This window comes from Ambystoma mexicanum, chromosome 5q (assembly GCF_040938575.1).
Source record: "Ambystoma mexicanum isolate Mex_15411 chromosome 5q, UKY_AmexF1_1, whole genome shotgun sequence".
NCBI lineage: Eukaryota > Metazoa > Chordata > Amphibia > Caudata > Ambystomatidae > Ambystoma > Ambystoma mexicanum.
In genome coordinates, this window is record NC_090933.1 from 447,498,268 (window position 1) to 448,651,700 (window position 1,153,433).

The 1,153,433-nt window shown below is 46.2% G+C and overlaps 1 protein-coding gene across 4 annotated transcripts; it reads right to left on the reverse strand.

Moving 5' to 3' along the window:
• Positions 1-56,979: 56,979 nt before the first annotated feature.
• On the reverse strand, positions 56,980-563,258 carry KCTD1 (potassium channel tetramerization domain containing 1). Of its 4 annotated transcripts, none has more exons than XM_069620946.1 (5): positions 562,613-563,258; positions 158,895-159,073; positions 91,489-91,633; positions 68,425-68,730; positions 56,980-58,755 (listed from the first exon to the last, which is right to left on the reverse strand). In XM_069620946.1, the coding sequence occupies exons 1-5, from the start codon at positions 562,619-562,621 to the stop codon at positions 58,597-58,599; spliced, it is 798 nt and encodes a 265-aa protein (XP_069477047.1). In that variant the 5' UTR covers positions 562,622-563,258; the 3' UTR covers positions 56,980-58,596. The 4 variants fall into 4 exon arrangements, with proteins under 4 accessions (XP_069477047.1, XP_069477048.1, XP_069477045.1 ...); XM_069620947.1 differs by lacking the exon at positions 562,613-563,258 and adding an exon at positions 231,073-231,472; XM_069620944.1 differs by lacking the exon at positions 562,613-563,258 and adding an exon at positions 228,928-230,925.
• Positions 563,259-1,153,433: the final 590,175 nt, after the last annotated feature.

Here is a 1,153,433-nt window from a genome sequence, read left to right on the forward strand (position 1 = left end):
AGTACATTAGTAATATTGTTCCATCAAAGATCGGCGTACAGCACATCCTTCAGATACATTCTGCTGTGGCCGATATGCAGCATCTTACCCATCATCCTCCTAATCTTCCGGTGGATTTACGTCCATGTCAGGCAGCAGGGGGTACATTGCGCCGGATGCACATGTTGTGCAGCATGGCACATACCAATACTATCTTCCCTACCTTTCCACGGCTGTATATGAGTGCCCCACCAGACCGGCTGAGGCAGAGAAACCGTGCCTTCAACAGCCCAAATGTCTGCTCAATCATCACACGAGTGTGTGCATGTGCACAATTGTACAATTGTAGTCCTCTACATGCCTGATGACTGGATGCCTGACGGAGGTGAGGAGCCACGGCTTCAGGGGATACCCAGCATCACCTGTATGGGAGAAATTATTTTACTTGTGAGGGTTTCTGGCATTCCTTCTGTACACTGGCTGTACACTGTTCGTGGTCAGATGCAAGGGATCTTCACTGCCAGCTATTGCCATTTCATTAGAGCAACACTCAGGTCAGTGCACTCGATGTTGGTCCACGGTAGGGGAGCATGGGTAACATACAGGTCGTGGGGACCTTGAAAACCGATACAGCACTCACACAGATGATGTCAGTAGGCCCATGATGTGCTCACATGTGATGGCTGTGTTGCAGTGGTAAATCCAGTATGCATGTAGGGCACTGGATGATGGTTTTCCCTGATGTGCAACATGATACACGTTGCTTTGCCAATCATGTTCCATATACATGATGACGCCATGTTCATGTCCGTCACCGCCTTCACCCATGTGACAATGGCACAATGCAATTGGTGGTATGGTCCGCCAGTGTAGGGAGACAGTTCTCTGATGACGCTGGATGTCAACTGGCATGGTGGAAGTGAGGTGCTGTGTATTGGTCCTGCAGCAGTGTCACCCCTTGCTGATATTTGCATGTCCGTGCGACTCGTAGTGTCCTCTTCCTTGCGGCATGCTGGTGTTACTGGCACAGCGGTCACGCGCCCACCCGCGTGCGTGCCTGTACAGTGGTGCACAGCCACAGCGGGTCCCTGTCGATGCCGGTAGCACCGGCATCAAGGGTCTTAATACACCGGTCCGGTAATGGATGCCGGTATTGCCTTACCGGTATCGTTATTACCGGAGCAACAACCTTGTAATAAGGCCCAATGTGTTTTAAAGAAATACCTGAATATTTATATTTTTTCAAGACACAATGGCCCTCATTACAAGTTATGCCGGTAACCATGCCGCAATTTGCACGGATGCAAAACTGCATCCGTGTCCGTGTCCTCGGAATGAGGACTTACCGGACTATTCCGAGTTCGGATGGCCCGGTAATTCCTCACTCGAGGACACGGACATGGTTCATCCCCATTCCCATTTCAGCCCCCATAGGGCTGAATGGGAATGGGAGAGGAAGTAAACAACGGGCCATTACGAGATGGCCCGTTGTTTGCTCCCTCTTCCCCTCGCAGGACCCAGTATGCACGCCTGGTTTTCCCAGGCGTGCTTAACGTGTCCCGCGAGGGGACCTCGTAATGTGGCGGAACGGGTTGAACGGTGCCGCAGCCTTTTACGGCGCCGTTTAACCCGTTCCGCCAGGGTCGTAATGAGGCCCAATATGTTATGTCGATTGGTATCTGTAAATCACACCATGCATTCATCACCCTCAATGAACCGGTGATATTTGCAGCCTTAACACCAATTATGTTGGTAAGGTATGGAGCAGGCACGGGTGGTGTCAGTGGGCTTCAAGCTGCCCATCCTGATATGTCAGTGATGTGCAAGAAAATATTTGGGCCCTGGCACTCATTTTCTTACAAATCAAGAACTGGGTCCAACCAATCATGTGGTAGGAAACACAGGCTTCACTATATGATAAAGCCTGCCTTCCAGGCTCTTCCCCAGGCATCCATGTTTTTTCTGCATACACTGGATGCTGCCACCCTTACGGCCCATGCACGCTCTCCCTCCCCAGCAACCATCTCCCTTACACCCCCTGACTGCTCAACTGCAACTTGCCTGTCGATCCATTTCCGCACTTGCTGTCTTTAGTTGCTGCCATGGACATAGAAATGAGACATTCTTTCTGCCATGGACATAGAAATGAGACATTCTTTCTATGTCTATCACAGTCACCTTGGAAGTTTGTTGAAAGGTGTTTGGTGCAGAAAGCTGAATTTCCTTAAGAAAGTTAAAGCTATTTGCACCCTAACTCGCTTTCCCAGGATTCTAGTAGCTATACACACCTTAGAGGGGGCCTTCCCAGCTGTTAACAGCCTATGGCTTGTGCTAAGGCGCTTACTTCGATCAGGCCTCTGTCGCCCCAGGACGTTTACCATCCAGTAATGGCCATAGTTGTTAACACACTGTGATCAGCGGGTTTGACCCACAATAAAGCACAAAACCCTCGGGCCGCAAAGGTGTTGGGGAACACCTGAGGACAGACTAGGCAGAGAAACAAGGTCATCACTTTGGTAAAGTGATGATTCTTTCCGATGCAAAGCAAGCCTTTCATCCACAATGGCTTTGCTGAGCTCTGCTTCTGCAAAACAGTCACAGAGATTTCAGCTCCGGAGACCTCTTAAAGTTTGCAGATTTTACAGCCCAGAATAAAAAAAGTATAGTCATGCTTCCTCATCTCCAAAAGAAAACCAAACGCTTTAGGTACCAGGGGGTCAACACTTTTAAACACGATTATAAAAAGGTAAATAAAAGTAAAATGTACTTGTTTCTAATTCTAATGGAATTGTCCTCAATATGGTGGGCCACAGAACATTTTGTCCTTTCAGTGAGGTGGGCAGAGCTATGCAAATATGCACATTTTGGGGTCCGGGACTGTGAAAAGTTGGCATCTATGAGTAAAGGCCCTCTCCTCTGTGAATATTGCTTAAGAAAAATACATTACATGGCATCATGTTTAAGAAACAGAAACACGATTTTACTACAACAAGGGAAGATGTTGACCACTGTAATTGTCACATCCAACAATGCAATATCAAACTTTGCATGAACTTTACTAGTAAGGGCAGTATTTTCGTTTCGCATCTGCACAGATATGAGAATAACCAGACCTAAAGCAGTCATTTTTACCTGAGATTTCACACATTGCAAACCTTTCTTTAAAATCAATTGCACTGGTGCACTTGTTTCAAATAGGCGCCAAATGACAGAGGGGACTCCTCTGGCTTGTACTAGCAAATTGTGTAATAGATTAAAAGCAATGGCAACACCGTAATGGGCCATTGGCTGGTGGGAGTTTGACAAAGGGCCTGGAGTTTAGCCTGGACCTCACAGGGACAGTTGCTTTAGGAAGTACAGCCACTTATGAGAGCCCCTTTGCCCTCCATATAACAGGGAGTTAGGAGGCGAGTGCTACAGTAACCAAGTAGTGACATTGTGCAATCTATTGAGGCGGTTGAAGAAAGATTTTTAAGAATCCGTAATGGGATACAAACCTTGAAAATGTGTGTTTCTGTACCCACCTTAAAAACGTGCTGTCAGTCTACTGGGGCACTGGTTTGAATGATGTGTGAAGAGTGGCAGTGAAGTAACTTTGCTGAAAATTTTGGGGGGGACATGACATCTGAAGAAAAGGTGCCCCAGCCAAATGAATGTGGAAAAAATAGTGTACCATGAAAGTTGGGGGGGTCAAACACCCCTGTCCACCCCTGCAATTACGCCCATGAAGAGTGGCATGGTGGGGCAGGGATTGCTTGCAGGATTTGCAACACTGTGTGTAAGGTGGATTCAGGGAAGAAAAAAAGAGGGTGTCCGTCGAGTACTCAGCACACAGGGAAAGTGTGCTGCCAAAGAGCTCAGTTGCACATATTGCATTACTATAAAGGGCCTGGAAGGTTCTGGATGGACGATGGCCCCATCCCACTTCTTCTGGAAGCGATTTCCATCCAGTTTTCAAGATATCTAAGAATTGTTGCCTCCTCGTTGTGCTCAGCGTCCTGGAGGTCTGCACAGTTGTCTGTCCCCTAGCTCCAGATCTGACAGACAGAGCGCAGGACAGCATGCAGGCCCACCTTATTCTAACATGCATTGCTGAGACAATGCACAATATAGAAACAAACACGAGTGAGTACAGGCTAGCCCACCCTTAGACACAGTAAGGTGATGATAGTGCCCAGAAGAGGGACTGGGATGTAGCTCCCTCTGTTTTTAGTCAGACTAATGAAATGTGCTGTTAATCTATACAGTACATGAATATCACATTAGTTACTAACCACACTTGATCTCTGTCAAATTTCTTTGTACATTGTGGCGTTTAGACTGAACATATCAGTTATGCTTATGCAACTATATGTATACTATATGTTGTTTTAATATTGGTGTATTAATTGTGAATAAACTTTGTTTTATCAGTCCACTAGACTGTTAACTGGTCAAAAACAACAGAGGGAGCTACATCCCAGTGCCTCTGCTGGTCACTACCATTACCTTGTGTCTAAGGGTGGGGTAGCCTGTACTCACTCATGTTTGTTTCTATATTGATCAGTCTTTCAAGAGTCAGGCCCCCTTGATAACAAAGAAGAGGGTCCTCACCCATAGTATATTGTAAGTGAGACAATGCACAGCCAGGACCTCACAATGGGCCCCAACAAGAGAGGTCGTTCCCAGCACCCATTGGGCTTCTGGTGATAAACTTGACTAATGTGACCCTGTGTGAGTAGGGAATGGACAAGAAAAAGAGGAGTACTTGATACTGACTAAACAAGACAATTTTAGATATTTAAGAAATAATTTCAGGTTTCGGGGCGCGTAGTGCCAACAGCTATAATTCTTGCATTTAGGTATTAAATAGGCGATATGGTACTATTACTTGTACTGTTTTTTTTTTATCTTGTATTAAATATGTTAACTGGTCTTGTTTATTGACCTTTAAGATTTCTATGGAATTTTAGGAGCCTATGATTTTTCAATGTACATTTATCATGAACATAAAAATAATGTCACTATATATTTGAGGACGTCACATTTTTGTTGGCTTCATTATACTGTTTGCAGTTGCGTTCTTGACGGTTTCTGTCTAGACATTTTGTTGATGGGGTCAGAGCAGTCAAGACCTGTGCAGTACTGTGTGACAAATGGAAAGAATGATGGACACAGTAGCGAGGACTGGCCTCTCCCCAAGGAAGGAAAGGAACAATGCGGGAGCAGCCGGTAGGTGAGTTGCACTTTGGTATTGCTTTGTCAATGTGTGCCACAGCACTCGGCACACAGTGACTGTGTGAGCCAACCTGGCAGTGCACCACTGCACTTTCATAATTCTGTTGTAAGTGACCTTTTTCAAGGCATGCACATTTCTTTTGCACAACTGCATATGACTGTGCTCAGCACAGTCTTTCCAGTAAGACCAAAAGAGCAGTATTACAGAAAATCTTTGATCCCTCCCGCCCCAACGTAGATGTTCCTTTGTCTGGGGAGTAGACACATCAGGAATGCCCAGCAGTGTAGTGCGGGGCTTCTCATTGGCAGGGATATTCCTTCTGCCTTATTGTCATGGGCCACATGCAACTCTTGCCCATCCACGTCTCACCACAAGGACACAAAGATAAGAGGCCAGAACCCTTCCATGTGTCATAGGAGTATGACATGGTTTGGGATTCCTGAATAAAAGAGGTGGAATCCATCAGTGAATAAGGTTGATCCTAGACCCTTCCAGTGTTGTGTGGGGTTCTTTGCTGCAGTGTCTAAGCAGTTTAGCAAACTGGCAGCAAATGCTGCTCTCATGGTCAGGAGCGAAGTGGTGATGGGTTGGATGAAGACACCACTAAGCAGACCCATGACCCTAAACCCCCACGCCCAACTGGCCACTTCATCAATGGATCCAGGATTTCATGTATTAAAACGCCCAGAGGACACATGGATAGGAGTGGTTCCCCTCTCTGCAACTGCTTCACCATGGCATCCAGAAGACCTAAAGACAGATGGATATTGCTTTGATTCTATCTACAAAATCAGCCAAATCTCTCGCCTCATTACTGAGTCTCCTTGTCATCTCATGGTTTCATCATTATATTGGGCATTGAGGTTTGCGAATATTATATGCAAGTCCTATAGGCTCTGGCAGGCCAGTTCCGAAACTGGAGAGCCTGAGGAGGTCAGTTCCGAAACTGGAGGACTTGATGCGGTCACTTCCGAAACTGGAAGACTTGATGAGGTCAGTTCCGAAACTGGAGGACTTGATGAGCTCAGTTCCGAAACTGGAGGACTTGATGCGGTCAGTTCTGAAACTGGAGTGCTTGATGCGGTCAGTTCTGAAACTGAAAACCCAACATCAAGAGCACATGGATCTTGCTACTTAAGTTTCTGGGCTAGTTTGCATCTGATTCTAGCAGTAAACTGTATCTATCTGGGGTAAGGGCAGAAGTGATGCAGTTAAGAGGCATAGCTGAGTTCAGATATGTCTCATTTGGCAAACTGTTCAAATCTGATGGACGTGAACTTCAGATAAAAGGGCTGGTGCGGCTTGACAAGTGGGATGTAGTCCCATGTGACTGCAACCGTAAGGCACTGAGAGTTCCATCTGTATAATATTACTCGAGGTTGTCTTGTCAATGCATCTATAGTTCAACATACATTGGGCTACGCCCCTTCTTTCGGAAATCTTATCTTCCAGGCATGCAACTGTGTTGGGGTCAACTTTTATCAGTTATCGTTTGGCAAGGGTTACAGCATTTGCTATGGGGGGTAAGAGGAGCTTAGTGTGGTCATTTGTTGGGCTGTCTTAGTGTTATTTACGTTTTTTCATTTCTGTGGGCCCCCTCCACACACCCTGTGGCCATATGTCACGTTTGTGCAGCTGCATTGCTTCCATGTCTAGGAGATGCTATGGTATTGCCAGTTCTGGAAATGTAAGCCCAATGTCACCTCTAAGGGTAATTCCAAGCCTGCATGAAGAAGATCAATCTGTTTAAATTAGGGGCTTGCAAGCCGAAGCTCTCCAGATGTTTTGAACTGCAACCCCCATGATTCCACACCATTGACTATGCTGGTTAGGGCTGATGGGAATTTTGTGCAAAGGTTGCAGACCACTGCAAAACATAAATATATATGTGCCAGCTAGTTTGGTAGTCACTCTCCTCAATGCAAATGGCTCGTGACATCCTGCAAAAAGGCATACCATTTTTAACTAGAAACGCACCCAAAAAACGGATGTGTTTAGGGACATCAAATACAGGGAGATTAACCAAACTGACAATTAATAGTCCTGTATGGACTACCTGCTAGCTTGCTAGCTTTCAGAGGAATACACATGTAGACCTTGTAACTAACCTGATTTTTATGATCTTGTGGCCCACCCAGTCCAATCAAGACTGCCACACACAGAGAGCAGAAAAAAGAAACAGGAATAACACAATGACCTTTTCAGACAGTTAGCATACTGACAAGGTTAGAACATGAATGTTGCTAATGGGATTTAGTGGAACATGAGCGCATTCTCACATCACCGCGGTGGATGAGACATCTATCGATGTACGTCCGGTACATTGATGATGTATTTGGTATTTGGACATAACCCCCAGATGAACTGCAGGAATTTTTTTGAATGATGAATCTTATGCATCCCAGAATTAGATTCACTACCGAAACAAGTATCAAGTCAGTTAATTTCCTGGATGTTGAAGTTTATGTTCAGGGCAACTCCCTGGCAATGAAGATTTGCAAGCCGAAATAGCTAAGGCCACGGACAGAAATAGCTTTTTCCGGGCAACAAGCTTTCATCCAAGACGTACTGTTAATAGCATACCCCTCAGTCAATTTCTAAGGTACAGATGTAATATTTCAGACATTGAGGAGTACAGAAACCAATCCAATATCCTTCCACAAAAGTTTAACGACTGAGGTTATAAACAAGACCAATTGACAAGCATTGCGAACAGAGTGGAACTGATGGAAAGGGATTCCCTTCTGACACCCAAACCACCCAAACAACAGGAAACTTCAGTGTATGTCACAACCGATTCGGTTCAGAGTCCCATTATTAAGAGAATCATCAAAAAATACTGGCCGATGCTACAAATGGATCCACAACTCCAGCCACTTTTTTGCCAATTACCCACATTTGCATACCGTAACAACATGGCTTTACGCAATAGTCTGATTAAAGCAGAGACCAAAACGGCGAAGAGAGAGAACCCACAGAAATACAAAGGCACGCAGCCTTGCTATAACTGTCAGCACTGTAACAATATCATACAGGGCAGAGGACTTGATGGCATACACTGCTTCCAAGATGATATCCTCGTATTAGCCAGTACAGAAGAAGAGCACAACGCAAAACTTGTGGGTGTCCTACAGGTCATACAAAAAAGTGGGCTCACACTCAAATTAGAGAAATGCAACATAAAGTGCGACCGAGTTTCATACCTGGGCCATTCCATTGACGCCAACGGCATCAGCCCCAAGAGGAAACTCATGGACACCATAATGAATATCGCCGAGCCTCAAAATAAAGACCAATTAAGGAGTTTCCTCGGGATGACAGAATACTACTCAAAGTTTATAAGCAACTATGCTGATAAGACCAAAAACATGAGAAACATCTTGAAGAAGGCAACCAAATTCATATGGTCCACTGAATGCAAGAACGAATTCGAAGAAATCAAATTTCAAATTAACCAAGCCCCAGCCTTAGGAATGTTCGATTGTAAAGCTAAAACCATCATATCCGTAGATGCAAGTAAAACCGGACTGGGTGGTGTCCTAGAACAGCAACAAGATAAGGACATTGTGACGATCGCATTCACATCGAGAGTACTGAGGGGAGCCGAACTAAACTATTCCACCACTGAGAGAGAAGCTCTGGGTCTGAGGTGGATTCTTCAGCATTTCAGGAACCTAATTTGGGGCTTACCCGTCATACTGAAAACAGACCATAAACCTCTAGTAAATGTCCTTCAGTCCAAAACTCCTCACCTTATATCACCGAGAATAAGACGTTGGTTCCTCGACATCATGCAACACAACCTCCAACTATGCTATACTCCTGGTCCACAAAACCAAGTAGCAGATTGTCTTTCCAGATTATCGACCAACATCGACACTGAGATTGCATCTCCAGATGAGGACATCATAGCTGTCGTAAACCCTGCCATCTCGAGAGATGAATGGAAAATTAATGCCAATACTGATCCGGAACAGCGAGAAATCAGGGAAGCGATAGCTAATGACTGGGTGGAAACGGGAGAGGCTTTAACAACCTTCATTCCCTTCAAGGAAGAATTATCCATGGACGATGAGCATATCTTCAGAGGCGATCGAGTAATCCCACCCACCCAACTCAGAAAAAAAGTACTCCAACTGGCACACGAAGGTCACCTAGGAAGAAGCTTGACGAAAAACAAGTTGAGAAACAACTATTGGTGGCCAGGAATGTGGAAAGAAGCAGAAGAACTGGTCAAAAATTGCTCCACGTGTGCCATGAGTGACAAGTCTAAGATCTTAAGAAAGACCCCCTTACAGCCTATTGAACCTCCCAAACATGTGTGGTCTAAACTGGCAATCAACATCATGGGTCCATTCGAGAACCTCAAAACAGTCAAAGTATATATCATAGTACTTGTCGATTACACCTCTAAATGGACAGAATGGGGAATAGCTGAGGACAATGTGACCTCGAAGAAAGTCATAGATTTCCTGACAGAGATCTTCAGCAGGGAGGGAGACCCCAAGGAATTGGTTTCGGACAACGGGTCTCAGTTCATATCTATGGAATTTTCTGATTTCCTCAAGAAAAGGTCCATCAGCCACATAACAACATCTTTGTACCATCCAATTTCCAACGGACTTGTGGAACGCATGAACAGGCTCGTGAAGAGCGTAGTCCAACTGGCCACGACCAACAACCTCCCGTGGAGAGAAACCCTCAAAGAAGCTTTGCATGCGTATAGAACTACCCCACACACCACCACGAACATAGAGCCCTTCACCCTCATGCGAGGTAGGGTTGCAACTAACCGATTTAGACCGGCGTGGATGTTCTTATACACGGGAGAAGCAAGGGTGAACATGGATCTACTTCAAAAGACAGTAAGAGAAAAACAAGCAAAATACGAAAGACAATACGACTCCAGACATGGAGTAAAAGAGATGATGGTTCGTGAAGGAGACTGGGTACGTGTCAAAGAACCGAAGAAAACTCTCAAGGGTGAATCCATCTTCAGACCTCCACAGAGAGTTGTGAGTTGTCATGGGAAGTCTGTCATCCTCGATGATGGAAAGAGATGGTCTGGAGATTATCTCATAAAAGTAACAAAAGACATCCAAGAGACCAGCATATCTAAGGACAACAGTCCTGACAAACCATCACAACACACCTCACATTCACCAAGAGAATCCCTCTGTGAACATGTGGACAATGACAGACCTCACTCCATGCATCAAGGAGTCCCCACTGGAAGAATGTCCAGAAGGAACCGCAAAATCATCCAAAACTTCAACAATGACTATGTTTATTACTAATGTACCCCAGTTTACCCATCTTCCCTCTGCCTCTCCCACTTGACACCCTTTTTTTTTCCCCTTCCACTTTCCCGCTTTTCCCCCACCTGCTTTTCCTTTTTCTTTTGCCTCACGTGGGGGAGATGTTATGGTAATACATGCACAGGTCTCCTTAGAACCTTGTGCATGTAGATTCCATTTGAGAGTGCCTCGCCAGTTGATGCTTCCACTGCAGCTACCTAAGGGCCTCAAATAAAGCTCTTCTCTTCTCCGATACTTTGTGCCTCTTTATTTCAACCCCCACTCTGGTAAACCTCTAGTTTTGAAACACTCGGCAACGTGCGACTCTACAAATGTGGTGTATGCACTGAAATGCCCTTGTGGCTTTTATTACGTTGGAATAACCACAAGGAAAGCAAAGACACATTGGACCGAACATAAGTCCAACATCCGGACAGGCAACCTGAAATCATCAGTGGGAATGCACTTCATTGAAAGTAAACACACAATAGCTCAACGTAAATGTGTTATTCTAGAACAGGTCAGATTGGGCCCTAGAGGTGGTGACCTACATAAGAAACTGTTACAGAGAGAGGTGTTATGGATAAACTTGTTAGATTCCATACACCCAAGGGGCATGAATACAGAAATGGATTTGATGTGCTTTGTATAATAGACTGTTTCTTGACCTATCATGTACTGGCTGATGTGTTCTCTCACTAACACAAGGTACGATTGATAGACAATTGGGTTCATGACACTTGCACTGTTATAGCTACTATATTATACTGTACTGCTACCTGTTTACAATGCACTCAGGATTTGGACATCTTTATTATAACATTCTTATGTTAGCTATATTACATAGGACCACTGTCCCCTTTGCCATCTTCCTAGGGATTCGTTTATCATTTCTACAAATTGCACCAGGCTAGGGGTTCTTGGGGCACCCGACCAGATCATTTCCCGGCAGACTGCTCCTCCCCCTTCCCTGCCTATTTTGGGACTGCATTAAGTGTGTCATGTCTATGTACCACAGCCATTGCTACTATCGAGCGACACAGACCGCTCTGTCCACACTCGACCATAATAGAGGCCTCCTGCACTTCGCCTTATCCCAGGACATGGGATTTATGTTATTGTAATCTGGCATTTATGTTTCTTACCCGCGACCAAGCGGGCCCCAACGAGACACGCTGCTTCTCCCTCAGAGACCTCAAGGCGTTGTGTTACCTAGACAACGCATCCACATGCCCCTAATAAGATGGCCGGCGCCTTTGCTAGGACGCACCACGCATGCGCGGGCGTCCCTAGGCGACACCATATACAACCTGGGGTCGGATCGAGCAGCGATCGGGACCCTGGATTACTCATCGCACTGGATCTACACACTTGGTGAGTGCACTGCCCGTGCTACAAGGACTTAGACCCCTCTGATCCCCTGCCCCATTCCCGTTACATATGGAGAAATGGGCACACGTACTTCTTTGGCAGATATCCACGCATGCTCGCTTCTAACTCTGTGTGACTTTGCTCCCACAGACTGGTTTCCACCGTCCAGAGCATGCTATTCTCCATCTTTACAGACCTGTTTCTCTTTTCTCCAACCTTATGTTGGGTAAGTGCTAAATCTGTGTTATTTGAATGATTTACCTTACCTAGTGCTCTAATCATGTTAACATTTGACTTGACTTGAGGGGTTACACCACTGATTGAATGATTCTCTTTAATTGCAGGTCTATTTAGTGACCTGGAGAGTCACTAGGAAATGGCAATGAGGTCAGACTTTTGACTTTGAACTTAGCCTCTCTCTTATAAATGTACATTCATTTTTGAGTACCATACTAACATGCATTATTTTGCATTACTTTATAGATGCATTGCGGAAATATGTTGCATCAAGCCTAGGAAATTGAGTACTTTCAAGCCCTGAAGAAGGATTCTGTTTTTATCCAAAACGTGTTGGCATACTCTTGTTACCATCTCTGGAAAGTATTAGGAGATACAACTATATATGACCAAACTCATGTACTAATACCTTTTGGAAGTATGGAGGAGAACATGATAGAGTAACAGAATTGTTTACCCAGTTTGAATTATCTTTTGTGAAGTAACATTTTATACTTTGAATCTCGTTTCCTGCATTGCTTTATGTTTGTTAGTAATTTACGCCAAGCAGGTGGCTCTATTGCCGAAACATGTTCCAGATGTCCATTCTGTTTATTAAACTCATGGAATTCAATTTTTTCTGAGTGGCACGTACACGTAGGCATACCTGCAAAAAACCTGTTAGCTAACCTTTTTTTGATATTCAAGAAGTAGCTATTCAGCACCACTAGTGGGTGCCATTATAATTTATGTTGTTGCTTAAGTGCACCACAGTCAGGTGCTTATACTCTTGCTTATGTTTTTTTGTATTCTACTTTATAAACGTATATGTTGTATTGACTTTATTTAGTTCACAAACTAGATTGAAGTATGTGATTTTTACTTAGTTTGTTTTTTCAAAATTCGTTTCACTTTTTCTATTACTTTTTTTTATATATTCTGTTGTTTATCACAAAATTCATGACAATAAATGTCGATCTCTACACTACAAGTTTCGTGACTGCTTTCAGAACTTCATATAGCCAGAATCAAAGCAGTCATATTGATAATGATACATCCTATTAAGAATTGTTTGATAAAATAATGACTATACATTTTAAAGCAGCATGGATTATATTTTATGATGTTATGAATTTATGGATGGCAGTGAGCCATTGAAACTGTACCTAATTACACCTTGTTCTTATGAAACACGGATTGATATGTGTCTGTCTGCTTCTTTCAACTTAAGACGCACATTTACTTGATTATATGTAATTTTATACCACAGGGTATACTATATTATACAATCACCTTTCTATATTATCATTTTTGATTAACTTACCTGAAAACGTGGGGTCTTTTACCCCCTAGGAGTGCATCAAGGGGGCGCCTGTTGGTAACAATAGGCTTGTTGCAGTTGTGAATGATATGGCATTTATAACGCGTCTATACACAAGTGTTTCAAGGCGCGACGAGGCAAGGGAGGGGAACAAGGGGCGGACAGACAACGATCCTACTAGACCAGGTGTCATACAGATCGCACAAGTGCGTGGGAAGGGGGGCAGGGACAGTTCAGTATGTGTGAATAATAACAATAACTAAGTGATGGCCAGCAAGTGGCAAGTGCATGGGTAAGTGCAGACATCAGGTGTCAGGCTGGTAGGGGGACTGTAGGGACACAGAAACAGTCCCAAGTGTGGGGGTTGCCAGGTGGGCAGTGCAGGTGTGTGACGCTGGCAGGGGAGGCACCTGGGCCTGAGATCAGAGGGTGTCCAGGTAGCCAGTGCGAGTTCAGGTTACAGCCAGGAGGTCAGCAGAGGAGAGGAGGAGAAAAAGCAGAAGCAAAGAGAAAGGTTTTGAGCTGCTTCCGGAACTGGAGATGGTTCTCTTCAAGTTTAAGGGAGGAAGGGAGGCTGTTCCAGAGCGAGGCAACAGCCAAAGAAAGAGATCTACCACCAACTCATTGCTTGGAGAAGCGACTGACTCTGAGGGAGTTGGAGGCAGATGAGCGGAGAGCTCGAGCAGGAAGATATTTAGGGAGAGTTGAAGGTATTGCGGCCCCAGAATGCCTTGTGGATGATGGAGGGTTTTGAACTTAATCCTCGCAGCCACTGGGAGCCAGTGCAAGATTAAAATCCTGGAGAGATAAAATCACTGGGCTTGAGGCCAAGGACAAGTCTTGCAGTCCTGTTCTGGATAAGTTGCAGAGGGCGGAGAGTAGAAGCAGGCAGATTTAGAAAGAGGCTGTTGCAGTAGTCCAGCCTAGAGAGAACCAGCGCTCTGGAGACAGTGAGCTCCTGGGGGAAGGAGAGGAAAGAAAGAATACCTCTGAGGAGGTTCCGCTGGTAGTGTGACTTCTTAGAGACATCAGAGATGTGAGGAGAAAAGGAGAGTGTGGAGTCAAAGATGACCCCAATGTTTTTAGCCTTGCAGGTAGGAGTAGGAAGAGGGCCAAGTGAGGCCGGCCAGAGAGCTGCAGGAAATGAGGGTGCAGGTGTGCCGATGAGGAGAATCCCAGTCTTACTGGCATTAAGCCAGAGGTCATTGGCGGCACACCGCTCCTGGATAGCAGACAGACAGTCAAGGATGAGGGAAGGAGAGGAGGAGGCTGAGGGTAGCCTGAAAATTAGCTGGGTGTCATCCTCGTAGCACTGAAAGTTTGGGCAGAGGGTGGCAATGCGGTAGGCAAGGACTGCCAGGTATTGGTTCAACAGTCAGGGGGAGAGGTTAGGCCCCTGGGGGACACCACAGGTAGAGGAAGGACCGAAGTTGGACCTGGGAGGGTCGGTCAGAGAGGAAAGACGTCAGCCACGCCAGAGCCTGACCAGTGATACCCAGGTTATCACGGAGGCGGTTGAGCAGGATGGCATGGTTGACAGTGTCAAAGGCAGAAGAGAGATCAAGCAGGATGAGGACGCAAGGGGTGTTAGCGTCAAGGTTGGAGAGCAGGTCTTCACGGATGTTCAGGAGAGCAGTTTCCGTGCTTCTAGCCGCTCTGAAGCCAGATTGATGGTCATGAAGACAACAAACATATTCAGTGTGGAGATTAAGCTGGGAGATGGCCAGTTTCTCCAGGAGCTTGCCCAGGAAGGGAGTAATGCAGATTGGGCGATAGTTAGCTGGGTAGGAGGGATCGGCAGAGGGTTTCTTAAGAAGAGGGTGCACAAGGGAGTGCTTCAGGGGGATGGGAAGACTACAGTGGCAAAGGAGTGATTGCAGAAATCAGCCAGGGCATGAGTCAGGCAGTCGATGTGGTCCTTGATGGTTTTGGAGGTACAGGGTGAACCTGTTTTGACGAGACTTTCATAGATTGGACTTGTCCAGAAACCTCATCTGCGGAGAACAGGGGAGAGGCTGAGATGGAGGGAGGAGAGGTGGCTGCAAAAGGGCCAGAGGAAGAGCAGGGAGTAGAGGGAGGGAGGGGATACGAGGAGAGTGAGGACATGATGTCCTGAGCTTTAGAGATGAAGTCAGAAGCCAGTGCCGTGCAGAGGGCCTGGGAAGGGACAGGAGTGGTAGAGACTGTGGCAGGATTGGCCAGTTCCTTGCAGATTTTAAAGAGTTCAGCCGAGTTGTTAGATGCCACAGAGACGCGGGCTTGGATATGAGCTCTCTTCTTGGTTAGGATAGAGAGCCGGTATTGCCTTTGGAGCAGGTGGCAGGCCAGTTTGGCAGAGGATGTACATGAAGCATGCCATTTCCTCTCAGTCACCCTGCACTTGCGTTTGATGGTGACGAGGTATGAGTCATAACAGGAGTTTCACTTGGCTTTGGGCTTCAGGCGGATTCTCATGACAGGGGCAAGGATATCAAGAGTATCAGATATAGCAGAGTGGAACGTGGAGAGGGTTGTGTCAGGGTGAGAATCAGCCAAAGGGGGTGGGGGGTGAGAAGGTGGCGCCGAAAGCCTCAACTGACACGCGCTTCATGGGTCGGATGACCAAGAAGGTGGGTGGCAGTGATGAAAGTAGCTTGGCCAGAGGGGTGAGGTGGGAGGAGAGGAGAAAGTGATCACTCCAGGAGAGAGGAGTGGAGAGGGGGGGCAGAAAGGGTACGGTTTGAGGAGATCAGAACATCCAGAGTGTGCCCTGCAGAGTGAGTTGGGCCGGAGGGGAGAATAGTGAGTGAGAGAGAGTCACAGAGGTTGCGAAAGAGTCCTGAGGGAGGACAGGAGGCATCCAGGTGGATGTTGAAGTCTCCAAGAAAGAGGAGTTGAGTGGTGGAGGCCAGGAGTGAGGAGGAGAGGCCTGCCCACTCAGAGGAAGTAGGAGATCTGACCAGGTGGCTGATAAATAGTAGACACGGTAAGGGAATGGCTAGGGGAGAGAGAGCCTGCAGACAAGGCATTCAAAAGAGGTGTAGGCCTGGGTGGGAGAGACAGAGGCAGGAATCCACCCAGGGAAGATCAGGGCTACACCCCCTCCAGAGCGGTTGGACCGGGGCGCTGAGAGGATCTTGTAGCCGTCAGGAAGGAGCGTGTCAAAGCTCATGACAGAGCTGGCCGTGAACCATGTCTTGGTGAGACCGAGAACATCGAGGTCAAGTTCTTCCAGGAGGTGGCAGATATCAGAGGAGTGTTTGACAGCAGAGCGAGAGTTTCGAGTGGCAATATGGAAAAGGTTGCCATCCTTGAAGGACTTCCGGGGAGGGATACAGATCAGAGGTATGCCCTTCGGTGGTGTAGTAAGAGCCCGAGGGGGGGCCGAGAGGGAAGGAGCAGGCAAGGTAGCTAAGGAGGAGGCAGAAGGGGGGGCAAAATAGCCACAGAAAGGGGAGAGGGTACAGCAGGAGAAGAAGGAAATTGATGAGACGCGGGAAGCATCTATCAAAGAGGTGAAGGTTGGCCTGAGGGCCTTTGACCAAGACGGTCCCATTTGAGTAAACATTAATGATGACCTTGGAGGAATGGAAGGAGGCCAGGAGGGCATCCCAAGGGGTGCCACCATTAATGGGAGAAGAGGAGAAAGGAGAGAGCACAGAGACCATATGAGGGGTCCATAGGTCTGGCGAAGGAACGACAAAGAGGATGTCGGTCAGAGTTTCCTTGGAGAAGACACTGGTGTAGGTGTCAGCGATAAGGAGGCCTGGGTTGGAGACCAGGATGTCCTTTTTAAACTTTTTCCTACCAGATTTAGTGAGGAGAGCAGGATAGTCAATAGAGAAGCAGTTAGAAAAGATAGGAGAGACAGAGAGCACCATAGAGTAGGTCGGAGAGGAGAGAGGTGGAGATACTAAGGAAGGACACTGGGGTAGGCAGACAAGACAGCGAGAGGCAAGCAAGTTGAGCCAAAGGACAAGATGACGACACTCAGGATCAAAGAGCTTACAAAATGCATATTTTAAGACATGAGAGAAAACATACCAACATTTGAGAATCCTGAATACAGAGAGAAAGGCCTAGGTTTCACAATGCAATTTTAAATACTGAGGCAGTGCATATTATAACAGGAGAAAAAACACACCTAAATTTGAGAATCCTGAATAGAGGGAGAAAGGCCAAGGTTTCACAATGCAATTTAAATACTGAGACAGTGGGGTGTGTGCAGATGTAAGTAACCTGGGCTCTGTGTGCAGGCCTTTTTCTAGCATGGAGGCATTTGTGTCCAGAGGGGAGCCTTGTGCGTCTCTTCTGCTAGGACATGTTAGTCGGGTCTGTGGTAAATTGGCTGTAGAGGTGTAGTGTTCTGCTGTTTGACGTATATTGGGAGAGGTGTTCAATTGTCATGTGTGGATAGCATAGTTGGTATATTTATTTGTTTATTTAATTTTTGGGATTTGTAGAGCACCCTACAGCCCAAAGGCATCGAGGCGCTATTACAGGAACGTAAGAAGGCTTAATTCAGGGTTACAGGAATGCCTCCCAACAGAAATAATCTTGGTACAGGTTATTTAGTTACATATACAAAGGTAGATACAATACAGGTTACTTAGTTACATATGCAGAGGTAGATACAGGAGAAATACATGCAGTGTCATACAAAGAGCTTAGTTTTTGATGGCTTTCCGAAAAGCTGCATGAGAGTCAATTAGCCTGATATGCGAAGGGAGGGCGTTCCAGTAGGTGGCGGCCATAGTTGGGAAGCTGGTACCACCTGCACAAACTCTGCAGGTTTTGGGAACGTAATCCTGTTAGAGTATGCCTTTCTTGCTGGCCTTGAAGGAATGGGTTTGGAAATCCTTTGGACCAGGTAGTAAGGGGGGGGGCAGACAGTTCATGGAGACACTTGTGTGTCAAGGCAAGGGTTTTGACCTGCCTCCTGAACTGAGAGATATGATCCCTACGTGAGATGCCTGTGGCAGCCCTGAAGGTGGTATTTTGTACTAGTTGCAGTTTAGCAAGATTCTTGCCTGAGGTTTCTACAAAAAGAGCATTGCAGTAATCCAGTCTTATCCAATTATTGCCCTGAAGATGGTGAGGCAATTCTGTTGGGATAAGAAAGGTCTCGCTCCATTAAGTAGTTTGGAATGGTATCCTGAGGAGGATGTTATGGCATTAACCTGCCTATTCATGGTCAGGTTAGGATCCAATGAAACGCCCAGGGTCTTAACTGCCTGGGAGACCGTGATGGGGATGTTATCAACGGTGAAGGAGCTGTATTGCTTGTCCAACTTACTTAAGGTGGACGGAGAACCAATTAACAGAAGTTCGGCCTTCTCACTGTTGAGGCATAACCAGTTTTCTGCCATCCAGGATTGGATCGTTGAGTAGATGGAATTGAGGGTGTTCAAGTCAGACAGGTAATCACCAGAGAGGGGGATGAGCACCAGGGTGTCATTTGCATAGTTCGTATGTGAGATGACCAGGGTGTCCAGGATTTTGAACAGAGGCCTCGTGAAGAGGTTGTAAAGGGTGGGACCAATGCACAAACCCTGTGGGATCCCACATTTAATGAGACTAGGGTTGGCACATGAGGATTTGGAGAAGACCTTCATCGCCCTTTCCTGCAGGAACAAAGTTATCCAGTCACAGGCCCTTGGGGAGAAATTATCTGCGGTGGTCCACCAAATCAAAGGCAGCGGATAAGTCCAGGAGGAGAAGGAGCGCACGTTTGGCTGCGTCTCTGAGGTCATCTATTTGGTTTTTGAGGTCAAGAAGGGCCGTTTCGGTGCAGGGTTGCGGACGGAACCCGCACTGCCAGAAACCAACAAGATGGTTGTCTTCAAGGAGTTTTTGGACTTGCAGGTAGGCTGCTTTGTCCAGGATTTTTAATAAGAATGGGACAGTGGTAATGGGCCTGTAGTTCCCTGGAAGCGATGGGTCTACGGAATGTTTTTTAGGGACCGGTCAAACTCACGCTTCCTTAAGTCCTGTTGGGACATGGCCAGACTGGAAGGAGGAATTAATGAAGGCAGTGATAAGAGGGGCAAGGGTGGGGGCACAGTCCTTAATGACCTGTGCCGGGCAGGCTTCCCCTGTACAGTTGGACGGTTTAATGGATTTGAGGAGGGCAATGACTTCAAGTTCACTCATATCCTTAAATTTAAACACGGGAGATTGGCTGGAGTAAATTACTGGGGACGGGTTGCTGTGATTTAACTATCAGGTTGGTAAGTGCCTGTTGGTGGGCTAAGATTTTGATATGCAAGGTGTCCAGTTTATCCAACATGGCAGATTGGATTTTATTACACCAAGCCTCATCCTTTAGGAGAGTAGAAGATGGGGAGGCAGGAGTCTCCAGCTCTCTGAAGATGGCAAAGATATATTTTGTTCCTGATCTGGCATTAGCTATCCTGGTGTTGAAGGATGCAGCTTTATCCTTAATAATGGCGGTTTTATAATCTTTAGACATAGCCTTGATGGCTGCTTTAGTAGTGTCCTTAAGGGTATTTTTCAAAGTAGCAAGCACAGCCCTTTTTTTGGAACGTAACTCCAGAAGCTTCTGGGTGAACCAGGCTGGTGAATGCTTCACCCTCTTGGCTTTCTTAAAGGTAAGTGGAGCAACAGTGTCGATAGTTTGGGTAATGACCCTTTTGAATGCATTAGCCAGTACCTCAGGGTCATTGGAGAAAGGGGCAGTAGTGCGGGCACCATAAGGTGTGGGGTGAGATTCTTCTTCATGAGCTGCCGAGAGCTTCTCGAGAGTGCTGCAGGGAGAGGGATGGTTGGCTTAGGGGGCCCTTTAGAGGTGTTGATGTCAAATTTAATGAAATGTTGGTCAGAACATGGAATGGCAGTAATCTCATTGACCAGGAGGGAACAGTTATGGTGGGACACCCAGTCGAGCGTGCAACCTTTAATGTGGGTAGGCTTATAAATGGCTTGGGCGAACCCTAGGCTGTAGAGTGCTTTATGCAAGGCAGTGGCGTGGGGATCATTACGGTCGTTAATCCCTAGGTTAAGATCACCCAAGAGCATGACTTTGGATGAGTTTTTTAGGTTATCCAAAAGCGTGTGGAGTAAGGCTTCCTGAAAATCAGTGGTGGGGCCAGGAGGGCGGTAGACAACGTGGAAGGCAACGGTACAGTTAGGGGAGAGCTTCAGTTTGAGCAGAAGGTAGTCAGAATTCTGATCAAGGTCCCCTTGAATCCTTCCGATAGAGTCTCTTTGGCGATGCCAGCTACCCCACCACCTGTATGAGAGGAACGGTCTTGTCTATAAATGGTGTAACCATTTGGAATGGCAAGGGTGAGGGCAGGGCCACGTGTCGCATTCAGCCAGGTCTCACTGAGGAACAGTAGATCGAGGTCGTCCCTAATGATAAGATCTTGCATATCTAGGGCGTGTGCTGGTAGGGAGGGGGAGTTGACCAAGGCACACTTCAGTGGGACATCCGCAGGGGGGAGAACAAGGTGGCAGTGGGAGGGGATACAATGCCCTGAAGGTCAAGTGAAGTGGGCTTAGGTAGAGGAAGGGCATGGCTGTCAGCAAGTGCCGTAGCAGCATTGCAAGGCAATTGCGGTAAATGGGCGGCAAGGTCAAATACAGCTGCAGTGCCATCAATAACATCACAGGGCAGTTGCGGTACATGGGCGACAGGTACAGATACAGGTGCAGTAACATCAATAACATCACAAGGCAGTTGCGGTATGAGGGCGGCAGTAACATCAATAACATCACAGGACATTTGCGGTATATGGGCGGCAGGCACAGTTACAGGTGCAGTGCCATCAATAACATCAAAGGGCAGTTGCGGGATATGGGCGGCAAGCACAGATATAGGTGAAGTGCCATCAATAACATCAGAAGGCAGTTGCAGTGTGTGGGCGGTTGTTATAGTTAAGGGTCTAGGTACGCAGAGGCGTGACGGCGTGCGTAGGTGTAAAACATGCCTGTGAGGAATTGTCAAGGGCTGTGCAAAGTACTTGCCGTAGTAAGGTGATGCAAAGGTCCCGTTGCAGGCACCTTCAGGCGGCGATGTTGCAGGCCGATGGATGTATATCACAGAGGCAGAGGGCGGCAATGCCTTTCCATGCTTGGTAGGCGATGCAGATCGTGGCAGTGTGTCGACGGCAAGAAGGGTATCGGCCCAGGCGGCAACATGTACACGGCCGGAACCAAAGAGATTAGAGAAGGCCGCGTATCCTTCGTGAATGTGAGGGAGCAGGAGCAAGCTGCTTCAGAAGTACGGGGAGGGCTGACTAGAACCAGGGAGTTGTAGAGCGGAGGTGGGGCAAGTCTCACGAGTCTTCCCCCAAGGAAGATGCTCCGAGACCGTCCCTGGAAGCATGAAGTGGTAGTTTCCTGTTTGTTGCCGTTGCAAAGAGGTCCACCGTTGGAGAACCCCATTGCTGGAAAAGCTTGGTAAGAACATTGCTGTTCAATTCCCACTCGTAATTTGCCACAGACTGGCGGCTCAGAGAATCTGCTGCAACATTGATCTGACCCGGAATGTGCACGATCTGTAGCCAGACATTGTGCTGGTCTGCTCAATTACAAACCTGGATAGCTAGATCCACCAGAGGAGGAGCCCTGGGGCCCCCTGCTTGTTGATGTAGACCATAGCTACAGATTGTCCATGCAAATTCGCACAACTTTGTTGATGATGGAGGGCTGGAAAGCTTTCAATGCCAGAAAAACTGCCAGGAGTTCTAGGTAATTGATATGAGACATTCTATCTTGGGGCGTCCACAGATCGTACACCTCGAGGTGATGCAGCATTGCACCCCACCCTAAGGAGAGAGGGAGGAGTCTGTTGTAACCGTAACCTGGGGGCAGGCCTCCTGGAAGGAGGTTCCCACTGAAAGGTTGCTGGCGGATGACAACCATTGAAAATCCACCCTCATGGAGAATGGAATCAGAATCATTTTGGGGTCTGTGTCCACGGCTTACGACCAGGAGCCCCTGAGGGAGGGAGACCCAGTCTCCTGAAAAGGAGGGTGAGAGGGTGGGGCATGAGGGAGGGGCAAGCAGAAGCCCGCCCGGGCAATGGACATAACCCATTGGTCATCTGTGATGGTCTGCCACACCTCCAGATGAGACGATATAAATCCTCCCACCGGAGTCTCGTGTGACCGATGGAAGACATCATTTGGATGGTCTGTCAACGGTGAGACCACCTGTTACCGAAGAGGAGACTAATGACTGAGAGAAAAACCAGGCACTTTGCCTTAACTTGCGACAAGGTGCACCAGATGAACTTTCTGCCCGGCATGCTCAATGCTCCTGAAACCTGAGAAGGACCATGTCTGGGTCCCTGACTTCTGTGAATAGAAAGCTTTAGCTGGGGGTTTGGCAAGGACCAACAAATATTTAGCCGTTTGCCTGCTGGCCTTTTTGTAATTGATTTCCTCATCAGTGGAGGACCGGAACAGCTCTTTACCTTCGAAGGGAAGATCAAGTAATTTGTCCTGAACATCCTTCGAAAACTGTGTAGCATGCAACCATGCTTGGGAGATGTCTACTGTCACCATAAGGCCCCAAGCAAAAGTGTCTACAAGATGGGCCATGGTCTCCAGCAGGACCTGAGCCAGAACTCTGGCATTGGATAGACCCTCTTTAAAATCTTCCAGCCTGTCCTGTGGGATGCATTCTTGAAATTCGGAAAGCTCCTTCCACTGCTTGAGATTTGCTGCTGCAAGGATGACTTTGGTATTCTGTGAAGTATAGGTGACCTGGAAGGAGACTGCGCCTGATTCTTGCACACGAGACTTATTTTTTTATTTTATATTTTTTGTTTTTTATTTTTCAGAAAAAATTGCCCTTAACGTTGATGACACGTGTTTCGGTCCTCCAAGGACCTTTCTCAAATCAGGGCTATTGATTAGTCTTATGGTCATGTAAGAGGCCCCTGTCACAAGATGTGAAAGATAAGCTTCCATATATCATTGGGATAAATCCCTGCTGTTCAGATTAAGCGCGTACAATCGCAGAATTGCTACAAGTCTCAAGGGGCATGACTTTGGTATTCACCTGCACAAGCTGAGGACCGGAATTAGAAAATACTTTTTTCCCAATGACATCAAGAAGTTTGTCCTCTTTGGATAGGACCTTAGAGGCAGCCACAGAGGATGTTGAGGACGGCTTAGACTGGAGGGTAGTTGCTGCCACCACCATTGATGAGGGGAGTGAACATGTAGTCAAGGGTATGTCTTCTGACAAGTGTAGCTTGTAGCAAGCGTCAATTTCCTATTTACGTGCTGCCCGGAGTGAGGGTTTTCCCAGTCCTTGCGGGCTACAGCAAGCACATCCCTTTAAAGGAAAGGGCCTGTGTCATAAGAGTTAAGGCTCCTGAAAGTACACCTTCTTATGGAGCCGGAGGCTCGGGTGTTGGAATATCCAGCAATGCCATCATATCCATGACCCGGTCATGAAAGGCTCTGTCAGAGTGGGGCAGGTCTTCACTATACTGGTCTGCTTGGTCATAGTACTCTGTTCTGGATGCAGGAAATGGCCTTTGACCTGGTTAATCGCCATTTTGGTTGTATATCGAAAGGGTGATGGTGGCAATGAATTCTCAGCAAAAATACATGGTAGGCTTTCTAGATCCTAAACCATTGGAATTACCTGATTTGTAGGCAACAAAAAAGGCCCACGTGCCACAGGATGCCATGTTGCAGAGGTTGCCTCCATTTCCTCTTAAAGCCTCCCTGTGACATAAAAGTAGTATTAGGTAAATAGATCACAATTGGGAAGTTCATGCTGTTAACGTGCAAACATAACAGAACCTTGGAAAGTGAAGATCCAAGTAAACAACAGTAACTTCAAAAACAGATATGAAAAGATGCTAAAAGGGAAGAATCAAATAATAGCAAAGACCCTGAACAACTTGAACCTCTGGATTTGCAGGACTGCATCAATGCAGTGCATACAGTCACTTGACTTTAACCAGCACAACTGCACATCTGCTCCGAATTAAAGAAGGGAAGGTGCAAAAGAACCAGGTAGAGATGGTTTGGTAAAAGCCACTTCCAAGAGCGGTCTTCTATTGTTAGATCCTACCACCATTATTCTAGAGTAAATGGATGTTGTGGATGCATGATATGCAACAATGGCATTTCAAAAATTACCCAGACACAATGCACATGCTGACTTTCTGCAGCTCAATCATTTTCTCTCTTTCTTTGTTTTATTGTGTACTTGGCCAAACCAAGCCTTAGACACAGATCAAACCACAAAGTGCAAAATATAATGTATATATAATACGAGATAAACTAGATAATAAAATATATACAAGTGAAACAATCACCAAACCTTATCATCAGAACCCCCAACAGCTATATCCAAGGAGAATAGCTGCAAGGGGAGCTGCGGGGGGCTGCCGACTACCAGAACGATATTCACTATTAAGATACATTTCTTGTGACTCAAGGAAACATTTTAAAGCATTCAAATTCTAATAGGCCAGAAATGTATTTTCGAATCTTTACCAAAGATATTTTTCACGAGGCCTTGATTAAGTCCTGCTATAATCTTGTACACGGCAATCACGTTGTTTTCATTATTCTTACTATTTTTTTTAGGAAAGAACAAACTTTGCAAATGTAATTGGAAAAGTATCCCAGAAAACATCCACAAGCATGTATGTTCATGAAATACAATGGAGTGCTGTGAAATGATCATTCATTAAGATTTCACAATTATTCAGCACTCTGAAGTCTTCTCTTAACATAATCTAACTAAGTATGCAGTAACAAGATTGATCTCTTCAATATGATTACCTGAATAAGGAATACATCAGTATCATGAATCGACATTTCATGCTTCGAGGCACTTCCTCTGAACTACACATGTATTCAGATATATTGAACAGGATTATGTGTTAATACAAGTGCATACAAAATAATGCTGCAAAACAGATTGTGTAAGTGTATGAACAAAAAGAGGAGGCCTTTTACCTATAAATGTGGTCTTATACACACTCACATATTTTATGAATGTCTCTGCAGCTAAAATCATCTATTAAACCTAAAATGTCCTATCCCGACTCTTTTGGGAATGTTCCAACCTTGGTTACTCATCTGTCAGCCGCCATAGCCGAAGTAACTGAGTTGTTAGCGCCAGAAAAAAACAAAGTCGTTAAACATGAGACTTTAAAAAAACGTCTGGTTTACTGACACTGCTCTTAAATCCAGACTACTAAAGAGAACTCTTGAGAGAGAATGGTGGAAAGATCCCACCCCTGAAGCCCTCTCTAAATATAAAATTGCTGTGAACAACTATAAGAAAGTGATTTTTGAGGAAAAATCCATACATAATAACACAAGAATATGTAACGCCAAATTAAGATCTGGTGAACTGTTTAAATCGAAAAGGCCATCTCCATAAAGTAGAGGGTTTAAATCACCAAGGAGGCTGGGAAGCCGCACTCCCCAGATGATCACAAGGCTAACGGCGCCGCAGCACGGTCCGAAACAGTCCACAGCAGAATCATGCAGGTTTCCACGGCAGTAAGCAACACGCCCAACATTAGCCATGCGTCTATGCGGGAGTACATGTCATGAACTGAAGAGTAAAGTATCTACCCCCGATCCGTGGTATGCAATGTCCTTCACACATCCAACATCCCCAACGCCTGCGCAGAGTCAAGTATAACCTGTTGCGCCTTAGTGAAAGACTTTGCAGAAATACCAGTGCGATCTAGCTTCATATCCAATATGGTATTCAGGGCCCGCCCACCCCCCAGGACCCACCCCTCCACAAAGGATATTTGCCATCGGGAATGCAACGCAAATTCGAATACATCGTCGAAAAGGCTTGGCCATCCAAATTGAGTCCATACACATTAACCAGCAAAACCTTGCGCCTGTGTAGGATTCTGTGCATTATCACATCCCGCCCCCCTCAGAATCCACCATCGTCTCCAAATGTGTAAACTGCACATACTGGTGTATTAAGATGAGGACCCCCCCCCCTTGCTTTCGTCAAGTAAGCTGTATAATAGCGCTGCAGCCCCCACCCCGATGCAAACCCAAGCACCTGCTGGGCTATGGCATGAGTCTCTTGCAAAAGTAATATATTTGCCCCCTGATGACTGGCGTGTGCCACAATCTTACAGGCTTTCACCGGATTACCCAGCCCCTGGACATTCCAACTAAGAAGCGTGATTGGCTGATTCAGCCCTCCAGCCTGGGCCATGCATACATGAGTCTAACATGCCTCAAACAGTATACAATCACACTGCATTCACATCCAGTGCCCCACTTCACTAAGAGAATGTTATATATATGCCATCCCCCAGACCCCATCGCTCCACAAACATCATCGGTGCCATCATCCTCCCACCCACAACACAAGAACTTCACAGCAAACAATTGCACTTGCATGGGATTCGGGGGTCCACGGGTGCCGTCCAGAGCTGGCAACCCGCTAATTTCACATCATTCACACAATGTGTGCACCCAACCTTTAAACAACAACCTTACCATGAGCACATCCCAGCTAGTTACCTGGTGAGGAAGTCTTAACTAAGAACACTCAAGGGGAGGCTGAGCTACCCGGACGAGCCCTGCTAAGCGGGATATGTGCTTCAATAAAGGATATAGATCCGAAGGCACTGTCAAGACATACATAATGTTATTGTGCTGGATTTTGAGTCTCGCCGGGAATAATATGGAGTACTGCCTGTTTCTTTCTTGCAGCAGTTTCTTAACTCTGTCAAATGGGCACCTCTTCTGTTGTGCGGCTACCGTAAAGTCTGGATATATATGGAAAGTGTGCGCTTCAAAACGCAGCACCTTCAGATCTCGACCTCAGCGGAGAATTCAATCTCTGTCCCTGTAATTTGAGGTTTGCACGATGAGTTGCAGATAGTCCCCAGGTTTGGGTCTGGGCACCAATGCTCTGTGGTACCTGGACATTGCAGGGATGGGGTGGGGTGCTACGAGACACATGGGGATGACATGCTAGGCAGAGGAATAGGATGTCTGGACTTTGGCCCTCCAAAGCCTGAACAAAAAGTGATGACAGTTCCAGATCGTCAAGTATGCTCTGAAGCAGGTCTTCTACTGCCACCTCAAAGTTGCTGGAAAGTGCATCCTCGGGAATCCTGACAATGGGTAGATTATATCTTCGGGATCTGGGATTCCAGGTCATCACATTTGGCTTTTACAAATGCCATGTCCTTTGTGAGCACAGTCCCTGTCGTGCTGATTTTGCCCTCTGCTATCTTGATCCTCTGTGTCTCCTTCTACAGCTGCACTCGGATTGATGTGACATTAGACTACATCATTGAGTTTGTCGTGTACTGAGCAAAAGCCCTTTTGCATCGTGCCCATTAATTGTTGTATAGACAGGGGTTCCAAAGCACGCTGAGGCGAGGTACAAACAGATACGCAGCCACTTCCGCAGGTCTGGGACTTGCCCTGGCAAACCGGCCCCTACTCCCACCCTTCTTGCTGCCACTGCCCTTGTCATAGCTAGCCAAGGATATCCACTGCAACTTGGCCTGTGCCCCAGCCACTAAGCGCGCTGGTTTCACAGCAGGTGAGAAGCAGAGTGCCTGTAGATAACCCAGTGCATTAACTGCACAGTAGGCAGCAAGTATGATCAGTACCCGCCACCACAACGCCTCCAGGTCAAGCAAAGTTTACTCCACCTGCCACTTGTCGTAGATACAAGGCTCAACTTCGACCTGAAGTGGTAGCCGGGTTCAAGACCTGAAGGCCCAACACAAGAGGTCCAACACTGCAGGGCAAAACCAATCCAGGGATCAGGGGTCTCACCTGCACCTTCAGGTCCACCAGGGAAAAGGTATTCAGCCAGGCAGCGAGTGTGTAGAGGCCCCTACTGCTCCTCTCCGCACTATCCACAGTCCTTTAGTATGAACCCAATGCGCAGCAGCAGGCCACTGCCAATCCTATACTGCAGGAGCAGTGTGCTTCCAAAAGCCCCAGGCTCTCACATTCACTGATGCGGGCCGGGTCCACATCACCATCATGGACATCGCTCACCTCTGACTCCCACCTCCAGCAATGCAAGAATGTGCAGGAATCCCTCCAGGGCCCCCACGCTGATATTCGCCTGGTCGCCCCTTCTGTTGCAGTCACCAGGCTCCAAACAGCTCCTGGTCTGAGGATAGAGCAGCCTTGCTCGGCAATCCAGTACATCGCGGCACCCCCCACCACGCACCCACCCGTTCACCTCCCAGCAGCTCCACCAATACAGTTCTACACCATGCCTTACCTTTCAACTTCGGCAGCCTTCTCCCTCACCTCATTGACAAGTTGATTCTCTCTGTCACCAGGCAGTGCAGGAGCCTTGAATTGCACCACCAAGAGCGGGTGCAGTTCCACCGCCAGCAAGATGCTGTGCAATTATTTAGCATTGTGTCGGGCTGGGGGCCTTGTTGCTCTGCCCCTGCAGAGCAGGAGGTGGCATCATCCTCAATTCTCCCCAGCCAGGCCAAGAAAAAAGTGGGGATGGGGTAGGCTGGAGTGGTTGTAAATGGGAATGCAGGCCAGGGAGAGCTGATGGGAGATGACAGGGGATGAAAGGTGACAGAGGAGTGGCTAGATTAGAAAGGGGTGAGCAGATGCAAAGAGAAGATAGGTAGATTGAATTTGCCACACTATGTTTTCTTTTCTTTTACTGTGTATTGTTATTTGTATAGCTCAATTATAACATTATGTTGAAAAAAGGTACACAAATGTGTCTCAGGGCATGATTAATTGGGATCAATCTCTCACACTCTTGTTAAGGGTTCAGCAGTATACAGCTTTCATTTTTCATGCTTTGGCAATAGTTTTCCTGATGGAGATGGGAGAGCGTATGGAAGATGACGTGAGTAGCGAATGGAAGGAAACAAAAGAGGAAAGGGAAGAAGAGAGCAGAAGTATTTGGCTGGGGTACTGGAGAGCTTGTGATTTTGGAAAGGGTGAGCAGGTGGAAGGCGAGAGCCCATTTCCCATTTGAACAAATTGAGTGAACCTGAGCAATTCACTTTATGTTGGCAAAACCTGGTGAGGCTAAGAGGTTGTTTCCATCCAGAGTCATGGCCCTAAACACACAGCTCCAATAGTAGAAAAGACACTTAAAAAACCATGTAACATTTGTTGCACTCATGACAGCCATTACCTATTCCCACCATAAGCTCCACACCCATGCCCACTTACCCAGCACCATCTGTCAGCGTTGCCCAAGAAGCCCTTTGACTTAAATCTACCACCTAGTGCAATCTTAACAAGCATCTTTATCAGATATTCAAGTAGTCTTGTGGGTTAATGTGTCAAGCCTGGTCCTAGTAACCTGGGTTTGAATCCAGGCTTCTGCACGTTATAAAGCAGTCTAACAGACGAAACCAATTTAAGAGTGCAGATTGATTTTTCTGGGTCCAGAAAGACATTTGTTGCTAGATCATGAATCTGAGAAATCTGGCTTAATGGCAGTACTTTTTAGGGTACTCTTACACCCACACACAAATGAAGTTGGGCCCCCCTGAACACAAACCTGGCCCACCCAGATACAAATTTCTGGAGCCGGGTCTAATTGTCGCCCACTTTTCTTACGTTTTTAAAAAGGGACAGGCCCTTATAAGTGGACTGGGGCTCCCGGTGACTATCCCCTGCCATGCAGCAGGAAATAACTGGCTAACCGTGGGGAAACCAGAGCACACAGCATGCAAAGGACATTTTAAGAGGGTCACAAATAGAGACACATAATGCGTCACTGTTTGTCTACCACTCAGTCGTACAAAAAGATTTATCTCACACAACTTTAATCTCATAGTGTTAGCATTAGATAGCTTGTCCATGTCGATATGTGTGGGTGGACCGAGATTAGGGACAAGGACAGAACGTAACGTAGTGGAGTTGAAGAGGTGGGGCAGTTAGAGAAAGGAGAAGAATAAAGCAGGAATTGGAAATCTTCCTCCATGTTCGATTGATCATTGTGTACTTGTCTTTTGCTGTTTCTGTAGCCGGGCCCAGGGTTATAAGCACATATTTTACTGAAACTCAAAAATAGGTGAAAGTGCCCTTATGTTTCCAGGGTCGAACAAGTCTGACAAAAATTGTGTGTAGTCTGGTAGTACAGGTCAAATCTCGAACGCTGGAAAATGTCAGCATTTTATTGCCACATTCTGTTCTGCTGAAGTAAACTGCAGCAATAGGGAGAAATGCTACCAAAGTCATGTCGCCTGCTTGACCCGTTCATCAAAGCGCGATAATATGGGACCTTGAGGATGCTAAAAGGTATGTTCCTTTTCATGTGGTGGTTGTTCTGTGATTTTTTCCAACAAAAAAATAAATCGGCATTAGATTTATTTGGACATCTTGCGTTACAAATATCTTGGTTGCAAAATAGAACATGGTTTCAGATTTGAAATGACGTACATCATGACCCAGATATTGTGCTGAGATAAAAAGGTCAGCAAAAAAGATTAGTAGTTGGAAGCCATATTGAGATAAGTGGCTTACTAGTTAATGAATTACCTAACTGTACTTTCTTAAATTGTACGCAGGCTCCGCTGGACTGTGAAAAGCCAAACAAGTTTGGCAAGCTGAAGCTTGAGGAATATTAAACCTGGCAGGGAGAGCTGGGGATTGTGATAAAGAACGTGTACAACTTTCTATTCTATGAATGCCCTCATTATCCCCACCAAGAAAGATCTCCTGTTCCACAACCGGTGGACGGAGGGGTTGTTTATCCCCAGAGAACTCTCCTCGGGGTCAGCACCTCACCGATCAGGATCCCCTGCCCACATGCTCTGCGACCTTTCGGGAGGAGCATGGCTATGATGTGTGCATGCAGATAAGATCTGTGTTCCCTGGGCCATGCACAATGTCTGTAATATGCACACAGCAGGGAGAAACGATGTTAATAATACTTGTAACTGTCAGAAATCCACTCAAACCTGCATTTGTACCACCCCACACCTCTGATCCCCCATTAGCACCCAGGTCTGTGAGGAGGAGCTTCCCGATTAGTGAAACTTAAATCTTTCCCCGTTGGTAAAGCACAGTTTCTCCGACTCACTCATGTCACAGACCCCACATTCCACCAGCCCCAACCAACCTGCCTTTCCAACACACCTCTCTGCCTATCCATTCTCCATTTTACCATTTTTTATTTATTTTATTGTTCATTTATGATGCACTTATTACCAGTGAGTGGTTTCTGAGTGTGGGATCGGGATTCAAAGCTGTGATGCGCTGCGTTGTCTTGCTTCCAAGACAAACACGTTTCCCCTGAGCTATCCTTCCTTCCCAATTATTGTCATCAGCATCATCTGCTTCCTCTCCTCATGACACGATTTCCTGGTTCATCATCAAGCCCTGCTTCATCTCCCATGATGTAGCTCTTACAGTCCACCATACACCAGCATCACTCCACCTCTGCTCTCCAGATTGGTAATCCGGGTGCCTCCACTCTCCTCCTAGGTACTCCCAAAATACTAATCGCTATAAGCCCTCAACTGTGGGCTTCTAACAGCTGCTATCTGCCCAGGTGCCTCTATCTTGGTCCTCAGACCTATATCAGGCAATACAGCCCTCTGCCTTAGGGTTTGTTTAATATGATATCATAAGGCAATTATAACGCGCCTATACACAAGTGTTTCAAGGCGCGACAAGGGAGGGGGAACAGAGAGAAGACAGACAACGATCCTACTAGGCAAGGTGTCATTAAGATCACGTAAGGGATAACCATTTGAGAGGGCTAAACATTTTAATTCTAAAGATGTCCTATAGTATCTGGTATAAATTCAAATTTAGTCCCTCTATTGAAATAGTATTATTGTTTATTTTATACTGCGCCATTTCACCACCATAGTAGTCTGAAAGCACACAGCCTTGTCCAAGTTCATGTAACTTTAGTTCCACCCAGGGGCCGCAGTACCTTAATTTGCAGGAGGACTTGACCAGAGGATAGTGTAATATACAGAGGAGTGTAAGGGTATCCCCTAGGGTGTAATGTTTCTATTTAGAAAGGTCTAAGTTGGTAGGATGCCCAAAGGCCGAGAACAAAGTCCTGTATAGATTTGCTGCTTATGATAATTAATTGAGATAGTGCAGGTGATAGTCAGATAAGTGCATGATCAGGAGGAGTAAGACCAGACGGTAAGGGAGTCGTATAGGAGTTTTGCGAGTACTTAAAAGGAGAACAATGTGTAGTGATGAAAGATTGAACAGAGAAGTATGTGATTAGGAGGCGAAAGTATGAAGCGTAGGAAGTAGCGTTTATAGCAATCTAAATGGCACAAAATAGAACACCTGCAGGAGTCTGTGTAGCCTACAAACTGGTTCCTGTCAAGTCAATATGATGCAGATAGCCTCTCAATGTGCCAGTGCCATGCATTACTCTTCAAATGATGGCACCAAGATGTAAACCAGGTTGCTCTGGAACAGAGCGCAGGCTAGTGTTTGAAAACAATCTGCAAATCTAGTCATAGTCAGTGGCCTGAATCCATAAAGTAGGGTTGGCCAAGCTGATTGGAGGAGACACTGCATTGTTCCTTTGCAAAGTAGCGGGTGTGGCATTGATCCTTCGCAGAGTAGCGGGTGTGGCACGATGTGAGCTGCGATTAAGACAGGCGAATCAAATATGCTGATTTTGATCTAAAACAGGAAAGTCCCCCTCATTAAATCTAAATTAAAGACACAATACAAGTCATTCATACCGTAGAGAAAATCTCGTTTGATCCCAAAAACAATCTACTGATAACTCTAAATATAGCCACTTTAAATCCGCATAACCCAGCAAGCACTAGTGGAAATCTGGTGGACATTATATGCATCCGTCTGTAACATCACCATAGCACCCATAACCCTTGACTGAAGGAGTTTATCACTTAGTGCACAGAACTGTTTGTAAAGAGCAGAGAGGGGGGAGGGGGTCTGCACTTCCGCTCTCTATATGGTAGAGGGGAGGCACAGAGCCCCCTGCCAATATTCTCTATTACGGTAGCAATGGACGAGCAATCAAGGCCTAGCTTCTCGGGAGGTGATGCAAGCTGGTTCTTAAGTGCAGTGTTGTCCCCAAGCCCCCACGAAGGAACGCCCACACACTATCAGTTAAAACACAGTCTTTATATAATTAATATTCAAAGTCATATACACGATCATGATAACTCACTTTGTACTCCTAAAATCAACAATGGTAAATATGTACAATTCTGAAGTGGTACCACTAACGTTTTTAGATCTTATTAAAGTGCATACGGTCAGAATGACACACAGATCAAAATAAAGAGGAAACCAGCAGTAGAGAGAAGAAGGAATGAACAATAGGCAGAGTACTGGCCCCGTTACCTAGACAAAGTTCTGTGTGGAGATCCCCCCCCCCCCCAACCTGGGCAACCTGTAGGAGAAAGATACAAGCCCAGTCCATATATTGTTCACCCTTAGACTTCCCAATAGTTCTGCAACCCCAAAGTACCTTGGTGTTGTAGCGTTCCGCGTCGGGGAAATCAGGCAGGAGTCACGGGTCGTCGAACGTCCGACAGAGAACAGGTTGAGCTACGACGGTGAAGTGGCCGCGTCGTTCCTTGCGGTGCTCGTTGACGGGGAAGCGTAAACGTCATGCAAGGAAGAGGCGTGCGGGGCACCTCGGTGTCGATAGTTCTGGACCGCAAAGAGTTTGAAGAACTGTGTCCCAGCAAGGGCGTCGAGTCGTCGGCATCTCTGTGGCCTTTGTGTGGCGGGAAACCCACCGGTGGATGCATCTCGGCGCGTCGAGGGTCATGCCTTCTCCAGCAGGCTACAGCGGCAACGATGCAGACGAGAGCATCCTTGGATCAATGAAGTTTCTTAGGCAACTGGGACACGGCGGCTCCAGTCGGCAATGGCAGTCGGCGACAGTGGTGGACAACAGTCCGAACGCTTCTCCTTGGAGTTCCGCAGCAATCCCCGTATCGGGTCGGCAGCCTGTCGAAGGTCTGTCTACCAGGGAGCTTAGGCAAAGATCAGCTGTGCACGATGGTCCCTCGTGGCTTGGGAAGAGGGCGCCTTACCAGGTCCTCTCTGGGTCAGTTCTTGAAGCACAGCAGCTTTCAGATTGCGAAGGAGAGCAACAGCAATTCTTCACATCCAGCAGGGCTCAAGGTTAAGCTTCACTCCAGTTACTCGTCGTAGTGGACTTCAGCTTCTGAACATGATTAGCAGCGAGAGGTCCCCAGATATACTGTTGATCTCCCATTCATTCCGCTGGGTCATACTCAAGCATCCAATCACGACTACGGGCATTCATGCAGGCAGGCAGCCGCTTAGGCACACAAGGTATTCAGGCCATTCACTTCTCTCCAGGCACTCACAACAAGTTATGTGTATTGGGACAAGTACCGAGCCATTCAACACTCCAAGCTGCATTCATACCGGTTTCGGGCAGGGCTGTCTCAACCATTGTGTCAAACACCAGATACTAGACAGTCACAACATAGAATGTATATTTGTCACACACTCCATTCACCCGTGTCCCACCCACAGGCGTACCCACAACATACGGTCGTTGAGAAGGCTCCAGCCAGTCTGGTCGGAACTTCCCCACACTACCATACACAGAACTTCTACCCAACAGCCAGTCAGGGGGAAGGGACAGAGGCAGGGCTTCCCAGGACTTCGGGGAGATCAGGGTAATCAAGGCCATTTTGTCTCCATCAGGAATCTATCGCTCAGGGCACCAGTCATTTCAGCACAGAGCTGCCACCAGTCCGTACCCTGCTCTGTGGGTCACACACAGGTGCCCGAAAACATACACCAGGGGCACAGGGTTGTACCCCTACCCATGGGTGCTATAAGGGTATCCCATGGGTCTGTTCACCAAACCAAAAGAAAGCTGCACCGCCAGAAGTCCCACATGAACTCCTGTGCGCAAAACACAACAGAACACACGATAAAAAGCTGTAAAGGACAAGGATACGGAGCCCCTGTCCCTCCACTGCATTTCCAGCATCACAGTCGCTCCCCCCAGACTGAGGTGGAGGGTGCCTAATCTCCCACGGGATAGGCACCCTCATCCAGACAGTCAACATACCTTCTGGAAAGGCCATCTGCATTATCATGACTCTTCCCTGGTCTGTGCTCAATGGTAAAGTCTAGTCCTTGCAGACTAATGGACCACCTGAGCAGTTTCGGGTTTTCACCCTTCATCTGCATAAGCCACTTCAGGGGCTTTTCAACAGTAGCCCACCTAAGTTCCCTACCCTTAAATTGTCTACTGATGAATATGATCGGATGTTCTCTTCCTTTGTCATCTAACTGGGACAAGACAGCTCCAATTCCGGTGGCGCAGGCGTCAGTTTGAACGATAAAGGGCTTGCTGTAATCAGGCGCACACAGCACGGGTGCCCGACACAGACTTCCTTTCAAGCCATCAAAGGCCCTCTGACAGTCTTCAGTCCAATTAACCTTCCTAGGTTGCTTGGGCGAAGTCAACGCTGTCAGGGGTGCAGCTATGGTTCCATAGTCTGCCATGCAATTGCGATAATACCCAGTGAGGCCCAGAAAGGCTCTCACCTGGGTTTGAGTAGTGGGAGTCTCCCAGTCCTGTACATCCTGTACTTTATTGGGGAGAAGTTGGATTTGACCCCCTCCTACCTCATGACCAAGATAGGTGACTTTCCCCCGAGCTATCTGGCACTTGGCGGCCTTGATAGTGAGGTTAGCCCTTTTTAACGCCTGCAACACTTTATCCAGATGAGTCAAATGCTCTTCCCAGGTGGAACTGTAGACGGCAATGTTGTGTAAGTAAGCCACACAAAAGGCTTCCAGCCCACTGAGCGCATTGTTGACTAATCAATGGAAAGTGGCAGGGGCGTTCTTCAGCCCGAAAGGCATGACCCTAAACTGGTAGAGTCCCTCTGGTGTTGAGAACGCCTCTTTTCCTTGGCATGGTCCGTCAGAGCCATTTGCCAATAGCCTGAGGTAAGGTTGAAGGTGCTCACAAAGTTGGCAGCACCTATGGTGTCCACGAGCTCATCAGCCCGGGGGGAAAAGGGTGCACGTCAGTTTTGGTGACGCCATTGACTCCTCGGTAGTCCACACAGAACCTCAATCCTTGGCACCTGCCTGGGAACTTGCCCTGGGGACAAGGACCACGGGACTGGACCAGGGACTGGTTGAGGGTTCAATAACACCCAGATCCAACATCTTGGCGACCTCAGCCTGCATGTGGTTCTTGACGGTATCTGACATACGGTAGCGCCTGCTTTTGACAGGCACACTGTCACCAGTGTCAATCTTGTGCCTAAATTGCGGTGTAAGGCCTGGTGTCAGTGAAAACAGAGGCATATTGCCGGAGCAAAGCCCGGCAGGCCTTCTGCTGCTCGGTCGCCAGATCGGGAGAGAGATGCACTCCCTCCACGGAGCCATCCTGAGGGTTGCTATGCAGCAAATCAGCAAGGGGCTCACTCTCATCCTCTTCTTGCCCTGAAGCTAGCAAGAGGCATGAGACTTTGGCCCACCTGTGGAAAGGCTTGAGCCTGGTAACATGGAATATCTGAGGGGCTACCCCAGAGGCTCCCATGTCAACCAGATAATTGACCTCGCACATCTTGGAGATTATCCGGAAGGGTCCAGTCCATTTATCCAAAGCCCAATCCACTTGCGATGACTTAAGGTCATGCCAGTACTTATTCAATTCCTGGCTGGCCTTAAGATTCACTGTTGCCTGACCCATCATCCGTGTCATCCTCCGTCTGAGGCCTAACACATAGTCCCCCACTTGCTTGGCGGGACCTGGAGGGGTGGCCTCCCAACCTTCTCGGATCACGGAATGTCCAAAGAGTAACTCAAAGGGGCTGAAACCAACACCCTCTTGAGGTACCGCTGTGTAAGCAAACAACAGGCATGGCAGGAGAGGATCCCACTTCTTCCTGAAGGGTTCTTCCAAAGTGCCTAACATACCCTTGAGAGTTTTGTTAAATCTCTCAACCAAACCGTTGGTCTGGGCGGTAAGAGGTGGAGAAGTTGTAAGTTACCCCACATTCCTTCCACATGGTTTTCATGTGACTCGACATGAAGTTGGATCCTCTACCTCCTTTGGGAATCCCACACGGGTGAAAATGCCCAGGAGAGCCCTGACAACCACCTTGGCCGTAACCGTCCGAAGGGGTATAGCCTCAGGGTACCCGGTGGCATGATCTACCAAAAGTAGGATGAACCGATGTCCACCCGACATGGGAGGGTCAAGGGGACCGACGATGTCGATGCCAACCCTCTCAAACGGTGTGCCCACCACTGGCAATGGTTGCAGTGGGCGATGACTCTACCTTCAGTCTTGCCAGACAAGTTGGGCAGGTCCTGCAGTGGGACTCCACTTCTACTCCCATCTGGGGCCAGTAGAAATGGGCAAAGAGCCTCTGCTTAATCTTCTTGGTACCAAGATGACCAGCCAAGGGCACCTCCTGCACCAACTGCAGCAGGAAAGGCCGGAAAACCTGAGGTACCACCAACCTCTTGAGGGCACCAGGTTCAGGCTTAGTGGGTTAACTAACAAGGAGCTCACCCTCCCAATAAATCCGAAATGTCCTAGGCACTTCTCCCTGTGCCTGGGACAGGGCCTGTGTCCTCAGACCCTCGAGAGAGTGGCACTCTCTCTGTCCCTTACAGAAGTCCGCTCGGGAGGGTCCCCCTTCAGCCAACAAGCATTGAAGGTCGGGATGATCCTCCGGGTTAAGAGCCTCTCCCACAGGAAAGTCTTCTGGTTCGTCTCCCACAGGAGTTGAGATGGGATTTACCACTGGACCCAGCCCGTCCGGAGCATGGATCCCAATGGGTGCTGTCGGAACAGCAGGAGGAGTAGGGGCTCCCTCCACAGAGGCGGCCTTCTTACTCCTCCGTTTCTTTCGTGCCTTGGGTTTCCCCGTTAGCAAGGGTACCGGCTCACAGCCAGACCCTGTGTGACCTGCGATCGGGTGACTGCCACAGCAGCCATGGGTAGACCATCCGTGATCATCCCCAATTCGACCAAATCGTTTCCCAACAAAATATTTGCAGGCACGTTGTCCTGAACCAGGACCGGAAGCTTTGCTGTCTTGTCTCCAATCGTAATGTTGACTAAGGCTACAGGCGATAATTTGGGAGGCCCACCAGCTAACCTGGTGGTTCTCAGAGGAGCACCTACATAGTCCTCTGGCTCGAGCAGGGTCCTGTCCACCACTGTCATGCTTGCCCCAGTGTCTCTCAAACCAGTAGAAGGCTGGCCATCCAAGAGGACACTTCTCAAAAACCTACAAGTGTTTTGCGGGATAGTCGCCAGTACTTCTGCGTACTGGTCCCAGGCCCCAAGGGACACTAAGGAAATCTCTACGGGAGCACCAAAGGTGATCCCAGTAGAGGAGGGGAGGATGGTGGCCTCCACCTCAGGTACGGAGTAGGGATAGGTCAGGCTAACAGCCTGGACTCCAAGTGCCTTACCCTTACACTTGGGGTCACCCCTTCAGTGATCCAGAGCCCCACAATCCCAGCATGTGCGGGGGTACGGTACTGGAACCACTGGGACCCTGCTTTGCAGCAGGCGGACCACTACTCTTACTCCCACCCACAACAGACTTATCCCCACTAGGTTTTTGGGTCTTCGGAGAGGAAGGTTTTGGTTTACTCGACTGCGATTGCTTTTGGGACTCCTCAGCTTTCTGAGAGGCCCCTTTTTCTTTGTCCTTGTCCTTGTCCTTCCCACTGGAGTCCTTAGGGGACACCCAGTGGGAGACCCACTTGTCAGCCAACCTAGCCAGCTTAAAGGGGTCCAAAGTGTTCTGGTCAGCAACATACTGATGCAGTTCTGGCGAACAGGCTTCCGAAAAATGCTCAAAAAACAAGGTGAGACAATTCAACAAACGTTTTCACTTTGTAACCATCAATCCACCCCATCATGTTCATGTGCGCCACACTTACCCAGTCAACCCAAGACACATTCTCTCGTTTCTTAAAATCCCTGAACAGTTTAAGATATTTGGTAGGCGTTTTGCCAAACTTGGCGATTAAAGCAGACTTCATGCACTCATACTGACCCCTTTCTTCTACACTCAGTTTCAGAATACAGGCATATCCAGTTTGAGGCACTGTGCTTAACAAACACTTAGCCCAATCTCTCTTATGAACATCGTGTACTGCACAGGCCCTTTCAAACGCTTCAATCCATTGGAGGATATCAGAACCCTCTGCATACACACCAACCAAATCTTTCATAAACTTGGTTGCTGGGGACCGGACACTTCAACTGGTTTCGCTGAAGTCTCTACTCGAGCTTACTCTAGCTGGATTCGCTGACATTCAGTGTCCTTGTCTTTGAGTTCAAGAACCCTATTTTTGAGTTCCACTTGCTGTACCAACTCCTCTTTCTTAAGCGCAGCATCTAGTTCCAACTTGCGATATTCAAAGGCTAACTTCATCCTCAATAACTCAAGCTCTAAAGAACTGCTGGGGTTCAGAAAGGAGGCAGCAGGAATGGTGGCATTCCCAGAATCAGTTTCGGTGACAACCCCCGGGGTCGAGTTCTCATTGGTTGCATCCCCCCCTTCAAGAGTTTCACAATCGATCTGGTAGTCCACCAGGGCAGCTATTAGCTCAGCCCTAGACTTATCCACAAAGTCTAATTCCCTGGCTTCAGAAGCACTTTGGAGAGCCTCTAAGCTCACCCGAGTCAATTTATCATTCACAATAGATTCCATTGCTTGTAATGCAGTTATCTTGTACACGACTAAACCTTAATTTAACAAAGTGCAGATATCCTTCGTAAGTGGCACGGTTATACACTGAGTGTTAAAACCATAAGCATCCCACCGCTGCCACCAGCTGTAAAGACTGGAGGGGGGGTCTGCACTTCCGCTCTCTATATGGTAGAGGGGAGGTACAGAGACCCCTGCCAAGATTCTCTATTACGGTAGCAATGGACGAGCAATCAAGGCCTAGTTTCTCGGGAGGTGATGCGAGCTGGTTCTTAAGTACAGTGTAGTGCCCAAACCCCCACAAAGGAATGTCCACATACTATATCGGTTAAAACACAGTCTTTATATAATTAATATTCAAAGTCATATACACGATCACGATAACTCACTTTGTACTCTGAAAATCAACAATGGTAAATATGTACAATTCTAAAGTGGTACCACTAACATTATTAGATCTTATTAAAGTGCATACGGTCAGAATGACACGCAGATCAAAATAAAGAGGAAACCAGCAGTAGAGAGAGGAAGGAAAGCAAGATGGTTGAACAATAGGCAGAGTACTGGCCCCGTTACCTAGACACAGTTCTGTGTGGAGATCCGCCTCCCCCCACCTGGGCAACCTGTAGAAGAAAGATACAAGCCCAGTCCATATATTGTTCACCCTTAGACTTCCCAATAGTTCTGCAACCCCAAAGTACCTTGGTGTTGTAGCGTTCTGCGTCGGGGAAATCGACAACCCTTCTTGATTGTCCTCCCTTTCAGGCAGGAGTCACGGGTCGTCGCACGTCCGACGGAGAACAGGTCGAGCTACAACGGTGAAGTGGCTGCGTTGTTCCTAGCGGTGCTATCATGCAAGGAAGAGGCGTGCGGGGCACCTCGGTGTCGGTAGTTCTGGACCGCAAAGGTGGCCCAGCAAGGGCGTCGAGTCGTCGGCGTCTCTGTGGTCTTTGGGTGGTGGGAAACCCACCGGTGGATGCTCCTCGGCGCGTCGACAGTCAGGCCTTCTCCAGCAGGATACAGCGGCGACGATGCAGACAAGAGCGTCCTTGGATCAATGAAGTTTTAGGCAACGAGAGCACAGCGGCTCCAGTCGGCGACGGCAGTCGGCGACAGTAGTGGACAACAGTCCGGGCGCTTCTCCTTGGAGTTCCGAAGCAATCCCTGTATCGGGTCGGCAGCCTGTCGAAGGTCTGTCTACCAGGGAGCTTAGGCAAAGATCAGCTGTGCACGATGGTCCCGCGAGGGCGCCTTACCAGGTCCTCTCTGGGTCAGTTCTTGAAGCACAGCAGCTTTCAGATTGCGAAGGCGAGCAACAGCAATTCTTCTCGTCCAGCAGGGCTCAAGGTTAAGCTTCACTCCAGTTACTCGTCGTAGTGGACTTCAGTTTCTGAACAGGATTCCTAGCAGTGAGAGGTCCCCAGATATCCACTTGATCTCCCATTCATTCCGCTGGGTCATACTCAAGCATCCAATCACGACTACGGGCATTCATGCAGGCAGCCACTCAGGCACACAAGGTATTCAGGCCATTCACTTCTCTCCAGACACTCACAACAAGTTATGTGTATTGGGACAAGTACCGAGCCATTCAACACTCCAAGCTGTATTCATACCGGTTTCGGGCAGGGCTGCCTCAACCATTGTGTCAAATACCAGATACTAGACAGTCACAACATAGAATGTATATTCGTCACACACTCCATTCACCCATGTTCCACCCACAGGCGTACCCACAACATACGGTCGTTGAGAAGGCTCCAGCCAGTCTGGTCAGCACTTCGCCACACTACCATATACAGAACTTCCACCCAACAGCCAGTCAGGGCTTCCCGGGACTTCGGGAAGATCAGGGTAACAGGTGATGGAAGGCAAGAGGCCATGGGGGCCGTTTTGTCTCCATCAGGAATCTACTGATTCCAATGATAGGGCCTGGGCATCCCAAAATGGAGGACGCTCAGGGCACCAGTCATTTCAGCACGGAGCTGCCACAAGCCAGTACCCTGCTCTGTGGGTCACACACAGGTGCCCAAAAACATACACTAGGGGCACATGGTTGCCATAAGGGTATCCCATGGGTCTGTTCACCAAACCAAAAGAAAGCTGCACCGCCACAAGTCCCACATGAACTCCTGTGCGCAAAACACGACAGAACACACGATAAAAAGCAGTAAAGGACAAGTATTACAGAGGTCCTGTCCCTCCGATGCATTTCCAGCATCACACTGATCCTAAGAGAACACATCTTCCGTTTTGAGAACAAGATCTATCATCAAATTGAAGGTGCAACTGTAGGGGCTATAGTAGTCCCCAATGCAGCCAATCTCTGCGGTTTTCTTATGCTGAAACCGCAGAGAAACAATATATTTACATCATAGAAAATCATTTGTGTCCTCATATTACACTGTGGTGCTGTTTCATCGAGAACATGCTGTTATGTCACTGACATTCTGGCCTCCTCGGCCATGCCGACATCAAGCTTTATCAACACCACTTTGCTTTGGTGGCTCAGGGGCACTTACCACTACTGGCAGGGGCAGGAGCAAGGTGCAAGTCACTTGATCTTGCTTTCTGACTCCTTGCCAACTATCACCAGCACTTTGGCCTCCCCGGCCACATCCACCTCAGACTTTACCAATGCTGCTCTAGCAGCCTAGGAACACTTACCACCACCACCAACAGGAGTGAGGTGCAGGTCACCTGACCTTGCTTCTAGTCTTTTTCCTGATCGCCACCAGCACTCCGGCCTACTTGACCAGGCCACCCTCCGGCTTTATCAACGTTGCTCCTGCAGCTTAAGGCTACTTAACATCACTGGCAGTAACAGTCACCCCAGTCTCCCATTGCACAGAACATATGAAGCCAAGGACTCTGCCTGTTTGTATCTGTTCAGTCTTGGGAGGGCCAAAGTCCAAGCATCTTATTACTCTGCCTAGGATATCATCCCCATGTGTACCCTAGCACCGCATCCCATCGCTGCACTGTCCAGGTACCACATAAGCAAACGCTCGAGCCCCCAGTGGTTACCCAAGCGGATGAATCCACTAAAAATACCTCTTGTCACCCCAAAACCCACACCCTCTCTATGCTAACATGAAGATAAGCTCCTCTCTATGCTAACATGCCCTCAAGCTGATCAATGCCCGATCAGACATTGCGCACATGCCTGACATCTCAGACCTCATCACCTACCACAAGCTAGATGCGTACATCACCAAAACCTGGCTCAATGCAGCCTCCTTCCATATCTTCGAAGTCTTTGTACCACGCTGTATAGCATTCAACATCCTGTCCAATCAGGGAAAATAGGGGGCATGGCATGGCAGTAATCCACAAAAGTGACTGGCCATTTTCGGTTCATAGCCAACAAAAGAAACCATTATGTGCAAATTCCCCCTCATCTACAGGCCACCTCACAGTTGTGGTACCTTCCTAGATGAGATTACAGACGTCATCTCGACAGCCTCAATCTCACATGCAAATAACACCTTTCTCAGAAACTACATTCTCTCTGAGGCCCACTCAATCAAGAATACCAGCCATGTCCTCTTATTGCTAGCTGAATCGCTTGGCATTATTCAACATGTGCATGTCAAGGGGAACACACTAGACCTAATCCTCTCCTCCACCTCCCTCGTAAACTGTGCTAACCCCATTACCCTCAACGGGTTGGATCACAGACCAATCCAATTGTCTTTAACTCACACCATGGCGACCCATAAAGGCCAGGATAAATGCCATATGGTTGTACGATGATCATTCACATCCCTACCAGTACACACCATGGAAGAAAGATACTCTAACTTCCCTTTCTTTGAGACAGTCTCTCCCTTTTGGAATCCTTTTGCCAACCTTCATAGGAGTTGGCTGACCCTACACACCAATCAAACTAAGCCAGCCCAGGACAAAATCTCTCTGCCCCCTGGTACACCCAAGAGAACCACAATAACAAATACACAATTAGGTAATTAGAGAAACTGTGGCAAAAACCAGAATCAATGCTCTAACCCCACGCCAAACCTAGTGTTATAGGATTCACAAGAAAAAGGTGAGTCTATCAATGACTTCTTCATCAATGAAGTCAACACCAGCAGGACACATATTGAGTCATCTATGCAATTAGATCCCCCGTTCACAATATTCAAATGGTCTTAACAATCCTGAACTGACCTATCCCACAATTTCACCTTATGACCTTTCTAAAACCTTTGCTTTCCTAAAGCCCACTGCCTACTTGGACGGCATTATCCCAAGGAACAAATTGAAACAAATATGTGGTCCCGTCATGACTGCCCTCGTCAGGATAGTTACTATACTAAGGGTACCTGGATTACTAAGGGTACCTGGATGCGGTTTTGATCCCACGGGGGGGGGGTCAACAGATAAACAAAATGATGGACCGAGACCAGAGGTGGTGAACAGAACTATTTGCAAAAACACCTAGCAAGGGTTAATTAAAAAATACGCACTCCTAACTGATTCGGACACCTCAATACACCAATACGTCAATGACACTAAGATATTCCTAAAAGTTAGGGGTCCACAGGACATCGCCCACATCCACACAAAGCCTACCTACCATTCAAATATGGATGTGAAGCACCTACTTGAAACTTAACCCTAAGAAGACAGAATTCACCCCACTAGGCTCCCAAGCCATGCAGGCTCCCACTCAAAGCATACTGAACTACCAACCTAGTAATCGATCCCTTATACAACTGGGATTCAATGCTCGTCTCAATATATTTACCTCCTCGGCATCTCCACCTGCGATTCTTGATGTCTCCCTCGCGCCCTACTTAACTGCGACGTTCCGACTCAGCACCCGTTACAACCTTCGCAATCATCTCCTCTGACTTCCTGGACTCAACAACAGGGCTACATTGCAGCAATGTACCTTTGCTTTTGCTAAAATCCATCCTCTATTCCTACATGAAGCAAACTTTATCTGCTGCAACCCCGGAACATATACTTACCACCGTCCCCTCTCGTTTATATACAGGAATGATGTCCTTTTGAATGCTTGCCTGTTGTAGCTCCCTGTAACACGAGAAGCCTTACCAGCCTTGTATTTTCCACATAAGCACTTTCTGTAACTAGCGCCTAGATGTCTCAGGGTTTTGCGTGCTGAAATAAATGTCTAAATAAACAAAGTTCGCAAGACGATATGCACTTGGATGGGTTTACCCTACAACTCACCAAATGAGTGAAATCTCTTGGATTTATTGTGGACAGTAACTTATCCTTTAAACAACACATAGCCAGCCTGGCATCAAATCACCCTTCTTCAAGAAAACCAATCCTTCCTGCCACCCCTGGATTTTCAAACGGTAGTGCAGGCTCCAGTAATCACTCATATAGATGGAGGACACAGTTCCTAGTGATAGCCTCGACATCCAAAGCATCGACAAACCATAGCATAGAAGAAAAAGCATCTAAAAAAAACATCAAATGCATTTTTTTTATGGTGGGGTTCCCCTCCCAAGCCCCATTTTTAATGGTTTAAAACACATTTTTAGTCAACTAAACCCTTTACCATTGAAAAAAATGCATTCAATGTTTTTTTTTTTCGATGCATTTTTTTCAATGCTATGGTTTATAATTGCTTTGTTTTAGATGTAATGACCGGATACCGGAGGACACCCTATTCGCAGGGCTCCCAGCCACACAGCTGTCCCCCCCTTAAGGCAGCACACTACACGGCGGCACACCTCATCAATGAGGCATGCAAGTCCAACCACGTCTTCCTCATGCAATGCAGGCTGCACTGGTTAATCTTACCAACTAGGATCCTTTTAAAAAAGCATGTACCAACTAGTGTGCTAGCTCAGCTAGCACACCACAGGACTGGTGGCTAAGTTAAATGCCTCGGGCAGATGATGACATACACACAGGAGGACAATTGCCAGACTTATGACAAGAAGGCCCTGCAAGGAGAAAGGAAGGAGGCAGTCATTTTTCTGCTACCCTGGTCTATGGACTTCAATCCCAATGGCAATCCAGACCACTCCCCCTCTGTCCTGTTCCAGAAAGAGCCGATAACCAGGCTATTTCAGTCGCACCTTGACCTTACCTAGACTCAGAAGCTGCTGACCAGCCACAGGGTGATCATTTGCGACTCAATACAGTATTACTCTGTTAATTGTTATGTTTACACACAGTACTGCTTTACTGTCTGCTCCTCAATACTCTTTCTTGTTACTGGTACCTTAATCCTTCCGATCTAAGTTCGCACTATATACATATAATAATAATAAATATAATGCTAACTAGCTCGGAAGCTAACATGGAACAACCTGAACAATATATAAGGTGGCTTGGCACTCTGCATTCCCAATAAACCTTTTCTGGATATATTTGCCAGTGCTTTAAGTGGGGTAAGAAATTGAGGGGGGCGGGGGGAGCCCTCATTTGGGGGCATGGCTTCCATTGTGGGCGTGTCCTGAAAGTGCACAAATCATAGTAAGGAACAAGTTACTTACCTGTAACTGTTCTCCAGCATGGGTCTGGCATGGATTCACATGCTCATGAATACTCCCCGTCGTCAGGCTGGGAATCCTCGGTAAAGAAAAAAATCAGTATCAGTTTCGTTTCTGATCTGTCTTTCTTAGTAGTAACCAATCACTGATCTCTGGGTCATACTGCCCCCAGCCAATGACTGCCCTCTCCCTAAGCCCCTTCTCTGGCAGACATCCTCAGATTTGGTAGCACGCCCAGTGGCAGTATGACCAAGTGAAGAGCCGCAGAGGGGTAGGTGGGAGGGTTCGCAGGTGAATCCATGCCAGACCCATGCTGGAGAACAACAGTTACAGGTAAGTAACTTGTTCCTTCTCCAGCATGGGGTCTGGCATGGATTCACATGCTCATGAATATAAGAATACATAGCAGTATACACATGCACAACCACAGGAGGTGGCAAAGGCTCAACATTAAGCATTACATACAAACTCAACATTAAGCAATTCTTACCTCCTCACCAGGCTCACCTTAGGCGAACAGGTTGCACAGCACTGCTTGGCCGACCCTGGACTCCTCCCTGGAGTCCCGATCAACGCAGTAGAATCTTGTGAAGGTGTGCATCGACCTCCACGTAGCAGCCCTGCAGATGTCCAGCAGGGGCACACCAGACAGGAAAGCCGTGGTAGCAGCGATCGCTCTGGTCGAATGGGCTCTCGGACAGCTAGGCAGTGGTCGGTTTGCCAACCGGTGACAGTGCATGATGCAGCGGGAGAGCCATCTGGAAATGGAAGTCTTCGAGAGAGCCTTTCCTTGATTCACAGACCCAAAGTTCACAAACAGTTGTGACGTCTTCCGAAAACTCTTCGTGCGGTCCACGTAGAACTTCAGCGCTCTAGCTACATCCAGCGAGTGCAAAGTCCTCTCAGCCGGCGTCGAAGCCGACAGGAAGAAAACTGGTAACACCAAGCGCTCGTTGATGTGGAAGTTCGACGGCACCTTGGGCATGAAGGAGGGGTGCGTCCTCAGCACCACCCTCGTGTCATGAAAAGTCAAGTATGGAGGCTTGCAAGGCAGGGCCTGGATCTCTCCCACTCGTCGTGTGGAGGTGATGGCCACGAGGAACGCTGTCTTCCATGACAGGAAATTCAAAGGCGCCGAATGCATAGGCTCGAATGGGGCCCCCCATGAGCCTGGTCAGCACCACATTAAGCTCCCACGCTGGGGCAGGAGCCTTCACCGGCGGGAATGATCGAAATAGTCCCTTCATAAATTCCTTCACCAGGCGATGAGACCACAAGGACGCCCGTCCCGTAGTCCTGGTATATCGGGAGATGGCAGCCAGATGTATTTTGATGGGGGCATGAGCCAGTCCAGCTTTGGCCAGCGACAGTAGGTACGGCAGTACTTGAGGGGCCGTAATCCGCAGAGGGTTAATCTTCTGTGCACGGCACCAGACAGAGAACCTCTTCCATTTATGACCGTAACACTTGGAGAGTTGAGGACGCCCTGGCCTTTGCAAGAACCTCTCTGCAATCAGCCGGTATATCGTACCCTCCAAGCTCTAGTGCTGCAGGAGCCAGGCCTGCAAGTTCAGCGACTGTGGGTCGTGATGGAGAATGGCGCCTCCTTCTCTGGAGAGAAGATCCGCGTCCGCTGGCAGCTTGACTGGTGGGGACGTTGACAAGTCCAGAAGGTCCGGGAACCAGATCTGCCTCGGCCACGCCGGTGCGACGAGGATCATCCTGCACCTAGATGTAACGCTCACCTGATTCCCAAAGAGGCGCCGGTCTTGACTGGGCGTATACCGTATCTTCAAAGGTGATGTGTAACACACGGCTGGCTCTTTGGGCTGGACCTCTGTGCACTGTATGTCTGACTCGAAGGGTAAAATGTCTGCAGATAGAAAATATGGGATTAATGAACTGGGTTATTGAATGTCTCTCTCTTCTTCCCTTTCTCTTCTCCTGTAGAACCCAAAGGTTAACGCTCTCACCTTAGGTAAGTGAACGCCGTGCTCTCCATCTGCCTCGGGGCAGGGTGCTGTAACCAGTTTCTTCACTGGATAAGGGGAGCAGGCCTCTTGACTTCAGAGGACTGCTGTCCGTCGTTTACTGCACGAACGGTAAGTTTCGAGTAATTCTAATGTCTTTAAAAGTCTTTAGGAATGATGTCTCTTGTTTTGCAGGGTTCCGGCGATGGCGGATGACTGGCTGAAGTGAGTTGAAGATGGAGCCCGTGTGATGAATAGAAGCGCCTGGAAGCACGTAAGTAAGCGCTTGTTGCCTGCTTCACGATGCGCTCTAACTGTCTTTTTATTTTGCAGGTACAAGTTCGGAGCGGCTGCAGGGTGCCGGAATACCCACTGGGTTGGATGTGGAAAGGAGTAATGGCACGTGAGTATTAAAGTTCCCCAATGTCTTTAAACGCACCTTGTTTTGTCTTTCAGATGCGGGATGCAGCGCCGAAGGCCTCTGGAGCGTGCGAAGAGTTGGTAAGCTTTTGTCTTTCAGATGCCGGAATGCAGTGTGAAGACCTCCGGAGCGCACGAAGAGTAGGTAAGCCTTTGTCTTTCAGATGCCGGAATGCAGCGCGAGGCGTTGGTGACAGCCGATGGACCAGGTAAGTGAAGAGCTGTCACTGAAGACCGTAATGCTAAACTGTTCTTTCTTGTCTTTATAGGTGTTGCTGAAGACTGGATTCAGGATGGTAAGCCTTTTTCCTTAGGCCCAGGATCAGATGCAGAAGACACGATGAGCGTTCTGCTGCAGAGGATGCAGAATAACGCAAAGCAAGATTCATCCATCGGGTGTGGTTTAAATAGCCTCCTGTAGTGCTTAGGTGTCTCCTTCCAAAGCCACGCCTAGGTAAGAAAAGAGTTCCTGCTTTCCAGAAGAGTTCCAGTGTTCTGAATCTAGGGAGTGGCTCCTGCCCCACCCAACAGGAAAAGTAGTTCCAAACAGAAGAGGATCAGAGGCTCAACTGGCAGGCAAGTAAGCAGCATGGTCTGCTGCAGGTAAGTCCACCCAAGCATTATGAGCCTGGCGCTTCCAGCGCTGGGACTGGGCATATTTATGAGCCTGGTGCCACTGGCGCCAGGACTGGGTCCAAAAGGTCCCAATTGGGACTGGTTGGCACTCGGAACCTGGGTTATGGATCTGCTTCCAAGGGAGTTGGGAAAACCCTGACCTTTTGGAAGCAGAGATCATGACACTAGACTTCTTGAGCTGGTTGATGAGGCGGAGCAGCAGCGGCAACGGAGGGAACGCGTATAGAAACAGGCCGTCCCAGGGGAACGAGAAAGCATCGCCCATGCTCCCCGGCTGTGGGAACCTGCTGGCGAACCTCTGGCACTTGGAGTTCGTCGCCGTCGCGAACAGGTCAATCTGGGGTTTGCCCCATTGTTGGAAGAGTCGATCCACTTGATCCTGGCACAGTTCCCACTCGTGGCACGAGCGCAGCTCCCTGAGTGAGTCGGCGATGGTGTTTTTTATTCCTGCCAAGTGGAAGGGAACCAGAAACATCCCCTGGGTGACGGCCCAGTGCCACAGATCCTGGGCCTCCTTGGATAGGGCTGGGGATCTGGTGCCCTTTTGCTTCCGTATGTAGAACATCTTGGTGGTGTTGTCGGTGAAGATCCTCACCACCTTGTCCTTGAGGGACGGAAGGAACGACTTGAGAGCCCAGAACACTGCTCAGCGCTCCAAAATGTTGATGTGGAGAGACCTCTCCTCCGGGAGCCAAAGGCCTCTTGCGTGGAGATCTCCGGTGTGGGCCCCTCCCAACCCTCCAGAGAGGAGTCCGTCGTCACCGTCTCCTGAAACGCCGGGGTTTGAAAGTCCATGCCTGTAGTGAGTTGAGCACGGGTGCCCCACCATAGGATCACCCGACGGAACTCCTCGTCGAGAAGGATCCTGTCCTCGAAACAGCCCGTATCCTGAAACCAGCGGGCGTCGAGGAACTCCTGTAGCGGACCCATCCGAAGTCTGCAAATGGGTACAAGATAGATGCATGAGGACATCATCCCGAGAAGGGACTTGATGGACCTCACCCTGGCCACGTCTGTGGCTAACAGGCGCCGCACCTTGCCCAGGATGGTCTTGGTCCTCTCCTCTGAAGGGGAGGCAAATTGCCCCACTGTATCGAGCTTCGTTCCCAGAAACAATGCTACTTGCGATGGAACCAGGTGGGATTTGGGGTAGTTGATGGCAAACCCCAGCTCCGAGCAACCGGACTGTCCTCGCCGTGTGTGTTCGAGTTCCCTTGTCCTTGGCCGGATTAGCCGGTCATCCAGGTAGGGGTAGACGTGGATCCCCTGCAGACGCAGCCGCACCGCCACTGGTGCCAGGCACTTGGTGAAAACCCTGGGTGCCGACTTTAATCCGAACGTTAGGGCTCTGAATTGGTAGTGGCGTCCCTGAACCACGAACCTGAGGAACTTCCACATCCCCATTCTAAAAAGGCACAGGAAGTAAGCATCCTCCAGGTCCAACGACGATAGGAAGTCGCTTTCCTCCAGGTGTCCCAGCACGTGCTGGAGGGTGACCATCCTGAATTTCTGCGCCTTGATGTATTTGTTTAACCGACACAGGTCCAAGATGGGGCACCAACCGCCTGTCTTCTTTCTGACGAGGAAGTACCTTGAGTACACTCCGGAGCCCCAGAGCCTTCTGGGGACGAGCTCGATGGCACCTTTCTTGAGCATTGCCCTTACCTCCAACAGCAGTTGAGGGATGTGATTCTCCTTCCTGGCCACGGGAGGAATGCGAGGGCACTTCTTTTGGAATTGCAGCAAGTGCCCGTTGGCCAGGGTGTCCAACACCAAACGGTCGGTGGAGATGGACTCCAACACGCTGACAAACTTTGTCAGCCGGCCTCCCACCGGGGTGCTTCGGTGGGGGCCCGACAACACGGCTGGGTCAGTCTTGCTTGGAGGCGGCCTTGCCACCTTGGCGACGACGGCGGGATCCCCCTTGCTTGCCGCGACCTCTGTAGGCCTCCTGGGAAGAGGAGCGGGCCGCCTGGCGATAAGTGGAGGAGCCACCGCTGGATCCTTTGGAGGCACCCTGTCTGCCTCCGGAGCTCCGAAAGGGCTGTCGCTGTTGAAGCACCCCTAGGGCCCGGGCTGTCTCAGAGTCAGTCTTGATGGCCCGTAGAGACTCGTCCACCGCCTTACCAAAAAGGTTGTTGCCATCGAACGGCATGTCCAACGCTCTGGTCTGGTTGTCCTGGCGAAGGTCTGTCGCCTTGAGCCATCCTCGTTGTCGGAGGCAAACTGTTGCCCAGTTGGCGAAATCCAGTATTGGCAATGTCCGTTGCCACCGTTATGGCGTGATCTTATGCCACCTCGCCTTCCTGCAGAATTTCTAGGGCCTCCGCCCTCTTGTCGTCAGGTAGGAAGTCTAGCAGGGGAGCTATCTTGAACCAGAGCTCCCTGTCGTAGCGGGCCACGATCGCTAAGGCATTGGCCGCCTTAATCATCGTTGTTAAGACGGATTTCTGAACTCTGTCCTGGAGGGGCAGAGGTTCAGAAGGCCAGCCTAGTTTCTTGGAACAGAGTAACCTCTGGACAAGCCAGACCAATCAAGGTAGCCAACGCGGCGGTCAAGACTAGGTCTCAAGAGGGGTGAGGGTGACTGAAAGCCTGCAATGAGCACACAAAGCAAGGACACTTACAAATTACTTCAAACAGGTGTTATATTAAAAATATATACACATTTATTACAAGGCCTTTGTAACATTGACCGTAGCGCGAAATCACAATAAAACTCGTAAACCAACACATAGCAAACCAATGCAATATATATACAAAAACAAACGAATCTAACGAGTTAGACGCACGAAATGTGTAGTCCACCTAGATGGGGAGGAAAACAGGCAGTGCGAATAATAATTAGACCCAGTCCGCCTTCAGAGGCACCTAGCTAAAAGGAAGTCCAAGCCCTACGAAGAGTGGAGCCTTGTGCTCAAAAGTACCTGCACACGCTGGTACCAACGGGCAAAAAGGGGAGTCTCTTCGAGGGAATCAGGCAGTTTAGTTCGGTGAACAAATGAAGATGAACAGAGCTCCGCGACTCAAGCGCAGCCTCCACTGTGGGCAGAAGCAGAGCGCGAGTACGGAAAGGCGTGCTGTTTGACACAGCGGGGAAAAGCTATGGGCTCCTGCAGGAGGGCGACCAGTTCCTAGTCATGCTACTCACCGGTCCCCGATGCAAGCAGACCCAGGCTTCTCCGCGTCCGTTTCAGTGCTGGCAGGTTCAGATAGGAGCAGGGGACGTCTCGTCGTCGTGTAGATTCCGCAGCAGCAGAAGTTGAGTTGGGGAGGTCCCAAACGCAGTGGACCCGCACAGTTTGTTACCACAGCAGGGCAACGGAGCGGCCATGTGTATTCCAGCCAAATGTACACTCCTCACTTCAGACCTGGGAATGCCAAGTGTACGAATCGTGCGAGAGTGACAAGGACTCGTAATACAACACAACCTGACGGCGGTTACAGAGCAAGACTCCTGGGTAGGCTGGTCAGTCTGCTGGATGGCCCAGAGACACTTCCGAAGGCTTACGTGCAGGAGATGGTGAAGATGCCGAGAATAGTTGTTCCCACTATTCCAAGGGTCGAAGTACCAGTACAGGCCTTCTCGTTCGAGCAGAGGTAGAAAGGGTTTCACAAAGCGACAGCAGTGTAGAGGAGCAGTACTTCAGCGAGTCACCAGCGATTCCTCGGTTCAGCCTCGTGGTTGCAGGATACTTGGCTCCTGTATTCCTTTATTCATGAGAACTCAGGAGATCAACATGGTAGTGGAGTTTCCAGTCCCCTCTTATCCACGGATCCCTTCGCGCCAAAACGGAGGGGAGCCAATAGGAGATCCGCTCATAAAACACTCACACCATCTGTGGACCTCATCACGGACCACGGGGGTCCCAGGCATTCACACCACCCTAGACTCTCTGGCGCCCAGGATGCGTATTGGGACCAGACATCCCAGCCCCCATCCTGGAGGCACACACAGGCCTGTAGAAGCCTGTGAAAGCATCTGTGTTTCACGGGAAAGTACATGCCCAAATAAGGAAGGCCCCGGGTCGGCTCGACCTGGGAGAGGTGAAGGGGGCAAGACGGTCAGCGGACAGGACAAAGAGCCTCGTGGTCTGGCCATTTTGGGAGCCAGGCCACTATTTTGGGCTAAGCGCGAGAAACGCGCTTAAAACGCCAAAAGGAGCTCAAAAACACAAGAAACGATCGCTGCCACCAATCCCGTCTGTGATTCACTTGCACCGTTCATTTACAATCCAAAGAGTATCTAGGGCCTGTAGAAGACTAGAGACCCAAGAGAGCATTAACTTAGCTTACAGTGCCCTCTTGTGCCATGTTGCGCGAAAGCTACAACATGATGAAGAAACTACGGAAAACAACGTTTCCCGGTACTGACTGTCTTAAGGGCATGTCAGTTTCCCCCTAAGAATGGAGCGAAAGCCCAGAGGAGTGCGGCAGAAGGCTGCACTTCTCTGGCAAAAGTGTAGATCATGGTGAAAACAACAGCAAAAAATGTAGGGGTTGCCACATGGAAGGAAAATTACCCACAATTAAGAAATCTTTCCTAAAACTCGTCGCCGCCGACGAGATGACTAGTCGTCCCATTGAGTCCAACTTCTTGCCCTCGCTGTCCGGTGGGGAAGTGGAAGTTGAAGCCGCCGCACCCGCTGCCTTTTTCTTAGCCGCTGCCGAGACGACAGAGTCCGGCGTGGGCTGGGCCCTGAGGCACAAGGGGGGGGGGCATCAGGGACTCAGTACTTCTTCTCGTACCTGTCCCTCTTGGCTGGTGTCGTGGAAGGGTCCTTGAGGACAGCAAGCCCCTCGTCCCAGATGTCATCAAGCAAAGGCACCGCGAGGACCGTCTTCCTCTTGGCCTCTCGTCGTTGATATAGAAACCCTTCCTTTTTTTCGTTCTTCAGGGCAGAGCTGGAAGAGCTCGAAAGCCCTGGTTATCATGGTGTGGAAAGAGCCAATTTCGTCGGCTGGAGCAGCTCGTGGCGGGGAGGGGTGCGGGGGGAGGGGGATTGATGACGGGATGTCCGCTGTGTCATCGCCCGTCCCCGTCGCTGTATCCGTCGCCGTATCCTCTCTAGGGTCCGGCGAGGGGTTCACAGGTCTCGCAGGCACGAAGGGCAGAGCGGGGTGGACTCTCCTCCGCTTGTTCGGAGGGCTTCCCGACGGGCCTGGTTCTAGATCCTCCGTCGGGGTCCGTGGTAATCACGTCCTTATCTCGGTACATAAGGATTGGATTGCCAACAAAATGGCCGCCGAGCTATCCTGGGGCTCGGGTAATGGCTGCGATGGACGGGATGGCCGCTCCACTGGGCCCTCTTCGATCACGTCAGCAGGGACTTCCCCCTGGGATCGAACCTTCTCGAACCTCTCGTTGAGGCCTATGGACTTCTCGTTGAGGCCCTTCTCAGTTTCCACCAGCTCCTCCTCAGAGGCTGATTCCGAGTCTGTAATGGCCACCGCCCACCCCTCCCTCCCTCCCTCTTTTTCCACCGGGGACTTCACGGGGGTCTTAACGATAGGCTGGAAAGAGGATTCCCTCCACGGTGGCAGGGATACTCTGGGCCCAGAGGCAGTTTCCACTGGCGTAGTATCAGCCGGCTTCGCCAGGGTCGCAGCGACCACTTCGATAGAGGCCTTTGCCGGCTGGATCAAAGCCCTCACCACCTTAGGTGCGCTCTGGGCCTTTGCCTTGGGGGCAGGGTCAGCGCCTCGCTCCCCCTTCGAGATCGACCGGGTCCGCTCCAGCGGCTTACCCGGGTTCTCAGACTTCCTCTTCCCCGAACCAGAGCGCTGGCTCGTGGTCGAATGTGCCAGGGAAGTAGCGCCCTGCCTGGCAGCCGAAGAGGCCGACCTTTCAGCGCTCCCGGTGCCCGTTGACTCGCGGTGCTTGGCCTCATGTTGGGCCCCCGTCGCCAGAGCACCCTCACAGGACTTAGAAGCCCGCTCAGACTTTTTCTTCGCCTTCTCACCTGCTGTGCCCTTCTCCAGTCAGGCGGCGAGGCAGGAACGACTATTTTGTTTCGTCCGTTCCGAAAGGTTCTTGCAGAACGCACAGTCCTTCTCCACAAGCGTCTTGTCCTCATGAAGGCAGTAGAAACATCGCGAGTGCTCGTCCTCCTTGAAAATGTTTTGCAATCCGCATCCAGGGCAGCACCTAAACAGCTTGGATCCGGGCGTCGAGCTTCCCTTGCCCTGGGCCATGTCCGTTGCGGTAGGCCACCGATCTTCCGGAATCCTCCAAGAAGTGTAAACTCGACGAAAACTTCACCCTTGAGGGGCGTAGAAGAATTCCGAAACGGGTCCCCGTTGTCGGAAGTAGAAACGGTGGAGCTTGAGGCTCGATTAAACCGAAAAAATTAGAAAATCTCCTGAAAAAGCGTGAAAACGGAGCAAAAAACTCGAGAGCTAAAGCACAAGGACTCCCAACACTTGAGCGTGCGGTAAAAATCTGAGGAGGGCTGCCAGAGGCGGGGCTTAGGGAGAAGGCAGTCATTGGCTGGGGGGTGTATGACCCAGAGATCAGCGATTGGTTACTAAGAAAGACAGATCAGAAACGAAACTGATACTGATACTGATTTTTTTCTTTACCGAGGATTCCCAGCCTGACGACGGGGAATATTCATGAGCATGTGAATCCATGCCAGACCCCATGCTGGAGAATAAGGTGTTCTAAAGGTACACATGATTGTTGGTATAGTTAAGCGTTAAAGCCCATAAGGCATTCAGAATCAAAAAGAGTAGCAGGGCCCCATAACACACAGCAGAGACAAAGGGTCAGGTGGATGCATAGCACATGATCAGTGGGATCGAGGATGTGCAGCTGAAAGTCTCAAGTGAGGTATAACACATGACTTACTGAGGCAGCGATGCACAGGCGAGGAATAGCAAGAGTCAGGGGCCTGTTCTATGTGATCCGGTTCATTAGTCCTGACAGGAATATTCTGTTGGGTTGCCTCTTTGCAATGCAAACATATTGGCTAACCTATTGTTAACGGAAAGAGCAGAGTATTACTTCAAGAACTGCCCAGAATTCAAAATGTTGAATGCTATCTTTCATTACACTTTGCATTGATGGTACTCATGATATACTCAGTAGGAAGTGCTGTAAATCTTGACTGTCAGGATTTACAACCATCGAGCAGATGTAGAATGTATACAAGTGCAAAAAACCCTCTGACCAACTGCATGTTGAATTCATAATGAAAAAAGCTCGGTTGGTACATACATGTGAGAGCATTCAAAAGTAAATATGAAAACTGCCAATATTAACTCAGCCTCACATGTATTAAAAATGGAATGGTGCAGGAAATACAAAATGTACAATTTGGTTGCAAAAGGTGCAGAAATTAAATAAAACAAGTGGCAAAAATAGGCTACAATGAAATACATCTTAGACATTCAGAAAAGTCGAGGATTACACAAAATCAAATTCTGCACACGTAAAATTTTGCCATTTTATAATATCATATACAAAATTGATCAGACAAATTGAAAAACAATGCTGAGAAAAACAGGATTGGGTGGGAGGGAGAAAAAAACAATATATTTGGTTTGTGCTTAAAACCCCACTGGTTGACAATTTGCGTTATTTAACTTGTGAAGGAGAATTGAAATACGGCTGGGGTATAAATGGCCAGCAACTTAACAAGCATGATTTGCATTCACATTTGTTTGTGTGCTATTATGTTAACTAGCCAAACTTTCAGAAATATACAAGTCCAGAAGTAGTAAGGAAGGATTTAGAAAGCAGGTAAAGTGGCAGTACAAAGACAAGTGCTGTCCCGCATTTGGCAAAAGTATCTTTACCACCGCTTTAAGTACAGTTCACAAAATTCTCAATCAGATTTTAACCACCAATCATCCATATAAAAAAAAATACTTGAGTGCACACGGTATAGAACAAAACTCTCCTTCTTCCAAGTAACGACTTTGGTCCCAACCCCATTAAATGGAGTGGTTTTCACTATTTTGTTTCTGCAATTGATGGCCCAAATTAAGTTTACAGTTTTCAATATTATATCAGAATTCCAAAAAGGTACACAGCACCGACGGCTTCCGTATAAACTGGCAGTTCGATTTCCAAATGAAGAATTTTAAAAAGGTTGTCACATATTTGCTGTTAGAGAAATAAGAAAAAAAACATACTTGGGCCAATGGGCACTTATGGGCAGTATTGCCACCTCGAGCAGCTGACTTCAGATACGGAGTGCAAATATCAACATACATGCTGTTTTTAAGGATAGAGGACCAAGACCTGTTTTATAGAACATACAAAAGGGACATGTGGACGTCCTAAAACCAGTCAGAAAGGAAGACACTGGACCAAGAGTATTCTTGGGTGTTCCCGCCCAGTGTCCAACATGGATCACTGAGCTGACATTTTTTAAAACTTTTTTTTAAAGAGTCTATAAAATATGGAAAACTGTCAGACAGCAGCAAATGCAACCCAGAGTACATTTTATCAAATAATTCTGGCACCTTTAAAAAATAAAATAATGAAATAAATCATTTAAAAACAATAACATCTTCACTTTTTGTGATGCAGTTAAAACTGTGCGACTTCTGTACAAACTACATTTAAAATTTCAGTCATCCAACTATGAAATGCAATGTGCTTATGAACGCTATCAGAAGCTACATCCAACCACCTCTATAAACCGGAACAGTCTTCTTTAGGGACGTCAACTCGAACCAGGGTGTAAAAATAAAAAATAAAAATCCTATAAATAGACAATTAGGCAGCAAATTCAGAAACAGCTTTTTTGCATCTATTTGAGTATTTTCTTTTGAGAGGGTCGACGTTTACATTTGACAGTGTTCACATAACGCCTAGGATCCTAAACAGCCAGCACAACAGTTGTCATTCTTGCCATTTTCTCTATTTTCTTATATTTTTTTACATCTTGAGTTTATTACCATTACTATCAGTCCTCAGATGCCATATGAATACAGGTATGTCTCTAAGATATAAATGTGGCTTTATTTAGATTCCTTTCCAGGACTCATTTGGTGTCCCAACTGCACACGAAAACACCCCAGCTTGCATATGAAAAATGTTCAGTCCAATGGCTCCTGCTTTATTCGAAAGACGGATGGTGCACGACATGTCCTTTTAAGTTCTCGCCTCAGTACATATTCACTAAACTGTGAAGAATCGACCCCTCCTCCACAGGAGCCAACAATCTCAAATCCTCTTTGCTGCAACCGCTCCAGTACCTGTAGAAGAAATAAAAGGCAGAGCGTGACTCAACAATGCTAACTTTACCAAAGTGAATTAGAAACACAGTTGGTAAAGCATTTTACGAAGTAGCACAATTAAACATACCAAACGTGACACCAGGAGCAATAAGGGCAGTACTTCCATAACAACCATTTATGGATATTGTAAAAAGATCACAACTCGTAAGCACATTTCACAATTCAGGTTAAGTGCCAAGAAAGGATGTCATATAAAGATGAAGCTATGCATGACCACACCCAACCAGTGGCATATTTACACACACATTTATGTGAGTTATATGGTGCAAATCTAACTAGAAAGCAACAGAGTAGTGTACAACAAAACGGAAGACACACTTTCACCGACATCCTCTGCATCATTCCTTCGCCCGACCTATAGACCCTACATATGGTTGCACTTCGCAAACCTATGAGACTCTCTTATCACTCTCCATTCTACTCTCTGGTCCGACTCACTCTGCCAGCCACACCATGGATGCTCTCATCTCTTCAGGCATCCACCCTTGATTCCACTCTCCTCTTTCTTAGACTGCCCACTTTAATCTCTCTTCTAACTTCTAACTTGAAACTTCCTGTCCCTTTGTCAAAGGCCCTCCCAGCACGGCCACCCTCCTTCGCGGTCATTTGACCTATGAAACAAGTGTCAGCGGCCGCCTTTGCCTCCACCTTTTCCCCTCCACCTACTCCTGTGGCTGGCTCCCATCCTGACACAGCCCTTTCCAACCTTCACCTCTCGATCTACAACACTCTGGATATCCTTGCCCCAGTTATGAGGATTCGCCTGAAGCCTGGGACTAAGTGCCACTCTTGGTACGACTCAGATTTGGCTGCACCGAAACGCAAGTGAAGAGCGTACCCTCTGGCCCGTCACCTGCTCCTAAGGCAATACAGACTCCATCTCCTCTAAGAAGAGGGTCCACATTCAAGTCTGCATCTCTGTGGCCTCTAACGGCGCAGCCAAACTTTTCAAAATCTGCAAGGAGCTGGCCAATACTAGTGCAGTATCCTCCTCCTCTACACACACCCAGACCCTCTGTACAGCTCTGGCTTCGCATTTCACCACTAAAACCCAGGACATCCTGTCTGCACTCTCCACCACATCCCCTCTCTCTCCACCGACCCCTCTCAGCCCTGCCTTGGATGCCCCCTCTCCTTCTCTCCTGTAACCCCTGAAGATGTTTCCGGTCTCATCCCCCTGCTCGCCAGAACCATCCAGGACAACATTGGTTCTCTCGCTCCAGCCTTGCCCGACTTCTGTAATCACTCCTTTGCCACTGGCACTTTCCGTTTTCTTCTCAAGCACTCCCTTGTGCACACCCTACTAAAAAAGCCTTCTGCCGACCACTCCATCCCGGCAAACTATCGCCGGATCTCCATCACTCCTTTCCTGGGCAAACTCCTGGAGTAGTTGGCTAGCTCCCAGCTACCCCTCCACACTGAATCTGTTGGTATCTCCATGACCATCAGAGCAGCTAGAGGAACAGAAACTGCACTCCTGAGCACCAGTGAAGATCTGCTCTCTAACCTAGACTCTAGCTCTCCTCCTGTCCTCATTCTCCTCAACCTTTCCTCTGCTTTTGACATGGTCAACCACAACATCCCGATTACCAGTTTCCGCGAGACCCTTGGCATCACAGATCAGGCTCTGGCTTGGATGACCTTTCTCCTGGACCGACCCCTCCAGGTCCAGCTTGATTCCTTTCTCTCCGCCATCTCTCTCTCGACATGTGGTGTGGCCCAGGGCTCTATCCTCTCCCCCTGGACCGTCAACATCTATCTGGCCCCCTTGGTCCCCCTGATCTCCACCTACATCTCTTTCAGTGGTATTTGGATGAGACAGCTCTTTTTCAGGCTAGCCTCTGCCTCCTCCCTCATCCTCGGTCATCCCTGACTATCTGCATTCAATCATGGTGCTCCTCTAACAATCTCTGCCTCAACACCAGCAAGACAGATCCTTCTCATTGGGACCCCTGCTCCTGCTTTCCCTCTCACTCTGGCCGCCCTCCTTGGGCCCTCTGCCTTCACCCTCTTGTGAGGTAAAAAACCTTGGAGCAATCTTCGACTCCACAAACTCCTTCTCTCCACACATCACTGACGTTGCCAAGGCGGCCCACTTGCAGCTGTACCTCTTCAAAGGGAGTCACCCTTTTCGCAACCTTCCCCCAGAAGCCTACTGTCTCCAGAGCTCTGGCTCTCTCTAGGCTGGACTACGCAACAGCCTCTTTCTCAATCTGCCTACCTCTACTCTTTGCCCCCTTCCAGAACAGGACAGCAAGACTTATCCTTGGCCTCAAGCCCAGGGACTGCATGTCTCCGCCCCTGAAATCCTGCCACTAGCTCCCGGTGGCTGCAAGGATGAAGTTTAAGACCCTCTGCATCGGCCTCAAGGCTTTTTGAGGCACTGGTGCTTACTACCTTTCACTCTCTCTGGTGCTTAGTACCTTCCTTCTAGAGCCCTGCGCTCGTCTACCTCCAACTCTCTGCGGGTGAGTTGCTTCTCCAAGCAGAGATTGGTGGGTAGAACTCTCTCCTCTGCAGCTGCCTCCCTGCCTCGCTCACTCTTGGGCCAGACCTCCTTAAGTTCCGGAAACTCCTCAAGACCTACCTTTTCTCCTCCTCTTTCTCTCACTCTACCCTGCTAACCTTCCCTTTCTTCTGCTCCGTCTGCTAACATGTTGCCTTGTTGTCCTCCGACTCTTGCAGGACAACCCCCCGCCCACCAGTCCCCTTGCACGTTCCGCCTAGTCCTACTTGCACTGCCTCCTGGCTAACCTTGCACTACCCCAAGCTGGGACTGCCCCTTCGAGTCCGAGCCTCCCAGCACTTAACTCAGGGCCCTGCTGCTCTGGATGCACTTCTCCCGGTCCCCCCTCCCCAGCACTTCTTATTTTGCGCACTTGCAAGATCTCAATGACACAAGGCCTGGTAAGATCGTTGTCTTGTCCTTCCTCAGTTCCCCCTCCCTTGCATTGAAACACTTGGGTATAGGTGCATAATAAATAACAAATCAATCAGAACAAAGAGAATGATTCTGTGAGTGGGAAATAGAAGTGCGATCAGGTAATCAATGAGTGTTTTTTGAAGGACAGGGCCCTCATCTCCTTCTTAAAGTGCAGGGTAGTTGGAACCAATCAGAGGCGTTTCGGTATGTTTTTCTAGAGTCTGTTGTATAGCAGAAGACAGCCTGTTTTCTTGCATCTTTTAGATATTTTAGTAGGACTACGCGGCTTCTGAGGCTGTGGAGTTATGTGCAAATATTGAGTTTTTCAGCTAGGCATGCTGGAAGTTAGCATGTCATAGGCTTGTACATGCATTTTGGAGTATATTCAGGCTTGGAGGAGTAAACCATGTAGCTCCATCGAGGGTGTGGTTAAATTGCTTCCGCCCCGTTATGAAAGTGGCTGTGGCATGCTAGGGAGGAGATTGTCTCTTCAGAAATAAAGAGTGCTTCCGATCGAAGTAGAAATGGGACAGGGCTTCGGAAAGTGTTCTGAAGATGGTGTCAGAGATGAAGGTCCCGATTGGGCAGAGGAGAGAAAGGATTGGTAAACATCGATTCCATACAGAAGTTAAGAGGACTGGGTACAAGATGGACCCTTGTAGGGCTCCATAGGATACAGGGACAAGTGGGATCTGTTAGTGCTCATTTAAATGAGCTGGTTATCTATCTTTGAGGTAGGACATAAACCGGTATCCGGTCAAAATTTTGGCGAAAACATTTTTTTTGAAAAAAAATATTTGGGTTTCGTTAGTAAAAAAAAAGTAAAAAAAAAAAAAAACGGGTTTGAGGGGATCCCCCCCCCCCATTTCTAAAATAAATGTAAAAAAAAAAAAAAAAAAAAAAAAAATCGAAAAAAAGTCTGCAAATTGTCGAGAAAATGGCGAAAATATTGCATTCGAAAATATCACTATAAACCACAAACCATCATAGAATGGAGTCACTCATTACCATGTGTGTAGTATGTTGAGAAGCACTTTCTAGTACACCGTAATCACAGGGAGCGGACAGTTCCATGATTAGGACATAGTTTACCACCTGAATGGCTACAGTGCTGCACCTTCGTGGATTCCGGATTTATAGCTCAGAAGGATATGATTGTTTGATATGATTGTTTATTTATATAGCGCCTATACAATGTGTTTCAAAGCGCTTCAAGGCAAGGGAGGGAACAAGGGAAAATACAACCACATTCTTACAGGCCATGAACAGTAAGGATGTGAAATTAACCATTTTACTCGGCCTGACGACATTTCAGATGACTGCTTATGCCATGATATTTCAGATAACGGTGCTTGATGAGTTGGTTGTTTGCCAAGTTGTCAGGAGTTAAGCTTGCACTTCTTCAAAGGTTAGGGTGAGGGGGAATCTAGGCAGCCTTTTTTAAGTTAAGGAAAATGCCTGGAGTGACAGAGGCAATGATATGGAGCAAATCGATGAATGCCTTTCCAGATCAGTCCGATTTCTACACTGGTATTTGAACAAAGCTTCTATTAATTTGCGTCTCTAATTATGTTCTATTTACAGAAGCTAATAATTGTCTAGTCCTCAGTGTGTTTAGATTCTTATAGAACATAGGTATGCTAACCGTTTGCAGGACTGATCGGTTGGGAGTGGGAGAGAGTTACAGCATCGATGAAAGGGTATGGCGTTCTGACATCACCAGCCTTCTTTTCGTGGCTGTTTTTGCCGAAAATGTTCGGCCGAAAAACTCGGGTGGTGGGTGAGGGCATATAAGGGGAAGGGGGCTGTGGGGTAATGTGGAAGGGGAATTGGGGGGAATGACCCAAATCGATGGGATTTTTTTGGGCCAAAAATGTTCAGCAAAGAAAGCCTGCCGATCTAAGAACATAGAACTGATGAAAGATACCAATGCCGGAGGGGAAAATGTTATCTGTAATCGAAGTTCTCCATCATGTGAATCTTCACTATGATCCTAACAAGTACTGTTCTGCATTTTATCAAATGTAGCAAAATATATGTCATCCCTTGAATTCACTGAAGCCCCCCAAATTCGCAGTTTAAAGCCACTAGACAATTAACCTTTGCAATGCACGCTAATTTTAGATAAGTAGATAAGTAGATAAGTATAAACCTCCTTCTTTCATATATGTAATGGATTGAACAAATTATTTTAAAGTTAGATTGGCAGCAAAAGTTTATTTAAAAATGATCATATCTTTGCTGGGTGCTTATGGGGGATACGTACACCTCGACAAATGAATTTTCATACCGAGTACAAATCTCCACACAGTTTTGAGGGGCACAAGACACTTATTTAATAACATAATAAAAGGTGCGCATGTAATCCTCTTAACAAAACCAGTTAAAAAAGAAGACCATGAAGCCCTTGCTGGGGGTTTCCTTCAGAATCACGTATTAGCAGGAACCCAGAATGCATTTCAATAAGAGGCATGCTGCATTGTAAAGTAGCCAATTTAAAATAAACCAATACTTATGGAAATGTTTATTTTAAACTGCAGAAATAAAAGGAGAAACATTTGGGAAATTAGAAAAACAAGACGTAAGATGCATCCATGTAATGTCCTGCACATGGAATGGAGACGACAACCTAATTAAACAAAAACTTCTGAATACAGTGATGTGTCCGTTAATCTTCAATTAAGTTTTGTTGGCACAAAAAAAATCAAGTAACAACTGACCAGGAAGAGAAAGGTGGGAAGATAGTTTAGGACTGTATACCCCGGGGAAGATATCTCGGTCTCGTTTTGGGAACAAGACCATGCAGGTCCTGGAGTTAGAGTCTGGAGACTGGCATAAAGCAATTTCATAACCAAGCAGCTTATAATTTTGTCATTAATGTGCAAGTACCTTCCTTCATGAAGCGATCTGGTTATTAATAATCGAACAATCGAATGGGTAAACTAGTAAGCAGATTGGCTCTCTTCCCCTACCTTTGTCCTCAATCGAAAAAAGACGTAAACCAAGACCCTTGAAACTCACCTTTGCCACATTCAACCAGTAGTGCTTTTACAAGTTACTTTTTAAGAACCAAGCTGCTGTCATGCAGATCTCGGAGTGTTGACTAGGGAAGCAGACCTTGACGCATTTTCTCAGATTGAATGAGGGTATGGTCTTGGATGTAAAATAATCTGTAATACCTCATCTGACTCTTCTTCGAACCCTGTAAAGTGATGCTACGTTCTTTAGCTCTCACAACCTAGAATTGGAGCGCTATGACCACCTACTGTTTTGAGATTGCAGGAAACCAGATTGTAATACCTCATTTATGCAAAGGTTTCAGAAAGTCGTAAATGTGAATCGAGAAGTAGCATGTAATATAATGTTTTGCCATTAAGAATCTTATTTGGCTCAATAACCAAAATAATCTGCATCTTGCCGACTATCTCTGGTTGAAGGTATGCCACTGAAATGGCATCTTTCAGCAAAGATGCTTTAGTTCCACTGGAAGAATTGCTTCATAGGACGCAGTTACAAGTGCATGTAAAATCAAATTTTGTCCTTTATGACATTTATTTCTGAATATTTTGACTCTCTGCATTTGTCCTGTTTTCTTTCAGTGTCTCTAAATGCCTTCCAAGTACATTTGAAAAGAAGCATGTGTCAATGGATCAATATCTCAGCATTTCATGATGAGCACAGTAGATCGAATTCACATCTTTGGTGAAATATGACATGCAGAACTTTTCGATATCCTTATTAGAAACTGTTTTGGTGAATAAACTCTTGTATCTGGTCTGCAAGCAGAAGCCAAAGGGCTTTGGCAACAAGCATAAGGAAAGCCATAAGCAGCCTCAACTCTAAAGGTCACGGGCTGCCAGGTGTCGAACCTCCAACTCCCGCTTTAATGAAAATACCTTTACTTACTGAAGGGTTCTTTTTTGCAGCATTTCTGAATATCTTATGAAGGCCCTGCAAGAAGGCGGGAGGCTCAGATTCTCAAATCTGCAACGGAGATGCTAGAAATGTTCAGAAGTAGCAAATAAAAATAAGAAAAAGCTTGGAAGGGTGGTAGGCCCGTTCTGTGAACCCCCCTCTCATGCTTTTTACTGTTAATCACCTAGCCGTGGTGCCTATGAAAGAGCAGGGCCATTGCAAGCGAATTCATCACCTGAATCTCCCCGAGGCCAAACGAAGAATTACTGGATTGATGAGGAGGCATGATTAGCGTCTTACTCTGGTTTTAAACGCGCTATTGAAACGGTTTGTCTGTCAGGCAATGGGGCATTGATGGTAAAGGCACATATTGAGTGAGCATTTCTACTGCTCCCCCATCACGCTAACAGATTTCATCTCCTTGGATCCATGTATTATGACAACTGTATGCCCATGGGGTGTTCCAGTTTCCTGATCATACTTTGAGCAGTTAAGTACATTTGTGGCCTGGGCATTGCAGGCCTGGATCCGCGGCTCAACCCATGGACTACATGGATGATATTTTCATTTGTCGCGGTTCTGGCCACTAATGGAACACTTGGGGGTTTTGTGAGCCTGCAAATGGGTGATCTGGTTGGCTAAGGAAAAAACAGAAGACCCTGGCATGGCTGACTTTTGTGGGTATTGCGATTGATTCTGTGGTAGGGGTTTCAAGGCTTCCGCAGGAAAAGGCGATTTCATTTCACTAAGCCATCACAGCCATGGCAGCGAAGGGTAAGGCCATACTGAAAGCTAGTCATTGAGGGGCAAACTGAATTTTGAGGACAAAGTGAAACACTTGCTGAGAGGGCTTGCCAGGAATGTGACATGGACACCAGCATGTGAGATTGGGTGCAGAAATAAAAGCAGATTTGAGAATGCAGGAGGAATTTTGGGATTAATTCAAAGGGGTTTGAATGTGGAAGGAGCCATGGGTGGAATGCAAAAGGGTGGATTTATTTGTGGATGCTTGGGGGGGGGGGGGTTGTGTGGGGGATTTTTGGGAGTAGCATTGGGTCGAGAATGGCGTGTATGTCTCCGGCAGGGGCAATGGAGGGCAGGAGGCCTCACAGCAAACATACAGCTTTTGGACAATTTCTCGTAGTGAAATGACTCTTTAAATGTGTAGGGACCGAGTACGGACAGGAAACCGAGGAGACATCAAGAAGCAGCATACTAAAGGAATAAAGTAACTGCAACTAAAGAGACACAGCAAGTCAATGCTATGCTTTAATAGGGTCATGAAATTCCTCAGAGACTCACATGAGCCACATTAGGTTGTGAATTATAGCATATAGTGAAGAAATGGTCCGTCTATATAGACCCAAAATATCAAAATCTAAAACCTCCCAGCATCTTGTTCTTTTTCCTTGCCCAGTCATTGGCCCTGGGACCCCCAATAATAAAATTTCTTAAGGATTTAAACACTTTCTTGTCCTCCAAGTTAATCTAAGTCAGCTTGCTACTACACCAGCCATTTTTGTTCTGTGCTCGGATGCCTACTGGTTAGGTTCACACATCTATCCACATATATAAAAGTGAAAGTGTTTGTAGCGGGATTTGTGGCAAAGCATGGCTCCTTATACAATTCCACACTGTTTCAACAAACTGCACCCATTTTTGAATAGTTACCCATCAGGACCCTCTGCGTTACTAGCTATAGGACATTTGGACACCCTACCCCTTTACACAGATTTCAGCACCTTCACACATGAAATACCTGCCTGAAATCGGCAAAACATCAATATGGTAGTAGCAGAACCAGTTTGGACAGTCGGAACAATACTCAAGGTCCAGGCCCTAGGATCAGATTCAGGATATGCTTCTGGGCATAGTTGCTGAGTACAGCTCAATCAATACGGTGGTGGATACCAACAAAGCTGTAAACTATCCAACAGAATTCCTCTACTCACTCGACACCCCCCCGGAATGCCACCACATAACCTTCGACTGAAAGTTGGATCACCCATCTTGCTGCTTCGCAATCTCAACCCAAGGCTGAGGCTATGTGCTAAAAAACGTGCTGCCCAATGTAATTGAAGCTACAGTGTTAACGGAGAAGGGAAACAAGACATTGTCTTAACAAACAAGCCTTACAATGAACATGTACTTTAATAACATTGAACTTTAGGTTCATAGTTGTTGGCACTGTGGGCATCATGCCGCTCAGATATCTCCATGTTGTTCTCACGTAGTTCTACGTCTCAGAATGACTTTTTAAGAAGAACAATACATTGTCTTGTGTAGTCTTTATGAGAAAACATTTTTAAAATGAGAAATAACTGAAAAATGTAGTGAAGTTTTCTTTTCACCTTTCTTATGAAGCCTTTCCGAAAAGCGTAAAGCTACCTTAAGGTATTTCTAACATATCTATAAGAAAATAAAAACCTGTGCAAGGCTGGGTATATTAGCTAGCTATGAAGATTCTTAAACAAGTGACAGATTTACAATGACTTGAAAGAGAAAACTGCTTTAGAATGATCTTGGACGTCATGCCCCATACAGCAGATCTAGACTTTGCACAGTGCCACTGCTAGGTATTTACATTAAGATTCTAGGCATATTGATTTTTGTTTTGATGAAAGAATGTCACTACATAAATCAAATACACAAGACAATAGCAAAAACATTGGGCTATGAACAATTATTTGGATCCAGTGTATAGTTTACCTTCACATAATGCGAGGAAGAAATGGTTTCATTATATTTGTATTGCACTACCATTTGAAAAATGTCAAAGTGCAACATACCTGAACAGAGTTTAGATGACAGTAGCCATTCAGTGGAAAACGGATGACATGCGTAGAGTCATGGTTCCAGCCTGCGTTGACTGAATTGCACATCACGTCCCCAATTTCTGGAAATACCTCTTCTATAAGGGATTTGTCTCCACTTAATGTGATCCGCTCTCCCAAATCGGGGGCTACTCGAACTACTACACACTCACAAGGCCTAGAGAAACGCCCAGACTCCCGATCTTGCTTCCACCTTTCCAGTTCCATTAGCATTGGTTGCAACTGAAAATATTTGGCTTCCTCATATAACAGCGTGTACTCCTAAAGGTAGAAGAAAATATAGATTATGATTTTTAAAGTACAGTTGGACACATACAGACTCGCATAACGATTTGACTAACTGGAGGTAAACCCATGTTCACTCGGATGAAGATTTTAATTTCAGACTGAATACTACCACCAAGGTTAAAACGTTCAAGTTGCAAGCTACTAATAAGGCATAAAATGTTACTTGCCCCATTAATTCTTCACACGAACACCGCATACAATTCAATTCATATTCACCAACTGTAAAACAATCCCCCCCCCCCAAGCTCCCTCAAAAAAGCCAACAGCTGGGGGGAGGGCAAATGTTGAGGCCTCCCAACACTTGGGAGTTACTTCATGGCAGTACATTACAATATTACTGTTCCAACTTCTCCCTTCTACTCATCCCACTTTTCTGGCTCTCCCGTCGGCCTCCTGCCTATTCAACTCCTGCTTCCCCGACTGGAACCTTCTTGAGGCACTTTCTACTGACATTTCCATAAGCATGCGAGACGGAATAGGTTACCTGTAAAGTCCTGTTCTCTAGCACTTGTATCTTTCATAGATTCACATGCTGTTTGAATGGTATTACCCAAATTGACCTTTTCAAATTGACCTTTTGTCCTAATTGACCTAATAATAGTGGTCATATTTGACATTCTCACAATTGACCTTTACCTTTATTTTAGTTATTTTATATATGTGTGGGGTGGGTTTGGGCTAATAAATGATATAAGGGGATTGGGCAGAGGTTGGTAGCTTAAATCCAACCCTGATGGTGAAACACAGCTCCATTACCCAGCTGTCTGAACCCATTGTCTATATGTACGGCGACGGAAATGGCATGCTCTGAAGCAGCTTCACCTTCATGCAATAGTGTTAGTGCCTCTTCTTGCTTGTCATCCTGTAGGAAATCCAGGGTAGGGCCTAGTTTATACCAGAGCTCCCGGTCAGAATGGGCAACGATAGCCATAGAATTGGCCGCCTGGGTGGAGGACTCTCCTCTCAAATGTATCTAGCTGCTTACCCTCCATGTCCAGGGGTAACATAAAGAGGAGGAATGATCGGCGGAGCGTTTGCGTGTCGTAACAGAATCTTGGCTAGGTTGGCTACAGAGACATTTTGTGGTGGGTTCAGGAGCCCTATATTTCTCAAAACTATCCGTTTTGGGTGGTGTAGTGAAAGGGTTTCTCATCAGAAGCAGAACGTCATCCCAAATATCTTCCAGGACTGGAATGGCCACCATAAACGTTCTTGTGGGTTCACACTGTTGATAAGGAAAACCTTTTTTGTTTTCCTCAGGAAGCAGATCAAAAAAGCTTCCCCGCCGAGACATGAGGGCATGAAAAGAGCCAATTTCATAAGGGGGGGGGGGGGGTGTCAAATCAGCTGGCTCATCATACCCTGGCGCCAGATCACACACAGCTGAATCGGTGTGAGGAGAGACATCAGTAGGATAGGCGTCATGAGCGTCGGTAAGGTTGGTGGAGCCGGAAACCGGGACACAAGAGGGATGGCCGGCTGTGGGTGGTGGAATTAGCCCTTGCTCTACAGGAAAGTTGAGGGTCTTGAGGATGCAGCAAAGACGGGTAGGGAGCCGTTGCTGTAGATCAGATACCAAAGTCTGCAAAGTGGACAAGATGGGGCCTCCTCATGCGACCTGGACCTCTTGCTAATAGTGGTCCTCTGAGCCGCTCTGCCCTTCAAGAGTGAGGCATGCCTCCATACCGAAGTAGAGTCAGAGAACACCCACTGGCTGTCGAGCCACGTCACCAACCTCTGGTGGAGGTCTCGCAGCGTTTTGCTGGATGACGCGAGTCAGATGGCGGCAGTTATGTAGATACTCCACAAACATGTTCTTAAGGATGCAATTGGTGCATGCCTTTAACAGACTTTCTCCTGGATTCCGTCATAGCTGAAGGCCCCAATGTCAGGGCAGTCAAGGACGAGAATCTGTTCGCGGGGAATGCACTGACAGTACCGGGATGACCAACATTCGTCACTGGGGCAGAGGATCCTCTAACATAATCAAAGTAGGAAAGAAGTGTAGTAAATGGATGAAAACTTTGGATTTTGAAGAGATTTTTCTAGGACTCAACACGAAATGTGTGGTAAGACATCTGAAGATGGCCTCTAGAGATGTGGAGCTAAGGGAGCCCTTTCCATTGACTGTGGGCAGTAAGACCATAAAATGACTATATTAAAGCACACGTGACTGAAGTTTTGACTTAAAAATAAAGTACGTTACTGAGGATTCCCAATCTGACAACGGAGAATATTAGCAGCATGTGAATCTATGAAATATCCAATGCTGGATAAATGAGGTGCCAACTCCAAACCTCATTCTACAATCTGCCTTCAACTCTTGCTACAGAACCAAGATTGCTACCCTTCTGGTTCTCGATGAAGCTCTCAGCAAGTTTACTTTAAAAAAAGCATTCCTGCCTGCCATCCTTGGTAGACTCATCCAAGGCTTTTGATTTGATCAAGTGCAGAACATAAACCTCCCATCCACTTCACTCACAGGGGTACTATAAGCTTCTCATTTGATGCCCATTGTTTCTACTTTGCAAGAACCAATGTACATCGGCGGCGTCACCCCGGTCAACCCACATTACCAAAGTAGTGCAGTGTGCCTCAGGGATCAATCTTCTAAACAATGGTATTTTAACAACACATGAAACCGGTTGGTTCTATAATGACTGGCCTTTGATTTCCATTAATATGCTGATAGCACATGCAACTTTACGTGAATAGCATATACCCTTCATTATATTCTTGACTATACTCCTACTCTGTAAATAAATCTTGAAGGCAATGCTGCAATCGCTGGCCTTTCCAGCTACTCTGTCTAAGGTTCAGTGAAATCATCCCTTTGGGTTATGACACGCAGTGGCAACCTTTGGGAACCTGTATAGAGTTCAACCATAAAACTCAAACAATCCTGCGGTTTTACAGGGAAATTCAGTTGTTGGTGGCCTTCATCTCTGCAGCAAAGATGTGCTTGGTTTGAACATTATTAGTTTAAAAGAAAAGTAAAAATCAATTTCCCAAGCCATTTTGAAAATTGGATCCAGACTCGTATCCTCACGGCCTCCTTTCAGACACCCGCTAAAAAAACACGTTCAGTTCCTTCCAAACAGAAGTCTCTTTTGCCTCTCACCATTCCACACCTGTTATCACAGATAAGCTACCTTTCCTTTTCCATTCCATCACAGATCCACACTCCGTTTGGGATATGTGTTAGACTCCATCTCCACTATAGTTAGGACGTGCTCTAAAAAAGTGACTAAATGAGCCAGACGCAAGGGTGTCTTTTGCGGGTTCTGCACCAGAAAACAGTAAGACACAGATCTCTTCCTTCCAGTGCCAGCCTCTCTCGCTATTCCACGGTATGCCACACTTTTGTTGAAAGTTAACTTTCCTGAATGCATTTTCACTTTATTTTATGATCATTTTTGTAACACCTAAATCACCATTAGTTTGTTACACTTTCAACATGAAAACATTTGGTTCATCTTCATTGTTCGACATACCTTCTTGCCTCTCCCCCCCTTCCCCCATGCATTGTCCATAAGCAAACTAGAACAAGTAGAATGAAACAACCTCCTTCACAGTCGCATCTGCCTTGCGCCTCCGTAAACCCCCACTGGTTTCCTCGCCATTCAGCGTCCATACTTATTGAAAAAGGGGAGCCATTCGCCCTCTATGTCCGTGCGGGTTTTCATCGAGCAAGTGCGTGAGGTACTCCATGTTGTAAACTGTTCGCGCCTTCTGCACCCACTCCCTCTCCAAAGGGGTCCCTCCCCATTTCCAGTGTTGGGCCACAACTGCGTGCAGACACCAGCAGGGTGCACACCATGTGACCCTCTTCTCGTGCATCTTCGTGAACCAACTCCACCCCAAACCGCAGCAGGCTTGGCCATAGTTCCCTCTGTACCCCATCCAGGTCCTTAAACCACAACAACACTCCTTTCCAGTACGTCTGCATGTAGGAACACCCCCACCATATATGAAAATAGTCGTCCTGCATCTGCTTACATCGCCACCATCTCAAGTCTGCCCCCATGTACATTTTTGCTAACCGCCGGCAGGTACTGCCAGCGACGGATTATCTTGTAGGCCGGCATTCTGTATTGCAGGGCCCGCATGGATTTTCTGACCCCTCCTATTGATGGTCATCCACGTCTGGTAAGAGATGTCTATTGCCAAGTACCTAGCTAATTTATTCCTTCCTGGTAGACATTATGCAGGTCACCCTGCTTCAATTCCGTGTATATCCCCGATATGCGCCCTTTAATCCCACTGCCTTGCAACGAACTTCGAAGGGGGTTAGCTCCCTGCAGACATTCTCTCACCACCTAGAACTTGTCATTGCCCCTTTAAGTTGTAGATAGCAGAAGAACAAAAGCTTTCCTAATCCCAGATAATCCTCTAGCCTGGCCAGAGGTAGGAACTCGCCACCCTCCCATAGTCCCGCCTCATACCAGACCTGATAGCACCCGGAGTCAGCAATCTCATCGTGCAGGGGCGGCACCCACATACAACTGAGTGGCGAAGGCCACGAAGAGAGCCATCGGTGCCTCCCCCCTCCCTCCATACTGACCAAAATACTGCCAGAATCGGGTGTGTCAGCACCCTTTAGGGCATATCTCTTTGCAGGACCCAGAACCTTCCTCCCAGCATGACCGGCGTCAGGGCCTGGTTCTCCTTGTGGACCCATTGCATTTCTGTGTTGTGTGGTAAACCATGATCCGCAATCGTGCCGCTTTATAGTATGCCACCAGATCAGGAAGACCCACTCCCCCCTCGTTCCCGGATTAAACAAGTGTTCTGTATGCCACCCTTGGTCACACACCCGCTCACAGGAAACTTATCAGTGCCCTCTAAATCTTGGCCAAGAAGGGGATGGGACCACTATTGGGAGCATTTGGAATAAGAATAGAAACTTGGGGAGGATTGTCATCTTAATACAATTGAGACAGGCTGCCCAGCAGAGTGAGAGGGCCCCCCCCCCGCCCGCACCCTCACACCGATGCAGGTCTAGCTAAATCTTGTCCCAAAGTGGGATGTAGTTTTTGTCAAAAAGATCTGTCATTCCCCTCGTGACTTCCACTTCCAGGTATCTGAATCCCTCTTTTTGTAGCTTAAACCCCATGTCTTTCAGGAGGTCTCCATCTTCCCCCATCCCGGTCCCAACCCGGAACACTACCAACTTCGAGGTTGACCGTGTGCCCCGATAGTTCTCCATATATTCGGAGACCCTGGAGGAGCGTGGGGACCGATGTTCCTCGTTCTGTGACAAAGAGGAGTGCATCATCCGCAAAGATGCCCACTTTATACTCTATTCCCACTAACCATACTCCCCTCACTTCGGGGTTATTCCTTACCTCTATTGCCCAGGGTGCCATCCCTAGTGCATATAGCAGGGGGTAAAGGGAGCATCCCTGTCTTGTTCTCCTTGTATCGCCCTTGAGATCCCTCCGTTAACCACCACCCTTGCCCACGGTGCCTAATACAGGGCCTCACTCCACCCCATCCACTTAGCCCCCCCATACCAATCTTCCCCAGTACCCCCCTCATGAATGCCCAGTTCACCCAGTCCAATAAATGCTGACTGGTAAGCATGCACCAACCAATGAGTACCTCCAACCGTGATGCCAGTACCCTAGCGAATATCTTGGCATAAGCATTCAACAAAGAGATGGGGAGGTATAAACCACAATACATCGGATCTTTGCCTTGCTTGGGTAGAAGTGCGATAAGTGCCTCCAGAAAGGGGGGCATAGCCACCAGAGTTTGGATTGAGTTAAATAGGTTGGCAATGGGTTTCGCTAGCAGTTCCTTGTACTGTTTGTAGAAAGCTGAGGTGTAGCCATCTTCCTCGGGTGCCTTCCACGACTTTAGGTGGGTTATGATCTCAGACAATTCCTTCCCAGTAATCTCCGCCTCTAGAGTAGCCCCCCCACTTTCTCAATCGGTCATTCTTGGCACTGGGAGCCTCCCCGGGTATTCCTGTATAGCCCGCCCTTTTTCTACCAGGGGCTGCTCATAGAGGCCCTCATAGAACTGAGAAAAGCATTCAGTGATGTCCTTGCCCTACCAGGAACCCCCCTCCCCTCCTCACCCGCCGGTGCCTGTCCGCATGCCACTCAGCTCTCCACCTTTCGCTCTTTACTCTGTTGGCTAGCAGGGTCCCTACTCAATCGCCTCTTTCGTAATAATGCGGTTTGGCATAACAGTTGTTTTTTAAACTTCCCCAATCAGGAGTGTATGCAGCTTCTGCAACTTATAGCGCATCTTTGCAAGCAACCCCTCCCGGTCCACCCCCGGTTGCGTAAGTCCATGGGGACTCGCAGTCCCGTCCTGGGAGTCCCTATATCCTCAGGTTGTTCCTCCTCTCCTGGTTTTCCACATCGTCCAGCTTGCTTCGGGCAGGGTGCCCAGTCCTCTATCCTCAGGGCTACCCCCCGGAGCAAGGGCAATGGGTCTCCTCCTCACCTTCCACTGTCTTCTGATGATTCGCTGGGTCTCACCTCAGGTATCGCCCGTTCCGCTGCAGTTGCTTCGCTGCTTCTCTCCCACCCCAGGTCAGTGTAGAGCACAGGTGTACGGTCCTTCCACCTCTTTTGGCCCGGGCTTGCCTCTGTGTCCCATCACTTACAGCGTTCTCTTGCCGTGCTAGTGCACTATACGTCGTACATCTGTGTCCATCACCTCACGGCCCGGAGTCGTCTGTGTGTTGATGCGTATTGCACTCTTACCGCCTGCCCGCCCGGGTACCCTGCTTCCTTGGATACTGTCATGTACCTGCGATCACCACCTCAGGACCAGGGGTTGTCCAGATCTGTTGGTGCGTGTTGCACTCTCACTGCTTGCCAGCCCAGGGGCCCTGCTTCCTCACCTGCTGTCCTGCGCCTGTGATCACCACCTCAGTGCCGTCTGTCTGCTACTACATATTATGCTTTCACCGCTCGCCAGACCGGGCACCCTGCTTCCTTGGCTGCAGCTACGGCCTGCGCTGCAGCATCCCCCAGTTCCTCCTCTTCCGAGTCGGGGGATTAGCTGCTTACTGCACCTCCGCTGAGGTGAGGCGCCGGTTCTTCCCTCTGGTCCAGCCCCTTCACTCCCTAAAACTGGGTTCTCCCTCTGGCACGGCCTCTCTGCTCCGCGGCCAGGGATGCCGTTTAGTGGCCTTACACCTCAGCTTCAGCGGGGTGCCGGGTCCTCCCTCCAGTCTTTCTCTGCCACGCGGCCAGGAATGCTGTTGGCGGTCTGCTGGCTGTCCCTCACTCGGGCTCTGTTGCTTTTTCGCTGTTGCAGGGAACTTCTCTGCCTGATTTCACCTCTCTTCCGCTTACCTGGGGGGCGCTGTTCGTGCTGGTGGGGTGTGGCGCTCCGGTGTCACGCGGCCACCTTCCATTTTGTGCCTCTTTTTTTTAACCACAGCTGGATGATAAGTATGGGCAAGGTATGGAGGGGTGGGGTGGAAAGTGGCAGATGGTCTCCGCCTTTTTCTGCGGCCAAAAAAAGATTAGATTTTTTTAAACGACAAAGAAATTCGGGGAAGTTGCCATTCAGCAAAAAAAAAAAAATCAAAGTCAAAGCCTCATAGATCCTATTCCACGGCTGCCATACCTACAGAGGGAGCAGGATTACAGACAGACTGTTGGTCATGGCCGGAATAGCCACTCTTCTATATTTGGGAGTACAGGGAGGGAGGAAGCAAGGACACGCGCTAGCATTCTTTGATGAAAACCCACGCTACTCTTCTGACTGCCTAGAGAAGGAAAGGGTGTTGGTTCAGCATTGAAACAGACCAGAGAAGGGGCACAGTTAAGTGCAAATATGCACACTAGAAATAACTGAAGGAGAGCAGCATCTTTCACCTACACTTCCTTCCAGGGCACACTACATGTTAAAAGTGCTCTTAAAACAACCCCTTTCCTATGCTGTAGCCCGAATTCTTATAGAAATCCTCTACGGTAGCAGCTTGCATTACTTTTCGTTCTCTTCCCGGTTTTATATGGCTTGTGCTGCTTTGATATGTGCAGTTTATTTTCCCTAATATTGCTACACACAGTCTTACAGGTAAGTGGCACATCATCACTCCCTACAAACAGACACATCCCAGGGAAAAAAATAGGGAGTAAAATGTTGTCGACAAAAAATAGGCAATAGAAAAACAGGAGTCGGCCTCTTGCTTCCACTCACAGCTACACAACTTGCCTGGTCGGTTAGTTGTTCCCCAACTACAAGTTGAACAAATGTGGATGCCAGTCTTTTCAACCCAGGCTGACAGTCTCAAATGCGATCTTTATGAGACTGAGACTGATCAAACCATCTTCAATTTGGACAGAAGCTGATGACCCATGTATTCCCTAGTTAAAACCGTGGATCCGTTTAACCCTTTCTTATCGTTAAATTACCTGATCCAATGCCAAGATAGTTCTGCAAGGTGAATGTAAGTTTACAAGTTGTACACCATATCATTTATGTGGGTCAGTGGTACCAAATTGGTGACTAGCCTCAACAACTATAATGTAACTGTGCATCTTAATCTGCATAAATTACAAGGTGCAAGTACAGATCCATTTTACAGATAAAATATACTTTTACAAAATAGACAAATTAGTAACGGGAATCCTTTTTTTCTGCACAAAATCATTTTACTTGCAATTTCAAAAAAATAGGGAGCACTACTACCACTTCAAACTCTTGCCTGCAGCCCTGATTGCACAAAATTAGTTCCACCTGTCTTTCTTATTATCGCTTTGTCCATTGCATTGTTCGCTTCTCTTTTGCATTTTAGAATGTTCATTTGATGAAATTATACCATTGCTGTCCCTGCTTACTTCAGTGACCTTTGTAATATCTCTTTAAATCACATTTGAAAATTGGTCAGGCAGGGTCTATTGGTTGTATCAACTTTCATGTTCATTAAATCACATTTAATCTGCATGCTTTTACAGTATTTCCTATTGTTAGCTTTCAAACTGAAATAGGTTTGCAATTTCCTGTTAAATAAGTGCTACATGAATATGCTTTACCGGTGTGCAGGGGTGTAACACGCTTTCATTAATATGCTTTAAAAGAATCCTATTCTGAATGGTAAAATCCATGACTGTAGTGAAATAGAAATACTGAAAACATTCTTGCAATCATAATGCAAGGAAGTGCCCGTTTGGCTGGAAGTTCCGCTGTCCTTGCCGAGTAATGCGTGGGTCACTGCAGTTTTAGCAAACCCTATAGCTGAAGCCCCTCCCACAACCGCAGCCACAGCCATAAAAAAAGCACGGGCGCGCGCACCCGAGAAGTGCCCGTTTGGCTGCAAGCTCTGCTGGAAATTCCACTGTCCTCGCCGACCCTGCCGAGTAATGCGTAGATGACTGCAGTTTTAGCAAACCCTATGATGTGCTCCTACATTGAAGTAACTTACTATTTTCAACTTGAAATGGTTTAAAGCAACTCTGACTCTGTTGGAAATATTCAACATTTGTCACCTGCTTTTGTATTGTTTTCACTACACAGGCTGAACCCCTTCCCACAACTCTGCAGCCACAGCCATGAAAAAGCATGGGCGTACACACCAGAGAAGTGCCCAAGAAGCGCCTGTTGGGCTGTTCGGCTGTGGCGGTTGGCCAGCTCCGCTTACGTAAACATTGTTTTCTTTTTTTAAGTTATCTTGCGGAACAAGGACAATAATACTGCAATTGGGTGGATGACAAGAACGTCGCAACTCGCAGCAAGATCGGCAATCCGAAAGTACACAGGAGAATTGGTAGGAAACTATGGAACTATGTCAAATTGCATGTAAGGGATAGTGGTGGAGAGACGCATTGTTGATTAATAACGTCATGTCTCTGCGAGCTAACAGGCTCTTGCCTCAATTTCTATATATTTTGAAAAACAGTCTTCTGCAATTGTGACAGGTTCCGAGTATCACACTCACTTGTGAGCAGTTGCGCAGTAAATGAGTCGATATGTGTTAATTCTTGTAGATGGAATGATCTTGGATCAGTATCGCTGGCTAGTGTGTGGATAACAAGTATATTCTGCAAATTTTGATTTGTTGGCATAGTAGGAACAGTTTGTTACTGGATTCAATATTGGTATCTAACACAGAGGTCAGGGTCTCAGGTGTACGAGGAGAGAGGCGGGCATCTTCAAGGGGAATGAAGGAAATGAAAGGTCTGAACGGCCAGGATGCATTAATTGTATAACCATGTGGTAAAGCCGAAGGGATCCAATAGGGGCATTGACCGAAAATTGCACTGTTGAAAAGAATGAAAAGATCATGGAATCGATTCACTGCGTGTGGAGGGGTGTTTAAAATTGAAAGACATCTCTTCAGAGGGGGTCATTGTAAAGTGTATATTAAGAAGTGTGGCAAAGATGGGGGACTAGATACTAGAAGGTGAAAAGGTATGAAGAAGAAACCTATCATCACACGGAAGGATACAGTGTTGGCTCCCCTGGTATTTACAACCAGGAGGAGCATGTTGGCAAGAGCATTAGCTCTGCCACGCCTCAATCTCCTGGTTTGGAATCTGTGGCAGACTAACTAGATGGGTGGTAGGGTGGGGGGGAAGGGGGAGTGGAGTGCACTGATGCTCTAATGGTTGAAGCAATGTTGGATACAGAAGAGGAGGGGCTGTATGTGATGGTGTCAATCATTATATGAAGATGAGGGGGAGCAGACCGAGGAGTGTACGAATGAAAATGAAGAACAGAGAGAAGGTAGGGTGGTGAGGGATTAACAGGATAACGTTTGGATACCCCTCCCATTTTTCAAAAGGAGTAATAGCTCAACTGGCAAGGAAGTTAAAATCTATTGAATTGGGGGAGGGAGAGGAAGAAGACAAGGAAGAGGAAGTACAGGAACTTAGCAACGGTACTTCTGATAGAAAGTTGATATTACTGGAAATGACATCATGGGTAAAGAAGGAATTAAAGGAACAATCTAGCTGCCCAATACATATTATAGAGAGACTTGCTATAATAGATCAAGTGGTAAAACTAATTAGTACGGCAAAAGAGGTTAAGAGAAACGGTACTGGGAGGGAAAATGTAAAAGAAAGAGGCTCCGACTTAGAAATGGAATTAGGAGTGGGAGGTGAGGGGGTGCGACTGTGGTGAAGGATGAGGAATTGGATGAGAGAATGAAAGAAAGGGAAGAGGAGGAACCTCTACGAATTGTAGTCTCAAAAAATAAACAAAAAAACTATAAGTTACTCACCGTAGTGACTAACGTACTCCTAAATCCATAGTCCCCTTTCCTCCATATTGCATGGGCGTCCCTTGCTAGGACCAGAAAAAATGTTCCCCTTTAAATTTAGAGGCGCGCAGGGGTGCGGCACTGGGAGCATGCGCTCCCCTGACTCCGTCCACCAGCACCACCACTCAGTCCCCATTGACGCGTCGACAATATTAACATTGCCAATGACACCAGTTTTATTAGGTGGGGGGGAGGAGGATGGTGGGACGTATTGAGGAAAGGGGACTATGGACTAGGAGTACATTAGTCACTAAGGTGAGTAACTTTTAATTACTCCTATGTCCCGTCCCCTTTCCTCCATACTGCATGGGCGATTACAACTGAATGTAGCCCCATGGTGGAGAGGTGAACCTCCTTAAGAAAACAAGTTCCTTAAGCCGCTGCCCGCAAGCCGCGTCTGACCTAGAGCTGGCATCAAGACAGTAGTGCTTGCAGAAGGCCGAAGGCGTGTGCCGATGACCTGCCACGGGACGGGTCTCTGGAATGCAACCGCCGTGGCCTTGGCTCCGACAGTGTGGGCATGCATGTTAGCTGGAAGGGGTTTGTGCTGCCCTTCATAGGCCTCCTTAACGGCTGAAACCATCCACCTTGCTATAGAGGCCATGGAAGCCCGATACCACAGCCTTTACTCCACAGAAGGTGACAGAGCATCTGACCTGCGGAAGCTCTTTGTCCTGTTCAAATAAAATTTCAGAAAAATGTGTCTATCTGCACCCCTGAGTGTGCAGAGAAGGATAGTATGTCGCCAACGTGCATGTAAGCGGGTCAATCCCTTTAGAGTCGGCCCAGTGCCAGAACCTAGACCATTTACTTTTGTACTGGCTCCTAGTAGCATCGCTCCTAGCACCCTGAATGAGGTCTAGGTTAGCCTGTGCCAGCCCCAGATGTTTTAGTGTAACCTGCTCAGGAACCACGCTGTGAGGTCTAACTTCTGCAGGGCGGGGTGGATGACCCTCGCCCCCTGTTGCGATAGAAGGTGAGCCGGGCCCAGTGGCAGGTGAATGGGAGTCCTGCCCGAGAGGCTGAGCAGCTCCGAGAACCATGGTCTCGCTGGCCACCATAGAGCTATCAGAATGATACTGAGGTGACACGAGTCTCTTATTTTGCAGACGACCCTGTGGACCAGGGGGAGCGAGAGGAAAATCATATGCTGTTCCACTGTATCTGGAAAGCGTCGCCCAGGGAGCCGGGGGCCCTGCCCCTGCCAAGACGCGAACTGCGGGCACTTCCTGTTGAACCAGGTGGTAAAGAGATCCACCCGAGGATGCCCCCATTTGCTGAAGATCCCCAGCAGGACCTGATCGTTAAATTGCCATTCGTAATCGTCCGCTCCCAGCCTGCTGAGCCTGTCTGTCTCCAGGTTGGACTCCCCCGGGAGGTGGATAGCAGTCAAGTAGATGTTCTCCAGGGCCCACTCCCACATGCTGAAAACTAGCCTGCACAGAGGGGGGACCTGGTGGAACCCTGCTTGTTGATGTAATACATGTTGGTGGAGTTGTCAGTTTGAATGAGTGCCACTTTGCTGCAGATAAGCGGCAGGAAGGCCATGAGCAAGCCAGATAGCTTTCAGCTCCAGCCAGTTGACATGGGACTCCTGCTCCTGGAGGGACCAGACTGCATGGACGCTGTGGTTGTCCAGGGTAGCGCCCCAGCCTTCCAGGGAGGAATATGTGGTGATGGTGACTTGAGGTCCTGACTGCTGGAAGGGCTTGCCCGTCTGCAGGTTGCAGTCTGTGTACCATCAGACAAGGTCCTAGTGGAGAAAGGGAGGAATGCTGACAAGCCCCACTCTCGATTCCATGAGCCTGCGAAGTGCAGCTGCAATCTCCTCATCTGGAGTCTTGTGTGAGGTACACCCAGTAGGAACACTGCCATGATACCCAAGAGGTGCTGGTACAACCAGGCTGAGGTCACCTCTCTGCTAAGAAAATGACCTGTGGCCCTCTTGTCCTCCAAGGGAAAAACTATCAGAGCTCATGTCCCAGATGAGGCCTAGAAAGGTCATGCTCTGTGTAGGCTGCAGCGGAGACTTTGGGGTTGATCGAAAATCCTAACTCGTGGAGTGTGATCATAAGGGCGGAGGAAGTGTGGTGAACCACCTTTGGGGATCTCGCCCTGATGAGCCAGTCGTCCAGGTATGGGTATACATGGTGACCCTGTGCCCTGAGAAGAGCTGCAACTGCATTCATAAGCCTGGTTAAGACCCAAAGGGCAGAGTTGAGGCTGAAGGGTAGAACCTTGGACTGGAAATGGAAGCCCATGATCCTGAACTGCAGAAAGGACTGATGAGGCTGCCAAACTGGGACGTGTAGAAATGCCTCCTTCAGAACCAGGGAGCACATCCAATCTCCGCAATAAGCGCTGCCGTAACCATCTTGAATTTTTGAAGAGGAAGGGAGAGATTCTGAAAGGTCCAACACAACTCTCAGGACAGTGTGGTTCTTTTGTATGGCGAAAAAATCCTGGAGTAGAAGCCCATACCTCGCTGAGAGGCTGGCACTTCCTCCACTGCCTGGCACTCTAATTGCAAACACATTTCCGCCAACAGATTTGTTGTCCCAATGTCCCAGGAGGATAGCTCAGCTGCAGTGTGTTCACCTTGGAAGCAAGGCGACACAAAGCAACACAGGTTCGATCCCCGGGTCCGCGCTTAGACCCCTCTGGTGTTTAAGCGTGTTATAAATATGCAACTAAAACAGAACAAAAAAAATTATTACACAACTAACACAATTCCTGTAACAGCGCCTCGATGCCAGCGGGCTGTGTGAGCGCTTTAAAAATGTAAATAAATCTGTGGGAGGGGAGGAGAGAGGAGAGGAAGGAATCTGTAGGCCATGATCCATGGACACTACGGATAGGATGCAGGGATCCGCAAACTTTTGACGCCAAGACTGCGCGTGAAGGGCAAGCCTGCCACCCACTGGAGACACGTGGACTTGAAGGGGCACGTCATGCCTTCTTTCCCGCGGAGGAGGGGGACTGAAAGAAGCCCTTGCTCCCCCTTTTCTGTTTGCGATGGTGCAGACTCTGAGAATGGTCAGGCTGTCTCAACCTCTGTTCTTGGAAGCCTCGGAACCCGCGGAAAGCCTGCTCCTTGTCGGAGCATTGATGCGACTGGGTGCATGCCTTGGGCATGGCCTTCATGAGGATAAAGACTTTGCAGTTTGGGAACCGTTTTTATTTTCATACAGCTTCTCATCGGTGGTGGAATGAATGAGGTCGCCAACCTCGAATGGCAGGTCCAATATGCGTTCCTGGACGTCCGGGTTGAACTTGGTAGCCAGGCAGTCCTAATGTCTGTGGCAATGCAGATGGCATGGCCTGAGGTGTCAATGTGTGCAACAGTGGACTCTGTCGTGCACCACCAATTTAGCTTCTTCCAGGCCCACCTTCAAACATGCTTGGCTCGGCACTGGAAGTTCTGGGAAGAAGTCAGCTATTTCCCGCCAAAGCCTCTGGTGAACTGCTGCCAGCATGCCGGTCTGCGTTGGATTGAGGAAGTTGCAGAGAGGCGTTGGAATAAACCTTCTTTCCGTAAGCCTCCAAGATCTTCTCCTCCTTGCCTAGAAGCGCCGAGGACGAGGTGGCCGAGGACGACTGAGGCTTGGAGTAGAGTGACGCTGCAGCGATCACCGGAGAGTGCAGTTCAGGGTGTGCCGACAGCAAGAGTGGATCCTCCTCCAATGCCTAAACTTGGTGTCGATTGAGAGGCTGGGCCAAACAGGGTTTAAGCCATCCCTTTTTTGGCCAAGGCTACAACGTCCTTTTGCATCGGGATCCCTATTCTAGTCGCAGGGCGTAGAGTGAGGACCTCGGCCAAGACCCCCGCCTCTGGTTGTTCGACCTCAGGCTGGGGAAGCCCCAAATATTCCGCCGATCCAGAGAGCCCGTCGTGGAAGACCTTGGCTGAAGACGGCGTGTCGGGCCCAAATCCTCATCTGTGTCCACCAGGGTGTTTGGTTGGTCCAGAGCGGGTGCAGGAGTGCTGGGCACTGCTGTGTAGCACCCGGAGCCGGTGGCTGGTATGGAACCACCTGAACTGTGGGAGGCAAGGGAGCCAGAATCGAAGGACCCGGCAAGGGCAGCAGGGGCTGCACGGGGGCCTGCGGCGCTGGAGCCACAGGAGGAATGACTAGAGGCGCAGGCAGAGGGGCTGGAGGGAGCATGTACCTGATCACATCCTGAAGGATGGCCCCCATCTGAGGAGATCTCATGAGAGTAACTTTTTAAAAAACCTGTCCTCACAGGCCGGTGGGTTGGTAAGTGGTTCTAACGGGGTAGCAGATGGATGCTGGGGCCCGTGCGTACTCTGGCTTGCCGGTTGCAGGGTAAATCTGCCCTGCAATGTTGTTGGATAAGCTTTAGGCCACGTACCTGGTTCAGACCAGTTCCACCTTGAAACTCGTTTTCCCACATGCTCCGCACCAAGGGGCGGTATCAGACGAGCGGCCATTTTGTTGGGCTGCATGCCAAAGTTGTGCTGCTTGCCTCACTGGGCCCGTCCTCCTCCAGGACACTTGGTGGTGGAGCACGAGACCTACCCTGCACCTCAGGACGGGGCCTAGTAGGCGTATTGCCCTTGGCTCAGTCGCTGGCAGTGCTGCGTATAGGTGCCCCCTCAGACATCTGTCCATACAAGGGCGTAGCCCCTCGGTTGGACCCATAGTAAAAGAACCTTGCGGTCCCTCAGCACTGTCCATGGAAGGATCTAACAACCCCTCGGCCTGGCGGCCGGTGGCTGAAGCAGCCTCGGTACCTGTGCTGGTGCGAGAACCTGACTGGCCCCTCCTGCTCAGACGTTTCCTTGGGAAAGAGTTGCCCTTGCGGGCTACGATAGAAAAAAGCAGCCCTACCTTGGGCCTCGACTTGTGTCTGACTAAGTCCTTCAAGTCATCTGGAGGAGACTTCTCGAAGAGCTCCGTCCACCGAGCCAACCTGTTCTCCATTGCGTGTGGTGTAAGTATGTCACACATGGTACCACCTTCCCAGCTGCGATCGGAGTCAAAGTGCTTGGTGGTCGGACGTAGGGAAGAGCCCTTCGCAGGCTGGGCACCTGCTGAAGCCCGCAACGTCGACATGCACTGGGGAGGAGTGTGGCACCAGAGGACCGAGTACCTAATAAAGACCAAAAAACAGAAGAAAGTATCCAGGGAGGAGTGCGTGGTATTACAAGGACGAAGCCAAATCCACGAGCGCTGGTTAAAGCAGTCCGTTCCCGTCGACCCCGGAAATGGGGACTGTGGAGTGGCGTTGGTGGGCGGAGTCAGGGGAGCGTATGCTCCCAGGGCCGCACGCCTGCACACCTCTAAATTTAAAGGGGAAGAAGGTTTTTTCTGGTGAAAAAGGTTCTGTCTCCCGTTTTTAGCAAGGCACACCCATGCAGTATGGAGGAAAGAGGAGGTGACATAGGAGTATGAGAGAACTGAAGGCAGCTAAATTGAAGAATGTAAAGGTCTCCGCTCGTAGGTTTTTGCGGCCTACTGGAAAGGGCCTAAATGTTTGAGCAGGCAATATTGGAGGAGTAGGAAGAAGAGAGATCTTTAGGAGAAAGCCAAGAGGAGAGATAAACGAAAGTGATTCAATTGAGAATAACAAAGGATACATTTAAACAAAACAAATACTCGAGGGCGAAGGAGACTTGTAGACGTAATAAAACAGAAAAAAAAACAGTGACCTATGGGGGGAAAAAAGGTAGATGAAGGGAAACTACTTTTTGGAATATTTAATCAGTCTTTACATCTTCAGCCTAGGCCACATTACTTGTAACATATGAGTTATGAAAGTATTTGGGATGTGGAAAAGGGCCAAAAAGGAGGGGCGCAAAATACGAGTGTGAAGGGATTAAAGAGACCTATAACAGTACAGGGGGAAGATGACAGAGAAGGGGAATCAACCTGGAAGCAGCCCTGGTACAAGAGGGGGACTGTATAAAGAAAGGTCTAATTTTGTCCGAATAGAGGTAAGAAATATTGTGAGAGATATATTGAAGGAAAAAAGTCCAGGAATCAGCAGGGGAAAAAAAGGAGGGGTGTGGCGAGCCGGGAAGGAGATGTGAGCAAGCAAGTGATAATGAGTGTAGGGTTCAGGCAGAAAATCTTAACCAGTCTGAAGATGGATGGGCTAACGAGAAGGGGAAAAGATTGTCTAGAGTAGGAGAGAAGGAGGTTAGTGAATTAATAATCAAACTAAAATCTCCTAAACAACCGGATGCTCCTAGTTTAATCTTGAACTACCTATTTGATGAGGGTGGGCCTAATTCTTTGCACAGGATGGGTATCCTGGCACTTTTTGATTAAATCCCTGCCTAAAGACTGATTACATTTGTGGATATCCAACTGGTGGATTTTATCTATCTGCAAGGTTTTGATTATGTGAGATTAATCATCCAATCTCCCTTGATAAGGAACATAATATTGAATGAAGCACTTAGTTTGCAAAAATATGGATATGATATTTTGGTATACAACAAGAAATATAAGCAAGAGCAAAGCAGGGAGAAGGAGGACTCAGTATGAAGAGATGGGTAGAGTGAAAGGAGGACGATTGGAAACAAAGGCCGCCAAGTGCTGAAACTCCCAATTGGTGGTGGCTGGCACTCGCACTAAGAATCGATAGCACAATTGAAATCCTTGAATCAACCACTTTAAAAATAATAGTACCTTGACGCTCCTTATTTGGAACACCAGGGGGCATAGGCAATTGCTTACTAAAAGAAAAGTTTGTATGGAAATTAAAGAAAATTATGTAATATTTCTTCAAGAAACCCGGGTAATATCAAAACTAATTTGGGATGGATTTGACATGATAAGTATATGTGCTGTGCAGGGGGCGAAGGGAAGGCCAAAGGGTGGGCTAACAACAGCATTAAAAAATGGGTGGGAAATAAAAAGAATTGAAGAATGAAGGATAATGGATAACATTCTGGGAACAGGGGTTGAAGTGAAGGGGTTAACAGAACATTTGCAATCTTCTTAGTGTATTGGACTCAATCTTAATTTGGAAATAGTTATTGGCAAGCTGAATCAAAACAATTGAAGAATGGTATAACTTGCATGAAGGAGGAGATACGATCATGGCATGAGATCTTAATGCAAGCTGTAATATTAAAAATATAGATAGAATGAACTTTCTTATAAAGGATTATGCACAGGTCACGAGAGGTAGGAAGGAAAACAGCAGAAGGGGTATCTGGCTTAATTTTGCAGAAACCTGGGGGGTTGATTCTCTTGCAGAACGACGCCCCCACATGGGTGCCAAGCGGCCTCTCCTCAGAGATAGATTACATACTTGTGTCAAGTAATCTTTACTGTAAGGTACTGAACTATGAAATCATCATGTGCAACTATGTGTGCAGTTTAAGTGGGTGCCAAATATAGTATCCTCAGATATTAATCTGAGGGAATTAAGGGTTAACAATAGTGGAAATCGATTAAGATGGTCCGCTAAGAAAGTGAGTCAATTTGAAACAACCATGGCGAGGGAATTCGATTCTAGCCCTTTGCAAGAGAAACTGATAAAACAGGATCTTCCAGAATATCTAGAGCCATTTTTTTGGGTAACTGAATCCCGAAGGGGGCAAAATGATACAAACTAATATAAAAAGAAGCCACGTGTCTAATATAGAGGTAATGGCAAGAAAAAATGTCTTGCACAGAGAGATTCTAAAAATCTTAAAGACAATGGGGAATGATATGAATATAGGAGAGAAAATATGGTTATTAAAACAGAGGTATCAAAACTGGTTATAATTCGAGCAAGACTACCAATTAGATGGAGAAAGAATGTTAGAAAGTGTGAAAAGTAAAACCTCAAGAACCTTTTGGGACCTAATAAATAAAACAGAAGAAAACCACTGGTCACTCGTAAGTAATCCTATTCCCTGAGGAGATTTGGATTCAATATTTCGAGGACATGCATAAATCTAAATTTCTTGGAAAGCAATGTTAGTTTAAAACAGGACCAATGGTGGTTAACAGATATTTCTGTGAATAACATCTTAGTGAAAATTAGAAAATCCAACCCATCAAGAGCGGCTGGGCCCAATAATTTAACCAACATTATATTAAAACAAAATTTGGGGTTTTGGGCCAAGATTCATCAAATATAATTTAAAAATATAATGGACACATTATTCCGGATTTGTGGAAAAGGTCTTATATGATCCAATTGTTCAAGGAGGGCTTAAGACTGTCCCCAATGAATTATGGAACCATCTCAATAATGGATGTGGATTCCAAAATGTTCGCTTCAATTGTGCTGGAACACAGAGGAATGGAGCTCAAGTGATAAAATACTTGATTATAGACCGATGGGCTCCTGAAATAATATATGAGCACGTATTCCAGGGGGCTATTGGTGAGTTGTCTCCAGAGACTAGCCTGGTCTTCAACAAACTCTGCAATATGTATGGCCTCAATGAATCTAAGCAAGGCGTTTGATATTGTAAGTAGGAATTTACTTTGGAAAAAACTAGATAAATTCAGAATGCCAAAGCGTTATTGTGATGCATTCGACTTGAAAATGAACACCAGATTAAACTCTGAAGGGTTACTATCAAAGGAATGTAAAACTATGAAAGGGATACGTCAACGGGGCACCCTGGTACCCACGTTATACAATCTGTACATGTCAGATGTAGGAGAGGGTTTAGATGAGAAAACGCTGGCCTCTCCTAAAATTGGAGCATTAAAATTAAGTTGGGCAGCTTATGCCGACGATTTTTTGTTGACAGACTTCAAGCCAGTATGATTTCAAAGACTTATTGTAGCAGTTGGTGAGTACATGCTTTTAAAAGAATTAAAACTAAACCCTGCAAAAAACAGCGATTATGAGACTGGCCAAAGGCAAGGAGAATAAGGTACGAAAGTTGAAGTGGACCTGGGAAAACATTATCTTGGCAATAAAGGATAATTTGCAATTTGTAGGTTATCCAATTTTGGCAAGATTAAAAAAAAAACATTCTACAAAAACTATTTAAAATCAAAAGTAATGGGAATGATAAACCAAATGAGGCAAATTGATCGGGAATTTTGTAAATTCTCCTTCACAACTGGTAGGGAATTTTATGGGAGCAAAGTTCTAACACGTATTTGTTATTGTCTGGAATTTTGGCCAAGGAAGTGGAGTCAGAATTTAAAGTCATATAAAGTGTGATTTGGTGATCTATCCTTCATTTTCTGCCTAAAAGTGTTCCGTTGCAGGTAATAAGTTTTGAGATTGGTCTGAAGTCCATTGTTAGTATAGTTGCATGGAGAAAAGTATGCCTGCTAAGAAAGTGTGTGATTGGACATTATATGCATTGTTGCGAACAAATGATATGGATGCTTATATGAAGGATCTTAGGGAAGAGTGTGGTGTCATTCTTGAGAATCAGGGTTTCTCTCCGGATATACTAAGAACCCGACAAAGGTAAACATTATTAATAAAAGCTTGGACTGGGAGAGGAATAGGTTGGAGATACTGGACTCTCCGATTTATGCCCGAGTGGTATCCCCACAAAATATTCCTGGCTCAACGGAGACCTATCTTAGAAAATACCCCAGTAGAAAGGTGAAAATCAGGATTATGAGGTTCAGCTTTAATGTCATGTCAACAAATGAAATACATTTCATTCGCAATCCAAGGGAAGGGACAAATGGCATATGTAGACAATGTAAAAACCCTATGAAAACTGAATATTATTGCTGTGTCCGGAACTGTTGGCCAACAGGATAAAGTATTATAAAGGCTTTGTAAATACAGAAGGTATTCAACGACACCAGTTTTGGTTAACTTTGTTAGATGGTGACTCAATATCATTAAAGTTAAGAGTTTTATCATTTCTAAAAATTGTTTGTAAAATAGATTAAAATCAGACAATATATGTACAGGGTATTGTGGACAGGCTGAGAATGTGTAGGACTTGGATATTAGTGTATACCCGTTAGATATGTAGGATATGTACTGTAATATGTTTATTTGATGAAATTGTATTGATTTTTGATATATATATATATATATATATATATATGTTTTTAAAGGATTTTGTTAAAAGGTTTATATTAACCATATACAAATAAATAAAATAAATGTAAAACATTTTTTTTTAAAAAGAACTACATGTCTATTTTACATGTTTTTGGTAAATTTGTTGGTGCAAAGTTGCCAACAATTCCGCAAACATAAGTCCATGATAGCAACCATACAACTTATGATACAGTATTAGAGGTAAATAATTTTGAATTGAAATTCAACTGCATTCCTAGGGAAAATGGTTAAACAAAATTACTCAACCAAATGGCCCTTCTAAATTGTTTTCTACTGATAAACGTCACATAAAGAAGAACATTCATTTACAATGTTATGCACAATTGCACTTTAAAATGCACCAAGGAGCAATACTACAGCAACTATCATGCTCTTTAGAGCTCTGAAGTCACCAGGTTGGCTGCTAACTAAAACAAGTCTTTAAAACTTATCTGACCTTCCATCGGGACACAATGTATCATGCCATCGCGAATTGCTGGTTGGATAAAACTAGGGGACTTCACGGTTTTGCATTAGCTTGTATTTTGTATTTTAAGAGGAATTAGCGTAAGGATTTCTTCGCAGGGAGGAACCCAGTCTCTGCTCCTACTCAGTTTCTTCTTGTAAAGGTAATGCAGGGGTTTGATCTGTAGTGTCAATTTTACACCAATGGCAGCCGGAACTTGGTCCATATCCATGGAAATGCATTGGGCATGTTTGAGTGTTTGGGGTCAGTGCAGCACTGGATGAGGGACAATTGGTTGTCTCTTAAAGGTCACCCTCCTAAAAGTGCTGGCCAGAACTCACCCCCTGCCCCACTCGCCTTACTTACAGAGGCCACAACATCTTGGCAGTCCTCCATGTCATAAATCTGGGTGTGGCCTTTCACAGCCATCTCTTCTCAGTCTTCCAGGTCAATGCTGGTGTATAGTTGGTGTCAGAGTGAGTTGCTATAACATATCCATTGGGGTTCCTGAACAGGAAACTATGCTATTTCAATAATGCACGTTTGAAGTGATTACATGACTCCTATTTATCAGTGTACGATCTGTGGATTTTATCGTAGCGACATCCATGGACTTTGTTTGACAACAGTTTGCGATACAGATCCATTGATTTGCAGGATCCATGCTGAATACCATAAAGGAAAGATTATAGAACACAGGAGTTGAATTCTACATTTGACATAATACATTGAAGTGAAGTAACCACTGCTTTTTCCAAGGATATTCACTTACAGTGATCCTCGCTTCAGGAATGCCATCTAGACGCGTCTTGATTATAGAATTACATATGTCCAACTTGAATTTTATGTATACTAAACAAAGTGTGGACATGAGACATTCACTATAAAAGGGTTAATATAAAAAGTACCCAATAAGAATGCACCAACATCCTTTCAAAACCAAACATTTAATGCCTGTGAAAAATGGTTATTCTTTAGTTTTTGTGCGACTTTCAAAATAAACGTTTGTAAAAGAAAAACCTACCTTGAAGTCATCCGAAAGTAGAAGTTTTGACGTTCTCATGAAATTTAAGATATATCGAAACATTTGTCCATCTCGGTCAATAAAATAATGTTGTTTGAGACTGTCCAAAACAATTGGTTCCGTGCCATCAAAGAGTCTGGAGATTCTGCAAAAGAAAAGCAATGTAGGTCATTAACCCCTTCTGTTCGATTCTTTGTCATTAGGCTCGCAATTACTTCATGGCACTGATAAGAACAATGAGTGAGAGTGATTAGACATTTTGGCATGGGAATGCATCCATCTTTGGCGCAAAAAAATACAACACATGGAAAGAGTTGTAATCTTGTTAACAGGTGCTATTATTTGGAGATTATAGAATGGACCGACAACCCATCTACCAAATTTTTCTTCAGCCTATTTGTGGAATTAGACAGTCACAAATTCCTATCCGACACAGAAATAAGCCAGCTAATGTTAACATTTAAAGACAAATACAAACCAGACAAAAAGGATGACAATCTACATGCTAACTCAATACATTAACAATCGTGTCAGCCGAGAAGAGATGTGGACTTTGGCTAAAAACTAACCAGTCCACAATAACAGCATTTTCTCTACATGCACTGCCTCACCGTCAAAACCATTTTTGTCATCTAATGTTAACTGCTTCCGAAACTCAAGACTGCTTTTATGTTTGCAAGTGCTGGGGGCAATTGGAGGACAATAGTCAATAGGAGAGAAGGCATCAACAGTAAAGTCTGAACAAGGATTGAAGAGTTGGAGGAAGGGAATAGCATGGTATGTTCGAGAACTTGCTTGATGGGTTACTTGAAAAATCAGTTGTTGGTCACATGTCCCAGTTTAGCTCCATTATCCTTATTTCTCTTTTTTTTGCTGCCCCCCCTCATTCCATACCCCTAACTTTGCACAATTGCCCCCTTGCTCAGTGGCAGCTCCCACATACGCTACTCCAGCTCCCGTCTAAATTACCGGAATGGCAATGGAAGGAAATAATGGTGCATGGGCCGGTCATTTTCCTGAGGGTTAGTGGTTCTGGAAGGTGTGACATTTTTAGGTTCAGGAAAAATGGCGCTGTAGCAAAGTGGAAGAAAAGTGTCCCCATTTCTCCTTCCTTGAATTGCAGGAACCAAGAGGAGGCAGTTTCTGGGATTGCCCTTCCTTGTACAGTTACGGTGCCCATTAGAGAGCAGTGTTTGTCAGTTGATGAATCCCTGGCTGCTTGCCACAAACTGTGCCCCAGTGCCTTCCTAGTTAGAACCATTCCCTCCCAAACTTTTGGACTTCCAAAAGGTTAAATGAGAATGCTGCAAAAATGATCAAAAAGCCCCCTGGTGTGTGGTGGAAGGCCAACACAGAGACAAGTGTCAGCAGGCTTTGGGCTTTATGACCCGTGGGAGAGTTTATGCTACTGGGATTTACGCCACACCGGCTGCCACTTGCATGGTCTAGCTTTAAAGAATCGCTCACGGCCATAACAAACACCACATCTCCCATGTCCTTTTCCTTGCAACAGCTGGAGAGCTCCCAATCCCATCACTGCCAATTATGTAGAGAACACCACTGTAGTGCAGCAAATAAAGGGACCCCATCGATTGCAGGTGAACCCAAAGAAGTGAACGAGGGGGGTTTCTGTAAATGAGGTACTCTACAGAAAGAGCCCTTCACTGTATACACAGAGGGCAGACCCTACGGAGAGACCACAAGTGGAAATCCCTGTTAAAATGGAGAAGATATGTGGTGCTTACACAATTGAGCGGCGCCCCTCTTGGGGTGGGAGGGCTGAGAACAGAGATCCCAAATAGCTGGGAGCAATTAGGTCCTATTAGGGTTGGCTCTTTGGGTAGGCCGTCGGGAAGAGGGATCTATAGCTTGCGGGTCCCTGAAGCAAGGCTGTAACAGGGGAGTTGGGAGAAGGCAGTCTCATGTCCGGAGGAGCAGTAAGGACAGGCTTGTCAGGAAGGGAGTGTTAATGCTTGCAGGTCCCTGTAATATTAGAGACAGTAAAAATAGGGGTAGTGCTTGAATGGTCGTTAAGAAGGCGCAGGATCGGGATTCAAACCTGTGTTGAGCTGCGTTGTCTTGCTTCCAAGACAAACGCGTTGCCCCTGAGCTATCCTTCCTCTCCAATGTGGGGGAGGAGGTTTTGACTCCAGTAGGAATGCCGTGGTGGGTACATGCTGTATGTAGAGGTTTGCGGGTAGTGGATCCTTGTCAGATTTGGAACACTAAAAAAAAGTGGGAATCCAGTAAATAATGCACAAGTAGTTGTGAAATGTGACCAGGTGATGCGTTAAGTACAAGGTGGCACACTGAGGTTACATACTTAGGAAATGTCTTGCTTCGACCATTATGACATGTGCCTGCTCGGATCGACTACCCACCTAAGGTGCTCTGTCCACCAAGAGAGCATGCAGGGCAGAAACCCAGCCAAAAGGCAAGAGACCTAACACCACTACATTTATGAGGACACCAGCGCCAAGTGGGCATCGAGTATAGCCATATTGTAGGCGCACCCGATAAGCCCACTCCCTGGGTGCACTCTCTCGCATGGCTGCGCAGAAGCTTACCAATTGGATGGATGCAAAAAGCATTCTGGTGCCAGTTTGCTATAAGGAACAGGTGAGCCTCAATAGGGTGTCAAAAATAGGTATGGGCTGGCACAAATAGGCAACCAGTTAGAGAAAATGCTCCTAGCAATCAAAGCCTGTCAGGATGAGTGTTTTGTTGATGCGGGCGAGAGCAGGCTGGCGTCGAGATTAAGCGAAGAAGAAAACCCAGAAGAGAGTGATGAATCACATGATGAAGGGGTGCTGGTGAGTGTCTTTGTGACATGGCCTGTATTCTCAGAGATCCATGTTAGAGAACGGGATCTTTTAAAATGTCGGAGCCAGCATGAGAGGTGTTTGGAGAGATATGGGGGCCGGAGTTGCGCACAGTATCCAAGGCGGTTAAAAGCCAACACCAAGAGTGCGTGAAGGCCCTTTCTGGGGTGCCTGCCAGGAGTCAAAAAGCAACAAAGGCAGAACTTGGCTTGCATTGTGAGAGAAAGGTAATAGGAGGATGGTGGTTAAAGAGCGTTTACCCCACCCTTTAGGTCTATGAGGCTTGGTGTGATGACTGCAATAGAGAGCAGGCCTGTGCTAAGGAAGGGGGGGTTCGGAGTAGGCACGGTGCTGTGTCGCATGACTGACAGTAGGGATTAAGAGCCAGAGTCACTGAAGCATGTTAAAGGTGTGTTAGGAAGGTGTAATACCTTGCTGTGGTCATGTGTGCCCAGCGGAAGGAGTTGGATGCAGACCGACTAAAGTCCAGTTTGCCACATTTTCAGAGAGGACAGATGGTGTATGGCCAGAGGCTACCTTTTAGTTAGTTTCCACAGAGGCTGGCGAGGAGCGGGTTGCCTATGAAAAGAAGACCCCTCGTTGATGGCAGTATGTTGAAGACCTGTGGAGGATGTTGTACTCGAGATGAGCAAAGTCTTAATTGTTGCAGAGGGATGGTGGATGCCATGTTGGCTGCCCCATCTCTCACCCTTTTCTTGTTGCAGGGGGATTCTTGATACGTTTGTCTCCAGTGTTGGGATGCCTCACTTGGGTATGCATCCTATCCTTGTTATCAGCGTTGGGAACGATGATCCAGGGCAAGGAAAAGAAGGGTGCTAGTTGCAGATTGGAGGCAGGCAGGGTTGACATTGGTACACATTTCCTCGTTCAAGTCTTCAGTTACAGGTAAAGATAAGGTGAAGACGACAGCCACCAGCACACACTCCTCAGAGGCTCCAGGCCTTACTGTTGCTTGTGGAACTTATACTCGAGTTTCAGGAATAATTGCGTGTGACATCTAACCACTGAAGCGCACAGCATAACTCAGACATTCTCAAACAGACAGACTGGGCAGATCCAGCCCTTTAAATACTATATTGATAGTGCCCCACTAACCTGGAGTCTGAGTATGGTGTTAGCTTCAGTGCGTGGAGGCAGAAAAAGGTTAAACATTGGGAACAGTGTTAAGGATTTCAACCAGGCGACGGACACCTTAATCTCGGCCTAGTATGCAGCGCACGATTGAAATGCTTATGCTTATATTAGATTCAATATTGAGATAGTACACCACTCACATCACACCCCCTTTTCAAATACCCCAGGTCACAATGGACCATGAACCAGACTGGTTGATAAAATTTAATATTTATTTATTTTAAAATTCAAAGACGTCATACAATTTTTAATATGGGGCAGCAATCACCAATGGGGTGATAAGAACAATAGGGATGTAAGCAATGCACTTAGTTTAACCTTCTATTGACACATCTACAAAACACCAGGGAATAGGAGCACATTTTGATTTTAGTTAAGCTAGCACTTGAGTTCGAATTTCCCCCTACAATGTTACCTCAAATCAATTCTAAATGGATACACAGAAACAGCAGGTAATCAGGAATGACAAATGGAAAACAGAATTGAAATTGGACCTTCCCTCCCCAAACAAGAGAGAAAAACGGATTTCAAACCCTGGCAATGCTAAAAATTACACTCGGAAATGGATGAATAAATGAACGAATGTGTGTAAAAACCTTGAAACAAATACAATTCTTAACTACAGCAACCATTTAGAAGTACAATCACAAGCAATGTATAACCAAGAGCATACAGTTTGAAAATGAGTGGCAGGTTTTAAAACAGGTTTACAAACCTTTGCAATTCCAGCCTGAAATTACCAAAACAATTTTCAATACACGGGTGAAATATTGTAAATCGCAATGCGGTTTTTGTGTTGGGGTGTAGCTATAGATCATAGGTACAATATGGAAGTGAAATTAGGTTTCTAGCTGGTAAATTCAGTGAGTTATGCAAGATCTAGTGAGGTGCATTTTGAGTAAAATGCAAGCGGTGAAAAAGGAAAGGAAATCAGTTTTGACAAGAATAGTTTTAATCTACACTAGAGCGTTCAGGCTAGAATACCAAAGAGGGACACAGTAAGCTCCAGGGTTGATTCGCGAATTCAACCCTCGGTCCCCAACACCCGCCCTGGTGGAACCAGTCCGATCACTCGAAAAAGGATTAATAGCTTAGGATTTACACAAGGCAGAATTACTACAGAGATGGTGCTAGCACAAGAAATCAAAGGCAGGGTTTCAAGAATAATTCTGACAATATTACAAGTTATAAGGAAAGGATGACTTAAGAGGGGAACTAAGGGCAAGGCAAGGTATACTTTGGTTTTCTATGTTTCCTATTGATACTCGCAGTTCACTTTTTAGGTTTTGGATAATCAGCGTTCTGGTCACCACACGGATCTGGTCTAAAACGACAGCCGCACAAAATCAGCAGAGCAGGATCAGCTGGGCATGGACTGGTTACAGGGTAGCACTTCTGGACTGGCAATTCTGGGTACTGGATAATATAGGTCATCAGGGTAGCAGGATGGCAGCAGCACGCAGTGAGTGGCAGCAAGCCAATCTGGATCAGGATGCCAGAAGTACCACAGTTTTCCACTTGTTAATGGGAATTTTAGTGGTTTTCAGAATTTGAGGCCTGCTGGAGCAGGATCAGCAATGCTTGGACTTGTAGTTGGGATCTGGAGTCTGGATAGATGAAACAGGAACAGGACGCGGCACAGGAAAATCAGGAAGTGTGTCTCTGTAGGGTCTTGTCAGGGACCCTTATTTATAGTGCAAAATGACATCATCAAGGTAGAGGCTGGGCAGGGTTAACTATGCACACCCCTAAAATACTCGGATTGGGCAGGAGAGCTAATCTCCGACCTTGCCCTCAACTGATTGGATTTCCAAGGGACTGAGGTCAAGTTTATGAGTGAGTTTTACAATGTCCCGAAATTCCCACATTTCCTTGACTGAAAATCTGATTTTCCCCAAAAAACATACATCTATACACTTTCAATCTCTTGGCAAATTAGACACACAGGTTACATATTATGTGCAGCTTGTATCAGTCCGATACTCAAGTCTGTGCAACCTTGTTTCGCCCTTTAAAATGACTAAAATATATTCAATCATGAAAGATTTGGCCCAAAATTCCACAATTTTATACACAGACGCAAATTATCTTCAGGAATGTATGTACAAAATGTTATGTTAGCAACATTAATACTTTCCTTGCAATCTGTCATATTTTATAACTTCTGTTCCCCATGCGGCAAGGAGTTCTATCAAGTTTTAAAAGAAAGCCCATAAAATTAGATTTGAAACTGGGAACTGTTTACATTTTTACTAATTCTTGCTGCAGAGATAAACATTCTTTAAAGTTTCTTTATAAAATAGTCTCTGTAACCAAAAGGCAGTCAATTGTTACTAGATCCTTTTTTTTCTTCCTCCAACTGCAAGCAGCTGTCATTTCCTTAAAGGCAAGGGGGGTTTCCCATGTTAATTGAAGGTTTTATTGCCCCTTACAATTGACAGGTTAGTGTCCCAGGACTCCTATTGTCCCAGCCTGGAGCACAGACGAATGTCTGGCGAGCGTGTGAAATTTCTTTGTCCTGCCCCATACAAAGTTTTTCAAGCTGGCAATGTTCACTTACGTGTCCTGGATTTATGGTGCATCTCCCTTCCTTGGGGAGGTTTCATGGCTGGCAACTGGAATGACTGGTTTTTCTGAGAGCTTGCAAATCTAGCCCATGTGTGTTTAATTTCTTATTTTGGGTCCTGGATTAAACAATCCTGTGAATGAAGATAGCCTAAGTGTGTACTATCACCACTAACAATCTCTTTGCATTGCTAAGTAAGCAGGCTTTCATTCCCAATTTATTTTAAACAGGCCAATTTCTTGTTCAGTCAGCAAAACCCATTTTTCCACATGTGTTAAAACTGCTAGCATTTTTTTTCTTTTTCTTTAAATTTGGTTTTGTAGCTCGCTCCCTCAGCTGCCCACACCGTCTTTGCAGCTGTAGTCATTTCCTTGAATGCAGGAGTTTTATCTAAAGCAGATACATTTACACTTAACCTTGCTCAGAGAGTTAAAGTCTCTTTGAGCTGCTGCACCTGGATACATTTGGAAGGAAATAAACACGTGTTCCCGTGCGAGTGAAAGGGAAGTTGCTTATCAATTTCTCTGAGCAGGTTTGACTGGGCCCGTTACTCAGGAATTTTGCCTGGTTTCGTGAAGCACAGCAAAATATCATGGGCATGACAGGGCCTTTTGTATCACAGTGGTTTCAGAACGAACAGACGGAATTAGCGTCAAAGCAGCATTTTGAAGGGTGGACATTTTTTATTTTGAAGGGGATTTTTGGCTTTTGGAGTAATGGCAGGCTTTCCTTTTCACTTGATTCCATTTATAGGTTTCAGAACACACTGGCATACTTTTTCAGTGGGTCCCCTTGTTCCATCTCACCTGGATTGTGCTAGGCAGGATGGTGCAGCCATTTTTTTGTTGTTGCTGACAAAATGCAGTTTCGAGGTCCTGGTGCGCACAGGAGCCAGCGCAGCCAGGTTGCTGTTTCTTGCACAAATGCAGCTTAGTGATGTGGGGCAATGCCGTTGAGTGGGTCAATATATCTCACAAAAGTAAGAGCAAAACCTTAAGTCATAGAAAGGTATAGGCAAGGAAACAAGGCGAAGTGGCGCAAAGAAAGATGCAGGAACGGGAAGGGGGTAGAGGGTTAGAGCATGGGAAAATGGGTGAGAAGAGGCAGGGCATACTGACAGGAGCCTGGAAGGTGCATGTGAGGGGCAGGGAAGGGAAGCAGGGCTTTTTAGAAAATAGCAAACGATTCTGTTCCCAAACCATGCCAGAGGGTGCAATGGGATGTGGGCTGAGGATCATGATAATGCTGAAGGTGGAGGATTTGTTGGGTGTTTAAGGGGTGGGGGAGGACTAGATAAAGGAGAATGGAAAGGGCTATGGAGTGCCCCAACTCTCTGGTCCTCGGTTTAATGTTAGTTTTACAAAGTAAACTGCAATTTGTTCATCTGTATAAACCATTTTTAGTTTCGCCCATAAGGTGGAGCTTGCACCACCTATAAGCCGGAACTATTGCATTAGAGTACAGTTAGGAAGGAATGGCATGTGAAGAGGGGCACAAAGCAGTATGTGTGTTCTTAAGTGAAGCCAACGGTTTTGGTTTGCGTTTAACTATTAGGCCTTTGCCAGGCTATTAGATGCCCAGGTACTCGCACCATTTTGCAGCTGCTACCTTCATTATCACAACTGCAGTGCCTGGCAAGTGCCTGTCCCATGCCTACACAAAAGCCAAAATTGTTGGCATTGGCAATGCTCGTTATTAATGGATGATGAGCTTATGAAGGTGCAGTAATTGACTGTTGTGGGTATGTGAAACATGAAGTGTAGGCTGGGCTATAACACGTGTAAGGTGGATAAGGAAAATATTACCCATCTATAGGAACACTGGAAGAAAACCAAGCAATGTTAAAGCACAAATTAGTCCTCAATACCAAACAGAGTGACCGCAAAAGAACAGAGAACATCAAGTAATACATAACTGCTAGCTAATTAAGGTTATTGCAAGGATAAAGCCGATGCATCAGGGAATGGTTTGTATGAATCGGTACTCCACATTATGCTTGAAGAATCCATGTGTGAGCGGCAGGGGTGGCATTTAGAATAAGAAGGGGTCACAGAAGACCCTTTCCCTCGTCCTAATCTGGTAACAGGCTTCATAGCAAATGGGTCAAAATGAAATGTTTTTCTCAGGGTGTAATTTAATATTGTGGGAGTTGGTTAGACTAACAAACCTAGTTTGCTTCACAGTGTGAAGCAGCAATTGTGTTTTTGTTGCTGTAATGTGAAGTGGGCATGAATTATTTTTTATGCAATTAAAAATTAAAAAAGGTGCAGTTAGGAAAGCCTATTTGTAATTGTATGGGTCGGTTTGCTTTCAATAGTATGCTTTCTCTAGTGTTCCCACTCCTGCTGCGAAGACCTCAAAGAAATTACAGAAAAACAGAGTGCCCAAGTAAGACTAAATTGCCAAACAAGACTAGACTGACGATGGAAGCCTGCAACAGATAAAACGGCGATTCCAACACAAGTCCTGAGCCGTCATGAGAAGACTCCAGCATGCACCTCAAAATCACGTTAGCATAAATTTTCAGAAAAATCTTATGCCAGGTCAAAAAATGGGCACTCCCCTCCAACCACTGGCAAGTGAAAATTCACTCTTGGCGAGGAATAACTGATGTGCTATGTGGATAAATGCTATTCATGCCAAGGGGCAAGTGACTCATTCACGCAAGGCAAAACATGTTACCTCTATTTTAATGCGATATATGTTACGGTGCACAATCGCATGGGAAAATTTACTGTGGCATACACTATCAGAATATGGAGGTGCATATTGCGTTACCTTCACAAAGGTAATCTCCCAAAAATGTCTGTTACGGGGGGGGGGGGGATCAGTTTCTCAAAACGGGAGAATAATAATAGATTCACTATACAAAGGTGAGAACGCAGATTACCCCGCTCTATGTCAGTACAGATCAAGGCTTGGTGATAGGTTGTACTATCCTAGGTGCTAGTACACATATATATCATTTAAATGGTGCTAACTACTGTTAATCTTAGTGCTACCTTATAAGACTGATGCCACATACCTATGTTATATATAACCACATCTCTATTAAACACTAAAAGAAAAATCAAACAAGTCAGAAGAATCATAAATAAGTCCATACAAATGTATTCACTTTAAGACAAATTTAGGAAAATTAAAAAGAGAGAAAGATTTTAACATGTATGCAACACAATAAACAATACATGATCTTCTCAACCTAGTCTTAAAAAAACAGCATCATCTGTAAAGGGGTTAGTTAGATCAATGGAACACCAACTACATTCGATTTGAAAGTGTTATATACAAGACTTCAATAATTCATAAGTCTTTTGTCAGTTGTCGACATGTTTCGCCCTTTCTGGAATTTAGAGGACTAGCTCTAGTGTCCATTCAACCGTTAATTTCCGCGGCCTTCTTCAGGACAGAATTTCTTCAGATCTAGTAAATAAACTTGTTCATATACCCCATAACAGGTTTGACAATATCTAAAAACAAACAATACAACACGTTACATACGATTGTGGTTCAATCATACCTCACCTTTCTTTATATACAGTAGACAGATCTAATACATTGATCTAGCTGTTTTTTTTCATAAATTCATTAATTGACATTTTTAGATGTGGTACAACTCTAGCATATGTATTAAACTATTACAATACAGTAAAAGTAAATATCACCAAGCCTTCACTTACATCCAGTATGGAAATGAGCTCACAAACCGGCTCAATAGTAGCCGTTTAAGATTTTAATTTTCTAAAACCGGATGTTCAGTGTATCACCCACGGTTCATTAGCATCCCAAGCTGAGTTTGAAACCCGTGACAAATATCAGACAAGGGTTATTATCCTCCATTTACGTTTTTTGGTTGCCAATTATTTCAAATGTGTTTTCACAATTTAATTTTATTTTCAAAATACTATCAAATAGATGGAAAAGAAGCTTGTTTGTATAATCAAATTCAATGTTGTTAACTAAAGTGGACAACATGTCCAACTTACTTCGGTCCAGGTTGGTGTTAACGCATCTCAACCAAGAAAGTCTAGTTGTGAATCCTAAATGGTGCAGTCTCTCATCGGCGGCAAACCTCTAAGCCACCAAATAATTGCGTGGGAGCTCAGCCAAAAATGAGTACCTAAAAAACACAAGCATGACACCACAATATGTGTCACGCACTCGTAATTAACAGTGCTCATTTCCTTGCACCAATTCATTAAAATGCCTCTAGCTGCTTTGCCTGTAGGCAAGTACTACTAGGGATCTATGAGTGAAGGTGAGTTGGTGAGAGTACAAATCATATCATCTACGGCCTTACCGCCAAGTGAATTGTTGAAAACAACAGGCAAGGCACACCCCTACTGGCGAGGCCATGGTAAACCCGCTTTCAAAACTAAACTTACACAGCTTGCAGGAAAACAGCTAATACCCAAATTAAATCAGGGTTACAAAGGTCCGCAGGGAGCATCTAATAAATCTTCCCTGTTCGCATTCAAAAATCGGCATGCAGCTGCAAAGCAGCGTACCTTTCTTTCGCGGTCACCTTGGGAGCAAAGGGCGGCGCCAGGTGAGTCCCATGGCGTTGGTCTAGTACTGCTTGATATTTCTCTGTCGTTTTATTGCGGCAGAGGAGGACTTTAAGAACACGCGATAGGTCACGTGAACGGGTGCATCAAGCACCGCAAGATTTAAAGTGAAAACGCTCCTTTTTTTAATGGAGTTTACAAACATTAGGCACGTTACCCAATTTATTGCAAAAAACACGCACCAAATAAAAAATCGGCCTGAATACAGCAGCAAAAATATTCGATAAAAAGTGACATTTGATGAAAGGGCAACAGTACCACCGCAAAACTCAAGCACGTCTCTTATGTGAAAGGATGAACACATCCGGGCTCGAAAAAATGGAAAAGAGATCTTTTTTTAGCCAGCTTCTTGTTCATGTTTTGTCACGATAGTCACAAGTGAATTCCATTCCACGGCTGTATCGAGGCCCTTTGTGGCAGTGTTCAAGGAATAGATCCACCGCTGTTCACTCATACCGAGTAACATTTCTCGGTTACCACCTCTTTCTGTTGCCGGAATGGTTTGCAGGACGAACCAAAAAATCCCAGTGTATTTATGTTTTTTAATTTCATAGTGTGCAACTAAAGGTTTGTTAGCTACCTTGTTTTTCAAACACGACTTGTGTTCAAATATGCGTTGTTTTATACGCCTCTTAGTTTTACCTATGTATATTAAACTACACAGGCACTTAATCCCGTAAATCGCCCAGGATGATCCGTGGAACACCCAGTTTTTTCTGTTAAGTTCAATAGATTTCAAATTACTTGTCCGTGGACATAGTACACATTTACCACATTTAAAGTGGTCGATGACCGGGGGAAGGTGCCACAGAGTTGTTTGGTTCGATCTAACCTCTTTTTTGGGGTATGTGTGGACTAAAATGTCTCTGAAATTCTTTTGCTGTTTAAAAGCAAACCATGGTACAGTGGGCTTTAAGTCTGTAGTTTGCAAAATGTGCCAGTTCTTTTTTATACTTTTTCAATTTGTTGCCAATAGGGCTGAACGTGGTAACGCACGTCATTTTATCCTCTTTCACGCTTGGTTCTGGATGTAAACCTCTTTCTCTATTTGAGTGTTGAGCTCGTTTGAAGGCAGCATGAACTGTCTTCTTAGGGTAGCCACGTGTTTTTAACCTTGCTTTTAGGTCTTCACCTTCTTTTACATAATCAGCGATGTTTGAACAGTTTCTCCTGGTTCTCAAAAATTGTCCAATGGGGAGATTTTCCCCATAGGTCCAACGGGTGGAAACTGTTATATTGGAGAAGGGTATTTTTAACTGTAGGTGTTCGAAACAAAGCCGTGGACAAATGTCCACTATCAGATTTACAGATTAGTAGGTCAAGAAAAGGAATAGAGAGAGACTCAAAAGACATGGTGAATTGGATATAGGCTTTCTAGGTGTTCAGTCAAAGTAAGAATTCATTCAATGTGATGCTATCACCCTTCCAGACCATAAAGACATTGTCGATATATCGATACCATTGCCCTATCTGATCTTTAAACTGGTATGGTATATAGACATGCCTTCATAGTGATCCATGAAGAGGTTTGCTAGGTCGGGGGCAAAAGTTACCCCCATGCTAGTTCCATGAATTTGCCGAAAAAAAACACTCCATCACACAGAAAAAAGTTTTCTGTGAGTGCTATTCGAAAGCACTCAAGGATGAATGCTGTCGGGACCTCCTCTCAAGTAGTTGTACATTTATTCAGATACTGTTCCATAATTTTGAGGCACTCCCCTTGTGGTATACTCGTATATAAAGATGTAACATCTAATGTTACGAGTAAGATGTTATTTTGACAGGGTAAGTCATTGATGATATTTACCATGCTCGTATCTTTCACAAAAGATTTCATGGTTCTTACAAGGGTCTCAGAAACCAGTCTGAATAGACTGAAAGGGGCTCCAGGATTGAATTTATCGCTGACACAATAGGTCTGCCCGGGGGGGTGACTGAGTTTTTATGCACTTTGGGTAATAGATAAAATGCCGGTATTGTGGGATTTGTTTTTATCAAGAATAGATGTTCTTCTGGTTCAATCCAACCTTCAGACAATGCATGGTCCATGAGACTCTTAATCTCGTCTTTCAAACGAGATGTGGGGTCTCTGTCTAACTTCCGGTAAAACATAGGGTTTTGAAGTTGTATATCAATTTCCCTGTCAGAGTATTCTATCCCAAAGTACAATGCCACAGCCTTTATCAGCTGGTTTTACGTGAAACGACTGGTTATTCTGTAGTGTTGTCAAGGCATTCCTTTCTTCCCGTTATCTTTGTGTCGGTTATTAGATTGTAATAGTTTTTTACTCTCATTAATGATTTTATTTTCGAAAGCTACTATGGCGGGGATACCATATTGTTCAGTGGAGTGAAAGTCGAGGGAGGTTTTAAACCAGTCACACTCGGTTTTTTTATTGGATAGTGGTGACTCTTTGAAAAAATATTTGAGCCGAATCACTCGGAAGAACGTTTGTAACTCTATTTGTGTTTCGAAATCCCTAGCTTTAGTGGTGGGCACGAAACGTAATCCTTCATCAGGACTTGCAATTCATGGTCAGTAAGTAGATGGCTAGACAAATTAAAGACTGGGATTACCAAGTTGTTGGGGGGCCTCTCCAGTTGCGTTTTTGCATTCCTGGGGGCCGCTGATGCCAATTACCCGGTCTCTTCCCTCGGCCCTTGTGAAAATGGGGCTGATTATTGGGATTGCTGTTACACGCAGAGTTTGTACTATCAAACCTAGCAAACCTCTTTATGGATCACTATGAGGGCATGTCTATATACCATACCAGTAACCCGTTTAAAGATCAGATAGGGCAATGTGCTATTGATATATCGACGATGTCTTTATGGTCTGGAAGGGTGATAGTATCACACTGAACGAATTCTTACTTTGGCTGAACACCCAGAACTTTTGATTCTCTCTCTATTCATTTTCTTGACCTACTAATCTGTAAATTTGATAGTGGATATTTGTCCACGATTTGTTTCGAAAACCTACAGATAAAAATACCCTTCTCCAATATAACAGTTTCCACCGTTGTCCCTATGGGAAAATCTCATTGGACAATTTTTGAGAATCAGGAGAAACTGTTCGAACATCGCTGATTATGTAAAAGAAGGTAAAGACCTAAAAGCAAGGTTAAAAACAAGAGGCTACCCTAAGAAGACAGTTCATGCTGCCTTCAAACGAGCTCAACACTCAAATAGAGAAATATGTTTACATCCGGAACCAAAAGTGAAAGAGGATAAAATGACGTGTGCTACCACATTCAGCCCTATTAGCAACAAATTGAGAAAAAGTTTAAAAAAGAACTGGCACATTTTGCAAACTACAGACTAAGCCCACTGTACCACGGTTTGCTTTTAAACGGCAAAAGAATTTCAGAGACATTTTAGTCCACACATACCCCCAAAAAAGAGGCTAGATCGAACCAAACAATTCTGTAGCACCTTCCCCCGGTCATCGGCCACTTTAAATGTGGTAAGTGTGTAGTATGTCCACTGACAAGTAATTTGAAATCTATTGAACTTAACAGAAAAAACTGGGTGTTCCGTAATTTCTCCAATTAAGATTCACAACTAGACTTTCTTGGTTGAGATGCGTGAACACCAACCTGGATCGAAGTTAAGTTGAACATGTTGTCCACTTTAGTTAACAACATTGAATTTGATTATACAAAACAAGCTTCTTTTCCATCTATTTGATAGTATTTTGAAGTTGTGAAAACGCCTTTGAAATAATTGGCAACCAAAAAATGTAAATAAATAGAGGATAATAATCCTTGTCTGATATTTGTCACAGGTTTCAAACTCAGCTTGGGACGCGAATGAATCGTGGGTGATGCACTGAACATCCGGTTTTAGTAAATTAAAATCTTATACGGCTACTATTGAGCCAGTTTGTGAGCTCATGTCCGTACTGGATGTAAGTGAAGGCTTGGTGATATTTACTCTTTTACTGTATTGTAAAAGTTTGATACATATTCTAGAGTTGTGCCACATCTAAAAATGTCAATTAAATGAATTTATGACAAAAACAGCTAGATCAATGTATTAGATCTGTCTACTGTATATAAAGAAAGCTGAGGTATGATAGAACCACAATCGTATGTAACGTGTTGTATTGTTTTTAGATATTGTCAAACCTGTTCTGGGGTATATGAAAAGGTTTAATTACTACAACTGAAGAAATTGTCTGTCCTGAAGAAGGCCGCGGAAATTAACGGTTGAATGGACACTAGAGATAGTGCTCTAAATTCCAGAAAGGCCGAAACATGTCGTTACCTGACAAGACTTATGAATTATTGAAGTATTGTATCTAACACTTTCAAATCGAATGTAGTTAGTGTTCCATTGATCCAACTAACCCCTTCACAGATGATACTGTTTTTTAAGAATGGGTTGAAAAGATGATGTATTGTTTATTGTGTTGCATACATTATTGTGTTGCATACATGTTAAAATCTTTCTATTTAATTTTTCTAAATTTGTCTTAAAATTAATAAATTTGTATGGACTTATTTATGATTCTTCTGATTTGTTTGATTTTTTGTGTGTTTAATAGAGATGTGGTTCTATATAACAAGTATGTGGCATCAGTCCATTTAAATGATATATATGTGTACTAGCACATAGGACAGTACAACCTATCACCAAGCCTTGATCTGTACTGACAGAGCGGGGTAATCCGCTTTCTCACCTTTGTATACGGGTGCATATAGCGTTACAAATGCCTCATCATATCATGCATGACCATAAACAGACTATATGGAAAAAATACAGCTGCCAGTATCCGACCATCCACTGTATGATTTTAGAGAGCACACATGTTCTTCTGGTGGAGGGAGGAAGGACTTGTAGAACACCAAGCCCCGCAAGTACAAAAGAATTGGATTTTTTAGTAAGTTTCAGCTATCAGGCTAGTAGGAAAGGGGAAGAACAGGTGGGAGGCATCCTTCCAGCTAGGCTCCCATGCCACATACATCCATACCAAACACTACATAACAGGAGGTCCCTCTAAGCTACAACTCTACACAATGTAAGTATAGCTGTCAAGCTCACATTGTCAAAAAGCTGCAATGGAAAACATGCATCTTAAGCGCATGCAACATCACATGGAAGCTGGCATGAGAGGCAACTTCACTTTTGGGATCACACTCGCTGCATGTAGAAAGAGGGGGTACATATGTACATCTTGCAAGAATGTTGCCGATCGCTTGACAAAAAATACTGATGTTCTAGATGTACAATTAGGCATGCCCTGATGAAATGATGTGACTTTACAGCCTGGGCAACATGCAGGTGATTGCCTTTACAGAAACCATGCAAATAAGACAGACTGAGGGACTTTACTGTTTTATTCCCAAGCTACAACATTTACGCATATGGAGTCGGGAGTGCGGTACGGTCTCCAAGTGTAAATGCCTGGTTACAAACAAGGCAATTTGAACACCATCAAGAGGGCAGTGGCGGGATTACTTAGACTGGCTCTGAACCAACCATACGCTATGCACGTATACGTTTGATATAAATTCCTAAGGATTACAAGACAAAGGCCCAAAGTAACGAGAGGACTGCAGATCAGCCATGCAAGGAATAATGTTATAAACAGTTTCATCAAAAACTGTCGAGTTCACAGTCTGTGAGAGCTGGACTTCCATGGTCCAGTCCACAAACCTTTCAACTGTTTAATAAGGCTGGGTCGAGCCAGGTAAGTACATAAAGATAAGGACATGTGAAAGGTGTCGAGACAATGAATGAGCAGGCTAACCAGGTGGATTGTGCTTTTGGCAATACACTTTTATTCCAAAGAAAGATAAACCTATCTGTCCTTCATTCTAATGTGGTTTCCCTACCTAAACTAAAAGAAACTTGGGTGCTCGCCAGGATGTCTGTGACAGTCGAAATCCAAAAGGTACCGTCCCAGTCAAAAAGCTCCTACGCTATCCCTGTCACTACAATAGTAAGGTTCGGGGTCTGATCGTGACGCATGAGAATGACTCCCTTTCTCCTGGATGTTAAGTGTCTCAAAAACCCCACGTCTTCTCAAAGTAAAAGTTCTATAAAAAAATAAAAATAAAAAAATAAAAATAATTAAAATTTCAAGCGTTCGTAACAAACAATACAGTTCCACAGGATCTGCATGGGGCTAGGAGAACGGCTCCCTTCTCCTAGCTGGTTCGCCCAAGTTTCCAGCTTTCTTTACACTCTTTATCCTGCCCTGACTGGTACAACGAAGATGCTTCCTGAGTCTCTCTCGACTCTCCAGTTGTGGAACTGCCCAAAGAATTGTGCTACAAAGTGATTCACTACTTCACCTGCTTCTTCAATTAAAGTCCTTGCCCTCTTGTGTTTAGAATTAAATCTCCTTGCTTTTCTAGCGAAAAACAAGGAGGGGTTGGGTGGGGTGGGATTTGACTCTTGGCTGATTCAGTGTTGACAAAAGACAGACATGAAGATCAAAAGGACTACTCTCAAGGGGGTGTTGGTTTTCATTACTCTTCAGGGTTCCCCACGGTAATGCAGGAACTTCTCTTCAAGGGCGGGTCTCTGAGTCTTCGGAAAGAACCCCCTTTTTATATCAAGGAACTTCCAAAGGACGCTGGTCTCTGCTTGGGCGGGGTCCTTCATTTGGGCAAGATTATTCGCCGTCAAGTTATCCCGCTTTATTGGTGTGGGCTAAAGTGTGCCTCGAGGAACAACTTGCCTACACTGCCACGATTCCCGACGCCTTTGGGTGGAGTTTCTGCAGGGGAGATTTCTCATAGTAAGTCATACATTTTTATAAAAGTCTTTTGAAGTTTCCAAGGCTCCTCTCAGGTTTGAGACGGAGCGGGTTATCTGGGTTTCAGCATTGTATTTCATTTCCAGGCCATGGACTTTCTTCTTTATCGCCCTCAATGCTGTTGTCGAGTTGCGTCTGCTTGCTCTTGCGGCCGCTCGCAAGTTTCAGACTACACAATTCACCCATCATAGGTGACACTACTGCCAGGTTCACCTTCTGCTAGTTTGCCTCCGCGGCAGGCTCTGCTCGGCAGTCACTGTGTATTTGTCGGTCCACCCACTACAGGTCAGTCAGCCACCACACTGATTCCACTCTTTCTCTGAGATGGCCTCTGGCCGGTATGTGAAACCATTTCCTTGTGCTTCTCCGTTTCCCTTTCTCCTTCTCACAAACTGCATTATTGCAGCCTCCCACAGTCCAATTTCAGACTCTGACTGGTCTGGTGTCTGATCGATTGTTCCTTCTCTCAATCGTTCCACTGACCTCAGTTTTACCGTTTCGGCGCCTGCGACTAGTTCGGTTCTCTTCTCCAGTTTTCTCTCAACTACTTCTTCAACTCTCAGAGCAGACGCTCTGTCGGCCATTAACACTATCTAATACAGTCATCTTCACTACACCTTCCTTAGAAAGCGAGTGATTCCTCCCTTCTCCGGATATCAAGCCCTCCGCCCGCCTTGCTGTTTAGTTTAAATAGCTGTGCCTTCCCCAGCACGGTGTCAGTTCGATGGACCACAGCTGGTCGGACCTCTCTCATTCTCTACCGTAGTGTTCTTGGATTCTTCTTCGTTCGTCCCACTACTTGTTAAAGTGAGACTCACACTAAAGTAACGCACCGTCTCTGAGCCCGTCATCAGCAACACAGGGTTGGGTGGTGTTATTACCCTGTGGGGACTTTAGTTATAGGGGCCGTGTCTCAGACTCACATCCTTGTCCCCAGGAGGCGAGTTCCTCTCTACGAGACCCTCGCGCAGCTTATCACCCCTAAGGGGACCACCGGTTAGCGGCCACCCCTCCCTAGTCTTATACAAAGGGGCATCCCCCCCTCTGGGGAGAAGGGACATCTGGAGAATCATCACACAGGGCACCATGGGTCAGGTGTAGATAGTCAATTTCTGGGTGAGCCTGTAATTGCCACCTTCATTCACCTCATGACATGTATTTATTATCTAGTTTTTTTTTTTAAACGGAAATTTGCGAGTAGTGCCCCACAGATCTCGTGGAGTAATTTAGCAGCTCGAATGCCACCATAGCCTATGCAACGCAACGAACTCCCAGTCACCCAACTGAAAATTTGCTGCACAGGTTATTTAGGCCAGGATGTTTTTGGAAGTCTCTTCCCTTAATCTATCACCTGTGTGCGGCCTTTCGAAAAATCTTCAAAATCTTGCTATACCCTCAGGTTAAATAACTTCTTTAATCTACTCGACCTAAGAGAGATGAACTCCACCCATAAATTTGTTGGCATCATTTGTTTATTGAAAAACCATGGTGACACATGAACCATAACCTGCCATGCAAATTTGCCTTTCCAATATTCTCCTCCTCCTGCACATGTTGGAACACACATTTCTATAGACTGCAGAATGTGTCCCCTACATGTGAAGTACTATTTGCCAAGGCTAATATGAGGGTTATAATTCATTGGGGCTACAGGCTTAGAGTTTGTAAAAGCTTGCTGGTAAAAGTTAAGGTTTGTAGTAGGGTTAGCTAGGATTCAAGTGGAAATTAGTGTTTCCTGTTATTTAACAAAAGGGGCACTAAATAGTTCAGGATATTATCAGAAAGAAAATGGTTGACTGCAAGCTAACTCTGAATTGTATTAGGTAACAGTATATGTTCATGTAAAGTCAATTCTTTGAATTCCAATTAAGCAGCCCCTCACTAATGATCTGTGTTTTATTGTAAAGCATTGGAGAGGTACTCAGAATGTGGCTACTGTTCGAGTCATACACTCCTGAAAAAGATGAGCAGGGTCATTCATGAATATAAATGAGCCTTGGGGTGGTCAGGTGTTCACAGCCAACCATACTTGAAAGGTCACAATTTACATATCAATTTTGAGACACAAAATTGGGTAACTTGTATGCCTCCTCTAAAGGGCAGGGGATGGGTGTGTTGTGCGCAACAGCCATAGATAGCACAGGCAATGCAGAGGCCCTTCCTCCCCAACCCTCACTTATGTCCGAAGTCTGAGTTGACGCTGTAATGGCCTTACCACTTTTCTACTATTTCTTATATTCTTTCTATTGTGTAGTACTTCAAATAGAAGCTTAGCATATATCCACTCTGGGTCCTCGCTCCCCACAATGCACTTGTAGTGGTTTTTCGGTGCTTGCTGCTAAAGTTGTTTAACCTGTAAGCAAAGGGAGCTGAGATGGCCACTCTTTGCCTCACTGAGGGTCTGGCAAGTGCCACAAACTGCTGCTGGTTGCTGTGTCCAGAAATCCTTGCCTTCCATGGACACATCCAACCTCATCGCAAAGACCCATCCTGAGCTATGGACTTTCCAAGATCCATGGCCCTACTCTGTTATGGACAATAGGTTAATGTTTCACACCACTCACAATGCAGCTCTTCCTCAACAGCAGAGCTTGGGCTACAAAGCCTGCCACACTCTTGGGTTCAAGCATATATTACAACAGAAACGCACAATACTTTATTTCGGCAAAGAGAGCCATGAAAGCATACAAGATAATACAGCATCGAACAAGTAGCACAAATACTTTCCCATTCAATAGATACAGTTAATACAAGAATATCCCAGTAAAAGGCAATTGGTCTTCCGTTGTTTCAATGAAGCAAATTACTTTGTTGCAAACACTTCGAATTACTTCGAATTTGGTACATGTATTTGAGTTTTAAGAAGTCAAAACAGGGGGTTGGGAGCTTGGGGTGGTAGTGAAGAGTAAAGGGAGTATGGGGAACCCCTCCAAACAAAAGAAATAAAAACAATGCAAAGTGGTCGCAACAAAGTAAATTACCACAAAGTAATTTACTTTGCTGCAAAATTGTAGAACCAGACAATTCATCAAGGGTTAGTGGTTACAACAATTCATCATTAAATTAGATACCTATTCACTAAAAAAGATAGTTAAAAATCATATCACTAAGAAGACAAATTGACAAGTGGTTCAAAACAGCTAGTTATCAACCAATCTCTAATCAGGTACACATTGGCTACAAGGCAAGTCAAGAAATAAACTTGTTTTGGGCCAAATGCATGGATATACTGGGCAAAAAAAAAATTAAATGCATCTAGTCTTCCAGAATATTACAATAAAATGGGCAGTTCGGGCTACTATATAATGGATTCACCCAGCCTGGCATAATTCCTCTCAAAAGGATTAGGCTTAAGACTTGCTTTTGCGATTAACCACCTTTCAATTTTGGTATTTGATCCAGGTCAGATCTTATTTATTTTACATTTTGAAAGCACTCACACAGCCCACGGGCATCGAGGCGCTGTTACCGGAATTGTTTTGTATTTTAATTGCGCAGTTGTTTTTGTCTTAGTTGCGTATTTATAACACGCTTAAACACTCAGAGGTTTCTAAGCGTGGACCCGGGGATCGAACCTGCGTTGCTTCGTGTCGTCTTGCTTCCAAGGCGCGCACGTTGCTGCTGAGCTATCCTCCCAGGAAACCGCTAACCATTGCGACGTGTGAACTGTTGTGGTTTCAAAATTTCTTTTGATTCTCTTTCACTAGAGATACATTTGGACAGGCTGGATTTAATGATATCACCAGAGCCCTTATTACATCTCTCTCGTTTGGTAAAATATGAACGGTTAACATATATTCTGATGAAGAACTGTGACCTAAAAAGTCATGCATTAGTATTATATTTCTGTTCTGCCACACTCTTAACCAACAGTGGGCAATCATTTCACTGGTGAAACTGAATTGGTGAAATTCGCCAACAATTCCATTGCGCCGGCTGGGAGGTTTCCCACCATACTTTTGGTGTTTTTTTTCTCCTGCTGAAAAACATTTTGATCAGATTTTTCTTGGCTGAAAATACTTTAAGAAAAACGAAGCTTTGGGGAAAAAACGATATTTAAAAAAGAGACTAAACACCTCCTTCCTGCTCAAAATTTCGTTGATATAAACAAAATTCTGGCTGGGAAAAGTCCCCAAACTGCCAAGTACGCTCCAAAGGCGAAATTGGCATATTTTGTCTGGAATCCGCCAATTTTCCTGCAGAACAGAATTAAATATATATTCCCCACCCTTACTATTAACCACAGAGTTATAGGTTTGATTATTAACTCATCCTAGAGAAATGGTAATCCCAACTCATGTTTAGCTAAAATGGGAGTAGTTTCTTACCTGTAACTCCATTTGTTCAGCGTTGGTATCTTTCATGGATTCACATGCTGTGAATATTTCCCGTCAGGCTGGGAAACCTCAGTAACTTTAACCTGGCGTTTTCTTATGGAAACTTCCGACACCTTAGTGTCGTATCGATGTCCTTTTTGGGTGCTTTAGGCTACACCAATAGGACATCTGGTAAAAATAGACCTGCCCCGTGGCTTCCCTTCAGATTTTAACCTCCTAAATAGAGGAAACCCGAATCACAGTTTGCCTGCAGGGGGAGGCCGGCGGGCGCATGTGAATCCATGAAAGATACCAATGCTGGAGAAATTGAGTTACAGGTTAAGAAACTACTCCCTTCTCCAGCACTGGATCTTTCATGGATTCACATGCTGTGAATAGATTACACAGCAGTATGACCAACCCTTGGAGGTGCATGACAGGCAAACCAACCCCAGGCCATAACCATTAAAACGAATAACATCCAACAACATGCATGATAACAGAACAAGCAAGTGATAGAATAAAACACTTATTCTAAGCTTATTCTAATCCGGAAGCTGCGGGGTTTACCTTATTGAAACAGGCGTTGAAGGCCCGCATGTCCCACCTGCACATCTTCCACATGTTGCTGACCCAGACAGTGTCTGGTGTAGGTATACAGCACCGCCAAAGGTGCCATCTGGCAAAAGTCAATGAGTGGGATTCCAGCCCAGAGCACCGCCGATGACGCTGTGGACCTTGTAGAATGGGCCTTAGGATTGCCCCTCAAGGGCTTGCCAGCCTTCTCATGACAAAATGAAATTGTGGACGAGACCCAACGGGAAAGTCCCTGCTTGGAAATGGATAGTCCCTTGCTGGAAGGACCAAACGCCACAAACTGCTGCTTTGATTGCCTGAAGTCCCGAGTACGGGCCAGATAAAACTTCAGCGCCCTCTTAACGTCTAGAGAATGCAGGGCTCTTTCTGCCGGCGTGGTCGCCTTAGCGAAGAACGAGGGCAAGGCAATTGTAGCGCATTTGTGAAACGCTGAAGGCACTTTTGATATGAAGTGCAGATTACTAGACAGGAGAATCTTGTCTCGTGAATCGCAGGTACAGCGGGTCAATAACCAGCGCCTGAAGCTCCGAAATACTTCTGCCAGATGCGATTGCCACTAGAAACGCAACTTTCCATGAGAGGAACTTCAAGGACGCCGTCGACATGAGCTCAAACAGTGGTTTCATGAGAGCAGCGAGAACCACATTGAGACTCCATGCCGGAGCAAACCTTTTCTCCGGGGGAAATGTCCGAAAAAGTCCTTTCAGAAAATGCTTAACCAATTTGTCACTAAACAGAGGAGTAGCATTGCACCACCTGGTGAATCTCGAAATGGCACCTAAATGCACCTTGACTGAAGACAACGCCAGGCCCCTCTGCGCAAGATGCAGCAGGTATGGAAAAACCTGGGCCGGTGAAACCTCCAATGGCCGCACTCTCGGCTGCTGTTCACACCAGGCACAGAATCTCGCCAATTTTCTACTGTAAGAGCTATTAGTGGAAGGCACCCTTGCCACCCCCAGGATCTGACGACACTCCTGTGAAATACCTAGATGACCGAACTCAGAGTGGTCTGGAGCCATGCATCCAGGCGGAGAGATGCCGGGTCGGGATGCCACACTCTACCTTCGTCCTGCGATAGTAGATCCTGTTCTGCCCCCACCGGATTGTCCGCCGAACCAGTGGAAACGCATACCCGAAGAGGCCTGTCCATGGGACCATGTCTCCTTTTGACTCTGGATCACCCAAGCTGCTGGCAAACAATGGGCACTGCTTGTTCTTTGGCGTGGCAAAAAAGTCGAGAGGGGGGAAACCCCCCACTTTCTGAAGATCTTCGTCACCTGCTCCTTCTTCAGCGTCCATGCGTGCAATTGCCTCCCCGTCTCTGCTGAGAGCGTCTGCCTGAACATTCTGGACCCCCGGCAGATGGTAATCCGTAATGTCAATTCCCTGAGCAATGGCCCCCACACCACACCTCCTGAGCCTCTCTGGACAGGAGCCGAGCATGCGTGCCCTCCTTCCTTAAATAGAACATTGTGGTGGTATTGTGAGTCAACACTCAAACCACCAGTCGTCCAGATACGGGTACACATGATGCCCCCCCCCCCCTGCGGAGGAAGGCAGCAACGGGAGCTAGGCATTTTCTGAACGCTCTGGGTGCAGACAGGTGTGGTTGCACTGGTGGAATTGGGAGTTGAGGATTGGGAGCACTGGTGGAATTGGGAGTTCAGGACGCCGAAACACCAATGAGTGGCCGAGACGTACCATATCCAGTACCCAGCGGTCCGTAGTAATAAGATTCCACTCGTCGACGTGTCGCGACACTCTGCCCCCAAGTTGACTGCCTGCATGGCAGTCATTGGTAAGACTTAGACTGACTTCCCTTAGCAGCAGTGGAGGCAGGACCCTTCTTTTGCTGTGCCTGATAGTCTTTGCTTTTCTGTGCCACTTGGAACGAGCGCCTGAAGCCTTGGGAAGAGTAACCGGGGCGAATAACCTCGGTCGCAGGAAGCGGCAAATCTAGCATTACCAGAGACCCCTCGAAACGCCCTAAAGGGGTGAAAAGAATGGCCTGTTTGCAGAGCCCCCAGGGACTTCGCCGTCTCAGTGTCTTCCTTTATTCCCTCTAGTGCCTCATCGATTTTTTCGCCAAAGAGCTGCTCCCCCTCACAGGGCATATCCACAACTTTATGCTGGACTTCAGGATGAAAGTCAGTGCAGTGCAACCACGCCTACCTCCGGAGAACAGCACCATTATTTATTTGCTTGAAGCCCGACTCCGCCAAGTCCACTGCAATGTTGATGCTGTGGTTGGAGGCCTCCTCCCCCTCTCGAACCAGCAACATAGCCTCTTTGCGTTGTTGTTTCGGGAGATGTTCCAAGAGCAGGGCCAACCGGTGCCACATCTCCCTATCATACCTCGCTGTAATGGCCATGGACTTCTCCGCCTTCACGGTCGTAGCGCCCACCGTGAGGACTTTCTTCCCGAAATGTTTCTGGCCTCACTGTCCGGGGACATAACACATGGTTTGGATCCTCGCCTTCTGACTAGCCGTTAATGAGACCACAGACTCTGGCGCGGGCTGAGATATGAGGCACTTGGGGGTTGATATCGGTGCCTTAAACTTCTTCTCCAGACGACCCTTCACAGCTGGTTCTGAAAAAGAATGGCGCATGGTGCGCAGGCCCTCCTGCCACACATGGTCCAAAATGGGGACCGAGAAGACTGCCTTCCGTCACTTCCCCATGTGATTGAAGAGAAAACAGCCTTTCGCTCCTCATCAGGAGCGAGGCCAAATTCTTGCCACGCCTTCGTCATCATAGCAGGAAATGCAGAGACGGCTGAGCTGGGCTACTAGGCGGTTCCACCTCCAGGTCTATATCCCATGTATCGTCTCTCCTAGGGGACGAGGACACTGGACAGCGTGTCACAAGGCTTGGTCTCCAGATCCGAATCGACCAGCTCTCCTTACTCTGGATGCCTTTGTGGAAGGCCCAACCCCATCAGCGACAGCCATGGCAGCCGCACCGGAGGCCAATTCCTGGGGAGACTCGGGCGAGGAGCCTCAACAGGCACACTATGCACCACTGAAGCCACCGGCCTCTGAGCCGCTGGAAGTCAAGCATCCAATTGTCCCAACTGTAACTGGAGCATACTTAACACCTGCATGGACAGCAGAGAGGGAGGGTTCACCAATGGGTACAGGGGCGCCCCCACCCCACTCAACGTAGACGGACTTGCCTCCTGCAGACCCAGCACAGATGGAAACCTGGTTCATGCGCCTCCTGCAGACCTGAGGACACTGAATGCGAAGCCGGATCTTGTTGAAGAATGTCCACCAGGAGCAAAGGCCCAAAGCCGGCCCCAGACTGCCACGGATCACCCATCGGCAACAAACCACCATCCGCCTCCAGCTGCGTTGTCGACAGCAATTGCGGCCCACTGACAGTCACCGCCATAGATGGAGCCAATGACACTTATGTCGCCGAAGGGAGTTAGGAATGCACCGCAATCATCGACAACAACCTCCTTCAACCACCTTGTCGACAACACTAAGGCCTCTTCAGACCTGGCCTTCTCTGGCGATCCAGGCTGCGTGGTTGAAGTGCCGGAACGGTGTTTGAACGAGTCTCGGCTGGAAGAGGACCTATGACGGTCCCTAGACGAAGAGTGCTTCGAAGAGGACTCAAACCTTCGCCTTCTTCTCCACCGACGCGGACTTCTGCGCTGACTTCTCTGGCCTATCACTCGACCCCTTGGACTTGTCCAGTCTCGCCGACTTGGACAGCTTAGAACTACTTGCACCTTTGGACTGATGTGACCTGGATTCAGAGGAACCACCTTTACACACCTATGACGCTGGCACCTCCGTGCATTGCTTCTTGGCGGGGGGGGGGGTTCCACGGACACCGCCCTCCACTGCATAGATACCTTCACCTCTAGAGCCAAAGACTTGCTTCCCTGGGACAAAACCTCTGTACTCGGGTAAGTGCCCTCGTTGAGCCAACAAATCAGCCGGCGGTTGCAATCTTTCAGTGTTTTCTGAGAAAACCCACAACAGATCACAGGTATCCGCCGAATGATTGGGGTAAAGACAATACAGGCAATCTGCATGGCTGTCCCCCTCGAACACCTTCTTTAGGCCGCAAGTTGCACAAGTCCTAAACAGCGTACGAAAAGCACGTGTAGAACACGAAGAGTAGACACAAGGTGATGCCAAGTGTTTGGAGACGGTTGAAATCTGAAGGGAAGCTGCGGGGGCGGGGCTATTTATACCGGACGTCCTATTGGTGTAGCCTAAAGCACCCAAAAAGGACGTTGATAAGACACTAAGGTGTGTTTTCCATAGGAAAACGCCAGGTTAAAGTTACTGAGGTTTCCCAGTCTGACGATAGGAAATATTCACAGCATGTGAATCCATGAAAGATCCAATGCTGGAGAATTGGTGCCGATACAGCAATTAAAGTATTTAGTTTTAGTAGTACGTTTTCCTAGATCTGTAATACCAAGATCTTTTTAGATGCCCAGATTCCTGCTCTGTATCTCGACACTGGTTTGACATTGGTAAGATATATTAACAGGTCTTCTGGACTGGCCATATATTTTCAAACCTAGATAGCCACCCTAATAGCTGAGAAATTCTCAGTTTGCTATTTGAAATGTCATCTCCCCCTTCGAGCTTTGAAGTAAATTGTACTCCAAGATATTCATAAAGAGAGGTATCTTTGATCATTTCCTTCCCAGCAAGGGATCTTATTGACTCTACTGTGCTGTGCTGTGATCACACCATGACTGCAGTTTAAGACACCTTGATACTGAGATCCAAGTCATTCTTAAGTTCCCGGGAACTTGTTTATAAGGCGCTGCAGAGAAATCTTACTTCTCCCAATCAACACTGTATTGTCTGCCTAAGCAAGTACTGGGATCTTAGATTGCCTAAATGTGGAACATCGGCCTCAGTCTTACGTAAAGCCTCCTGGAGAGTAATATATAGTGAGAAGGGCAGTGATGCAATACTGAGGTCCTTAATCTCATCAAAAACCTCAAACCATCCCTCTGCAAAGCAGACATTTGCTCTCCCAAAATCATCAAGGAATGCGCCAATGAAGTAGCACCCCCGATTACTGCCTTCATTAACACATCTTTCCAAACAGGAACTGTCCCAAACAATCTCAAGGAAGCCTGGGTGCGGCCACTTCTAAAAAAAAGCCCACACTTGACCCAGCGCAACCCAACAACTACAGACCGATAACAGTCCCGTTCCTCCTACAAATCCTGGACAAAGCAGCTCACATCCAGATCCAATCATACATAGAAGCTAACTCCATACTAGGCAAAAGACAATCTGGCTTCCGTGTCGGGCATGGAACAGAATCCGCCTTACTAAACCTAAAAAATCAAATCTCATATCATGGACAAAGGCAAACCTGCCTTGCTCCTCCTCCTTATCTATGAGCTGCTTTTGACCTGGTAGATCACCAAACACTCACCACCCACCTCAGCCATGCAGCCCATTTCTCTAATCAAGCAGCATCCTAGATCACTTCCTTCCTTGAAGGAAGAGCCATGAAGGTCTACTCTGACACAGCTAACGCTGATCCTACTACTATAAACTGCAGTGTTCCCCAAGGATCTTTTACAGCCCCCACCCTCTATAACCTCTTCACAAAACCCCTCTTTGACCCACTTGACTCCATGGGTGTTGCATATACAAACTATGCAGATGACACTCAAGTACTTTTACCCCTATCTGGACTTTCACCAAGACGCCACGGCCCTTCACAACATCTATGCCACTATCGAAGCTTGGATGGCAATCAATGGCCTCTGTCTTAACGGGGAGAAGACATTCTCATCCTGGGCCAGACAAACACATTATGGAAACTAAGCCCCCAATACAACAATTTCAACATAGACAACCATCTCCATATCATCCTCTGTCAAGACTCTAGGTGTTCACATTGATGCAAATCTATCGATGAACAAGTCAGCGCCATAGCCTCTGCATCAGCGTTCAGCACCAAACTCATCAATGCCATTAAACCCTACTTCTCCACCCCCAACCGTTTGGCCACAGCTAGAGCAACTATAGGAGCCAAACTAGATTATTGCAACGCCCTCCTAGCTGGCACCTCCGCCACAAACATTCACAGACTGCAAACCACACAAAACAATGCCCTCAGAGCCCCCATGAGCATCCCTAGAAGAGAACATATATCCCATGCCAGACGTGAAGCCCGGTGGCTCCAGGTCAAAGACTATTACTCTGAAAATCCTCACCATCACTCACAAATGCATCAACAAAACCGCTCCAGCATACCTATCTGAAGCAATATCAAGGATCACACCCACTCGCCCCACCAGAGCTCAGTACACCAACCAGCTACACATACCACGCATAAAGAGAGCCACATCGGGAGGTCTAGGCTTCTATATTGCACCGAAACTCTGGAACCCTTAGAGCTGAAACTTCCATCTCTGTCTTCTGCAACAACCTCAAGGCCACTCTCCTGAACTAGCAAGTGGAGGACTGCCTCCTGCACTTCTGCCATATATATTGTAATATAACACAAATGTAATATAACTATATTGTAACCTGTATATATATTGCTAATGACCATGTAACTAAGCTTTGTACTGTAACAAGTCCCACGATGTCCTCAGGCTGTTGTGCGCTATATAAATACGAATAAAACAAAAACAACCCTGTCGTATACCGGACTTCACTGGAAACTAGGAAGAGCAATGGCCCCGAGCGCACACATACCTAACATCCAGATGAATCCGTTCTAAGTACCTTGACCAAAGAGGTAGGACATGTTAAATGTTGTAAGCTAACTATAAGGATGTGGAAGGCGGAGATGGACAAACGGGTGGCATGAATGCTGACAGATACTTTTATTCAACAAATAAGGGTTGGAAAAATACCTTCCTGACCTGAATACTAAGAGGGGTTTCCCTGCCTCGAAATAAAATTTCAAGGAGTCAGGATAGACCAAAGGAAGCACGTCCAATGTCGTGTCAAAATTCCTATTTCCTGCCTTCAGACTAAGAACGCAAGCTAATGTGCACAGGGGATCTTCTTTAGTCTCAGAGTTCCTGTTCCAACTCGCAAAAATAAAGTTCCAAAATGGTGCAAAAATTACACTCCAAAAGGAAGGAAAACATTACTCCTAGGTTGTCGTGCCCTCCAAATTTTCAATGAATGCCGTTTCCTCTTTCTTTCTCCTTGGTTTCAACGCCACCCTGGTACACTATCCTGTCAGGTACTGTGACTATAAGGAGTCCCAGGGTTTGCCTTCTTTGTACTTCCCAACTGTGTGTTTTCTTGCTTGACAACTTCTACTTTACCGCTCACAGCCAACCTGGTATACGCACCAGTTGCTGTGCGCATGAAGATTGCTTCGGCTCTCTTCATATGTGGGTGTACATTCCAGATTCACATTTTCTTTAAATGTGTTCTTCTTACTGGACGACTACTCCTCCTCTTCCTCCTTGTCGTCACCCTCCTTTGTCTGCTGCCAACCTGGCATATTCTCTTGCCAGGTGCTGTGATCTAGCTTTTTCTTCATGCGGGTGCGAATCCCAGACTCAACTTTTCTACTACTACTACTACTACTGTTTCGTTGGTCACAGCCAACATGCATGTTCTTTTGCTAGGTAGGTTTGGTGTGGAGGTTTTGATTATGTATATGGGTTCGGGTCCCAGACTCCTCCATATTCCTTCTTTTCTCCTAGCTGCCCAGTCAACTGCCCCAGTCTGCAACAGAGATTCTAGGGACAGCTTTACCAGTGGGTAAGCGTCCCATCCTTGGTACCATCGGTGTGACTTCTCCTCTACAGCTGTCAGCGTTAGAATCTCCTGCTTCCTCCTGGGAGGAGGACCTCTCCTCATTCCCAGTCCTCCTTCCCTTTTTATACCAATAATGGTATTAGCCGTTCTATGGCATCTAGCCCGCACATCTTGGTTCAACAGAACCTGCTACATGGATCTGTGCCTATTCCTCGTCTCAATAGGGAGGTTTTCACACCTCATTAGGTGTTGTGTCTCTTCCACGTCCCAGTATTTCTTGGGGAAGTGACACTATCCATTCTGCAGACATACATGGGAGTATGTGGGGCTATGGCTAACAGGGTGAGGGAGGTTGGGTTCAGGAGAATTATACTGTGCATCTCCCAAGGTGTCGTCCCTCTTCCGATAGAGGGTTTCTCTCCCCATGAGATCCACCCACCGAGTACAACCCCAGGGGAATATTGGGTAGTGGCCTCACATCCCTGGCCTCATGGTAAAGGGCTTTGTCTATAGAAGCAGGGACGACATCCTGGGATTCGTCACACAACCCATAGTTTATCTCCATTGACCTTATCAAATGCAGTCCGTAAGTCGAAGGATAGGTATATTTTTCCTTACCTACGTGGAATGACTTAGACATAATTGGGTATGAAATCAACACCTGCATGTCTGTACTCTACCTAGTCCTTCACGAATCCTAATTGGATGCAAGAAAAAATTGCTTCTACCCAAGATTGTTGGCAAAATTGTATTATCCTTCCGAACATTTCAATAATGAGTCCAATAGATAAATTGGCCTAAATGATGGAGAATTTGGAGCCCTTCTTCAATATGTGGAACATGATCACACATATATGTAATTGAAATTATTTTTCAAATTATCATTGCTATAACAAGACGTTTATGAAGTCTAAATCCTGTGCAGGCCTGACGCATGCAGCCAAAAACTTAATCCAGCAAGTTGCAGTGTGGACTTGTGTAATGTAAGCTCTGCATTGCATCACACCAGTTCTAGGCTACGTGGATACTTGTTTGTGATACTTGCAGGCCCCTGACAGCTCCTTTGACCTCTTCTTAAAGAAAGCAGGCAGACTTCTTCATTCACAGTACAGGTCCACCGCAGAGCTCCTGTAGATGGCTACCTGCCCAAATCGCCTTCACAAACAGGCTTGAATGACAGAGGGGTACAGATTGACTTCCAGGTACTTGGAATTAAGCTGGTGCTCTCCTGCCATCTAGAAGCCAGCTGTGGATGGTGTGATTATTCGGGGAAGACACTACCACAGATTCGAGTGCCATGACTATGCTAGCAGTAGAATGGATTTTGTGAGCCCTGCCTGCATGGTAATGCATTTGCAAATAATCGGTTTTAGGGATGTAAACGGTATTAAGGTATACCGTTAAAGATACCGTGAACCACTCAATTAAACAATAATAACCGTCACATTGTTTATACCGGTATATCGTTTATACCGTTAAGTGTGCTTTTCAATCTGATTTGGAAAGGCTGCAGTAAGCAAGTTCTGCGCAGTCTTGGTCTTGCACTGTTGGATGTGCCATCTGCAAAGTAGTTTCAGTTGGAGCAGTTTTTAATGCCCTTCCATAAACCACACGTGCCTGACACAAAATCAATATGTTAGCAATAGGAAGAATAAATACAGTGCCAAAAAGGAAAAGGGTTTACTTTGGGTTGGTGGCTTTGGGGTTTATATATTTATAATGGATAATGTTTGCTAAACATATGACAATGGAGGATTTCCCTGGTTCTATCATTGAATTTACATATAATAAGTCACACTGTGAAATTCACTAATCTCTGTGGGTATTCCCTACTGTCATACCAAAGGATAACATGTTGGCCCGCAAGTAAACTAAAGGCTGTAACGTAAAGAGAGCATGCGCGCGTGTGTGTGTGTGTGTATGCACAAAAGCTTATACTACCATCATCCTCCATTGATCTGTGGCATGCAGGTTATAAAGATGGCAACATTTTCATCTTCCCCAGTAGCCAGTGGGGGAGCTAAAAGCCTAAATGACCACTTAAGAAAAGCTATCAGTTTACTTTCCCAGTTGCAGCAGGCCCCCCTCCCCCTCCTCCTCTCCACATGTGTGTTTGTGTTTGGTGGAAGCAAGGGGTGTCATTTCAGTGGAAAGTATGTTGAAAACCCCAATTCTGGCTCTGTGTGCCTGGTTTTGTTTGTGATGATAAATCTGACAATTTGTGACCTTTTAGAAAATATTTGTTAAGATTAGTTAACTCCGCCTGCTATACCGCGATAACCATGATATACCGTCATTTGGCAAGAAGTTTATCGTACCGTCATAAAACTAATACCGTGACACCCCTAATCGGTTTGGTAGGCAATGAAAGATTATGTACCAATTGTTATCAAAGAAAGTTACCAAAAGGATGACTTCGACAAACTTATGACAATATTTACAGGTGACAAAACACATGTAACAGATGTGATATGATACGCATAAACGAATACATGGTTTTTTCTATCGCTATCATAATATAGTATAGTAAAGTATTTACCAAGTCACAACCAAAATAGCAAATCATATAAAGCTTTGACACTACATGAAGATTTTAACATTTAAACATCAGATTATATGGACAATTCAGAAACAAAGAGATGGGCATGAACTGGACCTCTGTTATTGTAAAGAGAGTGTACTTCCCTGAACAATTTAGTTGTTCAGCACAATGGATTACACGCACATTTTGGTACAATTATTTAAACCTTTGATATACTCTTATTTCATAACATGTCAACCAGCATTGGCTTCTGAGGGTATTTCACGATCGGCAGAACTCATCAGGAGCAATATATTTTTGGGGGCTTGTGAAATGCTCAACTTTAATTCGGAAGGCCGAGTGGGAAATTAATTCTGCACTTTGGAAAACCAATACCAAAATACTGGTTACATGACCGGTTACATGACAAAGTAAACTTTCATCAACACCTCAATCAACACTTTCTCTGCTGCAAATTCCAATAGGAATCAATGAAAGTATGTCATATCTACTCACACACGAGGGTGGAAAGTACCTTCTCTCACAAGAGGGAGGAAAGTATCTTCTAGATAATTCACTGTGCACATTTTAAGTATCGCTGTATAACTCCTTGCTCTTCTGTTATAGGAGTCCGATGGCCGAGTGAAATGTACTGATTTTTACTAGAGACATGCATCTGTAAATGAATCCCTCTTTAGTAGCATGCTAGACATTTGCAGGCTGTTAATGGAACAAGGGATAGGGTCTTAGAGGCACATATATCCACTGCACATTGATGAGTAATCAACAGTTTGCACTGTTGCGCAATGCTTTTTATGTGCACATGTCTGTGCCAAACATCCATGGTTATGTTATGGCAGCTACGATGGCACCAGCATGCATGAACAGTTTCATGTACAAAATAGATCACATTTCGAACTTCCCTGTATAGTTCAAAAACCTCAGATATTTGGAAAGTTCATAGACTAGTTGGATCTGATGGCCCTTATGAAGGGTTGATGCCTTTTTTACAGTGCACCAATCGAATTGATGACCAAACACAGTTTACAGCGAAGTTGGGGAATCCCGGTATTCAGTTTCTTTATGTGGGAATTTATTGTCAGTTTGTTACTAATATTTTCCATAAAGCAACCGACTGAAATATGATATAAAATGATAGGGTATTTATAATGCGCTTAATACCCAGAGGTTTCTAAGTGCCGACCCGGGATCGTACCTGTGTTGCTCAGTATCATCTTGCTTCCAAGGCGAGCACGTTGCCCCTTAGCTACGCTGCCCATTTTGCTGCATCTTAGCTGTCACCCTCCAAGTACACTGAGGAGTTTACCATATTGTCAATTGTGTAGAGTTAAGCACATAGTGAATGATTATGAAGAGCATGCCGAATGTCTTGAAATTAAACATGCACTACAAATGTATCAAGCATATTGTGGTAAAGAGCCGATAAAATAGGCTAAAGTAGATCAAAAAGCTTTGTATGATTTATTGCATGCTAACATGAAGAGTGGCACCATTAGTGTATGGGTCTAGATACTCCATACAGAGTAAGAGGGACAAGGTCAGTAATCCGACTTTCTCAAGAGGGCATGGGGCGCCCTTTCAGCCTGGTGTGGGAGGCCTACCAGGGTGGAAGCCAGAGCCAGTCCCACCCTAAAGCACGAAGGTGGAAGTTGGGAGAGACCAGTTCCTGTCCTCTCGCCCAATTGCCTATATGTGCTTGGCCAGCATCACTGTGAATCACCCATACCTCTTCATAAAGATTTTGGCCTGTTACTTTTTATTGCAAGCCACAACCTCCAGCAATGGTCTGGGCGTCCACGCCCCCCGCACAACATTTCAGCTCACCAAAGCCTCCATATAGACTGCTCCAGTCAAAAGATCTGCTAGAACATTGTGTTCCAGGAGAACCACTAGGAGAAACCGACGTTACACAGCTGTAGGGAAGGCAGTGCGCTCTCAGTGGATACCAGCGCACACAACAAACAAGCAGTTCCAGCAGGAGACTCTAACCCAGACTGCTTCAAACATGCAGCAGTGCAACTCTCTGGCTTGAAACCCAGAAACACACTAGAACTTCTCTTGGGTTTAGCCGAGGCACGGCTCCCAGACACAAACAGGGACATTTTTGAACACGGATGCCATTAACCCAGCACAAAGGACCCGCAGGGCATCTGCAAATCCTTCCGGCCAGGAAAGCCGGTGCAAATTTAAGGGCAGAGGATCAAGGGCAGAGGGGGGGGGGGGGGGATAAAGATGGTGGCAGGGAGCAAAAAGGTGTATGTTGTTCAAGTGATGTCAGAGGAGGTGGCAGACCAAGAGACCAGAAGCAATAAGGACGGTCGACAGGAGCGTGGAACCGATTTACAGAGGGGGTGCGAGCATGTGGTACTGTGTTGAGTGAGCATGTAGGGTGGGTGAGGGAGAGAGTTACTGAAAGAGTAGAGGGCAAGTGAAAGGTGGGTAACTGAGTATGAGGTGAGGTAAGGTGAAGCAGTAGTGGAGTGTAAAGGGGACAGTAGTATGTAGCGGAGACGGGAGTAGTAGTGAGTGGAGAACGGAGAGTAGGGTGGAGAGGGCAAAGTTGCAGGAGAGAGTAGGAAGGAGTAACATTGGAGGGTGGAGTTAGGTCATAGAGAGAAAAAAAACATTGGCGTGACAGGAAAGGAAGACATATGAAGAGAAAGACGGTGGGTGGATTTGGAGGGAGGGGAGTAGCAGGGGGTTGCTGGAGTCACCAGTCAACACAGGGAGAGGAACATCAGGGTGTGAAAGGAAGGTGGTAAGAATGGGGCTCCAGCGTCTGGAAGGCACAGCCACACAACCAAATAGAACTAACCTTCAGATATTGCAGGCCACACCTTGGACATGCTCAGTCACATTTAGGCCCTCACTGAACATTTTTAAGTACAATCACAAATTCAGTAAATTGAGCCCTCTCCTGCTTTTGTGCATGAATAGCAAAAAATTAATGCAGAGGTGCCAGATGTTTTAGTTAAAATAGACTTTCCTCAGGTGAAATATATTTCAAGAAAAACATTTATTTTATGCTTAAGCTGTGCCAAGTGTGTTAACGTTGGGGGAGAATGTAGTATACCATCCACTTATAGGAAGAACGGAGTTCTTAAAAAATGATTTCTGGTAAAACAAACATTCTCCAGTGTATAAGACGCCCTTTCAAAATTATGCTGGAGACTCATCTAGAAAAGTGAAATTGAAGGGGAACTAACAATGTTCCAACCTTAAACCATGTAACTTAAAATGATTAGGGGAGATACTTTATAAAGCAAGAGCATCAAGTAACCCAAATGAGGTGTGTTATCCTGATGTATTGAAGTTATTAGACCAATATGCGACCGACTGGATTGATAGGCTGAGCTCAGTAATATTAGGAGATATGAATGAAGAGTAATATGTTTGCCTTAACCCAAGAAATGCTTTGTAATATTCTCTTCTGTGATCAAAGTCAGGGTGTTTTATTACCATTTTTGTTTGTAATGACTGATTCTTTTAGTTACTATGTTCAGTTAATGTTTTTGTTAGTTCACCTGCATGTATGCACCATTGTCAACATGCATTATATATTATGTTTTCTCAAAATGGCTTCAGGAATATTGTGTTGTTAACCTTGTGTCAACTTTTTATGGTTCTGTTATTGATAGTTGACACACAAAACGTGTCAACTAGGCATGAAAAAGAAAATTAATGCTCAATTAGGTGAAGGCAGTGATCGTCTGTGCAGACCGGCATCTCTCTCGCTCTGTGTCTCACCCACAGACCTACTTACGGACATGTTTTAATTATATGGTAAGGTATAAATGGTTGGAACTCGACTGATCTCCATTACGTGGGATACCTTTAAAAGGATCCTTGAAAGGAGGAATAGCACTTGCATTACATTTTGAAGGGTGCATGTGAAGCATTGTCTTGTCCACTCATCGCAGAGTTTATCCAAGTCTGTAGAGAAGCGGCTTTCTAAAAAACGCGAACACTGACATTTTGCAGACACTTACATTAACTATGAGAACTTCAAGACATCTTTTTCTGACGACTGGTCAGTGAAGTAATTGCTTAAGAGCAGAGGTATTTTGGATTTTATGAAACAATGCACACTACGCTCTGTATGGTTTTATAGGTGCCAGGTTGAGTAGGCCGCTTGCCTAGTACAGTAATTAAGCTCTGGGTTTATAAGTGGTTAAACAATCCACTTCTGTTTCTCTGGGATGAGGGAGCGCTCCTTCAGTTCCCTTGCTCAATCTTTCTCGGTCTCCCATCCCTATAGTGCTTACATGTGTGAAGTTAGCTTATTGGAGCTGGAGTTTATTTGTTCTATCTGGGTATTTTTAGCATCAAATTAGCTATGGTAATTCACAGTAAACACCACTTGTCTCCTTATTTTCTCATACTGCATCTGACATATCATTTGCACCCTGATCTTCCGATTGGCTGCTTATCGCCACCAATCTGAAAATTTGTCATGCAAGCTTTATAGTTGGGTAGTCCTGGCTACTTCTTTATACATTGACATTGTGCAATGGTCAATTCTGCTGTCAGTGCCTCTCCTGCATTTCCTTTCATCTGGACATTGTACTCCCCTTGGTGTCAGCCATGAGGTTTGCTGGAGGTTATTGACAACATTACTACTCCTCCAGGTAAAGGTTTGAGTAGTAGTTTCTGAACGTCTACACGGCTCCACACTACTATTAAACCAGCATTGATGTCAAAGGTGAAACAGGTACAGCATGAATGGTACACCTTATCCAAGGTTGCCTGGGCTAAGAGCAGAATATACTCTTCAAGGGGGGTGTGACCTAGCAAGGAACAAACCAAAACAAAAAATGATACCACAAAAAATAAATTTCAATTAAGGTAACATTAAATTAGTAAGTCTTTAATTAAACTGAAAATACAAACACGCTAATAAAAGTAAATCACACCTGCCAATGAAGACACTGAATATGCAGACCTTAGGATGAAAGGGGCACTCTGGGTCTGAAGACACGGGTAGGCAGGCACGTTTCTACCGCAATGTTGAGCTTGAAGGTTGTGTCTTTAAAAAGCTAAGAAGCAGAACCTTAATTTGTTAATAGGGCCCCTAAAACTAGGCCAGGAGACCGAAGCACTGAGAATGCCAGTTTGCCTCTTCTTGGAGGCTTGACAACGTAGAGTCTGGCATCCTAGCGCTTTCCAACGGACCTAGTCAGCAGCAAGACAGTTGAGCGAGTCAAGTTGGATTGATGCGGTACAGCAATGTGATGCAGTCCTCAGCGGTGATGAGCTCGAGAAAACTTGAGTAACAGGCATGCGGATAGGAGTCTCTCTTTCAGAAAGACTTCTGTTGTCATTTGACTTTAGGAAAACTATCTGCACTGCATTTTCTTCTACAGGTTGGAATTGATTTTAAGTCTGGGTAGCGTGAGGAAAGTATGTGTTACTCTTTTGCTGCCATGTTGCCGTATTACATAGCAGTGGCTGGTGCGTCAGTAGACCAGGCCCAGTCAAGATCACGCATGTAAGCTATACACTTCCAGAAAAGAGCATTAAGAAAGTGAGGCCCGGTTAGCAGAGCTAATTTTCTGAGACTGTTACCAGCATCATTGTGTTCCATAAAAAAATAGTTCATTTTTTTACCTGCGCAGATGGCATTCTGCCAGTCACTGAAAAGCAACCTTTAGATGCAAGCCTGAACCTCAGTTGTATCTTTTGCTTTAGAAGGGCTTTACTCTTCAGCGGGTCAGGATTTGTCTAAATCAGCACCTCAGAAATGTATGTGGACGGAAAGTTGTATAGCACCAAACCTTCTAATCAGTTTCAACTTCAGTTTTGAGGAATGGCTTAAACCTACCCATAATGAAATCACGTTACAACAACAGGGTGAATTGAAAGACAAACAGGGAAAATAACTACATTCCATAAACGTTAATTTAACAGTCTTAAATCGCAACAAGAACGTTTTCCTTTGGGAGAAACGAATAGATGTGCACCTTGGTGTCAGCCAATTATTGTAAAGCAAGTGAAAAACAATGTCCTGACTGTCCCTAGAGGAAGAACACCCCGACTCTAGCAGGAGTGCCTGCTACCTAGGTAATGAGTGATGCACCGCCTATCTAACAGGTATAGCGGAAGGAGAGACTATCCCTCAGTGCTAACAATTGGGTAAATGTATTGATTCGTTTAACAATTCAAGCAAACAAAAGGATAACCAATCAGCTATTATCGGCAATAGGACTAGTTATTAGATCCTGTTGGAACAGGTGGTTTACTGGCAATGCATTCTGTGACCTTGGGATTTGTATTCAAAATGTATTCACCCTCGGGCATTAAGAATGCCATGTGCAATTGGTTCCACTCAGAAGATCAACATTTAAAAATGATCCCTTATAAGTGGGACCCCCTTAAGAGGCTCAATGAACGGGAGTATTAGATGCAATTCATATATCTTGTAACCCTCCTTGTTATTGGGGATATCTTAGGTGGTCATGAGAACCCTCATGTCCAATAGGTCGACTGGCTTCAATGGTGTGTACAATTGGGCCATCTTCTTCAGGACCATGATTTTAGTCGGTGATAATTCCGCTTCCACCGTACCTCTGTATATGACAGTGCGGGCTGACAACTCTGTCCCCCGTTTCATTGTGGTAAATGGTTTGGAATTAGAGACAGCATAGTGGCAGTTTTGCCAGTTTTCAAGTTGGTGAACCACAATGAATCTCAGTGGTAAGGAGCACGGAGGTCCGCAGGTGAACCAATACAAAAACTGGCAACATCGCCATCCAAAATTAAATATTGAACGCACAGTGGCCCGCATGTACACAGATACTTTCAGTAAGGAGCACGGAGGGTTGTGGTTAACTGAGCCTTTTAAGGGATCCCAATTATACGGGATAATTTTTAAATGTTGATCTACTGAGCACAACCAATTCACTGATCAATCTTGGTCTAATTGTTCTCTCTGTCTCTCTCTCTCATCAGAGAGCTGTGGAATTGTCGGTCATGTCCTTTCCAAATCCATGTATATCTCCTACAACACCAACTTCCTCAGAGTACAGCTCCTAGAAGTTGTGAAACACATTGAAAAAAAACAATCGGGTCAAACGGAATCGAACCATCTGGCTTTTCAATTGAAGGGATGGCCCTGTCCTTTTCCTGTTTCCGTAACATATGTGCTGACCACCTATCATATTTCTCATCATTCTTAAAATAAATGCATTCAGTACGAAGTAGCATATACTCTGCTCTTTCCAACATCTTTTTATTGTACTCACACTTAAATCAGTCGCAACCCCTTCCCATCAGCTGGATTTTGCATCACTCCTCTCTCAAAATCTATTTCCTCATCCAATCTCTTAATCGCATTTGCTCCATTCTTCTTTTGCTTACTTGACAAACCAATCAGAAAGCCTCTCATTGTGCATATGAATGCCTGCCAAACCGTACCCGGTTCCATGTGTCCGATATAATTCTCTTCCACAAAATAATTTGCTTCCTTGACAATCTTTTCAACAATTTCATAATCCTCCAGAATTGAAGTAATCAATTTCCAAAAAGAACACCTGTGTGTAATAAATTGCAGCGCGATAGTCATCTCCACATTTCTGACCATTCACCTGTGGATGTTTTTGATTGCATCTCCTTATAGTTTGTACTCGCGAATCTGGCTGTCAATATTAGGTCTGAGAGAATAAGTGTTATGGGGACCTGAAAAGAAGCTATAATCCCAAAGAGACAGGTATCCATCCGATTATGCTCAGAGATCAAATCTCGTAAAGCAGCTGCTCGATGGTTTTGGACCTCAATACACTATTGTTGCTCCTGTCCATTAAATGATCCAGTACCTCATTGAAATCACCACCTAGTACAATATTACCGCAACTTTGTTTTTGCGAGGATTGTGCAAACATCCTAAAAAAGGACCCATCACCCACAGTCAGGGCGTAAATATTGTACAATGTAAACCTTTCCCCTGTATGGACACTAGAAGCAATATCAATCTACCTTCCTTGTCCTGCTGTTCTGAGAGCACCTGGATCGTCAGAATCCTGCAAATCAGTACAGCTACACCTCTTGAGCATGTGTTGAACGAGGAACCGTATACCTGACCAACCCATTCTCTCTGTAGTTTTGCAGTCTCTTCAACTGTGAGATGTGTCTCTTGCAAAAAGGCCATATCAGATTTCAGGCTATTGAAATGGTTAAGAGCCTATTTCCTCTGCAGTGGGCCATTAACCCCCTTCACATTCCTAGAGACAAAGCATAACTCTTTTTGGCAGGTAGACATTTCCTCAGATTTCCAACGGCTGAATCTCTCAAAAAGTACATCATCTGTAAATAAAGCACAAAAGAAGAAACACCCCACACCCTCTTAGGACAATGGTCTGTAGAAACACCAACCTGTGAACAAAAAACATTACAAATAAACCTCCTCCACCAACCCCTCCCTATGTAAATGAAAACGAAGATCATATAAACTAGCACTAAGTGCAACACCAGTATAGCCACAGTCAAGTCTTTAGGCTGGAACCAGATTACGCTCCCTCAATAGATGTCTTCACCTCGAACTAGACGTACACATCAACAAATGCAGGCGTGTATGGAACCCCTATGATAATCTAACCACAAACACTTAATACGGGAGTCAAATTAGCTAAAAATCAGTAGTCCCCAGTAAGTTATGAGGGCTAACCCACCAGTATATTTAACATAACAAGCCACAATATCATACAGTCACATACATGTTAGGTATACTGTTTAATCTTAGCGGCTGCTCACCTTCCTCATTCTCATATATTATAATCATGCACACAGCCATAGCCAGCCTCACCTAAATTCTCAACCAGTCATACTAAGCATTTATAAATGATCAGACTGTATGTAATTTCAATAGTGACGGTGCAACCTCATATTCCATAATACATTCAACCGATAACATTATAAAGTATGTGGTTTGTAAAGTCTAGACTGACTTGTTCCATGGTCACGTATATCGGAGGACTTCCACAATACACTGCGAGACCTAAGCAGATAACTACATTCAGCTGTCTTTACCAAGCCGAACACTACTATCAAGGGTCCACATCACATCCACAAACAACCTGATTCATCCTTCATACATGTTTGGGTGAAGAGACCAATTTAGCAAGTGGAACTCGTACACTAAACCAGAAGAGCCACAATAACATCGCTAAGATTCTTCTTTTAATCTTAGCTTAGTTGATGAACATTCTCAACAAAAGTCAGCCAAGCTTTAAAGGTTGTGTAAGGTTTCTACCAAGCTTTTACCACTACAATGATTACAAATATTGAAAGATGCCTCGCTAAACACTACTCATTCAAATCTAAATGGATAAGCACAATCTAAGGAGAAACAGAATTAGCATGCCTTCAGTCAAGCAAAGCGTACACAAGTGAGCCCAACATAAAAATGCTGGGGTGGGCAACAGGGCTAAAATGTATATAGGCTAGGACAGTTTTCCTGCACCTGACAAGTAAAATGCTGCTACGAGGGTGGCCCTTGGGAAGCAATAGCTTTAAAAAATCAAACCGACACAATGCTTACAATTTGTACCTATTAAGTATCTTCTCTGTGCCTTGAGCTAGCACATGAAGCAACCCCTGCACAGCAACCATTTCCCAAATCAATCTGAGCAAAGTCATTTTCAAGGCAGATGTAGATTATGGGTTTGGTCACAAATCATAAACAAGTCCTCGGTGCCTCGGGAGGAACTAGTCCCCTAGCTTGAAAGCAGTTCTATTTTGGAATACACATTGAACATTGTTTTAGTATTCCAGAATGTATAATGGGATACACCCTTGTGATGATTAGGGTGAGTAAGTGACGTAGTATAAGAGAAACAAAAGATTTCATGAGGCAGACCAATTAACTACCAATCCATAACTTGCAAATTATATGCAACCAAACGTAAACCTAAAATCTGGTAACATGCGTTGCAAAATAATAGCAGCACAGCCTCTACCTGCTTGCATCTATAATGCCTTTTTGAAATGTTGCTTAGTCAAGATTGTGGGAGAATATTGAACGTCTATGAGATACAGTCAATGTTATTTGACTGATGTTTCTCCCAAACTACCCTACAAGAAATTGCATTTCATCCAAATTCTATGGAATGGGTCTCCATATTCAAGTAAATCTGAATACTGGATATTCCCAATTGGGAGGTAAGGGATGTAAAAAGAGTAAAGAATATTGTTTGAATGGTTTAAACAATATGTTAAAAAGATTACCCAGACCCATTTCTACAAACCTCATAAGGGTCTGGCTCAAAGTGGATGGTAAATGACAAGGATGACTGCTATTCATTGAGTTTTACAAGTTACATCACTCATACATCCATAAAGAAGAAAACCCTGCATGCCTTCAGGCTACTGTGCTACAGGGGATTTACATTAGGAAATTGGAAGCCCCACTCTTGCAAACTTCATTTCATTTTCAACCTCCATCGATTGTCTCCACTATACGCAACTAATGTGTTCACAGCCTACAGCGAGGGCTCTCCTTTAAAGTATAAAGAAAAAGTGTGAAGATGAGCAAGTCCTTAAGCCCACACTTACTACCACCCAAGAAGAGCTCAACTAAGAAGCAGGGATTACAACCTTTCTCGGTCATTAGAACTCTGTCACAGAGGAAGGCCCAGTCAGATGTAAATATAAATTCTCTGCTCAATGTTTCAACCACTCTAGGCTGTTCCCCGGATGGGCCTGCGAGAACGAGCTCTGGTCCCTGCGATCCTTCCGATCCAGGCGGCCGTCATGTAAATGGAAACTTGACTTACGGCCTGAATCACACAAGCGTTTTTTAATGGAGCAATCCCATTGAAAAAACGCTCCGTGAATCAGGCTCAGTACCTTTTACCTACAGTGATGGCTATTTTTGTTCAATTTTTTCCTTTCCATCGGGAGATTCAAATCTCTCCCTCACCGAGGCCCGATCCAGCAAGCAGCCATCCTGCATGGTATCCAAAGAGCCGAAAATATCGAACAAATATCCCATTTGGTGACATTATAGTGAACAAGGGGAGCAGGGGTGTCCCCCACACCATTGTCCACTACAATGGCATCCGGGGTTGCAATGCACCCAAGAAAATGGGCAAACAACAAAAAAAAGGACCCTGTGGCGCCACACAACGAGGTGTGCCACCAACATGTAAATGCGGGTGTGGGATCATTATTTGACAGGCATTTCCGAATTAGAAATGTTGGGACTATCAAATCATAGACAACCACCCTGCAATGGAGTAAACTAATACAAAAGCCTGTTGCCTTATCGAGCCTCACCAGCCTCTGCCCGTATAGAGTACACAGCCTTTAGCTTCACCCAGCAGGACAATACAGCACAGCAGGTATTGCTCAAGGACAAGCAAGTCTGCTTAGTCCTATTTTTAGTTTAGGCAAGCGACACCTATGAGCCGAAACTATTGCACTTGAGTAAAGATGGGGAGAAATGGCACACGAGGAGGGACACAGGTTATTTTCCCACCCATTGACTGCCCATACCCACGCTAATCCCTATGGTCATTCCCTGGCCCTGCCCACCCAAATTGAGCTTGCTGTAATCAAACTTTGCACTCAAATACCGTGCCAGTTTTTTTTTTCAAAGCAGCCTTCTGAAAGTTAATGACTTAATTGGAGTTGTAACCCCCCCGTTGTTAAGTAGGTGAAGAACTCTATCCAGAACCATCATGTACGAAGGTTAATGACAATGTTATTCATTTAAATCATGTTCGCCTATTTTGCCACTCAAGGATCCCCATGCCCCTTCCCAGCACCTTCCTCAAGTCTGCTACACACTGAGGAGCAAACAGTAGATGCACAGTCACCGATAGCCTCAGTAGACATCTCTTGTACCCCACGTGGTTGCATCTGCCATTTGCATGCTGGCTCCCTTCAACTGCACAACCTCACTTCCAAGCGGCATCGCCTTCCAGGGGCAAAATATGCATCCTTCCAATATAGATGCACTGCACACGCCCAGCTTGCTCACATACTTAACACTCAAGCCAAGCGCACCCTGTAAAGAAAAACTACTATGCGCCTGTTCCGCTGAAGGAACTACCACCCCACAATCCCTCGCGAACATGCATGCATGCCCAGACACTAGCAGACGCTCCGAGATGCTACACATCAAGCTCTATGACTCGAACCACTCCCAACTAACACCTGCATGTAAAAACCAACTGCTTTCTAAAGAGCAGCTCAGGCCGTGACGCACGCGCTCAGAGTTGGCACAGCATCCTACGCGCTCGGCCCTCTAAGCATTACAATCTGTACCTCAAGAACAAATCGACCAGAGCTCCACTCCCACAGCCACTGCCTGGCCACATTCCCAGCACGCCCCCTCCGCTCTCCTAGTCATACGCTCACGAGTCTAACAGAAGGGATGATTTACTGTAGAAATCTCAGACTGGGATCCCACTTCAGCAGTTTAACACGCCATTCTAATCCTCAGGAAACATGAATCAGAAACTCCTGCCTCAGGCCACGCTCTAGATCCAACACTGTTGGCTATCTAACGGCAACTCTAAGCCCAGCAACAAACCCCTCCAACAGAAATCCCATGGCAAATCTACCTCCCGATTTCATTTCTAAAGTCCCCCAGGCTGCACTCTCACCCCTGCTCGCTACCTAAAAACAGGCCCTACTCAGTACACAAGAGCCCACAACCTCACCACACCAAACAACCGGAAGGCCAGGTCCACCCTCAAAGCACTAAACCTCCCCTTTACCCTCCCACCCCCATCTACATGACCCCACAACTTTCCGAAACTCTTCTCCACCCCACCCCCACATTGGGAACCAAGCACTGCCCAGACACCAGGCCACCCACCCACACAGCTTCTCATAATTGGGGTACACCCCTTCATTGAGTCTCTGCCCAGAGTCGCTCAACCCCTAATGACCTGCGCCCTTATCAACGTTCAATCGCTTCCTGCCCATGCACTGGGTATCAACAACCTACTTACTAAACACAGCCTGGACACACTAGCCATCACAGAGACCTGGCTTCATGAAGCCTCTGCCCGGCCCCATCTCTAGCCATACCAATGGGGTCTCCTCCAGGGGTTGCGGTGTTGCCCCGATTGCAAAAGAATCCATTCCCCTCCGGCAGTTTAACACATCCATTGAAGGGAATACAGACCTCTTATCACTCAAACTCTCATCACCCACATGTACAATCACCATCCACCTCCTCTAGCACCATCCTGCCCACTCGCTAAACTTTGAGGCTAACCTAATTCATATTCTCCAAGGTAACTTAAAAGCCTCCTCTAAAATCATATTGCCAAGAGACCTCAACCTGGGCCTCCATGACCCCAATGACCTACCCGCTAAATCATTATCTGACGCCATTGCCACCCTGGGCTTCTCTCAACACATCACCAACTGAACCCACAGTAAAGGACGCACTTTAGACTGGATAGCAGACCACAACTGCAAAGTCTCCTCCAGAGCCAACTCACTCTGTCCATGGTCGGACCACCATATTATCCACTTCCGTATCCCGCAGTCCAAAACACTACCCAACCCACTTCCTCCTGCTGTTACAACATCCTGCCTCTGCTCAACAATACTTGCCTCCAGCACCTTTTCACCACCAATAACAAATCTCTAGTGGATACCTACTCTTCAGTCCCCTCAGAAGCAGTGAACACCTTAGCCCAACTAGTTCCTCATAAATCGAAAACAGTTAGACACTAACTCTTGGTTTACCCCCGACCTTCTAGTGCTACGCACCCTGAAACGACAAGCCCAGCTAACGTGGCTAAAGAATCCCACCAACACTGCAAAACAGGACTTCTCCAAAAACTCCAAACTCATGAGCCATAATCACAGCCAAATCAAAATTCCTTTAATACCAGAATCAGCACTGCCAAGCCAGACGCTCAAGAGATTTATTTCCATCTACAGAGAATTAGAATCTCAGCAGCACCCCCTACAACCTTCACTAAAGACGAGACCTGGTGCGCAAGCATCCAAGCAGCACTCTTAGGCAAAGTTGATACCTTTAACATGAAAATCCTCTCACAACAAGCAAAATCCTCAAAAGACCCCACTCCACCTCTCAGTTCTCCTTCAGAGACCACTCTGAAATAGAAGTCACAAAATTGATGAAGTCTTAAACCCTCAAACTGCAAAGGCAATATTTGCCCCGCATCCCTCATCAAAGCCTGCTCTGAAATATTAACCCCCCCATCTTCACAGCCATCAAACGCCTCCTTCGCCCAATGCACTGTTCTAGCCAATCTCAAAGAAGCATGGGTCCTCCCACTCCTATAAAAAAAAAATTAAAAACCATCCCTTGACCCAGCCATTCCCTCAAACTATAAGCCAATCACAACTGTCCCCTTCCTCCTAAACATTTTGGACCGAGCAACCTACCTGCAAGTCCAACAGTTCTTGAAGGACTATCAAATCTTTGGAATGCGACAATCTGGCTTCCGCCCAGGGCATTGAACTGAACCAGCCCTTCGCGACCTGAAACATCAGCTAGACGAGATCAGAGACAAGGGTAATGTTAGGCAAAGTTTGTATGCAGTACCCTCTGGGAACACTACACACCACTATGACTACAGGTGTAAGCAAACCAACCTTTGGTACAAGTCTGTACTACACAGTTTTGGTAGCGTGTTGAGCAGCCAGGCTTATCTCAAGAGGGGAATTGTGAGCAGTAATGATGTTACACAGAGGTCTACAATCACAGGTGTTTCTACAATCACTCAAGGTTTCTTGGATAAATACTTATAAAAAAAATGTTATCAGCCAGTTATAAAACATTCATTAGAAGGAAGCAATCACATAATAAAACACAAATATACTTCAATACTTTTCAAGAGGAGTAAAAGGTAAAGGTTATCAGAACATAAAAGACTACAATTATTCTTAGACGGTGCAAATACTTTGAGTTCACCAGAAGAGTCAATTCGATTCAATAGGCTAGGACAAAGTCAATGTGCTAAATTCTTGGAAAGGATAAAGCGGTTCTGGTAAGTAAACGGTAAAGTCTCTGCTAAAGTTCTCAGAAGTAGTTTTTAAAAAGAAGAATCATATGTGGGGTCACAAGCCGATTAGGCCTGCGAGTTGCAAAAGTTTCAAGCACTTTCACCATGAGAGGTACGGTCTCTCAGTCTTTTTTTACAGCACCTTTCAATGAAGAAAAAGATGCAGCTGATGACTTCTGTTCCTGCAGATCTCACTGTTCCTGGGACTCGGTCGTGGGGACAAGAGGGAGGACGTCAGGGGACTCGTGCACTGCACCTGTCAAAAGCTTGCAAATGGAAAATTTCAATTTCAGTGGCTGTTTCGCGTTTCAGCTACCGCACTGTTAACAACGCTTGTCCTGGCTGTCAAGGTGGACTGTCCTTGCTTCAGTGGTCCCACACTCAGCTGAGGGGGGTCAGGCTCGGTCGGTCTGATGTTGGGGGAGTCCAGAGGATCTTCCAAACGCTTTAGGCCAGCTTACAAGTAACTCACAATCTGGTGTCCCTCTCCCTGGCTCTACGGTTTCCTGCAGCACTCTGAGGAAATGCAACCAGCTATGAGATAGGTGTCCGGGTCGCTTACTTGGAAGTTGATTGGTCCTACCAACTCAAAGGGTGCAGTCGTCCTTTGGAGGGCTTCTACGCCGATGCAAATTTGGCAATTCAGACCTGCAGCAAGGCTTCACAGGGCAAACCAACGGTCCAGGAGTTGCAGCTGTCGTCCTCTTCAAGCTCTCCTTCGGTTCCTTTGTCCAATGGTCGACTCTGCCTTCCAAGCCAAGAGACTCACCTTTTATTCAGTTCTCTCCCATTCATTCCAACATAGCTGCCACTCACCCAGCAGGGTGGCTGTCCTTGCCAGACAGACAGTCAGCAAATCAGTACAGAGTGCATTTGGGTCTCCTAGGAGACTAAGCACAGAGTTTCAGGCACCTCCTACACTTCCTGCCCACCCCAGACACTCGGGCGCCAGAGGCGGTCTTCACTCCTGAAGCCCACCAAAGGCAAAGGAACAAAGGGACCAAATCTCGTTTGGCATGCAAAGACAAACTCTAGAAGGACCTTTCCATAAAGAAATGGCGAAAAACGAAGACCAGGACCTGCTTTAACAAAGGAGGCTCAGACGCCATCTTGAAAAACATGGCTCCCACGATTTAACGTTACCGGAGCTGCGGACAGCTCGCGGTCGGGAAAAATCATGGTAGTTTGTTGTAAAACCACTGCCACCAGCCATTATGAGAGGAAAGGGTAGCATTTGACTGCTACATGAGTAACTGGACACAGGGGATACTAAGTAACCCCTCCAGCACTCTATTGTAAGATAGCGTGTGCTAGGTCTAGGAATTTAAAAGCCTAGTAAAGTCAATTTCACTTTACTTACTCTGGCAAACAGTAGTTTATCCCAGAGAAGGTAGTTAAACTTTGGGCGCCACTGCACTGAAGGTGCTGTGTGACAGATGAAAGATGATGCCTATGGAGTTCGTTAGACTCCATAACCAAAAGAAACAAAACAGAAAACACATTGAATTGAAAAGTTCAAAGTCCCAAGGTTTAGCAAAAGAGCTGGAGGGCTCTAAGGTGGGAGGAATTAGCACATTTTTGAGAATTCTTCTCAACAGGTAAATCTGCCCTGCTCCTCCCATTAGACCCATCTGCGGCATTCAACCTGGTCAACCACCAAATCATGTGCCTTCACCTCTCCACTCACGCTCACTTCTCACTCTCAGCGACGGCCTGGATCACTTCCTTCCTGGAAGGGAGAGTAATGAGAGAGTCTTCTCAGAGATAGCTATTGCCTCCCCCCACCCCATCACTTGTGGTGTACCACAAGGGTCCTACATTGCCCCCAACACTCTACAATATCTGTACCAGGCCCCTATTCAACATCCTAGACTCCCTCAGCATAGCTGAAGCAAACTATGCAGACGACACTCCAATCCTGATGCCCCTCACAGGCAACTACACCGATGACTCCAAAGCCCTTAACAAGATCTACTCTACAATACAGACCTGGATGGCAGCCAATCATTTTTATCTCAATAGTGACAAAACGCAACTCTTAATTGTCAGACCTCCAAGCACCCTAAAAGCCCTCAAATACATTGCCTTCCAAATTGACAACTGTTCCATTCCCGTATAAGACACTGTTAAGACCCTAGGGGTCTACTTGGGCGCCTCACTCATCACTATGAACAGACAAGTAAGCACCATTGCCTTCTCAGCAGGCTACGCCACCAAGGTCCTCACTGCGGCCACACCCATCCTATCCAAAAACAACTAACCATTGCCCATGCAATCATTGGCTCCAAGATCGAGTACTGTAATGTCCTATTCAACAGCACCTCATCCAGAAACGCACACAAACTCTAGGTCATCCAGAATAACGCACTCAGAGCAGCCCTGAATAGCCATAAGAGAGAGCACATCTCAACGAATGCTCCAGCTTTCCATACCTTGCTGACAAACTTTGGAATGACTTCCCACCCTCCCTGAGGGTACAGAAATCGTATTGGATCTTCCGCAAAGAGCTTAAAACTCAGCTTTTCAACAAAACCTTCTCTCCCCTCTACTCACCAGGATTTTCCCCATGCCACACCTACTACTGCTTGTCGTTCATGTATGATAATTGCCATTTGGTTAATGTACCTGTGTTACCATTGATAATATATGAAAAATATGTCTGTATGACACTAGCTTGATTAGTAGTCTTCCACCTGCAACAGCGCCTCAATGCCTCCGGGTTGTATGCGTGCTATAAAAATGAAATAAACTGCAGGTGTAATGAAAGTGTCTTAACCTAGACGACCCTCAGCCACTCGATTAATAAGCACTATGCATGTGCTTCAAATAAGTCCTGTAAAAACATGCAACCGGTTTGCTTGTTATAAGTATTAGGCATTTTCCAGGCACTGCTATCAGATGCCCAGTTACTTGTACCATTGTACACCTGAAACTATCAATGGCCAGTTAAGACCACTACAGATGTGCTTGATGTTAAGATGGATTTCTGAACTCTGACCTGGAGGGGCAGAGGTTCAGAAGGCCAGCCTGGTTTCTTGGAACAGGGTAACCTCTGGACAAGCCAGATCAGGGTAGCGATGGCAGCGGTCAAGACTAAGTCTCAAGAGGGGTGAGGGTGACGGAAAGATCACAATGAGCACACAAAGCAAGGACACTTACAAATTACTCCAGACAGGTGTTATATTAAAAATATAGACACATTTATTACAAGGCCTTTGTAACATCGACCATAACAAAGAATCACAATAATACAAAAGTAAACCAACACATCCCAATCAATACAATATATATACACAAGACCGAGGGGTCTAAGGAGTTATGAGCACGTAATATGTAGACCACCTAGATGGGGAGGAAAACAGGCAGTGCAAGTAATCATTAGACTCAGTTCAACATCAGAAATACACCCAACTAGGAGGAAGTCCGAGCCCTACGAAGAGAGGAGCCTTATGCTCAAAAGTACCTGCACGCGCTGGTGCCAATGGATAAAGTAGCGTATCGTCAAGGGTCTCAGGCAGTTCAGGAAGGTGAATGAAGCGATGCAGAACAAGTCCCCACTACTCAAGCAAGGCCTCCACTTGTGGGCAGAGGCAGGGTGAGAGTGCGGGATAGAGTCGCTATTTCGCAACAGCAGTAGAAAAGAAACGGGCTCCTGCGCGAGGGGCCACCGGTTGGGGTATGGACTACTCACCGGTCCCTGACGCAGGCAGACCCAGACTTCTCCAGTTCAGTTCACGTTGCTGGCAGGTTCAGCTGCGATGATCAGGACGTCTCGACACCGTGTAGATTCTGTGTAGCAGGATGCAGGGTAGAGGGTGTCCCAAATGCAGCGGACGTGCACAGGTTGTTACCGCAGCAGGGCAACACGGCAACCGCGTTTACTCTGGTCCGGGCGCACTCTTCTCACTTCAGACCTGGGAGTGCCAAGTGTACGAAATTCGGTGCGAGGGTGCTGTGGACGCAGAGCAAGCAGTAGACCAAGTTTCGAGGGCTTCCCCGAAACAGCCGCGGTGACAGATCAAAGCGTTCTGCGAAGCTGGTCAGCCCACTGGTTGGCCCAGGGACACTTCCGAAGAGACTTACCTGATGAAGGTGCCGAGAATAGTTGATCCCACTATTCCAATGGGTCGAAGCGCCTTTGCAGACCTAGGACGATCGGATGCAGAAGGGTCTCACAGGACGACAGCAGTTCATGGTGCCAAACCTTCAGCGGGTCACCAGCGGTTCCTCGACTCAGCTTCTTGTTGCAGGATACTTGGCTCCTTATCCCTTGTACGGTGTGAACTCAGGAGATCCACATGGTAGTGGCGTTTTCAGCCTCCTCTTATCCAAAGTTCCCTTTGCGCCAAAACTGAGAGGACCCAATGGGAGATCTGCTCACAAACACTCACACCATCTGTGGACCTATCACGGACCACAGCGGTCCCAGGCATTCAGGACACTCTAGACTCTCTGGCACCCAGGATGTGTATTGGGAACAGACATCCCAGCCGACATCCTGGAGGCACACACAAGGCATGCAGAAGCCCGCGAAAGCTTTGGGGTTTCGTGGGAAAGTGCATGACCAAATAAGGACTGACCTGGGTCGGCTCGACCTGGGGAAGGTGAAGGCAAGACGGTCAGAGGACAGGACAACGAACCTCGTGGCATGGCCATTTTGGAGCCCAGCCTCTCATTTGTGCCAAACGCGGTAAGCGCGGATAACATGGCGAAAAAGGGTTCAAAACACAAGAGAAACGATAGCTGCAACCAATCCTGTCCGTTGTACACCTGCACAGTTCATAATGAGTCCAGCGAGTTTTTCTAGGGCCTTTGGAATGACTAGAGACCCAAGAGCACGGTAAAGTAAGTTACAGTGCACTCTTGTTTCATGTTACACAAAAGCTGCAACATGAGGAAAGGACTAATGGAAACTAAGTCTGCCAGTACTGACTGTCTTAAGGGCATGTCAGTTTCCCCATAAGAATTGAGAGAAAGCCCAGAGGAGTGCGGCGGAAGGCTGCGCTTCTCTGGCAAAGTCTAGATCAGGGTGTAAAACAGCAGCAAAAGTTTGGGGGTTGCCACATGGAGGGAAAATTACATACCATTATGAAATCTTTCCCAACACTTGACAAGTACCATTCCCATGCCTATACCAAAAGGCCAACACTATCAGCATTGCTAATGCTTTTTGGTGTGCCCAAGCTTTTCTTTTTTATACATACAAACTTTTTTTCTACAGACTGCAGCTACCTCAGCTAGGGAAAGTCTTTAAGGTTAGGGAAGGTAAATAATTGGATGTATAATGTACTTATATTGCCATTCCAGAACTGTGGATCATGTTCAGCGCTCATAATTAAGAATGAGTCACTACAAGCTGGGCCACCTATTGATCATTAGCTTAAAAAAAGTATTGAAGATTCGAAAAGAAAAAAGGTACTTGTGGTATTGATATCACTTGTTCTATGCACACTGTCTCAGTCAAATGCACACATATGTATCCTGTATTTGTAACTGTTTTACATGTATTGCCACATTCTAGTTCTATTAAATGTTAACTGTGCTCAAGCATACTTGTTGGTGTACTCTCCCCATGTCCCACTCAGTGTTAGAAGTATCTGCAATCCAAGTAATACTTTCTGGAGGGGGTTTCAATCCTTTATATGATTGTTCACTGGTGAAACTGTAGTTCATATTATATCGAATTGCACATGATAGTGGTTACCTTGGTGAGAGATTAAAGAAGGACTACCCTGGAGAGGGTGCCCATCACTCATTCCATGGGGGTTGGGGAGAAGACTCTATAGATAGCAACGGCTAGGCCCTTGTTTGGCCTGTGCATTTCCATGAATGCACCCTGCGTTGTCGCACTATTGACCAAATCAAGATTTCAGGAATGCTCTACAGGTGGCGTGACAGGTTTCTAGTTTTCCTACTACCATATAGGGTGCTACCGCTGGCATTTCACAAAGTGCCACACTGGGCTTCCCTTGGCATGACCTTAAGAGAACCAAGGGTTTTTTCATATCGATAAGACACACTTACTTGCAAGCGAACATGTCTCCCTTTATACATATGATCTTTGTATTGTTAAAAAACGATCCACTGCGTTTGGTTAGGAGTCTTCAGCTAGAAGTACAATGACAACGTATCCGACCCAGAGTACTCCAGCTGCAGAGGAGCTGGAGAATTTACACAGAAGTAAAGTATGCAGGGGTCACGCGAGTACAGCCTGCAGAGACTTCACAACAGCACTGCCGGAACATGTGGGAACTCGGTAGTGACTTGGAGGTTTAGTGTTAGTATTTGCTGCTGGGTTGAAAGCCAATGTGAAAGAAAATGTGCAAACCAAACGAGCAAGGGAAACTACGCTAGCTCCTGGCAGGAACCCTGGCCCCTCCTACAGGAATATCACAGCTCTAATTAAGAGCACAAACCACCTACACCGATATAACCGCAAATACCATTCGTACAAATCTGAACCATAAATAACTGCCCACATACAAAGGCACAACAACCTAATTTGGGATTTATAAGGCTATGGATTAGCGAATTAATACATATTGGCAGTGTGGGGCATCCTCCTATGAACTGAACAACTACTTTCACTTGCTGCCAAGGTGGCAACACCTGTGGGAGGCCAGTGTTCTTTCACAGGTGGAAGCACTGACGCACTCACTGTTACTCCTGGATAGTACCACACCATCTGCCTAGCAATGCCTATGGTGTATTGCATCGTACCTCGGTATTCAGGTTTGCTCAAACAGTCACTCCATTGGCGGACAAAGTAGAGCTTAGCCAAGACAGATGCTGGTGCCTTCTGGTAGCTCATCTGGTATTGCCTACCACCTATCTGGGTACAGCAGGATAAAAGGAATTGTGCCACTTACCACTTGGAGGACAAGCAATGCTCCGCCCCGAACTGAATGACATAGGTAATTTATCCAAACCGTAGGTACAGAACATGGCACACAGGGCTAATGAAATATACTTAATCTCAACTCATGATTATTTCTCAGGAATCCCTTTTAAATAAACCCTATTTAGGGTATCACAGTAGTGTAATTGCAATCCTGCTTGCTAAGGTCAGAAAGGGGCATTAACAAAACAGAAGGTAACCTTTTAAGCCCAATTTTCACAAAGTAGTCACCTAGAACAGAGAGAATTATCACAACTAAAGAATATGCATAGAGCGCCTTAACCTAACAGGAAGACCTTATGCCCAACGTAACCAAGCTGAAACAAGCACCTATAGGCACCACAGTCCATAGCTCACCTTAGAGAGCATCAGCTCTAAGGGTAAATCACAGCTAAATAGATCACACAGTGGTACCATAACGTTAAGTGAACAATTATGCACCCACATTTATCAACATGTTTAGAAAATACTCGAGCGAAATATATACAATCTCACTGTGTAGTACACAAGAAGCAAAAAAGTTACCCTACGGCATGAACTGCATAAAACATGAATACATTTGGCGAAGAGGTGAGCAATAGAAGTTAAATGTACATTGATACACCCTATAATTTCAGCCCATGCTTCAACTCATATTCCATTTAGCTTTTTTTCCACTTTCATTTACAGATCAAATTCATGTGACTGTATACAAACGTGTTAAAACTCGCATTACATTGTTAAATTGTATTAAATTAAGAAAAAACTAAATAAGGGTGTTCTATCTCAATACAACAGACGGATAATGTGGATTATGCTAGATGACCAATAGGGTATCTAATATTCCAGTTAAAACCGGGAAACTGGTAACTAGCCTATTTATTTATTTGTATTTTTTTTCAAGTGCACAGCAGCCCTTAGGCATCGTGGCACTGTTACAAAGAGGGAGCCATTGGATTGGCGAAACAAAGGCACATGCACCAAAAGGTTATTGCTCGCTCAAAGATTGTATACAACGAAGGATCTGACATATTAGTCAAATCCATGGTATGGATGTAACAAATGAATACGATTAAATATTCACAAAGCAAATTGTGACCCAGTGAAGTGAGTAGGATGAAGACGCAATCCTCGGCATCTGTATGCAAAGCCAGAGAGACTCGATAGCGGATCGGTGAAGACGTGAGAAGAGAGGTTTTCTTTTTAAAGCGGGTTTGAAACCTTGATAAAACTCAGGCTTAACTGAGTAAAAATCAATAAAAATAAAAAAAAATTAATACCATTAAATATTCACAAAGCAAATTGCATATTTAAAACAATTTCTTGGTGAGATAAACAAGACAAGAATTTTTACGTTTTCAATGGGCGGGGGGCAGCAGCAACTGAGCGCACACTTGTGGGGAGAAACGTATGTTCTTTATTTTCGCAAATACACGTCCTGCTATGGTTTGCATCCGTTTTAGGAGTTACATGCTATGCATAGTCCTCCATCTAGTGGTTGGTCCGGGATATTAAAAAGGGGTTTACTAGAACTGAAAAGGTAGGTGCCAACAGGGGCATTCTTCCACAATACCCCTGTACTGTGTGTACAGGCTATCCACAATCCTCCTAGGAAGTCAACACGCTCAGATTGTCTTTGTGCATACTGTGGATAGGTGCATTTCTACATAAGTATACATTCTATAAACAGCATCCCACAACACACTTGTTATAAAGAACAGATCTGTACGTCCATTTCCAGCTACTCCTGTACTCCACGGAGGGCAGGATGCATGGGTTGTACTTCGTGTGTAACTTGTGAATCGGCGCTGGTTTGAGAATCTATAAAGAAGTGTTTTGTGAATGTACATGCTGAACACAATGTGACTGCTCTGTATGCTTTATGTAGGGGTGTATTGGCTAGAAACGTGTGTTGAATCTGAAGCGTTTGTAGTTTTCTGTTAAATGTGTGGGTAGTTCTTTAGGTACAAAGGCGGAGCACTACTGTATGGGATGTACTATCCATCTTGCAGTCCCCGATTTACTGATGTACTAGTGTACAAAACCTGCTTTCTGAACTAGAAGGCGCTTGCAGCACATTACCTTGGTTCACATGCATCTTAATAATTTAGATAATATCCTAGGATGTGTGGGTGCTTAACTCTACAATTTACTTTGGTCTGGTTGCACTCATTCTTCAACTGATAAGAAGAGCAAGTAGATCTCAAACCCTTCGAATCAAAATCCCTGCAATCAAGAAAGCTGCATTGTCATGAGCAGGGTCGGCGCAAGGCGTGTGCAGCATGTGCGGCTGCACTTGGCCCAACGCCTGCAAGGGCCCGGCGCCGAGGGAGCCGTTGACTCCTTCTTGCAGGCTGCAGCGTGGGCTATGTGCTCAGAGTCCATGAGCTTGCTGCAGTCCACTCTGAGCACACAGGCGGCACACGCTGCAGCATGCATGATGACTGAGAAGCTTGCAGGCAAATCTTTTTCATAAGCGACTGGCCCTCGAGGTTTCTTTTGTTTCTTCTGGTGAGGTAATGGTAACTTGTCACCCGTCAACGTCCTGCTGCGACTCTGGGGAGACAAACGCCAGCCTCCCTCCCATTGTTGTATTAATAACTACAAAGAGGCATTTCTATTTTGAAAGCACATGCAAAGCAGCAGTTAGCTGCCTACAATCTGTGCCTTCCTCCAGCACAATTAAACGTACCGCACAAAACAGTTTTAGCCATTTGCCTTATTTCCACAAGTTTGTTTACCAAGCCAAAAAGCGGATTGTAACATTTTCCGCACATTATACATGAAGCATTCAAAGTGAGCCATGAATATTTACCAAGGATGTGACAAGAGAGGTTGTCATCCTGGAGGGGATATTTTCTCTGGTTCTGGCCCTGCACTGATTTTCAGGGCACAATTCGCTACATGTGGGTGGACAGCGTCCGCCCACTTTTTGCAATGGGTGGATGCAACCCCTGTTGTGTGTTTGAGGCCAGCATTAAAAAAAAAAAGTTTTCTTGCTCAAATGTTTAGCTACTAGGATTTCACACCAGGTTGTCATGTTTCCAGTGCAGATGCTTACCCACAAGAACATGTGAAAGTGCCATTAAAGCTCACGTCTCATGTTTGGATTTTGTTTTCTTTGGAATATTTCATTATAAATTGTTGGTTTAAAAAGGTGGGCACCTTTTATACTTTGTTAGTGTAGTAATAGGAAATTCTCCTCTCCGATTACCATGTTTTCGCTGCTGCCTACATATGTAGTGGTCATCTTGTGATGTCGCAGCCTGTGATAATATCAAATGCAAATTAAGGGGCCCACACTTAATTTGCCCCGCAAATCGTAGGGCCGGCCCTAGTCATGAGTCTGTGTAGCACAGCATTAAGGTCCTATTATGGTGCATGGTTGGAGACTGGTTGGCGTAGTCTCTTTGCCCCTTCCACGAAAGCCTTAACAACTGGCACTTTCAACCGCATGACTTGACAGGTACAGATGTATGCAGACCAGATTTGAGACTAATCCACTTTGTAGAACAGTGGGTTGAGCACTTGCTTGTAATAAATCAAAACTCAATTAAATCTCTTTCCTACTGGGTTCCGATGTTGAACTTTGAGGAAGCCCTTTTGAGAATGACAATGTATTTGGACTGTTCCCAAGTAGGAGGAGGTAGACAGGGAAGGCTCTTGATCGATAAGAGTCCATTAGGTGGACTACACAGCATCCTGGATGAGCGCTTAGTTTTTTTTTAATGTGAAAGTCCACATCTACAATATCTTCTGATTCAGTGTCTTGGATGCGAGGCACATTGACCGGGATAGTACCTGGCCCGGGTTGACTGGTCACCGACTCTTCCTAAGGCTGCAGAGGGGCGCCTATGGACTATTTTTCAATTGTTTAAGGGACTTCGGTTTAGTCACCCTAGGTTTCCTAGGGTCAGCTAGACGTGGACCCCTTGCTCACTGTGCTCAGAGAGGCACAGCTCCACCTCACTGATGAGACCCAACAAGGCTGAAACACGTGTAAGGGGTTGCTGTTGGCACTCTTGTTCAGAAGGGAATTGCCACAGCATTTTGGTGCTGGACTGGCCATGTGGGGGGGACAAAGACTGATCTGGAAATGGATATTTCCCTTCTGTGAAAGGTACAGTGAGCTAAAGTGTGGCTGCAGGCTCTCCAGTGGGTACCTTCTCAAAGAACAGGTAATTTAGCCGTGTTCGTTCTCGCAGAGGGGCACATATGGACTATTTTTTTAGTCTTAAAGGAAGCTCAAAGAATTCCCCTGAGGAGGTGTTTTGAGTGGGGAGGGGCAGAAAGTGTTGGGAATGGCCAAAGGGATTAGCATCACCATGGGTAACCCAATGGGTAACCCAACACCTACAAGCTTTGTGTGTCCTCTCATATGCCATTTCTCCCGATCTGTACTGTAATGTAATGTAATAGTTCCGGCTACAGATGGCGCCAAGGCGCCACCCAATAAGCCCATCAGTTGTAGTTAGGGGCAAGTTCAACAGTAATGTGGTTTTGAAAGTCTACTTAAGCAAATATGTTTTTGGATAGCCAGGAAAATTGATTCAGAGTATGACCTAATTCGTACTCCGAAAGACATCTTCCTCGTGCCTAGAATACAAGCTTAGTAAAGAAGAACAATTAAATTGGGTTAGCATTTGGATCAAGGATTAGCAAAAAGTAAAACAGTAGTCCTAGTTCAGGTACTTGAACTAACACCATAAAAATGAAATTGCTGAAACCAAAGTATAGCTGTGTGCAGATAGCACAGACGTGCCAAATGTTTTATACTATAGAAGGAGTGAAGGGCATATTTAGATTATAGTTACACGAGTGGTGGCAGGGACAACTAAACATGCATTAATTTGGGAACTTGTAAACCCAGAGCAGCCAGCATTATGGCATTCAAGAGGAGTTCTATAAAGTCTAGCAATTATCTACAATATCTTGAGGGAATTTTATATCCCTCAGAAGAGATCTAGACAACCCTCAGAAGAATTCTAGACAATTGTATGCGTCGATGATTGCAGTTTCAGGCTACGGACTGGCTTCCAAAATAATTACAGATGAGAGGCCAACAGCCATATATGCATATGACAGACAGAGCGCCATGATTTCAAACAAGGAATTGCATATTTGAGATACTATAAGTAGGAGCAAGAATGTTAAAGTTGCAAACCAAGGCATAAAATGTCAACACCACCCCCCTCCCCTTCAGACCCATCAATTCGTTACATATACACAGGACACCATTTATTTTTTGGAAACGGTCAAGTATCAGTAACCAATAACTAGTGGCAATTTTGAGGCCTGCTATAGGTTTCAACATTTGGGCTATCAAAACGCCATAACTCTGAACATTCCATGCCTTTTTCTATTTCATTAGAATTATTCAACAAGTATCTTCACTAACAAATGAGGCATACTTATTACCAAGTTGCATTCTAAATGGTACATTTGGTGCGTCTACATACCAAGAGTAAAACTGTTTGGGTATACAAACGCACACAAAAATAAATTTTAAATGGAAGTTAGTATGCTTTGTTTTTTGTAAAGAAGAGGAGGAAGGCCTCTGTATCTTCTATTAGTGTCACGATGCGGGTCCCTAAAATGCCGACAAGGCTGCTGCATACAGGAGGTCTAGTTCCACAGTGGCGCGCTTTGCAATTACCATCAGCACCCCCGGCTGCACACGAACCGCACTTGCCTCCTGCCTTCAGCCTGGCCCGACGACCTGCAGCCTCCCGCTTGTCGTGGCGCTTCTGGCCTCAATGGCTGTGGAGGCGTCCATGGCGGTTCCGCTCCCGATAAGGTCCTGCCCTATTCCCGGCCGCTCACGTGACCTCTCCTGTTTTCTTTACGCCCGCAACAGTCATGCACAGCGGTCACCTGACACTGGGCAATCATGTCACCAGGAATTCATGGGATATAAGGAGCATGATTCATTCGGTCAGTGCTTCTCAGCTGTTCAGACGGCGATTGGCGATCTCTGTGTTCTAAACCATGTTATCTTCTCATCCCTGAATTTTGACCTTGTTTTTTGGCTCTGGACTATTCTTTGGATTACCCCTATTGGATTTGGTACCCGATTGGACTGCTTACCTGAATTGCTGTGACCCTGGAACTTGCTCATTGGATTGCTTCTTGTTCTTTATCCTTCTGCCTTGGTAAAATGTGGACCCGAATATCAAGCACCAAACGCCTTGTCAAATCTTGTTCAAGCACTAGCTCTACCTACAACACCACGGTGGACCCCGATTGCATAGGGGTGGCCCCCACCTAATGTTTTGCCGCATCTTCAACATCCCCAGGGGGAACAGTTAGGTTTACAGCGGCCACCGGTCAACCCAAGGGTGGGTGCCTCTTTGTCTTTCCGTTACAAACAGTCCTTTTCTCATACCTTGCATACTTAACCCTGTATTTTCCTTGCAGCCATCCGGGACCCAGTGTTTCCTGTTCCTACAACCTGTGGCCCCAATAATCAGTCAGCGAGTGAATATATTCTTCTCCGACTGGTACTTGCTTGGGGACAGAGGTATTCTAATCCACGTGGACCTCAGATCTTGACAGACGGAAAAGCCTTCCCCATTGGATAATGGATACCTCCGCCGGGGACCCGGTGGCTGCTCTCGTACAAGCTATCACAGTCCTTAGGGCGGACATGGCAGCCGCCACAACTGCAATCCACCAACGCTTAGACGGCATACAAAGTGAAAGACATGCTTTGCCCCCAGACGAAGAGTTCGGGGATTCCCTACTCAACCAGAGCCCCCTACGGCGGCAGCAGCAGCTTTGGCCCCGGTATATGCATCTACTCCTTTTCCGTTGGCAGCACCAGATAAATTCCACGCGAATTCCGCACCTTCTTGAATCAGTGTAAACTACATTTTCTATGCTCCACCAAAGCCACTTTCACCCTATCCCATCTAAGCAGTATTGCTGCCATCTAGGCAAACCTTTTATTGGAGGGGGACAGTCCTGTCCTTTATGATTTTGACCGGCTAATAGCCAAAATGACCCGAGTGTTTGATACACGTCACAAAGCCCAGACTCGCGATCTAGAATTCCTTGAATTAACACAAGGGAAGACCACGTTAATCAAATACATAACACGCTTTAATCAACTTGCTGTAGAAACCGCTTGACCTGAGGACAGGAAGTCAGTTGTGTTTTATAGAGGTCTCAATGACCAAATGAAAGATGCCCTAGCGGTGGTTCCCTCGCTACTTACCCAGTATCCTGATTTAGTAGGCCTAACTCTTCAGGTCGACGCCAGACACATGAACACAAAACCGAAATGAAGAAAACCACCCCTCTAGTCACTTCAGGCTCAGAAAACACGGAACCCCCTAGTGAACCCATGCCGACAGGAGGTATCCACAGTCCTATCACACCAGCGGAGCGAGAACGCCGTGGCAGGCTAATGCATGTTTTTACTGTGGCATCAATGGTTATTTTGTAGAGGAATGCCCCAGAAGACCTAAACTGAAGTCAGCAGGTTTTCAGAAGGCTCGTCCCTAGGACAGGAGACAAGGATGAGCCTATCTGGGTATTCTCCCGTACCCCTTCATTACCCAAACCCACCAGGCCTTTGTAGCTACATGCAACCTTGTTTTTCACGGACAACGTCAAACCCCAAGTACATCTAGTTTTTGATTCTAGGGCTACCGGTAATTATGTAGACATATCCCTGGCGCTTCCCTCAATTTACCCTTGCAAAACAAGAGACACCCTGAACCGGTGCAGGCCGTAGACTGTTTGCCTCTGGTCCTATTAGACAACAAACAGCCCCCTTAACCATGCTTCTACACGCCACACACCAAGAGTATCAACTTTGACTCAATCACCACCCCCCAATACGGCCTTATCCTTGGCATTCCATGGTTACGTACTCATCCTGTTATCGATTGGGCCCAGGAGTCTGTTGCTTTTGAGTCCTTGTTTTGCCAGAACATTGCCTCTTTGCTCCGGAGGCTTGACCACACCCGCCAAAGCCCTGGGGGCTTTAGCCAGATTGTCCATACATCAGCCAAATGAAATGGAGATAGACACTCCCAAACATGTGGTGGGTCTGGTCATTACCAATATACCACCCGAATACCACAATATGAAAGAAGTGTTCGATAAGGGCTACGCAGAACATCTTCCCCCCCACCACCGCCCTTCTGGTTGCCCTATTGATTTAGTCCCGGGGGCCGCGATACAATGTGGGCGTATATACTCTTTCCCCGTCAGAGGAGGCAATCCTGAAGGATTATCTCCAACACTATCTTCAGGTGGGACACAAGACCATCTCAGTCCCCCGCTGCCAGTCCTATATTTTTTGTACTGAAAAAAGAAGGCGATCTTCGCCTTTGTATTGACTACCGCCGGCTCAATCAAATCACTATCAAGAATCAATACCAGATTCCTCTCATCACCCCCTTACTGGATCAGTTAACGCATGAAACTGTCTTTACCAAGTTAGATCTCAGGGGAGCATATAACCTCATACGCATCCGGAAGGGGGATGAGTGGAAAACGGCCTTTCGTACTCGATACGGTCTCTTTGAATACACGGTCATGCCGTTTGGACTGTGCAATGCGCCAGCAACCTTTCAGAGGTTTATGAATGAGATATTTCATGACATTATCAATACTTATGTCGTGGTATACCTGGATGACATTTTGGTGTTCAGTCTCTACAGGAACACGTAACTCATGTTAGGGAGGTCTTAAACAGGCTTCGTTCTCACAGCCTTTACGCCAAGCCGGAAAAATGTTTGTTCCACGCTCAAGAAGTAGATTTCCTAGGCTTTCATATCACCCCTGGAGGCCCAACTATGAATACCACTAAAGTATGTGCCGTCGTAGACTGGCCAGTACCAAAAAACGTCAAGGAGTTACAATCCTTTCTAGGATTTGCCAACTTTTACAGGCGATTCATTGCGGGGTTCTCGGCCATCGCTGCACCATTGACTCAGCTCACTAGTCCTCATGTCCCCTTTTGTTGGACACCTCTACAACAGAATGCTTTTGTGACCCTTAAGATGGCTTTTACCACTGCCCCCATCTTACAACACCCCAATCGTGAACTCCCCTATGTTCCGGAGGCCGATGCCTCATCTCATGCTTTAGGGGCAGTGTTGTCTAAAGACTGCCCGTCCACTGGTCTATTACATCCTTCCATTGGCCTTCCATTCATGAAAATTCACTTGAGCAGAAATCCACTACACCGTGACCGAGAAAGAACTCTTGGTGGTGAAAGACGCCTTTCAGGTCTGGAGACATCACTTGCTCGAAGCCAAGCATCAGGTTGTTGTATATACGGATCACTGCAACCTCCAGGACCAGGCTACGTTCAAGTGCAGCAACAGCATACACGTCTGCTGGCACCTGTTCTTTTCGGCCTAGGACTTCGTTATTAAGCATCACCCAGCGCACATGGCAAAGCCGATGCGCTTTCCCATATACCAGGGGGGGGGGGGCCCTTTCCTTTATTTCCTGAAACACTGCTAGAGACGAAATATGTAATATGCTTATGTGCGCCTTCCACAGATCTATTGTCCCTGGTTCGGCAGTGGGCTGCTACACACCCTGAACATACAGGACTGGGAGTTCGTCATGCATGACGGCCTGCCGTTCATTCAGGATAAGCTGTACTTGCCCAAACCTGACACACGGGCGTTGGCCCTTGAATGGTCCCATGATGCAATCATCAGCAGGAATCCCGGCCAAACCCAAACGGTGGCCCTCCTTCGCCGTTGGTGCTGGTGGCCCACCATGCATAGAGACACGCGTCTTACGTGGCTTCTTGTTCCGTGTGTGCACAATGAAAGAACAGAAAGAGTCGACCTCAGGGAATGTTACAACTCTTACCGATTCCAACAAAACCATAGGAAACCATCACGATGGATTTTGTTACTGATATGCCCAGGGTGAAGGGATTCGATACTATATGGGTGGTGGTTGATTCTTTTACCAAGTTGGCACGATTTATTCCGTGCTCTGGTATTCCTACAGCCCCTGTCTTAGCTGACTTGTTTTTCCGTCATGTTTTCGGTCTTTTTGGTCCACCTTCCGTTGTGGTGTCAGATCGGGGTTCTCAGTTCACTTCCCATTTTTGGCGATCCCTTACAAAACTACTTGGCATAGATTCCCATTACTCCTCATCATCATCATATCATCCTGAGACAGATGGGCAGACCGAACGAGTTAATCAAACCATAGAACAATACCTACGTTGTCTTTCGTTACAGTATCAACACTCCTGGTACCAGGTCTTACACGTAGCTGAATTTGCCTACAAGACACCACATTCCTCCACAGGTCATTCCCATTTCTACTCCTTGTATGGTCAACACCCGGCATCCTGCCCTTCCTGGACCTTACCCCCACACGATCACCCGCAGTCTCCCAATGTATGCAAAACCTGAAACTTGTTGAGAATCAAATCCTAGTTCATTTAAGGGAGGCACAAGAGTCTATGTGACAGGCAGCCAATAGAAAACGTACAGTAGCTCCTGTGTACACCGTAGGAGATAGGTGTTGTGTGGAGAGCCAAACCCTACCTATACCGGGTTGCTGGAAGCTGCTGCTGCCTCGCTTTGTCCGTCCTTATCGGGTGACAAGAGTCCTCAATCCTGTGATTTACCCCGTTTCCCTACCTAGTACCTGACTTATACATCCTGTGTTCCACGTCTCCCTCCTCAAGCCCTGCCCCGCTTCCATGCGGATGGTACTGCCTCCATCTCCTCTCCTGAAGGGCTCCTTTGTGAAATACGAGGACAGTGGTATCCTGGGGTCACGGGTCTGTAGGGGACACCTTTACTACTTGGTTGATTGGTTGGGGTACGGCCCGCAGGAACGTTCCTGGGAACCTGCAAGCGAGGTCCATGCCCCTCTCCTCGTCTCTCGCTTTCACAGGGATCATCCTCATAGCCCACGTGGCCGTGGGCCCTTGGGAGAGGGGGGGGGGGGGGACGTCACGATGCAGGTCCCTAAAATGCTGACGAGGCAGCTGCATACAGGAGGTCCGGTTCCGCAGCGGCGCGGGTTGCAATTACCATCAGCACCCGAGCCTGCACGCGAACCGCATTTACCTCCTGCCTTTAGCCTGGCCTGACGACCTGCAGCCTCCCGCTTGTCGTGGCGCTTCTGGCCTCTATGGCCGTGAAGGCGTCCATGGCGGTTCCGCTCCCGATAAGGTCCTGCCCTATTCCCGGCCTCTCATGTGACCTCTTTTCTGTTCTCTTTGCGCTCACAACAGTCATGCACAGCGGTCATGTGACACTGGGCAATCACGTGACCAGGAAACAATGGTTACGTGATCAGGAAGTCATGGGATATAAGGAGCACAATTATTCGGTCAGTGCTTCTCAGCTGTTCAGACGGCGATTGGCGATCTCGGTTCTAAACCACGTTATCGTCTGACCCCTGGATTTTGACCTTGTTTTTTGGCTCTGGCCTATTCTTTGGATTACCCCTATTGGATATGGTACCTAATTTACCTGAATTGCTGTGACCCTGGAACTTGCTCATTGGATTGCATTTGTTCTTTATCCTTCTCTTCTACCTTGGTCAAATGTGGACCCGAGTATCAAGCACCAAACGCCTTGTCTTGTTCAAGCACTAGCTGTATCTACAACACCACGGTGGACACCGATTACATAGGGGTGACCCCCATCTCATGTTTTGCCGCTTCTTCAACATCCCCGGGGGGAACAGTTTGGTTTACCGTGGCAACCGGTCAACCCAAGGGTAGGTGACTCCGTCTTTCCGTTACAAACAGTCCTGTTCTCATACCTTGCATGCTTAACCCTGCATTTTCCTTGCAGCCATCCGGGACCCAGCGTTTCCTGTTCCTACCACCTGTGGCCCCAATAATCGGTCAGCGAGTGAATATATTCTTCTCTGACTGGTACTTGGGGACGGAGGTATTCTAATCCATGTGGACTTCAGATCTTGACAATTAGGTGTGTGGGCATGTTTACGGTAGACTATTGAGGGAATGTGGAAGACAATTAATGCTAAAAGGAACCTATTCCCTAGGGGAAGCTAAACAGAAGATGTTGTCAACATATACTGAAGAAATCCTGGTACAACCTCCGGCAGTCCAGTTTGTCTATCACCTAGATTAACTCGTCCAGAAAAGCCTCAAGTTCTCTCACTAGTGCCCCTGGGGCACTCGGTACCCTGAGGCATACCACAACTGAGTTTAAAATATTTCTAAAACTGTAGTGAAAAGAATGAATGAAAAACACTGGTGATAGATTCGTCCTTTTCACCTAAATACGAAAGCAGGTATAATTAAATATTCCATCGCCAAACAGATAATTTGGGGAAAGCTTTTGATTTTGGAGCATTGTCGGTTGAGCTACATGAAGTACTCCAGGGGGACTTTTGGGGTAACAAGAAGGTATAGCTCAGTGAGTTCCACTATACAATACACTCTGGACATGCCGAGAGTAAGGACACAAAAACAAAATCAATTACAAACAGCATTTACCTAGAATCCGGGTATTTGGTGAGGGTTGCCAAGCTGCTGGTGTACATGTGTCCACCCACATCAATATGCACAGGGGCGTTGGACTTCGTAAGCTGTGCCGGAGCAGGAATGCCTTGGTTGTTCAGTGGGGAGGCTGGTGATCGAGTGATCATCGGTCTGGACATGTTGGGCCGACTGTCCTGTGGGAAGTCAAAGAACCACGCACATTAACAGATTGTCCCACCTTAATGCAACACAAAAATCCATCAAGAGAAATGTAGATGAAAGCAAAACAGTGAAGAACATCAATGGAAAGGAAAGCACATTCAGTTGCTGGCATCATACATAGTTCCCTTTTAAGGCATGCAATAAAAGAAATTAGCCATCAACCAATATACAAGTCAAATGGTTCAATACGGGTCCCTACTTCTACTCGCACACTTGACACGCACAGAATGAGAGTTCATTGTGGGAGTGCACATAATTGCGTTTAGATTGGAGTGCTTACTAGCAGTGGAGCTTTGCCCTTCTTGCACGATTGCGGACCATATGCTGCCTCTTCGCAGAAGGTCAAGCAAAGGCCTTAAAAAGCCAGGACAGAGTTGTTCTGTCACATCACAAACTCTTCTAAAGAGCAAGGGCACTTCTGCGAGAATGTAAACCACACAGAAAACCTTCAGCACACGAATAAGACGCATAGTGCTACATTACAGCTGAGCAGTGCAAGAGGAAGTTGCGGTAAGTGGAGGAAAGAGGAACCAGTCTCTTGCAAGCTTAGTCTTTGCACCTCCATATAAACAGGACTGCTCGTGTTTGATGGCCTGCACCTAATTCATTGTAGATTTACATTCGGCTGCGGTGTTTATTAGTCACTTAAACGCTGAAGCCATTTATGCACTAGGCCAAACACCCCACCCTGGCATTTGTACATTACACACCCAGCAATGCCGCAACTTGCACAACAGTTAAAGTTTGCAACCCGATTGTCCTACTTTTTATACGAAGACATGTAAAGCAGGACCGCGCTCAGCCTGAGAGTCTGACACGTTCAGTCTATCACAAATCTGCATGTAGCCACGCCAATAGGAAGCCATACAAGATACAATGCCTTAGCAATTGCCCCATAACAAAGCAGTATTGTGCAATTTCGAATGATACAAGCAAAAACTAAAACGAAAAATGTGTGCGGTGCTGTGGGCTGAAATTATGACAGAAGCATTACAGGGAAATAATGGATCACCACTTAGCAAAATAAACCAAGTAAACAGGTACATGTGTTATTGTGAATGATACAGAACATACCACTTGTGTTGTACATGCCTAAAATACAAAGTAGAGAGACTTGAAAAATAAATGAAATACAGTGCATTTGTACGGATACCCTGATATGTCCTAACAACATAACAAATACACTGTAGGAACCGTTTGTTTTAGCACTTTAAAAAAAAGTGAAGTCCTTCTCGCCTCTTCGGTTCGAGACTTAACAGAATGCCAAAGTTATTCTCAAATGGAGCAAGTAGAGACCATTCGATTAGTCAGTAAACAGGTATAGGTTTGTACAGCACAGTGTTTGCTCTCAGAGGAATTACTTTAAAGGAGTCTTAGAAATTAGACTCGTCAACTGTTCTTGGCATATATTTTTGCAGAGGGCTGGCCAGGCCATCTCCTATCCAAAGGCATGTGCACCTGAGCCGAAAATGTTCAGGTCCACCTGTGCAGTAAAGGTCATGAGCAGGAGATTTAGAACAGTATTCAGTTTTCCCTAAGAACTTCATGCCCTATGATTTATGGGTGTGGCTTGCTAACTGCAGATTAATTTGCTGCAGTTCTGTATCACGTTTTATTAGGCACCACCTCTATAACAACTTCACATTTCTTGGCTAAAGGGTGTAGGTTACAGGGGATGTGCTAGAGATGGTACCCTCACCACAACTCCCCCAAGTGGTGTAACTGAATTGCTTCATGTGAACTTACCTTGTGGTAGAATAACACTGGCTCAGTCAGTTTTGTCACCTTCATTGGGACTGTGCAAAAAAAGTACCTACAAGTTGAACTAACACAAAGTGCTCTGGTCTGAAGAAGAGCAGAAAGAAGGCCAGGAAGGAATTTGATGCAAGTACACTCACATCAACAACTAAAGCTACTCGAGCACATCTCCCCCTTTATTAACTACCACTATCATTGAGCCAGCAGTGTGGCCACAGCACTGCTGGTTCAGTACAGTTGGAACCCAAAAACCTAGGCTACCATCCCGGTCCCGTTATGGACCACAAGATGTGTTATTCTGTGGAAATATCTATCACCGCGTGCCTACCTTGTAAATGTGTAATGCAATGTGATAGTGTAAAAAAATAAAATGCATTACATGCGAGAACCAATAAATTCTGCAGATTTAGTGTTGGCAAGATAGCCACTAATTGGACTCTATCCTGATCAATTGTACCTACCAAGCGACAGATATGATAAGCTGAATGGTCTATGTATTGTATGATGTGAACAATCAGTGCTTAATGAAAGGGAGGTGCATGAGATTTGCATTGCCATAGTTTTGATTTCTCTTTACCCCAAGTATTTAGCTAAGAACGCAAAACCCAAACTTTATAGGAGGTCCAAATATTGGGTCTTGGTATGCCCATGAGGAGCAACTTATTGTAGGACTGGAATATGGCACATGGGAGTTTTTAGGGTAACGGTCAGTAAACCAGAAACATCATGCCAGATATGGCTTACAGTGCAAGGTAAACCGGGTGAACGTATGGATTAATTTCTTGGAATAGGGCGTTTTTCCAGGGTTGAATCAGGTTGACTAATGCACTTGCACATCAACCCAAAAGGTAAACCAATCCATGCGAACATGAAAGAATACCCAGAAATAGCACTTGTTAACTCGCCAGCTTTAAAAGTCTTATTTGATTTGGATGACAGGAGGCTTGGATATCGGAGCCTCAAACATATCAAGCAATGAAAACAAAGAAAATACACCATGTGGATAAAGTGAGGAATGAATGAGTCAAAGCATAATATCACCTTTGCGACAAAGCAGTGAGAGCTAAATTGGTAAGAGTCCAAAAAGCGGGACCACGTCTAGACCTCATTTACACCCAACAGATTCTCTAGAGGATCTATTGAACACCTAGGCAATTTGGACAAACTAACTGCCCTCCACAGGTGAATGCTGACAATGTAAAGACACTGGGGGCGACATGACGCATATGTTAGAACATGGAGGTCATTGAGCCCCCTCCCCCTGCCACGCCCGCACCGCCTACACCCCCTCCCACCAGCTCCCCACAGCACATCAGCGTGCTCGGAATGGCGTCTATAAATATTCATAACGATTGCAGTGCAAACATTCTGACTTCATAAGCAGATAGAGAAACAAAGCTTTTTTATGAATTCAAAGAACATTTTTATTTCACAGCAAGATTTCTTTCGACGTGTAACATCCAACTTCATCTATCAAATTGAAAAGCTAAAACATGGAACAAAGCTTTTACATCTGAATAGAGGAAATGGTCAATTTGCAGCAAATAAGAGCACATGCTAAAAAGCAGTTGCAGTTCAACAAAGTTTGCAATTAATGTGCCAACCTTGTAAACATAACCGTGTTATTTAAATATTACAAAACGGTAGAACATTTAATTTAATAAAATGGTTTGAGTATTTATTTTACTCCCTATTAAACAAGGCTTTTACCTTCCAACCAATACTTCAAACCCAATATTGTTATTACCAGTATGTGCCGGTAGGTTTATGGACCACATTAGGGGGAAATTATCAATTTGGGGAGTAAGACCCTTCAACCAAAACGTGTGGCCAGGTCATTATCCAGTGACAAGGACCCCTCTTTGTCTATGAGGCGATAGTAACATGCTGACAAATTGAGAAATGGACACAGTGCTCCAGAAAGAAAAGGTACAATAGCAGCAAAAGCGGTCTAACACTTTGCTCACACAGAACAGGCCAGCTTGAGCCATTCACGCTTCCCTCACTCAAACAGGAAAGGCGAATCAGGACAAAAGCAATGAGAGTTTATCATGTAGAACCGGTGGAGTGGATCAGTGCCAGGTAAAGCAAGGGTAGAAAATACCCACACAGAGAAAAGATAAGGAATGGGTCTCCACAGTAGAAGCTACACTCACATGCACAATATAGACTTCAAGAGGGAACACTACCCATCCGAATATAGAAAAGGTATGCCATGGATCTCTGAAACTAGAGCAGAATCCTCTCTGGTTCCGCAAGCACCTCAAAACCTTTCTCTTTGCTTCTGCTTTTTCTCCCCCTATCCCCTGCTGACTTCCTGGCTGAAACTGCACTGGTTACCTGGCCACCCTCTGAACTCTGCCCAGGTCCCCTCCCATGCCAGTCGCACACCTGCACGCCTTAGTGTCAACCCCCACACTTGGGGACTGTTATCTGAATCTCTTCAGTCCCACTACCAGCACTTGACACCTGATGCCTGCACTTACCCCTGCACTTGCCACCTGCTGGCCTTACTTTTACTTACTGTTATTTATTCCCCCCACCATGTACTGCACTGTCCCCTCCCCCTTCCCACGCACTTGTGCGAACTGAAATACACCTGGCCTAGTAGGATCGTTGTCTGTCTTCCCTCTGTTCCCCCTCCCTTGCATCATCGTGCTTTGAAACACTTGTGTATAGGCGCGTTATAAATGCCATATCATATCATCATATCTCGTAGATCATTCTTTCCTCGCATGGAACATGAAAGTCATGGGGGCTGAACAACACAAGATTACCAGAGGTAAATCGGTGAAAGCACTACAAATTCCACTCGTATAGCGATGTAACTGCACTGGATGGCGCAGTGCAAACAGTCTCAGCACGGGAACAGCACAGACCTCAGCAGTGCACATTTACATTGCTTAGCACCTGCTGGGCATGTTCTTTGTAATCAAACCTTCACTCATAGAATAAGAATAGCGTAACAGCAGTGAGAGCACCACCCACATTGAACAGGAACAGTTAATTGCCTCTACAGTGCAAGCTTCTCACTGATATAACTAATATAGTATTGATAGTTACTAGTTCAAATACATATGTTTGTTCTGGAATCAGGAAAGCGCCACATAGTAGGAATTTAGTAAACCATATTTATTTTCAACCCTAGACAACAAATGGTGCATACCATTTGTAGAGTTGGGAATTAGTATGCAAGTGTTGCCATACGACAAGTGTTCAATGCCAACATCTATTTCTAATCTGATGGTCAAATGTTGTCTTGCCTAGTTAGCTTTAGACGAATTCTTTTAAAATGTGTCCATATTCTTTACTAAACAATGTGTCAAAATGCCTTACTTTCCGTAAACTATGGGTTTTCCCTACCTAACCAAACTAAAGTAGGGTGCTCGTCGTTTGTCAGCGAGTCAAAAAAAAAAAAGATATATGTCAACTGTTCAAAACTAATCTTTGCAAACTGTCATGACCACTAGGCAAGAACCACAACTGACATCACTAAAGGGTCCAGTTGGACCTAGTCCTGGCGCCAGGCTTCTAAGAAAGTGTGCTCTGCACACTTTATTCCTAGTGCACATGCTAGTTCATCTCTTGCTGAGCCCCCACGTGCACCTAGGCCGGGCATGGCCATAGGAATGCATTGGGCTACACGTGCAGCATCTTATGGGAGTGGCAGGGTGGAGCCACCAAGCAGAGCAAAGGGGGTGTGGCAGGGACCATGCTATTCAAGCCTGCCCCACCTGCATGCCAGCGCTACGCGTTAGTTTGCTCCTGCAGCTTAACGCTCACCGGCACATGGAGCGCTTCTTACCCATTTCCAGCAAAACCATCGCTGAAGCGCTTCTTACCTGTTTTTCCAGCAAAACCATCACTGAAGCGCATCTTACCTGTTTCCAGCAAATCCATCGCCCGAGATGCATCCTACCTTCGCCTGAAGCGCATCTTACCTGCTTTCAGCAACACCATCTACCATCGCCTAGAGAGCACCTACCTGACTCCAGCAATACTACCGCCTGCAGCGCTCCTTACCTGTTCCGGAGTTCGAACACTTAGGTGGGAGTTTTTCTTGGCTAGCATCCTCGCGACTACAGTCATCCATCACCAACCGACAGGTCTTCCGACAGCTGCTCCTTGTCAGTCGTCGCAAGGCCATACCTGCAGAAGAAAAGGATAATTAAGGTCAGCAACCACATAGACAATTCGCTAAGGTCGCACGTTACATTACCCTAGCGCTGACCTTAGGGCTCAAACTTACCATCTATTTGGGACATTGTAAACTCCTCAGGGCTCTATTTGGGCTCAATCCAGCAGCGCGACTCCGCTGGTCCTTCATCCCCTACTGGGGAGAAAGAAAGACATTACTAGGGATATGAACACCATGTGGAAAAAACATTGCTAACGAATACGGACAATAATCATTGTTTAAGACCACTTAACTTAGAAGTGGATCAGTCACAGCCGGCCTGGGCTCTCACACACCAGGGCCAGTGAAGGAACTAGGCCCAAATAAAGCACACCTGCACTTGAGAAGCAGGACAGAGCTCATCATCATAGTTTAACAGGTGAGACTTTATGGGCTTTGTTTGCCCATAAAGTCTCACCTGTTAAACTATGATGAGGAGCTCTGTCCTGCATGCTCACCATGTTCTGGGAAGAAGGGTTCGAAAACTACAGCCATATCACAGCATCCTCACGACCTTTTGTATCCTTACAGGGGCAGTCCCAACCATCAGAGCAGTTCACAACATGTGAGCAGGGGAAGAAGCCTGATCCAGGGAAGCCAGATCCTGGGAGGGCTGCAACCGTGCTCCAACGTCCCTGCAGAGACCAGGTGAGCGTAACAATCCCTACCAGTATCAAAATAACTAAGGCACAGGAGAGTGACTCCCTTCTCCTGTGGGCTGCTTTCCTAGCAAGTTCATCTTAGTAAAGTGTTTATAGGTAGTACTTCATAATTACTTTTATCAAGTCATACATTTTAGATATTGTGTTTTTCCACTTCTCTCTCGCCAATTGTTCTCTTGTGATCTTTTTGGTTCGGTTTGCTCCCTTCCTCTTGGGGCTCTTTCGATCTCTCGTTATGCAAACTTGAGACTCTCTTGATTCAATGTACAACCCTCTGTTATTAGGGTAACCAATGCTGGTTTTGTAACAGTTCTCCGTCTCCTTGTATATATTTCCAACACTTCCTCTTTACTGAGACAAGTAGGAGCGCTCCAATAATGATTCTCAAGTTTCTCTAACACTGCTCCTTACTGGGACAAGTAGGATTAAGCCAGCAATGATCCATAGTCTTGTTCCATACCGTTTCCTCACTGCGGTGAGGACGAGTAGAGCAAAACAAAAGCGGTGCTGGCTGAGAGGTTTAAAATTAATCTTAACCTCTGGCATTGCTCTAGGCAACCCTCCAGACCATCGTGCAAATCCGGCTTTGTCACACCCCAAAAAGGGGCAGTCCAGTCCAAATTGCTTGGTCGCATCCCTTTCTGCACGAGACTACAAGCACCCACCAAACATGTTTCATCCTCGTCGAGTAGGAGTTGCTCAGTAAGGTTTAAGAATCCATGTCAGACCCAATGCTGGAGAATGATTCCACACTTGTTTGTTTCCCACTGGACGAGTACGGATAGCCCTGTAATGATTCTCACTTTTATTCCACCCTTGTTCCGCACTGTGACAAACATGATTAGCCCAGCCATGATTCTCGCTCTAGTTCAACAATGTTTCTTCACTGAGACAAGTAGGAGTATATCAGTTGTTTGTTTCGGTCCCCTCATGTACCTCCCGCTCTCCCAGTTCTCCTTCCGACTCTGGGATTGCCTGCAGATCAGTAGGGGCACTCTTCTCGTGAGTCAGGACGGTGCCTTCCCTTGCAGCTTCCCCTCCTTCGGCACACTCTGTGAAGGTGGCCTCAGCGTCCTCGAGGCATTCTCGCAAATCCTAGGTCACGCTACCACTTCTTATTTCGGATCCTCCTGGAACTTTGCACCAGTTCCTCTACTTCTCTCAGCCTGGGACTTCTGGAGTGCAACTCATGCCCTTGCATATGCCGGCTTCCTTCCAGCATTGTAAGCCACACTTCCACGTTTCCTTCTGCTCCGCTCCGACCATAGATCTGGAACTTCCGGGTTACTCTCCCTCTCATGTCTCCTCCCAGTTTTAAGATCCTGTGCTGGGACTTCACCGGCGTAGTGCTAAAGTCCTTGTTTTGTGTTTTGGTTGCACTCAGTATTACTCGCATGGTTTTCTTCGTCTAGTAATTCTTTTCAGATTCTCTCAAGGCTCCGATATGACAATAGCAGATATCCACTTGCACCTCATGTTTTCTTCCAGCAGGCTTTATCAACACTGGTTTGTAGGTGGATTGAGTAGGGAGTTCCTCATCGGAACAGGAGTCGTCCCCAAGGGTGGAGTCTCTCCCGGTGAGGTCCCACTTGCCTCTACCCCTAGGGAGGGTTATCGCATAGAGGGCTCACCGCTCTAGCCTCACAGGGAAAGGCTCCTCCCTGGCAAGAAGTGACAATTCTGCGATTCATCACATTCCGCGATCCACTGACCATTTACCACATTGGTTCGAAGTGGAGGTTTAATGGATGTTTAAACTAGACATTGCATACTCACCCAGGCCCCGGATAAGGCTTTGAGGTGAGAGTATTTTATAGATTGTCTTTATAATTAGAATATAAATTAAATTTTAAAAAAGAAAATTGATTTGCCTCTGGAAGAGTGTAAAAATGTAAGCGACAGGCAACCAAAACGACTAAACTTGAAAATGAATAGACCACATAATAACCAAACCAATTGTCAAACAAAAAAGTCTGGCTTCAAACAATGTATTACATTTGTGGAAAAAGTACTCCTACACATTAATCTTTATGGACATACCACAGATGCATATTTATGATGAACACACAGAACACAGGAACTCCGAAAAATACTTCGGGCAATGCAAGCATGCATTCACTAAACAAGCGTTTGTTAAAAAAATACACTTCACAATTGCAACTACATTTTCCAGTTTATTACTATGAAGATCATAAAATACAAGGAAATACATATACATGCATAATGCTCCTCTCCAGCAGAATCTACAGCCAAAACACAACAGACGCTGAAAAGATAGAATCCATTTCACAGTGTTTAGTTTGACCAACTGCGTGTCCACCGCTCAGATAAAAATGTCTGTATTCAGACTTCGCTTTCATGGGCTGCAATTTCATCCATGCAGAAAAAACAAAAAACAAATCTAAAGATGTTTTCTGGTTTCTGGCAAGTCATCTGCCTTTTGCACTGCAGCTTTCAAATGATGTGTAAATGATACACATGGAAAGCTTGGGGTTGCATTTACAAGGTTTTAATGCACAAAAATACCTGGTACAACACTAATCTTGAGGCATGAATTGTAGATTGATGTGTAGTCTAGCAACAGACCCTTCATTGATTATTTTCTAAAACTCTGAATATGAATAGGTTTTTATTCTAACTTAACATGCATTTCCAGAATCTGGCCTGGTGGACAGATTTTAGGAGGCCATCCTAGTTATAGTGAACAGGGAACTCGGAGGTTAGCCAAAACCCAATGTAGCAATAGAGAGGAGTCAAGGCTATACTCAAATGAGTGACAGTGGATTCCACAATGAGTCCACACAGTGAAGCACAAAGTAATTAAATTTAGACACTAAATGTACAAAAATACTATATTTATTCAAGGCCCAAAATCCACACTAAAAAACGAAACCAGCAGACACTCAAAAATAAACATATAGAAAGACACCAGATTCTAAAATGCATTCAATGTCTTAAATGAATAAGGTAAGTGCTGCAGTAAGATGGAACTAAGTCACAAGAAATGAGCCCTAGCTTCAGACGTCCAATCCTATAAAGAGTGGGGGCTTGTGCCCAAAAGTCACAGTGCGTCTCCCCAGTATACATCTGATGCGGGTTAAGTACTTGTGTTGGTGAAATGTTCAAGAGAAGAGATGCAAAGCCACTGGTAAGAAAAAAATGTGTTCATATCTTTCTGGTTTCACTGGGCAGGTGCGATGAGCAAAAAGCAGTGAAATGGAGGAATACAAAGACTAGTTATCAATGTAATTCTATAGACGACAGGGGTGTGGGGGTGGGTCAGGGACAAATGCTTTGCATATACTTTTAACCCCGTGGCTCAGGTTTGGATGAGTCACCTCGGGTGGCATTCTGGGATCGCTGGACATTGGATTTCCCACTGTTGCTCCCAGTGAGAGGTGCACAGGAGCTGCGGGTGCAAGGATTCATCTGGTTGGATCCAGGAGCAGAGTGCAACTCTTGGCGATGGCGAAAGGCCGAAAGCACTGATGCAGACCTCTTCAGGTCACTTCACAGGTTGGGTGAAGGCCAGTGCCAGCGACTGGCTCCGCACACAGACAACAGCAGATTGAAGACGACCTTCCAGAGCAGGATCCCTTGAAGCAGGGAGGCTATAATTTGGCAGGGAGGTGATTTACACCACAAGCTGGCTACCACTGAAGTTCCAGCTGCAAACACGGAATGTTGGCTGTTCCAGCAAGGTAGGGGTCAGTCAACCAGGTGATCTAGGGACACTACTGCAGTTCAGTATGGGTGGATATTCGAGAAAATGTCAAGATTGGTTGGTCCCACCAGTCCAGGGGTTGAAGCACTGCACAGGGGCTTCGCAGATCAGGTATTTATTCACACAGGGCTTCACCGGGCCAGATGCAGGAAGGGATGCTGGGCCTTTTCAGGAGGAGTCTTAGGATCTTCAGCTGGATGTTCTACACAGGATTCTTGGCTCCAACGTTGATCTAAAGAAATGGCTTTAGGAGGAGTCCTCTTATCTAAAATCCTGGCTGGAAGCAAGTCCAAGCACACCAATCGTAAGGATTTGCACCAGCCAGCCAGCAGTGGTTCAATCTGGGACTACTGTTCGTTTCACTCATGTCCCACACCCAGACTTCCAGGCACCATAGATGTGGAGTCGGGCCAGATAGTCTCCTACCCCCTTCAGAGTCCCCCCCCCTCACACACAAAGGCAAGTGCATGGCCGTAAATGGAATTTTCTGACCTGGCAAGACAGGAAGAAGGAATATGGCCCAAGGACAAGCGAAATGCACAGTAAACACGAATGTGCACACTATAAATAACACACAAATTGTAAAAATATATTTGCTGCAACTAGCTTGTCTTTAGGTCCATACAAACCTAGCTATGTGATATGAACTGTGTGTATGGCACCACTTGCCACAGGAGTCAAAAGTAGCTTCTGGTAGCTTTTGGTTTCAAGCTAACCAGCCCTCCCCTCCACCCCCCGGGCTATAACCAGGAGCTAAGTAGCTCCTGGCAATTTCGAACCCTGCAAGAAGGTTGAACAGGGGGCCAAGACACTTTATTGGGCCTCTGGGTGGCTGGGGCATGGCAGGGGGCCTCACCCTATGCTGTGACAGCCACTGTGGCAAGTGAGGCACAAGGGGTGTCAGGAACAGCAAGGGGCTCAGCAGCCATTGAGGCTCAGGGGGAGTTGGGCCCCGTCCGCATGACAACTGGTCAGGCAGCGGTGGTTGTGAAGGCTGCGGCTGCCTCCGTCCAGATCCAGTCAGGTATGCTTACGTGGCCCATTTTTCAAGAAATGAAGGAAAAGATATGCAATGACAAATCTGCCGATATATTTGCCTTGTAGACTATAACCGGTCTGTTGCACTCCGTGAATCCCATTAGCCTAGTTTCTATGGTAGCCAGTCTGTTCCACCTAGAAGATGTTCTAGGACAACCAGTCTATTGCACTTGGTAGATTTAAGGGTAGCCTGTCCATAGTGCCTAGAAAGGCCTCCGAGGGTAGCTGGCTTTTTCTTCCTCACAGAAGATCGGATGACAGCCACATCAAGGATAAGCTCCATCTGAGCTTAAGGTATATAAACGCACCACTTAGGTGGACATCTGCCACAGGCTTGGCTATCCATCCACACATCAAATGCAGCTACGACTATGACAAATTCAGTCTAGCAGGTCACATAACCGCTTCCCACTGAAACACCAGACTTGCCTCAACACCTGCCATTAGAATACAGCGCCAACCTATGACACATTTTGGTTTAGCTGGGTACATATCGAGTCTCCAGAACTAGCATTCTGTTGTGACCTCCCTCGGCACCCGCCCATGTGCTTGATCTCTTAGGTTGCTTATTGGAGCCTAACTTGCCCAAGTGCTAATCTTGGTCAAATGCACCCAAGCATCTTAAGCCTCCTATTAGAACTCTTATACCTGGACTTTGGTCCCTGAGGGTGTTCCTACCACAAAATCGCTTTGAGGCTATAGAAATGGGAAAATGCGCTATATGAATGTCTACTACTAAAATATAAAAGGTAACCAAAAGTCCCAAGTGTAAAAGACTAGGGTGATACAAAAGTATCCCCATTGCACTGCATTGTAAGATGCACACGGTGTCCAAGGTTAAAAAGTTACAAAAAGTAATATACAAAAGGGAAACAGTTTCCCAGTACTGATAGTCAGAAGGACTGATGAGGTTTCCCCCATAACAAAAATGAGCAAAAGGGTAGAAGAGTGAAGCTGAAAGCTTCACTTCTCTGTTAAAGTCAGGCCCAGTTAAAAAAACAAAAGCGAAAGGTTTGGTGGTCCATAGATTCTTTAGTCATCGGATGCCTAGGAGGGCTCACTGCGCTGTTGTTGCTGTAGGAGCAACTCCCCAACTCCACCTGATGGCAGCCGCCCGGAGGTAAGCCTCATGGCTATACACTTGCGGATAGCAGCGTTCCGCTTCCAATTATCTCGCGTGTTAAGATTGAATTATCATACTTTCATTTCATTCTGCCCGCTACGTTGAACAAAGCCGAACAGCTTTATTCATGCTTCCACATGCATTGGCACATAAGACATCCTTTATGTGCCACTCCAAAATGGCCACCAAGTGATTCTTGGGCCTGTGTTACCGTTGTTACCTGGACTATGCCATTTCGTTTCCGCCTCTGCTTTTTAGCCAATCCAGATCTCCGGGAAGCGTAAGCGGGCACCCAGCAAAGGCCCACAGATAAGGCTCTTGTCCAGAGCCTGTCGGAGCTGGGAGGAACGCGCCTTAGTACTAATACGTACTCTGCGCCATCACTTCTACCCTGACACTTCCCGCGCCTTAGCTGTTCCGTCACGGCCTCTGGGACCTATTGCAACAGATATGATAGGTTATTTATAATGTGCTGGATACCTGAGGCTTCGAAACGCAGTCCTGGAGATTGAACCTGCAGTGCTCTGTGTCGTCTTGCTTCCAAGGCGAGCAGGTTGCCCTTGAGCTCTCCGTCCGATGACTATTGCTTCAACCGCTCGTCTGCACCAGCTATCTCTATGGTGCTTACAACATGCCCCGCCTTCATTTTGCAGCTAAAGTTCCTCATCTCGCTGCATGCTAAATCTCTGTGCCCAATAGATACCAAGGGTTCACCAGACTCATCGACCACGTATGCCCAGAACGTCAACTCGCCCAGTTTTTCCCTAAGGTACTCTTTTGCGGTTATTTTCAGTCTGCCTTGCACATGCTGATCGAGCACATTAATGTATGGGGTTCTTCATGGGGAGGGCAGCGAGATCAGGAGCAGGAAAGGTAAAAGGTGGAGTATAGATTCCTGCAAGTTCCCCATGATGCTGGGTTCACCATCCTTTGGTCCAACAAGGGGATGTCATGGCTACAGGAGGGTGAATGGAAGCATGAGGAGTAAAGGAAAGGGGGCAACTGGGTAGGATGGGCAGTCCAACACTAAAATCTTAATTTGCAGCATCAACAGCCCAATACTAGGTACATCTCTGCCAGAGGTCCTTGGAAAATTTGGTCTAAGAGCTAAAGAACAAGGGCAAAAAGTGGTTATGAAGCATTTATCTAATTTTAGGGGCTGCCTAAGTGTATATATTAAAGGAATGGTTCACCCAAAATGTTTTATTGCCCAAAAAGATGGGCAATAATAATAAAAAAAAGTGCAAGTATATTTGTTTTAAGTTCCTATGTAAAACTTTGAGCAATTCAAGCTCAAAAATTTGAAAAGCAAGCACATGGGCGCATCCATTTTGTGAAATGGATGCCTGCCTGTGCTGGCTTTTGCGGCACTAATGAAGGAAAAGCCAGCCAGCTGTAGTAAACAAAAGCTACCACTGGGTGGCTTTTCCTTCATTGGTGCCGGGACTCGGAGGATGCGGACCGGAGACTACAGGCAGAAAAGCTGCAGCTGAATCTCAGTAAGTGCTATTTATTTATTTTTTAAAATGGAGGAGGAGCCCGGAAAACTTAAAAATAAAACCACAGCTTTAAAAACATTGCATTTATGTTTGCAGTAGCTTTTGAAGCTACCGCAAACATAAATACAACGTTATTGTGTTTGAAAATGCTGCGGTTTTTCTTTCTAAGTTTCTCAGGCTCCTCTGAGCCTGAGAAACTTAGAAAGAAAATCTGCAGCATTTTCAAACACAACCGCGTAGTGTTTCTGCCTAACTCTGCTTTCCCATTTGGGGCTCTCGGGCTAAAAAGCAGATTTAGGCAGAAACACTGCAGCATTTCGCATTTCCCTTTTGGGGCTCTCGGGCCCCCCGTGGGAAGCCCGAGAGCCCCAAATGGGAAATCAGCTGTAGGCAGAAACACTGCGGCATGTAAATGCAACCACGTTGTGTTTCTGCCTGCCTTGGCTTTCACTTTGAGTCTCCGGTGCTCTCCTGGGGGAGCACCGGAGACCCAAAGTGATAGCCACGGCAGGCAGAAACACAACGTGGTTGTGTTTGAAAACGCTGTGGTTTTTCTTTCTAAGTTTCTCCGGCTCGGAGGAGCCTGAGAAACTTAGAAAGAAAAACTGCAGCGTTTTCAAACACATTAACGTTGTATTTATGTTTGCGGTCGCTTCAAAAGCTACCGCAAACATAAATACAACATTTTTAAAGCTGCAGTTTTTTTTTCTAAGTTTTCCGGGCTCCTCCAAAAAAAAAAACGCAGCTAGTGCTTCTTTTTAAAAAAGAAATAAATAGCAGTTACAGAGATGCAGCTGTAGCTGCAGCTTTTCTGCCTGTAGTCTCGGGTCCGCGTCCTCCGAGTCCCGGCACCAATGAAGGAAAAGCCACCAAGTGGTAGCTTTTGTTTACTACAGCTGGCTGGCTTTTCCTTCATTAGTGCCGCAAAAGCCAGCACAGGCGGGCATCCATTTCACAAAATGGATGCGCCCATGTGCTTTTTCAATTTTTGAGCTTGAATTGCTCAATATTTTACATAGGAACTTTAAAAAAAAGTGTGAATATATTTGTTTTATTATTGCCCATCTTTTTGGGCAATAAAAATTTTTGGGCGAACCATTCCTTTAACAAGGGTGTCTTGATGACCGGAAGGAACCACTTAATCCATGAATAGTTGCTTTACAAAAAAAAGGGGCAGAAGGTGGACGGCCTTTCCGGATTAAGATAGGAATGACTGATTTTTCCCCAAAAAATGTTATGCAATTTGGTGTGAATTTTAGGACTGTCAAGTTTTCCTAGTGTAATTCCTAAGCTGGTTCCAAAAGCTGTGCAATGGCAGGTTTTAGCCATGTACATTCCTTTTGATTACCCATAGCTTTTCTGCTTATTTGTGGCCCAGGGGCTCTTCATGGTCTTCAGCTTTGGCTTGGCCCTTCTACTGGTGGCCCATCCTGCCAGCATATTTCCTGGCTTTTCTTGACTGCAAAAGCCCTGCATATTATCCAGATGTACCCTTGTCTCAATACCATTTACAGAGTCATGAAGCTTTCCATTTGCATGAAATTAGGTCATCCAGTCCTGGTTTTATTACTTGCATTTTGGAACGTGTAGTTCTAAGTTTCTCATTTATAATTCAGGGCTACAACTCCCAGAATTCTAAGAAAAAAAAGACTAGAAAATCTACCCATTACAGGAACCTTGTCTGCGTATCATCCTTTTGTCTGTACATGATCTGCCTTGTGACATGCAAGCCATAGGCTCCAGCTTTGCCCTGGTCTGCCTGTTGCTGGTCCAACCAGGCTGCAGGTGTCCTGCCATCCCTTAAACCCTATAGTCTCACGCTTTATTTTATAGATGTCCCAAGGGCAGTTGAAGGGTTAAAGAAAACTATGCTAGCACACCCTAATCTCCAGTCTGCTGTTGGCTTTTTCACATCACCTAGTCCTGGCTTGATTGCTCACTTGGCAGCTGCATGTAATTGTGTGTATGGATTCATAATGGAAACACAAACATAGTATACACATATGCAGGGAGAAAAAAAAAATCAATTTGCGAGCTAGTAGTCAACCAAAACAAGTCACTTGCCACCTCAATTATATACATGCACACAGCACACCATTTCTTACTCGCCAAGAGTCAGATATCACCAGACATTGGCTAGTGGCGAGTGAACATTTTGCACCCTGCACACATGCATACATATGGTAAGCAATTGTGTGATGTGCAGCTGGATAATGTAGATCGATAATATGTAGATTCATCTTCCAACCAAAGTAGTAAATTTAGAAGGCATAATATGAAGAAAAAAAAAAGTAATCGTTTTCTCAGATAAAGTGAATTTGGATTGTTTGGGAGTGTTCGATCCGCGTTACGTGTTTTAGGTTCATGAAATTAAATAACGTGTGCAGCAGAAGATTGAGGGGTACTGATGCAGGTTTACAAAGGCCTTGGTTTTGATTCAACACGCTTTTCACGCAACTTAAAAATGAAAGCACGTCAGCAGTTAAGATCTCCCCTTCCTCGTTCCACTATCCCAAAAGTAATCCATGTCATTTCCACCATCACTCTTCCTTGTACCAGTAACCCAACAGTAATCCAGGTAATTAGCTCCCCCCTAACCCCCTTCTTCGTCCCAATACCACAATAGCAATCGATGTCATTGGCTCCACCATCCCTCTTCCTCCTCACAGCACACTATAGTAATCCATTACCTTACCCCCACATCCCTGTTCTTCATCCCAGTACCCCCCACCTCCTTCTTCCTGGTCAGTCCCCCACCTCAATCTTCCTTTTAACAGTACCCCAAAAGTAACCATGACATTACCCCCACATCCCTCTTCCTCGACCCAGTACCCAATAGTAATCCATGTCATTACCTCCCACTCTTCATCACAGTTTTCCACTGCACTCTTCCTCATCACAGTTCCTCACTATCCCAGCTTGGTCTTCTCATCACAGTCCCCCAACCCCACTCTTCCTCGTCCCAGAACACCATAAGTAATCCAACCTTATCTAGTGGCCAAAAAAAAGATGCAATACTTGATAAACCCCATGTTGCGTAGCTGAACGCCTATTGAAAAGAATATGAAATCAATTAGGTCATCAGAAAAAGGAAGAACAGATGGGAGGTACAGTACAACAAAACCCTTGAAATTCAATGAAAAAAATGAATTGAAGTGGCGTTAATGAGCAGATTTAGTGAAAGCCCCTGAAATTTAGCACGTGTTGGAAGCTATGTCACCTTAACCATGAGGGCCACCCATTGCAACATCACATATATCACTTATGTCACCATCAATGTCATCTGGCATGTCCTATGAAAAATCAGTTGGGACACCACCTATGACCTCCTCAATGACCTTACTGAAGTACCAACCATAGGAAAACATTGACTATTTGAAGAGATAGAGTGCATTCTAGCACAGATGCAATATACCCCATCTTGTAGGACTGTCCAAAACATTTGTCAAGCATAATGGTAGGATAACTAAAGAATGTTGGTCTTGCACACAGCAATTCTACAATTTCAGATGTAATACAGCAGGAGTTTGCAACCTTTTGATCTCCAGAGGTTTGAAATTACAACTTTCACTAGCCCTACTTGCATAGTAAATGGTGAGGGATCATGGGTGCCAGTCCAAAACACGTAGTGAAATGCAGGCTGTAAACCCTGGCACTAAAAGTGTTACATCTTTCGTCCATTCAGTACAATAGCGACACTTGTCCTGGTAACCCTGTGTCCTCACAACATGGGCGTTTTTCAACATGGTTGACCTTTGCAGGCCACCTGCCCTAACCTTTACATTTTGACCTGGTCAAGCCCTACCGTTTGATTTGCTATACTGACAGTAAGTGGTCTGATGTGAATTTCAGAACTTGCCTTCTCATGCATGCTGTATTCTTTGGTGGGCTAGTGCACAATTGTAATTGTACTACCCACATTTATGCTTTGCATAGGCAACTTTTTTTTTTGTTGTTTTTTTTTTTAGAACAGACTGATAAGGGTACTAGAGTGCCTCATTATGGTAAATACTCATTCCAAAACATAGTAACTCTGGTGTGTAAGAATAACATGGTTGTAAAACGGCAATATTTTTTAAATGCAAATTCCAATTAAGATTTGCGCTTGAATCCACATTTCTATGCATTAGTACACTTTTTAAAAGTTGTATCTGTTACTTGCATGCATGTCTGCTTTCCCAGCGATGTCACTGATGCTATAAGTGATGCCATGTGTGATATAATTTTTTATTTCATCAGTGTGCTTAGGGGCTGCCCATGGGGGCCTCAGTTACGGTGCTGTAGCTTCCATGCATTCCATCAATGACAAATATGCGATTGAGGATTTATTTTGCGAATTTGTACAAGTAAGTTGCTGCTACAAGTTAGCCCACTAGGGCAAAATTGAACATAAGTCCACTGGGGTGAGAGTTGTTTGCAAATTTGCACACAAGTCTATTATAGACAAAGATTCTTGTTTGCAAATTTGCACAAGTTGCTGCTAGAAGCCAGCACGGTTGGGCTAAATTAAATACAAATAAAAATATCCCTTTGAATAGGACTTGTTTTATGTGCGAGCGCAGTACTATTTGGAGTTTAAAATGTAGCCGTTGTGCTCGAGCCACTTATATATTTCATAATTGAATGTATTGGTGAAAAAGATGAATTTAACAAAATATTTAGTTTGAAGGAAGTCGATTTTATACTGGTTTAATAGTATTAGACTCACAGTGGTTTTAATGTGTGTTTAATTATGAAGTAATAATTGCTGAACAAAGTAATGTAATGACGTGTGTACTATACAGTGAGATAATGTGACTTTGCACAAGATTAGCGAGTCTCTAATGGAGATGGAACTCATGGGGAAAATGCTTACGGCCTGAACAGGAGTATATTGTTGCATTAAGTCTATGCTGCAGTATGAGTGATTTTTCATTGAACTATTTGCTTAAATAAATATATTTGTGTACATTTGAGATCGAGTGCTGGGGTATTCCAGGTCTTGGTGAATGGTAGTGTTTAGCAATTGAAACCTACCTGCCATTTCCAGTATATATAGATACAATACATACACAACAGCACATAGAAAGTTATGGTGGGTTTAAAAAGGTTTGGGAAAAAAACCCTTTCACCTGAAATGTGAAAGTAAGTCTCCAGGCACAACTATAGATATATGCGTCAACGTTTAAGTGCCCCAGCCAATTTGTTCACTAAAAATGTAAACCCATTTTTTGGCTGGCAATCCTGTTACAAAGTGCTAGAAGCCTACAAATTGGAAGGTGCATTCCCGATTATGTCAGGAAGGTGGCATCAAAAGGATTTCTCAATGGCATGCTTATAACCAAAACGTTTACATTTCACATCAGACTTTTTTTTGGAATAAAACCGTGAATTCCTCTGAAGGTGAACAAACTGGTTTCAGTATAAATGCACAACCCGAAGCCCTGGTGGCACTTGGTTAAATATGAATGTAAAGCTATATCTGGCTCGATACAGTGGCTTCTGAGCCTAGGAGAATATCTAGTTATAATGGCCAAAATCATTCTGTCATTTTCTATTGTCATTTGCGTCAGGTGACCCCCCCCCCCCCCCCCCCCCTACAATTGGAGTTGTGTAATGCTGTCTGGAGGAGAGTTTCACCCAGAACCGCTTTTTTGGTCCAGCCTTTGAGGACTACTTTCTTCTCTGCTGGGGAGGGTTCTCAACTTCCCAGAAGAACAGGACATACTCCTTAGGGGAGAGTGTTCCAAGGAAGGACCCTGCCATGTTGTCAATGTTCAGGACACGTTCCTTCCTGTGCTCTAATCCAACTTTCTGCACCCAAGGTACTCTAGAAGCAGACATCAGAGGGCAAAAACTTTTTTGCAACAGCTGAGATGAATCCCTTACAGAAGGCATGAAATTGACCCATTGTGAGACAAGCATGGTATCAAGAGAGATACAGACTCAAAAGCATTGGTTTTAAAACCTTTATTTACTAAGGTTCCTGAGTTGGTGGAATGCCTGACTGGCCCCAACCCTAAAGGGATGGTCCCCTTAACTGATGTTTCTAATGGCCGTTGTTGTTTAATAGTGCAGAATAGAAGTCAGTCTGTGTCTAAACCTATGCTTGTCCTCACGCTGTACAAAAATGGGATGGGAAGTCTTGTTAAAAAGAAAAATGGTGTTCAACAAAAATGGCAAAACCAGAGTTGGTTTCAGGTGCTCTTCTCACCAGGTGTAATTTGGTAAATGTCACAAAGATGGTTTCACTCAACAGGGCTGTTGGTAAGACCTTCTTCACAGTGCCCTTACAGCGATTTCAAATACTTTCCAGTGTCATTGAGTTCCCTGGGATTCCCTTCCTAAGATTCAACTTCTTCTCAATAGGCCTCTCAGGGTTCCCTTCCCCAAGCTCAGGCCCCTTCCAGTTTCCAACACAAAACACACTATCACAGTTCCTTACTGGTTTCACAGGGCACCTTTCCTCAAGCTTAGGCCCCTCTAGTTCCAAACACCAATTCAGCTGGTCAGGATAAGCCTTTACCCTATATATACTCTTTCTTACACATCACCCTCTCATGGGGTAGAACCAAAGGCTTTTGAAAACGCTAGGCTCTTTGTTTTTCCTCAGTGCGACCAGTCTGACCCCTTTCCCCTCTCGGTTTTTTACTCTCTGCACTTTTATCTTCAGGTGCTTCCTGAACCACTTTCATGCATGCCTTTCCCTTTTACATGCACACTCTCACTATCCTTTCTTCCTCCTCTTTGTTGTGCCTTTTGTATGCTTCTCCATGGGCTTCTGGCCCCTTTTACACCTTGTCCTTTCATGCCACCTGCACATTTTCCCTGGGTGTCTGGCCTCTTTTAAATGTATCATTACAATGTCCGACTTTGTTTCACTTGCGACCCCATCCCCCCCCTCATTACACGCTTACTTTCACTTAACTTTTCAATCATTGAAGTCTTCCTTTTAAATTCACTCAAGCTACTTTGTTTCACACTGTTCACCTCCTGGCTCTGCAATGCTTTCAGACTCACCCGGCTGACCTCTGCGCTTTGGCTTCCCAACGTTTCTTTGTTCCAAGGTCAGGGTCTCACTGCCTACCACTCAGACATTCATGGGCTGTTTCACCTGCCCACGGGAACGAGCATTTGCAGGAGACCAGCACGCCTCGACTCCTATACACGCACTCTCTAGGGATCCCTGGAGACACGCTCCCTCGCCATGCTTCTGCGAACTGCAGCTTTTCAGTATCTCTGCGTCCTGGCCTCTGGTCATGGGCAGCTCTGGCATCTCATCTTTCCTCCCAATGCGCTCTTATGCTTGCTCTCCTACTCACTCATTCATTTGTGTAAGACCACACCTTTTATAGAGAAAAGATCTGTCAAGTAGAATCCGGTGTGAATAGTTACTATTGAATGCCTTACCCTGCCGGACTTAATTAGTGGGACGACTTAGTTCATTTTAGGGTAGGTTTCCCATACTTTCCCGATGTTATTCCTATGGGTAGTTGCCTCTTCCTCGTCTCAGTATTTGCTAGGGAGGAGGAGATGGGCCTTGACATTGATAGGCTATACAAGGCAATTGGTAAAGAATAGGGGGAAGACCCTTTGGCCCAAATTTGGTCGACAAAGGGTGAATCTCTTTGCATTAAATTATTCCCCATGTTACACACTCGAATATGCCAGCACAGGCCTTTATAACCCTTCTCATGATTTGAATGGGGGAAAAGACAGATAAGCTTTGGGATTCTGTTTTTATCTCACCTGGCTTCCCCCTTTCCCTGGGTTTACTCTATAATATTCAGTTCGTCTCTTTGTGTTGGGTATAATGGGGTCTGAATAACCCACAAAGGCTTCTGAGATTTCTCCACCTATTGTTCCATTGGAATACCGCTTCTCTCCTAGGGTATTCACCTGAGAGCAGCACCGGTCTCCCCAGCCGAGGTGATCCTCCCTCTCCTGGCCACCCCCAAGATTGGGATCTAAAAGAGATGGCCCTCCACTGGCCACCTGAATAGAGGATTCTCAGGGTCTACATGGGAGAATACCTCTAGGTTTCTCACACCCATCCACTGTAGCAAAATGACACCAAGGGGGTGAGACCGACCCCCACCCCTAATCACCTTAGTTGAATTATCTTTGAACCCAAATAAAGTCCCAGTGAAATACTTTGAATCCAGTCTGGCCTTCAGATTTCAGCTATTGGAGCAAAGAAAGCTTTCTGAGGAAGGAGCCCGACCGACCCGCAAGGAATATTTCAAGCCACCCGCTGTAGAAAAAGCCTGCCTGCTGGTTGAACATCGGTACCCTGGACTCTCTGGTAGTGGCAAACCCTGCAAGTGTCCCTGGCAGGGAAGGGAGGAAGCGCTCACCTTTCCTCAGCGACCTTAGGCAGGGCCTCTCAGCACGACAGAATAAGCAGGTCTGGCGCAATCTGCAAATTGAAACCACTTCGAGCACTTTCAAGCTACACGGACCTGAACATTGCCTGCCTGTCCCAAATACTACAGTGCTTGTTGAACTGCACCACATTTCTGAATCCAGTCACACCAGCTGGACCACCTCAATCAGATTTGATGCACTGGAAAGCACCCAGGAGCCTTGGCTGAGCCCCAGAAAGACAAGTTAGCCCCGGAAAGAGGATATTAAGGTATCTACAGCAGAGCTGCCCACTGAGGTTCTCGTTTATCTATGCTCCAGTGTTTAGCATCACTCTGACAATACATATTTCAAGTTATTATCACTGGATTGGTCCCACAAATTCAAAACAAACTTTCTATAAGGTTGTCCATCCTCACAAGAGGCGAGTGCTGTTGAGTGGGTTGGTTACTAACCGTGCATCCTTGACACCTGGGTTCTTACCCTGGCTTCACACTTTAGCCAACCTTAGTATGATTCAGCAGATCACCATCTGTGCCTCGACCCAATAAATGTGATGTAAATGGGCCTACTGTGTGTACAGTGTGCCGTCATGTCATCCTCCACATTACATACGATTTCCAAAATCCTCTTTCAACCAGACCATGCCCCCACACAATTGTATATACAGCCCATCATGTTTGAGATGTGCCTATTATAATAAAGGTAGTGTGCTCAAACACTACATCCAATACTTTGAAGTACTTTTCGCAAAAATACATGTCATTGAAAAGAAAAAACACAGTTCCAATGTATTCTTTTTGTACTGGTAGTTTAGGGTTTCGGATGTATCATCTGTCCTTTGAGTTTGATGGGGAGACTTTTAGATGAATATTGCAGATACGCATTGCGGTTTTCGCATTGCGGTTTTCACAATTTGGAGCGCTATCTAGAACAGGTTGATTTAGAAACCAAATTATATTCAAAACTCATTTGGAAAACTGAAATTTTGCATGCCTGCAGTGGACACAGAAACCATGTCTCCAATGTACCCAAAGGAGAAATACACCAAGCCAGAAGAAACGGTATGCCACTTATGAACAAGAGGCTTTCGGCATGCAAACCAGATAACCCACCAATGGGATATGTACAGACTCATGTAAAGACTCATGTAAAGACTGTCCTGGAAGCTGCAAACAGTTCTACCGACACCCAACAAAACAAAAATAATGGACGGCCTAACCCTTCACCACCACCAAAAAAAGGTGCATTCTATAACGCAATACAGCTACCTTGACAAGTGAACCCGGAGGGTTAATGTGGGAAACTGCAGCTCAACGATTTTCCCCTTGAAGTGTGGTGTCCCCCAGAGCTACATCTCATCCCCATGGCTATATCATTTTTACATTAAACCCATAGACTATCAAACTCCTCTCAAAATCTTTCAAATTACAAGAAGATTATTCTCGGGTACTACAGAACCTGATGATAATCTACATATAACAACTCCTCTTGAGAACCCAGGATTGGACAATAGGTAATCTCTGCCTTATTACACCAAAAACAGATCATCCACTTTGGGATAGTTACCTCTCACAGGGACGGCACCCCACCCTATCGGACAGGAAAGAATTAAAGGCATCACTTCTATAACTGCAGCCAAAAATAGACATGCTAGCCCAAAAATACCACTTCCATTTCTACATATTTACAATGGTCCCCTAATTGGAAATTCAAGAAAATGGAGGTGGCTAGAGCCCGGTCTTAGCTCGCCTAGCCTACTGTATTGGGCTGTCTAGGACTAAACAAAAACCGAAACCAACTCAATCTGACCTAAAATAAAGCAGCTAGAGTTACTTGGGCACTCTAGCACTGGGCCCATATCTCAATAGGCCTGAAAAACCACAAGCTTGATGAAAAGAGAATAATGCACAAAATCAACTATTACTTTTCAAATCCTACACAACACTGCTCCTAGATACCCAAACTCTTACGTAGAATATGTACCTACAAGACAGCTAGGATCACCACAGGTAAGCACCCCAACTACACCCAGTTTCAAAACAAAGGGGGATTTCTCAATGTTTTAGGACCGACATTCTGGCACAAAGTCCCCACAACCCTGAAAGCAGAATACACCCTCAAGTGGTTAAAAAGGAATGTGAAAATACGGCTCCATGAAGTGAATATTTAACTCTGATATGCCAGCTTACATTAACCAAAATAACTCTTACTCAATGACTCCCGTTGTTGACTCTACATTTGTAACATTACTAGCACTTTAACTCCATGGTCACATTTAGCCATTACCAGATAACCTTGAATTTGCCTGCTTTGGCCCTGCAAAAAATTACCCGATTTGTTCCTACATTCGCGTGTTTTAGGTTTGTTGTAATATGAATAACACACAAGCATCAGACTTCTGTAACCAATCGTGGCTTAACAAAAACATCAACACATTATGTAACTCAGAGCTAAGATCTCTAATGCTTACTGTAACTATGCAAAGTAATGTAGTGTGTACCTGAAGGATTGCCATCTGGCAAGGGTGTAGAAGCCCTGGCTTTTTTGATTTTATATTAGTTAATAAAATGATGCTGGTAATTCCATCTCTAAAAGGCAAATCTGCTGATCGGAGTTCCCCTTTATAAGCTCCAGGTCAAAAACAGGGCACACCTGTGCCCTGCTGCACAAATATCCTAATCTGCAGAAGTGACAGAGCGGGTTCAGAGGTCACATGTGCCCATCTGACAGCTGCATTGACACCCAAGTCTCTGTAGCGCAGGGGTGGTATTTAAGTCATGCATCCAGGTACCAAAACACTAATTAGGAGTCTAATGTTCTGGTGGCAGATCAATCTTTATATATAAGCCATCCCAGAGATATGGTATGATGGATGGTAATTCTCATAATGATCACAGCCACAGCAGTTTGATATTGCACGCGTCAGCCCCATCAGCCTAGCTCAGCTATGAAAGGACTAAGTGAATTCTCCACAGACAATGCTGCCTCTGCCACTGCTGAAAAGACTTGGAGTCTTTGGAATTGCCCCTCTGTTCCTTTGTAAGGGCAGTTAACACCCTCCCAGAGAGAGACACTTCACAGGAAGCTGTCCTCGGAAAAGCAATCAAAAGGAGCACATCCATTCACAACAGGAGTAACCTTACACCAGGTTATAGCAGATCTGAAGGCCTTCAATTCCAGGAAGGGAAGCATGCAGGGTTAGTATAGATATTAATATAGATGGAGGGATCTCTTTACAGCTGGAGGAAGGTCCCACCATCTTCTTTCTCTCCATCATTCCATCAGTGCTTCTTGACATGTAGCACAAAGCACTTTGGATGTGATGTCAGGAGGCAAAGTCCACTTGTTCCAAGAACAGGGATTCGACTTCTAAAGCAGGTGAACTTTAGTCCAATAACCTGGGGTTTTGTGTACTAAGTAACAATACACGGCGGGATGGATCAGTTACTTCTTTATTAGATCAACCTGTAGCAGCGTTGCTCCAGCTCCCACAGAAACTCCCAGCAACTGTCCTTTAGAACTCCCCAACGTAGGTAAACATGGAACATGGAGTGAAAATTCAACCGAGGTGGAATTCCACACCTTCATAATATGAGCTATTTACAACATTTTGTCTTTAAAAGAAGGGGTCTCCCATTCATTAGTTTCACTTTGGAACAAATACCGGAAACTTATTTAGTTGAACCGCTGTTTGGAGAGTTGACTTGCCAAAGACCTCTGCCAGAGAGGTGAAAACGGAGTATCGAAGGCGGAGATGAGCTTGGTTCCCTACCCATCCCCAGGGCACATTGGGGTGAGCCAGATTCTGGAACAAGACATGCATCTCTGCAAGGCACGCTTCTACCCGGGACCTCATCATGGTGAAGGACCCCTGACAGTGTGCACCAGCCTTCCTTGCTGAGAGCCCAAGACCAAGGACGGAATTTGTCCCGGAGGCCGATGTGGGATTCACAGCATCCTGAGAGCTAAAACGGCCATAGTGCTGTGTTTCATTGCATCGAACCGGGCTAACTGTTGTTGAATCGGGGTCACAACATTCCAAATCAGCAGAACCTCTTGAGCTGCCTTTGGCACTCTCTAAGCTTTTCGTCCTCAAACTGCATGTTCAATGCTTTTTGCCACTGCACTGCGCTAGCTGAGTGCATCGCTGCCTCAGCTCGAACTAAAAGCTTTTTGTTGCATTTACCACCTTTGAACTGCCAGCGTCTTCACTGCCGATCCTTATCGCCAGGCGAACCAACCCGGTTGGTCCTTGAGCCCCGACCATCAGATGCTGCAAGGAACTGCATCCAGGCACCAGTGTCTTCACTGCCTACTCAACCCTCGAAGTAACCTTGGTGGCCCTCAAGATTTACAGTTCAAGCACTTTATCGAACCAGTCCCATAGACCAGAGTATCCAGTCTCCAGCATCTTCGAACTAACCTTCAAATCCAACCTGGCAGCCCTTATGATCTGCTAGTCTTCAAGCATTGCCTTTGAACCACAACAAGCTCAAGTCCGATCCAGCTCGGCACCACCCTCTGTTTAGGATACTGCGACAGCTGCACCCTAACAGTCTCGAACCACCCCAAGAAGGCATGATTGGCCCATAAATGTCCCCTTGGTCCATTTTGGGCCCTAGAGACTGATTAGGTCACTTATGCACGTCTTTCCAAAATACATTTTCTTCTTGTGGTAACTGAAATTGCCTGTACCCATGTTTTCTTAGCCCAAGTGCTGCATTCTTCTGTCTTTCTGTCTTTCTGTACAGATGCCGTGTTTAATTAAGGTATATATATTTTATATAACCTTGATTAGACATTAATGTTATTTGGAGCTGTGATACTTTGCTGTTTGGATCACTACTGAATCATTTTCACACCCCTTAAGAGTATAGCCTTCCCTTGGGCAATATCACAAAAGGCGAAGGAGGTATATCTCTTGACTGTGCCGGTTTTTCCTTTATGACTTGTATCACTGCTGGTTTGCAGAAGTGTGAGGGCTGAATAGGTGGTTTATTCACTACTCACCCCTATAGTCCTGCAGAGCAGAAGTCACATCACCCTATACTTCAATTTTCCTTGTTTACATGGCATACCATTGTATAGTACCTTTTCCGCACAGCTTGCTGACTGGCAGCTGGGTGTACCTCAGAGCCCCAGATTCTGCAGTTTTTCTATTTGCTGTTATCTACACTGTTAATTGTATTTGCACTTACTCTGCCTGTGCAGATTTGTATCGTTCAGAACCTCAAGGGCTCTGAATGACTTGTTTCTTTCCCTTGTTCCCTCCCTCCTTGAGCGCTTTGAAACACTTGCTTTGTGTATAGGCGCTTTACAAATAAACATTAGCATACCATAGTGCCAGAAGTCTCGTGTAGTTTTTCCCCGGATGCTCTGAAGCGGCATCCCCACGGATTAGTGCATAAAATAAAAATTCAGTGCACAGCCATGTGAAAAACACCAACATTAGACAGCATTGGCTTATACTGAAAATTGATCATGAACTTGCACCATACACTGACAACAACCAAGACTAATCTACACAAGCTCCAAGACAAAAACGTATTTAACCCAAACTATGTCGCTCCCCAAACCAGACTAGAACATGGTTCCTCATCAAGCCTGTCGGCTTCTAAGAATGTGGCAATCATCCCCATGTGTCCACATGTACTGAAAACACAGGCACCAATGTCACCAGAAAAGTTGCCACTCCATTTTGCAGTTTACGCTTAAGCTTTTAGGTAAGCACTAGTCATTGCAGCACTCGCCATGCCCTCAGAAAAGGTTAACAGAACACCAGAAAACCGGGGGGAGGAGGGATTGTAGCAACAACAATGAATATGAACCCATTTCAAAACATTGGCAGTGGCATCATGCTAAAACAAATACTACAGGAAGATTAACTTCTAATGGCATTCAGCACATTCCCATCCAAGCAAGAGAAGGCATTAGATAACGAGCCCTCAAGCAATGCAGTGCATGCATGATCTTCAAGCTCTGCATGGCAGACACTGGTCTCAATCAAGACCATGAACTTGCATACTTTCTAAATCAAAACAATTTGTGAAAACAATATTACTAATGGGATTTTCATGTCAATTGCCCCATTTGAAGATTGTTCTTAGTTAAACGACTGTGCATAATTCTTAACTCCCACTTGCCCCAACTTTTATGGCCTTGTCCTCATGCTCAGTCTTTATATGCCAGGTACACGGCTGCTACTTAGTACCACCTTTCAAAGTCACAGTAAAGGCTACTATAGATAACTAAGGGCACTCACATGGTCCAGCACTTCCTTCTGGATTACGACATGCCACTGAATACTCTTTTTGGCTAGTAGCTTCACACTAAAAATGCTACGTGCATGCATTGTACAAAATGTAGCGAATGTCACTCGTACCCTCACAGATTAATCTCCACATCCTTGTTCAGCTAATTTTGGGTCAAACATGCTTTTTAACCCATGCAGTTGAATCCCCATGCTCTCAAAACGTGGCACACGTCTTCCTTGAGGAGGTTCTAGTAAAGTAGAACCTTCTTCCATCAGTTTCCCCGTTCACACTTACTCCTTCAACTTTGCTGAAGCACACCGTTCAGATCACTACAGAAAACTGATCGTCTTTGCCCCTTGATACCATTTGCTTAAGCAAGCTGCTTAAAACAAAATCCTCCTTTACATTTCCTATTCACCTTCTGTCACTTTCTGAATCATTAATGCTCACGTTGCTACCAGGCTTTTATAAGCATTACATAAAATGTAAGCAACCCACCAGCTCTAGAGATAAAGGGAGTACCCCTTTTACTCACAAAAATAGGGAAATACTCGCTACAAAAATGGGAAAAAGACATGCAGAACCTTATTCCACTGCTTTCACCCACACAGCTCCATGGATAGGTTTGGACCAGTAGTGCACGCAGTACCACAGGAAGAAACTACTATAACTGCCTAATCAGACGAAGTAAACATGTATCTTTAAACATGCATGAGTAACTAGGTGCAAAGAAAAGATTATTACAAAAACGTTTTCCAGTAAAAACATTTTTTATACACTTCTAAAATACTCCCATTGGGAATTGGGCTCACATTTTTACTCCCTAAAGAAATCATTTTACTCCCAACTTTACAAAATAAGGAGTAAAATACTGCCATTTCCAAATCTTATCTGGTGCACTGCAACCCACCCTTCCAAATTACAAAAATGGTTGCAATACATGCGATATTTGCTCCATTCAGAGTACACTCCCTTTATTAGCAGCAGGTCTCACACATTCTTAAAAATCCCCTAAACCTGCAGGCCAAATTACTTAGTTTACCTACTCCATCTAAGAGACATGCACTCTACCCATGGTACCGGGTGACCAATGTTTCACCAGTGGGTTCTGTAAAATGGTGCATGAACAGCCCACTTAATATCTGGCACAATGCCACCAAGAGGCCAGCCAAGCAAAGTGAAACTGTGTTGCCATTTACTAAGAACAAAGGTGGTTTGCAATAAATGTCAAATACAAGTTTCAAACACCCTGATACTCGCCAGCAAGGTTGAGTACTATGCGGATAGGTGATGTGATGAGTGGTGAACCTAAGGGTCGCCTCGGACTTTGGGCCTTTCAAAGAAACCTCGTTCATGAAACGAGTAGGGAGGCGTCCTGCCACTTGTTTTTAGATCTCTTTACCTATACATTTTGGTAAAGGGTGATTATTTAGCATGCAAAAATGGGATTTGACATCAGCTTTGTTACTTAGCTAAGAAACCTCTACATTAAGCAAGTGTAAGATGAAAAGGAGTTTAATTTGAAGCAAGTGTTCAAATGTACGTGATGCCCATTCCTGAATAAATAACGCAAACTTATGAACTTCACCTATGAAGTAAGAATGTGCTTATAGTACTAAAATCCATCAAGGAAATTTGCCTATCACAACTAATGCTCAACTGAATATAAAGGTTTCCTGAATCAAATGTTCCTAAAGAAGTGAGACGGCTCTTGGGGTCTCCTTGAATAGACAGCCAACAGGACCGCCTACGCAACTAAAACTGGGACCTGTAGTTAACTTCCAGATGCAGGACCTCTTAGGGGAGGGATTAGGGCGGGTCCTGCGCTTTGGTTCTTTATCTTAATCCCTTGTTTGATTTATCTCTCTCACAATCTCTCGCTCAGTATGTTGCACCAACGTACAGTTGGGCTTCTGAGTTTCTATTACCCACTTTGTGGGGTATTCTCACCTCTTACTTGGTGGTTCTTTTCTCTTTGCTTTGCCCCTCTCCTCTTCAGGCTTCTTGGCTTTTGCCCCTCTTCTCCTCAGGGGACTTGCTGGTCTCTCTAACAGGGTCTTATCGAAAGGTTGTGTGACGGGTCAGAAGGACACAGACTCTTGTATTACATAATAAGGTGTAAACCCAACTATCCCTATGTCTATAGGGTATTCACTACCTAAAGAAACTAAGTCCAATGTCCAAAAAATAATCGGTCCACCGTCCAAAAACAAACACAATCTGACCCTATTACTATTCAAACAAAACAAAATAAAGGGGCAGGAGAATGACTCCCTTCTCTTGCGGAGTGCTTCCAGCACTTTTCTTCTCAATATGAGTTGGTTCAATAGTTCTTGGTAACCATCAATTCCTTCCTCACGTTACTATTGTATTCTTTACTTTAGATCTGGTTTTACTTGATTCCGACCGATTGATCATAAAGGCCACTTTGGTCGTCAATTCTTCATACTTTTTTTCTTTCATAGGTCCCACTCTTCTGCTTGGGACACAGGTTTGATCTTTCTTACTTTCCAGGACAATAAGTTCATTGTATTATTCCTTCCTCCTGGTATCTGTCAGTTTTTTATTCAAAACACTTTTCATTAATGTGGGTGTTAAGCTTTTCTCACTCTGTCACCTCCCTTTTCAGGATCGTTATTCCTTTTCTTGCATTTGTATAGTTCAGTTTTAACAAGGATATCACATTTCCATTCTCCTCCCCTTCAGGGATCAATATTTTCTCTTTATCAGATTGTCACAGTCCACATTCAACAAGAATATTTCACTTAATTCTCCCTCACAGTGGTATTGCTCTCCTCCTTGCCTTATCACACTTCAAATTTATTTTCAGATTATTTTAATTACTACCGATATGTGTTATTTTTGTTGTAGAATACTCGCCCGTGATCTTCCTGTGCCTCCCCTGTCTCCCACAGCACAGTTACCTTCGGTCTCGCCAGGAAATGTCTTCGGGGATCTTACGGGTCCAATGACCGTCTTGTTTCTCCACCGCACTATTGAGCCGATTTCCTTGGCATCTCTCGCATATCCTTATCACTTCTCCTCTCGGTTATTCAGGGAGTTTCTCCATTTGGTGCAGCTTCCCTGTGGGAGTATCGGCATAGTTGCGTGGCCCGGCTGCCCACCACACTTCTCTCGCGGTCACACCACCACCAATTCTTGAGCTTCATTCAGCTCATCCCTTCTCAGGCTCTCGGTTACATAGGCATCTCAACATTGTCTCAGCTGCTGCCAAGGAGATTTGTATTTTGAAGGCTCTGCGTCCTCCTGTGGCTCTGCCTCTTTCCAGGTTCAAATTACCAGGGTACCTCCTCTGCTTGGCGACCCTTCCTCTCTGACTTTTTTTCCCTTTCCTCATCGTACTTAGCAAGTGTTCCTCTTTCAATCCACTCATCTCAGTGGATTAGACATCTTTTCTTAAAGAGACAGTTTTGCTTTCTTCGGAATAACATAGGTTATCTTCTTCTTCGGACCAGTTTCGATAGTCGACAGGGTTCAACAGGCCCATATATGCCATCATGTTTACTGGTCAAGGGAGTTCCTCACAGGAATGCAAGTCCTAGTCCGCCAAGAGGGAAGACTCCCTCTGTGAGGTCCCACTTGCTTCAACTCCTAGCAGGCTCACCTATCTAGCCTCATGGGAGGGTGGGGGGGGGGGGGGAGAGAAAAGGGTTGAATTCCCTTGATTCATCACAGTTGCCTTAGCCTCTTCCCACCTTATAGGCCTAGGTGGGCTGGAGGGGGTACTCTCCTCCTTCTCCCTGGGTCAATTAGCTCCCTCCAGGCTCATCAGGCAGGCAGTGCTGCAGGGTTGTCCAGGCTCCTTCACCCAGGCAACATCGACTCCTTCAGGATACAGCCCCTCTTCCCTTCACCAGCGCCGGGAGAGGAATCACACCAAATCATCGACTAAAAAATGTGGACTTATTCAATACTGCGCCTTTGCGCCATCCACAAATGCAGACTCCAATTACACAGAGTAAGGGAGGGAGGCAGGGTATCCCCTGTTCCCCTTGTTCGGTGTAATGGGCTCAATGATTGCGCAGGTGTCCGCTGATTTCATTACATGGACAATAAAGTTAAAAATAAATAACAAAAACAAACAAAAAAAAAAAAACACAAACAAAAAAGGAGCCCGAGGTGCTAGTACCGATCCATGTTTGTGGAAGGGAACTGACGCCACAGGGATTGAGGGGAGTTAGCAGCACACAGAGAAGTGTACCGCCGAAAAAGGTAAGTAGGTGGGGGGGGGGGGGGGGTAGTGAGTGATCTATGTGATCACTGCGCCTCACCGTAATGGAAGTCGGGGTGAGCTGGCTCAGCTTTTATAGCCAGACTCCTTTTCATTCTGTTGGCTGCTGATTGGAGGAAAGCCAAGCTTCCAGGAATGGTGTTTCCAATCTGGTACTCTTCCGTTAGGCTCTCTCTACTATCATGATTTCACTTTTATTTCCTTTATTCTTCTTTCATCGTGGGCCTCTTTAAATATTATTTGTCCGATGCATGGGGGGACCCAGGTTTTTTTTATATTTTATGAATTTAAGTACCCCTTACATTTCCTCAGGTAGCCCTATGGGGATATGAGCCAACGTCCTCCGATATGCTAAGGGGAGGATGCCCTGTTCATCCATGTGTCGTGAGCTGCGCCACTCTTTCCACCATCCGGCTCCAGCGGGTAGAGCTGCTATCGCCGCCACACTGTCTTGGGTAAGTCTCTTGTGGGGAACGCAACACTGCCATTCACCACAGTGAATAGATTTTGCCAGCCCTGGAAAGTCACGGGACCTACACAATTTCCTTCGTATATGCAGTCCACATTGTAGCAGAGCATGGTCCATGTACGATGAACCAGCAGCAGCCGACAAACTCTGAAAGGAAGGTAGACTGTCTCCCCTCATTTTATTTCCTCCCATGCTGTGCCCCATAAAGGAGTGGGAATAGCCCAGCTTGTCCCAATTCACATTTTACCCAGCATTTGCTCTTCTTTCTGTACAACACTGCAACAGGGGTAGAACATTGCTAGCCATTCACAGATCTTGCCACCTCAATTATATACATACACACTGGACACCATTGTGTACTTCCCAAGAGTCAATTAGAACTAGCCAATGGCTACCGGAGAGTACATTTTGTACTCTACTACCACCCCAACACTTGGCACTGCAGATTAGAATTCTCCTACCCTTTGCACCATCATCTGCATCAGCAGATCACCAAATGTCTGTACCATTTCCTCAATATTTAACTTCATAGAATTCACATATACCACATGAGGTGTGCTTTATAGTACAGTGGCCTCTTAGTCGGACTCTCCTGAATAAGCAAACCATACAATTTAAATATATTTACTTGCACTATAGAGACGGAACCAGCAACCTTATTTTACTTATTGTACCCTTGACCATTTTCAATCCACCAGCACCATAACAGCCTACCACTGGAATGCTTTTTGCTTAGGCCTCCGAGCACAAGAATCCTATGGAGCCTTCCGCAAAGGCCTGAAAACCTGGCTTTTCAACGGAACCGTGCCCTATTGCCACGTTTTCCACCCACATATTTATATCTAAGCATTAATGTAACTGGTCTGCAAGAAAGCCCGGATGCCCTTGGGCACTTCACAAATGTAAAAAAAAAAATAAATAAAAAAAAATAGATACTCACATTGAACAATCACCATTAGCCACACTTTGGCCACCTGAATCTGCAGAGGCTTTGCTAGTGCCTGCATTTGTACTTCCGCCAATGCCATCAAATGCATTTATGAATTTGTGTTTATAACTGTTCCATGACACCATTTAGGTTTCTATGGAGGTACTTGGCTGTTTTAACACGGAAGAGAGCAACCATATGTCAATTAATCGCCCATGGAAAAAAAAAACTCGTCTGCCATTCCGACATTTGCCCTACGTGGCAAGGCTTTCAGCAGGGCTACAGAACTTTTTTCTACCGTTTAATGTATATCTGCCCGGCAAGAATTAGCAATAGTTTTAATTCTTCATTTGTTAAGATTCATCATCCACCTTCTAAAACAGTGCTGAGCTTTGTTGCTTTTGAAAGTTCAGAGAGACCGCTTGGTATCCCATTGAGATATTTCAGAAGCAATTGTCACAAGCCTTGGATGGACAGACCAGTTCGAGTTTAAAAGGGCTGAAAATCCTCCCACGCGTTAAATGCTGCAGAAATCTGCCCATCCGCCAAGCAAGGGGCATTGATGTATGCCCTTTTACAGATTGACAGATAAGGCTGCTGAAAGGATCATACAGCCAGAATGTAAATTAAACTTAGTAAGAGCTCAGCATACAGCTTGGATTCACCTCTGCTTCACCAACTCCTGTGAGGAACCTGAGGGCATCATCCCATCTAATCCCCTTGGGTCTTTTTTCCAGGTGGCCAGGGAAGGGCCATAGCTTTTGGATCCTGACACTGGGGTTGGCTATGCGAGGGAGGATCACCTGGGTGGTTGGTCTTTCAGGAGTGGAGGAAAGGTGCCTTTAGGTGAGGCATGGTATCCCCCCTTTCCCTTGTCAGAATACACCCTCCCCTCTCCCCCCCCCGACCTCTGTAGGTTACTACTAATCTTCCCCACTGTCACCTATTCCTATCCCTTTAAGACAGGGACAACTAATAGCAACAAACACTTTCATCTGTGCAGACCACTTTGGTACTAGGAAGAGAATGTGGAACATCACTCCAAGGGTCAGGCATGTCCGATTGACAGAAGTAATTATGGTCAGGCAAAGAACAGTCAATTCAATGGCTACAAGTGCATAAATGTAAGAGAACCCTTTGGAAGGGGAGATCCACCTGGGAAGGACGCAGAACCCGATGTGGTGCAGGCTGCAGAGGGACCGGTGAAAAGGATGCTGACAACTGCAGGAGACTAAGAAAGAAGCCAAGGCTGAGGCAGGCCATAAGAGGGTCGAGAGCGCTGCAGAGCCCTGGGCCGCTTGTCCCAAGCCGGAGCTAGGGTACACAAACCTTCAGTAAGCCGCCGGAAGCAGCAGGAGGGTTCAGAAGAGGCGAGCGCTGCTCGCCGGAGCTCCCGACAAGAGGGGAGCGAGCGAGAGCCGGAGAGGAAAAATAAAGCAACCAGAGGAGCAGCCATACACAGGTGAGTGATCGAGAGAGACCACTCATGTCGGGGCGCTTCATGGTCTTGGAATGGGCAAAGGAAGATGCTGATTGAGTGAAAGCATGTAATGAATGGGTCTGGAGACCAAATGGACCGTATCGAATACCAAACAAGCTGTAAAAAGCACTTAATAAGTTATTGAATACCAAACTAAGAAAAAGATGTGCAGAATATATGAGAATAACGCGCAAGTGAAAAGAAAGTGATGTGCTTTTGTGAACTAAGCGGATTTTAAAGAAAATATTTATTAACAATGTGAAAGTACAAAGCCAAGTTATAACCAGAAATGAGAGCTTGTGAAGCTAGTGAAAAGCAAATGATAAGCACTATTGGATAGTATGAAAGCAAGATGGTGAGATGGCGACAAGGAGAAATACCACAAAGTGAAAGTTGCATGTTGGCAGAGTCAAAAGACTCAAAGTGAAACATAAGTGCATATGGACCTATGACACAGATACAGAAAGAAAACCTGTGTTGGCAAGGAAGTAAATGAGGTGACGTGAACATTACAAAGTGCCAAGGGTGTTCGGCAAGAATTGATGTAACCCTGTGGGAGACTACACAACCCTTGTCCTCTTGGTATTAGGTAACCCACCTATTGGTATAGGTCTTGTACTACACAAGTTGGTAGTGTGACCGAGCAGCCAGACTCATCTCAAGAGGTGTAAATGTGAGCTGTAAAGTTGTAGCATCGAAATCCAAATGCAAGTACCAAACTTACACTCAAGGTTTTCTAGTAAAATAATTATTTACTTAACGGTCAGTTTTAAGTAAGCATTCTTTAAAAAGGGCAATGTGCAACAACAAAAATACACTTCAAATACTTTCTCAGAATCAAGGTCAAGCTAGTAGATACTCTTTAGAGATCGCATCATACACACTTCCTACACCCTGAGGTGACTTCACTAACTAGGACAGTATTGGCATTTGTATATCACTTTTTGTACTTGGTAAATTCTGAGGTTGGCAGAAAGGAACGTTTAAGGGAAGGAAAAAGGTTAACAGGTTCTCAGAGCATGCAAGCACTTTTAAATCTCCAAATGAAGTATAGATAAAACCTTTCCCAGCAGTATTAGTTAAAAAACAATCACCTATAAGGGACAGTTTGATTCAATGTTGATGGACTGGAAGTGTTTGCAGGGAGCCAGGACACCTAAAGTCTATGGAGCGGAGGCACCTCTTCGATAGCAAAAGGTCTTGCACAAAGTTAGAGAATTTGCGAGATCGGCGGCAGCTACGGGCTCTTTTCAATTCAGCAGCACTTCGCGGTTTCAGTACGCGGTTTCAGTACGCGGTAAACCGCACCACCGCAGATCTTGGGCACCGGTTGGGCTTCCTTCACTCCTCGAGTCCAGCACTCTGGTCAGGTGACTCGAGCTTGGGTTGTCCTGCTTCGGGAGGGTCCTCAGGAGACTCCTGGAGCTTTGGGCGGCTTACAGAAGTTGCACTAGACTATGGATTTCTTAACCCCTGGCACTCGGGTCCAGCAGTAGCAAAGAAGTAAAGCCAGTTGGGGAAGGGCTTCCAGCCAAGTTTGTCTCTGGGTTAGTTGGTCCCACTAACCCAAAGGAAAAGCCGTCCTTTCCAGGGCTTCTCTTGTCTATTTGGAAAACTAGTTTCCGCACAGCACCAGGGATTCACCGGACAGTTCAACGGTCCAGGAGGATGCAGCAAGCTTCTCTTCACGAATCCGTCGGATATTTCGTCCAGTGGTCGACTTGGTCTTCAGTCCAAGAAACCTTGTCTTTTATGCAGGTTTCTCCCATTCATGTACAGCCGAGCTGTCACTCACACAGCAGGGTGGCTATGTGGTGCAGGCTGGAGAGGGGCCGGTGAAACGGATGACGACAACCGCAGCCGAGCAAGAAAGACGCCAAGGCTGGGACAGGCCTCAAGAGGGTCGAGAGAGCTGCAGAGCCCTGAGCACTTGTCCCAAGCTGGGTTACACAGAAATCTCAATTAAGTAGCCGGAAGCAGCAGGAAGGTTCAGAAGACGCGAGCACTGCTCATGGGAGCTCCTGACAAGAGGGGAGCAAGCGAGAGCCAGAGAGGAAAACGAAAGCACCCAGAAGAGCGGCCATACACAGGTAAGAGATCGAGAGAGATCCCTAATGCCGGGACACTTCAGGGTCTTGGAATGGGCAAAGGAAGATGCTGATCGAGTGAAAGCATGTAATGAATGGGTCTGGAGACCAAATGGACCGTATTGAATACCGAACAAGGTCCAAAGTACTTAATGAGTTAATGAGTACTAAGAAAAATATATGCAAAATATATGAAAATAACGCACAAGTGAAAAGAAAGTGATGTGCATTTGCAAACTAAGTAAATTTTAAGAAAAAGCATTTAACAATGTGAAAGTACAAAGCCAAGGTATAACCAGAAATGAGAGCTTGTGAAGCTAGTGAAAAGCAAATAAGCACCATTGGATAGTGTGAAAGCAAAGTGGTGAGGTGGTGACAAGGAGAAATACTGCAAAGTGAAAGTCACGTGTTGGCAGAGTCAAAGGACTGTCAAAGTGAAACGTAAGTGCATATGGACCTATGACACTCTTCAGGGTCAAAATTAAAAAGCCATAAAGTCCAGCAAAAGAGCTGGGGGGTCTCCCAAGTTTGAAGGGAATTCGCACAGAAATGGGAATCCTCCCTAACAAAGGGTTATCGGTTGCGTGACTTGTGATGGGTTGACCGTGTTGTCCGACAACTGCGCCTAGACCAGGTAACTCCTACTTGGAGTGAATCAAGGAACGTTAAGAGGCTAAAGCTATTTTGTCTAACAAGTGTTCAAGTGACTAAAAAAAAAGTCAAGTGAAGTGTTGAAAAGCCTGAAAGGTTACAACATGGACTGGAAATCAGTATTGAGAGTTAAGCAATTTGAAGTCAGGAGAGCTGCTTTCTTGGGGAAGGGAACTGTGGTGAGCTTGGGCAAGAGACCAGAGGCCTTGCGGAACTGTCATGAACTTGGGAAAGGGAAGCTGAAAGCAAGACAGGAGCTGCAAGAAGCTCAGAACTTTGTTTTGAACACTTTCTTTAGTTGCTGACATCCCTACACATTGTTTATCTTTAGTTGTGAAGGCAAGTATAGGTTTTGGACACAGTCTTTTGAGTAGAACTTTATGACAGACTATCCCTAGTTTCTTTAGGTAGGGAAATACAACTTTATCATAAGGCAAATCAGGCCCTACTGCGTCCTGACATTCAAGAAATAAACCATTGATTTTAGAAAAAGTTAATCAGTTGCGTGTCTTCATGAGGCCTTCACACTCCCCACAGCTGTCACATGCCCACAGTGTCACATGCATCCATTCCACTCACACACCATTTGAAGTTGCACTCCACTACTTCCATTCATGTACTACATAACTTCAAATCCACCCCACATCCTCGGTCTTACAGAATACACTGCAACAAATAGAAATCCGAGGACTTACCATACATACTCCTCTCTCATTAACTAGCATGTGCACACAAAACAGCACCCACCTTATGCCTTTGAAACAGCATTCGTATGGTCGCTGCAGTAACTACCCCTTTCATCTCAATGTACCATACTGGATGAAATCTTGACCCTGAAGAGCATTTTTCTTACATATAATTGGGGCTCTAACACCCTTTCAAATGATGAAGCAACTCGTAAGAAACCTTTAAATCTACCCAGCGCACAAAGCGCAGCTCCCGTTGCTCCCCTTTAACAAGTCAAAAGGCTGTGTGGCCCATCACTAAGGGGGCCATAGTGGGATGAGCCTATGCTCGATCACCTTGCAAACATTTGCGTTGTAGACAGATCTCTGGATACAAACTATTTTATCAGCCAGCACTTTTCAATAATGGGTGGTACAATACACAATGTTTGCGTGATCCCACATCACGCAAATATGTGGTTATGCTTTCAGATACAGTTCTAACCCATTATCACCGCCAATGAACCATGGGAACACCCTCCTGCCTAAACATCCGCTTGAAAAACGCGATGACTGACTTGCTGATGGAGTATGGCATATCAACATCCATCCACCTCGAGGCATAATGATAGTACCTTGTCTGTTGAACAGAAGTCATCCGAAGGGACCCAGGCTATCCAAAGCTAACTTTTGCCAAGGCTCTTCTGCGGTCTCTACAACTTGTAATGAGGGCACATTAACTCTTTGTTGTCCGCTGCTACACAAATCAAACTTTGTCCCGAACGGGCCAAATAAAATGCTCAACTACCTTTCTTTTTGCCAATGTTGCCCATAAATGGCTCATATCTGCAAAGCTGTGGCATAACAAACATGCCCCCCTTACTACTATGCCCCCCATCCATGGACTTCTGCTCTGGAGCCTTTCGAGTAACATTGAATTTCAATACTTACACTCCTGTCTAGGCCAACTCAACTTTGCCCATTTCTTTTTTACTTTCTTCAGCTCTGGATTATTTGGACAATTGTGTGCTCGTTCTACTTCGCTCATGCACCTTACTAAGCAAACCTTCATGGTAATAGCCAGCTTCTTCATTGTCCAGCGTGGGTTGTCTTACTCTGCTCGCTTTCTCTTCCTTCTGGACATGTGGTTGATCGGATAGTTTTATTCCTGCAACAGTGATGGGGCCACACAGAATCAACCAGTGGACTGGCTGTTTTCTAGTGGCTTACAGTCGGTTTGTAGTGTTAAAGTTCTTCACTTGCACCCACAGTAATGTTTTCAAGTGCTCTACTCACCATGTGCAAACCGAGTCCTCGTTTAGTGGGTAGTTACTCTCTGCTGGTCTCAATGTCCTTGAAGTGAACACCATCCACTCCTTCACATCCACATCCACATCTTTTACCAGTTGTTACCATGCTAGTTGATATATTAGGTCGAATATTTGTAGCATACAGAGGATCTGCTCTTGTCCAGATAACCATTGAAATCTCAGTTTACTCTTGCCGCTTACCATGTTCTTCAATGTGCTCACACAGTTTGCTCCTTGTCGTTTGCCTTTGAAGCTAATCTCAAGGAGTGCAGCACAGCTCGTTTGCCCTGCCACCATTAGTGTTTGTTAATTTGCAAAGAGGAAGACTGTCGGGCCCCCTGCGTCAGTTTTTCTATAACTTTATTTCAAATTAGTCATGCTCACTCCAGTATGGCAAACGCAAGAAAATCATCTTGGAAGGCAGTTGCCATTTCGGTGCTTGGAAACAGCCTCGCCATCATCCTTAAAAGACTTCTGCTGCAGAGGTTTTATTTATTTGCATTTTTAAAACGCTCACACAGCCCAGGGGCATCAAGGCGCTGTTACAGATACATGGCTTAGTTGTAATACCCAGAGGTTTCTAAGCGCGGACCCGGGGATCGAACCTTTGTTACTTCGTGTCGTCTTGTTTCCAAGGCGAGCACGTTGTCGCTGAGCCCTCCTCCCGGTACAGTTAGATCAAGAGGAATCGTATTGTACAATACATTGCCTCCAGCGTGATCAATGTCATGAGATGCCTCATTCACCGAAGCTTCACTTTGCGATACGCTTACCAGAGGTTGATCGTACAGAATAAGTTTGCTTTACCAAACATTGCCATCAGCTTGTGAATTTTGGGCAGAGGAAAACAGTCAATCCATATATTCTTGTTGAGCAACCTCAAGTAGACAAATACTGACGACAGGCCAAATACTGACGACATGCCAAATTTGTTGTCATAGAACTACAATGGCATCAAACCACAAAGACGACTATTGCCTCAATCAGCCATTCCCTTTCTAGTATCCATAGTACCGCTCTCACTCTTATGGGAACATCACACACATGGTGCTTCCCTGGCATGGCTTCATACTTCAATGTTATCATGATGCAGAACAAACATCATGCATCCATCACAAATTAGGAACTTTTACATCCCAGTATTCTCTTTGATGGCACTCGTCAACAGTCAACACACCTTTGAAGAGAAAGTCAGTGATCTCTGCAGAGTACAGTCCCATTTGATCTGTTGCTCTACTTGTTTGACCCAATCATGTGCATGAATTGTCCACTCTTCCATCCCCTAAAGCTGATCATCAAATCTGAAATGAACCAACAGGTAACTTTTAGCCCCATTGCAGTCTCTGGGGTATTGCATGTTGACCAACACCTCAGTTGACCTGTTTAGTCGAAACAATCAGGTCAGCCCAAGTTCAGACACTGAACCTAGTCTCCCCCCACCCCCAATGTCTACTTCGCAGTAAGAGGCCTTCTTTTTGAGCTTTAGATCACCCACACAGAGCACCTTTTGCTTTATGCCTTTACGAACAGGTGCAAAAGGTTTCCAATGGGAACATCCCAGTCATTGCTCGTCTAAGGTAGGACACAGTTAGCTAGACTAGTTGTGCGCAGTGGAGCCAAAATGGAAGCATCTGCCCCTTTGTTCTTGCTCGACTGTCACTTTTCCCCTGTTCCACATGTTGGGATTTTTTGTTTGCCTCACCTCTTGAAGGACCTGCTTTAGACCATTAACAGTGTTCTGTTCATGGTCTGTTCACTTTAGCTATGATTTTGCACACTGTTCGAACCCGTTTGCAAACCTCAGGATATCTTTTAAAGATGGTTTCCTACGTTTGTAGGGTGTTTGAATCAGGCGACAATTAGTTCCGGGGAATTTTCCACCCACCTCAAATCGGGCGTGCATAATTATGAACCAGAAATTCATCCTTTTAGCAGCATAGATTCCTTACAGCCTCCCTCCCCTTTCGGTACAAGAAACACACACAGGGTTGCACAGGTGGTCTATTTATCAAAAACAGAAATAATTAAACCAATTTAAATATAAACACACTAGCGCCTTGAAAAACTTGTGTATAGGCGTGTTATAAATGCCATATCATCATTGAGGACTGAGACATGCCCACAAAGCAGAGGGGAGAAAAGTGCACACGAGACAGGAGTGTAAGGAATCCTATAGACAAGGATAGGCAATAACTAGAGAAAGGCAATAAAGGTAGTGAACAGAAAGGGGCAGGAAGTGCAAGGCAAAACGTTAGGTTCCCAATTGTGGCCCACTGGGCCTGGGAAATGCTAGCCTTCTGAGCTGGTTACTATTACAGGGCCCCACTCTAGATGCTCATGCAAAAGGAGCCGGAGTGTGCTGTATATACCTTAAGGCACAAACACTGAAACAGTACTCCCAACGGCTAAAGCCTGTATGGCTATAGAAGGAACTGAACAGTGACTACCTCCTGAAGCAGGTACCAGCACACTTAACAATATGGCACATGGTATAATAATGGAATGTGACAGAGGAAAGGGGCAGAGATTACCTGCTGGGACCACAGCAGCCAAACTCTGAACAAATGAGTTCCACAAGAGAGGACAAGAACAGTAACAGAAATATCCAAGAAAGAATAGGAAGTCAAGGTGAGCAAGGTTCAGGACGGAGAACAGGAAGAAAAAGGAAAATCATGAAGACAAGAATCTAAGTGCAAGGGTACAGGAGACTGGAACTGCAGTCTAGAAACTAAGGACCGGAAATCAAGGAACAGCGGACTGAACTATAGATCAGGAACAAGAGAACTCAGGATTAGGATAACAAGGAAACTGGACTGGAATATAGAAAGCTAAAGCCAGGTAACACAGACTATGGGTACAGAATAAGGAACTGCAAACAGGGACCAAGATAGTTGGTGGCAGAGAGCAAGGGGCTGCAGACAGGGAACAGAAGACTGCAAGCAGGGGAGTAGGACTGCAGTGCAGGAAGCAGAGAGGTGCAGGGCAGAAGGCAGGCGGGTGCATGCAGAGTAGCAGGGCACTGGAACAGGAGGAAACAGCAGAAATTCAAGGATCAAAGCATTAGAGGCTGGCGGCGAACTCAATGCAAAGCAAGAGCCATGTGCTCCTTCGGACAGCTGTTTAAACACTGACCTGCCCTGTGCTGAAGCAGGTTAATTTAGTGCAGCACCTGGAGCACCACACCTGAAGGTAATCTGCCTCCTCCTCTCTCTCTCTCTCTCTCTCTCTCTCTCTCTCTCTCTCTCTCTCTCTCTGGTCCTGGGAAAGAGAAAGCAGCACTGATCTCTAAGGCTTCTGGGGATTGTATTTCCAAGATTGTTGCATAGTAATGGCCAGGTAATGAGAACTGCCACAAGGTGCACTGTGGGATATTTAGTCTGAAATTAAATGAGGAAGTACCCAGGTCTTGCAAATGGAAAGTAAAGACAAAAATATGTATCTATATTGTCCGTGGAGGATTATGGTGATGGAGTCCCAAATAGTCCACAATTGCCAAAATGGAGCATTGCGATCTGTAGGTGCAACTAGATACCGTACAACATATGCCTCTCCGAAGCAGAATGGAAAAATAAAAATTGAACCACAGGAAAATGTATGCATACAGAAAACAAGGTCAGGACTGCGAATAAAACCAAATTGGTCTTGAATACCCAGACTCAGATTTATCAATTAGGCGATTCATATTTTAGGTTATATCTGTATGCTCATACCTACCTGTATAAATGGAAGAAGTTCCTAACAAGACATGCTGCTTTGCATATATAGCACGTTATTGCACTAACCCCACTTTTTGCACTTTCTTGCACTTTTGATACATCTATGCACTTTAATGAGTAGGCAGAATCATGCATGCCGACCCTTTTTGAATATTTCTATATTTGCTGCTATTTGTCATAAATGTTCTGTATGAAATCTGTAAAAACACCTTTTGCTGTGGCAATTAGTGTAATGTTTGAAGAATCATTTAATGGTCTCACCGTCTGTTGAATACTATATGTTTTTATAACCATATGTACTTGAATAAATTGGTCTTATGAAAAATTAGAGGTAATTTGCATTATTTGTTGCATTAACCGCACAGTGTCCAGAGTAGGCTGACTGGTCTGCATAGGAGAGGGAGTGGTAGCCTAACACTTGACTTTCCGTTTACTGGGTGCCTATCCTGTCCAGGGATTTTCTTTGCATTCTGGGACATGTTTTAGCACCACATTTCCCATGATAAAACTCAGACTACAAGTCCCATAATGCAAAGAAAATACCAGGACTGGATAAGCACCTACAGATTCGAATGGGTCATGTTGGCAACCATGTTGGTGTTCCAGTGGCAGTCGAGACACAATATACATCAATGAAATCGCAATGTCAATGGTTACTACATGGTCCATGAACTGGTCACTTGAATGGTCAAAATGGCATTAACTTGAAAGTGGCCATTTAAAGCACATAGCATATGTACATTAGATTCACCCCGAGTGCACAGTCACCATGTGTTAAAAATGAATGCGGATTCAGGTCAAAGCTTTCATATTATAGAAAAACCAAACTAATTCAGAACATCCCTTGCTATCCAAGTCTCTCTACTTGTCCTTTATTGAAAATAAATACCTCCCCTTTATTCAATGGACACGTCAGAATTTCAAACAGCATTGTACAAAACTCAATTGAAAGATGGGTTACTTGACATTAATGCATGTAAAGTCGCTTGCAAAATGAAAATACATGCTTAACATATATGTTTGCTAGATTCCGTTTAGTGGTGTGTCTACTGCATCAATGTCTAAAAGTATACATCAATTTCAATGGGCAACTTAATGGTTGGAAAATGACTAACAGTCAATAGCCCTTTTCCCCTGGTCTTGGGTGGTTCAGCGACAGTAACAGAACACTGCTTAGTGCTGCAACTAGGAAATTACTTCAATGACATTATTTTTCTAGTTTGTCTAGAAGGCAATCCTTTTGGCTTCCAAAATTCTTCTGTGCTTGTGCATTACACAGAGGAGTTAGGGGATCTCCCCATTTACACACCATAGGATCCATTTAGTCAAATCTAGAATTCCAGAAGAACGTACGCTTCTGAAATATTGAAATATTCACCGATTTCCTGGGATGTACAGTCAATGTATACACATACCTCCACCCCTCAGTGCTTTCACTAACGAAAAGGGCTGGGATTAAATCTATTCCCCTTTAGGGTAGATTTCCCTTCAATTATATTTCCCCTTGGCTTCATACTTGCACAAAAATATTTTTGGCGGTCTCACAAACATGCGGGCACGCCGCTTAAGGATTAGTTGAATTCTGCCCCCTCAGGTAACAGGTTGGCTTCTGTCAGCAAGATGGGGCCAGCCTCCCGCCCCCCACAGCCCGATTTCCCCGGCACCTTACCTACTACCCCTGTGGTGACCTCCACTGCCGGTGCTACCTTTACTGCCTCCCCTGAACCTTCCACAGGGGTGGTGTACTTTGTAATATCTATGGGCTCTCTTGCCTGCTTGGGAATTCACGTTTTCTGCAGTCTCCAACACCGCCTGTGCTGCCAAACCTGTATTTGTCACTGGAATTCAGATACCCTGATGAAGCTATGTCCAAAATCTTCTTTGGAGGATGAAGTTGTGGCACAGACAGGCGACTGGACAACCTGCAAGGGGAAGACCGGTACCATCCTCAATCAGGGATGGACTTTTTATACCCCTATGCCCCCCCACCAATACCCATGAAAATGTAGCCCACCCCACCCTTGCCGGCCCCTGTGACCTCAAGGTGGAACCAGAGGTCAGTTTGGTGTGGGTAATGGGTTGGAGGTGCTACTGCCCGGTTACCTTCCTGCAGGCCCGCCTCTACTGTTCTGCCGGTCTTGCTTGCTGATATCACCTGTACTAAATAGTTTGGTTGGCCAACCATATGCATTCACACCAATATATATGACTATTAGAAAACTCTGAGCCTTGTTTAGATAAAATACAGAAGAGACATCATGGCATCAAAGGACACTCTTGGCAGATTAGGGAGGCACACCTCTGAGAAGGTGCAGGGCCAGGGTGAGGGTGAGGGAGGATTCTTGCACCTATATGGAACAAGCAAAGGCCTGATGTGTCAGTTATTCACAGAGTGTTCAACTGAAAGCCACAGGTCATATGTGTGGCCAAACACTACAAAACGAGTAACAAAAAGATGGCTAGAGCTAGCACAACAAAAAAGTGAAAGGTGTGTGCATGAGGAGGTGGCAGAGGTTGGGGTGAACATTGTATGGCTATGGTGATTACCACCAGTAGAAAGCCTTTTTGTTCAAAATCACATATACACCCCAAGTTCTTCCTGCTAAGGGGAATCCAGTTTACATGAATAGTCATTTTTTCACAAACTTTAATAACCATGCAGTACATGAATGGTCACGATTGTCACTGCGTGGAGGTTTCTGTGCACAAGTGTATTGGGCATCTACGACATGAAATTCAAGCACAAATGATGTGGGAGTCATCAGTGTCTGGCTAGTTTCTTACTACATGTATTCCCTGGAGCTGGATTATCACACAGCAAAGAGGATTGCGGTTTTATAAACATGGCTGACAAATGTGAAGTAACGAAGCAGCATATGCTGTAACAATCGTGAAGTTGAATTAGGATGTAAACTGTCACTGCTACTCAATTCAATCTCAACTTCAAATAGAGTTCACACTCTGCTGTGCGTCTTCCCTCTGGCTTGCAGGTCGCACATAGACTGCTAAATGTGTAATAAAGCAATGTTTTATAGGGTGCAACTAATCTCCAAGTCCAAAACGGACACTGTCATTTTAAACGTTTACATCCAGCAGCCTTCCAGCGGCATACTGCTCTCCCTAGATAAGTGACCCACCGTCTCTCAGCATTGCTAACCCTCTTTAAACTACCTCCTGTGCTCCGGGCCTAGCCCTCTACCCACCCCGCCTTGTGCCTCACGGATTGGACTGCGCTGGGTACCCACGGGACCTGAAGGGTCACAGCTCTCCAGCAGGAACCCGGTGCACCACAGACTCTGTCCACTTTCCAGCAGCATACTGCTCTCCCTGGGTAAATGACCCCCTTCCCTCAGTAGTCCCTTGACTCTCGCATTTCCTAACCCTCTTTCCACTCCCCCTGTGCTCCAGGCCTAGCCCCCTCCACATCTGACCTTCTGCCTCACCCACCTGCCTGCCGAGCGCACTGATTGGACTGCGCTGGGTGTCCACATGACCAGAAGGTTCCATTTGATAGCTCCTCCCAGGGCAGCCTTGCCCAGGCAGCCGGCAAAGGGCGCAAGGCAAAGGGCTCAAGGCAAAGGGCTCAAGGCAAAGGGCTCAAGGCAAAGGGCTCAAGGCAAAGGGCAGCCCCCTAAGGCAGCTCCAATCCCTGTTTGCCCCTGTTCGCACATGGACGACTGACAAAGCACCCTGCAGATACAACTAAGGTAAGGTGGCACAGGTAGTGAACACAGCCATTGATGTGCTCAATTAAAACACTGCCACTTCTGCATTATCACCATCATATTATAACACTTTGTAGATTCCCTGCTTCACCCCCTAGATAGAATGATCAATTTTTTGGGAGTTACCTGTGGGCAGCACTTAGATGACTTTTGGGGTAGGAAATGTGTAGTACCTAGATAGATTTTTGGGGGTAGGAAATGTGTTGCAAATTAACTAACCGTACTAAAAACTCAATATTCTGCATACTCGCCCTCAAACATTAAACCAAAAGTAACCCTAACTCTACCGCACCACACACACTTCACAACACCTAACGTGAAACCAAACAAGCCCACACAAAGCACCCATGCACAATCGTACCCCAACACCACATGACTGCTACCAACCAAATATGCACCAATGCTCAGTGACCGTTTTTTCTGAACTGAAGCTGCCAACAGCACATCAAAGCTCTCCTGGTCTTCTCCCCCTCAATCCCAATAACAAACCCCCCCCCCCACAAAACCACCTTCCCAACCCCCCTTCCATTGTAGATCTGCCAGATCACGGAGAGACAATGCATGTGGCAGCAGTGCACGGACCACATAACATCCTAACTTTGCTGTTGGAAACTGATACGACTATGCCTACTGTAAAATATGCTCCACAAAGGTAATACAGTACAATAAGGTGCAGGCTAGAAAGCAGTACCACAAAAAGACACTGATACTTTGAGGTTAAATGTGTGCAACAACAATCAGAACGACTGTTTCAAACAATGATTAAAGCATGTGTGGCAAAAAAAGTGCACTCTGGAGTGAGAATTCCCTATTGCCGGGTAATTCATGGGGTGCCATAAGTAGCATTCATGGAAGGGGATGGGGGACTTCTGCCTGGTAGTATTGTCCAACTAAAATGCAACACTGTACTCCGAGGAATTGAGGGTCTCAGAAAGTAGCCCTGTTCCAAAAATCAATGAGGAGAATTCTGAAGAAAAAAAATAAATACATTTTAAAAAAAAAATCAAAGTTATGAGCAGATGCAACTCTTTTCGCATTTATATGTGACCAAAATAACTCCTATGAAAGTATGATACAAAGTTTAAGCTCTTCCCAACACTAGCTGGGCGGCTATGCTCAAAACATAACATTTAATTCCAGGGTACACTACTGCTTAGCCAGTAAATTCTCCCGCCTCGCAAAAAAATAAAATTTGAAAAAAATAAACTTGACAATGCCAACAGTTGTATGCCGCTTGGAAAGGGCATTTTCCCCAGGTATTGCTGCAATGGTACTAACTGACCATTAATGCTAGATTATGTACAACGGGCATATTTTATTAGTGTTCATTGAATATCTATACACAAAGCAAAATTGTTGGGCTTTGCCAATGTTTGTTTTTAACCAAACTTAAATGAATGGCACACATACTGCTTTTGAACAAACTGTTTCCTACATGGAAGCATCTGCTTACCGCAAGAACTGTGCGAGAACTGTGCGTGGTGGAGCCACTGGAGGTGCTGCCAGAAGAGCTGCAGGTGGCGGTGCCGAGCCGCCAGAGCCAAGCTGTGCACTTGTTGGTGCAGGGCCCTGGGTGCTGTTGGCTCGTGCCATTTCCGCGCTGGTTCTGTGCGGTTGGTGCTGCTTGGCCATACTGGATTGATTGACTGGAGTCATAGGCGGAGTGTGTATAGCACCATGGACTGCAGTGATGGGGTACCGCATGCGGTCGGGTGTCTGCTAACCGGTCCACATCACGGTCAGGAGGGAGGGGCCTGGAATCTGGGACTTCGTCTGGGAAGTGTCAGGGTCCCATCTTTGAGCTATGATCTCTCCTGGTAAGGGGTTTTTCTGGTTGAACTGAAAGCACGGACATTGTGTATTGTGGACTGAGCTTTGTGCCAATTTGTTCTCACTATTTTTCGTACTCTAGTTACCTGCGTTCTATCCATAACTGTTTTAGTCTCCACCTTTCATCCAGCATCTGGTGACGAAGTTTATGGGGCTGGGGTGGCTTCATTGTGTCCCACAATATTAATTTTACTGGACTTCATGTCTGTACTAGATCATATTCATTTTTCATACCGTTCCGTTTTCTTTTTCCTCTTTTTCACTTTTCTGTCTTTTTCTGTTTTATCATTACTTGCCATATACCATCTCACAAATTTATTATAGAGTGATTTGGTGCAAAGCACTATAGAAACAATATAAACAGATCAAGCGGCTGAAGGCACACATGGTTAATACTTTTATTTTTGACTACGCTAGTAGCATAATTGCCTCTCCAATTAACCCATTAACCATCAATTGACTGTTTTGCTACAGATTGATAAAGGTAGTTCCAAGAGATCCCAGGATGATGGATGCTTTTTGGGAGGGGCAGGAAGTGGGCAAAGAGGGGCATAAATGAGTGGTCATGACCATAGGGATTAGCATGGCTATGGGCAGTCAATGGGTGAGTAAATAACCAAAGACACACAAGCTTTGCGCCCCTTCTCATAGCACATCTCGCTTCTAGATGTACTCCAATGTAATCGTTTTGGCTTTTTGGTGGTGCTTTAGCACCACTCCTAGCAGTCAAAACTAAAAATTAACATTCACAAACCACTTCAATGGGACAATATCAAAACGATCCAAAAGCGCTCACTTCAGGGATGAGTACTGTCGCTTCTATACATTTCAATATGTTACCATGAGCACATATAAGAAAATCAACTCTGTGAAAAAGTAGATGGAAGGGGGGGGCTGAATACGCTGATGAACATAGACCGTCTGGTCCCCTCAACAGACCTTACTACGCATCACCCAGTTTTGTGGTGGTGAAATGTTTAATCAAATCTGCTGAACGTAGGAGATTGTTGCTGATGTTCAGACTGAATTTGCTTCCTCCAAACGATAGGAGAGTGTGGGACAAGTCCATGATAGACAGGAATTGATATTGTAACACTCGTGTGGTTGAGAATGTGAGCCATTTTATATTGTTTTGCACATGTCATTTTGATCTACGTAAGGAATTTTTTAATCCGCTCAAGGTGCACAATATTAGGTTTTATCGAGATGTACTCCTTTTAATAATGCATTAAAATGATACCTTCATTCTGTATAGATTATATGCTGTTGTACCAAGCGCTCTTTTGTGATTATTGTTTTAACTGTTAATGGAGAAATCTGAATCTAATAAAGAACTTGGCATTGACTAAGTGATCAGAGCAGAGAACATATCAGCGCAAGTGTGCCCTATACAGGTTTATGGGGCTTCAGCACAACCTCTTCACCAATGCTCAGCATTTTCATGGGGAGACAGGGAATCTACGATGCAAGATTGCAGCTGTCTGCCAAATGCCGGTTACTGACTCACTATTGGACAGGTTTAAATCAGGTGAACTACCAGAGATGCCCTGTTAGGGAGAATTCTCATTTCTGCCTTCAACCTTAGAGACCTCCCAGCTCTTTTGCTGGACTCTAGGACTTGGACATCTACTTTGTGTATGGTGACAGAGCCCTTTCAGAGCAGTGTCACAGAGAAATCCTTTAGATTTCTCATAAGGTTTAAATACTTTTTCTTGTGACAACTACTGTTCCCAAGAATAGTAAAGCCACATTTACTTTAATTGCCTTTTCTCTTTGTAGGTCCAGCACACTCCATCTTATGTGGAGTGCTGGGGGTTACTTAGTAGCCCCTTTTCCTACTTACTCATGTAACATTTTTTATATATGTTACACTCACTACTTTAAATGGCTGGTGGCAGTGGTTAAAGGTTCCTACCATTGTGCTTTTCTACCGTAGGCTGAATCCTCCGCTGAAGTATAGCACCCATAGGTGACCACTGTGTCAAAATGGCCCCGGTATTTTTTCCAGCATTTCTTGTTTGTTAGGTCTTCCTTGGGTTTTACTCTGCACACCAAACCAGGTTTAAAACCTTTGTTCATTTGCCTTTGGCGGGCTTTTGTACTGAAACCCGCCTCTGGCTCCAGTGTGTCTGGCAGGGCGGGAAGTGAGGGAGGTGCCCAAAACTCTCCTGTCCTTAGTCTCCTTGGTTACCTGAATGGACCCAGTCCAGATTGGGCACCCTGCGGTGTGAGTGACAGCTATGCTGTGCATGAATGGGAGAAACCTGCAAAAAAAGGCGAGGCTTCTTGGACTGAACACAGTCGACCACTGGAGAAAACATCCGAAGGAATCGTGAAGAGAAGCTTGCTGCATACTCCTGAACCGTTGACCTGTCTGATGAAGCCCTGCTGCTGTGCTGAAACTGGTTTTCCGAATCGACAAGAGAAGCTCCAGAGAGGACTTCTTCCCTTGGGTTAGTGGGACCAACTAACCCCGAGATTAACTTTGCTGGAAGACATTCCCTCAACTGGCTGTACTTCGTTGCTGCTGCTGAAACCGAGTGCCAGGGGTCAGGAAATCCCTAGTCGAGGGCAACGTCTGTAAGCCAGCCAAAAGCTGCAGGAGTCTCCTGAGGACCCTCCCGAAGCAGAACTACCCGAGCTCGAGTCACCTCATCGGAGTGGTGGACTCTAGGAGTGAAGGAAGCCCAACTGGTGTCCAAAATCCTTGGTGGTGCTGTTTACCGCACTGAAACTGCAAAGTGCCGCTGAATTGAAAAGAGCCTGTAGCTGCCACCGACCTCCAGACGTCCTCCCTCTTGTCCCCACGACTGAGGCCCAGGAACACAGGATCTGCAACACTGCAACCAAGATAGAAGCCAGCTGGATACTCTTCGTCTAACCTAAGGTACTGTTCTGACTAAGGGGTACTTCACTCTTTTTCTGTAGCTTGCTTTTCTCAGTCGAGACTTGCAGTAGCTGCTTTTCTAGAGTTTATCTCAGCTCTAAATTTCACAAGTGTAACAGCTTGTGGCCCAACGGTGATTTTCTACAACAAACTCTCTAACTTTGTCCAATACTTTTTGCTATCTGTGAAGTGCCTCAGCTCCATACACTTTGTTCCAATTGGCTTTGGCTGTCCTGGCTCCCTGCAGATTCTTCTAGTCCATTGACTTTGATTCTAACTGTCCCTCATAGGCGATACATTGGCTTTTAACTAATATTGCTGGGAAAGGTTTTATCTAGACTTCTTTGGGAGATTTAAAAGTGCTCACATGCTCCGAGAACCGGTTAACCTTTTTCCTTCCCTTAACGTTTCCTATCTGCCAACCTCAGAATTTACCAAGTAAAAACGTGATAAATGCCAATACTGTCCTAATAAGATAAGTCACCTCAGGGTGTAGGAGGTGTGTATGAAGCATCTCTAAAGCTTATCTACTTGCTTGACCTTGATTCTGAGAAACTATTGGAAGTGTATTTTTATTGTTGCACATTGCCCTTTTTAAAGAATGCTTAATTAAAACTTGACTGTTAAATTATTATTTTACTAGAAAACCTTGTGTAGGTGTAATTTCGATACTTGTATTTGTGGATTTCAATACTACAGCTCACATTGATCCCTCTTGAGATAAGTCTGGCTGCTCAGTCACTCTACCAACTTGTGTAGTACAGATCTATATCAATAGTTAGGTTACAACAGGACAAGGCCGGTGTAATCGCCCACAGGGTTACTACTCCAATTTGTGCCTAACGTGCCGATAGGGAGGACTTTTTTGATAAGAAAACAAAAGCAATAGGAACTTTTAGAGAAGGCCAATGAAAAGTAAAGCAACCCATGATTGAATTCATTCTTCAATCAACACAACCTTTTTAAATGAAAATGTTCCAACAGTCCGTGCCAATAAAAAAGGGTGTATTTATAAGCACACGCTCAACCCATCTTGGCACGGATACAATTATTACTATTGAGTCGGGTAACAAACATCAGTTCTCAAACTTCGAAGGATGAAGATACGAGTGGGGGAGTCAAACCTGTGACCATTAGGTAAAAATGCTAATTCCTATTATCCAATATTAAAGTCGTATTTTTATTAAACCAGGTATTGAAGTGCAGGGGAGGAAAAACAACCCTGACACTAGTTTGTGATACCAATTAGAAAAACAAACCTGTGTTGACAGGTTTGTGGTCAAACACAGGCCCTGGGTGTGGAAGCATTATTCCCCTGAGCCAAAGACCGGCAATGAGACGAGCAAAGGAGAGGAAGTGAAATCATCTGTGGCGGCGGAAGTAGGCCGCAAAACTCGCTGCTTCGATCATGTCAAAACCTATGTTGTGGCACTTGGAAAGATATCTCGAAAGCTACAAACGGTTTAAGCTGTATGGGGCAAGATCCAAATGAGTGCACAACTTGAAACACGTCCCTTGAAAGAAGTCAGCACGCTGCTCACATGCCGTTCCCATGTCAAAAGGAGACCACAAGACTAAAAAATGCCTAACTTGCTAAATTAAGGTCACCAATTACTTTTTTCGGTCTTGCAAGCTTCCTTGCCGCCCGAGGAAAGGGATCTGGCGTCAGTGCTGAATAATCACTCCACTCATTAACCTCGAATGTCAGATGAGGTGAAGAGGGAACTCTTCTGACATGTCACATGTGTACACTCTGACAATCACAGGCCGCACAAGCTTCCTGTTCACAACTGGGCACTAATGATGCAGGACCTGTGCATTGCTGAGGGGAGCGGGCAGTGGGGAATTAACGAGCTGCTGGGGGAAGCGACAGCCTTGGGCCATAATTCCTCTCAGCAATGTATTCATTCCTCAAATTAACCGGGGCGGGGGTTGGCGGGAATAGGGGGGGGGTGTGCAGAAAGGATGTTGATAATTAGCGCCACGCACACAAAGGGTTCTGTGTAGGTGGCTTGAACTGCACAACAATTCGGTGAACAGTGGGGGCATGCCAGGCAACTGAACCGTAGCATGAAGTGTGCGAGAGTCTATAGGGCTTTCAAATTACCCCTATACAAGGTGTTTTAATATCGCGAGTTAAAATGTTTTCATACGAAAAGTCGCATCAAAATGTTTGTGCATGGAACATGAACACATTTTCATTGAAAGATAATTTGCTCGAAATGTCACATTTTCGTTTGCAAACAACGCGCAGAGTAACCGGACACAACTCGTGGGTAGTGATACATGTGGACAGGCAAGAACACCGACCTGACAAATCCCGATGGCTATGTCCCTTAAATACAGCCTCGGCTCATCCCACAAGAGGCAGGAATAAAGTCACTGCAGACGGCATGGAAAGGATGCCCTTAAAATATTCGGCAATAACCGGTTTATATAGCAGCAGTAGCCACCATAAATACTACTGCCCCTACTCAAAAACTCCAACCCCCGCCTGCAAGGTTACCATGGCTACAGAGAACAACTGCTTATTAAAACCAATTGCCAGGGCGAATGTCCCGGTGACCTTCCTCCGCCAGCAGCCTACATTTCCTGGGGATTTTAATGACAGACAGACACGACCTCAGATGCCCTCCTCGTGTGCCCAAAACAGCTCCAAAACCAGCGAGATGCGCCCTCGCGAGAAACCCGAATAAACCAGCCAATTTTGACAATCCCTATTTGATCATTAGTGTACAATGCGCGGAGATCCCGAAATAAATCGTAAAGGGAGGGCTAAACGTAAATAGGACCTAGATTTGATGCACGCAGGTGTTTAAGACATTAGTAACAAGCATTGACAAAGCCAACAGTCTTGTATAAGTATGAGGCATTTGTCAGACACTATTAGATGGCGAGGTACTCGCACCATTTTGCAGCTGCCACCATCAATGGCCAGTTAATAGAAATGGCATATGAGGGACACAAATATGTAGGCGTTTGGTAGTTTGCCCGCCCATGGCCTTTCTAATCCCTATAGTCACCCCCCACTCCCCCAAGTTCATGCATCACACGCCCTAAATACCTCCTCACAGGAACTCTTTGCACTCAAAGTGCCCGGCAGTGTATTTTCAAAGCAGTCTTCTGATAGTTCATGACTTAATTGGAGTTGTGAAAGCGCTGCTGCTGTAATAAAAATGTCTTAACCAGGTCTGCCGCCTTCAGTCACTCTATAGGCACTATGCATCCTTCACTGAAGTCCTATTAAAATCGAGCATTGGCAATGCTAACAGTTTTGACTTGTGTATAATTATTAGCTATTTGCCAGGCACTGCTATTAATGCCCATGTACTCGCACCATTTTTCACCTACCACCATCAATATCCAGTTCATGTCAATACAGCAGTGCCTGGAAAGTACCCATACAAAAGCCCCAACAGTTGGTATTGCCAATGCTTGTTACTCTTTTCTGTGTATTTTGTAGCTTTGTACCTTGTGTTCTTTGAAGGAAATTGTTTGATGATGCCACATGCATCTGTGTTTTTCATCATTTTTTTTTTGTAATTGGCTTTTTTTTATAACAGAACTTAAAAAAAGTAGAATAGATACGCTGCCTTTTTATTTGAGATCTGCTTTTGTTTTGCACAACATTAGTAAAACAAACTCCCAGCCGGTGGTGGTATAAAAAAAAGGCAAGCCACTGCTGACATTCAATTAATTGCACTAACGTTGCAAATATGTGCCGGCGGTGGCTTGATGTAGTGAGGCTGCCGCCAGCACAAATTTGCAACGTAAATTAAAAAAAATATAAAAAAACAAAACAAAAGCAACACAAATTCACATACTTGTCCTCGCTTCGAATATAGAAACAAAATGGCTTCTTCCTAGAAACAAACACATACTGCACATCCAATCACATCACTAACTGCACAGCCAATCAGGTGATTGCAGCTTGAAAAGTGCAAGACATTTTAAAGCATCAATAAAGTCAAATAACTTTCTAATAACATGAACAGATGGCGGCTGCCATTTTGGAAGTAAAAATGACTGACCAATTCACCAGAGTAGAAATTCAGCCAAAGAGTGCAAAAAGGTGTGTGTTTGAAGGTAAAATAGGAGGAAAATCCAATAGATTTCTCTTAGCAATGGGCGTTAAATGGGTGGGACACAGCCAAATTACATAAATCATCCTAGTATGCCAAACTGCATTGAAAAGCATTACAAACCTACATTCAAAGCCCCCATTTGAAGCTCTTATTTATTGACAATAGTTGTGGCTTTCTAGGTAGCACTTTCAGAGCCACCTAATAGCCAAAACTAAAAATGGGCTCTGGGGTTAGGCTAGGACTAGAAAATGTGCTGATCGGGATTATTCCCCGTTATAAAATGTATCTTATTAATATGTGGATGTTTCCTAAGGGAACGTCTCAGTGATAAATTAAAATAATACAGCTCTTGTGCAATAGGCACACGCACTTTGAAAAGATAAAAGCTAATGCATGCATGTGCCACACAAGTCCACCAGTACTTTTACGTTCAAATGATGCAACTATCTGCACATAAATCCTGATCAAACGTCTGAGCTCTTCCTTTTTGAGGAGAGCTGGCGATTACAAGGGCTCAATTTTAAGGAGGCTTCTGTCTTTTTTCATCAGTCGCCCATCACCCTTTGGCTGGCACTTTAAATTGATAGCGAACAATAAAGTCCTGCCATATTTAATTGTGCGCATGAGGCCGTCAGTATAGCATCTTCAAAAATGAAAGGAAGCAACGTAAACTCCCGAAAATCTTAGTATGTAGGACTAAAGAAACTGTAGCAGGACCAAACATGCATATTCTTAGATGTGCAAACCTAAGCGAAGATCTACAATGGTTTTGGCATTGCAAGTGTGTCAATTTGTATTGCTCCCCTTCTTAATAAAATACCACTGTGGTGCGAAAGGGCACAACATAAGCAAGTTGTACATACTTTGCATTTCAAACGTCAAATATGGGCAATATAGAAATTCGGTAGCAAATCACAAAAGGCGAAAACCAAAAGAAGCCAGATATTTAACCACACACCAGCAAGGAGCAAGTAGGGGTAACATTGATAGGGGGAAATGGGTTTGTGGGCCAGTGGTTTGGACAGAAAGGGAAAGAGACAAACAGAAAAAGATAAGAGACGGGGCAGAGGGGCGTACAGACAGCAAGTGGGAAGCAGAATAAAGCCGAAGACAGAAGAAAAAACGCATGTGTACAGCTGTTACAAACTAACGTTTTTATGAACCTGTGAGTGACTACCAAATGAGGCCCTTTATGTTATGTTCATGGCGAACTCCGCAGAAATTCATACAGGAATTCTTAACCCTTCACTAACATCCTCAAAACTATTTAAACAGTTGCTGCTAATTCGGAGCAGTCATTTCTGCAATCGGCATGAACACATTAACGAAGGGCTCCAATATAGAGAAGATCGCTGATCGGGCTGGGTCTACACGGGTAGCACTCAAACGTCTCAAATGGGTCATTAACCCACTGAGCTGCACCAATCTAGAGATCAGCTACATTAAAACTTAAGGATCAAGCGATTCAAATAACTGAAGTCAAAATAACATTCAGCAAGATTCTAAAAGTGTAACCCTTGAATTACACACAGAACAGGGTACCAATTTAAAAAGCGGATGCCGATGCTACGTTGCTCCTAGGATGGGATCCACAGCCTCCATTCAAGAGAGAAGGAAAGAAATTCTTAAAAACAGGTGTTTGTGAAGTATGCTCAGAAGGGAGTGTTTAAGGATTAAAATAGTGGGGTGGGCCTAAACAGTGAGGAAGAACGACCGAACCATTCTGTATTTGGTTATGCTTCATGAGATCAGTGACACCAAGATTGCAGCCCGTTGAGAGAACCGAGATCTTATCCTGGCATATGCAATATCTCCAGGGGTGCACAAAGGCCAACATTTCGGGTGGGGGGGGGGGGGGGCTAATCCTTCAAATGTTGGGAGAGGCGCTAACTTCATACACTGAGGGGCAGACTTGTGTGGGGGCATGTAACTTCTATTCTAGAGCAGCTTCAATATTACAAGCAGTTAACTTTCCTCTTCACATCTGAAGCCACACACTTAAGGACTGCTGTGAGTACTTGCATGTCAGCGGAATGTTTGGAAGGGTAACTGGTACAAAAGGCATCTCATTCTAACACCCCATCACAATTGCAATTGATTAAAGAATGTTTGCATAAGAACGCAGGTGCCAACAATGAAAGGTTTTACACGGTCTCACCTGCCCCGTACGACCATACTATGATGGTGCCTGTGTCGGGCTGAACATGCCCACACCAAGAGGGCTGCCAGAGCTGCGCGCAGAGACGAGTCTGCAAATCTAAGGGTATGCACACCTGGAAACCAGACGTGCCACAACTCGCTCCCCTGTGTACCCCTTCCTTCCTTGCTGTTCCCGTCGCTACTACCCTTCTTCCTTCCCGCTTGTCCAGCCTCTTCTACAGCCCGTAATCCTTTCTGCCCTCGAGTGCTTCCTGTGCATGCCATGATGCCAGTGCTAGTCGACTTTCTGCCTAAAATTCTACTCCGGATTTTCACTTCATCATTCATGCAGAGCTTGGTCTGGTTATACTCAATCCAAAGGCTTTGTTTTTTCTTCTGCCCCCTTTGTGTCCCTCCCTTCGGTGATCCTCTCGCTTGGCTTACACCCAGAGGTGGAGGTGGCTGCCTAAAGGGACAGACCCTAGCTCTTCCCTGACAGTATATCCTGAACACCCGAGGTAATGTGTAATATTGAGAATCACGCACTCACTTGTTTCCTGATTAGATGGACTTAGCACTCAGAGGGTGTTTTTCCCCCACCAGGTTTAATACACATTTGATGGGGGGTAACCGGGAGTGGAAACCCAGTGACATGGTTCCAAATTGCACTCACAGAGAAGGCCATCATTGGCTGAAGCAGGACTAAAGATGTGAATCCTTGTTGCACCCACTTCAAAGAGCCCACACTAACTTCAAAGAGACTCCTAAAAATCTCTGGTCATATGCTGACCCAGGGGAACAGAGGACTGTGGGGGATGTAGCAGCTATCCCATTTGCTGACAGAAACAACAAGACATTAATTTTTTAGGCATTTTGTACAGCAATCAGACTGACAATTAATTTAATTTTTATGCCATTTTCATGTAATTTCCAGGCGGTTTTGGGGGTATAAAATGCATCTACCTGTGACTCTGAACTGTATTGGCCAGTTAGACTAGGTTTCTGGCTGATCTGAACAGGTTACAAATGTGAGAGTGGGTGAAAAGGTGGAAAATGAAATTAGGAATATGCTTGAAAACGTACATATTCATACCCGTTGTACATTTAATGAAAACGACAAAAATGTGACACATGGACATGCTACATCATACGGATTTGGTGGTTGGCTTATTTAATTCTCCATGATCAGCTAAAACAGAATATATGTTTCGCATGGCAGTTGCTAGTACAATTATGAAGTTGTGATACATAACTAGTTTTGCCAAAAAGTTGTAAGGAGAACAAAGGATATGATATGGCATTTATAACGCGCCTATTCACAAGTGTTTCAAGGCGCGAGGATGGCGACAAACGGAAAAAGACAGATGGTGCTCCCAACCCCTAAACCAATCCTGACTGGGGGCGGAGAGAGAGAGAGGATAACTGTCAAATCCTAGCGGCACAGATTATTGCAGGGTACTTCCTCTAGATTGTAAAATTAATGATGTCATTTCAGCTACATAAAGGGGACTGAACTAGGACACACAACAACCGGGGAAGACAGAAAAAGGAGGACAGAGGGAAGGCTGCTGAAACTTACCATCTTTGAGAGTTGAGTGACCAGACCCCCTGCCCTATCTGTCCAGAGTGTCCCGAGATGCAGCTGGCTTCCTGATCCTTAAAGGCTTGCTATGCAAGTAGCAATCATCCCAGCCTTAAATTGTATAAGCCCTTCATTTTGTAGCAGTGCATCCAATATTTCCCCATTGAAAACCCCAATTGCCAGTGTAGTTCAGCCATCTCCCCATAGAAGAATCTCTTGTTTGCCTGTGTATGTCAGCATATCCAGATTGAAAAACCCCATAATGTGTGTGTAAATTAGTATTTTTTTTTAAGTAAATCAATTAATTCCCCATTGAAGTTCCACAGGATCGGTGGAGTTCGAAACCAACATTTTTCCCTGTGTTTTTGTTAATAGTTATAGTCAAAGTATTGCCCAAAAGAATCAATCCCCTCGGGAGCTGAAAGGCTAATTTATCCTGGTGTTTAAATTATGCCCTGCTAAGTGAATTTTCATTTGCCAGTGTCATTCCTCTTTGCATCCGTCAGCCTGAACCAAAACCGATTTTAGTTTTGTGAACTAAACCCCTTTCCCAGAGCCTGTCATAATAAGCCTCAGTGCAACCGAATTTCCATTTGCCACAGTATTTTCCCTTTGCATCTGCCTTCTCCCTAAAAATTATTTTCCTACTTTATTTCTATTTTCCCTGGTGTGCTGATTAGTGTTCTCTAAAACTTTGCCTGTCTCCTAAATGTAAGCAGTATGAATTGCCTTCTATTCTGTCCCCTAGCAGTTGTGAGAAATAATAAAAACCCCATTCTTCCATTTTGCTTGCTTCCCATATTGTGGCGACGGCTTAAACCCAAAACCGATTTTCCCCCTATATTCCTACTCCTTGCCATTGCCTTTCATTCAAAGGAATCAAGTCCAATTGCTGTTTGGGAGTGAGTGTTGCAGGGGGGAGTGCTTAACTGTAGGTGCTATCACTGTGTGGAATTGTTATTTTCCTCTTGTCATTAAAACAAAAGCGATCGTAACAGTCTATTTCAACCTGAGTGCTCTAGATAGGATATTGCATTTGAGTTGCCAAAATTGTGGTTGCGGTTGTATTTTGATTACCCTCATTTACATTGAATAATAAATTATCTTATTAATACACACCGGCCTGGTTCCTAGTGCATTGCGACAAGGGGTGCTGGTGGAGGTTGGGTGCGAGACGGGTTGGAGGTCTACTCAAAAAGAATCCATATAATACTAAAAATAAAAAAGCGTTTTATTGTGCTACACATACACTATAGGGGAAGGTGTTCTCTGGCTGCCGTGTAATAAACCATGACACCTACACTAGCGCCCCCTTCACCCTCCTGAGTCCAGCCCTGCACTGCAATATCCAGCGCTAGTCCCAGAGTCCAGCCCTGCAATACAATATCCAGAGGACATCAGTGTCAACCGTGCCACCATCAGTCCCCTAAAGATAATAACCACAAAACATCATGAAACCAGTCTGCAAAACCATGGAGATCGTACACTTGAAAACGTCGGTCTATAACCCCCAGACTGCTGGAGAAGTATAATCAAACCATCAAACAAATGCTACGGCGAGCAACAGGACCTACTGGCCTTTCTTGGGATCAAGCACTACCCTGTGTATTTATGGTTCTTTGTGTTACCCCACAATCCTCCACTGGATTCTCCCCTTTCAAACTCCTGTTTGGGAGACAACCCAAGACCATACTCGAGATTCTGAGAGACACATGGGAAGCACAAGAAGAAACTAATCTCACAGACTATGTATTTGATCTACAGGAACATCTGGGACGTTTAAGTGAATTGGCCCGAGATAATCTAGGCCGGGCACAGGACCTACACGAAAATTATTATAATAGGACAGCTTGGGTTTGACTCACTCAAACGTTGCAATAAGGTGTTGGTCCTACTTCCCACTAGCGAAAACAAACTACTGGCCCAATGGAAGGGTCCATACAAAGTGACACGGTATTGGGACCAGTCAATTACGAAGCAGAACAGCCCGACCGACGGGTAACGCTACAGAACTATCACATTAACCTGTTGAAGTGCTGGAAGGTGCCCCCAATCCCAGTTCCGAACGCCATAAATGTGGATCTATCAGTGCCCGAAGAACTGGTCTCAAGCAGCCAAAGTGTTATCTATGATGGGCTGCTAGGGGCCCAGTTAAGGGATACCCAAAGGAAAGAACAGTTCCATATCCTAGCCCCTGTGGCTCCCATCTTCTCTGGTATACCTGGCAGAACCAACCAGGCAGAACATTCCATCAGGACTGAGGTGGGAAAATAATCATTATCCAATACCAGAGGCCAAAAGAAATGAAGTCGCCAGAGAAATCAATGAAATGTTAAAATAAGCCTGTGATGTTCACCAGTCGTACTGGTCCCAAAAAAACAGCAACACAAGATTCTGTATGGACTTTCGTCAGTTAAATGCCATTTCCGTTATGAACCCTATCCTATGCCCTGCATAGCTGAGCTACTAAAGAATCTAGGCTCGCCGTGTATTTGAGCATGATCGATCTCACCAAGGGTTACTGGCAAATTACACTTCGAACAGACGACCAAGAAAAGACCGCTTTTTGGACCCCACACGGCCTTTTTCAGTTTACAGTACTTCCCTTTGGACTGCAAGGGGCTCTGCCCCTTTTCAAACCTTACTACAATTACGACAACCCCACGAGTCGTACGCTGCTGCCCATCTAGACAACACTGTCATATACAGCTCCTCATGGGAAGAACACCTTCACCATCTCTTAAAGGCGACTACAGCCCTCAAGGGGGCAGGATTACACAAACCTAGGAAAAGGTGGATTTGCTGCAGAGACAACCAAGTATCTCGGTTACACTGTGGGACGGGGAATGAGAACACCTCTTTAAAGGCACTTATACAGCAAGACAGTATTTCAACTTGCCACAAGGCAAAAGGGAAGGGAACAGGGTTAGGTCACTTATTCTTTTTGCAATGTGCTAGGTCAGTAGAAGGACACAGACTCGGATTAGACATTTCAGTGGTAGCTTTATTAAGGCAAAAAAAAGAAGAAAGCCCGTCTTTCCTTATTCTACAAGGCATCCCTACCTAATGAAATTAGCTATGGTGCTAGTCAGTCCTCCGTGAATATCTTGAAATTGAACTGCCCAATGTCCAACTCTAACCTATCTGACCCTACCATTTATTCAATCAACTCGAAAGCAGGAGTGCTTCTCCTGCGCTGTGTTGACTTATCCTTCAGCCACTTTTCAGATTAGTGATTATTTGTATGAGTTCCGACAGTTGATCTATTATTGTTCCGGATTGCAAAGTCTGCTCTTGTTCTCTTCTAGAAGGGTTGGTCCTTTTCTTTTCCCCTGGTAAAAATCCTAGAACTCTAATTTCCTTCTGGGCTATAACCTATGTTCCTGAATAGTTTAGTCTTTGATTTCTTTCTGCTCTTTATTTGGATATAGTTTTCCCAATCCCAGCGTGCTCTAGGATTCCTGCTTATAACCAGTTATTTTCCTTCACTTAGGCCTTCCTAGTATGAATTATAACTTCGTCGTTCCCAGAATATTCCTCTTTCACAGCTCATTGTACTGTCTGTACAAACTTCCTTCTGGACTAAGACGAGTATGAGCAGTCCAACAAAGATTCTTATTCACTCGTCTTGTCTCTGTTTCACTTTGAAGTCAGTGTTTGTCTCCTTTTGAAACCCACAGGTTCTTCTGTGATTTCTCCAAGCTCTTCCCTTTTTTCGGTTGATGTAGCCATGGCGATTCCCTGCACAAAACGTTGTTCCTTTTTCTCTGGTGGATTTTCCTCTCCTCCATAAATCCTCTTCTTCATCCCAGTGGAATGGGAGTTTAAAAGGAGGTTTTCCATTTGGTGACTGCAATAACACATTGACCTTTTCGTCATAGTTCTCATCTCAGAAAGCTTTAAAGGTGTTATTTTGCAAGGTCCTCTAGGGAGTTTCAACTGGGAAGGGAGACCTTGTCCCCAAAGGGGGAGTCTCTCCCGGTGTGCTCCCAAGTTCCTCTAGTACTAGGGAGGTTATTGCATAGCAGGCTCACCTTGCTAGCCTCATAGGGGGGCACCCCCTTGGGAATAAGTGACACATTGTGAGCCACTTTCAGATCCCGCGATATTGCCCTTGGCCCAAGTTACTATAAAAAGCAAGAGAGGTATATCTCTTCACTGTACCAGTTTTACATTTAGGATTACGTTGGCTCTTGGGCTGTAGAAACGAGAGCCGTGTAGGCCACTTTAGCCTCTGCTCATCCTTGTACTCATGCAGGGCTCAAGTAAATTTGTCACAGCCTTACCCCACTCAGAGCTACCTGCCATGCTGCAGATCACCGCTCTAGGACATTAGACTGTGTGAATTACCCAGACTCCCATCGTAGCTAAGATCGGGTTCAAAACCACGTGCCTCACCTACATGGCTACCGCCTCTCCTTTATCGGCTTACCAGATGGCCAAACAAACACTGGGCGGCACAATGCCAGCTGAAAATGCCATCGCCACACTGAAAACTAGAGTAGCCTACAAAGGAGAAAACTAGGAAACTGTCCTCATGCAACACTCCAGTCCTCGGACACTGAATACTGTGGCAATCCGGACTGCTCCAAGTAGTCTTCAGTATAGAGAAGAACTGAAGGGGCAGCTGTTTCAACAAAATCTTGGTCTAACCTTGAGTCCGGCGATCTTGTGCACACACCCATCTGTATATTGTGCTCTGATGTTTACTTCTTGCTGCCAATGTTTTGCTCTGTCATCTGTACACTATTCTGTTGCTCTTACGGCAGGTATGTGCTATAAAAAAAAATGAACACCCACATTCCTGCTTGTCCATGTCCAGGACCTGGTCCACAAAGCCACGCTTCACAATGATTTGAGTTAACACTGGAGTGACAGTTTACCAGAACGTTGAAACTACAGCCCTGCTGGTCGCCCCTTATTGAAGTTGAGCAACTCCTTCAATGCGTCCATTCGGGTTTAGAAGTTAAGCACTGCGCAGAATTTTGAAAAAATTAAAATTGTTCCGATTGTGACAAGTGTTTGATCAATACACTGCTGCCAATCAAACTGCCCACATATATCTCAACAGTTCCCACCTCCTTATGCATTATTTTAAAATTATTTATCAGCAGGAATCGTTTATGAGCATGAATCGTGTATGAAAACACACGGGCGTGTATATTTTTTCATGCAACACTTAAAAAGCAAAAAAGGGGCATTTTAGCTTACGTACATCAATAGCATTAATGCTCATCAGTGCAAATTCTACTGTATAGTCAGATTCTACAGTAGTGAAGCTTTTCTTTAATACATAGAAAAAGGCAGTGAACTTTTTCTTTAAGAAATAAAAAGGTAATGTCAATTACCAAAATTGTCACATTTTGAAACGTGGCGGATACAAAGTTACGGGGGGAAAAAGATACGACCAAATGTTTGTGTGAAATAAATTGGGACTTGTGGTGGTTTCGAGAATGCCAGTTTTCTCCTCCCATATGTGTTATTTGTCTGTGCAGGAAATCACATGCACCAATGCAACTGGACACTCTTGAAGCTACGCGGAAGTGACCACTTCATTTTTTGAGGGAGACATGCCGTCCAATACTCAAGATCAACAATGTCGAAACTTTTGAAACTCTTCATTGCTGACAATTCGATCCATCCTTCGCTTCACGTCTGCAAGTACAGAAAGATCGCTGGACTTCTTTTCTCAGTTCCAATAGGCGTAGAGTCAAGAAGAGAACGGTGAAGCAATCATTGTTTCTACTAAACCAAGACCAAGCTTTGGGATGGCAATACAAAGTGACTAGTGTAATAAACGGCAAAAACATGGTCACGCTGAAGAAAACTACAAGATCACATTAATCATAGATGGCATTCAAATAATGACCATGTGCCATTGCTCTGTTCCCGTAGCACTGCAGGCTTGCTGAGGAAGGACTTCACACACAGGCCCGGTTTTCTGTGAGCAGGTTAAAAAGACTGACGTATATTTTTTTTGTCAAACGTATAGCTAGTGGAAGAAGTCATGGGCTATAATGCATAGTGAGGAGCCATTTACGTGGGTATTTGGAGACTGAACAGGAGGGGCACAGAAAAGAGGTGGGTTAGAATACCAGGTTGTATTCATCCGGAGCAATTGACATCTGCTTGTTCTGACAGACTCCAGTCTCTAGGACAGGTCTGAGGGGAAGAGCAACATTTTAAGAGTTCTTTTGATGAAGGCAATATTACGGAATAAGACACAGTGGAGTTGGGTAGTGAAATGAAGCTGCTGGAAGAGAAAGCGATGAACGGCACTAAAAGGAAGCAGGGTCATGGTAGTGAGGTGGAGACCAAGGAACAGAGCAATAGTGTACCAAGAAAACAAGGCCACTGGCCCCCAGTTACATACATTTCTTGAATAACAACTTGGCCATCTAAAGACAACTTCAATGTGCAGAAGAGAAGGAAAAGACAGAGTAGGTTAGAGGGTGTAGAGGAAAAACAATGCAGGAAATGGGGTGGTGGGAGGAAAAGTAAGTAGAAGTGAAATCCTGAAGGGGCAGTCAAGTAGAAAAGGTACCAAGACACAGAAAGACCTAGGTGTAACTATGAAATCATGTACGCATGGCAGAAAACACTTTCATCCAGGCTACACTTGAAATGTGCTCTTTATTAACTGCACACTTTTGTGGTTACTGGCGTTAACTGCTTCAATGAGTTTACATGATGAAATCTCACTTCATATTAGCATCGCCACTCTAACCCGCTTGGAATCTTAATTGTGTCCTGGGCACACAGACTGTGGACTTGATCAATAGAGGGGGTGTCCCTGGGGAAGGAGGCAGACATACAGGCCCAGCCCACTCGGTTCCCCAGTTCCCAAACAAGCTTTGCAAGAATTTGATCCATAATATGAACAGAGAGTGGGTAGCACTTCACAGTACAGCCCACGGCTAACAAAAAGCACTTCAAAAATATGGTGCCACTGAGGACAACCTGCAATTCCGAAGGCACGTAGAAATGTCTCTACTTGTGAAGGCTGGCCGGCCCAGAGCCACTGGGAGGATGCAGCCTCGAAGGCACGTCGATTGATGGTTCTTAGAAAGACCACCCATTAAAAAGACATGCCTAGTTTGAAAAGCCTTTCACAGTGAAAAAAAGGCCACTCTAAAACCAACATTTAGGAATAACCATTAAGGATCATCAAACACACCATTACGGTATGAAAGTGTTCGGTTCAGCATCTAAATCTGAACCACCACGTGCTCCTGTGCAATCTGAACAAAAAAGGCTTAAGAAAAAGAACCGAAATATCAAATACGTTTGCTACACAAACCAGGAAGTGGACGCTAGTACCCCCGCAGTCCACTCATGACAACCTCCCCCGCCACTCTCACACACAGACACAGTCGGCTCGACTCGCTAAAATGTATGCATACGAATTCCACAGAACACACAAAGCGGCGTTTGTTTTCAAAACTGTGCCATCTACGATGGCCTAAAGGCATTTTACGTAATCCTACTTTCTGGGTCAAACAAGTTGAAGATCCTGCTCAGCCACAACTTCTAACAATACTGCACATGCCCTCTGAACGGGGCAAGAAGGGCTGTCCTTTCAGAAGTCCGACAAAGTGGAGATAACTTTCCGCACAAAGCGTGATACAATATACAGCCCGTGTGTGGCTCAGACTGCACTTGTCCGGACATTTACAAAAAAAAGCAGCACATCTACAGCACCAAGTATGTGCCACTGCGCTTTTTTTTTTAATCCAGCGTGAGCACATGCCAAGGCAGGAGCGAGCATGCCATCCGTGAATGCAGATTGCATAACTGCCTCACCTGAACAAGCTACAACTAATATCATGCCTTTCACCACGATGAAGGTCTACAGCTCATGTGCAATTTACCCACACACAATACCTGCGATCAGAGTACACACCCGTATATTCCACAAATACGCTGTGTCGCACTATGCTCCTAGTACTGGTTTCCAAACGTAATGGCACAGCATAGAAGTTAACACAATCTGTCCTCAAATCCAAGGGTTTACAAGCAGGTGAAGAAGTGTTACTCAAACTCGGCAAGTGGCCCGCCCACAAGCAATCCAATTCACGTTCTTCCACTCCCTAAACGCAGACTTACCGCGATCATCATCTTGCAACCAGCTCTTTGCACAGCAGCTGGAAAACTTTGGGCCTGCATCATACCCCAGGTCAAGCTGAAATGTTCATGGCAGCTCTCCTCACACAAGTCAAAGTTATTTGGAATGTTGACATGCAAATGCATGTGCTATGCGCCAGGACACCATGCAATCCAATTGATTACCTTCCAGGCTTACAGCACAAATCAGCGAGATGAAGCGGTTAATTCAGCCTTTTGCAAAATGTGGAATGGCACATGGCATTTGAACCGTTTAGTAGTTCCTGGAATGCTGACAGGATGCACCCCATTCACAGATATTTTACTCAAAGGAACTCCTAGCACTTCCACGTCTGAGAAAACAAGACTATCTGGGCTTCGATACCTATTCAGTCCCGGCACCATTTGTGGACCGCAAATTGAGGATGACCGTGAAGATTATGGATGCTGTGCAAACAATGAGTTAAAGATGCATTGCCAAGTTAAAATCAAAAAGCAAAGAAGGTGAATGTGGTGAAGTTACATCAAGCAATTTGTTTTCGCTGCGTTAACGCATATTGCCTTTATGTGTGTTCATGAATATGTCCGAAGGGAATTAAAAAGTAACACAAAAAGCTCTTACCACTTGTGCTGTGTGTCTGCACTGCCTCGGGACTCCACAAGTCGTGAAAACACTGCTCTGAAATAACTTGCATATCTGTTTCTCCAGGCACGAAGTTAGTCTGGGTCTTATGAACTGGATGCACACTTGTCTGAGACCTACAGACAAGTGTGACAGACCTAATTCGCAGAAGGTGGTATACACATGAAGAAATGTGGATAGTAGTATTTGACACTTCTTGTACGCATGAAAATGAATTATTTACACGTTAAAGCATGAAAATGAAGGAGATCTGGAATCAATTAAAACCAGAAAATGGGGGTACTACAGGTCACTGCTTTAAGCCCAATGCTTAATAGCTTTTAGTGCAGCAAACTAAAATAGCATGGTACAATGCACAAGCTTTTAGAATCATATTACAGCGGAAGAAACGTGTGCAATTTAAAAAAAAAAACGTACGCACAGTACCTGCACGGATGTTATAATCGTTCATAACTTCAACTCCTTCTCAACCCACAGCCCTCATCTTCCCACAACATTCCAAGGTCTGGCAACCTAGGAGTGGGTACAAAAACACAATATCCCCTCGGACACGCCTTAGCACCAAGAGGCCCCTGTGCTGGGCACAGTACGAATGCCCATTACGTTGTTTTGTATTACAAAGCTTGATTTTCGAGTACTCTAACGAGTAGCAGCAAATTACAACCTATGAAAACTGGCACAAAGAAATATTACCTGTGTGGGAGAGATGACAGCTGGAGAGGGCACTAAAGAAGGCGGTGTGTGCACAGCATGTCCGTTAGTTTGGGAAGCAACATTGGGGGCGGCAGGGGATGGGATAGGAAGCATTGGTAGCTGTTGATTTTCGCCCTTGACCGAGAGAACCAGCAGGCAGTCAGTACTGTCCTGGGGAGGGGGACGGAGGCAGAGTCTCTTAGGCGAAGGGGGCCCAGGATCCCCACAATAGACCTGCACTGGATCATACATGGTGCGCTTAACTGCTATCGGCACCTCTGGCTTGGTGTCTAGTCCCCCACTGGGTTTAGGCAGGATGTAGGGAGCATTGCTACCTTGCAGGGGTCGGTGCTGGTAGTGGGTGCCATTGAGGGCTGCAGTTGCCACATCTATCAGGTAGGGAGGCCCAAGGCGGGTCCCGATGCCAGCAATGCTGTTGAGCGTGGCGACTGAAACGGCACCGATGCAGTGGTTAGTGTAGGTCTTGGAGAGCTTTGCTGCCTTGGAGAGCATCTGCATCCGGGTGCCCAGTAAGTTCTTGCCAATAGCCTTGTTTTCGTACCAGGTGACATCACTCTCGCTGCAGTGGTCGCGGGGCCTCTGGAAAAAGGCCCGGCAGAGAGGGTTCCGCTTAGACAAGTACTTGACAAAGCTGGCATATGGGCAAAATTCAGTGCCAGTCTCGTACATGCGTGGTAAGTTCTCCTCGTCGCAGCTAGGGTTACCCAATACTGCCCCTGTCCCACCACCCTCGACCCGCTTCTTGCTCCACGAGGAGGAGCGCGACTTGTGGTAGGGCCCAAGTGCCTTGAAGTAAACAAACTTGCGCCCATCTTCGTCCATAGCCAGGCCAAAGGAGCCCTCCTGCAGTTCACGCTGGTTCTCACGCCCCCTTGTGCAGAAATACATGCAGGCCTCAAACCAAACTTTATTGAGCAGTCCGAAGGGACTCTGGATGCTAAATACACTAGAGGTGTAGAGTCGACGCAGGTCCGAACGTGTAATAGCTTGCTTTTGGACCACGGGCCCGGCGCCCTGCTCCTCCAAGCGCCTGATGACAGCGGCAAGGGTCAGGTTGGCCGCACGTAGTTCTGGGTCCTTGGTCAGGTCCAAGGTGCGGCTGAAGGGGGGCTCGTTGAGGTAGCGATTGAGCGACGAGCGGATGCTGATGAGCGAGCTCTTGCTGTAGAGTTGGCCGCTCTTGGAGCGCGCCTCGGCGTAGAAGGAGCGCAGTACGCGGCATAGCGCCGCCTTGTCCATGCGCTCAAAGTCCGGGCTCTGCGCCTTCTCGCTCAGGTACTCGCGGAAGATGCGCACCGCGTAGCGAGTGGCCAGTCGCGTGTTCTCGCTCAGCCGCGCGCGCTCCGGCGGCCGCGGGGGCTGGTGCTGCTGCAGCTGATGCAGCAGCAGCAGCTCGTCCGCCTCCAGAGCCGCGGCGGCCGCGGAGGAGGAGGGCGGCAGTCCCGCTTCCTGCGCCACAAGGTCGGCGTCGCCCTCCTGCTCGGTGCCGTCTGCCATGAGCAGCCTGTGCACGGGGGCCAGCTGCCCGCCCGGCTGCAGGATGCCCTCCTCCCATCCCAGGGCCACCCCATCCTCCTCTTCCAGGATCCCAGGCTCCCGGCCGCTGTCCAGCTCATCGTAGTCCTCTTCATCCAGCAGCTCCTCGACGTCGTCATCATTCTCATCTTCTTCGTCGCCCGGTATTCGCACCTCTTGGATGTCGTCGTCGTCCTCCTCTTCCTCCTCCTCTTCTTCTTCCTCCTCCTCCTCCCCTGCACTGCCGGGCTGTGGGAGCAGAAGGAGGCGGGGGTGCTGGTCGTCCGGGCCAGGCTCCCCTCCTACTGCGCCCCCCGCAGCCGCCGGAACGGTGCCGCCGCAGTCCCCGCTGCCAGGCATCCTCGCCATATTGCCTTCCTCTCCTTATGTGCGCCCAGTCCTCGGGCCAGGGCGCATGCGCTATATTGGACCGCGGCGCCGAGCGCTTTTGTGTTTTAATGACCTTCAGCTACCGGGAGGCACAGCCGCCCCTTAAAGGGGCCGCACGCCCATTGTCAGCCGGGCGTCACCACTCCGCGCAGGTACCCTTGGGTGAGGGGCATGAGAGGTAAACAAGAACTCGTCGGGGGGCGCCGCAGCGGCACTTACCATGTCCTCTGAGGGCGCACACCTGCGTGGCTTGGGCTGAGGTGGGCTCCCTGGCTCTATGGCTGCTCAGCACCGCCAGCCTTGCCCGCATCATCTGCGCCCGCGGGCAGGGGCTGAGCCTGTGCGGTCATGTGTGCGCCCAAGGGAAGGCGCCTCCCCCGCACTCAGGCACAGGTGAAGGCCGGAGGGGAAGCAAGGCGGAGAGCGTAGGGCAGGCATCGCCAGACTGTCAGTCAGGGAAGGGGGGAGAAGGCGGGAAGAGGAGAGCAAAGCCACGCACTGATGGGGGAAGAGAGAAAACAAGTACAGTTGAAGCATAATGGGCTCATAGCTCAGGGAAAGAGGTTGGGGGCAAAGACTATAGCCACTGCCGGGGAGAAGTGGGAGACCAGGCCAGCTGCATGATATAAGGGCATGTGCGAATAGATCACACTAGGCGAATGCATGCTACGCAGGTGAAACGGGGACGACGTGTGTCCGGAAGCCACGACAATTCTACCCAGCAAGCCCAAGGTGCAAGGGGAAGCATCCTCAACACAAACTAAGCGGAGCAAGAGGCCGCAGAAGCAAAGGTTATGGGAGAAATGAGGAAAACAAAAGTAATACAGGGCTGTGTGGCAGGGTTGCGGGTGTCGTCTTAGACTAAAGGGAAATCTGAGATGCACATGACCCGATAGAATAGAAAGAGCAACATCAAAACCGATAAACAATTGGCACGGTGCCAGGAAGCAACCTGGATTGAGGTATACTTGGGTATAGGGAAAAAAGAGAGGTTAACTAATGCATGCTTTAAAAGCGCTGAATTAACAGAAACATCAAGGATCTTAAGATGAAAAACGTAGACTGAATGATGTTAAAGAGAATGAATCCCAGAAGACACCTTGGGGAAAGGGCGCTGTCGAATTACAATGTGCAGCGACAGTCCGATGCAGAGTCAGACTGGGAGGCTCTTTGAGGACAGGCTGGGCCGTGTGCACAACAGCAGCCCGAGGGCAGGTGAGCCAAGCCTAGGGTGGAGGGCGCGGGGGAGGGGAACCTGCGTCACCCACGCCTGCTCCCCCGGCGATGGCAAAAGACTGCTGGAGAGCAAGGACCACATTTTTGGAATAATTCGCGATCCAGAAGGGGCTCCTGGGGCTGTTTCACCACTGAAGAGCACCGCCATGACCACCGCAGATTCGCGCTTTAAGTCGTGTACAGAAAACTTTACCATGAGGGCAGCGGGCATGCACAAAAAATGCTGCCCATGTTAAAAAAAAGTTACTGTAAATATACGTTGTGTGCCATGGCTTCTTAAAAATAAAAAAAAACACTACACGTGTTTTTTTTTTGTATGTGTTGTGTGCGTGTGCCGGTTTTGTAAGCGACTAACACGTTTCCTGCCACACGAATGAAGCAACATTCGGGTAGCCAGGCCCCAGGCCATAACTGCCGCCCGCCCATGACCTCATGTCCCCGTGGCGTAGCAAACCAAAAGGACTCGAGTGTAAAGGCCTCGTTTCCTCTTGCAACTTTACATAAACCCTCCATCGAGTAGCCCAACACATTCCAATTATAAGTCCATACCTGAAAAACATTTCCTTGTTGGAGCATTGTCACCCGGTCAGAATCAGAGCACTTTTTTTTGCGGAGCAAACTATTGGAACACAGGGGCAAATCGACTGGTTAAAAATAAAAGCTGGAACCAAGAAACTGTTAAAACACGTCCCAAACCGGAACCAACCAGGGTTTTGCAAATAGCCGTGCAGTTGATGTCCGCACATTCCAAGCCATCAACTGGACCCAGAGGCCAACCACCGGCAATGTTCTTATTTGTTTTTCACATTACACAATTGTAACAGAGATCACGACATTTACATACCATTTGCAAACATGGAACTTTAAGTTTGTCTTTAGGTAGCACTGTATGTTTTGCAACGTGTGGCTTCTAAATGCAAGTTTAAAAGGTTAAAAATGTGGATCCGAATTTCAAACATTTTGCCTAATTAACTTTTTTTTTTTTTAACTAGACGTTGGACGCTCCGCAGAAAAAACATCTCTTAAGTGCTACACAGAAGTAAACAATAACTCGTGTGATGGGTCTTGTGGCGAGACTAGTTTGAATGGTCCCACATTACAATGCAGATTCCACGACTGTGCCCAACCCCCGTTAATGACCATGAAAGCCCACAGCAGGGTGGTTGCGCATTGTAGGTGCCCTGTGCCCGCCTCGGACCAGAGCAACGTGTTGAGAAAAGAAAAGCACTGGTCTCCAGGGGGCACTGCACCCTCCTGCGGCCAACACGAGCATCTACAAAAACAATGGGAGGTTGGAAAAATAAACGGAAAGCCATACAATCCAACTGTCTCGGCAAGAGGCGCACACGCTCATTATACCCTATTAATGGACATTGATCAAGCATTCCTAAAATTACACAATTCAGCGACGTGGTGACAGACACCGATGCACTACTTTCATTTATAGCAAATGAACCCTGGATTCCACCGCGAGTGTTTTTTTCCTTTCGAAACCAATTCAGACTTCCAACTTTACAGTTCCACAGTTAACCAACAGGAGCACACATTTTGCGCCAGAAGGGAATAGTTTCTTACCTGTAACTCCATTTCTCCAGCATTGGTATCTTTCATGGATTCACATGCTTTGAATATTCCCCGTCGTCAGGCTGGGAATCCCCGGTACATTATATAGACCCTTTCCCGTAGGAAAACTTTTTCGACGCTTATGCGTCCTATCCACCTCGTTTTGTATCATGCGTGCCCGTGCCGTCAGGACGTCATGATATAAATACAGGCCCCGCCCCCGCGCTCCCTCAGATTTCGGCCCCCAAAGTAGTGGGGGAACCGGTTTGCATGATCAGGGGAGGCAGGTGGGCGCATGTGAATCCATGAAAGATACCAATGCTGGAGAAATGGAGTTACAGGTAAGAAACTATTCCCTTCTCCAGCATTGGATCTTTCATGGATTCACATGCTTTGAATAGATTACATAGCAGTACTACCCCCAAGAGGAGGTGTGCATGCAAACCCCTATACATTCTTCGCAAAAGGCCGTTCCCTAAGATTATGTATACATCAGTAATAGTTTACATAGGGAAAAAACGGACCACATACAGTCATAAATTCCACAGGATGCCACCCCGCAGCCGGGGCTTACCTTACTGGAATAGGTGTCGAAGCACCGCCTGTCCCATCCGGGTGTCTTCGGCATGTTGCTGCGACAGGCAGTAATGGCGGGTAAAGGTGTGTGTAGTCGCCCAGGTAGCCGCCATGCAGATGTCCCCTAGAGGGACTCCGGCCCACAGTGCCGTCGACGATGCCGCTGCTCTAGTTGAATGAGCTCTTGGCCGTCGTAGAAGAGGCTTCCCTGCCTTGGAATGGCAGTACGAGATGGTAGATGACACCCATCTTGAAAGTCCTTGCTTTGAAATGGCTTTTCCTCTAGCACCCAACCCATAGGCCACAAACAGCTGTCTCGTTTCTCTGAACGGTTGCGTACGATGAAGATAAAACTTGAGAGCCCTTTTTACATCCAATGTGTGTAGCATGCGCTCCGCTCCCGAGCATGGCTCCGGAAAAAACGTAGGCAACACGATAGAAGAGTGTTTATGAAACACCGAAGGAGCTTTTGGTATGAACTGTGGGTTAGTGGCTAGGACTACCTTGGTCTTGAAAAATCGTAAGTATGGTGGGTCCACCATTAGAGCCTGAACTTCTGAGATACGTCGGGCTGAAGTGATGGCCACCAGGAAGGCCAATTTCCACGACAGAAACTTCAGAGACGATGATGACATTGGCTCAAACGGAGGTTTCATAAGAGACGTTAAGATCAGATTGAGGCTCCACTCCGGTGGAAATTTCTTCTCTGGAGGGAAACTCCGAAAGAGGCCTTTAAGGAAGTGCTCAATCAGGCGGTCGCTGAACAATGGTGCCGAGTGCCGTCGACGAGTAAACCTGGAAATGGCTGCTAGGTGTACTTTTATTGACGACACCGACAGGCCCATTTGAGCTAATAACAGCAAGTATGGAAGGAGCTGTTCCGGCCTAATCGATTGCGGGGCCAAACCTGGTTGATCCTCACACCATTGACAGAACCTTTTCCATTTGTACGCGTATGAGGCGTTTGTGGAAGGTGCTCTTGCCGCTTGCAGGATACGTCGACAGTCCTCCGGAATCGTTAGCCGACCAAATTCGGCGAAGTCAGGAGCCAGGCCGTCAACTTGAGGCTGTCCGGGTCGTGATGCCAAACGACACCCTCCTGTCGAGACAGAAGGTCGGGGGTCTTCTGGAATCTCATCGGTTCCGCCGCCGCTAAGTGTAGTAGGTCTGAAAACCACACTTGTCTGGCCCAGTATGGGGCCACCAGAATTACCCGACATGGGTACCTGAGGATCCATTGCAACGTCCTCCTGACAAGGGGAAAAGGAGGAAATGCGTACAGGAATTTGTTCGTCCATGGGAATGAGAACGCATCCCCCAGTGAGCCCTGCTGAGGCCATCTGCTTGCGTACTGATGGCATTTCTTGTTGTTCTTCGTTGCAAACAGGTCTATGGAAGGGTGTCCCCATTCCTTGAATACTTGTTGAAGTTGTTGGTCGTTCAGCACCCATTCGTGAACTTCGTTCATTTCTCTGCTGAGGGCATCGGCTTCCACGTTTTTCACTCCTGGTAGGTGAAATGCTAAGATTTGTATGTTGTGTTGAAGGGCCCAATGCCAGATTTTCTGTGCCTCTGTCGATAGGGACCTGGAACGTGTCCCTCCTTGTTTCCTCAAGTAGAACATCGTAGTGGTGTTGTCCGTCATGACACGCACCACCGAGTCCCTCAGTTGCGGAAGAAAAGACTTCAGAGCCCATCGCACTGCTCTCAGTTCTAGCAGGTTGATATGCAGGGAGGACTCCTGCAAAGACCACTGGCCTTGTACCTGTAACATATCCAGATGAGCTCCCCATCCGCTCAGCGATGCATCCGTCACCACCGTCTTTTGGAACTCTGGTTCCAGTAGAGGCATCCCTCTCGTTAGGTGAGTAGACACTTTCCACCAGCCGAGTGCTTGAACTAGTTGTTCGTCGACGACCAGTCTGTCGGACCAGCGACCTCTGCTCTGCGCCCAACGGTCCGCTAGAAATTCCTGGCAAGGCCTCATAAACAGACGGCAGTTGTTTATTAACGGAATGCAGGACGACATGGTCCCTAGCAGGGACATGTACTTGCGCACAGAGACCTTGGTACCGCCTCTCCATTCCGACGCCTTGTTTTGAAGTTTCTGAATTCTTTCGCTGGATGGTTTCACCAGGCTTGTGTGTGTATGAAACTCCGCTCCTAGAAAGACCAAGGTCCTCGAAGGCTCTACTGAGGACTTGTTGAAGTTTATTGCGAAGCCCAGTTCCTGTAAGATGGACATTGTGGCTCGTAGACTGTCTCGTGTTTGTTCCTTGGATGACCCTCTGATTAGCCAGTCGTCTAGATATGGATAGACATGATGACCATCCTTCCTTAAATGGGCCGCTATAGGGGCCAAGCACTTGGTGAACGTCCTGGGGGAGGACTTGAGCCCGAACGGGAGGACCTTGAACTGAAAATGCTTTCTCCCGACGACGAATCTTAAATATCTCCTGTGTCGTGGGCGTATTGGGATGTGAAAATAAGCATCCTGAAGGTCTAGTGAAGAGAGATAGTCCATGGGTTGCACCGATCTGATAACCTCTTGGAGTTTTAGCATTTTGAATTTTTGGCTCTTTAGCCACTTGTTGAGTACCCTCAGGTCGAGAATGGGCCTCCATTTGCCGTTTGGCTTTTTGACAACAAAGAACCTGGAATAAACTCCTTGGCCTTCCTGTGCCACAGGAACTCTCTCTACCGCCCCTTTTCGCAACATAAGCTCCGCCTCTTGTCGTAGGATTTGGAGGTGGGGCTGTGTCGAGAATAAAGGAGGAAGACGCGGAGGCTTGTCTTTGAATTGCAGCGCATGACCCATGCGAATCGTGTCTAGGACCCATCGATCTTTGGTGATGCATTTCCATCGGTCGAAGTGATGAGAGACTCGACCCCCCAGGACGTTCCGAAGGCCGTCATTGGTTGCTGGTTTGCTTGTTCTTCGTTGACGACGGACCTGAGCCTCGCCGCCTGGAGGCTTGATAGTCCCTGCTTCCACGTGCCGACTGGGACGCTCGTCTGAACCCTTGTGAAGAGTACGAGGGCCTGTTAAATCCACGGTCCCTCGAGGCTCCAAAGCGGGAGTTTCCAGAAGCACCTCTGAAAGGGCGAAAAGAGCGAAAATTTCTACCCGTTTGAAGGGCGCCGAGGGACCTAGCAGTATCCGTGTCTTCTTTCATCCCTTTCAGCGCTTCATCAACTTTTTCGCCAAACAGGTGCTCCCCTTCGCATGGCATGTCCAGGACTTTGTACTGTACTTCAGGACGGAAAGTAGTACATTTGAGCCACGCTTGTCGACGAAGCACTACTCCATGGTTGATTTGTTTGAAACCAGACTCTGCTAGGTCCACTGCGATATTAATAGCGTGGTTCGAGGCCTCCTCGCCGTCCCGCGCCAGTAACATAGCTGCTTTTCGGTGTTCGTCTGGCAGGTGTTCTAGGATAGGGGCTAATTTGTGCCACATTTCCCTATCATATCGTGACACGATCGCTAAGGAATTGGCTGCTCTTACTGTCGTCGCTCCGACCGAGAGCACCTTCTTTCCAAATGCGTCCTGCCTCCTAGCCTCGCTTTCCGGTGGCGTTGAACATTTCTGCTGGACCCTGGCCTTCCTAGCTGCTGCCGCCGACACCACCGAGTCAGACAAAGGCTGTGATGTTAGACATTTTGGAGTGGACTCAGGAGCTTTAAACTTTTTCTCGATCCGTCCCTTTATGGCTGGTTCCGAGAACGGATGGCGCATCGTTTTGAGACCTTCTTGCCACACGTGGTCAAGGATTGGGATGGCAAATACCGATTTTCTCCTTTGACCCATATGGTCAAAAAGGAAACAGTCTTTCCTCTGCTCCTCAGGAATCAAGCCGAATTCGGAACACGCTTTCCCCATCATTGCATGGAAGGCTCCCACATCATCAGGGGGAGATGGCTGTGTCTGGCTCCTCGTAGACTCCAATTCTACATCCGAATTCCATGTCGGGTCCCTCGACGGTGACAGGGAGATGTCTGACCCAGAGTCATCATGTATAGAGTCGGACTCCGACAACTCACCCTCCTCCTGAGCTCGAGGACGATCTTTTACCGCCTGGGGAGCCGATGGGTGATTCGTCGACGAGCGAGCCGTACAAGTTTGCTCGTCGACGGAAGGTACAGACAGAAGTGACGATGACGTCCCAGGTTGAGGGAACTGGGTATCCAGCCGCTGTAGTAGCTTCTGAAGAGTATTAAGCACATCCAGAGACAAAACTGTCTGGGGGTTCAGCAACGTGGATGATATAGGTACCATACCCCCGCTCGCACTCGTCGCCGTCGTCGTCGACGTGGAAGGCCGTAAGCCTAAATCCAATGGCTGCAGAACCATGTCACCTTCCCCTTCCGCCGAGCAGGCCGTGTCTGGCTGCAGTAAGACCTCAGGGGGGATCGGGTCATAGACCTCAGGCAGCCAAGCCATAGACTGAGTTTCCGTCGACGAAGGAATCCCAACCGCTGCTGCTTGAACGGTAATAGGCATCGTCAACGACACCGAGGTCGACGAGGAAGTCGTCGTCGTCGAGCCTTTAGACTTCGTTGTCGATTTTGATGCCGACTTCCCGGCTGAAGCTTCTCGACTCACGGAAGACCTGGGACGGTCCCCTGAGGAGGATTTAGACAGCGCCAGCCTCTCCGTCTTAGATGATGAGGAGGAGGAGGGCTTTTTATGAGATGAGGAGGATCCAGCATGTTTCCCCTTATGCTTGTCCTCAGGGCGAATTTCTGCTGGCCGCACCTTCTTCGATGGAGGCTCCGACTTGCTCCTGGAGGCCGTGGAGCCAACTTCCGAAGCCGGGTAGGCACCCGCTCCGTCATTAAGCCAGTCGACCAGCCTTCTTTTACGGTCCTTAAGGGTTTTTTGGGAGAAACCCTGGCATATCTCACATGTATCCGCCGCGTGGTGCGGGTGGAGACAGTAGATACAGTCCATGTGGCCGTCTCCTTCATAAACCTTTTTGAGGCCACAGGTTGCACATGGACGAAATAACGCCTTTCCAGACATAATTCTCCAGATTTGAACTTCGCTTACGCGAAACAGACAAAAAAACAATCTAGTTATCACTAGTAGTAACACGAAGATCCCACTGCTTTGAAAGACGGTTGAAATCTGAGGGAGCGCGGGGGCGGGGCCTGTATTTATATCATGACGTCCTGACGGCACGGGCACGCATGATACAAAACGAGGTGGATAGGACGCATAAGCGTCGAAAAAGTTTTCCTACGGGAAAGGGTCTATATAATGTACCGGGGATTCCCAGCCTGACGACGGGGAATATTCAAAGCATGTGAATCCATGAAAGATCCAATGCTGGAGAATGTACATACACTTTCTCCCTCTCACAAAATGGTTACTACGCCTCCTAACGCGTACATGGTGCATATAACCATCACACTATAGAGAGTATAATCGCAGTAGAGAAACATGGCTGCCAGCATGTCCAGTTTCTGGTGGTAAAAGGCTGAAGTCACTGTCATCTAATGCATAACTGCTGAACCCATATGCATGCATGCATACTTGTACATTGCCGATCCCATACCCTCACCCAGAATGATTTGTCTTACGCGTTGTTTGTTAGTGTTGGCAATAAAAGGCCGTAGGTTTTATTGTACAGGTATGGTTATGCAGATAACAATGATCACATATCATGATAAGTAACATACTTTTTGGGCACCGGGACTTGGTGTTACCCCCTCTGGCTCGTGTCCGCCTACTCATGTCCCACAAATTGTTGTGGGCACTCTACAGTGCCCTGCACTTCTTTTCCTTTGTTGTTCTCCCTTATTTGTAGGGTGGGAGGGTTTTGTGTTAAAGAAGCAAAGATTTTGGAAGGCACTGAGTAAACACTGCACCTCCTGTGTGTTTAGGCCCCCGTTCAGGGTCCACAAACTGTTTTCTCAGAGCATGCGGTTCTGTATTTATAAGACCCAGGGAAGCCCTGGGTCTTTGTTATGCGTACTAGTGGGGGCTGTTATGTTTCAGCCCCCGGCCAGATAGCCGACTATCTGGCCCCCTAGGGGTGGGGCAAGTCTTTGAACCTGGTCCCTGCCTGCCTGTTGGTTTCCTTAGGTGCTTAGCACCTTGTTGCATGAAAGAAGGGTGAAGTGATTGTTCACACTTCACCCTTCCTCAGCATTGTGTAGGTCAGACTGCGCGTCTTTTCGACTTGGAAGGGGGGGGTGGAGGGGGGAGGCGCAGCGAAGGGAAAAGGTTTGGCTGCCCCTCTCCGGGCCTGCTGAATGGTAACAGCAGTTACTCTGCCCCGCTTTGTGAGGCACTGCAGCATTGCCCATAACTGCTGAACCCATATGCATGCATACTTGTACATTGCCGATCCCATACCCTCACCCAGAATGATTTGTCTTAGACGTTGTTTGTTAGTGTTGGCAATAAAAGGCCGTAGGTTTTATTGTACAGGTATGGTTATGCAGATAACAATGATCACATATCATGATAAGTAACATACTTTTTGGGCACCGGGACTTGGGGTTACCCCCTCTGGCCCGTGCCGCCACACGTGGGCAGGTTGTCGGCTGATCACGTTCCCCCAAAAGTATTTCTTACTTACAACCCCTAGAAGCTAGAGTTGCTGTAATTTCACGGAAGAAATGTTCCATGCCCTTGATTGATAGGTGGGTGCAGTCTTTGTGAAAACGGTTGGGTTCACCCAAAGTAATGGCTGGGTGCTTTATGAAGCCCAGCACTCTTGCTGTGCAAAATTTTTCTAAACCTCTGTTCATTTTTCATCTGGAAATGTCTACAGATTTGTAGCATTTGGCCCCTTGCCATTTCTTTCTGGGTAGGATGGCCGAGAAGTATATTTCTGTTTCTTTCCAATTGTGTGAGAGGCCTGCGAGAGAGGAGCACATGTCCTCAAATAACTTTCTCCTCCCAAAAGATACTAGGTCATTGCCCCCTAAATGTATGATCAGGAATTCTGGCGGATCTGTGTATGCCACTAGATCTGCTAATGTTTCGTGGATTTCTGCCCATCGTAGGCCTCTGTAACCCCACCATGATGCAATGGTGTTCCTGAAGGGTGGCCTTTCTTTGGTCTCCTCCGCCCTTCGACCCGTCCTGAAGATAAAAGAGTGGCCGACTATCCATGCTGATTGAAACGTGGTCCTCCCTTCGCCGGGTGTTTCTGTATGAAGGGAGGGGAGAAAATAAAAAAGGGCGGGGGGTGAGGATGGCTGGCTAAATTAATTGCGGTTTGATGTACCTTTTGTAACAATCTGATTTCCAGCCCCACTATGTTTTTCAGTTGTTGAGGGGCTAATCCTCCCTGCCATGCTGAGGTGGCAGCCCATATTCTGAAAGAATGAGTGCCCAAACCGCTAGGGTCCCACCCAGCCCTTGTGATTGCTTTCATCAGCACCCCTTTGAATTGGTAGCGGCTTAGTGCCGAAGCATCCTTATGGATCAAGAACCTCCCCCCAACCTAGGGTCTTTGTAAATAATAGAGGTTGGTAATACATACCAGGCAGTTTAGTGCCTCATCGATGCCACAAATGTTGATGGTTCTTTTAGTCCCAGTTTTTGATTTTTGGATTTCTATGCTGATGCTCTCATTTTTGACCCCGACTTCCATGACGCCCAACCCGTTGCTGGCCTTGGTGCTGGACGCGATGAGTTCACTCACACGGAAAGCCCCGAAGTATGCCAGGAAAAAGGCTGTTCTGAACAGTAGGATCTCGTATGGATGCCAGCATATGGCTTCCAGCTGGTTTGTAATATGTACCAGTTTGCTGAAATCAAGGGGGCGGTGGGTGTCTACCCAGGGGCCCTCTAATCTGCCCCAACCTTTTAATGCATAATTAATGAGGGCACTTTGGGTGGGGTCTGAATCACCCCGTAATTTTGAAAAATATGAGACTGCGACTAAGTGTCTTTTTTCCCCCGTCTCTTAAAACCTTGTTCATGCGCCCATTTTAGGAATATTTCTATGTCTTTAATTGTTATTAACTCTACGTGTTCTATGCCTGTGGACAAAGACTGTTTGCAAGCACTTACTGTATTGAACAGCGGTGGTGCCTGCCAGTACTTTCCCTGCCATCTCTGTGAGGAAGCCTAGGGCATTGTTTGGCACCCGTTTTTGAAGTGCCTGCTTCCTGTTGGACATCCTGGCCCTCTGGCGCCGACGTTGATGTCGTTCTTTTTATTGGCACCTGTTTTTGAGGTGTCTGGTTCTTGTTGGGCATCCCGGCCTGTGCTCTCCGGCGCTGGCGTTGATGCCGTTATTTTTGATTTCCCATTATTTTCCAGCATTCCGCTGGTATTGGAGTCATCTGTTCTTAGGCGTGCGCTGCTAGCTCCCGGAATCTTGGCCACTGAAAGTGAGATAAAGCATCCACCATGTTATTGTCTGTACCGGCGATGTGCTTTGCTTTGACTACAATGTTTTCTTGTAGTGTGACTGCTGTGATGGCTCGTAAGACTTTTAGCAATAAAGGGCATTTGGTAGACCTTCTGTTTATGGAGCCTACTACTGCCATGTTGTCGCACCAGACCAAGAGTTCCGCGTTAGCTAGCTGCCTGCCCCAGATGTATAATGTTAGACAGATGGGAAATATTTCTAGGAGGGTGATGTTTTTTGTCCACCCTGCCTGTTGCCATGAGTTGGGCCAGTGTCCTGCCACCCATTCTGAGTCTAGTATGGCTCCAAACCCCTTGCTCCCGGCTGCATCGTTGTAAAGGACCCTTTTTGTCCATGTGTTCAAAGGCGTTCGCCAAAGTGAGATCCCATTGAAATTGAGGAAATTCCTCCAAATTTCTAGATCTTGTTCCACCTCTGCGCCTAGTCGGATGTGTAAGTGGGGTTTGGTCAAAGATTTGGTTTTAAGTTCCAGGCTTCTGGAAATAACTCACTTGCGGGATTATTCTGGCAGCGAAGTTAAGACTGCCTGCTAAAGATTGGATTTCTTTAACTGTGCCCTTGTCTTTTATTGTCAGGGCTTGTATTTTCTCCAGGAGTTCTGCAATTTTTGTTTTCGGGATCTTGCATAGTCTTTGTGCAGAATCAATCTCAATGCCTAGAAAAACTATATTGGTGGCTGGTTTGGTCGTTTTTTCTATTGCCAGGGTTATACCCCACTTTGCGGCCCTTCTTTCTAGTTTCATCAGGGCCCCACGGCCGCCTTCTGATTTTGCTGGAGCCATAACCATGAAATCATCTAGGTAGTGTACCACTTTGGCCCCTGGTCTCTTTCTGAAAGGCCCATTGGAAAAAGGAGCTGAATTGCTTGAATAGTGCGTAGGATACTGCGCACCCCATGGGGAGACATTTGTCTACATAGAATCTAATTATTAAACGTAAAACCTAACCATTGTAGGGAATCTGGATGGACAGTTAAAAGTCTGAATGTGGATTCAATATCCAGTTTGGCCATCAGGGCGTACCTACCACATTCCTGAATGAGTCTTACCGCCTCCTGGAATGGAGTGTAGGATACTGCGGATTCCGTGTGTGGAATGCCGTCGTTTAGTGATTGGCCTTTGGGGTATGATAGGTGGTGAATTAGCCTCATTTTCCCTGGTTCTTCTTTAGGGACCAGGCCTAAAGGTGATATTAAGTAATCTTTGAGGGGCATGCGATCCCAGGGTCCAGCAATCCTGCCCAACAGCAGTTCTTTCTTGATTTTGTTGTCCACTATTTGGGGGTTTGTCCCTGGCGGACTTTAGGTTCAATGGGATGTTCTGTGATCCCGTACCCTGAAAGGGGATCCTGAAGCCCCTGGTAAAGCCCTGTAAGATTGGCTCGCTGGTTGCTCTGTCTGGGTAGTTGCTGAGTGCTTCTCTAAAATTGTTTGGGTTGATGGGAGTTCTGCCTGGTGTCAGTCTGGGTTTGGAGGGGAAGGTTTGTTGCTATTCTTTTGAATTTTTGGCTGGTAGTCTGGTGCAATTACTTGCTGCGTGGTCGCCGTTGCAGTTTGTGCAACTGTGTTTGTACCAGCATTCTTTGCCCCAGGTGCATTGGTTCTTTCCAAAATTCCTGCATGGAATGTTGGCTTTTGGGAATGGTTTTTGTTCTGCTTGTGGGTATTAGGCCTTATGGCTGGTTCTTCCGAAAAGGCTGTTCGCTCTTTTTGTGCCCGTCATTGTTCCTAGCACCTTGGGTATTTTTATTATATTTGGAGGGGTTCTGTGTCGCCTGTTCTTCTGCTGGAGGCTCAGTGTTTAACATATATAAATCATTTTGGACCTCGTCCCATTCAATGGCTGGCCACTCTGACATGCTTCTCCTAAATCTGATGTCATAAGCTAGCCAGGTCTTCCCTTTCTGAGCGACTTTTACTTCCCGTATTTTATCCATGTAAGCCCATAATTTTCTGCCATCATTGGGGAATTTCTCCTCATAAATTGTTGCCAGGATGGCGAAGGCCTGTAGCCAATTGTCCCAGTTTTGTTCTACTTGGGCGTTTCTGGCTATGGCTTTCTCTTCAATCTTTTTGAGATCCCTGAAGGCATCCTTACCTTAGCGTTGCACTTCTATCAGTGAAAATATTTCTATGAATTCTTTTGCCCAAATTGCTTCCTCAATTGTGATATCAATATTCCATGCTAGGCATCTTTTATATCTACTTAGTATCTCCGCCTGGAAGAATTTCAATTTTACCTCCAATTGGTCATTGCAGATCTTTGCAATGTCTGGAATGCAATTGATTTGTCCAATTGGCCCCGCAGGTTCTGTGCTGGGGTTTGCCATGCTTCATAATTTCAGACTACCTGTTGGGTCTGCCGTGGCCACTGCTGGCACAGTTGTGGTAGCTGCAGCTGGCGTTGTTGGCACTTGTGTCACTGATGTGCTTGCGGCTATTTGTGCTGTTGTTGGTGTATTAGGGGTCACCAATATGATGGGTCCAGAGTTTCTATTGTGGTTTGTGGGCCCCAGCTCCCCTGTTTGGGGAACTTGTTTCTCCCTCATTTCCCGCAATAGCTGTTGCATTTCTGACATATTACAATTTTGCTAGCTTTTTGTTACCTTTTCTGGGGCTGTCTGTCAGTTTCTGTCTTTTTGCCCCAAGGTATGACGTCATCTTGACTGGGCGGTGCAGGGATCCCGTCCCTTGGTAGTCTGTACATGTTTTCTCTTACCCATGGCCAAACGTAATGTTATGCTGCCTCGAGGGCTGCCAGCAGGTGGGGCGATTTGGGTTTCTGTGCTGGCGTTTTGGGTTCCCGTGTTTTTCGTTTGGGACCCATGCTTTCCGTTCCGCCAGTTTAGATTAGAAAGGGAAATATATAAAAAAGGTGTTTTTTTGGACCTGTAAGGGTTTGCACCCGTGTCTGTAGTCTCTGCACAGATGTCAAATTTAACTTTGTACTTGCTAAAAATTCTTATGGTTATCCTGTGCTTGTTTTTTATAGTTTGGTATTTAAATAGATGTTTTATCTAAAAACAACTGGCTGGATTTTTCCCGGCCGGGATTCAAACCTGTATCAGTAGGTTCTGCACGGATGTCAAAAGGCGCAAGCTCTACTCGCTGTGCTATTGTGATGTCCGGAATTTTGTTGCTGGGATTACCCGTGTGGGTAAATGCTATGTTGTTCAATACGATTATTCAGTTGACTTCCCATCCCTTGTAATGATAAATCGTGCATGCCCGTTTTTGGGCTGGATTCTAGAAAAACCCGAACCCGATCATTGTATGCCGGCAGTAGTTAATATAAACTGTGCATTGTATATGCTTCAAAAATTAAGCAGTAGCCTGTTGCAGGGACATACGAGTAATGTCCCCGGTCCAGGGTTTCCTCACGGCTTCAACTTAAATACATTTGCGGCTTTAAAATTGAATGATATGTGCTGCGCATGCTCAAAGACGCCGGGCACAAGCGGCTGCCTGCGGATGTTTAATCTGTTCGCGTCCGGAAACAATGTTCCTTTTTGTGTGCTCGTCGCCCGGCGAGGCGGCTTACCTTGGAGATTGCCACGTTCTTTCGCAGAGGCTGCCACCGCCGGGCTTTGTTGGAAGTTTCTTCGTTCACGCTGCTGGTAAGTGGAAAACCCCGCTCTGTTTTCCGCTTCTGTGTTTGTTTTTTTCAAAACACTGCAGTTCGTCTCGCGGTCGTGAAAAAGTTCATGAGCAGTACAATGCTCACAGGAATAAAGACGCTGCGAATAAATCGAACTTCAAAGATGCAAAGAAGCAAAGGTTTTGGAAGGCACTGAGTAAACAGTGCACCTCCTGTGTGTTTGGGTCCCCGTTCAGGGTCCACAAACCGTTTGTGTTTTCTCAGAGCATGCTGCTCTGTATTTATGAGACCCAGGGAAGCCCTGGGTCTTTGTTATGCGTACTAGTGGAGGCTGTTATGTTTCAGCCCCCAGCCGGATAGCCGACTATCTGGCCCCCCTGGGGGGGGCAGGTCTTTGAACCTGGTCCCTGCCTGCCTGTTGGTTTCCTTAGGTGCTTAGCACCTTGTTGCATGAAGGAAGGGTGAAGTGATTGTTCACACTTCACCCTTCCTCAGCATTGTGTAGGTCAGGCTGCGTGTCTCTTCGACTTGGGGGGGAGCATTGAAGGGAAAAGGTTTGGCTGCCCCTCTCCGGGCCTGCTGAATGGTAACAGCAGTTACCCTGCCTCGCTTTGTGAGGCACTGCAGCATTGCCCATACTTTAGAATTTCTCCTGCTTGTATTAGAATCCCACTCTTATTTCAATTAAAAAAAAGTAACTTTCGAGCCAGTGTTCATTATCCTCACCCTCAACTTGCTCTAGCTTAGACGTGTAGACAGGGTAGGGCCTGAGCGTGCAAGGCCCACCCGAAATCTGAAAATCCCACTCAGCAATGCTGTCTGAGCATTTACAGATGTTTATATCACTGTGGTGGGACCAACTACATTAGCTTCAGGGCCCACTTGTTAGACAATCCTGGCTACGCTTCTATAAAAAGTTCAAACGCGTTTCACATTTCAGGCCTCAAAGGCTTAAATCATCCATGGTTTTCTCTTGCCCCATTTTTTTTTAAGTGGAGGAAAATGTTATTTACACTGTGTCCTTATTTTCCGCTCATGGATCTTAAACTGCTTCAACCACCGCTTCTTCTGATAAGGACAGACTTTGCCAACTCATTCAATGCCTTCACTGTAAGTGACTCGTCCTCATCTTGCAGCTTTTTGGACAATACTAGCCGAGATTTAGCAATGCCTTACTACTAAAAAGCACTTTCACCAACTCCCTATAAGCAGCTGGGGCTAGTGTAGAGTTTGAAAGATTAATAGGCTTCTGAGGATCTTGGATTACTGTTAAATCAACCTTCTTCCCTTTTCGTATCTCTTGATTCACTTTACCTTCGTCACAGTTTCACCCGTCTCGTAAACCTCCATAGCCATGGCATTCCTCCCAACTTCGCTCAATGCGACATGTCCTTTGGCGCCTAGAAAGGAGCTGTCTAAAATTCAAAACACCTAGAAATTACTCTTATGCATTTCCCTTTATGATGATAATTGTCACTAAACAGTCTTATTTTTCTGATTTACTTCAATCACACTCCAGTCATCCCAAGTGGCTCTTTCAAACTTTGTCTCGTTTAATTTCATCTCCTATTCCTGATCTCTCAACTAATTCTACTAACTGCCACAGATCTTGCTCTCCATTTCACTTCTAAAGTTTCTTCATTCTGAGAACAAATTGTTTCCATCATTGTCATGCTTTAATTCAATTTGTTTTGGAATAAATAGTGTATTAATTAATAATGTTTTTGATACTTTTGTAACTAATTCCTCTGGAATCTTTTTTCTGCCTTTCAATTAGGCAACTGTGACATAGGGCAGTGGCTGGAACAGTATGGCACAAATGAAGATTATTCCCAGGGGAGTCCATAAACCGACAAAGACTGTGCCCCAGGAATTGCCATATGTTGGCATGGCACAATGACTGCTCCGGCAGCAATCAGAGGGCTGTTTTCGTCACTGCCGCGCCATGGTCAGTGTGGGGATGCTGGCGCTTATGGAAATAGAGTGCCATCGCGCTAGACCAGCGTTTTCTCCCTCCCCGATCTAGCCTTTTCCCGTATGGCACCCCATCTTCCCAATTCTCTTATTGAACATAGGATCCGGGCAACCATTTCCTCCTCCTGGGTAAGACGCTGTCCTTATTCCTTTTATTCTTACCGCCCATGCTCCCTGCTGCCATTCCTATTACTGCCTTTTGCCTAGCTCTGCAACTGCCTGGATATCTTCCCTGATTCATCACCCTCACAAGTGTACCAGCTTTTTCCTTTTCCAGAATCTACATAGGTTTTCTTTTTTTTCTGCCCCTTGGGCTTGTTCCCCATTTCAGGATCAGTTCCTCCTGTCTGCCCCAGTTGCCTCCCTGTTATCCCAGTCAGCACTCTGACGACAGGTAGGGACCGGCTAAAAGGGTCTCAGAAGACTACCAGAGAACACTGGAACAGTGAAACATCCGCCACAGCAGGTGACAAAGTTGAGTTTTCTCAGTAGGGATCCTACATACTGTAGTGACCCTTACATAGACAAGTATTCAAGGTAATTCACACATCCCAGTTAAAGAGCTGGCCATTAGGAGCAGAAGGGCTCTGATGCACTGGGATTTACATTGTTGGGCTACAGCCTCAAAAAATCCAACCCTGCTCCTAATGCTCAGCACTGGGAGGTGGCATTGCAATACCATATGCTGCTGTAAAAGCTACATGAGAAGCATAACACTTTATGGTGACCAATATGCAACAGGCAGCCAAATGTAGAGGAACTTGAGCTGTGCAGTGATTGCCACACCAGACAAGGTTACATCCCTGTAAAATTGTGTACCAATAACAACTGAGGGCTGTGCTTCAATCAACCGTTTTGGGATAGCTGCATCTTCAACAGTCAAACCACCAACACAGCTGTTAAAGTCAAATATCATGTTTCACTGCTAGTTATCTTTGCAAAATCATTATGATTTTCCTGCAATGCAATGTACAGTTAATGCTTTTTGCATATGCAATGTATTACGGGGTAAACATGTGAAGTTACAAGCTACTTGCCGGCCATGAAAAGTAACTTGCTATCTCAATTCTACACATGCACACAGCAAACAATTTCTTACTCAAGAGTTAATTTTCACTAACCATTGGCACATTTATAATACAGTTTATCATTTAATCACAAAATCCACATGTGCAAGCGGTTGCTTCTGGTTAACAATTAACCTTCCACATGCACTTTTTTTCCTCCAACCTTTTAGCACAACATTCCCATAATAGCTGGTAGAGTCCCATGACAAAAATTCAGTTCTCATGCAATCCCTAATTCACTGACAGTCATGGTATCACCAACTCAACACAACCTATTTTACAGTGCTAGTCATCACTGCCACTGCACTTTTTACCTGCAATATAATAATAAGACTACAGTCCACAAAATTCTAAGATGGCTGCAGCGATTCAAGGCTGTACCAATGGCGTCAGGTACTATATAAATATCACTTTATACAACAAACTAAACCTATACTTTGAGAACAAGCACTACAGATGGCGAGACATGCAAAGTAAGGTTTCAAACAAGGAATTACATTTCCTGCACGAATAAACCAAGCCATAACAGAGAATAGGTTATTTATGTGACTTTTATAAAGCACTTAATTGAGGCCTAAAACCACACATGATAGTGAAGTAGAAGAGAGAAAGTTTCAATGTTCGTTTCAATATTAGTATTGATTTGTCCACCCACCAATTGATTAACCTTCGGTCCTTTGATTCAAAAGCCCTTTCTCCTAGTGACATTTTGAATCCCTTCCTCTTGGGACCTTTCCCTGCACCAGCTATGAAGTGCGACACACTGAACCCACATAGTAACAGTCAGATTAAGAGACTTGCATGCAGAAACACATCCATTGTTCCCTAACCAGTAGTAACAAAGGTTTCACTACAGCATGGTTCAAGAAGTCCTGTCCTCAAAAGCCAATTTGACAGCAGGTTTTCAGGGTAACCATACAAATTACATATAAATGCAGTGCTTCCGAGTGGAAGTTATTTAGATTAGAAGTGGTTATTCCAAAAGCATCATTTGGCTAGGGACGGTGTACCAGACTGGAAGACCTTTAACAAAAATGAAATAATCAAAGGATAGTGCTACCATCTGAATTCTAGCCATGAGGCAAGAAACCCTGCGCTTGAAAAGCTTTTGGTAATTCACCTTTGGATGCCTTTTCTAGTAATACAATACAGCAGAAATCCTGCCTAGCAATTATGCACACTTTTCCTTCGATGGGGTCAATAAAGGAGCCCATTACCAATCCTTGCAGTACATGTAAAAGTAGCAGGCAAGGGCTGAGATATTTAGCAGTTTAAGAAAAAGGTTGTTCGGAACTGTAAATACCAGCTTCCCAAACAGCATAGATAAAAATAGGATTGAACGACATCGGATAGAAGTATCAATGATACAGTGTCAAAAAATAAACACTATCCAACGTAAAGCAATCGGGTTGTTTTAAACAGAATGTATTGAATGACTTTAAACATTTTAAATAAACAACTGTCTCTTAAACAGAGTACTGAAGGCCATTGCATTGAATTGAAATATTGAGGTTAAACCAGCTGATAAAGGAGGTGCATTGTCATAATGATGTATGCTGGGAAATAAAACTAAGAATGTTTGGCAACTCAATGCTAATTCTACTCATTTAGTACTAAATTCAGATCCTACTCAAGAAGTAGTTTAACTCATTTCGATGAAGCAGAATAACCAATATCCACTAATACCAGTGATTTACATATTGCCAAAAATTACTGAATCTTTACAGGACCCTCCATGGCGACCAAACATCACTGCAACGAATGATGTACTTGAACATCTATCACAATACATTGACAAGGATTTACAGCCTTTCGTTTTGAACGCTCTCATGTACTATCATTAAAAGATACAGGTGATTGAACTAATTGAGATATGAATACTGAAATTCTATTTACCAATGATGTCACCAGTCATACTTCCATTCTCAATCAACAGCAATGGAATGGTTTTTTTGTTGGCTTACGACAATGTGTAATACAATTTTTATTTTTACATTATTAACATTTCTTCAAATTCCAAAATCATTTCTACTTGCAGTATGGCACCAGTGTATGCTAACATATTGATACTGTTACCTGGTCATTCCTGCGGATATATTGCCATATATATATCTCCTCATATGAAATAGATTTTTCTACCAAGTGTGCATGTTGATTTTGTGTCGTCATTGTGCTTCTGGTTTAGCGTTAGGCTTGCAGTGGTCAAAGGGGGATTGCAGGATCCAAACAGGAGCATAATACTTCACTAGAATTCCGACTAGCCCAAGGTCAGGCGCACAGGACTCCTCCAAGAAAGGAAATAGACAGTCAGGGACTCAGGTGCTGGGGATTAGGTGGTTTTCCTCTAGGAGACTGGAAGTCTTGGAGGACGAGATAGTATTGTTCTCTATAGATGGCTATGTATGGCAGCTATCATGTTTGTATTCAATATAAAACATTTGTACCACAATAACCTTCTCGTACAGACAAGAGGACATTCTTTGAATGTATCGGACATATCTGACAATCGTGCACGTAATTTGCATGTTAGTGCATGTTATTTAGTGTGCATGTGTTCTGTATGCAAAGTATAGCAGAGCCCTCAACTGTAGATTATATGTCCCATGGATTGATAAAACTATAATACCTATTATTCACCCTCTCGCGCTGCCACCCATGGAATACAGCAGAGACAGAGTCCCACTAAAAACTCAGTCCAGCTCTCACATAGTTACTGACATAGTAATAATCTCTGCACCTAAACACAATGCTCTGCATGATACTTAGAATGTTTTAAACAGGTCATCCCTGCTAATAATTGATTTGTCACCTAATTCGAATGACTATTAGCATGCAATCTAATACTCTTTTTTTTAACAGACCTTCTTCCAAAGGACCTTCCACTCCGCATCACTTTAAAGACATAGGAATGGCAGTAGGCGCTTTAACAGTCAGGCTTTATTTTGAAACAATACATATTCTCACACAAGAATGATGGAACAAGTCTACAAAAGATACATTGATATTTTTGAAGTATGGACTGCAACAGAGTGAGGTATTGTTTTTCTTTGACTACATCAATACAGCAAGTGATCAGACTAAACAGGCAGGCAGTGCAGTTCCTTAACATCCAGCTAACACGAACAGAAAAGGGAATTTCGACAACATTCTTTACTACGTCAACTGACAAACATGCTTCAAGCAAATCGATTTCCTTTAAATTGGACAGTTTGTGGTTTATCATATAGCAAATTACTTAGAACTAAAAGGATTTATTTCGGACCCAGATGAATAGTTAATACAACAAGACATTCTTCAAAAATTCAGATTAAGTTCATATGAGGGTTCCCTTTGGGAGATCCCTAGATATGGTGAGAAACCATATAGTTGCCTAAAAATATGAAACCAACTCCTTCATTGCTACATTTTATTACATTTTCGAATCTAAGTGCTAGCATTGATTGGATCAATCATTTACTAACCATGGATTATTTTTTGCTCACATCCCGTTATTACATCAGCTTTACTCGAAACCACTTGAAACTATAATTAGGAAAATATTTGTTAGGGCAGAAACATGGGAATAGAATATTTTTCCATCTACAAAGCGAAGTGGAACTTCCGCTCATCTTTTTTGCCAACACTGCAATAATCCAATTAAAGAGAGCAGTTTGAATCATCCACATTCTGGGACAACTATTCATTTGCGCTTCTGTGCAACTTGTGATAGTTGTAATGTGGTATATACCATTCCTTGCCCATGTGGCATCTAATGTGTAATGTAGGTATAACTAGTCGCCGGGCAAAGCTCCCATGCGATGAACATAAATTTAACGTTAGGCCATAGAATGTAAGATCTCCAACTGCAACACATTGGGCCCGATTCACAGAGCGTTTTCCTATGCGATTGCGCCATTATAAAGTGCTTCTGTGAATAAGCCCCATTATAAGGAGTCACATTATACTTTGCACAAGTGCAATTTGTTATTTTAGAAGTGGTGAGATTTCCCAAAAGAGGTGGCAACATGAATATACTCTGGCTAGAAAAGAATGTTTTTGGATGGACAAACGCTCATTTTTTCCAAAGGGGATGGATTCTGAAAGTGATTGAAGTTCAATTTTTTGTAAACATTAATTCATATTGCTTTTGTAATTGTTAGGGGATGTTAGCCGATTTATATTTATTGTAGGTTTATCATTTTTATTTTTTAGGGTAATATGCAGAATTTGATACAAAAGTTGTACTGTTTAGTGTTTTCATTACATCATAGGAACAAGTGCTTATTTGTGATTTTTTTAAACGTATTTGTAATGGAATACATTTTATATTTCGACAGTTGATCTTTATTTAAATATTACTTTAGAATAGGACGGCTTTTTAATAGGTTGAATTCTGTGATTTTATCGAGAAACTAATGTTTTGTATGCATGTATCACCATTTAATACATATACATAAAATGATTATAAAAATGCTAAAGTATATGTAGGTTACATCAATGAATAACTCCAGTCTAAACGTTAAATCTACATACACAAGTCTTTATTGAAGTTGGGTAACCAGTGGGAGTATGTTTATCGACATGAATATCGCGGTCACCATTTTGGGACCAGACGCATCCAACACATCACTTCCGGTGTGTCTTGGATATATGGAAAACGCTCTGCGATGCAATGTTTTTGCGGTTCACAGAGACTGCAAAGGAACCCCATTACAACTCCACTACTAGGTAACTATTGGCTTTGTGTACTTGCAAACTAACTATTTGAAAATATATTGGTCTTTACAATTGGCATGTGTAATCTCATATTACATGGGAGATTAAACTTTGTATAAAATATTTATTATGTTTTTTTCTAGAGATATCAAGATGCCTAGATGCTAGAACTCTAAATCTTACATCAGTGGATGCGAATTGGACTTTTTTTGCTCCGGTTCAGAAGTGGCACTTTCGGCACAGGTACAATTAATTTTATGGCATGTATTTGTGACAAGTAACAGTTGTAAATAACCATTTAAATTAGCAGTAATAAACCAGTATTGAGATAATGTGTATTATATTTCATTAGTAGGAATTGTATTTGCATATTGATTAAACAGTGCTAGAAGGGCTTGCTCATGGCCACCTTTTACCGAAGTAGAGAATTGGTTGAAATCTGAAAGGTCAGTGACAATACCTAATCTTTAATTTCACAAGCAAAATACGATTGGATTAGATTTGCAGATTATTATTATTTGTAAATGTATTTCTTTACATTTATAGAAAGTTATGGAAGTAATCTTCTGAAGAAGGGTATATCAGTTGCCCAAAACGCATTGAGAAAGTCGCTATTGCCACTAGAAACTGACCGACAAACTACATATAGATAGATGGATACACAATTCTCAAATGGACCAAATATACTTAATGTTTTCAGATAAGGTCCAGGACTGGTTGATACAATGTATATCCACAAATGTACAGAAATTGAAATTTAATTTGAATTATGATGTTATTTATGAGTGTTTATAACATGAATATTTTTAGAAACGAAAAAGTGGTGTATATTATAGAATATATCAATCCATTATAAACACAGCTTACTTTACTAATTTGAAGAGCTTTTGTCTAAATTTGGGAGTGCATGTTTGTCCCCATCAAAGTTTAGATTAGACATTGAATAAGTGTAGACAACAAGGTGATCGTGGAATCTCCCATCAATTCTGCACCGATAACAGAAATTACTATTTTGAGAAGTGTATGTTTAGAAATACTAAACTACAAAAACAAAAAAGGTGTGCAGCAGTTGGTTTTTATTTTTAAGCTTTTTTCTGTATCAGTAGAACTAATGTTGCCTATACTGACAAATCCATGTGGACGGTAGTTTAGAGGGTATGTATTAGTAAATATTAGTCATAGCTAAATCCCAGTTCGTGGCCCATGCCCACAGCTAATGTGATGCTTCTAAAAGGTGATGGTCTTCATGTATGTGGAAACCACACAGTTACCGCTGGAAGAAGCATTCATCACTGATGTTCGACATGACCAGACCATGCTTAAACATTTTAACTTGTGTCTGAAGCCAGGGACACTCTTCTAAGCTGCACCATTACAGAGGCAATAGGGTTAGCCCACTTTAAATATGGTGTGAATGAAGATGTGGAATGGTTGATGGAATAATATAGCAATGGCATTGTCTGTCTACAAGGTCAACAAGCAGGAATATACATTGACCGGATGGTCCAAGCAGTGGCTTTACACAACAGAAGTATACTGTTCCACTTGAAGAAGAAAGTTAGAACTGTCCTCACACAGATTCTAGACAATGGTATTGGTAGCAAAACCAAAGCAGCCTGACAGTACAAATCTATAAAGACATGCGCCTATCAAACAAGACAATAAAACAGGACAGACAAACCCCGTTCATGATATTGCACAGGGTGCCACTGTGCCGCAAAAGTTGACTTAATGGTAGAAACCATCCGGTGCTGCTACTTAAAGATTCAAGGTACATTAGAAAACCCTCTTCACAATCAGGCTGTTTTCGATACCATAAATAAACCTCAGTTCTGGTGTTTCAGTGGTAGAGGTGTTCAAGCACAACAGATGGGTGCTGGCTGGCCTTCCTGAGCTATTCAACTTAAGTGATGTGTTAATTAAATCGCTCTTCCACCCTTTAACACTTGGCGAGACATGCCAATGTTTTCAAACACCTATGAGAACATGGGCTTACCCTTAACTAGTACAAGCTGCATTCTTACAAAAGTGGATTGAATTTTATGGCTACATATTCCAGAACTCCAGGATCTCAGCAGATCCAAAAACGGTTGCCAACATACAGTACACATCTACTCCCACGTCCCCGTCAGAAGGAAGGATTTATCTTGGCATGGTAAACTTCTGTGGCAGATTTCGTCCTGATCTAGCTGCCCTCATAGAACATGACAACTCACATGTAAGATAGACTGATTATGGAAATGGAACGAGAAGGAGCAGAGGGCAATCAAGAGTCAAACAAGTATTAACATTGGACAAGCAATGGCATTCTTTAACCTGGTGAGGCCTACAGGAATGCCCATGGTTGCTAGACCCGTCGGTTTAGGATCGATTCTAGCACAAGTTGATGAAGGAAATGCCAAGCTATTGATCTCATATGCCAGTAGAGCACTTCCGTCCAACAAAGGAATGACAAGGCCCTTCCCTCTGTTATGTTTGGCAAAAATCAAAGCCTGCTAGCAATTATAGAGCTCCGACTCCTGACAACAAGAATATATGATGACCCTGTGCTACAGAGCAGGTGAGGACAATCCAAAGGATTATCTGCCAAAACATACCATGAATGGATGTGTGGTGTGGAGCAGGTATTGAGAGAAGAAAAGTCTTCTTACACCCATGTCTGTATCAATGCCAATGGATACTCTCAAGTTGGCTACAAAAGAGGATAAAGGCCTTCAGCGACCATTCAGTACATAAAATCAAATAAATGGAAGGATTGACACACTTTCCATCATAGGAAGAGGCAAAAGAGGTACTACAGAATCAGAGGCAAAACCAGACAGAATTGTCAACCAGGTGACTGACCTCTGCTCTGCGATTTCAGGATAGTTGCGCCATCAGAACTAGCAACCAGGATATTGCCTTAGATCATGTGAGAAATTAAGGAATTGTCAAGAGCAAAGTACATCTGAGGGAAAATGTCAGGTAAGGGAGTAAAGCAGAAGATGCTGTCATGAAACCACGCTACCGTCCCCTCTGGACATCCTGGTCTATACGGCATGTACCAGAAGGACTTCACATACCCCCCCCCCCAACATGGCGGACACCGCTCCCGGATCCGCGGTCTAGCTTCTGGGTATACCAACTCGGCTAGATAAGCGCCCTGCCCCTGCGGTTCGGCGCGTGTCAACGGTCGCAGTTCCGAGTTCCGGTTGCTGCTACTAGTGCTCGCCTACCTTGGAAACTCTCCCCAGCGATTCCTTCCTGTACCTTTCCTGGACTGTTCTGCCGCGCCTTGCCGTCTTCCGCGGTTCCTCCTTCCTGGACTTCCCACCTTGCGGTCATCTTCGGATCGCTGCACCTCTTCCTTCATGGACTTCCTGTTGCAGCAGTAACTCTGAACCGCTGCTATTCCTCCCTGGGCTCACCTATCCACGAATGTACGCGGCTCCTCAGACCGCTACCTCTCCTGCCTGGGAACACTGTGTACATTATTGGACATTTGAACTACTACCGACAGAATGGCGTCAGAAGAAGCCCATCCTTACCTCCACGAGACCCGCACCTCCAAGAAACATGGGCAGCTTGAGTAAACCAAGAAGAAACACTCCAAGTCTCAACAGGTGAGCCCACAAACAGGTTGTGATAGTCGTGACAATGAAAATTGTGACAGTTGTGACAGTTTGACACACCCACTTCTTGACAAGAGAGCAGAGATGGATCCTACTGTTCAGAATCTTTTATGAGGAATGCAAGAACTCTCTACAGAGGTACAAAACCTGAAAGGCAGAAAACGCAGCCCTGAAACAACTGGTTCTATCGCGGGACTCTGCCTATTAGGACAGTGCCTCAACGGGTGGTGTAGTGGATAAATATGATGGTTCCCCTAAAATGCTTTGCTATTTCCTGGATTCATGTCTAGTACACTTCACCTTTAAGCCATATTATTTTTCCACCCCCAGAGCCAAGGTGGGATTTGTCATAGCCCATCTTACTGGCAATGCCCTAGCCTGGGCTACACCATTGGTTTCTGCAGGAGATGCCTTGTTGGACAATTATGATGGATTCATTAAAGCCTTTAAAGGAGATGTTTGACCGCCCCAACCAGGTTTATACTGCTCAAGAAAGGTTGCTGGAATTCCAACAAGGTTCCCAGTATATGTTATCCTATGTTACCCGATTTAAGTAGCTCGCTAAAGCAGCAGACTGGTCTGCAGAGGCATGTTTTACTTTGTTCCGTCGTGGCCTGAATGAAGAAGCAAAAGACGAGCTGGCCAGAATAGCACTTCCAGGTTCATTCCAGGCTCTTAAGGATTTATCCCTGCAAATTGATTTCAGAATTCAAGAAAGAAAGGCTCCTCCCAAGATATCCCCATTCGCTCCTACTTCCAGGGATAACCCTCTTGCTGAGCCAGAACCTATGCAACTGGGGGCTATGAGAGGCCCTATATCAGCCTAAGAAAGAAACCGCAGATTTGACAGTGGTTTGTGCATGTATTGTGCTTCGGACAAACACTTAGCGGTGCTATGGGACAGTTCCTGACTGAGGAAACGCCAGCTCCCGATACTTAATGGAGCCCAGCTTCGGGAGACCAAAGACTGCTCCACCCCTCCAATCCTGGATTCTTCATCGAGATGTAACCTGGTGGTCCTTCAGGTTACCCTGACCCCTTCCATCGGAGCACCACATTCGGTCCTAGCCTTGGTAGACTGTGGTGCCATGGGTATGTTTATGGATGACGAGTGGGCTTTAAAGCACAGCTTTCCAAGAGAATCCAAGGATTTCATACAGACAGTCGAAGGAATCAATGGCTCCCCCATCTTCTGGACCAATCACCCAACAAACCAGGAACATCGTACTCTCTATCCACAACCATCAAGGAACCATGCAGTTTGACATGAAAGCCGCTCACTATCTAGTGGTCCTGGGCATGCCATGGTTAAAAAAGCATAATCCATACATTAATTGGACCGCCGGTTCTTTGTTTTTGGGCTTAGAGTTTTGTTTATCGCAATTCCTTGCACCAGACCAGTCATATCCATGGAAAGCAGAAAAGCTAATCATTCTCTTACCGGTTCCAATGTCAATCAAGTACCAGATATCTATCAGTGGTTCTCGGATGTCTTCTTCTCCGCTATTGTACAAACCCTGCGCCATTGATACCGAGGAGAACGCGATAATTCCCTTCGGCAAGATGTTTATCCTGTCAGAACCCGAAAAGAGGACTCTACGAGACTACTTTGATACCAACCTTGCTAATGGTACCATCCGTCCTTCCAAGTCCCCCGCAGGGGCATCCTTATTTTTCGTACCCAAAAAAGATACGAAGGAGCTACGGCCCTGTTTAGGCTATAGGGGTCTAAATCAATATACCCGGAAAGGCAGATATCCCTTCCCACTGATATCAGACATCCTGGAAGCACTTCGAGGTGCCGTGATATTTACCAAGTTAGACCTAAGAGGAGCCTACCATTTGGTCTGAATAAAAGAAGGCGACGAATGGAAGGCCACCTTTCAAACACCCTTTGGGCACTTCGAGTATCTGGTCATGCCATTTGGTCTTGCAAATGCCCCAGCTGTCTTCCAACGTTTTATGGATAGGGTTTTCTCGGACATGCTGTTCCAGATATACGATAACAAAGATGACAACATGGGAACATCACTTGCTAGCCAAACCCAAAAAGTGCATATTTCATGTTTCTACAGTACGTTACCTGGGATTTGTCTTGAACCCTCAAGGGGTGGCTATGGATCCAACCAAGATTGAAGCTATCACTTCCTGGCCAGTTCCATGCTCTGTTAAACCAATTCAATCCTTCTTGGAACTTGCAAATTTCTACAGGAAATTCATTCCCGCTTATTCAGCTATTGTTCAAGCGATTTTATCCTTACTCAAAAAGAACGTTCCCTCCCTATGGCCTTCTTCCCAAGAAACTGCCTTTCAAAGACTGAATAAGATGTTCACTCAAGGACCCATTCTGATACAACCTGACATTTCAAGACCCTTTCTGGTGGAAACAGACACCTCAGAATATGCTATAGGTGCGGTTTTGAAACAAGAAGCCGAGGATGGTCTTGAACATCCTGTGGCTTACCTATCCCAAAGCTTGCTTTCATGTGAGACACACTATTCAGTCCTGGAAAAGGAACTACTTGCCATTTGTCAAGCCTTTAAGGAGTGGCGTCATTTCCTCCTGGGCGCCACTCATCCTGTGCAGGTGCGGACGGATCACAGAAATCTACAAGTCCTCCAGTCCATAGAGAGCAGAAACAGTCGACAAGCACAATGGGCTTTCTTCTTTGCTCAATACCAGTTCCAAATCCTACACATTCCAGGAACCTCGAATGTCATTGCAGATGCCTTATCCAGACGTCCCGACTATCCTTCACATGATATGCACGACCTACCCAAGATGTTTCCCAACACCGTATTCATCGCCCAGGCCTGCGATATACAGGATATTATTAAGAGCGAAACCACAACCTCAGACCTATGGAAGGATTTCCAGGGACGCAACTCGTGGGCCCTGAAGTATAAAGATGGCTTCCTTTTCCGAGGTTCCCAACTAGTAATTCCTACCCAGACTTTGAAGGAACGGATAATATATCGATGCCATGATACCTTCCACTCCGGACACTGTGGAGTCAGTTGTACCCTTCTCTCCATTCAAAGAAACTTCTGGTGGCCTAAGATGCTGAAGGATGTTCAAGCATATATCCAGGCATGTACTGTATGTAGCCAGAACAAGACAGATAGCAGGAAACCAGCAGGACATCTCCTAACTGGATCCACCTTCTCGACCCTGTGAAGAAATGGCAACGGATTTCATAGTAGATCTACCTCCCTCCTGGGAACATACGGTCATAATGGCTACCATTGAGCTTTTTCCTCACATTGCCCATTTTACACCGTTAGTGAAATTGCCTTCTGCACCCGAGAGGGCTGGCATTTTTGTGAAACAGATTTTTCGTCTACATGGGCTCCCATCTAAGATTATCTCGGAACGTGGACCCCAGTATATCTCAAGGTTTTGGAAACACCTCTGCAAGGTATTAGGAATCCAAGGCGCCCTGTCATCTGGATACCATCCCCAGAACAATGGCATTACCGAGAGTCAACCAAACCCTTGAACAATATCTGTGATAATTCGCCACCAAGGTTCAGGACGACTGGTCCGTTTTGATGCCGGTTGCGGAATTTGCCTATAACAATTCTGAGCATTCAGCGATAAAATCTAGCCCTTTTTTGTAACCAAGGCTTTCACCCCTCAGTGCCTCCTTCTGTTTTACCTTCACCAAGTCCTGTTCCTTCTGTTGATTCCTGGACTGCTCAGTTAGTTTTAACCCATCAGGAGGCAAAGAACCATCTATCCAAGGCTAGGGAAGACGATGTAAAGAAATTCTCAGATGCCAAAAGACATACTGCCCAGTCATATACTGTTGGGGACAAGGTCTGGTTATCCTCCCGGTAATTTAAGACCAAACAATCTGGCACCCGGTATTACGGACCCTTCGTTGTATCCAAGATCATCAACTCGGTGGCCTAACAACTAAGTCTACCTACAACTTGGAACAGAATTAATCCTGTCTTCCATACCTCCTTGTTAAAACCCTACCATCAATCCAACAAAACTACTCCTCGCCCTCCTCCTCTGCTTGTCCAGGGTCAAGTCGAATATGAAGTCTCCCGGATCTGTGATTTTAGATACAGAAGAGGACATTTACAAAACTTGGTGGAATGGAAAGGATTTCTGCCAAGTGATCGTACCTGGGAACCAGTCTCCAACCTCAATGCCCCTAGACTGGTCCAACAATTCCATTGGTTAGATCCTGGCAAGCCAGGGGGTTTGCGGCTTCGGAAGGGGGTACATTGTCATGAAACCACGCTACCGCCCCCTCTGGACATCCTGGTCTATACGGCAACGTACCAGAATGACTTCACATACCCCTCACCCCAACATGGCGGACACCGCTCCTGGATCCGCGGTCTAGCTTCTGGGTATATCAACTCGGCTAGTAAAGCAACCCGGCCCTGCGGTTCGATGCCTGTCAACACTTGCAGTTCCGAGTTCCAGTTGCTGCTCCTAGTTCTCGCCTACCTTGGAATCTTCCCAGCGATTCCATCCTGTACCTTTTCTGGACAGTTCGACCGCGCCTTGCCGTCTTCCGCGGTTCCTCCTTCCTTGACTTCCTACCTCACGGTTATCTTCAGATCGCTGTACCTCTTCCTTCCTGGACTTCCTGTTGCAGCAGTGACTCTGGACTGCTGCTATTCCTCCGTGGGCTCACCCATACACAAACTTACGCAGCTCCTCAGACCGCTACCTCTCCTCCCTGGGAACATGGTCTACATTATTGGACATATGAACTACTACTGACAGAGTGGCGATGGAAGAAGCCCGTCCTCATCTCCACGAGACCCGCACGTCCGCGGGCAGCTGGAGTCAACCAAGAAGAAACACTCAAGTCTCAACAGGTGAGCCCACAATCAGGTCGTGATAGTCGTGACAGTGAAGTTTGTGACAGATGCACCATGTACGACTGCTCTGTGGGTGTCCCTACCGGCACGGCATGAGGCAGCTGCCACAGCTTCAATGAAGACCCTTGGAATGGGAACAGCAGCCTCCCCACTCCCATTGAAGTCTCAAGAGAGGGGAAAGAGTAAGGCTCCTACAACCCTCGGGGGCAGTACAGGAAAAGGGGCTGAACTGGGGAGAACAGTGCAAATTTAATGATGGCCACCAGGGGTGGAACTTAGGGAGAGGACTGGCAATGGTTGGGGGCAGTATGACCCAGAGGATAGTGATTGGTTTAGAGGAGAAATACAGTTTTAAAGCTAAAGAGAAACAGTTTTTTCTTTTACTGAGGATCCTCAAACTGACAACAGAGAATATTCAGGAGCATGTGAATCCATGCCAGACCCTGTGCTGGAGAAATGAGTTTCCCCTCACCGACTACTGACCCGGTTATGCTCAGATAGTGAACCACTGTTTCAAAGTACAGAGTTCAAGGCTTTCCTGAATACATGCATAATCAGGCATAAACATATCACCCAATGCTGGCCAAGGGCCGATGGTGATGTGCAACACTGGAGTACTGTCATTAAAATGTTTCGAATTGCATTCCAACAGGAGTAATCACTACCAGCTGTGTTGTGACATTCCTCCACTAACTTACATGGCCATTTCCTTCACAAAAAAGCCAAATCTACTAAAACATGCAACATCTGGTCCTACTGCGAGATGGCCTTACTCAAAGGGAAGGCAGCTGGATCTGAAAAGGCAGATAAAGTACCCGGCAGACCATGTTATTCTGGCCAGGCACCAAAAACATCACTATGCAAGATGATGCTCATTCGGAAAAAGAAGGCCTTTCCCCTCCAGTAGTGCATTCTGCTAACCCACAAGAAATCAGCTGAGGTTTTTGTCAAGTTCAGAAACCTGACAGAATGCATCATACATTCTCCTATTGCCAGGCACAGGCTGATGACCATGCCTCCATCCAGCACAAGATCAAGAAAATCTCTTTAAATACTGACTCAGCTTAGGTCCAATTCACCCTTACAATCCCCCCGACCCCTTCTGAATGCTAGCGCTGTCTCAGCTTTCCAACCGGCACTGGAAGAGCTCATCGAAATAGTTGCCAAAATGAAGGTCTCTTCTCTTTCAAGCCATCCTTGCCCTGTGCTCATCATCAAAAAGAACAAAATCAGCCTGGCTTCTTTCTTGGCTAGAGTTGTTACTAACGGCTCTCTTTTGCCAAATGATCAAAAAACCAACCATAGCTTCTGAAGAAACCTACAGCTGACCCGACCATTCTGGCCACTTTCCACCCCATTTCTAACATCCAATTCTTGGAGACGATTCTGTAAAAAATGGAATCGAAGCATGCCCTGGAGTATGTTGAAAATGAAAACCTCTGCACAAATTCCAGTCTGGATTCTGCGCGGTTTACAGCACTGAATCCGCTTGTCCTGCGCACAAAGGAGGCCATCCTGACAATGCTGGATGAAAGCTCCCCTGCAACCCTCCTCTTTTTGGCAGCCTTCGACACCATCATCATAGTATCCTTCTGCATAGACTTAAACACTACTCCTCAGGCATCCAGTGATCGGCTCCGACATGAATCTCTCCAGATGGCAAGAGTCTTGCGCGTGGAACTAGGCCCTTTCTATCCAATACCTATTTAAAGTGTAACAGTTTCATGAAGCCTCTTGCTGACATGCTAAACACCAAGAGTACCTCTTTCAGCATTACACTGACTTTTCCCTCCAATTTGGGATATTAGCTATGTTATCAAAAAACGTCTAGCCTCGATTCAGGACTGAACAATTAAAAATTAACTGTCTAAATGCAGCAAAAATGACTTCACCCCTCGCCCTTTACTAGGACCTTCTGCCATGAGCACTGTCACTCAAGTCTCTGAAGGAAATCAAAGTATTTTATGTGTTTTAGCAGTTAGATTTGTGAGCTGTCCAGAGTTTGCCACTTACACCTGCGCTTGCTAAAACAAATCCTACTGTTCCAAAACATGCACAAAAAGTAGAGGTCACTAAGGCAATGGTATTCGCTTCATTGGGCTACTGTGTTCCCACAACATCTTCACATCTTGAAAACACATCCAGACTAAAGTGACCAGGCGATTCATAAATCTAAAAATGCATTAGCACGTCAATCCCACTCAGATGGCTCTGCAATGCCTCCCCATTAAAAACGAAGAAAGTTCAACACTATGCTTCATTCACAAGGTTCTCCACGGCAAGGTACCAGAATACTTTTTTCCTCCAAACGAGACTGGACTTCAAGTAGGTAAAGACCCTGTTGCCAAAACATGTCCTTCAGGAAGAAACGCCTTAGGAAACTCTAAATTGCTACTGGAGGCACCTTCTGGTGGACTTCACCCGTCCCAAAGCGAGAAAGCCGCCAGGACTTTATGAAAAAGCTCCAGAGATTCCTGTACAAACAAACTTTCCCCTCAGTCCGATGCTGCCCTCTTCTCCAAACTGTGGGGCTTCCTTGTGCTCCCTCCTAGAGTATTGCCTTCAACTCACTCATACCACTTTTCACACTTACATGTGATTTTATCGAATCCAAAATAACTAATCCCATTATAACTAATACAAGAACAACGAATCCCAAGATAACAAATTCCTTTTTCGTTGTTTTGGGGGTTCCCACAAACCCTCCCTTTTTTTTTTATTACTCCTAATACTTTTCTCTTCACCCCCAAAACCACTATTCCCACTCCCAACCCTTTTAGTATTTTTCCAAATTCGTTATTTTGGAATTCGTTATTTTTGGTTAGTTGTAATGGGATTTCTCGTTCTAATCACTGCATAGCCTTGTCACAGACTTGAATCCTATGCTTTTGTGTCTAGTACCAGGCCCTAAAATTGCTTGTTATATGGAAAGTAGTAATACTTCGCTTGCTGTAGTCAAACAACTCTGTACATCCCTCCCTTCACGCCTAAACTGATCTGAATGTATAGGCTGCTCTGAATGTGCCAAGACCTCTGAATAACCAGCTTACTCACCGTAGTGACCACCTTACTCCTAGTCCATAGTCCCCTTTCCTCCATACTTATGGGACATCTCTCCGTCCTGTGGGACGGGACCGGAGCACTTTGTAAAAAGCATCCAACATTTTTTTTCCAACATTTGTCCTTCCTCTCTTTCTTGCGCGGGGCCCGGCACGCGGCCGTAACCCCGCCCACCTTGGCTCCGCCCCACGCATCGCCCATCAGTCCATTTCTATCGCCAGGTCAGAGACATATTAGCAATAACAGAGGAACCTTATTAGAGGGGACGGCGGGCGGGTGTATGGAGGTAAGGGGACTATGGACTAGGAGTAAGGTGGTCACTACGGCGAGTAACCTGGTTATACGCCTATGTCCCGTCCGCTTTCCTCCATATTTATGGGAGATTCCCAAGCACTCCTTACAGGAACTACGTGTGGATGGAAATACCCCTTACTGAAAAAGATTCTTCAGCACAGCCTGACCAAACTGAGCATCAGCTCTTGAGCTCATGTCAAGACAATAATGCTTACAAAAAGCAGACGGGGAGACCCAAGTAGCTGCCCTAGCGATGGACTCCCAGGGGACATATTTCTGAAAAGCAACCGTGGCTGCCTTGCCCCGCACTAGGTGTGCATGAATACCCTTAGGAGGCTTCAGCCCTTGGATGGTGAAAGACTCCGTAATGCAGGCGGGGATCCACCGGAAAATAGTCGCCTTAGAAGCCTGCTTACCCTGTGGGTTACCAAAGGTCACAAACAGTTAAGAAGAACTCCTAAGCTCGGATGTTCTGTCCAGATAGAACATAAGAGCCCTTCTGACATCGAGACAGTGCAGAACCCTTTCTGCCTCTGAGGTAGGGTTCAGAAAAAGGACCGGCAGGGAGATCGACTGATTCAGGTGAAACTCAGATACCACCTTCGCACTTGTGAAAGACCAAAAAGGGCTGCTCCACCGACAAGGCCTGGAGCTCACTCATCCGCCTTGCTGACGTAACGGCGACCAAAAAGGACACTTTCCAGGATAGGTACTTGAGGTCCACCGTGGCCATTGGTTCGAAAGGCTTATGGTAGAACGCCGTCAGGACTACGTTTACGTCCCACGACGTGTGCGGACTACCAATTGGAGGATAGAGGCGTGTCAAGCCTGCAAAATGCCTCTTAACCACTGGGTTACACAGAGAGTAAGAGCATTGGTCCGTAGAAAGGTAAGCGGAAACCGCTGAAAGGTAAGTTCTGCATGACAGACCATGGACACCCGACTATGCTAAGAAGGATACAAAAGACAGCACTGTGTCAATCGTAGCCCCCCCCTTGGGTCCAACTGCTTGCTTAAACACCAATGACTGAACCTGAGCCATTTGCTCCTGTACTGGGACCTAGTCGAAGGTTTCCTGGCTGCCTGGATAATACGCATAAGATGTTCTGAAGACTTGAACTCAGGCACCATGCCGCCAAGCTGAGCGATTGTGGGGAGGGGTGTCACAGCTGCTGTTCCCCCCTGGTGAAGAAGATCGGGGGTCACTGGTAACCTGATCGGTGGGTACACCGACAGGTGTTGAAGTTCTGAGAACCAAAACCTGGCCGGCCACCACAGAGCTATGAGCAGAAGGGAACAGTTCACCGAGTTCTTCAACTTGCAAATTGCATAGTGAACTAGAGGCAGAGACGGGAAGGCGTATGCTCTCATGTGCCATGGAATCTCGAGAGCATCCCCCAGAGAGGAGGCTCCCAGCCCCCCTCCGGAGGCATACTGATGAAGCTTCTTGTTTACCACTGTAGTGAAGAGGTCCACTTCCGGTGTGCCTGAACACAGGAAAATCCATGAGAGGACCTCTGTCTTCAACTCCCACTCATAGCTGATCACTGTCTGCCGGCTGAGGGCATCCGCTGTGACATTCAGCTGGCCCGGGATGTGCACTCCAAGCAGCCAGACACCATGAAGTACAGCCCACTCCCAAATCTGGATGGACAGGTCCACAAGAGGGGGAGACTTGGATCTCCCTTGTTTGTTGATGTAATACATCAACACCACATTGTCCGTGCATATGCGGACCGCTTTGTTGGCAACGATTGGTCTGAACGCCCTAAGCGCTAGGAAGATCGTCAGAAGCTCTAGAGGATTTATGTGGAGGAGCTGGTCCTGAGACGACCAGAGATCCGAGACCTGAAGATGATCCAACGTCGCACCCCACCCCAGAAGGGAGGAGTCTGTTGTGATCGACACCGTAGGGGCTGGGTCCTGAAACCCTGCACCCACCAACAGGTTGCTGGGAGATGACCACCACTCCAGGTCCACTCTCATGGAAGCCGGAATCGTTATCAACTTGGAATCCGGATCCACAGCCTGACGCCAAGAACTCTGAAGAGCCGTCTGAGTCTGTCTCATCTTGAGACGAGGAAGAGCCAACACGCACAAGGCCATGAGACCCAGAAGCCTCTGGAACCACCAGGCCAACATACTCTGACTGCGCAAACATTTGACACATGGCCAACAGATCCGCCATTCTGTCCCTGGTCAGGTACACCCTCCAGTCGATCGTGTTCCAGTGAAAACCCAGGAAAATCAAGGTCTGTGAGACCGCCATGGAAGATTTCTGCCAGTTCACCGACAGCCCTAGATGGAACAGGAGCAGAAGGAGAGACTGAAGATTGCACGCGGCTTTCAACGGGCAAGGACTGCGTAAGAGCCAGTCGTCCAAATACGGATGCACATGGATACCCTGCAGACGAAGATAGGCCGCAATCACCGACATCATCTTCGTGAAGACACGTGGCGCAGAGCTGAGGCCAAAAGGAAGCACTCGAAACTGGGAGAAACAGATATCTCCTGTGTGGATTCCATATCAGGATATGCATGTACGCATCCTGTAGATCCACCACGCTGAGCCAATCACCCATCTGCAAGGAAGACCGTATCTGGCTGGGCGTGATCATCTTGAATTTCTCTTGGGGTAGGGAAAGACTGAACTGGGAAAGGTCTAGGATGGTGCGTAGGCCAGCCTGGTAGGGTTTGGGCACCGTAAACAGCTGGGAATAGAAGTCCTCCCCTCGCTCCCCGAGAGGAACGGGTTCTGCAGCTCTGAGGTCCAGAAGTTTCTGAACCTCGGCTTTCAGGGAAGGCGAGCCCAACAGCTGGAAAGGAGGGTTGAAGGGTAGGGTAGGGGGTAAAGGTAAGCGGAAGCCCACCCGAGTGACTGACAAGACCCATCTGTCTTCTGTGATGGTCTGCCACGCCTCCCAATGAGATGCAATGCGTCCTCCCACCAGGGTCTCGTGCGAACGTAGAAAAGCCTAATTTTGCAGCTTTTTCAGTGGCACTGCCACCTGAACCGGAGGCAGAGGCCGAGGAGCGGGAGAAAAACCGAGTCAGTTGTTGCCTCCGGCGGGTATTCCCCGAAGGGGTATCCACCCTACGAGATTTCCAGTCAAGGAAGCCTCTGTCAGAATGCACCAAAGTATCAACTGAAAAGGATACAATATTCAAAAGGATACAGGAGGTAGGGTCTTCCGGATCCCTTTTCACCCGACTTGATAGTCGTGAAGTCAACAAAAGACCTTCCAAATGATACAACCCTCTGGCTGATAAAACAGGCAGAGCGATGGATCACTGGAAAGGGCGTGGGTAAGGTATAGTAATCCAGCCTAGGACAAATTAAAGTATCATGAATAACTGCTCCAACCTGAGTATGATGAATTAGAAAATGACAGGAATGATCACACTGACCTGTATCTCTGGGTAGAACAATCCAGAAGTCTCTTGATGGATTTGAAATGAAGAACAAAACGACAGGGAAGGGAAAATTAGTAAGGGAGACTTATCCCGAACGGAACGAGGCTCACGCTAGATACGGGTTGAATTCACCACAGGATAGCGTCCAAAGTTCAGTTCAAAGTCACTTCCAATAATCCTTGAAAGGCTTCCTTCCCACTTTAGGGATCAATCCTTCTGTTAATTCCACAGATGCAGGAGTTAGAAGAAAATAGCGTTTGAAGACAACGTGAGCGTGTGGATTTTACACGCGGGCAGGATTCACGCAGCCTTGGCCAGCCGCACTTGAAGACAAAGAGCGCGTGTGGATTTTACACGCGGGCAGGATTCACGCAGCCTTGGCCAGCCGCACTTGAAGACAAAGAGCGCGTGTGGATTTTACACGCGAGCAGGATTCGCGCAGCCTTGGCCAGCCGCACTTGAAGACGAAGAGCGCGTGTGGATTTTACACGCGGGCAGGTTTCACGCAGCCTTGGCCAGCCGCACTTGAAGACAAAGAGCGCGTGTGGATTTTACACGCGAGCAGGATTCACGCAGCCTTGGCCAGCCGCGTGTGAAGACAAAGAGCGCGTGTGGATTTTACACGCGGGCAGGATTCACGCAGCCTTGGCCAGCCGCACTTGAAGACAAAGAGCGCGTGTGGATTTTACACGCGAGCAGGATTCACGCAGCCTTGACCAGCCGCGTGTGAAGACAAAGAGCGCGTGTGGATTTTACACGCGGGCAGGTTTCACGCAGCCTGGGCCAGCCGCACTTGAAGACAAAGAGCGCGTGTGGATTTTACACGCGAGCAGGATTCACGCAGCCTTGGCCAGCCGCAATTGAAGACAGAGAACGCGTGTGCATTATCACGCGAAGGGATAGCTCCAGGAATCAGCGTGTGGCGGAACACACGCTATCGAAGGCCCAAAAGTAGCTGTAGGAATATACCAGGATGTAGATCAGAGGTTCAGCTACACAACGCCAATAGAGACGATCAGAAGCAGCGAGTGAAGTTTCTACGCTGCTTAAATACGTGATACCGTAGTTCACGTGACGAAGCAAAAGTCACGTGAAGTTAGCGACGTGAAAAGTGTAAACGTCGTTTTCCCGGTAACGTATCGAATAGCCTCCATTTGGAGTAGAACGGTCTAGCTGTCCTACGAGCGTAGCGTCCAGCATGCATGACAGCCTCTAAAACCAGAGGAGGGCCGACTCTGGTAAAGCGGTCTCTTGGTTTTAAAGGGGGTCTTTACCAGGACTGACAACGACTCCTTATCAAACGGAAGGTCCAGCACCTTGTCCTGCACTTCCTTTGAAAACTTGGTGGCATGCAGCCACGCCTGTCGCGAGGTTATCAACCCCCAGCATCAGGCCCTGAGCTGAGGTGTCTATGTGGTGAGCCGCAGCCTCCAGGAGATCCTGGGCCAAGACCCTGTTATCAGACAATCCCGCTTTAAAGTCTTCCAGCCTCTCGACCGGGATGAACTCCTCAAACTCCGACAGACCTTTCCACATGCGCATATTATCCCCCGCTCACACCAGTTCGGCATTGGCCTGCCTAAATTGCAAGGCCGAGTTGGTGAAAATCTTCCTCCCAAGGGATTCAAGGAGTTTGTCCTCCTTTCCCAGAACCTGAGTAGCCGTCGTAGAAGAGGATGCTGCAGGCCTGGATTGTAAAGTGGCCGCAGCCACCATCGTGGAGGAAGGGGGCAGACAAGATGACAGGGCCATCTCTTCCGAAGAATGCAGCCTGTATCGCGCGTCAATTTTCTTATTTACAAAAAGTCCAGAGTGTGGCTTTTCCCAGATCCTGCGGACCTCGGCCAGAACTTCCTTCTGTAAGAACAGGCCGGTAAGCTCCAGAGGAGACAGGGTGAACACCCCAGAAAGCACGCCCTCCTGCGGAGTGGGTGCCTCGGGCACCGGAACATCCAAGAAGCACATCATGTCCAGTACCCGGTCATGAAAAGCTCTAATAGAGCGGGACAGGTCCTTGTTGTCCTGATCGCCCTGTGTGTCATCCGACAGGTCAGGAGCCTGTTGAGCCGCGTCGGGCGCTGCCTTGTCCACAGGGGAAAATGGGGGCAAGGGCAGAAGAGTCAGGGAAGGCACAGTGGGCAAGGGAGGCACCGGCGGAACCACCGGCGGAACCAGCGTAGGAACGGGTGGAGCCGGAGGTGCAGGTGGACAGATTTCTCTAAAAAGCCCTTTGAAATATTCCCTCATGGGGTCGGTACGCATAAGCGTCTGAAATTTGCCGAAAAAGGCGTCCTCCGTGGACTGTTTTGGTACCGGAGGAGGCCTCTCATGAGGAGGATAATTCCATGGACATAACGGGGAGGGTTGCCACACCGGCCCATCTCCCGAAGTACCCACAAAAATCTAAAGGTGCCGACCCCACAGGCAATGAAACATTTGCGGAAGGGGCATCCGAGCATTCCAGTCATAGACTGGCCGAAAAGGATGCGCACAAGGAACTCTAGGTTCACTCACAGAGCCAAGTCCTACACTTGAGGCCGATGGCGTAGTTGTAGGAGTAGCGCCCAAAATGGCCACCGCGGTCGTGGCGGGAACGGTGCGCCATTTTGTCATCATCTGAGGGGAACTGCGGCACGTGAGGAAGTGAGGCAGGGGTCCCCGTCGATGGATCAGGGGTCTTGTTTAGCCTTAACGCAAGGAACATCGGCAGAGCCGGTACTATGAGGCCTGGAATGTTTCTGCGACACACCAACTGCCAAATTAACCTTCCCAGGAAAGATCTCGGCATTGCCGATAAACGAAGAATTTTCCTTCTTTGCCCTCTCAACAGATCTGGCGTCGCCGCAAGAGCGGGAACGGTGAGAAACAGCCTTCACTGATAAGGCCTTGCCAGGCCTCTCAGAAATGTTGGTAGCCTTAGCCTCTGTACGAGGGACCTCGGACCCTGGTCCGGTAACAGCCTTTTTAGTGCAGGCCTCGAACATTCGTCCGGTAACGCTAAGCCCGACCAAGGCCTCGGGGCGAACCCGGTCTTATTTTTGAGGGAAGCTGATAAAGAGGCTTCAGAGCGAGCACCGGTACCCCACGACTCAGTAGAACTGGGTCTACAAGCAGCCCCCACAGGAGGGGCCTCGGAGAGTGCTCTGTTATCCACAGGCCCCTTACGAATACCTTCAGAGAAAACACTGGTACAAATATTAGGCCCAACGGCACCTCAGGGCGATCCCCGGTGACAGAGCGATCAACGCCCGGCCCGGCCGGAACCCGGAAAGGTATCCCCCCCCGGCCGGGGTGCTCTGAAAAGTAAAGAATTTACCGGGTGTTTCTTCTTTTCGTCAATGAATGCCTGAAAATGCGAAGGAGGAGTTCGTCAGAACACCTCCTCCCACCGCTCCAAAAGACGTTGAAGTGCCCGGACCGAAAGGGAGTCACAGTAAAAACAAGAGTCCCAACGGTGATCCGGACCCTAACACTCTAAACAAAGAGGATGGGGATCCGCCCTTGCGAAAAGACAGTGACACGATGAACAATCTGAAAAGTCTAGTTTGAACGACAGAGACTAGTACACGATTGCTAGCGAGAGCCAGAGAGGAACAAGGGAAGAAAATCTTCCGCGGATGCAAGTGCGTCCAGTCCCGAACGAGCGGAGAAAAAGGACTGATGGGCAATGTGCGGGGCGGAGGCAAGTTGGGCAGGGATACAGCCGCGTGCCGGGCCCCGCGCAAGAAAGAGATGAAGGACAAATGTTTGAAAACATTTTTTGGATGCTTTTTACAAAGTGCTCCGGTCCCGTCCCACAGGACGGAGAGATGTCCCATAAGTATGGAGGAAAGGGGACGGGAAGTAGGAGTATGCGATTTCGAATTCCCCTCCTTGGGTTGTCCTAGCCACCATTGCCCTTCTTTCTTGAAGCCATACAGAGTAACTAGTTTTGCAGTTGGCGCTATACAAATCAACTAATAAACTAAGCAAAAACGTGCAGGCCTCTCAGCTGCTAACTAGCAAAGCCAAATTACCTGTTACACAGGGTAGTCCCTATGTCTTCAACCATATTTTGGCTCACTCTACCTTACAGAGTAGAAATGGCGAGTGCAGCACAGAAATGCTAGGCAATGTTCCCCTGAACAAGAGTACCAACTAATAAGAAAACAAGGTTGACTATACACCCCTCCCTCTTATGTGTAGGCTTGGTAGTACCTCTGTGAGACAGATATGCAGATATGGAGTGGATGCTGCACTGAGCAATGCTCACCCTTCTGTGTTACACAACTTCATTATTTATTCTCCATGGGATCGAGAGGGGTACTAATAGTAATCAATAAAAAAGCTCCCATCGAGATATCCAACATAATTCAAGACACAGGGGGGAGATTTGTATTCGTACACGATACGCTGTGGAATCTAACCATAGCTATATTAGCAGTCTACTCACCCCCAGCGCTCATGACCGCCTTACTAGCAGATATTACACCCATAATAGCCAACAATATAGCGGACACTCTAATAATAGGGGGGGGAACTTCAGCGAAGTAATGAATGTCACAGAAGATCGTACACATATAAGGGGAAGAAATCAGCGATACCAACCAAACTAGCTACGTTTGCAGCAGCACTAGGTCTGCGAGACGTGTGGAGAGACTTACATCCGACAGAACGACAATACTCGTTCCACTCCGGCGCACATGCGTCATTATCCAGATTAGACTATTTCTTTACCCCAGCTGAAAATATACATAAAATAACAGAAGCAGCCCTGCTCCCTCGAGGGATATCAGACCACTCTCCGCTAATGATATTACTTGAAACAGAGAAACCCCAACCCCCACCAACCTGGCGGCTAAACAGCTATTACCTGGGATTCCCAGACCCAGTGGAGACAATCCAAGAGACCACATCCTTATACTTTGAGATGAATCAGAGCTCGACAGATGATAAAGAGATACTATGGGAGGCATATATGTCAACACTGAGGGGTGAAATCCTGGGCTGGACAGCAGCACATAAAAGACACACAGGAAAGAAGTAGAGGATGCTGAAAATGAGGTACGGATAGCTGAGGCACAATACACAAGCACAGGGGCAGGTGAAGATAACAGAACCCTACTCCTAGTGCAAAAAAAAAAAATGCAAAACCTGACGCTGAATTGTGCAAAACAAGCGCACAGAACAATGCGTGCTAGGCTATACGAAACCGGAGACAAAGCCAGTAAGATGTTGGCATGGCTGGAAAAGAGATGAAGGGCAACACCAGGTTAGGAACAACTGCAGAGGCAGCACAGGCCTCGACCGACCCAGACACTGCAGAGTGCTTCACAAGATACTATGAGGCACTATACGCTGCCCCAACAGCCTTGATACACTCCACTAGAAGGAGTTGCCCTCCGTCTCTGGACGACATGCAAAGAATGAATTTAGAAAGGGAAATCACAGAAGAGCTAATAACAGCCCTATCCCAACTTCAAAATGGGAAAGCCCCGGGCCTAAATGAGTTCCCAGTAGAAACCTGGAAAAAGATAGGTAGCAGCGAAGTGGCATCACACATGCTTAACATGTTTCTACACGCAAAAGACGTGAGAAAGGCCATCATAGTGGTAATCCAAAAAGATGGTAAACCTCCAAACATGTGTAGCTCCTACCGGCCGATCTCGCTCATAAACACAGAGGCCAAAGTTCTTGCGAATAGACTGCAAAAGGTAATAGCTACTCTCATCCATCCAGATCAGTGTGGCTTTATGCCCCAGAGATCCACACGAATGAACATCCACAGGCTCCATGTCGCCATCGAGAAAGCACCAGCACTGCGGGAGTCACTTGCACTCCTTTCCATTGATTTTGAGAAAGCTTTTGACTCGGTTTATTAGGAGGCCCTGTGGATGATAATGACTAGAATGGGATTTGGAGACCAATTTATGAGCTGGGTCAAGCTCCTATATAATGCCCCGTCAGCAGTGGTTCGAGTAAATGCATGGTCCTCACGTAGCATTAGACTGGGCAAAGGAACAAGTAAGGGATGCCCCTGATCTGCAATGCTTTTCGCATTAGTGATTGAACCCCTCGCAATAATGCTGGGAGACACGCAATCGTGGAAGGATTCGGCTGGGCTCGCGATTGGGAGGATAGAGTCTCCCTGTATGCTGATGACTTGCTCATTTACCTGAGCGACCCGTCGGAGTCCTGCCCCATTGTAACACCAATATTAGAGTGATATGGGCTGTTCAGTGGGCTCAAGGTGAATTGGAACAAATCAATACTATTCCTGGTAAAAGGGATAAACAATATGACCCCAAACAACTGCCCGTACCGCGTAGAACTCAAGCAATTTCGCTACCTCGGCGTACAAATCACGACCGATCTCACAGAATATGTTCCCAAAAATCTATATCTAATCACTGCCAGGTTTGCGAATGATGTGAGACATTGGATGGCTCTTCCCCTTACTCTACTAGGGAGAGCAGCACTGGTTAAGATGCTGGCCCTCCCGAGGTTCCTATACATTCTCCAGAATGCACCACTATATATACCCAATTCAGAGTTCCACAAAATAGACAAGATACTCAGGAAATTGTTATGGGGAGGCAGACATCCGCAAATTGCCCTGAGCACCATGCAGCGCTCCATCTGGGAAGGTGGAATCGGACTCTCCCCCCCCACCCCCCCGTCCCCCGGTCTGAAAACATACTACTGGGCCTCCCAAATGGCAGTTGTAAATGACATTTTACACCACAGCCCGACCTACCACACATCCGACAACACACACAGGTGAGACAGGGACCTTCCCCACTGGAGAGTCTTTACCAGAATATAACCCGCACCATCCCTAACACCACAACAGCCCACAGAGCACATATATGGAGGGACGCACATAGACACCTAGGTTGGGAGGGGAAGATTACACCGGTACATCTCATGTGGAGGAACAGCCATTTACCAGAACTCAATAGGCTTCCGAAATGGGCAAATTGGGAAGCAGTGGGGATAAACAGGATCAGGGATGTGATACAAGATGGCAAGATAGTGTCCTTTGAGACCCTAAGGAACAAATTCGACCTACCCTTAACAGAACATTTCCACTATAGGCAGATGCTGCATGCACTTACAGCATACGAAGCAGACCTAGCCAACATGCCGGAATGCACACCCATCGAAAGAAATATCGTCATAGACCGAATAGATAGCAAAATAACCTCCACAATGTATAACGCAATTTCCGCATTTGCAACACCGGAACTCAACAGCCTAAAAGCTAAGTGGGAAAAAGATGTGGGACCATTACAACCGGAGGATTGGGTCACGTCCCTAATGTACCCCAGAGAAACAGCCATATCCGCCATTATCAGACTGATTCAACTCAAAATACTTCACAGACTATAATACCCAAGAGAAGTGCTGTATCAATGGGGGAAAAGAATATTTCCCACTGTTTAAGATGTCACCAACAGAGGGGAACCTTTTTTCCAGATCCTATGGGAATGTCCAAGAATTCAATCCTTTTGGCAGAAATGCTGTGACAGGCTCTCACGGGTCATAGGCCAGGTAATACCCATGGACCCCAAACTGCTGATACTGGGAGTAGATGCAGACATTGACATGTCCAGATTTGAAAAACAGCTATTTTCAACGGCCACTCGGTTCGCCAAAAGGAATCTGGCACAACTATGCGGGTCAAACTCAACTCCGTAATACGAGCAATGGGTGGCAGATGTAGATGTGTGTATTTCAATGGAAACCAGGGTATACACCACTAGAGGCTGCCCCGGCAAGGCGCATAAAATATGGCAAAGATGGGAGGAAAACTAGAGATACCAGTCTGTACTGTGTAAGACTTGATGAGACCCCGAGGCCAACCTGTACTGTATGAACTACAATGACCACAATACGCAGAAGTACCCAGGAAATGGTTTTAGTGTATAAACTGTGCATTGTGAATGTTTGTATGTTTAGAATGTATCTACTAAGTGTTGTACTTTAACGAAAATCAAATAAAATGTGTTATAAAAAAAAATGACAATGGTTCTTGCATATACATTATCATAACAGCAGAGCGGTAAGAGGGGTCCTGGTCTTCCAACTTCAATAAAAACCTAACAGGATGGGGAGCGCCTTCATAGAAGGGCTCAGTTGGGAACTTACAAATTAAGCAAATCCTCACTTGAGTATTCTCAGGGACATACAGCGACATTATTTTCTAAATGTATTAATATTTGTTTAAGGTCTAGCACAAGACAATGGAAAAAAAAGGAATTATAGGAGAAACAGTAATCGACTGAAAAAATAAAGATTAACATGACATCTCATGTGGGATAATCCAATCTGTCAGAAATGTTTAATTAAGAACAACAATTATGAAAGTAAAATGACACCAATTACAGTTAATATATCACAATTCTTAAACTGACGAATCAAGTTTGCCAACATTGAGATTTTGCTTAATACGTACGCATGTGGATGCTGTATGAAACAACACAGAAGATAGCAGCAGAGGGGAAGTGTACATGCAAAGACTGGAAGGCAATTATTCTTGACCTTCCAAAAACCATCCATTATGCGGACATCTCCCCTTCTTGTTTCTCAGCCTTTTTTTTAACCAATCCTTACGTTTTTGCAGGCATACATCTTTTTCCATTTCCACATCCTTTCCTGCCCGACGTCCTCGTTAGCCAGACATGCTATTCATATGCTGCTACTTATTTATTGTTCAATGTACTTGTATCTTCCTCTAGTGGCAATATGTAACGACTGTCCACCACTTCATGTATACAGAGAACATGTTCAGCCTCAAAATAGCGCGCCTGAAAACTGGTGGCCTACTTAACAATGCTTCTAAACACCCCACCTAAGCCATTCTCAGTAAATGTGCCTTTCCTGGTTTGTGATTTTTAGGTTGATCAATGGCTGTACGTCATACAAATGTTCTAAAATGTTTTCTCTTCCGCACACATCCTACAGCCTCTTCCTCAACAACTTAATATTGTACGGAAGTAATGCGCATTCCGAGTTCATTATTAGATAGTAACAGGCCCCGGCCAAGATAGCATTTAACAATGGCCAAGAGTCATTACCGTTAATGGCCCGAAGAGGGTACCATTACTGCCATTAGAACATTCAACCCAGTTAGGGTAGAAAATTCTGTTTAAAACTAGGTTAAGACAAAGGTAAAACATTTAAATATTGGAAGAAAGGACTTATCCCACCCCTTATATCCCTTTGCTAGTGCATTGTTTGCAATGAAAGTGCCAAGATTCCCATGTTCTAAGGTAGCATTAAACCCCATGTTTTGAGCGGGCTTGGGCGATAGCGACGTGCTAGCCCGGGCCTAGGTAGGCCCCAGTGAACAGAGGACCTCGATGAGGGCTTGAGGCTGTTACTGATTATGCCTGTTGCCTGCCCCTGCGCCTTTAAGGCACAAGCCCTTTGAGGGGGCGTAGTCAGGAGAAGGGGGAAGAGGAGGAGTGTTGGCGCTGTGACGCCAGTTCATGTTTGAAGTGGAATAAAGAAAGTTGTGTCGAATCCTCCTCCGGCTCCTGCGTCCTTATTTAATTTCCATAGCCTGGTGCGGGCGACAATGCCCAATGCCCAGCCCAATACATGCTGCTTCACCCCATTAGCACTGGGCTCAGTGTGCTGGGAGCTAAAAGTATTCTTTATGTAAAAAAAATGTTGGTCCCTTTTGTGACGTGTGAGTCACGTTACGCGCATGCGCGAGCCTCGTTCGGGCTACGTGCATGCGCTGTTGAATAAAGTGCGCCCGTGCCGGCAGTTGCGGCCGGGACGTGAAACGGCCAACACCGTGTCCCGCGTGTTCCTGCATGAATGAGCGCATGAGTGCATGCAGGCAGGCCCGAGGCACGGGCGGCCACACCACATCGTGGCGACGAGGCGGGACACAAGCGGGGCGTAGAGTGAATGCTTTCATCTTCACAACGCCGCACCGCGGTACGTTACGAACCCGGCGCGAACACAACGGAGGTGTTTTCACGCTTCGTAGACAGCAGTAGCGGCCTGAAAAGGTGCTCGTGCGCTGCTCTTACCCGAAAAGCCTCTCTGAACCGAATTTTTGGAGGAAACTCTGCAGTCTTCACCAAACAGGAGGACTGCACCTGAACTAGCCGCCACCACCCAAGGGGCAGCTGGTGAATGATCACGCTTGGTGCAGCACCCATTCATCAAAGAGAAGGTCAAGCCGCACCAAGATGGCTGCTATGGATAAGCAAGAGGGGCTCAGAAGATGGTCCTTTCACCATCCATGGCAGAATCTGGTGAAAGATGGGAGGGTAACGTGCAGCAGCAATATGGGCCCCACTCAGGTAGGTATGTGGAGTGAGGGAACAATGGCAGAGGGGCTCGGAGGCCTTGTGATCAGAAGGAGGGGGAAGCCAGCACACAGACAAGCCAGCAGGATGAGGTTGATACTGGAGGATTCAGTCCTGTGTTGCAGGATGCCGATTGGCTGGCACCCAAACCGCTGGGTGCAAATTACATTTACGATCTTCTCACAGTTGCAAACAATGATGCAGTGTGAAAGCATTCTGAAGAACGGAGAATAGCAGGTTGGTGCAATTTTTTTTAAATAATTTTTTTTTAACGATCACCATATAGGCAGTGCTCTTTTCTGGAATTTGTGGCGCCACAGATGCATTTTTGAGTCATCTTTTGTAACACACCAATTACCGGAGATCAGTCTCGAAACCCGGGACTGGGATTGTCTTGCTGCCCCCGAGCTATCCTCCCGGCCTATAATCATGCTTTATCATCAGGTTACTTCCTGCCTAGGGCAGAGGGTGACTTCGCCCAAAGCAAGAAGCGTAGTTCGGCAAGGGAGGGCGTTTGAGCGAAGGAAAGAGGAAATACAGGTTTGATTGGCTCACTGCAGGGATAATGTAAACACCCGTTTCTCCCTCGGTACATTTTTACAATCGAGGATCTGCAATGAATGTTTAGTATGTAGGTTTGATGAATTTCACTTTTCTAAATCTGCTACCAAGGACAATCAATGAATTTTCCACGGCAGAATGAACACGTAGGTTTTCACTGGCTTCCTGATCTATGCACCCATTAGACTAGGACACCAAATAGTCCCGAACACCAATGAAAAGATCCCAAACAGTTCCGATTACATCTTTGCTACTCTAAGTGCAGGAAACTCGAGTAACATGATCTGAGATACCCAGAACAGATTCCGAAGCATGGAGAGCGACTGCGGTGCATGGTGGTTGACTGTAAAACTAAATTCGAGTTGAGGGCGCTTCAAAGCAGCAACAAGAATCAAGGGCATCTGTAACTAGTTGCCAAAATAATTAACACTGCGCTTAGCAAGGCTGGAATCCGGTTCCCTGACTTTTACAGAACAATCGAAATCCACACCCTTTTTTTTTTTTAAATGGTCTTGTTGAAAGTAAGGCTTGTTGGAGCCACTGTGAAGATTTTTACCAAAATGAAAACAATGTTTATATTACTTTTATGAAAAAGGCTTCAAAATAGTTTGCTCAGTCCAACAACAGCACACACGTTAATTCGACACTCCCTGCAAAGTGTAGCCAACTCAACAGAAGGCATTCCAATGGTTTTAGCCACACTTTAATGTGGCATGGATGGTAGGTTTCTAGGCTCGTAACCTTAAGACCCGTTTAGATCCTAGCTTTGCCACCGGCCACAAAAACACCCAAAGGTGTGCAGATGCCATCCACTCACAGATACCCCTGCCTTGTTCTCTGGTTTTACTCAGAAGCGATGCAAACGCACTTCTAATGGTCTCGAGTTCAGGTTTGGGTTTTACTAATGATCTTCGTTTTCTCACTTGTATAGAAGAAAAGTAATTTAAGCCAGTTTCAAGCACTAGGTGCATGTAGCTATCCAGGCCAATGCAACACTTCTTGGCCAACGTAAATGCACACACAAATAATTTAGATAAGAACGTGGATTTCATGCCATCCGGTCCCAGTGCACCATGGTAAGCCAGACAAAGGAGATGGACAAGAACACGTTTCATTATAGAAAAAAACAACTCAACTAACCGTATAGCTGTGATGGTTTCCCTAACGCCAAAGAAAATAACAAAATGGTGCTTGTCAGGATGTCTCACAAACATTCTGTCCACACCTACTCTAACCTATGTTCCATCCCTAACACTAAAAGCCTAGATAACAAACCTCTGCCTAAGTAAGTTGGTTCCCAGTACACTAGGCTTCAGGTGGCTGATTTGTGCACCCACCCCCATCCACTTTTGTCTTTGGTTTTCTTTCACTCAGGCCCCGGCCTGCTGACAGACTTCAAGGACCCGGATTTGACATCTATTGATGTAGTAAACAGTTTGGGACCCCTGGGCAAGTGTTCATATCAAATCACAAAACTCATCTCTTATTTGGTCGTGCAAACATCTTCCCGGTTGTCTTTTAGCCCCACATGGGCTAACTGGCCCGACAGTTTGTCTACTGGATATCGTCAACCCCCTTGTGGGCTTTCTGCTTTCTCAACTCTGTGTGGGGCATGGGGATGTCACCCCGGTTCAGGCAGTTCTCAATTTTAGCCCCTCGTGGGTTCTTGGCCTCACTATTTCTTGGGCCTCTTGTTTGCTCACCCCTATATAGGGTATCGGGCTAGTAACCCCAGGTTTCACAGTTCTTGTTTCTAGCCTTTCCCTGGCTCTCTGTATCAATATATGCCCCCTTAGGCTTGTGGTTGGCTCACCCCTGCTTAGGGTATCTGGTTCACCCTCCAGCCCCCTGGTTCCATGAACAGCCCTTGTACCTTCTGTGTAGGGGCGCTCTTCGGAAATAGTGGCGTTATGTTGAGGGCTTCCTGGGCCCTTTTCCTCGATGTGGCTCAGGGTTCAAGCACACTTTGGACGCGTCAGTCTGTAAGATTAACTCAGTTGAAATTGGTCATTTTTAGTACAAGTTCAGCACAGAATATCGGCTGCAACCTGCCAACACCTTTATGATCGTGGCAGGTCCAGACAATCTTATGTTGGTGCGAGTTTTTGAGCTAGTCAGCGAGATCGACCGGAAGAGCTGAAAAGTTAGGGATGAACTTTCTATAGTAACTGGTTAGCCCTAGAAAGGCCCAGAGTTCTCGTTTGGTTTTAGGGTTAGGCGTCAATGCCACTGCCTTTATTCTTTCGGTCGGGGGTTCAATAAGACCATTGTCCACAAAATGAGCAAGATATTGCACAGCATTTTGGACTAACTGGCATTATTCGGGATTGGCACAAAGCCTCACCCTTCTTAATGCCCCAGCGATTTCATAGAAATGGTATAGATGTTTCTCCCATCTACTGCTATGAATCACAATCTCAAAGTACCCTCCTGCAAAGGCAAGGTAGGGGTCTTAGTACCTTGTCCATTAACGCCTGGAAGGTGTCTGGAGCGCCAGTGAGGCAGAAAGCAAGGACAATAGATTTTAACAACCCCTGAGCTGTGGAAACGTGTTTTTTCTTTGTCAGAGTTTAAGCAGGCCCTGCCAATAACCCTTGGTAAGATCTAGGGTTGAGGTGTACTTGGGGTTTCCCAGTCTTTCAATCAACTGGTCAGTCCTAGACATTGGATAGTTGATGACCCAAGATGGAATTCAGTCTTTTTTGAAGTCGATGACAATTCGCCAAGACCCATCAGGCTTGGCGACAAGGACGATTAACGAAGACCATGGGCTGTCAGAAGGTTCGATCACTCCTAGTTTGTCATTGTACCAGTACACTGGTTCATTGCACATGGTTACTATATGGCATAGTATTTTGCATAGCACACAATTCAATGGTCAAGACAAAGCATGACACCATAATATACTTATGTGCAGGAAAAGGCGGTCAATCAGCATCACAGAGATCTGAACCTGTTTTCGGACTCCTTTTTGCTACTGCATGGGCTCCACATTTATGCATTCTGTGATTTCTGGCTATTTAGGGACTATCAAGCATGTACATAACTAAGCAGTCCCATCTAACTGAGGCCTCATGCTGCTGAAAATAGTTGGAAGACTGCTGTATTTTTAGTGAGAATCAGCCTGGATCATTATCTTGGAAAAACCTCATCTCTTTGAATGCAAGGGATCGTCATCGTCAAATAGTTCTGGGTGTACACTGCAATGCACTGCTTTAACGTCTTCTGTTTTCATCCAAAGCCTGTCTGTGTTGCACCTAGCTTGTTTCAACACATTCCTTTTTTGTTACTGGGAGATGCAGATTCATAGGAGGAAAATCCTTAAGGAGTAACGTTATGAATAAGTTTTGTACTAGCTCTTGGAAATATTGGAACCATTCAAGTTTTTTTGTTAAGGGATTAATAGCAGTGTAGTGGCATTGTGCAAAGGGAGAGGGGGTGGACTCCATAGTATGTTGACTGCATCTGCAGGATTCTGCTTTATTAAGTAAACTACTTCTTGAAGACCTGTGTGTGCAATTCCAGATAAAAAGGCCACCTCCTGGGGTTATAACAAATAATTTCTGAAGCAGAAAAATAACACTACCATCAACGTCTATATGCAGGAGCATCTCACGAGGTCACTTTCAGACATCCAGCAGGCTACTTGAAACATGGTCACACGGACTTCCTGGCAAGCTGGAATACAATTCTCTTTTCTAAAATCTATTATGATGAAAGTATTACAATGTAGCACATTTTGTACAGAAGTTGAACATCCCTCATTCTGGAGCTATTCAAGGCACCTACAGCTTTATTTGTGTAGAAAAAGACATGCTTACATAGTACACATTTGAATATGTGGGACAGGACAGTAGCCCATTTTGTACATAATTTGCATCGGGTCACCCTAGAAAATATTTTCAGTTTTTATATTTTGCTTAACGAACAGCACACTAGGATTTATGGTAGCACTTCCTACTATTATTTGGCATAAAGATATTTACTTGCGTACAAATAGAGGGCAACTGCATGAAATGAATAAATAAATAAAGACCGCTCCCTCAAATTTAGGGATACCATTTCTGACGGAGCTTAAAACCACTCAAAGGATCTCGATTACAAGTTGTATTCCTTGAGCTTCCTGTCACCAGGGCACTACATCGCTATCCTCAAAGGAGCTTTACTCAAATGGTTTCCACTGAACAGCAAGGCAACGACCAGAATTAACGGCTTCTTAAGCAGTTCAATCAGTCCAAAACACAGCATTTCCACTACTGGAAATGCTGTATTATGGACTCACCTGGTCACCAAAAATGTTTGTGCGCATTTTGAGTTACTCTATGAGAAAAGTCTTCTTTACCATCAAATATTAAGTAAATGGCCTAATATTACATGTTTCAGGTTCTCCGTCACATTTAGGCAGGACAGATATTGGGACATTTCAGCTGTGAAAACACCGCTCTACGTTTACATTGCTGGCTGGGGAAAGCTTTTCCTCTGTCAGTTACAGGTGGCACTCTAAGAGGACCAGTGAATAATCTAGAAGGTTTCAGCACGTGCCAGCTGTAGGAATAAGGGCCTTAGATACCCTATCTGGGACTGGTTTGAACATCTCCACGGTTCTGGTTTTGCAATAATGGGAGGGAGCAACAATCACTAGGTTCCATCTACTGGGGGACACATGCTGCAACACCGTCTTAAGCCTTCTGACCTCACACCTCATGGATCAAGATTTCATATTGTAACTGGGCTGCTCATAGAAACGCAGCAACACTCACCGCAAGGGCAAAAGGTTGTGCTTGATGGAGGTCTGATCTACCGTAACCCTCCTGCTGCTCATAAGATATTGATACAGCCAGGATCCGCATTCTGTCTACAGGCGAATGGTGTTCATTTCATTTCTGCTTTCCTGAACATATTTTACCTTCACAGCCGACAGAATTAGAAGGGGCAATATTGCCCATGTCAATTAAAATGCCACTTTTGTCAGCTAAATGCTTCACGATGATAGAAAAACTGAAAAACATCCAATGTAATGCCAACGAAAAATAGTTACCTATATTTAAAAATAGCAAAGAAGCACTCTGCTTCCACTTAAAAAGGACACATTGAAAAAGGCTAGGCCTGATAACCGCGTCTGCAAACAATGCGAGTTCTTTCCCTGCACGATCTACTTGTCCAGCGTACAAATAGGTTTTTGTATGTAGAGTGTTGTATGCGACAACAAACAACTCGTCTCAGGTGTCGGGCAGTAGCATTGCCATACCCCTGCAGGGTATCAATGCATTAAATTTACCATGCAGCAGGCAACGACACTAAAAGTATCACCTTTCTCCACGTTCTCTCCAAAGCTAGTTTGCAATACAAGTCTTCCCACTATGTACACATGGTACATCGTAATCGTGTCTTAATAGTGCAAACTCACACATGCTTCCACAGTTTAGGCTTGGGGTTGGCCTATGAAGTAATTTCCAATGCAAATGATGTCTCAAAATTAAAAACGGCACATCCTCTGCTCCATACTTCCACCCTAGCATGACCAAATAAATACACATAGTTAGGCAAGGGACAAATAAATCATTACCCAATATATTCTTAAAAGGGGAAGGATGCTGTAGCGCAGGAAAAAAAAACCCCACACAAACAGAAAGTCTCCAGTTATGGTTTTCTCGAGCGACCATTAATACATATCCACCATTGTAAAATAACCAAAAGTGGCGTTTTCTTTTTTGTTTTACACTGCAATAATAATGTCCTTTTCACCAAAGTTGTTTTACCGAATGCCAATAACAGAGTATCCCATCCACACTGCCGAGACCATCAATAAAGAGATGTTTAAAAAAAAAAAAAAAAAAGGGAGCACCCATTACAAACTTGAGAACAAGGTTCAGATCCCAACCGGGCACCTGGAAAGGTGACTGAGGGAACACATTAGTGAGCCCTTTCAGAAACTGAGAAATCAAAGGGATTTTAAAATAATAACACTCCTCAGACGAGCGCTTAAATATAGACAGAGCCGCCAGGTAACCTTTAATGGTACCCACTTGTAGGCCCTTGTTGGCCAGAGAAAGCAAAAAAAGACACGACAGGAATGTCACATGAAAAAGGATCCACATTCTGAACCCTGCACCAGCCGCAGAACTTCCTCCAACGGCAACGGTACAGGGACTTTGTTGTGGGCCTTCTGGCCGAAAGCAACACCTCCATCACGTCTTCAGGGAGGTCCCAATCCTTATACCTCAACCTTTCAGAAACCAAGCGTGAAGGTTGAGGGATCGGACCTCTGGATGGAGAACCTGACCCCCCCTCCCGTGAGAGCAGATCGTCTCGGTAGGGAAGACGATGTGGAGGGCAGATTGACAAGTCGAGAAGGTCCGGGTACCACGTCCTCCGGGCCCATGCCGGAGCAATGAGGATCATCCGGGAACCAAACCTCTGCAGCCCTTGCGGGATGACAGGGACTGGAGGGAACCCGTACAACAGTGGGAATGACCACTCCATCACAAACACGTCTCCTAAGGCTCCTCTCAGAGGAAATTCCCGCGAGCAGAACCTTTTGCACTTCCGGTTGACACTGGAGGCAAAGAGATCCCCCAAAGGGCGAAGATCTCCAGGAGAATCTCCTGAGCCAACTCCCACTCATGAGAGACCGCGCTTTGCCTGCTCAGAGTTTCCGCCGTCTCGTTTTCGTCTCTGTCCAGATGAACTGCCGAGATCGAAACCTTGTGCTGGATTGGCCAGAACCAGAGCTGCATCGCCTCCCTGCACAGAGGAAGTGACCCTACCCCCCCCCTTTTTGTTGAGGTAGTGCATGGACACTGTTGTCCGTCAGGATCAGAACAGTCTTTCCTCGCACAGTCGGCAGAAAAGCCTTCAGGGCAAGCCTGACGGCCCTCAGCGCCAACAGATTGATATGGAGTCTGGACTCCGATGGAGACCAACGACCGCTGACTGTCAGCCCATTGGCATGAGCTCCCCATCCCGTGAGGGATGCGTCCGTCACAATCGTCACCTCCGGCCAGGGTAGCCAAAATGGAGCCCCCTTCATCAGATTGCCTTCGACGGCTCACCACCGAAGGTCCTGGGCGACCAAGGACGGCACCTGAACGGGGTCCGACATCCTGCCGGAGGACTGAGACCACCGAGCTAGAGAGCCCATTGCAAAGATCTCATCCGCAACCTGTCCTCTGGCACCAGAAGAATGCAGGATGCCATGAGGCTGAGCAATCTCAAGAACTCGAACACGGAGACTCTGGGCATGATGAAACTTTAGCACCATCTGCTGAATGTGATGAGCTCACCTGGGGAGGAAAACACTGCCCCAGGGACGTGTCGAGCACTGCTCCGATGTACTGGAGCCTCCGAGTTGGCGTCAAGTGGGACTTCTTTAAGTTGAGGGAGAAGCCCAGCTTGTGGAGGGAGTGGCAGGTGACTGACAGATGATCCAGGACATGCTCGGTAGAGCGCACCCTGATCAACCAATCGTCCAGGTAGGGGTAGACGTGAATTCCCCCCCCTTTCCTGAGATGCGCTGCCACCACTACCATGAGCTTGGTGAAGACCCTCGGGGCAGAGGTCAATCCGAACGGCAGGACCCGAAACTGAAAGTGTGAGTCGCCAACCACGAACCTCAGGTACTTCTTGTGCTTTGGACGGATCGGCACATGAAAATAGGCGTCCTTGAGGTTGAGAGACACCAACCAGTGTTGAAGTTGAAGGGCCTGGAGGACTTGAGAAAGAGTAACCATCTTTAACTTGTCCTTCCTGAGGAGTTTGTTCAAACCGTGCAAGTCCATGATGGGTCTCAATCCCCCGTCTTTCTTTGAAATCAAAAAATAAGGGGAATACCATCCCTTGTTCCTCTCTGCTACAGGCACCAGTTCTATGGCGCCTTTCTCCAGCAGGGATTGAATTTCCTGCGCAAGGAGCGGATCCAGACTCTTCAAAGAGATTCCCTGGTGGATTGTCGCGAGGCCTCTGCCGGAAAGGAAGACAGTAGCCGTCGGCTATGATCTCCAGAACCCACACATCTGAAGTAATTGCACGCCATTCTACAAGATGCTGAGCCAGCCTTCCCCCATCCGGCGAAGCATGGGCCTCATGACTGAGCAGAAGCGGCTGCAGCATTGCCTGAGGGCAAAGAGGCAACTGCTCGCGTGGCCTTGGGACCTCGAGTACCTTGTTTCCCACCTCTGGCACTCCTACGGTTGCCCCTTTGACTTGCAGCTCCTCTCACTTTACTAAAGGATGAGTAATGACGAAAGGAACCTCCCCTCCACTGCTGTCTCCTAGGACGAAAAGGCGGAGGTTGGGGGACTGCAGCGCCCAACGACTTCGCTGCAGCTTTGGAGGTCTGCAACCTCTCAAGGCTCTCGTCAGCCTTGCTGACAAAAAGAAGTTCACCATCAAAGGGCATGTTGAGGAGCCTGGCTTGCACATCAGGAGCAAACCCCAACTTCCTCAACCACGCAAACCTGCGTATCACAGTACTCGCCGCCATGGACCGGCTGACACAGTCTGCCATGTCCAAACCCGACAGAATGGACTCACACATAGCATCCTTGCCATCCTGAATAATAGCAAGAAAACCATCCCGTTCGTCCCCTTCGGGAATATGTTCAGCCGCTAAGGAAATAAAATTCCACAGAGTGTGCGTGAAACGTGACAAGGCACATACAGAGTTGGCCGCCTGATGAGCCATACCCCATGAAGAAAACACTTTCTTCGCCCAGCCATCAAAACGCTTGTCATCCCTATCAGGAGGGATGGTAGGATACGACGCCTGCTTTGCTGGGGCCGTAGCCGCCTGTACCACCAAACTCTGCGGAGTGCATAGTCAAGTAGCAGAGGTCGCAACTGGCTGGGCGGTATTTTTGCGGCAAAGACTTGCCCACTGCCGGGAGATTCTCCGGGGCAGTCCAAGCCGCTGCCACCCTTCTTTGCGGAGCCATATGGAATGGCAGTACCGGGTCAGTGGGTGGACCTTGGTTGAGGATATCAGTCAGGTCATCCTGCACAAAATCAACTGGGGGTGCCGACCACCCCAAGTAGTCCGTGACCCTCGACATAAGGCGCTGGTACGACGACTCAGCAAACTCCAAAGAGTCGAGGCGCGGCGAGATCTCCGAAGCGAACAAGTTCGCGGAAAAAACGGAAATGAGGCTACGGGTGCCGTGCGTCCTACTTCTAGCATCTTGTGACGTCAGCCGTCGGAGGAGGTCCAAGGACGGCAGATCGACATCGACGCAGAAAGATTTTCCGAAGCAGCACAGCTGTGGTGATTACGGTCATAGATATGGAATGCGTCGGAGGACCCAGTCCCCTTGAAAGCATAGTGTACACCTGTGCTCCGATGCATGGGTATCCTGCTCTGCAGCGCCTGCTCCTCTGTGAGACAGTATATCTACTGAGAACAGGTGCCCTCTGACAGCTGCACCTACTGCCAAGACATTGCAGCACAGGGGCTGCATTTAACATATACACCCCTGCTTCCAACCCAATATTACTATTAAAGTTGCTATCCTGGTGGCAGTTGTAAACTTTCAATATAAGCCATACCCAAGTTAAGTATGCCGGCTAGCATCTCTCATACTTATTACAGCCACATCCATTTGATATATGTGCAAGCACTGTGAGCTCAGCTGTGGCAGGGTTAGATTTTTTTCTGGTCAGACAGCCTGGCCCTGCCAAGTGGCTGTGCTGCGGACTGGATGGCTATGCCTCATATTTGGATACATTGTGAGGTTTGGTAACCCCTCTATCCAGTGAGCCAGCACCCCAGCAGGAGCCGGTCTGGGAAACAGGAATCAAAGGGCACACCCATCCCAAAAGGGCTAACCTCACACTGGCTTGCTGCATACCAAAAGGGCCTTATTTGCTATTGACCGGGCAGCGGTGGAGAGGGTTCATGTAGATGCAGGGAGCCCAGACCAGCTGGAGGAAGATTCCATCATCTTATTTACGCCCTATGTCTCTTCCTTCCCGTCCCCTCTACTTCCTGTAACCCAAAGCACACTGGATATGATGTCAGAAACCATGCCCAATTGTTCCAAGGCCAGGGATTGGACCCCTAAAGCAACTTTGCTTTAGTCCAATCACCTGGAGACTATTGCCTTTAAAAGAATCAGTCTTCCATTCATCTTTACAGCCACTCTGGAACAAACTAGTGAGAAATAACTAATTGAACCTCTGTTGGGAGAGTCGACTTTCCAACGCCTACAACCAGTGAAGTGAAGACTTAGTGTCCAAGGCAGAGGCAAGCTCTGTTCCCTACCAATCCATAGGGCAGATTGGGGGTGCCCTGCTGCTGGAACAAGACCTGCATCTATGCCAACCACACTGCTGCATAGCACCTCAGTGGTGAAGGCCTCTTGAACGTGTGGGTCAGTCTCCCTTGCATGGGAGCCCGAGAATAAGGACTGTACTTGTGCCAGTGACCCCAGAGTGGGAGTCACAGCATCCTGATAATCACGACCGCCAGGATCCCCGTTCTTCATCGCCTCAAACCGATCGAACTGCCTTCAAACTGCGATTGCCACATTTCAAATTCACAGAACCCGCTTTTAGCAGTCACGCAAAACTTAAAACCTACGTGCTTGCAACTTCGACACACTGACTTTGCAGAGCCCATCACCTGCTCTACTTCAATCAATGGTTCATCACCTGACTCGAACCGCTGGAGTGTCACTCATTGACTTGAACCAGCAGTTCAACAACTAGACTGGGCTAGACCTTGAACCACTGCTTCACTGAACTGCACACCGGAACATCAGGATCACTACTTTGAAAAATCGCACAACTGAAACTGCTGGAGAGTCACACATTGACCCACCCAGCAGTTATTACAGGGCTCGAACCGAGTCGAACGTGATCTGATCCTGGTGAGCACTCTGACCTGCATCGCTCAAACACTGCTTTGGAACCGCTGTGAGCAACCGCAGTCTTACTGACTCGACACCAGCTTGCTGCTTGGGTTTCACGTTGTTACTGACCCATAACTGCCTCCACAGCCCATTTTTGGTCCTACAGTCTAGTTAGGCCAATTGTGTAGTTTTTCATCGAAAGGCATATCCTTTCTTAAAGAAAATTGTGGTTATTGACTTGCCTTTCACCCCTTTATTCCTACCCAGAGTGCTGCATTCTCCCTTTCCTTGCATAATCTCTGTTCCTTCCACAGGGGTGGGATTTGTACAGTTTTTCCATTTAGCTTTCTTGCAGATAGTGTTTAAAGTATAAATACTTTTTATAGAACCTTGATTGCACATTTCCTTTATTTTGGAACGTTATACTTTCCTCTTTGGCTTGCTATTGAATCACATTCACACCCCACTTAAGTGTATAGCCTCCCCTCAGCCTTCGCTACTGCAAAAGGCAAAAGGAGGTATAACTCTTAACTGTGCCCGTTTCACCTTTATAATCGGGTTTACTGCTGGTTTGTAGACGTGCAATGGCTGGGCATTTTTTTTAATTGTATATGGTTTTATTAAACCTTGTGAAGAATTTACAGTGAAACATTTCAGTAAAACAGAATAATATGAGAATTTTACAGTAGAACAAGGTAATCAGCAAAGCAAGGCTATCAGCCATATAACAGTCATGTATTAAGAAGTTACTTTTAAAGAGTACTTTTTGAAAAAAAATACAGAAGACAGAAAAGAGAAGAGGAAGAGAAGAAAAGAATAGAGAAGTACAAGACCAAAAGAAATCAAATCCATGGACCCTTTCAGGGTAAACATTGCTTTGCCTATACTGATAATAGAGTAGAGAGAAGGAGAGAAAAGGAGAAAGAAAAGAGAAGATAGAAAAAAGTCAAGAGACACAGATCAGGCAGCAAATGTCAGAGCTGACATAATTATTTGTGAATATACAGTTAATCTAGGGCAATCCAAGTGAAGATTGCAGATTAATCCAGATAATGCCAAGCACTCTCGCGTGTTTTGAATACATAAACAACGTTGCCATACCAGATCAGCAGGTAGCCCCAAATACAAAACCTTCAATGAGCTCAAACAGGAGTCTCAGAGTATGGAGTTGCGTAGAGTGTGAAATAAGATGTTTGGCCATTTCAGGTACTAACAAAATCTGCATAGACTATTCTCCACCTTGATTTGATTTCTTCTTAGCTTAGTATCTAAGGTAGGAAGGATATTCCAGCGTAATCTTAGCAGGGATGATCGATGAATTCTATTTGGAAAAATAGTGAGAATCTTGGAAAGAGAACCTCTTTTCTTGTGTTCGTGTGATAGATGAATCATAGATTTATATGAATGGAAACAGTCAACAGTAAGGCACCAATCATAATCCAACAGCTTTTTTTTTTCATTGGATTGGTGGCTAGCTGTTCCAGATCGGAATCGACATAATGAAGACTTTTCACACGAGATACAGAATTTCATTAAGAAACCAGAGTACTCCGTATTCTTTCCAACAAGTTCGTATAAGGTGTTAGATAGTGGGACCTTAAGTTTCGTGTGAAGCGTAAGCACCCCCCAGTGCACATGGGACTTTAGGGAGACATATCCTAAATCATAACGAATTGCAGTCAAAGGGACCGCATTCGGTAGGCAAAGGACTCCAAATTGCACTTTCAATGGCATCAAGTTTAGAGACAGTAAGCTCCGTACATAATTCCAGGCCATATGTCAATTTGGGGGCTATTTTCCCTTCAAAAAAGTGAAGGGCTAGTTTTATAGAGAATCAACCATACTTGCGGTCTATTTTCAAGATCAAATTTTCCAGAGCCTTAGCTTTGTTAAGGAGCACATCAAGCTGCCCACTCGAACCCCTTCATGCACCAACATAGTAGCCCAGGTAGGTAAGGCGGTTAGAGGTGGACACCCTAACCCCCTCCAGATTCCAGGAATAGCCTAATTTCTTATGAGGTCCTTTAGATAGTGCAAGGATTTTAGTCTTGGAGGGATTAATAATCAGGCCGTTGGTCTTGACATAGTTGGTAAAAATATCCAAAAGGCGCTGAGCCCCACCTTGGTTGAGTCAAACAGCAGGAAGTCATCCGCATACGCCAGCCATATGATGTTGGTAGAGCCTATTCTTGGCGCTAGTAGGCCCTCCTTGTCAAGATGTTCAGCTGCATCAGAGACATACTGGTTGAACACCCACAGGGCTAAGACACACCCCTGTCTAAGCCCACAATGAGTGCGGATGACAGAGAACATCTTCCTTTTGGTTTAAGCGTATTCTAATGCCAGAGTTGTTGTAGATCCCCCTCCAACAGGCTCAATAGGCCCCTCGGCAGATCCCCAGAACGCTAGCTTGCGCCATAACTTGTTGCTATCAAAGGCTGCTGAGAGATCCACCGAGGCCATAAAGATAGGACCCCTGTCCCCACTCCAGGCAGCATCCTGGATAAATGCGACCACAATTCTGTTAATGTTTGTAGAATGAGATTTAATTTAACCAGTCTGTAAAGGACTCAAGGGGTGGCAGTTTTTTTCCCATTCCTCAAGATGTAAAAGAAGGAGAGCAGAAAAGATTTTGCAGTCTGCGTCAATCAAGGCAATAGGCCGATCATTTTTTGTGTCGGACCTACTGCCACATTTAAAGATCGGTATGACATTTGCTAATGACCATGAGTCTGGGCAGACACCGACACCATATTGTAATAGGTCTCTAAACCCATAACACAGAAGATGGCCCATAAGTTTGGGTCAGACGTAAAGGTGTTGTTTGTTAGCCCATTAGGGCCAGGGGCTCCAAAGCTTTTGCACTTTGTGATTAAACTCAGGACAGTGTCGATCTCAATGGAAGGCTTCCATTTGGAATGGGACAGTTTGGTATACTGACTATGAAGTTACCGTCCCCCTGAGGTGGTCTAAGAGCAAATCTTTTGATGTAGAAATCCAACCATACTTGTTCCATGATCGGGTTTGATAGGGCAATCTTGTCCAATAACAATGGACCAAAATGCCCCCACATTTGACCTAATAACAATCTGCAGCATTAGTTTGGGATCCTGTTGTAAAAGCCGATGCTTAAATGATTTGCACACATTTTTGTACTTTTGTTTGATCTTTCTAATAGCTCCAGATAGTGTGGCCCCATCAAGATTTGATGAGTCTCTTAAGATCTTTATGCATGGTAGTCTTAGCCAGCGCTAAGACAGAATTGTAGCAGTGGGTGTGCCGAACAGGAGCATTACTGACAAACCGTTTACCCAATTCATCTACCACTGCCTTCACAAGGGACATGACAAAGTAGTGTCAAAAGTGGCCATTTTCCAGTCATGAGTAGATTGATTGAGCATTGCCCTTAGATTTTGATTAAGGGTGTCAATATTTTTGGTGTCCATCGAACGGCGGTACCAGATCAATTATGTGTAACCTGTAATTGAGTCTTCAATGTCCCATAAAAAAAAGTGTAGCTTAAAGGTAGCCGTTAGGATACCATGATCACTCCAGTTATTGATATTAATTTTAAACGATGGTTGTTAGGGATTTTAATCAGGCACACACCCAGGTCTCGCCTAGCATGTAGCGCGCAATGAAACCCTTATTTATTTTTGTCTTTAAGTTCAATATTCTGAATGATATACCACTCATATCACACTGAACCAGGAATCAGGCTAGTTTGTAAAGGTAAAGATGTCTTTATTTAATATTCATATCACTCATAAGAATATATATATATATATATATATATATATATATATATATATATATATATATATATATATATATATATATATATATATATATATATATATATCAGCAATCACCCAAAGGGTGACAATACAATTCAAAAATAAGAAAAGCAATTGAATTCACTGATACTAATGCAGAATAGAAACACAGGAAAAAGAACAGTTTTGCTTTGTGCACGTATGGCAAATGAAAACCGTTTTGGCAAATTACACTTTTAAACTGACAGGTGAAAAATGGCTTTGTGAAATACTGTGAAATACTGCAAAATCGTCAAAAATGCTTTAATGGAGAAGAATTCTAAAGAAAGCAACTCTAAACAAGTCCTACCACACATGAGCTATAATATAAACAATAATACACACTTGAAATCAGGATGGGATAGAAGAAGCACTTTGGAATGGGCAAAAGACACATAACTTTGGCTAAATTCCAAATTCGCGGCAAACTTTGACTATGCGATATTGAGAAAAACGGGTCAAATACATGGATGCGGTTTTTAGTTGTGGATGTAGCCAAGGGTCTTGGGTATCAGTGAGAGTTGAAATGTCGTTTCTAGCTTTAAAACTGAAGTAGTTAGAGGTTTTAGTGAGAGTCGTTTTTGAGGAATAGGCACGAAAATGGAAACCAAGTTCGGTTTTAAAGATGACAGATGGGTTTTCTTATACTATATTAAGGACTATGAGAAAGAGGATGCCACACATGAAACTTCACAGCTACATGGCCAGCACAGCCAGTCCGTGGTGGATACTCGATTTCTGGGATTTACTTTAGTTATTCAAATCACTAAGGAGTTATGATTTTTAACAGGTGAGAAAATCAGCGCAAGAAGGATTCCAACAATACTAGGGTTCTGAATTTAAAGATGGGATGGGTTGAGATTGGGATGATACAATGCAGATCTACTATGGGCCACTGTTCTTCCTATTCATACTTACAGTCCTTTGAAATTAAATTGGACAGTCACCTCTGGTCAATGAATCGAGTCAGGTCTACCGGTAGCAAGGCACCTTGGGAGGTATGGGAGCAGTGGCGTTGTTCTGGTCAATTTTGGGCTGCGCCTCAGGATGGTTTAGGATGGGCCCTTCTGGTTACTGGACACGGCAAACGACAGGATGCAAGTTTCGGTGGGCAAGCCTTAATGGTAGCAAGCCAAGCTGAATCAGAATTATTCTTTTAAGTTTTGGAGGTTTGCAATTGGGTCAAGCTAGCAATAGTTCAGCAATGATAAATCTGGATTATGCGAAGAAATCTGGATCTTCAAAGAATTCTGGAGTCAGCTACAAGATGAAGAGTTCTGGAATAAGGTGCTGCGCTGAAATCTGGATGGGTTCTGGAAGCAGTGTGCGTTATGTGTAGTGAAACTCCTAAATGTATACATTACAAAGTTTATGGCGTAGGCAGAACATCAAAAACACATACCCATGTCTGAGTGGCTATAGGCGTGTGCTTTGTCCTGGTTGGCGGTCTGAACAGAGCAGTCATCCCTATGACAGGATTTAGGAACTCCCACCTTGATTTTTAACTTTTGCACAAATGAACAAGTTACTTCTTACCTTGTAACGTTCTTTCGACGGGATGTTCCTCCGACGTATTCCTCATCTTAGATATGCTCCCATAGCAGTATTCTATTATTGGAGGAGGGAGTACTGACTTCATGCTGTCTTCTATTGATGAATAGAATGCAGTACAGCCCTTCCAAACCTAGTCTCTTGACTGGAGGAGGAATCAAAATTGTAAAATCGTGTAAAGGTATGGACAGACGACCATGTAGCGGCCGCACAGATGTCTTTAACCGGCACACCTCTTTTGAGGGCCGATGAAGCTGCAATACCTCTGGTCGAATGAGCCCTAAGGTTTTGAGGGGGCTCTTTTCCTGCCAATTTATAACATTCCAGAATGGCTAGGATGATCCATCTGGAAATGGTCTGCTTAGTTATTGGTAACCCCAGCTTGTGACCTGTGTAACCTACAAACAGCTGGTCTGCCTGTCTTATCCTGGCTAGTCTACTGATGTAAAAACTTAAAGCCCTTCTAGGGTCTAGCCTGTGTAACCTCTCTTCCTCTTTCCCCGGGTGAGAAGGAGGATAGAAAGATGGTAGGGTAATCTTCTGAGTGATATGGAATTCAGAAACCACCTTTGGGAGGAAATTAGGCTTCACTTGCAGGACAACTTTGTCTTTGTGAAAGATAGTGTGAGGGGGTTTACAAGAAAGAGCTTGTAATTCGCTCACCCTTCTAGCAGATGTAAGTGCTATTAATAAAACAGTTTTAAGGGTAAGGAATCTTAACGAACAAGAATGGAGTGGTTCGAAAGGTGTGCCCATCAGGAAAGTTAGGACTAAGTTTAAATCCCATAGGGGAACTTGGAATGGTCTTGGGGGATAAACATTGGTTAACCCCTTAAGAAATTGTATTACCAAGGGTAACTTGAAATAGGATGGTTCTTCCGCAGTGCGCTTAAAGATGGATAGCGCTGTGAGATAGCCCTTGATAGTGCCAACTTGAAGGCCTGAATTTGCCAAGTAGAGTAGAAAGGATAACACCGTTGGTGTACCACATGAAAAAGGGTCGATATTCTGTTCTCTACACCAGCTGCAAAATCTGTTCCAACGGCAGTGGTATAAAGACTTTGTTGCTGGCCTCCTTGCCGAAAGCAACACCTCCAAAACATCATCAGGGAGGTCCCAATCCTTGTACCTCAGCCTTTCAGAAGCCAAGCGTGAAGGTTGAGGGTTTTGATGTCTGGATGGAGAACCTGACCTCCCTTCTGAGAGAGTAGGTTCTCTCTGAGTGGAAGTCGAATTGGAGGGCAGATGGACAAGTCTAGAAGGTCCGGATACCACGTTATCCTGGCCCAATCCGGGGCAATTAGGATCATGGTTCTCCGGAATCTTCTCAACCTCCTGATCATTTGAGGAATGACAGGGACCGGTGGGAACGTGTACATTAGCGGAAACTCCCAGTCCACTATGAACGCATCTCCCAGAGCTCCTCTCGGGGGAAATTCCCTTGAGCAGAACAGGTCGCATTTCCTGTTGAGGCTGGTGGCGAACAGATCTACCTGAGGGGTTCCCCAAAGGGCGAAGATCTCTTGAAGGACTTCCTGAGCTAGCTCCCACTCGTGGGAGACTGTGCTCTGCCTGCTCAGAGCGTCCGCTGTCAAGTTCTTCTCTCTGGCTAGGTGAACTGCGGATAGAGAGATTCCTTCTTGGATTGCCCAAAACCAGAGCTGCATCGCCTCTCTGCACAGGGGTAGTGATCCTACGCCTCCTCTTTTGTTGAGGTAATGCATGGCCACCGTGTTGTCCGTCATTATCAGGACGTTCTTCCCTTGTACAGCTGGCAGGAACGCCTTCAGCGCAAGTCTGATGGCTCTCAGCTCTAACAGGTTGATATGTAGTCTGGACTCCGATGGAGTCCAACGACCGCTGATGGTCAAGTCGTTGGCGTGGGCTCCCCACCCCGTGAGTGAGGCATCCGTGACTACTGTTATCCCCGGCCAGGGTTGCCAAAACTGTTCTCCTTTCAGAATGTTCTCCTGACAGGCCCACCACTGAAGGTCTCGAGCTACTCTGTCGGGAACCTGAAGAAGATCTGTCATTCTCCCTGAGAATTGTGACCACTAAGTCCTCAGTGCCCACTGGAGGGATCTCATTCTCAGGCGAGCCTCTGGCACTAGGAAAATGCAGGATGCCATGAGGCCTAGCAACCTCAAAAAGTCGAAGGCTGGGAGACGTTGGGCATGTTGGAACTTGGTAACCATCTGTAGAATATCTTGAGCCCTCACCTCTGGTGGCGAGGCTTTTCCCAGGGAAGTGTCCAGGATCGCTCCTATGAACTGGAGTCTCTGCGATGGTATCATTTGTGACTTCTTTAAATTGAGGGAGAAGCCCAGTCTGTGAAGGAAGTGGCACACGTGATTTAGCTGGATCTGAGCTTGTTCCGAAGAAACAGCCCTGATCAACCAATCGTCCAGGTAGGGGTAGACGTGAATCCCTTCCCTCCTTAGACTTGCCGCCACTACCGACATTAACTTGGTGAAGACCCTCGGGGCGGAGGTCAGCCCAAATGGCAGCACTCGAAATTGATGGTGAGTTGCCAATTGCGAACCTCAGGTATTTCCTGTGTTTGAGATGGATAGGCACATGGAAATAAGCGTCCTGAAGGTCCAGAGATACCAACCAGTCCTGGAACTGAAGGGCCTGGAGGATCTGAGAAAGAGTGACCATCTTGAATTTGTCTTTCCTGAGGAATTTGTTCAATTCTCGCAAGTCCAAGATGGGTCTCAGTCCTCCGTCTTTCTTCGGAATGAGAAAGTAAGGGGAGTCCCAGCCCTTGTTCCTCTCCGCTACAGGTACCGGTTCTATGGCACCTTTCTCTAGCAGGTCTAAAATTTCCTGCAAGAGGAGCGGATCTGGAGCTTTCTGAGAGCTGATCCCCGGTGGATGACTCTGAGGTATACGTAGGAAAGGTAGGCAGTAACCTTGGGCAACTGTTTCCAGTGCCCAAGCATCTGACGTGATAGCCTGCCATACCGCCAGATGTTGAGTCAACCTGCCTCCTACAGGTGTCCTGTGAGGGAAGTCCTCAGAGTGGTTTTGGGGCGGCTGATGCCGATGGTAAAGAGGCACCTGCTGTTGCTGTGGCTTTTGAATATCTACCTCGTCCACCTCGGGTAGGTCTTCTTTGTCCCCTTTGAGCCGGTCGTCCTCTACCTCTTCCGAATGCGGAGTAGAAGCGAAAGGACTTGCCCCTCGCAGCTCCTAGGGATTTTGCTGCTGCTTTTGAAGTTTGCAGTTTCTCTAAACTGTCATCCGCCTTTTTCCCGAACAAAGAAGAGCCATCGAATGGCATGTTCAAGAGCCTGGCTTGCATATCTGGGGCAAAACCAGACTTTCTCAACCAAGCAAATCTCCTGGTTGATGTACTTGCCGCCATTGCTCTGCTGATACTGTCAGCCGAATCAATGCCCGTCTGGAGGGATTCGCTCATAGCGACTTTACCGTCCTGTATAATATTCAGGAAAGCATCCCTTTCTTCTCCCTCCGGGATGCAGTCAGCCGCTCTAGAAGCACACTCCCAAAGTGTATGGCTGAATCTAGCAAGGGTGCAAGTAGCATTAACAGATTTTAACACATGCTACATGCTGAAAAGACTTTCTTTGCCATAGCATCATATTTTTTATCGTCCCTGTCCTGTGGGACGGTAGGATAAGCCGTCTTGACATCGGTAGAGGATGCTGCCTGTACCACCAGACTTTCTGGGGATGGGTGTTTAGACAAAAACTCCGGGTCTGTAGAGGATACCCTGTACTTTGTAGACAGTTTTTTATTTACTGCTGGTACGACATCTGGGGTTTCCCAGTTTGTCATGATCTTCCTCTGAAGAGCTTTATGAAAAGGCACCACAGGATCCTCCTGTGGGCCTTTGTCAAGAATATCCGTGAGGTCATCTTGTTGGAAAGATTGTGAAGGTGCAGACCACCCCATGAACTCTGTGATCCTGGCCATTAAGGCTCTATAGGGGGTTTCAGCATGCTCCCCGGGTCTGGCCTAGCAAACTCCACCTCAGGGGAAGTGTCTAACCTACTTGCCTCATGTAAGGAATCATGAAGATCCTTTAACCTGCGTTCTTCAGAGGAAAATTCCTCTCTAATTGGGGTTACAGGTCCCTGCAACTCAAATGTGTCTTCCTGTTCAGACAATTCACCCTCTTCCAATATTGAGGACATAGTTCTCAATTGTTCTGAACTCATAAATGGTGTAAACCCCATTTCCAAGGCTGAGGGTGCCGAACTTGTCATAATCGGGCTCGAAAACATCGATGTCGTCGACGCCGAAGGCTTCGAGCGTGGCGTCGAAAACAAAGGCGGAGGCCTCGAAGACCTCGACAGAATTGGGATTCTACTCGACAATCTCAAAGCCATCGACGTCGAGGACCTGGGGATAGACACTGGGTGTGTCGTAACCGTGACTTTTCTTTGCGTCGACACCGGTGTCGACGCTGGCGTCGAGTCGACAGACTCGTGTGTCGAAGGTCCCTTCGACAACGGCGTCAAAGACATCGACCTCGACGGAACTTTCGTCAGCGGAACCTTCAAGGAAGGTTTGGAGGTCATAGTCCTGCTCGAGGGTTTGTGACGCGCTCGAGAGGTTTCCTTCGCCGGGTACTGCGACTCGCGGCGTTTTTGACCTTCGGGTCTTTCGACCAGAGCATCGCTCTCGGCAGTCTTCGAGGGGGTCGAGGCCGCTTTCTCGAAGACGCTCATCATATTTTTGCGGAATTCCTCCCATTCAGCCCGGGAACTATGTTTCGTGGGCACGGGATTCTCTTTGGCGAAACAGAGGAAGAGGAAGACGGAGAAGGGGATCTTCGACGTCTCCTCTTCGAGTGCTTCGATCTCGAGGAGTGATGAGACCCACTCCGAGATCTGGAGCGCGAATGGTGACGAGGAGGCGAATGTCTCGACTTCGTCGACGAAGAAGAAGCTTTAAAAGTCTTACCTTTCTCCAGCTTCCCCCTACGCTCCTTCAGGGCCTTAGCTGTCATGGACATACAGTCCTCGCACTCCGAACAATGGTGTTCAGCTACCAAACACCACAGACAAGCTCTGTGAGGGTCAGTCAGCAACATCTTTTTCCCACAATCTCGGCATTTTTGAAGCCAGATCGAGGAGTTGTCGGTTCCGACGAAGAAGCCATCGAGTACGGTATTGAATAACTCAAGGTAAATAGGTTTAACTTGACAAAACTGAGCAACGGTATTCCGAGGCACTGAGTACGCGCGGAAAAACGGAACTGAGCAACGGTCGCTGCGCGCGGCCTTTATAGCCAGGATGACGTCGGCGTCGATACAGCGGCTGTCGAGGGACATCGACTCGAAGGACGTGGACGCGCAGCGCCCTCTAGAGAGAAAAATTTTCCAAGGCCAGCAGAGCTGGAAGGAGATATCTAAGATGAGGAATACATCGGAGGACACAATCCCTTCGAAGTACATTTCTAACATTATGTACCCTTATAAAATTGGACACATTTTATATTCAATTGTCTACATTCACATTTACTCCCCATCCTTGTGCGAGCTGTCTTTCTATAGATTTTTATCATTTTCAACTATAACAGTTTGGATTAATCATTTCTAATTCGGTACATCTCTGGGCGCTGATCAGTGGATCATGTACATACAATTTTAGGTTTGTAACATTGATCGTTCTGCTACAATATGACATTTTTCATAACTTTGGTTCCATAAATGGTACAAGTTTCATGAGCGTCTTCAAATCACAAGGCTGAAATTAGTAATTGTTAGGGAGAATTCTCTGTTTAGGCTGAATTTCCTAACCTAGTGAGTCCCCCAGCAGCTTTGCTGGATTTCTGGAGTTTGTTTTTTTCCATCCTGCCAAGAGTGAGACTCTACTCTTGGACATGTATGTGTGTGTAATTCCTTTGAGATGTCAATGTGTTCGATGGGCTATAGGGTCTTTTACTCCATAGGGTCTCATATGTTTTTCTATGTGTGTTACACCGCACCCTACGTGCCGTAACACTGGGGTGTCCTAGCGGCCCTCCACCATAGACTCCATACCCGGGGACTGACTACTGTCTCCCCGGGCATGTAAAGTCACCATTGGCTTTACTAGACCTAAACTTACTAACAGGACTAGTACAAACCATCTTATTGTGGACGTACTAGTAGAGGTAATTCGATTACTCCTAGACCTGTTACTCGAGGGGGCACTGTCCCGTCCCCCCTAGTCGAGTTTTGGCTGGCGGCAGTGGAAACTACTTGTTATGTTCAACCCGAGCATAACCCTATGGGATTCGTCCCATTGTTGGAGATTGATACTTTTTCTCGTTAATCTCTAACGTACCACCGATCTACTTATCTTAAATAAGTTTATCGGATGGTATTTTCTGCCAGAGCTCGGTTTGTAAAATGGCATCTGTGTTCGTCTCTGCGACTCCTAAACCAAAGGTTGAGCCCTTTGTTCCACTTTTGGCGGGCCTCTGTACAGAGACCCTCCAAAGTGGTGCCATTCTGTCTGGGTTACCTCAGGGGTGTGGGAGGGGGTTTAGGCACCCTGGACCGAGTTGCCTTGCCAACTCCGGTCGCACTCTGGAGCGATTGGCCCAAGTGGTGAGCGTTCCCGCTCACCACTTAGCATGTGTTGATTTACAGCTAGGCTGAATGAATGGGGGTTTCTTGCATAAAAGCAGGGCTTTTGGGACTGGATCTTCAGAAGTCGCCACAGGACCTAAGAATCCGACGAGGGTAACGCTGAGCCGACCTGCACGACGACACCTCCGGTGGAGCCTTGCGGAACCGACTCACCACTTCCCAACGACAGAGGAGATCTCCCTGCCGGAGAGTCTCTTCCCCTGGCAGGTGGGAACAACCAGTCCCCTTTGCTTTTTATTCGCCTCAGGACGCAGTGGTCGAATTGCCCGTGCAGAGCACCTAGGCAACCGGATAGCCACTACCCCTGTACCGCGACCAAAAGGTGGTGCCTTGTGACGGAGCACTCCGCGGCTGGTCTCTTCCCTGGTGGTGCACCGGACTTCACTTTCTTCGATGACGAGAACCTCTCTACTCTTGGCAAAGACCAGACGTGCATCCACCACCAGGAACAACTGCCCCCGCCGGAGCTGCCCTCCACAACAAGGTACCGTGTCCGCCTGGCTTCCCTTTCGATCGGTTCAAGTGAGGTGTCTTAATCCTCTCCGTTCCGTTGGGTCGCCTCCAAGCTTTTCTCCTTCTTTGTTCTGAACTGGTTCAACCTGCCGATAACAATTTGCTACACAGACTTGAATGCATCTCCACTAGAGACTTTTTGGGACATCGCGCCTTGCCTCTCTCCGAGTGGGCCTGGCCTCTGAACTTTACGATCTATTGTGATTCTTGCCTTCCTGCCTTGCATTTTATCCGCTAGAATTGAACTGTGTTGATTTCATGACCTGCCTATCTTTTTCTCTCCCGTCCTAATTAATATTCGAGTGTCATTTGGATTGAGGTATACACCTCTGTCCGAAAATAAGTGGTACCGGTAGAACCTAGAGTTGTCGATATTGCTAGGGGGATTGATCGTCTACTTCGTAGAGTAATTGTGTTTGATTTGTTTGCCGTGATTTGCCTTAGTGTTTTCCATAGATGTTCTGTTATAAATAAATGCCTTAATATCTTTACACTAAGCCTCGGTGCGTGTTTGCTCGTCTTGCTGTGAAGAATTGTCCTATTTTGTATACTCCACATACTGCTCAACTTTTCTTGAGAGAAGTCTGACTGCTCAGCCACAGCTACCACGTGAATCTGTGTGGTGCAGACTGCTACCAAGTGGGTTCACCGCCAACGCCTGTAGTCCTAAATCTTTTGCAGTGGTCCCAGAGGGAACTGCACAGGTTTCCGCCTAACAGTAATGTCTACCAATTTTCAGATGTGTTCCTCTTTAGGTTGCTCAGTTAAAGAGTTCTGAACATTAATAAAAAAAATAAGGATTTCACATCAAAGTTCTCCTTGGTAACCTCCCCTTCTCAGGTAGCAGCTGTCCAGTCTTTTGATCAAGGGGGTGTGTTCCCTTCCTGGAGGGGGAAGTTCCTGCCCCTCCCAGCAGAGGTCAATGATCAGCCTGTCCTTTGGCTCAGCCCCAGACGAAAGTCTACCGAGGTCCCATTGTATGGCTTGTTGTCATTATGCGGGAACCATTAGCATCACTTAAGCCTTCCTGTAGCAAGGGAATGTCGAGCTGAGATGCCAACTTTCCCAGGCCAGGCACTGTCAGATCAGAATTAAATAGTTGATTAGCTCCAGACCGAGTTCCTGTAAAACTCACCTACAATCTTTTATTTAAAAGATATAAAATGAACAGAGTTTATAATGGATTTTGACATTTTAAAGGCATTAAGCCCTTCACAGAAAAATGCTTTAACCAGGTGGACTTTTCACTTCCTCAGGCAAAAGAAAAACACATTTAAACTGGGTTTGACAGCCAATTTCCTTAGGCAGCTGTCAGGCAATGATGCCTGGATTCCTCCGACTGCCTGGAGAATCCACGATTTCAGCACACTTTCCCTTCCATAATTCGCTGGGAAAATGACTGAATTTTTAAGGGCATTTTTGGATTTTGCCCTTCTTTGGCCTCGTTTCAGGTGACAGATGACAGCAGTGATTCCTGTTTTTACACCAACTTTGCCTAAGTGTGTGGCAAGGTGTGCAGCTCTTTTTTGGTTTATGCACCATGCACAATTTTGCAGATTTAGTGCGCACTGGGGTTATCGCCTCAATTTTTGGCTGTTTTCTTTCCCCGTTGGCAAAGGGGTGCAGTGTGGCGCATTGGCGTGGATAAAAATATTCCACATGGTCATCCACAAAGATGTAATCAAGCATGGCGGTAGAGTCTCCCCGTTGCCAGGTATGCCAGGTAGAATGGTCATGGAATTTTGAATAGCCCACCAGGGGCTGTAGTCCAACATTACCCAGCCCAACATACCATACATAGCCCACTAGTTTTTTTCTTAGAGGAACAGAGGGCCACCATGTTCATCTCACAAGTTTCCCATGGAGGCTTCTCAAATACACAATCACAGTTTAAATCCCCCCGCTTGCAAAACATGCCCAGAGTCATTAATAAAAGACCAGTTAAGTATAACCTGAGAGATAGCTGTAACAAAAGCATCGACCGCCGCCATACTGCTGTGCCAATAGATATTCATAATTCGTAACTTCAAATCGCTATTTCGAGATTAAAGTTCCACGCCCAGAGCCCCAAAAGGAAGGCCCAAAAGAGTGTTACCCTCGAGGCCTAAGCAGTTGTCGACAGCGATCAGAAGACCTCCTGCTTGTCTACCCCTAAATTCTGTCTGGCCAACTGGTCATGGATTTGGTAGCCATCTAGGTATGGGTTCGAGGTCATCCAAGTCTCTTGAAGGCATACAATAGTGGCATCTCAACAGCATCAGGCAATTCGGATTGGTAAATAAGTGGAGATTGCCTCTGGAGTTCCACGACTTAAAGCATAATTCAGAGGCCCCTCTCGGGTCAGTCCCAGAGATGCGCTGGCTAGGTGACGAGTTTCTGCCACAGGGTCGAGATGATCGTAGCCCAGTCAACATCTGAATCCTGCTGTTTTGCTGGTTTCTTCACGTCTGCCCTTTCTTGAACGCCCCGCAGAGAGTCAGCAAGGGGTTTAGAGTTTGGATGGACACTAGCTGAATCAGGCTTCTCAGTTTCCCCAAGATAGTCTGGGTTCCACATCGAAGCCCAAGTCCCTCAGAGGCCCAATCTGGGTAAGGATAAGCTCCTTAACTAAAGGCAAAGACAGAAATAACAGGCTAATATCTCGACACTCCCGGTCCGGGAAAGCCACCCTGGCGATGTCCTTCGACGAAATCAGGGAAAGAGCGGGTATTTCGGCAAATATAGTTAAGACATTACATCTGTTCATGCAGATCGGCATTTCCAAGTGCAGCAGGCTCTTTATTCTGATTAAATTCAGCGGTTTCTTATGAGCAGTATTATTGCATGAGTGGCCCTGCAAGGTGGACAGGAGTTGACTTTGGGGGCCTTTTAGGCTCGATCCTTGAAAGATAGGCAACTCGGGCTGAGGAGGCCTGGAAGTTGGTTTATGAAGCCGCTCCACCAAGTCTCTTTTATGCCTACAGAGATGGATGGATACAGGGTTGCTGGAGGGATGTTATCCTCCTGAAGCTTCCCCCACCCCAGAGTCCAAAGAAGGTGCAAAGATTTGAGGATGGTTAGGTTTCTTGTTCATGGAGGCGGTATCCTGTGGGGGGTCCCAGATTGGCAACAGAGATGGTCCACTGTTTTTCACATCACCAAGGCATTGGGCATTTGTGGAGTCTTTAGGCTAGTTCACAGGAGGTGGTGCAGGGTCACAGGTGCAATAAGAGCCAAGCCCATGGGCCATAGTTGGGTCCAATGATGTAACTTCTTCATCAAGGATCTTGGTTTTCCCAAGGCCACATCCCCAACGCGAGGCGAAAGGGCCTGGCAAGGGTTGGTTCAATAGCTGTTGAGGAACAACCAACCCAGCGACCTTCGGGATCTCCAAGGGAATGTCAAGGTTGCACATTAACGCAGCACAGGGGAGTTGCGCGTTTTCAGAGGTAAGCGTGTCAGTTTGGGCAATTGAATCGACCAGCTTTGGTTTCAGTCGAATGGCAGCGAGGTTCCCCAACCCCTCTGAAATTGCCCCTAGGTTTGGTTTAAATAAAGTTAGTGCAGTTGTATTAGCAGGCACTAAGGTAGGGCGTTTTATTACCATTTTTCATTTAATAGATCTTGGTTAACGTAAAGTGGGGATTTTTTAAGGAGCACCAATCTCCGAAGTTCCGCCCTGAGTCGAAGCACTAGCCACAAATGGATAGATGGTTGGCAATGGCGTTCAGGTTAGGAGGGATCAGTAAAGGGTCGGCAGGTAAATGAGGGGTTGTAGCCCTCATGAGAGGGCAGTCAGCGCCTTCTGTGTTGCATGGCACCAGCATTGGACCTGTCATAAGGGCATCAGGAGGAGCTGTGCTATCCGAGATTTCTATTATCTCAGTTCTTGTTGGCAGCGTCTGCGAGGCAGTTGCGGTGGTTAAGCCACCACATAAGCCCAATAGATGGGCCTGTGCTGTTGGCCTCTGGGACAATCCAGCTCCAATCCAATCAACTTTGTTGGTTAACTCCACAAGAATATCTGTGCCCATACAGTCAATTTTAGAGTTGACTTCCGCTATTAATCTTTGGGAGTTTTTCAGTTCAGTCCAAATGTTATCGTACAGTTCAACAAAAGAGCTAAGAACCACATTTAGGGCCGAGACTGTCGAATGCGTTCGTCCAAGTCTTTGAGAGTATGATTTAATCTTGGGGATTCCTTGTGCACATGGTTGTCATCCCAATCACTTGCCTCCTCAGTGGGAATTACTTTAGCAGCGTTTATCTCCTCAATGATATTCGTGAGGGCAGTTGGTGTATTTTGGGAGAGTCCACTCAATCTCTGGGTTCAGGCTCTGTGGGGTTTCGCCAGCAGACGGCAAATCATCGCTTTGTCTGCGTATTCAATGATGCTGAAGTCGGTAATGTTACTATTGACACCAAAGAAATCCTGGGTAGTGTTAGCTGAGTGGTCCAACATAGCATTACCTCCGAATACTTTAGATAATTTTATTTCTGTACTTGTTGAAGTTGCTTTCAAGATGTAGTTATCCATAAAGGTTTGTCCCGGTACAGGCTGCATCAGATTTTGTTGTTTGGGGGTTTTAAGATACATTTTCCCATTGGGAATAGCAGGAATAGTGAAAGCACCCACAGTATCAGAATTGTGATTCAGCGCTTTATAAGAAGAAGCCAGGTAGCACTGTCCATTATGGTTTGATGGCATTTGCTGGCCCGTGGAGAAAGTAGATGACATGCCCTCTTTTGGATCCAAAGGTGTATGGCAGAGGGATGGCAGAGCACAAAAAGAGGTTGCGCTTGTTGGATGGCCCATAGTGGGGAACCAACGCTTAGTCCCAGCTGGAGGCAGATGGCTGCTGCCCACAGGATCCGGTAGGATGGCATCTGGGTAGGAGGGCGATCCTTTTTGGCTTCGTAGGCCAGCCCTCATGGCTGTCACCAGTTGGTAGGTACAGTGGACCTTAAGTCCGGCATTGTAACTGGACCCAAACCCCAGATCAAAGGGCTTGTAAGAAAAGGTACGATACAAGACCCGCAGTCCCCGGGGAGATTGTATCAAAGGAGGACAGGCCCAAGATTGAATCGTAGGGCCTGCAGTCACAAATCCTATTCTTTAGCAGGAGAGCGTTCATACCAGATCAAAGGATTTGCAAAAGAAATAAGTTAGATGCCAGCCCCACAGTCTCTGGTAGAAGTAAGGAACAAGTTACTTACCTGTAACTGTTGTTCTCCAGCATGGGTCTGGCATGGATTCACATGCTCATGAATATTCCCTGTCGTCAGGCTGGGAATCCTCGGTAAAGAAAAAAAATCAGCATCAGTTTTGTTTCTGATCTGTCTTTCTTAGTAGTAACCAATCACCGATCTCTGGGTCATACAGCCCCCAGCCAATGACTGCCCTCTCCCTAAGCCCCTCCCCTGGCAGCCATCCTCAGATTTGGTAGCACGTAAAGTGGCAGTATGACCAAGTGAAGAGCCGCAGAGGGGAAGGAGGGAGGGTTCGCATGTGAATCCATGCCAGACCCATGCTGGAGAACAACAGTTACAGATAAGTAACGTTCCTTCTCCAGCATGGGGTCTGGCATGGATTCACATGGTCATAAATATAAGAATACATAGCAGTATACACATGCACAACCATGGGAGGTGGAAACAGGCTCAACATTAATACAATACAACAACTCAACATTAAGCATCTCTTACCTCCTCACCAGGCTCACCTTAAGCGAACAGGTTGCGCAGCACTGCTTGGCCGAACCTGGACTCCTCCCTGGCGTCCCGATCGACGCAGTAGAATCTTGTGAAGGTGTGCGTCGACCTCCACGTAGCAGCCCTGCAGATGTCCAGCAGGGGCACACCAGACAGGAACGCCGTGGTATCAGCGATCGCTGTGGTCGAATGAGCTCTCGGACGGCCGGGCAGCGGTCGGTTTGCCAACCGGTGACAGTGCATGATGCAGCCGGAGAGCCATCTGGAAATGGAAGCCTTTGAGAGAGCCTTCCCTTGATTCACAGGTCCAAAGTTCACAAACAGCTGCGATGTCTTCCGAAAACTCTTCGTGCGGTCCACGTACAACTTCAGCGCTCTAGCTACGTCCAGCGAGTGCCGAGTCCTCTCGGCCTGCGACGAAGGCGACGGGAAGAAAACTGGCAACACCAAGGGCTCGTTGAGGTGGAAGTTCGACGGCACCTTGGGCATAAAGGAGGGGTGGTCCTCGGCACCACCCTCGTGTCGTGAAAAGTCAAGTATGGAGGCTTGCAAGCTAGGGCCTGGATCTCTCCCACTCGTCGTGCGGAGGTGATGGCCACGAGAAATGCTGTCTTCCACGACAGGAACTTCAACGGCGCCGAATGCATAGGCTCGAATGGGGCCCCCCCCCCCATGAGCCTGGTCAGCACCACAATGAGCTCCCACGCCGAGGCAGGGGCCTTCACCGGCGGGAACGATCGGAATAGTCCCTTCATAAATTCCTTCACCAGGTGATGAGACCACAAGGACGCCCGTCCTGTATTCTGGTGTATCGGGAGATGGCAGCCAGATGGATCTTGATGGAGGCGTGAGCCAGTCCAGCTTGACAGTAGGTACGGCAATACTGGAGGGGCCGTAATCCGCAGAGGGTTAATCTTCTGTGCACGGCACCAGACAGAGAACCTCTTCCACTTATGTCCATAGCATTTGAGAGTTGAGGACGTCCTGGCTTTTGCAAGAACCTCTCTGCAGTCAGCCGGGATATCGTATCCTCCAAACTCTAGTGCTGCAGGAGCCAAGCCTGCAAGTTCAGCGACTCTGGGTCGTGATGAAGAATGGCGCCTCCTTCTCTGGAGAGAAGATCCGCGCCCGTCGCCAGCTTGACTGGTGGGGACGCTGACAAGTCCAGAAGGTCCAGATCTGTCTCGGCCACGCCGGTGCAACGAGGATCATCCTGCACCTGGACCTCTTGAGCTGGTTGATGAGACGGAGCAGCAACGGCAACGGAGGGAACGCGTACAGGAACAGGCCGTCCCAAGGGAATGAGAAAGCATCGCCCATGCTCCTCGGCTGTGTGAACCTGTTGGCGAACCTATGGCACTTGGAGTTTGTGGCCGTCGCGAACAGGTCGATCTGGTGTTTGCCCCATCGTTGAAAGAGCAGATCCACCTGGTCCTGGCATAGTTCCCACTCATGGCACGAGCGCAGCTCCCTGCTGAGTTAGTCGGCAATGGTGTTTTTTATTCCTGCCAGGTGGAAGGGAACCAGAAACATCCCCTGTGCGACGGCCCAGTGCCACAGATCCTGGGCCTCCTTGGATAGGGCTGGGGATCTGGTGCCTCCCTGCTTCCGGATGTAGAACATCATGGTGGTGTTGTCGGTGAAGATCCTCACTACTTTGTCCTTGAGGGACGGAAGGCACGATTTGAGCGGCCAGAACACGGCTCGTAGCTCCAGGATGTTGATGTGGAGAGACCTCTCCTCCGGGAGCCAGAGGCCTCTTGTGTAGAGATCTCCGGTGTGGGCCCCCCCCCATCCCTCCAGGGAGGTGTCCATCCTCACCGCCTCCTGATACGCCGGAGTGTGAAAGTCTGTGCCTGCCGTGAGGTGCGCACGGGTACCCCACCATAGAATCACCCAACAGAACTCCTCGTCGAGCGGGATCCTAGCTTCGAAGATGCCCGCCGCTTGAATCCAGCGGGCGTCGAGGAACTCTTGTAGCGGACGCAATCGAAGTCTGCAAAGGGGCACAAGGTAGATGCATGAGGACATCATCCCGAGGAGGGACTTGATGGACCTCACCCTGGCCACATCCGTGGCTAACAGGCGCTGCACCTTGCCCAAAATGGCCTTCGTCCTTTCATCCGGCGGAGATGCCAATCGCTTCACTGTATCGAGCTTTGCTCCCAAAAACAGTGCCACCTGCGACAGAACCGGGTGGGATTTGGGGTAGTGGATGGCGAATCCCAGTTCCGTGAGCAGGCGGACGGTCCTCGCTGTGTGTTCGACGGCAAGTTCTCTTGACCTTGCACGGATTAGCCAGTCATCCAGGTAGGGGTAGACTTGGATCCCTTGCAGGCGCAGCCGCGCTGCCACTGGTGCGAGGCACTTGGTGAACACCCTGGATGGCGACTTTAATCCGAACGGCAGGGCTCTGAATTGGTAGTGACGCCCCTGGACTACGAATCTGAGGAACTCTGTCCTTTTAGAATGGGGATGTGGAAGTAAGCATCCTCCAGGTCCAACGACGATAGGAAGTCGCCCTCCTCCAGCTGTCCCAGCACGTGCTGGAGAGTGACCATCCTGAATTTCTGTGCCTTGATGTACTTGTTTAACCAGCGCAGGTCCAGGATTAGGGCGCCAACAGCCTGTCTTTTTTCTGACGAGGAAGTACCTTGAGTATACTCTGGAGCCCCAGAGCCTCTTGGGGAAGAGCTCGATGGCACCCTTCTTGAGCATCGCCCTTCCCTCCAACAGCAGTTGAGGGACGTGATTCTCCTTCCTGGCCACGGGAGGACTGCAAGGACACTGCTTTTGAAATTCTAGCAAGTGTCTGCGGGCCAGGATGTCCAGCACCCAACCGTCGGTGGAGATGGACTCCCACACGCTGATTAACTTCGTCAGCCGGCCTCCCACCAGGGTGCTTCGGTGGGGGCCCGACACTACGGCCGGTTCAGTCCTGCTTGGAAGAGGCCTTGCCGCCTTGGCCTCCTTGACGACGGCGGCGAGACCCTCCTTGCTTGCCGGGACCTCTGTAGGCCTCCTGGGACGAGGAGCGGGCCGCCTGGAGGTACGTAGAAGAGCCACCACTGGATCCCTTGGAGGCTCCCCGTCTGCCTCCGGAGCTCCGAAAGGGCCGCCGTTGCTGAAGGACTCCTAGGGCTCGGGCTGTCTCTGTGTCGGCCTTGATGGCCTGGAGGGACTCATCCACCGTCTTCCCAAACGGTTGTTGCCGTCGAACGGCATATCCAACACTCTGGTCTGGACGTCCTGGCGAAAGTCCGTCGCCTTGAGCCATCGTCGTCGTCGAAGGCAAACCCTGTTTCCCAGCTGGCGAAATCCGGTATCAGCAATGTCCGTTGCCACCGTTATGGCGTGATCCGACGCCACCTCACCTTCCTGCAGAATCTGTAGGGCCTCCGCCCTCTTGTCGTCCGGTAGGAAGTCTAGCAGCGGAGCCATCTTGAACCAGAGCTCCCTGTCGTAACGGGCCACAGTCGCTAAGGCATTGGCCACCTTAATCGTCGTCACCACCGACGAGATGACTCGTCGTCCAACTTCTTGCCCTCGCTACCGGCGGGGAAGTGGAAGTTGAAGGCGCAGCACCCGCCGCTTTCTTCTTGGCCGCTGCTGAGACGACCGAGTCCGGCGTAGGCTGGGCCCTGAGGCACAAGGGGGCGGCGTCGGGGACCCGGTACTTTTTCTCGTACCTGTCCCTTTTGGCGGGTGTCGTGGAAGGGTTCTTCAGCATAGCCAGTCCTTCGTCCCAGATGTCGTCGAGCAACGGTACCGCGAGGACCGTCTTTCTCTTGGCCTCCCGCCGTTGGTAAAGAAAGCCTTCCTTTTTCTGTTCCTCAGGGCAGAGCTGTAAGAACTCGGATGCCCTGGCTATCATGGCGTGGAAAGAGCCAATTTCGTTGGGCAGAGAGGCCCGAGGGGGGGGGGGTGATGAAGGAATGTCCGTTGTATCATCGCCACCGTCGTCCGTCCCAGTCGCTGTATCCGTCGCCGTATCATCCTGAGGGTCCGGCGAGGGGGATGAGTGGTCCACAGGCCTTGTGGGCACAAAGGGCAGTGCGGGGTGGACTCTCCTCCGCTTGTTCAGAGGGCTTCCCGATGGTCCTGGTTCTGGATCCTCCGTCGGGGTCCTTGGTAACCTCGTCCATCTCAGTACATAAGGATTGGATCGCCAACAAAATGGCCGCCGAGCTATCCTGGGGCTCAGGCAATGGCTGTGACGGGCGGGATGGCTGCTCCACTGGGCCCTCGTCGTCGCACATCGTCGCTATCTTCGATCACATCAGCAGGATCCTTCCCCTGGGATCGAACCTCTCATTGAGGCCCTTCACGGTTTCCACCAGATCCTCCTCGGAGTCTGAATCCGTAATGGACACCGCCCCCCCACCCCCCCTTTTTCCACTGGGGTCTTTTTTTTTTTTTAATTGGTTTTTTTCAAACCTTTAAATGTGACGACATATGTACAAACAACAAAGCAACAATTAGACATACAAGCAATCATCAGTAGTAGACTTTTGGGCGAGCTCCATTCACAAAGTTATCATACAGATTATACCGTGACAGGTTTTACTAATTTGTTTCCCCTACTGGTGCCATCATCAGACATTTTTCAATTTGCTCCAAAAAACGCGTTAATGGAAATATCAGTTTCAAGTCGGTTCCTTGGTACATCTGGTTCCACCAGTCATCAGCACAAAAGGATGGATGGATTAAACTCCATGGGCCCAAGTGGATTGATCTTTCAGATTTCAGCTTAGGGCAAAATAGCACTAAATGTTTGAGTGACTCTTTGGCTAGCAGACAAAGTCGACACTCGGGTTTTAGGTGCTCATTATTCTTCCATAAGCGAAGACGTTCAGTAGTTTTGAACAGATTTAGCCAGAACAGTAAAAACAGCTTTCTTGCTTGTGGATCTGGAAACAGAGTAATGTAACGCTGCTGGGTATTGAAGGCACGTGCTTCCAGTGGCACATCACACATCGATTTGGCCATCGCTCTCTTTGTGCATGTATGCTCCCAGTCGATGCGCCAGATTTTAAGCTTTGCCGCATCCGGATTTTCATGGAGCAACTCGCTCTTGATGTCGAAATTCTGTAGTAATTCTTCGCACCTGTTTGACCACATTGTGATGACATTGGAGTTACCAACTGAACCATCATAGAAGATGTCAAATTGAGGAATTTGTGCTCTAGAACATGTTTTACGATACAAGTTTAGTAGACTCCAGCTGATCCTGGCATGAATCGATATTATCGACAGTTCGTATCTTATACAGGCAGTCTTCACGCCTTTCAGGAGTGTTAATACTTTGGACCAAAAGCAGTTCTCTAAAGAGTCCCAAATTTCATAAGAACAGCCGAAAGCATTTTCAGCCCCGTACCGGGTTACCTTCTGATGGTAGAAGGCCAGCATAGGTTTTAACGAGAATTTACCATATCTTTTGTGGATAATTAGTGCCTGGTTTGCTAGTTGTTTGCATTTTCTTCTTATATCAGCCTGCCACGCTCCATCCATTATTGATGAGCTTATGAGCATTCCCAGGTATTTAACACTGGCAGATATTTGCAAAGCTTTGTGGCCTAGCGTCCAGTTTGGGGTGCGTTTCCGCGCCACCCAGCCGCCTTTTAGGTTTTGCAGGACCAGTATTTCACATTTTTTCGTGTTGATCAGTAGTTGATTAGATGTAACCTATTGTTGAACTGCGTTTAACTTTCTTTGCAGCCCAATGGGCGTCCAGTCCAGGATGATCAAATCATCAGCATATAGTAGCCAATTTAAGTGTGATTTGGCCACTTTCGGCAGAAATTATTTTGTTGCTCCAATTGCTTCACCTATGTCCGATATAAAAAGGCCGAATAGTACTGCAGCTAACGGACACCCCTGTTTGACTCCTTTGAAGGTGTTTATTGCTTTGGATAATTGCCCTAATTGATCCAGCCTTACTCGGAAAGAGGTGTTTGTGTGCAGTTCTTTGATTGCCGCTATTAAATCTGACGGGCAGGGGGCGCTGTTGAGCAGCCGAAGAAAATGGCTGCCTAGCCAATGAGCTCCGTCTCTACCCACTGCAATCTGTTGGACATCGGCGGTATACCGAATACTTCCACTACAAAACCACAGCGATTTTAGTCCCCCTATCATCCTGTGCACCAGAGTGAAATTTGGGCGAGAAACAGTGCTGGGAGAGGGAGTTACGGGCCTCGGGCCCTGTGGTGCGACGTCCCCTCCTCGCCGGCCCCAGAGGAGGCGACCTGCGGCCTCCTGACGCGACGCCCTCGCTGGCCTCCCCGCTCCGAGGCACCCCCGGACGGTGCAAATCCCCCGTGGGGCTCGTCAGTCGGGGCCTGCATACTGTGCGACTCTCGCCCCGCTGCCGTTCCGGGGACGGTTACGGGCCCCGGACACCTGATCGGCTCCGGCTGCCACGGATTGGGCTCCCGGCCATCGGCGCCCCATCGCCTCCTGGACACCTGCCGACCCCTGCGGCGACAGACCGTGGCCCCCTGACGGGACGCCTCCACCGGCCCTGTGGGGCTCTTTTGCTGCACCTCTTCTCCACGCGGCGGAGGCCTGGGCGGGCCCTCATCCACTGCGCCAGAGGCTCGGATTTCCTCCACTTGCCGCGGGCTGGGCGGCCCGGCCCCCGCACCCGCCTGTGCTCGCGGCCGCCGCAGCCGATCCTGGATCTTCACTCCTGGAGGGCCGCGTTGCTCCGGCGCCGCATTGAAATACGAGGGTGGCGGGGATCCAGCTGCAAGGTGGGTGAACAAACCTGGACTGGGCCTCATTCCCTCTGGACTGGCGGGGCCCCCAAACACTCCCTGCATTGTGCTGGTGTGCACTCACGAACGCTGGCCCTGCTTCCCCAGCTCGGCCTGGCTGAGGCCTCCCAGCCCTCCAGGGGTCAACACTTTGCCACTACCTTCCATTGGAGGCCTCATCCGGGTCTGTAAAATGTGATGTAACATATGGGGTGCGGATGGATCTGGGACCCCCCCATCCAGTCAAACGGCGCTGCAAAACGTTCTGACCTGCTCCGCCGGCGGACCCTAGGCACATCTAGACGGTACCATATAACTGGCGACTACCTAGCCCTTCCTGGATCACCCCCAACAGTGCCACCGCCACTAGTGCCCTCACATCCTGGCTACATAATACTGCGCCTACTGCTCTCGTGCGACTTAAGCGCTACAACTGTGGTCTAATCTCTGTCCCATCTGCGGCAAGCCATCCTAAAGTGGTCATCGGGCATACCCAGGCGGGTGCTCCCTCCGCCGCAATGCCCAGTAAGCCGAGGCCTAACGGTAAACCAGGCGCCATGGACAGATTCGCAAAGTTAGCGCCTAGAGCGGAGCACGCAGCGTCCTCTCCGCCACCTTAGGAGGAGGAGGAATGCACCCAGGACCCCCCTCAGGCAGACCTTTCCACGATGATGGAATCCATGGCTAAGAACTTTGCTGCCTTCCATGAAAAGCTGGACGACATCAACGCAAACGTCGCCTCAATGAGAGCGAAGATCGATCAGCATGGGAACAGAATTGCCGAGGCTGAGCAGAGGATCGGGGCTAATGAGGACAACGTCCACACCCTACAAAACACGGTATCACAAATTGTCCGCAACATGAAGCAGGTAAAGGCTAAATGTGATGACCTAGAATCGCGGTCCCAGAGGAACAATGTCCGCATTGTGGGGGTGCCCGAATCTGCGCTGAAGGGCCGCATGGAAACTGCGGTCGAACAACTACTCAGAGACCTCCTTGACAACCCGCCACTCTCACCGTTTTTTACTGTGGAAAGGGCACACCGCTCCCTGGCACCTCGACCTAAACCTGGGGATTTCCCTAGACCAATCATTGCAAAACTTCTGAGCTACAAGGACAGGGATCATATCCTCCGATTGGCCAGGGAAAAAGGGGAACTTAGGATGGGCTCACAAGTCATCAGAATCTTTCCCGATTTCTCGGTGGCAGTTCAGACGGAAAGGCGTCAATTCAACGGAGTGAAGACGCTGCTGAGAGAGCGGAAAATTGAATATGCAATGCTCTTCCCTGCCCGCCTCAAGTTCACCCACCGCAACAAACGCTACTTTTTCACTGTCCCGGATGAGGCCGTCAAGTTTATTGAGGCGCAGATCCCGCCGGCGGACCCTCCTGGGGGGCGGATGGAAGACGTCTAATGTCTAGACCTATGTTATCCCGTAATGGGTGCTAGGGATGGTGGTGTAGGTACTATGAGCTGCCCTGGTGGTCTCTGACCCCCCCCTCTCTGTCAGATAGCGGGCACCTGGTGGCCCTGCAACGCTGCAGCGTAAGCATATTTAAGTGAGGGGAATGTACAGGGAGATCATTTATCTGTGACACCACACACTGAGCCTTGATCCGCAAAACTGTACAGCATTGTGTAAAAGCGGACCTTAGGGATGTAAGACATTCTTTTGCGGCTATGTACCAACTGGGTTTGCCCCATGGAATCTAAGTGCTCCAGTATCCTCTCTCTGAAATTGTTTGCTTGTCAGCTGAAGTCCAGTCAGATATAATGTTATTGTAACTGATATTAGTAAAAGTGGGTAGAACGGCAGCGGCAGCCCCCACTGCGGCTTCAATTCCTTCTGAGTCTAAATGTTTGTGTTTTGGCCCCGGTTGGGCTAGTTTCCCGGTGCCGCCAAGTTGGGGAAGGTGTGCAATGGGTCAAGGTTTGGGTGGGTTTTCACACACTGCTGGTTGGGGCAGGGCAGTGAGGGAGGGGGTGGCAGAAGTTGGGGTAGATTGTATACAAAACGGCAGAGGAGTTGGGACTGGCTCCAAAGGGTGGCAACTGTTTTCTGGTACGGCACACATCATGAGAATCAATGTTAGATGCTTACCCTGGGATGTTCCGTAAACCGGTGATATGGCGGTCAGGATGATGTCCTGGAATGTCAGGGGGCTGACGAATTTCACGAAGACACGAAGGATTGCAGCATATGCACAGAGACATGGGGTTAAGGTCCTCCTACTACAGGTACAGGAGACGCACGCTCGGAAACATTTATCGTCCACCATAGCACACACCTGGGGTCTCAATAGGTATTACACTCAATATTCCACTCAAGCTAGAGGTGTCCTAACACTTATCCATAAATCTTTAAACTTCACACTCCACACGTCCCACATTGACACAGAAGGCAGATATGTTATTTTACACTGTACCTTGGCACATGAGGACTGCATACTGGTCAACTTATACGCGCCCAACACTGATTCCCTCGAGTTCTTCGATAATGTGGCCTCCATCCTAATGAGATACCCAGATATCCCTATCATATGGGCGGGAGACATGAATCTGATAATTGATAATACCCTAGACAGAACGACTACCACCCGCAGAACCACGACGCGAGCTGCAGCTCGACTTCGTGCACATATGGACGCCCTTCATCTGCATGATATATGGAGGACCCTCCACCCTCATGAACGGGACTATACATTCTATTCCACTGCACACGATAGTTCCTCACGAATCGATGTGTTTTTGCTTTCTGGAGGGCTGGTGGGCAGGGTCTCGGACGTTAAGATCCTGGCACGCACGCTGTCTGACCATTCGAAAATAACAGTACGTGGGAGACATCGGAGGGGGTCAGGTGGGAGGCATTCAAGGTGTACATCAGGGGGATGTGCATCTCTAAAGAAGCAGGCATCCTGAAGGCTATTAGGCAATCCCTAAACACTTCGGAAACTAAGCTCAAAGCCCTTGAGCAGAAATACCTTGCTACACCGTCCCCAGAGATACTAGCAGAGATCAGATCTGAGTTGGAACAGTTCGAGTCACATGCTATAAGGGAGGTGCAATACCACGCCCGTCCAGTCGCCGCCCGCAGATATGGAGAGGGGGACAGGCCGGGTAGAACACTGGCCAGACTGGTGCGAGCGGAAGGACCAGGATCGATTGTATTTTAGATGAGAAGGGACTGAAACACTGGTCTGACCGCTCCATCCTCGACATATTCGCTACCTTTTATGCCGAGCTATATGGCCCCCGGCCCGGACACTCAGATCAAGATCTAGATGACCTCCTAGAAATCATCCCTATGACGGTTATCTCCCGGGATACCAGAGAGTGTCTTGAAGCCCCGTTCACACTAGAGGAAATAGTCCAGGTGATATCCGACCTCCCCAAAAACAAAGCCCCTGGCCCGGCCGGACGGACTCACCTCTGAGTTTTACCAGGAGCATGTGGCAGTTTTAGCACCAGCACTACACGGGGTCTGGACCGAAGCACTTCGGTTACGCATCCTCCCCCCCTCCTTACGGGAAGCCTTAATAACAGTCATCCCCAAACCGTGTAAACCCCCAGAAGAGTGCAGGTCCTATAGACCACTATCCCTCATTAATACTGACATGAAAGTCTTCGCCAAAATAATCGCAAATAGGTTTCTCCCTTTCATGACCCACATGGTTCATCCGGACCAGAGCGGGTTCATCCCTGGTAGGTCCACGGCACTCAACATCCGTCGTCTATTTAACGTAATGTCCAGGATTGACCTGAGCGCCGATGCGGTGGCTGTAACTATCGATGCCCAAAATGCCTTCGATATGGTCGCATGGCAATACTTGTGGGCGGTGCTACAGAAGATGGGTGTGGGCCCAAACATGCTCTCCTACATAAAGCTCTTATATACTGATCCGGTAGCCAGGGTCCTTGTAAACTCTGTTCCTTCCCCCCTCTTTAAACTACACCGCGGGACCCGCCAGGGCTGCCCATTCTCCCCCCTCCTTTTTGCGCTTGCCATCGAACCCATGGCAGACCATGTTAGAGGGCGTCACTCCAATAAAGGCATTCAGTTAATTGATGTTCCGGAAGTAATCTCGCTTTACGCAGATGACGTCCTCCTCTACATCAGAAATCCCTCCACATACTTGAACCCGATTATTCGATACGTCACCAAAATAGGCACTTTCTCTGGGTTTGAGATAAACTACTCAAAGTCTGAAATCGTCCCCCTCACTGCAGCGACGCACCAGCCGACATGTGATTACCCCATGCGTTGGTCTCCGAATGGGGTCAAGTACCTGGGAGTGCAGGTGTCGCTGTCCAAAAAGACCCTACTAAAGGACAATTATGAAGCCGCGGCTCAGCTCATCATTTCCAAGTTCTCCAAGTGGCGACACTTACCACTATCCTTGGCAGCCAAACTATCCTTGATAAAGATGATAGTGGTCCCCAAGCTCCTTTATGTTTTTACTAATGTCCCGATCTGGAAAGCAATATTTCAAGGAGCTTCATTCGGAGTGCGCCCAGTTCCTCTGGCACTCTGGGTCGGTCCGCATGAAGTGGCAACACATGACAGCTCCATATGATAAAGGGGGGTTTACGGCACCAGACCTACAACTGTACTGGTACGCGGCCCAGGCCCAGCATGCCTCCCATTGGTATGCACTTCAGAAACCCCTCCGCATGTAAAACTCGAAAAAATGGCCGGGGAGGGAACTAACATGACCCTATTGTTGCACCGCGGGCTCCAAACGGAAGCCCAGGCAGACCCAGTGACTGCCACGATAAGGGCTTGGACCGCTATCTTACACACTGAGCAGAAGCTGCCCCCGTACTATAACTGGCTCCCCTTGTGGCGGTTTCCGGGACTCGCTCCCACACACGACCGGCACCTCTCATTACTGGGAACAACTTGGCTATCGAGGCCTGACGGACCTCTTCCCAGAGGGAAAGTTTATCACCCCCCAAACATGGCGCTCTGAACATACTAACTCCCTCCTTGAGATGCTTCAGTACTACAGGCTCCGAGCCGCAGTTCGTGCCATGTGGCCCTCGTATCCAAACGAACCCCCCGATTCACCCGAACTCCAGTACATAGCGAACTCTGCGGGATCCAAGGGGGTGTTATCCAATCTGTACAAAATGCAGCTGGGGAAGAAGGTGTTTGGGTCACTCAAACCCCGTGAGGCGTGGGCTGGGGAGCTCGCAATAGAAATACCTGAGGGACTGTGGAGGAAGATGTGTGCACATACACGCACAGTATCTAAGCGCCAGATTCCGCTGCATTCAATTTAAATTCCTCAACAGGCTTTACTACACACCGTTTAGGGTGGCGAAATTTGCTGGCGCCCTGTCCTGTGCATGCCCAAAGTGTAAATCTCCTGAGGCTGACCACATTCACATGTTCTGGACATGCCCTGCAATTCACGCTTTCTGGGTGGCTGTGGCGAAGGCGCTCTCCGAAATAATAAAGACCCCGGTGGATGTGAACCTACTTGCACTACTGTTTGGAGTCTGGGAGGGGGAAAATGCAAGGAAAATGTCTAAGTTTTTGAATGTTGGAGCCATTGTCGCAAAAAGGTGTATATTGCAAAACTGGAAGAGGCACAGCCCCCCCTACCTTCTCGATGTGGCTTAAAGCCCTTACTTGGACTCAATTGTGTGAAGAGGAATACATTGGGTCCTTGCCTCCCACATCACGACCCAAAAATGTGTGGACAGAATTCCGCAGCTATCTGAATAATAGAGACGAAGTGGAGCGGATGGCCTCCCCTCCCCAAGCACGCTCCGCCACACCAGGTCACTGACTCGTGTCCCTTCTCGCCCAGGCTGGGCTGCTCCAAAAGCTAATTGTTCTCTCCAATGAGGCGGTACCCTGCCGTTATGTGTTGCTGGATGTTGTGCGATATTACCTGATAACTGTAATGTACCCTGTTCTATGCCTGTCTTCTTAACTTTCTGCCAATAAACAAAGTTTAAAAAAAAAAAAAATCTGACGGGCATCCCCAACGCTTCAGTTTTTCCCACAGGATCGCTCTATTGATGGTGTCAAAAGCATATGAAAAGTCTATAAAAGCTAGATAGACCTTCGTGTTTGACTTTATCGCTTCCATTTTATTAATGTTTAGCAGGAGTAAATTCAGCGAGCATCCCACCTGCTTCACGAAACCGGATTGGTGCTTATCCACGTGGTTCGAAGTTTGTGACCAGGCTACGAGTTTTTGTTGGAGCATCGTGGCGTAGATCTTACCTAGGACGTCTAATAGAGCAATTGGACGATAGTTTTTCGGGTTTGCTCTGTCGCCTTTTTTGAAGATAGGTACAACTATCGCGGTCTTCCAGGATTTTGGCGTCTGGCCACTTAAATTTACTTGATTAAACAACGTTACACAGAACTCTGCCCATTGCTCTGGATGTTGTTTTATAGTAAAATTGGTCAGGCCATCAGGACCAGGTGCCCGTGAATTTTTCGCTTTTTTAATGATGGTCACCATTTCATCTTTTGAATAACACAAGGCCCACGATTTAGGTGTTAGTTTAACAGGGCCGTCAGTTGAAACAGATGCTTTGTATAAACCTTCGAAGTGAATTATCCAATCAGATTCAGACACCATACAGGACTTGTATGGCTTTTTGGGGGGCGTGCTGATTGTTCATAAGCTTCCAAAAGTCTCTAGAGGTCTTGTTTTTTAAGACAGTTAACATCTATTCTGCATCGTTTTGGGCCATTACATGTTTATGAGCTTTTAGCCAGTTTTTGTATCTCTGCTTAACCGCCTTTACGTCGCGTAAGTATGTTGTGCCCTTTGTACACTTCAGCCTTCGCATGTCTTGACGCATAAGGCATGTCTTGACGCATCAGAAGATGATCATAGTCAACGTTTGGGCAGGTCTTGCAGTAGAGATTTACCAGATGTTCCACATCATGTGTTTCGAGGCTCAATCTTACTCTATTGGAAACCACCTGGATTTCATGGGGCCATAGCTCTGGTTTCTGTTTCGTCATAGTTGTAAATTCTGTTATTAGCATGTTGTGATCGCTTTCCGTCTTTTCAATAATTTTCAGCGAGGTTATCCAAGGGTGTAGGGCTTCTGATACAAATATGTAGTCAATTGTTGACCTTTGCCCATCACGATGCCACGTGGGGGCTGGCGGCATATCGTCACAAGTGTTACCATTTAGAAGTAGTACGTTTCTTAGGGTCAATTCCTCCGACCACGACTTGGCCAAAGAAGTTTTTTCCGGGCCTGATGGTTTAAAAAGGTCGATGTTTAAATCACCACAGATGTGAATGTTCAGCCAGCCATTTGTTTCCAGCAGTTCATCAACTATTTCCATAATCTGATCGATGAATATCTGTTTTCCAGCAATCGTGTGGTGCCAGTTCAGGTTTACAACACAGAACTGTTCCATAGGCGATCCTTCGTGTTTTAGTTTTGACATTAATGTTGCTTGGATGAAAGGGGAGTAATTGATCGAACTTGCAATTCTCCAGCCTGAGGATTTCCTAACCATGGTGGCCAAGCCCGACATCGGGCGTCCTTTTAAAGATTTTAGAGCAGGGATTAAGGCCACCTCAAAGTCGTCCATTACTGGGGTTTCTCGTAACCAGGTTTCCTGGAGACAAGCGATGTCGATTGATGCAAGCCAGTTTGATTTAAACAGGTGTGAAAAGCCACGAGTGTTCCACGAAGCCAATCTACACCGAGCTTTAGGGGTCTCATTCCGGCATTATTGGGGATTTTTGCTGCACAAGGCAGCAGACAACCATTGCCACTCTTGCTTACCGCCACTAGGGCTGATAGATTTATTACTAGGAACACTCGATCCACCTTGTTTGGCGTTAGAGTATAGTAATTCGTATATTCTCTTTTTGTTGCTCCCTCTCAGAGACCTCCAGTGTCTGGTCATGGCAAGAATTACCCAGTTGATTCTGTTTGGTTCCATCCAAGGGTGCCTTCTGAATTGATGAACAAGGGGATGCTTGAACGTTGATGACCCTCTGATCCATGGGTTTCGGCATACTCACACACGCGTCCTTACTTAGGACTTTGTGGGTGTATGGGACCTCAATTCCATTGGATGTTTTATGAGACGATTCAGAGTATTTAAAGACTTCAAAGCCAGGGGAAAACAGAGCGATATTGGCGTCCAGTATTGTTGAAGCAACAATAGGTGACGAGACGTGAAGCACCACCTTATCGTTCCTTTTTTCGTTGAAAAACTCCACGATCATCAGATCATTTGAACTTATGGCCCGTAGGACAGGTACAAGATGTAAAAGCCTGATTATGTTGCCTCGGTTCAGTATTAGATTATCAGAGGAATCTAGCCCTTCAATGACCAATTTGTAGATAGGGCACTTCGATCTAGCTCCTTCCGACGTTCTGGGCTGAAACAATCGAACGTCATTCAGGGAAGCCTTTGAATTGCGTACTTGACACTCACCATGGTGAATCATCAATATCTGAGATTTTTACTGTATCGTTATGCAGCCTTGCTACCGCCAGATTAGCGGGGACATATGGATTAGTCTGAATATTTCCAGGGGCCGACGACCCCTGTTCCATAGTGACCCGCATCCTTTTTTCGTGTAGGGTCATAAACACTGGACTGTTCGACGATTTCAGCTGCCCCTGATGGACTTCCTTTTCATTAATGCATGGTCCTCTGCAAGAAGAACCTGTCAAATAATTAAGAGTCGTTTGCGTGCCAGTCACGGAACAAGAGCTTAAATTGATGATACTTGGAACAGTTTGGATAACAGGAAGTTCATTTCCAAGGCCATGTGCTGGAGCATCGATGTTAATTTGTTTGATTTTCTCTACATCTATCAAGGTGTGGACGACGTCTCCCTCTTGATTCTCATGGGAAGAGGTGGCCTCCACATACTGAATATAGTGAGTTACTTCGTCGTATGTTGATAGGTTCAACAGCTCACTTGATAAGTCGTTGTTCGAACCTGACGCTGCCACTGCGTCAGGTGTTACAGGGACTTCTGTGTCTAAGGGTTTATTTTGCGATTTCCCACTGATTGAAGAGGCTGCCTTTAGACACTTGTTGATGTTGCTTGCCACGTTCATGTTACGTAGAAATTTCCGTGCACCATGCAGTGCCTTGTTTCTAAGACCTTTTTGATTTTTAAGTTTCTTCACCTGTTTTGCAGGTGGAATAGCCAAGGGCTTTGAGGTCGACACCTTAGGTTATAACACCTTGTTGAAGACCGAATAAGTGGGTATTGAAGTCACTGCAGATATTGTAGAGGGAATAGTTGAAGAAGCTTCAGCACCCAGATCTCCCTGAGAGGAAGATGCCACCTGGGAGTCTCGTAGTGCTTGGTTCAAATTTCCCCTCGCCTGTTCAAATGCAGTGTTGAATGAAATGTCAGAAGTAATATCTTCGGATGTTGTCATCATTATAGGCAAGGGTTCTGCGTCTTGCGTGGGCAGATTCCCCCGTTGTGTATCAAACTTGGGGGAATCACCTCACTTATGGTTGGCGAAGTTGCCAGCTTTCCCAGTATAGGATCCGTCGAGACCAACGGGCCTGGGTGCGCATCTTCATGGATTACAATCACGTCTGAAGGCTCTTGAGTGTTTTGGTTTACATCCCCTAAACAGCGTTCATTTAAGGACTTATTGCATCGAGTCGGTGTCTTGCTCACAATTGGTGCAGTGATTTGATGCTTTTGCCGGTTTGAAGTCAGACCATCGTATTTAAACAAAGCTAGCGCCTCTCTCACTACTTCAGCCAAGAGTTTTTTGTCAATTGCATCGTTTTTCCTTTGCTCTTTTAACAACGTACATGATCCGTCTAGTCTTTTCAAACTTTCTTGTTGGTCATTGTAAGACTGATCCGGATTGAACAAGTCTGTGATTAATTTCGAATGCATTAGAGCCACGACAGTTGTCAAGTCCTTAGTGGCTTCATGCAAGGCTTCATATAGTTTCATATAAGGGGCCATAGACATCGTCATAGATGAAATTATTAGGGTTTGTAGCTCAGTCGGAGGCATAGTGGCTCTGTTTTCAGCACTGAACACTGGTGGCTGAAGTCGATTGGCCATTTCCGACTTTTCTCTAATCTGGCGTATTTTCGGAAATGGACGTTCCATCAACGAGGAGTCTTGTGAGTCTTCCGACAAACATTCGTTGGTGGCAGAGCGCTGTGAGGTATGGATAAAAGACGAGAGGGACCTATTAAGGTGGTGGTGTTGCGTGTTCAACCTTTTCTGGGAGGTCAACACATGTTCGAGTCCCTCGTGTGGTTCACAATTACTTGGAGTTTGATTGTTGATTTTGAAGCGTTTGTAGCACACCTTAGACCATATGTCTTCATTTGCGCCACTTAGTTGTGATATTTGCCTTTTTGTGCTGTGTTTATCAGGTTTCAACGTAGGAGAGGTAGGACCTTTCTTAGTGTTTGCAGGGCACTCTTTATTCATTGCTACTGTGTTTTCCAGAACCTTTGTCACGACACTTAAGGAGTTTCCCCTGTGATTAGTAAACGGAGCACTTGGATCAACTTTTGTCATACACGCAGGTCTGTCGGAGTGGGGATCATATTGGCGTTGGACACGGTCTTGACCCCAGATCATCACAGACTGTAGCGTGAGCAATCTCCTCCTCCTCCTCCTCCTCCGGGGTCTTCACGGGGGTCTTAACGATGGGCTGGAAAGAGGATTCCCTCCACGGTGGCAGGGAAACTCTGGGCCCCGAGGCCGCCTCCACTGGCGTAGTCTCTGCCGGCTTCGCCAGGGCCGCTGCGACAACCTCGATAGAGGCCTTTGCCGGTTGGATCAAGGCCCTCACCACCTTAGGTGCGTCCTGGGCCTTTGCTTTGGGGGGAGGGTCATCACCTCCCTCCCCCTCGGCTCCCTTCGAGATTGACCGGGGCCTCTCCAGAAGCCTACCCGGGTTCTCGGACTTCCTCTTCCCCGAACCAGAGCGCTGGCCCGCGGTTGATCGTGCCGGGGAAGTCGCGCCCTGCTTGGCAGCCGAAGAGCCCGACCTTTCAGCGATCCCGGTGCCCGCTGACTCGCGTAGCTTGGCCTTCTGTTGGGCCCCCGTCGCCAGGGCACCCTCACAGGAATTACTTTTTCTTTGCCTTCTCACCTGCTGTGTCCTTCTCCAGCCAGGCGGCGAGGCGGGAACGACGATCTTGCTTGGTCCGTTCCGACAAGTTCTTGCAGAACGCACTTTCCTTCTCCACATGCGTCTTGTCCTCATGAAGGCAGTAGAGACATCTCGAATGCTCGTCCTCCTTGAAAACATTTTTGCAATCCGCATCCCGGGCAGCTCCTGAACAGCTTGGATCCGGGAGTCGAGCTTCCCTTGTCGTGGGCCATGTCCGTTGAGGTAGGCCTCAGATCTTCCGGAATCCTCCAAGAAGCGTAACTTGAGGGGCGTAGAAGAATTCTGAAACGGGTCCCCGTTATCGGGAGTAGAAACGGTGGAGCTTGAGGCTCGATAAAACCGAAAAAATGAGAAAATCTCCTGAAAAAGCGCAAAAACGCAGTAAAAGCTTGAGAGCTAAAGCACAAGGACTCCCAACACTTGAACGTGCGGTAAAGATCTGAGGATGGCTGCCAGGGGAGGGGCTTAGAGAGAGGGCAGTCATTGGCTGGGGGCAGTATGACCCAGAGATCAGTGATTGGTTACTACTAAGAAAGACAGATCAGAAATAAAACTGATACCGATTTTTTCTTTACAGAGGATTCCCAGCCTGACGACGGGGAATATTCATGAGCATGTGAATCCATGCCAGACCCCATGCTGGAGAAATAGTAAACGAACCCGCCGTTAGGTCGTGAGGTGTCCCTTCTTTCTCATTAGTTTAATTTCTCTGTGCTCTTATTGCACTAGTACGGTGTTGCAGAGCCTCGAAATAAGAGTCAAAATGTCAATATATATTGTGGCTGTATTCTGGACAATCAGTGGGTCTTACTTGCAATACAGGTAGTGAGCAATTAGTTGTTAGACTTGCTTATATCCTGTCACCCGGCAGCCGTCCACACCAAACAGCCAAACAGCACCAGCCTTTTTCCCACCAGGGCTTCTCGCCATAAGGGCTGTGGGCTGTCCGCTTTGTAGTAACACGCTGCGAGCTTGCCCCATCAGCTGATCCGGGGATTCCAAAAGTGTGTTAAAGGAGCCGTGCGCTCCTACCGCAGCTTCCGTGAAGGTAAAGTACAAATTAGGTTCAGTAGCACTCAGGTTCCAAATAGTGCACAGCAATGAACACAGCAATGGGCAGCCAAACAGCACCAGCCCTTTTCCCACCAGGGCTGAGCATGTGGTTTTACTACTATTCACTCTTGTGCTCCTGCAAAGCAGAAATACTTTCATCACACTTGGGCCATACCCCCAGGCCTCCACAAGCCGTCTGATGTGCCAAATGGCCACAGCTTGCCATATCAAGTGGCCACTGTGCCCTCCGATATGGCTAGTTGCAATGCCATGACTGGGCAGTGCAGAATTTAGCCAGACCCCATACAGTGGTGCCCCTCTCAAAGCTTTCTGCCCTCTAGGCAACCTACAAGGCTGGCCTCTGAAAGAAAGCCAAGCTGGTTGCTCCTTGATTGACCTGTGGACCCGGGTCCAGTACATCCAGAGGAGCCTGCAGACGAGGACCCAAGTAGCCAGTCAGGTAGCCAAAAAGTAGTATGTGGTTCTGAAGGATTATACTTGGTGAACCCAGATATATTCATTTGTGTTTTGGCTACATTTGGGCAGATGGATCTACACCAAATTTGCAAAACTATGTTTTCGGAGCAAGATGCCGGCTCCTGAAGAAAGTTATGCACACATCTGTTCTGTGTTTCAAAGCAACATTTTGTCTATGTCAAAGGAATTGGAAGACGTGCCTTTTGAATTTCTCTATAACTGGCCCTGCAAAACCTTCCGCCAAATAAAGGAGTCGCGGCCCAGACAACATATGAATCATAGCAAGTGTGCACCAACATTTTTAAGGCAGTTTAACATGGTTTCTTCCGAAGCATTTTAAGCACATTTCTCACAACTGCACTGGCCAATCAGATCCAAATCATTCGCCCTCAAAGTAATAATGACATTAGACAGGATTTGCAAGAATGCCCATCAGACAGGGTGAGGAATAAGGGTCAAACAGAATGTATGATATTGACAATCAGGAAACAGCTGTAATAATTGTAATCAATGTGGGCCTTGTATTGACATCTTTGAACACTCAGGCCACAAGGTTATATCTAAGCACCGTCTTGAGTCGCAGCAATGAAGATGAGTGATACGTGATGGGCGTTGGGAGGAGCGGCTGGAGTAAGCATTTTCATCTTTTTCCTAAATGGAATATGTTTGATGCTGTGAATATCTACAGGCTAGCAGGACCTCTTGTTAATTTGAAATGTGAAATGAAAATATTATTCTTGTTCGCGGCTCCATGTGGGCGAGAGAGGGTGTATCTCTTAAGATTGCCTTTGAGAAAGAATGGAGCATGGCCATACAAGGCCCTGTGGACTAGGGCAAGAGGTTTAGCTTCCGATTATAGCTAGGATTAATGTCAATGACGTTTCTTCTGAACAGATGTTATATGTGCCCTTCTGGAGAAGCCATGCAAACTACATGTGCAGCTGTATTATGCAAATCCTGAAGTAGTTGGAGGTCATATTCGATGATGCCGCAAATAGAGCGCTACAGTAAACCAATAATAGCTCTGGTGATAGGGAAGCAGTGCTTCCAATGAGGAGGGATCTTACCTGTCTTAACAGCATAAGACAGATGTTAGTGAAAGCGAGTACATAAATGGCCTGGGCACTCATTGAGAGGGTAGCATCTAGATTTATGACCAGATTTTTTACCTTCATCTGAGTCTTAAGCCGAGATCAGGCAAGCAAGATTTCCAAGTACATTTTGGACACTTTGAAGAGAACTTGGAGCAGAGACCACCAAGAGCCCAGTTTTATCTTGGTTCAGCACAGACAAATTATCACACATCCGCTTCACGATGTGTTTAGCGATAAACTGGATGGGAGAAATGTTAGTCCGATAATCTTTATCTAAACTAAAAATGATTTACGGGTCATTGATGTAGTCTCGAAAAAAACGTGCCAAATTTCATAAATACAGCATGTAGGAGTTTAATATAAATGTTAAATAAGCAGGGAGATGCAAGAGCCCTCGGGAGGCCCGCATTTTTTAGACTCTGGTTTGCAGACAGTATCCTCAGACTCTGCAATTACCAATGAATGACATTAACCAGATGGCAGCATGTTCGTACACCTTGGCGTCTGGAATAATATGCACTCAGCCAAGATGTTGAAAGCTGCCAATAGGTAAAACATTAGGAGGCCTGTTTTGCCCTCGTCGATTATTTGAATAAGGGAGTCTTCGCAATCTATAAAGTGCACGTTGTCTGCTTGTATATGGCCGGCATCCATATTGCGATCTCCCAGTAACTGGTGTTTCTCCAAGGCTTGAAAGTTAAAGGGGCAGGATTGCCAAATAGAAAATTGACCTTTGTGGTTGGGCGATGGTAAGGAGAGGGGGCAGGTTTTAAGAAGGGTAATGACCCATACTTATGAATAGTATCCAAGACCATGCAGTCTATAAACTGGGCGCAAATAACTTTAGTAATAAAAGGACTTAAGGCGTCCACACATTCCTTGACAATGCTGCATGGCCAGTGGTTACCAGGCAACCGAGACGGCTTAATGACCGGAATGATGGCCTTAATTTCCCATACGATAATGGGGGAAAAGTGAAATATTCACCCTATGTAGAGGTGATGGATAATGAAAAACGAGCGGGTGCTATATAAGTATTTGTTAAGTTACTTTTGGCATGACCAGCATTCAGGGACAGACACGTGAGCTCTTGGTTCACTATGAGTAATAAAACACCAACACTAGATTAGCCATAATGATTTCATGAAGGATTAGCACCATTTACAAATTAGACTGATCAGGCATTGCGTTGCCGACCTATCCAGCCAGCTCCCAATCCATCCTTCCTCACACAGCCCAACCCATATAAGTATAGCCACATACTACATAAAAATCACATCAACATCTCCTAACACTATTCATTCAATGATGGTTCTATGTGATTTCGCCAGCCTATTTTTGGTCGTGGTACTTTTCATCGCCGGATTTTACATCGCCAGAAACCCTGTTTTTGTTTTTTTTTTATTCTGGGGGGTTCCCCCACCCAGACCCCCCGCTTACTATTTTAATAATACCCCAACCCAAACAAAACACCCCCCAAAATAAAAAATAAAAATTTAAAAAACGGGGTTTCTGGCGATGTAAAATCCGGCGATGAAAAGTACCACGACCAAAAATAGGTCGGAGAAATGCGTGTATACCCATTCAACTACCCCTACAGCCCCATTTCAACACTCCACACACCTCTATGGGCAGTTCCCCACTCTCCATTCACCTCAAACAGGCCAACCCCATACAAGCACATCTACAACCCTGCCACAAATGTATCCCCTCAACCCCCATCTGTCCCTCACAGGGTCATTCCCACTCTTCATCCATTCCATAAATCCACACACACACAGAACCATTATTCATGATTCCTTCAACACTACCTAAATGCTCCCAGGTATGTGGGAACACAGTAAATACAGGGGAACAAAAGGAAATGTGGAGGGGGTGAGGAGGCAAACAGAGCAGATGCGTCAGGAATGAGAAAAATTGGTGTTCCAAAGGATAAGTTGAAAACTTCAGAGCCAGAAGATTGCTTCTTATTTGACTTCTCCAGCTGACCAAAACCATATGATCTTTGGCAAATAGTCTCCCTGTGCTTATGTTTGCATATTTGCGAAACGCAAGGGAATTTTCAATTAAACCAAAACTACCACCCACGAGAAGGTTTGGGGGTCCAGTGGCTAAAATGCACTTTGGTACAAGAGGACATGGACTCTAGTCCCAGCTTCCCCAGTTATCTTGGTCACATCACTTTAGCAAGCTGCACTTCAAAGTCCTTGGATGCCACACATGGGAGTTTACGAACACTATGCTCTATAATAAATCGAAACATATGGAGAGCAGTTGAAAAGGAACAAATGCAGCCTAGCAGCGACGTTGCAGACTTTGGAATGCGAAGATCCAGATTCTAATGCTAGCCTATTTGACCAAAACCACTGATCCTGGGCAAATCGAATCTGCTGTGTACATTGTGGCCAATTGTTGCAGAAAACGCAGTGCCAAGTACAGCAAAGTATTCCACTGTCCAGTGAAGCATTCGGAGACCAAGTTCCAAAAACCGGTAACCAACGGTACATGAAGAACAAAAGAAAGGTCTAATAATGTATTGAGTGCATTGCTTGAAAAAATAATACTTTACCTTATTTGATGGTGAAAATCACGTAACCTCCCTCTTCTAGATCACCTGTCAAATTTGATAGACCTCAAACTGAACACCTATATACTGCTCAACATTACAACAGAAGGGCTGTAGGAGAGATGTTTTAGTGGTAAAATGAGATTTACAATCAGTGTGTCTGGACTACTATCAGAAATTGTTTAGGTGTAGCAACCACCCATTGGTATGGCTGGCAGGTACTTTGGGTTCCTTTGAAACCCATGTGAATTAACCAGTGTGACTACTGAGCTGTTAACTAGTATGCATACAGCTTTAGCAGTTTGGGGATTTTGTGCCCATCAGCTATACACAAGCTGGAGTCATTTAAAATATTGTCCAAAGCATACACTTGCCCATCACGGAGGATAACCATCATTTGATGTCCCTTCCTAGATAGGAGAGTGAGGGTCACATCCGCAAAAAAGAGGACTTTAGTAACGCACAGTAACACAGATGAAGGAAATTGTGTGATCCTTAGCAAATATCTTTCGCTCCGCTTCGGTTGTTTTAGCTGATAAATGTGTGAACCCTTTGCAATAAATTGAGCCCTAGAATTAAGTGCTATATCCAAATCGAAAATATTAGCACTAGGAGGAGAGGGAGACGATTTGGTTAGGTAGCAAGTGGGTGACTTTGGGAACAGGTTATCTATCTCCTGATCTGTGCACCCTTCTCCCCCCAAATCTCTATCAGAGCTATCTGCACATCGGACCAAGTAGGAATGCCAACGGCACACTAACACCACAACACAACTCACCAAATCCCTCGGTTCACACCCTCGAGGCCTAAAAACAACAACAGTGCACTTACGCCTGTCCTGAGCTGCCCCTCAGGACCTAGGGCTGCCACCCCTAGCCACACTATTGTTAGAGAACACTAACACAACTACCTAACCAAACTTACCCTCCTTCGCACAAACACCTTCCACTCCGGTCTGCCCCCCGGAGTATCAGAGCTGCCCCTCTGAGCACATACCAACTGCTCCCTAAACAGAGCAACAACGAATGCCCAACATTAACCGAGGGACCCACACAACACAACCCGGACTGCAGTACAAGGAAGAACCACTCCCCACAATACTGCTCCACTACCACAAAACCGTTGGCCGTTTCCTCTTTCTAACTTTACAACAATTCTAAACACAGCAGTAAGACAACCTGATTTACCAAACTCAGAGTCAGGAGGTAAACTGGAAACCTTAGATACAACATCGTAACCTACACCAGATGAAACCAGGTATTATGAAAACACTGGCAATGTTAAAATCTCTAACCCATAGTGACCTGCCTCGGCCCTTGGACCAAGCACTATGGACGACATGAAAATTCAAGCACATCTCAGGCATAGCGACCAGACTGGAGTTAAAGCAAACGCTATGAAACACACTCCAGCAAAAAAACTGCCCTGAGAACACCACCAATAGTGACCTACCCTGATAACACATCAGGCCCTAATGACCATAACACCACACCATAACCACCGCATCAACTCCAACCACACACTCGGGAATAGTGCACAACTGAAACCAAAGCACCATAGCGACCTACCCTAGGACCAAACCAGGAACTATGAAACCACAGATAAACACTGCCCTGAGATGCACACAAAACATAGTGACCTACCCTGGCTATTGACCAGGCACTACGTAAACAGAACAAATAAAATGAGAAGCAGGCACACCAAACACTCTGAACACAACACAATGGCAATACAACCGGACCCATGACCATACACACAGTGACCTACCCCAGAATCAGAACCGGGCACTATGGAAAGACACAACTACGGCCCAACAACTCAACACACACTCACACACAGACATAGTGACCTACCCTAGCACAACTAGTGCCAGGCACTAAGACTCAATGCCGTCTTAACACGCAACCACACGTGCCCAAACTACTATACATGCACCTATATACCAGACCCACACCAAGAACACTGATAACACTCGTTATGCAACAACATGAAATGCTGATAACATAGCATACATGGGCAACACATGGAAAGTAGTGTACAGACATAAAAACCACATGTGACAAGCAGAAAACATTCATATACATGGGAAGAAATTAGGTGCAAACAGTACCAATGTCACCCAAATGTGCAGATGGCATCTGGAATGGACTGAATTGGCAGAACGATCCAAAGTCCATTAACCCAGAAGGAAAACAGCGAACACTACGAGAAATTGTCTTATAAACTCCGACACAGACCTTGCATCATGCATTGGTAAACCGATTAAAGCCAGATGATGCTCCATGATAGGATCGCAAACAGGAGCGTTATTTCCGACATCCCTACAGCATAGAAACGAGGCTTGATACGCAGGCATGAGAAACGTACATTGCGCACATGACAATACAAGAACACCTCTCCCTGCAGTGACGTCACCAGACCAATGGAAACGCTGACCCAACAACTTCACGGAGCTTCTCCTAAACTCGCTCTGAACTTCCTCTGAGAGGCAGTGTGTGGCCCCAAACACCCGCAAGGACCAGAACTCTCACCTCCACAGCACTGCGGGTGCGGCACAAGCTGTACAGGAGCCACATCTCTAAACTGACACAAGGAAGGGGCCCGATCTCAAGCAAAGGACCATCAACCCTGCCCAGCCCAGCGTGGACAAGGCACAACCGCAGCGGAGCCACAGAGATAGCATATTCAAGGGCAGACCACCCTTTGTGTCCCTTTTTTTTAATTTACTGCCGCCACACTCTGCCCGCCCCCAAATTGGAAGCGCGGCGACACAGGTCCGGCCAGCAACAAAGGCACAACAGGCTGTGCATCTCACAAGACTGCCGTCGGTCCGGACACTTCCGACACTTCCCTGCTGGACAGGGGAACAGCGCACAATCCCTTACTGGGTTGAGGGGCTCCATACACGGCAGACCTCCTGCCATAATCAGAGAATGGTGTGGCCACGGCACCAACTGACAGACGGCAACCTGTTGCACTAGAAGACAGCGCTCCAGACACCAAGCTTGCTGATGAGGTCAGGAGCGGTGGCCACTCGACACGGACCCGCCTGGGTGTGGGGGGACCTCGTGGGGGCGGTGTTCCAGAAGTGCTGGACCCCCTCCATCCCCCAGCAGCGCCATTGGAGAGCGATCCATCTACCATCCCATCCTCGTCACCAGTGTAACAAAGTGGATGTCCGGATTCCAAAGGTAAGTTTCAGGAGCTTTATTGTCCTTGTCCTGTACTCCATAGGTAACACGGGGATGGTAGGAGACACAGATGACATTATTTGGGAAACACCGGGCTAACCCCCACACCCATCTTCTCTGCTCACAGCTTTCTCTCTGACTAACCATCACCCAGCAGAACACTTCTACCCCAACATTCCACTAGCAGATGACACACACACACACACACCTGCTCTCTAAGGCAGATCACAACACACACTAGTCGGCAAATGTGACAACTCCAAGTTTTAAAGTTGCTAGGTAGATGCAGCCTACATCTTACATCAGTCAGGAGGGAGCACTGGTGGACACCCGCAAATCGAGTCGTCATTAAATACAACTGGTCCTAGCTGAATTAATTGCATTTTCTTGCATCACAATTATGTGAATTTAAATGTTGCTCAAGTCAAGCTTGTTCGCATTTGATCCCTGTAATCCACTGGTTAACAAGTATATTGTGTTTGTGCCCCAATGAGGGACCCATGTTTGTTGGACATTTCTTTACGCATGGTAGGATACTTTGCACACCTGCCTAGAACTGTGCTCCCCCGCTGGACAGAGCCACACTAAACCAATTCAGTTCCATTTGTTTTTGACAGCTTCTGGAATTCGAATGGCACCAAAGTGCCCTTTTCTCCTGGAAAATGCTATGGTAAATCCAATTTAACCACAACGACAATCTAGATCATTGAAAGGTGTTCCTTGTCTAGAGAAAATATTGGGTCCCTGAACAAAAACTCTCTAGACAGTTTAAGGGGTGGGTCGTCCTAAGTTAAGAGTTTGCAACAAAAAAACAAAAAAAAACCAGGACCAACGCTCCACATTTCAAATGCATTTTGCAAAGTGTATTTGCTAGTAAGACCCAATTCATTGCCCCTCAAAAGATTAATAGATGAAATTACCTAGATGGGCTATCAAATGGGATAAGAATGAAGGGCCATCGAGCAGAGGTTGCAATAATGAACACAATACTGAAGGCAACCAGGGAATTACTGGCCACTCCAGACAGGGCTAGTTATACAAGCAGTGCATTGGCAATACTGATGCACGATTATAAATAGAGACCATCAAAGCAAATTCATGCCAAGCAGCCTTAGCTCGAATTACTCTGGTATCTGAACCATCTCTCCTCCTCCCCATTAAAACAACCCACCCGTCCTTTTCAGACATCCCCCACCATCCATCAAGGGCCCCATAAACACATTTTCCCACTAGCTACCAACCACCCCCCACCTCCCCATCTTTGAAACCCCCGAAGCCTTCCCAGAAGATAGCCCCACACTCTGCCCTCTTCCCCACGGATTGATTCCCACTATCCATCACCTGTCAATACCCGGAAAAATATGTACCACTGTAGGCACATTCCCATCATTGCAAAGTGCAAGCTTAATACACCTCTTAAGCACAGTTTCCCATTGTCCAGGCATCAACAATCTGCACAGAGCATTACCTACAATCTGTACAGCCATAGCTCCCTACCAACCACAATCACAGGGGAGTCTCAAAACAGAGGGGATGTCAATCTGGAAAAATGAATACCCTTCATTTGAATGATAGACGTAACTTGATGGCAGTGGGCCAACCGTTTTATTCACCAAATTATAGAAATATAAACTGCTATGCTTGACCAACAAGCGGCCATTTTAAATGTAGCAAGCATCGCCATTTTGCTCGTTAACCATTGCTCATTGCTTTCTGTCTAAAACTGCTTTGCAGCTTGCAATTCATGCGAATTCTGCTTAGTCTGCTCAACTGTTAACATTGTTGTCTGAATATGGAAGGACAAGGTAGTGGGACTGAAGAATTCATTGAAACTCCTCATGAGTAGCCCAGAGAGGAATGCCCACGCTCCCTCTCTGTAGCCTTGGGAGAGAGCTGCAGGGCATTTAATCACTTCACAGCTGCCAGCCAGTCTCGTACGATGGTAGAATATGTTAGAATAAAACAGCTAAAGGCTTGAATTATGCTCTTCCTACGGCCCCCCTTCGCAAAACCCTTTAGAACGTGTCGGACACGAATAGTACCTCATAGATAGCAAAGCTTGGAATGTAGCTCTTCCCCCGTGTGCAGCTTGCTTCCAAGAACAGAACCACTGTGTTCTGTTCAACAACTAAAAGATGCCTCAGCACTTTCTAATTGCACATTGTTACTAGAATAGACATCGAAAGTGTCATAATCGTCATACTCGTCGGATATGTCCATCGTCATCCCGAGTTCAAAGGAACTTAATAAAGAGGGGTGTTAAACATGACATTGCCGATTGTATGATATGCATTTTGTATATATGTAACTGATGTATGTAATTGGCTCTCTTGCGTCCCTCGAGGTCTAGGAAACTCACGTCGCGGGAGCGAGATCAGAATTGGCCAATTGATACTATTTTTTGCTTGCAATAAACCCTAGCATTGGGAATTTGAACCTCGTGTCTGGACCATCTTTTCGTGTATGGTTATTGCCTTGCTTCCATAGCACGAGGGACTCCTAGGGGCCCTTTCAGGGAGGGAGAGAGAACAGTGAAAGGAAGGCGAATCAAAGCAGAGGTCTAGTGGATAGGTTAGAATAAGTCCAGCAGGGAACGATCCCCGCTCAGTGTACTGTTTGGCATATGGACCTATCTCCCGAACAAGAGGCATCCAGCATTTGTAAATATGGGTTGCATGATGGCCAAAAGATGCATTCTGGTGAAATGGAAAGATAGAAATCTGTGGGTGGTGGCTCTAACCTGGAAACCCAATGGATACAGGAGAATGATTCAAAGGTTCTCGTAAAAGGATACAGACTGGTAGCAATAAAGGGTACACTCGAAGTCTTCTTCCACCGGAAGATGTCAGAGGTAAGGCGTAGTGTATCAAAAGAGAACCTTCTAACTAATGTCACTCTCTGACTAGTAAAACCCACAGTCAGATAGAGCTATTAGTGGGAGGGGCGTGAGTGGACCAAGATTCACCAGGCTGTTGATAAAGAGGAACGAATTTAGAATGATGTTTGAAATGAAGGACAATAAGAACCTATGTTGAACACACTAACCTGGATGTGTAGCCAAGGAAACCTGGATGTGTAGTCGAGGAAACCTGGATGTGTAGCCGAGGAAGTCTCAAGAAGACCGATGAATCCAAGGAAACAACGGCAAGGAAAGGGTAGTGAAGGATCTAACCCGAGCGGAACGAGGGCCGCACTAGAGACGGGTTGGTGCACACAGGAAAGTGTCCAGAGTCCAGTGCACGTGCAGAAGGAGAGTATGAGAATCTTGATCCAGGAAGTACAAGTCCTTAATACAGTAGAAGTTCGATGAGCGCAGGATCTTGGTAGATGGAGGCAGAGCCAGTAATCTGCAGGGTGTTGGAGCTGCCGGGTAGACAGCCGAAGTCTATATACAGCAATAGGAAGCTGCGGTGTGGAGCAGCAATGCGGCAAGCTTCCAATAGAAATAACAGGAAGATGCCGCAGGTAAATGGTGGGACTCGTTTGAACGAGGAGTGAAGAACCGCGTGTGAGCGCGGAAGAAACAGGCAGCTCAAGAAAGCTGGAAGTTGCCGGGATATGCGTCGGAACGCGGGAAGGCAACCGTACCTTAGGAAGTAGAAAAACGTCAGCGAAAAGCAGAAGTAAGCTCCGGAACGCGAACTGAGTAACAAACGATCAGAAGCGCGGTTGCAAGACTTCCGCTTCGTTAAATGGAGTCAGCTGACGTGCATAGGACACACGTGAACGTAAACGTCATCGCGTTGGTCATGTGATCCATACATTTGGATTAGCGCCTCCCAGATAACTTCCATTGAGTGTAGAACGGTCTAGCCGTTCTCAAGGCTGAGGAAGCCGGAAAACAGGAACGTTTGGGTTTCACAACGGAGCCGGGTGGAGAGGGCGGAGAGGTAGGCATGACATCAGGAAAATGAGGACTTGTATGTGAGCACATTGCCCCAAGTTTACAGGCCTAGAGACATTTGGGCCGAGTTCCATGTATATTTAGTTGCTGTTACAGCCACTGGTAAATAGTACTAGATGTTGGTTAAAAGGAACAATGGCCACTACAATATCTCGAGTGATGGTTATACATGAAGTGTTTCATGAATATAATGATCTGTGATAAATTGCCTAATTCTGATTCCACATGTAATCTGTTGTACTCTTATCAAATAGGCAATAAAATAAAGGTTTTTGGAGAAAAAAAAAGTGTACAGCAGGCAGACGCATCAATGACCAATATCTCTTGCTATTCAGTGTAACGGGGTTATACATAGTAACACAAACCATTTTATCATGGGTTAGCAGATATTCTTTTGGTCAAAGCAATGTTTCACAAGGTGCGACTCAAATGTGTTCGTTGGAATGTTGAATTTGTTTGGATAATCCCCAGATGCAAAATAGCTGCCTGTTGGACAACTTATAGGGAACTACAGTTCCTACAGTAGGTACTGGCCATATGATAAATCTCTGAAGGCATGTGGATGCCAACTCCGATAATGAAGCGGTGTAAGACTATGTTGCTTTTCTAGATAAGCAACAGAGGAATTGACCCTTTTGATGAGTGACAAGGTTGAATGTCAATTGCAGTTTGACCCTCTTCATTAGTAAATTAATTGTTGGTGTTGAAAACATTAAGCCACTGAAAGTGAATTTAGCGAGTTCAAGTCAAGGGTTTCTGGATATCCTGCCATCAGGCCTCGGATTTTCCACACCAACCTGAGATGGTAACACAAGTAGTAGACCGATTCCCTTGGAACCCATGTGCACACAAAAGAATAGACAAGAGGCCCAGTTGAAAAACCTAAAGGGGTTTAAGAGAAGAGCTGCCTGTGAAGGTTGGTGTTTCTTCTTGAGATGTGCAAAGGCCGCAATTCATTATAAGGCAGTATAGGTAGAGACGGAAAATCAAAATAATTGATGAAGTGAGAATTAGCCTCAATAAAATGAGGACAATTATCATTTAAATCAAATAATAACAGTATGATGTGTAAAACATAGTGCTGGGGAATCACAGAATAACGGAAGAAAGGCAAAATTGAGTAAATGGTATCGAGGTAGAACCAAGAATGTAAAGGTGCAGAGGGTGGTAGTCAAAAATACCTTCATATGTGAGCAAGAGATATAGTTAAGATTGAAGGTAAATAAAGAAGGAACTAAAGTCGGAAAAAAGATAGAGGACCTGACAAGTATCGCACACAATCCGTTAATGAATCTTTAAACACTGATGCAGGATAGAATAAGGAGTGGGGAATAGCCTGTGAAGAAGTGCAAGTTTAGCTGAACAATCAAAGTATGTCTGAGATGTAATTCATCGGTCATGGCTGGAGGCACGGAGGGGAGTTGCAGGAGTCCCATCCAAGTTGTGGCTATGGAAACGCACCTGCAAGTACACCAGTTGGAAGTTCAGAGTATAGGAAATAGTGAGCTCATACAGCATGTATGGGCAGGTTTGCTATATATGGGCTCCAACATACAACTTCACAATTCTGATTTGAGCAGTCTGTCTCCGGGACTAACCAAAATGTCTAAAGTACAAGTCATAGGAGGAGAAAATAGTAATGTACTGAGCATGGCCGAACTGAAGCCAGATGGACTCTGGAGAACGAGAACACACGAGAACACACACACACACGTATAGAAAAAGTGAATACTGTGAAATGCTTTTTGTAAATGATCCCTTCACTGTAAGCACAATCACGTGTTCTTTCAAACATTATGGGATGGCAGCATTTTAATTATGAAATAAAATCTTTCCTAGAAGTTGCTGAAAATGCATGTAAGGCAGGCATGGCATCACAAGTATGCCACTGACACAAGAGATACAATTTCCTTTATTCAATTTTCGGGTTTTGGAAAAACTCCTGTTTTGCCCTATAGATATGATGGGAGTAGTCTCTACCATCAAATAATAAAGAAACCGTCCTAGTCATTCTTTGTCAAATCAAAATGACCTATACTTACAAAACTAATTCCTGCCATATCTCTTATACAAAAAGTGTGTAAAGGGGAATATGTATGCAAAAGGAAAATCAGTGTTATTAAAGGATCAAAATGGCGGAGTCAGCTCACCTCCCCATGTTGGACAGCAGAGTAAGGCAGCCCCCGTAGACAGGATGACTCTCTGGCCCAGGTTCTCAAAAACAAAGGCAGTTTTCCTTCAGCTCACACTCTTAGGTTTATTTTCCCCAGCGTCCCTTGGTCTTGGTTAGTTGAGCACCATAAGCACAAAGTTCAAAGAAATCTTTCTCTTCAAGCATTCACCTTTTCACTTCCCCTTTTGCCAGGTTAATCTTGAACATTACGTATTTCAGAGTTCATTCACTTTGCAGTTGTATAACAAAACATTTCACAGAGACTTTCGAGAGGGCTACTTCCTTTCAGCTGACACTCCGTTACTCTGTATCTCTGGTTTCACAGTTATCAGCCACTTAAAAGTTCATCACTAGTTAGCTTTCTTTCACGTCTCATCCGCACACGCACAGCCTCCAATTGTGAGATATACTGTTGCAACTCCTTAACACACACCAGCCTTTCAGGTAATTCGCTAATTTACCAACTGTGTGCATTCCGTTATTGTCTTTGTGGCTTTAATTCAAGAGTCAAGGTTAATAATACAGGCTTGGCCTCGCCTCCCCAACTCTGCCGTTCACACGGGAGGGTCGCTGGCGTCCTTGAAACACAATGTGATCTTGTCTGGGATTTGGCCTGCTCTGCATATCATTCACGGCTCTTTGGAGGCAACGATCTCCTGCAGGGTTCACCTGGGTTTCTCTACCCTTTGCTCTCATCCCTCCTGCTCCAGTAGGTTCACCTTCGCCCCGGAAGTTCTGCTCCTTCTCGTGTTCCACCTTCCTCCGAGTGTGTCTCTATGTTCCGCCTTTTATCCGTGTGGGGAAAACTAATGGGTATCAGATGTATGTGATTAAAGTCAAGTGCCTGACTTTGCCTGATCTGATTAGCAGGACATGTCCAATCAGATATGTACGGGTTAGTCTCTTTACTCTCGGTCGCCCTTACTCGGCTCAGTGTTTGTGCAGAAAGGGAGTGTGGGGGGAGCGGGAACGTCAGAGAATCCTATAAGATAGGATGAGATATGGGAATGGGAAAGGGGGAATACTGCGTCTCACCACAGGTTGGCTCACCCCGACTCCCCAAAGTCCCCTCACCCAGGTGATCCTCCCGCACTGGTCCACCCTCAGGGTCTGGATCCAAAGATGATGGCCGTGCCCTGGCCACCTGAGGGAGAGATCCCTGGGAACTAGATGAGACACCTTTTATTTTCTCACACTCAGCAATACTAAAGTGAAGACAACTATGGGGCACCATGCTGTCTGAAAGAAATACAGAAATGTTTTCAATAACTGACTTATCAGTGAAGATACCTTTAATGCCGAGGAATCTAATTTCTGCTTCTCACTGATTGTTCAACAGGTATTAACATATTAGGTGGATGTAATATAACCTATTCATTACTTTTCAACATAGGTTTATCTCCAGGCGATTCTTCATGTACCCTGGATGCTGCGCATGTAATATGAAATGGTACAATTCACCTCCTCATTAAGTGTTCCAAGTATTGTCGCCCTTTTTCTAATTGTGGCATATTTTGGTTTGTTGTAGACCAGGCATGAATCATGGTCCTGAAGAAGACTTAGTTCCATAATTTTAGGATTTTATGTCAAACTAGTTGTGCTGGAAAAGACAGTCAAACATTTTTAGGGCTTTTTGTCTGAACTAGTTGACCCCAAATAATAAGATTGTTGCCTAGCATGCATGAATAATGCCTTTTTGTTTTGTCCTGAATGATTCGTGTTGTCCAACATGCATTAATGAACTTTACAGTGAGGCTGTCTGACATTAACACCTTGCACCCTGAAGCATTAAGGCTCTTGCTCTCCCAGTCAGGACAGAATGAGGGTAAGGAGGTAGTTTTGTGTCTCACTATAAAGGCCTGTGACACCAACCTTTCTGGTGATCTACTGGTGGAGAACTGCTGGGTCATAGGGAGCCAGAAGATGATGCTTTGTAAGTTCATGGTCCCCTGCAGGGATCAGCATTCTACTAGGCTATCCACATGGGGGGAGGGGGGAGGTTACTGCTAGGTGGAGGACCCTCGTCGAGCAGATTGGTCAATTCCTATTGGACCTAGGGTTTGAAAGGAACAGACAAACCAAGCATCTTCACACACCTGACTATGACCCTCTAAAAAGAAGTGCAAGTTCTGCCTAGATTAGACACGCAAAGGATATCCAGCTCCGAGGCAGTGCCCATGCCACTGGCTTCATGCAGGTCTCCAGCAAACTCCACCAGGTCCAATTGCCTCTACGAACAATTACTACAGGATGTCCTCAGCCCCCACCAGAGTAGTGGTTCCAGCCCAAAAGCGATGGGATCCTCCCATTTACCTTAAATGTCACATCTTCAAAAAGGAATCTGCCCATCGGGAGTGGGGCTTACTCTTGTGACTGCACCATAGCAACGAGAACAGCCACAAGGCACAGAGATTGAGCCAAGTATGCTTGAACCGGTACAGAGCTGGCAGATGTACGGTCATGGTCCACTGAGGAGCCGACTTCACCAAGGCACATGTACACTTACCTAAATGCCTGCATTAAACCATAAAGGCTTTATTACCTGTCTGAGAACTGGAATGCCAGTCATGTGAATGCAGAGTGCACCGTTTTGGTGTAATGGAAAGCTCCTGAAGAGGTGGTGGTGGTCTATGTCACTTGGGTGGGTTCAGCAGTATTACATAGACCTTGAGGGTCATGTTGTACAGTTAGGATGTCCATTGTTCATGCCCAGGCTAAAATACATCAGACTTTAAATACTGACTTTTGTAGGACGTTCATTGTGTAAAACAGTATAAAACCACAAAGGTTACTGAACTCTGGGTCAATCATTTTGAAACGCATTTCTGCACAGCCATATGGAAATAAACATGGTCTCTACCTTTGATGCCAGTTTTCCCATTGTATTTTTAGTGATCTGCTGTGAGGTTTTTCAGTACCAAAGAATCAACACACTGGGGCAAGAAGAGAGAAGACATCGACAACGTATTCTGGGAAATATAAAAGTATCAAAGCTTCCAAAACATCCTGTAAGATAGAAGGAAACTATGGATGCTGAATTTTTTCCTGACAGAAGAAAACATTCATTTAATTTATAAAAATCATAGGAAAAGCAATGCATTTTTGGCACAAAAACGCTTTACAGAGTTTAACACCGATAACAGAGCAGAGGACATGGGCCCTTTACAATGGCGTGAGAGAATGTGACTTGAAGACCAGATGTTTCAGCAGAAGGTGGAAATATAAAACAGGGAAGAGGAGAGGACAAAATAACATAGGAACGAGATGGAGGAAGTGCTAAATTAAGGATGGAGGTGTGACTGAAAAGTGTGGTAGGGTTGTCAGTGAAGGGTAGGGAGAGAGGTAAACAGGGTAATGCAGTAGCATACAGTGCTAGGAAACAGGTTCTTCAGAAAGGAGGGCTTTAAAAAGGTTCGATTTAAATAGTGCTAGAGTAGTTGGGAGAGTAAGAGCATTCCAGGGTAGGGGATCGCGGAGAAGGAGTGAGCGTAAACGAGAGGGAGCGCAGGGTCAGGTGGTGGAAAGGAGGGGAGTCCATGATGATCGTAACTAGCTTGGATGACTGTAGTGAGTGAGAGGAGCAGATAGATGGGGTGGGGCGAGTCCATGGATAGTTTTGAAGAGAAGCAGTTTATACTTAGCCCTTTGTTTCATAGATAGCCAGCCAATCTGGCGATGGGTAGAGGTGGTATCGGTATAGCGGTAAAGGTTGAAAAGTGTGCGGACCGTGAAGTTGAGGACCTTGTCCAGAGATGAAAAAGCATAGTTGGGAAGGCCAGAGAGGAGACTGGAACAGTAGTTGGATCTTTAAAGGACCAAGGAGGAGATTTGCTGTTTAGCAGTAGTGAAAGAAAGTTGTCAGATTTTTCTGATATTGGAGGAGGTGGAGTCTGACTGCAGTGGTAGATTCGGAGATGAAGAGTGAGAAGTTGTCTGATGGGTTGAAGATGACACCAAGTTTACGAGGGAAAGCAGAGTAAGTAAGGTAGTCCAGAGAGAAGTGGGGGAGAGGAAGAGGTAGCCTGTTTTGCTGGGAAATACATAACTTCAGTCTTAGTGGAGTTATACATGAGCGAGCAAGACATCATCCGATATTTAATGGCAGAGATTTTTTTGACAACAGCTCGTCGGGTAAGGGGTGGAAGGAGAAGACTATCTGAATGTCAGTGAAAAATTGATATGAGAAGTTGTAAGAGGAGATGAGGGCACCAAGAGTTAAAGTATATAGAGTGAAGAGAAGTAGACGAAGGACAGACCCTTGAGGAACTAACAGTAAGGAGGGTGAGTGGGGAGGTAAGGCTGTTTCAGGACACCTGAAAGTGTCGGGAGGCAAGCTATAAAGCAAACCAAGCAAGGGCCTCATCTCTGATGCCAAGGAGAGATCATGTAGAAAGTAGGTCAGAATGGTCCACTGTATCAGAGAGGTCAGGAAGAATAAGAACAGATGAAAGGTTAGCACATGACGAGCGGAATAGATGAAGTTGCGGACCTTGAGAAGAGTTGCCTCAGTGGATCTAGCCTAGGTTTCGTAAGGAGAGGGCTGACAATAGCAGTCGTATAGGGTAAGGGAAAAGTGGCATTGTCAATAGAGGAGTTGAAGTGGGAAGCAGGATGTGGAGCAACACTTCAAGCTATGTGCATCTCAATGTGCGGGGACAGTGGGGGCACAGGAAGGGGTAGCCTTGAGGAGTGGGGTAGGAATCATCAGGGTTGGCAGGGGAAAAAGGAAGACATTAGCAGGAGAGGAGAGTAGGAGTGGTGGAGAAAAGTGAGGCGGGATAGAAGGTACGTAGGGAGGGTATTGTGAATGGTAGAAGTTTTAGAAGCAAAGTAGAGAGCAAGATAATTTGTAGAAAGAGTAGAGGAAATGGAGGAGGGTTTATGGAGGAGAGAGAATGGATTTGAGAATTCTGAAATTGAATTCTGCAAACAAGAGGAATACCAATGCGTCCAATTGACCTGGAGTAAGACAACACCTGGTGTCAGCGAGCGAGTCCACCAACAGTGCATCCTCTGTAAACACAATACAAAACTCCCAAGTAGCAATCAGACAGTATAAGGGCACAAAGGGCCAGAAACTGCATTCTGCAAAATGTGACAAACCGTAAGCATAAGAGGGACAATGGGATGAGAGAAGTTACTTACCCTTGGTAAAGTTCTTTCAACTGAATGTTCCTCCCACATATTCCTCATCTTTGATATCCATCTTCAGAAAAAGTTTTCAGCAGAGGGTGCTGTGCGTGGACTCTATGTCCCTCGAGGGTCTCCGTCCCGAGGATGATGTCATTGTAGAGATATATAGCACGCGCAGTGCCCGTTTGCTTTAGTTCTGTTCTTTCTCACAGTAGGAATACCCACATGACCACGGGTTGACCGTACTCAGCCTTGAAAAGAACAAACGCTGTAATAAAATGGAAAAGTCTACTGTGGGGTAGGTTGGGAGGGCGATGAGGAATATGTGGGAGGAACATACAGTCGAAAGAACATTACCTGGGGTAAGTAACTTGTTCTTCAAACGGATTGTGTCCTCCCACGTATTCCTCATCTTTGATAGATTCCCAAAGCAGTGTTTGGCAACAGCCGGACCCAGTTTGTGGCACCTCTAGCCAATGAAAAGCTGATCATCAATGCAAAGTTTTGACAGCCTAGTTATATAAAAGCTTAAAGCTCTGAGAGGGTCCAACCTATGTAACCTCTCCTCCTCCTTGCTAGGATGAGGTGGGGGGATAGAAAGAAGGTAAAAATTGCTCTGTCCTACATGAAAATCAGAAATGATTTTGGGTAAAAATGAAGGTTTAACCTTTAGAGCAACCCTATCCTTAATAAAGGTAGTAAAGGGTGGCTTGGATGAAAGTGCCTGCACCTCACTCAATCTATGGGCTGATGTTAGAGCTATCAATAGAATGGTTTTAAAAGCTTAACAACCTTAATGGACATGACTGTAAAGGTTCAAAAGGTGCACACCTTAGGCATCTTATAACCAGATTAAGGTCCCAAACTGGAACCTGGAAAGGAGATGGGAGGGAACACATTGGTAAGCCCCTTTAGAAATGGTGTGACCAGTGGACTTTTGAAGCATGAACATTCCTCTGATGAGCGCCTAAAGATGGACTGCGCCACCAAATCGCCTTCAATGAGGAGCCTCAGATTGGTTAAAGATAGCAGAAAGGATAAGACATCCGGTGTTTTACAAAGAAAATGATCTACATTCTTGTCTCTGCACCAGTCGCAGAACTTATTCCAACAGCAATGATATAAAGATTCTGTTGGAAAAGACACAGCCGGGAGGTCCCAATCTTTCAAAAACCAAGTGTGAAGGTTGAGTGTTTGGACCTCTGGATGGAGAACTGGACCCTCCTCTTGCGAGAGAAGGTCCTCTCTTTGTGGAAGACACATTGGAGGACAGATGGACATGTTCAGAAGGTCCAGGTACCACGTCCTCTTGGCCCAATCTGGGGCAATCAGGATCATGTGTTTCCCGAACTTTCTCAACCTCCTGATCACTTGAGGAATGAAGGGGACTAGAGGAAACGCGTACAGGAGTGGAAATTCCCAGTCCACCACAAACGTGTCTCCTCCTCTTGGGGGAATTTCCCAGAGCAGTGCAGTTTGCACTTCCGGTTCACACCGGCCGCAAACAGATCCACTTGAGGGGTTCCCCAAAGGGTGAAGATCTCTTGAAGGACTTCCTGAGCTAGTTCCCACTTGTGGGAGACTGCTCTGCCTGCTCAGAGGGTCCGCCGCTGTGTTCTCCTGCCTGGCTAGGTGAACTGCTGAGAGGGAGATTCCTTCTTGAACTGCCCAGTACCAGAGCTGCATTGTCTCTCTGCACAGTGGTAGTGACCCTACACCACCTCTCTTGTTGAGGTAGTACATGTCCACTGTGTTGTCCATCATTATCAGGAAATGTTTTCCCTGTACAAAAGGCAGAAAGGCCTTCAGCGCTAATATGATTGCCCTCAGTTCCAAAAGATGATATGTAGTTTGGAGTCCGATGTAGGCCAATGACCGCTGACTGTCATATCGTTGGTGTGGGATCCCCACCCCATGAGTGAGCGAGCGTCACTACCGTTGCCTCTGGCCATGGGTGCCAAAACATTTCTTCCTTCAGAATGTTGTCCTCGCAGGCCCACCACAGAAGATCCTGTGCGACACTGCTTGGAACCTGAAGTAGGTCCGACATGCTTTCTGAGAATTGGGACCATTGAGTTCTGAGAGCCCACTGAAGAGACCTCATCCTCAGGTGGGCCTCTGGCACCAGGAAAATGCATAATGCCATAAGGCTGAGCAACCTCAAATTTGAAAATAAATAAATAGAATGCCGGGACACTGGGCACTTAAAAATGTGGTCACATCTGTAGAATGTCTTGAGCCCTCACCTCGGCTGGCGAGCTCTTTCCCCAAGCATGTATCCAGAACCGCTCTGATGAACTGGAGTTTCTGGGAAGGTGTTATATGTGACTTCTTGTAATTGAGGGAGAAGCCTAGACTGTGAAGGGAGTGGCTGGTGATGTGGAGATGATTCAAGACTTGTTCGGAAGAACGCACCCTGATCAGACAAACGTCCAGGTAAGGGTAGACGTGAATCCCCCCCCCCCCGCCCCCTGAGATTCGCTGCCACTACCACCATCAGTTTGGTGAAAGCCCTTGGCGGAGGTCAGCATGAATTGAAGAACTCAAAATTGATAATGAGAACCAGCAACCTCAGGTATTTTCTGAGGTTGAAATGGATTGGCACATGAAAATCAGCATCCTGAAGGTTCAATGACACCATCCAATCCTGAAGTTGGAGGGCCATAAGGATCTGAGAAAGTGTGACAATTTCGAACTTGTCCTTCCTGAGGAACTTGTTCAAGTATCTATATTTCAAGATGGGTCTCAGTCACCTGTCCTTTTTGGGTATTAGGCAAAAAGAGGGCAATAAGGGGAATACTAACCCTTGTTCCTCTCCGCTACAGGCACCGGCCCTATAGTGCCTTCTCTAGCAGGGTTACAATTTCCTGCACAAGGAGCAGATCTGGAATCTTAAAAGAGTGTTTCCCCTGTGGATTGTCCCGAGGTCTATGTAAAAAAAGGAAGGCAGTAATCGTGAGCTATGGTTTCCAAGGCCCAAGCATCCGAAGTAATGTCTCGCCATTCTTCTAGATGCTGAGACAGTCTGCCCCCGACTGTTGAACTGGGACGCAAGACCTCAGAGGTTTTGAGGTGGCTGATACAGTGGCAGATGGTAAGGATGCCCCTGCTTGAGCTGGCTTTGCACCTCTCCCTCATCTACCAAGAGGGAATGTTTGGCCCCTTTGATCAGCCATTCCTCTCGCCCTTCCAACTGAGGAGTAGTAGCGGAGAAAATCTACCCCTTCAAGGTTGTCCACTAGGTCGAACATGTGGAGGTTGCTTAACATCTGGTGCAAAACCAGACTTCAACCACAATCTGTGCATGATTGTGCTAGTAGCCATGGCTCTGTTAATGCTGTCAGCAGATTCCAGACCTGACTGAAGAGACTCACACATGGCTTCTTTGCCGTCTGTAACTATGACTAAGAACCAGTCTTGTTCATCCCCTTCGAGAATGTGCTCCGCTGCCATGGAAATTCAGTCCCATAGAGTGAACATACATTTTGCAAGGGCACATGTGGAGTTGGCAGATTTGAGTGCCATACTCCCTGCAGAAAATACATTCCTTGCCCATCCATCCACTCTTTTGTCGTCCCTATCTGGAGGGATGGTCGGGTAAGCTGCTTGCTTAGAAGTTGCAGTAGATGCCTGTTTTGACAGGAAGTCGGGGTCACTACTGGAAGGACGGTACTTCTTGGTCAAGTTTATTTGCAGCCGAATTGGTTTACGGTGTTTCCCAATTCGTTGCCACCCTTTTTTGCAGAGCAGCGTGAAACAATAATATGGGATCCAACAGAGGTCCATTATCCAGAAGGTCTGTAAGATCATCCTGTGCCAATGGCAATGGAGGGTTACTCCACCCCATGTAATCTACTACCGTAGACATGGTTTTCTGTAAGACGCATCAGCATGCTCCCCAGCCTCTGGTCTCCCTCAGGTGAGGCGTCTATCCCACTGGCAGTCTGCAGGTTGTCAGAGAGGTCCCTCAACCTTGACTCCTCCGATATAAAACTTTGTGGTACATTTAGCGTACCAAATTGGAGGCCAAATGGGGCTTCGTTATCTGAGGGCTCATTATCCTCATATTTAGAAGTAATGGACCTAAAATAGTCTTTTCTTGGTAGAGGCACATAGGTTTTCCCAGGTCTGATGGGTTTGAAGAACAATGGATTCAATGCTGTAGGAGCAGTCTAAACTTTGTTTTATAGGCACCATTGGCTTTGGTGGGGCACTTGGCGTCGATGGCAGAAAAATGGAACTGAAGCCAATGGGCGCTGTGCTTGCTATATATGCCTTCAATGACATCACCCGCAGGACAGAGGCCCTTGAGGGACATTGTGGCAATGCCATTGACGCACAGCACCCTCTGCCAAGCTGAAGCTGGATATCGGATATCAAAGATTAGGAATACGTGGGAGGACAAATTCGAAGATGTGCATCAAAACACAAGCATACTTGTTGGGTGCTAAAGTAAAGATCCCCAGGACATTTCAGACAAGGAGTAAAAACCTGTACCATCATACTGATAACTGGTCAACAATTAGAAATATATTATTAGTTTTGTGGTAGCATGTGGTCCCTAGGATAGTAAATAAATACATAATGAGAACCAGACAGGGGGAGGCTGCCCCCCGCCCCAAGAATGTCCTCTAGAAACCATTTTACTTCCCTTGCTTTTGATATCAGACCATGTTCTCGTCTTTAGTGTTTTAATATTTTTTCCTCTTTTAGCAGACTTTTGTAGGCTACCCCTGTGGACAATTATTTGTAGCATACTTTAGAGATAATAAATATGAGGGCTTAAATGAACGAAATGAGAAAGACCTTTCTGACAAGAACAAGAGAAATAAGATGTGCCAAATTTGGCACTTATTAGGAAATTCTGCCTTTTGCTTGTTGTCACATTAAAAAAGGGACAGCCCTCATATTATGGTGAAATGATTGTGAAATAATGTATTACAAAGTCAGACTTCATAGAACCAATGGGCCTCATTACGACTATGGCGGTAGCCGTGCCGATCGTTTTTTTTTCCGGCACACGGCAATGGGCAATTACCGGGGCATGCAGGCCCAGCCAGACCTGATCATTGCCCATTGCCGGGTGCAGGTAATTACTCCCCATAGGGCTCAATGGGAATGGGGAGGTTGGTAGCGCGGCACCGTCAATAACTGTGCAGGCGCTACCGGGTAGGTCTGCTTGCGGGTGCCATTCCGCAAAGCAGGTCGGACCTGCCGGGCAGACAGGCACCCGCGGGCAGACCTCATAGTTTGCTGGTCCGGTAACTAAGGTACCGGCAAGCTTACCAGTACCGTAGTTACCGGACCGGCAAACTTCTAATGAGGCCCAATGTATAGTGACATTTTGTTTTCAGCCATTGTGCAACCCAGAGAAAATGTATCAAGTGTATTTCCATCAATGCCCTCTTGAATATGTGTTGTCCAGTACAGAGGCCTTCTTGGCTAGCAATAACTCTGCCATGTGTGAAATCCTGAGCCCAAATTATCAAGCAAAGGATGCTATTCATTTGGGGGTGCAGCTTTGGGCAGAGAAAACTAAGGTTTAAAGTGTTCTAAGAATAAACCAGGCTACATGTAAAAGGCAGACCCAGAATTAAAGTAGTTATTTTGCAGGGAATGCTGCAAGCCATTTAATCAAAAGTGATAGGACGTTCAAGTCACTAGGAATTACTTAAGAACGACGATCGGACATGACTGACGTCATACGCGTGTGACGTCATCACATGCATAGGTCTGCGTGGACCGTTCCGTGTTTATTTCAGTATTTAAGAGACAATACGTGCAGGAAAGAGTTTGTTCACACTAGACGCCAAAGATGTAATCTTAGTTTAGGTAAGACAGATACCAGTTTGGTATTTTTCGATTGGATATTCTTTGACCATACCATATGGATTATCCTTGCATGCAACATAAAGATATACATTTTGACAACAGGTTACTGAATTTACAGTCCTTGCTGTACTAAGACATGTAAGATGGCGCAGGTAAAGTTGCTGCTTTAATTTTTATTTTTGTTTTATCCTGACACTACCATCACAAATACAGATGTGAACATCTTTAGAATGGTTATTTTATGATGACTGTCTTTTTTACTCTAGATACCGCGACACATTTGGATTCAGGTAAAAGCTGTTGCTATACAAGTAAACCGTGGATTGACACATTGATATGATATGGCATGGCATGGCATTATAACGCACCTATACACAAGTGTTTCAAGGTGCGACGAGCCATGGGAGGGGAAACAGAGGGAAGACGAAGACAGCAATCCTACTAGTGCAGTTAATATTGAGATTGCGCAAGTTCAGGGGATGAGGTAAGGGGAAAAGTGCGGGGGGGGAGAGGGCAGTGCATTAAATAGGATAACAGTAAAATAAAGACAAATAATAAAAGTGTGGCCAACTGGTGGCAAGTGCATGGGTAAGTGCAGACATCGGGTGTCAAGTGCTAGTAGGGGCTGTAGGGATACAGAACAGTCAGAGGGCAAGGGTTGCCATGGGGGCAGTGCAGGTGTGCAAATGACGGGGAGGGGTCCTGGACCCGAGATCAGAGGGTAGCCAGGTAACCAGTGCAGTTTCAGATTCAGCCAGGAGATCAGCAGGGGAGAGGAGGAGAGAGCAGAAGCAAAGAGTAAGGTCTTGAGGTGCTTCTGGAACAGGAGATGGTTCTCCTCCTCAACTCTGAGAGGCAGGGAGGCTTTTCAAGAGGGAGGCCCCAGCAGAGGAAAGATCTACCACCAACTCGCTGCTTGGAGAAGCAACTAACCCTGAGGGAGTTTGAGGTGGATGAGCGAAGAGCTCGAGAAGGAAGATATTTAGGAAGAGAGAGTTAAAGGTATTTAGGTCACAGGTCCCAGAAGGCCTGGTGGACAATGCAGAGGGTTTTGAACTTAATCCTCACCGCCACTGTGAGCCAGTCCAGAGATTTCAGTCCTGGAGAGATATGATCCCTGGGCTTGAGGCCAAGGGCAAGTCTCACAGTCCTGTTTTGGATGAGTTGCAGAGAGTAGAGGCAGGCAGATTTACAAAGAGACTGCACATTAAAATTCTGATCAGACTGATTTGACTTGATCTATGTTTTTCTTCCAAAAGGACCATCTTTCAAGAATTAATAACGACATATGTGCTGTTTTAGCGTGCATGTGGGCACACAGTTCTGTGGAAAAGTCTTTCAGGGTAATCTGCACAGTGTTTTAATATACAAAGTGCCTTGGGTTAATCTGCTGTGCTCATGTTAATGTACTAATATATTTGGAATATCTTAGATGCACAAGTAATTTTGGAGGTGCCCACCTATCTTATTTTCTTTAAATGCTACAAGTGCACACTTAAGAAAACTCAATGCATTCACAAACAAAATAATGCATTAAATGTTCAAAAATGAAATTAAGCTTTGCATCATGATCCAAGCTTCGATTCATCTGAGCTTTTGATATATTGCAGATAAAAGATATCAGAATATTGAACCGGAATTATAGGTTGTCATTTTGGAAGTCGCTCAATAGCAAAAAACGTGTAAAAATCGGTCACAATGATTGGAATGTGTCAAAATGTTCACCCCGACGTGCCGAATCTGAAACGATACGTTTATTAAGTTAGCACAGAACATTCAGAAATTCAAGCATAAACAAAATTAGCTTCTCTTCAGAAAGAATAAAATACTTCCCCCAACTTTTTTGGTTAGGTGGAAGACAAACCACTCCTCTGTGAAAAACCGGGGAGGGATTGGAGGGAAATATAATTGGCTGCCCATAGGACAGAAAGAGAGAAGTCTGGAGTACAGAATATTGAGCGAGGAAGGGACAGGAGGGAAACATAATGGAGATTGGAAAGGAGAAAAAGGACCGATCCCACCTAGAAGGGGACTACTCCATTGAGAGAGGGAAACCAGACATCCCATTTAAGAATGTCAAGTCTGTGCAGGGGAGAGGACTTCCAAATTAACAACTTGAATTGCTGGTTTTGCAGATGGAATGATACCCTATAATCAAAGAAAGTGATGGGTGTAAAGTTTTGAATAAATAGAAACCACTGGCACTGCTCTGGGGGCGACCTTCCACACCACTGTTTTTTTTAGCCGTCTGTGCCATTGCAGAAGGGGCCCAGCCATATGCAAATCAGTCAGGTACTGCCACCAATGGGAGCAGCCCAGCTTGAACTACTAGGCCAGGTCCCTTCAGAACCTAGCAGTTCAGTCTGGACGGCTCCTTTTGGGGTGGGACCAGACCGGATCTGCATATGGTCTTTCCCCTTTCTGTAATGGCTTGGCAGGCTAACAATGGCTTGGAGGGTTGACCAGAGCTGTGCCAGAGGTTAAAATGAATTCTAAACCTTCCAGACAGCACCTTTTGTTTTGACCGAATGATACCCGCCTGACTGGTTATCCCAAAATCAAAAGTTACATCTTAAACGGGTAAATCAAAAGAAACCCCTATCCATTCCCCAAAATTGTCCAACTTAGATCAGGGTAAAACCTGGAAAGGGAAAAGGACAGAGAATGCAAAACGGGTGGCACTTTTAAGAACTGTTAATAAACGTACAACCTGTGTTTCCTCATTTATATGTCAAATACAAAGTGAGATGTGATTTCTTTTAGGCCCATTGCACTTCGCAATGATAAATAAATTCATTTTAAAGAAGTGGGAATGCCCAAGTAAAGTAAATATTAGTTGAGAATATAGGTAGTGGATTAAACTGGTGTGGAATCACGGTCGGTCATAGTGCCAATGCAAGTACCAACGCCTGGGAGGAGATCATGCAGTTAATGCCACAAGTGGAGACCATACGGCTGGATAATTGTGCAATGAAATGTATGCAGAAAGAATAAAATGTATTAATTAAAAACTGGGCAAAGTGCAAATCCTATGCATTCTCAGATCTGTCAATCCCTAGGCAGAGAGGTGTAGTCAGGGGGAGGGGAATTTTAACTGAAGATAAGTTACTGGAGAATAGTACATCTCCAGCCCTGAAATATAAAGTGACTGAAAGTGTTACATGCAGCCCCTTTTGAAACAGGACATGTTTCTTTTCTGGCTAGAAAGGAATCCTTTCATGTGCAAAGAAAACAACACATATTCTGATAAGTGAAAGAAGAAATCAAGCTGTCTGTAACATCGCCGTGGTACCCAAGGGTTTGGGCGAGTAATAAATGCAATAAATAAATAAATAAATAAATAAAATAAATAAATAAATACATGCATGCATATAGAGAACTGCGCTCCCACATGGAGGAAACAGTGTAAATGAGTGTTCAGAACCAAAACTATAGATTCCAGGGGACAGTATTGGTGAATGCAAACTTACATGAGCCAATGGAAGTCACTTTTTGCATAATGGCTTAACATGTGTTTGCCGGTCCTTGCTCATGTCAAGTTGCCTCTACATGGTTAATATATTCACCATCTCACCTGGGAAGGGAGTTTGTGCATATCAATATTTTGTTTATCAATGTAATTTTCTCTGGTGTCAGATTTGTCTTGATGCTGGGAAAAAAAAATAATCAAATGTTTAACCAGCTTTGCATTGTTTACAATATTTTATTGAGATCTTGATGTTCAGAAACAAGATCAATGCTAAGCAGAAATGTCAGTAGGTTTAGTGTCTACTAGAGTGTAGCATATTTATATGGAGATGCTTATGATGGCAAGTGGATACCTTTGTGGACATATGGTGAGATTCTTATAGGGAGGACACAATTTCGTTTTGCATAATTATACATATACCATATACTAGTGAGCTCCGGGGTAAAGCTGGAGGACCAGTTGTCTGAAAATAACAATTCTTTTAAATACATTTTGATTTTTGAATACTTGCCCAGAATTGCAGGGTAGGATTGTATATATGGGAGCATTAGATTGGTGTGTCGCATCTGTGCGAGCCAATATTAAATATATACAAAAATTCAGATTGTTTGTTATGAACTGCACTGCACATGTGCGCCAGAAACTAGGGACTGTGAGCTCTTTTACCATCCATGGTACCTGGAAAAAGCCTGTTGGACCAAGGCCAGTGGATCATGCAGGATCGGACAATGAGCTGTTCAAAGAGGACAGACGTCATGGGGATGGAGCCTCTACGCCCCTTCTCCTGAGGGAGCGTAACTACATTTGAGTTGCAGTGGCCTGGAAGGGCAGTGCCAAATGTCTTTTCCTAACACATAGGAAAGATGGGCTAAAGCATCTGCATGAATGAACTCTTTTTAAGGCTGGGATGGGAAAACCATGACAGAAGGCCTAGACTAAATGTTTGATGGTCATGTGGTTGATACCCTATAAAAATGAACAGTTCGGGCAGGTCAGATCAGTTAGCAGGTTAATGGAGAAGGTGCCATCTGTGACTTGAAAACGAATAAAATCACCTTTTGTTTCTACCATCACTGAAAATGAGAATGCAATGACAGTTGGCGCTGCGACTTAGACTTGTTGCGCAATGTGGGTGCATCAGTATACTTGCTGATGGCCCCCTCCTGAAGGCCCCAAATGCATAACCGACGAGGTAGAGGAAACCCGTAAGTGGTGCACTCGGGGGAGCAGAGGGTTTTAGCATGATGGTTAACCAGGAAGATTGATTTTGGGGTGATGCAAACATGGAGTAGCAGTTCTGGGTTGGGTTTCCATTGTAGAATGAATTTCTGCCTTTGCCATCACTGTGGTATTGGCAGTCGTTTTTCTTTCCATCTACCCAGAGATAGATCTGGCAAAATCTTGGCAGCGGTAACATGCTTAGGGTAGGTATGGTAAGAGCAGTTAGATTCTCTGGTGTATTCGGTATTCTGGTTTGGTGAAAGGCTCTTTAAAAGAACATGCTTTTGTACAACAGTATTTCTGTTATAGTAAGGGAATACATGGGCTGTGTAAACTAGGAGAAATGGGAAAAATGAACTGGGAAAATGAACCGCCGGGAAACTGAATAGGAAAAATTGAGTGAATGCCCATGAGCTTCTTTCACGACCACTCCACAGAGTCGCAGTAAGCCCCCTTACTGCTTCTCAGTACCACCAAGGAGTGTGTGGTACAGATTCAACGGTCTACTGGCTGACTGATCAAAAAAGGGATAGAAATGAGCAAAAAACAGGAAAGGAAGGTGGAAACTCTTCCTTAGGGCACCCTTCCCTATTTTAAGTATACTAATCTTAACAGTACTACGTACAAGTTTCACGAGCAATGGCACTCGCTGACACAAGGTCATAGTCCGTTTACAGTAGAAGGGACTTTCAACCTGCACAAATTGGGGGCATAAACAGATTTACAGAAGCAGAAGGTAAGCCCTAAGCAGTACAGTATATGCCACAAGGCTGGAAGAGGCGACAACTAACGGAACACATCCAAGATAAGGGGACTAAAGGACACAAATGACAGATTAGGTTACTCTGAAGCAAAGCATCAGCGGAGTCACCTGCGCTACTTTTTCCCCCAGCAAAACAGATGGAAATATAGATCGCAGAAAGAACAAACAAGAGGTCAAAACTGCGGAAGATATCATAGATCTGTTTATCAGCATGCGCACAATAGTGCCGGTGGGACAGCCGGTAGGACAGCGTGCATGGGCGCTGCTCAGCCAAGCGGTCGTTGCACTCTGCCAATTATTGATACCACCTTCAACAGTGGAGCGCAGGCATAGCGGTCTGGGTATTTCAGGGATCCTATAGATGCCCGATGTGCCTCCCTCTTACAGTCTGTTAGTGACAAGGAGAGTTATGCCATATGCTAGGGATGCCACGATCCTTCAGGCACCACTCAGACAGATTAAAGGAGGCCATTGGAAGAAGGGGGGACACAACCCTGCTTGCTTCCTATCCATGTTCCCTGGACGCCTGGCGATTTAAAGAGCTTGGCCAAAGAGTTACCCAATATTTGAGATGCACCACAATGTTTCATTGAGGAGCTGCTCTGCTACAAACCTGCTTGAGCTGACATCAACCAGCTCATGAGAGTGGTGATTTAGCCTGAGGTTAGCCAACTCACTTAAGCTATTTAATGGGCTGTAGGTCCTAGTCTGGGAGATGCCCTCAACCAGGACGAGATCAAATGATATTGGTGATTCCAGTAATCTGCCCTAGACAAACTACTGGGCACAGACGGGGAACTGCAAGCTGAATAAAGGAGACTTGCCTGCAGACTACTTAAAACCGACCAAAGGTACTGTTCACTCAGCACTCTGGCATCACTAAACCGGACAAGACCACACAGAAGCAAATCCCTTTGTATCTGGTCTGCCAAGATTCCAGTGCAATTGAAAACAGTGTACATTAGGTGTCAGAATAGATAGTGGAGGTTGTGAATCTTTTTCGTGATGTGAAAAATCTGAGGATGTCGTCCCTTCTCCCCTAGGAAGAGACCTTTCTCATGGGGCTAGGGGCCGGTGCGTCCACAGTACAATAGTCCCCCTGGGGGTGTTGCACCAAGGGAGGATCACATGGGGAAGGGATCCCTCTATGGGATTGGGGAAGACCCTCAGCAAAGAACACGGTAGGACTCCACGTCAATACACTCATCCCCTTCTCCAACACTACATTCTCCGCCCCCTCTTTAGATAAATACAATGTGTTCTGTTGCCAAGTCAGCCTACTTAACATAAAGAACAAGACTAAGAGACCAGAAACTACAAAGTATCATGCATTTAATTTTAAAACTGGTCTGTGAGGAAGATGGTGACCGGGAGTCCAAAGATCACGCTGGAGAAGGATAGCGAGTCTAGCTTCTCAGCACCAAGTGATTGGCCCAAAGCAGTACAACAATCGCACATGGGAGTTTGAAAGCATCTCAGATAGGGTGCGGAGAGGAGAGCGGTTCTCTGAGGAGGAACAGTCAGAGCCATGCACGGGAGCAGCTAGTGGCAAGTGCAGGACGGTCGGTTAGCAGGAACATGAGGAAAGAGCAAACCCGAAGGTGGTACCGCACGTCAGGACTAGTGAGGTTGGTGTCGAATTAATCCTCTGGGGGCCGCAGGGCCCAGCAAAGCGCAAGAGACAACGAGCTGGTGGGCTATGCCGGAAGACTGCAGAGCCGCTGCAGACCCCCGCTGGACAACCAAATGTTACCGGAGCCTTGCAAAAGGGACGCAGCTGCCCGGGAACCGCCGATACCTGTAAACAGGTATGCGTGTTATCCAAGAGGTGCTGGAGGTTCAGGAAAACAACGTGTGCCCAAAGAAGCTGGAAAGAGGGTCAGGGACCTTGAGATCAATGAGGAAGAGTTGTATACTTGGCAGGAGAGTGAACCAAGCAGATAAAACAGTGTGAACCTGGGATCCACACCCAAATAAGAGATCGAGATGAAGTGGGTCTGGGACCCTGAATGAAAGAGAAGCAAAGCAGAAAGTGTGGTGTGCTTTGCAGAAGTTTGAACCAGGCAGATACCACGCAACTGTACAAGTCTGGGGCCCGCACCCGATCAAGAGATCGAAAATAAGATGGCCTGGGACCCGGATTGAAAGCAAGGTAAATAAGCAGGATAAGTCCACTTGGTAGGAAAGTGAACAAAGCGCATACAACGCAACATTGCGATTCTGGCAGCTGCACCCATATGAGAAACTAAAGTTTGAAGCAACAAAGATTAAGAGGGTCTAGGACCCTAAGAGAAAGCAGTATGTGAAGGAACACTGGTTTGGCAGGAGAGCAAACCAAGCTTTGTAAGATTTTGCGAGTCTTGGACTGGCACCGACAGAGGTTGAGAATATAAGAGCCCCAGCGAAGTGGCCTCGGAAGTGGCCTGTTGTGCCTGGAGTCTCTGCCGCATTTTCGCGACTTCCACTAACAGACTTCCTTTGGACTGAATGCCGACTGGACACGCCTACTTCTACGTGCTTCCCCATTTAACCACACGCGCGCACATGTCCCAGCGAAGTCGCCTCAGAAGTGGCCTGTTGTGCCTGGAGTCTCTGCCGCATTTTCGCGACTTCCACTTACGGACTTACTTTGGACTGAACGCAGACTAGTGAATACATACATTCCATGGATAATGTTTATAATAGACTGATAATCCACGTGTGTCAACATTATATTGATCTAAATGTATATTTTGTTTGTACTTAATTAGGGCACGCCTACTTCTACATGCTTTCCCATTTAAACACGCGCAGACGCACGTGCCCCAGCGAAGTGGCCTGTTGTGCCTGTTAGGCCTGGGGCACTCTGTTATTTTGAGAAATTGTATCTTTGGGCCTCATTACGAGCATGGCCACGCTCGCTACAAGGCACTGCCACCCGCGATTATGAGTTGAATGGGCTGGTAATTTCCCATTCGCGGGTGGCAGTAATGCCGGGCTCCCAATCCCCATTCTGCACCATAGAGCAGAATGGCGGTGGGGAGCATGGATGCGCCGGCACCAATGATAACTGTGCCACGGCAATTACGAGTTATGCTTGCGGGTGCCACACAGCCCGCCAGGTAACACCTGGCAGGCTGTCGGACACCCGCGCACAAAACTCGTAATTCGGTGGTACGGTGCCTTACCGGCACCGTTCACATGGTCACCGCCAACATCATAATGAGGCCCTTAGTGTCTGATCCAGTAAGTGTCAGACCATTAGCATTTGGGCTCATAGCACGATATTGCAGTGGCTTAAGCCTGTGTACTCCTATTACTCTGTCTATGTTCTCTAAGCACTTGCCATCATTAGCATCTGGGTGATGAAATGGTTTAATTGTGGTGTATTGCTTTTGTTTGCCCTTGTCACAGCACTTGCATTTATCTTTATTGAGTCGTGATCAGACACAAGAATGCAGCGTAAAAAACCGGCAATCCAAAAAAAACAAATAAAAAGACGCTGTAGCTGTACTTCCAGCACTCATGACGAGGCGCACGAGTAGCACGTGCGGCTGCTGTGTCTCTCCCAGGCTCATTTGAAACAGATGAAGACCTGATTGAATGTGCCCAACAGTGCTCACTTAACTGATGACTCAGAGAACCCAACAGAGGACAAATTGGAAGAGTCCCTAGAAACCTCGCAATCTATATTTGGTGAAGAGCGACACATGGATTGTACTAAAAATGCCAATGGAGACTGAGAATACAATTGTAACGAAGGATCTGAATTCGAGTTACTTATTTGCTAACACACCCCCGATTTTTAGTACAGGGGAAGTACCTGATGGGTTTATCCAGCATCTAGATACAATGTCTACATACTTAGCAGAGCACTGTATTAATAGATATAACGTGAACATGTCTGGTACAGAGGCAGCTGCTAATACTAATCTCAATATCCAGATGATTGTGGAACTATAAAAACAATCTAGACTGTTAGATGAAATTATACTGATATTAACCTCGATGCCCGAGACGTGTGGAAAAGTTGTTGCAAGCATGCGGCCAGCTAATATGGATAATATTATTCCACCATTCCAAGCTCACAAACTCTCTGCTGCTGCGGAAAACATCAGCACTAGTAGTTTTGGGCGTTACTGTGCCTATTAATATTGTAAGTACTAAAGATGTGCCAAACAATACTGAAAGCACTAATGACAGGTCGATTTCTAACAACGAGGATCCAGTCCAATTAACCCAATTGGTAGCAGTCTGTACCACCCAGATTTACCTGGTAGCTGTGGCTGAGCAGTCAGACTTCTCTCAAGACGAGTTAGGCAGTATACAGAGTATTCACAATAGGTCAAAAGAACACAGGAGAACAAGCAAACACTGACCAGAGCTTGGTGTAAAAGAGATATAATTATTTAAAAACACATCTAGTAAAACACACTGGCACTAATATCAAGCAGTTCAAAAACACGGTCACTAAAAGATATACACTCCCTTCAATGATTAGGCAAGTCTTAAGTAAAGCAACACTCATTTTCAGACAGCGGTGAGCGCTTAACGAAGATGGCACTCTAATCAGTTTAAAAGGGAGAGAAAATAGAGGGCGCTAGATGGCCAACCAAGATGGCCGCTTTGGTCTGAGCTCCCGTCGTAGCCCCGCATCAATCCTGTATAATCCTGCTATTACCTGCACTGATCAGGTCCCAATCCCCGACTCCTGGTCTCCCGACCTGCCCAGCTGCCCGCCACTGAATTTCTGGCGAAAATCGGCCATTCCCTGCCTACACGGGTCCGGCGTGGCCTTAAGACCGAGCTTGGCGCATTCGGCCTGGTGAGGCAATTGGCGCTTCGTGGCATCAGCAGGGGAAACCAGAACTACGCCCTGGTGGCCCAGTGGAGGGCATTGGAGTGAGCGGCCCCCACTGCTCCACATTAGAAGAATAAAGCCGGCATTTCTTTGTGTGTAGAGCACATACAGAGCTTCAGGAGGGGCTCTCCCCCGCCCCTGACTTTTGCACCATTTTAGGAGGGGCACCCAACTCGTTTGTGGTGTAGTTTTGTGCATCCCTCAGGCGTCTCAGCACGCGCCTTGCTGCCAGGCCGGAGACTCTCCAACACACCGGCGTCTGCCAACCAGTCTCAGTGACACCAGTAGCAGGCTGTATATTAAGGAAATTCATTGAGTAATTCTCCCCCCCCCCCCCCCCCCGTGTCAGCATCATCCTTGGGGGAGTCCGTTGGTCGAAACCTTGGACACCGCGGAGGAGCCCTAACCTCCCTAGGCATCCAAAGACAGTCCCCACGGAGTGCTCAGCTGAGCGCACGAAGCACAGCTCAATAGAGTGGAACCAATTCTCCATACAGCTGAAACCCCACCAAATCTGACCAGCCGGATAAATCCTAGCTCCCCTAGGTGAACCCACAGAGCACCCTTGGTACAGCAAAGTACAGCTGGACTCATACAAGTAACTCCAGATCCGCATTTGAAATGGGGAAAAATGATAAATCCCAGAGGAAATTAACCTTCGAGGGCGGTGCGACACCTAAAGCCCCCGTACAGCGTGAGGACCAGATACCCACCCCCAGTCACTCACTCCAGATGGAACCAGGGGGTAACTCATCTGAAATCAAAGAACTCCTATTGGAACTGAAAGCTGGCATTGGAAATCTAAACAATAAAATGGATGGCCTCGCCTCCAAGGTTGACCTCTTTCAACACCGCATGGACACACACTCAGAACGTTTAAATGAGGTGGAGCAAAGAGTGTCAAATCTAGATGATGGCGCATCGTCCCTCTCAACCAAAGTCTTGCAGCTAGAATCCCAAATGAAAACGACAATAGCCAAATGCGAGGACTTGGAAGGCTGATCAAGGAGGAACAACATAAGAATCATCGGGGTGAGGGAACAGTAGCCACAAGGTAAAATGGAGGAATACATGAAGTCACTCTGCACATCACTTCAGTAGAGAATCATTGTCTCAAGTATTCATAGTAGAGAGAGCACACAGGATTCCATCTGCCAGACCTGCCCCCGGTGCACCGCCTAGGCCAATCCTCGCAAGGCTGCTCAACTACAAGGACCGAGACACCATCCTCCGACTGGCTAGAGAGAAGGGAGAACTTCATGATGGAGACAAAATTCACTTTTACCCAGACTTCTCTCCCACAGTACAAACCCAGAGGAAATCCTTTACCGCCATCAAACAAAGACTCAGAGCCAATCAATTACCATACTCGATGCTCTTTCCAGCACGGCTCAGAGTACAGCAAGGGGAGAGGGTCCATTTTTTCCAATCGCCCGACGATGCAAGCATGTTTCTTGATCAGATAGGTTGCCCAGATCCGAATCCCAACCGTCCCAGGCCCCAAAGAGACAGAAATCTCAGGAACCCACCATAAACCGGAGTAACCAGAGTCGGCTTACAAGCTTGCAATAAGATGCAAAAAAAAAAAAAAAGTACAGGTACAATTCACTATGAATACAACGCGGGGCAGGGAAACTTGGAAAGCCCCGGGCGCCCCTAGCACAACACCAGTTCATTCTCCAAGGTTAACTCAGCTGCCAGTTGGTTTTCAAGCTGAGTTCTTTCGGGGTACAGTTCGCACAGCGACATGGCATCCACATGTTCGCTTTCTGTTTTATTTGGTTATCGAGGGATCTCCCTGTGGGCCAGTTGGGGGTTGCCCACTTAAAAGAGAAACGTCACGGGCCAGTTGGGGTCTGCCCGTGGACGGTGGGCTCAGTTCTGTGCCACCAGTTCTCAACCATCTCCCTGCTCTCCGTCTCCCAATCAACGATCAGTGTCGTCTTGTCAAGCAACTGTCCAATCCCTAAGCACCAAATCTAGCTAAACTCAACTCGATGCCACACCATGGCTAACATCGGATAAAGAAATGTGGTTAAATAGAAAGTTTTACCCGACCCATTCAACGTTCTGACTTGGAACATAAGAGGCAGCAATATTCCAGCTAAAACCAGGAAAATACTTCAATACCTCAGACGTCACGAAATAGACGTGGCCATGATTCAGGAGAGACACCTTCTGCCAGGGAAGGACCACCAGTGGGCAAAGAGCTGGGGTTGCCACAGATACTTCTCCTCTTACTCAACCTACTCCAGAGGAGTCGCTATTCTCATACACAGGAGGATGAGCTTCCGTTTGATCCGCACGGCGAAAGACACAGAAGGGAGAGCGATCCTAGTGAGCGGCATCGTAGCAGGCCAGAAACTGACCTTTGTTAACTCCTATGCTCCAAACACAGATGGCCCAGACAATTTTGGATGGGTGCTTACCCAGCTTTCCACTCAAGACCCGGCAACCATAATCTGGGGTGGGGATATGAACACTGTATTAGATCCAATAAGACACAGATCGAAAGCTTCTCCACAACCTCCTACCAAAGCTGGACTTCAAATAAAAGAAATCTGCAATGCTTTCAACCTGCTAGACATATGGAGGGTCTCGAACTGTGAGTCGCGAGAATTCACATTTCACTCACCGGTACACAACACAAGCTCCCGAATCGACTATTTCTTCGTCTCAGCAAGCGGTACATTGTCAAGTGGACGATGTTGTATACATCTGAGAACGCTCTCCTATCATTCCCCTCTCTTTCTCAACTTTACGCCCTCCACTCCCACTCCGCCACGACAGCGTTGGCGCTTCAAGATGGGCTCGTTAAGAGACAAGGTGTTTGCCTCTGAACTGAGGGAGGAGATCAACGTGTTTCTCGAAGCCAACGTCGGTTCGGTCCCCTCCGCAGGCACAATCTGGGAGTCCCTAAAATGTTTTATCAGAGGAGTCTGCCACGCCAAGGAAAACGGCATCCTCAAGCTCATCAGGCGCGAGCTCACAACTAGCGAAGAGAAGCTAAAGCTCCTTGAGCTCCAAGCCACAAACGGGGCGGATCCCAAAATATCAGCAGCCCTGAAGGAAGAATTGCTAAAATTCAATCTCGCAGCGGACCGAGAGGTCAAATTCCTGAAACGCAACAGCCAAGTCCGTCAATACGGGGAGGGCCAAAAACCAGGTACCCTTCTAGCAAATTTAATCGGAGCCGATAACAAACTTGCGCAAATAGCACAGATTCAGACCAACCTAGGCAGGTCGGTTCACACCGATGAAGATAGCAGAGGAGTTCAGGATCTTCTATCAAGATCTCTACAGTGCTAAACTTAGCAAGTCCTCGACCGCCCCACTGGAGTACCTGGAAGACACGGAACTTTATCGGGTCGAACAGTCTCTCCGAGAACCCTTAAATGAATTGATCACGCAAGAAGAGATTATAGAGGCCATAAAGTCCCTACCCAGCACCAAAGCGCTGGGCCCGGATGGACTGACGGGAGAATTTTACAAGTCATTTGCGGGCACCCTGGCCCCCCTCCTAGCGGCCGTTTATGAAGAGGCGCTGGAAAAAGGTCACCTCCCTCCCACTACATGTGAAGCCAACGTTATCCTGCTGCACAAACCGGGCAAATCTCCAGAAGATTGTTCATCCTACCGACCAATATTTCTCCTCAATCTCGACAATAAAATACTCGCCAAGGTGCTGGCGGGGAGGTTAATGCCATGGATGCCTGCCCTCGTACTGGCAGACCAAGCCGGCTTCATACCGGGCCGAAACACAACTTTTGGAATCAGGAGAATGTTCTGTGTCATCGCCGCACTGGATCCCTCGCTGCAGGCTGTGGCGGTTCTTCTTGACGCCGAGAAGGCTTTCGACTCGGAGTGGCCGTTTCTGTCCACGGTTCTCACCAGGATGGGCCTGGGAGCACGCTTTATCAACCTTGTTTCGCTCCTATATACCAAACCGCGTGCTAGTATTATTGTTGGCACAGCCAAATCAGCTCCAATAGATCTGCAACGAGGCACTAGGCAGGGCTGCCCACTATCGGCCTTAATTTTCACCTTAGTGATGGAACCACTGGCCTCCAAACTTAGGGAGCAGCAGCAGCAGAGGGGACTCATCATAGGCCCTCACAAGCTCATCATCTCTCTCTACGCCAATGACGTTGCACTGTTTATCCGAGACCCAGAAGACAATTTGAATCCAGTCATGAGAGAAGTCATCAAGTTTGGAGCAGCTTCAGGATTAAAAATCATCCAGTCAATATCCATTGTATTCCCACTGACCCCAGCCACCAAACAGTTTCCAGACGACTTCCAACTCACATGGAAATTCTCCAATGTCCGGTACCTCGGGATACAACTATCTCTAAATTGTCAGGAAGTGTTTCGAGATAATTACGAAGAGGTGGTCAAATCTCTCCAAGACAAGATTTCTCGATGGAAGTCTCTGCCACCAACCCTCTGGGGAAGGGTCTCAATGGTGAAGATGGTGATCCTACCAAAACTATTATACCTATTCAACAACATTCCTCTGCTGCTGCAACAAACCTTCTTGAAAAAATTGAAAAGCCTGGTCCTCGAGCTACTCTGGGCGGGCAAGCCAGCCAGAGTGGCGTACACTACACTGACACTCCCGGTCACCAGTGGGGGACTGGCTCTGCCAGAACTTGAGAGATATTTTTGGGCAGCTCAAGCACAGTTCCTCAGCCATTGGTATGCCTCTCAAGCTATCCGACCACATGTACAAGTGGAGCAAGCCCTCGCAACACCTAACTTCCTAACCGCGGTCATCCTTAGTCACACGCCGGTTCCCAGTTCCACGATGAACGTGGTGCTCACGACGTACAAAGTCTGGAAGACTCTGGCCCAGAAACATGGAGTACATTCACAGTACTCCCCACTCCTACCTGTCAAGTTTATTCACGGAGTCCCACTGACCTCAGAGACGGTGTTGCACCATTGGGTCGACAAACTGAACCTACAAACCCTAGGGGATCTCTTCACAGAAGAGGGCTTTCTAACTCCAGAACAAGCAAAAAGTAAAGGGGGCAACACTGCTCTGGATGTATTCCTTTTCATCAGGACTCGCTACACCATTCAGGCCCTGCTGCCAGACTTCCAGCGTCAACCACCAACTTGGCATTTGCTGCATAATGTCATTCAAGCACAAGGTGAAGGTAGGTTGGTGTCACAGATCTATAAATCCCTCATTCCCACCACAACCCCCGCCATCACTGGTGCAAAAGCTAGATGGGAAAAGTCATTGTATGTTAACATATCGGATGAGGACTGGAACTATAGCCTGAAACAGACTCAAAAAGTGGCGCTTAACTCACGCCTAAAACTTATCCACTTCAACTTTCTCCATCAAACATATCACACACCAGCGAAAACCAACAAACATCACCCAGACGCAGAAGCGAAATGCAACAGATGCGGGACAATCTCAGCAAACTTTGTTCACCTAGCATGGGAGTGCCCCGAACTAACCCCTTTCTGGAAACGAGTCCTGAGACGACAGCTGCAATTGTGGGAGAACCAATACAGCCGAGCCATACAGCAGCCCTGTTGGGCATGACTAGGCTGCTCTCAGCACCAATAAGGAAACTGGCCGGGGTTCTGTTGACTCTGGCTCGTAAGAGGGTTGCCTTGGCCTGGGGTCGAGGCCCCCCCCCCCAGCAGTCGCCGCCTGGCGCAGAGACATGCTTTACTACCAAGATGTTGAAACAGACTTCATTAAACTCCTTCCTTTGCACGCCCGTCCTCCAGACATCTGGGGACCTCTGACACTGTTCTTGATGGACGAAGCGGCGGAACACGTATCTGACACCTCAGATTCGGAGCATTTCCCTCGGTGAGGGCTGGCCCATGGTATCTCCACATCCTTGAAGCGGGAGCTAGAAGAGGCACATACTCAGCTGAAGAGGACGCTGTATCAGGGAGACGTGGATGTTGGGGGAAGTGGGGGGGGGAGGACACAGGGCGGGTCCTGGGACAAGGCGCAAAGTTTAAAATCCACCCTAATGTGGGTGTGAAGTTGCATTGTGGTTTAAATACCTACAAATAAAGTTTAAAAAAAAATAAATAAAAAGGGAGAGAAAGGCAGAGCAAAGATAGAAACAGATCCCAACACTTTCGGAAGAACACAGTAGGAGAAGAAGGCAGGTTAAAACCCTAAAGCCAAAGTTAACAAGGCCAGACCCACTTTAAGAGGCTCCGGTCGAAATGTGTCCAAGGTCACACGGTTCAAAGTGCCCAAAAGTGTTGCAATAAGTTCAAAAAGAGTTGGACCAAAAAGAAAGGGACCAGTTAGATGGTCAAGGCGGCCAGCCCAGTCCAGAAGGTTAAGGGATTATTGTTACCTTGTAGCAATCTTTAGAAAGGGAGGCCTGGTGGGCACGGTACCTTAAAATGGTGAGAACGCTCCAGCGGGGGCAGTTGTTCCTGGCAGCGGGTGCAAGTCGGTGCTTCGTCCGGAGGAATAGAGGATCTCGTCGGGGAGGAAAGCAGGAGTCCGTTGCACTGCCAGGGAAGAAACCAGCCGTCTCGCAGTCCAGTGGTAAGTGGCTATCCGGTTGCCGGGGTGCTTGGCACGGGCAATTTGACCACAAGACGTCCTGGAATGCGAGAAAGGAACTGGTTGTGCCCACCAGTCAGGGGAAGAAGACTCTCCAGCCGGGAGATCTCCTCTGTCGTTGGGAAGTGGTGAGTCAATTCAGCAGGGCTCCACCGGTGGTGTCATCGTAGCAGGCCGGCTCAGCTTCTCCCTCGTCAGATTTTCAGGTCCTGTGGCGACTTCTCAAGTTCCAGTCCCAAAAGCCCTGCTTTTATGCAGCACAACCCCATTCCCTCAGCCTAGCTGTCAATCAAACATGCTAAGTGGTGAGCCAGCCGGCTCACCACTTGGGCCAATCACACAAGAGTGCGACTTGAGTTACCAAGGTAACTCAGTCCAGGGTTCCTAAACCCCCTCCCACACCCTATGTGGTACCCAGACAGAGTGGCACCACTTGGAGGCTTCTGTGGAGAAGCCCGCCAAAAAGTGGAATAAAGGGCTCGACCTTTGGTTTTGAGTTACAGAGGCGAACACAAACGCCATTTTAAAACCGAGTTCTGGCAGAAAATACCAACCAGTGAATTAATATTAAATAAATAAACCGGCGGTAGGTTAGAGGCTATGTTAAAAAGTATTAGCCTCGAACAATGGGAAAATACCATAGAGATATATTTGCGGTTGAATATAAAAAGTAGTATCCACTGCCACCAGCCAAAACACGACGAGGGGGGACGGGACAGGGCCCCCTCGAATAACAGACCCAGGGGCAATCGAATTGCCCCTACCAGTACGTCCACAATATGATGGTTTGTACTAGTTCTGTTAGTAATTTGGGACTAGTAAAGCCAATGGAGACTTTACATGCCCTGGGAGACAGTCGGTCCCAGGGTATGGAGTCTATGGTGGGGGGTCACTATGACACCCCGGTGTTACTGCACAGAGGGTGCTGTGTAACACACATACAAAAACATATGAGACCCTATGGAGTAAAAGACCCCATAACCCATGAACCACATTAACATTCAAAGGAACACCATAAATCATGTCCAAGAGTGGGAAAAAAAAAAAGTCTCACTCTTGGCAGGAGAAAAAAACAAACTCCAGAAATCCAGCAAAGCCGATGGGGGACTCGCTGGTTAGGAAATTCAGCCTAAACAGAGAATTCTCCCTAACAGGGACTAGCTCAATAATTGATTATGTGTTTGTGAGTGATCAATTACATGCCATTTTGAGTAATATGACAGTTCAGATATCCCCATACAGTGATCATGCGATGCTCCCCATCAATCTAGCATGGTTCAAAATATCTAATATGGATAAGCTTTTTGTTGAGATGTTTGAGGTGAACACCACATGTACTCGGGTCAAATGGACCCCTCACAACTGTCCAATTTAATAATATGATGTTACACAACTTTAATTCTTATGGAGTCAAAATGGTAACATACTCAACCATTTCATTTAACGATTATCTGGGAGCAACGTTAGAGATTGAGTAAAGAATGCATTTCAATTGCGTCAGAAAAAAGTCAAACATGTATTTGATCTAGAAATCAAATTACGAAAAGCCCAGCTTAATAAAGAAATCCGTAATATAAAAAAAATCAAATGAAGATAATTGTGAAATAAGAACCAAAGTCAAACAATGTAGACAAATATATAAAAATTGGTTTATTATGCATCGATCTGCTTTGCAACAAAAAGATGGGGAAGGGATGCTAAATGCCATGAAAGGCCATAACTCCCGTAACTTTTGGTCTACAATAAATAGTTCAGAAATCTCCCAAATTCAACTAATTACGAACCCAATAGATGCAAGCGTGGACAGAGTCTTTGAGAACCTATATAAGAGACCTAGTTCAGAAATGGATGCCAAACAAGGTTACAACTTGTTGTGGCTTTAAGACATTTCTGTAAGTAGCATCACAAGCCATATTAGAAAGGCCAAATCAACAACTACTCCTGGGCCAAATAATGTATCATTTGCAACTCTGAAGCAGAACTCATCTATGTGGGCACGGTTATTACATTATCTTTTTAGAGATATTATCACCACTAATAGTATTCCAGCATCATAGAAGATGTCCTATATTTTGGCAATCGTCTTTGTCCAATGAACTATTGGCCAATAACTCTAATCAATGTAGAGTCAAAGATCTTTGCTGCAATACTATTAGAAAAATTGAATACCTGGATTGATCGAAATGGCATTTTAGATTACAGAAAGATTGGATTCAGAAAAGCGATGGGAACAGACGTAGGTGGGTTACTTGTGAAACAATTACAGAGTATTTCCAAGGTAAAAGGTCAACAGCCTCTTTACATTGCTTTGATGGATCTTACGATGGCGTTCAACATGGTTGATAAACCTACACTATGCAGAACGTTATTTGAACTTGGGACAGACAAAGGTCTACTTGAACTCATAATACATCTATACTCAGACACTGCGTTGCGAGTCAGATTAAATAAAGGGTTTAATGGCTAATGAAATATTAACTCACAATGGACTGAAGCAAGGGTGCACACTTGTGGCTACCCTTTTTAATCTGTATGCATCACTTGCAGGCAAAACATTAATTGAGAGCGGCCTAATTGCCCCGAAGATTTGTAGAACAAAGAAAGTCGGTCGCATACGCCGACGACTTTTTACTTTGATTGTTCCAAGATTGGTCTTTAAAGACAGATTTCCACCTTTGAGAACTTTATTGTTGAGAGGAAATTGCTAATAAACTCTTTAAAAACAGTAATATTTCATAGAGGTGCTAGTACCAATAGAATATCAAAACACACCTGGGGCTGCAGTGGATTGCAGATCAAAAACCAACATGTCCTACGTTATCTAGGTTATACATTCACGAGCTCCCGATCGTCCACCTTTATTAAAAATAGCTTAAGATTGGCCACCAGGGGGCGCATGGATGAGTTTCACCTCTGTGTGAGCTCTGGCCGTGGGTCCCTGATGAGATTTGAGCTCCCGTCTCGTGACCCCCCCAGGCCCAAAACCAAGGAAAAGCCGGCAGAAGACCCCCCCCCGCCCCCAACAACTTTTAGAAAACCCAGCGGAAAGCAGAGCCCAGAGGGTGACAAAATCTGCCTTTCAAGGGGCAGCTAGCACGGGCCCGCTTCAAAGTGGATTTGAGCCCCAAAGAACCTGCGCAACAATTCGAGGAGGACCCCAGACTGTGGGATTGCAGCGAGGCCTTGACTGACTCCCCCTCGCTACCGCCTGCATACCCAGTCGTAGCCTAGAGAGAAGCGCGGAGCATGTCCCGTGCGTCACCTCACAGACCTGCACTGCCAGAGACACCAGCCCCTGCTTCCAACAGAGGTGTACACCCGCCGGGGTGTAAAGTAAGCAGGCCCCCCCCACTGCCCAAGGAGCTGCGCGTCAAGTGCAGCCACCACATACGGCTGCTAAACCTGCTGCGGGGGGGCCCCCTCCAACACCGAGCGAAGTCGGAGCCACGATGTGGTGCCACCCCCTCCCCCTGCGGGAGGCCGTATGCTACGAGATCACCTTGCTGGCGCAGAGCCAGTGATACAGCCTCTCTGGCGAGCAAGGGGAGGGAAGAGAGGGGTGTACGGGCCCCTAGGATCCTAGAGACACTCCTACACATAGAATACCTGCACCCCTGAGCCGATAGTGCCCGAAAAAGTGACAATTGAGATACAGGGCCCTTGAAAGCCCACATGAGTCTACAAATCACGACTCCTGCTCACAGCACAGCCAGACTAAACCCCAAGAGGTGCATAGACCGGAGGCTCACCTTGTCCCAGATCCCAACATAGCACGAGAAGCCGACAGCATTGCAAATTACAATAGGGTCCGGAGGATCCACTCACATACCATGGTGCACCCCATTGCAATGCGTGTAAGACACCAGCCTACGTAACTGTGCGCAACTCCACGGAAGCCCGGGAACCCAGCCCTTAAAGTGGACAACTATATAAATAAGAGCTGACACATGCCCACAAGCCATACACAACTCCCAATAGCAGGCCCAAAGGAGCCACCCGCCCAGAAGAGGAAGGAAGGGTCACTCTTCCTGTGACCCACACGCCCTGACACCGAAGCACAACAAAGGACCCACATCAATCACCTACCACAGCATACCAACCTACTTCCACACGTTCTACAAGAAAAGTTATGGTCCCCAAATAAGAGCGGCAACTGAAAAGGAACACGCAGGCTGCCCAGAACGATCACCAGCTCCCAACCCCCACAGGACAGAGCCACACGTCCAAAGATCTGAGAGATTGAAGCGCCAGTCTACTGCGACCAAGAGCCCCAACAGTGCTCACACCCAATCAACGAGCTCTACGCCCCACTCCCCCGCCGCATAGCGCCAGGAGACGGCGGACTTCACCCTGCACCTGGAATCATTCTGAAGCCATCTGGAAGCAGTGCAGTGCAGAGGGTAGGGCCCCCGATTCAGGGGCGTGTGCCTCCTCTACCACAGCCACCACTCTATGAGCATTAAGGTGAAACTTGCCAGATACGCCTACACCCCAACCCCACCGACCCCAGATACCGCGTCCACAGAGAAAATGGAGACCCCCCAGAAACGGGTGCAGTGCTCAACGAAATAAACATGGGAGCCAATTTAGGTGGCAAAATAGATAAAATAACACAAAGAATGGATAACATCGAAGAAAGACTTGAAGGTGTTGAGAACAACCAAGCCTCAAAAGACATGCTTGAAATCCAAATGGACCTCAGAATAAGAGAAATAGAAAGGAGAGAGGAGGAATTCCGACTAAAAAAAGGATGATTTGGAAAATTGCGAGAGGAGAAACCACCTCTGCTTTTTTGGCATTCCAGAGCGCGAAGGAGAATCGGAAGAAGACCTTAAAAAAACCATACACGACATCATCAAAATCCTGACGGCGGACGAAGATATCGCAAATGGAGAGAATACACAGAGCCGGAGGCCCACCTGGCGGGCCGAGATCAGTCCTCGCCAGATTTCACCGATACCAAGACAGAGCCAGAATACTAGAGAAGGCTAGGTCAGGCGGGCCCCTTTCACTCGGATGCACCCAGATAACCATCTTTCAGGATCTATCCTCGCTCACCCCAACGCTGAGACGCCCCTTTGGCCCACTCATGAAATGGCTCAAAGATCAGAGCACACGATACAGGTGGGGATACCCCTTCTCTCTCACCTTTGAACACAGCAGCAGAAGGATACAGCTAAGATCCAAAGAAGAAATTTGTGAATGCATCGCCAACCTTCTGGGACTGGCATCAAGGGAAGGAGACCGTGAAGGGCCCAAACAGACTAAACGACGATGGGAACTCCAGGGACCAAGGAGAAAAAGTAAAAGGCTCAAGAAAATCCAGAAGGGGCAACAACACTCCGGACCGCGACAAATGAGAACACCGTCACGCAACCGGTGCCCGAGAGGCACGAAGCTCAGTGTCACAACAGGGTTACCCGTCACGAGCTACGCTATCCACTCGAGCATCACTACATGGACACTTGCCAGGATCCAGACGACTCACGCACCTCTGATGCGAGGCCCGCCTCATAGAAGGACCTCCATCTTCGAGGCCGGCTGGAACAATCGACCGACGACAATCCATGGAACCGCATGTATCACTCCAGTTTTCACTTCTATCAGTTATTGTTGAGTATTGAAGTGTTGGGGGAGTTGGGGATGTCGGGAAGGGTGCTCTAAATGTTATTTTTGATATTAACTGCAACAGGGACCGTGAGTTAACGGTCCCCACCGGTGGTCCGACATTGGACCTGCTGCATTCACTCAGTCCAATCCGGACGCCACTAAAATCAAAATGCGGGCCCTCGCTGATAAGGGGAAAAATGAAGAAAGTGGACAGAGAGCGAGGGGTATCACGTTGGATACCTCAAGGGGGGGGTGGGCAAATGAATACAGCACAGCTCAAGGCGGCTATGGGCACCTACCAGCCCACTTCCACTAATGCAGCACCCAGAGACAAAAGACGGGACCTGATGCGCAATCCAGGAAGACACACAAATGATCGACAGACTTGATGCGATGAGCGACAGGCTTGGCACAATCAAAATTGGCACATTGAACGTCAAGGGACTCAACTCCCCCACTAAAAGGTCACTGGTGTCAAGAGAGATTAAGAGGGCAAAGCTAGACATACTCTTCTTACAAGAAACCAGATACAGCCGAGGAGAGGAAGGTCCTGCACGCTAAGACAGGCTCCGAACACTGGGGCTCAGGTCCACTCAAGAGAGCCGGTGTCAGCATCCTAATTAGCAAAGAGCTTTAGTTCGAAATCCTGAAAACCTGGGCCGACATAAGCGGAAGAGCACTCGTACTGGTCGGCAAAATACAGGACACTACTATCACACTTGCATCCATATACGCCCCCAACTCAGGGCACTCCAGATTCCTAAAACACAGTCCCCAAAGTCATGTCTGAAGCAGAAGGCATAGTGATTTTGGGAGGGGACCTCAACACGTGGATAGACCCAGGTTGCAGACATGGACGCCTACAAACTCAAGGATGCATGGCGACACAAAAAGGCACGGCAGACAGGCTTCACGTTTTACTCCACGCCGCATGCCACGTACACGAGAATTGATTACCTATACCTTACCCCAGACCTCACTGAGGAGATGTCCGCATCCAGTATATCCCCAGTAACGTGGACAGACCACGCCATGGTCACGGCAACCATCAGTCGTATGGCGCTCCCCCACAGAAGCTCGAAATGGCGTTGCAACGAGGCACTCTGGAAAGACCCGATATTCCGGGATCAACTCAGCCAAGACATTGAACAGTATTTCGAGCTAAACACAGGTGAAACCTCCGTAAATGTGAGAGAAAAAGCTATGCTTGTTGAGAAAATGTTTAGTGAGCGAAACATACGCTATGTGTTACCAATTAGAAAATGAACAAAAAGAGCAATTCATGAGCTCGCTCAAAAATTAGATGGAAATAATACTAAGGAACTTGGGGCTCTCAAAAGATATGCTCATTAAAAACCCGGCAAAGGTAAAGAATTTGTAAAAGCTTATGATTGGGTAGAAAACAATGCAGTCATTTTAAATTCTAAATTGTATTCTCAAATCATTTTGTTCTGGAAGTGGATTCCAATTCCGGAAAAATACATCGTGAAATATCCATCACGGTTCTTCAGGAACGGTACAATGAGATTTAGATTTAATGTTTTAAACACACAGGAGATTGCAAATATCTGAGCACAAGACTCAAACGACCCAAAATATTGTCGGTATTGTCAAATACCTGGAGTGAACGAGTCATTGCTGTATCTGTTATTGATATGTCTGAATTAGAGGTTATTCAATTCTTTGCAATTGTTTACCAATATTTCATATGTTAACAGATATTGTATGAAATGCTTCATGAAAACTCGGTCACACTGAAAATACGAATATTTTTTAAAAATATCTGCATTTTAGACTAATGGGATTTGCAACTGGTTTTAATATTGAAATGAATAGAAATTGATTGTATATTGACTTAAAGTAGCCTTTCCACTGATGAGCTAAGGATAAGGAACTTAGGTTTTAAGAAGTTGTAAAAATTGTGTTAGTACCTTTTTGTAAAGTTTTAAACACACCAAAAACAATAAAGGAAAAAAAAATAAAGAATATAAGAGACAAGAATCTTGGAACTGACAGACAGAATCCTACACTTTGTAGCGTAATGTGGCGAGTTGGTAGGATAAAGCGTGAAGACAAGATGAAATCCCTTGTGAATTGCCTAGTGACACTTTGCCCAAAAGGGATAAAAAGGCTCAGAAGCCCTCAAGGAATTGGCATAGGATAAGGAGAAGTCATGGGGAAAGGAGCAACACAATAGCATTTGAAACTTGTATTTTGGAACATTACTTTGCATCAGAGACTGGGAATGTTTCTGTTGGTTGTAAACACAAGAACACTTTTTACTTGAAGAGATCATCCTTGCATAGTTGCTTTGGATTATTAGTATTAGAGATAGAAGGAGGTTTTGGGACACGACAGTGATCGACTTTTTTTGTTTCAGACTGCCTGACAATTTAATTAATTTCCCTTGAGGGAGGGAAACCCCTCTTAGCTTTAGGGATCGAGAGGCATTTCCCAAATCCTTTTTTGTTAATAAAGGTTTATACCCCAAAACATGCCAACATTGTGTCTGAGAGTTAATTCTGCATTCTTACAGTGGTGTGTCGGGAAATACAGAAGAGCCTTGAGAGAAAACAAATGGCTTTACAATTACAGCCCCTAAATGGAAACTCAATTAAAAGGGTGTGGGGGGATTCAAAGAAGGAGTTGGAGGTAGAGGTCACGGAAGAGGAGCACCACATTTAGGGAAAGCTGGGCAGCACGGGTGTATAGGATAACAAGAGTCTCGGGGACAACTGTGGTATCCAGGTTCACCGGGACCTCAGACAGATCTGTTAGTTTGGAACTACTGCAAATAGCTCAGTCACTGGAAGAATGGGCACCCTTAAAGACCTCAGCGACTCTTAAAGAAAATGCCAGGGACAGGAGTTGTTCCCAGAGTCTCCCCGCACTCCTGTGGAGGGGGTCGGGTTAGCCCCACTTTCCCAAACCCTGAGCTAGTAAATAAGAAATACTGCATTCGAATTCTTTCAGCATTACCTTGATTAGATGTCTAGGGTTGAATCCAGCATCTCTGGTGAACCACGTGATATGGAGCCTCAGGACTGTGTTGCCCTTTGGGATTTCTTACTAACCCCTCAAAGTGATTTAACCGATAACCCTCTATCCAAGGTTGATTGGACTTATTTCGTGGCTAGGTCACGTTATCGAGATCAAAATTGAAAATTAGGTTGTAGTATGTGCACCTAGGAAGGTGGTGTAGAGCAGGCTACCAAGATTACCTCTGCAGAGGTTGCAGAGCTGGTGCCACTCACTTAGGAATGTGAGCAAGCAGCTCAACAGTCTAAATATCTATGCTGATTCCAGATATTCCTTTGGAGGAGCCCATTACTTTGGTCAATTTTGGCGACAAAGGGGATTTTTAAGCTAGAAGGTTTCCCCTAGTAAAAAGTCATTATGGGGGCGTGTCCAGGCAGCAGGCCAATGAAGTTGTGAGACCAGGGGGCCCATTATCGCCTCTTCCATTTGCTCTGTCCATGGAGCTGTTGGCATGCAAGATTAGAGTTGGAGTCCATCCAGGAAATGTTCATAGCGAGAACCCCACATAAGGTCACACTCTACGCGGATGACATTCTTTATGTGACATTCGCACTTCACGCTCTCACACATTGTCTCCTTACTAGGCAGGCTTCACCAATCCTAGGGGTTTAAGATTAATTTCACTAAGTCGATCCTATTGAATGTCTCAAAAAGCACTGCCAACGAGTTACACGCGTATGCCTTTCAATGGAACTCCGTCAGCCTGCAATATCTGGGAATTCGTCACACCCACCTATGACCAGCTGTATGCTACTAATGTCCCGGGGATATTCGCCCCTCTTAAATTAGATCTGGATGGATGGGGGAAGGCTGACATCTCCTGGCTAAAGAGGAGAACGGCATTTAAAATTACCATGTTACTGAAACTCTATTTGTATGGGACTCCCGCTTTGGATTCCCAAGTCGGTGTTACATGGCTTCCAATCCTGGATCTTCCAATTCAGTTGGGCCAAGTGGTTTCGCAGGGTGCCCAGGCATAGACTGTTGGCGGCTAGGGAAAGGAGGGGTGGGGGTACGCATACCTGATTAGGACAGTTATTTCTATGTGGCACAGATCGGCCCTCTGCTGGATAGTCAAAATGCGTTTCTCCAAAACACTGGGTAAAGATTCAGGGATCAATGATTGGGATCCTGCTGCATGACTGGTGCCAGCACACCCATACTGCATGGAAAGTTAGCGGTTGTCTGCTACCATCCACTAATGCAACACTTGTCTACTGGGATAGAGCAGTGTACAAATATGTGGATACTATGTACCCTTCCCTGCTTACGTGCATTTGGCATTCCCTAGACTATCCCCCAGATATTCAGATGGGGGGTGGGGGGATTCGCTCCCTGGACGGAGGGTGGTTTGCCGAGCGTGGGCCAGCTATTTGAAAATGAGCAGCCGCTAACCTTTGCCCAATGTGTACAGATGTTTATGGATGGGGATGCAGACAAATATGGTTTTATTCAGCTGCGGCATTGGGTTGCGAATACTAAAATTTGCGAAGCGGGCCAAGAGGGTCCCCACCCCGTTTGAGGATTTATTTCTAGTGGATTCCCCCCAGCCAGTAAAGTGTCCTAGTTATAAAAGATTCTGAATGCCAATCACTTTAAGCCTCCACATGCCTACATGATGCGGTGGGAGGCTGACTTGGGCTCCCCGATAGATGGGTAAGCATGGTTCAATATGTGATCTAGGACTGCAAAGTCCTCTAGATGTGTCCAATTCAAAGAGAACAGTTACAAATTACTATGCAGATGGTATTTCGGAGCGGCTTCAAAGGAGGACTCCCGAACTGGCGCCTCTGTGTCGGAGAGGTTTTCAAGTCCTCAGTACACTATGATTATATGGTGGGCATGTGAACCTTATTTACTGGAAGGAGCTACTCGCTCAGATTAAGGCGATCACAGGAGTGGAGTTGCCATTGGACGCACAAGTAGTGCTGTTGGTGAATGTAGACCCGGGGAGCCTATACAGGCTGGAGCGAGCGCCCTGCAAACTGCTTACTCATCTTTTGGTCTCCGCCATGGTGGTTTTGGCCTGCAACTGGAAAGTTTTGCATTCCCCTGATGTAAGAGAATGGTTAGCTAAGATATGGTTTGTGGCGGCCATGTGTAAAATCGATGCCGTTGTTAAGGGCGAGATGTCAAATATTTTGGCTGAATGGAACCTCTTTATTTCTTATGTAAGCCGTACATCATAAACCCCAAGATATGTCCTTCACATTGTTGTGATCATTACGATGTGTTCACTGCTGTAAACATTTAGATGTTTTTCCTTGACTTTTTAAATTTGCATTCTCATCAAGTAGGGAAACCACGATTTGTTTTGTTGATATGTAAACATTCACTAGTTATTGTTGGTATATGCGAGATGATCAAGTGCTTTATGTCCTCTTCCCGTTTGGACTACCTATGGCTATTGTTACTGAACATTTCTATGCGCCTTCTTTTGCTTCGATTCTCAATAAAACAGTGAATGACAAAACTAAAAAAAAATATCATGCGAAGGCAATGTGAATATGCTCCCCGACAAAACGTGTAGCGCATCTACTTTTGGGTAATGAAATTAGATGTGGCAATAATTTTGCAAACTGACTCAGTAAACTAACACATTCTGCCAATAAAAGTCAGCCCAGAACCATTAAAGGATCTGGCTGAGGTACAAAAACATGCCCCGTAAGTGAAAATATAATTTGTTATGGAAGAAGTGCAGATTGCATGAAGATTCTATATGGAAAGACGACCAAGGTCCGTCCCCCCCTAGCCGCCAAAAGGCACTTCTCTCCCATTTTGATAGACTAGATTATGGACATGCTCATGTGGAAAAAGTGGGGTTGCAGAAGACCATGACACTGAATAAATTTTGGCAGGCCCCAGAGTTCTAGGTCTTCAGAAAAACATTGGAAGGAGTCCCTTTAACCCATGGAGCATATCCTCCTCCTTTCCGGTCCATTCACGAACACACACATTTATTTCCTCACTACAATAATAGCCAATATATACTTGCGGTAACAGATGTGCTCTCTCGATGCATAGATGCTTACCCCTGTAGGAATGCAGGCACCATAACACAAATCAAGATTCGGGTGAGAGGATTTATACAGAGATTCGGTACCGGTTAGCATTAAGAGTGATCAAGACATCCACTTCGTAAATGCGATAGAGCTTCTGAAAGCGCAATGTAGATCACAATCTTCAATGACCATCACACCCAGTCAGCAGGGGTGGTGGGAAGAAAATAAATGGGTGATTAAAAACAGGCCAAGATATGTCAAGAGATGGGGTTGAATTGGCCAGATGTCCTTCCCCCTCATATTACTCACTACTCGAAGCACCCCAAGCAGGAAAACCAGGCTCAGTCCCATGTCGTTTTGTAGGGGCACTATGAGGCTCCCTTTATCCCCTCTTGTAAAGTCTGTTGATAACAAACTGCATCTGACTGATAAAAATCTACCTGCATATGTGAGATCATTAATCCATTGTCAGTTTAATCAATAACCAGGTGAAAGCTGCCTTGCCAAGGACCCAACTGAACCCTGCCCTTCCCTGCAGCCAGGAGATTACATACTAATAAAAGGTCCACCATAACGAAAGTCTGTACTGGCACAACGCTGGAATGGGCAGCTCCAAGTGCTATTAGTAACAGATTCTGCCATAAAGATACTCAAGCACCCTACTTGGGTACATGCGACCCACTGCAAAAGATCTGCAGCTCCTATCCATTGAAAAGGAATGTCTATGCTGTGCCAGAGGTTAATGTTGCGGTTTGTTTCTCGCTCAGCCCTGTTTTTTCTTCCCTCAATGAATTTTAACTGGTTTAAATGACTCGCCGTGAGCCAGGGAGGGCATTTAATCTTTCGCATGACATCAGAAAACCAGGCCTGTGCCTGGTATAAGAAACAATACATTGTACTCTAGGAACCTGTAGGTTTATGGGAAGTTGGGATTGTAGTGCTAATCGGTTATTGGGGTTTCTCCTGAAAGCGGCTGCTTGTCCCCCAGGTATGTTTTCCTATCCATATGCAGCTGTCCCGAATTAGCTCTGATGGGACAATGCCTGGGCTCTGGCAGCAGAGCATCAACTGTTGTACACTAGCCCTTGCCCAGAGAGGTCAAAAGAAAATGTCCTAATGGTGACGGTTTCTTAAGCTTATCCAGGACCCCTGCTTCTGATCTAATGCACTATTGTTATTCTGTCTTGAGGAGAAAGATATTGAACACTATTCTCTGGTTTCTTCACAGAAGGGACACAACACATGTGGTGAGAGTGAGGGTTCTAAACTCCAATGAAAGCGAAAGTGTTGCGATAGTAAACTTACTGTTAGGCTTTAATAGGGTGGCCGTACCGGACAAATGTAGCATATAAGATCAGAGCTCTGCATTAGGAAAAGATTTCAATACCTCAATGGAACGGTCTTGTTTCCTGATAACTTTGACTTTCGGAACACTAAAGTATTAAGGGTATGTACAAATGTTACGCATGCTTTGTACCAATATTATACACAGATGGAGAATAGAACTTGTATGCTGATACAATACCTAGCTTCCCCAGCATTGAAGTCACTAAGTTTTTCAATAACACTTAGACAAAAAAATCATCACTCTTTGTGGTACGACAATGGTCAGTAATATAAAAAGGTCAGGTTTTGGTAGGTTATCCCTTAACACTTCTCTTGCCAGTAGGGTTTTAACAATCCCTTTATATGCACTTCAGGTCACAATGCAGTTTCTCAATTGCAGAGGGTGTTGCCATACAGATGCAGCAGAAGTACGAGGAGTTATGAGGAAGACGGAAAAGGGAAGTTGTGGATCAAGTCTGGGATGATTCCAATATGTCTCATGCAGGTTGGGGTAAATATTGTATGGGAGGACAGGTCAAAGAGACCTCCCCTCCCCTGCAGTCCCCTCCTTGTGATGTCCATGACTCGTCAGGGGACCCCCCTGCCACCAGGGCCCAGGTGGTGGGTGGACCACTGGCCGACACATTGACCAAACGTACTGTATCAGGCTAGGTCGTGGAACCCATTTTGAAAACCAGAACGCAATCTTAAGACACGATTCCTCGTGCGCTGCAGCACGGCCCCCACCTTCAGAGAGTCCTCGCCTACCCCTGTTGCCTCCGCTCCCTGGCAGATCCGCTGAAAGCCCGTTCCCACGAAAAGTCGGACATGAGCTAGTGTTAGAGCAAACACTATCTTTCACCTTCCGCAGTGCATCATTATCCTCAGCGTGACCCGGGTAGCGGGGCTGGCTTTGAAAATAACTGTAAATTGTCCTCGATGAAACAAAAGCCTCGATCTTATACCAAGAAACTGTTTATACAGATATACATATAAATATATATTGCATTACAATGATATTCCTTCTGCACGACCCCCTTGTCAAAAATCTACAAACACTGTAAGAATAGAAGAATGTGGTATTGTGTGACAACATGGTCATGATAGTCAAACCCCCTCAGGTATGTGCACACACTCAGTGCCCCTGGCCGCCTACTATGTGCTTCTCTAGGGGTAATGTAAAGAGAGTGATACCAAGTCCTTATGTCATGATTACCCTGATGCTGAGTGCAAAGGAGCACAAGCGCGACAGTATTGTGAGCTCATGTAAATTGTTTAGAGAGATACATAGAATGCCATCAAATGTAAATGGACGAGTTTAACGTCTATTACTGCTGTCAACCATATTGGTCTGTTGCTCCTGCGTGCTCCACCAACCCTAATGCTACCTCATGTATACCATATAAAGCAAGAGCTGCTATTTTTGCATATAATTACCCTGTAGTGATTAATAGAAATGTTGGTATAGTTAACATGTTTTGAAATGACTATGTAACGGTGCAAAGAATATAGACGTATAACCCTTTAGAAAATCAATAAGCATTATACTTTATACGAATTCCTTTGTTTTCAATATAATTTGCAGCATACGAGAAGAGTATCATCGTGGGCATATCCAAGGTCACTTCCCCTCCCCTACCGTCCCCTCCCATTGAAGCCTGCCAGAGAAAGCAAAGGCCCGAGCTACACCGCCTCACCTCCCCCAATTCGGCTGGAGCCACTTCAAGCATTCATGTTCCCCCGCAGCCCACATGGCCACGACCAGCCACCTGAATTATTTATAGCCCAGCAGCAAAACCCGGCCATAGCCAAAGGCCAGAGGTGTCCCCTCATAGGTCCCACGACCCACCAGGTCACCCCAGATTAATGACGCTTGTAAAATAAGACACCTAATATTGCACCAACATTGTGTAAAAGCATCCGTCATTACTTCTAACGAGACCTAAAGTTCAGACAGCTTATCCCGTGCCCCGAGACCCGACCCCATGGCCCATGATACCTAGTCAACAGGAAAATAGTAACCATGTATTGATGTATGGTCAAAGTATTCCACCTAATGTGCATTCCTCCTGTGTTGTATTAACCTGTAGAATAACCTATTGTAGGATTAACAGGACAACTGACATTGCAGAATTGAATGAATGGGGTGTGCATGGCCATTAGGGCAGAAAGCCAAGAAAGACGTCCATCAATGACAATGACCACGCCTGGCCTAACAGCACCTCCTGGATGTGCCCAGCGGACCTGCCCACCCCACGTTGGCACCCGGCAATGTCCACCAACCACGAAGCGACGCATCACAGCTGCACGTATAGTTAGTCGACGCCACCCAATCGCCATGTACATGTGCCCCCTATAACACTTTTTGTAAATATAAACGCCTGTCTTTGCGATTGTCAGACAAAGCGCTCTCGGAGTTTGCAGAGTTCTTTGCATGCCCTATTTGACTTAGATAAACTTCCATTAAGCTCACCCGCACTTGGTCCTAGCCTTATTCCCATTTTGGGAGAGTCCAATACTGCCGCTCATTGAGGGGAGGGTTGTGCTATTTTGGGACGCTCGCTTTCAGTGGTGACCCCGATTGCGTGATTACATCTCCCAATATATCCCTTCCGTCCCCTCTGGCACGAAAATCTCCGGTCGAAAGGGGCGACCGGTACGCCTGCTCCGGAAAGCTACCCACCTACGGCAACTGGTACGCTTAGAAGTGCGCACTCACTAGAGAAAGGGTACGGGATCCCGTTTCAAAAAATCCCCTTTGAGTACCGCTTGCCGGAGCTGGGGCTTGCCGTTGAGCGTGTGGCAGCGCCGCCTAGACGAACCCAGTTCGGAGACTCTTGGTTCAAGACGGGCACGTGAGTATTAAGTGCGAGTGATCATAAGGGGAGTAGGGGAAGGGAGCAGGATTAAAAAAACAAACTAAACAAAAAAAAAAAAAACGAGGTTGTGTAAAAGGGGACACGTTTCGGACCACTAAAAGCAATCCTATACTTTTACTTTTTCTTTGCATATGGCCATTAGGATCAAAAGGTGAAAAGAGAAAGAGACGGGAACCTAGCTCTGCAAGGGGGTAGAAGGCGGCGCCGCATAGTGCTATCTTGACTAGTACTTGGAATATATGAACAAGTGGCGAATAAGATAAAGGTGTCTGGTAGAAAAGGGAGACACTGAATATATTAGAAACTGCTATTCTTTCATTCTTTCTGGGACTATGAATAAAAATAGGGTAATACTGAGGAAATAAAAAAAAAAGTATTCAAGCAAAAGGGGACCTCATATCAAATAAAGAAAGCAGAAGTCAACTAAGGAGGGAGGGAAAAGATTAAAGGGTATTGACTATCATTGTATATGCATTATATGTGTTAAAACGTAGCAATGTTATAATGATTTTAATGAATGGTAAAATGTGCATTATTATGGTGTGGTCATGGTAAGTGTGACCAAGAGACATTATAAGGTGGTAAGCCCAATGAATTAAGCTGTTTCTTTTGAATATTTGTGCTTAAAATATTGGTAGTGTGCAAAAGGTGGTTTGCTCTTGTATGTGCCCCCTAAGTTACGTTCAGTATAAGCTACACACACGCAGTCCCTTATTGCCCAGGTGTATGCTGAACACATCAGAAAATACCACAATCAGTGGGTCACGGAGTTAAAGGGAGAAGGTCTGCCCCAAATATGGCCCGAAGGAGGATCGTTTGACAAAAATGTTCTAGATATGGTGGCTACCTGCATTTTTATGAAATATAAGGGGAAGCAGTTCCACAATAGGGGGGAGATATTAGATCTCTGGTGATTGTTTGAAGAGGTGCCTCCTCTCAAAAAGAAGGAGCCAACGACCAATTTGCCATCCACCACTGATAACCCATTATTGATACCCAAAGACGATAAGGAGATGATAGAGGAAGGGAAGCCAGGTGAAGTGACATGGTTGTACCCTATACTTAATAAACCGGTGCCCACGGAAGGGTATAGCGACCCCACATATGTGCCCCCAGCTACAACAACACATGGCCCGACTGCACCCCCGCCGTATGCCGTATGAAAGCCATAGGCAGCGTGGACAGATAAGCACACCCACAGTAGACAGAGAAGCTAACGGAAGATTTAGATTCCAGGCCCTCATTAGCAAGAGAAGAATTAAAGAATTCAAAATATTTGTGAGCAAAGTGGGACTAATATGGCCCGGCCAGAGCAAGCACAAAGGGCACAGCCATGACAGGACAATTGAGGAGGGGTGGAAGAAGGGGGAAATATTGTTCAGAATACAAGAAGAGCCCACGCGAATAATAGACATAGATGGGGCAAGTGAACATGCAGATGATGAAATAATGGTCACAGGGGGAAGAGAGGACGTGGTGTGATATGGAGGACGACGAAGAAGAAGGTGGGAGATTGAGTGTGGCAATGGGAGGAGAGAGCGGGAGGATGGATGGTGCATGTTTAGGGAGAACAATGGATGAGGAATGGACAGGACGATTAAAGAATAGATTGGGGAGAATGGCTCCACTAGGAAAGAAGGGAACGAAGGTGAGTACAAGCAAAGTGAAAGTTACAACTGCTATTGATACATAGGGGAGGAGGGAGACCAAACTACATACCCTGGGCTCAGATGGATAAGGCCAATTTGTTTGAGGGGCAAGTAAGTGGATATATTCATTCGAGAAGCACACAGCTGGGGCCCCCTTGGCGGTAGGGGATGTAAAGAGCCTGCTAGTATCGGCAGTTGGGGACCAGGCAGATAGAGTGTGGGTAAAAGCTGGTTTCCCGGGGGTAACACTAGATTGTGACCGTCATGATGGTGCCTCATTCAACACAGTGCGAGCACGAGTGTGGGACGCATTAAGAGAAACATTTTCAGACACACCAGACTTACAGTCGGTTATGCAATGTACAATGAATGAGGGGGAAGATGCTACGGATTACATTTTCCGGGTACAGGAGATGTGGAGAGCGGAAACGGGCACGCCCTGGTACCAGTCAACATCATTATTTTATTTCATAATAAAGAGAGGCCTGCCTAAAGAGGTACAGAAAGCACTTGACAAAATTGCAGGGATCGAGGCGAAGGGGTGGCCCGAAATACAGAGTATAATAGTCCACCACTGCAAAAGAATAAAGGAACGAGAAAAAGAAATGGCACAAAAAAGATTGGCAGATGAGGCCAAGTTAGTAGAAACGAAACTGGTGAAGGTCGCTGCAGCAGTAGCGGCGCTCCCACATAACAGGGAGGGCGAAGAGGAGGAGGGGCTGGTAGCAATACACGGGAGGATGGCAGCGAATTGGGCAGGAGCGGGACAACCACAGTGGAACGGACAGGAGTCGTACGGAGGTCCGCAGTGGCAAGATTGGGCCCCTCGAGGGGAACGAGGTGGGTACAGGGGCAGCAGAGGAGGTGGGCAGGGGTACGGTGGTAATGGAGGATATGGGGGGCAAGGTCCCAGAGGTGCACAAGGGAGCTGCTGGAATTGCGGGAGGTGGGGGCACTTCTCACGAGAATGTAGGACCAGGCCAAACAATGGATTTCAGGATATGGAGAAATACGGTAACCCCCACCCAGGGAGCCCATACGGCCTTCCAATAGGAAGACAGCAGAGGCAGCACGAGCAAGGGTATGCAGACCAAAGACCAGCTCAATACAATAGAACACAGGGCCACCCACAGGACGACAAACCTATGCAATACACACCAGGAAACACTTTCGCAACAGCCCCCTACAGTGGTGTAGCATTAGTGTCAGGCAATGTCTTTAGTGAAGGGGGAGCCATGAGGCAGCCAGCATAGGACAGCCCACAGGGAACACTTGCGTGTCCCGTTCTATCTACCACCTACAATGCAGCAGAGGAACCATTAGTAGGGGCGCAGATAGGAGACAAGCAATTCATATTTATGGTGGATTCGGGAGCGAAAAATCATGCATACGTGAAGGTCGGTTTCCGCTATCTAACCGTAGGTTGGAGACGCAGGGGTTCTCTGGGAATATCGTTGAAGTTCCTTACACAGAAGATTTGGATGCGACATTGGGGGATAAAACAGTGAAAACACCCCTACTGTATTACGAACAGTCACCAATAAACTTGCTCGGAAGGGACCTTCTCAGCAAGCTCAATATGACAATCCTTCACAGAACGAGGGATAGTTTGCTCCGCCCCAGGAATATGCCCGCTGCGTGTAATGCTGGTCGTACATGCGCGAGCAACAGCACCAGAGATACGTGGCATGCCGGAGTGTTCATTGAAGGGTTGAAAACACTAGCCCGAGTAGTACCTGAGCTAAAAAAGTTAGAGTGGAGGGTGCCAGCAGAATTCATCTTCCGCCCAATATTGCGCCCAGACATTGCACCCGGTTCAGTGATATCTTTAGATTTGCATGCGGTACAGATATCAGCCAAAAGAATTGCAGTAATTGGTATGGACATAGATGAATGTGAATGGCGCACTGTGTTGTGCATCAATGCTGACATTGCCTTACGTGATCTGTCAGATGAGGATCTCTTTTCCAATTCAGAAAGTGACGGAGAGATAATAATGGAAATAGCAATACCATGTGATATCTTGATACAAATGAGACAAGTGCCCATACAATTGATGGCAGTTGTAGGAGCACCACCTTCCTTTTTTGATGACATGAAATTAGTGCCAAGCAACTTGTGGACTACAGGCCCCCATGATGTAGGGTTGTTGCACGGAGTTACCCCAGTTACAATAAAGCTTAAACCAGGAGCAATCCTGCCCCGAGTGAAACAGTACCCATTGTCCCGTGAAGCTGAGGAAGGAATAAAGGAAACGATCAGTGCCTTATTGGCCCAGGGAATAATAATACCCTCAAATTCCCCATGTAATACTTGCATTTACCCGATCAAGAAAGCAAAGGGAGGGGCATGGAGGATGATCCAGGATCTACGCCCACTAAATGACGTCATACAAAAAGAGTTTCCTCTAGTCCCCAACCCTGCCTCGATACTTTGCAGTATCCCAAAAAACGCATCACATTTCACAGTAGTTGATTTGAAAAATGCATTTTTCTCCATTCCCTTGGCAGCAGAGAGCACTGGACAGCATTTACACTAGGGGGGGAAGATATGAGCATTGCAGGTTGCCACAGGGTTACTGTGAGAGCCCCAGTATATTCAATCGTATCCTCCACGTAGACTTCGGAAACTTGACAGCTGCAAGCACCATCATTCAGTACGTAGATGACCTGCTTATTTGTGCACAGAATGAGGAAGAATGCAGGAAGGACTCAGTTACACTCCTCACACTGTTGGCCCAGAAAGGCTACAAAGTGGACAGAGGGAAACTACAATACTGTCAACCAGAAGTATTATACCTGGGACAGCTGATATCAAAGGATGGCAAAAAGATAATACCTGACAGAGTTGAAGCGATCACAGCAGTAGGAGAGCCAAAAACGGTAAAAGAAATGCAAAAGTTTTTAGGAATGTGCAACTACTGCAGAGCATGAATACTAGATTACGCAGAATACACGAGGCCCTTACTACAAGCACTCAAAGAGGCCCAGCGGGAAAGCAAAGAAATAAGATGGTCAAAAGAAATGAGTGACTCATTTGCGTCACTGAAATAGCTAATTTCAAGCGCTCCAGTACTCGCCAACCCGGACTATGAGCGCAAATTTTACCTGTTTTCCTACTGCAAAGGAACACTTACGACAGCTGTATTAACACAAAAGACATCCATGGGACACAAGCCATTGGCTTACTACAGTGGCACGCTAGACACAGTAATGCAAGGCCACTTCGCATGCGAACAGTCTCTCGCTGCCGCCGCGTTCACCATTGAGAAAAGTGCCACTATAGTAATGGGATGCTCCGTTGCATTATTTGTGGAACACTCCCTTTTCACGATACTGGAAAGATCAAAAAGCACACCAACACCACAGCGGGCAACAGCATATGAGATATCATCCAGCGCTAACATCCACATAGTAAGGTGCAGAACAGTAAACCCAGCGACATTCATCTCAGAACCATGTACATTAGAAGACCTACAAGAGCACGATTGTGCAACATATACAGGAGAACAGGGAGAAGGCCCAGTGGTGAGTGAAAATGCCCTAACGGAAGGAGATGTGTACTTTGTAGATGGATCAGCATCAATTGACATGGATACAGGTGAAAAACATGTGGAAATGGAGGTAGTGAGATTAGAAGAAGGTGAGTATGAGGTGCTAGTACAATATCGCCTGCCATCGCACTTTCAGCCCAAGCAGCAGAACTTATTGCACTAATTGAAGCATTACGTGCAGCCAAGGGATGCATAGTGACAATATACACAGATTCAGCATACATGACTACCACCGTACACGGTGGTCTGGCTCGGTGGGGGGGCGGAGAGGGTTTCGCAGGGCGGATGGGACTCCAGTACAACATGCCGAACTGTTAAATGAATGAATTGAGGCACTGAAAGAACCTACAATGGTGGCAATCGTCAAGTGCCAAGCCCATACGTCTAATACAGATATTGTATCTTTGGGAAACGTGGCAGTGGACGCTGCCACCAAGGAGGTGTCATATTTTCAAAAGGATACTGCAGGTGAGTACCTATTGCAGCAACAAGTAAGTGAGGAACTACCAGAAGGGTACAATGCCATGCCCATATCACAAATACTGGAGTTGCAGGAAGGGGCGAATAATGAGGAAAAAGCATTGTGGGAGAAAAGGGGTTGCAGTCAGTCAGCAACAGACTTATTGTGGCGCCAGAATAACACAGAAAGTGGTGATGCCCATTAAACTGAGGTAGCGTTCCAGCAATTACACTTTCCAGCACACAATGCCAAACACATAGCAGCAGAGATACAGGAAGATTGGTTTGTGCCTGGGCTTCAAGAACATATAATCGAGATTAGCAATGAGTGCACAACCTGTCAGATATACAATTCTGGAATGACCTTACGGACACTCCGAGGGACAATTCCAAAACCTACAGGGCCCTTCCGAGAACTGCATATTGATTACGCAGAGATGGGGGGAGAGGTGCAATGGGGCACGCTACACGATAGTAGTTGTATGCCCATTCTCTAGGTGGGTGGAGGCTGGCCCATGTGCACGCCCCGATGCTCAATGCGCTGCAAAGTTCGTAGTGAGAGAAGTGTTACCGTGCTGGGGAATTTGCGACGTGATTCGCTCAGACAACGCACTCATTTTGTGAATGAGCTGTTAAAAAAAGTTACTGCATTGTTTGGGATTAAACATAGGCTGTGCTCGATTTATCACCCTCAAAGTAATGGCGTTGTCGAGAAGATCAACGGCCTGTTAAAAGGGAGATTGTCTAAACTGCGTTTCTCACTCAAAAAGAACTGGGTGTATTGTTTACCCCTTGCATTATTCGAGCTGAGAAATCAGCCAAGTAAGGACCACCACTTGTCCCTGCACGAGATTGTGACGGGAAGACTAATGCACACAGCACATTCTCCACTACGTAGACACTCAGATGCACACAGAAGCGCCACGATTTTAGGAGATGAGTTTACTGATTATCTGAAAAAACTGACTAGGGCAGCGCGTGCAATCTCAAGACAACTTTCACCACCATTTACAAGAGAAGAAGGAAACACAGCTGTGTCATTTGTAGAACAGGGTCCCCAAGGACAAACAATGCCAGGGGATTTTATTTATTTTAGAAGTTGTGTGCGCAGGTGGAATGCCCCAAGGTTCCATGGCCCATACGAGGTAGTCTTTTGTACTCCCACAGCAGTAAAGGTCAAAGGGCTACGGTACTGGATACATTTAACAGATGTACGGAGGGGGTACAATAATGTTCAGGAGGAAGCGCATGAGGAGGCACAGACAACAGCAAACAATAACAAATGAAAATGTTGAATGAAAAGTTACAAGTACAAGGAAGTGTAATAGGTATATTAATATGCTGACGAACAAATTGACCTACAGGTACAAGAAAAAGATAACTGAATAACATTAATGATTGAAATGAAATTATGAAAAAAGTAATCAAATGTGAACAAGAAAAATGTCTCTCTCTGCAACCATCCCCACCCACCCACTCGCTCGCTCTCTCACTATAAATCTCTGGTAGACGCAGTACAAGAAGAAAATGTTTACATGTATATACTTAATGCACTTATGTTTTAAATAGTAACAACCATGGCAACGAACGGGCAGCCCGCAACGGATAGCAATAGAATGTCTAGATATAGAGATGCTATAGTAAAAAGTCAAAGATATTTGTATGACTGTTCACTGTCTGTGTGCATCGTATTATTTTTTGTGATATTGTTTGGCATAAGCACTTATTGGTTCATAGCATTCATCTCTGTCGAGATGAATGGGGGGGGGGCAGAAGCAATATGACAAATAAAAGTAAAACAACTGAAAGGGCAAAAGAAGGTGATTTTTTGGTATGGAACGGATACCAGCTTGTATGGGGTTATAACACGAAACCACCCAAAACAATCAACCACTCCAAGAAAAGCAGTGTTGAGATGAATATTAGCACAACTCCCCTGTCAAACGTCTCGGACTACAATATCCACAGTCTAAATGACCGCAACCCGTCTGTCATATCGTGGCTTTACAATACCCCCACTACCCCGCCCACAAAAGTAACCACCCCCACAACAGACAGTACATTACATCATAGAATAAAAGAAGAGAACAAAAGGATGGCAGAAAAGTTTGAATCTCTGTATGATGAATGGAAAGAGGGGGGTGTGGGAAAAGGGGGGTCTAGATTACACTTCGCCCACGAAGCTGCGAGATACCTTAGAAACAATAGAAGGAAAAGGGAGGTGGGGAGTAGGAAGTATGACAAGTATTATGGTCTGGGGTTAGATAAAATGGAAGACCCCAGACACCCTCACCAGACTAATAAATGGTATGCGGACATGAGTGCAACTGCCAAACAAACAACAAATGAGAGTTGCTATGTCTGCTCCCTTATCCCCCATGCCTCGGGAACACCCAAAGTGTTGCTACCAAAAGAATTGCCTCTTATAAATGCCCAATGTCTCCTTCATCTTACGCTGTGCAGAATTAAGAACACCTTTCAGGCACACAACATAACTTTTAGCATGCTGCAAAATGAGAAAACATGCTACCCAAAAGTGGAAGGAGTAATATGCCTGAAAGAACCATTTTTTATAATAAAGGGGACATTGTTCACAGACAACAGATGGAAGGATGAAGTAGTAACATGTAAAGCTGAGGCGCTGCGAGGAGTCACCTGAAAAGCTGCAGTGGATCAAACGAACGTGTACACCCATCTGGAAGGAGCACATCGCAAAGTTAACATGGGTAACTGCCATTGAAAAACCGTTCAAACTGCAGAAAGAAATAACATATGAACTATGCTTCCAGTGGGAAGGAAAGACCGCAATGGGAATAAACAGACTGCAATAGGACTCTCACCATCCCAGACATGAGTAAGGGGACAGCGGCACTCATGGACACCTACTGGGTGTGTGGCCACCAAGCATACTTGCATCTCCCACAATCATGGAGCGGCAGTTGCTCACTGGCCACACTACATTCAGCACTAATGGTGATAACAGAGAGCCACATCGGTGGGGGCAGGAAAGGGCAAGATGCCCCCCGCGAAAACAAGGCCCAACCGACAGAAGAGCCGCAAATGTACGTTTTGTCCTCTGGCACCAAGGAAGAAATGCTGTCCCGAAACAGACGATCATCCAATTACATATCCAAAGCATCTTCAGAACTACTGGCGCAGATCCCAGACAGATATCGATTGTTTAGCTCTGCAGAGACTTTCTTTGCCTCACTCATTCCAAGTATCCAAGCATGGGCAAATGCTAAGTGGCTCCAAATAACCCGCTGGGAGTTGATCCAGTTGGCAAACGACACTGAAGGTGGTTTCAACGTGATCAAGGTAGAGCTGAGAGCGCTGCGGCTAATGACAATGCAAAATAGGTATGTCCTAGACCTATTAACAGCGATGGACGGCGGTGTTTTGCCGAAAAATTGGAAGTACATGTTGCACTTTTGTACCTTCCGAAGACGCGGATAATGGTACATTGTCCCATGTGATCGCAGCAGTACACAATCTAGGAGAAAGAATGAAAACAGAAGGTGGGGCAGAAGCAAGCACGTGGTTTGACAACCTCTTCTCCTGGGTCCCATCATGGCTGGGAATGACTGTCAAACTACTAATGCCCACAGTAGTGTTTTTGCTTCTAATTTTTTGCGTGTGCCAGATGGGCCTTCGATGTTGTGCAAACGCAGTACCAAATGGCACATTGATGATGGTGACAATGGGCAATGCTCCAGGTACAGTGCAAGCTATGCAGGACGCTCAAGTGCAAACAGGTGGAGGGGCTGGGCCTAAATACCAGATGGTGCCGATATACCGCAATGGGGATATAATAGACAGATTATGGCACACAACAATTAGAGAGCCCTGGGAACTTGAGTGGTACGAGGAAGTGTGGGTGGATCTGGAGGGAGAAGGGGACTGTATTTACCTGACTTGTACACCAGACGAATATGGTAGAAGGGGGGGGGAACCCTGAGGGGGGTGTGCAGGGCCTGGATGCCCATAAAGGGCACCCCGGCATGGGGCGAAGCGGTGGCTGATGAAAAAGGAACGTCAGCGGTTGGGGGAGTTACAGTATTCGTTACTTAAGTAACAAAAGGGGGAAATGTATGGGAGGACAGGTCAAAGAGACCCCCCTCCCCTGCAGTCCCCTCCTTGTGATGTCCATGACTCGTCAGTGGACCCCCCCCTGCCACCAGGGCCCAGGTGGTGGGTGGACCACTGGCCGACACATTGACCAAACGTACTGTATCAAGCTAGGTCATGGAACCCATTTTGAAAACCAGAACGCCATCTTAAGACACGATTCCTCGTGCGCTGCAGCACGGCCCCCACCTTCAGAGAGTCCTTGCCTACCCCTGTTGCCTCCGCTCCCTGGCAGATCCGCTGAAAGCCTGTTCCCACGAACAGTCGGACATGAGCTAGTCCGAGAGCAAACACTATCTTTCACCTTCCGCAGTGCATCATTATCCTCAGCGTGACCCGGGTAGCGGGGCTGGCTTGGAAAATAACTGCAAATTGTCCTCGATTAAACAAAAGCCTCGATCTTATACCAAGAAACTGTTTATACAGATATAGATATAAATATATATTGCATTACAATGATATTCCTTCTGCACGACCCCCTTGTCAAAAATCTACAAACACTGTAAGAATAGAAGAATGTGATATTGTGTGACAACATGGTCATGATACTCAAACCCCCTCAGGTATGTGCACACACTCAGTGCCCCTGGCCTCCTACTATGTGCTTCTCTAGGGGTAATGTAAAGAGAGTGATACCAAGTCCTTATGTCATGACTACCCTGATGCTGCTAGGGTGCAAAGGAGCACAAGCGCGACAGTATTGTGAGCTCATGTAAATTGTTTAAAGAGATACATAGAATGCCATCAAATGTAAATGGACGAGTTTAACGTCTATTACTGCTGTCAACCATATTGGTCTGTTGCTCCTGCGTGCTCCACCAACCCTAATGCTACCTCACGAATCGTGTTTACCATATAAAGCAAGAGCTGCTATTTTTGCATATACTTACCCTGTAGTGATTAATAGAAATGTTGGTATAGTTAACATATTTTGAAATGACTATGTAACGGTGCAAAGAATATAGACGTATAACCCTTTAGAAAATCAATAAGCATTATACTTTATACGAATTCCTTTGTTTTCAATATAATTTGCAGCATACGAGAAGAGTATCAGCGTGGGCATATCCAAGGTCACTTCCCCTCCCCTCCCATTGAAGCCTGCCAGAGAAAGCAAAGGCCCGAGCTACACCGCCTCACCTCCCCCAATTCGGCTGGAGCCGCTTCAAGCATTCATGTTCCCCCGCAGCCCACATGGCCACGACCAGCAACCTGAATTATTTACAGCCCAGCAGCAAAACCCGGCCATAACCAAAGGCCACCGGTGCCCCCTCATAGGTCCCACGACCTAAGGTCACCCCAGATTAATGACTCTTGTAAAATAAGACACCTAATATTGCACCAACATTGTGTAAAAGCATCTGTCATTACTTCTAACGAGACCCAAAGTTCAGACAGCTTACCCCATGCCCTGAGACCCGACCCCATGGCCCATGATACCTAGTCAACAGGAAAACAGTAACCATGTATTGATGTATCGTCAAAGTATTCCACCCAATGTGCATTCCTCCTGTGTTGTATTAACCTGTAGAATAACCTATTGTAGGATTTACAGGACAACTGACATTGCAGCATTGAATGAATGGGGTGTCCATTGCCATTAGGGCAGAAAGCCAAGAAAGAAGTCCATCAATGACACTGACCACGCCTGGCCTAACACCACCTCCCGGGTGAGCCCAGCAGACCTGCCCACCCCACGTTGGCACCCGTCAATGTGCACCAACCACGAAGCGACGCATCACATCTGCACGTATAGTCAACGCCACCCAATCCCCATGTACATGTGCCCCCTATAGTGTGTAGATGCCTAAGACACTTTTTGTAAATATAAACACCTGACATTGCGATTGTCAGACAGAACGCTCTCGGAGTTTGCAGAGTTCTTTGCATGCCCTATTTGACTTAGATAAACTTCCATTAAGCTCACCCGCACTTGGTCCTAGCCTTATTCCCATTTTGGGAGAGTCCATTGCTGCCTCTCATTGAGGGGAGGGTCGTGCTATTTGGGGACGCTCGCTTTCAATATCATGGTCAAAAATTAAATGGCCGGTTGGAAAGAGCAACAGGGCGCATCAAAAGCGGCACAGCTATCAATATTGGTGAGTTACACGTGATTGGATCTCCCATTACACATACTTGCGGTGCACTGATAAGTTGATAAAAAGGAGTGGTCTCCTTTGTATGAAAGCTCCAATGGGATGTCCCCTGCAAAGAAGTGCAACATTGCTTGAACTTCTCTGCATTTGTGAAGATATGGTGAACAATAGCTGGCTGAGACTCCTGGAGAATAATTCAGGAATAAGGTAGGAACTGTGCTCTTGGTGAGACGTCTGGCAGTACAGCGGGTGGACCGGTGGAATCCATAAATGTAGGAGCAAGGCAAAGAGGCCGATAGCAGGCAAATGGGCTCCTACTAGCAAAAATCGATCCCGACCCGTGGACCGAATGAAACTATGTGACACACCGAGAAATGTCCTAGGTACAATCTCCAAAGGATCCAGCTTGGTACATTTCTCTGCCCGAGGGGTAACATCAAAATTGGGTATTGGTTCCACATTCCCCAAACCCACCCTTTCCCTGTGGCTCTTCAATGTGTAAATTCAACAACTGGCTTGCCTTATAGAAACGGTTCTATGTTCTTTTGTAGACATGAGTTTTTTTTCTATGACATTTCTGTCGATATGAATGCATTGAAAAAAAATGATGTCCCCCACCCCCAAGCCTCCCCTTTCCATATGATATTCGTTGTACCCCAAACCTCTCCCACCCCCTATATATTTCAATGAGTTTTTCGATTACATTTTTGCAGAAAGATTCCATCGAAAAAATTTCTGTCGGCCAAACAATGCGATACCATATAAACATGCTTTCCTAGCTTTCAGCTTTACGCAAATGTGATTTTAGGTTGTGCACATCACCACCGTAGTGGTCTTAAAACATTGGCCTTGTCCGTGTGCAAGTGAATTAAGAACTCACATCCCAAGACGACATGCTTCCATAACTCACTTTAAAATAATAAGCTACTTCAGTATTAACTGCAGTCATAAAGTGTGATGTCCAATAAGGACAGTTCTTGATTCAATTTACTGTTCTATACGATGACATATATACATTCAGCTATCCCATCATCATCATCAGGTACCCATGTTACCTTTTCCTTGTTGTGGCGTATATCAGTATGCCTGTTCTCCAACTTCTCCCAAGATAATGTGCAGATCTCTGTTAATCTTCAGGGGGACTCCTGACAACATCTTAATGGTCTCCAATCCATCCAGGACTGGATTGCGGTCGTTAACCTTGACCTTGATTCATGCAAAACTAATCTTTGGAATCTCCACCCTGGCTGATAAACTACCCTTCCACTGGCTACATTCAATGGGTAGCCCGCCCCTTCGGAGCCTACTTAAACTGCTAACATTTTTGACCCCTGCTTATCCAACTCCCAGAGAAATCAAATTTTCCGAACAAATTGTACCATACCTATAGATGACCCAAAATAAATGACCTGACACGAAAGCCCTTGTGCTATCAAACTTGGACTATTGTAGTAGCCTCTACATGGGCCTCAATAAAGCTTCCTTTCTTCAACTTCAAACTATGCAATATGGAGTAGCCAGACTTATCCTAGAGGAGTCAAATCCACTCTACCTCATCTCACCTGATCCCAGAGCTCTGGCAAAGCTTCCAAATGAATTAAGGATTAAGTTCATCTCCTTGCACATCACACACTGGAATGTCTTTTCTGTGGGTCCTAAAACCCTGGATACATATTTAAGGGCTTATATAGCTAGCAGGTCACCAAGTGTCATCATTTAGCAGGGTAGTCCCAGGGGGAGAAAGACTTTCCTCCCGACACTGCGATACAAGCTTCAATAAATCAGACTTCTGAGAGGGAGTCAAGCAAAACGGTGGTGGAATGACAAACGGCTCTCTCGTAGAGATGCAAGAAAAAAACCTGTTATTTGATGCAAGATTTTCCAACCGGCTACACCACGCAAAATTCCACCCGGCTATACCGCGCCAAATTCCCAGTATCTTACCTTAACTTACCCTGAGGGAGGACAGAAGAAAACCAAATACCTTTGCAGATAGTAATTGCATCAAGGTTTTAGGTCCATAGGGGAGAGGACCCGTTCCATAGTACCAATGGGGAAAAACAGTCCAAGGGGCCTGACCCGAACAGCACAAGGACACCAAACTAAGATGCAGGAAAACCCCTTCAGATGGTATGGCCGTGGTAAGGAGTTTCCCTTCCTGGGGAAAAGGCGAGCAGTCCAAAGGAGCAAAAAACAATCCGCCCATATCCAGGTAAAAAGGTGGGCCCACCCCACGCAGTCCAACAGGTATTGAAATCAAAGGAAGAAATCCAAAGTGGAATAGTTCCAAGACACAGACAGAAAATGATCCAAGAAGAGGCAAACAAAACATGCTCTTTCAAGACCAAGTCAAATACACAGGTCAGGGCCATTCACCAGGTTGATGTGGTCAAGCAGTCACCAAAACTGCAAGGAATATCCGGAGGCAGGTTGCCATGTTAGTAGAGGTAAAAATACAATAAGGGTCAGACAGAGGAAACCGGAAAAACGCTACTTACGAGCAAGTGGTTGATTGAGAAACGCTGGCTCCTGAATGCAGCAATTTAGTGAGTGTAGAGCATTGGTCACAGGTGTGTGGCAGCATAGGAGCTGTGCAATGACGTGGTCAGGAAACTTAGTTCTGCCCAGCTTAATCACTGCGATACCAAGGAAGGCCCTGGTTCCAAAGGGATCATTTCGCAACACCTCCAGTAGGAGGAAGGCACGACAGGAACAAATGGTGGGGGGGTCTGGGGAAGAACTGGTAGGAGTGTGTAGATAACTTCATCCCCTCAAAATTCAATACACCATGTATGATGTGTAGGACGCGCTTTAGGGACGACTATCCAACCTCTGGAACGCCATCCCAAAGGCTCTAAGAGCCAACCCAGGGTTCAAAATTGAAGGGATCTGGGAGCCATTAATCTCCTGCTTGTAGCCTATAAAAGCCTTGTTAGCTTGAAAGCAACAGCCATCAGTAGCTACTTTAGGCTCCCCAGGCCAACTGATGCTGAAAGAAACACACCTATGTGAATTTGACTCAGTTGGGACAATCCATAAATAATGATTAGGACACACCCATTCGACATTTATATAATAAGGGGTCAAATAGAGAAAATGATAGCATTCCACAAATCTAACTTCCACATAAGATGCAATCCTATGTACTAGCTCCTCATTCCCCAGTGGTAGCTCCTGGTTACTGGTAAATTCTGGATACCCATGAGCTACTTTTAGATCCTACTCGTCCAATCCAAATGTCGATCCCTGCAATACAAACTACCCTCTCTTCAAAAACATCTCAAACCCCAACTCTGAAAATAAAACCAATCAATCCCCTCTATGGCCCCACTGTGTTAGGCGCTCTGGCACGGACAGCAGCCCTGGCCAGCCCTTGCTGCTTTCCTGACTGAGGACATGCCGCCCCCTCCCCACCCACATATCCGTATCCTCCACTCTCCTACTAGCCTCCCCTCATACCACCCTATGCATACAGGAATATAGTGTAAATTGACTATGATGGTTTGTACCTACCCGCTTCCTGTAGACACTCATTTGGGATGAAGTATTTTAAAATATGTATATATCCTTCATTTATAACACTTTGCTTCAAGTTAATAAATGTATACAACAACCTGAGCACCAATTATGTGCAACTCATTGGGAGGTGTTAACACACCATTGTTTTCATATATGTATTTTGGTTTACCAGGAAAGGACATTATTTCGGTTCTTTAATTGTAATTTACACTACCGTTCCCTCCCTGTTGCCCCTGCGTTTTGAAGCAGCATGGTTTGTAATAAGGTGCATCTCAACACCAATAATAAAATGAAATGCCTTGTGACCAAGTCTCCTGGCTTTTTCTTGGGACAAAGTCTGGGTACCTCTCAGAGCTAGTGGCTGATGGGCTTGGGGTGGGGGTGGGTAGTCCCTGTCAGTGGGCCGGTAGCTGTCACATTTGTAATGAAAATGTTACTGGTCCGTTAAGAGATGTTATTTGTTTGGAAATGTCAGCGGGTGCCTAATGCAGTGTCACACAAAACACCAGTGGGTAGACAAACCCACAATACAGTCTACCCACCTCTAACCAACCAACATCTACAGGTGAAGTTTAAGAACTACATTATTGTAGGAAACAGTGCCCAAGTACATTAACCCCAGAAGCAGAGCCGCATCTGCTTCTCTGTGCATACGCACACACACATGCATGGGAATGCACACTGTCCCACTCCAAGATGGCGGACTGATTTTTTTTTTGTCTTCATCTGATTCCCAGTAAAAGAAACCGACGCCCGATTTAGGCGCCATAGTTAAGGGAAGCCAATCAAAATCCTTGCAAAATCAGGCACGCAGCTGCAGACCATGGTATCAATCCCAGCCAAGTGGAAGGAGGGCTTCAAGACATTTAACTAACCCTAGTAGGGGACAGACAAAAAGATACTGGCACCAACGAATTGCAGACCAAAATCTTTGGTCTGCAATTAGATAGGGCCAGTCTCTTGTCTGTCCGCTAACCCCTGGACAGGCAGCATCAGCTCCTACTAGGGTCAGTCACCACACGAGAGACATCGAGCAGTGGTTGAAGGGTACGCTCAGCTAAGTCATACAGCTCTTTAAAGGAATCTTAATATTAAGATACATGGACTTTGTGTATTCAGCCTATGTGCCTTTGGTCCAGATTGTGTGGCCCACTTGGTTTTATTTTGGATTTTGTTAGGTCATTTAAGCCACGACTCACTAAAAAGTGGTGTACGGGGTTGGACGAAGTCATGAGCGGAGTTTGGAAAGAGTTGGTAATTCAGGAGAGAAGTGGGAGATGGAGGCTGGAGAAGGAGAGAAACTAGCGGATAAGCTGGAGACAAGAAGGGAGAAAGAATGCTAGGAGGTGGCCAGGGGCAAGAGTACCAGGGGTCGGCAGGAGAGGGAACACCGGAGGGTGGCAGGTGGAAGAGTATGAGGTGGTGGTAGAAAAGAACCAGTCAAGTGTGAGAAACCGGAGGAACCCAGCATTCAAAAAACTATTACATAGAGAGAGCAGATAGTAAGAAAAGGGCATAAATTGTCCAATGTGGGGGGTGGAGGGGAGACCCTTATTGGGGTTCAACTTACAGTGAGCAGAGGAACAAACACAGTATACCAGGAGCAGGTGAGCAGTAGAGAGGAAGGACCCTGGTGAAGAGCAGTGGCAAGCCTCAAGCCTCTTCCTGGGGAAACTGGAACCCCAGTTCGCTCTCCACAAATGGAAAAGTTTGAGCTGTTCCTGCAACTCACCCTAGATCCACAGCAACAGCTATGGAGCATTCAAAAAAGCATCAGAGCTGGCCCTGTCCCAATCTCATCAGGAGTCAAGCTGGAGGAGGTTTTGTCATTGAGAAAGAGCCGAAGCGACGGAAGAACCAGGAATTGTGTTAACTTTAAATCCTTGGGCTGGGGAAGCAGTTGATAAACTACTAACTTGTTTTGCTCCATTTTCCTTGCTAAAGTTTTGACCTAGGTAGGAGTTTGCTTGAGTATATAACTGGAAGAAGGGACAAAGATGGTACTGGAGAGGAACAAGTTACCCCGATAACCCTCTTTCGACTGGATGTTCCTCCCAAGTATTCCTCATTTTAGGATATCTTCATTGATGGACACTGGGCCGGCCTGGTCGGCCGTCTCAACGCACAGCGCCCTCTGCTGACAAGAAACATTTTTCCAAAGCAGCTGAAGCTGGAAATGAAGATCTCATAAAATGAGAAATACATAGAGGACATAATCCATTCGAAAGGGGGGCTTAGTCCAAATTCTGCAACTATTTGTTTTTGTTTAGTTATTTTCCACGTCTGTTGAGCCCATGATATGTCACACTGTTGACAAGAAGTGTAAAAGACACTTCAAAACAGGTGACTACTCCCAGCAATAAAAAAATATTGGGTGGTAAAAATAATACTAACAAAAAAAAGGAAACAACTGACACATAGGAGAAGCCTGCCCAGTGCTTCAACACACACAGCTCTATGGCTAGGTGTGGATCAGATTAACAGCAGATAAGAAAGGCGCTCCAATATTTGTATCTGGCTGGAAGAGCAACTTTGAGGAAAAAAAATGTAACTTCATTTGCATGGTTGGAGGCATAAAATTGTTTTAGAGGTAAAATAAAATAACATTGAAAATGCCTACGAGGTGGAAATAGGAATAGGTAGCAAAATACTATCAGAAGCCTTGCTTGTGGGGCTGTATATTCTTCAATGGCAATGCTTTTCATTTTGGTATGCCTCAGCTATATGGGATACATTACTCATCATAATCATATTTCTGATGCTTGGATCTGCTTAGATTCACATGCTATGCATAGGCCAACATCTAGTGGTAGTCGCAGAGTATTATATTATCTGTTTTCGAAACTCGATAAGGGATGTGGACAGGGTGTGCCAGTAATACTATCACTAGTGTGACATCCACTGTGCCTATGGTCCTTCATGTGTCAATGTCCCTTAGATTGTTTTGTTTCTATCATGAGGTAGCATGAAGTGTAGCATGTGTACAGATGTAATAAAGCAGAGAAGAAGTGATAAAGCCAGAAGAACATCTATGCACCTTCTACTCCAAAAGGGGAGTAAGAGTGGGAGCATGTGAATCTTAGCAGATACAAGCATCAGAAATACGAATAGTGATTAATGTATCCCTTTTGAGGCTTGTGGATCTGCTTAGATCACATACTATGCATAGACTAGCAAGCAGTATCTGGAGAAGGTGATGTGTTAGAAGGTACGGCAACAAACAGATGTTTTAGCACCACTTGTCACACCTGAATCTGCTTTAGAATGTGTGTCAATGCAGTAATGCCGAGTAAAGGTATGAATGGAACTCCATGTAGCTGCTTTGCAAATGGCGTCTAGAGGGAGGTTTGCAATAAATGCCCAAGTATGCCCTGTACCTCTGGTAGAGTGAGCTTTTGCTGTGAAAGTCAGGGTTTTCTTTGATAGGGAATAGCAGAGCTACTATCCATTTGGAGATGGCGATATTTGTAATGTGATCACCCTGCCTACCAGGTGCTATGGAGACAAACAGTTGGTCTGTTTTTCTTAGCGGTTCCGTTTTGTTTACATAGTACAAAATGGCCCTCCATGGAGGTTTCTCTCAGCTGAGTTGGATGGATTTTGAAAGAAAGCAGGAGGTTCAATGGTTTGGTTAACATGGAACTTGGATATGAAGTTGGGTGAAAACCTAGGATGTGGTCCAAGTACCGCTTTGCCCTTGTGGATAACAAAGAAAAATGTGTTGCACTGACAATGCTTGTAACTCACTAACCAGTCTAATTGAGGTGATGGCTTTTAGGAAACTGTTTTATAGGTTAGGTGTTTGAGGCTGGATTTGTGCATAGGATCAAAGGGTGGACCCATGAGCTTTGCAAGTACAACATTAAGATCCCAACCTGGACACGGGTTGGAAATGGGGGAGGGGGAGGCTGTAAAGTCTCTTTACTCCCTCCATGAAAGCCTTAACAGAGACTTTTCACCAGGACCCCTTGTTTTGTGACGTGGTGTACGCGAACAGAGCCAGTAGGTGAACGTTGATGGAGTGAAATATTAGGCCAGTGTCAAGTAAGTGGAGCATCTAATGAAGAATGTGTGATGGGGTACATTCAATAGGGTTTACATCTTTTGATTGCCACCAGATTACAAATCTTTTCCATTTGTTGAAGTAGCAGTGCCTGGTGTTAGGTTTGCGTGCCTCCTGAGGATATCCATACACCTTTGAGGTAATTTTAAGTGTCGAAATTCTAGGACTTCAGGGGCCAGGCTGCCAAGTTAATCGATTGAATGTGGGTGGAGTGTTGTTCCCCCGTGCTGGGATAGCATGTTGTTGGGGCACAGGAGTTTGATCGGTTTGCACATTGATGTGCGAACCAAGGTTGTGGCGCCCACATAGGAGCAACCAGGATTAGAGTAGCTTGTTCCTGGTGCATCCTGTGCACTATCCTGCTCAGGAGTGGTGCTGGTGGAAAAGCGAAAGCACATTTCCCTGACCAACTTATCCACAGGGCGTTCCCCTTGGATCTGGGTGGAGGAAACCTGGATGCAAAGTCTGGGCATTGTGCATTTAGGTTTGTGGCAAACAAATCTAAAGGAGGATAACCCCAGAGGGAGAAGACCGTCTAGAATTCCTCTGTTGAGTTGCTACTCGTGTTCCTCGGTTAGAGGCTTCGGCTTAGAGTGTCTGCCAGAGCATGGAGTTCCCCTGGAATGTGTTGAGACACTAGGGACCTGTTCCTCTTAAGTGCCCACTTATATATTTTTTGCGATAGCCTGGACAGACTTGGAGACTGTGTGTCTCCCTACTTTTATGTAAAACATGGCAGTGGTGCGGTCTATGAGGACTTGCACCATTCAGCCCATTAGATGCAGCTGGAAGGCTTCTAGGGCTTGAAGTACAGCTAGTAGTTCCAAAAGGCTGATGTGGTTCTGGGCTGTGATCGGATCTGTATCCACAGGCCATCCGCTGTGTGGTGAAGGTAATGGGCTCCCCACCCAGTGAGAGATGCGTCTATTTTAAGAATCGCTTGGACTGGAGTATTGTGAAAGGGTTTTCCCCTTGACCACCAGTGAAGCACTTGTACTAGGGTTAATGAAAAAAAACACTACATCGTCCCACTGATGCTTCCCTGAAACCATTGTTTTGCTAACCTATACAATCTATACATGTACACAAAGGGCCAAATTGTGCTATCAAACTTGGACTATTGTAGTAGCCTCTACATGGGCCTCAATAAAGCTTCCTTTCTTCAACTTCAAACTATGCAATATGGAGTAGCCAGACTTATCCTAGAGGAGTCAAATCCACTCTACCTCATCTCACCTGATCCCAGAGCTCTGGCAAAGCTTCCAAATGAATTAAGGATTAAGTTCATCTCCTTGCACATCACACACTGGAATGTCTTTTCTGTGGGTCCTAAAACCCTGGATACATATTTAAGGGCTTATATAGCTAGCAGGTCACCAAGTGTCATCATTTAGCAGGGTAGTCCCAGGGGGAGAAAGACTTTCCTCCCGACACTGCGATACAAGCTTCAATAAATCAGACTTCTGAGAGGGAGTCAAGCAAAACGGTGGTGGAATGACAAACGGCTCTCTCGTAGAGATGCAAGAAAAAAACCTGTTATTTGATGCAAGATTTTCCAACCGGCTACACCACGCAAAATTCCACCCGGCTATACCGCGCCAAATTCCCAGTATCTTACCTTAACTTACCCTGAGGGAGGACAGAAGAAAACCAAATACCTTTGCAGATAGTAATTGCATCAAGGTTTTAGGTCCATAGGGGAGAGGACCCGTTCCATAGTACCAATGGGGAAAAACAGTCCAAGGGGCCTGACCCGAACAGCACAAGGACACCAAACTAAGATGCAGGAAAACCCCTTCAGATGGTATGGCCGTGGTAAGGAGTTTCCCTTCCTGGGGAAAAGGCGAGCAGTCCAAAGGAGCAAAAAACAATCCGCCCATATCCAGGTAAAAAGGTGGGCCCACCCCACGCAGTCCAACAGGTATTGAAATCAAAGGAAGAAATCCAAAGTGGAATAGTTCCAAGACACAGACAGAAAATGATCCAAGAAGAGGCAAACAAAACATGCTCTTTCAAGACCAAGTCAAATACACAGGTCAGGGCCATTCACCAGGTTGATGTGGTCAAGCAGTCACCAAAACTGCAAGGAATATCCGGAGGCAGGTTGCCATGTTAGTAGAGGTAAAAATACAATAAGGGTCAGACAGAGGAAACCGGAAAAACGCTACTTACGAGCAAGTGGTTGATTGAGAAACGCTGGCTCCTGAATGCAGCAATTTAGTGAGTGTAGAGCATTGGTCACAGGTGTGTGGCAGCATAGGAGCTGTGCAATGACGTGGTCAGGAAACTTAGTTCTGCCCAGCTTAATCACTGCGATACCAAGGAAGGCCCTGGTTCCAAAGGGATCATTTCGCAACACCTCCAGTAGGAGGAAGGCACGACAGGAACAAATGGTGGGGGGGTCTGGGGAAGAACTGGTAGGAGTGTGTAGATAACTTCATCCCCTCAAAATTCAATACACCATGTATGATGTGTAGGACGCGCTTTAGGGACGACTATCCAACCTCTGGAACGCCATCCCAAAGGCTCTAAGAGCCAACCCAGGGTTCAAAATTGAAGGGATCTGGGAGCCATTAATCTCCTGCTTGTAGCCTATAAAAGCCTTGTTAGCTTGAAAGCAACAGCCATCAGTAGCTACTTTAGGCTCCCCAGGCCAACTGATGCTGAAAGAAACACACCTATGTGAATTTGACTCAGTTGGGACAATCCATAAATAATGATTAGGACACACCCATTCGACATTTATATAATAAGGGGTCAAATAGAGAAAATGATAGCATTCCACAAATCTAACTTCCACATAAGATGCAATCCTATGTACTAGCTCCTCATTCCCCAGTGGTAGCTCCTGGTTACTGGTAAATTCTGGATACCCATGAGCTACTTTTAGATCCTACTCGTCCAATCCAAATGTCGATCCCTGCAATACAAACTACCCTCTCTTCAAAAACATCTCAAACCCCAACTCTGAAAATAAAACCAATCAATCCCCTCTATGGCCCCACTGTGTTAGGCGCTCTGGCACGGACAGCAGCCCTGGCCAGCCCTTGCTGCTTTCCTGACTGAGGACATGCCGCCCCCTCCCCACCCACATATCCGTATCCTCCACTCTCCTACTAGCCTCCCCTCATACCACCCTATGCATACAGGAATATAGTGTAAATTGACTATGATGGTTTGTACCTACCCGCTTCCTGTAGACACTCATTTGGGATGAAGTATTTTAAAATATGTATATATCCTTCATTTATAACACTTTGCTTCAAGTTAATAAATGTATACAACAACCTGAGCACCAATTATGTGCAACTCATTGGGAGGTGTTAACACACCATTGTTTTCATATATGTATTTTGGTTTACCAGGAAAGGACATTATTTCGGTTCTTTAATTGTAATTTACACTACCGTTCCCTCCCTGTTGCCCCTGCGTTTTGAAGCAGCATGGTTTGTAATAAGGTGCATCTCAACACCAATAATAAAATGAAATGCCTTGTGACCAAGTCTCCTGGCTTTTTCTTGGGACAAAGTCTGGGTACCTCTCAGAGCTAGTGGCTGATGGGCTTGGGGTGGGGGTGGGTAGTCCCTGTCAGTGGGCCGGTAGCTGTCACATTTGTAATGAAAATGTTACTGGTCCGTTAAGAGATGTTATTTGTTTGGAAATGTCAGCGGGTGCCTAATGCAGTGTCACACAAAACACCAGTGGGTAGACAAACCCACAATACAGTCTACCCACCTCTAACCAACCAACATCTACAGGTGAAGTTTAAGAACTACATTATTGTAGGAAACAGTGCCCAAGTACATTAACCCCAGAAGCAGAGCCGCATCTGCTTCTCTGTGCATACGCACACACACATGCATGGGAATGCACACTGTCCCACTCCAAGATGGCGGACTGATTTTTTTTTTGTCTTCATCTGATTCCCAGTAAAAGAAACCGACGCCCGATTTAGGCGCCATAGTTAAGGGAAGCCAATCAAAATCCTTGCAAAATCAGGCACGCAGCTGCAGACCATGGTATCAATCCCAGCCAAGTGGAAGGAGGGCTTCAAGACATTTAACTAACCCTAGTAGGGGACAGACAAAAAGATACTGGCACCAACGAATTGCAGACCAAAATCTTTGGTCTGCAATTAGATAGGGCCAGTCTCTTGTCTGTCCGCTAACCCCTGGACAGGCAGCATCAGCTCCTACTAGGGTCAGTCACCACACGAGAGACATCGAGCAGTGGTTGAAGGGTACGCTCAGCTAAGTCATACAGCTCTTTAAAGGAATCTTAATATTAAGATACATGGACTTTGTGTATTCAGCCTATGTGCCTTTGGTCCAGATTGTGTGGCCCACTTGGTTTTATTTTGGATTTTGTTAGGTCATTTAAGCCACGACTCACTAAAAAGTGGTGTACGGGGTTGGACGAAGTCATGAGCGGAGTTTGGAAAGAGTTGGTAATTCAGGAGAGAAGTGGGAGATGGAGGCTGGAGAAGGAGAGAAACTAGCGGATAAGCTGGAGACAAGAAGGGAGAAAGAATGCTAGGAGGTGGCCAGGGGCAAGAGTACCAGGGGTCGGCAGGAGAGGGAACACCGGAGGGTGGCAGGTGGAAGAGTATGAGGTGGTGGTAGAAAAGAACCAGTCAAGTGTGAGAAACCGGAGGAACCCAGCATTCAAAAAACTATTACATAGAGAGAGCAGATAGTAAGAAAAGGGCATAAATTGTCCAATGTGGGGGGTGGAGGGGAGACCCTTATTGGGGTTCAACTTACAGTGAGCAGAGGAACAAACACAGTATACCAGGAGCAGGTGAGCAGTAGAGAGGAAGGACCCTGGTGAAGAGCAGTGGCAAGCCTCAAGCCTCTTCCTGGGGAAACTGGAACCCCAGTTCGCTCTCCACAAATGGAAAAGTTTGAGCTGTTCCTGCAACTCACCCTAGATCCACAGCAACAGCTATGGAGCATTCAAAAAAGCATCAGAGCTGGCCCTGTCCCAATCTCATCAGGAGTCAAGCTGGAGGAGGTTTTGTCATTGAGAAAGAGCCGAAGCGACGGAAGAACCAGGAATTGTGTTAACTTTAAATCCTTGGGCTGGGGAAGCAGTTGATAAACTACTAACTTGTTTTGCTCCATTTTCCTTGCTAAAGTTTTGACCTAGGTAGGAGTTTGCTTGAGTATATAACTGGAAGAAGGGACAAAGATGGTACTGGAGAGGAACAAGTTACCCCGATAACCCTCTTTCGACTGGATGTTCCTCCCAAGTATTCCTCATTTTAGGATATCTTCATTGATGGACACTGGGCCGGCCTGGTCGGCCGTCTCAACGCACAGCGCCCTCTGCTGACAAGAAACATTTTTCCAAAGCAGCTGAAGCTGGAAATGAAGATCTCATAAAATGAGAAATACATAGAGGACATAATCCATTCGAAAGGGGGGCTTAGTCCAAATTCTGCAACTATTTGTTTTTGTTTAGTTATTTTCCACGTCTGTTGAGCCCATGATATGTCACACTGTTGACAAGAAGTGTAAAAGACACTTCAAAACAGGTGACTACTCCCAGCAATAAAAAAATATTGGGTGGTAAAAATAATACTAACAAAAAAAAGGAAACAACTGACACATAGGAGAAGCCTGCCCAGTGCTTCAACACACACAGCTCTATGGCTAGGTGTGGATCAGATTAACAGCAGATAAGAAAGGCGCTCCAATATTTGTATCTGGCTGGAAGAGCAACTTTGAGGAAAAAAAATGTAACTTCATTTGCATGGTTGGAGGCATAAAATTGTTTTAGAGGTAAAATAAAATAACATTGAAAATGCCTACGAGGTGGAAATAGGAATAGGTAGCAAAATACTATCAGAAGCCTTGCTTGTGGGGCTGTATATTCTTCAATGGCAATGCTTTTCATTTTGGTATGCCTCAGCTATATGGGATACATTACTCATCATAATCATATTTCTGATGCTTGGATCTGCTTAGATTCACATGCTATGCATAGGCCAACATCTAGTGGTAGTCGCAGAGTATTATATTATCTGTTTTCGAAACTCGATAAGGGATGTGGACAGGGTGTGCCAGTAATACTATCACTAGTGTGACATCCACTGTGCCTATGGTCCTTCATGTGTCAATGTCCCTTAGATTGTTTTGTTTCTATCATGAGGTAGCATGAAGTGTAGCATGTGTACAGATGTAATAAAGCAGAGAAGAAGTGATAAAGCCAGAAGAACATCTATGCACCTTCTACTCCAAAAGGGGAGTAAGAGTGGGAGCATGTGAATCTTAGCAGATACAAGCATCAGAAATACGAATAGTGATTAATGTATCCCTTTTGAGGCTTGTGGATCTGCTTAGATCACATACTATGCATAGACTAGCAAGCAGTATCTGGAGAAGGTGATGTGTTAGAAGGTACGGCAACAAACAGATGTTTTAGCACCACTTGTCACACCTGAATCTGCTTTAGAATGTGTGTCAATGCAGTAATGCCGAGTAAAGGTATGAATGGAACTCCATGTAGCTGCTTTGCAAATGGCGTCTAGAGGGAGGTTTGCAATAAATGCCCAAGTATGCCCTGTACCTCTGGTAGAGTGAGCTTTTGCTGTGAAAGTCAGGGTTTTCTTTGATAGGGAATAGCAGAGCTACTATCCATTTGGAGATGGCGATATTTGTAATGTGATCACCCTGCCTACCAGGTGCTATGGAGACAAACAGTTGGTCTGTTTTTCTTAGCGGTTCCGTTTTGTTTACATAGTACAAAATGGCCCTCCATGGAGGTTTCTCTCAGCTGAGTTGGATGGATTTTGAAAGAAAGCAGGAGGTTCAATGGTTTGGTTAACATGGAACTTGGATATGAAGTTGGGTGAAAACCTAGGATGTGGTCCAAGTACCGCTTTGCCCTTGTGGATAACAAAGAAAAATGTGTTGCACTGACAATGCTTGTAACTCACTAACCAGTCTAATTGAGGTGATGGCTTTTAGGAAACTGTTTTATAGGTTAGGTGTTTGAGGCTGGATTTGTGCATAGGATCAAAGGGTGGACCCATGAGCTTTGCAAGTACAACATTAAGATCCCAACCTGGACACGGGTTGGAAATGGGGGAGGGGGAGGCTGTAAAGTCTCTTTACTCCCTCCATGAAAGCCTTAACAGAGACTTTTCACCAGGACCCCTTGTTTTGTGACGTGGTGTACGCGAACAGAGCCAGTAGGTGAACGTTGATGGAGTGAAATATTAGGCCAGTGTCAAGTAAGTGGAGCATCTAATGAAGAATGTGTGATGGGGTACATTCAATAGGGTTTACATCTTTTGATTGCCACCAGATTACAAATCTTTTCCATTTGTTGAAGTAGCAGTGCCTGGTGTTAGGTTTGCGTGCCTCCTGAGGATATCCATACACCTTTGAGGTAATTTTAAGTGTCGAAATTCTAGGACTTCAGGGGCCAGGCTGCCAAGTTAATCGATTGAATGTGGGTGGAGTGTTGTTCCCCCGTGCTGGGATAGCATGTTGTTGGGGCACAGGAGTTTGATCGGTTTGCACATTGATGTGCGAACCAAGGTTGTGGCGCCCACATAGGAGCAACCAGGATTAGAGTAGCTTGTTCCTGGTGCATCCTGTGCACTATCCTGCTCAGGAGTGGTGCTGGTGGAAAAGCGAAAGCACATTTCCCTGACCAACTTATCCACAGGGCGTTCCCCTTGGATCTGGGTGGAGGAAACCTGGATGCAAAGTCTGGGCATTGTGCATTTAGGTTTGTGGCAAACAAATCTAAAGGAGGATAACCCCAGAGGGAGAAGACCGTCTAGAATTCCTCTGTTGAGTTGCTACTCGTGTTCCTCGGTTAGAGGCTTCGGCTTAGAGTGTCTGCCAGAGCATGGAGTTCCCCTGGAATGTGTTGAGACACTAGGGACCTGTTCCTCTTAAGTGCCCACTTATATATTTTTTGCGATAGCCTGGACAGACTTGGAGACTGTGTGTCTCCCTACTTTTATGTAAAACATGGCAGTGGTGCGGTCTATGAGGACTTGCACCATTCAGCCCATTAGATGCAGCTGGAAGGCTTCTAGGGCTTGAAGTACAGCTAGTAGTTCCAAAAGGCTGATGTGGTTCTGGGCTGTGATCGGATCTGTATCCACAGGCCATCCGCTGTGTGGTGAAGGTAATGGGCTCCCCACCCAGTGAGAGATGCGTCTATTTTAAGAATCGCTTGGACTGGAGTATTGTGAAAGGGTTTTCCCCTTGACCACCAGTGAAGCACTTGTACTAGGGTTAATGAAAAAAAACACTACATCGTCCCACTGATGCTTCCCTGAAACCATTGTTTTGCTAACCTATACAATCTATACATGTACACAAAGGGCCAAATTGTGTGGTTGGTGGTAGTCGTAAAACATCCATTATTTTTTTTAAATACCATATGTTTTGTCACTCCCCCAAACAAGGAGCGTCAAACATTCATCTAATCTTTTACGCCTGCTTTTGAGGGGGCAGTAGTTGCTACCACACAAAAGCGTTACAGAATAACTTCAAGCGTTAAAAAATAAATCCCCATATAGTCAAAAGGGACAACAAAATGGGGAATCAGTCCATTGCCTTCTGGACCAGGCTTCTATCGATGACTGGCAGGGCGGGGTGGGGGGTCTCTCGAAGATGGTGGGCCGCCCCGCCTCCTCTACCACTTTGTCAATGTTCCTTTGGAATACCCAGGAAGTTCCTCAATGGGTTGAATTTGGTGAGTGGGGGATTCTTGAGAGGGGTGGGTGGCAGAAACAGGATTGCCCTAGGCACACTACAGAGGGCTTATGAAGACAGGGGAGGAAATCAGGAAACCCCACTTTGAATTGCATTACCTCGCAGGACAGCTACAATTTGTGATGGGATGGCTAGCCAATGAACCTACACTGGACAGGACGCTTGTACAGCCCTCGGTCCAACAATATTTCTTGAAGGAGGTACTGTGGTTGCCATATGCCCAGCTTGGCAAGGCCCCGAATCTACTTAGGCTGGGGAAGATGTTATGGTGCCGTGCCTGGCAGTTGCGAATCCATTTCCCCCAGCACGCACCCCTGGCTGCGGTACTGTGCAGACGTTGCACAGTGGAATGCATTGGTACAGGCGCTTTTTGATTCATCAGAACAAACACCCTCAACAGATTGACCACATTGCATTGGTGGGCGTGATTGCTGGGCATAGTCAGGGTTGTGGGGAAGAGGGGTGTCCCGCTGTGTGCATTGGCGGAGAGGCCCTGCTGGGGTGAGGGGGCCGTTGGGATGGCAGTTGGGCATTGTTGGAGGTTCGTTTTCTGGGTTATGTTGACTTATACCGCACACCACTACCACCCAAGGGCAGTCTCCAGGCGCTCATTTGTGCATGATTGCCTTCTGCTTGGAAAAATGCTATGTTCTTTTTCTGTATGCCTGGTTGTATTGTACGAGGCAATAACGTAATAAAGTGTTTAAAAAAAACAACGTTTGGGTCCTCGTGGCTTGTAATGAATGATGCGGCCCCGAGAAGTTACTGTATGTGGTAATGGTATTAACGTTTTGAGGTATTAAAATACTCACTCTTAATGCGCTCCAGAATGTTAAATGCATGGACATTAAAATCAAAGAACCGTTCTTGTGGGACTTTTAAAAAAATCAGATATTCACCCCATAAAGATGCCTGGAAATATTACTGTCGCTTTCGTTATTAATGAAAAACAAAGACTTAGGTCAGCAGAATTCCATTATTAGGCCAATAGTATCAGACGACGGGAATGGCGATTCCCAAGGAGCGAATTCCGCTTCAGAATGGCTTGCAACAGTCTCGCGGTGCAGCAGCGCGCGCTCTCTGGTGCCCTCTACTGGCTCTCTCCTCAATGACCTGGATAAAACTTAATTGTCGCAGGCAGGAAGGAACACACGCAGATCCTTCAAGAGGGAAAGACTACCTTGTGCCACACTTTAGCCCGACAGCAAAATATGTACCTCCCTCGGGGAAACAATCTGGTACTTCATGAATCAGTTTCCCAACCATTGTTTTCAAACCCCAGAACCCTCCCACTCGTGATCAGACGCAAATGCTCAAGACCCTTCAGCTGTCATCCTGTGACACATGTAATTAACGTGATGGTTGGTTTGGTAACTGGAAATCATCCATAACAAATTAACATTTAACATTTCCATGCAGGCAGAATAAGGGGCACGGTTTGTATCGTGCAGTCCTCTGCAGTCTCGTCGGAATAGCTGGTTTTTGTAGCATAATTAGCTGTCAGGCCTGCTTTATATTTCACTTAATATTTACAATAGTTGGTAATACATATCTTACTACCACTTTGTGATATTGAGGTAAAGAAAAAAGTTTACATTAAAAAAAATTAAAAACATTTTAAAAAAAATGGTTGAAACAGAGCCTCGGTTTCCAATGACAGCATGAAACCACTTTGCTGGGGTGCATTTAATTTTAATTTAACATGTTTAAAGAGCTCACACAGGGCCGCAGCCATCGAGACACTGTTACAGGATTGTTTTGTGGTTGCGTTATTGGTTTTAACTTCTGTTTGGTCTTAGTTACTTATGCCCTTAAACACCCAGAGGTTTCTAAGCGCGGACCCGGGGATCGAACCTGTGTTGCTTCGTGTAGTCTTGCTTCCAAGGCGCGCACATTGCCGCTGAGCTATCCCCCCGGGGCCGTTTACACCAAATGACGGAACGTCATTTCAAGATAATCTTCCATGCTGTGATGGTTTACTGCCGCCCTAATAAATGCGGCTTTGTTGCACATCTCGCTGTGTTCTCCTCACCACTTCGAAGAAGATTACCAAAATAGCCTTTTGGAAGGTTCTCAACCAAACATCATTGGGCTCGTGCAATTACCAGACGTTAGCCATCTGGTCATTACCGGCTTTGACTGGCCCTACTAGCCATGTCTGAAGGCCTGGCCTGAGACAAGCCTTTCTGGAACAATATGAGCCACTTGCATGACTCTGCAAAGGGAACCTTTAACCATCGTTATAGGTTAAATTCCACTGCCCACAAATGTTTACAAAATATGCATGCATTCTCGGGTGGTATTCATTTACAATTTGGTGCGAAAAGTCGAACATTGCAATTGTTGAATTTCTGCCACTTTTATGCACAGACATGTTTGTTCCATTCCGACCCCAATCTGTGACCTTGATATGCATGAATGCACCAAGACCAACGACAAGGGTTGGAATTTCCCACGCAAATAAAAGCACAAAAACCCAGTGCAAAAAAAAAGTGTAATCATTGTAGGATCCGGACACTTCTTGAGATTCACCAGTGCCCCCTGTCGCCACAGGGGGATTGGAGGGAAGTGTAAAGACGCCAGTGGACACCAGAAAGGGATAGAGGGTGGGCGCAGGGATTTGGATTCCTTAGTGTGACTTGTGGCTGTCCACCTCCATTTAGGTGAGCAGTTTTCTGGACAGACATGTTCTCACCTGCAAAAGGGAGCCAGTGGTGTAGAGTTACAACCAAAGGCAAGACTGGCGGATGTCGGTATACTCACTTGTTCAGTTTAACAAATTCAGAAGCTGAGCCCCCTCAGCTCACTGAAACATTTCAGCCATAAAAATGCACCCAGACAGGTTCTCAGGTCCACCCCTGAGGTGCCGCCCTTACCATATTGTCAATACACCAGTCATCCCACAGAACAAAAGCAAGGCAGCTGAGTGAGCTTAGAAAGTCATCACAACTTTCCACACATGGAAAACTCAGATACCACCCAGAACCACAAGAGACTTTCCCACACAGTCCATAGCACATAACGCCAGGGTATGTCCAACCAAATCTCAAAATGTCAAATGAGGAACAATAAGATGACGCAACCTAGTGGTTGCCTTCAGAAGGCTGCCACACTTGGACTTGCTGGATAGCCAAGGGCAAGGAACTATGTGGGCAAAACGGATCAGGTGCTTTAACAACTTTTGGGCAACACAGCAGGATAATTACGCCGATTCTACACAGAACTACTACTCATCAACCTCATGAGTGACTATGTCGAAGGCCTTCTGCCACCCTTCCAAGGACAAACAACTCTTCCAAAAGCAGCAACAAATGCCTAAAAGAATACTGGCCTTTGCTATACACCTGCAACACAGCAGGTCAGCTATCAGGCAAGTCAGTCGTCACATTTGCCACAACACCGAGTAAGCTGGTTACCACGGAGACGTGAACAAGTTCAACAACTAAGAGGCCATCAGGTTGCGAATCAAAGGATGCTCACTCCCACAAGCTTGCAACAGCTACTTCAGGAGTTTGTCCAATGGTACAATGTTCTTGTCATGGCCCACACTGAAGCAAGGGCAGAAAGCCAAGCAGGACATATGGAGAAAAGAAAGGCCCACAACAACAAATTGGTGCATCAAACTTCTGGATGGCGACAGCAAAGACCAAAAGCAAGACTCTACTGAGAACTAACACCCTAACAATTCTAATCTCAAAGGAAAGGGATTTTACTGGTGCAGCTGCCACAGGACAGCAAATGCCCGGCAGAGGATCATTAATGGAGCAAGTGTAGGCAAGCCAAGCACTTCCCCAGAATCTGCAGGTCTGGATCAAAAATGAAGCCCGGAGGACGAGCAGACCCCAGCAATATGTCTGAAGCTTAGCAATCAGACCTATGCATCACCAATGTCAGAGTTGGAATGTTGTCCGGAAGAATACATATACAGGTCCATGACAATGCCCTCTGTAAGAGAACAGAGAGCCGAGTTCATGGTTGGCTCAGGAGCTCTCAACATCATATGCATCACAGAATCTGACAAAATGCAGGACAAACCCACCAAGACACTCAGATTTCAGATTTACATGGCGTGCCAGATGCACCTTATACAACTGCAGAAAATTCCCAACAAAGGTCAAAAACAAAGACAAGAAAAACGCAACAGGAATTCATGCACTGAAAGGTAAAGCCCCAGGAAGTAACTGGTTGGGATGCATTGGAGCTAGTAAAATGGAAGTAACCACCATCAACCTTTTAGGGCGCTGTGCATAAAGTAGTGTCTCAACATTACAAATTGTTTAAAATACTTTATTCAAAGACTTTCATATATCATTACACATTGATTAAGCTGTAAGACCTGGGGCAGAGCACCATAGGAGATTACAGATTCCTCTGCAACCTGCACTTGGAACGGATATCAAGAATCTTTTAAGTTAAGCCTTCATTCAACCAGTACAAGGACCAACACTAGGGGTTTCCTACAATGGCTGTTCATAAACACAATGCAAGTAGTCAAATCAGGATATGTGAGACCTATGCCAAGTTAACCCAGCCCCCTCTAGAGAAAAACGCCAGTAGCCTGCACATTAATGACGTTAGTTATCTCAATGACATGCAAGTCTTTTCAAAACTAGAATTAAACAAGGGCTAGAATCACCCAGAGCTAGACCAACATTCGAGTCACAGCACCACCTTTTCCACACACACAGGGGTCTGTATCGCTACAAATGGTGCAGCTTTGGCATACCCTCGGCAGTGGAAATCTTTCAAAAGGCTCCAAGGAAAATGATTCCCCACATCGTTTACTTTCTATTACAGTGAAATTTTGGTGCATAGGAGCAATCAAGAAGAACAGAAACATATACTCTAAAGCACATGCAATACCCTGCAACACGTTGGCTTGACTCAATACAGCCAAATGCTAATTCAACAAAAGAGAATTTAAACTTTTTGTACACAGGTTTTCAGACAAGGGAATGCATCCTGGCCTAGAAAAGATGGAATCCATTGCCACCGCCCCTACACATTCTGACATAACTGTTTCACCTGATTGACCTTTCCAGGATGCGCACACCAGAGTTGATGAGACTTGGCAGACCATGCATATGGCCTAAGCCATGTAGGGATGCTTGTAAATCAACTGTGTACATGGCGTACTTCAATCCATCCTTCTGCACAGGGCTTATGGTGGACACCGGCTAAGTAGAAGTGGAGGCCATACTGGCTCAACACAAACCAAGACAAGAGACGGAGGACTAATTTTGTTTGCTTGCCTCAAGCTGATACAGAGAAGGCATATTTACAGGCAACCCGTAAAGGAGAGTCTGTGGTAGTATAGTAGTATGTGCACATATTATTTGGAAAGTATCATTATGGCAGAACACCAAGCACAATGTAGGGCAACTTAAGCAGCAACATGCTGCAGATGATAGAAAGATGGGATCATTCATAAGTCTGGGAAGGAATTCAACCAGTAGATTTCATTTCACCCACAGAGTCAAACACCTACCCAGGCCACTCTGAGCCAAGAACACACCAACTCCCTCATGCTTAGGTTTCAGGCAGGACCAATCACATTGGCGCAAATGTCAAAAGAAAGTACCAAAGATCTAACACTACAAGAAATTCGCAAGCTTATCACCACAAGATGAAGACATGTACCGAGTCTAGTGTCAGCACAGATAGTGTGACATGGAGGTAGGAGCTGTTAAATAGGCTCACAAACTATTGGAATCTGCAGTTGGTGTCCTACTATAAGGAAATCACATTGTCGTCCAGAATACTCTACAACAACAAATAATGGACTTTGTGCTCGAGTGTCAGAGAAATAGTCGCAACCAAATAGCACATTTCAGACACTTTGTGCTTCCCATGATTCACAAAAGGTATACAACACAAAGAGCCATATTCAGTGCAATAGCAGGTCGTAAATCCGAAACATCTACACGTCACTGCTTCCAAAGTCAGCATAGTAAAATGTTGCTGCAGACTTCTTTAGACTCCTCAGATATAACGGATATCTTCCAGGAATCCTGGATTAATAGAAGCTCTCCGACTGTAGAGTCAATATCATCTACACCAGCCAGCATAGTCATTCCAGTGCTGGCAAAGTGTTTTTAGAATCCACATTGTGCTCAAAACAGACAGTCACCAGTTTCAAAGTCGGTTTCAAAGTCACGAGTTTCCCAAATTCATGAAAGCAGTGTCATTCATCGAACGATCATGCCCATGTGGCCACAGGCCAACCGGATTGTGGAGAAGTTCATGGGAACTCTAAAGAAGGCTGTTCAATACTGTGAAGCAAGCGGAATGTCACCATCACAAGCTTTACTGCACAGACTACTGACATTTTCCACACCGAGAAACTGGTAAATGTCCAGCTGAAAAGAAAAAAAAAAGATTTTTAGACTGTACTACTATACTTATAAAGAAGATTAATACACTAAACATGGGTGCAGTACACGTAGGCTCCCAAGCGTATGAGCATACACATAAATGCAATGCCATACTACTATTGTGGACTGACTTTACAGCACTTGCTTCGTTATTATTTTCCAATGTAGGTTTTTTATAAGAACACATACAAAGCTTTTAACTATTTTGTTTTAATTTTTTTATTTATTGTGATATAACCACATTTGGTTTTTTTTACATTAAACATATTAAAATATATAAACATCGCAATTACAAACGCAATTAACTATTTTAACTGTCTTTATAAAATTCATAACATGTGTTCATAGTTTAATTTCAACAAAAGATTTATAATCCGATTTAAAAGCCATTCAAGGGGGCGTGGCCACCTTCTAAACTAGGTGCAGCCAACCTGAGAGGCCCCCCTCGCCCATGGCGCCTCCTCCACTCCTCTGAGCTCAGTACCCCAACCGGGAGCTGGGGAGCCGAAATGAGGGCTCTGCTGGAGCATAAGCTGGGTCCTGGACTGAGGCCTGCCGTGCCACCGCACAGAGGAGAGTGCCAAGCCCTCCAGCACCCACTTCTTAATTGGAAGACTCCAACTGCCTGCACCAGGCCCGTCGCACTGCCACCGCCTCGAGGGAGCTTCTGTAGCTGGGCAGAGTGGGTCACTGTCACCCCTCTGGGGTCCTGGGGGGTGGAGGGGATCAGAGGTAGGGGGGACTTCCTGCAGGGGCCACGAGCAGAGGTGGAGCCGGAGAGCGCCAGCTCAGGGGTAGGTGACCCATACAGACCCAAGGACATCCAGCTGCCAGTATTATCCTGAAGGAAGCCCTGTGGGAGAACAGGGTGTCGCTGAGCCCCAAAACGCTGCTAGGCCTTCAAGCTGGGTGGTGGAGGTCCATCCCCTATCCCTCTGCAGCCAGGAGGGTGTTGGTCCAGGAACTACTGTGCAGGCCACGTCTGTCTACCTGGATGGCCGTCCCTGTGGCGCCAGAGCGTCTCCCTCAGGTGGGAGCTTCGGTGGCCTGCATTGTCAAGACCCTCAAGTAACCTCTGGGTGGTAAAGAGTTGAGGCCTGGGAGATAAGAGGGCCTTACTTTGGTTCGTCAATCCATCAGGGGATTGCACAGGCAGAAGCCCTACCTGAACTCTTATTCCAAGTGCTCCTATGGGGGCGCCTTGCCCCTCGATAGGCACCCTGGTAAGCGCTCCCATATCTGATGTTAGCCGCAAGGTTGCTAGAAGAGCTAAAATGCTGTCCCCCAACCCCCCACCCAAGTCTACTAAGGGGGCAGTGAAAGGAGGCGAGGCTTACAAGAGCCTTACAATGGCACATGGGGTCACAGCTGGAGACGAAAGCGCACAAGCCGTAGCAGTTACCAGAAAAGACTTGCTAGAACTTCGTGGCTCTTTGAAGGATGAGATTGCGCTCACAATCATGAAAGAAATCTAGGCAGCAACAAAAGACATCCAGAAGGGACCCCTAGCAAATTAACACCAGGGAGGGCAACACAGAAGTATTAATTCAGGAGCTTCAGTAAGCTCACGGAGGCAAAGCAGGATATGTACACTTCAGATCTGAAAACTGGATACTACAATTCTTCCAGGATACGTTCCTGGACATTGCCATAGAGTATTAAATTAGACAGATAAGTGGGGCCACTTGAAAAATGACTAAGATTAGGCCTCAGGATATAATCATGAAATTCCACTCTATCAAAACCAGAGCCTACTGATTCACCAGGACCTGGCTGGCCTCACTACAAAAGAGACAGGCCTCTGTCCTATCACAGAGAAGCTACAGCAGGCAAGGGCCAAGTATAAATGGACCTTCCCATTTGAACCATTATTCGACTGGACTAGGAAACAATGGTTGCACACTGGGCCGGAAGAGATCGCGAAAATCATGGGGTTTCGAATAAGCACCACTTTCGGCAGTGCCTGGGGAGAAGAGATGGGAGAAAATCCAGGCTACACGAAGGCAGCGTCCAGCTGGGCCTCCCAGAGTATCTCAGGGTCCATTCACCAGCTTGATTATATTGGTGTCCCTTGCTTTCACTGTACTTCAAAATGAATCCTCCTTTGCAGATCCTGTCAATGGGGAGACAGAGGTGCATGGGTCAGGGTCCTCAGGACAGTATTTAAGTGGATGTCCCAACCAAAGGCTATTCCTGTCTAGACAAAGAGGGGAGGAAGGTCGACGGACCCTTCACAGTCATTACAGTGCTGTTAATGTTATGTTTGGTGGTTCAAGTTGACAGTAAAAGTGAAGAACACTTTCAGTATGCAGCTTCTACTTCTGTAGGAGGTTCCAATCAGCGTTTCCTGGCTCCTCCCCTTGATGGGGGGCCGATGTAGGCTTGGTGAAATGCAGTAAGAGGAGGAGCTGAGCTCCAGCTATCCCCTGCCCCCCACCATAGATATGGCAATTGACACGTCATCAGGGGCCTGAATTCAATGCGTAAGAGACTAAGAGGGGAATGTGAGGATGTGGTGTGTAAAGCGACACTTATTGGGAGCCGATACAGGCAGATGCTGCTCCAAATTCTTCCCACATGAATGCTTTTCCTATTGCAAGCAGAAGAAGCGGGGGTTGGGGATGCTAGTGGGTAATAGGGTACATTTCCAAGTAGTGGAGACCAAATTGGATAAGGAAGGACGATCCATATTTCTAACAAGGAAACTAAATGGCTCCCCAGTAACCATAGCCTCTCTATATGGCCTAACTCCAGCCACAAAGAGTTCCTCTGCAGTATGCTGAGTGAACTGCTATATTTTTCTGCAGGAATTATTTTACTAGTGGGTAGCTTCAACCTTCCTCTTCATGGAAACTGATGTATCCAAGGGTTTCTACCAGAGCACTGTGCAACTCCCAAAGATTTTGTGAAGAAAATTACAGCATGCGACCTCGTAGATTCTTGGAGGCCCGCCCATCTATGAGAAACCTGAAGGTGTCTCCCCAACTAGTCCCGGGAGAACTGTCATCTAGGTGGCTAGGACACGGTCACCCCTATTTGATCCAGTTCCTGGGGGTGAACCAGTGCGGGAGGATCACCAGGATGGGGGGGGTCCTCAGGAAGTGGAGCAGGAACACCAACGGGTGAGACGCAGTATTCCCCTTCTCATAGCCACTCTTCCCTGTCCTATTACATAGGATACTCAGCCACTCCACCCTCCTTTCTAACACAAACACTTTTGCACACCACGAGAGACAACAGACTAACATTAGGGCCCTTTACGTGACATGTCCCAACACCAGAGTCAGGCGATTGACCAGAATCACTCACACCTGATGGCCCTTTCCCTTCCCCACATTGATAAAAGGAGGAGCACGAGAGCACACAACGAGCAAGGTAGACAGCAAAACGAGAGAGCTATGCCAGGGCGGCAGTTCAAGAAGAGGAGAAAGGCGGTGAGAACCGAGGGGATGAAAAGGACAGTGTAAGAGGATTCAATCCAGCACTACAGCTAAGTCAATGCCTAGTCTGGGATACTGAATGGAAACCCTTATTGATATATCTTTATGTCCAGTTCATGAGTTCTGGATGACTACCCCTATATAACACCCCTCTCTTGGAACCCCCCTGACCCCACTGAGCCAAGAAGTAGTTCTGTTTTGCAAGTTTAAACGGTTTGAGAATTTAAACTATATATATATATATATATATATATATATATATCACACTTTATAATAAATTAATAATTGAATATCACACTTAATCTGAGCAGTAATCAATAATGGATAGTCTGGCACTAGCACACTTCTTTATAATCAATGATGAGTGGTTATAGGATGGATAAGATAGCAACAATACTTTTATGGTTTCAAAAGGATGCAATGTGGAATGAAATGCAGTACAGAAAATAACTTGATTGTCTTTTGCTGAAATCCTATGTAATCACTTTCTTGGACAATTCACCCCCCCCCCCCCCTTAATGCAATGTAAGGAGATGAATAGAATGGGACTCAGTTCTTAGGAATGCAATCAAATAGAATTCAGCTCAATTCCCCCCCAGCAGCTTATACAACAGATAGGAGTTTTGAAACACAGACCCAAGTGCTTTGAATATGGTGACAATGCAGTGAGAAATATGCTGAAAATGCTTTTAATTCCCTTCACGAGGTTCAGGGTGAGTGGTATCTAGTTAATATTAGTCCAGGCTCACTCTAGCAATGATTCAGGGATGGTTCTTAAGAGGCAAACGAAATTTAGTAGTTAAGGCAAAAGCAGCTATCTTTTTACAAGTAAAGAAATCGGGCCAAATCGCAAATCGCGGCAAAATTCGCGGGTGCGAGAATCGTGATTACGGAGAAAGTATAAGGAGTGGCAAGTCGGTTCTAAGCTTGTTGAAAAGCTGAGATTCTAAGCTTTCAGAGGAAAGTTAAACCAGGTTACGGAGTTATGAACGATTTTGTGAAGGTTGTTTTGCGGATTTGAAATTTTAAAAGTTCAAAGCGACAGGTTACAGCTTGCAGCTAGAAAATGACAGGTGACAGCTTTGCAAAATGACAAGTGACAACTTCTAGGAGGCAGTTCTGGTTAGATTAAAATAGTTTGGATTAGATTATTTTAACTAAGAGATTGGTTCTGCACAGTTCTGCTAGGTACTCACAATATAATTTAAAATAGGCCTCGTCACGGATCTCGTGAGGGTTTGGACTGGACTCCGGTTCTGGTCTCGGCACTTCACAGTGATCTGGGTCAGCTCTCTGGTTCTGCTAACAGCGGTCTGGGTCACTCTGGATCTCTGGCCTCTGGTTCTGGATACTGCTCTGCTTTCTCTGGGTACAGCACTGCTTCTGGATCTTTCTGCACAGCTTTCTCTGGACCCAGCGCTGATCTGCACGGCTCCTGGATGCTGCTACCGCTGTTAGGTTTGCTGGATGCTGAGGCCTACTGAGAAGAGTTCTCAGTTTGTGGGTTTAGGCCCTTGCTTTGAGTTCTGAATCAAGTTCTTTGGAGTTTTAAAGTCTAAGTGTTAAATATGGTATCTTCTGGATGTTGTATGGTCCGGCAGAGCGCGTTGTAGCAAATGGAATTGAATGTCACTCTAGCTTCCAGTGGCTCTTTTTATGTCTTTTGAAAGTGGGTGTGTGTGCAGCATCACTAGCCAGCCCCTCTTTCAACTTGTCATTGGCCCAATTCTCCCCTCTCCCATGATTGGGGAAGGAACTGTGAGTCAGAGTGATGCTGTAGGTTTAATGGGTCAGAGGATCCTCCCCTGGTCAGTTGTGGTTTGTCATTGCAAGTACATATTACCTATCACATGAGGTAGTCTCTGTCCCAAATCTGCTCTTCCTGAGGGCTTGCATTCAGAAACGGCAACATTTTCGATTTTAGTGGGTTATGCAACCTTGGTTCTTCATTAAAAATTATACACATATACACGGCCTGTCCATACATACTCCAGTAAATTCCCATGTCTCTAGCTTAAACACAGAGTCTGTAGTATCCATAAATAGTGGGGTTTTTCCCCAGAACATCACACAAATTCCCAACGCGTCTTAAAATGTGCACAGAAAAATCACAAGAATTATGGTATCATTTAAATAATTTTGACAAGTCCGCACCATGAGTTATACATCTTTCTTAGAATCATATTCTGGCCAACAGGGGTGTGTCTTTTCAGGTCACATGGTGTAGAAACCAGTTTATCCAGTTTCTGCCAAGCTCAGAGACCCTGCCCCTCCCAGCTTCTGCCAAGAGGAAGCTATTTTACGGCCACCCTAATAAACCATCTGCCTGGGCCCAGGACAGGCCTTTGTTCAGCTCCTTGTAGCTGCTCCACCCCTAATCTAATCAGAGAGGTGACAACTCCTTTTGGCAAGGGGAAGAGTGGCTGAGCAGGTTTTAACTCCTGTGGGGGTAGATGTCAGGCAGAATTCAGTTTCATTAAGCCAGGTTTCAGATAAAATGTCACTTTTTGTTCCCAAGTTTAAGTCAAGACAATTTTTACATATGCAGCTAGAATGCTTATTCTAAGTTCAAAACTATGACATTTCAACAGTGACAAACTATGTGACACTCAAAAGTAGGTCACTCAGTTAATTTAAACATTTTCGATTTTTGGTAGTTTTAAATCCAGTTTCAGTTATGCTGCTGCAGACCTGCAGAGCTCAGCCAGTCTTGTTATGAACATTGTTTTGGGGCTCTTCAACTTCCCAGATTTAGTATGCACACATACTTCATTCTGCCAGATGTCCGCTGGTGTTCAGTGAGATTTTTGGATGTGTTGCACTGTTTGAAAATAGGCATTTTGAGCTGGCATTCAGGGAAACAAAAGGTGATTTTAAAGTGCGGTTTTTCCTTTGGCACACATTTCACTCATGGCACCCCGGCCCATCCTGCTCGCACTGGTGGGTGGCAAGTTAGGCAACCATTTTAGTGTGCGCAAACTGCGTGGTTCTCCTGGATTCTGGCGCACATGTGGGCTTTTTGGCCATCTTGGATTTTCTAAGCCCACAGCACCAAATGTTGCAGCATGATAGCGCAAACGTGGGTCAGGACACCAAACAAAGCCCCCCCACGTGACCGCCCTTTGAATTTGAGTCGATGGGGAGTCGGGTGCACAAGGGTGATGACCCACGCACTGGTATGTCCGCATAATCTTCTTCCAATTCTGCAAATGGCACAGTTCAGCATCTTTTCCTCCATCCGGTCGGATCGATCGGTTCTCCTCGCCGGTCCTGATGGGAAGATTGGGCGGTACCCCGGGCCCGTCGGATCGTCCTCCCAGTCTCCGGATCGTCCTCCTTGGCCAGTCTCCAGGTTTTCTTTCTCCTAGGACGACAAAGGAAGAGCGGCAATACCTATTCATAGACATTTTTCCCCCACCATTGATATAGTGGGGTGGCATATAAATTTATAGTCAAAACATATGAACATGCCCATTTCTTTTTGCATTCAAAAACGAAAACACCCACATTGAGAAACTCAAAATATCCTACATATCGCCTATCAAATTCTAAGTTAGAACTGAATTAATCTGAGACATTACCCTCTAGGATTCCAGAGGATTCCTCCAGTTGTTGCAGAGTGTGCCTGGGATGGCAACACTTCAACTGGTTAATGTGGACTCACTTGTCTTCCCCCTCTGCCAAACCGCCTTTGGGGATGTGGATCTTGTAGGCCACAGGGGAGATCTTGTCTATAATCTCAAACGGTCCCTTCCATGTAGGCAAACATTTTCGCTGTTTGGCCTGGTTCCTTGGGAAATTGTATAAATAGACCCGGTCCCCCTCCTGATATTCCTTCCTGGAAGTTTTCAGGTCATAGTGGGTCTTCATACTCTCAGCTGATCTTTCTAGATTCCGCTGAGCATAGGCAAAAGCATGTTGAAGGTGTTTCCTTAAATTCTCCACATACTCATGAGTTGTGGAGGCATTTATTAGTGTCTGCTCTTGGGTCCTGTAGAGCAAATGCTGCGGAAGCACCATCTTGCGTCCAGTCATCAACTCGAATGGTGACATTTTGGTTGCAGATGAAGGGGTAGATCCGATGGCCATTAGGACCAGAGGTAATCGGATATCCCAAATTGGCCCAGAATCTGCCACAAACTTCTTTAATATGCTCACAATGGTTCGGTTGTATCTCTCCACTGCTCCAGAAGAAGCTGGCCTGTAAGCAATGTGTTACTTCCTTTTAACCCCCAGTATCTCCCACATCTTTGTCATTACTTCACTGGTGAAGTGGCTACCCCTGTCTGACTCAATCCTTTGAGGTAGACCAAAACGGGAAAAGATGTGGTTAATCATCAAGGCAGCTGCCGTTTCTGCCTTGCAGTTTGGGGCTGGGAGACATTCCACCCACTTGGTAAACAAGCATGTAACGGTCAACATGTACTTGTTTCCTCTAGACGAGCGAATCACAGGGCCTACAAAGTCGATTTGCAAATCTGACCATGGCAGTGTCATCCCCCTCTTTTGGAGAGGCGCACGGTGTGTGAGGGATGTTGGCTGAAATTGTGCACACACAAGACAACCCTTCAAATATTGGTTGAGGTCCTGGCCCATGTGTGGCCAGTATGCCACCTCTCTTAGGATTTCCAGTGTTGTGTGAAACCCCCTATGACCGGCGGTGGCCGCATCATGGGCGTGACTTAACATCAGGCTTCGGAATGAGGTAGGATCGTGGCCAGCTTTGGATTTCCTTACCAGCAAGCCGTCTTGGATTCGGAAAATATTTGGACATTTCATCAACACTCTTAGGTCCTCTTTCCCAATGTAATCGGTATCAGTCAGGGGAAAGTTCTCAGGGTCCTCAAGGTGTTGGTAAACCTTACCAATAATTAGATCCCCCTTCTGAGCTGCAATCAAATCAGCATCAGGGGTCTCCTTGCTCCATTAGGCAGTTGAAAGATCATTGTGAGCATTTGTCTGGGACCTAGTGATAGCAGTGACCTGGATTTCCCCCAACAGGGACTCTATTTCGATTAGATCCCCTTGGATGGCCCCGGTTTTGATCAGCTAAGTCATTTCCAGTTTTGTCTGGTCCCTCTATTTTGGAATGACCCTTGATCTTCTTCCAATAGATGGTCATCCCATTCGATGTGACCAGATCATCAATGTTTTGGATCAACTTCCCATGTTTCAAGGGTTTGTTGTTAGCACATAACATGCCTCTGGTTTTCCAATTAACCAGGTGCTCCACAAACCCGTTACGTACATAATCCGAATCTGTGATTATGACCAGTTCGTGGAGTTGATGCTGGACAGCAGTGAGGATGGCCTGATGCACAGCCATCAATTCTGCCACCTGACTACTTCGGGGACCAATTTTGTATCCAGCGGAGGGTTCTGGGGACTCATTCACCCATGCATTCCCTACGCCGGCCACCAGTTCTTTCTCCCCGTTGTTGTCAACATGGTAAGAGCATCCATCCAAATAGACAGTGGGCATTCCCTCACACTTGTCCTCTTCAAAGACTTTGTGTGGGGAATTAAGGTATGCCTCCGTGTTGTCCTTGATTTTTAGACTTTCGTCCTCGAGACAGTTTTCTCTGGCACAATCATGCAAGTCAGCCAGACCTTGCGCGAGGGGACTCCTTGTTTTGGCCATATCGGACCTCCACAGGAAAGCCTTGCATTGACAGAATGCAGGAAGTAATTCGGGAATTACTCACATTTCCGGCCCGGATTCTGTCACTTTGGAGATATTGCAGATGCTGGTGTGGAGTCTCCACTATGATGTGTTCCCCCTGGATAAACAGGCGGTAATTCTTCAATGCCCACACCGTTGCCAGGAGTGCCTTCTCACAATCGTTGAATTTTCCTCCACAGAGGATAAAGTTTTGCTCGCATAGGAGATTACTTTATTGACCTTGTCATGCTTTTGGTATAATACTGCCGTCAAGCACGTATTAGAGAACCCTGTCTCCAGGAAGAACTCCTTGTTTCTGACAGGGTAAGCTAGGCAGGGCGTTTGTGAGAGGCTTCTTTTGAGTTGTCTTACTGCCTCGGCTTGTTCTGGACCCCATTCCCACTTGACCCCCCCCTTCAGGAGATGAATCAGGGGTCTGGTGATCTCTGCGTAGCCCTCAATGAACTTTCTGCTGTAATTAGTCAGTCCAAGGAGGCTCCTTAGTTCCCGCAGAGTTGTGGGGTCTTTCAGTTTCTGAAGTCCTTCCACTTTCTTTTCCTGGGGACAGAGACCCTGAGGAGTAATATCATGCCCCAAGAAATTAACACGGGTTCTACACCACTGTGCTTTCTGAAAGGAAAGTTTTGCTCCGGCGGCCCTCAACTGGGTCAGAACATAACGGATCTCCGCTATGTGTTCCTCCACAGATGAACTTTTGATGAGGACATCATCTACATAAGCAAGGTTACCCCTTGCACCCAGGTCGGGCATGGCCTTGTGTAGGAAAATGTTGAATTCATTGCCTGAGTTGAGGTATACGAAGGGAGTCCGGGTCCATGTGTACTGCCGGCCCCCAAAGGTAAAAGCCAGCTTGTATTGGTCCTCCCTACTGACAGGCACAGTCCAGTATCCATTGGTCAGGTCTATTGCAGTGAATACCTGTGACCCCTGGATCTGGGCCAGCCCTTGGTCAATGTAGGGCAGAGGCCATCGGGAAGTATGGACCCGTTTGTTGAGCTCCCCGAGGTCGGCGCAGAGTCTCCACTGGCCGTTTGGCTTCAATATTCCAAGCACCAGATTATTGAAGGTGCTGTGGACTGGACGGATTATTTCCCGGGACTCAAGGTTCTTAATTATTTCAGTAAGGGACTCCATTGATGCGAGAGGCAAGCGATATTGCTTCACAAACACAGGAGTCATGCCAGGGTCCGTGGGGATTGTTGTTGTGTGGATGTCAGTTCGACCACAGTCATATGAGTCTACCGCAAAGAGATCTTGGAAATCCAAGAAAACTAGTTTCAACTTTTGCTTTTGTTCCAGAGTCACACAGGCATCAGCTAGGTTGACTCTCTCTTCCACCATCTGCCTGAAGCCTGGAAAGACTTCTGGTTTGGCTATCTCAGCGGCCTCCTCCAGCTGGGTGGAGAAGTCCCTGGTCAGAGTGCTGATTTGGACTGGAGGCCTCAGGTAGGAAAGGCAACCCTCATGGACCTGGAAAATCACCTCATCCCTCCTGAAGTCACAAGTCACATCTTCCTTACCATAGGGGCAGGAAGTGTACACCAGGAAATTCCCCCCATGCCGGGTAAAAATCCTGTCTGGTGTTGTATTGTCATCACTGTCACTGTCAAAGCAGTCCTTGGGGATTGGCCCTAACAGTTCATTTCCTAAATCGATGGAAAAATGTCGGTCATCAACCGCCATTCCAATAATGGTGCCTGCGGCTAGAGTAATACTCTTTAAGTCGCTGTTATCCACCTCTATTAGAATGGTGTCATGTTCTATGTTGACTAATGGAGTTGGGTTTACCCCCAACCCTTGCTGTTGGAGAGAAGCGTTTAGATGTATGTAAGCATCAGGGTTTTTCAAATGTTGTCCTCTTTTAGCTTTCACTTCCAGGGAGAATTGTCGGGTCCTTTCTGGGATGGTGACTTCCTCTTTGATCTGAATTTCAACTGCATAAGGTAGCAATTGAGCTGACCTAAATGCTTTTTCTGGATCAAAGCCCATGGGATTATCCGCTAATCGGGACCAAGCTTTGAAGTTTATTAGGTCCAAACTAATGGCAAAGCGATTGAGAATGTCACTGCCTAAGTAAAAAGCGGCAGTGACGTCTCGCACGACCCAACAATTGTGGACTATGCTCTTGTTGCCAATGGAGATTTTGAGCCTACACCTGCTTGGCAGGAAATGTTTGGAATTGGGTGCTTCCAGGTCCATTTCCCATTTGTCTATCCGTGTGAATGTGGGAATGGCTGGATCTTTTGGGAGTTGGCGGAACATGGCTTCGCTGATGAAGCTCTTACCATTGTTCACGCACACTCGAGCGAGAACAGAGTCCTTCCCATCATTTAACTGAACAGGGATGAACAACTGCTCTCCAATTTGCTGAATATCAGCCAGGCTCTGAGCTGATTTCACATCTTTCTGGACTATAGGAGTGAGAGTTCCTGATTGTGGATTAGTAAAGAATTTCAGGGTGTTTCCTTCCAGTGTGAAATACCACCTTAAACTGGAAGGAAGGTTGATTTTCAGAAATAGAGAGGACCCCCCCCATCACCAGTCTGTTGTCCTACTGCTATTACTGTCACGTCTGGAATCTGGTTGTTCTGGAAGTGAAATTCTACTTGGTCAGATATTTGTTCAACCATGTGGCAGGTGCCGTTTAAACTAACATGGTTGACACTCTGTTTTAATTTTATTGGTCGGCTAGTCTGGGTCCAGAGGACCTTGTTTACACAATCTATTAGGGGTGACAACCTTCTCAGGAGGTCATTCCCTAGTAAACAAGGGGTGCCCTCTGGAGTCACTACTATGGACCGGGTGTTTCACCTTGTGTCGCCCAATTTTAATGTCCAAGTCTGCAGTCCCCTCAACAGGAATTTCCTTCCCGTCAAAGTTCTGCAGTTGTCCAGGAAGAGAGGTGAGAGGAATACGGTAATTCTCCCCCCTTCCTGCATTTAGTTCATCAAAGGCCCTTTTGGACAGAAGGGTAGCTTGGGATCCAGTGTCCACCAGTGCCAAAATTGTACCCTGCCCCTGTACTTGTACCAGGGCATAGTATCTTCCCTCCTTCTCCTCAAGGGGGCACAGATAATGCACATTTTTGGACAACTGGTGGGCTAACTTTCTGGTTTTGGACATTGCTAGAGAAGAGATTTGGGCAGAATTCTGTGGAGAGCCTTGGGAATCTGAAAGAAAAAGTTGGCAACTGGAGATCAGAGCCATTGTGGGTTCCCCTGGTTCCGGTTCTGGGCCGCCCCGCCCTTTTTGGAGGCAGTCATCCGGATGGGTTTGAACCAGGGGATTTCAGTATTGTGGGTTCTGGGATGAGATGATGGGCGGCGGTAGCTCAGTCTCCATATCTCCCCAGTCTGAATTGACATCCCTTGGGACCCATTTTTCCTTGGGAGGAGTTCCCCCATCTCTGAAGGAGAAGATCCTTTTCCCAGGATCTTCTGAGGATCCCTCTCCCTCAAATTGGAAGACCTGAACCTCCTCCACAAAGTGGGTCTGTTTGGGTCCTTTGTTTCTCCTACCTCCTCTCTGCTCCTTGGGTGGCAGACTTTCAGGGGTAGGAGATTTTGTTTCCGGTTCCTGGTTTTCCAGGGGCTGTTTACAAGTTGGGAAGGAAGCTTCCGCCAAGGTTTTACATCCCCCCTTCCCCTTGTGCCTCCTCCCTGGGAGCCGGTGTGTTATCGGGGTGCTGCCCCAGTCATTGTTCTGGAGCACCAGGTCCAGAGTTTGGGGCATTCTGCGGTGGCACGCGCATCTGAGGGTTCTGTTGAGCCCTCAGTATGTGACCCAGATCCCGTGCCATATTTTGGACCTGGCGCTCTAACTGGGAAACCCGCTCAGGCTGATACGGGGCTCTATTTTCTCCCCTGGGCTGATCCCGGGAAGGGTAGCTATCCCTTCTCTGGTACCCCTGGTTGGGAAGATTTTGGTACCCCTCCACCCTTGGCCTCCCCTCTCCTGGATTAGGTTGTCTGGGCTCAGGGAATTGGGGAAAGAAGGATGGATGATTTTGGGGCTGGAAATTGGGTGGATACCTGGGGAAAAAGTTCTGCCCAGGATTTGGAGAATTTCTGCCCTCCTGGGGGAAGTTAGGAGGGAAGTTCCCCGGGTCAGGTGCTTGGCTGGATCCCCGCCCTTGGGCTGGAGGAGTCCACACATAACCCAGGATTGGTCGGTTTCCCTTCTAGCGGGGACTTAGTCAGGGGAGCGGGGGACCCCATTTGTGGGACTACCTCCTCGACTACCTGTCTGTGACTGGCCCGAGGGCCTTCTGGGCTGTGAATTATTAGGTGCAGGTAGGTTTTTAGGCCCGCCCCCCCCCATCTCCAAATCCAAAACGGGGGTGACCTTTACCTCTGCCACCTTGGCAGCAGCAGGGGTGCTGTTGGTTTTGGGATTTTTCTGGGTATTGCTTTTATTTGCTATGGGCTTCTGCACCTCATAGATCCGGGTAGCCTGTTCAGTGACCTAGTCTAAAGATCTTTTCTCATGAAAATCTCTCACGAGCTGGGTCATTATATATTTGGGCAAGGCATGGAAAAATGTATTGACAAATTCTCTGCTGTCTGTGCGCACCCTTCTGGTGGTCTGCGCAAAGGCACGTTTCAGAAATTCTTGTGGGGCCTGATCCACCCCACATTGCAAATTGTAGGCTGCCTTGCGAGCCTCTTGAGGATTTCTGTGAACAGAAAAATGTTTCAAGATGGCCGCCTTATAGGTGGACCATCTTAAATGATTTTGGTCCTCCAGCCCCGCAAATAAACTGGAGTATTCTGGGGAGAATGTCCATTTGACGTACTGGATGCAGCTACTGCTGTCCTTCAAATGGAAAGTCTCCATCATTTGCTCATAGAGCTCCTTTTTGCCTTATTGGCCTTTTTGGTTCGGGTAACCCTGGTCCATTCATCCTCTGACTCAGAGGCACTGCTCCCAGAGGTGCCTGTCTGATCTTCCAGGTTTTCCCGGATTCTGCAAGCCTGGGAATGGCTGGCAGGATGTGGGGACCTGGTCTCCTGTGTCCTGCGCCGTTCAGAGGAGTCTTCAGATTCCTCTTTGCTGCCAGTATTTGATGGGTCCCCCCCCCCCACTGGCCTAACTGGGCAGAAGTTTTCAGGATGCCCTTAATGGGCCTATTCTCCTGGGGTTCCCCACTAAATTGCACTGTGCTTGGGTGCCCATACCCGGATGCCCGCCCATCCATTCCTGGGAGGTACTGGCCTATGAGCCCCATGCTTCTGGCTGGATAGTAATCTGCCATCCCTGTGGCCCGGTGCTCATGTGCGCCAGGGGACATGGGGGTGGCAGAGTCCAGGGACTGAGAGAGATAAAGGCCTCTGGTACTAGGGCTCCTGAGGTTATGCTCAGGAGTTTCCCTTTCCCAGCGAACCTGGTCTCTATCCGCCCCTGCTCCCTGTTGCAATGCAAGAGCCTGCGCCTTCAGTTCGTCAGTTAAGGCCTTACTAGACCATCAGTCTCTCCTGCATCGCTACCTGTTGTTGGAGCCTATCATTGTGCTGGCAGAGAGCCTCATTCTCTCTCTGCGTTTCCTGATTGGTCCTGGAGCACTGGGCCAGTCTTTGCTGCAGGAGGGTTACCTCCTGAGCTGTGTCCCTATTGGCCTGCTCCTTTCTTGCTAGAGCCTCCTCCACCCTCCTGGTGTGCTCTAGCAAGTCCTGGTGTTCTTTTTGGAGGTCACCTAGTCCCTGGTGGGCCAGGTGACTTTCTTCCATTTTTCTTTTTAAGTGGCAGACTTCCTGGCCTAAGGTGTCCCTTTCCTGACTAAGAGTCTGCATCTGTGCCGTCAGGTCGTCCCTTTGCCCTTGGAAGGCACCAGCTTTCTGGCGCTCCTGATCAAACTCTGCCTGGGTATCCAGGTCTTTCAGGATCAGTTTATTGCTCTCCTCTTTCTCTCTGTCTAGTTGGATTTGCAGGGTGGCTACCTGCTCTGTGCATGCCCTGTTGAAATTGATCTGTTGCTCCAGCTTTTTCTGTCTCTGCAGTAGGGAGTCCAAACTGTCTTGGCGTTCCTTCTGCAAGGCCAGAATTCTGGTATCCTGGTCAGCCTTTTCCTGTTGCAGTATATCCATGTCCTCCTTTATTTTAATGATATACTGCCTACTATCATTTTCTGACTCCTGGCTCCTCTGCAGCCTCTGCTCAGAAGAGTCCAGATCAGATTGGGCCTTCTGTAATGCCAGCAGTTGCCTACTCGCCAGATCTTGGCCTTCAGCACATTTGTCCTGCATGTCTCCCCATATATAGGTACAGGTATGCCGCTATCCTAACCATCTTGTCTTGTTCATCCTTAGCTTTAGGAGCCATGTATAGTTCACTCAGGGCCACATGTAAGGGACCCTGATCTCTCCATTTATCTGACCCTGTTTCAGTGACCTGTTGCGTGATGGCCTGCAACCAGTCCATGCGGTCCTGGTGAGTCCACTCACCTCTCACAAATAACTTATGTAAGAAGTGCTCTCTGGCTATTTTCATGTCTACTAAGGTCGTCATTCTAGAGATTGGTCTCTGTCCTGACTTACAGAAGTTTGTATTTTATTTTTGCAAAACAGACCTTTTCCTTAGAGCGTTCCTTTGAGGAGTGCTTTACAGCGTAACACAGCGTGGTGATCCGACCGGATATGTGTATCTGGTCAGCTGGCACGCTGTATTAATCTGCACAAGTGATAGATCTAACCCAAACGTCCGGCTCGAGCCCCCAATTTGTAAGAGGATTCAATCCAGCACTACAGCTAAGTCAATGCCTAGTCTGGGATACTGAATGGAAACCCTTATTGATATATCTTTATGTCCAGTTCATGAGTTCTGGATGACTACCCCTATATAACACCCCTCTCTTGGAACCTCCCTGACCCCACTGAGCCAAGAAGTAGTTCTGTTTTGCAAGTTTAAACGGTTTGAGAATTTAAACTATATATATATATATATATCACACTTTATAATAAATTAATAATTGAATATCACACTTAATCTGAGCAGTAATCAATAATGGATAGTCTGGCACTAGCACACTTCTTTATAATCAATAATGAGTGGTTATAGGATGGATAAGATAGCAACAATACTTTTATGGTTTCAAATGGATGCAATGTGGAATGAAATGCAGTACAGAAAATAACTTGATAGGATTTCAGCAAAAGACAATGTAATCACTTTCTTGGACAATTCACCCCCCCCCCTTAATGCAATGTAAGGAGATGAATAGAATGGGACTCAGTTCTTAGTAATGCAATCAAATAGAATTCAGTTCAATTCCCCCCCAGCAGCTTATACAACAGATAGGAGTTTTGAAACACAGACCCAAGTGCTTTGAATATGGTGACAATGCAGTGAGAAATATGCTGAAAATGCTTTTAATTCCCTTCAGGAGGTTCAGGGTGAGTGGTATCTAGTTAATATTAGTCCAGGCTCACTCTAGCAATGATTCAGGGATGGTTCTTAAGAGGCAAACGAAATTTAGTAGTTCAGGCAAAAGCAGCTATCTTTTTACAAGTAAAGAAATCGGGCCAAATCGCAAATCGCGGCAAAATTTGCGGGTGCGAGAATCGTGATTACGGAGAAAGTATAAGGAGTGGCAAGTCGGTTCTAAGCTTGTTGAAAAGCTGAGATTCTAAGCTTTCAGAGGAAAGTTAAACCAGGTTACGGAGTTATGAATTATTTTGTGAAGGTTGTTTTGCGGATTTGAAATTTTAAAAGTTCAAAGCGACAGGTTACAGCTTGCAGCTAGAAAATGACAGGTGACAGCTTTGCAAAATGACAAGTGACAACTTCTAGGAGGCAGTTCTGGTTAGATTAAAATAGTTTGGATTAGATTATTTTAACTAAGAGATTGGTTCTGCACAGTTCTGCTAGGTACTCACAATATAATTTAAAATAGGCCTCGTCACGGATCTCGTGAGGGTTTGGACTGGACTCCGGTTCTGGTCTCGGCACTTCACAGTGATCTGGGTCAGCTCTCTGGTTCTGCTAACAGCGTTCTGGGTCACTCTGGATCACTGGCCTCTGGTTCTGGATACTGCTCTGCTTTCTCTGGGTACAGCACTGCTTCTGGATCTTTCTGCACAGCTTTCTCTGGACCCAGCGCTGATCTGCACGGCTCCTGGATACTGCTACCGCTGTTAGGTTTGCTGGATGCTGAGGCCTACTGAGAAGAGTTCTCAGTTTGTGGGTTTAGGCCCTTGCTTTGAGTTCTGAATCAAGTTCTTTGGAGTTTTAAAGTCTAAGTGTTAAATATGGTATCTTCTGGATGTTGTATGGTCCGGCAGAGCGCGTTGCAGCAAATGGAATTGAATGTCACTCTAGCTTCCAGTGGCTCTTTTTATGTCTTTTGAAAGTGGGTGTGTGTGCAGCATCACTAGCCAGTCCCTCTTTCAACTTGTCATTGGCCCAATTCTCCCCTCTCCCATGATTGGGGAAGGAACTGTCAGAGTGATGCTGTAGGTTTTATGGGTCAGAGGATCCTCCCCTGGTCAGTTTGCCCACAAATCTATATTTGATCAAAATACACATTTCTCAAATACATAGTGGTTTGTCATTGCATGTATATATTACCTATCACATGAGGTAGTCTGTCCCAAATCTGCTCTTCCTGAGGGCTTGCATTCAGAAACGGCAACATTTTCAATTTTAGTGGGTTATGCAACCTTGGTTCTTCATTAAAAATTATACACATATACACGGCCTGTCCATACATACTCCAGTAAATTCCCATGTCTCTAGCTTAAACACAGAGTCTGTAGTATCCATAAATAGCGGGGTTTTTCCCCAGAACATCACACAAATTCCCAACGCGTCTTAAAATGTGCACAGAAAAATCACAAGAATTATGGTATCATTTAAATAATTTTGACAAGTCCGCACCAGGAGTTATACATCTTTCTTAGAATCATATTCTGGCCAACAGGGGTGTGTCTTTTCAGGTCACATGGTGTAGAAACCAGTTTATCCAGTTTCTGCCAAGCTCAGACACCCTGCCCCTCCCAGCTTCTGCCAAGAGGAAGCTATTTTACAGCCACCCTAATAAACCATCTGCCTGGTCCCAGGACAGGCCTTTGTTCAACTCCCTGTAGCTGCTGCACCCCTAATCTAATCAGAGAGGTGACAACTCCTTTTGGCAAGGGGAAGAGTGGCTGAGCAGGTTTTAACTCCTGTGGGGGTAGATGTCAGGCAGAATTCAGTTTCATTAAGCCAGGTTTCAGATAAAATGTCACTTTTTGTTCCCAAGTTTAAGTCAAGACAATTTTTACATATGCAGCTAGAATGGTGATTCCAAGTTCAAAACTATGACATTTCAACAGTGACAAACTATGTGACACTCAAAAGTAGGTCACTCAGTTAATTTAAACATTTTCGATTTTTGGTAGTTTTAAATCCAGTTTGTTAGGCTGCTGCAGACCTGCAGAGCTCAGCCAGTCTTGTTATGAACATTGTTTTGGGGCTCTTCAACTTCCCAGATTTAGTATGCACACATACTTCATTCTGCCAGATGTCCGCTGGTGTTCAGTGAGATTTTTGGATGTGTTGCACTGTTTGAAAATAGGCATTTTGAGCTGGCATTCAGGGAAACAAAAGGTGATTTTAAAGTGCGGTTTTTCCTTTGGCACACATTTCACTCATGGCACCCCGGCCCATCCTGCTCGCACTGGTGTGTGGCAAGTTAGGCAACCATTTTAGTGTGCGCAAACTGCGTGGTTCTCCTGGATTCTGGCGCACATGTGGGCTTTTTGGCTATCTTGGATTTTCTAAGCCCACAGCACCAAATGTTGCAGCATGATAGCTCAAACGTGGGTCAGGACACCCAACAAAGCGAGCAACCTTGCACTTTCCGATGCAGACATGTGATTCCTCTGTGGAAGAAATCATAAAACCGTGAACAAAAGCTAACGTGTATTGCAGCAGATGTCAACGTTACAAGTAGTGTGCCTTAGCTGATAAGCAAGAGAACAGAAGGTGCTTGCTACCGTCCTTGACTCCAGATACAAGGAAAGCCAAGCGGTTCATCATAGCCGGTGAATCGAGGGGAGAACTAAATAAGAAACCGAACTGTGTTGAATGAAAGTTATAAGAGTTACAAGTTAAGGAAAGTTCAAAGAACTGTGAAGGTCGTAGGGGAAAGCCAGCTGAAAAGGTCTGGCACCAGGTGGGTGTGCGTCGAGAGGGACTAGTTGGTCCCCTATTCTTGTTGAAACTATTAATACCAGAAGGCCGGGCAAGAGCCATGAGAAGAGTGTCAAAGTGGTCATACTGAGGTCTAGAAAAATCCACGGTACAGTTTAAAGTCTTTGACCAGCCAGTAATGGAAAGCTAAGGGAAACTAATCCCGCATGGTGCGAGATGAGATTGGCAAGAGTGAACCCGAAGGAGGGAGGCCGATAAAAAAGGACAAAGCCTGATGCCTCAATGAACATTTGTGCTGACAAGAGTGAACCCGAGATAGGGAGGTTAACTGTGAACTGTTATTAAGAATTGTGAATGTAACAAAGAAGATTGTTTGAAATCCTTTGAAATACAAGCCACAGTGAACTTGGCAGAGGGAGGCTAATATTCAAAAGGGTCTGAGCACGGAAGAGGGGGACCCAGGGGTGAAGAGGCAACACCCAACATGTAAACAGAAATAATTATTTTGTTTATTATTTTGTATGCAGCAGGTCCTTGGAGGCAAGAAACCTTTTGTAGAAAAAAAAGACAACCGCCAGAGGTCCTGGTACCCGAGAATGGAACTGTAGGCTCGTGCTGACAAAAGCTTGGTTACGTGCTGTGCTCCAGAATCCCACCTTGCCCCTTGCTGAAGACGTGGGGAAGGGAGACCCCCGGATACTACATCCTGACTTAATTTGTGAACACTCTCTTTCTCTAGAAACCTTATCAGACACTTTATATTTAGTTTTAAGGATTGGCAATAGTTTATTTTTAGTATAGGCCCTTTTATTTTGACAAGAAGCCACTAGGACTGCCTTATTACATTGATGGTTGTAGCTTGCTCCCATCTTAGATTTAGGTTTAGATTAGGCATTGTTTCCAACCCATTTGTACAGTTTAATAAACACCCTTGAACTGTGATCACGTGTGTTGGTCTTTACTGTTGCCAACATGAGGTCCTTACACATCCCAATGTAAGCGATTCCACGTTCTTTCCACTGCATACAATCAGTGGTCAGTGCAGACATTGGGATCATAAGATTCTCGACCAGGCATCTTCCAGAGAACTTTCAACATCCCGCCACAAAAGCCTAGACAGACTCTGGAAATTGAACCCATTCATATTAAATGATCCAGTTGTCCACAAGGGCGAGATTAGTGACTTTTTTGAGAACAGGTCCGATGAAGTATCCGAGAGTACCAGGTGGGCTGCCTTCAAAGAATTCATAAGAGGTATGCTCATTTCTAAATCTGGTAATCTCAACAAGTTGAGAAGAGTAATATCAGCTCTTATTAGCCGAGATAAGAGTTCTAGAAGAGAAGAGAAATACAGGTCTACAAGTTCTTGTAAAATGTATAGAAATCTACAAAAAGCTAGTACCCAACTGAATATGCTGCTAGAATTCAAGGCTGAGTCTGCCCTGATTAAGGCAAAAACACTTTGATGAAGGGGAAAAAGGTGGGACCCTGCATTGAAAGCTAAAGAAATGTAATTAGGCTAGGGAAAAAGACTAGGAACCCCGAGATTGTCGAGGAAATGCCACACAATGATGGGAATACGCTGAGAAGGGATTTAAATTCCTAGCCAGAGAGTATCTCACTCTAGACAAAACTAGGCACATGGGTGGAGGGGGGAGCAGGCTCTACTGGCACAGATGTGTGAGAGCAGGAACTTATATGCAGATATGGTGGCACTGTCTCAAGCTAACGAGGTACTGGACAGAAGTGGTCAACATACTGAATCAAATGATCAATTCAGTAACCAGCCCAAAGTCTCTTAGGCTTATTCAAGAAAGACCAGGTCCTGAAATACCTATCCCACAAACCAGCACTTAGGGGTATGCTCTTAATAGCACAAGTCACCATTGCAGCATCCTGGAACTCGTCTAGAACCTCTTACAGAGATAACTGGTGGACCCACATATGGTCGCTATTAAGAAGTGAGAAGATGACATACTCGTTACAGGACAGGATTCCCGCGTTCTTTGGGAACTGGGATCCCTTAAGCTTGGTTAAAACTCATAAGAAGGACTACACATTCCCCGAGTGTGCTAGGTCTCCTGGTGTTCACTTGATCCCGGGTTGCCCTAAATAGGCAACCTCTGACATTACCATTCTATGCACAAATCCAAAGGGCACCTCTTTAATACACATGGCCTCACACTATAATCCTTGTCAGCCCACAAACCTTTAACTCTAGTGACTAATACAACTTAATTGTACACATAAGTAGACTAATATGAACATGCTTTATGGACCGTGATTGATTTGTTATGTTGATTTTGATAGAGGTTCTTTCCCTTTGTTTTGTAGGTTATGATTATTCGCAAGAGTATGTTCCATGAGTCGAACGGCATTGCACTGCCAGTATTGTTGTGCACATTACATTTTAACTGAAAAAGATTTGAACTAAAAAAAAGTGCAAAATGCTCACTACAATAGAGATTATACATATTAAACCTAAATCACAAGAAAGTGTTTTTATTAGACAGTTCAAGTAACGTTTTTTGTATTCACATTGACAAGACTATTAGGTCATGATATTTCATTCTTCTAAGATGGATTTCTAAAATCAACCCTGGGGTGGATTGGGAGGCCAACCTATTATGGTGAACAGGAAAGGCACTAAAGTCTAGCCAATCTAAAAGTAGGCAAGCAGTACATCTTAGACTCAGGAGGGTATATGGGAGTAGTCGAGGGATACAATGTTTCCACACAAAACACCACCACCAATTCCAGTAAGACAGGCAAGTACAAAAATATACAATGATGTATTATGCCTTCAAAATACACACCAAGCAATGAAACCTCTACACAAATATTGTCAAACACTTACTGTAAAACCAATATTTATATAGAAAGAAGATAGAAAGCATGTAATTCAATAACCAGGATAAAAGAGGATGACTGAAGTTTAGTAGAAACACTTCAGAGCAACCAGAAAACCAGTCAATCCCAAGATGGTTTGGGGTCTTTTGGCCTAAAGCCACCAGTTCCAAAGTTAAACTTTTCAGGTACGTTGAGTAAGTGATTTGACGATGCCATTGGTTGTGATTCAAAGTTCAAAAAGTTAAGGAATGTTCATGTAATTAACTCAATTCCACTACACTAGGATTGGCCTAGGAAGGGATCCTTGACCAGGTTACCAACAACCCAAGTCAGGAAAAAGATGGGGACAGGACGTTATGCCCATGTAACCCCATGGAGACCATACCGGCAAGAGGTATGTTAATTTATCCCCCTGACTCTGATTTCTCCAAAGACCACTGCTGAGGTTCAGGATTCCACTCAAGATACAATTTTCTGTGCTTGGTCCAGTTGAGAGGCCCAGGAGTTGCAGGAGTCGCAGGTACAGGGGCCACTTCCGGACACAACATTTTGGTTAATCACAGTACTTGAATCTCATTTCTGCATACCTTCCAGCTGAACAATCTCTCAAAGGAAAGATGAAGACCTCTGCAGAGCAGGCAACCTCAGGTCACCTCCAGGGAGTGAGGACAGATTGCACTGGGAGTCACCATGGTCAGGCCGCGACATGTGATCTTCAATGGACGGACAGAAGTAGCATGCCTTGAACAGCTTCAGTTCATGCACTAAGGCCGACAGTGCAGGAGCAGGTGTCTTATTGTATCTTATTGAATAAGTTGAAGCTCCTCCAAATTCCAAGGATGCACTCAGAACAGCGATTGCTGCAGAGAATGCACTCAGAACGGCAATGGCTGCAGCGAAGTAGCCCCAGAGGGGGCTGGTCAGTCCATCGGTTGGCCTAGGGACACTTGCGAAGGCAAAAATCCTCAAGTACAGATCGAGACTGGTTGTCCCACCATTCCAGGGGGTCGAAGAAGTGACTAGGGTTTTCTAGAGAAGAGGCGCAGGACTTCAATGGAGTTGGTGCTGGTCGGCTGCATGGGTCTTCCTTGGGTTTTCAGTGGGCTACACGTCTTCGTAGGGTTCTTGGTTCCAACATTGATCTGTGGAATGGATGCAGGGTCCTTTTTTCCTGGATTTCGACTGAAAGTTTGCCCATGTCGACAAATTGTAAGGATCTGCACCCTTCAAACAGGCAGTGGCTATCCAATAATGGACAGCTACTGGCCACACAATCTGCCCAGCAACAGAAATTCAGGCACCAGAGTGTGGACTGGGACCAGACAGTCCAAGCCCCTGCATGAGGCCACACACAGAACACTCCTTAGCCAGTGAAAGCAGCAGCTTTCCCTGGGAAAAGGCATTCTGTATAATGCAGTAATTGCAAAAGTGCACAAGTAAAATGTTCACAACACAGTATGAAAACATCCGCTGCCACCAGCCCATCCTGAATACAATAAGTCTCTCCTGCTGAGTATCAGCTCAATAGTCCTGGCACATAAATTGAAGCATTGGACTTGGACGTGCCCCTAAATTGTAGAGCTGATGCTTTACTAGAGGCTCAGTCTCAGGAGAAAAATCACTGCATTTTTCGCCTTTGGATCTCACAAAGAACCGTTCACACAAAATGGTAAAAAATATATGCACGGATATGTTAGAAGAATCTAGTGAAGTAGTGCATCAGGATGTGGTGCAACATGAAGTAACAATGATTGACAACAATTTGCTGCTTGATATGGGTTTGGAATTTCCAAAAGGTGACGGCTACCAGAAACACTGCAGCTGTGGGGGCCATTGCAATCAATGATATAAATACTCTTACAACCAATCTCTCAGCACCCCAGATCTTGGAAAGATTGCAACCACTATTTTTACATCGCACAGCGATACATGTACTTCTTCCTTAATTACCAACACCCAAACACGAATCATAACCATATACCTGAAATCCTTGATGGGTGGTTGCACGTTGATAGACGAAACTCTGAAGAATCAACTTCTATTAGAGCGGATACTCTAAAAAGTTGAAATGTCCATGGATTTCTCCCATTCAGCTAGACTGTAGTCCAGTATTTTTGCAATCATCCAAACTCCCATTACTGGTAAGGTTAAAGACCCTGGCCCTAAAGTCACAATTGTTGAGCTGGAAGAAGTTTGAGCTGCAGAATAAGAAGTTATCCAAAAAGAAAAGAGTGCGCTTTGAGGCCTGTGGGTCATTTAGCGCAAAATAAAAATTTAACTAAACAGGAAAACAAAAAATGTAAGACGGTTGGATAAATGGATCACAAATGCCAAAGCAGGCGACACCTCCAAGGGGCCTGAGGCAGTTGATGATTCTCTAGTAACTGCCCAGTCTCCATGTAATTACGCATCAATGGCGGACCTGGATAGTGGAAACTACCAAACTAATGCTCCAAATGCATCTATGGAAGCTTATGATGCAAGAAAAAACGGGTCCATCATTCAAAGCGGACTCTGGTGATCCCAAGGTGCTTATACTTGAAGCTTCATTTTCATCTACTAGCATGGGGTTCTTAAATGGATCCTTTACCTTGAAGCTACTGCACACAATGCGCATTTTGGGCTGTAATGATATTGCGCTGGTTACATTGCCGCTAAGAAGGGGGCCCTGTGGGCACTATGGAGAACTGGTGCCATATTTGCTTTGCATCAATTCATTCTACAGATTTAATTCTGAATTACTGTTAATCTTTTATGAAGATGGGTTACACGTTCCACATGAAGAATAACTGTATGATAACAAAAAGTGGTGCGACACCAGGGAACATAATACATATCAAGTGTGAGAAAACTGAAGGTGTCGCCCCTGTCTATCCCCTGGGGATCCGTCATTCAGGTGGCCAGGACACAGCCATCGCTTTTGGATCCAATTCCTCGGGGTGGACCAGTGCGGGAGGATCACCTGGATGGGGGAATACTTGGGGAGTGGGAGACCGACTGGTGAGACGCACTACCCACCGCCTTTAACACCTTTTGCCCATCCTACTGCGTAGGACATTCCAAAACACTGACACTTACACAACACGAAAAACAACGGGCTGACACCAGAGGCGTTCACGGGACGCGTCCCAATACGAGGGTCAGGCAAAGTCAGGCAATTGACCAGAATCACACACACCTGATGGCCCTTTCCCCTCCTCACAGGGATAAAAGGTGGAGCAAAAAAGCACAGGACGAGCAAGGCAGACAGCACGACGTGAGAGCCAGTTCCGTCCAGCAGTTCAAGAGAAGGCGAAAGACGGCGCAAGTGGAGAGGAATCCAAGGGGAGAAGCGACCTTGCCCTTATCGACAGAGAACCATGAAGCCTGGAGAGAAGGAATCGTAAGGCCTGGAACAATAGCCTGTGTGTTGCAGCAGATCTCAATGGTACCTGGGCGCCTCCTCTGCCGATAGCCAAGCAAGGGAGAGACGCATGGCCCAAAGGTACCAGCCTTGGCTCTAAAGGCAAGAAAGCAACGCCATTTATCAAAATCGGTGAGTCGAGGGGAAGAACCGATAAAGAAACAGAATTGTGCTGAACAAAAAGTAGCAAGAGGATAAGTGAACTCTGTATAGAAGGAACTGCTCAGCGAAAAGGGGAAAACTAGCAGAGCAGAGGCAGGCAACACGTGGGTGTGCACTCATGGTGATTACCCTACTTTGGAACTACAGGTACCTCATAAGATGAGCATGGTCAATTTCAGGGTCATTTTTAGATCAACTCCCAGGGAAGTCTAATAAGGTGGTCTATGACTATAAGAATATTACAAAGATTAAGGAGTCATCACCACTGATCCTATGTTGCTAGGCTATTAGTCATATGAATGGAAATTTGATAATGAATAGAATAGCCAAATTGGCTCTGCTTACTGGGAAAAAGGGCTCTAGTCGTCTGTGCTGGTCCTGTAAAGGCCAATTACACAATGTATGATCATCCCACTGGAATATGAACAAACGAACAGAGATTATTGTGCCCAATAAATATAAAACAGAGTGCTATAACTCGCTTAAAAACAAAATATATAAATGGGTTACGTTGCCATAAAAGCGCAATACTCAATGTTAAATGGCAATTCATGTATAGAACTTTGAAAAGTGATAAATGACAATTACGGAGATTAATAATGATCAGAAAAACTATGCAGGTCAATCTCTGAATCCCATATGTGAATATGAATGGCAGAATCACATATATAATACGGATTGCATACCAACCAGCATTGAGGTTCGGCATGATATGGAGGGATATGGGTCTAACAACTACCCCTTTTCGAATGTATCAACGGATTACATTCCAAGGATAGTTCCCAACAGTCTAACAAAGTCATAAAAGTAATCCAGAGACCTGGGCTAATCTCTTGAACGTATGAATACAGTATTATTCCAGATGCCTGGAAATTATCTTATATTATCCAAATACATAAAAAGGGCCACAGAACTGACCCAAGTAATTATAGATTGCTTGCTATGCAAGACATTCTTGGAAACATTTATAGTAACCTCATCTTACGTGAGATTCAAACTTGGGTGGAAGAGAAGCATATACTCCCTCACTTGACACAAGTAGTATAGCTCAGTGACAACGCGCTCATCTTGGAAGCAAGACGACGCAGAGCAACACAGGTTTGAATCGCGTGTCCCCAATAAGAAAACTCTTTGGTATTAAGCGCGTTATAAAAAAAAACAATTATATATGATATCAAAAGGGCTTCGGCTGGTTATGGAAATTTCACAACATCCAGTTGCTACAATTTGTAATAGGTAATGTAAAGAGGAAACCTGGAGATATACTATATTGGGTATTGGTATTTGCAGACTGTAAGGAGACTTTCGATACAGTAAATACAATAAGTCTATGGAGGAAACAAGAGTTGTTAGCATGCCAAGCCATTTGCCATCTTTTGTTAAACGATTCTACGATGACACTTAATTCAAGATTCGCTTGAATGACAGGAACTTGTCAGAAGATATCAGAACAAACAATAACTTGAAACAGGGGCGAGTGTTGGCATCCCTGTTGCTCAACCTATATTTTTCCACCTTGGCTAGCCAGGTTAAAGATGTTAATAAGTATCCACCAAAAATCAACCACCCGCATTTGATATGGCTGGGTTATGCCGACGAAATTGTTATATTGGATAAGATGCATATAGGCCTCCAAAGAACTTTGGATGCCTTGGTTAGATATTCCAAAACACATCGTTTTTATAATAAATATAAATAAGACTCAAATTATGTGCATTACAGACAAACAAATCAAAACCATCCACGTTGTATGGAAAATTGATGTTCATACTTTTATTTATTTATTTTTGTTGCTTGTATAGCGCGCCAAGCCCTGAGGCATCTGTGCGCTTGCTTACATAGAAAAGGATCACAGTTGTTGCAGCGATTACAATAGTGCACTCACATTTACACAATTACATTATTAGCCCAAGTGGACATTTTTACATATCTCCCAATCTCACAGCAAACGTCTGATTGGTTGGGTGAGTTGGTATGCTGGACACTTGGGACGTCAGTTAGATGTGCAATTGGTGTGTTTTGAGCCGTTTGCAGAGGATCCAAAAAGAATCCTGTGATCTGAGGTGAATGGGTAAGGCATTCCAGAGTTTACTGGCCATCAATGGGAAGCTGCTGCCACCAGCTTTGTGAAGCTTGACTTTGGGGGTAGCAAGGAGGTGCTTGTAGGCTGCTCTCGTAGCGCTGGCTGATTGAGTTTTAGATATTTTGACGGCCAGATAGATGGGTGCTACATGGTGGAGGCATTTGTGGGTCAGTGTCAGCGTTTTAAATCAGATGAGCTGTTGAATGGGTAACCAGTGAAGTTTTTGTCTGGTTTCAGCGATGTGTACTTATCTGGGAATGTGGAGCGCTGCTCTGATGGCATTGTTTTGCAGTACCTGGAGTTTGTTGATGTAAGACGAGGTGCTGGTGTATAGTGTGTTGCAGTAGTTCAGTCTGGTCAGCACTAGAGCTCTCGCCAGGGTGATGCAGTTGTTCGAGAGGAAGGGTCTGCATGCATTGATCAGCTTACAGGTGTAGGAGTTGGTAGCGTTCCCTTGCTTTGCTAGGGTGAAGGAGGAATCCAAGTAGAAGCCTAATGTTTTGACATGGCTGGAGACTGGGATCGTGTTGCCGTCAATGTTGAAGGACTGAATTGCCGAGCTAAGTTTGGCACGCCTGAAGTGGGAGACTATCAGGAGCAGCTCAGTCTTATCGTCATTGCGGCACAAACCGTGATGTGCCATTCAGGCCTGTATTGTTAGGTAGATGACGTTGAGATTTGCAGTATCAGTGGCATGGTTTCCCCGGATGGGTACGAGGACCTGGGTGTCGTCTGTGTAGTTGATATACAAGACGCAGGCCATCAAGCCGGTCAAACAGCGGCTTTGTAAAAATGTTGTACAAAGCGGGGGCCACATATAAGCCTGGCGGTACTCTGCAGGTGACTGTGGTGGTGGAGCTTCTGCCTTAGGCGAGAAGACCTTCATAGATCTCTCTGAAAGTAAGGATTTTATCCACTGGGTGGTGTTGTGGGAGAATTGTGCAGCAGCAGTGAGGCGGTTGCATAAAATAGTGTGGTCCACCAAATCAAGGTGGCCAAGAGGTCTAGTAGGAGGAGCAGGGCAAGTTTTCCTTTATCCTTCAGATCGTCCATTTGGGCTTTTAGATTTAGGAGAGCCGTTTCAGTCCCATGTCTGGGGGGGAAGTGGAATTTACCCGAGTCCTAGTATGTTGTTTTCTTCTCAGTATTTCTGAATTTGGATGTATGCCACTCGGTCTAAAATATTTAGCAGAAATGGGACAGTGGTAATGGGACGTTAGAATCTAGAGATGTTTTTAAAAACATTTTTTTAATAATGGTAAAACCCAGGCCTTTTTTAAGTCCTTAGGGTACACAGTTGCTGAACGAGGCGTTGATGAGATTGGTGATAAACGGGGCAAGTTGGGGTGCGCAGTCCTTTATGACCGAGGGTGGGCATCTGGATGGTTTTAAACTGGAGATGATCTGTATCACTTCTGCGTTAGTGACCTTAGTGAATTCGAATTGAGGCGTTTCCGGTTTATTGGTGGTTGTGGATTATAGATTAACTGGTGCTGAGGGCTATGCTAGGGTTTTCTTTTTTGCTCATTTTTTGGTCTGCAGTTGTGTTATTTTACTAGCAGGACATTCTGAATGTCGACAACAACTTGCATTTTTGTTGCAGTTTTCTACTGGTGGGATGGTCTCTAACTCTCCGAGTGGAGAGAAGAGTTCTTCAGATTCGAATTTGCCTTGGCTATTCTGTCGTTGTAGAGTACGCTTTTGGTTTGGAGTACTTGAGTTTTATATTCTCGCACAGTTTTGTGGAAGGCTATTTTGTTCAGGTCTGTTAGCGATTTCACCCATAATGCTTCGGCCTTTCTTTTTTCTTTTCTTAGGGCATTGAGTGTGGGGGTGAACCACCCGTTGAGGTGAGCAGGTCGTTTGGCTTTGCGAAGGGCCAAAGGGGCCAGTTGATCAATGGCAGCCAGAATGGTGTTATTGTAGTTTTTGGTCATTGTGGTCGGGTCAGGGTTGTCGATGGGCTGTGTAGATAGGAGGGGTTGCAGCAGTGGCATTAGGTTGACAGCCGTTCTGTTGTCTTATTTCTGGTAGGGGAAGCTGGTGGTAGCTCGGGTAATAGATCTTGTTGGTTGAAGTCTCAATGGTGAAGGTAATAAGATGGTCAGTCCGAGGGCATGGGGAGTTGGAGGAGATGGTGGATTTGCAGTTTATGTCTGAGAGCCAATCAAGAGTACAGCCTTTCAAATGTGTGGGCTTGTGGATCCTGTGTGATAGCCCGAGGGCTGTCATTGTATTAGCTAGTGTCAGGGCATACTTGTCTGAGGGGTCAAAGAAGCCTAGGTTGAAGTCACCCAATATGATGGTTTTGGAGTTGGACGATAGGATTTGGGTAATGTCATTTTCAAATGCAGGTGCAGGTCCTGGGGGGTCTGTATACCAGATGAATGTTGAGGGTGGATGTGGAGTGTGGAGATATTTTTACTGAGAGGAGTTCCCCTGAAGTGAGTGGGGTGGGAGTTTCTTACATGTTCAATGAGGTTTTGGAGATGATGGCAACGCCTTCACCTTTGACTGTGAGTCTGTCCCCTCTGCAGACAGAGTAGCTATCTTTAACGGCAATGGACAAGGCAGGGCTGGCAGCAGCATGCAGCCAGGATTCAGTTATGGCGAAAAGTCAAGTTTGTGTGCCATGATGATATAAAGTAATACAGAACAATGCTCTCCGGGCAGCCCAAGGCATTGCTAAAAGAGAACACATCTCTGAAGCCAGAAAACTATCCCACTGGCTCCCAATAAAGGAAAGGATCGTATCCAAAGCCCCGACACTGACCCAGAAGTGCATTCACCTCACTACTCCTGCATACCTCTCACAAAGGATCCACCCCGTCTCCACTACCAGGCCAACTAGATCACCGTACACCAACATGTTTGTGCCACTAGTAAAAAGAGTAAAAGCGGGCGGATCCAGCTTCCCCTATCTCGCGCCCACTCAATGGAATGCCCTACCTCCCACTATCCGAGGTAAGGCATCCCTCACCACCTTCCGCAAAACTCTGAAAACTACCCTCTTCACATAAGGCCCGACATCAGCACAAATACTTATCATATATGTTGTAATATACGACCAAATGCAATATCTAACAGTATGATGTCTTGTAGTATTCATAATGTGTCACCAATCGCTATCATGCCTGTACCATGTAACTAAGTTATTGCAAGTAACAGCGCCTCAATGCCCCTGGGCCGCTTGCGCGCTATATAAATATAAATAAATATCGGCAATGTCCAGTGCGTGTGCTGAAAGTGACCTAGCATTGATGAGAGCACCTAGAATGTTGTGAGTAGTCTGTCGGTGATTAGTTGGGAAGGGGTGCCCCAAGGCTTGTGGATCTCGGGGTGGTTCTCAGCTTGAGGAGAGCGTTCCTGCGCTGGGTGTTAGTGACAATTTCTGTAGAGAACTTGGTTCTGGATGCCAGGCTTAGGTTTCTGAGCAAGGTAGATGCAGGTAGTGGGCTGTGGCATGGGATGGTGGCACTAAGTTTGGATGGTGTAGTAGGATGTAGATGTATAGAACATGCTGTACTGAGTTCCTGTAGTGTTGAGGCCTGCTAAGCTTCCAGAGTACAAGGTTGGCCATGATGTTCTGCACGTGATGGAGAGAGTATTCAATGTAAGCGTTGGATGGACCGTGCTGGCACGTCACTCTTCTGGCAGGGTGTTGTGTATCCCTGCATGTGGCCCAATTACTAGGTGAGTATGTGGTATTCCATCGAGTAGGTGTGCATAAAGTTGTGCTAGGGCCTAGGCTCAGTACAACGAGGCAGTGATACAGTTAGGGCACATTACCCGTGGTAAAAGGCGGTGTAGCACAGTAGACAGTGCAGGGGGCAGGCGCAAAGCACAAAAGTGGAGGTTGCAGGCACAAAGCGCAAAATCAGGGAAACAGTTAGGGCATCAAGAATACAAAGTGAAACACGGTGCACAATGCACGTGGTATAGGCGGTGACACAGAATTAAGAGTGCAGGGGGCAGGCGCAGAGAACAAGATCAACGGATCATTTAGGGCATAAAAAAAACGACAAGCATCATCTAGGGACATTGCTATGCTCACACAGTTGAATTAAACCTCAGAAAACACAGGAGGAAGAAGTTCAATAACAAACTGAGATCAATCAATAGTGTCACATACAGCAGCTGGAAAACCCTCTGGTGGGATTATTAAAACTGTATACAACTTGTGTAACTTCTAGTATAAGCTATGCCTTAGAATTGTACATGTTGGTAAATGTATTGAGGGGAACCTATGGCACAGAATACTAGGCTTAAGTAATGGCAACCCTTTTGAGGCTATAAGATTGGAATTGGGGTTGCCTTTTTTGCATAATAATCATAAAATTAAACATGGCCTACGGCTACTAAAGCTGATGTCTACAGAACAATTTTAGGAGATTCTGGTTCACAGTAGTGGAACTACTCAGACCACCAGTCCTAAGTGACCTCGTTAGCTCTTGTAGTGAAGTTCATGAACAAATAAAACAGGTGCCCTCATTTCGAAAACAGTTATTGGTTAAACAAGAAATCTGCACAAAAGCTTACGAATTGGACTGGTCACTAAAGGTTACCCATTTAAACACAGCAAAAAATGTGAATGCAAAACAATCATGTAAGCTTTTATAATTGTTGAACTATAAAAGGTCATACAGAACAAGGATGTATGTCTCTTCATGATGAAATGAAGATTTAATTGTTTGCCTTCTTTTGCAATAAGTGGTGCCTGGATGGGTGTTCCCAGGCATGCGAGACATTGCAGACTCTGCACTAGATCGGAGGAAACAATACGCCATCTAATAACCTCCAGCCCTACCCAAGTTCAAGATTAGGAAATTTGTTATTGTAATGATATCTATTAAGCGTGATCAGTTCTGGTCTTATTTGTCATCAGGGTTATCAATTGTACTTTCTAATTCTCCATACAACTTAAGGAAATGTTGACAAAACTTAATTCTTGAGTTTACATTAAGCACTTTACATCATTATAATGTTGATAATGCTCTGATGATAGATTATTTTTTAATAGTGTATATCTTTTTCTGGAGAAATTATAACCATGAATTATATTGTAAATGTTCTTACAAAATAAGCAACAGAATTTAATGTAAAGATTTGGTTGATCTGGTGTATTCAATTGCATCATTGGAATTGTTATGATGTGTATTTCAATTGTTTTGTGTTTAAGGTTTAATATAAACCACAGAATATTAAATTTGTATAAGAAACGTCACTTTAGGGAGATCTGTGAAGTGTAAACAATACAAGAAATGCATACCGTCTCAGCACAAATAGTCTTATGGACTGATCAGTCTCCCCATGAAATTGAGCACAAAGCAAGTAAAGGAGAAGGCTTTACTTACCTCCCAGGCCAGAAGTAAAGCAAAAAGAAAGGGCGTCTCAGAAGTCTATGGAAGGGAAGCAGCAAAAACAAAATATTTCCCAACACACACTGTTTTACTCAACACATCCAAGACTCCTCTACAGGAGTGAATGTATTGCCTTCCTAAAAATAAGCAAATCAAAATACCCAATCTTCCTCGTCCCAGTCTTAAGAACGTGAGGTATTAGCCTCCCAAACCGACCTTTGCTGGCAAGTAATCAATGAAATAATGAAACGCCCAAACGTAACTGTCCCTCTCCCCTGTTTTCCATACAGGCTCTGTCTCCAACTCCTCTTGTTGCAAAGAAGCTGGACTGATCCTATGGACCAGGCATGTAGAAAGGGGTAGCATAAGGCAACTTGAGGAGCAAGCGCTGCATCTACCATGTCAGTGAGCTCACCTAGCTAAAGTGAAGCAGTGACCAGTGGAAGGAGCTGCAGGATGTGAAAGCCTCACATGATCAGCAGTGAGTATTCAGCAGGCCCATGGACAAAATGCTCTACAAAAGTGCCACTTGACTCAGCATACTCTAAACAGAGGAGTATGGCATGCCCTGTGATCCTGTATGCGTATTGTTTTGAAAAATGTGTGCCTTCAATTCCTCTTACATTGGATGGGCCCATTACTAGTGGGTCTAAAACTATGCTGGAGTATACTACGAGAGAATGCAGACATGAGAGGCATGGGCCTTCCAGTGACCATCACAAAAACCAAGCATTAGAGAACATCACTTCCAGCCCCTGCTCCACTGATGTTGACTGAAAGCACGAAGGAGGCTTTTTTTGTGATAAGACCTAACATTTCCCATCTCTACGGGTGGTCCCTGCCTATGTTACGATCTAAGGTGCTCATCAGTCATTCGTGAATAAGTCTGCTGCCCAAAACTAACCTAATTGACTCACCCACTATCAAAAGTAACTTGGGTCTGGAGGATGTCTCCCTTTTCCGGAGGGTACTTCTAGCACCAGTCTTCAGGATTCTTTATTAATACACAATCCTCAAATAGCCACATGTGATGTCTGCAGGAACCTCAAATAGCCACATGTGGTTTCTTGGATCAGTCTCTGCAACTCTTCAAATGGACTATTGAGTTTCCCATCCTCCTTGGGAATTCCTTTTGGGGATCTTTTATAAGATCTATATTCCCGGTTGCGGGTTTCAGTGTATACTCAGAAAATTCTATTGCTCTGGTAGGCTTTCCTGCGTGGGCAATTCAAGTCCAGCTTGTGTTGGCCGACTTGATTTTGTACATGGTACAATTGAATAGTTCCTCTGAAACGTAGCTAGTTATGCCCGCTCTTTAATATTCTGTTCCTCCTGCACAGAATATCGAGTTGCTATCCCCTTTGCCAGGGTATTGTTATCCGCTGTCCTGTGTCAGAATTCCGATTTTCAGTAATTCCTTCTCTTGTATCACACCATTTTAAATTCATTTGTTTCAAGGTTAATGTTGTCTCATAACTTCTACTTCGACTAGTTGCTTACACAGTGTAATAATTCCCTTGCAGCTTCCCGTTAATCCCGTTCTACCAGTTACCTTCGACTGTGAAGGAGAACCGTCTTCAAGAGCCTTGTTCTTCCGGGACCTTCTCTCTTGTCCTGGTCCGGCATCACCTAATCTTCGTCCGCAATTTCCTCCTTGCAGTCTCTCTTCTCACGGTGCCTCAGTGTTCCGAGGAGTGACAGGACATCCTGCAGCTCTATACTTACAGTAGTATAAGTGATTGTTTGTGGACCGGCTGTCCACTACAGATTCTTCTTTGTCTCGCCTTCCTCCGTACTCCTGCCCTTTTGGCTCCTCATTCTGGGGATTCGTCATGTCTGTGGTGTCCCGCTCGTCAATAGCGATCCTGTTTGAAACTCATCAGGCTTCCGGGCTTACGCCAACTCTGCCTTCTCCAGGTGTTTTACGCAGCTTGGGGCTTTCCCTCACCTGCGTATAGGTTCCTCTTGCTCTCCTCTCTCCAATGCTTGTCGAGTGCATGCTATTCAATGTACTCGCCTCAATGGATTGGATATTTCTATTTAAAAAGGGACATGTTCTTGAGGGGGTGCTGTTGAGCAGTCGGCGTACGGAAACGTGTGCCCTTAGCGCTCTGCAAGGCTGCCAGTATCCCGACGAGATATCCTGGTTGAAATAGTCTGTTTTTTAAATCTTTGCAGAGAGCGAGGCGGGGATGGGGGGGGGGTTTCAGGTCTATCCCACTGTCTTATTGACCATGATCAGTGCCGGGAAGCCCTTGAACTGAGAGGTTCTATGGTGGCGCTCGAGTCCAGATGCCATCTTGTTTCAGCACCACTGGTGCCTTCCTTCGCACCGCTGGGGCACAATGATCCCACAGGGGCCGCTCTATGAGGAGTCTGAATGATTGTGGAAAGACTGCGCCTGTTGCATGTGGCAAACTGACAGAGGAGTGCAGCCTGCCAACGCTAATACTCTTAAGGCAGCTGGCTCATTGAACGACACACGGCAGTGCTATATCATTCGAGCTTGTGCATCACACAAAGTGAATCTGGCCAGGGGAGCACACAGGGGTGGGGGACTATCGGCTCAGCCCAGCAGGATCACATTCCCTGAGAACAGCACACCTTTTTGGATAGAACTGTAGGTCTCAGCTACAAAGGAGTCCTTCTCTACGGCGCACCACGAGTTAAACTGTGGGCCCTTCTCCACACTGCAAGGCCACCTTTGAATATGGTGTCATGGTAGAAAAGTGCTGTCTGGAGCTCTCACCGCATCCTAGGACCTTGAAAAAGGGAAGCCCCACGAACGTTGCGGGAGACTGTACCTGTACCTTCCTCTACTCCACTGAACTCCGAGGTTCCAGCTCTGTTTGAAGACATAGATGACACTCATGAAACAATGGACAGGACTTGTGGCACTGATCCGTCAGCCAAGAACACAATCGCAGACTCCCTCAGCAGGGAACTGCTCTTTTGTCACAAGTGGGACCTTCGTTGGGATCAGGTGGACCACCAATTTGTCAGATTGGGCAGGCCCCAGATCGATCTGTTTGCGATGGCAGCGAACTCCAAATGCCAGAAGTTTGCCAGTAGATTCCAACAGCCGACGAGCCCGGGGAACTCGTTCTCTTTCCCATGGGAAGGACTATTCTTGTACGCGATGCCCATCGTTCCCGCTCCTGCTACGAGTCATCAACACACTCTGACAGTGTGCATGCAGGACGAAACTCATCGCCCTGGCGTGGCCGAGGTAAATCTGGTACCCGGACCTTCTCAGCCAGTCAGCGTTGCCTCCAAACAAGCTGCCAGTGGTTCTGGATCTTCTCACCAGGAGGCGGCGCAACCCTTCATCACGACCCAAGATCGCTGAACCTGAGAGCTTGGCTCCTGCAGCCCTAGAGTTTGGAGGATACGACTTGCCTGCGGACTGCAGGTAGGCCCTAGCACGTGCCAAGTCACAAGTGGAAGCGTTTCGCTACGTGGTGCTGGTCTCAGAAGATTACCCATTTGAGGGTTGCAGCCCCGCAGGCCCTTCAATACTTGCTATCTTTGGCCAAGGCCGGTCTGGCGCCGCCTTTATCAAGGTACATCTGGCAGCTTTCTCCCACTAAACCAACTCTCCAGGAAGATCTTCACTTTGGTCCCAACAACTCGTCAAGGAATTTCTCAAAGGACTTTTTCGATCTTTCCTGCTGGTGAAGGCTCCTGTGTCATGATCTCTGCTTCCAAAAGGTCAGGGTTTTCCCAACTCCCTTGGAAGCAGATCCATAACCCAGGTTCCGAGTGCCAACCAGTCCCAATTGGGACCTTTTGGACCCAGTCCTGGCGCCAGTGGCACCAGGCTCATAAATATGCCCAGTCCCAGCGCTGGAAGCGCCGGGCTCATAATGCTTGGGTGGACTTACCTGCAGCAGACCATGCTGCTTACTTGCCTGCCAGTTGAGCTTCTGATCCTCTTCTGTTTGGAACTACTTTTCCTGTTGGGTGGGGCAGGAGCCACTCCCTGGATTCAGAACACTGGAACTCTTCTGGAAAGCAGGAACTCTTTTCTTACCTAGGCGTGGCTGTGGAAGGAGACACCTAAGCACTACAGGAGGCTATTTAAACCACACCCGATGGATGAATCTTGCTTTGCGTTATTCTGCATCCTCTGCAGCAGAACGCTCATCGTGTCTTCTGCATCTGATCCTGGGCCTAAGGAAAAAGGCTTACCATCCTGAATCCAGTCTTCAGCAACACCTATAAAGACAAGAAAGAACAGGTTAGCATTACGGTCTTCAGTGACAGCTCTTCACTTACCTGGTCCATCGGCTGTCACCAACGCCTCGCGCTGCATTCCGGCATCTGAAAGACAAAAGCTTACCAACTCTTCGCACGCTCCGGAGGCCTTCGGCGCTGCATCCCGCATCTGAAAGACAAAACAAGGTGCGTTTAAAGACATTGGGGAACTTTAATACTCACGTGCCATTACTCCTTTCCACATCTAACCCAGTGGGTATTCCGGCACCCTGCAGCCGCTCCGAACTTGTACCTGCAAAATAAAAAGACAGTTAGAGCGCATCGTGAAGCAGGCAACAAGCGCTTACTTACGTGCTTCCAGGCGCTTCTATTCATCACACGGGCTCCATCTTCAACTCACTTCAGCCCATCATCCGCCATCGCCGGAACCCTGCAAAACAAGAAACATCATTACTAAAGACTTTAAAGACATTAGAATTACTCGAAACTTACCGTTCGTGCAGTAAACGACGGACAGCAGTCCTCTGAAGTCAAGAGGCCTGCTCCCCTTATCCAGTGAAGAACCTGGTTACAGCACCCTGCCCCTAGGCAGATGGAGTGCACGGCGTTCACTTACCTAAGGTGAGAGCGTTAACCTTTGGGGTTCTACAGGAGAAGAGAAAGGGAAGAAGAGAGAGACATTCAATAACCCAGTTCCTTAATCCCATATTTTCTATCTGCAGACATCTTACCCTTCGAGTCAGACATACAGTGCACAGAGGTCCAGCCCAAAGAGCCAGCCGTGTGTTACACATCACCTTTGAAGATACGGTATACGCCCAGTCAAGACCGGCGCCTCTACGGGAATCAGGTGAGCGTTACATCGTGCCCCTGCGTTGGAATTCTGACGAGGCTCATGCAGGCCCCTTTTGAGCCTATGAATCAGGCACCACTCGTCCCTCTTGTGGAAAACTGCTTTCCTTGAGGCCATCCCCTCTGCAAGAAGGATAGCTGAGATCCAGGCCCTTTCCTGCAAGCAACCATACTGGACGGAAAGGCTTTGCACTCGCTGGACGTCGCTCGTGCCCTGAAGTTCTATGTGACACGCATAAAGAGTTTTTGGAAGACTTCACAACTGTTCGTGAACTTTGGTCCGGTCAACCATGGGAAGGCGTTGTCCAAGGCTTCCATTTCAAGGTGGCTCTCCGGCTGCATCACCCAAGGTCACCGGTTAGCGAACTGGCCGTCCGAAAGCCCATTCCACTAGAGTGATTGTTGCGACAATGGCGTTCATGTCTGGTGTGCCTCTGCTGGACATCTGCAGGGGTGTTACGGGAGGTCCACGCACATATTCATGAAGTTCTACTGTATCAACTGAGATTTCAGGGAGGAGTCTAGAGTTGGCCAAGCAGTGCTATGCAACCTGTTCACATGAGGTGAGTCTGTTCCAGAGGTAAGAGTTAATAAATAGCTTATGTTGAGCCTTGCCAACTCCCGTGGTTTTGTAATGTTGTACTGCTATGTATTCATTATTCATGAGCATGTGAATCCATGCCAGGCCCCATGCTGGAGAGGATTTGTTACTTACCTGTAACTATTGTTCTCCAGCATGGGTCTAGCATGGACTTGCATGCAAACCCTCCCTCCTGCCCCCCTCCGGCTCTCCTTGGTCATACTGCCACTTTACGTGCTTACCAAATCTGAATATGGCTGCTAGAGGAGGGGCTTAGGGGCTAGGGAAGGACTGCCGTTGGATGGGGACAGTATGACCCAGAGGACAGTGATTGGTTTAGATGAGAAATACAGTTTTTAAGCGAAAGTGAAACTGTTTTTTACCGAGGATTCCCAGCCTGACGACAGGAATATTTATGAGCATGTGAATCCACGCTGGTAGCCTATAAAACAAGGATACATTCTTTCTTTCCCACCCTCTAAAAGGTAAAAAGAGAGGTAGTCTCAGTATTTTGTTCATACTGAAGCAAAGTGGAATCATCCTTAGAAAGAAGTTGGACCTAGACGGGCTACTTATTCAACGCATATAACACAATCAGCGTTTTATTACTTCACACCCACATGAAACTCAGCAGAAGGCCCAGACTGCTGAAAAATCTGGCTATGATAGAGATGCACAACACCTCCTTCCAGACATCTACCGCAAAGCTGCTGCCTTTGCATCTAGAGTGGTTGTCAGAAGACAGTTCTGGTGATCATACTTAAAAGTGGATGCATTTCAGAAGGCAGACCTACACTGGTATCTTAGGTCAGAAGCAGTTTGGTGAACTGTTAAACAAGCGCAGGATAATTCCAAATTGACTGTTGCAGTCACACAGATGATCGTCACTCTACCTGGAAGAACACCCCCCACCGCCTCCAATCAGGAGGTGCACAGGAGCTCCTCTTTCCAGAATATCAGAAGTAACAGAGGCAGAGTCCGTGGACATGGGGCAGTCCTCATCCAGGCATAACGCACCCTGGCTACCCCAAAGCACAGATGTTCAGACTGTCCAGCTAGCCCTCAATTATCAACAGAGGAGATGCTTAATAACAGTTTCGACCAATGGGTGATCGATATTTTTCACCAGGAGTACTCAAAGTTTATAGCATCCTGCAGAGAACCTCTCACAGAATAACCCTCAGTCCCAGGGAAAAAAAGATTCCACCTTAATGGAGGAGGTACAAAAACTAATGGAGAAGGGAGCCATCTCTGTCCCCCCAGAAGACATGGGGGAAGAGGTACTACACATGCTCTAACCTACAGGAGAGTTATGTTAAGGACCTGAAGACATTTGTGCTACATATCCCTTTCTTGAAGGGAGTCTGTACAGACCATATGCTCCACTCTCATAAAAAGGGCATTTATGGTATTCAACAACTAAAACTATGCATCTTTCCACATTCCAGGCTACATCATACCAAATGTTCCTGCAGTTCACTGCAGGAGTGCAACACTACCAATTTCTGGTTCTCTGGTATGGCCTCAAAACTGTCTCCACGTTTTCCCAAATGTACTCCATTTTTCATGGACACCACTACTAGGACAACTCGCCTATTCATGCCACCTCAATTGAGCTAACCAGGGCCACACAAGAAAGGTCTTCTTGCTTCTCAATTATTATGGGTGGATAATCAACTATGACAAGTCACAAATTAATCCCTTACAGAAGCTAGAATTCATCGGGGTGGGTAAATCTTCCGGAGCCCCAGAGACTCTAGGGCTCAGGAAGAAAGAACATTCTTACCAGACATCACGGACCAGAAGATATCCTTAAGGAATACCTGGACGACCCTTAAAACAAATCGATTTAGTGTATTCACAAGAAAATCATGTACTGCATGTTTTACTCCATCCTTCAGCTATCACTATTTCAAGAGAAACTGCAACCAGGTTTTTCTACCGGGACGTCAGATCCAGAAGATGAGATATCATCTTTCTGTACTCTGAGGTCTAATGTTATATGTGGTGTGTTATACTTCAGGTTTATCATTATTGGAACAGCTGTGCAAGTGCGTAGCTTGTTTTCAGTTAGTATGCACATAAGTTCAAGATTTAGAATGGTTCTGCCCCAGACAGAATAGCTTCAGAATGTTTACTCTTGAACGAAGGGGAGGGAGGCTGGAGTGGTCAGAATGGTTTGGGGCTGCTGTAATGAACCAGCTTAAAAAGGAGGAATAAAGAAGATTTGGAGATTTAGGTGTCCGTGCCTCCTACCTACCAGAGCGCACCAGTGGCTGCAAGTTCAGGGGGAGATGTCCTCCTATGTACCATCAGTTTCTATGGGCAACGTTTCATTTGAAACCTACAGAATGGCATCAACCTTGTAATTGGAAAATTGAGGATAACGCACACAAGGCACCTGTTCCCATGACACGATGTTGCCCTGTTGAGACAGTGGCAGATGGACAAGAGCATTTACAGGGGGTCTGAAAATCCAACCCTCTCTTGTGCCAATAACTGATGCCAGCAAAATGGGCTGGGAAGCAACCTTGAGATCTCCAAGAAATGCAGAGGAAGAGGTCCCTAGTGGAATACCAGCACTCATCAATTGGAGAGAGCCATATCCAGTCCTGTCCTGTTTAACACGGCCAAAAGTTCTTCTGCAAGAAGTCAGAGCAAAGATCAATCCTGAATTTCTGGTAGCCATTTGAGATTTGACATTCTTTCCACCCCAAAGATGGTGATTCCCAAATGGAATTTTTAGTCTGGTTTGGAGGCTTTACAAAGTGCAAGTTCATTAATTTTGGTGGCCATAACCTTGGTCCAGTGCAAGATGAGAAAGGGGCCCATCTCAATAAATCCCTGTACCCTTTGTTTTTCAAGGAGGACTGCTGTGCTTTTTACTCCCAATGCTTCAACCAATTTTCATAAGGATCAGGAAATTGTTCCACCTTCCTTCTTTTCTCTGGATGAATCCACCTATGCTTTGGATGTGGGCACAGCGGCACAAAATGCATCCCTCACACATCTGCCTTTGTTAAAAGGTGGGTATTCGTAACCTTCGGTCCTGGTCATCATGGTCTTAAAACCCGCCCACATGGATTTTGAAAGCCGTTAGATTAAGCAGGTGATCATAATAGAATAGGAGCTCTTGGAAATGCTTACTCTAGTGGGTGCACAGAACACACCCCTTATTCCTGAGATCAAGGAGTCCGTAAAACAATTACACCACCCTCCGGATTGAAAATGCAGACTGCCACCTCCATGGACGTTGATACATACCATACAAACGTCAGAGGCCCCACTAGGCCTCTGACCCTCGGCCTGTGACTTTTAACCTCGTTCTTGCCCGAGGTGGTAAGAGGTTGGAGGTGGAGCCTACCTTTATACTCTGAGATGGGTCGGTAGGTTTGACTGCCGTGGCCTGTTGGGGAGGCTATTAACAATTAGTATCACCTTACCTTTTCAGAAGCTTGTGTTCCAAATTTCTCACCAAGCAATACAAAAGGTGATAAAGAATGGTAATAAATAACCAAGAAATTATTTTGTTGTTATGTTAAGAAATTGTCAAGTACTCATCAAAAAATGCTTTTTACATAATAAAAAAAAATGTCAATTAAATCTTTCAGTGTCCTAAAAACACCTATGGATATTTCTCAATGTTAGAACGGTGACTTACCTATTTTTGTCTGGGAGCCTTTACAAGTTCTACAGCAAAAAAAGATATATTCCTACAAAAATGTATGTAATCAAAACATTAATTTTTTTTTTTTAAAAGAAAACTTCTTGTTGTTAGGGTGACTTCAAAAACCTGGAGCCAACGATTTCCATCTAATTAGATGATGTTCGCAAAAATAAGCACCAATCCATCCTCACTAGATTTCGTCCCACTTCCCAGTCTCCCGCACACACTGAAGCAGGAATCTACACTGATCATCCACCACCCCTCTTTTCCAACTGAACAGATCAGATAACCCCTGTACAACCACCCCAATGCCACTCATCCTGACTCTGAGCGATTCTTGCTGCACATTAAATATCACACAATCCAACATGGGATACTGTCTCCGGGCACCCACAAGCCTCAAACGCCGCCTGCCTATGCAACTCTACCCATCATACACTTAAAACAACCTGATTAATTACTTGCAGATCATCATGGGGTCAAATTATATACATTTTTTTATCCAAAAGAAGAAATTGTAACCCCAAGCTGCTTATTCATGCCACCAAACTGCTCAGAACTAATGTGTGTTAAAGGAAATGCCCTGGTTCTTCGTTTATATAGCTGCTAGTTACCTTCACGATTCACATTCTGTATCAGAAATTACTTAGCTAGTGCCAGGATTTACAAATTCAATTGGTCATGGTTTAATGATCCCAATGAAATTAATGAAAGATGGCAAGGATAATTTACTTTCAACAGATTTATTGTTACTGGATGAAAATATACTTAATAGCAATTGATTGTGTATAGGCACTATACAAATAAATAATCAATGCGTTTCAAAGTGCTTCAAGGCAAGGGAGATAGCAAGGGAAAATACAATGACATTCTTACAAGGCATTGAAACATTAAGAATGTGAAATTAACTATCATACTGGGACCAGCAACATTTCAGATAGTGCAAGAGCTATGACAAACATAAGGAGGGGAGGTAGGATATGAGAAAAGACAAGCGACTATCGTACTAGGCCTGACATTTCATTTTGAAGATAGAGGCCTTCCTGTAGCGGTTCTCTGCATCATAAAGAAGTAACGAGAGGTTAATTGGTTTGAGATCATGTAAAGATTTTATTCTTTGAAGATACAAACAAATTTGAACCAAAAATCTAGTTAATGCACTAGGCATGAAGAAACAAAAACAAAAGTAATGCTGCCTAATCTCTAAATAGAACAGACAATGTTTGAGTCACAGGTTGAAGTGACTAAATTCGTAATGTTTAGATGATATAATATTTAAATGTTCGTGATTCTTTTTTTAAAAGTCGATTGTTTAGATCACGAGTTGAGTTATACTAAGTTACATTCACTTATTCTTGGTGAACAATAATTATCGGTTCGAGGGACACACTTTCTCTGTTGTCCTAGAGCGTATTGGTGAAGAATTATATCCTTGAAACTGTTGTAATTGAATTTGAGTGTAATAGGCTCTATATTTGAAGAAGGTCCTTTTTGAGGACAGTGCAAAGATTCTCTTGTTGTCCTGGTTTGTTTTGGTAAAGAATTATATCATTAGTTATTGTTAAAGTTGCGTTGAGGAGCAGTTGGCTCTATCTCCCAAGACCTCATTGAACACTTTGGAGTCCCAGGTGGATCAATGGATTGCCGGATTGAAACAACGCAAAGAGGAATTCCGCCTCAAGATTGATGACTTGAAAAACCGAGAGAGGCGGAATAACGTACGCTTCTTCAGAATTCCCGGAAAAGAGGGAAAATCCAATCAGGATCTCAAAAAGACTTCACGAAATAATGAAACTCCTATGAGCCCAAGCCAAAGGATTCACAGAGCGGTGGGGGTGGGGGGGGGCCCGTGGGGAACATCAGGAGGTCCGAGGTCGGTTCTAGCTCGATTCCACAACTACCAAGATAGGGCCAGAATTCTGGAGAAGGCCAATCGGAGCGGCCCACCCTGGAGTCTGAGAGTAAGGATCTTCCAGGACCTTTCCTCCTTCACCTTGGCTCTCAGACGGATGTGTATTCCTCTTACTAAATGTTGAAGGAAAAGGGAGTCCGATATAGATGGGGTTACCCTTTCTCCTTATCATTTGAGCTTGAAGGGAAGAAAGAGGCCGAGGTCCGAAAAGGAGTTGTATGGCAGACCTACTTGGTGGAGCTGAGGAGAGGCGTGACCAGGAAGAGAAAAGAATCGGGGAAAGACAATGGCGCATCAAGGGCCCGAGGAGGCGGCGCATAACGGGGGTCCAGGAAATATCGACGGGGGAATGCCTCCCCGGAAGGGGCTGACTGAGAGCCTCACATGGAACACATAATGTCACCCGGAGGCTACATTTTACTCACTCGCTGGAGAAGACTCGCTAACACGAGAACCCAAGAGAATTCTGCATATAGGAAGGTGTGAGTCGTGACACTTCCAGCCTGGGCGTTGTGCTGATTAATGAGGGTTGCATATATGACGTGAAACTTCAAGTTGAACAGGGTGTTTATGTTCATATAAAAGATGGGGATCGGGGTTGCAATGGAGGGGCTCAATGCTATGTTGGTGGTTAGCTATTTGGAGCCGTGAGGTAGCGGTTTCCACTGGTGGCCCGTATTTGACTTGGTGAGCTCAACCGGGTTGGATCGAGCACAGTCACAGGATCGGGAGGATGAGAGAGGGGATGGAGGGGGAGCAAAGGAGGTGGGGGGTTGGGTTTTGGGACGGGTAGGAACGGAACCCTCCTTAAGCCACGAATTTGTGAAAATGTGTGCATTTTAATTTGTCCGAGGCAGCCGACTCCAAATGGTGAGCATCTGAATATGCAGGTGTATAAACCGCGGTTAACTTAGACACTCGGAAGGGCGGTCTCCTCAGGGTGGGCACGCTGAAGGTCAAGGGGCTGAACTCACCGACCAAGAGGTCGCTGGTGTGCTGAGTTCAGAAGAGCCCTTCTTGATGTGATGTTCCTACAGGAAACAAAGTATGCTTGTGGTGAGGAACGGAAGATATTGAACCTGAGAACAGGGACTGAGCACTGGGGTTCTGTACTATGAAGTAAGGTCTAGAATTCGAGGTTACCAAGACATGGGTTAATGTTGAAGGTAGCGCCTTAATGGTGGTAGGGGCAGTACGGAAAGTAAATATCACATTAGCAACGGTATACTCCCCCAATTCGGGGCAGTCCTAGTTTCTCAATAGAACACTTCCCAAAATAAGACTGGAAGCCACCGGGTATGTAATCTTAGGTGGAGACTTCAATCTATGGGCAAATCCCAGGTTAGAAAGGAGGGCCGGGAACTAACGACATGTTAGTCGAGGGCGGTCAGTCGGGAATTAACGACATGTTAGGTCTATACATATTATGGGACGCTGGGAGGGGATACCACCCAGAGGAGACAGGCTACACCTTCTACTCTGCCCCACATGGCTAGTATATGAGGATTGACTACATATAGCTTAGAGAGCAATCGTGGGAGGTAGCTGCGGGATCAGAGATAGTCCCCGTAATGCGGTCCGACCATGACATGGTCATGGTAGACCTAAATTGGGAAAGCCTCCCACACAGGGGCTCAAGGTGGAGGTGCAATGAGACGGTCTGTAGGGATCCAGTCTCCAAGGCCGATATGGAGAAGGAAATCAATGAATATTTTAAAGCCAATGACACAGGAGAATTCTCCAAGATGACGGTGTTGGAGGCGGGGAAAGCAAAATGGCGAGGACTCCTGATAAGAGAAGGAGCCAATAAAAAAAGGGAACGGGCCCTGATTGAAGGCAAATTGACAAAGGAGATGGCCCAGCTAGATGAGGAGGCGAAGGAGGCTGTAGAAGATAAGGAAGCTAAGGTCCTAACGGCCAAACAGAAGAGGGAGGAACTTTGGCACTTGGAGGAAAGGGAGGAAAGGGAGGTAGACCGGAAACTGCAACTCCTCAAGCATACGTTTTATGAAAAAGGGGACAAGGCAGACTCGTTGCTCACTGCCAGGTTACGGGGCCAGCGCGCTGAGAGATGGGCCATAGCCATAGAGGGCGGGGATGGTATCGGGGTCCAGGTGAGGGAACTATCTCAGAGGCCTTTGCCACTTTTTATGAAACCCTATACAAGTCAGAGGTCGACCCCACACAGGCTGGATTAAATAGTTGCATAGAAGGGACAGTAATGCAGAGCCTCACACGCGATGAAACCCTAGAACTTGAGGCCCCTATAACATCTGAAGAAATTAAGAAGGCGGTGAAGAGGCTCTCACTGGGGAAAGCCCCAGGCGAAGATTAGTACACTGCCGGGTTCTATAAAACCTTCATCTCTCAATTCCTTCCCTTCATGGTGGATCTCTTTAACGGGATCCTCGAGACAGGCCCTCATTACTGTGATCCTCAAAGAAGGATGAGACCCCAAGAAATGCAGGTTGTCCCATATCGTTATTAAATATAGATGCAAAGATCTACACTAGGGTTCTCGCTGAAAAGTTGGAAACGCTCATCCCCCGCCCAATTCACTCTGACCAGGTCGGATTCATAATGGGGAGACAGTGTGCGGACACCATGCATAAAACTCTACATCTCATTCATGAGTCACGGAAGATCTCAAATGACCCGGCCCTGCTCTCAGTCGACGCAGAAAAGGCCATAGACAGGGTCGAATGGGGCTTCCTGATGGCGGTTTTGGGCAAGGTGGGTATTGGGACCAACCTCAGAAAAGGGATCCAGGCACTGTAGGTTACCAGTCAATTGGTCGAAAACATTTGGTCGACAGGACAATTGGTCGACACCATTTGGTCGAATGCCAAATGGTCGAATTTTTTTTTTTTACCCCTTTTTTGGGGGGTCCCCCCCAACCCCCTTTTTTTTTTTCTTTCCCCACACGAAAACCCACAAAAAAATATATAAATAAAAAAAAAAAATTCGACCATTTGGCATTCGACCAAATGGTGTCGACCAAATTGCAGTCGACCAAATTGCAGTCGACCAATTGACAGGACACCGGCACTGTATACGTCCCCCAAAGCATCAGTATTTGTAAATGGAGAATATTTTTGAGGGTTTAGTTGGGCAGAGGCACGCGGCAGGGATGTCCCCTCTCAGCGATACTGTTCGATCTCTCTCTGGAGCTTCTAGCCCAGAGACTCAGGGAAGATCAACAGGTTGAGGGACAAGATGGGAGGGAAAGAGTACAAGGTGGCCTTATGTGCCGTTGACTGACTTCTACATATTCAGAACCCCCTGTCCTCTGTACCCAGAGCCGTACAGTTGATCGAAGAATATGGTGGTTTACTCTGGTTTCAAAATAAATACAGCCAAGTCTATCCTGTTTCCGCTCCATGAACCCACACAAGGCGACACTGATAAATTCTCCCCACTAGGCCTAACGATCGGAGCTGAGACACTAAAATACCTAGGAATAAATGTGACAAGGGATTTTAATAAACTTTATGAAGCCAATTTTCCTTCCCTCCTCTCGAAATTTCATGCCAATCTGGTAAAGTGGGAGAAGGTAACGATATTGTGGTTAGGAAGATTGAATGCATTGAAGATGGTATGTGTCCCCAGGTTCCTCCATCCCTTTCAGATGCTCCCGATCCAAATGCCAAGGTCCTTCTTCACTGAGGTTAAGACCGCGATTCTAAGGTTTCTGTGGCAGCGGAAGAAGCCCAGAATAGATCAGGAGACCTTGACACTACCCAAAGACAAGGGCGAGGGGGGTCTCCCAGATCTCATGAAATACTATAAGGCCGCCCAGTTGAGGGTTCTGGTTCCCCACATAAGAAACCAGAAAGGACCCCACTTAAGAAACCAGAAAGGACTCCAATGGATTGAACTGAACAATTTCCACCAGACACCGGCCACTGTTGGCGAATGGCTGTGGGTCCCAGTGAATAGATTAACAGATTAAGGGACCACCCGATATTGGGGACCATATGGGACATATGGAGGGATGGGACTAACATGCGAGGGATCACTGGGCTACAGGATTAGAGAAGATGATCATGGAAGATTTCAGACTGGTTCAAGGCAGGGTTGGAGAGAGTGGGACAGCTCTGAAGGGAGGGGACTTTTATAACAATTTCTCAACTTGAGGAGGTGCTCGACATACGCCCCCTCCCAGTCTTCCCATTCCTTTCATGAGGGAAAAAATGAGGGAAGGGAATCGACAATGGTGCTGACGCAAAGGTGGGAGAGAGACCTGGAAGCAGAAATTGATCCGGAGGTATGGGGCAAAATATGTAAAGCGGCATTGCAGGTCTCTACAGCTAGTCAGTATAAGCTACATGCCATCAAACCCCTACATAGATGGCAATATGACCCGGACAGACTGTCTAGAATGTTCCAATCAACCAAGCCACTGTGTTGGCGTGAATGTGGGGAAAGTGGCAACTACTGTCATATGTTGGTGGGATGTTCGGGCCTCAGGATCTTCTGGGAAGAATCAGGGACCTAGACGGGATCCAACGGAAAGCAGATCCCCCTCCTAGTGCTGTTTGGGCTGGAAGAATGTGACGGTGAAGGAGGGTGACAGGTCAGGTGGCCCCATTTTTATTGGCTGCTCGGGCCGCACTGGTAATGAGGTGGAAAACAAAACGGCATCAGTGCAGAATGAATGGGTAAATGTTGCCACCAATATTGCATCATGGAAAGGATTACTGCAGCCCTTCATGGGAAGTCCTCGCAATATGAACTGTTGTGGGGAGATTTTATGAATAGATACTTGTCGGGGAGTTGAACGATGGAACTGGAGAAGAGGAGCGGAATCCACTATCCCTAGCAACCTCAGGGAAGACTGTAGGCCCTCCAGCTGAGACCTTTGTGTTTGTTTAGACCGGACTCCTGCAAAGCTGCCATACTCCGCATGGATTAATGATTGAGATCCGCACACATAAAATACACATAAGAACTATGTATAGCACCAAAGGCCTAGAGGTAGCACCATTACAGATGGGGGAGGGTGTTGAGGGGGGGGGGATGTTGTGAACGCTGTAATCTGGGATGGGTAGGGGTCGAGATATACAATGTATGTTAATATATGCCTATAGTGCCTACCAATGTACCTGTAATTGTTTTGACTTGTTTCAAAAACTTTAATAAAAGCACATTTAAAAAAATAAAAATAAAATGGAAGACCAGAGTCCTTCTTCTTCTGACCCACCGCACAGTGCACACCAGAAAGGATGCAGGTAAAAGGTTAACACCACTGTGGCTGATGTGAAAATAGTATATAACAAAACATAAGTGCGTGCTTCATTATTTCAGAGCAACCGAGAACCCCTCTGACCCTCTGACAATCAGACGGTAGTAAATACCTACAAGGCCATAATCAGGCAATAGACAACCTTGCAACGCCAATACATCCATCAACACATGAAAAGGCAAAAAACGACACTTACGACACTTACCAATTAGAAAAAACAAATAAAAAAACCCAAAAAGGTTTCTCTTTGTGTAGTTGTTGTAATAAGGATTGTATAAATTACCATAATCATATCTTTTTGATGCTGTATCATAAGTTTCTTCATTAAGAGCGTCCGGTATCCCACATTACATGGAAAACATACAGACTTCAGTCTATTTAAGGAGGTTTGAAAGGCGTTGCATGACACCTTGTGGCCTAATTCAGTGTGCTGGTGAAATCTATTTTCAATACAATGAAGATAGAGGAAAGTTAGAGCCCAGCAGGATGTGGCGAGTTAGTCTCCAATGCGGTATTCTTCAATTGTTAACCAATCTGTTTTCAACCATTAATTCATTAAATATTCTCAGTCCAAGGTCCCGGTTCCCCAGTGAGCAACACAGTAAATGTGTCATTTCTCATTAACAGTTGTGCTAATTAAGCTAATCTCCATTTATTAATCACACTTCATAATTAGGAATAGACTCAAATTTCTTACATCATTGCACTCAGACTTTTTGTGTAGACAACAGTATGTTTTTCTTCCTCTCAACGCCCCCCGTGGGATTCCTACCCTTTCCAACTCAAAGTGCAGAGTGATACAGGGGCTGTTTGGATAAACGAAGATTTGGCAAGAGACCATACAAACAAAATGCATGTAGTCAAAATCCAGGTTTGTATACCATGAAACCCACAAAGACAAAATTATAAATTTGAGATTTTTTAGTGATGGGCAAGACAGCAATCCTGTGTACACATACATATGAGATTGCCCGTCCAAAAAATTTCACTGTGTATTTCAGTGAAAAACACTGCCCTGAGTAATTGTGGGGGTTATATCATCTGAACTACTTATTTTAAATCCCAAATCGGTCGTTTGACTGCTGTTAAAGCCTGGGGAAGAACATTAAGTAAAGGTCTACAAGAGCAAGGAATGTATGTGGATCTTACCTCACCAAGAACTTGTTACCATCTCAGATCAGCAAAATATGTTGTGAGAGGCCCATCTATTTTGCCTAGCTCGATTAATGCTGCAACACCCTAGATGATATTTCTTGTCACGGTATAACTAATGGTCATCTGGATTTTTACAGAAAAGATGCCACATTTGTTAATTATACCCACTGATTAAACTACTTAAGCAACTATGTGTGCCTCTTACACATGTGTTTCATAAGATTGAAAGTCTCTTTAAATCACATGGCACACACAATCTTCTGCACTACATAGGTGCCCCTTTTGAATACATCCAAGTTATGCATGGGTGAATACCCTCATTGCGAACAGGGAGGGGTCCTGCCTGTCGGAACATTTTCACTTGCTACTTATTCAAATGCAGAATTAGTCAAATATATGGAAAACATGCAGCATACTATTTCACTGCCATGTAATGCGCTGCTGTGTGAAGTTCAACTAGACACTCGGTATAGTTTAAGATAGGTCCGTTTTGCATATTGCTGACACTTTTTAATTTTTTGTACACAAACATAAGCATAAAAAACTGTGAACGCCATGAGCAAAGACAAGAGGGGATCAGAAATCACAGTGCAAGTTGTACCTTGGTTGAGGATGTACAGACAATTACAATGTTGTCCCAACAGTGAGAGTTATTTAAACGAGAAAGAAAATTCCCAAAGGGCATTAATTCATGCAGATTGGTCATAAATTGCAGAACATTGTAAATGCAAACAAAGCAAAATAAAGGAGTCAGGATGAAGGGGGTGCGAACATATCAGCACCTCACATTGAGAAACAGATACTGTATAGTAGTATCTTTGACCAACACTAGACCTTTGTATAGTTTTGTGTGTGTCCTCCTAGTCAATATAATTTGTTTAGGAGACTGGACCTTGGGAAGGTCTACCAGAGCCAGGCCAAAGGGAAACCTTGTTATGGGTCGATGTCAGAAAGTTGAATCAAAGACCCCAAACGGGGTGGAACAAAAAGGCAACAAGTGGTGCCAGGGTTCACAGACGCTTCGGCATGTGTGGTTTAAGACCCTTCTTATGGAGCCAAGGCGCAGAGTCCCCTGCAAGAAGCGGAGGGGAAGATAAGTAAAAACAAAGGAGCAGTGTGTGAGGTATTCAAATGAATGCTTATAACTACATGAAGTATTTACACAGGCTTAAAAATTGGGTCAAATAATGTTTAGAAAACACTTCTTGTACTGACCTTAACAGTGGTAGCAACAGGTGTGGTTACCTTCTGGCTTAGTAAATGCATTGGGGGTAGAGGGAAACCATTGTAGAGAAAGTGCTACTGGTTCTTCTATCCCAATGTTAGGAGTGTGGCAGTACAAAGTGGGAGAGAGAATGTGGTGCCTAGTTAAGCAACGTGAGGATTTCAAAGGAAAATATTTGGCTAGCTATGTGCTGGCACAGTTGTATCACTATAAACAAGGCTTGTATATAGTGTACCTTAATGTCCATGGTAAAGTTCAAGCCAAGAATAGGCTGGCAGTTGTCATTCCAGGTGGTGGAATGCTGGATTTTGGCAGCCAGCAACGTACTGCTACAAAGCTGTTTTACCAAGAAATACGCGCTAGCTGTGGCAGGGTGCACGTTATTATGTATGGAGGAGGGGCCAAATGGCCACTCATACACCATCATGGGCTCACCTTAGGGCAGAAAAGCTGCGGTGAGTAAGGACCGATGTGCTGTGAGGAGGCGCTGCTTCCTCGATGTGCGTCCGCTGTGGAAATGAGAGCGCAGATAGTAGAGCTGGGTCGCGTCTTTGACTGCGCATGTTCGGGAGAGTAAAGACTTCTCCTGGGCACATGCGCAGTTGCAAGGACACGTAGGCATGAACTCCCCTGACACAGAATGGAACGGAGATGTATCCAGGCTCCCGAGCGAAGGTGCCACACAGGGTGCAGTGTTCTCCGTATGTACGGTGCATGCAGGGGAGCACGAGTGTCTCCTCATAAAAATAAAATTAAAATGAACATGAAAAATTACGATTGTGCGGCTACTGTTTGTTTGTTTGTTTATTTATTTATATAGCGCTCTTGACCCGGGGGTATATATGCGCTTTGAACATCAGGTTACAGGTAAAAGACAATAGTACAGTATTGATAGGGCATAGATAATAGTATTCAAACAATATACATAAAATTGGACATTCGGAGTGCATACATATGTGGTAGGACAGTTATTTGTTGGTTAACCAGGAAATGACCTTGGTTCTGAAGGGTTGGAAAGTAGGTGTGGATTTAATATCCAGTGGGATGGAATTCCAGAGTTGTGATGCCAAGGTTGGGAAGCTGGATCCTCCAGCTCTTTTGAGGGAGTATTTGGGAACTGTTAGTTGTAATGAGTTGGACGATCTGGTGGTTCTAGTGTTCTGTCTTAGTGTAAATTTGTTCGAGAGGTAGGGTGGGGCAAGATGATTGAGGGCTTTGTAAGTAAGGCATATGGTTTTCAAATCAATTTTCTGTTGGATGGACAACCATTTGCAGGCAGTTCTGGTGGCGGAGATGTGTTCCCTTCTAGGAATATTGAGGGCGGCACGGAGTGTGTTATTTTGTAAAACTTGCAATTTATTGATTACTGTTTTGTTGGCACCTACATAGAGGCTATTACAGTAATCCAGCTTAGATTGAATGAGTGCTCTGGCTAGGATGAGACAGTTGCTAGGGGAGATCAGTGGTCTGCAGGCCCTGATAAGTTTACCGGTGTAGGCAGTGGCTGAGGCGGTCATGTTGATTTGTTTAGCTAGGTTGATGTTCGTGTCTAGGTAGAAACCGAGGGTTTTTACGCAGCGCGGGCTGAAACCGAGGCTGAGCCTCATTTTCATCAGCGGTAACCGCCGGCAGGCGGATCACGCCGGCGGCCAGCTCCAAGGCCACTCGAAGGCCTGTTGAGAGCCTGTTACCCCCTCACTCCACTCTTCCTCATCGTGGGGCGAGGGCAGGAGCCCCCCCAGCACCCCCAGCCCAGCAGAGGAACCACGCGACAGCGGGGAACAGGACAGGGCCTGCCTGACCCTGTCCCCACACGGCGCCTGACTCGCCCATGCCGGGCGCAGCGCGGGCTGAAACCGAGGCTGAGCCTCATTTTCATCAGCGGTAACCGCCGGCAGGCGGATCACGCCGGCGGCCAGCTCCAAGGCCACTCTAAGGCCTGTTGAGAGCCTGTTTGGAGCATCAGGAGCCAGGGGCCGCGGACCTTTATTCTTTTGTGAGTAGTGGGAATACCCTCAGTCTATACTATTGTGCTTTCTGGTATGCCCTCTGCTACTCCGCACCCATAAACATTTGAACTCGGTTTCTTTAACTGTTTGCTACATATGCTCATGCTTCCAACGCCGCCGCCTCTATGCATTACTGCTGCCACCTCTTTAATAGTACAGGCATCCTTAGCCCTTAGTGCTCCATGCCTCATGACTGCCATTTGGCCGTGCCCTATGGTCGCTAACGTACCACCGCAACTGTGTTGTGCCCTATGGTCGCCTAGACCCCACTTGCATTGTGTTGTGCCCTATGGTCGCCCAGACCCCACTTGCATTGTGTTGTGCCCTATGGTCGCCCAGACCCCACTTGCATTGTGTTGTGCCCTATGGTCGCCCAGACCCCACTTGCATTGTGTTGTGCCCTATGGTCGCCCAGACCCCACTTGCATTGTGTTGTGCCCTATGGTCGCCCAGACCCCACTTGCATTGTGTTGTGCCCTATGGTCGCCCAGACCCCACTTGCATTGTGTTGTGCCCTATGGTCGCCCAGACCCCACTTGCATTGTGTTGTGCCCTATGGTCGCCCAGACCCCACTTGCATTGTGTTGTGCCCTATGGTCGCCTAGACCCCACTTGCATTGTGTTGTGCCCTATGGTCGCCCAGACCCCACTTGCATTGTGATGTGCCCCTTGGTCGCCTAGACCCCACCTGCATTGTGTTGTGCCCCATGGTCGCCTAGACCCCACTTGCATTGTGTTGTGCCCTATGGTCGCTTAGACCATACTTGCATTGTGTTGTGCCCTATGGTCGCTTAGACCTTACTTGCATTGTGTTGTGCCCTATGGTCGCCCTGACCCCACTTGCATTGTGTTGTGCCCTATGGTCGCCCTGACCCCACTTGCATTGTGTTGTGCCCCTTGGTCGCCTAGACCCCACTTGCATTGTGTTGTGCCCCATGGTCGCCTAGACCCCACTTGCATTGTGTTGTGCCCTATGGTCGCCTAGACCCCACCTGCATTGTGTTGTGCCCTATGGTCGCCTAGACATCATTCGCATTGTGTTGTGCCCTATGGTCGCCTAGACCCCACTTGCATTGTGTTGTGCCCTATGGTCGCCTAGACCCCACTTGCATTGTGCTGTGCCCTATGGTCGCCCTGACCTCATTCGCATTGTGTTGTGCCCTACCTATAACGCCTATGCCCCCTTCACGCCACTCCCCTGTATATTACCTTAGCCCCAGCATGCTACTCTGCCTGACTGCGATCATGTTCCCTTTCTGTGTCATGCAAAGTAACATACCCTGCACTGGCAACAGTTACCTAGCCTATAATAATGGTTTAGTCAGACCCGCCTGCCCAAGACACCACCCGATCACCTGCCCTACACCATTCCTGCCCACCACACCAGCCTTCCCCCCGGATACCAAGTCCGCCCTTCCCACCCATAGACATGCACACGTTCCGCATGTCGCAGCTAACACACACCTAGCTGTCTATAAGCAGAACCCCATCAACACGAGAGCATCTTGCCCTACCATTGACTACAACACCTCTACATTAGCTAACCCAACCAACTCCCGTAACACTACCCTCATCCCCTCCGATCGGAATTCTAGACTTGGCGCCAGAACCCACCACAGACCTAGCAAAGGCCCTACCAAATCACTCAATAAGATCAACCCTCACACTGTAACACCCATCAACACCATCCATCCCAGTCTTAAAGGAGCTCTCCTAAATGTCAGATCATTAATCGCCCATGCCTCAGAAGTCGCTGACATTATTCTAACAAACAACCTGGACTTCCTTGCGGTAACCGAAACATGGCTGCACGATGCTGCAGGTCCATCCTCGGTTTCAGCCCGCGCTGCGCCTGTGTTTATCAGAGCGGTCTCCTTGAGTGGGTACAGGTTGTCTAAAGAATCAAAGTTGAAATAAGTGTCTGCATATACGTAGGAGGCAGCGTGTCCCCTGGGCATAGGACCCAAGGCAGGAGGGGGCAGCGGGAAGAACTGTCTGAGGCGATAGTACTCAAAGCTGGAACCCTCCATGGTAGAGTTAAATTAGTTGAGAGAGAAAACTGAAATAGGATAAGTAAATTTCTTCATTTGAAAAATTGCAGATTTGGCTGGAGGCAGGCAGATTACCATTCAGTGATTAACAGAGTATACTATATTTTCAAGATTAAAGTGTCAGATTTTTAGATGCAGGAGAAGGATGAGAATTTAAGGTAAAATGTGAACCGAAGCACTTCTTGGAAAACATATTTAGTGTAGCCAAGTAGCAGGTAGAAAACATAGAAACCCCTGTGCTCAACACCACAACAGATTTAAAAGAACTTAGTCTGTATTATCAGCAATTAACTTCTCCCTGTCACATACACCACACCAAAAGGGAGACCCTCTGGAACTTACTAAATTGAGATTCCTGAATCTGTATGGTCTACAAGAAAGTACACTGGACCTTCACAGAAGCGAAGAGGTGGATGCTCACTTGACAGATCTCATTCAAGCGGGGTGACGATTCACTAATGTGCTGGTTTTGTACATGGGGCCAGCATCACTTGAGAGTAGCCAAAGGATCCATAAACTACCCCCACCAGTGTTGTCTATGAGTCTTTGGTGCTGCTGGGGCTATTTTGACTGGTCGCAGGAGAAGCCCCATAGTTCCTTGTGTTGAGAAATTGACATCAAGATGAAAAAGTACCAGATTGCAGAAGACCATGGCATCAATATACATAGCCATGGCGAACATCAGCTTGGGTGAAATAGACTTGTTTGCATTAAGTCACAAAGAGAAGTGGAGTTTGGTTGTTTGACAGAGCTTGCGATTCTTAAATGCATAGCTCTAGTGACATTCGACAGAGGATTTGCACTACTCCTTAATGTATCTCTCACACTGAAGATGAGACAGTATGCCTGCTGAATAAATCTACACTGTACACAGCTGACATGGCAAACTATCACGCCACACTTCTACCCTACGTCAGCAAAGTGATTTGGTAGAAATACAGCACAATTTCTTAGAGGTCTGCAAAATCTGGATTCAGACCACGATGCAGTGCAGAGACTACCACAATCCCAGTTATTGGCAACAGCCTCCAGATTAAGGATAAAGGTTACCCTGCCTACTTATTTAACGAATATCATTCATCATGAAGGCCTCAACATCTTTAACACCCGCATGGGGTTCGACAGCAGCCCTGCAGTGGTTTCCCTCTAACCTCTCCTACAAACAGAAACTCATCCAGGTGGCTCCCAAAACATTCCACTGCAACCCCTGGGGGGACAAAAAAGAAAAAGAAAAAAAAAAAAAAGATCCTCAGCGAGTGAAGCAGTACAGGGATGCTTTTAAGAAAAACAAAGAAAATAGAGAAAAGGTCCCCACACAGGGAATCATGTACTCTAATATGGAGGAAAGAAAGAAGTTTGTATGCATTACGAAATTCTACTTTAGAGTTTTAGTAGCCCAATTTAACCGAAGATTCTGGAAACACCTCTGTTCACATAAAATAGACTTACCTTTCATGTACCATTCAAAGCTTATTTTAACTACCACAATGGTGTGTGTCTAGTGTAATACTAATAGTTTATACAATGGGTTAACCTTTCAGATACCTATTCTGATCAGAGGTCTGACCCCGTCAAAAAGGGGGTGGGGACCCCTCTTAACCTGTGGCAGGAGGCCTACCAGGGTGTTTACCAGAGCCAGTCCTGCCCAGAGGCGGGGCGTGGAAGTTGGGAGGGCCCCAGTCTTGGTTCCTTCCACCTGTGCCTGGCTAAGTTACCCAGGTAGTGTCTTTTGTTGCCGTACGCTGGCCAGTCTTTTTCCCTTTCTCCCATAGTACCGCATTGTGCAGAAGGCCAGACGAAGGAGTAAAGAGCGAGCAACCTAAACAGCAGAGAGCCAGCAAGGAATTGCAACACCGCACACTGACCCAAACACCAAACTGGCAATCCAGGCACTCAGTCGATTTCAGAGTTCATATCAGGACTAAACTGACAGCCTCCCATTATCAAACGCCAGTTTACCTGCGTACGACAAGGGTGTGTTTAAAGCCCATTGTATGTGTTCATATCCCTGTAACCCAGCCCCTTGGGAGAAGGAATCCAGCAATTGGGCCAGGAAACGAGCTGAGGGAGAGAACCAATGGAAGGGGAAGGAGGATACAAATGGATCTGGAAATCAAGGCAGCATGAGTTGGTTGAGTGAGGTCAAGGGAGGAGGAGGAGGAGGAGGACCACCAAAAGGCCCAGTGGAGGAAGAATGTCAGAGGAGCATGGAGGATGATTGCAGAAACCATCTGCAAGTTAAGTATTGGTTGGTGGGAGAAAGTGGTACATTTGGGTGGGTGTGTGTACATGGTGAGTGATACTTACAGAGGGAGAGTAGGGGGTGAAGAAGACTGAATGAGAAGGTGGCTTTGGGAGAAGGTGCGTTTAGAGAGTGAAGAGTAGTGGGATAGAGAATGGAGAGTAGAAGCAAAGTTCAAAGGAGGGTATTAATAGAAAAAAGAAAATTGGAGGGAAAGGGAGAGGAAGAGTAAAAGGAGTGGGGTAGGAAAAGAGGGGAGAGTAGAAAGAAGGGAAGGATAAAACATCAGGGCGATGAGTACTTGTGTGCAGGGAAAGGACTGATATCTAGGTGATTAGATTGCACCTTTTCCTCATAATATTCTCATTGTGGGCCCCAGTTTAGGATCCACTTCGATTGAAACAAGATGGCCAGAGAGCAGCCAGTCTACTAGGCAGTAGGAGTTACAGATCTCTAGTGATCATGTTGGGGATTAAGGACACCTGGGCTAGCGAGGTATGGCCCATAGGGAGACTCCATTTCAATAAACATCCTTGTACAGTCTTCGAGAGTTGGTGCGTTCTTGAGGCCATCTGTAACTTCCTGATACTCTTTTCATTAGTCTACTACTCACCAAATTGATGAATGCTTTGAGACATGTCAAGTCTACATGTGATTTCTATGTTCATTAGAACTAGTAAAAACCATGTACTTTTAGCCATCTTTAACCCTGACTGCAGCCCTTTACACATGGATACAGTAATGCAACAAAAACATGGGCAACCTGTGTCCCAGTCTTTCTGTGCTATTATGGAATTTCATTCTGCATCTAATCTAAAGCTAAGCACATTTTATTTTTCAACCTGATCAAAATGATAACTTTCACACCTTTCTATATCAAATTAAGTACTAAGTAAGCAGAATTATTATGTGAAACACATTCTGAATCAACTATGAATGACATTTACACATGGTCAACTTTTCTTTGCACAAAACATATGCAATATACAATACAGGCAGACTTACTTGTTATTCTTGGGAAAATATCAATGAAGTTTGATGGTGAAGCATGTAATTGCCCTAAAAACAATGTGGGGAATATTTGATCATTCACCATGATCTATTCTGTCAGATAATTTGATCTCAAGGTTAGTTAAAACGACAATACTTTTAATATCCAAGGCACAATTTCATCCAATTATAAAGTTCACAATTCATAGGGCCAGCAAAGGAAGAGAACTGGTCAAAGTCTGGAAGCCTGTAGAATAGGGGCAACCACAATGCAGACACAGCAAACGCTACCAAAGTCAGGTGTTCAAAATAGGAGGAAGAGTGAGCAGAGCACTCCAAGTCAAATAGAGAGGTCAGTGAAGGTGTTTGTGGCCAAGTATTTACAAATATAGACAAGGGTATGGAAGGAAAGTGTAGAAATATGTAACTAGAGGAAAAGACAAGTGAGATGCAAAGGAATGGTAATAAAATGACATACGGTGTAAGGAAAGCCAAGTCTTAGGGTGCTAAAGTGCAGGTTTGAAGAGACAGGTGGTGTATAGGACGTTTACAATAAAATATGCATAATTTGCTCAGAAAAGCACTATTCAGTCATGTTGTTCTAGTCCGAAAGGAGCAGACAGATGGCCTGCTCTACTGGTTTCCTTTTTAAAGGATGCTGCAGCGCTCATAGTTGGCCTTCCACGCTGACACACGGGGTGTGGAGGCATGGAGGACATTGGTGGAGTGGCAAGTGCTGGGAGCAGGAAACTGGATACGTGGTGTCCCGTTGATCTGCAATGAGGCAAGGAGCAGTGGCCTACCACGGCTGGATTGGGTGAGTAACTCGGTTGCTACATAATTTCTCAAGCGGACACGCGGAGGCCTGGGGATAATGATGGGACCTTTGGCCATATAACGAGACAGTCATGCTCATATATTGTGGTTATACTTCGTATTCTTGGCTCTGGGGGTCCTGGTGGGCCCTGAAGGGGGGGGGGGGGGGAGGTGCCCTTTTGTCACATATACCATCATGCTTGCTGAGGCGGGCCTTCAGCATAAGCAAACCCGGATGGATAAATATGCTCAGATCGCTCTGCCATAGAAAAACGTCCTCCTCGCCCACGACATCTGGCGTGTTGGAGACTGCCTTGAAGGAGGTGCCGCACTGGGATGGTGCAGATGGAGCCATCCTGGAGTCGATTGCAGCCTTGCAGGCATCCCTAGAGCCGTAAGTGGGGGACGATATGGGCAACCTCTCATGACCAGGACATGAGCATTGTGGAGATACTTAGCGTCTCAGCTAGGCTGCAGGAAAAGTGGAGGGAACCCCAGGACACCTCAATTCTGGAACATTGAGTTGAGGATGCTGAAGGCAGGGCACAGCAGAATAACATTGCATTTTGGGCATTCCGGAGGGCGATGAAGGCAAGGACGCTCGCGATGATTATGTGGAAAATCTCATGCTACAATCGGTGGGCCTTGGTAACCCGTTGCAGAGTTTTTGTGGGGTCAAGGGCCCATCGAGCATTGATCAGGTGACCAAGGCTGGGTGCTCCTCCTCTGGCTATTTTAGCAAAGATCTTGAAGTTTGAGCATAAGGAACTGATACTTCAACATGCCCGTGACGGCGGTAGGATCTGTGGAGGTAATAAGCAGCTGGCAGTCTGCCGGATTATACGGTCAAGGGTCAATCCCATTGCAGGGAGTTTGGGGGAGGGGGGGTCAAGTTTTTGCTGCAACAAGCATGGATCCAATATATGCGCTTGTTCACTGCCCAACTTAAGATCCTGCACAAGGGTAAAACTTTCTCAGACATGTGGGAGAAAGGGGGGCCTCCAAACTCCATGTGCAATAATGGTAATGTGCTCATAGAGGAGGCCACAGGTTTGCTGGGGGTAAAGGGAGAAACTAAAGATCCTGGTCTCGATCACTCAGGAGATTGATTCGGTAACCATCCCTGAAGGGGTATGTACTGAAGAGATTTTGAGGCCTCGATAGTCTCTAGTTGGGGTTTTACTGTGATATGGGATGGTTTTGTGCAATGGTTGATGATCTAGACATGGGATGAATCCAGCAAAGACATGATCCGGTACTCCGAGTCTGTTGGGTTCACACTGACTATACCTGTCTGGAACGCCACCGGCCCACTGATGGTTGCGGATTAGTGGATTACATCACATTATCTTCCATGTCGGTCTGTTGGATGGTGTCCCAGTTGGTTGGACCCTCTACTCAGCACCTAGTGTGCTACTGGGCATTTCTAATTGGCCCAATGTTTCTCAGACTGCTGGTTGTCACTACAGTGCAGTTATGGTGCAGTATGTTTTATTATGGTGTTCTATAGAGTTGAGGGGAGAGCTAAACTTGGAAAGAGAAAGGTGGGGGGCAGGGGAATTTGTGGATGTATAGGATTTTGGGAAGGTGGCTTGGACTACGATGCCTCAATTGTGTGGTGAACCTGAACACGGTTGTCCCTTTGGGGTGGGACGGGATCTCTAGTTGATCTATATCGCAATGGCAGGGATGGTTAACTGTGTGTCGTGGAATGTACGTGACTTGAATGGTTTTGCTAAGAGGTATGGTTCATCGGGATGCTGCTAGAAGTATGTGATTATACTGGGCTCAATAGAGGGCAGGGAGGCAATTCTTATTAACACGTACACACCGCCAAGATCCTGTGTCGATGTAGAGAGCATCAGCAGGCTATTTGGATATGGGGCAGTGACTCCATTTGCACGTTGGAGTCGGTTATCAATCGGTCCGTTGCGTCTACGGTCAAGTCCAGAGTGTCCCAGTCATTATGGGATGGCTTGGCTAACTTTGGGTTGCTCGATGTCTGGAGAGCGAGTAATCTGATTGGAAGGAATTATTCCTTTTACACGAGTCCTCATGAGGTGTGCACGCATATGGAAGTGTAGGAGATGAACAAGTTACTTTCTTACCTGGTAACGTTCTTTCGATGGGATGGTCCGACGACGTATTCCATATCTATGACAGGTAATGTCCACAGCTGTGCTGCTTCGGAAAATCTTTGGCGTCTGCGTCGATGACGTTGATGCGCCGTCCCATAGGACCTCCTCCGACGGCCGTCACCCGATGTGATAAGTAGGATGCACGACGCCCATAGCCTCAGTTATAGTTTTTTCCCCAGAACGTGTGCCACCAGTTTTCTGCCAGTCAGACACACAAGGCCTTGCGGAACGCAAGCTGCAATCGCAAAAGAAATTGTGCAGCGGGGAAGGCAGGGAGGGAGCGATATGGAATACATCGTCGGACCATCCCATCGAAAGAACGTTACCAGGTAAGAAAGTAACTTGTTCTTCGAGGGGATTGGGTCCTCCGACGTATTCCATATCTATGACAGACTCCCAAAGCACTACCAAGCAAGGAGGTGGGAAAGAATTTAGAATACAAATTTAGCATGCCCAATCAAACTGCGGAATAGAGAACTGCCTTACCAAAGGCCAGATCTTGCCCTCTGATGGAATCAAGGGAATAGTGACGTACAAAAGTATGCACTGAAGCCCAGGTGGCTGCACCACAGATGTGACGAATAAGAACTCCCCTCTGCAGGGCAGTAGATGCAGCCACTCCTCTTGTAGAATGGGCCCGCAAGCCAGCCGGAGGGTCCTTACCCGCCAAGCGGTAACACTCGGAGATAGCTAAAATAATCCAACGAGACAGTCTGTTTCGTCACTGCTTGTCCCAAACTCTTCCCAGAGTAACCAATGAAAAGTTGATCGTCCACTCTGACCCGGGACATGCGCGAAATATAAAAGCTCAACGCTCTCCGAGGATCAAGCCTATGGAGCCTCTCCTCTTCCTTACCAGGATGTGGAGGACAGAACGCCGGAAGAACCACCTTCCGGCTCAAATGAAAATCCGAAACCACCTTCGGAAGAAAAGAAGGACGAACTCCAAGGACAACCCTTTCCTTGCGAAAACAAAGGAAGGGTGTCTTAACTGAAAGTGCCTGTAACTCACTCACTCTGAGCGGAAGTAACCGCAACCAAAAACACAGTTTTCAGAGTCAACAGCCTCAAAGGGCAAGAATGTAAAGGCTCAAACGGAGCACCCATAAGAAACTTAAGAACAAGGTTCAAATCCCAACCTGGCACCAAAAAAGGTGACGGAGGGAACACATTATTGAGCCCTTTCAAAAACTGCGAAATTAAAAGGAATCTTAAAATAGGAACACTCTTCAGACGAGCGCTTAAATATGGACAGCGCCGCCAGGTAACCTTTAATGGTCCCCACTTGCAACCCCCTGTGGGCCAAAGAAAGCAAAAAAGACAAAACCATGGGAATGTCGCATTCAAAAGGATCCACATTCTGAACTCTGCACCAGTCACAGAACTTTCTCCAACGGCAACGGTACAGAGACTTTGTTGCCGGCCGCCTGGCCGAGAGCAACACCTCCATCACGTCTTCAGGGAGGTCCCAATCCTTATACCTCAACCTTTCAGAAGCCAAGCGTGAAGATTGAGGGATCTAACCTCTGGATGGAGAACCTGACCCCCCCCTCCCATGAGAGCAGATCGTCTCGGTAGGGAAGACGATGTGGAGGGCAGATGGACAAGTCTAGAAGGTCCAGGTACCACATCCTCCGGGCCCACGCCAGAGCAATGAGGATCATCCGGGAACCGAACCTCTGTAACCTCTGCAACACTTGCGGGATGACGGGGACTGGAGAAAACGTGTACAGCAGTGGGACGGACCACTCCACCACGAACGCGTCTCCTAAGGCTCCTTTTGGAGGAAATTCCCGCGAGCAAAACCTTCCGCACTTCCGGTTGACACTTGAGGCGAAGAGATCCGCTTGGGGGGTCCCCCAAAGGGCGAAGATCTCCAGGAGAATCTCCTGAGCCAGCTCCCACTCGTGAGAGATCGTGCTCTGCCTGCTCAGAGCATCCGCCGTCTCGTTGTCGTTTCCGGCCAGATGAACTGCCGAGATCGAAACTTCCTGCTGGATGGCCCAGAACTCGAGCTGCATCGCCTCCCTGCACAGAGGAAGTGACCCTGCCCCCCCCCCTTTTTGTTGAGGTAGTGCATGGCCACCGTGTTGTCCATCAGAATCAGGTCACTCTTCCCGCGCACAGTCGGCAGAAAAGCCTTCAGGGCTAGCCTGACGGCCCTCAGCTCCAACAGATTGATATGGAGTCTGGACTCTGACAGAGACCAACGACCGCTGACTGTCAGCTCGTTGGCATGAGCTCCCCATCCCGTGAGGGATGCGTCTGTCACGATCGTCACCTCCGGCCAGGGCAGCCAAAATGGGGCCCCCCTTCATCAGATAGCCCTCAACGGCCCACCACAGAAGGTCCCGGGCTACCGAGGGCGGCACCTGAACAGGGTCCGACAGCCTGCCGGAGGACTGAGACCACTGGAGCTTGAATGCCCACTGCAAAGATCTCATCCGCAGACGAGCCTCTGGCACCAGAAGAATGCAGGATGCCATGAGGCTGAGCAGTCTCAAGAACTCGGACGCTGGGAGATTCTGGGAAAACTGAAACTTGTGCACCATCTGCTGAATGTGAAGAGCCCTCACCTGAGGAGGAAAACACTGCCCCAGGGATGTGTCGAGCACTGCTCCGATGTACTGGAGACGCTGCGTTGGTGTCAAATGGGACTTCTTTAAAATTGAGGGAGAAGCCCAGCCTGTGAAGGGAGTGGCAGGTGACGGACAGATGATCCAGGACTTGCTCGGGAGAGCTCCCCCTAATCAACCAATCGTCCAGGTAGGGGTAGACGTGAATCCCCCCTTTCCCGAGATGCGCTGCCACCACCACCATGAGCTTGGTGAAAACCCTCGGGGCGGAGGTCAATACGGCAGGATCCGAAACTGAAAGTGCGAGTCGCCAACCGCGAACCTCAGGTACTTCTTGTGCTTGGGATAGATCGGCACATGGAAGTAAGCATCCTTGAGGTCGAGAGACACCAACCAGTCCTGAAGCTGAAGGGCCTGGAGGACCTGAGAAAGAAAGAGTCACCATCTTGAACTTGTCCTTCCTGAGGAGTTTGTTCAAACCGCGCAAGTCCATGATGGGTCTCAATCCCCAGTCTTTCTTTGAAATCAAAAAATAAGGGGAATACCATCCCTTGTTCCTCTCCGCTACAGGCACCAGTTCTATGGCGCCTTTCTCCAGCAGGGCTTGAATTTCCTGCGCAAGGAGCGGATCCGGACTCTTCAAAGAGGTTCCCTGGTGGATTGTTGTGAGGCCTCTGCCAGAAAGGAAGACCGTAGCCGTGGGTTATGATCTCCAGAACCCACACATCCGAAGTAATGGCTTGCCACTCTACAAGATGCTGCGCCAGCCTTCCCCCAACCGGCGAACCATGGGACCTGGCCTCATGACTGAGTGGTAGCGGCTGCGGCATTGCCTGAGGGCAAAGAGGCAACTGCCCGAGCGGCCTTGGCACCTCGAGTACCTCTGTTTCCACCTCTGGCACTCTTACGATGGCCTCTTTGACTGCTAGCTCCTCTCGCTTTACTGAAGGACGAGTAATAGCGAAAGGAACCTCCCCTCCATTGCTGTCCCCTAGGACGAAAAGGCAGAGGTTGGCGAACTGCAGCACCCAACGATTTCGCTGCAGCTTTGGAGGTCTGCAACCTCTCAAGGCTCTCGTCAGCCTTGCTAGCAAAAAGGTGTTGGTGTTCACCGTCAAAAGGCATGTTGAGGAGCCGGGACTGCACATCAGGAGCGAACCCAGACTTCTGCAACCACGCAAACCTGCACATTACCATGCTCGCCGCCATGGACCGGCTGACACAATCCGCCAAGTCCAAACCCGACTGAACGGCCTCACACATAGCATCCTTGCCATCCTGAACCATAGCAAGGAAACCATCCCGTTCGTCCCCTTTGGGAATATGATCAGCCGCTAATGCAACACAGTTCCACGGAGTGTGTGTGAAACGAGACAAGGCACATATGGAGTTGGCCACCTGAAGCGCCATACCCCCGAAGAAAACACTTTCTTCGCCCAGCCGTCAAAACGTTTGTCGTCCCTATCCGGAGGGATGGTAGGATACGATACCTGCTTTGCCGGGGCCGTAACCGCCTGCACCACCAAACTCTCCGGGGTGGGGTGCCTAGACAAGTAGCAGGGGTCGCTACTGGCTGGACGGTATTTTCGCGACAAAGACTTGCCCACTGCCGGGAGACTCTCCGGAGCAGTCCAAGCCGCCGCCACCCTTCTCTGCAGAGTCATATGAAAAGGCAAAACCGGGTCAGTGGGTGGACCGAGATCAAGGATGTTCCGTGAGATCATCCTGAACGAACTCCCCTGGGGGAGCTGACCAACCCAAGTACTCGGTAACCCGAGACATAAGGCGCCGATATGACAAATCGGCATGAGTGCCAGGCTCCGGCCGACAAAACTCCACCTCCGGAGAGGTTTCCAGTCCACTGGCATCATGCAGTGACTGCCTCAGGTCATCAAACTGACTATGGCCCGAGATAAGGTCATCTGGAACCGTAACCGTAACCAGGCTGCCATCAGAGCCTTCATCACCCTCTGAAATGTACTCCAGGCGGGGAGAGGAAGACCTCTGCGGACCAAAGCAGTGCCGGACCTTAGCCATAGCCTTTTTAGGGGCAAACCCCGTGCCACGGGGCCCCTCCGACACCATCGCCTCGAAAGGCGTCGAGGGCGCCGAACGAGTCGGCGTCGACAGAAAAGGCGTCGAGCGAATCGGCGTCAACTGCAACGCCTCCAGCATCTGCAGCGTCGACACAGTCTTGGAAGCCGGAGCTCCGAGCGTGTCTCGACAACCTTGGCGTCGACAACCCCCTCGAAGACTGAACCTCGAGAGAAATCGTCGATGACCTCAGCGCCACAGGCGTCGATGTCTTCTTCGAAGATGGCACAGGATCAGGCGGTCTTGAGCGCGTCGAGGACCGGGACCTGGTGCGGGCATGGCGAGAACGGCTACCCTTGTCCGAGCGGGACCTCTCCCGCCAGCCGTGCCGACCACCCGAGCCCGAAGGCGTACGGGCGGCGTCTCTCGACAGGTGCCGACCGACCCCACTCGGAGGTGCAGACGGACCAGTGCCCTGCGATTCCAGAAGGAAGCCCATTCCTCCGGTGTCGCTTGCATGGAGGGATAAGCGACCCGCCAACGGGCGGAGTCCTCGGAAGAGGACGGGGAAGGCGACCTATGCCGGCGCTTCCTGGAATGCCTAGAAGAGGCGGAGGAGTGGCGAGACCGACTCCTGGAAGGAGACCCACCGGACTTCTGACAACGACGCGGAGAGTCACCCCGCGAGTCATCGGTCGAAAGCCCCGTAGACCTCGACTTCCGGGGCTTAGACACCCGGCCTACCGACAGCTTCTTCTTGCGTTCCCGCAAGGCCTTCGCAGTGAGCGACTGGCAGTCGACGCAGTCGTCCGTATCGTGGGTCTCTCTGAGGCACCAGAGGCAGGCGTTGTGCGAGTCCGTGACCGACATCTTGGACCCACAGTCCCTGCAGTTCTTGAAGCCTGGACGCGGGGTCGAAGATGAGAAAGACATCGCCACAAACAGGTCTTCACAACCAACCGAACAGGTTCAACGAACCGAGAATAGAAAACAGCAACTCCAACGAGTCGAGGCGTACCGAGATTCACGAAGCGAACACGTTCACGGAAAAAACGGAACTGAGGCTATGGGCATCGTGCGTCCTACTTATCACATCGGGTGACGTCGGAGGAGGACCTCGGGGACGGCGCATCGACGTCATCGACGCAGAAGCCAAAGATTTTCCGAAACAGCACAGCTGTGGACATTACCGGTCATAGATGGAATATGTCGGAGGACCCAATCCCCTCGAATAGATTATATGGGAAGGTGACTGAATCCACAGCAGCACAGGAGAGTAGTCTGACAGTCTACCGAATATAGCGCTTGTATTCCATTGTGAAGATTTCAGTCCATTGTGGAGATTTCAGACAGAGGATTTCAGGGATGGTGCCTATAAAGATATGCTGGATGCCGAAATCGACAAATATTTTGAGATTAATGAAGACTCGGCTGGAAATGTGGGAGTGGAATGGGACGAATTCAAAGTTGTCTTATAGGGGATATGTATGTCGACCACAAGTGGTATGCTGGCCACGTTAAAGGGGTCATTAGAGGATACTGAAAGGTCCATCAAATTAACCAATTGCAGGAAGGTGGCCTTGAAGGAAAGGAGGGTGAACTCTGTGCCTTGAGAAGGAAATGTTTGTAAGACTGGCTACATTGGGGAAGCGCGATTAGAGTACATATGTGAATCATTTACATAGGGAGGGTGACAAGCCAGGTAGGCTCCTATCGTGGCTTATTCGGAAATAACAGACACGCAGAAATGATGTCAATTCGGAACCGGAAGGGGCAGATGACAGACACCCTGAGGGGAATTAATCTGGCATTTGCTAAATTCTATTGTCGCTTGCATACAGAGGATAGTAATGGTGGGTCTCTAAAGGTGACGATACACTTTTAATAGACATGCCCACTCTCAGCCTGGATGAGCTATCTATCACTTTATTGGAAATCAAGGGCATTATCCAGACCCTTCTGCAAGGGAAAACTCCAGGACCGGATGGTCTCGTCTCAATGTTTTAAAACCGAGGACATCATTAGGGTCAGACTGTCTGATATTGGTATCTTACCACAACCAATGCAGGAGGTGCTGATAGTCCTGATTGTCAAGCAGGGCAAGGACTGGTCCAAAATTGGATTGTGCCGTCCATTTTCTATGTTGAACACGGACGTCAAAATCCTTAGTGCTTTGCTGGCTGCACGGTTGCAAAGGGTGGTGACACGTTTAATACATACGGACTAGGCATGTTTCATGCTTGGCAGGAAACATTAGGCGCATGCACCAAGTCATAGCTCCAACACAGAACATGGCGCTAGTCTGTGCAGTCATGTCATTAGATGCCGAAAAAGCAAATGAATCCATCCACTGGGAATTGATGTGGGCTACTTTATGGAGGTTTCTAATGGGCCCCTCCATCACACGTTGGATCGGGCTGCTTTATACCTCGGTCACGGCTAGAGTAAATACGGGTAAGGTAGTCTCAGATGGATGGAGATCGGGAAAAGGACGAGACATACGTGCCTGCTGCCCCCCATTTTGTTTGCGTTCGACCTGGAGCCAGTGGCTGGCATGTTTTGTCGTGACATGGAGAATGGAATAACGGTGCATGGCGAGATGTATTTGGTCTCACTGTATGCGGATGACATGCTACTATAGGTAAATAACCCACAAACTAATTGTCTGTTGGTGGAAGCGCCTGATAATTTTTCACCTATCCGGGATACGAATAAACAAAAGTAAATAGTGTGTCTTTCTGTTGGCATTCTTGGCGCTGCTCCCGGTATTTGCTTGTCATGGGAACGAGATACGTTCACATACCTTGGCACAAAATAAGGAGATACTTCCATGACACGCACTGCGATGATACCCTGAAAGCCATTGAGGGGAATGGGAATAAACAAATAAATAAATAAAACCCAACAATGTTATGGAATAAACTGCCTTTGTCATTAATGGGTAGGGTTGCATTGACCAAGATGGGGTACTTCCTAGACTGCTGTACTATTGTGCTAACGTGCCGTATGACATACCTAGAAGTACCTTTAGCAAGTTGGACGCTACGATTAGGGATATATTGTGGGTGAAAGAACACAAACACGTGGCATTGAACCTTACCACTTGGGGGAATTACAAGTCCCAAATTTTGAGTCCTATTTGGCAGCCAATTACAGTATGCCCAACAAAGTTTGTCTGGTGGAGACCCCTGAGTGGAGGTTATTGGCTGCATCGTTAAACCCTTAGAATATTAAGGATGTTTTATGGTTACATGCTTAGTATTCCCAATGGCCTTAACGGATACGTCTGGGTAGGCGTATGTGGAAATGGGCGAATAGAACCCGTATTCTCCACATAGCCCCTGGTCTACGCACACCGAACCGATGGGAATGAGACGGGCAGGAAGAAAGCATCTAATTGAGTGGGAAATTATAGGACTAGAGGTTTGGGAAGATAAATTCGACGAGACACGCCAGAGGTCGTTCCCTGACCTGTGCACGTCCATGGGCAGAGGTAACGTCCTATTTCATGCAGCCATTACAAACAGGGCTCGCAAGTTGTGGAGTGTTTTGCCCGAGGAACCCCAACTTCTCCAGTACTGGAAAGCCTATATGCTCTTTGGGATGAGGGTAGACCAATATCCTCCACCTACCAATTGCTGCTGGGTAATAGGGAGAAGAAAGGGAAAGAGATGAAGGTCAAGGAAGATTGGAAGCTGGATATGGGTCGGACATTTGAAGGGGAGCAGAGGAAAAGGGTCTGTACATACACAGTGTTTCGTAATTCCTGTTTGAGGCTCAAACGATATGTCCTAAACAGGGTATACTTGAAACTGAAGAGGATCCACAAAATGAACCCAATGAGGTCAGACGCCCGCCCTAGATGTGGGATGTTGGATGTTGGGGGCTCAGTTCCTACATAGGATATGGCAGTGCCCAGGGCTTGGCCTTTTCTTTTTTGGGGGAGCGTACAATTCTGAAATCTGTGGGTAATAAAATCGCTGTTGCGTCTACTGGAGCAATTCCGCAGACAGAAATCAGCAAAACAGTTGAATGAAATGACTGAGTTGGTGTTGGCCAAATGGAGGATAGCTGTGGCATGGTTTTGTGCTACAGACCCCATAATAATGGGCTTGACACAGGATTGGGATAAATGGGCAAACACTGAGCTGGCGACTGACTAGAATCGAAGTATGTAGATGTGGACAGATCAAATAGGACCGAGCGGGCAACATTGTTGAACAGACTGCTTTTCCCTTCTGATGAGGCACTGGTGACGGCATGGGGTTAGTCTCGCATGCTATTTGTATGTTGGCACCGTGACAGAGGTTGATGGAGAGATGTACCTGGCTAGAATTGCTGAGTCGCAGTTTTCTTTTTATTTTCCCCATGTTTGTTAGTACAGGCCTGGGGTATGTTTGAGTACATATGGGAGGGAGGCTGGGGGAATCGAATTGGGAAAAGAGACCGTGTTTGGAAACCACACCTTTTGGCACATTAGTCTTTGTGGAAACGTGGTCTCTGTGACATTCATGAGTAAGCACTAGCTTCCACCTATTTAAGGAAGAAGCAATTATCAGATGTATTCCTAAAAATAATTCCAGAGTCAGACATTGACAACTCTTTTCGTTTACAGTAGTGTGCAGAAGCTCGCTTTGTCTTTCCACCTGCCTGATTGCAGACAATTTACAAGGAGAACTGGCTTTGGGTCAGCTCGAGTGGTTTCTTTTTCTATGAACATCAATTCCATCGACTCCTTGGCATTTTAGTACGATTGCCTTCCTTTATTAGTTTGTGGATGTTGTTAAACATGTACTCCACAAACCACTGCCCCATTTACCTATCCTGGAGGGCATTTTAGCCTTCAGGTTTTGTGTATGGTGGTGAGTCAGTAAAAACCATATGGGTTGCCATACAAGAACAAACCACAGTGCTCACATTGCCATACGACTGCCAAACCTTTTCCAGGCTCTGGCAATGCTTGATGGGTCACATCAAGTATTCTTCTGACATAGGATACGATTCATAGAAGATATTTTAATCCCTGTCTGTACTATGTCCACGGTGAATTCGTCGCAGATGGCAGCATCAAAAGGCCGTGCAGATAGCGGTTGTAAAGCGTGGTCACGTTTGCTCAAATGCAGCTGAACATTCTTGGAGCCAGTGACAAACGTGATCTTGCTTGGTTAGGTGTAGGATTGAGATAACTCGAACAATAACAGACTATGCAGAGGAAAGGACATATGGCAGGCAGATTTTGAGGACAGGGTGTTGATGTTAGCTCTGACACGTTAAGGATCGTGTTCAATACACTCATTAGAGAAAACAAGTTAAAGTAATTTTAAAGTGTGCTTTCTGAACTCGCACTTTTTTGTTCACAGTAAAATGCGCTACCTCCAATGCCATACGCACCGTGCTCAATGTAGCGCCACGAGCTTCATGGCAAATTCCAAAAACTAAGATAAAGATATCTTCATTATAATTGAGGCAGTTGGCATAGGTTTTCCAATTAGCAAATTTCCTCTTGCAATATGTCTGCATTAATGGCACGCTAAAGCCCAACTCATACGAGATTTAGACCCAAGCGAGTGGAAAAAGTGTCTCCTATATCTCGAGGATGGGTCTAGTTCTAGTGGATGGTGCAACTAGGTCAGCACAATTACCCCGTCAGATGGGCAAGATGGAGAGGTCGGACGTCTGAGAGACACCCCTTATGTACCATGCATGGTGTTAACAGTGCCACCCTCTCTCACAAAATGAATCGCAGCGCTATTTCTGACTAGTGTTAGTTTTCTTTTTTAGAACGTCAACTCCCAGGGTGCACTTGGGAGCAATCAAGAAAACTCAGCCTGGTACCAAAGCAAGAGGAAAACAAACACTGCAATTACTACTGAATATCATTCTTACCCACAGCCCAAAAGGAACAAAGACACCACAACAAGAGAAAAAGGAACTTCCAGACCAACAGCACGCCAGGGAAACCATCGAAGACTGCGAACAAAACTGTGCTGGAAAAGAAGGATGGATTTAGGAGATTTTTTTTTTTTTTGCTTTTCAGTTGTGTAGTCCAACCCCGGGGGAAATGACAGGCACAGATTGACTCTAGCACTCACCTGACTAATGGCCAATGGAGGGTTGGAGGTTAGAAGGAGAGCCATAGTATAAAAGCGAAGCAGGTGAAAGGCAGAGTGCGGGTTCCAGAGGGGAAGTCTGGTGGTTCGAAGATACACCAGGTGGAGGATGGACAGATGAGTAGAGCTCTGAGGAGTTGGCAGCAGAATTGGAGCAGGATGCAGGTGCAGTATTTGTGAGGGACAGTGATACAAGTTTGAGAGTGAAGCAGTTAATGAAAGTGTTTATGAATGGGAGGGTAGTACTTGAGTAAGAGTGAGATAAGAGTAGGGAGTGAGGGTAGTAGGTAGATTGAGGGGGGAGTGGGTTTTGGGAGAGTACGGATAATAGAGGGGTGTATGAGTGGGGTGCGAGAACAGTGCAAGAGAGAAGTGAGGGTGAGAATGAGTGTTGGGAGAGTGTGCAGGGGACCATATCCCCAAGAAGAATGAGAGGAGGGCTGTGATTAGTAGAGAGAAGAGGGTTGCAGTAAGGGGTAATTAATGGAGTGAGGGGCGAGAAGAAGGGTGTAGTGAGAGGTAAGGAGAGGGGTAGTAGAAAGACGAGAGAGGAGCGAGGGAGCATGAAACAGCAGAGAAAGAATGCGAGAGAGAGAAAGAGATGGAGGGGAGTGGGAACATTGGAGTAGCAGAGGAGAGGGGAGGAAGAGGAGTAGCAGAGGAGAGGGGAGGAAGAGGAGTAATAACATCAAGGGAAAGGAGACAGAGGAGCGGGTGAGTGAGAAGGGACCAGGGTGTCTGCAACTGGACCAAAAAAAACTTTGCCTCCATTGGACACACTGGGGATAGTTCCATTTAGAAGTACCCATCAGGGAGATGGGGAGATAAGGCACTTGCCTTTTGGCCCTGATCCAGGATAGACTTCGATTGTTGTTACGGATCACTGTTGGGGAGACCTGGGAGTTAAGGGCGTCTGGGCTAAGGGGGGAAAGCCCAGTGGGCACGTGAAAGGGATGCCCATTAGTGTAAATTCACCACAGCCCCAGTTTCCAGCCCAGTGCGTTACATTGAACAATCTGCCAATGGTTACACTGAACAATCTGCACGTTCTCACATTAACAGTCGATATGATTTAAGCCGTTTCTGAAAATCCAAAATAAAACCCCTTCAATCTTTGAGACTTTGCGAGTTATTATGGCCATCTGTGACAATGAAGAGCCACTGGTTAGATCAAGACTCGAGAAAGTGGTTGCACCATCGAGGAGATGCATCACAGCTGCTATACATGGAACTCGATGCCTTTCCATTTGTATTTCGTGGTTGGATATCCTCATTTGCAGACCGATATGGATTTGGCTGTCTGAACCCGTTTTCTCGAAACTGGGACATTGGGTGAAACCCATGGCGTCAGTCTTGTTGCAGATTCAATGATGTCCTGTTGTAACACACTAGGTGGTTTTCCAGTTGTCACTGGATGTTGAACGTTATGCCTCCAATGTTGTGCAATGGGTTTGACTGTAGTGCTGATGAGTAAACTTATCTGGGTATTTTTTTAATTTACTCAGTACTTGGGAAAAGGCTGGAAACGGACTCGATTGACTCTTAGTTTTGATTTACCATCACAAGGTATAAGAAGTGTACCAACTAGTCCTTGTATTACAGACATAAATCTAAGGATACATCCACGGTTGACTTCAGTCCTAATACATTTTAGATTGCTTTTAGCAATATATTCTTTCTAAGAGCATGTGGCTGACAACTTGCCCCAGTCAGTGTATGTTTAGTGGTCAGTTCATAGTGTTTTATTCCTGTACCCCCTTTAACTTAACTGTGGCCACAATATCAAATTCTAAAGGGTTATCATCGACGTTAAGCAGCAATATCAGGCTAGATTGGGCTGTGGTCGCATTGCCTAAAGCAAACATGCTTTCTTTCTGTTACTACTTGATGATTTACTACTTGATGATTAGGATTTAGAGTCACTATGTCTGAGACCGACTTAAGAAGTGGAATGTTGTATACGATCTCCATGCAGGCTTATGAACTTGTGTGAAGAAAAACTGTTATTCTTACTTAAATATCCTTTACTTGTACTCCTTCTCTTCTTGGTGATCGTCGAGGGTTACGAGTGGGCGGTTTCTCAGAGTAAAAAAAAGTGTAGGCATTTTTAGATGCATAACAAACTGCTCGAAAATGGCTTACACTGAAACAAGGAATACAGGGCTGACAAATAGTCGGACACCTGCCTTGTCCATTAAGTCATATCAACAACAGAAGTACGTTTTGTTGGTGGTGGTCCTTTTTGCCCCATTACTCACGCGAATCAAAGTAGGGTTTGTGCTATTTTGAGTTTGTCCAGGTCTCTGGCATGTATGCCATTTGTCAATGTAGTCCATGCTATATATAGTCAGAATTTCACCCAGCTTGAAAGGTTTTTGCATCCATTCCTTCCAAAAAGGTAGAGGATTTGCATCCTCCATCACTTGCAATTTTAATGCCTCTTGAATGGGGGAGCGATTCAAGCCACAGTGTTTCACACGTGTCCACAAAGTTAAGCAGAATCAAATGCAGTACCCTTTGGGAACACCCCACACAATTAAGACTACAATTGCAAGTACAAATTCACCTTTGGTACAAGCCTGTACTACACAATAAAGTGGTAGCGATGGCTGATCAGCCAGACTTATCTCAAGAGTAAAGTGAGCAGTATCAGAAGTTACACAAAGGACAGCAATTGCTATGGTTCAAACGAACACTGACTCAAGGTTTCTGAATAAAAATACACATTTATTTATACCATCAGTTATAAAACAGTTCACTAATATAAAGCAGCAGAAAATCACAATCTTAATATACTACACACCACCCAATGAATTCTGGGCAAGTTAAGCTCAAAATGAAATGTGAGCAAAATGGCACTCCAGCAATTTAAAAAGGGAGGGAAAGACAAGGTTATTCAAAAATCAAGCAGCACCAACAAGTAAGTAGGCAGGGCAATCTAGAAAAGGCTTACTACAACTAGGATTCAAATCAATAGGCCTGCACCAATGTTAAGGATTCACAGTCTTTGCAGAGGATCACACAGTTCAGAGTAGTTTGCGGTTAAGTCTTTGCCAAGAGTTCGAAAGAAGGTTAGTCGGAAGAACAATTTTTAAAAAATAAATAAATAAATAAATAAAAGGTGTAGAGTAGGACAAGCCCTCGGATTAGCGAAAGATTTCAAAACACTTCACTGTGGTCGGACGAACGAACGGCCAGATTTGAACAGTACCCTAGTAGAAGAAGAATGCTGTAGCTGAGACAGAAGTTCCTGGCAGGTTCTGCAGGCTCACGGTTCCTGAAGCGACTGACAATAAGGATGAAGACTGGGGGGGTCCTGCACTGCCCAGGGAAGAAACCAGCAGCAGAGCAAAGCGACAAATAAAAGGTGCGCTCTTTAAAACCCAAACAGGGTCCGGAGCTCCTCGCCGTCTGGTTCACTGCAGCGATGCACAGCAAATTGGACCAGGGGAGGGAGGCCTTGTTTGGTGAACTGGTTGGTCCCACCAGCTCAAGGGAAGAAGATTCCTTGCAGATCTTCTCTGTCGTCGAAGTTTAGGAGATTCGGACCTGCAGCAGGGCTTCACCGGGGGGTTCAGTAGTCCTCTTCCTTCAGCTTCTCTCCGGTTCTCTCTATCCAGTGGTGTCTCTGCCTTCCGAGTCCCAGAGACCTGCTTTTTATGCAGTTTTCCCCTATTCACACAGCCTGGCTGTCAATCACACAGCAGGGTGGCTGTCCTGGCAGGACAGTCACCTAGCCAATCAAACAAGAGTGCAACTTGGGTCTCCAAGGAGACCCTGTGCAAGGTGCATAAAACCCCTCCCTCACATCCTGTCCACCCAGACACTCAGGCGCCTAAGGAGGTCTTCTGTGCAGAAGCCTGCCAAAGGACGGCGAACAAAGGAACCAAACCTGGTTTGGCGCAGAGTAAAACAAAGAAAAGAAATGGCGAATAAACCTAGTCGGAACCCAATAAAATTAAAAAGGGGTCCATAGGATTAAAGTTCGAGGCAACTAACATAGCCTAAAACAGTACCAAGGCTTTCTTCATAGTCCGCAGTAGGAAACAAAATGGTATATACCACTGCCACCAGCCAAATCTTAAAGAAAGGGGAACCAAATAATGTTCCATGAGAAACAGGCAAAAAGGGATAACTATTAACCCTTTCCAGTACTCTATGGAAGATAGTTTGTGCCGGGTCTGTGAATTTAAAAAGACTAATAAAGTCAATGGCAACTATACATGTTCTGGGAGACAGTAGTCCGTCCCAAAAAATGGAGTTTAAAGTGGGAAACCTGAAAAAGACAACCCTGTGTCACTGCACTAAATGTGCTGTGTGACACACAGTAAAAAGATGATGCCTATGGAGTAGGTGAGACTCCACAGTCTATGAACACAAAAAATGTAAAACACTCAGAAAAACACATGTAAGACTGGGAAAAAAGGCTCACACTCTTACCAGGTGAAAAAAATAAATCCAAGAAATCCAGCAAAGCTGCTGAGGGACTCAGTAGGTATGGGAAATTAGCCATTCTGGAGAATTCTCCCTAAAACCACAGATGCATCACAAAGTTGCCATTGGCTCTTCTTTACTTTGAACTGTGTACTTTTATATGCGACGCAGGTAATGAAAGTGGTGAAATATTCATTTAAGCTCTTTGAAATCTCTCAACGCACTAGTGGGCTCTTCAGGCCTTTCATAGACCATATCCCACCCAGCTTTGCCTACTGACATCATTAGCAGTCCCCTCCTCTTGAGAAACTGTTGCATCAAGTCATTTATGCAGCACCCTCCAAAGAACCAAATTGCCTGAATCGGAAACGTCAAAAGGGCTGGTGCGAAAATCCATGTTGACATTTCCAGCAAAATAATTTTTGCCAGAATGACTGGTGGAGGAGACGTCTTCATATGACATCTTGTCACTTCAAAGTTGTTGTTGTGTAAGTGGTAAAAGGTTGGTGACCATTTGTACAAGGACTTGTAGTAATTCCATTTGTGCAGTGCAAGTCCCCTTGGGATGGTCAGTAAGGAAGTGTTTTAACTGTGTCCACACTCAGGGACCAAATGCAGGGATTAATTTAGTATCAGGAAGCGCTTCCCGAGCAAAAGACAGCTTCATCAAATTCATGCCCAACCCCCCAGGGATCAGCAGGGTTTTGGAGACAGCACAGATTCCAAGATACAGTCACTCAAGAGTGCTGCACAATTCTCACCTAGATGCAATGGGCAACGGACGTGTGCGCCACTCAGAGGATGGAGCAGGGTACCAATTCAGGTAACCAGAGTGTGTGAACTGGGAAGGTGCTCGCACTTTACTTGGTGGCTGACACATCAACCTTAAAGGCACTGGCACGGGGGCCTGCTCGTTGGTACAAATTACTTTTTACAAAAACACAATTATGCCTTTCTTATCTCGCCTGTTTTCCCGCTCGTCACTTCCCTTAGTGCTAAACCACACAACATCCACATCACTATATGGGCCGGGTTAGGATATGTCATAGTACACAACTGTAACCACGAGAGAAGACCAAAATGTCTCCATTAGTGTAAATGAACGTGCACACAAAACAATCGCAATAACCAACAATATGATAGCGTACAAAGCAAATCTCAATTGTTGAGCATTACTTTATACGGCTGCCAGTGGAATCCCAATAGAAAGGGCAAAGGAAAAATCAGAAGGGCAACGAGAGGTGTTCTCATTGGCAGACTAGCGAGTAAGGAAAAGCCCAGAGGGCATGCCATGTTCTAAACACACGCTGCCCTTGCACGCTCAACATGCACTGCAAGTCCTAAGAATTAATAGCAGGCTGGAAGGGGGGGGGGTTCGGTGGGGTGCGTATCTCGGCAAGACCATCGTCCAGGAAGGAGAGCAAGATGCACCCATCACTGCAACCTTAATCAAACTCCTCACCTCAGACAAAGGCGACCCAAATCAACTAATCCTCAGAGGAGCTCCTGAAAATTAATTCCTCAACGTGATGATACACCCTAGAAATCTTCAAACTTCCTCAAGCAGCAAACTCTCGGGCCAAATGCTTCTGCTCCAGCAGTACGTCTAATCCAAAAAATATGTAACGCAGAGAAATGCCAAGGCCAGCCCTCCCTTGCTCCAGACACCACATAGAGGTGCGTACATTGTCTACCGGCCCAAAACAATGCCCTCTTGACCCAAACTGCCTGAAATATTCATTTACCGAGCACAATGGTCACTTGCCCACAACCACCATAGCGCCTGCGTTTAATCCACTAGCCAAAAGACCATGCTAAAGGCATTATATCATGCACCACCATCGTACCCCAGCATGTAAGTGAGTCCGCCAGGATACCTCCAGTGTCTCCCACCCATTGCACACACCATCATCCCCAATGGTCTATTTGAACCGCTGCCACACCCCGCAACTGCGAAACCACATGTACTGCGCAGCACTAGCAGTGCCTCCACACCTTAATACGCAGTGCCACCCTCCACTCCCAACTACCCAATGTCTCCCCATTAAGCACTCCAAACAATCCAGTGACCCACCACCCCTCCCCCAAAAACACATTTAACAAACGTTAAGCAATACATTCAAGCAATCAGGGCCTGCCCCTCCCATCATACACTCCATTCCAAGGCAACAGCACTGGTTTTGACATCATGGCCCCTTAGCCAGAAATGCAACGTGTCCCATGTTGGATAACAGAGCAACACGACTCCTGCTCCACTCCTGCAAGAGTGGACTGGCAAGCAACGAAACTCAAAATATAGAGCATGTAAGAAGGCCTGGGTGACTTAGCCACCTAACCTTTCCATAACGAAGAGCCTTCCAAACAGATAAAAGGGAAGACAGAGTGAGAAAGGAAGCATGGACCATCCAGCTCAAAATGCTGATTCAGGAACACCCAAACCTGAGGAATGCCTTCCCTCATAGTGAATGCCCGGAGGAGTCCAGAACTCCAGCAAGGTGCGACTTACCTGGCAGCTATCTTGGCAATATCTATGTTGTAAGCCAATTGCTATTGTTGCCTCCTTTTTTCCAGACCAAAAAAAAAGGGCGATCAACTCCCAACAAAGGCCTGAAATTTTAATTAGTCTAAGGGCTCTCATGAGCATGCAAGCAGTGATAAATGATAAGAATATGCAAGTTCCCAGACTAGCAATCAGTACGGACACAAACGGATGTTCCTGCACGGCTGGCATGTCTGTAATCTCTTGGTTTGTCAGTTATGAGGATACATTTGTGAGCACGTGTGTAAGAAATGTCCATTTGTTTTTGAAAGCTAGTAGGTTTGGTTTGCTTTTTTCAGCACCTACTGCCGTGGTTAAGAAATGCCTTACATTCTTAGCGAAACCAGGTACACACACATGAATGTGTTTACTTTTAACGGGTAGAGAAGAGAAAGCTTTCTGCAGCTGCTTGCCTCCATGAGTAAACAAGGCAGACACTCGCTATGTATTGTGGGTTCAAAATCAGTATCCCTCAAAGGATGGGGAACAGACGAGATGCAAGTAAGGCCAGTTTCCAGTTACTGTTAAAACGTACAAGACATGCGTCTCTCCACACCCATCACATAGAATGAACCCAGATGTAGGGGCGTACAGTCTCGGATGCATGCAGGAGCCTCTGGCAACGAAACTGGCTTCAATTCTCTATAAAAATATGGTCAAGTCGAGGGTAATTCTATTCCTGTTACAGGCAAAGGAAGGTTTCCTGGGATCATGGACAATAAAGAAACATTGACGAAGACAATGTTTGGGCTTTTGCATGCACATTGCCCACCCCTTCCAGGAAAATTGCCATAATGTTCTCCTATCATTGGCAGTTATTGTGAAGCGTGGCTGGGACATCCAATTATTATTACTTTTTTTTAAATGCATCACTGCTGCTTTACATCTCCATGATTTATGCTGCAAGGACATACTCTGATCTCCCCTGGCATCGGGGGAGCATGCAGGCTGCTGCATTCTGTGCATTGTGGACCCTTTTGCAATATACTACTTTGCTTGCGAAAGAATACAAAGAATGCATGACAACAGGTGGCTGGGTAACTAATCAATTAAAACTAAAAAGCAGAAAGGGAACCGATTGTGTAAGATTGGGATTACTTCTGGCCAAACGCATAGCTACAAAACGAAATCACTGAAAGCATAGAGTGGCAATTCTAGGAGATGATCCATGCAATGATCATTTGCCGAGAGAGACAGATTTATGCAAGCTAATAAAGGTTAGTACAAAATACTCAATGGGAAGGATTCTTGGATGCAGTCATCTACTCAAAGGAAAGCCTCATGAGCCTATGATGGAGACCTATGGCTATTTACAAAAATGCAGTATTAAATGAGACCTTGAGCTCTTACACCAGTACAGTCCACCATCATGCCAGTGAATGTCACGGAAATTCTCTTTATACAATTGGCTGGTTTTATATTCTATAAATCTCACCAGATTTAATTATCTTTGAAACATGTCAATGTAACTTGATAATAAGATTCAATGAAGATCAAGACAAACATTATGGCTTTAAGGTGGGCGTAAGCAAGCCTTTAGTCCAAATCAACAATGCCTCTGTGTTTAGAGAATTCCTTCAAACATGCTCTGCTCCACACTGGATATTCCTAAAATAATCCCCATTTGTGTTGTTTTACAGTCTTTTGCTTGTGAATACTACTAGGGTGGTGCAGGGAGTGGTGGACTTGGAATTCTGTTAAAAGGTTAAGAAAGAAGACCCAGATTGTGTATTTATAGGTCTTTTTCAACACACGAGGAACTACGGCCATTAAAGGATGGGAACTCCACAGCAGAAATTGTTGGCAGCCACAAAAGGAACAATGTTGGAGGCCATTTTAGTCCGGGTCACAGGTGACCCCAAACGATGAAGGGATTTTAACAGCAGCCACCATTTCAAAGAAATGAGTGTTTTGGGTTAATATAATGGTGCTAGGACTTAACTCCCTGCTGGACTGGGTGACACGACTTTTGAAAACGATGTTCTCACTGCTTTTTCAATAAAGCAGCGAAACGATAGTTCATTTAACGAGAATCTGTGGTAATGAACATCAGTGTGTACTTCCCAGCCACACATTTGAAATTTTATTTTTAAACTGAACAACTAAACTCTAAATAGCACAGCTTGCCAGATCCGTTTAATTCCAGACATCAGGCAGTCGTGCATTTAAACAGACAATTATAGTTGAGCAAGTGGGAGTTGTTTACATCTCGAAAAAAAAAAAAAAACACCTTGCCAGTTATACGTTCGTTCAGTAGTTCACTGCAGTAAAATGTACAATTCTGTATGCCAGGTAGCGACTTGAGTGTGCCACTTTAGTGCACATAAACCTTTCCAATCAAACCATACTTTCTCTGACAAGGAGTAAAAATTATATTATGTTGGTAGGTAAACCATAAAAAAAAGGTTACTTACGTTATCCTAGGCATGACGTTTGTTTACTGTCCAAAAGAAAACTGAAATTAATTTGCAGCAGAAAGGTAGCACTACCCAGGACCAGGTTCATGCTACACACATTACCCTAGCGCCCTTTAATGGTTTTTCAAAAGGGACTAACAGAACACAAAAGTTGGCTAATAAAATTATAAATGTAATAGCAAGTTAATAAAATAGGAGCATTCACATACTAATGGAGAACAGCCCTAAACACCCCTTGACCCTGTAGACAATGTTATCATTGGGGCTGCTGGCTCAAGATGCGCAGGGGACCCATTTCAAAAGTAGGTCTCCAGGGACCTTATGTAAAACTGGGAAAATCTACCAGATTGCGTCAGCACAACATGTATGATCGAGAAATTACCCGTTTTCTTTCCCCATCCTAACTTGCTGAAAAGGTCAGGTTTTAAATGACAGACACCAGATTCAGAAAAGCTTTGACCTTCCATTGTTGAAGCTAAAGAAACATCTATGTGGACAGGATTTATTTTCCTTCATCCATGCCAGAAACGGGTACAATGGTCCAAGAAACCTCTAGCTATTAAAGCACTAACGTTGTCCATAATTGGTGAAACGGCGTCAGCTATTGAATGAGATTTCAAATTTCAAAGACTACTTAATGTGTTGCTATACAATTACAAATAATCATGACTACCAATTGGGGGTATCAGGTAATATTATCCCCATATATATTGTCGCCGTAAATATCGCCGGGAAAAGGTTGTGGCGATATTATATGGGTGACCATATATATGGGGACAGGGAATAAAAAATAAATAAATAATAATTTAAAAAAAAACACATTTGGCGGTTGCGTCCCCCGTATGTTCCATGCAATAATGTCGCCACAAAAAACGGCCATTTTTCGGCGAGATTTTTGCATGGCGAGATTTTTGTGGCGACATTATTACATGCAACCCAATTGTGCAAAGAAATTAATGCATTTTGATTGTATTTTTGTATTTCTTTTAGTTTGCCAATTGATGGCTAATTTCATAAACCATCTCTAAGCATATTCATTAACGAGGATTTTGTTAAAATGCCTGGCCAATATGTCAACAATCCTTTTGGTCTCTTGAGAAAGCGGGTCTCACTCAGGAAAATCATCATCCCTTTGCCATTCACCCCTCCTCTCTCCGTCCCATCCATGGAGGCAGAGTTGTATGGCAGGGGTGGCCCACGACAGCCAAGCAAGCCGTTTAACACCGCCCATGCCTCTTCCAAGGGCCAGACCCCTTCCCCCGAAAGAATGCCCACAAATTTAGAACAAGGAGCAATCTGATCAGGTGATAAGATTTAACCACAGCGAGTACGATGCAACTTGCATGATTTGCCTTTCAGAGGAAGGTTGTTTATTTTCCCAACAATTTGTTTCACATTTCAAGACCCTTGGGTTCTTCAGATGGTTCAGGGGTTCTGTGTCTGGGGTCTGTCATGGAACTTCCCATTAAGTTAAACGCTTGCAGAGTACCATTCCACTGCAGGGAGAATTTTCGATTGGTGTTAAGAGGTCCAGGCACTCCAAGGGAAGGCAGCCATAGAGAGGGTTCTTGCCTTCCCCCAAAGGATTTTGGGAGCAACATATTCTAGTGAAGGATAAGGGTTAGCTGCTCGTGATAAATCTCAGGGACCGCCTACTTGATTTATCTTCACTTCAAGACTGGAGACAAATGCATTGTTAAAATAAGTGCAAAGGTTGGGAGATGAGCTAGTCCGGTTGGACCTACCTTATGGACCCGATACATCGCAGGTTCAGGAGGTTTATTCAGTTTCAATGTCAGGTATCCACCTTCCAGTTACTTATTTGCTCTGCCCTTCGATCAGTCATCAGTACGGTGGTGCTTGGCCAGATTGCTGAGGCTGGAGGGGGCTTTCAACAGGCATAAGGAGGATTTATCTGGGCAACATCCTCACTAGGGCCATGTCAAACTGGGAAAAATTGGACCTGGTTATATCCCAAGAGTAAGGAATGTTTGTGGTTTCTGATAGGGGAGGCAGTCCTGAAATCTACGTCAGAGGATATGAAGCAGAGAAAACGAAGCCATCAAGAGTTCTCTGGCTTCGAGAGTTCTCAGTGAGGCACCTGGCCAGGCTGATTGATCCCTTAACTTCTCCCGTTCAGGATTTGGTGGATTGCCCACATGTACACCAGGAACGCAGGTCCATCTTCACTTCCTCCCTGTTCTACACTTAGACTATAACACAAGCATAAGGGGATGGATGCCAGGTGTGGCAGGACCTTGACTGGGAGGAGGGGGTTGGGTGGTAGGACTGTGGTCAGCAGTCTTTTTGGCACATAAGCCGTTTGAAGAGAATTGCAGTTTTTTGTGATCAAGTGCTTCTCTCATTGTGTAGACAGGTTGCATGACAATACCAGAGCCACGCATTATGTAAATAAACCAGGGTAACTAGGTCCAGTAACTAGGTCTAAATCCAGGTCACTGGAAAGATGACCAAAAGGTTCTGGGAGTTCTGCCTTACCTACAGATTCAAGTTAGTTAAAATCTCAAGGCAGACTTGTACCCTCTCATCAGTGATTGTACTCCAGCAATTGGAGGTTTCCTGTTTGTCAGTTTCAAAGGCTTAACATTTTACTGGGGGTTGCTCCAGGTGGATATTGTTGCTTCCTGCCTGAAGACGCATTCACTGTTATTCAGCTGGATGCCAGAATCCTTTTCCAAGGCCAAAGAAGCATTTTTTCATTTTTGTGGCAGAGGGTTTTCTTATGCTTTTTTTGCCCTTCTCAATGATCGGTTGTACTCTATTGTAGGCACAACTTCAGGCTACTTGTCTGGTGATGCAGTTTCGGCTTGGTATCCAGACTCGCTTCTCGCCCCCAATTGCAGCTGCATTCATCTGCTGGAGAGAGCTCTCTTTGACTGATGATATGGCTTATTTCAAGAAGAGATGTCCCCCCACCCAGTAATGTGTCCGCCAGAACACTCTGGGGCCTACGATTACATATGGATGGTCTGGGTTACCCAAGATGTGCTAAGGCACCTGAATCCAATTTGCACAGATTTAACAATAGGTGGTAAAAAATCAAAAAAAAAAAGTTTACATATTAGGTTGCTTCTATCCTCCTTCATGCTATGATACATATTAGTACCCAGCGAGAGTCAACCAGAATGTAATCTCGCCGGGTCATTACCCGGTCGGGAATCCCTCGGCTGGGATTCCACGGCCATTGTTCCCTGCAGGGGGCATGGCTGCCCCTCAGCCAATGAGGAGGCTCAAAGTGGGGCTCTCCACGCTCCGAGCCTCCACACGGCTGAGAAGCTGCCATCGCCCCCCGACGGGGACTCGGGTATGTATTTTTTTTCCTCCCCCTGCCCGCCCTCCCAACCCCACATAAATTCTGATTTCTCCTTCTCCTTTTTCAGGAGCGAACGCGCTGGGAACACTTCTGTTCCCAGCCTGTCCGCTCCCGAAGGCCGCCATGGAAAGGGAAAACTTTTCCCTTTCCCCGTGGCCATTTTCTTTATCGTTTTTTTTTTCTTTTTTTCTGTCCCAAAACGCTGCAGGACAGGAAAAAAAAATGCTTTTAGTACCCCCGGTCTTGTGGGCTGTGGTACTAATACCAATATGACCCTCACAGCGGCAGCATTACAGAGTCCGGCTAGAGGGTGATGCAGGGTTAGAAGACTACAGAGATCCTTTTCATCCTTGGCATCTTGTGATTTCCAGGGGTGGTTTATGAAGGACCAACTGGGAACAGAGCATGAGTGGGGAATGATGGAAACTAATGAGGGACTAGCAGTTCTGGGATTTGTAAAAAGACACCCAAGTGGGGTGCTGCAATTTATCCTTTGGTTGCAAGATTGAAATGCGTAATATTTTCCTAAGTGAACCGATTACAATCTTGACTTCCAGTCACTAACTACTACGAATAAATGAAAGTTATGGAGCCGAGAGGAGTTCTATTGACTTAAAACTTTGCGGCAGACCCATACCGCTGTAACCTATGAAGGAAATTATGTGCCTTAAAGACTATCCCAAAAAGGATACATTGTAAAGATGTGCCCCACAAAAGAGTATGCAGACAATTGCTACACCACCTTGGTGGTTGATGGACACTATTTGTTCTGCCTTTGCCCCAAGAAAATGCACCTTTCGGAAGAGAGAGGTTGTACACAAACATCCTATTGTTTTGGGAATAGCAAGACTGATCGTTTACAGGGCAGGACCCAGAGGGTTGTTTTCCAGTCATAGGCGTTTCTCTTTAGAGAGCAATGGTGTGTGAACTGTGCACTGGCAGAAGTCCCATTTCCAATGAGACATTGGTCACAAAACGCACCCTTGGTTAGGGGAAGGATGGAAAGTTCTGAAACCAAGATTCTCCATGTAGGAAGGTGCTGGGGAAGTGCACCTATTTAAGTACAAATATCAGACGCATTATGTATGACAGCCCTAGTGGCGATGAGGGTGAAAATATTGAAGGAATTCCCCAAGGTTCAAACTAGGTTAGAACAGTTGTCACTCAAGGGTGAATAGAAGACCAGATCAAACCAAAGCATTGACCTTGTTTGGGGAAGAATTAATAATGTAAATGGGGAAATGGGATTCATGTTGCATGCTGAATCAACTGGTCTGCGATTCATAAAAAATAAAGTGCAAATGTTTCACAAAACAGCGTACAATTGAAGGAAGCCCAGGCATTAAAATAAATATTTTCAAGAATGGCTGATTCTAAGGTCATTAATTTGTCGTTTGGTTACTACGATGACCCATAATGCCATGCATTGAATTTGAGCACACAGTGGAAGCAATGCTCCAGACTAAAGTTGAGCCAAGAACCCCGAGTGCAGCGAAAGTAATTTGTTGCTATCCACAAAAAACTCAAGTTCCCACCCTGTTTAGATGGCAAATCAGATATTTTCACTCTGGTCCATGACCAAATCATCTTCACAATAGGTTACCTTCTGACAGGGTACAGAAACTGCAGCACTGCGTATAAACACAGGAGAAAGTAGACTACAAAGATGAGACATTTCAAATGTATGCATCCAGAATTTCGTCTGCTCAGCTGGTGAGAGCGCATTAGAATCCCTAATATATAGGGAAATACTACCCTTAATGTTCAAAATTCTGCTGGATTACCGCATGAGAAACAATCTACTTTTGATAATTTCGTTTTGGCAACTTTTCACCTTCTGTGACTAAGTAGCCATGCCCATTTCTGTCGACAGGCGCTGGGCGACTGGACGAGAGGTCCCCCTCACCTAGTCCACGTAGCAGTGATAGTCACATTAACCAGCAGCAAGATATCCCCCATGATGCTCTTAGGTGGGGTGCAGGCCTTTTAAGGCAAATTGTTGGGACCTTGGGGTGAACCCGAGTGGACCAATCCACAAACCCAAAATATAAGAAAATCCCCATAACTCCGTTTCCCTCACCTTTCCCAACAGATAGGCCAAAACATGGATTATCTACAGGCAACTTTACTCACAGGATACAGTCACAGGTGGCTTCAATAACGCGCAGAGTCTACAGACAAGTTCTAGAGGTTTCATTTTCAGCACAAAACAGCATAAAGTACATTGACTGTTGAGGTCATCAATTTCAGCAGTAAGGCAGGTAGGCTGTTCAATAGTATGCACCGGGCTAGAGAAGGGAGTTGGAGGGAGCTCGCTAAACCAATCCCCCTCTCGTCTTATTTGGCACCTCGCCCATTACCCAGTCCACCCTGATCCAGGTTAGTCTCTGGCGATCAGTAAACAATACGGTCTAAGGTCTTTGCCTTTAGGCTCTCATATCCAGATAAGCAAACGCTTTGTCGACCTAATCTCCTTCAGGGAATTCCTAAACTCAGACTACACCATCAATGTTCGTTCTATAGAGTGGTATATAGATGAGTGATCAGACCCTCAAGTCGCACTCTCTCCATACTACTCTGCTCCATCCGGCTCTACACATCAATGACCTCTGCTTTAATGCCAGTAAGACTGAGATTCTCCTCATCTACACACCCGCTCCGTCCTTTCCTGTAGCTCTCTGGCCGGCCTCTCTTGGCCCTCCTCCAGCAAGGCTAAAAACCTCAGGGTCATCTCCGACTCCACACTCTCCTTCTCTCCTCACATGTCTGACGTCCCCAAGAAGTCACACTACCAGCTGCACCTCCTCAGAGGTATTCTTCCTTTCCTCTCGTTCCCCCAGAAGCTCACTGTCTCCAGAGCTCTGGTTCTCTCTAGGCTGGATTACGGCAACAGCCTCTTTCTAAATCTTCCTGCCTCTACTCTCCGCCCTTTGCAACTCATCCAGAACAGGACTGCAAGACTTATACGATCCCAAGCCCAGGGATCGTATCTCTCCAGGACTGAAATCTCTGCACTGAGAGGATTGAATTCAAAACCCGATGCATTGTCCACAAGGCCTTCTGGGGAATAGGGCCTCAATACCTTCAACTCTCTTCCTAAATATCTGCCTGCTCAAGCTCTTCGCTCATCCGCCTCCAACTCTCACAGGGTCAGTCGCTTCTCCAAGCAACGAGTTGGTGGTACATTTCTTTCTTCGGCTGGGGCCTCCCTCTGGAACAGCCTCCCTGCCTCCCTTAAACTTGAGGAGAACCATCTCCGGTTCCGGAAGCACCTCAAAGCCTTTCTCTTTGCTTCTGCTTTTTCTCCTCCTCTACCCTGCTGACGACCTGGCTGTAACCAGAACTGCATTGGTCACCTGGAAACCCTCTGATCTCGGGCCCAGGTCCCTCCCCCACCAGTGTCACACTCCTGCATTGCCCGCCTGGCAACCCCCGCACTTGGGGACTGCTTCTGTATCCCTACAGTCCCCCTACCAGCCCTTGACACCCGATGTCTGCACTTACCCATGCACTTGGACTACGCTGTCCAAGTGCATGATACGCTACTCTCTCCTTAGCCCAGTTTCCTTTTCGCCAAGACCACAGCCTGGCTGCTACTTTCAGCGGGTCACAATTTGCTTCTACATGGGGAAGGCTTGGTCCTTTAAAACCACTATGGTGGTGATAGGTGCAGTATAAAAGACAAATAACATAGCTCCAGTATTTTCTCAACACTCAGATACACTTGGAAAAAATCTGGCCTGTGGTGCCAGCATCCTTGCAGTTCCGACCATTTCACTTTCAGAACATTCTAACCATTGCATCCACCAACAGAGACCAATGCCAATTATCAAACTAGGCGACATGTCTCCTGACACCACATTTAAAGCATGCAATTTTTACTGGTGCACATGGTCTATGGATACCATTTGTTAGGGAAGGATATTGTATTGTATGCATATATATAGCGCCTTTTCCCATTACTACAGTCTCAATGCGCTTGTGGTGGAACGCCCTAGGGGATCACAGTACGAGAAATTCTCAAAGGTATTGCATGCGTGTGTGGCTGGCCGGGCTTCATTAAGCAACCCAAGAGATCCGGCATGTGGATAGGTGCTGAGGGAGGTCAGGAGATTGTGCAAGAGACTCATGTGTGTCCAGCTGGACCGACTTTTTCATATTTTGTCACTGCATTCTGGTGTGTGGGTGGGTGTGGGTGTGTGTCCATTCCTGCGGCAGATGTCCACTGAAGTGGTGCATTTATACATAGCTTGAGGCTCAGGTGGAGCTTTGTTATTGGCGCCACTGTTTCATCCGGTTGCCCGGGTCAGGGAGTCCTCTAGGCCCACTAGGCAGGTCACTGTAATAGGTCTTCTAGTGATCAACAACTGGTCTTACTGTCTTCTAGGTGCGATATCGAAGCTACCCGCTTATCTTTAATTGCAATGTGCTGGTAATATGGTAAAGTCTATCGGACACTGCTACATTGATGTGGCAAAAACAAAATCTGAAACCTATTTCTGTTAAATTACTGTGGCAGGCCTGGCATCAAGTATTGCAATATTTATTGTGTTGGCGTTCAGCAGTGCCTATAAATCATATGGCTTATATTTCTACTGAAAACAATGTGTACTTCAAATGATTTCTTCTGCTCGCTCACTCGACTCGCTCCAATTCAGGGCAAGATTTTATGCTACCCCCGCTTCAAAGTTCAGCAGCTAGCTGCAACAGTCTCAATTAGGTTTCCTCTCTTGCTCCTCATCAGCCCGAGTGCTCAATCACTTATCAGTAAACGTCACTATTCACATTCCACCTTCATTATGCCAGGTATTGAATTGAGGGGAGTCTGCATCTCGAGTGGCACCCCACTAACAAAACAAAAATGCATGAAACCTCAGTCAGTCAAAGTCTGTACCCTTCCCTAGGACATCACCTACAATGCCTTCTGTCTAGTTAACTAAATCAACCATACCTTGAGCGTATCGGGCAGGAGGAAGAGATGGGTGTAAATACTCAATTGAAAATCACAGCAAAGTAATCAAGGCATAACTACAACTTACTATCCAAGAGGATAACCATAAGCAGTATGCGTTGCTTTAACTAGTTAAAAACAAAATGCCATTCATATCCTTTAACTGCAGTAGACACTCCTGCAGCACTTAATTCCTCATATTAATTAAAAAGGCATACAAAGCTGAAGTCAAGGCTGTACATCCAAATGGCAAATTGGGGACATCCAAGTGAGTCACAACAAAATAATTAAGGCAGCCACAAGGGATCCATGGTCCCTTCCTTCGTCAAATGCTCCGCACACCTGGAAACCCGGACTTAAAAGAAAAACATTGAGAGTTGCAATTTCCCATCCTGACCTTTGTGAAGAAGAGGATTACTCCCAGAAACTTGGTTTGGGACCCTCCTCATGTGGCCAGGGAAATGTAGACATTTCCTGATCCCAACCCTGTGGGTGCTGTATTGCGGGAGAATCACAAGGGGGGAGGGGAGCAGACCAGGAAGACTGGGACAACCCCCGCTAACTTTCCCCATAATCCCACACTTTTGATGGCTGTGTGCCAAACAGCGGAGGTTGAAATAACTAACTTTGTTGAAGGGAACTACAAGTCGCAGAATTCCAAAAGGACTAAGACGAGGAAGAGGACTGAAGAGGCATGCAGTTGTAAAAGTCAGGCAATTAAGACTAACAGCCATTGTAGTAGTCAGGCAATTGGGCTGAATAGCCCACACCTGAACCTTGGAGTTATAAAAAGGTCCCCTCAGGTGCAGGCAGGAGGAAGGACTGGAAGGAGCTGGAATGCAGGCTGTAGCAGAAGGAAGGCATAAGGCTGGCAAACTAAGCAAAGTGGGAGAACAAGAGGGACGCCGGAACATGGAGACAGCAGAATTCACCTGCGTGTTCTGAGAGTCCTGTCCTCACAAACTCTGAAGTGCAGAGGCTGCACAGCGAAGACATGCAGGAGAAACAGTTTTCCCCATGTGGTGCTGTGGTTGCCGAGCTGCTGGCGTGTCAGAGACTGAGGCAAGAAGCAACTGTCAAGCAGAGGGTCTCGGGAGTAAAGAAAACTCCCAAAACGAGAGGCCGGACCACAGACACCGGTTCAGGAGAAGGGTGTGGGTCCCAAAGCAAGCCAAGAGCAGTGCGACCCACAGTGCAAGTTTTTCAGAAGTCAGTAATTGAAGCACATTGTTCTAAAACGTTGCGCAAGCCTAGCCGGTAACAGTAACCGGCTCCTTGGCCACTCATATAAGACTAAACGAGTAGAAGTTGACAGTGGTCTTAAAAATCCTATGAACAATGGAACTGGAACAGACGCTTAAAACTGAAAGTGCTTCTTCCTTACGTAAGAAGCGAACACTGTTAAAACCCATTGTTCCACTATTTAAAGACTATTACTGTTCAGAGTGGTACCGTGTCCCTAGTTAAGGAAATGGAACACTGAGCAGACCATTTCTGAACATTTAACCACAACGAAACAAGCGTTACAATCATTACCATGGGAAAACTACATTAAAAGAAAGGTTGCGTATTCCTTACTGCGATTCCCCAAGGAAACCTTAACGCAATCCTTTTCTTCTACAGAAAAGGAATTGCTGATCCATCTTTAAAGCTTGAAAACTACATCAAAGAGTGGTTGTGTGTGCTTAATTGTAGTTTCTCCCAAAAGACTGAACCTTATACTTTGTAAAAGTGACATTTCTTGCATTACATGATAAGAGGACAAGCATTGCCTAAGCCAAGAGGTATGCCATACTAACTGTGAAGCTAAGCCTTTCTCAGTTTAGAGCAAGCAAGCCAGCTGCATATTGAAGTAAATAATCAAAAGGGCCTAAGATACAAGACCACCAGTATTACCTGAAGCTAAGAGTGGCACCAAGGCTTCTTGGTAAGTGTTTGTGCTGATAGCTGGAAGAAAGGCAAGAGTAAAGTTGGGGAAGGGGAACTGGATGCTTGTAAAGACTATTTTGAACCAGACTCAACCTGTAAAGCCCAAGACTCTGGAGGCCAGAGAGAAGTGAGTCTTGAAGGTGAACCCAGCTGGACTTTGCGACAGTTAGATAAGAGAGGCTAAGGGGCTGCCCCTTTGAAGAAAGCAATTCGAAGGAAGAGTGCCTAGCCTACCTGAGGAGGTTGAAGTACTTTGAAAATCTACCTTGTCCAAGTCTGTCTAAAGTCATTGAAGCTGTGGCAGTAGTCCAAAGTATCAAAACACAAGAGGTATATCTGGTTGTCAGTAGATGCTTCATTGCAGTTGTCAAAACCAAGGTGAAATTCTGTGGGACAAAGGTGACTGTTCTCATGGTGAAACAAGTAGAAATATAATTGTTGAAGCAGAAGTAGCAGTACTAAGACATCATCCTGAAATATAGACCGTTTTGAATGTTGATATAATTCAAGGAATCGTAACTGTTGATCAAAAACTATCATTAAGCGTGGAAATGTTGCATTTGCTTTTTGAACTGTGGCAAATCTTCCTGTGGGAGCGACAAAGTATTGTGGTCAGGATTACCAGTGGGGCTATAGTTTGCTAGAAGTGGAAAGTGGATAACTTTACCCAAAAGAGGATGTTGAGAGTGGAACTTGCTGTTGAACTTTTACCTTGATTTTAAAACTTCGAAAACTGAGCTAAGCATGTTCTTTCTTTGATTGAACATTTACTGAAGTGACTTTGAATCCTGGGGAAAGGAAATCTCCCAGGACATTAGTAGGTCATTTAGGAAATGGGAATATTAAATCAGGTCGTGTTGAATTGCCACATGTTTTCCTTATGCGTTTGTTGTCTAATTTGGAGGGCCAGTTATCCTGTGTTATAGTGTATTCCCTTAGCTCTTAAACTAGGCAGGGAATTCCTCAGCAGAGTATGGACAGTGAGGCATTTTGATACATTTTAATAATAAAATGGGATATTTTGAAAGATCTTCAAACAGTTGTCTGCCTCGCATTACTGACCCCTCACACCTTACTCAGTATTGGAGAAGCACACTGACTTCTATCCTCAGGCCACAGAAACCATCATATAGGCCAAATCTGTATTATCAGTCCCCCTTACAACACCAAGGTGACCGCAGACTGTTACTCGATCTGGCAGAACAGCAGGCCCATCCCAATGCACAAAGTCTCAATTCAGTTCAAGAAACAACCATCCTCTTTAGATATAGCTGATGAAGAAATGCTCTCTAGGCCAGGGATCTAAAAATCAGTGGCTGTCCAGAGGTTTTGGACTACAAGTCCCGTGATCATCAACCATTGACTATGCCTGCTACAGTTAATGGGCAATGCAGTCCAAACACTCTGGAGAAACAAAAAGGTTGCAGATGCCGGTCCTAGATTAATAGAGATGTGTAATAAGCCCAAACACAGAACACATTGAGAGGCAGATTCAAGGTAACCTCTGCCAAAGATTCAACGACGTTCCCTGCAGAGTTGACCTCACCAGTGACGGATCTTTTGAGGAGCATCAGTCTTAAAACCTGCCAATATACCATCCAGAGAAACGAGAGTGAGGCTACAAGAGCAAAAGCTTCACCTCTCCCTAAAAAAAGAAAATAATTGTATGTAAAATTCCAGCATTCTCAATTTCCATAAAGACCTATCTGTTCCTTCCAGCTAAACCCAAGAGGGCCCAAACAGCTGCAAAGTCTATACGCAAGTCCATGTTTTCTGCCCAAATAGAGAAAAGCAAGACATCTTCTGGTCAAAAAAGATGAGCGATTCTGGCCACTTTAGCTCCCAGATTATAGGCAAACTTCCTGTTTGAGAAAAAAAAACAGGAAAGGAAATGGAAAGACCATAGGTTGACCCAAGGCAAGCAAAGGCTAGAACCACCCCTCCTCCCAACCCCCCAACGTCCTCCAATAAGGAAGCAAAAAGGGGACAGCACAGAGTTAAAAGAAAGTAAGACTGTTTTACTTCTATCCCTCCATGGCCTAACAGACACCTTGGAAAGAGCAGCAGTGTTGCACTCAATGGGTTGGATATTCTTTCTTCTGCATGTAATCTATATGTAATAACCTAGCCTGGACCTGAAAAGGAGCAACGACTTGAGTTCAATAATATTTGTAGACTGTATCTGAACATACTTTGTAGAGAAACAACTCACAGAGAACACCCTTGAGCATATTGGATAGTTCCTCGTGTGATCCCACAACTACTGATCTAGGATGAGACAGGAATAATATTCTTGTATAATAGTGTGGGTATGCAAGTGGGAATGCCCTTTTGAACTTGCTCATCGTGTAGGAACGAATTAAACTTGCCATCACAACCAAGACATCCAGTCAATGGCACAAAAAAAAAAAAACCTGTACTCTATGGTCTTATTAGAAACGCATTTTCTGGGTAGTAAAATTGCCAAGAAACATGGGCCCCTTTCCTAGACAGACAGTACGTTATGCCTAATGTCTGGGAAGGAGCGTGCTTCACCCAGAAGTAACTCACTGGGGACGGACTGCTCTTACCCAAGAATGAAAAAACAATTCCTTTCACCGTGGTAAGGAGTCCTGATGCACACCCCCCAAAAAAGCTTGTTTTTATATTGCACTTACTACTCCATGTCTTGCCTCACTCTAGCAATGTAAAGAACACATTTTAAGTATTAGTGAATTACTACTTGCGTTTTAACAAAATGGTGTATTTGATCTATGCTCACTAAGACAACCAGACTAAATTAAAATGGAGTTAATCTCTCCATGAGCAACATTATCAAACCTTGCTCCAACCAAGTACTAAGGGCATCTAAACGCTTCCTTTTTTGCATTAGAATGCATAATTGCTCAGCACTTAAGGGGTTTTAAAGTAACAACATATCAGTATTCTTCCATTTCCCCCCCCCCATCCCCGCATCTCTGGCTGGTATAATCATTTCAGCAGTAAGAACTCATTAAAGAAGCCCAACTCAGCAGCTCTTTATTCAGCTTGCGTTTGTGTCTCCCCTCCACCAATAATCTCCAAAGAGACCCTCTTCCAATGGGGGGGTGGCAGCTCCAGGAGGTTTGTCCATTTCACACCACTGGTCCACTAGGTCAAATGGAACAAACCGTGAAGATACTCAATGGATTTTTCATACAGCAAAACACACTCATGGCAACAGAATATCACACTCGTGGATCTCTATCAGCTGCTTTGAACAATCCATTTAATGTCTTGTTGAATGCTCATAGTAGTACATTGGTTTAGGGGAGCAAATCTTGATGTATGGAAGGTTTCTCTAAGTAACACTGAGTTTGCCCTTCCATTACATTTGAGAAAGGTAGCAACTTCAATATGTCTCTAGGAAGCCTATTTACGCAAACAAAGGGATTAGTTCTAGAATATTCTACACATTATCAGACTCACTTAAAAGGTGTGAAGATATCTAGCGGCATAGAGTCAAGTATGAGAAAAGTATAACAAAAGTTTATTTTGAATGGTTATAGCAGACCAATGGCTATCCTTTCATAAAGAATAAAAGACAAATGGTAGTTGTTGAAGCGGTGGTCTTGGGGTATGCAGTGACTATTCACAATGTGTTTTCGCTTCTCCCAATAGGAGAGCCCCGCCTCATGAGGCTAGGGAGATGAAGTCACTACCCAATAGACCCCTGGTGTTGGTTTAATGCGGGAGGATCTCATGGGCCTCGAAAACACCAGTACAAGGAAGAACACAGAAAACACAATGACTGCTCCCAATACTGGTACTAAGAAGAGGTGGCCCCCAAGGAGGCATACAGATCAACCTGTGAAAAGTAACAAGCGACTTTGACAGCACGCCCCTCATAAACAGGGTACAATGTATTAAGACAAAAAATGGAAAACAGTTGTGGTCAATACAAGCCCAGAACTCAGCTGCATCGCCTGCTGGGAGAAGCAACAGAGACAGAGCATTCAGAGCAGGATATCAAAAGTCTGGTTGCTGACCCGACGAGAAGAGTAACAGGATATCGATGGTAAGCTGCACAAGTCCTCACAGGGTTCTGTAGGAGTGAACCAATGCATGCTACCAATGGCAAGAACAGTCGGGCAGCCCAGCAGCTGGAGACGCCGCAGAAGCAGACCGAAAAAGCCAAGGCAGCAGAGAAATCAGACCGCCATCTCTGGAAGCCCCAGTGACGTACCGAAGCCAGAAAGCAGCTGACGGGTGGTACGGGAGACCCAGAGGGGACGCATGAGGAGGCGTGCACTTCGTAATAGGCATACCACCGGAGTCGAGAGTGTATCCAACCTCCGCCTCAGAACAGTGGGGAAGAGAAGCCCACTGGCCACCAAGGAAGGGTCTGGGACCCTGTCCACCCTAATGGCCATTCAAGAAGTGTATGGGACCCCAACAGAAGTAAACCAAAGCATAGAGAAAGTCTTCCTCATTCTAGTGGCAGAGATAAATCCACTAGTTACAAGAGAAGGGTCTGGGACCCCAACATGAATGAGCAAACCTCAGGGACTCTTCCTCGTCACATAGGTCAAGAGGAGACCACTAGAGCCCAGAAAAGGGTATGGGATCTTAACAAGATTTGGGACATTGTTGAAAACAAGTAGAACTGTATCAAGCAATGCCAGGAGAAGGGCGCCATACTCCTGGTACCACCAAATCAGTGGTCTTGATTGAAACGCCAGATCAAAGGAGTCATTCCCCGGCCTTGTGTTGAGCTGTGCCAAAGCAGACCAAGAGAAGGGCGACAAGCTCTTGGTCCTTAACTGAGAGTTGAGGTGAAGAAGCCAGGGGAATGTCGACATTGGCACTAGCCTTCTTGTAAATTGTACCAAGACATACCAGAGGGAAGGGAGTCATTCCTCCTAGTTTCATTGGAAGTTGTACCGAGTTACACCAGGAGAAGGGAACCATTCTCCTGGAGGCAACATTGTTTAAAGACAGAACTTTGATAGTTTACCTTTGTAGTTGTAGTGCGAGGGACAGAAGTAGGTTGTGACACAAGACGGTGGAATTTACTTAGACGTTCTGACATACCCTTTTAGGATAGTAATGATCTTTTTCACCTCAAGAAATAAAAGTCTATAACCAAAACCATGCCACCTTTGTGTCAGCATCCTTAAGCCGTACCACCAGTATGGGTAAATAGGACAGAACATAACCCTGGGTTTTTGCAAAGTCAAAACGGGATGCTCTGCTATTAGGATTTGGATCAGGAACAGTTGCAATTTCAAGGCGCTCTGGTGGATCTCAAAGAGAAGGGGCAGGTATTGGGGTTATAGGGCCTTAGTGGAGAGGGGGGGGAAAATGCAAGGTGGCTTTGCTGTTAGCCCCGATTCATGCAGATCAAATGACTATGAGCTCTGTATGAAGGTCTGTTTCTAGATTATCATGTGAATACATCATAGAGGCATGTGTGTACACAGGGGAGCATTGCGTGTCCACGGCGCTAGCAAGCATTGGCAAGTTCATTGTTGAAATGTAGCATTCGGTTTGAGGTCTCTTGGGAGGGTTATCCTAGCACCTTGAAGTGACAGATTCACAGGTGGCAACTTCTAAATTTTCAATAAATATAATTCAATTGCTGTGTTTGAATGTAAAGGTTAAGTGTTAGTTCAAGGAGGTGAATAGAGGCCCCAGTAGGTAACGGTCACCGTTATGCCCCCCTTCGGTAAAGGTACTCGGGAGGCTATGTCCTGAAGTAAACCTGAGAGGGCGGGTATCTCAGACAGTGGCTGGTCCTAGATGGGAGTGTGGAATGTGGGGAAGAAAGACATAAGAAGCATGCAGGACGTGGGACCAAGTAGACAATGGGTAAATATAGTTTGAGAGTGAAGGTCACAATATGTATTTCAGAGTTCTGCTGGGGTTCCCAGGAACTACTCAGCATGTTAAAAGTTTTAGGTGAGGGAGCCAGTCAATCGAATTACATTGGGCATCAGATAGCAAAAAGCATGGTGGTGGGGGAGGGGCATTAAATGCATTGGGAACCAGTGTGTCAAATCACAGTGGGACAGCAGGGAGCAAAAGAGGTGGAAAATTGCAGTGGAATACATGAGGGCAAATCACAGCAGGCAGAATCACAGAGGAGCACCTCAGATATAAGTATGAGATAGCAAGAATATTGAGCAGATTAGCGTGGGACACCAACAATCAAGCCACCTGTAGCAAGGCATGACATGGCCTAGCAATGCATGGCATGACTATGCATAACAAAGAATTAGAAGTAATGGCAAAGCATGCAAAGGCCTAATGTGACAAAGCAGCCTGGACTGCTTCCCACACTCCTACCTCTGCAGACAGCTGTCATTTGACTTTTTCACTTTGCCCCTGTCTAGAAGTGCCTGTCCACGTTGCCCTGTCTCTCAGATAAATACATTGAGTACTATGTACAATGATGATCTGGAAAAGTGCAGATGCGGTGTGGAGCAACCTGGTGACTTTCCATAAGCAGAGTGGTAAAGGCTTTGGAAGGCAGAAACATTAGGCTCAACAATGGGCTGCCTAAGATATGGAAAACTCTGACCCTCACTTTACCTTCCTGCGCATTTTAATTTGCAGGTGTAGTGCCAACTCAAACCACACCAACTAGCTCAAGCTTTGCACTCATGTCTGGGAATGGGTAGGGTGCAGAACTCCTGGTTGTTCACCCACAAGTCACACCCATTGTCTTCAAAAGTGCTCAATCCCATCCCACACAACACATGCAGATACAGTCCAAAAAGGAATCTCTGCACCCTCCCCCCCAAAAACCTGGTTTTAAAACGGCTCCGTAATTTCCATTTCAGAATGACGCTAAAACTCTGCATGAGGTTCTTCAGGAGGAGCTTGCAAATAAAAAATCCCGTCACCAAAAAGAGGGGGTGCAGAGGCTGCTTCAAGTGGGAAGAGAAACATGCTGTCAGGGAAGGAATGTAGGTTGTGGGGGACTATGTCGACAATCCTACAATACTGCAACTCATACATGCAATATCTGTGGCCTCTTATTAGGTAATGTTTGACATATTTTACTGGAAAGCTGTGGACGAGCTAAACAATGCATCACAGAAAAAGACACTAAGACAGAGGATGAGAGAATTATGCACTGACCTGGTCACCAAGAAATGTGAACTCCCGACATCAGGATGAATTGTCCCTTGTTCTATGGTCACACAATTTGCAAAACTAATGGATTCTCAAGCAGGTATGCAGTATTTGTCTAATGCCAGAGGCTACCCTAACAGACAGGATGAGGATGGTGGGCATTATCGTCTGCACAAGGTGTTAACTGTACCCACAGGGGGTGTCCTGGAGTCAAGAAGGAGCAGCCTCACCCATCAACATCTATCTGCATTACCAACTGAATTATACTTTATTTCAGCATTAACCGGCATAAAAGGTTTACATACAGAGAAAACACAGATTTAAAAAAGTAGAACTAGTAAATGAAATACAAATTCTACAACTCCAAGTGCATTAAAATGCAATGAGTGCTTATGTAGCAACAAAGAATCAGAGTACGATTGCATTCAAAAATTCCTTTGCTTTTTTTGCCACTATACTTCTATTTTCACTAACAAAAAAGGGAGGAAGACCCTGGTTTTCTGGAATAAGATGGTTTCCCAGGCTCTAAATTTGTGCCCAAATACATAAACCATTACAAAATTTGGTATGATTTTTAGCAGGAGTGCCACAAATGTATTTGCATAGTTTTGAACATGCTCCAGAAGCTATAAAATTACACGATTGGACATGTGGGTCTTGATTGAGTAGGCATTTTCAAATAATCCAAATACTGCTAAAACCTGAGTTACTTCTATAAAAATCACACCAACATTTCTCATTGCACTCGGCTTGAATTGGCACATGCGTCACATGTTGAGATTTGGACACCGCCACCATGTCAAAGTCAATTTACCACTGCCACTGACACACCAGGTAGATTTGGTTTTCATTTTCGGAGTGTCAAATTCCTTATAACTAGATAGTTTGTCTGACCCAGAATTTGGAGTTGAGGTTTCATTCCTCATCAGTATTCTTGACAGTGAATATCTTTTGCACCTCTAAAATGTCATTTTAGGGAATTGTATGCTCGATTTAGGATATGTTACTCCACCAACTCTTTTTTTGGTACCTTACCTATGGTTGCTGAACTAGGTTTATGAGGTATTAAATGGCATGTCATGCTCCTACTGGGGTACTCTAGCAATGCTTGGAAAATGCTATGTTATTAAAATGTATACTGTGAACCACAGCCATTTGCATGGTCTCTAGGTGCTGTGTGGGAGCGAGGGGCCAATAGGCCCCTCTCTACCACCAGTTCTCAGAACAAAACTCGGACCAAGTGCCTCTAGTGGTCGGTACGCCCCTCACCCTTATGCAATGTTAACTTTGGGTTACATTCGCGTAGATGGGACCACCGAGCAGGACACGCAGCATCCATTTTTTGTACCCCCTTTCGACTCCATCTTGGTGAACAGGCCTCACTGCGATAGTACAAAATGCCTCCCTCCCTTTTCCCCACCGCAGCAGCTCGGAGCACATGGCCCCCACCCTCGTTCCCACTCCAACTGGAAAACTCTGCAGCTCCATTCTCAAGCTGAAGCCGGAGCTGCTTGCAACAAATAATAAATGTAACACATCCCTTTTCCTCTGAGACCACTGTCCTGCATGTGAACTAACATGAGCCAAGCACATAGCTCGTCCATCTCCACAAAAGTGTCCTTGGCCTCTTATCCTCGCCAGTTGAAACTTATTGCCATTCTAACCCTGTGTCCTTGCAAGGCATTCCTTTCATGTGCCAGACTGCCAACCATGCTATGAAGCCCACCCAACAGACCCCCAACTAACATTAGACCCCTGCTGCAGTATATCGTGCCCAATACTAACAAATGCTACATACCTGAGATTCCTGTGAGAGTAACCCTATAGTTCAATGTCAGTATTATAGTGGTCAAGGCCCGTAAACCTGTGACCTGTATAACCCAAATGTTATAGATGATATAAACTCTTGAGTGATTTGTACAATGACATGACACTACTGAGGGTCTTTTGATCAACCATTATTTAGTGCATGCATTACTCAGAATGTATTTCCTTAGCTTAGATAGTGACCACCGTGTTTCACAGCGACCTGACCTTCACCCATCCGGAGCACAGATGTCTGACGTCAATCTTCCAGCCCACCAAGCAACCAACCCAGAGGAAGAGATGATGCCCACACCTAAGACACCACCCCGGCTGACCAATACAGGTCCAACGTAGCATCATATGTTAAAAATGTCAATGTATTATATAAATGTGTTGTAACGCTGATAAACTTTTCCTTGAACTCTCGCAGCCTGCTCTTTTGTTCCTTATTCCCTGTCCAGGGAGTGTCTGCATTATTCATTTTTTCATGTAGAGTCGGGGAGGGCACAAACATTTGGTGACCCCGACGTGATCGGAGAGGTGCCTCGAGGCCGGCGAGATCCAGTACGCCCCCCAGCAAAACCATCGCCTCCGCGGCCGACCAGCCTGTGCGCACTACGAAGAAGGGTCAAGGGTTCCCAGGTGACGAATACCCGACTGAAAAGCTGATCACCGAGGCGAGCCACGGCTTGGTTGGGGTGCGAGCCTGACTGGGGTCGGACTGCGAGCGGCGACCCTCGGGTCACTTGACTGAACACGTGCGTGCCGGTTGAGAAGGTTACGAAGAAAAGGTAAGGGGGAAATAGGGGGGCCTGGTGGTAACGGGTTGTAGGGAAGAGTAGGGCCGGTGTGAGTGATGAGGCTTTTCTGATCTGTCCTTTATATGGCCATTAGGTTTTTGTAAGAAGTGAAGAGAAAAAAAAGAGAAGTGGTAGCCTAGCCCGAATGGGGTAGAAGGCGGCGCCGCGTAGCATTGTCTCATCAGGTGCAGAATAAATAAGTGAAGATACAGAGAAAATAGTAGGAGTCTAATATATTGAGTAGACTCGGAGTAGTTATTTAGAACATTCTTTTTCTGGGTACGAAATGATTCTTGGAAAAGAGTAAGAGGGTATAAGGGGGGAGTGAATGAGAAGAGTAGGCGAAACAGGAAAGGGGTGGTAAAAAGAGCAAAGCGGGGAGAAAAAGCGCGCAGGTAGTGCATGTGCTTTTGTGTTCTGTCCATTTTTGTCAAGGATATCCAAACACTGATTTATTTGTGGATAAAAGTGGTAAAATATGCAAAAATGAACTTTTGAACTTGAACATGCAACCAGTATAAGGGTACCATTGAAAATTGATATATATATATATATATATATATATATATAGATACATATATGTGCATACAAACTACAAGTAACTGAGAAGATTTGTGGTGTATTGTCCAGCTAGAAGAAAAGAAAGACTAGTGAAGAAGCGATTAAAGGGAAAGAGGTCAAAAGGCAAGTACAGACAAAGGGAAAGATAGCGTCATGGGGGGAATAACACCACTAGCAAATATCTGTCAGCACCTTCCGTTATACAGTGAGAAAATACAAAAATACCACGATCAATGGTTGACGGAGATAAAAGGAGACAGTGTGACGCCAATTTGGCCAGAAGGTGGGTCATTCGACAAAAGGGTGTTAGATTTAGTATCCACACACTTGTTAGCAAGGTATAAGGGGAAACAACTACAAAAGAGAAGTACTAGACTTGTGGCAAATGTTTGAAGAAGTTACGCCTACAGCAGAGGTAAATAAAGAAACAAACGAAACACAGAAAACGCAGGAAGAGGTAAGCGGAACGCCAAAGGGCGAGTGCACAACCACTACAGCTGAAGGCGATACAACCAAAATATATCCTTTAATGTCAAGGCCAGCAGTAGGATACAGTGAGCCCCTGTACATACCAGCATGTCCCACCCCCACACCAACAAGCCGAGCAGTTGCCACAGCACCGCCACCCTATGATAAAGGAGGTTTGTATGACCCAACAAGTGCACCCCCCATGAATTTGGCACACTTCACTGGAGAATTAGACGGCCAGCTAGCGCATGCACAGATGGAGATAACGCGGCTAAGAGTATTGTGCGATAGAGGCCAAATGCTGCCAGGGGGAAGGAGAGGTGCCACCATTATCCATAGCGGATCTAACGCCAACATTGAGCGTAGCAGGGGAAGTGACGTAAGCAATCTCAGAGCCAGCGCAATCAGTATCATCACAAGGAACACGCATACCACAAGGGCAAGAGAAAGAGTGGCGGTCAGGGGAGTTCCTGTTCCATCTAAATGACAAACCCGTGAAGATTGTACGCCCACCCACCCCAGAAAGTGAGAGAGGGGAAGGATGTGAAGGGAACAATGAGCAAGAATCAGAAATAGAAGAGGTGTGGAGTGGCTTAGACGAATATGAAGAGGCAGTTGCCGAGGCCGGGTCCCCACTGCCAAACCGCCGTTACCCAGATACACCATCGCCACCACTATGGCAGGGCAGACAAAGGCAGCGAGGAGGAAATATGATGGTAAGTAAAAAAGAAAGGTGCGTTAAGTAAGGTAGGAAAGAAACACAAGTTACAAATGCCATTGATACATAAAGGAGCAGGTAGGCTACACTACATTCCATGGGCTCAAATGGATAAAAACAACTTGCTAAAGGTCCTCCCCCCACTATCGGGAGGGGCTGGGAAATGGATACACGCCTTTGAGAAAAACACAGGAGTGCCGCAAGCGATAGGGGATTTGAAGAGTTTATTAGTGTCAGCAATTGGTGACCAAGCAGACGCAGTGTGGGAAAAGGCCAGATTCCCCGGAGTAACGATGAGTTGTGACCGCCACGATGGGTCGGCGTTCAATAACGTTCGAGCACAAGTATGGGATGCATCGAGGCGCACGTTTCCAGATATTCCAGATTTACATTTAGTGATGCAGTGCACAATGGAGGAGAACGAGGATCCTACGCAATTCATACTGCGGGTGCAGGATTTATGGAAACTGGCACGGCGTGGAACCAGTCCACCACCTTGTTTTATTTTATCATTAAAAAGGGGCTCCCGAAGGAGGTGCAGAAGACCTTGGACAAAATAGCTGGGATAGAAGCCAAGGGCTTGCCTGAAATACAGAGTATAATTGTGCACCACTGCAGGAGGATCAAAGAGAGAGAAAATGAGATGGTACAAAAAAGGCTGGCAGACGAAGCAAAGCTGGTACAGAACAAATTAGTGAAGGTCGCCGCCGTCAATGCCAGCGTAGCCACAGAGAAAACGAGGGGGTTGAAGGAGCAGGAAACGGACCAGCAACAATAGCGGCACTGCGGGCCACAGGAGGACAAGGACAGTGGAACGGAGAAGACCAATACGGGGGACAACAGTGGCAAGAAAGACCAGAAAGAGGAAGAGTTGGGTACCGTGGCCAGAGAGGGGGGTTTGGAGGTATGGGAAATAGAGTATTTGGTGGCCAAGTAATGAGGCGGACCACAAGGGTCATGCTGGAATTGTGGGAGATGTGGACACTACTCCAGAGATTGTAGAATGCGGCCTTCAGGGTATTTCCAGGGGCAACAGCCCATGGAGAACGAACAAGGTTGGGGTGCCCTCACCCAGGTATCCCCTATGGACTACCGATGGGAGGAGGGAGACAGCAAGACCAATGCTATAACGAACCTCAGATGCAGCAAGGATAGAGCAACCACCGCCACAACCTATGGCAAGACAAAACGCAGTAGGAAACGCAAACAATAATTGTTATGCAACAGCCGCAAACGGTGCGCCGCACCATACAGTGGCGTGACCGTGATTTGAGACAATGTCTTCTCAGTGCCAGGGCAAGAAAGACATTCAGATTAGGACAGCCCACAGGGAACACTTGGGTGTCCAGTCCTATCCACCACCCTATGTGCAGAAGAGGAACCATTAGTGGGGGCAGAGATGGGAAATAAGCAGTTTATCTTTATGGTAGACTCAGGAGCGGAGAAATCATGTTTTATGGAAGGGCGGTTTCCGCTCTCAGGCAGGAATTGAGATGCAGGGGTTCTCTGGGGCTATTTTAAAAGTTCCTTACACTAAAGATCTTGATATAACGGTGGGGGGGAAAACCGTGCGCGCACCCTTACTGTACCACAAACACGTGCCGATCAATTTGCTGGGGAGAGATTTGTTACGCAAATTAAATATGACCATCTCGTTTACAGAACAAGGAATAGTGTGTTCAACCCCAGGAGTATGCCCAGTACGAGCCATGTTGATGATTAGCACAGTAATGAACGAAATTGTGGTGCGAGGAGTACCCATTGATAGAAGTATGTTTATTTATGGCATCAAGGTACTGGCACGAGCGGTGCCAGAGATAACGAGAAAGGAATAGTCAGATTTCATATTCCATCCAATTGCACACACAGATGTCGTGCCAGGCACGATACTGTCCATAGACATCGAGGCAGTTCAAGTATCCAGCAAAAGTATTGTGGTCATAGGACTGGACGTGCATGGGAGCGAGTGGAGAACTGTTATGCATAGAACCAAACATAATGCTACGAGATATAACAGACAAGGAATTATTCACTGATGGTGAGAATGATGGAGAAATAATAATGGAAATAAGCATACCATGTGATATTATGATCCAGTACAGGGAGGTACACAACCCACTGATGGCTAGCATTAATGCCCCACTGACTATATTTGAGGAAGACATGGCAAAAGTAGCACCTGAAATTTTGACCACAGGGCCCCACGATGTAGGGCTACTGCATGAGGTGACACCAATAATAATAAAAAACTCAAGCCAGGTGCAATACTGCCGAGGGTAAAGCAATATCCCATATCAAGAGAAGCAGAGGAGGGAATTAGGGAAACCATAAATGCACTCCTGAAACAAGCATCATAGTGCCATCAAACTCCCCATGTAATATAGTGATTTTCCCGATCAAAAAGCAAAAGGAGGGGCGTGGAGGATGATCCAGGATCTCCGCCCACTCAATGACGTCATTCAAAAAGAGTTCCCATTAGTGCCCAACCCGGCATCAATATTGTGCAGCATGCCAAAAGAATCAACATGTTCCACTGTAATTGACTTGAAGAATACTTTCTTCTCCATACCACTCAACCCAGGATCCCAATACCGGACAGCGTCCACATTAGGGAACAACAGGTATGAACATCGCAGACTCCCACAAGGGTATTGTGAAAGCCCCAGCATTTTTAACAGGGTGTTACGGGAAGACATTGGAAACATAGCTGTAGAGAGCACCATCATTCAATACGTAGATGATTTACTCGTCTGTAGCCATACAGAAGAAAAGTGCAGAGAAGACTCGATAGCACTACTGAATGTGCTAGCTACCAAGGGGTACAAGGTGGACAAAGGAAAATTGCAATACTGTCTTGCCGAGGTTGTATACCTCGGACAGCTAATTTCAAAAGATGGGAAGCAAATACTCCCAGACAGAGCAGCTGCTACGCGCAAAATAATAATCCCAAAAACTGTGAAAGACATGCAAAAGTTTCTTGGCATTTGTAACTATTGCCGAGCATGGATCCTTGATTACGCGGCATACACACGCCCCTTACTACAAGGGTTAAAATAGGCACAGAAAAATAGAGCCACAATAAAATGGACGCAGGAAATTATAACAGTATGTGAAAGACCTCATTGCTGACGCCCCAGTCCTCGCGAACCCAGATTATGTGAGGGAATTTTTCTTGTTTTCACACTGTAATGGGACACTGATTGACAGCAGTACTGACACAGAAAACATCATTAGGTCAGAAACCATTGGCGTATTACAGTGGGACACTAGACCCAGTAATGCAAGGCCATTTTGCGTGCGAACAAGCTCTCGCAGCTGCGGTCTTCACGATTGAAAAGAGCGCCACCATTGTCATGGGATGTTCAGTAACGCTATATGCGGAGCATTCCCTATACGCAATCCTTGAGCGATCAAAAGCAACACAAAGAGCAACAGAATATGAAATAATAATTTCAAGCCCCAACGTACACATTGTGAGGTGCAAAACAGTAAACCCAGCAACATTTATTACAGACCCATGCACGACAGAGGACGTACAGGAACACGATTGTGCCACATATGAGGGGGAAGGTGAGGATATCCCAAAAGCAAGTGAAAATGCACTACAGGAGGGAGAAATATATTTCATAGATGGGTCAGCATCAATAAACCCCGAAACAGGGGAAAAACACGTCAGAATGGCGGTAGTGCGCATGGAGGAAGATGACTGAGACGATCAGCACCTCCCATCCCATTACTCAGCACAGGCAGCCGAACTAACTGCCTGATCGAAGCACTGCACACAGCCAAGGGCTGTGCATTGACAATATACTCAGCATATGCAACAACCACAGTGCACTCAAGGTTGTCATGGTGGCGTAGAAGGGGATTCAGGAGGGCAGACAGTTCTCCAGTACAGCATGCAACATTGTTGAATGAGCTAATAGATGCATTAGCAGTACCATTGGTAGTGGCAGTGGTGAATTGCCAAGCCCATACCAACAACACATATGCACTCTCATTGGGAAACGCGGCAGCCGACGCAGCAGCGAAGGAGACCTTGTATTTCAATGCGATACCAAACACTCGAATGCATTGTAAAAGCAACCACCACAGATCCACAAGAAGAAGCATACAATAATACCCCAATAGCGCAGATAATAGAATTACAAAGAAGAGCACCACAAGAGGAGCAAGAACTGTGGAGCAAACGGGGATGTAAACAATCAGCCACAGATCTCATTTGGAGACAGGAGACAACAGGAAAGGTTGTAATGACCATAGAGTTACTAGAAATAGCATTCCAACAGCTGCATTTCCCCAGCCATGTAGGAAAGCAACACATTGCTGCAGACTTCCAGGAACACTGGTTCATCCCCAATTTGCAAGAGCACCTGTCGAAATTCATTGTAGAATGCATAACATGCCAAACATATAATTCAGGAATGACATTAAGAACACGGCGCAGTACCCTGCCCCGACCAACAGGACCATTTAGAGACCTCCATATAGACTATGCTGATATGGGAGAGCGGTGTAATGGAGCAAGATATTTGATTGTGGTGGTGTGCCCCTTTTTAAGATGGGTGGAAGCAGGCCCATGTCCCCAACCCAGACGCAAAATGTGCAGCCAAGTTCCTTGTGAAGGAGGTGTTTTCACGATGGGGAATATGCGATGTGATAAGATCAGACAACGGTACGCACTTTGTGAATGACCTCTTTAAGGAAGTGACATCGCTCTTGGGGGTAAAACACAAACTATGCTCAATTTATCATCCGATGGCGAATGGGATGGTAGAAAAGATCAACGGATTACTAAAGAGTAAGTTATCTAAGCTGTGTAACATACTGAAGAAAAACTGGGTGTATTACTTGCCCCTAGCACTGTTCCAACTCAGGACGCAATCATGTAAAGACCACCATCTGAGCCCCCACAAAATTGTGACGGGGAGGCAAATACACACGCCAGTATCCCCGACTAGAAGAGCACCGGATGCGCACAGGGCTGCCACAGTGCTGGGGGAAAGAGTTCAAGGAATACCTGACCCAGTTAACACGCGCAGTACGCAGCATAGCGCGACAAATAGCACCGCCTTTTACTGAAAATGTGGCGACTGATACTACCACACCGGCCACAGACAGTTCAAGCGGGCCACTGATGCCAGGAGCACATGTGTACGTCCGCAGCTTTGTGAGGAGGTGGAATTCACCTAGGTTTCATGGCTCTTATGAGGTCATCTATAGTACACCCACTGCGGTGAAGGTAAAAGGATTGAAATATTGGGTGCACTTATCAGACGTGAGGAGGGCACACAATAGTACAATCCCCCAGGAGGAGCAAGATGGTGCCACTGGCACCACAAATGAGGTTGAAAAAGGATAACCAAAATTGTCAGTTAAGAGAACATGCAGAGATAAAAGATATATGTATTTTGTTCTGCATCACTTATCTCCTACTTCCTTCTATTCTATGTTTTCCTCCTCTTCTCTTTGATTGAAATACTCTCCAGACACCTCAATTCATTCATCTCTCTCTCTCCAACGTTGAATGTGCTTTGAAATGTGCTGCAATTTTGATGTCAGTAATGTCGTTTTTCGCAGCTTGGTATTATATCCTTTTAACTTTTGTTAATGACATGCAAAGGGGAGGCAGCGGGGCCAACATGATACGAGAAGGATCGCAAATGATATGGACTGAGGTAAAGACAATATGGAAAGAGTCACATGAGATTAATGTCAACAATACAGATGTGATGCAACCCTCCGAATACATCACTGTAGGATCAACAAGTGTGTCAGTGTTACGTTTCAATATAAATATGAGTAAGGCTTATGGATATAAGGAATATGATGGAGATTATTATTGGCCAAATGATTTAATTAACACTAGTACTAATTCGCAGACAACCACACACCCTACCTCACACAACATTGCTGCTACTGATGACGATACACATGCCATATTGAAAAGCAATTATACAACCTTGGCTGGAATGTTTCCAATACCATACAAAAGGGTGAAAAACAATAACCAGGGAGGGAGGAGGAGAAAAAGGGGGGCGTGAGGGGAAAGATACGACATTTATCATGACCTGGGGTTAGACGAAATAGAAGATCCCTGCCACCCTGATCAATCAAATAAATGGTATTGCGACATGAGTGCCACGGCGAAGCAAGCAACAAATGAAAGCTGCTACATCTGTTCACTCATTCCGCACGCATCAGGAACACCAAAAATGTTAGTACCGCAGGAGGTGCCCTTGTCGGAGGCCCAATGTTTAATTCATCTGGTTTTATGCAGAATAAAGAGCACGTTCCAAGCGCACACCTTCACATTGAAAAAAATGGAAAATGAAAACGTGCACAAGCAGACGCCAAGGAGTAATTTGCCTCAAGGAACCATTTCTTGTCATCAAGGGGACACGATATGCAGAAAATAAGTGGCACGAAGAAACTATCGAATGCAAAACAGAAGTCCTTCGAGGCCTATCAAATGACACTTTCCAATGGATAAAAGAGGTATGTGACCCCATCTGGTCGTGACATATCACAAAGCTAACGTGGGTCACAGCATTAGAAAAACCTATCAAAATACAGAAAGAGGTGCCACATGAGCTGTGCTTCCATGCGGAGGGAAGAGTGAACATGGGAGCTCTGGCAGATCCGAAAGGTGAGGGCGAAGTGAGTTAGTGGGGAGAGAAGGATTTTAAGTGAGCCATCCCCAATTCAGTTTTCTAGTGAAGGTGGGCACCCAACACATGTCCTCACGATTTACAAAAATAAGATACACACTCTGTCATGAAATGAGACCAACAGATAAGTTGCAAGGATAATAAACTTTAAATAAAATATGCAAGCAAAGAAATCTGCTGCTAGAGAGCGCTCTGCCAAAAAGTACACGAGCAGCACATTATAAGAGATAACATAGTCATCAATTATGTCGTCATCACATACAGTACAAAATCAGGGTGTGAATTGGTGTGGCCATATGGCACAGCCTGCTCTATAGGGGATGCCAGGCTGCAATTGGCTGCTGCTTCCCAGTCGATCTGGTGGCACGTTGTTCAGCTGGGCCCATCTTCCCGGTGAAGGTCAGGACAAATATGAAACATACCGAACTTTCCAAGCTAGACAACAGGAACTGATAAGAGAATAACGGCGAACATAAAATCCTTGCATGAATGGGGGCATTACGACCTCTAAATTCAGAGCTTCATTGATACCGGAGTCCCACTCCCAGGTGTCTCCCTCTGGGTGTTTAATGTACTATTTATGTTCCCTGATGCCCCATGACCCTAACAGACATGTTTCGATTTGAGGAGAATATACTGCTACACAGGATTAAGTCTATGGTGGGTGTTCTGGCATGGATGGGTATCAACATGAAAGAGTGGAGGGTAGGTGACTGGTGGGCCTGGGCCTGGGGCGGGGGGGATTGAGAGGGCATTGGCAGTTTTGTGGAGATGGATGGGCACTTGTGCTGGGGCTTGCTTTGATCTCAGGCTTTGTGGAGACCACATTCGGGGGGGGGGCAGTCTTGGCGTTTTCTTGGGCTCTCTGTGCAAGGCGATGGGAGAGCAGAGTTTGTAGAGGGATGATTTTTTGGCCTTGTAAAAAGACGGCGTCTGTGCCAATGCAAAATGGCGTCTATTTTCGGGCTTGTGAGCAGCGTCATTTATATAAATCTCTATGTTGTAGTATAAGGGGATGCGCCATGGGGGTGGCTGTGTCTCCCCCCCTTGGCTTACACGTCATCTATTTACTGCGGGAAGGGTTAAGGTTGTGGGATTGGACCATCTCCTTCCCAACACTAGAAATTGGTGAATAGGGTGCACATCTTTTGTTTCTGATCTACTATGAATAAGAGCCTCATTTTTCTAAAAGAAGCACCCAAGCTTAGGAATTCTCTTTGCAAAAGCATGTCAGAACACTGCAGGGAGAATGCACCAAAACAAGCGATAATTAGTTATGGGGCATATCTTTAGCCTCTATGCTCTCTGCTAGGCGAAGCTCGACGTCAAATAATCCATCCTCTTAGGGGAACATTTCAAGTTCAATTTACATTTATTCGACAAACTAGCTTCTCAGGTTTTTCATTGGGACACGTGAACCTGGGTAGGGGAAAAAGAAGAGTCCTGCCTAAGGTGACCCAAAAGGTGGTACCCAGTGGAAATCTCCCAAATGTAAGGAAACTGAAAAGAGTAGAAGGAAGGGGAGGATAATTTCTCCCATTTAACTATGTATTGCCTTTATTAAAAGCAAATGCAGCAAGACTGCTTCAAAGCACACAATGGAACGATTACTCAAACCTTCAAAGGTGTTGCCTACTCACTGAACCATCCACATGTGCTAGAAGTCGAGTACGAAACAAGCACAAGAGTTAAAATAAGGGACAGCGACTTCTAAAAAAAAATACCACATTAAGGAATTCAAAGTACATACAGGTTATTAGCACAGGGAGGTTATTGGCCTAGTCTCAGCCAATCATAATGTTCAGAATGCAGTCAATAACATTCTGTCTTCAAAAGCAGACAGGGAAAAAAAGTGGGAGTTCCCAGGCACGATCTCTTTCAACACAACACTTCCTCTCTTGGAGGACCTTTTTGTTTGCTGGACATGCTTTTCAACACATGAAAGAAAAAGCAAAAACATGGGAAAATGCCTTCACTTTCTTAAAGAGAATCCATTTACTTTTTCCTGATGTATGCTCATGTTAAACGGGTTACAGTTCAACAAACTTAATTAAAATTCTTAACTTATAAAGACAACCTTGTTATTTGAAGATTTTAAAATAAAATCAGAGTTTATTTATAACGCGCTCAATACCAACGAGTGGTTTCTATGTGCGGGATCGGAATTCGAACCTGTGTTGCGTTGCGTTATTGTGCTTCCAGGACAAACGTGTCGCCCCTGAGCTATCCTTCCTTCCGCAGTTTTACTCACTATTAATCTAACAATCTTTACTTCACCACCAAAACATGTATTGCTACTAGCTCTTTGTGCCAACAGCCTTATAGACCACAGTAGGGGTCATTACTTTGTGAGGGGTCATTATCCTACAATAATGACCTCCATTCCCCAGTCTATGAGGCTATAGTTGACGGTCACCATCGAAGCTGGCCATGCAAGTCCCCACTAATAACCATTCCAATCAAACACGGAGGAACCTGCACCGTTCAATAGGAGCGTGCCTTCACCTGGTCAGAAAAAATGCAAATGAAAATCAAAAATCCATTTGTGGGTGATGCTGGGGCGGTACAATTTTCTAACACCAAAGTCTTCAAACTCATTTAGCCGCTCTAGTTCAAGGTTTTATTTTCAGTTATATGCGTTATCATCTGCAACATACTCGCTTTAGACAACGTTTCGAGCAACATATAAAAAGGAAGTCACTCTGTAGTTAAGTCACCCCTTAAGACATATCGCAGATGAAGATTTAATCATCACTATGCTACGGATGTCAAAGTTGAAATTTCGTCTTGAAAAGTCAAATAAATTTCACTTAAGTGAGCACAGTGTTAGAAAATGTGCATGTATATTCCGTTGCATGATAGGAGTACATCTATGGGAGTCACAATAAGTGTTCCGGGAATCATGAAGGGATGCAGCCCTGCTTTAAATAGGTCCATTCCTTTTGGACAGGCTCCATTTAAGCTACTGACCATGTTAGAGATGTTTCCTAATTCTTATTCATCAAACCTATTACACAGCAACCTGGCAAGGCATCCATGCACTGTATAAAGGCAAACTCCAGTAATACAAAGTTGCAGAAGTGTCATACAAAGAACATGTGTATTTATTTGTATACATTAAAAGGAAAAAACAATGCTTTTTGATCCCAAAAGATCAAACCATAGATAAGATATCAGATTGGGCATGAAGCAGTAAGCTACTTCCAATGGAGTGAGTTTCAGTGACATTCTAATCAGGTTCTGGTGGGGAAGTAAATGGAACAGTCACCTTGAACAATACCTGCGTGGATTTACATAGATGTAAGGACAATTAACATTCTACATTTTTAAGTGCAGTTAGGTGGAACGGAAGCTGTCTTGGGGATGCGACCATGTGAGAAGATGTGTTAACAACATGTAATGGTCCTAGCTACGCCAGGCTGATGGGATAAACAATGGCTGCATCAAGAACTAAACTGGTCATCATTGTTTTTGTTATGCAGAGCGGTTTACATTGTTTATGTGAATTTTCAAGTCCAAGAATTTGATAGAGGCATTACCACCAGCCATAGAGTTTTATGTTCTGAGTTGGTGGCAAGAAAGTCCAAGTAATTAGTTAGGGATATAGCATTTCTTCAACAGATTTGTCAGGATGTCATTGACCTACTTGTCTCATATGGTTTGCAAGCCTCTGGTGTGGTCTACTAAACTCATTGGATTCTAAAAGGTATTACAGAAGGTATGCATATACATTAGTCCGAATTATTTTTAAACTAATGTCTACTCTTTTTATTAAGTTTCACTGTGGGAGTGGTTTGCCAGTACCTCATTTAACTTAGTGCTTATGAAAACAATACAATATCCAGCTGCTAAATTCATTTCAATTTTCTTCACCTTTTTGATAGCTTCTACAATCTGCACTAAGGCCTTTTGTGTAGATGATCACTTACGTCTATTGGTAATTCTAGTGTGTTCATGCAAAAATGAATTTGCCTCAAAAAAGAAAATCAGCAATAGATGTCCATGAGTTTCATGAAAGTAGATAGGTTCCCAGCACGGTCACTGCATTTAGGATGCTGAGATTGCATCGGGTGGTCCTTCCTCACTTTCTGAACTTGTGGGGTATTGGCAGGTCTGTTCTTCCCACACTTGGTAAAATTTCTCCAGATCTCACTGGACCAAGGGAACTTTGGAGTTGCACCTGTCTGGCAATGTATACTGGCAAGTGGCTATGCCACAGCAGTTGCCACCATGGATTGAACAGGTGCCACCTTTCCAGGACCACTGTATACTTGTTCCAACTTCTGTACTGCTTCTCTTTTCCAGGTAGTTTTTTTCGCCTCTTCAATGATCTGGGCCAGTTCACCTCCTATTCTTATTTCTGGGAGATTCTTGCTTCTCACACTTCCGAAACCTTGCCTCTGCCCGGGCCTTCCCTTCTGGAACATGCTCATCTTTTACTATGCACTTCTGTTTCTCATCCATCTAGGTCCCCTAAATTCTCTTCCTCCCTTGAGATGTTCTGCCTATGTTGTCTTTTCTCCCTCCCATTTCCTCCTCTTCTCTAGACCAAGACTTTCTTGCCCTCCATCGGTCACTCAGGCCCTTTTCTGTGCCATCTGTACCTTTCCTCCACTACTTGTGTCCCCTAGATTGCTCACTCACTGCTCTCCTCCCCTGCGCCTTCCCAACAACTGCTTTCTCACTCTCCGCATATATGTGCTTCTCTCCAGCTTGCTTTGCTCATCTTTGCCACCCACCGCTTGGCAACACTCATTGCCACCACCACCGTGCACTGGTCTTCCAAGCACCTTTAATTATACAGCATGCCCGTCCCTAGGGCCCACAAACAACAAGCTCAGACAGCTGTGTTGTGCAGTCTGCTCTATTCCAAGACAGGCTCGCCAAATTCAAACTTAAATTGACGGCTGGAGGTTGTTGGACTGTCATCGTTAACGCGGCTTTGTGTTGCCAACCATTACTAAGTGTCCCCCTCATCTTGCTCTTAACTTCCCGGTGGCTGCTGCAACAGACAGAATGGCTTGCACACCACCACAAGGCCAAACTCTGCCCAGTCTTCCAGACCACTTCTTCGCCATCAAAGCGGAAATCACCTGATGGGATCCTCACATTAAACAAGGTGAGACTGCTTTGCAGAGTAGGGCGCCACAGTCACAGTCCTCTGTGCAACTCCCAGTAGTAGCATTCCATGCCCCAATGCACGTGCATGCTGATTTTAACAAACATGCAATCTGCTGGGGGGCTAGAACACCTACCTGCCTGACAAATTTCAGTGGTGTCACAAGGGTTCTTGTCCCTATCCTATAACCAAGTCCTCCCATGTGGGATTACCAAACGGCTGCATATATAGAAAACCCTACAGTGTCCCCCCGGGGGAGAGGAGAGGGTGATCGTGTGTACTTTGGCTTCTCTTCCAGGTAGAAATTCTTGGACAAGGTTATCGTGCTAATCCCCCCAAATACAAGACTCTAATGTAGATGCTGGGTTCGCCATGACCTACACTCACTGAGGAGAATTTCTGGGAATTGAGATTCTTTAATGGTGAGAGTTGCTATTCGGAAAACAGTCACTCCCTGATCCAATTATTGTCTAATCTGTTGTAGTGCTCATTAAGGTATGTAAATAAAAGAAGGTTAATTAAATAATCCAGCTGAGCTAAATCCTCATCCTTCTCCTGGTTTCTCTCGTCTTTCTCAGGAGCAGAGCTAGAAACTCGACGAGGAACACAGGTTGAAACGCGAGTCTAAAAGGTATTTTGTAGTACCTAGCATTTAGATTGCATCCTTTAATTTCAGTAGTAGTCTATTAAAAATGTATGAGGAATATGGTGCTCCAATGGTCTAATCCTCTTGTTACGAAATTGCTTAACTGGTCATGCCCAGTCCTTTTCAATCCCTATATAGGCCATTCTTCGATTTCTCTTTCAATTTGAACTCTAATAGTTTCAGCCAGTGTACAATTAAATATACATTTGATGGTGTTAAATGGTTTACTGAAATGCACATAATTAATAAAGATCGGAAATTGGCATCTACATGAAATAAAAGGATTCACAAATTACTACATTAAATCACAAGTCAATATCTCTTTGGATAGATTAACATTTGTTGAAGCCACAGATAAAAATCCAACAAGGATAAGAGACATGTTGACGTATCATACAATGACCCCAGGAGCGAGGATTGCAGAAAGTCGGGATTTCAAATAAATGTTTTAAAATGTTCAGGACTCTGATGCTTTAAAGACAACACACACAATGTACTGTGCATTTTACAGATTCTTGCCAGCGATAAATTAGTTCAGGGCTCAATCACCTCCATTATTTCCCATAAATTAAAAACATAATTTCATGTATTGCCCACAATGAATTCTATAAAGCAAAACATGAATGCACTATGTAATAAATACTACCATACTTGGGTAAGAATTTCAAAACATTGAGGCAAATTTTTTATTTTGCAAATTTAAGGATGTTTTAATTACAATCCCAACAGGCAAGTTTGCTCTGCATTTCCTTAACGGAGACTCGAGTCCACAGCAGTTTCTGACTCCTGCACATCGATTTGCATCTTATCAACCAAGAATTACTCATTTAAAACACTCAATGTGTCTAAATGCTCTTCCTGTTTAGCAAGTACAATTTCAGAAACAGGCAAGTTCTACAAATCTTGAGCGTGATCGTCAATGGAGTTCTACCCAAGTCTAGTCCAATATAAGCCAAAGATTACTACTGGGGTAGACTCTGGATGTTTCTCCAATAACGCCTCAACCTGTGAAATCCATTTGGGAGGCTTACCAGGCCAAGATTGGAACCCATATAGGTCCATCAGAACGATCTTCTGTTTATAAGCCATTACGGCCAGTCAAAATTAATATTCCCAATGTTTCACTTTGACTCCTTTTCAATGCTGCAATTACTGGCAGAATCTTATCTGCAAATGGAGAACGGGATATATATATACACACACACAGTAATATTACGCCCTATAGTTAAGGTCAGTCAGACACACATAGGAACCCCTCAAAATTCTATTGTTAATAACTTTTGATTCGAGTGACAGATTTGGCTGAAATTTCAAAAGGGATTAAAAGTCTGTGCCCCACCCCTCAGACTGCAAAGTTTTGTAAAGATTCGTGAAAAAAATCAAAATTAAGCTTTTTTTCCCCCATTCAAAAAGTGCGGCCTACTTCCCATTCATTTTCCCATAGACAAAAAAAAAGGGTCAATTTTTGCCAAAGCGCACAGCCCAAACCGCTGCACGGATTTGGAACAGGTTATTCTGTGCTGTGGTTATTTTTAAATTTGAAGACGGGGTCGCCCCCTTCTCCAAAAGTTAGTTATATCTCCCATGGTGCATTGCATGATCATGGTTTTCAGAAATGAAACAACCGCCATCTTGTTTTGCTCTAGATGTGAGATAATCGCGGCTATAGCTGAGGTTATGCGAAAACAAAAAAGCAGTCAAAAGCTATTTGCAGGTAGAATAAAGAAATACAAATGCAAATCGGGGTAGAGGTGGGGGATGGTTAGAAAGCACTGAATGAAATTTGGCAGTTGGAGGGGGTCCAGGGACCGAGTTTGCAACATGAAGCTTTCTGTAGTCTCGCCTATAACCATGAGTAGGGCGACATTTGAAAGCAAACTGCGTAACAGAAGCAGCGCATGTTCTGGGGTGAGGTGAGGAGGCCAACTAGGAAGTGGGGGGGAGCTGGCACAGATGAGGGCACATGGGGAGATGCAAGGGCGAGGCGGGGGCATTTTTTTTTCCCGGCCGTTTTGCCAATATTCGCACCTGTATGCAAGGCTACAAAAGACTACAGATAGTAGTACGATAGTTGCGGCTATATATTTCAGGGTGTCCGTGTTTTATAAATGTATTTTTTATTCATTTAAATAAGTACATGAGTAGTGTTCTGTATTCTTCACTTAAGTTGAATTGTACTATAAAACATGAAGTCAGTCCCCCCCCCCCTTAACTGACTTTTTGTAGCCGTGTGGCTACGGTAAAAGTCAATGAACTTTAGCCGCTGGTATAATAATGTTCTTAGGTTATTTAATGTATTTCTGTATTTATGCAGGAGTAGTCCTGCAAAGACTGTTTTGAGGAGGGGGGGGTGGGGACCGGGGGGGACAGGGGGAGGGTCTAGGACAAATTTACCGTAAAAAAAAATGGTCACAAAGACCAAAAGATCTAGAAAATGCTACCACCAAAGGTTCGAACACCAAAAGTTCGATCCTTTGGTGGTAGCATTATAAAAAACACACAGAGGCTGCAGGGGTGTCCTCCGCATCGCCCCGCTCACTACACTTCATATGGTGAGGGGGGGGGGGGAACACCACTGCAGCCTTCCGTTTAAAAAAATTAAATAAAAAAACATTAAAGTCCCTGCAGCGCTGGTTCCCGATTTCCCGATCAGAGAAGTGAAAGGGAACTGGCGCTGCAGGAACCCAGCGTGAAGATGAAGGCAAGTGGGGTTTATGTTGGGGGTGTGCGGAGGGTGGTATGGGTGTGTTGTATGTGTGGGTGTGAGCATGTATGTGTTCTCGCATGAGAAGGGTGCAAACTTTTGGTAGTTTGCACCTTTCTCATGCGAACGATTTGCCCGCAGTAGTTTCAGCCGCGGGCAAATCACTTAATTCATTTGGGGTACACTGAGTGTAGAACTTTACCACATCAGGAGTACTGCTTTGATGTTATGAAGGAACACTGCATTTCCTTCATCGGTTAGGTGTACTCAGTCATGTCCGTAGAAATAGGCCATGTAGAACTGTATGTTGTGGTTGTTCGCAATCCAAAATGTGGTCTCTCATGAATGCTGAAACTGCTTTATTAACATTTCTCTGGGATTAATTTTACCATTAAATCTGGTGGACCATCTTCATTTTTGCTTCAGAGTGAGATTGGAAAAGATAAAGATGGTCCGAGGAAATAGTTGCATTAGTTTTCCCATGTGGTTTCATCATTAAACTAAGGGTCACCCTCGTACATTTTCCAAATAATTGCCTCGACAATGAATTAGTATGACGTCTGGGTGCCCTGTACTTCTCAGACTTAACAATTTTGGAAAAACCTGGAACCAATGCATTCCCCACAATCCAAACAATTGAATTGTAAAATCTCTCAAACTTAGGTCCATGTTAATATTTAGTTTCTCACAAAAAGCCAGCAACCAAAACAGCCAACTTTCTCCAATCGGCCACACAGTTTTCCAACCAGCCATGCTAGCTGCAGTATTTCTCAGTTTTTTTAAAAAGGAGTCCTAGTTTGAATTTCTAGTAGTTTGTATGAGCAGGGTAAGGATGATGTGTGTGTGTTGTACTTTTTAATTGGTCGATGGTGCTACACCTCCCCTATTGTGGCCGCGGCTATGAGAGCAAGCGGCACGCCGTGTGTTTGCGGACGTGTGGTAGCCTCGACTACCCAGAATTTTGGGTGGGGTGGCATCTTCTATTCATTGAGTGGAGGAGGACTATGAGGAGTGGGGGGGGGCTGGTAGGCATGTTGGGGATAGGTTTTGGAGTTTGGTGCAGAGGGAATGCAATTTTGAATTAAAGGTTTTTGCAATTAAAGTCGGGATTGCAGAAAGTCGGGATTTCAAATAAATGTTTTAAAATGTTCAGGACTCTGATGCTTTAAAGACAACACACACAATGTACTGTGCATTTTACAGATTCTTGCCAGCGATAAATTAGTTCAGGGCTCAATCACCTCCATTATTTCCCATAAATTAAAAACATAATTTCATGTATTGCCCACAATGAATTCTATAAAGCAAAACATGAATGCACTATGTAATAAATACTACCATACTTGGGTAAGAATTTCAAAACATTGAGGCAAATTTTTTATTTTGCAAATTTAAGGATGTTTTAATTACAATCCCAACAGGCAAGTTTGCTCTGCATTTCCTTAACGGAGACTCGAGTCCACAGCAGTTTCTGACTCCTGCACATCGATTTGCATCTTATCAACCAAGAATTACTCATTTAAAACACTCAATGTGTCTAAATGCTCTTCCTGTTTAGCAAGTACAATTTCAGAAACAGGCAAGTTCTACAAATCTTGAGCGTGATCGTCAATGGAGTTCTACCCAAGTCTAGTCCAATATAAGCCAAAGATTACTACTGGGGTAGACTCTGGATGTTTCTCCAATAACGCCTCAACCTGTGAAATCCATTTGGGAGGCTTACCAGGCCAAGATTGGAACCCATATAGGTCCATCAGAACGATCTTCTGTTTATAAGCCATTACGGCCAGTCAAAATTAATATTCCCAATGTTTCACTTTGACTCCTTTTCAATGCTGCAATTACTGGCAGAATCTTATCTGCAAATGGAGAACGGGATATATATATACACACACACAGTAATATTACGCCCTATAGTTAAGGTCAGTCAGACACACATAGGAACCCCTCAAAATTCTATTGTTAATAACTTTTGATTCGAGTGACAGATTTGGCTGAAATTTCAAAAGGGATTAAAAGTCTGTGCCCCACCCCTCAGACTGCAAAGTTTTGTAAAGATTCGTGAAAAAAATCAAAATTAAGCTTTTTTTCCCCCATTCAAAAAGTGCGGCCTACTTCCCATTCATTTTCCCATAGACAAAAAAAAAGGGTCATTTTTTGCCAAAGCGCACAGCCCAAACCGCTGCACGGATTTGGAACAGGTTATTCTGTGCTGTGGTTATTTTTAAATTTGAAGACGGGGTCGCCCCCTTCTCCAAAAGTTAGTTATATCTCCCATGGTGCATTGCATGATCATGGTTTTCAGAAATGAAACAACCGCCATCTTGTTTTGCTCTAGATGTGAGATAATCGCGGCTATAGCTGAGGTTATGCGAAAACAAAAAAGCAGTCAAAAGCTATTTGCAGGTAGAATAAAGAAATACAAATGCAAATCGGGGTAGAGGTGGGGGATGGTTAGAAAGCACTGAATGAAATTTGGCAGTTGGAGGGGGTCCAGGGACCGAGTTTGCAACATGAAGCTTTCTGTAGTCTCGCCTATAACCATGAGTAGGGCGACATTTGAAAGCAAACTGCGTAACAGAAGCAGCGCATGTTCTGGGGTGAGGTGAGGAGGCCAACTAGGAAGTGGGGGGGAGCTGGCACAGATGAGGGCACATGGGGAGATGCAAGGGCGAGGCGGGGGCATTTTTTTTTCCCGGCCGTTTTGCCAATATTCGCACCTGTATGCAAGGCTACAAAAGACTACAGATAGTAGTACGATAGTTGCGGCTATATATTTCAGGGTGTCCGTGTTTTATAAATGTATTTTTTATTCATTTAAATAAGTACATGAGTAGTGTTCTGTATTCTTCACTTAAGTTGAATTGTACTATAAAACATGAAGTCAGTCCCCCCCCCTTAACTGACTTTTTGTAGCCGTGTGGCTACGGTAAAAGTCAATGAACTTTAGCCGCTGGTATAATAATGTTCTTAGGTTATTTAATGTATTTCTGTATTTATGCAGGAGTAGTCCTGCAAAGACTGTTTTGAGGAGGGGGGGGTGGGGACCGGGGGGGACAGGGGGAGGGTCTAGGACAAATTTACCGTAAAAAAAAATGGTCACAAAGACCAAAAGATCTAGAAAATGCTACCACCAAAGGTTCGAACACCAAAAGTTCGATCCTTTGGTGGTAGCATTATAAAAAACACACAGAGGCTGCAGGGGTGTCCTCCGCATCGCCCCGCTCACTACACTTCATATGGTGAGGGGGGGGGGGGAACACCACTGCAGCCTTCCGTTTAAAAAAATTAAATAAAAAAACATTAAAGTCCCTGCAGCGCTGGTTCCCGATTTCCCGATCAGAGAAGTGAAAGGGAACTGGCGCTGCAGGAACCCAGCGTGAAGATGAAGGCAAGTGGGGTTTATGTTGGGGGTGTGCGGAGGGTGGTATGGGTGTGTTGTATGTGTGGGTGTGAGCATGTATGTGTTCTCGCATGAGAAGGGTGCAAACTTTTGGTAGTTTGCACCTTTCTCATGCGAACGATTTGCCCGCAGTAGTTTCAGCCGCGGGCAAATCACTTAATTCATTTGGGGTACACTGAGTGTAGAACTTTACCACATCAGGAGTACTGCTTTGATGTTATGAAGGAACACTGCATTTCCTTCATCGGTTAGGTGTACTCAGTCATGTCCGTAGAAATAGGCCATGTAGAACTGTATGTTGTGGTTGTTCGCAATCCAAAATGTGGTCTCTCATGAATGCTGAAACTGCTTTATTAACATTTCTCTGGGATTAATTTTACCATTAAATCTGGTGGACCATCTTCATTTTTGCTTCAGAGTGAGATTGGAAAAGATAAAGATGGTCCGAGGAAATAGTTGCATTAGTTTTCCCATGTGGTTTCATCATTAAACTAAGGGTCACCCTCGTACATTTTCCAAATAATTGCCTCGACAATGAATTAGTATGACGTCTGGGTGCCCTGTACTTCTCAGACTTAACAATTTTGGAAAAACCTGGAACCAATGCATTCCCCACAATCCAAACAATTGAATTGTAAAATCTCTCAAACTTAGGTCCATGTTAATATTTAGTTTCTCACAAAAAGCCAGCAACCAAAACAGCCAACTTTCTCCAATCGGCCACACAGTTTTCCAACCAGCCATGCTAGCTGCAGTATTTCTCAGTTTTTTTAAAAAGGAGTCCTAGTTTGAATTTCTAGTAGTTTGTATGAGCAGGGTAAGGATGATGTGTGTGTGTTGTACTTTTTAATTGGTCGATGGTGCTACACCTCCCCTATTGTGGCCGCGGCTATGAGAGCAAGCGGCACGCCGTGTGTTTGCGGACGTGTGGTAGCCTCGACTACCCAGAATTTTGGGTGGGGTGGCATCTTCTATTCATTGAGTGGAGGAGGACTATGAGGAGTGGGGGGGGGCTGGTAGGCATGTTGGGGATAGGTTTTGGAGTTTGGTGCAGAGGGAATGCAATTTTGAATTAAAGGTTTTTGCAATTAACCGCGGCTACCAGCAGATGTCTAGGTGGGTATTCTCGTATACCCGTGTCTATAAAAAAGCACATACGTAGGCGCATCAATTCTATCCTGTGTTTCATTTGTCAAGGATGGAGCCATGGGTACATTTTAAAGCTGCGTCTATGAATATACATTTTCTGTGCAATAATCATATGTGCATGATACAGTACATAATTCTACTTGTGTGTTATTTTATGTACTTAGTTGTTCACTTATTTGGTTTGAAAGCCAATTTAGTTTGATTTTGGGGCTTGCAGGAAAATGTGCGTGTAGCCACGGGTACAAATATAGGTCTGTATCTGCGTCAAATAGCCGTGACTATGAAAGATGCTAGGTGGGTTTGTGTCAGTTTCATCATTTGTTGTTACTTTTGCATCTGTGTAGGGCTTGCTGATAGGTTGTGCTATAAATGTGTCACCCACCCAAGTAGTTTTATTGGTATATAGTCCTCTTTCGCTGGGGTTTGTTTTGAAAAGTATAAAACACTATTTTCTCAGTTTCGTCCTTTCGATTCAGGAACTCTGCAGTGTGGCTGATGTGAAAGTAAGTGTTAATCTTTATTTAAAGATTTGAAGATTTATTTGCAGTGTTGTGTGTGTTAGTTGTAGTGATCATTGCTATCAGATAGTGTTCATTAATATTTTCTTCATTTGCTGTGTTTGAGTGACACGTATTTTTTCAGTTTGAAAAATGTGGACATGTAGCTTTTGTATTTGTTATTAAGGCTGAAGGGTTCTTTGATTGTAGCTCTGGTACTTCTAATGTATTTTGAGCTATGCATTACTTGTAGGTGTTGAGCATTTTGTGACGCAATTCAATTGATCGTATTGAGCAAGTACATTTTAGTAATGTGCTTATTTTTGTATTTTTCTTGTATGGTGATTGTTATTTACACTAGATGTTGTACAGTAACTCCCGTGAAAGGTCAACCTATACTCAAAAGAAAGTGGTACGGCTGGTGATGGAAGCAGATGTATGGAAAGCTTTCTTAGTGATCTTTGTTTACACATGATTTGCATCATGGAAACATCGGGAGTCAGTAAAAGAGGAGTCTGCATTTGAGACCACTGTTGACGTTGTTGCATTAGGGGGTGGAGGTGCTGCAAATCTCCGTCTATGTAAGGAATGGGACACATGCTTTTTGCTTTTATGAAGGATTAATTATTGATATGAGTAGACTTTGCAATGGAACATTAGACAGTCCACGGCATAGAGTTTTTTTTTTTGTAGAAGGTGAAAAGTACCTCCTCTGCCTCTTTTTTTGCACAGTGTTCCTTCACTTTGAAGAAGCACCAACTGCCTGTTTCTTTCATTCATGTGGCTTGTTGGTCCAAATGATGATGATGTCACTGCTTGTGCTCTCATGTTCAGACATGCTGGAATGTCTTAGTAGGGAGCAAAATATAAAAACAAAAAGTGACAACTATGAAAAAGACAATGCTGCAAAAACGATAAAGAAAAAAAAAAGTGTAATTTGATAAATGATATTTTCTTGATGACTTGTTCTCTATCCTACTCTATTTTCTCTTGCTCTCCAAGTTTACTTACCCTAGCCCATTTTCTCTGTTCTCCAACCTTCTCATAATTTGTTCTGCATGCTACCAGTATAATGTTCTTTGTTTACTTTCACCCAGTTTATATATCCCTGTTTTTTGTAGTGGTGTTTTCTTATAGTTTAATATTGTTGTATGGGCTTTGTTTACTATGTGGAAAGAGAACAGTGTACAAAACACTAATGTATCTGTTATATAGTGCATGTGATGCACTGCACATAAAATATGAGGGCATAAAAAGGAGTGTATTCAATTGTGTGTCATTCAACAGAATTCTGCAGCCCAATGAGCCATGGGTATTTCGAGACGCTGGTAACCGCACCAACAAACGGGAGGTGTCGTAGGCATTATTTTGATGACAGCATTGGATATTTTGGTAGCGGCTAAAGATTTTTATTAAAAAATTCATTTGGTACATTTTTTAAATATGTATTGAGTGCAGTGTTTGCAAACAGTGCAACATTTGAAATGGGTGTACACACTTGAAAGGGGTAAATAAATATTCAAACAGTTTGTTGAAAATACGTTTATTTGGGAGAGGATGTAGGTTTACTTTCAATTTTAGTTATAACACACGATATCTCTTGTTCTGTAGCTACATTTTCTGCATTTCTACTCTCCATGATTAGTTTTAAATGGTCAATGTCCTTTTTACATTGCTTGCATGTCTTTTTGTATATTCATAATTGTTTCTTTTAATTCTATCAAGGAATCCATAGTCAGTTGTGTGGGTCCTTGTTTTGTTGCTTCCTTTTTGAATCTTCTAGAGACTAGAATCACTGCTTCATAGGTTTGAAAATATTGGAAATATTTTTCAACAATTGAAGATATAATACAATATGTTGGTTGGTTGTATACACATTTGATAATAGGTAGATTCATGTGTGTTTGGGGACCGATATTTGTTAATTTAAATGTCATTTTTTGTCACATTTTACATGAATATATAGAATGGACTTATTATTTTGAGCATGTTCTTTTCTAATCTCCTTCTGTAGGGTAATTATCCTCCAGCCATTCCATGTATTGTTCCAGTGTTCTAGTGGTACGGAGAAATACTGTCAGTTCAGAGTTCAAATTTGGAACGGAAGAAGATTAATGAGGAGAGAAGGTGGAATGTTTGCATTTGCTTTGTGATTGGTTGTTCATAGTTTGTGTGGTGGGTGGCTGCCAAGTACCTCAGATGCTGTTCAATTGTATAAAGCCTTTTTTAGTGATGGTTATACATGCCAATAAAATTGTAGATGGGCAAGGTGCACCGTGAGGAATCAGTGCTGTTTTTGGGGTAAGTGTATTGTTTTATTGGATATTTGAAACATGGAGCCAATTCCAAGAGCGGAATCTCTTTGTTCAAAAGATTGTGGAATTTATTTTGAGAATGGGGTTAATAGTGATGTTGAGGACATAGATGATGAGTTCTCATGTTTTCATAATATTATATTAGATGGGAGTGTTTGAAATAGGAATATGCAGCAATTGTGGAGCAATATTTTTGACAGGGAGCACAGGTTCTTTTCTCTTTGGAAAAAAGAAAATTAAATCAATCATCAGCACAGACAAGTTTTTCAAAATGTTTTGAATCATCATAGGAGGCGAAGAGTATCTCTCCGATTGAAAGTTTTGTTGATATGTTGGTAGAAGAAGCCAACAGGCTCGTAAGAGCCACCCAGAGAACTTTTAAAAGTAGATTAGAAAAGGAAAATACGTTTGTCCTTTTTAAAATAGCTGCGAACGTTGTGCCCCGTCGGGCATATTGCAGCAGCGGGTAGCGACCATAGGACAGGTTACAGCCGCGGGTATGAGCAGACAAATAGCACATCGTGTATTTTTGGCGGGTGCAGCTGAGGCTAGAACTGTCGCGCCTTAGCCACGGGTATGAACGCACCAATTGCATGTTGCAGTCTTTGATGGCCGTGGGTACCAAGCACAGGATAGCCGTGGGTAGGGCCAGTCAATGGCAAGTCGTGTATTTTTGGCGGGTGCACGACTATTGCTATTGCACTGCTATACCCGAGACTACAGCCGGTTGTATTTTGGTGCAGTGATCATATTGTACTATGGACCTTTTAGTTCAGATTTGTACATGTGTTTCTATTTGGATGTTGTCACCTGAAGGCTAGTGTGAATTGATTTCTGAAATTTTTGTGAGATGTGTTTATGAGCACATTAGAAAAATGTTTGTGTAGCCGCGACTATACGTGGGTTTTAGTCGTAACCGCGGTTATAGCCTTGGGTATGTTATTGGGAAAAATTAGGAAGAAAATAAAGTTTTCTTTTTTAATGTAGTGTGTAAATATTGTATAAAGTATTCTTTGAAGGATTATGTTGGGAGTTTATTGAGGGATATAGCTTGTAATAGAAATGGGTTTGTCATTTTACTTGTTTGCCTTCTACAGTCCCATTTTTGTGCTATTGATTTGTGAAAGCTATGTGTGAACTTTGGACAGTACGATTTGAGAACTTCTGTGTTTGGCTCTGGTGAAGATCTATTCATCGTTTGAAGCAGCTGAAGGAGAGCGATAGTGTGTTTTTATATACAGTTTGAATTACTATATTTGTAAAATAACTGATATCTAAGTGTCTCATTTGGTCAAGTTTACAAGTATCATTTGCAAAGTAGGGTTTTCTATATTTTACTTTAGTGCTTTTAGGAGAGTGATGAAGCAGTATGACATGGTATGCTATGCTTATGTTGGCCAGAAAATGTATTTGCAAATAAAGCTCTTTCCTCAGTGACATTGGAAGATGGTATATGAATGAGGGTACATACAAAATTCTAGTGTAAACCAAGCAGTATAGCTCTACCCATGACAACTATTGTGGTTGTGTGTGTGCTTTGGAGTTGGCCATTAAGCTGTTTTTGTGACCCTATATTGGTGATTTTCTACTGTGTTAGAATTGTGGAAGAGTGAAATTACAAAGTGAAGATATAGTGACAAGGTGGTTAGGGTTTCACAGTATATGGGGCTTTTTTATACTGCAGGATTTTTATTGTAATTGTTGGTAGTAATATAGAATTTATAATGAACAATCATATTTGGCATTTTTCCAATTTGCTTGCAAATGGTGTGCTTTGGTAGTACAGTTATCATTTTGGGTTGAATGCTATGTAATGCAATATGTTGTTATGCAATGCACCGACAGAGGGATGTCAAATGAATGGGGTGCATAGTGCGTGGGGGGAAAACAGTAGAATGGTTGAGGTTTGCTAACATGGTTTTCTGGGTCTGCTTATGTGACATGGCCATTGAAGTATAGTGCAGTGGGGATGGGCAGTGAATGGTAGACATACGTGTTGATATGCTTTGTTGATTAGTAGTAGTGATTAGTTTGTAGGTGAAATGTAGGATAGTGGGTCTAGCTATTGGCCCAATGATAGTTGAATAGATAGAAACATGTGAGGCATTTGACTTTACATGTTATTGGATGAGGATGACCAAGTAGGACCGATTAAATCGGTGCTAGGAGGATGAAGGTTGTGATAGAGCATAGTTATGTGAGTAGCAGTAGAGAGACTGTTGTCTTATCTGGAGTTGACCTACAGTCCTTAAGCAGAGGGTTGGTAGGTGTGAAAACTGGATCTGGGTGGAGTAACAGTGCTAGTGCATTATTTTGCTGCTTTTTTTCTCTTGATATCTTTGTCATAAATGATTTAGGTTTATATTGTTTGCATTATGTGTATGCTTTATTAGGAATGGTTATGTTAGAAATGGGTAGTGTGTTGCATACTATTTGCTCACTTTTTTATAGGTTTATCATTGAAAAATGTATGTTTTCAAGCGCAGATATACTAGAAGTTGGCAAAGTTAAAGCACAGTTGCAGTTCTGTTTCCTTTCAGAGCATGTGGCAGTCATGCCCACCTCCTTATTGGTGGTCATTTTGGTGGTTTAATGTTTTTATTTTTGGCATTGTAGGTAGACCAAATGGCCGATTTTCCAGCATCAGTTGTGTCAGGTTTTCCTGTTTTCTCTGTTATGGCGTGTACCCTTTTTTTCTGGATATGGAATTGTTATGGCATGTGAGAAATGGGTAATGCGATGTATAAAATGTCAAATTAATTGGGTTGCATAGTGGGTTGGCGGAAAAAGTATAAGGTTTGTTAAGAACAGTTTCTGGGGCCGGTTAGTGCATATGACCATAGAAACATTAGTAGAGTGGGGATGGACAGTGCAGGGAGGACGTAGATACTGACATATTTTTTGACTAGCAGTAGTAGTTATTAGTTTGTAGGGGAAAGGCAGGATAGTGCATTAGGCTTTGTGTTATTATGCTGAAATGAGTTGAATCAGTGGACGTAGTTAATTGTGCATGATTTTTATTGAGGATGGCTAAGGAGGAACAATTAAATGTGTGCTGAGAGAAGCAAGGGTGTGGTAGGCCTCAGTTATGTCAACACCAATATACTTAATGCTGTGTACTTGTAGTTGTCGTTTGGCTGTTAAATAGGAGGTCTGTGAGGTGTTTTATGATGCTACTAGCAGATTTAGCCATTCAAACTGTAGTGATAGTGGGGATGGGTAGTGTAGGGAGGGTGAAGATGCCAATATGATTGGTAGAGTAGTAATTTTAATTAAAGGTTCCTTTTTTAATTATGGTGGCCAATTTGGAACTTTTTTTTAATGTTTGCTGTCATTTGAAAAGGGAACAAGTGTCTTTTTGATTTAAATCATGGTGGTATATTTTTTTCTGGTGGATGGTGTACTTACATGTATATCTTGTCAGGAATAAAAATAAAAAAAAAAAGTTATCTGCACGCAGGAAAATTCCCAGGGTGCGAATAACCATTACACTTGCGATGATAGTAGTGAGCGTCTTATTTCGCTTGGCCTTACAAATCATGCGTTAGCAGGCCCTTAAAGTCCATCTCCACCCATTAGCCTAGGCTTGAAACATATTGAAAATATAAAGAAACGCAATGTGTTAACTTAATCATTTCTTTTTTTTTTTTAATACACCTTTTTTTGTATGATGCAATCAAAAAAACAACAATTAGCGAGAAGTAAAGGTCATCTGCAGGGAAGTAGAGTTTACAGTATCTTTTTTTTTTAAAGTAGTTAAATCTGTAAATAAACGTAGATAAGGCAACAATGTCTAGTGCACAGGATAGTTTTACAAAAAAAAAAAAAAGGAGAAAATGACATGGCAACAATATTTTCCTGGAACCAATAATTTTATTGAAAGTAAAAAAAGAAAAAAGAAATTCAAATGTGTTAACAGCAAGTTAGAAAAAAGACTTAGAAATAAAGGTAGTGAATGTGCCATCAATTTGAAACAGATATCAAAAATATATTGTACTATCCACTCCAGCCAAACATTCCCAGTGACTGGCAAGTATAAAGTTGATAGTAAAAAAGTTGCCAAAGCACATAGACCAAACTTGGTGAAAACACACGAGTATTTATTTAATCTGTAATAACACGAGCATCAAAACATAGGAAAAATTCGTACATCAATCTTCATGCATACCAGGTCAGAAAACATGAAACTCACCCCACCAAGTGGATGTTTCCACGCATTCCGCTTTATTGGAAGAGCTTCGTCAGGCTAGTTATTATCCGTGTTGCCGCTATCTCGCATTCGTTTTTAAGCGAAGTATGTGTTGATTCGCATCAGTTTCCACCCATTCGTGTCAATCGGTCATGTGACCCGCTCTGAGCAGCTCATTCCCTGCTGCTCAGGCTCTATGATCCAATGGACTCAGAATGCCGCAATTTTAGTAGAGTATATTCTGGCAATATGCCTATTTAAACAATGTGTCCATATACCAGAAGTTTAAAATCAAATTCAGTATATTAGGATCGCGAATTTGGCCAATTGCAATCGCGTGATCAACACATATGCCTCGATATCAATTCATATAGGATTAGCAAGAATATTGCCCACATGTGCTAAAACTAAATCGTACTAGGCTACTCGGAATCGAATTAGAATTTAGATCCCAGTGCCTCTATGCTCCCAGGTTTCATACAAAGTCAGAGAGTAGCGGCTGTTTATCCTGAAATAAATCATAATACATCTAATAGCACATCTCTAATGATGTTACTAGTTTCCAATGCCTGTGCAGTTACGTTCATTGATTCATGCCTGTGCAGTTACGTTCATTGATTCATCATCTATTGTGATTCACATCATAAAAGGTGCTAATGCCTTGATAAAAATATTAGAAACATCTGTTGTGCGCATACAGTTATTCCAAAATTATAAAAACTTTACATACATATTAGAATTGCTAAGTATCAAAATTGTGCAAAGTCTTTTGTTAAAGTGCTAGTGCTTCAGAATTGTGCTAAAATCGCTTTTAAAGTGCTAGCGCTTGCTGCCTAATTCTGTATGTATTGTTAATCAATGATGTACTGACTCCATTTCAGGATTCCCCATCCTCTATCATATAAGACAAGTTGCATGCTATATTCCCTAGTATCCACTAAAATTTAGTCAGATGCTCAATACAGCATGTGTAATTTATCTTTTCTCAATGCCAGCATATTAATATACACAGTTCATGTTGTTACATATGGGAGAGTGTTAAGGCCAGAATAGACTGCCTGTCTATATCTGGTCCACAAATTCATATTAGAAGCTTCATAATCATCATCTCAAATTGTATTTCTAGACACTTTACTGAATAGGTCTTATTCGTATAGGAACACATACATTTCAGAGTCAATATTTAACCCATCTGGTTTCAACTAATCTAATTTACATAATAATTTTAGAATAATTATGCGCACAAGGATCTCCTTACCTCTTAGAATCTGCTCCATCCCCACCTGCTCCTCCTTCCGCACCTCCTTGAAAGCCCTTCTTCTCCACTCCCCTTCCTGACTTCCTTCCCTACCATCTCTCCTCGCCAGCTCCCCGGCTCCCGTCCCATCCCCTTTACCCTCCTTCTCCCACCTACTTGAATTCAAATTCCCCCTTCCCCACCTCTTCTCCTGTTCCCTTCTCCCTTCCCTCTCCCCCTCCAACTAAGTAAATTGTTCCAAATATTGTCTCACTGGTTTGTTTCATAATTGTAAAAATGCTTCTTTCATTATTGTACCTTGTTGTCATACCGTAAAGCGCTTTGGATTAAAGTGCTATAAACAAACTTTCAAAGCGCTCCATGCTGAAAGGTATAGCACATGAAAGTATCCACTGCAGGGCCATGTCCACCGACACACCAGTAGAAGCATTGTTAATTGGCAACTTGGCAGCTACAGTGTATCAAAAACAGCTTGCTGGAATCCAAATTAATTCCAACAGCCACGTGCTGCCTTTAAAAATGATTGCACCCATGTTCAAAATACCTTTAGAGGCATACCAGCATTTGTTTGGTCCAGTACTTTGTTGGAATTAAAATATAAAGCTACATCGGTTTAGAGCTACATCTTTTTAGCTATGGTGGCATATGAGGAAATAGTTAAAATGACCAAAACCCAATCTGAAGTCATTTTTGGTTTCCAGCAACACTTACAGATGCAGAGTCTGTTGTGTATTGTATCTGTTCCTGGGAGTACAAATCAGAACAGGTTGTGGCTTACCCAGGAAGCCCTTTCCTTTTATGAGAACCTGTAACATCTTCCCAGGAGAACAGGATATACATCCTCCAAGAGTTGGGTGGGAGCTTCAAAAAGACAGGATGGGGGGGGGGAAGAGAGCAGGGACACCTGTAGCTGGGAGAGGACTTCCACACTGGAGAAGGGGCCAGCCATCTTGGATTTTCCAGGCCTCTATTTCCTTCCAGACCCCATTCCCCATCTTCCTGCAGAAAAGGCACTAGGATGAACCATTGGTGCAGCCACCAGCAATTATTGGCCCTTTACAGACTTGGAATGGACCAATCTGCTGTTGCAAAGTGACTATGTAATGGGGTGATACCCCCTTAACTGAATCGTCTTTTAAACATTTTGAATTAACAGATTGGAGCCATTTTAGGGGATTTCACAGGAACCTTCTTGGGGTAAAGACTGCCCAAAGTTCCCCTCCACTGAGTAAAGACAAGCACTTTCAAGGAAAGTGCACACCCTCTGCCAAACCACTTCATGGGAGTGACCTGCTGGAGGAAAGCCTGAACCCCGGTACCCAGGATTTTGCTTGCTGCAGAGGCCACCCTACAAGTGCCTCTGGAAATCTTTCTGGCCGCGAAAGGTAGAAGTCTACTCTGCCTTTCTTCAGGGACCCATCGAAAGCACCCACACCACCATAAGGAATAAAATAAGCGGTCTTTGGCTCTCCGCAATTTTTGAACTGCTTTAAGCGCTCTGAACCCCATTTGAACAACTGCAAAGACTAATAGAACTGCCTTTGTCACTCCACTTTGAGCTACTTCGAGTAACTCCAACCTAACCGCCTGCTTGTCCCAAGCTTCTTTGAGCCATGAGCAATTGCTGCTTGTTCAACTGAACCTTTGTCTGATTGCATCGGCCCAACTCACCGCTGAAGATGAACCTTGGCTTTCCTTACATGAAGACCCCCATCAATACTTTGTGCCACACCAACAAAACGGTCCCCAGCTTCTTCAAGCCTGAAGCTGTTCCTGCTTAAATTGCATTGCTTTGTTGAATACTGTTGAACTAGCTCACCAACTTCAACCAGACTCGCCGCTCCAGAAAGCACACACAAACCCAGCTTGATGCGGGCAAGATCTTGAAAGAAGATAAGGTATAAAAATCAGTGGCCCTGTTCCACTGGCCTGGTTATGTCGGTTCTAGTGAAAACCAAGACCCTTGGTTATGCCCTAAAAAGACATTCGTGAACCTGTTTAACATTTCTACAAGACCATTTCTCTTACAGAGGTAGGGCATTAGTGTTTAATATTTTGTCTGTGCTTTTAGTTTAAAGTCTTACTTTTATAGAACCATACCTGGATCTATCTTTTATTTTGGTACTTTACACAGCATGGTTTTGGGTGCTTTCATGGTGGCTTACCTTCCTGAAGAGCATTACCTGGCCTCAGCCCATGCTAGCTTGAAGAGGCGTAGGAGGAATTTTGAGCTGTGCCCGTTTGACCGTTATGTTTGAGAATGCTGCTATTCGGGTGGTAGTGCATGGCTGTGTAGGAGCTTAGAAGCACTGCTCACTGTACACTGACACACAAACATGGCAAATGCAAACAATCCCGAATCCAACACATAAAACTGCTCAATATAAGGGGGAAGGTTTTCGTTTACTCAAATAGGTATTCGCGTTTTATGTAAAGGATCATGTAGACTCTTGCTCTTGGAATATATTGTATCATATGTTAAAACTATGCTAAGCTAAACTCCTAGACAAAGTTCTTTTGGACCAACAACATGTGGGGTAGGTGCTTCAAAAATGTCACAGAACATCAGACCACTTCCTCCTTTCTCGCGCCTTGAAACACTTGTGTATAGGCGCGTTATAAATTAATCATAAAAATGACTCATATCATAACAGGAGACATCTGATCCATTGAAGAAGCAGAACGTCTCTGTGGGGGCTCATTTAGTTTCACTTTTCCCCTCAAGGACCTTCGATTGAGTATTGTACAAAATCCAGATTCTTTTTCTTGACAGGGAAGAGGATCTCTGCCTTCCTAATCACTAGGGTCAGTTTCCAACTCGACCCTGGGTTCCTGCATCAGAGGAGGAAGAGTAGAAGGAATGAAATCTGCATTTCACAGGCATTTGTTGCGTTACTCTCTTCTAGGGACAAGGACAGTCCATTTTCTCTTAATCCAGCAACAACACGCCTTTCATAAAACAGATATCTGGAGATGTGGTGTTTACCACACTCCAGGGTCTTCCTTAAATACTGAATAATGGGGAGCATGTGCACATACCACCTTTTTGTGCAGGGTAGACTAGCCTGGCATCATATGGCACAAGCTCTTGCCCACTGGAGCTGCATGCAGTGTTCCTCTGCACACTGCTCTCCCACACAGTGAATGCCTCAACCTGCGGTAAATTACCAGATAGGACCTCCAGAGTGCTCATTTCTTGGACCATTGTCAAGAAGGCGGACAGGGCCCTGATCATCCATATCCGAAGCAAATGCCAACTTGCCAGGCAGCAGGATGAGGGGGAATATATGCAGCATTTCTGAAGAAATAGCCCCATTCAGGTCGCTGTCGACAGGAAAGAAAACGGAGATGGTTAATGAGTAAAGAAGAGACATACCTGGATAGGATGGGCAATTTGACCCTTTTGGAAAGGGTTTCCGTCAGAAGGTGTGTTTGCCTCAATTTTCTGGGACAGGAAGAAGAAACTAGGAGGTAATGGGGTTTATACTGAAGGTTGGAAGGTGTGCAGCATTACATGCTCACGTCTCCTGAACACAGGTCTGAGGGGAAGGCAATATAGCAGGGACACGGTCAGTCACATATTTTGGCCTAGGAAGGTTCAAGGCAGGTACATGCTTACACAAAAGCAGCATAGAGCATACCTGAGAAGGTTTAAGACAGAAATGCCTTTGATAAATTGACCTTTTTGATAAGGCTGCCAAAAAAGGTAACACTGCACCGTTAAAGTAAGATTTTCCTGTCTGCAAATGCCTGTAGGGTGACATTAAAATACAGCTTCCGTACTGTGAAGTACGGACACTGTCCCATGGAAAGTAACAGCTTTGCTGAAAAATGCTTTTAGTTAATCAAAACAAGCATTTTTCATTTTAAACAATCTGGATGGGTTTTCTGTGTCGAATTGGTTTTAAAAATAGTACCATCATAGTATTGCAGAGGAATAGCATTGTCCAACACTTGCCAACTCAACAGTACTCCATTTCAGAACCCCTGAATGAAAAAGGGCTCTGTGGAACAGACAGGCTTCTCTACATCACACACATTAGTTGGTACCCAGTCAATTTACCGAAAACTTTACAGAGTGGTACATTTCACTGAGGAGCATGATACCGAACACATTAAATAGAAAACGGCAGTGGGGAAAGGGATTAAAATGGGTTTGGGGTGGCGTTATAAGGGTACAAAAGCAGGTGGCGTGTGCCGCCTCCCCCAATAAAAAACAAAAGTGGTTGCAATGAAATTTACTGCTCGGTCAGTCGGTAAAATCACACATAACCCATTAGTTCACTGAACAATCTTATTAGCTTGAGTAAGATGAGTTGTGGTCCTATTAATTAAGCTGTACTTCTCACTGATGGGAAGTTTCTTGGGAGTCAAGGATTTGTGGCCTTCCACAATACCGGTTGGTTTTTGCTGAAGCCTATGTACAGCGATGCTAAAACATGGCCAGGATTAAATCGGCAGTGGCGTTACAACATTGGGGCAATTCAGGACTGGCTGTTGATTCAGTTAGGGACAGACTGGGTCAACGACCTTTTAACACCAAGAACAAGGAAGGTAGCAAGGCTTTCCCCACAAAAAACCTGCAATTGGAAGATAAATAACCTGGTTGCAGGGCAGGGGGTGGGAATTCAAGTTAAAAAGACAGAAGGGACCCCTCAAGGTGAAAACGAAAGGGGATATGCTGGTTAATAATTCAGTTGTATAAGGGGCCCGCCTTCTATCATCCAGTAACCAGAGATATGTGGGCGACCCACCCAGGGAAAGCACGTTGCCAGTGGACAACAGTAGGAAGGATGGCGATGGACACAGCCTGGGTGGCACAAGGACACCACTAAGGAATTTAAAAGGGACAAACGTTCAAGGTACCAGAGGTGTATGGATGGATCCTGTTTTACTGTGGACATTTGACTTAGTAATGGCCACTGAAGGGGGGGGATCGTCAAGAGACCTTGAGTTTTGACCCGATTGAAGCCTCTCATTTTGGAATAATCCTTGGTATCCCTTGGTTACAAAAATATAACCCAGGCATTGATCAGGTCCAGAAAACCATAACCTTCCCAGCTGAATATTGTATGAAGCACTACAGCCGAGGATGGGTTTTCAGAGACCCCCAGCTATGCACTTCTTTCCAGCTACAAAGAGATGGGTGCCATCTGTCCAGGGCTATCTGCAGAGTATCTGGACTGCAGTGATTTGCTTGACAAAACACAGGCTTAATGTCTGCCGCCACACAGGCCATACAATTGTCGAATTAACCTAGTCAAAGGAGCGTAGGCTCCATGTGGGAGAGTTTATTCATTAGCTAAGGTTCTCATGAACTACCTGGACGGAGCACTGAAAAGGGGTAATTAGTCATACATGTCGCCCGCAGCAACCCCTTTGCCCTGTATAGGTTACAAGGCCCTCAATGTGTCACAATCGAGAATGGATATCGTTTACCATCGATTTTCGCCCTGCTGCATCAGTTACATGCCTCTCTGATATAAACCAATCTAGATTTCAGAGAGGGCTTATAATTTGGTACACATCAGAGAAGGTGGAATGGAAAAACATTGTGTGGAAAGTGGATGGTTTTGAGCATTTGGCTATGCCGTTCGGGCTCTTCAAAGCTCTTGCATGTTCCAACATTTGATGATCGACATATTCCACGATATGTTAGATCAGTACGTCATCTACTTAGATGAGATTCAAGTGTTCCCTGCTTCATACTAAAATGTCCGTTAGATGCTGCAGAGGTTGTGAGATAACGTCCTGTTTGCAAAACAAGAGAAATTTCACGCAACGCAGGTGGAGTTTCTAGGTTTACATTTCAACAATGTTTGGGTACAAATGAGTAAAGCCAAAATAGTGCTGGAATTTTTGCAAATTTGTATCAGTGGTTTCTGTTCCTTCCCTTCTATAGTGGCTCCCTTAACCAGGCGGAGCAGTCCACCTATTCCCTCGTTTTGGTCTGAAGTTGTCCAAAGGGCCTTTGATGCACTAAAGCAAGCCTTCACTATAGCTCTAGTATGCCAAACAACCAAACCCTCAAGAACTGTTCAGTTTGGAGGCAGATGCTTTTGATGTGGCCATAGGCGTGGTGCTATTACATGCTGTGGCTTTTTACTCAAGGAAATTAAGCACTACTTCACAAAGATATGCAATCAAAGATAGAGCTCACTGCAATCAAGTGGTCAGTTAAGGAAGGGTGCCACCACTTGCTGGGAGCGGCTTATTGCCTACAGGTCTATACAGACCACCAAAACCTACAAGGATAAAGACAGTAATGCACAACAGGCAAGGTGGAACTTTATATTTCCTGACTTTTCAACTTTGTGATTACTCAAGTGTAGGGAAATTACATGGGAATGCAGATGCTGTCATGGTTAGGAGACCCGCCAGCACAAAAAAAACTGAGGAACCCATTGTTGAAACACACATTTTCATCTTTTACATGCCATCTCATGCTACTAACGGACATGCAAACGTGGGCTCACGACCATCAATGGTAGTAGAAGAGCTCAATCCCACCTCGTTTTATGGCATCCTTTAGATCCAAGACCATCTGTACATACCTATTGAAGCACTATAGTGGTATTATAATTCTAAAGTTGCAGCACATCCGGGGCAGAAGAAAACTCTAAATTTGATGAGATGTTGGTGTCCTATTAGGAAGAGGGGTGTGATTGATTAGATACAGAAATGTGCTGTATGCTCGCAGTGTAATTAAAGTGCCACCGCCAGTGAGATTATTACATACTTTGCCTGTAACCCATAAACCACGATACATGGTACCTATGGATTTTATAGTCTTAACTACTCCAGGTAAATGGCTAAAATGACATGTCATCATAAGACTACGTCTCAAAGATGAAACTTCAAAAAATGGGTTTGGTACAATCCTATGCCTAAATTCAAATAAGTTGAAACTACCCATTGGATATGCATGTTGCCCTGCCATTAAAAACCTATGCCTTTATAACATAATCCAACAGTTTACAAAGACTGTTCCGAAATTAAGCACAAATGGTACAATCTGATTTAATGGAAATCTCTTCAATTTATCAATTATATGCATATTAGTTCAAAAAAGTAAATTAATTTCATTCACAAGAACCATGAATATACTCGTTCACTAAACATTTAATGTGTTAAAGTCAATTAAACCGTAAGCCATCGGTAATAAATGGTTTGCTTACTAGTATCAATCACATTTGGACATAGATTAGTAAATTGTATGTTGTATTGTACAATTGCCTAAATTGTGTGTTGATCAATCACTTTTGAACATAGAAAACAGTAAATCATGTTGCATTATGAAATTGCCTTGTGTTTCTTTACAACGGGTTTCATTTCTTTGCTATATCCTGTTTTGTGACACTTCTGAATACAAACTCATTTGCGACGATGGTCGGATACTATTCTGTGATAGGGTTTGTCTGTATTTAATCACTATATTTGGGCTGAAATTTGTATAGACGATTCTGCCTGTAATCTTTGAAAAACGTTGTCTAATTACGTAATTGGACTTTGTTCTGATGTCCCTTGAGAATATCATCAAACGTTAGGAATTCTTTATTATTGTCACTTCCGGTACTCACATTTGTTAAACCTCTTTATTAAGGGTCTCTATGTGCTCTATTAGTTTGTGCTCGCTATCAGCAATTCAATCAGTTTTTGAAGTATCCAAATTCTCATCGATGTCAGAATCTTCTATGTTAGTCAAGTCCGGAAGTAGACATATCCTTGAACTGAAGATATTTCTAGGTGAACTTTACATTAAATCAGATTGCACAATTGGCGCTTAATGTAGGATAGTGCATCTACACATGGTTTGCCATTTATGAATGGACAAAAAACAAATTTATAGTGAACGATGTATGTGATTAAAGTTAACTATACTGCTCAAAGATGGCACATTTCAGTACATGTCTGAGTACTTCAACGGCACCAAGACTGGTACGCTTCTCCCAGTTTGGGCTTCTGGTCATCATAGTTTCTGATCGAGACCTCAATTTACTTCCCGGTTTTGGAATATTCTTACTCCTTTTCTGGGAATCAACAGCAAATATTATTAACAGCAGACAGACGAGCAAACAAAGGCAGAGCTAAAACAATCGAGCAGTACCTGCAGTGTTTGTCTTTAATGCCAAAACATCTGGGTTGATTTATTAGGGCCTGTGGAGTGAGCTTATAACAATTCCACTTGTGCAAATTTCACTTGTGCCTCTTCAGAGTTTTCTCCTTTCAGTGCAGAAGAGATGTGACCTGGCAGCTTTTGGCAGACCAAGCAAGATTTCCATATGCCCCCATCCCACCTCTGTTATTACCCAGAATGATAAAAACAATCACGGCAAGGTCAGCGAGTTTCATTGATTCCACATGTTGTATCCATCACTTGTCTCATACACCTACAAATATGAGAATTGCACACCTAAAAATTGAATACACCTCTCAAACTACACTTTCATACACCCCAATAAACAATTCTATACCATGCACAGCACATACACTGAGAACAAGCCAAACCTATTGGCTTTGACAAAGTAGGTTTTAACATGTTTAATGCTTTCTAAGCCACGTCTGCGTCATTCTTGTAATAAGACCAAAGCCAATGTTTACTTTTTGTATACGTTAACAATACATGTTTAAGATAAAACGTTAGAAAAAAAGTCTAACCTTTTGGGTGGAAACTCTGCTATTTGGGAGGCAACAGAAGCTCGCACGTTCACTTGCATCAGTCACTGCCCACTAAAGAGAATCAGTTTCAAAACAAAGTGTAATTGTATTTAAAAGTGGTGTTTTTTTAATTGAAAACATCTATTCCACTGCACGAAGGGTAAATAGTGCAGTAATAATATTTACTTGGGCACCTGGCAAATAGTGCAGAATATCTTTTTATTACATGTTTTGGTTTATTTCGAACCTTTAACAACTGAATATAAACAGTAAAAAAAAAGAAAAAATCATAAGACCCGTCATAAAAGTAAAAGAGGGAAGGAAGCATTAAAAAGAAACTTTGAAATTACAGGAGTCATAAAATAAATATTCAACCAGTCCTTCAATCTATTAACATACCGACTTCCCAGCCATGATAGTGACGGAATTCCCTTTCATAGTTTAAAACAGGGGGCAAGCCTTCCAAGGGTATTCCATTAAGGAATGTTATCATTGCAAAGACGGCTGAGTAACAAACACCTTAATAGTTTTAGCCACCATTCACCAATCCGCATTGTTGGTGCAGATGCAGCTATATGACCCAAGTATAAGGTATTTGTGAATATCTGCTATTTACAAAAGGTGCGAGTGAGTACATAAACAGGCGTTGTACTTGGTGGAAGATGAAACATTGTTTTTAACATACACGTGGGCACCATGATTGCATTCTTGTAACAAAAAGAAAACGAGGTTGATGTCAAACGACACCCCAACACCAAAATGGCCAAGAGTTGCGTCTCAAGATGTTGGTCACGTCTCTTGATAGGCTCCGAGTTGGTGGTTCAATTATAAAAAATAAAAAAAGCCCACACAAATGAAATTCGACTGGGCCAAAAATAGACTAACTGGAAATGTGAAGCACAATTAATTTTTTTCTGCAACTATTAGTATACAGCCTGGGGCACATTTTGGGTAACGTGTGCAAAGGGTGCATTTTGTAGCCAGTGGACTTGTAAGAGAAATGAAAACTATCGGACCTAAATGGGTCCAAATGGCCAGCCAGACAGTCCTTTGTGGAGCTAAGGACTTCGTGGAGCAAGGAGTGAGATTGGAAAGTTTTGGATGAGAAGTTCACGATTTCAGAAGGAAAAAAATAAATCAAAGAAAGGACCACTTACAGGTGTGAAACACCATGAAGTCAACGTGACCTTCCATTCTGAGGGACTCGACACGAGCTTACATTCACGTTGATTGACAGCTAGCTTAAGAGAGTTGGGTGACAGCTGAAAGATGTGATATAGTAACATCAAAAGCACATTTAAATGTGAACGATTTAGCTACTGACAAGAAACGTACACAGTAGACTGCCTTTGGTTGAACAATAAAGTGTGAGAGATGAAGACAAAAAGTACCTCCTGCTTTAAAATGAAATCAAGGAGAAAAAAAAAAAAAAAAAAAAAAGGAAAAACCCCTTAGGCAAACTGCAGCAGCACAATGGCGTCTTTCATGAAAATAAAGGATCTGAGGCGTTTAGCTGGGGGGGAGGGGTAAACAAATATATTAAAGGCAGAAAAACAAAAGCCACAGAAATGACAGGCTAGCAGAGTGTTTCTGGACATGCATACATGGTACGTGGGTGTGCAGCTGCTGGCTTCTCTCAGGCCAGGGGGGAGGCCGCGGCTGTGTCTAGCTCCATGCACCACCCAAACCCGCCTGAGGTGAGGAGAGGAGGGCAGTCTGACCCCGGCAAGCGGCTCCACAACGGGGACAAGGGACCCGCAGGCCACGGGGACAAGGGACCCGCAGGCCACGGGGACAGCCCACGCACCCACAACGTGCGCGTTTCGATTCAGTGGCGTGGCGCCCCCCCCAAAACGGGGTCTTCATTCAGGACGCCGCCCCTCCCTCTAACAAGAACGATCGCTCGTACGCCATACCAAGGGCACTCGCGCGCGCCTCCCTGCGCCATAGCCGCGCGCGCTCACACCCTGCCCGAGAGAAAGCAGGACCCCGAGCCCCACGCATGAAGGGCTCCCTTGCCCGCCCGTGGCTGCCCCTCCGCAGGAACTGTCTGCCCGCGTCAGACAATGGCACGCACTGCCGTGTGCTCCAGCCGCCGCCAGAAATAGGTTACTCTGCTGACAACCCACATTTCTGCGCCTCCCAGACTCCCTTGAACTGCCGATCAATAGGGGATTTGTGTGTGTTTGTTCCTCTCACACACACAAGGAAGTGATGATCAGCGAGAGAGATTCGCCAAAGCGTCTGCTGCTGCTCCTGGCACATGCGTAAAAGCAGCCTAGCTGCGCCCGAAAAGTCCCCAGCCTGAACCATCTCAGAGCAAATAAACCGGAAAGCCTACCTGAAACATCGAAGCCGCCGGTTCTTTCTCGATCTCTCCTTCCAACTTCTCTTTCGAGCCCCCTTCGCCGTTTCTTCCAGCGATCTGCTCAGCTCGCCACGCCAGGGAGAAATGCAATAGCTTGGCCAAGGTAGAGAGAACAAAATACAGAGAATAGTTGCTCCAGGGCTTCGAAACCCCTCAAGGCAAGGATCAGGATACAATTAGCTCATGCCTCCACCTCGAGTCTAAATCAATCCCGGGGAGCTGAGCGAGAGTGAGGGGGGAAACATAAAATGTATATATTTTTTTAAAAGTTTAAATGGAATCAGCTGATCTCACGGACAGCCGAATTGATTAAAAACAAAGTACGGATATCGTTGTGAGGCATTTTTTGCGTCTGATTTCTCTGGGTGCCTGTGCGAAGGGAACAATCAGCTCCGTTCCAGCCTCCAACTTGCTTATTGCTCGCGCTCTCTTCCCCTTGCACAGAAAAGCTGATTTTAATCGTTGTGATTAGTTTTGATGTAGCGTTTCCCCGGGCGATTTCTGCAAATGGATGGAGTGTTTCTTTGCCAGAAGAGGGAAAAGCAGCAGATGATGATAATTATAAGGAGAGTTGGTCGCCTCCCGCTCTCATCATCTGGACCCGGGTCAGCTTCTCCACTTCCCCCAAGTTGACCTGACGTTTTCACGCCACACCTAGGCTCACGGAACTTGTTGATTTAAGATGACCCCTGCAGCCCATCTCGTGTAATCAAAGGGTGTCTAATGATTGGGGCGCTGGAAGCCATTCTGTTTCCTCTTCCCCTGGCTATTTAACTCCCCACCATGACGAGATCTGTAAATTCGTATACAAGAAGCCCGGTTTACCCCCAATCGATCCAGAAATCGCGCCTACAGGGCGCACACACATCCCAAACGCGTGTCACAATGTTAAATTGATGCAAAAACACAGACGTGGTTTTACGATATTGTTTTTTGTGAATAGACACGTTTAAAGAATTGAAAAGCCACAGCCACGTTTGAGGTTCGAGGGTTAAGTGTACAACACATTTTTTTTACGTTTCTTAAACTTAATTGAAACCAGGCCTCTCAATTGTAGCCAGCGCTGGGAGGGGGAATCCTGCAGCTCAAAAGCGGAGGGCAGTAACCTGTGCCCCAAGGAGGGCATGATAGAGGGGTCGGGAAAAATGGCCGGCAGCAGCCCAGCCAAAGTCGGGGAAATAGAAACACACACCCCTCTCCTGCCCCCTCCCCTCCGACTCCTGGAGCCAGGCACGGTGGAAGCAACACCTTGGTCAGGCCAGTGAGGAAGTGCAAAATATCCCAGGGCATGCAGGAAACATCAGGTAACAACTAAAGAAGCACCTCAGGGTGCGAAATGCCTAGGGTGCCGGCTGGGGTTTGGGCTCAGTCCCTACACAGACATACAAAGCCCAGGGCTTGTCCCTGAGGCAATATAAGGAGCTGCAAGGCAGCACAAAAACACAAATCTGTTTGGAACTCCGCACAGAGCACCAAACAAGTAACTTGCTTACGCAGCATACTTTTTCTTTTTCCCCGAAACCCTCCCACGCAAGAAAAAGGGAGAGAAGAAGGAGAAGAGAGAACAGGGCACCGCATGGCGCCCACACCGTTGTGGGACCAAGCAGGTAGCACAGGCCTGAGGGGCTAACATCAGGGCCTCGTGCCCAAAAGTACACATTATGTTTGGTTATTATGATTATTTTGTTTATTATTACGTAATGATGTACAATAAAAAACCCACTGCCTTTTTACTGCCAACACTCAACCAATGTTTTGTTTGGTACATTGGTGGATGTGTGGGTTCCAACTGCTTTTCTTTGGGTCCACCGGTTATTGACATTACCTCCACACTCCCCTTCTTCGTCCCAGTACTTACGTTTGAGGAGATACACCTCTCCTTGAGCAACCCCTCTTAACTTTTTGCTTTGCTTTATGGCCCTCCCTTTGGCGAGCAATACCCCTAGCATCCCGGCATGCAATAGTTTAGTAGATTTCTGCCTATGACATGGATGATGGCTGGGATGCTTTTTGCAACAGTGACCCCCCCACTCCTTGCTGGGCTGGAAGATGCATTGTGTCTGCATTCCCTCTGGCTCCACCAAACTAGGCTGCAGGGAACATACCCATGGGATGGGACGTCCTCAGTGACCATGCTGGGCTAAGGGTACTGTGATTGAGCGGACAGTAGGCCACATCTGGAGGCGCAGACAAAATAGTTCACTTCCTCTACTGTGAGAGTCCACCATGAGATGGACAAAGGGAGCACTTTGCAGCGGCCGTTCAGAGGAAGTGACAGAACTGTGCTGAAGTCTGATTGTCGTGGCAATGCCAGCAGTGTCAGCCATGACGATATGTATACTAGTAATGGCAGGTTCTGCACAGCACAGTATATCAAGCAGCCCAGAAAGTGCTTGTATTGTCCTTGTCCTGCATAGCAGGGGCTTCCAGGATGGGGAAACACAAAAAAAAGACCAAGCATTTGGAGGATCTGGAATCCTCGTCCTCGACAGCTCCTGAAAGATGTAGTAAGAGATGAAGAAAAGAGTGTTTTTCTGAATTAAGATTGCTGGAGATACTTAAAAAGGCAATCAAACAGGAGGATATAAAAAGAAGAGCACACACACTCCCTTTCAATATCATGTCTGGCAAAGACCACTTTGTGTCAACTTTATATTTTTTTAAAAGACGATCATGCAATTCCATTCCTAAATTGTAAGTTGTTAAATAATGCATAATTACAGTATTGATACTGTAAAACACTGCATCATCTCCAGTAAAGTTTAGGTTAGCATATCTAAATTGTATAGTATCAACTATACTTCATTTTGTTGGGGAAGATGCATCATATTGACGAGTGAACACTTTTGAAAATGTACATGATGACATGATCAAATGGTTTTGATGGCAAACCTAGTTCTGTAACCTGCAGGTTGCATACATCTTGTAACTGGTGCTCCCATGAGCGAACCCATACTCTTTGACATTCTATATGATCACCCTGTTGCTTAATACCAAGTACCCTGAAAGTGAGATGACCACAAACTACAATATTCCACCTAGTTTGCCCAGTAGTTATCTGCCTGCTATGCAATCCACTCTGCTTAGTCTATTTCTTGCCTCTTACATAACAAATACACAAAGCAAATTAGATGCTTACCCAAAGCAGTTATCACTAGTTCCATCCAGTCTGTACATCTACAGATCTACTGCAATACCATACACTGTAGTTGGCCTCCAGAGCTCGCTTTGCTTTGATTATGATTGCATTATATATTGCAACCTGCAGGCGACAGCTGGCCAAACTGTTTTCAGAGCCTTTTTTATCTTGGGTATTTGTGTCCATTCATGCAGCTAATATTCTACATTTTACAGACACTCATATATTGCTTGCAAAGTCTTTTCACCCACTCGCACAGTCAAGTAGATTTTATGAAGGGCGAGTAGCATTTGCAAGAGATGTTTGAAACATTTATTGAACGTTTACTTTGTTTGCTGTAAATGTCAAATAAAATGTCAATGGTTCACTGTGCATTGCGGCCTGTGGGTGGCAGCAGTGTTCCAAACAAAGTGGGTTTGTAGTGACATGCAACTTTTTAGGAAATCACATTTTAAATGTGTTGTCCTCCCTTGCGAAGGGTAGATTGCATTTCTCTTAAGATGAATAGGTAAACTAAGTTCCCCGACCTGCAGGTCTAGCTGAAGAATTTGCAAGGCCGGACTCCTCTCACTAATGTCTTATTACAGCAGTACGGAAAACTGCTGTATTGCTGCTCATTTCATGTCTTGGGTACAAATATCTTCTGGTGATATTAACAATATTAGTACAAAATTGCTAATCAAATGGGTCTGTTTGCTAATCAAAAAAGATTTAATTAGCAAACTCTGCTAATCAATTTTTGAAAATGAATTTATGCCTTGAAGTGTACCATGAAGACTGGCCTGCCGCGACTCCGGATGGTGAAATAGGGAATATTGAGTGAATGGAGGGCACCCTAGAAGGTGGCTTTCTCTAGATTCTATGACAAGACCGGAGGCTCAGATTATGCTTCTCTTACCATTTTACTACTTCAGCAGCAAATGTACAACCAATAAAGCACAATAACAAAACTCTATAAAACTACAATAACCATTGTAATAGAGTCTTTGGTAGTTATGTTCTTATTGGTCCTGTAACTGACCACGTGATAAACTTAACAAATCAGCATAGTCCTTGCTCATGACCACACTGTCCCTTTTCATCCACTTCCTCTTTCTTTGCTGCTCGGCAGTGAGTTAAGTGCTTTTTCTTATTCAAATGAGAGAGTGTGTGTATATGAGGCTTTAATATTGTTATTATAGAGGCAAACTTGCACGTACATGCGCACACAGTGTAGGGAGTTGGCAGAGCTTATCCGCATTTCTTTTCTGTGGGTTTGAAGTTGCGGTCGAAACAGGGCTGGTGCTCCGGCGACCGCAACCTCAGAGGGAAACCCACAGAGGGCACTACAGTCACGGAAGGGGGAGCGCAACGGGACCACCTAGTTCCGGCGCACCCTCCATCCACGGACCGTTAGGAAAGTGAACATTCGCATGAGTGATTGCTCCGAGAGCATAACCATAATTCCTAAATTTCAGAGAAGTCAGGAGATATAATCTGCTCGTTTCTTCACAGGGCAATGTTCCATAGACTCATGGTCTGCGATTAAAGAACGCAGTGCCCCTGCAGGCCACAGAGAGGTACTGCAACACTCACATTGATGAGCACAGTCTCCCAGGTAAAACCTGTGAGATCTATATATATATATATATATATATATATATTACAAGCCAGGTGATCACTAGACTATATATCTATTTTACACAATCTCCAAGAGATTATACATACATTCCTGGCATAATATTACATCCCCAGTGTTCTGTGCTGACATGTGCTACTCGAGTGATGAGGGTAATACAAAAGGATAATATTAGCCAGAGGAGGAGCCATTCAGAGATGACTCAGGTCCTCCAAAAAGCCCTGGGGGCCTTGTTGGGGCAAGGACCACATGACTGGCTCAAGTTCTCACAGGGCCTTGAGAAGATTAATGGGCAAAAAGCACAGGGGAAAACAAAAGGGGGCAGAAAGACAACCCGCAGGGCAGGTGAAGCCCACACCCCCTGGGCATACCGCCTAGGAAGAAAGGTGGTAAGAGAAGGAGAGTGAGATCCAAAGCGGGGCCTAGCAGGTGGCAAGATAAATCCTCCAATACTTCTGATGAAGGAAATGAGGATTGGGAGGATGAATATTCAGAGAAGGAGGTATACTCTATATCTTCCTCAGAAGAAGGTCATAAAGCGCCAAAGAAAAAGAAGGAGGAGACTGAGGAGGACGGTGCAGGGGACGATTTTGACCCAGAGACACTGATCCACCCACGTTCTTCCAAATGGGAGCCGCCAAAGAAAATAGCGGCCTACCTGAGAAAGCGCCTTAGGGGACCCCTAGCTAAAGAGGCTAGGAGTAAGATGAGGGCAGAATGCCCGAGTCCTCACCTCCCGGAGGGTGCCAATGACACACCCGAGATTGATGAGAAAATGATCACCTTCATCAACAAGTATACCAAGGACGTGAGGAAAGGTCTGTATAGGTCCTGGCGATCATCCCAGGACAAGATGCTGGACATGGTGGGGCCACTCACCAAGGTATTGCAAATTGGCGAAGACTCCAGAGACAAGGGGGAACCAGTGGACCCAGCGATTTTGATCAGGTGGGCCCAGAGGGCTATCTGTATGTTAGGTAACGCTAATCATGCGATTACCACAGAGAGAAGAAGATCCCTTCTAGTTATCCCTTTAGATAAATCCAAAATTAAGCAAACTAGCCTCATCAGACTCAGAGTCGACCGTGAAGGGGAAGCTCTTCGGAGATTCCTTTATCAAGGAACTAACAAAGTTCGCAAACTCTTATGCAGCGCTGGATAAAGTGCAAGCGTCACTCAAAAGAGTGTTTGGAAGGCAGATTTTCAGGAGGGCCAGCAGAGGCAGGGGTTGCTCGGCTGGCCGGTTCCGATTCAGTAGACCCTACAATGATAGCTTTGCAGTCGCGAGACCAAGAGGCTCAAAGGCAGAGCCCTTTCTTCTCATCAAGGGGCAGAGAAAGGGGAAGAAGCTGGCGGCACAAAGAGCGTCAACAAAACACCTCAGGTGAGAGTGAACAGCCCGAAATTAATTACCCCAGCAGTAAGCGGGAGGATAGCAGAGTTTATAAAAAATTAGCATGCTATATCTGGGGATACATGGATAATAGAAGCCGTGCAAGGCTTTCACATAGATTTTCACGAGATACCTCAATAGAGGAATCCTCCGCGGGGTTTAGAACTAAACAAAGAAGACAAACTATTACCAGAGGAAGAACTGAGATGACTAGAAAGCAAAAATGCCAAAAAGACAAGTAACAGATTCCTCAAGAGGTTACATAAGCAACATGTTCCTTGTGAAAGGGAAACACAAGGTAATACCAATTATAAATTTAAAAGGTTTGAATGAATTTGTAGTGTAAAGACACTTACAAATGGAAGGGATACACCTGTTAAGAGAAACACTCATTCAAGGAGATTGGCTTGCCAGAATAGATCTAAAAGACGCATACCTTACTATACCCATAGCAACAGAACATTGCAGGTTCCTAAGATTTATCTGGGGAGAGTCGACGTGGGAATTCCGATGCCTGCTCTTCGGTCTAGCATCCGCACCATGGTGCTTCACCAAGATAATGAAGCCAGTGGTGACTCACCTCAGGAGTCAGGGAATATATACTTAGACGATTTATGTCTGATGTGTCAAGACACAGAGACACTTCAAGTACAGGTGCAGACAACAGTAAAATTATTAGAGAACCTGGGCTTCCTAATAAATTGGGAGAAATCCAAGAAATTGCCGGAACAGACAATGGAATTTATGGAGTTCATAGTGGACTCTATTCAGGGATCCCTCAGCCTACCCATTATCAAGGTGAACAATATCAAAAAACAGTTAAGATACACCCTAGCGTGAAGGGAAATGTCACTGAGGGACATTGCAAGGTTAGTGAGTCGACTAGCGACATTGATCCAAGCAATATTCCTAGGGCCCCTACATTACAGGGCACTTCAGAGATTAAAGAGCAGACACCTCAGGAGGGGCGCATCATACTAAACAAACGTTATCATCTCCCAAGATGTGAGTGAAGAATTGGAATGGTGGCTACACGACATGGATGCATGGAAGGGGAGAGCTGTATGTGGCTCATCCCCATACCTGATCATTGAATCCCACGCCAGCCGATGGGGCTGGGGAGCCCGATGTGGGAACCTGTTTACAGGGGGCAGGTGGTCGGACCAGGAGTCAACTCTCAACATCAACTGTCTAGAGTTACTGGCAGGGTCCTTCACAGTGAAATACTGGACTCAAGAGAAGTGACAATGGTGTGTTCTGCTAAAGATGGACAATGTCTCGGCAGTTAGGTACATAAACAGACTGGGAGGGATGAGATCCAAATTATTGGCAGAACTAGCGAAAGATTTCTGGGAACTCTGTCTTCAGAGGAAAGTGTCAGTGATGGCAGAGTACTTGTCGGCCCATCAGAACGAGGTGGCCGACTGGAACTCCAGATACCTCAGGGACGCCAGCGATTGGAAGCTGGACGAGGAAGTATTCCAAGAACTAATGACTCAACTGGGACCATGCCAGGTCGACCAATTTGCATCAAGATTGAACAAGCAACTAACCCGGTTCTTCAGTTGGAGACCGGAACCAGAGGCGGAAGTGACAGAAGCCTTCCTTCAATCATGGGGGCAACAAATTACGTGTTTCCTCCTTTCTCCATGATAGCGAGGACGCTAGCCTAGGTGAGGCGGCAGAAAGCATCTCTACTTCTAGTTGCGCCAGACAGATGTGGTTCCCCAGTCTGCTGGAATTATCACACCACAACCCGGTAGCTCTACCCAGGTACGAGTTAATTATACGAGACCCCAGAGGCCTCAGCCATCCTTTAGTGAGGCTAGGCAGACTCAATCTAATCATATGGACGATTTTAGGAGATCTTGGGTTAGGCCAGGATTATCGAATGAGGCTGAAATCATCATTAACCAATCCTGAGCTCCAGGAACACACAGGGCTTACAAGTCTACATGGGCTAGCTGGAGTAGTTGGTGTTTGGAGAGGGATATTCATCCTGATAGAGCAGATGTAGTACATGTAGCCAGTTTCTTAGCACAGATGGCAGCCAAAGGGAAGGCATATAGAACAATCAATACAGCCGGGTCAGCAATATGAGCAGGGCACCCCGGGATCGAAGGGATTCTGATAGGAGGCCCTCCCCCCATGATTTGTGGCCTGTTAAGGGGAATAAAGATGTCTAGACCCCCTAGAGAAAAATATACTCAGTTATGGGTTGTGGACACAGTTTTGAAACTATCCAGGAAGGCCATTTGAGGCAAACTATCCATGCTTCTATGTCTGTTGGCTTGTCAAAGGTCATCAGACATTAGTGCACTGGAAATCAACAGGAAGAGTGTTTCACCGAACAAAGTGACCTTCCTCCTAACACAGAGGACTAAGACATGTTTGAGATCCATATCATATGAATCGTTTCTGGAGCAACCAAAAGTATGCCCGGTCATATGTTTATCAGCATATGAGGACATGACGGGGGAAGTGAGACCTCCAGGAGTATCACAGTTACTAATAGTGATTTGTAAACCTTTTAAGGCCGTAACACCAGCTACCCCAGCCAGATTGCTTAGGTGGGTGATGGAGCAGGCAGGCATTGATGTAGTAAAATATGGGGTTCAGGATCGATGGCTACCAAGGCATTTATCATAGGAGCCAGAGTGGAAGACATTATGAGGTCTGCAGATTGGGGTGATGAATCGACTTTTAAAACATTCTGTTTAAACCAACGGAGAGTGTGGCATCGTTAGTGGTGAGTAAGCTTTGAACAAGCATAATCCGAGCCTCTGGTCTTGACATAGAATTCAGATTTTCAGCACATTTGTTCCAGAAAGTCATAATTCTTTTAAAGACACAGAGGCGAAGGATTATCCCACCCTATCAATCGTAATAACAATGAATTGAAAGAAGATGTATTGAACTGATTTTAGACATTTTTACAATTATAAAAGTGGTATTGATGATGTATATATTAAAGTGTTGCATGACTTATATATGCATAAAAGGATACTAAATGGAAATTGTGGTTGAGTTTACAATTGTCCCAACCTCTTTAGACTTGCAGTCACCGGATATATTTGTTTTTCTATTAGGTTCGGTGTTGGATGCCAAACAATCAGGGAATTGACAAAGTTTTTCAGCATACTGGACATGATTGCGAAGATCAGTGGATGCATTCTCTACCGAGCAAAGAAAGAGGAAGTGGATGAAACAGGACAGTGTGGTCATGAGCAAGGACTATGCTGATTTGTTAAGTTCATGACATGGTCAGTTTGAGGACCAATAAGAACAGAACTAACAAAGACTCTATTACAATGGTTATTGTAGTTTTATAGAGTTTTGTTATCGTGTTTAATTGGTTGTAAATATGCTGCTGAAGTAGTAAAATGGAAAGAGAAGCATAATCCTTTGCCTCTGTGTCTTTAATAGAATTATGACTTTCTGGAACAAATGTGTTGAAAATCAGAATTTATGGTCTGGCACGATCCCCAGTAGGGGAAGACACATTTATTCTGCATACCCTTGAAGTGGATTCTGTCATGACTAGTCTGCTGGGCAGGTCATTCACAGCACCAGAAGACATAGCACAGACAAAAGAGTGGATGATGTTGGGAAGGGGACAGCCCTAGGTGCTTTAAAGTGAGGCGAGATGCATTCGAGGCACTATGATGGGCCATGGGGAGGGGGATAGTGAGATGGACGCCTTCCCATCTAACAGGACCCCATTTTAATATAACCAAATATAGTCTAACTACATAATATAGCTCAAGGTGTGAGCAGCATTACTAATTTGCGTAGATATTAGTAATCAGGTAGAAGGGAAGGCCTGCGCAGTAAATGCGGCATTGCATGCACTAGGCCCAAATTCGTGAGACCATAAAAATCCCCAGCCATGCCCGAGCTCCCATGAGAAAAGCTCACACCCCCAATGTCTATTCATTGTTCTAACAGTGTTGCAAAGATGTGTTTGGTGTGCATATTATCTCACACTCGCCAAAGCATGACCCGGCCCATTCCCAGGTGACCACGAGTTATAGCCCATATAACTGACTAAACCTTAATATCCCCGAATTCCATGGCACCAGGTGCCCTTGACCACCAACCCCAAAGTAACAAGTACTGGAATGTTCAAAGAGGAGGGACAGGGCATATCGTTGAAGCGACAACCATGTGATTTGTATTGCAAGGTGCTGGGAGGGATACATTATGGTTCAAAACGAGGGTGGAGAACTTGGAGCCGGATGACGTGGAGGGGAGTGAGTGAAATGTGTGTTTGTGAAGGTTAGCGTGCCCCAGAACCTCCTTTGTGTATGTTTTAAGGCCTGCCAAGTGCACAGCATAAGTGATAAAATATTCATATGGTAGGAGTATAATTAATTTGTTTTCTGACCTTTGATGTGAGAAGAAGATGAATCCTGCAGCACCCATGTGATGGAAGACGGACAGATTGGGCTGCAACCAATAGATCGGCTCCCCTTATGGGTAAAGGTGGAGCATGTATAGGGTCCATCCAATCAGCTGCACTGGTTTTTACTGTATGCTGTTGTGTTATCATGATGATGTGTATCTTTAAAAGTTTCTGCTTGTCCCTCTTTTCGGCAGAACGTTCTTAGCAGAAGAGTTCTTTGCTGTTGCTCTCATCTACATGTGAGATAAAACTTGTTATCTTCACAAGATCGACTTGGAACTTTCTTTCCTAGCGGGTTGTATTCTCTCTGGTTTGAGCGTTTAGGGGTATGCCTTCAATTGGTGACCCTGACATGATCCCAGCGCTCCCATACCTGCAGAGGCTTACATGCCACTTCTGCAGAAGGAGCCACGCCCACATACAGCAACCGGTCCCGAAAAAACACGTGTTCTGAGTGGTTTAGCAGGAGCCATTTTAAGAGAAGTCCTCTCTTCTCTTTGAAGCTGGGCGCAGCTCTGAGGAGAGTACAGGTCAGTGTTGGAACCCTGTGATGGAGGAGTTCGGGTGAGCATGCACATGTGAGTAGACTCTTGTAAGTGATAACAAGTAGGGGACAGATGGATGGTTAAGTGTGAAAGGTGTGAGCATGTGGAGAGCGAGGTCGTCGATGTGACGTGGATGCAGTCAGGGTTATTTGTTGTTAAAATTCGTACTATGAATGACGTGTTTCAGTAAAGTATTATAAGGTAAGGCAAAGGTAAGGCAAGAAGCCCCTCCTTGGAAGGGGAGGGAAGGTGGTACCACAAGGCAGTAAGGTATTTAAAGGAGGTATATGGTAATAAAAAAGTGGTGGTCTTCTATAGTAATAGGCCTGGAACAAGTAGTAGTTGTTAGTTTAGGGTGTTGTTTTACTCTATTGTGTTTGGGCTTTTTGGGTGAAGAACAGGCCCTAGACGGGGCAGTAAATTTGTGCGTTGCAGTGCGGTGGGGTATTTGACGATTTTGTGGAGTGGTGTGTGCACGCAAGGAAGGCTGATAGAGAAGGGTGGGGGTTGATTTTCTTTGTTTCTGTTGTTACAAGCAAGTGGCAGCATCTGCGGCACATTAGTGGGACTTTGCAGGGTCAGTAAGAGAAAGATGGGGGGTGGAACACCAATAGAGCATATGTAAAAGGTCCTGGCACTGTATCGTGACAGGGTGGAAAAATGTTATATGCAGTGGATCGCGAAGACAGGAGGTGCGATGATGCTCTTCCCATGGCCTGGGCAGGGCTCGCATAACAAGAGCATTCTGGATAACATGTACACATATTTAGTAGCAAAATATAAGGGGAAGCAGCTACACAAGAGAAAAGAAATTCTAGATCTCTAGCATATGTTCGAAGGCACAGAAGATCAAGGGAATGAAGTAGAGGTGCAGAGACAGAGAGATGGGAAATGTAGAAAAGGGAAAGGAGAAGGCATGGCATCAGTAGAGGGTAGGGGATTATATCCCATGACAACATATCCCTCTTAAGGGTATACTAATCCAAGCTCTGTACCCGCTGCGATAGGGACCCTTTCTGTTGCGACAGGGTCCCCCGCAGCACCAATAACACCACAAGCTACTGCTCCCGCACCTCTGTATACTCACATGCCTGAAGTACTGGCATCCGTGGGTTATAAATCAAGGGAGTTTGAGGATAGGTTGACAGGATTACTAACAGAACTGAGAAGGATACAGACGTCCCCAAGATCAGTAAGAGATGTAGAGGCATTGAGAGAAGGGTCAGGTGAATGGAAATCAGGGAAAGTGCTGCGTATGTGGATACTGAAGGAATAAAACATGTAGGTGTTGAGAAAGAAAGAAGCCCGGGTGGGTGGATCAACCTGGGAGAGGAGAATATGTGGAGGAAGAAGATGCTGATATGTTTACTGAGGATCAGAGTGAAGGAGAAGGAAGGGGTGAAGAGGCGGCTGAGAATACCCCAAGTAGAAGGTCTATGGTCAGGGGGCAGGTTGAGGAACAGGGCGGGCTGGATGGTATTGGTAAAGAGAAGAGGAGTTATGAAGAAGGGTGTGGGAAATAGGGCAAAGAGGCAGATGCCCCTAATACATAAGGGGGCAAGGACGACACAGTATGTGCCCTGACCCCAAATGGATAAGAATAATTTAATCAAGGCACTCACACAGCTCACAGCAGGGGTGAGTAAGTGGATATATACAAATTAGAAAAGCAAAGCAATAGGGGTTCTTAAGAGCTTGCTGGGTGCTGTAATTGTGGACCAGGCTGGGGACATGTGGGTTAAGGCCAGATACCCGGGAGTGGCCCGGGTGGATGATGCACATGATGGAGCATCATTTAGAACACTGGTAATGGACGCACTGCGGAGAGCCTTTCCAGATACTCCTGATTTACAGACTTTGATGCAGTATACTATGGGTGATGATGAGGACCCAGCTAGATTCATTCTTAAAATGCAAGAGAAGTGGAGAGCTAATTGGAAGGATCTAAGGGAGGCGATCACGGAGTACTTCGAGATTATACTGGCAGTGTCCGATCTATGGGAACTGTGTGGGAGGCATTTGAAGTGGTAGTGCGTGGGGTGGCTATATCAAAATCTAGAGGGCTCCAGGGGGGCATAGAACGCGAGCTGCGGGAAGCGGGGGAAGAGTTGGAGGACATTATGCGCAGGGGAGGCACCTCTAGGGAAGACGGGGTCAGAATGAGACAGCTACAACAAGCTAGTAGCGAACACTGGAACAGACTATGCAAATGAAGCTACAAGAAATATGTGGAGAGACAGCATGCAGGGGGAGACAAACCGGGAAGGTTGCTGGCCTGGCTATATAAGAGCGAGGCACCACGGCCGGTGACCAGGGAAATTAGAGGGGAGGGAGGCCGGATCCTGGATACCCAGGAGGGAGTGAATGAAGAGTTCCTGGGATACTACAAACAGCTCTATGAGGACCCAGGAGGAGCAGGAGACCAATAAATCCAGGAAAAGCTAGAAGATATAGGTTTGCCCACCCTAGACAACTTAGAACGAGCGGGCCTGGATGCCCCAATCACATTAGAAGAACCTGAGTTAGTGATTCAACACCTGCCACTTGTAAGGCTCCGGGGTCAGATGGGCTCCCCAGTGAATTCTACAAAACCTATAAACAAGAGCTGCTTCCCCCGATGCTGGCTATGTTGAACGCGGCGTACGAGCAAGGCAGGTTGCCAGAGTCCCTACGAGAGGCGGTGATCATTCTGCTCTTGAAACCGGGTAAGCCTAGCACTGATTGCGGGTCATACAGACCCCTTTCGATGCTCAACCAAGATAGCAAAATCCTTACGGCAGTGCTGGCAAACAGGCTTAAGCGAGTCATTGGTAAACTGATACATCCTGACCAAACGGGCTACGTCCCCGGGAGGAATATAACCGATAACCATAGGAGACTGCATCACATTATTGATCAAACAAAGGAGGACCCGGGTGAGCTGGCGATCATCTCGCTTGAGGCGGTTAAGGCTTTCGATTTGGTAAGATGGCCCTGTCTGCTGGAGACTCTAGAAGGCTATGGAATGGGGCCAGGGTATCTCAGGTGGGTTAAGATGTTATACAGTGCTCCAATTGCAAGGGTTAAAACCGGTGCCACGATCTCAGATAAATGGCAACTCAGTAGGGGCACCAGACAGGGCTGCCCCTGGTCGCCCATGTTGTATATACTAGCGTTGGAACCTTTGGTTGTTTGTCTTAGACAACAATATGGGGAAATTGGGATCTGCACTGTGGGCGGCCCGCATCTTATTTCATTATATGCTGATGACATACTCTTGTTTCTGAGCTTCCCAGAAGAGAATACACAATACATCCTGGAGGTGATAGAACGATACGCTGCCCTCTCCGGCATAGCGGTCAACCCCAAGAAATCCAGCTTGTTCCCCCTGGGGAGATACAGACTTGTCCCACCTAGGGGTTTGCCAATATTGCCAATACCCGGGCGAACCAGATCGTTCCGATATCTCGGAATTGACATATACCACATGACAGGAGAAGAACACAAACACAACACACTAAAGGCAGTGGAAGGCATTAAAAACAGCATGGGATTCTGGTTCAGACTACCCGTGGCTATGATGGGGAGAGCTGCTCTAATTAAAATGGTGGTCCTGCCCAGACTGTTACACTTCGTTGTAAATATCCCGCATGTGATCCCTAGGCGCTTCTTCACTAGTTTCCACAGCTTGTGGAGGGGCTTCAAATGGCATAACTCCAGAAACAGGGTGGCGCTTTGGAAATTACAGAACTCGTGGGACAGGGGGGGAATAAACCTGCCGAATTTTGAATTATATTATCTAGCGGGACAACTGCAGTATGTGGCCAGGTGGCTGTCTGAAGAAGAAACGGCTGAAACCAGGCTGTTGTGCATGGAGCCGGCACCCTACTTCGTCAGAGAGGTGGTGTGTCTGTCCAAGCCAAAGGTATTAGAGATGGCGAGGATGTTGGCGCTTGGCTGGGAGGTGTGGCATAGAGCATGGCAAATGGTGGGAAGCCCGGCCCCTTTTTTCTATGCAGGTGCCATTGGTGGCGCTATGCAGAGAGGACCCCCAACTGATACAAGGGGTCCGCAGATACTGGGAACCAATGGGCCTGGCCACCCTGGGAGACATATGGCAGGAAGGGGAGGCCCTGGAATTCCAGAAACTAATCAAGGACACCGGGGTGCATAGAGGGCAACACATTACCTACTCAAGAATGGTTAAACGAGCGCAAGAGAAGTGGCCGGTGGTGGTGCTCTCAGAACAACCGGATGCTACTCTGGAAATGATATATGACATCTCGGAGGGTAGGCATGAGATATCCAGCATATACGAGCTACTGGGGTCTAAGGTGGGGAAGGAATTGTCCCTACTGAGACAACTTTGGGAGGAAGGGGTGGGAGAGCCTATGTCCCGTGGGGCATTGGATAGAGCCCAAAGATATCATAAGAAAGTGTCCCGGAACGCGAGACTCCAACAGATCCAATTATATGTCACACACAGAGCATTTCTGACACCCAACAAGATCGCCAGGTTTGGGGGCCAGTCGACCCAGAGATGCCCCAGGTGCGGGGAGGAGGAAGCAGGGATGTTACACATGTTCTGGGCTTGCCCGGAAATGGGAAGGGTTTGGTCAGAACTGAAGATACGCCTGGCAGAAAAAGGTATTACGCTGGATGTGGAGTCGGCCTGGGCATGCATGCTAGGGGGTTTCCCTAGGCCACGTAATCTGAGGCACATTTGTAAAATGAAAGACCGGGCATACATCCTGGCCAAACGAAGAATCGCAATGGGCTGGAAGGCAGCTCATAGGCCTAGGTTAGAGTTGTGGTGGGCTGACCTCTTGAAGTTGGCGGAGGCAGAAACGGTCGCCTGGTTTGAAGCGGTCAGCAGGGGAGGAGAGGAAGAGGTAGGACCCCTAATTGAATGGAGACAACTGGTGGCCACCATGGTGCCCCCCCCCCAGCCAGACCACAGTGATGATGATACGGACCTGCATAGGACAATAGACCTGCCTAAAGACGCGCAGGCGGGTAATATGGACATATTGGCTCAAGTTAAGGGGGCGGGAGGGAACGGGACTGAAGTTCTTATTTTGTAATGTTATGCTCTTAAACCTGAACGTGGAAGTCCTAAGTTTGTAATGTTTGGTGTGTTGTTATAAAAACAATTTTTTAAAAATAAAAAAAAGAAGTGGAGAGCTAAGACAGCAGGGCCTTGGGACCAATCAATGCCATTTTTCTATTTTATGCAAAGAGTAGTTTGCTTGAGGAAGTGCAGAAGGTCGTTGGATAAGAACGTGGGTATTGAGGCAAAGGGGTGGCCAGAAATACTGAGTATAATAGTACATCATTGTAAAAGGATCAAGGCACTGTTACGCTCAGCTGGTCTCTGCGGAGGCGTTGGGGCCTGGCTTCAGCCCTCCTTGAACTTGGATCACCCCCTTCAGGCCTCTCCCTCAGTAGAAATGCTGTGAGCGGTGGTAGGTGGTGATACTGCTCCTCCGTGGAGATAACAGTGTGTGAGTCCGCCAATCTGTGATTGTTGTAGTTCTCGAACCCTTAACCCCAAAGTACGCTTTCTGTGAGCATAAGCTGGTCCATAAAGCTCACCTGTGAGTTATGGAAGATAAGCTCTCCATCCAGCTACTTCTGGCAGGGGCACGTCGAATGGGATCTAGTTCCTTCACTGATCCCTGATAAGGATTAGTCCAGTCCAACTGCAACTATGCTTCTCCTTATGATTGCTAAGTCTTTCTTGAGCTCTTGTGATGCTGTTCGTTCTGTTTAATGTCTTTATATGTTGCTCCTATTTATGCCCGCAATAATGTCTCTCTTCTGTTTTCTTCCCTTAGATGGAAATGTGGCTTCAATGCAGCTGTGAGACGCGAGATGCGGCCGGATGGAAGATGGATGCTACCGCAATGTTCGACAGCAGGTAAGTGATGGTTTAAAGAAAAGCATGAAGTATGGCGAAGTGCAACCTTAAACTGACTGTTTTTCCGATGTCTAACCTTGTCTTCTGTTTTTCCTTGCAGGCGCTGCTGTCGACAATGGATCGTGTCGTGCTGCGGTGGCAAGATGAAGATTTCGGCGTTCCAGAAAGTGTAAAGATGAATACTTGGTTTGCCGAAGAGATGTACAGGTAAGAACAGCTTCCCCCAGTTGGTAAGCATGCTGGCAGGAAGCACGATGTCCAGGAAGCAGGATCTTCAAAGGTAAGTCTGACCTCAGGCAGCAGTGAGCGTTACGCTGCTTGCAAGTACAGAATAACAAGAAGCGTCTGTCTTGTGGATCGGGGCAGCTTATATAGCTGAGATCGTAGGCACGCCCATTCGGGCCGGTTTACCAGCCACACCCTGCCACTCCTAGAGAGTGAGCACGTGCAAAGGCAATCCATTAGCAGCCACACCCATGAATACACTTGGGGCTGCTTACTGGATGGCATGTTCAAGGTTAATGCATCTGAAGTACTATGTCCATAATAAAAGCTTTTTAGAGTTAAATGGTTGTTCTTGTTTACTTTCGTTCATGAGTCTGGCGCCAAAGGCGCCAGGACAGTGTCCACCCAGGTCTCCTGTGCATGCGACCCCTGCATGCCTGTGCCCCTGACTTCATGACCATGACAGGAGCAGGAAAAGGAAACAGCCCAAAGACGAAAGGGAAAAGAAGCGAAATTGGTGGTGAAAAAATTGGTAAAAGTTGCTGTCCAAGTGCCTGTATCAGTGGCAGTACAGGTGGGGGGAACAGAGGGTACCCAACATGTTATTAGTGCCACAATTGCGGCGATATGGGCTGAAGAAGGAGAATGGCAGTGGGATGGGAGGCAACAGTACCATGGCCCACCGTGCCTACAAGGAGGGCCGCAGAGAGGAAGAGGGGCATTTCGAGGAGCAAGAGGAGGAGGGTTCGGGCCCAGAGGGGGTGGGATCGGACGGTCTCAATGATGGAATTGTTTAAGGTGGGGGCATTTCGCAAGGGAATGCAGGAGCAGGTCTGCAGTGGGGGTATAATTGTGGGCCGCAGCAACAGGCACACCGCCAAGAGACCTCTCAGGTCCCCTTATGCCAACACAATCGTCACGCCTACTACTCAGAAAGTGCGCGCTGGTGGCTCTAGCTTCCCCACCCTAGCAGCCACGCACTGGAACGCTCTGCCACCTCACCTAAGACTCATTCAATCCCACCTAGCCTTCCGTAAGGCTATCAAAACTAGACTCTTTGTTTAACCTGAACCTGTATCGTCCACTGCATATATGCCTACCAATCTGTAACTAAGAGCCCTCCTGGCACCTGTCTGTAATCCTAAGTTTTCGTATCCTCTGTAACAGCGCCTCGATGCCTTATGGGCTGCAAGCGCGCTTAACAAATGCAAATAAATAAAATAAAATAAAATAAACAGGGCCAAGGACCCCAAGGACTAGGGTACCCGCAACAGGGTCAAGGGTATCAGAATCCAGAGTATTCACAGGGGAAATACCAAACCTATAATCAGCAGCCCCAAGCACCGGACACACAAGTGTGGCACCTGCCACAACAGCAGCAGGGTGGTGCTGCCCTGGTGAACAGCATACCAGATGGGGCTGCCACTCCATTTGGGGGAGCAGCAGTGGTAGGAGGTAGCTCCTTCTTGTTCCCTGGAACTAACACATATCCTGATTAGGACAGCCCACAGAGAGAACTCACGTGTCTGATCTTGTCGACGACTACCCACCCTGAAGAGAAACCTTTGGTGGGGCAGAGATAGGAAATAAGCAGTTCATATTCATAGGGGACGCTGGCGCTACTAAATCACGTATCATGGAAGGAAACTTTCCACTATCAGGAAAATATCTTAATGCACAGGGTTCTCTGGGACTATTTCCAAGGTTCCATACACTGAGAGGTTAGACATAAAGGTGGCAGGGGAGATAATACGGGCGCACTTACTATATTCCAAGAGGTCCCCAGTCAATTCACTGGGTAGGGACCTGCTCAGCAAGTTAAACATGACTATGGGCCTCATTACGACCCGGGCGGTAAGGGATTACAGATACCGGTAAGGGCACTGGTGCCGGTAATCCCTTACCGCCCAATTACGAGGTCCCTTTGCGGGTCTCTACCGTAACGGCTGGTTTTACCAGCCATTAAGGAAGGGACCCGCAAAGGGACCTTGGAGGTAATTACGGTACCGCAATTTGCGGTGCCGTAATTACCGCCTTCCCCATTCCCATTGAGCCCTATGGGGGCAAGAATGGGAATGGGGAAGGGCCAATGGTGAATGGAGAATTAATGCCCCGCCAACCTTGAATGGGGCGGTAATTCCGCCATTCACCATGGCGGAATCCGGCGTCAACCAACGCCTGGGTCGTAATGAGGCCCTATATCCTTTACAGATCTTGGGGTAGTCTTGTCAGGGGGAAAGCCGAAGTCAGACCAAGTCAGGGGGCTCAGAGGGGCGTAGCGGGGGTAGTGATGCTTAGACAGGGCATAAAGAAGGTTTCTAGGAAGCTGCATCCATTTAAGACTGCTTTGCCCCTTTTGTAGAAAAGCAGCCCTAAAAAACTACACTTCCCAGGGAAAGCTGCTTCTGAACTACAGTTCCCAGCATGCCCGAGGTCGCTATGGACCAATCAGAAGCCCGGCCGGGTGTGGCTCATCAACGCGCATGCGCAAGCCCCGAGGCACGGGGCTTGCGCTCGAGACTTCAGGGAGAGAGGACGTACGAACCGCAGCTCCGGCAAAAACTACTCGCGAGGGGCCCAGCCCCACCGGAGAAGCAGCCCGGCCCCTCGCCTCCACAGATAAGTTCCTACCATCTTCCTGGGAATCAGAGGGATCGGGGGAGAAACGCAGGGGGCCTTTGATCGCCCATTCCTAGTCCCTGCGCCTGTTCAAAGAGATAAGTGGGCGTGTTATTCGCGCGCCACCATATCGCGCTTGTATTGTAGTGGGGAAGCGAAGGTTTTTGGAGATAATCGCACCAGACCTTTGGTGTGTTCCCGCCTCTTGGGACCTGGAAAGCAAGGCGCACTTGAGGCAAAAACACACGTGGCAATTGCCCGCGGCGGCCTGAAGGAAGGCCACTGTGGGAACACAAACGCTGGCAATCGCTTAGGGAAAACACCCCGAAAAGGATGGCCAAGACTAGGCATAGCCATCCACGCTCGATGCAGGGCACGGATGGGTGCAAGTGAACGTTGAATGGTTTGAGAGTGTGTGAACGAGAGTGAGTGTTACCAGAATCCTTGGAACCAAACGTTAATATGTGTTATTTCTTTTAGCTTGGACCGCCTGTGAAACTCTGCGGACCTGCCTCAGGACTTGACGGCTCAACTACGGACTGGACACTGAAAGCCAGAGCTAAGTTTGCATGCTGGAATAAAAACTGTTTAGTAGTGGGCTAATCAATGTGCATGAGTTAGACTAGAGAGGGTGATGAGAGAGGGGGCCTGACTAACAAGTGGCTTTGAAGCAAATTGCTACTTGGTACCAAGTACAGCTAAAGTGTGCAATAATCAACCTTTTCCTTAGAAACCCCACTTCCTACCCACAACCTCTACCCAACCCTCAATCCGGTTTCCCTAAACTCCCCCAAACCTATCCAACCATCGAGATCCTAACCCTCCTTCCCTGCTCTGGTCTAGGTCGCCTGTATAAGCTTGACTTGCAGGCTCTGCGACCATAGCGGGGTGGTTGGTATTGCGTCGCTCCTGAGCCGTGGACCAGAGTGCCTGACAAGTCTGTTCCATGCCTGGAATGGGCGCTCTAAAGGCAATGTTGACAATACACACAATGACAAGGGAGGTGGTAGACTGCGGGATTCCCGTAGACCCGGACATGTTCAATTATGGTATTACGGTGCTTGCGCAGGCGGTGCCCCAGATTGCCAAAATGTGTTGGTGAGTGCCCACTGATTTTATCTTTTGTCCAGCGGTGTCACCTGAGGTGGTGGCAGGAACAATATTATCGCTGGAATTACAGGGATTGTTGGTTTCGGACAAGGGGGTTGTCCTATTGGGAGTGGACAGGGATGGGTGTAAAGTGGCGCACAATGCTCTGTGTAGGTCCAATAGTTCACCTAAAGGAGATGACAGATGACAAATTGTTTGAAGATAACCACAAAGAGGGGGAAATAATCCTACTTATCTGTATCCCATGTGACATAATGATACAGTACAGAAGAGTGCAATGTCCCTTAATGGCAGCATTAACTCCATCTTCATTTTTTTATGAAGGTTTACAACACGTACCTTCACAGTTGTGGACTACAAATCCACATGATGAAGGATTACTGAAAGACGTAACCCATGTGCATATAAAACTGAAGCCAGGTGCAGTGCAGCCCAGGGTAAGACAATATCCACTATCGAGAGAGGTGGGAGGAGGGTATTAGAAAAACAATACAGGCCCTACTGGACTAGGGCATTATCGCGCCGTCTACGTCCCCAGGTAACACGGAAACATACCCAGTCAAAAAATCAAAATTGGACAATTTGTGAATGATTCAGGTATTGCACCCCCTAAATGACGTGGCACAGAAAGAGTTTCCAGTCGTTCTGAATCCTGCGACAATTTATGCAGCATCCCCAATGAAGCCACATATTTTACTGTAGTGGATTTGAAAAATGCATTTTTCTTGATTCCACTCCATTCAGAGTCGAGGTACCTCATGGCATTTACACAGGGCCAGATGCGGTTCTTGATTACCTCAGGGGTATTGCAATAGCCTGAGCATATTTAACAGAATACGGCATGCCGATCTTGGGAATATTCAGGTGCCTAGTACGATTAACCAGTACGTGGACAATCTGCTAGTGTGAAGTGACAGTGAACAGCACTTCTGAAGGGACTCTGTTGCACTCCTACAGTTGTTGGCCTGTAAGGGGTACAAGATTGACAAAGCCAAATTACAGTATTGCCAACAGGAAGTAATCTATTTGGGGCAGTTCATATCAGCAAATGGTAAGGGAATACTACCAGACAGGGCAGCGTCAGTACGTGCTACCCCCAAACCTGCCTCAGTTAAAGAAATGCAGAAGTTCCTGGGCCTGCATAATAACTGTAGGGCCTGGATTCTAGATTACGCGGCATACACAAGGCCACTTTTACAGGCCCTTACGGAAAGGACCATAAGTTACAGTGGACTGCAGATATGATCAAACAGTTTGATGACTTAAAAGAAGTCTTAGTTCGGCCACCTTACTGGCCACCCAGGATAATAGGCAGAATTGTATTTGTTTTCACATTCGGATGGCCAGCTTATGACATCAGCGGTATTGACTCAGAAAAGCACTGTGGGCCATAAGCCATTGGCCTACTGTAGTGGTACTTTGGATGCAGTGATGCAAGGGCAGTTTGTGTGCGAACAAGCTTTAGCAGCAGCTACCTTTGCAATAGAGAAAAGTTATATGATTGTAATGGGTGTTCAGTAATGTTGTATGTGGAACATTCTTTGTTTGCCATTCTAGAAAGGTCAAAGTCTACCCTGACTACGGAAAGGTCTTCAGCATATGAGATCATTATTTCTAAACCCCATATTCATGTGGTTAGGTGTAAAACAGTGAACCCTGACACCTTTTTTGATGGACATGCCTACTACAGAGGATTTGGCGGTGCACGACTGTGCTACATACGCGGGAGAGGAGGATGACACTCCCAAAGCAAGGGACTGTGCATTGACAGAGGGTGAGATAATGTTTGATTGATCAAGAGGGTGGGTAGACAGGGGCAGTGGTGGTACGACTTGAGGAAGGAGAGTACAAGACGGTGGTCATGAAAAGGTTGCCTGCCCATTATTCTGAACAGGCGGCAGAACTTGTGGCGCTCCTCGAAGCATTGAGAGCGTCTCAAGTGTACCATGTCACAATATATTCTAAATCGGCGTATGTTACAACAGCGCTACACGCTGGTCTACCCCAGCGGAAGAGGAGGGGGTGCAGCATGTGGCACTGTTACAAATGCTGATAGAGGTGTTATCGCAGCTATCTGTTGTGACCATCATTAAGTGCGCTGTTCACACTAATGGGACAAACAAAATTTCAATGGGGAACGCAGCTGCCGATGCGGCAGCCAAAATGGTGGCATACCTGCCAAATGAAATATCTGCTGAGTACGTTGTGACTGCCCCACCCGCCAGCAAACATCCAGTACCTTACACAGCTTTAGCTATCGCCCAGATTATTGAACTACAAGGAAGGGCACCTGAAAGGGAGAAAGACTCATGGTTACACAGAGGATGTAAGCAATCTCCGACGGATCTGTTATGAAGGCAAGAGAGCTCTGGGAAGACAGTAATGCCCAAGGAACTGCTAGCTGTAGCCTTCAAACGGTTGCATTTACCATCTCATAGCTCGAAGCAGCCCATAGCAGCAGATATACAGGAGAACAGGTTTATACCAAACATCCAGGAAAGCATTACAGAAATGGTGATACATTGCACCACGTGTTAAGGTTTCAGTATAGGGATGACATTACGGACCTTACGGGGCACCTTGCCCCACCCCACCGGGTGGTTCCGTGAAATACACATAGATTACGCTGATATGGGTGAGCATTGTAATGGATCTAGGTACCTCATTGTGGTGGTCTGTCCCTTATGAAGGTGGGTGGAAGCAGGGCCGTGTGCACACCCAGGTGCCAAGTGCGCTGCAAGGTTTTTAGTGCAGGAAGTCTTCCCGCAATAGGGTGTGTGTGAGGTTTTAAGGTCAGACAATGGCACACATTTCTTCAATGCGTTATTTCAACACGTTACAGCACTACTTGGCATCAAGCATTGGATGTGTTCGATTTATCATCCACAGGCCAATAGCATTGTGGCGAGAATAAATGGGCTCCTTAAAAGTAAGTTATCCAAACTGTGTACCACATTGAAGAAAAACTGGGTGCACTGTTTGCCCCTGCCCCTCTTCAGTTTACGCACGCAGCCAAGCAAAGACCTGCATTTGTCACCTCATGAAGTGGTCACTGGCCGGTGTATGCATACTCCCATATCTCCTGTAAGAAGGGCTTTAGATGCACATAGGGCTGCATTGGTGCTAGGTGAGGAGTTCAAAGAGTATGTGACTACACTAACTAGGGTCATTAAATATGTCTCCTGACCGATTGCACCTCCCAGGATTGTGACCCCGGATGCTGAGACTTCTACGGTGATGTAACGTTTAGCTGGACTCCTCGGCAGCTTAATGATCTTGGACCTGTTGACCTTCTACACTGAAGCCTTTAGATTCCTTTCCCTCTTAAGAAATATAAATGAATAGAATAGAGGTAGTGTAAGTGTAAAATGTGTTGATAACTAATGAGAGTTTTTGACTAACTTCACCCAGAAATGATCTCCCTTCTGTATCTGGGACCACACACCATCCTCAACTGTGTTTTATATTTATGGAGCCCTCCCTCCTGCTGTTTAACAGAGGCGCGCAGAAATTGTGGTTCTGAAGATTGGAGTGCTGTAGAACCCTGGAAAACCTTGAAGGCATTGCCTTTAAAGCATTGAGTCTTTTGACAGAAACAAACCAATGAAGATAACTGTTGTCTTTCTGATTTAAATGTTTTCTATGTTGGAGAGATCGCTCATTCAAACTATTTAATTCTTCTTTTCTCTTTACAGATTCTTGGAGGAAGAAGAGCTTGCTGAAAGTTCAAGGCGTAAGGAGAAAAGTATGGGCACCTTACTTCTTATGGGAAGAAGGCGCGAGTGATGCTGCTGAAGCGCCTGTCTAAGAACGGGATTTCGTTATCCGGGAAGGATCTTTAGTAGCGGAATGGTTGCGTGCATACTCAGGGAGAGAATACATTGAACAGCGTAGGTTTGTCATATGTGAAAATGCTGCAACTTTCTGCTGCTAAGTGCGGTTAACTTCTGAGAGGAAAAACTCTGTGGAGCTTCAGGTAAGTATGCGCATAGAAATTATCTTCACTTAAAACTCTGTAATGTTCATCTTAACCAAATACCTTTGTTTTCTGCAGATCGTCGGAATTCAGAGAAAAACCTTTGGAAGGTGCTGTCAGCGGGTTAAACGCGATGCACGCCTTCCAACAAGGGCAGAGCTTAAGTAGCTCTCAATGAGAAATGACTGGCTCGATGCTGCAGTTTATTCATGACCCTCTAGGCGACCATTTTATGAGTATTGAGCCGCTTTGATAATCTATGTGAGTCTATGGTATTTCAATGCTGTGAGCGGTGTAAATGCCATATTTGCCAAGCTAACACCCACATTAGATCAACTGATCTATGCAATGTATCCTGCCTGGCATGAACACTTGAATTAAGACCATGGCCTCTGGCTGTGATCATGACAGGTGACAGATCCTAAGCATAGGACCACACGATCACTGTTGCCTGTGGATTTCATATATGTCCACAATTCCGTACGCAGATGGAATAACCCTCGGTTCCAAGGGCCGAGCGAGGTGGTGCTTTGTACTGCCCTCGTTGTGTCAAGGAATTGCGCTATTGGGTCCACCTCTCTGATGTTTTGGGGCACCTCCAGAGTACACACTGGTGCATCAGTTATCTTAAAATGGGGGTAGCGATACTTGTAGCCCGACTACCTCACCGTCCTGTCCAGGGGCTTTACGTGTGCAGAAGCACGCTCCAGTGGCAGGCCTAAGCTTAACTGCTAGCACTGCATCCTTCCTTTTTTTGGGAGTGCTTTCTTACTTCTCTTTTCTCTCTCTCTGTATTTCTCTCTTTTCTCTCTCTCTTTCTCTCTTTTCTCTCTCTTTCTCTTTCCCTTTCCTTTTCCCTTTCCCTCTTTCTCTTGTTCCTTCTTCTTTTGTGTACAAAGTATGTCTTGTACGTTTCTCCTTTTTCATTGTCTTGTGTTTCTGTGCTACTATTTCAGGGAAGAAGAAGATGGACGTGACTAATGTAAATAATTTGCTATGTAGGGACCCGAGACACAGATGCACTAATCAGAGAATGTGGACCTATATTTAATTTTGTGGATCAGATATTGCTGGAGGCCTTTGTGTGATATTGCTAGGACTGTTGTGTGTGTATTGGGGGATGGTATTATAGGGGGAGGTCTTATAGAGGGGGAGAATGGGGAAATAGGATTGTATATTATCCAAATGGAACGATAAAAATAAAAGTTGATAATACAAGTGGATTTACATATATTAGCTCTAATGTGAACACTAACAATAATAATGGAAATTAATTTGATAAATCTAATAGGTATGATATGTCAGTTGGGGAAGCAGCAAGTAGGGGATTGGTTACCGCTATGAAATGATATAATGTTATTTCCAATAGTACTACTAAAGCAGCCGTCCCTGACAATATGTAAAGAAGAATGAAAAGAGAACTAAGACAAAAGTATGACATGTATCAAGGGGTGGGTTTTGATGTGGCAGAGGATATTCATCATCCCGAGTTCACTAACTCATGGTACTCTCATGAGCGGTGTGGGGAGAAACGCTGTGAATGGGAGCTGTTATGTGTGTTCACTCATTCCACATATGTCTGGGACTCACAAGGTCTTACTACTGCAAGCAGTCCCAATTATAGAGGATCAATGCCTAGTTTATCTTTCTTGCACTATGCAGAATAATAGGAATGTTCCAGGCACATAGTGTGCAACTACACATGGTGAGTCCAGATTTTGTAAAGTGCAATGATGACCCAAAAAACATCATGTGTGTGGAGCTACCCTATCTGATGGTGAAAGGGCGATAACATGTCAATAATAACTGGCAGGACATCACACTACCTTCCTTGGCAGAGGGACAGGAAACATACAGCAAGGAAAGGAAAGCACGAGAGGACACTTTCTGTGAACAAATCTGGACAGAGCATATCACAAAGCTGACGTATATTGCAACAATGGAAAAGCTGGTGCGAGTGCACAACGACGTAGAATATAGACTCTGTTTCAGCAGCAAAGGTACAGTCTTCGTTGGCTCAAATGTACATTGCAATAAAACCCTCTTGATCACTGACATGAAGAAAGGAACAGCAGTGCTGATGGATTACTACTGGGTGTGTGGCCGGCATGCTTACTGGCCACATTGCACTCAGCACTATTAGTAATCCCAGAAGAACACCTGAAGGGGGAGCATTCCCTGCAGAGGGACCAACAAGTCTCCCCACAATCGAAAATGAAGCCCCATATCCGGCCAGGAAAAGGACAGTTGCAACAACCGCAGAGGATGAAAAGGTCGAATTACATATACAAAGACTTCCATATTGCTTGCTGAAATACCAGAAGAATACAGGATTTTCAGCTCAGCAGAATCCTTTTTTGCACCTTTACTCTTGCCAGGAGTGCAGGCCGCAGCAAATGCCAAATGGTTGCAAATTATGAGATGGGAATTGGTTCACGTTGCAAATGACATAGAGAATGGTTTCAACGTGATCAAGGTTGAATTGCGGGCATTGAGACTTATGACAATACAAAATCATTACGTGCTGGACATGTTAATAGTAATACAAGGAGCGGTGTGCAAAAAAAATGGCGATTCCTGTTGTACATTCGTGCCTCCAGAGGGTGCGGAGAACGCATCGTTATCCCACATCATTGCAGATGTCCATGACCGGAGTGTTCGCATGAAGTAGGAGGGAGGAATACAGGACAGTGATTGGCTGACTATTGCATTAAACTGGGGCTGTCATGGCTTGAAGCGGTTGTGAAGATGTTAATGCCCATCACTGTGTTCATCCTGGTCATTTTCTGGACTTGTCAGCTGTTTCCTTTGATGATGTACCACTGTGCCACCTGATAGCGCAAGAATGATGGTATCAATTGGGGTTCAAAAGTACCTCGCGTAAAAAAGAATATTGAAGTACAAACTGATATTTTACAGGATAGCCCGAAGTATGAAATGTTCCTTATTCAGTATGGAGATGAAGTACATCCTCTATACCACACCATTATTTCCCCACCGCCTGACCCAGAAAATTTCACAGAGGTTTGGGTGGACCTGGCATGGGAGGGGGCATATATTTATATGACTTGCTCACCTGAAGAGTACTTGCGTAGGGGTAGAGTTAGTGATCAATGTGTATGGCCTGGGTGCCAATATAGGGACTCGGCCATATATGGAGGCAGCTATATAGGAGCGGGAGCGCAGAAGCATTCCAGAGTTCGTTACTGTAGAAGTAACGAAAGGGGGAATGTTGGGAAGGGAACAGCCCCGTCCCACCCCCTTATGTGCTTTAAAGTGAAGCGAGATGCATTCGAGGCACTATGATGGGCCAGGGGGGAGGGGAGGATAGTGAGAGGGACACCTTCCCGCCTAACAGGACCCCATTTTTATATAACCAAATATAGTGCCACTACATAATATAGCCCAAGACGCGAGCAGCATTGCTATTTTGCGTAGATATTAGTAATCATAGGTAGAAGGGAAGGCCTGTAAATATGGCATTGCTTGCACTAAGCCCAAATCCGCAAGACCATAGAAATCCCCAGTCAGGCCCGAGCTCCCCCGAGGACAGCTCACACCCCCAACCGACACAACATCTATTCATTGTTCTAACAGTGATTTGTTTTCATAAATGACATGTCGTGCTCTGCCTATTGAATTTGCTTTGTTACATATAGTGAAAGAGTGAAACAACTGCAACAACTGCAAGAAAAGTTATATTTAATTGGTCTCAAGGTCAGCTGACACGTGTTTCGACCGAAGTCGTCTTCAAAGCTGACAAACCGTACATATTATTAACAAAAGCATAGGTTTAATTTGGTATGTGCCATACAACTACATGTTGACAAATAAAAAATAATGACAATGAAAAACATAATGCATTGTGAATCACAGTCATAAAATTAAAAGGCATATAAAATGAGTTGGTTTCATCAAAAAGTACGAAGTAAATCATAGTTTACATACGCAAGATTGTTCCACATATGGAGAAGTATCCGGAGGCAGATAGAACAAAACAAAAAACACAAGGCCTTCAATTTGACCATAAATGGTAACAATCAATAGCATGAATTCTTAAGTGAAAGTGCAATAGTGCAATGTAATTGCCCAACTTCAAGACATGGCCACTGAGCATTCTTGTGCCAATAATGGAAATTGTTCCCGGGTGTCATGCCCTTGAATGCTAAAATTCCCTTCACCTTTCAATATTAATTGACTAGTGTGTGTGCACAAAAATACCCAGCCTGGCCCGAGCTCCCATGAGAGCAGCTCACACCCCCAACCACCACAACGTCTATTAATTGTTCTAACAGTGTTGCAAATATGTGTATTTTACACTAGAGGAATGTGACCTACAAGGCCGCAATCAAAGACAGACAACTGGTGTGCATGTTATCTCACAGTGGCCAAAGCATGACCCGGTCCATTCGCAGGCGACCACGAGTTGTAGCCCATATAAGTGACTAAACCTTAAGATCCCTGAATTCCACAGCAGCAGGTGTCCTTTGACCACCAACCCCAAAGTAACAAGTCCTGAAATGTTCAAAGCGGACGGACAGGGCATATCGTTGGAGCAACAATCATGTGGTTTGTATTGCAAGGTGCTGGGAGGGATACATTATAGTTCAAAACAAGGGTGGAGAAATACCTTTGTTTTCTGCAGGTCGTCGGAATTCAGAGAAAAAGCTTTGGAAGGTGCTGTCAGCGGGTTAAACGCGATGCACGTGTTCCAACGGGGCAGAGCTTAAGTAGCTCTCAATGACAAATGACTGGCTCGATGCTGCAGTTTATTCATGACCCTCTAGGTGGCCATTTTATGAGTATGGAGCCGCTTTGATAATCTATGTCAGTCTATGCTATTTCAATGCTGTGAGCGGTGTAAATGCCATATTTGCCAAGCTAACACCCACATTAGATCAACTGATCTATGCAATGTATCCTGCCTGGCATGAACACTTGAATTAAGACCATGGACTCTGGCTGTGATCATGACAGGTGACAGATCCCAAGCATAGGACCACACGATCACTGCTGCCTGGGGATTTCTTTTATGTCCACAATTCCGTACGCAGATGGAATAACCCTTGGTTCCAAGGGCCCTGCGAGGTGGTGTTTTGTACTGCCCTCGTTGTGTCAAGGAATTGTGCTATTGGGTCCACCTCTCTGATGTTTGTGGGGCACCTCCAGAGTACACACTGGTGCATCAGTTATCTTAAAATGGGGGTAGCAGTACTTGTACCCCGACTACCTCACTGTCCTGTCCAGGGGCTTTACATGTGCAGAACCACACTCCAGTGGCAGGCCTAAGCTTAACTGCTAGCTCTGTATCCTTCCTTTTTTGGGAGTGCTTTCTTACTTCTCTTCTCTCTCTCTGCCTTTCTCTCTTTTCTCTCTCTTTCTCTCTTTTCTCTCTCTTTCTCTTTCCCTTTCCTTTTCCCTTTCCCTCTTTCTCTTGTTCCTTCTTCTTTTGTGTACAAAGTATGTCTTGTACGTTTCTCCCTTTTCATTGTCTTGTGTTTCTGTGCTTCTATTTGAGGAAATAAGAAGAAGGACGTGACTAATGTAAATAATTTGTTAAGTAGGGACCCGAGACGCAGATGCACTAATGAGAGAATGTGGACCTGTATTTATTTTTGTGGATCAGCTATTGCTGGAGGCCTTTGTGTGATATTGCTAGTACTGTTGTCAGTGTATTGGGGGAGGGTGTTATAGGGGGAGTTTTTATAAAGGGGGAGAATGGGGAAATAGGATTGTATATTATCCAAATGGAATGATAAATATAAATGTTGATAATATGAGTAGATTTACATATATTAGCACTAATATGAACACTAACAATAATAATGGAAATTCATTTGATAAATCTAATAGGTATGATATGTCAGTTGGGGAAACAGCAAGTAGGGGATTGGTTACCACTATGAAATGATATAATGTTATTTCCAATAGTACTACTAAAGCAGCCATCCCTGACAATATGTAAAGAAGAATGAAAAGAGAACTAAGACAAAAGTATGACATGTATCAAGGGGTGGGTTTTGATGTGACGGAGGATATTCATCATCCCAAGTTCACTAACTCATGGGACTCTCATATGAGCGGTGTGGGGAGAAACGCTGTGAATGGGAGCTGTTATGTGTGTTCACTCATTCCACACGTGTCAGGGACTCACAAGGTATTACTACCACAAGCAGTCCCAATTATAGAGGATCAATGCCTAGTTCGTCTTGCACTATGCAGAATAATAGGAACGTTCCCGGCACATAGTGTACAACTACACATGGTGGGTCCAGATTTTGTAATGATGATCCAAAAAACATCAAGTGTGTGGAGCTACCCTATCTGATGGTGTAAGGGCGATAACATGTCAATAATAACTGGTGGGACATCACACTACTTTGCTTGGCAGAGGGACAGGAAACATACAGCAAGGAAAGGAAAGCACGAGAGTACACTTTCTGTAAACAAATATGGACAGAGCATATCACAAAGCAGACGTATATTGCAACAATGGAAAAGCTGGTGTGAGTGCACAACGACGAAGAATATAGACTCTGTTTCAGCAGCAAAGGTACAGTCTTCGTTGGCTCAAATGTAACCCTCTTGATCACTGACATGAAAAAACGAACAGCAGTGCTGATGGATTACTACTGGGTGTGCGGCCGGCAGGCCTACTGGCCACATTATACTCAGCGCTATTTGTAATCCCAGAAGAACCCCTGCAGGGGGAGCATTGCCTGCAGAGGGACCAACAAGTCAAATTGAAGGCCCTGTGTTTTTTGTTTTGTTCTATCTGCCTCCGGTACTTCTCCATATGTGGAACAATCTTGGAGCCCCAGGAAAAGGACAGTTGCAACAACCGCAGAGGATGAAAAGATCGAATTACATATCCAAAGACTTCCACATTGCTTGCTGAAATACCAGAAGAATACAGGCTTTTGAGCTCAGCAGAATCCTTTTTTGCATCTTTACTCTTGCCGGGAGGCAGACAGCAGCAAATGCCAAATGGTTGCAAATTGTGAGATGGGAATTGGTCCACGTCGCAAATGACATAGAGAATGGGTTCAATGTGATGAAGGTTGAGTTGCGGGCATTGAGACTTATGACAATGCAAAATCATTACGTGCTGGACATGTTAATAGCAATGGAAGGAGCGGTGTGCAAAAAAATTGGCGATTCCTGTTGTACATTCGTGCATCCAGAGGATGCGGAGAACGAAGTTATCCCACATAATTGAAGCTGTCCATGACCTGAGTGTTCGCATGAAGTAATAGGGAGGAATACAGGACAGTGATTGGCTGACTATTGCATTAAACTGGGACCGTCATGGCTTGAAGCCGTTGTGAAGATGTTAATGGCCATCACTGTGTTCATCCTGGTCATTTTCTGCACTTGTCAGCTGTTTCCTTCGATGATGTACCACTGTGCCACCTGATAGCGCAAGAATGATGGTATCAATTAGGGTTCAAAAAGCACCTCGCGAAAAAAAAAAAATATTGAAGTACAAACTGATATTTTACAGGATGGCCCGAAGTATGAAATGTTACTTATTCCGACAAAGAGATGAAGTTCATCCTCTATACCACACCATTATTTCCCCACCGCCTGACCCAGAAAATTTCACAGAGGTTTGGGTGGACCTGGCAGGGGAGGGCGCATGTATTTATATGACTTGCTCACCTGAGAGTACATGCGTAGGGGGTAGAGTTAGTGATCAGTGTGTATGGCCTGGGTGCCAATATAGGGGACTCAGCCATATGTGGAGGCAGATATGGGGGAGCGCGGAAGCATTTCAGAGTTTGTTACTGTAGAAGTAACGAAAGGGGGAATGTTGGGAAGGGGACAGCCCCGTCCCACCCCCCTTTGTGCTTTAAAGTGAAGCGAGATGCATTTGAGGCACTATGATGGGCCAGGGGGCAGGGTGGATAGTGAGAGGGACACCTTCCCGTCTAACAGGACCCCATTTTTATATAACTAAATATAGTGTAACTACATAATATAGCCCAAGGCGCGATCAGCATTGCTATTTTGTGTAGATATTAGCAATCATAGGTAGAAGGGAAGGCCTGTAAATACGGCATTGCTTGCACTAAGCCCAAATTCGCAAGACCACAGAAATCCCCAGCCAGGCCCGAGCTCCCCCGAAGACAGCTCACACCCCCAACCAACACAACATCTATTCATTGTTCTAATAGTGATTTGTTTTTAGAAATGGCGTGTCGTGCTCTGCCTATTGAATTTGCTTTGTTACATATAGTGAAACTGTGAAATAACTGCAACAACTGCAAGAAAAGTTATATTTAATTGGTCTCAAGGTCAGCCGACACGTGTTTCGACCGAAGTCGTCTTCAAGGCTGACACACCGTACATATTATTAACAAAAGCATAAGTTTAATTTAGAATGTGCCATACAACTACATGTTGACAAATAAAAAATAAAGACAATGAAAAACATAATGCATTGTGAATCAGAGTCATAAAATGAAAAGGCATATAAAATGGGTTGGTTTCATCAAAAAGTATGAAGTAAATCACAGTTTACATACCCAAGATTGCTCCACATATGGAGAAGTATCCGGAGGCAGATAGAACAAAACAAAAAACACAGGACATTCAATTTGACCATACATGGTAACAATCAATAGCATGAATTCTTAAGTGAAAGTGCAATAGTGCAATGTAATCACCCAACTTCAAGCATTCCTGTGCCAATAATGGAAATTGTTCCCGGGTGTCATGCCCTTGAATGCTAAAATTCCCTTCACGTTTCAATATTAATTGACTAGTATGTGTGCACAAAAATACCCAGCCTGGCCCGAGCTCCCATGAAAACAGCTCACACCCCCAACCACCACAACGTCTATTAATTCTTTTAACCGTGTTGCAAAGATGTGTATTTTACACTGGAGGAATGTGCCCAACAAGGCCGCAATCAGAGACGGACGCCTGGTGTGCATGTTATTTCACAGTGGCCGAAGCATGACCTGGCCCATTCCCAGGTGACCACGAGTTGTAGCCCATATAAGTGACTAAACCTTAAGATCCCTGAATTCCACAGCAGCAGTTGTCCTTTGACCACCAACCCCAAAGTAACAAGTCCTGAAATGTTCAAAGAGGACAGACAGGGCATATCGTTGGAGCAACAATTGTGTGGTTTGTATTGCAAGGTGCTGGGAGGGATACATTATAGTTCAAAACAAGGGTGGAGAAATACCTTTGTTTTCTGCAGGTCGTCGGAATTAGGAGAAAAACCTTTTGAAGGTGCTGTCAGCGGGTTAAACGCGATGCACGCGTTCCAACAAGGGCAGAGCTTAAGTAGCTCTCAATGACAAATGACTGGCTCGATGCTGCATTTTATTCATGACCCTCTAGGCGGCCATTTTATGAGTATTGAGCCGCTTTGATAATCTATGTAAGTCTATGGTATTTCAATGCTGTGAGCGGTGTAAATGCCATATTTGCCAAGCTAACACCCACATAAGATCAACTGATCTATGCAATGTATCCTGCCTGGCATGAACACTTGAATAAAGACCGTGGACTCTGGCTGTGATCATGACAGGTGACAGATCCCAAGCATAGGACCACACGATCACTGCTGCCTGGGGATTTCATTTAGGTCCACAATTCCGTACGCAGATGGAATAACCCTCGGTTCCAAGGGCCCTGCGAGGTGGGGTTTTGTGTCAAGGAATTGCGCTATTGGGTCCACCTCTCTGATGTTTGTGGGGCACCTCCAGAGTACACACTGGTGCATCAGTTATCTTAAAATGGGGGTAGCAGTACTTGTACCCCAACTACCTCACTATCCTGTCCAGGGGCGTTACGTGTGCAGAAGCACACTCCAGTGGCAGGACTAAGCTTAACTTCTAGCTCTGTATCCTTCCTTTTCTGGGAGTGCTTTCTTACTTCTCTTCTCTCTCTCTCTCTCTCTCTCTGTCTTTCTCTCTTTTCTTGCTCTCTTTCTCTCTTTTCTCTCTCTTTCTCTTTCCCTTTCCTTTTCCCTTTCCCTCTTTCTCTTGTTCCTTCTTCTTTTGTGTACAAAGTATGTATTGTACATTTCTCCCTTTTCATTGTCTTGTGTTTCTGTGCTTCTATTTGAGGAAAGAAAAAGGTGGATGTGACTAATGTAAATAATTTGTTAAGGAGGGACCCTAGACGCAGATGCATTAATGAGAGAATGTGGACCTATATTTATTTTTGTGGATTAGCTATTGCTGGAGGCCTTTGTGTGATATTGCTAGTACTGTTGGGAGTGTATTGGGGGAGGGTATTATAGGGGGAGGTTTTATAAAGGGGGAGAATAGGATTGTATGTTATCCAAATGGAACGATAAATATAAATGTTAATAATACGAGTGGATTTACATATATTAGCAGTAATGTGAACACTAACAATAATAATGGAAATTCATTTGATAAATCTAATAGGTATGATATGTCAGTTGGAGAAGCAGCAAGTAGGGGATTGGTTACCACTATGAAATGATATAATGTTATTTCCAATAGTACTACTAAAGCAGCCATCCCTGACAATATGTACAGAAGAATGAAAAGAGAACTACGACAAAAGTAGGACATGTATCAAGGGGTGGGTTTTGATGTGACGGAGGGTATTCATCATCCCAAGTTCACTAACTCATTGGTACTCTCATATGAGCGTTGTGGGGAGAAATGCTGTGAATAGGAGCTGTTATGTGTGTTCACTCATTCCACACGTGTCAGGGACTCACAAGGTCTTACTACCGCAAGCAGTCCCAATTATAGAGGATCAATGCCTATTTCATCTTGCACTATGCAGAATAATAGGAATGTTCCAGGCACATAGTGTGCAACTACACATGGTGAGTCCAGATTTTGTAAAGTGCAATGATGACCCAAAAAACATCAAGTGTGTGGAGCTACTCTATCTGATGGTGAAAGGGCGATAACATGTCAATAATAACTGGCGGGACATCACACTGCCTTGCATGGCAGAGGGACAGGAAACATACAACAAGGAAAGGAAAGCACAAGAGGACACTTTCTGTGAACAAATCTGGACAGAGCATGTCACAAAGCTGACGTGTATTGCAACAATGGAAACGCTGTTGCGAGTGCACAACGACAAAGAATATAGACTCTGTTTCAGCAACAAAGGTACAGTCTTCGTTGGCTCAAATGTACATTGCAATAAAATCCTCTTGATCACTGACATGAAGAAAGGAACAGTAGTGCTGATGGACTACTACTGGGTATGCGGCCGGCAAGCTTACTGGCCACATTGCACTCAGCGCTATTAGTAATCCCAGAAAAACACCTGAAGGGGGAGCATTGCCTGCAGAGGGACCAACAAGTCTCAACACAATCGAAAATGAAGCCCCATATCCGGCCAGGAAAAGGACAGTTGCAACAACAGCAGAGGATGAAAAGGTCGAATTACATATCCAAAGACTTCCACATTGCTTGCTGAAATACCAGAAGCATACAGGCTTTTCAGCTCAGCAGAATCCTTTTTTGCATCTTTACTCTTGCCAGGAGTGCAGGCCGCAGCAAATGCCAAATGGTTGCAAATTGTGAGATGGGAATTGGTCCACATCACAAATGGTATAGAGAATGGGTTCAACGTGATCAAGGTTGAGTTACGGGCATTGAGACTTATGACAATGCAAAATCATTACGTGTTGGACATGTTAATAGCAATGGAAGGAGCAGTATGCAAAAGAAATTGGCGATTCCTGTTGTACATTCGTGCCTCCAGAGGATGCGGAGAACACATTGTTATCCCACATCATTGCAGCTGTCCATGACCTGAGTGTTCGCATGAAGTAGGAGGGAGGAATAAAGCGGTTGTGAAGATGTTAATGCCCATCACTGTGTTCATCCTGGTCATTTTCTGCACTTGTCAGCTGTTTCCTTCAATGATGTACCACTGTGCCACCTGATAGCGCAAGAATTATGGTATCAATTGGGGTTCAAAAAGCACCTCGCGTAAAAATAAATATTGAAGTACAAACTGATATTTTACAGGATGGCCCGAAGTATGAAATTGTCAGAACACTCTGGTCCTGGGCGCAGGAGCGACGCAGTACCAACCACCCCCACTATGGTCGTGGAGCCTGCAAGTCGAAGCTTACGCAGGCTACCCGGACCAGAGCAGGGAAGGAGGGTTAGGGTCTCGTTGATTGGATAGGTTGGGGGGATTTTAGGGAAACCGGATTGAGGGTTGGGTAGAGGTTGTGGATAGGACGGGGAATTGAAGGGTTGATTGTTGCACACTTTAGATTGTACTTGGTACCAAGTAGCTATTTGCACACCACCTCCACATAGTCAGACTTAGGCCCCCCTCACTGTTCAATCTGATGCACAAGTCTAAGCCATGCACCTAATTCTGTCCACAACTAATTAGCATTTTTTCAGCATGCAAACTTAGCTCTGGGTTTCAGTGTCCTGTCCATGATGAAGCCGTCAAGTCTTGTGGCAGGTCTGTAATGTTCAGTGCTGGTCCAAGAAGCTAAAAGAAATAACACAAGTTAGGGTGTTGCCTCCGTATTCCCATAACCTTCTCATTCATTCCTCATACACAAACACACAACATTCTAGCTGCCACCCGGGCTCAAAATCACGGGCTTCTGAGTGTGCCGTAGTTCGCCACTCTTCGGGGCTTTTCCACTTGTTCCTGATGTGGAAAAAATGCCAGTGTAACTCCCACAGGGGTCTTCCTTCAGACCGCCGCGGTAACTTTTGCCCATGTGTTTTCGCCTCCCGTGCGCCGGGTTTTCCCTGGCTCCAGGAGGCGGGAACACACGTACTAGTGTTTCGTACGGATCACTTCCCCACTACAAATGCAAGCGCGGATTAGCGACGCGCCTAGGACACGCCCACTTATCTTTCCTGTAGGCGCAGGGGCTAGGAATAGGCGGGCTAAAGCCCCCTGCGCTTCTCCCCCGATCCCTCTGATCCCCAAGATGGGTTTAAAGACTTATCTTGCGGGAGCGAGGGGCCGAACTGCTTCTCCGGCGGGGCGGGGCCCCTCGCGAATAATTCTGGAGGAGCTGGGCTTTGCACATCCTCTCCTTCCGAAGTCTCAAGCGCAAGCCCCGTGCCTCGGGGCTTGCGCATGCGCGTTGATGTGCCACACCCTGCTGGACTCCTGATTGGCCCGTGGCGCCCCCGAGCATGCTGGGAGTTGTAGGCAGGAGACTGCTTCTGCTGGGAGCTGTAGTTTTTGAAGGCTGCTTTTCTGCAAAAGGGGCACAGCAGCCTTTTAAATGGATACAGCTTTCTGGACCCAACTTGTATGCTCACCACAGCCCCCACCATGCCCCTCTGCACCCCTTGTCTTGGTTTGGTCTTGGCTTTGGCCCTGACAGAAATGTTCCTTATTCCGTAAGGAGATGAAGTTCATCCTCTATACCACACCATTATTTCCCCACCGCCTGACCCAGAAAGTTTCACAGAGGTTTGGGTGGACCTGGCAGGGGGGGGCGCATGTATTTATTTGACTTGCTCACCTGAAGAGTACATGCGTAGGGGGTACAGTTAGTGATCAGTGTGTATTGCCTGGGTGCCAATATATCAACTCAGCCATATGTGGAGGCAGATATGGCGGAGCGGGAGCGCAGAAGAATTCCAGAGTTTGTTACTTTAGAAGTAACGAAAGGGGGAATGTTGGGAAGGGAACAGCCCCGTCCCACCCACCTATGTGCTTTAAAGTGAAGCGAGATGCATTCGAGGCACTATGATGGGCCTGGGGGGAGGGCGGATAGTAAGAGGGACACCTTCCCGTTTAACAGGACCCCATTTTTATATAACCAAATATAGTGTAACTACATAATATAGCCCAAGGCGCCAGCAGCATTGCTATTTTGCGTAGATATTAGTAATCATAGGTAGAAGGGAAGGCCTGTAAATACGGCATTGCTTGCACTAAGCCCAAATTCGCAAGACCACAGAAATCCCCAGCCAGGCCCGAGCTCCCCCGAGGACAGCTCACACCCCCAACCAACACAACATCTATTCATTGTTCTAACAGTGATTTGTTTTCATAAATGGCATGTCGTGCTCTGCCTATTGAATTTGCTTTGTTACATATAGTGAAAGAGTGAAATAACTGCAACAACTGCAAGAAAAGTGATATTTAATTGGTCTCAAGGTCAGCCGACACGTGTTTCGACCGAAGTCGTCTTCAAGGCTGACAAACCGTACATATTATTAACAAAAGCATAGGTTTGATTTAGTATGTGCCATACAACTACATTTTGACAAATAAAAAATAATGACAATGAAAAATATAATGCATTGTGAATCAGAGTCATAAAATGAAAAGGCATATAAAATGGGTTGGTTTCATCAAAAAGTATGAAATAAATAAGAGTTTACATACCCAAGATTGTTCCACATATGGAGAAGTACCGGATGCAGGTAGAACAAAACAAAAAACACAGGACCTTCAATTTGACCATAAATGGTAACAATCAATAGCATGAATTCTTAAGTGAAAGTGCAATAGTGCAATGTAATCGCCCAACTTCAAGACATGGCCACTGAGCATTCCTGGGCCAATAATGTAAATTGTTCCCTGTTGTCATGCCCTTGAATGCTAAAATTCCCTTCACCTTTCAATATTAATTGACTAGTTTGTGTCCACAAAAATACCAAGCCTGGCCCGAGCTCCTATGAGAACAGCTCACACCCCCAACAACCACAACGTCTATTCATTGTTCTAACAGTGTTGCAAAGATGTGTATTTTACACTAGAGTAATGTGCCCTACAAGGACGCAATCAGAGACGGACGCCTGATGTGCATGTTATCTCACAGTGACCAAAGCATGACCCGGCCCATTCCCGGGCGACCACGAGTTGTAGCACATATAACTGACTAAAACGTAAGATCCCTGAATTCCACAGCAGCAGGTGTCCTTTGACCACCAACCCCAAAGTAACAAGTCCAGAAATGTTCAAAGAGGACGGACAGGGCATATCGTTGGAGCAACAATCGTGTGATTTGTATTGCAAGGTGCTGGGAGAGATATATTATAGTTCAAAACAAGGGTGGAGACCTTGGAGCCGGATGGCATGGACGGGAGTGAGTGAAATGTCTGTGTGAAGGTTAGAGTGCCCCAGAACCGCCTTTGTGTCCATTTTAAGGCCTGGCAAGTGCACAACATGAATGATAAAATATCTGTATGGTAGGAGTATAATCAATTTGTTTTCTGACATGCGACGTGAGAAGAAGATGAGCCCCACAGCATCCACGTGATGGAAGACGGATGGGATGGACTGGGACCGATAGACCGGCACCCCTTATGGGTAGAGGTGCAACCTGTATAGGGTCCATCCAATCAGCCGAGCATGTATTTACTGTATGTTGTTGTGTAATTAAACGTTTCTGCTTGTAACTCTTTTTGGCAGAATGTTCTTAGCAGCAGAGTTCTTTGCTGTTGCTCTCATCTGCGTGTGAGATTAAAACTTGTTATCCTTACAAGATCTACTAGGGCCCTTCTTCCCTAGTGGGTTGTATTCTCTCTGGTGTGAGCGTTTAGGGGCGTGTCTTCAACGGGGCCCTGAAAAAGGTCTGTGAAGAAGCCCACCTAGCCCTCCAAGCAGTGACCTACTCATCATATACCACAAAGACTGCCCTGGGAGGACTTAAGAAGGTATTGTGATGAATCTAGTGATGTCACCATTTGCCCTGGGATAGTATCTCCCCAAATGGCCAAAGAAGGGCAGCTGCTACCTGATCCCGATCCTCAGGATGGCTGCCCAAGGGAGGACCATTTGGGGAGAAACAATCCTAATGGGAGTAAAGTGGACTCGCTAGATGGAACTCAGTATTCCCACCATTTGAAGGACCTTAAACCACCACCCTATAACCCTAAGAACAATCCCTTCCCTAATAGACTAATACATTGTACCCCTCTTACCATTACCCTAAAAAGTACTGAGAAGAGGAAGAATAAGAGTCACCTCAAAGAAGATCACTTTCTCATTACTGTGAAAAGGGAGAGGAATGGAGGAATGATGATCACTCCTAATGGGAACCGCTGCCAGCAGTGTAGTCTCTTTCCAACAACTGAGACGAGAAAGAGGTGAGGAGCAACAATGATCACTTATAATGAGAACCACTATCAGCAGTCTAGTCTTTCCCCAAATCCTATTGGCCAGAAAGACTCAGGAAGTGTGAGAGGAGCCCTCCCTGGGCAAACCATATAGAAGGAGTGAAGCCAGTCCAGAGAAGCCAGAAGAGTGAAGACTGGGGCGCGTACTTGGATGCAGTGGAATACCTGACAGAGGCAAGGAGGAGAGACTGGCCCAGCAGAAAAAGGAGCTGTCCAGTTGACCGGGAGAGCGGGGGCTCAAAGTCTGCTGAATCTGCACAGAACCAGGAGAGATTGGTCCAGCAGAGGGAGAGAGATATCCAGCCAGTTTAGAAGGAAAACTGGGGCTCACAGTCTACTGAGTTCTCCAGGCTGGCAAGAGAGCTCATTCTCTTACCCAGCTGCGGTGAGGCCCGTTAAGAGTCTACAGAGAGAAGGAGATAGTCAGCCAGCTGAGGAGAAAAGCTGGGGCTCTCAGCCTACTTAGTTCGCAATATTTGCTAGAGAGTTTGTTTCCTTACTCTGCAGGGGTGATGCCCATTAGAGTCTACGGAAAGAAATCGAGTGAGAAGCAGCAGGGGCAGGGAGAGCGGAAAGGAGTAATTTCCCTCTGATACTACAAACCGCTGAATGTTTTAGATATAAAAGTCGTGGTAGGATACCAGGTGAAGACAAATGTGTCTGTTGTATAATCTGTAAAACCGAAAAGTAATTTATGAACTATAATGATGTGGCTCAAGGGAAAATCATCTCTTGAGGATCTTGAGCTATGGTTATGATGTATTAATAGAAGAAGTTTAAGGAAAATAGTAACATTGTGAACTGAGAACAAAAGTGTGTAAAAAGAGTAGAAAGTAAAGGTGCCTTTGAAACTAGAAGTAAAGAGACATCTTGGGGAAGGGAGCAAGGTCTTCAAGCTACGGGAACACTCTAAGGGGAGAGAGGAAGTCTGTTTGGGAACTTGGTGATTCTTTGATACTGGATGTTAAATGCAAAGAACCCAGGGAAGGAGGTTCTCCCTGGAACTGTCAACTTATGTCCATGAGGAAAAACATTTTTGTTGGATTTTGAACACTTATGTTGTACTTTAACCATTTTGAACACTTGAAGAAGACAAGGAACATTACCTGTTGCACCTTCGAGTTATTTTAGAGTGTGAGGGCCAGAATAGGATTACAGACACAGGATCTTTATTTAGACAACTTGACATTGGCAGACCCATTAGCTTTTTCTTGAGGTAGGGACATTCCTCTTAGATTGGGGATAGTGAAGCATTTTTTCAACCCCTTTTCTTTTCAATAAAATTATTTAGCCAAAATCATGTCTAACTTGTGTCGGCTTCTCATTTCGGACTCCTCAGAGTGTCCAAAGCCTTGCATGATGGATCAAACCCCACTCCATTTCAGCAGGACATCAGAAAACAGATCGAATTCATGGCAGAACTCACCAACGATGGAGTCAAGGGATCTGCTACGGTCACGGGATCCTCAGTTGCAGAAAATAGGTTGATACACATTAAGGACTGGCATACAGACTCCCATAAAAAATCTACTGCCATGAAAATGAAAATCCTTTTTGAGGGCAAATGTTATTTGTCAGTGCATTAGAGGACAAGATAAACCATGTGCTCAAGAAGGATCAACATGCTGGAAAGCTAAGAAAGATATCCGATACTAGGCCCAGGCTTTCCTGCGTCTGTTAAAAGGTATACAAATAAGTGTTTTTCCTCAACAGGGTGCTGTGGGATAAGAGAAAGGCAGAGATGGCAGCAGGAGGATAAGGCATTTTCCCTACAGAAGACTCAGTGGTCCTGATGCCAGGCCGGTTGGAGGGTGGCTTTGATCCTGTCACAAGAACTGGACCATGATCTCCAGAGATGCACGGGTCAACAGGTTAATCCTGTGGGAGTATCAGGTGGATATTTGCTCCATCCCAGCCACTTCCAGGATTTTACCTCCCCCAGTGCCCAGAGGATAAAAAAAGAGAGAAGTTATGTTTTAGGCAATTCAAGATCTTCACCAGTAAGGAGCTAATCAGAGGGTTCCCGGAACCAAGTGGGAAATGGGTTCTACTCCATAGTTTTCATGGTACCCAAACCCATGCAGAAATTCAGGTTTATTCTGAATCTGCAAAAACCTGAATCATTTAATCACGAAACGCTTCAAAATGGAATGTCTACAGAGAATTATTCCACTAATTTAGGTAGGGGATTATCTTGCATCATTGGACCAGAGGTATGCTTACTTTCATATCCTGATATGGAAAAGCCATCAACATTTACCACGGTTTGCAATTGGGATGGGCTATTTCTAGTCCAGGGCTATCTTGTTTGGCCTGAAGTCGTCGTTAAGGTCCTCACGAACGTCCTTGGGCTGGAAGTAGTATGGATCCAGCAAGGCATTCATGTTTTTTCTTATCTGGATGATTGGCTCCTCAAGGCACCATCTCAGAAGCAATTACAGCGGAATGTGATTGAGAATCGAAAAGAGTCAGTGCACTTCCTGATCAATTGGGGGAAAACCTCAAGGCTTCTCCCATCACAGGACCTTGAATATATCGGGCCCATTTCCTTACAGCAGAGGGAAAGATTTTTTTCCAGAAAGCAGAGCACTGAATTTAATATCAGCTCTCCGTAGCCTTTCATCCCAACACCAAGCACCTGCCAGAGACTTTCTACAGACTCTGGGGCACATGGCCTCCTGTATATCCCTGGTGACTTGGGCACGACTACACAAGTCCACTTCTGTACCACCTTCACAAGAACTGGAAAAGAGGCTCCCAGAACTTTGAGGCAATTATACCAGTACCAAAACCCCTAAGCATTAATTTGGACAAGTGGATCCACAGCAGCAATCTTTTAAAGTGATTTCCACTCAAGAGGTCTGTGCCAAGAATTGTTACTTCAGCTGCCAGCAAAGTAGGTTGGGGAACAGTAGTGGAGGGCAGAGGTATCAAGAGAAGTGGACAGACCACAAAGCATGCCACTCTTCCATGTGGAGAAAGCTGGCTGCAGCTTTGGGTGCCCTAAATATCCCCCATCCCAGATTTCTTCAGGGAAAGGCAGTGAACATGCAGATGGACAATCCAACACAGCCCTAGCATATGCAAACAGACAAAGGGGAACTCATTCCAAACCCCTGGTACATACAGCTCTAGATTTGTGTTCTTGGCCCGAGCAGAATGTTCTGGAGATCAGAACTGTTCACATAAAGGGAAAGGATAGCCTTGAAGCAGATATGTTGAGCAGGAAGTTCCCATCTGCCTCTTGGGAACTCTTCCCAGTATATTCCTTGAGCTGTACAGGACGTTTGGGACGCACATGCTGGATCCCTTTGCCTCACAAGAGAACGCCAAATTCCCTTGCCAAGGAGTTTGGGCAGTGGATGTGATAGCCCCAGATCAGACCAGGAGGGTGCTGCAAGACTTGCCTCCACTTCCAATGCTCTAGAAAGTTAACAAATTCTGAGATTTAGCAGCAGAGGTCACTCTAGTTGCTCCCATTTGGCCCTGCAGATACTGGTTCTCCCTGAATCTGGATTTAGCAGTCTCCCGCGGTTTCCTCTCCCAACCTGGCCTTATCCCACCACAGAGTTCTGGGAGGAGGAAATCTAAGGAAACCTGCCTGAACATTCAGAGGCAGATACGTCAGCACTTGGGGCTCTCTCATGGTATAGCTAGAGAAGTTCAAAATCATAGATGACCCTTGACTCTTAAAAGATATGAAAGGCATTGGCAGAACTTCCAGAATTGGTTTACTCATAGGAATAGTATGGCTGTGGACTTTGGAATCCCTGATGTTCTTTGTTTCTAGCATGAAGGATTTACATTGGGATTGGCAGGTTCTACCCTAAGGACCCAATGGGCAGCACTCATGTCTTTTAGGACTAATTGGGGGACACAGAGGATGTGGATGTGGTTTCTCATCTTCTAAAAGCTTTACTCTAAACAGGTGGTAGCAGCTGGTGTCCTGCCATGGGATCTTTCATTGGTGCTAAGGGAACTGCAGTCTGCTCCTTTTGAGATCATTAAAGGTATTTCTTTGATGTTTTTGACTCTCAAAATAGTCTTTTTAGTGGCTGTCACCTCTGTCAGAAAACTGGAGTAAATTGGGCGTTGGTATCTAAGGTCCTATGTCAGATTATTCAAGAGAGTGTGCTGTTCCCCAGATGTGACTCTGGTTTCTTCCCAGCGTCATCTCTAAGTTCAATGTGTCCCTCCATTTTCTCAAAACCCTCTGTCTTTGGATGAAATTGCATGGAATAATTTGAATGTGAGAAGGACGTCACTAATGTATCTTGAAATCTATGAAGGTATTTGAAGATCAGACAGTCTGTGACTTTTTGGGGTTCAAGTCCGGGTAGAAAGGCTGCAATATGGATTATTACCAGATGGATTATGGACACAATGTTCATGGCCTATTTGCTGGCTCCTTTGCCTCTGAGTATTCTAGGTCGATAAACTATGGCAATAGTCGCTTCCTGGGCTAAGGCACAGGACGTGTCCCCACTGGTCATTTGTAGGGTGGCCACCATACATATATTTCACTTGGAGTCCTTGCTTTTGAGATTGAAAGGGACCTGGCTGAGTCTGTTAATGGAAGGGGGAGTTAAAATCTGCTGAAAGAAGAACTAGAAACACTTTGTATATTAACATTTCCAGGCGTACCCATATCAGGACTGCACAGTATCAACACATGAATATCAATAAATCCCATGGCAGACGTTACTAATGGAGCTGGGGCAGTGAATTTCAAAAACCTTTTTATCATTTGTCACAGTCCAGGCATCTCATAAAAATTGCATTAGTGCAAAGTTAACGCAAAGGTCATGGAACTCTGAGCATGGCAAAAGATGTTCTTCCCTGAAACACATTTATATTATAGTAAAGGAGTATGTAAGAAATGCACCGCCACTTCCACCTGTAGGAAAACCTCAGCAACTGTTAGGCTCACCTGGTTTCTGTGGAGGCATTGGGGCACAGTTGCAGCCCTCTCAGGGGTTAGGTCACTCACGTCTGACTTTGCCCTCTGCGCTTATGTGGTGACTGGTGGTAAAAGGTGATGCTGCTCGGGACTGCTCCTGCGTGGAGAATAGGGGGTGTGAGTATGCCAGCTACTGCACCTGATCCCCTTCCAGTCCCCTTCTCCCAAACCGTGGTACCCGTGGGATGCGCTGTCACTGGAAAGCTCACCTATTGATTTGTTTTGGCGAGCACTCCATCCTTCTGTTTCTGGCAGGGGTGCTTGTATGATCTGGACCGAGTTCCTTCACTGGTCCCTTGCACGTGGTAGTCCAGTCCTGCTGCGACTAAGCCACTATACTTCAGGTAAGTGTTCCTGTTTGCCTTTGTCTTTCCTCGTCTGTTTTTCTTTTATTGTAAAGTTTGTTGTCTTGTATTGCTGTCCGTTCCACTTTTGATGTTTGCTCTTTTGCTTTCTTCCCTTGCATGTGATGTTGCTGGCCCGGCAGAAGCTGCAGAGCTCGAGGCAGCAGCCGGAGGGAATGAGGAACGAAGCTGCAGCGGTACAGTAGCCAGTAAGTTGTTAACTAGGGGGCATGCAGGGTTCAAATACGGCGCGGCCCTAGGACGGATGTTCTAACCTTGTCTTTCTTCTTCTTCGCAGGGTCCGAGTTTGTGGATGCGGAGTACGGTGCTGCGGCGTCAGGATCAAGATTACTGGATGTCAGCAGATGAGTCTGCAGATGAAGTGATGAAGCACCGGTTTCCTGGAGGTGAGTATGCAGGAGAACGTCTGGTTTCAAAGGTAAGTAAACTGGTCCAAGCAGCGGTGAGTGTCACGTTGCATGCGAGTGCACAGTAACGCGAAGCACTGGCCTTATATAGCTGAGCTTCTGAAGTCATGCCCACCAGGTCCAGCCTGCCTGCCCACCCCATGAGTCAGCACATGAAGACTGGGCCTAGGGAGTTACACCCAATGAGCCAGCACATGAGGATGTTCTCTGGAATAAAGACTTTCAGCTCCTGGAAAGTTCTTGTAAAATAAAAGCACTCCTGCACTGAAATAATGTTAAAGCACTCCTGCACTGAAATAAAGTGTTCCTGCTCACATCTCTATATTAGCCTGGTGCCAAAGGCATCAGGACTGAGTCCAGCCAGGGCCCCTGTGTTTATGGGTCCCAAAGGGACATAAGTGAGTCAAGTGACCCATTGCCCCCATCACTAGATGGTGTGGTTTTTCTGTTCTGAGGCCTGTGGCCATGACAGCAACTTTAAACTGGAGTACCTAATTCGTATTAACATGAGGGAAATGTCACATTAAATGTTTAATGACTAAATTGATCACTGCGTTGCAACGGAAGCAGCTACCTAAAACAAGATTTGGACAGTTTGTGAATAGAAGTAATATTTATCAGAATATGTAACAAAAAAACAGATAGCATGCCACGTTTTGAATAGGCAAAAGATGGCAAAAATGCATACCTGTGCCACGTTATATCACATGTACAGAATCTAAATGTGCACATCAATGTACAGAATCTGACAATTGTAGTTTTATTAATTAGGGTTTAAATACAAAATGGGCATTTCTTCAATAGGAGTGGTTTTCTCTCCCACCTTACTGGTCAGGGGACTGGAAAGCAACACCTCTGTCACAAGGCAAAGGTGGAGCCAGAGAGATATATTATTGTATGTACACAGAACATGGCGTGATGATTATGGAATATTGGGAGAGGGACTTGAGGAATGAACTGGAGATGGCACAACAGAACCTGACGGACTGACCACAGGAAAATTGCAGACCAGTTAATTGAGAGAATGACCAATCTATGTTTGGAGATCTATTTCCAGATAACCACGTGAAGTGAGGGTTTGCTGAAGGAATGTCTCCTGCTAACTCTCCAAAAATCAGAAGTAGCATCTCAAAAGGTAAATTGAACCCCCTATTCAACCCCAAATTGTCCAAATAGATTGACCAGAGTAAATCTGGGAATATAAACATGGGCAAGGAATGCAATTTTGAGAAAGCAACACAGGTCCTGATATTCAATGCCCTGTGGTTTTCCCTTTTATATGGGACATCAAGTAAGTTACTCCTTTAAGGCCCAATGTACTTTTTATTGGGAAATGCGAAATGTAAAATGAAATGCATTTAGGTGCCACTTTAATGAGGAATTGCCTTTGTGAAATTAATAATTGTTGAAAATATAATTAGTTGCTTAAGCCGGACCATAGTCATTTTGGGTCAACGTATCATTGCAGAATACCATTGCCTAGGGTGATATTGTGCATTAATGCAGCCTGGGGAAGCCATAGTCATAGATTAAGTCTTTGTGCAACAGAATGAATGCTGAAGCAATTAATTCTATTTAATAAGAATTGTGCAAAGTGCAACCCCCTGCATTCCCCTATCTTTCAATGCACAGACTGTAATGTGGAAGGGCAGGGGGTTGATAACATGGCATATGTTATGGGAGAATAGTATATCTTCAGCCCGAAAATACACAGAGGCAGAAAACCACACACAGATGCATTCAAATTGTGCAGGAATACATAGACTGAAAAGTTGCACATGCAAGCAGTTTTAAAACAGTGTACACACACAAGTGAATTTAAATCTGCATACATAGCTGTATTTACAGTCACACACACACAAAAGTATGGATTTCAAGTAACCCACTCATGTCTAGTGAAAGTCACAAATACATGTTTAGTGAAACCTGCACCCATGTATTTCAAGAACACAGTATACATGTTGATTCAGAACAGGGTAATTAAATCATTGACCGTCTTTTCGAATTTAAACCTGCAGGATCCAAATTAAGTTGATCATTGTCTACATTGAATGATGACCTACACATAGTCACTACATCACACCTGCACAGTGGAGTTGGTTGATTGTGGATGTACTATAAAGTAATTATTCAAATAATTTTCTCTGATACCATACTTGTCTTGAAACTGGAGAAAATCTGAAGTTTGAAAGACATTTGCATCATATTGAAATGTTATGTTCGAGAAATTGGTATTGGGGGAGAAGCCGCGGTAAAACAGTAGTGATTAATTGCATGGTGTCTTTTAGACTACAATACATGTATCTTAATAGTGTGATTCATATAGGCTGGGAAGTTTGATTCACTAGTGTCATGAATCGCAGGTTTTGTCCCTTCTTCCCTAGGGGGAGACTCCCCCTCTGAGGCTAGGGAGGTGAGCCCACTCTGGAAGACTCTCCCTAGGGGTTGAGGCATGTAGGACCTCACCGGGAGAGACTTCCCCAACCTTGGGGACAAGGACTGTAAGGAACTCCCTAAGGCAACTACCACAGCCGCATATATGGCACTGTCGTCTAAGAAGAATACTATGGCTACTTCATGTTTGGCTGAAGGCAATGCAAAAAAGAAATCATTGTGGAAAAAATAAGGAAAATGTTTCTTTAGAGACATGTAGTTATCTGCAACGAGTCAGAGCAGATGGAGAGAAGGAGAGTCTTATGCACAGGGGAAGCCCCCTGACCTCATCACACCTTGTGGGGGTGGAGCCCAAGTTGATCACGGACACCATGAGTTTTGAAGATCCAGAGCAGCAGAGTGTGAGATGCTGGAGCCCTGTTGCGCAGGACCTCAAAGGAAGTGGTACACACAGGAGGAAAAGGAAGAGGTACCTGAAAGTGGCACAACCACCTATGCAGAGTGGTGGGCAGGACACTGGAGTACAGTGCCAAGACTACCGCGGCAGGGAGTCTGAATGCTTCTGAAGCACCAGCCTCTGCAGACGTCTGATGAGGGACCGAGAGCGGGAAACCGAAGAGAAGCAAAGAGAGCGAGAAGCAGTACCAGCCCTGCAACTGATCCCCACATAACGAGCGGTATCAGGGGAATTGGGAAGAACAGGAGGCCGCCAGCGAATCATTATCTATGTGAAGGAACACGTCCCAGTCCTAAGGAAGAAAGAATAACCAGAAAGTTGAATGATTAAAATGGTACAAATCGAAGAGAACGAATAACAAATAACCCAATAGCGAAAGAACCATATACATTCAAAGTTTTCAGCCTGGAGAAAGTTTAACCGGGACACATATAATGAGAAAGAGGGGATAAGGCTCACAATTGAACAGTATACCAGAAATGTGAGCCTCAGAGAAAGTATCATTGGGAGAGAAACCCTAAGAGGAAACACAAGTAAATATATTTTGGAAAAGGCTAAGCAAATAGACTTTGAAGAGCATGTATGTGGTGAAAGGAGTGTGAGGAACTATTGTAAAGAAAAGTACAACAAAGAGAGGACAACAGAAAGCACAAGATCCAAGAGTTTTCTTGAGGAACTACAAGAGTTGATAAGAAAGACTATCAAAGGAGATTATGCTAAGAAGTATTTAATCCAAAAGGAATCCTGTATGTAAAAGGAATATCAAAAACAAAGATAAGACCAAGGAAAGAAGAGACATTCTCTTGTCCTATTTACTTTAGTTATACTTAGTGGTAGGGTAAGATAGGGTTAGTTTGGATGGAGGATATATTTACTTTGGATTTCCTGACATATGACAAGCACCTTCAGTTCTTAAAATGGATAGAGTATTCCCGTTATCGATAGGAAGAGACAGGTCTTATTCTTTAATGTTAATAAAGAGAGTACATAATGTCCTCAATGTGTCTGATGCCTTCGTGGGACTCTCCACACTAATTGATTGTTTGATTTGTTATACATAGTTTTGTATTGATCTTCACAGTGAAAAACTGGAGACCAACTGAGTTGAAGGTACATTATTCTTTTAAATACATTTCTATTTTTGAATACCACACTGTCTATTCCTTGTCCAGAATTGTAAGATGTAAATCGGGTTGTCAGATTGGCATACCACGCTTGCGTGAGACAAATAATTAAATGCATAAAATATTCTACACCTCCTCCCTCCCACTTGTATGATGGTACCATGTGGCTTTCCCCTCTTTAAGAGCCAGGCCAATAAGCACCCGACTTAACCCCCTCGCTATGAATCCTAGCCTTATATTGGGTGTAGTCACGGCATCCGGACCGATCTTCTACCTCTAGTTGCAGTGTACGTCCTCTCATTGGTTCTGTACCGCATTGGTTCCCAATCGCCATTTACCCTTCTAATTTCTTGATGTTCCCCTCCGATCTGTTAAGTGTTTAGAATTGTTGCTTGGACCCCACTTGTTACTTTAAATGCCCCTACACTATCTGAGTATCATCTACAAATACTGTGTTATTTTCAAAGTATTCTTCGATAGCCTCTAGGATCGGGTTTTCTTAAACCTCATCCTATAGGGATTCCTCCCTTAATCTCCAGCTAGGTATACCGCCCTAGTTTTCCCCCAGGTCAACCAGTCCAGCAGCGGGAAATGATCAAAGAGTGTTTTCCCCATGTATTTAACTTCTTCAAAAACATGAAACTGATCTCTCCCCACAAACATATAATCATTCCTTGAATGTGTACCCTGCGTATTAGAGTAAAAAGGATACCCCATTGTGGTCCCATTCTCTTTCCTCCACAACTCTATCAAATCTAGGTCTCTTTTAGCCCAGTTCAGAGACATTGATGCCTGGATTTTGTGCATGTTAGGATTTTATAAGTTGCTTTAATATTTGATCTGTCTAGATTCTGGGCTAGTAGGCAATTGAAGTGTTCCACCATTTCAATGACCCTATGGAAATATGTGGTATGATCCACATTTGGGACATTAGAAATAACCAGACATATTTCTCTCCTTTCTAACATGCCCAATACTACTAGTGTTCTCCCTTCAGTATCCCTTAGAACTTTGAAAAGCTGTAGAGGTAAGCCTTTGACTACCCAAATAAGGATGCGTCTCGCAAAGCAGGAATACGCTGTACCATACACTTCTCCATCCCCAGCTCTTTTTTGTTTTTACTAAGTCCTGTTCATGTTAGATGTGTCTCTTGTATAAATGCTATCTGTATGCCCCATCTCTTAATGTGTACTCCTATTTTCCTCGTTTTGGCAGCATGACCAATCCCTCTGACATTCTCTGTCATTACTTTAACACTCCCCATTTTTCTTAGGACCAAACCGCCACTGTACCTCCTCAATTACCAGAACCAAAGACATTGACGGTCAACCCAAATCTGTACTCCTGTACACCCACTCACCTGCTTCAGCCCAACTCCCCACCACTATTCTCTCTAAACTCTCCAATACTGCTACATAACTTACAACTATAACCTTAATACAGTTACGTGAAGCCACGTCTCTGATAATACCTTCAGTTCATCCAAGGGAGGATCCCCAGTCGCCAATGTCTGCAGGGGGCCCAACTCCTCTGGCCTCTTTACAAATGAATATGACAACTGTCAAGAAATTTGACCAACAAAAAAGAACAAAGAATAAGGAAGGATACTATACATTGACTCCTCACAAGTCCCGCCTCCTTGGACTCTTAGACCTTGTACCGTCGTTTAGTCTCTCAGTGTCTCCAAATCAGCCACCATAAGATTGTTTTTCAGTTCCTATCATCGGTTGCCGGAATGGTGTAGGTGAGTTATGTTTATCTACTTCCTGCATATTTCCCCCTGCCACAGATACATCTTCCTCTTCTCTGTCGGCCAATTGTATGTGCCATCTTCAGCCATGGTGATCAATCAATACATTTATTTGTTCAACCAATAATAGTTTTTACAAAGAATAATACAAATTTAAAAACTAAATAAAATAGTTTTTCATAAAGCATACAAATATTAAAAAGGGATACATTTTAACACCCAGGCATGTCTGAGGAAGAGTCATACAAACATGCAACTGGATCCTGCCTATCTACCCATTTCTCATCCTGATCATCCATGCTTGCCAAATAAAATGAGCCATTGCAAACCCGATCTCTCTGTTAACTGAGCTAGAGGCCCACTGCGTTGCTTCACAAGTGCACCTGACCCCAGTCTTTTTTTAGCATAGGTTTCAGCCATTTATTCCAGGGGCCAAATAATGTGGGCATACAAACAGGAAATGTACTGTTGTTTCCCATAATGGTCCACATGCACAACATACGTCGCTCAAATTAGATCCCTTGCACTTCTCCACCTTCTCTGTCGAGAGCAGTGAGCCACGAAGAAATCTAATATAAAAAGCCCTCATATTGGGATTTTGACTTTATCCAGATACGTTTCCCTACCCATACAGTTACTAACGTGTAGATAACGAGCAATCCTAGGGATTTCGACTGCTTTTTCTAACAATTTAATGTCCATACTCTCCAGTACTTTGCGTTGAGGTAGCTGAGGTCTCTATTTGTAATATTAGTTGCATAGTCTGAAAGATGAGTCAAGCCCAGAGCTGCTAATCCTGTCCTAATTGATCTAAACCAAATAGGATTTTCTGAACATGGATATGCATGAGGTTCTGTAAGATAGATTTCATATATAGACGTGGCAGGATTCACCCAAATCCTTACCCATAACATCATGTTTTAAAGATGGGTCTTATACCTAGTTCTTTCTGGATAATGATCAATGACGTTGCAGACGGAATCCTTAATAAGGATTAATAATGATTTCAACAATATGTTCTCAGCTCTCTGTAATGTGAGTTAATTTGCATGTCCCGAAAGTTCACCACCATACAGTGCTCCGGCTATGACTTTGGCTCGATAGGCTTCGAGCTGGGCACCAACAAAGCGACTACCGAACCGATGCGTAAAAGGGGGTATTCTTGTTGCTACCTGTTTAGTGTACTTTTCTCCACCTGAGGCTTCTGTGATCCATTACAGGCAAATCTAATCCTCAAGTAACCAAATGACTTAACTTGTGCGAGGGGGGCACCACCTAAGACTATCTTAGAGCGGATTATTTTTTTTATTGCCTATGATCATTATCTTAGCTTTTGGCCCATCAATAGTCAAATATTTTTGGTGGCAAAATTCTTCGAGTCCCTTCATTAGTAGCCTCAGACCATTCTCTGTTTGAGAAAGGATTACAGCATCGTCTTCAAAAAGCAAGATCGATACTGATACAGGGAAACACCATTACTGAAAAGAAAAAGGCTGGGGCAAGAACACAATCTTCCCTCACATCTTTAGCAATCACAACATTTTTGGTTACCTGACCCAGGTGACCTTAGCGAACTCTGCTTCTTGTATCACAGTGCAAGGCCTTAATTAGCTCAATCAACACAGGGTCCATACCTTGAATCCTCATAGTGTCCCATAATATAATCCTATCAACCGTATCAAAAGTGACTTTAAGACCCGAAGTTACACATATTTCAAAATCAGGAAAATGAGACAAAAACCCTGTTCATTGTTTCCTCCACACCCTACCAAACCCAACTTGGGCTGGAGATTTTATGTTAGCTTCATTCTCCCATTCCAGAATTCTAGCCAATAACCACCTTTGAGAATATTTTCCCAGAGGAGTCCAGAGATTTGTCTATAATTTGCAGGGTCATCCCTATTAATTTTTTTGTATATAGGGACGAGCTCTGCCATGTTCCAAGAGTCAGGGATGGCCCCCGTTTTTAGGATCGAATTAAACCAAGCACATCCGGTGGGTACCCAAACCATTTTGTCAAATTTAAAAAGCTCCATTGGAACTTCATCCAGTCCTGGGGCCTTCCCCAAAGCCTGAGAATCTACAGCCTACCCAATCTCAACGAGAGAATAATCGGGGACAGAATAATTTATTTATTTATGTTAGAATGTATTTCAGTGCACAAAGCCCTGCGGCATCTAGGCGCTAGTTACAGTAAGTGCTTAGCACAGTTCTTAAGGTACGAGAGCACGCATAACGATTACAGCGTAATGGTGGGTGACAGAAGCATACTTTGACATGTCTCACCTCATGGTATGGGGCTGAATCAGGCATGCAGACAGCATAAAAGACAAAATACGTGTGAGTATACAGACTGGCAAAGCCTCACCTCATGGTACGAGGGGCTACATCATGCATGCAGACAGCATAAAAGGCAACATCAGTGTAAGCATACAGACTGGCAAAGCCTTACCTCATGGTACGGGGGCTACATCGGGCATGCAGACATCATAAAAGGCCAACTAGGTGTGAGTACACAGACTGGCAAAGGCTCACCTCATTGTACGGGGGTTACATCAGGCATGCAGACAGCATAAAAGGCAAAATAGGTGTGAGTATGCAGACTGGCAAAGTCTCACCTCAGGGTACGGTGGGCTACATTAGGCATGCCGAGAGCACAAAAAGCAAAATAGGTGCGAGTATTCAGACTGGCAAAGGCTCACCACATGGTACGGGGGCTACATCAGGCATGCAGACAGCATAAAAGGCAAAATAGGTGTGAGTACACAGACTGGCAAATCCTCACCTCATCGTACGGGGGCTACATCAGGCATTGTGAGAAACATAGCAGCATGGTAGAAAGTGTCAAAGTAGGCCAGCCTTATGGTACGTTGACATCAAGGTGTGTGGCCTAGCAGCCAGGTAACATCATGGTTCAAGTATTAAGGTAAGCTTTGAGGTAAGGTGATTGCAAAGTAGACAGCCTTGTGGTAGGGTTCCATCATGGAGCAGGTATCAAGGTAGACAGGCAGTATGGCGTGCAAAAGTATAGCAGCGTCTGGTGTAGTTAATATGTGCATTGGTAATGCGGATGCAGGTGCAGGAGAAGGAGAAAGTAAGGCACCTTTGATGAGGACGGGGAGGCCGTGGGTCCATGGCATGCAACATCATGAACTACAGGAAGGCACAAGGAGGTGTTGGGCACGTTCCTTGAATGCAGAAAGCTGGGGCCTTCCTGGCCTCGACAGGCCCAGTCAGGGGTAGAATGAAACTGTATTTGTAATAATCTCTTACCTTGTTTTACTTCACTGGTATGCCATCTGATTTACCTCCCTTTCTGAGCTGCCGAATACCATGGAATACTGTGAGTTACAGGACTCGCTAGAAATGTTACTGTTTAGTCTTTTAATATGGTATTTCACACCCCATGTTATCAATGCCCAAAACAGCCTAGTATTCTGATTCAAAATCTATTGGTCCAGCTTTCCCCAGGCTTTAATTACATTCTGGGCCTTCTTATTTCACGTAAGCGCCTATACTGCCTTCTTTCCATACGTACAAGCAGGTAATATGTTGGCTTCCCTACAGCTTTCATTTTCCTGTGTCCTGGGCAGTCAGTCCTTATCAAACCACTTAGGGGCCTGAGGTCAGATATCCTTATTACTCTCAGGGTTCCTTTCCTCAAGATTTCAATGTAGCACTTATACTGATTTCAAATGTTCAATACAAGAAAACAGTAGGTCCACTTGACCCACCTTCTGGCTTGCTTTAGTATTCAATTCCCAGTACTCTGTGGGTTATTCACAACGTCTTTTGCTTGTCACCATTTAGGGCTCCCTGGTCTAGGCGCAGTTGTCAGACCACACAGTCCACCAATTACAGGTCACACAAACAGGGACCCTATGCTTCTCCTCGACTTGATTTGTGATGTCTGTGGTTTTCACAGTGGGGAACTCCTTGGTATAGGCGCAGTTGCCCGACCACATGGTACAACCATTACCAGTCACGCAACCATAAGTTCCCCTTGGCCTTGTTTAACTCCTTCACAGGCTCTTGTGATTAGGGCTTCTAACATCTCACACTTATATTCTCTTTGGTTAGTTTAACACTCTTCTGCATCAATCTTTGGCCTTGCCACAGACGTATGGTTCTTTCTCACATTGGTTATTAGCATATTCAAGTGTTTGTTCCATTTTCAATAGGCTTTCGTTCTGCTCATAGTGCTGCTTACATACAGTCTGACATTCCATATGTTGGTTTAACTTCAAATGTTTGTTCAGTATTCCATATGCCAAAGTTTTATTTAAATAGCACTTCCCCTTCAGTTCAGTATTCACTATAACTTAATTTCACTCAAACCGCAATTTCCAGTCAGTTTGGTATTCAATATCATGTGGTTTCATTCAAACTGCAGTTTCCATTCAATTCGGTATCCAATATAGTTCATATTCATTTGGGTTTGTGGACTGTTACTTGCCTGCGGTCTCTTGGGGGCGCTCTGGTCGTCCCGTGTCCTCTGACACTCACCGGCTCTTTGCGTCTCCACAGAAGTGGTTCCGGTTGCTCCCGCTCACCTTTTCTGTAGCCGGCAAGCAGACCACTTGGAGTCTGTTCACTCGCCGGGCACTTCTCTGCCCATACCAGCATCCTTAATAGATACTGACCGCTTCCCTTCTGCTTCTCAGTGTTCGGCAGCTCCAGCTGCCCGCCTTCTGATTCGAGGGCTTGCGGTCCTGCAGACACCATGAGACTCGCTCACTCTGGGCCTTGCAGGACCTCTGGGACCATTGCCGGCATTCAGACCTCCTGGTCTCGTCCCAACACAGTGTTTCTCTCTCCCCTGCTTGCTTGGGTCTCCTCCCTTTATACCGCTGAGCCCTGTTAAGGGGCCTCAGGTGTGAGTTGTTATCTTGTCTTGCCTGACCATACTGAACTCAATCAATGGGGCATGCCTGTCCTTCAGTATTAGATGCTTTCATACCTCTCTTCTTCATCCCAGTACTAGAGTGGTGTTTGTAATAGGAAGTGTGCATTACTCCTAGTTTCGTCTTCCTCTTCTAAGTACTTGGTGGGTACTCACAGGGAGGAATAGGGCATGAATGGAAGTAGCCCAGGAAGGCTGAGGGAAGGGAGGGCAAGTCAATGTTAGGAAAGGGGGGGATACCATGCCTCGCCGTCTGGCACCCCCTCACTTGTCTGCACCAAGGGCCGTGACCCAAAAGCAATCGCTCTTCTCTGGCCACCTGAACAGAAGACCCCAGAGAGTGGTTGTGAGAGTGCCTTCAGGTTTCTCTCATACCCTTGACCTATGAGGGTTGGACCGTGATGCTTCACAGGGGAACCAGGAGTGAAAGTCCACATTCTGACATAGTGTTTGTTTTAATGTATTATAGCAGATTTCATCTTCCTCATCCCATTTTACTTTCTGCGGCTCTGTACTTTTCAGTTTATCTGTAAGCTTAGAGGTCTTATCTGAACAATTTGGGATAAACCTATGGCAGTACCCTATGAGCCCCAGAAAAGCTTGTAAATCCCTTTTAGTTTTTGGTGTAGGGGTTTCAAGGACAGCTCTTATTTTTTCTTGTTGGGGTTGTACACGCACATTACCCACAAAAAAACAAGATATTTAACAGCAGACTGGGCTAGTTTATACTTCTTAAGGTTGGCAGTTAATCTGGCTTTCCCTAGAGCTCTCATGACTGTATATAGATGGTACAGGTGATCTTCCCATGTTTTACTATGTATTACAATGCCATCAATGTATGCTCTGCAAAAGTCAGAATAGAGTTATCAAATTTGGTCCATCAGTCTCTGGAATGTTGCAGGAGCACCATGTAATCCGAAGGGAAGGACTTTAAAATGGAATAGTCCTATCAGGGTGGCAAATTAAGTTTTCTCTTTGTCAGGTCTGATTAGTGGAACCTCCCAATACCCTTTGGTGAGATCTAGGGTGGACAAGTAGACAGCATTACCCAATTTGTATATAAGGTTGTCTATACGTGGCATTGGGTAAGCATCAAAAACTGAGATAGTTTTTACTCTCCTAAAATCTATGCAGAATTTCCAGCTACTATCAGGTTTTGCCACCAATACGATGGGGGAAGACCAAGGACTGTTTGAAGACTCTATTATATTGGCTTTGAACATTTGTTTACCTCCTCATGATGATGTCTTTTCGAGACTCAGGTAGTCGATAGGGTTTTAAATGTACTACCATGCCTGGGGGAGTACGAATGTGGTGGCATATACCTTTCACTTGTCTTGGCTCTTCACAAAATAGATCCGGAAATCGGTTCACTAGGTCAACGAGGTCTTCTTTATGATTATTCAGGAGGTCAGAAGGAATTCAGGTGGTATTCTCTACTTCCTCTGGTACCAAACTAGACAGTATGGTAGCAATGGCCTCTGTGGGGTTCTCCTTCCACCCTTTGAGTACATGTATATGATAAACTTGTGTTTTTAGGCAGCGGTTGTGTTGAGCGATCTTGTTATTGCAGAGTCCCATCTGCTCTACTACCTCATAAGGCTCATACCATTTTGAAACCAGCTTATTATTGGACGTACGCAGAAGTACTAAGACCTTTTGTCTGACAAAAAAGGATCTAAATGCAACTTTTTGGTTGTAGGAGGTTTTCTGTTGTTCCTGGGCTTTAATCATATGAGTCTGCACTAGGGACCTGACGGCTGCCACGTGAGAGTGATATTGGAGCCTCTTCTCTTTCCTCCCAGGTTTCTCTCAGCATGTCTAAGAGCTCCTGGGGTTCCTGCCCATACATCAGTTCAAATGGAGGAAACCCAGTGGAAGCCTGAGGTATTTTCCTGATTGCAAATAGAGCCCAAGAAATCATCTGGTCCCAATTCTTCCCACCCTGGTCTACTAGTTTCCGTAGAATGGTTTTAAGGGTTTTATGAAAACCGTTCCATGAGACCATCTGTTTGGGGGTGATATACAGAAGTGTGCAAGGTGGTTAAATGCAATAATTCCTTAACATCTCCCATAGGTTTACTAATGAAATTAGAGCCTTGGTCTGTTACTATTTCCCTTGGAAAACCAACCCAGGAGAAACAGAGGAGCAGATGTTTTAAAATGTGCTGTGTTGTATTAGTTCTCAGGGGGAACGCCTCAGGGTACCAGATGGCATAGTCCACTATTACTATTACATATTTATTACCCATTTTAGAAAGATCGAGAGGACCAATTATATCCAACCCAATCCTTGAAAAAGGAATTTCAATAATGGGTAAGGGGTTTAATGGAGCTGGTGGTGGTATGTGAGTACTAGTTTGCTGGCAGATCTCCCAGGCCTGGACAAAGGTTTTAATGTCTGCTTGGATCTCTGGCCAATAGAATGTATTGCTTATGTGGACCTGGGTTTTAGTTTGTCCTAGATGGCCTCCTGTTGAGCCATTCTGAGAACCACTTGTTTGTGGCTCCTGGGAACCACCAATTGTGTTTTTGTTAAGCTTTCGGCGGTAGTGTCCCTTCTATATAGCAACCCATATTTTAGGGGAAAAAAAGGTATGCCTTTTCACCGGACCTCAGATTCAGGTTTTACCTGCAGAAAGGCTTCAGCCAACAGAGGATTGTTTCTTTGGGTGGAGGCTAAAGCAGGCAGGATTTCAGGTACTTCTTCATTAGAGTATAGAACTGTTTTTATTAAACAGTTGGATCTGTGTAGAGAAATGGTAGGTTTTTCATCCGCCTCCCTGAGACCAAAATACATACCCCTGTCAGTCTCCTCTTTCTCAATCTCTTCCTCACATTTGAGAAACACTGCTTTCTCAAGTATCCCTTGGGCGATTTTATCCCCTGGTTGCACCTGAAAAACATTGTTGCCATGATTATTCAATAATACATTTATGTCTCCCAGATAGTCTGGGTCAATAACACCAGCCAGGATATCTATCCCAAACCTCCAGAGAAGTCCTGACTTGGAGGCCAGTCGTATTTGGGTACAAGGGAGTGGTATAATCACTATGTCCATGGGTATTAGCCTTCTTTCCCCGGGAGGAATGGTTTCTTTTCGGCTACTACAGATATCTAATCAGATGGAGCCTTTTGTGGCTACCGTGGGACTTGATGTTCTGTCACTTAGCCTTTCATATTTCATGGTCCCCCCATCTGTATCGGTTGAGCTGTATCCCACCACTGACACCATATGAGTCTGTTGACCCTTATCATTGCAATATGTAAATGAAAGTATTCATAATGGAATTGTTAATATTACTGTATTTATATTAATTGTAGAATCAGTTTGAAAATGTAACCCCTGATGAAGAGAATGATTTTCTCGAAACACGTTGGGCCTCATGAATAAATATTCAAACATATGTTCAAATAATTGCCTCAAGACAAATTTGTAACATTATTTGTATAAGACCATTGTCATCATTTCTAATTTACAAGATCTGACTATAATGCTAGATTTATACAAAAGTATTGATTTAATGTTTAGCTCTGATTTAGGGCCTGTGACAGTTTGTGGGGGACTGTTCAATCTATTTTCGGAACTTGTCTCTTTCATCAAACTCAAGTATCAATCACACAAGTTGTTACCCACCTCAAGACTTGTTTGGTACTGGATCCGAAAATGTTGAAGGGAAGACAATAAGGTTCCTCCTAGGGACCCCTATACCTCTGACTCCAAGAGTCAGGACGCACAGGAACCCCCAGGGAAAACCCCCAATGGGGGGAAAAAAAACCTGTGTCGGGCTGCTAGAGTTCGTAGAGTCCTGAAACCAGCCAGAATAAACTTCCTCTGTTCAGGCAAGGAGATGATCGTCAATGGACCCGTAGGAATGGAAACTGGGTAAAATAATACACAAAGTGACAGGCTGGTGAATACAAAGGAGTGAAAAGTAAGAGAAATAGAATTAAACAGATTACACGGATTACCTGGGTCTTATCCGGTCTATATTAAGGTAAGAACAAGACGAAGCAGAAATTCTGTCCTGATTCTATAGGGCTAAAGAAGGATAAGTTGGTTAACCTTCCAATAGTATGTTACAAACTGTCTTACTACCTAAAAGTGCTTCCCTTACCGTCTTTGTGATTGCAACAAAGAGAAATCCCTGTCCTGTACTTCCGGGTAGAATATCCTACTGATTCCGTGGCTATGGCTGGAATCAGAACTGCTATTGTAAAGATAACAAAAATAGCAAAAAATAACTAATAAACGTATCCATCGGAGATGATGAGTAAGTGGAGAGAAACAGACCACTAAGCGTAGTGTACCTGTGGAAATCAAAAAAGGAACGAGGAAGATTCGTAATAAAGAAAGAACCTTTGCCTGCAAGCCCGGCGGGGATTTCTAGAGTAAAATAAGAAAACACAAGTAATTAAGAGAACGGCGTTAAGAGGGTGGTAGTAAGGAGTAGGAAGTAGTGGTTAAGGCAGATGGAGATCTACGCGAAACTTACGGAGCGTACAGTTTGTCGTAAAGAGAGAAGCAACGCGTCTTGCGACGGGTTGGGTGTCCGGATATGATGTGCGGAAGTCAGGGGGCGTGGTCAACCTTCGGTTGAGATCTGGAGAGAACGCTAGAGCGTTACAGCCCGTTCCGTAGATACCGGAAGTGTTTGAGCCGTGTTCGAAAGTCGGCAAAACACTGCGAAGACCAAATTAGGTGTAACAATATGCCCCTTCTCAGATCCAGTCCCCCCTGGTTTTCCCGGGTGTCTCATATGAAAACGTTTTAACAGTTTAGGTGCATGTATTGCAGATTTCGGTTCCCAATTTCGCTCAGAGGCGGTGTAGCCTTTCCAATTGACTAAATATTGGAGTCTCCCATGGTGCAGACGGGAGTCACAAATATCTGAAACCTCATATTCTGGTCCTGTAGGCGTAAAAACAGGAGCAGGCCGAGAGGAGACATGGGGGTGAAAGACACTCCGTCGGTCAGGTTTCAATTGAGAAACATGAAAAACTGGGTGGATACGTGCCCATGTCTTAGGAAGTTTCAGTTTAAATGCCGCAGTGCCCATGGGAGCCACCACCCGAAAAGGGCCCATAAACTTAGGTGAGAATTTAGATGGTCTCAGATGTCGCAGGAGAAACCTAGAAGAAAGCCAAACCCAATCCCCAGGTTTCAATCCTGGAGCAGGGGTTCGATGTTGGTCTGCATACCGTTTCATCCTATCCTGGGTGTTCTTCAGAGCCTCCTTAGCAATTTCTTGGCCATGGTGGATCTCTTTTAATAAAGAGTCTACATCTGGAATCTTATTATCCTCTGCTCTCTTCACAGGAAACACTGTGGGGTGAAAACCATAAGTACAAAAAAATGGCGATGTTTTGATAGCAGAGTGGTAGGAATTGTTGTAGGCATATTCAGCAATTGGTAATAAGTCCTTCCAATTGTCATGTGCAGCAGAAATGTAGTTCCTCAAGTAACCTTCTAGAGTTTGGTTAAGTCTCTCTGTTTGACCATTAGTTTGTGGGTGATAACCCGAACTTAAGGCCCAAGTAATCCCCAGTCTTTGGCAAATATGTTTCCAGTATCTAGACGTATACTGGGATCCTCGATCCGAAATGATGGTATCAGGTAAACCATGTAAGGAGAATACCCGGGTAACAGAAATACGTGCCATAACTGCTGCCGATGGTAAAGCTGCCAACGGGAAGAAATGACCCTGTTTAGTGAAAGAATCAATAACTACCATGATGGTGGAACATCCTCCAGGCACGGGTAGATCGACAATAAAATCAGTTGAGATTATTTGCCAGGGTCGAACAGGCAATGGCATCTTTACTAATGAACCAAATGGAGAATGTCTGGGGCTTTTGGATTGTAAACAGCAAGGGCAAGATTCCACATAACTTCGAATGTCCTCTTTAAGAGATGGCCACCAAAAGTCACGGGAAATCAATTCATAAGTGGTAGCATATCCACGATGCCCAACCGTTTTAGAATCATAACACATGTTCAACACTTCTCTTTGTAGGGATTTAGTAGGCACATAGACTTGCTTGCCCCTGAAATAACACCCTTCCTTTTCTGACAAGTTGTTTTGTTCATTTTTTGTGAGTGATTTAAGAGAGGAAGGGCCAGAATGTTGTTCAAGACGGTGCACAAAACTGGGGGTTTTAACCAAACTCATCGCTAGGCAAGGAAAGATGAGTTCAGGTCTGGTAGCCCGATTACAGATCCCATCTTTCCGAGACAGAGCATCAGCCTGCAAATTATTTCTCCCAGGGATAAAGGTGAAAATAATTCTAAATGGGGAAAAGAAGTGAGCCCATCTAGCCTGACGGCTATTACAGGTTTGTGCGTATTGCAGAATCCGGAGATTTTGATGGTCGGTTCTCACTTCAGTGGGATGTACAGCTCCCAACAGTAAATGCCTCCATTCCTCAAAAGATCTTTTAATCGCCAGAAGTTCCTTTTCAAGCACGGTGTAATTCAATTCTGCTGGTGAAAGGGTTTTGGATAGATAGGCAATAGGTTTTTCTGTATCTTGCTCATCCTTTTGTAGAAGGACCGCTCCTAAAGCATACTGAGATGCATCTGTTTCGATGATAAATCCCCGGGATTGATCCAGAGTCTTAAGGATGGGTGTTGTGGCAAAGCGTCTTTTTAAATTATCAAACGCCTTTTGTGTAAGCTCAGTCCAAAGATATGGAACACCCTTCTTCAACAGATTGGTAAGAGGTTGAGTTAGAGTAGAAAAGTTAGGAATAAACCGACGGTAGAAATTTGAGAATCCCACAAATCTTTGAATGTCTTTACATCAGTTGGGAGTCGGCCAATCCTGAACAGCCGTGACCTTTTCCGGATCCATGGCAATGCCTTGAGCTGACAAAATATAACCCAAATACGTTACTTTGGGTTGGTGAAAAGAACACTTTTCAAAGTTACATTGAAGATGGTTATTCAGTAGTCTTTGCAAGACTTCTTTGACGTGAACCTTGTGTTCCGAACTGTCCTTAGAGAATACCAAGATGTCATCAAGGTAAACTATAACATAATGTAACAGCAAATCTGAAAATAAATGATCCATAAATCGTTGGAAAATCGCTGGAGCATTAGATAGTCCAAAAGGCATGACTTGATACTGAAAATGTCCAAAGGGTGTCCGGAAGGCAGTTTTCCACTCATCCCCCTTTCTTATTCTGATAAGATGATAGGCCCCCTTAAGATCTAATTTAGTATAAATACTTGCCCCTTTGACGGCTTCCAAGATATCTGGGATCAACGGCATAGGATACCTATCGGGGATGGTGATTTTATTTAACCCTCTGAAATCTATACAAGGTCTAAGTTCCGTAGAATTTCTTTTTGGAACGAAGAAGAGAGAAGCTGCGGCCGGAGAGGTGGATTCCGTGATCAAGCCGTTCTTCAAGTTGGTATCTAAATAATCTCTCAAAACCTCCTTCTCAGAAGTGGACAAAATGTACATCCTGCCAAAGGGCAAAGGTTGTTCTGGAATGAGTTCAATAGCGCAGTCATCTCTTCGGTGAGGTGGTAATTGAGTATATTCTACCGGGGAGAAAACCACAGAAAAATCTTGATATTGAGTAGGGAGGCCTACTACAAAATTGAGAGAAGTTACTGGTCCACAGATACCCTGGCTAGGGGTTTCAGCTTGAGAAGAGACTTCCACAGATCTCCCCTCTGAATGACTGATACAATGAGTTAAACAGAACTCAGATCCCAAAAAAAATGACCCAGCCGTCCAATTTATAAAAGGGTTATGCTTTCGAAGCCATGGTAATCCTAGTATAATGGGGTAATGGGCTGCACGTATGATGTCCAAAGAAACAGACTCCTGAAGGGTCGCAATACACATAGATATAGGGATAGTTTGACTGATAATAGGGCCAGAAATGAGAGGGCTACCATCAACACTCTCTACCGGAACAGCCTCTGTATTGGTAATTCTGGGTATATGATGTTGTACAGCCCAGCCATCATCGACAAAAAGTCCGGCTGCTCCACAATCCAGTAAGGCTGATACTTCCGGTAAGACCTGGTTTCCAAACTTCAAAGTAACACGTAATACCAACATGTTTGAAGCTGAGGGAGTAATGCCTTGAAAAGTCTGCAAGAGGTTAGAGGAACCTAATTTTGTGTCAGGATCCCGAACCGTGGTTCCTCCTACGGCCGGGCGTTGGCGTTTCCCGACTTCCGTGGAGGGGCCACGGTACATTTTTGTACCATATGGGAATTAGAGCCGCAATACATACAAAGACCCTGTAAACTTCTACGAGCCCTCTCGTCTGGTGAAAGGGGACCTCTCCCTTTTACACCCAACTGCATGGGTTCCTCAGAACTAGTTCCCTTATTAGTAGAGACAGGAGCAGAAAAGGTACGAGTGAATCTTCCCTTACGTCTTTCACTACTTCTTTCTTTCAACCTGTAATCTATCTGCATAACTAAAGTAATGAATTCAGTAAGGGATGTTGGGCGAGGCACCCTAGAAGTCTCGTCCTTCAACTCCTCCGAAAGACCCCTCCTAAACAAAGTAACTTGGCGACATCTGACCAATTGGATTCACTAGCAATCTGTCGGAATCTAGTGATATATGTCAATAAGTCCTGACTTCCCTGCCTAAGGTCAAGCAGGTGTTCCTGAGCAGCTATTCCTATCTCTTGCCTTCCACACATTGACTTTACACTGGTGCAAAAAGCAGGATAGGAATCGAGAATTATGTTGTTAGTCGTAACCAACGGAGTCGCCCAGGCAAGAGCTGGGCCCACCATTTGGGAAATAATGTATCCCACTCGATCGCGATCAGTGTGAAAAAAGGCATTCTTAAAAGAAAACTGAATCGAACAGGCATCAAGGAACTCTTTGATCTTGTGAGGATTTCCATCAAATTGTCCCCCAGGCAAGGGCCCCGGAGGGACTTCAGAACAATGAGGGACTCTACTTACAGCTGATTGTTGAGCTGCAATTTGAGCGGCCTGTTGCTGATTCTGTTGTATTTGTCGTAGATTGGCATTCTCCTGTTTGAGGTTCTGTACATCTGCAGTCAAAGACTGTACTTCTGCTATTAACTGTTGAATCTGTTGATCCATGGTAAATAACAACTTGTAAACCGATACTCAGTTCTAGGCCAATTAGGTGTTGCTTACTGTTAAATCTATTTTCGGAACTTGTCTCTTTCATCAAACTCAAGTATCAATCACACAGTTGTTACCCACCTCAAGACTTGCTTGGTACTGGATCCGAAAATGTTGAAGGGAAGACAATAAGGTTCCTCCTAGGGACCCCTATACCTCCGACTCCAAGAGTCAGGACGCACAGGAACCCCCAGGGAAAACCCCCAATGGGGGGAAAAAAAACCTGTGTCGGGCTGCTAGGGTTCGTAGAGTCCCGAAACCAGCCGGAATAAACTTCCTCTGTTCAGGCAAGGAGATGATCGTCAATGGACCCGTAGGAATGGAAACTGGGTAAAATAATACACAAAGTGACAGGCTGGTGAATACAAAGGAGTGAAAAGTAAGAGAAATAGAAGTAAACAGATTACACGGTCTTATCCTGGGTCTTATCCGGTCTATCTTAAGGTAAGAACAAGACGAAGCAGAAATTCTGTCCTGATTCTATAGGGCTAAAGAAGGATAAGTTGGTTAACCTTCCAATAGTATGTTACAAACTGTCTTATACCTAAAAGTGCTTCCCTTACCGTCTTTGTGATTGCAACAAAGAGAAATCCCTGTCCTGTACTTCCGGATAGAATATCCTACTGATTCCGTGGCTATGGCTGGAATCAAAACTGCTATTGTAAAGATAACAAAAATAGCAAAAAATAACTAATAAACGTATCCATCGGAGATGATGAGTAAGTGGAGAGAAACAGACCACTAAGCGTAGTGTACCTGTGGAAATCACAAAAGGAACGAGGAAGATTCGTAATAAAGAAAGAACCTTTGCCTGCAAGCCCGGCGGGGTTTTCTAGCGAAAAATAAGAAAGCACAAGTAATTAAGAGGACAGCGTAAGAGGGTGGTAGTAAGGAGTAGGAAGTAGTGGTTAAGGCAGATGGAGATCTACGCGAAACTTACGGAGCGTACAGCTTGTCGTAAAGAGAGAAGCAACGCATCTTGCGACGGGTTGGGTGTCCGGATATGCTGTGTGGAATTCAGGGGGGTGGTCAACCTTCGGTTGAGATCTGGAGAGAATGCTAGAGCATTACAGCCCGTTCCGTAGATACCCAGAAGTGTTTGATCCGTGTTCGAGAGTCGGCAAAACACTGCGAAGACCAAATTAGGTGTAACAGGGACAGGAGTTCCCTATTTGGGAACGTCATCCATGTTCTTATTGCAGTTTTTCAACCCATGTGTCACGGTTGACCATTTCTCCTCTGCAACTTAAATTCATGAATATATATTTAGGAATATCAAATTATGCATACCATCCTAGTTAAGGTTAAATCTATACCACCACTGAACAAAGGTGTGCAGAGGGTTATTTTTTGGTAAATACCATATGTGAGACAGGCCTGGACTGAAGACATGACAAAGACAACAGATTTCAAATTCAACAGTGGAATCTTTGTTTAGTATGAAGATGGTGTAATGCCTAACGTGCCTTATAACTATGGTGGGGATTTCCCTACCTAAAGAAAACTAAGGAAAGTCTGTGTCTGTAAGTCCAAATCAAAAGTCTGTCTGTGTCAACACCTATGCTTGCCCCACATCTAGAAATAAACATGGTGTTTATGTTTATTACTCAACAAAATAGTGTTAAAAAAGTAAAATCTCAGCTGTTCTTAGCGTAAAGTTCTTCTTGCGTTCCCTATCACAGATTTAACACAGTTCCAATAGTTGCTTGCCTCAACAATGTTCTGCCAGGTCTTGAGGTTCCCCTCCCCAAGTTCAATATATATGTTTGACCTCTAAAGTCTGTTACTTTCACGAACCTTGGAAAGTAAGAAAGCGAAGACTAGGAACTAAGGCTGATCAAACCTGCACAGTGTGCAGAGGTATCCGCAGCTCTCCCGTGTTGATAACCCAGGCGCGGAGGAGCGATTGCCGCCATGGTACTGTCCTTGGCTCCTGCAACAAAGTGGCGTCAGAAAAGACAGCACAATCGGTGAGTCGGAGAGACTGATTCCAAACCAGCTTGTGTTTTGAAACAAGGTTGCAAGCAGCAACTTTGTATAAAGAGAACAGTGTGTAAGGCAATATAATTGGAGACCAAAAGGAGCAGTTGAACTTTATAATTGAACTTTGGGGAGACCAAGTAAAGATACCATACACAGAGCGGTCTGGCACCACATGGGCGTTCATTCGAAAGTCTCTGTTAAGTATTCAACTGATGCTGAGTGTGAGAAAAAGGAATATTGAGATCGAAGTGGTCATGCAACTGGTCAAGCTAAACCATATGCACATTCAAAAGTCTTTGATAATATAAGGTGCATCAAAAATGGTCCGAGCCCTGCTGAGAGCGACTAATTGAGCGAAAGAAAGGGACCTGAGCCCGGCTGAGAGGGATCCGCGGTCAGAGGTCAAAGTGGGTGGGAGCAGTCGGGAGCGGTGCTCCTATACTTTTTATTTTTAAGTTGCACAGCTCCTATACTTTTATTTGAAAAAGAAACCGTTCTGGAATGGTTTCATTTTAAAATAAAAGTGTATGAAGAACAACTTCTTGCACTTCAGCACATTCCCATAAATAGCAGGTGTGTTTGTTTGGATTGTGTGTGGGAGGGGGTGTGGCGATGGTGTTTGGAGGGATCAGGGCAGACCAGCAGGGAACATAGCTCCACTACTTCTTTTCGTACACTTCGACCACTGTCCGCGGTGAACTGTGAGTCACCCGAGAAATAATTCTTTGACATTGGTGTGAAAGGGATCAGAGCCCGGAAGAGGGGGATCCAACTTGGAACTTTTAATTTGAAAAGGATCTGAACCTGGCTGAGTGGGATCCAGGATGAACACCCAACTTGAATACATGTGAAAGGAAAAGAACGCTTACGTACTGTTTTTGTACAGCAGGCCCTCTGAGTCAAGAGACTTGCAAGAAGTAAAGGGGCTTGGACACATAAGGTCCTCAACTGTGGAAATTGAACTGTATCCTCATGCCACAGAAGCCAGAGTGTGTGCTTTGCTCAAGTGTCCCGACTTGCCCAGTGATGAAAACACGGGGAAGAAAGGCCAACGGTGCGAGCATCCTGACATATCATTTTGTGAACACTTCTTTCTTTTTCATGACCATTGCCACACATTATTTGTAATTTAGTGGTAAGGATTGACAATATTTATTTTTAGTATAGGCCCTTTTATTTTGACAAGACTCCACTAGGACTGCATGATTATTAATTGATGGTCGTAGTTTGCTCCCATCTGTTGATTTAGGTTCAGATAGGCGTTCATCACAACCTTACAAAAGTTCAATAAACACCCTTGAACTGCAGTCACTTGTGTCTGTCTTACTAAGTCACCATGTGTTCCTTACATGTGGTGTCAGGAATGGGATATGACTCAATTGAAACAAACTGGGGAGCCCTACAATTCTAGAAGCTTAGTCATAGATCGTCTAACCCTCCTGTTGCCACAAAAGAATCAATAGGGTTCAATATTTGTAGCAGTAAAGAGGCTACTATCCCTCCTCAGAAAAGAGGAATAATTCTCACAGACTTAGTTCTGATACCACCTGCCGGGTGTTATGTAAGACTGGCCCCAAAATCTGGCCTTGCTTGGAGGGTCAGCATAGACGCTCTAGCAGGCGTCATCGATCCCGACTTCTAGGGAGACATAAAGTTTCTATTACAGAACCATGCCAGGATCCCATTTGAAGTACATTGTGGGGACAACATTGTCCAAGGGATTCTTGAAAAAGCTCTATTTCCTCATTTTAGAGAAAGTGAACCAGAAGAAACAGAGAGAGGTACCTTAGGCTTTGGGGAAGCTGATGAACCACCGAGCACTGAAGAGAAACCACGAGAAGAGCCTACCATCTATCCCTACCTAGCCTTCACTATCTGGGAAGCACAAGGAGCAGGAGCTCTCTCTTAGAGGTGCACTGCAGGAGCAGTGCCCCTAGACCAGACGTGCATGAAGCATATACTGTGAGGTGAGCCTTGATGGTTAAATCCCACTCACCTAATGTCTGGTTTGCAGCAGCTTTAATTTAGGAGGAGCCCGTCGGCTCATCTCTGCAACCTTTAAATCTGCATCCGATTGCAACGTTATGGTTTCCTTGATGTCTGTTACCTACGAGGTCCGACCACGCTAAAATGGCCGACACATAGGCTCTCTACACTTCCTGCCTACTTTGAATCTCACCACCGCAGATTGGCTGCACCTCAGCCTATCACTGCACCTGGAACACCAGCAGGCGCAAGCTGGCATCTGCAACCAAGTTAGAGCAACAAAGGCTTCTGTACTGAGCCTGTCAGGAGCCGGGAGGGACCGAGAGGGCCGTTCGACTCTTCCTACACTTATAGCAGCATCTGTACCAGCCTCACCAACCCGCAGATTATTGCTGTCTTTGCAGGCGGTAAGACATTGCTCATTGATGCCCAAAACGTTTTGCAAAACTTCCAATAGTACTACGTTCCGTATCAAACCCTATCACTTCAGCTGGACTCAGACTAATTACGTAATACTATCCAATTTCCTATTATTACTTGTTGTACCTTTCGGTCATTTGTTTTATGTGGCACCTTGCATGCACCTAATTTCGCAGAATCAGCTGTTTCACTATACTGATCATTGCACCCAAAGAGGACTTCTGTGCGAGCACGGTCATTAGCAGACATCGCCCCCAACACGATCGTTGTACTACTATCCCGTATTGTATTCTAATATGCAAGTGCATCTGCTACACAATTGCTGTTGTTGACACCCCCCATCTGATCGTTATATTACCTACCTCTGTTTTATCCTATGCGGCCCGGCTCATCTGCCTACCAGATGTCGTTGCGCATCTGATTGTACTGGTAACTTCCAGGCCACTGCACGGCTATTGATTGCGGCGCAGCCTTTACTTGAGGCGGTGGTTATTCTAAAGTATTAATGCTCACTACATGCCCATTGGTCTTTGCCTAGTTCATTTCGATGTTACTGCTTACTCATATGTTCAAGTGTTTTCCATGCTGATCACACACCTATCTTCTGTTAGCAACGTAGCCTCACCTGTTGCTGTTAACTACTCGAATGTACTGGTGCCTTCGTGCCTATTGCACACCCATTGATGTTGATGCTTACTCAGATGTCCCAGTGTCTTCCTTGCTAATTACACGCTTACCTATTATTGGTAATGTTGCCTCACTTGCTGCAGCTTTGTATTCGAATATACTAGTTCCTACTATGCTCACCACACACCTATTAATTGTAGACTTGATACTGGTGTTACTTGAACGTCTAGTGCCTTTGCACATTTATTGCTCGATTGATGCTGCTGATTTTGCAATAGCCTTCACGTGATGCTAGTGTTACTTGAATGTTTAGTGCCTTCTGCACACTTATTGCTCCTTGCTTAGCTCGACTGATGCTTGCTGCTGAGTATTTAAATACATTAGTGCCTTCCTTGCTGTTCATATGTCCGTCGAGTGTAGCAAAGCTCATCTGCCCCATCTGACATAGCTCCTCGCCCAGCGCCCAGCTAGCTATCGCGCAGCAACTGCCATACACCCCTCGTATCCCCATAACCAGCGTTGTGCGCCCTTCTCCCTGCCACATCGGTATGTATTTTGTGCGCATCCTGTCTTGACCAACATAGAGCGCCATCCATCTCACCTCCATATATACCTCGATAAATGTGCAGACTATTCTCGCAGACATTGACAGGACATGTAGGAAACCTGCTCCTGGTGAACGCTCTTCACAACATGCTCCAACCGCCCCAAACGTGCCGCCACCTATTACTATTCTACCCATTATATCTACTGATATTGATGCCTGCACTCCTCAATGGTTCTACTGTAAATCTGTCACCTCACTTCACCATGCCAGACTTTAGACCTCATAGTCATAAACAATTATCCCGACTGCCCACTCACTGCCCCCTATTGGACTCCCTGCATAGGATTAAGCCTACATCCACAGCACAACTCATTATCAACCCCTACTTAAATGCCCCTGCTCTCTGGCTAGAGCATTTTGCTACCAAACCTACACCTAACCAACCTTGCTCCATACTCACTAGTAACTCTAGGCTAGGATCTAGATTCACCTGCACCGCTCACCACCCTATACACTGCACTTCCTCTGCATCCACTCCATTGGTTACTCCTTGCCTTAGCATCTCTACCTCTGACACACTTACCTCTTCCAACGTCACTTCACCTAAACACAATACTAGCACCCCTCACTCTACGAAAGACACCACTGTCAAGGGTGCACTTATCAATGCCAGATCCCTTACAGCCCAGGCACTTGATATAGCAGATCTCATTACTACTCACGATTTAGACTTCCTTGCTGTCACTGGGACCTGGCTGCATGCAGCATCCGTCCCCTTCCTCTCACTAGCCATCCCTGATGACTACACTATCATCAGATGCGACCACAGCGACAACCACTCTAAAGGAGGTGGTGTTGCCTTCATCCACAAAAAAACAATTGCGATGCAGATCTCATCTGACCACCAGATCCCATGAGCAGAACTTCTATTGGTTAAACTCCCCATCTCTCACAACCAAACTGTTACCCTGCATCTCACATATAGCCCCCCTGGTCCCATCACTATCTTTGCAGATGACATCTTGTCAATCTTAGCCGATAAAACTAAGGCTAACTCGCAAATAATACTCCTAGGCGACCTTAATCTTGGCCTCAAAGATCCTAACGACACCAAAGCTTTAGACCTTGCTAATTCTCTCACTGACACAGGTTTTACTCATAATATCCTGGAACCTACACATGAAAAGGGAAGAATCCTTGACTGGCTAGCCGATCTAAACTGTAACATTAGCACTATAAACAATGTACGCTGCGCCTGGTCTGACCATCACACTATTACGTTCAATACCTTAACTAACTATCAATGTCCTAGTCCTGACCTAGCACCCCCAACCCGCACCAGAAACAAAAAAGGTATTACCAGAGAAAATCGCCTCCCACATATGCCTACTCTCAACAATGTGCTGCAATCCTGTACCGACCCTACAGTCTTAGTCAATACATAAAATACCACCATCCTCAAAGCTTTGGATACTATTGCCCCTATTAAATCCAGGAAAGCCAAACCACGTGCGCACCTTAATTCTTGGTTCACACCACAGTTGAGGGTATTGCGCAAGGAAAAAAGAAACAAGGAAGCCCGTTAGAAAAGCCACACTACCGACACGAATAAGGATAACCTCCTTTTAGCGTCACAAAGAGGCTATTTTCCTAGCCAAAAAGGAGACCTACAATAAACGCATTCTACAAGTGGAATCCAATACTAAAGAACTTTTCGAGATTCTTAAAGAACTGGAAACACTGTGCACACCACCTGACTCTTGTAGTAAAGATAGTTCTTGGTGCGCAAATATACAAAAAGCACTCATCAACAAAATCACCATGCTACAGGCCAAAATAAACACTAAAAAAAGCACTCTCCAGACCAACGATCAATCTAACCCCTCTCTGGCTAAAAATCACTGCACTTCACATACCCATATACCTTTCAGCTTCTCACCTGTAACCATCCCGGAGGTAGAAAATATAATCAACAAACTCAAACCGTCCAATTGCCAGGGTGACTCTTGCCCAGCACCTATCATTAAGGGGGCCTTTCATGAGCTAGTCCCCTTCATTAGGGCGTTAATTAATGCGTCATTCAGCACAGGCACTGTACCAGGCGATCTGAAGGATGCTTGGGTCATCCCCCTTCTAAAGAAGCCTTCTCTAGACCCCAGCATACCTACCAACTTCAGACCCATCACAGCAGTACCATTCTTATTAAAAATCTTGGATCAAGCAGCATACCTCCAGATCCAGGACTATCTGGAACGCAACAATCTCCTTGGACTTAGAGAGTCTGGCTTCCGCCCCAAGCAGGGTATGGAAACGGCTCTGTTAGACTTGAAAACACAAATCGAGGACCTAAAAGCCAAAGGCAAGATCGCCCTCCTCCTACTGCTGGACTTATCAGCCGCCTTTGATTTGGTGAACCACCAAATCCTATGTCATCATCTCAAAGCAGCAGCCCACTTTTCAGACAAAGCCACCACTTGGATTAAATCCTTCCTGGCCAACAGATCCATGAGGGTCTTCTCTCCTATCGCCTCAGCTGACTCTGCCCCAGTCCTCTGCGTCGTGCCTCAAGGTTCTTGTGTTTCTCCTACGTTTTACAATATGTTTACAAAACCACTCTTTGACATACTCAACTATCTGGGTGTCACCTACACAAATTATGCCGATGACATCCAGATACTCATCCCCATCTCGAGCAACCACACAGATGATACTAAAGCCCTAAACAACGTGTACTTGATCATCCAAGCTTGGACGGCCCAACACAAGCTCTGTCTCAATGATGACAAGACAGACCTCCTCATTCTGGATTCCCAAAATCGACTGAGCAAACTAGACCCCTCATTGTAATCCTTCGTCATCGACGGTAACTTAATCAATGTAACCAATGACACCAAAACGCTAGGTATCTACCTAGATTCCTCCCTCTCCCTCATAAAACAAACTAACATGGTTACTTCAGTATCCTCTTACACCTGCAAAGTTATCACTGCCTGCCGGCCTTTCATCACTACTGCTAACTGCATCACACTTGCTAGAACTCTAATCATGTCAAAATTAGATTATTGTAATGCCTTATTTTTTGGGACTAGCCAACGTAACATCGGCAAGCTCCAAGTAATTCAAAATAATGCCATCAGAGCTGCCCTGAATATCCCCCGGAACCAACACATTTCTGACACCCGTCAAAACTTGCATTGGCTCTCTGTGGCACAAAGAATCTCCCTTAAAGCTTTGACCCTCACACACAAATGCTTGCCTGACAATGCCCCCCTTACTTGGCCACCCGCTTCTCACAGCAAACCTCAAATCGGCCACAAAGAGCAGCTCAAACCCATTGCCTCTCTATACCCAGATATAGATTGCAAAAATCTGGTGGGACTAGTTTCCCTGTGCTCGCTTCCACAAACTATGGAACTCACTACCAACATCACTTAGACAAGAACCTTCATTCTCAGTCTTTAAGAACAAAGCCAAATTCTGGCTATTGGCCCAAGACCCTATCAACCACCCAGTATAACTCAAACACAATGTTCTACCTTTCACTGTAACTGCTTCAACCTCACTGTAATTTATCAATTATATGTAATCGCTCGTTTATATATCTCTACTTGTACACTATGCCTGCAATCATGTAAATACTTGTTATGTTGTTAAGTAAATGCTATCCTGCTATGTATGCTATTGCTATGTATGCAACCTCTAGACTGTAATCACAAGATATTTGCCCAGATGCCTTTTGGCCAGGTGCTCTATATAAATAAATACATACAAATACAAAAGGACCCAGCTCTCCCTGAAACTTTCTTACAAGCAATTCCCGAAGGAGAGGGTGTAGAAAAGGGAAGCCCTTTCTTCTTCTTAAAGCAAGGATTGCTATATAGAAATGAAACATCCACAGAAGGCATTAGTAAAACCCAGTTAGTAATCCCCAAAACCCACCGAAAGATTGTTCTAGAGATTGCGCATTCCCATCTGACCAGGGGACATTTAGGGCAATCTAAAACACAGGCAAACATTAGCGGGAAATCTTACTGGCCAGGTATCCATGCTGATATAAAGACCTTTATTCAGAAGTGTGAAATATGTCAGAAAACCAGTGCTCACATCCCCTTGCCTGCCACTCTGAATCATTTGCCAATCATAGAAGTCTCTTTTTCAAGAATCGGGATGGACATCATTGGACCTTTAGAAACATATAGACTGGGTAACAAATATGTCCTTGTGATTGTCGACTACTCGGCCAGATACCCCAGGCATTCCCTATGAGGTACAACACCACTCAGCAAATTCTAAAGTACCGCCTACCGTATTTTTCCAGGTTTGGCTTTCCTAAGGAAATCCTGACGGATCAACGTTCAAACTTTATGAGCAAGCTCATGGGGAAAGTCAAGGAGGTACTCCATATTACCACCTTACGAACTTCAGTGTACCAATACTAAACAAAGGTTTGGCAGAGAGATTCAATAAAACGCTTAAAATGGTCCTGATAAAGTTGATAGATAAGGATGGGAAGGATTGGGACCGTATGATCCCCTGGGCACTGTTTGTAGTGAGAAAAACTCCTCAGGCATCTAATGGATACTCTCCTTTCGAGCTTCTCTATGGTAGAGAACCTAGAGATGTCCTAGACATGCACCGGGAGACCTGGGAAGAACGAGAAGAGACACCCATTCCCCTTTCACAGACGGCTATCAGACTGTGAGAACATATGAGATTTGTTTGAAATCTAGTCTATACTCATATGGAAAAGGGCCAAATTCAGCAGAAGTCCACTTATGACAAAAAGGTGAGCTTAAGATCATTTTCCGTAGGACAGAATGGATTGGTCATCTTACCTACCTCTGAAAACAAGTTTGTTTCTGAGTGGTATGGGCCATATGAAATACTGGAACGAACAGGAACCTGTACTTATAAGGTAGCACATCCTGACAGGAAACAGAAGGTACATCTATATCATGTAAATCTTCTAAAAAAGTGGAAGGAGAACCCGTCTGCCACCAATGCCACAATACTATCCTGTTTGGTGCCAGAACAAGTGAACAACTTTGAATTAATTCCTCTAGAGCTATCTAGTCAACAACAAGAAGATTTAAAAGATTTAATGATTTCATTCCCTGATGTAGTCTGTGAGAAACCAGGAAGAGTGAAAGGCACCTATCACTGCATTAGAATACCTAAGAGAAAAGTGGTCCATCTGAAACAATATAGACTCCGGGAAGCCCGCAAACAGATAGTGGTTGAGGAAGTGAATAAAATGTTAAGGGCAAACATTATCGAACCCTCTTCAAGCCCATGGTCCTCCCCTATTGTATTGGTCACCAAACCTGACCATTCCTGGAGGTTTTGCATAGATTTCCACCATGTTAATGCCATGTCTGACTTCAATGCGTATTCCATGCCATGCATCAATGGCCTAATTGATAAACTCAGAAACGCCACCTTTCTATCAACCCTAGACTTAACAAAAGGGTACTGGCTGGTCCCATTGTATGGACCTGATAAGGAAAAGACTTCTCAACACCCCTATGACTGTTTCAGTTCAAAGTCCTGCCTTTTGGCTTACATGGGTCTCCCGCCACTTTCCAAAGGCTTATGGACAAAATATTACAGCACTACTCTGATTTCTATGGAGCTTATATTGACGATATCGCCATTTATCGTAAAACTTGGGAAGACCACCTTTTCAATCTCTTTACCGTTATGAGTGCTCTAAGAGACATTGGCTTAACTGCCAATCCATCCAAATGCAGACTGGCCCAATCAGCTGTGAAATACCTCGGCTTCTTTGTAGGGAATGGTAGTGTACAACCCCAAAGTGAGAAAGTGAAAGCCATATTAGATAGCCCTACACCTAAAACCAAAGGAAGTCTCAGAGCTTTTTTATGGTTAATCATAATTACTGTAGGTTTATCTCAAACTTCTCGGACAGGACAGCTAGGTTAACAGACAAACTAAACAGCGCCAAACCCCAGAAAATTCCTTGGACTGATGAGGATGATATATGTTCCAACCTAAAACAAACCCTATGCCAGAACACAATCCTAAAGGTAGTAGACTTCTCAAAAGAATTTGTACTGCAGACAGATGCCTCGCTTACAGGGCTAGAAGCAGTCTTATCGCAAATTTGCAACAGATTGGAACATCCCATCCTGTTAATGAGTGGCAAACTTTTCACACGTGAAACAAATTACTCTGTGCTGGAATTAGAGGCCCTTGCCATCAAGTGGGCCATTAACCATCTCTGACACTCTTCCCGGACCATTCTCCACTAGTTTAGATTAGCTAACAAAAAGACTCTAACCAGCGAGTCATGCAATGGTTCTTAGACCTGCAACCCTACTGCTTCACTGTGGAGCACCGAAAAGGTAAAGACCAAGGGAACATGGATTTCCTTTCTCAGTTCCCCTGTGAAACAGATGCAGCTATATCGTATAAGGTATGGGTATGTGCGAAACCTGAAGGTGTCTCACCCGCTGGTCCCTGGGGATCTGTCATCCAGGTGGCCAGGAAACGGCCATCGCTTTTGGATCCAGTTCCTGGGGATGGACCTGTGCGGTAGGAGCACCTGAATTAGGGGTGGAAGTGGGACACCATAGGGTGAGACGCGGTATGCTCTTCCCTATAACACCTTTTCTTCATCCTACTATGTAGGATACCTAGGAACTCAACCCCCCCACCCCCTCTTCTGACACAAACACTTTCTCACGGACAGCACACCGTGAGCGAATACGCACTAACAACAGAGCCGTATACCTGACATGTCCCAACACCATGGTCAGGCAACGTCTGACAATTACAGATCATTACACACACCTGACTTCCAAAACATTTCCCCACACAGATAAAAGGTGGAGCACAAAAGCACACTCTGAGCGAGACAAAACACATGAGGAGACAGCAGTTCAAAGATGGCAGTTTAATACAAGAAGAAAGACGGCAAGACCAGAGAGTGTCGCAAGGAGGGAATTACCTTTGACCTCTGAAGACTGTTACTTTTGTGAGCCTTAGAAATTAAGAAAGTGAAGACCAGGAACTAAGGCTGATCAAACCTGCACAATGTGTCAGAGGTACCCGCGGCTCTCACACGTCGATAACCCAGGCAGGGAGGAGCGATTGCCACCGTGGTACTGTCCTTGGCTCCTACAACAAAGAAGCATCAGAAAAGACAGCACAGCCGGTGAGTCGGGGAGACAGATACCGAACCAGCTTGTCTTTTGAACCAAGGTTGCAAGCAGCAACTTTGCATAAAGAGAACAGGGTGTGAGGCGTTTGCGAGAAGCAACGCAAATATAACTGGAGCTCAAAAGGAGTAGTTGAACTTTATAATTGAACTTTGGGGAGTAAAGATACCATACACAGAGTGGTCTGGTGCCATGTGGACATTCATTCAAAAGTCTCTGTTAGGTGTTCAACTGATGCTGAGTGTGAGAAAGAGGAATATTGAGATCAAAGTGGTCATGCAACGATTCAAGCTGAACCCTGTGCACATTCAAAAGTCTTTGATAATATAAGGTGCATCACAACTGGTTACGAGCCCTGCTGAGGGAGATTAATTGAGTAAAAGAAAGGGATCTAAGCCCGGCTGAGGGGGATCCGGGGTGAACCGTGAGTCACCCAAGAAAGAATTCTCTGACATTGGTGTCAAAGGGATCAGAGCCCGGAAGAGGGTGATCCAACTTGGAACTTCTTTTTTTTTATAACACATTTTATTGTTTTTTTCCATCTTAACATCACAAAACAAACATTCTTCATATAAACATTCAACCTAAAGAACCAGTGGAACAATCCTGGGTCAGGTGAAAGGAAAATAAGAAAGAAAAGAAGAAAGAAAAGGAAAGGAAAGAAAAGGATCTTGCAGTGTCCATTGTATCTCACGCTATATGCCATATTGGATTACTTTTGTACATTGTGCCTTATCATCCATTGTTCAGGTTGGTACAGTCATTGGGCTTCTTCCAATTTGTTCCATATTGTGTCTGCTTTCCTCGGGCACCCCGTGGCTGTATATACTCTCCGTTCCATTGCAATGCATATGTTGGCATCCGTCACCCATTGTTCGTACTGCGGTGTTGTTTCCGAACCCCATAATTGTGCAGTGTTCCTTTTAATTATTGCTGAGGTCGTCGATAGGAGCAACTTCTCGTATTTAGATGCTTCTCCCTCCTCCTCCATCCCAAGCAGGAGTAGCTTCGGGTCTCTGTGAATCGTTCTCTCCAGAACCTGTGAGAGTTCATCGCAACATTTTTGCCAGTACTGTTGTATATGGTTGCAGTCCCACAGTATGTGGAAGAAGGTTCCCTCCTCCCTCTTGCACTGAAGACAGTGTGGGTCAGTTGTTTTCCCCCAGCGATATAATGCCACCCTTGGGTAGTAAATCCTGTGCAGTATTTTGAGCTGGATAAGTCTAAGTCTGGCCGAAATGGCCACCTCCCGAGGGTACATGAGGGCCCCCACCCCGTCTTCCGGTTGTATAAGTCCTATGTCTCTTTCCCATTTGCCTTTTAGGCTGGTTAGTTCAGTGGTGGCAAAGGAAGTGATTACATTATACATGGTGGACGTTACTTTAGTCTCAATGTTTGCCTCAACTATGTTTCTTTCGAGGGGAGTGCTTTCGGCCATGTCTTCAAGTGCTGGAAGGTGGGCTTGTACGACATGCTGCATCTACGCATATTGGAACCGTTCAGTGCCTGGGAGGTGAAATCTGGATTCTAGGGTTTCAAAGGATACCAGTTTGCCCCCTTCTACGATATCGCCCACTGTACTGATATCATGTTGTAACCATGTACGCCATTTCGGAAGCTTGTTCCACAGTGGTTGTAGTGGGGTGATTTTCCCTTCCCATCCCAGGAACTTGTGTGTGTCTTTCCATACTCGGGCAATGTGTGATAGCATAGATTGTGGGGTTGAGCTACGAATCGCTTTGTAAAGGAGTTCAGTTTGAGGTCTAGCGCGTCCTCTGGCGCTCCCCAGTCTATTGTGTGGCAATGTGATGTCCCCATGCAGTAAGTCATTGATCACTGCCATTTGGCTAGCCCAATAGTAGGACTGTAGGCGGGGGAGCCCTATCCCTCCCTCCTAAATGGAGCGCTGCAGAGTGCCCAGCTTTTTGAATTCTTTCACTGGGATGTGTAGTGGGGTGTTTTGCAGTATGTATAAGAAGCATGGAAGAGCCATCATTTTGAATAATGCTGCCCTTCCTAGTAGGGTCAATGGGAGAGAGACCCACTGCCTGGCATCTTCTGTGAATCTGGTTGTTATCGGGTGGAGATTATTGGTCACATATTTGCTTAAGTCGTTAGTAATTTGTATGCCAAGGTATTTAAACTGCTCAGTTTCTAAGCGAAAGGGACAGTTGGCTGGCGGTGTAAAAGTTGTGGTGCCTATTGGGAACAGTATTGATTTGGGCCAGTTTACCCTTAGCCCGCTGAAAGTACCGTAGCTGTCTAGTATGTCTACAATCGTGGAGCAGGTGTGGTGTGGGTCTTTTAAGTAAAGAAGCAAGTCATCCGCGTATAGGGAGACTCTATCCTCTCGCCCGTCTTCCCACTGAATACCACACCAGGCCAGTGACGTTCTCAATGCCTCTGCTAATGGTTCCACAGCCAGGGCAAATATCATGGCGGATAGTGGGCACCCCTGTCTGGTTCCCTTCCCAAGCTTAAAGGTTTGCGATGGCCACCTATTCACTCTCATTTGTGCATCGGGGGATTCATATAAGAGTTGCACCCAGCTCAGAAACTGGGGACCAAACCCCATCCAACGCATTATTTCCCAAATTGCCTCCCAGTACACCGAGTCGAAAGCCTTTTCAAAGTCAATCGCCAGTACAGCCAGGGGGCCTCGGGTGGTGGGTGCTTTCTCTATTACAGTATGCAGCCTATGAATGTTCATGCGGGTTGACCGTTTCAGCATAAATCCGCACTGGTCGGGGTGAATTAATGTTGTGATGACCTTTTATTAGCGGTCGGCCAGTACGTTTGCTAGTATTTTGGTATCACTATTAATAAGTGAAATTGGTCCATATGAACTAAAGAGGTCTGTCGGTTTGTCTGCTTTGGGAATCACTATTAACGTGGCTTCCCGGAGGTCTGCCGGTAGGCGTCCTCTCGCCTTGGACTGTAGGAACATTCGCAGTAAGTGGGGGGCAATTTCATTCGTACCAAGTTTATGCCACATCTCAATCGGGAAGCCGTTTGGCCCTGGTGTCTTTCCTGTCTGGAGTTCCGACATGGCCGCTATCAGTTCCTCCTCTGTGATATCTTTCTCAAGTAGAGCCTGCTTTTCAGCGTTTAGAGTGGGGAGGGTTATGTCGTTTAGTACCGATCTATTGATAGGCGATGTGGGTGACCTGTAGAGCTCTGTATAGTAAGCTGCGAAGCCCTCTGCTATGTCGCGGTCGGTCAGTAAGGGTTCAGCTCCTTCTGATCTTATCGCTCTGACCTGGCCGCTGCCTATTTCGCGTTTTTCTAACCATGCCAGCATTTTGCCTGCTTTATCACCGGTCTTGTATATTCTGGCTCTCATCGTCATATGTGCTTGCCTAGCATTGTCTAGCGCAACGTTCTGTAAGCGTTTTTGGGCAAGTGTTAGTGCTCGATTTGTTTCCGGTTGGTCTAGTGCCAGGTGGTTTAGTCCAGCCTGAGTCACTTGCTCTTCGGCTTCTACTAATTTCTGTTGGTGTTTCTTTCGGTGTGCAGCAGACCATGACAAAATCTCACCCCTCAGCACCGGTTTGAGTGCCTCCCACAGGATCCCAGGATCATCCACTGATCCCGTGTTTAACTCAAAGTAAGTTTTTGTCGTTTGTTGTATTTGCTCCAGAAAATCTGGGAGGCCTAGGTAGTAGTTATTTAAGCGCCAGGAGGGGGGCGGACGTGGTCTAGCCATGTTGAGCTCGATTAGCAGGGGGGAGTGATCTGATATGCCGCGCGGCAGTAGAGATGCCTTTGTGGCCCTGTGAATCTCTGGCCCAGGCAGAAAGAAGTAATCTAATCGCGATAAAGAGGCGTGTACCCCTGAGTGGAAGGAGTATTCCCTCGTGTCTGGGTGTAGGTCATGCCACACATCCCGCAGTTCCATTGCTGTGGTGAACGCTGCTAGTTTGGTTCTGAAAGTGGGGTTTCTTCCTCTTAAGTGTGAGCGGTCCATCCCCACCTCCATGACTTGGTTGAAGTCACCCCCAATTATCAGTAGGTCTGAGTTATCTCCCGAGATCAGAGGTGTAATGTCCTGTAGTAGGGTGGTGAGCAGTGTCGATGGCGAGTAGATCCCGAGTAGGGCTATCGTCTGGTTCCATAGTGTTCGTGTAATAAGTGTGTACCTGCCGCCAGTGTCTTGGGTCACCCGTGTCATGGTCAGGGGCAAACATTTGTGTATTAATATAAGTATGCCACGAGAGCCTGTGGTGAACCCAGCATGTATTGCAATTCTGGTGCGTTTGAATAAGGTACATGTAGTGCCTGCTAAGTGGGTCTCAGTTAGGAAGGCTACGTCTGATGTGTGTTGATTTAGGAGTTGTGTGATAAGTCGTCTCTTGATTCCACCTCCCATCCCATTAACATTCCAGGTTAGGAGTCGTAGGGTTCTGACATCTGTGTTAGTGGAGGCCATTTGGTGAAGAGTGCGGGTTAGTCACTGGCTCATAGCACCATGTGCACATGTCATCTGCTGATAGTGTTGTGGCAAAGTGTTCTAGATTTGAACTTTGGACCCTTTTCTTAACAAAACCGACTTTAAACAAACTTCCCATCCCCCACCCTATACTCCTTCTAACTCAAACCATCTGTCGCCCGAACATTCAACAACAAACCTCAGCTAACCGTAGCTGAGTGAGCCCGCTAACAAGTAAACTATTTGGGGTTGTATCTCTGTGTGTAGGCTCTGGAACATACCCCGGTGCGATGTCACAGGGAGGCATACCAGGGGAAGGGGGGCTTCCGTCTGGGCTGGCTGCTTGTCTGTGTGTCTCTTCGTGGCTAATCTGTACACATGTTCAGCATTAGGTTAGTATACAGTACCTTAAACCCCATATGGTAGGGTCTCGAGTGTTTCTGTTTGCATATATTTCAGGAGTCGGTGCTCTTATTCCAGCAGCTGTGGTGCGATTCCCAGTGCAGGTGGTTGTTGGTCTGGCGGTTCAGGACCTGGCCTGGCACGGGGTGTTCTGTTTCTGTTTCTGTTGCCCTTCATTGCCGTCCAATCTCCCTCGATGTGTTGTTCCGCCCATCTCCACGCCTCTCTGGGGTCGGTGAAGTGGACTGTTGTGCCTCCATGGTAAATTTTGAGTTGGGCAGGGAACATCAGGCCGTATTTCACCTTTAGGGATTAAAGTTGTTTTTTCAGTGGGTCAAACGATTGTCTAGCCTTCTGCACTTCCCTGGTGTAGTCTGGGAAGAATGCTATTTTGGATCCATTATAGGTAAGGGTGCCTTTTGCCCTTGCGGACTGGATCAGTGCATCATGATCACGATAGTTCAATAGTTTGGCGATCACTGTACGAGGTGGGGCGCCCAGAATTGGACGACCTGTCGGTACACGGTGGGCTTGTTCAATGGAGAAGAAGTTGGAGAATGTGTTTTCTTCAAACATGTCTGTGAGCCACTGTTCCAGAAATTGCTCCATATGTGGGCCCTCCGCTTTCTCCGGCAGTCCCAGGATCCTAACGTTATTATGCCTGGATCTTCCCTCGCTCTCATCCACTCGCTCCTCCATGGTTTTCAAACGTGTTGTGACTCTGGCCAGCTGTTGTTCTATGTTCCTTATTCCATCTTCTGCGCCGGATATGCGTTGTTCTGCCTCACCAGTGCGCAATGTCAGCTTCTGGAGGTCATGTCGCAGGAGGGAAACGTCCGTGCTGATGCCGTCCATTTTCTGCTCCATGGAGGCACGCGAGTCGGCTATGGCCGCCATGATGTCCTTTAGTGATATTGTGTCCTCCGTTCCCACCATGGTGTCTGTTTGGTCTTGTTCTTGTTCTGGCTGGCCGTTAGTTGTCGGCGTGGTAAATTGATCTATCCTGCTCTGGGATATCAATCTTTCGGATTTGTCTTTGCCCATGTTGAATGCCAATGTGTAGGTATCTCAGTCTGGGCTGCTGTCGTGGGGCTGGTGGCGATTCTTTTAATGTCACGGGCTCCCCTCACCGGTCTCGGCGGCAGGGCTGTCCTCTGTGCTCCACCCAGCGTAGCTCCTTCCCGGCTCTGTCGTGCGGGGGCCGACCCGTACCCGGGGTGCCGTTTTCTTACGTTCGCCACGGTGTGTGGTGGGCGTCCCGCTCGCCTTGTCTCACCAGACAATTCACGGGCTCCTCTTCACCGACCCCGGCCCTGTCGTGCGGGGCGTGTGGTGGGGTTCCCGCCCGTCCCGCCTCACCAGCTAAAGCCTCTCCGCAGACCAAACCGGGGCTGCTGCCCAACAGCTCCGTTGATTTATGCAGGTGCAGCGGACAGATCGTTCGCTTTGCGGTTCGTGGGGGGACAGTCGCGGGTCTCCCTCAACGTGACTTCCCGCGGTCCTGCTTCACTCCGGTGAGCGTGGCCATTTTGATCGTGCAATGCCGCGAGCGCGTCGCCTCCTTCCCGTCGCTCCGAACTTGCTCAAAACGATGCGTTTTGGCCTGGAATTTCCTCCATGTGCGCCAGGGGGCGCTTACCTTCAGGAGGGTATGCGTTTTGGGCAGATCTGCCACTCGTAGCAGGCTATTTATTCAGGCTATTTGCTGCGGCAGCGTTCTGTTGCTGGCCACGCCCCCCCTTGGAACTTTTAAATTGAAAAGGATATGAGCCCGGCTTGAGGGGGATCCATGGTGAACACCCAACGTGAGTACAGTTGAAAGCAAAATTACGTTTACGTTCTGTTTGTGTACAGCAAGCCCTCTGAGTCAAGAGACTTGCAAGAAGTAAAGGGGCTTGGACACAGAAGGTCCTGAACTGTGGAAATTGAACTGTATCCTCGTGCCACAGAAGCCAGAGTGTGTTCTTTGCTTGAGTGTCCCGCCTTGCCCCATGCTGAAAACGTGGGAACGAGAGGCCAATGGCCCAAGCATCCTGACATATCATTTTGTGAGCACTTCTTTCTTTTCCATGAACATTACCCTACCTTATTTGTAATTTAGTGTTAAGGTTGAGCAATATCTTTTTTAGTATAGGACTTTTTATTTTGACAAGACTCCACTAGGACTGCATTATTATTATTTGATGGTCGTTGCTTGCTCCCATCTGTAGGTTTAGGTTTAGATAGGCATTTATCACACCCTTGCAAGTTCAATAATCACCCTTGAACTGTGGTCACTTGTGTCTGTTTTACTATTGCCACTGTGCGTTCCTTACAGGCACTTATACTGTTTTCAAATGTTCAATTCAAGAAAACAATAGGTCCACTTGACCCACGTTCTGGCTTGCTTTGGTATTCAATTCATAGTTCTCTGTGTATTATTCACAACGTCTTTTGCCTGTCACCATTTAGGGCTTCCTGGTCTAGGCGCAGTTGTCAGACCACACAGTCTACCCATTACAGGTTACGCAAACAGGAACCCTATGCTTCTCTTTGACTTGATTTGTGATGTCTGTGGTTTTCACAGTGGGAAACTCCTTGGTCTAGGCATGGTTGTCAGACCACATGGTTCACCCATTACAGGTCATGCAACCATAAATTCCGCTTGGCCTTGTTTAACTCCTTCACAGGCTTTTGTGCTTTGGGCTTCTAACTTCTCACACTTATTTTCTCTTTGGTTAGTGTAACACTCTTCTGGATCAATCTTTGGGTTTACCACAGACTTATTATTCCCTCTCACATTGGTTGTTAGCATATTCAAGTGTTCGTTCAATTTTCAATACACTTTCGTTCTGCTCATAGAGCTGCTAACATACAGTCTGACATTCAATATGTTGGTTTAACTTCAAATGTTCATTCGGTATTCCATATGCCGTAGTTTGATTCAAATAGCAGTTACCCTTCAGTTCAGTATTCACTATAACATGGTTTCACTCAAACCACAATTTCTAGTCAGTTCAGTATTCAATATAAAGTGGTTTCATTCAAACTGCAGTTTCCATTCAGTTCGGTATTCAATATAGTACATATTCATTTGGGTTTATGGACCGTAACTTGCTTATGGTCCCCTGGGAGCCCTGTGGTCTTCACACTCACTGGCTCTTCACGTCTACACAGCAGCAGTTCCGATTGCTCCCGCTCACCTCCTCTGTAGCCGGGAAGCAGGCCGCTTGGACTCCGCTCACTCGCTGAGCACTTCTCTGCACACGCTGGCCTCCTTAAGAGAGGCAGGTTGCATCCCTTCTGCTTATCAGCCGTTTGCCAGTTCCAGCTGCCTGCCTTCTGATTCAAGGTCTACCGGTTCTGCAGCCACCATGCGACTTGCTCCCTCCTGCAAGTCCTCCGGGATCGTTGCCGGCATTTAGAGCTCCTGGTGTCGTCCACCACTGCGGTTCTCTTTCCCCTGCTTGCTTAGGCCTCCTCCCTTTATACACATGAGCCTTATCAAGGGGCCTCAGGTGTGAGTCGTTGGCTTTTCTTGACTGACCATACTGAACCCAATCAATGGGACATGCCTGACCTTCAGAATTTTTAATGCCTACCTGATTCCCTGCAGGAGCACCTGGACTTCTGGCGGTTGGTTGCATGCCTCACTCCTCCGCACTTCTGGGAATGACTAGTGTGCTTTTCATGCCTCCCTTTTCCCCCAAAATGAACAATGCGGTATGAACAAACCCTGTCATATTTTGGGGGATGGAGGGCGAGAATGTTGATGAGTGGGTTGTCTTGTCCCCGATTATGATACTTAAAACAAGGGGTACACTTACTACTGTGTTGGCGCCCCCTCCCTCCACAGCTCTACCATTTCCACTGTCCCCTGGGGAGGGACTTACTCACCATAACGTGTGTCTCTGCTGAGCCCTGCACCGGTTCCAGTTGCTTTACTGGTCCCTGTGGTCCAGACCTGCTGCGACTTGTGCGTTACTGGGTGTGGAAACCCTCCTACTCGGGCTTCAATGTCTATGTCTTGTCTTGCCTTGCTGCTTTTCTGTAGATAGGCTTTTGTCTAGTGGCTATGTTTTGTCTTGACTTGTTGCTTTCGTAGAAAGTCTTTATGGGTTTGCCTCCTTGTAACTGTGTGAGCGCAAGTGCTCTTCCGTCCTTCACGTGTTCCTTTTTTCTTTTGCAGGTACCCGGTCGGTGGTGTGTGCGAGGAGGTGGAGTGTCCGGAGCCCAACGTGGTGAATAACTCGCCTGAGTAGCCCAGGCTCGCTCTTAATGAGGGGAGCATGCACCGGTTCTTGCTGTCCTTTGTTTAGTGCAGCACGCTTACTGATCTGCAGGCTTTTCCCTTGCTGACCTGCTAGCGCGATGAGTGCACGCAGGTTCCTGCTGTCTTTTCCTTCTTGGGGCTGGCTCACTAATGCGGCGTGTGCTGCTTCCTATGGTCTTCTCCTTTGGGTTCTCCCTGAGTTCTCTTGCTGGCATGGGATGGGACAAAGAGGAGGCACTCAGCTGCTTACAGCAGATGCAACGCGAAGCAGGGAGTGAGCCTGGTGGTGTGGTTTTTATAGCCCTGGGCCACTTCCTGGTTGTATGGCAAGTGAAGCCTGCTCTGGCAGCTGTGGAATAAATGGGAGCAATGTTGGTTTCCACGTGAGTGTTCTTTAAGTTGGCCATCTTGGAAAGGCTATTCAGTACCATATTGTGTCTGAGCTAGTTGCTTGCGCCAGCCACACACCAATGTGGTCCTTTCCTCCCCGCTTCTCCTATTCTTGGTGTTCTGTTGTGTTCTAATGGATTGGGTTACATGTGCCTTGGAAGGGTCTGACTGGGTACTGACTCCTGCCATCATGACAGTATTAGATGCTTCATACCTCTCATCTTCGTCCCAGTACTAGAGTGGTGTTTGTAATAGGAAGTGTGCATTACTTCTAGTTGCTTCTTCCTCTTCTCAGTACTTGGTGGGTACTCACAGGGAGAAATAGGGCATGAATGGAAGTAGCCCATAAAGGTTAAGGGAAGGGAGGGTAAGTCAGTGTTAGGAAAGGGGGAATACCATGTCTCGCCATCCGGCACCTCCTCCCCAATCCCCAAGGACCCTCCACCCAGGTGATCCTCCCTCGCTTGTCCGCCCCCCCCCAAGGGTAGGGGTCCAAAAGCGATGGCCCTTCCCTGGCCACCTGAACAGAAGATCCATGGGGAGTGGTTGTGAGAGTGCCTTCAGGTTTCTCATAATAACATTTAACATCTCAGAGTTAGCATTGCGTATTCTTACAGGACATACATCTTGCCCCAAGATGTTCTGTAGCTATTGCAATATACTACAGTACAAAATCTGAAAGAAATGTATATGTATCGACTTTTGCTTATCTCAGCCTGGATCTTGCCATAGAAAAAGCAATCCCATTAATATCTATTTCATTCTGGTCCGTTTCAGAGTTTGAGGAAAGAATAATCTAGAGGGGACCGTGATTACTTTCCGTCCTTGTCCCTACTCAGAAATCCCTAAAAAGCCTCCAAAGTTGGACGCACAAAAAAACAATAGTCAATTCTTGAGGATCCCTGATGTGCACAGAAGGTAACTTAAACTGGTGTATTTTTAGGGGATCTTCCATTTAGTGCCCTAACATGTAGCTCCCTTTCCCAGTCTCTCATTAGGAATCCTATCCTGTTTGTTGAGTCCTGGGTACAGGACAATAAAGGGACCCCCCTTCACAGAATCTCGATACAGGAGAACATCGTCATCTGATTCTCCTTACATTACACCATTAAAAAACCAACAAAAATATTCCCTCCCCCTTTGTAGTTAAAAACAGGGGACTATTGGTGTTCATAATTGAGGTAAGTTGTGGGAAGACTGGGACATCAGAATGATAAAGAGAGTTATATATTCACAAAAGATGTTACAATTGAAGGGCCTCCCAGACCCTTCATAGTTAGTAACAGAATATGAGGGGACCCAAAATCTGTCTGTGCAACATCTAACTTCAGCTTATTAAACACCCAAATAAGCAATCCCCCCTACACCCTGGGTCTACCCCTTTGTACTGGTACAGCAGGAACAAAAAACATAAGGTCACCTTCCTTATGCTAGGGCTTAATGGCCCAAGTTTCCTGGCGAGCTATGATATCTTCTTGGCCCACATACGAGTGCCATTCTATGTCCCCAAGTTCTGCCTTCAGGACAGCAACAGTCCAACTGATAATAAGCAAATTAGATGATACTATTATTGGCTTTGGAGCAGACTGCAACACCTTATCTTGCAAAGACACAGATATGGTGGAGCAGAAGGGCCATGGTGATCTTCTCGGTCCTTAGGTGTCTTTTCTTCAGTCTTCCTATTTCAGAGCGTTTGCTGTTCCTTGCACTGTGTCGGTAACCTACCCTGCTTCCTGTCACTCTAGTATTCGTATTCTCAGTCCAACTACCCTCCATTTCCCACCAGTCCCACGCTTCCTGTTGAGAATTTCAAAACCATTGTTGGTCACTGAAAATGATTTTGAGGCTAGTTGGGTACATTAGCATGTAACGTATATCATGATCTATCAATATGCATTTCACCTCAAAGCTTTGTCATTGCTGTTGCATTCTTTTGGTGGAATCTGAGAACACCATAGTTGAAGTATTGTCTTTGTCTATCAAACTATTTCTCCTTGCCAAATACAGTACGGCATCTTAATCTTGAAAATTGAATATCCTAGACACAATGGGTCTGGGCCGAGTCCCCGGTGACGGTCTCTGTTAAGGCACTCTGTGTGCATGTTCCAGTGCACTCCTTCTTTAAAGGCCTTTGGATGCAAATGACTCCTGTAGCCAATTTTCTAGAAAAAGTTCCATGGAGCTACCCTCTTCTTCTGGAAGCCCAACTATTCATAGGATGTTTCTTCTCTAACGACCTTTGGCATTTTCAGCTGTTGTTTTCAGGTCCTTAGATTTTTTTGCATTCAATCTGAAACATGCTCCTTCGGGGACATTACTTCCCCGTTTTGTAGTTTGTCGCATTTGAGTCTGTCAGCTTCTGTTTTTTGATGATCTTCCACATATCAGCACAGAATGGGTTCTCTTCTTCTCCTTTGTAGCCTATCATGGCTTCCAGGGACACAGGAGAATTGTATTGCTGTCAGAGCCTCTGCAATTCTTTCCGCTAGGCTTATCTTGTCTTTCTTCTTTGGTGTAGGGCCGGTCACAGTTGCAGAATTATGTCTTTGAGCAACCGGTATGGTATATTTATCCATCCTGGATTGTAGGGAATGTGATGAATCCTGCAGAGTCATCACTGATTCCCCGGTGATTACCTACATCCACATGGCCAGGGGAAGGCAGCCGCTACCTGATCCTGACCCTGGTGGTGGTATTATGAGGAAGAATCATGTGTAAGGTGTAAGGAAGGCATTTTATCAAATAGTGAAGACAGACACAAGTGATCACAAGGATGTTTATTGAACCTCAAATGGGTTGGTTGAACGCCTATTTAAACCTAAATCTAAGATGGGAGCAAGCTACAACAATCAAACAATAATAATGTAGTCCTATTCAAGTCTCTGTCAAATAAAAGGGCCTATACTAATAAACCTATTGCCAAACCTTACTTCTAAATATAAAAGGGTGTGGGACAATGGTACATGCAAAAAGAAAAGTGTTCAAGAAATAATATGTCAGGACGGTTGAGCAGTTGGCTTCCCTTCTCCATGTTTTCAACACGGGGCAAGGCAGCTCATGCGAGTTTCGCACACACTCTGGCTTCTTGGCCACGTGCTAACAGTTCAAAACATAGGCATCAGGGACTTGCGACAAAGTCTCTCTCCCAATGACAGTCTCTTATTGCAGAGGGTCTGATGTAACAAACAAAACACAAAAGTTCCTTTCCATTGTCAGGTTTTCACATTAACAAATTCACAACTGGTCTCCCTTGTTCGGGCTCAGACCACAAATCCCCCTCATTCGGGGCAGACCCCATTTCCAGTAGGTTTACAATTGGTCTCCCTCGTTCTGCTCGGACCATGGGTCCCCTCGTTTGGGCTCAGACCCCTTTTTCACAATATTCACAATTTCAGAACTGGTCTCCCTTGTTCAGGTCCAGACCACCGATCTCCCTTGTTCAGGCTCAGACCCCTTTTCCACAATGTTCACAATTGGTCTCTCTCGATCGGTCTCGGCCCACGGATCCCCTCGTTCGGGCTCAGATCCTCTTGGTATCAGAATCGAAGACTTCTGATGTGCAATGGGTTTTGCTTAAACCATTGCAGGACCACTTCGATTCACTCCACACAATTGTTCTCATCAATCTTCTACTTTCATTTCTCTTGGTGGGATACCTTACAGAGACCTTCAATTGAGCACATTCGCACTGCCGGACCACTCTGTCAACTGTATTGTATCTTTCCTTCTCAAGTTCAAACATTCATCAGCAGTTTAGCTTTACTCACGTCTTTCATCACACACGTTTAACAATGTTAATTCCAGCACTTGTTATACAATGTTGCCGCTTGTAACCTTGACTTCAACACGTACCGGTCTTGCATCGGTCTCCCCAACTCACCGGCTGTGTTGATCTCTCTGGCGCTGCTTTGTTCTTGGAGCCAAGGACGATACCGCAGCAGCTGCTGCTCCTCCCCGCCTTGGTCAGTTACGCGGGAGGGCCTCCGGTATCTCCTACACACAATGCAGGATTCTTCAGCCTGGTTTCCTGGCCTTATGCTTTCACTGTCAAAGGTTGTTTGAAAGAAACAGTTCTTTGCCAAAAATGTCAAGGCTATTTCCCTCCTTGTGAACCCTTGTAGGTTGGCCGTCTTTCTCCCCTCGTTCGGCTGCAGACTCGAAACTGCTATTCCTTCATGTGCTTTGCCTCGCTCAGAGTGCGCTCTAGTGCTCTGCCTTTTATCTGTGTGTGGAAGTTTAATGGAAGTCAGGTGTGCGTAATTGCCAGTAATTGCCTGACCTCGTCTGACCATTGTAGTGGGACACATCAGGTATACTGCTCGGGTGTTAGACTGCTTTCTCCCAGAGCGAGCTGTTGGTTTGAAAGTGTTAGTGTAGGGTAGGGAGGTAGAGTTCCCATGTATCTTACCTGGTAGGATGGGGTAAAGATATTACAGGGGTGGGGATACTGCATCTCGCCATCCAGTGTCCAACTCCCACTCCCCTAAAACCCCACACCCAAGTGATCCTCCCGCACTGGCCACCCCCAGGGTCTGGATCCAAAGGCGATGGCCGTACCTTGGACACCTGAGCGAGAGAGCTACGCGGGAACTAGCGGGTGAGAAATAGAAAAACCACTCAAATAATGTCCCTTTATCATTGTCTTGCTTCAAATGAACAGACAGTTAAGAGTAGTTCACATTTATAATTTATTCTTGAAAAAGGCAAATGATTTTTTTTCAAAATGTGCATGTTTCTGTCCTTCCTTTGCACTGAATGCCTGGATTTTCATCACGGGTAACTAACTATTCACTTTTCAAAACATCTCATTCCTCATAACAAGCTGTAGGAATCACAGAACTTGACTTACCACACTCTTTAGTTTTCCATTAAACATCTGTCATTAAATATATAGTCAATTTTAAAAGTAGGGAGTAATTCCCTTCCTACCTGGGATTTTTACCATTTCCTATGATTCATTTAGAAATTTCCTCTTAATGATCTTTGTATTCAAATTCACTAAAACAAAATAACAGGACATTTCAATGTCATTAATATGTTCCCTTCCATCCTTTTTTCCCAAACTATATCTACATTTCCTATACGCTCAGCTGAATGAGAGATAATATCTTAATATTCAAGCCTCCTTACTCAAGATCCTTGTCATGATCATTCCAGGGATTCATGCATTTAAAAAACAAATCTGTGATCACTAAAACCATTTTGAAGATTGACAGATTTCATTATAACTTTCACGCCCCACCGCCGGGGCATGAAAGCGGACATGGCGCTTAACGGCATGCCAGCCTGAGCTTTGGTAGGCCCGAGCGAAGCAAGGCCTCAACTCTGGCTTTGGTCCATTAAATGTCATGTGCCCTCCGGCGGCAGGGTGTGAAAGTTATTCGCACCCAGGGATTTCCTGGGGTGCAGATCATTTTCTTTTTTTATTCTGATGGGAGATGTGCTCAGTGTGAGTACTTCTCCCGTCGGAATGAAAAAAAAAGTTTTAAAAAAGTCCTCCGCCATAGACATAGAAAACAGACTAGGTCCGTTTCGGATGACGGCGGCCGTTGAATACATATTGACCACTTTTGTTGACATTTCGTTTTGCAGTGGCGGGCACTGAAGGCAGAATCGCTCCTGGTAAAGGTGGATTCTGATTGGTCAGAAGACCATTACGGGTGCGAATTATAGTTCTTCACCTCAGAAAACATCAATTTCATCACACGCTTCTTTCTGATAGTCTCATGATGTTCGACCACAAATCCCTGAAATGGGGAGAAGAATCTATAGTCACTAATAGTTCATAATCATCGGGGATGATTATGAGCTACCTTGCTCCCTCTAAGGCAAATAAACCTGTCCTTGCTCCTCTTTTGCGGCCCGTCAGTCACCTGCTCTCTTTCACTCGCGGGAAACCGTTTTAATGCTGTGTTTATCATATGTGGCGAGACTGACAAACATGGTGGGATTTCAGGGATCAACTACATAAACCAGAGGGGTTGTAGTTTAGTTTAGTTTAGTTTGTTTATTTATAGAGCGCGGCCGAACCCTCGGGTAGCTGGGCGCATAATCATGTGGACAGCATAGTTACATATCGTTGCATTTAGAAAATCTAAATTTCATTCTTGTTTCAGAGGTAAACATTCTATGCTGCATTACTTTCCCAATTGGAAAAAATGCAACCACAAGGTTGGAATTAGGTAGTGAACGATTTGAAAAGAAGGAAAGAATTAACATTATTTAACAGAAAAACTCTTATGAAAAATTTACATTTCCTTCTCGTTTCAAAGGCAAACATTCTATATTGCATTTCTTTCCGAGTAGAGAAGTATTCAATCTAATTAGTTAACAAGTGATCTAAATAGATGGAATTAATGTTTTAAACTAGACAAACCACCATGCATTATCATCAGAGCACCAAAGGAACTAACTACGTGTTAAAATGGCATATTCAGTGCTCTCATTCAACCCTACCTGATCACTACAGGTTAGGAATATTATTATTTGTTCAATACAGATTAGCGGATGCTTCCCTTTGGAATAGGTGCTTCACCTTTCTAGCCAGGTCTCTTGTATTTTTCTTTCAGAACTACCCATCCCAGAAGACCCTGGGTGGCAGAAAAGTTTTGTAACAGAGTTCTAGGAGAAGGCAGAACACCACACAACACTCACTACAACCAATCACTGTGTAGAGACACAGAAACGTCCATCCATTGCTACACCAGACAAAAATAAATAACTGTTACAAGCTTAAATGGCAGGGAGAACCCACATGGAGAGAACAGACTTTCCCCTCCAGCTTGGGGAAACACGGCAGAGAACAAAAAGGGGGCAGGGCTTGCAGGACCTTTTAAAAACACCTTTGTACAAACCTAACACCCTGGGGAAAAAAGAAGATTACATTGGCCCCAGAAGGATGTGACTGCAACAACCAATGGGAACTCGGGGTTGACTGACGTGGGACTGGCTGGGTTATAAAAGCCCAGTCAGACAGAGCAAGGATGAAAGGTGTTCAGGTGAGGTCAAATGTGGAGTTGGAGGACAAAAAGACCAGGTTTTGGAGAGCGGTTGGTGGGGAGTGTTGTGATGATTATGGCAACAACATGAGAGTGCAGGTAAGGTTTTTTTGTGTGAGAGATTGTGGTAACAATACGAGTAGCATAGTGTGGGTGAAAGGGGGTGAGTAGGAGCATTTGTGTGAGAGAGAGCTGGTGAAGGGATTGTGAGAGTAGAAAGTGCGGAAGAGAGAAGTTAGCAGTGTGTATTAAGAGGTGAGTGAGCTGAGAGAGAGGGAGAGAGAGCGTGAGAGAGAGAGAGAGGGTGAGAGAGAGAGAGAGAGAGAGAGGGAGGGAGATTGAGACCAGAGGGTGGTGGCAGTAGGAGAGGGCAGGTATAAGTGGAGGAAGGTACTATAGAGAGAGATTGGCACTAAAATATTTTTGAGAATAACAGTTGTGGAATGTATCTTTCAGCTAACAAACTCTCATGCTCTCGTCGCTGGATAGTGTGGTCAATGTAGTCTCAAAAATAACCTGACTCTTTCGGTTCGTTTTTTGAAGCAGCCATGGGGAGAATGTTTTTTTATTCCAGTGTTAAAAAAGGATGAGAGGCTTAAACCCTCGAATTAAAAGCTTCTAACGCTACCAGACATCCCCAGCAACATTTTTGGCTCTATCATATTAAGAGAAGTGCAAATTTGGATAAAGAATTAACAGAGGTTTGTCAAGCCCATCTCACAAAGTCCTTCGAAAAGGCCTGGCAACGACTCATAACATCTTAGAATTAAACATTCAGTAAAAGAGACGTTATAGCGGTAACTGCCCTCCATGTGTTCAATTCATCGATTTTGCTGCTGCATATGACACTGTGGAAAGTACATTATTATGGCGAAAGCTCCTAAAATAGAAGTTCCATCCAGGTTTGTTAAGCATACTTATCAAGCTGCAGAAGAATACTTTTTGCAGGTCAGATTGGACAGCATGGGCACATTTACTACCAGAATTGGCTCTTTATGCTATTAACAACGTTCCAATAAAAATGATAGGCATGCATGTCCGCTGGCTTGTTTACGCGGATGATGTGATCCTGTTGAATCGCACACTGATTGGTTTGCCTAGGAGTATTGCTGCTGTTCAGAAGTATGCCCAACAAAATGATTAAGAACTAAAATCATGTGCTTTGGGGCTTAGGGCCTCATTACGAGTCTACCGGTCTGGTAATAAGGGTGCCAGTAGCAACGTACCAGTACCCTTTCCGGACCGGCAGACTAGAACTCTGCTTTCCTGAGCCTGTGCGCCCTGCAGGTCTGACCTGCTGGACGTAACGGCCCCGGAAAGCAGAGTTGTCACGGAAGCACCAATAGCAACAGTGCCGGTGCTTCCGTGTCTCCGCTCCAATAGAATACTATGGGGCTCCATGGGAATGGGGACTAACATTTTCCACCGCTTGTAATCCTGGTGGCACCGGGATATCAGCTGGCAGAAACAGTGTTTCAGTCTGGCGGCAACCCGCCAGTAGCACCGGTGAGTTACGGCCAGACTTGTAATTAGGCCCTTAGACTGTTAAGACAAAAGCATGGACATTAGGAGTAGATAAAATAGAGCATGTGCATTTATATGCATACCTGGGTGCTCTTATTGCCAACAAACACTCTTGAGTTGTCGAGAGTGAAAAAAACAAAGCAGTCTCCTTATTGATAACTATTATAAATGTTGTGACCAAAGCTACAGCATACAGTTTGTAAGGTATTTTCATGGTTGACGGACAAAGTGTATCTCCTTCTTAACTATACGGGCTGGAGGCTGACTTTGGAAATCTCACTGCCTGGTTAAATAAACTTAAGGGTAAAATCTGACATCTGGCAATCTGTCTCCACCCGAGTATGCCTATTTAAGATATTTGTTTGAAATTAGGGCTGACTTCCCAGGAAACTTGTTTGGTATCAAAAGGGGGGCGGTCATACAAAAAAGGCGAGTAAATCTCCCAACGGTCTCGTTAACCATTTTGGGAATGGATATAAGGCAAGGAAACCTCAAAGCTGTAAAGGAATTTAAAACAAGGAATGAGAACATTTTCGGGGCAATAGATTGGAAAGTCAACTGTCGCATGCAATTAGTCATCTTGAAGCGAGATATTTTGACAAAGGCTCAAAATTGGGACTGGAATGGTATCCCTACGTATTTATCCAAGCTAAAATCTTAATGCTTTGCTCCCTTTTAATTATCTCATCCCACAAGCTTAAACAGTGCTCTTTCCTACAGTTAAACAACAAAGAAGATGTATGCCGATTAGGATGAATTTGGTCCGAACACTAAGAGTGTGTTGTCCAAGACTTGCCATTGATGTTAGTAAGAGATATTGTTGGTTTTGCATAATTGTGCACGTACTGGAAGATGCCACCGTCTCCTCACAGCCTCCGAGAAGCTGGTAAGATGCATGTCTAGTTCTTGGATATATTTGTTCATAATTTGGATACGCTAAAAACAAAGCAATTCTGGTACAGCTACATGTCAGGTAAACAGTTTCAACAGCTATTTAGGAGGAGCTTCTTCCTCTTCTACTTATTATATAATGTCTTTTTTAAGATTGCATGATGGATTCATTGATGTTTTTTTAGATAGTAAATAGCAATGTGAAAAGTGTATTGTTAACTGTAACACACTATACATTTAAAAAATAAAAAAGTAGAGAGAGCGGAAGGAGAAGAGGGAGAGAGAGAGAGAGACTGTGTGTGCGTGAGAGAGAGAGAGCGGGAGACCAGTAAGGTAAAAGTTGGGAGTGGAGAGAGCAAGGGGGGTAGTAGAGACGGAAGGAGAGTAAACAAAGCCTGAGGAACTGAGGGTAATGGTCCTTAGTCCCTCCCATAGATTAAAGCTAGATATTAGGGATTTCCATGAATTCCATTTCTGTTTTGGAAGTTGTTGTGGGGAGTAGGGATGCCTGTGCCTGGGCTACGGTGCAGGGATGCCACAGGATGGGTGAGAATAGGCCAGGTCACCCCTTAGTCCACAGCCACCACAGACTCATGAGAAGCATATTTCAAGGTGTAGTAAAGCCTGTTGAAAGCGTATCTTCTTTTGCCTGTGACTTATTATGGTCATCTGTGCCAGATCCTTCTCCTCCTTTCTGCACATTTTGAAAGTTCAGTTCCAATTGCATTCCTATCACACACACACATGCTGATTTGGCTAGAAAAGAACAAGGAAACATATCAGTGCTCCTTAAACAAATCCACGATTGACTGGCCTTTAGCATCCTTTGTCTCAGTGTTAGCAAGACAGAAGTCATTTTGCTGACCAACCCAAACACCAGAACCTGCAGTTCATATGACTTAAGACTGTGGGCTCCATCCCCTTGCCTGCACTGGAAATCACTGTAAGGAAACGGAATTGTGAGTAACCTTCTACTTAGATATGGCTTTTACTCATACATCCACCTCATCGCAATAAACACCCAGCATCTACCCTACTTGCTGCAAAAAATACTCCCACTCTTTGACTTCCGCTGCAAAGACATGTGTGAGGTAAATACATGTGACGGCAGGTGTGAGGTAAAACAACATTCGAAATACAATATAATGTAAAAACACAAGACCAGGCTGAGTTGAAATCCATGTTGTACTGATGTATGTTAGAGCGAAGAGAGAAAAAATATATCCACTGCAATTTTTATATTCTGGCACGTTTGCACAATTAGAATTGCAGACTGCTACATCCGATGACACATAGTTGACAAAGCCTCCTCTTTTTGCTAATTTGCAAGGACAGGCTTCAAAGATATTGATTTACTTCTTTTGCTCAGCTGATTTTCGCATGTTTGCACAATTAGAATTGCAGACTCCTACATCCCAGGACACATAGTTGACAAAGCCTACCCTTTCTGATAACTTGCAAGGACAGCCTTCAAAGAGATTGATTTACGTCTTTTGCTCAGCTGATTCTGGCATGTTTGCACAAATAGAATTGCAGACTGCTACAGCCCAGGACACATAGTTGACAAAGCTTACCCTTTTAGCTAATTTGCAAGGACAGTCTTCAAAGAGTTTGATTTTCTTCCTTTGCTCAGCTGCATAACTAACAAAACAGAAATTGATGGAATATGGTCGCCAGTGATCCTGAAGTGGTGTTATCTTCGCCCCTGTGCAACAACCTATGCAAGTTTTTAAGTACCTAGCCTCCTATACACGAAGGGAACATAATATGACATCACGAGGGAGGATTTCCCGACTTTCAATTAGTACAATGGACTTCATCATGATGAGATCAAAGAAACGTGCATGGAACAGTGTATTAAAACCCATTTTATACCCACAGTAAACAAGCTTGTTGAACTGTGAGGGAGGGGGGTTACACTCTTTTGTTACAGGGGACTCTGTTCATTTTTGAGTTTGTCTTCCACAGTATGGCTCTGCACTGGCTCCCAACAGCAGATATAGTGCAGTTCAAGATGCTGTGCATGGTTCAAAGGGCTGCCTGAAGCAAGGGTCCAAATTACCTGATCTCAAAAATTGACCATTATCTACCCTCAATGAGCCTCAGGTTAGCACACAGTGGGCATGTCTGGGTAATACTACCAAATCGAGCCCACAGCCGATGTTAGAGGTTGTGGGGTGATAGGTCTCAATGCATGCAAGAACTTTCCAGAAGGACTTTGACTCACTGAAGACCACTTGCACTTTAGTCTTCCTTAAAGACTACCGAAATCCAGCTCAAATCATGGTGGCCCATGGCCACTCTATCAACCCCATATTCTCATAATCACAGGAGGATTGTCTAGCACTGAGCCCTCTGACCCCCAGAAATACAGTCACTGACTTTGCTGAGAACAATGTGTGGTCTCCACTCTGCCTCCTCTCCCCGAGTCACCACCAGCCCCCTTCCTGCTCTCAGAAAGCTGAGAGGAGGCCTTGTTTCCTGCAGCACTGTACAAAACACCAAAAATAAATAAGTACATGTCTGGCTAGAGGGCGGGGCGCTTGATATTGGGTAGGGGTCTCTGTGAACTCTATGCACATGCCTTTCACTGTCTGCAGAACGCAGGCGTTGCTGGAAAGCGAATGCCAATTCTCCCAGAATACTGCTGTCCTCCCCCCTACTGGTGGGTACGTAAAAATGCTCACCTGTGGGGAAGTTCTGTCCTCTTCCCTGTCCTCTACCTTGCCTTCCTCTAGGGAAGCGGCCTCTTGGCGGGAAGAAGGAGTCTGGCTGTCTGTTCTCCCAGTACTGGGTTCTATTGCCTTGAGGCCTTCTGAATGCCTGGTAGCGACCGGTCACTCGGCCTCTGTACCGACCGGTCCCTCCAAAAACTCTTCCGGGGAAGATTTTCTTCATGGAGGCTTGTGCCTTCTCTAGGGATGTGTAGGTTCCTACGAATCTCCCCATTTCTTTGCCGAAAGTCTCTCCGAACAACAGACCCTGAGCTGCCTTGCCTGTTTCATATGGTGATAGATCTCCCAGTTTGTGATCGATCTTGAGCAGGAGCCCTCTCCTGCGTTCGGACGATATTACGCAATTGGCATTGCCTAGTAGGCATACGGCTCGCTGAGCCCAGTTCGCTAAGACTCCAGGGTCCACCTCCTCTCCTGTGTCCTTAGCTCGCTCGGCTAAGTCCATAATTTTAGCCAGAGGCCCAGCTAGGTCTAGGACCTTTTCTTGACAGCTTTTCCATGAGCGATCTATGCCCTTCCTGGGGTCTCTGTTGGACTTGGAGACAAAAGATAACATTTTCGGGTCTAGCTCTGGGGCTTCTGCTACTTTGCCCGGTAGTTCTGGTTTTGGGCACTCTGCCTTCATTCTCTGTCTAACTTCCTTCTCCAGCGCTTTCCTCAATCTTTGGGCCATGTACTTTGCGACCCTCGCTGAAGGCACCCACTCCGAGGATTTCAGATTCCTGATCTCCTCTGGATGGAACATGTCTGAGGTTTCTTCCTCCTCTATATTATGGAGTTTTCACAGCCTTTTCTTTGGCAGAGGTTGGCTTTCCTCATCCGCTTCGTTATCTGCATCCTCCTGTGATGAGGTAGGGGATTCTGGTGGTTCCTCTTCTGGGAAACATTCTTCTGGATAGCCCATATTATCATCCCCTGGGTAGGGGTCTCGAGGCTCGGCACCTGTGATTCTTTCATGAACGCTTCTTTCAATCTATTGAAAGCGTCTGAAGCCTCCGAGGCCCTTGCCCCTGCCCCTCCCATTTGGCCCGGGGGTCAGAAGAGTCTTTGCTCTTCCGGGCCTTATTACACCCCTTTGGGTCTTTTGGAGTGACCCTTGTGGATGTGCTTTCTTCCAGCTTGGTGCACTTGTCCTTCTGGCTCAGAAACAATTCTATTGTCTGTAGTCTTTCCTGTAGGGGTCTGACCCCCGAGCCACTGCCTCCGTGAGTGAATCCCCCAGCACTTCTTTGAAACTATAGGCTAAGTCTTCTGGGTAGACTGCCTCTTGTTCTTCTTCACTCCATTCGATGTTTGCCGTGTTTAGTGCTGTTAGGTGACTTAACAATAACCTTTCAGGTGTAATGGTACATCCACTGATTCACTTTGATTGTGAGGCTGCACCGTGTCTGCACCGTGGCTGATATTGTGCAGGTCTGTACAGGACAGTTATTGTATATCACGTGTGAAATTCACTTTTTCTGTGATATGGGCGAGCTTAAAGGGCTTATGACATTGTTCCGTATCGTTGCGTGATAATACAAGCTTCTTATCACAAAGCTTTCTCCGAGCGTTACGCTCTGGCTCCGCCCCCCCCAAGGGTGGGGGCTCTGTGTGAGGAGCTATGAGCCTTGCGTTCGGCTTATTCGCCATAATTGGCCCCGCCCTCGCAAGGGTGGGGGCCGCTTTTCCTCATCTGACAGAGCTTCAGAAGGCTCACGTCACTTACTCCACCCACACAAAGGAGGGGCCTGCTAGTCTTGCGGCGCCGCCGCTGACAGGCTTAGATTCCCGCTTGAGCGCTTGCTCCTCCTCCTCAAGGGTGGGGGCTACTTACTCTTTGGCACAAACACAGCGCTGCAAATTTGACGGCTAATGAGGTGTTCGACAAGCCCCTGAGGTGCCGAGTAGTGCGGCACGGGGCAACCGAATCCTCTTATTATCTTATGTTATTCCTAACGCTGCAGCACTGCGCTTCTACGGGGGCCTACAGACAATCCCCACACATTTAAATAATTAGTGATTAGCTTGTACCCTACGTTTAACTTAACAATAAATGCCTAATATTGCGCAGCTGAAGTAGGATAGTACTTATCTTCTGGAGAGCAGGAAACGAAGAGGAGGAACAGAGGAAGAGGAAGGACTAGGTCACATGGCTAAGGGACTAAAGGGACTACAACGAATGATGGGACTTGAAGTTTAGAAAAATAAAAGTGTTATTTTAAAATAAGAAGTTTAAAATTTACATTATTTGTTGAAACTGCTGGAGAGTAGAATAAAGAGAAGATGAAGCTTAATGCTCGCCTCCGTCTTGACATAGAATAGAAGTCGCCACATTTTATATTACGATGTGTATAACCCACACTTAACAGCGGCTCACAGAATAGAAGGAAGGAGGGGGAAGTTAAAGAGAGGTCAAAAGCTGTCTCTAATATAATTCCCTTGTACATAAATCTTATTCACACGCTATCACATTCTTCACATTTTCTCCAGCCCTCACTCTAGGTTTTTAGATTCTCACAGGTTATATATGGAGAATTAAACAAACAGAGAAGAGAGTGGGCACCACCATGTATTCAAAAATGTTCAGAATATTCAAGTAAAAATCAAATGTTTCAAAAAAGAATATACATCCAATTGAAAAGGAGCTGGCTGTGACAAGTCTGGAGACACCCGGACTTATGATTGCAACACACGCTGGAGACCAAGTAATAATACTGGGTCACACAACCGCTCTCATATGGGGCCCAAGATGGGCACGTATTTATATCTGATTCACGACAATATGTTCAAGTATCCATAATGTACCATACTTCTTAGAGAAAGGAAAATGAGTCTTTCTGATTCATATCAAAAATGATTTATCCATAATAGTTCATTATGCACTTACAACCCACTGCTGAGTGGGCATGAACGCAGGACGTTCTGTTTTTCACCACTGACCACACCAATGAGACTCACCCTGATGAAGGAAATAATTTCCGAAATGCATTGGCTTTTTTAGTCTAATACATGTGGATTGTGGCAACTGCTTCCTCACTAAGGATTATTAGTGATAGCTTTTTGTTTGAACTATTATGGATAAATCATTTTTGATATGAATCAGAAAGACTCATTTTCCTTTCTCTAAGAAGTATGGTACATTATGGATACTTGAACATATTGTCGTGAATCAGATATAAATACGTGCCCATCTTGGGCCCCATATGAGAGCGGTTGTGTGACCCAGTATTATTACTTGGTCTCCAGCGTGTGTTATATATGGAGAATTTTCAGTCGCAGCTTGAGCAGACATTGCAGGCCATCAGTCCTTCCCTCAATATAGGGGTTGCTTGTTAGCTGGCAGTCTTATTATGCTTTTCTTTGCTGCCAGCCAGCATTTACTTCTACATTCTTCACCCCCCCCAGTTTATATCCTTAAATTCTGTATCATAACTGAAGAAAGTATTGGCGAGTGACTCAAGGACGTCCCTACAAGCGAACACTTTAATTTGGTAAATTTTCTCCCACTGTGAAAAGCTGTGATTCTCTTGAGCCGCCCCAGGATAAGCATTTGTAGATGAAATCTGTGTTTTGTGTTGAAAGTTGAGTTAGTTCTGGCAGCGCCCAGGGTGATTAAAATAAATGTGGCACCCTCCACGCGGTGCATGGGGGAATGTGCCAAATTTGCAGTTGCTCTTCTAAATAGTGCACAGCAGCAAACTAGCAGAGATGCTCTATTTATTTCAGTGATTAAACCCCCCTCCCCACCTCCAGTGCTGGAGCGGGGAGTTAATCTCTTCAATAGAGCTCTGCTGCCAGACCAGCATGGGGCAGCCTTTCAGGGCTGCCCTGTGCTGGTTTAGCAGCACTACCCTATTGTAATAAAAAGCACCCCACTCCCGTGCTGTAGTGCCCAGCGCCAGCAAGAGAGCGGGACGCATTTCACTTCAATAGAGTGCCTGCTACACTATCACCCACCACACCAGCTTGGGGAGCCCTTGAAAGACCTCCCCGAGCTGGCGTGGTAGGCCGGCTAATGGGAGGCAAATGTGGCCCCCTGGCGACCATCTGGGTGGCACATGCCTACAGCCGGCTCTGCCTATCAAGCCTTTTAACTGATCAGAGAAGCAATATCATGGCTAATGATGGGCAGAGATGTATGTCACAAGAGGGTGTGGAAGGATGGGCGCTAAGATGAATACTTTGACAGTGCACAGCTTCCTCAACTGCCCTCTGCCCATGCTGCGATTGCATTGGAATGGCGATTTTCTATGTTTTTATTGTGTGATGTGTAAGAGGATTCAATTCAGCACTACAGCCAAGTTAACGCCTAGTCTAGAATACTGAATGAAAACCCTTATTGATATATCTTTAGGTCCAGTTCATGCGTTCTGGATGACTACCCTTGTATAACACCCCTCTCTTGGAATCCCCCTGACCCCACTGAGCCAAGAAGTAATTCTGTTTTGCAAGTTTAAAAGGTTTATTTGATAAATTAAAATATATATCACACTTTTTAATAAATTAATAATTGAATATCACACTTAATCTGATATGGTAAATATTAACAACGGAGAATCTGGCACTAGCACACTTCTTTAATCACTAATGAGTTGACATGAAATGGATAAGGTAGCACACTGGTAAATAGGAACAAAAGTGTAATGTGGTAGAGGATGCTTTATTTAGGCTCAGGTGGATGCAATATTCAATGAATGCAGTACAGAAAATACGCAATATGATTTCAACCAAACAATGTAATCACTTTTCTCTGGCTACTCCCCTCCCCCCCTTGATGCAAGGCAAGGAAATGGAAGGAAAACACACAGTTCTCAGAAATGCAATCAACTGTAATTCAGTTCAATCCAGCAAGCTTAAACAGAAGTTTGAAAACACAGGCAAATGCTTTGATAGGTGCTAGCAATGAATGAGAAATATGCTGGAAACGCTCTTAATTCCCTTTTAGAGGTTCAGGATGAGTGGTATCTAGTTAATATTAGTCCAGGCTCACACTAGCAATGATGCAGGGATAGTTAGCAGGTTAAACGAATTTCTGGCAAATGAAATCAGGCAGCAGCAGTTTTTTTACATGTGAAGAAATTGCAAATCGCGGCAAAATTCGCGGATGCGCCGAGCGCTATTACAGAGGAACCGCAAGGACTATCTCTACCGTTTTGGGGTCCTAGGAAAGCCTAGGATCTCAGGTTCCAAATGAAAGTTATTGCAAGTCTCTAGCCCAAACGGTTGCGGAGATATGAGCAATTTAGTAAAGGTCGTTTTTGGTTTTGCCAATTTTAAACGCACACTTTGACAAGTGACAAATTTTACTAGAATTGACAGGTGACAGATAGGAGGCAGTTCTACTTAGGTTAAATAGATTGAATTAGATGAATTTAAACTAAGAGATGTGTTCTGAGTTTTGCTAAGTACTCACAAGAGATTTTGAACAGGAAAGCGACTTGGTCACGATCTTCAGTCTGGTCAGGTCTTTCCGGATTCTGCTCACAGCGCCTGGTCTGGTCTCGGCTAGGCACAGCACTGCTTTCTCTCTGGTCTGGTCTCTGCTAGGCACAGCACTGCTTTCTCTCTGGTCTGGTCTCTGCTAGGCACAGCACTGCTTTCTCTCTGGTCTGGTCTCTGCTAGGCACAGCACTGCTTTCTCTCTGGTCTGGTCTCTGCTCTGGATAGATTGAAGTCTCTAGTTTGGCTTTCTGGAGTTTGATGGAGGTAAGTATGGATTTTTCCGGCAGGGCTTCCAGCGGCAGATGAAATTGAATGTCTCTATGTGTCCTGACTCTCTGCTTTTATCTGTTTCTTGAGAATGGGTGTGTGTGTTGCATCACTAGACTTGCCCCTCTCATTCGTCATTGGTCAGGCTTCCATTCCTCCGCTTGATTGGCAAACTGAACTGTGAGTCAGATTGATGTCATTTTATGATCTCTTGAAACAACCTCCCTTATCATCTGTGCACCCAAATATATATATGATCAAAATCCATACTTCAGAGTTACACAGTTGTTTGAAATTACATATACATGGTGTGGCTGAATTTAGCCATGTCTATGTCCAAATCTGCTCATTCTCGGAGCTTGCATTCAAAGAGTGTACATAATTGACTTTTTAACTGCTTTTTCAATTTCCGACATGGACCCAACTTTACATACATGTGTGCAGGGGGTAGGGACATTAACTGATGAAGTTTCAGATTTTTAACATGCACACATTTAGAGTAATATCCACTTTTCCGCTAAAACCCCCCTGAACATACCACCGGTTCCTACCACGTCTTAAACTGTGGGCAGAAAAATCACAAGAATTATGGTATCATTTATAAAATTTTCACATGTCCGCACTATGAATTATCCCCCTTTTTATAAAACCATATCCTTGCTGCAGGGGTGTGTCTTTTCAGGTCACATGGTACAGAAACCAGTCTTTCCAGTTTCTGCCAAGCCAGCTTGCTTCTCACAGGCAGTGCCCCTCCCAGCTTCTCCAGGAGGAAGCCACTTTTTACGACGTCTGTAATAAAAACCTTTGCCTGAGTGGAGAGGGCTTTGTTCACTCTCTGGCAGAGCACAGGAAATTCAATTATCAGATAGATGGCATATCCTTAGCTTGGGCAGCAAAAGGAAGGTTGGCCTGGGAACACAGTGGTGACTCAAGTTTCACTCCTGATGGGTAGTTGCTAGGCAAAATCAAGTTCCTTAAGCCAGACCTTCAGCTAACTGGCAGGTTTTTTTTGTTGCTTTTTAACTTAACTTGCAATTTTACACATGCAGCTAGAATGCTGATTCTAAGTGCAAAACTATGACATTTCAACAGTTACAAAGGCATGTGACACCAAACATAGGTCACTCATTTAATCTAAACATTTTCGATTTTAGTGTCTTTAAATCCAGTGCAACTTAAACTGCTGCAATCCACAGCTCAGCCAGTCTTGTTATAAACCTTGTCTTATGATCTTCATTTCCCAGATTCTGTAGGCACACAAAACTCCATTCTGCCAATGTCTGCTGGTGTTCAGTAAATATTTTGCACATGTTGCACTGTTAGAAATAGGCATTTTGACTTGCCTTCAGAAACACACAGAGTGGTTTTAAAACGCCGGCTTTTGGATAGTGGTGAGTACTGGTACTGCACTCATTTTTGGGATTTAAGAAATGAATTCCCCACACTTCTAGGTTGCATTTGGCAATCAGCATTGCCATTCCCAATGGTTTCAGACTACTGTGCGGGTAGTCCAATGGTGGTTTTAAAGCGCTTTGAAGCTAACCGGCGCTACTGTTTTTCCTTTGGCAACCCATTTCCCTCATGGCAACCCGGCCTTTCATTCTCGCACTGGTGGGTGGCAAGTGAGGCAACCATTTTGGTGGGCGCACAAACTGCGCAGCTTTCCTGGATTTCGGCGCACATGTGGGTTTTCCGCCATCTTGAATTTCCTAAGCCCACAGCACCAAATGTTGTAGCAGGGTAGCTTAAACGTGGGTCAGGACACCCAACAAGCCCCCCCACGCGACTGCACTTTGAATTTGAGTCGATGGGGAGTCGCGTGCCCATGGGTTTTGACCCACGCACCGGTCTGTCCGCATAATCTTCTTCCTCTTCTGTAGATGGCACAGTTCAGCATCTTCTTCTCCATCCGGTACTGATCGATCGGTTCTCCTCGCCAGTCCTGATGGGAGTATTGGGCGGTCCACTGGGCCCATTGGATCTTCGTTCCCGGTCTCCGGATCATCCTCCTTGGCCAGTCTCAAGGTCTTCTTTCTCCTAGGACGACAAAGGAAGAGCGGCAATACCTACTCATAGACGTTTTTCCACCACTGTTGAGATGGTGGGACAGCATATGCATTTCATCATGACGAAACATTACATTCTTACTTTGATAAAAAAAAACAGTATAACTAAGAGACAGTTTCATGCAAATCACAATATTTTAGAGACTAGATGTGGTATGTTTTATGATTGGAACTGAATTAGTCTGAGACAGTACCCGCTAGGATTCCAGAGGATTCCTCCAGTTGTTGCAGAGTGTGCCTGGGATGGCAACATTTCAACTGGTTTATGTGGACCCACTTGTCTTCCCCCTCTGCCGAACCGCCTTTGGGGATGCGGATCTTGTAGGCCACAGGGGAGATCTTGTCGATGATCTCAAAGGGTCCCTTCCATGTAGGCAAAAATTTGCGCTGCTTGGCCTGGTTCCTTTGGAAGTTGTATAGATAGACCCGGTCTCCCACCTGATATTCCTTCCTGGAAGTTTTCAGGTCATAGTGGGTCTTCATGCTATCAGCTGATCTTTCTAGATTCCGCTGAGCATAAGCAAAAGCATGTTGGAGGTGTTTCCTTAAATTCTCCACATACATGAGTTGTGGAGGCATTTATCAGTGTCTGCTCTTGGGTCCTGTAGAGCAAATGCTGAGGAAGCACCATCTTGCGCCCAGTCATCAACTCAAATGGTGACATTTTGGTTGCAGATGAAGGGGTAGATCTGATAGCCATTAGGACCAGAGGTAATCGGATATCCCAACTTGGCCCAGAATCTGCCACAAACTTCTTTAATATGCTCACAATTGTCCGGTTATATCTCTCTACTGCCCCAGAAGAAGCTGGTCTGTAAGCAATATGCAGCTTTCTCTTGACCCCCAGTATCTCCCACATCTTTGTCATTACTTCACTGGTGAAGTGGCTACCTCTGTCTGACTCAATCCTTTGAGGTAGACCAAAACGGGAAAAGATGTGGTTAATCATCAAGGCAGCTGCAGTTTCTGCCTTGCAATTTGGGGCTGGGAGACATTCCACCCACTTGGTAAACAAGCATGTCACAGTCAACATGTACTTATTCCCCCTAGCCGAGCGAATCACAGGGCCTACAAAGTCGATTTGTAAATCTGACCATGGCAGTGTCATTCCCCTCTTTTGTAAAGGCGCCCGGTGTGTGAGGGATGATGGCTGAAATTGTGCACACACAAGGCAACCCTTCAGGTACTGGTCGAGGTCCTGCCCCATGTGTGGCCAGTATGCAACCTCTCTTAAGATTTCCAATGTTGTGTGAAACCCCCTATGACCGGCAGTGGCCGCATCATGGGCGTGACTTAACATCAGGCTTCGGAATGAGGTAGGAACCACCCACTGGTCGTGGCCAGCTTTGGATTTCCTTACCAACAAACCGTCTTGGATTCGGAACATTTTTGGACATTTCATCAACACTCTTAGGTCCTCTTTCCCAATGTAATCGGTATCCGTCAGGGGAAAGTTCTCAGGGTCCTCAAGGTGCTGGTAAAATTTACCAATTATTGGATCCCCCTTCTGAGCAGTAATCAAATCAGCATCAGGGGTCTCCTTACTCCATTGTGCAATTGAGAGGTCGTTGTGAGCATTTGTCTGGGACCTAGTGATGGCAGTGACCTGGATTTCCCCCAACAGGGACTCAATCTCAATTAGATCCCCTTGGATGGCCCCGGTTTTGGCCAGCTGATCAGCTAAGTCATTTCCAGTTTTGTCTGGTCCCTCTACTTTGGAATGACCCTTGATCTTCTTCCAATAGATGGTCATCCCATTCGAGGTGACCAGATCATCAATGTTTTGGATCAACTTCCCATGTTTCAAGGGTTTGTTGTTAGCACATACCATGCCTCTGGTCTTCCAATTAACCAGGTGCTCCACGAACCCGTTCCGTACATAATCCGAATCTGTGATTATGACCAGTTCGTGGAGTTGATGCTGGACAGCAGTGAGGATGGCCTGATGCACAGCCATCAATTCTGCCACCTGACTACTTCGGGGACCAATTTTGTATCCAGCGGAGGGTTCTGGGGACTCATTCACCCATGCATTCCCTACGCCGGCCACCAGTTCTTTCTCCCCGTTGTTGTCGACATGGTAAGAGCATCCATCCACATACACAGTGGGCATTCCCTCACACTTGTCTTCTTCAAAGACTTTGTGGGGGGAATTAAGGTATGCCTCCATGTTGTCCTTTATTTTTAGACTTTCGTCCTCGAGACAGTTTTCTCTGGCACAATCATGCAAGTCAGCCAGACCTTGCGCGAGGGGACTCTTCTTGTTTTGGCCATATCTGACCTCCACAGGAAAGCCTTGCATTGACAGAATCCAGGAAGTAATTCGGGAATTACTCACATTTCCGGCCCGGATTCTGTCACTTTGGAGATATTGCAGAGGCTGGTGTGGAGTCTCCACTATGATGTGTTCCCCCTGGATAAACGGGCGGTAATTCTTCAATGCCCACACCGTTGCCAGGAGTGCCTTCTCACAATCGTTGAATTTTTCCTCCACAGAGGATAAAGTTTTGCTCGCATAGGAGATTACTTTATTGACCTTGTCATGCTTTTGATATAATACTGCCGTCAAGCACGTATTAGAGAACCCCGTCTCCAGGAAGAACTCCTTGTTTCTGACAGGGTAAGCTAGGCAAGGCGCTTGTGAGAGGCTTCTTTTGAGTTGTTTTACTGCCTCGGCTTGTTCTGGACCCCATTCCCACTTGACGCCCCCCTTCAGGAGATGAATCAGGGGTCTGGTGATCTCTGCGTAGCCCTCAATGAACTTTCTGCTGTAATTAGTCAGACCAAGGAGGCTCCTTAGTTCCCGCAGAGTTGTGGGGTCTTTCAGTTTCTGAAGTGCTTCCACTTTCTTTTCCTGGGGACAGAGACCCTGAGGAGTAATCTCATGCCCCAAGAAATTAACACGGGTTCTACACCACTGTGCTTTCTGAAAGGAAAGTTTTGCTCCGGCGGCCCTCAACTGTGTCAGAACATAACGGATCTCCGCTATGTGTTCCTCAACAGTTGAGCTTTTGATGAGGACGTCATCTACATAAGCCAGGTTACCCCTTGCACCCAGGTGGGGCATGGCCTTATGTAGGAAAATATTGAACTCATTACCGGAGTTAAGGTATCCGAAGGGAGTCCGGGTCCAGGTGTACTGCTGGCCCCCAAAGGTAAAAGCCAGTTTGTATTGGTCCTCCCTACTGACAGGCACGGTCCAGTATCCATTGGTCAGGTCTATTGCAGTGAATACCTGTGACCCCTGAATCTGGGCCAGCCCTTGGTCAATGTAGGGAAGAGGCCATCGGGAAGTATGGACCCGTTTGTTGAGCTCCCTGAGGTCGGCGCAGAGTCTCCACTGGCCGTTTGGCTTCAATATTCCCAGCACCGGATTATTGAAGGTGCTGTGGACTGGACGGATTATTCCCCGGGACTCAAGGTTCTTAATTATTTCAGTAAGGGACTCCATTGATGCGAGAGGCAAGCGATATTGCTTCACAAACACTGGAGTCATGCCAGGGTCCGTGGGGATTGTTGTGGTGTGGATGTCGGTGCGACCACAGTCATATGAGTCTACCGCAAAGAGAACTTGGAAATCCAAGAAAACTTGTTTCAACTTTTGCTTTTGTTCCAGAGTCACACAGGCATCAGCTAGGTTGACTCTCTCTTCCACCATCTGCCTGAAGCCTGGAAAGACTTCTGGTTTGGCTATCTCCGCGGCCTCCTCCAGCTGGGTGGAGAAGTCCCTGGTCAGAGTGCTGATTTGGACCGGAGGCTTCAGGTGGGAAAGGCAGCCCTCATGGACCTGGAAAATCACCTCATCCCTCCTGAAGTCACAGGTCACATCTTCCTTACCATAGGGGCAGGAAGTGTACACCAGGAAGTTCCCCCCATGCCGGGTAAAAATCCTGTCTGGTGTTGCGTTGTCATCACTGTCACTGTCAAAACAGTCCTTGGGGATGGGTCCTAACAGTTCATTTACAAGATCAATGGAGAAATGTCGGTCATCAACCGCCATTCCAATAATGGTGCCTGCGGCTAGAGTAATACTCTTTAAGTCGCTGTTATCCACCTCTATTGGAATGGTGTCATGTTCTATGTTGACTAATGGAGTTGGGTTTACCCCTAACCCTTGCAGTTGGAGAGAAGCATTTAGATGTATGTAAGCATCAGGGTTTTGCAAATATTGTCCTCTTTTAACTTTCACTTCCAGGGAGAATTGTCGGGTCCTTTCTGGAATGGTGACTTCCTCTTTAACCTGAATTTCAACTGCATAAGGTAGCAATTGAGCTGACCTAAATGCTTTTTCCGGATCATCAAAGCCCATGGGATTATCCGCTAATCGGGACCAAGCTTTGAAGTTTATTAGGTCCAAACTAATGGCAAAGCGATTGAGAATGTCACTGCCTAAGTAAAAGGCGGCAGTGACGTCTCGCACGACCCAACAATTGTGGACTATGCTCTTGTTGCCAATGGAGATTTTGAGCATACACCTGCTTGGCAGGAGATGTTTGGAATTAGGTGCTTCCAGGTCCATTTCCCATTTGTCTATCAGTTTGAAGGTGGGAATGGCTGGATCTTTTGGGAGTTGGCGAAACATGGCTTCGCTGATGAAGCTCTTACCGTTGCTCACACACACTCGAGCGAGAACAGAGTCCTTCCCATCATTTAACTGAACAGGGATGAACAACTGCTCTCCAATTTGCTGAATATCAGCCAGGCTTTGAGCTGATTTCACATCTTTCTGGACTATAGAAGTGGGAGTTTCAGATTGTGGATTGGTATAGAATTTCAAAGTGTTTCCTTCCAGCGTGGAATACCACTTTAGACTGGAAGGAAGGTTGATTTTCAGAAATAGAGAGGACCCCCCAGCACCAGTCTGTTGTCCTACTGCTATGACTGTCACGTCTGGAATTTGGTTGTTCTGGAAGTGAAATTCTACATGGTCAGATTTTTGTTCAACCATGTGGCAGGTGCCGTTTAAACTAACATGGTTGACACTCTGTTTTAATTTTATCGGTCGGCTAGTCTGGGTCCAGAGGACCTTGTTTACACAATCTATTAGGGGTGACAACCTTCTCAGGAGGTCCTTCCCTAGTAAACAAGGGGTGCCTTCCGGGGTCACAACTATGACCGGGTGTTTCAACTTGTGTCGCCCGATCTTAATGTCCAAGTCTGCAGTCCCCTCAACGGGAATTTCCTTCCCGTCAAAGTTCTGTAGTTGTCCCGGAAGAGAGGTGAGAGGAATTTGGTAATCCTCTCCCCTTCCTGCATTCAGTTCATCAAAGGCCCTTCTGGACAGAAGGGTAGCTTGAGATCCAGTGTCCACCAGTGCCGAGATTGTACCCTGCCCCTGTACTTGTACCGGGGCATAATATCTTCCCTCCTTCTCCTCAAGGGGGCACAGATAATGTACATTTTTGGACAACTGGTGGGCTAACTTTCTGGTTTTGGACATCGATAGCGAAGAGATTTGGGCAGAATTCTGTGGAGAGTCTTGGGAATCTGAAAGAAAAAGTTGGCAACTGGAGATCAGAGCCATTGTGGGTTCCCCTGGCTCCGTTTCTGGGCCGCCCCCCCCTTTTTGGAGGCAGTCGCCAGGATGGGTTTGAACCAGGGGATTTTCTTGCTGTTGGTTCTGGGATGAGATGGTGGGCGGCGGTAGCTCAGTCTCCACATCTCCCCAGTCTGGATTTGCATCCCTAGGGACCCATTTTTCTTTGGGAGGAGTTCCCCCCTCTCTGAAGGAGAAGATCCTTTTCCCAGGATCCTCTGAGGATCCCTCTCCCTCAAAATGGAAGATCTGTACCTCCTCCTCAAACTGAGTCTGTTTGGGTCTTTTGTTTCTCCTACCCCCCCTCTGCTCCTTAGGAGGCAGACTTTCAGGGGCAAGAGATTTTGTTTCCGGTTCCTGGGTTTCCAGGGGCTGTTTACAAGTGAGGAAGGAAGCTTCCTCCAAGGCTTTACACCCCCCTTCCCTTTGTGCCTCCTCCCTGGGAACCGGTGATTTATCGGGGTGCTGCCCCCGTCATTGTTCTGGAGCACCAGGTCCAGAGTTGGGTGCGTTCTGCGCCGGCATGCTGATCTGAGGGTTCTGCTGTGCCCTCAGTATATGACCCATATCCCGCGCCATGTTTTGAACCTGGCGCTCTAACTGGGAAACCCGCTCAGGCTGATACGGGGCCCTGTTTTCTCCCCTGGGCTGATCCCGGGAAGGGTAGCTGTCCCTCCTCTGGTAGTACCCCTGGTTGGGAAGATTTTGGTACCCCTCCACCCTTGGCCTCCCCTCTCCCGGATTCAGTGGTCTGGGCTCAGGGAATTGAGGAAAGAAGGATGGATGATTTTGGGGTTGGAAGTCGGGTGGATATCTGGGGAAAAAGTTCTGCCCAGGGTTTGGTAAATTTCTGCCCTCCTGTGGGAAGTTTGGAGGGAAGTTCCCTGGGTTAGGTGCTTGGCTGGATCCCCCCCCTTGGGCTGGAGGAGTCCACACATAACCCAGGATGGGTCTGTTACCTTTGTAGCGAGGACTTACATAGTCAGGAGAGCGAGGGACCCCATTTGTGGGGCTGCCTCCCTGGCTCCCTGTCTGCGACTGGTCCGAGGACCTTCTGGGCCTAGCATTATTAGGTGCAGGTAGGTTTTTAGGCCCCCCCATCTCCAAATCCAAAACGGGGGTGACCTTTACCTCTGCCACCTTGGCAGCAGCAGGGGTGCTGTTGGCTTTGGGGTTTTTCTGGGCATTGCTTTTATTTTCTATGGGCTTCTGCACCTCATAGATGCGGGTAGCCTGTTCAATGACCCAGTCTAAAGATCTTTTCTCGTGAAAATCCCTCACGAGCTGGGTCATGATATATTTGGGCAAGGCATGGAAAAACGTGTTTATAAATTCACGGCTATCCGTGCGCACCCTTCTTGTGGTCTGTGCAAAAGCCCGCTTTAACTCCTGCACAAATTCTTGTGGGGCCTGATCCTCCCCACATTGCAAATTGTAGGCTGCCTTGCGAGCCTCTTGAGGATTTCTGTGAACAGAAAAATGTTTCAGGATGGCCGCCTTATAGGTGGACCATCTTAAATGATTTTGGTCCTCCAGCCCCGCAAAGAAACTGGAGTATTCCGGGGAGAAGGTCCACTTTACATATTGAATGCAGCTTTGGCTGTCCTTCAAATGGAAAGTCTCCATCATTTGTTCAAACAACTCTAAGTGCTCCCAAACAGAATACTTAGCGTTCTTATGGTAAGGCGTGATGACGCTCCTGATCGCCTTAATCTGCTTTAAGGGGTCCTTGAGCAAGGCCCTTTTTGCCTTATTGGCCTTTTTGGTTCGGGTAACCCTTGTCCATTCTTCGTCGGACTCAGAGGCACTGCTCCCAGAGGTTCCCGTCTGTTCTTCCAGGTTTTCCCGGATTCTGCGAGCCTGGGAATGGCTGGCAGAATGTGGGGACCTGGTCTCCTGTGTCCTGCGCAGTTCAGAGGAGTCTTCAGATTCCTCCTTGCTGTCAGGATTTGATGGGTACCCCCTCCACTGACCTAACTGGGCAGAGGTTTTCAGGATGCCCTTAATGGGCCTACTCTCCTGGGGTTCCCCACTGAACTGTATTGTACTTGGGTGCCCATACCCGGATGCCCACCCCTCCATTCCTGGATGGTACTGGCCTATGAGCCCCATGCTTCTGGCTGGATAGTAATCTGCCATCCCTGTGGCCCTGTGCTCATGTGCGCCAGGGGACATGGGGGTGGCAGAGTCCAGGGACTGAGAGGTATGAGGGCCTCTGGTACTAGGGCTCCTGAGGTTATGCTCCGGAGTTTCCATTTCCCAGCGAACCTCATCTCTATCCGCCCCTGCTCCCTGTTGCAATGCAAGAGCCTGCATTTGTGCCTTCAGTTCCTCAGTTAAGGCCTTACTCGACTCTATCAGTCTCTCCTGCATCGCTACCTGCTGTTGGAGCCTATCATTGTGTTGACAGAGGGCCTCATTTTCCCTCTGTGCTTCCTGGTTGGTCCTGGAGAACTGGGCCAGTCTTTGCTGCAGGAGGGTTACCTCCTGAGCTGTGTCCCTATTGGCCTGCTCCTTTCTTGCTAGAGCATCCTCCACCCTCCTGGTGTGCTCTAGCAAGTTCTGGTTTTCTTTTTGGAGGTCACCCAGTCCCTGGTGGGCCAGGTGATTTTCTTCCATTTTCCTTTTTAAATGGCAGACTTCCTGGCCTAAGGCGTCTCTTTCCTGACTAAGAGCCTGCATTTGTGCCGCCAGGTCGTCCCTTTGCCTTTGGAAGGCACCAGCTTTCTGGCGCTCCTGATCAAACTCTGCCTGGGTATCCAGGTCTTTCAGGATCAGTTTATTGCTCTCCTCTTTCTCTCTGTCTAGTTGGATTTGCAGGGTGGCTACCTGCTCTGTGCATGCCCTGTTGAAATTGATCTGTTGCTCCAGCTTTTTCTGGCTCTGCAGTAAGGAGTCCAAACTGTCTTGGTGCTCCTTCTGCAGGGCCAGAAATCTAGTATCCTGTTCTGACTTTTCCTTTTGCAGCACATCCATATCCTCCTTTATTTTAGTAATGTACAGTCTGCTGTCATTTTCTGACTCCTGGCTCCTCTGCAGCCTCTGCTCAGAAGAGTCCAGATCAGATTGGACCTTCTGTAATGCCATCTGTTGCCTATTTGCCAGATTTTGGCTTTCAGCACATCTATCCTGCATGTCTCCCATATATAGGTACAGGTATGCTGCTATCCTGGCGATCTTATTGTGTTCCTCTTTGGCTTTAGGAGCCATATATAGTTCACTCAGGGCCACATGTAAGGGACCCTGATCTCTATATATATCTGACCCTGTTTCAGTGACCTGTTGTGTGATGGCCTGCAACCACACATCCTGGCCCTGTTCGGTCCATTCACCTCTCACAAATAGCTTATGCAAGAGGTGCTCTCTGGCTATTTTCATGTCTACTAAGGTCGTCATTCTAGAGATTGGTCTCTGTCCTGATTTACAGAAGTTAGTATTTTATTTTTGCAGAACAGAACTTTTCTTGGAGTGTCCCTTTTGAGGAATGCTTCACAGCGTAATGCAGCGTGGTGATCCGACCGGGTGTATGTATCCCGTCAGTTAGCACACTGTATTAAGCTGCACAACTGGTAAATCTAACCCAACGTCTCGGCTCGAGCCCCCACTTTGTAAGAGGATTCAATTCAGCACTACAGCCAAGTTAACGCCTAGTCTAGAATACTGAATGAAAACCCTTATTGATATATCTTTAGGTCCAGTTCATGCGTTCTGGATGACTACCCTTGTATAACACCCCTCTCTTGGAATCCCCCTGACCCCACTGAGCCAAGAAGTAATTCTGTTTTGCAAGTTTAAAAGGTTTATTTGATAAATTAAAATATATATCACACTTTTTAATAAATTAATAATTGAATATCACACTTAATCTGATATGGTAAATATTAACAACGGAGAATCTGGCACTAGCACACTTCTTTAATCACTAATGAGTTGACATGAAATGGATAAGGTAGCACACTGGTAAATAGGAACAAAAGTGTAATGTGGTAGAGGATGCTTTATGTAGGCTCAGGTGGATGCAATATTCAATGAATGCAGTACAGAAAATACGCAATATGATTTCAACCAAACAATGTAATCACTTTTCTCTGGCTACTCCCCTCCCCCCCTTGATGCAAGGCAAGGAAATGGAAGGAAAACACACAGTTCTCAGAAATGCAATCAACTGTAATTCAGTTCAATCCAGCAAGCTTAAACAGAAGTTTGAAAACACAGGCAAATGCTTTGATAGGTGCTAGCAATGAATGAGAAATATGCTGGAAACGCTCTTAATTCCCTTTTAGAGGTTCAGGATGAGTGGTATCTAGTTAATATTAGTCCAGGCTCACACTAGCAATGATGCAGGGATAGTTAGCAGGTTAAACGAATTTCTGGCAAATGAAATCAGGCAGCAGCAGTTTTTTTACATGTGAAGAAATTGCAAATCGCGGCAAAATTCGCGGATGCGCCGAGCGCTATTACAGAGGAACCGCAAGGACTATCTCTACCGTTTTGGGGTCCTAGGAAAGCCTAGGATCTCAGGTTCCAAATGAAAGTTATTGCAAGTCTCTAGCCCAAACGGTTGCGGAAATATGAGCAATTTAGTAAAGGTCGTTTTTGGTTTTGCCAATTTTAAACGCACACTTTGACAAGTGACAAATTTTACTAGAATTGACAGGTGACAGATAGGAGGCAGTTCTACTTAGGTTAAATAGATTGAATTAGATGAATTTAAACTAAGAGATGTGTTCTGAGTTTTGCTAAGTACTCACAAGAGATTTTGAACAGGAAAGCGACTTGGTCACGATCTTCAGTCTGGTCAGGTCTTTCCGGATTCTGCTCACAGCGCCTGGTCTGGTCTCGGCTAGGCACAGCACTGCTTTCTCTCTGGTCTGGTCTCTGCTAGGCACAGCACTGCTTTCTCTCTGGTCTGGTCTCTGCTAGGCACAGCACTGCTTTCTCTCTGGTCTGGTCTCTGCTAGGCACAGCACTGCTTTCTCTCTGGTCTGGTCTCTGCTCTGGATAGATTGAAGTCTCTAGTTTGGCTTTCTGGAGTTTGATGGAGGTAAGTATGGATTTTTCCGGCAGGGCTTCCAGCGGCAGATGAAATTGAATGTCTCTATGTGTCCTGACTCTCTGCTTTTATCTGTTTCTTGAGAATGGGTGTGTGTGTTGCATCACTAGACTTGCCCCTCTCATTCGTCATTGGTCAGGCTTCCATTCCTCCGCTTGATTGGCAAACTGAACTGTGAGTCAGATTGATGTCATTTTATGATCTCTTGAAACAACCTCCCTTATCATCTGTGCACCCAAATATATATATGATCAAAATCCATACTTCAGAGTTACACAGTTGTTTGAAATTACATATACATGGTGTGGCTGAATTTAGCCATGTCTATGTCCAAATCTGCTCATTCTCGGAGCTTGCATTCAAAGAGTGTACATAATTGACTTTTTAACTGCTTTTTCAATTTCCGACATGGACCCAACTTTACATACATGTGTGCAGGGGGTAGGGACATTAACTGATGAAGTTTCAGATTTTTAACATGCACACATTTAGAGTAATATCCACTTTTCCGCTAAAACCCCCCTGAACATACCACCGGTTCCTACCACGTCTTAAACTGTGGGCAGAAAAATCACAAGAATTATGGTATCATTTATAAAATTTTCACATGTCCGCACTATGAATTATCCCCCTTTTTATAAAACCATATCCTTGCTGCAGGGGTGTGTCTTTTCAGGTCACATGGTACAGAAACCAGTCTTTCCAGTTTCTGCCAAGCCAGCTTGCTTCTCACAGGCAGTGCCCCTCCCAGCTTCTCCAGGAGGAAGCCACTTTTTACGACGTCTGTAATAAAAACCTTTGCCTGAGTGGAGAGGGCTTTGTTCACTCTCTGGCAGAGCACAGGAAATTCAATTATCAGTTAGATGGCATATCCTTAGCTTGGGCAGCAAAAGGAAGGTTGGCCTGGGAACACAGTGGTGACTCAAGTTTCACTCCTGATGGGTAGTTGCTAGGCAAAATCAAGTTCCTTAAGCCAGACCTTCAGCTAACTGGCAGGTTTTTTTTGTTGCTTTTTAACTTAACTTGCAATTTTACACATGCAGCTAGAATGCTGATTCTAAGTGCAAAACTATGACATTTCAACAGTTACAAAGGCATGTGACACCAAACATAGGTCACTCATTTAATCTAAACATTTTCGATTTTAGTGTCTTTAAATCCAGTGCAACTTAAACTGCTGCAATCCACAGCTCAGCCAGTCTTGTTATAAACCTTGTCTTATGATCTTCATTTCCCAGATTCTGTAGGCACACAAAACTCCATTCTGCCAATGTCTGCTGGTGTTCAGTAAATATTTTGCACATGTTGCACTGTTAGAAATAGGCATTTTGACTTGCCTTCAGAAACACACAGAGTGGTTTTAAAACGCCGGCTTTTGGATAGTGGTGAGTACTGGTACTGCACTCATTTTTGGGATTTAAGAAATGAATTCCCCACACTTCTAGGTTGCATTTGGCAATCAGCATTGCCATTCCCAATGGTTTCAGACTACTGTGCGGGTAGTCCAATGGTGGTTTTAAAGCGCTTTGAAGCTAACCGGCGCTACTGTTTTTCCTTTGGCAACCCATTTCCCTCATGGCAACCCGGCCTTTCATTCTCGCACTGGTGGGTGGCAAGTGAGGCAACCATTTTGGTGGGCGCACAAACTGCGCAGCTTTCCTGGATTTCGGCGCACATGTGGGTTTTCCGCCATCTTGAATTTCCTAAGCCCACAGCACCAAATGTTGTAGCAGGGTAGCTTAAACGTGGGTCAGGACACCCAACAGATGGTTTAAAACAAGCCTTACACACACATGCATATACACCACACCTTTTAAAAAATACAAGAAATGTATAACAGCATGCTACCATTATCGTACTTATATACCTCAAAGACAAATAAAAAGTTTGTTTGCAATTACCACCTTACAAATACCTACTTTCAGTAGGAGAAATACTCATACTAAATTTACTTGCCGAAAATCTGAGTGAAATGGGGAATTCCCTGTCTTCACTGTGAACAGAATCACCTATATGAGCAGTGAGAAGAACGTTTTGCATCGGCTGGTTTAGAGAGTGGCGGTTCAAGGTTAGCGGTGGTGTTGTAGGGCTTGTGAAAAGATTAGGTACTGTTAAGAGTTCATTTTTTCTGGGGCATTGAAGGAGAGGCATCTTGGGTTTTTGCTGGGATGTTTGCCTCCTGGGATGGCGAAAGGGTGACCGTCTCCAGGGTGACTGGTGGTGTACCTGTGTAGTTTGTTGCTCAGAGCCAACTTTGTGTTACATGGAAAGTCCTTAACTAGAGACCGATTCGCACAAAAACCCGCTATCCACTAACCAAAATATTGCGCTTGTGCCTTACTAGCAGAGTTGGCAGAGTTTTGTGGGAGGGCCAGCTAGCATCTGCTGGAATAACGCAACTAGTTTCCCCCATTTGAATGCCTTATGAAGTGGGCTATCAATCAACAGCAGGACGCGTTCTCTTGGCTTCAGTATACCAGTCAGTGCATGGGGGCTTAATACCGTCTTAGAATACTACATTTGTCCTCTCACTCTATGATCTACCTCGAATTCAATACTTTCTACTTCCTTAAGTGTAATCCCTGAACTTTTTTATAACTGGCCATACACAACAGAGAATGTTCTTGCTGAGAGGCCTGGTGGGGCGCACTGGGGTGCGCCACACACCCACCACCCACCCTAAGTTGACTAACACCAGGTGGAAACTATGATTAGGGCTGCCTGCATGTTATGTTCTTCGTGGTCTTATACCAGACTACATTTCCTGCTCAATAAATAGCTGCATTGCTTATGTTGTGTGTGTATGTGTGTATATGGCTTGAGGCAGGGGTGATTAGGAAATAACTCATGCTGTCCCTTCAGACATCCTTCAGTGTTAGGGAGATTTCTCACACAAGTGCTAAATTCCCTCTACCTTAGAGGCCTCTAGCTCTTTTGCTATATTTTGGGGCTTTGAACTTTTCATTTTGATGTGTTTTACTTTGGTGTTCTTTGGTTATGGAGTTTTAAGACAACTCCATAGGCATCATGCTTTTCTGTGTATCACACAGCACCTTCAGTGCAGTGGCACAGGGATGTCTTTCAGACTTCCCAAGGTTTAAATACCTTCTCTGGGACTAATTACTGTCTCACAGATCATGTAATGTTGAATTGACTTTACTAGTCTCTCTAAATTTACTGACCCAGCACACACTATCTTCCTATGGAGTGCTGGAGGGGTTGCCTAGCTTCTCCCCAGTCAAAACACTCATGTAACAGTCACATGTTACCCTTTCCTACTTTAAATGGCTGGTGGCAGTGGTTTAGATCAAACTACCATGATTTTTCCCGACCGCGAACAACGGTAGCTAAATATCGGGTCAGTCATGTTTTTCAATATAGCTTCCAGGACCTATCTGTGAAAACAGACTCTTTTTCACCATTTCTATTAGGAAAGGTCCTTCTTGTGTTTTGTCTCTGCGTGCCAGGTTTGGTCCCTTTGTTTGTTGGCCTTTGGCATGCTTCAGTGCTGAAGCCCTCCTCTGGCGCCAGGGTGTCTGGGGTGGACAGGATGTGAGAGAGGTGCCCGAAACTCCCTGTGCTTAGTCTCCTAGGAGACCTGAATGCACTCAGGTGTGATTGGCCAGCTGGCTGTCCAGCAAGGACAGCCACCCTGCTGTGTGAGTGACAGCCAGGCTGGAATGAATGGGGGAAAAATGTATAAAAGCAGGTCTCTGGGACTTGGAAAGCAGAGTCGACCACTGGAAACGAAAGAACTGAAGATGAGCTGATACACCACTCTAATGGATGAGTGTAACCCGATAAAGGGGTTGGACTTCTTGCAGAGCCACTTGTCTCGGGAGGACAGCTCAGGGGCAATGTGCTCACCTTGTAAGTAAGACGACACGGAGCAACACAGGTTCGATCTCCGGGTCCGCGCTTAGCGACCACTGGGTATAAATTATAAATAACGTGTCATATCAAAGAAATAGAATGAGTGTGAGGGGTGTGGATTCACCTGTAGTGATCAACATTCTGGAGTAGTTGGCTGTTTGACAAATAATTGTTGTAAAGTGACTTTCTGAAAAAACGATGCAGGAAACTATGTAGGAAGTATAAAGATGGAAAAGAAATGAATGTTGCACAACTATTTATCTACATATAGAGAATTACACACATGGAATAAGATTCAACATACATTTGTTAAAAGGACTACTTAAGTAGTAAGTCAAAACAAGGCACGTGAGATGTTTATTAGAAAGATAGACCTACTACATGAAAAAGTTGGGTACATGCCTGCGATGCCCTCACCCATCAGCCTTTCCTTTTGTACCAAATGCAATACTTCTGAGAAATGCGTGACATAGAAAAGGGACGACCTCGACCTCCGTTCTTCATTTGGGAGACGTCACCACAGCAGACACCGAGGAGGAGCGTTCTTGGCCCTTGGCTTTGTATAGTCCATTTAACAAGAGCTTGAAAAGGAGGGTGTTACGACATAGAGCCAGCCCACCTTAAGAGAAGATCCACCTTAAGGGAAGAAGAGGGAAACCACGGACAAGGGGAGGGGGGAAATAAGAGGAGGGGCTAGTAGAGCCCGAGGAGGCAGAAACTATGTAGAGGGCAATAAAGAAGGTTGCTCTATACACTGGCTCCCGTCATCTTTGTACGCCATGCCCCTCGGGGCCCGTGCACACATAGGTGAAGGTGAACACCCTAGCGTAGTCCACAAAAGGGCACAACGAGAGTTCACCTCTTGACACCGGCACTGTGATTTTTGTCCCATATCATCTAAGAAGTGCTAATCCGTTTATCGAAATTCCAATGTATTGTTAAGTGCTCTCGTGCTTAGTGACAATTAATAAACACCATTTTTTTCTTAAAACACAGCATTTACTTTAAGCCCCCAATTGTACTTGCAGAAAAGCTGAAGAATGTGCTGTAGGATGCAAAGGGTTAAAGCACAAGATATATAACCACAGTGGGAGTTCACGCTGGGCTCTCAGTTGCTCCTATAAAGCATGAAGCCTCCGGCTTTTTTCATCATGCCAGCCGCTCGTTTCCCCTGGGGGAGGGCAGGGCCTTCCCAGAGACTGGAAATTAATCTCTTGCTTTCTCTGCCTCTTGTTTTTTTTGTTTTTGCGAGGTGTGGTAGGGGCGACAGAGTCGCTTATTTTGGAACTTTTGAAGCCAGTAACCGCATAATTTTCGGAGGCCTGTGCGAAACGTCCTTTTTTGCTTTTTCGTGGTACGCGGCCTCGTTTTCTTTGAAGGCCCGGCCTATTATTGCCATTCCCTCATCTACGATTTAATCATTACCTAGTTTCTGCCCGGAGGCGGGAGCAGTAGAAAGGGATGTTGTTCGCAGCCCAGCGTAGACTGCGCAGACGCTGTTCTATCCGGGGCTGCACCGGCTCTGCAAGGCATTAACTGGCTACCTTTCAACTGCAGAATGCCCTCACATTCCTGGTGCTTCCTCGTGAAAGAGAATATTCTTTCATCGTCCTGACATTTGGTTAGTGCAATGCCTTGCTCCACGACATGCTTATATTGATGACGCCAGGGAGCGTAGCGCATGATGTGTGAGTGTTTGACATCACATAGCAATATTTCATTATTGTCTTTTTAAACTCAATTGTAAACATTAGGTAAGACTGTAAGAAGAACAACCTTTAGCAATAGCTAAGATTTTTTTTTTTTAGATGAAAGGGTGGTGTAGATTTTGTGTTCCTGGCAAAACCATAATGAGGCACGTGTAAGACTTTCTATAATATGTGTTCACCTCATATAGTCTCAGGGCCTGAATGCAAAAGAAGTCCCAGGGGCCAAATATTTTCTGGCAAGCCTATGCACATCAAGGAGGACAGCTCAAGCCCACTGTTGCCACCACTCAACCTGTTCTCCACAGTGTCAACATATAACCAACAATCGATGTGCCACACGGGTGGACGGTGTCCACCCACTTTTTGAGAGGGGGGACACCCCGCCCGTGCGTTTAAAAAAAAGATTTCACATATGTGTTAGGAAAGATTTCATAATTGTAGGTAATTTTCCTTCCATGTGGCAACCCCCAAACTTTTTGCTGTTGTTTTACACCCTGATCTAGACTTTGCCAGAGAAGCGCAGCCTTCCGCCGCACTCCTCTGGGCTTTCGCTCAATTCTTACGGGGAAACTGACATGCCCTTAAGACAGTCAGTACTGGGAGACTTTGTTTCCCTTAGTCCTTTCCTCATGTTGCAGCTTTTGAGCAACATGAAACAAGAGTGTACCGTAACTTACATTATCGCGCTCTTGGGTCTCTAGTCATTCGAAAGGCCCTAGAAACTCTCGCTGGACTTATTATGAAATGTGCAAGTGTGTCACGGACGGGACTGGTGGCAGCTATCGTTTCTTTGTGTTTTGAACCCCTTTTTTCCATGTTAACCACGCTTCCCGCGTTTGGCCCAAATGGGTGGCCTGGCCTCCAAAATGGCCATGCCACGAGGTTTTTTGTCCAGTCCACTGACCGTCTTGCCCCATCACCTTCCCCCAGATCGAGCCAACCCGGGGCAGTGCTTATTTGGTCATGCACTTTCCCGCGAAATACAACACTTTCGCGGGCTTCTGCATGCCTTGTGTGTGCTTCCACGATGTGGGCTGGGATGTCTGTTCCCAATACACATCCTGGGTGCCAGAGAGTCTAGAGTGTCCTGAATGCCTGGGACCACCGTGGTCCATGATAGGTCCACGTATGGTGTGAGTGTTTGTGAGCGGATCTCCCATTGGGCCCTCTCCGTTTTGGTGCGAAGGGAACTTTGGATAAGAGGAGGCTGAAAACACCACTACCATGTCGGTCTCCTGAGTTCTCACGAACGAAGGATGAGGAGCCAAGTATCCTGCAACTAAGAAGCTGAGTCGAGGAATCACTGGTGACCTGCTGAAGGTTTGGCACCCTGCACTGCTGTCGTCCTGTGAGACCACTCTGCCTCTGATCGTACGAGAAGGTCTGCAAAGGCGCTTCAACCCTTTAGAATAGTGGGAACAACTATTCTCGGCATCTTCACCAAATCCTGTATGTAAGCTTTCGGAAGCGTCCCTGGGCCATCCAGTGGACTGACCAGCCTACACAGGAACCTTGCTCTGTCACCACCGTCTGACTTACTGCTAATCCCGTGTCCTCGGCACACACTATTCGTACACTTGGCGTTCCCAGGTCTGAAGTGAGACGTGTGCTTTGGGACCGGAATACACACGGTTGCCGAGTTGCCCTGCTGTGGTAACAACCCTGTGCATGTTCGCTGCATCTGGGACACCCTCGACCCTGACTCCTGCGGAATCTACATGGCGTCGAGACGTTCCTCTGATCGCATTTGAACCTGCCGGTACCGAAACTGAACCGGAGAAGCCTGGGTCTGCCTGCATCGGGGACCGGTGAGTAGTCAAAACCCTAACTGGTCGCCCTCCAGCAGGAGCCTGTGGCTTTCTATCGCTGTTGTAAACAGCAAACCCTTTCCCGCACTCACGCCCTGCTTCTGCCCCCAAGTGGAGGCCTTGTCTGAGTCACGAGGATTTGTTCACCATCTTTTCGTCCACCTTTCTGAATGGCCTGGTTTCCCTGAAGAGACTCTCCTTTGCCCATTGGCACTCGTGTGTGCAGATACGTTTGAGCACAAGGCTCCACTCTTCGTAGGGCTCGGACTTCCTTCTAGTTAGGTGGCCTCTGATGTCGAACTGGGTCTAACGATTACTTGCACTGCCTGTTTTCCCCCCCATCTAGGTGGTCTGCATATTTCGTGCTTCTAATTCCTTAGACCCCTTGGTCTTGTATATATATTGTATTGATTGTGATGTGTTGGTTTACTGGAGTTTTACCGTGATTCTTTACCATGGTCGATGTTACAAAGGCCTTGTAATAAATGTAACCAAAGAATAGTCTGTTATCCAAAGCAAGGTAGTCAGCCTGTTCTTTGGAATAAAACCACAGTGGTTGAGGGCACAGTTATTTCTCACAGAGAAAGAAACTACTGCGGGTTTTAACGCCCACAGGGGCAAGGCTGTGTAGGAAGACAGGAAAGGATAGAGTTGAGTTCTAAATGTCCCTTCCTTGTGGACTCTTCTGTCCCTGTGTAGCGCTGCTGGGCCGCCTACAAAAACAGGGGATAGGATAAGAAGAGACACTAAATACTTCTAGATGTTATGCACCATTCAGCCTTGCATCAATGTGCCCGTCAACCACTCTCTCCCCCTATGTGTTAGCATGGGAAGAGACAAGTACCCTATCTAAAAACAGTGTTTTGTCCCCACTACGCGTCATGATGCATTTCAGACCAGAATCGAAGTTGCTAGACTCATGAGGAACATCCGGCTACGGCAACACTTTGGAGAACTTGAACATCACCCCGAGAGCGCAAGAGAACAAGATACTACAGGTTTACATCCCAAATCGACCTACTATCCTCCAACTCTATCCACTGAGTCAATAGTCTTTGAGAAAGCCATTTTCAAAAAACTAGATGAACTTGAAAAAGAAGAAAAACCAAGCTTTCAAAACCTTTCGAGGCAAGAACGACAAGCACTCCAAGGCCTAAAAAATAATTTGGCACTGACCATCAAACAAGCTGACAAAGGCGGTGCCACAGTCATCATGAATTCAGGCGATTATGACGCAATGGTAGCAAAATTACTGGACAACCCCAACCATTATAAAATCCTGAGAGGGAATCCTACACAGACTTTGCGGCTCACTATCGCTAACATAGTGGAAGAAGCAGCATGCGAGGAACACATTAGCACAAAAGAGGCAGCTTTTCTCACACCGAGATTCCCGAAACTACGAGTATTTTATGCACTGCCAAAGGTGCATAAGGGCACATCACCACCTCCAGGCAGGCCGATTGTGGCTGGAATCGAATCCATCCTGGAGCCCCTCTCACAGTTCGTGGATTTCTTTTTAAAACCCAAAATCCCGAAAATGCGGTCGTATCTGAAAGATACCATGAGTGTTCTTAATATGCTCCAAGAAGTCACCTTTGATCCAACCACACAATTTCTGGTGACACTAGACATTGAGGCTCTCTACACAAACATACCACAGACAGCAACACTAGAAATAGTGGAGAAAGTGCTACGAGAATTGGAGATCCCACCGGCAGTGCGAATAGATCTCATAATGCAACTGGCTGAATTGGCTTTAACACAGAACTTCTTCTTACATAATGAAATCTTCTATCAACAATGCTCAGGGACTGCGATGGGTGTCACATTTGCCCCATCTTTGGCCAACCTCTATGTGGCAGAATTCGAAGAACAATTCATCTATACAGCAACAAACCCTTTTTGATCACAGATATCTTTATGGACCAGATACATAGATGATAACTTGGCAATATATACAGGGCCAGAAACCTCATTTTTTCAATTCTTGGAATGGCTCAACTCTAGGAATCCCTATCTGAAATGTACACACCACATTTCCAAACAAGTGATTCACTTCTTAGATGTAGAAATTAAAACTGACGGAGGACAACTGTCAACCACAGTTTTCAGGAAGCCGACAGACCGAAACACTTGACTGGACTACAGAAGTTTCCATCCACGGAGCCTACGGGAAAATCTAACATTCGGACAGTTTTTGCGCTATAAGTGTAACTGCTCAACTGTACAAGAATACGACTTACAAGCCAAGATCTTGGCAGACAAACTGACGTAGAGGGGTTACCCTAAAAAAACAATCAAAACGGCCCGCAAGAGGGCAAGAAACATCCCGCGGGCTATCACTCTTCAGCAAAAAACACGCCCAATAGGTGAAAATACTATCACTACCGTGTTCAGTTATTCCAACAAAGTAAATCAAATTAAGAGAGAAATTATAAAACTCTGGCCATTACTGAACATGGGGCCCATCACACTGCCTATCCGACGGTTCACCATCAAAAAGAGGAAGAACATATGAGATACCCTCATTCATTCATATATACCACCCCTGGATCCCATGAGACAGACCACACTCTGGGGTACCACACCACTCTGTGGACACACACCATTCGGACAATGCAACGTTTGTGCTTTAACCAAAAAATCCCAAACATTAGAACTAGGCTTACCAACCCCATGGCAACAACAATCTCTTACTAATTGCAACACCTCCAATGTGATCTATATGATCACCTGCCCGTGCAACAAAAAATACATTGGGATGACCAAGAGACCTGTCAAAAAGCGCATACAAGAGCATATGCCATGTATACGAACCGAAAGGGAAAATGCTCCACTAGTTGAGCACTTCAAAATACATAGACATAAGGCCAACGAAATTATGTGGACCATCATAGAGAAAGTAATGTGCCCAAGAAGAGGCAGAGACATGACCAATCTGCTCCTTAAAAGAGAGCAGAAGTGGATATTTCGTCTTAAACTAGACAAGGTGGGACTCAATGAGAACATTGCATGGCAAACACTGGCAATGAACGGCTGAGCACCTTTGATTATCACGCCCTTACCTCGAGATACCTGCAAGTTGCACCGCTATCAACTTCAATACGTCTATTATAGACGTGGCATCATGATAAACTACATCCCCTACATGAGCGTTGCCATGGTGACAGGAAAGACATCAGATGGCGGCAGAGGCCGCCCATTTCTGCACTCCCAGCCTTGGAACATGCCTGACTTCCGGGCAGACGTTTCCTGTACACGCAATGTAACCGCACTAGAAGACGCCTGACTTCCGGATAGACGCCTCCATACGCATAACGTAGCTACACTGCACACGTGACACGTTACACATACGGCACGTGATCGCAGATGGGTTCTTGATACTCCCTCCTGCACATCGACTTGTGTACACGGTAAGCGCTTTCCGAATCATTCCGCATATAAAGTAAAGTGGAATCCAGCCCGTTATGTTGCTCAGCAACAGATAGACATCACTTGTCCCGATTGTGCTTTCGAGTACGAATCAGACGTAGCACTCTATATCAAAATAGTCATACGAAAATAGAGCTTGTACTGTCTGCTTTGTCCTAGGAGCACGACACCTCACTTGAATCACAGAAACACCAGGTGCCTGTCACCTGAGGACACATCGAGCCAGATGGAAAGACCTATTTTCAGGTTAGTGACTATATGTATGACCCGGGAATGAACAAAATACACCTGAGCAGCATTCCTTGAGAGATTGATTCGGGCCATTTTGACATGTTACAAAATATACAAGCAAAGCGCCCACGGGATCGGGGGTTCTTTTTTGAAACTCCTGTTTGAAACATCCGCTATATGTACAACAATTGAGTAACATCTAAGTAAAGAGGTAAACCACACCACGCTCAGCGTAGTGTTTTTAAGAACAGGATTAGCACTAGAAACCTGCTAATCCTGCAAGCCATCTACTCGCAGTGAACAACCAATGGTGACGTGTGTATTTCATATGCTTTTGTCTTGGCACAGGTCACCTGTCCGTTACAGCCCTGCCGCACCGAGGAGGTGGTAAAGTATTGATTATCCACTTTTCCCGACTAGAAATGATACACGGAGGTATAGAACTTAGCTCTTTTACCCCTGTGTTGTCAATACATAGAAAAAGACTGTCCTGAAGAAAGCGTCCTTAACAAACATGAGTCGCTGAAACCGGAAGACAGCAATTGCTACATATGATAGATACCTTCTATACATGAGCAGTTTTTTATCATCCTCCACCTGCCATACTAATAGGAAGACGGCCAAGTGGAGAGTGTTGGACTGTTTGTCTTTTGATGTTGGTCGAACACAATTTCAGAGTGATTGCAACCTGACTTTGTGGTAGTCCTTTTAAAATTACAGTAGATGGGGTGTGACAAACAATCCTTGGGCAAATAAACTTATACAACCCAGTGGATGTGTGTGCGCCTCATCACGAAAACACTGTTTTTAGATTGGGTACTTGTCTCTTCCCATGCTAACACATAGGGGGAGAGAGTGATTGACGGGCATATTGATGCAAGGCTGAATGGTGCATAACATCTAGAAGTATTTAGTGTCTCTTCTTATCCTATCCCCTGTTTTTGTAGGCGGCCCAGCAGCGCTACACAGGGACAGAAGAGTCCACAAGGAAGGGACATTTAGAACTCAACTCTATCCTTTCCTGTCTTCCTACACAGCCTTGCCCCTGTGGGCGTTAAAACCCACAGTAGTTTCTTTCTCTGTAAGAAATAACTGTGCCCTCAACCACAGTGGTTTTATTCCAAAGAACAGGCTGACTACCTGGCTTTGGATAACAGACTATTCTTTGGTTACTCTCACTTCAACTCGAATTCAGTTGGCAATTGTCCAAACCTTCGTGTTACACCTGATTTAAGAAGGGCATTCCCTGTTAACTTAATTAATTGCCCACTTATACTTGTAAAGTCTTATAATAAATGTGTCTATATTTTTAATATAACACCTGCCTGGAGTAATTTGTAAGCGTCCTTGCTTTGTGTGCTTCTTGCAGGCTTTCAGTCACCCTCACCCCTCTTGAGACCTAGTCTTGACCGCCGCCATCGCTACCCTGATTGGTCTGGCTTGTTCAGAGGTTACCCTGTTCCAAGAAACTAGGCTGGCCTTCTGAACCTCTGCCCCTCCAGGACAGAGTTCAGAAATCCATCTTAACAAATTGGTGTACAGCGGTGGGATACGACTGAAGGTATCCAGTGTTGCGCACGAGCGAAGGCATTTCAAGTTATTCTTAACAGGACACATAGTGAATTGTCGTAGTATAACTTTTTAAAGGCCATAGTCCCATTTAACACTATGGAAACAAGTACCTTGTTAACTTTAAATGCTTCTAAATCTGAAACATTGAAAAAGATGTGTGCTGAAAGAGGTGTCTCCTCGCAAGACACAAAAATGGAAATGATCCAAAGAATCATGGCGTGGCAAGAAGCTCAGCGTAGCGCTATAGCTTCAGAGGACAGTGCAGAAGGAGGTGGGGCTGCTCCCACTGGTAGAACTGACAGTTCTGCCGCTGCACTCATCCACCGCGACCATGAGGACAGGGAGGATGAAATGTCCAATGTTTCCTCTACCAGTGCTGATGGGGAAGCCATGCTTGAATTCAAGAAGCAAGAGCTGCTGTTTAGGCAGAAGGAGCTTGAGTTCAATATGGCCAAACTCCAGGAAGAGCTTGAGTTCAATAGGGCTAAGCTAAAGATTGAGCAGGCAGAAAAACAGAAAGACAGGGATCACCAGTTGGAACTGGCCAAGCTTCAAGTTGCCAATGGATCCAAGGGTCCTGGACATGGGACTGGGGCCTCCTCTCATCCACAGTTTCCAAAAGTTCTGCTCAGTGTGTATGAGGAAAAGAATGACATTATGGACTGGCTGAATACATTTGAGTATGCGTGTGAAGTTCAACAAGTTGACAATGCTGATAAAATTGCCTGGTTACTTAGCAGACTGCCCCTATTCTGGCTGCAGTGCCATTATGGAAATGTTGAAGGCTGAGCGAGCAGATTTTGCAATGTTGAAGCAAACTCTCATTTTAAAGTTTGGAAAGACTCCTACCCAATATTTAAAATGATTCCGAGAGTATAAGAAAAAAGAAGGTGGTACTTGGGTATCTTATGTAACCGAATCCTTAAAAAACGTGACTGGCTGGGTCGAAGGTTATAAGGTTTCTAGCTTTGAAGGTATGAAAAGTCTTGTCATGCTGGAACATATTTTTGCATCTTCTTCCCCTGAGCTTAAGCAGCATTTGGCAGATTCAAAGGAGATAGATCCTAAGAAGCTTGCCATTGCAGCAGATTTGTGGGTGTCACATTGAGTATCCCATAAGGATAATACTCATCCCGGTAAGCAGGAGGAAGGGAAAAAGTCCAAAGATAAGGAGGGTGGGGAAACTGATAAATCTTCCTCCCAAAAGGGCCACAAAAAGAAAAATAAGGGTAAGACACAAGAGAACTCACAGGGTAGTGGAGGTCAGCCTCCGAAACAGAACTCTGGTTATAATAAGCCTCCCTATGTAAACAGACCCAATGGATCTTGTTTTGCTTGTGGAGCAACTGACCATGTGAAGGGGGATCCCAGATGTAAAGTCAAAACCTTGGGGGTCCAGTCTGCTAATCAGGCCTTCTCCTCCTATGAGGAAGAAGAGATTACCGGAGCATCCTTCTCCTCAGACTCCTTCCCCAGTGGGATAGAAGCTGCGGTAGTTTTAGTTTCCCTGGGTTCCTGGGAGCCTAAAGTCGCAGAGGCTTATGCTAGGATTCCAGATAACACCAAGCACTACTTTAAGGACAGTGTGCTGATCAATGGAGTAGATACTCCAGCTCTTAGGGATAGTGGGTGCAGTCAAACTGGTGGATTCTACCTGGGTAGACTCACAGGAAGTTTCCAGAGCTACTCTAATGCCCACTAAGTTGGCTGACGGCCCACCTCTCATGTTCCCAGTAATACCTGTAAATCTTACTATCAATGGTACAGCAGTCAGGATTCCAGTGAGCATTCAGAGAAGCATCCCAGGAAAGGTCTTGTTGGGCAATGATCTCTGAGCTTTAGGGCTTGTGGAAGACACTGCTGACAGACCCTGCACAAGGTCTCAAACAAGGGCAGCACTGACCAAGATCAGTGAGCTGCCCCCCCAAAGGGCAAACCCAAGGCTAAAGGAGTTAGAAAACCAAAACGAGGGAAAGAAAATATTCCCCCGAACTCACCTACCACTGCGGTGGAGGAAGTTGGTCAATCGCCCGGACCTGACGAGGAGGCGACGATGCCTGAAGTATTTGACCCCAATGACCATCCTGAACTAAACGACTGTTTAGTAGAAGGTGGTCCTAACAGGGAAGAATTCAGTAAAGGCCAACGTGAGTGCCCATCTCTGGAAGGCCTAAGGAGACAGGCCTGCTCCCAGCTTGAGGGTGGACCTCCTGGAAAGCATCGGATTTATTGGGAAGGTGGACTCCTATATAGTGAGCCCACAGAGTCTACAGAAGGAGACCATAGGAGGTTGGTGGTCCTCCTTGCTGTAAGACCCTTCCTCCTGCAGTTGGCGCATGAAGTGCCCCTTGCTGGTCACCTTGGTATTAAGAGGACCAAGCAAAGGTTATCCATGCACTTCTACTGGCCCAAGATGGGGGTGCAAGTAGAAAGTCACTGCAGGTGTTGTGCCTCCTGCAAGTTATCTGGTAAGAGTGGCTCAACAATCTAAGCTCCATTGGCACCACTCCCAGTTGTGGGAATACCATTCGAAAGGGTAGGGATCGACATCGTTGGTCCCCTTGACCTGCAAACATCCTCAGACAATAGGTTTATCCTGGTGCTGGTCGACCATGCTACCAGATACCCTGGGACCATCCCATTAAAAACGGCAACTGCCAAGTCAGTTGCAAAATCGTTACTTGGCATCTTTACTAGGGTTGGCTTCCCTAAAGAAGTTGTGTCTGACAGAGGCAGCAACTTTATGTCGAAGTATATGCAGGCTATGTGGAAAGAATGTGGGGTCACCTACAAGTTCTCTTCCGCATACCACCCCCAGACCAATGGTATGGTGGAACGGTTCAACAGAACGTTAAAAAGTATGATTGGGGCTCTGGAAGAACCTCAAAGAAGAAAATGGGATCTTCTTTTACCATGCTTACTGTTTGCCTACCGAGAGGTACCACAGGAGGGTGTTGGCTTCAGCCCCTTCGAACTTCTGTTTGGTCACCCTGTGCGGGGACCCTTAGCCATAGTCAAGGAGGGATGGGAGATGCCCACTCCCCCTATTACTACCAACGTAGTAAACTATGTGTTAGGGCTCAGAAAACGGATGGTACTCCTGATGGGTCTGGCTAGTGACAAGTTGAAGGCAGGACAAGCCCTGGTGAAACATTGGTATGACCAGAAAGCTTCCCTCATCAACTTCACACCTGGTCAGCAAGTCCTGATCATAAATCCCATAAGGCCTAGAGCTTTACAGGATAAATGGTCAGGCCCTTACACAGTGGTGGAGCCCATGGGTGAGGTCAACTATTTAGTGGACCTTGGAAGGCCTGGACAGGCTCCAAAAGTGTTCCATGTAAATAGGCTGAAGGCTTTCGTCCCAAGAGTCGAAATCGCAGCACTGCTACTGGCTTCAGATGTTGAGGAAGAGGAGTCTGAACCTCTCCCCGACCTGTTCCAAAGCGGTCCTTCAGATAGCTCCTTTGAGGGTGTCCGAGTGGCCCCTCATCTGACTTCTGAACAGCAGGCTGAGGTGAAAAGTTTGCTTAGGCAATTTTCCCCCCTGTTTTCGCAGTCCCCTGGTTTGACACCTTGGTGCAAACATAACATAGACACGGGAGACAGCGTACCTACCAAAAGTAGAGGATACAGAATGTCAGACAAAGTACGGTCTTACATTAAGACAGAGGTCAACAAAATGTTAGATCTTGGGGTGATTGAACCCTCTAGTAGTCCTTGGTCCAGCCCTGTGGTTTTGGTTCCAAAGGCAGGTACTTCTGAATTGAGGTTCTGCGTGGATTACACGGCTCTGAATGCTGTCACCAAGACAGATGCACACCTCTTGCCTCGAACAGATGAGCTGGTGGATACCTTGGGTGCCTCCAAGTATCTCAGCACGTTTGACCTCACTGCAGGCTATTGGCAAATAGCCCTAGCAGAACATGCCAAGGATAAGACAGCGTTCTCAACTCCAGACAGTCTTTACCAGTTCAGAGTAATGCCGTTTGGGTTGGAGAATGCACCTGCCACTTTCCAGAGGCTTGTGAATCATGTATTAAACGGGTTGGATGAATTCTGTCTTACATATCTGGATGATATAGCAGTTTTCAGTACCACCTGGGAAGACCATGTGAAACACCTCGGGATTGTGCTACAGGCTCCTCAGAAAGCACACTTGACCATAAATGCTAGTAAATGCCAGATTGGACAAGGCTCCGTGGTTTACCTTGGACATGAAGTAGGTGGAGGGAGGATACAGCCTCCACCCAGTAAAGTACAAGCAGTACAAGACTGGCCTACCCCCACTACACAGACCCAAGTGAGAGCCTTCTTAGGACTCACGGGGTATTACCACAACTTCATGGCAGACTATGGTACCATAGCTGCCCCTCTGACTGCTCTCACCACTCCGAAGAAACCCAAGAAGGTAACATGGACTGAAGAGTGTGATAAGGTCTTCAATGGCTTAAAAGGCTCCTTGTGCCAGGCCCCTGTTCTCAGGGCCTCTGATTACCAAAGACCTTTTATTGTGCAGACAGATGCCTCTGACACTGGGATAGGAGCTGTACTATCACAAGTAGATGAGAAGGGTAAGGAACACCCTATTGGTTTCATTAGTCGCCAGCTTAAGGACAGAGAGTTCAGATGGTCCACAGTAGAGAAAGAATGTTTCTCTGTTGTGTGGGCCCTACGGAAGCTGAGGCCCTATCTCTATGGGACCCACTTCACTGTGCAAACTGACCATAAGCCCTTAAAGAACAAGTTACTTACCAACTGGTAACGTTCTTTCGATTGGATGTTCCTCCAACGTATTCCTCATCTTAGATGTATTCCATCCAGCTTTGCTGCTCTTCAGAAATTTTTTCGGCAGAGGGCGCCGTGCGTCGATGTCGTCGAGTCGATGGTCCCTCGAAGGCCTCCGTCGAAGGTGACGTCATCAGGTATATAAGTAGCACGCGCGGCGCCCGTTGGCCTCAGTTCTGTTTTTCTCCCTTTTTATCTTTGATCTTGTACTGTGTAGATTGTGCCGGCAGACAGGTATGAGTCTTGCGAGATTTGAGATGGCAATAACCTGGAAAAATCTACAGAGGGGTAGGCTGGGAGGGTGATGAGGAATACGTTGGAGGAACACCCAATCGAAAGAACGTTACCAGTTGGTAAGTAACTTGTTCTTCGAGTGGATTGTGTCCTCCAACATATTCCTCATCTTAGATAGACTCCCAAAGCAGTATAGACAATTCCTCTGGAGGAGGGGGTAGATTTTTCGATACTCTTAGATGGCTGAGTATAGTACTGCTTTTCCAAAAGTTAGCTCTCTGGACTGGGAAGCATCCAGGTTATAGAATTTTGAGAAGGTGTGTAGCGAAGACCAAGTTGCTGCTTCGCAAATGGATCTTATTGGAACACCTCTTTGAAGGGCCGTGGAGGAGGCGATGCCTCTGGTGGAATGAGCCCTTAACCCTTCCGGAGGGTCTTTTTGAGCTAGTCTGTAGCATTCTGAAATGCAAAGCACAATTCAGCGTGAAATTGTTTGTTTTGTCACTGATTGACCCAGTTTCCTTCCTGTGTAACCTATAAACAGCTGGTTGTCCACTCTAAGTCTGGAAAGTCTAGAGATGTAAAAGCTTAAAGCTCTTCTCGGATCTAACATGTGTAATCTTTCCTCCTCCTTCGAAGGATGTGGTGGAGGATAGAATGCGGGTAAGACAATTTTCTGATTTAAATGAAAATCAGATATTACTTTCGGTAAAAATGATGGTTTTACCCTCAACACAACTCTGTCCTTATGGAACACAGTATAGGGTGGCCCAGAAGACAGTGCCTGCAATTCGCTCACTCTTCTTGCTGATGTTAGAGCAACCAAGAAGGCTGTTTTCCACGTTAGTAATCTTAATGGACACATGTGCATAGGCTCAAAAGGAGCACACATTAAGAATTTTAGGACTAAATTTAGATCCCAGATCGGTACTTGAAATGGGTGAGGAGGAAACACATTATTGAGTCCTTTTAAGAATTGTATTATCAAAGGAATTTTGAAGTAGGAGCATTCTTCTGATGAGCGCTTGAAAATGGAAAGCGCCGCAAGGTAACCTTTTATTGTTCCAATATTCAGACCTCTATGTGCTAGGGTCAGAAGGAAAGATAATACTTCCGGAATAGAACATCGCAAAGGATCGACATTCTTTTCTCTGCACCAGTTGCAAAACTTTTTCCAACGGCAACGGTATAGAGACTTTGTTGCTGGCCTTCTTGCCGAAAGCAGCACCTCCATAACGTCATCTGGAAGGTTCCAATCCCTGTATCTCAGCCTTTCAGATACCAAGCATGAAGGTTGAGCGTTTTGACCTCTGGATGGAGAACCTGACCTTGCATTTGAGAGAGAAGGTTCTCTCTCTGGGGAAGACGTACTGGAGGGCAGATGGACATGTCTAGAAGGTCCGGGTACCACATTCTCCTGGCCCAATCTGGGGCAATTAGGATCATGCGCCTCCAAAACCTTCTCAGCCTCCTGATGACCTGAGGAATGACGAGAATCGGAGGGAACGCGTACAAAAGTGGGAAATTCCACTCCACCACGAATGCGTCCCCCAGGGCTCCTCTCGGGGGAAATTCCCTTGAGCAATACCTTTTCGCACTTTCGGTTGATTCCAGTTGCAAACAGGTCTACTTGAGGGGTTCCCCAAAGGGCAGAGATCTCTTGAATGACTTCCTGAGCCAGTTCCCATTCGTGGGATACCGTGCTCTGCCTGCTCAGAGCATCTGCCGTCATCTACTCTTCCACGGCTAGATGAATTGCCATTATAGAGATTCCCTCCTGAATCGCCCAATACCAGAGCTGCATTGCCTCTCTGCACTGGGGTAGTGACCCCACGCCTCCTCTTTTGTTTAGGTAATGCATGGCCACTGTGTTGTCCGTTATTATCAGGACATTCTTTCCCCTGACAGATGGCAGGAAGGCCTTCAGCGCTAGTCTGATTGCCCTCAGCTCTAAAAGGTTGATATGTAGTTTGGACTCCGATGGAGACCAACGACCGCTGATTGTCAAATCGTTGGCATGAGCTCCCCACCCCAGGAGTGAGGCGTCCGTCACTACTGTGATCTCTGGCCAGGGTTGCCAAAAAGGTTCTCCTTTTAGGATGTTCTCTGTACAGGTCCACCATAGAAGGTCTTGTCTGACCCTGTTCGGAATCTGAAGAAGATCTGTCATTTGACCCGAGAACTGGGACCACTGAGTCTTTAGGGCCCATTGAAGGGATCTCATCCTCAAGCGTGCCTCTGGCACCAGAAAGATGCAGGATGCCATGAGGCCGAGCAACTTTAAAAAGTCGTAAGCCTGGAGATTTTGGGCATTTTGGAATTTGGAAACCAACTGAAGAATGTCTTGAGCCCTCGACTTGGGAGGCAAGCTCTTTCCCAAGGACGTGTCTAATACAGCTCCTATGTACTGAAGCTGTTGGGAAGGTGTCATCTGTGACTTCTTGAAATTGAGGGAGAAGCCCAGTTTGTGGAGGAAGTGGCAGGTGACTTTCAGATGATCCAGTGCTTGCTCGGCAGAGCGCGCTCTGATCAACCAATCGTCCAGGTAGGAGTAGACATGAATCCCCCCTCTCCTGAGGTGCGCTGCCACCACTACTATTAACTTGGTGAAGACCCTCGGGGCGGAGGTCAACCCGAATGGCAGGACTCGAAACTGATAGTGTGAGTCGCCAACTACGAACCTCAGGTATTTTCTGTGTTTGAGATGAATCAGCACATGAAAATAAGCATCCTGAAGGTCCAATGACACCAACCAGTCCTGGAGTTGAAGGGCCTGAAGGATCTAAGAAAGGGTAACCATCTTGAACTTGTCCTTCCTGAGGAACTTGTTCAAGTTTCTTAAATCCAAGATGGGTCTCAGTCCTCCGTCCTTTTTGGGGATCAAAAAATACGGGGAGTACCAACCCTTGTTCCTCTCCGCTGCAGGTACTGGTTCTATAGCACCTTCCTCCACCAGTGTTAGAACTTCCTGCTGTAGGAGCGGGTTTGAAAGTTTCAACGGGTTTCTATCTGGTGGATTGCTTTGAGGTTGCTTTAGAAAAGGAAGGCAATAGCCTTGGGCTATTATTTCTAGATCCCAAACATCTGAAGTAATGGCTCGCCATTCTTGCAGATGCTGCGACAGCCTGCCTCCTACAGGTGTTTTGTGGTGCAAGTCCTCAAAGTGGTTTTGTGGCGGATGTTGCAGCTGCTGATGGCAAAGAGGCTGCAGGTGGAGCTGGCTTAGCACGTTTTCCTCGTCCACCACGAGTGGCCTTTCTTTGCCCCCTTTGACTGGCCATTCCTCTCGTCTTCCCGTATGAGGTGTAATAACGATAGGATCATCCCATCCATGATTGCCCTTGCGCACGAAAAGGCTGAGGTTGCCTAATAGCAGCTCCTAAGGATTTTGCCGCTGCTTTTGAGGTCTGCAACATCTCAAGGCTCTCATCAGCCTTGTTGCCAAAAAGGTGAGACCCGTCAAAAGGCATGTTCAGGAGGCGGTTCTGTACGTCCGGTGCAAAACCCGACTTCTGTAACCACGCAAACCTGCGCATTACCATGCTAGTGCCCATGGACCTGCTTACACTATCCGCAGTGTCCAATCCAGATTGAAGGGATTCCTGCATGGCCTCCTTTCCATCTCTAACAATGGCTAGGAAACCTTCCCTTTCTTCCCCTTCTGGTATGTGCTCTGCCGCCATTGCGATGCACTCCCATAGAGTGTACGAAAATGTTGCCAAGGCACATGTGGAGTTGGCAGATTTTAATGCCATGCTCCCGGATGAAAATACCTTCCGTGCCCAACCATCCACACGCTTATCGTCCCTGTCTGGAGGGATAGACGGGTACGCAAGTTTGTTGGAAGCTGTGGCTGCCTGTATGACCAAACTCTCTGGAGTTGGATGTTTTGACAGATAGCCAGGGTCGCTAATGGCTGGGCGGTATTTTGATGCGAGGGATTTATTTACCGGAGGAATAGAATCCGGAGTTTCCCAATTCTTGGCCACCCTGTTTTGTAAGGCTACACGAAAAGGTAGTACTGGGTCTTCAGTGGGACCATGGTCCAATATGTCTGTTAAATCGTCCTGGACGAATTGGGCTGGTGGTCTAGCCCAACCCAAGTAATCTACCACCTTGGTCATTAATTGACGGTAAGATGGACTGGCATGCTCTCCTGGATCTGGTCTACCGAAGTCATTCTCAGGAGAGGTGTCAATGCCACTTGCATTGTGTAAAGACTCTACCAAATCCCTCATTCTGCTTTCCTCTGAGATCATTCTGGGACATTTGGGGTGCCATACTCCAATCCAAAAGGTACATTTTCCTCCTCTGATCTCTCCTGTTCCTCAAAAATTGAGGTCAAGGATTTGAAAAACTCCTTCATTGGGAGAGGCTTGAAAACCTTCTCTGGGAGAGGAGGAGGAAGAGGTGTAGTACCAGGCTCTGAAGGAATTACATGTTTTTTAACTTTTTCCTTCTCTTTTTCTGGCTGCCCTGGCTTGGTTGGAGCCTTTGGCGTTGAGGGTTTCGGTGTCGACGTCGATAAAAGCGTCGACGGCGTCAATGACATAGTGGTCGTCGACAGGGTCTGCTTCGAGGGCATCGAGGTGGCCTTCAACGGTTTTCCCTTCGAGGTGTGATAGGTCTCGGACGCCGTCGGTGACCGAAGTGGGCGACTCGACTCGAGCGTTTATCGCTCGGCGTCCTGGAAGGTTCCCTATCCTTCCTTTTACGATCACCCAGGCTTGAGGACGCGCGAGTGTCGGAGCGATGACGCTCCGGGCCGGCTTCCGAAGAAGGCGCGGACTGAGGCTTTGCCTTCTCAAACACCTCCATCATTTTGACCCTGAATGCTTCCCACTCTTCAGTAGACGAATGTTTTGTGAGGCATTTCATTTTCGGAGACTTGTGTGACGACGAGGTGGAGGGAGACCTATGGCGTCGTTTCTTTGACTTTTTCGACGAAGATGACGAGCGATGAGAATCGCTTCAGGATCTAGATCGATGCCTTTCGCGTCGAGGAGATTTTTCCCCATTGGGTCTCGACTCGACGCTAGAGGCTTTTCGATCCTTCCGACTTACCAGTAGCTTTCCTCTCCTTTCTCGCAAGGCCTTCCCCGTCATCGCCTGACACTTCGAACAGGCCTCCATGTCGTGGCCTTCCCCGAGACACCACAAACACTCGCGGTGCGGGTCCGTGATCGACATTTTTGAGCCGCACGACTTGCATTTCTTAAAACCCGATCTCGGGGTCGTGGTCGGCGTCGATGACGAGGACATAATTACTTCTTCGTTATATTATATTTCTTGACAGAACTCGAGGCGCGCCGAATGTCCGAAGCAACGTAACTGCGGAAAAACAGAACTGAGGCCAACGGGTGCCGCGCGTGCTACTTATACACCCGATGACGTCACCCTCGACAGAGGCCTTCGAGGGACCATCGACTCGACGACATCGACGCACGGCACCCTCTGCCAAAAATTTTTCCGAGAAACAGCAAAGCTGGATGGAATACATCTAAAATGAGGAATACGTTGGAGGACACAATCCACTCGAAGTGGCTAATGAACATGAAGGGAGAGAATCCAAAGTTGCTTAGGTGGTCCATAAGTCTGCAAGGCTTTGACTTCACTATTGAGCATAGGCCAGGTGTCCAACATAGCAATGCTGATGGGTTGTCCAGAATGTTTAACCGACCTGAACAAGAAACTCATCCAGGGGTGGATTAGTTCCCCCTGTCCTTAGTCTGGGAGGGGCGAGTGTTAGGAAAGATTTCATAATTGTAGGTAATTTTCCTTTCCTTCCATGTGTCAACCCCCAAACTTTTTGCTGTTGTTTTACACCCTGATCTAGACTTTGCCAGAGAAGCGCAGCCTTCCGCTGCACTCCTCTGGGCTTTCGCTCAATTCTTACGGGGAAACTGACATGCCCTTAAGACAGTCAGTCCTGGGAGACTTTGTTTCCCTTAGTCCTTTCCTCATGTTGCAGCTTTTGAGCAACATGAAACAAGAGTGCACCGTAACTTACATTACTGCACTCTTGGGTCTCTAGTTATTCCAAAGGCCCTAGAAACTCTCGCTGGACTTATTATGAAATGTGCAAGTGTGTCACGGACGGGACTAGTGGCAGTTATCGTTTCTTTGTGTTTTGTGCCCCTTTTTGCCATGTTAACCGCACTTCCCGCGTTTGGCCCAAATGGGTGGCCTGGCCTCCAAAATGGCCATGCCAGGAGGTTCTTTGTCCTGTCCGCTGACCGTCTTGCCCCTTCACCATCCCCCAGGTCGAGCCGACCCAGGGCAGTCCTTATTTGGTCATGCACTTTCCCGTGAAACACAACGCTTTCGCGGGCTTCTGCATGCCTTGTGTGTGCCTCCAGGATGTGGGCTGGGATGTCTGTTCCCAATACACATCCTGGGTGCCAGAGAGTCTAGAGTGCCCTGAATGCCTGGGACCACCGTGGTCCGTGATAGGTCCACGTATGGTGTGAGTGTTTGTGAGCGGATCTCCCATTGGGCCCTCTCCGTTTTGGTTTGAAGGGTACTTAGGATAAGAGGAGGCTGAAAACACCACTACCATGTCGATCTCCTGAGTTCTCACGAACGAAGAATAAGGAGCCAAGTATCCTGCAACTAAGAAGCTGAGTCGAGGAATCGCTGGTGACCCGCTGAAGGTTTGGCACCCTGCACTGCTGTTGTCCTGCGAGACCACTCGGCCTCTGATCGTACGAGAAGGTCTGCAAAGGCGCTTCGACCCTTGAGAATAGTGGGAACAACTATTCTCGGCATCTTCACCAAATCCTGTACATAAGCCTTCGGAAGCGTCCCTGGGCCATCCAGTGGACTGACCAGCCTACACAGGAACCTTGCTCTGTCACCGCCGTCTGGCTTACTGCTTACTCCTGTGTCCTCGGCACTCTCACACGATTCGTACACTTGGCGTTCCCAGGTCTGAAGTGAGACGTGTGCTTTGGGACCGGAATACATGCGGTAGCCGAGTTGCCCTGCTGTGGTAACAACCCTGTGCGTGTTCGCTGCATCTTGGACACCCTCGACCCTGACTCCTGCTGTCGTGGAATCTACACGGCGTTGAGACGTTCCTCTGATCGCATCTGAACCTGCCAGTACCGAAAATGAACCGGAGAAGCCTGGGTCTGCCTGCATCAGGGACTGGTGAGTAGTCAAAACCCTAACCGGTCGCCCGCCCGCAGGAGCCTGTGGCTTTCCATTGCTGTTGTAAACAGCAAACCCTTTCCCACACTCATGCCCTGCTTCTGCCCCCAAGTGGAGGCCTTGTCTGACTCACGGGGATTTGTTCACCATCTTTTCATCCACCTTTCTGAACTGCCTGATTTCCCTGAAGAGACTCTCCTTTGCCCGTTGGCACCCGCGTGTGCAGGTACTTTTGAGCACAAGGCTCCACTCTTCGTAGGGCTCGGACTTCCTTCTAGTTAGTTGGCCTCTGATGTCGAACTGGGTCTAACGATTACTTGCACTGCCTGTTTTCCCCCCCATCTAGGTGGTCTGCATATTTCGTGCTTCTAATTCCTTAGACTCCTTGGTCTTGTATATATATTGTATTGATTGTGATGTGTTGGTCTACGGGAGTTTTACCCTGATTCTTTACCATGGTCGATGTTACAAAGGCCTTGTAATAAATGTGTCTATATTTTTAATATAACACCTGCATGGAGTAATTTGTAAGCGTCCTTGCTTTGTGTGCTCATTGCGGGCTTTCAGTCTCCCTCACCCCTCTTGAGACCTAGTCTTGACCGCCGCCATCGCTACCCTGATTGGTCTGACTTGTCCAGAGGTTACCCTGTTCCAAGAAACTAGGCTGGCCTTCTGAACCTCTGCCCCTCCAGCACAGAGTTCAGAAATCCATCTTAACAATATTCTAAATACCAGTGGGTTAAGTTGTTCTGACACTGTGAGTCATTATCGTAAAAAATCCTAGGTGGCAATACACATGTCACAAACAACAGGTTGTTGCTATCATTAAAAGCACAAAGCAGCCTCAGGCTGCAGGACCGGATGGCCGGTGTAAGGCACTCACTGCTCTGTATGGTTGGCCAACATATTACACAGATTATTTCAGGCAATTAGCATCTCCGGGGCAATTGCTGAAGTCTTGGACGGATAGAATGAATGTGCCTGTGTACAAAAAGGGGCAGCAAGATCATCGAATAAATAATAGAATTCTAGCTATGCTGGATACTTGCAGAGAGTGGGAGGTAGAGCCCTTTCTTCGACTGGTTCCTCCCTCTGGAACAGCCTTCCTTCACCCCTCAGACTTGAGCCGGAACTTCTTATGTTCCGGAAACTTCTCAAGACCTTTCTGTGCCCCTCTTCTCCCTTGCTGGTCTGCTTTCTCTCATCGGCACCATGCTCCTGGCCTCCTTTTGTCCTTCGGGCCAAGGTATCTGCTCACCCTCCTGCACTGCCTCCGAGCCACCCCCTGCACTGGGATCTGTATCTGTACCCATACAATGCCCCACTTTTCTTCTGCACTTATCAGTTATACCCTATCTGACAAATTACGCATTTGTCTGTATTTATTTAATTTATTGCATTTATTTATTTACTGCACTTCTTATTTATCCTGTTCTCTTCTTTGTGCCGCACTTTCCATTCCCCCCCTTCCACAGACTTTCCCCCTTTTCCCCTTTCCTTGCACTTGCGCGTTCTTAATGTCACTGGGCCTAGTAAGATCACTGTTTTTATTCTCCCTTGTTCCCTTCCCTTTGCTTGTTCACGCTCTGAAACACTTGTGTATGAGTGTGATACAAATAAAATATCATATCATATCATATCTCTTCCTTACAGCTCACCCTCCCTTGCTAACTCTCAATCCTCTTCTGTCACTGTGACCGGGGTCAGGCCCCATCAGAGTCTTACATAATCGCGGCAAAAATTGCTGTGGTAACAAAATATCGTGGCAAAAACGCTGCCGTTTTGGTGCCGCAGTCCATGTAAAACATGCAGGGGACATCACCGCAACCCCCAGACCCATTATACCCTTTAAGGGGAGCGGCGGACAACCCCACAACCCCCACTCGCCTTAAATGGTATAATGGGGCACACTTTTACCGGGTCAACCGGCGGCATTTTTGGCGTGATATGTTTTTACCGTGACATTTTTGCCGCGATTATATTACCTGATACCGGCCAGACATCACCCTAGCAGTCCCCCCAGCACTTGCCTTCGGGCTCCCTTACCTGGACCAGCCCATTCTGGTTCTTCCTGCCCACTGCATCCCCCTTCCTTACGCCTCCCTTTGCACTTGCCGCTTAGGCCCGCCTAGCACTTGCTTGCTACCACCCTTGGGGCACCCCTCTCCTGCACTTCTCCCCTCCCCCCTTGCACTACTACCTTGTTCATGCACTTGCACGGTAGGATTGTCACAAGGCCAATAATACCGTTTTGTTGATTTACTTCTGTTGTTCCCATTTCCCCCCCCAGGCCTCCTCTCACCTTGTTTTGTGGCTCCTGGAAACACTTGTGTATAGGTGCCATACAAATGTACAATAAAATAAAAATAAATAAATACACCAGCTAATATCTTTGCACAAGTGCCCCTAGATGAGCTTAATATCCGGATCTCTGCTTCAATCAAACAGGCTTTCTCAAGAAGTCCAGTACTGCCGATAATATACTGACTTTAGTGACCATCTGCATTCTGCCTGGGGCATTCGCCAACCCATGTAGGCTGGTTTTGTCGACTTCAGTTTGGCTTTTGACACAGTGTGGAGGGCGTGCTTTGTCACAAATTAATTAACTGGACAATACCACAGCGACTGCTATCCATGATCAGGGCCTTACACATGAACACCAAAGCGAAAGGAAGGTTGAACATAAAGGGCACAGGAACTGACTGGATACCAACCCATGTCAGCCTCAAACGGGGGCACATATTGGCCCGACTCTGTTCAACCTTTACTTATCAGATGTTCCCAAAGCCCTAACTTCTAACAGAGCATATCCTCAGAAGTTAGGTAATATACAAATACAATGGCTGTGATATGCAGATGTATTGATGGACTATGCTCCCAGGGGACTGCAAGATCAGCGTAAGCCGCTGAGCCTATATTCTGATAGTAACAGATTAAAAGTTAACACCATTGAAATTAAAATAATGACTTTCTCTCTGGACAAATATCGGCGTGGCAAGCGCAATCAGTGGTCACTGATTGGGACTAAGGTAGAGGATGTTTCTCAGTTTCAATATTTGGGAGATTTGGTTGATAATAGACTAAACTGGAATCCGCAATTAACTAAGATCCAGAAGATCACTCAACAACTGGGTGCACTTAGGGCTTTGCTCTGACGTATAGGGGTTATTCCTTAAACACGTTACTTAGCGTTTACAAAGCAAATAAAGTGCCCACCATGACATTTGGTGCTGAAATATGGGTGCCGAATAATTGTAAGAAACTTGCCCCCATAGAAAGTAAGTGCTTAAAGACATTGGGCCCGATTCACAGAAGTTTCTTTATAATGGTGCAATCCCATAGGAACACAAGCTGTGAATCAGGCCCATCGAGTGGAGTAACTCAAAATCTCCTGGTGTAATATCTCTACACAGAATACAGCATGTATAAAATTAGCTCTGTATTGGTTTCACGCAGGTTGAACTACCACTGGAAGCTTACCTATCGCACAGAATCCTCCTTGCGATCAAAACTAGTGGCTGGCTATGAGCTACACTCCACCTTTCTTAGTGGCATTGCTGTCAAATATATGTATAATACAGCCAGTAGATGGGCCCCACACCTTGACATTGAGGGTACAGAGTTACATTATGAACGATTTAAAATCCTGATTAAAAATAACATTAATGGCTTACACAGAGAGCAACATATTGTTAAAGTGGCAACTAGAGTTAATAGTGGGCCGTAGCCTGAACGTCTTGGCCAATGTGCCTGCCTACCGCTTTATGTGCATACATTTCCAAACGACAACGTATTGCGTGATTACACGAAGATTGCATTTAACATTGCCGAATCATTGGAAGTCGAAGGAGCTCGCATAGGGATGTCTAGATTTGTCAAGACCATGTAGGTTCTGTTGCAGGGATAAGTTAGAATCCACAGTGCAGTTGATGTTGGAGTGTGAAAGTTTGCCACATCTTCGCAGAACCTGTTGGCTAGCTTATGGTAACATGAACCTTGTGAACTGTGGTAATCTGGAACTGTCACGTGCAGGGTCATGATTGTCACCATATCTATTTCTTGACTATGTTTTGGAATGTCATACATGAGCTATTAATTGTAACTAGCTGTAACTCATTGAGGTTTACATGTGAACATACATGATAATGTGACTGTCCTTTTCCTTTCATGTGTATTTCTATAAAAGTCTCCATTGGCTGTATTATATATAAAAAAACGCAAAACCCCAATTTGCTGCACCAACTTGAAGTAGGCAGTGCAGCGGTCGGGAATCAAACCCAGGTCCTGCGGTTGTGATGGAAGCCACTTAGCTTTCTTCCTATGGTAAATTGATGTACTAACACAGACACAATATTTTCTGAGCTTATGAACCTGCCTGTTAGAGACTGTAGAAAGATTCTTTTCTATAGGTTGGCACTCAGCACAGATGCTTCTTTTCTCTGGCCTTGCCCTTCTGGTGGCAGTGCAGACCTGAGACTGTCCTGGTGTCTCCTCTATGCTGGGTACCCTCTGCCCCACTAATGGCAGTGGTGACTCTGCAGCACCAATCACAGTCAAATGCTAATGTGTGTTTGCGACTCAGTGACTCCACCGCACATATGCCTCCACATCACTGCACTTCATGCTGGCTGCATAACTGAAGAGAAAGTGGCAATGCCCAGCTTAGCAAGGCCCAGTATGTGCCAGCTGAGTTCCCCAAATGGAGCCAGAGCTGTGCATGACACAAGCCAGTCACAACACGTACTCTGCCATATTTGTTTGTGTGTGCCGGCCTGCCCTTTGAACTACTTATTTGACCCTGGTGCCATGGCTGCCTTGCTTCTGTCTGCACCACTTGACAACGCCACCCACCCTGTTGCAGCACTGCTGTTAGTTATAGAGTGGCGGAGTGGAACCAATATCATGCAGGCAACTGGAGCAGTGTATGGGCATGGCCAGCGTGAGCACTCAGCTTTGATGACTTGCAACTCATTGTTATTCATGAAAATTGATAACTAGCACAGACGCACTAATGTGGGTCAGCAGCGTCATGAATACCAACTCGCCAACCCGTTATGCATAAATGTGTGGGCCATACACACTGAGGTTGCTTGCTGTTTGACTATGAGGCACATGTCTATGAGCGACCGTTCAAATAATAAAGTTGCCAAAGCACTGTATCATACTCAATCTGAGTCTGAGACAATAAGGGCCAGTGCTGAGCCCTGGAAAGCAACCCCATCAATAAAGCACTGCATAGACTGTCCGACCGCCCAGGGTTAAAAGATCACACCACAGCAACTTTGTGGGCATGGGTAACCTTGCCACCATTCAGGAGTGTCTGGATTGGGAGATTTTTGGAAGGTCCGTCTTCCGGCATGGAGGGACACGTGCCAGGGTATGAGAGGGAAAAGGATTTCGTTTCCTCCTCTTTTCACTATAACATGCGCTGTGTGTAGGGTTCTGAGGTTTGTTCCGGGAGAACAGATGGTGGGCCTGGTTGAATTGTGAATGGAGTTCTCCAAAGAAAAGGACGTTTTTTTGTTTGTTTATTATTTATATGGCACACCAAACCCAGAGGTATCAGGGCACAAATATACATGTTACACAAATAGGTTACAATATGGCAGGTAGAGTTGATGATGTCCGTTACAGTTGACAAGGATTACTGCTAGTATGTGTTAAGTAATTGCACATCTAGATATTGAAGTTAAGGTGACTGGTAGTAAAATTGACATATAGTACATATACATGTGCTGAGGGTGGCAGGGAGCTGAGTCAAAAAAACATATCATGCTGTAGTAAGCCAAGCTCGGGGTTACAGGATTGAGCCGGTCATAGTATTAGCAAGGTTTAATTCTGAGGTGTGGGTGACTCTTGCTCAGTCAGCCAGGATCTAAGTTGCTTACGAAAGGGCAGGTAGGCTGACTCAGTTCTGATGTCAGTAGGCAGTGTGTTCCACATTTTGGCTGCCAGGACTGCAAAACTCTTTCCCCCTGATTTTTCTAGTTTGTATCTTGGGATGGTGAGTTGATTCAGTTGTGTGGATCTGGTAGGTCTGTCAGACCCGTTTTTTTGTGAATTTACAGTTGAGATATTTCGGGGCAGAGTTGGCTAGGCACTTGTGTGTCAAGGATAGAGTTTTGTAACAGATTCTGTCTTTTATAGGAAGCCAATGGACGCATTGTCATGTGGCATCGATATGGTTGTCTTTAGGGATGTTCAGGGCTGCTCTTAGGAGGTTGGCTGGTTTAGGGATGCCTCCTGTCTCAATAATGTACTCACTTCGGGTGGGCAGCATCAGGCCGTAACACAATTTGAACCCACTCAATCAGAGTCCGGGGTTGAAACAAAGAAGGTGGGTGTGAAAAAAGATGTACAAATGAGTTATTGAAATCAAAGAATAAAGTACACGGCCACAATTCCCCAAGATGTCACCCATTAGCATTCTCATTTATTGGTACACATTTTTAAAAATGGAAGTCAGGCCCCCATATTCTGCAGATACACATTGTGCCTCAAGCACAATAGTTTCTCAAGGCTTATTTTAGAAATTACATTAGGAATACACACAGAAGGAGCGTGTCACGGAATAAGGGAAGACAGTTACTGCCAAGGGTCATGGAGGCATCGAGCATGATAAAAGTGTGAACATGCTGCCAGCAGGAAACACAATTACGAGCGGGCACAGAAGCAGCGTCAGAGTCGTCACCACGGGTGTAGTCCAGATGAGATTGCGTGTAGTGAGGGAGGTATCTTTTGATATGATAGAAAGGGTCCTAACCCCCAAGAACAGGCAGAGTGGTAGCATACAGATTTGTGAACAATACTTTTAAGCACTGTGGGAAGAGGATCATGGGACAGGAGGAAACACTTCCAAAAACAGTTGGATTTCACTACAAATCATAGATCGGAGTGTGTGTCCACTGGAATGGCAGCTCAAGGGCAGAAAAAAGAGGCTGGAGGGAAGCAGAGTCACTGGTGCAGCAAGGCCTTACTTTATGATTAACAACATTCGAGAGAGGGGGCCAGAAGATAAGAGGAGAGAGAGGAGACAGAGTGCAGACAAGAAAAGAAAATACAACCATCAGCGGCCCAGGACATGAGAGGAGGAGGCAGTATTTTCAAATACTGGTGCTCTAGAGGCAGCCCTGGGGCATACAGTAGAATTTGGCTGTACATGGTAGAATATGCGAGATAATGAGAGTTTATCGGGTGAGTGTGTCTGGGAAACATTCTTGAGACAACTAGAGGATGAGAGGGAAGTTGACCAAGACAGATGACCAATGAGACAGGAAAGAACAGGCCTTTGTTGGGGAACAGGTGAAGAAAGAAGGGGCACAGAAGGTGGAGGAATGAGAGGGGTAAATCAATGTCAGTGAAATGGGGTGCCAGCCAATAATCAATATGGGAATGACAAAAAGATACATAAAGTTACATACAATGGTGTTATTGCAGAGAACATGCAAGAGGATTGTGCCAGAAGCATTCATTTGGCTTTACGTTGCAGGGGGTCGAAATTAAGATTGGATAAGCAGGAGCTAAAAGCAGCGCTTGTCTATCCACCATTATCCAGTGACCAGGAGCTGCCATGGTGCTGCCATGGTGGGACAAGGAGCTAGTACATAGCGTTCTGCAAATCTACGTTCCACATAAAATGCAAACTTATCATTATGCCTATTGTGTATGACTACTTATGCTTTAAATGACATATAGAGGGTCCTAATGTTTATTTATAGATTTGCCCAAACGCACAGTTATATTCACATAGATGTGTTTGTTCGGCATTGGTAGGCCTTGTAAGCTAAACATAGCCGCATGTGCCTGTTGGTGACAAGCCAACCGGGATCTTAGGCTATAGCAGGAGCCAAATAGCTCCCAGCTCCCCTCAATCCCGAACCTTGCATTGTTACACCAAAAATGTGGTTAAAAAGTTGTGGTACTGGCCCAAGGTGTTGGTAACTAGAGAGAATCCGACTTCAGAGTTTCTTATAAATGCCAGTGCCAATGCCTATTGTGAACATATCTATGTCTATAGGCCAGCACAACAGGCCACATCTGCGGATTCCGGCACAAAAGGCCTTATTCCTTAGGTGCAGACTTTTGTAAGTGGCCCTCTACTAGTCCCTCTAAGGCCCCCCTGCAAAACCACCAACCGATATGCAGCACCATCCGCCCCATCCACTCGCTCCCTCCCCACCTCCGCTTACCTGCTGCAGGCTTCAGCCTCCATCTACCTCCTTCCTGCTCTGTGTGCTCTCTGCATACTGCGCAACCCGGAAGCCTGACGCACAGCACGCCAAGCTTTTGTGTGCAACCTTTTGTGCCCAGTGCTTCCAGGGATGCAGTATCTAGACTGCAAATGATTGTGAACAATTCACCAAGTTGACAGTGGGTTTGCTGAAACACATGGACAAAATAAGGACAGTGCACCTGCCTTTGGCGGCCTTACTTGTTGTTGCTATAATTAGAAATTCAGTGCTAGGTGGGCAGAACATAACTCTTCAGTATGGTTGGCGCACAGTGCTAGGAGCCTGCAGTTTAAGAACAACCTGACCTTTGTGCCAGATTACCAACAATGAAGATGTCACAAGTCATGTAAAATTCAAACAAAATGTATTTTTCTTCTTGTTATACATATAATGGAAAGACGTTCTTTTCTTCAAGTGTTTTGTTCCATTAGTTACATCCTCTCCTAGCAGCCCCGTTCTGCGCCCATAGATAAAGTATCTGTTTCCCTTTGTTCCCTATTCACCCTCTGTCTCTTGGCTGGATCTTTCACCAGCTACCAATGATCATGTCTTGCAGATCATATTTGCTTGGCATTCCCAGATTCCCTATGTTGGAATATCTAACCTGTCATGTCCTCTCTTGGGCACTTACTCTTGCGCTGTTAGCTCTTCTTCCACCAAGTGGGGAAGTAAGTTACAGGTCTCCAATGACAAGGACGCAGTTCTTTTGGGTTATCTTGAGGCTTCTCAGCATCACACAGATTGTCTTGTGAAGTGTTAGACACACACGTTTTAATGCACACTTATTCCGTGCTTTACCTTCTTTATTTCTTAGCATCTCCTGTGCTATGCAGTTTAATTAGAGAGTATTTTGCCTTTAACTCACAGCATATATTTCTCTTGGACCCCTTTTAGCACTGCTGGCACTTTCCCCTCTCTCTGGCTCATTTTATGCTCTGTTTGGGAGAGTCTGGGCTACAACTCCCAGCATACATTTTGTGGCTGTAAATTCCTTGAAGTATAAAGACAGAGTCATGACTCTCCACAATGGCCTCTCACTCGTGTGTAATCGGCCATCCACATTCTACTCCAACATTCCAGGAACACCATCAACTCTTCCCTCTCAACAAAAACAACAAGAGGATAACTTATGTTTTACATTCAAAGTCCTTCACCCAGCAAGCTACAGCGTGGGAGAAGCCAACAGCACTGGTTCAGAATTAAGGGGTCTATCCTTTGAAGCCCTGTTCTGACACAGTTAAGGTTAGATTTGATGTGTCAGTTGGTCTTGGTAGTCCCTCAGCCATTTCTCCTCTCAGTTTGAATCAGGTTGGGGATTATGCACAAAAGCACAAGCACCAACCTGCTACAACTGGTTCTTAAAGTTGTGGTCTTCATCAAACCACTGCTTGTAAACATCCTGCGCGTCTGTTTGGCATGCGTAATGCTGCCACTGTCCACAGATACACTGTTAGCCAAACCCACCCAGCTGGGACAGAGAAATGTGCCAAGTCCCTTGCCTCATGGTGATAACATTGGTGATACCTTAGTCGCAGAGTGATGGTAATGCAATATGTCCAGACCATTCGCCTCAAGGTACTCTTACGGGATCTCCCAGTCATCATTGCTAATTGAATGTTTATGTTTATGTTTCTTACGCACCGCAGCCCGCAGGCATCAGAGGGCTGCGCAGCGCTGATTCTCCTTGATTTGTCAGCAGCCTTTGACACAGTTAACCATTCCATCCTCCTTGGCCATCTTCACTCCCTAGAAATCCGAGGCTCAGCACTCAAATGTATTGCCTCCTTCCTCATCAACAAATCTCTGGGATCTCTCAGTCATCAATGATAATTGAATGCCATCCTTAGAAGGCAAATCATCCTCTGCACCAATACATTGGTACCAGAGTGGTATAGGGCTGATTTTATACATTGGCTGCCTTCTTGAGAAAATTCACCATAGATTCTAAGGTGAATGGTATGCCGTTATCAGAAATTATTTATATGGGAAACCCATCCTCCAAGAAGTCAATCATGTCTAAGGTTGTCGCTTCTTTCACAGCTCTCATTTGATCCACTTTGTGTGATAATCAACCAATATGAAGATGAAGTAAGCATTCCACCCCAGAGCCTGGATGGGTCCATAATATCCAAAACAACCTTAACCCAAGGCTTTGATGGGACTTGAGCTGGGTAAGTGGTGGATCTCTGTATATCTTACTTTTCTCGCTATTGAGACTGTCAACACAGGAACTGACCCACCTCTCTTCACTATAGTCCATGCACAGCCCCCAAAATGCCTGGTGCAACTTTATTTTTGTGATATTGCACTCTATGTGTCCCTCGTGAGGCAGATGCATGATAGTCTCCTTCAAGGGCTTGGGAGGGATTATCTTGCCATTTTTGATGCACAACACATTTTTTACTGCTGACCATGGCCACCCCCATCTAAGGTCAATTTCTCAGTTCAGCTACTCACTGACTACCCTCTGATACACTTGGTATTCAAGCCTCAGCTAACTCCCACATTTTCTCTAACAGTCGGTATGTCCACAGAGGAAACAGCAATGTCCCTGTCAGAGAATTCCACCTCACATTGAAATAAGTCAATAGGAGTACAAGACGATCTGCTGCTGCATTTCTGATTCCTGAGAGATAGCCCACAAGTTTTATTTTTTAATTAGTTTGAGAGTGTTACAAAACCTTGGCTGCACTATGGACTCAGACTTAACCCTCTTCCATCAGATCAATAATGTATCAAAATCCTGTCACTACCACCTCAAATTCCTAAGATGCATTTTCCCTTACCTCAGCTATCCCAACAGACTTGCCGCTATTATGTCCATTGTTATGTCGAGACTGGACTATGCCAACTCCTTATACCTGGGAGCACCGGCATACCAAATTAACAAACTCCAAAGAGCCCAAAACGCTGCCGCTAAACTCCTTCTTGCTCTGGGACACAGGGATCACATCTCCCCCGCTCTCCGCACCATTCACTGGCTCACTGTGGGACATGGGGCCACTTTCAAAACCCTATGCATTATCCACCAAGCAGTGCACAAGACCGTCCAAACGTACCTACAAGATAAGATTAAACCCTACCTCCCATCAAGCACCCTAAGATCAAGCACTGCCCTCTTACTAGTGATTCCAGCCTCCAATTCAGCCAGGGTTGGAGAGTCTGCCTTCTCATCCTTGGCTCCAACTCTGTGGAACTCACTCCCTCCACACATTCGACACAAACAAGACAACATGGCCTTCCACAAAGCTCTAGAAACCTGGCTTTTTCCGTAAACCTGATTAGGACCATCTAGGGCCGCTGAAACTCACCAACATCATGGACAGCGACTTCAATGTCATTACATTGGAAAGTAATTACAGCCTACAGACAAATGTTCGAGGAGATACTGAGCAATGAGACCACAGAAAGCGACTAATAAGTCACCAAGAGAGAATAAAGAAAATGATACCGCAGATGGCAACATTAGCGTCCTGCAGACCCTAATATATGTAATTGCTGAGTATCCACTTCCTGAGTCTACTACACAAGCCTAGCAACCTCTAGGGCCATCAAGCCGATAATACCCTTTCGCTCCATACCTTATCCCAACAACATACCAAGCTACTATCCCTCCATGGCTCTGAAATACCCAGACTCTATACTCCCTCCATCCAGCCTATCCTCTAGCGCCACTGCCTCGATGTTACTACGTTGGTGCAAAATAACTCCTGCCCATAACCAATTATCCTGCTTAAACTTATCCTGCAACGCACCATAAACCACAACCAGTGAGCCAAAACCAGGCCCCGAGATGCATAGTCCTGAGCCTAAAATAATGGCCCTCTGACCGAGCAAACATACCCTACTCGGCTCCTAGCTATGAATCTACATCTGAGTGCAGCTACCGCGAAAAACAAGAATGTAATCCGGAACAGTGGGCTTGTAAGAATAAAACATCCATTTCAGACACTCACCTCTCCTATCACTATGCTCAATCTCTACTTTACACCAACACACAATAGAATGCAGCTATACCCCTCGAGCAATTTTGGCCTAGCTGCACACATACGAACAATACTCCATGAACACCTACATCCTGCTAGAACGCAGCTATACCCCACGAAAAAACTTGGCCTAGCTGCACACATAAGCGTCCTACACAGACCTAATGCTGCCAGAATGCAGTCTCGGAAACCTACCACCAGACTGCACACATTCAACTGATCTCTCAATACCACCACACCTAATGTTAGGCTGCAACTACCATCAGGCAATCACATCAGCTGCTCACATATTGAGTGCACACAAGCACCCTATGCTACCCCACTCTTTCGATTGACATGGACTACGGTTCCCAAGGGCGTTCAACCCACAAGCGCTTTGAGGTCATACCAAGGATATATAGAGCGCTATATAAAGGCCAAATAACATAACAGTTATGTCTTTCTATCTCTTCAGTGTATTATTGCTGTTTCTTTGAATGATAGCGTCCAAGTGACTTAGTAACGGATGTGTCCCAGATCCTTCTCCAAATGGCCGCTTCAGTTTCACTTAGCCAGGTCTAATGCTGTTCATAACTGCCCTCCAAGCCATACATAACTGTTGACTCAAACTCTACTTGTAGGCAAGTATAATGCCTTTGAGGCTATAAGCAGCTGTTTTTGTAGCACAATTCTTTATTATAGTCATAAGGAGTTGGGCCTTTCTTCGTTTGTTCTCCATTAATTCGAGATTACATTGCGTTGTTGAGACCTTATTACCCAGATCCCTATATTTTCCAACCTTCTCAATTAGTCCGAAAGATGTGCAAATTGACTTGTGTGGCCTATTTGTGGGGCCAAAACTCATAACTTTGGTTTTTGACAAATGTATCTGTAGGTCATTGTTTTTAGCATATTCGCACAATCGAGTAGAACTTCTCTTTAAGCCTTTGAAGGTTTAATCAAAGATTAAAATGCAAGCCAGACAATGGGCCTGATCACGACTTGGCCATTACCGCCGGCGGTAATAGCCCTACCGCCGAACTCCCCGGTGCTAATAGCGCCGGATCACGAGTTTGGCGTCAAAGTAATTCCCCATTCCCCATTGGGCACAATGGGGAATTTTCGCGCTCTTACCGCCGGCGGATTTCCCGTCAGCGGTAATAGCGTGAATTTTCGGCGGATTTCCCCCCAGCTCAGAGCTGGGGCGAAATCCGCTGAAGCCCTGATTCGGCGGACCCTTAAATCCGGCGGTATTAGCGCTACTGCAAGATTTAAGGGTTACCGCCAAAGTCGTGATCAGGCATAAAATAATTAAATTTTCTAAAACACATAACAACTCATCCTTCTCCAGCTTATCATAACATAACTTTTTGCATACTTAGAGCCCAACACTTCCCCCTGAAAATAATACACGTTTTTGATAATCCTGGCCTAGGCTAATAATTTTAGGGGTGCAATTGTCAAGAGCGATTCCTCACCACTAGTCAGCCTCCAAAACAAATCATCCTTATTCACAAGGCCAAGGCTCCAAACAAATCTTTTCCAGAGACCCTTCTGCTGTGCATTTAATGCCTCACATTCTATCAATATATGTGCATGCGTCTGCACTGTATACAGTTTATTACATGGTAGGCAATTTCCCAGTTTTCCTTTGATACCATAACTTCTTCTACTTCTCGTTGGATTTCTCCTGTTGGCAATACATTTAGCCTCAATCTTAAAAATGGACCCTTCCAAACCAGATTGGTCCATTTTTCAGATATAGAAGCATATGACCTATCGGTTTAGTAAAGGTGGTAAGACATATAGTTTATACGTGCTAACATACACTGTTACACAACAATCCATTTCTCTCCGCTTTTTTCTGAACCAACAGTCGATTCACTATTAATAAATCACTACTCGCATTACACTCTCTCAAAATATCTTCCGCTGCTTTACCAAAGTGGATCATCTGAGCAGAACATCGCCCGCTCAGTGCTACCCCCAAATCATTGTATAGACTATCCTGCAAAGCATTTAACATTAATCTATAGAAACATAATATTTTCCATTTCTGAGTGTTTATTAATGAAACCAGGCCCAACTCCAAACATAGTGCATCAATTGTGCACAGTTTGTTAAGTTTAAGCCCTGCTTCCAAGTAATCACCTCTACCCGGTCCCAATCAATTTAGTGGAAAACAAATGATATTTCAGTTACATACATTATGGTAGGTACAACCTTCAACTATAAAAGTTTAACATTAGAACCAGAGAGAGAATCTACAAAATTGCACACCTATCTTTTTCTTCTGAATTGCCATTTGTTCTGCTTTCAGTTTCAGTCTGCCCTATATGCTACCCCTACTAGAGGCTACATCTAAGATAAACCCCAAATAAGTGAAACTAGATTTAGGCAGAACAGGTTCTTTACACAATGACCATCTAAATCCAAGAGGCGTCCTCCTACCATTCCTACCAAACCTTAATACATTAGTTTTAGTACAATGTATTTCTAATTCATTTAATGAGGCATATTTTTCTATTGCTCTCGCTAATTTCTGCAAGCTAATCTGCATTTTATCCAATAAGATAACATCGCCTGCATATGTTAGATATGATATCTGTGTTTCCCCCAACCTTGGTGGGGCAAAACTCACTGCACTCAGCAAATCGCCCAAATCAGCTAGGTACATATTGAACAGGCACAGGGCCAATACACAGCCCTGTCTCGCACCTTGAAACACTTGTGTATAGGCGCGTTATAAATGCCATATCATATCATATATCATATCTGTCTTAATCCTCTCCAGGCAGAGATCCCTGCCTGTTCAATCTAACCTGCAAAACAGTCCCCTCATGTAGGTGGATCAGGATGGCAAGCAAAGGTTCTGGGATACCCCTGGCATGTAGCTTCGCCCAGATGCGTGCACGGTTCACTGTATCAAATGCCATGGAGAAATCAATCACCATGACATAGTGTGGGATATTTTGACCCATTCCAATGTGTCCCACTGCATCACTTTACAAATGGTGAAAGAAAGCACCCAAAATGGATGCGCTGACTCCTGTGCGTGCCAAAATCTTGAAACTGCGTTTGGGTCACAACCAGAAAAAGGCTACACACCCTGCCCCACACAGTCAGGGGGGGTGAAAACAGGGTTCTCACTGCAGGAGCATGCCAGTGGGCTCTGCCACATTTAACATGGAGCAAAGCAGCAGAATTGTGTTGAAAACCAAAAATGCCTTTTAAAATGTTAGCTCTGCAACCTTAAAAAGTGCTGTTTTTGGCGCGAGATCCATTCATTTCCATTGAATCATTGGGATTAAAAGGGTATTGCAAGGCCCAGGATCAACCAGTGTGGCTCAGAGGAACCGGGCCTCATTGACTGACAGCTCTATAAAATGTATCTAATGAAAAAGCAACCCAGGAACCCTTGTTTTCATTTTCTATGGGGAAAAACGCAGCTAACTTTACAACAAGTAACAGAATCAGCTGTACAGAGAGAAACTCTAAACAAAGGCAGGATACATGTATCCAGACTGCAAACAATCCCAGCACTCAAGGGAAGAACTAGTGCTGTCTAAAATGTGCATGTGCTTCAGAGGAAAATCTGATTTAAAGTGCTCAGTTTAATGTGCTTTTTCATGAATGATGTGCAAAATCACTTGTTGTGAAAGTATGTTTTTGTTTAAAGGTTTACTTCTTTAAGAATGTCAAAGGATTGCTAATGTAAAAATCCACCTATAAACTGTGTTCAATTTCTATGTTTTAATGAAAGATCTTGGTGAAGCTTAAAGTTAAACCCAGTCTTCAGTTAATGAACTATTTAAAAAAAAAACAATTCTGCTCTGACAGTCCTTAGCGTGGGAAAGGTTGACACTTCACTGCTGGAAGGAAATGCTAATTGATGTTGGGAAGCCTTGCATACTCATGACAAAGGACCTCATTAGACATTCGTCTGGGCCCCAGGCAAAGACAATAGAAGGCTTGGGCACTCATCCTTCCAGGGGAGGGGCACGAAGCTCCACTTTCCAGGATGAGGATTCTCATTGAACTTCAAAGGACTTGCCATTTGCTCACACTTGGGAAGGAAGAAAAAAAACTGACATGTGATTTTTGGGTTTAAATTGCTTTTTTTGCCACTGAACATCAAGACGTTTAACTTGACAGCAAGAATAAGTAAATGAGTGAAAAGTACATACATATAAATCTGAATTTATGCTAGCCATTTGAAAACTTGGTAGGATTTCTTACTCCGTAAGGAACTGAAGTTATGAAAAATGACCAAGTGCGCAGAAACTGTTAATGCTGCAAATCTAAAATTGTTTACCCATGTCCTAGGGGTGATTGCACATATATGTACCGGATTAGGAAATATTAGGCCAAACCTTTTATGGTTAAAATTGCCAAAATTCCACAGAAAGACAAAACCAGGTCTCACCAACTTGGGAGCTGGATGTGAATGTGACCCACAAAATATGTAATTTATGTATCCAATTTTCTTAGAGGGCATAATTACATAAATATGTATTTGTGGGAAACTTAGATTTTGGTCCCAATAACTATGGGAAGTTTCCAGATCATATCATAAAACATGACAACCCTTTCTGTCATCCAACCAGCAAAGAGCAAGGTGGGAACTGTGTCTTTGACCAATCATAGCTTTGTGGGTGTGGGTTGTAAGTTTGCGCCTACCATAAACTGAGTGATGTCATTTGGCATGATAAATAAGGGAACCTCATAACACACAGACACACACTGATTCCTGACTCCATTCTGATTTTTGCGTGGTGCCCTGTTCCTGAATCCTCCGTCTTTGTTCCTGATTCCAGATTTCTTTACAAAGCCAAGGCCTCAGCATTGCTGAACCTTTTTTCAGTTAGGCCCAAATCCTGAAACCATCCCAAAACCTAAGGGAAGCACTTTTGATCCAGTTTGGCTTGCTACCACTAAGGCTTGCCTGCTGAAACTCGCCATCCCACTGATCTACTGTGTTCAGCAACCAGAAGGGCCATTTCAATCCAGTCCAATCCAGTCCAAGGTGCAGTCCAGGTGACCAGAACCACCCAGCGGATCAAATTCCACCAGAAGTGCCCTGCTGTTCTTAGGCCCAATCCGTGATGACCAGAATCCTTGATGGTCCAAAATCTTAAAATAAAGTGGACTGTAATTATCAATAGGAATCATAGTAAACCATAGCATATATTTGCTTACCTTGTCCTATCCCAATTGATACCCTATCCCATCTTTAACTTCAGAACCTATAATATTGTAAGAACCATTCTTGCAAACCTGTCTGTGATTCCGAGTGTTAGCGATATTATCTTCATTTTTGTTTTACTAGACCATAAGCCTTTAGTGATTTGGATTAACTAAAATAATTCCCATAAAGAAAATGGGGTATCCGCCACATGAAGGGTTAAAAGCGGCCGTGTAACTGTGGAGATTCACGGGTGGCTTTCTCCTTTTCTTAGCCATTAATCTAGTTTAAGTAAAATCAACCTGTCATTTTAAAACCGATTCTCTGTTTTTCTCTGTTCTATTTTTCTAAAAACACCTCTCATTCAAACTTGCATAAATTCTCCAATTGAATAGCTAGAGATCTAATTTCAACTCTGACTTAAACCTAAGACCTGTAGCTACATCCCAATCCAAAAACCGTTTAGTGAAATTTAGGCGGGAATTTGCATTTCTGCAAAGTTTTACACATGTGATTTCCAATTCAAAGCATTTCCAAACTTCCATAAAGATTCAAAGTGTGGACTGTTGCTCATATTATAGCTTATGTTTGTTCGGATCTTTTCAATGTTGCTCCCATAGAGATTTATATTGATTTAAGGACTTTTTGCACACTTTTGATTGTTTTTCTCAGTCATTTTCAAATGTCATTTTAAAGGTGTACAATTTCCCAAACGTTTTTCTCTCTTGTTTGGGAGTGAATATTGAATTCAAACCCTGTACACTGTTCTATATTCCTGAATACTGGCTGCTTACTTACGTCTGTGTAGAATTGCTTCTTTGTGAGTTGAGAAATTTGCAGGGGGAAATCTTAACTTAAGCGGTATCTTTCAAACAAGCCAAAACTTTTCTTTCCCCTGTGTTTCATATTCGGTGTTGCTATAAGTAAATTCATTTGCGTTACCTACTTTCTTATTTGTATTGTCACCACCTTGGTGATTGCTGCCCCATATGTTAAAACATATGTTTGATTTGAATTTTAAATAAATAAATTAATGTTACCTTTACCAACCAGCCTGATTCCTGGTCCATTGTGACCTGCGGGTATTTTGAGAAGGGGTATGAAATGATTGGTATATCACTCAGAATATTGAACCTATATACACAATAAATAAGTATTTAATGTGTGCATTGCATGCTAGGCTGAGACCCGGGTGTATTGCCTGATTGAAATCCTTAACAGATTTAGGGGCTCGTGCTGCGATTTTGAGTTCGAGTTACCACCTGTGACAGTCTAACACAGCAGATTAGCCTGCAGGGTACAGATACCTTGTTTGGTTGGTGTACTGTGCTACACTGTGCAAGCACCCCTCAAAGCAAATACTCCAAAACCAAGCCTGTTGATAAAAGTAAAAGTAAATCAACCCCAAATAAGCCATAAAGAAATTGATAGTTCCAAAATGGCGATCCCAGTAGAAATCAATATGGCTAGGGAACACCCCCTGCACAAACTGTTTGTCAGGGTTGAGTGGTCAGAACAGAATGAACATGTCTGGCTGCAGGAAATCAAAGAACAGGTCACTGCCATGGCAGGACAAGGCACCATTACACCAAGCTCTTAGTGAACTTTATATGGCCCCAAAAGTGAAAGAGGAGCAGAGTAAAATTGCCAGAATAGCGGCCTACCTGTACTCCACATAGGAGTAATGCAGGAAAAGCATGCTGAGAACATAGTTCTGGAAAATAATCAAGTGGAAACACTAGAAAGAATCCAGACTGATCTAGACTCTGTAGGACAAAGGCTACAGAAGAGCCAAGAATTAGAGACAGAATCTAGACAGTATGTTACAAAACTAAAAGAAGATCTGACTCTCCTACAGCAAAAGAATGCAGAGCAAGACACCCAATTACAGGCACTGAAAGAGGAGTGTTGGGAAAGGGTTGACACTTTACAACAGAGTCAGCAGAAGCTGGCACAACAATTAAATTATAATAGAGCATGCGCAGAACAGTTACTCTACCTAACCACATAGAAACCTTGAAAGAGGAAAATAATATATTAATTATTAAAGACCTCCACTCTCAAGAGGAATTTGATGAGGAGCGACAGAAATCCAATGCATTCAAAAAACAAAGGGATGACCTGGCTGAACAGAGGGGCACCCTAAGTCAGGAGAGGGACGCCATAGGCCAGGAAGTAAGCCAATTAAAAACCAAGCTAGAGGGAAGAAAGCTGGCCCTCCAGGAGCTCAATGAAGTACAAACAGAATATGAGAAGCTACTAGAGCACACCAGACAGGTGGAGGATGCTCTGGAAAAGAACACCCAGACCAATGATGCCAAAACTCATGAGGTGAGTCTCCTGCAGCAGAAATTGGCCCAACATTCCCAGACCAGGCAGGAAGCACAGAGAGACAATGAGGCTCTCTGTGAAAAGAATGATAGGCTCCACCAACAGATAGCAATGCAAGAGCGAATCATTGAGACCCATAAGGCCTTGATAAAATAACAAAAGGCTCAGATGTTTGCATATCATCAGGGAATAGAGGCTGAAAGAGAAAAGGTAGAGAGGGATAGAGAAACCCCTGATCCTGACATCAGGACCCCTGTACTCAGGGACTCTAACCCCTTCAGTACCATGGACTCTGCCAGCTTCATGTCCACTGGCTCATATGAACCAAGGGCAATGGGGATGGTAGACTTCAACAGAATTGGTAATTTGGGACTGACAGATCAGCGCCTCCCAGAAATGGATGGACGGGCGTGTCTGTACAGATCCCCAAATGTTAGGGCTCCTATGAGGGGAGAGTCAGGGAACTGGATCCACAAAACTACCGCCTCTCAAAAGATTAGTTTGTTAAATTTGGTGGGGAACTCCTGGAAATGAAGCCCAAAAAGAGTATCCTAAAGACCTCTTCCCAGGTGGGGCAGTGGGAGATGGAAGGTACTCTGCCAATCCTGGGATCAGGAGATAGTCAGAAGACTCTTCTGAGCACCACAGGAATAGGGAAACTAGGCCCCCACATTCTGCAAGCCCTTCTCAAGCTCGCAGAATCAGGGAGTGCCTAGAGGATCAGATAGCCACCTCCAGTAGTAGTGCCTCTGAGTCAGAGGATGAGGGGACGTGGGTGACTAAGACCAAAAAGGCAAACAAAATCAAGAGGGCTATGCAAAAAGATCCCCTGAAGCAGATCAAGGCCATTAGGAGTGTTATAACTCCCTATCATAAAAATGCCAAGTATTCAGTCTGGGAACACCTTGAATTAAACAAACAGATGAGGGACACTTTTCATCTGAAAAATAGTCAGAATTGTATCCAATATGTGAAATGGACATTCTCCCCTGAGTACTCCAGCTTCTTTGCGGGGCTGGAGGATCAGAACCACTTAAGATGGTCCACCTACAGGGTGGCCATCTTAAAACACTGCTCTGTCCATAGAAACCCCCAAGAGGACTTCAAGGCGGCCTACAATCTGCAGGGTGGGGAAGATCAGGCCCCACAAGAATTTGTGTAGGAACTCAAACGTGCCTTTGCGCAGTCCACCAGGAGGGTGCGCACAGATAGTAGGGAGTTCATTAACACCTTTTTCCATGCACTCCCCAAATACATCATGACTCAGCTGGTGAGGGACTTTCACGAGAAGAGCTCACTGGACTGGGTCATAGAACAAGCGACCTGTATTTATGAGGTGCAGAAACCTGTAGACAACAAGAACACCAATATAAACCCCAAAACAGCCAACACCCCTGCTGCTGCTAAGGTGGCGGACGTGAAGGTTGCCCCCATTTTAGATCTGGAGATGGGGGGCCTAAAAATATACCTGCACAGCATCCATCCAGCCAAAGAACCAGAAGGCCCTCGGGCCAATCCCCGACAGGTAGTCAGGGAGGTAATCCCACAAATGGGACCCTAACTCCCCTGATTATATTAGCCCCGATACAAGGGCAACAAATCCATCCTGGGGTATGTGTGGACTCCCCCAGCCCAACCATCCAGGTAGGTACCACCCCAGGAAACTTCCTTTCTAACTTTCCCCAGGAGGGCAGTAATCCCCCAAATGCCAGGTCGAGTTTCTTTCCCCGGTACCCTCAAAACTTCAACCTGCAAAACAACCCTCCTTTATTTCCCCACTTTCCTGAGCCCAGACAGCCCAATCTGGGAGAAGGGAGGCCAAGGTTGGAGGGTTACCCAACTATCCAAACCCATGGTATTATGGGAGAAGGGCAGTTACCCTTACCGTGATCCACCTAGGATGAACCAGAGCCCACCCGTACCAGCCAGAGCCGGTGTCCCAACTGGAGCACCAGGTCCAGAACTTGTCCCAGGATCTGGGTCACATGTTGAGGGCTCAGCAGAACCCGCAGATGAACATGGTGATTCAGAAGTCCCCAAACCATGGGTCTGGTACTTCAGAACAATGATGGGGAGAGAACCCTGACAACTCATCGGTTCCAAAGGAGGAGGCACAGGGGAAAGGGGGGTGTAAAGCCTTAGAGGAAGCTTCCTTCCCCACTTGTGAAAAGCCCCTGGAAACCCAGGAACCTGTACCAAAATCTCCTGCCCCCGAAAGTCTGCAACCCAAGGAACAGAGGGCGGGTAGGAGAAATAAAGGACCTAAAAAGACCCATTTTGTGGAGGAGGTTAGTGTCCTCCAATTGAAGGAGAGGGGTCCTCAGAGGACTCTGGGAAAAAGATCATCTCCTTCAGGGACGGGGGAACTCCTCCCAAAGAAAGATGGGTCCCGAGAGATCCTAATGAAGACTGGGTGAATGTGGGGACTGATTTAGGATCACCCACCATTGAACCCCAGAATGATGATCCAGAAAACCTCCTTGCCCAAAAAGGGGGTTGGCGGCCCAGAATCAGAACCAGGGGAGCCCAAAACTCCCCCAATATCCAATGGCCATAATTCTTTTGCAGATCCCCAAGCTCCCACCCAGAATCATGCCCAAACCTATTATGGTGAGTGCCTCCACAAATGGGGGGGCGGCCCAGAACCAGAGAAAGAAGACTCCCTAGCGCCCCAAAGCCATTCTGGTGACTGTCTCCAAAAAGGGGGGGCAGCCCAGAATCAGAAAGGGAGGAGCCCGAGACTCCTCAAATCCCTGAGTGTGAAATTTCCTGTTCAGATTCCCAAACTACCCAACTCCATTCTGGGGACCGCCTCCTAGAAGGGGGGGTCAGCTCAGGACCAGCACAAGAGGAACCCCAAATCTCACCAACAGCTTCTATTGACTGCCTCCAAACAGGGGCGGGGGGCAGCCCAGAATCAGAAAAAGGAGAGCCCGAAACTCCCCAGATAGCGGTGTGTCAAAATTCTTTGTCAGATTTCTCAACTCCAACACTGACTCCTGATCCAACTATCCCGGTGTCGGAGTCAGAAATAAGTAAATTGACCACCCAGTTTACCAAGAACGCCCATTACCTTTGCCCATTGGAGGAGAAAGAAGGTCGATTCTACGCCTCCATCCAAGTGCAAGGGCAATGTTCAATTCTAGCACTGGTGGACACTGGATCCCAAGCAACTATGTTGTCAAAGAGGACCTTTCAGCAGCTCAATTCAGGAAGTGGGAGAGATACCAGATCCCTCTCACCCCTCTTCCTGGACAACTCCAGAACTTCGTCAGGAAGGAAATTCCTGTCGAGGGGTCTGCAGAGCTGGAAATTAAAATTGGGCGACACAAGATGAAGCACCCGGGCATAGTCGTGGCGCCAGAGGGACCCCCCTGTCTATTAGGGGATGACATCCTCCGGTGGTTGTCTCCCCTAATAGACTGTGTGAATAAGGTACTCTGGACCCAGGCTCACAGGCCAATCAAATTAAAACAGAGTGTGAACCATGTTAGTCTAAATGGCACATGCCACATGGTTGAACAGAAACCAGACCAAATTAAGTTTTATCTTCACAATAATGAAATACCCAACGTTACCATACTTGCTGTGGGACAACAAACTGGTGATGGGAACTCCTCTCCATTTCTGCAAATCAACCTTCACTCCAGTCTCAAGTGGCATTCCACACTGGAAGGAAATACTCTGAAATTCTATACTAATTCACAATCAGAAAATCCCAATTCCATAGCCAAAATTGATAACAAACCAGCACCAAGTGTAGCTGGCATTCTGAAGAAGGGCGAACAAATCTTCCTCCCGATTCAGTTAAATGACGGGAAGGAGTCTGTCCTTGCCTGAGTTTACTTGAATAGTGAAGAAAGCTTCATCAGCTAAGTATTATTCAAGAAACTCCCAAAAGACTAGACCATGCCCGCTGTTGAGTCCATTTGTCCATGGGTATGGGGCCTGGAAATCCCCCGTTCCAAACATCTTCTGCTTAGCAGTTGCATGATCAAAATTTCTAGAGGTGAGAAAAGCATAGTACATAATTGTTGGGTCGTGCGAGGTGTTCCTTCCGCCTTTTATATGGGCAGTCACCTCCTCAACCAACTCGAGATTAATTTGGACCCCAGTTATTGCCAAGCTTGGTCCCAACTGGAGAGTAAATCTTAGGGTCCTGGCAATCCTAAAGAAAGCCTTCCGGTCAGCCCTAGTGCTACGGTAGGAAATGGAAGTTCAGAAATGGAGGAGAGGTCACCATCCCAGGCCTCACCTACAGAATCTGCATCCCCAGATGTGACTTGATGAAAGAAAAAGAGGGTCCACATTAATCAGCTAAAGAGTTGCCACCCCAGGCACACTTTGCGGCAATTACAGGAGTTTAAAGAAAACACATTGGGAGAGAGTTCTGAAACATAGGAATATTTCAACTTGACACTTCTGAAGCATAAAACTATGTCAATATTTACTGAATGCATGCAGGGAATATTATTAATTGTCACTGAATGCATATGTATATCCCACGGCTGTCATCCCTATTGGAGGGCAGTAGTGGGAACATTTTCATAACTGGGTTGTGTTCTGTTTTATAGATTGGCACTGAGTGTACGTAACAACCAAGGAGGACCACACCGGAAAAGAAAGCATGAGAGAAGACAGGGGTATTGTTCCTATTCCAACCAGAGCCGGCGAGGAGAGCGTGTTGCATCATTCGCTGATGGAAGAAGAACTGACACCTGAAGAATCCTGTGCTCTTCAAGAGAAGAAAGAAAAATCCCACGTGCCCGACTTCCCCATGACTGGAAGTCAAGCTGAAGTCAGGGTGGGGGGGGGCTTATGTGGGATATTTTAACCCATTCCAATGTGCCCCACTGCATCATTTACAAATGGTGAAAGAAACAGCCCAAAATGGATGTGCTGACTCTTGTGCACGCCTCAATCTTGAAACTGCGTTTGGGTCACAACCAGAAAAAGGCTGCACACCCTGCCCCACACAGTCAGGGGGGTGAAACCAGAGTTCCCACTGCAGGAGCATGGAGCAAAGCAGCAGAATTGTGTTGAAAACAGAAAATGCCTTTTAAAATGTTAGCTTTGCAACCTTAAAAAGGGCTGTTTTTGGAGCTAGATCCATTCATTTCCATTGAATCATTGGGATTAAAAGGGTATTGCAAGGCCCTGGATCATCCAGTGTGGTTCAGAGGAACGGGGCCTCATTGACTGACAGCTCTATAAAATGTATCTAATGAAAAAGCAACCCAGGAACCCTTGTTTTCATTTTCGACGTGGTGGGGGGAACGCGGCTAACTTTGCAACAAGTAACAGAATCAGCCATGCAGAGAGAAAGTCTATACAAAGGCAGGATACATGTATCCAGACTGCAAACAATCCCAGCACTCAAGGGAAGAACTAGTGCTGACTAAAATGTGTATGTGCTGCTGAGGAAAATCTGGTTTAAAGTGCTCAGTTTAATGTGCTTTTTCATGAATGAAGTACAAAATCACCTGTTTTGAAAGCATGTTTTTGTTTAAAGGTTTAATTCTTTAAGAATGTCAAAGGATTGCTAATGTAAAAATCTACCTATAAACTGTGTTCAATTTGTATGTTTAAATGATAGATTTAGGTAAAACTTAAAGTTAAACCCAGTCTTGAGTTAATTAACTATTTAAAAAAAAACAATTCTGCTCTGACAGTCCTTAGCCTGGGAAAGGTTGACAATTCACTGCTGGCAGAAAAGTCTTATTGATGTTGGGAGGCCTCGCATGCTCATGACAAAGAACCTCATTAGACATTCGTCTGGGCCCCAGGCAAAGACAATAGAAGGCTTGGACACTCATCTTTCCAGGGGAGGGGCAGGAAGCTCCACTTTCCAGGAAGAGGCTTCTCATTGAACTTCAAAGGACTTGCCATTTGCTCACACTTGGGAAGGAAGAAAAAAAACTGACATGTGATTTTGGGGTTTAAATTGCTTATTTTGCCACTGAACTTCAAGACATTTAACTTGAAGGCAAGAATAAGTTAACGAGTGAAAAGTACATACATATAAATCTGAATTTATGCTAATCATTTGAAAATTTGGTAGGATTTCTTACTGCGTAAGGTACTGAAGTTATGAAACTATTAATGCTGCAAATCTAATATTGTGTACCCATGTGCTAGGGGTGATTGCACATATACGTACTGAATTAGGAAATGTTAGGCCAATCCTTTTATGGTTAAATGTTGCCAAAATTGCACAGAAAGACAAAACCAGGTCTCCCCGACTTCGGAGTTGGGTGTAATTGTGACCCACGAAATATGTAATTTATGTATCCAATTTTCTTAGAGGGCATAAGTACATAAATATAAATTTGTGGGAAAGTTAGATTTTTGTCCCAATAACTTTGGGAGGTTTCCAGATCATATCATAAAACATGACAACTCTTTCTGTCATCCAACCAGCAAAGAGGAAGGCGGGAACTCTGCCTTTGACCAATCATAGCCTTGTGGGTGTGGGTTGTATGTCTGCCCCTACCATATACTGAGTGATGTCATTTGGCATGATAAATAAGGAAACATCACAACACACAGACACACATTGATTCCTGACTTCATCCTGATTTCTGCGTGGTGCCCTGTTCCTGAATCTTCCATCTTTGTTCCTGATTCCAGATTTCGTTACAAAGCCAAGGCCTCAGCATTGCTGAACCCTTTTTCAGCTAGGCCCAAATCCTGGAACCATCCCAAAACCTAAGGGAAGCAAATTTGATCCAGTTTGGCTTACTATCACTAAGGCTTTCCTGCTGAAACTCGCCACCCCACTGATCTATAGTGTCCAGCAACCAGAAGGCCCAATCCAGTCCAGTCCAGTCCGAGGTGTAGTCCAGTTGACCAGAACCACCCAGCTGATCCAATTCCACCAGAATTGCCCAGCTGTTCTTAGACCCGATCCGTGATGACCAGAACCTCTGACGGCCCAAAATCTTAAAATAAAGTGGACTGTAAGTATCAATAGGAATCATAGTAAACCATAGCATATATTGCTTTACCTTGTCCTATCCCAATCGATAACCTATCCCATCTTTAACTTCAGAACCTATAATATTGTCAGAACCATTCTTGCAACCCTGTCTGGGATTCCAAGTGTTAGCGATATTATATTCATTTTTGTTTTACTAGACCATAAGCCATTAGTGATTTGGATTAAATAAAATAATTCCCATAAAGAAAACGGTATCCGCCACGTGAAGGGTTCCAAGCGGCCATGTAACTGTGGATATTCACGGGTGCCATTCTCTTTTTCTTAGCCATTAATCTAGTTTAAGTAAAATCAACCTGTCATTTTAAAACCGATTCTCTGTTTTTCTCTTTTCTGTTTTTCTAAAAACACCTCTCATTCGAACTTGCATAACTTCCTCAATTGAATAGCTAGAGACTTACAGGCCGATTCATGGAATCAATGTGCGCCGAAAAAAACGGCGCACGCGTGCGGAAACGTGCGATTCGCAGCGAAATAGCGAAAATCGCAGTGCAAGTGCGATTATCGCACAGAAAACATCGCACATCCATTCATGGAAGTCCGTGCACGCGCAAAATGTGGGATGTGCGCTGAAAAAGTGCGCGGCGCACGCTGGCGCACAGGTCATTGAACGCCGCGCGATAAGGCCACAGCGAATTTGCACATAGCGCGGCACACATAACAAAAGTAGGTGTAACATGGGGCGTTACACGCAGAATGGGGAACAACTCGTGAAAATGTGGGCGTCACGGGGGAAGTACAGGAGGCAAGTGCGCAGAACGCCCACACGCTCGCCTACAACACGTAATCATGGAATCGAATAGGGAAAAACAGCGCACGGCCAAAGACGCGCACAGGCCCATACATGTCAGCAGGCGGTAGCGTCCCTGCGCAGGAAAAAAATGTGCGCCAAAGTTCTACACGCGCGAGAAGTACCACACGCGATCGGGCCTGGGGGAGCGTGTGCCTGTATTCCAGGGGTGCGCAAGAAGTTCCACACGCGATCGGGCCTGTGGGAGCATGTGCGTGTATTTCAGGGGTGCGCGAGAACTTCCACACGCGATTGTCCTGTGCGCGTGTATTTCAGGGGTGCGTGAGAAGTTCCACACGCGATCGGGCCTGGGGGAGCGTGTGCGTGTATTCCAGGGGTGCGCGAGAAGTTCCACACGCGATCGGGCCTGGGGGAGCGTGTGCGTGTATTTCAGGGGTGCGCGAGAACTTCCACACGCGATTGTCCTGTGCGCGTGTATTTCAGGGGTGCGCGAGAACTTCCACACGCGATCGGGCCTGGGGTAGCGTGTGCATGTATTCCAGGGGTGCGCGACAAGTTCCACATGCGATCGGGCCTGGGGGAGCGTGTGCGTGTATTTCAGGGGTGCGCAAGAACTTCCACATGCGATTGTCCTGTGCGCGTGTATTTCAGGGGTGCGCGAGAAGTTCCACACGCGATCGGGCCTGGGGGAGCGTGTGCGTGTATTTCAGAGGTGCGCGAGAAGTTTCACACGCGATTGGCCTGGGTGCGTGTATTTCAGGGGCTTGCAGGTGTTTTCACACGCAATTGTCCTGGGCGCGTGTATTTCAGGGGTGCGCGAGAAGTTCCACACGCGATCGGGCCTGGGGGAGCGTGTGCGTGTATTTCAGGGGTGCGCGAGAAGTTCCACACGCGATTGTCCTGTGCGCTTGTATTTCAGGGGTGCGCGAGAAGTTCCACACGCGATCGGGCCTGGGGGAGCGTGTGCGTGTATTTCAGGGGTGCGCGAGAAGTTTCACACGCGATTGGCCTGGGTGCGTGTATTTCAGGGGCTCGCGGGTGTTTTCACACGCGATTGTCCTGGGCGCGTGTATTTCAGGGGTGCGTGAGAAGTTCCACATGCGATCGGGCCTGGAGGAGCGTGTGCGTGTATTTCAGGGGTGCGCGAGAAGTTCCACACGCGATCGGGCCTGGGGGAGCGTGTGCGTGTATTTCAGGGGTGTGCGAGATGTTTGACACGCGATTGGCCTGGGTGCGTGTGTTTCAGGGGCTCGTGGGTGTTTTCACACACGATTGTCCTGGGCGCGTGCATTTCAGGGGTGCGCGAGAAGTTTCACACGCGATTGGCCTGGGTGCGTGTATTTCAGGGGCTCGCGGGTGTTTTCACATGCGATTGTCCTGGGCACATGTATTTCAGGGGTGCGCGAGAAGTTCCACACGCGATCGGGCCTGGGGGAGCGTGTGCGTGTATTTCAGGGGTGCGCGAGAAGTTTCACACGCGATTGGCCTGGGTGCGTGTGTTTCAGGGGCTTGCGGGTGTTTTCACACGCGATTGTCCTGGGCGCGTGTATTTCAGGGGTGCTCGAGAAGTTTCACATGCGATTGGCCTGGGTGCGTGTATTTCAGGGGCTCACGGGTGTGTTCACACGCGATTGTCCTGGGCGCGTGTATTTCAGGGGTGCGCGAGAAGTTCCACACGCGATCGGGCCTGGGTGAGCGTGTGCGTGTATTTCAGGGGTGCGCGAGAAGTTTAACATGCGATTGGCTTGGGTGCGTGTATTTCAGGGGCTCGCGGGTGTTTTCACACGCGATTGTCCTGGGCGCGTGTATTTCAGGGGTGCACGAGAAGTTTCACACGCGATTGGCCTGGGTGCGTGTATTTCAGGGGCTTGCGGGTGTTTTCACACGCGATTGTCCTGGGCATGTGTATTTCAGGGCTGCGTGAGAAGTTTCACACGCGATTGGCCTGGGCGCGTGTATTTCAGGGGTGCGCGAGAAGTTCCACACGCGATTGGCCTGTGTACGCGATTCCATTGGACCAAAGGCCCTGACAGCGCAGGCGCGTCTGTGACGTGACACTCGCGGGCGTGTGCCTGTACCCGGGGGAATGTTACAAGACCAAAAACTGCACGTCTGAGTGTCAGCCCGCGTGATTGGAGGATAGTGCCTCAGTGCGTATACGCGGAAGTGACGTTGGACGTGTGGCGGTTTAAAAGGTGCGTGTAGTACGTCATTTCCTTGTACGTGCTTCCCGTGGAGAGCGAGTGGGTGAAATCTGTACTTCTTGTCGGTTCACACGCGATTTACTTCACAGCGTTTCTAGTTCGTACTCCCTGTTACCTCTGTCAGTATTTTTCTGATTTTCTCTTCGACCTGTTTCCTCAAACAGCGTTGACTTCTCCTTTTGTCCTGTCTCCTCAGACAGTGTACAATTCTTCTTTTGGCGGGGGTGTTGCCAACGCACACACGCGCGTATTTTTCACGCTCTTTTCCCAGGCAGACGGTGAGTCGCGCACGTATTTACCAACTGTGCTAGCCCCGTGTATAGCGTACCCCTTCAGAGGTCATTGTAGGCTGCGTGTGACACGCATACGTTCATTTTTGTGTTTCTGGGTGCCACAGCATAGTGCAGGTTCCTTTTCCCACGCACGTGGTCTACGAGGGGTCGCGTGCACGTCATTTTCTGTTTTAGGGGTGCCTGTGCGTTGCGTGACCCGTCATCTTTCCCCAGGGGTTACATATAGCCTTGCTAGAGCACTTGGGTACGAATTCCATCTAGTACCCTACCCCTTTGACCCCCAATTGCCCAGGACAATTGTCCACTGCAACTCCCATACGCACAACTCCATCAGTGCCATGGCTGGGAGGCGAGCAAGTGGTAAGGGTGGCAAAGGTGGCCGAGCCTCAAGAGGTGGGCGTGGTGGGCGCAGTAGGGGACGTGGCCAGGATTTGCAGACTCCCCCAAGCCCCCCACGTGTGGAGGACCAGTCAGGGACACACATCCCCCCCCCATGGTTGAGGGAAACGTGGCTGACACCATCCCTGCTCAGCCCTTGTTGGACCGGCCCGTTGTGGCACCTGATCTAGCACAGGGTGACTCCCAGGCTGACTTCCAGGTCGCCAAATCTAGGCCACGGGTGGCGGCGCAAGCCAGTGTCACCAGGCCACGTGTTACAGGGGCAGCCATGTCATCTGCTGCCCCGAGTAGGCGGGGAGGCTGCAGGGGCAGCTGCAGCTCCGTCCACCCCAGCTCTGACTCCCCCAGCAAGGACAGTGTTGGTCCCGGCACATCAGACTGAGGTTCCCCCTGCCATCATCACACTTCAGCTAATGCCTGCAGAAAGGCATGTGGTCAGTGTGCCATCGCACACTACTACTACACAGTCCACCGGTGCTCCTGCCTCTAGTGTCCAGAGCGGCATAGGGCACTCCGGATCCCCACCACCCACAAAAAGAAAGAGGAAGAGTGCTCGTCCAGTACAGGCTGATTACCCCGACACAGCTACACGGTCCGGCACGCCAAGGAAGCCTAGCTTCAATGATGCCGAACTGGACACACTTGTGCAGTATGTGTCCGAACATGACGCCGAAATGTTGGTCACTTCAGGGTGTAGGATTACACCTGCTCGACGTCAGGCACACTGGCAGTCCATCGCGGACAGCATAAGTGCCCTTGGGTTTATGAGGCGCACAGCTGTTGAGTGCTACAAGCTCTGGAACGACCTTAAGCGTAGGGCAAAGAAAAAGCTGGCCTCAAGTCATGCCGCAACTCTGGTGACTGGAGGTGGGTCTCCACAAGAGGACATAGAACTCACTCTACATGAGCATGTTGCTGGGACCTACGTCACAGAGGAGCAGATCCAAGGTGTGGGAGAACTGCCAGATTACGAGGCATTGTCCGGTGAGTGCACATGCATCTGTGTGTGATCCATGTGTATGTAGTTTGTGGGAGGGGTTCTGTTTGAGTGCCAGGTCAGGGTGTGTGTGCCTGAGTGTTTTGTCCCACCCATGTGCTTCATCCAATGCATTCTGCTCCCCGGGATTTGGGTATTACAGTATCCCTTCTGGCCACAGTAGGCGTTTTGCACTACATCGCGCCAGTTGCCCTTGAAGTGGCATCTTGCTACCACATTGTTCCGTATTTAGCTGTGTTCATTTAGGCTGATTGTAGGAATTCACCTGGTTCTACTGCGCATCACTCTGCCCTATTGTCACATATATGACATGCCCATGGTACACGCCATCTGTGTGATGGCATGTGTCATGTATGTGTATTGGACATGCCACTCACAGGCCAATGTGTGATAGCACTGCTAGCCAGCATGCAGCTTATGTGTTGCTCTCCCATCTTGGTGTCATCAGTGTCTGACATTTTCCTCCCCTTCCAACTCATGGACAGTGCATGCATGGGAGGGTCATAGTCATGTGGGACATGTGTAAATCAAGTACTGGTACTGTAGCTTGTCTTGCCTAATAGTGTGCCATGGTGCTAATGCCTGTTTCCATTTTTTGTCTTTCTTGTTTTTGCAGAGGATGATGAACCTGATGCTGTTGAGGGAGAGGAGATGGTGCAGGCCCAGGAGGGATCAGAAGCACGACCAGGCACCAGTGGGGGACGTGGTTTGGTGGTGGGGGAGAACCCTCTCTTGCTGCAGGCCATACTGTCCCGGGGTGTCCCTGGCTGCACCTCCCCAGAACTCTTTTCAGGTGTTGATTCGGATGAGGCCTATGTGGATTCGCAGGTATGTGTTCATGGAAGGGATACTGTTCTGTCCGACCCACCTGCACCAGGGGTAGAGCCCACTATGGGGATGTCAGTGTTGGTAGGTGCGCCTGTGGTGGTTACGGATGCAGGGCCACACTCCGCAACATCTGATCCTGTTCCTGGGCCAGCAGTTCAGCAGTTCAGAGGGGAAATGCAGTCCTGCAGCCTCAGGCAGTGCCGACACAGCAAGGCGCAGTGTGGTGCCCGCCAACGCGGTGGCCGTCCGCCACCAGGCAATACCGCATGGGAGCAATCCATTTACGGTATGGCCAACCAACAGGCTGTCGTAAAGGCGAACACTAATGAAGGAAAGCATAAAGTTGCTGCTGGAACAGGTATGGGTAAACCATTAAGTAGATGTCATTTGTGTCCAGGTTGCAGATGTGCTTTGTGTGATAGCAGGACAATTAGAAGCAAGAAGAGGCTCGTAGCAGGACTTCAAATCCCAGCAGCCTCTGGGCATAGGACCACAGCCCCAGCTGCCCAGCCGACTCTCTGGAACAAGCCAGGCACACGGGACCTGCAAATGGCCCAGGCAACGCCCAAGCCCACGCCCAAGGTATTGCGCATGCGCGAGCGAGCTACCGCGCATGCGCAACCCGCAAACGCTTGTTCGCGCTTGAGATTGCATCGGACAGGACGCATTCAGCGGAGCTCCGGCAAAACCTCCCTCGCGGGGCCCATCCTCGCCGGAAAAACACCTTCCTTGGCCCCGCGCCTCATGAGATAAGTGCCGCTCTAGTGTTACTGCTACAGAAGTTTTCCGGAGCGGGTTTCTGACCAGTTTTGAAATACTAACTTCTGGGAAGCGACCACGAGTGAATAGCGGAATGCTTCAACATACTAACTCCTAACTGCATGCTACGTTATGCTCGCCAGTTGATTGGGAGACAGGGTCTACACACTTCTAGGGGGGCACGCACTAACAGTTTTCTTTTTGTGCGTGTCAGGAACGAAAATGCCTCAGCCCTAGCAGCCTACAGAATCCGTCCAAACCGCAAGGGAGCAGGACGCTTGGCGAAGCCAGAGCTAAGTGCCTATAAGTTATTTGCCTATGCATGAAAACAGTCTGTCTTGTTGTGCACACGCAGGAGTGCTCGTTCCAATCCAGTATTTTGTTTTATTTTCCTAAACAACTGGAGACACTGAACAGCATACTGTTACGTTATTGTTTCTAACCTGCAATTCAAAATTTCCACCTCTGTGCTGATTATAACAGAGTGTGGGGCTGCAACACCAAGTGGGTAGCGCATGCATGAATGTTGAATGCATGTCTTGATCTCAGAAAGGGTAACGCATGTATGAGGGAATGCATGTGATGTGGAAAAAGCCGTGAAGGCTGCAATACCTCTGCCTATTGTAACAGCTAGCCGAGGACAGAGCCAAGGAGCATGCCTTTCCTAGAAATCCCCTGCCTATCCATAACCGCTCCCTAAACCTCAACCCGGTGTACCTAACAACCCTCTACCCATCCAATCCAAGGACCCCAACCCTCCTTCCCCGTGGGGGTCGCGGTGACCTGCGTTCGCCTAATCCAGGCACCAAGACTGCCAAGGGGAGGTAGGAGTTCGTGCTGCTTCTGCGTGGAACGGAACTCGCCTTGACAGAAGCGCAAACCCACGTATTATTCATACGCCCAAGTAGCACGAACTCAGAAACAGGAAATGGAGGACATAGCTCGTGTCTTAAACGAACTGCAGGCTGCACAAGACCTTACTAGGCAGGATTATGCTACTTTGACCACTCGAGTGCAGGAGCTTACCGCACAGGGTAGGCCACTCCCAGGGGGGCCCCCACCAACCCCGGTGCAGGTCCAAGTGACTACTGAGCCACCTATGCCCTTGGCTGCCCCAGAAAGGTACGGGGGACACACACACAAATACTCAGTATTCATGACACAATGCCAGTTGCACTTCCTCACAAAACCAACTATATTTCGTACCGCGCAATCCCGGACCGCTTTTCTTATTTCTTATCTTACGGGAGATGCCGCAGCCTGGGCAACCCTGTTAGTGCAAAAAGATGATGCCGTTTTGTATGATTGGGGGGAGTTCCAAGAAGAATTTGGGAAAATATTCAATAGGAAAGCAGCCTCATTGGTACGGGATCGGGAACTCCTCACTTTGCGACAAGGAAGCAAGGATTTGATTTCATATGTAACCACCTTCAATCGTCTGGTAGTGGAAGCCGAGTGGCCACACGAGAAGAGAATGGCTCTCTTCTAGCAGGGACTTCGGGAGTAGCTAAAAGACTTGATAGCACAAGTAGATCCCCAACCAACCACGTGTACAGCAATGATAGATCTGGCCTTACGCTTAGATCATCGTCAAAACGAAAGAAGGCAAGACAGAAGGAGATGGGAGAATAAACCAAACTCGGCTAGGCTGGACTATCAGAAAGGCCCGATCAGTTCCGGTAAGGCAGAAAGAACCCCAGAGTCAGAGCCCATGCAGATAGGGTCAATTAGAGGACCGATTTCCAGAGAAGAAAGGGAGAAGCGGCGGCGAGAAAAGCTTTGCTTGTATTGTGGCAAAGCAGGACATTTCGTAAAGGAATGTGGAGTAAAACCAAATAAAATGTTATCGCAGGGAAGTTCCGGCACGCCTTCGGGAAACGCCAGTGCTCGCCAGTGAGTAGGGCAAATCTGTCGAGCCAAAACCATCACAACGCCCCTAAGCACACATTGGGTAATGTAACTTACAGCAGTAAAATACACATTACCGTCACAGGGATTCTACAGACACGTCAAGCTGATCAGCCCGTCACTCTCATGGTGGATTCGGGAGCCACAGGCAATTTTGTGGATGCAGCTTATGTTCAAAAGATGGGCTTACCAGTACAACTTAAAGAAGTACAAGAAGCAGTCTGTTCAGTCGATGGGTCTCCATTGAAGTCCGGGCCTGTGACGAAGCAAACGGGTGAGATGGTATTGGACATTCGAGGTCATAAGGAACTAATCAGATTTGATGTTATTGCGGCCCCCCAATTTGGATTCATCCTTGGTCTGCCTTGGCTCATGTTACACAATCCAGTCATTGACTGGAGTTATGGCACGGTTCGCTTTTCCTCAGAATATTGCAATACACATTGCACCAAGAACGTAAAACACGTGGTGCAAGTGTTGGGGGCCACAAACGAAGATGACCGTAGCCTGTTAGGGGACTTGCCCCAAGAATATGGAGACTTCTGCGATGTTTTCAGCAAGGCAGCAGCCGAGACTTTACCACCACATAGATCCTTTGACTGTAGGATTGATTTGGAACCCGGAGCCACCTTACCGTGCAGTCGGATATACGCCCTCACAGAAGCAGAAAATCGGCATCTTAAGGAGTACATAGACACCAACTTGCAAAATGGTTTCATCCGCCATTCTACTTCCCCAGTCTCCTCGCCATTATTCTTCATCCCGAAGAAGACCGGGGACCTTAGGACGTGCATAGACTATAGGGCAATAAATCGGATCACGATTAAGAATCGATACCCACTCCCCCTGATACCAGTCTTATTGGACCAAGTACGTGGAGCGACAATCTACACAAAACTGGACCTACGCGGGGCCTACCATCTTGTGCGGGTGCGTCAAGGAGATGAACGGAAGACCGCCTTTAGGACGAAGTTCGGACTCTACGAATATCAGGTCATGCCATTCGGTCTCTGTAACGCACCCGCCGCCTTTCAACATTTTCTGGATGAGGTTCTGCGAGGATTCCTGGATGTCTTCGTCGTGGTCTTCATCGACGATATCCTGATTTACTCCCGTAATAAACAGGAACACATAGACCATGTAAAATCTGTATTAGAACGTTTGCGTGAGCACCATCTATACGCCAAATTGGAAAAATGTACTTTTCATTGTACTACGGTGGAGTTTCTCGGGTTCATTCTATCACCCGACGGAGTCAAGATGGATTCGCATAAAGTACAAGCAATTCTGGATTGGCCGGCCCCACGAAACATCAAAGAAGTGCAATCCGTACTGGGGTTCGCGAACTTTTATCGAAGATTTATCCAGGGATTTGCGCAAAAAAGCTTAGCCATCACTCGACTGCTGAGAAAAGGAAAACCATTTGTGTGGGGGCCTGAGGCGGAACATAGTTTTCAACAACTGAAAGAAGCGTTCACTTCAGCGCCTGTTCTTCTCCATCCAGATCCCACGTTGCCTTTTTTGGTGGAAACAGACGCTTCTAGTTACGCATTGGGGGCTATATTGTCACAACGGGACCAGTCTGGACAATTACATCCGGTAGCCTACTATTCGAGAAAACTCAATTCTGCAGAACAGAACTACACCATCGCTGACCGTGAACTACTTGCTATCAAAGCCGCCTTTGCGGAATGGAGACACTATTTGTTAGGGGCAAGGCATACAATCACCGTTCTAACGGATCATCGTAACCTTCAATTCTTAAAATCCACACGTGCCCTTACCCCACGTCAACTACGGTGGGCCATGTACTTCGCGGACTTTGATTTCGTGGTAACATACCGCCCAGGTCAAGAGAATAAGAAAGCTGACCTGTTATCTAGGTATCCAGAGCCGCCAAGCTGCCCTAACATTGATGAGGATGCAAAACCTATAGTACCCTCAACTAAAATCATAGGAGGTACAACCAATACCTTATTGGAACAAATTGGTGATGCAATGACGGCACAGGAATTGCTCCAGTGGGAAGATCCAACACAGGAGCGACGATTGAAAGAAGGGATACCGTATCAAGGTAAGGTCGTGTATTTACCAACGCAAAAACTGCGAACCCAAGCACTCAACTGGTGCCATGATTCGCCATTAGCGGGACATCCAGGCATTAATAAAACTCAGGAGTTGATTCAACGACATTACTGGTGGCCGAACCTTCATAAGGAAGTTCGAGAATATGTAACACAATGCGAAGTGTGTGCTCGGAACAAGACAGATCATAAGAAACCCATGGGTCTGCTTAGACCTTTACCAACACCATGTCAACCGTGGCATACCGTGTCACTGGACTTTATTGTGGAATTGCATCCAGACCGGAATTACACAACCATATTAGTGGTAATAGACTCATTCACTAAACTCGCTCACTTTGTTCCTTGTCAAGGCCTACCGTCTGCGGGTGAATTTGCAGACTTGTTCTTGCAGCACATAGTCCGATTGCATGGAGTACCACAACACATCATCTCAGATCGGGGGTCTCAGTGTACGTCCCAATTCTGGCGTCTCTTCTGTAAAAAGATCGGTATACAGTTACAGTTGTGCAGCAGTTACCATCCCGAAACAGACGGGGCAGACCGAGCGCTTGAATCAAACTCTCGAACAGTATCTTCGTTGTTTTACACATGGGGCAGAAGAAAGTTGGCTGGACACCCTGTGGCTTGCAGAACTAGCATACAACAACTCACAACATACTGCCACTGGGTACTCACCGTTCTTCACAACATATGGGTATAATCCACATGTGCAACCATCTACCGCAGTACTTCCAGATACTTTACCATCAGTGCAGACAAGAATAAACTTGTTAACAGAAACTTGGAAAAAGGCTCATCAGAATTTGATAAAAGCTAAAATCACAAACAAACAATATGCTGATAAAAAGCGTCGAGCCAACCCAGACTATCAAATAGGTGATAAGGTGTGGCTTTCAACCAAGCATTTACGTATATCAGGCCCAGAAAAGCTAAAACCTCGTTTTATTGGCCCATTCTGCATCACACAAGTTATAAACCCAGTGGACATGCGACTGCGTTTGCCTTCCCACATGAAGGTCCACCCTGTTTTTCATGTGGCTCTCTTGAAGCCTGCGGCCCCTCACATACGAATGCAAAGACCACCACCCATTGTAGTCGAGGGGTTTCCAGAATATGAGGTAAAGGCAATACTTAATTCACGAATACGGGGAGGCCAGTTATTTTACTTCATAGATTGGGTGGGTTTTGGCCCCGAAGATAGATCATGGGAACCCGCCTCTAATGTGCATGCTCCTCGGCTCATGCGCCTGTTCCATCGCAACCACCCCTCTAAGCCAGGCCCTTCGGTGGGGAGGGGGTGTACTGTCGTAAAGGGGAACACTAATGAAGGAAAGCATAAAGTTGCTGCTGGAACAGGTATGGGTAAGCCATTAAGTAGATGTCATTTGTGTCCAGGTTACAGATGTGCTTTGTGTGATAGCAGGACAATTAGAAACAAGAAGAGGCTCGTAGCAGGACTTCAAATCCCAGCAGCCTCCGGGCATAGGACCACAGCCCCAGCTGCCCAGCCGACTCTCTGGAACAAGCCAGGCACACGGGACCTGCAAATGGCCCAGGCAACGCCCAAGCCCACGCCCAAGGCATCGCGCATGCGCGAGCGAGCTACCGCGCATGCGCAACCCGCGAACGCTTGTTCGCGCTTGAGATTGCATCGGACAGGACGCATTCAGCGGAGCTCTGGCAAAATCTCCCTCGCGGGGCCCATCCTCACCAGAAAAACACCTTCCTTGGCCCCGCGCCTCATGAGATAAGTGCCGCTCTAGTGTTACTGCTACGGAAGCTTTCCGGAGCGGGTTTCTGACCAGTTTTGAAATACTAACTTCTGTGAAGCGACCACGAGTGAATAGCGGAATGCTTCAACATACTAACTCCTAACTGCATGCTACGTTATGCTCGCCAGTTCCGGGCATTGTTTGGGCTGATTGGGAGACAGGGTCTACACACTTCTAGGGGGGCACGCACTAACAGTTTTCTTTTTGTGTGTGTCAGGAACGAAAATGCCTCAGCCCTAGCAGCCTACAGAATCCGTCCAAACCGCAAGGGAGCAGGACGCTTGGCGAAGCCAGAGCTAAGTGCCTATAAGTTATTTGCCTATGCATGAAAACAGTCTGTCTTGTTGTGCACGCGCAGGAGTGCTCGTTCCAATCCAGTATTTTGTTTTATTTTCCTAAACAACTGGAGACACTGAACAGCATACTGTTACGTTATTGTTTCTAACCTGCAATTCAAAATTTCCACCTCTGTGCTGATTATAACAGAGTGTGGGGCTGCAACACCAAGTGGGTAACGCATGCATGAATGTTGAATGCATGTCTTGATCTCAGAAAGGGTAACGCATGTATGAGGGAATGCATGTGATGTGGAAAAAGCAGTGAAGGCTGCAATACCTCTGCCTATTGTAACAGCTAGCCGAGGACAGAGCCAAGGAGCATGCCTTTCCTAGAAATCCCCTGCCTATCCATAACCGCTCCCTAAACCTCAACCCGGTGTACCTAACAACCCTCTACCCATCCAATCCAAGGACCCCAACCCTCTTTCCCCGTGGGGGTCGCGGTGACCTGCGTTTGTCTAATCCAGGCACCAAGACTGCCAAGGGGAGGTAGGAGTTCGTGCTACTTCTGCGTGGAACGGAAGTCGCCTCGACACAGGCAGCATCATCAGAAATGATTGCTCAAGCCATGGAGAGGGTGGCCACTTCCATTGTCCCCCCAGAAAGGCAGATGGAGCTAATACAGCAGGCAACAGACTCCATTTGCCAATCAGTCAGGGAGGACATGTTGGCGTCCAACAGGGACAGACAGGTGGCCCTGGACAATCTGAGGGAATCAATTTCTATAGATGCCCACGGACAGAGGGAAGCCCTGAGGGGAGAGGTCCGGCACCTCAGGCAGACTCTTGTGGACCTTGAGGCTTCCACTGTCACCAGGACGGAACAGCTGCTGGAGCGCGTCACCCGTACGCTCTCAGCAGAGATGCAGGCAACTCGGGCGGAGGTCCGGGCAACACGTCGGGTGTTGCATGGGGATCTCCGCACCATATCCCTCCAGAACGAGGCCTTCCAGACCCGCATGCTTGCTGCCATGGAGGACCAAACTAGGGCATTGCGTGGGCTGCCTCCCATGGCACCACCACCTCCTGTGGCAGCAGCAGCAGAGGTTGAGGAGAGCGAATCCAGCAGTGAATCTCCCACTATTTAGTAGCCGTGCAGGCCATGAGCCCATGGAGGTGGTTTTTTTTCGCAACATTCACGCAGGTGGCTGTTGGTGGGCACCCTGTCCTCGGACCTCCTGGGTGGCCTCCCCCACCCCCCCTGGCCCACACATGGCCATTTTTGATTTTTGATTTTTTGTTGCAGTGTGTTGCCTTGTGTGGCTCCCGTGGGCATCCACTGTATTCCGGCTGGGCACATGCAGGCTTGTCCTGAGTTTGGGTTAGATGCTTGGGTCCGTGAGACACACACCCCTCCTGCTTCCCGTTTCCATGGGCTTGCAAAGGGTGTGCCCAAGTGACAGTGAATTACACAGTGACGTTGGACTCCCATGAGCTGTGTGGGCAGTCTGTAGTCAATACTGTGTATACATTCCTAGTGCATATTGTTGTTGTATTGTGCACTGCATGGTGTATTGATGTGTGCTTGTGCATCCATGTCTCCCTCCTAATTTGCAGTTTCATTCCTCATGTCTTCACAAGGCTGTCCACTTTGGAGATGGAGCTCATGTTGTGAGCAGTGGACTTCCAGATGTGCGTGGCAACAACACTGTACAGTTGGAGGTGGTGGATGTGCTGGCATTCTCATGTTGTAAGACTACGTATCCTTTGCCTTAGTACTATCATGTTTATGCTATGTCGATTGTATTGTGGTAAGTATTTGGTCATGTGTGTTGTTGTTTCTACATTTATGTGGGCATATTGTGTGTGGCCAGTTTCCATTAGGGACACTGTACTTTGTGACACGTGTCATGTTTGGGGGATGACTTTGTTTGCTCTCACATGGCATGTCATGCCATGGTGTGTTGGGTGGCGGTGCTGGGGAGGGGTTGGGTGACATGGCACTGTTGTCATGTTGTGTCTTGCAAGGGGGTAATGATTTTAGCAGCATAGAAGTGTGTCTTTTGAACACAGCATTGGTGCTGTTTGTGTAGGTAGGGAAGCACACAATGGTACACTTCCAGATGTACAATCTCAGGCTGGTATGGTTGTGACAGTTGACTGTCCATTGACACATCATAATTGTCAGTAACAATCATCATTGATTTTCAGCTGGTATGTGCCAGGGCTGTGTGCACTCCACAGGGGTGTGATTTTATGTGAAGTAATTAGCCACGAGCTGCGTACGGGCTGCCTCACCCCGTGCCCTTTCCCCTCCCATGCGCAGTGGGCATGCATGTGGTTGGGGATGTGGGGGCACCACCATGTCCACGGCCAGGCCCCGGCGTGTTGCAACGTTGTGCAGGACACATGCTGCCACTATGATCCTGCACACTACTGGGGGAGCGTATAACAGCTGCCCGCCAGAACGGTCAAGGGAGCGGAAGCGTGACTTGAGCACTCCGAATGTGCGCTCCACGATGCCCCGGGTTGCAATGTGGGCTGTGTTGTATCTTACCTGGGGTGGCGTGGTGGGGTTCCGAATTGGCGTCATCATGTGGGTGCTGAGAGGGTAGGCACTGTCCCCTGGGGAGGTGGTGATGGGTATCATCAGTAGGGTTGTGACATTACTCAGTATCTGACATGCATGCATGCGCAGTGGCATTTATACTCACCGAGCAGCCATGTATCGCCATGCCGCCCAGCTTCTATGTCCCGGTTTAGGGCAGACATTCTGTAGATGAAACTGTCGTGGGTGGAGCCTGGATAGTTGGCGTATACTGAGGTGATGATTCCCTTGGCATCACATACTACCTGGGCGTTGATGGAATGCCAGTGCTTGCGGTTTCTATAGATGTGCTTAGTTGCCCTGGGGGGACGTAGAGCCACATGGATGCAATCAATGGCACCTAGCACTTTGGGGAATTGTGCCACCCTGTAGAAGTCCTGGGCAACAGCCTGCCTTTCTGCAGGTGTTCTGGGCAGGTATATGTGCCTGCGGACTGATGGGCGTGCAGGGATGATGGCCAAGACCTGGTGTAGGCAGCGTGACTGCGTGGCCTGTGACACCCCCCCCACTATGGCACTTGTCCGCTGAAATGATCCAGTGGCCAGGAAGTGCAGTACATTGAGGACCTTCTCCAGGGGGCTGAGTGCCTGGGAGCACAGGGTGGTTGATGTGAGGTCATCCTCCCACTCACTGACCAGGTCGAGTATTATGTGAGGTGGAAACCTGTACCTCCCATATACATGGTCATCAGGCATCCCAAAAAGGCTGGTTCTGGGTGTAAAAATTCTGGCCCGGACTATCCTCCTCCTCCTCCTGCTGTATCCCACGGCCACTGCTGCTAGGAACAGTATGTTCATCCTGGCGTCTGAGCTTGTTTGTTGTTTGCGTGCACTTTTACGCTGTGTGCGTGGACCCTACTTCCTGCTGGCGTACGTGTTTCCGGATTGGCCACGTTCGTTTCCATGAATACGTGTTGTAGGCGAGCGTGTAAAACTTCCCGCGCAGCCCTGGAATACCCGCACCTAGCCCAATCGCGTGTGGTACTTCTCACGCACCCCTAAAATACACGTACCCCGCTCCCCCAGGCCCAATCGCATGTAAAACCACCCACGAGCCCCTGAAATACACGTACCAAGCTCCCCCAGGACCGATCGCGTGTGGAACTTCTCGCGCACCTCTGAACTACACGCGCCCAGGCCAATCGCGTGTGGAACTTCTCGCGCACCCCTGAAATACACGCACACGCTCCCCCAGGCCCGATCGCGTGTGGAACTTCTCGCGCACCTCTGAAATACACGCGCCCAGGCCAATCGCGTGTGGAACTTCTCACGCACCCCTGAAATACACGTGCCCAGGCCAATCGCGTGTGAAACTTCCCTCGCACCCCTGAAATACACGCACGCAGCCCAATCGCGTGTGAAACTTCCCGCGCACCCCTGAAATACACGCACGCAGCCCAATCGCGTGTGAAACTTCCCGCGCACCCCTGAAATACACGCACGCAGCCCAATTGCGTGTGAAACTTCCCGCACACCCCTGTAATACACGCGCCCAGTGCAATCGCGTGTGAAACTTCCCGCGCACCCCTGTAATACACGCGCCCAGGGCAATCGTGTGTGAAACTTCCCACACACCCCTGTAACACACGCGCCCAGGGCAATCGCATGTGGAACTTCCCACGCACCCCTGAAATACACGCACGCAGCCCAATCGCGTGTGAAACTTCCCGCGCACCCCTGAAATACACGCGCCCAGGCCAATCGCGTGTGGAACTTCCCATGCACCCCTGAAATACACGCGCCCAGGGCAATCACGTGTGGAACTTCCCGCGCTCCCCTGAAATACACGCACCCAGGCCATTCGCGTGTAGTACTTCTCGCGCAACCCTGAAATACACGCACACGCTCCCCCTGGCCCGATCGCGTGTGAATCTTCTCACGCACGCGTGTTCCCGACACCCGTAATACGCGTTCCCCGCTTTTGCCAGTCCGGTAAACTGGTACAGTGTTGGCGCAGCCCTTTGCGATGGTTTTGCGATCTTGATGGCTTTTCCTTGCGCGAGTGCGTTCTTGGGGGCGTAACTGGCGCTGCTGCAGGGTCGCTGCGCCACTCTGCGCCATGTCTGCTTTTGGAGGCGATAATCCATGAATACGCTGTGCGCGGGAATTGATTTTATCGCACGCGGCTAGCGCAGACATTCGCACGGGCACGCTGTGCGCCAGCCGCGTGCGACACTTTTGAGAGGAATTACATGAATCGGCCTGTTAATTTCAACAGCATTTGACCCATTTTTCTTAAAAACCGTTTAGTGAAATTTAGGCGGGAATTCACATTTCTGCAAAGTTTTACACAATTGATTTCCAATTCAAAGTATTTCCAAACATCCATAAAGATTGAAAGTGTGGACTGTTTCTCATATTATAGCTTATGTTAGTTTGGCTCTTTTCCATGTTGCTCCCATAGAGATTTATATTGATTTAACGTCTTTTTGCACGCTTTTCATTGTTTTGCTCAGTCATTTTCGAATGTCATTTTAAAGGTGTAAAATTTCCCAAACGTTTTTCTCTCTTGTTTGGGGACAGAAGATTGTATTCAAACCCTGTACACTGTTCTATATTCCTGAATACCTGCTGCTTACTTACATCTGTGTAGAATTGCTTCTTTGTGAGTTGAGAAATTTGCAGGGGGAAATCTTAACTTAACTGTTCTTTCCCCTGTGTTTCATATTCTGTGTTGCTATAAGTGAATTCAATTGCCTTACCTATTTTCTTATTTGTATTGTCACCACCTTGGTGATTGCTGCCCCGTATACTAAAACATATGTTTGATTTGAATTCTAAATAAATAAATAATATCACCTTTACCAACCAGCCGGATTCCTGGTCCATTGTGACCTGGGGGTATTTTGAGAAGGGGTGTAATATGAGTGGTATATCACTCAGAATTTTGAAGCTATAGACACAATAAATAAGTATTTCATTTGTACATTGCATGCTAGGCTGAGACCCGGGTGTATTGCCTGATTGAAATCCTTAACAATAGATCTGCCACGATGAATCCGTCCATGTGAATCCTTGGATGGTAGAAATTATAAAACCATTCAGTGTAGTCGACATACCCTTTCTAATACCGGTTTGGTATTTCATCAGACAACAGGCCTCTACAGCCCAAGCTTCTAGATCTTTTAGCACCAAACTTGCGAAGATTTTACTTTTGGAATCCAACAGCGATATGGGTCGGTAATTACTCAGGCTGTTAAAAATAGGCACAATTACAGATTGCTTCCATGAGCTACGGGTCTGCTTATTTGTCAAGACTGATGAAAATAACAAAAACAAGACCACTGCCCATAAGCCAGGATTGGCCTTTAAGAAGACATTTGATAGCCCATTGGGTCCTGCCGCTCTTGAATTAGAAGCGTTTCTAATTAGACCTTCGATCTTCTCGACCCCGATATTCAGGACCCAAGGGCTATCAATAGCTGGCACCTGAACTGCTACCACAGGACACCTATAAATGGAGTCAAAATGATTTCCCCATACGTCTTCCAAAATCGGATTATCTTGTTTACCATCCTGTGGAAAAACCAACTCATTTAACGCACGCCAAAAGTTACATGAGTCCTTACCAATGACCATACGTAACATTCTTTCACCTTCTAAATGGGACCAATAATAGCGATGGGATTTATACCTGTTCTTATAAACTTGCTTCAATTATTTGATCTGCTTCCACACCAATTCTCTACACCCATAGGATCTTCTTGCATATCGTATTTCTTTTCGTAAGATCATCTTCCTTTTCTGCACCACTTGGTCGTACTGATGGGTAGATACCCTGTTTTTCTTAGGTCCCAAATTAACTACTACACCAAACCGGTCCAGCAGCCTGTCAAAAGAACCAACCTTCATAAATTCAATCTTTTCAGATAATGAAGTGGAGCATATCATGTGCTCAAAATATTCTTGACACCTATACCCTCTCTCCTCAATCTGTTCCCTCCATTAGATAAAACCAGACTCGAAAACTCACTCTGAACTTCATATTGAGTTATAAACTTGAATTTTGCTATCAAAGGATTATGATCACCTAAAGATGTTGAAGGGATTTGCAGTTGGAAACATGAAGCAAACAGACTTTCAGATAACATAATATAGTCAATGTATGATGAAGTGAAAGTATTCTTCAATGTGTCTGTTGGGGTAATATCTCCTTTGACATTACCATTGATGATCGAAAGACCCCACTTATCAAAGAAGGCCAACCACTGTTTTCCCTCCACCAATGGCCCATGTATTGGATATGCCCCGACCCTTTGCCTGTAAACACAATGCATTCAGGCCACTATCCATCACAATGTGAACTCCAGATTGATCACAACAAAAATCTTCACACATTTGAGTTAGTTTAGATAGGTGGCAGGTAAGTTGAACACATTTGGCATTACTATAGATATTAACCTGCAGCACTTAAACAAACAAGTCAACATGCTGCCTCAGCTACTGCCCAAACGGGCAAACTAATACGGGCCTGCAGATCACTCCTCTCATCAGAAGGTTGCCTCATTTTGGCTAGAGCACTTATACTATCTATATTGGATTACTGCAACAGTCTTTATTTGGGCGCCAGCAAATTTGTGCTCAACAAATTGCAAATAATGCAGAACAATGCACTCAGGGCAGCATTAAATATATCTAGAAGAGAGCACACATCAGCAATAAGAAGACAGCACACATTTCTCTCCATACAGGAGAGATTGAGGTGAAAACATTGTGTCTTACCTTTAAGTCACTGAGCCATACAGCCCCACCCTACCTCACTCAAACGTTCACTCTCAGATCATCTATACAGGTCACCAGATCTACTAACAAGTCTTGCCTGGTGGTCCTGAGGTATAATTTAAAAAGATCAGGAAGGAGTAGCTTCCCAGTTATGGCGGCCCAACTTGGAACACTCTACCACCTGCCCTTAAGACTACTCGACTGTTCTCCATCTTCCGTAGAAATGTCATCTCTTGGTTACTTAGTAAGTAATAACTGAGCTCAGGGGTGTAGACTTCGCCACACTAACAAGTACAAGCCCTCCACAAATAAATGTCACCCCTATCCTACTACATGCTATTATCGGCACCATACATACTACTATATGCCTGCTTCTTATGCTCACCTTCTTTACATATGTAATTGTAACTCGACTACACTGAGACTGTATTTTGACAACATTACTTATGTCTGTAACAATCAACCTGTGACCAAATTGTATTATATCTGTAAAATGCTAGCTGTGAACTAATTGTATGTTGACCATATCCTACCTGTACCCAAATGCGCTCAGATACCTCAGGGTCATGTGCACCATAGAAATAAAATAAACAAACAAACAAACAAACACAAGTGCTTCCTTTAACACATTTCTCAATCTTACTATACAGGCCAATATACCATATACCTCATTTGAGATGACCTTCACTTCAACAAAGATTGGATTCCTTATCGATATGTTCAGGCCCCCGGATGGTCTACCTCCCTACTGCTTCTTTGCCAATTGCTGAATAATTGTGTATCCATCCAAACTAACATCCTTAATTAGCCACACTTCTTGAAGTAAAACTACTTCCACTTCCACCAGGAAATTGCTCTTAATCAGGCTTGTATATCCCCTAGAGTTCCAACTAATGATCGAAAGCTTCTATACCACCCCTCCACAGCCAGTGCCCCGTTCCCCTTTTACTCATTAGAATAAATCTCCCTGCCAATGTCGAGGGGGGCCAATGCCACACATTTCCTGTTACTTTCTTCATCAACTATACAATTCCCTGTTGTTCTGATTGACAGTTCCAATCCTTCACCACCTCATGAATCACCCATAATGGTCGCATCTGCCCCTGTTGATATTCTCTTCCCCATATAAATGAGTCCTTCTCACGCCCCGACCCTTGTAACCTTCCAAGCGGTGTAGATCATAACCGAGGTGGCGTGCACAACCTACTTTCACCATCACCAGTTTAACTAGTAGCATAGATCTAAAAAATAATTGGACAAAACCAGACCATCTGATATTCAGGAAGAACATTCTTTCGATATCTTTTGTTCTAATCAGGCGTGATTGAGTATTTCATATAGTAGCTTCAGTACATTACTACAATTTAATGGCACTTCCTCTGGGATAACAAAGAGTCGCTCCAAGACTAAACCTTTTCTCTCATCCTTAACAAAGAGTACGGGCATGCTTCCTTTGTTAGTTGGTATGTTGCCTTTAGATCCCCCCCATCATTAGAGTCGAAACAATTATTAAGCTGCAACTGACCTTTAAACTCCCCCATTACTAGGGACAGGATAGACCTTTCCCATCGGACCATATGGACACAAACAGCCTTATACAGGGCTGCGCTAGCTTCGATGTAAGGCCACCTTCGTAGACCAACCTGGAATGAGATATACCAAGTTGAGAGAAATGATAGTCCCTATCTTCACCACTGAGAACATATGATCCACTACGCGCCCTGTATAATCTTGGTGATACAAGCGTGCCTTGGGTCTGCATCCCCAGTTCACTCTGGTTAAGACCTATACTTAGACTTGGTAGACCCCTGTCTAATTCTAACAGTGTAGCCCAGAAATCTGGATTATTTTTCAGTTCAATATTGGCAAGGCCATCCGGGACAAGAGCTCTAGATTGTTTTAGTTTCAGTATCATGTCTCGAATGCTGTCTTTATCGAAGTTTGTGTGATACGTCCCTTCCTTACTGCATGGCTGAGCATTTCTAGGTGTGTGTTCATATTTTGTACTGATAAACTTTACCTAATCAATCTAGTTAATTGGGTTTGTGTTTACATGTGAAATACCCCCCTCTGCCCTTGTTATATAACTGCCAGATTGTTTGAGTTTTTCCTGTTCTCAATATCTCGTACATACCCTGCTGAACCCTGTTGCAACAGATGATGCTTTACACAGTTGTTATATTTGTTTTTCAAGGTCTTACTTCTGAGTTTTCCCTCAACTCCCCTGCTATGCAGTTTGTTGACTTGTGGGTGTTTATTTCTGAGGTTTCTCTTTTTTCTCGAATGTCCCCGTCATATACGCCAGCATGCTTCTTACTAGCTTTATACATATAAGTGTCCACAAGCGGTAAATAATAAGCCATAAATCTGGATATCTAGGCCACTCCAGCATTAAGTAGCGCGTGTGACATATTAAAGCAGTCATATATTTCCTCCAGTTGACATCTCCACATATACCGACTCATGGCATTATTACGTTCCGACCATCCTAACCTGTTGCTCCTACTATTCACAGCCACATCTCCAATTTTTCTTTCTGGTGTGATTACTATTTGTGCATCGGTAGTTAAAGTTACTAATGCGTGATCATTAAAATCAGTGTGCAACGAACAAACATGAGTTAAAACTGCGCATTAGTAAAAAAGGAATTGAGAGTGGCTTTCCCGGTGCCTGACTTCCAAGTGTATTTGCCAAGGTGGTCACCATTTACACAGCCATTACGCATGACCAAATCCCTATCCATAACGAATGTTATCCATTTTTGTCCTTGTCTAGTAGGTTCTGCCTGTATCGTAGTACTCTGGGTATGGATATTCTTACTAGCACAGGTATCATTATTGTCTATACAATTTGCGTTCAGGCAACTACCAATCACAACAATATCGTCACCTGTATATTCACAATTCCTTAGCAACAGTTCTTAAATGTTCAACATTATGCCCTCTGTCTCAGTTTCCCCCAGGGCATCAAAAACATTTGCTAGCAGCATTTTCCTCAAGTTATTATGTGTGATATCAACTTTTACAGCAATAAGGCATGAACACTATTGTGCAAATCTCAACTGAAGGGAGGTAATTTCATGCGCCCAGTAAGCAGCCACCAAATGGCTGTCCTTTACTACCTTTGCTGGTGAATTTTGTATATACTTTATACCCGTCGATGTATAAGGGTAGTTAGCCAACTTTCTTGTATGAAGACGTTGTCAGCTTTCAGCAGTGCCTTAAATCCTCTGGGGCGATTAGTAAAATGTCAGTGGCCTCTAGTATTCCATGTTATTAACTTAAGCTGTCAAAGTCATAGCGCTGATATAATGGCCAAAAACTTTGACAACCAGGCCCACTTTTTGTCAGTGGTCTCTTTTTGGCCAAAGATCCAGATTATGTCTTCCCTAATGATGCCACTTGCCGCCCCTCCCCAGTTGTTGTTATTTGTAAGTCCATGGGGGTCATTACGAGGTTGGAGGTAAAAAACAGTTTTTACCGGAATGGAGCTAATACTGTGTCCGTGTAGGAAAGAGGCTGCTAACAGTGGTGTATTACGTGTTCGCGTGCATGAGCGTAGTGGCATGGTGGTATCGACAGTACTGGCATGTTGTTAAAGTCCCAAAAAGCCCCTTAGCGGCATCATCGGAAGCGCAGATAGCACTACCGCCACCGTCTACCTCTAAATAACGGGCCCGACATCAATAAATATGACATTAGCGGGCACCACTATTAGCAGTCACCCCTGTTATACGGAACCGGAAGTAACGTCATTGCGCCGGAACGGGAAAGGGCACGGCGGCCATCTTTAAAAACACAATCCATTGCCATCCTCACTACACAGCACCTGGAGACTCATTCCGACAACAGAAAAACATCATCACCACCAGCATCATGCCAAAGGCAGTGAAAAAAGGGGCATCCTGTCAGCGTAAAGAGCGCTTCATGGAGGATGAGCTCACAATGCTAGCAGACACGCTGGCAGAAAATGCTGAGGTTGTCTTTGCGAATAACCTCAAGAGAGAAGCTCAGATCAAGAAAAAAGAGATCTGGCAACTAGTTGCCCAGAAAGTGAGTTCAGTTGGGAACACACCCCGCACAGTGAAGGACGTGCGCAAAAGATGGGACGACCTGCACCTCAGAGTCTGAAACATCATGTCGGCCAACCGGAGCCAGGGCCTGGCTACTGGCGGTGGACCTAGCTCCCCAATCAAACTAAGCGGCTTGGAGGAAACCTCTGCCAGCATTATTGGCATTGAGGCGATTGAAGGTGTGGGCGACATGGAACGTGGCGCTACCTCATCGGCAGATGGAGGTGAGTGTCCTAAGAAAACACTGTACTGCAAAGTATGATGATAGTTCAGCAATTTGACCGTGCCATGAGGCAATGCATTGCCCATTACAGACAGGACACATCCGTGCCTAGATGCCATCCTCAGCACTGACACATTCACATGCATGCAGCATGCCAATGCCATACCTGAGACACACCCCACAAACATGGAAACGGCATTAGTCACACTGCACGCAGTCCACAACAGAAATGCATGTCACACAGCATACACCACCTCAAACATGTGTGACCCTGACGTATGCCTGCATGCTCCCCCCATATAGCAAGCAACCTGATTGTCAAAACTCCAATACCTAATCCCCTCTAATGTGCAGAACAGCAATAATACCAATGTATGCATGATGCTTGTAGAACCATCACTGATGCCGTCCCTCTCACGGTCCCCCACAGGCTCAGTTCCCGACAGCGAGGCCCGGGACTCAGAGGCACAGGCAACAGCTCCCCGGAAGAAGGCCTTGGGCAGGGAAGAAGGCAACAGGCCTTCAACATCAAATGGGCCAGGCAAGCCACAACTGCCACTGAAGGGGAAGGCACCAAAGGATGCCACGTCACTGGTGCGGCCAAGGGCAACTGCTACAGCAACAGTCCCCACAACATCTGTGTCCCCTGCACAGGAGCCAGTGGCCAATGGGGCCCTTTCAGCTGCCAACAGCTCTGTTGGGGAGGCGGCAGCCACAGCACCCCAGTCCGATGAGGATGTGCAGAGCCAAGGCCAGGTGCGTGTCCCTGTGGAGGATGGCTCATCTGAATTACCTGCCACACCCAGTCCCCCACCATCACCCCAGATCACACCATTGTACTCCACCAATGACAGCACACAGGAGCAGCAGTCTGGAGGGGAGCCAGGGCAAGGGAGCATGAGCCCCACAGAGGAGCCACACGATTTTGGTAATTCACCACATGCAGCATCCACCTCCACTGGTATCCTGGATGGGGTGCAGTAAATGGCAAATACGATGCAGCGCCAGGAGGAGCTGACAAGCCTGGTCAGGCAGTTTGTAACGGACGGTGCCCAGGCAAGGCAGAAAGGGGGGGATAACACTAGGTCCCTGAGACAGGCCATTGAGGCCAGCACTACTCGTATCTGCGAGGAGGTGTCTGCTCTGATGCAGGTCCCTACCCGCATAGCGGATGCCTTGGAGGCAGAGCTTCCTGCCCCGAGAGTGGAGCAAGCGGGCACAGCATCATCATCGAGCTACACTCAGACAGCCCCCTTCGCAGGTCTGCACGCACCTTGCGGCGTTCAGACATGCCGCCACCAGATGTGGGAAGTGGACAATGATCTTGGCCACCTTCTCATGCCTGTAGAGGAGTGCCCCACCCAACCGACTGAGGCACCGAAAAACGTGCCTTCAACAAGCCAAAGGTCTGCTCGATGACCACATGGGTACGGGTATGGGAACGATTGTAGTCCTATTCATGCCTGTTCTGCGGGTTCCGGACAGGGGTGAGGAGCCACGTCTTCAAGGGATAGCCACTATCACCTGCATGGGTGCAAAATAAGGTATGTGTTAGTCAATTCATGATGGACTGCTGTAGTTATCACACATATTTGTTGGTCACATGCACATGTCTCTGGTTGTATGCACACATTTTACCTTGCCTCAATGTGTGCTGTGCCATGGTCTTATCGTGTGGATTGCGTCTTCAAGATGATACACGGTGTACACTGCCTTGATGTTGCTCATGCATTGTGGATGCATACCGCTGTGTTTGTGTTATATATGTGATGTGTAGTGTTCTGTATGATTTGCTTACTGGCAGCGTTGGCAGTAGTCTCTGCATTAATTGGAATTCAGTGCTGATTATTCCCATGGTGGGATGCTGCACTACTGTGGTGGTGGCCCTGCTGTGACAAGCGTTGGATTCCCTTGGTGATTTTGTTTTGTGCACTCTCATGGATGCTTGTCCTGTATAGTGATTTGATGCTGACATTTACACTGTGTATACTCACAGCATGTTTCTGGATTGTGTTACGGAGGGTGAGGTCTGATGATGGGTGGTGCACGTGTTGTGGGATGTGGGGTGGTTGAAAGTTTGGCATGTTGTGATTGGTGTGCAGCTTCCTTCATTGCTATGGGTATTGGTTGTCAGGTTCAGTTTGAGATGCTTTCAGGCACAGTATTGTGGGATGTGGACATAGTGCAGTCACCACAACAATGAAGCCATGATGGTGTGTGCATCTCTCCCCCCATTTCACTTCCATGTGCCTGTCATCCAACTTACCAAGCAGCCAGGCACATCGTCCTGCATGTCGCTCCATGTAGCGTGGAGTTCCGCAGGACCATTGAGTCATGAGTTGATCCGGGAAATCTGGCACACCAATGTGTGCGGATCTTGCTGGAGTCACATACCATCTGTACATTGATTGAGTGATATAGCTTACGATTGCGGTACACCACCTCCGTTGCATGCAGAACCACTAATTCCATATGGGTGCAGACAAATGCACCAATACAATTTGGCATGCCTGCCAGTGCATGGAAGCCAACTTTCGTGTCAAAGATCTCCTGGGCAGTCCGTGGTAGGGATATGTAGTTCCTTGCATGCTTCAGCAGGACATCCAGCACTTGGATCAGCATGCGAGAAAATAAGGGTTGTGAAATGCCATTCATGTGCCCCATTGTGTGCTGGTAGGTTCCTGTGGCCAGGAAGTGGAGCACAGACACTACCTTCAGTAGGGGTGGGATGGCGGTGCGTATTTCAATCAGGCTGACAATGTCGTTGTGTATCATATCCACAATGGTGGTGATGGTGTCCCGGTCCAGACGGTACAGGGTGTGGATCTGCTCTGGGGTTAGTTTGAATGGACTGGCTCTGATGCGAGGGATTGGGTGCTGCCTGCGTGTTACCAATGGCTGCACTGTGGGGCTTGCTGGCCCTGTCTCACCCTCCTTTTCCTCCTGCGTCTCCTCTGTGGTGCCTGTTGTTGCTGGTGTAGCAATGCAAGCATGTCCTCCAGCTCCAGTATTGCTACTACAAGTGGAATAATTTTGGTGTGGTAAGGGGTGTGCTCCTTTTGTGCTGGGCCAGACTCCATTGCCACCACCTGTGCTGATTGTGTGCACCTGTGGCAGTTGGGAGCACAGCACATTGCTGTTTGCAGGTGGTTCGTGATGCTGGTTTTTCCGGCATCCCGGTATCCCTCATTACCGCCTTCATGATGCCGGTATTTGCATGTCCGCCTGACTTGTGATGTCCTCCTGTTAGCGCCTTCCCGCTATTGCCGTGCCCAAGGGCAGCGTGCCCGCGTGTATGCTGGTACGGGGAGCACGCTATCAACAGTGGGTCTAATACCGGGTTGTTGAGTCGGAATAGCCCGGAGCGGTATGCGGTGCCAGTAATCCCTTACCGGCATCGTTTTTCCATTACCTCCAACCTCGTAATGACTCCTCATGTTTTTAAATTCCCTATATGTGGGTGGCATTTTACATGGAGTTCTTTGGCCAATGTTGCATCCCATCTTCAGAAAACTAGATATATAGTCCTTTATTAAGGTTACGATAATTGACGGTACACAATGCACTCATATTTTAGGGACCGTTTTCATAACTGAGTAATTGGCCTCTGCCCCTTCGAGAGTTCTTGAGTTAAAATCTACCATATCTTACCCCTTTGAGTTGATCTGGGTAAGCATGGCTCCTGGATGACTTGATCTACTGCTAGAATGGTAAGTCTCTGGTAATAAACCTGCTAGGGTCAGTGCATTATCTATGTCATTTTCCCACCTGTTTTTCTAGTAGCACCTTCTAGGCGTGGGTTTGGGGGCATAATCTTTAACAAATCTATGATAATACTCAACCACACCCAGGAACGAACATAGCTGATCTTTATCGCGGGGGACACACGCCAATCTAATGGCATCTACTAATATGGCCAAGGGCTTAACCCCAGCTGCCAAGAATACCTGGCCCAAGTATTCTACCTCACGCATCCCTATTTTACATGTTTCCCTTTGGAAAGTGAGGCCTGCAGACTTGAGGTGAGCGAGGACACTTCATACATCATCCTGTAAGATTACAGTGTTTGGCAGGCCTTTCAAAACTATCACCATAAATCTTTGGAACAAGTCAGCCTCCCAAACGAGTTCAAAAGGCATGCTGCAGAACAAATAGGTACCCCAGAAATGTGATGAAAGAAGTGAGAGGTTATGAGTCCTTGGAGAGTGGAACTTGGTGATAAGCAGAATATAGATCAATCACATTGAAGAACTGAACCTGGCCCAGAGTGGAGCGGGCCTCTACTATGTTCGGCAAGCTGTGTCTATACACCCATTTTGGGTCATTGATGTCTCTCAGGTCAATACAAAAACTAATTATGCAATTAGGTTTGGCCATGCGCACAAGATGTGCCTGCCATTCCGAGCACTCAATCCCTTTGATCGTTCCTCTTTGCAACATTGTGTCTTGTTCCTGGCAGAGGTTGTCCTTCATGTTCTGGGAAAGCCTGCTTTGTGATTTACCAGCCATGCACTGGCCTTGACTTTGATGTGGTGCTCAAAATGCCATAATCCTTCAATGTATGCAGCTCATTGGTGAAACCTCAGGGAAGTCATGGATTAACTGGTCAGTTACTTTGGGCACTCAAACAGGCCACACAGATGCATATCCTGAACAAGTGCTGTTCCTCCCATCCCAGGAAAGTAGAACCTTTTTTTTAGTAATATAAACCAAGGCTGATCATATTTTATCATGATATGCAAAAGATTAACTAAACTTGCCAAATAAAGGAATGCTTATCTCCCAGTATGCCATGTGGTCACTGACAGTGGGCTGGAGATCTGAGACTTCAATCATGAAATAAATCTAGTTGTATTTGGATACAATGGTCCATAGAGGTTCAATGTAAAATTTCATGGGTATTTGGACGCTTCCCATGTGACAATGTCAGAAGGGCATGTGATGAATCTAGCAGGTTCATCCCTGAAAACCTGGCATGTGCCTTGTGACGGTTCTATATGATTATCTAAGGGCGCACAAGAAAAAGACCAATTTTATCTGGCTGATTTTGTGCGGCCTTTAATATTCAAAATGCATCAATTCCCTCCACTCTTTGAAATGGGGGCGTCATCCCCAAACCCCCCCTTTAAACCTCTGCTCCTCCCCAATCGCGCCTCACACTCAGATGCACACCTTTTCCACAGCCCACGCCTCGCATACAAATACACACAAACACACACAAACACACACACACTCCATCTCCACAGCCCCCTTCCCACCACAAACACTGTCCCCTTTCATACACACACGCAAGCAAACACACACTTACCTGAGACCCGTCTTCCCCTGCCCATCTTGGTCAGCCTGTCAGCCCCTGCACACACTCATGTGTGGCAGGGGCGTGCAAGTTAATCTTTAGAAAGACCGCTCTGAGCGTTCTCAGGGTGGTCCTTCTAAATCAGTCTTTTTCATTTTTGGGATAATGAAAAATACTTTTTCACTTAATACCCTTCTCTCTTGTGGCAAAGGGAAGGGAGCCGCTACCTGATCCTGACCCTTGGGGTGGTATTTTGTGGAATATCACATGGGAGGGTACTCATATCAGGGAGAATTGGTGAACTCTCTAAACCTAGTTTCCCCTGGCTTCCCCTACTGTCCCTAAAACAGTGATGGCTTATTGTAACAGAGCCTGTTATCAAAACCACTAAGGACTTAAAGGTCCAGAATGTCCATAGTACTGGAATGAGGAAAAGGGGCTCAGAGTTAGTAAGGATCCAAACAGCAACTAATGCAACTAACCAGAATGAGCGCTCCAGTTTCTGTAAAGGAAAATACCTGAGTGGGAAATTTAAATGGAGAAATGAGGTGCAGCTGAAGGAGACTGGAGTGCAGAGGTCGCTGTGAGAGCAGCAGGAAGTCCAGCTGATGCGAGAGCGGAATGGGCAGCCAGAGGACCTTGGAGAGGGTTTGCAGTGGGAAGCGGCATCAGAAAAGGGAAGCCAGTTCAAGGGGCGACGTGCTCCCATTCAGACGGGTAAAGCGGCAAAGTGCGAGGTTAAGCAGAGAAGCGCCGGGGCTACCGGGGCTCCACTGACAGAAGGAGCTCCCCTGGAGTTAAGCGGACACTGTCAGGAGGGCAGGCAGACGGCAGGAGGTCTGCCGCCTCAAGTAACCAAGAAACGGAGATGCCAAGTCAGACCGTTAAGTTGGCCAAAACCCAGAGGTGACCATGGGGTGCTCCGAAAAGACTATTTAATAACAAACGATAATTTTGAATACTGATCAAAGAAACTAAGATCACAGCAAGCAGGGTATAATTCCTCTTTTATGGGACCCAATTAGGGGAAACCTACAACCCGCATTACCCACAGTCAAGTGACAGTACAGAAGCAGCAAAGAAGCAACAAGGGTACAGTTATTCTTTGGTGGGATATTAATTGGGGGAAGCTTGTAACCCATGTTGCCAAGAGTCAATAGACTATAAAAAGAGGCAGCCATTGTTCAGTTCTCCTCACATGGGATGCTTGTGTGGAAAGTCTTGTAACAAATATTGCCACTGTGAACAATTGTAGTTATAGTCGGGTTTATCCTGGCAGGCGAGTAAACCAGGAAAGGGATCAATAGTGGTTATTCCTGGAAAGTGGGTGGACCAAGAAGAAGAAGTTGTTTTGAAACATTATATTTGTGGCAGAAGGTGTGGCAGTGCGAAAGTGTTCCAACAATTATCATTTCTTTACAAACTGTTGCTTTGCAAGAAGTAATTGTTTGCAATCCTTAATTCTTCTTGCAAAGCAACAGTTTGTAATTTGCTATCCTGACAAAAGTAATCAGTTGGAAAAAAGAAGTGTGGTACATTAATAATTGCTCTATATCTTGAAGAGAACACTTTCCTTGATGTATTTACTGTGGTTTGGTTAGAAAGGCATTGGTCTGGTCAAAAAGGGTATCGTGGAAGATATCAATTGCTTTGAAGTGGAACAAGAACATTGTGAGAGACATTCACTTTACCAACAAAGATATTGTGAAGAATAACACGTGTTTTGCTTTCTGCAAGCACGTATTCATGAAGAGACATTTACTTTACCCAATGGAAGGTCATATTGGGAGAAAAATAACTTTTTGTGCTGGACTAAAATAACATTTGTTGAATCAGAACAATTCTACGAGTGTTCTTGCATCGTTCTTCAGTTTAGGTTGCCAGGTAGGGACATTCTTGTTAGAATAGGGAAAGATAGGAGTTTATCTCATCCTTTATTTTTTAATAAATGGCAAATTCTGAGAAAACTGTACTTTTGTGTCTGCTGCACATTTCCGACCCCTCACAGGCCCCTCCTACCTGTGACAGCTACCTCAAAGACCTCTCTCCCTGATTCTGTTTTGGGCTCTTCAATGGATTTAACAATCCTGTCTGGGGGCAAGCTTACAGTTTCATGTACAGGGGTGTAAATGGCTCCCTTTTCTTGCACTTGAGATGCAAGGCAGAACAGACTGCTCCCCAACTGTCTTAAGATCTCACATCTGGAGGACTTGGTGTCCTTGGTGATTTCTATGGACATAGGATTATTGGACTGGAGAGCATACATCATCGCCCCATCCCATTTGTCTAGCTACATCTGTTGCATGTATATGGCAGTTTGTTCAATGCTGGGGCCGAATACCTCCTTCAGGGGCGGTTCTTTGGCAAGCAAGCATTCTTGGATTTTTGAATTGTTGGTGCATCCGACCAGTTAGTCATGGATGAAGATGCAGCAAATTCCCTGAATGCAAATTAGTTTTTCAACCCTGTTTGGACAGTGATATAATATTCAACCGGTTTGTTCCTCCCTGTACCATTTGAAAGTATTTGTATCTTTCAAACAGTGAGTTAACTTTAGTGCTTTTTCAACTAGGATACAGCTTTGGAGTAATCATCCCCCTCCAGCTTTCCCAAAATCGGGTAGTTCATAATTTATACTGCAGCATACAGTCTCTAGGTTGTGTAAGGGTATTGCTTCTTTCCTTGCACATTAGAATTGAGCTAGGTATCACACATCCTCTTCCAAAGAAGTGGTAATGGACCTGGTTCAGCAAGAAATGGAGGGGCAAGTGGGTATGCTAGCTAATTACTCAGCACCTTTATGCTCTGCTAAGGATCTGCATGTGCTTACTTTTCATACAAGGCAACGTTGTTTAGAAGCCTGAGGTGAGTCGGTTGCTAGGCAAGGTTGTCAATGCTCATTTTATGTTAATATGCTTTTATACTACACCAGATCACCACTGTAGTAGTATCAGAATGCCTAGTATGGTGCAATAAGTGGTACTCTCTGTAAAGTCCTCACTTAATATAGCTGCCACATGCATTCAATTTGAGGCAGGCCTACGGCGCTCTGTTGCATTCAGGGGAAGTCCTCTGCAGTGGCACCTACATCAGCAGATGGCCCTTCGCTTAGAGGGTCTTGCAGAGGTGGCAACCAGAACAGGTCCACTGCCTAACAGGTTATGTGGGACCTGATGCTAGTCCCTAGGCTAGGAAGGGCCCCTGAGCAAAAATAACCAAGCCAGCAGGTCCAAAAGATGAAGAGGCCAAACTGCAGAGTGCTGAGGAGTAGATGCAAACCACTCACAGCATGGAACTCGTTGCCAATTTGGCGGTAGGTATATTAAGGTATAGAGAAAGCTTTATTGGCATCCACATACAACTTTCCCATACAGCCTCTCACGCTCCTTCTGGAATGCCTCCCCAAGTTCTGCTTGAACATTCCAGGAACACCCAAGTCACACATTTCCTGTTCCAATGTTAGGGCAGCTGGTCCTTTCTTCTCTCTTTTCGTTTCTTGCAGGTCATTGGGAAGTGTGAGTACAACACATCACTCCCAGCAAACACCTCACATGATGGTCTCTTAGTACTCCTGCTTCTTTCCTCTCTCTCTGCACCTCTTGCACACATTTGGGGAGTGCCTGCACTACAACTTTCATGAGACACCTCTGTTGTCATTCTCTTAGAAACTCTAATATTTTCCTATCCCTCTGCATCCCCTGTGCTGCAATGGGAAGTGTGTGGACAACAAATAACAACATGCATTTCTTCACTTGCTTTCCGCCTTGCTGTGCTGCTCATGTTTCTCTCACACTATGTGCTTTTGTGTCTGCCAGTCAGGTATCCCTCACTCTGAATACCTCAGCATCTGGTCAGCGGATCTCTCTCTCTGGTTTGATGTGTTCTCACCCAACATGTCCCATTCTGTTTACTGCATCTTCTTTCTCTGTTTCAGGTTCTGTGTTGCAGTTGTCAGTTTATCTCTGCTGGTGCTCTTTGTCCATTTGCATTAATTTCCTAGTCCACTGCAAGTCTCATTTTGGAGCTCCTCCACCTGGGTGATGCTGATGTCAGATTCTCTTGGAGACACTAGCAGGGCAAGAGTTCTCCACAGGAGTAGAGGCTGCTGGTCAGCAAAATAGTAATGTCCATTGTTGCCCTCTTCGTGGTGTAGCTCAATGTTCCCCTTCAGCCTTTGCTCTGCCTCCTTTCCTTTGTGTCATGGAGTTGTGGAGTGGATCATCTGATCACTGGCAGTAACAACAGACTGACAAGTTGTCCATTTCCCATTGTTCCAGTAGTGGCATTTGGTCACAATTTTCATGATGGATCCTATTGTGATTGAACAAAAGATAGGGGGAACGGTCCAAAATAGTCAGGTTGTTTTTTACAAAAAAGACCAGTGTGCTATGCTGCAAATGTAAAGGTACACACAAAACAGATATGAGTATACACTGGTTGGCATTTTTGTAGGACACTTAGCTAGAGTTCACGAGGGCTCCAGTTGCAGCTTCCCATAGCCTCCTTCAAAAGCCTCTAACTGCCCCAGTTTGGAACTGTAAGGTGTCAAAGAAGGAAGCTGACACAAGAGTGGCATGTTTATTGCTATAGAATTTAATTCATAGTAAACTAACCCTTACTATGCCTATCTCTAAGAGGTGGTTCCCTGTCTCAAACTAATACTAAAGGATCTTTCAGAATGTCCATCCAAATGAAAGTCCACCACCCTGTGTCACAACCTACTTCTATCCCTATCACTACAACTAAAGAATAATGTAATCCAACAGAAAGTTCCTTCTCCAGGAGTATGACTCCCTTCTCTTGGTATATGGGTGGTGTTCACAGAATGTTCTCTTGTAAACAGATGCTAGGAGAAACGACTACCTTACCCTGACTTGTAGTTCCAGCCCTTTGTCCAGTCAACGTTATGGACCAGGAGAATGGCTCTCTGGTACTGGTCTGCACTGTCCAATATAGTTCACAACAAAGGCCGGGGGAATGGCTCCCTTCACCCAGTGTCTTGAAAGGATTCTGTTTTCTCACCAGGAGAATGACTCCCGTCTCCTGGTGTTTGACAGTTCTTTTGCAACTTCGGTTTTATCTAGGTACTCTTTCACTGCATCAACAAAGCCCCAAATCCTTCTCTCTGTGCCACTATAATGGGGAAGATTCCCTTGGATACCTGTTTCAGTGTTGGTAGGGTCTAAGACCCTTCTCTGATCATCAGTGGATGTATCCCTGCCACTGCTGTGAGGATGGTTTCCTCTGATGCTTGTTTTACTTGCATCGGGTCTGAGACCCTTCTTTGGTGGTCAGTGGGCTTATCTCTCCCACTGATACGAGGACGATTTCCTCTGATGTTTGGCTATCTTCTGTTGGGGTTCCAGACCATTCCCTGGTGGTGTGAGAAACCAGAAGGACAGCTCACTCACTGTAAAAGCTCACTGTGAGAGAAATAAGACTAATAACCGAGCCGTATACCTGTCATGTCCCAACACAAGGGTTGGGCAGAGTCAGGCAATTACTGATAATTACACACACACCTGACTTCATCACACTTCCCCACACAGATAAAAGGCAGAGCATGAAAGCACACTCTGAGCAAGGCAAAACACATAAGGAAGCAGCAGTTCCGAGATGGCAGTTTAATATGAGGAGAAAGACGGCAAGACCAGAGAGGGTTGCAAGGAGGGAAGTGCCCTCAACCTTTTCGGAGGAAAACTGCTACTTTGATGAGCCCCCGAGAATAAGAAACATAAGACTTGGAATTAAAGCTGAAGAGAGGTGCATTGTGTGTCGGAGGTATCCAGGGCTCTCTCACGTCGATAAGCAAGGCGGGGAAGAGTGATTGCCGCTGTGGTTCTGTCCTTGGCTCCGACAACAAAGCAGCACCTGTAAAGTGAGCACAGCCGGTGAAGCCAAGATAGATACCATATACAGAGTGGTCCGGCACCACATGGGTGCTCATTCGAAGGCCTCTGTTAGGTATCCAGCTGAGAGGTGGCAAATGTAAAATGTGAATTGAGAAATCAAAGTGGTACTGCAACGGGTCAAGCTAAATCCTGTGCATGTTCAAAAGTCTTCGATAGCCAACACAAACTGCAATTGGTCCGAGCACGGCTGAGGGAGAATGGTTGCATAAGAGGAAGGATCTGAACCTGGCTGAGGGGGCTCCCGGGTGAACCATGAGTCACCAGAGAAATGATATTCTCAGAACATTGGAGAAGGGGATCTAATCCCGGAAGAGGGGGATCCAAAGTAACGATTGTGGTCAAATAAATTCTGAGCCTGGCTCAGAAGGATCCAGAGTGAAGAGTGAATCACCTAACTTTAGTGCTTGTAAGAGGAAAGGAACTTTTTGTTTGTTTTGGTACATGAGGCCCCCTGCATCAAGAGACTTTGATAACTTAAGAGACTTGGCCACAGAAGGCCCTGATGCTGGTAATGGAACTGTGCCCTTGTGCCGAAGAATCCCAAGAGTGTGCTATGTTCCAGTGAACTGCCTTGTCCCATGCATCCAGGGGACTTCTTTCTGAATTTTGAACAATTGGCCAAACAGTTAGGATGGGAAGAAAACCTAAAAAGGTGTTATTTGGGGCCCCTGTTGAAACTGAACTACAGACCGCCTACCAACTACTCAATCTTGCCTATGGAGCCACCTTTGTATCCATAAAAGAAGGGTTATTTAACAGAGTGGGCCAAACTTGTAACATCTATCAACAAAAATTGAGGGCCATTAGATTAAATCCTGGAGAAACCCCCCTTGAAATGGGTGAACGTATCAAAAATACCATAGCCCTCTGGATCAATAACAAATCCCTGGAAGAATTGATAGAGATGATTACATTTGAACAATTCACCAATTCCTTGCCCACTTTTCTGCAAAAGGCTGTATTGCAATTAAATCGACGTACCCTAGCCATGGCCATTGAAACTGCAAAAAACCATTTGGATGCAACCACACACTTCCACTCAGTAGGTCAAGGTGAGGAACGGAAAGATTACAAACCTACCCACCGACCCCAACCTCAGGGAGTAGATAAATAAAAAGGTTCATATAAAATCAAGGAATGGATACCGAAGGAAAGAATAGAAGCCAAATGATCTGCCCCTAGAAGTAGAGAAGAAAGTAAAAGGGAGGAACCTAAAGGAAGCAGACCCCCTCCCCTTATCTGCTTTTCTTGTAGAGAAACTGGCCATTTGGCCAGACACTATCCGTAAAATTTAAAAGAAGTACTTATGGAAATAGGCTGTTTAAAGGAAGAAGAGTGGGAAGAACCCGAAGAAGATCTAGAAGGTGTCCAGTCAATTGGTCGAAAAAATACTGGTCGACTGCAATTTGGTCGACGCAATTTGGTCGAAAACCAAATGGTCGAATTTATTTTTTTATTTATATATTTATTTTTCGGGTTTTCGTTTTGTAAAAAAAGGGTTTTTTAGAGAAAAAAAGGGGGTTGGGGGGTGGACCCCCCCAAAAAAATAAAAAATAAAGGGTTAAAATAAAAAATAAAAAAAATTCGACCATTTGGTTTTCGACCAAATTGGTTCGACCATTTGTCTGGTCGACCAATTTTTTTCGACCAAATGTCTGGTAACCGATCTAGAACCCTTCAGCATATGTGTATGCCAGTTTTCTGCTGGCTTCACATACGAAAAAGCTTGGGTGAATGGGAAGCAAGTAAAGGCATTAATTCCCTACATTTTCCACTCTTTTGAAGGAACCCCCACATCCCTATAGAGAGTTTTCAACTCAAGACTTCTGAAACTCTTCTAATTACTATTCCCAAAACTCGCCAATATGGGATTGGGAAAAGATGGAATCCCATGAACCTCCCACCAGCCATAAAGAACCCATGAAACCAGAGTTACCCCCTAGAGACCAGTTTGTTGATTGTTGTTGAGGGACCCATAAAACCACCTCGCCTCTACCTACGCAGTCAAAAATAAATTAGTGTAATATGCGAGCGTCCTTGGATATATCTAATCCCTATTCTTTCCCAGATCTTAACGATGAAGAATCTGGACAAAGACCAGTCATATCCACCTTGCATAGGGGAAGGGTATGTGAGAAACCAGAAGGTGTCTCACCCGCTAGTCCCCACGGATCTGTCATCCGGGTGGCCAGGACACCGCTATCGCTTTTGGATCCAGTTCCTGGAGGTGGAACACTGCAGGAAGATCACCTGGATGAGGGGTCTTTGGGGAGTGGGAGTGGGACACCGGACAGTGAGGCGTGGTATCACCTTCCCTGTTACACTTTTCCCCCATCCTACCAGGTAGGATACTTAAGAACGCAACCCCTCCTCCCCCATTCCCGACATGAACACTTTCTCACGGACAGCTCACTGTGAGAGAAAATGGACTAACACCTGAGCCGTATACCTGACATGTCCCAACACAAAGTTCAGGCAGAATCAGGCAATTACTGATAATTACACACACACCTGACTTCCATCACTCTTCCCCACAGGGATAAAAGGCAGAGCATAAAAGCAAACTCTGAGCAAGGCAAAACACACGAGGAAGCAGCAGTTCCAAGATGGCAGTTTAATACGAGGAGAAAGAGGGCAAGACCAGAGAGTGTTCCAAGGGGGGGAAGTGCCCTTGACCTTTTCGGATGTAAACCGTTTCTTTCACGAGCCCTCGAGAATAAGAAACATAAAACCTGGAATTAAATCTGAAGAGAGTTGCATTGTGTGTCGGAGGTACCCGGGGCTCTCCCGCGTCGCTAGCCAAGGCGGAGAGGAGCGATTGTCGCTGTGGTACTGTCCTTGGCTCCTACAAAAAGCAGCGCCAGTAAAGTCAGCACAGCCGGTGAGTCGGGGAGACTGATAGCAGACCAGTCCATGTTACAACCAGGGTTGCAAGAGGCAACTTTGTATGAAGCAATTTGAAGAAATAGTGTGTGAAGCATATGTGGTGAGCAACGCGAATACAATTGAACATTCAAGGAGTGACTGAACTTTTGAAGCCAAGATAAATACCATATACAGAGTGGTTGGGCACAACGTGGGTGCTCATTCGAAGGTCTCTATTAGGTATCCAACTGAGCGGTGGCAAATGTGAAATGTGAATTGTGAAATTGAAGAGATCCTGCAATGGGTTGAGCTAAATCCTATGCACATTCGAAAGTGCTTGATAGCTAATACGAACTGCAATTGGTCCGAGCCCGGCTGAGGGAGACTGGTTGTATAAGAGGAAGGATCTGAGCCTGGCGGAGGGGGATCCAGGGTGAACCGTGAGTCACCCGAGAAAGGATATTCTCTGAACATTGGGGAAGGGGATCTGAGCCCAGTAGAGGGGGATGGAAAGTAACGTTGTGGTATAAAAGGGATCTGAGCCTGGCTGAGCAGGATCCAGGTTGAAGAGTCAATCATTTAATTTGAGTGCTTGTAAGAGGAAAGGGACTTTTCATTTGTTTTGATACATCAGGTTCCCTGCATCAAAAGACTTTGATAACTTAAGAGACTTGGGCACAGGAGGCCCTGATGCTGCTAATGGAACTTTGTCCTCATGCCGGAGAACCCAGAGAGAGTGCTATGCTCGAGTGAACCGTCTTGACCCATGCTGAAAACGTGAGGAAGGGAGGCCAACGGCCTGAACATACTCACATATCATTTTGTGAACACCTCTTTTTCATTAACACTACCACCACTATTCATATTTAGCTGTAAGATTGGCAATAGGTTTTTTATATAGGCCCTTTTATTTTGACGAGACTTCACTAGGACTGCATTATTATTAATTGATGGTCATAGCTTGCTCCCATCTGTAGATGTCAGATTAGATAGGCGTTTATCACACCCTTGATAAAGTTCAATAAACACCCTTGAACTGTGGTCACTTGTGTCTGTATTACTATTGATGGCATACCTTCCTTACAATGGTCAATAGGCTTATCTCTACCACTGGTACGAGGAAGATTCCCTTGGATGGTTGGCTCTTCTGTTGGGGTTCCAGACCCTTCTCTGGTGGTCAGTGGGCTTATCTCTGCCACTGGTACAGGGAAGATGTCCTTGGATGCACTCTTCACCTTGTTTTGGGTCCGCCACCCTTGATGGCCCTCTGATAGGCCTTACGCTTGCCCTGGTGTGAGGTGGCGTCCTCTCTACTCCCCCCACATCCCGACCGGTCCACCTCTGCTTCCTGTTACCTCCTGGGACTTGTTTGTAGCCAACCCGAGCTGATAACTATGAACAATAAATGAGGAGAATTACCATATATGCTATATATATCGTTTCCCATTCTTTCATCCAACATCTAATAAAAGCTAATAAGTACTTTCCTTGCTACAACCTTCTCTTTGTTCCCGATCTTCCCATCCTTGCCATCTGTTGAGGGCCCCATAATCTTATCATTCCTTTTCTTACAAATTCAGGTTTGCTCACCCACTATTGATCTCCTTCCCTCACCTCCCCTAACTTACAACCTTTCAGGTGGTTATACCTCTCTTCGACTCTCAAAGTTTTCACACCCATTCTATCACACAATGCCTACTAACTCCATTCCAAATATATTACATATCGTAGCCGCACCAGACATGCTTTGGTATTAGCCTTCAGTTTGCATAAGACATAAAAAGAAATATCCCTGTGGTGGTATGAGGCCCAAAGCGATATGCGACTACCCACATTTTTTATAACTTCTGATTCTCAATTCATGCCCCCTAAAACTGCCATCTTCACAGCATCATTTTAAGTGTGGACGAAGTGCTCTACCATCCCGTCTGTCTGAGGATGCTGTAGAGACATTTTGCATAGTTCGACCCCTGTGCGATATTAGTAGTTCTCCATTTTCTGGGATGCGAGTTGCACCCCATTATCAGTCAATGTCTTACAGGGGAACACTTCCCTTTGGAAAATCAGATCTAAAAAATCTACAAGAGGGTATGTGTTCTATTGAAGCACCACCTTTACCTCTACCCACTTGGAATACAGGTCCACCAGCGCCTGTAAATATTTCCTCCTTCTACCCGCGTCATCAAAGGGACTTAAAACACCCAAAACGATGATCTCCCATGGCATTCTAGGGAGTTTGATGGGCCTCCTGGGTTGCACATGTGACTCAGTACGTTGTCACTCTCTTGAAAAAGTCCACACCTCTTCTTTCTATCAGGGCCCACAAGAAATCTCCCCTAATTTGCATTATTTTACAGTCATGACATTGCAAAACCCTCACAAGTCTTCTTGACTGACACTCCTATGACCCCAGCAGCAAAACTCCCAGCTAACAACGTATTGTCTGACTTGAGGACGACCTCCTACTTCATAGAAAAGTGTGGAATTTGGTTACTGCCCAGACACAGCTGAGCACCAATCTCTCTCTCTATGACTGAATACCGGCTAGCGGAGAGCTGCGAGGAGGTGCAGTCTGGCAGTGAACTCTGGATCTTTTTTCTACCTGCCTGAGTCTGTTTTTGCCTTTCATTGAGGCACAGGGTTTAAAAACCCATTTTGGCCGCGGAACGGCCGCGGAGAGCTGCGAGGAGGTGCAGTCTGGCAGTGAACTCTGGATCTTTTTTCTACCTGCCTGAGTCTGTTTTTGCCTTTCATTGAGGCACAGGGTTTAAAAACCCATTTTGGCCGCGGAGCGGCCGCGGAGAGCTGCGAGGAGGTGCAGTCTGGCAGTGAACTCTGGATCTTTTTTCTACCTGCCTGAGTCTGTTTTTGCCTTTCATTGAGGCACAGGGTTTAAAAACCCATTTTGGCCGCGGAGCGGCCGCGGAGAGCTGCAAGGAGGTGCAGTCTGGCAGTGAACTCTGGATCTTTTTTCTACCTGCCTGAGTCTGTTTTTGCCTTTCATTGAGGCACAGGGTTTAAAAACCCATTTCGGCCGCGGAGCGGCCGCGGAGAGCTGCGAGGAGGTGCAGTCTGGCAGTGAACTCTGGATCTTTTTTCTACCTGCCTGAGTCTGTTTTTGCCTTTCATTGAGGCACAGGGTTTAAAAACCCATTTTGGCCGCGGAGCGGCCGTGGAGAGCTGCGAGGAGGTGCAGTCTGGCAGTGAACTCTGGATCTTTTTTCTACCTGCCTGAGTCTGTTTTTGCCTTTCATTGAGGCACAGGGTTTAAAAACCCATTTTGGCCGCGCAGCGGCCGCGGAGAGCTGCGAGGAGGTGCAGTCTGGCAGTGAACTCTGGATCTTTTTTCTACCTGCCTGAGTCTGTTTTTGCCTTTCATTGAGGCACAGGGTTTAAAAACCCATTTTGGCCGCGGAGCGGCCGCGGAGAGCTGCGAGGAGGTGCAGTCTGGCAGTGAACTCTGGATCTTTTTTCTACCTGCCTGAGTCTGTTTTTGCCTTTCATTGAGGCACAGGGTTTAAAAACCCATTTTGGCCGCGGAGCGGCCGCGCAGAGCTGCGAGGAGGTGCAGTCTGGCAGTGAACTCTGGATCTTTTTTCTACCTGCCTGAGTCTGTTTTTGCCTTTCATTGAGGGACAGGGTTTAAAAACCCATTTTGGCCGCGGAGCGGCCGCGGAGAGCTGCGAGGAGGTGCAGTCTGGCAGTCCGGCTGCTGGCGTGCTGGCTGTCTGTCTCCCCCGTTCGCTCCCTGCAAAGGAAACCTAAGTCCAAAAATCTAAGGCACTAAAGAAATCATCAGAACAGCCCTACCTCCCTCCTAGTATTGAAATTTGAACAACCATGGAGGATTCCTCCCCGATAGAAAAGACGGAGCATGGGCAAACAGTGCATGAAGAAGCCGGCCGCGTGTTGAGAAGTGGCTTTCTCACATCAAAAACACAAGAGGAACTGCTCAAGCGCACTAAACCAGAACCCAAACATAAAACGAAGAAAATACAGCAATTAGAGACGCTTGCTCTCTCCCCCCCGATCCCCCCCTCAGATCGCCCCATCGGCTGCAGCACGACCTACCTTGGAGAGGAGCCGGGTCACCGCCGGCGGGATATGCTGGGGGGGGAGGGCGATTGCCCGTGGCTGCGGTCGTGCCGCCGGAGTCGGAGCCGGGGGGTGGGGAGATGCCGGGCCCAGTGGGGGAGTGCGAGGCGGCTCGGCTGTCTGTTATGGGGATGAACATTGGGGCTGTTGAGCCCCCCAATGTGGAGGCCCCAGCGCCGGGTGTTGGAGGGAGTGAGGAGGGACGTGTCCCAGTGAGCCCGCGGCGGGTTTCGGAGTTCCGGGAGGAGGGGAGAGGCGAGCCCGAGCAGGAGAGTGGCCGCTCTGCGCCCTCTGGTGGCAGTCTGGATCCAATACACGGCGTATTTTATACAGAAGCAGCTCCCAGGACCAATCTAACTACAGATAAAGGACTGAAGGCTTTTTTCGAGACAATAAAGAAAAAACACACTAGTCTGGATAAAAATGATTGTTGTAGAGAATTAAAAATTGAAAATGAGGTCCATCCAATGATTTTAAGAGCTGCTCTACCAAGCCCTGAACTAGATTCGACCGGATACGGAGACCAAAACTGCCCAAACACAACTATATCATACCTGGAGGATCCTGAAGTAGAGGAAACTGATGACCTGAATATCTTGAGAGAACATCATTGGGCCAAGTCCAATACCTACTCAACTACAGAAGTACACGACGGATTCAACATTATACCTACTCTGACTCATCCCCCTACTTGTGAAAAAGAGGAGGAGTCAAAGTCTAAAACCCAAATCTCTAAATTAAATGAAATTGGCATAAACCAAAACACCCAAAGTCTTGAGGAAAAAAAATTAAAGCCAACTGGCTCATCAACACCCCACATCAGATTACTTAAAAAGACTCAGACGAAAAAGTTAACTAACACTATAACTCCGTCAAATAACCCGATTGGAAGATTTTTTGAAAAATTGGGAAAGATTCCGCCGGTAAACCGGTTTGAACTATCGGATTTGGAAATCCTGGAAGGAATACCTCCATCCCCTCGAAAAATCGCACTGAAACAACCGGCTTTAGCACCAAGCCCGGGAAGCCTTAACTATTCACCACAAACACGCTGGCATTATAACCCACCCACGCCCCAACAAAAAACCGTCCTACCCACCGCCAACACAGATTCAAGACCCTCGGAGCGAAATTTGAAAAACAACGTGGAAAAGAGAGAAAAAAGCGTCACTGGACATCCAGCTATAACCACGCACGGGGAAGAAAAACAATTAGATCTTGGCTTACAACCAGCTACGACTGAGGGGAGAAACCACGTTGAAATTCAAACGGCAGACCTCCCTATGAGCGAAACACCGTTGTTCCCATCTCTAGATATAGAAGACAAATTGGGTAAAGCTGAATCATCAAATAAACCTTTGACGCCGAAAAAAAAAGAAACGGAATCTAATTCAATGACGGACCAACTAGATCACCAGAGAAAACGTGAAGAAATTAAATTGATGGAGGCACTGCTAAACTATAAAAATATGTTAAAAATCAGAGAAACTTCTCTTGATGGGAATCTGAGCCCAAAACAAAGACAGGATGCGGATCAAGGAGAAGGTTCACGTCCATCGCTCTATACTCCATACAAAGCTAAGACAGAAAGCGAAATCCACAAAAAAAAAGACATCAACTTTCCCACCAAAAATACTGATATACTACCAATCATGTCAGCCGTGACCATTGCACTTGCACCATTTGGAAAGCTATATGAAACCATTAATGAAACGTTAAAGGATCATACCTCAATAATAGCTGCATGTAATTCAAAACTAACCCATCTCGAAGGCTATATAATAGCCTTAGAAGCTTGGAAGGCAAGTACAAATGATCAAAGCTCCATGACAGACAATCCCGAGGTATTTCACTTCAAACACAAATCAGTGAATGTGAGTACTCAAACGAACCTGACCGAGATTAAAAGAAAAGATAAATTAGAAAACAAAACGGTAGATGTACACTCGACATCCTTTGCCAACACGAGTGTCACATCGCCAAAAAGAGCATCGAACTCACACGCTAAGCCTGGTGACATGGAAAAGAAGTGCAAAAATCAAACGGATGTTGTTCAACTCAGAACGCAAACTGAAGTGAGCAGTAAAAAACTGCAGAGCCACATGGCTCAAATAAATCAATTGTTAGTGAAAGAAAAAACTACAAAAGCTCTCTATGCCCAGAAGAAACATTCAACAGAAAGCTTTTCAAATAAGCTTATTACCAAATGGATAACGGTGAACGATCAAAAACCAAAATCAATGGAGATCGAGTCCTCCCAGAACACTGCAGAAGAAGAGCAGCGGGGAGCCATTCAAAACAACTCGTTGGATCTATCCAACCTAAGCGTTTACTCCATAGAAACATCGGAATCAGACATTCCCAGACCATTTACAAAAAAAAGAAAGGTATCCTTTCTGGACGACAAACCCCAACAACATGAATCAAAAGAGCCACATTGCCAAATTGAAAAAGAAAAAACATTAACAAAAAAGAAAGACAAAACTAACGACTCAAGTAATAGAAGCTGTCATATCACTCCAGAGAGAACCACGCTTTTTCGTCTAGGTAACTCAAAGATCAACAAAACTGAATCAAAGCACGGAGATCTGGAGGAATCTTATCGAAGGAAATACAAGGAAAAACGCAACGTTGGAACCTCTGAAGAGACAGCAAATAACGAATTGCGACATAGACAAAAGTCTCGGATTAGTCAAAGTAACTCAGAAAAAAACGCAAATGCATCAACGGACAGAAAAATGAATTACAGGAGGGAAGAAAACAGACGAAGATACATCTCCGGGGAATCATCTGGATTAAATCGAAGACTCCCTGCCTCGCTCACACATCAAAACCACACACGTACATCCAAAATCTTCACCCAAAAGAGTCACTCGTCACGTACGTTGAAGCTTGAAAGAAGCGACAAAACGGGAGAAAAAATCATCCTTAACAGAAGAGCAACCATGAAGCTCCTGGAAAAAATTTACAGAGGAGATCAAATCAGAAGTGCAGACATAAAAATTGTGGAATTTGCACAAAAAGCTAGGACAGATAGCATCTTTCTGCACATCACGTCTCTAACAGTGAAGAAACTCCTGCTCCAGGCGGCAGGCGAATTATCTAAAAGAGGGTACCTCCTAAGGGAAACTACAGCGGAAGAAAGAGGTCAAAGGAGTGCTCATCCACATGCATTGAAATCGGAGTGTACTTACGAGACAAACGGAAAAGAGAGATGGAAACCAACTCTGATTACCCCGGAAATAACAGACACTAATAGAATAAAGAGGAAATCATACCGATCATCAGAGAAGAACGAGCGAAAAAACGAAGAAAAAAAAAATGCAGAGCGAGAAATTAGAAGGCAACACAGCCCAGACTCCAGAAGAGATAAAGGAAGAATAAAGAGTAGTGACAATTCCACCATCACGGGAAGGTGGAAAAAACAAGAGGAGTCCTCAGTAAGAAAATCAAATAGACAACCGAGGGGCCCGCCCTCGAGACCGGGCAGAAGGGAATCAGAAACGCGAATCGATCGAGAAGAGCCAACGACTTTAAAGCACGATGACATGGTGAAAAAAGATCTCAAAAAATGGGCATGGATACCGTCCGTACTGACACGCTATGTGAAGAAATAGCAATCAAATCGCCCCTCGGCGAGGACTGGAGGAGCTTCACTAGAGCAACCGCGAGATGTACGGAAGACGAATCAAGTGATCACCATTGGCTCTTGGAACACAAGAGGCCATTCCCATTTGACTAAGCCCGGGGAAATAAACCTTGGCCAATGTGACCTAATAAGTTTGCAAGAAACTTGGCTGCTTGATCCACCCAGCTTGGACGGCTACGAAGTCCTTTTATCCCCTGCCCAAAAAGGAGATAAAGGCCGACCTGTATCAGGCCTTTTAACAGCAGTCCGATCAGGGGGGCCCTTACGAATAGTCCACAATCTGAGATCGTCCTTGGCAATCCAGGCAACACTACTAAAATGGGAAAAAGAGGAATCCTCCCAAGGAAAACTCAGACACGACCTCCTTCTCCTCTTGAACATCTACTGGAACCCGTTAGAAGCTAAAACAAACGATTTTCTAAATACCGTAGAAAAAATACTGACCGATGTCGCGGAAATCTATGAAGTGGACCACATTCTGATAAATGGAGATCTGAACGCCACATGTCCAGGGCACAAAACACCAAAGCCACTGCAAACTACAACCAATTCATGTTCAATCGCCCGAGGCTGCGCTTGGTCGGCGTTGATGAAATCCAGAGACATGTATAACTTGAACTCTTTAGAAGTAGCCAGTACTACCACCCCTACATGGGAAAGCGAAGGAAAGAAGAGTGTCATCGACTATATCTTCGCTTCTAAAGAGCTATACTGTATAATCTCGAGCTTTAAGGTAGTGAAAACCACCAGCAGTGACCATAACTTATTATCCGCAACGTGGCCAATAAAAACACACGCGATCACAGCAATGCCTTACAAGCTCCAAACAAATGTACAGGGGAACCGGCTGAAAATGACATCAGATGTCCTAATCGACATTACAGCATCCTATTATAGACAAGGGTCTGTTAAAGCTACCCCTGAAAACTTGGACTACTACCCTCTTCTCATTCCATATTTTCGCCCAATGCAAAAGAGAAGATCGGAAACAACTCATCTGCACAAACATAATGAAAAGCTGAGGATAAAGAAAGCCTTCTTACGGAAGGTAATACGACAAGCAAAACGATACCCAACACAAAAAAACTTAAAATTGGCAAACATACAAAAAAAAGGATATAAAGCCTGGCTCCAATCGTCTCGCTGGAAATTATATCAAGAAGATGCTGAGTCCATGTTGAGAGCAATGTGTAAAAAGAACTCACAAGAATTCTGGAAACTAATAAAGTCCAATCAGGCTACTACAGATATGACTATCACCAATAGTGTCCCAGAAGAGAAATGGGTAGAACACTTTACCGCACTATTTAAAGAACCTACAACACCAGAAACTGTAGTGGAAAAACAAAATACATCGCAATGGATAACCTGCTCTGAGCAGGCCATTCTGGAAAAGATCTCCAAACTAAACAATTCTCGCGCACCTGGCCCAGATGGAATATCCAACATTCATCTAAAACAGGATGCAAAAGCCTGGGCACCATTAATAACAGAAATTTTTCGCAGATGCAGAAACACAAGACAAATTCCTGATTCGTGGAGATCAGCAAACATCGTTCCCATTTACAAGAAGGGCCGGAGAGACGATCCGACAAACTACAGGCCAATAGCACTTCTAGATGTATTCGGAAAACTCTTCGGCTCCTTGGTGCTAGATGAATTTCAGACATGGCAAAAGGAGGCAAAAACAGCAGACCCATTTCAAACGGGTTTTGAAAAGAACCTAGGCACCTCCGTTAACATCATGCTGATCAGCATCCTGAAGTCTAAAGTCCTAGAAGGTCAACCGAAAATCTTTATTGCTACGATCGACCTGGTCCAGGCCTTCGATCGCGTCAATAGAGGCAAGTTATGGATGAAACTTGAAAAACAAAACTGCCCACTATTCATCCTAGAACCAATGAAGGCCTTACACAGTGACACCTCGGTCAGAGTACGCCTTAATGCAGCAGGCTCCTTGTCTAAAAGTATAAAGACAGCGAGAGGAGTCAAACAAGGGTGCCCTCTGGCACCAGCACTATATAAAGCATATATGGCGGACATAGTGGACGCAGAAAATGACACTCGATCATTTCCTCCTCAAATAGATAAGCAGAAAGTGACACGTCTGCTTTATGCGGACGACATTCTCCTATTTGATCAAACGCCCATTGGGCTCCAGAGACAATTGAATAGCCTATCCGGCTACCTAAAGAAAAATGACTTGGAACTCAACACTTCAAAGACCAAAATAATGATTATGGAAAGAGGATCCAAACAGAATAAACGCCCCCAGTGGTTTGCGAATTCGGAAAAACTAAACACCGTAAAGAGTTTTACATATCTGGGGGTTAAGTTATCATGCAGTCGAATTGAAATAACAATGCAAGAACATCTATTCTCCAAGGCAAAAACACTAGCAGCACAAGCCTTATCCTTGGAACGTAAATTCGGCAAATTTTCAATTCTACCGATAATAAGATTCTTTAAAGCAAAAGTTACGCCAACTTTAACCTACGGAGCAGAGGCAATGCCTTATCTTCCGAAAACATTGTGGGCAAAACTGGAAGGATCATTTTGGCGGAGAGTGCTACGGTTGCCAAACTCGACTCCAGTAGCAAACATTCGTTTGGAATTAAGTCTGCAATCATTGAAATCAGTGGTGGAAAGAAACAGCTTACTATTCCTGGGAAAGATTTTAAGGCACCCACGCCCAAAAATCTTGGAAATTATTTTCGCAGAAATGACGAGCGGCCAAAACCCCATGCTAACAACATGGTATAACAACCTCCTAAATCGTGCTGCATATATTGGTTGCTCTGAATGGGAAATCGAACGCATTCCTGGGAAAATAAAGAAAAAACTAAAGTTACAAGATTGGATTGAAACACTTGAAACAGCTGATGACCACACAACTTCGGCCCATCATACAACCAATACACAAAAGTTGGACGAAGTAAGAAATTACTTAAAAAAGTTCCCAGATAAAAGACTGCGTACAATCTTTCTGAGAGCACGCCTGAACATCTTGAAGACAAATGAGATCTTATGCATCAGGAAACAATCAGTGTCTAACAAGTGCCGGTTCTGTGGAAGTGGGGACATCGAAACCCTTAGACATCTACTCCTTCACTGTTCTGGTACGAGCGACATCAGACAAACTTATCTTCATCCTCACTAATTAAAGTTCCAGACCATAAGGGAAGAGGATTGGTGGAACAAGCTAATGAGTGGAGATTCAATCTCCCTGACTATAGCAACTGCAAAATTTCTGGACAGTTTGAAACTAGAAGAAAAAGCCTCTCGTAATCTAATAGGAACCAGTTTCTCCTAACTCAGATGAAACAGAATCCTAAAGAAAACCACAAAGAATAAACAGAACAAATGACGATCTTAGGAAGCACCCAAAAACAGAGCGAAGGAAAAGATCTTGTAAAAATTGAAATTCAATTAAACACAAGTAAAAAAAAAAAAAAAAAAAAAAATACCGGCACTCAGCACTCTTCAGGGTGTGTTATGCAAATACATTGGTTCTTTCCACACTCCTTTGATTTTGGAGCAGCACTGCTCCAAACCCCATGCCACTTGCATCTGTCATTAGTATATGCATGCACTCAATGTTGAATATGACTTATACCTGCACAATGGTGGTAGTCTCTTTGATATCCTCAAACTCCTTGTTAAACTCTTCTGCCCCAAAGAAATGTTTTCTTGCATAGCTATATGAGGCACTTCGTTCAGTCCACAAGGCTCACTATAAATTTGGAATGGTGGTATGACAGACTGTTTAACTACATTACCTCCTGCGGGGCTCGTAGCTTGGGCATGTCTATGGTAGCTTCATCCAGGCTCATCTTTGATTCCATGCCCCCTCTATTGAGTTTGTGCCCTAAATAATCAATGGGCCTCATTACGACTTTGGCGGTAGCCATGCCCTTAAATAGGGCATGGCTGCCACCAAAACCGGGTCCGGGTTCCCTGAATGGGGAATTACCGGGCCATTCCAAGTTTGGAGGGCCCGGTAATTCCTCCTTCAGGGAACCCGGGCCCGGACCTTCCCCATTCCCATTTGAGCCCCCATAGGGCTCAATGGGAATGGGTGCAGGGAGCTAACAACGGGCCGATTACAACCGGCCCATTGTTAGCTCCCTGGTCCCCTCGCGGGACCCGGTAAGGACGCCTGGTTTTACCAGGCGTCCTTACCGGGTCCCGCGAGGGAACCTCGTAATCTTGCGAAATGGGTTTAACGGGTCCGCCTCCATTAGCGGCAGCCGTTAACCCATTCCGCAAAGGTTGTAATGAGGCCCAATGTATTTTAATTTAAATTTCGATTTCTCCTCATGCAAAGCCAGACCTTCACCCCTAAAAGCCCCCAAGAACATAGCCCAGTCTCCTATCATGCGAATCTAGCATTTTACAGAAAACTTGCATCTCATCCTGAAAGCACGGAACACCCTGATCAGTGCCAAACATGGCCTGCATAACTCTCAGAAACACTGGTACAGCTGATGCTAACCCAAACGGCATGACCCTGAATCTAAATGTTCTGTTTGGTATGAAGGTGGTAATTCTATGGCTTCAGAGATGTAGCTTTACCTGGTGCCATATCCAAGGTACTAAAATACTGATAATTTCCTACCAGACTCACTAGATGGCCAATGTTGGCAAGTGGCAATCTGTCTACCAGAACAAATTTATACACTGCCCAAAATTCAACTCATACAAGGATTTGCACCGTAGGTTTCCTGGCCACTGCCACCACTCTGAGGCTCCCGCTGGCTCTAGTACTCCTTGCTCTTTTGGATTCCTTATTTCCTCTGTGAGCTCCTTCCTTAAACGTATGGGTACACTGCAGACTCGGGGCACGGCATCCATTGCCATTTCCTTAAGTCTTACCATATGCAGGAAGCCCTCTAGGTATTCTGGCTTCCATGTGTATACTTCCTCAAACTCCTTCCCCACATCTAGGAATAACCTGCTCTCCATCACCATCACTTGGCCTAGCATGTTGGATCCATGATTATTCCTAAATTGCTCTGCTACTACAGGCTGGGCTGACATCCACCTTTGCGGAACACACAGACCTACTCGTACTCCTGTGACTCTAAATTTGCAGGCTGGTCTAGAACCACCCATTAATGTGAGTGGCCCCCCCATAGGCATATACACAGTTGATCATTCCAACTCAAACAATCTTTGCACACATGTCTTATTATCAATGATGATGTCATTAGAACAAGTCAATCAACATATGTGTTTGGCCATTGCTAACTACAGGGGTGTGTGGTTTAATTTTTCTTTTGTTTTTTTCCCCCACCTCACTGACAGAGAATATCATATCCTCATTGTCTACACCATAGCCCTCATTCATATCCCTATTGGATACCCCATTCACAAAACCACGTGACATTTGCGGCAGAAGAGGGCAAAACATCCTTTCCACCCAGACTTTCTACATTCCAAATGTATTCCAGGGCACTGTTTGGAGTTTTCCAAATGGGACCCACTGCCACAGCTGAAGCATCCCTGTTTTTCCGTATGATCCAAACAATTTCCATTCGGATTAATTTTACTGTTACCTGCTCTGGGCCTATAATACAAGGCACCTTTCTTTCCACAACCTCCTTTCTATCATGTAATTTTCTTTCACTGGGTTTCAGTTTCTTCTGGATCTCCCTTTATCACTATATTGCTGCACCTTCTCCTTTCCCCTCTTTCTCCTCTATCTTCTCTAATTCAAGCATCATCTACTCCATCATTTACCTATCTCAATTGCTTGACTGAGGGAGGTATCACCTGGTTCCAGATTTCCTCTTTCATTTTGCTGTTTCTCATTCTGGGCATGAACGGATCCCCCTCATGCTCATTTTCTGAAGTTGCAATGGTTGGCTGGTCTCGTACGCTTGTGAAGAAATCTTCTCCCGAATCCCGGTCTGCTTGCCTTCACATTTCAAAGTAATACCATTCAAGCATGATGTTGCTTTTTCCAGCTAATTCCAACTGCTGTTGTACTGTATCATATGCATTCAATGTATTATTTGCTTTTTCCTCACCCAGTCTGTGCTTCTATGCCTGGGTTCAGGAATGTTCTTAAGCACCCTTCGCACCTCAAAGCCCCAACAGTGCATTAGAAGCAGTGGTCAAAGTGAGCAGGAACGGTCGGGAGCGGTGTTCCACTAGTTTTATTTTTTATTGGTAATAGCTCCACTACTTTTGCAACCATTTTCATCATTCCAGAACTGTTCTTTGTGAAGTTAAAACACACTTCTCTATTTTACCACTGGATATTAGTTATAGCTAAACTGAATATCAGTTTCAACTCAATTGGATGTTAACAGGCATAACTGCCACCCTTGAAAAATGTGTTGCACGTCGCTCCCTTTCTTGCTACTCTGTCCCCCCACCGGAATGACAGTTCCACTACTTTTTTGGTACACTTCTATCACTGATTAGAAGAGCTTTTTCCATTTTGAACTGCAAGCAGGCCCACGTACAGCCAGCAAGTAGTCTTGAAGATCGTCTTTCCATGCTGCCCATTTAATGATTGGTGTTCTAATGTACGGGATTGAATGGGAAGGCCATGGGGTATTAGCCATGCTTATTATTTTCTCGCCGGTGCATACTGGTAGAGGAAATGGAAGGAAAATGATCAAGTAGCACAAAAAAGACCCCGAAACGAGCTTAAATAATTATCTAAAATAAAAAGCTAATATAAGAAATTATAGATTTTTTTGTTGAGTTCTTTGATTGCCCTCGAATAAAAGCTATAGAGCACCAGCAAGTTATCTATGGTGGTCTGACAGATCAACACTTTAGTGAGGTACTTTGAGTCCTTTGTTTGTGTTTATTTCATACCTGGTCGGTGTTGCTTCTTTGGTCACTGGAGACTCTTCAATAACTGCCAAAGCCCGATGAGATACTTTGCCACTTAAAAAAAAGTTCAATGTGGTTCCTATTCAGTTTACAGTGGCCCCTGGCCAGGGATGGTCATTGCTTTAAGTGGCAAGGGAAATTAAAGGGGGAGTTTTAGAAAGGAGGCGTCTTCCTATTGCCTAGCATTACCAAAAGTGTGGGCAGGCCCCACGGACAAGGGCTACCTAGCCCGAACCAGACATAACCTTGTGGGGTGGGGTAGCATGTGAATGCCAGTATCATTCCCAACAAAAATAAATATGCAGTAATTTACAGAAACTGATTAATTGTTTTCATTTCAGGAACATTGTTTTACTTCCCAACAGTCTACTGTACTTTCGTTTTCTTTTTTTAGGGGAATTGGAACACCGTGTTATCAAGACGAACAGTGCAGCTTTATTTTTAAAGGAAAAATATATAACCTTGACCATTAATACTAACTCAACGCTAAAGATCCTATATTGTTTTTTGCTTTAAAAATAATGTGCACTTTTCATCCCGCTAACACAATATTCCAACTTCACAAAAATAATATAGAAAGTGAAATAATTTGTTTAACATGAAAACCAGATTAACTGTGGGTTATAACCAAGCAGGCTCCTTGGCAGTATGATGAGAGGCCAACACTCTCAGAATGATGGAGGCTCTTCACGGGAGCGGACGGCATTCATGTGTGTAGGCAGCCCTCTTGAGCCAACAGAGTTCGACAGCAGGTGAGATTTCACTCTGATTTGTCAATGGTCACCCATCACAGCTTTGTCCTGCATCCCGACACATAATCACTATGGGGTGTGGTTAAAGAAACACACATTAAAAGTGCTAAGCCCTAGAAGGATTGCACACATCAGTAGCACTATGTGCTGCCGGGTGGTTCCCGACCCCCTCTTCCCCTACACCCCAGGTAGGGCTACTGGCTGATTTGTGTGCACTGAAGAGACCCCGCTCAAATGTATTCTTCCCAATACATTTGAAGTGGGGCCAATTTGAAATGCACTCCTCATTTTAGCCAGTTTGTGGTGATGGAAGACTGCTACTAACATACTTTCCAGGAAATATCTGTAAAGGAGGGAACACCATGGGGGTAGCAAAGCTCCAGCTCACAAGCAGTTTCTGGAGAAAGCTGCGCCATTGCCCTGGCTAGCCTCACTCACTTAAAGCCCAAGGGACGTGGTCTGAAGAGCGCCCTCCTGAGATTACCTCTTGGAGCAGGCAGTCTGAGGCCCCTTCTGTGCTTGCTCAGGTCTCTTTGGATTAATGTGGTAGGTTAGTACCAGTGCACCTGCCATATGCTACATGTCGCTGCCGACGCTCCTGAAATCATTTCTGTGTGTTCAGATACAGCCATGAGGACTCTGCGCCTGCATTGCATTCTGTACGTCTCGCAGTGACCATCCAACCCACCCATTTTTTTAAAAAATAATAACATTTTCGCGCTCCATTTCATGTAATACTTCTGCTACTGTTAGCCACTCAAAATATCTCAGCAGCCAGAAGAACGTGCACTGGCTCCCCATTAAAGAGCGGATCATCTTTAAAACACTTACCCTCCCGCACAAATGCACCCATAGCACGGCTGCCATCTATCTATGCAAGAGAATCTCCAAACCCATCTCAGACAGACCTATCAGAACTGCGTACACCAATCGGAATACCATTCCCAGGTCGCTCAGGGTCCGGGCAGGAGGCTCCAGTTTCCCGGTCCTGGCTGCAACACACTGGATCTCCCTGGCTCCCCACATCAGAAGCATTGAGTCACTCCTAGCTTTCCGGAAAGCGATAAAAACTAGGCTGTTTGTATAAGGCTGCCTCTATGAGGGGAGCACTCACTATATAATTATGAGATTTCATCGGTAACCACCGATGTCTAACTATACTGTGCTGCTCACTGTAACCCAGAGCAATGACATTCTTCTGCAACTAAGACACTCTGCAACAGTGCGTCGATGCCCAAGGGCTGTATGTGCGCTGTACAAATACAAACAAATAAATAAAATCCCAGCAAAATCCTTGCTAATGTTGCTTAGAGGTTACACTGATGGTCCTTTTTTCCTGTTGTGCTCGACGCCCCGTTCTCAAACCAGAAGGCGCTACATTTTTGCTACGTACACTGTTTAACCTGAGGCAAATGTAACTTCCTGAAAAGCCCCCATATAATTATTGTGGGGAGTGCCTTTACTTCGACAAAGGGGCAGTTTATAAATGTCCTGGGGCCCAAGTATAACTTGTCACCAATGTTATCCTGCAAACATAAAGGTACTCAATTGATAGGTGAGTCCACACCTGCAAGCTGTATTGAAGGCATGATTGCAAAGTCAGGTACGGTTCAAAAGGCAACCAGATTCAGCATCCCGCTGCATCCTCCTCTTCCACCAGCTTCCAACCATGCCAAGTAGAATCCCACACCCTGAGTGCTCCAGGAGCCCTCTCTGGTTCATCCCCTGTACACCAGCCAACGTTGATAATTATGTACAATACATGAGGGCGATTACCATACATGATATAACACAATGCACAAGGGCCAAGGGTATGTACCACCATGAGTGCCAGTGTTGTGCAGAAAGGAACTCGTTGGTACAGTGCTCGGTGGGCCAGAATACAGCAATGTGCATGTAGTGTCGCGCCACTGATATCATGACACAAGCGGGACGGATGGTCATGTGACCAGAGATGGCGAAAGAGAAAGGTGTTAAAGGAGAGTTCCGGGACTTTTTTTTTATTGTCCCTACGGTTCGGCCATGTGTTTTTAAGCATAACTCGGTAGATCGTGGAAAACTTTCCTATGGACCTTACCCGACTTTTCGTCCATTAACGCACTCGAAATCAGCCGCCATTTTATGATAATCCTATCACTTGCCGCATCGCCCTGGCTCACCTGCTTTTGCGGCACTAAATCAAATCCCCCGCCCCCGAGGCTGACATCAGCAGACGCGTACCGCCCATTTCCCAACGCCAAAGCACGTTTCGTGTCAACAATCGCTGCGCCTCAGCTAATGAAGTGTCGCCATGAAAACGGCAGGACGCCTCTTTCCTCAATAAGTATAAACACACCGTTTCACAACACACAGCAGCAGATTTTCGATTCCATTACTCTCGCTGTGTTACTTTGAGTATTCTGTGACTCGTTTCTGTGCTCTGGTCAAATACCTTCGTTGATTGTAGCCCGTGTGAACAGATACCAGTACCACCGCTATAAATTATTTTACTTTCTTTACCACACAATGGCTACAATAATGCCGTATATGTACGAGCCCGAGTACACCGAGGAAGAACTACTGGAAAGGCAAGCACGCGAAAACGATGGGGATTCGGACGGCAGTTGGGAGGACCAGTCAATGGATGAAGAGCCTGGACCATGTCGCATGGACGGCGTCTCCACCTGGTGCACGTGCAATCGTTGCGAGCTAATGCCAACTGAGGAGGAGAACTGCTGCTGCCGTGAAAATTCCGGGTGCTTGGCCTACATTTCGGAAGGCGAGCCAAGTCCGCAATGCATCACCGAGCTGCCAGAGTTCAGGGAAGCCTGCCTCTCACGGACAGTGTTGAGGATGATGATGGTGCTTATGCACGAACTTTGCGGCACTGTTCGTCCGCGTAATCCGAGTAACGAGTAAGTATACTCTGGTTGTGATGTCAGTGATGCCACTACTATTTCATGGTCGTCTCCCACATATAAAACTACATCTACATATCATTCGAATGCATGTAAATTGGTTCCATGTTGTGCATTTTCTAGATAGAATTTTTTTCAAAGCAGAATGACATTTTTGTACCTGAATCGACAGTGATAAGAAAGTTGTCATTTTAATACAGTTTGCATCTTTCATTTTCACAGGTGGTACAGGCTGGTGGCCTATCGTTGCTTCACTTGGTGGCTTCACGGGAGGCTCGGACACCGCGTTCGGAGAGTAATACCTGCCTGTGCGGTACTTGCCATTAGACAACATTTCCCCAGCGACAGTGGACAATACCGCGGCTTTTCCCGGGATGTGCTGCAACCGCAACTTTACAATGTGTAATGTTTATTATTTATGTTCAATTGAAATTAAGATCTAAAATAAAACCCAACAAATATTTTAACAATGGTTGTTTTGATTTTTTAAATGAATCTAGTGTGTCTCCATTGAATAGTCTTCCTGTGCCTTGTCTTGTCACACCACATGTCTCCGGCCAGCATCCTCCCTCACGCTGGCCGCCCACCTTCAATCCACATAACCGTTGAACCCATATGCAGCAGACATACATATGTTATTTTGCGGGTTGGCATCAAGCCTCCCGGCCTTGCCTCCTCCCCCAAAAATACTTACCACACCACTTTGTTCAGGGTCTCCAGGGTGAACTGCACCCATATATTCTCCTGGGAGGCTGAGGTATTTATAAACTCACCCCCCTGCCTTCCATGTACTAGATCCTGCAGCCTGCCTCTTACATGCAGTTAGATGGCCTCTCCTTGGTGAGGCCCTACGGCAAACGAGTCTTGTCTGCACGACCACCGCCCGCACCGGGGTACTTGCGCTGGCAAGTGGAGCTGTCAGGGAGCGATAAAGGCCAAGAGGTGCCAAAGACCATGTACACTTCAAAGTGGTCTATAGAGCATGGGTTGTTGTTCCCATGTCTACCGCCAGACCCCGTGTCTCCTGCCAAGCATCTCCCCTCACGCTGGACGGCCCCCTGCAATCCACATAAGTGTGTCTCCATTCACGAGTCTTCCTGTGTCTTGTCTGCACGACCACCGCCCCAATCCACCCCCCGCCCTATCAAAGGCAGTTCGCACCGGGGTACTTGCGCTGGCAAGTGGAGCTGTCAGGGAGCGATAAAGGCCAAGAGGTGCCAAAGACCATGTACACTTCAAAGTGGTCTATAGAGCATGGGTTGTTGTTCCCATGTCTACCGCCAGACCCCGTGTCTCCTGCCAAGCATCTCCCCTCACGCTGGACGGCCCCCTGCAATCCACATAAGTGTGTCTCCATTCACGAGTCTTCCTGTGTCTTGTCTGCACGACCACCGCCCCAATCCACCCCCCGCCCTATCAAAGGCAGTTCGCACCGGGGTACTTGTGCTGGCAAGTGGAGCTGTCAGGGAGCGATAAAGGCCAAGAGGTGCCAAAGACCATGTACACTTCAAAGTGGTCTATAGAGCATGGGCCATTGAAAAGATTGTATTTGATAAAACTATAACAAAAGCTTTGAGGGGACTCACGGAATTCTGCCACACAGGAGATTTGGAGGTGTTCCACAATATGTGCCTAAAGTACAGGCCAAAACGATTGCATTTTGGCATGGAGGGCATGATAAATCGGACTCTTTTAGCGGTCTTGGCACATAACCATAATGTTGGCCGTCAACAAAGTAGGACGACCGGAACTTTAGGGACGCTTCGCTACAATAAGGCCTTCACTAAAAGAAGTAAACAATGGGTGATCAAACCAGTGTTTGAGGATATGCAATATGAGTTTATTGAGAAACTTATTGTTGACGTCCTAGATAGGCACATAAATGGAGCTGTGAACGAACCTGTGCAGGGGACAACTGCATTGCCACCCAACATTGCATCTGTTCCATGTCCACCTAAAGAAGAACTCATTGAGAAATACACATCACGGTTTAAATGATTGTAATTTGATTGTCTGTTCTCTCAAGTCTCCTCATGTCGCAGGCCCATTGAATATGTGTATCTATGTATTGTGTAAATAAAAGTGATTGCTCAGTGTACATGCAATGTGTCTCTCCACCCTTGCCCCTCCCTTCACCGTGCAGTAGTGCGAACCACCCGGGTGTCACCTGTGACTTTGCTCTGGAGTCTCCTCATGTCGCAGGCCCATTGAATATGTGTATCTATGTATTGTGTAAATAAAAGTGATTGCTCAGTGTACATGCAATGTGTCTCTCCACCCTTGCCCCTCCCTTCACCGTGCAGTAGTGCGAACCACCCGGGTGTCACCTGTGACTTTGCTCTGGAGTCTCCTCATGTCGCAGGCCCATTGAATATGTGTATCTATGTATTGTGTAAATAAAAGTGATTGCTCAGTGTACATGCAATGTGTCTCTCCACCCTTGTTCATTTGCGCATTAAATTAAACCAAACAGTAATATAAATCATTTTTCAATAAATATAGAATCTCTCCGTATTTATGGTTCTGTGTGGCTGCAAAGCATGCAGACAAAATGCAAAGATGGAGTGTAAATTTCAAGTCCTGTGAGAATGCCTTACACTGAATGTAGCTAACTTGGAATGTGTGCTCGTTCGAAGTGAAGGTCAGCTGCTTTGATTTTTTCTCGGGTGCCAGAATGGCCCACGACTCAGAATAAGGTTCTATTGTATTTTGACCTTGACAGGCCTGGACCACGTAAGAAACGATAATGAATATAATTTCAGAAACGAAAGCCATTTCATGTTCGTTCATTAGAAGAAATAACGTCGGCATAGAAGGAGTGGTATTTCGGGGCTGCCCTACGCACAGACGCAATGGAAAATGCAAATATAATGTAAGTAACTCTTTAGATGAGTTTATACCGCAATTTAATTACTATACAGTTGCTTTAAAGACGGGTTAAGTTGTACTTGTTCGTTCTATGTGGCATGTTGTTTTGTACCGCGCACTATCTTGGGGAGAACCGTCTACTTGGCCCCCTTCCCGCCCCTACCTGCAAGGCTAAAAACCTTGGGGTCATCTTCGACTCCACACTCTCCTTCTCTCCTCATATATCTGACGTCTCTAAGAAGTCACACTACCAGCTGCACCTCCTCAGAGGTATTCTTCCCTTCCTCTCCTTCCCCCAGAAGCTCACTGTCTCCCGAGCCCTGGTTCTCTCTAGGCTGGACTACTGTAACAGCCTCTATCTTAATCTGCCTGCCTCCACTCTCCGCCCTCTGCAACTTATCCAGAACAGAACTGCGAGACTTGTCCTTGGCCTCAAGCGGGCCCTTTTTATTTATTATTTATTATTTATTATTTTATTACGCTACTTACCTTGTACTGCACTTCCCCCCCACCTCCTCTCCTTGCACTTTCTCCTTTTCCCCTTACCTCTGCACTTGCGCGATCTGAATGACACCTGGCCTAGTAGGATCGTTTGTCTGTCTTCCCCTTGTTCCCCTCCCTCCCTGCCTCGTCGCGCCTTGAAACACTTGTGTATAGGCGCGTTACAAATACCATATCATATCATATCATACTTTTACGGAAGCACCTCAAAACCTTTGCTTCTGCTTTCTCTCTCCCTCTCCCCTGCTACAACTGGTCCACTGTCTGCGATCTCGGTCCTGGGCCCTTCCACTCTCCACCTGCACTCCCTGTCAACCCCTGCACTGGGGGACTGTCTCAGTATCCTACAGCCCCCCTTGACGTTTAAAACCCAGTTGCACTGTCCTAGCTATGAAATAATTTCCAGACCTAATATATAAAATGAATAATTTTAATAAAGATCTGATGGTGAGACTAATTTCCTTTTTTTATGTTTTTCAAATAGATACATCGTCCATTATTGTCTGTGTCACGAGTACCAGACACCGGCGGATGGCTTCTATAATCGCCAGTTGCTTCTCCGCGTGAACAACGTTAGCACCCTGACCATTTTGTGGGACGATCGCCAAGTACAAGTATGCCCTTACGCGGTACTAATGGCTAGATGCAACATACAGACCGTTGTGGTGCCCTAGTGCCTCGTTGTTGGAATAGCCATGCGATTATCAGTGCGACCGAAGAGCTTATTTTATCGTAAACCAACACCATGTCTACTGCACACGAACATCGCTTGCCTCAAGACGAAATATTTTGGATCGAGAGCAAATAAAAATTCATTTATCTAAGACCGTGTGTACAGCAAAGGAACATCGTGTGCCTCGAAACGAACTTTTCGGAACGTGAACAAATAAAAATGCAAATCGCTGAATATTCTCAAAACATTTGATGTCCAATAAATGTACTTTGCCAAATGTACAATCTTGCCGTTTGCTTTTAAACCACTGTTTCATATTCCGAATTGTGGCGCTGTATTGTGAGATGATCTAAGACCCTGTGTACAGCAAAGGAACATCGTGTGCCTCGAAACGAACTTTTCGGAACGTGAACAAATAAAAATGCAAATCGCTGAATATTCTCAAAACATTTGATGTCAAATAAATTTACTTTACCAAATTTACAATCTTGCGGTTTAATTTAAAAGTACAGTTTCATATTCCCAATTGTGGCGCGCTGTGTTGTTTGAGCTCATCTGTGTTGATTTCCTGGTTCTGTGTGGAGTCGCGTATAAGACGCCTGGGCGCGTTTGCCTACGCAGCTCAGTCACGTCACGGATAGAGGCGGGGAATATGAATGTTTTGATCAAGTCTGTTTCAGGGGCGGGGGATTTGATTTAGTGCCGCAAAAGCAGGTGAGCCAGGGCGATGCGGCAAGTGATAGGATTATCATAAAATGGCGGCTGATTTCGAGTGCGTTAATGGACGAAAAGTCGGGTAAGGTCCATAGGAAAGTTTTCCACGATCTACCGAGTTATGCTTAAAAACACATGGCCGAACCGTAGGGACAATAAAAAAAAAGTCCCGGAACTCTCCTTTAAATAAAGTTAGACCATGTTGACAGCCCTAAGATTGTGGAGGTGCCTCTTTGTGTGTGGATTCGTGATTGAGGCTCTGACATTGGCGACGAACGCAGGTGTCAAACCCACACATGCTCTCCTTTCCATCTGCTGCCCTCCGGCGTACTGCATCCCACTACAGGGACCGCCGATTGCCAGTGCGGGGACACCACCAGGTGTTGAGTGCCCCATGTGGCCTGCTGGGGCTAGGCGGCCTGTGGGACCTGACAGTGCGGCACAGGTTCTGTGCTGACTAAAGGGGGGCACAATGTGGCAGAAGGATTTCACCTAAAATCAGAAATGAGTTATTGTTAGGTTATTGATACTTGAATTAAAACCAGGGGCAGCTACTATACGAATGGATTTAGGATTCATTATGGTACACCACAGCCATCAAGATGAGTAGATTTAGGAGCACTGGGTGTGGTGCTGAGATATATTGAGAAAAAAGTGAAGGTGAACATGCCCTTTCAACTTCTCCAATGAAGGTTGACGTTCATTAATTACCTAAACAAGGTACTCCCTTTAGTAGCTATGTAAGGCGTGGGGCCAAAGAAAAGAGAGGGGGATTTTCGGCAGAGCTAACACCTGTCACACAGAAGGACCTGCTGAATGACTGTTTCCCAGAATGAACGATAGCTGTGTACACATGTGTAGGGCGGCATGTCTGCATGGTGGTTGCTGCCAGAACATGAGGAAGCCCGCAGGATCAGGACTGAGCAACAGCTATTTGAATTGTTCACTATCTTTCTGATTCGGGGATATGAGCCACAAAAGAGACAGAACATTTTTCACTATCTGTATGATTCTTTTATTTTGAAATCGGCCAGCGGGTGTGGGGCAGGGGGCTCGTTTTGCCAGGTTTTGCCAGTAGGTAGCAGAGTCTCCTAGCCACATAATAACACATACCACAGTTCATTTATCATAGATCCCCAGAAAACAAGTCATGCCACAGCAAGACATTTACCCATTTCTGGAAGGAATGATATATTCGAGTGGTTCACTATTATTGGAGTACTTTAGAAGTCATACATATACACCTGAGTATTCCTGAAAGCCAACCAGCACATAGTTCTTCCAAACAGAGTTGGGAAGATATGTGGCCAGTGTCTGAATTGCAGACTGGCCCGATATCCCAGTTTCACTACTTAACTAAATAAAGTGTGTGATCTTGTGAAAATCATTTTATTTCACTTTGCCTTACCTGCCTAGAATTGATTAAGATCATGCTGTGGACACTGCTAAAACAATTCCCACTCTTGATATTGAACTAAACATAATATAATAACAGTGATCGCATATTACACACCACAAGGTGCATTTGCCTCTGGGCTTACTATGGAAACATCTTGCAATGTAACTCCCTACAATCCTCTTGATTATCTTCATGACCCCCCCCCCTTATGAATTGTCCCTGTTGTTACAGACAAACAATACATAACCCGTATCAACAGCACATGGGAACTCTCACTGATCTGACAACCGCACTCCAGCTCAGCGCACGGTGAAAACCGAACTGAAGGTGCCAACAGCACATCACAGCTCTCACTATCCTACTCCCACTACACCCTACTAACCGCCCGCCCCTCCTCTTTCAGATCCCCCAGAGCACCTGGGGACCATTTCCAGTGGTAACGGAGCGTGGTACAAAAACCTTTAACAGAACATAACATATGCAAATAGGGGGCCAGGCTCATATTTTGCTGCACAAGCCTCTCAATTCCTATAATCAGCCTCGCTTTGCATACTGTGTGTAGCATTTAAATGTACAGCAATGAAAGATCTTATATAAGCAAAGCACATCACATGAGGGTCCAAGAGGGCAGATATGCTTTAGCTGACTGACTAGCATGAGTCACTGATGAAATATTAAATACTATTTACGCAGAAATAAATTAGTTTGACATGAGCGCCTCACCCTGCTTTGCCCACCGATATATATAACCCTCTCTACACGCCTGCTCAAATTGTACAGCACATGATCATTATGTGTCATTTTTCATAAGTTTAAATTCACCTTCTAAAAATGAACAGCTGCTAGTAGATGTTAAAATGCCACTGGCTTGGGGGGGCGCTGTTGCGCTCAGTGAAGATGGCCGCCTGATCTTCAGCTCCGATCTGTGAGGCACCGTTTTGATTGAATTCTCCTGTTTGCCCCCACGCCACGACCATCCGACACACCAGGAGGGCTGCTGAGGAGTCCGGGCAATTGAGGTCCAAGCGCCGCCCACGGTGCCGCTCCTGCTGCGGAGCTACATCCCGCCGCGGGCTGGGCCGGAGCGGGTGCTTCACTGGCCCCGCGCTTGGATCTGTGGGATCGCGTCGGAGTCCCGCGGCTTGTGGCCTACAGTGGGGGAGGGGCACTTCACTCGCTTGCACGCTCGCCCTCCGCCGCTTGATACGAGAGCGGCTGCCGAATCCTTCGAATCCTGCCGACGCCTGCTCCGGACTCCAGAGCACTCCGCTCCGCTGCCCCCACCCCTGGCGGCGTGCTGCACACCACCGAGCTTCCGCCGCGGGCTGTGCGGGAGCGGGTGCTTCCCCGGCCCCGCTCTTGACTCCGAGGGACCGCGCCGGCGACCAGCGGCTTGAGGCCTACTGTGGGGGAGGGGCACTCTACTCGCCCTGTGCGATCGCCCTCCCCCGCCTGATACGAGTGCCGCTGGCCTCATCCTCTGCATCCAGGTGGCCCCTACACCGGACTCCAGAGCGCTTCGCTTTGCTGCCCCTTCCTGGGCGGCGTGCTGCACACCATTGAGCCTCCATTGCTCCGGCTCCGGGCGGTGAGTTGCCCCTTGCCCCGGACCCCAGCCCTATGCCTCTTATATCCCTGGGGCCGCAGGATTCTCCCGGGCCTCCTGGCGCGCGGCGAGGGCACCCCGCCACCTGAACTGGACCCTTGCCCTCTCAACTAATTGCGTGCCGGCCCGGGGCCCCCCCCCCCCTCGGGTCCTCCTCACGCCAACTTCACTGCACCATAAACGTTTCTCCCCGGATCCCTGGCCTGCGGTTGGAGGTCTCGCTGGCCTGTTAATTTGACTCTGGGACACTCTAGTGAGCCTACCCTTGCTAAGCCTCTTTCGGCTGCTTCTCCTCCCGTACCTGAGTGCGCTGTGGCCACCAACCACCAACGTTCCACATGCCACTGCTCCTGGGCCCCAGTTGTCCTTGATCCCCTCCTTCCACCGACCGCTTTACTGCCTCTTACAGTGATATTCCTCTCCACTGGTTTCTCCCCCAACCACCAACTCCCCCTCAACCCTTCTGGATGTGGTAGCCGGCACGTCTACCTACACGGAGACATCCTCAACTGTCTCCCACCGAACCTCCCGACTGGTAGACCTGACTCCAAGGTTGCTCTGGGGTCCCTCCACTTGCCTTTAGCGATCTGCACCGTGTACCACCCGTCTCACTGTCTCATATTGTGGTGGTCTCCTACACCATATTAACATCTACGACCCCGGCTACTACTGCCGCTACTATTGGTCACTACCACTCGTGCCCTGTCCACCCCCACAGACCTCCCGGTGAATTGCTCGGGTCCGCTCGACGTCCACCGGCTCCCTCTTGGTCTGGCGGGGCCCCCCATCGGAGACACCATACCCCTTCCCTCCTGGTGCTCTGCTCGAGCCCCCCGCTCATACGCCTCCGTGTCGATCCTGGTGTCTCCCCTTGTGGCCCTACCCCCTCTCTTCTGTACTTAAGTTTTCCCCCCACCGGCAACATGTCGACACGAACCGGCAAAAACCAATCCTCGATCAATATCTTCACGAAACCCTCGGGGGCCCCCGGAGCTGAGCCGTCATCACTGGAACCTTCCCCCTCACCGGTGCTGGAACCATCCGACTCCCAGAAAATGATGGAGTTTATCCGAGAGGGGTTCACCACAATCCATAGCAAACTTGATGACATGAACGGCACGATCTCCTCCATTAAAGCACATATGGAGAGGACTGATGGTCGTGTTGCCGAGATTGAGACACGAGTGAGCACCGCCGAGGACGGTCTGGGTTCCCTCCGTGCGGAGGTCTCCACGCTATCCGCCCGCGTTACGGAGGTAGAGAAGAAGAACGAGGACCTCGAATCCCGCTCGAGGCGCAACAACCTCCGCATAATCGGGGTGCCAGAGGATGGTATACATGTACCCATGGAAGATTACGTGGAGGGCATGCTACTCCAACTCCTTGACTCCCCCAAACTCTCCCCGCAGTTCACGATCGAGAGGGCCCACCGCTCACTCACGGCGAAACCCAAACCCGGAGCACCCCCACGCCCGATCATAGCCAGGGTCTTGAACTTTCGCGACCGCGATGCACTCCTTAGGGCGGCAAGGGCCAAGGGGGACCTTTTCCTAGGTGCAGCCAGGATCCACCTATATCCAGATTTCTCTGTGTCAGTTCAACGTGAGCGAAAAACCTTCCTGGCGGTGAAGAAGAGACTACGCGACCTCCAGGTTAAATATGCCATGTTATACCCCGCTAAACTGCGTATCGAGCATACAAACCGGGTTTACTTCTTCACGCTGCCTGAGGAGGCATCCAGGTTCATTGATGAACACTTTCCCGGCTGAAATGTTCTTGTAACAGTCACTGACACTGGCTCGCCACAGGTCGCTCTAATTGTTGAATGGACACCACCTAACCCTGCTTAATTCTTGTCTGGACTTTTGTCACCCCGTTATTACCTGATAAGTTTCCTGTGTAATGCCTCATTCGCGCTTTTGACAAAAATGTTGTTATCATTGCTGTTTTCTCTCACTTGACTGTTGCCCCCAGATTCACTGACCTATCATAATATGGCCGGGTTGCTGGACAATCTCTTGCTCGACCCACCCCCCTCCTCGTTGGGCTCCGTATGCCCGTCAAATGCTTTTCATCCCCTTGTCCACCTCTCTTTAGGATTCTCTCTCAGTTCCTGTAGATGAGCTAGTACGCTTCTCGGTCCAGTGGATCGGATATAGATGCATTTTCACTCCTGTCCTCTTGGTTCACCATCTGCTGTTCATGCCCCCCCCCCCGTCACCCATGGGCCCTCTCCTGGGCGGGAACGGGTAATTTTAGTGGGCATTATGTTTATCCTAAAATTGCCTTATGGTTCGGAGCATCGCCGCCAGGCCGGTACACAGGCCCCCCAGGCGTTGATGCCATCGTGTTTGTTCTGGTTGTTTGGGTGTGGGTTGTTCATCCCTTCGTTTGGGGGAGGGATGTGGGAGGGGGAGGGGGGATCGGGGTTATATGTTAAAAACAGCTTGGTATTCGCAGAAAGGGCAGAGTCCGAAGCATCATGGCCCCGTCGGTGTTTTAGTCTGGTCCACATTGGGCACCATCCATGGGGAGCACATTTCCACCCACCCGTATTTCTCTATGACTGTCCCTGGAGGGTCGAGTGAGGAAACCCTGACATTTATAAGATGGAATGTACGGGGATTGGGTAATCATAAGAAAATGAGGCTACTACAACTTCAAGCCGAGCGACATGGGACTAAAATCCTCTTCCTTCAGGAGACACATGCATGCACAGAATACTGCGAAAAATTTGCTAAATCATGGGGTCCCCAAAGGTACTTTACCACCTATTCTACCCAGAGCCGCGGGGTTATGACCCTTATTCACAGAAGCCTCAGATACAGCCCCATTGCTACGGTTATCAACCCCCTGGCAGATATGTGCTACTCCATGGTACCTTACAGAATAAGGAAGTGGTCCTGTTAAATATATACGGTCCCAAAATTGATGATCCCGGATTCTACTCTGATCTTATAACTCTCTTAGATGGCTTCCCTCTGATACCGATTCTCTGGGGAGGTGATTTCAACACGATATTCGACGTGGATCTGGACAGATCTGGTTCCAGACCCCGTCAGCTCTCCAGAGCGGCTTACACTACACTCTCCTCTCTTCCCCGCTTGTCCCTATTTGACGCATGGAGGCTTCTCTACCCTGATTCCCGCTCTTGTTCCTTCTACTCCACGGTTCACGATTCCTTTTCTTGGATTGACAGATGGCTGGTGTCCGATGGGCTAATAAGGAGTGTGTCTGGTATGGCAATCCTCCCCAGGACCTTATCTGATCACTCCCCTGTGACTGTTACTCTATGCTGGGGCCCGGATCGGGATCGATCCAGATACTGGAAAATGAGGCCACATTCCCTCCTAGATCCGGTCTTTAGCTCTGAGATGGAGTCGGCGATCACGGAGTTCTTCGAGATCAATACCAACTCCGTGTCCTCACAGGCCACCCTCTGGGAATCCTTTAAGGTCTACATCAGAGGCATTGCCCTCTCCAAGGAAAATGGTATCCTCAAAACTATTCGTAGGGAAATCGCCGAGAGCGAGGCCACGTTATCTTCACTGGAGGCTCAGTATTCCCTAGATCCAACCCCTGTAACCCTTGCGTTAATTGGCACTGAACTGGACACCTTCCGCGCCCTCGCGGACCGCGAGCTGAGGTTTCTCGATAATCCCGGGCGGGCGAGGAGGTATGGTGAGGACGAACGCCCTGGCCGTCTCCTAGCTAGACTCCTCCGCCATGAGTTTGGCTCCCCACCCATTCCCGGAATTCAAAGACCCGATGGTTCCATGGCCACCTCCCCTGGAGATGTCAATGCGGAATTCCTTTCCTTCTACCAATCCCTATATGCACACTCTGACAATGCCACCGATGCAGAGATCGATGCTTATCTTAATGGACTCCCACTCTCGGTCCTCTCTCCCGACATCGTCGAATCCCTCGAGAATCCATTCACCCCTGAGGAGTTCTCGGATGCTATAGAATCTCTATCCTCGGGTAAGGCCCCAGGTTCAGATGGTATTCCTGTTGAGTTTTATAAGCATTTCAAATCACTCCTACTCCCCCGCCTGGTTGCTCTCTGGGAAGAGTCGGTGGAGGCGGGCCAGTTCCCCCCCTCACTCCGCGAAGCCACCATAACAGTCCTACTAAAACCTAATAAATCCCCCACTCAATGCGGCTCTTACCGCCCGCTCTCACTGATCAATTGCGACGTTAAGATTTTCGCAAAATTACTCGCTCTACGACTGGTCCCTTACATGCCACATATCATCCACCCTGACCAAGCGGGGTTCATCCCGGGCCGCTCCACCTCCTTAAATCTGAGACGTCTTTTCAATATTATAAGTAGAGTGAACCCTGGTGTACACGCGGTGGCCGCGACCCTAGACATGCAAAAAGCTTTTGATTCAGTCTCGTGGAACTACCTCTGGCGGGTACTTGATAAATGCAAATTTGGTCCCACCTTTGTATCCTGGGTCAGGCTACTTTACTCCAACCCCGTTGCCAGAGTTCATACTGAGGACCGCTGCTCCCCCCTATTCCAAATAGCTAGGGGCACCAGACAAGGATGCCCCTTTTCGCCCTTAATCTTCGCTGTAGCAATGGAGCCGTTTGCGGACATGCTTCGCCAAAACCATGCGCATAGGGGTCTACGTACTGCTGGTTCCTCAGACATAGTCTCTCTATACGCTGATGATGCTCTTCTCTATATCCGCTCCCCCGAAACCAATCTATCCCCAATACTGGCAGACATTGCTCTCTTCGGACGGATCTCTGGTCTCACGGTGAACTGCTCTAAATCAACCCTCTTTCCGCTCACGCCCAGCACACCCCCCCCTCCCGATACCATGGGATTCACATGGGCCCAATCTAGATTCACTTACTTGGGCGTAGTGGTGTCACGTCATACTGAACGGGTCTTGGAAGATAATTTTCAGTCATACCTCACAAACCTTATGATAAAAATACAGGGCTGGAACAAACTCCCGATCTCACTGGCGGGCAGGATAGGGGTACTGAAGATGGTGGTACTTCCCCAACTCCTGTACAGATTTGCTAATATTCCTTTGTGGCCAGGAGCTGAATTCTTTCAGGCATTGACACGCGCCCTTAACTCCTTCCTCTGGCACTCTGGTGCGGTCCGCCTTAAGCTCAAGACCCTTTCTGCCCCAATGGAAGCTGGCGGCTTTGGGGCACCGGACTTCCTCAAGTACTGGCTGGCGGCTCAACTCCAACACACTGCTCACTGGTTCAACATATCAGACCCCCCACCCCACGTTAGACTGGAAAGGCTGTCAGTCAGCGATCGCGACATCCGATCTCTGGTGTTCGTACCAATGCCAGCGATATCAGACTCACTGGACCCAGCGACATGCACATCCTTGGCCTTGTCCAAATCTTGGCAAATATTGGGCACCGCCCATCCCTTTCACGGTAACTTCCCAATTTGGAATTTCCTCCCCGGGGTCCCACAAGTCCCTCCCTCCGTGGTTCGCACATGGGCCGAGGCGGGTTATGAACTGCTGCGTGACATATTCGAACAGGGTAATTTTATAGAATGGCCTGACCTCCCGGCCCCCCTCAGACGGAAACCTTCCGTCTGGCTTCAGTATTCATCCCTACGTAGAGTACTCAAGCACAAATACACATGCTTCCCAACACTGCCACCTGATGAACCTGCAATCACCGAACTGTCCTCACCTGACCCAATGAGGGGCAAAATTTCCAGACTATACACCTTACTCCAAACCAGGACACCCCCTACATTCTCCAAACTACGACGCTCCTGGGAGACAGATCTCGGTCTCGAGATAACCGATGAGCGTTGGTCCCACATGTGTGCACGGATCCATGGGGTGTCCTTCAACTCCCGGTTTAAATTGATCCAATTTAAGGTGCTCCACAGGTACCACTACACCCCGACCAGGCTACATCGCATATCGAGCGACTCCTCCCCTAGGTGCCCTAGATGCAGCTATGAGGATGCCGATTACATCCACATGATCTGGTCATGTCCCCGACTCACCCATTTCTGGACCTCAGTGTGCTCCACTACATCGACCATCCTCGAATCCCCCTTCTTGCCATCCCCAATGAAATGCCTATTTCATGATTTCCCCGAACTCCACCGTGACTCCAGGAAACTGGCTGGCCTCTGTATGCTACTAGCGGTGCGTACAATTCTACTTTGCTGGCTACGGCCTATCCCCCCCACCCACGCGCGGTGGCTCAGAGCGGTTACGTGGGCCTCCGACACCGAAGAGTCCTGGGCTGTTCAACAACCCGCCTGCTCCAGGCCTAGAGATATCTGGTTGAAGTTCCGCTCATTTATGTCCTCCACTGATACCGACTCAGATCCCGCATCCCCAGCTCCCTCTCCTAACCCACCTTCAGGTGGTCCCGGAGCTGTCTTTCATCTACCCTCGTTCCGACCTTCTATGGGCCCCCCAGGTGCATATGTCGATCCCCTTTCCTTTTTATACCCCGTTTATATGTACTGTATGATATGTGCCGATTGCTCTGTTTTGATTCTGAAGGCTCTATCGTTACTCACCTGTATCTGTGTTACCAAGCTGAATGAATAAACAAAAGTTTAAAAAAAAAATGCCACTGGCTTGCATTCAGTAAAATGAAATGGTGAATGCATTTTGTTAATGCCACATTGTTTTTAGTAATCTAAACCCAATAGCTTTTTTAAAAAAGTAAACACAGTTTACAGTGCCGATCTGCCTGATTTGAAGCAACCCTCCGTGTGACGGACAGGGGAGCATACAATTGCTAGTTACATAAACTGTTTCTGCACAGCCAGATGCCATTAATCTTGGACAAGTTAGGCTGCATAATATCTTGCTGGTAAAGACATGCTGGACTGCAAAAAGGACGGGACAGGACAGCGTCGCAGTGCGCAAGTCCAATGCGTTCTCCAATATGCTGGAAGCACCTGAGGTGCTACCTGAGGCAAGGCCTGCCACACCCAAAGCAGCAGTGTGGAAGTGCGCAATCTACTTTGCTGTAGCCAATCATTTTCAAAGCATTCTTTGCAACACCTGATTGGCTGATCATTACAATCTGATGGGATGGCAGGGAAATTGGCACAGGGCAGTGTTGTGCATGGTAACTGACATGTCATGCACAGGCTCACAGGCAGGCGCCCACACCTTACTGGGAACATTGAGCGTTACTTCGGAAAGTAGTCAGATCATTTCTTTGACTTCTTTTCTAAGTCACAGTGCATGCGCTCTGACTTCAGAAAGCGCAGGGCCAGCTAGAGTGGTTGAAGGCTGCGTGCACCCTCTGTTTTGCGCCCTTGTGAGACTGCACAGCAGGAAAACGAAGAGCAGGCACGAAGATGAAGATTCTTTGCCACTGATTTGGATGCATAGCAGAGCACATTTAAATTACCCAAGCACACATGTGTGACTTACGGAATGTACTTAACATTTTCCGAACATCACAACGGTGAGGGTTTTTTGGGGCGTTCCCATTTTTTTGTTTTACTTTTAGGTGGTGTTAATGGCCACAGCGCCACCTGTAAGCCAACACTATTGCACTGGAGTACAGCAAGCATAGAGATGACATGTGAGGAGGGACACACAGTTTGTGGGTGTTTGGTTATTTACCCACCCACTTTTGACTGTCAAAGGTCATGTTACTCTCTATGGCCATTCCCACCCACCACCTGCCTCTCCCTGCCAAAACACATCCTTTTAGGATCTGTTTGATCCAACTCTGTCAAACAATAGCATCAAACTTTGACCTGCCAGTGTCATTTCTAAGCAGCATGTTGATAGTTAATGGCGTAATTGCAGGTGTGAATATGCTACTTGTGTAAAAGAAATGTCTTAACCAAGAGTGTCTTCAGCCACTTAACTTCCATCTGTTCATTGGGCTAGTCTTGTTAAAAAAACATTGACAGAGCCAAATGGTTGTGCTTGTGCATATTAAATAGGAATTTGCCAGGCACTGCTTTCACATGGCTTGATAATCACACCATTCCATCTGTGGCCATCCTAAGGCCAGGTAGCACCATTGTCACTGTGCTTAGCCTGTGCCTACAGAAAAGTCAGTTAGCTTGTCCCATGCTTGACTTGTAAGGTGCAAAGGACTCCATGTATCATCATGCATGAGAGCTACAGAAAGTGAAAGAAGACATGATGTGTTGGAAATATGTTCAACAAGCTAAAACACAGTGGGCCTCATTACGACCCTGGTGGCCGCGGTATGAATGGTGCTGGTAAGATACCAGCACCGTTCATACCGGGCTGCCACATTACAAGTTTGCTCGTGGGTGGCGGTATGCACGTCTGGTCTGGCCAGACGCCGGCACCCACGAGCAGACCAGGATGCTAACAACGGACCCGTCATTAACGGGTCCATTGTTAGCATCCTCCCCATTTCCATTGAGTCCTATAAGGGCTGAAATGGGAATAGGGACGTACTGGGTCCGGGTCCCGAAAATGGGAATCACTGGGCTCGCAAAAATCGGAATGGCCCAGTAATTCCCTTTTTTTCGGGACCCGGACACAAGTTTTGGCTACCTCCAAACTCGTAATGAGTCCCAGTGTTTCTGTGGTGCAAGGATGCCTGAAATGTGGGGCCCATTGAGATACATTCATATACTTCTACATCCTGGGGTGTCAAGCTAATTCCAGAAGGACATCGCTGTGCGCAGAAGTGGATAAAAGGTTGGTGTGGTTATCACGGTTGTAAACATAATACATATGACAGTCTACCCGTTGATACGGGCATTGAAGATAGAAAGATGTGAAGACACACAGGTTTAAGAGGCCGATTCATGGAATAATTAGCGCGGCGCAAGTGGCCAAAAACGTGCGAATCGCAGTGGAATAGCGAAAATTGCAGTGCAAGTGCGAGAATCGCACGAAAAGCAGCGCACATCGATTCATGGAAGGCCGTGCGCGAGAAAACCATCGGATGTGCGATAAAAAAGTGTGCGGCGCACGTTGGCGCACAGGCCATCTAACTGCGTGCGCCAGGTCACAGCGAAAATCGCACATAGCGCGGCGCACGCAACAAAAGTAGGCGGAACACGGGGCGTAACACTCGGAATGGGGAACAACTTGCCAAAATGTGGGCGTCACGGGGGAAGTACAGGGTACAAGTGCGCGGAACGCCCACACGCTCGCCTACAACACGTATTCATGGAATAGAATAGGGCAAAAAAGCGCATGCCCAAACCAGCGCACAGGCACAAACACGACCGCCACAAGAAAGCAGGCGGTAGCGTCTCTGCGCCTGTAAGAAATGTGCACCAAAAGGTGCGCCAAAAAATAGCACCTATATACTGCCATGATGAATGTCCCATACTGTGGCCCTCCAGGACAAATGACGTGAAAAGGGGTACCCACAAACACGGACACCCGCTGACAAAAAATACGTGTGCGTGTATACCGGGGTGCGCGGGATGTCTCACACGCGAATTGGCAGGGCATGTGAATTCCAGGGGTTTGCGGGAAGTTCCACACGCGATTTGTCAGAGTACGTGGATTACAGGGGTGCGCGGGAAGTTCCACACGCGAATTGGCCGGGTATGTGGATTTCAGGGCTGCGCGGGAAGTTCCACACGCGATTTGTCAGGGTACGTGGATTTCAGTGGTGCGCGGGAAGTTCCACACGCGATTTGGCCGTGTACGTGGATTTCAGGGGTGCGCGGGAAGTACCACACGCGATTTGGCCGGGTACGTGGATTTCAGGGGTGCGCGGGAAGTTCCACACGCGATTTGTCAGGGTACGTGGATTTCAGTGGTGCGCGGGAAATTCTACACGCGATTTGGCTGTGTGCTCCCAGGTATTCCCTGTACACCCTCCACGGCCCCTGCAGGCAGCACACACCACAGGGGACTACCCTGCACACCTGCTCATGTCACCCAGCACCCCCACCCCCCAGCAGTGCAGGGGCACCCTCCACCAGGCCCCCACTCATGTCTCCCACCACCCCCACCCCCCAGCAGTGCAGGGGCAGCCTCCACCAGGCCCCCACTCATGTCTACCACCAGCCCCACCCCCCAGCCACCAGGGGCACCCTCCACCAGGCCCCCACTCATGTCTCCCACCACCCCCACCCCCCAGCCACCAGGGGCAGCCTCCACCAGGCCCCCACTCATGTCTACCACCACCCGCACCCCCCAGCAGTGCAGTGGCACCCTCCACCAGGCCCCCACTCATGTCTCCCACCACCCGCACCCCCCAGCAGTGCAGGGGCAGCCTCCACCAGGCCCCCACTCATGTCTACCACCACCCCCACCCCCCAGCCACCAGGGGCACCCTCCACCAGGCCCCCACTCATGTCTCCCACCACCCCCACCCCCCAGCCACCAGGGGCACCCTCCACCAGGCCCCCACTCATGTCTCCCACCACCCCCACCCCCCAGCAGTGCAGGGGCACCCTCCACCAGGCCCCCACTCATGGCCCCTATCACCCCCACCCCCCCGCCACCAGGGGCAGCCTCCACCAGGCCCCCACCCATGTCTCCCACCACCCCCACCCCCCAGCAGTGCAGGGGCACCCTCCACCAGGCCCCCACTCATGTCTCCCACCCACCCCCAACCCCCAGCAGTGCAGGGGCACCCTCCACCAGGCCCCCACTCATGTCTCCCACCACCCCCACCCCCCAGCCACCAGGGGCAGCTTCCACCAGGCCCCCACTCATGTCTACCACCCACCCCCCAGCCACCATGGGCAGCCCCCACCAGGCCCCCATTCATGTCCCCTATCACCCCCACCCCCCAGCATCCAGGGGCACCCTCCACCAGGCCCCCACTCATGTCTCCCACCACCCCCACCCCCCAGCAGTGCAGGGGCAGCCTCCACCAGGCCCCCACCCATGTCTCCCACCACCCCCACCCCCCAGCCACCAGGGGCAGCCTCCACCAGGCCCCCATCCATGTCTCCCACCACCCCCACCCCCCAGCAGTGCAGGGGCACCCTCCACCAGGCCCCCACTCATGGCCCCTATCACCCCCACCCCCCGCCACCAGGGGCAGCCTCCACCAGGCCCCCACCCATGTCTCCCACCACCCCCAGCCACCAGGGGCACCCTCCACCAGGCCCCCACTCATGTCTCCCACCACCCCACCCCCCAGCAGTGCAGGGTCACCCTCCACCAGGCCCCCACTCATGGCCCCTATCACCCCCACCCCCCCGCCACCAGGGGCAGCCTCCACCAGGCCCCCACCCATGTCTCCCACCACCCCCACCCCCCAGCAGTGCAGGGGCAGCCTCCACCAGGCCCCCACTCATGTCTCCCACCACCCCCACCCCCAGCCACCAGGGGCATCCTCCACCAGGCCCCCACTCATGTCTCCCACCACCCCCACCCCCCAGCAGTGCAGGGGCACCCTCCACCAGGCCCCCACTTATGGCCCCTATCACCCCCACCCCCCGCCACCAGGGGCACCCTCCACCAGGCCCCCACCCATGTCTCCCACCACCCCCACCCCCCAGCAGTGCAGGGGCACCCTCCACCAGGCCCCCACTCATGTCTCCCACCACCCCCACCCCCCAGCAGTGCAGGGGCAGCCTCCACCAGGCCCCCACTCATGTCTCCCACCACCCCCACCCCCCAGCCACCAGGGGCAGCCTCCACCAGGCCCCCACCCATGTCTCCCACCACCCCCACCCCCCAGCCACCAGGGGCACCCTCCACCAGGCCCCCACTCATGTCTCCCACCACCCCCATCCCCCAGCCACCAGGGGCACCCTCCACCAGGCCCCCACTCATGTCTCCCACCACCCCCACCCCCCAGCAGTGCAGGGGCACCCTCCACCAGGCCCCCACTCATGTCTCCCACCACCCCCACCCCCCATGCAGTGCAGGGGCACCCTCCACCAGGCCCCCACTCATGTCTCCCACCACCCCCACCCCCCAGCAGTGCAGGGGCAGCCTCCACCAGGCCCCCACTCATGTCTCCCACCACCCCCACCCCCCAGCCACAAGGGGCAGCCTCCACCAGGCCCCCACTCATGTCTCCCACCCACCCCCAGCCACCAGGGGCACCCTCCACCAGGCCCCCACCCATGTCTCCCACCACCCCCACCCCCCAGCAGTGCAGGGGCAGCCTCCACCAGGCCCCCACTCATGTCTACCACCACCCCCAGCCACCAGGGGCACCCTCCACCAGGCCCCCACCCATGTCTCCCACCACCCCCACCCACCAGCAGTGCAGGGGCACCCTCCACCAGGCCCCCACTCATGTCTCCCACCACCCCCACCCCCCAGCAGTGAAGGGGCAGCCTCCACCAGGCCCCCACTCATGTCTCCCACCACCCCCACCCCCCAGCCACCAGGGGCAGCCTCCACCAGGCCCCCACCCATGTCTCCCACCACCCCCACCCCCCAGCCACCAGGGGCACCCTCCACCAGGCCCCCATTCATGTCTCCCACCACCCCCAGCCACCAGGGGCACCCTCCACCAGGCCCCCACTCATGTCTCCCACCACCCCCACCCCCTAGCAGTGCAGGGGCACCCTCCACCTTGCCCCCACTCATGTCTCCCACCACCCCCACCCCCCAGCAGTGCAGGGGCAGCCTCCACCAGGCCCCCACTCATGTCTCCCACCACCCCCACCCCCCAGCCACCAGGGGCAGCCTCCACCAGGCCCCCACTCATGTCTCCCACCCACCCCCACCCCCCAGCCACCAGGGGCACCCTCCACCAGGCCCCCACCCATGTCTCCCACCACCCCCACCCCCCAGCAGTGCAGGGGCAGCCTCCACCAGGCCCCCACTCATGTCTCCCACCACCCCACCCCCCAGCAGTGCAGGGGCACCCTCCACCAGGCCCCCACTCATGTCTCCCACCACCCCCACCCCCCAGCAGTGCAGGGGCAGCCTCCACCAGGCCCTCACCCATGTCTCCCACCACCCCCACCCCCCAGCAGTGCAGGGGCACCCTCCACCAGGCCCCCACTCATGTCTCCCACCACCCCCACCCCCCAGCAGTGCAGGGGCAGCCTCCACCAGGCCCCCACTCATGTCTCCCACCACCCCCACCCCCCAGCCACCAGGGGCAGCCTCCACCAGGCCCCCACTCATGTCTCCCACCCACCCCCCAGCCACCATGGGCAGCCTTCACCAGGCCCCCACTCATGTCCCCTATCACGCCCACCCCCCAGCATCCAGGGGCACCCTCCACCAGGCCCCCACTCATGTCTCCCACCACCCCCACCCCCCAGCAGTGCAGGGGCAGCCTCCACCAGGCCCCCACTCATGTCTCCCACCACCCCCACCCCCCAGCATCCAGGGGCACCCTCCACCAGGCCCCCACTCATGTCTCCCACCACCCCCACCCCCCAGCAGTGCAGGGGCAGCCTCCACCAGGCCCCCACTCATGTCTCCCACCACCCCCACCCCCCAGCCACCAGGGGCAGCCTCCACCAGGCCCCCATCCATGTCTCCCACCACCCCCACCCCCCAGCAGTGCAGGGGCACCCTCCACCAGGCCCCCACTCATGTCTACCACCCCCCCACCCCCCAGCATCCAGGGGCACCCTCCACCAGGCCCCCACTCATGTCTCCCACCACCCCCACCCCCCAGCCACCATGGGCAGCCCCCACCAGGCCCCCACTCATGTCTCCCACCCACCCCCACCCCCCAGCCACCATGGGCAGCCCCCACCAGGCCCCCACTCATGTCCCCCTGCACCCCACCCCCCAGCATCCAGGGGCACCCTCCACCAGGCCCCCACTCATGTCCCCCTGCACCCCCACCCCCCAGCATCCAGGGGCACCCTCCACCAGGCCCCCACTCATGTCTCCCACCACCGCCACCCCCCAGCAGTGCAGGGGCAGCCTCCACCAGGCCCCCACCCATGTCTCCCACCACCCCCACCCCCCAGCCACCAGGGGCACCCTCCACCAGGCCCCCACTCATGTCTCCCACCACCCCCACCCCCCAGCAGTGCAGGGGCACCCTCCACCAGGCCCCCACTCATGGCCCCTATCACCCCCACCCCCCCTGCCACCAGGGGCAGCCTCCACCAGGCCCCCACCCATGTCTCCCACCACCCCCACCCCCCAGCAGTGCAGGGGCAGCCTCCACCAGGCCCCCACTCATGTCTCCCACCACCCCCACCCCCCAGCAGTGCAGGGGCACCCTCCACCAGGCCCCCAATCATGGCCCCTATCACCCCCACCCCCCCGCCACCAGGGGCAGCCTCCACCAGGCCCCCACCCATGTCTCCCACCACCCCCACCCCCCAGCAGTGCAGGGGCACCCTCCACCAGGCCCCCACTCATGTCTCCCACCACCCTCACCCCCCAGCAGTGCAGTTGCAGCCTCCACCAGGCCCCCACTCATGTCTCCCACCACCCCCACCCCCCAGCCACCAGGGGCAGCCTCCACCAGGCCCCCACTCATGTCTCCCACCACCCCCACCCCCCAGCCACCAGGGGCACCCTCCACCAGGCCCCCACTCATGTCTCCCACCACCCCCACCCCCCAGCAGTGCAGGGGCACCCTCCACCAGGCCCCCACTCATGTCTCCCACCACCCCCACCCCCCAGCCACCAGGGGCAGCCTCCACCAGGCCCCCACTCATGTCTCCCACCCACCCCCACCCCCCAGCCACCATGGGCAGCCCCCACCAGGCCCCCACTCATGTCCCCTATCACCCCCACCCCCCAGCAGTGCAGGGGCAGCCTCCACCAGGCCCCCACTCATGTCTCCCACCACCCCCACCCCCCAGCAGTGCAGGGGCAGCCTCCACCAGGCCCCCACTCATGTCTCCCACCCCCCCACCCCCCAGCAGTGCAGGGGCACCCTCCACCAGGCCCCCACTCATGGCCCCTATCACCCCCACCCCCCGCCACCAGGGGCAGCCTCCACCAGGCCCCCACCCATGTCTCCCACCACCCCCACCCCCCAGCAGTGCAGGGGCACCCTCCACCAGGCCCCCACTCATGTCTCCCACCACCCTCACCCCCCAGCAGTGCAGGGGCAGCCTCCACCAGGCCCCCACTCATGTCTCCCACCACCCCCAGCCACCAGGGGCAGCCTCCACCAGGCCCCCACTCATGTCTCCCACCACCCCCACCCCCCAGCCACCAGGGGCACCCTCCACCAGGCCCCCACTCATGTCTCCCACCACCCCCACCCCCCAGCAGTGCAGGGGCACCCTCCACCAGGCCCCCACTCATGTCTCCCACCACCCCCACCCCCCAGCCACCAGGGGCAGCCTCCACCAGGCCCCCACTCATGTCTCCCACCCACCCCCACCCCCCAGCCACCATGGGCAGCCCCCACCAGGCCCCCACTCATGTCCCCTATCACCCCCACCCCCCAGCAGTGCAGGGGCAGCCTCCACCAGGCCCCCACTCATGTCTCCCACCACCCCCACCCCCCAGCAGTGCAGGGGCACCCTCCACCAGGCCCCCACTCATGGCCCCTATCACCCCCACCCCCCCGCCACCAGGGGCAGCCTCCACCAGGCCCCCACCCATGTCTCCCACCACCCCCACCCCCCAGCAGTGCAGGGGCAGCCTCCACCAGGCCCCCACTCATGTCTCCCACCACCCCCACCCCCCAGCAGTGCAGGGGCACCCTCCACCAGGCCCCCACTCATGGCCCCTATCACCCCCACCCCCCCGCCACCAGGGGCAGCCTCCACCAGGCCCCCACCCATGTCTCCCACCACCCCCACCCCCCAGCAGTGCAGGGGCACCCTCCACCAGGCCCCCACTCATGTCTCCCACCACCCCCACCCCCCAGCAGTGCAGGGGCAGCCTCCACCAGGCCCCCACTCATGTCTCCCACCACCCCCACCCCCCAGCCACCAGGGGCAGCCTCCACCAGGCCCCCACTCATGTCTCCCACCACCCCCCAGCCACCAGGGGCACCCTCCACCAGGCCCCCACTCATGTCTCCCACCACCCCACTCCCCAGCAGTGCAGGTGCACCCTCCACCAGGCCCCCACTCATGTCTCCCACCACCCCCACCCCCCAGCCACCAGGGGCAGCCTCCACCAGGCCCCCACTCATGTCTCCCACCCACCCCCACCCCCCAGCCACCATGGGCAGCCCCCACCAGGCCCCCACTCATGTCCCCTATCACCCCCACCCCCCAGCAGTGCAGGGGCAGCCTCCACCAGGCCCCCACTCATGTCTCCCACCACCCCCACCCCCCAGCAGTGCAGGGGCAGCCTCCACCAGGCCCCCACTCATGTCTCCCACCCCCCAGCCACAAGGGGCACCCTCCACCAGGCCCCCACTCATGTCTCCCACCACCCCCACCCCCAGCAGTGCAGGGGCACCCTCCACCAGGCCCCCACTCATGTCTCCCACTACCCCCACCCCCCAGCCACCAGGGGCAGCCTCCACCAGGCCCCCACTCATGTCTCCCACCCACCCCCACCCCCCAGCCACCATGGGCAGCCCCCACCAGGCCCCCACTCATGTCCCCTATCACCCCCACCCCCCAGCATCCAGGGGCACCCTCCACCAGGCCCCCACTCATGTCCCCCTGCACCCCCACCCCCCCGCCACCAGGGGCAGCCTCCACCAGGCCCCCACCCATGTCCCCCTGCACCCAGGTCCTCACAATCACCAACCATGTGCGTAATGGTCAGCCTCCACAGCCAAAAGGCCCTACCAAGTAACCCATTCACCCACATGGAAATGAAAATTACATGTTACACCCCCAACGTACATAAAGCAAATGAACCCATGTCTGTCACACACAATGGTTGCAAATGAATTTGAAAACACCCAACATGACATGCATGAAACCAATGAGATGATACCACACAGTGAAGTATGAAAACAAAAATGTATTAAAAAAATATGAATGCAAATGAAATGAAACAAACTACAATGCCAATGAAAAAAAGAAAAGGTGCATGTCCGTCCCAAAAAATGAAAAACACCAAAAAAAACAAAAAATCCAAAAAAAATGTACTCCAAAGTCACATTAAAAATGAAATCAATCCGACAGAAAAAAAATAAAATCCAAACACCATTGCTCCATGGAGAAGAAAAAATAAAATAAAAAAATTAAACAATCCAATGAAGAACTATGTACAAAATATCCCAGGGTCCATGAGCCCAACTGAACAAAGGAAACCTACAAAAAACCCTAACAAAAATGCAACTATATACAAAAAGTGGAGCTGTGTCCGTCGACTCCAAATCATAAGAATAAACAAATGTCACCTAAAACTAAAGAACTATATACAAAGGCGGCGGGCAAGTCCAGCGGCTCACTCCGTAGTGTTCATCAAACTCCTTGTCTATGTCCCGGAGGCGGTCCTGTTCCATGGCCCCGAGGGTCCGCAGGGACGATGCCATCTGCTCCTCCAACCCCCTGCGGATTGCCTCGAGGCAGATTGGCCGACACATGCAGGAAACCCCCGAACATGGAAGATCCCAATTGGGCCACGTCGGCACGGTGCTCTTCGTGATGATGTGCGTGCTCCTCCCGGGAAGCACGCACGTCATCACGAATTGCACCCGCGCGCATCGCAAGCCCAATCAGGACCTTCTCCATACGTACACGTGTCCCCTCATCCGCAGGTGGAGGGGAGTCAGGTGACATGGACATCCCCTCTACCTGCGGACGGGCCTGGGACGGGGCAACCCTGCTGGTGCATGGTGGTGCACTCACAGGGTCAGCGACATGCACAGGCCCCTCCACGGTGACCTGTGCTGCCTCCTGCCCCTGGCCCTGGACTGCACCACTTGCACCAGCAGGGATGCCCCCACCAGGCCCCATGTGTGCCCCTGTGGCGGCCTCCTCCTCCTCTGTGGAAACCACCAACCTGGATGGCTCCTCACCGTCTTCCACCGTAGCAGGCCCCTGTGGGGGCTCACCCACCCCTTCCGCTGCAGCCGTGGGGGCATCCCCGCCGCCTTGCTCCACAGCGCCGTCTCCGCCCTCTTCTTCACTAGCCGCTGCGTAGAGGGAGACAAAGAACACAAGCATCAGGGTACTGTACAATGGTTCCCTAGACAGGAAGCAATAGCAGATGAGTACCACTGTCAAAGTACACTTCCATCATGTCCCTCCACAACACATGGGTCAGTCCAGGCAAAACACACACAGTAACAGGCATGGTGCATGCCATGGATATTTCCATACATGTCCAATGGACTCTTGAAACATACAATGATATGGAACTCACATGCATCATGGGTCATGCCTATCACATGCACACACTTCACCTCAGTCACATCCATCTGGCCCCATACACCCCAAACACAGTGGATACAAGGGTAACTAGGCTGCATCAGTGAATCTGTGCATTGTCACACACATGTGTCATGCATCCATGGCATGCACAAGTCACAGACACGCAGGTCAGACACACAGACATGGCTACCATATATGTACCTGCCATCAGCACCCATCCCTCACCCCCACCCATGTCCAGGAACAGAGACTGGCATGCTCTCATGTCTAAAATCTGCATAGGGCTCCCCATGTGGCATTTAAACACATGCAACAACCACATGGTTCACACATCACTGGTCGCACATGCATTACCATGATGTCCCTGCACACATACATGCATACATGGCCTATGTCACACATACAGGCAAGTATCAGAGAACCAGCACACCGCAACATGCCCTGTCTCACACAGCAATGCTTGGACACTTACCGCTCAACTCCAGACGGGTCTCCCTCTCAAGGATCTGGGCGTGGAGCGCTGGGCGTACGCGTTCCAGGACCCTCATCTGGATGGAACTCATGCGGCCCCGGCCCCCCTCCACGAGGCGCCGGGCCTTCACGAGGGTCCTGGACCTCAAGTCCTCCCAGCGCTTCTTGATCTTCTGGACGTCGCGGGTTGCCACCCCCTCCGCGTTGATGGCAACCACACAGTCGGCCCAGATCCTCTCCCGTCCTTCCTTGCTGGCGCGGGACGATCCAATGAGGGCATCATACTGCCCCAGGACATGCTCCACCAGGACACCAACTTCGGTGTCAGTGAAGCTGGTGCCCCTCTGCCCCTCTGGCCTGGGGTTGCCACTGGTGCCAGATGTGGAAGTGCCCGACATGGCAACCCCAGAGGCAGGTGTGGGTCGGCAACTGGGTCCTGGGGCTGGGCTGTGGAGCGATGTAATCCCAGTCGGGAGTCTTCAGTTCCAGCAGGGGTGGACACAGCAACTGGACCCCTGCAGATGGCTGATGTGCAGGCACCAAATGGCAGGGCACGGTGGCAGCAGGCAGGCAGGCAGGCAGGCAGCAGCAGATGGCACGTGGGAGGCTGCTCGGGGCACTGGGGGGCAGTAATTCGGCCTTCTGGGCAGGAGCGTGGTCTTCCGTGTGTTTTCGCGTGGCCAGCTTGATACGGAGTGATTTGACACGTGAAAATCCTGCACGTCAGTGTGAAATTCGAGGAAAGGCCCTTAGCGCGTAAGCGCGTCAGCACGCATACGCGATTCTATTGGACCAAAGGCCCTCAGCGCGTAAGCGCGTCTGTGACGTGACCCGCACGGGTGTTTCCCACACAGCATGTGATGACAGAGCACACGTGGAAAGACTGCACGTCAGGGTGTCATCGCGTGTAATTGGACAGCACGTCAGAGTGTCATTGCGTGTAATTGGACAAAAGTGCGCGTACATGCGATTGGCCTATGTACGTGTATATCAGGGGTGCGCGGGCACTTACACACGCAAGTACGTCAGCGCACCTGTATCCCGGGGTGCGCGGGAATTTCCACACGCTATTGGACTGGGTACTGGATTTCAGGGGTGCGCGGGCCACACGCTCGCCTACAACACGCGCAACGCATACATTTGCGCGCTAACAAAATAACAAGCTCAGACCCAGGATGAACATACCGTTCCTAGCAGCAGTGGGCGTGGGCTACCAAAGGAGGAGGAGGATAGTCAGGGCCAGAATATTCACACCCAGAACCAGCCTTTTCGGGATGCCTGATGACCAGGTGTATGGGAGGTACAGGTTTCCACCACACATAATACTGGACCTGGTGAGTGAGTGGGAGGATGACCTCACATCACCCACCCTGTGCTCCCAAGCACTCAGCCCCCTGGAGACGGTCCTCAATGTACTGCACTTCTTAGCCACTGGATCATTTCAGCGGACAAGTGCCATAGTGGGTGGGGTATCACAGGCCACCCAGTCACGCTGCCTACACCAGGTCTTGAACATCATCACTGCACGCCGCAGGCACATATACCTGCCCAGAACACCTGCAGAAAGGCATGCTGCCGCCCTGGATTTTTACGGTGTGGCACGATTCCCCAAAGTGCTAGGTGCCATCGACTGCACCCATGTGGCTCTACGTCCCCCCAGGGCATCAGAGCACATCTATAGGAACCGCAAGCACTGGCATTCCATCAATGTGCAGGTAGTATGTAATGCCAAGGGAATCATCACCTCAGTATATGCCAACTATCCCGGGTCCACCCACGACAGCTTCATTTACCGAATGTCCACCCTAAGCCGGGACCTAGAAGCTGGGCGGCATGGCGATACATGGCTGCTTGGTGAGTATGAATGCCACAGCACATGCATGCATGTCAGATACTGAGCAAGGTCAGAACCCCACCAATGACACCAATCACCACCTCCACAGGGGACAGTGCCTACCCTCTCAGCCTCCACATGATGACGCCAATTCGGAACCCCACCACGCCACCCCAGGTAAGATATAACACAGCCCACATTACAACCTGGGGCATAGTGGAGCGCACATTCGGAGTGCTAAAGTCACGCTTTCGCTCCCTTGACCGTTCTGGCGGGCAGCTGTTGTACGCTCCCCCAGTAGTGTGCAGGATCATAGTGGCAGCATGTGTCCTGCACAACGTTGCAACACGCCGGGGCCTGGCCGTGGACATAGTGGTGGCCCCACATCCCCAACCACATGCACAGCCGCTGCGCATGGGAGGGGAAAGGGCACGGGGGAGGCAGCCCGTACACAGCTAGTGGCTAATTACTTCACATAGAAATCACACCCCTGTGGAGTGCACACTGCCCTGGCACATTCCATCTGACAATCAATGATGACTCAACCTGACACTGATCCTGAATGTCTGGAGAATCAACCGTGAAAACCATATCAGCCTGAGATTGTTCACCTGGAAGTGTTACAATGTGTGCATCCCTACCCACACAGACACCACCAATGCAGTTTTGTGAAGAAACACATTCAAGCAGCTAAAATGAATACCCACTTGCAAAATGCAACAAGAGGACAGTGCCATGTCAGCCAACCCATCCCCAGCACCGCCACACGACACACCGTGCCATGTCATGCTATTTGCAGGTAAACAAAGTAATCCCCACAACATGACACTAGTGTCACAATGTACAGTGTCCCTAATTGAAACTTGCAACACCTGAAATGCTCACAGTAATGCAGGACCAACAAAAAACTTGAGCAGGTACTACCATTAACATGACATCACAAATGTAATAAATTAGTAGTCTCACCACCTGGAAATGCCTGCACTCCCACCACTACCAACTGTGCAGTGTTGGCGCCATGTAGAGTTGTAGTTGCACTGCTGCCAACATGGACCCCATCTCCAAACTAGAGGGCCTTGTGTAGACATGAGTAAGGGACCTGCAAATTGGGAGGTAGACACAGATGATGAGTTACACATCAATGCAACATGCAGTGTACAACACAACAGCAATATGCACTAGCAATGTATACACAGTATTGACTAGACTACCCACACATGTAGTGGGAGTCCAATGTCACCATGTACGTCAATGTCACTTGGGCACACCCTTTGCAAGCCCATGGAAACGGGAAGCAGGAGGGGTGTGTGTGACTCAAACCCAAGCATCTGAACCAAATACATGACAAGCCTGCATGTGCCCAGCCACAATGCAGCGTATGCCCACAGGAACCATGGAAGGCAACAAATTGTCCAAAACAAATTGTGAAAAAAATAATTAAAAATAAAAATACAAATTAAAATAAAAATAAAAATAAAAAAAAATAAAAAATGGCCATTGATGGGCCCGGGGGGGTTGGGGAGGCCACCCAGGAGGTCCGAGGACAGGGTGCACACCAAAACCCACCTGTGTGGATCCTGGGAAAAAAAAACACCTCCATGGGCTCATGGCCCACACGGCTACCCTATTGTGGGAGTATCACTGCTGTCGCTATTATCACCCTGTGCAGCTGCATCCGGAGGTGGTTTCACTATGGGAGGCAGCCCACGCAAGGCCCTAGTCTGCTCCTCCATGGCTGCAAGCATGCGGGTGTGGTAGGTCTCATTCTGGAGGATGAGTGTGCGGAGGTCCCCATGCAACAACTCACGGGATGCCCGGACCTCCGCCCTCGTTGCCTGCATCTCAGCTGAGAGCGTACGGGTGAGACGCTCCAGCTGCTGTTCTGTCCTTTGGTGTGTTGAAGCCTCAAGCTCAACAAGAGTCGTCCTGAGGTGAAGGAGCTCCTGCCTCAGGGCTTCCCTGTGGCCCTGGGACTCTATGGAGATGGCCTCCTGCAGAGTCGCCAGTGCCGCCCGCCTGTCCCTGTTGGACGCCAACATGTCCTCCCTGTGTGACTGGCAGATGGAGTCGGTTGCCTGCTGTAATCGCTCCATCAGCCTTTCAGGGGGGACAATGGAAGTGGCCACCCTATCCATGGCCTGAGCCATCATCTCGGATGATGCTGCCTGTTGGGTTGCCATACCGTAAATGGATTGCTCCCATGCGGTATTGCCAGGTGGCGTACGGCCACCACGTCGGCGGGCACCACACCTGTCTGGGGCAAGGCGAACTGCGCCTTGCTGTGCCGGCACTGCCTGAGGCTGCAGGACTGCATTCCCCCTCTGATCTGCTGGCCCAGGAACAGGATCAGATGTCGCGGAGTGTGACCCTGCATCCGTAACCAGCAAAGGCGTAGCTGCCAACACAGACATCCCCATTGAGGGTTCTGACCCTGGTGCAGGTGGGTGGGACAGAACAGAATCCCTCCCTGGAACACTCACCTGCGACGGCACGTAGGTCTCATCATCCGAATCAACACCTGAGTACAGCTCGGGGGAGGTGCAGCCAGAGACACCCCTTGAGAGCACGACCTGCAGCACTTGTGGGTTCTCACCCACCACCACACCACGTCCCTCACTGGTGGTTGGTCGGCCCTCGGACCCCTCCTGGGTCTGCACCATCTCCACAACCCCAGCAGTATCAGGTGCGTCTTCCCCTGCAAAGACATAAAAACAAAGAAATGGAAACAGGCATTAGCACCATGGCACACAATGAGGGCTGAGAAGCAAGAGAACCAGTACTTGATTGACACATGTCCCACATGACTAAAACCCTCCCATGCATGCACCCTCACTGCATATGAAGGGCAGGCAAATGGCACACACTGATGACACCAAGATGGAAGATGAACACATTTTCTGCATGCTGCCTGGCAGTGGCATCACACATTGGCCTGTGATTGCCAGGTGAAACACACATGCCATCACACAGATGGCATGTACCATTGCTATTGAGTGAAGATGGAGAGGAGGGCAGCACCTATTCATTCAGTCCAGTTCCCACATGTAATAGCTTTTCTAATTCAAACAGGTCAGATTTTTCACCTGGAGCTGCCAGTCCAAAATGGTCCAATTGCACAGGGACATGTGTGAACAAATGATATCCAGGTAACAAAGTCACTCCACTTTACCATAGCCATGTCAGACATGTGACTAGAGGACTGCGAAATGCCTAGTAAAAGTGGTGGAATGCAAACAATCTGACTGAATGAACAGTGAAAAATAAGCAACAATGTTGTGGCAAGGTGACACTTCAAGGGCAACTGGCGTGCAGTTGGGCTAGATGTCTACTGTTGGCAGAAGGGATACTGCTATGGCCAAATGCAGCTGCGCAGGATGTATTGCATGAAGCACATGGCTGACCCATACGACTCAGGCGCACACACTCTCACCTGGCACACAAACAGAAGCCCTCACACACACACCATGCACATGGATGACACACACATGCATGTGCACTCACCGGACAATGCCTCGTAATCAGGCAGATCTCCCACTCCTTGGATCTGTTCCTCCGTGACGTAGGTCCCAGCGACTGACTCATGTGGAGTGAGTTCCATGTCTACTACTGGAGACCCACCTCCAGTCACTAGAGTTGCGGCATGACTTGAGGCCAGCTTACTCTTTGCCCTGCGCTTTAGGTCATTCCAGCGCTTATAGCAATCATTGGCTGTGCGCCTCACGATTGCAAGGGGACTTACGATGTCCGCAACGGTCTGCCAGTGTGCCTGGCGTTGTGCAGGTGTGGTCTTGGATCCTGCAACAATGACCATCTCGTTATCATGTGCGGACACATACTCGACAAGTGCATTCAGTTCGTCATCCGTGAAGCTGGGCTTCCTCGACGGGCCGGACTGTGTAGCCGTGTCTGGGGCATCAGCCTGTGCCGGACGAGCACTCTTCCTCTTCCGCTTGGAAGGTGGTGGTGATCCTGAGTGTCCTGCGCCGCTCTGGACACTAGGGGCAGGAGCCCTGGTGGACTCTGTATCAGGAGTGAGGGATTGCACACTCAGCATGGGAGTTGGTGCAGGCATTGGCTCAAGTGTAATGGTGTCAGGGGGAATGTCAGCAGGATGGACTAGGACCGACACTGTCCTGGCTGGGTGTGTGAGAGCTGGGGTGGATGGAGCCGCAGTTGCCCCTGCAGCCTCTCCGCCCTGCCTACTTGGGGCAGCAGATGACCTTGCTGCCCCAGATGCACGTGGCATGATGACATCAACGTGCACCAGCGCACGTGTCATAGGCCTGCTGACCTGGAAGTCAGCCATGGAGTCAGCCAGGTCTGGTGCCACAATGGGCTGGTCCAACAAGGGCTGAGCATGGATGGTGTCAGCCACATCAACCTCAACGGGAGAGGGGGGGATTATGGGTGCCCTTGACTGGTCCGCCACACATGGGGGGACAGGCTCACCCTGCAAGTAACGACCACGTCCCCTACCGGATCCACCACGGCCACCACTTGTGGCTCTTCCACCTTTGCCACCCTTACGGAATCCTCGCCTCCCAGCCATGGCACTGATGTTAATGTGCGTATGGGAGTGGCTGTAAACTATTGTCCTGGGTAATTGGGGGTCAAAGGGGTTGGGTACCAAATGGTAATTGTACCCTAGTGCTCTAGCAAGGCTGAATGTAACCCCTTGGGAAAGATGACGGGTCACGCTACGCACAGGAGCCCCAAAAAAGGGAGATGACGTGCACGCAACCCCTCCTAGACCACGTGTGCAGAAAGAAAAACCTGCACTACGCTGTGGCACCCAGTAACACAAGAATGAACGTATGCGTGTCACACGCAGCCTAGAATGACCTCAGAAGGGGTAGGCTACACACGGGGCAAGCACAGATGTTAGATACGTTCGTGACTCACCGTCTGCCAGGTAAAAGAGCGTGAAAAAGGAGCGCGTTTGGTTGGCAACACACCCGCCAAAAGAAGATTTGTACGCTGTCTGAGGAGACAGGACAACAGTAGAAGGGAACACTGTTTGAGGGAACAGGCCCAGGTAAACCAGTAAAAGAGAAAAAAGAGAAAAAGCTGTCAGAGGTAACAGGGAATACGAACTTGAAACGCTGTGAAGTAAATCGCGTGTGAAATGACAAGAAGTACAGAATTCACCCACTCGCTCTCCACGAAAAGCACGTACAAGGAAATGGTGTTCTACACGTACCTTTTATACAGGCCCACACGTCCAGCGTCACTTACGCGGCGTGTACGCGCTAGGGCCATTTCCACCAATTACACGCTTTGTCACTTCTGCGTGTAGGGCCATTTCCACCAATTACACGCTTTGTCACTTCTGCGTGTAGGGCCATTTCCACCAATTACACGCTTTGTCACTGCCACGTGTACGCGCTAGGCCCATTCCCACCAATTACACGCTTTGACACTCGGACGTGTCTTTCATTTTTTTCACACGCAACATTTTCAAACGTGTGCCCAATTCAACGTGCACGTGACTTCATAGACGCGCATACGCTGGCGACGCGTTTACGCGCTAAGGGCCTTTCCTCGAATTACACGCAGACGTGTTGGATTTTTCACGTGCCAAATCACTCCGTATCAAGCTGGCCACGCGTAAGCACACGGAAGACCACGCTCCTGCCCAGAAGGCCGAACTACTGCCCCCCAGAGCCCCGAGCACACTCCCACCTGCCATCTGCTGCTGCCTGAATGCCTGCTGCCCACGTGCACTGCCATTTGCTGCCTGCACATCAGCCAGGGGTGCTGTTGCTGTGACCACCCCTGCTGGAACCGAAGACTCCTGACTGGGATTCCATCGCTCCACAGCCCAGCCCCAGGACCCAGTTGCCCATCCACTCCTGCCTCTGGGGTTGTCATGTCGGGGCAAACACCATCTGGGACCACTGACAACCCCCGGCCAGAGAGGCAGAGGGGCACCAGCTTCAGTGCCACCGAAGTTGGTGTCCTGGTGGAGCAAGTCCTGGGGCAGTATGATGCCCTCTTCGGAAGTTCCTGCGCCGACAAGGAAGGACGGACTCGGATCTGGACTGACATCGTGACTGCCATCAACGCGGAGGGGGTGGCAGTCCGCGACTTACAACATGTCAGGAAGCGCTGGGAGGACTTCAGGTCCAGGACCCTGAACAAGGCCCGGCGCCTCTTGAAGGCAGCGGATGCCAAGGGGCGCCGGGGCCACTTGTCGGAAGAACAGATGAGGGTCCTGGAACGCATATCCCCAGCGCTCCACGTCCAGGTCCTAGAGAAGCAGACCCGTCTGGAGTCGAGCGGTGAGTGTACATGCATCCTGATTGTGAGCAGTGTGTGTGGTGATTATTTGGTAGTGTGCAGGTTGCACATCTGTTTGTATGGGGTCGAGTATGGGTGGGGGTGTACAGGGCCGTGGGGCTGACACATGCGAGGGCTGTAATGTGTGAGACATGGATGGTGCTTCTGTGTGTAGGCTTGCATGCCAAATGCAGTTGTGTGGGCACACATGTTTGGATGAATGTGTATGTAAGTAGACATGTCTGTGATGTCACGCATGTATGTTGTTTTCGGCTGCATGTATGAGCACTGTGTACATGTGCATGTGTGTGTATTTGACAAGGGTGCAACAGTGATGCAACATGGATGCATGTGACAGCGGTATGTGGAAGCCTGATTGGCAGATGTGACATGGATGCCCGTCTGAACAGTGCGACACTTGGCAGAGGTGTACACATGCATGCAAGTGTGGTGGTGTGTGTACATGTGTGGTGCACTTCCTGTGTTGCATGTGATGTCTGGCTCACCTTTGGCTGCTCATGCTGTTGTATGTGTAGGGATGGTGGTGGCAGTTGCGATATGGCTGTGGTATGGCTCATGTGTGCGAGTTGTAATGACATGTGTGTTGGGGATTGTGATGACATGTCTGAGGTTTGCCAATGCCACTCATGTGCAACTGTCATGTGTGTATGTGTCCATTGTACAGTGCCCTGATGCCTGTGTTTTGTTTCTCCCTGTCTGCAGCGTCAACTGATGAAGAGAGCGGAGAAGGTGCTGTGGAGCACAGCGGCGGGGATCCCACCACCAGCCGGAGACGCAAGGCCCGGCTCCCCTCCCGTGTTGTCATCTCGTCGGGGAGTGAGGAGTCCGGTGCCGCGTCCCAGGCCGCAGCTGCCGGGGGGAGGTCCAAGAGGCGGAGGTCGGAGTTGGACTCCTCGGCAGCAGAAGGGGCAGCTGGGACCCCACAGGGCCCAACAGGGGAAGATGGCACGGAGTCATCCAGGTTGGTGGGGGGTTTGGTGGAGGAGGAGGCCGTGCAAGCACCAGAGACGGGGTCTGGAGGTGGGGATCCCACTGGTGCTAGTGGTGCAGTGTAGGACCAGGGACAGGAGGCAGCACAGGCCACCGCGGAGGTGCCTGTGTGCAATCCTGTCCCCGATCCTGTCCCTGCATCATCTTGCACCAGCAGGGATGCCTACGTCCAGACCCGTTTTCAGGCAGGGGATGAGCTGACGTCAACTGGCCTTCCTCTGCCTGCGGACGTGGCTATCCAGGTCCGGGTTGAGCCTGTCCTGGCTGGTGTGGCGTTGCGTCAACGGGCCATGCGAGGTGACCTGCAGTCTTTTCATGGAGAGACTGCACGTCATCTCGAATGGCTCGTTGACCACGTCAGCCTGCTGGGACAGGTCACCCAGGCCGGATTCCTCCGTCTGATGGGGCTTGCTCCGACCCCCTCCTCAACTGGACCCCCTACGCGCCAGTCGTCCTCTGTGCCATCTTCCCACCCATCAGTCACCTGGGTGCCCTGTGGAGCTGCCTCTGACGGTGCGGCCAGGCTGGTGGAGGAGGCATCCCTGCCACAGTCGGTAGTCGGACGTCCAGCAGGGGTGGCCACATCAACAACTGCACCCCAGCCGGCGGAGGATGTGCAGGCAGCAGGAGGCAGTGCACGGGCAGAGGCACAGCAGCAGCAGCAACGTGGTGGGAGCCATGAAGGCTCGGGGCCTTCAACATCGGAGGGGCAGGCATCGGCCGGAGGGCAGGTTGACCCAGGACGGGGTGTGTCTTCTGTGTGGCAGCGGTTGGGCCAGCAGATAGGTGCGGAGCGGCGGCGGGCGGAAGAGGCGCGGCTCACAATGGTCAGGGCGGAGAACTCCATGCGGAGGGCCCTGAGGCGGGCCGAGTGCCTCAAGGCAATCCTCAGGGGGTTGGAGGAGGACACAGCGTCGTCCCTGCTGACCCTCGGGGCCATGGAACAGGACCGCCTCCGGGACATCGAACAGGAGTTCGATGATGCCCTGGCCCGGAACACCACGGAGTGAGCCGCTGGACTTACCCACCGCCTTTGTATATAGTTCTTTAGTTTTAGGTTTCCTTTGTTTGTTCTTATGATTTGGAGTCGACGGACACTGCTCCACTTTTTGTATATAATTGCATTTTAGTTAGGGTTTTTTGTAGGTTTCCTTTGTTCAGTTGGGCTCATGGACCCTTGGATGTTTTGTACATAGTTCTTCATTGGATTGATTTTATTTTTCATTTGACTTTGAACAACATTTTTTTGGATTAGGATTTGGTGTTTTTATTTATTTTAAACGGACATGCAGCTTATCTTTTTTTCATTGCCATTGTAGTTTGTTTCATTTCTTTTGCATTTTTTTTTTTTTTAATACAATTTTGTTTTCATACTTCACTGTGTGGTATCATCTCATTGGTTTCATGCATGTCATGTTGGGTGTTTTCACATTCAATTGCAACCATTGTGTGTGACGGACATGGGTTCATTAGCTTTATGAACATTGGGGGTGTAACATGTAATTTCCATTTCCATGTGGGTGAATGGGTTACTTGGTAGGGCTTTTTGGCTGTGGAGGCTGACCACTACGCACATGATTGGGGATTGTGAGGACCTGGTGGAGGCTGCCCATGGTGGCTGGGGGGTGGGGGTGGTGGGAGACATGGGTGGGGGCCTGGTGGAGGGTGCCCCTGCACTGCTGGGGGGTGGGGGTGGTGGGAGACATGAGTGGGGGCCTGGTGGAGGGTGCCCCCGCACTGCTGGGGGGTGGGGGTGGTGGGAGACATGAGTGGGGGCCTGGTGGAGGCTGCCCCTGCACTGCTGGGGGGTGGGGGTGGTGGGAGACATGAGTGGGGGCCTGGTGGAGGCTGCCCCTGCACTGCTGGGGGGTGGGGGTGCAGGGGGACATGAGTGGGGGCCTGGTGGGGGCTGCCCCTGCACTGCTGGGGGGTGGGGGTGCAGGGGGACATGTGTGGGCGCCTGGTGGGGGCTGCCCCTGCACTGCTGGGGGGTGGGGGTGGGTGGGAGACATGAGTGGGGGCCTGGTGGAGGGTGCCCCTGGTGGCTGTGGGGTGAGGGTGGTGGGAGACATGGGTGGGGGCCTGGTGGAGGGTGCCCCTGGTGGCTGGGGTGTGGGGGTGGTGGGAGACATGAGTGGGGGCCTGGTGGAGGGTGCCCCTGGTGGCTGGGTGGTGGGGGTGGTGGGAGACATGAGTGTGGGCCTGGTGGAGGGTGCCCCTGGATGCTGGGGGGTGGGGGTGGTGGGAGACATGAGTGGGGGCCTGGTGGAGGGTGCCCCTGGATGCTGGGGGGTGGGGGTGCAGGGGGACATGAGTGGGGGCCTGGTGGGGGCTGCCCATGGTGGCTGGGGGGTGGGGGTGGGTGGGAGACATGAGTGGGGGCCTGGTGGAGGGTGCCCCTGGTGGCTGGGGGGTGGGGGTGGTGGGAGACATGGGTGGGGGCCTGGTGGAGGGTGCCCCTGGTGGCTGGGGGGTGGGGGTGGTGGGAGACATGAGTGGGGGCCTGGTGGAGGGTGCCCCTGGTGGCTGGGTGGTGGGGGTGGTGGGAGACATGAGTGTGGGCCTGGTGGAGGGTGCCCCTGGATGCTGGGGGGTGGGGGTGGTGGGAGACATGAGTGGGGGCCTGGTGGAGGGTGCCCCTGCACTGCTGGGAGGTGGGGGTGATAGGGGACATGGGTGGGGGCCTGGTGGAGGGTGCCCCTGGTGGCTGGGGGGTGGGGGTGGTGGGAGACATGAGTGGGGGCCTGGTGGAGGGTGCCCCTGCACTGCTGGGGGGTGGGGGTGGTGGGAGACATGAGTGGGGGCCTGGTGGAGGCTGCCCCTGGATGCTGGGGGGTGGGGGTGCAGGGGGACATGAGTGGGGGCCTGGTGGGGGCTGCCCATGGGGGGTGGGGGTGGTTGGAGACATGAGTGGGGGCCTGGTGGGGGGTGCCCCTGGATGCTGGGGGGTGGGGGTGCAGGAGGACATGAGTGGGGGCCTGGTGGAGGGTGCCCCTGGTGGCTGGGGGGTGGGGGTGGTGGGAGACATGGGTGGGGGCCTGGTGGAGGGTGCCCCTGGTGGCTGGGGGGTGGGGGTGGTGGGAGACATGGGTGGGGGCCTGGTGGAGGGTGCCCCTGGTGGCTGGGGGGTGGGGGTGGTGGGAGACATGAGTGTGGGCCTGGTGGAGGGTGCCCCTGGATGCTGGGGGGTGGGGGTGGTGGGAGACATGAGTGGGGGCCTGGTGGAGGGTGCCCCTGCACTGCTGGGAGGTGGGGGTGATAGGAGACATGGGTGGGGGCCTGGTGGAGGGTGCCCCTGGTGGCTGGGGGGTGGGGGTGGTGGGAGACATGAGTGAGGGCCTGGTGGAGGGTGCCCCTGCACTGCTGGGGGGTGGGGGTGGTGGGAGACATGAGTGGGGGCCTGGTGGAGGCTGCCCCTGGATGCTGCGGGGTGGGGGTGCAGGGGGACATGAGTGGGGGCCTGGTGGGGGCTGCCCATGGGGGGTGGGGGTGGGTGGGAGACATGAGTGGGGGCCTGGTGGGGGCTGCCCATGGTGGTGGGGGGGTGGGGGTGGTGGGAGACATGGGTGGGGGCCTGGTGGAGGGTGCCCCTGGTGGCTGGGGGGTGGGGGTGGTGGGAGACATGGGTGGGGGCCTGGTGGAGGGTGCCCCTGCACTGCTGGGGGGTGGGGGGGTGGGAGACATGAGTGGGGGCCTGGTGGAGGGTGCCCCTGCACTGCTGGGGGGTGGGGGTGGTGGGAGACATGAGTGTGGGCCTGGTGGAGGGTGCCCCTGATGGCTGGGGGGTGGGGGTGGTGGTTGACATGAGTGGGGGCCTGGTGGAGGCTGCCCCTGCACTGCTGGGGCGTGGGGGTGGTGGGAGACATGAGTGGGGGCCTGGTGGAGGCTGCCCCTGCACTGCTGGGGGGTGGGGGTGGTGGGAGACATGCATTGTTGATCAGTAGTGCAAGGTGACATGTGGGTTGGCTGGGGGGCATGCCCATGGTGGATGGGCTGCCTGCGGGACATGAGCAGGGGTGCAGGGTAGTCCCCCGTGGTGTGGGCTGCCTGCAGGGGCCGTGGAGGTTGTGGAGCGTACACCTGGGAGGACCCACACGGCCAATTCACGTGTAGTACTCCCCAGAACCCCTGAAATACACATACCCTGCTGAAATCGCGTGTGGAACTTCCCGCGCACCCCTGAAATACACGTACCCTGCTGAAATCGCGTGTGGAACTTCCCGCGCACCCCTGGAATACACGTACCCTGCTGAAATCGCGTGTGGAACTTCCCGCGCACCCATGGAATACACGTACCCTGCTCGCACTGGGCCAATCGCGGTGGAACTTCCAGCGCACCCCTGAAATACACGTACTCTGCTTGCACGGGGCCAATTGCGTGTGGAACTTGCCGCGCACCCCTGAAATACACGTATCCTGATGAAATCGCGTGTGGAACTTCCCGCGCACCCATGGAATACACGTACCCTGCTCGCACTGGGCCAATCGCGTGTGGAACTTCCCGCGCACTCCTGAAATACACGTACCCTGCTGAAATCGCGTGTGGAACTTCCCGCGCACCCATGGAATACAGGTACCCTGGTCGCACTGGGCCAATCGCGTGTGGAACTTCCCGCGCACCCCTGAAATACGCGTACCCTGCTTGCACGGGGCCAATCGCGTGTGGAACTTCCCGCGCACCCCTGAAATACACGAACCCTGCTCGCACTGGCCCAATCGCGTGTGGAACTTCCCGCGCACCCCTGAAATACACGTACCCTGATGAAATCGCGTGTGGAACTTCCCGCGCACCCATGGAATACACGTACCCTGCTCGCACTGGGCCAATCGCGTGTGGAACTTCCTGCGCACCCCTGAAATACACGTACCCTGCTGAAATCGCGTGTGGAGCTTCCCGCGCACCCCTGGAATACACGTACCCTGCTTGCACGGGGCCAATCGTGTGTGGAACTTCCCGCGCACCCCTGAAATACACGTACCCTGCTCGCACTGGGCCAATCGCGTGTGGAACTTCCCGCGCACCCCTGAAATACACGTACCCTGATGAAATCGCGTGTGGAACTTCCCGCGCACCCCTGAAATACACGTACCCTGCTTGCACGGGGCCAATCGCGTGTGGAACTTCCCGCGCACCCCTGAAATACACGTTCCCCGCTTGGCGTTTGCTGTTTGCCAGCCCGGTGAACTGGTCCAGGGTTAGCGCAGCCCTTTGCGATGATTTAGCGATTTTGATGGCTTTTCCTTGCGCGAGGGCATTCTTGGGGGCGTTACTGGCGCTGCTGCAGGGTCGCTGCGATTCTCTGCGCCACGGCTGGTTTGGGAGCCTAAAATCCATGAATATGCTGTGCGCGGAAATCGGTTTTAGCGCACGTGCCTGACGCAGACAATCGCACGCGGACACTCTGCGCCAGCCGCTTGCGACACTTTTCTGCGAAATTCTATGAATTACCCTGTAAATCTTTTTTATTAGTATACAGTTTATACAGTTTATTACAAACGTTTACCTTTTAGTTTTATCAAAGAATAAAAAGGAAACGAAAGGAAAAGGGGGCAGGAAAAAAGAAAGAACAAATAATAATAGATGCAAAAATAGGAGGGGAGGAGAATTCGAACCATACAATACTGATAGAGAAGTTGACAGTAAATTCCATCTAGAGCCGGGCTTTCAGTACATCAGTATCTCATCCGGTCCTCCGCCTCCAATTCCTGCAGACTTATATACTCTCCCCTTAGCTTATAAAAACGTTCCTTCCCTCTTATTCAGCCACCTGTGTCCAGTAATTGAGGCAGGATTTCTTAGAAAAATGTTGTCATTGCAAAAATTAACTTCAAATTGTTTCCATTATAAAACCGTTCCCACCAGTCATCTATGTTCAGCAGTGATGAGCTTTCGAACAAATTCCCCAAGTACCTTGATCTAGATGGCCTTAGAGTCGTGCATTCCAATAGTAGATGTTGCAAACTTTGTTTGCTCTTTGCAGAATCTAAAAGATGAGTCAGTAGTCCCATTTTGGCCTCTTGCAAAGAGAATTTCTTTGGTGTGCAGAATGTTCAGTCTAAATCTGAGGAATAGGTTTCTCCGTGCTGGACTAGGGGATTTTGCCAATACTTAGGAACTAAATTGAAAAACCTACTGTTTTTGGCCAAACTTCCCAATTTAGAAACTTCAATTCTTCTTTCCGTTTGATTCCAATCAGTACACCACAATTTTTGTTTCGTCTTTCCCGGATTTAGCTTGAGCTGCAATTCACTGGAGTCAATATCATTCAGTATTTGTTTGTAGTTTACAAACCAGACTCTCAGTACCTCATCTAGAGAAAACCCAGGTTTTTCTTTGAAAATTTCATATTGGGCTGGACTTTCTTCCGTCATTATTTTCCTGTATAGGGTAAGCGAGTTCCACATAACCCTCCCATACATGGAGAGAAGACCCAGGTCCCATCTTATTTCTGCCATTGGTATCGAGTTAGGTGGGCTCAAGATCTTTTTCCAATACAGCCCTTCTAGTACTTCCCATATTTCCCAAGGGGTAGTGAGGGCACTTTTTGCTCCATAGGTTAGAACCGGGATCACCTTCTGTTGATAGAATTGAATAATTGGAAGTAGTGAGTATTTTCCGTATATCTTATGAATCATTAGGGCCTATGCCCTCAGGATCATTGTTTTCCTTCTCAGTTCCAGGATCTATGGATTGCCATCCCTGTTTGCGTTGATATACATTCCTAGATATTTTGTGAGCATTACAACACGCATCATCTCATTTCTCAATCTTTTTCTTACCTCTAAGATTCTGCAGCATTACAATTTCTGATTTCCCGACATTCATTTCTAGATCATTTTGGTGTGTATTTCCGCAAGTTTTCTAAACTTCATTGTACACTGGCAAGAGTTTCATCCAGAAGTTTTCCTCTGCGTAAATCATCCAGCCCAATGGTACAACATTTACCCTAGGAGGGCAGATTGCTGGTAGATTTAGAGCCTCTTTCATGTCTGAAATGAAAAGTCCAAAAAGGGTTGGAGTCAAAGAGCATCCCTGCTTCAGGCCTCTATGTGTTGGGTCTTTGAGGATAATAGCCCAGCAGTGTGTAGCCTCAATTGAATCCCAGTGTCTTCATGTAAGTCCGTGATGGGCTGCAGACGATCTTCCTGACAGGTTCTCATTTTTTGCCAAAGGCAGTTTCGATCTACACTGTCAAAAACCTGTTTTAGATCTATGAAGGCTAGGCATAAAGGCCTTCCTGTTTTTAAAGTGCACATTTTTAAGGTATATAGTAAGAGCAAGTTAACATTACAATCAACTCTTTGACAAATCCAGTCTGTTTATTAACAAAGTTTCCTGTTTTAGCGCCCAGTTATTCAGCCTCTTCAACAGCATTGAAGCGAACAGTTTTCCCAAAACATCCAGCAGAGCGATTGGACGATAGTTAAAGGGGTCCAAATGCTCCTCCTTCTTAAATATTGGAACCACAATAGCACATTTCCAAGTAGAAAGGACTTTTGCAACCTTCAGAATGTGTTTGAATAGAATATAACAAAAGTCTGCCCAGTGTTCAGGGTCTGCCTTTAACATGTGGTTTGTAAGGCCATCTGGTCCAGATGCTCGCTAGCTACTCGCATTTTTAATAAGTGCAAGTAATTAATCTCTCTCTACTTGCAGGTTCCATGACGAGCATTTCAGTTCTTCCATTAATGGTTTGACAGAACCTGGGACGTAGAAGAATAGCGTATAGTGCCAAACTCGAGATAGGATTGCATTGCAGTGCTTCCTGTGAGGAGCCCAGGGTATTTACTATTTGTCAGAAATGTCTAGAGTTCTTCCCCCACACCACGTACAACATTCGTTCCCCATCATGCTGAATGAGGGTAGATTTATAGGATATCAGATAATTTCGATATCCTTGTTTTTGTTTTCTTATAGTTTCTGCTCTTATGAAATTTGGAAGGTCCGTCGTAGCTTTTAGATCTTTACTAGGTTCTCTTCTTTGTGACACTATTTTAGGGTCATAGCTATGTTTCCGGTTGAAATAGGGTTTTTCTGTTGCTGATCTCTTCTCCATATAACTGCTCAGGATCGGGGTGTAGTACACCCCTTGTGAATGTACTTGTGATGGATCTAGCAAAATTGCGGCTCAGAATTGGTATAGCCTTTCTTCCAATTCGCAACCTATGTCTTCTCGGTTCCACTTCAATCCTTCCAATGTTTGCCCCAAGATTTTCTTTTAGGGTTTTACTCCAACTTATCGCAACAATGTTGTGGCTACTTTGGTCTGTCTTCACCACTTCCAGTGAGATGATTTCATCTAAGATATTCAAGGAGGCGAAACAGTAATCCAAAGTGGCTGAGTTCCCTGTCTCCATGTTACAGCACCAGGAATATCACCCTGAGTATTCTCGTACAGCATGTGGAGCTCTCTTTCTTCCATAGCCTGCCTTCATGAAAAAGTCCTGCCTTTGATTTAAAGGGGTCTTGATGGGGAATATTATCAGTGATCTCGTATTTCAAACAGTCAATGTTCAGGTAGCCACATATCAAGTTGTTATAAGTAGTTTTCCCTTGATCTATCAGTTTGGTTACTTGTTCGACCAGATTTAACGTCTCCATGTCTGCCAGGTTCCAATAGATATTTATTGATAGTAACCACTTGCGGGTATCTGGTGCACTAGTCCCTAGAGCTATCAGTAGATGTTGAATGTATGGGCTCGGGTTTTGGTTTTCTTGTACCTTCCAGTCTAGCCCATTTCTTATGATATTTAGCAGACCTGATTTTGGACACCCTTTAATTCCTTTCACAGCTGGGTTAAGGTATATAGAAAAGCTGTCGATAAGTGGTTTTTCCCACAGCCACATCTCTTGTAAACAGAAAATATCGACTCTTTCCAAATCCCAGCTTGTGTTGTTAAAAAGGTGTTTAAATCCTCTCCAGTTCCATGATGATATTTGGGTGTGTCTCCTGGGCTTGTCAGCAGGGCGCTACTTCTCATTTCACATATTTCAGTTTAACGTGTACAGCGGCGCATGTGGTTAACAAGCAATTGGTATCTCATGAGTGGAGAGTGGAGAATGAGGTAGCAGAAGTTTGAACATATCCACCGTGGGCGATATTCAGAATATTGGCCCTGTGTACAGGCAGAACATTATGCCCAGTGCTAGCTGTGCACTAGAAATTGGATGCAGATGGAGGTGCTGATTGTGGTGTAGTAGGATAAGGTACTTCTGGGCTATCTGAAACAAGCATTGGCAAAGCCAATAGTTTTGGTGCTTACTGCTGTTCTTTGCATTTTGCATTTTTAGGCACCTAAGTGCAAGGAGCCGAGTGCAAAGTTTCATAGGAAGATGCGAAAAGGGGCGTGGGTTTGCAAGAGAATGAGAAGAAAGGAGAAAAGAGCAAGGAAGGAAAGGATTGAGAGAGGGTGTCATTGATGATGAGCAAGAGGAAATATGAGCGAGAAAGGTTTAGAATGAGAGGGTAAGAAATAAAGCGAGAGTGTGAGAGGAAGGATGAGAGGGGCAGAAAGTGGGGGTTGGGAGGGTAGGTTGTAGAAAGAGTTGGGTGGTTGGGGGTAGAGAGAGTGGGGTGGTTGGGGGTAGAGAGAGTGGGTGTGGTCGAGAGAGTGGTGGTGGAGAGATTGGGAGAGGTTGGGAAGTGGTAGAGAGAGTGGTGATAGAGTGGGTGGGGGTAGAAAGAGTAGGGGTAGAGTGGATAGGTGGTGGTAGAGAGAGGGGTGGTAGGGTGGATGGGGGTAAAGAGAGTGGGTGCAGGGTGGGTGTGGGTGGAGAGAGTGGGGCTAGGCTGGGTGGGGGTAGAGAGGGTGAGGCTAGGGTGGGTGTAGAGATAGTGTGTTAGGGTGAGTGGGTGGGGTTAGAGAGAGTGGGGGTAAGGTGGGTAGGCTAGAGAGAGTGAGGGTAGGAGGGGATGGGTAGAGAGAGTGAGGGTAGGGTTGGTGTGTGGGGGTAGAGCAAGTGGGTGGGTGTGGGTAGAGAGAGTGGAGGTAGATTGGGTGGATGGGGGTAAAGAGAGTGGGGGCAGGGTGGGTGTGTGGGTGTAGAGAGAGTGGGGGTATGATAGGTGGGGGTAGAGGGAGTGGCGCTAGGGTAGGGTGGGTCAGTGGGAGTAGAGAGAGTGAGGGTAGGGTGGGTAGGTGGGGGTAGAGAGAGGGAGCTAGGGTAGGGTGGGTTGGTGGGAGTAGAGAGAGTGAGGGTAGGGTGAGTGGGGTAGAGAGAGTGGGGGTAGGGTGGGTGGGAGTAGAAAGTCAGGCTAGGGTAGGGTGGGTCGGTGGGAGTTGAGAGAGCGTGGGAGGGTGGGTCGTGGTAGATAGAGTGGGTGGGGGTAGAGAGAGGGGTGGTAGGGTAGATGAGGGTAAAGAGTGGGGGGTAGGGTGGGTGTGTGGGGGTAGAGGGAGTGGGGGTAGGATGTGTGGGGGTAGAGGGAGTGGGGGTAGTATTGGTGGGAGTAGAGAGTGGGTATTTGGTTGAGAGATTGGGAATAGGGTCGGTGAGTGGTTAGAGAGAGTGGATGTAGGTGGGTGTGGGTGGAGAGAGTGGGGCTAGGGTGGATGTAGAGATAGTGTGGTAGGGTGAGTCAGTGGTGTTAGAGAGAGTGGGGGTAGTGTGGGTGGGGGTAGAGTGAGTAGAGGATGGTGGGGTGGAGAGAGTTGGGGTGGTTGGGTGGGGGTAGAGAGAGTGGAGGCAGAGTGGGTGGGGGTAGAAAGAGTGGGAGGAGGGTGAGTATGTGGGGTTGAGAGAGTGTTGGTAAGGTGGGTGGATGGGGGGTCGAGAGAGTGGAGGTATGGTGGGTGGGTGTGGGTAGAGAGAGTGGAAGCAGATTGAGTGGATGAGTTAGAGAGAGTGGAGGTAGGGTGGGTTTGGGTGGCAAGAGTGGGGTTATGGTGGGTGGGGGTCGAGAGGGTGGGGCTAGTTTAATTTAGTTTAGTTTTTTATTTATAATGCGCTCCAGACCCAGGGGCATCAGGGCGCAGAAGATAAGGATATGTTCAGCTTAGTTACAGGGTACATGGATACATGAAATGCAGGACGAGATATACAATAGCACATCAGTATATACAGTGTATATTACATAGTCAAATATCATAGAATTAAAGTGAGTACATTAAAGTGAGCGCACTGCAACAGGAGGGGAGTCCAAGTGGAATGGCACATAGTAAGCAAATCGATAAGCAGAGAGGTGGGCGTGAATGGGGGTCGTCAGGAAGGTGTTGGTCAGAGTGATTATTTGTCATTTTCCTTTAGCCAGTTGGTCAGATTCTGTCTGAAATTGGAAAAGGGCTGGGGTTCTCTGATACCAGGAGGTAGGGAGTTCCACAGTTGCGCAGCCTTAACTGGGAAACTGTATCCTCCGATAGTAGAAAGTCTGAATCGTGGTACTTGGAGGCAGTTAGAGTTAGCTGTTCTAGTCGGTCTGGACGATGTAAAGGTAGGAAAGGTGGAGAGAGAATGGGGTAGGGTGGGTGGGAGTAGAGAGAGTGTGGGGAGGGTGGGTGGGGGTAGAGAGTCAGGGTAGGGTGGGTGGTTGATTTTAAAGAGAGAGTGGATGGTTGGGGTTAGAGAGAGTGAGGGTAGGGTGGGTGGTGGTAGAGACAGTGGGGGAGGTTGGGTGGGATAGAGAGATTGAGTGTATGGTGGGTGGGGTAGAGAGAGTGTGGGTAGGTGGGAGTAGAGAGAGTCAAGGTAGGGTGGGTGGTGGTAGAGAGTGCAGGGGAGGTTGGATGGGGTAGAGAGAGTGGGAGTAGGCTGGGTATGTTGGGGTAGAGAGAGGGTGGTAGGGTGATTGGGGTAAAGAGAGTGGGGGTAGGATGGGTGTATGGGGGTAGGGTGGGTGATTAGAGAGATTGGATGTAGGGTGGGTGGAGAGAGTGGGGCTAGGTTGGGTGTAGAGATAGTGTGGTAGGGTGAGTGGGTGGTGTTAGAGAGACTGGGGGTAGGGTGGGTGGGGGTAGAGCGAGTGGAGGATGGTGGGGTGGAGAGAGTAGGGGTGGTTGTGTGGGTGTAGGTAGAGAGAGTGGAAGTAGATTGGGTGGATGGGGTAAAGAGAGTGGGTATTTGGTTGAGAGAATGGGAATAGGGTGGGTGGGTGGTTAAAGAGAGTGGAGGTATGGTGGGTGTGGGTGGAGAGAGTGGGGTTAGGGTGGGTGGGGGTTGAAAGGTTGGGGCTAGGAAGGGTGTAGAGATAGTGTGGTAGGGAGAGTGGGTGGGGTTAGAGAGAATGGGGTAGGGTGGTGGGGTAGAGAGAGTGAGGTAGGGTGGGTGGGGTAGAGAGAGTGGGGGTAGGGTGTGAGGGGGTAGAGAGTCAGGGTAGGGTGGGTGGTTGGTTGGGGTCAGAGGGAGTGAGGGTAGGGTGGGTGGTGGTAGAGCGAGCAGGGGAGGTTGGGTGGGAGTAGAGAGAGTGGGGATAGTGTGCGTGGGGTAGAAAGAGTGGGAGTATGGTGGGTATGTGGAGGTAGAGAGTGGAGGTGAATTGGGTGGATGGGGTAAAGAGAGTGGGGTGTAGGGTTGGTGTGTGGCTGTAGAGAGAGTGAGGGTAGTTTGGGTGGGGGTAGAGGGAGTGGGAATAGTGTGGGAGGGGGTAGAGAGTGGGTATTTGTTTGAGAAATTGGGGATAAGGTGGGTGGGTGGGTGATTAGAGAGAGTGGAGGTAGGGTGGGTGGAGAGAGTGGGGTTAGGATGGGTGGGGGTAGAGATGGTGTGGCTAAGGAGGGTGTAGAGATAGTGTGGTAGGGTGAGTGGGTGGGGGTAGAGGTAGTGGAAGTGTAGTGGGTGGGTGTGGGTAGAGACTGGATGTTCGCTCAAGCTATGTCCATTTTTTTGGGTGGATGGGGTAAAGAGAGTGGGGTGTAGGGTTGGTGTGTGGCTAGGAGGGTGTATAGATAGTGTGGTAGGGTCAGTGGGTGGGGTTAGAGAGAATGGGGTAGTGTGGGTGGGGTAGAGAGAGTGAGTGTAGGGTGGGTGGGCTAGAGAGAGTGTGGCCAGGTGGGGGTAGAGAGAGTGGGTATGGTGGGTCGGTGGGAGTGAAGAGAGAGTGAAGGTAGGGTGGGTGGGGTAGAGAGAGTGGTGATTGAGTGGGTAGGGGTGTGTGGGGGTAGAGAGAGGGGTGGTAGGGTGGATGGGGTAAAGAGATCGGGGTAGGGTGGGTGTGTGGGGTAGAGAGAGTGGGGATAGGATGGATGGCGGTAGAGGGAGTGGGTTAGTCTGGGTGGGAGTAGATAGTGGGTATTTGGACGAGAGATTGGGGATAGGGTGGGTGGGTGGTTAGGGAGAGTGGATGAAGGGTGGGTGCGGGTGGAGAGAGTGGGGCTAGGATTGGTGTAGAGATAGTGAGGTAGGGTGAGTGGGTGGGGTTAGAGAGAGTGGGGGTATGGTGGGTGTGGTAGAGAGAGTTAGGGTAGGGTGGGTGGGCTAGAGAAGGTGAGCATAGGGTTGGTTGGTGGGGATAGAGCGAGTGGGGGATGGTGGGTGGAGGCAGTGGGGGTGGTTGGGTGGGGGTAGAGAGAGTGCGGGTAAAGTGGTTGGGGGTAGAAAGAGTGGGAGTAGCATAGGTATGTGGGGGTAGAGAGAGTGTTGGTAGGGTGGGTGGATGGGGTAGAGATAGTGGAAGTGTGGTGGGTGGGTGTGGGTAGAGAGTGGAAGTAGATTGGGTGGATGGGGTAAATAGAGTGGAGTTGGTGTGTGGCTGTAGAGAGAGAGTGGGGGTAGGATGTGTGAGGGTACAGGGAGTGGGGATAGTGTGGGAGGGGGTAGAGAGTGGGTATTTGTTCGAGAGATTGTGTATACAGTGGGTGCGTGGTTAGAGAGAGTGGAGGTAGGATGGGTGGAGAGAGTGGGGTTAGGGTGGGTGAGGGTAGAGGGTGGGGCTAGGGTGGGTGTAGAGATAGTGTCGTCCAGTGAGTGGGTGGGGTTAGAGAGAATGGGAGTAGGGCCGGTGGGGTAGAGAGAGTGAGGAAAGGATGGGTGGTGGTAGAGAGAGTGAGGGAAGGGTGGATGGGGGTAGAGTGACTGGTGGTTGGGTGGAAGGGGGTAAAGAGAGTTGGGGTAGGATGGGTGGGAGTAGAGAGCGTGTGGGTAGGGTGTGTAGGTGGGGTAGAGAGAGTGGGGCAGGGTGGGTCAGTGAGTGTAGAGAGAGTGAAGGTAGGGTGGGTGGTGGTAGAGAGACTGGTGGTAGGATTTCTTTTGGGTAGAGAGAGTGGGGATAGGGTGGGTAGGTGGGGTAGAGAGGGTGTGCTGGTCGACAGTGTGGGGGTAGGGTGGGTAACGTTAGAGAGAGTGGGGATTGAGTGGGTGGGGGTAGAGATAATGGGGTTTCAGTGTGTGGGGATAGAGAAAGTGGGGGTAGGGAGGGTGTGGTAGAGAGAGGAGGTAGGGTGGGGGTAGAGAGAGTGGGGGTAGGGTTGGTGTGTGGCTAGGGAGGGTGTATAGATAGTGTGGTAGGGTCAGTGGGTGGGGTTAGAGAGAATGGGGTAGTGTGGGTGGGGTAGAGAGAGTGAGTGTAGGGTGGGTGGGCTAGAGAGAGTGTGGCCAGGTGGGGGTAGAGAGAGTGGGTATGGTGGGTCGGTGGGAGTGAAGAGAGAGTGAAGGTAGGGTGGGTGGGGTAGAGAGAGTGGTAATTGAGTGGGCGGGGGTGTGTGGGGGTAGAGAGAGGGGTGGTAGGGTGGATGGGGTAAAGAGATCGGGGGTAGGGTGGGTGTGTGGGGTAGAGAGAGTGGGGATAGGATGGATGGCAGTAGAGGGAGTGGGTTAGTCTGGGTGGGAGTAGATAGTGGGTATTTGGACGAGAGATTGGGGATAGGGTGGGTGGGTGGTTAGGGAGAGTGGATGAAGGGTGGGTGTGGGTGGAGAGAGTGGGGCTAGGATTGGTGTAGAGATAGTGTGGTAGGGTGAGTGGGTGGGGTTAGAGAGAGTGGGGGTATGGTGGGTGTGGTAGAGAGAGTTAGGGTAGGGTGGGTGGGCTAGAGAAGGTGAGCATAGGGTTGGTTGGTGGGGATAGAGCGAGTGGGGGATGGTGGGTGGAGGGAGTGGGGTGGCTGGGTGGGGGTAGAGAGAGTGCGGGTAAAGTGGTTGGGGGTAGAAAGAGTGGGAGTAGCATAGGTATGTGGGGGTAGAGAGAGTGTTGGTAGGGTGGGTGGATGGGGTAGAGATAGTGGAAGTGTGGTGGGTGGGTGTGGGTAGAGAGTGGAAGTAGATTGGGTGGATGGGGTAAAGAGAGTGGAGTTGGTGTGTGGCTGTAGAGAGAGAGTGGGGGTAGGATGTGTGAGGGTAGAGGGAGTGGGGATAGTGTGGGAGGGGGTAGAGAGTGGGTATTTGTTCGAGAGATTGTGTATACGGTGGGTGCGTGGTTAGAGAGAGTGGAGGTAGGATGGGTGGAGAGAGTGGGGTTAGGGTGGGTGAGGGTAGAGGATGGGGCTAGGGTAGGTGTAGAGATAGTTTCGTCCAGTGAGTGGGTGGGGTTAGAGAGAATGGGAGTAGGGCCGGTGGGGTAGAAAGAGTGAGGAAAGGATGGGTGGTGGTAGAGAGAGTGAGGGAAGGGTGGGTGGGGGTAGAGTGACTGGTGGTTGGGTGGAAGGGGGTAAAGAGAGTTGGGGTAGGATGGGTGGGAGTAGAGGGCGTGTGGGTAGGGTGTGTAGGTGGGGTAGAGAGAGTGGGGCAGAGTGGGTCAGTGAGTGTAGAGAGAGTGAAGGTAGGGTGGGTGGTGGTAGAGAGACTGGTGGTAGGATTTCTTTTGGGTAGAGAGAGTGGGGATAGGGTGGGTAGGTGGGGTAGAGAGGGTGTGCTGGTAGACAGTGTGGGGGTAGGGTGGGTAAGGTTAGAGAGAGTGGGGATTGAGTGGGTGAGGGTAGAGATGATGGGGTTTCAGTGTGTGGGGATAGAGAAAGTGGGGCAGGGGAGGATGTGGTAGAGAGAGGAGGTAGGGTGGGGGTAGAGAGAGTGGGGGTAGGGTTGGTGTGTGGCTAGGGAGGGTGTATAGATAGTGTGGTAGGGTCAGTGGGTGGGGTTAGAGAGAATGGGGTAGTGTGGGTGGGGTAGAGAGAGTGAGTGTAGGGTGGGTGGGCTAGAGAGAGTGTGGCCAGGTGGGGGTAGAGAGAGTGGGTATGGTGGGTCGGTGGGAGTGAAGAGAGAGTGAAAGTAGGGTGGGTGGGGTAGAGAGAGTGGGGATTGAGTGGGCGGGGGTGTGTGGGGGTAGAGAGAGGGGTGGTAGGGTGGATGGGGTAAAGAGATTGGGGGTAGGGTGGGCATGTGGGGTAGAGAGAGTGGGGATAGGATGGATGGCAGTAGAGGGAGTGGGTTAGTCTGGGTGGGAGTAGATAGTGGGTATTTGGACGAGAGATTGGGGATAGGGTGGGTGGGTGGTTAGGGATAGTGGATGAAGGGTGGGTGTGGGTGGAGAGAGTGGGGCTAGGATTGGTGTAGAGATAGTGTGGTAGGGTGAGTGGGTGGGGTTAGAGAGAGTGGGGGTATGGTGGGTGTGGTAGAGAGAGTTAGGGTAGGGTGGGGGTAGAGAGAGTGGGGGTAGGATTGGTGTGTGGGAGTAGACATTGTGGGGTAGAGAGATTGGGGGTAGGGTAAGGCGGGTGGAGGTAGAGAGAGTGGGGCTAGAGTAGGATGGGTGGGTGTTAGTCATGAGAGTGTGGGTAGGTGGGTGTAGAGAGAGTGGGGGTAGGGTGGTTGGGTGCAGATAGAGAGAGTGGGGGTAGGGTAGGGTGGGTCAATGGGAGTAGAGAGTTTGTGTAGCATGGGTAAGTGCAGTAGAGAGAGTGCGGGTAGGGTGGGTGGAGGTAGAGAGAGTGGGGGTAGAGAGAGTGTTGGTAGGGTGGGTGGGAGCAGTAGAGAGAGTGGAGTTGAGAGAGTGGGGGTAGGGCAGGGTGGGTGTAGAGAGAGTGTGGGTAGAGTAGGGTTTGTGGGGGAGAGCCACGAGAGTGTGGGTAGGTGGGGGTAGGGTGGGTTGGTGAGGGCCGAGAGAGTGGGCGTAGGGTGGGTCAGTGAGAGTAGAGAGAGTGTAGTTAGCATGGGTAAGTGGGGGTAGATAGAGGGGGTGGGGTGGGTGGGGGTAGAGAGAGTGGAGGTAGGGCAGGTGGGTGGGGTAGAGAGTGGGGGTAATATAGGGTGGGTGAGTGGGAGTAGAGAGAGTGTGGGTAGGGTGGGTAGGTGGGGATAGAGAGAGTGGGGTAGGGTGGGTCGGTGGGAGTAGAGAGAGTGAGGGTAGGGTGGGTGGGGGTTGGAGTACAGAGAGAGTGGGTAGGGTGGATGGTGGGGTAGAGGGAATGACGGTAGGGTGGTTGGGTGGGGTTAAAGAGAGTGGGGGTAGGGTGGGTGGTGTTAGAGAGAGCAGAGGTAGGGTGGTTTTTTGGGTAGAGAGAGTTTGGATAGGGTGGGTAGGTGGGTGTAGAGAGAGTTTGGGTAGGGTGGGTAGTTGGGAGTATAGAGAATGTGGGAGTAAGGAGGGTGGGTGGGGGTATAGTGGGTGGGGATTGGGTGGGTGAGGTTAGAGATGGTGGGGATTGAGTGGGGGTAGAGAGAGTGGGGGTGGTTGGGTGGGGGTAGAGAGAGTGCGGGTAAAGTGGTTGGGGGTAGAAAGAGTGGGAGTAGCATAGGTATGTGGGGGTAGAGAGAGTGTTGGTAGGGTGGGTGGATGGGGTAGAGATAGTGGAAGTGTGGTGGGTGGGTGTGGGTAGATAGTGGAAGTAGATTGGGTGGATGGGGTAAAGAGAGTGGAGTTGGTGTGTGGCTGTAGAGAGAGAGTGGGGGTAGGATGTGTGAGGGTAGAGGGAGTGGGGATAGTGTGGGGGGGTAGAGAGTGGGTATTTGGTCGAGAGATTGGGTATACAGTGGGTGCGTGGTTAGAGAGAGTGGAGGTAGGATGGGTGGAGAGAGTGGGGTTAGGGTGGGTGAGGGTAGAGGGTGGGGCTAGGGTGGGTGTAGAGATAGTGTCGTCCAGTGAGTGGGTGGGGTTAGAAAGAATGGGAGTAGGGCCGGTGGGGTAGAGAGAGTGAGGAAAGGATGGGTGGTGGTAGAGAGAGTGAGGGAAGGGTGGGTGGGGGTAGAGTGACTGGTGGTTGGGTGGAAGGGGGTAAAGAGAGTTGGGGTAGTGTGGGTGGGAGTAGAAAGCGTGTGGGTAGGGTGAGTAGATGGGGTAGAGAGAGTGGGGCAGGGTGGGTCAGTGAGTGTAGAGAGAGTGAAGGTAGGGTGGGTGGTGGTAGAGAGACTGGTGGTAGGATTTTTTTTGGGTAGAGAGAGTGGGGATAGGGTGGGTAGGTGGGGTAGAGAGGGTGTGCTGGTAGACAGTGTGGGGGTAGGGTGGGTAAGGTTAGAGAGAGTGGGGATTGAGTGGGTGAGGGTAGAGATGGTGGGGTTTCAGTGTGTAGGGATAGAGAAAGTGGGGGTAGGGAGGGTGTGGTAGAGAGAGGAGGTAGGGTGGGGGTAGAGAGAGTGGGGGTAGGGTTGGTGTGTGGGAGTAGACATTGTGGGGGTAGAGAGATTGGGGGTAGGGTAAGGCGGGTGGAGGTAGAGAGAGTGGGGCTAGAGTAGGATGGGTGGGTGTTAGTCATGAGAGTGTGGGTAGGTGGGGGTAGAGAGAGTGGGGGTAGGGTGGTTGGGTGCAGATAGAGAGAGTGGGGGTAGGGTAGGGTAGGGTGGGTCAATGGGAGTAGAGAGTTTGTGTAGCATGGGTAAGTGCAGTAGAGAGAGTGCGGGTAGGGTGGGTGGAGGTAGAGAGAGTGGGGGTAGAGAGAGTGTTGGTAGGGTGGGTGGGAGCAGTAGAGAGAGTGGAGTTGAGAGAGTGGGGGTAGGGCAGGGTGGGTGTAGAGAGAGTGTGGGTAGAGTAGGGTTTGTGGGGGGGAGTCACAAGAGTGTGGGTAGGTGGGGGTAGGGTGGGTGGGTGAGGGCCGAGAGAGTGGGGGTAGGGTGGGTCAGTGAGAGTAGAGAGAGTGTAGTTGGCATGGGTAAGTGGGGGTAGATAGAGGGGTTGGGGTGGGTGGGGGTAGAGAGAGTGGAGGTAGGGCAGGTGGGTGGGTTGGAGAGTGGGGGTAATATAGGGTGGGTGAGTGGGAGTAGAGAGAGTGTGGGGAGGATGGGTAGGTGGGGATAGAGAGAGTGGGGTAGGGTGGGTCGGTGGGAGTAGAGAGAGTGAGGGTAGGGTGGGTGGGATAGAGAGAGTGGGGCTGGGAGTACAGAGAGAGTGGGTAGGGTGGATGGTGGGGTAGAGGGAATGAGGGTAGGGTGGTTGGGTGGGGTTAAAGAGAGTGGGGGTAGGGTGGGTGGTGTTAGAGAGAGCAGAGGTAGGGTGGTTTTATGGGTAGAGAGAGTTTGGATAGGGTGGGTAGGTGGGTGTAGAGAGAGTTTGGGTAGGGTGGGTAGTTGGGAGTATAGAGAGTGTGGGAGTAAGGAGGGTGGGTGGGGGTATAATGGGTGGGGATTGGGTGGGTGAGGTTAGAGATGGTGGGGATTGAGTGGGGGTAGAGAGAGTGGGGGTAGGGTGGGTGGGGGTAGAGAGAGTGGGGGCAGAGAGTGGGGGTAGGGTGGGTGAAGGTATCTAGGGAGAGAGGGGGTAGGTGGGATGGGGTAAATAGAGTGGGGGTAGGGTGGGTTTCAGGTGAAGAGAGGGGTGGTGGGGTGGGTATGTGATAGTTGGTTGGGGCAAAAAAACATGAAGAACAATGCATCCTCAGGACGACCTGTCAAACGTAGGCCGAAATAGCCCAAACAATCCCCCCAACCAGCCCACGTAATGGGGTGGGTGGGTAGGGGCAGAGAGAGTGGGGTGGGTGTAGAGAGAGTGGGGGTGGGGGTATAAAGAGTGGGTGTTGAGTGGATGTAGAAAGGCAGCCTCCGGAGGACAAAAAAAAACAGATCTGCAGTCCAAAGCAGCCGAAAATAGCTCAAGTGGCTAGAAAAATAGTCTCAAAATAGCCCATTATGAAATCACTGCCTGAGAAAGGGAAAGCCCTTGACAGTCTTACTTCTTACTAAGCTGCTGATTTAAGAGAATATTGTTAGGGACCTTCTCATTGAGCAGTACCACACATGCCAACTTTTTGGATCCCCTGGGAGGGATAACAGGAAGCGGGAGAATGGAATTTCACCATTGAACGGCATTGAGGTTCGGCATATTTTAGGCGGGAACAATCAAAAACAGCAACATTTTTGACTGAAAAATCGGAATATTCCCACCTAAATTGGCAGGGTTGGCATGTATGTAGTACGGTGTAAGAGTTTCAAAAAAGAGATTTGAGTGATTTGGCAGTTTTATGCCATGGCATCACCCGAACCAGATATTCTCAGTTCAGAACCCCCATCCCTCTCTCTTCTGTAACAATTGTTTTGCAAATTTTGTGGCACAAACGCCACACAAACTTTCCAAAACCAAGAAGCAGGCAGTGTGTTTTGTAAATAGGAGCAGGGTTATGCTATGAGGAGAAAACATAACTGTGAGGAGTGAGTATTAATATACATATAATATGTACACAAAACATCTCTGTATCATTATGTCATTATGTCACAGCTTAGTGACCAGCACTCATAGAACCTGGAAACTCTGTAGCGAGGTTGGAGTGTGAAAGTTTCCAGGTTCCAAGGATGACTGTTGCTGGTGGTGGCGAGCTACGAGGTCACTATCAGTGACTCTCTTGTTCAATAAAGGGTTTATTCCTGCCCTCCTGCCTTAGGTGATTATTCTCTAACAGTACCAAGGAGAGGAAAGATGTTGAGATGTCTAGGGAGGAACAGAATAGTCACCATATTGGCTGGGGCATCGTTTAAAATGCCACATTTCAGACTTTGCCGGGGGTTGTGGGTAATAAATTCTGGGGCGATTCGCACAAGTCACACCTCTATGGATTCCCACGGGTGTCCTCTTTTCAGAAATGCATGGGGTTCCCTGTTTTCCTTAGTGGCTTCGACACCCTAGGCCCAAATGTGTGGGTTGTACACAAGAGCAAAATTCCTCAAAATCTGCTCTGCGAAAGACATGGTGTTACCAGTTGTTTAGCCTTTTCCCTTTGTGCCCAGGTATGTGCTGTAAGAGGATTCAATTCAACACTACAGCTAAGTCAATGCCTAGTCTGGGATACTGAATGGAAACCCTTATTGATATATCTTTATGTCCAGTTCATGCGTTCTGGATGACTACCCCTATATAACACCCCTCTCTTGGAATCCCCCTGATCCCACTGAGCCAAGAAGTACTTCTGTTTTGCAAGTTTAAAAGGTTTATTTGATAATTTAAACAATAGATATATATATCACACTTTATAATAAATTAATAATTGAATATCACACTTAATCTGAGCAGTAATCAATAATGGATAGTCCGGCACTAGCACACTTCTTTATAATCAATGATGAGTGGTTATAGGATGGATAAGATAGCAACACTGGTAAATAGGGACAGAAGAATAATGTGGTAGAGAATGCTTTATAGGGTTCAGATGGATGCAATGTTGAATGAAAATGACGTACAGAAAATACTCAATATGATTTCACCAAAACAATGTAATCACTTTTCTCTGGCAATCCACTCCCCCCTTTATGCAATGCAAGGAAATGGAAGGAAAGCACACAGTTCTCAGAAATGCAATCAAATGTAATTCAGTTCACCCCAGCAAACTTAGACTACAGAAGTTTGAAACACAGGCCCAAAATGCTTTTATATGTGATAGCACTATATTGGAAAATGTGCTAAAATGCTTTTATATGTGCTGGCAATGAAGTGAAAAATATGCTAAAATGCTTTTAATTCCCTCTGGAGGTTCAGGGTGAGTGGTATCTAGTTAATATTAGTCCAGGCTCACTCTAGCAATGATTCAGGGATGGTTCTTAAGAGGCAAACGAATTTTAGTAGTTCAGGCAACAGCAGCTGTCTTTTTACAAGTAAAGAAATCGGGCCAAATCGCAAATCGCGGCAAAATTCGCGAGTGCGTTTTTCGCGATTGCGGCAAAAGTGTATGGAATAGGAATGCGGTTCTAGGTTCGTTGAAAGGCCAAGACTCCCAGCTTTCAGAGGAAAGTTACTGCAAGTCTCTAAGACAAACGGTCACAGAGATATGAGCGATATGGTAAAGGTCGTTTTTCAGATTTGAAATTTTAAAGTTCAAAGTGACAAGTGACAGCTAGCAACTAGAAATGACAGGTGACAGCTTTTAGGCAGTTCTACTTAGATTAAAATAGATTGAATTATATTATTTTAACTAAGAGATTGGTTCTGCACAGTTCTGCTAGGTACTCACAATATATTTAGAAATAGAATGGGCCTCGCCACGGATCTGGTCAGGTTTTAGACTGGACTCTGGTCTGGTCTGGGTCTCTTCACAGTGATCTGGGTCATCTCTCTGGTTCTGCTAACAGCGGTCTGGGTCAGCTCTGCTCTGCTGGTCTAGCCTCTCTGGATTCTGGAGATTGATGGATTTGAAGTCTGGATCTCTGGATGTTGTATGGTCCGGCAGCATGCTCCGCAGCAAATGGAATTGAAAAGTCCCTATCTGTCCTGACTGTCTGCTTTTATGTGTTTTGAAAATGGGTGGAGAGGCTAGCTTCCTAGGCCCTACCCCTCTCCACTTGTCATTGGCCACTTCCTCCTCTTCCCCTTGATTGGGGGAATGGAATGAAGTGTCATCATGATGAGGTCTGTTTATGGTACAGAGAACCCACCCCTGTCAAATTACACACAATCTATATTTTGACCCAAAAGACATATTTGCACAGGTACACATTTGTTTAAAATTACATGCACCCATCACATATCACAGGAGGTATACCCTGTCCAAATCTGCTCTTCCTGAGAGCTTGCATTGAGAAATGGCAACATATTTCACTTTTTGGTCAGGTTACCAATATCAGATTCTTACTCAAATTTACCCAAATGTGTGCAAGGCATGCAGGCATTAATTGATGAAGTATCAGACTTTTAACATGCATACATTTTAAGTAATACCCTCTTAACTGCTAGCTTGCCCCCAGATCACGCCACCGGTTCTAAAAACCTCTTAAAATGTGGGCAGAAAAATCACAAGAATTATGGTATCATTTAAATAATTATGACAAGTCCGTACTATGAGTTATTCATCTTTTTCTAAAACCATATTCTGGCTACAGAGGGATGTGGTTTCAGGTCACATGGTACAGAAACCAGTTTTTCCACTTTCTTCAAGCTCAGCCTCTGTCTCCAGTTTCTCCCCCTCCAAGTTTCTGCCAAGCCAGCTTGCTCTCACATGCAGTGCTCCTCCCCTTTCCTTCCAGGAGGAAGCCACATTTAAGACTCCCATAATAAAACATTTTGCCTGGGCCCTGGAAGGCCCATTGTTCAAGAGGAAGCCATTTATGGCCACTTCAATAAACCCTCTGCCTGGGTCCTATGTTTAGTCTCTAGCAGTCCCTTGATAATTCAATCAGAGAAGTGTCAGATCCCTTTTGGTGGGAACAGCAAAAGGCAGCTGGCCTGGGAACACAGCTGTAGTGCAAGTCTCATCTCCTGTCGGGGGTAGCTGGTGGGCAGAATTCAGTTCCTTAAGCCAGGCCCCAGCTAATGTCACTTTTAGTTACCCAGTTTTCTGCATTCAAATAAAACTAACCATTTTTACATATGCAGCTAGAATTCTAATTCTAAGTTTAAAACTATGACATTTAAACAATTGCAACCTATGTGACACTCAAAAGTAGGTCACTCATTTCTTTTAAACATTTAGGTTTTTTAGTGTCTTTCAGTCCAAATTTACTTAAACTGCTGAAATCCACAGCTCAGCCAGTCTTGTTATAAACCTTCAAGTCACTTCAGAATATAACTTTACATTGGATCCACCTCTCAGTAAGTGTTTCTTTGGCCTGCTTTGGGTTCATTTATTCAGTTTTACACAAAAAGAGAAAAAAGTCTGGTGTTGTTTTAAACCGCCGGCTTTCTGATAGTGGTGAGTACTGGTAATGCACCCATCTTTGGGATTTAAGAAAATGAATTCCCCACAATTCTAGGTTGCTTTTGGCAATCAGCATTGCCATTCCCAATGGTTTCAGGCTACTGTGTGGGTAGTCCAATGGTGGTTTTAGGCAGTGCCCTTCTGTGCCCATAACATCGGCAAAATGGGTGGCAGCCTATTCTTCATGCACTTCCCTGGGCATTTTCTGGGAAGCTCTGGCCATCATGATGTTTTCAATGCCAGTACTGCACAGTTTTGAGGTAGGGCTTGGATGCGTGGATAAAAACATCCCACAGTGCATCCGCACATGTGAGGTACCGTTTTCATCAGGACACCAGTGAGAACGCTGGAAGGTAGGACTGTTAGGGAGAATTCTCAATATGTGCTAATTTCCCTTACATTTTGAGACCCCCAGCAACTGCTGGATTTCTAGGATTTGATTTTTTTACCTGGGAAGAGTGTGGGCATTTTTTTTCCCAATCTTCCATGTATTTTGTGTGTGTTTTACTTTTGTGTTCTTTGGTTATGGAGTTTTAAAACAACTCCATGGGCATCATCTTATTCTGTGAGTCACAAAGCACCTTCAGTGCAGTGGCAAAGGGGTGTCTTTCAGACTCCCCAAGGTTTAAATACCTTCTCTGGGATTGACTATCATCTCCCAGAGCAAGTAAAGTTAAATTGACTTTACTAGTCTCTTTAAATTTACTGACCCAGCACACACTATATTACTATACAGTGCTGGAGGGGTTGCCTAGGTTCCCCTGAGTCAAAACACTCATGTAACAGTCACATTTTACCCTTTCCTACTTTAAATGGCTGGTGGCAGTGGTTTAGATCAACTACCGTGATTTTTCCCGACGGCTAACAACGGTAGCTAGAAATCGGGTCCGTCACGTTTTTCAATATGGCACCAAGACCTATCTGTAAAAACAGACTCTGGTCATCTTTTTTCGCCATTTCTTTTAGGAAAGGTCCTTCATGTGTTTGTCTCTGTGTGCCAAACCAGGTTTGGTCCCTTTGTTTGTTGGCCTTTGGCGAGCTTCAGTGCTAAAGCCCTCCTCTGGTGCCTGAGTGTCTGGGTTTGACAAGATGTGAGGGAGGTGCCCGAAGCTCCCTGTGCTTAGTCTCCTAGAAGACCTGAATGCACTCTGGTGTGATTGGCTAGCTGGCTGTCCAGCAAGGACAGCCACCCTGCTGTGTGAGTGACATCCAGGCTGGAATGAATGGGGGAAAACTGTTTAAAAGCAGGTCTCTATGACTTGGAAAGCAGAGTCGACCACTGGAACGAAAGAACCGAAGACGAGCTGAAGAAAGAGGACTGCTGCAACTCCTGGACGACCGGTGAAGCCTTGCTGCAGGTCCGAATTGCCTGAAACTCTGATGACTGAGAAGCCCTTCAAGGTTAACTTCTTCCCTTGAATTTGGTGGGAACAACCAACTCATAAGCCACCTGGACACCGTCCCCATCTGGTTGAATTTTCAGAAGAGTGCTGTTGAAAACCGGATAGCCAGAGGGAAGGAAACCAGCTTGTGGATTTTAAGGCACTCACATCTTAAACCAACGTCGTGCTAAGATTTTGGCCTCATCCCTGGGCAGTGCAGGAACCTCCCGACGTACTCCTTCTTGTCCTGACTAAAGCTCAGAAACAGCAAGGTCCGCTTGAACTGCCAGATACAACTGCCTCAGCTACATCTTTTCTTCAATACAAAGGTACTGTGCAAACGCGGTCCGGAAATCTTTTCGCCCATTGCGAGAGTTTGTGGAAACTTTCTCATCTTTGAAGGCTTGTCCTTCCCTAAACATTCTTCAAACTTTTCACTTAGCCAAACTCTTTTAAACTCGGTGGCAAAGACTTACCCGTTATCTACCAGAACTGTGCTATCCTATACAAAGACTCTGAACCATTGACTTTGTCCCAGGCGTATTGAGAAGAATTGCTGGTTGTAGCTAACTGAAACCCTTTGCCCTGCCTACGAATGTATTTTGACTGTCTGTTCTTATAACCTTGTCTTTTTACCCCTTTATTAAGTATCTGAAGTGCCATTTTGCTCCCACTTCAGTGGAGCTAAACGTGTTCATTTACTTACCGGTTGTGTATTTGTGGTTTATTAGTGTGTGATATTGAGCTGCTCTTGCTAGTGTAATATTTTCTAACTGACTGAGTAAATACATGTATATTCTTTTACCAAGAAACCTTGAGTAAGTGTCTGTTTGAATCACTGTATTAGTTGGTCCTTTGTGTAACTTGTTCTACTGCTCACTTAAACTCTTGAGATAAGTCTGGTTGCTCAACCATCGCCACCACTTTACTGTGTAGTACAGGCTTGTACCAAAGGTGAAATTGTGCTTACATTTGTAGTCCTAATTGCATGTAGTGTTCCCAAAGGGTACTGCATGTGATTCTGCCTAACACTGGTGTACAGCGTTGAGGATAATGTATACTTGTTACATTTAGAGTTCTACTTTTATTCAAATAATCCTCACAAGGCTAAATAACACTAGAGAAGCAATTGTTTTATCATGACTGATATGGAAAGCCACAGACAGGAGACCCTAGTGACTTTAACTGTTGATCAATTGAGAGATATGTGTAAAGTTAGGAATCTCACTGTCAAAGGCAAAAAGGTTGAATTGATAGAAAAGTTGTTGGAATACCAAAGTCTGAGCAGTGCGTCTGAAACCCTCACACCTGCAGCAAATGTGGAAAATGTTGATGTGGATGATAATATGTCAGAGCCCAGCTCTACTATTGTGGATGAGTTAGATGAGGCAGAAGAGTCTCAGAATGTAGGCCCTGTCTTACCTCTACCTGCTCATAGGCCTCAACCTTTGACCACAGGGACCCCATCAGGTCCAAACCTATGTCCTGAATTTGTTTCACTTGAAAAGTTGAGTTTTGAGTTAGAATTTAAAAGGCTCTAAGCTCAAACTGAAAGCAGACATCAAGAACTTAGGCTCAGAGAAATGGAATTGAATCATGCACTTGAAATTAAAAAGTTGTCTATTGAAACTGGTTGTCTCCTAGAGTCCTCTACGTCTTCCAGTCCTAAGAGGCCTCGCATGCCCAAAGATGCAGTAAGTATGTATGAGGTTAAGCTTGATATTTTGGATTGGTTGGCTGCTTTTGAATATAACCATGGGATTCAAGACATTACAAGGAATCAGTTGATTCCTTGGCTTTTTTCTAGGCTACCCCCCCCGGTTAAAACTGATGTGGTAATGGAGTTGGGGGATATAGACAGAAAGGAGTATGAAACTGTGAAGCTAGCTTATATAGCTAGATTTGGAAAGACCCATTCTCAGTATCTTAAGAGGTTTACAACCCTCAAAAAGCATGATGGTACCCCTTGGGCTACCTGGGTGACTGAATGTTTGAAAAACGTAGATGGATGGGTTAAGGGTTACAGAGTTAACACTTATGAAGGTTTGAGAAATCTGGTTATGTTGGAATCTATTAATGATGCCTGCTCTCCTGAGCTGAGACAGCACTTAGCTGACTATATATTGGAAATTGATCCAAAGAAGTTTACACGGGCTGCTGATTTGTGGATTGCCAACAGGGCTACTCACAATGATTCTGGGGCAACTCGGAAGAGGGACGAGGGAAAGCAGCACAAGAAAGATACCAAAGAGAATTCTAATACTTCACTTCAAAAGAGGGCCACAAACATAACAAGGGTAAGCCCCAAGGGAAACTGAATCAGGCTAGTGTACCTCCTGGTGACAAACCAGAAGGAGGTCAGAACAAACCCCCATTCATAAAGACATTTGGTAAATGTTATGCTTGGGGGTCAACTGACCATGTGATCCCAGATATAAGGGTAAACCTTCAGGGGTCCACACTGTCTCCTTAGCCTTCCCCCCAGTGGATGAAGTACCAATGGCAAGAAGAAACTTGCACTTACTGGCTGAGGAACCCATGAAAGTCTCAGTCAGTGTTTCTTTAGTATCCCTGGGTCTGTGGGAACAGCAGAACTTAGATGTGTACAACTCTATTCCAGACAATACTAAAGTGTATTACAAAGACAGTGTTCTTGTGAATGGTCAGGAGACACCTGCCATCAGAGCACTAGGGCCAGCATAACTGTAGTTGATTAATCATTTTTCAAGGTTGAGGGTGTTGCTAAGGCGCCCAAATTCCTAACTAAGCTTGCTGGAGGCCCTGTCTAAATGCTTGCACAGTTACCAGCTCTCATCCAGTGCAATGACATGACTGTCAAGATACCTGTAAGTGTGCAGAGTGGAGTACCTGGGAGAGTCATATTGGGGAATTACTTAAAAACTCTTGGAGTTGTATCAAGCACCCCCAGGCCTCCCAGCAAAAGGAAACAGGAGCAGACTAGGAAGGCCAGAGAGAATACCTTAAGGGCTCTCAAGAGGAGATTATAGAAGAACATATAACTCTCATTCCACAGGACTTACTGACTGCAATTTCTAAGAAGAAGGAGGAGAAGGGGAACCTACAACCTCCAGGGAGAAACCAGCCAGCACTCCTGTGCTACCAACAAGGACATCCCCTATGGAACTGTCCAAAATCACACATGTGATCCCTCCACCAGCTGAGGCTGAGTGTGTGGAGCAACCTTGTGTGGTTGAATCAGCTGCTGAGCAATCAGAGCTGGAAGAGGACCGTGCTCCAGTTGGAGATCTGTATCCTGCAGACCATCCTGAGCTGCAGTCTTTACTGGCAGAAGGTGGACCCTGTAGGGCACACTTCAGCAGATGTCAAAGAGAGTGTCCTACACTTGAAGGTCTTCGCCGACAGGCAGCTTCCCAGCTGGGTGGGCAAGAGCCAGGGAAGCATAGGTTGTACTGGGAAGATGGCCTCTTCTACAGTGAACTGACTGAGTCTATCCCAGGGGACTACTGAAGACTTGTAGTGCCTCTTGAAAGCAAACTCCAGTTCCTACAGTTAGCCCATGAGATACCTTTGGCTGGTCACTTAAGTTTTAAGAAGATCAAGAAAAGGCTCTCTTTGTATTTCTACTGGCCTAAATTGGGGTCTGATGTAGATAAGTACTGTAGGAGATGTCACACTTGCCAAACCTCTGGCAAGAGTGGAGCCAAGAATGTGGTACCCTTGGTGCCACTCCCAGTGGTGGGAGTCCCTTTTGAGAGGGTAGGAATTTACATTTTTGGTCCCTTAGACGCTCCAACATCTTCAGGAAACAGGTTTATCCTGGTTGTAGTAGACCATGCTACTAGGCATGCTGAAGCTATACTTATGAGGACTGTCACAGCTCAGGCTGTGGCTAAGGCCCTACTTGGTATTTTTACCAGAGTAGGATTTCCTAAGGAAGTTATCTCTGAAAGGAGATCCAATTTTATGTCCCACTACATGCAGGCCATGTAGAAAAACTGTGGAATAACTTACAAGTTCTCAATTTCCTACCATCCTCAGGTAAATGGCTTGGTAGAGAGGTTCAACCGCACAATGAAGAGCATGATAGGTGCTTTAGAGGAACCCCTTAGACGAAAGTTGGATCTTCTGCTGCCATGCCTTCTATTTGCTTATAGAGAAGTCCCTCAACAGAGAGTATGATTTAGTCCCTTTGAACTTCTTTATGGCCATCCAGTTAGAGGCCCCTTGGCCCTAATTAAGGAGGGGTTGGAGAGTGCTCCTCCTCCAAAGCCAGTGAGTGTCACTGACTATGTGATAGGTCCCTGGAGGAGAATGTCACACATGATGGCAGAAGCATCAGATAACTTGAAAGCAGGTCAGGCTCTGGTGAAGCATTTGCATGACCAGAAGGCCAACATGGTTGAGTTTTCTCAAGACCAGCTAGTTCTAGTTATGGTACCTACAATGCAGTGGGCCTTACAGGACAAATGGATAGGACCCTTCAAGGTTGTGGGTAAACTTGGAGAGGTGAACTATCTGGTGGACTTAGGCAATCCTAAGGAGGCTCCCAGAGTCTTTCACACTGACTGTCTAAAAGCTTATGTCTCAAGACCAGAAGTAGGAGCTTTGCTTGTAGCTTCAGCCCAAGAGGGAGAGGAGAGTGAACCTCTACCTGACATAATCAGAGGCCAGCCTTTAGATGAGAAAATAGAAGGATTTAATGCCTTTTCTAATTTGACACCTGAACAACAGGAGGAGTGCAAGTTTCTGTTAAATCAGTTTGCCTCCCTGTTTTCACTATCACCAGGCATGACCCCTTGGGGCCAGCATGATATTCAAACTGGTGACTGTTTACCTGTGAAAAGCAGAGGTTACAGGATGTCAGATCATTTAATATCCCACATAAAGGAGGAGGTCAACAAGATGCTTGATCTCGGGGTAATAGAGCCCTCTACCAGTCCATGGTCTAGTCCAATTGTTCTAGTAGCAAAGGCTGGATCCAAGGAGTTGAGATGCTGTGTGGACTATAGAGCTCTTAATGCAGTCACCAAGACTGATGCCCACCCTCTACCAAGGACATATAAACTGGTGGACAAACTTGGTTCAGCCAAGTACCTCAGTACATTTGATCTCACTTCAGGCTATTGGCAAATAGAACTGATAGATCATGCCAAGGAGAAAACTGCATTCTCAACCCCAGCAGGCCTCTACCAGTTTAAGGTAATGCCTTTTGGATTAAAGAATGCACCTGCTACATTCCAAAGGATGGTTAATCAAGTTCTGAATGGGATGGAGGACTTATGCATGGCATACATGGATGACATTGCAGTGTTCAGCCCTACTTGGAAAGAACATGTTGACCACTTAGGATATGTTTTGCAGGCTCTTTGGCAGGCCCATCTGACCATAAAGGCTAGTAAATGTCAAATTGGTCAGAGTAAAGTGGTCTACCTTTGACATGAGGTAGGAGGAGGTGAAATCAGGCCATTGCCAAGTGAAGTACAAGCTGTACAAAACTGGGCAACTCCTACTACTCAAACCCAAGTGAGAGCCTTCCTAGGTCTCACTGGATACTATAAGAACTTCATTGAGAACTATGGGACCATAGCTTCTCCCTTGAATGTGATCTCCTCTCCCAGATTCCCTAAAAAGGTCAGGTGGAATAAGGAGTGCACTCAAGCATTTGAAGGCCTAAAGAAAGTCCTTTGTCAAGCTCCAGTCCTAAGAGCTCCTGACTATAACCAAACCTTCATTGTGCAGACAGATGCTTCAAATACAGGTATGGGTGCAGTCCTTAGTCAACTGGATGAGAAAGGTAGGGAGCACCCCATTTGCTTCATCAGCAGGAAGCTGAAGGAACCAGAGACAAGGTGGGCAACCATTGAGTGTGAGTGCTTTGCTATTGTGTGGTCACTGAAGAAGTTTAGGCCATACTTGTATGGATCTACTTTTGTGATTCAGACTGACCACCAACCCTTGAGATGGTTGATGCAAATGAAAGGGGAAAGCTCAAAATTACTGAGATGGTCAATCAGCCTGCAAGGGTTTGCTTTTACCATTGAACACAGGTCAGGGTGTCACAGCCAAAATGCTGATGGTCTCTCCAGGATGTTTGACCCACTGGAGTAAGAAGATTCATCCACGAGTGGATTAAATCCTCCTGTCCCTTAGTCTGGGGGGACGAGTGTTAGGGAGAATTCTCAATATGTGCTAATTTCCCTTACCTTTTGAGACCCCCAGCAACTTTGCTGGATTTCTAGGATTTGATTTTTTTACCTGGGAAGAGTGTGAGCCTTTTTTCCCACTCTTCCGTGTATTTTGTGTGTGTTTTACTTTTGTGTTCTTTGGTTATGGAGTTTTAAAACAAGTCCATGGGCATCATCTTTTTCTGTATGTCACACAGCACCTTCAGTGCAGTGGCACAGGGGTGTCTTTCAGACTCCACAAGGTTTAAATACCTTCTCTGGGACTGACTACTGTCTCCCAGAGCAAATAAATTTAAATTGACTTTATTAGTCTCTTTAAATTTACTGACCCAGCACACACTATCTTACTATAGAGTGCTGGATAGGTTGCCTAGCTTCACCTGAGTCAAAACACTCATGTAACAGTCAAATGTTACCCTTTCCTACTTTAAATGGCTGGTGGCAGTGGTTTAGATCAACTACCATGATTTTTCCCGACCGCTAACAACGGTAGCTAAAAATCGGGTACGCCATGTTTTTCAATATGGCGCCCAAGACCTATCAGTAAAAACAGACTAAGGTCATCTTTCTTCGCCATTTCTTTTAGGAAAGGTCCTTCTTGTGTTTGCCTCTGCGCGTCAAACCAGGTTTGGTCCCTTTGTTGGTTGGCCTCTGGCAGGCTTCAGTGCTGAAGCCCTCCTCTGGCACCTGAGTATCTGGGGTGGACAGGATGTGAGGGAAGTGCCCAAAACTCCCTGTGCTTAGTCTCCTAGGAGACTTGAATGCACTGTGGAGTGATTGGCCGGCAGGCTGTCCGGCAAGAACAGCCACCCTGCTGTGTGAGTGACAGCCAGATTGGAATGAATGGGGGAAAACTGTTTAAAATCAGGTCTCTGGGACTTGGAAAGCAGAGTCGACCACTGGAACGAAAGAACTGAATACGATCTGAAGGAAGAGGACTGCTGCAACTCCTGGACGACCGGGGAAGCCCTGGAGCAGGTCTGAATTGCCTGAAACTCCAATCAACAGAGAAGCCCTTCAAGGTTAACTTCTTCCCTTGGGTTTGGTGGGAACAACCAACTCGTAAGCCACCTGGACACCGTCCCCATCTGGTTACATTTTCATCAGAGTGCTGTTGAAAACTAGATAGCCAGAGAGAAGGAAACCAGCTTGTGGACTCTAAGGCACTCACACATTAAACCGACGTCTTGCTAAGCTTTTGGCCTCATCCCTGGGCAGTGCAGGAACCTCCCGACTTCCTCCTTCTTGTCCCGCCTAAAGCTCAGAAACAGCGAGGTCTGCTCGAACTGGCAGGAACAACTGCTTCAGCTACATCTTTTCTTCAATACAAAGGTACTGTGCAAACGTGGTCCGGAAATCTTTTCGCCCATTTCGAGAGTTTGTGGAAAATTTCTCATCGTCGAACGCTTGTCCTTCCCTGAACATTCGTCAAACTTTTTGCTTAGCCAAACTCCTCTAAATTCGGTGGCAAAGACTTACCCGTTATCTACCAGAACTGTGCTATCCTATACAAAGACTCCGAACCATTGACTTTGGCCAAGGCCTATTGAGAAGAATTGCTGGTTGTAGCTAACTGAAACCCTTTGCCCTGCCTACAAATGTATTTTGGCTAGCTGTTCTTACAACCTTGTCTTTTTACCCCTTTATTAAGTATCTGAAGTGCCATTTTGCTCCCACTTCAGTGGAGCTAAACTTGTTCATTTACTTACCGTTGTGTATTTGTGGTTTATTAGTGTATGATATTGAGCTACTCTTGCTAGTGTAATATTTTCTAACTGACTGAGTACATGCATGTATATTCTTTTACCAAGAAACCTTGAGTAAGTGTCTATTTGAATCACTGTATTAGTTGGTCCTTTGTGTAACTTGTTCTACTGCTCACTTAAACTCTTGGAATAAGTCTGGTTGCTCAACCATCGCCACCACTTTACTGTGTAGTACAGGCTTGTACCAAAGGTGAAATTGTGCTTACATTTGTAGTCCTAATTGCATGTAGTGTTCCCAAAGGGTACTGCATGTGATTCTGCCTAACAAGGACATGTGGTGTTGGCGGCGCATTTCGGTGTGTGGGCAGAGTGAAATGTCCAAAAATTGTAATTTTTTCGCCAAGTTTCGGACTTTGCCGGGGGTTGTGAGTAATACATTTGTGCAAGTCAGACCTCTGTGGATTGCCATGGGTGTCCTCTTTTCGAAAATGCATCATGGGGTTCCCTGTTTTCCTTCCCTAGGCCCAAATCTGTAGGTTGTGCACATGAGCAAAATTCCTCAAAATCTGCTCTGCTGAAAGAGTTAGGGTTACCAGTGGTTTAGCCTTTTCCCTTTGCACCCAGTTATGTGCACCAACACAGGTGAGGTACTGTTTCTGCCAGGAGACTTGTGCGAACGCGGGAAGGTAGGACATGTGGTGTTGGCGGCGTGTTTCGGTGGGTGGGCGAAGTGAAATGTCAGAAAATTGTGATTTTTTCAACAAATTTCGGACTTTGGCAGGGGTTGTGGGTAATAAATTCTGGGGTGATTCACCCAAGTCAGACCTCTATGTATTCCCACGAGTGTCCTCTTTTCGGAAATACATGGGGTCCCCTGTTTTCCTTGGTGGCTTCAACACCATGGGCCTAATTCTGTAGGTTGTCCACAAGAGCAGAATTCCTCAAAATCTGCTATGCCGAAAGACTTGGGGTTACCAATGTTTAGCCTTTTCCCTTTGAGCCCAGGTAGGTGCACCCACACATGTGAGTTGCCGTTTTTCATCGGGACACCTGTAGGAATGCAGAAAAGGTAGGACATTTGTTGTGTTTGCATGGTTTTCATAACATTTTTGACCATTTGCTGCTGCACTTTGTCACACAACCCTTTCATTTCCCAAATATGACCTACATTTAGTCGCTGCTTTAGGCACTATACACTTTTGTAACCTGAACAAGTCACCTATCCTTCAAAAGGTCTCCTTGTGCTCTTTCAAAAAATGTATGCGTGCCCTTCCTCACCACATTTGTTTTCTTTACTTACACATGCTAATTACATCTGTTCAGGCCGTAAGCATACAAACGCTGTGTACCATGGCTCCGTTTTTGGCTTGTGGTATTGCTTGTTTTGTGAAACATTACAAAAAATGTGTGATTAACTAAACTGAAAGAGTCGGAGGAATGTAGCGGAGCATTGCTTTTCACAAAATTCACAGAAGCCATTGCCTTACCAGGCCAACCATGTCCACCACATACCTTTTTTCTGTCATTTTCCCGATATTTCCCCAAATTATGGAATTGTTCCCTACATAGTTGTTGCCTGACCTGCACATATCACCCCCGCCTAAACTTGGAATTTTGTCTACCTTTCACAAATGTATGCCTTTCTGTCCTCCCATTCAGCTTTACTCCTTTTTCTTCCATTCCGTCCATGCATGTCCTATTGGAAAAAAAGGCCAAAATCGCATATCTCTCACAAAATGGTTAGTAACCATATCAAAATATGTGTTTTCACTCAACCTGTTCTTGAAAGCCTGGAAATTGGGGAATTCAGCACAGCCAACCATTTTTTCCTAGCACTTACAAGGAAAAAAAACACAGGCTTCTTTGTACATCATTTTATTGGCATTATCTGAAAAAACCCAAAATGTTCTCCCTTTTTGGTTATTTTCTCTCACCCCACTACAGCAAACTAGGATTTCTTGGTGGTGTTATGACCGTCTACATGTGGGAAAAAAAGGAGCCACATTTGTTCGAGATATCTCATGTAACAAAAACGTTACAAGGCATTGAATGGCAACATACCGAAATCACCAAAACAGGCCTTGGCACTGAGGGGGAAAACCCACGGCAGTTAAGGGCTTAATAGGAAGTTCTACTGGTTGATCACATTCAATGTGTTGCGTGTGTTGAGCGGTGACTGCTGGACTGCCAGGAAGCCCTTTGAGTCGCTCCCCCTTGCCTCTAAATAAGAGCTCCATAGCACTGAAGCGGAGCGCCAGCGGCGCACGAGCAGAGTATGCAAAACACGCAAAACACGTCACTGTCATGCCATCATGTAAGAAGGCTAGAAGAGGCATGGCAGAAACTGACCTCCCTTGTCCTGGTCAACCTGTACCTGATTATCGGAGCACTGAGCAGACAGACGAGATATCAAAGGCAGAGGTAAGCCGGACTGATAACATTGCGCCTGGTACGTGAGAGATGTCTTGCAGACAACCTCGACACTATAAAGCTTCAACAAAAGCTAGACTTGTCGACTTTCTTGAAAGCAACGAAACACAGAAAATTACTTGTTTTCTAAATCCAATAAGAGAATTTCACAGAGTGGCTCCTGGCGCACCATTAATCACTGCTCTTGCTACTGCCTAGGCCTTGATAAGGAATGAGGGCGTCGCCTTGTTAACTGGCCCTAGTACTACAGCTATGGTAGCCCAGAACGCTAATGACACTGAGCCACTGAACCCCACTAACAGCGCAGGGATGACTGAGGACCAGGATCACGCCTTGAAGTTTATATCCAAGAATGATATTGTGATACACCAAACAGATACAGACTTGGCTAACTAAAGCTTGTCTTTCTCCTCCTTTGTTTAATTCCAGTTTTTCTGTGGACGAAGATGCCTCATAAGCAAACGTCAGCAAATCCAACAATTTGTCTAGTTTTGTGAACAACAGTTGTGTTTCACGTCCTCAATGACTAGTCTTTGACTATCTACTTACCTCATTGGTTAAGCTACGTGAGGAATTATATAACATTTCTTCAGATCATACGGTTTTACCTAATACCATTAGTGAGCAGTTGCTTCTTCCTATACCACTTACTAACGTGGCCTGCATCTTATCCAATTCCCTCACTACCCACCCTGCCCCACCTGCCGAAACCGACACCGTGGCAGCAAATAACCACGGTAGCCTGACCCTAATGACCAGAGTCCTGCCGGAAAAAAACATATCCTTGCGACTTGGGTGCTTCTTGGTCAAACAACGCTTTGGTGGTTGAGTCTCCTGGTACTAAGGGTAACACTGTCTCTAAGGTGACAGTGGTCGCAATCAACGAGTATAACACCAGTGAATTAAATTGTCATGTCATATCAAAAGAAACAGGCTTCCTAAAAAACATAGCAAAACAAGGCAGAAGAGTAAACGTGGAACAAAGGCCAAATCGGAGGCTCATCTTTCACTTGCCTCTGCATCTAACTCTTCGACTGCAAAAACGTGTAACCAATGAGACTGGCCTCCTTGATGTTTTTTGCATTGGAGAAATGAGGGTGGAATGAATGACATACGTGAGTACATGCCTGCCACTAATGCTGCTATAGGGAATGAACCGCCCTCAGAAATGATCCAGGAGCCGATTTAGGCCGCGCACGTTGCTGGAAAATTTGACACTTCTGTACTCAAAGCTTTAGAACCTCTTTTTTTACAATGGTACTGAGGCCCTCGTTAAGATCAAGGGCACAAACTGCATCAGCTCTCTGGCACCACTTCGAAGATTTGAGCACTGCCAGGGTCGGATTGGCCGGGCCGAAATCGTCCCTAGGGAGTGGGGGCTGGTTTCTGGCCATGCCTGGGCCGGTTTGGAAGAAAAATAAATGGAAAAAAAATATTTCTTTTCATTCTTTCTTTTTTCTAAAAGCCTTTCATCCATCTTAGGTCGATAAATGAGTACCAACACAGGCTGGGTGATATTGTATGCATATTTGTTCTATAAAAAAAGAGCTTTAGCTTAAGTGCTATACAACAACATATTATCATTTGGCCTTGGAAGTCTACTTGGAGTCACAGTAATTTCGTGTACTTAGGAACAATGCTATTTGATGCCACTTCCTGTTTTGGCAAGGGGTGAAAGGTGGTATTTCATCGCTTCCCGGGATGTCACTTTGTGGTGGGATCAAATGACATCACTTCCGGTGATGTCATCACAACTCAAGGGTCATGAGGCGAGGGGTGGACAACATTTTTGAGGTGAGGGGTGGGCCACTTTTTTTTGGGTGACAGGGTCTATTTCTTGTCCCAGTCCGATCTTGAGCACTGGTACTATAACTAAGCCTCTACCATTCCCGAACACACCAGACAAGACCCGTTGGAGTCAACTAAGACATGCCTAGGGGGTCTTGTGAAAGAGCAGGAAAGTGATGGCCACATTTATTTATTTATTTATTCAATTCTTCTAACGCGCCAAATGCCCATAGGCCTCAAGGCGCCAAACACAGCCTGAGGAAAGTATTGCAAACACCTACACTATTTTGCATCAATGGAGAGTGCTACCTGAATGGCCCAGCTTTTCTTCAGTTATTACATAACTATATTGTTGCGCAATTTAACCACCACAGATATTGAGGTTGTAGAGCTATTAGAGACCACCAACTTGGCGACTTCTAGAGTTTACACGTACACTGGTACTGCCCATTTGGCAGCTTTTGTACATTTTCAGTAACACTGAAAAGGAAGGAACAGCAGCAAAGGAAGGCCACAGGAGACTGACCACATAACTAGACCCAGACGAAACCTAGACCTAGACTCTCCCGCTCGTACGCACCGGACGAACACACTCAGACCGACAGATGCATCTAGATAGAAGTTGGCCTGCGCCGCATGTGGATAGGATTGATCGAATGATAACACGCGTGACGTTTGTATGGAGTTGTGAATGTTAGCTTGCCCACACCTGGACCGATCTCTAAACACTAGCCTGCGCCGCGTCTAGATAAAAATGTGAATGTTGGCATGACCACACCGGTATGGAGCCCTAATCACTGGCCTGCGCCGCGTCAAGATGGGAATGTGAGGGCCAACAAGTACCACACCCCCCAGAACCGCGAGTGCTAGCAGTGGTAAAGGTCAGGTAACCCACTAACCAATAAGCTCAAACTCTGCATACTTATCTCACTCAAAAACTCACACAACCATCTCTCGCACAACAAACCGCACGCACTTCACAACACTGCAACAACACATAAAACCGGAACAACAGCACACGCGGACTGACTCCGATCCGATACCCGCACCAAAGCTCAGCACCCGGTGTATACTGAGTTGAAGCTGCCAACAGCACACCACTCCTCTCACTATCCTACTCCCTTCTTCAACCTACTAACCCATCCCGCCTTTATCCTTTGCAGATCCGCCTGAGCGCCTGGGGACCAATTCCGTTGGTGACGGTGCGCGGTACAAATACCTTTAACATTTAACTTGAGCACATTGGGCGGCCAGACAATGAAATATGCCATAGGCTATTGCCATAATGCTAACATAGTCACCACACATAAAACTAACTTTGGTTACAAACATGCTCTGCCCACACGGCAGGGACAAGCCTCTAGACAGTGGCCTCCAGGGTCTGAGCCCATCATGATCACCACCACAAGAAGTGGCAGTCAATTGGTGAAAGTAGACCCGGATTTAGGCATAGACAGTGACCATGATAACCAAAGTTGGCAGTGTCTCTAGTCTTTTCTCCCTTCCAATCATTGGCCCCGTCCCTAGCACAGACCGTGAAGGTGGTATCCTGAAATACATGTGGTAACACGCATTTATTTGGACTTACTGGGTTTATAGCTGATATTGATCATTATGGGATGGGTACCCTCCAAGAAACCTAGCTCACAGAAACCATTGATATTGGTGCTAGACGGACTATACAACGGTTGGCCATAAAGAGTAATAAGGAACATCCTAGAGGAGGCCTTCTTGTCAGCGTTAACATTTTCTTTGATCTAACTGAATTAGGTATGACTGACGACTCTTTTCTTGCCATCCTTCTTTCTTGGAATCCCATACATGGTCGTCCTCAATCTTTAGTGCTCATTAGGATTTATGACCCCACTGGTCGCAAGATGAATCGCCACATTGTTAATAAGATAAGAAATTTACTTGACAGATAGACTGCCTATATTTGTACAATACTGGGAGACCTTACCTCTAAGATACCAGCAGAGCTGGCTGAATATGACAGTTTACCTTCGGCCTCACATAAACAAACCATGCACAATACTCTTGGCATGGATTGGGCTAGACTGTTTGCCATTTATGGCGTTTGTGTTGATGAACAGGAGATGTAAAGGAGATCACCTGAGAAACCATGCCAGGGTCACTGCCAACCGTGCTTCTACTATTGATTACATATTTATCTCACATTCCCTTTTCATCAATGAGACCAATCTGGTTATTACCCCACAGGAGGAGAGCGTCCATTTCCCCTTGTTTGCTTATCTCAGAATATCTGCATTTCAACATATATATGATAAGATTGGTACTGTGGTTATCAATAATGGGCTCAATAGAATCAGCTGGAATTGCCCCAGTATTAACAAGGTTATCCTGCAACTTCCCCACATCACCTCCAAATATTTCAATGGCGTGAGTTGGGGAACCTTGGAAAATTGACTACAAGACCAGGAAAGCTAAAAAGCTGTTAAGATGCGATTTGTGGGTCATTAATAAAAGCTCTTGGGCAGGGTATATTTCCATCAAGGCAATAAGGGCTAGGAAACTACTATACCGGAAGTGGTTACAGGGCCATCGCATGAGGGAAAACCAAGCCCAATGGGGAGCCCTAATATTGGCCTCTAGAAGCAAGGACAGGCAGGGATTCTGGAAACTAGTTAAGCCGTGCACTACCACAGAATGCCTAATTGGGGAGGGGGATAAACAGGGGGCGGTAACACAAACTGATTGGAAAAAAAAATTGGAGACACCATAGGGCAGCATGATACTTCTGACACCGCTAAGCATGGCATTCTTGACTGCTGGCGATATCTTGGAGGGGTGAACCACCTAATTGACATCATCAAATCATGAAAATAATATTGTTTTCCTGGCCCAGATGGCCTTAGCAATGTACTACTTAAGAGAAACCTGATATGGTGGGCTAAGGTACTTGAAATACTGTTTATGTTAATAAATATTGGTGGCCCTCCCCCATCCACATGGCAAAAAAGTATCATCACACCTGTGTATATAAAAGGATCTCGATCCAACCGTAAATATTATCGCATATTGTTGATGTTGGATGTTCCTTCCAAGATCTTTGCGCGTGTGCTTTTGAAGGAATTGAATGGCTAGGCTACGCAGATGACTTGGTGCACTTGATTACACTCTATAGGCTTGCAAAATCAACTTGAATGCCTGGAGCAGTGCTCTCGGAAACAACGGCTTGACCATGAATGTGAATAAGACCAGGGTTATGATCTTTAACCCCTGCCCACTTGCTAAGAAACGTGAACAGGCATGATGCCTGGGAAATGACAAACTCAAAATAGTGATTAGCTACGATTATCTTGGGGTGACAATTGACAACAAATTGTCCTGAAAGCCCCACTTGTATAAAATCGAGAGTAAAGTGCTTCCACAATGCGTGACTGTATGCTATTATGCGAGGAACCACTGTGGTGATTCGAGGAATACTGCTATTTGGCTTATCAAGACAAAATCCCTCCTGTACTCCTGAATGGACTAGGCCCATGGGGAGGGTAACATTCTCAGAAGTCCGCCAATCAGGTAGCAGGAACCCAAAGTGACAGAGCAGAAGACCATGTGTTAGATGCCAGGGGTAGATTACAGTGTGGCCAATCGGTCAAGAGACTATCGAGGACTGGTAGTATGTTTATAGGTGGTAGCCAATGAGGATGGGAGGTTAACAGTGCATGTTGCTTGATGATTCTTCTCCTTAAAATGTTGCAACTGCTTTGAACTAACCCAGAGAGCTCTGTGGCAGTTGGGTTCTACTGCATCGTCTGTCACCTTTCTCCTTTTTGTATACAAAATAGATTTGTTTTCCTTGCAAAGAGGTGCACCAAGCTTTTTCCATAGAGGATTGATTTTGGTTGTCTGGAGGTCTGCCTCACAACTGTGACACGAAAGACACTGAAACATTATCTTGGCTCAGCTCACTTGAAGTTTGGGAAATATGTGGGACAGAGAAAGGGGCTAGTCTCTCCAATCATTTTTGGTTTTATATCTGCCTTCAGCTTGGTGGAATACGCATGATTTGGAAGACATAAAAAGCATGGGCAAAGATCCTGTTTTGCCAAACCTGACTAACTGATGTCCGACTCTGGGGATCAAGCTTGGTCCAGCCAGGGGTCCCAGTTGACACATGTGTTTCAAACCTTAACAGGAGTCAAGCAATGTTGTCGCATGCCCCTTCCTTTCCACTATACATACAGCCAAAGCTCTTTTCTTCAGGACACTTTCGGGGAACTGGGGGTGCCATATAACAAAATATTACAGTACATTTAGTGTGGTCTACGGTAAAGTGGCAAGTAACAGAATAGAAAATATTGCATAACAAAGCATCCTATACTTATGCTCTATTTACAACACATAACCATCCACAATACTTGGTTTATCTGGCTCTTTTATCCGGCACTTTACCATCAGGACGCTTCCACTCAAAGCAATGACGGCTACTGGATAATCGAGCTTTCCGGAGTCCAAATTTCCAATTAATTAGGAAGATCGAGCAACAGAAAGACAAGAGACATTTTTCCTGGGAAAAACCCCCAACTATTTTACAACTAAGAACCCAAGTGGAGCATCACTTGTTGATAAACAATATGTTTGAATACTTATTCAACATCAAAACAATACATTGAAAAATCATCGATTGGGACACACTCCTCAAAAGATAAGCATTTCTGAAATTCCGCCTGGACAGTGATGGACTTAAAAAAGCATCCAAAATGTGCTAATTGCAAATAACTTTAGCCTCATCACAGATATGGTCTTTAGAAGAGTCGAACACACTGCAGATGGCCTGGAAAGGTTCCGCAGCGAATTTAAGGCACTGATTGCACCATGTCGCCAAAATCTTCTGAGTAGGCCCAGAAAAAACGATACTCTGCGGAGGTGAACTACGGGCCTGTGACAACAAACGAAAAAATCCAGGGCTCGTTGCCCATACATGTGACGTGTTTGTCAAGAAAAGGGATGATCACTTTTCGAGCGAAAGAGCACAACGTCGAAACTCGCCTCATTGTCGAACTTTCGTCTGGATTTTACTGCCAATGCTGTTAAAACATTTTGGCTTTCAAAAGTATGTCATCTGACTGCTAGAAATATTCCCAGTCAAAAAATAAACTAGAATGCCTTTTATTTGGAAAATCCAAACATTCTTGTCCTCCAAAATAAGACTGCCAAGCTCATACTCTGAAGCAGGCCAGTGTACAACCGGCATCAGGGTGGCAGACATCGTCCACCACGGGAAGCCGCCCCACAGAGAGTGCAGGGGCAGGTTAGGCTCCCCCGCTGTTCCAGGACAGTGGCACCCTGAGGATGAAAAATAGGTAAGCAGAAGGACAATGCAAATGTACACTAAACGTCTAAGACATCCAGGTTCACATGGCTGCACAGCCATCCCCGGCACACCAGAGGCCCTGGGATTTCACAGATTCAATTAAACCTAATTGTTTATGATATAGACCTAATTACCGAATTTTCCATCAACAGAACAAGTAAACAGGCAGTTACGCAGCTGTGGATGAATATTTTAAATACATACATTATGATTTCTAGAACAAAGGGAAGAGCAGTTACTTGCCACTCAGGGCAGATGAGAACAATAGATGGAATTACTTCTTAGTACCACACAAGCAAGAACTAGTCTCGGGGCTGAACCAGTCTGATAAGTTGCTTTGAATCAAATAACACATATAGCGAAAAATCACATTGACCAACCAATAAGAATGTGCCCTAAGTATATCTTGGTTCCACTGCAGCCCTTGATGTGCAGTAAATCCAGTCAATTCTTTTACCATTCGTAATTAGTAAAGAAACAAGTGGAGGTCATTTTCTAAGATGTACAAATTGCACAGAGGGTTCTACCACCCTTTTGCACCTATATATATTTTGGCCACATCAATGCAACTTTCGTAATTTGCACTAAGACGTGGGAAACAGTGCCCTTACACCTGGCAGATGAACACTTATTTGTTGCACTTAATTGTGAAATGAAGTACAAGTGTCCTCCCCGCCCCCCAGTCCCAGTGTAAAGAAGTGCGAAGTGCAAGTGCTTCCCTGACACTTGCTGGAGGCATTTACAATGGATTGATATGCAATCTGCGCGCTTTTAGCAGGTGTGCAATTTTTTACAGCTGTTTTAGCAGTCTGCAGACTTTGTGAAAATGACTTCCTTAGTGTGCTAGTTTCTGAACATTTATTTTAACATCTCAGTCCTTCCACCCTATATTCCTACTCTTTGCTCTTCAATGACCAAAATGTAATTCAAGCAGAACTCTTGCCCTTTACGTTGATGATGTAAGGACCTCACTCTCGTCTTTCTTCCCCATTCATGCCTCTCCCAATGACCATCTATCACCAACACTATCCTGCATGCACATTCATACATTCTCACCCCCCCCCCCTCATCAGCCCTGGATCAGCTCTTGGATTTAGACCCTCAAAACAAGCATGTGACGTGACCTAAGATGCTGGCACACATCCTAGGCCACCACCCTCGTTCTAGCCTGCAATAATTCCTTCCCCCTACTTCACAAGCCTTATCTCCTTCCTTCACAATCACTCTTGCAAATCTTATTTTCCCCTCCCAGCTTTGCTGACACCTCTGAAGCCAATAACTATTGTCTGCCCCATCATGATACACTCATAACCCTCCTGTCTCTTGCCCCATCCCTCATTATGTCCACCACCTCCCCACATAACCATTCTACTCAAGACTACTTCTACCCTATATCGCCTTACAAATTGTCATGCATCCGCTGCAGAGCCAACTCATTTGGAGCTCAAATCGACCCTTTTGCTACTCAGTCAAAGACATATTTCCATGCATCCGCCATAATTTCTCAGTGCTCTTTAACCTTTCTCTCTTTCCACTGGACTCCTTAAAATCTGCAACTCCCTTATCCAATTTGAAGAAACCCTTTGCTGACCGGAAAGCTCCTAGCAAACTATTGCCTGTTTTACCTACTATCCCATTATTCAAAGACCATTGGGGGGACTGTCTTAAAGCAATCTACTGAATACCTTCAGGATAGTGGCCTTGGAGATCTATTTCAAACTTGCTTCCATGGTAAGCACACCAATAAGATTGCACTCATGCATGTCTCTATCTTTCTCTCTGATGCTCACCTCACCAAACTATTATCTATACACATCCCTCTGGACCTTTCTGCTGCTGGCAAAACTGTGGAACACTACTCTCGCCTCCACACCCTTGAAGACCTTGCATTTTACAAATCTACCTTAGCCTGGATTGCCTCCTACCTGGTAGGTTGCTCCTTTCAAATCTCCTGGAACTTGAACATGGAACTTGACAAGCCTATTGTCTACTCTGTCATATAAATGTGCACACCTTTGTGGACAGCTGGTCCATTTTATCTGGGAGAAGGGAGGCCTGTGATTTCTGCGCTACCACCACCTGCACACAACCTAGGGAACATTCGTTGCTCATACTTTTTTGGTGGTACCCCAAATAGAATCACCCAGAGATCTAGTTCCAATGGTGTTTTCACTATGTCTTTTATCCAGCTGAGAAGTTCTGTCCAATAAATCTGGATCTTCTGGCGCCCCTATGGTATATCGTAGTATGTCCCTTATACTCTAGGAAGTGATACTTAGTTTTTCATAATTACTGTCCTTAAAAACATATTGCCATATTGTAACCGGGAGAATTGTAAGGAGGAACTAAAGCCTAGGTAACAAGTTAATTTTGATGGCTGTCATTTTACCCAGTAGAGAAATTAAATGGAGAGCCCGCCCCACCTGAACAGACCCTGTTTCAATGTGTGTAGGATAGGACAAAAATTAAATGCACATAAGGTGCTCAGGTCACGTGGCACCTGATCCCCCAATTATTTAATAGATTGCCTAGCCAATTTCTTCCCATATTGTCAGGAACTGTTGCCCGTGGCTGGTGTTCTGCTCTCTCCCAAGAGGGTTCAGTCCGGTCAAACAGACCAGTAGTAACCCACCTGAAGAACAGACAGGTGATATAGGACCCCTGCATGACCTAAAGGAATAAAGGACAGAGTCAGACAGTAACACTTTAACTCCATCAACCCACGATACCAAGGAAAAAGAAATACCTGCAAGTTGTCCTGAAGATGAAGTAGTCAAGCATCCAAGACGGAAGGAAGGGAGAGAACCCTGTAGAGGAGTGGAAGGGGCACTCTTAGAAGCCACCCTGATTACCAGCAAGTGGGTACTTGGGCCCCACCACAATCCCCGCTGCAAGAATGGAAGACTCAACCATAGGGCAAAGTTTACTGTCTTTATTATCCATCAAAATGATAGGGATCGCACTAGAACAGTATCTCATTTCCAGAGCTCTCGTCCCCCAAACATGGGCTACACCGTTTTTAAAAGCTTGTGACACCATAAAAACAAGTTATATCCCAAAAAACTTATCAGGGATGGGGATTGCTTAGTCGAAAAAAACTATATATGTAATCTATAGGGGTTAGTCTGTTTATTGGATCGCAATATCTGGTGGCTCCTCCTAGGACCACCTTTAAATGTTACAATTACAAAGTTGCAGGGAAATTATTGGCCCCTGAAACACTGTGTGCTTAACGTGAAAGGTAGCTAAGGATTGGACAGGACAAGTCTTCTGAGCCTTAGGACCTTGGACAGGTACCAGGCTGAGTGAAACTATTCAAGGCAATGGGAATGATCACAAAGGTGCTGTATGTTCTCAAAGGGGCTGTATGTTCCCTAAGTCCTGAGAGCGTACATCCAGCTTTGAACCTGTGTAGTAATTGTATCTTTCCCCCTCTGGTTCGATGGGAACAGCTTTCCTCCATCTGCCTCGCATGAATAGGCACTGTCCTATTCTTCAAGGTCACGTGTGTGTGGACCATGAAATAGAGCTCTCCTGCTTGAAATTAGGATTTTAAGCTATGTTCCTTGCAGGCGACTTATTGCCTTGGTAAGTTGGAAATGTTCTGTCTCTGCTTGTCCTTGGCTAGGATGTGCACGGTGTCTGTGCTGGAGGCTCTGTCTGTCTGCCTTCTATCTGAATCAGGCTGTCAGCCTCTCCATGTACTCGAAGTTTGTCTCACTTTCCCCATTCACTTCAATGCACATATGCCTTCCATCTTGGTTCTTATCACCGTCCATGTTCACTGCAATTAAGCATGAGCAAGCTAATTTTATGTATTCTTAGCATCTTGCTGTTAGCTAAAGATTTACTGGTGTGTGTCAGTCAGTCAGGGCAAAATCTAAAAACAATCCAGTAGCCAGGAAAGGGTCAATCCAGTAATCATTTGAGGAAGCAGGAAGCAGAACAATGTTCAAAGTGGACACAACACTGAACAAAGGGCTAGGGCAGGACAGAAGGAACAAGGAAGTAACTGGAACAAGCTCAATGCGGACTCACCAACGCATTGGTGAGTGCTTTGCTCATCTCTGTGTATCCCTGAATGCATCCGTGATGGTTGGCTCTGCAGCTTGATGAACGGCGTGTCATGTGATGTGGAGGATGCACAACTAGAGCTTGTGTGGCCCTGGAAAATGGAGTCCCATTTCCTAGGTGCCATGGGAGCCACCATTGCCCCCAGAATGGTCTCCATGCCCGCAATGAAAAGCAGCTGGAACCGTGAAAGTACCCTCTCTCAGGTTCTCAGAAGACCGGGGCCACCTGTAATGTGGCATGAAACATCGCAGTATACTAAGAGCATGAACGTTGTCCCATGGTTCCCATGTCCTTTCTTCCAGGCCATAGCTCATCCAGCCGGTCAACAAAAATGGCCTACCCCTGACATAACGTAGACCCAGAATCTCCCATATTACTTCATACTCATCGTTACATTGCATGGATACAGGAGCGGGCCTGATCAGATTCCGGGTATGGTAATGGACCTTCTTCAGCAAAGAAACATGGAACACTGGATGTAAGCACCAAGTGTCTGGCAGTTTTAGTTCCATGGCCACAGGATAAATCACACAGCCGAGAGTATAAGGACCCATCTATTTAGGCAATAGTTTCCTGGACCCCATCAATGGAAACATTTTGGTGGGCAACCATACTTTGGATCCCACCGTATACAAGGGAGCTGGTGCACAGTTATTATCAGCTTGAACCTTAGTATGGTATTCTGCAAGCCTCAAGTTGTCCAGAACCTGGTTATGGATTCACACAATGTGAGCAGCTGTTTGATTGTCAGTTGGGGTCTTAGTCATCTGTGGGAAGTTGATGGGCAACATTCAAAGGTGAAAGCCTTAACTGCCAAAAAAACTGCGACACACCTTTGTTATATGCAAACTATGCCAATGGTAATAACGTTGTGCAATCGACCTGATTTTACAAACTGAAGCGACTTAGATATTTTTCCATCTTTTGGTTAAGTCGTTCCCTTTGTCCATTCGTATGTGGATGGTAGGACGAAGTGTGAGAATCCTTTCCAAAACCGAGCAGTAAACTTGGACCCTCTGTCGATGACCAAACCAAAGGCAAGCCATGTAAACAAAAGAGGTCTTGAAGGAAGATTATGTCCAATGACAGGGCAGAGGGAATACCAGTACAAGCTATACAATGTCAGAATTTCTTTCAGAATTTGGTGTCACTAACTACCAAAACCAATATGGTAGTCATGCCACGCACTAGTGGTAAGTTAGTGACAACATCCAGGGAACCAAAGCAAAGTTCCAGGGTTTCACTGGTAGAGGTAGTGGTCATAACAACCCTTCTGGGGTTACCTCATGATGATTTACACTGAGGTTTACCTAACAGGTTTCAACATAAGACTTGGTGTGCTACTGTAGCATAGGCCACCAACACCAATGACCAAGTAGTTCCTCTGTCTTTTGTCTACCTGGATGGCGAGCAATGGCATCATCATGGCTCAAATGCAAAGCAGATTGACAGCGATTCTGGTTGGGCAGGTACAACAGCCATTTGTTATCCAGTAAGTGTTAGGGAGAATTCTCAGAAATGTGCTAGTTCCCTCCACCTTAGAGATCTCCAGCAACTTTGCTGGATTTTGAGGACTTGATTTTTTTTTACCTGGAGAGAGTGAGACTCTTTTTCCCACTCTCTCATGTATTTTAATGTGATTTCTGGACTTTGTGTTTCTTTTGGTTGTGGAGTCTGACAAACTGCATAGGCATCATCTTTACATTGTGTCACACAACACATTCAATTCAGTGGCACAGGGAAGTCTTTCAGATTTACCAAAGGTTTAAATACCTTCTCTGGGATAAACTACTGTTTCCCAGAGCAGCAAAGTGAAATTGACTTTACTTACATTTGTAACTTTCTAGACCCAGCACACACTATCTTACAATAGGGTGCTGGATGGGTTACCTAGTATCCCCTTTATCTAGCTTCTCGTGCAACATTTTTATGTTACCCTTTTCTCACTGAATGGCTGGTGGCAGTGGTTTCGTTTTAACGACTGTGGTGTGCATTTACAACAGGCTGCGTTCACAGCTGCAGTAAAGCACCCAAGGGTGCCTTTTTTGTCAAAATGGCCTGGTCTTCTTGTTTTGCCATTTCTTTGTGGGAAGTTCCTTCCTGAGATTTAATCTGCACGCCAAACTAGGTTTGGTCCCATTGTTCACTTTGCCTTTGGCGGGATTCACGAGCGAAGCCCACCTCTGGCTCCAGGGTGTCTGGGGTGGGCAGGAAGTGAGGGAGATGCCCAAAACTCCCTATGCTTAGTCTCCTAGGAGACCCAAATGCACTCTGTAGTGTTTGGCTGGCTGACTGTCCGGCAAGGACAGCCACCTTGCTGGGTGACTGACAGCTAGGCTGGAATGAATGGGAGCGAACTGAATAAAAGTCTAGGCTTTTTGCTTGGAATGCAGAGTCGCCCACTGGATGAAGGAACCGAAGAAGAACTTGAAGAAGATGCCTGGTGCAACTCCTGGACCGTTGCTTTGCACGGTGAAGCCCTGCTGCTGTGCTGAAACTCCAAATTTGTATCAAAAGAGAAGCCCCTGCAAGGACGACTTCTCCCTTTGAGTTGACAGGACCAATCATCTCCAAAGTAAGCCACTCTACAGAGTTTCTGCTGGAAACTAAATAGCCAGGGTGAGGAACACCAGATTGTGTGTGTTACTTGTAAGTTGGCCAAGAGCTCCAGGAAGATTCTCCGGACTCCCAGGAAGCAGGACTGCCTGAGCCCCCTCTGTGGAAATCGACATAATATTATGACCCCAATCGCATCGTTTAAATGTATGTTGGCCTACGCCAAGCTGTCTAAAGCATACTATGTACATAGGTTCCGCGGCAAGGTCTTGACCTTAATGTATCGTGTAAGCCGCCATCTTGGATCTAGCCGCCATTTTAGGTACTCTTGCAGTGTGGAAGTCACCCTGAATCACAAAATGGAGGCCGAATGACATTTCGAGTAAGACTTCGGCCATGGTGACCTCCGCACACGTGAATGAATAATATGTCCGTAGGCTACTTGTTAGGGTCATGAACTAAGACCCTGTCCTCTGTTTAACCTATGTGTAAATATGTAACCGTATCAGCGGAACTGATCTAATGTATGGAAATTGTGTGTTCGACCTGGCTACGAACCCTAGCCATGGTTCCAGAAATGGTTAACTTGTAAGAGGGCTGGCCAATGCAGTACTAAATGTATAAAAACCCAAGCATCCCGATGGTCGGTCTCTCCCACTTTCAGTGCAAACCTAACGTTGAAGGTTCGTGTGTTAGTCAGAGGGCCGAATAGCTATTCGCATGTCAATTGACTTTGGTAACTTTGTAACTTTGAAATAAAGCGCTTTGTATGTCCTTTGTAACCTGTGTTGGTGTGTTTCCTTTTGGGCTTCCCGGCCTCATGTCAATTTCTCTGTTTCCACAGTTGGCGCCCGAATAGGGACCCTCAAGATTGATGCCGGATCATTGAAGGTTGACGCAGACTATCGAATCGGGATCGGACGGTGTGATTCTGCGGGCCCGACCGATCGAGACGCGATACCTCGGCAGCGCTGCACGATCCGATCCTTGGGCGATAGTCGTGCGGTCTGACACGGCATCTTGACGAGGGTCCAATTCCGAGGCGGGCAGATTTGCCGAAACCACCGAACGCAGGTAAAATTTGTTAGTTGAAGTCCTTTGTAAACCGTACGGTCCTCCTTAGGTTTGGTCAGGTGCAGTCGTGACCCGGCTCTTAATTTAACCCTGACAATTTGAATTTGGCGTATTGTATCTGCAGACACAATTATTGGACCAGGTAACACCAATTTTTTGAGAAATGCCTGGGAAATTGTCTAGCTGCTTTAGGGTTCTGTTCCGCAGCGATCGACAATCTTTGGAATTTAGCCGTCCGGCACCACAGGAGGGGTCGCCGGCGTGTACTATGTACTGTAAGTATGGCATTGGTAGTATTGTATTTAATGACATTTGGCACAGACAGACCAGAAATGCCTCCGAATTTCAGTGGCCAATCAATGGTAGCTTTGAGATCCCCCGTATTGAATACTTAGAGTCGATCTTGCTTAAAAAGAAGGCTAGGCCAGCAGCCTTTGATGTGTTACAAAATTGGAAAAAGGAAGCATTACAGCAGCTTAAAAGTAGGGATAAACATGCACGACGTCATAAAACGAATGCCGAAAAGGCATTGTTGTATGACAAGGAAAAACGATTAGATGAAACTCAGAAGATGGATAGAGCTTTCTCGCTCGGGGTCCAGAAAATTTACCCCTCTAAAGATTTCCATGTTTCCGAGGAGTTTATTGAGAAAATATTAAACGAACGGAGGCCTGATTCTTCAGCGCCACCTCCGTATGCTCCCGTTGTGGGCACCTTGCCCGTTCCTGCTATTGCTCCTATCGTTATTCCTACTCCTCCTGCGCAGCCTACTGCCCCTAGTTCTTTGGTTGTCGCTCCTCTGTCTATTTCGTCTATTACATTTCCTCTTTCCCCTGCACCCTTGTTAGGTTCACCTACACCTCCGATTCTGGGGAGTCCCGTGTTCACTAAATCAGATCCCGGTGCAGGGTCGAAAATTGTGACTCGTAGTACTGTTCCTGCGGGCAGGAAACAGGAACTACTTGCTTGGGCTAAACATTGCATGGAAAAAGATGATGAAACTGATGTACTTTCAACATTATCTAATTTGCACGATTTTCCCGAGAAAAACGTTTTTATTGAAGGACTGGGGATTCATTTAGGTATAATGTGGGGTAGATTGCAGACTTCGGATCTCCCACAAGGGGTGAGAGATCTGAATGCCTTGGCACTTTCGAGGGATACAGAGCAGAAAGTATATGGACATGTTGACAGATTGTTTGAGTTTAGGAGGGATTTTGAAAGGTTACAAAACGAGGATGATGAGGACGACAGGATGTATGCACAGAAACGGTTCCTTTCGTGCCGAAGTTCAGCACCTGAGGAAGTACGAATGTGTACCAAAGACGCGATTCGATGGATCTCGGATTCATCGATACCGCCAGATGAGGTGTATGACACATATAATCAATACACGGTAGAGATGCAAAGGAAGGTAATCCAAGTGATGGTACAGCACTTACAGGAGGAATGTATAAGGAAGAAGGTTGGTTGCCCCATAGAGTTATTGGGTATTTGTAAAAGAGCTTTTTCGCCTGACACTTCTACAACTGCTTTAGCGCTCGATCTGGCCTTATTGCTCAGTAAGCGGTCGGAGGTCCCTATATCTCAGTTGCCTATGAGAGAGGTCCCTCCGACCCTTGTCCCAAAATTAGAAATCCCCGCCAACGCGGCGACTGGTGCTGCCGCGGTGGATATCCCTGCACATTACGTATCACAGTTTGTTCACGTCCCGTTCTCTCGACAGGAAGTGAACACGATTAGACAATCAGTCCCTGATATCAGGAAGAACCCGACAGGGTTTTACAAAGAAATAGAATCAGTTTTGCAGTCTTCTGTGTTCACCTTAAGTGACATGGATTTATTGTTTCCAGTGCTTTTACCTGTTGATGTATGGAAACAGGTACGAACAATAGATAATGTGCCGGGGTTAGGGGATACATGGGTAAACTTAACTAGAATAGATGGGGAACGACCAGCTGGTGAGAAACCACCCCAGGTAATACTCACTTTACCTGATAGAATAGTTGCCAAATTAAAAACTATAATCCCAGAAAAAAGGATTATTTGGGACAAGCTTACGGCCTGCGTCCAAGGGAAAACTGAAGGTACTACTGAATTCTTTAATAGATTCGAACAGGTGTTCTCCGACTTCAGTGGACAGGATTTAGGTACAGAGTCGGGGAAGAGGTTGTTTGTGGACAAATTTGTGCGTGGATTGTTGCCCGACATCCAGTCACAAATTATGTCCTCAGAGAGCGCTTGGCAGGCAAAATCTCAGTCAGAGGTCTTGCATATGGCTCAGTATTACGAGAATCGGGTTAATAACGAAAAAGAGAAAATCGAAAAAAGAAGGGGTGACCTAAAGACTAAGGTATTGTTGCAGCAAATTGTCAGAAACCCCAGAGGAGGTACGACACAGACTAGAGGTCAGTACATTCCAAGAGGAAATACTCCTCCAAATTCTATAAATATTAATCAGTGTGCTTATTGCCGCCAGGAAGGTCACTGGCGAGCACAGTGCCCTGCCCTTCGTCAGAGGTCAGGAGGCACATTTGGAGGTATGGGTAGGCGACCAAGGGGCCGCCCCGGAGCAGGGGGCCCTGATAGGGGTCAGCTTCTACAAGATCCCCAGCAACCTTTTTCACGGGAAAATCAGACTCCGAGTATGGACTCGAGAAATATATTTGATCACCCTTCCGCCGCCTATCTTTCTGAGGAACTTCCCTTTGATGAAGTTCTGCCTTACTAGGATTGCCCGAAGCAGCGTTTGGAACCTTTACCTATTCCCGTTATTCAGAAGGGCCCCTATGTTGAATTATTGGTGGGGAATAGGAAACATCAGTTCTTGATCGACACTGGAGCACAAAAGTGCTCCATCGACCATTCGAGGGTTCCAAACATCCCACTGTCAGGGCAAACAAACGTCTCTATAGGGTTCTCTGGCATACCAACTGTTTGTCCGGTTTCTGCGCCGGTATCCGTTTCTTTGGGTCCTTTTACAGACCAGTGCCCTTTTCTTCTTACTTCAAACTGTGGAGAAAATTTGCTGGGGTTGAATTTGTTGAAGAAACTGAATGCAGTGATTCATTGTTCCCCTGACGGAATAAGATTAACAGTTTCACCACAGCAACCCTTTAACTCCCAATACTTGACCCGACCTCTACCTCTCGAATTTGACATTGTCCCAGAATGTTTGTGGGCAATAGACGATAATGATGTCGGGATATTGCACATCGATCCTGTTAAGATAATATTGAAACATGGGGTTAAGCTACCGCGCATTCCGCAATATAAAATTTCAATTGAAGGAGAGCGCGCTCTGAAATGCATTGTCTCCGATTTTGTACATCGTGGAGTGATCGAAGAGATTACAGGTAGCTTATGTAATAGCCCGATCTTGCCAGTATATAAGAAAGGCGACAATGCAATTCCGTACCGGTTTATAATAGATCTTCGTGCTATTAACCGGGTGGTAGCCCCACAATTTCCAATCGTGCCTGATGTAACAACGATCTTAACAATGATCCCTGCTACGGCTACACACTTTAGTGTTGTAGATTTAAAAAACGCCTTCTTTAGTATTCCGATACATGAGGAGAGCAGGTATTTGTTTGCGTTCACCTTGGGGGGACGCTCATTTACATTCACAAGGGCACCTCAAGGGTATACTGAAAGTCCTAGTATCTATAGTAGAGCCTTAAAAGAGCAGCTCGACACCCTTGAATTACCATCTACTTGCACGCTGCTTCAATATGTAGACGATTTGCTCCTGGCTGCAGACTCTGAGAAAGCTTGTAAAGAGGGCACTATATTGTTGCTTGTTCATTTAGCTGAAAATGGTCACAAAGCTTCACTTAAGAAATTTCAATATTGTTGTCAGGAGGTTGCCTATCTAGGCTACCTCCTGTCAAAGGAGGGGAGAAGATTGACACCTGAACGAATAAAACACATTTCTGGCATGTCTGTCCCAAAAACACAGAAGGAAGTCAGAGCCCTGATAGGGATGGCGTCCTACTGTAGACTGTGGATCCCGAACTTTGCCCTAGTGGTAAAACCGATGTTGGCTTTGACGAAGAAGGGCATTTCTCTGCCATTGCCATGGGAATCGGAACATCAACGATCATTTGAGCTTCTCAAAGCCGCGCTGTGTTCAGCACCGGTTCTGGGTACACCAAATTACGATAAGGCCTTTGTGTTGTTTGTGCATGAATGTAATGGATGTGCTTTGTCTGTGTTAACACAGGAACATGGAGGGAAGAATAGGCCGTGCGGCTATTATTCCTCCGCCCTCGATCCTGTTGCATGCGCTTTGCCGCGATGTCTGCGCGCTGTTGCTGCTGCCGCTGCGTCTGTAAAACAGAGTGAGGGGATGGTCCTAGGCCACGATTTAATTTTGATGGTACCTCACTCTGTCGATATTCTATTGAATAAAACTCAAACACAACACCTTACTTCTGCCCGGTTGACCAGGTACGAATTAGTTCTATTTGCTCCTCATATCCAAATTAAAAGGTGTTGTGTTCTCAATCCGGCTGAACTTTTGCCTCTCCCGCAAACTACTGCTTGCGGCGATGACGGATCACATGACTGCCTGTATGCCACCGAACAAGAAACAGAGGGCAGAATAGACCTCTCAGATACTCCTTTGGAGAATGCGGAAGGGGAGCTGTTTTGTGATGGCTCCTGTTTTAAACTTCCGAATGGCACGTCTACAGCTGCTTATGCAGTTACTACCTTGAACAAGATCGTAGAAACTAAAAGGATTCCGCATAACTCCGCGCAGGCCGCAGAGATTATAGCGTTGACCCGCGCTTGTGAGCTCTCCCAAGGGCATAGAGTTAACATTTATACGGATAGTCAGTACGCCTTTGGGGTGGCTCACAATTTCGGAAAACTGTGGTCGGAAAGAGGGTTTCTGACCTCACACGGGACCAAGATTCAGCATGGTCGCTTAATAGTACAACTACTTTTTGCGCTCTCACTCCCTGAACAATTAGCAATCATGAAATGTGCAGCACACCGCAAGGTCATAGACAATGTGGAAGAGGAAATGCTTTTGCAGATTTGATAGCTAGACAAACAGCTACAGACCTTAGCACAGACATGTACACCTTGAGGGAAGTGAGAGATGGTTGTATAATAGATGAAGGCATTGGGTCTGTGCGAGATATTCAGACTGATGCCTCTGTTGAAGAATCTAGGAAATGGGCTGAAGGCATGGGGAAATTGGATGACGAAGGGTGTTTGGTGGACGCATCTGACGGGAAATGGTTGCTTCCTGATTCTTATGTATTAGCAATGGTCACGATGGCACACGGTCCAACACATGTGTGTGCCCAGCAAATTGCGAAGATATTACAGCAGGTTTGGGTGAATGATAAAATTTTGGAAACTGCAAAAAAATACATTCAGAACTGTATGATTTGCCTGCAGCACAATGTGGGTAAAGGGACAGTGACTCCAAGGGGAAGTTTCGGGCCCCCCTCTGTCCCCTTTGAAACCATTCACCTTGATTTTATTGAAATGGAGCGATGTAATAACTTGAAATATGTTCTTGTTATCATTTGTGCTTTTAGCAAATGGGTCGAGGCTTTCCCCGTCAAAGATGCTACCGCCATGACCACCGCAAAGATCTTGGTAAAAGACTATTTTCCTCGATTTGGGCTCCCGAGGATAATTTGGTCGGACAACGGCCCCCACTTCATCGCAGCCGTAATGTTGCAAATATGTGTTGCCTTAGGGATAGAGAAACGTTTTCATTCAGCTAGGCACCCTCAAAGTGCGGGGTTGGTAGAAAGACACAATGGTATTTTGAAAAACAAACTTGCAAAAACATGTGCCGACACTAAATTAAAATGGCCAGATGCTTTACCTATTGTGTTGTTAGCTATGCGCACCACACCCCAGACTAGAACTGGGCTCTCTCCATTCGAGGTAGTAATGGGAAGGCCTGCTAATATTTGGGGTCTCCCTAAACCTAAAGCCCTGAGGGATGTGGAGAATGTATTGCTCATAGACTATTGTAATCAATTGACTAAAAATCTGTATTTCATTTACCACCAGGAGAATGCTGCCTTACTGTACGGTTTACGGGCCCAGGACACGATATATTGCCCGGCAGCTGGGTCCTGGTGAAGGCCTACGAAAGGTCTTCCTGTCTCGCGCCTCGCTGGCGGGGACCCTACCAGGTTTTATTGGTCACCAGGACGGCAGTGCGGGTGGCAGGAAAGAAGAACTGGATACATGCAACACATATCAAGAAGATCCCTCACCCGACGCCACACGTTACAGAAGAAACAGAACCCCTCGCTGGTGCTACACTCTCTGATCTCGGAGTAGCAGGCAGCGTTGTGAGTGCGTCGGAGAAGTTCTCTGAGCCTGATGAGCTCGGGGAGCCGTCCATTTTGTCTCCGCACTCCCTTGATCAATCACTTCCGGAAAACCTTGTTTCGAGCTCTGCGACTTCCGTCGCTACTGATACGACGCTCCCCTCAGGGAGCGACGATACTTTACTTTTGGATTCAACAAACTTGGGTACCATCCGGTACAACCTTCGACCACGCAAATAAAATCGATGCACGAGTATCGTGCATCTGGAAGAAAAAGGAGTGATTGAAATACTATCGTCTTCCCTTTTTTTGGAACAAAGAAAAGGGGGGGGTTCTGTTGGCCAGGGTTGGGAAGGACTAAGAAGTCGCGCGGCCGAAGTGCCGTCAGCAACGAACATTGGGGCCGTCGATCGGGATAACCATGATGCCTGCCGCCTTCACCGCTGCTCCTCGTATTGAACTATTAGATAAGGAGGTGACCAATTCGAACAATGGACAATGTGCCTGGGCCCCGAAAACGTACTGTTGTGTTCTCGTTTTGATTATTGTTAGTTTTGCAACTGCTGCCGTGGGACTTTGGTACTTTGAAGAAATGTATCCTTTGAAGCCTCTGTTACCGACCAAAATTGTACCAACTGGTTTGACTCCCTCTGTACACCTTTACACTCTGTCCCCTAGGGACTCTCGGCATAGACAGAAATATTATAATAACACTTTGATGATAGTGATGAATGCTACGCATGCAATTTTTAATAGGAGTAATTGTTGGGTCTGCACTCACTTACCACAACATGGGAACAAGGGACTGGGATGGTATGTACATCCCTTAACTCTAACAACCTCTTGCTATGCCTCTCTTAGAGCACTCTTTTTTGGCCGATGGAATGATAGCATCTCAGGGAACTTCGATGGGACTAATTTGAATGAATTTGAAAAACGTGAATTGACTCCCCTGGGATGCTCGCTTTTCGCAAATAGGAGTAGACCTAATATCGCTTCTATTAGGCCATCTGATAAACTTTCTTTTCCTTTTCAAAATCTAGTTTCTTTCAAGATGGCTCCGATAGGCAATAAGGATGCCATGCCTCCTTCTTATTCTGTAAATCACAGTCCTGATTCTGTCCCTTTCTGTGTACAAAGAAACGGCACTAGGCCAATGGGAGATTTCGAGCCTTGTATAAATATTGTAAATTTGACTGGGGAAAATAGGCCTTTGTATGTAGGGGGACCGGTTTATTTTGTGTGTGGTAGTTTAGCTTTTCCCTGGTTGCCCAAGGATTGGCAGGGGACTTGTTATTTAGGGATATTGTTACCTGGCGTATTTATAGCCAGTACCTTAGAGGTATCTAAGGCTCGCCCGCGACGGGATAATGATGGAGATACCCCTGGACAAGTGTTCGGGGATATAGCCAAATCAGTAGTTCCCTTCTGGGGACAAATAGCAAATTCAGAAAACATCAGGGGATTAGCGAGGGTATTGGAGAAAACAATCAACCGGACCACGGACATACTTTACAATATGACCTTAGAGCAAAAGGCGATAAGATTGGTAGCACTTCAAAATCGAATGGCATTAGATGTCATTTTAGCTGAACGAGGTGGAGTATGTAAATTAGTGGGGTCCGCTTGCTGTGTTTTTGTACCAGATTCTTCACCAACAATATTCAAAGCAATTCAGAATTTACACACTCTTAGTTCTGAAGTCCATATCCCCGTAGGAGACTGGAGCCTTAGTACTTGGTTTTGGGATTCTCTACGATCTTGGGGGTGGAAGGTGCTTTCTGTTATTTTAGGTATTTTAGGGACTCTGTTATTCCTTTGCTGCTGTTTTCAATGCCTCCCGAGTATATGCGGAATGATAGGGGGATGTTGTGCCCAGGTTATGAGCGCAATAGGGCGTAGAATATCTACCCCGAAGACAGCATCTAAAGAATTCATGTTGCAAGAAGTTCTTATGAACAACTTTATGGCTATTGACATTTCAGACAATGATGCGGAACCTATGGATGCTGATGCCTTCAAGTATTTTCAAAAGTATTAGGAAATAATGTTTTAGCACTTGGCATAGGCCAAAAGGAGGGTCTGTGGAAATCGATATAATATTATGACCCCAATCGCATCGTTTAAATGTATGTTGGCCTACGCCAGGCTGTCTAAAGGATACTATGTACATAGGTTCCGCGGCAAGGTCTTGACCTTAATGTATCGTGTAAGCCGCCATCTTGGATCTAGCCGCCATTTTAGGTACTCTTGCAGTGTGGAAGTCACCCTGAATCACAAAATGGAGGCCGAATGACATTTCGAGTAAGACTTCGGCCATGGTGACCTCCGCACACGTGAATGAATAATATGTCCGTAGGCTACTTGTTAGGGTCATGAACTAAGACCCTGTCCTCTGTTTAACCTATGTGTAAATATGTAACCGTATCAGCGGAACTGATCTAATGTATGGAAATTGTGTGTTCGACCTGGCTACGAACCCTAGCCATGGTTCCAGAAATGGTTAACTTGTAAGAGGGCTGGCCAATGCAGTACTAAATGTATAAAAACCCAAGCATCCCGATGGTCGGTCTCTCCCACTTTCAGTGCGAACCTAACGTTGAAGGTTCGTGTGTTAGTCAGAGGGCCGAATAGCTATTCGCATGTCAATTGACTTTGGTAACTTTGTAACTTTGAAATAAAGCGCTTTGTATGTCCTCTGTAACCTGTGTTGGTGTGTTTCCTTTTGGGCTTCCCGGCCTCATGTCAATTTCTCTGTTTCCACACCTCAACAGAGTGCGGGACCCCAGCAGCAAGAAAAGTTCATCTCGACAGCCAGAAACCGCAGTGTTGCTATTTGCGGTAGTCCCGAGGAGCCGAAACACTGAAGTGACACTTGTTGGAAAGATTGCTGGTTGTGAGCTGTGCCTGTCCCATTGCACAACAGGAGTCCCCAGAAGTCCTCTCTCTTGTCCCCATGACTGAGGCTCGGGAACAGTGAGATCTGCAGAGCTGCACAGGAACAGTAGTCATCTGCTGCACTTTATCTTCAATACAAAGGTACTGTAAAGTCTGAAAGAACTTACCTCTCATTGTAGAGTTGCTTGCATCTTCTACTACTCACAAGTCTAATCAGCTTGTGGCCCTACATTTGATTCTTCTTTTCTTCAAAGACTTCTAAAACATTGTACAAAGACTTGTTCTACTTACCTACCAGAAGTGCTTCATCCTATATAAGACTTTTGCCCATTGACTTTGGCTTAGCCTGTTATACTGAATGACTCTGTTTAGGGGATCCAAAAGTATTTGTCTGCTTAAGAATATTTCTGGTCTCTTGTTGTTCTAATAAACTTTACCTTTTACCAACTTCTAACAGTATTCTAAATGCAAACAGTAAGATATTAATGTCCCCAGCACCCTAGCTATTGAAGTCACCTGAGGGTTTAGGTTGTTTCTGTGGGCCATCCCAAAAGGGTCTTTACTGATTTAGAAACTAAGAGTGTACAGTATTGAGGTGTATTCGTGTGTTACTTTTTATATTGCTCCCTTCTGAAGAAGACTTATTCTAACTGACTGATAAATAAATTAATAATTGTTTATTCAAGAAACCTTGTGTGTAAGCGTCTATTTGAATACTTGTCACTGTGAATCTCTGTGTAACTCCCCTACAGTTCACATTGACCCCTCTTGAGATAAGCCTGGCTGCTCAACACGCTACCAAAACTGCGTAGTACAAGCTTATACCAAAGGTTGGGTTTCCTATACCTGTAGTCAGAGTTGTTGTAGTGCACCCAAAGGGTACTGCATACAAACTTTGCCTAACAGTAAGCCATCCTTATTTGTCCATAGGTCCCCCTGAATGATGTCTGGGTGAGACTGGACCCAGACTTGCAAGTCCTCATGCAAGGTTATGGGGGCGTGATATAGACACAATGGCCCTCATTCCGAGTTTGGAGGTAAGTTCCGTCCATTACCGGCATGGCGCAAATAGCACGTCGGAGCTGGCAATAGACCGCTAAAAGCGCACTATTACGAGTTTGCGGGCACACGCTTTGCGCCATGCTGGTAATTACCGTAGCGCCATGCCGCAAAAATGCCCGAAAAACCCCCTACCGGCATGAACCGCACCGTAACGAACACTACCGCTATTGAGCAACGCAGCATTAGCGGTGACCATAAATAGTGGTCACCGTTATTTACGATCACCGTTAAAATGCAGAACCGGAAATAGCGTTATCGCACAGGAACTGGAAGGAGTACGACAGCCATCTTTAAAAACACAATCCATTGCCATCCTCACCAGACAGGACCCCTGGCACACTGTTGACATACCGGAAAGTTACCACCACTACCTAGGAATGCTCAAAGCGCCAAAGAAGGGAGCTGCCCACCTCCGAAAGGAGCGGTTCAGCCCTGACGAACTGCAAATGCTAGTGGATACCCTCCACGAGCATGCTGAAACTGTTTTCAGCAACAACATGAGGAGGGTGGCGGTGCTTAAAAAGAAGACATCTGGGCTCTAGTGGCGCAGAAGGTGAGCGCTGCGGGCAACACCCCCCGCACCACAAAAGATTGCCGCACAAGGTGGGACGACCTGCGGCTGAGGGTGCGGAGCATCCTCTCTGCAAATAGAAGCCAGGCCTTGGAGAATGGAGGGGGCCCAGGTCCGCCCATGAAACTCATGCCGATGGAGGAGACATGTGCGGCCATGATAGGCTCCGAATCTATTGAAGGGGTCGGAGAAATGGAGTGTGGTGCAATGCCAACCGCTGATGGAGGTGAGTGTCCAAAGTCAATACTGCCAACGCAAATGTCATGAAAGTCACTGCTAAGGTCTGGCCAAGGAGTCACGGCATGGTCGGCCACACCCCACCTCCCCCTGTAAATCATGCTGAAGCAAGTGAGACCCAAGCTAGTGCCAGGTGCAAGGCTGTAACCTATATGACACATACCACACAAAGTGACCCATTCCATGAGGCACACAGGGCAGGTGATGTAAACAGTGTGCATGCTAGACAACACAGTACCCGGCCAACATGAGTGACACCGACATATGCATACATTTACCACCCAAGTATTGAATTATGTGCCGTTCCCTACCCAAATGCTGATAACCCACAAATATCTGAATGTGCTATTGTAGCCATGTATAAATGCTGGCTCTCAAATCCTCACTCTTGCCGTCCCTCTCTTCCACCCCCACAGGCAGTGAGCATGACAGCGAGGAGCAGGAGAGCAACCGTCCCAGCACTTCCAGGGGCCAAGGCAGGGGCCGCCGACTCCCAGCGAGGAAGGCAACACCTGGATGCACACCACCGGCTCCAGCAAGGCCCGTGGAGGGTGCACCACCCTGACCCCCACCCCTCCCTGCACTGGCTGCAGATACATGCCCCACGCCGCGGTCTGAGGAGTCCAGTGTGGCTGGGGAGGTGGCAGCCACGGCCCCCCTCGAAGTTGCCGACAGCCCCAATTCCATCTGTGGAGCAACTGAGGAGGATACATGTGAAGTCGTGCACACCCCTGAAGCCTACTCTAACCCCCAGGTCTCCTTTAGTGACTCGGGTGAGACCGACACACCTGAGCTAACTGGCCAAGGACCAACACAGGGACATGCCAGTCCTGTGCCCAGTTCCCTTGAGGAAGCACCGGCAGGACATGTCAGCCCGATCCCCAACAGGGCCACAACATCATCCGCAGATGCACAACGGGCTGAGCAGCTCACAGCCCTGATCACAGATTGTATGCAGGACAATCGGCAGGCCAGGGAGGAGAGGCGGGATGAATTGAGGGCACTGGGCCAGGTAATAACGGACAGCACCAACCGGCTCTGTGAGGTCCTCTGCCGCATTGCCGATGCTCTGGAGGCTGCACATCCTGCCAAACAGCCCCAGCATGAGGATACCCCTTCAGCATGCTCCTCCACCCAGACCAGCCCGCTCCGTCGGTTGCTCCGTACGCTGCGCTGCCAGGACATGCCTCCCCCTGGCTCCGGGAGCGCACAGTGACATTACTACTGCCATCCACATGTGGGCTATGTGGACCCTATGGGACTAGTGTGGGGTTGTTGTGGTGGGAGGGGTGGTGAGGGTGTGTTGGGGAGTTGTGGTGGGAGGGGGGGTGAGGGTGTGTTGGGGAGTTGTGGTGGGAGGGGGAGGAGGGTGAGGGTGTGTTGGGGAGTTGTGGTGGGAGGGGGATGGGGTGAGGGTGTGTTGGGGAGTTGTGGTGGGAGGGTGAGGGGGATGAGGGTGTGTTGGGGAAATGTGGTGGGAGAGGGAGGGAGGGAGGGTGGTGTACGGGTTTGTTTTTCATGTTCAAATTTTCACTTTAAATACACCGATTGTTCATCTAAACGAAACAAGAGTGGACATTCATCATTGCGCATGTGTCATTTAATATTGCACAGTGCATAGTATACTTGTATACCCACACCCAGTGCCCGATGTCCTGACATCCTCACACACTGTACTGACTTGTGTGTCAGAAAAATTGTCCAATCAATGATTGCCGCACGGCACGTCCCTCCTGTGCCTCGGCACCGTGATGCTGTCCTGCCACTTCGTCCTCCTCCTCCCCTTCATCATCATCAGGTGGTAGCAGTTCCATGTCAGGGGGCAGGGGCACGTTCCGACGGATGCACATATTGTGCAGCATTACACATGCCATGGTGATCTTAGACACCTTCTCATGGCTGTAGATAGGTGCCCCACCCGACCGGCTGAGGCAACGAAATTGTGCCTTCAACAGGCCAAAGGTCTGCTCAATCACTGCACGTGTACGGGTATGGGAACGATTGTAGTCCTCCTCGTGCCTGTTCTGTGGGTTTCAGACAGGGGTCATGAGCAGTGGCTTCAAGGGATAGCCATCACCTGCATGAGAGGGGAATGAAGGTAAGTGTTCGTACATTCATGGCGGACAACTGTACTAGTCTTACATGGCAGCAGGTGATTTCTGCCCATACGCACATGTCCCTGGATGCATTGACCCCATTTCTTGCCCCTCTATGTGTCCTGTGCAATGGAATGATGGAGGGGGGAGCATCTTCAAGATGGGTTATGGTGTGCAATTACATCTTGTTGCACGTACATCGTATATGCATGCAGCAGTGTTGGAGTAAAATCATTGATGTGTTGTGTTCTGTGAGATTTGGTAGTAGGGAGTGTTGGCTGTAGTCAGTAGCATATTCGTCATTCTGCACTGATCAGTACCATGGAGACTTGCAGCACTCATATGGGTGTGCAGAACCAGTGACACGCTGTGGTATCCCTGTTAGGCACACTTCAATGCACTCCCAGGGATGACTGTCCTGTGTGGTGATATGCTGGAGGCAGCGACATGGTGCATATGCAGTGCATAGTGCAGGATGCCCTTACGGCACCTACCAGCACACAGTGGAAGTGGAAGGAAGTGGAGCACACACACTACCTTCAGTAGAGGGGGGATGGCGGTGCGTATTTCTATGAGGCTCACTATGTCGTCATGTATCAGGTCCACTATGGTGGTGATGGTGTCACGGCCAAGCCGGTACAGGGTGTGGATCTGCTCTGGTGTTAGGTTGAAGGGGGTGGCACTGATGCAAGGGATTGGGAGCTGCCAGCGTGGTAACGGTGGCTGCACTGGTGGGGCATGCTGGGCCTGTCTCACCCTCCTTCTCCTCCTGTGTCTCCTCTGTGGTGGGGACTGTGGTTGTTGTTGTTGTTGTTGTTGCTGTTGTTGCCTTGCAAGCAGGGCCTCCAGCTCCAGTAATGCTAATACTATTGGTATCAACTTGGTGTGGGAGGGGGTGTGGTGTGTGGGTGTGCTCCTTTTGTGCTTTGCCAGACTCCATTGCCTCCACCTGTGCTGATTGTGTGCACCTGTGACTCTTGGAAACACTGCTCAGGGTTCTTAACACCTTCTCGGAGATACCGGTATTTACTCCATGGCGGTAAGGTACTTTTCAGGCTTCAGTAGGCCGTTATTTGCATGTCCGCATGGCTTGTGATCAGCTCCGGTTTACGGCATGCCGGTAATGCCTGCATGGTGTGGGTCGTGCGCTCGACCGGACCGCTATTTACCGCATCGTAAATTACGATGCCGTAAATAACGGTCTGGTTGGTCAGAATAGCCCGTAGCGGTAAGCAATGCCGGTAATACTTTACCAGCATCGTTTTTACCTTACCTCCAACCTTAGAATGACCCCCAATACATGACCCGAGGCACAATGAGCAGAGGTGAATAATGTTCTTTGTCATGGACACTTTACATGCGCGACAAGGCATCAACCTTGGTATTGGCAGAACCAGGATGGTAGGTGATGAGGAAATCAAATACAGAGAGAAATAAATGCCAAGCCACCAGGTTTCAATGGTCCGTGAATGGGACTGTATGATATGTTTATAATGTTCCCACTACTCTTGAGGCAGTCATATTAACTAAGACTTAATTTTACTTTCTTGTACATACACCATAAGTGAGAATTGAGAACTTATGAAGAAATGTTACACATTGCGAATTCTGAGAGAAATGTACTATTTACCTCCAGCGTTTTGTAATTTGAATAGAACTGTGAAATCAATTGAAAGAACCATTAGTGAAGAGGCACAATTTGAAACTCATATGTATTGTTTGAAGAGAAATTAATTATTAAGGTTCCCCTAAGAATATCAACAATTGGAGTGTATAGACAGAAACATGTTGGACATATGGGACATATGAACTTTGGTCATGTGTCAATAGTTTTAGGTTTTGGCTGAGCAGATTTCAAATCATTGTAATTCATCTCATGTAGATTCAGTCATTTTATAGTCACTTGGGTATGAATACGGTGAAGGCTCCTATCTCTTCGGTATACTTTTTCCTTTATTTGATTTTTTCACCAAGGTCACAGACCAAAATTGTGGAAAGTTTGTACAGGAGGTGAAGATGTAAATATATGCTGAAAATGATTTCATACCAATGAACTGCTGTTATTTTTGGAATATTCAAAGAATTGCAACAAGAAAGTAATATTTAGGAGTATCTTACTCATGTTGTTTTTGGGCTGCATAGTACAGGTATAGTAAGATACCCCTTTAATATTCCCAGGGTCTTGGAATATTGAAGGGATATAAGGGCCCATTGGGGTCTTCAGACATATACATTTCCTCAGGCATCTGCATAGGATAGAATTACTCACATTTGTACTTAGGGGAAAAAAAGCACACAAATTGGCGCTAATAGATCTATTAGATAAAACATATACAAATAAATACATCAACATGGCTATGGATAAATGTTTAGCATACAGTGATGAATATGCCATGGAACACATGACTAATATGTCGTTATTGAATAATTAAGTTATCACCATTATAGAAACAAACATAGATAACTGGGACGAACTGACACACCTGAGAAAACGATTAGTATGAACAGAACTCCATGGAGGAATTACGTTGAAATGTTTAAAAAAAAAACAAGGGTCTCTCTCTGGGACTTATAGTCCACAATGAACCCTGACTTTCTTTTCGTTATGAACAATTTAAGATCAGATGGCGCTATATTGCCAACAAGTGTGATCAAGACTGACCCATTTTAATAAAAGATACAGTGAAGGAGGTCTCTCACCAAATTGAGATAGATTTGCTCAAAATAGAACAAGAGATGAAAAATCAAATGCGATAAAGATATTTAATGCCAAACTGTAAAAGCAAAATAAAGAAATGGATGATTTTGAAATTCACACCACAAATGACAGGATTTGCCGGCTGAAAAAGTACTTATTCAACTATGCACATGAAAAGTATTTCCCATACATTGTGGAAGGGTACAAGAGAGATACACAGGAAGGTATACCTAAAATGCGAAACGACCAGAGAAGGGTGAGATTTACCAATACATTTTACAGCTCTAGTGAAGACAGCTCCAATACAGAGGGTGAGGACAGATTTGGAGAGAGGCAAGAACAAACTTTGGAATACAGAGGACAGTTGAATAGAGGTCGAGGTACACAACATAACACACAAAGAAATAGGAGCCATTATTTTACGCAGGGACCCAGCAGAGACTAATGGAGATATGAGCAGAGAGTGACAAGGAGCAGCAGACACTAGTTGTCAATCTCTCTAGCTACTCTTTAACAGATGAGGAAGAGAAGACTTTAAATTTAGGACTAGATTTTGTGTCTTCCAAAACCCACGATCCATTCCTATTCAGGGTGGAATTTCAGAGATTTACTAGAAACACCAGATTAAAATTTATTTTTAGAGATGCCCCAAAGACAACAGAGATGCCCACTATCGGACTTAGAAGACCGTCCAAGTGGTTTCTGCCTCCCCAGAGTTACTCAAAGGAATCCCTTCTATTTGAAAAAAGGTACTAAATGACGTCGAAAAATGGAGACACAAAAAAGGAAAATATAGCACAACTTCATCAAGAAACAATTAGCCTGCCTTAGAAATATGGGGACAAACACAAATATAGTTATATGAAGTACAGATAAAGGCAGGGTCATTGTAATACAAAATAGAAATGATACATCAAAGAATGCCATAGACGTTTGAGTGACTGGAGCAGTTACAAACAACTACAGGGTGACTCTACCTTTGACTTGAAAACACCTATAGTAGAAAAAGTAATTCAAACCCAGGAAGAGGGCTGGATTAGTCAACAAGAAAGCAAATACCTGATACAAGCTAAACCTTTTGTTCCTATGTCTTACACACTGCCCAAAATCCATATATTTCTGGATAATCCACCAGTAAGCCTGATAGTGAGTGGGATATCATTAATCTTGGAACCCTTATTCAAGTATGCATCTTATTTATGGAATCCCCTTGTTCAAAAAATGAAATCCTATATTAAGGATTCAACAACAGTCATTAAAAAAATAGAGAACTTGCCCTTCGATCAAACTAAACAATTGTTAATCTGTTTAGACATTGAGTCCTTATATACCAAGATTCCACAAATGGCCACCCTCGAGATGGTAGAGGAAAGGTTAAAGAAATTAATAGATGATCTACCAGTGCTCAGCTCCTTCCTCCTGTGGTGCGTTATGATAGCATTACCTAAGAACTATTTTCAGTTTAACAGCATATTTTTTCAAAAGGTAGGGAGCACTGCCATGGGATCTGTAATGGCCCCTAGCTTGGCCAACCTATATTAGAGTGGTCTGAAGAACAGGAAATTTATATCATGTCCAACACTTTTCATACCCAGATAGATATGTGGAGTAGCTATATAGACAACATGATACTATGGACTGGAAATCTAGAGGATGCCACAGATTTTATTTTGTGGTTGAATCACAGAAATCCTTTTCTAAAATTCACAAACATGATCAGCAAGTATGAGGTTAATTTTACAGATCTGAAGATGTACTTCGAGCATGATGTCCTCAAACTTGAACCTTTTCATAAAGCAATGGATAAAAACGCGTTATTGCACTTCCAGAATCCCCATGTCAAGCATACCAAAGCATATCCCATTTGGTCAATTTCTTAGATTCAAAAGAAACATTACAGAAATTGAGAGTTATAGGGAAGAAGCAAAGTACTAAAATGGAAATGAACAAATAGGGGTTATCCAAAGAAATTGCCAAAAGACTCGGGAAAACGTACTTTGCATAAGTCACAGATTTATTTATTTATTTATTAACATTTATATGGCGTGCAACAGCCCTTAGGCATTGTGGCTCTGTTACAGAGATAGTTGCTGGTTACAGGAGAAAAAAATACATAGTAGCAGGGATTGTTGCAGTTTACAGGAAAGAATAATTAGTTACATGACAGTGAAGTATGATAAGATAACAATTGTAGACGGACAAACATGCTGAGTAGGGTGGGTGAAAGGGTAGAGGGAGACAAGTAGACATGGGAGAGGTTAATTAAAGAGTGTAGTTTTGAGGGTTTTGTGAAAAGCTGTGAGGGAGGTTTCGGCCCTGAGTTCGTTGGGCAAGGCATTCCAAAGTTTGGGAGCTAGGTTTGTAAAACTGATTCCCCCCTGCGTTTGCTCTTTTGATGGGAGGTATGCGCAGTTGGTTGGCATAGTGACTTTTCTTAGGCCGAGAGGAGGTGTCCCTTGTGATAGTTTCAGATAGGTAGGGTGGGGCAGCGAGGCTGAGGCATTTTGTCATGATCTCTGCTTCCAAAAGGTCAGGGTTTTCCCAACTCCCTTGGAAGCAGATCCATAACCCAGGTTCCGAGTGCCAACCAGTCCCAATTGGGACCTTTTGGACCCAGTCCTGGCGCCAGTGGCACCAGGCTCATAAATATGCCCAGTCCCAGCGCTGGAAGCGCCGGGCTCATAATGCTTGGGTGGACTTACCTTCAGCAGACCATGCTGCTTACTTGCCTGCCAGTTGAGCCTCTGATCCTCTTCTGTTTGGAACTACTTTTCCTGTTGGGTGGGGCTGGAGCCACTCCCTAGATTCAGAACACTGGAACTCTTCTGGAAGGCAGGAACTCTTTTCTTACCAGGAACTCTTTTCTTACTTAGGCGTGGCTGTGGAAGGAGACACCTAAGCACTACAGGAGGCTATTTAAACCACACCCGGTGGATGAATCTTGCTTTGCGTTATTCTGCAACCTCTGCAGCAGAACGCTCATCGTGTCTTCTGCATCCGGTCCTGGGCCTAAGGAAAAAGGCTTACCATCCTGAATCCAGTCTTCAGCAACACCTATAAAGACAAGAAAGAACAGGTTAGCATTCCGGCATCTGAAAGGCAAAGGCTTACCATCCTGAATCCAGTCTTCAGCAACACCTATAAAGACAAGAAAGAACAGGTTAGCATTCCGGCATCTGAAAGACAAAAGTTTACCAACTCTTCGCACGCTCCGGAGGCCTTCGGCGCTGCATCCCGCATCTGAAAGACAAAACAAGGTGCGTTTAAAGACATTGGGGAACTTTAATACTCACGTGCCATTACTCCTTTCCACATCTAATCCAGTGGGTATTCCGGCACCCTGCAGCCGCTCCGAACTCGTACCTGCAAAATAAAAAGACAGTTAGAGCGCATAGTGAAGCAGGCAACAAGCGCTTACTTACGTGCTTCCAGGCGCTTCTATTCATCACACGGGCTCCATCTTCAACTCACTTCAGCCCGTCATCCGCCATCGCCGGAACCCTGCAAAACAAGAGACATCATTACTAAAGACTTTAAAGACATTTGAATGACTCGAAACTTACCGTTCGTGCAGTAAACGACGGACAGCAGTCCTCTGAAGTCAAGAGGCCTGCGCTACCTATCCAGTGAAGAAACTGGTTACAGCACCCTGCCCCGAGGCAGATGGGGAGCTCGGCATTCACTTACCTAAGACATCTTACTCTACACGTCAGGCATTCAGTGCACAGAGGTCCAGCCCAAAGAGCCAACCGGGTGCTACACATCACCTTTGAAGATACGGTAGTCGCCCAGTCAAGACCGGCGCCTCTGCGAGAATCAGGTGAGCGTTACAGAACGCAAAGCCTACCGCAAAACTCTCGCCCAGGCGCTATGGAAACCTCGGATACTGACCCCCTAGCCCGGTTACTTGGGGAACTAAGGGCAGAAGTGCATGCAGCTCGTCAGGAAACGAATGCTCTAAGAAGGGAACTAATTATTTCCAAGGAGAGAACAGACAATCTTGCTAGACAAGTGCTACAGTCACAAGCCGGACAGACCCCGTTACCCGCATCAGGGGCAAATCTTCCTTCAACATCCTCTATGAATCCAGTGCAGATCAACCTACCTGGGAATGTACCTCTGGCTCCGCCCGAACGATTTTCTGGTGACCCAAAGAGGTTTGCAGTATTTATCAATCAGTGCCGGTTGCACTTCTTATGCCGGCCAGCAGCCTTTCCAACTGATCAAGCAAAAGTAGCTTTTGTACTTTCGTACCTTAGTGGCAATGCGGCAGACTGGTCGATCCCTCTAGTTAATCAAGATGATCCGGTTCTCCATGATTTTCAAGCCTTTCAGCTTAGTATGGAAAAACTGTTCGCAAGACATTCACAGGGGCAGGCCTTGGACAATGAGCTTCTTTCGTTGCGACAGGGTAATCAAGACCTTTTGGCTTATATTGCATCTTTCAATAGACTAATAGTGGAAACTCAATGGCCTGAGGACAAAAGGATTACGCTGTTTTATAGAGGTCTACGTGGAGAGCTCAAAGACGTTTTAGCCCAAGTAGTGAATCCCCCACAAGACTGTTCAGATTATTTAGACTTGGTCGTTCAAATAGATCACAGGCTGCAGAACAGGAAGGCCGATCGTTCCAAGTTTGATGCTCGAGTATTTTCCAAACCGCCAACTCCTTCCAAAGGAGTAGACTCCGGGGAACCCATGCAAATAGGGGGTCTGAAAGGTCCTCTAACACAAAGGGAGCGGGAAAGGAGGAAACAGTTGCAATTATGCCTATATTGCGGAAACTCAGGGCACTTTCTTCGAGACTGTCCGGTGAAACCTGCCAAGAAGGCAGTAGGAGCTGCAGTTACCAAAGTTACAAACTCTGAGCAGGGAAACGACCTCGCCCGACAAGAATAGAGGTCCTCTTGCCGAGCGTGAAAACCAGTTCCGTGACCTCGCATTTCGTGATACCTATGGTCCTCATTAGCCCTGATAATCCGGATCGATTACATGCAATTGAAGCTTACGTCGACAGCGGTGCCATCGGCAATTATGTGGATCATGAAATGGTTTTGAGGATGAATCTAACTCTTTGTCCCAAGGCTGTAAAGGACGTCATTACTACGGTGGATGGTACGGAGATAGCCTCCGGGCCAGTAACGCATACCACTCAAGAGGTGACGCTAGTAAGTCAAGATGGACACCATGAGAAGATTGTGTTCGATGTGATCAAGGCCCCTCAGTTTCAGATTATTCTAGGAATACCTTGGTTAGAGAAACACAATCCTCTGATCGATTGGCGAGCAAGAACGGTCCAGTTTCCAGAATGTGTCTCTACTTGTCACCCTCCACCTGGTGTTGCACTGGCCGCAATTTCTTCAGAGACTCCCCAGTTACCTCCTGAATACCTAGAATACCAAGATGTTTTCCGGAAGGATCAGGCTAACTCTCTACCTCCTCATAGGTCTTATGACTGCCAGATAGACCTGATACCTGGATCTACTCCTCCTTGTAGTAGAATTTATGCCCTCACCGAGCCTGAGAACCTTCACCTTCGACAATACCTGGATCAATACCTGGCAAATGGGTTTATTCGTCCTTCCAAGTCCCCTGCTTCTTCAGCTTTGTTCTTCGTTCCAAAAAAGGAAGGAGACCTTAGAACTTGTATCGATTATCGCTCCCTGAACCAGATCACCGTTAAGAATAGATATCCGTTACCTTTGATCCCTGAACTCCTGGACCAAGTCAGAAAAGCATGCATATATACAAAGCTGGATCTTAGAGGAGCTTACCACTTGGTACGAGTAAAAGAGGGCGATGAATGGAAGACGGCCTTCCGCACCAAGTATGGGCTATTTGAATATCAGGTCATGCCCTTCGGACTTTGCAATGCCCCGGCCGCCTTTCAATATTTTATGAACGATGTCCTCAGAGAGCTCATAGATGTATGTGTTGTTGTTTACATTGACGACATCCTCGTTTATTCTTCATCGGAATCTGAACATCGGAAACACGTGAAAATGGTCCTCGAAAGATTGCGTCAACACAAACTTTTCGCTAAATTGGAAAAATGTGTTTTCAACGTGACTGAAGTTGAATTCTTGGGATTCATATTATCACCTGGCGGAGTGCGTATGGATTCAAAGAAGGTCGATGCAGTTCTCAAATGGCCATCACCATCCTCCGTAAAAGGTGTGCAAAGCATGTTAGGCTTCGCTAACTTTTACCGCAGGTTTATCCCCGAATTCTCTCGAATAGTCCAGCCCATCACTGCCTTGTTAAAGAAAAACAAACGTTTTGAATGGTCTACCGAGGCGGAACAAGCTTTCCAGGATTTGAAGACTAAATTTATCTCTGCACCAATCTTAAAACACCCTCGCCCCGAACTCCCCTACATCGTGGAAACTGATGCTTCAAGCCTTGCCATGGGGGCAGTTCTATCACAAAAGGACCCGGTAACCAATCAGTTGCATCCCGTGGCATTTTGGTCCCGCAAATTCTCGCCTCCTGAAATCAATTACACGATTACTGACAAGGAACTTCTGGCTATCAAGTCTGCCTTTAAGGCTTGGCGGCATTATCTGCTGGGGGCCCGACACACCGTTACTGTGATTACGGATCACCGAAACCTGCAATATTTGAAGACCGCAAAAGCCCAATCCTCTAGACAACTCCGTTGGGCATTATTCTTTGCCGAGTTTGACTTCATAATTACCTATCGACCTGGTACAAAGAACGGTAAAGCCGATGCCCTTTCTCGGATGGGAGTGGAAGAACACTTGGTCAACCCTAAACCTGTACCAATCATTCCCGAACAAAGAATTCTGGGTGTAATCGCCACAGAATCCATAGAGGAAGTTAAGGATAAAGCCAGGCAACTTGTAACTCCAGCAGACATACAGAATTGGCATCTGCAGGGAAAGGACTTTGCAGTAAAGGACAACTTATTGTATTTCCAAGAACGATTATACCTACCCAGCACAGATTTACAGAAAAAAGTAATCTCTTGTTATCACGACTCTTTAATGGAAGGTCATCCCGGTATAGCCAAGACCTCAGAAAAGATCAAGCGCTACTTCTGGTGGCCGTCTTGGAAAAAAGATATCAGAGACTTTATAATATCCTGTGGAGTATGCGCCCAAAACAAGAGTCAAAAGGAAAGACCAGCAGGCCTCTTACGCCCTATTGACATCCCACCTCGCCCTTGGCATACGCTTTCTATGGACTTCATCACCGATCTACCTCCATGCTCCGGATACAATACGATTCTAGTAATCGTGGACTTATTCTCCAAGATGGCGCATTTCATTCCGCTCAAAGGCTTGCCAACAGCAGCAACTCTGGCCCGAGAATTTCTCGAAAACATCGTCCGACTGCACGGTTTTCCTTCAGTTCTAATTTCGGATCGAGGTAGTCAATTTATTTCTCATTTTTGGCGAAGTTGCTGTCGGTCGGCTCAAATTGATGTGAGACTATCGACCAGTCACCACCCTCAGACCGACGGACAAACCGAGAGGACCAATCAAACTCTGGAACAGTATTTACGCTGCATGCTGCAACAAACTGAAAAAACTTGGAAAGATATCCTTTGGATAGCCGAGTATGCCTACAATAACTCTGTCCATTCGGGAACTGGGAAAACCCCGTTTTTTCTTTTGTACGGCAGTCACCCTCGAACCTCGGAGTTGGATCCCCTCCAAGATCTTGAAACACCAGCAGTAGACTACCTGCATTCTACAATCACCCAAGCCTTTAAGGAAGCTGTTTCTCACCTTCAAAGGGCTAAAGAACAATACAAGAAAGGAGCAGATCAACATCGGAAGGAAGCCCCTCACTATCAAGTAGGGGATCAAGTCTGGTTATCCACCAAATATCTCTCTCTAAAGGGGCCACGCACATTCAACCCAAGATACCTTGGTCCCTATTCCATCACTACCATAGTAAACCCAGTAGGGGTCAAGTTGGACTTGCCCCCGCACATGAAGATACATCCGGTCTTCCACGTCTCTCTATTAAAACCCGTGCAACCTCAAACCCGACTAACCAAATCTCCAAAACCTATCCTAGTGGATGGAGAACTCGAGTTTGAAGTCAAAAGCATTCTGGACTCCAAGATCTCCAAATCTAAACTATTCTACCTAATTGACTGGAAAGGCTACGGCCCCCAAGAGAGATCCTGGGAACCTGCTGAATATGTCCACGCTCCTCGCCTAATCAAAAGATTTCACCGAACATTTCCTGACAAGCCAAAACCCCCGGAGAAGCCCGGTTTGGGAGGGGCCTTGAGGGGGGGTACTGTCATGATCTCTGCTTCCAAAAGGTCAGGGTTTTCCCAACTCCCTTGGAAGCAGATCCATAACCCAGGTTCCGAGTGCCAACCAGTCCCAATTGGGACCTTTTGGACCCAGTCCTGGCGCCAGTGGCACCAGGCTCATAAATATGCCCAGTCCCAGCGCTGGAAGCGCCGGGCTCATAATGCTTGGGTGGACTTACCTTCAGCAGACCATGCTGCTTACTTGCCTGCCAGTTGAGCCTCTGATCCTCTTCTGTTTGGAACTACTTTTCCTGTTGGGTGGGGCTGGAGCCACTCCCTAGATTCAGAACACTGGAACTCTTCTGGAAGGCAGGTACTCTTTTCTTACCAGGAACTCTTTTCTTACTTAGGCATGGCTGTGGAAGGAGACACCTAAGCACTACAGGAGGCTATTTAAACCACACCCGGTGGATGAATCTTGCTTTGCGTTATTCTGCAACCTCTGCAGCAGAACGCTCATCGTGTCTTCTGCATCCGGTCCTGGGCCTAAGGAAAAAGGCTTACCATCCTGAATCCAGTCTTCAGCAACACCTATAAAGACAAGAAAGAACAGGTTAGCATTCCGGCATCTGAAAGGCAAAGGCTTACCATCCTGAATCCAGTCTTCAGCAACACCTATAAAGACAAGAAAGAACAGGTTAGCATTCCGGCATCTGAAAGACAAAAGTTTACCAACTCTTCGCACGCTCCGGAGGCCTTCGGCGCTGCATCCCGCATCTGAAAGACAAAACAAGGTGCGTTTAAAGACATTGGGGAACTTTAATACTCACGTGCCATTACTCCTTTCCACATCTAATCCAGTGGGTATTCCGGCACCCTGCAGCCGCTCCGAACTCGTACCTGCAAAATAAAAAGACAGTTAGAGCGCATAGTGAAGCAGGCAACAAGCGCTTACTTACGTGCTTCCAGGCGCTTCTATTCATCACACGGGCTCCATCTTCAACTCACTTCAGCCCGTCATCCGCCATCGCCGGAACCCTGCAAAACAAGAGACATCATTACTAAAGACTTTAAAGACATTTGAATGACTCGAAACTTACCGTTCGTGCAGTAAACGACGGACAGCAGTCCTCTGAAGTCAAGAGGCCTGCGCTACCTATCCAGTGAAGAAACTGGTTACAGCACCCTGCCCCGAGGCAGATGGAGAGCTCGGCATTCACTTACCTAAGACATCTTACTCTACACGTCAGGCATACAGTGCACAGAGGTCCAGCCCAAAGAGCCAACCGGGTGCTACACATCACCTTTGAAGATACGGTAGTCGCCCAGTCAAGACCGGCGCCTCTGCGAGAATCAGGTGAGCGTTACACATTTGTGTGTTAAGGTGAGGGTCTTAAAGGTGATCCTGTCCTTTACCGGGAGCCAGTGGGCGGCCTGTCTAGCCTGCGTGACGTGGTCTCTTTTGGGGATACTGAGGGCTGTTTGGAGCGCATTATTTTGGACTATTTAAAGCCTGTTTAGATCCAATAGTGGCTCGGGCGATGGAGAGGCAGCTTTGGTTGTAAAGGAAAGGTTTAATGGCATTTATTAATTTGGTGGTATGGGCAGAATTTCTTTAGGGCCTAGGAGGGTGATCTCTGTTTTGTCTCCATTTAGGCACAGTCCTTTGGCTGCCATCCAGGCTTGTATGGTGGCGTATATTTGAAGGAGGGCAGCTGCATCTTGGTCGTATGAACCAGTGAGAGGGAGGAGTACTTGTGTATCGTCGGCATAATTAGTGTAAACTATGCCGAGGGAGTCGAGTTTGTCGAATAGGGGCTTAGTAAACAGATTGTAGAGTGTGAGTGCAGTGCAGGATCCCTGGGGAACTCCGCAGTGTATAGTGGCAGGGGCTGCGTTAGCCTGGTCAGAGTAAACCTTCATGGCTCGGCCTTCTAGGAAGGACGTTATCCACCAGGAGGCCTGATTGTTGAATTGAGCAGCATTGGAGAGATGGGAGGTAAGAATCTTGTGATCAACAAGATCAAACGCGGCCGAAAGATCCAGGAGTAGTAGGATGGGGGGTTTACCATGGTCCATTATCTCCGTAATTTGTTTTTTTAAATCCAGGAGGGCGGTTTCCGTGCCATGGCCTTTACGGAAGCCTGATTGCCTTTTACCTAGGAAGGCGACAGATTCCAAGTAGTGTTGGATCTGGCTGTGGGCTGCTTTATCTAAGATTTTAAGGAGGAATGGGACAGTGGTGATGGGGCGGTAGTTGTTAGGGTAGGAGGGTTCAAGGGAGTTTTTTTTGTTGAAGAGGGCAGGCCCATGCTTCTTTTAGGCTGAGTGGTACGATTCCTGTGGAGAAAGAGGCATTGATGAATGCCGTGATGATCGCAGTCAGTACGTCAGCACAATCTTTAATGATGTCCGGTGGGCAATGTCTCCTTTACACGTGGAAGGTTTTAGATGCTGTAGAATATCTGAGACTTCCGATTCAGAGACATTTCTGAAGGAGAAGAGAGGTATGGAAGGATTATGAGGAGGGTTGTTAGGCATTGCATGCCGTTCAGGTTTAGGTAGTGCTTTGCGTTGCGTTTGTGTTTTGTCTTGGAGAAGTTTAATTTTGTCAAGGAGGGCTGTTTGTATGCTGGAGCACCAAGCTCCATCTTTAATGATCTCATCTCGACTGGATGAGGGAGTGATGAGATCTTTAAAAATGGCGAGCATTTCTTTATATTTAGAGTTGGCATTGGCGAGCCGTAGGTTGAAGGATTCGGACTTAGCTTTGAAAATGGCTTTTTTTTATTGCAATGATAGCTTTTTGAATTCTTCCAGGGTGGAGTCACTGGGCTTAAACTGCCATTTGGCTAGGGCAAGGCATTTGCTAGAGCGAAGGGATGATAGCTCTTCCGTGAAACAGGAGTTGATATGCATGGATTTTTTCTCTTTTTTGTCTTCAATCAGGGCTATTGCATCAATGGCTTTAGTGAGAGTGTGAGCGTAGATGTCTGCGAGAGCGGTGGGGTTGCTTACGAAGGGCGGTTTGAGTTCTGGAACGTCCAGGAAAGGGAGGAGGTTGTGCTTAGTAAATTGTTTGGAGCTCCTGACCTTGGCAGGTGAGGCATAGGAGAGTACTTTGTAGGTAGGTTCAGTGGGAATAGTGACTTGAATGCAGGAGTGATCCTTCCACGGGTAGGCTGAGATGGTGGTGATGGTGGATGAGCAGTTGTGGTCTGCCATGTAGTCAAGGGTGCGACCTTTACAGTGGGTTGGATCTGTAACTCTTTGGGAAAACCCTAGGTCAGTGAGTTCCTTGGCTAAGGCTGAGGCTGGTTTATACTTGGGGTCATTGAGGCCTAAGTTGAGGTCCCTGAGTAATATGGTCTTAGTGGAGCTTTTTAGGTTGTTTCCTAGAACGTGGAGGAGGTGCCCCTAGAAGTCAGGGACAGAGCCGGGCGGTCTGTAGGTGACTAGTAAATTTATGTTGCACTTGGGGAACAGGGACAATTGGGCAGAGAGGCGGTCAGCGTTACTTTCCCAGGTGTGGTTGCACAGCCTGATGGGGAGAGCCCCTTTAGTAATGAGAGCTACACCTCCACCTTTAGTAAGCTTACGGTCCTGTCGCAGGATTGAGTACCCTTGTGGGAGGGCCAGAGAGATGGCTGGCTGGAAGCCTCATGGAGCCATGTTTCTGTGATGGCAAGTAGATCTAGATCTAGGGTGGTGATGAGGTCGTAGATCTCGAGGGCGTGGGCAGGGAGAGAGCGGGCGTTGATGAGGGTACATTTGAGGGCAGGGTCGGGGCTGTTCTTTTTGTGGGTGTAGGTGGGTTGAGGAGAGCTTGCAGGGCGGCAAAGGAGGGTGGCTGCGGGGGGGCTGGGGAGGGTGCGTTTGGCGCTGGGAGATGTGAATGTGCAGGTGAGATGAGTGAGAGGAGCCAGGGGGTGGCTGGGGAAGTGGTGCTTGCTGGTCGTGCAGGTACTTGGGTGAGAAGATGTGTAGTGATGTGAATGGGTTGGGAGTACGAGAACTTAATCTGTGATTTCTTCTGCCTGTGGGTAAGGGGAGTCTTTAGTGCAAGAAAGGCTTGGTGCGTGCCCTGATACTAGAGAGCCTTGTGCCTAGGTGGGTTTGAGCTCTAGGAAGGGCAGTGTGGCAGCTAGAAATGGCAGAGTTGGTTAGGTTCCTTGGGTGATGTGGAGAGGGAAGGGAGAGGTGTGTGTTCATGGGCATCATTAAAACGGTGTACCAGAGAGTGACTGTGGTAAGTGTTAGTGCAACGAGGATGAAGGTGGTACAGGGGGTGTGCTGATGTGTGGGCATGTAAGCTGGTATGGATGGCGTGACAGGATGCATTGGGAGGAAGGGGTGGGGGGCAGAGAAGCACAGTGGGAGTAAAAACAGTTTTTTTACACAGCGTGGGTATAATCAGGTTCTAGCACAAATTGGACACAATTGTAATGGGGCCTGTCGGGCGCTACACAATGGGGCACGGTGGGAGCAACACAGTCTTTTACACAGCGTGAGTGGAAGTAATACGTTCCAAGGGTGTTAAGATTAGCAGCAATGAAACATAGGCAGTCTGAAGCATGTGGCAGATACATTCTTGTGGTAACAGGTCGAGCAGTTCTGTTGTAGGGCAGTATAGTGCAAATAGCATGTGCATTTTACGAGTGGCAGGATTAACAGCAATATTACTTGGCAATATCTGTAGCATATGGCTGACGGTCACAAGACTAGCAGTACTCTAGCAGGTAGCATACAGTTTTGGCAATGTATATGCATGGGTTTGCAGCGCTATTTTGTTGAAGCAACGAATACCGGGTGAATGAACTTGGGAGTATTGAGGCTGGAACGGAGAGAGTAGCACTGCTCTGTTTTACATGCACAATGGGCAGTATAAACGTAGCAGAGGAGTGCGAGTATTACGTTGCTGTGATACTGCAAGATCAGCTAACTGCACAGAGACATGCAGTGTGTTGTTTCATGGGGAGGTACAGTCGGTATTGTTCTTGCCGGCGCTGACTGAAGTACTTGTCATGCACGCATTCAGAGAAAGTTTGTGTTGGTGGCGGGCAGAGATTCCTGCAGGTGCATGGCATCTCGGTCAGGCTCAGTCAGCAGGAGCCATATCTGGTAGCCTTCGCTGGGGGCCGACTTTTGCCTGGCGGGCCCCGTGATTGGCTTTGTGGGGACGCTGGACCAATCAGCTGGCCCTGGCTCCCTTTGGTTCTACAGATGCCGATTTCGGAACGGTGGTGGCCATCATGGAAAGGCAAACCTTGTGGTTTGTGAATGTCGTAATTTACACCGAAACAAAAATCAATGATTGACCAGAAGTCGGTGTGTGACCACATTGGCAGATTTAGCCTTCAAAATTGGCAACATAATAAAAAGGAATTGGAAGAAATGCTTTCAGAAAGATATGGGTCTGCTGTGCCCCTTGCTTGCTTTTCAAAAAAGTACCTGCATAGGAGGATTAGTCAAAAGAAATGACATCACAAAGACTTGGAAATCTAAAAGTACACAATCTGGGATTATGAATGAGTGGAGCCTAAAACCAGTAAAGAGCCACTATGCATGTGGCAAATGTAGCGTTTGTGAACTTACCACACACACTAAAGTATTAGATTGGCGCACGGGAACTTGGCAACAAATTGATTTTACAAATTGTGAGACAAAAATGTGATTTTTCTTGTCATATGTCCTTGCAATTTAAAGTATTTTAGCCAAACACCTTGTATGGGAAAAACCAGAATGATTGAGCAGAGGAGCTGTATTAAAAATCGAATTATGACAGCTCCTCTGGTGAAACATTTTGTTGAAGAGTCCAGGTGGACAATAGTCCAAAAAGTGATTGGAAACAGTACACAAGCAATTGAAACCAAACTGAGTGAATTAGAACAGCGGTGCATTTTTCAAACAAAGAGTCATATTCAGGGGCTAAATGAAAATATAAAATGGCAGTAACTATGGTGATCCGGATAGATTCTTAGTTGTCAGTGAGAATGAACATCATGCTGGGATTTATTATGTATTCCTTGCTAATATGAGTCCATCAAGATGGTGAACTAACTACCAATCAGCACCAGGGTGAAATGCTTTTGTTGTATAGTAGCGTTTACATTGTATCCCATATGTTTTAGCCACCGTGGGACATAACAAGATGGTACCCATAGAAGTGACACAAACCAAGCTCAGTACACTGATGGACTGACCAAGCGTTACAAGGGGTTTAGACACGCTGCATTACACTTGCCACAAGGATTAGACGTTGATTAGACGTTGATGAAGTAAATATGATTTAGCAAATACAGCTGAGGTGAATATGCCACACAGAGGAGAGAGTTCACTCTGTGAGCAAGTTTTGCTTGTAACTTTCTTGGGCTCCCCATGCCCGACATCTATGTGAAAGTAATAGGCTTTTACATGGTATTGGATCAGTGCACTTTAACGTATATATGAATGCAGTACAATCACAAGGCACTATCCGTCTAAAAAAGCATGAGTTTCCTTTTCTTGAACGCAGACACAAGATGCCGTGAAGTGGGGTGACAACACAAAACAGAGGAGCCATCAAGCAGTGTTCTATGCTTTGGGAAACCACATTATAGTCAAAGTAAGAAAATCCTCTGGGTGTTTTATTTATGAAATAGGAATGTGAAAGCATGTACGTAAACCAAGTAATGGAGGGGCAATGTTCCTTAACTTCTGACAGATACCTTTGAGAGATTAGAGAGGTTTCCAGAGTACTAAGTTTACACAAGAAGCTGGTAAGAGAGAAGGAAGATAAAAGGGATTCCTTCCCATGAATGGGAGTGATTTATATGTTTATGATGTTCCCACTACTGTTGAGGAAGTCATATTAACTAAGACTTAGTTTAACTTTTTTCTAGATACACCATACCTGAGAATTGAGAACTTATGAAGATATGACTTCTGAGAATAATATACTATTGACCTCCAGCTGTTTGAAATTGGAATAGAACTGTGAAATCAATTGAGAGAACCATTAGTGGTGAGGCACAATTTGAAACTCGTATGTATTTTTTGAAGAGAGAAATTAAGTATTAATGTTCCCCGAAGAATGTCAACAATTGGAGTATAAAGACAGGAACATGTTGGACATATGGAACATATGCACTTTGATTCTGTGTCAGTAGTTTTAGGCTTTGGCTAAGCAGATTTGAGATCATTGTAATTCTTCTCATGATGCTTTGACTCAGTCGTTTTAGAGTCACTTGGTTAGAATATGGTGACGGGTACTATGTCTTTGGTATACTTTTTTGTTTATTTAATTTTTTCCACCTAGTGCACAGACCAAAATTGTGGAAAGTCTGTACAGGAGGTGAAGATGTGTATATATATGCTGGAAATTGTTTTTGGGCCATATAAATGGTAACCTTATGCTGTGCTCCTAATAGATTATGTCTCCATTCTCTGAGATTGGCACGTATGGCCAGAAGTTCTTTCTCTATTATCGTGTTCTTACTTTCCGCCTGACTCAATTTCCTTGACTAATACGCTACTGGTATAATACAGCACCAATGGCAATGTTGGAGAATCTTCCACGTAATGTGGCACATTTGTGTCACTCTTCAGGGCATGCACCCTGTGGAGAGCATTATCAGTCGTCATGCCAATTCCAATGAGCATTTTGCTCTCTCCTTTGGTGGTGGCAGGAGATTTAAACTATCCGCATAATGAACCTGATGAATCATAATGCGTTCTGTTGGTTCCTGATCCTCGCTATGTGCCCTGACTTTATTCTTGGGTTCTCTCTTCCAGCCTTTCACCTTGGGCTTTTCTATTGTTGTTCCTTTCCCTTCCTGACCAGGTTCTTGCTTCCTCTTTTCATTTGGGGTGCTCGGTCTGTAAGTGATTTCAATCCGGCACACACACCCTAGCGTGTAATGCCCAACTGAAATCCTTATTTATTTTTGTCTAAAAGTGATTTATTCTGAATGATATACCACTCATATCACGCCCCTCTCCTGGAACTCCCCTCACCCCCCGGTCACACTGAACCAGGAATCAGGCTGGTTTGCAAAGTTAAAATATTTATTTATGTGTTTACAATTTAATCACACTATGTTTTAATGGGTACACAATGATCCCCAATGGGGTGATGTAACACTGAATAATTTCTTTAATACACAAGGAATAGGAGTGAGCAAAACAATTCAGCACAGAAATAATACTTTTGTGTGTGTGTTCAGATCAAATAGCACTGTGGTTAAAGGTTCCCTCTGCACACCCCTCAACCCCCAATATGTAATGTAAAGAGATAGGAGGAGAGAGCAGGTATTCAGGAATGGTAAAATTCAAACAGAATATCAATCCCCCTTTCCCCTTTCAAACACAAGAGAAAACAGAATGGACTGTCAAGCTGTCTGAATGGCTTTTAAAGTTATCCTTAAAATGGACAGGGTAAAAACACTAAATATGGTCAAAATTGCTGAATTTGCTATACATTCTTAGGGGAGCCAGTTTGGATAGTTGCACACAAACACAAGCAATGATTTAATACCAAGAAGCAATTTAGAATCTTAAAATTCAAGTCAGAAGCAATCAAAAGCTGTTTTACATGTGTCAGAATTTCAAAAAACTAAATTTGTGGCAAACATTTCACTGCGCAATAATCACAATAACGGGAAAACTATATGGATTTGGAATGCGGTTTTAGATGTGATTGTTTCTAGCATAAAAGCTGAGGAAGTTATGGACGTTTTAGTGGAGGTCGTTTTTTCGAGTGGCGCAAGAATGGAAAACAGGAATGCACTTTTAAAATGACAAATAGGATTTCTACCCTAGAGGATGACTATGAACAAAACGAATACCACACAGGAACACAGCCACTTGATCAGAATGACTGCCTGCAGAGGAAACTCGCTTTCTTCAGATGAGAAAAGATCAGCGCAAAGATAGCTTTTGCAATACTAGTACAGGAGGAAGATAGGATGGATTGGATAGAGAGTTCAGACAATTCAAAAAATACTCCTAACAACACAGTTTCTGAATACAAGATAGGATGGGTTTAAAATAGGGATTAACTAAGCACTAGATATTTTTTTAAACAGAACCTTCAGGATTCTGGTCCGTGAAGATTCTGGTCAGGGAATTGGATCTGGTCTTAGGACAGATGGCTGGGCACATCAGATTGGATCTACAATCTGCAAGGCGCTCTGGTCACAGCACGGTACAGGACTGGACTGGATCTGCAATGCACTCTGGTCACAGCAGGGCACAGGACTAGATGGAATCTGCCCTTCATGGTTCTGATGATAATTATTTCAGCAGGCAAGCAGTACAGCACAGCCCGGCTGTATGTTTGTGGGTTTCTGGTTCTGGAATTGGAGGCCTAGCTGAAAATGGTTCAGCTATGCAATGGGTTTCTGCTTTGCCAGGTTTCTGGAAGGTGCTCCGCCAGTATCAGGATAGTGAGTGAATCTGTCTGTCCTTTTTGAGTGGTGAGCTGTTTCTATTTATGCTATGATAAAGGAGGTGTGTGGGCTGGTTTATCCTAAGCTCGCCCATTTGACAGGTGATTGGGTCAGAGTCTCCTCTCTGCCTTAATAGGAGGAGAGAAACAGTGTGTCACCTTTATGGTGTGATTTTATGAGGATGAAAATCCACCCCTAGCCCCTTGAACACAAAATCTACTTTTGGCACCATACAAATTTCCACATGTGCAACCTCTATAATGATCACATATACAGATTACATATTTTATATAGCAGCTATCCCTCAAAACCCTATAGCTGTGGTATCTTGTCTTGGCTTTCCACAGAATTTTGCCCTTTTCATCAGGAACACAATGTCCAATTTATAAGCACATTTCTACAAGTGTGCGCATTTAACATGGGCATAAGTGTTTAAAGTTTCATACTTCTAGCAGAAATACATTTTGTGTAAAATCACATTTCCTGCCATTTCTTTCCAGAACATGTCACACGATTTTGCCGCCTCTTGAAACGTGCAGCCAAAACATAGATTCACAAATCTGTTATTTTCATATTTTTCACAATTTTAAACAGTAAGTTATCCATCTTTTTAAAATGTGTTCTTTGTCCTTGTTAAGCAACAAATGGTTGTTTTAGCTCCCCCCCCCTTGGTCTCTCCTTAGAAGCCCAGGAGCCATCCCCCATGTTTGCTCCTTGCAGAGGCCATTTACGACTGTCCTCACACCTTGCATTTCCTTAGTAGCAGCTGTTCATTGTTCCCTTTTGCCTCTGTAGACCAAGTTCTTTCCAAACCCTATAATTACCGCTTGGGTGTGATTTCCTGGTGGGGGGAATGGCCATCCTTCTGTGGAGAAACCAGATATTCCAGTTTGGTAGCTTTTAGCCAGGCTTGATTTAATTGTTAATTCTGTTGCATTTTCCCTTAGCTTAAAACAAACTTGTGATTTCAAAATAGCAGCTAGAATTCTGATTCAAGATTTTAAACCATGGGATCAAAACAATTACAACATAGGTTACCAACAGTACAGGCCTCTTATTTTGCAAGCATTTTATTTCAGTTTATACATGTTTCAAGTTTAATCAGGCAGGCTCTTGACAGCTGTCATCCCTGCAGTCCTCTGCTGCACAGAGATTTTCGACAACCACAGGCCGGCCACTTTTGCTGTGGAAATACCTTTATGCTTTCAGCTTTTCAGGACCTTGCAAGTTCACAATGATTTCTTAACTAAGTGAATTGTAGCACCCAGCAAGAATTTTGGATGTTTGAGGGTGTTTTGTACCGGCATTTTGCAGTTCAGCAGCAAAAAAAGGGATTTAAAGCAAGATTTTTGGTTTCATTTGGCAAAACCATGCTTTTTCATTCTGTACTCCATTTTCAATTGTTGTGGAGCCCAGTGACACATTCCAGGAGCGAGATCTCTGTTCCACCAAAGACAACATGCGTGGCAGCTTGGGCAACCATCTTCTTGTGCTTTGCAAAGCACAATTTTCAGAGGTTTTGGCACGCACAAGGGTTTTGCAGTCATTTTGCTATTCCTGGCACCATCTTAACACAGTGATGCTGCCTAGCAGAGCAAAAGTGGGTTAAAACATCCCTCAGGTCTCCTGTTCTGTCCATGACCTGTTACCCTGTGACTGCCTACCCTCTTAAGAAACAAAAGTGTCCATATTTCATGGGCACTACCATCCCTTGCACACCTATATTTACTGATACAAATTTTCAGTCAACATTGAAGAAGGTATTTTTCTTATATGAAAAATTATAAGATCAATGTAAATGGTATCTTTCATCAAAAGATACATTTTCAGAATCTTTGGGATGTTTGGATAAATAGTTTACTTAGACATGTATATAATAGTATGTATTAGATATACAACAATTAAATACAATGACAATTTATTACATAATTATGTTGAACATTTGTTCAGTCAGTGCACCATTTTTTGACAAGTGTTTTTTACAAATATTAAATAGAAAATAAAAAGAGCTTGACGCGTTTCGAGAATTAATTCTCTTCTTCAGGAGCATAAATATCTTTGTCTTCAAATTTCATATTGAGAACTCATTTTCTATAAAGTAAATTACAAAAATCCTACTGCCAACCATCTTGTCAGCCTTCCTGGAGTGTCTCCTAGTGCCTGGCAGACCTCTTTCCTGCTTTCCTGCGGTCTCTCCTGGTGCCTGTCAGTTATGCTCCTCAGCTGCCTGCTGGAAGCGTCCTACCAGGCCCTGCCTCCTCTCGCTCAAGTTTTTTTGACAGCTTTAAAGTTTTCCATCTGGCTCCGCAGTCCAGCACGCTGTTCTGTTCTTGCATCATGTAAATCTGGGGTAGCTGTATAAGAGACATCTTTTAATTATAAGAAATAAATAATAAAGAAACATTACCATTATGGTCACAAAACACAACACACTTAAAATGCAAAGCCATAAATGAATAAGCAGCAATCATTGTCATTGCCTCTCCGTCTACTCAAGACTAAGACTGATCAACCTTCTCCAAGATATCATAGTCATCTTTAAAAAAAAAAACTGCATTACTCCAATGTGATATCAATGGTGGACAAAACTCTTCATACTCACTATCTGTAGAAAGTAGTGCAATAGGGCAGGAGAGTACTGGATGCCTGGAGTGGTCTGCACAATTAAAAATAAATATGCACAAAATATCAAAGACCACTGATAGAAATCACCACAGCCTTTTTTTTATCAAAAAGTATAAAAAATAGAAAAACATGCTTCAAAAAGACTCTATGTTAATTGGGATTAACCATGGTGCCAGCATCAGCCAATTAAAAATAAGATCTGTTCACAGGTGGTGAGCTGTTTTGCCTTAGGTGTAAATGTAAATATTTTCCCCATACAGCTCAGTCAAAAACATATAGTACTGCTCAAAAGCCATAGTCCTTTGGGGACTCAAACTGCCTCAAAGAAGCCAAATATCCAATTTAGTGCCCTCTTCAAAAAGAACAATTGAGAGACTTGGCCCTCTCCTCCATTTCTAGTTCTCCGAGTCTGCCTTTTGTCTTCCTGCCAGCTCCCGTCTGCCTGTCTTTGTCTTGCCAGCCACTGCCTGGTTTGTGCACTGCTAAAATCAGCTGAGCAGCCATCTTTTTATACTATCTGGGCAAAAGCTGCCAACTCACTGGTACAGTATCAGCATCCTTTCAGCAAAGTAAAAAGCTTGTTTTTGTTGAGAGCAAGGTTAATGCACCTTTTGCCCACTTTTACTAGCTGTTCGGCAGCTAAGAGCCCCACAGGAAGTGCTGTGCTGTAGTTCGTGTAGTTGTTTCAATTATTGCTATTACAGTTTTGCTTACTATTACCGGGACACTTGGCCCACTTCCCATAAAGTCTGGTGTGCAATCAGAGGATTTGTTTACACTACATGGCTACAGTGTACGAAAACATGGCGCTCATCCAAAGCTTCCAAGTGAACACAATTCTCTGTGCTTAATTGTGAATTTCTGCAAATTGCGTATTGAAAAAAAATTGCTTGTGTTTACAAAGTACGACTGCATGACTTGTAAAATACGCTCAGACTTCATACCTTAAACATGGTAAAAATACGTAACACTTTGAGGCTATTTTCTGTGTACTACAATACTCACATTCATCACTCAGACACAAGAAGAACAGTTACCCGATTTCATACAGAGAACAAGCCAAAAAGGCAAGATGCCAGCTTGAAACAGCGCCCCATATGTAAATAACACTGACAACACTGCAATCAAGGATCCCTCTGAATTAAACAAGTACGAAAGGAAATTTTCCGCAAATAGTGACATCTTAAACTCATTCCCATCACATAGTAAGCCGCACACATTTGGGTTCTAGTGAGTCGCACATCTGAGTGGCTCAATAACTAATGCAAAGAGGAAGGAGGAAGGTTGGCAACCCTGATGAGTCAGTTGAAACAAATAGAATTCCCTGGACTGGGTTCCATTAATCAACACTTTTACCGTTGGATGTCAATATGGCAAGGCTTCTCAATACCGCTTCCTTGAATGCCCATTGCACACGGTCAACTGCTTTCTTCTCATCCAATGATACAAAATGTGAACCTCTGGCCTCCCTTTGTGCCAAGAGTATTAGTTACAGCATGTCCTTGATATTTGGGGCCCCCTGCCTCCCATGAATAAACCCCACCTGGTCCACACACACCAATGAAGGTAGCACTCTATCTAATCTATTCCTCAATATCTTCCCTAAAATCTTAATATTTATGTTTTTGAGGTAGATCGGTGTATAGGACCTAAAAAGTCTAGGATCTCTACATTCCTTCTGAATCACTGAAGTCAGTGCCTGTAACATGGATTGTGGAATGGTATGTCTGCTTGAAACATGATTGAAGAGCCTTGTGAGAATGGGGGCCACAGAGTCTCACAAAATGTTCTTATTTTGAATCCTTATCATTAATCCTTCACCCCTTCCAATCCTCTATACTCCCAACAATGTGTGTCATCTGCTGATTCTTCAGTATGACTGCCAGAGCCCTATCCGCAGCTTCCCCCTTTTTGTAATATTTTTGTTTAAAACACCTTAGCTTCATTCAGTCTCATGGGCTAAACATTATTCTAACTCAGACATTCTCGGGTTGACATTGATTAAAAAGATGAAACTATCTCCCTTCTCTAGCCATGTGTGTTCTTGTATGCGGCTAATTTCCTCCCTGAGGGTTGCTTCTTTTTCATTTCAGGCCCTCTTTTTATCCTCCTCTAATGTCATCACCACCCTCATAAGGTCGCTTTAAGCCCTTTCCATAATGTAGATGTAGTGACCTCTCTGGTATAATTGTGTATGACATATTCCTGTATCTTATCCTTTACATTGTTTGCTTTGACATTGCATTTCAAGAAGGAATTGTTGCAAATCCATCTGCCTTTGCTCTCGGTACCTGCCAAGTAACCTATGGTTGAATGCCTCATGTCACGATCATACCAACACATTAAATGGGTGTCCACAACCCTTAACATTAAGTGGGCAAAGGAACAGGATTCTCACAAATGAAAAGCCTTTCAAACACCAGATACACACTGTTGAGGGCATTGAGAAAACATTTTTGTTACATATGTGACATCATGGACAATCCACTGGGCCATAACAAATCCAGTAATCAAAACTCACCTTGATTTGCCAAGAACTTTCATCATGCAGTACCTTATGCCAGGTACAAAAACACTGGATGAAGACTACTACGTGGGTAGAGATCACAAGAATGTAGCCATGTGAAATATCAAACTACACCAGGTGAGCTGCGTGGTTTGAGACATATGTGAGAAAATCTCACTTCTTACGCAATGGATCCTACATTGTTGAGTTGAAAATGACATGCTGTTATGTGCCTTTGGGAATAGCCAACATGGTCACTGCCATCAATATGATTACATGCTGTGGAATTCTTTTACAACCCCAAGCACAGGCTGAATCAGCAGAACTGTAGTAGCCTGATGTCAAGCTCTGTATGTAATACCCAGTTCCCACGGCTGCCACTGTGGTTAGTACACCTGAAGATCTTTGAAATCAAAACTGCCAGCACAACTGAGATATTCCAAGAAGCAGAAGGCAACGAAAGATACCCGACCATATAAGTACTTGAAAGCACACATAGCTGGTCAGATGGTGTGAGCACAATCCTTTACCTTGTCAGGAATCACTTGAAATCAACCACAAATTGGATAATCCCCTCGGCCTTCAAAATAGGAGCTGGAATATTGTACTTCTTTTTGAAACCAAATACTGGAATTTCACCTTTGTTTTATGTAATTGCAGCAGGAGTATTCCTGAATGTTATCATTTTTCTCTTCAGATGCTGAAAGAAAATTAAAGCATGACTACTGCATTTCCTCCTTGGTCAACAACATTAATCGAAGAATCAAGTCAAATCTTAAAACTGGACGAATACTATACATTCAAAGACTTTGGAAAATAACTACCTGCTGTGCTCACAAGAGCAAGGTACAGTACAAATATCTTGACCATTCTCCAAATCAACTATGTTTGGAAAAAAAACTGTAATTAGTTAGCTGGTACAAAGACACCAGTACCAACACTTATCATTCACTCTTCAACAAGTTCCATAGTTCCATTTTATGCCCCTGATAATCACACCACCATGGGTGCCTGCCAATGATCACTGATCATGGGACTGAAATTATACAAAGAATACATAATTGCACATGGTAGTATACAATCAGAGGAATAAAATATCTATGTGAAACTGGCACTACTTCATTATGTTCACATGAGCGATTACTTGTTAATGAACCATCACAGCCTCCCCATCAACCGTGCTCTACCGAATGGCATTCTAATCACAGCCAAATTTCTACAATGCAGAATATGCCTGGAACATTACCTGATATTTGACCTGGACTGAACTACTCCACCATTAACAACAATGTCTTGTGGGTGTTTTGATTGTCCTAGAAGCAAGTGACTGGACAATCATCTGGATCATGCAGCCAAGAAACTTCTGCAATGCTCTCAAAGTGAGCTCTACTCACCACAACTTGAAATTGAACAACCTTGTTAATTTTTCTGTTTTAGGATCTGAACTACAGACCATTGTGCATGGTATTTGACACAAGGATACTCCTGCTTGGTTTCTGAATCAGAGTCATTTTTCTGTATTTTCCAATGTAGATAATGGAAGACATTCAATTTATTTTTTTACACTGCAGCTGTTTCTTTTCTCTTTGTGTTCTCTTATCTAAATTACACAGATCTGAACCAATTATACCATTACTTAGCATGTTCCACCATCCATCCATTCATGGGGTGTCATAAAATTGAGAAGACTGCATGCTAACAGCTTACAGTTAAAGCAAGTTTACTATTTTTTTTTTATTGTGTAATGGTTTCTTACATTTAAACCTTTCACAATTTAACAATAACTAATACATCGGGGGGCGTGGCCAGCAGCTGTACGGTGAGGACCTGAGTTTTGCTGCTCCCGTGCCACCGGCCTTATCCTGTAACGATCCTGCATCAAAACTCTTCTGTGACAAGCTCCAAAGTAGCCCACTGATGTGTGAACCTCTGCTGCACTGAATCGCACTGTAACAGCGCGAAACCGGAGCGTGGATCGGTGTCCCGAGCGAGTGTAAAGTCCAGGGACCCGAAACGAAGGCCGTTCCCAAGATGGCCACCGCGCATTTGCAGTAACCGGCGACCGAGGCAGAGGACAGCGAGCCCCTGCAGTGAAATCAGGCACAGCGTCTACGGGCTCATGTGAGTAGCCGGCTCTGTGACCGATATCCTGATCCCGGGGGGGGTGCTGTGCGGCGGCCGAGGGCGGGTACCAGCCCCGCTGTTGACCGCTGGGTGGGCGCCTCCGCCTGTGCGGACATCCTAAATCTGCGAGCCTGGGGCGGACCTGGAGGACGAAGCGCAGATTGGTGGTGCTCAGACCGTGGAATGGTGCCCGTCACCTGCGGGCCGTTCCCCTTCGCAGGCGAGAGGGGGAAGGAGAGCCCAGGTGGGCTCAATGGTGGTGCGCACTGCGGATCAGCGGTGAGGGACGATCCACGGCGTGACAGCGGGTGCTCCGCTTGGCGTAGAGCGCCCGCACCGAACCCCCTGCAAACAGAGACACGGCCCCACCAACCCGACTCCAGAGTGTGCTGTAAGGCGGTAAGGAGCGGGAGATGGTGGGATAGGAAGAGCTGGCATCCCCCCTCCCCTGCATCTGATAGCCCCCTGGCTGGGGCCCTGATCTTTACTGATACTCTCTTGTGACTGGGGCAGAACGCTCCTGTAACACCCAAGTCCCCAACAGACAGCACTGAAACACGAACGAAGAGCGGCCCATCGACAGCACCTGGGGATAACCCAAAAGACCCCACCACAGCGCTGATGCCAGGCACGTGTGCCGCACAGAGAAGCAACAACGCGAGAGAATGCACATAAGCCCTCCGGATTAACCAATACAGCCCACAGCAACCTCACCCTGCCACATCAGAAACTGTCCTCTCCCTAGGGGAGTAGCATCCTGTGAAGCATAACGTGTGTTGGGAGCAATCCGGCGGGGTCCTACCCACGTTGCTCTGCCTCAGTGTGGTCCCCACTAACTCGAGAACTTGGCGGCAAGGGAAGGAACCGAAGAGTTCCAGTGTACGGCATAAGGCCTCTGCCGAAAAGCCCAATCCACACTGCCGCCCCCCTGTGCCGAACTGTTTTGTAGACTGAGTGCTGCGGCTGCTGGTTGCCTGGCAGGCAGACATTGAGTTAAAGGTGCACACAAAGTTAGCACGGATATAAGCAAACACCTTGTACGCCACACCTAGCGCCGCTGCAACCACCACCACATACCCGGCAAACAGCCGTCTATCCTATCGATCAGTACTCCCCCCATTGAGACCTGACACTAGCCTTCTGCACCAACATCCTACTAAGCAGGAAGATGGGTAAAGATAAGCCCAGGAAAACATCTACGCAGAGTAGAATTGATCAATATGCATCTACACCAGTGCCTCGCTCGCCAGAGAGGCTCCCAGCGGCCGATCTAGATCATGCGGAACAAAATATCTCCCTCAGAGACATAATGAGTGCCATTGCCAGCTCCAGGACCTCAATGGAAAAAAAGATGGACAAGATTGACGCAGACGTGTCCCTGTTGCGCCATGACCTGCAAAAGCTGACCTCCCGTACGGGAGAAGCGGAGATACGAATCTCGGAAACCGAGGTTGGCTTGCATGGAGTGAATCGGCAAGTTTCGAGCATGCTAGCGCGCATTAAAGCCCTGGAAGCAAGAGCTGATGACAGTGAAGGCAGATCCAGACGCAACAATATCCGTATAGTCGGCCTTCCTGAAAAAGCAGAGGGGGAATGCATGGAACTGTTCCTCAAAGAATGGCTGGCAAACACCTATGATGCGGTGTCATTCTCCAGGTTCTTCTCTATCGAGCGTGCCCACCGTATCCCGACTGGCAGGGTTACACCGGGATCTCCACCATGCACAGTCATCGCCAGATTTCTGAATTACAGGGACAGGGACACTGTTCTCCAACTGGCCAGATCGAAGGGCATGGTCACATTTAATGGATCAAGGATAGCCTTCTTCCCTGTCTTCACCAGGGAGGTGTAGAAGGTGCGCCAATCATTCGACCCACTCAAGAAACGTTTGCACTCGATGGGCGTCAAGTATGGGCTGATCTTCCCGGCCCAACTCAAGATATTCTATAAGGGCACAACCGTGCACTTCACTGACCCCAGAGAATGGTGGAGCTGGGCTGAGCGTCATATAGAAGGGGACTGGAGCGCCGAAGGAATAAAGAGGAGGGAACGCAATAGCCCTCGCCCAGAGCGACCGCCCGAACAAGAACCGCAGCAGCAACCACAACTAGAAAACCCGCAGCAGGGAGATGTGTGAAGTAAAAGCAGCTTTGAGCAGTATGATAGAGTCGCCAAGTAACGAAATGCTATGGAGCTTCTGCTCCCTACAACAGTCTAATCACAGAACACATCCAGGCCGGTGGCGAATCAATCAAACACCCGACCCCCTGACCAAGACTTCAGTTCCAGCACCACACGGAGGTGCTGTAAAGTTTAACTGTTCACATGTTGTTGTTGGGTCGACAGATGCTTCAGTTGAGGGTGGAGCATAGGGAGGGGGGAGTTGGAGGCAACGTTTGTCTACAAAGTTTAGCATACAAAGGTACCGAGAGCAATATGAACCTGGCCCATGCCGCCATTTCGCTGCAAAAGCACCCAAGGAAACACACCTGTGAGGCTATACTTCACGTGCCAGATGCCACCTAAAGTGTCTCCAACCACTAGGCGCCTAACACTCATGACATGGAACGTCAATGGGCTAGGCTCCAGTATCAAGAGAAGGCTGGTGCTACAGCACTTGAATCGCCACTCCCCAGACATAGTCCTCCTGACCGAAACCCATCTGGCAGGAACCTCATGTAACTTTTTCCAAAGATCTAACTACCGCACGGCAGTACATGTGGGCTTCTCCATGGGCGCGAGAGGAGTGCTGATACTCATACATAAAAGGCTCCCTTTGGAAATTACGCACACCACACAAGACAAAGGTGGCCACTATGTACACGTCCAGGCAACAATATGGAATCAAACGCTGGCTATCCAGGCAATATACTCCCCCCATCTCTACTCAGTGCTCTCCTAGCAGACATTACCCTGATCCTGGCAGAAAACGATGCAGATACATGGGTGCTTGGAGGAGACTTTAAGGTGGTCATGAACAATGTCTCAGATCGCTCACACCTGAGAGGAAGGAATCCCGCCACCACCACCAAACTGGCGGCATTTGCCTCCTCACTGGGGCTACGAGATGCATGGCGGGACATACACAAAGATGTCAGAGAATATTCCTTCCACTCTGGAGTGCATGCCTCCATGTCCAGAATAGACTGCTTCTTCCTGCCAAATCAAAATGTGCACAAAATATGCAATGCATCCCTACTCCCACGGGGTATTTCGGACCATTCCCCACTGATCCTGGAACTAGAAACAGAGAGGTCGTGCCCCCCACCTACATGGCGACTGAACACCTATTACTTGGGGGAGCTACAGGAGAAAATAGAGACAGCCACTTCCAATTACTATTAAAACTAAATTCAGGCTCGGTTGAGGACCCTACCATACTATGGGAAGCCTATAAGTCAGTCCTTAGATGCGACATCATTTCGTGGGCGTCAGCAAAGAAAAAAGCACACTGCGAACCGATTAAGTCTGCCAAAGAAGAGGTGGTGACCAGGGAGATAGAGCACATTACCAATGATACCCCGGAGACGAATCGAGCGTTAACACTAGCGCAAAAGAAACTCCATAACCTATCGCTTGACTGTGCCCAAAAGTCACACCGCGCCATGAGGACACGCCTTTATGAAACGGGAGAAAAAGCTGGGAAAATGCTCGCTTGGCTGGAGAGACGAGAAGAGGGGCAACGAAAGGTGAAATGTATTAGGACAGAGGAAGCAGAACCAGTCTCCACTGATGCAGAGATAGCAGAGCGATTTGCGGATTTCTACGAAAATCTTTGCAAGCCCCCAGCCACCACACCAGCCAGTGACACGCTCAACACCATTGATCTCCAAATACTCACCACGGAACAGGTCACCATGTTAGATGGCAAAATAACAGTGGATGAAATATATGCGGCCATCTCCCAGCTACAATCAGGCAAGACGCCAGGACCCAACGGGTTCCCGATCAATATCTGGAAGAAGCTGAACCACCTGGACATATCCACGCAGATGCTCAACATGTTCGAACACTCCCTAACCAAAGGTAGGCTCCCGCCGGATCTTCGTAAGGCCACCATAATAGTGATCCCCAAGGAAGGCAAACCCCCCGATGAGTGCAGTTCATATAGACCCATATCCCTAATCAATAGAGAACCCAAAATCTTGGCCAAAGTGCTAGCAAATAGACTCCAAGCGGTCATCACAACACTGATACACCCGGACCAGTGTGGCTTCATGCCCCAAAGACCGACGAGAATGAACATTTGCAGACTCCATCTGGCATTAGAGCGAGCACCCGTGCTACAACAATCACTAGCATTACTGGCCATAGACTTCGAAAAGGCCTTCGACTCTGTCTATTGGGATGCTTTATGGGCGATCATGAGGAAGATGCAATTTGGTGAGTCCTTTATAAAATGGGTCCAACTCCTCTATAATTGCCCACTGGCAGAGGTAAGGGTAAATGGCTGGTCTTCACGAGTATTCCCATTGGGTAAGGGTACCAGGCAAGGCTGCCCACTTTCGGCTATGCTATTTGCATTAATAATAGAACCGCTAGCAATCATCCTACGGAGCTCACCTACGTGGCATGGCTTCTGCTGGAACTCAGAGTGGGAGGGCAGGGTGTCCCTGAATGCTGATGATCTTCTAGTGTATCTGGGGGATCCGGCGGGAAACCAAAACTCCCCCACATGCAGGCTGAGATTGCTGCCCGATATGATATGACCCTGATTGAAAGTCTATACACCAGTGTGAATCGTCATCCTAGGGACACGATTACAGCTCACACAGCCCAAATATGGAGAGATACTCATAGGTACATAGGTTGGGACAACATACTCACCCCGGTCCAACCCATTTGGAATAACGTCCATCTAGCAGGCCTCGACAATCTCCCTAAATGGTCGGCTTGGGCAACAGCTGGTATTCATACCATCGAGCAGGTATATGCAAATAATCAAATAATCCCGTTTGCCTGAAATCTCGTCCACATACAGTCTTCCTGCCACCGAAAGTTTCCACTATAATCAGCTACACCATGCACTAATGGAACAGAGAGCCTGCTTACTGGAAATGCCAGAGTGCACGCCCATAGAGAGAAATGTAGTTACCGACAGTGTGAACGCCAGGATCACTTCCACCATGTACAACGCTATCTCCTCCTTTGCCACAAGAGAGCTCTCGAGCCTGAAACTCAAATGGGAAGGGGACGTGGGCCCGATTCTACCCGAAGACTGGATTTACACTGATGTACCCCAAGGAAACAGCGATCTCAGCAAGAATCAGACTCATTCAGCTGAAAATACTCCACAGAATATATTACCCTCGAGTGGCTCTATACATGTGGGGCAAGACATCTGATCCAAAATGCTTACGTTGCAAGCAAGAAGAGGGGACATTCTATCACGTTCTGTGGCAATGTACACAAGTACAACACTTCTGGCGAAGCTGCTGCGAAAGACTCGCCAGAGTCTTAGGCCGACCAATCCCTACTGACCCCAAACTCCTCATCCTGGGTATTGATACGGAACTGGACCTATCGCGCTTTGAAAAAGCTATTAGTTTCAACATCCACCGGCATAGCTAAAAGAAACATAGCGCAACTATGGGGTTCTGAAATCACTCCACAGTATGAACAATGGAAATCAGACATAGACGCAATTATCCTAATGGAACGACGGGTTTACCAAGCAAGAGGGTGCCCGGGCAAAGCAGACAAAGTATGAGGGAAGTGTGAAGAGATGTTGTGAAACCGGTACAATTTGAATTAATCCAGCTCGTAGATTAACACCCTTGCCGCCTCTGGGCTTGATAGCTATGTCATTAATACCTCTATTCATCTTTAGAACTGAATGTGAAATGTCAATGGACACATGATATGGTTAATATCTACTGTATTCCTAGCCTCACTTGTGTTTCTACATTGGTCCGCATATAGGCAGCAGTCTCTCGTGTAGCTCCACCACATGTATGCACAGTTTTATGTTTGTGAGTTTATGTGTTATTGTATTGTAACATGAAAAGACAATAAAACGTGTTATAAAAAAAAACAATAATACATACGTTAAAAAGGAAACAGCGTGAACATATAGATCCATTCAAAATTCATATTAAGTACATAGATTTTAAAATAAGCCAAGTCATACTAAATAAGAGATCAAACGCAAATTGCTCTGAAATATAAATGATCAAAGCATAGAGTTCTAAGACCTATTTTCCTATAAGTTATTTAAAGTTCATCTTTAAAATATCACGATTATAACATTCTTAAGTATAACAGTTAAATCTTCACATGATACATTTACTTATCACGAAGTAGTATAAAAAAAAAAATTCTTAAGAACCTGCAAAGGGCTAATAACAAAGAAACATTTTCGCCCAACATCACCCTATTCCATAGAGTTTCTACAGCATCTTTAAAAGGAATGTACATTATGTGAGAAACCAGAAGGTGTCTCAGCCGCTAGTCCCCGGAAATCTGTCATCCAGGTGGTCAGTACATGGCCATCGTTTTTTTTAATCCAGTTCCTGGGGGTGGACCAGTGCAGGAATATCACCAGGATGAGGGGTCTTCAGGGTTAGTGGACACCGGATGGTGAGACGTGGTATCCCCTTCCCTGTAACACCTTTACCCCATCCTACCAGGTAGGATATTTAGGAACTGAATCCCCCCTTTTACAACACAAACATTTTCTCACAGACAGCCACTATGAGTAAAAACAGGCAAACACCTGAGCCGTATACCTGACATGTCCCAATACAATGGTCAGGCAAGGTCAGGCAATTACTTGCTATCACACACACACCTGACTTACATTACACTTCCCCACAGGGATAAAAGACAGAGCACGAGAAGACACTTTGAGCGAGGCAAAGGACATCTGTTCCAAGATGGCAGTTTAACACGAGGAGAAAGATGGTAAAACAGAAGGGGATTGCAAGGAGGGAAGTTCGCTTAAGCCTTTCGACAAGGAACCGTTACTATCACGAAGCCTCAAGAATCAAAAGCGTAAGACCAGGAAACCAGGATGAGGAATCCTGCGTTGTGTGTCAGAGGTACCCGGGGCTGTCCCACATTGATAATCAAGGTGGGGAGAGTCAGCAGCTGCTCTGGTACTGTCCTTGGCTCCAACAACAAAGCAGCGTCAGTGAAATCAACAAAGCCGGTGAGTTGGGGAGACTGATACAAGATCGGTCTGTGTTGAAGCCAAGGTTGCAAGCGGCAACATTGTATGGCGAGCGCTGGAATGAACATTGTATGAACCGTGTGTGATAACCAATGCAAGAAAGTTGAACTGCTGATGATGATTGAACTTTGAAACCAAGATACAATACCTTTGGCAGAGTGGTCTGGCACCGCGTGGGTGCTCAATCGGAGGTCTCTGTAAGGTATTGTAAGGAAGGCATGGTACCAAAGTAAGACAAACACAAGTTACCATAAGAGTGTTTATTGACCTAAATCTAAGATGGGAGCAAGCTACGAAAATCAAATAATAATAATGAAATCCTACTTAAAATAAAACTATTTTATAAACTAAATAACCTATTGCCAATCCTTACCGCTAATTTACAAATAGTGTGGGAAAATGTTCATAAGTCAGGATGATCAGGCCGTTGGCATTCCTTTCCAATGTTTTCAGCACGGGACACGGCAGTTCACTCGAGCATAGCACACTCTTGGGTTCCTTTGGCACAAGGACACAGTTCGATAACAAGCATCAGGGACTTCTATGCCCAAGTATCTTACGTTCTCAAAAGTCTCTTGATCCAGAGGGCCTGATGTATCAAACACACAAAAAAGTTCCTTTCAAAGTATTCAAAGTAGGGCGATTCACTCTTCACCCTGGATCCCCCTCAGCTGGGCTCAGATCCCTTTTGTACCACAATCTCTTCTCGGGTGACTCATGGTTCACCCCGGATCCCCCTCAGCCAGGTTCAGATCCTTTTTACACAATTAGCCTTCCTCGGCTGGGCTTGGACAAATTACAGTTTGTATTTTTCACAATTAGTCTCCCTCAGCCTGGCTTGGATGAATTACATTTCGTATATCTTTTCACGGATGGCTCACTGTTCACCACGGATCCCACTCAGTCAGGCTTAGATCCCTTTTTCACAATTAGTCCCCCTCAGCCATGCTCGGACCAATTACAGTTCTTATTTGCTATCAAAGACTTTCGAAACTGCACAGGGTTTGGCTTGACCCATTGCAGGACCACTTTGATTTCACAGTTTACAATTTTACATGCTTAGTTGGATACCTAACAGAGACCTTTCGAATGAGCACCCACATGGCGCTGGACCACTCTGTATATGGCATCCACTTTGGTTTCAAAAGTCCATCCACTCCTTGGATATTCAATTATATTTGCGTCACTCATCAAGTATGCCTTAAACTTTGTTCTTTGCAGATTTCTTCATACAATGTTGCCGCTTGCAACCTTGGTTCTAAAACAGACTGGTCGGCTATCAGTCTCCCCGACTCACTAGCTTTGCTGACTTTACTGGAGCGGCTTTGTTGTCAGAGCCAAGGACAGTACCACAGCGGCAATCACTCCTCCCCACCCTGACCGTCTATGCATAAAAGCCCAGGGTACCTTCGACACACAATGCACGGGTCTTCAGCTTTAATTCCCAGTTTTATGTTTCTTATTCTCAAGGGCTCATGAAAGTAACGTTTTTCTTCCTTTGCAAAGGCCAACGGCAATTCCCTCCTTGCAACCCTTTCTGACCTTGCCGTCTCTCTCCTCATATTAAACTGCCATCTCAGAACTGCTGCTTCCTCAGGTGTTTTGCCTCGCTCAGAGTGTGCTTTCGTGCTCTGCCTTTTATCTGGGTGGGTAAGTGTGATAGAAGTCAGGTGTGTGTAATTATCAGTAATTGCCTGACTCTGCCTCACCCTTGTGTTGGGACATGTCAGGTATACTGCTTTGGTGTTAGTCCATTCACGCTCACAGTGAGCTGTCTGTGAAAAAGTGTTCATGTCGGGAAAGGGGGGAAGAGGTTTGAATTCTATGTATTCTACATGGTAAGCTAGGGAAAAGGTGTTATTGGAAAGGGGATACTGCATCTCACCCTCCGGTGTCCCACTTCCACTCCCCGAGGACGCCCCATCCAGGTGATCCTACCACACTAGTCCACCCCTAGGAACTGGTGTCACGATTCGTTCCCTTAGCTCCCATTCGCACCACTTGGGGGCATGATTTGTGGTTTATTCCCTACTGGACTTTCCTTCCGAACCTTAAGCTACCGTGCTGTGATGAAGTGGGAGTGCTAAATCCTTATTTTCCAAATCACTTCCCTTTCCGGATCCATTCCAGGTTTTTGGCAGCCAGCATTCTGCTTTAATCAAATGACTATGGTTTCCCAGAATGCCTGGCCCACTCCTTCATCTCCACCCTTGCAGGACAAGGTTGGGTGGAGTATAGGCAACACCTGTGGCTGCAGGTACACCAAGCAGCACACCTGAGGTGTGTGCTCGTTAAGCAGCTTTAAAAGCCTCAGTTTGCTTCAGTCCAGCACTGGTCATTGATGCAGTGTTTCTGTTTGTGACTGGTCCCTTGTTCCTTCTTCCTGGTTCTTAGCTTTGTGCTTAGTTCCTAGTTTCTATTTCTTGTTCCTTATCCCTGGATTTCGAATTTAATGTGCTTAATTGAGTTCTACTTCCTGGATTCCTTTTCTGTCTTCTTCTGTTTGCAGGCAGCATTTGTCAGTGCTTTCCGTTTTGGTGCAGCCCAGTTTGCCTGTGTTCTATATTTCTTTGACTTTGCCCTTTGCTGCTGTAAACCTTGATGCTTTAGTTGTTCCTCTTTATAGATTTAGCTTCCTGCCTTTTTCATTGGATGGGTGGGGGAGGTTTGCCTTTGTAATTATGTTTTCTTTGCTCCTGTTCCTCTACTTTCTCTTGGAATCCATTCCAGGTTTTCCCTTGCACTTCTGCATTTATTTCCCATTGATTTTTAGGTGTGGTGTGCTGTTGTAGCTCTTGTGTGAATGCCTGATTTCCTCACTATTCTGTAATCACTATTCCCACTTGCCCCTTGTCTTGAGTGTTATGTATTTAGTTATCCTCCCACTGCTGTAATAGCCTTTCTATTTGATCAACATGGTTCGTGGGCGTGCTGATATTCAAGTGGTATTTCACATCCTCATGAGTACTGCTTTTAAGTTACCTTATTCAATACCATCAAGAGTGTTAGCTCAAAGATCCTATCGTTGCTTGCCCTGTACATGGACTTAGCGCTGTCAGTACCTGTAACAGCAATTGTGGGTAAGGAGCTTGCCGACTTTCCTTGTAACCATAAGGAGCTTCTAAGTGCTTAACCCACATCCCTTTTCATATATTTGCATTGTTGTCACATTCTATTTGCACTCCTGGGTTTTAGCATACATGTGCCTTGGTTCCTGTGTGCATGTTGTTCGACTCAAAGTAATTCACTGTGTGATCTTGTACACATTTCCCTTGCCATATTCACTGCCTTTGTACTCACCTGACAACTGGATCTAAAAGCAATGGCCGTGTCCTGGCCAACTGGATGACAGATCCACGGGGACTGGTGTGTGAGACACCTTCAGGTTTCTTACAGTATCCAGCTGAGAGTTGACGAAAGTGAAAGAGTGGCAAATGATTGTAAATCGAAGTGGTCCTGCGACGGGTCAAGCAAAATCCTGTGTACAATAGTAAAGTCTTCGATGTTGATACAGTAACGAAAAGTTTATAACAAAGTAGATAACGTTGGTCTGAGCTCGAACAAGGGAGACTGAATTGTGAACATTGTGATACACGGTCTAAGCCCGAATGAGGGAGATCGAATTGTGAACATTGTGAAACAAGGGGTCTGGGCCCGAAGGAGTGGGATCCATGGTCAGAGCCCGGATCAGGGAGACCAAACTGTGAATATTGTGAGAATTTGTACATATGAAATCCTGAGGAAAAAGGAACTTTGATGTTTGTCATGTCACATCAGGCCTTCTGAAAAAGACACTTTGAATGGCAAAGAGACTTTAGCATAGAAGGTCATGATTTTGAAGTTTTGAACTGCAGCCTCGTGCTAGAGAAGCCAGAGACCGTGCTAAGCTGGAGTGTACCTCCTTGTCCTGTGCTGAAAACGTAGGGAAGGAAAGCCAATGGCTTGAATATCCTGACATATCATTTCTTGAACACTTTTGTTTTGCATAATATTGTTTCCCACACCATTTGTATTTAGAGGTAAGGATTGGCAATAGGTTTATTAGTATTGGTCCTTTTTATTTTGACAAGACACAACTAGGACTGCGTTATTATTATTTGATGGTCATAGCTTGCTCCCATCTTTAGATTTAGGATTAGATAGGTGTTTTTAAAACCCAAAAGAAGTTCAATAAACACTCTTGAACTGTGGTCACTTGCGTCTGTCTTACTGTTGATACCATGCCTTCCTTACAATTTGCCTTGCAAAGTGTTTATATCTAAGGTCCACAGGTTTGAGGCAGTGTATAATAACATGTTTTAAGGTTTCAGTTATTTGTCTATCGCTGCATCAGCGACAAGTTCTTTGGTCTTTACAAATCCCTAATCTTGGGCCCAGACACTCTAATGTGGGCAGTTGGTTAAATTTAAAAATCATGTACAAGTGTCTCATTTTCTGGCAGAGAAATAAATAGATGTACTTTGATAGATTTGCTCTTTTCCTAATAACTTTTAAGTAATACGAATACAGAAGGTAAATTTGTAATCTGGCAATATGTAATCACCAAACACTTTCATAAAATGCTTTATTCGGATTGGTAATCATTTTGTTAACATAAGCATCTATATCGTTCAACACCCTATCAAGCTAATTAGTACATTTCTTTAGTGAATCTATTTTCTTACTATGTATGTTTCTGTTCAAGTCATGAAATAAACCTGAGGCAGGGGAGTCATGCATTTTAGCATGTAGGGTGGGTTTTATTCCACACCATAAGAGATTTAAGAGAGATGAGCCCCAATTGAGGGCGGATGATGCAATTCGGTATACATTGTGCCAGTCCTATGACCCTCTTCCACATTGTTCCTTCTAAAGTGTTTAGGAAAGATACCAATTCTAAAACATAAATTAAAGCTGGAAAAATGTTAGCACAATAAAACATGAGTACTGGCATAATAGAGAATTTGCAATACGTAAAATATATATGTTTTAGCTGGGCTGTGTGGTAGCATCCTTGCTCTCAAGTTCTCTTGTATTCAATGTAGAGAGACATGTTGCTGGATAGAAAAAAACAAGTATTTCAAGGACTTAACTAGCTCCAGTTTTTGATCACCTAACTCAGCAACATTGTTTTAGGTGAGCGTCTATTTGAGAAAAATATAATCTTAGACTTTTTTCTTTTAACCAAAAGGTTATGTATACAATATATAACAGTATATACAATGCAATTAGTGTTTGTCACTAGTGATGGCATCAGTGATGTGATTTGTAATGTCATCAGTGTTCGCATACAACATGTAATTAGTGATGTCATCAGTGATGTGATCTGTGATGTCATCATTGTTTTCATAGTAGAAGAGAAAGTGAGTCAAAGCTACCCCAACCAAAAGCGTGACATAGAGTCACCAGGTTTGCAGTGGAGCTAGATGACTACTAGCTCAATAGACAAAAACCCTTGAGGATGCAGGGAATGGCAAAAATGTTTTATTTTTATTTTACACTAACAGAGATCAGAACAAGTATACAAACTGCACTGTGGCGCTGAAGATATGCATTATTAAGCACATTTTGGTCTGCATATTTGTGAGTTAGTAGACAGAGTGACAAACAGGGTTTATTTCATGTATTGTTCTAAATGACAATACATTTAACATTGTCGACACACAATTTTGTGTTTCTGGTTCGGTATAAATGGCTGGAAGCAGTGGCTGTAACAATTGTGACAGTGCTGCTGTAAGGTACCGAATGGTCTTCAGGACAGTTTGTTCAGGTCGGGTCGATGTTAAGAGAAGTGTGTCCACCATGTACAGGTAAGTATGCGCCTTGGTCGTGGTCTTGGTGATCCAGCGAGTGATTTTAACTGGGAGGCTGTCTGCTAATTTTTCACTGTGCGGAAGAGCTGTTGCCGTCGTCCACCTTTGTCCTCCACGGATCACCTCCAGGCCTCTGACGTCTGCAAACAGCCTCCCAGTAAAGGTAAATACATACCTTTACTACAGTATGTGTGAAATATTGTGTATGACAATAAGTAATTTTATAGAAAAGAAATGCAGAGTTGATTGGCTATATTATTTTTCTTATTAAAGCTAGTGTGGTATTTCTTTTTTCATAAATGTGAACACTGCCAGCATAAGTTAAACATACATTTTTCATGTAATATAGAAAAACAGTCCTGAGTTGTTTTTCTCTCCAGTGAGCAATTTTTCCACTCTTAACAGGTTGGGCACAATGAATATGTATCTACATATTCAGTGCAAATATGATAGCCCACAAAATAATTTCTTAATTTATTTTTCTTTTTAGTTTAAAAAAAGAACAACTCAATATCTATGTTTTGTTTAGGGTTTTTAAGAAACTCTTGAAAACAAAAAAATTGAAAATTGTACCCTTATGGTATGTAAAGATGAAAATATGACCTCTACTTCAAATGACAAGTTGATTATTTATTTTCATTGAAATACTATGTCTGTTTTTTTGTATTGTCTCATTTTGAGATTTTAGGAAGGGCCTGGTGTCTTCTAGTTCAAAAATTCCATTGCCTGCTTTTTCTGATTCAAAATGTTTGCAACCTCCTTTTTTGTCTAGGTATTTCCATGTATCATCCGAGAATTCTTGTGAGCTGTTGCAAGACGAGGACGTGGAGAAGTAACGCTGACTTCAGGAGGAAGTGGTGGAAGATGTACAAGATGAGGTAGAACACCTATGTTTGTTGTTCTGCTTTTATTGCTACCTTTCTTTGCTAAGATTCCTCTTTCATAGTGTGCTTCTCTTTCTCGTGACACATTATTTGTGTGACTGTGATGTTTTCTATTTTCTGTTTTATGCCTTTTTTTGTTGATTGTGTGTTTCTGAGTGAGGTCTCTGTCTCAGTCGCATCTGTACGGTTCCTCTTTTCTTATCTCTTGCCACTTATTCTTTAAAATATTCAGATTCATTACCAACTTGCTCTGACTGCTGCTATTGTTCCCTTAACTGCCTGGCAACATTGATGCCATTCCTCAGTTTTGTGTTACAATCATAGTTTGTCTGCACATTTGTGCACACAGGAACCCTGGTGGCTCACATGGTAACAAAGCCTCCCTCCATCCTACTCCCTGTGGTGATAAGCACAGAAATTATAGGCCTCTACCCCACATGTGTAATTATGGTCATAGACTATGACCTGCTCCTGGTATTACTAAGTGCATTAGTTTTTATTCATTCCAGTCTTGGCTTTCTCACCCCTGACCCAACCACCTTTTTTCTTTCCTTGGCACATTGCTTCCCCCATTGCCCCAGTTATGTCAAGCAGTGGGATGCCACTAGACCTTTCCACTTTCGCCAGCGGCATCTCTTCTTCTACCAGAAGCAGGCCCCCATGCCCCACACTCGGGAGGAACACTTCTCCGTAGCATGCCCCTACTCCACCAGGAACTGCTTGAGGAGAGGGACTGATAGCCATTGTTCTTCAATATCCAGCAAACATGTAATTCTTAGGGATTTCAGAAGCCTCCCCTGTTCAGATGTTCCAATCTTCTAGACAGGTTATTTTTAGCTAGGAAATGATGGGTAAAGGATGGTATTAAACCTTCACTTGGGAAGCAGCAGACTAAAGGAAAAGCTAAAGGATAGATTTCTGCAAGAAAGGTGGGCACTTCAAAGATAATTACTAGGATGAGGAATAGGCACATAGTGGTAATCTAACAATATACAATATGTCACAGAAACAGAAACTGAAGCCGGGAGAAGAAGGCCGCAGAAAAAGGCCAGCGCTCCTCTTAGCAGCTCCGCTGCGAGCGCATCTGCAAGCTGAGGCCCCAACAGCTGATCTCCTTTCTTTCGGATCAGCTGCTAGATTCGATTTGTTGCTTTCCGTGAGCCACGCGGCTCCTAAGATGGCCGCCGCCATCCCATTGACGACCGGAGCATCCCTGCAGCCCACGATCATCACCGCCGCAGGCCCGGATCCTGATTTGCTCCCCCGACTTACCTGCCCCTCCTGCTTTAAATGGAGGTAGAGGGTGCCATGAGGCGAAGCCGGGAGAAGAAGGCCGCAGAAAAAGGCCAGCGCTCCTCTTAGCAGCTCCGCTGCGAGCGCATCTGCAAGCTGAAGCCCCAACAGCTGATCTCCTTTCTTTCGGATCAGCTGCTAGATTCGATTTGTTGCTTCCTGCGAGCCACGTGGCTCCTAAGATGGCCGCTGCCATCCCCTTGACGACCGGAACATCCCTGCAGCCCGCGATCATCACCGCCGCAGGCCCGGATCCTGATTTGCTCCCCCGACTTGCCTGCCCCTACCCTCCTGCTTTAAATGGAGGTAGAGGGTGCCGTGAGGCAAAGCCGGGAGAAGAAGGCTGCAGAAAAAGGCCAGCGCTCCTCTTAGCAGCTCCGCTGCAAGCGCATCTGCAAGCTGAGGCCCCAACAGCTGATCTCCTTTCTTTCGGATCAGGTGCTAGATTCGATTTGTTGCTTCCCGCAAGCCACGCGGCTCCTAAAATGGCCGCCGCCATCCCCTTGACGACCGGAGTGTCCCTGCAGCCCGCGATCATCACCGCCGCAGGCCCGGATCCTGATTTGCTCCCCCGACTTGCCTGCCCCTCCCCTCCTGCTTTAAATGGAGGTAGAGGGTGCCGTGAGGCGAAGCCGGGAGAAGAAGGCCAGCGCTCCTCTTAGCAGCTCTTCGCTGCTCGCAGTCTGCCGTTCGCCGTGGAACCCTGCATGCACCACAAGGTAAGGAGTCCCGCACTCCTGGGAAGCACAAAACACTCCCCCTTAGACTACAGCGGCTACACGCACGTACACTCACGAGTGCATTGCTCACAATACCCATCCCCACAAAGGTACGCAATACACGCCTGCAAACAAGAACACTGAAATCAGCTACTAGCCTAAAGGCTCCTTCCTCAGCAGTCCATAACTCCCATAGACTAAGACACACAATGGAGCTGAGGGCACAAAGTAAGCACTGCCATGACCAAATTGCATTTGCTACAATGTCTAAGACTCCCCAAAATGTGCCCCCACTGGTTTGAATGTAATTACTGCAATGTGCAAATCTTCTACCATAGCCATGCTACCCACTGATGCAAATGCCACTCTGCCTATGTCTAGGACCCCAGAAAATGTGCCCCCCACTGGTTTGAATGTAATTACTGCAATGTGCAAATCTTCTACCATAGCCATGCTACCCATTGATGCAAATGCCACTCTGCCTATGCCCAGGACCCCAGAAAATGTGCCCCCCACAGGTTTCAATGTGCCATCCACTACTATCAATGTCACCCTGGAACCGCACCTCAAATGTGCCCTCATCAACGCACGATCCATCAATGCTCACACTCTAGACATCCACAACCTCATCACCACCCTAGATCAAGATCTTCTAATGGTCACTGAGACCTGGCTACACGAAGCCTCAGGCCCCGCTCTATCGCTCGCACTCCCACCAGGCTATGCCATCACTAGACAAGACCGCCTGACCACAGGGGGCGGTGTCGCCCTCATAGCCAAAGACTCGATCACCATTAGAAAGGTTTACAAAACTATTAACAATAACAGCGGCTAACTTCAATTGAAACTCACCATCTCACACCACTGCACCATCACCCTACACCTCACCTATCGGCCACCAGGCCCCCTAGGAGATTTCCAGGCTTCCCTCACCCACCTCCTGGCTGACAACCTGAAAAAGTCATCCAAAGCCATTCTCCTTGGAGACATCAACCTTGGACTGAATGACACCAAAGACCCTGCTGCTAAAGCACTTGACACAGCCTTAGCCACTCTAGGATTCGCCAACACCATCACTGACCCCACACACGCCCTAGGCGGATTATTAGACTGGATCGCCCACCACAATTGCCCCCTCACAGTCACAGGCAATACCCGCACCCTGTGGTCCGACCACCACACCATCACCTTCAACATCCCCACCACCTCAACCACATCCCACGCCCCAACCCTTACCACCAGCCCTCACAAGAAGTGCCCGTCAACTGACCAATGAAAGACTCATACCATTCTTTCAGGGACCTGCCTTCAGAGCCCCCTTCTCCAAAGACCCAGAAACCCTGGCCAAAAACTACGATACTGCTATTACGGCAGCAATCAATGCTATCGCCCCACTTAAACCGCGCAAAACCAAACCCACTAGACACACCAACGCGTGGTTCACCCAAGACCTTCTAAAACTGCTCATAGACAAACGAGCAGCACTAGCTCAATGGCAAACATCTCAGGATGATAAAGACAAACTTAACTTCAAATCCCTTGCAAATGAATACAAGAAAGCCATCATCAAAGCCAAAGCTAAATCATTTGAAGATAGAATCGCTGAGGCCAAATCGAACACCAAGGAAATGTTCGCCATATTCAGGGAACTTGAGATCCCTACACCCACCCCCCAAAACTTCACAAAGGATAAAGCATGGTGTGATGACATCCAAACAGCCATGCGTAATAAGATTAGCTCTCTCCAAGCCAAAATTCTGAACACCAAACTAGCGCTCTCCACCCCCCCTACCCTCTCCCCAACCCCACCCCTCCCCTCACCCAGAGGCCCCACCCACCTTCTCATTCAAACCCATCCAGGAGAAAGACATGATCAACATCATGAAAAACATAAAACCCTCCAATTGCAAAGGTGACTCTTGCCCTGCCTCCATCATCAAAGACTGCGCAGACACCCTGGCTCCTTTCCTAACAGCCTTCGTCAACGCCTCCTTCACCACAGGAAGAGTCCCCTCATGCCTCAAGGAAGCATGGGTCCGACCTCTCATAAAAAAAACCTACACTTGACGCCACCTCCCCCAATAACTACCGCCCCATCACCACAGTCCCATTCCTCCTCAAGATTCTAGACAAAGCAGACTACCTGCAGGTCCAGCACTTCCTCGAAGAGCACAACCTCCTAGGACTGAGACAATCCGGCTTTCGCCCTAGGCACGGGACAGAGACCGCCCTACTCAACCTCAAAAACCAAATGGATGATGCAAGGGACCAAGGCAAACCTGTCCTACTCCTTCTCCTCGATCTCTCGGCAGCTTTTGATCTTGTAGATCATGACATCCTCTGCCATCACCTCACCTCCACAGCCAATTTCTCCCAAGAAGCCACCACATGGATCACCTCCTTCCTCCAAGGCAGGACCATGCAGGTCTTCTCTGACCTAGCCACTGCGTCACCCACCATCATGCTATGTGGGGTGCCCCGAGGCTCCTGCCTCTCCCCTACCCTTTGTGACATCTTCACCCGCCCTCTCTTCCTCATCCTTGACGACATGGGCATCTCTTACACCAACTACGCCGACGACACTCAGATCCTTCTCACACTGACAGGCGACTATGACACTGACTGGGCAACTCTCAACAACATATATAACACAATCCAAATGTGGATGGCTATCAAAGGCCTCTGCCTTAACTCTGACACAACTGAGCTCTTACTCGTAGGCTCCCCTGACACCCTCAAGAAACTTAACGCCCAGTTTAGTCACTTTACCATTGACTCAATCAGAATCCCAGTACTAGACATGGTAAAAACACTAGGCGTCTATCTAGACTCCAACTTATCCATGACCAGACAAGTAAACGCCATCGCCTCCTCTGCTGCTTACCATGCAAAACTCCTCAACGCAATCAGGCCTTTTCTGTCAAAAGACACATGCACCAACATAGCCAGAGCCATAACTGGTTCGCGGCTAGATTACTGTAATGTTCTTTTCCAAGGGACCTCCAACAAAAACCTTGAGAAGCTGCAAGTAATCCAGAACAGTGCCCTACGTGCTGCACAAGGCATTGCCAAGAGAGAGCACATCACTGCTGCCAGAAAAGAGTCCCATTGGCTCCCCATAAAGGAAAGGATCATATTCAAAGCGCTAAGCATCACCCACAAATGCGTCCACCTCGCAGCCCCAGTGTACCTATCCCAGAGAATCCACCCGGTCTCCACCACAAGACCCACTAGGTCACCCTATGCAAACATGCTTTCAGTACCTAGGGTAAAAAGAGCCAGAGGAGGGGGCTCCAGCTTCCCTTACCTTGCTGCCTTACACTGGAACACCCTTTCCACCTCCCTGCGATCTGAACCTTCACTGACTGCTTTTCATAAAGCCATGAAAACTACCCTGTTCACCTAACCAACACCATATGTCCAAGTTCTCATGAATAACATGTATGATGTATTATGTTGTATGATACCACCTATAGCCGATCACAGGTCCCTGCCTTACTGTAACCCAAGGCACAACCTGTACCCAGTGTAACTAAGTCTCCTTACAAGTAACAGCGCCACAATGCCTCTGGGCTGCCTGCGCGCTATATAAATGTAATAAATAAATAAATGCTTACAGTGTAAATATTGATTACTAGAAATTTCAAATGGGTGGGCATTTTTACACTCCTACGAATAAGCATTGTTGTTGCCACTGATATAATAATGATAATAATAATAATAATAATAATAATAACAATTTATATAGCGCTATGAAACCTCAGGCATCTGAGCGCTGCTTATTATTACCCACGTTGTGTGGTGCTCATTTATCGACCTCAGAAGGATGAATGGCTGAGTTTGGGCCTGCTGGGATTCGAAACTGGGTTGGCTACATATATCAGTTGCTTGAAGAGGAAGGACTGTATAAACAACATGTACCACGCATAAGTGTAGAGTTAATTGGGGAAAGGATAGATGTGAAGATGTTCAGTGTATCTATTGTATCTATAAGCCGGTCAAGTGGCACAGCGAGTAGAGCGCCCGCTTTGACACCCGTGCAGAGCCTGTTAACGCAGGTTCGAATCCCGGCGGGGCCAAACTCAGCCTTTCATCCTTCCGAGGTCGATAAATGAGCACCACACACCGTGGGTAATAATAAGCAGCGCTCAGATACCTGAGGGTTTGTAGCGCTATATAAAAGCCTAATTATTATTATTATTATTATTATTATTATTATTATTATTATTATTATTATTATTAATTATTATTATTATACTTAATACTATTATTGTATGTACTGGGTGCAAGTAATAGCTTCAGAGAGAGATATACATAAGGGCGTAGGGGACTAAGAATTGGAGAGGGGGAAGGAGAGCATATTTCTGAATCTCAGGCTAGGTGTGGAGTGGAGTGGAGTGGGTATGGACCTTGGTGCTAAGGAGGAGCCATTCCTTGAGGAGAAGGGTCTTGAGAGCTCTTTCCCGAAATGTAGATTGGAGGAGGTGAGTCTGGTGTTAATGAGGAGGAGGTTCCAGAGTATGCGGGCAAAGACAGAGCAAGCTTGTCTTCTGGTTCTTTTCTTTATGCAGGTCTGCACATGTCGATGCTTCTGGCGGATCATAGCACTCCATAGATGCTGAGCTTTTCAGCTAGGTACCTTGAGGACTTGAGGGTGTCGGCCTTCTATACTATGCTGCAGGATTTGACAGTGATACATGCTTGCAGCATGAGCCAGTGCAGTTCAATGAGGGTCAGGATGTTGTGGTTGAAGTTGCAGAGTATTTTAATGAGTCATGCTGCACCATATAGGAGACATCTCAGGGGTTACAAGGTATGCACCGCAAGACCTTCCAGGATGAGATTGCCAACATTCAGGTGGGAGAGGACCAGGGCTTGGACAGCAGATCTGTAGTTTTTTGCTAGTAGCAAGGGCTTGATGTTCTTGATGTTCCACAGGAAGGAAAGGTTGGTACCAAACCATTTATGTCTTCCTTGCTATGTGCTACTTGAAGGAGAGGTGTCTGTTAGGTTCAAGGGTCTTGGCACAGGTGGTCAGCTGGGTTGAGCTGCTCTCGAGCTTTATAGCATAGTTCCAGGTCTAGAAGTTATGGTGTTCTGTGTCGTTGGTCATCAATAGGAATTCAAACTTGAAGGGCCCCATATTTATGTAAGCAATGGACATTAGGGACTGGATGAATGTGAGGCAGGCCTTTACCCTGTGGATGTCTTCAGTGGAGGATATCTTGAGATAAAGCTTCTTCTCATCTGCATGTTGGTGGATATTGATGTTGTGTGGAGATAGGAGGGCTTGGAGTGTTTTAAGTATTATCAAGTAGTAATTGGTTGGATGATTTAAATTATTTCTTCACTGAAAGATTCATTCTAGTTAAAAAAATATCTTAGTGTTATTCACGGCATGGAGATGTAAATGGAAATGTGTGGGCTGCTGTACCTACATCATCAAGATTTGCCAATTGGTGCTACAATATTTTGATATATATGTGAGTAATGTACACAAAATACATATTTTACATACGTTTAAACTTCATTGGGGTCCAGGGTACATGTGAAAGGGGTTGAGAGATATCAAGCAAAAAGATTTGATATGTGTCCCTGTGTTTTTGCAGTCAATAAGGATTTATTTAGGGAAACATCTCACTGCCATTCTTGATGTGGTGACAAACATGGCAATTGATGGATCGCTTTGCATTTGTCATCAGGTTCATTCAGTACCACTGAAATGTTGGCTGTGTATTAGCAATATATAAAAAACAGGTATTATCCATACATTTAAAGTTCATTGGGGTCATCTTGAGAGAGATATCAAGTAAAAGGGTTTCCATATCCATCTGCAGTGAAAAATGAATTAGTTTAAGAAAACATCTTGATGTCATTTGCGGCGTGGTGATGTACACAGAAATGGAGGGATTGCTTTGCCTTTGTCAGCAAAATGGCGTCTTGGTGTCACGATATTTTGATATATACAAATAAGCAATGTATCCAAAATGTATACGATGCATAAGTATTATTCATTGAGGCAGGGTATATGTGAAAGTGGCTAGTAAAGTGTGGTATGTTTTCAATATGTTTATTATAGTGATCATTTTGTACTAAATAAGTAAATATCTCCATGCTACTCACATCGTGGTTTTTCATATGGAAACGAGTGGGTTTATTTGTGTTTAAAATGCTGACCGTGACATTGCACAAATATGTCTCTAGTCACATACTTATGCAAATGTGCTTTTCGAATGTTGCAATGTTTGCACAAAGAATCCCTGTTCTTTGATTGGATGCACTATCTCGTTTTGTCATTGCAATGTATTGTGGTACAAGCTGTGTCTCTGATAGTCCAGGACCATTGCTTTTGGGGAATGAGCAGAGGGTAAGCTTTTGTTGTTGGAAATATTGGTTTCCTTTCCTTACCTCTTTTCTTTTGTGTTTTCTTTCCGTTTTTAAACCAGTGTTGCGGTATGTGGTTTTAGTTTTGCCGGTGAGTTTCATTTGTGTATTGTTTAATTGTTTTTGAGGATAAATGAATGTTATTAATATTAAGTTTTATAAATAAAAGTATTCTTTCTTTTATTGTTACTTTTTCTGGAGCATCTACGGAGAGGAGAGGAACCAGTGGCAAAGCGCAGGAAAATAAGGCCCAGCTGAAGACCTCCGGTGTGAAAAACTCTGAGCAGGATGTCCAGGAGGTGGTGATTGGAGAGGCACAATTGGTGCCAATGGCAGGATGGGTGGATCATGTAAAGCCTCCATGTTGGTATCATCCAAGCGCCACCTGTCTGCTGGGACCATTATTGTTTGCCAGAGGGCAAGACCTGGGCACAGGAGGCTGAACATTTTGTGGGACATTCTAGTTTACAGACCTCCTGGTGTCCTTCTGCTATAGCCAACACCTCATCATCCTGTATTGACATCAGGTACACCAATATTTCAGGGATCATCAAGGGTCTCTCTGCCTATGACATTTGCAGCTCTACCAACATTCCGCGCAGCTGCAAGTCATCCCCTCATTCATTCTGGAGATTCAGCACCAGTTCCAGCAGAAGCTACTCCTTCAACCACAGCCCTACCTGTAGTGGAACATACGTGCCACCAACCAGTTCCAGAGGATGCACTCAAAATGTACACTGCCTGCCACCAAACCATGGTCGTTGGTGGCAGTTTTGAGTCATGGGAAGAGGCATGGGTGGCACATTATGATCAGTGCCCTTAGTCTGTATTTGTGTTTTGAACTGTATTGTTTTTGGTTATTTTGTTGTTCCAATCAAAATAAATAGTTTTGAGTTTAGTGTGACTTACCTCACTGTTTTCTCCTACCTGCCCCCCTTAAAATAACAATTCCTTTCATAACCATCTTCTGTTATGTTACCTTGCATTTGTATAGCACCTCCTTCTATAGGGTATGGTGTTGAAGCACTGCTGCCTTAGAGGCAAAGAAGAAGTATGATATAACATTCAGTAGTGGTGGGTAAGAGCAAAGTCAGGTAAATATTTGGGATGAGGGCGAGGGATAGATAAGATGCGTAGGAAAGCATGAGAAGGAAAATATGGGGGAGCTATCTATACAATTCGACCTAATTTGTTGTGTGCCTCAACTGTATTTGATGGGGCACAGTGCTGAAAGAAGAGATAGCTGGAGAGAGATATTTGCTCCGCCAGGGGTTATGTCTGGAATGTACTCACTGCATGGTGAGCCTGGGCATGTTGAATACATGCCCAAGAAAACACAGATGGCAAAACCCTTCTATTTACTTCCTTGAGATGGAAAGAAAGAAGTACAGATTTTCAGTTAATCTGTCATTTAAAAAAAAAATGATGAGATACAACACTGTGAAGTTTGTATATGATTTTTGGGGAAAAGGTAGAACATGAGGGGTTCTGGAATGAATGCATGCTTCACAAACCTATTTATTTTGTTTCTGAGCAAATGCACAAGCATCGCACTGTGATATTGCCATGTATTAAGTGTATGGAGGGAAACGTACTGAATTAGGGTGATGAACCTAAATAAAGTGCAAAAACGTTTCATGTGTACAGAAAGTGCCTGTAGAGGTCACAGCATAGTATTTCAGTCAATACTGCAAAGTACACCATGTTGTACCAACCAAGTAAATACACCACTGAGTCGTGATTGAGCATCACAATGTTCATGTGTTTGTTATGTAAAAAGACAGAAGGGAACAATTTGTGGGAATGAAAGATACCAGCTGAGATGGCGTGGTGTGTATAAGTACTCTTAGTACATGCTTAATGACATATTATGATGTGCTGGATGATTGAACATGTCATTGAGTCACTGCATATCATCACTGTGGTCACGTGCTTGCTATCGGACGAACAACATATATACATGTTGATATCAGCATCACGAAAGCAGAAGTGAAATTGTGTGACGGCCAAGGATGTCTACTGACAATGTTTGCTGTGCATGTCATTGTCTGCACAGAGATAATAACAAAGCTGTTGAGGTAACATCTCAGAACTCAGCGAAATGTGTCGGCAAAGGCAAATAATCAGGTCAGTATAAATGGAAAACCAGCCAGCGGAATAAATTAAAGATACTCGAAGAGGCCACTAAAAGGCCACCAAAACGGGGGAGGACCCCCAAGGGTCACAACACAGATCAATCCACTAAGAACGAAACAATTGTTAAAAATACTGTATTTATTTAGAATTTGTACTCGTTAAAATAAGTATTAAATCATCTGAAATTCTATACAAAAAATACACAAGGTGACAACATTAATGTATCAATCATAAAGTGCATTGTGTAAACTGACTGAATGCTAGTTTCACTGTTGGCTGTAAGTGAAAAAGTCAGAGAAATAAATCACAGTAGACCTAGATGCTACTAGATTGATCCCAAAAAGGGGGTTTCCCGTGCGAGCGAGGAAAGTCACTCGGTAAGGGAAACCACAATCGCCTATTCAGGTCTGAAGGCAAAAAGGGCCAAAAAATAAATCAACAAAGGGCAATTTGGTCACTAAAGGATCATGCAGCCAACCACAATGGTTAGTTACAGCACTGCACAATATAATGAACACATAAACATTGAAAAAAACGCTAAAATTAGCCAAGGGATGCTATGCGTCAACTACTCTTGTGTCAGGACAGGAACAATGTGACATACAGTACAATAAACCTGGCACGATTAACAGATGGTAGTTTCGATGGAGACAACACATCTAACTCAAAAGCCGATGATATCCATCTTCATCAGGACGTGGCATTCCCGTAGGCGTCATGATTCTTTGAAATTCATCTGTGTCTTTATTTACACAATATATTTAGAAAACAGGGTTAAACATTTCACAATGTATAAAACACACCTAAAATGTAAACACAGAGGAAAGAAGAAAAAAATGAAAAATTTAAACAGTTACATAAACAATATGAAAAATAGACATATAAAAGTGGATGATCTGTGAGTGAAACCCAAAGGGCCCAACCCGTTAACCATAGCTCAATTACGTCATGAGGTCTGAAAAACAATATGGGAGAAAAGGTATTTACCATAGTCTCAACGAGTTAGGCTGGTCCCGGAATCCTGTCGATAAGTCCAGGAAGTATTAATCAGGCCGTGCCATAGACTAGGTCTCTGTAAATTAGACCTAGATGTAAAGGTATAAAATCACACATAAGACGCCCTAGATAGAGTAGAACCCACGCAGTGGACCAATGCACAAATACCGCAAAACAAAGAGGTGGGTTTCCCCTACTTCGCTGGCAGAGGGGAAGCAGAGATCAATATAAATGGAAAACCAGCCAGCGGAATAAATTAAAGATACTCGAAGAGGCCACTAAAAGGCCACCAAATCGGGGGAGGACCCCAAGGGTCACAACACAGATCAATCCACTAAGAACGAAAAAATCGTTAAAAATACTGTATTTATTTAGAATTTGTACTCGTTAAAATAAGTATTAAATCATCTGCAATTCTATAAAAAAATACGCAAGGTGACAACATTAATGTATCAATCATAAAGTGCATCGTGTAAAGTGACTGAATGCTAGTTTCACTGTTGGCTGTAAGTGAAAAAGTCAGAGAAATAAATCACAGTAGACCTAGATGCTACTAGATTGATCCCAAAAAGGGGGTTTCCCGTGCGAGCGAGGAAAGTCACTCGGTAAGGGAAACCACAATCGCCTATTCAGGTCTGAAGGCAAAAAGGGCCAAAAAATAAATCAACAAAGGGCAATCTGGTCACTAAAGGATCATGCAGCCAACCACAATGGTTAGTTACAGCAATGCACAATATAATGAACACATAAACATTGAAAAAAACGCTAAAATTAGCCAAGGGATGCTATGCGTCAACTACTCTTGTGTCAGGACAGGAACAATGTGACATACAGTACAATAAACCTGGCACGATTAACAGATAGTAGTTTCGATGGAGACAACACATCTAACTCAGAAGCCGATGATATCCATCTTCATCAGGACGTGGCATTCCCGTAGGCGTCATGATTCTTTGAAATTCATCTGTGTCTTTATTTACACAATATATTTAGAAAACAGGGTTAAACATTTCACAATGTATAACACACACCTAAAATGTAAACACAGAGGAAAGAAGAAAAAAATGAAAAATTTAAACAGTTACATCAACAATATGAAAAATAGACATATAAAAGTGGATGATCTGTGAGTGAAACCCAAAGGGCCCAACCCGTTAACCATAGCTCAATTACGTCATGAGGTCTGAAAAACAATATAGGAGAAAAGGTATTTACCATAGTCTCAACCAGTTAGGCTGGTCCCGGAATCCTGTCGATAAGTCCAGGAAGTCTTAATCAGGCCGTGCCATAGACTAGGTCTCTGTAAATTAGACCTAGTTGTAAAGGTATAAAATCACACATAAGACGCCCTAGATAGAGTAGAACCCACGCAGTGGACCACTGCACAAATACCGCAAAACAAAGAGGTGGGTTTCCCCTACTTCGCTGGCAGAGGGGAAGCAGCAATCAATATAAATGGAAAACCAGCCAGCAGAATAAATTAAAGATACTCGAAGAGGCCACTAAAAGTCCACCAAAACGGGGGAGGACCCCCAAGGGTCACAACACAGATCAATCCACTAAGAACGAAACAATCGTTAAAAATACTGTATTTATTTAGAATTTGTACTCGTTAAAATAAGTATTAAATCATCTGAAATTCTATCCAAAAAATACGCAAGGTGACAACATTAATGTATCAATCATAAAGTGCATCGTGTAAAGTGACTGAATGCTAGTTTCACTGTTGGCTGTAAGTGAAAAAGTCAGAGAAATAAATCACAGTAGACCTAGATGCTACTAGATTGATCCCAAAAAGGGGGTTTCCCGTGCGAGCGAGGAAAGTCACTCGGTAAGGGAAACCACAATCGCCTATTCAGGTCTGAAGGCAAAAAGGGCCAAAAAATAAATCAACAAAGGGCAATCTGGTCACTAAAGGATCAGGCAGCCAACCACAATGGTTAGTTACAGCACTGCACAATATAATGAACACATAAACATTGAAAAAAACGCTAAAATTAGCCAAGGGATGCTATCCGTCAACTACTCTTGTGTCAGGACAGGAACAATGTGACATACATTACAATAAACCTGGCACGATTAACAGATAGTAGTTTTGATATGGAGACAACACATCTAACTCAAAAGCCGATGATATCCATCTTCATCAGGACGTGGCATTCCCGTAGGCGTCATGATTCTTTGAAATTCATCTGTGTCTTTATTTACACAATATATTTAGAAAACAGGGTTAAACATTTCACAATGTATAAAACACACCTAAAATGTAAACACAGAGGAAAGAAGAAAAAAATGAAAAATGTAAACAGTTATATCAACAATATAAAAAATGGACATATAAAAGTGGATGATCTGTGAGTGAAACCCAAAGGGCCCAACCCGTTAACCATAGCTCAATTACGTCATGAGGTCTGAAAAACAATATGAGAGTAAAGGTATTTACCATAGTCTCAACCAGTTAGGCTGGTCCCGGAATCCTGTCGATAAGTCCAGGAAGTCTTAATCAGGCCGTGCCATAGACTAGGTCTCTGTAAATTAGATCTAGATGTAAAGGTATAAAATCACACATAAGACGCCCTAGATAGAGTAGAACCCACGCAGTGGACCACTGCACAAATACCCCAAAACAAAGAGGTGGGTTTCCCCTACTTCGCTGGCAGAGGGGAAGCAGCAATCAATATAAATGGAAAACCAGCCAGCAGAATAAATTAAAGATACTCGAAGAGGCCACTAAAAGGCCACCAAAACGGGGGAGGACCCCCAAGGGTCACAACACAGATCAATCCACTAAGAACGAAACAATCGTTAAAAATACTGTATTTATTTAGAATTTGTACTCGTTAAAATAAGTATTAAATCATCTGAAATTCTATCCAAAAAATACGCAAGGTGACAACATTAATGTATCAATCATAAAGTGCATCGTGTAAAGTGACTGAATGCTAGTTTCACTGTTGGCTGTAAGTGAAAAAGTCAGAGAAATAAATCACAGTAGACCTAGATGCTACTAGATTGATCCCAAAAAGGGGGTTTCCCGTGCGAGCGAGGAAAGTCACTCGGTAAGGGAAACCACAATCGCCTATTCAGGTCTGAAGGCAAAAAGGGCCAAAATATAAATCAACAAAGGGCAATCTGGTCACTAAAGGATCATGCAGCCAACCACAATGGTTAGTTACAGCACTGCACAATATAATGAACACATAAACATTGAAAAAAACGCTAAAATTAGCCAAGGGATGCTATCCGTCAACTACTCTTGTGTCAGGACAGGAACAATGTGACATACATTACAATAAACCTGGCACGATTAACAGATAGTAGTTTCGATATGGAGACAACACATCTAACTCAAAAGCCGATGATATCCATCTTCATCAGGACGTGGCATTCCCGTAGGCGTCATGATTCTTTGAAATTCATCTGTGTCTTTATTTACACAATATATTTAGAAAACAGGGTTAAACATTTCACAATGTATAAAACACACCTAAAATGTAAACACAGAGGAAAGAAGAAAAAAATGAAAAATGTAAACAGTTATATCAACAATATAAAAAATAGACATATAAAAGTGGATGATCTGTGAGTGAAACCCAAAGGGCCCAACCCGTTAACCATAGCTCAATTACGTCATGAGGTCTGAAAAACAATATGAGAGTAAAGGTATTTACCATAGTCTCAACCAGTTAGGCTGGTCCCGGAATCCTGTCGATAAGTCCAGGAAGTCTTAATCAGGCCGTGCCATAGACTAGGTCTCTGTAAATTAGACCTATATGTAAAGGTATAAAATCACACATAAGACGCCCTAGATAGAGTAGAACCCACGCAGTGGACCACTGCACAAATACCGCAAAACAAAGAGGTGGGTTTCCCCTACTTCGCTGGCAGAGGGGAAGCAGCGATCAATATAAATGGAAAACCAGCCAGCGGAATAAATTAAAGATACTCGAAGAGGCCACTAAAAGGCCACCAAAACGGGGAAGGGCCCCCAAGGGTCACAACACAGATCAATCCACTAAGAACTAAACAATCGTTAAAAATACTGTATTTATTTAGAATTTGTACTCGTTAAAATAAGTATTAAATCATCTGAAATTCTATACAAAAAATACGCAAGGAGACAACATTAATGTATCAATCATAAAGTGCATCGTGTAAAGTGACTGAATGCTAGTTTCACTGTTGGCTGTAAGTGAAAAAGTCAGAGAAATAAATCATAGTAGACCTAGATGCTACTAGATTGATCCCAAAAAGGGGGTTTCCCGTGCGAGCGAGGAAAGTCACTCGGTGAGGGAAACCACAATCGCCTATTCAGGTCTGAAGGTAAAAAGGGCCAAAAAATAAATCAACAAAGGGCAATCTGGTCACTAAAGGATCATGCAGCCAACCACAATGGTTAGTTACAGCACTGCACAATATAATGAACACATAAACATTGAAAAAAACGCTAAAATTAGCCAAGGGATGCTATGCGTCAACTACTCTTGTGTCAGGACAGGAACAATGTGACATACAGTACAATAAACCTGGCACGATTAACAGATAGTAGTTTCGATATGGAGACAACACATCTAACTCAAAAGCCGATGATATCCATCTTCATCAGGACGTGGCATTCCCGTAGGCGTCATGATTCTTTGAAATTCATCTGTGTCTTTATTTACACAATATATTTAGAAAACAGGGTTACACATTTCACAATGTATAAAACACACCTAAAATGTAAACACAGAGGAAAGAAGAAAAAAATGAAAAATGTAAACAGTTATATCAACAATATAAAAAATAGACATATAAAAGTGGATGATCTGTGAGTGAAACCCAAAGGGCCCAACCGGTTAACCATAGCTCAATTACGTCATGAGGTCTGAAAAACAATATGGGAGAAAAGGTATTTACCATAGTCTCAACCAGTTAGGCTGGTCCCGGAATCCTGTCGATAAGTCCAGGAAGTATTAATCAGGCCGTGCCATAGACTAGGTCTCTGTAAATTAGACCTAGATGTAAAGGTATAAAATCACACATAAGACGCCCTAGATAGAGTAGAACCCACGCAGTGGAACACTGCACAAATACCGCAAAACAAAGAGGTGGGTTTCCCCTACTTCGCTGGCAGAGGGGAAGCAGCGATCAATATAAATGGAAAACCAGCCAGCGGAATAAATTAAAGATACTCGAAGAGGCCACTAAAAGGCCACCAAAACGGGGAAGGACCCCCAAGGGTCACAACACAGATCAATCCACTAAGTACGAAACAATCGTTAAAAATACTGTATTTATTTAGAATTTGTACTCGTTAAAATAAGTATTAAATCATCTGAAATTCTATACAAAAAATACGCAAGGTGACAACATTAATGTATCAATAATAAAGTGCGTCGTGTAAAGTGGCTGAATGCTAGTTTCACTGTTGGCTGTAAGTGAAAATGTCAGAGAAATAAATCACAGTAGACCTAGATGCTACTAGATTGATCCCAAAAAGGGGGTTTCCCGTGCGAGCGAGGAAAGTCACTCGGTGAGGGAAACCACAATCGCCTATTCAGGTCTGAAGGCAAAAAGGGCCAAAAAATAAATCAACAAAGAGCAATCTGGTCACTAAAGGATCATGCAGCCAACCACAATGGTTAGTTACAGCACTGCACAATATAATGAACACTTAAACATTGAAAAAAACGCTAAAATTAGGAAGAAGAATCAGGTCAGAGCATTGCTTTGTGATATTTGCAATGTAATAAAAACATATAGTAGGGCTGATCATAGCCTTGCAAAAGACAAAGGGAAGAAGTGTATGGGAGCTACGGATGTGAATTGAAAGAGTCTGATCTCAATGTCGAACACTTGGGCTCAACATTGTGAGGCTCGCTTTGATGTGCTGGCTGAGTGAACACATATAGAAGTCATGGCATAACAATGTGATATTCATGTGTTTGCCATGTAATGAAAAACATTTAGTACCATTGATATAAGCCTTATGAAAGTGAAAGGGAACTATGATGTGCTGGTTGATTGAACATGTAATTTAGTAACTGCATACCAACACAATGGTCACGTGTTTGCTGCTTAGTGAAAAGCAAATATGAATGTCCATATTAGCATTAAGAAAGCAGAAGGGAAAAAGTGTGAGGGCAAAGGATGTCTACTGAAAACTTTTGCTCTGCATGTGATTGTCTGAACAGAGATTATAACAGCAGTGATATCGCAACACTCACCGTAATGTGTCGCCATAGGCAACGAATCATCAAGTTGGAGCATTGAATTTTGATGTTCATGTGTTTGCAATGTAGTAAAAATATATAGTACGGTCTATTTTAGCCTTACAAAGGAGAAAGGGAAGAAGTGTATGGGAGCTAAGCATATGAATTGAAAGTGTCTGTTCTCAAATAATGTAGAACGATTTGGCTCAACATGGTGAGGCTTGTTGTGATGTGCCAGCTGAATGAACACATATAGAAGTCGTTGCATAACAATGTGATGTTCATTTGTTCACCATGTAGTGAAAAACATGTAGTAATATTGATATAAGCCTTGTGAAAGTGAAAGGGAGGAACTGTATATGGATCAAGAACTTAAACTGAAAAGGTTTTGTGTCTGAAGGCGGTGTCTGTGCAGGGAAAATAACCAAGTATTCCACAAGACAATGCGATGTGCAAGATGTCTGAAGTGAACATTTGAGGTGAACAGTAATCTGTTTAGAGGCTGGACATGAGAATGCATCAGTGTTAAGAAGTGTCTGACAACCAACAGAACTATTGCGTTTGAAGGTCAAGCAGACATGGGAATGTTACCTAAACGCTTTTCTTATGAATTCAAATCTGCTCTAGAAGACCTTCTTTTCATTACCTTTACTTATACATGTTATCCTTTGTTTTGGTGTGCATGTTTAGATTGTTTTATTTTGGTCTTGTAATTTTTAAAAATGTGTATTTCTAATTTTTTTTAATGCTTTTTTTTTAAAGATCAATAGTGCACTCTTCATTTTTTTCTTTTTTCTTTTTCCTGGAGTCTCATGAACCACGTGTACGCCTAGAAGAAGAAGTCCTGTCAGAGTACAGCTAATATGAGGATTCGTCAAACAAGGTGATTTAGCAGGTTATTGTGACAGGGACAGAAAATGGTTCGGGTGGACCAGGCACAACCCCCAGCCCCTGATACCACCATATCACAAGCTGCTGTGTTTCTCTGTGCTGGAAGTTCAATTGTGTACCATGGAACAGAGCGCATTCAGAAATTGAAGAATGCTTGTATTTTCTGCGGACAGGTACTGTGTCGATACACTGGATGGGCAAATTGCACAGGTAAATTATAGGGACAATGCCCTTTGTCTATCATATAATAGGGCAGCACTAACACTAGGTCTGGCAGATTATTGAAAGTCATTTTTGGAGTGAGTTTATCCTCCTTTTGGCCAAGGAAAGGCTTGGGGCACCACCACCCTTTGCTGTGTCTACAGCCGTCACTGCACATCCAGCACATGCTTGACCATTGGCGGCAGCCGCACCACCAGCACCTGATGGCTTGTCCCCTTCAGCAGCATCTATGGTGGTAAGCATGCTGTGTTCTGCCGTAGATGGGATGGAAGAATATTGATGTGCCACACCTGATACCAGACCTTGAGAGTTGGTAGGGCAAGTTTTGTGGCAGGGGAGGAGGTATGGGTGGTGCAAAATGACCACTGCCTGTAGTTGGTTTTATTTTGTGGCGTGGACAAGGTTGTTTTGTCCTTTTTACACTTCTGACTTTTTCATGCTTTTTACCCCAGATTTATAAAAAAATAGTAAACCCTAAAGTAAAGAACATTTTTTATGTTTATCTTTTCATGACGCTTTCTCCCTTCTCCGTTCCCCCCTACTGTGCCTTATACCCCTAACTGAAAGGTTTAAGTACCAAAATAAAGATTAAAGAAAGTTGCATTGCGTATATTTTAAGAGTGTTTGTATTTGTTGTTTATACGTTGCATTTTTGAAGTAACATTGCAAGGTTTACTTCTGTTTGTTAATTTGAAAAGGGTGATACATCTTGTCATTTGCATAGTGTGCAGTGGTGAGTTTAGAAGGTACACTTTTCAGATTAGTAGATTTGTGAACAGTTGCTTTTCATGTTTTTTATGGTTATTACAAGTTGAAATATATGTATGTTTAATAACTGAGTAACTTCCATTGCGTCGCTTTAGAAATTAATAAACGAGTTTGATGAATGATATGCAAATTATTGTTTAAAATGAAGGCTGTTGCATAATAGAATCACAAAATGTTTGGAGGCTCATTCTGCTAAAACGCTTGAAACTCTGTGAAAAAACTTTGGTTGAGGTCACTTTATTGAGCTACAAAAAACCTGAAATTTGGCAGGTGTTGGATGCTATAACTCAGAGCCCCATGTTGTGCAGCCCGTGAGCACCCTGATGATATCACTGAGGGCATCCCTGATGACATAACGTGTGACATCATCAATGACATCCCTTGTAAGTACCATTATGGTAAGAAAATGTACACACACTATTTCAAGACATGTGAAGCTCATCCGCATAGAAATACAGATGCAATAGAACGTGTCTGTATATCATGCGCAGTTAAGCGAATGGCAAACAAGTACGTTTCTAGCAACCAGAATAATTAATAAAAATACCTTTTCGAAAGTATTTTGTGCTGCAGTTAACCTACAATTTCATATACTGTAGAAAGACCACACATTTAAGCAGCAGATTCTCCTGTCTTCTTTTCTATCAATACCATTAAGTCTGTGAAACATGCCACGGTATTGCCTCATGCTTGCCAGTTAAAGGTCATTTAACATAACCATTGCAGTTTTTGTCATGTTTGGACCCTTCCTTCTCATTGTTGAAAGCGTCACTTAATTTAATTTGTTTTGAAAAAAAAGGTACAACAAAGCTTCTTCTCTTATTTATGTAACTATTCTTCAATTCACTACTGTAAAGTCATAGAAACCCCCACTCACAATGTTTCCTTTTTCATCACTATTTCAAACAGTGTAATATTGACTTCTTAATCATTTGCCAACATGGGATGGAATATGGCTGCAAGAAGCAAAAAAACGAGTGTTTTTCGGTGCGAAAGTCCGCGAACAGTTCAGATGTTCGCGAACAGTCCTGTGAAAGTTCACAGACACCTCTGCATTACTGGTTTGGTGAAAAGCAGTTCTTGGATGGCTTATAACTTTGGCGCCACTTAATGGAAATGCATGTAATTTTGCAATTATATTCCTGACCTGATCCCGAATGAGTTTGCAAGGTTTGGTGGAATTTTGTCAAGAGGGGGCAAAATTAGAGGGGGGCTCCCAAAATAATCTAAAGGTTTATAAATGAGGTGCCATTTGACAAATCTACACTTAATTTGGCAAACTAGTAATACATATAGATAGAAAATGTTTTTGCAAAGTTTGGTGGGATTTTGTCAAGAGGGGGCAAAATTAGAGGGGGGCTCCCAAAATAATCTAAAGGCTTATACATGAGGTGCCATTTGACAAATCTACACTTAATTTGGCAAACTGATAATGGATCTAGATATAAATGTATTTGCAAAGTTTGGTGGGATTTTGTCAAGAGGGGGCAAAATTAGAGGGGGGGTCCCAAAATAATGTAAAGGCTTATAAATGAGGTGCCATTTGACGAATCTACACTTAATTTGGCAAACTGATAATAGATCTAGATATAAATGTTTTCGTAAAGTCTGAATGCATTTTGTCAAGTGGGGGCTACGTTATATGACGATTGTATGTGCATCATTTGACACTTCTGAAAAAATAAAACATGGGTGGATTTCCAGCAAACCTGTGTAAGGAGCATTGAGAAGGACCTGAAAGCATGGTTTTGTAAATGTGCCCGTGTTTTATTTTTTGGCAAGTGTCATAATGTAGGTACAAAAATAGTGATATACCTTTGGTGACTGAGGTGTAGCATGTGGCCCTGTGCAGTGGCCAGATTGTCCGGATCATGGAATAAGGTCATGATCCAGACAATCTGGCGACTGGCCATGACCACGAGGAACAAAACATGGGGTTAAAGTGGCCATGTCCACCTGGGACTGGCTTTGTGGTAAAGTTATTCGAAACTGGGATAGATTTGAAAAGGAAGAAAAATGTGCTCGTGGTAATATGGTCATAGAGTTCTCTTTTTGCCTTCTGCAGGCTGCCATGGAAAGCGAAGAGGGGCCCTGCATGGAACCCCGCCTTCTCTTTCCATGGTGGCCATCTTGGAAAAGGATTTTCCTTACTACACCGGGACGCTAGAGGCGTCCCGGTGTAGGAAGAAAAATCCTTTTTTTTAGCACCCTGGGTTCCCGCTTTGGGAACCTAGGGTGCTAATGGCCTTCATCCCCCATTACAGGGGCTGGAATGGGGCGATAATGTGTAGAGACCTCATTATCCACCCTCGCTTCGCTTGGGCTGATAACTTGGGCTGCCGGGTTGGTATCCACCTAACACTAATATGGAGGGGTAGGTGAACAGGGGAAAATGTTGCGCGTGTGTTATTTCTATGGTAGGGGGAAGTGTTTCTCATGCTCCTTGATTACAGTAGTGGTGGTGGCTCTTGGGGAGGAGGGATGGCATTAGCTGATGCCATTTTAAAATAAATAGCAGTTTTGCTAAAAGTATGTACTGTGTACTAGATTGTAGCAGTGCAATGGAAATTTTGAAGTTGAAAGTTCCTAGATCAGTAGAAAATGCAGTTCCGAACTGTTCGCGAAGCACAGATCTTATCGTGAAGTGCGGGCAGTGTTTCTCATGCTCCTTGATTACAGTAGTGGTGGTGGCTCTTGGGGAGGAGGGATGGCATTAGCTTATGCCATTTTAAAATAAATCGCAGTTTTGCTCAAAGTATGTACTGTGTACTAGATTGTAGCTGTGCAATGGAAATTTTGAAGTTGAAAGTTCCTAGATCAGTAGAAAATGCAGTTCCGAACTGTTCGCGAAGCACGGATCTTATCGTGAAGTGCGGGCCGGTTCTCGCACATGTCAACATGCCACACGCCAGCATATTGTCATGTGGCACTGTCCGGAAAGTCCGCAATGAAGGCAGATTTTCGTAGAAGTCTACGGATGCAAAACTAGTTGAAATAGTTGCAAAAAGTGTATAGAAGTGTTAAAAATGATTCTAGAAGTTGGGAAATGGCGGTGTTTCAAGGTGACACTTTGTAAATTGGACACAAATATTGCTATATTGGGTAAGTATGATATTAGTAAGTTGTAGGAAAATAGCATGCACTGGTAAAAACCTATGAAATTCAATGAAAAAACTTTGTGAAAAGGACGTTATGGCTAAGTTGCACTAATAAAAACCTATGAAATTCAGTGAAAAAAACATTGTTAAAGAGACGTTATGGTTCCAAGTAAAACCGAAAACCCCCTGAAATTTGCCAGTTAAGGCAAGCTAAGCAACCATAACTCGCGCCACCACCGTGCACTGCTAAGACTAACACCCAGGACATCAAAGATGACATCACAAATGTCATTGATGACATCCCTCTTTTTTCCTTTACTGACATATCTAGTATATATAAAGTAGAAAAATGCTGTTTTCCGCCTACTCCCATTCCTTTTCCCATAGAGAAAAAGTAAAGATTTCTGCTTAGTGCACAGCAAAAAGCTATGAACGTAATTGGAGCAGGTACGAAACAACTTGGGCACGGAGCGTTGACTCGATTTCCGGAAGCGGGCCAGGATTATTCTGTCCAGTAGTTGTTAAAATATTTGATAGGGAATGAGGTGTCAGAATGTATCAGAAAGACTGACAGGCTTTTCAGTAATGAAAAAGCAGCCATTTCCCCCGGAAATTGTATTGCTAAAAGCCTTGACTAGCTGGATGGATTTGGATGATATTTTCAAAACAAAGTGTTTGTCAAGACCCCCCCACTCCCGAACTGCAAGTTTTGGGAACAATAAGTAGTCAAATGAAAAATGTATTGAGAAAACAAAACGCCACAGTTTCAAAGTTTTTAGCCCATTCATTTTCCTGTACAGAAAAAGTGCAGTTTTTGATCAGCCTTAGCGCAAAAACCACTGGGCGGATTTGGACCAAATAAGAAACAACTTTGTCACAGAGCATTGACTTACATTTCTTGACTGGTTTGGGGTAAATCTATCCAGTAGTTGTCAAAATATTCTATGGTGAATGGGTGGCCCCTGCTCCTTAAAACCTTTATATTGCCCTTGGTGCTTTTTACAGCAGAGAGGCTGTGCAAGGCTTACAACATTTGACTTGCTGGACAGATTTGGATGATATTTTCCAAGCAAAGGATGTGTGAAGATCCCCACTAAAGTGCACATTTTGGGAACAATTTCTTAGAAAAGGAAAAAGTTATTAAGAAACCATAAAAATGCATTTTTCCGCCTACCCCCATTCATTTTCCCATAGAGAGAAAGTGCAGTTTTTTACAACTGTAACGTAAAAAACTGCTGGGCAGATTTGGACACGATTGGAAACAATTTACTTAATTTCCTTGACTGGTTTGGGGTAAATCCATCCAGTAGTTTTTAAAATATTCATCAGAGACATGGGGGTGTCCCTTGTTCCTTAAAATCTTTATATATATCAGCCTTGGTACTTTGCAGCAGAGAGGCTGAGAGGCTTTTGCAGAGGCCTTTTGTTTTGCTTGATGCAAGTGATTCCCGTGATATTACCGGGAGAAGCCGCAAATGATAGTACTCAAAATGCTATTTGGAGGAGGAAAAAGGATGCAATCAATACTTGCAATGAACTTTGCCACAAACTGAGTCTAATAACGTTCTTGACTTCGGAAAGAGACTCAAAAAACTCTTCTGTTTATGTAGTCACTCCTATGGGAACACTGACTGTTTTGTACCACAGTGCTTAGATGGCCTGGCCGTAGGCACTATATAAATAGCTATAGCAATAACAATCACATCAGCCTAAAGGTCTGGAGTGGCAAAGGAAACACAATGTGAAGTTGGGTATATGGAAGTGGTTTGGGGAGCCAGTTACTGGTAGAAAATGTTTGATTTATCAGGGGAAGGCCACAGGAATCTCATGAGATTACAGCGGCAATGCAGCAAGACGCGCTCAAAAACATTATGCATCACACGGAGCGATGAATAATAGGGAGTAGTGGGAGATGGTTAGGGTGGGAAAAACAATTGAGTGTAAGGAGGGGACCTAGAGAAAAAAAGGGGTACACATGTTGAGTGCCTGTGAGGATGTGGAAGACGCTTTGATTCTGAGCAGATCTTCCGTTATCGCAGGAATCGGTGAACCGCTACTCTACCGCAGGAATTTCTGTTATTGCAAATGATTTATGTGAAATTATTGCAGGAATAAGGAGTTGCAAGAAATAAGGTTCAACATTGGCAGTGCATATATCTACTGGGCAAGGGGCAATGAATGTTTGGTAACAAATTAGTGGTTAGACATGGTCAGTGGGTATTGGTGCAACATGCACAGAAGCCATAGCTAGTGAGACTTCCAAAACCTATGCAGCATGTTTGGCCGTAGACAGTGGCCATAGCTGAAGGCAATGGCTAGTGGGCCCAAAAAAAAACAATAGGTACAGCATGTGTAGTGGCCATAGCTGAAGGCCATGGCTAGTGGGCCCTGAGTAAACTAAGGTATGGCAAAACCCTTAAAATTCTGTGAAACAACGTTTGTTAAGAGACATTTAAAGTGATCAGATTGAATGCAACAAACCCCTGAAATTCAGCACTTGCATTTCAATCAAGTCCGCCTCAGAGAAGAAAATGGATCACATTAACCAAACAGTGATAGGGGGTAATGGCCAGGAAGAAAAAAAGCACTTGACGGGAGTTGGGGGGACCGTGGAAAGAGGAGGGGGGCACTTGATGAGTTCCTGTAAGGATTGGAAAGAGTTTCAAATTTTTCGAGCAGTATCCAGGGAATACTTGCAAAATCCTGTGGGCATGTGTAGTTCAATGCCTCTCTTTGTTTAGTTTATTGACATTATTGGGGGTATATCGGGGGAATCCAACGGGAATGGAGATAGAGTGAAAAAAGAAATAATTTTACACCTGCATTGATCACATCTCCCATGCAGGGTGTAATGGATCTCTGTGCCCAAGGGCATGGCTAGTGGGCCCAAAACAAACCTACCAGTTCAACATGTACAGAGGCCACGGCCAAAGGCTATGGCTAGTGGGCCCCAATGAAACCAATTGATGCAACATGTACAGTGGCCAAGAGCAAAGCCCATGCCTTGAGGGCCCCAAAGAAACCTATTGGTGCAACATCTAGAGTGGTCACAACCGAAGGCTGTGGCTAGTGGGATCCGAAGAAACCTATTGGTATGATATGATGTGGCATTAATAACGCGCCTGTACATAAGTGTTTCTAGGAGTGACAAGACAAGGAGAGGGAAACAAGGGAGGGCAAAATAACGATCTTACTAGGCCTTGTGTCATTTAGATCGCGCAAGTGCAGGAAAGAGGGAAGGGGAGAAGTGCCAGGGGGAGGGGAAGGGAGAAGTGCAGTTAACTTACAAGTGCATCCAACGGTTGGCTCATAAGTTCAGAGAGAAGGGATGATAGGGTTGCAGATACAGACCCTTAAGTGCTGGGGAGCCCGGAGGGACTGCGAGGGCCCTGGCTCAAGGTCAGAAGGTGACTAGGTGACCAGTGCACAGAGCAGCCAGATGCATCAGCAGGATAGAGAAAGAGAGAAAGCGGAAGTATAAAGGAAGGTTTTGAGTTGCGTCCGGAACCAGAGGCAGGGAGACTGTTTCAGAGGGAGGCCCCAGCTGAGGAGATGGATCTGTCCCCAACTCTCTGCTTGAAGAAGCTTCTGACCCTCAGAGAGTTGGAGGTGGATGAGTGGAGAGCTCGAGAAGGAAGATGTTTTGGAAGAGAAAGTTGGAGGTAGAGCGGTCCGAGGCCCCAGAAAGCCTTGTGGATAATGCATAGGGTCTTGAAGTTGATCCTTGCAGCCACGCGAGCCAGTGAAGAGATGTCAGAGCTGGAGAGATATGATCCCTGGGCTTGAGGCCAAGGATAAGTCTTGCAGTCTGCTCTGGATAAGTTGTAAAGGTCGAAGAGTAGAGACAGAAAGATTTAGAAAGTGGCTGTTGCAATAGTCCAACTTAGAGAGGACCAGAACTCTGGAGACAGTGAGCTTCTGGGGGAAAGTGAGAAAAGGAAGAATACCTCTGAGGAGGTGCAGCTGATAGGATGACTTCTTAGAGACATCAGAGATGTGATGAGAGAAGGAGAGGGTGGAGTCAAAGATGACACCAAGGTTCTTAGCCTCACTGGAAGGAGCAGGAAGAGGGCCCAGAGTGGGCAGCTAAAGAGAGAGAGGAAAGGAGGGAGTGGGTGTCCTAGTGAGGAGGATCTCAGTGTTACTGCATTAAGGCAGAGATTATTGGCGACACATCATTCCTGAATTGCGGCCATACAGTCTGGTATGAGAGAAGAAACTGAGGTGGCTGAGGGGAGCCTGAAAGAGAGCTGAGTGTCATCCGCATAACATTGGAAATTGGAGCAGAAAGGAGCAATGCAGTGGGGAAGAGGTCCCAGGTAGTGGTTGAAGAGTCAGGGAGAGAGGTTAGACCCCTGGGGAACACCACATGTAGAGAGAGAGAGAGAGAGAGAGAGAGAATATAGGAAAGACACCAGTTGGACCTGAGAGGGTCGGTCAGTGAGAAAGGCTGTCAACGAGGCCAGGGCCTGATCAGTAATGTCAAGGTTGTCCCCAGGGGCGTCACTAGGGGGGGGGTGGCTGAGAGGGCTATAGCCCGGATCCTTTGATTATAGCCCGGATGAGAATCAGGGGGCTGAAATCAAAGGCTAGCCCCGAACATGTCCGCTGGAATAGCTTCAAATTATCCTTTATCCTCGGTACGGGTAGATGCAGTCCAGGAGGCAGCAACGTTCGTGTGATTACATCCCATTTAAATTAAATGGGAATCAACACACGTCACTGCCTCCTGGGCTGGCCTGCATCTACTCGTGCTGCTGTTGCTGTCCGTGGCTGGCTGCACTTGCGCATTGTAGGGAGCCACCGCCTGGGCCTCAAATGCACATGCCCTGAGCTCTCTCCATGCGCAGCCAGTAGCTGTGAGAGATGCCCCTGCCGCCGTGCCTGTGCAGAGACAGTGCTAGTCGCTCTGCGAGCTCCTCCGAGCTGCCACCGGGACCTGCCTGTGTGACCCACCCTCGGCGCTCCAGGCTCCCGTGTTACAAGTTTAAGAGCCTGCCCAAACCCCCCCCCCCATGCGCAGGCACCTAGGAGGTAGGTCGTAAATGCCAATGTGCCATTTAGGGGGAAGGAAAGAAGAGCTGCCTGCAGACCAGGTGGCAACTGGTCTGCAGACTGCAGCTATTCTTTTCTTCCCTCCCTCGCAATTATTTCATACCTTTCTCATTAGAATTGGGGAGTGGATTAAGGCCAGTTTCCTGTCCGCTTGCTCTGCGCCGAAGCAGAAATTAATAATCACTCTTCGGCCAGGCTGGCATAATTGGTGTCTGTGGGACAGCAGAATGAACTTTTCTTTGATGTTTACAAAGAAAGTAATTTTGGAAATGGGAATGCGGATGAATGACAACACTTGATCCTCCATCGCAAGGCGATCCGGTATGGACAGGCTCGCCAGTGTACCACGAGCAGGTGCAGAGGTGCCTTTCAATGGAGGGAAATTGTCTGGAATGTTGGAGGATGTTGCACTGGACGTGGGTACCATTCCCCAACCTCGTACAGCTGCTCTGAGCAAGCCAGCAGGCCAGGGGGAGATTCTCACTGGAACCCTAGATGTCCACAATAGTGGCCGCCATAGACAATGAGTTGCGGGAGGGGCATTATTTGGGGCTGCTCATTGTATTTTTTGCAGATTCATTTCCCAAGTGGTAAACAAACAACCTTTTCCCATGCCAACCCGGCGCACTACCACCACAGCAGCCAGAAGAACTGGCTGGGCTGCAACAGCGGCTTGGCCTATTGGCGGGGTAGTTGAACCCGCTAATGTCTCTATCTGCACACTTTGCTAATTAATGCCTTTGTTTATATTAGATTGTGTGTAATGCAGCTCGGTGCTGCGGTGAAATGTCCAGGACGGTTGTTTTATTGGAAGTGCTTAATACTACCATGAAAGTAATCACAGCTACCATCTCCTGTGCCTGCAGTGGCGTAAAAGACTAAAGGCACTTAGCGCCTGTGGACTGGGCTTCTTTTGATGTGTATGTGCTGTCTATTAAAACATTAAAACAAAATATACCCACCACAGCAGTTGTTCAATTGATATAGCTCTGGAACTTGCTGTTCAAATGTTATTTGAGAAGCAGCAATGCTATATTAGGAAATGGCAGTGACCACACAAGGGGGTATTAAGCACAGGTAGGTATTTGGCCCACCTGGAAGCTCTGCTGCTTGAATGCCTCCTGTGAGCGGTAAAATTGCACCCGCTGACATTCCAATAGGTCCGTCCGCCTTGTGTGGATACTCTTTGAAGGCACTGTTAAAATCATCCCAAAGCCAATGGCTTTGGCTTTTGTGTAGTTTGGGGATTCTCAGGCACTGCCATAATGACACTACCTACCTGACCATGAGATGGCAACAACCGGCAAATTGTATTAGTACTGGGCATATTATTGCACTGCCTGGCCAATGTCTACATAATGCCCACACAAAACCCAACACAGTGGGCTTTTCCGATGCATGATTTTTAACAGGAATTCAGTGCAAGGAACAGTTACAGGGACGTACATAATACTTATAAATCAAGTGCCAGGACGCACACTTGGTGATGACAGTTTTATCACAGCTAGAGCTGGTTTAGCTGGTTTATAGCTGCAATTAACCCATTATCTTCCAGAAGGCTGCACAGAATGCACAGAGCTCATCTGAAAGAAATCTGAGGGAATGTGTTTGGGGCAGGGAAGGGCTGGTAATGGGTCGGAATGACCATGGGGATTAGTATGGCCATGGGAGGTCAATGAGTGGGGAAATAGTCAAACAACACCCACCAGCTGTGTGTATCTACTCACATCATCTCTCTCCTATCTGTGCTTCCCATGACAATAGTTTTGGCATATAGGCATCACTTTCACTGCCACCTAATAGCCAACATTAAAAATACAATGCAGGATAGTGGGGAGTGACTGTTGCGTGGTGTAGCAGTACAATGCAAGAGCGGTGTAGGCCAGTAGGGGATGCAAAATGACTGGGGCGCACAGATGTTAGGAAAATCGGACGAACAACCAATTCATTCAAATATGAATGAACATGCAGTTGGAATCCGTTTTTGGGGATGCGTTAGCGCCCGCTTTAGAGGTTATGGTAAACCTTGGAGGCAATAACTGGAATGAAGAGGGCATTTTTGCACATAGGTTTACAGTCGGCTGGATAAATAATGTGACGCATTTTCAAAGGATCGAGCATCCATGTGCTTTTTAAACTTAATTGTAGCACCTATGGGAATCCATTGCAACATGCGCAGGATATGAGTAGTATGAGTTCTAAAATAGCATTCATGACGATCCTTGCAGTATTATTTTGCAGCGTTTATAACATTGTGCAAGGCACCTTGGGGAGTCCAACATAGATTTCGGTGCAAATATCGATCTTAGCTTCCGCTTCAGGTCTCTCGCTGGTGCTACGGTTGTCCTGGCTCAAGTAGGGACGAATTTGTTCCTGCAAATATAGTATGAAGTGCTGCTTCTCACAAACCAATTGATTTGGCGAGAAAAAGCAAGGCGGGATTCAAAGTAGAAGTGAAACAATTCAGAAATGCAATGATGCCCAAAGATCTTACATTGCACCACATACGGCAGGTTGTGTAATTCCTCTTGGTGCTGGGCAGTTTTGCCCCAACACCAGCTCTGGTGCAGAAACACTTTGAACTGACGCCTGCACTGACCGACCAGTATAACAAAGAATAGTGACAAGTGTAAAGATAACATGTTTCACCAGTCAGTCGGTCCAATTGTCAGAGCAAAATGATATGATATGATATGGCATTTATAACACGCCTATACACAAGTGTTTCAGCAACACTGCACAGCCCAGCACCCAAATCAATTCCTGTAATCTCGCCCCCAATTTTTATCTCCGGACATCCAATTAATTGAAACAAAATCTTGAAATATTCCAACACTTACTTTGGCTTATTTGGTGTAACTATTAAACTAATCTGTGGAGTAACATTTTTATTTGCAATGTATTTCCTTTAAGCAGCCGTACAATCAGTGGTCGAAGTGGGTGGGAGCAATTGCAAGCTCGTCTACTTTTCTTTTTTTTTCTTAAGTTTTACTGTTCCTATACTTTTATTTTAAAAAGAAACTGTTCCAGAATCGTTTCGTTTTAAAATAAAAGTGCAGGAAGAAGTTGAAACTTGCACTTTCAATGCACTGCACTGAAAGTTCCCTTAAACAGCTGGTGCATGTGTTTGGCGGTTTGGATTGAGCGTGGGAGGGGGGTGTGGTGATGGGGTTTGTGGTGAGCAGTGGCAGGCCAGTACGGAACATAGCACACTTCAACCACTGCCTACAATATCCCTTCAATGTTCCGTCCAACGTCCCTGCCCTCTCTGTGCGTCTTCTACCAGCATTTAGACAGGAGGGCCGAAAGGAAGCAAAGCGCGAATCATCAATGGGGGATCGATATAGTGCTGGCCAGGCGTGTTTCATACAAACAGAAATTGAGAGCAATTCTGATGAAAGAACCACAACTCACATGTGGCAGCTCACTCTGGATTCTTGGTTCCCTTTGGGCTTCTGTGCCCTATTTAAATGTTGAGGACTCAGAGTGGTATAGCAACAACTGCCACAAGGCAGTACTCTTAGGCTGGGAGCGGACCTCCCATTCATTTATTTGTTCTGTCGGGCTTTAACATCATATCCGTGCATCAGGCAGAGCTAGGACTCCAACTCCCATTAGACAAAAAAAACTATGCTGTTGGTGAATGATCAGATGCTGGACTCTTGGTTCTCTTTGGGCTTTGGCACCTTATTTGTTCTGTGGGGCGTGACATACCCACAAGTTGTACTGCATAATTTATAGAACATGACACACAGGGATGTTGAAAAAAATTCCATCTACTTACACAGGACATTTCCAGTCTCATGTCCCTGTACATTTGTGGTCCCCAAAGTTACCATTTATGCCCTAAACATGCCAAAGGTTTCAGTGCACTTGAAACTGTGCACCAGTGATTAAAGAAGATTCAATTATCATCTTGGTATGTGCTAAATTGCCCATTCCATCGTCTGCTGTGCAAGGGCTGCTCACTTCTTAATATTTCCTTTTTATAGCAATGACAAATCACTGGACATATTAGGAATATTTACCTATGTTAAGAACACCAGTGGAAGACCATGCAGACGTCCTAGGGTCATTTTTCTGTTCTCAGGTATAGGGGACTCTGCACATTCACCCCTGCCCCATCCCCTTATTTCAGAGATGTCAAATTGAAGGAGACCAACTGTCAGATAAACAAAACATAAATACAGCAAGAAATTATGTACATTTTCAAGTTGGTAGCTCGGGGAATGGATATTTGGGCCTGGTTCATAAAGCGTTTTTCAATGGGATTTTCCCATTGAGAAAAATGTTGTGAATCAGGCCCAGTGTCTCTTAAACTCCCCAAATAGTAGCGCCATGAAACAGCCAGCCATCCTTTTCCCAACCCAGCGCAAAGCAACCTGGTGTTAACTACATATTTATTAGCAATGTGAACGTAAAGCTATAATAGACACGATTATTATAGAGATACAAATATTGTTTGAAAGTCCCACTGTTACACTACCTTGGAGTGGGGTCCTGTCAGACAGCCAGACATCATTCAGACTGACCCTTCATGAATGCTGACTTACAAGCCTCCCAAAGTCTCAACGTGGGCAATGAGCTCTTAGCATTTCAACGAACATACTGAAAGAAATATGACACTTTTGTCGTCACGAGGGCCAGCCCACAATGTGTCCATAAACATTGTTCACAATTTCAAACTCCTAAACAGTAACAGAAGAGTCAGTATGAATTATCTACGTTGGGCGGCATTTGATCTCCTCAAAAGTGTTGGGTTAATGTTCACTGCCCACCATCTCTCCACTGTGGTACCACAGTCTTCTCTTAACAAATTTAATTCAAGTGCTGCTGGGATAACAGGGGGAGTGCTGTCCCCTCATCTAGCAGACAAAATAAAAAGAGCCCCGAAATCTGTTCAAGTCCAATGCTTAACTTTTTGCCTTATAGAGTCTGATATGTCATGGGGTGGGGATGTGGTCTGGGATGTGAGAGGTTCTGAAGCTACCGTGGGGAAAGCAGTGGTGCCAGAGGCAAAGGGCAGAAACATTGCTTACATGTTGTTTTTACACTTAAGTAAATGGACAGTGGCTACAGAATGCCATATTATGAAAGGCAGTCCTCAATCGTCCTGGCTCGTCACTGTCCTTAGTTTACAAAGGCATTTAGCTGTCATATACTAAGTAGTATGAGGAGGAAGGGAGAGCAGGAGGACAGGCGGCACAATTACTGTTACTCGTCAAAATGTTAAATTAAGCTGTTTGAGATTGTGATATTATACAGTTTGTTAAATTATATTTCACATGGTTTGTTTTAATTGGTTTGTATAGGAACCCAATGCAATATATGTACAGTTCAGTTACTTCAAAGGATCATATTTGTTTTGTATTATGTATCTTTGAATTTAAATGTATTAACAACCGTTGGAATTGGAAGTGTGTTTTTCATTTTTACTGCAGTATGTTCTGTCCATACTGCATTTCTACCAAATGAAACTAAATGCAAATGCAAATGGAATAAAACCACAAATTGAAGTGGTTAAAAAGGTATGTTGGAAATTGAAAATGCTTTTCATTTGTTAGTTATGTTATGTTATACTGGGTATTTGTACCGCACCTGCTTGCTGCAGCTTGTAAGCGGTACACTATTCGGCAGCCATTTAGATCAGTAAGAAACATATGTACTTTTCTGGTTATTTTGGAAAAATCATGCTGAAATGTGTGTGATTTTTACAGCGTTTTTTCATAAATGTTCTTGTGGAGGGGGGGAGAACCTCCCGCCGTACCACCCTGGTCAAGTTGAGGCTCGCTCGCTGCGCTCGCTACATTGGATAATTACATTAATTATGTCCCACCACTTCATAATCCCACTAGCTTCCCCCTGTCAGTCCAACACCCAGCAGTAGGTGACTGTATGGTTAATGTAGCAAACAGATATCCCTCCAGTTGCTGCTTAAATATAATTTCTCAATCCACGCCAAGTCTTTGGCTGTCCTGTCCAAAGGCTTTTCTTTGTCTTATATGACCTCATAAAGTATTACCTAGCACTACTGGATGAATGTTCAGGTTTTGGAGTGGCAAATCTCCCAAATGAGTATGAGCACTTTGAGCAGTATAGTTGGCAATATTAATGCTTGAAATCGCAATGCGGCCCGTGTGTTCATATATTGTAGTTATGTGATGTCCAAGCGTGCAATGGGCTCTAGCCCTGGATCTTTTACAAACCTAGCAACGCCCCTGGTTGTCCCAGAGACGATTGGCCAGGATGGCATGTTTGACCGTGTCAAAAGCAAAGGATAGATCAAGGGGAATAAGGACAAAAGGGAGATTAGAGTCAAGATTGGAGAGCAAGGGCCTCATTCCGAGATTGGAGGTAGCCATGGCTCTATTTCCGCCATGGCTGCTTCCAATACCGGGACCGGCACCAGTCTTGTTCAATGGGGACTTACCAGTGCAGTCTGACCCTGGCGGGACCGGTAAGTCCCCATTGAACAAACCATTCCCCATACGCATTTGAGCCCCCACAGGACTCAATGGGAATGGGGAGGGCGCTAATAACGGGCTCGCGACTTGCAAGCCCGTTATTAGCACCCTGGTCCCTTAGCGGGACCCGTAAGGGATGTGTGGTCAGATCACACGTTCCTTACGGTCCCCGCCAAGGGACCTTGGAATAGGTGCCCGGTATCCCTTACCGCCCAAGTTGTAATGACCCCCTAAGTCTTCATTGGTGTTCAGGAGAGCAGTTTCCGTGCTTCTGGCAGCTCTGAAGCCAGACTGGTGGTCATGGAGTTAACCAACAGATTCAGCATATAGATTAAGCTGGGAGATGGCCAGCTTTTGCAAGAGTTTGCCCAGGAAAGGAGTGATGGAGATCGGGCGATAGTTAGTCGGAGAGGAAGGGTCAGCCGAGGGATTCTTTATAAGGGGGTGCACAGGAGCGTGATTAAGGGGGAGGGAAACGTTCCAGTGACAAAGGAGTGATTGCAGAAATTGGCCAAAGCTGGAGCAAGGGTGTTTATGTGGTCCTTGATAGTTCTTGATGAGCAGGGGAGAACCTGCTTTGATGAGACTTTCATAGAAACATTGTCAGGGGTGAACAGGGGAATGGAGGAGAAAGGAGGAGGAGACAGCCTTAGACGGGCCAGGAGTGATAGAGGGGGAGGAAGAGGAAGAGAGGGTGGACAGGATGTCCTCTGTTGTAGTAGTGAAATGAGAGGCCAAGGCTGTGCAGAGGGCCTGGGATGGAACAGGAGAGGTAGAGACTGCAGCCAGATTGGCCAGCTTCTTGCAGATTTTGAAAATTTGGCTGAGTTGTTAGATGCTGCAGAGATGCAGGCTTCAATGTAAGCTCTCTTCCTAGAGAGGACAGAGTGTCTGTACTGCCTTTGGAGCAGGCGGCAGGCCAGTTTGTCAGGGGGTGCACAAAAGGCCCTCCACTTCATCTCCGCAGCCCTCCACTTGTGTGGCGAGGTCGGAATCGTACCAAGAGTTGCACTTGGATTTGGGCTTCAAGCGGATCCTCACGACAGGGGCAAGGATATCCAGAGTGTTAGAGATAGAGAGATGAAGGTTAGAGAGGGCTGTGTCAGGATGTGAGTCAGCCAAAGCTGCAGGAGGAGAGAAAGTGGCGGCAAAAGCATCTATTTACACACGCTTCATGTGTCGGAGGACCCAGAAGGCAGGTGGCAGTGCAGGAGTTGGCTTGACCTGCATGGAAGAGAGAGAGAGGTGGGAAGAAACGAGAAAGTGATCACTCCAAAAGAGAGGAGTGGTGAGAGGGTTAGAAAAGGGGAGGTCTGAGGAGTTCAGAACATACAGGGTGAGCCCTGCAGAGTGAGTCGGGCTCGAGGAAAGAATAGAGAGAGAATCGCAGAGGTTGTGAAAGAGGAAGAGAAGTTGGGAGGTAGAGGCAAGGAGCGAGGAGGAGAGGTCAGCCCACTTAGAGAGGAAGAGGGAAATCTGGCCAAGTGGCCTGTAGATAGTGTCCACAGTGAGAGAGAGGCAAGGAGAGATGGAGAGCCTTCAGGCCAGGCATTCAAAGGAGTAGTACTGCATTGAATGATAGAAGCAGGGATCCACTCTGGGAAAGTCAAGACTACACCCTCCCCCCCAGGGACGGTTGGTTTTGGGTTTGGAGAGGATCTTGTAGCCATCGGGAAGGAGAGTGTTGAAACCCGTGACAGAGCTGGCTGTGAACTAAGTCTTGGTGAGACCGAGTACATCCAAATCAAGCTCTTCCAGGAGATGGCAGATGTCAGAGGAGTGTTTGACAGCTGAACGAGAGTTGAGACTAGCAATGTGGAGCAGGTTGCCACATTTGAAGGACTTCCGGCGAGGGGTACAGGGCAGAGGCACACCCTGCGGAAGTGTTGGGGGTGCCCGAGGATGGACAGAGGAGGAAGGAAGAGAAGGCAGGGTAGTCGGAGAGGGAGAAGAGAGTGTCAGAGGGGTGGCAGAGGAGGGAGGCAACAGGGTGGCCAGAGAAGCATCAGGGGGTGCGGAAGAGGTGGCAGAGGAAGGAGGCGTCAGAGAAGCCAGAGAGGGGTAAGAAGGGATAGCAGGAGAGGAAAGGAAGGTGATAAGGTGCCGGAAGCATCTATCAAAGAAGAGGAGATTGGCCTGAGGGCCCTGGACCAAGAAGGCGACATTTAAGTAGGCATTAATGATGGTCTTAGAGGAGTTGAAGGCGGCCAAGAGGGCCTCCCATCAGGCGCCACCATTAATGGGAGAAGAGGAAAAAGGAGAGAGAACAGAGACCATATGGGGGTCCATAGGCCTGGAGAGGGAATGACAAAGAATATGTCGGTAAGGGTCTGTCTGGAGTTAGCACTGGTATAGGTATCAGCAACAGGGAGGACTGGGTTGGAGACCAGGATGTTCTTTTGAACTTCTTCCTGCCAGACCTAGTGAGAGGGATAGGATAGTCGATAGAAAAGCAGTTAGAAATGATAGGTGAGACAGAGAGCACCATAGGTGGTGGTGCTGGAGGAAAGAGGGGGAGTAGGGAGAGGGGAGCCCAGGCAGAGGAGGGTGTAGGGGAGCCCAGGCAGGGGAGGGGGTAGGGGAGTTCACAAATACGGGCCAAACAGGAGGGAGGCACTGGGGGGACTTGAAAGGGAGGTGGCACAACAGAGAACAAGAACAATGGACCTGCAAATCAGATGCACTACAGAACCATTAGAAAGAAAAGAGCACAGCATGGAACCTAGAAGTAGAGAATGCAGATGTAGTACAGAACCAGGGAAAGCACACATCATAACAGGGAACCTGGAAGTAAAGAAGGCAGATGCAATACAGGACCAAAAGCAAAACACAGAACACAGAGATCAGCAGGGAACCTAGAAGTGAAGAATGCAGGCAATTGCAATGTGATGCCACAAACTGTGGATAGCAACACAATGGGCCTCATTAGGACCCAGGCGGTAAGGGGTTTACGGCGGCGTAAACAGCGCCGACCCTTACCGCCTGATTCCGAGGTCCCTTAGCGCCATGGATGTTTTAACACCTGTGTTAAAATCCATGGCGCTAAGGGACCTTGTTGTTAATTACGCCAACGTAATTTACGGTGGCGTAATTAACGCCTTCCCCACTCCCATTATGCCCTATGGGGCAAAAATGGGAATGGGGAAGGGTAAATGGGTTAATGGGGACTTACCGCCCCACTCACCTCGGAATGGGGCGGTAATTCCGCCAACCACCATGGCGTAAACGTAGTAACTTACCGCCTGGGTCGTAATGAGGCCCAATATCAAGAACCGTAGAGAGCAAACACCAAGTCAATAGAATCAACAATACAGTCAACAAGGTACATAACACAACAGGAACCTAGAAGAAGAATACCAGCAATGCAAATTAATTCTAGAAAAACAGTGGAGCACGAGACAGTGTCAGAATAGTACACAATAGATCGAAGAGAGAAGGGCTGAGATGCGAGAGGAAAGAAGGAAAACGCAGGAAGGGGGAACGGAACAGGATATGGGGACCTACGATGCAAGGGAGCGCACGTGGCCAAGTTGTTGGCTAAGTATTTCAGCACAGCACAGTACAACACAGCCAGATTAAACTTACCAGGTCAGTCACAGCAGGTCGACGGCTGCAGGCTACGTGCTACCACGGCGGACACCGACAGACACCACTGGAGCTGTCCTTCTCCTCTGATCTTTGGCCTAGAGGAGCTGCCAAGGCAGGGGGTGACTTGGGTGGCTGATTTAAAGGGCCTGCCAACAAATTGGAGCGTAGTGGGTTGAGTGAGGGGGGAGTTTCCAAGAAACAAGGAAGCAACAGGGACAAAGGGAGGAGGGTGCGGGCACACACTTGCTTCGGTGCAAGAATAACACTTTTACAAATACACAATTTACAGTGCCACAGAGCCTGATGATGGTGAGGATGGCCTGTGGGCACATAGCTAGAAAACACATGTTGGTGCATGCTTACCTGCTGTCTGAGTAGGGATTCGGGCCCTCGGTCCTCCTGGTCGAAACAAGTCCAAACAGGAATTGCTGTTTTCTCCGCCTGCCCTTCGCTTGGGATGCCCGGGCGAGAGACGCCCTTGAACCAAGCGTTATGAGCAGAAAGGAAGAAGCAGGGCTAAGAAGGTGGGTGGGGATTAGGCCAGGAGACCTAGATACACTTGCACCTGCTTCCCATCTACAAAGGAAAAGGGGCCGGAGGGCTGCTTAACTAGGGAAAAAGAGCGACAACCAGGAAGGCACCAGGTGGGTGGGCTTAGGCCAGGTGACCTAGATCCATGGTGCAAAATGTACAGTGCCACGGCAATTGTCCCTGGCCGAATTAATTTTACCTATAAACTAATGCTACTACTGCTATTCACCAAAAGACATCACCATGTTCCTCCTCCCTTCACAGCCGATCCCCAATCTCACTAGGGTTCAAATGACCAAGTACCATGGGCAGCCCTGGCAAGCTACCCTAGCGGACCTCATCAATATTGCCCTTGCCACTATCCAACACCCATGGATCACATGCACACGCCCTTCTCATCTTGATCATTGCTCGCTCAGCAGTCGCTCACGTTGCAGAGATCGGTGACCTAATCTCGTACAACAACCTTGGTACCCTGTTCAACACTGAAACATGGTTACACCCATCCTCCCCACATGTTTTTGATGTCCTCCTACCCCAAGGCTACTGCATCCAACATGCCGACCGACCGGGAAGGGCACGTGGTTAATTGGCAATCATCTACAGGAGAGATTGGACATCCTCCATCATCCCCACTCCCAGAACAGGCTCATTTGACTCACTTGCCTGCCCATTCCATTTATCACACAAGGAGTCAATCTCCTTCCACCTCATCTACAGACTACCTCACAGGAGTGACTCTTTCATTGCAGACATCTCCAACTTACTCTCATCTGCCAAATTAGCACATTCTAATAAGGTCTTTCTCAGTGATTTTAACATCCCTGCGTCACAGGTTGACAACCACTCTTGAAGCACACTTTTCCTACTGACCACTTCCATGGACCTTAAGCAAAGTGTGCTCTCCCCTATGCATAACAATGGGAACACCCTAGACTTAGTCTTCACATCATCCCCATGCATCACCTCTTGAGACCCTATCCCACTTGACTGATCTGACCACGCCACCATCCCATATTCAGTCACCGACTCGACTATGGATCACAAAGGTCTGGCTAAAAAACTCCTCACTCAAAGTTGCTCATTTAAAACCTTACCGGTTGATGAGCTAAAAGCAAACTTTGCAGACTTGCCTATCAGTGGGAATATCTCGGACCTCCTGGAATTATTCAGCAACTGTGCTATGAAATTGGTGGACACTCATGCTCCCCTAAATTCCAGCCGAGCAAAAACCAAACCATCCACCCCATGGTACACCTCGGAGCTAGCCTCCCACAAACGCTTGATCAGAGCCCTAGAGAAACGGTGGCGCAAACACCATAACTCGGGAGACCTCACCAACCTCAAATCTCTCCATGCAAACCAAAGGATTATGATTACAGAGGCCAACGCTGCTTACTACTCCACCAGTGTGGCAGCCTCTCAAAGCAAAGCTCTCTTTGAAGTATAAAGCATTGTCCCAAACAGAATCAATGCATTTTTCATTTAAAAAAACAGACAAAATCAGAGAGACCATCGAATCAACCTCTCACATCATTAGCATCCTCTGCCTTCCGGAACTCACACTGCCCATCTTGACTGAATTCTCTCTTTTCTTTCCCCTGGATCTCCTAAAAATGATTGCCTCCCTCAAAACTACTTCTTACTCTGACAATATAATTCCTGCCTCCATCATTAAACAATTGACAGTCCCTGCGCTTAATGTGCTCCTCTGCATCAATGCCTCCCTCGCAGAAGGATAATTCCCGGACACCCTCGAGACTGGTCTCATTCAACCTCTTTTGAAAAACCTACCCTAAATCCAGGTGACCTGGCCAATTACAGGCCCATCACAAGCCTCCCGTTTATTGCCAAAATCTTGGAAAATGTAGTTGTTACACAACTACTCGCCAGAATCAAACAACTCCACCTCCTAAATGACTATCAGTCAGGATCCACCCCCCCAAGTGTAGCATCGAGACAGCCACCATCCAGGTGGCGCATGATGCTCTGCAAATCACAGATAAGGGTGACTAATGCCTCCTCGTCCTCCTTGACCTCTCCGCTACATTCGACACGGCCAACCACCACATCCTTCTCTCCTTCCTTGCTGACAGGATGGGATTCTCTGTCACTGTCCTGAATTGGTTGACCTCCTACCTCTCAGACAGATATCAGGCTGTCCAGATGAACTGGTTGCATTCTAACTGACTCCAGATCTTCTGCAGAGTTTCACCAATCCTTTTTAACCTTCACATGGAGCCTCTGGGCACTCTCCTCAAAGATCCTAATATAGCCATTCACCAATATGCAGACGATACTCAGTTGTACATGAGAGTAAATACTGTGCAGGACATTATTCATCTCTGCGATTATATAGCCAACTTCCAGTCCTGTATGTTGACTGCCTACCTCAAACTAAACCAATCCAAGATTGAATTCATCCTCATCTGTCTGCACACTAAAAAAAGCTTTTCCAACAATAGCTCAATGATATACGCCTAGAAGGATTTGATCCAAAACTCTCAGACTCAGCAAAATCCTTAGGCTTCACCATGGACAGCATCCTGTCCTTATAGGAAGACATAGCCAAGAAGGCTCAAATAGCCTGGTTCAGAATCTCTACCCTTCGAAAACCATTATTCATGCTGCAGGACTTCTGGACTGCAGTACAGACCCTTGTACCTTGCACATTGTAACACTCACCTGATAACCCCGGGGGCGTCTGGAAGGCTCTGGGATCTGGAACCTGGATACGTAGTTGCCCAGCGCGGAATAACAAATCTGCAATCACAGAAGGGAGGAATTGTGATAACTGTCTCTAATGGGTGAATCTCCCACCTCCCTCTGACTGATCCCTCTCCCACTGAGTCTTTCTCACCTTAATTGTTTGCAGGGTGAGCTATCCGTCCTGCGTCTTGTGCAGGGGCGCTTGGCGTTTGTTGGCGATCTGCCCGAGTTGCTCCACTGGTGCAGTGCGTCTTTCTTCAGGTCCAGGCCTGCTGTGACCCTGACTCTGTTGGTAGGCAGGTAGGTTTTTTAATTGTAAGTCTTAGTCCTGTTTTATGGTGGAAATCTCCTTAATGTCTTTATCGTATTCTTTTCAGGTGCGAAGGTTTGATGCTGTCATGCTGGATGAATAGGCACGTTCTAAGGTAAGGGAAAGCGCGAAGCGCAGTGTTCTTTATTGTCTTTTTGAAGCTAACCTGTGTTCTCTTCTTCTTCTCCTCACAGGCGGCTGCGGTGCTATGAGTGGACGACAGCACAATGAAAACTGACCCCAGGGATCCGTTAAGGTAAGTTAAGCGCTATGCGGGCATTAAATATTGAAAGCGAACCTGAATATGTCTCCTTTTCTCATGCAGGCTGTCGCCGTGGAGTTCCGGAAGGAAGCGCTGCGTAGCGCAATGGAATTCAGGTAAGAATGATGGAATTCCGTGTTCTGGAAGCGCACGCGTTCTAATATTGTTTTCCCCTCTCTTGCTTTGCAGGTCGCGATGTTCGAACAGAAGCTGTGGCCGCGGGATGCTGGAATTCCTCACGCTAGTACTCACAGGTGATGTTTCTTCTTCTCTCGGTTTCCACAGGTTGTGGCCTGGTTGAAATGCTGAGCGTAGGATGGTGTATTCTCAGGTAAGACAAGTAAGCTTGTTCTTGTTCTTGCAGGATTACAGGAAGATGCTGAAGACCAGGAGCTGGACACGATGAGCGGCACGCTGCTAGTTGCAGAATAATGCAAAGCTTGTTCTGCAGTCTGGGTGTGGTTTATATAGCCCATCTAAAGTAGTACCAGGTAAAGTAGTTCCATGCCCAGCCACACCCAAAACACTAGACTGCACGGCTTGGTTCCATGTTGAATTTAAAGACCCATGTACATAAATGAAAGCAAGCCTGATAAGTCTCTCCTTACCGCATATGAGCCTGGTGCCAAAGGCGCCAGTACTGGCTCCAGGAGCATTTTGCAGAAGTTTTAAGGCCCTTAGGGTTCTGGTGGGAGCCTTCTTGTGGAAAAGCTTGTGACCCCTAACAGTGGTCATGACAGCACTCCCTCCCAAGGCCCCTCTCATGGTATTCTTCCTGTCCGGTCCTGGTTTGATGGGGTTATTCAGGTAAAACCTCTTAATCAGACGTGGTGCATGGATATGTTCACTTGGTTCCCAAGTTCTGCGTTGAGGCCTGTACCCTTTCCAGTCCAATAAAAAGTATAATGTAGATCCGGTACGTTTTGAATCCAGAATGTCTTTAACTTCAAATTCAGGCTTTCCATCAACTAGCACAGGTTTTGGTGGTGTTATGACTCGGTTTCCAGGTTGTCCAGGTTTTATAAGTGATACATGGAACACCGGATGAATTTGCATATTTGGCGGTAAGGCTAACTTGACGGCCACTGGATTTATCACCGATTTGATGGTATAGGGTCCTAGATATTTTGGACGAAAGGTCCGGGTACCTTTTATGGGCACATGTTTCGATGCTAACCAGACTTCGTCCCCAACTTGGTAATTAGGAGCTTTCTTCCGGTGTTGTTCCAAGAATTATTTTTGTCTGTCTTTGGCTTGCTGTAATTGTTCAGTTGCCTTTCTGAAGGCTTGGGTTATACTTGTGTGCAGAGTCTTTACCGCTGGCATTTCCAAGGTCGTGGGAGGGGCTAGTTCAGAGGTACGTTGAAGTGTCCCGTAAATTGTGTAGAACGGACTTTGTCCTGTGCTGGTGTGTATGGAGTTGTTTTATGCGTATTCCACTATCGATAATAAGTCCTTCCAGCTCTCTTCCACTTGATCCAGCATGCAACGTAGATATTGTTCTAATGTCTGGTTTGTTCTTTCTGTTTGTCCCTCCGTTTGAGGGTGATGGCTAGTGGATAATCGAACATCGATTTGTGCCATGGTACAGCATTTCTTCCAGAAATTGGATATAAATTGGCTTCCATGATCTGAGATTAGGACTGACGGGAAGCAATGCAATTTTAAAATCTGTTCAAGAAATACGTTGGCCAGACCAGTAGCGTTAGGAAGTCCTTCGAACGGAATAAAATGTGCCATTTTAGAGAACAGATCTACAACCACTAAAATGGTATTAAATCCTTGACTGGGAGGTAAATCAGTAATAAAATCAAGAGAAAGAGTATGCCAGGGAGCTGGCGGGATGTCCAGTTGTTGTAGAAGGCCAGCTGGTTTCTGTTTTTGTGATTTATTTTGTGCACATACCCCACAGCATAGAACAAATTGAGCAATGTCTTTACGCCAGGTTGGCCACCAATAATTCGCTTAACCTTGGCTAGAGTTTTAGCAATGCCGGGATGCCCTTCGATCAGGGAATCGTGATAACCAGATATGATCAACTCTTGCAGATCTTTATTTGGTAGATATAGTCATTCTCTGAAGTAGGGTAATCCGTCTAGGACCGTGTGGTGTTCGCTTTGGATATTCCATTTTTGTAAGGTCTCGGGGTTCATTAAGAACTGAATCTTATCTTGAAGTTCAGTTAGAGTCAATGTGGTAGTAAGTCCCAGTAACTTATCACTTGGAATGATGGCAACAGGGTCAGGGGTACTGTTTGTTTTTTCTTCAATACCCATGCGAGATAAGGCATCGGCCTTCCCATTCTGAACTCCCGTGGCGATATGTGATTACATAATTGTATTCTCCGAAGAATAAAGCCCACCACAGTTGTCGCGAAGATTGAGCTTTTGCTGACTTTAGGTATTGAAGGTTCCGGTGATCTGTGATTACGGTGATGGTATGTCTGGCACCTAACAGATACTGCCGCCAGGCTTTGAAGGACGATTTTATTGCTAACAATTCTTTGTCTGTAATTGCGTAGTTAAGTTCTGGTGGTGAGAATTTACGTGACCAAAAGGCCACGGGATGTAATTGGCCCAGTTCTGGGTCTCTTTGAGAGAGAACTGCTCCCATACCTACGCTGGAAGCATCAGTTTCCACTACATAGGGGAGGTCTGGGCGAGGATGTCTTAAAACTGGCACAGAGGTGAATCTTTTCTTGAGTTCTTGAAAGGCCTGTTCTGCTTCTTCAGTCCATTGGAATTTCTTGTTGTTTTTTTCTCAGTAATGAAGTAATTGGGTGCACTATCTGTGAGAAGTCTGGAATAAATCGGCGATAAACATTCGCAAAGCCGAGCATGCTTTGAATTCCCTTAAGCGAAGAAGGTGACGGCCAATTAAGGATGGCATTAACTTTGTGGATATCCATCCTGACTCCTTTTGGCGAGAGGACAGAACTGAGGAACTCAACTTTGGTGACATGGAAGGAGCACTTTTCGAGTTTAGCGTACAGTTGTGCTGGCGTAGTTTTGCAAGGACTAAGCGAACATGTTTAATATGCTCTTTTTCAGAGGAAGAGTACACCAGAGTGTCATCAATATAGACTAGGGCACAGACATCGATTAGTTCTCGTAATACGTCATTCATGAAATATTGGAATGCGGCGGGAGCGTTGCACAACCGAAAGGCATTACCTGATATTCGTACAGGCCATACATGGTGCAGAATGCGGTTTTCCATTCATCCCGACTTTTCACACGTACAAGATGATATGCCCCTCTGAGGTCTAATTTGGTGTAGATTTGGGCATCCGTAACTTAGGCCAAAAGTTCTGGGATAAGGGGCAAAGGGTAGCGGGTTTTTACTGTGATTTGATTAAGTGCACGGTAATCGATACTAGTTCTAGAATCTTCTTCCTTCTTTGGTACAAAGAATAAGGGGGAGGCTGCTGGTGACTTCGACGGTCGTATAAACCCATTAGCCAGGTATTGATCCAGATAGGACTTCAAGTGGAGAATTTCGGTTTCCTAAGTGCATAAATCCAACCACAAGGAACCTGTGCGCCAGGTATCAGGTCGATCTGACAGTCATATGGCCTATGTGGTGGTAATGTGTTAGCCTGTTCCTTCTGAAAAAACATCTTGATAATCTTGATATGCCCTTGGTAAGGTATCCAATGATTCCACGATCACCGACGCTATTCCTTGAACAGATTTCTTGTTTGGCTGTGGTATAGATTTCGGGTAGCAAGTCTGGGCACATTCGTCAGAAAAGGCCAATCTCTTTGCACACCAGTCTATGTGAGGATTGTCAGTTACCAACCATGGCATCCCTAAGATCAACCGGAACTGAGGAGCTTTGACTAGGTCAAACGAGATTGCTTCTTGATGTCCATCCTGACACAGAAGGGTTAATTATGTTGTGCATTGGGTTACTGGACCAGAAGCAATTTCTGTATCGTCAACAGTGGTTACCTTTTCAGTTGTTGGTTTTGTGCATAAGGGAAGTCCCATTTCTGCTGCCAGATCTTGATCAATGTAGTTTCCAAATGCTCCGCTGTCTATATATGCTTCTATGGCATTTATCCGCGACAGTCGATGATTGATCAAGATTACTGGTAGAGCAAAATGTGAGGTCTGTGACTCATCCTTCTCACTCGACAAGCGGACCTCTACGCTTGCCGGGCCTGGTAGTTTTCTGATTCTTTCCCATCATCTTCTTTTTCTGTAGCGCCTACTACCTTTCTTGGAGGGTTCACTGGGCAGTCCTTGAGGAAGTGACCTGATTTACCGCAATACAGGCACAACTGTAGCTGTCTTCTCTTGTCTCTTTCAATCTTGGTTTAAGGAGGTCATACTCCTCCGATCTGCATTTGTTCTGTGGTATTTTCTAGTGGACGTTGACCATTGTCTTTTGAACGTACGTACATGGCCCGTTCTCGAGTCTACTCTGATCTGTTCTCCGATCCTGTAATCTGTGATCCAATTGCACTACAAGGTTTATAAACTCTGCACAGTCTTTAGGTGGGTCTATCACTTGAGCAAGGACATCTTTTAGGTCTCCTGGTAGGCCCCGATGAAACAACGTGGTTCTTTTACCTTCAGGCCAACCTGCTTCCAAGACCAGTCTATTGAAAGCGGCAATATAAGTCAGTAAATCTTGGTTTCCTTGGCGGAGAGAGAGGAGTTCATTGTCTAAAGGTTGTCCATGCAAATGTCGAGCAAATAGCTTTTCCATCTCCTGTTGGAAACCCCGGAAATCCTGCAGTAAGGGGTCATCCCGGCTCACTGAAGGTACCGACCAATCTGCGGCACTTTTACTCAAGTTTGATAAAATGAGGGCCACCCGGAAGTGGCACGCAAGTGGGCTGTTGCGTGCCAAATTCTGGTTGGCCATCGAGTGAACTGTCTACCGACTCTGTGGCTGTGGTTGAAATGCTCAGCGTAGGATGGTGTATTCTCAGGTAAGACAAGTAATCTTGTCTTGTTCTTGCAGGATTACAGGAAGATGCTGAAGACCAGCAGCTGGACACGATGAGCGGCACATTGCTAGTTGCAGAATAATGCAAAGTGTGTTCTGCAGTCTGGGTGTGGTTTATATATCCCATGTAAAGTAGTACCAGGTAAAGTAGTTCCAGGCCCAGCCACACCCAAAACACTAGACCGCATGGCTTGGTTCATAAGAACTGAGCTATGCGGTTGCTTCCATGTTGGCTTTAAAGACCCATGCACATAAATGAAAGAAAGCCTGATAAGTCTCTCCTTACCGCATATGAGCCTGGTGCCAAAGGCGCCAGGACTGGCTCCAGGAGCCTTTTTGCAGACGTTTTAAGGCCCTTAGGGTTCTGGTGGGAGCCTGCTTGTGGCAAAGCTTGTGATCCCTAACAGTGGTCATGAAAACATTGATGGGAGAAATGCTCTCCTGACAGGGCTCCCAGCTGCTCACTTGGCTCCCCTAAAAGCAGTCCAACATGCTGCAGTGCATATTATTACAGGAGCACGGAAATTTGACCGATTTACTCCATCCTATGCCAACTAGATGGCTTCCATTCCAAGCCAGGATACTGTTCAAGACTGCATGTGTCATCTACAAAGCAGTCACGAATAGCACACCTGTGTACACAGCGGCTAAGCACCACATATTGGGTGCCACGCGCTCCTCGCACAGCAAATTGACCAACCAGCTTGAATCACAACTCATCCACAAAGAGAGGACCCACAAACAATTCTTCTCTTGTCATGCACCCACCCTGTGGAACTCGATCCCAGTGTCGGCTCGGAATGCCCCAACAATTCTCCAATTTTCAAATCTCTCAAAACATGGCTCTTTCAACAACACCTGACCAAGTACTAATTCCAATGGACACACATACCGACGCACAGACCTCACAGTACTGCGTTACTGTTAAAAGATGCCAGCCCAAATGCTGACTACCCACACTCTGTACAGCGATCCGGTGCTCTCGTGCTAGGTCTGCGCTTTAAACAATAAAAGGAAATCAATAAAAAACAAATGCCTAGTGGGCCCCACTGGCCATTGCGACTGGGCCACTTAGAAACCTATTGGTGCACTATGTACAGTGTCCACGGCCGAAGGCCATGTATAGTGGGCACTGAAGAAACCTATTGGTGCAACATGTACAGTACCACTGCCAAAGGCTGTGTCCACTTCCATGACCGAAGGCCATGCCTTTTGGGCCCCAGAGAAACCTATTGGTGGAACATGTACAGTGGCCAGGCCGAAGGCCATGGCTAGTGGATCTGAAGATACCTATTGGTGCAACATGTACAGTGGCCAAAGGCCATGGCTAGTGGGCCCCAAAGAAACATATTGGTGCAAGATGTACAGTGGCTACTGATGAAGGCCATTGCTAGTGGGCCCAAAGAAACCTGTTGTTGCAACATGTACAGTGGCCACGGCCGAAGACCATGGCTAGTGGGCCCCGAAGAAACTATAGTATAACAAAATCCTTTAAATTAATTGAAAAACTTTAGTTAGGAGAGAGGTGATCACATTTTATGTGAAAAATACAAAGCACCAAAACCTTTGAATTTCAGTGAATTTTGTTTGGGTTAAGAGAGAGATAAGGTGATCAGATTTAATGCAACAAAACCTCTAAAATTCAGCAATTGCATTTCGAGCAAGTCCACCTTAACTATGGGCCCCCTGTTGCGCAGTGTATGATCACATCACCGCTGACATCATTGATGACATCACTGGTGATGTTACTAATTACATCATCCATGACATCACTGATGAGATCAATAATGACATCAAATGTGACATTAAATAAGTTAGAATATTTTTGCTGACCTCTTTCAATACATATTTTATTTTATTACACTTAATAATAACAGCATGACAAAGAACAATACACTGATACTGTAGTATGATATGATTAGCATTCATTTGTAGTACATATCACATGAAATCTGGCCACCTTAACTCACTCTTAACGTTTTTTCACTGAATATATATATATATATATATATATATATATATATATATATATATACTTATTGTAAACTAGCATCAATAAGATCGAAGATAGTGTCTTCACACTTTCAAAGGAACAAGGCTTCATTAATGACAAAACAATGGCTGATAGGACTCGTGGAGGGTTTCTTTAAATGCAGCAAATGCGAAGCATGCAGATATGCCAAAATATAAAGCAATATGGGCACAACTTTTGCCCCCCATATGCAAACTTAACGATGGAAATGTGGGAACAAGAAACTTTACATAGCGAAGAATATGAGCAATACAACTACAAAATAATTTCATAGAATCGTTACATAAACTGACTCTTCATAATTTGGAATGGGATTTGGAACGGGAGCACACAGGAATGTCTACATTTTGTCAGAGCAATCAATCGAAACCAACAAAACTTGCAATTTACGGAACACCACAACAAATCTCAAATCATTTACCTAGATGTCCTAATATACGTTGAGAATGGACAACTGGAAAGTATCATGTACAGAAAACCTACCAGCACTAACTCAATATGATACGCAAGCAGCTGCCATCCGAAATAACTGATAAGCAGCATACCATATGGAGAAATGATAAGGACCAGTAGGAATTGCTCAATTGATTGATATTTTATTTCTATCGCGCTTGTACACAAGTGTTCAATGGACCATGAGTTCCAAAAGCATGCAAAATCCACAGCGAAAAGGTTTGAGAAGAGAGGCTATTCCAAAACCACAATAGAACAGGCCTACAACAAAGCCGAAGAGAATAACTTCTACAGAATAAACAACCAGAGGTGTATACCGTGAACACTATAAGATTCATCACCACCTACCACACATAGATGAAGGACATGAGAAAGGTTTTGCACACCCATTGGAAAATCCTGAGAAATTATCCAGATCTATCTGTACACAAAGGGGTCAAGTCCTAAAAACTTAAGTGGGGGGACTCATCAACAAATGCAATGGGATGTGACATTGCCAGAAATCAGCATTTTAAGGTGAAATATGCACATTTCATTAAATTGGCTTTGCATAACCACCCAATTTGCACGGGACGAATGGCATTTGCCTTTCATAAAATGAACACACACACAAAATCAAGAGAGGATATTTGCTTCTAATGGTGTTTTTGAAAACGCTAAAATGTGTGCATGTATTAAACTCCAAGAACCAATACAAATGTTTTCCCTGGAACTTCCAGTACCGAAACGGGACATTTCACCTTTAGTTGTTTGCTATTTTTTGTCAGGTTATATAATGCAGTGGTGAAGTGTACGGCCTGCAAACCTTACGGCTGCTGTTCGATCCCCGAGGTCAGCTTTATTTCATAAATTCAAAGAGGGAGTTCACCCTCAGGAAAAAGCGGGTGGACTCTGTCCACCCACGTGTCCCCTCGACTTGAGCCCTGTGTACACCTGAGAGACAAAGCAAAGATCACTTATCGTAAACTAGCATCAATAAGTTTGAAGATAGTGTCTTCACACTTTCAAAGGAACCAGACAACATTAATGACAAAACAATGGCTGATAGGACTCGTGGAGGGTTTCTTTAAATGCAGCAAATGCGAAGCATGCAGATATGCCAAAATGTCAAGCAATATATAAACTAAAGAACAATGGAAATTACATTGATTAAAAAGCATTTAACATTTGAAAGACAATTTGTAATATATATCATACAATGTGGATGTAAGAAAAGATGTGTAGGTAGTACCAAACAGATGGCCAAAACACGCATCCCACAACATATCCGAGCTATAAACAACAAGGATTATATGTATACTTTGGCAAACCATTTTCAAGAGACCCACCAGGGAGACCTGTCAACATTGCAGTATTTTGTCATTGACACAATTGAAAAACGCCCACAAGAAGGAGATCGGGAAAGGAAACTACATTAACGAGAGTCACAGTACAGTCTTGACCTCAACACAAAAGTCCTGAATGGACATAATGTGGATGAAGAAATGTATACCTTCTTGGTGGATTAACAACCCAATATGCTGTTGATATTAAAACTAGACATTAGACAATGTTCCAAGAAATTATTGTTCTATGCTGTAGATTCCCATTATCCCAGACAATGTATGTAGTATCGGCTCCTGTTGCTGTCCATTTATGACAGGCATTAGAAGTATTAGCCTAATTAAATTTATTTCCAGACTAGTTATTGTCACAAGGCTAGCTGAAACACACACATAAGACATTGGTCTGCATGAATATTTTTGAATGTGTTAGGTTTTATTTGTCATTGGAGGTTTTATCACAGCACAAATGTTTTTAACTTCTTTTCACATTGCTGCTACCACAAATATGTACTCCCTCTTCATTAATCATTTGGTCGTATATGTAATAGTCCCTACAGAATCTTGACTGAACACTAGTGTGCAATACATGTCATCATATAAGGCAACACCATAACCTTAAAACCTAGAATATTAGATAAATGCTGCCAACAAATGCCCGCCCCTGCCAATTTGACCACATATGATTATGCAATGGATGGACATTTAGACGGTGATACCAACTGCACAGAACAATAACAGGTTTATGCAACATACAAGCACTACAGCACTTCAAAACCATTAAGGCTGCTAAAACATAGATCGGCATTCATGCCAACATAAGAATCATGATGTGTTAGATTACACCTGGAAGGCATCCATATCATAACATCACTGCTATAGCACTAATGCACTTTATGTATTGCACAAGCACAATAGCACTTTCGGATAGCTGAGGACAGTCGTCCCAGAGATAACCTCACAACACTATTGGAGGCTACCATAGCACGACGACCCCTGATGTGGTTCAAAAAGCATGACAGCACTTTACAACCTACATGGTTGCTAGAATAAAAATGCATTAAGACAGAATCATCCCACAATTGATGACGATGCTAGCACATGGCAGTCCAAATCACATTAATAATCAAAGACTCCATGTCAAGTACACAGATACTAACAACCGTGCACAAGCACATTGGCCTAAAGTAAGCAGGCCGACATACCAGAACGATTGCACTTTATATTGCAACTGACAGCGATTAGGCCGCCCTGTCATCATATATATGATGCGGAGACCCCACACTGCAGGAACACTCCAGATGACACTGTAACCATCTAGTGCCGTTTGAGGCACTATTTATATCAGAACAGCACACAAACATCTAGACGTATCATAACAAACATTAGGTTTGCCACATCATTGATATACAGAACATCTTGCACACAGTGACATCCACATGAGCAGTGCCCCCATAGGTAAAATCCCAGACCAAGATGGCGTACAGCCAAGCACAAAACAGTGTACCAGACACAGAGAGCACCACATAGGAGAGACTGAAGAGGCACTAGTCTCAGAATATACCACAGAGACAGTACATAAGCATGGCGGACAGCCACATAGGCAACTCTGACGAAGCCTTGACGGCGAAACGCGTTGGTTGACGCCACTGAGCCCCCTTTTCTGTCTGCCATTGGACACTGGTGGTCTTCACAAAGTGTTCATGTATTTTTCTGGATGTTAAAGAAACGTTGTCTAATAAAGTGACTATACTCATACCACTTGGATTGGGATCACTGCCACAGTTCTTTCAACAAAGCTGGCTGGAACACACCCCTGCAAATGTGGATATACTGAGAGGGACCACTGAGTACGAAGGCGTTACAGGGAGTCGTCCCTGTCCTTTCTGGCATATATATATACATCCCCTAAAATATGTGTCCTTTTCTTACATTGTTATCTGTGTTTGGGTAAAATACATATTTGTATAGAACTTTGCTTGGACATTCCTTTTAGTATGGTTTTACATCACTCTTTTTGTTTGGAGGCTTCCAAAGAAATTTCGGAAGAGCATAGTTGGTGCTATCTATGTAGATGTGAAGGAAGTAGACTATTCTTTTACCCCCCGTTTTAGCTTTGTGGCTGAGATATCACTCAGCAGAGCTGTGATACATGTTCGAGCCTAGCACATGGAAGCCTTTGCTCTCCCCTTTACTTTTTCTGGATAGTATTTTGTCACAAATCCCTTCACCTCCTAAATTACAAAATAACCCTTTTGTACTTTAATGATCTATGTGCTGGGTGATGTAATTGATGTGTGCTGGATACTTGTGTATCCCAATAAGTGTCCAAGGAACATCACTCTACTTATTCTTTAAACAAAGTAGGTGGCTTTCTGAAGAGCCATAAAAGAACTCTGAATGGCCTCCACTTAGCCCCGGGGAAGATTGCTTCTCTCCTGCTAGCAACTCTTTCTTTAACAAGAATCTTCACTCCTCCAACTAACCCTTGCCAGTATTACTTCTTCATTCATGCTTTCACAAAACAGTGCATGTATTATCCATTTAAAAATACAATAACTCAGACTGCACACAATTTAATATGCATCAGCATCCTGCATCCTGCGGCTCTCCAGACGTTTTGGATCATGATGCTTCAAAAATGGCTAGTGCTGATGGTAGTTGTAGTCCAAAACATCAGGGAGGCAAAGGTTTGAGACCCATAGTGGACATTAATCAGAATGATTCGCCGTTTCATTGACAGAATGCCATCCAGCTGGTATGAATTTCTGTGATAAAACATGTGAGATAGGGGAACAGACCATATGTTATCTTACCTTGCATTTGTATAGCGCCTACTGCCACAGTCCATGACATCAAGGTGCTTTTCCACATCAAAGAGGCAAAGGAGGAGTATGATAGAACATTCACTAGCGGTAGGGAGGAGCAAAGTCGGGTATATAGTTGGGAGGCGCGCCAGGCATAAGGTGCTCAGGAGGGCATGACAAGGAAAAGTGGACGTTCTAAAGTCAAAGTCTCCATTCTATGTAAGATGCATCAGTGAACATCATATTTCATTGATGAATAAGAACAACTGTAGCCAGGAATATAAGAGAATACCCCCACCTTGCCTCTCTCTATAGCCTCGATTAATCTCGCTAAAATCGCCTTCAGTTTCGAAATATATCACCCTAGTCTATCTAATGCGGTGCTCACTCTTCATCAACCCCCTTCGTCAAGATCCCCAGAACGCTTGGCCTGCCTCGGAAATGATTTGCAGTCCTTCCTGTCTGCAGCTGCTTGTCCCCACACAATCTGTTTGCTCAGCGGCAAGGCATAGCTCTCCTAGGCCTGCTTGCTTCCCGCGCTGTTGCAGGTCTCGAGGCGCCTATATGTTCCCTTTCCCCATATGTTTTCTCTTAGCCTAGGGAATAGCATTCACTCACTTTTTGGATAGGTGGATTTGTCTTGTTTAGGCACTTGTAATGACCCCTCTCTGATGGATACGCGCGATACACAATGAAGTCATCCGGTTTATACTACAGGCCTCCATCTAGGTTTTCCTTAAAGGGGAGCTGCCTCCAGCACATTACCTTAAAGGTCAATGAAAAATACCCTGGAACAAACAAACAAGCTGCTGTCCATCGCTGTTTATGTCTCCTGACAGCAAGTATTATTAATGTCATGTGTGGCCATCATTTCAAATGTGATTCAAACGCGCTTGTACAGTTGATGGGTAAATACGTGTACATGTGTGGTAAAGCAGCAGTGATGATTTTGTATTAAAAAGAGATTTAAAACAAAATACGCATGTATGCTGTTTAAAAAGGTTGTGATTCGGTGGACGAGGAACATTTCGATTTTTTTCGCACAGAGTGGAGGGGGCGAGATTGTTGTGTAGTAAAGGCAGCAGCGGAAAAACGGTCATGTGTGCCCCTGCGCAAAATGTGTTTATTTTATTTATTGGCTTTTTGCAAGGCGCCAACTGCAGCAATGTCACTTCGGATCGCCCGAAGGCTGATTGTCACTAAACAGTGCCACATTTCCCCCACCGGGTTATAGATTGCAATTGCAGACCCGTGGTGGGTTGCGTGTTCTCCAGGGGCGACTGGTGACATTTTTAATTGGAGGGGCGTAAATATTTGCCACAAAATTGGAAGAGCGACCAAGTAATAGGTTAAAATTGTGCATTACACGACACACTTTCTGTGAAGAATTGGGCAAAAAGCCAGTTTGTAATCGGTTTTGAAGGGTATGTCATGAACATATCCAATAGATGCAAGTCACCAATAGTGCATAGGAGCATTTTCCAAAGCATTTTTATGATGCTTTACCCCACAATATATGTCAGTAAAACACATTTTCCCACTGGGCAACCCATACATTTACATGCTGGCTGAACATATATATGTCAGTATTACCATATACGAACATACACATGTTTGCATTGCGCATAATGCAGTAATGATACCATAATGATAGCATGATACAATAAGTAAACCTGTCTAAACTGGCTCTGCCAATATATGTCAATAACTGCACATAAGAACATACTTCTGTTGACTTTGCCATTAAACATGCTATGACACAATAAGAAAATATGTTCAAACTCACTGCTCCAGTGCAGGTCAGTCTAGACATATAAACCACTTATGTTTGCTTCATCATAGATGCCCAGCAAAAAATGCCATGACACAGTGAGATATTACAATTCTGACTACTCAATTCTTTCTGCCCTTCATTCAACACTGCCCTCCTTTCCGCTTAACAATCTTTCTTTTATGACATTCTGAACTCTTATTCTTCCCACCCCGTCACCTTTTTCAAACATTAACTCGTATTCTCTCCCCTCCCCCAACTCTACGCTTGTCTCATCTCTATCATCTCTCTCAGCCATTGACCTGGCCTTGTATTTCTCCTCTAAGGTTGCCCTCCTGCCCTCTGCTATAACTTCTTCATCTCCTTCATCCCCTACATCTGTCACTGCTCCCTCTTTTCATTCTGCTCCTATGTCCTTCTTTCATCCTGTCTCTTATGCTGACACTGCCCCCTATCTTTCTAGATCCCATCCAACTTCTGTCCCTTCTGACCCAATTCCTTCCTCTCTCATTGCCAAAATCTATCCCTCTCTACTACCTTACCTAACTGCTTAGTTTAATTCTTTGCTTCTAACCTCATCCTTTACTTCCGTGTTTAAGCATGCCACCATTCTTCCTATCCTTAAAAAACCTCCCTCTACGCTCCAATGTCTTCCCTATATCACTACTCCCCTATCTTTCTGAACTTTTAGAATGCCTTATTCAGTATCAACTTTCCTCCTTTATTACCACTACCTCCATCCTTCTCAGCTTTCAATCTGGTTGCCATCCCCGTCACTCGCCGAAACTGCTCTCCTTTCTGTCTGTGACTCACTCTTTTCCAGAGGCTATGCGAAACACTCTTCCCTCTTGATATCTCTTGATTTGTCAGCCATGTTCAACACTGTAGACCACTCTCTTCTTCTTTCTTCTCTCTCCTCTCTTGGGTTTTCTGGGGATGTCCTGCACTGGCTCTAGTCTTACCTGTCGGATCGTATCTACTCTGTCCCCTGGGCTGGCAAATCCTCCCCCACTGTGCCCTTCCATCATGGTGTTCATCAAGCCTCTGCTTCTTTTCTCCCACTACACCTGTGCCCTTGCTTCTATTATTTCATCCTTTCCGTCTTTCTCCCATTCTTTTTGCTAATGACACCAAGCTTTTTTTGATACTTTTCTGCATTCTCCTCCTCTATTCATGCTACCCTGACCTCCTGCCTTCTGGCCATCCAGTCCTGGATGTCAGACCATTACCTCGTGCTTAACTCCTTCAAGACCAAGGTACCTTTCTATCTGGCCTCAACTATCCCTCCTCCACTGCCCCTGCCACAATCTCCTTCCCTTCCTCTTTGCTCCCCATGTCACTTTCTGGCCGAAATCTAGCTGTCTGCCTTTATTCTTCCCTTTCTCCACCCACATCTCATCTCTTTCTCGCTCTTTCAGGGTTCATCTGTTTAACATCCGCAAACCCTGGTCTTTTCACGCTTTCCATGCCTCTAAATTGCTAATCTCGTCCCTTATCTTTTCTTGCCTCATCTATTGATCCTGTCTTCTCGTTAAACTTACTATCTCCTGCCTTAGCCCCCAAAAATTCATTTATAACTCTGCTATTCACCATCTTCTTTCACTCTCACCCCGAGATTCGATTCCTCCAGCTCTTTCTTCACTTCAATGGCTACCTTTTCACTCTTGCGCAAGTTAAATTTCCTTTGCGTTGTCTTTAAGTCTCTCCATAGGTTTGCCCTCCATACCTTTCTTCCTTGTTTTCATTTTATTCTCCTGCTTGATCTCTCTGCTCCCAGTCCCAATTCCTTCAGTCTGTTCCCCGCCCTCCCTGTGCCCAATCCCGCTTTTGCGCCTTCTCTCTCTTGGCCCCTCTTCACTGGGACGTACTCCCTCCCTCCCTCTTCTTATCCTGTCTTTTGCTCTGGTTCTAAGTCTCATCTGCTTTCCCTTCCCTTTTTGGTACCTGTGTCATTTTTTCATTTGATTTGTAACATTTTTACCATATTATTGTTAAGCACTTTGGTGTAAAGCGCTCTGTAAATACAAATACAAAATGTATAGCTAGACTGGCTGCATCACAATGCCAGTCTAGCCATGTAATTAGTGCTTATCATGCTTGCTTTATCATAGATGCCCAGTAAAAAATGTCTTGCCACAGTAAGAAATAGCAAGACTGAATGCGCCAAAATGCCTTTCTAGCCAAGTAATAACACTTACAATGTTTGTTGTATCATGCTTTTAAAGACAGCATGACAAGTGTTATTATGTGCCTAAACTGGGATTTTGGTGTAGTAGGTTTCCGTTTGACGGTTTAAGCCAGCCTAGGAGCATTCCGTCAGCTACAACAGGCAGCTGGGGGAGTGCTCAGTGATTACACGGCGCTGGCACAACTTGTCCATAATGGATAAAGGTTCAGTGCTCCGTTGCCCATTATGGACGATTTTACCCTGGTGTTCTCTCAAAACTAATGCAACACAATGGTAGCCAACTTTATTAGCATGTTGTCCCAGAACACAAGAGAAAAATAACATAAATGAATAAACAAATGGTTTGTGTGACAGTCCAATTGCATGCCTGCAACAGGAAGACAGGATGGAGGAGTGAGAAGATCATAGTTTGTAGCCAACATACATTATAGTTTAGAAGCATGGCAAGTACAGACATGGGTAGTGGCTAAACCGTCCGCTCAGGCCCACACTACTACGTATCCCAAACATAAAGTGAAATCGGCACATCCCAAAATGTATACCTCCCTCGCCTTACATGGTAGAGCAGGCAGAGGGCAGGCTATATCATCAGGAGGGGTGTAAGCCTGATCACTGTAGCAAGCCAAAGAGCAGTAGTTTCTTCCTTCTCATGACAGCCCGCACCACTCTCCATCTTCAGTGGGGCCTTTCCTGTTAGACGTGGCCAGGAGCTTACAAGGACACCACCCCCAGTTCAGTCTTCGCCCAAGCTGCCCTACACACGAGGCACAAAACTGGGTGGTCCTCTTGCTGGCTCCTACAGCTCTCAACAACCTGGAATGCTTCTGGCATGGCTAGTGGGCACGAAGAAACTATAGTATAACAAAACCCTGGAAGTTCAGTGAAAAACCCTTAAGTTGAGAGAGAGTTAATGTGATCTCATTTATCACAACAAAACCCTTGAAATTCAGTTGGCTTGTTAAGTGATGACCATCTTAACTTCATTACACCAGCTATGTTAAGCAGCTCCAATGTCAGCTAGAGCAAGTTTACCAGCTCACCCATGCTGCCACAGACAAGTTAAGTTGTCAGAGAACACCAAACGCCGATATAACACTGAGGTCAAGTTACACAACCTTCACCATGGTGAATGTGTGCTGATCCACAGCACAGGGAAATGAGGAAGAAAAAGCTAAAAGATAAGTAGGAGTCTCAGGCGTCCATTGTAGAACATCATCCACATTTCCAGTCTACTGACTTCATAAGGCAGGTCGGGGAAGGGGCAGCAGGACCTTACACTGGAACCATCTAGTGCCAGTCTGGGCTGAGGTTGACTTACTTCAAGCTGAGGCAGAGGAACCTCCAGCCACGTTTTGCCTGTGACCTGATAGCAGTGACCATCCACTTAAGAGTGGAAACACTCTGTTTTGGCTGAACCCCAAGAAGCCTCCCAACCTCCGACGACACCAAGATAGGCAGACGGCCGCCTGGAAGTTGATGACACAGACCGAGATACAAAAACATATCCATTTGGAACTGGCAGAGATCACTACCCTGTCCTGTCTCAAATGTCTAGACCTTGGTCCTTAGAAAAGTGACTCGACTAGTGCTCCACTTGAGACTTGCCCTGAGACCTGTTCTGAGCCTGATCCTAAAGTTCCTGTTGTGCAAGATTCGGTAGGAGATACCTTACCAATGCCTCCACTTGAAGAGAGGGGCTCTGACCCACCAGATGGCCACTGGCTGGTTCAGGAGACCCTTGAGAAAGCACCTGCGGCTCTCTGCCTTTCTACCAGGGAGCACTGACCTTCCATAAAACTCACTTACAATTCCATAAGGTTACAAGATATGGTCCCTGTTATTCGTTTCTCCCAGTCTTCCACCCCTCCTTCACTGGAGCAGGTTCCTATGAGTTCACAGGTACAATGGGAGGTCCCTGAGATTCTGAGTAATGGGGGATGGGCGTACAGGGGCTTTTAAAGCCTCCCAGCTCGGTAGCCCTTCTCCCGGGGAAAAGGCATGCACTGATTGGTGCAGGAGATTAGCTGAGCGCTGCAACCAATGGGAGGTGAGACAGTCACTGCACACAAAGTTCTGCACTAAAAAAACATACAGCAGAAAGGGTAGAGTGTGGGATGTACTGGTGAGGACGCAGGTGGAGTGTGAAAGGGACCAAGAGATCAAGTGGATGAAGTACGGTGTAGCAGAGTGTTGGAGAGGTGGAATTTGAAAATGTAAACTATTTGAGAGCGAGTGGTATCAGTGGTGTGTAGTGTGTTGTAGTGCAGGAAGTGGGAAGAGAGGAGTTTAGGAGGTGAGAGTGAGAGAGAAAGACTGAAGATAGTGTGGGTGATAGTAGTAGAGTAGTGACTGTAGCAGTTGGTGTGAGTGGGTGTGTGTGTTAGGACAGAGTGAGGCTAGTATAGAGGGGTGTAGAAGTGGGATGGAAGGTGTAGGATGTATTAGAGAAGCGGGGATGGGGTGAGAATAGAGAAAGTGGCTATAGTGAAGGGGTGAGCAGGGCACCATATCCCTGAGTTTCGTGGATAGGAGAAGAGAAGTAGTAGTGGGAAGAGCACTAGCAGTGGCGAGGAAGTAGTAGAGAGAGAGCGTAGAAGTAATAGAGACAATAGCATTAGTAGATGTAGGGAGACCATAGAAGTAAAAAAACATTATAGAGCATTCTAGTGGAGGGACAGTCGAAGTAGAGATTGTGGTTGTAGTAGAGAGAAGTGGTAACCAAAGTGAATTGAAGTGCATAAAACGTAAATCCATTTCAATTGGGTGTCAAGAGGAAATGCAAAAAAATAATTTGCTATTCTGATCTTCTGCTGGTCGATCCTGGAATGACAAATACATTTGTAAACTAAAAGCTCTCTGATTTTGGTGGTGCTTCAATGGCTCTTTGGTCATCTACTGCACAGAGAAATACATTTTGATTATAATAAGACGTGAAAGGTGAAGTGTTTAAATGTCCAACTTCGACAGCATGTTAAAGGTTTATGTGAATTTTGTGTGGGAAAATGAAGCAGAATAACCCTTTTTAAAAATAAGACAGACAACAGGTACATTGTACAGGTTCGATGATGGATTCATTGTTATTCTTTTGTAAGGTTAACTGGCAAAGACGGAAAAAATCAACGTGCATGTGATGTCCTAATACAAGAGTTTTCACCAGGGTCACCCTGCATACCGGGCCGAGGACCAGGTGAACCTATACTCAAATTGTCTTGGGTCATATTCATAGATCTCCAAATTTAAATTGTTTTTGAGAAATAAAAAGTGGATTTGATAATATTTGCAAGTATGATGAGTTAATTTTCATGGGAATGCAACTCTTCATAAATAATATTAGTACCTGGCGGAGGCGTGGCTTAGGTCTCCCACCCAATGAGGAAGCTCAGAGCAGGAGCTTTACTACACGGAATAGCCCCTGCCGCGAGCCTCCTCACAACTGAAGGCCACCATCTTATCCCACCAGATCACTGGTAAGGTTGTGCTCCTCCTGCATTCCCTCCCCCTAACCCCCTTTCCCACATTTCTCCCCAATTACCTGCGCTTCTCTGTCCTTGTGTGCCGGGAACACTAGTGCAGTCCCTTATCCCCGTTCCATGGGACTCTGATGAGCGTAGAGCCCTTTGGGTATCGTGCATGCAAGGGATGGGAATGCAGAATAACTCCAACATCAAATAATCAAACCAACTCAGGAAGATGGCAAAGGTTGCTGTTTTAATAACAATTATCTAAAACAGGGAGTTACAACGGACTCAACAGACGTTCACTTGAGCTCTCAGTGAATTCTTCATAAAAACACATTTATATACAGAATATTTGTCATAGGTGACGTCATACTATGTGGCAAATAAGAAAAACCTACGAGGGGTTGTGATAGGCTCAAGAGGAACATCTAAGTATACTTTCTATAAGGGTGGGATTGTGATTGGGTATTTACTGTCAGGTGGACAACTTCTGCCTACCTCTAAAATGTGTCATCTTCAACACTATTAAGTACATGGTATCTCATTGGTCTTCAAACTACAAGGCCCTTCATTATATGGACCTTTATAATTGGTTGGAACTCTAATGCCATATCTAGAACATTCGGTTCACTTAGCAGCACGTAAGCTCAGACCTAGGTGCCAGGAGGTGGACTTGACTTTACCTCCCCACCCAATTAGCCCAACGTCTCTCATCACCCATGCCTTCTGCCATGAAGATTGTTTTTGCACTTGGCCTTGCAGAGTATTCTTGTCTCTGGGAATATATGGGAGTGCGAGCATGCACTATCATTGTTCTAGGACTCCAAGCGCATCTGTATTTCAATCCTTGGCTCACGTGACAGAAGACCACGATTTGGTCAATTTTGCAGCGTTTAAATATCTTGAATGAATAAAACTTGGCATGCATGGTGTTCTTTCTTTGCACCTTAACAAGGAATGATTCACCTTCTCATGTTTGCCGCCTTCAAGAATACATAACCGCCTTGGCTTGCTTCAGCTTTGTTACCAGGCCAGACAGCCTAGCCATTCGTATCCATAATCTCAGCTAAGTCTTGTTGCGACACAGTTCTTGGCCTTTCCTCTCCATGGGTCTGGGCTTACTAAATTCATGACACTGATGTCCAGCTTCTATACAATGGTAGCTTCACCTGCAGTCTATTCACTACGTATAGCCATCTTCCATGATCACTTAGTCTACTTGCGTTATTGCATCTGTACAGTTACTGGACAGCAGCTTCCCAGACATGGCCCCTAAACATTGGAATACCCTCCCGTTCAATATTAAAAATGAAGATTCCTTCCAATGTTTCAAAAAACGACAAAAAACATGGCTATTTAACAAATTCTAACCAGACGATGATCAAATAAAACAGTGCAAGGTATATACCTCACTCCATCAGTCCTATTCTAATGAAATGAGTACCGTCTGTCTGAATATTTAGCCAAGTAAATATGTATTAATGTCTCTGTAATATGTAATATATTGCTCTCCTGTTTGTATGTACACTGATTGTAAAGTATTTTTAAGATGTCTGTAACTACGCCGTGATACCTCAGGGTTTGGGCGCATAACAAATGCAATAAATAAATAAATAAATAAAATTGAACGACTTGCATTTTCTGCAGTGCATCACACACGTGCAATCGTCTTTTTGCTTGTGAAAGTTCACTCGATTCTTAGCTTTGTCATCAGTTTCTGTAAGATCCATACATTCTCGTCATCCAGTATTCTTAGGGCGTCACGCTCGTTTTTCTTGACGTCACCCGCTCTTTCTGCTGCTTTTCATATTCCTTTAGGGAGTTCCTCCCTCAGATTGTTGTCTTTCGGGAATACATTTGATAGGGTTTTCTCAGAGGATATCTTATTTCGAAAATTCAGTGTGGTATGGTCACAACTGCTGGTGTCAAGCATGGCACAATCTCAGGCTTACAACATATAGGAGTTAGGGGGGTAGGATTTCCAGCAGAGGCATGCAGCTGCTTCTCTACACTGTCGTATGCAGTGGGAAGCGACGTCACAGGCAGTGAGCTAAAATTAAATGAAATTTGCATATTCAAATGTAGGATGTCTTTTCCAATTCCAGAAAGTGCACAGGACAAATAGACAACACATTTTCTTAAAACATTGCTTGCTAAGTAGAATAGCTTACAATGTGTAAGAAAACATGTCCTGTACAATAGAAGGTCAATATGAGATATTTTAGGGTACTTGTGGTCTCGTTGTTAATTTTCTTGCCTCACTGCCAGGCGACCGATGTTCGAATCCCGAACTTGGCTTTTATTTAGAAAGAGTGGGTCAGAACATTGTTTTATTATTCTTTTTTAAATTCTTTGAAAACTTGAAAATACAGAAGTGGAGACGATGTCCATCCTATGAAAAAAGTGGGCGGATTCTGTCCACGCACGTTTTCCCTCGTGTTGACCCCTGGTATTAATAGCATGTACATAGTTAATGAATACATTGATTTGCCACACAAGGAAATCTTTTCATGTGTAACCTGTGCAATTGCATGCAAGCAGTATTCATAAGTGAGTTGCTACAGGAATCATTATATTCACAATCTAGTTCCATAGAGTTTGGTGTGGGGATACAGGACGGTCAATCCCACCTCCCCCACATAGTTGAAAGTTTCTATAGGACAAAGGTTGCCAAATCATTTTGCCATCAAATAATATTCCAAGCTATTTGTATTCATTGACCACTGCCAGTTTGATTCCTCTCACAGACCAGAGGAAGTTGCTATACAGGCACATTTTATAATCTGCTTATTAGTAGCATTATCTGTTGGGTCATTATCCTGATACTAGATATTAAGAACTGCTAATGAGTGTTTTTGACCAATGGGGTCTGGTCTAGTAAGATTGTACAATCTACATAAGGCAGAACTGCAATGCGGGCTAAACCAAGAGGTGGTGCTAAATCAAGGGGTGGTAACAATCTAGATCCATAGGTGTAGATGGCAGAAAAAAAGATTCAACAGGATAGGTGTCACAGCACTAGCTTAACTTCTTTGAGGCCTACTTATGTCGATATTCTCTTTGTGAGGCCATCTTTTTGTCTTATTTTACTTAAACACAACTGTTTAGATGTAGGGTAAGCAGATATTATAATACACCAGGTGGAATCCCAATAAAAGGTGTATCCTAGAGTCTCCCTCTTTTTATTCTGCAAAACTCTATTGCACAATTTACAAAACCACATTCTTCTTCACCAGCATACAAAGCGCAAGACAATAGAAGCCCCATCTGAAGCTGATTAGTAAAATGGGGATAATGACTCTCCTTTGAGCTCATTCTGCTTGGTGACTTTGTGGCGTTTGGCAGAAAGCGTGCCAGTTGGATCTAGCAAGGCAATTCATATGTAATTTTCTTGATTTGACTTTACACTCATTTTATAACCCACCCCCACTTACTGGAATTAGGTACCACTGCCTCTAAACAAATCTCTTTATGCATTGATGCCAACAATCTAGCCCACTCATATTGGAATGGCTGCAAAGCCGAATTAGAGAGGTCTTCAGGACTTGAAGAACTACACTTTTGTAGGCATTTAGTATACTTTAAAATTGCCATCTCTTGTTCATCCAAACACAGGTGCTCTTTTGCTTTAGCAGGAAATGCCACACTTAGACACTGAGGAATAAGGATTTTTTTAACTTACGCTCACCACTCGGCTTCTTTGACATTTGGTAGCGCCAGCAAATATGCACTTAAAAGTGATTCAATAACATCAAAAAGCCCAAGTATCATTTTTCTTTATAATGCCTTGCGTCATTGCCAAGTATTAAAACTCATCTCAATCCTTTACAGACTTCACTGCTTTACTTTCTTAATAGCATATACTTTTGCTGGAGTTGTGAGGTCAGTATTGCTATTCAACAAAATGCTTCAATAAAGGCTCCTCAAGCCATCATCACTGGATCAGCCTTTACATTTGATACATTATTTAGATAATGAAACTGTCTTTTGTGGCAAAGTCAGCCTCCCTATCTTCATTCTAACATCAGGAGGGGACCCTGTATTCCTGGAAAGCCTGCCTACCATGACATTGCCAGAGCCTTAAGATACATGGTGGTGGCACAGGGTGGACCCTGCACAGCCCCACTATCAACATATGGCCATGCCAGGCCTGAGTGAAGTAGGACATTCAAAGTACCAGACTAAACCATTGCCACCCATTGTTAATGCTTACATGAAAGCACGTGGAGAGGAAGTCCCTTGTATGTACCTTATGGCTTTGGCAATACATGGGTCACGTTGGCCCAGGGTATTGCCAAGAGGGTCCCTGACCAATTGTTCTCTGAATATACTAATGAAATGTGCATCCTGTGGTACTCTGTAAGCCAGGATCGGTTGTAGCAGCAAAAAGGGAGAGCAATCCCAACATGGGAGAAGATAGCACGGAAAATAGGGATGCCCATATACGCTGTAAGATGTGAATTGGGATGCTGCAAGACATTCCCTAGAACATACCTGCAGGATGGAGCAATTCTGAGCGCAGTGGAAGAGGCCAGTGTGAAGACATCAGAAGGAAAGACATAGACAACAGATTCAATGTTCACAATAAAACACTTTATTAACTTAAATGTCAGGATGGAAAAAGGCCTAACTTGCCCTATGCTAAGGTGGGATTTCCCTACCTAAATAGACGAAGGAAAGTCTGAGTCAAAAACCTATACCTGCCCCCACAACTAAATCTATAGAATGTTTAGGGATATCAGCAACCAAAGAAGACAGTGTTAAAAATAAGGATCTGAGTTTCTTAAAGCTTGCAGCTTCCGTTCAACTCCCTTCCCCAAGTATAAGACAGTTGCACAAAAGGTTTTACCTTTCTTAGGTTCAGGATGGTACAGTTGTATAAAAACCTCTGGTTTCCCTTCCCCAAGGTACAAGTACCACAATGTTTCCAAGTAACACAATCTAAACATTAACAAAGCTTGAGGCTCCGTCCTCAAGTTAACATAGTAGTTCTTCAAGTCTCATGGTTCCCTTCCCCAAGACTTTCATTTCCTCACAAAAAATGTCCTTCAATCGAAATACATGCCATTTAAAGATTTTCCTCAATTCAGTATTCAATACGCCCTTTCCTTGGCTAAATTTTAAAGTTCCATTCAATTAAGGATGCAACACACGTGAGTTTTGCTTAATTGGGAGATTCTGCTAACTTCAAAATTCAACATGTATTAGATCTGCTTAGTTTCAAAGTTCGATTCATTTCAGATTCCAATACAGTAGTTTTGCTTAGTTTTAAAGATTCTTTCAATTTGGAATTCAATTTTCAATAGTTTACTTAAATTAAAAAGTATTTATGCAGTTCGTATTCAATAAACATTAATAAGGCTTGAGAAGGACTTTCTATTCATCCCGATGTTAACAGAGTTGAATCTTCATTCATTTGATTTCAATTGAAATGCAGAGCACTCAGAGACCTTTGAAAATGTGCTCCCTGAGTCACACGACCACTCCGATACAAAGTAATTTTACTTCACCATTCAACAATGGAAATAGTTGTGATCTGAGACCTTCGAAAACATGTACGCTGAGACACACAAGCACTCCAATACAACGTATTAGCTCACAATGGTAATATTCCAATCTTCGCGCACTGGGTTTCTTGTCTGCTAGAACCTCACCGGTCACCTTGACAGCCCTTTTAGCAGGCCGGGATAAATGGCCTATGGCATGTGCTTCCAGGGGGTCCAAATCCTGCCCCTCAGTCACTCCTGTGTCACCTGCCTCACACAGGAGAACAAGCACTTCTGATGCAAGGGAAAGGGATAGCTTCTCTGCTTGGCTCCCTTCTCAGTCCTTAGTCTGCTCCACAGAGCTCCAGCTCCCACACCACGCTGCCTGGGACCCTCCATGCCTGCAGTCTCCAGCGTCTCAGCATCCTGTACATGGCGGACTGGCCCACAGCAGTTTCCTTCCACGGTTTGCCACTCTTTGAACACGGTTTCCTTCTGCTTCTCTTGCTTCTCTTGCTGCGACCCTGGCTGCTCCCCCTCTCAGTGTCTTCTCTTCCTTTTATACACCTGCGTTGGGATGCATGTCCAGATCACCACCCCTTCTAGACAATTTAGATTGCGAGAAGTATGGTAGATTATAGAAATGAACACCGGACGATGAAAGGAGGTTGTTATGGCTAGGGGTAATTGGTGAGAGTAGGAAACCATGAAGAGGAAAGTTAATTAGTAATGTCATAATAGAATTATGTAGGCTATAGTATGCTTAAACACACGACAGTCATAACAAAAATTAACATTGCATTTACGAGTCGGTCTGAATCCTTGCAGACTGTGTTTTCATAGACAATACAGAACACTTAGGCCACTGTTCTCGTCGCACCATTGCATAACGATTCCCAGGCGCAGCAAAGAACACACTTATGCCCCCACATCGGTTACGGCATTTGAACTAATGAGGTAGGAATGTGTGAAGCTAAAGAAGTGAAGGGCTGTGACCTAGTACCAAGGTCATATTCCAAGGCAGAGGTCTTGGGATGCCAGAACTACGATTTAAGATGCTAGTGCCCCCCCCCCAGAAAGATGGTCACTCCATTTGAACTGCCTGCTGTGCAGGGAAATTGACTCTAAATCCTTTGTGAACTGGATTGATTAGTGGCACACTAAGTTAACTCTTGGGGAGGGGGAACTGATAAAGGGGAAAACAGAGAATGGCATGTTCTATGTTTTGTGCCAGGGAGAGCTAAGAATGATTCCCATACATTGGGGAGGGCATGATGGGGGTGTGCCAACGTGTCTGGAATGAGAAAAGGGCTGCTTTGTCTGCAAGGACCAGGCTGACGTCGAAGGATCCCACTGAGTTGATATTGACAACCAGGTGCATGTCACATGGTCAGGATAAAAGGTAGGGAAGTGCCAATTGATGTTAACCAATTGCTTTGCAGCATTCCATGATGGGCGTAGATGTTACTCATGTGTGGTGAAGATGAGTGAGAAGGCAACAGAACCAATTGGAGAATGGGCTATATGTAATCATTAGCATGTAAATAAGTGGCAGCCAATGAGGGTGGTAGGTTAACACTGGTTACTGATTGCGTCATGGGTGACAATGTGGGTGCTTATAACTTCAATCTTGTGTGGAAGGCATCAGAGAGCTCTGTGGCAGCGGACTTATAATACCCTGTCGCCGTTTCTTTTTGTATACAAAATAAAACGATTGTTTTTCTCAAAAGCCGGTGCACCTAGTCTTTTTCCCTAGCGGGTTGTATTTTCATGGTCTGATCATTGGGACTTTGTGCACATTTTTGGTGACCCCAATGTAATCCCAGTGACCCCCGAGATGACGGAGGATTCCTGGCCACACATCCAGAGGGCCGCACCCACCTGCAGCGACCAGTCCCCCTGTGCACAGCCTTTAAGAGGTTTACTGGAGCCGTGTTATCAGAATTCCTATCTATTGTTTGGAGCGAGACGCTGTCCTTGGATTGTGAAGGCCATTGACGGGACCCCATGACAGAGGACTTCGGGTGAACATGCAGACCTAACTGTGCACCCTTTTGGAGAAACGTACGTGGGATATGAGGAGAGTGTGTGAGTGTTGGAGAGTGAGTATATATGTGTGGAGAGGAGAGTGTGTATTCATGAAATAGAAAACCAAGTGGTGTTGTATATATTTTTATTGAAGCCTTCATATTATGATTTGTGGAGTAATGGTATTCTTTCCTTAGGTAAAAGGAGGAGAAGACAGTGCTGTATAATGAAAGAAAAGAGGATATGGATAGAGGATCCATATATTTAGTGAGTCTGGGATCTCTCTGTCCGGTGTATAGAATGAATGAAATGGAATGGAAAAGTAGTTGCGGTAGAGGCTCTAGTGGCCTGGGATCTCCTCACCTGATATAGTGGTGGTGTTGGAATGAAAAAGTAGAATTTGTTGTGATTTTCTTGTCAGTGAGTTTTTTCTTTTTGTGGTGTGGTTGGTAGTGGTTAAGGTAGAGTTGATTGAGGTGTGACGTGGGAAGGCTGAAAGACGTGTGTGTGTTTGTGTGTGTGAGTGAAGAGGGGTGTGAATGGGGTGTAAGAAGGGGTACAGGAAAGGATATGGGTTTGGTGGGGTGGGGGCAAGGGTATTGGTAACATTGTACAAATATTGATGAGGAAGGGTAGTTATTATGGACTCAACAACCACTTTGGATGACATGTGTAAGGCCCTTCCATTGTACCTAGATAAGATCCTCAAATAACACAGGGAATGGTGTGTGGAAACAAAGAGAGGGATGTTTAAGCCATGACCAGACCAGGGCACAAACAATAGAGAGATGCTAAGTCACATGTATGCATTTTTAACAGCAAAACATAAGGGAAGAACATAAAAAAACAGGAAGGAGGTATTGGCATTGTGGAAAATGGCAGAAAATCTAGAGGATTGTCCCACTGATAATTCTAAGGCAGCATGTGAGGTGACTACCTCCTGTAGTACTATTACTACCGCGGGCACTGTCCCGAGCACCACTGCGGCCCCTATGGAAACAGATAGGTGTCCACCATTAGGATACCACACTACATGGGCCGCATCAGGATATATAAATCCTATGTATGCCCCACTGCCTACTACGACACCCTCACCACCTACATCGGTGCACTATCAGAATCTTCCCAACCCCACAGCGTCAGCTGCTGGGAGGGGAAAAGAGTCAGGGGAGAATGATGCAAAACCACAGAAAGCGCTTTTAGATACACTGAGGAAGGTGGAAGGTGAGTTGGCACAGTTAAAATTAGAATGCGGTGAGGAAGAACTGGGCTTGTTGGGGTGGATGAGTGGAAAGCAGGGGACATTTTGTTGCAAATAGATAGTGAAGTAATCAAACATGTGGATATAGAAAAGGAACGTGAAGATAGAAGGAGGTGAGAAGGGTGTGTGGATTATGCAGTGGAAAGGTCAGAGGAGGAATATGACTACAGACACCAATGGGAAGAAGAGTGGGACATGGTAGACGAACTGGAAGAAGAACAGCCACTTGTAATATCCTCACAAGTAGAAGGTTTGTGGGGGCCTAGGTTAGGTAACTGGTTTGGGGTGAATGGCAGTAGCTAAGAGATCAGTGCTGGGAAAGTATGAAGTTGGGAAGACAATAGGAGCAAAGTTTCTGCTGTTGTACGAAGGTCCAGGAAGACCACAGTATATCCCATGGGCACATATGGACAAACCAACCTCATAAAAACACTCCCGTCCCTCAAAGCCGGGGTTGGCAAATGTATATATGCATTTGAAAAGCATATGGCTGGGACTAGCTTGGTTGTAGGTGATTTGAAAAGTTTGTGTCGATACTGGGAGATCAGGCTGATGACATATTGATTAATGCAGGGTATCCGGATGTGACATTGGTAGATGAAAGCCATGACTGAGCACATTTCAATGACATCAGGCCCCAAGTATGGGCTGCATTTCGGTCTGCGTATCCAGACACACCCGATCTTCAGTCGATTATGCAACAAACCATGCGTGGCGATAAGGATCCGACCAAATACATATTGCAAATACAAGAGATGTGGCAGGAAGAGATGGGGGATTCATTGGATTGAGCAATTCCGTTTTTCTATTTTGTGGTTAAAAGTATGCTCTTGAAAGTGGTACAGAAGGCACTTGACAAGATAGTGGGGATTGAGGCAAACGGTTGGGCGGAAATTCAGTCTATTATTATTGATAATTGTAAATGGTTGAAAGAAATAGAGAAGGAAACCGTGTAGCGAGTGCAAACAGAGGAAGCTTGGCAGACCTCAGGGCGATCCAGGCAGATGTACATGCAGTACCTGGGTGGGGAGGAGAAAATGGGTGGACAGGTAGGTACCAACCGCAGTACTAATCAGGGTTTCCAGGGTGGTTTCAATGGAGGAGAGGGGAATTTTCAGGTGCGTTGGGAGGGCGGGGGCTTCGGAGGAATGGGGCCGAGAGGAGAAGGAGGAGCAGGTCAGTATTGGCCATGCAGATGCATGGATAATTTTTCAAGAGAATGTAGGAGTAGGCAGGTGTATGCATACCCTTAACAACAGATGTATCTCTATACGCAGGGAGGTCCAGGTCCGTACCCCCAGCCATACGGACAGATATACCCAACGGCCCCTTTTGGAGTACCAATGCCCGCTGCCCCACCCATTCCCCCTCCAACCTTCCCACAGTTACCCACCCCGGTAGCTAGTAATGTGCATCAGGGACAGCAACAGGGCCCCCATATCCTGAGCAACAACAATGTCCCAAACGGTATGGTGACTCGCTATCTAGGAGCCACTGTGGTCGGAGGAAACCCATTTGTCTTTCCATAGGACAGACCACAGAGAGCCTTAGCATGTCCAGTTCTATCCGCCACTGCCGATCCAGAAGAGGAACCCATGATAGCCGTGGAGATAGCAAATAAATCATACATTTTGATGCTAGCTACAGGTGCGATAAAATCATGCATTAGAGGATTCCCTCTATCAGGCAAGGTCATGGAAACACAGGGCTTCTCTGGGGCAGTTCAATCAGTTACTTTCACAAAGAAATGTCAAACCAAAATAGGAAGAAGTGAGGTGTGGACCCCTATGTTATATTCCACCACAACACCAATCAATTTGTTGGGAAGGGATATTCAGAATAAACTCAACAGGACCATTTTGTTCACCAAAAGGGGTGTGGTGTGTTCCACGCCCGGTAGGTGTACCATGAGGGTAATATTGACCTTGCACGCATTAGGGGTTGAGTCCCTGGCAAGAGGAATACCAGTGGCTCCCAATTTGCTTCTGTATGGTATCACCATACTACTGAGTGCTGTGCCACAAGTGGTGAATAAGTATTGGCGAGTACCCTCAGAGTTTCTATTCAGGCCTGCCCAGCCTCAGGAGATAGTTGCAGGTACTATCATTGAACTGGATATAGAAGGAGTTCTAGTGGCAGAAGAACAGATTGTTTTAATAGCAGTTGATTCAAAAAATGGGGATTGGCGCACGGTTATATTCATTGACCCCATGAAACCAATGAACACTGTCTCAGTGTTAGTCCATATATGGAATAAATGCACAATAACCATATACTAATTGACACGCCAGTCGTGAGGTTCGAATTCCAAACAGGTCTGGTTAATTAGTCAAAGTATCTCAGTCGGCCGACTGGGTCTCAACGCCTCATGACGTGTGTTCCCAGACACTGTGAGAAGAGAGAGCGAGCAGCGCTAAAGCAGTCATATATATACATAATACATCATCCTTTACAATACCATTCGGCCCGCCCTTGTACATGATGAACAAGCTAGGGTTCAGTAATTGACCGTTATGACAAGTCTTCATTCAGTCTAAACATTAGTATTCTAGCAGAGGCTGCAGAGACAGTTTTCTATTATGGGGAACACAGGGCACTGGTGCAGGGGAGCATATCATGTTCAAAGCAGGGAGACATTCCAACCAACGTTATCTGTTCGCTGCGGCTCATGAGCTAAGGGTCAGACAGTTCTGAGGCAGAGAAAATACCATCCTCCGTGAAGGAGCACCGTTAGTTGCATATTATTCACAATTAACTGCCTTTAACAACAGCGCTTGCAAGACAAACCGGCACCTGGGCTACTGATTAGGCGCGGCTCTTTGCACAGCTTCAAGGCCTCAATGAGAGGAAAACAATGTATTTCTGTACAGCTCTACATTCCTGTCTACATTAGTATTTCAGAGTTTAAGCTGTGGCCTCGCACTGTGTGTGGATTTGAAGCATAAAATATATTTGCAAAGCGTTACAAAAAAAAGAAAAATGGCTGGCATTTACAAAATGGACTCCCAATGGTCACATTCAGGTTTCACGGTTTGCAATGTTTGTCACATGATGCGATTTGCTTCTGGCCAACATACCATTCATCTCATTCGGGCTGTGTATTTGCATTTTCAGTATAACATCAGATGAGGAGTTGTTTGAGAACCGGGAAAAGGCGGGAGAAATAATGTTGGAGGTGTGTGTCCCCTGTGAAATCATCATACAATATAGACATGTGGTATGCCCAATATTGCTAGTAGGGACTGCTCCTTCATTCATTTTGGCAGATTTGGCTAAGGTTCCTAACAAATTGTAAATGAACAACCTCATGATGTGGGACTTCTGAAAAGTGGCAAACTGATACGCATCACCCTGAAACCAGGCACTGTGATTGAAGGCAGCAGAGGAGGGCATCTGTGAGACCATTGTGGCCCTATGACATCAGGGCATTAAAGGGCCTTGAAATTCACCCTGTAACATGCCTATTTATCTGGTGAAGAAATCGAAAGGTGCAAGATGGAGGATGATTCCGGATTTACACCCCCTTAATAACATTGTACAGGCAGAATTCCCAGTGGTTTCTGAACCCTGCTACAATACTGCGTAACATACCTGTGGAGGCCACCCATTTCTCTGTAGTGGACTTGAAAAATGCAATCTTTTCAGTGCCCTTGCATCCTGACTCACAGTATCTTACTATGTTTACGTTTGCCAGGAGCCAATTCCAACATACTAGGCTTCCTCAAGGGTACTGTGAGTCCCTGAGTATTTATAATAGGGTGCTACATGAAGATGTAGGCAATATATATGTTCCTAGTACCATGATCCAATATGTGGATGACTTGTTGGTGTGTAGTAGTACAGAGTACCAATGCAGGGAAGACTCTATTGTGTTGCTACAATTGTTAGCTGACAAAGGGTACAAGGTGGACCGAGCAAAATTGCAGTATTGTCAGCAGGAGGTGTAGTTTGGACAGTTGATTTCTGTGAATGGCAAAAGGGTAACCCCAGAGTGCACAGCAGCAGTGCGCGCCACACCCTAGCTCGTGACAGTGAAGGATATGCAGACATTTCTGGGCCTTTGTAATTATTGTAGAGCCTGGATTTTTGATGACATGTCGTACACTATACCATTGCTTCCGGCCCTCAGAGAAGCACAATGTACAGAAAATACAATTTTCTGGACTGATGAGATGGTCACTAAGTTTCAGGAGCTTAAATATGTTAGAGTTTTATCTCTTTGCACATTCTGATGGTCAAATGATGACTGCTGTACTGACACAACACAGCACAATGGGGCATAAACCTCTGGCCTTTTACAGTTGCGTGCTAGATTCCGTCAGAACAAGAGTTGGCTGCTGCTGCCTTCTCTATTGAGAGGTCTGCAACTATTGTCATGGGTTGTTCACTAACATTGTATGTGGAACATGCAGTACTTGCGATACTAGGAAAATCCGAAACCACCTTGACCATGCAAAGGGCTTCCGCATATGATGTAATATTGTCAAGCCCGTCTGTTCATATTGTTCGTTGTAAGACAGTCAATCCAGCTACCTTTTTGACTGAACCCATTACTGACAATGACAATGTGTATGACTTTGTCACCCATGAAGGCCCAGAAGATGGTATCCCTAAGGCCCGTAATTACGCCCTTGATGAAGGAGATAGGTCTTCAACTTTTGACCAGGAGACAGGTCCGAGACATAGTGGGGCAGCGTGGTGCGTCTGGTTGAGGGAGAATTTGGGGTTGTCTTGCAGCAGAGGCTGCCAGGTCATTATTCAGCACACGCAGCAGAACTGATTTCCATCATTGAAGAACCTGAGGCAGCACAGGGTTGACAAGTAACCAGATACTCAGACTCGGCATACGTTACGACAACTGTTCACTCAGAAGTGTCCAGATGGATGAGGATATGGTTTTGTGGAGCAGATGGATCTACCATACTACATGCAGCTTTGTTAGACAGACTGATTGCCACACTTGCAGAACATATGCTTGCCGCAATAGTAAAGTGTGCCTCCCAGACAAGTGGCCTAGACTTTGTCTCCCTCAGAAATGAAGCAGCAGACACTGCAGCGAAACAGGCCGCTTATTTGCCAGTCCCAGCGATACCTAAGCATCCAGCATTACTGAACATGCAGCTTCAGATACAGGTGCCATACACGGCCCTCGCTGTTACAGAAATTATTGAGATACAAGGCCAGTCCCCACAAAGTGAAAAGTTAGTGTGAGATCCCTAACTGACAAATGAGTATACGTAAGGTTGTAATGCCTCAAGCATTGGCAGCCTTTGAACATCTCCACTATCCCTCCCTCGTATCTAAACAACATATTGCAGCAGATATTCAGGATGATTAGTATGTGCTAACATTCAGGAATTGTTATCCTTGTTTACATCCAACTGTGTGGTGTGCCAGACTTACAGCACTGGTCAAACCTTGAAAACGCTAAAAGGCACTTTGCCACGCCTATTGGTCCATTCCGGCACTTACATATAGATGTTGCTGACATGGGAGAGAGGTGTAACTCTTTTTGGTACTTGATAGTGGTTGTTTGTCCTTATTCCCATTGTATTGAGGCTGGTCCGTGTTAGGGAGAATTCTCCAGAATGGCTAATTTCCCTTACCTACCAAGTCCCTCAGCAGCTTTGCTGAATTTCTAGGATTTATTTTTTTCACCTGCACCTGATAAGAGTGTGAGCCTTTTTTCCCACTCTAACATGTGTTTTGCTGTGTGTGTTTAACATTTTCTTGTATTCATAGACTGTGGAGCCTCACCTACTCCATAGGCATCATCGTTTTACTGTGTGTTACACAGCACCTTCAGTGCAGTGACACAGGGTTGTCTTTTTGGATTCCCAACTCCGACTCCATTTTCTGGGACTGACTACTGTGTTCCAGAACATGTAAAGTTGCCATTGACTTTATTCGTCTCTTTTAAAACTCACAGACCCAGTACAAACTATCTTAAATAGAGTTCTGGAAAGGGTTAATACTTATCCCTTTTTGTCTGTTTCTCTTGGAGCATTGTTTCGCTCCCTTTTCATTAAGACTTGGCTGGTGGCAGTGGTCACTACCCTATTTTTCCTACCGCGGTTATCTTAAATAGCCCTGGTATAAGTATTTGCCAAGATTGGTTGAGGTCGGACTAGTCTAGGCTAAACTGGCGTGGCAATTAATACTTAATCTGTACTCCTTCTTAAGGGGATTTATTTTGCTTTTACTGTATATTGGATCTATTGTGTTGAGTAACATAGGAATTTTTATTTCTGTATGTAATTTGTATAACATATGAATTGTATTGGTATGTATTTTCTATACTAATTTGAAAAGTTGCTTGCAACTAAATCAAATAAAAACATTCTAAAAATAAAAGAAATAAATAGCCCTGGTATTTTTTTAGGCTATCTTGGTAGCCTCGAACTTAAACCCGCTAGACCATATACGTTTTTATTCGGTTACAGCTGGGTTTATTCGCCATTTCTTTTTGTAAAAGTCTTTCTCGTGTTGTTCTCTGCGCGCCAAACCAGGTTTGGTTCCTTTGTTCACCGTCCTTTTGCAGGCTTCTACACAGAAGCCCTCCTTAGGCACCTGTATGTCTGGGGAGGCACAGGATGTGAGGGAGGGGTTTAGGACTCCCTGAACAGGGTCTCCTTGGAGACCCATGTCGCACTCTGATCTGATTGTTTGAGGTGACTGTCCCGGCGGTACAGCCACCCTGCTGTGTGATTGACAGCCAGGCTGTGTGAATGGGGGAAAACTGCATAAAATGCAGGCCTCTGGGGCCGGAAAGGCAGAGTCGCCACTGGAACGAAAGAACTGAAGAGGAGATGACAGAAGAGGATCCCTACAATGACTGAACTGCCCGGTGAAGCCCTGCTGCAGGTCCGAATCTTCATACTCCAATGACAGGGAAGATCTTCAAGGAATCTTCTCCTCTTGAGATGGTGGGAACAATCAGTTTACTAAACTACTCGCCAGGCCTCCCTTCTCTGGTCGAATTTGCTGTACAGAGCTACAGTGAACCGGATAGCCAGGAGGAACGGACCCTGCTTGCGTTTTAAGGAGCGCACCTTTTATTCGTTGCTTTGCTCTGCTGCTGGTTTCTTCCCTGGGCAGTGCAGGACCCTCCAGTCTTCCTACTTCGTGTCAGTCCGATAGTCGCTTCAGGAACCGTGAGCCTGCAGGACCTGCCAGGAACGTCTGCCTCAGCTACAGCCTTCTTCTACATTTAAGGTACTGTTCAGATCCGGTTGTCCGTTTCATTCAGCAGCGGTGAAAGTGTGTGAAACCTTTTGCCAATCCGAGGGCTTGTCCTTCTTCATTCTTTAAACTAACTTTTCTGCCGACCAACTTCGTTTTGAACTCTTGGCAAAGTCTTAACCGCAAACTATCCTGAACTGTGTGATCTTGAGCAAAGAATTTGGTCCTTTGAATTTGGGCCAGGCCCCCTTGAATTTGATTTCCTCACTGTAGTTTCTTTTTCTAGATTGCCCTGCTTACTTACTTGTTGGTGTTGTTTAATTCTTGCCTAACTTTGTCTTTCCCTCCCTTTTAAATTGCTGGAGCCATTTTGCTCACATTTCATTTTGAGCATAACCTGTCCAGAATCTATTGGGTGTGGTGTAGTGTATTAAGAGTGTGATTTTTTAACTGCTTTACTGTAGTGAAATGTTTTACAACTGATGTGTAAAAAAATGTATATTCTTTTACTCAGAAACCTTGAGTCAGTGTTTGTTTGAATCATAGTTATTTCTGTCCTTTGTGTAACTATTGATACTGCTCACTTACTCTTGAGATACGTCTGGCTGCTTAGCCATCGCTACCACTTGACTGTGTAGTACAGGCTTGTAACAAAGCTGAATTTGTACTGTCACTTGTAGTCTTAATTGTGTGCGGTGTTCCCAAAGGGTACTGCATATAATTCTGCCTAACAGTCCGTGTGCACATCCTAATGCGAAACTGGCTACCAAGTCCTTGGTGAGATAAGTCTTTCCCTGATAGGGAGTGTACAATACTCTTAGAAGTGATAACAGCATCCACTTCTTCAATAAGCTGTTTAAGAAGATTGTGGGTCTTTTAGGAATAGAACCCAAGCTGTGTTCCATTTATCACCCTCCGGTCAACAGGGTTGTGGAGAGGACAAAAAGTCTGCTCAAATCAAAATTGCCCAAGGTCTGTGCGACACTGAAAAAGAATTGGGTGCATTGTCTCCCCTTGGCCTTGTTCAGTTTAAGGATTCAGCCATGTAAGGATCATCACCTCAACCCACAACAGATTGTGATGGGAAGACATATGCACATGCCACTAACTCCTGTGTGGGGTGCTTCAGATGCTCACAGGGCTGTGTTGATCCTGGGGGATGAATTCCAGTTGTATTTGATGCAGTTAACCAAATGTATTAAATAGCTTTCCCAACTGATTGCTCCACGGAGATCAGAGGACACCGATAACAGCGCCGCACTGGAATCTATGAGCTCACCACCATTGCAATTTCTTCAGAATGATAAGATGGATATTAAAAACTGGGCCCGTTATATATACTGTAGAAATGAACACGGGACGGTGTGGGGGTAGGGGTGCATGTTATTGGCATGGGTAATAGGTGAGAGTAGGAAAATATGAAGGGAAAAGTAAATTAGAACTGTCATAATTGACTTATGTAGGTTATAGTATGCTTATACACACAACAGTCATAACACAAATTAACATCACATTTACGAGTAGGACTGATCTATGTTTTGTGACAGGGAGAGCTAAGAAGGATACCCATACAGTGGGGAGGGCATGATGGGGGTGCAAACGTGTCTGGAATGAGAAAAGAGCTGCTTTGTCCGCAAGGACAAGGCTGACCTCGAAGAGTCCCACTGAGTTCCTATTGATAACCAGGTGCATGTCACATGGTCAGGATACAAGGCAGGGTGGTGCCAATTGATGTTAGCCAATTGCTTTGCAGCATTCCATGATGGAAGCAGACGTTACCCACGTGTGGTGAAGATGAACGAGAAGACAATAGAACCAATTGGAGAATGTAAACACTTGTGTATAGGCGCATTATAAATGCCATATCATATCATACCAATGGGCAATATATAATCATTGGCATGTAAATAGGCGGCAGCCAATGAGGGTGGGGGATTAACACTGTATATTGATTGCATCATGAGTGACGATTTGTGTGTTTATAACTTCAATCTTCTGTGGAAGACGTCAGAGTGCTCTGGGGCAGTGGACTTATATAAAAACAAATCTCATCTTTCTCAAAAGCAGGTGCACCTAGTCTTTTTTCCTAGCGAGTTGTATTTTCTTGGTCTAATCATTGGGAGTTGCCCGTGCCTGCAACCCGCTAACAGGTTGCAGGTGTGCTTCATTTATACTTCCCTGACCATGGTTAAGAGGACATCTCTGACCTACACAACCTTTTGCATGCATCTCCTTCGTCCCATTACCAGAGTGGTAAAAGGGTATAGTGTTCACCACTCTCTGCTGCCTCTTCCTCATCTGAGTACTGTCAAGAGTCCCATGAGAAAAATGCAGGAAACAAACTTACAATAACCCATAAAGGTCGAGGAAAGGTTAGGTTGTTTGTTAATAGGAAAAGGGGTATACCATGTCTGGTCTTGGCATACCCCACTCTTTCTCACTCTCCTTTTGTGTCTTTGAGACTTGGTATTCTCACTGATGCTACCCTGGCCAAGGGGAATGATGAAACAATAACATACAAAGGTTTCTGGGATTGTAGGTTCAATATGGAATGGGAAGAGGAAATCTCATGTCTCCTTCAGGGTCGTCCTCTCCCCAATCCCCACAAACCCTCCACCCAGGTTATCCTCCCTCGCTTCTCCACCCCCAGGATCAGGGCTCAAGAGCGATGGCCTTTCCTTGGCCACCTGAGAAGGGAACCCAAGGGGAATAGATTTGAGGAAGCACTCAGGTTCCTCACAACAGAAAGAAGTCACGTGAGCCAAGGCTTGAGAATATAAAGTGATGCAGATCTGGCAACAAGGAAGGACATTCAACTTACACCAAAATGGCTGATGGGGCATTTGAAACCCTGCAGCATTAAAAACCCACAAGAGGATCAGCAAACAAGAAGAGGAGGCAAATTAGACAATTCCAAGGCCCAAGAAGGGTAGTACAGAAAGTTAACCTATCCAACAGGGAGAACGAAAAATAGTGGGAAGAAGAGGCATATATAAGCCTGTTTTCGAGAAAATGAAGAGGCCCTGATGGATGGGGAGATGGAGGACAGAAGGTGAGGCCAGGAGCAGACTGGTTTGAAGGATAACGGAGGCCAAAGGGCCTCAGGAGAAGCAGTCCCATTGGATCCATAGGCACCAAGATAGGGAGAAAGCCAGATCAAAAGGCCATAGGAAAGAGTTGGAGACTACGCGGGAGTCCCCCTGAGACAAAGCTCTTTGAGGTCATGAGTAACCTGGAGAGGCGGTCCCAGCAGTTCTGACAGGGGTTGAGGTGGGGTATTAGAAGCTGAAACCACATACACCTAAAGGGTAGGACACTGGTCTGAAGGGCACCACATCCATCTCTGAGAGTGAGAAGGGCTCCATTTCCTTCACCAAGAGAAGAGGGCCAGGCACTATCCTCCTGGCTGGATTGCAAATAGAGAGCAGGGTGCTATATCTCTGTGAAGAGTAAGCATGGTAAGAAAGAGTCTGGGGGCTATATTCCTGTGACTGCATTCCAAGCAACAACGTGGGTATGAGCTATATCTCTGTCACTGTAAGCTTGTTGAACCAAGACGTGGAAGGCCAGTACATCCTAGAGATTGTGTGTTTAGTTTAGAGAAACTAGGGGAGAGCAGTATCCCCACAATGAAGAAAATCCTGTCACTGTTTTATTTGTCCCATTCTGGCACTACTTGTTTAGGTGGTTGTCAGAGTGGGATTGCAAGTTGCTTCATAGATAAACCCCTGGATCCTATCGGCATTTATCACAACCAAACCCTCTATTGAACCAAAGCCAGTTGAGACTTTGTTTTGTGCGTTGTGTGGTTTATCAATCCGCTATAACATATATCCCACACCCTGATCTTAGGTCCTGTACAATCGAAAATTAGATCTCGACCATCCATTCCTCTTGCTTGGACTAGATCCATCTGCTCTTCCCTGTTCAAGGGCTTCCAGACTAATACCCAGACATTCTAAAGCACTGCTAGACCATCTAACACATGACATTGATAGGGTGCATTCATTAAAATGAATGGTGTGTTCAAACTCTGAGCTGACCCAGTCCCTATTACCTTGCTGGTTAGTCTTTATTTCCACACCTTATAACTATTTGACATCCTGTTCCTCTGTCCCACAGATAAAATGTGACAACACATAGTCCAGTAGTGAACAAGATTTTTCAGTGGCATAAATAAATGGTGCATGCTATTGTCCATGAAATCTGCTATTTATCATTTTGATATGGCATGATTCCAGCAGCGCCCCTGGAGCTCTTGGCATGGGATGCCCCGCAACGCATCAAATGCCTCTGCTTTCTCATAATATTGAATATTTAAATAATCAAATATAATCATCACACCTTCCTGTTATGCTATTAAAACTGGACTATTGTAGCTCTTTGCTTATTGGTATAAACAAAGCTGAATTGTACAAACTCCAGTTAGTTCAGAATAGCTCAATAAGAGCTCTCATGTGTCTAAGAAAATATGCCCATGTCTCAAAGGTAAGAAGGAAGTTACATTGGCTGCCCATTGAGCAAAGGGTGAAATGTAGACTTCTAATCATCACGTTTAAGGCTCTGTCCAGTGATGCGCCTCCCTACATAATTAGTAGGTTAAAACCTAAGCAAATAAAACGCTCACTCTGCGCAAATGGAGATCGAAACCTTGAGGTTCCTAAAACCTCCTTACAACTTGTGAGAAAGGGTGCGTTCTGGTCAAGTGCCCCTATTACATGGAACGACTTACCATCCAATATCAAAAACTGTGGATCAATCAGAGAATTTAAAAACAAACTCAAGACTCATCTCTTTACATAATTAGTCTTCCCATGGTGCTTGGATTAACCTATTCTAATGATCTGCGCCTGTATGCCTCCGGGCCCTTTTGGCTGTGCATAACAAATAATAATAATAATAATAATAATAATAATAATAATAATAATAATATTGTTCAATGATTACAAACTACAAACGTGTGTCCACTTGGATCAGGGAAACACGTATACTAATATTGTAAATTCTACTGATGTTTTGGCCAGGTCTTGACAGCTAAAACAATGTTGTTGGCAATATTAAAATGGATCCATACTACTTCTCAACCTGGAGCTAGTGCGGTTATCAATTCTCCCTTTGCCGGTGTTTAGCCCAAAAACAAAGAATGATTGATATTCACCTAGCACACACTCTTCTACCAGCCAAGGTCCTTGCAGCACTATTATTTCGGATGCTTAAATAAAATTCACAATTGCCTTCTTAGCCCTGAAATATCCCATGACATATTCCAAATCTGCATTCTATTACACACATGTGGGAGTGGAGAGGGCAATTTAAATTTTAGGGTGTAGTGTCGCAGGTAGCCATAGTCCACTATCCCACTCATGCCCTCCATTCAGTAAAGTATTTCCTGATTCTAGTCCTATTTTTCTACCAAGAGACATAATGAATTACCAATCGGTAAATTACATTTTTTACATGGGTTGATTATTCCTTTCCTCTCAATAATTTCCTCTCAGCTTCTGCCCATTGCATTCTGGTACTAATGTGTTATTTAAGTAGCGCTTTCGCCAAAGTGCTGCATATGGAACATCTACAAACAATTATTATCAACCAACAGAATTTGGTACCTTAGAAGTATGAAAGTATGAGTTGGCCTTGCCGAGACTCTAACTGGCGACCTCCAGATCACACAAAGATCTCAGCATCAAGCGCTCAACCCACATGCCAAATGTATGTTCGGGATATGCTGCATTGTTGCACAGATCAAGCATTACATCTATAATCATTTCCCTAAATCAATCAAATTGTTCTAAAGCCAAGGAGACTAGAGTATGAGACAGCATGCCATGCCATGCCAGGGTTGTATCTAATGAGGCGAATATCAGCCGTTAAAATACCTCTGAGGTGGGGGACACAGTATAACAGCTCTGAAATTGTAGTTCTGTTTAAGGGTAAGCTGCTATAGGATAAAAGCTTTTTAAATAGTAGAGCTTCAGTGTTATACAGTAGCAATGTGCCTTTGCCAGTCTGGTCAATGCAAAGACTGTGGGAAGTATTATCTATCCATTTGCAGGCTTTGTGATGGAGACTTTGATATTTCTCTTACTGGAGCTCTCTTGAAGGCTCCCACTTCTCTGCAAGCAGCTCATTTCTAGATCTCAGGGTGAACCCAGTTCCCCATAGACTGAATTGCCTAGCACCATAGCTTAGTACTAGCACCTATAGTAATATCTAAGCTTATGAGCATGGAATGTTGCCCTTGCAAAGGTGTATCTTCTGGTATGGTCCCTAAAGACCTAATGCCCATTGAGCCAGGGAGATCATGCTCTTTTTAGTTTGGGTTATTAGGTGGCAGTGCCACCTATAAGCCAAAGCTATTGCACTAGAGTATAGATAGAGACAAATGGCACATGTGGAGGGGCCCACCCACTGACTGCCTATGGCCATGCTGATCCCTATGGTGTTTCCCACCCAGTTACTTCCCCTCCCCACCCAAAACACCTCCTCATGGGAACTCTTTGATCTGGCTTTAATCAAGACTTAACATCAAACGTTGCACAGAAAGTGCCTGCCAGTTTTTTTTCAAAGCAGTCTTCTGAGAGTTAATGGGCCTTATTAAGAGTTTGGCGGTAGCCTTGCCGGTAAAACCGCAGGCTGCCGCCAAACTTGCATTTTTTTTCCGGCACCCGCAAATGTGCAATTACTGGGTCATTACAGCCCTGCCGGACCCGGTAATTGCCCATTTGCGGGCACCGGAAAAAAATGCTCCCCATTCCCATTGAGCCCCATAGGGTGTATCCAACATGCACAGCATGTTGGATGCACCGGCACCATTCTGAATGGTGCTGGTGTATCCAACCTCCCCATAGGGCTCAATGGGAATGGGGAGGTTGGATACACCGGCACCATTCAGAATGGTGTTGGTGCATCCAACATGCTCTGCTCGCGGGTGCTGGTACGCCTGCCAGGTCAGACCTGGTGGGCAGGAAGGCACCCGCAAGCAGAACTCGTAGTTTTCCGGTCTGGTAACAACGTACCGGCAAATTTACCGGTACCATTGTTACCAGACCAGCAAACTTAAAATGAGGCCCAATGACTTCACTGGAGCTGTAAACACGTTAATGGAGGGAGGGGACAGAGGGAAGACAGAGACAATGATCCTACTAGGCCAGGTGGCATTGAGATCGCGCAAGTGCAGAGGAGGGGGAAGGAGAAAAGTGCGGGGGAAAGGGGCGGGGCAGTGCAGTAAATAGGAAAACAGTAAAATAAATAAGACAATAAATAAGAGTGCAGCCAGCTGGTGGCAAGTGCTGGTGGGGGCTGTAGGGATACCGAAACATTCCCCAAGTGCAAGGTTTGCCATGGGGGCAGTGCAGGTGTGCAGCTGGCAGGGAGGGGACCTGGGCCCAAGATCAGAGAGTAGCCAGGTGACCAGTGCAGTTTCAGATTCAGCCAGGAGCTCAGCAGGGGAGAAGAGGAGAGAAAGCAGAAGCAAAGAGGAAGGTCTTCAGGTGCTTCCGGAACAAGAGATGGTTCTCCACAAGTGTCACAGAGGCAGGGAGGCTGTTCCAAAGGAGGCCCCAGTAGAAGAAAGACATCTGCCATCAACTTGCTGCTTGGAGAAGCGACTGACCCTGAGGGAGTTGGAGGCGGATGAGCGAAGAGCTCGAGAAGGAAGCTATTTAGAAAGTGAGAGTTGGAGATATTGAGGTCCCAGACCCCAGAAGGACTTCTGGACAATGCAGAGGGTTTTGAACTTAATCCTCACCACCACTGGGTGCCAGTGCAGAGATTTCAGTCCTGGAGAGATACAATCCCTGGGCTTGAGGCCAAGGACAAGTATCTCAGTCCTGTTTTGGATGAGTTGCAGAGGGTGGAGGGTAGTGGCAGGCAGATTTAGAAAGAGGCTGTTGCAGTAGTCCAGCCTAGAGTGAACCAGAGCTCTGGAGACAGTGAGCTTCGAGGAGAAGGAGAGGAACGGGAGAACACCTCTGAGGAGGTGCAGCTAGTAGTGTGACTTATTAGAGATGCCAGAGATGTGAGGAGAGAAGAAAAGTGTGGAGTCGAAGATGACCCCGAGGTTTTTAGCCTCACAGGTGGGAACAGGAAGAGGGCCAACAGAGGCCAGCCAGAGAGTGACAGGGAAGGAGGGAGCAGGTGTGCCGATGAGGAGAATCTCAGTTTTACTGGCATTAAGGCAGAGATCATTTGTGGCACACCACTCTTAGATGGCGGACAGACAGTCAGAGATGAGAGAAGGAGAAGAGGTGGTGGAAGGGAGCCTGAAAATGAGTTGAGTGTCATCCGCATAGCACTGAAAGTTGGGGAAGAGAGCAGCAATGCGGTGGGCAAGAAGTGCCAGATATTGGTTGAACACCCAGGGAGAGAGGTTAGACCCCTGGGGAACACCACAAGTAGAGATAGAGATAGAGGAGAGGAACAACCCAAGTTGGACCTGGGAGGGATGATCGGAGAGGAAGGAGGTCAGCCAAGCCAGAGCCTGATCGGTGATACCCAGATTATCACAGAGTCAGTTTAGCAGGATGGCATGGTTGACAGTGTCAAAGGCAGAGGAAAGATCAAGTAAGATGAGGACACAAGGGGTGTTGGACTTGAGGTTGGAGAGCAGGTCTTCACGGATGTTCAGGAGAGCAGTTTCCATGCTTCTGGAGGTTCTGAAGCCAAACCGATGGTCATGGAGACAACCAACAGATTCAGTGTGAAGATTAAGCTGGGAGATGGGCAGCTTTTCCAGGAGTTTTCCCAAGAAAGGAGTGATGGAGATTGGGCGATAGTTAGCCGGGCAGAAAGGGTCGGTAGAGGGATTCTTAAGAAGAGGGTGCACAAGGGAGTGCTTCAGGGGGGAGGGGAAGACTCCAGTGGTGAAGGAGTGGTTGCCGAAATCAGCCAGAGCAGGAGCCAGGGTGTCAATGTGGTCCTTGATGCTTCTGGAGGAAAAGTGGTGAATCTGTTTTGACAAGACTTTCATAGAACGGACATGTCTAGAAACCTTGTCTGAGGAGAAAAGAGGAAAGGCAGAGAAGGAGGAAGGCGAGGTGGCCAAAGAATGGCCAGAGGAAGAGCAGGAAGTAGAAAGGGTAGCGGGAGAGGAAGAGAGAGAGGACAGGATGTGCTGAGTTTTAGAGATGAAATGAGAGGCCAGGGCTGTGCAGAGGCCTCATTTCATGAATAGAAGTAGAGAATAAGGAAATAACTGAATTTATTAAAAAAATTGAAAGTGAGACACATCTTGTATGCAGAACTGTGAGAGTGGGAGAATGGACAACTGAATGAGTTTCAGAGAAAAAGCAACAATATTTAGATTTTGTTGGCAGCAAACTTTTTTTCTTAAAAATCTAAATTCAGCAAAACCTGGTTTTGCTGGGTATTGTAATAAGAACATTGATTGTGCAGTACTGTAAACACAGTGCCATGAAAAGCTTACTTTTATTTGCAAATGTGGTAGGAACTCATATTCTGCAGAGTTACCATGAAGTGTCTTGTATGACGAAAAAAATTAGAACAAATATTTCTAGTTGATCAATTTCTTGATAGATTATTTCACTTAATGATGAACCATTGTTACTGCAATGCAAATTGGGAAACTTGGGAGATGATAATTTTTTTGAAAACTGAACTGGTTTTGTATACTTTTCAATCAAAGCCTTTCTTCACTATACTGGCTACAGCACGGTCTCAGGGAAGGGCCTTAGTGCGAACCTGGGATGTCAGCGGTCACACCCAATATCAGGGCAAATCCTACCCAGTTTTATCAAGACATGAAGGATGTTGCAAACATTACCTCATCAACTGAGAATATCCAGGCTTCTTGGATGGAAGTTGCTTGAGGAAGTGCTGAGAGCTTGATGTGAAGCATGTCCAAATCATAAGCATAACCACACCAATAACTTGTCCAAAATGTTCTCCTCTGTTGAACCCACATCAATGAGTACAGTTTACCCGAACGCCACTTTTCCAAATCTGTTCCTCCGCACTATGGATTGTCCACAAACAGTAGACCTATATAGTTTAAGACAATTCACAACTGAATAAGAGTTTAGGGAATGCCCTTTGCTTTTGTCCTGTTCTGGCACTCTGTATGACAGAAGAGCTGATCCAGCGTCAGCTGCACACTTTCACACATGGTCTCTCTATCTTTTTGAAGGAGCCCCTGGATCTTGTTGAAATTATCTAGAGGACATACTTCAGCTCGTATGACTACTGAGGAACGAACAGTCTTCCAGAAAAGCAATTTTATGGAAGAATGTAATTGTACTAGATATTGGAGAGATTTAAAAAATCGATTGACATGCCCCTCACAATTTTTTCAAAGAATTTTGAGAATGTTCAGAGAGTTTAAGAATATGGACCATCCTCAAAATGCCACAAATCTCCCTGCAATCTTTGAACTTCAAGAGAATTGTGAGGTGTTTGGAGAGATTGAAGATGATTCAACGTGAAAAAGGGAACTTTGAGGCACTCTGTAACTCACAGTATGTAAGACCTTACCTGTTTTTCCAGGGGCAAGACAAAGTTGCCATGTCTGACTATGCACACATGCCTTCCTCGATTACTTCTTCCATCCTTTTGGATCCTCCAATCCCTAAAAAGGTTCCACAGGTGACTGGCTCTTAAGAGGAATCTCAGTGAGCCCATCAGGGGATGAGAGAATATTGAGAGTGCGGCATCAAGACATGATTAATTTTCACCTACGTTGGTGGCCATTTTCTGACATTTGGTCTGTTTTGTTACTTCCTGCTAGGATGAACTATGGTTGATCGAATAACATGGGTGAGGGACTCCTATTGGTCAATACCGGAGACCGTCTTGATATTTCTATACCATATCTTAACTGATTAAACAGTGGTCAACTAATATCCCCATTTTACAGAAATGTAAATTATACAATTAGTTTTGACAATTGTACAATCATTGTCTGTACACCAGGCTATTTAAAATAGAAGAAATGTACTCGTAAACATCCCACCATAGGTAGATATTGAGAAACACAAGGGATTATTTTTCATCCAGTAATCTGGGCATTTTGTAACTAATGATAGTGCTCTCCGTATTTAGAGTCTAGCACAGGCGTTTTGCTATTCTCTTAAATTAATTCTTATTTAGATAGATCTACTAACATGTGAGGCATTCTATTTGAGAAACTGCACGTAATTCATTTGGACTGTAGTTAAGTCTTTTCTTCTCTATGTAGGGAAACTGCAAACGTGTATTAAATGGCTAGTGGGCTAAGAAGTCTTTGTTCTTAATTATATGAAAGATATATAATAGAACAAAAGGGAATTTCCTTTGAATAAATACATCATTTGTAAAGAGTACATATACAAATTGAAAGAATCAGATGACAATGAAGAATGTTTATGGCCATTTTCCAAAAATTGTAACTATTTACAAAGATTGTTGTTTATTAATATTATGAGTGTGAAATAAATAGATTTCACACGCTTGACTGCCAGTACACAGTTTGTTATATCAATTTTGGTGTTCATAAAAATTGTGCTTAGAGAACATGTTGAAATATTTGTTTTTTAATTGCATGTTGTCAGTGATGGCCATGCAAATACTCAGACAACAGAGGATGATTCAAAGGTCTTTATTTCACACAGTTCAAATCACTCACTGATTAAAAGCAATGGAAAAGTTGCATTCTAAGGGATGTACCTCTCTCGTCTCCCATGGGTTTCCCACCTCCCTAGCTCAGGCTTTCCAAATCCCCAGGCTTTTTTAGTTGTTTATATTTGTTTAAAGCATGGACCTAGCTTGAGAGCAGCGGAACATTGTATAGAGTGTGGTAGCCAGCATTAGGACTAGCATCTTTTAACAGCAGCGCAGTACTGAGAGATCTGTGCGTTGGTATGTGCATCCATTGGAATTAGTCCTTGGTCAGGTGTTGTTGAAAGAGCCATGTTTTTAGAGATTTGACAAATTGGATAATTGTGAGGACCTTCCGACGTGACACCGGAATAGAGTTCCAGAGGATGGGTGCATGGCAAGAGAAGGATTGTTTGCAGGTCCTCTCTTTGCGGATGAGTTGTGATTCAAGCTAGTTGGTCAGTTTGCTGTGTGAGGAGCATGTGCCACCATATATGTGGAGCTTAGACGCCAGGTATGATGGTGTGCTACTTGTGACTGCTTTGTACATGGAGTCTTGAACAGTATGCTAGCTTGGAATGGAGGCCAATGTAGTTCGCGTAGGATAGGGTGATTCGGTAAAATTCCAATTCTCCTGTAATAAGACATGCTGCAACATGGTGGACTGCCTTTAGGGGAGCCAAATGAACATCTGGGAGCCCTGTCAGGAGAGCGTTTCCTCCATCAATGTCCAAGACCACCAAGGTCTGCAGTACTGTCCTGTAGTCTTGCAGCGAGATGAAGGGTTTGATTTTTCAAAGGGTAGAGATTCTAAGCCAGGCTATTAGATGCTACCTCGATGGTGGTGGAGTAGTAAGCAGCTTTGGCCTTGCCGATCAGAATCCTAGTTTGCATGGAGAGATTTGAGGTTGGTGAGGTCTCCCGGGTTATGGTTTTTGCGCCACCATTTCTCTAGGGCTCTGATTGAGCGTTTTTTTTTAAGCTAGCTTGGTGGTGTACTTTGGGGCGGATGGTTTGCTCTTAGCCCGATGGATTCTAGGAGGGTATGAGTGTCCACCAGTATCATAGCAGAGCTGCTGAATAATTCCAGGCAGCCCGAGGCGTTCCCTGTGGAAGGGAAGTCTGCAAATGTTTCTTCAAGCTCACTGACCGGGAAGGTTTTGAATTAATGGCATTGAGTGAGGGGTCGTTTAGCCTGACCTTTGTGGGCCGTGGTCGGGTGGGTGACTGATAATGGGATGGTGGTGTGGTCAGGCCAGTCAAGTGGGAATGGGTCTGCACAGGTGATGAAGGGAGATGATGTGAAGACTAAGTCTAGGGTGTTGCCTTTGTTTGTGCGTGGGGGGAGCACAATTTGCTTAAGGTCCCTGGAAGTGGTCAGTGTGAAAAGCATGCTTCGAGTGTGATTGTTAGCCTGGGACTCAGGGACGTTAAAATCAGAAAGACATTATTAAAATGTGCTAATTCGGCAGAGGAGAATAAGTTGGACATATCTGCAATGAAACAGTCACTCCTGTGAGGTGGTCTGTAGATGAGTTTGAAAGTGATGGATTCCTTGTGCGATAGAGAACCGGCAGGCAAGTGATTCAAAAGAGCATGTTCTGGACGAGGGCATGATGGAGCATGGCGAATCACTCCTGTGAATGATTGCCACTCTGCCTCCTGCCCTTCCTGGCCGGTCAGCATGCTGGATGCAGTAGCCTCGGGGTAGGACGAGGTCGAAAACATGGAGGGAGGATGGGGGAAAAGAGATGAGGTGAGCGATTTCTGCAATATGAGCAACTGCTGAGCGAGCATTGATCAACATGACAGGGTGTGTGCAAGAGGACCATGGGTGTTGGATGGGGGCAACAGTGATATTGATAAGGTTCACTCGGGTAGCTTGCTGGGGCTGCCCAGGGCACTTGACCATTCAAACCATAGTGAGAGGGGGAATGGGATGTGGAGGGAGACGACACATGGTGATGTATTCTGGTAAGTAGCAGTAGTAGCGATTAGTTTGCAGGTGAAATTCAGGATAGCGGGCCAGCAGGCCCTTAACCCTATCAGGCCCGAACAGGCACAAACAGGTCAGGTCCTTGTCTTCGCCGGTCTTTTGCTGAGGACTCCAGCGATGAGGACACCTAAGAAGGACTGATTAAATAGGTGGTGGGCGGAGCAGGGCATAGCCACTGACAAGCAGCCTACTCAATGCGGTTTGCCTGGAGCTGGCCTAGAATTCCTAAGTAGAGGGGCGTGAAAACTGCTGCTGGGTGCAGCAACTGAGTGGCAGGACCTGGTCACGTGACCAGCAGCCTATGCAATGCTGTTTGCCTGGAGCGGGCCTAGAATCCCTAAGTAAAGGCTTGAAAGGCGCAAAAACTGGTAGTGGGCGGAGCAACTGAGTGGCGGACCTGGTCAAGTGACCATCAGCCTATTCAATGCTGTCTGCCTGGAGCTAGCCTAGGATCCTTAGGTAGAGGCTTGGAAAGTGTGAAAACTGTTGGTGGGCGGAGAAACTGAGTGGCAGGGCCTAGTCACGTGACCAGCAACCCACTCAATGCTGCTTGCCTGAAGCTGGCCTAGAATCTTTAAGTGGAGGCTTGAAAGGCATGAAAACTGGTGGTGGGCGGACCAACTGAATGGCAGGGCCTTGTCACGTGACCAGCAGCCTACCCAATGCGGTCTCTCTAGGTTGTCGCCTAAAGATCAGTACAACTACTGTTTATGATACTAACGTGATGGCCTAAAGGCTTCAGCCTTTTCTATCTTTCTACCTCTGGGGTTCTTCAAGTGAGAAGATCCTATCCTCCCAACTTGCTGATTCATGGTCCGATAAGAAGTGGTACCTTTGCAGATTCCTGTTCCCTCTCAATCAGTCCTTCTACACCCTTCTGTTCCTCCTCTAATGTTTGCTTCGTCTATCTCACCCTCTATCTCTCCTACTCCACTGTCATAAAATGACTTCTACCCCACAGGGATAGAAGGATGAGTAGTGGCTAAACCACCTATTCAGCTCTCACACTTCTACAAAACAAGAGCGATCCCAATTATAAAGGTAAAACAGACACAGTTAAGAGATATGTCTCCTCTGCCTTTTGTGGTAACGTAGGCTGACGGGAGGCTATACTCTCAAGAGGGGTGTGAATGTGATTGAACAGCAACCCAAACAGCAAAGTAACACAGTCCAAAATAAAGGGAATGTCCAATCAAGGTTCTATAAAAATATATATACTTTGCTTAAGCACACCATGTGCAAGGATAATTAAATAGAAAAATACTACACACAACCCATTCCTGTGCAAAGAACACAGAATATGCAAAGATAGAACAGTGCAGTGATTACCAGGAAGTATTGCAATATGAAACAGGAAGTGCAATTTTACCTGATAAGTGTGGTGTTCCTGAAGCAGTGTTCCCCCAGAAGTGCTTAGTTAGACCTCGTTAAGGTTATACTAATTTGCATTCTAAAAGTGCAATGCCACCCGAAATTCAGAATACATTTTTAGAAGTAATTCCATTATTCTTAATTTAAGTAAGGTGATACTGTTTGCTAATCGGAAAGGGCAATGCTCAGCCAGAATGGAATGAATGCTTTGAATTCGCCAGTGGAAGGCCACCTGGATATATACTTGCCTCGAAACTGCGCAAATCCTTTTTAGTAATGTAATACTTGTGACAAAAATAATTTCCCAATTCTCTAATTCTGATAACAATAAATGTAGCCCTGTTTCTTTCAAATAAATGTTTTCTAGCCTGATAGGAGTGGGTTGTCACTTTCTGGGTTAGGATGGCCATCTGTAATCTGTGAATAAAATGTAATCTAGTAATAATACTTATTGAGGTTGTCTTGCGTAACTCCACTATATGGTCACACATCCCGCAAATTCTCCCATTTTATTTACCAGAAGGAAGGTGGCTGCAATTATCATCTGGTGCTGCTTGCCTCTGGTCCGGGAGCCATGCTGTCTTCTTCTGAAGATATATCGAAACGTTGGAACAGCTGATGCAACCTTGTGCCCATCACGCCACGAATCCTTTTGTTTCCGTTCCGATTAAGCATCCCTGCCCTGTGGGAAACAGCCTGAAGCTTAAAGCTGTTCTGGATCCCAGACAGATACAGTGAAGGCCCCTCGGTCGTGGAGACTGGTGGATGCATACACTGATGACAAGACTACAGAGGTCGTAGGGTATGTGCATCGAGGTTTGCTTGGGCCCAGTCGGGTTTTGATACTTCTCTCGTGGACAGAATGGCGCTGACGGGCAGGCAGCAGTTGTCCCATAAAATACAGAAGCATTGTTCCGATTCAACATTTTCTCTTGTTTGAATCCCACACAACCGCCATGTTTCATGCGTTCGCTCCTGAGACCAGCCATCTTCGTGTGAATGCTGATGTACGTGGGGTAGCATGATGCAGCCCCAAGATAACACTGCTCGAAGAATAATAAGCTACACTTATGTGGGAGCAACATACCATTGTATTAAAATAGCTGTGAGCATTTTGAAATGATGGGACACAGAATATTCAGTCGACTGTTTTTAATGAATTACCCACATTAGAAACGACAAAGTACGTACTCCCACATCTCAAGAATCGCAACTACAACCTTGAAAGAAAACCCCATTTCGACTGAACGTGTTTAACATGAGGAGGGAACGAATAATATTAAATATACGAATTTTGTAAAGTATTGCCTTATACCGGGAAATATAAATGTTCACGACGTTTTCCAGCTCTAGAGAGGAACAGTTCTACCCTTTACAGAAGGAATATTCCGCCTGACTGAAAGCAAGCAAGACAAAAGCAACACTGTCGTGAGAACATGCTATCCTTTCAGCGCCCGACTATTAGGGTTTTAAAATGATTTCAAAGAGTGACTTACATCACGTGACACTGATGCCTGACATTCAAGCACACACACCATAGGATATGGTCCAATACCAAAATGTTTTCAGCGGGGACTTTCATTTCGTGCTGCTAGTCGCAGACTGCGAAAGATAATGGCCGCCATTGCAGCAGCCAGTGGAGCTTTGGGAAAGCGCGCGCAGGGTTAACGGCAGGGAGCCGGCTGCGGGAAAGAGAGGGCCTGAGGCATCCACCATCTGCTGCCTCACTTCCAGTAAGACCCAGGGGAATTGTCGTTTCCAGAGATGGGCTTCCGCTAAAAGGATGTTTAGAAAAGATGGTGACGGGTCAAATCGAAGTCTAGGGACCTGTACAGATATACCAAACTAGGTGGGCATGTATTAGCGAACAGCATGCAGTTGTCAATCACAGGTTCGATTCCCTGCGCGGGAAAATCAACACAATGAGTATCATTTCAACAGGCAGTAATAACATGATTTATTAAAGTGCTTATAAACTGGAGGAATCCTTCATTGCACACTTTATGAAAACGTGATTTTAGTGTGCAATGTACCGAAAAGTAACGTAAATATTTACATGAATGTCAGGATTTTAAAGACACAAACAGATTTCTTCATGATCCTTTTATGCTAGGTAGTAAGAAAACCCACTTGTACTTCATTCAGTGGCAGATTTAAGGCAAAGGGCCTGTGGACAGGACAAGATTGATAGAGGGCCCAGGGAAGGTGGGATGAGAAGGCAACCTTGGAGTGGGGGGAGTTAATCACTGTGGAAAGTGTGACAAAGATGAATTTACAGACAAATGTTTCATGTTTTTTAGGTTGTCTTTTTTACTATTGGAGTTGTGTGTTTATGGTCCTGACTCTGGATGGAAACAGCCTGGCCACCACACCAGGTTTTGCTGGCATGAAGGGATTTCTCCACAATCACTCAATATGATGAAGTGGGAAATCCCCTCTCTCCTTCCACCCTCTCATCGAAATCATATACTGTCCATACATCTTCCAAAATCATCTTCTCTTCCATCCGCTCTCTGTTCTTCTACAAGCCCTCCTACTCAATTTACCTTCCATTTGCCACTCTCTTCATCTTCCATCAAGTCCCACCATCCCCCTCGCGCCACTCTTCATCTTCCTCTTCCATCAGTTCCCCCTGCTCTCTCATTTCATCCAATACTCTCTCAATTTCCCCGTAAGTAACACATCCTGTTCCACAGCATGGGACATTATGACTGTTCACCAGAACCCCCTAAACAAGAGCCTGTGAGATGAATCCCAGTTAACCATGCCCTAAGAATAAACATATAAACACATATCCATGAGTAGAGCCATAAAAGCAAACCAGTGCAAACCCAGAGCAAAAACTAAGAAGGAAAAGTAGCGTGGAATAGGGTGACCAGTTGTCCTGGTTTTCCCAGGACTGTCCCGGTATTTGGTGCTCCGTCCCCCTTTCTCAAGATTATGTTCCCGTTGGAAACTGCAGTGGTCCCAGTTTTTTGTAGTAGGTCTTCATAGCTGGCTGGCAGGAATGCACAATCTCGTACAGAAGAAATGCTGCATTTTACAACTTAAGATAGTGTTAGTTTGTGATAAATTAATTATAAGATGTGTTTCTTTGAACAATAACACTTAAACCCCATTCTCCTCCAACTGCTACTGAAATGTAGTGCCTTGACAGCCACTTTCAAAAGCCAGTCCTACTTTTATGTTAGTTGCCCTGTCCCAGTTTTTTACTTTTTGAATCTGGTCACCCTAGCGTGGAAGAATTAATGTACCCATATTCACTCCCCATCTGCTCTCCCCTTTCTATTCCATCCACTCCCCTGTCATCTTTCATGCCCCATTCACCTTTTTTGGCTCCCCCTTACCATCATTCCCGCTTGCCACCACTTTTGCAAAATGTGTGCACCACCACCACGTCCTTTTGTCGCCTGCAATTGCAACGCCCGGAATTTCAAAGTGTATATTATAACGAAAAGTTCATTGAATATTTTAGTGGGGAGGGGGGTTGGGAAAGGGCAGATGAAGGACTCGGGGGTCGCAAATAGGTAAAGATGGGTGGGGAGGTGGATTTGGGGGGTAACACCCCACAGCAAATAATAAAAAAAAAAGATAATTGATTAACCTTTTCATTAGAATGTACACGTTCTAATGGCTGGCGTTGTAATTGCAGGCAATGAAAGAACATGGAACCTTTCCTGGCCATTCCTGGCCTGGGTGGGGAGAATCAAGGAGTACGCTTCCTCTCCTGTGAGGGCTGACCAACGACACCCCTGGCCCTTACTCAATTTCAGCAACAGCCTGCTCCAGCAGTACCTCCCTAAACACTGGAGCTGCTCCCAGCTGGTCAGAAAGAAGTGGCTTAGGGGCGCAGCAACTTGTTCTGAAAGACAGATTGACCATCCCAGAATAATGCATCATGGAATGGGACATTTTGTTGCTTAGAAAATGACATTTTTTAACAGCATTTTTTTGTGTGGCAACTTTGCAGCACATTTGTGGCTGTGAGAGCCATCTCAGCAGGAGAGAGTCAGGGGTAACTACAATAGCAATTAATAACATAACCCATATCCTCAGGACAACAAGCACATTTGGAACCAACATCGGCTACTTTAAATGATGAATATGAAACGTCCCTATTATTAAATATGGAGCAACAATAGTCTAGAGAACCATGAATGAGGCCTTTTCCTAAACATAGCATCCTTTGAAATCTGATTCACTTCAAGGGGCTCTTAGTTTTGGAAGGTAAGGCACAGTGAGATTATGTGATTTTGTCACAATTTGCTCCCTTTGCTCTCTGTCCCGCCTCTTGGGGGCATGAATTGGGACCTGTTTTATATTATACTTGCCTTCTGAACTCTACAACACACTACTGTGCTGATGTGGGAGCTTGAAAACCTTTTTCTTTGCATTTCATTTTACTTCCCTTCCAGATCCATTTCTGTTTTTTGGCATCCAGTATGCTTTTTTATTTGAAAGACTACGCTTCCCAGTATTCCTTGCTCACTGCTTCATCTCCACCCTTGCAGGACAATGTTGGGTGGAGGATAAGTAACACCTGTGGCTGCAGGTGCTAGCAAGCTTCACACCTGAGGCATGTGATAGTTAGTCACAATTAAAAAAATCCTCGGTATGCTTTAGTTCAGCTCTGGTCAGTGTTGCAGTGTTCCTGTTTGTGACCGGTCCCTTGTTCTTATGCATTGTGTGTAACTCCTTATTTCTTGTTCTTGGATTTCAAAATGAGTCTGCTTATTAGTATTGTTTGCTTCCTGGATTTCCTTTCTGTCTTCCACTGTTTTGCAGTCAGTACTTTCCCGTGCTTTCCTTTTCCTTTGCTTCCCAGGTTGTCAGTGTTCTTTATTCCTTTGACTTTGCCCTATTCTGCATTGTAACCGTGATCCTTTAGACACCACCCCATTTATAGATGTATTGTTCTGTACCATTTTCCTTTCATTACATGGGTAGGCAGGGGGGAGGATTTGCACTTGTAATGTTATTTTCCCTGCTCTTGTTCCTTTACTTTCTATTTTAGTCTGTTCCTGGTTTTCCTTTGCACTTCTTTTTTTAATTTGGTCACATTAACCTTTAAACAAGAAAAGAATCATATTGTCACATTACAGAATATAAAAGAGAGACACATAAATTAAACAGATCTCTCATAAAATACGGATAGTACATATGTTAACTTCAGTTAAATAAGTACACAAAACATTTGCAATTCATCTCCTATACAGTTCAATAATGCACTAAAAACTGCTTTTCAACGCTTATACAGTACAATGATGAAGGATTTGCTTTGATTTCAATCATATTCCTCGTTTGGTGTTGGATTAATAATCTATGCCTTCGCTGTTCCTGCTATTTTCTGCAGATTCCCTACTTAGTTTATCCAATCTTTATTTCACCAACAGCCATATGTGATATGCTGCTGCAGCAACTACCACCGAGTCTGCCCCATATAGGGTACTCCAGAACTGGTTAGATGAATAGTTACATATTTCATGGTAGCCCTTTTCGTATGCTCCGACAAGTGTTTTACACTGTGTGAGCAGGTGCCGTGGTGTTTCTACTTCTTTTCCAGAGAGACGACATAGGTGCTTATCCCTGGCTATACCCTGCCATGCACCTGTACTTGCATATACCGGCAATATTTCCTGTCGTAGTCTCCGAATAAACTATACAAGTGCAGGCTTGTGTAGTTTTATTAGGTATCCTCTTGGAGCGTCTATGTTCATTCCCCGGGTCGGGTACTGGGCATATTTGCGCATATTAGACTGTATGTGGTCATAATCCCTCGATTTCCTTTCACAATCAGGTGCAAATACTTCAGCCATTGTACCTGGAAGACCTTCCATTCCAATATTCAAACAGTGTTTCAACACTAATCTTTGCATATCTCTGCATGTGCCGCTCAGGCTGTGTTGCTTCATTAGGCCCAGCAGGCTTTCTTTCTTTTGGCAATTAAAATACATATTTGCCCATAGTTTGCACAACGCCATCTTCCATCGTGTTTGGAGAGACGTCAGATCTAACTCTAATCGTATGGCTTCCACTGGGACAGCTGTAGGTAACCCCATTCATTGATTTAAGCAGTTTCCCTTCCAGCCTGTCCAACCTTCGGACCGCCTCCTCTGGTAGGGTCTCCAAGGCATATAATATACCAGGGACTACTGACACTCTACAGGCCATGAGCTTTGCCTCAGTGGACCTTCCACATTGCCTGTTGATGACATTTTTTAATGATAGCCACTTTGTCCAGGCAGATGCAATAGTCGCGTTGGCATGACAGGTGCTACTGGTGTTGGAAGTTATGTTCATGCCAAGATATCTACAGGCGCGGGCTTGTTCCAAGCGCTGTCCACCCAATTGCTATGTGCGTACAGTCCCCCATTGTGTCTCTTTTCTAATTACCATAATCTTGGTCTTATCAAATCAATATTTATGCAGAGACCATTTAGGGCCGCACATTCTTTTAGGGCATCAACTGAGCATTACAGTCCTATTGGGGTCTAGTCAAAAATAACTGTGTCATCAGCTTGTGTGATGCAATGTATCTTGGCATCACCGTGATTAGGGGGAAATTACATGCAGCTTTTAGAGCCTTAACAAAATCTGAATCATATATGTTGTACAACAGTGGTGCAAGTGCACAACCCTGCTTCAGTCCTCTGTTGATGGGCTATGCTTCCATAAGTATCCCTTCCAGTGACATCCTCACTCTGACTGTAGTCTCACCGTGCAGCTTGTCAATTAACTACTCCGCTGATGGATCCAGCCCCCATCTCTGAGTTTGGTCCATGGTCACCCCTGTCAACAGAATCAAATGGGTATCCGGTCATTGCATCGAATCCAAAGCATCGACAGACCATACCATTGAAAAAAAATGCATTCAAAAACATTGAATGCATTTTTTTTAAATGGTAAAGGGTTTAGTTTAGAAACAATTTGTTTTAATGTTTTAAAAAGGGGGTTAGGTGGGAACACCCATTTAAAAAAATCTTTTTAAAAATGCATTCAATGTTTTTTTTAGATGCTTTTTTTGTCAATGGTATGGTTGTCGATGGTTTAGCTGTCAATGGAATCACTAGGAACCAATCAAATGCAGATCTATAGTCCACGAAGGACATGTAAAGTCTAGGTTTGCGGTTACGCAACATGCCAGAAATGAGAGTGAGAAGTACCCATATGGAGTAATTAGTACAATTGCCCTTTCTGAATCCTGTTTGCGTGGTATCTAATATGGTATTAGTGCCGGTCCATGCGGTCAGTAGCCCCAGTAGCAGACGAGAGAATATCTTAGATCTGCTGTCTAGCATTGCCAGTAATCTGTAGATATTAGGGCCTGTACGTGCTCCGTTCTTGTATACTGGTATGAGTATAGACTCCAACCATGTAGAAGGAAAGCATATCGTCTCACACACGTAAAAACAAACCCCTCAAGAGTATAGCCCAATGTTGTGGGTCCTTCTTATATATTTCATTGCTCAAGCCATTCGGCCCAATAGCCCTAGAGGATTTTGACTTGATGATTATTGAGGCTATATTACCCTGGCTTCCGTAGGACCACACTAGGGATCCTGTCTTGGATTCATCTGGCAAGTAGGTCTTGCGCATAACTTTAGCCCAATACATGTTCTTAACATGGGTTGCCCATTTTCAGTCAGAAATGCCACACACCACCAGGCTCACTTTTGTGGCTCTGAAAGTGTGCAAAAGAAACCAGAACTTCTTACTGTCCTTAGTCTGGAGCAAGCTTACTATGAGTCGCCAGTTTGTTGAATGTTCACTGCATTTGTGGTCACAGAGCCAGTTCTTATATTTATTTCTGGTAATTACTTTTAATTTCTTTTTCCATGCGTATGTTATGTGTTCACTGCTGTTTATTCCACAAATCTCAGAATTCAACAGTTTCTTCCTTTTGGCGATCTCTATGTCAAACAATACCATAGTTCTTCCCCTTTGTGTTCTCCTGCTTATTTGTTTTTAAACATTTATAGCTTATCTATTTAACCGATTTTTTTAGTTCCCAATCATGCTGCTTGCGTAAACCAGGGCTCGTCATAGTGTCAAATCTTAGCCTGGAGTTGAATTTATCAATGTTGTATATGGACCATCAAAAGTCTATTTCCCTGTACGTTTATAGTGGGATTTTCTCGCAGGCGTGCCCTTTGCTCATGTAAGGGGAGCTGACATTTTATCCTTAAAGCAGCGTGATCACTTACATCAATGGAACTAATATTTAGTTTGGGGCAGTGTTTCAACATAGCAGAGTTAACAAAGATAAAATCTATGCAACTACTATTTATACCGTTTGACCAGGTCTAGGCCAGTTCCCCACTGCTCAATGTGACCATATGCAGGCCAGACCCCATTAGGGCTTCCCACCCTGCCTGTCCCTTGAGTAGTGCAGCCTGTCTTTTACAAGGACCTGAGCCAGTCTAGCAGCAATGGGCCAAAACCAAACGGAATCTTCGTTAATGTAGCAGAGATCATGTTATTGTGTCTGGGTGTGATGCAAAATTCAGTTAATTTATATGCTGGTTTTGCTCCTATGCAAAGGCCGCCCCTTGGGCATCCCTTAGCTCCAGCTATAGGAACACCCGGGCACCTGTTATCATCTGCAAACCACGATTATTGCTGAGAAAGGAGTTAAATCCCCTGGTATTCCAGGAGATTACCTTAAAGGGGATCAGTTCCTTAGGGATGGACAGCTTCTTGGATAAGCTTCAGCGATGGCCACCCACCGGCGACCAACAACCCTCCATCCTTTGCACATCTGACCTGCAGCCCATTCCAGAAAATTGGCCATATGAGATGCTTGTGGCCTCTGTGCCCCAATATTTTTCATTCCTCACCAATGGGCGGAACACTTCTAGCTCGAATCCCAGATCTTTGAAGTCTTGTGCATATGTGAAAATGCATTCCACTATTATTGGCGAAGTGAGTGACACAATTACCCAGTTCCCAACACTAGACAAGTGTGGAAGTTCTAGTGTAGTAATGTCTTTTGAGATAATGGTGCGCAGTTCGGGAATAATGTGGAGTAGTTCCAGTAACCAGCTTCTATTAAGATAGAGGTTCAATGCCATAAGAGACAGTTCCACTATTTTTATATATCTGGTGTCAGAATATCGCAAAGTATTTGTTGTTTGTGGGGGGGTTCTGGTTCATTGGTCTTTGGAGTGCTTGCACCCGTGATAACCAAGTTCCCGGAGTGCTACTAGCTACTTCAGGCATTTGGGATCTTCTGCCATCATCTATTGGCAGGCAACTGTTTGCGTTTATGGGTGACTCGGGTCACTCGTCTCCTCGTTTGTTTATGGGTCTTGGTTTTAGCTACTGTGACAGGTGTCCCTGAGTCAGCAGCTATGTCCCTGTTCTTCTTGATCATAGTGGCTGCCACCCATTTGTCCATCGGGCCCTGCAACATCACCCTCCTAATCTCACCATTTCCCATCTTGTTTGTCACCTCCAAAATGGCTGTATCACAATGGTAAGGTGCTCCTCACCTATGTTTCCAGGCATCCATAGGAAGGCCACCTAGGATTGGCTGGAGCCATCCTACTTACAGTGTGCTGATTTGCCGGCAGCCGAGAACTCTGCCTGCCTCCTAAGGCACGTCTACCAAGGCTTTGTTTCCTGTCCTGAGCCTGTCCAGAGACGTCACCGGAGCCAGGCTCCTTGCCCATTTTTCTATTTAGACTCTAAGACTAATGAACATTTCTACAAAAAGCTATGCTCACTGCAAGTCGACAGTACTTGCATATTACTATACAGTTGAGTAAGCATACAGTGATCTGTGTTATTCCCCTAGCTAAATGCTAATACACATATGCGTATACCGAATATCCGCTTCACCGCCAATTGCACTAGCATCAGACTTAGAGGGTAATTCATAGAAATTCGCACAAAAGTGGCGCACACGGATGGCGCACAGTGTCCCTGTGCGATACACTGCGCCAGCCGCGTGCGAAAAAATCTTTTCATCGCACAGCGTATTCATGGATTTTAGCCTCCGAAACCAGCCGTGGCGCAGAGTGGCGCAGTGACCCTGCAGCAGCACCAGTTACGCCCCCAAAAACGCCCTCGCGCAAGGAAAAGCCTTAAAAATTCCCAAATCATCGCAAAGGGCTGCGCTAACCCTGGACCAGTTCACAGGGCTGCCAAACAGCAAACACCAAGCAGGGAACGTGTATTTCAGTGGTTCGCAGGAAGTTTCACACGCGATTGTCCTGGGTACGTGTACATCAGGGGTGCGTGGGAAGTAACACACGCGATTTCATCAGGGCATGTGTATTCCAAACGCAAAAACAGCAGGGTACGTGCATTTCAGGGGTGCGCGGGAAGTATCACAAGCGATTCCATCAGGGTTCGTGTATTCCAGGGGTGCGCGGGAAGTATCACACGCAAAAGCAGCAGGGTACGTGTATTCCAGGGGTGCGCGGGAAGTATCACATGCAAAATCAGCAGGGTACGTGTATTTCAGGGGTGCGCAGGAAGTATCACACGCGATTCCATCAGGGTACGTGTGTTCCAGGGGTGCGCGGGGAGCACCACATGTGAATTGCACGTGTGGGTCCTCCCAGGTGTTCCCTCTACATCCTCCACGGCCCCTGCAGGCGGCCCACACCACAGGGGCCTCCCCTGCACATGCCCCGCAGGCAGCCCATCCACCATGCCCATGCCCCCCAGTAAACCCACATGTCACCTTGCACTACTGCCCACCAACGCATGCCCCCCTGCACCACCAGCCCCCAGGGGCACCCTCCACCAGGCCCCCACTCATGTCTCCCACCACCCCCACCCCCCAGCAGTGCAGGGGCCGCCTCCACCAGGCCCCCACTCATGTCTCCCATCACCCCCCCCAGCAGTGCAGGGCACCCTCCACCAGGCCCCCACTCATGTCTCCCATCACCCCCACCCCCCAGCAGTGCAGGGGCAGCCTCCACCAGGCCCCCACTCATGTCTCCCATCACCCCCACCCCCCAACAGTGCAGGGGCAGCCTCCACCAGGCCCCCACTCATGTCTCCCACCACCCCCACCCCCCAGCAGTGCAGGGGCACCCTCCACCAGGCCCCCACTCATGTCCCCCAGCACCCCCACCCCCCAGCATCCAGGGGTACCCTCCACCAGACCCCCACTCATGTCTCCCACCGCCCCCACCCCCCAGCAGTGCAGGGGCACCCTCCACCAGGCCCCCACTCATGTCCCCCTGCACCCCCACCCCCCAGCATCCAGGGGCACCCTCCACCAGGCCCCCACTCATGTCTCCCATCACCCCCACCCCCCAGCAGTGCAGGGCACCCTCCACCAGGCCCCCACTCATGTCTCCCATCACCACCTCCCCCCAGAAGTGCAGGGCACCCTCCACCAGGCCCCCAAACATGTCTCCTATCACCCCCACCCCCCAGCAGTGCAGGGGCACCCTCTATCAGGCCCCCACTCATGTCTCCCACCACCCCCACCCCCCAGCAGTGCAGGGGCACCCTACACCAGGCCCCCACTCATGTCCCCCTGCACCCTCACCCCCGAGCATCCAGGGGCACCCTCCACCAGGCCCCCACTCATGTCTCCCATCACCCCCACCCCCCAGCAGTGCAGGGCACCCTCCACCAGGCCCCCACTCATGTCTCCCACCACCCCAACCCCTCAGCAGTGCAGGGGAAGCCTCCACCAGGCCCCCACTCATGTCTCCCATCACCCCCACCCCCCAGCATCCAGGGGCACCCTCCACCAGCCCCCCACTCATGTCTCCCACCACCCCCACCCCCCAGCAGTGCGGGGGCACCCTCCACCAGGCCCCCACTCATGTCCCCCTGCACCCCCACCCCCCAGCATCCGGGGGCACCCTCCACCACGCCCCCACACATGTCTCCCATCACCCCCACCCCCCAGCAGTGCAGGGCACCCTCCACCAGGCCCCCATTCATGTCCAACCCATGTCTCCCATCACCCCCACACCCCAGCAGGCAGTGCAGGGGCACCCTCCACCAGGCCCCCACTCATGTCTCCCACCACCCCCACCACCCAGCAGTGCAGGGGCACCCTCCACCAGGCCCCCACTCATGTCTTCCACTACCCCCACCCCCAGCAGTGCAGGGGCAGCCTCCACCAGGCCCCCACTCATGTCTCCCATCACCCCCACCCCCCAGCAGTGCAGGGGTAGCCTCCACCAGGCCCCCACTCATGTCTCCCACCACCCCACCCCCCAGCAGTGCAGGGGCAGCCTCCACCAGGCCCCCACTCATGTCTCCCACCACCCCCACCCCCCAGCAGTGCAGGGCACCCTCCACCAGGCCGCCACTCATGTCCCCCAGCCAACATGTCATCACAATCTAGATCCCTGGCCCTTATGGTCAGCCTCCAAATGCCAAACACCCACCCGAGTATTGCATCCACCCACTTAGAAATGGCAATAACATGATAGATCCCCAATTTCAAGTTTGGAAATGAACACATGTCCCTCACATACACCCAATGGGTGTCAGTGAATGTCAAAACCCATATCATGATATGCATGAAACCAATGAGATGATACTACACATTGAAGTTTGAAGAAAAAATATGTATTAAAAGCAACATAAATTGAATCAAAATTAAACAAACAATAATGGAAATTAAAAAAAAAAAAACAGCAGGTCCGTGAAATAATGCAAAACCGCTAATCATAATCCAAAGGAAAGGTGTCCAAAGTCACAGTCCACAAAAGTAAATCCAATGGAAAATTAAAATCGAAAACCATTGCTCCATGGGTAAATCATTAAAAAAAATGAAAATCCAAAAGTCAACTATATACAGATAAACAATCCAGGGTCCATGATCCCAACAGAAGAAATTAAACCTATCTAATAACACTACCTAACAAAAAGAAACTATATACAAAAATCTGGCCCATTGTCCAAAAGGTCCAAAAAAAATGCAAAACCAAAGGAAACCTAACACTAACTACAGAACTATTTACAAGGGCAGCGGGCTAGTCCCACGGCTCACTTCGGGATGTTCCGGGCCAGGGCATCATCAAACTCCTGCTCAATGTCCCGGAGGCGGTCCTCCTCCATGGCCCGAGGGTCCGCAGGGCCGTCGCCATGTTCACCCCAAACTCCCTGCGGATTGCCTCGAGGAACTCGGCCCGCCTCGGGGCCCTCCGCATGGAGTTCTCCGCCCTGATCATCGTGAGCCGTGCCTCTTCCGCCCGCTGCCACTCCGCATCTATGGCGTGGCCCAATCGCTGCCACACGGAAGACACTTCCCGTCCTGGGTCCTCCTGCCCTCCGGCCGATGCCTGCCCCTCCGATCTCGAAGGCCCCGAGCCATCATGGCTCGCACCACGTTGCTGCTGCTGCTGTGCCTCTGCCCGTGCACTGCCTCCTGCTGCCTACACATCCTCCGCTGGCTGGGGTGCAGTCGTTGATGTGGCCACCCTTGCTGGACATCCGACTCCCGACTATGGCAGGAATGCCTCCTCCACCAGCCTGGCCGCACCGTCAGAGGCAGCTCCACAGAGCACCCATGTGACTAATGGGTGGGAAGATGGCACGGAGGACGACTGGCGCATAGGGGGTTCAGTTGAGGAGGGGGTCTGAGCAAGCCCCATCAAACGGAGGAATCCGGCCTGGGTGACCTGTCCCAGTAGGCCGACGCGGTCAACGAGCCATTCGAGATGACGTGCAGTCTCCTCATGAAAAGACTGCAGGTCACCTCGCATGGCCCGTTGACACAACGCCACACCAGTCAGGACAGGCTTCTTGACATGTTGGAAGTCGCGGACTGCCACCCCCTCCGCATTGATGGCAGTCACGATGTCCGTCCAGATCCGAGTCCGTCCTTCCTTGTCGGCGCGCACACTTCCGAAGAGGGCATCATACTGCCCCAGGACTTGCTCCACCAGGACACCAACTTCCCTGGCACTGAAGCTGGTGCCCCTCTGCCTCTCTGGCCGGGGGTTGTCAGTGGTGCCAGATGTTGCAGTGCCCGACATGACAACCCCAGAGGCAGGAGTGGGTGGGCAACTGAGTCCTGGGGCTGGGCTGTGGAGCGATGGAATCCCAGTCAGGAGTCTTCGGTTCCAGCAGGGGTGGTCACAGCGACAGCACCCCTGGCTGATGTGCAGGCAGCAAATGGCAGGGCACGTGGGCAGCAGGCAGTCAGGCAGCAGCAGATGGCAGGTGGGAGCGTGCTCGGGGCTCTGGGGGGCAGTAAATCGGCTTTCTGGGCAGGAGCGTGGTCTTTCATGTGCTTATGCGTGGCCAGCCTGATACGGAGTGATTTGGTACGTGAAAATCCTGCATGTCTGCATGTAATTCGAGGAAAGGCCCTTAGCGCGTAAGCGCGTCTGCACGCATACGCGATTTCATTGGCCCAAAGGCCCCCATGCGCAGCTATGACGTCACGCGCATGGCCGTAGAGAATGGCGCATGTAAAAAAAAAGATACACGTCTGAGTGTCAAAACGTGTAATTGATGGAAATGGCCTCATCGCGTATGTGACATGTGTATAAAAGGTACGTGTAGAACGCCATTTCCTTGTACGTGCTTTTCGTGGAGAGCGAATGGGTGAAATCTGTCCTTCTTGTCGGTTCACACGCAATTTACTTCACGGCGTTTCAAGTTCGTACTCCCTGTTGCCTCTGACAGCTTTTTCTCTTTTCCTCTTTTTCCTGGGCCTGTTTCCTCAAACAGCGTTCACTTCTACTGTTGTCCTGTCTCCTCAGACAGCGTACAATTCTTCTTTTGGCGGGGGTGTTGCCAACGCGCGCACGTGCATATTTTTCACGCTTTTGTTCCTGGCAGACGGTGAGTTGCGCACGTATTTAACATCTGTGCTTGCCCCGTGTGTCGCATACCCCTTCAGAGGTCATTCTAGGCTGCGTGTGATACGCATACGTTCATTCTTGTGTTTCTGGGTGCCACAGCGTAGTGCAGGTTTATCTTCCCACACACATAGTCTAGGAGGGGTTGCGTGCACCTTACTTCCGTTTTTTGGGGTGCCTGTGCGTTGCGTGACCCGTCTTCTTTCCCCAGGGGTGACATACAGCCTTGCTAGAGCACTAGGGTACGATTACCATCTGGTACCCAACCCCTTTGACCCCCAATTGCCCAGGACAATAGTTCACATCGACTCCCATATGCACAATAACATCAGTGCCATGACTGGGAGACGAACAAGCCGTAAGGGTGGCAAAGGTGGCCGAGCCCCAAGTGGTGGCCGTGGTGGATCCGGTAGGGGACGCGGCCGTGACTTGCAGGGTGCCCCTAGCCCCCCATGTGTGGAGGAGCAGTCAGGGACACCCATGCCCCCCCCCTGGTTGAGGGTAATGTGGCTGACACCATCCATGCTCAGCCCTTGTTGGACCAGCCCACTGTGGAACCAGACCTGGCACAGGGTGACTCCATGGCTGACTTCCAGGTCAGCAGGTCTAGGCCACGTGCGCCGGTGCACGTTGGTGTCATCAGGCCACGTGGATCAGAGGCAGCTAGGTCATCTGCTGCCCCGCGTAGGCAGGCTGGGGAGGCTGCAGGGGCAGCTGCGGCTCCATCCACCCCACCTCTCACACACCCAGCCAGGACAGTGTCGGTCCAAGTCCATCCTGCTGACATTCCGCCTGACACCATCACACTTGAGCTAATGCCTGCACCAACTCCCATGCTGAGTGTGCAATCCCACACTCCTAGTACAGAGTCCACCGGGGCTCCTGCCCCTAGTGTCCAGAGCGGCGTAGGACACTCAGGATCCCCACCACCTTCCAAGCGGAAGAGGAAGAGTGCTCGTCCAGTAGAGGCTGATGCCCCAGACACGGCTACACAGTCCGGCCCGTCAAGGAAGCCCAGCTTCAATGAGGCCGAACTGAATGCACTTGTAGAGTATGTGTCCGCACATGACTGCGAAATGGTAATTGTTGCAGGATCCAAGACCACACCTGCACAACGTCAGGCACACTGGCAGACCATCGCAGACATCATAAGTGCCATCAATCGTGAGGTGCACAGCTACTGAATGCTACAAGCGCTGGAATGACCTGAAGCACAGGGCAAAGAATAAGCTGGCCTCAAGTCATGCCGCTACTCTAGTGACTGGAGGTGGGTCTCCAGCAGAGGACATAGAACTCACTCCACATGAGCAGGTTGCTGGGACCTATGTCACTGAGGAACAGATCCAAGGCGTGGGAGAACTGGCAGATTACGAGGCATTGTCCGGTGAGTGCACATGCATGTGTGTGTCATCCATGTGCATGGTGTGTGTGTGAGGGCTTCTGTTTGGGTGCCAGGTGAGGGTGTGTGTGCCTGAGTGGTTTGGGTCACCCATGTGCCTCATCCAATACATTCTGCACACCAGCATTTGGGTATAGCAGTATCCCTTCTGCCAACATTAGACATCCAGCCCAACACCACGCCAGTTGCCCTTGAAGTGTCATCTTGCCACAACATTGTTGCTTATTTTCCTCTGTTTATTCAGGCAGATTGTTTGCATACCACCACTTTTACTAGGCATTTCTCAGTCCTATTGTCACATGTCTGACATGGCTATGGTACAGTGGACTGGCTTTGTTTCCTGGACATGATTTGTTTAGACATGTCCCTGTGCTATAGGACCATTTCGGACTGGCAGCTCCAGGTTAAACATTTGAACCATTTCAATGAAAAAATCAATTTCATGAGCAAACTAGACTGAATGAACAATTGGTGCCCTCCTCTCCCTCTTCACTTTATGGCTAGGGTACATGCCATCTGTGTGATGGCATGTGTATTTGACCTGCCAATCACAGGCCAATGTGTGATGCCACTGCTAGGCAGCATGCAGCAAATGTGTTCATCTTCCATCTTGGTGTCATCAATGTGTGCCATCTGCCTCCCCTTCACACGCAGTGACGGTGCATGCATGGGAGGGTTTTAGTCATGTGGGACATGGGTCAATCAAGTACTGGTTCTGTAGCTTCTCAGCCCTAATTGTGTGCCATAGTGCTAATGCCTGTTTCCATTTGTTTTCTTTTATGTCTTTGCAGGGGATGACGCACTTGATACTGCTGGGGTTGTGGAGATGGTGCAGACCCAGGAGGGGTCTCAGGCCCGAGCGACCACCAGTGAGGGACGTGGTGTGGTGGTGGGTGAGAACCCACAACTGCTGCAGGTCGTGCTCTCAAGGGGTGTCTCTGGCTGCACCTCCCCCGAGCTGTATTCAGGTGTCGATTTGGATGATGAGACCTATGTGCCATCGCAGGTGAGTGTTCCTGGGAGGGATTCTGTTCTGTCTGACCCACCTGCACCAGGGTTAGAACCCTCAATGGGGATGTCAGTGTTGGCAGGTACGCCTTTAGTGGTTACGGATGCAGGGTCACACTCCGCAACATCTGATCCTGTTCCTGGGCCAGCAGATCAGAGGGGGAATGCAGTCCTGCAGCCTCAGGCAGTGCCGGCACAGCAAGGCGCAGTTCGCCTTGCCCCAGACAGGTGTGGTGCCCGCCGACGTGGTGGCCGTTCGCCACCTGGCAATACCGCATGGGAGCAATCCATATACGGTATGGCAACCCAACAGGCAGCATCATCAGAGATGATGGCTCAGGCCATGGATAGGGTGGCCACTTCCATTGTCCCCCCCGAAAGGCTGATGGAGCGACTACAGCAGGCAACAGACTCCATCTGCCAGTCACACAGGGAGGACATGTTGGCGTCCGACAGGGACAGGCAGGCGGCACTGGCGACTCTGCGGGAAGCCATTTCCATAGAGTCCCAGGGCCACAGGGAAGCCCTCAGGGTGGAACTCCTTCACCTCAGGACGACTCTTGTTGAGCTTGAGTCTTCAACAAACAGAAGGACAGAACAGCAGCTGGAGCGTCTCACACGTACGCTCTCAGCTGAGATGCAGGCAACTAGGGCGGAGGACCGGGCATCCTGTGAGTTGTTGCATGGGGACCTACGCACAGTTATCCTCCAGAACGAGACCTTCCACACCTGCATGCTTGCTGCCATGGAGGACCAGACTAGGGCTTTGCGTGGGCTGCCTCCCATAGTGCCACCACCTCCTGATGCAGCTGCAGAGGGTGAGGAGAGCGACAGCAGTGATTCTCTCACAATAGGGTAGCCGTGCAGGCCATGAGCCAATGGAGGCGTTTTTTTCCGCAAGATTCACACAGGTGGGTTTTGGTGTGCACCCTGTCCTCGGACCTCCTGGGTGGCCTCCCCCACCCCCCTGGGCCCATTAATGGCCATTTATGATTTTTTTTTTAAATTTTCTTTTTAATTTTTGTTTTTTGGACAGTGTGTTGCCTTGTGTGGCTCCCGTGGGCATACGCTGTATTGTGGCTGGGCACATGCAGGCTTGTCATGAATTTGATTCAGATGCTTGGGTTTGTGTGACACACACCCCTCCTGCTTCCCGTTTCCATGGGCTTGCAAAGGGTGTGCCCAAGTGACATTGACGTACATGTTGACGTTGGACTCCCATTTGATGTGTGGGCAGTCTGTAGTCAATACTGTGTATACATTCATAGTGCATATTGTTGTTGTATTGTACACTGCATGGTGTATTTATATGTGCCTCTGCATCCATCTCATCCTCCTAATTTGCAGGTCCATTTCTCATGTCTTCAAAGGCGGTCCACCTTGGAACTGGAGTCCATGTTGTAAGCAGTGCACCTACACTCTTGCGTAGCGCTAACACTGTATACTTGGAAGTGTTCGAAGTGCTGGCATTATCAGGTAGTGAGGCTACCAATTTTGTAAGTCTGTAATGTCATGTTTAAGGTAGGTTGGAGGTTGTGTAGGTGATTGGTATTCTTGGTAAGTATTTGGTAATGTGTGTTGTAGGTCCTGCATTACTGTGAGCATTTCATGTGCAGCCATGTTTCCATTAGGGACACTGTAGTTGGTGACACTTGGGGCATGTTGTGGGGATTAATTTTTTGCTCTCACATTGCATGACATGCCATGGTGTGTTGTGTGGCCGTGCGGGGGAGGGTTTGGGTGACAATGCACTGTTCTCATGTAGTATTTTGCAAGTGGGTATTCATTTCAGCAGCATGGAAGTGTGTCTTTTGATGACAATGCATTGGTGGTGTTTGTGTAGGTAGGGATGCATACATTCTGACACTTTCACATGAACAATCTCAGGCTGCTATGGTTCTGACAGTTGACTGTCCCTTTGTCCATCATAATTGTCAGGTCGAGTCATCATTGCTTATCAGATGGTATGTGCCAGGGCTGTGTGCACTCCACAGGGGTGTGATTTCTATGTGAAGTAATTAGCCACCAGCTGCGTACGGGCTGCCTCACCCCGTGCCCTTTCCCCTCCCATGCGCAGCGGGCGTGCATGTGGTTGGGGATGTGGGGGCACCACCATGTGCACAGCCAGGCCCCGGCATGTTGCAACATTGTGCAGGACACATGCTGCCACTATGATCCTGCACACTACTGGGGGCGCATATCACAGCTGCCCGCCAGAACGGTCAAGGGAGCGAAAGCGTGACTTGAGCACTCCGAATGTGCGCTCCACTATGCACCGGGTTGCAAAATGGGCTGTGTTGTATCTTACCTCGGGAGACGTGATGGGGTTCTGAATTGGCGTCATCATGTGGGTGCTCAGAGGGTAGGCACTGTCCCCTGGTGAGGAGGTGATGGGTATCATTAGTGGGGTAGTGACATAACTCTGCATCTGAAATGCATGCATGTGCAGTGGCATTCATACTCACCAAGCAGCCATGTATCGCCATGCCGCCCAGCTTCTAGGTCCCGGCTTAGGGTAGACATTCGGTAAATGAAGCTGTCGTGGGTGGACCCTGGATAGTTGGCATATACTGAGGTGATGATTCCCTTGGCATTACATACTACCTGCACGTTGATGGAACGCCAGTGCTTGCGGTTCCTATAGATGTGCTCAGATGCCCTGGGGGGACGTAGTGCCACATGGGTGCAGTCAATGGCACCTAGCACTTTGGGGAATTTTGCCACACCGTAGAAATCCATGGCGGCAGCCTGCCTTTCTGCAGGTATCCTGGGCAGGTATATGTGCCTGCGGACTGATGGGCGTGCAGTGATGATGTTCAAGACCTGGTGTAGGCAGCGTGACTGCGTGGCCTGTGACACCCCACCCACTATGTCACTTGTCCGCTGAAATGATCCTGTGGCCAAGAAGTGCAGTACATTAAGGACCTTCTCCACGGGGCTGAGTGCTTGGGAGCACAGGGTGGGTGATGTGAGGTCATCCTCCCACTCACTGACCAGGTCCAGTATTATGTGTGGTGGAAACCTGTACCTCCCTTACACCTGGTCATCAGGCATCCCAAAAAGGCTGGTTCTGGGAGTGAAAATTCGGGCCCTCAGTATCCTCCTCCTCCTCCTTTGGTAACCCACGGCCACTGCTGCTAGGAACGGTATATTCATCCTGGCGTCTGAGCTTGTTTGTTGCTTGCGTGCACTTTTATGCTGCGCAGGTCGACGTACGCCTGCTTCATGCTGGCGTACGTGTTTCAGGATTGGACCATTTATTTTTCGGTGCGTTGTAGGCGACCGTGTCAATCTTCCCGTCCACCCCAGGAATACACGTAACACGCTCTCCCAGGCCCAGTCGCGAGTAAATATTCCCGCCCACCCCTGGAATATACGTACCCCACTCTCACAGGCCCAGTCGCGTGTGGAAGTTCACGCGCACACCGAAATACACGTACCCTGCAAAATCGCGTGTGAAACTTCACACGCACCCCGAAATACACGTACCCAGGGCAATCGCGTGTGGAACTTCCCGCGAACCCCGTAATACACGTAGCCTGCTGGTATCGCGTGTGGAAGTTCACACGGAACCATAATACACGTACCCGGATGGTATCGCATGGGAGACTACCCGCGCACCCCAGGAATACACGTACCCAGGCAAATCACACGGCTGGGGGGTGGGGGTGCTGGGAGACATGTGTGGGAGCCTGGTGGAGGGTGCCTCTGGATGCTGGTGGGTGGGGGTGCAGGGGACATGTGTGGGGGCCTGGTGGAGGGTGCCCCTGGATGCTGGGGGATGGGGGCCATGGGGATGGGAGACATGAGTGGGGGCCTGGTGGAGGGTGCCCCTGGATGCTGGTGGATGGGGGTGATTGGACACATGAGTTGGACATGAGTGGGGGCCTGGTGGAGGGTGCCCCTGGATGCTGGGGGATGGGGGTGATGGGAGACATGAGTGGGGGCCTGGTGGAGGGTGCCTCTACACTGATGGGGGGTGGGGGTGATGGGAGACATGAGTGGGGGCCTGGTGGAAGCTGCCCCTGGATGCTGGGGGGTGGGGGAGATGGGAGACATGAGTGGGGGCCTGGTGGAGGGTGCCCCTGGATGCTGGGGGTGGGGGTGCAGGGGGACATGAGTTGGACATGAGTGGGGGCCTGGTGGAGGGTGCCCCTGCACTGCAGGGGGGTGGGGGTGATGGGAGACATGAGTGGGGGCCTGGTGGAGGCTGCCCCTGGATGCTGGGGGGTGGGGGTGATGGGAGACATGAGTGGGGGCCTGGTGGAGGGTGCCCCTGGATGCTGGTGGGTTGGGGTGATGGGACACATGAGTTGGACATGAATGGGGGGCTGGTAGAGGGTGCCCTGCACTGCTGGGGGGTGGGGGTGATGGGAGACATGAGTGGGCGCCTGGTAGATGGTGCCCCTGGATGCTGGTGGGTGGGGGTGCAGGGGGACATGAGTTGGACATGAGTGGGGGCCTGGTGGAGGCTGCCCCTGGATGCTGGGGGGTGGGGGTGGAGGGAAACATGAGTGGGGGCCTGGTGGAGGCTGCCCCTGCACTGCTGGGGGGTGGGGGTGATGGGAGACATGAGTGGGGGCCTGGTGGAGGGTGCCTCTGGATGCTGGTGGGTGGGGGTGATGGGAGACATGAGTGGGGGCCTGGTGGAGGGTGCCCCTGGATGCTGGGGGGTGGGGGTGCAGGGGGACATGAGTTGAACATGAGTGGGGGCCTGGTGGAGGGTGCCCTGCACTGCTGGGGGTTGGGGGTGGTGGAAGACATGCGTGGGGGCCTGGTAGAGGGTGCCCCTGGATGCTGGGGGGTGGGGGTGAGGGGGACATGTGTGGGGGCCTGGTGGAGGGAGCCCCTGGATGCTGGGGGGTGGAGGTGGTGGGAGACATGAATGGGGGCCTGGTGGAGGGTGCCCCTGGATGCTGGGGGTGGGGGGTGGTGGGAGACATGAGTGGGGGCCTGGTGGAGGGTGCCCCTGCACTGCTGGGGGGTGGGGGTGATGGGAGACATGAGTGGGGGCCTGGTGGAGGCTGCCCCTGGATGCTGGGGGGTAGGGGTGATGGGAGACATGAGTGGGGGCCTGGTGGAGGGTGCCCCTGGATGCTGGTGGGTGGGGGTGATGGGACACATGAGTTGGACATGAGTGGGAGGCTGGTGGAGGGTGCCCTGCACTGCTGGGGGGTGGGGGTGATGGGAGACATGAGTGGGGGCCTGGTGGAGGGTGCCCCTGGATTCTGGTGGGTGGGGCACAGGGGGACATGAGTTGGACATGAGTAGGGGCCTGGTGGAGGGTACCCCTGCACTGCTGGGGGGTGGGGGTGATGGGAGACATGAGTGGGGGCCTGGTGGAGGCTGCCCCTGGATGCTGGGGGGTGGGGGTGATGGGAGACATGAATGGGGGCCTGGTGGAGGGTGCCCCTGGATGCTGGGGGGTGATGGGACACATGAGTTGGACATGAGTGGGGGGCTGGTGGAGGGTGCCCTGCACTGCCGGGGGGTGGGGGTGGTGGGAGACATGAGTGGGGGCCTGGTGGAGGGTGCCCCTGGATGCTGTGGGGTGGGGGTGATGGGAGACATGAGTGGGGGCCTGGTGGAGGGTGCCCCTGGATGCGGGGGGGTGGGGGTGCAGGGGGACATGAGTTGGACATGAGTGGGGGCCTGGTGGAGGGTGCCCTGCACTGCTGGGGGGTGGGGGTGCTGGGAGAGATGAGTGGGGGCCTGGTGGAGGGTGCCCCTGGATGCTGGGGGGTGGGGGTGCAGGGGGACATGTGTGGGGGCCTGGTGGAGGGTGCCCCTGGATGCTGGTGGGTGGGGGTGATGGGACACATGAGTTGGGGCCTGGTGGAGGGTGCCCTGCACTGCTGGGGGGGTGCTGGGAGACATGTGTGGGGGCCTGGTGGAGGGTGCCCTGCACTGCTGGGGGGTGGGGGTGCAGGGGGACATAAGTGGGGGCCTGGTGGAGGGTGCCCCTGGATGCTTGTGGATGGGGGTGCAGAGGGACATGAGTGGGGGCCTGGAGGAGGGTGCCCTGCACTGCTGGGGGGTGGGGGTGCAGGGGGACATGTGTGGGGGCCTGGTGGAGGGTGCCCCTGCACTGCTGGGGGGTGGGGGTGCTGGGAGACATGTGTTGGTGATCAGTAGTGCAAGGTGACATGTGGGTTGGCTGGGGGGCAATGCCATGGTGGATAGGTTGCCTGTGGGACATGAGCAGGGGTGCAGGGTAGTCCCCTGTGGTGTGGGCTGCCTGCAGGGGCTGTGGAGGGTGTAGAGGGAACACATGGGAGGACCCACACGGCCAAATCACGTGTAGCATTCCCCGGCACCACCGAAATACACGTACCTGTTGAAATCGTGTGTGAATCTTCCCGCGCACCTCGGAATACACGTACCCAGGCCAATTGCGTGTGGAACTTCCCGCGCACCCGAAGTACACGTACCCAGGCCAATCGCGTGTGGAACTTCCCGCGCACCCCGAAACACACGTACCCAGGCTAATTGCGTGTGGAACTTCCCGCGCACCCCGTAGTACACGTACCCAGGCTAACCGCGTGTGGAACTTCCCGCGCACCCCGAAGTACACGTACCCAGACCAATCGCGTGTGGAATTCCCGCACACCCCGAAGTACACGTACCTAGGCTAATCACATGTGGAACTTCACGCGCACCCCGAAGTACACGTACCCAGGCTAATCGCGTTTGGAACTTCAGGCGCACCCCGAAGTACACGCACCCAGGCCAATCGCATGTGGAACTTCCCGCGCACCCAGAAACACACGCACACGCTATTTTTCACACAGCGTGTGTCCGTGTTTGTCCGTACCCCTTTGCACCTCATTTGTCCTATAGGGCCACTGTATGGACCATTCATCATGGCTGTATATGGGTGCTTTTTGTTGGCGCACATTTTGGCGCACATTTATTTCATGCGCAGGGACGCTACCGCCTGCTTTCTTGTGGCGTGCTTGTTTGGCCCTGTGCGCGTCTTTCACCGTGCGCTGGTTTGCCCTATTCGATTCCATGAATACGGGTTGTAGGCGAGCGTGTGGGCATTCCGCGCACTTGCCTCCTGTACTTCCCCCGTGACGCCCATATTTTCATGCGTTGTTCCCCATTCCGAGTGTTACGCCCCGTGTTCCGCCTACTTTTGTGATGTGCGCCGAGCTATGTGCGATTTCGCAGTGGCCGTGGCGCATGCTGTTGGATGACCTGTGCGCTGGTGTGCGGCGCACTTTATCAGCGCACATCCAATGTTTTTCTCGCGCACGGACTTCCATGAATCGATGTGCGCTGGTTTCCCTGAGATTTTCGCACTTGCACTGCGATTTTCACACTTTTACTGCGAATCGCACGTTTTGGCACCTCTGCGCGGGAATTTTCGGCGCACATTAATTCCATGAATCGACCCCTTATTCTGTGCCTTATATGGGTAGTGACATACCTGCAACTGTATACTGTATTATCACTGGACTTGCTGTGTGCTCTTAGTATCTGATTTGTCTCATGCACCCAGTCAGAGACTTACGCATGTTCCGCATTATACCGATACATGTATTAGTCTCTGATCTGTATTTTTCAAGCAGCACCGTACTTGCTTCATACCTTTAGCTTCGCACCACATGACTCTAATAAATGCTTTAGACTGTGTTCTGTATTATTCAAGCAGTATCGGATTTGATTCATGCCCTTATCTATGCACCATATGATACCGACAATTGCAATTGCGTTAGCATTAGCATTTAACTTCGCTCTGCACCCATCATCATCATTGTACCATGCCCAAGACTACCTACGTGCCGAGCCCATCCATACTACACTAGTCAAATCCTAATTTACCTTGTGCCTATGACAGGCTGCGTCATGTATATTACCGTAAGCTGCATTAGCACTGCACCTGTTTTCTGCCCTCAGCATCTGATTCGTCTCTTGCCCTTAACCAAATGATAACGCATTTACCATATGAAACCAACAACCGAATTAGCACCTGATTCACTCTGTGCCCATTTTTATTATTGTACTTTACCCAATGCCACTCGTGGACCTTCCCCATTCATAGTATGGGAGTCAAATTGTAAACTCTGTGACGTAGCCTATGCAGCTGTACTATATCTCTATTGGTCCTCTGCGTAGGTATAGTATGTCACCCAGTGCCTAACTGTCCCCTTTGCCTTAGACCTGCTGAATTAATCTACCACTCACTATAATACGTAACCACTCCTTACCACCGCTACTAGCTACTGTGACCCCCTTAGCAAAGATCTTAGTCCCACTACATAGAGCTAGCCTTATGTATGCCTCCAGGACTGCACTGCTAAAACTACTATATGCCTTAATTACGCTGCTGAGGTCGGACTTGCTAAAGACAGCTAGAATAAAGAAAGTTAGCACTACCCATTTAAGAACAATTCCGACTAACCTGTACCTTCAGATTATAGGTGACTGCCTACCCTCACCCTCCAACTACCCTACACCCTACCCCTGCTGACCACGCTCACAGAGGCAGGAAATACCATCACTATGGCACTCAGCCACAGCCCCCGTACCATCCTTATGAAACTTCTCCTCACTAGTCTCCCGTGCACACCTTCAGTCAGAAACTCTAGATTCCCGTCAGGACTATCCAAGATCCACGAACCACCAGCTAAGTCCATCACCCAAACTTACCATTTCCTCAACAGTGACCATATCACAATGAAAAAGCCACTCAATGACAAAATAATTCACCAACCTTCCATCACAATCCCATCACCTAAAACAGGCCACGCTACCTCGCCCGCCACCATTATAGCTGATATTCACCCCCACACCAAAATCTCAATGAACCCACAGACAACCACCAAATGCCCAGACATCAAAGGTGCCCTAATTAACACCAGAATCCTAGTTGCATACCCCACTGAAATAGCAGATCTGATCAATGGTGAGAACCTTGATTTCCTTGCTATAAACGAATCGTGGCTGCATGCTGCATGCTGCCTCTGGCCCCGCTCTCTTCCTAGCCATACCAGATAACTATGAAATCATTAGAGCGGACAGATCCAATTCCAAAGGTGGAGGCATTGCCTTCACTGCCAAATCTGACCTGGCATTGAGAATGATTCCCTCCCCCGCCACTACTTCATGAGGACTACTCACAGTGAAACTCCCAATATCCAACAACGACACCCTAACAATCCATCTTATATACAGATCTCCAGGACCTATTGGCACATTTGAAGAAGACCTCTCCTCCATCCTCTGTGAGAACACCAAACCAACCTCCCAAATAATCTTGCTTGGTGATTGCCATCTAGAATTCAATTACCCTAATGATCCTCAAGCCCAGCCCATTGCTAATGTACTAACAGACAGGGACTCACCCAAAGAGTGACCAAAGTTACTCATGACATAGGAAGAACCCTCAACACGGTTGCAGATTACAACTGCGTAACCTCTATCACATTGATATCACCCCTTGCCTGGACAGATCACCACTTAATATCATTTACTATGCCAGCCACTCCCTCGAATCCTAAAGTTGGTCCCACTGCACCATCCCTCCCCACAACAAACAAAAAGAACATCACTGCAGACAAAATCATCTCACTTATCTTGCTGATTCTTGATCTACTCCCTAACCCAACCAGTCCAGACTACTTAATACTTGCCTATAACAATGCCATGATGAAAGCCCTTGATATAATTGCCCCTCTCACGATACGTAAAAGCAGACCTAAAGCCCATCTGAATTCATGGTTTACGCCCCACTAAAAATACCTTGAGAAAGGAAAAAGAAAGCTTGAATCCCCATGGAAAGGTATCCTTACTGATGAAAAGAAATCAAATTTGCTTGATTTAGCATCCCGCTACAAAAAATAAATTATCCACACTAAACAAGGATCGTATAATGAAAGGATCAATAAAGCCAGCTCAAGTTTTAGGGAGCTATTCACCATTTTAAGGGAATTGGAAACTCCTATTCCACAAATAGATTAATGTATTAAGGACAAACCCTGGTGCACAAGCATAAAGAACACCCTAAAGAATAAAATCTTTGTACTCCAATGCAAAATTGCTCACCAAAAAGTCACACTACCTATTTTAGATAAACTTAGCAGCACAACCGCAAATACCAAAAAAAACATAACCAGTTTAAATTTTCTCAAGTCTCAATTTATGAGGAAAAGAAAAAGTCATCCTATCACTCAAAACGTTTAACTGCCAAGGATATAGTTGTCTGGCCCAATTCATTAAAGATGCCGCCAGAGCCTTCCATAACTAAACTGATCAACTCCTCATTTACTTACATCATTGTCCCCTGCAATCTAAAAGGGTCTTGGGTCCTTCCCCTCGTGAAAAAACAGACACTGGATCCCTCCATCCCAACCAACTATGGGCCCATTGCCACTGTACCTTTCTTACTCTGATAAAGTGGCTTATAATCAAATTCAGAAGTATCTAGAGACAAATCACCTCCTTGGTGTCCGATAATAAGGATTCAGACCCCGTCATGGCACTGAGACAGCTCTATTAGACTTAAAAATACAGATTGATGAACTGAGGAACAAGAGAAACACTGCCCTGCTGCTACTTCGTGACCTCTCAGCCGTATTCGACCTGGTGGACCACCAAGTTCTATGCAATCACCTGGCCTCAGCAACTCGTTTCTCACAAAGTGCCATTACCTGGATTAAATAATTTCTCAGCAACAGGACTATGCGTGTCTTCTCACAACTTGCAGCAGCCGATCCCACTCCCATAACCACGGGGTACCACAAGATTCCTGTGCCTCCCCCACACTGTATAATATATTCACAAAGCCATTGTTCGATGACCTGGGTCATCTGGGTGTCACCTACACTAATTATGCAGATGACACCCAGATCCTCATACCTCTATCAGGCGAGTATGATAAGGACCTGGCTTTGGTGAATAAAATATACCTCATCATCCAGGCATGGATGGCCACACACGGCCTATGTCTCAATGATGACAAGACTGAGTTGCTAATTCTCGGCTCCACATCTAATCTCAACAGATTAAGCCAGAATTACACTACCTTCAACACTGACAGCAACTCGATCAAAGTTGCAAAAGAAGTAAAAACCCTAGGTTTCTACGTTGATTCTGCCTTCACTCTTAGAAAACAAGTCAGTGCCATGGCATCCGTCCACTGCCCACACTTGTAAGTTTATTAGAGCATGCAGACCATTTCTGTCGCAGAAAAGTTGTATCACCCTAACGAGAGCACTTATACTTTCTAAATTGGAATACTGTAATGCCCTTTATCTGGGGACCAACAAATACCTCATTAAAAAAATACAAACACTGCAAAATAACGCTTTAAGAGCCGCTCTTGGTATACCCAGAAGAGACCACATTTCACATCTGAGGAGACAGGTCAAATGGATTAAGACTAATGACAAACTTTTGCTCAAAACCTTTTCCCTAACGCATAAATGCATTAATCATGTAGCCCCTACATACCTAAGCAAGCCTCGACCCCTCCCACTAGGACTAAGAACTCATCATGCCTAATTGTACCTAGATTCAAGTTAAAAAAGGTCGGAGGCTCTGGTTTTCCAGTCATGGCAGCTCAGGCTTGGAATGCCTTACCTACTGAGAGCAGACCAACCATTCTACTTGTTCAGGTGCAACATCATAAACTGGCTCATCACTAAAGACATCCATGGTCAGCCGTAATCATGAATATATTAGAATATATTAGAACTAAGACCATCACTCCCCTCCACCCCCATCCTAATCTGATTCCTAAACTGACCTCACGGAAGTATGAGAAAGTACGCTGTTTGCTGGAAAAGAATTTTGTGGACTTACTCGCTGTCACGTTTTCGTAACGCTCAGCCGCAGCCTGAAGGAACTTCATTGCCGCTCAGCGAGCCTGTAATAGAGCGGACGTCCTTCGCAGGCACACAGATGTTGCCTGACCTAGTTCAGAGAAGTAAATATTGAAACAGACTTTGAAAGTGACCTTGAGTAATAACATTATCTGCCACATCAATTCCTTACTGTATGTGCTAACTTCCCCCTCTTACTTCATTGCAGCTTTCATGTGATTGGGTTTGTGTTTTGAACATCGCCCCTGACCCCGCCCTCCTCTTCCTCAAAAACAACATGTGCAGCACACCCGCGCGCGCACACGGAAGTACGAGAAAGTATGCTGTTTGCTGTTCGTTGTTTGTTGTCTCGCTGTTGGCGTTCTGAGGCTATATATTTGTTATCTTGCAGGTATAAGCTGCCCTGGGGGCCAGTCTGTGGAAACTGTTTAAGCTTACATCTGTAATATCACAAGGTGAGGTGCTTTTAATTTTTCGTATTGTATCAGTGATGGGTGTCCACTGCAGTGCTAAAAATCCACACCTGAATGACGTATACGCTAGTGGTGCCACGTGAAATTTATATTGTGTAGCCCGTAAAGGAATTAGACTCTTTGCAAGACAACTTAAATTGCCGCCTGTAGCTGTTTCGGGAATTTATTATTCAAAAACATCTATTTCTTCTCCTTGCAAGATGGGGCTCACGTTAAAAACAGGAATGCCTGCCCAAGATAAAATAAAGGCTTGTGTGGCAGTAGCAATCCAGACCCTAAAATCTTCTTCGCGCACCGTTCAGTTGGTACGCACGTGTAAATCTGCTTCAAACATACGTTCTTGTGCTCCTCTTGCTGACATACAGAAATTTAGCGAGTTTGGAGCTAAAATGAAGGGGGGTGTGGAGAAGCTCCACTTAAACCATCTTACCAACAGGGTATGTGAGCATTCTGACAAACAGATGCGGAATGGGGGGGTGGTTGATTTAGTAAGTACCCCGCCTGACTCTTTAATTGCTGCTGGTGCATTGGAACTCATTAAAGAACAATTGGGAATAAGAGGGGGGGTAAATGAAGCAGGACACACGGTAAAATCTCCAAAATTATCAGTGGACTCAGGGTCAATTAAGCAGGTTGAGAGTGTGGGTGAAAGTGAGTCTTTTGACTTAGCGCTATTAAAGGTAACTTCACTCTCGGATAACCCCATTACCAATAACAGTAGTGACATTTGTTCTCATAGTTCCTGCAAGATGATTGATCAAGAGGGTGAGAATGGTCTGAGCAATCATGATTTATCTAAATCGCCTATGATGTTCTCCCCATCGCCAAATGTGTCATTGGTTTCGTCTTGCTCCTTTACTCATCCAACTCCTCGCCGTAATCAATATACGCCGAGTAAACAAAATTTACCTTCTCAGGGAACCTTTGTCATAGGTGTTGAAACCTCTCTTCAAACAATGAATGCAGAGTTATTTTCGCTAACCAGATTGTATGATTCTTTAGATACCAAAATCAATGAGCAACATATGTTATTAGCAAAATTGCTACAGAATCAAAACAATGTTAACCATCCATGTATATGTTGCAGTAATCAAGGGGATGATGAGTTAAATGTGAAGAAAAGTGTTACTGAGAAACAGGGGAAATTGCAAAATGATGAATCTGGTGTACTATTAATCGATTGTTCACAGAATCAACAACTAGTTTTACAACAGGTTGCAAATAAGAAAAAAATTACTGCAAACAATGGTAGGTGCGTTGAGAAGATAATTGAGAAAGTGTTGGGGATTACAAAGGGTGCAAGCATCCCCGTAGTTGAGGCGAACAAAGATTTGGTGGCAAAATGTGTACCTGGCCAGCAATGTTCTAAAAAAAAAGAAGGCTAAAACGAAGAATATGGAAACTCTGTCCACTTCCACTAGCGGAAATGAACTACAAAGCCAGGATGTTGTAATTGTAGAGGAAATGGAGCCATGTAATAAAGGTGCTACGTACCTCATATTTGATTAAAAAAAACAAAACATGGTTGCACAAACACTGATAATGAAGGCCATGAAAAAATAAAAAAATGTCAAATCCATTCCTAACTCTAATATTTCAGGAACTAGACAGTTCATTCAGGCGCTATCAAAACCCACGTCAGTCATCTCATTGGCGCGGAAAGCCATTGCTACTAAATATTGCGATGTGCTGTTGTTCAAAGCAAATCAATCTAAATTGGCTAAAGTAGCGTCTTTGGTCTATGAACCAGTAGATAGCCTTGTATTATTGAGTAATCAGAATAAAGACTCTGACACAAATCAGATTTCTTCTCGTGTAGTATCTCAAGAAAATGACACTGAGTCTATGGAGTCCTTGGCCCTCATTACGACCCTGGCGGAAAGGGGTTTACGCCGGCGTAAAGCATGGCGTACCTTTCCGCCTGACTACGAGTTCCCGTAGCGCCATGGTGCTTTTTTCGCCTGCTTTTTCCGGGCAGAAAAATCCATGGCGCTACGGGACTTGTTGTTAATTACGCCACCGTAATTTACGGTGGCGTAATTAACGCCTTCCCCACTCCCATTATACCCTATGGGGCAAAAATGGGAATGGGGAAGGGTAAATGGGGATTGGGGACTTACCGCCCCGCCAAGGTCGGAATGGGGCGGTAAGTCCGCCAACCACCATGGCGGAGTTGGCAGCTTAGCGCCATGGACCATGGTGCAAATTGCACCATGGTTCTCCGCCAGGGTCGTAATGAGGGCCCTTGTCTTTAAATAAAGTGAGCCCTCCAGAATTGAAAGTCTCTATGGAACCTTTGCCTGCAGTGCATGCAAAATTACCAGGTGTGGACACACTAATGATGAAGGAATGGAAAGAGGAAATTGAGAAATCAGTACAGAGGATTGTTTCCATGGTAAATAAACCCAACATAGTGGACTCATTTGAGAGAAATGACTCTGGCCAACTTCCCTCAGTGGCCTACACAAATAAATCGCTCCCCCAAAGAGATTTAAAAATGAATTCTGCTCTAAGAGGAGCTCAGCGAACTCCGCTGAAACCTGTGGTAACTCACCATCTAATTTTGCAATGCCGCTCGCATCCGTTCCAGTGTTTTGATCTTACTAGACAATCATTTATGAATATTCTTGCAGATGTACCAGCTTTGGAGGGAATATGTTCGGCAGACATTGATCAGATAGAGTCTTCGCATCAAACTGACCTATCAGTGGTAAAATTGTGGATGAAATCTGGCTTTGTGAAAAATGCATTATGGCAGGCTAGAAGGGATCTGTACGAACTGAGGTTTCAGTTGTTAAACAACTCTGAAGTGGATCCTCCTGAAATGTCCATGCTCAAGAATCAATATCAGTCTAAATCTAACAGTAATTTGAAGTACCAGACCATGATTCGACATCCAAGTTCAACAAATGAAACTGAAAGTCGATATGATGACAGAGAAATTAGATCTTGTAAAAATTAACTGGTACAGCAGTCTGTTTCCCTCTCCTTAGCCTCATGGAATACAAGAGGTTTTACACATCTGACAAAATCTAAAGATTGTATTCTGGGAAAATTTGACATATTGGCATTCCAGGAGATATGGTTGGCCGTCGCCCCGGTATGAGACAATCATAACATTGCATTAGTTCCGGCTATTGTGCCAGTTAAGGGGAGACCTATAGCTGGTCTTATGGTAGCCATACAAATATCTCCAAACATTCACTTAGAGCCTTGTCCTCTCCCAATGGTTTTCTTCAACTGGTGAGGATAAAAATTGATTGCAAAATCATAGATTTAATAAACATATATTGGAACCATGCAGCAATATCAGATGATGAATTCTTTGCGACTTTGGAGGTCCTTTTGAACATGACCCTTTTAGATCCATCCTGTACCTATATAATCATTACTGGTGACTTGAACATGGCATGTCATAAACAAAAAGGTAAAAGCTTATCTGTAGCAGCTTTGAGATGGAACTTTATAATCAATGAGCGTCAACTATTCAAGCTGAATGGTGCTAAATCAGGAGATATGCCACAACACTACACCTTGCATCGCAGTGTTCAAACTGCCATGATTGACTATACATTTGTTGATAGGCTTCTCTTTAATAACATAACAGAGTTTTCTATTCTGCCCCAACAAATTAGCGACCGTGACATACAAACTATGCATTGGTCCTGGTCATTTCACGAGAAACAACGTGAAAATTCTTTGGTTACGAATTTAACTTTAAATACTGCGTTAAATAGATTTAAGTAGTCTCCTCAGTCATTATATATGTTAAAATGTAATCTGCAAAGGAATAAGAGTGACAGAATGACTGGGAATAACTTAAGTGCTCATTCATATGTGGAAGAAATGCAGACTTTTACAGTGAAAAGAGATAATTCCAAGATAAGTAGCAACACGACTCTGCATTCATATGATGTTGACATTTCAGTGCGTAAAGCGCAATATCGAAAAGATAGAAGACAGGTCATGTTTCTGAATCATCTTGACAGAGGCGCTATACTCAAATCTTTGAAATGTAAGTACAAAAATTGGTTGAAATCCAAACATGCTCTGTTATACCAACAAGACGCAGAAAAGATGTTAGATAAATTGAAATCAAAGAATTCAGCCACGATCTGGACACGGTTGAACTCTAGGCAGTCCAAGGTATAAACAATTCAAAGGATCTGATTTTTTACCTGGTTGATATACTGTTCCAAATATCAAAACTATCAACCTCTCGTGCACCAGGCCCAGATGGTTTGTCTAATTTCATGATTAAACAACATCCTATGGCTTGGGCCAAAATGTTCTTATGTATTTTCATAAAAATAGTGAGTACTCGTTGTATACCACCATCCTGGAGAAAATCGATTACTATACCAATCTACAAAAAAGGGGACAATGAAGATCCGGCAAACTATAGACCAATATCATTGCTAAATATTCCTAGCAAATTATTTGCTAGATTATTGCTAAGAGATTTGAATGAATGGCTTAATGATACAGAAATAAGGGACCCAAATCAAACTGGCTTTATGCCGGGAATGGGAACGGCTATTAATGTACACGTCCTGAAAATCATTAAAAGCCAAGAACAACGAAAAGGTCAAACAATTTACCTGGCATTTATTCCAGGCCGCGTTTGATTCGGTGTGCAGGAAATTGTTGATTTAGAAACTGTGGGAGGCAAATTGTCCAGAATATTTAATATTCTGGATAAAGGAATTGCACTCAAAAACAACTGTACAAATTAGGCTAGCCTCTGATAGAACATTGTCAGATCCAATTTCAACATTCAGAGGACTTAAGCAGGGGTGCATCCTGGCCAGTACCCTGTTCAACTTTTTTATGGCCGCAGTGCGTCACGAGTTCATGAATTGTAGAGCAGATGCCCCACGACTAGCGGGGCACCCATCCCTTGGTTGTTCTATGCCGACGACCTTGTGTTGTTGGCTAAGACCCCTGGGGGTTTGCATAATCTATTGTAACCTTAAGTAAATATGCAAAGGCGAATTTCTTGGCAATAAATCAATCAAAATGTAAAGCTATGACATTAGCTCAGAAGAAAAATGGTCATCAGCAAAAGGTCCGATGGGTCATTAAGAATGTAGAAATTGAAATAGTGTCTGAGTACAAATATCTAGGCTTTCAATTTAGTAATGATTCAGGTGACAAACCGTTTTTTAGAGTTTTGAATCAGAAATTGTCAACTGGGATACATCAAACAAAAATCATACAGGCTAAATATGGTACATTTTCTTTGATGCCAGCTGTGATATTTTATAAACAAAAGGTTGTCCCCATTTTGACTTATGCTACTGAAACATCATGAGCAAGACGACATGGGTCAAAATGGAAGGTACATTTTGGAAATCCATTTGTGGCTTACCTGTGACAGTCTCAATATGCTTGCTAAAACACAAATTGGGATTAGTGTCCTTGTTTGCGGTCTATCAATGGAAAGTGTTATGCTTATATCGCAAGTATCTCATGGTCACTGAAAAGAACGGTGTGATGTTCATGATGGGAACATTTATGTTAAATTCAGATAATAACAAAATCATCAAATGGCGAAGGTGGATACAGTCAGTAATGGTTGAAGTTGGTATTGATGAGGTGCTCTTAACAAATAATCCTGAAAGAGCAAAAAAGAAACTTTGGAAGTTTGACTGGATTAAAACCAGAAATGCATGTGCAAAATTAAGAATATTTAAATCCCAACCCTATGCTATTAAGCAACTACACAAACTGGAGCAATATCTAGTCACAATCCGAATCCAAAAAACAGATTTGACTACTTGAGAATAAGATTAAATATTTGTCTCTCAAATGAAATTCGCTATATGCGTATAATGACGGCGAATGAGGATTGTAGATTTTGTAAGGAGCCATTACAGCCTGAAACCTTAAAACATCTAATTGCTGCCTGTCCTACACCAATTGAGGAGAGATGTGAATTCTTCAAACATTTGTTTGAGGAACAGTATATTACAGATCATGAGGTCCTGTGAGATAAACTGTACCATAGTCAACGGGCTAAATCGAACATTACACTTCTCTCTTTGTTGCATATTGATTGTTAGGTGTGGTGTGCTGTTGTGTGCATCTCCTTTGTGAATGCCTATGTTTTCCTCCCTGTTCTGTAAGCACTATTCCTACTTGTCCCATGTCAGGAGTCTTATGTATTAATTAATCCTCCCTTTGTTGTTATAGCCTTTCTGTGTCCCTGTTTGATCAGAAGAGTTTGTGGGCTTTGCTGACATTCCAGGCAGTGTTTCTCGTCCTCTGCAGTATTGTCTTTCAGTTACCTTTTACAATACCATAAAGGGTGTTAGCTCACAGATAAGGTCATTGCTTGTCCTGTATAATCATAAGGAGATTCTAAGTGCTTACCCCCCATCCCTTTTCATATATTTGTTTTCTTATCACACTCTACTTGCACATCCTGGGTTTCTGTGTAAATGTCTCTTGATTTCTGAGTGAGTGTTGTTTGCTACGTATTACCCACTGTGTGATATTGTGCACATTTCCTTGGCCATATTCACTCCAAAGGATGTTCCTATCTGCTGGACTTCAGCATCAGAGCCTCCAGAGTATTCAGCATTCGATATTGAGACTTTTGCTAACCTACCTGCAGCTTCTACACCTCCCGCTTGTCTGCTCTCTGCAGAAAGTCTAACAGTCTGTCATTGTCTAATGAATGTTAGACTAGTCTACCATCATTCTCAAGAATTTACAAGTGTATGTTACCAGTGCCTGAGTTTTCTGTGCCTTCAAACTTTGCTACAGATCCTTCAAGTCCTTCACAACCTTCTTTAACTCCTGTCCATCCTCCTCACCAGAGCACTGCTTCTGATTCTTCTGTTCTACGGCCTGATAAGTGCTCTAGTCCCCCTGTTTTTGCTCACTGACCTCCATTTCCACCAGTGCCACCTCAAAAGATAAATAACTGCTATCATGGAAACCAGAAGTCTAGTGCGGGTGGCAGACGGCAGAAGACGGCCGTGGGAGGGGGTATACTGTCATGATTCACACTTTTTGCTCTCCTTCCCGGCACTTGGGGGCATGATTTGGCAGCATTTCCATATTGGACTTATCTTCCAAACCATACAAAACAGTACTTTGCTGATGTGGGAGCTAAAAAGCCCTATTTTCCATTGCACTTCCCTTCCAGATCCATTTCTGGTTTTTGGCAGCCAGTATGAATTTATATTCAAAAGACTGCTTTACAGTATTCCTTGCTCACTGCTTAATCTCCACCTTTTAGTGACCAGTTAGGGTGGAGGATAAGTAACACCTGTTCACTGCCATATGTCTGAAATTTAGGTCCTTGACTGCATATATTCCCAGCTCAAGTTGGTACAAATATGTGTACATGTTTGGGTTTGGAGAATGAAAATAATACTTTGTTTCATAAAGATGACTTTAAAAGTTTACACTTTCAACCTGCCAATGCATAAAAAAAACTGTAGAACAATGTTGACCACAAAGAGTATGGGGTAATTTATTTCGAATGCTAAATTGCATCGAGGGGACAACTTCGGTTTGCACTTTGGTGGAAAAGTAAGAGTAAAATATAAGTGAAAGAACCTTTTCACTTTTCCACTATGTGTCTGGAAAAGTCTAATTACCTCCGTCAATTATTAGTTGAGGGTGGCATCTACAGTGAATTCCTGTTTAGCAGGTGTAGAAGTCAGGATTCCATATGAATCAATTGGTTTTCTGTCACATCCTGACGGAAAACCAAGCAGAGTTAGCAGGCTACCTGGAAGAGTAGGCAGCCATATTAAATCCACTCTGCTCTCAAACTCTGCCAAATTATATAAAATCCCACATGGCATAAAAAGTGGTGATAAACCAAAGACAAAGCATGACAAGTCACACAGATTACTGAACATTTTCTCAAATGGTTGTGGAGGGGAGCATATTGCCATGCACTCCTCCATGCCCCAAGAGCGAACCTGGGGAGAAAAGGTAATTCCCCTTAAACAACCCCACCCGATACTGCTTGCCCATCCCCAGTGCACATTTTCAATCGGCAACAGGTGGAGAGCGCATGCATGGCAAATTCTCTGGCCCACCCCAAACCCTGGCCCACCATTAATAACAAAAGACTGCCTCAAAAACACCATAATCTTTTGTCCAGCCTACAATATTGCAAATGTGCTAGGCACATCACCCCCGCACCTACCATCCACACCCCTCAGAACCTAAATCAAGGGGCATGCATAACTTGATGCCTTAAAGCCACAAACCTTCTCTGCATGTAATCTACTCACACTGCCACTGAATCTAACTCAATTCCCAAGAACATAAGCCTTGTCCCTAGGTCCTCATTCTTTCTGTGGGCCAATGGCACCCCAATTTAGCCATCATCCGTACACAATGCTGTAATGACTGGTAACACTCTTAGGACCTTGGTGCGGGGTGAAAGACAGGAAATTATTGCGCTAATGTAGTATCTGCAGAGACTTACAAACCTTATTTGTCACCTATTTGAGGAATATATTACATCTCTTGAAGTACGCACAGGACACCAAACAACCCATCGCCATACATTTTTCATTTTAATACTTTGTCATAATGAAAACCCAGTAATCGGTAATCATCTGTGTGTACTGGCAACAACCTAAAGACAGCCTCACTGTCTGTTTTTGCCCTCAGTGCCTCCCCCACACCAGTGCTCTCAATTGCCTAATTGAAGGATGCATACCTGAAGGAGCAAAAACACCTGGGACAATAGTCTCTGTAACTGACAATCCTTTCAGGAAAGATAAGGTATGAATCACCTATATTGCCCATGATCTGTCTAGGGATCCAAGCCGAACAGCGAGCAAATGAAATGGTTTAAAGCAGCCACGGTACCTGGTGGCAAGTCTTTACTTATCTTTTTTGAAGCAGCCAGCAGTAGTTTTAAGAATCATGCTTGATTATGAGAAGCCAGCCTTTCTTCCACACCATTGCTCGGGATACAGAAGCCCCTTAAAATCATAATTCAAAAACACTGCCGGGTACTGTGACAACCATTGCCTCAAATTTCACTGGGGTGGGGGCATAGCCAATAATTGGACCTTTCTGTGTCCCCCACACTTACGTCCTGACATCGAGGGGTTCCCACAAACTCGCTTCTGCTTCTTTTCCCTTTGCTTTTCTATGGCACCTAGAATTTGGATGATATCCCAAACCACACAAATAAACATTCATGTATGTGTGTACATGCTGACACAGTTCTAGAGCATGTCTTTTAGTTGAAAGCTCACCGAGTCCCTTTTGTCGCCCGTTGACCCTCTTCAATAATTCATTGTAACACTCTTATTTTAATTTCATTTTAAGCTTTATTTTGACAGTTATGTCATACAAGTAACAACAGATAATTCTCTACACATCAATTAATAAACATACATAGTGATCATAAAAAGTTTCATAAATATAACTTTATGTCCCAAAATACTAAAATTAGTAATAATATCACATGAGATCTCAAAATACACATCTAAAATATAAGAACTGATTAAGTTCATTCTTCTTTAATAACATAAGTATTGTTATTAATCATGTTTATGAAACTAGATTGTTTGCTCCAGGCTTCACCTAAGAAATGTGCTACGACAAAAACAGAAATGCTGCTCGATGGTCTTCTACAAAGAATCTCCGAATATTGCAACTCCCTGAAGCCTTGATTGATCAAACATGGTTTTAAATGAGTACATTTTATACTGGCATGCGTGGTATTGGAATCATCCAGCCATCTTTTCAACCACACTAGCTCCTGCTCTAGGGGAGAAAAAAAGTGGGGAGAACTCTCAGTACTCATTTTAAAAGAGCATCCTGAATCGCCAAAACTGGCTCCACTCCAACTGCCTTAACCAACTTTCAGAAGGAAGCCTGCCCAGAGGAGTTATTGTGTAGGTATTTCTCATGTGCTTCTCTCTGAGCCCGTCATCCATTTCTATGACAGCCATCATCTCTGTAACCTGCATGTACACTGCTGGTCTACTTTCTCTCTCTGCTTTCATACTCTGTTAGCACTTCAAGGCTCATCACCGGGGTGATAATAGCAATAATACCCACAGTGGCGTGCTTGATTGGTCAGTACTATTACATGGGGCTCAGGGTTATGGCCCTCATATGGCTGGCCCACACTGCTTCTGCTGGTATTATTGTTCAGGTATAACTGCATTAAACATTTTAAAAAAATCTTTTTTATTAAGCACTTTATTTGCAGATGAACACATTTCACAAAGAACAATACCTTATGAATGTCTTCATGAAAGATTTACATATATTTCCGCTGATTACTCCCACCGTCTTCCCCCTTCGCAAAGAATATCTAACATCAAGTGTGGGATATACTTAACCCTCTCAAAATCTTCCTTCTGGTGATTGCTTTTTCAAAGAACATAAGCACATGATCTAGCTCAATGTAAATTCCTTGGTTGTGGTAAACTCCATGTGGTTTTGTTCATATATTGTAGGAGAGGGTCCCATATCACAATACATTTCTGTGCACAGTTCCTTACCCCAGCCATACGTTTTTCCATCACTATAATTTCCCAGAATTGTTTTCTCCATACCCCTATTGTTGGTCCAGCATGCTTACCCCCATCCTCATGATTGATGTCAGTCTGGCTGATAAGATCAATTTCAAGAGAAGGAGTCAGAATCAATCCCATCCTGTTTCCTCATTTTCCTGGGGTATGCCAATAATGATAGAGGTTGAATCCAAACTATGCATAGCACCTGTTAGTTCCTTAATTCATTATCTTATTTCTAGCCAAAACACTGTAGGTTGTGGACATTCACACTTGATATGCTTTAATGTGCCTTTCCCTCTGCACTCTCTCCAACATTGTTCTCCTTTATCTGGCCACATGGGATGTAGTATATCTGGGGTATATTACCACCTGTGTAGGATCTTAATTTGTGTTTGCACGTGCTTTGTGCAAATTGAGCTTTTACAAGCTGTTTTATTTATTTTCTCCTACATCTCCTTTGGCATGGTATGATTCAACTCACCACACTGGCGGGGCGGTTGCCTTAATCTTCCCTGAGTGGGTTCCTGCTTCCATCTTACCCACCCAGCTCCACTCTTCCTTTGAGAGCCTGGTTTGTAAGTTTATTTATTAATTTATTTTGAATTTTTAAAGCTCTCACACAGCCCACAGGCATCGAGGCGCTGTTACAGGAATTGTTTTTTTTTGGGTTGTTTTTTGTTGTGTAATTGTTTTTTTGTCTCAGTTGCACATTTATAACGCGCTTAAATACCCGTAGGCTTCTAAGCGCAGACCCAGGGATCGAACCTGTGTTGCTTCATGTCGTCTTGCTTCCAAGGCCGCCGGAGCAAAACTTTCCTTTCAGAAAGCACAGTGGTGTAGAACCCGTGTTAATTTCTTGGGGCATGAGATTGCTCCTCAGGGTCTCTGTCCCCAGAAAAAGAAAGTGGAAGCACTCCAAAAACTGAAAGACCCCACAACTCTGCGGGAACCAAGGAGTCTCCTTGGACTGACTAATTACAGCAGAAAGTTCATTGAGGGCTACGCAGAGATCTCCAGACCCCTGATTCATCTCTTGAAGGGGGGGGTCAAGTGGGAATGGGGTCCAGAACATTCCGAAGCAGTAAGACAGCTCAAAAGAAGCCTCTCACAAGCGCCCTGCCTAGTTTACCCTGTCAGAAACAAGGAGTTTTTCTTGGAGACAGGGTTCTCTAATACATGCTTGACTGCAGTATTATATCAAAAGCATGACAAGGTCAATAAAGTAATCTCCTATGCGAGCAAAACTTTATCCTCTGTGGAGGAAAAGTTTAACGATTGTGAGAAGGCACTCCTGGCAACGCTGTGGGCATTGAAGAATTACCGCCCGTTTATCCAGGGGAACACATCATAGTGGAGACTCCACACCCGCCTCTGCAATATCTCCAAAGTGACAGAATCCGGGCCGGAAATGTGAGTAATTGCCGAATTACTTCCTGGATTCTGTCAATGCAAGGCTTTCCTCTGGAGGTCAGATATGGACAAAACAAGAAGAGTCCCCTCGCTAGGTCTGGCTGACTTGGATGATTGTGCCGGAGAAAACTGTCTCGAGGACGAAAGTCTAAAAATCAAGGACAACATGGAGGAATACCTTAATTCCCCCCACAAAGTCTTTGAAGAAGACAAGTGTGAGGGAATGCCCACTGTCTATGTGGATGGATGCTCTTACCATGTTGACAACAACGAGGAAAAAGAACTTGTGGCCGGCGTAGGGAATGCATGGGTGAAGGAGTCCCCAGAACCATCCGCTGGGTATAAAATTGGTCCCCGAAGTAGTCAGGTGGCAGAGTTGATGGCTGTGCATCAGGCCATCCTCACTGCTGTCCAACATCAACTCCAAGAACTGGTCATAATCACAGACTCAGATTATGTACGGAACGGGTTCGTGGAGCACCTGGTTAATTGGAAAACCAGAGGCATGTTATGTGCTAATAACAAACCCTTGAAACATGGGAAGTTAATTCAAAACATTGATGATCTGGTTACCGTGAATGGGATGACCATCTACTGGAAGAAGATCAAGGGTCATTCCAAAGTAGACGGACCAGACAAAACTGGAAATGACTTAGCTGATCAGCTGGCCAAAACCGGGGCCATCCAAGGGGATCTAATAGAGATTGAGTCCCTGTTGGGGGAAATCCAGGTCACTGCTATCACTAGGTCCCAGACAAATGCTCACAATGATCTTTCAACTGCACAATGGAGTACGGAGTCCCCAGATGCTGATTTGATTTCGGCTCAGAAGGGGGATCCAATAATTGGGAAGTTTAACCAACACATTGAGGACCCTGAGAACTTTCCCCTGATGGATACCGATTACATTGGGAAAGAGGACCTTAGAGTGTTGATGAAATGTCCAAAAATGTTCCGAATCCAAGACGGTTTATTGGTTAGGAAATCCCAATCTGGCCATGATCAATGAGTAGTCCCGACCTCATTCCGAAGCCTGATGTTAAGTCATGCCCATGATGCGGCCACCGCCGGTCATAGGGGGTTTCATACAACACTTGAGATCTTAAGAGAGGTTGCATACTGGCCACACATGGGGCAGGACCTTGACCAATACTTGAAGGGGTGTCTTGTGTGTGCACAATTTCATCCAACATCCCTCACACACCGTGCGCCTGTCCAAAAGAGGGGGGTGACACTGCCATTGTCAGATTTGCAAGTCGACTTCATAGGCCCCGTGATTCGCTCCTCTAGGGGAAATAAGTACATGTTGACGGTGACATGCGTATTTACTAAATGGGTGGAATGTTTCCCAGCCCCAAACTGCAAAGGCAGAAACAGCAGCTGCCCTGATGATCAACCACATCTTTTCGCGTTTTGGTCTACCCCAAGGATCGAGTCAGACAGAGGTAGCCACTTCACCAGCGAAGTAATGACTAAGATGTGGGAGATACTGGGGGTTAGAAGGAAGCTACACATTGCTTACCGGCCAGCCTCTTCTGGTGCAGTAGAGAGTTACTGTACACACTTAGAGGGAAATCAGGTATACTGGAGGTAGTCGGGGAGCAAGCCTGACATATCTTATTAGAGAATAATAGAACATAAAGGCTCCCGTACCTCATAAAGGTGTGGACACTTTGTATCCTGGTTAAACATGAACTAACACGCTAAAACATGATGTCAGACAGTAACACTACGAAGTTCATGGAGAATACAACCTGACTTCACTATATGTTCAGTTAAAAACAATTTTAATACACAATCTATAAGGTTATAAAAACATACACATGAAATTTAGTCAGTAAAATAATTGACAAAGTGACCAGTGCTGTTTAAATAAAGTGCTTTGTGCTAATCACCAAAAAGTGTTAATAAAGTACAAACAGCATACTTTAACTTAATCTGACTTCAAAATACATAAGAATTTTAGATTACTCAGGTAATTGTTTACAATTGTAGTTTGAAAACTTAAAGAAAAGGCAACCTTTGACTTGTTTTGGTAAACAGAAAGAGCCACACTAAAGATAACACGTGAGACCTATTCTTGTCAAGTTTCTCAAGATATGGTGTTTTGGTTTCAGAGTACCTAAAATACACCTCTGCTGGTTATAATTCCTTATTCAGGTACTTAGTGTTAGTATCTGTAGTAGCCCTACATGTTTCGTTCCTGTATTCCTTGGGATTAGTTATAGGAACTTCTTCAGGGGGGTGTGGGTGCAGTAGAGAGTTACAACAGAACCATTATGAGCATCTTAAAAAAGTTTGTGGCAGATTCTGGGCCAAGTTGGGATATCCGATTACCTCTTGTCCTAATGGCCATCAGATCTACCCCTTCATCTGCAACTAAAATGTCACTGTTTGAGCTGATGACTGGACGCAGGATGGTGCTTCCCCAGCATTTGCTCTACAGGACCCAAGAGCAAACCTTGATCAATGCCTCCACAACGCATGAGTATGTTGAAAATGTAAGGAAACACCTCCAACATGATTTTGCCTATGCTCAGCGAAACCTAGAAAGATCAGCCGATAGCATGAAGACTCACTATGATTTTGAGACTACTAGGAAAGAATACAATGTAGGGGACCGGGTTGATCTATACAATTATGAAATTGTAGACAAGATCTCCCCAGTCGCCTACAAGATCCGCATCCCCAAGGGTAGTTTGGCAGAAGGGGAAGACAAGTGGGTCCATATAAATCAGCTAAAGTGTTGCCATCCCAGGCACACTCTGCAGCAACTGGAGGAGTCCTCTGCAATCCCAGAGGGGGCCGCTCCAGAGTTATACAAGTCCAACCCTAAAATATTCCACATAGCCTATAAAATTATTTGATTCTTGAATGCAAATGTCTCCTGATGTATAAAATGTATATGTTCGCCCCACCATTAATAGTGGTGGGGAAATGTCTACGAATATGTTTCTGCCGCTTTTGCTTTGTCATCCTAGGAGAGATGAAACCATGGAGACTGACCAAGGAGGACAACCCGGGGACCGGGAGCAAAGATCCGAGGGGCTCGGGGTACCGCCCGAAACTCCCATCAGGACCGGCGAGGAGAACCGATTGATCCACCCTGATGGAGGAAAAGATGCTGAACTGTGCCATCTGCGGAATCAGAAGAAGATGATGCGGACATCACAGCACGTGGATCAAAACATCCTTTGCACCCGACTCCCCCTCAACTCGAATCAAAGTGCAGTCGGGCAGAGGGGGGCTTGTCAGGTGTCTTGACCCACGTTTGAACTATTATGCTACAACATTTGGTGCTGTGGGCTTAGAAAATCCAAGATGGCTGAAAAGCCCACATTTGCGCCAGAATCCAGGAAATCCGCGCAGTTTTTGTGCACACCAAAATGGTCGCCTGACCTGCCACCCACCAGAGCAAGTGTGATGGGCCAGAAGCGCCATGAGTGAAACGTGGTGCCAAAGGAAAAACCGCAGTGCCTGTTAGCTCAAAAAGCGCTTTGAAATCACATTTGTTTCTCTGAAATGCAAGCTCAAAAAGCCTAGTTCAAACATTGCAAGATATATAAAAATCTTACTGAACACCAGCAGACGTCTGGTAGAATGAAGTCTTGTGTGCATACCAAATCTGGAAAGATGAATAGCCTAAAATAATGTTCATAACAAAACTGGCTGAGCTGTGGATATCAGCAGTTTAAGTGAAATTGGACTTAAAGCCACTAAAATCGAAATGTTTAAAATAAATGAGTGATTTACTTTGGAGTGTCACATAGGTTGCAACTGTTTAAATGTCATAGTTTTGAACTTAGAATCAGCGTTGTAGCTGCATGTGTCAAAATTGTAAGTTTGATTTGAATGAAGAAAAACTGGAACAAAAGTGACATTTGGCTGAAGCCTGGCTTAAAGAGATTTAATTCTGCCCGGCAACTACCCCGACAGGAGTTGAAACTTGTCCAGCAACTGCATTCACAGGCCTGGCTGCCTTCTGCTGTTCCCACCAAAAGGAGATCACACCTCTTTGATTGAATTAGGGGAGGAATACCTGGGACTGCAGGAAACAGAACAATGAACATTCCTTGGCTCAGGCAAATGCTAAATCAGGGGGTCGTAAATGACTTCCTCTTGGAAGGAAATGGGAGGGGCGCTGCCTCTGTGAGCCAGCTGAGCTTGGAGGAAGTGGACTAACCAGAAATCCCCCATGTGCTTTGGGAAACCACACCCCTCTGGGCTAGAGCATAATTTTAGAAAGATGGATAATTGATAGTACATAATTGTCAAAATTATATCAATAATCTCATGATTCCTGTGATTTTTCTGTGCACATTTTAAGAGGTGTTAGGACTATGTGGTATGTTCTGCGGGTAGTAGACGAAAATAGGGTATTACTCCAAATGTTTGTATGTTAAAAATCTGACACTTCGTCATCTGATGCCCATATTCCTTGCGCACATTTGTGTAAATTCTGGAAAAGTTTAGAGGTTGTGTTCTGGATGAAAAGGGCAGAATGTTGTCAGAAGTGGACACGACATCTTATAAAGACAGGGATCGGATGGTTTGGTGCTACAGAAAATATGTTAACTGGACATATAATATTAGAAAAATTGTACATAGATAAATATGCATTTGGATCAAAAATAGATTTGTGTGCAAAGTGACAAGGGGAGGATCCTCTGACCCATAAACATACCTCATCACAATGACACTCCATTTCCTTCCCCCAATCCAGGGAGAGAGGAGAACTTGGCCAATGATAAATTGTGAGGGGCAGGCTTAGTTATGCCCATGCACACACCTATTTTCAAATACATAAAAAGAGCCAATGAGACCCAGGAAGGGAGATTCACTTTCCACTTCAAACTGATTTCTTGCGAAGCGCTTTGCCAGAAGACTCCAGAACCAGAACTTAGAATCCAGACTTCAAATCCAGAAGACTCCAGAACCAGAACTTAGAATCCAGACTTCAGAACTTGTAGCAGAGAGGCCTAGTCCACAAGCTCAATCCTTCAGAGGCCTCAGAATCCAGCAACCTAACCAAACTATTCAACAGCCGGGCGAGCTGTTTGATTCTGGCATAGAACCCTGTGCCAGAACCCAGAAATCAGAGCTGTATCCAGACCGCCGTGCAGTGCCGACAGAAGACCAGACCCAGACCAGACCGCTGTGCAGTTCCAGAGCTTTTGCCAAAACCAGAGACCCAGACCAGATTGCTGTGAGCAGATCCGGTACCAGAGACCGTCCGTGGCGAGTGAAGCCCAAACATGACCAGATCTTGATGGCCTATTTCAAATTTATAGTGTGAGTACCCACAGAACTGTGCATATTCATCTCTTAGTTTAAAATAATCTAATTCAAACCATTTCCACCTATTTAAAACTGCATCATAGAAATCGTGTGTCCATTCTGTGATTTCAAACCTGTGAAAGTGTCATTTGTCATTCTGAGCTTTACTTTATTTTTGAGAATCTACCTCCACTATATTGTCTGTATCTTTTGAAACTTTCTTAGCTTTAAAGCTAAGATCCTCAGCTTTTCCAACAAGCCCTAAACCGACTTTCTACTCCTTATAGTTTTTTCCGTAATCGAATTGCAATTTGAATCAAATTTCTCCACCTGTCAAAAATCGCTGTCTTTTGCTTGCAACTGCTGAAATCCGTTTTCAACCTGATAATCCCTCATGAATCACTGATAGTGTTGACCTGAACCCATCTTAAGTAGCTATCACCTACCCTGAATCTCCGATAGGGAATTAAAATCATTTTTAGCATATTTTCACTTCATTGTAAATCACATTAAAAGTATTTCGGCATGTTTTAAAAGCATACCGGTTGCTCCAAACTTGCTAGGGGGGAACTGAATTGGTATTGCATTTGATTGTATTCCTGAAAATTGTGTGCTCTCCTTCCATCTCCTTATATTGCATTGGCGGGAGTGAATTGTCAAAAGAAAAATGATCATATTATCTCTTGTGAAAACCATCTCAGTTATTTCTGTGCTGCATTCTTTTCCATCAGTGCATTTCCTTGAAACCATAAAAGCATTCTCAGCTACTTTATCCTCTCTATACCAACTCCTAAGTGATAAAAAAGTGTGCTAGTGTAATATTATCCATTGTTGATTACTGTCATATTCATAATTGTGCTATCAAATATTAATTTATTTATAAAAGTGCGATATATATCTTGTTTAATTTTTCAAATAAATCTTTTAATTTGCAATACCAACCTACTTCTTGGCTCAGTGAGGTCAGGGGGATTCAAAGAGGGGGGCGTTATACAAGGGTTTATCATCCAGATATATGAACTTGTCATAAAAATATATAAATAAGGGCTTCATTGGGAATCCCAGACTAGACACTGACTTAGTTGGAGTACTGAATTGAAGTCACTTAACATTACTTACCTATTCAGTCTGCATCTCATATATCACAGGTCTCCCGTCCACACAGCTGTTCTGCCTCTGGTAGAACCACCAAGCTTCTCCCCTCTTCTACTGCCTATATTACAGGTATACCATAGTCCATCTTTGTACTCTTCAACCTTCCCTCTGTGTTTACTTACCTTTTTCCTTCTCATCTCAGTAGAGTGTCCGAGCCTCCATTCAGAATACTGCCTGACTCACGACTGAAGACTTCTAGCCGGGTTTCTTCGCTCACTACTCCAATCGAGGAATTCCAGCACCTGAGTCCGGATCCAGGCTTTTATTCCCCAGAGGGTTTCCCTGGGAAACTTGCCGACATCCATCCTGTTACTCCAGGCGGAGGGCGGTAGGGTTTCTAGGGAAGTCTTCACAGACAACAGGGACAGGGTGCAATACAGGTTAGTGGTTTCTGTGAATCTGGTCTCTCACTATTACATAGAGTGTTCAGTAAACCCTTGCAGTAATCATTAACATAGTCTAAGCAATTGATAAAAGTAGGAAACAGGTGATATTTAATCTACAATTTCAAAGGCACCACGCCAAGATGGAAGACATTTCCCACTCCTTGGCCTGATTCCTTTGAAAATTGTACAGGTAAACCTTGTCACCTACTTCATACTCTTTCTTGGTGGTCTTTAAATCATAATAGGTCTTAATTCCGTCAGCCAACTTTTTGAAATTGCGCTGAGCATAAGCAAAAGTGTGCTGGAGGTCCTTCCTTAAATTTTCAACGTACTAATGAGTAGTGGACACATTTATCAGGGTCTGCTCCTGAGTTGAATAGAGCAGATGCTGAGGTAACACCATTTTTCGTCTGGTTATGACCTCAAATTGAGACATCTTTGTTGCAGAAGATGGTGTAAACCTAATAGCATCAGGACAAGTGGTAAATGGATGTCGCTACTGGGTCCATAGTCTGCCACAAACTTCTTTAAGATACTCACAATTGTTTTATTGTATCTCTCTACCCCCCAGCTTGAGGCCAGGTGGTAGGCAATGTGCAGTTTTCTTTTTACCCCTCGATTCTCACATCTTTGCTATCATCTCACTCATTAAACCGACTTCCTTGATCTGATTCAATCCTTTGCGGTGGGCTGAAATGAGAGAAGAAGTGGTTGACCATTAGTGCGACAGCAGTCTCCACCTTACAATTCGGGGCAGGAAGAAATCCAAACCACTTTGTGAACAAGCATGTCCCAGTCAGCATGTACTTGTTTCTTCTAAAGGAGCGAATCACTGGGCCGATGAAGTCAACTTGCAAATCTGACCAAGGCGATGTCATCATTCATCTTTTTTTTTTGGGAGCTCTGTGCGTGATTAAACTGGGTTGAAATTAAGCACGCACAAGACACCCCTTTGGTAAGTGTCAATGTCCTGGCCCATGTCTGGCCAGTAAGCAACCTCACACAAGATTTCTAATGTCATGTGAAACCCCCTGTGACTGGCAGTGGCCGCGTCATGGGTGTGGTTTAGCATCAGGCTTCGGTATGAGGTATGTACCACCCACCGGTCACAGCCAGATAGAGCTCTTCTTACCAACAAACCTTCTTGGATCCAGAACATCGTGGAAAACTTCATCAACACCCGGAGATCCTCTTTACCAGTACAATCCGGCTCTGTTAGAGGAAAACTCACGGGGTATTCAATGTGTCGATAACATTTCCCTATGATCGGGTCCTCTTTTAGTGCAGTGATCAAATCTCCATGTGGGGTATCTTTACTCTGCTTGGCAATCGAGAATTCACTATTCGCGTGAGTTTGTGACATGGTGACAGCGGCAACATGGATATCCCCCAGCAGGGATTCCGTTTCTTTGAAATCCCCCTGCAGATCTCTGGTTTTGGCCAGCTGGCCAGCCAGGTACTTCCCAGTCTTATCTGGCTCCCCTATTTTGGAATGACCCCTTATTTTCTTCCAATAGATGGTCATCACATTGGAGGTTATATGATTGTCAATGGACTGCATCAGTTTGGCATGCATTAAGGGTTTATTGTTGGAACAAAGCATGCCTCAATTCTTCCAGTTAATCAGGTGCTCCATGAACCCATTCCTGACATTATCAGAGTCAGTGATTATGACCAGTTCATTGAGTTGGTGGGCCATTGCAGTGAGGATGGCTTGATGAATGGCCATCAACTCTGCAACTTGACTACTTCTGAGTCCCATTTTGTAACCAGCAGAGGGTTCCTGGGTATTATTCACCCAGGCATTCCCAATACCAGCCCAAGTTCTTTTTCCCTGTTATCAGCACGGTAGGAGCACCCATCCACATACACTGTGGGTATCCCCTGACACGTGTCTTCTTCATAGACCTTGTTTGGGGAAGTGAAGTATGCCTCTATGATGCTGTTGGTCATTAGACTTTTGTCCTCAAGATAGTTTTCTTGAGAACAATCATGCAAGTCCACCAACCCTTGTGCTAGGGGACTCTTCTTGTGTTGGCAATATCTGATCTCCACAGGAAAGCCTTGCATGGACAGAATCAGGAAGTCATTCTGGAATTACTAACGTTCCCCATCCATATTCTGTCACTTTGGAGATATAGCAAGTGCTGGTTAGGCGTCTCGACAATGATGTGCTCCCCTCTGGATGAACAGGCAGTAATTTTTCAAAGCCCATACCATTGCCAGGAGTGCCTTCTTGCAGTCATTGAATGTGTCCTCTAAAGAGGACAAAGTCTCACTCGTGTACGAGCTGACTTTGTCATGCTTTTGATACAACACTGCTGTTAGGAAAGTATCTGAGAACCTCACCCTTAAATAAGGACTCCTTATTCTTTATGGTGTAAGTCCAACAAGCAGCCTGGGAAAGGCTTTTTCTCAGTTATTTATCTGCCTCAGCTTGTTCTAGACCACACTTGACTCCGGCTTTTAATAAACGGACCATGGGCCAAGTGACCTCTGCATAGTCTTCAATTAACTTTCAACTATAATTAGGGAGTTCGAGAAAGCTTCTTAATTCTCGCAGTAGGGTCTTTACATTTCAATAAGGCTTCTACCTTCTTTGCCTGCAGATTAAGAACCTCAGGGGTGATTCTGTGCCTTAAGAAATTCACTCATGTCTTACACCACTGTGCCTTCAGAAAGGACAGTTTTGCACTTGTGTTCTGCAACTGCGTTAGAACATAGCAGAGTTCTGCTTTATGTTCCTCCACAGTTGAGTTCTTGATCAGAACATCATACACATAGGCCAGGATTCCCCTTTCGCCTACGTCGGGCATGGCTTCATGTAGGGAGATGTTCAACTCATTGCCGGAGTTTATGAATCCATAGGGGGTTTGGGTCCATGTGTACTGCTGCCCCCCAAAGGTAAAGGCAAGCTTGTAATGATCTTCCCTACTCACGGGTATTATCAGGTAGCCGTTGGTCAGGTCAATGGTGGTATACACCTTTTACCCTTGGATCTGTGCCAGCCTCTGATCGATGTAGGAAAGTGATCATCTTGACATGTGGACTGGTTTGTTCAACTCCTTCAGGTCAGCTCATAGTCTCAATTGGCCGTTTGGTCTGGGTATCCCCAATACCGGGTTGTTGAAGGTACTGTGGATTGGATGAATTATCCCATGGGATTCTAAGTTCTTAATAATCTCTTTGAGTGATTCCATAGATGCGAGAAGCAACCAGTATTGTTTAGCAAATACGAGAGCCATCTCAGGGTCACTGGGTATGGTTGATGAATTAATGGATGTGTGTTCACAGTCATATGAGTCCACTGAAAAGATACCTTGGAATTCCAGGAAGACCGGTTTCAGCTTTTGTTTTTGCTCCTCTGTCACACAGGCATCAGCAAGATGGATCCTTTCCTTGACCATCTACTTGAAACCTGGAAAGACCTGAGGCTTGGCAATTTCAGCTGTATCCTCCAGTTGGGTGGAGAGATCTCTTTAGATGCTGTTGACCTGGACATTAGGTTCCAGGGATTCGAGGTAATGGTCCTTGACTCTGAACACTACCTCCTCTCTCCTGATGTCCCAGGTCACCCCTTCCACCTTGTAGGGGCAGGAAGAGTACACCATGATATTCCCCCCATGCCCAGTGAACATCTTTTCTGGAGGAATACCATTGCAGATGTCGAAACATTTGTTTGGGATTGGTCCCATGATTTCATTTCTTAAATCAATAGAATCCTTTTGGGCATCAACCAACATTCCAATAAAGGTGTCTGTGCCCAAAGTGATACTTCGAGGGTCGCTGTTATCCACCAATATTCAAATTGTGTTGTGTTCTAGGTCTGCTAGAGGTGTTGGATTTAAATACAAACCTTGTTGGAGATGGGAATTTAAATGTATATAGCTATCCTGATGTTTGAGGTTCTGTCCTCGCTTGATTTTGAGGGGAATAGCAAATTGTCACACCTGTCCTGGGATGGTGACCTCTTATTATTAATTAGGTCCAAATTAATTGCGAATCGGTTGATAATGTCACTTCCCAGATAAGAGGCGGAACGGGCATCTCTCACGACCCAACAATTATGATCTATGCTTTTGTTGCCAATGGACATTTTTAGCATACACCTTCTAGGCAGGAGAGGTTTGGAGTTTCCAGACCAACTTCTGATTTATCAATCAATTTAAATATGGGAATGATCTGATCTTTTGGGAGTTTACTGAATAACCCTTCACCGATGAAGCTCCTATAATTGTTCAGGCATACTCTAGCGAGCACCTGCTCCTCCCCCTCATTTAACTGAATGGGGAAAAACAACTGTTTGTCCTTTTTCTGAAAGTCCGTCAGACTTTGAGCGGATTCTTATTTGTCTGGCTTCAAGGGACTTATGGCTTCTTCAGATTTTGGACTGGTTTACAATTTTAGGGTGTTCCCTTCCAGTGTGAGTGCCACTTAAAACTGGGGGAAGGTTGATTTTCAAAAATGGTGAAGGGTTCCCATCACCAGTTTGTTCTCCTACAGAGATGAGAGTGATTTCTGGGACCCGGTTCTTCTTGAAATGGAATTCTACTTTCTCAGAAAGTTGATCAATTAAATGAGAGGTACCATTCATGCTTAAGTAATTGGTACTAATTTTTTATTTTATAGGCCGGTTAGTCTGGGTCCAGAGGACCTTGTTCACACAGTCAATCAGAAGTTATAACCTCCTCAGGATATCGTTCCCCAGTAAACAAGGCATGCTCTCCAGAGTCATGACTATTACTGGATGTTTCAGGCAATGTCAGCCAATTTTTATTTCCAGTGCCTTCGACGGAAATGTAATTCCTGTTGAAATGTTGGAGTTGTCCTGGAAGTGGTGTGAGGGGAATTTGGCGACCCTCCCTCGTCCTGAGTTAAGTTGGTCAAAGGTCTTTTGATGCAGGAGGGTGGCTTGAGATCCATTGTCCACTAGAGCTGATAATTCACACTGACCCTGACCTATGCATAGAATCAGCCTTCTTTCTCCTCCATGGTGCAAAGAAAGTGTGAGTTATTTGTCAGCCCGATGGTCTTTTCTTAATATTGAACTCCAAAACCGTGTGATCTTGGGGGATTTTCTGTGTCGGGAATCTGTAAATAACATTGTGCAGCTAACAATGGATGGATTTGGGGAATCCTCTTTTTTCCCCGATTCTTTGCTGTCCCCCTTTACCTGGTGTCACACACACTCTTGTACACACACCTGACAATACTGCCATTCCTGCCTGTGCTCACCATGCCCAAAACTCTAGAATCACTATAGCTCGCCCCGCTCCCTCTGACCCATCTCATTTCCCCTTCACATCTCGGCACTCACGTGGGCCCCCTGATGACTCGCGTGCACCTGCACGCCTGAGCCACAACAGAACGCTCTCCAGGTTGCGTCCTTTCTTGCATTGGCAGCTTCCTTGGCGCCTAGGTTACCGGCGGAACTCTACTATGCTTCCGCATCGCGTGACCAGTGCTGTATACTCACGTGACCCAGAAAACCAATCACGTGATGCGGCAGCACATCATGTGACGGGAAGTAATGCCAGAACCGCAAGTATTTAAACGCGCCTTTCCGTGGACTCGTTGATTCACAGCTGTTCTTTGCAACCTGTTTGGCGTTACGTGTTCCTTTGGATTTCTTGACTTTTCTGGACTTTTGACCTCAGCCTGTTTACTTGGACTTTGCTTGGATTATCTTGCTGGCTTTGTTACTTTGGATCATCCTGTGCATCGAACTTGGACTGTTCATTGGACTGCAAAACGGATTTCCCTTTTTTTGCATCTGGCCTTCCTTGGAACTTCTTGCTTCAAGCTTCACAGTATCAAATCACGTTCTTGTCATCAGGTGGTGCTCACGCCATTTTTGGGACTACTGTCTATCTGCCCACGTGAGTCCCGGACCCCTACCTCATAGGTTCATTACCTTTCTCCTGATCCCTCTGGTAAGACCTTTTCACAATATTTGGTACTGTTATTTAATGTCATTTGCTTGGTACTTAATCGGTATTTTCTTGTAGCAGATTGGGGTCCCAGAGGTTCGCGGTTCCGGAGTTGACCATCTCCACCTGTGGCCTCAATGGTCGCACAGGGAGTGACTTTGAGTTCTCTCTGTGTGGCATTTGGGGACAGAGGACTCTTCTGCCTACACGACATTCAAGTCTCAACACCTGGAGATAATTTTCAAAACCTGTTTGTGGGAGGGACACCTCGGTTTCTATTCTATCTGGCCCCATTTTGGGGGTTGAATCATTTCCTGTTTTGGGTCAGTCTCCATACTTGCCCTGTCCCACCGTGACCCATTTTACTTTGGGAGGGATCCTGCCATTTCTGAAATGGGTCTGCTTACCCCAGTCCTCCAGGGGCCCTTCTCTTTCAAAGGGGATAATCTTGAGTTCTTCCACAAAGTGGGTTCTTCTTCTTTGGCCTCTCATACTTATATTTTATAGTTATAATGTATATAATAATTTAGAATTTATAATTGGTTATTTATAATGCGCTTCATACCCAGAGTTTTCTAAGCGCGAACCCGGGATCGAACCTGTGCTGTTCCGCGTCATCTTGCTTCTAAGGCAAGCGTGTTGCCCTTGAGTTATCCTCCCGAGACAATCTTTGCTCTTTGGGTTCTAACAATTCGTGGGTAGTAGAGTCACTTTCAGGCTGAGAGGTTTTTAGGGGTTCTGTTTGGGTGAGAAAGAAAGCTTCCTCTATGGCCTGGCATCTACCCTCCACCCGGGCCCCCTCCTCAGGAACCTGTAGTTTGTCAGACATTTCCTCCCATCATATCCCCCCTGCGGCATCAGTCCTGGATGTTGGGGGATGCTGGGAAGCAGGATTAGCTTGAGCATTGGACTGAGCCCTTGGCATGCACCCCAGGTCATCGGTCAGTTGCTGGACCTGTCGCTCCCGCTAGGAGACCTTTTCTGGGTTTTAGGGCGGCCTCGAGTCATACCTCTGCTGCTCCCGAAAAGGGTTACTGTCCCTTCTCCTGGAGTAGCTCTGGTACTGGAAATTCCCCCAATAATTTTCCATCCTGAAACTCCCATCTCCCGGGTTCAGGGATCTTTTGTTCTGGAACTGGGGAGAGGGAGGAAGTTTATTTTGGAAGTTCTGGTTCAGTGGATATCTGGGGAAAAAATTCAGATTGGAAGGTGGAGTGATACTTCTCTCCTGGGGGAAGTTTTGAGGGAAGTTTTCTGGGGCAGTAATTACCTGATTGGTCCCCCCCACTTGGGCCGGGTCAGTGTAGACATACCCCATGATTGGTTTTGTACCCTTGTACATAAGGCTTACAGGGCAGGGTCAGAGAGGTCATTGGCCTGAGATCTTGCCTCACTACCCTTCGATTTGGCTGGGTCTAAGGGTCTCCCCTGCCTTTCATTCTGCTTATCAGCAGAAGGAGCATTTTTAGCACCCCCCTTTCCAGATCCAATGGAGGGGTAGTTTTTACCTCCACCACCTTCGCAGCAGCAGGGGTTTTAGATGGAGTGGGGTTTTTGGGGGTGTTTTCACTCTCAGTGGGCTTCTGGACCTCATAGATCCTGGTGACCTGTTCAATCACCCAATCTAGGGTCCTGTGCTCATGAAAATCATTCACCAACTGAGTCATTAGGGTATTTAGGGAAAACATGGAAATATGTAGTTATGAACTCCCTACTATTTTTGGTCACCCGCTGGGATGTCTGAACCAATGCCCGCATTAACTCCTACACAAATTCCCTACGCACCTGATCCTCCCCACATTGCAAATTATATGCAGCCTTACGCGCCCCTTGTGGGTTCCTATGTGTGGAATTTTTTTTCAAAATGGCCACCTCATAGGTGGGCCATTATTATTTTTATTTTCTTTACATTTGAAATAATAATGTTATTCGATCAGTTTATCAGAAATAAAAATGCATATTTGCAAAGAGAACATTTTAAATGCCAAAGTAATTTAGATGACCGCATCACTGCAATTAGCTTGCAACACTGGCAGAATAGCCTGTTGCCTTCCAATGTTCTCATTATGAACAAGCACTGCTACCCTTGTAAAGGGCTTCATACCGTCTATATACCAGAATGCAACTGGTCACTGGCGTGCTATACGCAGGTGTCGGTGTAGGATGCCTGCCTCTATTTTTAGAGGTGGGCATCCTGCTCTCTCGCGCTCGGCATCAGGACTTGTCCGTGTGTGTACATTCTCTTAACGTTCCTCAGGTAAGATAACATATTTCAGGCTCCTCGTCAGATACACAAGTGCTTCACTTAGGTACTTTATATGGTGATCACAGTGGCTTTTTCTTTTTCTCTTTTTGGTATAGTTATTTATGTTTCTTTAACTTTCTTTATTGACTGATTTGCGACTCATCAACATCAACCAAAGATTGTCACAATGCTCTGCAACGTTAATTACCAGGTGAGTGAGTCTTAACACCTTAACATCATTAAGCAGTGCATACAGTCGGGCAACTTATCTTTGTGGGTACATACACCATTTAACAGGGGGATATAAAAACTTTGAAAAAACCTTCTACTTTCCAAGCAGTCCTGTAGGCCCACCCAGGGGGAACCTGTAACTCTCACCTGGTATCCACGGGGATGTCACTCAGCCTATTCTGACCTCTTACGACCTCAAACCCTTCCCTGGAGTCTACTCGACTGGAGACTGGGCCTTGTTTTCTTGGAAAGTGTGCTCTCCGTCCTGCTTTCAGCGCAGGGGCGCTTTGATTGATGCAGGCTCGTTGCTGCCTAAGTTACTTAACTGGCAAGAGTCCGACAGGCACGTATAATGAGTCTTTTGAACAGTTCTCTAACTTCATTCCTTTCCTTCCTTAGATGATGGCTGGCGTCCGGGGATGGCGACGTGCTGCTGAGATGAGTAGCGCTGATGGTGAGTGAGAGTGTGATGCGCGATGCGACCCTTTCGTATTTGTACTGAACTGAGTTCTTTTTCTGTGTCTGTTAGGTGCTGCGATGTTTTCAGCGTGGATGCCGGTTATGAAGAAGAAATGCGGTGAGTAAGCATGGTATGCGGCGCCTCTAGATGTTTCCACGCTAACCTGGAGTGCCTTTTCCCTCTTGCAGATGGATGAGAAGTTCCGGAGACAGAGTTCCCCCAGAGCAGTTGGGATTCAGGTAAGCGTTTGAAGCTCGTGTAGTCTTTAAATATAAGCGAAGAGTTGCTGAATGCTTACAATTGCCTTTTTCTGTTCTTTTCCCTTTTCCTTAGGAAGCGGTGTGCCGGGATGGGAATGACACTGCCAAAGATGCCCGCAGAACAGAAGAAGCGATGAATGATGGGCAGAAGCGCCGCAAGGTAAGGCTGTTCCTAATGGTGTCCTTGTTCTTGCAGGAGCTGAGTGCAGAAAAAAGATGCAGGCCTACTGGAGACCGATCTGAACATGGTGAGTGTCACGCTGCAGGTGCAGAAAACAGAAAGCATGTTTCTCAGCCTGGGCGTGGCTTAAATAGTCTCTGGGTATCCCAGGTGTCTCTGGGCTGAACCACACCCAAAAGACCAGACTGCCCATGCAGTTCTGGGAACCGAAATATGTGGGGGCATCCATCTTGTCCCCATCAAAGCACTACAAATCCAATCCCCAATGTTATCCTATGGGAATGAGTGAGTCTGGTGCCACACGCGCCAAGTCTGACTCCAAGTGGGCCTTTGGAGGGATGTAGAGGCCCCTGAGGGCCATGTAGGTGATCGTGGCCTGGCTCCAGCCTGACATCTTGGAGGGCTGGGGACATGAGGAGAAGGAATCATGGCAGCACTCCCCCCAAGGCCCCTCTCAAGGTGGCTCTTCTGTCTTGTCCTGGTTTGTTGGGATGGTTTTGATGAAATCGTCTAAGCAAGTGAGGTGCATGGATGTACTCACAAGGCTCGCATGTCCTGTTTTGTGGACCATACCCCTTCCAGTCTACTAAGTAGTATAATTTGGATCTGACGTACTTTGAATCCAGGATGTCCTTGACTTGGAATTCTGGCTCCCCGGCGACTACTACTGGCTGCGGTGGCGTTGCTACCCGGGTCCCAGGTTGAACAGGTTTAAGGAGAGACACGTGGAACACAGGATGAATCTGCATGTTTGGTGGCAAAGCTAGTCTGACCGCCACAGGATTTATCATGGAGGTGATGGTGAATGGACCCAGGTATCTTGGACGGAAAGTTCGGGTTCCTTTAATGGACACGTGTTTAGACGCCAGCCAGACTTTATCTCTCACTTGGTAGTTGGGGGCCTTTGCTCGTTGTTGATCAGCAAACTTCTTTTGGCGAATCTTAGCTTGAAGTAGGTGTTCATCTGCCCTTTTAAAGGTTTTAGAAATGGTCGTGTGCAAGGTTTTGACTGCTGGCATTTCCAGGGTTGTAGGAACGTCTAACTCAGAAGTACGTGGGTGCCTGCCATACATGGTATAAAAGGGTGTCTGCCCAGTGCTAGTGTGTAGGGAATTATTATAAACATATTCAGCTATCCATAATAGGTCGAACCAGCTTCCTTCAGCTTGGTGTAACATGCAACGCAGATACTGCTCGAGCGTCTGATTTGTCCTCTCAGTATGGCCATCCGTTTGGGGATGGTGACTGGTGGATAGCCAGATGTCGATCTGGGCCATAGAGCAGAATTTTCTCCAGAAGTTAGATACAAATTGACTACCTCGGTCTGAGACTAAAATTGAAGGAAATGCATGGAGCCGTACGATGCCTTCAAGAAATACCTTTGCCAGAGTCGAAGCATTTGGGAGCCCCTTAAGAGGAATGAAATGTTCCATTTTTGAAAATAGGTCCACAACCACCAGAATAGTGTTAAACCCTTGACTGGGTGGTAAGTCAGTAATAAAATCGAGGGACAACGTGTGCCAGGGTGCTGGTGGGATTTCCAAAGGTTGTAATTGCCCAGCCGGTTTCTGCTTGGATGACTTGTTTCGGGCACACACTCCACAAGATAGGATGAATTGGATAATGTCTTTGCACCACGTGGGCCACCAATAATTTCATTTTACCTTGGCTAGGGTTTTAGTGATTCCGGGGTGGCCCTCGATCAAGGAATCATGATAACCGGACATGACTTGTTCTCATAGTACTTGGTTTGGTAAGAATAAACGATTCCTGAAGTAGGGCAACTGATCTTTTATCATTTAATGCTCTCCTTGTGCACTCCACGCTTGTAATTGCTCCGGATTCATCAGGTTTTGGATTTCTTCATGTAATTCTTTCTGAGTTATGGTTGCTGTGATTCCTAGGAGTTTGTCACTCAGGATGATTGCTATTGGGTCAGGGGTCTGAAACCCTTGCTCTTCCACCCCCATATGGGAAAGGGCATCGGCCTTCCCGTTTTTCACCCCTGGTCGAAATGTAATCACGTAGTCATATTCAGCAAAAAAAAGAGCCCAACGTAGTTGTCGTGAGGATTGGGCCTTTGCCATTTTTAGGTACTGGAGGTTCCGGTGGTCAGTTATTACGGTGATTGTGTGTCTGGCGCCAAGAGGTAGTGCCCCCATGCCTTAAAGGCTGACTTAATGGCTAGGAGTTCTTTGTCTGTGATAGCATAATTGAGTTCAGGGGGTGTAAATTTACGCGACCAGAAGGCAACAGGGTGTAACTGGCGTGTTTCAGGGTCCTTTTGTGAGAGGACGGCTCCCATAGCCATGCTTGAGGTGTCCATTTCCACCAGGTATGGGAGATCAGGGCGAGGGTGGCGCAAGATTGGGGCAGATGTGAATCTTGCTTTGAGTTCCTGGAAAGCTTCCTCGGCTTCTGTTGTCCACTGGAACTTTTTGTTGCTTTTCCTTAGCAATGATGTGATGGGATGCACGATTTGTGAAAATCCTGGGATGGACCGGCGGTAGAAGTTTGCAAAACCCAGCATACTTTGAACCCCCTTGAATGAATTTGGGAATGGCCAGTTCAGGATAGCATCTACCTTGTGTACATCCATTCGGATTCCATTCGGGCTGAAAATAAAGCCCACGAATTCCACCTCAGAGACGTGGAATGAGCACTTTTCGAGCTTGGTGTAGAGCTGGTGTTGATGGAGTTTCTCCAATACGGATCGGATGTGTTTAACGTGGTCCTGCTTTGATGCAGAATATACTAGAATATCGTCGATATATACTAGAGCACAGACATCAATCAATTCCCGTAGGACATCGTTCATGAAGTATTGAAATGCTGCAGGCACGTTGCAAAGGCAAAAGGGCATTACTTGATATCCGTACAAGCCGTATTTGGTGCGAAAAGCGGTTTTCCATTTGTCCCCCTGTTTTATGTGAACAAGGTGATATGCCCCCCTCAGGTCTAGTTTTGTGTAGATTTGGGCATCTTTGACTTGATCAAGCAATTCAGGGATCAGTGGCAGGGGGTAGCGTTTTTTTTTTACGGTAATCTGGTTCAGTGCGCGATAGTCGATGCACGTTCTCAAGTCCCCCTCCTTTTTCGGTACGAAGAATAGAGGACTGGCTGCTGGAGACTTCTATGGACAGATGAACCCGTTGGCCAGGTATTGGTCAAGATAGGCCTTCAGGTGCTGGTTTTCTGGTTCCGTGAGTGCGTAAATATGCCCACAAGGGATTTGTGCGCCGGATATCAGGTCGATTTGGCAATCGTATGGTCTACGCGGTGGCAGGGTATTAGCCTGTTCTTTCTGAAAGACATCTTGAAAGTCCTGGCATTCACTTGTAGGGTGCCGATTGCCACAGTCGCAAGCGTGGAGGTTCTGGTGTCTATTGGTTGTTTCTCTTGGCGATAACATGTGTGGGCGCAAGTCTCGGGAAAGGCCAATTCTTTTGCTCGCCAATCGATTTGAGGATTGTGAGCTACCAACCATGGCATTCCCAAAATCAACCGGAACTGAGGTGCCTTAATGATGTCGAAAAACAATAGATTCTTGGTCTCCATCCTGGCACAGAAGCGTTAAAGCTGCAGTGCATTGGGATACTGGACCAGAAGCTATTTCCGTGCCGTCGACAGTGGTAACAGTGTTGGTGGTTGATTTAGGGCGTAACAGAAGCCCCATCTTTGCCGCAAGATCCTGGTCAATGTAATTCCCAACGGCTCCACTGTCAATGTATGCTCTTACTGCATGCATCCGAGATGGTTGTTGGTGATTGATCAAGATCACAGATAGTGCAAAATGGGAGGTCTGTATTTCACTTTCTTCGCTCGACAAGTGGACCCCTACACTTGCCAGGCTGGGGAGTTTTCCGATTCCTTGATGGTATCTTCCTTGTCCGTGGCCCCTACCGTCCTCCTCGGTGGCTTCACAGGGCACTCTTTAAGGAAATGACCTGACCTTCTACAGTACAGACATAACTGCTGCTGTCTCCTTTTATCCCTTTCTGCTTTAGTCAAGGGGGATCTGACCCCCTCGATTTGCATTGGTTCTCCTTAACCTTCCGTTGTGCAGGCAATATTGTCCTTTGAACGCATATACATAGGGCGAGGGTCCGGTCTGGTTCGATCTGCTCTTCGGTCCTGCAACCTATGATCCAGTTGAACAACAAGGTCAATGAATTCTGAGCAGTCTTTCGGGGGGTTCACTACTTGTGCGAGAACATCCTTGAGCTCCCCCTGCATAAAATAATGTGGTTCTCTTCTTCACTGGCCATTCTGCTTCAACTACAAGTCTATTGAACGTGGCTATGTATGTTAATAGGTCTTGATTCCCTTGGCGTAGGGACAGAAGTTCATTGTCTAATTCCTGCCCATGAGTACGACCGGCGAACAGCTTTTCCATCTCCTGCTGAAAGCCCCTGAAGTCATGCAGCAAAGGATCGTCTTGGGCCACAAAGGGTACAGACCAGTCCGCGGCGCTACCACTCAGGTAGTATAGCACAAAAGGACCCGTGATTGGTCATTCGGAAAGGCCCCTGGTCTACAAAGAAAGGGCAGTCGGCACTGGTTCATGAACGTTGCAAATTTCTTGGGATCCCCCGTAAATCGTTCGGACGGGGCCAAGGGAACTGCCCCAGGAAGGGTTATCTGAACGGGGTTGGCTGATGGTGCTGGCATCGAGGGCATGCTTCCCGGCAATGGTGCATGACCTGCTTGTGACTGGAGAAGTTGCAGGCTTAAATGATCAGTGTGTTACTTGGCTACTATCAGCTCTCTCCTCAGGGTGTTGGTCTCCTGCCTGGCTGCGTGTACTTCGGAACGTAGCTGCCCCAACATGTGGGCTAACTGGTCGGTTTCTGACGTTTCCATGACGCCCAGGTGGATTTTGATGTGAGGCTTTGTGTTTTGTAACGCTCACCTGGTATCCACGGGGACGTCACTCAGCCTGTTCTGACCTCTTACGACCTCGAACCCTTCCCTGGAGTCTACTCGACTGGAGACTGGGCTTTGTTTTCTTGGAAAGTTTGCTCTCCGTCCTGCTTTCAGCGCAGTGGAGCGTTGATTGATGCGGGCTCGTTGCTGCCTAGTTACTTCACTGGCAAGAGTCCGACAGGTACGTATAATGAGTCTTTTGAACAGTTCTCTAACTTCATTCCTTTCCTTCCTTAGATGATGGCCGGCGTCTGGGGATGGCGACCTGCTGCTGAGATGAGTAGCGCTGAAGGTGAGTGAGAGCACGAAGCGCGATGCAACCCTTTAGTATTTGTAATGAACTGAGTTATTTTTCTGTGTCTTTTAGGTGCCGCGATGTTTTCAGCGTGGATGCCGGTTATGAAGAAGAAATGGGTGAGTAAGCGTGGTATGCAGCGCCTCTAGATGTTTCCACGCTAACCTGGAGTGTCTTTTCCCTCTTGCAGATGGATGAGAAGTTCTGGAGACAGAGTTCCCCCAGAGCAGCTGGGATTCAGGTAAGCGTTTGAAGCTCGTATAGTCTTTAAAAATAAGCAAAGATTTGCTGAATGCTTACTAATGCCTTTTTTCTGTTCTTTTCCCTTTTCCTTAGGAAGCGGCGTGCCGGGATGGGAATGACATCGCCGAAGATGCCCGCAGAACAGAAGAAGCGATGAATGATGGGCAGAAGCGCCGCAAGGTAAGGCTGTTCCTAACGGTGTCCTTGTTCTTGCAGGAGCTGAGCGCAGAAAAAAGATGCAGGCCTACTGGAGACCGATCTGAACACGGTGAGTGTCACGCTGCAGGTGCAGAAAACACAAAGCATGTTTCTCAGCCTGGGCGTGGTTTAAATAGTCTCTGGGTATCCCAGGTGTCTCTGGGTTGAACCACACCCAAAAGACTAGACTGCACATGCAGTTCTGGGAACCGAAATATGTGGGGGCATCCATCTTGTCCCCATCAAAGCACTACAAGTCCAATCCTCAATGTTATCCTATGGGAGTGAGCGAGTCTGGTGCCACACACACCAAATCTGACTCCAAGTGGGTCTTTGGAGGGATGGAGAGGCCCTTGAGGGCCTTGTAGGTGATCGTGGCCTTGCTCCAGCCTGACATCTTGGAGGGCTGGGGACATGAGGGAGAGGAATCATGACAGAACCACATGCAGACGTCCTCCCTCCCCCCACTCAAGCCGGCGTTCAATCTGGATTGTTATCCCGGGACAGCAGGTATGCAGTGAAGGGGTTGCAAATGTTTTTGGGCCAATTCTGCAGCCCATAGAGATTTGCATATTCATTGTCTGTATCGCTTAACCAGATCAAGTCTTTCAGCCATACTTTCAACCCTGGGGGGATGTACTCGTCCATGTCATCAAGACACATCATGTAGCGGTGATCATGCAAGTCGAGAGTAACTTTTGATACTGTTTTGGTAACCCGGGGAGCCACCCAAACATACAACACAACAGGTCACAAGGTACTGTTTGCCCCAACATCACAGACATGGCTTCTGCCACTGCCTCCCAGAATGAACATAGGCTAGTACAGGCCCACATCATAAGTAATAGATTGGCCGGATCAGCATTGCATCTCAGGCAGCTAGCAGCTCTAGTATTGTCATATTGGTGTATGCGGGCCGGAGAGAGGTATGCCCTATGCAGCGTCTTGAGCTGGATTAATTGTAGCTGAGAATTGAATGATCCACTATGTGTACTGCTGCAAAGCACCAGCCACTGTTTGTCTGAGAGGGGCGTCTCCCTGAATCTTCCTCCCATTTGCTTCTACACTTCAGGGTATCCCGAGGGGAATCATTCTCTATTAGCTTATAGAGGGCAGACACCACCCCTCCACTCCCTGGGGAGCATTGGATGTATTTCAGCAGTGGGGTGGTGTGCGGGGTTTCCGGGAACCCTGGGGACCACTTTGGAATGCTGCCCTCATTCTGAGATAATGTAGTTTGCGCTGAAACCTACCACCCATCTTTTCTGCCAATAACTCCTGAGTGACAAATGTTCCATCCGGGTACATATCCTCCATACGATTAATGCCCACCCCGCCAGTACTGAATGATAGCCTCATCACAGGTTGGTGCTAATGCTGCTATATTCCAGAGTGAGATGCCCAGATCAAATGGGAGGACCACCCCGATTCTCTTCAGGGCTCTCTTCCAAGTGTGCATTGTACATGCTACCGGATCGAACTTACATTTGTCATTTACCTTGCCAGAGATCAGCATTCTGTGGAGAGAGGACAGGTACACTGAGCGTTGTTATATGCGCATATGAGGAGGCCTCTGGGCACCCAGCATCCACAGCATTGGGAAGAACAGCTGCGATGCCAGGAAGTACAGCTCCACGTTCAGTGCGCCGACCCCCCATACCACCATGGCAGGGTCAGTGTTTCCCAGCTAATACAGGGGCTCTTATGGTGCCAGGCTAACCTGACCAGTAGGGATCGTACCTCCCTGAAATAGCCTGTCCCAGGCCATACAGGGATATTCTGGAACATGACTACTATCATTTTGGCAACCGCAATCCTACTCAGTAGCATGAGGGGAAGCCTGCACCACTTTTATACACTGGCCTTGAGGGTGTGAAGGTATTTAATATAGTTATCACCTAAAAGTGTTTGAGCGTCTCTACTCACCGCACCCCCAGGTATGTAACTGCAAGCTGTTCCCAGTTGTATCCTTCAGTGTTTAAGGGCTTCGCCGTATTCTCATTTACGGGTAATAGAGTGGATTTGGCTCTGCTGATCCTGAGGCCAGAGGCCTCGCTGAAACTCGCCACTTCCTGTGTCAGCGCAGGGTCTTTGAGATATACAATTACGTCATCTGCGTACAACAATATCAGCTCCCTAAACCCCCTCCCCCATTGCCAGGCCCCTGTGTTAGTGAAATCTGCGCTGTCGTTCTGCTAAGACCTCTATTGCCATAGCAAAGAGCAACGACAAGAGCGTGCAGCCTTGTCTGGTCCCTCGCCCCAGTTTAAAAAGACAAGAGCGCGTGCCACCAATACTGATCTGGGCACTTGAACCAGCATAAAAAAGCCTCACTGCTGAGAGATAGTATTCTGGGACCCTGAACTGATACAGCACTTAAAATAAGTAGCTCCATTCCACCGAGTCAAATGTTTTATCCATGTCAAGCAGTGCCGCCACTGCTTGTATTTTGGGGTCTATCTGAGCTAATATTGCGAACAATCGCTGTAGATTCAAAGAGGTCAACCTCCCTGGGATGAACCTGGATTGGTCCCTGTGGATAGTATGTGAGACATGTGGGAGCAGCCGGTCTGCCAGCACTGTGGCAAATATTTTCATATCGAGGTTCAGCAGGGATATCAGGTGGTACGAGGAGCAATCGAGGGGGTCTTTACCCAGCTTGAGTATCAATGCTATCACTGCCTCACGCATCGTGGGTGGGAGGTGCTCCACCATTAGCCCTTCCTCCGACACTGCTAGCATATGCGGGGCTACCTCAGGGCCCCACTCCTTGTAAAACGCAGCAGTAATCCCGTCCATACCGGGCGCTTTGGAGGAGGGGAGATCATGCAATGCACTAAGGATCTCGTCGATCCTAACAGGTTTTGCTAGGGTCTCTACCGCCTCCGGGCTAAGTTTCAAGAGGGTTGCCTCTTTAATATAGTCCTCGAGCTCTGCCTTTGGCAAAATTCCTTGTGAAGTGTATAGGGACTCATAATAATGGCGAAAGTCATCCGCGATTACACTCGGCTTCACAACCACCTCCCCCTCTGCTGTTTTCACCGCCGTTATTTCCCTACAGCCCCTTTCGTGCCTTACCATTGCTGCCAGGAGTCTGCCCGGTCTGCCCTCCTTGCCGTATCTACGGGCCATAGCTGGTTGGGCCAGATATTTGACCTCTCGCTCGGCTAGATCGTTGAAGCGGTACAGTTCTACCCTTAATTTAGAGAGTGATTCCGGTGTACCATCTCTGTCTACCTCCCCCTCCCATCGTTTAACTTCTAGCTCAGTATTGTTCAACTGCCTCTGTATCTGTTTTAACACTCCCAGTTCTAGGGACAGACACCCCCCCGGAGCATCACCTTGAACGCCTCCAATGTAGAGCTAATCTTTGATACTGTGCCCAGATTCTCACGGAAATAGTTCTTGTCCATGCTATGGACTTCGCTCCTAAACACTACATCTGACATTGCTACACGTTTGAATCTCCAGTGGGGGCGAGACACTACTTGATCCAGGCGCAGGGTCCACAGAACTGGGGAATGGTCAGAGAGTGTTCTCAGGAGCAGTACACAGTCGTTGGTCCAGTGCACAAGATCAGGGCAGGCAAGGATATAATCTAACAGGACGATGTGTTGTGGGCCGTCGAGTGGTGCAGGAATTCCTTCCCTTCCGGCCTTAGCAGCCTCCACACACCCTCTAGCTCTAGTTCACTCATGCCGCTCAGGACCGCTTCCTTGGTCCTAGAGCGTCGTCTCTCCTCCCAAGGCAATTTATCTCTCCTTGGGTCTAGGATAACATTGAGATCCCCCGCCCACAGAATGTTTGTATGTAGATATTTATGACATTTGTTCACCAGGGTCTTAATAAATCCGGGGTCATCCACACTGGGACTGTATATGTTGACAAATGTGATGATTGTGCTACCCAAGCATCCTGACACAATGACATATCTCGCTTGTGGGTCCACTACTATGTCGTTCATTCGTAATCCCAGCGACTTATGCACCAGTGTCATCACCCCTGCTGAGTATGCTGAGTACGAGGTGTAATATTTGTCGTATTCCCAGCTTCTAGCGACCCCCTCGTTCCCCTTACCCACCATATGTGTTTCTTGCAGCATAATTATTTTGGCACTGCGTCGCTCACAGTATTGCACCACTTTACGGGCCTTGCGTGGGTTGATAAGCCCCCGCACATTCCAGCTAATCACTCTACTCGCCATAGCTGGGTTGAGGGCTATAAAGAAAGGCAATTCCAACCCGGCCCCTTCACCTGCTGAAGAACCGGCTATTGGCCAATCCTCCGAGATGCAAATCCAACGTCCCCACAATCCCCTGCCTTCCCCACCTCCCTCTGTCCCAACTAGTCCCGCCCCAGCCTCCCCACCCACACTGCCCACCCCCATTCTGCAGTGAATAGAACCCCCCATATAACTTCCCTCAACAACCATTTTACCATGGGCCACAGCCCGGGGGCACCAGGCACCGCCACCCAAGCGACCACCACCACTTCAGACCTCGAGGGGAGGACAACTCAACAAAAACATTTCCTTTCCAAGCGACCACACTTATTCATTACATTTTCAGCAAGCATATTCAGAACCCATCAGGAAGATCCTACAGACAGCATCTATTAAACCAAGAACCATACTGACTCAGGTTTGAGGGGGCTCGGGAGCTTCACCCCTTCATCGGCCTTTTACCACATTATACATTGTAAGGCCCGGCAGTTCACTTCGGCAGGGATTCAAGGAATTCATGTACTGCCCCAGGGTCAGTAAAGAAGTGGGTTTGGCCGCTATGCTGAACCCATAGTTTGGAGGGATACTGCTTTGAGTACTGGATCCCTCCGTCACAGAGCGCCCTTTTAGCTGCCAGAAAAGAGAGGCTGGCTTTCTGGACTGCTGGGGTGAAGTCCGGATAAAAGGATACTCTGGTCTTCTCATAGGTGAGGTCTCCAAGTTCCAGAGCTCTGTGGAGTATGGTATCCCAGTCCCGATAATTCAGAACTCGTGCAATGATCGGGTGGGGGTTCTGGCCTGGTCTTGAAGTATTCTGCGACACCTGGTGTGCCCTCCCTACCTGAAACTGGGATGACAGTGGGGGCCCCTTCAGCACATCCTTGATGAAGTTCTCCATAAAGACTTCCATGTTCTGTTGTGAGACTGATTCCGGAACACCCAATACATGAATGTTATTTTTCTTGACCTCGCTTCCAAGTATTCATTTTTGTCTCTGATGGTCTTCACCTCCCTCTGCAGCTCCCGGATTGCTTGTGTCCCTTCATTGCTGGTGTCCTCAAGCAAGCACGCTCACCCGGAGTTCGACCTCAGAGGTTCTGCTACTCTCCTTGTCTATGCGTTCTTGCATTATTTCGACTTTATATTCCATCCCATCCCATCCAGTTTTGCTGTGTTAATGGAGGCGAAGTCCAGTCTCATCTCCGCCAGCACCAGACCCAGCTCTGACGTTGGAGCACTCTCGCTCGACCCTGCAGTCCCCTCCTCCCCATTTCTGGGGCCTCGAGGGATGCCATCAACTTGTTGCTCTCCTTGTGTAATCCTTCTTTGAGGGTGAATGACAAGCGGGACTGCCACTTGTTTCTATTCGCCATATAGTTCTTGATAGGGTTTGCTGATATTGCCCTAGTTGCAGTGCAGGTTCTGTTTAGCGGGAGGATAACACGTGGCAATTTCCACATCTGGGCGGCCCCAGGCCCTCTCTCTGATGTTTTCTCGGTGGTGTAGAGCACAGCTCACTGTCTCTTGCTATGGTCTGGTAGTGGCACTGACACGACCACCCCACCGTGGGCAGGGTGCAGCACAGGGTACCATCACATGCCCCTGCGGGACACAGCCCCAAATCGGTGCAGCTGTTTGCCCCGGATTTCCCCTTACTATGTCAGTTTTTGCTGCCGGCCATCACACTTAGCTCTCCGTGTTGCCGGGACGTTTTAGGGTAGCATCTGTCAGGTTCACCCCGGATTACTCGCGGTGCATGTGGTCTCTAGACTGGAGGCGAAACTCCTAGGAGGGCCGGCTGATAGTGCGCCCTGGCGCTGCTGCTATGTAAACACTATGTTTGCCTTGGTTCCCTCTTGTGCTGGGCCTCAGGTTCTATCTCCCTTTAAAACTTTGCAATGTGTTCTTGGACCGGGAGTTGTTTATGTCCTGTTACTCCCAGACAGCCCTGGGGCTCCTACAGTGTACCTCGTACGAGACGCTATGACCTAATGTGAGATCAGATGAACCCCAGGATACAGCCACGGGGCTCTCACTACAGCCATCTGCAGGAGCACTGTTCTACTTCTGATGGCCCCCAGGGAGCGTGGCCTGGCCCTGTCAATCAGGCGGGGCTGGGGTTGTCACCTGCACATGACCGCTCTGCAGGGGGACTTGGTCTTCCTGCTCCTCCCTCACAGGCCCTGTGTTGTGGGGACAGTGCCCACCACCACGCACATACCAGTTCTGGGTCTTGGGCCCCCAGGGGAAGTGACTCACTCACCGCTGTGATGGCCACTAGGTCTATTGCACTGTTATTCCTCCTGAGGCAGTTATCCTCGCCAATGTTGCCTTCCCTTCTGTTGTGCTTCCCTCCGACAGGCCGGCCCTGCTGTCGGGGCTGCAACCTCACACAGGGATCCCACATACTGCCTCCATTACGCTGGGCTAGTAGGTGTCTCGTCTGGGATTGGATTCGAGTGGCTGCACCTCACCACGGCAGTCTTAGTGTGCAGGGTTCGGCACGCTCTCAGCAACTATACGGGGTCCCACTCCTGGGCCTCTTGCACGTGCTCCGCTGACTTCAGAAATCAGCACTTCCAATGTCCAGTTTGGCTTCAAAATTGGGCTGCTACACGGTGGCCACATATATGGGGTATCCACGGCTTCTGGCCTGATGTGGACCTCGATGGGTAGCTTTTGGCCTCCCCTTTTCCCTGGTTTGACAACGAGTTCACAGAGACGCAGCCATCTTGGCTGTGGGCTCTCTAGCGCCCCCCCACCCCCCTAGGTGGACCATTTATAATGGTTCTGGTCCTTCAATCCCAAAAAGAAACTGGAGTACTCAGGAGAGAATGTCCATTTCACAAACTCCATACAATTTGCATAATTTGTTATTCCAAATGAGGATATATTTTGTTCATACAATTCTAGATGTTCCCACACCGAGTACTTAGCGTTTTTATTGTATGGGGTCATGAAGCTTTTTATGGCCTTGATCTGTCTTGTTGGGTCTTTGACAAAACCCTTTCTTTGTTTCCTGGGCTTCCTTTTTCTCTGTACCTGAGTCTGTTCACCTTCTGACTCAGAGCTGCTATTGGTACTATATTCCCTATCTTCTAGACGCTCCCTATCTCTATGAGACTGGGAAAACCTCCCAGAACCACAGGGTCTGGACTCCTCTTGCCCGTGCCGCAGGGAATTCTCAGGGTAACTTCCCCTGTAGTCACCCTTTGGCACAGAATAATACTCAGTCTCTTGCTCAGACTGACTCAACTGTGTAGTCTCACCCCTTCCAGATAGTTTGGGGACATTCACCCCTTCCCCTGATTGTAACAAGCTTTTTAATATGCCACTCTTGGGCTGAAGCTTTAAATATTCTTCTCCAGATAAGCGAGCTAGGTGGTCTCTATGCAATCTCATTTGTTTTAAGTCCCACTCTCTCATTTCTTCAGCAAGGATGTTTTCATGGTCTAAAGTAATCACTGGATTATTCTTAACTTCCCAGGACACACCGGTCCAGCCACCTTCCCTTCTGTGGACTAGAGGTGAGTACTCCTCAATCTCAAATAGGGAATGGCCTTCTGGATTAGTTTGGCTAGGCCTGGGTAAGTCTATGTGCCTCATGTTTCCTTGGGCTTTGTAGATGGAAAGCATGAGGTCAGTCGCAGTCGGCCCATAGGACGTTGTGGTTAACTATCATGAGGTTCCTGATGGGGAGGTCATCACCCTTGGATCAGAGGGCCCTTTCCCAAACCCTGATTGGTCACGGTGCCTCAATGCCTGTTTGTAATTTTCAATTTCCTTTGTCAAACACTCACACCAGCTTCTCTCTGTCCTTATTTCCTCATGGTGTTAAGAGAGCTGGCTTTTTAACTCTGATACCAGGGCCTGATTGGCCTCAAGCACTTTACTCTGGGCCATTAATCAATCTTTCAATTCGCTGATTTTATTTGGACTTAACTCCTTTTCGTTTTGTGCAGCCTGCATTGTGCGCACATATTCAAAGTGGTTGGCTTTCCAAAAACCAATCTCTTTCTCTTGCGTGTTTCTACACTGTGCCGCCTGTAACAGATGTCTCAACATTGGGTATATTCTCTCTTTTTTGTTTATGGGGGACCGGTTTGTAAAGGGAAAGCAACTTACACACACACACACAAGGAAAAACCAATGACCCCTCTCTATGTCCATGCAATGTTAACTGGTTAACCCCATATAGTGAGTCTACCTTTCTTTGCCATGAAATAAAAGTGAGAGGCTATACAATGTTTCAAAAGCAACTACAATTTATTTAAACAAATACAGAGCAATATTTTAATCATAATAATACATTTCTAATAACCATCACTTACATTCTAATAATACAGTACTCCAAAATGCTTAAAACAAGCAAAAAACTATTCTCATAAAACAGAGAAATATGTAAAAAGACCATGTCGTGGCGTGGACTGGAGCAGTGCATCTATCCATGCTAGGACAAAATGGCAACACAATATTTGCTCTCTGTTCAATCACTTTTAAAAAATAGTTTTTTGCTTGTTTTAAACATTTTGGAGCTTGTTGGATCAACAAACTGTTGGTAGACGGCCTGGTAGTAGGCCTGTAACCCCTTCTTGAGCAAATGGTAAGAAGGAAGATGATTTAGTATAGAGATGAAGTATAACCCTTAGTCCTCATCTTCCAAGAAGTGAGTAAGAAGATGAGGTAGAGACAGATAGGCCTGTTGATCTACCTCCAACTCATTTAACCTCAATTCGTAACCTCAATTCGACCTACTGCTAACATGTCAGCAGAACTTGTACTTGAAATTGAGAAAATTAGACTGCACCTAGAAGTTAGAAAACTGGAGTTACAATCACAGCTAAGAGAAAAGGAACTGAAGAAGGACCTGCAACTCAGGGAAAGAGAAATGCAGCATGAGTATGATATGAAGAAATTGTCTCTTGAGTCCCCCTCTGTTTTAGAGTCTTCTTGTCTGGATGCCAGCGGGGTCAGGAAGCCTCACCTCCTCAAAGACTTGGTGAATGTGCACAATGTTAAGACTGATATTCTGGACTGATTGGTGACATTTGAGTTTACTTGTAAAGTGCAAGTTATATCTGAGACTGAGCTTGTTCCATGGGTTATCTCTAGGCTCCCTGAGAAAAGTTCTGATGCTGTGATGGAGTTGAATGAAACTGATAGAGAAGATTACCAGTTGGTAAAGACTGCTCTCATAGCCAGGTTTGGGTAGACACCTTCCCAAAACCTGAAAAGGTTTAGGGACTTCAAGAAGAGAGATGGTATCTTGTGGGGCACTTGGGTGTGTGAGAGCCTGAAAAATGTAGATGGGTGTATTAAGGGATACACAGTGAGCACTTATGATGGTATGAGATGTCTTGTCATACTAGAAAGAATTTTTGATGCCTCTACCCCAGAGCTGAGACAGCACCTTGCTGACTCTATGGAACTGAATTCCAAGACGTTAGGACTAGCTGCTGACTTGTGGGTGGCCAACAGGACTACTTACAAGGATTCTCTGCCTCTTCACAAGAAAGAAGAGAGGAAGAAGCATACGAAAGATGAGAAGGATAATTCCAAAAGTCCCCCATCCAAAGAGGTCCACAAACATAACAAGGGTAAATAGACCACTCAACCACCTTATAGGGCTAGTGAAACCTCTGAACCCAAACCGGAGGGTGGCTTTCAGAAACACCCATTGCAAAAGACTTTTGGGAAATGTGTGGTGTGTGGGTCTGGTGACCATGTGAAAGGAGATCCCAGATGTAAGGGTAAACCTTCAGGGATCCCATCTGTCTCCTTAGCCATCTGACATGATGTGGATATGCCAATGGCAGGTGCTAGCTTTCACACTCTAGCTAAAGAACCCATTGATGTTCAAACTAGAGTTTCTTTAGTGTCTCTGGTACTATGGGAACGACAGAACATAGAGGTCTACAATTCCGTTCCAGATAATACTAAAGAGTATTATAAAGACAGTGTGCTTGTAAATGGTCAGGGCTCTCCTACCATTAGAGACACCGGGTTCAGCACAGCTGTGGTAGATGAACTTTTCATTCAGTCTGAGGTGGTTGCTAATGCTCCCAAAAGTCTTACCATGTTAGCAGAGGTCCAGTCCAAATGTGTCCCATACTGCCAGCTATCATTGAGTGTAATGACATGACTGTAATCACTGTAAGTGTCCAGTCTGAAGTGCCTGTGAAATGACTTAAAGGCCCTAGGTGTACTCTCCAGCACAAAAAAGCCTCCTTCTAAGAAAGGAAGAGAGCTTACAAGAAAATCCTGGGAGGCAACCTTAAGAGACCTCCCACTGAGACTAAGAAGAAATCTAGAGTCTCAAAAGGAAATAAGGGCCTCAAGCCCAAACCTTCCTCAAAGAAGAGAGTACCTGTAAAAGAGAAACTACGGGTCACACCTGTGACCCCACCACCAGCTAAGGCTAGGTTGGTAATGGAAGAATCCTCTGAGGAACCATCTACTGATGAGTCAGAGATGGAGGAAGTTCAACCTTGTCTTGAAGATCTAGATCCAAGAGACCATCCTGAGCTGCAGACTTTGCTTGCAGAAGGTGGACTATATAGGGCAGAATTGAGTCAGGGACAAAGAGAGGATCCCTCTCTTGAAGGTCTGCGTCGGCAGGCAGCTTCTCAGAGTGAAGGGCAAGACCCTGGGAAGCATAGGGTCTACTGGGAGGATGGCCTCTTCTGCAGTCTACCTATGCAATCTATTCCAGGGGACTTCAGGAGACTGGTGGTATCCCAAGGATAGCGATACAAATCCCTACAATTAACACATGAGGTCCCTCTGGCTGGTCATTTGAGCTCAAAGAGGACCAAAGAAAGACTCTCATTGTACTTCTACTGGCCTAAGATTGGTTTCAGAAGTAGAACGATATTGTAGGAGCTGCCACACTTGCCAATTGTCTGGTAAGAGTGGTTCCAAGAATGTGGCACATTTAGTGCCCCTCCCAGTTGTCCAGTTGTGGGAGTTCCTTTTGAGAGGGAAAGGATTGATATTGTTGGTTCCCTAGATCCTCCATCATCTTAAGGCAACCAATTTATATTAGTTGTAGTGGACCATGCCACCAGATACCCTGAAGCTATATCAATGATGTTACTGCTCAAGCAGTGGCTAAGGTCCTACTTGGTATTTTTTTTACCGGAGCAGGATTTCCTAAGGAGGTTGTATGCAACAGGGGGTCACATTTTATGTCCAACTACATGCAGGACATGTGGAAAAACCTGTGGGGTCACCTACAGATTCTCTACATTCTGCCACCCTCAAACACATGGGTTGATAGAAAGGTTTAATAGAACCATGAAGAGCACGATTGGTGCTTTACAAGAACCCCTTAGAAGAAAATGGGATCTTATCCTGCCTTCTTTTTGCCTACAGAGAGGTGCCTCAAACTGGAGTGGCCTTTAGCCCCTTTGAGCTCCTATGTGGTCATCTAGTCAAAGGCCCTTTGGTCCTGATTAAAGACGGTCTCGAGAGCTCCAACCTTAGAGCCAGTATGGATTACTGACTATGTACTAAGCCTCTGACAGAGGATGGCACAAATGATGACAGAGGCTTCTGAGAACTTGAAAGCTGGTCAGGCTCTAGTCAAGCATTGGCATGACCAGAAGGCTAACATGGTGGAGTTTACTACAGACCAACATGTTCTTATCATGGTTCCAGTAAGACAGAGGGTCTTATAGGACAAATGGACAGGACCCTTCAAGATTGTAGCCAAGCTTGGAGAGTTCAACTATTTGGTGGACTTGGGCAACCCCAAGGAGACCTGTAGGGTCTTTCACATCAACCGACTGAAGGCTTATGTGTCCAGACCAGAGATCGGAGCTTTGCTTCTCGCTTCTTATCAAGAAAAGGTGGAGAGTGAACCTCTCCCTGATCTTCTAAGGGGACACCCTTCAGATGGGTCAGCAGAAGGAGCCAAACGCTCTACTAATATGAAAATGCAGCAACAAAAGGAGTGCAGATCTCTGTTATATTATATCAATTTCCCCCTCTGTTCTGACTTACACCAGGCTTGACCCCCCTGGGGCAAACATGACATTGACACTGGTGATAGTGTACCTGTGAAAGGCAGGGGCTACAGAATTTCAGATCATGTGAGGAATCACATTCAAAAAGAGGTCAGCAAGATGCTTGACCTTAAAGGGATTGAACATTCCACCAGTACATGAGCTAGCCCAGTTGTGTCAGTACAAAAGCAGGTACCAAAGAACTTATGTTCTGCGTGGACTTGAATTCAGTTACAAAAACATATGCCCATCCTTTGCCAAGGACTGATGAACTGGTGGACAAGCTGGGTTCAGTAAAGTTCCTCAGTACATTTGACTTCGGAAGAGGTTATTGGTAGATAGCTGACCATGCCAAGGAGAAAACAACATTTTCTACCCTAGAAGGCTTGTACCAATTCAAGGTCATGCCCTTCGGACCGAAGAATGCAACTGCCACTTTTCAAAGAATGGTGAACCATGTTCTGAATGGATTAGAGAACTTCTGCATGACATACTTGGATGACATAGCAGTGTTCAGCCCTACCTGGGGAGAACATTTGATTAATCTTGAGCAAGTGTTGCAGGCTATTCATCAGACACATTTTGTTTATCAAGAATATTATTAGTTTACATTTTAAACCTTTTTATGCTTTATTTCTCTCAACAAAATAAATAAAACATTCTTTAAAAAAATAATAATAAAAAAAGAAAGAAAAAAATAAGGATTTTTTTTAAACCACGTAACAAAGGAAGTCATATTTACTTTAAAATGTCTAATAAAACCACATAGTGGAAGCGTTTTGTTCAGCCTATACTTTGCCTTTCTGTACTCCAGCGAGATTCGTGAAAGTCTTTTCTATCTCCATGCTTTTTCCAAAAATTCCTTAACAAATGCCAGCATTTCTAGGATTTCGGTTGTTTTCCTCCCTTGATTGAGGCAGTCCCAAAGTTCATTAGGTGTTAATATTGTTGACTGTTGGAACATTGCTCCCATGTGTTTCGTTCTTAAATCATTCAGTGGCAGGCATTCAGTCGTTAGGTGGGCTAAGATTTCAATTGTTTCAGGACAAAATCTGCATGTGTATTTATGGGAACTGGCTGGTTTACGTCTCTCCATTACTTCCTTTGTTGGGTAGAGATTAAAGTGAAATCTCATAAAATCACATCTCAGCATTGGCAAGGGGAATTTATTCAGATATCTAGGTATTTCTCCTTGCTTCCTGCTGTCTCTACTTGTTTTTCCAACACTTTTCATAGTGCAGATGCGTTCCTCTGTAGATATCCAGTCCAGATCGAATACATTTTCTTTACCAGCTCAGGATTTACTAGTAGCGTTTCTTCGCTTAATGCTAAGCTTTTTAGAATGTCCACACATGTGTTTTCCCATTCATTAAGAGGCCTTTCACTGTTTATTTCCAGTGACTTTTGCAGTACCTGAAATCCACCTTCTCCTGGGGGTTTCAGACATTTCCACAAGAATGACAATGACTTCCACACGATAGTGGCGGAAAGCGATACTGTGCCAATCTCTCCTCTTATCACATCTACTGGAAGAGAGTTAGGCATATTAGGACACGCCGCCAAAAGATGCCCTCCACCTGTTGCCATACTGACCCCGGAAGCTGTAGTTGAGTTTCGGCACCGTAAGTCAATATGGGCATCACCTTAAATTTATAGAAATTGATGACCGGAATTAAGGAGGACATATGTCAGTGTAGCCCTATCTCTGTTTGATCAGGTAAAAGGAGATCATCTGCGTAGAGGAGTCTTCCCACTGTTGTTTGTGCAATGCTCGGTGGAAAACATCGTACTTCTTCAAATACCTCCTCTACGTCAGAGATATATAGGTTGAATATGGCTGGTGCCAATCTACAACCTTGTTTTATCCCTTTACATGTCCAAATTTGATTCAACAGTGTTCCTGCCCTGTCGAGCCACACCCTGATTGATGTTTCCAGGTGTACTATCTCCAGGGCTTCTCTCAGGTCAGTCGGGCATCCCCAGGCTTCCAGCTTGTTCAAGAGTTTCTTCCTGTCTATAGAGTCAAATCCATGGGCTAAGTCCATTGATGCAATGTAAATTCTGCTGTGTTTAGTGACTTTTGCCCTGCATTTGAACACATTTATCAAGAACAAATTCAGTGATGTTCCTGTTCCTTTTTTGAAGCCCGACTGCCAATGGTCCTGGTGATTGTTTGTCAGAGACCATTTGTTAAATTTTTTCAAAAGTATTGCCGAGAACAATTTGCCAACTACATCTAAGAGGGCGATAGGTCTGTAGTTGGTGGGGTCAGACCTATCGCCCTACTTGTAGATTGGCACCACTATCGCCTTCAACAATGATTTTGGTATTGTTTGTTTTAATTTTGATCATCTCAAATAGATTCAACATGAAATCCACCCATTGATCGGGTTTTTTTTTAGTATGGCGTTGGTAAGGCCGTCAGGGCCATCCGCTCTGGAAGAACTTGCATTTTTTATTAGGGACAGAATTTCGTCCTTGTCGGATTTAAAGGACCAAACTGAATTTGGTGAAACTATGATCCTTGGAGCTGCGTACACCATACTAGAGAACAAGCTGGCAAAATGTTTCTCCCATAAGATTGACGGTACTGAGTTGTCAATGATAGCGTCTTGAGGAGCTGTTGAAACATCCAGATCCCAGTATCAGCAAAAGTAAAGACCCTAGGCGTGTATCTTCAAGCCTCTCTTGGAGCTGAAGCACACACAAACTACCTTAAAAAAAATTGCCAGTACCATCAAATTCTCCTTAAAAAGATCAGGCCACTGTTAGATCAAAAGAATAGCACCATCATTGCTAGGGCCACTATACTATCTAGATTGGACTACGGAAACTCCCTACTCTTGGGAGCAAATAGCAAGTGCCTGAAAAGATGCCAAATCATTCAAAACAACGCCATCAGAACGATCACTGGAAAAACATGGAGAGAACACATCTCTGGAGAAAGGAAAGCCCTCCACTGGCTGGCTATGGAGGAGAGAATCTCTTTCAAGTCTCTCACCATGGTACATCGTTGCCTCTACGGCACAGCCCCCGCTTACCTCAAGAAACATTTTAAATGGTATGAACCATCTCGGAGCCTCAGATCATCAAACACAGGCAAATTACAAACCATTACCACTAAAAAACAACAGGGCCTCGGTAAGGCTTTCCCGACTATAGTCATTGGGAAATGGAACGACCTACCCACCCTACTTAAACTTGAACCCAACTATCTCATCTTCAGGAAAAAACTGAAAACTTTTCTTTTTAAGTAAAACCTAGAAACACCTAGCATCACTTTGAGTTAATTTAGACCTCTCCCGTCTAGTCCTGTCATCATTATTTGTTGTCTTTGTCTATTTGTTAGCGCTCTGATGCCTACGGGCTTTAGCGCTTTATAAACAAATAAATAAAAATAAATAAATAAAAATAAACAACTTCCAGATCTCAGCCGTATTTTTAGTAGCTATAAGGTTTAACATTTTCTCCCCATCCATTTGCAAGAGTTGATATTGATGGATTTTTAGCCAGTTTTTAAATGACTGTTTTTCAAGTCTTACAGCCTCCCCTAATTCCAATGTCCTCACTTTCTTGTAATGGTGAGACAGTTTATTCAGGACTTTTCTTCTGTCTGCAATTGCCTGGTTAAATGCATGCTTTGTTGTATAAGTTCTTTTAGATCCTGCACCTTTTGTTTACCTGGAAGGCCCTCAGTAGCAAAGGGTATTGAAAAAGTGATATTGTTTTCCCCTAGTCGTCTGTAGTTTCACCAAATATCAAAGATTCATTCAGCTCCTTCACTGCTGCACAGGAGATTCTAAATTGATTAAAGCCAGATGTAACCTCAATTCTAGGCATTTTCTGTATTGGTGATGCTGGCGACAATCCGCCCTTCCATTGACAACCTGTTATCTCTAAGAGATTATGGTCGCTATAAGCACAGTTTATTACCTCCAAGTATCCCATCTGCCCCAATAAGGTCTCTGTGGCAAAGGCATAGTCGAGGATTTTGGACTGCTTTCTTCTCTTCCAGGTGTCATTCAGTGGAATGTCACCCTTCATATGTCCGTTCATTAGATGAATATTTCTTTTTTTTAAGTCTTCTCTCCAGTGGAGCCCTCTTAGTATCTTTGGTTTAATATTTTTTGGTAAATCAGTTATTAGCTCCTGTCTGGAGTTGAAGCATTCAATATTCAAGTCCCCACATACCAGGATATCTATATTAGTGTAGGTGACTCTAGTCTCGTCGATGTAATCCATGACGCTATCAGAGAATTTTGCCACCGATGTGGATGCTGGGTTCCAGTGAAGGTTGTAAATTAGTAAATACAATTTATATTGTGGAGTGTGATCTTTTTCTAATACCACAAACTAGTTCGCTTAGTGGCCATAATCAATCCTGCCATCCATCGGCCTATTTACCCTTTCGTAGCTGGGTTTAAGTAGATTTCATAGTCCTCCAGGGTCGGTTCCTCACTTAACAAAGTCTCCTGGAGGCACATCACATCATATTTCTTAAGTGCCATGTCCCCTTGCCCAAAAATATGGCAATAACTAGGTGTTGAAAGAGCATGGCATCAGTGCGCTGTGGTCGTTATGATTTAGCATACCTGCTAGCCAACTCCAATCTTCCTTATGAATATCATGTCAAGCGTTTCCTGTTTATTTGTTGGAAGTTTGTCTTGCTTCTAGATCATCTTGTAGGCCCCGCCTTAGGGGAGCAGTTCTCCACCCTATTGTTTCTCTACCAGTTCTTTCCTCTTGGAAATATTCTTTACCTCTTGTATTTTTCATCTTCGTTACATCCTCTTTCCCCTGTTTTTTAGAGTGATGGATGTCCCCTTCTTGTACATTTTTCATTAAGAGATCCTTAGTTTCCAATTCTTTGAGCCAACATCCCATGGTTAGCAGTCTATGGCCTTCTTTGTTTAAGGTGTCTTTTGTTCTTTGATCAGAGGAGTGAATCATTACTCTATCCAACCGATTTTCCTCTGGAAATTCTCTTAGGTGCAGGTCTCTTGATTGAATCTTCCTAAATTCTTGTCATGGCCACTGGTCAAGGGCCATCACCTTCATGCCCTGCAGGGTCCCAGTGGACTCAGTCCTGGCGCCTTTGGCGCAAAGCTCATTTAATGTTCTGCACACAATGTGCCTAAGGCACGTGCATTCAGGCCGGGTGCGGCCCTCCAAAGACATTGGAGGCACGTGCAGAAGTCAAAGGGAGTGGAAAGGTGGGGCCACAAGGCGGGGCCTAAAGGGAGTGGCTGGGAGTGGGAGTACTACATAAGCCAGCCCCACCCGCATGCTGGCACTTCGCGTTAGTCTGCTGGAGCAGCGTAACGCTTACCACCGTCTACATTTCCTTACCTGTTTCCAGTTCATCACGTTAATCTTCAGTCTCCGGAACTCCATCCTACAGCATCTTACCTGAGACCAGCCACGCCATCGCTCGAAGCACTGCTACCCGATCCAACTCTGCAGTTACAACGCGCATCTTACCTGAGCCCAGCCACGCCATCGCTCGAAGCACCGCTACCCGATCCAACTCTGCAGCTACCGCGCGCATCTTACCTGGGACCAGCCACGCCATCGCTCAAAACACTGCTACCCGATTCCAACTCTGCAGTTACCGCGCGCATCTAACCTGTCTCTGCTGATCCAACTCTTGCAGCTCCTTGCATCCTTACCTGTTCCGAACACCAGACAGCATCGCAGTCATCTTCCGGCTCAACATCCTCGCGGATCCTTCCATCTAGCAGCCGACAGGTGTTCAGAACATCGCTCGCCATCAAGCACCATCTGGTTGAACCTGCAAGGGAGACAGAAAGCATAAGGTTAGCAACTGCATAAACTTTTAATTCCTTTGCCGTGCAACTCACAAACTTGTGCTTCACTCGGAAACCCAACTTACCTACTAGGGGGCTCTTCTGGATCCTCTTTGGCATCGTTTAGAACCCTCCCCCATCACCGCGACTCAGCGGGCCATCTTCATACCTAAGGGGAAAGAAAGGACATTGCAACGTTACGGACAATAATCATTGGGGAAAAATCAACACAAAGGTTACGGACACTAATCATTGTTACAAAAACTTACCTCCAAGGCGGGATTGGTCACAGCCGGTCTGGGCCACCACGCATAAGGACCAGCTGCAAGGAAGCAGGACAGAGAGCTCATCATTACAAAACAACAGGTGAGGTCATATGGGGAAACGCATGCTCATATCATTCTGGCACGAAGGGTCAGAGGGGGATCGCACTTCCACTGTAGCATTCTCATTGCCTCTTACCTTCTCCCAGTGGTATAACCAGCAAATCAAGCAGTCTACACTATCACAGTCGAGGGAAGAGCTTGAACCTGAGTAGTCCAGTCCAGGGAGGGCTCCAACAATGCCCCAACGCCCCCGCAGAGACCAGGTGAGCGTAACAATTCTGCCACAGTGTTGATGAGTCCCATCACTTTGGCTCTATTTAGGATTAGGTTGTCGTTGATTTTCAATACCCTCTCTAGGGAGAAGGTAAAGGTGGCCGTGGTGTCATTTGTGTCAATTTTCCTTGTAATTTTAAGATTATCAATCTTTGTTACTTGTCTCAGTCCGCGCTTTGGATTGACTTCCCTCCTTTCTAAATCCCCTTTTCTTTTGTGATCCCATGTTTTGTACTCATTGATTGCCATTTGTTCTGAGAAGTTTCTCTCCTTTACCAGTACTGGGATTCCACTATCACTGTTGATTCTACTCTCAATTTCCTTTTTTTAAGCTCTTGTTCATTGAATTGATCAGGCTCATCTTATGGTTCAATAAATGAGCCATCGTCCTCCTTGTTTTGTTGGTTTTCATTCCACTCGCCCCTTGCCGTGTTCTCCCCAGACGAATTAGGGCTAAGCACTTCTACTTCATCAGAGTAGGTCGAGATGTTTAATAAGGCCTTGTCGATTTCACTTTCTTGAGCTTTGTCTTCCACCTGAATTTAGGTACTGTGTCGGTCTACTGCATTAGGTATTTTGTCTATAGTTGAATTTGCAGTGTTTTTGTTTGGTGATCTTTCAAAGACCACTGTTTCGTCTGGCCGTTTTATATTTTGAATAGTGGTGCCTGATTTTATTTTTGTAGCTTTCTTAGTGGGAGCAGCTTGTACCCCGGTTTTTTTTGGTTGTGACTTTTCCAGTGTTTGCTTTTCCAAAGCATTTTTTGCTGATTGAATTTTTTTCCTGAAGGCTAGTCTTTTTGTCTGAGGAGAATCTGTGTTTTTCGTTAATTCATTATCCCCATATCCAAGTTTACTAAAAATGTGAAAATTTTTGGGAGGGGATTGAATGACAACTGGTGTTTGTATAACCTTGTCCTCTGAATGCAGTGTCTTATCCATTTCTTAAATTGGTTCATTCTGTGGTGACACAGTGTTGGGTCTAATCGTTTCCTCCCTGTCAACTTAATTATTTTCGCATGTAATTTCATCATTGTCTGGTGTCTTTAGACCACTTGTTTGAGCCTCTTGTGGGCAATTGGTTCCTTCAATTCCCACAGGTATAGTCCCCAACTGTTTAGAGCCCTCTTTACTCTTGTTTTCCCATGGTTGACAGTTTTTAAATTGTGTGTTAGGGAAGAACCTTTATGATCTTCTTCTCTCTTTGTCCAGGATTATAGGCTCCAGTATTCTGTTAAAGATATTAGTGTTTTGCTCTTTGTTTTTGTCCATGTTGTTTTGGAGGGCAGTGATAAACCCCTCTACATATATCATTTTAGTGTGCAACATGGCAATCACTGTTGTTTGATCTTTAATTTGTTCATTTTGATTTTTGATTAGCTTCATGAAAGGAGCCATCGTCAAAGAAAATGCTGTTATTAATTTTGGGACAATAGAGCTGGCACAGTTTGATTTGTCCTTGCATTGTTCCACCTGAGAGGCTATCAGATCCATTAAGATATCCTCATCAGTTGAATGGTTTCTAGCTTCCTCTGTACTTATCCTTTGATGCTTATTAGGGAAGGGCTTCCACTTTAATGCCAGAGAATCGTTAAGATGTTGTTTATTCCCCGTAAAACTTGCTGTTTGATCCGGCTGTTTATTTCTGACAGCAATGGTATCAGCCCACAGTTGCGTGTCTGCCACAGTCTTTGTCTCTGTGTGCTTTCCCGTTGCAGCACCCCCTTTTGAATCAGGACATCCTCTCTCCAAGTCAACACGTTTGTTAAGGTCTTCCTGTCAGGTGTCTTGACTTTGATCAGTTCCTAGAGATTCTTCTCTGTTTATTACTTCAGTCGGTCTTGAAAGGCCATTATCTGTTGACAAGGTAGCCATGTTCTCGATGTCTCCTCCTCTCTTAGCGTATTCCCATTCCAATTCTTGACTCTCGTCTTTTCTAATGTAATAGAACCACTGATTCCCTATGAGCAACACTGGTGTTATTCCCCTAGTTTCCATGCACTTATTGGATTAATTTGTGCATGTTGGTTAGTCAATGTTTTTTTTTTTGCATTTGTTCCAAATGTATAGACATAGTAAGAGTCGCCTTTAGTACTTTCCTCCTGAATCACTTTTTGGTTTGTTATTACCTTTATTTGTTTAGTGTGTGTCGTTGCTTGGTTGGGATCACTTGGAGCTTTGCTGGTTAAGTTCTTTGGAGGAGAAGAGGCTGAAGTGCATGTAGCATCCCCCAATTTAAGCTCGTCCTGCCTTCTTATAGTATCTCATGTATTATCATTCAACATTTTGTCGGGCGACGCTGTGAGATCAATGCTCAATTTCATGATAGTTTCAGCATCTGTTGTCTTTTTGTCTGATGTTACAATCTCCTTCTGCAGAATTTTCATGTGGGATGCCGCTTTGCTTGTTATTTCCATAGTTGGAATCATTGGGCATCTGTAAGGACGAGGCGCACAAGGAGTAAGTAAAAGCTCTAGCTTTATTTAGCAGGCCCGCTCCGGAGAACTCCACCAATGCCAACCTCTCCAACCATCTCTCCTCTGCCTCGCGCCCACAGTTACTAGAATGTAAACACGGACGCGAGGCAGACGCGAGACGGAATACTTGACATCACTACATATCTCCCCCCTCTAACAAATCAACAGAACACTTTTATACTATAAACAGAAATTTTCCGAATTTAAAAGAACCCCAACATAACTATGCAGATAACTAAAACTGCAGAAATAGAATATCTAAAGCACATAATCTCCTAACCAGACTGGTTCTTTAGTTACTCTTCATTTTGTGGTAACAGCCTCATTACTCGTATTGGTCTCTCCATCCACACCAGCACGCATAGGATTTTGGCTGCTCCCATTATCATCCATTCTTTGATCATTTGCACAAACTCCATGTACCTCAATTGCTTTCGCCAGCCTCCCCTTTGACCATACTTCACCTCCCTCAAGGACAACTACTGCATCCCTAACAGCAGATATCCTCTTTGGTCCAAGAAATGTGCTCTCTGTGCATTTTTCCACAAATCGGGGATTCTTTGTAAACACTTCCTCATCTACACTCCATTCAAGTACTTTCACTTTCTTCCTAGTATCGAAGTGCTCTTTATTCTTCTCTTGCCCTCCTTCAATCATCCTCATTATATTTGCTTGTTAGCTCCATGCTTCGTGCCATTTCCACTGCAGCCTCTAGCGGCAGATCCCTGGATATCAATCTTTCTTGAATCTTGGTACTATTCGTGCAACAAACCAATTGATCTCTTATCAGTGAGTCAGTGAGCAGGCCAAAGTCACAAGAATGACTCAAGGTCCTCAGTGCGGCTATGAAATTTTGAACTGGCTCTTGGGTTTCCTGCACTCTTTTGAAAAACTTGTGCCTTTCAAAAGTGATATTCTTCTTCGGCTCAAAGTGGATTGCCAGTTTCCTCTCAGCTATACTATATGAGTCAGTTTCACCTTGACCTTCCTGCGGTGGTTCAGGCAAACCATCGTACACACTATGGCCCTCGGCGCCTAAATTGTGCAAGAGGATTGCTTCTTTCCTAGCTGAAGTAAACTTCTCTCCTCCTATTGCGACAAGGTATGTGTCGAACAGTTTCTTCCATCTATCCCACCTAATAATAGGTGTGCCTGCTTCCGGCAAGAATGGTGAAGGCGCTGCCATGCTTGCTGCAGCCATGTTGAAGACTTGATATTAACACCTCACCCTGTTTTGAGTTAAATATGTGAAGTGAAGCCCTGTAGGATAACACTTTTGACTTTTACAAGTGTGTAGGCATTACTGGCACAGAGTGTCCTTCAATTGCAATGTTTTATTTGCCTTGTGAGTCTTCTGCACTTTGTACTGGCTCCAGAGATCCTAAGGTCCCACGAGGAATTATTTGTAAAAGGAAGGATTCGGCATAAATAGCAATTCTGAGAGCTACGTATTTATGTTCACAATGATGAATGAGTGCTGCGAGTCTTGTATGCCTGCTTGGTTTAGAAGGTAACTTCATCAATTGGACTGAAACTCCTCCTACTGGTTAATAAAGTCTTAAACTGAGGGAGAGCTCTATGCAACTGGTTTTCTTGGTTCTGTGAACCTCCTCTCATGGTTGTGGGACTTTAAGGGTTAACTCCTCAAACGGAATGCCACGCTACTTAGGTTCGTTCCTCCTAGTCCCACCCCCTGCCTCCTCACCTTTGTTTAATGCGCTGGTAAAGAGGGGACGGGGACGGATATTGGCGCCCTCCGCACACAGACGGCGCCTCACGGCGATCATTTGCAGGGGGAGGTTGCTGTTTCAGCACCCCGGCTGTGTGTTTGGGCCAGCCCTGGTCCGCCAGGATTTCGGGGAGTGCTGGCGGCCACTCATCACACCGGAGGAACGTCCCCTCAGCTACGTGTGTGCGACCTTGGTGGGTGGGGCAGAAGTCACAACACGTCCTCACCACGGGCGGGCCCGTAGCTAAGCTCTCACCCTCGTTGCCATTGTAAGGACAAGGCGCACAAGGGGTAAGTAAAAGCTTTAGCTTTATTTAGCAGGCCCGCTCTGGAAAACTCCACCACGCCAACCTCTCCAACTGTCTCTCCTCTGCCTCGCGCCCGCAGTCACTATAATGTAAACACGGACACGAGGCAGGCGCGAGACGGAATACTTGACATCACTACAGTATCCTTTTGTTAAAAGCACCTTTTCGTGTTCAGTAGTGTCCTTATCAGAGCTGACTGCAGTACCGTAAATATCATTGTCCCACGCCTCTAAATCGCCAAACTGTATTTCATTTAGCATGATCCTTTCCGTCTCGTTCTCCAGTTCCTTTTCCATTTTGCCTTATTTGTTTATAGGAAAAAAGGAGAGCAAAGGACAGGAAGCCAGCAAATGCACCGTAGATCAAAGTGTCTACGCACTGCAGTCTCTGCGGTCCTTGCGGTCCTTACTCTTTATGCACTACTCCTTGCTCTATTTACCCAAGCGTGGATTTAAATGGGGAGTTTGAGTTTGAAGTGTTAGTGTGCTTGCGTGTTAGTTATTGAGAGCTGTGATTGTACACAAAAGAAAGAGCAAAAGGAGCTGCTTACTGTCCCTGGAGCAGTCAGTCCTCGCGGACTTGCAAGAGTCTTAACTGTATTTGTTTATTTGGCTATTTGCGTGCCACAGCCGCGCCCCCCCCACGCCACCCTGCTCACTTACTTTTCAGCTTCAAGGTTTCTCCAGCAGTTCTCGCTCGCTCAGCAGCATGATTAAAGGAACACAACCGCGGCTCACTGTGGAACACGGGAGAACACTTTTCCTTCACTTCTCCTTCCGCTAATCTGACCATCAAGCAAGTAAATGTCAAGTTGGTCAGAGTAAAGTGGTCTACCTTGGGCATGAGGTTGGAGAAGGTGAGATCAAGCCCTAACTCAGCAAAGTACAGGCTGTACAAAACTGGGCCACTCCTACTAGTCAAACACAAGTGAGAGCCTTTCTGGGACTCCCAGGTTACTACAGGAACTTCATTGAGAACTATGGAACCAGAGCTTGAATACTGTGTCTTCTCCTAAGTACCCTATGCTAATACTGATTTCCTATACTCTGGCTTGGTGGACAGATGTATAGAAGGCCAACCTACATTGTGACAGGGACAACTCTGGGAAGCTGTAGCCAAACCAGTTTAAGGTAGCAGTGACAGGCAGTTTAGGCTAAGATCTTCAGAGGGATGAGAGTGTAAAGGGTCCACAATGAGGTCACACAATAGGAGTCCCAAATGACACTTAGACAGGATGTATAAAAATACAGTTATTTAATTATGGCCAAACACACTATAAGAAAAATGAGTACAAGCAGGTAGACTTACAACCAATACCATCAAACTAAACTACATATATACAGTCACAGGTTGAAGTGCATAATACAAATCAAAATACTCCTGCAAGGGAATGAGTAGGTGAGTATCACACACAAAAAGGTCCACAGAGATAATCCCTAACTAATATTGTCCAACCTTAAGTTGCCTGGGGCCTTGTGCCCTATTGTTCAGGATACAAAGACACAGCACTCAGGGGGCAGGAGAAAATGTAGGTAGGGTCTCTTGGGTCCAGTGATGGATTCTTAGAGCCAGGGTTCAAGATAGACAAGTGTCCAAAATTACCCCCAACAGTTAGAAGTCTTGCCAAGGCAAGTATTGGCAAAGCTAATAGGTTTAAGATAAAGGATATTATAAGTCCATTGACTTATAATGGGAGTATAGGGGTATTTTAAAAGCTCAGTAATTTACCTCCTCACTCCGAATCTTCCCAAGACTTTCCAGAACAAAGGAAGGGTGTCCTGGCTTGCGTTTCCCGCCAATTTCCACGCTCCTCGATTTTCACGGGTTGCAAGTTCGAGTGATTCTCCGGTTAGGAGCTTTTGCTGATGAAAGGTCTCTTGAAGAAATGCAGAAAGAAATGATGCAGCACCTTTCTCGGGACAGGAGGCAGGTCAGAAAAGCAGGTTTTGGGATGGTGCACACTGGGCACAGCGATGCAGCAGGACTCAGTAGCCACGGTTGGACTTTGCGGGCTTTCTCGTGTCCCCTTGGTGCTAGGATGCCGAAATTCCGCAGAGAGTGTCACTGCAGACGGAAACTTGGAACGGCTACGAAGATAACCCTGTAGCCCATAAACAAAGCTGGTCAGCCAAAGGACGATTCTAGCCAATGGCAGAACTAGCCCACACACACACCCCACAGTGGTCCAATCAGGACCGCTGGCGGGAACACTCATGCATACCACTCAGACACACAGAAACCAGGATGTGTATTAGGGTCAGACTGACGCAGCTCACATCCTGCCTGCAAACACACAAAGCCCTTCAGTAACCCGCCAAAAGCTGACGCTTTCCCGGGCACTGGAAGTCCTTATAATTACCTTACTGGTCTCTGAGGCCAGTAAGAAGGCAAAACAACAAGTTGCAAAAAGAATGGGCGAAAAACCTTGTGGCACGGCTATGTTTGACCAGTAGCCACAGTAAGTAGCCAAACGCAGTAAACACGGTTAAGCTAAAACGAAATGCCCCAAAATGTGGGAAAAAGTCACTGCTGCCACCAGCCCATCTTTTAAGCACCTCAGAATAACCAAAGAATTCTTTGAGTGTTAGTCTAGGGCAAAACAAAAATGAACCCTATTGCACTGCAGTGTAAGCTGCTTTGTGCAATGATAAAAAATTACCACATGTGATACAAAAGTAACCACAAGAAGCAACACAGCCACAAGACTAAGGGAAACACTGTTTCCCAGTACTGATAGCCTTAAGGACATATCAGTTTCCCCATAACATTTGAGCAAAGGCCAGTACAGTGAAGCTTAAGGCTTCACTGCACTGCAAAAGTACAGGTCAGGTTGAAAAATAAAAGCAAAACTTTTGGGGGTTCCATAAAGATGGAAGGAAAGGTGCAGTAAAGAGAATCTTTCCTAACACACGACCCCCCCTGCCCCCAAACTAAGGGACAGGGGGAACTAATCCACCCCTCGATGGGTCCTCTGTTCCAGTCGGTTAACCCTGTTGGACAGCCCATCAACATTGCTATATTTGGGATCTGGCCTATGCCCAATAGTGAAGTTCAAGGCCAGAAGACTCATGAACCACCTGAGCCACTTTGGATTCTCTCACTTAACTTCTATCAACCACTTCAAGTTTTGAGGGGGAGCATACACAGTGAAGTGACTCCCATAGAGGTAGGACCTCAACTTCCTAAGGCAACATACAATGGAAAAGCAACTCTTTTCCACCGGAGCCAACTGGCTTCTCCACTCCTAAACTGGTAGTTGACTAGACATATAGGGTATTCCTCACCTTTGTCATTTAGCTGTGAAAGTATTCTAACTATCCCAGTGTCATAGGCATCTGCCTGCACTATGAAAGGTCTCTTCCAATCAGGTGGTCTTAGACCAGGGGCCTAACCTACGGTTTCTTTCAGGCCAGTGAAGGCCTTCTCACACTCAGGAGTCCATAAGAACTCTTTAGGTCCCCTATGAGTAGTGAGGGCAGTCAGAGGGACAGCTATATTTCTATAGGCTGCCACTTTACTCCTGTATCTCCCAGTGAGGCACAGGAAAGTCCTCACTTGGGGTTGGGTAGTGGGGGTTGCCCAGTTTTGTACATGAAGTACTTGACTGACAAGAGATTGCATCTTGTCCGCACATACGCCAACTTCATGAATGAGGAAGTCCAATGGCTCCTGCTCATTCTGACACTTGGCTGTCTTTCTGAACAAGTCTGCCTGATGAAGGTCCTGACACCCAGTATCTTGAGTCAGACCCAGTTCCTTCCAAGTGGGAGTTGAATCTGCCATGTCATCCAGACATGTATTGCTGAGATCCGTTTTCCCATTCAGAACAGGGGCTCAGCTCAGTTGACAGGTGTCAGTTGCAGCCACCAATCCAGAAGACCTTACCCTTTAGTATGGCTCTGAAAAGGCCGAAACTGCTGTCTCCTCCTCAGCACAGACTGACAGGGATATGTTGCCATACTCTGCAGAGAGATCATAACAGCCTCTGTACTTTTCAATACAGAGCTGACCCACTAAGGTGTTACCCTTTAGTGAAGAGTGTGCTTCTGTCTTGGGGACAGAACCCTGAGCTCTAGTGTCCATACATAATCCAAAATTGGCTTTACATGTATATCCCTCCAGTTCCTCAGAAGTGAATTCTTGACAGCTATAATGCTCAGACACTCTTTGTTCCAACACAAGGTGGATCTCACACCAACTGTCAGAACTTTGTCTTGGTTCTGAACCACCACAACAACCAATCTTGATGGGTTCACTTATTCCCAGTATACAATATTGTTGCCACCATCCTGTTATAAGGGGTGTCAGTGACAACAAGAGGGGAGATTGCCTCAGCAAACTCTCCAGCTCACCTTGCTTATGTGGGGCCAGGAGAGGAGACACTAGGCCATCCTCACTGCAGCCATTTGACACAGGGTAGGGAGACACACAGATTTCTCTGGCTCCCACTCTATAGCCATAAGCAGGGCTCCAATTTTATCTCTCAAGATAAAATCCACCATACTATTCACAGGAAACTGTATGGCAACCTGTCGAAGTTTACCAAAGCCTTGAGAATAGTTCACCTTGCCCAAATGTGAAACATGGCAAGGCCCAGACCACTGACAGGTAGTCAGGGATTTGTAGAACAGATTTGACAGGAGAAGGTCCCACCTCCTTCTCCGAGGCTCACAGAGAGCTCCAATCAAACTCCTGAGAAATCTGACAGCTCTCTCTCTCTGACCATCCTGTGGATGACAGCTCAGTGACACTTGACAGGTCACCTCACCATCTCCCCACTGGGTCTGACCACTACTGATGACAGCAGAGGAGCTACCTCTGTAGCTGTCATTCAGCATGGTATCAATGACTGACTTGTCAGTCATTCCATGTGGGTTGGCATAAGGGCATATGGAACTATGATCAGTAATCCCTGATTGCAACCTACTGCCTGAGGTCTCCAGAGTCAAAGTGCTAATAAAATTAGGCCTTGTTTCTGGTAACAATGAGTTCACGCCCAAAAGTGAACTCTGGAGTAACCGAATTTCTGTCTCACTTCTGTCAACCTGGTGACAGAGAGTGAGACCCCTACATTGGTTTTCCTCTGGGACCCCCATCATGGCCCAGTAGGAAAGTGTGCTAGACCACACATGTGATATCCTGACACTAGGATGCATCACAAGGGGAATGTCACACACCAACTGTAGGCGGAAGGGCCTCACAACCTGAGTAACCTCCAACCTCTCAAGGTTTCCTCTGGTGGGCTATGTGGGCTTATTTTGCAGTAACCCACCTTCCTGGTGAATTCTTTGCTTCACTGGAGGAGAATCCTCCAATTGGAAGCAGACCTTTCTCCATAGGCCTAACCATGATGGTTTCCTATTCTGTTGGCCCATACGTCTTGTTCTCCTAGGACTCTCCTCTACCTGTATCCTAGGCAGCTGAGGAGGCATATAGGATGCAAGTCTTTCTGGGGGTCCCACTTCCAAACTAGGAGTGGAGACACCTCCAACTACCTCAACATCAGTTGTAGGTAAGGCAGGAGGAATATTTTCCTTTCCTCTGCCTGTTTTTCTGACTCCACTGGCCATGGGTTTCCCCTTAAGCCTAGGCTTTCTCTTAGGCTTGGCCAAGACAGCCTGATTTTGAGACATAGGGCCTCATTACACGGTAGGCGGAGGACCAAGGTGCTATTAGCACCTTGGTCCATGCCGGTAAAATACCGGCACCACCTTGGTGGAAAGGGGAATTACCGCCCTATTCCAAGGTTGGCGGGGTGGCAATTCCCCCTTCCCCCATTGCCCTTCCCCATTCCCATTTTTGCCCGGTAGGGCTCTATGGGAATGGGGAAGGCGCTAATTACGGTGCCGCAAATTGCGATACCGTAATTAGCACCCTGGTCCCTTTGCGGGTTGGTTTTTAACGCCCGCTAAACAGCAGGCGTTAAAGTACCTACCCGCAAAGGGACCTCGTAGTAAGGTGGTAAGGGTTAACAGTCACCGGTAACATTACGGGTGACCGTTAACCCTTAACGCCTTCCGTGTAATGAGGCCCATAGTGCTTGAAGTGTCTGGTGAGGGCCTATCAGGACCTAAGTCCTGAAGACTCAACTCACCCAGCACTCTTCTAGGAACCACTCTCCTGACATTGACAGATGCCCTGACCACTTCTCTATTTACAGCTTGAATGACAGGTGCTACTGGAACATTAAGAGAGGGCCTACAAGCCAACTGAGTATCCCCCACAGGAACTCTGGGAAGAACCCGTGGGTTTACCATGAAGGAAGCTACTTCAGTAGGACTGGTATATTTGGAGATACCATATTAGTTATAAACAATAAAATAGGAATTCAAATATGTAGAGTCAATATACAACATCAGAATCCACACATAGAGGTGATTCTGGTCAACATATATTGGAACCCCACCTGTTCTACTCAACAAGTTTTTCTTGATGAACTGGCAAGGTCATTGGAAAAGATTAAGCTGCTCTTTGGAGGCACTCACATAATTTTGGGGGGAAACCTGCATTCTCAATGTATTCCCTTGTCAAAAGAAATGACCAAGCAGAGCCCGCGTAGAGTTTCTGAGAGGGGCAAGTCCTGGGTGGAGTTCCTTTTAGGTTGGGGTTTAAAAATGACAAACGGGAGGCTTCCTGGGGATATTCCAGCAAATCCAACCAGGTACCAGGGGACCGCCGTATCCACTCTTGATTACATTTTTATGTCAGCACGTCTTTATACGTTGGGGGTTTCCTTAAACATTAAACAGGATGAGTTTTACAGATATTATTCCTGGGTCACAAGACAGACAGAGACAAGCTATTATAAACAGGAAGGGGAGACTATGCCTCCCTAAATATAAGTGGGAGGGAGGAGAATTGAATGGCTGTCTAATGGAGGTATCTGGCGGAATTTGGTGTGAAAAATGTCACCCTGATAGCTTCATTTAAGTTTATCTGGGCTGCTTGCCCCCCGAGTGTGGGGAGTGGGAGGGGCAGATTCATCGTCATTCATTTGACGAAGAGACCTCATGGAAGAAAAACAGTTAAACCATGAGCTAAGGCAATTAAAAAAGCAGGATTTACGTGAGGAAACCCTTAGAAGAGAATCCAGGGCTCTAAGGCAAAATTACAAGCATTGGTTGGTGGATAGAAAGATGCTCCGTCTCCAACAGGATGGAGAGCAAATGTTGAAGTTGATTGGAAATAGGAACTCTAGAGAGTTCTAGTCGGTTAGACACCAATTGGAGGGTAGTTCAAGAAGCCTGCAATGTAATTTGGTGTCAGAAAGTGGGTGGATCAAACATCTCTCTGAGATTTTCGAAGATCCTTCAAAAATCACTTTCTCCTCAAACAAGGATGTAGCCTGGTCTCTTCCATTTGACAAACAGTCCTTGGTAAATTTGATTAAGAGTTGCTCAACATTTAAGTCAGCTGGTCAAAATGGACTTACGTATCAAGTCTTGAAAAACAATCCCCTTCTCTGGGCAAAATTGCTGGTTTTGCTGTTCAATGAGATCCTTAAGACAAAAATGTTTCCTGTGTCAAGGATGTCTGCAATAGTTATTCCACTGTTTAAGGGGGATGATTGGCTGATTCCAATGAATTATCGTTCGATCGCCCTCCTGGACTTAGAGAGTAAACTATTTATGGGAGTGCTTTTGGGGGTGATGGAAGTAAAAACCCTTTCAAAATTCAAATCAAGTTTTCGGAGGTGGTCTCTCCACGACCCTCAATGGTCTGCCACTCAACATCCTGAGTGAAAATACAGGGTCTAAGGGAGAGCAACAGCTCTTTGGGGCATGGGTTGACTTCTTGAAAGAATTCGACCAAGTAGTTAGAAATCGGCCATGGGCGAACCTAAGAATGTGTGGCATCCCAGAGGGGCTCCTGGCAATTTTGGTCGATATCCACAAGGACACCACATTTAGAGTGCATCTGGATGAGGAGGGCATCTGTCTGAGCCCATTAGGGTAGAGAGAGGGGTCTGTCAGGGTTGCCTGGGGGTACCCCTCTTCTTCAACTTAATTTAGCAGATGCAGGGGAATGGCTGAAAACGTCAGCGTTGGCCAGTCCAGTGATCAATGGAAACAAGATCCCCTGACTGGCCTTCACTGATGATGTGGTGCTGCTTGATCTGACTGCGGTGGGTTTGCAGCGCCTGTTGAATGGTCTCCATTGCTATGCGAAGGAAAATGGACTCGCACTTAATCCAAATAAATCCAGAATTATGGTCTTAAGACACAGGAATAAAATGGTCATTTACCCCCAATGGGAGTTGGGAGGTCAGCCTATAATGAGGGTTGAAGAGTTGGTCAAAGTCTATGCCTCCCGGCAGTTTGCAAAGTGGAGCGGGATATTCATAATAAAATCTTACAACTCATCCCCCAGATGAAAAAAAGTACTCAGGAAATATTGTAGATTCTTGATCCTCCCATTGATTAAATACAATCAAGCAAAGGTAATTCCTGTAGTTTTGTATGGGTTAGAGTCAAAGCCCCTTTTGTGAACTGGGAATTGGCAAAGATGGGAGGGTCTTATTTTGAAGAAGGTTCTCCGGCTTCCTATGAGTTTACCAATGTCAAGTCTCGGATTTGAATTAAGCCTGATTTCATTAGAGGGCCAAGCAGGATGGAAGCTCATTTCTCTCTTCCGACTTATTGTAGGAACAAAGAAGGGGACACTATATGCGGATATTAAAGCCCATCTTAAGAATTTGAAATCAAAAAACGTTAACAAACCTGAGAACTTGGGTAAAGGAGGAACTGGATAGAGTAAATTTAGATACCACAACTTTAATTCAAAACCCAATGAAGGTAAAAAATCTCTGGGATGAAATGGACTGGATACTTACAACTGACAAAATGCGTTCTTCGGCACGGACAAACCCATTTTTGAAAGTTGATAAAAAGCAGGATTTCTTGGCAAAATATTTAGTAAAGTTTCCAGATTGGAAGATTATAAATAATTCCCTCAGAGTACACCTAAATGTAGCTCTCATTGGAGAGGTCCTCTAGAAGAGGAGATTGGGAGACACGTCCATTATGTTATGTGATGTCTGCAAAAACCCAGAGGAACAATTGCAAAAGCACTTGTTAATAGACTGTGATGGCACCTTGCCGGTGAGATCCCTATTCTTCGCTAGATTTGGGGTTGGATCACAGTGCTTTCTTCCAGAGCTGTTTTGGGGTAGACTGATCTCAGGTCATGTCCAGGCACTTACAATAACAGTGCTACAGGTGCTGGAAAGACATGATATAGTTTGTTAAATATGCAGTGTAATATCGTGGCTCCGTTAGGATGAGTTCATGTGTGAATTTTAAGTGGATTTTCTGTTTTAACATGGGTCAAAAATAATTGCTCAAATCTTTTCATTTTATCTAAATTGTGATAATTATGTGTGTTCTTTTGTAAAAGGTTTGATTAACCAAATACAATAAAAAAAGAAAAAAAAGAAACTGCCACTATTTTGTTGTCTCAAACCACTCAACCCAAACTGCAGATCCAGTCTCCAGAGTCTTCCCTGCTGAACCAACCCTGATGGCCCTTGCAATCTCCTGCTTGACCCCTGCTCAACACTGCTCCCTATCTAGAACAACCGGTCTGCTGTACCCAAACCCCTGAACTGCATGTTTAAACCTGTTTGCTGCCGCACTGCACTAGCTGTCAAACCAACCCTGCTGGTCTTCATGATCCGCACTTTGTCATGCATCACCTTCAAACCATGTTAGCTTTGTTCAATGCCTGCTCAACACTGCTCCCTAGCTAGAAACATGCAACCACTGCACTCGAACTTCGTTGAACTCCACAAAAAGCACCAAGAAGCCTGGTTTGATGCTGTTGAACTGCCAACAACCACACAAGGTATTATTGACTTATAACTGCCCCCTTGGTCCACCTTTGGGTCCTAGAGACTAATTAGGTCCCCTTTAATCCTATATCCTGACTCATTATTTAAATGGCTTCATTGTGCTATCTGTGTTCTTTACTAAGGTGTGAGTTTTTTGTAGTGTGTATCTAATTAGTTATTTTTTTAGAAGATGTGTTTCATTAAAGTATATATATATTTGTATAGGACTTTTATTGGACATTCCCTTTATTTTGGGCTGTTGTACTATTGCTGTTTAGGTTGCTACTGGATCATATTCACACCCATCTTAAGTGTATAGCCTTCCGTCAGCCCACGTTACCACAAAAGGGAAGGAGATATATCCCTGAAGTATGCCTGTTTTACCTTATGATTAAAATCACTCTTGGTTTGTAGCAGTTTGAGGGCAGAGTAGGCCACTACTTACCCTTTTACTCCTGCAGGGCAGAAGTCATCTTGTCATAGATACAGCCCCTCACCACTGGACATGCATTAAGCTTCAGGGTCATGGTCCTGGCATGATTTTCTTCCTTCCCTATTGCCCGCAATATGAGTGTGGAGGTAGTTGGGTGGTAATTCCACTGATCTACCGCCAAATAGAATTACAGTTAGTAACACTTGGTCCTGCCGATTTACCATAGGATTACAAGTGGTGTTAGGTGGTGCAAATCCCCATTTTTTGGAGTCTATTTGACTACATGGGAATTTCGGTGGAATTACTACTGGCAGTAATTCTGCCAATTTTGCCAATGTTTCACAGGTAAGGTAGAGGATTTACCTCCAACATGAGGCTGGAGGTAAATCCTCCACTTCAAGGCCAAATTTGGGTTTTGGTGGAGCGGTAAAAGTTGGTTATTCCGTTATCACCACTTATTTTCCACTCTGCCAAACTTAGAATGAGGCCCCAACTCTTTTCTGTTGTTTTGGCTGCGGGATGCCTAATATTGTTCTACCTGCAATAATCTCAGTGGTTCTTCCTGTCTCCCAAGTTATTTTATCTTTGCATGGCACTGCTGCAGGATCTGGTTGCTTAATGGGTCATCTATGTGCAAGAGCCCATGGATACCTTTCAAAGGTACCTGAAGGTATGTCTCGCTGAACATGGGCTTTTTTTTTAGAATATTAAGTTTTCATATTATTTTGAACACATCAAAATTGCATCTGCAAAAATTACACATTAATGAAACAGTTTTAAAGACTGGTAAACATGAAGAGTCATGCACTGGACGAAATCCATTAATTTATGAAAAATCAACAAACATTTGCCAGTATCAGTTATTGAAGCTGATTATCATAACCAGATTATTATTAGCCCAATAGCCTCGCTGTGAAATGCTGAATCTAGATCTGTGCCCAATAGCCTTGCTGTGGAAAGTTGAATCTACAAGTGTGCCCAATAGCCTCTCTGTGAAAGATGAATCTAGAAGTGTGCCCAATAGCCTCTCTGTGAAAGATGAATCTAGAAGTGTGCCCAATAGCCTCGCTGTGGAAAGTTGAATCTAGAAGTGTGCCCAATAGCCTCGCTGTGGAAAGATGAATCTAGAAGTGTTCCCAATAGCCTCGCTGTGGAAAGTTGAATCACAAAGTGTTCCCAATAGCCTCGCTGTGAAGGTTGAATATAGAAGTGTGTCCAATATCCTAATAGTCAAATAGCGTGCCCGGCCGAACCGACCGATCTCCCTAATAACCTCTCTGTGCAAAGTTGTTTTTAGATTTATGCCTAATACCCTCCCTGTATAAAGTTGAATTGAGAAAGGCCTAGTTGTGCGATGTATATAGTATGGTTTGAATTGAAGGGAAAGTTTGAAAGAGCATATAACCCACCATACGCTTACCCTCTTCTTTACACCACCACTCAACTAGAACACAGAGATACTATGACGCCATTCGGTATAACTGTTCTCATACCAACATCTGCCGCACACTCTCCATCATTCTAATAAACACTGCTGGTTACTCACCCCCCAGCCAGGCGTTCTCCTCAGGCCTAACACAGCCACTTTCGGTCTGGATAAATCCTGCCAGAACGAACACATACTCCTGATCTCTCAACCACCACAACTACCGCTAAGAAGCAGCTATTACACGAATACCGCACCTGCTGCACAAATATACGGTGCTCACACGCACCTTTGACTCTCTCTACTCTCTCTACTTATCTGAACTTCGGTTCCCAAGGGCGTTCAACCTACCAGCGCCTTCAGACCATACCAATGGTATATAAGGCGCTATATAAATGCAAAATAAGAATAAGAATAAGAATATCCTCTAAGAAGGCTCAATATAAGAGAAGGAAATCAAATACAGTGGTATAGATTGGTAGGTGCACGGCTAACATGTTAACCAGGAACTACATCAGATTCTAGGGAAAGTGTTATCTAACTCACTGATATCGACTATAACAGTACCTGGGAAAACATACAACACATGATGCACAACACACCTGGAGGACAAGGGTAGAACAGAAGGAAAACACATAATAAATAATAAAGTTATGCAACATACCTGTCACGGTGCCTGCCCCCAGACATCAGGTGCAGACCAGTTGGGCCAGAGTACTGGCATCCATGGGGACCTCTAAGGCCCCAAAGGATTGCCTAAGGGCTTTCTGGACTCAGTCCTGGCACCGTTTCTGCCAGGCTCATACTGCCTTTTCAGGCAAGATAGATTACCAAGTAACAGAACCATGTACAGCCAAGTCTGAGGTTGGTTGAAGGGACTACTTTATCTGGGGACTATTTGATAAGGTGTGGTGCAGGGACTACTTTATCTGGGAACTACTTCTGGGAAGCTATTTAAACCACGCCTGAAGAACAGAACATGCTTCGCGTTATTCTGTACTCCTGCAGCGTAACACTCACCTTGCCTGCAGCGCCAGTCCTGTCTTCAGCCACGCCTGTCCTGATCATCGCGATCCGCGCCTGCAAAGGAAGGAGAGATCACAGATTAGAACAAGAGCTTAAACTGATACTCCATCGCCATCACTAGGGAGTCTCTGCATCTGCAGAAAAAGGAACATCAGTTAACCGCGCTACGTAAGAACCAGTTTAAAGACAATTAGCATAGCGCAGCGTGATACTCACCTAAGCGATGTATGTCCATACGATTGAACGAGGCATTCTCACGTGATCGCCGTCCCGGTGCAGCCACATCTGCAGAACAAGGAAAGAACACAACAGGTGAGCTGCGCTTCGCTAAAAGACATTCAAATCTCGTACAGCATAAGACTCACCAGAAGCAGCATTCCCTTGCGGTCCTGCGAATCACCATTACACGACCTTCGCTCCGGCGGCGCCGCACCTGCAGAAATAAAAGGGGAAAGCAAATTAATAGCATGAAAGAACAATATCACTTGATAGACATTTTTGAATCATGCAAGTATTGAAACTTACCTTGTCATTACCTCATCTTATCCGGGAGGGAGTCGCCTTTCTTCGGGTGTACCTCAAAGGGGAATCTGCAAAGAAAGGTACAGGAGTGAACTTTAAGACAACCAGAACTCTAAAGCATTTCACGCTAGTTAGGATTGGCATAAAAGACTTACATCAGAGTCATTGTTCTCTGGAACTCTGCCATAAGGCTACAGGATCAGTGAAGTTAACTGGATTCCTGAATCCCAACGCACCCCTGCATACAGTCACAGGATGGAGAGCCCATCCTTTATAAAAATGAAGGTGAGACACAGTGAAGGGACATTGGGAGGTCACGGAAGTGGAAGTTGCCCCTTCTCCTTACAGCTGGTTAATTTATCACTTTCAACATTTTAGGCAAATCTTCCTTCGTGCCAGACAGATCAAACTAAAGGGTCAGGTGCAGTCACTCATCACTTCGCTACGAGTCACGCTGGTGGAGACCGCCGCAGTCCAGCTTCTTTCGGCGCCCCTGTGGAAACCAGGTGAGCGTAACAATACCACAGAATCATGTATGGACATATTAAGATAGGTTAAATAGTCAATAAACATATGCCACTTGGATTCATATTTAGCCAAAAGAATAGTCGAATTGGCTAAGCAGCATTCTAATCTTTGCACATGACCTATAATGTTCCACCAGCCATTAATGGTGATGTTTTGGAATTGTTTCCCATTTGAAGTAATCATTCTAATAGCAATAACAAGATCCTATAAAATAAAAGGGTAGTTAATTTGATATCCATTAAAGACCACACTACCTAGCAGAATATTAGTTAGAATATTAGTTAGGGATAATAATGGAATGTTAAATTGAAAGATATTTTTAAAACGTATTAACGTAAGCATAATAAAAAAAACATGTGTTTAAAAGAACCAAGGTTATCCTTACAAGACCAGCAACCCCCATCATTAACATGTTTAGATGTTAGTAGTTTCATGGGACTAATAAACACTCCATGTGTGAAAAAGAAGATGTACTGAGTAATATTAGCAGATGTTAAAATTCATTACATTTTCTTCCAAATTCAAGACCATGTACCATCATAAAATATTTGATCACAATCATGTTCTCACACAATCATGTTCCCACTGTGATTTCAATGACCATTTGTTACCAGGAACTCTAACATGCATTATCATTTTATAAATCCTAGTGGCATTAATCATTAAGTCAAAATATAAACATTACACTCTTAAAGTATCAGGCACTAGTCTATTTGTGGTATCGGATTGCAATTTATCTAAACAGGCATTCCCTAGGTTATTAAATGACTGAAACCTGAGCTCACCAAAGAGTAAACATTTTTTTTTAATTCCTCAAAGGAGATTACATTGTATCCAGTGGAGAACTGTTCAACAAACCTATTACCTTTATTTGGCCGCTGTTTCCAAAGGAGAGATCTCCCATTAATATGATGCGCTTATTGCACCATAAATATGGCGAGAACTTGTCTAAGGGTTGTTTAAGCTTAATGGAAGTCACCTTCATAGGACAAGACAGTATGTAGACCGTTTGACCACAAATATAAAATAATTCCTTGCTACTAAATGGATAGGCCAGTTCTTTTTCAACTTTGAACCAGATAGGAAGATCCTGATAAATCCCAGATGAGGACCAAACTTGGGCCCGTTTCACAAAATGAAAGCACAATGGTAACATTTAAAATCAGTGAAGCACACTCCTCCATTCTCAAAGGTGTGCTTAATTTACTAATAACAATCCTTTTGCATTTTCCCCTACCCCACAAGAAGTTTAGAAGAATAGAATTATAGATTTGAAAATTGAGCGGGTAACAGGACTGAAAGCATCTGTACAGAGAATACAATGATCAGTGATAGCATAATTTTGATGGTTTCCAACCGCCCCCACCCTGATAGGTATAATGGAGACCATACTGTAGTTAAATCTCTAAGCCTAACTAGTAAAGCATCAGAGTTAAGTCTAATTGTGTTAGTAGCACATGATGAGCTATTCATGCCAAGATATTTCATTGAGTTATGACACCATTTAAGACCATAGATATCTAGTACATGTCTGCGGCAGAAAGGATTCAGAGATACTACTTCTGATTTGTCTCTATGTAATCTGTATCTGGGTGCTGAGGAAAAGAGATCTAATGCAGGCAGTACATTTGGGAGGTGAGATTTAGAGTCTACAGTAATAAAAGCACATCAGCAGCATAGGCTGCCATTTTAACTTCATGTCTCCCACACCCAATACCTGATGTAAGAGCATTCTGCCTTATGTGTTCTAATAAAGGTTCAAGGGATAAAACCTTTAGAATAGGATAAAGAGGGCAGCCTTGTCTTGTCCCCCTTTTTAATGTGAATAATGATGAGGATTGACTATTTATTAAAATGGATGTTCTCATGTCTGAATATAACAGCTTGACTAGAGATATGAAACCCTCTCCACACCCATGCCATTGCAATGCTTGAAATAAATATGTCCATTCAACCCTATCAAAGGCCTTTATGGCACCAATCTCTATTGCAGTATAGCTATCCTTGTTATCCTTATTAATAATGTGCATGTTGTCAAATAGTAACCTAGTGTTAGACGCAATGCTACGTCCTTTAACAAAACCAACCGATTTTACCCTTTTTGGTAGGAATGATTTAATTCTATTTGATAGTATTTTAGCATACATTTTACAATGCACATTAATGGTGGATAAGGGTCTATAATTTCTGGTGTGTTTAAAGTCCTTAGCAGTCTTGGCAAAGAGAATTAGTAAAGTCTCTGAAAAAGAGCCTGATGATCTGCCTTCACTAAAGAAATGTGAGAATAGTTCTTCCAATGTGGGTGCAAGTGTAATGGAAAAGTGACAAAATAATTCAATCGACAATCCATTGGGGCCAACGGCTTTACCTTTTTGCAAGTCTTTTATTGCTTTAAAGATTTCATATATATGTATCTGATCATTCAAATTGCTCAGATCTAATTGGGGGTAGAAGTCTCTGTTTATGATCTCAAAGTAAGACTTGAGTCTGCCTGGAAGACCATGTATTTCAGAGGAATTTCATTTTTCGTAGAATTTTCTAGATGTATTAATTATTGCTTTATCCCTTGATACCATAATGCCCCGTTCATTTCCAATATGTGAAATAGTTGCTTTGTCTTTTTTAATTTGAAGGCAGGGGCAAGTGCTCTGCTTGCTTTGTTGGATGTTTGATATATTTTAGATTTATATTTTATAATTACCGCTGAGGCTTGTTGCATTTGTTTTTTGTTAATTTGAGTCCATACCAATAGGATATTATGAAACTGTTGGTCTTTCGGGTTTTGATACTATTTTTTCCTCACAATTGGTGAGTTTTTTATATAGATAGTCCACATTTCTTTTACTTTCATTTTTTTATACTTGCATCAGACATAATGTGCCCCCTTAGAGCTGCTTTATATGCATCCCAATTGTTTACCGTGGAAGTATCCAGATCAATGTCATTATACAAAAATTGCTGGTTAAAAGAGAGGAAGGATTGCTCGAAGGGGGCCATTGTAACTTTTTCAGTACTGGAAAAGTGGTGGTAAAAGTGGCTGTAATTCCATCACCGCCACTTCTCCTGCACCACAAAGTACAAGCTTGTTGGTTTGGGGTCACTGATTTACCTATTGCCAAGACCTGAAGGTAAATCAGGCCCCCACCTGCAAAAAACAGCTGATATTTACATTTTTGGATCTGTCCTTTTTGACAGCCTTTGCAGGAATTTTAGACTGACCCAAATTGACCTACAAAAAACAAGACACACTTTTGGATTTCACCCATTGCAATCAAGATGCCCTGACATATACAACTCTTTTTAGGCATTTGGCTCATCAGGTAGCCTGGCCTGACAAAGCCTGTTTTACGTTGTATAGAAAGGACAATACCGTTGAAAAAAGACGTTCCATTTAGATGGGATCAGAAAGCCAATCAAGCATTTTAACATTTTAAGGTATGCTTCATGTCTGCGCCTTTACTGAAGCAACTGGATTACCAGAGTCAATTTATCTTTGAGTCAGATGCTTCAGAATATGCAGTGCAGGTAGTATTGAAAAAGTTATCACCTAAAAAACAGGACCATCCAACTGCTTACTTTTCTAAAACACTATCTGCAGCTGAACACAACTATTCAGTATTAGAGAAGGAACTGTTGGCCATAAAATTGGCTTTTCAGCAGTGGAGGCACCTGCTATTGGGGGCAAGTGGCTAATAGAAATTAAAACAGATCATTGTATCTACAGTTATTACAGAGGTTTGAGTGTCAAAAAAGCAGACAGGCCAGATGGGTTCATTTCTTTTTTTTACTGCCAGTTTACGTGTACATTCCCGGATCTCGCAATTTTTTTGGCGGATACTTTGTCTAGGAAGTGGATACAATTAACAGACAACCCTCCTTTAAGGGCATGCATCTTACTCCAGGCCACTTTCATCTTTGTGGTAGACATATTTCTTCAGCAGCTTCAGAAAGACACATTGGAGAATCCTCCTTCAGAGCAATGGACAACAACACCTAACACTTAAAGAAGGCTTGTTCTATTATGTAGGAAAGATCTATGTGCGATCCCATGCATTATGGGAAAAAGTGTTATATTTCGCTCACGACTCTGTGGTAGATAGACACTCTTCCCTGAATCAGTTACAGCAATATTTTTGGTGACCACAGAGGAAAAACAGTGTACAAGAATATGCAATGAGGTGTAAGACATGTGCTCAGAATAAAATACCCCAGCGCCAGCCTGTAGGAAAACTTACTCAAGGCAGTCCTCAGGCAACACAATTCTACCAATTTCATTGTTGATCTGCCAAAATCAAAGGATTGTATGGTAATCATGGTTAGCATAGATTATTTCCCAAAACTGGCTAATTTTTCTGCTTTACAGAAACTTCCCACTGCAGTCGAAATGAGTATAATCTTTCTCTGTGACATTTTGCGATTACATTGTCTCCCGGAAGTTATCATCTCAGATCGAGGTCCACAGTATACCTCAAAGTTCTGGTGAGCCATTTGTCATCAACTAGGAATAGAAAGGGCTCTTTCCTCAGGATATCATTCAAAGACCAATGGGCAGACAGAGCGATTAAATCAGATATTGGATCAATACCTTTGTTGTTTCATCAATGAAGTACAGGAGAATTGGGTTTCCCTTTTGTCCATCGCTGAGTTTTCATACAATCACACTCAACATTCAGCTTGTTGTCTTAGCCTTTTCTACTGTACCTATGGTTTTGTGGGATGTTCGGACCCACTAGGCTCTGCCCTGCAACATCACTGTGTGCTGCTTTCATCAGAAACAACAGAATGGCTGCCAAAAAGCCTGATGTCCACTAATAATCTCTGAGAAGTGCGCAAGGGAAACTGGAAAAATAGGATGCCAATCCATTTTGCCTATGTCAGTGGTAAGACAGGAGACCACACTGCCAAAACCTGTCATTGGGCTTCCCATAGATTGAAATGGAATTACCTGAAAAGGTAGTGCTGCATTGCCAGGAAAACCTAGAAGTGCTTTAAAATCCATTTTTCCTTGGCTGTTGAAATTGCAAAATCATGTTCCCCAAACAGCAGAGAAGATCCAACATCCTTGTGGAGTGTTCACCATCACCTTATTAAGGAATCCCCATAAGCACAATGTCAGGAGAAGTACCTTTCATCCCAAAAATATCCCCATTCATAAAGGTGCTTGCCTGGAAAAACCTGTCAGATATGGGCGCAGTACCGCCACTCGCCTGTGTCAAAGCTGTCATTTACTTACCCTGTAGTTTAAACTTGTACATTAAGATCAAATTGTGGAAAAGAAGAGGCTTGCCATCAAAAGCAATATAGGTTGCTACAATTCAATTTTTATGTTTTAAAAAGACTGAAATGAAGAGATCTGTGTGTATATTGTTGAAAATGTAAGGTTTATTTTAGCAAAAGACAATTTTGAACAAAGTGTTTTACAGTGAACTGAGGCCAGCCACACAGGACTTCAAAGGCACATTCCACACTTTGCCCCAAACAAAGGTGCCTTCCCTTTTGCTCTCTGCCCAGGAACTATCATTTAGATGTTAATGAAAGGAGGAGGGGATTTGGCTCTGCTTCTCTGGGAGAGAGATAATAGGATTCCTGGAATGAAAGGGAATGCAAATTCAGGTGTCAACAGAAACCAACTGCCAGCAGGAAGAGAGCCCTGGACTGCTCTGGGCCCAGCAAACCATGGAGGCGGGACCAGACAGATTTGTGTATCTGAAACTGTAGAACATATCTTTTTGAAAAAGACTCATAGAAAACTGTGCAAAATGTGTAAAAATCTGTAAATTAGAGGTTGTTAATATGAAAATTCTGCTCACAGTTTGAGACTACTCTGAACTCTGTGCGATGTTCAGAGACAGGACTACCGAAATGTTGATGTTGTAACAATTGTGATAATGTTAGAAATATGAAACTTCACAGGATTATGCCCAGATGTCATGCGCATGTATGGAGAAAAATGTGGACAGATCTGACACTGGGTAACCAACCACAAGCCCGAAAAATGGTCAATTTTTAACCAAAGCTCTCACTGAGTTGGGACTCGGACGGATACGTGCTCTACTAAATCTGTGATGTAATATGTATTATTAGCAAGTTGGTGATATTGTAAATATGATTTATGTGAAAAATAGATTTACTGTACTAAAACAAAGGGGAGGTACTCCCTGGATTGTAAAACACTGCATCATCATGAAACCATGTGCTCCTTCTCAAATCAGGAGAGAGGACAGACCCTAACCAATAGGATTCTTAGAGGGTGTGCTTAGTATAATTTAGCCTACCCACCCCTTAGGGAAATACATAAATAGAGACTGCTTAGGACCTAGACACACAGATTCATCCATCAACTGATTTACTGGCGAAGCGCTCTGCAGGAGGAACCCAGATCCAAGACTCCAGAACTCTGAAAGCAGAAGGCCCAATTCCAAAGCTGAACCCTTCTCAGCTGGCCTTTAAAATCTTGAAACCTGATTTTACCCCAGACTTCCAAGGGAAACCCAACAAACCCAATAGAACAGCCAGGCTGTGCTGTTTCTGCTTCTTGCCAAGAATTCTTGCTAGAACCCAGAGATCCATACCAGTAGAGCAGAGCTGTAACCTGATAGCTGCGACCCAGAACCAACCCGTCAGATCCAGTTCAGAGGCCGTGCAGTGTCCAGATTGCCGTGCTGAGTGCGGAACCGGTGCCCTGAATCCTGTCCGGTGGGCTAGCAGAATTCCAGTCCAAACCTTTGACCAGATCTTTGACAGGCCTATTCAAAACCATAGTTGTATCTATAGCATAGAGTTGTCCATAGCCAGTATCCTATCCTTAAGTAATCCTATCTTCTATCACATCCAGAACTGCATTGTTGAATCTCTTTTGTTTTTCCTGAATCTTTCCCTCATCCATATAGTCCTTGAATAATCTCCCTAGTGTAAAGAAAATCCTGTTTGTAATTCAAAAGCACATCTTTCATTTGAAAATCTTGACTCTTTCTGAGAAAAATTGACCTCTACTAAAACCTCTGTAACTGTCATACCGTACATGCTAGAAACGAAATTTAAGTGTCAAATTGAAGCTATCATTCTCAGCTTTCAAACAAACTGCATTCCTATTACTTGCAGTTTTTCTGTAATCGCGTTTCTCGCGCGCTGAAAAGTTTGCGTGAATTGGTTGTTTGACTCAATTTCTTCATGTGTAAAAACCCTATTCTTTGCATCTGACCTCAGAATTCAGTTTTCAATCTGCTAGTAATTCCATCCTCATTGCTAGTGTTTACCTGAACTATCCAAAGCGGCTACCACTAGTTTTCAATCCCATTTAGAGAATAAAATCCATTTTTCAGTGATTTTACCCATTCATTACAAGCCCCATTCAAAAGCATTTGACTTGTTTTGAAATCATTCCTGTTTCTCTCTATGCATGCTGGGGGGAACTGGGAGTGAAACTGTATTGTTTGAGATTGTATATTCCTGAAACCTGTTTTCTATCCTTCCATCTCTATATTGCATATTAGAGGGGATTGAGTAGTATCAGGGGGAAAGAGTGACATTGCATTTGATTGAACCCATATCAAGTATTATTTCATACTGCATTGTTTTCCTAGCCATATCAAGTATTATTCTAAGCTGCATTGTCTTCTTATCCATACTCATTCTGATTAAAGAGATTGTTGATTGTAATATCACCTGATGGTGATCATTGTATAAATATGAATAGTGTGATATATATATTGTTCAAATTCATAAAAGTGTGATATATATATCTTGTTCAAATTCATACAATAAATCTTTTAACTTTGCAAAACAGCCTGCTTCCTGGTTCAGTGAGACTGGAGGGATTCAAAGAGAGGGGCGTGATATAAGGGTACATCATTCAGAAATAAAAGAATTTATAGACAAAAATATATATAATTAAGGCTTCCAGCTGTGCATCACACGCTAGGCATTGACTTAGGTGGAGTGCTGGGTTAAAATCACTTACAGTTTCCATCCAGATGGTTGACTGTCACACCTACTGTAATCTCAAATCTTCCTTTGGTTGAGGACCTCCTAGAGGATAGTCATACTGCCCAACGAAAAGCTGCACAGACCTCACTATGTACACAAGCTCAAGTCAAGGAGTATGCTGACAGGAAACAAACCTACGCACCTCCTTACGGGGATCTTGTATGGCTCTCTGAGAAACATCTGCCTGAGTGCTTTACTCCAGGAAAATTCTCCCCTAAATATTTTGGGCCATTTCTTGTCATCAAAGAAATAACTCCTGTGGCCTTCCACATACGTTTACCTCCCACTTGGCATCAGATCCACCCAGTATTTCACGTTTCATCACTTAAACCTTACACGCGAAAGAAGAATTCCAGCATTTGTCCACCCATTAAAGATACCTCTGCTATGGAATACGAGAAATTGTGACTCCAGGTTTTATCGTGGTGTGTTACAGTACATAACACAAAGGAAGGGATATTCCATAGTTGATAGATCGTGGGAGCCTCTTCAGAACATTAATGCTCCACTTGTGCTCAAGAACTTCCACCACTGCTTTCTGTGGAAGCCAGGAATCCCATACTGTCAACTTTTGCAGCCACACTGCGGGACAATGGGAACACGTTCGCCCCCTTGCACTATGGGAACGCTGGAAGCTTGTGAAGCCCAGTCCCTCGCGAGGGTTACCAGAGGAATTTAGAGAGTCCCAGCCTGGGCAACCCAAATAAAAGGGTTTGCCATGGTCGCATTGCTTAACTGTGACACTGGATTCTGCGACAACCGGCGACGACCACCACCACCACCATCCGACGAGAAGGAGAAGGAGAAGCTACAAAATCACGGTAAGTGACTCCTGCCACTGGCTTTACTGTTCCTTGTTGCAGTTTCAACTGGTCGAGGTTCACACTTCAGTGTGTTCACCTCGGCCAGCTGAAAGTGCAACAAACACTTCTGTTGCTTTCACGCTCTGTATTTTTCCTTTGTTCCCTTTACTTTTCTGTCTGTTTGCGCGCATTTGCTTTCATTTATTTTCCCTGATCTAAACGTTCTGTGGTTTGTTGGCATGCTTTTGCTTTCATTTATTTTCCTTGTTCAAAACTTTCTGCAGAAAGTTTGGAACGGAGAAAATAAATGAAAGAAAATGCATGCGAGCATCGCACGCATTTGCTTTCATTTTATTTTCCCATTGCACCATTTGTTGCGCCGAAGTCAGCAGTATGTATCCTCATAGTGGCTCTGTGAACCAGCCTAGTGCGCCCTGATATTCAGTTGTCTTTGGTCCTCTGGACCATCTTGGTTGCGTGGAGCAACATGGGCAGGGCAGTTTCTAGGCAAATCGGTGCCCAGGGCAAACAACGAAAATGTGCGCCCCACCCATTGCCCTGATTCATGGAATTAGTTGTGTGTAAAATTGGGTTGCCTGCAGTATGGCACACAAATCCCTATTTTAAACGCAAATAATTCCATGAATCAGGGCCCATGAGTTTGCAGCACACTCCTATGACGCAAATTTTGACTCTGCGCAAACACTACCTAACATAATGCTCAAAATCACTGTGCACAGACACAGCACAGCAGGTAGGCTGCAGCACAGCTGACCAAAGGTGAGGTGTCCATGTACTGGGTAATATTTATACCTGGGTGGAGGGGGTGAGTGCTGTTAACAAACAAATGCAATAAGGGATTGATGTGAAGGCTAACTGCGTCATGGAATTAAGGGAGGTTGAGGCAATGGATCATTATATGGATGTATTGTAATGTATATATTGGCAAGGAACAGAGTAGGGGCCTCTTTGACTCTTCCCCAGACCAGTTTTACCATGTCGCCTTTAGGCCCCGCCCACCAATTAGGCAACGCCCGTCATGTCTTAGGCCACGCCCCCAAATGAGGACCCCCCCTCAGTTTTTTAGCCCACTTAAAGCACTGAGTACATGGTTAGCGTGCATGCCATACCGCTGCATAGTTATACACTGTACACATGCAATGCTATCTGTATGCACCTGTTCGTTAAGGCCAAGCGTACAGTAGCCGTGCAGTGTAAAACGATGCAATGTGCTCCACTGTCCTGTTATTCTGGTTTGTCAATGTGACTAATTTGATGTGAAAACGCATGTCACGTATGAGATTACATTATAAACATATTTTTTTTAACATAGTAGAATTCGATTTCCTGAAACCGGTCAGCTTACATTATACATGATATCAGTGCTTGTCCCGTATCATTGGCTTTTCCTTTTCATTCGTTTTTCTTATGTCTGTTATATTGTAAAACCCGAATAACATTCATTAAAATAACCATATGAGCTAACGATCCTTTGACTTCTGCACTCGATTAATTCCACTGGCTTCTTTAAAAACGCGCCTTCATAGCTTTAAAAATGCATTGAATGTCATTCGGCGGTGCTTCCGTATTCCTTTCATCAAAAGTATCACTGCTCGGGGCTTCTGCCTTTAAAGCACGCCTGAGCTGCTTGCTGTGAGTGCTGTGCTGCTTGCCTAGTAACACCTTTGCCTTGCATTCGCCCGCAGACAGGAAGCGCGCGCAGGCTAGCCCACCAACTAGCTCCCGAACAACACGCCCTGCGGTGAACGGCTGAACAGTCTAAAACCGGCAATTCACCCAGGGTGGGCGGAAGCACCCGCTGCCCTCCGTTCTTAAGCTGTGTCACAGTCTGTGCAACCTGTTTAGCTTCAAAGGCTCCATTTGCGGCCACAGAGCCCTCTGAGGCAGATATTCTGAAGTGACAGAACAATTTCTAGTGGCACACTGGCCCGCAGTCATCTCTTTATGAGTCCATCGCTTTCTATTTCAATTCTGCGACATGCACTCAAGCTTCTTCATTGCTCCGAGACATACCACATGCCTCCCCCCCAGCTGTTGCAGTATGTTGTTGTCAACAGAGTCCTCTTTTTTTCTCTCTCTCAGTCTCGGGCATCAACGCATTGTGCACCACTCACAATGTGTATCTTTTGCAAAGAAGAAGGGCGTTCGTGTGACACAAACAGTAATTGGAAAAGATTGCCATGGGGAAAGAAGGTACACTCAGCTCAACCCCATCGCCACCAAATGCACATTTCGTCTGATCGTTGCTCTCAGAAGCAAATAAATCAGCACTGCCCGTGTTGGACCTATCCTGTTGCACTGCACACACGGTGCATTTTATTTATCCGGACCATTCTGATTCTGTAAACCATGTGTTTCTGTACTGAGCATAATACTGCCGCTGATGGCCGCAGTAGGGATGGACTGTCTGAGGTCTCTGGGTGACCTGTGGAACACGACAGTTTAGACTATTGGAGCTGGTTTGTCCGCCCACTAAGCCAAACTTGAAAATCCAGTCAGGTTTTGTGTCTATCCACGGGTAATATGTATGAGAACAGTTTATATACAATGGATTTCAGTGCACATGACTTGCATACACGTGGTCAATCTGGAAACCCAAGGGGATTTAACATTTTGGTGTGTTGACAAAGCCAGCCCTACAGCTTCCCTTGAAAAACAAAGATAGTAGGATTATTGCGTTGTGTTTTAACAACAACATGGAAAAAATACCTGTTGTCAATGTAAGAAAAGTATTCCTGTACATCAGTAACACATGCACATAGAATGCCACCGTTTACGCACACTGTCCATGATGCAATTACCTGAAAGCATCACTGTTGGTTCTAAGGTGCTGACGACTTGTAATTAGGACACAGGCTGAATTTTCTCTGAATACTTTGGGATAGCAGCAGGTACCTTGCCAATGCTAGATGTGGATTGGCTGCTTCACCCAATGAATGGACCAATCCTGGGGAGCCGGGAGGCGAAGCCGGCCCCCTCCAAGGGCCCCATCACAAGGCCTCACATCCATGTCTGGCCATCCCAGGCACTCCTGCATATGGCCCATTGAGGCAGTCCGATGTGGGAACTGCAAAGTGTGATGCTACAGAGCTAAGCCTTGTTGGGCTCTCATCATCATTACCTGCATATCCATTTTGCCCACTGATGCCATCCGATATGCACACAACGAATTTTGACTATAGTAAGGCCAGCCCTGCTGGCCTTTAATCAGGACATACATTGATTTTTCTGGAGTACCAGCGCCCTACCAAAATGGCTACCGCCAGCTTGCCTGGTATCCTGTACCCTGACTGCTTGACCAAACCTCTGCTTATGCTAGATGCAGATTGGCCGTTTCACCCAATGAATGGACGAATCCTGGGGAATCGGCAGGCAAAGCCGACCCCCTCCAAAGGCCCCATCACAAGGCCTTACATCCATGTCTGGCCCTGTCCAGCCATAGCCGGCTTGTTGCCAGAATACCCACACCATTTGATTCTTAATGGCTCCCTCTCTTCTCCATCTATGCCATTCCATCATACAAGCATCAGCCCCATTGCAAGTAATCCATTCAGCAGCGCTGCTATTAGATGAGGTAAGGCTTCTCCAACGGTCTTCTCTGTCTCTAACACCTCTGTCATTGCATCCCATAGCATTGTGCACTGCCATATGCCCTTGAAACCCTGTCTTGTTGCCCCACACAATGTTCACACCTACTGCTGTCTCCCATCTGCACTGCCCAGAGCCTGTCTCCCAGCCATCCGCATGATTAACTCTGCGACGAGACAGTCTGCACATCAAGCGCCCTCCCAGCATGCCATTGACATACATGGGCCCCAAAAACGGCCTCAACCCAGCTCGCAAGCTATACATGGACCAACCACATTCATTCAGAGACCAGAGCCATGCCCAAACACAATCCGGATGATGTTTCACATGCCGAGATTGCCGTTTGCACCAGTGATTTCTGAGGCATCTGGACTCCTACTCTCCCATGTAGGACTCCTACTCTCCTACTCTCCCTGCACCCTGTGCCACTGACCATCTTGTTGCACTACTTACCTCCTTGACATCCGAAGGCAAAGTTGTCCTGGTGAACACTTATAACAGCTCCTCGCAAGCTACAGACCTCCCTAGACACCGCTCTGAGTATCCCTCTCTATATACATAATTAACCCCTTCCCTATCACCAGTTGCCACACATCTAGGCTCCCTGCTCCTTCCTGTACAGGCTAAGACAATCCATTGTGCAGATCCACCACTTCCTATGCCACATACCTCTTCTGCAACCAATACACCCACTACCCCCTCTGACTCTCTCCCTTGCACAGGCATAACCAGAACCGTACGACTCACCTCTCGCATGTATGCACCCTTTACGCCTCTGACCCTCCCACCAAGCATCTCTCACTGCCTAACACACCTCCAAACATGCACCACCATTGCTCACCCAGTGCTGGCAGTACCACCTCTCTCGAGCCCTAGCTCTGAGCCTGTCACACCGTCCAGCCAATCTCTTTGCTGCACTCTAATCAATGCACGATTGATCATCGCCAACACCACTGATGTCAGAGACCTCATTATTAACAACAACTTGGACATCTTAGCCATAACCAAAAACCTGGCTACACCCAGCAGTTGGCCTTGCTCCTGTCATCGCCATACCCACAGGCCACACTATTCTCCGCTGTGATCGCCCACTACACAAAGGAGGGGGAGCTACCCTCATCCCTCATCCACAAAGACATCTTATCCTTTAAAACACTCCCCTACACCGCTCCTCCCACATGTGACCTACTTAGCACTGAGCTCATCATTTCACCTACCTCCACCATAACCATTCAAATCATCTATCATCCTCCTGGTCCAGCTAAATCCTTTGAGGATAACTTCTCCGCACTTCTCAGCACTGGTACTAGATCCATGTCCAAAGATCTAGTCCTTGGGGATCCAAACCTGGCACTCATGGACCCGGCAGACAAGGACGCCCTTTTGCTGGCCAATTCCCTGTCCTCCCTTGGGTTTACACAGCTATCTCTAGCTCAACCCACCAACTTGGAAGATCCCTAGACTGGATTGCTGACCTGAATTGTAATGTAGATAACATACTTGTCTCCCCTAGTCTCTGGTCCGACCACTATACCATTGCCTACAGAGTGCCCACTACCCCTTTCCAACCTCTGACCACACCCCCTAACCACCTCCACTGACTAGATGCTCCTGCAACCTCACCATAGAATTCCTTCTCCCTATCCTCTCTGCTGATCATACCATTGCCAAAGCCTCCCTACCCACTGACCCAACCAACCTGGTTAACACCTGCAATTCTTCCATCCTCTCACCATAGATGCCATTGCTCCGCTCAAAGCTTGCAAAGCCAAACCCACTGTGCATATAAATTCCTGGTCCCCCTCCCGAATCTCCAGGACATGAGAGCCAAGAAACGTCCCCCCAGTACTAATTGGCGAAAACCCCCATCTGCAACCAACAAAACCAATTTCCTCATCTTCTCTAAGGAATATAAAAAAGCAATTCTCACTGCTAAAGCATCAGCAATCTCAAACAGAATCCCCAAAGCGCAGTCCCACTCCCACAAATTATTCTCCATTTTACGGGAGCTTAAAACCCAGAGTGTGTCTACTTCCAACTGCACCAAACATGATACCTGGGGTCAAAATATTCAGGACACCCCCACCAACAAAATTGCCTCTTTTCAAGAAAAAATCAAGACTAAGCAAACAATCATCCTCACCAAAGCCAATAAGATAACCCCCCGTTCCCTGGCCCCTACCTCATCCTCATTTGCCAACCCTCCCTTCAGTTTTCGTCCTTTCACAGATTTGGAAACCTCCAATTTCTTTGCTGACCTGAAACCATCACGCTGCCAAGGAGACATCTGCCCTGCCCCTCTCATTAAAGATTGTGCGGAAGCGCTTGTTCCTATCATTACTGCTTTCATTAACTCTTCCTTCACAAACAGCTTTGTCCCTCTGCCCCATTTTTTTATTGATGGTCTCAGCAGTTACATTGGCACCCAATTAACACAGTTTACAGTCGCATATACAACAATATTACCATTGAGTATTTAACAATCTGTCATTTACATGGTTGTTTCGTTGTCTGAAAGCATATCACAGAGGTATGCCCCGAAGGGGCCCCAGATGTCCTTTGGCCTGCTCATACTTGGTTGAGTCAGTACATACTGCTCCTCGCATTCATTAATGTAGGTTAACTCACGCAGGAAAGTGGGGGTGTTCGGGCTCTTCCACGCTTTCAGTATACATCTCTTGGCTATGACACATGACACATTGAACAGCCTTCTGATTTTCTCGGAACATTTACCGATATCACCAAACAGATATTTTTGTGCAGTGAAGTGTGGGGGGATCTGTGTTATTTCAGTTAACATATCTGCAACCCTCTCCCAGAATCGTGCAACAGCTGGACACTCCAAATACATATGATAGGATCCCGCTGCCGGGGACCCACACTTAGGGCAGTTGCCTGGGTCGTCAGGCGTAAATGTAGTGATCCTGGCGGGGGTATAGTGCAGTCTGTTTAGGATTTTAAACTGTATTTGGCGCAGTCCCGCATTAAGGGACACTCTCTTCGTGAGTGCGCAGTATCTTGCCCACTTATCTTCGGGTATTGGCATTTTCATATCTGCTTCCCATTTCTCCTTCACCTGATTGGTCGTAGAGGAGTAAGTCTGTATTATCTTGTACAGTTTGGAAATTCCCAGTCCACCCTGTGTTGTGACCAGTTGTACGCACGGGTGGGAAGGGGGTTCATCAGGGAAGGATGGCCAGCGTGCTTGATATGCGGACCTCATTCGGTAGTACTGTAGTGTCCGGAGTTGCCCACCTCCCATGCCCCTCGTGAACACAGCCAGGGTCGCGAATTTTCCCTCTATGTACATGTCTCCCACTTTCATCTCTGTGTTCGGGTCCCAAGCTTCCTGTATACTGGTGTCAAATGTGGGTGGGAGGTTGGGGTATTTCCACAGGGGGATGTCCGGGTTTTATGGGATCTCTATTTTCAGTTTTTTATATATAGCTCCCCAGACCTTTACCGTGCAGCTCACAGGGTCAAATTTACAAGAGTCCTTATGTCGAGCGCTGAAGATGATCGACCTAATGTCGGTGGGCATCGTGGTGTATTCTTCTATTCGCGTGTGAGGTGAGTTGTCCAATACATCGTACCAGTACCTTGCAAACTGTGCCTGTGCCACCGTGTAATAAAGCTCAAAGTCTGGTGCAGCTATACCCCCCGTTTCATATGGTTCTGTCATTCTCTCCCAGCTGATCCTAGCCGTCTTCCCGTTCCAAAGAAATGACACCACCATGGATCGAAGCCTGGAGAAGAACTCCCTCCCCGGCCATATAGAGATATTTACAAATAGATATAGCAATTTTGGAAGTACAATCATTTTAAGAATGGCAATCCTGCCGTGTAATGAAGTTGGGAGATGCCTCCAAACCTGCATTTTAGTGTTAAGTGTTTATAGTGCCCGATCATGATTATCAGCGTATAAGGTTTGTTTATTGCTAGAAACCCGTATCCCAAGGTATCTGATGTGGTGTTCAGACCATTTGAGGCCGCACATTTGAGTTGGGCATTTTGTGGAGTGGGTGAGCGGGAATACTTCTGATTTGGCACTGTTGACCGTATATCCCGAGTACTCTGAAAATTCGTTGATGTCTGTCATGATAGGGACAATGTTTTTGTCGGGTTCACGGACATAAAGCAGCGTATCATCCGCGTATAATGATATTATTTGGGTGGCTCCCTTCAGCGTTATGCCTCTGTTGTTATGTCTTAACCGTATTGCCGCCGCCATGGGTTCAATTGTCAGGGCAAAAAGGATAGGGGAGAAGGGACACCCCTGCCTGGTACCCCTGCCTAGCTTGAACAGTTCAGATATAGTCCTGTTCGTGCATACTTTCGCACATGGAGCTGTATAAAGCAGTTTGACATATTGGATGAAATACGGGCCCACCCCAAACGCCTCCAATACCAGAAAAGGGTACTCCCAGGAGACCGAGTCAAACGCTTTCTTGGCGTCAAGGGATATCGCTACTGCTTGCTTATTTGGATTAATCTGTGACATTATGCCGAATAGCCTGCGTAGGTTTAAGGCAGTGGATCTTTGGGGAATAAACCCACTTTGATCCGTGTGTACTAGTGTTGGCGTTACGGGTAGCATGAGGTTCGCCAGTACTTTCGCAAAAATCTTGGCATCCACGTTTATCAGGGACAGGGGTCTATAGGATGACATATCTTGTGGCGGGCGTCGGGGTTTGGGCAGCACTGTAATTATGGCCTCGCGCATCGATTGTGGCAAAATTTGTTTACCCAGGGCCTCTCCCCACACTTCCAGCAAAACGGGGACCAATTCTTCCCGGAATTCCTTATAAAATTCCACTCCAAGGCCGTCCGAGCCCGGCGCTTTGCCAGACGCAAGCCCCTTGATTGCCTCGGTGAGCTCCTCTGTCGTGACAGGTTGCTCCAATATTAGTTTATTTTCTTCTGTAAGTTTAGGGAGGTCCAATGTAGCAAGGTAGTTTTTAATTTCATCTGGGGATTTCCTATCTTTATTCGCGTATAGTGTTTTGTAAAAATCAACAAATTCGTCATTTATTCCCTGCTCGCTTGTTATTATCACGTTTTGTGTCGTGTGAATTGATGCGATCAGGGCCATTTGTTTTTCATGCTTAACCAGGTTGGCCAGCATTTTCCCTGCTTTATTCCCTTCCCATATCTGCGAGCCCTTGCAGGGGCTGCTATATATTGTACCTCCCTTACTGCCAGTCGGTCAAATTCCCTAAGAGATTTGTGTATTTCAGCCAGGGTGTCTCCACCGTGCGTCTGGCTGTAAACTTCCTCTAGTACGTTCAGTTCCTTCTCCACCCTTTCAAGGTCCCGTGGTACCTCCTTTAGAAGGCCCGTAGTTTTAGATATCAGGGTCACTCTCGCCCAGACTTTAAATGCTTCCCACACTGACGAGATGTGGTCAACAGACCCGATGTTGTCTGCAAAGAAATTGGCAATTTCTGTGTGTAGGGTTTCAGCAACGTTTGGGTCTTTTAATATATCTCTAGGCATTCTCCATCTCCTAGTTGACCTAGGGGAATTTCCCAGACTAATTTTCAGTGTCACCGGGAATGATCAGATAGTGTGCGGGGAAGGATTTCGCAATTATGTAGGGCGTGTGTTGTATTTGAGGGGACGAACCAGTAGTCTATTGGCGACTCGCTGTCATGTACGGAAGAGTGGAACGTGTAACGCTTGCTTGTTGGGTGAAGCACTCCCCAGGCATCCAGCATGGATAGTTGCTGGATGATCTGTTTCAAAGCTAGCGCCGTCTTGGAAGGTGGCCTGATTGCCTTAGCGGATCTGTCCAGGGTCTGGTCGAGCACCACATTAAAGTCCCCTCCCCATAGTATAGTTGCCGTTTCGTGCTTAACAAGGATCTCCAGTATATGTAAGTAGAAGTCCGGATCATCGAGATTGGGGCCATAGGTGTTCACCAGGGTCGTGTGTTCCCCTGCAATTTCCCCCCAGACCAACACATATCTGCCCATTGGGTCCACAAGGTGGCCCTTGTCGATGAAACCTAGTGATTTGTGAATAAGAATGCATACCCCTCTGGACTGCGAGGAGGAATTTGTGTAATAGCGCTGTTTGCCCCATTTTGCCAGTACTTTCTCATTAGCCGAGCCCTGTGCATGCGTTTCTTGCAACATTAAAATGTGGGGCCCATGTCTGGTGACATAATTACCAACCTTCCTGGCCTTCATTGGGTTATTTAGGCCTCGAACATTCCATGACATTAGTTTAATCTTCAACCCGTCACCCATTTCCTATATATACACATTGCAATGTATTATAACAACCATAAATGCACGAGTGACCAGAACTAGGGTAGCACCAGTACCTGCAAGACCTTATTTCAACAAACCAACAACCTTCAACAGTGCAAACTCTCCTCCCAGACTTAAACTCGTCCGGTTGGGTATCACAACAAAAAAACTTCCCTCTTCGCCTTATCCCACCCTCCACCCACATCATCTGCCCCAACTTGACGATGGACCCAAATAACCAGTTGGAACATTCCTGAGGGTGCTTCGTTGCCATCCAATGACCAGCCGTCTGATCGCCCACATGGGAGACTCTACGGCCCGATAACATCGGATCTTAGTCCAGTACAGCTGTGTTGACTTTGCGGAAAGAAAAGCATGTTACTGCTGCAAAGGAGGCGCAATTCATCCGTCTATCGGATCTCCTCTGCCTTCACCCGGGCCGGGTCTTGCATTTGGGTCCCTTATGCGATCTCTGGGGGGCAGTGGAATGGAGGCCTCCACGTATGCCATTGCCTCTGCAGGGTTTTCAAAAAAATAGCCCTGCCTCCATGTTGGATTCTCATTTTCGCAGGGAAAATTAGAGCATAAGGCGTATTGCGGTACCGTAACTGTTTCTTGACCAACTCATAGGATCTACGTTGCGCTTGTATGTTTGCAGAAAAGTCCGGATATATATGGATCCTGTTTTTTCATGGTGCAATGTCCCTTTTTCCCTGGCCTGACGGAGTATCGTGTCCCTGTCCCTATAATTCAGGAGACGTGCAATAATGGTTCGGGGTGGAGTGCCCGGCTTGGGGGTTGGTGCAAGGGTGCGATGAGCTCTTTCAACGAGGAAATGGTTTGAAAGAGATTCTTCCACCAGAATGGATTTCAGCAGTTCTTCCACCTGCCTTTCCATGGAGCCTTTGCCAAACACCTCCGCCACCCCTACAATGTGGATATTGTTCCTGCGGGACCTGGATTCGAGATCCTTGCACTTGTTCTGAGTCTTGCGTAGTTCCGTCTGGAGTAGGGCTATATCACGGCCATGTTGCGAAAGCACATCTTCATTTACACCTATCCTGTTTTCTGCTTCCGAAATGCATGCGCTTTCCTTTTCCACTCGCGCTTTCAAGGATCCAATCGTCGCCACTATGTCATCGAGTTTTACGTTGACGGCAAGGAACCCATTCTGCACAATTGTTGCCAGGCGGTCCAGGGGATCAGTGTCTCGATTTTCCGGTGTTTGTGTTGCCCCTCCTGTTGTCACCTGCGTCTGGAAGCTGGCGAAGGAGTCCATTGGGCCTGTCTTTCTGCCCCATGTGGCCTTCTTCTCAGTGCGGCCCATTAGGCAAAGTGACCACCTGCAGGATGGATTGTGCTCTCCCACGTAAATGGAACCGCTGTCCCTGCGTTCAGTTATTGGCCACTGTGGCTACGATGGAGGTTGACAGTGCAGCCTCTGCCCTGATCCCGCAGCCAGGGTGCGCCGCAGTACAGGCAGGAAACTGGGCCTTTGTCGCTGTGGGCAAAAGATCTTCACTGCAGGGGCTTAGTTACGGAACCACACAGCTCCGGCTTATGAATGGGTATTGGCCACAGGGTATGCCGTCCAATCCAGTGCTAATTCATCTGGCGTGCGTTTCCCTATCTGAAGGATCGTGACAGTGCAGTTCTCTAAGTTGGTGAGGTACTCGGTGTGTTAAGCAAAGTTCACACCCTGCGGCCAGCCACGCTCCCCACCTCTCCCCCGAGCCGCTGCCAACGCGGGGAGGCCTCGGTCTCGTTGCTGCGTATACTCCCCGTGCCCATGCGACCCAGGCTGTATCGCAGGGTGTCTCGCCTCTCGCCGTGCCTCCCCTTGGTGTTGGCTGCCCGATGTTACAGGGCCCCCGGCGCTTCCCGCCTCCTACAGCGGCCCACTTACTTCACTAGCGTGCCTCCGCTGGACTTCTGCCGCAGCGGTCTGGGGCACGCGCCGCAGTCCCGGCCATCTTCAGGCACTCGGTGTGGGCCCTCACAGGCCCGATGCGGAGGGAGCTGCCCCAAGCTCTCGTTCGGTGAAGAGGGGGAGCCAGAGCGCCGCCGCCTCTTTGCAGCGCCCGTATGTTGGTAGGCCGCACCGCCCCCTCCGGGCTCACGCGGGAGCAGCGTGGAGCCCAGCAGTGGTTACGTCTCAGCTCTCTGAGCGCCGCGACTTCACCGACCAATATCTCCTCAATCCCAGTGTCGGCGAGCTCCGTTTTTTAAGAGGCACTTCCTCGGGTCCTCCGCCACCATATTTTGTAAATATTTTCTGAGCAGTTGCTGACTGGAAGGATATTCGAGGTAACAGGATTTTGCTCGAGCCGGAGCTCTCCACCTAGACGGCCATCTTTAACGTGCGCAACATCGCCCCCCCTTGTCCCTCTGCTCCTTAAGGAAGCTTCGATCTCCCCTCTCCTCAAAAAACCTTCTCAAGACCCCACTTCTCCTACTAATTAATGACCTAAAAAAATAAAATTCTCGACCTTGCCGCCTATTCTCAAATACAATCTTACCTTGAACTCTATAACATCCTCAGCTCCAGACAATCCGGCTTTCGCCCTGATCATGGCACCAAATCATCCCTACTAGACCTAAAAAATCAACTAGATGACATCCCGGATACAGGAGACCTAGCCCTCCTCCACCTGCTTGACCTCTCGGCCGCGTTTGACTTGGTCGACCACCAGATTCCCTGACACCACCTGACCACCGCCACCAACCTTTCCCTGGCTGCTGTCGAATGGATCTCCTCATTCCTCGCAGAACAGCCTCAGCATAACCCTAGCAAGAGCTACTATTGGCTTCCAGCTTGACTACCACTGAAAGGAATCTTCACAAGCAACAAACTATCCAGAACAATGCCATCTGGGCAGCTATGGACCTCTCCAAATGCAATCATGTAGCAGCACTCAGAAGAGCTCCTCACTAGCTTCTAGTTAAAGAGTTCATACACTTTAAAATCCTTTCATTCACTCACTGTTGTATCTCGAATACTGTGCCACCTTACCTCCCTCAAAGACTTAACAAGCAAACCTCGTCCAGACCTACAAGAACCATCTACAGCCACAGACTGACTATGCCGCGCTTCAAACGCGCACAGGGGACTCCAGTTTCCCAGTCATCACTGCTCACCTCTGTAACAACCTCCCTCCCCAATTACGTACTGAACCCTCCTACTTGCCTTTCAGGAAGCAATCACTGGCTGGCATGTACTGACCCGGCAGCCCTAGTGGATTTATACAATTCCACATTGACTCAAGCCATTGATAACATTGCACCATTAAAATTGTGCAAAGGTAACCCCAAAGCCCACCTCAACTCTTGGTTCACCCTGAATTTCAAAGCCCTATGAGCAGAAAAAAGGAAAGCCGAACTCTGGTGTAAAAATAATCCTTCAGTACTAAACAAGGATAATCTTGCCAAAACATCAGAAAAATACTAATCTGAGATATCCTAACTAAACATGATACCTATAATGATAGGCTCAACAAAGCGAGTTCAAGCATAAGAGAGCTCTTTGTCATCCTGAGAGAACTTGAGTCTCCTACTCCCACAACTGATACATGCATAAAGGACAAGACCTGGTGCACTAATATTCAGTCTGCATTGTCTAATAAAATATCCCTTCTACAAGATAAAATTAAAACCAAAATCAAAACTATCACCTCCTCCGCAGGCCACTCTGCCAGACCTGATCAAACCACCTATCCGATTCAAATTTTCACCTGTCTCTATCCGGGGGGGGGGAGAACATCATAACCTCCCACAAACCATCCATATGTCAGGGTGACAACTGTCTGGCTTCCATTATCAAAGAAGCGGCTAGGGAAGTAGCCCCCTTTATCACAACCTTAATCAACGCCTCATTCAATTCCATGCTCGGTTCCCAACAATCTTAAGAACACCTGTGTCCGCCCATTATTAAAGAAACCAACTCTGAACCCAAATATCCCAACAAATTGCAGACCGATAACTACGGTCCCATTTCTTTCCAAAATTATTGATAAAGCGGCTTACATTCAGATTCAAACTTACTTGGAAACTCACAATCTGTTGGGACTGCGCCAATCTGAAAAACCAAATAGATGACTTAAAAGGATAATTGAAAATTGCCTCTGCTCCTTCTATTACACCTGTCTGCTGCGTTTGACTTAGTGGACCATAAAGTGCTATGCAATCATCTATCAACATCTGCCCATTTTTCTCCAGAAGAGACAGCCTGGATTCAATCCATTCTGGACAAGACAACCAGTCCATAAGAGTTTTCTCACCTTCTGCATCAACAGAGCCCACAACAATAACCTGTGGAGTCCCACAAGGTTCATGTGTATCGCCTACGATGTACAACATCTTCACAAAGCCATTGTTTGATGACCTTGACAATCTGGGTGACACCTGCACTAACTACGCAGATGACACCCAGATCCTCATACCCATGTCGGGCAATTATGAGACTGACTCCGCCCTATTCAATAAAGTCTATTTCTTCTTCCAGACCTGGATGGCCTCACATGGCCTCTGTCTGAACGGTGAAAAAACAGAGGTCCTGCTCATAGGAGCTCCAGACAAACTCAGCAAACTCAGTAACCAGTTTCAATCATTTAACATTGATGGAATAGACATTAAAGTGGCCAAAGACGAAAAACAACTTGGGCTTCCACCTAGACTCAGCCTTGAACCTACACAGGCAAGTTAACGCTACAGCATCAGCTACAGCATACACATATAAGCTTATCGACGCCCTCCACACCCAGCTGTATTACTTTAGCCAGAGCTCTAGTTCTTTCAAAACTAGACTATTGTAAGCCCTATATCTGAGTTCTAGTAAGCGAAACATCAATAAATTACACATTTTGCAGAGCAATGCTCTCAGAACTGCACTAAGCATCCCAAAAACACAGCACATCTCTGTGGCTAGACGGAACACAAAGTGGCTTGCAGTGAATGATCAAATACAACTTAAAGCTTTAAGCCTTACCCACAAATGACTAGTCAATTCAGCGCCTAAATACTTGGTGGATAAATTTACCAAAAATATTTCTACACAACCAACCAGGTTTATGTATTCACATTCACTTAAAGTCCACAGATATAACCTTAAAAAGGTATGAGGAAGTAGTTTCCCTGTACCGGCAGCACAGTTGTGGAACTCTATGCCAACAGATTTAAGAGCAGACCCGTCTTTCTTTAGCTTCAGAAAAAAGACGAAATGTTGGCTCCTTACTAGGGATCTATGACTGTTATCTCATGCCATTTTTACCCCTTAGACCTCACTTGCTGATGACCGCATAGCTTTGTATATACTGTAAATCTTTTACTTAAACATGTTAAATCTTATTTGCATTCTTTTGTCATGTAACTTGTATATTCTTGCAACTGAATTTTTTTTCTGTAAAAAGTATTTTAAGCAACTTGTATCACGCCCAGATACCTCTGGGTTTGGAGCGCTATATAAATAAATAAACAAAACAAACAAACAAACAAACAAACAAATTAAAAACCAGTGACTATGAAGCCATATGACATGATATTATGAAGCTAGGTAACCATCTGTATTTCTTCCCTCCCTTGCTCCCCCTTTCCTACTTTCCTCCCCTTCTGCTTAGCCCCCCTATAACTAGGGCAATGATGCCTAAGGCTTTATGTGCGCTTTACAAATGCATTAATAAATTAATAAATGAATAAACAAACTGTGCACCAAGGGTTAAGCTAAGATAAGTGTTATTACATGGATAGACTGGTCTATATTCAATGTAGGCCAGCCTATCTCATCACCTCAGACATCCCCCTCTCTAACCCTCTCACCACTCCTCTCTCTTGGACTGACCACTTTCTACTCTCCTCTCATCTGAAACTCTCTATCCCACAAAGTCCCCCCCCAGCACTGCCACCTACCTTCTCAGTCATTCGGCCCATGAAGGGTGTATCAGTGGATGTCTTTGCCTCTACTTTCTCTGATCCTCCTACTCCTGAAGCTGACTGACACCCTGACACAGCCCTTTCTAATCTGCATCTTTCTATTTCCAACTCCCTGGACATCTGTGCCCCTGTCATGAGAATCCAGCTGAAGCCTACCTCCAAGTGCACCTTTTGGTATGATTCCTACCTCAGTGTCCTGAAACGCAACTGCAGGGTGGCTGAGAGGAAGTGGAGGGCTTCGGGCACATCCTCTGGCAAACTGGCCTGCCACCTGGTCCAAAGGTAATACAGACTCTCTGTCCTGTCCAAGAAGAGAGCACACATTGAAGCCTGCATCTCTGTTGCCTCTAACAACATGGCCAAACTCTTTAAAATCTGCAAGGAACTGGCCAATCCTGTTGCAGTCTCTACCTCTCCTGTTCCCTCCCAGGTCCTCTGTACGGTTCTGGCCTCTCACTTCTCCGCTAATACTAAGGATATCCTGTCCTCTATCTCCATTTCCTCTCTCGGCTGCCCTTTGGCCATCTCTCCCTCTCCTCATCCTTTCTCCTCTTCCTCTCTGACAACACCTGACAAGGTTTCTAGACAAGTACAATCCATGAAAGTGCCGTCCAAACAGGTGCACCCCTGCTCCTTCAGAACCTTCAAGCACCATATTAACACCCTTGATCCAGCCTTATGCCGATTTCTGTAATCACTCTTTCTCCACTGGAACTTTCCCCTCCCTGCTTAAGCACTCCCCTGTGCACTCCCACCTCAAGAAGCAGTCTGCTGATCCTAGCTGCCCGGCCAAACTATCACCCAATCTCCATCCCCCCTTTCCTGGACAAACTCTTGGAAAAGCTGGCCATCTCTCAGCTTACTCCCCACACTGAATCTGTTGGTTGTCTCCATGACCATCAGTCTGGCTTCAGAGCTGCCAGAGACATGGAAACTCCTCTCCTGACTACCATTGAAGATCTGCTCTCTAACCTTGATTCCAGCATTCCTTCTGTCCTCATCGTCCTTGATCTTTCCTCTGCTCCACAGTCAACTACACCATCCTGACCAATCGACTCTATGAGAACCTGGGCATCAGGGATCAGGCTCCGGAGTGGCTGACCTCCTTCCTCTTGGAATGCCCCTCCCAGGTCCAACTTGGTCCCTTCTTCTCTGCCACCTCTCTCTCTACCTATGGCATTCCCCGGGGCTTTATCTTCTCGGCCTTGTTTTTCAACCTCTACTTGGCCCATTTGTCACACCTGATCTCTACCTTCTCCGCTACCTTTCAGTGTTATACGGATGACACTCAGCTTTCCTTCAGGCTCCCCTCAGGCTCCTCTCCTCTCTCGCTCATTCCTAACTGTCTATCAACGATTTAGGATTGGTGCGCCACCAACGATCTCTGCCATAATGCCAGTAAGACAGAGATCGTTTTCATTGGGAACCCTGCCCCCGCTTTCCCTCTCTCACTCTGGCCGCCTGCCTTGGGCCCTCTTCCTTCACCTTCCTGTGAGGCTAAAAACCTTGGTGTCATCTTCGACTCCACTCTCTCTTTCTCTCCTTACATCTTGGACGTCACCAAGAAGTCCCACTACCTGCTGCACCTCCTCAAAAGGACTCTTTCCTTTCTCACTTTTCCCCCGAAGCTCACTGACTCCAGAGCCCTGGTTCTCTGTAGGCTGGACTACTGCAACAGCCACTTTCTCAATCTGCCTTCCCCTACTCTCCACCCTCTGCAACTTATCCAGAAGAGGACTGTGAGACTTATCCTTGGCCCCAAGCCAAGGGACTGTATCTCTCCAGCCCTGCAATATCTTCACTCCCTCCGGTGGCTGCAAGGATCAAGTTCAACAACCTTTGCACTGTCCACAAGGCTTTCTGGGGCCGGAGCCCGCACTACATCTAACAAGCTCTTCCAAAATACCTTCCTTCTCGAGCCCTTCGCTCAGCTACCCCCAACTCTCTAAGGGTTAGACGCTTCTCCAGCCCAAGAGTGGGGGTACATCTCTCTCCTCTGCAGGTTCCTCCCTCTGGAATGGCCTCCCTGCCCCTCTCAAACTTGAGCCGGACCACCTGAAGTTCCGGAAGCAGCTCACAACTTTCCTCTTCTTTGCTTTCTATCTCTCCCTCCCCTGCTGACCTACCTGACCTACCTGTCTGCTGTACCGACTGGTTGCTTGGCTACCCTCAGAGTCTCACTGGGTATCAGGCCCTTTCTTGATATGTCACTCTTGCACTGCTTCCAGTCCTACCATGCACCTAGCGACTGTAACCCTACTGTCCTTTGTTCTCCTTGCACTACCCAGAGCCAAGCTCCACTTACTCAGAGCATTGCTGCCCTGTTTTCCCTTCCCCTCTCCCTTGCACCCCCCTCGCTTTCCCCTTGCACTTCTCATTCTTGCACTGGCACGATCTGAATGACACAAGGCCTAGTAAGATTGTTGTCTTGTCCTCACTCTGTCTTCCCTCGCTTGCCTTGTCACGCCTACAAACACTTTTGTACAGGTGCGTTATAAATGACTTATCATATCATATCTATGTAATAACACCCAACTTACCATTTTTGCTTTGCCCTTGATGCACGGTACTGTGCATCAAGGGTAAAGCAAGAAAGAACCATTCCCCAGTAGCCCCCTCCCCTAGGTCCCTTAAATTTAGCGGTGGGGCTGACACACAAGCAAAGATACACCTTCACTCATGCATTCATGCAACTCCTTGAATGCACGCATTCATAAAAACAAACACCAGCATACATACATACATACATACATACATACATACATACATACATACACATTAAATTAAATAAAACACTTACTTTATCTGCATGAGCCTGTGCCTTCACGGTGAGGACCAGATGGCTCTCCTCCCCGAGATGTGAACACACTGCCGAAACGTATAGTAGTATTCTAAACAAGTTGAATACTCTTGTCCCCTGCACATGTTTGTGCTGTTATCACACTTTTGGACAAACAATTTCACAGATGAAAAAATTAACTATATAAACTGAAGTAGAATATAATTCTATCAATGCAATTTAATCATATATGTCTAATTTTCTAGATAATCATCTATGCAATTTGAACCAAATCTTCTCTGTAGAATGCAATCAAATCAAATTGTTAAAATAATCACTCTGCTTCATTTCTGGATATGAATGCTCTTTTTTTAAATAATGTTTTCTGTTTAACATATTTCAAGATTACTTTCCCTTCGTAAGGTGCTATATTTTTCTTTCCATTAGCTGTTGAATAACATAGTATATATTACAATAGGGAATGTTAACATCTTGTTAATTATATTCAAACAAATATATTACAAATCAAACTTAATTAAACCAAATTGGTTCCTATGTAGAATGGTATCTCAACTTCATATATAAAGTATGAGGTTAGATTTTTCTCAAGTAAATTAATTTGATTTTCTATTGTGCAGTTTCAGTTGTTCTCCACTGGAGGGCAGTGATAATACATTGCCTCAATGTTCCCTTTTCATGTAACCACTATCCAAGTATATTCTGTTGGTGTGCATGTGTTCCATAACCTCTAACCATGACTAATTCAAAGCATATGTCTGTGTGTCAGGCATGTGAATATCAGTCACCTTTTCTTTACCTTTCATGGCTCATGCATCTTTTACATGTCTTTGAAGGATGATGAATTGTTACATATTTTCTTTGACGCTGAAAGCTTTATATCCATTAGTGAATTCCTGATGTCAATTTATATGGCTAATCACCTTGAAAAACCTGCCTTGCATACAATGGAGGAGCATTTTGGGGTAGCCTAAAAGCCATCTGGCTTGACTATTACATGTAATAATCGCCTAACAGGTCCCTTCCGTACTGGAGACCAGTGGGCTCTCAAGCATGCCCTGCAAGTGATAACTGAACTTAAATACAATTTAGATTTTGTACTTTTATTTCAGCCTCTCTGGGTTTAATTTCTCCATTATTGCAATGCTGACTTGCCCTTTCAGTATACATGGCACAGCAAAATGAAACTCAATAGCATTTTCAGTCTAATTTTTAACTTTTAACACAGTGCAGTTTTGAAAGAATTACTAACATGGCAGATCAAAGGCACACATTATGTATGGATTGATCCTATTGAGACTGGAATACAACTGTAAGGATAACATCTTTACACATGCTATCTGTATTAAAAGGACATGCAAAGTGTGGAGAGTCAGAAGATAGACACAGACTCTCTGTCATGTGTGTATTAAAGAATCAAAGGATGCCTATCTTTCCCTAGCACTATGTGATTCCCTGCCTACTTCATCAGTCACGAATAAATGTCCAAAAAGAATCAGTCTGCTGTCCAAAGCTAACCCAACTGACCATACCATTATTTTAATCATCTAAAGTCAGAAGAATGACTCAATTCTCCTGGTAGTTGTGCTTTTGCTCTTATATTCTCTTCTTTCCAGGGATGTGATCGATATACAATCCTAAAACAGTCTTTTGTTATTCTCTGTATTATTAGTTCCTTCAACTTCCTTAAGGGATTGATGATCTTTTTCTCCTTTTTGGTAAGGTTCTTGCTTGCTCTTGTCAGAATTCTCCTCTCTTTATTATTTGATTCTGAATGTACTTGTATCATGTCCCTTTCTCTTGGGGTTTTGTTGTCTAAATACGTATGGTTACTCTTTTCACAAAGTGGTCTTTCTTGTATAAGATTTATTTTAGGGACCTCTCTGGTCTTTAGTTCCCAAGTGTCTCTCTTCATTGTGTTCCACTCTGTGTCTCTTGGATATTGGGCGATCTTCCCCTTTTACCAATATATCAACACTCCAATTCTATTCCTTTCACTCTTGGTGCTTTCTGTATTTCTCCATAGCACATTAATATAGTTCAAAGTTATCAACTTGTTTTCCACACTTATGTTATTAGTACTGGGATGTGTTTTGTTACTTCTACACCAAATCGATTTTGCCTTCCCAGTATTCCTGTTTTCCCTGTTACCTTCAGTATTGTAGGGGAATCTCTGCGGTGCCCGTAGGTACTTGGGTTCTTGTCCTTTCTTTGATTTGCTTCTCTGTTTGCTTTCCGCAATGTCCACTTTGTGTGCGTTACTGCCTCCTGTTTGGCTGCTTGATACCACTGCGGGTAATCAGTTTGCTCTATGATTTTTCTCTCTGAGGTGGTGTTGGCGTTGTTGAGAGGGCAGCCTGCACACCATGATTGCTTTCTGTTAATGCCACCACCAAGCTCTCTGTTCCAGCCATCTTGGCTTTCTGTTTCTCTGACACATCGGGCATCCAATGCATCCTGCAACAGCTCGATACAGTTTTGAACTTTGCTGGCTTCACCATTTGCATCAGCTCTGCCCCCTTCCGGTTTTCTCGGTACAGGGGGCTTCCCCTGTCTGTCTATGCCTTCCTCTTTTTCTCTGCTTCCCCTTGGTGTTCCTGCTCTCTTAAATGTACTCGGCACAGTCCATTAGAGATTGTGATTTAAAGGGACAGCTTCTCTTTCTCTTTGATAGTGGTATATGTTTACTTAATCCTCATCTCAGTCATGGAATTTGTAATGATTTGTTATATTAGATAGCTCCATATAGGCCATCACATGGAGGGCATCATGTAGTTACTCACGGAAGAGGGAGTCTCACCCGGTGAGGTGCCACTTGCTTTGACCTCTCGGGAGGGTGTTGCAGAGCGGGCTCACGTCCCTAGCCTCAAGTCGGGGGGCTGCCCCTTAGGGAGAAGTGTCAAATTCCTTTGATTCATCAGAAAATAAATCCAGTTGTTGAATACTTTAATTCCATGGCTTTCTGTACTCCCTGAGAAATGAACACTTCAATTCTCTGCCTACCTTTCAAATGTAGCATGGCCAATTCCTGAACAGACTCATCAGATGTCCATGCTCATGTTAAGTGAACTGTAGCATTTGTTTTGTAGGCAGCAGTAATGGCTTACCTGGGCTGAGAAAACCTGTGAATGCCACAAAGCTAGGGCCCTGATGTTCAAACTCATACTCCCTGGAAAGGCCTTCGCAGCCGGATTTTACTGATGTGAATGCCTCGTTTTATGCCTATGCTGTGGCCTGCAGGAGCTGAGGTACCTCCCAGTAGGTCTTGTAATCCTTGTGGGCCTCCGGTGCTTTTTGGTTTTGTCCTTGGTTTTTCAAATGAGGTAAATGACTGTATGCTTTTTGCCATTTTGTTTTTTCTGTTTTGTTCTGCCTTTCTGGATTTAAAGGTTCACCAATCCACTCTTCCTCTTTTAGTTTTAGTCGAGCTGTTAAGATCTGGGTACCCCAGGAGCACTGCAGCAAAGTCAAGATCCAAAAAGTTCTGAATGTCGTGTCCAGTCCATGTACATGTTCAGTCTCTATTCCTTCTTAGTCCTATTCCTTGCAAAGTTGTAATGGCTGTGTTTCCATTCCAGGTTTATGTGCAGATCAGCAGAGAGTGGTGTGCCTAAATGCCCTTCCACATGAGTTACTCAAATGAATGGCAGAAAGCAGGTGTGGACAGGGATTTATATAACCTCTGCCCTGTCCATGCAACAACTTACGTTGCCAAGGCCTGCTTGATTTCCCAAAGGACACAGTGAAAGTTGGCAACCACTTATATGGACTGAAGCTACACCCAAAGGAGGGTGCTCTGGGTGCACTGATTGAGAATGTGTTCCATGCACACTCTGAAAGGAGTGGGGTTATTGAGTGCCCTTACTGGATGATAAACCACAAGTCTTCTAATCTCTTCTCCTCCCCACTTAGAAACCCTGTATTTAATGAGAAGATTTGTGAGAACAAATGGCTCCTCCACAAACAGGTAAGTTACAGTATTCATGTGGCAGAAGAAGTAGGTAATGCGTCACTTCTTCATGACGAAAACGACGCATGCATTCACAGGGAAATGGCCTCTTATAGTGTTTAGACAAAAATGGCCTCCAAGATTTCAGAAATCTCGCAGGAGTTTTAATGCTCGTGGGATTTAAATATGAGGACTCAAAAATCACTGGTTGTCTAGGTAATGTAGTTGTTTTCTCCTTTTCTGGAACAATCTTGTTCAGGAGCCCTCTTTGAGGGTGGAAGGTTGCTCGGGCCCCCACCTGTAGGAACTTGACCATGGTGGT

What these genes read in the sequence shown, in the direction of transcription:
- KCTD1 (XM_069620944.1), bottom strand. Translation starts at nt 230,832, where the DNA reads ATGGCGAGGATGCCTGGCAGCGGGGACTGCGGCGGCACCGTTCCGGCG. An exon ending in ACCAAATACCCGGATTCTAG is followed by an intron (nt 91,634 to 158,894) that starts GTAAATGCTGTT and finishes TTTCTTTTGCAG; the next exon opens with AATCTCCAGACTCTTTGATG. An exon ending in TACTTTCGGATGACTTCAAG is followed by an intron (nt 68,731 to 91,488) that starts GTAGGTTTTTCT and finishes TTCTACCTTTAG; the next exon opens with GAGTACACGCTGTTATATGA.